Source organism: Ctenopharyngodon idella, chromosome 10 (assembly GCF_019924925.1).
Source record: "Ctenopharyngodon idella isolate HZGC_01 chromosome 10, HZGC01, whole genome shotgun sequence".
Lineage (NCBI taxonomy): Eukaryota > Metazoa > Chordata > Actinopteri > Cypriniformes > Xenocyprididae > Ctenopharyngodon > Ctenopharyngodon idella.
The window spans coordinates 37806167-38959599 of NC_067229.1; the positions used below are offsets into that span (position 1 = coordinate 37806167).

The window sequence follows — 1153433 nt, forward strand, 5'->3', positions numbered from 1 at the left end:
GGTTACAGACTCTGCTAAAAAAGTTAATTATTGCTATGAGACTTCTTGGTAAAAATGTCACCATTACACTCTTAAGAAAAATGGTTCTAAACAGTACCAGATTATGGTTCTTCAACTTGCAACAGCAGAACCCATCACTAGCTGTCTGGCCCTTCAAGAGAACACAGACTCTCTTACCTGAAAACTTACTTGGGAAATTCTGTAAGCTTATGTAACACTATTACTTTGTTCCAAGTCAATCCAAAGACATCTCCTCGCCATCCAAGTCATCTCCTCGTCTCATCTGCTCCCTTGAGTGTGTGTGCGCCCAGACATTCTGTAAGACAAAACCAGTTATCATCACCAAAGTCTCTATTGTTGATTCAACTCATATTCTTCAGCTCTTACATGCCTTGGTTTGGGTTCCTAACACTTATATAATAAAACCTACCACTTGTTTTTTTTTCAATCTCTGTCGTCATCATTGTGTCATTATGTAGAGACTGCAAGACCTAAAGTTGGTGTGCCAGATAAGGGAGACATACAAAATGTGCGGTGCTGGGGGTGCTCCAGGACAGGTTTGAAAACCCCTGCTCTAATAATACCCATCATAAATTCAATATCTCTGTCACAGAAGTATCCTCAACTAAACAGAGCTGGTCACATATAAATGTTCTGTTAAAAAAACTTTAAAGAAAAAGAGGATTGGTAGGACGCCAGTTACAATTTGAAGGTTAAAACTGATAGATATTTTAAGAATATCAAGTACCTGTTGAGAGTCTGTTGACAGTTCGAGCTCCAGAAAATCAATAATGAGGTGGCTTTGAAAGAATTTTTTGACGATTACAGATTTAAAAACCAAAAGGGTGTAAATAAAAAACCCTAAACTCTAGAATCATTCAACATGATATGGTTCTTCAGGATGATATGGCTCTAAATGGAACCACTGTTATGTGTAAAAAAAAAACAAAAAAACATTTCAGTGTATACTAAAAGTGTTTACAAAATGTGTGAATCTGCTGACTAAAATGTCTTCCTGTCTTGTCAGTTTACTGTCTTTTATACCTGGAAAAAGCTATCTGCTAGCATTCCCATTCATCTCAATGACATTTGGAACAATGTTTTTGAGACAATCGCCTGGGCTGTCAATTCCATGTGACCAGTAAAACTGAATCCAAAGGAAAATTAGGCTACTTCATGATGCCAACACTTATATAGAGTGGCAAAGAAATTTAATTCCACTTATTTAATCAGTTTTTTGTTTTTAAGACTATACAGTGCTATGTTTTACCCAAGGGCCAATTAGAGTTTAATCTGGTGCTGAAAAGGTCACTTCTATTTGGAATTATAACTGGTTTTGACCAGTTAATTTCCAGTGCTTAGTTGCCCCACTATCTGTCCGCTGGACTTAATTTGGGATTTATGTCATTTTCTTTCATTTTCGGACTTACAGAATTTCTAACAAACCCTCCAAAAATAGCTAATATTATATTCTGGCAGACTTTAAAGTGCTTAAATGAGCTAATACCCTCAGATTCAATGACATTGCAGCAATGCACTTGTTAACTGCTGGCACAGAACATGAGGCTAATTGGAGAAAAAGGGGAGAAAGTTTGGCTCTTGTGTAAGTGAAGAGAAATTAATATTTTCAAGTACACATCACAGAATGAAAGTCCCCCAATGACATCTGCATAATGAAATGATTGCGTCCATATTCAATGAATATATTCATATGGATCTGTCCCAAATTTCCCGTGCCAACTCAGACAGCTATGATTCGGATTGCACGGTTGTTGTTTTGCTACATGCTGGATATTGATTGTATTTTTCTCTCTTATTTTGTTTTGCTCCCTGAATAATACCATTTAATAAATTTAAAATAAAGTGATTTATTAGTGCTAGCAGTCCAATCTGGGATTCATTAATGTAAAGATATTAAATCGCTAGATTCCAAAGGACCTAAAAGTGTGAATATTTTAAAAGTTAGGCAATCTAAATGAAGTGAAGTCAACGTGTGTGAATATCTGAGACACACAGATGTTTACTTTTGCACTGAATAGATGGCATGTTTACAAATCATCTCCAATTAATTAATTCACCAAAGATGTAGTTTCAAATAAAGCATCATTTATAAATGTAATGTGCAGCATTTAACAGGCCCATTAAAGTCTTATTAGGCAGCACATGTGGGTGTTTTTAATATCCCTGTTAGACTGGTGGTAATAGCTGTAGTGTTTGCTTGAGCATCAAAGGTGTTTTCTTCCCCCACCATTTCCCTTGGTAACCTCAATGGAACTTTATTTGGAGACTGACATTAGGTGTATTTTATTATGTTTTAGGTGTATCCCTCATGATCTACTCAATAAACCTCACATATTTAGTGCTTCATTTCAAGCAGTCAATGTCCCATCAGCTTTTGAAACCCTAGTCCATCACAACCCATGCAAAAATGGTATACAAGTGTAGCGAATTGGACGCATTTCAACAGCAACTTTAAAAACCGCACTTCTTCTGCATCCAAATGATCACATTTGTACTGAAGTGTTTCATACTGTGTCCAGATCTCCTGTTCCCTGCCTCCACACAATGCTGTATCTGTTCTCAAAAACTGTACCAGCAACTGACATATAAGAGAGCTTGCATATAAAGAATGTATGCATATCACAATATGAAACAATCACACACACAAACACCGTCTAGTTTTGTACCATAACTGCAGTTCAGTGCAATATGAAAACTGCCACCGTTACCATGCCAACAGCTGCAGCTGCACAGTAACTGCAGCCATTTTGCAGTAGATGTCATACAAATACATGTTGCTCTTCTGGACTGAGTTGCAGTTGTTCTTTATTGAGTTTGTATTTGTATTGTACTGAACTGTAGTTACTCTAACCTGCAGTTGTGCTATATTTGTACTGTTGAGAACTGTAATATATTAGACTGCATTGAACTGCACCTGCACTGCAATTATAAAGCTTCATTCACACAGGGCGTCGTCGTTAACGCTTCTCATTTACTTTGAATGGGTGACGTCATGCGTTGCTGGACTAAACTGTGGGTTCCGTCACGTCGCTTCACTCGCGTTGCTCGCAGTAGAAGTTGAAGATTTCTCAACTTTTCAAGCGCCAACGCAGGTGTTAGCCAATCAGATCGCCTTATGCAAATTCCCTAGCGCAGACGCTAGCCAATTGCGTTCATGCAACACCGGAAAGTAATGTGATTAGCTGTTATCACTATAACGGTCAAGTCAGCACAAGCTTCAGACACACCCTCCGTCAAGCGTTGAAGCCTACGCCCTGTGTGAATGCAGTGCAATACAACGGACTACGGTTATACTTAAATCCAGTTGTACTGCAGCATAAATTATGTTTATGTGAATGTATGTGTATATAAATATATACACCGATGAGCCAAAACATTATGACCACCTGCCTAATATGCTGTTGGTCCTCTGCGTGCTGCCAAAACAGTGCAGACTGGCCAAGGCATGGACTCTACAAGACTCCTGAGGGTGTCCTGTGGTATCTGGCACCAAGACGTTAGCAGCGGATCCTTAAAGTCCTGTAAATTGCGAGATGGAGCCACCGTGGACCGTACTTATTGGTCCAGCACATCCCACAGATGCTCAATTGGATTGAGATCTGGGGAATTAGGAGGCCAAGGAAACACCTTAAACTCTTCATCATGTTCTCAAATCATTCCTGAACAATGTGTGCAGTGTAGCAGGGTGCATTATCCTGCTGAAAGAGGCCACTTCCACCAAGTAACACCACTGTCATGAAGGCTGTACCTGGTTTGCATCAATGTTTAGGTAGGTGGCACATGTCTAATTTACATCCACATGACTGACTGGACCCAGGGTTTCCCAGAAGAACACTGCCCAGAGCATCACACTCCCTCCACCGGCTTGTCGCTTGCATGCCCACTGTAGGCACTTTGATGGTGGACAGGGGTCATCATAGGCTCTATGATTGGTTTGCAGCTACACAGCCCCATTCACAGAAGAGTGTGATGCACTGTGTGTTGTGACACATTCTTCCCACAACCATCATTAAAATTTTGTGTGGCTTGTGCCACAGTAGACCTTCTGTTGGCTCAAAAGAGATGGGATTGCCTTGTGCCCTTGTGCATCGATGAGCCTTGGGCGCCATGTCGCTGGTTTGTCCCTCCTTAGACCACTGTTGGTAAATTCTCACCACTGCAGACTGAGAGCAACCCACAAGTTTTGCCACAATCTGACCCAATTGCCTTGCCATAATAATTTTGCCCATGTCAAATTCGCTCAGGGGTATGTTTCCTGTACAACTATGTGATTCTCTGCTTAACCACCATAGTACGATGCATCGTTGGAGAAACTAACTAGCTAGTCACAACTGTGTCTCACAAACATAGTACCTATGTCACACATCCGCCGTTTGAACCACATTGTTCAACAATATTAATGACGTCACATAGGTAGTGGAGTAATAACATCTACTAATTAATCAGTTCGAGCTCGAATTAATGTCAGATTATTGCTGTAAATAATGAACATGGCATCTAAGGACTACTTTACTATTTTTGTTCTCAACTAAAAGATGTAGAATGAAATTTGTATATATTTAGAATGAAAGATATAGAATGTACTGCATGTTGCTTGCTTATTTTTAAGCTATTTAAGTCCGTGTCATTTTAGCAAGAAACTATGCTTCTAACTACAGGCCTGTAGTTCTGTAGTTCTAACCACAGCAACACAATTTGTCATGTTGTTTGCGAATGTTCGTTGGAATTATGGTTTCGGGAAACACATATACGCTGAACTATGCTGGAGAACTGATTGTTTGCTTACCATCTAATCTACACAGACCTTAATATTGTTAGGAGATGATCAACGATATTCACTTCACGTGTGACTGGTTATAATGTTTTGGCTCATCAGTGTAAAATATTATGCAGACAACTGTATACTTTAATAGATCTTAAGCTGCTTTCCTATAATACAGTATGCCAATGAAATGTCAATCTTAAACATAGAATTATAAAAGTAGTACTTACAACTTATGGTAAACTATAATTGAAGGTCTTCTGAAGCTACAGTAGCTTTACAGTATGTAAGAAAGATACTGAAATATTATCAAAGGTGAGTAAATAATGACAGAATTTACATTTTTAGCTGAACCATCCCCACTACAGAAGCATTTAATTGCAGTAGAGTTTTACATTGTCCAGTGCAGCATCTTTGTACAACACAAAACTGCATGTTTTACTGCTGGATTGAAGTAATACTGCAGTTTTATTGCAGTAAGGGCAACTGCTACGTCTGTGAAATATCCTGTCAGTAAGGCAGGTAATCCCTCTGAAGGGCCTAGCAGTGTTCAAAGCTGCCATCTTTATGCCAACGCTGAATTTTTTTTAAAGAGGATTAATTCTTGGGTAAATATTGGCTCCAAAACAGGAACCAGTGGGCTGTTCGTTTGATGCCGATCGAGGTGCCACACCATTTTGACGTACCTACACTTCCTTTGTAGCTGAGAGATAAAATAAAAACACTTTGTAGTATACTGAACCTCTCGTACAACATTTCTCCTTCCAAAATGTATCCTCCCAGATTTCTCCTTCTCAATAACTGAAAATAAGATAGTCTGACATGTCTGTGGATGGATAGATTAAAGAAAGCTTTTCAACACAAGGTCAGCGTCCCTCTTGTTTGCCAACTTCATCCTGTCATAAAAGTTTAAATACCACTCTGACCTGCAGTGGCTATAGTTTTATTAGTGAAGGTTTCTCACAACGTAGTGCCAATCAATAGTTAATTAAAGTCCAACAGACTGAATAGAAGACTGAGAGTCTGAGTCTGTGGGCCGAACAGGATGCTGCTGGCAAGATTTTTCAGGCCTGTGTTCAATACGACTGGCTTCTTCTATCATTTAGTGAACTATTGAGTAGACTCATAATTGCTAGATGTTGTTTTGCTCTGGTCAGCACTGCAGTCTTTTATCTGAGACTTTAAGTCTTTCTGAGAGGACGTGATGTTTTTAATAGACCATTGTTTTGAGAGTTGGAGCAACAGTATTCCCGAATGTCCCGAAATGCATGTTGTTGTATTTCCAAGTTTAGGTTGGACATATTTAAGGATTAATTCTTTAAAAAAAAAAAAAAATAAATAAAAAATAGTCAAGATGCTTTTGTTCTAAAGTTTTCAAACTTGAGCTTTAGGAAGCCTTTGGGGTCCAGGGTGGTCTATTGAACACCTCAGAGGAAATTATTTTTACATTATTACTTACAGAAAATAAAATGTTTGTGCTGCTTACATTTTTTATATAATCAAATGAATGTGTCCTAGCTGAATAAAATGATTTCTTTAAAAAAAAAAAAAAAAAAAATCTTGCAGAACCCAAGAGTGTTAGAAAAGAGTTAGATGCATTCCTGGGTCAATATATTTTGTTGATTCTGGAACAACATTCCCGTCCAAAAATTTAATCCTAACCATGTGCCTAACCCTACCCATGAGTTACCCCTAAAATCAGAGGAAAATGATAGGTAAATAACACTGATGTAGAAGCACCTAACCCTGGGTGTAAGCCTAAACTTGACATAAACTGTAAACTTGTCCCTCAAATCTGATTGGTTGATTGGAATGTTGTTCCATGTTGTACTTGGTGAAATCAGGTTCTGTGTACATGAAAACATATAGCTGCTTGTATGTTTTATGAAGGAGGTCCCTTACAAAGCATCATCATTTTTGGGGGTCTTTGTGATCAAAAAGTTAGGAAATTCCTGCTTTAGTTTACGTCACATCTATGATGTGTGATTTGCAACTTGCTAGTGTTAGTCAGCCACAGGACTTTCCCATTCTAGAGAACATTTGATTGGACGATAATCTGTGTAGTGCAGGATGAGTCATCAATATTTTTTGCTTCAAAACGCTAAATCTGCTAAATGTCACCTTTTAGGACTACACCAGCATACATTTGACCTCAAAGCTAACACAAAAGTCAAACCCATAAAAACCATCTCGCCGACTGCAGCACATCCCATCTCACTTGTTGCAGTTTTACTCCCCATGGTCTTCTCCAAACATTCGAACCCCCCTACAGCGTCACACTAAACTGTCTAACCCCCTACTGTCTGTCTAACTCCCTCCCACCTCAGCTCTTACACCACCTCGCAGTTTCTTATTACTCTCATCGCTGGCCTGCCGCCAGCCAGCAGGCAGCTGAATCTCGACCCTCGCTGATTTCTTGTTTTCCTGTAATCACAATGGCCCATATTCACAAAGCCTCTTAAAACACCAGCTGTTCTTGGCTCACTTTAGATTTTTGTTAAATAGCATCTGAGATTAGTAGTGACAGGCCGATACCTGATCCCAGAGCATCTCAACTAGCATGAGATACTTTGTAAAAACACATGGAAGAGCGCTCAGTAGGGTTCGTTTGAGAGACATTAGCACGATAAGGGAATCTTTTGAGGTAAAAGAAGGAAAGGTAGACAGGACAAAAACAAACAATAGCCTTTAAGCCATAAAACACAAAGCCATAAAGCTGTCAATATGTAGCACAATGTTTTTCCAGAAACCAGGGAGTGTAAATCATCTGAGAATGAACCTGATGTAGAGAACTCCATGGGTGGTAACTGTTCCGAGCGTTTGGGGCAGATTTCTTCCAGCTTGACATTTCTGCTGGTCTCAGCATGCTAGCATTTCATCAGTCATAGAGTGTCATAAAGTGTTTAGCTCAGCTAAGGACACAAAAATATGTGTATGCTCGGCTCTGTGATCATTTGAACGATGCCAGTGCTAAATTTTTTTCTTTTTTCTATCTACCCTTTTTCTCTTTCTCTGATGTGTGCCATTGAGCAAGCATGCAAGGTTCCTGTCAATCCTCGCTTAAGCTACGGATTAAAAGTTTCAACTTTAGAGAAAATAGTCATTTTGTAGTTTTAAATTTCAGGTCTTGAGGCAAAGCACCTTTCAAGGTGAGATCTGCTCTGTAGCAATGCAGTAGTGGTTAAGGGGAGGGGCTGGATTTGGGGCAGAGGCTGTGTACCTTTCCAACACTAGTGATCTTGAGAAAAAGGTCATGCTTGCAAAACAAACATTCAAAGTACTTGTTTGAAAGTTAAACCATTTTGGTGAGCCAGTGATTCCAAGTGAACTGCATTGCAATTTAAATGTGCACAGGATGACAACCTTCAGTCATGTTAAAAAGCATCTTTCAAATAATGTAAAGATACACACAAAGATGTCACATCCTTCCTGGGAACTATTAGGGGATGGAATGAAATTCAGATCTTTTCAGAACATTAAAAAGTCTCTGACAGAATCTTTTCTTTTATTTCTCTCGTTTTTTTTTTTTTTTTTAATCCACAGAAAACATTCAGCACTCAGGTAAATGCCTTGACCATTTCTTTAATCTTGACTCCACAAAGAGTTCCATCTTTTTCTTGTCCAAACATTCAAAGTACTTGTTTGGAAGTTTTTGGAGAGCCAGTTCCAAATGAACTGCATTGCAATTTTTTAAGCTTATTGACCTGTTGCAATGAGCGTAATTTCTTGAGAATGAATCAGTATAATTTTAGTATTTTTTATGTACTATTATAGTTTTTATTAACATTTTTTAGTAATATTCAGTTTAATTTTTAGTAATTGTTAACTGCTTTTTATACTATTGTTTAGATTTATTTTTATTTCAGTTTCAGTCCAGTTTTAGTTTTTTATTTGTTTTCCAGTTAGTGATTTTAATTTTAGTTATTTGGCATGGCAATATTTCTAAATGTTTTTCATCTATTATTTATATTTTACAGCATTATTTCAATGAACAAAAATGTTTTTAATAGTTAAGTCTAGTCTATCCTTCTAATTTTAGCTAGAGGGATAGTTCACCCAAAAATAAAAATCCTGGCATAATTTACTCGCCTTCATGTCGTTTCAAGACTTTCATTCAGATTGCTTTATATGATGAAGAGATTTAATTTAGGCTTTTATTCACTTATAAACATTCATAAACGCTCATTATATATGGAAAACGGAAGCTCAAGCATGCTTGCTTGACGTGCGAGAACCAATGAGGTTTATTCTCGTGTGTTATGCAGCACGTTTGATCTTAGGCAAGAACCAATAAGGTTTGTTCTCACGCGTCAAGGAAATATGGTTAAGCTTCTGTTTATGTTCGCTGATCAATAAAAATTTGGACTAAACCACTCGATTCATATGGATTAGTTTTATGATACAGTATCTTTATGAACTTTTTCAAGCATCAAAGTGGTAGTTGCATGGACTGTCAAGAGTGACAGAAATCTCTCAGATTTCATACACTACACGACTTTTAAAATCTGAACAGAGTTTTAAAACACTAGGCATCATACACTGGCAGACTTTGTAAATAGTTACAGAGAAAAACTGGGCATTATACACTAAACGACTGAGGATCATACACCAGACTTTAAAATCGTTCTGAACACAACAAACTCACACAGAAACACTCGCCTTGTTGCTAGGAGACGCACAACAGATTTGCAGGAGATGACCATAGAAGTTGAAATAACAAGCCAAGTTTATTTGGATGCGGTCTTGGGTGGGTAGATGCAGTCAGTGTGGACTCTACAGATTACAACAGAAGTTAGAGGTAAGTGGCACAGTCAGTTGTTTTATCTATCTTGTTACCGTCAATATATTAATCCATTATCAGTCGCTGTTTACATTTAATGTAGCTAATCATCATTCATTCGCAGCCATTGACGTTAAGGTTATTTATCCACTTATCCCGGACATGTCGAGCCCTAGATAATGATTAATATTAACATTAAAATGAATGAATCAAGATTTACCTCAGATTGTAGTCTACTATCTCAAGACGAAGCTAGCAATACAGTACTTACCTGGTTGGTTTAGTTCTGATGGGATTGTGACTTCGCGCCCTTGATTTCCATTGGCTGGTCAGTATACAGACTGTAATGTAGCCTGCTGTCAGTAGCAACTTGTTTCTGTCAACTCTGACTGCCCAAAATCTGCAGACTTTTGGCAACTACTATTGTCATTCAAATTATTGGCGGTTATTTGTCCTGTATGCATAGCTGTTTATTGTGTGCATTCATTTATTCGTTCCACCATGGTGTAAGTTCGGATGTTAAATGGTCTTGCTTTTGCATTCCTTTACCGGAGACACAAAAAGAGATACTACAAAATGCTACCTAGCTCGAGTATTGCCCTTTAGTGCAAGAGATGCACTAAGAAGATTTCCGAGACAGCGACAGTTTTCTCGTGTTGCCGCGCAAGATCATAATGAAAGTTCATTACGACTGCCTCTAGGTGGCGAATTTCGACAGTCGTGCCCAAATGTTTTGTGCAGTGGAAAGGCGTGAGTAACTGATGACATGGGGTGCGTCTCAATCAGCTCCCTAGTTCAGTAGTCAGGGCACTGATCAGGGAGTCAGACATTTTAAGGGCTGTCTCAATCGCAGAATCCTTCCAGGGAACTGAAACGTTCGCTTCCTAAAAAGTCCCACAATGCACCGTGAAAACAGGGAACATCGATGCTCACTATGCTCCCTTAAAGGAAGTTCTGAAGCGCGAAACTTAAATCACGTGAGCCAACTCACTACACATAACGACGCGCGATAGATGCTTTAAAAATACAAACCATTATTTTATTATATTTAAGCATAAACACAATGCTAGACAGGTAATGAACATAATCTAGCTAACATTTATAATTTATTTATGGCTGAAATGTTGCACGTATATGTAACAAGCAAAGAATTTATCATAATGTACTTTAAATAACATTACAAGTAATGTCAGAAAGACATCAGCTCTGCTGTTGTTCATAATACCAGTAGTGATGTTGTACAATGAGGACGTTGTCACGTCGCCGGAAATAGAGTCATAAGTGTCCCAAATGTGTAGTGAACCAGCGTCCTTTACTGTCCTCACCAGTGCCCGAATTCGTGTAGCCTACACGATATACTGATTCGTGAGCTCGGGAGCTGATTGAGACACACCCATGTTTTTTTTTGTTTTTTTTGTTTTTTGTTTTGTTTTTTATGAACTAACTCTTTTATGATAATAACCCTGGACCAAAATCAGTGCTCGAAGTACAGTCAACAAGGAGAGTGATCTTGCAGTGTGCACCAACACAACATAAAAAGGGAACAGTGAATCTTTAAATGTGCACAGGATGGCAACATTCAGTCATGTTAAAAAGCATCTTCCAAATGAAGTAATGTAAAGATAGTCTATTACAGATACTTATTTTAACTGGTGTCACATCCTTCCTGGGAACTATTCAGGGATGAAATGAAATTCAGATCTTTTCAGAACTCTGACAGAATCTTTTCTTTTATCTCTCTCATTTTTTTATTCCACATACAACATTCTGCACTCAGGTAAATGCCCTGGACGTTTCTTTAATTTTGGGTCCACAGAGAGTTCCATCTTTTTCTTGTCCTCTGTGCCTTCACTTGATCTTCTGTCTCTGTCTTCTCTGAAGGGGTATAGGCCATGCATTATTAAATGAGCAGCTGTTATTTCCATATTTGCATAATTTTACAATCCAATGAATGCACTTACATTCTATTCAATGCATTTTTAATCTACCATATTTCCGACCACATGGCTTGATAGCCCTGAAATCACATTAATTCTGTTTAAATCACATTTTGACTTATAGTCCACTTCTTACTCTTTAAAATAATTGCCACCAAGCTAGTTTACTTCCATTATGTCTTTTTGCAAGTTACATCGTTATGCCAGTTGGTGGCAACAAATTACCAGTGTTGCCAATTTAGTGATTTTGTCGCTAGATTTAGCGATTTCCCCGCCCCTTATGAGACTTTTTTTCAAAAGCCTAGCGACAAATCTAGCAACTTCTTAGAAAAACCTTATCTTCCATGACTCACCCGCTGGTCTATCTTTATATTAATATAGATCAGTGGACTCGCCAGTATGACGTCATCTAGCGACATTTAGCGACCAGTTTTAGCTACTTTCAAGTGAAAGCAATTGGAAACACTGCAAGTGACTTGTCTTCATGAGTCACTCAATGAATCATTCACTAAACTGATTCATTCAAAAACACAGATTCATTTAGGAGAAAAAAAAATATGAGTGAATCATTGATTCATTCCCTCCATCGATTCATTTAAAAACACTGATTCATTCAAGAACAAAACAAGGGCTGTTTTTAAAATGAGTGAAATCAGTCACTTGAATCAGTCACTCATTTGATTTGTTAGATAATACTGATTCATTTAGAAACAAAACAAATGACTGTCTGTATGAATCGGTTATTGAGTAATTTACTCAACCAATTCGTTCATATACACTGATTCATTCAAACGCCGTACGGAAAGAAAGAAACGCCATACACAGTGTGTTGCTGACCCACAAAGGGCAGCACCACTTTTGCATATTTTGGAAATATTTTGTAACAATATTTTATATAATTTGTCACATGACGAATCATCTATGAATGTGTATCGGAACAATAGCAGTCTTGCTCATTTGATATTGCTAATGTTGATTACGAAGATATTATTTGTTTATTTATTGGACTGACTTTAATGCGCTCTAGCATTTTGGTACTTTTTCATTTGATGTGGTGAGTGAAATGTGCTTGTCAAATGAGTGAGGTTTAGGCTTGAGAAGTAGTGGTGAATACCTAGAAAGATCAAACAGCTCATGCCACACAAGCTGTTGGTCTCGGCTTTCAGATGAAAAAACAGAAGGCAAAGCAATTAAATCAAGTTTGATCCCAAAAAAGGCTGCGGACGCTTGCCGTAAGCTTCCCCATTACACTAATCCCAACTAGGAAACTCAGTGCGGATAAGAAACCCCTATGACACTTGGCAAACTCTTCCGTTTACGGGGCCTGAAAGCACGTTAAATTACCAATCACCCAGAATGGATGAGAGCCTGAAGCTACAGCTCTCTTTGAAAGCCACACAAAGGGATTACCTCCCCCAGCGCCTGCAGATCTGGCAGGATGGCTGGATGTTTTTGTGTTTGCTCTGTGTGCAGGAAAACTGAACCCCTGGAACGGATAAATAAAGGGTTGGCCGTCCCAAAAAAAACTTGATGGCAACACATAAATCACAAATTCCCGATCACAGTACCTGATTGGAGGGCCAGACTCCCTCTCCTACAGGCTAGGAAGTCACACCCGAGAGCAGAGACATTTCCTTTCTCAGTTTATCTTCACACGTCTGACTCCAGCTCTAATATTACACTGCTCACAGATCCATCAGTGCTGCTCCATGTGCTGCCTTTCAAATCACAGGCTAGCAGAGATAATGCAGTGTACAGTTCAAATGACTGTGTTTGTGTCACTATCGAATTTTGTTCATTTTACATCTAAAAGTTAAAGCCTTTTGGAGAGAAAAAAAGGATTTTTTTTTTTTGTGCAAAATTTATAAGACCTCTTTTTGTTGCCAATTTAAAACTGCAAAAATAACCACGCTTAGATGAAGTGGCTTGAAGGGGTTAGCAAAACGAGAGTTTTGTAGCCTGTTTTTTCCGAGTACTCAAAAATAAGGGACTGAATTTTAACACATACCGTAGCATGGCTAAGCAAAACAAGGTGATCTGCACTCAGGTTTAGTTTGTGGAGTTTTGCTCAGGGCTCTCTAAGGCTAAGCAGTACAGTAGAAAAATAGAAGAGATTGTAAAATTTTCTTATTTCTTGTCATGAATCTTTCATTGAATATAGGAACAAAACTTTTCTCAACTACTAATTTCTTCAGATTTTATAACTCTTCTAGAAAAAAATAAGTTTATTTTTTTTGAAAAGAATGATTAAGTTCTTTATATTTAAAAAAAAAAAAAAAAAAAAAAAACACTTCTGAAGAGAAGCAAAAATAATAAAAAAGTTTAATTATTGAATTTCTTAAGACTGTTCACAATAATTAAGTTCTTAAAAAAGGTATTAATCATAAACTTTTTAAAGGTTGGATAGTCTCAAACTTTTAAATATAAGGTAATGTATTTGGTTGTTTCAAATATTAAACTTTGAATGTTATAATACTAGCTACAAATAATACAAACAAACTACTACTACTACTACTACAATATTTTACTTGTATAATCTAGCATACTTGTAGGTCTAGAGAGAGCCTCGACAAGAACCTCCAGCTCTTTCCTACTTAAAGGTATAGTTCACCCAAAATAGAAATTTATTAAGATATTTAAAAGAAATTTCAAGAAATGTCTCATTGGTCATATAATAGAAGTTGATGGTCACCAAAATTGTTTGGTTACCAACATTCTTCAAAATATCTTCTTTTGTGTTCCACAGAAGAAAGTAAGTCATACTGGTTTAGAATTACACGAGGGTCTGTTTTTGAGACTATCACTAGGTTTTTTATGACTATCACTTGGGAACTTTGAGTTATTTATCCTAATAATTTTCTTGATAATTTTTTTTTTTTTTTTTTTTTTTTTTTTTGTGAATCTAACCCCTGAAGAGAGTTTTTTCATTTTCTTATGTGCCACAAAAAAGAGTGTCTCACTCAATAAAATTGTCAAAACTCTTCAGAAGCGTTTGGTTTTGATTGACATCGGTTTTCTGAAAAGATGTTTGAAAAGGCATTTGGCCGTTATTGAGGTTTGTCTTATTATAACCCTGAAAAGATTGTCAATACTTTACTCATCTTTTTCGATTTGTTTGTTTGGCTCCACATTTATGATTTGTCTTTAGCTTTTGTTTTGGTCTTCCCTTGGTGATTCATGGCAGACTGAGATGAAGGTACAAAAAAAGAAATGTATAGTCTATTTGTGTGTGTGTAAATTATTACAAGTATTGTGCTGTTAAAGGGTTAGTTCACCCAAAAATGAAAATAATGTCATTTATTACTCACCCTCATGCCATTCCACACCCGTAAGACCTTCGTTAAACTTCGGAATGCAAATTAAGATATTTTTGTTGAAATCCGATGGCTCAGTGAGGCCTGCATAGCCAGCAATGACATTTCCTCTCTCAAGATCCATTAAAGTACTAAAAACATATTTAAATCAGTTCATGTGAATACAGTGGTTCAATATTAATGTTATGAATCAGCGTGTTGAATCAGCGGTTCGAAGCCAAAGTCACGTGATTTCAGCAGTTTGGCGGTTTGACACGTAATCCGAATCATGATTCGATACGCTGATTCATAACGCTCCGAAGCTTCATGAAGCAGTGTTTTGAAATCGGCCATCACTATATAAGTCGTTATTTTGTTTTTTTGGCGCACCAAAAATATTCTCGTCACTTTATAATATTAATATTGAACCACTGTACTCACATGAACTGATTTAATTATGTTTTTAGTACATTAATGGATCTTGAGAGAGGAAATGTCATTGCTGGCTATGCTGGCCTCACTGAGCCATCAGATTTCAACAAAAATATCTTAATTTGTGTTCATGAGGGTGAGTAATAAATGACATTCTCATTTTTGGGTGAACTAACCCTTTAAAGGTTAGTTCACTCAAACCATGTTATATAATCAATATTTGGTTTTATTTTTTTATTTTTTTATTATTTAGTAAAATCAAAATGTGACTTCTAGAGCAGAGAAATCAAAAATTAAAATGGTGGTATTGTTTACTCACCTACAATTTCTTTAAGCTTTAAGTCAGGCTTAAATTCTAAATTAACTTTTGCCACCAGTTGGTTGGAATTAAACCTTTCCCAGTATTTCTCTCTAACTGGGTTGAGTCTCAAGACACTCAGCCTGGTTGTGGAGCACAGGCTTTGAGAAGATGCATGAGCGTCAGAAAGTAGGTGACCCACTGCGACTCGGTGACCTCACACAGGTCTGTAAACACATCCTATCATCGACCCCTTTGGCTGGCGCTGCCGTCCGGTCAGCCGTAACGCTATCAGCCCCACTGAGCAGGGGAGTGCAGCGATCCGTGGTGCCGATGAGCTACTCAGATACCTACTTAACTCTCAGCGTTAATGGGTCTCAGAGAGGAAGAGCTGGAGCACAGATGGGGCAGAGTTATTTCTTAACACTGCTTCCCTCAGAACTCAAGCTGAATGACAATCAACTCTGGTTATTAGAAGCCTCTCTGAGCTGGCAAGCTCTTCTGATAGTCATTAAAGCAGTTAGCTCGTTTTCTGGGGTTTTGAATTCTTTCTGTATTTCCTGGCTGTGAAACGCACCCCTGTTAGCAGATTTAATTTAGCTTGATTTTGTTGAAAGTTTTTGATGTAATGTTATCATTAGAGTGATATGAGGCAATGTGTGCCAGTGTACATCACAACAAAAAAACAGGAACATGGTTAGTTGACTATTACAGAATGAGATGATTGATATTAATGCATATGTACACCACTGTAGTAAAATTTTCTTTCAACAAAGACTTTGCAAGTTGGAGAAAGTGATTAAAAAAATCATGGTGGGAAGCTATGGCATTGATCATAATAAGTTGCAATTGTGAATTTTGAATGTACTATTATTTTACATGCATTTTGTGTACTGCTGATGGAAAATAATGATTAAGATGAAAAGTTTGCTGAGCCATATCCATATGCAAAATTGTGTTGCGTGGTTTCCTATTAAAAAACCCTTACCCTTAATGCAGGTGGTTTCTATATATATATATATATATATATAAAGTATTAAATAGAAACCACAGAGAATACCTCTGTACTAGAGCCAATATAGTGCACTTTATTTGTTTTATTTTATAGCATAAGGATGCATTAAAATCCAAATCTTCAAGCACAACAGCCAGTGCAGCCCAGGAAGATCTAGTAGGTAGCATGGTTTGGTTTTCCATTAAACTTTTTTTCTCATTTAAAAGGCTGTATATTATATCCATTGTCTCTCGCTGTGCTCATACTGTGATGAAAGGGATAATTGGTTGCCAAACTGCTCATTTTATGGAGAAATCTGTTCAGTCCTGACTTGGAAAAACGCAGCCAGTATTGCCACTTTGGCAGTCACACTACAGCAGAAAAGCATTCCTACAGCTGGACTGTAATAATTGTTTTGCCATCAAAATTTTGACAAAGCTTTCCGCTCTAAAGGTGTTCTCTTACAGTGCTCTTGTGCAGCATTTCCTCAGCACAATTTCCAAATTGTTTTGTGTAAAGGAAAGGGAACATCTTTCTAGTCTTTGTGCCCCTCAACAAACAATTATTGCAGAAAACACGCTATATTGTGTCATTCCCCTTACTTCATTATAGTGTCAGCTGTGAAGTTATGGACTCCATTAAAGCTCCTGCCTCTTATAAAGTATTTGGATTTCAATGTTCCCTTTGACAAATGAATTCAGTCATGCACTTCCTTTGCTTCATCAGTTATCTTTAGTGTGATTGTTTCTAGCGTATGTGTTTGGCTTTAATATGGATTTGGTCTTTCTTAACAGCTTCCACTCTTCTTTGAAGGCTTTCAACTAGATGTTGGAACATGAATGCAGGGATTTGCTTCATTTCAGACATGAGCATCAGCGAGCTCAGGCAGTGATGTTGGGAGATTCACACAATCATCATTCAATTCATCCTATGTATTGACCACTTTAGACACATACAAATGTTTATGAATCCTTTTAGGTTAGTACATTGCCTAAAGAATACTGAATTTTTACAAGTAGTAGGTTGATTTGATTGTATTTAATAAATTAGATTTAGATTTTAGATCTACTTACACATGATGCTGTGTTCGACTCATTTCAAAAGATTCCATCACTTTACCTTTGCGTCTGAACTTAAAGGGTTAGTTCACCCAAAAATGAAAATTCTGTCATTATTTACTAACCCTTATGTCGTTCCAAACCCATAAGACTTTCGTTTGTCTTTGGAACACAAATGAAGATCTTTTGGATGAAATCTGAGAGATTTCTGTCCCTCCTACGTGACTACCACTTTGACCCTTCAAAAGTTCATAAAGAGATCATAAAACTAATCCATATGAATTGAGTGGTTTAGTACAAATTTTCTGAAGAGACATGATCACTTTATATAAAGAACAGATTTAATTCAGGCTTTAAATCATTGCTTTATCATTTGGTTTGTAATTTGCAATGGAACAGATGCAATCATGTTGCATTCATTTAAATATTCAAAACTTTTGGATATAAACAGTTGAAAGGTTTGGGGTTGATAAGATTTTTAAAAATGTTTTTGAAATAAGTCTCTTATGCTCACCAAAGCTGCATTTATTTTATTAAAAATACAATAAAACAGTAATATTGTGAAATACACTGCCTGGCCAAAAAAAAAAAAAAGTCGCTGATTGGATTTTAATAGGCAAATAATTAAGAATCTATTTATGGATCATTATTACAGTTATTATTATGTTTCTAGCAATGTTTGGCAACAGTTCTTTTAACGACTTTTCCTTAAAGATGGAGTGTGTAGCTTTTCATTTCTTAAACAACCATGTAGGAAGACACATCATGGCCATATTCCAGGATTACAATGTCAAGATTCGCCAGGGTTAAAATTGTGAAACAATGGTTCAGAGAGCATGAAGAATCATTTTCACACATGAATTGGCACTGACCTTAACCTCAGTGTAAGTTTTTGGGATGTACTAGAGGAGACTTTATAGAGTGCTCACCTCTTGCATTGTCAATACAAGATCTTGACCAAAAAATGATGCACCTGTCGATGGAAAAAAATGTTGTGATATTTTTCCATCGAGAGATGCATCATTTTTTGGTCAAGGTCTTGTACTGACAATGCAAGAGGTGAGCACTCTGTAAAGTCTCCTCCAGCACATCCCAAAGACTTTCAATGTATGCCTACATGGTTGTTTAAGAAATGAAAAGCTACACACTCCATCTTTAAGGGTTAAAAGAATTGTTGCCAAACATAAAACATGCTAGAAACATAATAATCACTGTAATAATGATCCATTCATAGATTCTTAAGTATTTGTCTGTTAAAATCCAAACAGCGACTCTTTTTTTTTTTTTTGGCTGGGCAGTATATTATTACAATTTAAAAGATTTATCATTACTCCAGTCTTCAGTGTCACATGATCCTTCAAAAAACATTCTAATATGCTAATTTGGTGCTCAAGAAACATTCGAAGTTGAAAACAGTTATACTGCTTAATATTTTTTTGTGAAAATCATGATACTTTTTTTTTTTCAGGACACTTCGATGAATAGAAAAATCAAAAGAACAGCATTAATTTGAAACAGAAATCTTGTGCAACATAAATGTCACATTTAATCAATGTGTCCTTGCTGAATACAAGTATTCTTCTTTAAAAACAAAATTCACTTCAAACTTTTGAGAGTGCTAATGTAGCTGCTGCAAACATTGTGTTTCTTTACCGTTCTTGCTTTGTTCACCGAGGCTGGTCAATGCTGAACCAGAAAAAGGCACTATTCTACAGTAAATGTTTGCGTAAGGAGATTGCATGGTGGTGTGCTTGATTGTATGCACCTGTTAGGAAGCTGAAAAAGGCAAATGTGTTAATTGGAACGAGATTTCCCTGCACTTTTGGCCTTTTTAACAAATAACACATTGCGAGACCTTGAGCTCAGTAGCGTTTTTGTTTCACGGCTCAGCAAAACTTCTATTAGAGAACAGCTAATTGACTGAAGAATATTTTTAAACATACTGAAGTTCAACTTGGGGGGGAAAAGAAGCCATAGCTCCAGGAAAGTACCTTGTGTGGATTCAACAATAAAATACTTATTTGCGAAAAGTGCAAAAAGGCTGCATCAAAAGCTGCTTTGTAAAATGGGTACAGGCCTCGGAGATAACTGTCTCGTCAGGAAGTTACTCCCCTGGGTGAAAAAAATCTAGACTCTATTGAATGAATGTACAGCAAATGGCTGATGATTCCAAACACAGAACCTGCGGATTAGTCTAGATACCCATTTCAACCCATGGCTGCCAGAAAGGCCTTCACTCGAGAGCTGCTTATGACAAAGTCTGTGCGCGTTTGAGCCTGGTAGCTGAGTCTCATCAGTGGGAATTATTCTCATCCTGACACGCTGTTGTAGACATGTTTTTGCTAATCAGACGCTAACACAGAGCAGATTTAAGAGGATGTCAGCGCGGCGTTATACACCAGCGCGCGTATGTCTCCCTCTCTGCGTCCCGTCTGTCTGTCACTAGCTGTTGTCAAGGCTGAGAGAGTGCTGTTAGGCTGTGTGCTGATGTGCCGATGTTATCCTGCCTTTATCTCACAGCTGTCTACGGCCTTCTCTTCCACTGATGGCGGATTGGCAGCAGCGATTGCAGCTGGTTCGCCTGAATATGTTTGGTGGTGTTTGTTTGTGTGTGTGTTGTGGATGTTTGTGTACAAAGAAGACCATCTGTAAATCCTTCTTATCCACTCGTCCATGGCTGTATTTAGTTCCTCCTTAGTGGGGTCACTTTTCTATGAGTCCATCCTAATGAGAAGGCAGCTGCCTCGCCGCCCTGTCAGTCAGTGTTTATGCATGAATGTACCTTCTCAAGAAAATTATGGCACTGTAACTCATTTGATGATCTTAAACACATTTGAGTGACAAGAAAATGTAATGATTACATTGCTAATCTTTGTAGAAATAGAATCATATGTTCTTTTAACAGTGTTAAAGTGCCATTTTTGTTCTTTCAACCACCGAATTGCTCACAGAGAATTGTGGGATATTATAGGTAGTGAAGGATACATCTAAAGTATACTGCCATTAAAATCAACCAAATGGAGGCATCTCAAAGTCTTAAACCCCTCAAAGGAATAGATCACTCAAAAAGAAAAATTTGGTAATCTTACTTATTTTCATGTTGTTCCAAAACTGAATCATGATAATCAGAGAGGATAATTTAAACTGTTATAGAATGTTTTGGTCCTGAAATGAAAGTCAGTAGGGTCCAAAATAACCCCACTGGCTTTCATTATCCTCTTGACAATACCCTATAGATTCTCTATGGGGTTCAGGTCAGGCGTGTACAGTAACACCATGGTCATTGAACCAGCTTTTGGTACCTTTGGCTGTGTGGGCAGGTACCAAATCCTGCTGGAAAATGAAATCAGCATCTCCATAAAGCTTGTCAGCAGAAGGAAGCATGAAGTGCTCTAAAATTTCCTGGTAGATGGCTGCGTTGACTGTGGACTTCAGAAAACACAGTGGACCAACACCAGCAGATGTCATGGCAGCCCAAATCATCACTGACTGTGGAAACGTCACACTGGACTTCAAGCAACATGGTTTCTGTGCCTCTCCACTCTTCCTCCAGACTCTGGGACCTTGATTTCCAAATGAAATGCAAAATTTACTTTCATCTGAAAAGAGGACTTTGGACCACTGAGCAACAGTCCAGTTCTTCTTCTCCTTAGCCCAGGTAAGACGCTTCTGACGTTGTCTTTGGTTCAGAAGTGGCTTGGTACGTGGAATGTGACAGTTGTGGCCCATTTCCTGAAGACGTCTGTGTGCGGTGGATCTTGATGCACTGACTCCAGCTTCAGTCCACTCCTTTTGAAGCTCTCCTAAGTTCTTAAATCGGCTTCGCCTGACAGTCTTCTCAAGCCTGCGGTCATTCCTTTCACTTGTACACCTTTTCCTACCACACTTTTTCCTTCTAGTCAACTTTCCATGCATATGCTTTAACACAGCACTCTGCGAACAGCCAGCTCTTTCAGCAATGACCCTCTGTGGCTTACCCTCATTGTAGAGGGTCTTGATGATCGTCTTCTGGACAACTGTCAAGTCAGCAGACTTCCCCATGACTGCTGTTGGGATTACTGACCTAAACCCAGTATTTATACCCTGGGAATGGTAATTTAATAGAACTTGAAATTAAATATTCTAATAATTTGAGATACTGATTTTTTGATTTTGATGAGCAGCAAACTGTAATCATCAAAATGAAAACAAAAAAGTCTGGAAATATTTTACTTTATATCTAATAAATCTAGAATATATTTAAGTTTTACTTTTTGAATTAAATTCCAGAAAAAAAAAACTTTTTCATGATATTCTAATTTATTGAGATGCACCTATATGTATATATATAATTTTATTTCAGCTTTATATTTAAAGTCGCCATGAAATCAAAATGGAAGTTTTTTGGCATGAATATGTTAAGCCTTACTGTTATCTATAAGCTAGTGTGCTCCAAAAGGGGATAGGGAACGATTACGACAATGTGAATATGCTGTCCATTGAGGCGAATGAGGTCTGGTTTCACGTTAGTCTCACACAAACCGGCGCAGCGCGCACACAGTCTACTCCGGTCCAGAGACACGATTGCACAGAGCGGATCATATCAGTGAGTCGGCGCAGACCATAAAACGTATTGGACCCATTTGAATTCTGCACAGAATTCTATATTTTAAAGCAATATGGAGGAGATTAGAGATTAGAAGAAAATGTAGGCTTTTCCACGCTCAACTGCTCTGGCCGAGTTGTGATATAAGCGAAACGCGATTGGCTATTTTGAAAAAGCGGAGGAGCTGTTCGATATGTCCCACCCTGTCTTCCTGTTTCAGTGGAAATTACGTCAACACATTGAATAATGCTGCGCGTTTCAAGGCACTTCAGTGCACCTTTAAGTATTTTGAGAGTGTAGGGAGACTGACTCGATTACGTCATTTGTGGCGCTTCATAGTGGGTGGAGCTAACAAGATCTTTTGGCATGTTTTGCTTGTTTCACCTCTCTGATTGATGGAAGTTTCTGTACATCATCATGGGTAACGTAGTTTTTCCACCACAAATTCTGCTGTATTCTAAATTTTCTAAGTATTCTAAAACTAAGAATTAATTTGGGCTAATGGCTTCTACACAAGCAAATACTATCGATTAACAACCATGTAGCTCACATTAAGGCTGTCTTTAAAGGTTTAGAAGTTATCATTAAAAATTAATTTCCCTATGGAGAAATTGAATGGAGTTTTTTACTTCTAGAACCAGACTGTTGCACTGTTTTCCTCAACATTATTCTAAATTGAGTCCACAAAACTCAATTTCACTCAAAAAACTGAAATATACTCCAAAATAATACACAGTATAGCTAAAATAAGGACTTTGTATGTTTTTGTGGTTTAATTATGAATACAAAAACACAAAAATGAAGTGGCCTCAATGGTTGTGGTGTCAATGTCCAGTATGACAATCGGTTTATTGTAAACCACTTACAATCCTTGCATATTATCTTAATAGAATATGCTATCATTGTTGAATCAATGCTCACTGACCTCAAATCCTTTTCTGTTCTTCAAAAATATGTGTGTTTCGTGCTTTGTCTATGTGCTTTCCCATGCATATCTGCACCATTCATTCTGCACTTACTCTTAAATTTAATTACATGTTTAAACAACAAGCTATTGTTGAGTGTTTGTCTCCCTAACAGGGTCCTGATAGTGAAAATGTGCACTTCAGTAGGCGTCTTTGTCTTCTCAGTTGTGGAAAATAAACCCGATAACACACAAATTAAGTTTTCAGAGCTATTTCCTGTTCTGATTGAGTGGGTTTCTTGATGCATTTCATCACCATTGAAAATTAAATGGAATTTAAATGAGAAACTTGTTGATTAATTGAAGAATATTGGTGATTTATTCAAGTGTTTATTGTCTAAAGATTTTGTGCATTGAGATGTATCTGTGACAGGCTGATTCTAATAGCACTAAGATGAATAGTAACACTTGTTTCACATCTCCTCAAGAGTAATGATTAGCATTAAATGAAGTTGAAAAAGATGAAATTTTAGAAACAATCAATATGGCAGGCTGAAAAATACAGTTTTTAGCATGATATGAGCTACAGAAGCTGAATTTATGATACCATTGTTGTCAGATTTTATTGGAGATTTGAAATATGTTTTAGAAAAAATCTTGCCTTGCACTTTTAAAGATTTTAGGCATTCCACTTTTAAGTAGATAGAAGATACTTGTGTGTCGATTTCTTACATAGATAACAGCTGCCTGCTGGATGTTACTAAGATGGCAGCAGAGTGAACAGGCTTGATTGTGTTTTGTACATTTCTATTATGGTAGTAGTCGAAAGGAAACAATTTGATTATGCTTTTTATTTGTTTACTTTACCGGTACATGGAGAGTACTTGGGGATTGTGGATATGTCTTTCACTAGGGCTGATTCGCATTAGATTTTGAAAAAGAGTCGCAAATATCTCACTGTGAGTAAGAGATAACTATACAAGCAGATCTCTCATAGTGAGTGGCATGTCCATCCTTTGATGTCCTGCTGCGGGTCATTCAAAAATCGTAAAGAATAAGCCTTGAGCTTCAGCTGGAGTATTTTGTCATCTCTCTGCATGAAGCGGTAATGGATCTGCTGTCAGACTGAGCCTTCGGCGCATCAAAGGGATTCAGGTATCAGTCTAGTTTGCATGTGTTGTTGTGTTCCTGTGGTGTTTGACAGGTGAGAGACACAACGGGTCGCACCCTTCACCTTTGCTGAAGGTGCGCAGATCAAGAGAGCTTACGCATGAGTTTACATTTGCATGTGGTGAGGATGTGCATTACCCTCTCTTGAGTTTCATCTTTGTTGCTGCGCTCATTAGTCAGTCACAGATTCTAAATTGAACATGTCATGGTCTTATTCTTTGGTCCATTAGGACATTAATTAAACAAGTTATTTTAATGCTTTTCACATTTCAGGGCATGAACATTCATTATTTCTGACAGGTATTTCTGTTTGACTTCAACAAGGTTATGTAATAAAAAAATAAAATAGATCTCTTGAAATAGTCCGTGAAGGATTTTAAGTGGTCTGATTAAAAAGGATTTAAAATAAAATATATGTAATTGATGGGAAAAAGCGGCAACAATCAAATTAATCAAATTAATCTCAAAACAATTAATAACAATTAAACAATAAATTACCTGATTGTGCTCTTTTTATTAATATTAATTAAAATTCTAAATGTTGATATTTTTACATGTTTAAATATTTTTATTGTATTTTTATTGTGTTAAAATTAATTTATGTTAATATAATTATGTTATTTTTTTATAATTTTATTTGTAATGTTTTATTGTTTATTATTATATTTAATATTAATACTTCTTTGTTAATTTCATTATATTGCAAAATAATGATCTGTTTGACTACAAATGCTTCTTTTTTTTAGAGCAATTTCATATAAACATATTATACTGTAGTAGTGGTCCTTTGGATACTTTTTTAGCCATGTTGATAAAAAATCAGTTATTTGCATTATAATGGCTCTCTGAAGAAGATATGTTTTATCTTTTTCTATTCAGCAAATCTAGTCTCAGCACAACTTTAACTAAAGCCATGAAACAACATAAGTGAACTATTTATAATCAGCCTGTGATGGAGCACATATGTGCGTGCCATAAGTAAATCTAAACTGTTTTTCATGACATGTCAGAACTACTTAGCATCACATCTTTAGCTAGACAGTTCATTACCTACATCTTCCAGGTATATTGCATTTGTTTAACTAATCATGTACAATCATACAGAAATGAGTATGATTAACACATTCTTTTTTTGTTTCACAGTCTTCATTAGTGATCTGATTTGTAAGCAATTGCCATGCAAACTTGTCATTATCACATCATGATTTTGTCTCTGGCGCTGCTATACCCTTAACCAAACAGTCTTTGGTGGCCTTGTAGGAGCCAGGAGTAGGAAGTTATTGTTGATGCTCAAAGCTGAACTCCCATTGTGCATCTGCTGAAATCAGTATGCCACCCTGCCAAGATGGCCTGAAGGAGACTGGAACCACAACCTGAAGCTCACCGCTAACCTTGCGCAACTGCATACCAATACAGAGAGGAATGAAATGTGCTCTATAAGCTTTGGATGTGAAACCTCCTGCATCTGTAATTCACCCGGCATCTAAATACTGCAGGCCAAATGAGATGGTAGAAAGAGAGCATGTTTATCGAAATGTCCCTTAAATGCATTTGCCTATGCCACCATGTGATTTGAAATCTTCAGTCTGTGTTTATTAAGTCTGATATTTATAGAAAGACACCAAACACCTACATTATCAAAGTAGCAGCTGTTTTTATTTCTGACGTTGCCCTTAAATATTACAGATGAATTTACTTAGCACATTAAATGAGGTTGCAGATTAATTTCAACTCCCTGTGGTGGTGAGAAGATCAGGTTACCATAAGTCAGGGGTCGTCTTGCCTCCCACTTTCCACAAGGATGAATTTGCTCTCCTCCCAGACCTCTTGTTCTTTTTCATTACTGATATCACACAAGCTTTGGAGAGCTCTTGACACTTCATGGCTGAAATGTAGCCAATCATGAAAGATTCAGTGTCTGATATTGAGGAGAATAAGGGTGTTCTAAGGTCGTGCTATTCCTGGAGGATGTGGGCGATGGCACCCGGGGAAGCACATGTAACCTGTGATTCACTTTCCTAAGCTGGTGCTTCATGTCCCCAAGGCTGCTCACAGGGATTTGTGGCCCTCAATACAGTTTAGGATCAACGTTATCTGAGATTTTAGCAAAGGCCTGCGGCAATCGTGAGAACCTGCGGTACAATATGTCGAAATTATAATTCTCCAACAGAGATCCTTAAGGGTCAACGTTTTATTCAGGGATGTTCGTAGGCCTCTCAGAATTCAAGAGAATGTCAAATGTTCAGTTCTTACTCGTTGCATTTGGGATGCCAGATTTGTTTTCTTCCTACAAGTACTGTGATTAATCTTTGGCAAATTAATAGGTTGTCGCTTGGTTTCTACCCTTACATTTTCTGCTGTTTAAGTTTGCACAAGTGAAAAGAGAGCTGAGGTCAGAGTCATAAACTCCTGTTTTGAGTGACAGCTCACAGGAATAAGTGAAGCATGGCTTTTTAAGCTTCCTCTGTGGACCTTTGGGCTTATTTTATTCCACAAAAAATAGATATCAAGTCAAGCACAGGTAGAAATATCCTCTTCCATGGAGGAAGACTTCGAGACTGCTATATCTATTACCACCCTAGAGGGTAAAAATATCATTTTATGATTGCAATTTATCTTCTTTTGAAAAATCTCAACATTGATTCTTACAATCTGAAGAAGGATTGCAATATCATACAGCACAGTCTGATTCATTTTTAGTGAATCAGAAACATATGGCATGATCAGTAGCCTGATTCACGATCAAATGACTCAGGTGAGCAGGTCCTTTTAATTAATTATTAAAAAAAGACTCACAAGAAATGCAATTTACGTTTACATCAGGTTTAATTTTTGTGTTTTATTGATTATTATCTGTTATATATGTTTAATTGAACAGCATAGTTTTGGCTCCTTTGTAAAATAAAATAATGAAATAAAATAAAAAATAAAGATTTTAAAATTGTTTATTTTACCAAGTCAGAATGTTCCTTGTGTAACTTAAAGCATTGTCCGAGAGAGGTTTCATTTCAAATGTAAGCAAAATTGTTAGCATAACTAAAATACATCCAAATGAATCAAAATCAACTGAATCAAAATCAAATCAAATCTGGAAATCTGTGTTGAAACCCAGTCACAGTGTTGCCAATTGCTTTCAGTTGAAAGTAGCTAAAACTGGTCACTAAATGTTGCTAGATGACGTCATACTGGCGAGTCCACTGATCTATATTAATATAAATATAGACCAATGGGCGAGTCACAGAAGATCAGGTTTTTCCAAGAAGTTGCTAGATTTGTCGCTAGGCTTTTGAAAAAAGTCTCATAAGGGGTGGGGAAATTGCTAAATCTAGTGACAAAATCGCTAAATTGGCAGCACTGCCCAGCCCTAGTCTTGGTCTTTCTCATTTTCCTCTCTGGTTTTTGTTTAGAAGAGACACGTGAAATTACCTGAGGCCTTTTTCTCAAAATCTGAGAAGCTAGAAAAAAAAAGCTCTTCCTGTTGTTTAGGAGAAGCAATTGAGATATTAAAGAATGTCTAATTTTTGACTTTTCTTTCCTGCAGTCCCTGCAAGAACTCTTATTGATTTATCAGTGCTGTATTGATTGAAGATTCAAATCTAAAATTTATGATAGTGAACAGCCTTAGTTAATCAGGCCTAATAGAATGAATGAATCTTTGTTAATAGGCTTCAGCAGGCTGTGTAATTACCTCTGACAGAAACAAGTTCAATGTGTGAAGCAATTAGAAGCCAGGGAAGAGCTGTAGGGTGTTTAACACCTTACGTACGTGTACGCATTCTCTTACTCTTCCACATCTTTAGCATATTGTCTTCTACTTAAACCTTAAAAAAACTTTTCGATTTTCCCTTTATCTCTTCATAATGTTCTGGTGGGATGTGTCACTCCCTGTATGTCCTCTTCCAGAAACAGAGAAAATCTCTCACACTGACTGACATTTGGAGTGTCAGCTGTGATCCAGCTTCTGAAGCTCCAGCCACCAGGGCAGATACCTGTGTGAGTTTTATCTCAATGACACAGGGGACACTTCAGCTGTTGGCCCAAACTTAACAACACTATGAACATCTCTTTGTATGAGCTCCATAACCACAAATACCATGGCATTTTATCACATATCTGATGTTATTTTATTTCAAGAAATAATTGTGAAGCTAAAGCCTTGAAATGGAGATTGAGTGAGGTTCAGATCTTTTGTGATTTGATTCATGCTGCTGTCTTCTTTGATGTCAGCAGAAAAGAGCAAATGAGAGAATTAATTTCTGTCAGATGGCCAGCTCCTCAGCAGGCAAAGGCCAGAGCCGGTGAGAGATATTTTTGCTGCTCACTGAGAAGCACTGATGACAAAGCAAAAAGATAGACGGAGGTTTGTAGCATTAACTATACTTTTCTTTGCAAAATTCAATAAGGATTTAACATAATTGTAACAAATTAGCTTGCATTTGATTGGTGACCTATAAGTAGTGCAACATCTTAAATGAAATAGTTCACCCAAAAATGAAATATCTGTGATTAATTACTCACCTTCATGTCGTTCCAAACCCATAAGACTTTCGTTGACCTTCAGAACACAAATGAAGATCTTTTTGATGAAATCTGAGTGCTTTCTGTCCCTCCATACACAGCTACGTGACTGACACTTTGACACTTCAAAAAGTTTGCAAAGAGATTGTAAAACTAATTGATCGGTTTAGTCCAAATTTTCTGAAGACACAATCGCTCTTTATGATGATTAGGCTTTTATTCACATGTAAACATTCACCAATGCACACATCAGTTGTGGTAAACAGAAGCCCAAGCATGTTTGCTTGACGCGTGCAAGAACCAATGAGGTTCATTCTCATCTTACCAACCCCAAACATTTGAATGGTAGCGTATTTATTCCAATACCTGACAAGAAAGGCAGTATAAGGAGGAGACTGGCCTCTCATTGCAAAATAAAAGGGAGCAATTGCACCCGCAAAATAAAGTCACACCTTTTAATTAAAAGAGCCAGTTGCCTTATTGCCAACCCTATAGAGAGAACCTGAAAAATAAATAATAGTCTTTTTTTTTTTTTTTGTCTGGACTCTGGCTTGTGCTAAAGGAGTAAATATATATCATTTTGTCAGATTGAATTGGTTATTTGGCATGTTATAGAAATGCAAGTTTGGCAAACTGTTCTTCCCAATTCGAGTGTTGGAACTCTACCTACATGACTGGACATAGCTGCCCGAGGGTGTAAACAAAATGGCAGCCAAGTGGACTCCTTCAAACAGGACTTTGCCCTTAAATCAGTTCCACTTTATTTATTTTTCTTTACAGTCCTTTGCTGCAATGTCTTTAGGATAGCTTTAAGCTGGGAGTTTTTTTTTTTTAATATATCAAAAGTCAAGAGTGCTCAAATGAATGCTGCAATGAAGGACCAGAGTGCTCAGTGCTGCTTGAGTGGGCTCAGACTAATCTAAATTTCTGAGAGCAGCTGGGAAACTCAGGAAAGCCAAATGTTATGAGTGTATTTTATAAGGTTAATTACATTTCTAACTATGCGAGCCAAAAATAGAAGGCTAATTAAGGAATACCTGATTTTTCCACATTTAGAAAGTGTTTTTGCATGTGCTGTAATGTAAGAAAAATAGGTTGCTCTGGCCTCCATCTTTGTTTTAATAAACAAACCAACCCTCCTTCCAAATTAGATGTGCATATTAAAATTATTCCAGAATAATGCCCTTGCTCTTTTGTCGTGAGGGAATCCATGCCTAGTTAGTCAACAGGATGTCTGGCATGTTGCACGCAGAAGCTAAGTTTGTTAATTTGTTCCATACAATGCTGTATTTGAATCAGCCGGAGGGAAATATGATCTTATTTCTCCTTGTTTCTGATGGCAGGCCAGAATTATTGCTTTTCTGCTTGAGGGATGCCTGGGGCTGTATCAAGTAAATGCAAAGATTTTATCCCTTTCTCTCTGCTCTGGTAGATTCAGACTGAGTTTTTCATTATTGAGGGTGTGATCTCTGCCAGGAGGCAAAGAGAGAGGCGAAGGGGGAAGTGGGGAAGGTGGTCAGCAGTGTGTCATTACAGAAAAATAGATAGTGTGGCCAAGTAGCATTGGCAGAGCTACTGCTGACCATGGCTGCTCTCTCTGATTTTGATGCATTTTTAGTAAGAAGAATTTTTGGTGCATTTTTTAGCAATAACAATTGATTTATTTTTTTTTTCTGCTCATTTAAAATAATTTTTTAAAGTTAATTTTGTTTCATTAAATTTGTACAATGGAAGTGTGCTGTTTGTGGTGGACTGTGAATCATTTTAATTGATCTGAGCATTATTTTCTTTAATGAAGTTGATTTAATTTAGTACTCAAAAATAAAATATGGCTATTTTTATTTCTGGTTGCATGCCAGACAAAAACTGTCAGTTGTCAGTGTTTTGTTTAAAAAACTATAAATTATAAAAATGCATTAAAAATATGTGTATTATTGTGCAATATTTTTTATTTAATATTGTGTTACAGGAGCATAGGAAGCCCATGTGATCCGATGCCAACATTCCCGCTCAGTTCTTTTAATTTTCACTGCATCTGGTTAGCATAACTAAAGAAATTTAGGTTCATCCAATAAGACTAGAACAAATCTGTTCAAGCAAATTATAAAACATAATTCAATCGCAAGGACGTTTTTCTTAGTTTCATTCAATTCATTGAACATTTCTGAACATCTTGAGTATACAATGTAAAGTCGAGACACAAGCAAAACCACATAATCATAAACAATGAAATCTTGCAATTAGAGAACCATTATCCAATTATGGCGAGATTCCTTGTGCTTTTTAGGGGAGTCATCGATAAATGAGAGCGGCTTTTTAATTTCCAAGCTTTATCGCCGTCTGAAGGAGCTGCGTTCAGTTAAGTCATAATGAGCTACAGAGCTTTCTCTCATTGCTTTGTTCACGCTACCGGAATACTGCAGAATTTTGTTGACTATTTAATTCTGTAAATAGACAATAATATCCAATGAGAAGTGGTGGTAAACAAACAAATGAAGCTGCTGTGGTACAGTATGTGAAGAATGCAATTATTCTGTTCTCTGTAGGCAAAGCAAATATTAACTCCAGTATGTTTTGTATTCTTCCTCCGGTTTCACAGACAAGGCTTAAGTCTAGTCCCAGACTAAAATGCATGTTTGAGCGGTTTTAACTGAAAGCAACTTGCACTGACATATCTTAAAATATGTCAATACCATAGTAGGAAAAATAAATACTATGGTAGTTAATGGGAGGCAAGATCTGTTTGGTTACTGATATTCTTCCAAATATCTTCCTTTGTGTTCAGCAGAACAAAGAAATTCATACAGCTTTGGAACTACTTGAGGGTGAGTAAATGATGACAGAATTTTCAGTTTTGGGTGAACTATCCCTTTAAGTCCCCTAATTTAACTAAGGCCTAATCCTAGCTTAAAGCCCTGTCTGTGAAACCAGGCCCTTACCTTACAAATATACAAATCATCAAACAATGTCAAAAAAGGTTCTAAAGAAATTCTAGGAAGTAATTTTAGTGAGAAATATCAAATTATGGACCTTTCACATTGGCTTTTCTCAACTCAAATTTTAAAACTAACTTAATTCTCTTATTCTTTGACTTCATGCTGTAATCTGCACGTTATCTAAGCACTTTTAGATATATTTTCCCCCTTTCCTTTTAGACCTCATCTGATCTGTCTATCCTGGAAAAGTGTATTACTAAAATCGAGCAAAATTACAGAAAGAAAATAATTGCCTTTAGGACTAGAACAACTTTAGCTGGCATTACTAATGTTGGTTAATGCATGGCGGAGGTTGGTATGAAGAAACATTCTCACTATACCACAAAAGGACACTGAAAGCTCTGGAAAAAATATATCATCTCAGCCACTTGACTGGTTGTTTAAATACTTTGAATTGGTTTCCATGGTGCTGATGAAAGTGGTTCATGATGAAACGTTTTAGTTGGTTCAGCGTTGCTTGGCACGGTTCCTTTATTAAGATAAAAAAGAAAAAAACCTTGAAGCTTTTAAAAAAACAGTCGTCCACTACTGCCTTATACTTTTTATAGCAATCAGGAAGGGAACATGGAGCCCTATCAGATACTCTAGTGTGTGTTTTAATGAAGTATACATGCATTTCCTCTTCAGTAACTCTCATCTGTTCATTAAGTGTCTTGTCTTCTTAAAAGCATACTTGCTGGTGATAATGATGAAGTACATTTGTATGCAGGAGAGTATATAAGTCTTGACAAAGGTGGACCAGCAATCACTGCTTTGTTCATTTCAAGTGTTATTTTCGTTTTCTACAAATATGTGTGATTTAATGATAGTGAAGAGAGAAGTAAAATATTCTCTCATGATGATTCTGTTTTATCATATTTAGGCTGTTTTTACAATTGATTTGTGCCTTGCCATGCACATTTTGCGTCCGGATCATGGAATATTCTTATCACCAGCGTGAATTAAACTAGAGCAAGAAGATGCCTTCTTCACTGTTGCATGCATGTTTCGGGGCTCTAGATGGCCACTAAAATGGTGGAGGTTGGGAATCCTATAATAAATGTGATAGGGAGAATGCAAGTATGCAAATTATATGGCATCAGTACCTGTTCTCTTTCAGGATGGATTTTGTTTATAATTAACTGATGTCATAAAAAAGTGTTGTGTCTTCTTAAAAAAGTGAATCGCCTGAGTTAAAGACGCAATCTATTTGTATGCTATAGAGAGTATGAGACTTCACAAAGGTGGACTAGCAATCACTGCTTTGGTGATTTCATGTGTTGCTGTTTCTTTTCTTCAAACATGGCTGATTTAATGCAAATATTAAAGAGAGAGAAAGTCCTGACAGCTGTCTGACCGTGTCCATACTGTCATGTTGTTCCTGTTTTACTATATTTAATCACATCTGAGTGCCACAGAGCTCTTCTGTCTTCCACCCCCTCAGTGTCTGACCCCGAGTCCCTGTCCACCCACAGTCCTTCTCTGTCTGTTTCTTGCAGGATAGGATAACTAGCGACAGCATTGTACTCTCTAACAGCACAGTGGCCTTTAGACCCGAGACCAGTGATACCTCACTCCCCTCCAAACAGCACGCTGGTCAAGTTCGTCCAATGCCCCTTGCCCTTCATTGACTCTCCCATTGTCTGGGATGGAACTGGGATAATTGGCGCACCAGTAAAGAATGCTGATTGGCTGGTGCACAAACCCCAGGGGCTTTCATTAATGTAGCGGCAGATGCAGCATCATTAAGCTCTGTCCTCAGCCATCGCGGCCTGAGTATGAAAAATAGGACGTGAGAGAGGGGGAGGTAGGTAGATAGAGAGAGAAATATGTCTTATTCTGTGTGATCTCTGAGGCGTCTTACTGCAAATGAGGTTCTCTTGTGGTTCTACCTGTCTATGTCTCAGTCTGAGTTCACCTTCATTGATTATGTAAACATTTGCAGCTCTTCAAGCTCTTCACAGCCATCGACTTCTTTTGAAGAGAAAAGGTAATCATGAAATGATCTGGTGCGGGATTTGTCACACCACCGGAGATCGTCGCGAATCAGATTAGGTGGTATCCTGCAAAGCTGTCTTTTTTTCTTTTTCTATCTCTGAAGATGAAGTGTCTCTTTTCCTGTCCACCTTGTCCTGGTGTCAGTAATATCCATTAGACTGATAGATGGTGGTAGAAAGATGTCTTTTTACCGGCAGACATGGGGACACATCTAGTCTGTCAGAGATGAATGGACCACACACTCTGAGTGGAAGGCAGGTTTTTATGCCAAAACTAGTCACCCCCACAGAAACAGTCCAACGTGATTCCACAAGAGAATTGTCTTTTAGAATTTCTTTATGAAACCGCATGCAATTCAGTATCATGTCTGTTGTAGATGGGCACATCCTGATTTTGATGCGTTCCTGGGTCAACAGTCATTCGGTCATTCCTGACCAAAAATTTAGTCCTAACCATATCCCTACCCTAAACCTAACCCTACCCATAAGTTATCCCTAAAATCAGAGGGAAATGATAGTTGATTAACACTGATGTAAAAGCACCTAACCCTGGGTGTAAGCCTAAACTTGACATAAACTGTAAACTTGTCCCTCAAATCTGATTGGTTGATTGGAATGTTGTTCCAAGATCAACAAAGATGTTGATCCAGGAACATGTTGCACTTGGTGAAATCAGGTTCTACTGTAGGCGGCTAGAAGGATGGGTTATGGTCATGTTTTTGTTTTTGTTTTTTTGTTGAAACTCTAAAGGTACATTCATACTGATGACTTGACTATATCTGATGATACTTGAGTCTTGGTAGCCACCACATCAGCACATGCAGTGCTTATTTTCATAAAGTTTTTTATTATCATAATTGTTTTGTTTTTTTTAATTAATTAGCTTTATTATGTTTGCAGCTAATCTAATTCTAATCTAGTCACCTTTATTTATATCAAGCATAGCGTTAGTTCTGGAAAGTCAGTCAAGCCCGCATCAGCTGACTCCCACGCCTATCACAGCATCCGTATATAATGTCCTTCAGTATTATCAGCAGCTTATCACATTGCTCAGGAGCTAATTACCCTCTTCCATCCCCAGCTTCTCCTCTCTTTCAGTCAGGATTTGGCCTTCTGGTTCCCCTTTGAATTAGACTAATTCTCAAATTATGTTGTACATTAAATGATTGAACATTAATGATATGCAATGCATTTATGTTCTCTTCTGTTTACCCTAGGGGGGTTATCGCTGCTCTCCCTGCTCTTATCCATGCTAGGCTGCATAGGTGCACAGGGAGTTCTTGCCCAGAACAGAACCATACCTCCAATCCAAACTGTATGTTAATTGTCAATCATCTTTGACGATAGTGGTTCTGACAGAAATAGCACTTTATACAGATTTTTCAAAGCAGCTTTTGCAGGGATAAACAGGAAAATAATGATTGACTGATGCAAACAGAATTCAATTCTGCTGTAAAGCAGCTCTAAAAAGAAAATAGTGCCATTGTTCAGCTGAGATCAGTTCAGTGTTGATTTAGTTTCATTCAATAACTGTGGAAAGATCATCAAATATGAAATGAGTTCAATTCAGTTATAAAACAGCTCTGTAAAAAACAGTGATGTCATCGTCCAGCTCAGTTCAATTCTCATCCAATAGCTTCAGTGCAGTCAAATCAATAGTTTTGCAGAATATTAAGTGTCCCCAACTAAGCAAGCCAAAAGGCGACAGCGGCAAGGAACCCAAACTCCATTGGTGACAGAAATGGAGAAAAAAAAAACTTGCGAGAAACCAGGCTCAGTTGGGGGACCAGTCCTCCTCTGGCCAAACGAATCAACATGGTGTGGTTATGATTCCAGGCTGCATCACAAGTCAAATTGGTAGATTCATTCAGAAATAACAGTCTTTTATTATGTACATACTGTGGTTAATTTGCAATACTTATAGCCTCAATTTTAATTATAAATGTGAGTTTGAATACAGTAGTTGAACTCTGCTCAACTTTGTCCAATTGTCAACAACTGCTGTCGTTATCACACTAGAAATCGCCTACTTTTGGTTGCTTTTCCTACGATTGCTGTCAGTGTGCCTGCACTGTAAGGATTTCCAGTCTGCCGCGATAAACTCGGCTTCATTAGACTAGAGAGGTTGTGATAACACTTACTTTCAAAGAAGTTAACCCAACTGCGTGTACTTTATCCCTGATCCACGATCGCTAATTCACTGATTAATGAACTGAATAATGAGTGTGTTTATTTCTTCATATCGGTGCGGGCAGTCGTTTTTTGAAAGTGTGAGTCATGTTTAATTGCAGAGCTGCTCTGTGTGATGACTGGGCTCCTACTAGGACCGTGATTGGCATATCACTCTCTTCGCTGAAAAGAAAACGAGTGAAGCGGAGAGAGAAAGATCCCTTCTCTGCCGTGAAGAGAATGATGATGCACGTTTCCAGCAGCAGTTATTATCAGCCCACCTCTGGCTGTGGCTGTGAGACATCATTATGCCCCTATTGAATTTTACTCAGCAATAAGCTGCCTGCTGCTTCCACTCTCTTTGGCCCAGGATGATAGAGTTGCACTGCCACCAGGAGAGCAAGTAGCTGGTGTCTGTCACCAAACCCAACTCCCCCCATCATCCTCCTACACATTTAACCTAGTGTCCTTTAAAATGGGGCCATAATACTGGTGAGATGTTTGGTTGTTTAATACATTTCACAACCTTTTTCTTCAGAATGATATTTATTTCTTAGGTATAGTAGTTGAATCGGGTGCATTTTCTTAGGCATTTTATATGCCTAACATTAATTTGAAGCGTTTACGTATGTCAAAATTTAAGCAAACAACTCTCAGACCCCTGGGAAAGAACATAGAAATGAGAGTACAATCTTTATTCCTCCAGCATTGCTTCTCGCCCTCTCGTCTGTAGCTGTGAGTCACACGAACTGCACTAGTTTTAAAAGTCATGTCAAGGGATGTCAGAGTTCCTTCATTAGCCTTTCCACATCTGAATTTAGCCTTTAATTTCCATAATGAATGAGACCACAGGACTCCTTTTGGTTAAACATCTTCTGATCCACGTGCCCTTACAGACTGCGCCGAATTATTTATAATCTGTTCTGGAGTCACAGAATAGCAATAACCCATATGCAAATAGCAGACCGCAGACCGGCTGCTCGCATTTACCCTCACTGACAGCGCCCTTACAATAGGTGAGACAAAAGCATGTGTTGATTGATGTGGAGAGTCTTCAGCAGAGCCATTGTCCCTGTTTTCATTTATTCAAATGAGAAGACTCATTCCTCAGTTCTAGGTGACAAGGACAATTCCTCTTCAACCCCCCATCTCAGTTTTCATATGTTTGTATTTGCTCATAAGATTTAGCAGCAGGGCTGCGCAGATCTGTCAGCAGTAAGTCTTATTAGACGTATGATGTGTCAGAGGACGTACTTACGGCGAGTGATCTTGCATTAAAAAGCACAATGGTATTGGAACACATTGGTATTGAGACGTGTATTTTTTATTTGATGCACTTCCATCTTGACACTTTGTTTAAAACGTTAACAAAGTGGTGAAGGTATTATCCATATTATCATATAAAATTTTGTCCTATGTATTAAGATAATTTTTTTTTTCACTTTAACTTTAATTAAATATTATTCATATTATTTAATTTTTAATTAATATTAAAATATTTCATTTCTAAAAGGTTATTTATAATTAATTATTTATAATTTCGGTAACACTTTAAAATAAGGTCCCATAGTTAACATTAGTTAATGCATTAACTAACAATGAGCAATACATTTGTTACAGTATTTATGAATCTTTGTTAACGTTAGATGAATAAAAACACAACTGTTCATTTTTAGTTCATGTTGGTTCAGGACCATAAAATAATATTAACAGATACAACTAACTGTTAACTAATGTGACAACAAAGGGAACCTTATTGTAAAGCGTTACCATAATTTCTAATAATAAATAATTTAAGTAAATGATAATGTGGTAGTTTAGGGTCCAATTCTCACAATAAACTAGCTTATTAGCATGCATATTACTAGGATATTGGTTGTTTATTAGTACTTATAAAGCACATATTAATGCCTTATTCTGTATGTTCATATTCTACATCCCTTAATCCTACCCAATACCTAAACTTAACAACTATCTTACTAACTATTAATAAGTGGTAATTAGGAGTTTATTGAGGCAAAATTCATAGTTAATAGTTAGTTAAAGGGTTAGTTCACCCAAAAATTAAAATAATGTCATTTATTACTCACCCTCATGTCGTTCTACACCTGTAAGACCTTCGTTCATCTTCGGAACACAAATTAAGATATTTTTGATGAAATCTGATGGCTCAGCGAGGCCTCTATACACAGCAATGCCATTAAACTTCTCAAGATCCAGAAAAGTACTAAAAACATATGTAAAACAGTTCATGTGAGTACAGTGGTTCAACCCTAACATTATAAAGCGACAAGAATACTTTTGTGCGCCAAAAAAACAAAATAACGACTTTTCAACGATATCTAGTGATGGCCGATTTCAAAACACTGCTTCGAATCTTTTGTGTCGAATCAGTGATTTGGATCGCGTGTCAAAATGCCAAACTGCTGAAATCACGTGACTTTGGTGCTCCGAATCACTGATTCGAAACAAAAGATTCGAAACACTGCTTCGATTCGAAACACAGGCCTCACTGAGCCATCAGATTTCATCAAAAATAACTTAATTTGTGTTCCGACGATGAACGAAGGCCTTATGGGTGTAGAACAACATGAGGGTGAGTAATTAATGACAGAATTTTTATTTTTGGGTGAACTAACCCTTTAATAGTGAGAATTGGGCCCTAATCTAAAGTGTGACCATAATTTTATATAAACGATTAATTTTAAGTATTTTTTCCCTTTAAATAAATTTTGAGAACTGCATACTTTATTAGATTCACATGAACAAACATCTACATCTTGCTGTAGTGTATTTAATTTCAAGGTTTAGATTATTTTACTTTTACGCTTTTATTTATTTATTTAGATGATACTTATCCTAAGCATTACTAAAGAGTTTACAATAACATGAATGCATTGTAGAAACATTAGAGATAATTCTGTTTGCTTTCTCACACTATACATGAGAAACGTTTGTCTCGACTCCAAAGTTTAATGACGTTTATTTACCAAGAAATAATGGCAGATAAAAATGCTTTGCAATGTTATTATACTTTATTCTAGTACCAGTAAGAATAACATTCATTACATTTTTACCACTTACAGCACAGTTTACTCATGTTAATCTTATTTGTTACTTGGGACATTCTGTAAGGCTTTTCTAAGCATGAGGAACATTAACCGAGGGGGGCGGAGCTAATTTTAAAGAGTGAGACAGCTGGACTGAAAGAGCTGTTCTTTGCTAATAACTATAAATAAAACAATGTCAATATCAGGTTTTATTAATCATTCATTTGATGCTAAGGCTGTCGGTTTCATTATGAGGGAGCGGCAACAAGATTCTTAACATTTCACATTCTCGTTGCTGCATGAGACTGAATTTGATGAGATCAAGGCGCTCATGCATGTGGCAAAACGTGAGCAATTAAAACATTTCCCAATCAATCACAAGTGAATAATTTAATTCCCTGGAGTTTAGCGGTGAATTTAGTTAGCTTTTTATAATTTTGACTAGCTCATTTACCCGCCCTGCTGCTCTCTGATGTGTGCAGCCGTATTAATTTTCATTGAACGCTCGGTACATCTGATGCAAACGTCTCTGGATTCTTTCTGTAAAGATGACTAATTAAAAAGAAGGGCCAGGATCTGCCCTTTCTGGGAGTGAGTGTATGTAGAGAGTCTGTGTGGGTGGGTTTGCAGAGAGAAAGATCCGGTTGATAAATAGCCGTCTCTTCGTCTCTCCCCCCTTCACTGATCATAAACATCCCCTGATTATCTAGCTGACAATGGCCACAAATATTCCTCATTCGCATGATGGATTGGGAGAAGGAGACAGACGGACAGAGAGAGAGAGAGTGAAAGAGAGGGTGGCTGGCTGGCCTGGTTTTGCTCCATCTGTGAACAAATAAAAGCAATAGGTCTGGGCACCAAATCACCCTTTTTTGTGAAAATTGAGGGCTTTATAGTGCTTAGACCTCTCCACATGATCTTGGCCAAATTTACAGGGTTACAATGACCTTAGAGTTGTGGCTTGCATTGGTTTTGTAGCAGGGAAAAGATATGGCGAGTTTGCATGTATTCTCTGCCCGTTTAATTAGAGCCCTATTGGGAAAAGCTATATTATTTATTTGGTTCTAGACTGGCAGGCCTGATTCAGTGGGGAGAACAGCAATCATCTAGCAGCTTTTAATACTTAGTATGCAGGTAATGAAATTTTATGCGAGTTCTGCTGCCGAACAGCCCCTTAATTGTGTCTGTTATGTGGAGAGACCGGGAAAAGAGTGAGTGAGAGAAATGAATGTTGGGCTAAAGAGGCTGCCATAACCTCCTGCAAGAACTGCACTCAACAGTAACTCAAGTATTATCTAAACGCTATCTTTTAGAAATGTGCTTTCTCCACAGCTGAATTGTAGAGGTAGTGTAAATTAAAAACTCTCCAGCAAATTGACAGGATAGTTCGCCCAAAAATCATTTGCTGCCCCTCATGTCATTCCAAACCTGTATGACTTTCATTTCATCAGTAGGACAGAAAAGAAAAGTCATATCAGTCACTTTTGATACAATATGAGGGTGAGTAAATGATGACAGAATTTTCATTTTGGGAAAATAGAAGTTTAATTGTGAATAAATGGATGTCTTGAGTGTCAAATTCTTTTTGAGCCACCAATAATCCTCTTTTCTTTTTTTTTTTTTGGATGAAAATCTGAAGCTTGAGCTCTCAATTTTTTCTCAGCACTTGTGTTGTTTGTTACTGAAGTGTTTGTTGTTCTGGTGTATTGGTTTGGTTTCTGTCAAAAGCCGCAACAAATCCTCCGGAGTTAGACTGGCTGGAGAAAGAAGTATTGAAGGTCGTTGTGTTTCAGAGAGTCAGCTCATTTTTACCTTAGCAGGCTACTGCTTTGGTTCAGACCTCTGTGTTGCGACTTTCCCATGACCCAGGTATAATCTCTTAACTAATCTGGTTATAACTGCTGCCACACTATAAGTGATGCTAAGCCACTCTCACAGAGCAAGAGATAGTGAAAATCCCATCCATTCCTTTTTGCTCTATTATGAATCTTCACTCCAGCTCTTTTTACATCTAATCTAATAAACCTTTCTTCCTGCTTTCCTTTCTTCCATTAACAGAACTAGCGAAAGAAAATGAACAGAACCAATATAGAAAATGTATCAATTGTACATGCATTTTAAAATGTTGTATTGCTTTCAGAAATAAAGCCCATTGTATTTATAGTCAAAAAAGTGAAGGTGACATGACGTGTGGCGTCCCATACTCGGAATTTGTGCTCTGCATTTTACCCATCCATGTGAACACACACCCGGAAGCAGCCGGGGAGTGATTGGGGGTTGGGTGCCTTGCTCAAGAGCACCTCAGTTGTGGGTAATGAGAGTGGAAGAAAGTGCTGTTCATTTACTCCCACCACCTACATTTCCTGCCAGTACTGAGACTCAAACCCACGACCTTCAGGTTACAAGTTCAACTTTCTAACCATTATGCCACAATTGCCCATAATATGATGGAAAATATGAAATATCAAAATGGGCTTTACAGCAGTGCTAAACAAGCTAAAGGTGCAAGACAAATGATCCATCATCAAGTCTAGGGTTTCGGTATTGTTCAACCTTTTAAAGTTGTGAAAGACCTTTTCTTCTGTATTTTGATGTAAATTCAATTTAAACATTATCAAGGAAGTCCAGCATACAGTACCTCAGAAAAAAAAGTCTGTTGTTTCGTCAGAAGGTCGAGTTAAGTCATCTTGGCTAAAAATTATAAGCTATAAGAAATTTTTAAAAATATGAAGTGTGCATGTATGAATCATTCACAAGACCAATAACATGCATTTAAAAAAATAGATAGGGATTATATCTATTTCATGCTGACTCACAGTTGGGCCATTACTATCAGAATCTATTGAAGAAGGCAGAAAATGGCAATAAAAACAACAGTGGAAACAAAAATGAGTGTTGTGCAGTTGGACGAATATGTACCAGCATTAATTTGTACACTAGTTTGAAAGTATTAAGTAATCTTTCGGTGTGTTTGGCTATGTTCAGACTGCAGGCAAATTGGATTTTTTTTTTCAAATCAGATCTTTTCAGGCAGACTGTCCGCACTATTAATTGCAAGTGATCAAATAAGATTTTTGTGTTCAGATATAACCAACCTAAATGACCTACTTTGGTAAGGACGTAGGCGTACCTACGTATGTGATGAGGCTTTCAAAACTGATGCAGGGAAAAAATGTAGGTGCATCATCTTGCATCTTCCAAATAAGCACCCTGTTGAGTCATGGTGCAGAACTCCTCTGTTGCACAAGACAAACGGAGTGACCGAATAGACTGGTATATATTTTGATGTTCGATGCTGTAGTCATGACCGTCTTCGCTGTGCAGCGAGGGATGTGGTGTTTCCGTCACACTGGTTTTTCAAAATGTGTTCTTAAGGGATCTTGTGTCCTTGGCTGCACCTGAAATCGCAAATCGCATTATTTTGAACAAGTAACTACTTCAAGACTGTTAAAAAGTATGTTCGATATAGTATAAGTGCATGTGGTATTAATGTAATCTAGATGTACTACATTCGCTATGCTTGCTGTCATAACCAACCAGTGTTAGTTACGTCGCTTGAAAAAATCTCCAACGATATTGTCCTCTGTCGTTATCGTTACAGTTGCAGATTTCCCGATTCTCATAGAATTAGAACAATTTTCAAAACTTTATAGTTATCATTATCGTTCTTGGCATGTACAGGCCTTTACTATTCAGTGAATTTTCTCCTGTACGCTCATGGGATAGTAAAGTGTCCATCTTATGCACACTTCAGAATTTCGCCGGAAGTAGTAGGTCATCCCAACACTATCTCATGACCAATTCATATGTATTTTACAAGGTGGCTAATTTGTACAAATTCGTACGACCTCACTCGTTTGAATTAATTCAATTTGTCTAAACCCAGTGACGGGTAGGTTTAGGGCCGGGATTAGGGGTAGGTCATTTGTACGAATTCATACGAATTTGACAACTCATAAAATACGTAAGATTTAGCATAAAACATACGAATTCGTACAACCTCATTTTACGAATCATACGAATTAGCCACCTCGTAAAATATGTACAAATTGCCGTGAGAACGGGTTAATCATCCAGGTAATTTTTGCCTACTCTTTTATGAGTACTGTGAATTCGGACATCAAAGTCCGGTTCCAATACTCAAGAACGCAAATACAGAGAATGCATGTGCCTGGATGTGTTTTTGATATTGAGGATGCATCGAGTGCAGACTTGGGGTGCTTCTCTCTACTCAAATTGATGCTTCCTCCAGCCTGTGACCCAGAAACCGATTAAAGTAAGCCAACTTGAAGGACATCTCAATTCTCTAATTGCACCATGAGGAGGCGAGGAACGAGGAGCGAGGAAGCTTTCAGAGGAGCTATGAGCGAGGATGCGTATCATATGTGGAAGTCTTTTCGAAAAACCTAATGCATGTATAAATTCTTCTCCCCCTTTCACATCTGCCACAATTTTAATTTATGTTTTACCTTTGCAGTTTAAATTAATGTAGTTCCTAATGTAGATTCGGGAGGAGCCTAAACATTCAGTCCTGTCAATCATCATTATGAGAGTATATAAGCAGCAGTCACTGCGTCATCCCAGCGACAATTCTTCCAGCATCCCTCCTCTTCCCCATTTCCTCCTCTACTTCTCTTATTCTCCCTCTGTGCAGTACTGTTATAGGGGGGTTTAACTCGGAGCTCGAGCCGAGCTTCGGGTTCAAGCCTCCTTCGAGGACAGCAAGCCAAGTTTGTTTTGCCACTAACCATTCAGAATGAATGGGCAGGTGAACTTGTGAAACCATACATCGCACATATTTTAACAGGGCATCTTGCTTTATTAATATTTATTATGATAACCATACTTTAACATTATGAGGGCAGATCCCATGAGCATAGCTGATGACGTTTTGAGTGATCAAAAATATTCCAATATACAAATAAGATTTCCTTCGATTCCTCCATCCTCATTTTCTTTCCTTGCATCATATTTCGCAAGATATCAAATAATAACAATTTCGTAAGTAGATATTTTATAGGTTTTGACATCTGTGATGTTATGTTTTATTTATTGCACATTGGATGGTGCTGTCCCACTGCCTAATATGTGCTGAACTGTCATTTGAGCTAGAAGATCACAGTACATCTCAATTCTCACAAAGATGCATTCTGTGTCCTCGTGTCCTTCCGAGTTCATTCTTTTAAGGTAGCCTGGCACATCTGGTCTTCATAAGAATGAAAGTTCATTCTTTAGGTTCATAGAATTGAGAATTGTGACGCAAAAGACAATTTGAAATCCGATTTGAGCAGCCTGACTGAGACTCATTTGTAGAAATCAGGTTGTAATCGCATTTCAAACAACCTTTAAAGCCTTTGTGTCTTATCCTTCTCGTTTTAAACACTAACAATAACTGTACTTCCTGTCCCCAAAGGAACTTAAGCTTTGAACTGTTTGAATGTGGAACAGCTCCAGCAGCCCTTTCTTTCTCTTCACTCATATTCGATTGTTGAGAGAGGGTTGAATGTAATTACGGTCTGCGGTGGGCGTGTTTGAACAGGTATGTTTTCCCTGTCTAAGTCAGATGCCTCCAAAGGTCATTTCCACCTTCTACTCTCCCTCTCTCCCTCTTAATTCTATGTTTGTTTCTCTGTCAGGTAAATTAATGCACTCTAATGTGCTTTCAGCTGATGTGCCATATGTGGCAGAGAAAGCCGGAGCGTGTGAATTAGGTTCAATGTTTCTAAAGGTCAGCTCCTCTCTCCTGAACAGGAAAGCGCTTTAGTATGACTGCCGAACCTTTACTTTGACACGTAGCTGTCATTGTGCATGGTGAAGCCTAATGTTTACTGCCATACTTTTCAGTACAGTATTTTTTTGTCGATAAACCTTAAATGAGTTTTTTTTTCTAGCAAAACTCATTGCGATGCAACCCAGGCTCATTGGAAAAACTAGCTCATTGCAACATTTCTGCAAAATGATATCACGTGGCAATGTTTTATAACGTTAGGTTGTTCTATATATATTGTGTTTGTTTGGAAATTAAATGTCCGGTGAGTGGTGCTAAAAGGTTAATGCTCTATTGTGTTTGAAAATAATGTACTACCAACACTAAACCTGACCCAAAAACTAACAAATAGTGTTAACAAAAGCAAATGCGAGATGAAAATGCATTTTCTGAAGCAGTCATGCCATTTTTGCTTGCTTGTACAAGTCTTTTGTTTCATGGAATTCGAACCCAAGCACTCTGTAACAGTGCTGTAACAGGTGAGCTGCCAAGCAAGTTTACATAGCAGAAAAGCCAAACATATGGAGCTGGTTATGTGATGAAAATGTTAAAATGTATTAGTTTACAAATCATGCACTATGGTGAAAGTGTTTTGAGGTGATAACATAGTATTGTCCAAGGAACCATGCAAAAATTAAGCTTTATTAATCAATAATCTGCCCCTATAATCGTTACTTGTGTGAAAAGAAATTAAAGTTGTTGGAGTTTTACTGCCACTAGTGTGCATTTCAGCAGGGATCTGCAGTTAATTATATGTTTAGGCACGTTTTTCCAATGAGTCTATGTTGTCGATATGGCTCATGGAATTAATTACATCGAAATCTTCATTGTGCCTTTGGTTCTTATCAATGTGCTGTGTTCTTTGGATATGGCATCAGGCGATTCAGCATGTTTTCTTGCCCACGGAAAAGTGATAGTCATCTCTTTGTGTATACGTAAGCCCATTGCATTAATCAAATCTGCTGGAATTGTAAACCGGAGTCTGCATGGCACACTTGAGACTCAAGTTAGTATTGCATCGTTCAGTGTTTGGAGACACACAGCTCTTCATGAGACACAACAATGCAGTGGAGTCATTACTAATGGACAGCCTTGAGTCTGCCATGTTAAAATATGGGATTTTAATGGAATCAAATTTCAATTAAATCGCTGTTGTGATTGTAAGATTATGCTCTCTCATATTGTTGTAAGTCTTTGACTGAAGCATGCAGAAGCCTGATTATTTGCTTGCGCTTGAGAATTGACAGTAGTTTCAGTTTAAGAAACTGACTCAAAATATAACAAACACACAGACATCCTAGTATATTTAGGCTTATATTACTTTCCTTCACTGTCGGATAGGTATCCCTCTCTGGTGACTGGAGATTGACTGGATGCAGTGCTGCAGAAGAAGAGATTTAGCTGTACCTGAAACCTCCTAATGGTATCTTTAAGTCTTAAAGCTCAACTTCAAACAAACTGCTTCAAAAGCAGGGTTAATGCTATACCCACTTAAGGCCTCAGGACACATGCCTCCTTCAGGTTAGTGATCCAGATTACCTCATCAGAATATTTTGTCATCAAACATCTATCTCTCTCACCATTCTCATTTTGAATGTCATTGCTACTCTGTTTGTTTGTGTTTTCTTTCAATCCTAACTAGATTTCATTTGCATTCTCTAAAAGACACTGGTGCTTGTCCATGCAGAAATCGTTCCATGTTATATTAGGGTGTTTGTCAGTGTCATTGCCAGTGCATTGCATTATGGTTGCTAAGGTGTTGTAATTGTGTGCATGTTTTTTTTCTTTGCACATTTATTTGTGGTTGCCATGGTGTTATGGGTGGATGCTAGGGCTGTTGTTAGGTGATTGTCATAGACAGTCATTAAAAGAAACTGCATTCTGAAAAAAAAAAAAGCAAGTAAAAGGAATAGGTGGGTTTATTTTGCCCAATTTGATTCTAATTCATTTAGGTATACTTCAGTTACAATGTCTATTTTGCTTATATGACAAATTCTTTTTCAGTTATTGTAGTAAAATATACGAGGAACCTTCTAACTTGGTATAAATAATCCATCAATGAAAGTAATGATACGTTGATCTTGGTTCAGTAACTGCTCATAAGGATTCAGTGAGTTCATTCAGTAAATAATGCATTAGGGTTGGGTAAAAAAATATTGATTTCTCAAATTTTAATGAGTTCTCCTTTTTATGAGCCAATATCGATTCTTAAATTCTACAAATTGATTTTTATTTATTTTTGGTCTATATGCTGTTTTCAGGTGATGCATGAACAACTTCACTAAATATTTTAGCGCACCTCTTATCCAAAAAATTGTATTAAGCTTTATGCTTTGTTACTTTTGATATGAAACAAAGTCTCAGGTTTCAAATTTTCTCAATATTATAACGACAATCAAAACATAAATGCAGTTTGGCACTCTTTAATGTGGCGTGACAGATTTATGTAACGCCTCAGCTCAAGCGAAGCGGCCGCATGGAGCGCACAAGAACTGATCATCTCTAGTTCCAGCAGCAATTAAACATGGATTTACACCAGAAGGTATGTTGAAAGAAACTGTACAACTTACTTAGATGTATCATGTCTCATGTAATCGCTCAATCAGTGTTTCAAGCGTGGAAAGACGTCAATAAAACAGTTTGTAAACAACATGTCACGTTACATTTATCTCATAAAAGCCCTTCAGTAACCATAGCTCGATAGTTAGTTTGACAAATGAACACTAGAGAGGCGCATTTTGTTAAATATATGCACTATATTACATAATCGTTATATTTTTACTTAACCTGTTCTTCAATATTTCATGTATTTGTATAAATTCACCATGAAAATGGTTTTATCAGTTGTTAAAACCGTTTAAATGTTTATATTTCAAAAACCGAATTGGAGAATAAACATAATTATGTAAGTTATTATTATAACATTATTATAAAAACTGCCTTATGTGCAATTTAAATGTTTATGCTTGTGTAAGTACTGAAATGGCTGAGATTCACTGGGGGGACCCTAGTTGGGGACATTTTTTATATTTTTAAACCACAGATACAAAAAATCCCACTATATTTATGTATGAAATTTGCATATAGCGTTTGGATGGTATTACATGGATGAAAGATGGAAATCCTCTACATTTTGAACTGGAACTCCGCCTCCCCCCTTGAAATTAACTTCCTACACTCAGAATCCCCCTTCCTATTTCCAGCCCTCATTATACTCGATATCAATATCGAATCAAATTTAATCCAAATCGGAACTGAATTGAATCTCAAGCTCAAAGAGTAATTTGTTTGTGTACTACACTGTGCTGTAGGCCTATATTTTTGATCCACTAAAAACCGGTTCAGAAGAGTCATTTTTGTATTTGGCCTTTTTTTTCCTCATTGTATTCAATTCAGGCTGCAAATTTTGATAAAATATGACTTATTTTGCAGCAAGGGTTTGGATTATAAGAAACATCTGAGACAAAGATGCATAAATGATGCATAACTGAGATCTCCAATAAGTCTCTCAAGCTTTGGCAGGGCTGTTTCTTTAGAGGACTCTTTACATGCCTTAGCAACAACCATTCAGACCACTGCCTCATTCCAATGTTGGTTTGGTTTGTTTGGTCCTTTTTTTGTCCGTCACAAAAGGTCAAATGGCACTTGGGTCAAGTGGGCTGTCATAGAACTGCCTGTGTTTTCTTAACCATTTTAGCCATTCTGTGAGTGTAAGCGCTGGTGTTCAGAATGAAGACAGCATTAAACTGTAGAAGACTTGTTGGGACTGAAAATATTATTCGGGTAGCTTTCATCTGAGGAAGCGGTTGTGATGGATAACCCAGTGGCGCCACAGGTACACATCCATTTTGTTTAAATGACCTTGAGAAGAGAGTCCCAGTATGAAGCAGCCCCAACTGAGAGATTACATTTATTTTCCTCTGAAAATGACAAGCCTTCTGGCCTCTGTAGCCTCCCTTGCCGGCTCACCTGTGAGTCGGGCACATGGCTAGCCACTGAATGCTGGTCCTGATGAAAAAGTGAGAGTAGAGAAAAAAAATGGTGACCTGGATGTGGGAATGGGTAATCTGGGGGATTACACTGCCTTTGAGAGCTCTATCATCTGCTCTGTGACTGAAAGAGCAGACCTATCAATCACACGCCAGACTTTGACCCCTTGTGCTTATTCTCTTGATGGCTCAAAGGATACACATTTTTGGTTTTGTGTGTTGGCGGGAAGGTAATAAAATCACATTTTGGACCATGTTGAAATAGCATCAATTATTTGCCATGCCTTCAGACTACGGCTGTCAATTGATTACATTTCATTTAAATACATTTTAATTAAATTAATTACACAATATGCTGATTAAATAATCAAATTAAAAACATTTTAGTGCCAATGTTTGGTAAGAAATGAAAATAATTCAAAATGTTTACACAATGTTTGTGTAACACCTCCTCTTTGAACCACCCGCTCTAAGAGGGATTCAAACCTAGGTCCGCCGGCATAGGAGTCGGGCGCTCTAACAAGGAGGCTAAAGACCACAGTCTCTAGCATCAGTCACTAGAGCGCCTCTTGTGATCAGGGGAGTGAGGTTTACACGCACAGCTCTTACCGGCCTACGTCCATTACATTTGCACAAAAAATCTGGTTGGGAAACATCAAACATTGTACATCAAAATGTCATTTCAGACGTAATCTCAGGCCCCGTCCACACGGAGACGAATTTAGCTGTATACGCAAAAATGTTGTATCGTATAGGCGTTTTGTCCAGACGGATCCGCTGTTTTCAGAAGGTGAAACTGCTATTTTTTGAAACCGGGTCCCAGAGTGGATAAATCTGAAAACGTTTTTGTGTGTACAGCCAATCCGTATATTTTGTGAAACGATGATGTCATCACCCCACGTGTCAACCCTAGTCAGACACCGCTAACAGCACAAAACAGCAACAACAACAACAATAGCGGACTACATGCTTGTGTTCATGCAGCAGAAGCTACTGAGGCTAAAGCTTTATTAAAATAAAGCTTTATTTCTAAGCTTTACTAAAGTTAGTATACAGCGTGCAAGGTTTATGCGCATGCTCCAAGTCTTATTCTTTGTTTCTAGTGTATCTCTATTGCAGAATTACAGCTCCACATACTGATCTGGCATGTATACTATACAAGTGTGGGTAATAACAGGCATTTACTTATGGTAACTAGTAAGACACATTACTGTACTTACTAGTGGTATATACATGGTAACTATGTTGTACTCACGGACAAGTGTGGACACACATAACGGACACTTACTTACAGCGTGTGCATGTTAACAACAGTACAAAACAGAGGCTTACCAAATACTGTTGTTTTCTCACTGATGCCATTTAAAAAACAAAATTCTCAAGAAATAAAGTAATAGTTTTGCTGCACTATGTATGTACTTTATGTAGTGTTTTATGAACTGTTAATGGTAAATTGCTCTCCACAACAGTGCATCTTATTTTACAGTCCTTACTAGTTAATATGCTTAAGCTTATTATTACAAACGGTTAAAGAGCTGGTAATTCCTATGTAATGTTTATGTACAAGGATGCACTTTATTTTACAGTCCTATTTCCATGTACTTACTATGAATGTACTAGTGAATATACCAGTTAGTTAATTTGTAAGTTACACCTGGTAAGAGCTGGAAATACCTATGTAATGTTTATGTACAAGGATGCTCTTTGTTTTACAGTCCTATTTCCATGTACTTACTATGAACGTACTAGTGAATATACCAGTTAGTTAAGTTACACATTACTTAGGTTGGGGGGGTTCCTGTTATTACCCACAATTGTCTGTAAGTACTACTTAGTTACTGTGTATATACCATTAGTAAGCACAGTAATGTGTCTTACAAGTTACCATAAATAAGTGCCTGTTATTACCCACACTTGTCCATAAGTACAACATAGTTACCATATACATACCATTAGTAAGCACAGTAATGTGTATTACAAGTTACCATAAATAAGTGCCTGTTATTACCCACACTTGTCTGTGAGTACAACATAGTTACCATGTACATACCATTAGTAAGTACAGTAATGTGTCTGTTAGTTACCATATACGGACACTATAAGTAAGTGCCTGTTATTACCCAACATTTGTCTATAGGTACAAGGTAGTTACCATGCTTGTACCATTGGAAAGTACAGCAGTGTTTCTTATTAGTTTCCATGTACATACATGTCAGGTAAGTACCTTGTGTTACCACTCTTTTACCTGTATGTACAACATAATTACTTTATATGTACTAGGAAAGTACACGCACTGTAAAATAAAGTGCTACCAAGTTGGTAAACAATCTAGCTAAAATGCATTCTGTTTCATTCCAGTGAAACATAATGCATTTTATCTATCTATCTATCTATCTATATATATATATATATATATATATATAATTTTTTAATATAAATTCATGTTAAATTGACAGTCCTAGATCAGACCATTACAGGCAAACTGTATTAAACAACACTCTTGCTATTTAACTTCTCACAAGACTTGATATTCTACATCGCAACACAGCCAATGATCTCACCGTGTCTTTTATAGCACAACTCGAGCATTTTTAGAAAACTTCTGAAAATGTTTACTCCTTGCCTCAGCCTATGTTGTGTGATTAAGTATGAGTGATTAAAAATATATATAAATAAGAGAAGTGTGATTACTGTATCAACTTGGGCTTTGGTAGGTTTGGAGTTCTTGGAGAATGCTTATCCAACAGAAAATCTCTCCTCATACAATTTTAATGAAGAGAATTTCTGTAACCACAGATGCAGAGGTGGTGCGATGTTTATGTTCCAACCTCGAAAACACATTCCTGTTAACTTACAAGATGTTTTAATAGCAAACCGCTATCTTTAGAGGATCTCATATATTTTAATGCGTCTGTTGCGTGTGCTTACAGTATGCGTCCTCGCTTCATTGAGTCTGTTAAATTCTATGGTGGTTTGTGGTGCTGTTTTTTTCTCTTTATGAGGTAGAATGACCTCCTGTAAAAGCAGAGTATGTCCTCCATACAGATTCGACCGAGCGTTTTAATAAGGCTCAGCTGAGAGAAAATGAAAAAGACAGATACGTCCGTACACCGTGGCATCATTAGTATCCTGGAGCATCAGTGGCCTTTAGAATAATGAAATTCAGCAGACGTGCAACGGTCTCAATCACAATGCTAATAAAAATACATAGATTCTTTCCTGCACGTCAGTCATGGGCGACAGCAAGAGAGAACAAAAGAGAGAAGACTAGAGGGAGATCGAGACAGAGAAACCGAGAGAGTGTGCAAGAGAGAGAGAGGTGAGATAGCGAAGCAAGAAAGACAGAGAACAGGTGAAAGTAATGGAAGGAGACGGTCAAAGACGGTGAAAGAGAATAAAGACAGACTGGCAGAGAACGAGACCTGAAGAGTGTAATCTTTTTATCTGTATATTCTGTCTTGTTTTTCCTGTATCTAAACATTGTTAAAACAAGATAAATGCACTTGCATGAGACAGTAAGGTTTGTTTTCAGACAATGTACACTACGGTTGAAAATACAGTAAAAACAGTCATATTGTGAAATTTTACAATTAAAATAGCTGTTTTCTATTTTGATATATTTATAATGTAATTAGGAGCCAAGCACCGAAGTTGTCCAAAGTTTCACTCATATTTACACTAATTACACTAATAACTTTTGAAACATAACATTTCCTTTGATTCTTTGGCTCAATACGATTTGCTTGCACCCTATGACATTATTTTCCGTAACTTAAAAAAAAACAACTACTTTTTCAAACTTCTCTAAGACGGTTGCTCCCATTTTCATGAAAATCAAACCAGATCATCTACAGAAAATTTATTTTCACAAAAGTTATTAAAAGCTTATTGATAAACTCAACCATTCTCGAATAACGTTCAAACAAATTAGAAGAAGAGCATGACAAATTGGACGTGAGGCTATGTGTGCATCTCAATCAGCTCCCTAGTTCAGTAGTCCGGGCACTGATCAGGGAGTCAACCATTTTAAGGGCTGTCTCATTCGCAGGCTGCATCCCAAAACTGGAAAATGCTGTCTACGGAGGACACATTTCAAGGTAGGAAGGCATCAAGGCACGTCCGAATCCAATGTTAGCTTCACTTCTGTTTCCTGAGATACCTTCCTCTGATTGATTTTTGAAGGCAGCATAGATGTATCCTTCGCTGCCTTTGATATCCCACAATCCTGTGCTTTCCATTCTGTGACAGTTGAGCTCGAAAAAGAAAGATGCGTCCGAAAGTTGTATTTGCTGGTCAGTTTGTGTGTAAATGTGCGTTTTTGACCAACATTTTCCACTTTTGATGTCATTTCTAGCGAGAAATTACTATTGCAGTAATTAAATATTTGCTTATCATCAAAGCTTGCGCTATTTTGGAGATGGTCCTCACTGCAGAACACAAGATTGGATCTAGATCCAACTCCTCCCACTTTACATATCCCTAAACCTACCCGTCTCCGCCCCCTGGATTTAAACCTACCCATCTCCACCTCCTCTATCTGGATCCAACTCCTCCCACTTTACATATCTCTTAACCTACCCGTCTTCGCCCCCTGGATCTAAACCTACCCATCTCCACCTCCTCTATCTGGATCCAACTCCTCCCACTTTACATATCCCTTAACCTACCCGTCTCCGCCCCCTGGATCTAAACCTACCCATCTCCACCCCCTCTATCTGGATCCAACTCCTCTCACTTTACATATCCCTTAACCTACCCGTCTCCGCCCCCTGGATTTAAACCTACCCATCTCCACCCCCTCTATCTGGATCCAACTCCTCCCACTTTACATATCCCTTAACCTACCCGTCTCCGCCCCCTGGATCTAAACCTACCCATCTCCACCCCCTCTATCTGGATCCAACTCCTCCCACTTTACATATCCCTTAACCTACCCGACTCCGCCGCCTGGATCTCGAGTGTTCTGCAGTGAGGGGCTACTGCTATTTTGCGTTAGATCATTAAACTGTTACGCTGCCTCACAAGTCTGTCTGAAATCAGTTATGTGAGGTGCCTTCATGCACAAGTCATTGCCTGATAAGGCATCGAAGGCAACAAGTCAGCTGCCTAGGTTTTCAGATGCAGCCACAGAATCCTTCCAGGGCACTGAAACGTTCGCTCCCCAAAAAGTCCCACAATGCACCGTGAAAACCAGGGAACATCGATGCTCACTATGCTCCCTTAACGGAAGTTCTGAAGCGCGAAACTTAAATCACTACACATAACGACGTGCAATAGATGTTTTTAAAAATACAAACCATTATTTTATTATATTTCAGCATAAACATACATCACTAGAAAGGTAATGAACATAATCTAACTAAAATTTATAATTTATTTACGGCTGAAATGTTGCACGTATATGTAACAAGCAAAGTATTTATCATAATGTACTTTAAATAACATTACAAGTAATGTCAGAAGCTCTGCTGTTGTTCAAAAATACCAGTAGTGATGTTGTACAATGAGAACGTTGTGTTGTCGCCGGAAATAGAGTCCCCATGTTCCATTGTGTAGTGAACCAGTGTCCTTTACTGTCCTCACCAGTGCCTGAATTCGTGTACAAGATATATGTTAGCTGCGTCCGAAAACTGGAAAATGCTGCCTTCAGAGGACACATTTCAAGGTAGGAAGGCATCAAGGCACGTCCAAATCCAATGTTAGCTTCACTTCCTGTCTCCTGAGATACCTTCATCTGATCGATTTTTGAAGGCAGCATAGACGTATCCTTCGCTGCCTTTGATGTCCCACAATCCTGTGCTTTCCATTTAGTGACAGTTGAGCTAGAAAAATGAAGACCGAAAGTTGTGTTTGCTGAGCAGTTTGTGTCTAAATGTACGTTTTTTACCAACATTTTCCACTTTTGATGTAATTTCTAGCGAGAAAATGACCGATTGTTTCTCTAGATAAGACCCTTATTCCTCGTCTGGTATCGTTTAAAGCCCTTTGAAGCTGCACTGAAACTGTAATTTTGACCTTCAACCGTTTAGAGGCCACTGAAGTCCACTATAAGGAGAATAATCCTGGAATGTTTTCATCAAAAACCTTAATTTCTTTTTAACTGAAGAAAGAAGGACATGGACATCTTGGATGACATGGGGTGAGTAAATTATCAGGAAATTTTAATATGAAAGTGAACTAATCCTTTAATGGCTGCTTGTAGCTATATTTTATTCCTGTAATCACAAAGCTGAATTTTCAGCATCACTACTCCAATCTCTTCTTGATACTTCAAGAAACATTTCTTATTATTATTATTTCTTATATTTTTTCATCAACACTTGACCCAGCAATATTAGCACTTTTTATTTTACTTTTCTTTTTTCGATTTTCTATTCTCTTTCTCCATCTATTTGCTTATATTTAAAAAAAAAAAAAAAAGAAAAAAAAAAGTGCTACGAGCACTTTACTGATGAAACTGTGACTTGACACGGCACTTCCATACTGTTGTACTCATGTTGATTTGATTGCTTCTACTATTCTCATTTGTAAGTCGCTTTGAAAAAAAGCGTCTGCTAAATGACTAAATGTAAATGTAAATGTAAATGTTAATTACTTTTTTATTGTCTTTATGATGTTTGTGGAAACCAGATATATTTTTTCAGCATAGAAAGTTAAAAAAAACAGCATTTTTTTTTTTAAATACAAATCTTTTGTAACATTATAAATGTCTTTCATGTTACTTTTGATCAAATTAATGTGTCCTTGCTGAATATTAATTTCTTTAAAAAAAATCATGATGAGTGTCTCTTGGTTGTAATTTTTTTCTTTATAATTGTTTTTATTCTATTCTGTTTTTATTTCCTATTCTTATTTTAATAATTTAGAAAGGCTAAAACAAGAAAAAAAAAAATGCCAATGGGTAGGAAAAATATTTATTCTCTAAAAATAAGGCATAATATCTTATGCAATTTTGCTTAAGTAAATTGGCCTTGTTTTGGGTATTATTTTTTCCTGGAAAACAAGATAAAAAAAACCTTAGATTTTTTTTTTTTTTAGGATTATCTCAATATTCCTCCCATCCTCCCAAGCTCACAAGTGATGTGGTGAAACATTTGTGGCACAATGACAGTTGGAGGGCCATTCACCTCCCTGGTAGTGGCTGACAATCCATGCTCATCATTGAATAATATATTGACAGAGTCCTTAATAGCAAATGGAAGTTAGATGATTGTGTAACTGCTGCAAAGTGTGTTCACAGCTCACTTTAGAGTGGACGAAATGCCAATAGAGACAAAGCGCAAGCTGATTTGCTCTAAGTGGGAGCATTTTTCAGCCCCCGATAATTGCAGTCATCTATCATGACTCTATTTTCTAATATATCCCTTCTCGAGAAAAATCATCCTCAATGTTGCGCTTTTGATTGTTTGAATTTCCTTTCATTCATGTGGCTTTGTCCTGTGTCCAAATGAAAAGGGGCAGAATGCCACGATTACAGCTGGCACAGGTTAATGAATGGAAACATTGTGGTGCAGTATCGCGGCCTGTAAATATGAGTGTTTGTGCCATTTCCCTTCATCTTGGCATGCTGCGTTGTCCTCAGGATGTCTGACTCACTGGTGAGTGAATGATAGCATGGGAAATAAATAGCAGCTTCTCAGTATCATCTTCTCCTTCCCAAATTAAAAGTGGAGGAAGAGAAGGAGCTCCGAATGGTTCATTTTGCAGTCTATCAGAGGGGATGATGGGGCTTTTTTCTCCTTTTGCAGGTGCGTGCATGCACATGAACGCCCCCGAATCTCATTCATATGGCGCCGCTTAGGAAGCCAGCACAAAAACACTGATGATCATGATAACGGAAATGTGACAATCAGAAAGACAGTGATCACGCACTCTGACATATCATATTTGTGGGACAGCACTCAAACCTTTTCACAGAAATCTTGCCAAAGTATTAGACAAATGTAAGCAAACACAATTATTTTAGGTACTGTAAAGTCAGACTTCTTGTCCTTTTAAGGAACTTTTGCTTGAAAGCTTGAGTAAGGGTGAGTAAAAGATGACAATTTCCATTCTTAAAGAAACTGTTCCTTCAAAACCATTTTTGTCCCAAAAATGACAGCAAAGCAGAATTTAGAATTAGGGGAAATGAGGCCTGTCCAGAATAAGACAGAACCTTTATCAGTAATTAGTAGGATTAATATGGCTGATAATAATATAATAGTGTAGTTTCTCATGGCAGCGAAGGCAGAGATGGATGAACGGCATGAATCATCTGCTTTTTTCCACTAATTTATCACCATGGTAGGCCAAATCCTCACTGTTTGCCTGTCTAAGCAAGTGGCCATCTTGGGCTGCCTTTCCCTGAAATCTTTGAGAATAAGTGAGTCTGAAAGCTCATACGCTTATCCCAAAGAAAATAAGTAAAATTAATGATGAAGATGTGTTTCTCCTGACAGGAATGTGACTAAATTGTGCTCAAATGGAGACTTTATTCTGAGAAAAGATTCTTAGTTTTCATGCATGTTCTTTGAGGCTTTCAGAAGACACTGTGCTCAGATTTGTCAAGGCACCAACATCTGCAATAAAAAGTCAGAGATTTCAAAGTGATCTTAAAATGTCCAACTCTGTATTATCTAGGCTGTGCTGCCTACATTTTATAGCTCAAAACTCCTATTGTGTTTTATCAAATCTCTTTTTTATATACTTGAATGAATTTTAGGAGAAACATCTGAGACAAAGTATGTAAATGAAACATAATTGAGAGCTCCAATGTTTAAGAAGGCAATTGATCTTTTCAATTACCATCCTGAGCCCTCAGGACCCATCTTTGGCTGCTAAAAGAGCTCAATTTCTGAACAAGTTTTTCCACTAAAGAACTTCAAAAATTGCTTCAATTTCATCCAAGTTTTTGTGCCTTTAAAAACAGAGAGCATAGTTGTGGGGCATCTTGAGGCAATCATGACAAACAGCCAAAAACATGTTGAACTTTCCATTTCTGACCCCTGTGCTCTTGCCTTTGCTGCTGTTATAAAGCTGTAATTTGAAAGTTCTCTCTCTAACGCCTTTCATCTGCACAGTTTCTTCCACTTGGCATGTATAGACCTTTTGGGACTGTTTTTACTATGCTTTTCAAGTGTTGTTGAATAATCCATCGTTGAAAATAGTTCAATGCCTCTCATAAGTTTTTGAGAGGCTCTTTGGGATACCAGCCAATGCATAACAGGCACAACATAAATAAAAGATTTTAATTTTAGTGTTTAGTAAAAAAATGCACGATTTGTCCTCCTTTGAGATGTAAACAGGAATGAGATAGTGTCTACATCTTGACCACCCGTACCAGGGAGGAAGCGTTTCAGTTCAGCCATAAATTAATATGCCACAAGAGTTTGAAGTCCCTTTCAAGATGTTGCTCTGGAACTTAATTCAGATGTAGTTGAGAAGTAGTTTTTTGAAGTGAATGAATCAGCCTCGTTCACTATCATGCACATATTCATATTTTACTCACTGATGTCGCTCTCTTTCAAAATGAAAGATAAAAGTCATACCCAGGAGTTAACAAAATGGAGGGAAACAATGCATTGTCATGAGAAATATATGTATGCCTAAAGGGATAGTTCACCTAAAAATGAAAATTCTGTCATCATTTACTCACTCTCAAGTTGTTCTAAACCTGTATGAGTTTCTTTGTTCTGCTGTACACAAAAGAAGATATTTTGAAGAATATGGGTAACCAAACAGTTGACTGTAGCCATTGACTTCCATAGTATGGAAACAAATACTATGGAAGTCAATGGGACCCATGAACTGTTTGGTTACTGATATTCTTCAAAATATCTTCTTTTGTGTTCAGCAGAACAAAGAAACTCATACCCCTGACAGCAACATAGTGTGGCCCAGATCCGGTCCACAACTGATACATGTGGATTACATGCGGACCAGATGTGGGCCGGAACTGGGCAGACACTATATTGCTGGGACAGGTTTAGAACAACTTGAGAGTGAGTGAATGATGACAGAATTTTCATTTTTAGGTGAACCATCCCTTTAAACTCTGGTGTGTCTTAGTAGACTTGATTTGCTTTTTTTTTTTTTTTTTTTTTTTTTAAAGAATCAACAGATTTATTCAATGATTCAAAGACTCACTCACTCCATCCATTCATTCATCCGAATGATGAAATCACTCAGAAATCATTCTAATTCTGTTTTGGTGCTCAAGAAACATTTTTTATTATTAAAAATGTTGAAAACTGTTGTGCTTCTTAATATTTTTGTGGAAACCATGATACATTTTTTTTGTATTCTTGATTAATAGAATATTCAAAGAAATAGAAATCTTTACTAACATAAAAGTCTTTAATGTCACATTTGACACACACACACACACACACACACACACACACATTCATACATTCATAGCAGAATACAGTATAAGTCCTATTTTAAATGCTAAAATAGATGTGTTGTTTTCTTTCATGTGGGTTTCTGGAGATATGAGATGTGTGTCATTTGAAGCTTTAGATACTTTTGAAAAAAAAAATGTTATCCAGTTTTTTGAAGCTGCTATCTGTTAATTAAAATCTGCCATATTTAATATTTTCTTAAAGAGATAGTTCACCCAAAAATGAAAATTCTGTTATCATTTTCTCACCTTCAAGTTGATTACCAACATTCTTCAAATGATCTTCTTTTGTGTTCAGCAGAAGAAAGAAATTCATACATGGTTTGGAACAACTTAAGGGTGAGTAAATGACAGAATTTTCATTTTTGGGTGAACTATCCCTTTAATGTCTCCATCACTATGGTTACATGCGTTCATGGTGAGAAGGGCATCTTGGGCCTTTCGATTCACCTTAAACAGAATCTCAGGTATGTGGTCGTCAGCACTTAAGGGTCATTAATCCACCTGTACTCTCAGGAACAAACAGACTAGACACTCACAAATCGCCCAGAGAAATGGGCCTGTCCTAACTTGCTGACTAATGGCCTTTACTCCTGAAAGTGTTGCATAAGTGGAGATGTTTCAGGAGGTTTCATAAGACAAGTGGAGATGACATTTATTCCCTCAGCTTCCTAAAGTATTCAAACCTCTTCATTTGGCGCCCAGACTTCAGCATTGTATAGTCTCTACACAAAGAGCTGATTTCTGTCCCACTGCTTTCTGTCCCATGTCAGCCACAGGATGCAATGACATTAATTAGGAATGGAATTTTTAACTTCTCTTGCAAGGATGCTGCTGATTTTCTTTATCCCTCTTTCTATTTTTCTCTCAATGTCTCTTTTATACTTCCAGTGTGTCCCCCAGAGTGACAAGACGTTAAAAGCATGACTCCCACATAATGAATGCATAAGTTAGAGCTTTTCAGATTTTTGATGTGGCCTGTGTGTAACACTGCATTGTCTCCTCTTCTTAAGATACGGATGTTTTCTCGGGAGACAGCAGACAGGGCTATGAAATATTATTTCATAGGAAATGTGAAATTTACTCATGTCATTCTAATACCGTATATGACATGCGAAACACAATTCTCGGATGACTTTAAAATACCTTAAAGCATATGAGTCACACAACTTTATTGTGTTTTTGCTAAGCTTGAAAGAGTGACCTGGACATTCTTGGGTTATACGGAAGAAAAAGCCAAATTTGACATGACATGAGGTTGAATAAATGATGACCAAATGTTCATTTATGGGTGAAATATCTTGTTAAAATTCTGCTGCTGTCTCGGGAGAGAGTTGTGAAAAGGGATTTTATTCTGTAGAAATTGTGAAATTTGCATTAATATTCTGTGTTAGTTCCATTGTCTTTATCTGCAGTTGCCTTTTGTTCTAGGACATGCTACACTCTTAAGTGCTATCTTGGTTTCCCATATGATTTAGCAGGGATTCCCTGAATAACTTTGCATTCGTGTCTAAATAATAAAATATGACGTGATATGATTGCTTTGGGCACTGAGTACCCAGAACCAATTTACCAATTTACTTAGGAGAAAACTTTAATGGGCCTGTGTCCTAATCTCAGTTGGACCTTTCCCCTAAATGCCTGTCATTCCTAATTCAACATTTTTCACTAAAAGACTCTTGTCTCAGGCACTCTGAGGCTCAAGTAAACGGAAATTACTTTTATATAGTTTACAGACAGACGCTATGAGCAGTAAAGACAGATGCGCTGAGCCTAATTCTGTATTGAGTCTCTGTAATTGTTTCTTGTTTACTCTTGCTTCACGCTAGCATTTGCTATTTCCAGTTTCTATTCTAGTTCAATTTTGCTTCTACTTCTGAAATATATCACTCACACTTGAGTTGTTTGTTACATTGCCTGGAACAAAATGGCTTTATGCAGAATTACTTTCTATCCTTCAGAGCAAGCTCAACAGCAGGTGTGCTGGAACATTTCTGAGTTTAAGTGTAGAATTTTGGAGAAAATGAAGAAATTTACCAGACAAAAATATTTCTTAATTCTGCCTTATTTCTTAAAACTTCCCTAATTTTTCATGCCGTAGATTCAACAAGGTGCTGGAAACATTCCTCAGTGATTTAGGTCCATATTGACATGATAGCATCATGTGGTAGCTGCAGATTTGTCGGCTGCTCATGCATGATGCAAATCTCCCATTCCACCACATCCCAAAGGTGCTCTATTGGATTGAGATCTGGTGACTGTGGAGGCCATTTGAGTATAGTGAACTCATTGTCATGGTCAAGAAACCAGTTTGAGATGATTTGAGCCCATCATGCATTGTCCTGCTGAAGTAGCCATTAGAAGATGGGTACACTGTGGTCATAAACCGATAGACATGGTCAGCAACAATACTCAGGTAGGCTGTGGTGTTTAAACGATGCTCAATTACTACTAAGGGGCCTAAAGTGTGCCAAGAAAATATCCTCTACCACATTACACCACCACAGCCTGAAGCATTGATACAAGGCAGGATGGATCCATGCTTTTACGTTGTTTACACCATATTCTGACCCTACCATCTGAATGTCGCAGCAAAATCTCAGTAGATCAGCTGTTTCTGAAATACTCAGACCAGCCCTTCTGACACCAACAACCATGCCAAATCACCTTTCTTCCCCATTCTGATGCTCAGTTTGAACTTCAGCAGATCGTCCATGACCATGTGTACTTGACTAAGTGCACTGAATTACTGCCATGTGAATGGCTGATTAGATATTTTATCAGTAGTTGAACAAGTGTAACTAATAAAGTGGCTATTGAATATATAAAATATAAATATAACAATAATTTATATGTTAATATAAAATATATATAACATTTTTAAATTGGCAAGTTAGTGAAGGAAAAGCAGGAAAGTTTCCAGTATAGATAAATATAAAATAGTTTTATAGATTTGATTTATACAAACAAATTATAGCCAGTACATAATTCCCATACATCCATTAGTCTTCATTTTAAACAAGTATAAATGTTAATTCTAACAATGTAATAATAAAGATTCAGTGTATGTCTCCAAACTAACGTTATAATTCTTATTATTCGGTTTAAAACTTGTAATATCAATGGTCCTATTAAATTTATTGGCCAACTGGCAGGGAGCTGTTTTATTTCTTCCCAAAGTTGATTTTTAGACTTAATTGACACTTATTCCTGCGGTTTCACAGACACGCCTCCTCCAAAACACATGAACGTGTACAGAAGGGAGCAAACAAAAGCATCATGAGAGGCGGCGTTAAACTACCTCATGTCTCAAAGCATATAACATTACAGTAAAAATGAACAATAAAAAACTTAAAGAGCACTGAGCCATATCACCTGACTGCTGCAGATTCATGTCGGCATTGATAGTGTTGCCATTAAAACGCATACAATTGAGTCACAAACCATGGTTTCCATCTCCTACAAATTACGGTATTTATGGTGTGAACGCAGCATAAGCTTGTTGTTTTGGTTCAGGAGTAAGTTTAAAAAGTGGCTGCCGTTTTGGTTGCATGCTCAGTTGCTGACTCGGTGTCTGTCTAACTCTGCATAGCATGATGTGTGATGTCTGCGTGAGCAGGGTGCGCCAAGGTATGGAAATACATACGTTGACAGGCAGGTAGGACATTGTATCAATTTGACGAACATTTTATGGTCCTACGACAAATCACCTACCCTGCCTTTAAGCCTATTCCAGACTAAAATGCATGTTTGAGCTGTTTTAACTGAAAGCAACTTGCACTGACATATCTTAAAATATGTCAGTACCAGTCTCAAGATGCACACCAGTAATGTTTTTTTCTAAGGCACGTTTATAAAAGCTACTTAAATGCCCTAATTAGGTCTAATTAAGGCCTAATCCCCGCTTAAAGGGGACCTATTATGCTCCTTTTTACAAGTAAGCAATAAGGTACGAGAGGCTAGTGCTGTATCGTGAATAAGTCACGGCTGAAGGGCATTGTTAGGCACAACGCATTACCACACAATACAAATATTAAAAATATACAAATATTAAAGCCAAAAATATGTATTAATGCAACTTTCATTAAATAAACTTTAACTAAAAGCCTTTCTTCCACCAGAAAAAAATAGTCCCTGACCGTGAACAGCAACAGAAGTTACATTATAACGGCATTAGATGGCGGCAAAGATTGTCTTTATGAGTGTGTCACTCAGTAGCGAAGACTTTTACATTGAAAAGACTGAATTGTTGTGAACACGGAACAAGACGCAACTGACAAATGCTTTGACTAGCGTTGTCAGTCATGGGAAAACCCCTTAACTATTAAAAGGACAAGATAATACATCGGACATTTAAACAGATTTTTTAATATGAACATAGGACTGACCTGAAGGAAAATGCTAAATCTGAATGCAGGTGATAAACTCGATCTCTTTCTCACAATACTCTTCTACATAATACAGTAAGCTTCAATGAATTGAGAACAAACAGTTTACGTTGCTAAGAGTGGTTGCTAAGGGTGTTGTGTAGTGATACACAGAACCGTTGGGTGAAGCGGTCTTAGCCGTGTTTTATCGTGAATAAAACACAGCTATTGACCAACCAGAATCAAGGACAGGAACTAACCGTTTTATAAGATGTAATACAAGTCTCTGGTGTCTCTGGTGGAGTTTCAGCTCAAAATGCCCCACAGATATTTTATTATAGCTTGTCAAACTTGCCCCTATTTGGGTGTGAGCAAAAACCGTCTCAGGTTACGTATGTAACCATAGTTCCCTGAGAAAGGGAACGAGACGCTGCGTCCGATAGGATCGCTTTGGGAACGCCCTCAGCGTGATAGCGTCTGATGCACGTCTGTCAACTAGTCCAATGGCGAGAGTGAACGTCACGGGCGGATGACGTCACGACCAGGAATGGATAAATACACATCCGGCGAGACCGGCTTCAGCTCAAACTGCCGAAGCAAATCGATCACAGGGATGCAGGGAGTATGGCAACGCGACGCAGCGTCTCGTTCCCTTTCTCAGGGAACTATGGTTACATACGTAACCTGAGACGTTCCCTTTCGAGGGAACTCGCGCTGCGTCCGATAGGATCGCTTTGGGAACGATATACCAAAACGCCATAATCACAAATACCTGTCTGTGTGAAACTGTGGCACACTTAGGACAGTAACACAGATGATCCTGGAGCTGCGTCCAGGTCAAGGTCATAGTACCTCACAAAAGTGAGAGGCGAGGACCAACCGGCCGCATCGCAAATTTCTTTGAGGGAAACCCCCGAAATTAAGGCCTTGGAGGCCGCCATACTCCTAGTTGAATGCGCTCTGACAGCTAAAGGACACTGCTGGCCAGAGACTTCATAAGCGAGCGAAATAGCCTCAACTATCCACTTGCTTACAGTGTGTTTAGAGGCAGGACGACCCCTGTTATGTGGTCCAAAGCACACAAATAACTGGTCTGCTTTCCTCCACAGGGCAGCTCTGTGGACATATGTGTCCAGTGCTCGCACTGGACACAGCAGATTCAGTTTCTCCTGGTCTGGGGTAACAAACGGAGGAGGACAAAAAGCTTGCAGCACAATAGGCCTTGGAACATTAGTCAAAACCTTAGGGATATACCCAGGTTTGGGGTAGAGGAAGGCTTTGACCATCCCCGGCGCAAACTCAAGACAGGTTGGGGACACTGAAAGGGCCTGAAGGTCTCCTACTCTCTTAAGGGACGATATAGCAAGAAGGAAGACAGTCTTAAGTGTCAGGAACTTATCTGAGACTGACTCAAGTGGCTCAAATGGAGCTGTAGATAGGCCTTCCAACACAATGGCCAAATCCCAAGCAGGGACCCTCGTGCGCATCGCAGGCCTCAGCCTCTGGGTGCCACGGAGGAAACGAATAACCAACGGGTTCTTCCCGACAGTAGTACCATCCACATGGGCATGGTAAGCAGATATAGTTGAAACATATACTTTAAGTGTAGATGGGGTTAACCCAGATGAGAAGCGGCACTGTAGGAACTCAAGTACTGAACCTATCGGGCAGTAGACTGGATCCAACTGCCGTTCTTGGCACCAGGAAGTGAAAAGTTTCCACTTCAAAGCGTATAGTTTCCTCGTGGAAGGAGCTCTGGATTGAAGAATGGTCTCTACAACCTCAGTTGAGAGACCAGCCTCTATGAGTTTGGCCCCCTCAGAGGCCAAACCCACAGATTCCACATTTCTGGACGGGGATGGAGAATTGTGCCCCCCGCCTGAGACAGGAGATCCCTCCTGATCGGAATCTTCCAAGGTGAGCCATCGAGAAGAGCTATCAGGTCCGAAAACCATATGCGGCTCGGCCAGTGAGGTGCTACTAACAGTAGACTTATCCCTTCCCGGCGAATCTTCTCCAGAACTTCTGGGAGCAGAACAACTGGGGGAAATGCATACAGACGCAGCCTCGGCCACGCCTGTACCATAGCATCCAGTCCCAGAGGAGCTGGATGTGTGCGGGAGAACCAAAGTGGACAGTGCGTCGTATCCTGAGACGCAAACAGATCCACTTCCGCTTGGCCATAAATCTCCCATATGAGCTTCACCACCTCCGGGTGAAGTCTCCATTCCCCTGACCTCAGCCCCTGCCTCGACAGGATGTCTGCTCCAATATTCTGAGTCCCTGGAATGTAGATAGCTCTCAAGGAGAGCATCTTCCCCAGAGACCACAGGAGGATCTGTTGCGCCAGTTTGTATAATGGGCGCGACCGCAGACCCCCCTGTCGATTTATATACGAGACCACCGATGTGTTGTCCGTCTTGACCAGCACATGATGGCCCCTCAGGTCTGGAAGGAAGAACTTCAACGCATTGAAGACCGCCATCATCTCCAGGCAATTTATGTGCCATGAGAGCTGATGAGTCTTCCACAGACCCTGAGCTGAGCGGCCTTCCATTACCGCTCCCCAGCCTGTGAGAGAAGCGTCCGTCGTCAGAGTGACACGGCGACATCGAGCTCCTAACACAGGGCCCTGGGACAGGAACCAATTTTTCTTCCATATGATCAAGGCGTGGAGACAGCGCCGCGTAATCTTGATCATACGAAGTGGGTTGCCCCTCGGGGAGAACCCTTTGGTCCTGAGCCACCACTGTAAGGGTCTCATGTACAGCAGGCCAAAAGGTATCACGTTGGACGCTGCTGCCATCAGACCCAGCAGTCTCTGAAACTGCTTTACAGTGCGTGACTGGCCTAGCTTCAATTCTTTCATGGCTGATAGAATGGCAGTGATGCGAACTGGAGAGAGACATGCTCGCATTATCACAGAATCCCACACCACACCAAGAAAAGTGGTCCTCTGTCGTGGAGTAAGCACGCTTTTCTTTGCATTCAGTCTCAACCCCAATTTCTGAATATGCGCGAGAACGACATCTCGATGCCGAACCGCCATCTCCTCTGACTGTGCTAAAATCAACCAGTCGTCGATATAATTCAGGATGCGTATGCCCTGCAGCCTGAGCGGGGCCAGTGCTGCATCTACGCATTTCGTGAATGTGCGGGGTGAGAGAGCTAGGCCGAACGGAAGAACCCGAAATTGGTACGCCTCGCCCCCGAAAGCGAACCTCAGGAACTTCCTGTGCTGTGGAAGGATGGAGATATGGAAGTATGCGTCCTTGAGATCTATTGTGACAAACCAATCCTCGGATTTGATTTGAGTCACGATTTGACTTATCGTCAGCATCTTGAATTTTAGCTTTCGTACTGCTCGATTCAGATGTCTTAGATCTAAAATAGGGCGCAACCCCCCATCCTTTTTTGGAACCAGGAAATACCGGCTGTAAAATCCCGACTCCCTGTCGGCAACCGGAACCCTCTCTATAGCCTCCTTTGCTAATAGGGTTCTTATTTCTTGCTCCAACACCAGAGCCTGCTGAGGAAGCACTGACGTATGCAGCACTCCTTTGAACAGAGGTGGATGGCACCAAAACTGGATTTTGTAACCTTTGTCTACAATCTGCAGGACCCAACGTGAGATATTTTGAAGAGATTTCCACTCTACCAGAAAATCTACTAAGGGAACCAGCCTCTCGAGGCTGGCCTCTGGTGTTTTGTTCACAGCACATTTTTGATGTAAATTTATCCTCCTCAGAGGATGTGACGCAGCGTTGTGTTGTTGTGAACACTGCGTCACTAGTTCGGTGGGAACCGCTGCGCCCCGAATCACCAAAGGTGGCGGGGTTGGCAGAACGGCCTCCTGAGGGCCACGAGGTGGAACGGGCACCGTATACTGAGGTGTGTACCGCCCCACCCCGTGCGGGGCTGCCCTCAGAAGCCTGACACCCCTGGCGTCAGGACTTCTTCTGCCCAGCCTTCTTCGCCTGAAGCAAAACCCTCAGGTCTGTCTTCGGCTTAGAAGGCTTGGGCTGAGAGTGCCGTCCCGGCCCACCGTGTCTTTGAGGTGGAGCACGAGAAGCGACACTCTCTTTCTGCTGCGCTCGGTATGAGGAGCTATACGGCTGGGGCTGCTCACGCCCAGCAGCCCCAGAGGATGGATGGCGGCGTGGTAAATATTTCTTGAACGCCTCCGCTTGCTTTTTAGCTTCCTGGAACCTGTCGACGACTAATGTAACCGCGTCGCCGAACAGGCCAGAAGGCACAAGTGGGGCGTCGAGGAGAAAGGCCCTGTCTTTATCTTTTAATTCAGACAGATTGAGCCACAGGTGCCTCTCTGTCGCCACCAAGGCTGCCATAGACCGCCCAACAGCTCTGGCGGTCTCCTTGGTGGCCCTAAGAGACAGATCTGTGGCTCGACGCAGTTCTCGAACTGCGTCTGGGCCAATCCCCTCCCCGCCATCCAGATCCTTCAGCAGGTCTGCCTGGTATGCTTGCAGAACAGCCATAGTGTGCAAGCACGCACCAGCCTGACCTGCTGCCGTATACGCTTTTCCCACTAACCCTGATGTAGCTTTAAGTGGTTTTGTGGGAAGCGTGGGGGCCTTCAGGGACAACGCTGAACCCGGGGACAGATAGCTCGCAAGCGTCTGTTCAACCCGGGGCATCGTCCCATAACCATATTCTTTCAGCCCTCTTATGTTAGAATAGTGCTTGACATGAGGGCTGAACAAGCGTGATGAATATGGTTTCTTCCATGATCTCGTTAGCTCATCATGCAGATCATGGAAGAATGGCAGACCCCGTGGTGGAAGTGCTTTATTTGATGACAAAAAGCGCTCGTCCAGTTTGCTTTTCGGACGAGCGCCCTGATTCTCGGCTGGCCAATCAATGCTTAGCTTAGACACAGCGCGAGAAAGCACATCCACCAGCTCCTCATACTCAGGGGAAAGTGATGGCGAGTCATCTTCCCCCATATCGACGCTCAGCACATCCAATTCCTCAGAACTAGAGTGCTGACGCGACGAGCCCTCTCCCTGGGCGGAAGAAGCCGCGGGGCGGGCTTCCGACACCAGCGAGGGGGCGAGGGATCTGCCAGGTGAAGGCTGAGAAAGAGCACTCATGCCCGTCTCAAGCCCCGCTGACAGATCCATCTGCGAACCCCACGACATCTTTCTCCGCGCCGCCTCGGCAGACGCGGGCCCAGAGCCGTGGGGAACGCTTGCCTGCGCACTTTCCTCGAAAAGTGCGAGGCGGGAGCGGAGCGTCCTTAAAGGAAGCTTTTCACAATGCTCGCATTCAGCCCCCTCGAAGGCTGAAAGAGCATGCTCCGCTCCCAAACACATCACGCACAAATCGTGTGTATCCCCACCCGTCAGGAAACGAGGGCAGGGAGGAGTACACGGTTTAAATGCCTGTGTGTTCGCCATAACTGTATATATTGAGCTGCACTATATCGGGACAGACAACAATAAATAGACAAAGACAGTTTCACATAGAGCGCTTAGCTGAGGCAAAAAAGCTGAAGCCGGTCTCGCCGGATGTGTATTTATCCATTCCTGGTCGTGACGTCATCCGCCCGTGACGTTCACTCTCGCCATTGGACTAGTTGACAGACGTGCATCAGACGCTATCACGCTGAGGGCGTTCCCAAAGCGATCCTATCGGACGCAGCGCGAGTTCCCTCGAAAGGGAAATGCAGTTTTTGTGTGTGTCCATTTAAAGGCAAATGAGTTGCTGCTCCCTGCCCGCTTTCCAGAACAGGGTGGATTTTTAACAGCTCGCGCTGGAGAATCTCACACAGCCAAATGACGATTGTCAGTAACGGTGTTCAGTCTTACATTGTTCAAACCGAAGTCAGACACCGATGGAGAAACTCAGGAAAAAAGTTACAACTTTTAGAATGCAACTGGATGTTTCTAAATGGTTAGTGGCTACATTTATAGTTGCTGTGGAGTTCATTCAACTCATCGACTAGCATGTGCCATCATGTTAATCTTTTGTGTAAACCCGTATGGACGCCAACTATACATAGCATACCTGTTTGTCAAACAGAGCCATACACACCCGGCTAACGTTTATGATTGCTATCAAATGCTGTGAATGGTCTAATATTTAATATAAACACTCCTTTTTTAGCAATCAAGCTTGCCAGGGTAAACTTGCAGGCTATCCAAGCTAACGAGACTCTAAATAGTATTCTGAGCTCATCTGTGCAGCCAACAACAGAACAGTTAGCATGATTTGCTCAAACTTTTGCCATGGCGTTAGGACTAGTACACCGTTTTCGCTTATGAAAACAAAATGATGGCGCCGTGGGTAGAAATATGCAGGAGCCAGTAATATTATAATAAGATCCCCTTCCTATTTCACAAGGGAAGCGAAATCTGAGTGGCTCATTTTGCTTGCAGAGAAAGGCTTGCCAAAACAAAGTTGTTCACATTTTCTGGGATGCTAGATGGACTGGGACCCAATTATAGCATTTGAACACGGAAAAAGTCCGATTTTCATGATGTTTCCCCTTTAATCTAAACCCTGTCTGTGAAACTAGGCCATAAAGTGTTCATTTTGGACTCTGAGTTTAGATACGAAGTTGGCTTATAATTAACTGAATCTTCTGTATCATCCTCTTATAATTTCTCTCGCATAATCACAATTATATCCCATCTCTGTCATTGAGTTTGCATTTCTTGTTGTGGTGGTTGCCGGTGAGCTCACACTTGATTAAACTAACAGATCAGCTCGGTCCTTTATACACTGTTGAGATGCGAAATTAATTCCACCAGTGCAAACAAGATCAATCCCGCCCCTTCCCCTTTAAACAAGACAAATATCCTTAAGATGACTTTTATAATAAATGTGCTCTAATGTAGAAATATGATGGCATAAGCAGTTCTATTAGAGTGAGGTAGAGTGCTGCCTCTGCCTCAGCATTATCATTATAATAATGAATTACAGTAAAGTGGTATTTGAGCGTGTGCAACAGGGACAGGGACTGATTCATTGTGTTGAACTCACATCATAAATGTGCTTTACTGGTATCAGTGCTGCCAAATTATCATCTGACTTATTGATTTGTTTATCCAATTATGCATGTTTTGTGTGGTATCATCTTATTGTTCCCCCCAATGGCATTTATTTTGGACGCATGTTTGCTTGTGGCGACTTAACGCTCCATGTCTCCCGTGATAATTGAAAACGGGGAGCCGAGTAATCCAGCATTGTGCCAGCACATGCATTAGAAGATGTCCCCTCTCCCACTCATACAAATACTCTTTAAGGGTACAAACTACTTTAGTCATGTCTTTTTTTGAGACTTTTAAATCAAGGATTCTGTTATAGGATGGGCTGTGCCTCAAAACTTAGTGAGTTACCTGTCTAGACAGCATTTTTAGGCATAACTGGCATTGTCTAAGTAGGTTTTCAGGCTTTTGGACCTCAAAAAGAGAAGCAAAAGCAACATAAAAGTATCATACAAATGGTCCATGTTATTTTCCAAGTCTGCTGATGTCATACAATGGCTTTGTGTGAGGAAATTTAAAGCCATTCACTGACAATTTTCCCCTCCAGTGAGCTGTTAACTGCAACTGAATCACTGAATCAGTGAGTTGAATCAGAGTATTAGATTCAGCTTTCAGTGAGGTAATGATTTATTTTTCCATCTGTTTCTCATATTGTATGATTTCAGAAGACTTGGAATGTACAGTGAAACCAAAATTTATTCAGACATTTTTTATATTTTTGATATATTTTTACTAGTGGGTGCAGGACAATATAGTTCATTTATGTAAGTGAGGATAGCAAAATAAAGTAAACTGTGACATATTATATCCAAAAACTCTTCATACAGTGGATTACCAGTAAAAGTGATATAAATTTGAAACCAAAAATTATTCAGACACTTTGACCTGACCATGTTTTGCTTAAGTGTTATCTGACATAATTAAGATTATTTTTTTCTGACACAGTTTAACTCTGAGATCTTGTCATATTTTGAAACTATAGTGAATAAACTTTATTATTGAATGAAATGTTCAAGGTGTCTGAATAAATTTTGATTTGACTGTAGCGCAATAGTCAAATGGATCATGTTTGTGATACTTTTATTGTGATTTTCTTCTATATATATATATATATATATATATATATATTAATTTAATCATGACTCACTTTTAATTTAATTTTTGTACTTCTGTATGTATGTATGTATGTATGCATGTGTGTGTGTGTGTGTTTGTGTGTGTGTGTAATGAAATATTTGATTTTTTAAATCATTGTGAGAATACCCATGTATATACAAACTTTTATGATCATTCACTTTCAGTTAATTTAATTTTTGTTCAAGACATTCTCAGTTTTTGTCAAAAAAAAAAAATAAGATCAAACAATTATTGACGGGTCCCCTACAGTACCACCCTCGACCCCTTAGGGGCCACAAACCCCCTGTTGAACTGATTCTTTGTTCTTCTCTCCCTCTTTAGAACTCTTTACCCCCAAATGCTCCTGGTTTGTTTTGAAAATTTGCCTCCTCAGGGTTCACACTCCAAAATAGCTAATTATCCCCAAGACATTGTTTTTCTCATTCTGTCTCTCTTGTTTTTCATTCTGTCTCTCTTGTTCTCTACTTTTGTTCCCAATGGCACCTGGGTTCACACTCCGAATGGCACCTCCATTGGCAGCACCAGTGTGTTGGTACAGTGTGTCAAAGTGGAGTGACGCAGAGGTCAGCCAGGTCAGTGTCGCTCCCCACTGCTGCCCCAGGGTGGGTCGGCCCATCGGCCCCGTTGCCTGCCAGTCTGTAGCTGTGCCAGGCCCGCAGAGGTCAGAGAACTGTCTAACAACGGGGGTGGAAACTGGATTCAGCCGGATGTGACTGCTAAATAAAACAGCTGCGCAGGGCTTGCGTTATCTAGTCATGCACAAACACACGGGCAAACCCACACGGAATTTGTGCCGCAGAACTCCGCTGATTTCAGCAAATTTTGCAAAACTTGTCATTCACAAAGTTCTAGCATTTTTGTTTAAATATTTGTGCTAATCTGAATATGCATTCAGCTGGCAACAAGAGTGCTTTCACATATTTTACCATGCTTAATGGTGCACTCAGTTTTTTTCCCCTAATATGAAGTACTGGATTTTTGAAATACATGTCTTGTGTGATGAGATGTAGACTCCAGTCATATTAGTAGCCTAAAATCTGTTTCATTTCACCTCACTGGGGCGGTCGCCATGTTGAGATAGCATGATCAGCCGGTTACTACTCATTGGTAACTTATGGTTGATTGCTCAGTAACCAAAACTATAGGATATAAGATTTTTTTAAATATTGTTGAAAGGCTGCATTTATTTGATCAAAAAATACAGTAAAAAGTGTAATATTGTGAAATATTATTGCAATTTAAAGTAACTGTTTTCCATTTTAATATATTTTAAAATGTAATGTATTCCTGTAATGGCAAAGTTCAATTTTCAGCACCAATTAGTCCAGTCTTTAGTGTCACATCCATCAGAAATCATTCTAATATGCTGATTTGCTGCTCAAGAAACATTTCTTATTAGTATCAATGTTGGAAAAAGTTATGCTGAATAATATTTTTGTGGAAACCATTATACTTTTTTTTTTTTTTTTTCTCAGAATGAATAGAAAGTTGGGACCATAGGACCATGATATCCAGCAAAACTTTGACCACAAAAAATAAAAATAGGAAGAAAAACAAATACTGAGTGCACTTGAGCTAGACCCTCATTATTTTAGCCTATGCTGTACAATTCAACTAGCCGTTTTAACTGTCAAAGACAAGAGGAGGGAGAGAAAAATGACTTTTGGCACTTTCTTATGATCACCTGAATTGTATCTGGAAAGGCTCTCAACACCCATTTCCTCACATCACTGAAAATGAAAGAAAAGGGCCTTTAATAGACTGCATGACCTTAGTTATTTTATAAAGCTTACATTAGGACAGTGCAGGCTGGCCGTGTCCTTGTTTGGGTAAGGAGAGATAAAGTAAAGATGACTCTGTGTGTGTGTATATGTGTGTTTGTGTGTGTGTGTGTGTGTGTGTGTGTGTGTGTGTGTGTGTGTGTGTGTATGCTGCAGTCAAGCACAAAACTAAGATGACAGGCACTCTCACAGTCCGTTGTAATTTATTTTAATTGCATGAGCTCCTCTACAGAGGTGGTCTGAGGTAATAAAAGAAGCAGTGATCGATAATTTCCATTTTTGAAGTTAATTTTTTACAATCTTTCCTTCACAATGGGTGCGCCCCCTCGCTGACATGTGGCAGATGAACGTAAATATGTGTCAGAAAGACATATCGCTAATCAAGCGGAGCTTTGTGTTATATTTAGGCGCCGAGTGAGACTGTTCGGGGCCCCCTGTGGTCCCCTGGGGACCTGCTGATGCTGACGGATCCAGAAATATGAGACTGCATCATGTCTGCGTCTCAGCAGGTGAAAGAATCAGGGCGGACAGGTCTGCTCTGCTGCTCCGCTCCACTGGAATCATAAATAATGTGACTCCATGCTGTGACTTCCACCTTCTCTCTCATCACAGATATTTTTCCCTCATATTTACATAGAGTATTAGTGAGGCGTTCTTTTTAATGAGAAAGATAATGCAGAGTTGAATTATGCATTTGTGGGTAAGGATGCGTTGTGCATCCCATATAGGTCGAAATCTGCATTCCTAGTAGCTAAACGTTTGACTTTTGGTCCTCATTTCAGCTTATTGTGGCCAAGCCCCACCTATTTGATGATAAGAGAGCTAACTGACATGTTAAGCAGCCAATCACAGTTTGTTTTTTGTTAACTGCATCTGACTGTAACTGCAGTCGTGTGAAGCCAGCCAGTCAGATTCAAACTGGCCATTTCAGCCAACTCTTTTGTGTGCAATATACGTCAGACTTTCAGTGAATGAATTTGTGGGCGGTCTGTAGGTGTGTCGTCTGAGGCTAAGACCACAGAATCCCAAACGAGGTCTAATTTCTCCATGCTGCGCTCCCTGACAGCGTCCTCTGTCTCAGAATGGATGGATATGTAACACCCCACCCCTTTTTCTCTCTTCAGCCATCAGTCTCCTTCTTTCTAACGACCACCCGCTTGCTAAATAGTCTTTTAATTGCGTTTTAATCAGATCATTCACAGTTTCAACCACTATTGGACACTCACTAAAAAGCACAACATCTTCAGATCTGCGAGCTGAAGAAGTTCCATTTTATTTGGCTCTAGAATAAAGCAGAAGATTCTTTAAATATTCATTAATATTATTCAGTAAGACTGCGTGACTGTAAGTGCATGTGAAATGTGTGCTGTCTTGGGCACTTTTAGGCCACATTGATATTTTGATTTGCAGTATGTATGTATGTTGGTGTCACAGATATTCTGTTGTTTTTATCTTTGTTTGCATGGATTTTTAGTTTGTATTTCATTAGTTTCCTTTTTTCTTGTTTCCCGCAACTATCTGTTGTCATGGTGATTCATTTAGCGAGCACAGCTGTCTGCATTGAGTTCATTATCATTGTGTATTTAAGTCCCTTAGTTTGTTTCCTTCTTTGTCCGGTATTGTTTGTGTCTGCTGTTTAGTTTGCCATTACCTTTGGATCTACCTGTGTTTGCTTTACTTTATTAAAGACTGTTGCTCCTTAATCCTTCTTCGTCTTCATTGGAACTAAACCTTGATAGAATATCAGACCAAGAAAAGTGGATGTATAGATACTGTATCCATAAACGTTACCCTTTGGAGGGGCAACAAACTCTTGAAATGACTGTTTTTATTTTTCAGAATGGCCGAAACCTTAATGTCTTTTAATGTCAGATGTCTCACAGCCTGACCCAGATCCCAGCCTCTCACCACCCCGAATGACGGATTGTACGCCAGAGCTGGATGCTTCCGACTGCCATGACCAGTGAGCCTATACCCGAGGAAAGGAGAACAGCACACATCATCACCCCAGAGCCGAAGCACCTTGAAGTGTCTGACCAGGGGTGTGAGCCAATGTCTCTGTCCATCGCTGTGGGAGTCCTCGTGGCATAAGAGGGAATGGATGCGAGCCCCGCCCACCCTCCCACCACTGAGAGAGCACCGTGAGTGTGAAGAGATGGATTCCCTGTTTGCCTTGATCCAGCCAGTATGTATTTCATAATCTTCATTCTTGTTAACCCCACCAAGCCTCCCTCTCCCAACACCTCTTGAAACAGCCATCAATACTGCATTGTTTTTTGTTGGTTTTTGTTCTGTTCTCCCATTTGCCCTTCAGTCCTCAGCCTCTCCTGCCAACCAGTCGTCAGTGTTCTCCATCAGACCCGCTGCATCACCACCACTTCCTCTCAGTGGCATGGGCACTTCGCGGACCTGCCCGAAGCCACTTCCTCCTGGGTGTCATGAGCCTGTGGCTCCGTCTACAGCCTCAGAGTGTGCTGGTCCACCTCAACCGGTTGTCCTGACTCCTACGCCGATGCTCGTTTCATCCTCGTTTCCAGTAATGACCATCAGCCATTAGGCCTCGCCAGGATCCCTCGGACCATTGGCTCCACCTGGGTCAGACATCACCATGCCTTCGCTCCGGCCCTTCGGCTTCGGATAGCTCTCCCCTCCTGCAGGCTTCACCTCTGCCCTTGGTCACCCGAGCTCAACCTCTGACTTCCAGATCCCTACCTTCACCTCGAGGGGGGAGGGGGTCACCATGGCTCCGTCGCGGCCACCCTGGTCATTAGCGTCTCGTCGCTCCCTCTGGCTTTCCAGCCGCACCTTGGGCTTCCCTCACCACCGGCCAAGTTGAGACTGTGGCTCCTCCCTCCTTCCACTTCACCGTGGTCTGTTGTCCTGGTCGGGTTCTGGGTTGTCACCATCTGGCCTCTCATCACATCTCCTCAGTGGCTATTACCTCCATCTACTTTTTCATGGTTTTATCTGCCTGTTCTCACCATCCCTTCGCCTACCCCTCTCACCATCCCTGCACATCTCCTTGTCCTCCTCCTAAGCCGCCTCATTCACACCACGGCACGAGGTCGCACCTTTTGGGAGAGGGCATACTGTCACAGGTATTCAGTAGTTTTTATCTTAGTTTTGTTTTCATGGACTTTTAGTTTGTATTTCCTTAGTTTCCTGTTTCTTTTGTTCTAGTTTCCCGCCACTATCTGTTGTCGTGGTGATTCATTTAAGGAACACAGCAGTCTGCATTCACTTCATTATCATTGTGTAAAAGTGGTTGTCAGGAAACATGAGTGTGTGTGTGTGTGTGTGTGTGTGTGTGTGTGTGTGTGTGCGTGTGTGTGTGTGCGCGTGCATGCAAGATCCATTAGCTCTGTCTCTCTGCAGCTGGTATGTCATCTGTTCTAATTGGAGACACATTTTCACCAGGCAACACTGAAGCTGCCATGCATTGTCTTAATTAACCAAAACTCAGCTGCCTGCATTGGGCATACTAGGATACACACACGCACACACACACACACACACACACACACACACACACACACACACACACACACACACACATACACTTAGCTCAATATGCTATTACTGTAAAACACTCCTTCAACACACACATACACAAAGACACCTCTTCACGTGGCTTAAGTCTCATCCAAGTGCACCACATAGCAAAATGAACCATTTTTAATCACTTTTCATTACGTATGAAACTGCTGGAGGGGCCTAGATAGTTCTTCATGGTATCTGCATGAGAAAAAAAGGAGAATTAGAGCGAGAGGGAAGGAAAGAATGATATTTGATCAACAAAGGCTTAATCCCATATGTGCACACCTTCAAATTCATTTGCTTAAATAATATTAGCTCCATTTGTCTGTAATTGTGCTAAGAGGTTAATTGCAAGTGCATTTCTCTCTCTTTTTCGCATTTACTCAGAATCATTCGTGAACACTCGCACACACACTGTGAGGCATTTTCTGTGGTTCCATGGATTAGGAAAGCTAATGGTGATTTTGAGCATTTTTTGGCAATGTTTGGTCCCCACGCACCCATGAGCAGCATAGCCCAGCATGCACCTGTGACAATGGATGCTGAAAGCTCGGTAAATAAATGAACAGGGCCAAAGGAGGTGCCCCTCCAGACCAAGGCATCAACATAAACCGCTTTCAGCAAATTAAATGATTTTTGAAAGTGGCCATTACACCTCAGTTGTGCATTCATTTTCAATAATTCAACAGTCCAGGAGTCAATTATTCAGCTTATACCATGGTTGCCACATTAGTACATTGTGTCAGTGTTTTTCCTCACTAAGTCACTCTTGTGTGCAGAACTGCTTTCTTAAATGCCTGTTTCTAAGCTTCTTTTAGTGTTTGTGTGTGTGTGTGTGTGTGTGTGCGTGCGTGCGTGCGTGTGCGTGCGTGCGCAGTATGTGAGTGATTACCTGTGTCTGTCCCAGTTCTCATACACAACACATTATTGCATATAATTACAGTGTTATCATCTGGACTTTCGCCCAGCTGCTGAAATTGCTGTTCTTTCCCTTTTAAAAAGACAAATTGAAATTGTTTGGCACGCAATTTGCTGGTCCTTTTCTGATACTTTTACTGTGATAGACTGATTGACCCTTCGAAGGTGGCAAAGTGATATTAAGCTGTAATATGTCCAAGACAATAGAAGCCAAGTTTCTGTCTCTGAATATTCCTTATCACTGACAGGCTATCTTGTACTGTGAGCATATGAGACTTTAAAAGTGCCAGGAAATGAGTGACATTTAGGTCTGTTTTTCACCTTTTTTCCCGGCTGGCTCCCTGCCTGCTACAATCCCCCCACACATCTGTGTCAACCTCTGCTGCCATTTGGAGAGAATTATTCACCTCATATTTGTGCCTGGAACATTGCTCAGTATGATACTGTATCGAACTCTTTTCAACACATCCACTCTATCAGGCTTTTTTTCTAGCTCATTTTCAGCTACTATTGGTCTGCCCACCTCATTCGCAGGGTAATACCGCAGCTGTTAAACTGCAACTAAGGTTCATATGTGATTTTGACAGACTTTATGAGTGAATCCAAAGTGAAATACACTTTATAGTGTCAGACTGTAAAGATAAGCATGTTTTATGGCGTTCAGCTTGTATATTACATATTGTTTTTATTACTTTCAGCCATTATACACATTAATATATTTACTTCCATGTTATGGATTTCATAGGCTGACCCCAAAATAAACTGAAAGCTCTGTTTTGTCTCTTTAAGCGTTTTGTTCGCACATTACTGGAGCACAGAAATTGAAAGCTCATTCTAAACTTAGCATTTGTGTTTTTCTATTTCCACTAATTAACGGCGGTATCATTGAGCCAGGATGTGAAATGTGAGTTTCTCATTATGAGAGGCAAAGCTATGCACTGTAAACACATTCATATTCTAGATGCAATTAATCCACATGTGACGGACTCCGCTGTGACATTTTGAGTTTGGGGAATAATGATGTTTCCTGTCCTCACTGTGCTGACCGCAGGAGCTGGCGCGATGGTGGGCACGCTGAAAAAAGCACTCGTGTTAAATAATATGCGAAAACTGTGTGTGCGTGCAACAAGAGAGAGGGAGCCAAAGGGTACGTGGATGTGTGACTGTTCAGGGCCTCCATTAGTGCCGGAGTTGCTAATGAGCAAATGGGGGTCCTTGCGGTCCCAGTAGGCATCATGAACACAGTTCAGCGTCACACATCAGAACACAAACTCAAACTATAGCATACATAACACATGCGTAGTCCCTCTGCCGCTGAGTACACTTACATGGCTGATAAACCTCACAACGGCCATTAAAAATGTCCCCTTTTCCTTAGCTAAATCCTGAGAGAAAGATGAGAAGGACTTCTGAAGAGGATTGGAATTCAGCTACCCCCTCTACGCGGATTCCTTGTCCGCTTTTTTATTTATTAGCCTTTTAAACTCTATTACTCCTCCATGATCCTGTAACACAGAACTGTGCCGGGTTAGCCTAGTGCGCCGCAGCATGCTTGCGCTTTCATTTCAGCCAAATGAAAAAGAGATTGAATGACTAACTATTTGGAACAAAGTATGAAGTATGATACAGCATTAACGCCTGCATTTTTCTGTAAACCCTCAAAGACATTTACTCATACTTATGTCATTATAAAACTGTAGGATTTTCTTTCTTGCATGTTCACACTGTAAAAAATTATTTTCATGATTTGTTATCACAACATTTTTTCTTTTGTCAGATCAACTTCAATAATTAATGTGGTTCAGATAACATAATATTTTGAGTTTCTGTTGATTAAACCAATTGCCTTCATTGTATTAACTCAAATTTTTAATTTCAATGAATTCAAAATTTTAAGGCAACCACACTCAAAAAAATGAATGGTTGGATTTACTTAAAAAAGAAGTGTCAAGTGGTTCCACGCAACTATATTGAGTAGTTTGTACAAATAACAATTTAATTGAATGAACAAAAGAAATTTAAGTAAAGCTGACAAAATTTCTTTGAGTAAATACAAATCATTTGAGTGTCACTGTTACATAATATTTATATGTGCAGTTTACTTAATAATGTTACTACGGAATTCACTGCCCAGTTAGTTAGGTCAACATTAATTTGTGCGTTTCACTCAGCAATGTTAAGTTGACTGAACAAACACTTACTAAGTTAAGCTGACAATACTCATTTTTAGTAAAAACAATGCATTTTAACAATGCAAATTAAGTTCATGTAGTTACATGAGTTTTTTAAGTAATGTAAACAAGGGTGGTTTGAGTGAAACTAACAACAGTGAAAGTTCATTTTTTTTTGAGTGCAGGTAACTTACTTTTTTAAGTAAAACCAACCATTCTTTTTTACAGTGTGCTGTTTTCCATATATTGTTCATATATATATATATATATATATATATATATATATATATATATATATATATATATATATATAAACATACATATATATTTATATAAAATGTAATTCATTCCTGTGCTGGCAAAGCTTAATTTTCAGCAGCCATTACTCCAGTCTTCAGTGTTACAGGATCCTTTAGAAATTGTTATAATATGCTGATTTGGTGCTCAAGAAACATTTTCTATTTTTTATTATTAAGTTAATCAATAATAACTTTACTGTCACTTGATCAATTTAATGCATCTTTGCTGAATAAAAGTATTGATTTCTTTCAAAATAAAAACCCCAAACCTTTGAAAGTTTTAAACTCACACATACAAAATCTTCCTCAGCTAGCCAATGTACAGCAAGCTGTAAGAAAACAGCAAGGTGTTGGCATGAGGTGTGTTGACACTGCCCATGTGCTCCAAAGGAGACTGTAACACATACTCACAGTGTCTTGTTTTTCTCAAGAAGAAAATAAATATAGGAACCAGTGTGTGCAAGAGAACTGAAATGATGGTCCGGATTTTGAGATTCAGGATGGGTCTACGTGTGTGTGTTTGAATAAAGAGCTCTACTGAGACAAAGACAGGCTGAGCTCAGAAGAACTTGATGCATTATTAATGCAAGTTAAATTGAAGAAGCATCTTCCTGTTTGCTGGTTTCTGTCCGCATTTGATTGGCCGTAGTCTTTTTAGTGAATTGGTGCCCCCTTCCCTCCTCCTTTCCATCTTTCCCTGTATATCTCTCACTTTTTCTTCATCTCGCTATCTACCTTCCTCTCTGGCTGTTATACACTCATGTGTGTATGCACACATAATAGCCACAGCATTAATCCATCATAATAGAGCAGATGCATTGATCATTGTCAGGCAGTGCTGTGCAAAGGATGATGGGCTCACCAAATAGGCAGACCCTGGGGAATGTATGTGTATTTGTGTGTATTTGCTGTTTAGAAGCATTATATCAGGGGTGTTTTCTTCAAGCTTCTGCTAAAAATTCTGTATGAGTAAATAATCTGCAGTACCACGCTAAAATAAAACAAATATCATGAATTATGATTTTTTCGAAGTAACACTATATTCATAGGATTTCATTGGTCCATTACCCCATCAACGTGCTAATGCCCGTCTCTTCATCGCTGTGACTGGCTGATTACCCTTTTGATGCAATAATGGCCATCTGTCATGTTAGCAAACTGTCTGAAAGAATCAAACTTATGGATGAGCTAGATCACAGAGTATCATATCATTTCAGAAATCCACCACATACCATGCATTGTCTGCATAAGTCCCGCAGTATTGCTGGTAAGTAGTGTGTAGGTGTCAAAAACAAGTTGCGGGACTTATGCATTGTCTGCATAAGTCCCGCAGTATTGCTGGTAAGTAGTGTGTAGGTGTCAAAAGTTCACAGTTAGCGCTGGAGTAACAAACCCTGCCAGTTTCACAAGTTGTGTGTATTTGTGCAAATACATTTTTAAGTGTTTGTGGAGGTTCATGTGTCAGAGAGAAAGTTTCATTGCCAGCCATATTGACTATATGATGACACAAAACTACACTGTTCAATCAAACAAGCACACACACACACTTAGTCCATCTGCCCAGTTCAGAGTTTAAGCCCTAGAGTTCAGCTGGACATCATAAATGCAACTTAATGATTGCATGCATATGGTTCTTATTAGCAGTTTTCCAATATTATTTTTGTCAGTAATTACCAGCTCAATATTCAATTGGTTTTCACACATTAGCGATGTGTTGGGGTCACACAGCTTGCATGGAAAATCAGAGAACCTATTCAAAGAGTATCTAATATTCACTCACAGCCTGAAATCACAGTGTCAAGACTGCATAGTTTAATTGAGAAGTGTGAAAATTCATGTCTTGAATATGAGCACCAAAGGTCAGGTATCATTAAAATTGTTAGTGGTAGTATGTTGAGTGTGTTTCTGATATTCACCATTCTACTGTAAATGTTTGACTAGGAGCTTGCATGAATGGTTTTGCATGGTTTTAGCAGTGATTATAGTTGAAATAAGTCAAACTTGTTCATTAAAATATTAGTCTGCACATGTTTGGCCATGTGATGTATGTATAAAATTGATTTGAAAAAAAAAGTATTAAAAACCATAAAGTATGAATGTTTATAGGCCAGATATTGTCTACATATCTATCTATCTATCTATCCTGCAAACACTTATATATATATATCCACGCTCCAGTTCAGAAGGGGGCGCGCGCAGTAATGTAATGCTGTTTGCTAACCGCCACAACAGGAAAAGGCGCAGAAGAAGAACAGATGATCTGTGCATTAATATGTTTACGTGTAATCTCTCAACCAGTGTTTAACCGTGGAAAGACATCAATAAAACAGCATGAGAATAATATCTCACATAGCATTACATTTACCTCAGGCAAGTCATGTAGTGTCCACACCTTGTCATTCACTAGAGAAATGAATGAATGAATAGATCTATCTATCTATCTATCTATCTATCTATCTCGTCTGTTTTATAAAACATGCAGTCTTTAAAGCTTTTTTTAAACTTTGCAGATTTTACATTCAAATTTAATCCTGCATTCTGTTCGCAACATCAATTCAAATTCAGTTCAAATAGGAATTTAAAAGGCATTCTCAATTCATGTCTGAATGGTGCACAACTATGGCTAGCAGTTGAGTTTGCTACCATGGGGTGCTGTGACACGATTAAATGATGATTACATTACTGTGGGAATTGCCATGGAATCTCAAGGAAAAGGTTACAGAGCTCCCCTACTAAGTCGAAGAGGGTTTAGAAATTAATCATGACTTTTTCCAGGTCCTCCGAACGCTCAAGCAGGTGGGCATCTCGCTTCTCCATAAATTAGGTGAGCGAGTGAACAAAACAAATGGCATGAAAAATGAAATGTCGTTCTCCTTTAACCATAAATGAACCTCGAAGCCTGAATGTTTCCTCAAAGTTTCATTTTCCACAAGTCATTGATTCCCACACAGCAGTCTGCAGTTGAACATTTTGATTTCCTCTCTGGGATTTATAACCTCGCAAATCTATTAAACGTGGACGATATTCTCCATGTAAGTGGGGCAGGGAGCTCCTACGATGTGCAGCCGAATTGCTTAGTCACAGTTGACAGATGAAATCTCTGCAGAGTTACATAAAAGATGAAGGAATAAATGAATGAATGAGAGGCAAAAAATCTCTGGAAACAAGAGTCAAAAAGTCGCATCTTACTCGGAACTATTCGGTCTGTTCCACTCAATAGCAGAGCTGTCAAGGAAGGTAGCTAAAGGCTAATGCACTGGTTACTTATTTTTATTCAGCAGCAACAATAATGATGCTTTGTGTTACCCTTTTTGTTTGTATGTAGCTGATGTTGTGTTGCTGAAGGTCTGGTATGTGATGTGTGTAGAGCAGGCGAGTTTGATTGCAGGGTTGAGGACATGGGAAAGAAAGGCAGACTGAACTGCCATGAATTCCTTTAGTCTTCCCACCACAGACTGTAATTAAACTGTAAAACTCCACAGGAATGAAGCTGGTGCACGCTCTGGAGTGCTCTCCCACAGATTTTGTTACAATAAATACCTCAGGCCAATGAGAAACATAAAATAAAAGCAAATACAAAAGACACAGCAGTGTAAAATCAATGGGTTCTTTCTTTTGTGCCGCACACACTTAAAAACGGAAAGCTCTGTTTACAAATTTGTCTCCATGACCTTCGTTTTTTTACGGCAAAAATCTTCAAAGCTTCTTCCTTTTTCTTCTTAATTCATTTTTCGCCTTAATGCAGAACAAGTAAACAGTTGCTGTTATCCTACAGCTGTGTGTTAGCGTGCATGTAAATTTATGGTAATGTTTGCTATGCTTATTCCGAATGAGAGTGAGAGTGTATACACAAGTTTAATGATGAATTCATCAGCGTTAAAGTAGTGTCACCAGTGTGCAGTTTGCAAATAAATGACCCATTCAGATGAGAAATGTTTTTAAAGTAAAGAAAATACAGCTTTCTGAAAGGACTCTAAAGATCAGTGTTGATTAGCATAGTGTGTGTGTGTGTGTCTGCATGAAAACACACAGTTAAGATCATCAAAAATGCATTCTCGGAATATCGGATGAACTATGATCTCATCAGAGCCAACTTATATTTTGGCATAACTACTAACATTTATGCTAATGGTCATGCTAAAGTGTGCATTATGCTGGTGGCCATTGTGAAGCTGTATATCAGCAGCTTCCCTATGGTATGTTAGTAAGTAAGCTAAGTGTTTACAAGTGTAACAAGAAACAAAATGTTTTTGGACACTTAAGTATCTCTTGGAAATGTCTGAATGTCTTTGTGTTAGAAAACAAACCAAGTGGGATCTGCAAACAAATGATGCTAGAGCTTTTCTCAGAACTAGCTTCTCTGATCTGAACCACTCTTTCAATTATTTTTAACCAAGTGGTCTTAAGGTCAAGACTTTTTGTCATTATTTTGAACAAATCTGTTGCTTCATACTTTAAAACCTAAAATGTGTTAAATGCCACTTGTTTTTATATTTTGTACATTTTTTAATTGTGGATTAAGTGACCAAATACTTTTGAGAGATATTGTATATGCACATAAACATTCACATGAACACATACGAAAGGAGATAAAAAGAAAACGAATTACAGAGAATAAATAAAGAATACCAAAAACGCAAGTGAACAAGTGTGCTTTGAAATTCAAGCGCCCAGCAAATTGCAATTGTATCATATTGCATCATATAATCATATTGCAAATATATAAGTAACACCATGAAGGCATTTCAAAATAAGAGGATAATCAAATCAGTTCTGTAAGACGTGGGTACACAGGGAAGGGATTTAACTGCCGGTTGTGATTCCTCAGTCTAGTACGAGTCAGCATTCTTGCAGCTGTGTTCTGGACGCTTTGTAATTGTTTGGTAAAGCTGTTTGGTAAGACAAGTCTAGGAACAAACGCATGAATGAATTTTATATTGTCAGTAGTGGAGAGGATATCATGTACTTTTAGATTGGACTTAGTATAACTTTAGATCACAATTTAATAGATCAAAGTGCATTTGATTTGAAGATTAATCTTCCTGCAGCTAGTTTGGTTGGTCTTTATTGATAGTTTTATGGGGGTTTAGGGCACTTGGTAGCCGATTTAAATGGGACAAATCATAAAAATCTGGCTTTTTAAGTGCTATAATCGGGTCCCTGGTCCATCTGCCAACCCAGAAAAGGTGAAAAAGGACAACCCAGTAACTTTGCTTTGGTAAGCTTTTCTCTGCGAGCATGTGAAAAAATTTCGCCCCCCTAGTGACGTAGGAAGGGAATCTTATTATAATATTACCGCCCCTTAATCTGCGCATTTCCTCCCACGGTGCCGCCATTTTGTTTTCGCAAACGACAACGGTGTACCAGTTCTAACGTCATGACAAAAGTTTAAGCAAAGCATGCTAACTGTTCTGTCACTGGCTGAACAGACGAGCACAGAACACTATTTAGGCCAAGTTGGGCTGCTATAGGGATGAGGAAGAGTGTTGTTGCCATGCCATCATTTTATTCTGGACTGAAAAGTTTTTATGCTGGTAATTAAATGACTTATCCACTGAAAAAGTAAAGTAAGAGATTTCTGTTCATTTTTAGGTAATTTAATTACAGTTACTTATAATGTACTTGCGTTACATACTGTAAATTAGTTCAACAGTTCTGTTTAAATCAATATTGAATTTAAAATCTAAGTTTGTCATCTAAAGGTAAAAGTGAACGCTGCCTCTTTAAATCGTTAGCTGTAGTGCAGTTGCGCTTGAGTTCGCAACTTCGCACCAGTTGGCTGCGTAGTCGCTGTCTGAAGATGTCGGCAGAAGCGAGTGGCTGTTTTGCAGAATATAAATATTCTAATTACTTCACTTTTTTGACACAGGTAGGCAAGAACATTACGGTAAAATGTAAGCTATGTCCTAGAGAGAAAAAACTGCGCGCGCTCTCTGAGAGACGGTCTTCAGTCAGTGCTTTCTCAACCAAAGCGCACACACATAGCCGCCTCTCGCGAGTGTCAAATTTTCGCGGTTTATTACACATAAACGTTCAAATACACACACAGTTATGTCTAAATGGCGTATATTCGCGTTGGTTATGTGAATGTGAACAGCATGTGTAACAGCATATTGTCTCCGTCCATTAGGTGACAGCAGTCTTTAAAACATGCTACTGTCTACTATTGGCTGTCTGTATTATAAATGATAATCAAACAACAAAAGAAAAGCTTTAATAAGGATTAATCTATATTTAATTTATACAGTTATGACTATGCATAGTTTTATATTTGATTATTCAATTTCTGTGGTATTTTTACTTACTACTACCTGGGGAAAAAAATATAGCATTGTTTTATTTGTATTTTTATATATTTTTACCGTGGTATTGACTTTGGTATCGAGTATTGTGCAGTTTTGGTGATATCGGTACCGACTACTAGATTTTTGGTATAGTGACATCCCTATTTGTTACTAAAAAGTTTTTAAGTACTATAAAGTAAATAAAAGTATTATAGTATATGTTTTAATAAAGTTAAAATGTTTTAAAAAGCTATAAAAGGCTAAACTATATGTTTGACTAAATTATTAAAAGAGTTTCCTTTCTATTGTCTATCCGGTCAAGGTTTATAGGGATTTTAAGAAGTAATAAGTTACTTATTGAGTAATTAAATTACTTTTTAAAATAAATTACGTATTTTAAATACAACATTGATGATGTAATTATTAATTAGTAATTAATTACTTTTTTGAAGTAACTTACCCAACACTGCATGCTAGTCGATGAGTTGAATCAACTCCACAGCAACTACATAAATTTATCCACTAACTGTTCAGAAACATCCAGTTGCATTCTAAAAGTTGTAACTTCTTCCTGAGTCTCTCCATCAGTGTCCGTCTCCGGTTTGAACAATGTAAGGCTGGACACCTTTACTGACAATCGTCATTTTAGCTGCATGAGATTCTCCAGCTTTGTTGTTGTTGAGAAGCAGAAGCTAGAGCTTTTAAAGCTCCGCCCTCTTCTGGAAAGCGGCTGGGAGCAGCAGCTCATTTGCATTTAAAGGGACACACAAAAATGGCATGTTTTTGATCACACCCAAATAGGGGCAAATTTGACAAGCTATAATAAATGATCTGTGGGGTATTTTGAGCTGAAACTTCACAGACACATTCTGGGGACAGCAGAGACTTATATTACATCTTGTGAAAAGGGGCATAAAAGGTCCCCTTTAATGTTATGTTATGTTATGTCATGTTATGTTATGTATATTTTTACAAATTTGGTCAAATATGGGTTGCAGCTTAATGACCATAGGATAATGTCGGTCGCATGGCCAAACCAGTTGAGAACCACTGTTTTAGACAGTCTTGATTAAACTGGTTAGTCATGGTAACAATAGTGTGCTGGTTAACCAGTCTGACCACCTTATGTGGCTTGGTGAAAGTTATGACTTTTTCTGTTGCGTTAGACACTGAAGTTTTTATCTGCTGTAGTCCAGGACATGTATTATATAGCAACCTCCAGACAGGAATGCTTGTTAAAGATGGACTTTGGAAGCTCATGAGGGCTGCACACACACAATATAAGGCAGAAGCATGTCACTAAGTGTGAAGCAGTAGGCGTGAGGCTTACGTCTTGTCCAGCCCTCTGCAGAAGTGAGCAGCCTCTCATTATACCCAGCTGGAGCTCTGACATGTCCACTGAGCTGGAGAGAGATCTCCAAAGATCATGGCCGCCAACCTTTGAGCTGATCTCAGATCTGCTCGGAGACGGCCGGGGAAAATAAAGGCTGGGGGTGTCGGGATGTGTGCTGTTTTCGGAACGGCAGCAGGAATGAGTCGCCGTCTCTGGTTGTTACCTTCACGCTTACTCCAGCAGAAGCCTGACAGGTGCTGGACGTAAGATTTGCCTGACACACAATGACCATGATAGAAGGGGGCAAATCTTGCAGACGCTGGTTTAAAGGACAAAAATAAAAAAGGGACAGCAGGGCAACAGGATAGTCTCACAATAAGACAGGAAAATCAGCACAGCTCAACGGTGTCCAACTGATTGAGTGACAGACAGATAGTTTGAGCTCAACCACCTCCCTGCTAAAACAACATACAGTAGTTTCCCAGTTCTTTTGCAGCATGGCAAAATTATGGGGGTTTGGGGCACATGGTATGGTATAATATGTTATGTTATGTTACACTGTAAAAAGCACATGTGAAATCTACAGTAATTTACTGTTTGTGCACAGAAACCTGTATACTGTATACAAGTTTACAGTAGAATACTGTAGATTCTGTCAAAAATTGCAGTAATGAAAGAAGTACTGTAAGAGTCACAGTAACCAGCAATGTTCTGTACAAAATCACAGTAACGTCCAACGTACTGTAGAAAACACAATAACTACTTATGTACTGTAGAAAATCAGAGTAACCTATTGTGTATATAGAGAAAGAAAACACAGTACACTGGCAGCTTGGTTGTCAGCCAATTACTGCATTTAAATCGACCTCACTGTAATTAAATTACATTTTCACTCTGAATAGAGAATACAGGAAGCAAATGTATTCTTTAAAGCAACACTCATTTTCCAACTCCCCTAGGGTTAAACAGTTGAGTTTTACCGTTTTCGAATCCATTCAGCCGATCTCCGGGTCTGGCGGTACCACTTTTAGCATAGCTTAGCATAGTTCATTGAATCTGATTAGACCGTTAGCATCTCACTCAAAAATGACCAAAGAGTTTCAATATTTTTCCTATTTAAAACTTGACTCTTCTGTAGTTACATTGTGTACTAAGACCGACGGAAAATGAAAAGTTGGGATTTTCTAGGCCGATAGGAACTATAACTCTCATTCCGGCGTAATAATCAAGGAACTTTGCTGCCGTACCATGGGTGCAGCAGGCGCAATGATATTGCGCAGCGTCTCTCACAAAATGTCTCCATGGTTGCAAGGTACGCTCCCTGTGCAAGCAGGGGGTCACAGGTTCTGCGTAGGTTAGGTTATCTGTTTGGATACTGTATTTTAATAGTGGTTTTGGGCGCTTGTGAGCTAGTCTAGCTGGTCTCTCAGCTAACCACCTTAAAGGCTGGCTTTGTCGCCAGGGATGTGTCCCAAGCGATTCTAGGGACTCTTAGGTAATTTTTTTTCCCTATTTTTTGTATGTGCGTGTAGTGATGACGTGTATCTGGCTGTACGTTTGATTCTGTGTGCGGTACTGACCTAAGCAGATGGAATGAGAAGTGTGAATTGCATCTGCAATTGCATGCCAACACTTTTCCCTCTCTCATTCTCTCTCCGTCTCTCCGGTGGATGAAACCTGCGGTGAGCACGTGCAGCCCTTTCAGCCTCAGCAACTCTGAGTTAATGAGCCAAAACACCTAAAGCAAGTGTGTGTGTCTATGTTTTTTGGGAGGGGTGATTGTGTGTGGATGTGACAGAGAACGAGAGAAAAAAATTGCGTTTGTGTGTGTGTGTGTCATTGCGTGGGCACTTCTCTCACAGCACAGGTAGGACAGATGGAGACCTACACCAATTATCAAACCGCTCAATTGCGTAAAGACCTTCACAGGCATAAAAAAGAGAGAGTATGTGCGGGAACAATGACACTTGAGAACGGTTGCAAGATGAGGGCATTGTAGACCTTTCGAGTGCAGCGATCTGGAGAGCCCAGCGTGATGCCGTTAGATCGCCAACCTCCGTTTAACATTGAGAGAATACTGCGGTACAAAGCATGATTTTTCCAGCCACAGGGCTTATCTGTAGCCCAACTCCATGAGTGAAAAAAACTCAGCTCTGTTTCCACCAACACTTCACAGGCTTCATGCTGGGACCCCTACTGAAAATATCTTCCAATCTTCACACCATGGAGTTTCAGTGTTTAAAAATGCACATAATACTCTCATTCTTCATGTGTTCTTTGTCTCATGCTGTGCATTTGAGGAAAAAAAAATCATGGGGAGGTAGACGTAGTGCCCCCTAGAGTGTGAAGTGGGCCATCAGACATAGAAATTGACAGAAAGCAGTCAAGCAAATGATGTTATTTATTACATTTTTACAATAGAAGAGTGCTGGCCATAAAAACCAGGACGGGCTGTAATCATGGACCACTTTATTTACAATAGAAAGTACTTTTTTCATCAAACAGCGTCTCCTGACGTGCTGGCTTTCTGTGCCCTTTTCTCCCTCTCCTTTCACTGTTTTTTTTTTTTTTTTTTTTAAATGTAAAACTTTTTTGCTGCGATTACAGGTAAAAGGGCCATGCATAATCGTCAAAAGCAATTATATTGTGGCAGGTCATTCGCGTTAGACCTGTCATTACTCAATGCCAATTCCAGAGCGCCCGTGACAGCTGTGAGTAATGACAGGGGAGAGAGACAAGGCTAGACTTTGATATGTCCACCTTTGGCGACAGGGATGGAGGGGTTCACAGAGGCAGTTAACAGTCGAGAAGATCTTAATGACAAACCTTCAGGTGAATGGTTTGAAATGTTATGAGTGAATCTGTGATCCACGGTATAATGTGATGCAAGGCACTATCTGTTCCCATGGTGTATTTATAGTAAAGCTACTAATTTAACCTGTCAGTGCAATGTGTGATAATGTGATAAAAGTTAAAAATGTTCCATTAGTGTTGCTCGTTAATGCTACCATTTTTATTTAGCGTTAGGGATTTTAACATAATCCTAAGTATTGAACCTTTTCTGCGTAACTTGACCCACACATTTGTGCTTCGGACATTTTTTTCTACATAAATTTTTAGAAATTTAGATATTTTTAAAAATTTTATTAGCAGGTCTGTTCATGTTGTTCAAGTGCCACTTGGCCAAGTGCACAGTCACCTAGCAACATCCTAGCAACCACATAGAAGCAACCTTACTTCACAAAATGTAGTGTAGGATTTTATTGCATATTGAAGCAACTCCACTGAGGTAATATACATTTATGTAAGCAATAAGGTACGAGAGGCTGTGCTGTATTGTGAATAAGTCATGGCTGAAGGGCGATGTTAGGCACGACGCGAAGCCCTTCAGCCGTGGCTTATTCACGATACAGCACTAGCCTCGAGTACCTTATTGCTTTTATAAAACTTTTATAAAACTTATTAGTATTTGTATTTTACCACACAATACAAATATTACAGCCAAAAATATGTATCAAAGCAACTTTCATGAAGTAAACTTTCACTAAAGCCTTCCTTCCGCCGGAAAAAATAGTCCCTGACCGTGAACAGCAACAGAAGTTACATTATTACACCATTAGATGGCGGCAAAGACTGTCTTTATGTGTGTGTCAGTCAGTAGCAAAGACTTTTACATTGAAAAGACTGAATTGTTGTGAACACGGAAAAAGACGCAACTGACAAATGCTTTGACTAGCTCTGTCAGTCATGGAAAAACCCCTTAACTGTTAAAAGGACAGGATAATACATCGGACATTTAAACAGATTTTTTATTATGAACATAGGACTGACCTGAAGAAAAATGCTAAATCTGAATGCAGGTAATAAACTCGCTCACTCGATTTTTTTCTCACAATACTCTTCTACATAATACAGTAAGCTTCAATGAACAATATCAATTGAGAACATACAGTTTACGTTGCTAAGAGTGGTTGCTAAGGGTGTTGTGTAGTGATACACAGAACCGTTGGGTGAAGTGGTCATAGATGTGTTTTATCGTGAATAAAACACAGCTTTTGACCAATCAGAATCAAGGACAGGAACTAACTGTTTATAAATATTATATGTAAGTTTATATAATATTTACAAAGTTCTGTCATGAAACTCTAGATGGCGCAGGCTAATAGGTCCTTTAACTAAACCTGCTCGTAATCACATCATTCTCTATAGGATACAGCTGATTGGTTACTGCTGTATCAGTAGCCAATGAGCTCGCGGCTCGACCTTCAAATACATGGGTAGCATTTGCAAGCTTTCAGAAACCCTTCACCTTCCCCAGCTCCACCTGTATAGATCTGCTATGGGTAATTCATGTATGCTATATTGTACAGCAGCAGCATGTCTTACTTGCTCACAGCAGCGTGTCGTGAATGTATTGACAGTAGCAAGTCCCATACTTGATCTACAGCAGCAGCAGCAGCAATAAAAGCTGCAGCAGCATAGCAGATCTGTTCCGCCAAGACCAAACATATCAACATTGTTATACTCCGAGAGTTGGCATGATAGAAATAAGTTTATACTGTATATAAAGTTCTTTGAATTTTTTTTTTTTTTTTTTTTTTTTTTTGAGGTTTATGCCTCGTTTTGGAGGCAATGACATCATTAAATACAATATATCCTGTTGCATATATGAAATGTGGCTAGAGATAAATATGTCAAGATCCTGAACCTTACTGCAATTTTAGCAGCTCTAGTGATTGACTTATCACTGCCGCAAATGCATTTTGGATTTCTTGTTGCTGCAAATGTCTTGCTAAACAGTTGAGCTTCATTTAAACAGAGCTTTTTATCACATGCTCAGGAGAACATTTCAGGTCACGGAAACAGTTCTGTTACTGCTCTTTCAAGATAGCAGACTGTCTATAGACGGGAGATATTGATATTGTTTTCCACAAAACTAAGGAACATAACCCATGACTGACCCGATATCTTTCTGCAGCTGCATCGCAGAAAGAAGATTACGAGTGAGCGATGCCGTTTTTCCTCAATTAACTGGCCGGTTAATTAAATCACACCGGTAATGAGTACAGCCTCACAAAGCTAAAGGAGGCCAGAGAGCAGAATAAATTTCATCTGACACTTTAATTAAGTTTCCTCACGAATCAGATGTCATAGTGGCGACGGTTACTTTTATATTTTGATTAAAAAAGCCTGTTCAGAATGCCACATAGCTGTTGAGCTCTCTGTTTGTCCGTCATCCTTCTCATATTACAGTCACCAGAACCCTGATATCGCTAGCCTGCACTGCCAGGCATAATTGACAGCTACAAATGACCCAGTTTAAGATACGACGGCAAACACGATGGCACATCCTTTCATTTTGAAAATCAATAACACTCTGCAGGGCCTGACTGAAAAAGAGCATAACCGAAAATCCATGTTCCTGACCATTCCCCTACGACCCTCAGATACACTGAGGTTACAAGGCATTTTGTGAGAGCTAAAAGGAACACCGGGTTTCAGTTAAGTGCTACATAATACTCTGCCAGCTTGGCCGTTTAGAAAAGGAGCAGGGGCCACAAATGTGGTCACAGATTTGCTAATGGTCCCCGCGTGTCTATGTGGATATCGCAGAGCGTTTATCAGTAACAGACACCCTTCAGGCCGCATCTTATCTTCTCCCAAAGGGACGATCGGATCCTCCAAACTCTCACTTTTGTCCTGCTCTTTCAAATGGCACATCCCTCAACTGATTTCTGCACATCTGCTTTCATATTGTCCCCCATAAGTCATCTGTTAATAACGCCTGTTCTTTTGTCTAGGCATTAGGTCCATCCTACTAATTATTTATATTATATTTTTATTATATAAAATATATATTTATTATTTTATAATATATATATTAATGATATTTATATTAATATATATTACTTTTAAGAATTATATAAGACATCTATTTATTGTATCTAAAAAGCCACAAATATATGTGTGAGTGTGTGTGTATAGATATATTTATATATATTAGGGGTGTGTTGGTACAAAAACGTGATGGTTCGGTATGTACCTTGGTATTGAAGTCATGGTTCGCTACAGCAGGGGGGAGAAAACTAAACATAAAATTGCTTCTTTTTTCCTCTTTTTTATTAAACAGTGCTTTATTGAACAAATTGTGTCTCTCTCTTTAAATAAATTAATTAACATTTTTTTAAGGATCAAAAAATCTATCTCAGCTAATGCTGTAAACTATATATAGGAAGCCCTTTCTTGAACATTACTATAATATTAAAGGTTACAATTAACAACAAACTATAGTCCAAACTATTAAATTCAGTTGCTATTTATTTTTAGATATAATAATCAACATTCAATTGCACATAAAGCAGGTTTTGCATTAACTTCTAAATCTAACTATAAAATTATGTTTCAATTATTTTTCTACTCCAATTCATTCTTGAAATATAATCATTTACACAGTTACTGTCATAACTTGCTTTCATGACAAATTCATTTAAACACATTAATTAAGACATTACTAACAGGTAAATATAATAAATATATAAGTAAATATAATTAATATATAAGCTAGTGCATATATTTAGTAAAATGCTCCCTTCTAGAGTTAATTTCTTTAGTGAACTAACATGCTGTGGACACTAAATGACTTGCCTGAGGTAAATATAATGCTATGTGAGATATTATTCTCAAGCTGTTTTATTGATGTCTTTCCACGGTTGAAACACTGGTTGAGAGATTACACGTAAACATATTTATGCACAGATAATCTGTTCTTCTTCTGCGCTTTTTCCTGTTATGACGGTTAGCAAACAGTGTTGCATTACCACATGCGCCCCCTTCTGAATTGGAGTGTGGATCGCCTGTGACTGACTGTATTCGTCATCTGACTGTATGTACCAAACCGTGACATCCGTGGCGTGATGGTTTGGGACGAATACATCAGGGGTGCCATTACGGGGGGTGCAGAGTATGCCAGGCATATGGGCCCAGGACGCTAGGGGGCCCCAAATCACGACTTTGGATTTTTTTTGTGTGTGTGATTTTTTTTTTTTTTTTTTTTTTTTTAGATACACGAACATGTTAACTGATAATAATGTAGTAAAATACAATTTGAATCTGTGAATTATAGAAAGTAAGAAGTGAACATGAGCACGCTCTGTCCTCACTTCAAAATACAGCGCACAAAGTGTTAACCGCACAAAAAAGAACAGGATGGATGGAAAAAAGCGCCTGTCAGGAACACAAAAGCGAAAATGTAAAAAAAAAAAAAAAAAAAGTAGGGATGAAGACGTTAAAAGGAAGTTTCCCTTACGAAATGGGCCCTTACAAATAAGAAACAAATTACTGGACATGATTGTTGGTCGCAGATGTGTCGAAAGACCTAATTCAAGAAGTCTGTAGTGCAAGCTGTCTTCTATGTGGGTGCAAAACCGCAGTTGAAAAACGTAACTTTATTCTTCAGAGAAACCTTGAATCATTATTCCCGAATTTGGTTGTGTTGGCTGGGGATATCTCTATATTCTATGGGCTCTATATATTCTAGCCACCAGCATGAGTTTTTTGAGGCGACCGTTATTTTTTTAGAACATTATTTTAGAAAGTATTAATTCCTTGGCATCGCATCATGCAGCCACAAACAGATATGTATCGCGTTTATTTCGTTTTTCTAACACTTCGTCAAATTATAATTGAAAGGATAGCTATGCAGCTTTCAAAGGCATCAGTGTATGGAAGTTGAATTTAAAAAACTAAATGTCTTTTTTTTTCTTTTTCTTTCTTTTTTTTTTTTTTTTTTTTACAGTACTTCATTTTAATGTCTATTTAAATGTCTGAAACCTCAAATAAACATTATGTGTTTGAAAACACTGAATAGTTGTGATATATGAAAAGCACTGAGTGCATCCGTCTCTGGCTTTTCGCCAGCAAAAGCGCGAAAGCACGTTTGAATTATCAGTGACGCACTGATCGTACACGTCAAAGGGTTAAAATCAATCGCGTTTCGGGGGTGCAGGGGAGATGTTACTTGAAATAAAATGTTAACTAATAAATTATTTCAATTTCTAATTAAACGTCAAAAGAAAAAAAAAAACATTCATCTGGAAGAAGGAGGACCAAAATTATGTCTTGCATACCCCCCTTAAAACTCTTCATGGCGTTCCTGGAATACATGTACCGTTACACCCCTAATATATATATAAATCTGTCTTGGCAAGTATTCATGCAATCATTATCTGTTATGTCTTAAGTGAAAGTTTGGTTAACTGTTGGGGGAAAACATCTGATGTGTAACCTTATATTAGATCCGTGAGATACAGTAGATCTTAACATAGGCTGTCTGTTTCGTTAATGTTAATCAAACAATTGTGGAATTATGGAAAAAGTTGAATATTTCTTCCTATATATGTGGGTTTTGACTTGGTTTATGCCAAATTTGGTGGTATTACCAGGGATTTTAAGGTATGGTTGCTAGGTGATTTTGTTTAGGAGCCTTCAGAAAACTTTAACTTGATTTTTCTCAAAATTGACTTTGCTAAATCTATCGACTTCAAACAGGTGTAGCTCAGTCATTTTTTGTCAGATTCCAACAAATCATACATCATTTTGGAGGTTTCTTTAATAGAGAATGTGAAAATAACAATAACTCATTTTTGATCATTTGATCATTTGCTCATTGCGACTCATTTTGCCAGCATGGGTCACACATATACACTGTGTTCCAAATTATTATGCAAGTGACATATCAGTAGGATTTCAGTACAATAAACATTCAGATTTTAATTTTTCTAAGAAAGTGTTTGTTTGTTTATTTATCCATGTCTTTTTAGATAACTGGTATCAATCTCAGACAAAATAATTTGCCAGGTACTTAGGTAAATGGAAACCCTACTTAAAGAGGTTGTTCCACATTATTAAGCAAGTCATAGTTCTCATGCAATATGGGGAGGAAGAAAGATCTTTCTAAAGATAAAAAGCACGAAATGGTGCAATGTTGTGCAAAAGGCATGAAAACAACTAATATTGTGTGAAAACTGAATGGAGATTATCGAATTATCATAAGATTTGTGAGTGATTTAGAGCACAGCAGAACTTTATCAGATAAAGGCTTATTAAGGAAAGTTCCTGTCAAAAAAAAATAACTGTATTAAAAGGGCAGCTATAAAAAAAAGCCAGTGTTGAGCAGAAAACAGGTATTTGAAGCTGCTGGTGTCTCTGGAGTCTCAAGAACCTCTCCATGCAGGCTGGCAGTTGTGCGTAAAGATGCATTTCAGCCACCACTAACCAAACCTCACAAAGAGAAACCTTTACAGTGGGTGTAGAAATAAATGAAGACTCATTTTTAAATAGTTTTATTCACTGACGAATGCCGTACTGCAATGGATGGTCTATGGATGGATTTCTGGATGGTTGTTGAATGGCCACCACGTTCCAACAAGACTGCGACGTCAGCAGGGAGCTGGTGGGTGATGATTTGGGCTGGAATATTGGGAAGTGAGATGGAAGGTCCCTTTAGGGTCTCTGAGGGTGGTGTCAAAATGACTTCTGCAACATATGTGGAGTTCATATCTGACCATTTTCTGCTATGGTATAAAAAGAAGGATAGTGCCTTCTGAAATACAATGCACTATGCACTATCCCATGCTGCAAAAAAACACCACAGCAGTAAAACTGTTTGAAAATGTATTTCTACACCCACTGTAAATGTTTCTCTTTGTGAGGTTTGGTTAGTGGTGGCTAAAATGCAATTTTACACATAACTGCCAGCCTGCATGGAGAGGTTCTCAAGACTCCAGAGACACCAGGAGCTTCAAATACCTGTTTGCTGCTCAAAACTGGCTTTTTTTATAGCTGCCCTTTTAATACAATTAACTTGTTTGACAGGAACTTTCTTTAATAAGCCTGTATCTGACCGAGTTCTGCTGTGCTCTAAATCACTCACAAATCTTATGATAGTTCAATAATCTGCATTCACTTTTTTCACACAATATTAGTTGTTTTCATGCCTTTTGCACAACATTGCACCATTTCATACTTTTCATCTTCAGAAAGATCTTTCTTCCTCCCCACATTGCATGAGAACTGTGACTTGCTTAATAATGTGGAACAACATCTTTAAGTAGGGTTTCCATTTAACTAAGTACCTGGCAAATTATTTTGTCTGAGATTGATACCAGTTATCTAAAAAGACATAGATAAATAAACAAACAAACACTTTCTTAGAAACCTAAAATCTGAATGTTTATTGTATTGATATTCTACTGATATGTCACATTATATTGACATTAAAAAATATATAGCATATTCTAACTATATTCATATATCATATTTTGATATCAAGTGTTACATTTTAGACATCTGTTTCAAAGCCGTTATTTTAATCGCTGCAAAAGTATATTGCTCTTATTTCTTTTCTTAAAGAACTCAGTCTTGCTTCTTTTTACATCTTGCTACTGTACCTTTATGTCCATCTGACTAAATGCAGTGCGATGTCAGATCAGGGCCTGATTAGATCCCACAGAGCATTTCGGCTGGCAGCCCGTCTCTGCCTTCGGCGTGCTGCGGCCAACAGCAGCGCTGCTGAATGGATTGATCTGTGCCCAGTCGAGCTGGGTCGAGATTGCACAGGGGGAAGAATGTATTCAGGCGTTAAGGTGGTGGCGGCCATTTCCGAACCTCCCTCCCAGATCAGATCCTTCTGCTTAACCGCCTACTGACTGACTCCCAAAACCAGTAGCTATCTGGCACTTGCTGCACAGAGAAGTTAAAAGAAGAGGAAGTGATTGATTGGGGAAGAGAGGGATCAGAGCAGGACTGCAACAGCTGATTGGTAAAAAAAAAAAAAACAATAATAATCAAGAACTAATATTATTATTGATTAGTCAGTTTTTTGCACTGTTCACACATATATTCTTATAATGTGAGGATTTATGTTTTACAAAACAGCATGTCTTAACATCAACCAAGTGAAAATGTTGCTGTCGCAGTTAAATTTCAAGTACTTCTTAAACAAACAGAGCACAACAAAAAAGGAGCTCAATTATTTCGATTAAAACAATGTTTAGCATTACATTAACATCAAATATAGGTTTTAAACTAACCATAATTAAAACATGAAATCCTATATTCAAAGCAAGTAATTGCATTACTTAAAAATAAGTTTTGTGGAGCCAGGGATGTGTCTGCCTGCCTCATGAATATTAATTAGGTGATGTAACATTTGCCTTGTAGTTGTAATTGTTTGTCGAAAAGCAAATCCGCTTACAGATTGCACCTTTATTCGATCGATTGGATCCTGATGCAACATGTTGACAGAAGCTTGTTATGGTCTTAAAGAGATAGTTCACCTGAAAATGACAATTCTGTCATTGTTACTTACCCTCTTGTCATTCTAAAGCTATATGACCTTCTTTTCTTCTGTGGAGCAAAAAATAAGATAATTTGTATGTATAAGATCTGCGAAGTTACAAAGCTCATTGTCTCCCACAAAATAGATTTATTCTATCTAACAGAGAATACTGCTCCAGACCTGCTTAAAATGCCTCGATCAAAGTACAGCTATTACTTCCACAAACATCTATGGCACAATTTGAAATATTAGCATAATTCCCGCCCAAAGGCATATGTGTTTATGCCATGTTGGTTCCAATTGATCTGCTTGATCATCCTCAGTTTCAGAATCTGAATTGAGCACGAACTGAAGTGGTAAAACTGACAACATTATTAACTGTTTGTGTTTACAATTGCTTTAGAAGCTGAAACTCGTGATTATGGTATTTGGCAAGACAAAACACGTCCAAATGATAAACTTTCACTCTATGATGGTTAAATTTAGCAGTTAATCCGCGAATCACATGCGTGCCTTATTCGTATGGATCACGGATTAACTGCGATCCGTTGCACTCCTAATAATTAAAGAACACACTTATCATCATGATTGCTATCTTACCAGAGATGGAAACAAATCCTTCTCCAGTAAGTAAACGTGTCCCTGTGAACCGGTCCTCAAAAATGTTGGTACTCAAAAGCGCTTCCCTCCATGTTTTCTGGTGCGCATCGTTTATTTTTTACCGCGCATGCTCACCTGCGTACCACTTATGTGCACCCCTGATTATATGTCCTCTTTAAAATATAATCATTGCCCAAAAGGTGGGAGGATGAAGTTTGAAATCTCTAAAACCAGGAAGTGCACGTTCCCCTCAGTGATCATGGTTGCCCTTAGTCGCAGTACTAGATAAGAGAGGCCTTGCCTTTTCCTGTGATTCATGAGATAAATGCTTCGCTGTAAAAGTCATGCTAGATCATTTTTCATCCACGCTCTGGTTCGTGATCTCTCGTTTTCCCTCTTCTTCAGCATTCTGCTTTCCATCTTTCTGTATTTCAGTGATCAGTGTGTCTATGTGACTATGATTGAGGAAGCAGTAGCTTGTGTCTACGAGAAATTGCCTGGGCTCGCTGAAGAGGCCGTAAATGAGCCTCCTGTGGGTCTTTTCAGATGGCCCTGTAATCGGGCCTTGTTCATATAGAATGGCTGGCACAGTGCTTTTGACTGGACGAGAGAGAAACAGTAATAGTCTGCACAGTGAGCTTGGTGAATGGATGCCCAATCTGTGTGTGTGTGTCTAAGATGACTCATATGCTCACTGACTGGGCGATTAACCGATTACCCAAATTTTTTGCCCTGTCTATTGAAAACTCCCTCTGCTTGATTGTCCTTATTTAACAGCAACTGCACCTCAGTGTCAGTCAATGACAGTCACATGAATCACATGAAAATGACAATTCTGTCTTCATTTACTCACTCTCATGTCGTTCCAAACCTATGACTTACTTTCCCCCATTTTAAAGAGTATGTTTTACATGAAATTACAATGAAAGGAGACTGGTGCTTCATAAATTGACACAAAAGTATAATTAAAGTTGTTCATACAACTTGTATACTACGTATATTGCAAGTCATAATAGCTTAAAGAGAAATTTAGGCCATTTAACTGCGACCTTATTGAGATGGTGAATTGAACTTGAGAACAGAATTGGTCCCATTTGTGAATGAATCTTTGAAAAAAAATTTGTGAACTGGATCAGATGGTTCATTAAAACAATGATTCAGAAGAATGATTTAGTAGAACAATTCAAAACAGTGATTTATTCACGAATTGTACATCGCTACAGGTTTGTTTTTCACACAGAGCTACAGACGACTTGGAATATAGAGTATAGACACATATTTACCACTTGAATGAAACTTTAATTCCAGTGGAAGATTTCAGTGGCAACTCAACTCCCATGGTTCTCTGTGGATGTATACCTCAGTATAATGCTAGCAGTTCTCAATAGCAATCTTGTTGTATTATCAACAACTACGTCAAGAATTCATTGCAATGTGTTTTGTATGAAGAACCTGCTGACTCAAGACTATGAGCCATTTGTCCCGCTATAAAGAGCTTGTCAAGGTCACGTTTGCCTTATATTCTCACATGAGTCCTATTCATATGAGCTTCTCACGTGACATACATATTCTGTGACCGAAGACGGATGCTCCACATGCTGGGATCTTTCACACTTCAAGTTTGCATGCTCCTGCCTGGCTACCCAAAATTCTTAGCTGTGGCTCTTTGATGAATGACAATACTCTTTGTTATTTGTACATGTACAGTATTTTAAGCACAATATTATCTTGAGCAAACAAGTTTTTTTTGTCATAATATTAGTTGGCCTCTCACTGAAAAACCACATGTTCTCTTTCCATTCTGATGTGGAGTGTTTTTGGCTATAAAAATGGAAATGAAAAACAAACCTTTGACCCTTGGCAAATCGGCTTTTTAACGTTTCATCCTGCAACGTTTGCACAGCAATCAAAAAGTTTTTGCACAGAAAGATGTTTTGCTTGACTGATGATGATTTATGTTTTTATATTCTTCTTTTTTTCTAATGGCTCCATGGAGTCAAAATTGAAGGTTTGTGGCTTTTAGTCCATGTTAGTGTTAAGGCTGATCTGTATGCTAATGCACTCCTAAACACTGACAAAATAAACCATGTACAGCATATAAATATAACAGCAGATGTAGCAATGCATAAATGCCCCTGTATGTCTTTTATATTTATATAATTTAATATAGTTAACCAATATTACACGAAGAGCGCCATTTTTATCCAAATATAAGCATGATTACAAATGTGATATTGATTTTATACAACGTACAGTTTAATAAACGAGCAGTTTATATTAAGTGACTTTATTTTAGACACCAAATCGCTTGTTTCACTCTATTTCACCAACGAAAATAGTTCCAAACAAAGTCCACAGAATTGTTTTGCGTCTCTGAGCAACACTTGAAATGAATCAGCCGTTTGAATGAATCGGTTGAATCTCAATGACTCGCTCATTAACAGGGACTTGCTGCCACCTCCTGGCGGGTTTAATTTCACATTTAAAGTATCTTTTCATTTTATAAATAATTTCAAATAACAGTATTTAACGTTTCATATTTATATATATAACATTTCAAAACATTATTTATGCATCTGTAACTGCTCTTGACTGATAAACTTTAATAAAGTTTAATCTATAGTTATGTAGTTTTACATTAAATTACAAAATTCATAAACTGAAAATCTCCTGTTTAAGCCTACATAAACTGAAAAGCACCGTTTATTTCATTTATGTTTATTCTGTTGTATTTATTTGTGCTATTACTTGTAATTTGATTATTTGTTCCTATTTTATTACTTACTGTTTACTTATCTAACAATATTTAAAATTTAAGTGAGTTAATAGCTTTTGGTGTCATAACCTTATTTATTAAGGTTAAATGTATCCAAAACAACGAAAACAATAACTAGGCTTATTTTATAGCCCATTTTCTTTTCTTTTCTTTTACTTTATTTTTTTATTTTTATTGTGGGGCAGGGCAAGTAAAAATTTGAACCACTGGCCCAACCGGGCCAGTAGAAAAAGTCCTTAGCGTTGTGCCCTGAAAGTGTTACTAAAGATTATAGTTAGCAGTGTGTGGTGATGCTAGTAGTTTTATCAATTGAAAAAGTGATTGAAAGTGTTTTCATATGGAAACAAAATATGCATGTCAAAACATTTAATGGTTTCAACCAATTCATTATAGATGTTTAGTGGTCTTTCTCTTTTCCTCATCTTTGCTTTACATCTCTGTCTTTCAGTCATTTTTGTTTTCTCTGTTGGCATCACACTCACTCAGAGGTGTGATTTGATTGATTCAACTGTTCCCAGAAATCATATCTGTCGTCCACTTTTTTCAGACTTTTTTTTTCTTTTTTAAGATTTGATAGTCTTGAAGCATAGTTTTTAAAAGTGCAACACATGTAAAGAAAAATAATACTTTGTCTCCATGCCCTCTTACAGCACCATGTTCAGGTCAGCGACCTTTTTCTCTTTCTCATTTGTTCTTTTTTGGTATTTTAATTACCTCATTTGCATGATCTCCTTTTGTATCTGCCTTTGTGTTATTTTTCTCAACAGATCTCACCATAGAAACAGTTATTGGATTCTGTTCTGCTGTTCGGTTCTGGCATAGCAATCTGGTTTCAATGAAGCCAAGTTATGATGGTCTTACATAACTGGTAAATTGTATTGTATTAAGCAATTACAGATTTCAAAACAGCGAACTGTACAGAATAAATCGTTTATTTAGCAGTGCCAGCTTGTAAGACATGACCCATGAATGCATGTAGGAACCACATGTTTGGTTTTCTATATTGCGATTATTTGATTTCCTAAATCAAATCTGAGCGCAGTAACCAACGGCGGGCTCTCGTTTGTCTTGTTTATCTATAAAGACATTTCCCGCGGACGTTTTTTGGAAAGGCCAATATTTCTCCATAAAAGGATGCATTCATAAACGCTTACTCTTTTATTGAGAGCGGTACATTGTTGTGTGATTGCAGTGGCTGCTGAAAAGCCCTCACAATAACAGGCTGTCTGAATGTGAGTTTCATTTGCACTGATAATGCTGTTGCTGTGTTTACTGAGAGCTTCGGGTGTGTGAGGTGTGATAGAGAGATATGTAGTGCTGAAGTATCTGCAAGATTATCGCTCAAATGTTTATTGCTTGTTCTGGTTTTATAGAATTATCATTCTGCTTCAAATGCCCATCTCTTGTTACTTCACTGAATCAGATTTATAATATCATTATAATTAAAAAAAGAAATTGAATGAACTCAATTGACTGTAGCTCCAGGTTAGGTCCTCTCAAGAATGTGCTAATAAATCTTTCCAATATCTTTGCTTTTCCTTTGGCAGCTTCTTTAGTTTTGAGGCCATGGACCCAGAAAACCCATAGCGGCTCTCTCTGATTCTTTCTTCTCTTTTATCCGTGGCTTCTTCGTCTTTACTCAGATTTAAGTCTTTAAACTTTTTAATTTTCCATTGAGAGTCATAGCTTTAGGCTATTTACACCCAAAATACAGCTTCTTTTATCTGTTCAAGGTCCTTCTCCTATTCCTGATTTTTATTACTGTATGCTCACATAGATTGAAATTCATTCGACTATAATTGTCAGTTCTTGAATATAGTCACCAAACATTGAAAGTGACAGCATTCATGATTTTCAAGTCTCCTCAAATGCATCATTTCTTTTCATTTTAGTGATTTACAATGAACTTTGAGAGTCATATCAGGTTAAAGTGCACATAGACAATGGTGACTGCACATTTCTCTGTGGAGCTGTTTTTGTCCATATAATCAAAATATAATTGGGAAAATAACACAAAAACAGATTTTTTTTTTCCAATAAAACAGGGTTACTTTATTTTGACAGTCCACTTTAGGCATTCTGCTAACTATAAGTCAACCAACTCTCATTATTTGCACCTATTTGGCAACTAACTCTCATAAGAGTATCAGTACACTTGTTAGGTTAGGGTTATGGTTAGGGTAGTCTCAACCTCAGATGTCACGCCCACAGACCTTTTGCTGAATGTCTGATGCATATGGCACACTTAACTGGAAACACTTCTGGATTTTTTAAGTCGTCATCTGGTTGGTTGAATTCCACCAGATGTCCGGGAGACGTGTGTGTCGTGTTCTTTAATGGTCCGCCTGGAAACAAATTCTGTACCTTGACGCAAAACCCACTCGTGGAAGAAGAATGCCGTCATGTTTACAGATGTGACAATGAGTGCTTACCAGGATCAACTAAACGCTGGATTTTCAAATGTATGTGAAGTTTGCGGCTCCATTGTTGCAGTAAACTTGCACAAACAAAATGAACTGTGATTGGTTGCATTACATGTCAGTCAAACATCCTCTTGGGCGGTCCAGGTCTAGAGTCCAGGCCTTCTGCCGTCAGTCTGAAGGTCTGGCTACACGAGATTACGGTTTGGGTTGACATGTAGTTGCAAAGTTACTTATAGTCATTATGTTGGGCGACCATCAAAATAAATTGTTAGCAGATATTAAGCAGACATACTAATACTCTAATGACTGGTAGTTTACTTTTAGTCACAAAGTTACTTTTAGTTGGAAAAATGTCTAAAGTGGACTATCAAAATAAAGTGTTACCAAAAACACTTTTTGGAACAACATACAGTAGTGGCCAAAAGTGATGTCCATCCTAGGAAAATTGACATCTTGACCCTTATTCAAATAATAATAATAAAAAAATTTAAAAAAATTGTGCTTTTTTTTTTTTTTTTGCCAAATAAATTTGTCAAATAAATACCTTAATCAAATTTAGTGTTTTGTTCCACACTCATATTTAAAATATTTTCCTTATATTTTAATGGTTTAATTGAACTTGTTGAGTCATTAAAAAAAATGTCCCCTCTGGACATTGGACATCACTTTTGGTCACTACTGTATTTGCTTGGTAAAAGAACTGTTTGTTCTGATTAAGAATATTACTTTTTCTAAACATTTATTCAACATTGCTGTTGCCAACATCTTTTAAAAGCAACAAGCCACTCAGACTCCCCTTACCTGGTAAAGCTACTGTAATGCACAGCACTATTGCTTTGTTTTTACATTGAACTTTGAATGTATATGATTAAGTATATCATATGAGTATATACAGATACTGTGTAGCCTATAGTTAAAAATCTGAGCCCTAAAAGGTTCACACACCATAAAGGGCGATCCATGAAACATAACTGTTGTGCACTTGAGCAAGGCACTTAACCCCAGCTTACTCCAGTGGGACGTCTCTGTAACTGAAGATGGTGTGTGTGTGTGTGTGTGTGTGTGTGTGTGTGTGTGTGTGTGTGTGTGTGTGTGTGTGTGATATATAGCAATTCTGTAATATATAAAGCAGCTTTTTTAAAAGCCATTAAAAGCTGAATGTAAGCCAGTTAATTTCCAAAAATGTCCTTTCTCTTTTATGTACAAAACCATAAATCCTCAAAGCAGGAACAAAACACTTGTAATTCTGGGGAATAGCAATTATATTCACCCAGGTGAAAAAAGTGCACTAAAATACACTTTATTTCAAGACACCTAGTACACTTCAATAATGTACTTAAAGTGCTCTATTTTTGTGCACTAATTTTTTCAGGCTACTTTATATATACAGGTGCTGGTCATATAATTAGAATATCATCAAAAAGTTGATTTATTTCACTAATTCCATTCAAAAAGTGAAACTTGTATATTATATTCATTCATTACACACAGACTGATATATTTCAAATGTTTATTTCTTTTAATTTTGATGATTATAACTGACAACTAAGGAAAATCCCAAATTCAGTATCTCAGAAAATTAGAATATTGTGAAAAGGTTCAACTTTGAAGACACCTGGTGCCACACTCTAATCAGCTAATTAACTCAAGGCCTTTAAATGGTCTCTCAGTCTAGTTCTGTAGGCTACACAATCATGGGGAAGACTGCTGACTTGACAGTTGTCCAAAAGACGACCATTGACACCTTGCACAAGGAGGGCAAGACACAAAAGGTCATTGCAAAAGAGGCTGGCTGTTCACAGAGCTCTGTGTCCAAGCACATTAATAGAGAGGCGAAGGGAAGGAAAAGATGTGGTAGAAAAAAAGTGTACAAGCAATAGGGATAACCGCACCCTGGAGAGGATTGTGAAACAAAACCCATTCAAAAATGTGGGGGAGATTCACAAAGAGTGGACTGCAGCTGGAGTCAGTGCTTCAAGAACCACTACGCACAGACGTATGCAAGACATGGGTTTCAGCTGTCGTGTCAAGCCACTCTTGAACAACAGACAGCGTCAGAAGCGTCTCGCCTGGGCTAAAGACAAAAAGGACTGGACTGCTGCTGAGTGGTCCAAAGTTATGTTCTCTGATGAAAGTAAATTTTGCATTTCCTTTGGAAATCAAGGTCCCAGAGTCTGGAGGAAGAGAGGAGAGGCACACAATCCACATTGCTTGAGGTCCAGTGTAAAGTTTCCACGGTCAGTGATGGTTTGGGGTGCCATGTCATCTGCTGGTGTTGGTCCACTGTGTTTTCTGAGGTCCAAGGTCAACGTAGCCGTATACCAGGAAGTTTTAGAGCACTTCATGCTTCCTGCTGCTGACCAACTTTATGGAGATGCAGATTTCATTTTCCAACAGGACTTGGCACCTGCACACAGTGCCAAAGCTACCAGTACCTGGTTTAAGGACCATGGTATCCCTGTTCTTAATTGGCCAGCAAACTCACCTGACCTTAACCCCATAGAAAATCTATGGGGTATTGTGAAGAGGAAGATGCGATATGCCAGACCCAACAATGCAGAAGAGCTGAAGGCCACTATCAGAGCAACCTGGGCTCTAATAACACCTGAGCAGTGCCACAGACTGATCGACTCCATGCCACGCCGCATTGCTGCAGTAATTCAGGCAAAAGGAGCCCCAACTAAGTAATGAGTGCTGTACATGCTCATACTTTTCATGTTCATACTTTTCAGTTGGCCAAGATTTCTAAAAATACTTTCTTTGTATTGGTCATTAGTAATATTCTAATTTTCTGAGATACTGAATTTGGGATTTTCCTTAGTTGTCAGTTATAATCATCAAAATTAAAAGAAATAAACATTTGAAATATATCAGTCTGTGTGTAATGAATGAATATAATATACAAGTTTCACTTTTTGAATGGAATTAGTGAAATAAATCAACTTTTTGATGATATTCTAATTATATGACCAGCACCTGTGTGTATATATATATATATATATATATATATATATATATATATATATATATATATATATATATATATATTTAGTACTTCTTAAGAACATCTAAGTGTACTCAACTATGCTATTTTGAGACACCATAAATATGAACTAAAATGTGCTTTTAACATACTATCTCTGTATTTAAAAAAAAAAAAAAAATGTATTTAGTTACCACTTGAACCCATCTTTCATACACTTTTAAATATACTTATAGACATAGATACACTTACATTAATTATTTAAAATATAAGAATAATTTATGATAAATATATACAAAATGTATTTATAATGTATAGCCCATATATTTTTATACATTAAATAATTAATTTCAAATGTATTGTAACTATGTTATTATTCCCTTTATATGATATACTTAACTACATGTTAATGGTGTCTTTGAATAGTATTGTCGCGTGAAATAAGGAGGATTCAATAGCGAATGCAGCAAATATCAGTTTATTAAGAAAAATAGCAGCAGGAAAGATAGGAAGGGTCAGATGGCCTGGGTGCAGATGGCAAATTATTTCTTGGTAGCACAGAGACTCCAATGGGCAAACCAGTCCTCTAACAAGAATCCAACAGGTAATCCAAAACTGCCTCGACGGGGAATATCCAGAACTGGAACGAAGAACGAGAGACTCAAACACAGCCAGGACTAACACTGCATGAACGATCTGACAAGACAGGGCAGAATGCGCAGACATTGGGCAGAGTGCAATCAATTTAAGTATTAGTGGTATTTAGTATACTTTTAAAAGTATTTATAGTAGAAATATACTTTTATAGTGTATTAGTGTATTTATAGTGTATAACTTGTACAATTTTATTTAGCACAAAAAATAAGAATGTACTACAAATGTACTTGCTTGTATTTATTGTACTACTTGTATTTTTAGAGCATTCAAGTATACTTTTTTTTTCACCTGGGCAACCTGTTCAAAACTCTGTTCATTTCTCAGTATTCCTGAAGTACATTTAGCACTATTGTGTGCTGGATGGTGCACTTTAAAGCAAATTATTATCTTTCAGTTAACTTCTCAGAAATCTCCAGAAGTCATGACAAAACTGCTGTGAAACACCAGTGAGCAGAAAGTTCAGTTTTAAAAGTCTCTGTTCCAGCAATTAGTATGGAGGGAAAGGTCAGCCACAAGATGACATCACCCGCACTTCACGAAGATCAGGTCAAACCCTTAAATTGGATCCCTGAGTTGGTGAATGTAACTAGACAGGTTATGAGGTCACTGGCAATCCTGATGAAGCTGCCGGAAAGCTTTCGAGGCTGCATTAAACAATCCTCATAAGCTGGTGATTATTCAAAAAAAGTATTTCAAAGCATCATTACCACAGTGTTTACTCATTTATTTATACATTTCACGCTTATGAAATTTAGAGTATTAAAAAAGTGTAATTGCTCAAGATCATGAGGGATACTCATTTCCTGTTATGCCATCCTTAAACTGTAATTAAATGAATCCACATTTAATGGAGGTGGCTATTCGCTCTCTAATTCTGCATTTTCCACCTCGCGCAGAGGTCTCCGGAGTGTGGATTGACTTGGGTGAGTCTAGACGGAAATACCATTATGCACAGAAATTGGATTTATTCAGTTTTGACCACTCAGTGCCCATTCAAGCAGCTATCCCCTGCAGGCTGTGAAAAAATGAGGGGACTTAAGGGATGTTTGGAGAGGAGTACACAGCTACAGCAATTAGTGAGAGAGACTGATAAAAGTAAGAAGTGTGTGAGTGAATGTTGCATGCAAGGATTGTTTATAATCGGATACATCATATCAGGGCTCAGCAACAAGGATAGACAGTGTGGATTTTGTCACTACATCTTAAAGGGCTAGTTTACCCTAAAATGAAAATTAAGTCATCATTTACTCACCCTGGTTTTGTTTTATTGCCGTATGCCCTTCTTTCTTTTTCGGACCACAAAAGGAGAATTAAAAAAAAAAAATGTCCTACTTGCGCTCATCCATATAATGGCAGTAAATAGCGACCAGCATCAAGCTTTTAAAAAACACATATCACAGAATGGTCCGATGTTACCTGTGTCGTATATTCCAAGTGTTCTGGGGGTGGGGGTGGGGCATGTTTTTTTTTCTTTTTTTTCCCCCTGGGGCGGGGGTTATTGGGTAATTTTTGTTATTAAAAGGAATGAAATAATTAAAAGATTTAAAAGGGATTAAGGGAATAACGAAAAAAAATAAGAACGGCAAGAGTTCAAGGTCTATTGTAGTTATGAAATAGTTGTAGTTATTATGCAAATAATATTTCTTAAAAATATATTCACTCTATTCACATGAATTACATTATAAAACAGTTCCTGTTATTGATTCTGATTGGTCAATAGCTGTGTTTTATTCACGATAAAACACGTCTATGACCGCTTCAACCAACGGTTCTGTGTATCACTACACAACACCCTTAGCAATCACACTTAGCAACGTAAACTGTATGTTCTCAATTGATATTGTTTATTGAAGCTTACTGTATTATGTAGAGTGTTGTGAGAAAAAGATTGAGTGAGCGAGTTTATTACCTGCATTCAGATTTAGCATTTTCCTTCAGGTCAGTCCTGTTCATAATAAAAAATCTGTTTAAATGTCCGATGTATTATCCTGTCCTTTTAACAGTTAAGGGGTTTTCCTGTGACTGACAGCGCTAGTCAAAACATTTGTCAGTTGCGTCTTGTTCCGTGTTCACAACAATTCAGTCTTTTCAATGTAAAAGTCTTTGCTACTGACTGACACACTGATAAAGACAGTCTTTGCCGCCATCTAAAGGCGTAATAATGTAACTTCTGTTGCTGTTCATGGTCAGGGACTATTTTTTACTTCATGAAAGTTGCATTGTTACATATTTTTTGGCTTTAATATTTGTATTGTGTGGTAACCGTTTTATAAAAGCAATAAGGTACGAGAGGCTGTGCTGTATCGTGAATAAGTCACAGCTGAATGCCCCAGCAATGCTTATGGTGGTTACGGCCCTGGTATTTTAATTTCATTTCATTTCTGCATCCCTATAGCCTACATGTTTTATGTATTCGTGTAAACTTTAGCAATTGGTTTTCTGTAATGTATTGAACAATGCTGTTGCTGTTACCGGCAGAAAAAAAAAATCTTACTGTTGAGCCCTGCACGTGATGGTCCCTGATTTTATTTAATCTAATTAATGAATGTAAAACCTTAAAAAAACAAGTTGATTTATGCCCAGCAATCCACTTGAGAGCCACATCTTAAATTTCATCGGCCTGATTTATTCCAGGGCTCTTTTAAACGACGTCTCTCTGGGGATTAAGAGCGAGATGACAAGAGAGGGGGGCGTGAATGTGAAGCTCTCTCGTTTGTCAAACGTATTGTCCAAAGCTCTGGCAGGCGGACATGGCGCAGGCTGCTTAATTTGCTCAACGTTCATAATTTACTTACTCAGAATTTCAAATCAGCTGAAATGGGGTGACGGCCCTTTTCTCGCCATCCCACGCGTGATCAAGGTTAGGTGATATCAGCGCTCAGTGTCAATGTCACCAGACGGATGAGTCACAAGGATGAGAGCATTCGCTGAGAGAGAATTGTGTTCATTCACTTATTCAAAGGAGATCTGTGTCAAAATTTGCATACTACCCATTATAGTACGCAAGATTAGTGCATCCCAAATAATATTAGGTTGAAAATAGAATGCCAAACGCACCCAGATGGCATACTCCCGTTGGATTTGAAAATTATGTGTCCATGCATACTTTTCAGGCTTAATATTACCCAAAACCCCAAAAGTCTTCTTGTGACATGGAAACATTAGTATGTCTCAAAGGTAATCTTTTAAACTTTTTTTTAGTACAGTATTTACTTTAGTGTGTAGTACACTGTAAGTTAACAAAGCAGGACAGCCAGAAAGAGAGTGAGATTTTATTACTCTTTATCTTTTTGTGAATAGCTCGCCAAATAAATTGATGATTGTTTGTCTTCACAGGAGAAAATGCCCTTTGCATTCATGTGCAGTCCTATATTCTGCATTTCCACAATAGCAAGAATGAAACCTGGGGCTGCTGAATGTATTCATATTGTGCTATTACAAGCGAAATGGAAAAATCTGGCTCGAAATATTTTTCAAATGTAATCTTGACTGTGAGCATTGAAAGTACACTGGGAAATTGCCAAACACTGTATTGTTATTCCAAGTATGACACAGCTATTGCGGGCTTGTTCAGTTTTGTTGTCTTTTGTGTTGATAAGCACTACATCTTACTGGGACTCTCCGTCATTGCCATTCTTCCCTTTCTCTCTCCCCCCACCCCTCTCTCTCTTTCTCTCTCTCTCTCTCTCTCTCTCTCTCTCTCTCTCTCTCTCTCTCTCTCTCTCTCTGTCTTTCCTGTCACCCTGAGGGTGTTGAGTTTGGCAGTGTGGTGAATCTAGTGGAACTCTAAAGTTGACACTCTCTTTTTCTGTCTCTCTGCTGTTCTTCTCTCTTTCTGTCTACCTGTCTACCTTGCTTTTCTCTCTCTCTCACTTCCAGCCATAAGACAGTGAGCAGTAAGGCAAGCGTGTTGATGGGCAAATTCTCTCTCTGTCTTTATATAGCTAGGTGAATCCTTTCAAGCTAGCATTCTTACATCCATCTAAAAGCCACGAACATTTGTGACACTTTACGGTTAATATTTCGAGAAAGGCTCTTGTCTTATAAACTTGAATGTGTATTTTCTTTACAAAAATTACTACTAAGTACTAAGGTAACCTTCATTTTTAGCAAAATATTATAGCTACTACAGTTATTGTTACTAGAGTAAGAATGTGGTAACTTGATATTGCCATTTCTGTTATTAAAAAAATAAACGAATAAATAAATAATAATTAAAAAGAAATAAATAAAAATTTGAACCCTAAACCTTTAGGTGGTTGATAGAAATGTTTAAAAAAAAAAATTAAATAATACAATCTAAATAATTAAAGTAGTTGAATAATTAAAGCATTTTTTGCTTTCAATTATTAAAGCAAATAATAAATATTAAATTAACATTTAATGTGTGTTGTGGTTTCGGCTATTTCAGCCAGTCAGAACAAAAATGTAAAATTAGAGTAATGTGTTGAAAATTTAATAAAATGTAATTTTAATATTTATTACAATTAATATTAAGAAATATTAATATTTAACAAACATTTTTAGGTGTCGTCCAGAATCCTTACCCTATGGCCACCTGTTTTGAATTATCATTTACTATTAAATTCTGTCATCATTTACATTTCAAATCTCTATGACTTTCTTTCTTCTGTGGAACATTAAAAAAAAAAAATTGTCCTCCTTAAAAATGTTACATTTTATGTATGTATAAACTGGTGGGTTCCACTTTGGTTGTTTAGGACCCCATTGTCCATTGTTTGGACAGTTGAAATATTCTTCAAAAATATATTTTTTTACATTTTATTTTAGGGTGACATTGAATCATAATTACAGAAATAAGTACTTAGTAGTAATTATTAACTATACGTACTTACGATAGGGTTAACGTTAGGTTTGGTTTGGTTTAGAGTTAGTGAGTTGTACTTATGCATAATTTACTGTTATTACATTAAGTACGTCACCTTAAAATCAAGTGTTACCAATATCTTCTTAGATCCCAACATAGTAACATCGACTCAACAAATGTTGTGAGTTTGAGGCAGGAACAGCAGTAACTGGTGTTTTGGCAGTTACCATGGTAATTTTCCTTAAGAGCTGTACCTATATACTCCAGGAGTGTGTGTGTGTGTGTGTGTGTGTGTGTGTGTGTGTGGCCTTCAAATGTGACATTTGCTGTTTAAACGGCAACATTCTAGACTTCTTTCAAACCTAATAGCACCTTAGACATTTGGTCTTAGCTGTGGCCTCTGTCCTCTGCACTTCCTCGTATGGATACTCCAGTAAATTACCAATTAACGCTGTTATGCCAGCCCCGCTATCACATAGCACACACTGGGGGCTTGTCAAAAGTAAATGACTTTATGTCCGCCGTGGACGCTGATTAATGAGCTAGGGAGAGAGCCTGAGGCTCTTCAGTTGAGTTTTTCTGTAAATGGCAGCTTGGAGAGCCTAGAAGAGGCGCACTGATGCAACACAGGTAACAGAGCAAGCAGGTGTTTATTAAAGCCAGAGTCATTCACAGTCAATTACCCTTTCACTCAGAACAGTAGGGGACTGTTCGCTGAGAGCACTGCCACCAAACACACATAAAACCACTCGCATGTACATACAGGCACAAATAACATTAGCCGTCCCCTTTTACAGTATCTGCAGAAGTTCACTTCACTTGATACAGTCGCTTATTTGGAACATCCTGCAATGTCAGACATGAGCGATATAGGAGTTTCAGAATATAAGAATATATAGTACACTAATGTTCAAAAGTTTGGGTTCAGTAAGGTTATTTTTAAGAAATTAAAACATTTATTTAGCAAGGATTCATTAAATTGTTAAACAGTGACCTTAATTAAAGACATTTATAATGTTACAAAATATTTCAAATAAATGTCATTCTTTTGAACTTTCTGTTCATCAAAGAATCCTGAAAAAATGTGTCACTGTTTCCACAAAAATATTAAGCAGCACATCTGTTTTCAGTCTCTTGAGCACCAAATCAGCATATTAGAATGATTTCTGAAGGATCATGTGACACTGAAGACTGGAGGAATGATGCTGAATTTTCAGCTTTGCCATCACAGGAATGAATTACATTTTAAAATATATTAAAACAGAAAATTATAATAACAATTTACAAAATTGCTGTTTTTACTGTATTTCAGTTAAAATAAACACATCTTTGGTAAGCTTGAGAGATTTCTTACAAAAACAATTTAAGTGCCCCTATTATGCTTTTTTGTATATCACCTTTCATATAGTTTTTAATATAGCTGTTTGTGAATGTTAAAGGTCTGAAAAGTTTCAAAGATCAAAGTGCAATATACATGTTATTGTTTCCCAAAAAAAGAACTGATCCTGAATTGTCGTTGTAATTCCAGTCTTACTTCCTGCACAAAACTAGGTTTGTAACGAATTTGCATAATGCCAGCCTATGATCTTCATTGGCTGTCTACTTTGACCCGCCCACAAACACTGTAGTTGTAGCCAAAACCTAGAAGAGTCTGATTTGTGTTGTCGACATGTTGAGAAGATGCACTTTTCTGCGCTGCGAATGCAAATCCACTTTGCATCCACTTCAAAAGTATGAGATTGATATGGTAAAAACAATGCCATCATTACTATTCATATCATTGTTTATCAAGTGCTGAAGAAGCCTCCAAGGCTGAAAGTCAGATATGGTAATAGGTGTTTCATTTTCGACATGCAGTTGCCAAGCAGTTGACCAATTACAACAAACTGGGCCATCTGACCAATCAGAGCAGAGTGGAATGGGTTTAGAGAAACTGAATCCTTTATTGAATCATTTAGACACTATAAGAAAAGAGGTGATGCTGCATAGAGTGGTGCAGGGATGACATATTTTTGTAAGTTAGCATTTTGTAAGTATACTAAGTTAAGTAAGTTAGCATTTTGTATGTTACTTTTGTAAGTAACCACATCTGGTTCCCTCCATTGGTTTTGGATTATTGCAGAAAATAAGGTCTGTGACTAACAATAGCTTATGATTCAAGTTTTGTTCATCATGATAATCTTCACAAATGAACACAACTTTTTGAATCATTTTGAAGTGTAAATATAATCGGCAGATGTCAAAAGCCAACTTAGACTATAAACAAACTACACAGTTGCATGACTTCAGCGTATCCATCACTAAGCATCCGACAGCTCTTTCAGTCAAACATCTTCCCTAAAAGTTCGAGTTAGGGTTAGGGTTACCTCTGTAGTTCCATTCAGCCACTTGTTTTCAACCTTTTACAAGACAAGTAAAAGCTTTAAAAAAAAATCACAAGAGGGTGTTTTGTATTCTACTATACCGTAAGATAAAACATAAAAATATTTTGAGCACAAATTAAGATATTTTTGATGAAATCTGAGAGGAATCTGACTCGTCCGTAGACAGCAATTTAACCACCACTTTCAAGGTCCAGAAAGTCATTAAAGACATTGTTAAAATAGTTGACTCATTATTGGCCGGCTCCTGCGCCAGCTTCACACGCATACATCGTGCTGCTCATGTGAACAGTGTCGGCCAATATGAGCCGGCGTCCTGACGTAGAACCTGGAAGCACTGAATGTAAACTGCGTAAGAGAATGACATAGAAGAGGGAATATTGTTGAATAAAGTCGCAATTTTTGTTTTGTATTTGCGCACAAAAAGTATTCTCGTTGCTTCATAAAGTTAAAGGGTTAGTTCACCCAAAAATTAATTACTCACCCTCATGTCGTTCCACACCCGTAAGACCTTTGTTCATCTTCGGAACACAAATTAAGATATTTTTTATGAAATCGGAGAGGTATATGACTCGCCCATAGACAGCAACATAATCAAGACTTTAAAGGTCCAGAAAGGTACTAAAGACATTGTTAAAACAGTCAACGTGACTGCAGTGGTTCAACCTTAATGTTATGAAGTGACGAGAATACTCTCTTCCCTGTCATTATCCTTACGTAGTTGCCTCAGTAAGCACAGTGAAGGCTTTCGTGTTTACGTCTGAATGCTGGCTCAGTATTGGCCAAAGCTGATGCTGACGCAGGAGCCGGCCAATAATGAGTCGGCGTTCTGACGTAGAACCTGGAAGCACTGGACGTAAACAACATATGAGAAGGACACAGAAGAGAAGATGTTGTTGAATAAAGTCATTATTTTTTTGTTTTTGCGCACAAATAGTATTCTCGTCGCTTCATATAATTAAGGTTGATCCACTGCAGTCGATTGTTTTAACAATGTCTTTAGTACCTTTCTGGACCTTGAAAGTGTCGGTTAAATTGCTGTCTATGGACGAGTCATATATAGGGTTGGGTATTGTTTTAATTTTAACGATTCCGATTCTGCTTATTCTTATTCCGATTCGATTCTCAGCTTTGGCCTTTCCGTAACAACATCAAAAGCTCAGCCGGGTTTTATTTCTCATTTCCATAAATATATCTAGTAAAGCTAATGCAAGGGCTAGAAATCAATTAATCCTTGATACTTCATCATCTTGCAGAGCGCAGGTCATGGTTGCATAGCAACGACAGACTCCACGGGAGCGCTTTGGAAAGGAGGAGAAAGTGGCGCGGCCGTTTTTAGACGCGACATGTGAACGGCCCCAAACACGGTGCATTCTTTCACATTAATGCCGTGTTGAAGCAAAAGTCAGTGCCGATTGTAATGAACTACGTATGTGCGTGATGAGATAAGGTCCTTGTCGCAGGTCCTAGCAGATAGATACAACTGCTGTTCACCGTGAATGACTGAAAAATGTCAGGAATCGATAAACAGAATCGAAATGCGCGCATCGTATCGAATACCCGGTTCTTTGAAATTGGAACCGGTTCTAAAATGGAACCGGTTCTCGATACCCAACCCTAGTCATAGCCTATACCTCTCGAATTTCATCAAAAATATCTTAATTTGTGTTCCGAAGATGAACGAAGGTCTTACGGTGTTGGAACGACATGAGGGAGAGTAATTAATGACAGAATTTTCATTTTTGGATGAACTAACCCTTTAATGAATTGATGCTGATTGATCAGATTGCTGTGATTGGATATGTACAGAACATTTAAACTTGACCACATTATTGTGTCTCTGTCTGCAGAAATAAAACAGTTCACATCTGCTCATGGCTCATTTACAATCTGCAGTTCTATATCAGTTTCGCACCGTGTTGCATTATAGATCTGCCCGTTTACAGAACTTTTTGTTTTTTTAAAGGCCGATTCACATTGCACCAACAGATGACAACCAATGACAGACACTTCTTCAGGTTTTCATCGGATCAGTGTACCCGTCGGTGTCTGTTGCTGTTGGTCAGTGCTTTTGTCAGTTTGTCGGGTTGTGGAATGACTGAGAAGTGACACAGTAATCTGGTCATTGCCCACATTCAACAAATCAATAACTACTGACCCTCATGTTGTTTAAAATTGTTCCAGTATATTCATAGTCTATTCTGATGCAACTTCACAAAACCAACAAGGTGTGTGGTAAAGACAAAAATACTTAATGCACATGAAAACAATAAAGAATAGATTTCTTCCAGCTTCATATTTTGATTCTTTCATTTTTCCACTCCACAATTGACAGTAAATGGACAAAACTGATTTACAGTAAGCTATGAGACAAACAAAAACCAATACCCTGCAATTCCATTAAAGAAATAAAAGACATTTGGGTTTGGATCGACATGAGGTTAAGTAAATTATGACAAGATTGTTTTATTTTGTGGGTGATTTGGTCCTTTAATAATTCTGTGTAATAGCAACTTATATTTTTTCAAGACAAACAGTGTGATTCTCTGCCTCATCAGACACAGCATTTGGTTATTAAATCTTATCAGGGGAACATTGGTAATAGTATGTTGCTAATATTGTTTATGACTCACTGCCCAAGCAAAGCCAAGGGTGATTCAGTTCTCTCTCTCTCATTTACACAATTGTTCTCTTTCTGCTGCAGAGGGACATGTCTGCCCTCTACTGTTCAGACATCATAATTACAGCCACATTGATATTTCACACATCACCTTTGGCTCATCAAGGGCATTTGGAGAAAGAGTTGAGAAAACTTTCCAGAGCTGTGCTCAAAGCTGAAAGCTGAAAATTCAAACCGGAACGGACAGAAAAAAACAATTGGATCTGATTCTGTTGCTCAGCTTCAGTTTTAGGAATCAGGTTTAGATTCAATCCAATCTCCTCCTGACCTCTACCGTTCATGAGCTACGCCATTCAACTTTGATTGACTAACACGAAATACAGGCACGAACAAATACAGACAGATCTGAAAAAGGAGGGAGTGATAAGTCCACATTATTTGTGCTGTGAACCCGGGAATGTTTCAGTCAAGGGTAGTAAAACTGCAGCATTTATGAGCGTAACAGGTGAAATATGATTCTTCTACACCTTTATTGCGATCTGTCATAGATGCTTTCTCAATAGAGCACACAACATCAGTCTAAAAGTGTGTGTGTGTGCGTACTGCTGTCCAGCTAGATGATGGCTGCTGTCTCTGAAGCAGAACAGAAGTAATCACATGAAGCTTTTTTGCTCGCAGAGCTTCAGTCTGCCTTGTCTTGAATTCTCTCTTTCTCTCTCTCTTCAATCATGCTCTAGAATGAAGTCTCTTCTTTCACGAGAGGCTGACCACACTGATGAGCTCTGATAGGAGAGATCCCCCCCATGAGCTGAACCCATACCCCATATCCCACCGTGCCATAGACTATAGATTGTTGTCCCAAGGAAATGATTATAGTTCAATTATTGGGCTCGGTGACAAGAGTAATGTTTATCACAATATATTGACCGGACGCGTAATGTGCAATGGAAATGGCGTCAACTGAAAAGATGTTGAAATAGAGGTTGAGTTTTATAGGTAGAAAGACAGTTGTTGTGTTTGTGCTTTTCATGCTATTGTGTTACATTCAAGGATAATTGGCTTTATAAAGCAAAAGTGTTCTTTTTCTACAAGTCTTTCAAGTTTTTCATTATTTTTAAAAGTAATTTATAGCCATGATTGGATAAAATAGAAATAAAATATTTATATAATAATAATAATAAAATATTTATTTATATATGACATATTTATATTATAAATTATGTTTTTATTTTGTTTTAAAATATTTCAATAAATACATTTACATAAAATAGTATTTATATTATGATAAACAATAATGTATTTTTTATTTTATTTTTAAAAATTCAAATAAATACTTTTAAATAAATAAAATAAATAACATTTATATTGTAATAAATAATATTTTTCATTTTATGTTTAAATATTTAAATATAGTAAAATAGTGTTAATATTTTAGTAAGTAATGTATTTTTTTTAATTTAAATAGTAATAATATTATAATAATAACAATGTATTTTTTACATGATTTAATATATTTACATATTTTATTTTCATTTTTAAATATATTTAAATAATTTTTTTTTTTTTTTAATTGTGATAATAATAATATGAAGCTGCCAGTAATTATAATTAAAAAATACTAACAATGTTCAATACATACACAAGACTTTTTTATCAAAAATACAAAAATGTTCTATTTTGATCTAGTTCCAAAGTTTCAAAAATCGAAAGATTGTTGATTTTTGTAGTCCAATGCAATCTCCAAAAAGGCTTTCTGAAATGATTTGCCTTTGATATCTTGTGAAGTTTTTTTTAGGGTACTAAACTAGAGCACTAGTCAAAGACACTCCATCAAACCTCATAGCAGATAAAGGCTGCCAGGTCCAAAAGCTACTTTCCTCACAAAGAAAGTGTTTCATTGTGAAGCATTTTCTAATTGAAGTCCTTTATTTTCAGTAAAGTCCTCTCAGTTGTGGGTCTAGAGGTGTGACCGTGACCTGGGGATATTTCTCTGCTGGTGGTCTTTAGACAGGAGGAATATCCCGTTGTTGTAAGAGGTTTTAGAGAGGCATACAGGATTACCGAGCATGGTGTGAGCTCAGAGCTCTCTATAGCCCTTATGTGTTTGGTCTGCAGGTCTCCTTCAAGCCGCAGAGCTTTGAAGCTTTTACAGTGCTCCTGCAGTCATGTTCAAAGCACAGCCCTCTCTCTCCTCTGCCTCCTTCATTACTCTCCTTCTCAAGTCCTCTCTCACCCACTCCTTCTATATCATTAATAACTGGCTATGACTCCTGTGATGCAGGAAGGGCTTTTGAATAATGAATAAGCTTTCCTCAACAGGAAATTCCATCCTATTGTCTTGAGCGCTTGAAACAAAGGTGGAGATAAAAGGACAAAGCTTCTGTGGGTAAATCTGAACTGGATTCAGCTTAGGTTGTCAAAAGAGATACAAGAAAATCTGACATTAACAAGATTGGAAGAGCTTTATAATAGTAAAACAAAAGAGAACTTCAATCCATTTGTTTTAGCAGTGTATAGTGACATTGTAATTTTACTGTATTTTGCCAAATGAAATGATTAAATGAAATGAAACAATAAATAAGTAAATTAACTAGTCTTCCCAGTGTATGAAAATTGCATTTGTTTTATTTTGATTTATTGCATTGTTTTATTCAATATGTTAATGTAATCTGGTGACTACTCTGCCTCAGTGGTCTAACAGCGCTGGTCTAACAATGATAAAATGATTGAGATGACCAATCAAATCAAAGTAGGTGGGGTTTACTGTTCACAGAAGTAGAGCGTGAATTCCAGCATGGAGCGTCAGTTTTGAAAGAGAGTGAGGTAAGACCTAAATAGCGAAACATTTGATACATGTGGCGATACAAATGTTAAAAGACCGACTGTAATTTGTGATGCAAATTACTCGACTTTTTTCTCAAATATGGCCGTTTTGAATTGAAAATATGCATTTACGTGATTCATGCGATTCCTAAGGGGCCGTTTACACTACGCCGTTTTCAATTAAACACGGAAAACTTTTTATGCGTTTTGGCCGTTCATTTACACAACAACTGCGTTTTGGTCGCCTGAAAACGCAAACTTTTGAAAACGGGTTTCAAAGTGCAAGTTTTTGAAAACGGTCTCCGTCTAAATCTGTGAAAACAATGACGTCATGCACATGCGCATTACATGTTCAGTATGTAGTGTTTCATCGCCATCTAATGGCCTGCCAGCAGAATACAGCGTTTTTAGTCATTTTCACGGATTCGTATGAATGGGTGTCGTCTGTACGCGGAAAACTCAAAGGAAAAAGTTCTCCGTTTTAACCAAATGTGACCCTGGACCACAAAACCAGTCATAAGGGTCAATTTTTTGAAATTGAGATTTATACATCATCTGAAAGCTGAATAAATAAGCTTTCCACTGTTGCGATAGAACAATATTTGATCGAGATACAACTATTTGAAAATCTGGAATCTGAGGGTGCAAAAAAATCTAAATACTGAGAAAATCGCCTTTAAAGTTGTCCAAGTGAAGTTAGCAATGCATATCCACTCACAAAAATTAATTTTTGATATATTTACACTAGGAAATTTACAAAATATCTTTATGGAACATGATCTTTACTTAATATCCTAATGATTTTTGGCATAAAAGAAAAATTGATAATTTTGACCCATACAATGTATTGTTGGCTATTGTTACAAATATACCCGTGCGACTTATGACTGGTTTGTGGTCCAGGGTCACATATCGTTGTCGTGTAAATGTACTGTTAAATAATTTCTTATTTCTTGGGCTTCACTTTTTGACTTTCTTTGTGTCTTGGGCTTTTTCCATTGTGCACATCATGTACCTACCTAGACAAAACAAGAAGTAGTAGTCCTTGGACACACTGACACTCTCACACGCAACCAGAAGTTGAAGACACACACACACACACACACATTTACGCACATACATTTCTTACTTGTTATTATATTTCTTGAAATGCCATACATGGTAAGGTTTGATTCTTAAGTCATATGATTGGATGCTCAAGCCATCCTGGAGATGTCTATAAATATAACCCTCCTTCCTGAATAAATCTGAGAATGCTTTGTACCACACTTGCTCTGTGTCTGCTTTGTCATTCTCCTGAGATCTCGCACTACTGCTACCACACATCACAGGGGTTGAGGCGCCTGTTTCTAAACTGATGACTGAGACTACAAATATTAGACCTAAGGTTGAGATTTTAATCTAACACGTACCCTAAGTGTGAGACACTTTTGCGTTTTCGACATATTAGGCATACAAATAAAAGTAGCCTACATGTGTGTATATTTTTAATGCAAATATTATTTGCAAATAGTCCAAAAATGATTATTTCCCAACTAGAATTTGATCTAGAATTTCCTTCACTGTTCTGTTTCTTTATGCTTTATAAAAAAAATTGGTCCCCCCAATGTTCAAGGCGTTATGTTATCGCCTTGCTATGCTATATAGAGTTAAAATAGTTTGATCTTACTGAAGAAAATACTGTGTGAAAATATGTAAACACAATTTTGAGTTACCATATAATTTATGATTAAAATGTATATTACATTTAACAAGACAATACATTAACTTTTGCAGTTAAATATTGTTAATTTATAAAATATTGTTAAAATATAAAATACATATGTGCAGTGTGCAGTGGAAACATTCACAGAAGTGATAAAAGTAGGTAATGTTTCTTCTAATTTTGTATGTTACAGTATGTGTTTTACAGTATGTTTGGTTTCAATTTATTGTCATTTTTACTGTCATATCTATTACCCTGATGTGCTAACTGTGCTCTGTCTATACATATTTATTAGCTACTGTTCTTGTCCATGTTTAGTTCAGATTGGATGGGATATTAAAGCTGCAGTCCGTAAGTTTTGCCTCTTTGTCGCCATCTCTGTTTGAAACCTGGAATTGCAGTTATCTGGGGAATTATCATCTTTACGTGGGTTGTGCATCGGCACGGCTCCTCAGTGCGGATTAATCTAATGTTTGCTGTCAGTCACCACACAGATATAGATACTGTATTTCAGAATCACAGATTCTGAATCTTGGAAGTATGAACAAAATGAGAATTTTCACCAGAAAATGTCATCTGAACAAGCAAGAAACATGTCTGCCACTTTTGTTCTGACCAACTGAGAAAAAAGGCATTACAATAAATCGCGCTACCAATGGTGATTAAATCTAACGGTCGCTTAGCTCGCATCACATCAAGCCATGCAAATTATTATTATTGTTGTACTTTGTTCTCAAATTGTTAATGTTAACAACATCAGCATTGCGTGACTATTTGTATTTAGTGTGTATTAGCGTTTCCTGTAGATTTCAATTTCTGTAGCCACTCCGAAGTCTTTTGCTTTTGACTACGGGTGAATCTCCAGTTGTCACTGATGATTGTCATTTGGATCTTTCTAGATTACAATCCGCCATCAGAATGATAAGTTTAATTATTGCAGCTGCTGTGAGAAAAGGCTATAAATGATCCACCATCCTTACATGTGATTTAGCTTTACATGTGATTTAGTTTTACTAGCTGTGACTCGTTCTTTATGTAAACAGACGTGGCGCAAAGACGAACTGCTGCATTCTCGAATTTTCAGCGGAAACCCCCCAGTACCACCCGAATTATAAAACATTATTAAAAGCTTACCATTGTGAATCAGGCTAAGGTAAGGAGATAGTTTTGAACACTGGCTGGTTATGTACTTGCTCAAAAATTGATTTTGGATCATTTTTAACCAAAAAAAGTTGGTAAAATGGGCTGCAGCAATAACATTATATCTGTTACTGAAATATGCAGATATGAGCTGTCTGAAACATTGTCACTGTATTTCTCTGGCAACTGCAGCTGCTGTGTGCTATGTAGGACACTGCAGATAATAACTGGATTAATAAATCCTAAAAATAAAGTATCTATTATATTTTGATGCTACATTCCTTTGAAACACCACTGTACCCTCTGCGGGTGAGTCAGTATATAGGGCGTTAAAATATCGAGCGATGCTTCCAAAACAAAGTGAATGAGAAACAAAGAGACTTGAAGCAAGCCACAAAATGATGGCCTAGTTCAACATCTGACAGTATGAATCATCATGTGCCCTACTTCTGTGTTGGCACTCGGTGGATCTGTCTGAGAATCTGTCCTTTCCCCTTTAGGCATCTTGTACACTGAGGACTCAACAATATGTCTGTCCCAATCACAACCCCAAAACAAAACACATAAAATGAATGGAGTGAAAGAACACTGTATATTATTTGCATGAGAGATCACAGTTGATTGATTGTTTTGTGTAATTTGGTGATATTTTTGGTTATGTGGGTTATTTATATAAGTACAGTGTCACGTTTTCTCCTTTATGGCTTTGAGAGCAGTTTCAGGTGTCAGACACATGAAAATGTGACCCTTAAGACTCCTTAAACAATGAGAACAATGAAATGAGGTTAATCATAGCTGCAGTAAAGGCACCTGACAATGTAAAGGTCAGGCATTAATTCATTTGACAGGTCACAGTAAAATGATATTAGACTGTGATCAGGTTGCATTTCACATTTCCATACTAACATTGCAGGAGTAACACCCAAAAATCCCCTTTTGCTGAATGAATTTGCATGACCCACTTTAGTTAGGCTCCTATTTTCAGTATATAAGGTCAAACAGCTCATAGATGACTTTTAAATATGTATTTTCCACCTTTCCGACCTTACATCCAATTGATAGTTGACCTCTGGCACGTTTTTAAGTGTGCTTAATAATTTTAATTCAAACGCAAAAGGCTCATATGATATTTTGAGGCAATCTAATTCCATTTCCATTGCAGATATCATGATTTTATGTTAGTAAGTAAGAATCCACTCAAGGAGACAGTGATTTGTTCTTGTACCAGCAGTCTTTATTCATGTGAAGCATGCATTAATGGATGAATCACAAATATACATCTACTTTTAAGAGCTCAGCCTGCCATAGGAATTATAATGATACAAAGTGCAGAGCCAAGAACATAACTTCAGATCTAAAAATCAACGCATTGCTGCACTCTCCTTCAGCCTACTCTCATTCAAAATTGCTTTCATTCCCATTTCTTTATTTATGAAGTTGGACAAGCAGAAGGAATCTATAATACTCTGCTATAGTATGTGTTCAAAAGTGATAATTTAAAAGTTACAAGTTTCATTGTGAATGCAGGGATGTTTTGGGCTGTACATGAGTATATTTTAGATTTGGGGGTTTCAACATTTCATGAGAGTTAAGCAGAAGTCTTTAATAAATAACACATACAGTTTAACATTTTGGAAGTTATTAGGGACTGTCTTAAAGAGCTCTCTCACTTCCAAACCCTCCACACACATTCATACTTCCTTTACAGGTACCACAGCGTGTGCTCACTGGGATTGGATTCATTTGATGGGTCAGGCAATACTTTAAATTTTAATGCACTTCAATTCAAAAAACACAAAATCACAGAGAATTCATATTGCCTTATCTATATGCTAAGGATTAAAGCTCTGTTTTGGATGTGCTTTTAACATGTATCCCCAGGTCCAAGCTACACTTAAACACAAGTTTCATGTGTAGAGCTGATGTATTGCACTGTTGCTCTTCTAAACCACGTTATGCTATGATTATTCACCAAGAAACACTATAGGAAAGATGAAGTTGTTGTCCGAAAACAGTTCTACGCTGAGCCCTGCTCAGCTCTCCAGTGGTGGGAGATCCTCTCTTGGAGCAGGAGCAGGGCATCTCTGCTCACCGGGGCATTTTTGTAGGTGCGTTGTACCAGTGTCTTTTGTAGAAAAGTGCTCCCATTCCCACGATCATGATGCAGGCGAATGCCAGGATACCCACAGCCACGCCGAGACCCACAGAGGAGTCCACAGGTTTTTTCGTGCTGACTGATACATCTGAGATGCAAAGACATACAAGGTTAGATTCACTTAGCTACAAGCAAAAAGTAGCTAACTACACTTGTTCAAAAGTTTTGGGTCAGTAATTTATTTATTTTTTAAAAGAAATCACTACTTTTGTTCAGCAAGGATGCAATAAATTGATCAAAAGTGACATTAAGGGAATTTATAATTTTACAAAATATTTCCATTTCAAATTAATGGTGTTGTTTTGAAATTTCTATTCATCAAAGAATCCAGTTTCCACGTCAGTATTAAGCAGCACAACTGTTGTCAACATTGGTATTAAGAATAGTTTCTTGAGCACCAAATCAGCCTATTAGAATGATATCTGAAGGATCATGTGACACTGAAGACTGGAGTAATGATGCTGAAAATTCAGCTTTGCATCACAGAAATAAATTACTTTTTAAAACATATTCAAATAGCACAATAACACAATATTACTGTTTTACTGTATTTTGGTGAGCTTAAGAGACTTCTTTTAAAAACCTTAAAAATCTTACTGATCCCAAACTTTTGAAGAATATTTATAGGGCTGTCAAATCGATTGACTAACATAAAAGTTTGTTTATATAATATGAAATTGCGATTAATCGATTTAAACACTAATTTAAAGCTATTTTTAGGGAGCAATGTATTTTAAAAATATAATTAAAATTATTATTTTTTATGTTCAAAATATATAATCTAATAGTATTATTATTATAGTAAGTTATTTTATTCAAAAGAGTATTTCTTTGGTTGAAAAAATATTAAGGGTTTTTAAATGAATGATCTTGATTAGGGTCAGCATTAAATTAAAACAGCTACATTTTAATACAAAAAAAAAAAAGAATATAATGTCTAAAACAGTGATAGACAGCAGTGGTTACTGTATAAAAAGATTTGCCTCACACATTCACATGATTTATTGAACAAATTGATTGACTAAAACTCAAACTTTCAGACACTACATATGAACATTTTACAAGAGAGCACTTGACCGTTGCCTGTGTTTGCTTGGTTAATTTTGTATTTAGTTAACCAAGCTACGTTCAATGAATGACTCCCGAACACTGTACAAATATTACATGTTTTATATATCAGGCAATTAATGCTCACCTTCCTCTTTTGTTGCCACCACTGAAATGAAATAAACAGAATAGAGTCAGTTTCTCAGATCTAGAAAGCAATGTAGGTAACTTAAACTCAGTAGTGTTGGAGATTAATAATTAATTTTGTTTTTAAAAAGGAGAAGGAATGTACCGTTTTCTGCACGTATGACGATGGCTGGAGATGTGATGGTGGTGCTGTCTGTGACTCCATTTGCAGAAGGAGTGGTGGGCGCAATGTCTCTCCTTTTTCTTTTGGCACATTGCTGTAGAAAGAGCCATAGGTCACGGTGAGTCCAAAAAGTGTCTCAGCCAATATTTGTGTCTGGGTAAGTGAACTGTATGTGTGTGTCTATTTTTGTGGGGACAAAAGGTCTTCAAATGTCCCCACAAAAATAGCAAAGCTTGGCAAAACTACTATATAGTGACATTGACAGGAACATAAATGTTAATGTAGCGCAACTGACGCTAACAATATGATCCAGCCCAAGCCAAAGGGTCTTTCTCTTCTGGTTAGTCTTTGATATTATATAAATTCTAACCAGCTAATTTAAGAACAAATGATGTGAATGGGTAGTTTATATTGTATGTGTGTATGTGTTTACCCTAAATGTGCTGCAACTTGATATTTCACACAGTCTTGTGATGCAGTGCAGATAGTATGTTGACACTGTCTGGTTCTGCTGCTCTGTAAAGCGGAAGGCAGGAAACGAGAACCGAGCCAGCTGCATCTCCCCGTTCACCAGCATTTTAGTGAGCCGATCCATTTCACATCTGATCAAACAAATCATCAAATTATTATGTCTCAGGCCCTCCAAACACTTTCAGACAATTTACAAACATGGCTTTTGTACATGGTGCAATGGTATTATGTTGTTTTGGATATGTACTCTGACCGTATCATGTACACACCATGATATATGACTACAGTAATAGTCCAGTACCATAGTATAGATCAAAGTACTAAGGTATTTGACACCAACACTGTACCATGGTACTGCCACAATACATTTTTAATATACAACAAAACCGAATGATACTGCATTATGATTGTAGTTTGGTTTAAATTTTGTATTGGATTCATTTGATGGGTCAGTCCGTACTTTTAATGCACTTCAATTCAAAAACACAAAATCGCAGAGAATTCATAATGCCTTATCTATAAGCTAAGGATACTACATTATGATTGTAGTTTGGGTTATAAAATAAAAAATAATATTTTATAAATATAAATTACTATTAATTATATTAAAAATGAAGAATACTACTTTTATGATTAAACTTACGGCACAAAGAGGTTGAAGTAGTTGTTGGTGGCAGGTGTGTTGGAAATGGAGGCATAGCATCTGTCCAGCAGCAAAAAGTACCTGTGAAGTACATAATAATGGTCAACTTCAATGCAAAACTGCTCGATTTACTACCATGATGATACTCAATGAAACATATCATACTGGGAGGTCAAGTTGGTGGCCTCCACTTGCACAAACACATTTGTCCTCAGCTCAATACCAATGGGAGGCATGACGAGAGGCTGGGTGTAGTTTATGTCCTAAGAAATGAAACAAAAAAAATTGAGATAAATAAATATTTGATTCTAGCTGATGGATGCATGAAGGTCCAGTTTAAAGATTGACTTACTCTGAAGAGTCTAAGTTTCAGAGTGCTGATGAAACTGCCATTGTTGTCTTTTACTGCAATCGAGGAGGCCGACCTTTGAGAAGATAGAACAAGGTTAAAGTTTCCTTGAAACAGCCCACAATTACTCAATGTTGACAACTCACAGACTAGACATGTATATGTGTCATTGTGTCTCTCTATTGTGAATCTGATATTGTTTCCTTGTCCCTTGAGGACAGCAACAAGGATGGAACAATTGGATTTAATGTGTTGTTAAAGTGATATTACACCAAGACGCTTATTCCCCAAGGAGTTTTGTTTTTTCATCCCAGGTAAACGGATCTTACACCTGGTTTGCTATAGCGTGAGAGAAAGTGAGTGCTTACACATCCACTCGAGTGTTGTTTATCAGGTACTCCAGAGGATAGGAGCACGAGTAGTAGTACTTCAGCTCGGCGTTATACGTCACGGTGCCTGTTGTGATGTCTATCGATCGTACAACTCCACTGACGTTGACGGTCTCGATGTTGGAGAAGTCTGAGAATGCGCCTGTCCCTGCACTTCTGATCGTCTGTGGAGAAAAGTTAGAAATTAGTTGTATCTAATGCTGTGAAAAACAGATTGACCCTTTAGTTTTGACTTTGTATAATATGATATTTTGGTATCAGTTTATTTCGATGGTCCACTTTAGACATTCTACTAACTGTAAGTAGCTTTGTGAATAAATGTCAACTAACTCTCATTAGAGTATTAGTAGACTGTATGCTTAATATCTGCTTACACTTTATTTTGATGCTCCCCAAACAGACATTGTACTGAATATAAGTAACTTTGCAACTACATGTCGACTTATTAACACCTAACCCTAACTTAACAGTCTACAACAATCTACCAATACTCCAATGAGAGTTAGTTGACATGTAGTTACAAAGTTACTTACAGTTTATAGTGTCTAAAGTGGACTGTTGAAATAAAGTGCAATATTTTTTTTTAAATATTATTATTTATGAATTGGTGACATTGGTGACATTTTGCGGCCTCTGAAAACTTGACTCTGATTTTATAAGTACACCATAAAAGATAATTGGAGTATGTTTTACAAGAAAATACTATTTCAGTTTTTCTACTTCAAAATTTCATGTTTAATTAAATGTTTTACTTGCCACTTCTTTGTGATTCTCTCTGAAATTTACTGGCAATTTCTGAGTGAAAATTGTTTCTACACCCATTTTTTTTTTTCACTGTGTATTACTCACAACAAAATTGCTGCCACAGGCATTGGTTGAGTTAAGCGGGAACTTAAATCGGGCCACTGGAGGTGAGGCGGTAACGTCGAGGGTCCCCTTGCAATCTGGGTTATTGAAGACGTTGTTGAGGATTAACTCTGATTCATTGTAGCCGGTGTATAGAACAGGACAGAATTTGATGGCCAGACCGATGTATTCCGTTCCACACTCCACCGAGATGTCTGTGTACTCTATCGTGACAAGAATGACCGGATTAGTTGTACAAAAACTGGTATAAAGTCTTACTTGAGGCAAAAAAAAAAAAAAACATTTAAATCAAATGAACAATTTTTGTTAATCAGAATTTCAAGCTTTAAAACACATTCCGTGTGATTCATCAAAACTATAAATCATAAGTATACCTGGACGTCTGTAATCTGATCCACAATCGCTCAACGTTAACTGAATGCTTTTGTCGAATTCTGTAGCTAGGAGGAAGAGGAAAACGTTGAGGAGAATATATTTCCTGCTGTTTGCCGAATTTGAACCTGTTCATGGAAGAAAATAACACCACATTCAAAAACAGTTAATCACTATTGGTACATCCAGGAGCTCAGCGCATATCCCACAGTTACACGTCCTAGGACATGTACACACCTTGTACCATGTTTGCGGTTGGCTTGGGTATCCTCTGCCTCTGAGATCTTCTTGTGAACTAAGAGTCCTTTTATAGAGCACTTTCCTTTGTGGGATGGGAATGAAATAAGGTCAGAGAAGTTTGGTGTGTCCACTGTTCAGGACCAGCCCTATTGTGAATAAAGTCCCATAGTCGACCGCCTGAGGGCACTTGCTGAAACTCTACACAGCGTGGGCCTTCAAAGACATGCAGTTGACAATGGCCTGGTTTCTTTGTTTACTTGCTTAAACATGGATACCCTTGGCATCCTAATACACAAACTCATGGAGTAAGTGTCGTGCCCCCAGGGAGTTTTAGACAATACAGCGATGGCTCTTTTCACCTTAGTTAACACTGTATGAAATGTCAGAGATCTCTATATTGATTCAAAGGTAATCCTAGAAACAATAAATAAGGATGATAATGCAAACACACATGATTTAGCAATGGGAGTCTAAGCATGTGACTGTTTTGATGGGGCAAAAAAAAAAAACAGCCAGGGGTTGACAGCTGAGTTTGTTGTTGTTGTTTGTTTACTTCTGTTATTTGTGGATTGTCCATTTCCATGGTAACATTGTTTTCTTTGGATGAGGTGTTCCCCGAAAAACCATATGACTGTTTTAGGCATTGTTGCCTGATTTCTGCGAAGTGCTAAAGGAAACTGTATATGTGGTTGAAATCTGTAGAAATATTGAATATTGTATTAACATAACCTGACACCATAGAAGAGCTAAATTCAGGGCTCATCATAATGACAGATAAATTAATAATTTTGTTTTTATCATTTATTAAGGTAATAATCTATCTATCTATCCATCTGTCTATCTATCTATCTATCTATCTTTACAGAACATAAAATCTATCTATCTATCTATCTATCTATCTATCTATCTATCTATCTATCTATCTATCTATCTGTCTGTCTGTCTGTCTATCTGTCTGTCCTTACAACATAAAATCTATCTATCTATCTATCTATCTATCTATCTGTCTGTCTGTCTGTCTGTCTGTCTATCTGTCTGTCCTTACAACATAAAATCTATCTATCTATCTATCTATCTATCTATCTATCTTTACAGAACATAAAATCTATCTATCTATCTATCTATCTATCTATCTATCTATCTATCTATCTGTCTGTCTGTCCTTACAGAACATAAAATCTATCTATCTATCTATCTATCTGTCTGTCTGTCTGTCCTTACAGAACATAAAATCTATCTATCTATCTATCTATCTGTCTGTCTGTCTGTCTATCTGTCTGTCCTTACAACATAAAATCTATCTATCTATCTATCTATCTATCTATCTATCTATCTATCTATCTTTACAGAACATAAAATCTATCTATCTATCTATCTATCTATCTATCTGTCTGTCTGTCCTTACAGAACATAAAATCTATCTATCTATCTATCTATCTATCTATCTATCTATCTATCTATCTATCTATCTATCTGTCTGTCTATCTGTCTGTCCTTACAGAACATAAAATCTATCTATCTATCTATCTATCTATCTATCTATCTATCTGTCTGTCTGTCTGTCTATCTGTCTGTCCTTACAACATAAAATCTATCTATCTATCTATCTATTTATCTATCTGTCTATCTGTCTGTCTGTCTATCTGTCTGTCCTTACAACATAAAATCTATCTATCTATCTATCTATCTATCTATCTATCTATCTATCTTTACAGAACATAAAATCTATCTATCTATCTATCTATCTATCTATCTATCTATCTATCTGTCTGTCTGTCTGTCCTTACAGAACATAAAATCTATCTATCTATCTATCTATCTATCTATCTATCTATCTATCTATCTATCTGTCTGTCTGTCCTTACAGAACATAAAATCTATCTATCTATCTATCTATCTATCTATCTATCTATCTATCTATCTATCTATCTATCTGTCTGTCTGTCTGTCCTTACAGAACATAAAATCTATCTATCTGTCTGTCTGTCTGTCTATCTGTCTGTCCTTACAACATAAAATCTATCTATCTATCTATCTATCTGTCTGTCTGTCTATCTGTCTGTCCTTACAGAACATAAAATCTATCTATCTATTTGTCTGTCTGTCCTTACAGAACATAAAATCTATCTATCTATCTATCTATCTATCTATCTATCTATCTATCTATCTATCTGTCTGTCTGTCTGTTTGTCTATCTGTCTGTCTGTCCTTACAGAACATAAAATCTATCTATCTATCTATCTATCTATCTATCTATCTATCTATCTATCTATCTATCTATCTATCTGTCTGTCTGTCTGTTTGTCTATCTGTCTGTCTGTCCTTACAGAACATAAAATCTATCTATCGATCTATCTATCGATCTATCAATCTATCTGTCTGTCTGTCTATGTATCTGTATAACATAAAATATGCATATTTGTGTTTTTTGTAAGGTATTTTTATACAGGTATACATTGACAAAACAACTTACAAGTTTGCAGCAACTTACATAAGAATGAATTGGCAAACTGTTTACACAAATTCATTCTACCCGTGTTTCATAAATTAAGCCTACTGGGCATTATTGGATAACCAATTAAATAGATCAGAAATCAGACAACATAATTACAAGGGCAAGGAAAACATTAATTAAGCACATCACAGTGCACTCATGGGCTTTGTTTTGACTATCATCCATTCACAATGTTTCAATTTAGTCTTGAGTCACTTTGTTTGGTTGACAGCTTGAGAAAATAAAAATAATGTATTTTGTACCAGATGTTCCCAATTAGTGCTTATTTAGTCACTTAACACTTACACCAACTATTCTTATTCCATCAACAGTATCCTGCTGACAGACAGACATCCTTCAAGTCTGACTTGTCAGAAAATGTACAACTAGAACCCAGAGATGTGATCACATAACCTATGGCTCATTCCTTAAACACTTTGTCCGAGAGACTAAATCTTTTATCACATATATCAACAGGTCCAAAAGAAGGGCATGTCTGATTGAAGAGCAACCACTGTGTGTAAACACTGTTAAGTGGTGTGAAAAGGTCAGTGGATTACTCTGTAATGAGAGGGCTCTGCTTTAAGCTGCAAACTAAGCACTTTGTTTCAGCGTTTTTCTTTTCTTTCTCTGTGCGATGAGCCACAGATCCAGATAAATCTCAGGAGAATCTGTGGAGAATCACAGACGGGTTTAATAAAGCTTAAGCATGACCCTTGACCGTGTCAGATGCCAGCAGTGTGATTTCTTCCTTCAAAACAGATTTTTTATTGCCATCTACTAGTAAATATGATGCTACACAGAGATTTGGCTGCTAGGGTCAGATCATAGGTTGAATGACATGAATATCTTTAGATCATAATCCTCATTTACTGCCACAAGGCTACAGGTCCTTTGTTTTGGAATATTGGAAACGTTTGGCAAATTTGTAGCCTTCTTTATAAAAGAACACAATAGGCCTATCATTTTCTTTTTTTCAATAAATATAAAACACTACTGCTACAAAAGTTTGGTGCGAGTAAGATTTTTTTATTAATGCTTTTATTCAGCAAGAGTGCAGTAAATTGATCAAAAGTGACAATAAAGACATTTGTAATGTTACAAAAGATTTCTATTTTTAAATAAATGCTGTTGTTTTGTACTTTCTTTTTACCAAAGAATTCTGAGAAAACTGTATCATGGTTTCTACAGAATAACTGTTTTCAACATTGAAAATAATACAAAATGTTTCTTGAGCACCACATCAGCATATTAGAATGATTTCTGAATGATCTTGTGAAACTGAAGACTGAAGTATATAAAATATTATGTTTATACATATACAATTTTATATTTAATAATAATATTAGAAATGTTATATATATATATATTTTATTTTCCATTTAACTGACACTCCCACGGCATTTTCTATCATTACAATTCAGAATGGCACTTCCTTGTGTCAAAGGCTGGGCTTGTATGATTTGGGGTTTGTGCTCTTAGGTCACTTACAAATCAAAAAAGCTAATCCTTGTATTCTATGCTGACACTCAACCCTTCTTTATGGCAGATGAGGATATTCATGTCAGGAACAAAGGTGGATTTTTATTTAAGAAGGATATCCTTGTGTATCACTATGGAAACCAGCATTGACACAAATACTATAATAGCCTTACATAAAGCACATTGGCGGTAATATGGTACTGTGATGGTTTCATACGGAAATATCATTATACCTTTATATATACTATGGTACCTGAATGATCACCATTGTAACTGATAGAATATGTTGAAATATATGTTATTTGCTGACAGTTTATCGACAGCTTTGCCTTTACAACTCTACTGGCTCGGACAGGGGGAATTATCCTCCGATGGATTGTTTGCTTTTCATATCCAGATAGTACATGATGTCTCATCCCTGCCCTTCTGTACCTTGAATTCTTCATATTAAATTGGGCCATTCATTCATTATGCCAAAATCCCATTAATATTTTCCACTGTTGTCACAGATAATAAACCTGGAAGTCTTCAAAGGTCTGATATGGATAACAGCTCTTTGTTTAGCTGGCGTCATGATGATTACGATCATTGTGAAGAGCTTTAAAAGCTTGCTTTCTTCAACATGACAGCGTTAAATACAATAGAACTGAGTAATGGATTGTGATCCCTGTCTGTTTTGTAATTATTACAGCAAAATCTGCAAACTAAATATTCAGAAGCACATCTGAATTTACTTTATTGTTAAAAAACTAGGAAAGAAAAACCTACAAAGTAATACAAATGTGTGTTTGGGGGATAATAACATGGGTTGTTACATTTAATTAAATTATCTTGGACATAAATTTCATTCAAATATCTTTAATAAAAAAAAAAAAAAACTAACACTGAATATTAGAGTGAAACTAACTGCTAAGACTCATTACTGTTCAGTGGGTATCACAGAGACGTATGAATACTAATGAGTAAAAACAAATACAATTAATTAAAACTAAAAATATCTTAAATAGTCTTCGCATCCACCTCAATCACATAGCATAGTGATCTAGGTTGCTGTTCGACTTAATTAAATTCGTTCCCTATGGTCTCTCTCTCAGAACTTGTAACTCAAACTAATTATTGTAGAGAGTAATGCACTTGGAATCGCTGGTGTCCCAAGATCCTTTGTGCAGTTGTGATGAATAGACTCCTCACATTCAATCCTATATAGCCTCTAATATTCTCACTGAGCTAGAAATATGTGTTAGGCAGGTCTATTAGATACCTCTGCTTATGTTCTTCATGTAACTGATCTTAAACCCTGCAATAAAGAAGCGAGGGGCTGAGGTATTGACTTTAAGTTACACTGCACCAACAGATCTGGATCAATTGACATTTCAAATTAAATACATGTATAAAACAGTTCGCTGCTCTGTTGATCAGTTCATTTACAAGTGCAATTAAATAAGGTGTGTTAAAAAAAAATTCTATTTATGTTTACGCTACGATCACTTTCAATATCAGCTTGGTGGTTCAGGTTTGTTTTCTAGATGGAAACAAATTTGATGTAACAGTCATGACGAAAAGTACAAAATAAATGGCACTCATGTTGTTCCAAACATGTTTGAGTTACTTTCTTCTGTGGAACACTACAGAAGATACTTTGAAGAATATTTCAACTGTTTTTGCACGTGCAATGAATGTCAGTGGGGTCCAAAACAACAACATTGGACCCCATTGATTTTAATTATATGAGCAAAAACAGTCAATCTATTCTTTAAAATATCTTCTTTGTTCCTCAGGTAAACTGTTATAAACACTGACTTTAACTAGCTTGCTTACCAAGATTGGGGTAAAGGGATAGTTGACCCGAAAATGAAAATTTTGTCATTATTTACTCGCCCTCAAGTACCAAACCTGTATGAATTTCCTTAAAAAGAAGATATTTTTTTAAGAATATGGGTAACCAACAGTTGATGGGCCCCATTGACTTCTATAGTATGGAAAAAAAAATACTATGGAAGTCAATGGGGCCAGTCAACTGTTTGGTTACCAACATTCTTCGAAATATCTTCTTTTGTGTTTAGCAGAAGAACAAAATTCATACAGGTTTGGAATAACTTGAGGGTGAGTAAATGATAATAAAATTTTCATTTTTGGGTGAACTTTCTCTTTAAACTGTCACTTTGCCATGACATTAGTCGATCTGAAAGAGAAATCTGATCATAAAAATGGACAGTTTTAATTATAGCGCCAATTGCAGCAACAGTGACCGAAAGTAGTTGCGTTGGATAATGAATTGTGGTCAAAACAATGACAAAATTAATCTAGCGTAGCTAAAACCATCTGCCTTCATGTACATGTATAGTTAATGTTTGGGCCTATAAGTGCGCTTGGTAGTTTTTGTTTATGTTGAGCAAAACTTTTTGGATTTATACTGACACCTAGTGTTGTGGATGCAGATTCACGCAAAATCAAATGTTTTTAGTTACCAATACCATTGTAGTTACCAATGCCATTGTAAGGCATTATCAGCCATGATTAACTTATTCAGTTAGCAAAATTGTCCAATAACAAAGACGTTACTGTGATAAAGTCAATAGTATTCAGCTGGTCATTTGATCTCAATATGGCAACCACTAAATTTGTTTGAGCAGCCTATATAACTGAAATCTCATGTGAGTGTACGAGATTTTGTCAAATAATTTGAGTGCACCTTTTAAGTGCATTATTCCTGACTCAGACTCTAATGGCTTAGGATTGGATGTTATGTAAAGTCACAGCGATGAGAATAGCTGTATTGATGCTTTGTAACCAAAAATAGGCAACTGTGTGTAGCTAAAGGCTGTGTAGAGTGATATTATATTATTTCCCTGTACTGCATGATTGTGTGTAACTGAAGAGCTCCGCACAAAGGTATTGTTGTACTGTTTAGCTGACTGAACAGCCGTGTGTGCGTTTAGCTGAACGCTGGATTGTGGGTTCCTGACAGAGGTGTTGATGTTGTCTGTTTCCCCCTCAGCAGTGACAGAGACAGGATGAAGAAACACATGCTCATAACCCCGAGGATTGCGATGGCAGAAATCAAGGCACTCGTCACTGAATTCATTTTGAATGGAGGTCCGTTTAACTGTGCTGAAACACACACACACACACAGAGTGTTAGGAAGACTTCATACAATATGTAACACACTGTCAAAACTCTATTGCACACTCTTTCTTTCAATCCTCTCGTTCATTTCTTGGTAACACCACCTGCTTCTACCCTCTATTAACTTCTCACTGTCGGAAACCTTCCAACTCATCATTATTTTGGTCATGGTTTTAAGCCGCTACATCCTTTGAGGAAAAAAAATATCTCTATATTTCCAGGAGGGAAGAAAGTGTGCTTTTATCCTCCATCAGAAATGCTACAGCTCTGAGATAGAAGGATTTAGCTCCCTTTTCAAAGGGCTAAAAAAGAGGGAAAAGGTAGGCTTACCTAGTTGTGAATTATTGGTGGGAGTTTCATCTGTGGACAGAGGAAAATTGTTTTAGTGAGATGCCACACTTATTGCCCAACGGCTAATTTAAAGTGCTAATTCATGTCTCATATTCATAACAGGCTCAATTTGACCCCAAACATTATGATGGTTTAAGAGTTGAGATTATCATCCAACTTGATTGATTATGATACTCAAAATTAACTTTTTATCAGAATAATACCTGTGACAGTGTTGTTAGCATCATGAGCTACCAGTTGAGCTACAGAAACACTACATTATAGTTTATATCGTACCACTTCGGGTGATGATGGGTCCGGCGGTCATGACTGCGTTGTCAGAGGCCACACCGGTTCTTTCCGACGTGTCCCTTTTCCTCCTCTTACCGCAAATCTGTCAGGATGCCAATATTTGTGAGTAACAAATGAACACAGTTCCAACTTGAAGTTTCTTGGCTTTTAATAAGTTATATTAAACAAAGGAAATGAAGCCTGTTATTAGAACCAACTAAGAATGTTTTCCTTACAAATTCTTATTACTTTAACTGAGCTGTTTTTGTAATTCCCTTTATTCTTAATAGTGACTCTCATTATTAAAGGCAGTAAAACCAATACTACCATGATGCATAAATAATTTGCAGTTTGATTTTTTTGTTTTTTACATAAAAAAATTAGATTTTTTTTTTTTGCATTACTGTAATGTCCTTTTTTTTCTTTTTTTTTCTATATTTATTTCTGAAGGATCATGTGACACTGAAGACTGAAGTAATGTCTACTGAAAATTCAGCTTTGCCATCACTGAAATAAATTACATATTAAAAAAGATTAAAATAGAAAATGGATATTTTAAATTGTAATAATATTTCACAATAATGCTGTATTTTTGATCAAATAAATGCAGCCTTGGTGAACATAAACTTATTTTAAAAAAAAAATTTTTAAATCTTACCAATCCCAAAAATTTTGGATGGTAGTCTATATGCGCATTTTATATTTTTTTCAGAAATAACCTCCCCAAATAAATAAAAACAAAAAAATAAATAATGAAAATATTGTCACAATGCAAAAAATCTCAACGGTCATTTTCTTTGAGCAAAATTCAATATCTTATTTCTTCAGGTTTTAGGGTGAAGTACGACACAGACATGTTAACACCCTTCCTGAGTTTCACCATGGTATTTCTCTCAAGCAGCCATCCTTACAGGTAAGAGCAGGGGGCAGTCGTCAGCACGACACAGCTTGGTCACGCAGTGCAGAAAGACGGTGGACATTTTCTGGTTCTTGTGCTTGACAAAGCGGAACACCTCGAAGGAGAAGCGGCCCATCTGGCTTTTCCCGTTCTCAAACACTGTTGTCTGCGGGTCCTTATCGCATCTGCTGGACCAGAGACATGATACACTTAGCATTCAGCCTCAGTTCTGCTTGTGTACACCCACATACATGCAAGAACATTTCTGAAGAAAACATGGAATTACCCAAAGAAAAGGTCATATCGGAGTTCATCATTAGGATTCCCAGAGGGAGTCGTGTAACAATAGTCCATCAGAACGTTCCACCTGTGGAGAGTGACATGCGTGAATCAGTCACTAAAACATGGATGCTTGAATAGGAAACCGCCCTATACGACCAAACCACTGTTGTTTCATATAGAAGTCATGTATCTTATCTCTACTCAGGACCCATAATAATCTTTCCCATTCATTTTAGTGGCGCCCTTCGCTGGCCCTAAACAAGGCCGGCATTCAGTCACTCTGCATTCTTCCTTTAATGAGCTAAACTAGTTCTGGATCTATCAGATATAAGAGAGGAGGTCATTTAGGGAAGTGCTCTAACAATGTAGTGACAGTCTAAAGACCATGTGTCTGTCTCAATTTACATTTGACCTTCAGTATCATATCTACAGTGTTTTAGTATGTTGGGCCTCCTTGCAATATACTCTTCCAAGATATGTTTGTGTAACTGTAGTTTACCTCCTGTCTAGGTTGGTGGCTTTTACGGCGGCGAACACTCGTGTCTTCAGAGTAAGTCCAGACATTGGGATGGCAAGGTGCTGGATGTATGTGGAGTCCTTAAACATTGAACACCACAGGTTAGGATCCCACACACAATTGCTGAAAAATTGGCTAAAAACCTAAATTATTTGCTCTAAATATATTTGTTAGTTTTTTAGCTGATCACAGGGTTCCTATACATTTTCCTTTTCAAAATTCCATACTTTTCCAGACTCAAATGTCCAAACCTCTGTAGATTTTTCATACCATATTTAACATAAATGATGCATGCAGCATTATATTTGGTATATATTACAATCATCTGTAAATATTTTCTCAAGTTTTTTCCCCATTGGTTTACTCAAAGTGATAAAATGCACTTACATGATGAGAAGAACCTAAAACATGCTTTATAACTGCATTTATTTACCTCTGACACATCGGTTTGATGCTGTAATCGTGGTTTGATGTTGCGAGAGCACCAAACAGCAAAGTACAGTCTTTAAATGATCGTTTGCTGCTTTATCTGTTGCTGGTTTGAGTAGCACATGCACATTTGTTTAGTAAAGTTCAAAAGAGACTCGCTTATGGTAAAGACAAACAGTTTTGCGAAAATCACTAAATGATCACTAAACTTTTTCCATGAATTCACTCTGCTTGTATGATCAATTTAGTTTTAGAAATACTTAATTTTGTATTTTAGAAAACTGAATAGGGAAAATAGTCTGGAAACACAAATGTTTTTCCATACACAGTTTTCTTTTTCCATACTTTTCCATACTTTTCCATACAAGACCAGGAAAAGTATGTAGTTTTTTTATTTAATTTTTATTTTATATATTAAATAAATAAAATTAAAATTGTTTAAGAAAAATAAACCTTTGGAAGTCCATATATTCAATATATACACTATAGAAATAAGCAAAATATAGCAATAAAAAAACTTAAAATGAACGCGCGCACACACACACACATTTTATATATACAGTCAAACCAAAAATTATCCAGACATTTTTTTATTTTTATTTTTTTTACATATTTTTACTAGTGGGTGCAGGACACTATAGTTCATTTATGTAAGTGAGGATAGCAAAATAAAGTAAACTGTGACATATTATACCCAAAAATTCTTCATACAGTGGACTACCAGTAAAATTGATAAAAATTTGGGACCAAATTATTCAGACACTTTGACCTGACCATGTTTTGCTTAAGTGTTATCTGACATAATTAAGATTAATGTTTTCTGACACAGTTTAACTCATGAAATGTTCAAGCTGTCTGAATACATTTTGGTTTGACTGTATATATATATATATATATATAGAGAGAGAGAGAGAGAGAGAGAGACTTAAGATTCAAAAGCCGCTAAACGCCACCTCAGTCAAAAATGCATTAAGTGAAATATATATATATATATATATATATATATATATATATATATATATATACACACACTGAGCACAGTGCAAAAGATGTAAATTGATCTCTATATAATGCTTAATTAGAAATTATACTGATTTTTAACATGTACTCACGTTGTATAGAAGTAAATTCAGCGTGCTCACAAAAGTGCCATTGCTGTCCTTCACTGATATCGCTGCAGCTGACCTTCAAACAAAAGAAGCTATTAAAACATGATAAATATATTTGCAGGCCAATTAAGTCTGAAAGGAAAACTTGTGTAATAGTTTTTCCTGATTTACTGTCTGATGTCCTTGTAATCAACCGTACATTAGGTTTTACAACATATTCGTCGCGCATACTAATTTAATTATGCCTCACAATTCAGCCCATTAAATCTTAACAATAAGTGCTAAATATTTTACAACATGCAATTTGTGACCGTTTTATCTTCCCTCAAAATATTGTGAATAATTTAGCATGGATTAAAAAAAGACAGAAACATTGGACTGAAATGCAGTCATTCATTCTACAGTGATAAAGCCGACTTACGAAGCAAGCTGTGTGTTGTTGACCAGGTATTCCAGTGGGTAACTACAACTGAACTTGTAAAGCAGTCCTGGTAGATAGCTGATGACCGTTGGGGGATCCGGAGTGTCAATGTATCCTGCTATATTCCCAATCTGAACCAGGGAAAGATTCCCATATGCGTTGGGCCCCTGAGCCGTTGAGACCTACAGACACAGTGGCACTAAACTGTGATTGTTCTTCCTGAAACTAATGTACCTTCACCCCCATAATCCTCAGCCCTTTTATCAATGCCGGATCTCTGCTGTCACCAAACCAAAGATGAAAATCCACCTCACCGCAGATGTTCTTCATTTATCACGGCCAAATTGTTATAGAGAGAATGCTGTCTCTCCAAACACAAGCTGAATCTTAGCATTTACTGTAACAGATGAGTTTTTCTTACTAATGACTGAACCTGAAATGAAAACTCTGGGTCATTTAAGGGCTAATGTGAGTAAATTATTCAGTCATGGGTCAGTTCCCTCCATGTAGACCATTAAAAATGGTCAAAACAGGTGGTTTCTTACCACTAGTGAGTTTCCGCAGGCCTCCAACGTGCTGAGACTGATGCTGAACAGCACAACTGTTGGGAACGTGTTGTTGTTGATGAACCCTCTGCAGTGGGCATCACCGTGACGCCCGTTCAGTGCCAGGTCAGTGTCAGTGTAGCCAGAGAAAAGCACCGGGCAAAAATTAATCTTCAGTGTAATGGTTTGCACTCCACAATACACGCTGATGTCCCGCTCAGCTGTTGAGAGAGAATGAAATATAATTAATTACAAGTCACTGATTAAAAGCTTGCACAAAAAAAGAAAGCACTCACTCACCGGGGAAGCGGCTGTGAAAGTTGGCATCGCAGTTGAACCCATTGAATTGCGCATTCACTATGAACGTTTTGCTTACAAGCAAAAGAATCACACACAAACTATCCATTTCAACGCCTGAGGAAGACAATGTATGAGCAATTTCTTTGGATTCATCAGAAATTGCTTCTTTTTCTGAAATGCGAGAAGAAATGCATGATTAGACTCACTTCAAAAGGTAATTTGACTGCATTGTTCTGTAATTACACTATTAAATTTGAAGAAAAAAGACAGAAAATGAGAAATCTGATACTTTTGTTGGTGCTTCTGTTCAATTGGAAACCAATAATGAACATAAATTGATCTTAAGTGCCATTGCACAAACTTTGTGAACAAATCAACTCACCTCAATTTATATATTCAAAAAGCTGCAAATCTATTCAAACAGATTCACTTCCTGTAGGTATTTGTTAGTATGATGCTTTTACACAGAGTTCTGTGTGTTTCACCCTGACCTTGGTCCACTTTGGCCCTTCGTCTGCTCTAGCATCCCTCGCTCCGTTTCAGAAGACTCACCCGTTTCCCTGGCAGCTGTAGAGTCAGCGGTACTCCATCTGTTCTCGGCTGTGGCGCGAGACTGACTGGATTACCCAGCATCCCTGCAAAACCACTAGAAACACGGCCTTGCTCTGAGGAAAAAAATTAAACATAAGAGATTCATTATTTGAACACGTCAACAGCAAAAGAGCTGTCTGGGGGAACATGGGAAAGTCCATCAAAAGTGAATGTGTTATACAAATCCTTTCACGGGCCCAGAAACATGAGCAGGTTTTGAAGTTTCCCACTCATATCCTTTCTGCTTGATCTTGCTCTGTCAGCGCTCACAAGCGGCCCCGCGCCGCATGTGGTCTGCGAGGGGGGAATTATCTTTTCATCGGCTCCAAGACTGGGCTCATCGCTGACTGAGCTGGCCTTTCTGTGTGCCAGGACGGTCTGGGTCGGGACCAGGATTGTCTGAACGCTTTAGATGCTTTGTTTGGCTTGACTCAGTCAGCACTTCCCCAGCCACCTCCCATGATGGTATCCCAGCTGTCTGGCCGTGACCCCCCCTTTCCGACTGCTACTCTTGGCCTTACGTCTTCTCCTTGAGATTGTCGGCAAATGTATGTGAGAATCTATATCACAAAAAGGGGGCCTTCTGTGAATAAACACTCATGTTTCCATTATCTGCATACTTCTAGTGATGAATGCTTGTTCCAACCTCTCTAAAATGTATAGCAGACTAATATTTCATCAAATTAGCTGCCATTTATACATCATCATTTTTAAAATGCCTTTAATCTGCATGATTAATTGCCTTAGAAATGTCTCTACGGTCCATCCTTGCAGTAAAAGGGAAAATTTGAATGATTTCATTGTCCATTCTTACCTGATTAATCAAAGCTCAAGACGTCCGGGCTGCAGGCCAGATCCAGCTGCAATACATTATCCAAAAGTCGCTTGTCAATCTGTGCAAAATACAAGAAATCCAATGGAGAAGGATTTTAAAAACTATGCAATACCATTCCAAACTGTTCAAATCCTAAATCCAGCTTGGATATTACAGAGACACGAATCGGATGAAGCTCTGAGCCCCTTCGGCTTGAACTCTGACGAAGCTTGCCTCGTGTCTTAGAATTTCTTCAGATGGAAGGGATTGTGGGTAAAATGGAGCTGTTGGTCTATAGTGGGGCAATTCAGTACTTGCGATAAGTATCTCTATTTATGCGCTTCCAGCAAATGTCATTCTTTCATTTTTCACACTTGAATGTCTCTATATGGCAGGCTATAGTGCCGTTTATCAGTGTGGCACAATCTCATTCACCTTGGCAAGATATGAGGGCAAGCAAAACTACTACTGTAGGGATTTCCACATGTATTAATGCATGTACACTCTAGGATAGCATTTGAGAAAATGGAAAATAATTTGTCATTCTTTTTACATCTTAAATTTATTTAATAAATTTTTAAGCCATGCAAAATAAAAGCTTTTATTTATTTATTTATTTATTGCAAAACTGCAATCATGGACAATTTGTATGGAAGCTTGTTTCTGAAAACAATTCTGACTTTTCACAATTGCGAGTTTACATCTCATAATTCTGAATTTTTTCTCATAATTGCATGATATAAAGTCGCAATTGCGAGTTGTAAAGTCAGATTTGCATTTACTCAAGTCTTTTTTTCTCACAATTGTGAGCTTATGTTTCGTAACTCTGACTTTATAAATTACAGTAGCATCTTTTAAAGTCAGAATGAGAAAAAATTGAGAATTGCGAGTTTATATCTTGCAAATCTGACTTTATAACTCGCAATTGTGAGTTTTTATCACATAATTCTGACTTTATAACTCGCAGTTGTGAGTTTATATCGCAATTCTGACTTTTTTCTTTTCAGAATTCAGACGTAAACGCAATTGTGAGAAAAAAAGTCAGAATTGTGAGATAAAATAAAGCAATAAGCCCCAAGAAGCCGTGGTTCACAGTGAAATTTATAACCACTAAGGGGCATTGTAAAACCCCCTTAGCTGTTATAAATTTACTGTAAACCACGGCTTCACGGGGCTTATTGCTTTTATAAAACGGTTACCACACAATACAAATATTAAAGCCAAAAAATATGCATCAATGCAACTTTCATGAAGTAAAATCACTAAAAGCCTTCCTTCCGCTAATAGAAATAGTCCCTCAAGACTTTTATATTGAAACTTGTTGTGAACACGGAACAAGACGCAAATGACAAATGCTTTGACTAGCACTGTCAGTGTCAGCAGGGCATGGGAAAACCCATGTTAAAAGGACAAGATCGCAGCGGATTTTTTATTATTCAGGACTGACCTAAAGGAAAATGCTAAATTTGAATGCAGGTAATACACTCGGTCACTCAATATCTCTCTCACAGTACTCTTATACATAATGCAGTAAGCTTCAATGAACAAAACCAATAGAGAACAGACATACGTTTACATTGCTAAGAGTGGTTGCTAAGACAGAAGCAGCAACATTCACATTATTCAGTGGCGCAGCGATACTTCTGTAATGCGGTCAGCTGTATGTTTTCGGGAATTTTACAATGGCTTCGAACGCGGCTCAACCAATCAGAATAAAGGGCTGGAATTATCCATTTTATAAAGTTGCAATTAACTTTATTTTTTATTCAGTTTGCGGTTTTCTATATTCAGTATTCTGGTGGTTTACTGAAGTCTTTTTTTCTCGCAATTGCAATTTTATATCTCACAATTCTGACTTTATAAATTGCAATTGCATCTTATAAAGCAATTGCGAGAAAAAAAGTCAGAATTGTGAGATAAAAAGTTGCAATTACCTTTATTTTTTATTTAGTGGTGGAAACAAGCTTCCATAAATGTAAGCCTTTTAAAACATTGTATAAATGTTCTTGAGTGTTTGAATAGCTATTCATTGCTCAATTAATGGGTTTAGAAGAATTACCAGATGGTTTTATAGTTTACAAACGTGTTTTGGGCTCATTTTAAACACTAAATAGAATGATGAAATGGCCTTGGATCACATCTGCACTTCTGAAATCAAAGCCACAGGCAGGAATTGTGTTTCTGAACAGATTAATAGCTTATCGTAACACAAAGGCTGGATCTATTTTTATTTGGCTGGCATTTGGTCTTGATTCATTTTCTTGTCTTTTTATTTATCTGATGACTTTATTCAGAGTGCAATGAATAATGTGGGTCATTAGGAGGTTACAGTGAGAAACTCAGTAATGCAATATAAAATGATAATAATAGGAATGACAATGGCATATCTAACCTTTCCTGAGGTCTTTAGTGTAACCAACAATAATGTTTGGTCATCCTCTCTTAGCAGAATACTATCTGCATATCTTGAATCATTAGTCAGACTATAGTTTCAGAGAAAATGCGTGACTCTTTCTTAACAGGGTACAAGTAATTACTGTTTTTCTGCTAGCCGTGTGAAATGCCATCAGTTGGCTGGCAAGCAGGTGTCAAGCCGAGTACATCAATCACTGCGGCCTGTAAGGAATTAGGAACTATGAGCAATCTGTCTCTGTTTGGTTGTCATGGCTATCCGGCGGAGGGGATACGTCTGGTCTAGTGAGAAAAAAGCAAAAGAGGAATTTCAAACAAGGGAATACACATTCGGTGGCTTTTTTGAAGGCATGTAAACCACAAGTTTTGTTAATTGCCTCTGTCTCTCTCAAAGAATCTGCTCGCTTTGTTGTTTAATTGTTCCATGTTTATTCATAAGGCTTTTTAACTGGAGGCGCAGTCAATTTAAACTTATTATGATGTAAATTTGATTTGAAATCTAACTGAAATGATTTTAAGCCACTAATTAGCTGTTAATGTTGCAATTCAGCCTACATTAGAATGACTTTCGTTCATCTTTAGAACACAAATGAAGATCTTTTTGATGAAATCTGAGAGCTTTCTGTCCCTCCATAGACAGCTACGCGACTACCACTTTGTAGTTTGTAAAACTAATCCATATGAATTAAGCTGTTTAGTCCAAATTTTCGGAGGAGACTTGGTCAATTTATATAATGAACAGTTTGAATTTAGGCTTTTATTTACATATAGACATTCATCAACTCACACATCAGTTGTGGTAAACAGAAGCTCAAGCATGTTTGCTTGACGCGTACGAGAACCAATGAGGTTCTTGCGCGTCAAGCAGGTTCGGTTGAGCTTTTATGTTCGCTGAATAATGTTTATATGTGAATAAAAGCCTCAATTTAAAACTGTTCATCACATAAAGCGATTGAATATCTTCAGAAAATTTGGACTAAACCGCTCAGTTCATATGGATTCGTTTTACGATTTCTTTATGAACTTTTTGAAGCGTCAAAGTGGTAATTGCGTAGTTGTCTATGGAGGGAGAGAAAGCTCTCAGATTTCATCAAAAATCTTCATTTGTGTTTCGAAGATGAATGAAAGTCTTATGGGTTTGGAATGACATGAGGGTGAGTAATTAATGACAGAAGTTTCATTTTTGGGTGAGCTAAAACTTTAACCATATCCCTGCCCCTAAACCTAACCTATACCTAAGCTATCCCTTAGGTTAAGGGGAAATGATAGTGAATAACACTGATCTAGAAGCACCTAAACCTGGGTGTAAGCCTAAACTTGACATAAACTGTAAACTTGTCCCTCAAATCTGATTGGTTGATTGGAATGGTGTTCCAGGATCAACAAAGATGTTGATCCAGGAACATGTTGCACTGTTCCTGAAATTAGGTTCTGCAACATAAGGACAGATAACACAGCTTAAATAGTTTCAAAATGTTCACCATGTTCTATAATACACTTCTAATATGGAAATAAGTCAGCTGTGTGCAGATAGAGAGATGGAATGTGAAAAAGAAAGTGGAAAGTCTGTCAGTGACAGGTGTCTGGCCCCTGTGTCGGGTACAGGACAGATGAAAATGCCTTTTCTCTTCTCTGTAGATTGTATTGTCTGTCACAGCGGTCAACTTGGTTACCTCCTAACTGTTTTCCTGTCAGCAAAAAGAGCATCGCTTGTCATCTATGTAAGCTTTCATCCAACACAGAAACAGTTATATGCTGTTGAATGGGGTCATATAGCACATGCTACAGAGAAAAAAACATATCCATGTCGAGCATCTGACATCTATATCACTTTTCTCCTCACACCCTTTTAATGACCCATTTTTTGACCCTTTTTATAGTTGTCTTTGAGGTAAGTCTATTTCCTTAAATGTTAATTTTCACAATTCAGACGTTTCTGTTTAAAAAAAAAAAAAAGTGAATATGTTTTGTGAAATTGAGTTTAATAATTGGTGGAGGTTAACTTAAGAATGCTTGAAGCAATTATTTTTAGGTCTGAATGAATAAGCAATTTTAAAGGGTTAGTTCACCCAAAAATGAAAATTCTGTCATTTATTACTCACCCTCATGCTGTTCCACACCCGCAAGACCTTCGTTGATCTTCGGAACACAAATTAAGATATTTTTGTTGAAATCCGATGGCTCAGTGAGGCCTGCATAGACAGCAATGACACTTCCTCTTTCAAGATCCATTAATGTACTAAAAACATAATTAAATCAGTTCATGTGAGTACAGTGGTTCAATATTAATATTATAAAACGACTAGAATATTTTTAGTGCACCAAAAAAACAAAATAATGACTTACATAGTGATGGCTGATTTCAAAACACTGCTTCATGAAGCTTCGGAACGTGTGTCGAATCATGATTCGGATCGCGTGTCAAACCGCCAAGCTGCTGAAATCACGTGACTTTGGCACTTTGAACCACTGATTCGACACAAAAGATTCATAACGCTCCGAAGCTTCATGAAGCAGTGTTTTGAAATTGGCCATCACTATGTAAGTCGTTATTTTGTTTTTTTGGTGCACAAAAAATATTCTCGTCGTTTTATAATATTAATATTGAACCACTGTACTCACATGAACTGATTTAAATATGCTTTTAGTACATTAATGGATCTTGAGAGAGGAAATGTCATTGCTGGTTATGCAGGCCTCACTGAGCCATCGGATTTCAACCAAAATATCTTATTTTTCTAAGAAGTTTTCTTTTTTCTTTTTCTTTATGATGGTTTATACTGTGAGCACTACTGTATCAAAACCACTCTGAACCGGGAGGGAGTTTATAGAGTTGAATCACTGCTGGACAGCGTTTGAAGAAACTTCTGTGCATGTGAGAGATCTCTGTGGGATTAAACAGACAGAAAAGCTGTGTTTCTGGTCCCAGGTGGCAGAAATCACAGGATGCCTTATTGTTTATGTGTGAAACACAAGCCATGTGGTATTCAGACCTGAGGGACACACCTTTTCATTATGAGCCATATCTATAACCAGCTCTCTCCTCACAGACAGAGGTCCATATAAAACAGCATACAAAACATCAGTGTGTCAGGCAGGATCTCAAAACTCACTGTCTTAAAACTGCATTTTTAATAATAATAATAATTATTATTATTTTTTATACTACTACTACTACTACTAATAAATAATAATAATAATACAGTTATTATAATAATACATTATTATTATTATTATCAGTATTATAAAAAAATTCTAAGTTACACACACTGTTTTTTATAAATATAATTTTTTTCAATTCAATTCAATTCAATTCACATTTATTTGTATAGCGCTTTTCACAATACATATCATTTCAAAGCAGCTTTACAGAGAATGCAGTTAGCTAATAATGTAATAATTTAGGCAATTAATTTACAATCACTGTTAGCAATTTAATTGAAGGTAGAAGCAAAGAGCTCCTGGAAAAATGAATTACACGTTAACAATAATTAGGATATATAGAAATTTGCGAATGTGCGTGTTGATCCAGATGTTGCATCTTCTGAAGTCCTCGCAGGAGTTGGCGCCGTCTCTTCAAAAGTGTTGGTCATCTGAGGTCTTCTTAAGAGTCTGGATCCAAACTGAAGCTGATGTACTCTCTAGTCACCTCGGGACGGGCGTCCCGAGGTAAAACGGAAAAGCAAATGGAGAATAATTAGCATAGCTGCTGTTCATAACATTAAGCAAAGATAGTCATGTGCAATTGATCTGATATGAGATTTATTATGTGAATGCTTGGCTAAAGAGATGCGTCTTTAATCTAGATTTAAACTGGGTGAGCGAGTCTGAGTCCCGAACATTATCAGGAAGGCTATTCCAGAGTTTAGGAGTCAAATGTGAAAACACTCTCCCTCCTTTAGTGGACCTTAGATATCCTAGGTACAACCAGAAGTCCAGAGTTTTGTGATCTTAAAGAGCGTGAAGGATTGTAGGGCGATAGAAGATCGGTTAAGTACACAGGAGCTAAACCATTTAGAGCCTTGTAGGTCATTAGCAGTACTTTATAATCGATACGGAACTTAATAGGTAACCAGTGTAGAGATGATAAAATTGGTGTTATATGATCATATTTTCTTGACCTGGTAAGAACTCTAGCAGCTGCATTTTGTACTAATTGTAGCTTGTTTATTGAGGAAGCAGGACAACCAGCTTAGTTGAAAGCATGAACTAACTTTTCTGCATCAGAAACAGATAACATATTCCGTATCTTAGCAATGGTTCTGAGGTGGAAGAAGGCTGTTTTTGTAACATATGAAATATGATTTTCAAAGGACAAGTTGCTGTCTAATATAACACCCAGGTCTTTAACTGTCGAGGATGGAGTAACAGTACATCCTTCTAAATGCAAATTGTAGTCTGAGAGATTCTGTGTACAGGTTTTTGGCCCAATAAGTAATACTTCAGTCTTATCTGAATTTAATAGAAGAAAATTACTAGTCATCCAATGTTTTACTTCTTTAACACACTCTGTCAGATTGGATAATTTAGAGTTTTCATCTGGTTGTGTCGAAATATATAACTGAGTATCATCGGCATAGTAGTGGAATCTAATTCCATGTCTTCTTATAATATTACCAAGTGGCAGCATGTATATTGAAAATAGCAGAGGGCCTAACACAGATCCTTGCGGCACTCCATAATTTACTATCATTATCTTAGATTTTTCCCCGTTTAAATAAACAAAATTGTATCATATAAAAATGATAATTACTTTTTATAATACTACTAATACCACTACTACTACTACTACTACTAATAAATAATAATACAATTATTAATATAATACATTATTAGTAGTAGTACTAGTAGTTGTAGTAGTACTATAGAAATAATTATTTGATATCAAAATGATAATTATAAAAACACTTGTCAATACTGTAGATAATGCAAATAATAAAAGCTATTAGCATTTTGTGTAGAAGTATCCTGAAAGTTAAAGATAATACTTATGCAAAATATAAATACAAACTCTGGATTTTTCTACAATTTATAGATAACATTAACAATATCAGAAATAATGATAATAATTATTATTTTGTTGTAAAACAAATTATGATTAATGATAAAACTTCTGCATTTTTCTATTATTATTATTATTATTATTATTTAGAGTATTGATTTTAACAATAAAAGCTATTAGCATTTAGTAAAGATTACATGTCAAAGGATCCTGAAAGTTATAGATTATACTTATTTTGTAGAATAAAAATACAAACTCTTGAAATGTTGTTCAGTATTCTAGTAGATTATTTGCTGCAAATAGAAAAAGCTGACGTGCACCTGCGGTCTCTCAAATAGATGTTGTCAAGATGCTCTTGAAAGTTTGTGAGCAAGGACATAGAGACCTGCATGTGCATATCGCCCTCTACCGGTAAGACTGCAACACAACGAACACTGTAGCCACCTGTGCAGTTCTGTTGATATAAGTCAGTCTGCTCGGCCCATTTAACACAGATGAGCCTCGTCCTGAAACCGATCAGTGCTTTTGGCTTTGTGCATTAATGGCTCATCTCCTGGACATTCAATCTCTGAGACCTTCCTCTCTCTTTTTCTTCAGCTTGAGTTCTAATTACACCAGTGAGAATAAAGTGCACGAATCAAATGTGCTTTTAAAATGTGTGTTTTACATGGTACATTTGTTTTTAAACGACTACTTTAAATAATATATTTTTTCTTGAAAAGTCTGGATTACATGGATTCCCTCTATCAGGCTTTCTATTTTCTTTAACACAGGAAGATATTCAAAAAATCATGTTGGATATTTGTAGGCTACTTGTATGCAGTCAATATGAGAATTGGGACATTCCAGAACAGCTCAGGATCTGCAGGCAGGGACACTTACAAACTGAACGCAACCAGCATATGGTCAACATAAGTATAATCAAATACTGTAATTTGAGATTTCTGTAATTTGCAATTATTTAAGCTTTGATGGTGGAGCCCAGGATTCATCAGTAGCCTTAAAACACGAAAAGACAACCTTTTTCTAAAGTAATGTTTTCTGTAATTGCATATTTTTATCACTAGATGTCTCCCTTTTGTAATGTATTTTGTAAGGAAAGAGGAAGAAAGCCAAAGTAATTCTTGCAACAAGGGAAATTAATGTAAAATGCTTTATGTATTTTGATTGCCTTTCACACAAGTCAATCAGCTGGAAAGTAATAAGTAATTAATGTATTAATTCATCATAAATGATGATAAAATGTTATAATAAAGTAATAAGATAAAAAAAAAAACCCGGCAAGCTTTATTTTCCCTTTTTATTTTAGTTTATATTTTCTACTAAGATCATATTAGATTACATTTACTACTGTATTATTGTGAAGATTTCTACCTTACTGAATACTGTGTATACACACACACACACACACACACACACACTTTCTAGGCTACTTGTAATATAAATAGCCTACATATTGAATTTTTTTTTAAACTATTGAATGAATACACATTTATTTAATGACATGTCTAAATCGATTATGGTGTAATATATATTACACCAGTGAGAATAAAGTGCACGAATCAAATGTGCTTTTAAAATGTGTGTTTTACATGGTACATTTGTTTTTAAACGACTACTTTAAATAATATATTTTTTCTTGTAAAGTCTAGATTACATGGATTCCCTCTATCAGACTTTCTAATTTCTTTAATATATATATATATATATATATCTATATATATTTATTTATTTATTTATATATATGAAACCGTGAATTCGGTTGGATAAATTCCGTCACGTGAACCGTCGCCCTGGTAGATAATACATAGAAACTGTCCATCTAGAGCCGCCATTTTGGCTCACAAGCCAAATCGTAGTACTCACTTCATATGTAGTGTGAGGACCCCAGCCTGATGGTTAGAGCCAACATGGCGTCGTTACACACAGACCATCCAACATCCATATAAACCTTGGGAGGATCCTCTGAAAAGAGGAAACACACCCGCCATTTTCCTACGAGCCTTTTAAACCCAGCAGGGGGAGGCAAGATCCGAGAGGAGAGCCATTGAGGAGGAAAAAGGGGGAGTTAGAGAGAGAGAGAGGGAGAGGAGAGGGCGAGGGAGAGTGCGTGACAGAGGGGTTGAGAGAGAGAGAGAGAGAGAGAGAGAGGACGCTGCTGTTAATAGAGGAGGAAACGTTTGGTACGTAAATGTCGCGATCAGCTGACGTTATACATACAGAGCAAACTTCATTTGGACTCTCTTAAGCGCCGGATGCGTCTTACTTGCAATCTCATTTCTTTTCTCTCTTTCTTCCCCAGTCAGGTGGCGGAACAGTGCACATCCCAGGGACTACCAGCATTGCCGTTGGATTTAGCAGCCCGAGTAGATTTCCCCCCCTCTTTTGTTGTTTTTCCCCTTTTTCTGTTTGTTTAAAACTGCGAGGATGTCTGGACAAAGCATAACGGATCGGATAACGGCAGCGCAACACAGTGTTACCGGTTCCGCGGTGTCCAAAACGGTGTGCAAGGCGACCACGCACGAAGTCATGGGGCCAAAGAAGAAGCATTTGGATTGTAAGTGTCATGGGATTTTGTACTACGTTGCTATCGGACCCGCGTTTGAAAGTTACGTCAGTCACTCGTCGCCCTGGGAACGAGAGGTTCTGGGCTCGAGGCCTGCAAAAGATTCACGTTCAGTGCTGCTCGTGTTATTTAACCAGCTTCCTCCAGCGACCTTTGCTGATGTTTAACCGGTGACTAGTGATCATTTGAGTCCCTTTTGCATGGAGTTTTCAGATAGCATGAGTACAGTGCAGCGCATTTAATGATTTAACTTGCTAACTAATAATTAACCACATTTAAAAAATGAGCCCATCTGCTGTCTAATTAGGGCACTTGCAGTCGAATGGATTCATTGAGCAATCTGATGATTGCAAACAAACATTTGCTGCAAGAGAAAATCACTCATACTTTGTCTTTTGAATGTTGCAAAATGAAAATACAGCATGTTTTATTAGGGTCACTTTACCACCATATGACTATTGTGGATTTCTTAAAGGAATAGTTAACAAAATAAAAAAATGCTAAAATTTACTCAACAGCATGTTGTCATAAGACATAAAAGGAGATATCAATTATAAAGAATAGGTATCAAGCTTGATTTTCAGTGAACTTTCAGTTTTTTCTTCACACAAAGCTTTAAAAGACAAAAATATAGTTCACAAGACGTATGGATTTAATGTTTTATGGCATTTCATGGTACTTTTTTGGACCTTGACAGGTGTGTGTATAAATACTGACACCCTTTGGAGTTTGCCTCAAACCCTATAGTTTTTCAGTTCTTTGGTTAAGGTTTATTTCACAATTAAAGTGAAGAACATGCTGACTTTTAGAAGTTATGCAACATTCAATTTAAGATATACTGTGGCAGGTGTTTATAGAGGACTGTGTTGTAATTGGCTCAATCCTGGCAGCGGCTGAACTCATAAGACAGTTCTGTCATGTTAACTTTTAACTTTATGCAGATGTCATATTTATTGCTTGCTATGATTCAGGTTGTCTTCTCAGAGTGAGATGTTCTCAGTCTCCCACAGGTGCTGGCAGGTCTCATAGAGCCTGAATTATGCCTAGTGTTTCTTATAATACTCAGGAAGAATGGCCTCATTTGGGACCCATCTTGACCTTATCAGTCTTGTGATTGTTTGAGTCTGTTTAGTGAGATCTGAAGCCTTTGATTAACTCAAACTGTATAAGTCAATGAATCAACTGCAGTTTGTTCTTAGATTGTCGGCTTTGCAGTTGTTGTTTCTTTTTTTTTGGCAGGGTTGTTTCTTTTTTATTCAAACTTGAAGTAAAATACTTGATCTTTCTGGTTGTGTGTGTGTGTGTGTGTATTTTTGTACCAATGTCAGTGAATGTGGCGCCATCGTTTGAGTCAAATCAAGGCTGGTGGCACCACCACATATAGTCTTTTATCGCTTACCGCTTGTTTACATATAGCTTTTTGCTTTCGTTCCCACCCTACAGTGCTAATTTCCTCATGGCGTAACTATTTTTAGCTGGGTCTTGACAATACAGAATGGCATGTGTGCTGACAGACAGTTTTTAAGGAGAAGAGAGAAGTTCTGAACTCTTAGACTAAGTGGAGGTCAGACGTAATTGCCTTCCTCCCTCAAAAGTATGTGCTTATGTTGAGTTTTTCGTGATCATTGCGTCAAGAACATTGTTCCACGGTAGACCGGTTGCCCTCATGTTGTTCCCGTAGCGTGGAGAGTGTGTGTGTGACGAGGTCTTGTCGGTATTTCAGGGCAGCAGTGCCTTCTGTGCCTGGAGTTTCCTTTGGGACAGAAATAGCAGTGTGTCTCGCTCTCCTTCTGTTTGATTTGAACATTAGATACAGCTCCGGCTCCGTCCCCCAGCCTCTTTGATTTGGGCCGGGTTTCCGGGGTAGGGAGAACATTCCTCTTGAACTACCCTTATTCCAGAAATGACCAGCTGGCTGAAAAATGTCCTTCAATTGTTTCTGCATGTTTTAGTTTAGGAAAACATTTTAGGTAAAAACAAGAACATAGTAAAAATGCAATTACATTTAGACACACAATTCTTTGTAGTTTCACTCTAATCTGATAGAAGAGAAAATATATTTTGTGATTTGATTAATTAAAAAAGTTAAGTCTTTGTTCAGAGGAGTTACACCTTTTGACTTTTTGGCTTATTATGAAGTTTGAGCTTACTAATTTAATACTAATCTAGTTATTGCAGAGGGTTGCTGTGGATCGGCAGGTGCCTTATTCATTCTTTTATGTCCATATATGGACATTGGCTTTTGCTCCATAATGCCCGCCATTATTAGTCAGTAAGGCTGTGTAAGTGTGTTCACTAGCATTTAAGGAAATGCAGAGCACTCGCTTGCTATACTGCTCAAGCTTTACTGAATGTAATGCTGGTTCACATTGGTTTAAGTGTGTAGTTTCTTCTCTGCTAGCATTGCTAAACAGAATTGAACAGAATTTGAAAATACAAACACTCCCTCCATCTGCTAATGGTTGGGCAATCTCCCATAAAATTCGCACGCTTCACCTTTTAAAAGGATAGTGCACCCAAAAATGAAAATTCTGTCATCAATTACTAATTTTTTTGAGGTATTTTTAGAGAAACCTCAGAAATTCCTCCAGAACAAACCTCATTTGTTATATTTGATGTACTCGATGTATGTGTGTTGATCAATGTGAATAAATAATAATATATGAATAGAAACCTAAATTGAAAATCTTTCATATAAAGTGACGGTGTATATTTTCAAATTAAATTAAATCATATACAGTGATTGTATCTCTTCAGAAGATTTAAACCTCTTGATTCACTTTAATTTTTTTTTTAATACAATGTGTTTATAAAGCATCAAAGTTTTGGTAGAATAGACTTTAAATGGAGCGACATCTCTCAGATTTTATTAAAAATATCTTTATTTGTGTTTCAAAGATAAAAAAAAAAGGGTTTGAAATGAAATGAGGATGAGTAAATGATGAGAGAATTTTCATTTTTGGGTGAACTAAGCAAATTTATTTCACAAAAAAGGTTGATACACACACACACACACACACACACACACACACACACACACACACCATTCCCATGTTACTTAACCTACACATAAATTGTAAGAATATGATTAATACTGATGAATAAACAGTATAAGGTAAGGCTATAAAATAGCAGTCCCAAACTAGTTTTTGTTAATACAGTAAAGTTGGTAAGTTGGTATGCGCATGCAAAGGAAGAGTGCAGTACAAACACGGTATAACGGACAAGTTAAGAAAATAACGTTGGAATAATGTCACTGACATATAGCCTGACAACATCTCAGATGCTGAATCAGGACAGCGCACTCAGGCACTACTTAAACTGCTCCTGACAGAATAGTCAACAGCTTTCACACATGTCTTTCAAAATAAAAGTCTTGCATCAGAGAAACATTTAGAATTACATTTTTTGCTGTTTGTTTGACTGCATACTCCGCGACCCACTTAGAACGGTCTTGTGACCCACTTTTGGGTAGAGAAACATTGGTTTAGTGTATGTAAACTGGTGGATTTAGCACGAGAGATTGGATGGGTAGTTGCTGAATTTATTTAAAGGTGATCACACATATACACACCACCAACATCAACAGCGGACCTTCCACTGTTGTATTTCCATGACTTGTTGAAGTCATGTTGGCTGGCCTTCTGTGCCCCAGTGCTGTGTAAGCAAGTTCTGTGGAATCAAGGCTTATTCTGGGTGCTCCTTCATATGAGTCAGTTCTGCAATATGATAGACGCTTCCTAGAATCTGCGTGAGACCAAATGCCCCCCCCCACACACACACACACTCGCTTATCTTTATGGTTTTTAGATACACAGACACTCCTAGCAAAATTAGTTCTTGAATTGAATTAACTCATTATTCATTTTTATTTCATCAGATAGATTTATTTCCTATAACTGCAGAGCTTTTCTGAGCAGCCTGTAGAAGAATGTTCACGATTATGTAATGTTTATCACGCAGTGTACATGATTGCTGGTTCAGAATGTAGTCAAAACAAAAATTATATGGCGTTTTGTCTGCCTGGTTACTGCTGAAGTTTTTCAGAATGTGAAATACATCTTGTCTGATGAACCGTCAGACAGCCAGTGGAAATCGGATCAGTTTTGTTATAATCGTAGATTAAAGTGCTCTCATCTTGATTGGTGTTCCTGCTGTTTAGTATCCATATTTGCAAATACACACTTAAGCCCAATTTTGAGGTTGCGAAAACGAAAGCGCCCTGAGCGTCTGTGCGTCTACCAGTTTGTAGGGCGGAAAAGCTTGCGTAGCGTTGACTGTAACGCTCCCATCCAATCAGCGTGGTTACAACACCCATAAAATGTCATCTGTTTCAACAAAGTGACCCCTTGGACCTGTTTTATGGTGTCCGATCACTCTGGCAGAGATCCGCTGTAAGTCAGTCATGCGACTGTGTGTGTGTCTGTACCTGTGTAGAAATGTAGCATGTGACCTGAGAGGCATCAAATGACAGTCAGTCAAGAAAGAGTGCTGACTCGCTACCCTGCTGTGTGTGAATGGAGACCAGTACTGCTTTTAGAGTCACTGTTTGAACCTCCTAGCTGAGCCTGGCTCTAAAGCATTTGTAGTTGACTTTCTTCATGTTCCATTTCCTAAATTATTGACCCAGTATGCCATTAGCAAAGTGCCTCTTTACCTCACCGGTTTTAAGTGATCAAATATTATGTAACTAGTCACAACAACCCAAATACAGCAGAGATAGAAAGGTTACGACGCCCTCCTTACCACTTTTTGAGCAATGGATGACTGAAATTTAGGGCATGGACAGACCGTTCTGTTAAGTTGCACTCACCAAGCATCACAAAGCAGTTCCAGAATAAGTTTTTTCTAAACTAGTATTGGTAGTATTTAGTGAGGGCAACTTTAAATGACAGTGCTGACTTTAGCTGCTAATAATACATCTGAGTGTAAGTATTATCAAAAAAGAAGAAAAAAGAAAAAAATGCCCATCAGTTTTTGATTAGATTTTGAAAAGTGCAAGTGACATGTGGCCAAGTATGGTGTCCCATACTTGGAAATTGTGCTCTGCATTTCACCCATCTAGGTGCACACACACACAGCAGTGAGTGTTGAAAACACACACACACACACACACACACACACACACCGTGAACAGTAGGCTGCCTTTTTTTTTTTTTTTTTGCTGTGGCACCTGGAGAGTGATTGGGGGTTCAAGAGCACCTCAGTTTCTGGTAATGAGAGTGGAAGTGAGCACTGTTCATTCACTCCGCCCACCTACATTTCCTGCCAGTACTGAGACTCGAACCCATGACCTTTGGGTTACAAGTCTGACTCTCTAACCATTAGGCCAAAACTGTGTGTGAACTTGCAATTGACTGTGGAGGGATGGAGTTTAAACAGACTAAATGATTGGAGAAGTGCACTGAAACACTGAGCGATTACATTAGACATGATACATTTTGGTAAGTTGTATTGTTTCTTTCAGCATAATTTCTGATGTTCATTCATGTTTATTTCATGCTATAACTAGTAGTAAAGACAAAGAGCTGGTCGATTTACATGCGCACCACATTAAAGAGCACCATAATGGGATTTACTGTTTTAATTTCATAATAACTTTGACAATTTTTTTTTTTTTTCATTGAGTTAGAACAGGGAGTTGATCAGCATTCCTGCTCCCAGACGCCTCCCAAACTCCAGACTGCAAAGTGTCTTGTCCTGGATGAACCCAGTGGACCAGTTCAAGATACTTCCTGCATTCTTGTAGGCCGCCAACTATTCAAAATCTAAACAGCCAACAGGAAGTTGTTCCGTAAATCAGAAAAATGTTGGGAGCTGATTAAACGGGAGATGTCTGCAGATAGGAGAGTGCAGTGACTCTTCCATCAAGAGCTGGATCAGGGGAAATTCATGAGTCAAAACTCCTTGAGTCTAATCAGCAGAGTTTTGTTCGCACAGCAGACATGCTACTTCATTCTGAACATTACTGTCTAAATATGGAAAAGTCCAGTGGGGAAGCAGTCCAAGTGATTCAGATTTTCTGTTTATTGTCCTATTAAAAAAAAAAAATGCAAACATTTGCTTGTTTGACGTTTTGTGTATTCCCAGCTGTAATCATTCATCTATTTAATCGTCACTTTTTATGTAGGATTAGCTAATGACTTATGCCTTTCAGCCATGAAGTATTTTTTTCAAGATGTTTGTGAAAGGGAAAATTTACCTTGAAGATATTGGCTTGAATCTCATTCCCAGTCTCAGGTTATTATTTTGTTAATGAGTACCATTGAGAAAACTATTGATAAAATGCCTCCAGCTAACAGTGATTTTAAAATGAGCCCTGACATGAAGTTTTACTTTAGTTACCTTTAGCAGCTGTTCTTCTCTTTTGAGAAGACAGTGTCTTATATGCTTGATTTCCTGTCTGCTGAATACTAGATTACTTTTATTTTTATATGCTTTACTTCCTAAATGCTATTCTTTTTGCATATCTTTTTATTATTAGTCATAGTTCCCAAGTTCACAGCAGTTTATTTTTTTCTGGCACATCTTAAGTTTATGTGGTGTGTTTCCCTGATTTCTGTGCAGCTGTCTCTTTCATTCTCCCTGTTGATCCTCTCTCTCTCTCTTTACCTCCACTTCCTTGACATGCTCTGGATTCTACAACGCTGCAAAGTCAAGCCTACATTCCAACCTAGATATGTTCTTCTTCCTCTAGCCAGTGAGCTCTGTACATGTGGCATTTTTTTTGCCATGATCTTTTTTTTACTGGTGCTGAACGGATGTTTACCACATGGTTTGCATGGAAAGCAATATTGTCTGTTTATAATATGTTTTGAAAAGTGATTTGCAGCACTTAATTATTTATAACTTAAATGCATCAGTCATACACACACCATGGTCTGTCTGAATAGTCGATTCTGATTGGCTAGGAGGTGTGCATTATAAACTGTTTAATGCACAAGTAGTTCTAGTTAGTTTAAACACCTATAGTAATGCGCTGCTTTTCACACAAACACGCATACGTTTCTCGCACACAGAGATCAGAAACATACAGGGGCACAGAAACGCATCAAGTTGCTGACTTTTATTTAAAAAAATAGCATCGCTACTGAAATGCTACATCATATTTCTCAGCGACGATGGGGTAACATCACTGTTTATCTTTGTATCTGATTTACAGCATGCAGAATGCTAGATCTATTGAGACGTAGCTGACAAAAATGTCATTTTTACCCTTCCAGTCAAATATTGCTCTGTAAACGTCAGTAACAGCTTTAACTTGTCAATTTTAGCAAATGACCGTGCTATAAGTGATATAATCCACGGCTAGCTGTGCATTAAACGATTTTTAATTCATATCTTATAGTGTTGTCACGGTACCAAAATTCCAGTAGTCGGTACCAATACCAGTAAAAATTTACAGTTCTCGGTACCAATTTCGGTACCACAGGAAAATCTGTTGGAACTATTTTACTATTTTGTTTAACTAGCCTATTTTTAAAAACATATTAAATATGATGGTAATCATACATATAAATATTTTGAGCGTGTGTGTGTGTGTATGGTAGTGTGTGTGTGTGTGTGTGTGTGTGTGTATATACCTCAATGAAATAAATTTTGAAATGTAAAAAAATAAATAGGCCTAAACAAATGCTCAAACATCCATTTTGAAACAGACGTGCGTGTTTAGCTATTCCTTCAGTGAAACAATACACTACAGCCTGTAAAACTATGAAATAAATATCAGTAAATAATGGTAACCTAAATAATAAGAAAGTTAACTATTATTCTAAAAAACATTCGTTTTTTATTTCCACACAGAGATGCATCATATAGCCGCTCTGCGCTTTGAGAGGGATGTGCACACGAGCAGGAAAGAGACCATTTCTCTTTAATAATATCTTCATGTTATCTCCTGATGTTACAAGCAATTGACACTTATTGTAAAAGGTCTGAAGAGCTAGTTTTATCTTCAGACATTCAGGCTATGTTTGATTTTGCGCTGCCAGAGAAAGCGAAACTAAAAATCTCCAGCACGTGTGAAACGCGCTATACAAATAAATTTGACGCGCCTTAAAAAAAAGTCTAATAACAAGCGCAAACTGTGTTAAATAGAAATTGATGTGCAAGCAAAAAGGTTTCTGTCCTACGGTGTTTTTTCTACTTTACCACAGTAAAGAATGCGAATATAATAGGCCTAATTAAAAGCGAACCAAAGGAAGAAACATTTATAATCCCCTGCGTGAGTGAAGATTAGGGCTGGGTATCGATTCAGATGTCCCAATTCAATTCGATTCTTGATTCGATTCTCGATTATTATTTTTATTCCATGAATTCAATAAATGTTCACTGGCCCCACCACAAAAAAATAATAAATGAATAAAATAGTTATTGTTTTTGTTGTTTTTGACCCATGTATAGCCTACCTATATTGTAATAAATAAGGTTATGACACCCAATATTTTAGATACCAGTGAAATTTAACAATTCTCGATTCCATTTGAGACCACAGCTAAAACTACTAATATAAATTTCAAAGATTATCAAAGACAAGCAAATAGTCATTAATAAAAAAGAACAAATAATTAAACTACAAGCAACAGCTCAAATAAACACTGTATATAATCTTCACTGTACAAAATAAATAAAGGTTAATCCTTATTAAAGTTACAGAAACATTCAGTGAAGATCGGAGTGATTTTCTCTTTAGTTTGATTAACATTAAAACACAGACAGCTTCTGGAATTTTAGGTTTCTGTCACTTTAAAACTAATGCACTGATACATACAATAATGACACGCATGCATTCTTTCTCTACTGCTTACCATAACCGTAACCGACTATGTTTACCGAGATACTCGCAAAGGCGGAGATTTTGAGATAAATTTGTGTGAATTTGTCCGTTTAGACGCAAGGAGAGGTGAAAGAGAAATCATTTTCTTATTTGCACGCTGTCTGAGCGCTTGTTCTCTTTCGCTTGAATGCTTAAATTGGCAAAGCTTGAAAACGCGTGCAAATGATAAACTTTAATGATCATGCAGCGCTGGCCCGATCGGGAAACTGACAGTTCCTTCAACTGTCCGGAATGTCTTTCACGCTGAAAGGCGCAGCTGCATCCGCCATGTTCAGCACTAAATTAATGACACTGTCCTTGCTGTAATATCACAAGGTAAATAAAAGGATGATACTCAGTGGAGAAGACTAGTAATAAGATTAACATCAATCAGATATTATGTCCAATGTTTACAGAAAAAAATCGATACGTGGCTTTTGAAAATCGATATTGTATCGACCACATTTTAAAAAACGATTAATCGAAAAATCGATTTTTTTTGCCCAGCCCTAGTGAAGATTTAGGAAAAGAAACAGAGATTTCACGTTCAGTGGAATAACTAATGGAATATTGTTAAATTCTCTGCTAATCGGGTGACCAGATTGTGATTCACAAAACAGAATACAAAACCGACAAAGCTTAAAGGAACACTCCACTTTTTTTGAAAATAGGCTCATTTTCCAACTCCCCTAGAGTTAAACAGTTGAGTTTTACCGTTTTCGAATCCATTCAGCCGATCTCCGGGTCTGGCGGTACCACTTTTAGCATAGCTTAGCATAGTTCATTGAATCTGATTAGACAGTTAGCATCTCGCTCAAAAATGACCAAAGAGTTTCGATATTTTTCCTATTTAAAACTTGACTCTTCTGTAGTTACATTGTGTACTAAGACCGATGGAAAATGAAAAGTTGCGATTTTCTAGGCCGATATGGCTAGGATCTATACTGTCATTCCGGCGTAATAATAATCAAGGAACTTTGCTGCTGTACCATGGGTGCAGCAGGCGCAATGATAATACGCAGCGTCTCTCACAAATGTCTCAATGGTTGCAAGGCATGCTCCCTGTGCAAAAGCGGGGGGTCACAGGCGCTGCGTAATATCATGAGAGTATAGTTCCTAGCCATATCAGCTTAGAAAATCGCAACTTTTCATTTTCCGTCGGTCTTAGTACACAATGTAACTACAGAAGAGTCAAGTTTTAAACAGGAAAAATATCGAAACTCTTTGGTCATTTTTGAGCGAGATGCTAACGGTCTAATCAGATTCAATGAACTATGCTAAGCTATGCTAAAAGTGGTACCGCCAGACCCGGAGATCGGCTGAATGGATTCGAAAACAGTAAAACTCAACTGTTTAACTCTAGGGGAGTTGGAAAATGAGCCTATTTTCAAAAAAAGTGGAGTGTTCCTTTAAATGTATGATGTACCTCTCTCATTCGGCATGAACCAATATGTTTCCGTGGCTGCGATGTCACATTCAATTGCTAACCTATTAACCTATTTTTTCTATAAACAAAGCTTTGTGCTTCACTCGTGTCATATTCACGTAAAATACTGGCACAGCCCTATCAGTGGGTACAGAATATACCTGGATACTCGGTACTCCCGGTACTACAGAAATGCTGGTATCGTCACATTTTCAAAATTTCAGTACCGACTTGGTACCGAAGTATCGGTACTTTTGACAACACTAATATCTTATATTATATTACACTTTTTTTTTTTTTTTTTTTCTCTTCTGGCAATTCTGATTTGGTGTTACAGTTTATAACATACTATTTGGTGAACCACAGGCACAGATTACAGTATCTAAACTGAAATTACCTGATAACTCAGGAGTTCTTCTTGACTAAGTCTTTGACCCGTGTTACTTGTCTTTCATTTTCTGTCCAGATTAGTCTGCAGGTAGTCAGCCCTTTGTGGATCGTGTTTATGTGATGTAGAGCAGGATTCTGTCTTCTATCTGTCTGCGAGTTAAAGCCTTTGAATCAGGGGAGCAATCATTAACTTAATGGTTTCCTGTCCTCTGCCCTCACAAATGGTTCTCCCTGAAGCGGAACAGAGCCTGGATGGAGAAATATACCCATGTTGGCCTCACTCTTCTCCATCGCCATTTTTTTTCTACCTGTTTTCTGTCCGTTTCTTGGTCTGTGTCTCTTGTAGCCTCCTGCCATTTGTCCAGTTCAGGGGTCAGAGTGTCTAAATAGCTCCATCATCAACCTGTTTTATGACTGAGTGTTTTAAAGGATTCATGTTGAATCTGTTTCCTTCTGTGAACTGTAGGAAGTTTGCAGCATCCTGTTGCTGAGTCAACTATGTTCTCCTGTCCTTTTCCAAAAAGAAATGTTTTTAAGACTAGAGACCATTATTCTGTATTAATGCCATTAGGACTTAGGGTTTGATGTTGCTCTACAAACATCATCCATCTCTTTTGCTTTGTAAACAGAAAAAAAAACATGATTTTTTTTTTTTTCATCAGGCACACAATGCGTTAATATATGACCGTATTTAGCCCAGCCCATCACTAACATTCAGATCAATGTCCCTTGACAATCAACAGTTCTCCTTGTTAATTATTAATGTTAGTCACGCTCTCCTGATATTGATGCTCTGTATGAAGTACAAATGGGTCAATGACAAAAATAAGGATGTTTGAGATCTTTAAAAGATGTAGTTTAAAATGGAAGTGGAAAGTTCTTGAAGTGTAATTGTTATCGGTTAAATCGGATCACAAAACTCGTGGTCCAGATCATATTATCTTTTCTGAGTCTCAGATCGGATAACTTTTCGGATTAGCAAGAAAAAAGATATTGGGGTGCGAATGTAACTTTGCCTTCGATTTAATTAAAACACACTTTAATAGGCTACTTCAATACCATAGCAAAACTACTAGCCTAACTAATACATTTCAAACATTATTAAAGGCAAGTGAACAGAAAAATAAGAACAAAAACACAAGCATAGATATACAATATAACAAAGTTACATATAAAGTAAGGTCTAACTGTAGTATTCAGGTACAGAAATGTAATATTTGGGCCTAAATGTAAAATACCACTATAGTGTTCACTGTATAAATTAAAAATAGATTAATCTTTGTGTGTGTGTGCGACTGCGCGCATAGATTACAGTGTGCACGTACAAATTGAGTTTCATGTAAGTTTCATACATGTTTTTTTTTTTTTTTTTTTTAATTTCTAAGAAAATTGGATATTCGCTAAAATATGTGTATCATGTTTTATGAAGTTACCTTCATAAAAAATACTTACTGCATGTTGGTTACAATGACTTATTTGGTGGACAAACATTTAAATGTATTTAAAAAATTCAAAACCAATAATGATAGAAGATTTAGCCAAAGATTTACACTACCATCCAAAAGTTAGGGGTCAAGAGAGAAATTAATATTTTGATAATAATAATAAATGTTTCTTGAGCACCAAATCAACATATTAGAATGATTTCTGAATGATCATTGACACTAAAGACTGGAGTAATGACTTCTGAAAATTCAACTTTCCAATACAGGAATAAATTACATTTTTAAGTAAATTAAAATATGTTTGGATCAAATAAATGCAGACTTTGGTGTAAGAGACTTAAAAGAAGAAACATTAAAAAATCTTACCGACCCCAAACTTTTGAACAGTAGTTTGTTTATTTATCTGGACAGGTACACCATGAATGTTAAAATGAATTTTAATTTGGAAATTGTAAACATGTTCATTACAGAGGTCATTGACTATATGAATTACATACTGTTTTTAATTAACTTTATAAATTTGGACAAAATGAGTGTCATGTCTTTGACCCAAATGCAAATACATTATATAACTATAAGGAAATGTGTATTTAGTGGTGTAGTTTTGCATATTTCAACCTTAATCATTGGATGGGTCAGGTCTAAAAGTTGTACCACAGCAGTGACCTGTTATTTTTAAGTTTAGAAGCACATGTTAAGTTTTAAAGGAGTAGAACATGAAGATTGTCATCATTTACTCACCCTTATGTTGTTTCAAACCCATACTGAGTTTCTTTCTTCTGTAGAATACAAAAGGAAAACTTTTGCGGAGCTTTTCCCACCATGAATTTTACAGTTAATATAGAGACTAGAGCTTTCAGTAATCAAGAAAGATGCAAAAGCACCTTAAAAGTATAACATTTGTGCTCTATATTCCAAGTTCTTCAGAGTTCAAGTACGACATACAGGTTTGGGATGACATGAGAGTGAGTAAATGATGACAATTTTCATTTATGGGTGACCTATCCCTTTAATACCGACCTTTTCTACCAACATATTTATGAAAGGAAATAAAGTCAGTGTAATATTAAACTGAGAGAACACTGTCTTTGCACATGTTGGAGTGTGACTACTTTGAATATTGCATTATTTACCCTGGAGGCATTTCAGATTATAAGCATCAATGTCAGAACAACATGAATATTTTATTATATGAGAAGTTTGGGAAGTGTTTTTTTTTTTTTTTTTTTGTAGGCCGAGTATCAGGAAAATTTCAGACACTTTAATGTTTAAGCAGAGCAAGTCACATGACTGCTTTGTTTCTCATTACGTGAACATCACATGGTTGGATACACTACACATGCACCCTGTTGGGCCATCAATCATGTCTATCTTCACCCCAGAGAGATAGAGATACAGACTAGATGGATCTAGTTTGGGAAAGAGTCCTACAGATTTCTCATTTCTCCTTTCAAATGTGCTTGTTGGCTACATAAGGGCGTGTAGGGTAAACCCGACAGTGTCCGGTTACCCTGGCGTAGGACGATAACACCATCAAACATCAAGTCCACGGCGTCTTCTGGCTTTGATCTTTCACTTGAGCCCCATGGACATGTACACTTGCAGCGGCGTCATGCTCAGCACAGGCGTTTTGTGTTGGCTCTGAAAAGTCTTTTGTTGTCACGTGGCCAAGCCTTTGTGCAGGTTTAAATGGTGGATGTTATCTGTAAAAGAGAGGGCATTCTGTAGACCACCCATGCTCACTGTGCAGCAAATTTTCACATTCCCACTTCAAAAGGCTGCGTACGCACTAATATTGGGTGGCAATTTGTTGAGGAGTGTGTAATTACTCTTTTGTCTTTGAAATGGGTTGTAGAAAAGTGGCCTTTTCATTTAAGTATGTCTAGAAGAGGTTCCTATGTAAGCTTGTTTTCGCCACTGAATAAAAAAAAAGGTAATTATCTCACAATTCTAACTTTCTTTTTCTTGCAATTGTGATGGTGAGTTTCTATATCGCAGTTTTGATTTCAGACACACTTTAGGTTAGGGTCTAATTCTCACTATTAACTAACTATCAAGCCAGATTCACAAACAGGGCTTAGATTAAGCCAGGATTAGGCCTTAGTTCAATTAGGGCATTTAAGTAGCTTTTATAAACATGCCTTGGAAAAAAAAAACATTACTTGTGTGCATCTTGAGATAAAACACTGGCGGCTCTGATATATTTTAAGATATGTCAGTGCAAGTTGCTTTCTACGGAGCCCCGCACATGACATGCAGGAAAAAAATAGTAGGCTAAATCGTGCGTACGATTTAGTAATTCGTTCCCTCGATTTGATAAATCATGCGCAAAATTTTACAACAAATTAGTAAGTCATGCGCATGATTTAGCAAATTGAGGGAACAAAATAGTAAATCGTGGCCATGGTTTAATATTTTGTTCCTTCGATTTGCTAAATTGTGCTTTCAGTTCCGATTTGCTAAATCCTAGCTTTCAGTTAAAACAGCTCAAACATGCATTTTAATCTTAAGATTTTAATGAGAAAAAAGTCAGAATTGTGAGAAATAAACTCGCAGTTGCGAGGGGAAAAAATTGTGAATTCTGAATTGAGTTAAAAAGTTGCATATATTTTTTATATATATATATATATATATATATATAATATATGCAACTTTTTAACTTTTTAATATTATATATTTGTTTTATTTTGCTATTTTTAACCAGCTTCCATTTAGTTTTGTCTTTCATTTGAATCAAGAAAACTTTGATATAATCCCGTTCAGATCTAATTCCTAGTGGAGAGAGGCGGCGTTGTCCTCCTCCTGTGTCTGGGAGGTTTCATGAATGGCATGATAAGCTGCAGCCCTGAATGAGTCTCACAGTGTTGGTGGCGTAGAGAAAGCCTTGAGGGATCCCGCTCTTGCTTTTGGAGCGCAGATGGCTGTGGAGCCAGGCCAAAGAACTAATAATGCACAGGATATCAATGCATGTCTCTCACTCTTACCATGTCAGCGCTGAATGCTAACGCACTGAGCAGCGGCACCTTAGAATCACACGTCTACAGAGTCGGATCTCTGGAAACGGCGGGTTTTTCGGTAGGTTAGCCGACTTTTATAATGTCACCACCACATTGGAAACTGTGGCATTGAGTTTGAAGGTTAACAGGATACAGAAGTTTCATGCATCAAGTAATTTTTATGTTGTTTTTTTTTTTTTTACACAAATGTCTTGTACATCATTTAGTCAATATTTTGTCATGCTGTATTCATTCATTTTCTTAATGGCATTATAAGAATGATTGACTAATCATTTTGAAGGTTAAAAGGATACAGAAGTTTCACGCACCATCAAGTAATTGTTTTTTACACAAATGTCTTGTACATAATTTAGTCAATATTTTTTCATGCTATTTTCATTCATTTTTTTCAGTGGCATTATAATAATTATTGAATAATAATTTGTCAACAAAAATAATACAGAAAAATAAAATGTATAATTCTCTGCCTTATTTCTGTTTTAATTAAAATCTTTCACTTTTTTTTTTTTTTTTTTTTGACAAAATAAAACACTTTTTGAACCTTGTCTGTAATTTCATTGATGAGATTCACACTGGTGATGCAAGACAACTATAGCCAATGAATTTTTTTTTTTTTTTTATAACTTACAATAACATATAGAATGAGATTTTTGACCAGTGAGCTTTTGTCAATTTGCAAAAGATAGGCTAACTTCTGAATATTTTTTCAGTGAATTGGGTAATAACTGAAATCATATCACAGTCTCTTATGATCACCAAGGCTTAAATTAAAAATACAGTAAATACAGTAACATTGTGAATATTATTACAATTTTAAAATAACTGCTTCTATTTTAAAAATTAAAAAAAAATAATAATAATAATTCCTGTGATGGCAAAGCTGAGGTTTCAACAGTCTTCAGTGTCACATAATCTTTCAGAAATCATTCTGATATGCTGATTTGCTGCTCAAGAAACATTTTGTATTTATATTAGTGTTGAAAACAGTTGTGCTGCTTCATATTTTTGTAAAAACCATGATAATTGTTTTTTTTAGGATTGGTTTGATGAATAAAAATTGTATCTTTTGTAACATTATAAATGTATTTACTGTCACTTTTGAGCAATTTAATGCATCCTTGCTGAATAAAAGTAATAATTTCTTAAAAAAAAAAAAGTCTTACTGACCTCAAACTTTTGAATCATAGTGTCTATGTCAACCATTGACCACCCTGTTCTCTTTATATCAGTATCATCATCTGTCATTTCATAACCCATCAGTTGACCACTAGTTTGGACACGGTGTAAGCCTTTTGAGGAAAGCTGGAATGGAAGGGTTTTTCTAACAAATGTTAACAAGTCAAACAGTTTCAGTTATTTAAGGCACAAATGCAAACACTGTGGCAGTTTGAATTAACATATTGACCTCTTTCAACTCTCTCTCACCAGATCTGATCCAGTGCACCAACGAGATGAATGTCAACATCCCTCAGCTGGCCGACACGCTGTTTGAGCGCACCACCAACACCAGCTGGGTGGTCGTGTTCAAATCTCTCATCACCACACACCACCTTATGGTCTACGGCAATGAGGTCAGCCTCCCAAAATACACACACACACATGCTTTTTTACACACTCGTCACCTTTAACCTGAGTGATGATGCCTAGCCTGATGAACTCATGAATAGTTCACCCAAAAATTTAAAATCTGTCTTGTCTTGTGATTCCAAACTCACAAAATTTTTATTATTTTTTTAATTTTATTTTGTGTATTATTTTTTTTATTTTATTTTGTGTAATTACATTTGATTTTATTTACATTTTATTTAAGTTCTTTTCTTTTATTTTTTTAGTTACTTTGAATTATTTTATTTTTTAATTACATTTTATTGTATTTAAATTACATTTTTAAATTACATTTTATATTTTAATTACATTTTATTGTATTTTATTTATTTTAATTACATTTTTAAATTACATTACTTTTTTTTAATTTATTTATTTATTTTGAATTCTTTTAAGAAAATTCTGGCCACTCTTTTCAATGATTAATAATTCATAACATGCATTATACACAATACTTTTGTGTCATTTTTGACTCTTTACAGCCCTAGTCACCATTCACTGTCATTTTACTGAAAAGAGTGGCCAGGATTCACCTTTTGTGTTCATGGAAGAAAGTAAGTCAGGTTTGAAATGACATGAGAGAGTAAATAATAACAGAATTTTCATTTTTTGGTGAACTAATCCTTAAACTGTTGGTATTTTCAACAGTGTTTGATCACATTTTTGTTTTAGGGCTCTAGCTAAAGCATTTAAACCAGCACGTGTGCCACAGTCAATCAATTTTACACTTGTGGCTTTGACAGTACTGTTTATTTGCACGGTAACTAACTTGAGAATAAATTGAAACATGAACTCTTTGTTCTTCATGTTGACAGAGATTTGTACAATATCTGGCCTCTAGGAACACATTATTCAACCTCAGTAATTTTTTGGACAAAAGCGGGTTACAAGGTAGGTACTTTCAGCCCGACACTTCATTACTCATTCTGTTATTCCAAACACATTGCAGCTGCGTCATCCATTTTCATGAGCAATAAACCTATGACAAATGCAGACATGATGAATATTTGAGAAGCTGACAGAACATGCTCTGCACAGTTTTCACAGTTCTATCATTTTAATGTTAGTCATGGTCAGATGTGGTGTTGGAGGGTCTGCAGTGGAAGCATTAGGTCCTGTTTCTCGCTATTTCTCTGTCTGTCTGTTTGCTCTTCTCTCCCTGAAATCCCTTTTGGGACCTGTTCGGCAACATGGCCGACTTTCAGCTTAAATAAAGCACTAGTGGTTTTATTTACCCAAGGCTTTTCCCATGTTAAGAAGCTGCCTGGCAGCCAGCAATCACAGAAGGCAGCAGGGGAATCAGAGGAGAGTCTTTCAAGAAGGACTCTGGGCCCATTTTCTGAAAGTGACTAGAACTTCCTGGCTCAGATTTTCTTTCTGAGGCACCCTGCAATACTTCATCTTGATCCTTGATTTTATTTAATTTAATTTAATTTAATTTAATTTAATTTAATTTAATTTAATTTAATTTAATTTAATTTTTAATTTAATTTAATTTAATTTAATTTAATTTTATTATTTTATTTTATTTTATGCCATTGCGGCCAAGTACATTCGTGATGTTAAGTAAAATACAATACAAATCTGCAATTAAAAAATGAATAGAATAAAGACAAGAAATATTACATTTTTATCTACATTAAAATGCTTTAGTAAAAATATATAAGAATTTAAAATGCCATACAGGGACTTTCGTGGACATTTTTGAGTTACTGTGAATTATTGAATCAGTGTTTTGAAGACACAGACAGACATTTTGAACAAATTAATTCACAGAAATTAACAAACTTGTAATAGTATTTTTGGCTATTTCTGTCTTTTGTGTTTTCATATTTGCATAATTATTGTAGAATATATTGTAAATATTTAATATGTCCAGCCATATTTGTAATACTTTTATGTGTTGTATCTTTTATCTTTAGTATACTTGTATTTGAGTTTATGACTAGTGGCATAGACTAGTACACATCACGATGACCTGTCATAGTTAGTAGAGTCAGATAAAGCTTACGGAATTCTTGGCTGTGTCATGCATTATACTAACCCTGTGGAAACCGGAATGTTATTTCCTCTTAGCAATAACAATGAGTCACAATCATACTGAAATATTGCGTTCAGGATTCGACTAAAACATCAAGGACTCGCATTTTTAAATATCTGGAATCAGAACACAAGAATATAGTTTGCGGTATGACTAAGTTCAACAACCCGAGGGTCACTGTGAACGCAAAAGACAACATGTTCTGTTCTTCGTGCAGGATATGACATGTCCACCTTCATCCGGAGGTACAGCCGCTACCTGAACGAAAAGGCAGTCTCGTACAGACAAGTGGCTTTTGACTTCACAAAAGTAAAACGAGGGTAAGTCTGATTTCTGATTCTTAAAGCGATAGTTCACCCAAAAATGAAAACTCTCATTGATTCTTTACTGAACTGTACGGTTGTCGTTTTCGTTGTCAAAGGGCGGAAGGTGTAATGAGAACTATGAACACAGAGAAGCTCCTAAAGACCATCCCCATTATCCAAAACCAGATGGATGCACTTCTCGACTTCAACGTGAGTTTGATGACCACAGCTAGACTTTGCTACATGTCCACTAACAGCTTGACCTTTTGTCAATGGAAAAAAAGACCACTTGTTTTTTTTATTTTTTATAATTAAATTAAATTAAATTAGTTATAAGCTCTTGCAGCATAATCATCCCAAACCCAAATTTGGCTTGTTCTTTGTCTGCAGGTAAATGCCAATGAGCTCACAAACGGGGTCATTAACGCCGCATTCATGCTTCTGTTTAAAGACGCCATCCGTCTGTTTGCGGCCTATAATGAAGGGATCATCAACTTGCTTGGTGAGCTGTTATCCTGCTTGAGCTTTCAAAACTCAATGTGGGCTGCCCTACATATTGGCTTTTACCAGTTATCTCTGCTGTTGGTTCCTGTTACAGAGACCTTTAAACTTAAAATATCAACACACTCATCGACAGCTGCATAGGACTCTGACCTGACATGTCACTCAGTTTTATGACGGATTGTTTATTGCCTGAAAGTTGTAGCGCATAAAACAAACCCTTCATGTACATATCAGTAGTCTAAGAATTTTTTTTTTGGGCCAAGTAAGGCCAACGTTACTGTTTAGGGCAGTAAAACTGAACAAATTTCAACTTGAACATTGTCTTATCAAAGAATGATCATGTGATGTTGAGAACCCAGAATTCAATAGCGAGACATTGAAGTAGGGTTGCACAAGTAATCCTTTTTTTTTTTTTTTCTTCTTCTTCCTTGGAACTATTGAATAATAAAAATATTAATAATAAAAATATTTTTCATGATTAACAAATAATTTATTATATTTATTTTTTTATATGTACTTTTTACTTGTATATATTTTAATATCATTAAATATATGTTATTATTATTAGCTATTTATCAACTAAAGTGCACCAAAAAGAGATCTGAGTCCACTTTCAAATTCAGATACAGTGTGAATGCAAAGAGATCTGGGTACATTTGTGTCTGCAAAAGAGGTTTAGTTCGGTTCCATTAATTCAGAGCGGTGTTTGCATGGCCTGTTGAAGAGCTGCTGTTTTATTGTGATTTTGTTCCCTCTTATTTTGTATCTATGATATCTAAGCAGCAAAAATATGAGATTATCATATCGCTGTTCAAATCGCTACTGAAGTGCTTGTTAAAACAATCGCAATATGATATTTTTACTAAGTTGAGCAGTTCTACTAAGTGTTTTTGTTGGATGGCTCTGTTTAAGGGCTGAGCTGCATCCGTTGGCTTCGTTCAGTGGTTATATGTTGGATGAGAGTTTCTGTGAGAGACTGACATACTAGTGAGAGCCGCTTTGGGTTATGTTGTGATGACAGATGCCAAGCATAACTTGGTCTGGTGAAGTCACAGAGTGAAAAGCAAGCCCCCTTTAAAATGTGGTGGGAACTGGGAATGCAAAACTATCCAAAAATCTGACTTCATACCTTTTCCCGTCTGCAGAGAAGTACTTTGACATGAAGAAAGCCCAGTGTAAAGAAGGCCTGGACATTTATAAGAAATTCCTCACTCGAATGACGAGAATCTCAGAGTTTCTCAAAGTGGCAGAGGTAAGATGGTGTAACCTAGCTTATATAATGAGTCAATACGCATGGAGCACACATTAAAAAACTCTTTCCTGCTCATTACAGCAAGTGGGAATCGATCGAGGAGACATACCGGACCTGTCACAGGTGAGGACACAAATATATCAGTCTTGGTTTTAAGGAAAAACTTACACTGACTGACTGCTTTCCCTTTCTGCCTATCGGCTACTTATCTGTCACTCTGCCTTCTTCCTGCGAGACACGGCTTGAGCTCCACAGCAAAACTTAGCACGGCTACATTAGATTCAAACGAGTGTGGGTTGTAGAACTCTCTAACCTGCTGTTACCTAGAAATCTTAATACTTAACATGAGTTTTAGAAGAAAAAGTCATCTGAGAGTTCTAGAACTGCAGCTAATTTGCTTGTGCCGTGCGACTGCAAACCGCAGGCCTGCCGCGGTCGGTGCATGCGGACATCTCTGCATGACATTGGTGGGAGAAACTATTCTAACTGTCCTTATTGCTTGATTCATACAGCACATAAAGGTGTGATACTGTAGGCAGCTTACAGGGCTAGACAGAATCAGGGCTAGGTTTAGGTTTGATTTCTTTTGTTTTCTTTTTTAACAACTAGGTTTTTACATGTTTGTGTGTTTAGGAGACCGTATTAAAAAGAATGGGATTCTTTTCGTAAGGTTGCAGCAGAGCAGAATCATCATTAATATTAAATGGGACAGGTTCCCCTCAATATTCAGAGTTGTGATCAGTTATGTTGGTTTTTCATCGGATGATTTTTGAACATTTATATATTTATATGTCCCCCCTTTTTTTATATATATATATATATATATATATATATAATTTGGTTACAACTTTGGATTGCAGTGAGAGTAAACAAATAAATGCTATTTTTCTTTTACATAAATTATTTTACATATTTCAAGTTTACAAGCTCTTTGGGTTTGTTTTTATTCTGCTGTACTGTTTTGCAGTTTCTGAAATACTCTGAAAACATCTCTGTTAAACTACCACCTTTATATTCTGTATCTTTCCTTATCTTTCATTTTTCAGTTTACAGTTTGTGTAAGTACCTGCATCTCACTCTTTTCTCTGTGTTCAAAGCCTTTGGTTTGTACCTTTGCATGCTATCGGTGTTTTTGTACAACAGTGATTCTCCAATTAGGGGGACATTTCTATCTGTAGTATGTTGTTTTTTTTTTTTTTTTTTTTGTGTATGTATAGTATTTTTTTTAAATAATATAAAAAAAGTACAGCTTTTCAGTTCATTCAGTATTTATGTAAACAGGTTATAATTTTTGTAATTAATAATATAGAATTACTGTCCCCAATATTTCGTTATATACCATCATGCCAAACATTTTAGAAAATATAAAAAAAAAAAAAAAGGTTCTATTTAGGTATAATGGAATGAGAAGTGAGTGGGAACAAATATTATTTATTTTAAAATCTTAATGTTAAAGCTTTTTGTGTTTGTACCGAACTGATCAATAATTGTAATCAAATTATTTATTTATTTTTATTTTATTTTCTAATTTTTTAATTAATTAATTTATATCAAGTCCAAGACTTATTAAATGGGTCATGACATGAGAAATCAAATTTTAAGTTTGAGGATTATATGTTTGTTTGGAGCATTTGACATCAGAATGTTTTGTAAAGGAGGCAATGTAATGGAGAGTTTGCAAAGAAACATTTACTGAAGGATAAAGCAGCCCGCTGTATTGGATATGATAGCAGCTTAATATTTGTATTTTTTTTTGGTGCTATAACCTCAAAAAATTGGTCGTGACCCCTTCAAACTTTTTTTTCCAAAATGTGAAAAAAATCAAATTGTAACATCATTGCCATACAACATCAAAAAGTTGATTCCAAAATCTAGTAGAAGGTTGTTCATAGTTAGGTCCTTTAGGACATGAGATAATAATAATTATTATTATTATTATTATTTTAAACATTTTAGATTGATACATTTCATTTTTCAAGATTTCAAGTTGTCGAACGTTCCCCTAATTGAACAATCACCTATATATGTTGCGTGCGTATATTTGTTCTGTGGTCTGAGAGTGTGTCCTGGCCTGTAAGATAATGTAATGTTTCCATTCCTCTAGGCCCCCAGTAGCCTTCTGGATGCCCTCGAGCAGCATTTGGCATCATTAGAGGGGAAAAAGGTCAAAGACTCCACAGCCGCCAGCAGGTACAGTGATTTTCAAGCAGTTCATTTTGAACTTCCTAGTATGTGAGGGGGTTGCTGTCTTCATGCTTTGCATTCAGCGAGTGCGTGCGACTTTTGGATGTGCCGAGTGTGTGTGTGGGAGAGGTGTTTCAGGGAGTTCTGTGTCAGGTTAAAAGTTCTATGCAGTTTTTCCAAGTAAGGGGGATTTTGAAAGTGTTATATTGATTTTTATGACAACAATATAATACTGCCATCTAGAAATCACAACATTCACAAGATATTGAAATGTGCGTATGTGTGCGTGTGTGTATTTTGGTACATTTTCATTCTTTAACTCTTTATCTTTCTTTATCATATTTTGCATGTTGCACATGTTTCAATATTGTAGTTATTTAATTATTTGGTAACACTTTACAATAAGGTTCATTAGTTAACTACATTAGTTAACATGAACTAATAATGAACTACACTTCTACAGCATTTATTAATCTGTTAATGTTAATTTCAACATTTACTAATACATTATTGAAATCTTGTTAACATTAGTTAATGCACTGTCAACTAACATGAACAAACAATGAACAACTGTATTTTCATTAACGTTAACGACGATTAGTAAATACAGTAACAAATGTATTGCTCATGGTTAGTTCATGTTAGTCAATACATCAATTAATGTTTAACTAATGAACCTTATTATAAGGGGTTACCAATTATTTAATGTATTGTTTTATAATAAAGTATTGCTATCTTCTATCAGGTCATAATTGGTACATAATTTGATGTACCATTTCATTTTCTTATTTTTTTCAATGTTACATAAACTAGGACAATCAGTCGATGGTGTTTAAACCGTAAATTGTACAGGAGGACTTTACAGGAATTTGATGACTTGCAGTTTGGATGTAGGCTAAAAAAATGCTAACTTTGATAACATTGACCCTGGACTTCCACAAAAAGTGTCAAAGTTGGTTCCTGGAGCGGAAGCAGTAAAAATGTGCTCTGTGCTCATGCTAGTAGCGCTGATGCCCATTTATGCAACCTTAGCATTTTTCAACAGTGGCATGTTTACTGTATCAGATCCTCTGTCTGTCTTTCCACTCAGAGCCAGTACGCTGTCCAATGCAGTGTCCTCCTTGGCCAACACGGGTATCTCTTTCACCAAAGTTGATGAGAGGGAAAAGCAGGCAGCTCTGGAGGAAGAGCAGGCTCGATTAAAAGCACTTAAGGTATGTAACGACCATCTACAAAAGAGTGGAAAGGGTTTTTTTTTTTAATAAAAGCTGATTATATTGGAGCATACCCAATTAACAAGGTTGGGGGAGAATGGGGTAAGATGAGCCCTGTATCACCCCATGTATCTTGACAACTGACACTTTTATTGACTGTGGAAAGGAGAAGCACATGGGAGGAGTGCAAGGCACCCATGTACTTTAAAAACAGTTTTTGGCTTGTCAAAGTAAATTTTTAGCATAATAGATGTAATGGCTGTTACATCAAAGCAAATATTTGTCCAGGTCTAAAAATATTTATAATGCATGTTAGTGATTTAGCAATGTATAAAACCATGCAAATCATTTAGCTAAATATTTGATAGTTTATTTGAAAGGAACAGTTTACAAGTAAACCAAATCCTCTGATACGAACCAGAAGATGCTTTATCATATATATCTTTCCACCTGTAGTGCCTAATGGCCTAACATGGCTGACATTGCAGAAAAACTACCAGAAACCTTTTGACTAAAATGTTTTCAGTTTCAGTGACATTTATTCATTCATTCTAATTTAGTTTTTTATTTCATTTAATTCTCTGTTTAGTCTGTTTTTGGGAATCTTACAACTTTGGTGTTCAACATATTGTTTCAGAAATGCAAACAATTAAAGATATTGAAACTTCAACTTCATTTGGTTTTATGTTGTTTAAGTTAGCTTTAAGAAAAGAAATATGATTATTTGTAAAAGGAAATTTGATTATTAAATTAGTTTTTAAAAGAGGTCAATTATCTTTAAAATTTCACATGGGTATGATTCAGATTCTGTTAGATGGTCAGTTTACACCCAGATGGTGCAGCTTACCCACTGACTCGGATCAACTTACCCCTAACCTGGTACTTTCGTTGTACTTCTGCCTCATTTTCCTTTATCCCGAGGACTACATAAGTAAAAAATGCCTTATCTTACCCAACTCTCCCCTATGCTGTTTGGTATTTCCTTCACCAAGGAGCAGCGTCTAAAGGAACTGTCCAAGAAGCCCTCCACATCCTCCACGACTGCGGCATCTCCTGTTTCTACCGCGACGGGAACCATCAGTACCGCCCAAGCCATTGACCTGTTCTCCACATCCAGTAGCTTTGCTAACAGGTAATAATTTTATATATGTACAGTTTGGGGTGAGTAAGATTTTATTTTTTTATTTTTTTATTTTTTTTGAAAGAAATTAATACTTTTATTCAGCAGAGATGCTTGAGATTGATTGAAAGTGACAGTAAAAATATTTATAATGTTACAAAAATTTCTATGTCAAATAAATGTTGTTCTTTTGATAGCAATCAAAAAATACTGGGAATAAAATTTTTTCAGCCAGTCAGATTGTGTGGGCAGAACTAATTGCTCTATATTTGATGATTAATTCCACAGTCTTTTTGTTCTGATGATACACGGCTGGTAGTGATTATTTTCCCAGTTGGTGCATGAGTGCACATGTGCAAACGTTTGGCATCAATCTTCAGCTTTTAGTGTTTTATTAGGGCTCTATGCAGGACTACAAAATTACGGCAAGTTTAGCGATTACGTTACAGGCGTATGTGCTTATGATGTCATCCAAGGAGCAACAGGGACATGCGTTATTAATGCTGCTTACATCAATATTACTATTATACTTGCGGTTAGGGGTTTGTTCAAATCAGATTAATCTCTGCTGTCCTGAAACTGTGCGGCTTTGTATAGTTAAAAAAAAAAAAAAAAGTTTAAAATCAGGCTCCGGTTCTCTTGTTTGCCCTGTAAGTGTGTGAATTCCTGCCCAGACAGGATTTGGCTGTGAAGAAGGTAATGATTGCATGTGAATTTCCCCCCAACTCCCTAAGTCTCCACTTTAAGCACTTCAAATCAACGTGCCAAGTTTGTCTTTGCCATATAACTGTGAAATGCTTGGCGCTTAGACTGCCGTTTAATGGAAGACATTAATGTGATTTGTGGGTGTGTGTTTCTGTTTGTCTTGGTGCGTGTCTGGCTCCAGTACTCCGAAGGTGCCGAACGATCTGTTGGACCTGCAGCCCGCGTTCCAGCCCTCCCTGCCTCTCTCCACCGGCCTGCCTTTAGCCAACACATGGGGAGGTGAGCGGGTCACACCACAGGAACTCACAGATCTGCATTAATATGTATCTGAAAGAAATCGAGCTTACATCAACATTGTCTTCTCCTCTGAAGCCATGAATATTCCCTCTGGAATTTTATCACTTAAAGGAAACATGTTCTTGTTGTATGCATCTAAATAACATCTAATCTGTAAAGTCTGATATACAAGGGCCTAATTTTTAACCAAAAGAGCTGATAGGGTGTGTAATGTGATATTTAACCTGATGGAACTGATATAATATTGGTTTCCAATATTAGCCAGGCAGATCCAGAAAAAGCCTGCAGCTTTCAGTGGTTATTGAATTATACTACGTAAACATGCTCAGTAACTTTCCCAGATGTATTATCTTGATGTGAGTTGAAGCTCGTTGGAGTTTCAAGTAGGCTTTACACTGTTCAACAGCAGAGTGCTGTCATGTCCTACTGCATTTAAAGGAATAGCTCACCTAAAAATTATAAATCTGTAATCGTTTATCCATCCCTATGTCATTCCAAACCCTTATGAGCTTCATTCTACCGTGGAACACAAAATGTGAAATTTTCACACTTCTCCAAGATAATGGAAGAAAATTAAAACTTAGGCTGTCGCACTCCAAAAACGCCTTGTAAAAGTGATCCTTTCAACTTGTGGAACATATTCCAAGTCTTGGAACAACATATGTGAGGAAATGTGAGAATTTTCATTTTTGGATGAACTAATCCTTTAATGTTAATAGTGAAAATGATATGAGGCATTCATAGATGTTGAATTTCACATTGAATTTTGGGACATAATTTATTTTATTAATGTATAATATTGTGTGTGTGTGTATATGTGTATATATATATACACACACACACACACACAGTATTATACAATAATGTTTTATTTTAATAATGTATAATACTGTGTGTATGTGTGTGTGTGTGTGTGTGTGTATGTATATATACACACACACACAGTATTATACATTATTAAAATAAATTATGTCCCAAAATTTAATGTGAAATTCAACATCTATGAATGCCTCATATCATTTTCACTATTAACATTAAAGGATTAGTTCATCCAAAAATGAAAATTCTCACATTTCCTCACATATGTTGTTATATGTGATATATGGCAGTATTATTTATAATATAATATACACACACACACACACACATTGAAACTTATGCACAGCCAGTAAAAAGTTATGGATTTGAAGCTTTAAAGTTTTACAATAATAAAAAGTAATTAATAATATTTAATATTGTGTATATGTAAATAGTTATGTATTACATCATTTTAGTACAACTTTAAAGCTGCAAATCACACTAAGGTTTACTGAATGTATTTGATTGCCAGTCAAATACAATTTTGTGCATTGTAATATTTGTCCTGATTCAAAGAATCATTCCTGTCCATTTATCTTAGATGCATGATTTGTTACATGTTCATTACAACCCGTGTCGGATGTCTGATTCAGTCTAGTGCGATGGTAGTTTATTTACATCTGAAAGCATCTAAGTCTAGACCAAACAGACTCCACCTCATTTTGTCTGTTAGTCTCTGTTTGCATGTTCTCTCGGAATCTCTCTCTCTAACCTCTTCTTGTTATGTTCTGTTTCTGTCTTGTCTTTGGCCGTGTAGATCCTTTCACGTCTACAGAGGCCGTTGACGACTCCATTCCAAACTTAAATCCTTTCCTTACAAAACCTGTTGTTGATCCTGTCCATCTGCCTGTTGTGTCTTCAGATGCTGTTAGTTTTTCCTCTAGGACATCCAGTCATGAAATGTTCGGTGGTAAACGGCTGTTTTTTTTTTCTCATGTGGTGCACTGTTTGCTTTCTTTCACCTGCTGCGTGCTGGTCTGTTTTCCCTCCACTCTCATTTTTATCCTGAATGCTCCATCGCATCAAGTGTACAGAGACCTGCTGGGCAGTGACCCGATTTAACCCTTAAAATACCTGATACGTGTGTCTCAAGTTCATACCAGCTGTGTACTCAAAACCTAGTGAGCTGCCTACCTAGACAGTATTTTTTAGATCCAACTCAAAACTTCAAATGCGCCTATGATGCGCAAAAATGCTGTCTGCGAAGGCAGCTCAAAATGGAATACTAGCCTACTGCATACAGTAGTATACACTAAATAATGCCTGTTTACAAAAAAATTAATTAGAATTAAATTTCACATACTAATTAATTAAATTGTTTACATAAATAAATGAATTTTTGCTTACTAATTAGTTAAATACTGTGTAAATCAGAGCACCAAAACACACTTGTAGCCAATCAGCAGTAAGGAGCGTGCCCACTCATTAAGGGGGAGGTGCCTGTGCTGTATCGCGTGTTTGTGAATTTGGGGGTGGAGCTATCAAGATGGGTGTGTGATCCTTTTGGGTAGGTGCGTGTTTGTTTTGGTGATTTCAAATATTAACAGCATTTCTCAGAAATTGTTTACTGCACCTTTAAGCATTAAATGTTTTATACAGAATTCTACTATAATATTTATGTAAAATGTTATACATATATAGTAGCATTATGATGTTACTTTAAGACTTTATTACATGCTTTATTAAGACAAATTACATGCATTTTTAATCCGTGAGCTGCCCTTTGGTTATCGGAAATGGAAATGAGTAAAAAAAAAAAAAAAAAAAAAAATACATTTAAAAAATGTCATTTCATGATTGGTATATGTAGAATACACAACAGCAGTGACAAGAAGAAAAAAAAAGATAAAAAAAGAATAAAATAAGGTACCATTATATAAAAAAAAATTATCAAATCGTGAGTCTAGAAAAAATAAAACTCTGGCAGTTTTTATTTTAACTTCCTATTCATTTTTCACAGTGGAAATTGAAGGTCATGTCAAACGCATTGCATTGTGGGATACAGTGATTCTTGCAGTGTACCTGGGTTGTATACTGCTTATTTTGGCAAATGGTAAATAATTATAATTCATAAAATTGTCATATTATGCAATATATACTGCAGAAATGGTAAGAGAAGTATGCTATTCTAAACACAGCCTAGGTTTTGAAACACAGCCTGTGTGTTTGTTTGTGTATGTGTATGCCTTTCTATGATTGTGTTAAAGCAATAAAGGAAGTCTAGCTTCTGTGAGTTTGTTCTATGCTGGGGACATTATTTATTATGTTCTCGGAGCGAACAATAACATATTTGATAGAGTGACAGACAGATGGTTTGTTGTTACTGTAAAGCGTGTTTGTGTTTGTACAGCTGTAATATGGTGACTTATCTTTTATGGTCTAGTAATGCTGGTCTAATATGAATAGACAAATGTGTTCAAGAGTGAGAATGGCTGTTATCAAGTACAAATTAACTGCTTAAAAATGTATGTTCCCTATTTGAGTTTGGTGGTCCTTTTTGCCCACACTAAACCTCAAATAATTGCTTTTTATATGGTGATTTTTCTGTATGGGTTTGTATGATGGTCTCTGGACCACCTTACTCAAAAAATATAAATCTGCTTGGTTGTGCTTTGCTGCCTTCCTTGATTTTTCTTTTACCCTTTTTATTCCTCCCATCCTTAGAGTGTTAAGTTTTAAAGTTTTTCCCAAATGTCAATTTCATTTCTTGGTTCTCCAGATAATTACAATCCCTTTATTGATTCGAGCAGTTCCGTTGCGTCACCCGTCGAGCCCTGCGCTCGGATGGGCTGCTTCCTCTCAGGTACAGACGTCACAGCGTGATTTATGTTTTCTGACCTCAGGAAACATAGTGGCGTTCCCCCATGGTTTCCCCTCTGAGTCCTTTTTACCCCCTAAAAATTGAAACTTAGTTTTTGTTTTAACTCCACCCTCTTAACTTGAATATAGAGTATGCAGGCTTTATATCTTTTTCCCTGGTATTATTTTTCATTTTTATTGCATATTCCTGTCTTACTTCACTAATTTTCCCATTTCTGGCTCTCCTGTGCTTTTGTTCTGGGCCTGTCAGACTCGTTCTGCTCTCCAGCTGCCTACCCTAACACTCCTCTCTTCCACTCTGAGCCCTCCGCTGTAGCTGGACTATTCGGAGGTAGGTGTCGTCCCTCTAGCCTGTCTCTCTTTCTTTCCTACAGCTGTCTCTTGTCCTTTTTTTTTGTTCCATTCACAGGTGTGCTTTTGTTGAGCTGATAGGAACAGGTTGGAAGTTGATTCAGACATTTGGTTCACAGTTCAAGTTTGCAACGTGTTTTCAACCTTCATAACTAAGATTATTTATTTATTTATTTTAAATAGGGTCGTCAGTTTAATAGTTTACCTTAATTTAGTCCAATTAAGTTAAAAAAAAATAAAAAATTCCTCTTTCATGTCACCTTCAAGGTGATTATTCTAGTATTATTTATATATTTTTATGTATATGTGGATCTTTTTATTTTAGTAATTTCGTTGTGCCTTTTGTCATTTTTAGTTTTTTTATTTTTATTTCTATTTAGCTATTTAATTAATTACAATACTCATGTTAACTTTCATTATCTCTACAAAAGTAAATCCACTTAACCAGCGAATTATTCTTTGACAGCGATGCCATAGAAATGTACAGAGCTACCGCAAACCGGAAGTTCAAAGACAATTTTATAAAGATGGCGGCACGCTTGTTTCTCTAGCGCTTAAGGTCTATACTGCAGGGCTGTTGAAAGCTTGAATCTGATTGGTTGACGAACGTTCTAAGATGTGCAATTATTTTCAGGGAAACGCACGGCTAAAGTAGTTCTAGGCAGGTCTTGCCAAATCACTTCGCCAAATGATTTCAGTTAGGCTGTTTCAGTAGGTCCTACTCCTTGCAGCCTACAACCACAAAAGAAACAAAACCCACAATGACACCGACCAAGCAAATAAATATAGTAAACAATAGGATAAAAACGACAAATTATTGTCATGGTTTTTGCCACAAAATATGTTTTATTGTGTCCTGAAATCGCATACTCTCTCTTTCAAACGTACACACATACTGTATAGTATGGACACACACTCGCACAGAAACATGTTGTCCATGCTGCTCTGACGAATTAATTAGTAAAATAGTTACTGTAGAGCAACTTAAAAGCTACATGACATTTCTCACCAGTGAGGTAATAACTGTGCAGTCCTTGAGGTAGATAAACTAATAGTTTCGCTATTAGTAGAGACTGCAGCCGTGAGAGATCAGTTAGGCTAATTCACATATGCTTATTCAACTCTCTCTCTCAACTGTGTTAATAACTGTATCAACTGTATTAGTCTGCTATCGAGGCTCAAGCCTCCGTTACTAGTTCTGAAATTGTTTTTGAATTAGCAACAGAGGCTTGGGATGAGATGCGTAAGAAATTAGTCCCACACACGATTGTTTAAGGACAAAAACCTGACAAATGTCTTAAAATGCATACTAACATCTGAACAGTGTCTTGAGGTGTGGTAACCTCCGCTTCACATCGTGGCTGTATTACCACCTCAGGTGTACATTATTTTCTAATAATTCAATGGCCTGTCGTCAATTATTCCTTACTTTCACCTTAAATGGCTCATACTCATTTAGGATACTAGTTTACAGGTACAATGAAGAAGGGGAATAAATGAGGAGCTTTTGTCTAAGTTGGCATGATGAAGTTGATGTTGGTTAAAGTTAAATGGCTGCTTTTTTTAATACAATCATGTTGTTGGCTAACCCAGTCAAATAGCTGACATTTTTGGAAGTCTCTCAACTACGACAGAATCGATCCATTTAAATTAATGATGGCAATTATGCATTACCCATGAACTGGAAGAAAACATTAACCACTGTCTGGCATTTTTCCTGCCATAACATGTGTAGGCGAACCAGCCTGTGGTGGGGGGTTTTTTTTTAATTTTTTTTTTTTAGGTCTGACCTTGTTTCCTCTAACACAGGGTTCTCTGCACCTCCCGCCGCCCAGCCTCCCAGTTCGACAGGCCTTAATGTCGACTTTGACTCCGTGTTCGGCAATAAGTCGGCCGCCAACAGCACAGACTCTGCTGGTAAGAGAGAAGTTAACTCAGTTGCTGTGACTCACTCACTGCTTTTCTCTCCACATGATGCTTCACATCCATCTCACTGCTGAAGGCCAATGCGTTTTGGGGACCCAGAGCCTTTATGGAGTAGATAATTGGACCATGCTTAAGCTAGCAGAGTGGAACTAGCATGTGAAGATGGTTATACGACCGTTTTTCATTCTATTAGTAGTTTGCCGTGGTATTTTTAAAAGAAAAGGGATCACAATGTGTTTAGACACTTGATCTCTTTTGTGTCATGTTCTCAATACTGCATGTTTGGAACACACTGCAGTGACAAAATCACATCTTAGGCTTTTCATAAAACAACCTTGTTGCATTAATTTGCTTGAATATTGGTTTTATCAAGTCTCTGTTTTGATTTAAACCCATGACTGGTTTGAAACCAAGATATCTTATGTTGGAGCAGTGGTTAGCACTCTAAAACATTGAGCCATGGTGCTCATATGGGCGACTCATGTTTGAATCCAGCTTACGACACATAAATTAATAAATCAATGTTAAATTGAGCATAAATACAAATTATTGGTGTTATTATGCATGTTGTTTCAAAGGAAAAGAAATTCATATGGAACATTATGGAACTTGACTTGAATTTAGCTTAAATTTCTAAGCATTTTTTAATGTAAGTTTATGTCATGTCAAAATAAGACCACCATAAGTTGCACAGTCATATTTTGAGATGTTCCTCATTCTGTCCTCTTTCTCTCTTCTCACTTTGTGGTTTGATCTGTTTGGGCCGCTGGCTTTGCATGGCACTGCATGTCTGGGTGAGTTGACTTCACAAGATTTTATCCACATTCTTCCACTTTCAGTCCTGCAACATTAGCTCTGAGGCCAGCTGCCTCTTGCTCCACCCAACCTAATTGCACTTTTTGTGTTTGTGTGTGTTGTCTGCGTCTTTTATCCCTCTCCCATTCCCTCTCCTCTGTTTGTTTAAGATGATATTTTAGGTGGCATCTTGAAACCCACAGTGGCCTCTCCCAGCCAGGGCCTGACGCCCAGCGCCCAACAGCCAGGCAAACTGGTTTCCGATGATTTGGATTCCTCCCTGGCCAACCTTGTGGGCAGTAAGCGTCCTGTTTTTGTTACATCAAGCAAACCCTCTGTGTTAGGGCTGCACGATTAATCAAAATAAAATTGAAGTTGCGATATGGAACATCAGGAACATCAACTTTCATGCTATTTGTTGATTTATTCATCTTAAAAGGGTGAATTATAGCATTACACAATGGCTGGCATAGCCCTCACAAGTTTTCTTTTTCTTACAGATCTCGGTATTGGAAATGGAACAATGAAGAAGTATGATTTGCCACTCATCTCAATCCAAATTCATAGTTTTCTCTAAACTTTATCATGATTGTTTCTTCTGTTCCTCCTCAGTGACATACACTGGATTCAACCCGGAGAGAAGAAGTTGACTGGAGGAACCAACTGGCAACCAAAGACGGCTCCGACCACAACATGGAACCCTGCCACTATGGTGAGGAAACAATATGTGCTTTCTCTGACTCAAATGAAACACAACTCATGCTAGAAACAGCTGTCATAAACCAATAGACGGACAATAGCTGGAGATCCTCCACTGATTCTGAAACATGGGCTCTGTTCCAAACCCTGATGAGCTGCCTCGCTGTCTGCTGTCTACATGGGCAGCTAACTTCTAAGACAGCATCATAAGTGACTGAATTCAAAGGCTGTACATTAGCAAAAATTCATTTTATGTGGCCAAAATGGCAGTCCAGTGCTTGGATGATGATGTATATAGACACAAAGTTGCTAGCATTATGCTAACATTTGTTTTGTAGGTGTTCAATGATCAGTAGAGACTCCTGTCTCTTCAAACATTTGCGTAACAGGTTTTATTGTCATGTAATAGAACTTCATGTAATTTACTTCATCTGTTTATTATTAACTGTCAATATCTTCGTTGGTGCTCTTGTGTCATCCCACAATCGCATATCAGCGATGTTTAACAATTTCCGAGTTGGTACAACTTCAGGTGGTAATCTGTTGCACTTTTCCAAATTGGAAGTTGATTCCATGTCCGTATACTTTGAAGTTAGCATGTGGCTAAGCTAACAACTTGATACTTTACACAAATATGGGATGAAATAGTATTTTAATTAGTAATACTATTTTATAGTAATACTTTTCAGGATACTTTCCAATATTATTATGTTTATTATTGTTGTGGTTTTATTTTCACTGGCGTGGCCTTATTTCTGAAACATATATAGATTCTGCTTTTATTTTGACCAAATTGACATATCTTATAAAGCAACGTGATTTTGCTGCCTACTGTCCTTATTGTTGTCTAGGTAGGCAGCACACTAGCTTTTGGAACAGAGCTGTAATCCACCCTCAAAAACAGATGGAATGTATTCTGTCTTGTCTGTGTTTACAATGTGTATGTGTGAGCTTACAGTGTGAGATGTTATTGTGTTGTATGCCCTCTAATTGTGTTTGTTGCGTTGTGTAACTGTTCTCGTCCGGGGGATAAACAGAATGGCATGCTTTTCCCACAATACGTAAGTCGAAATGTTGAGTTGAACTATTCTCTGAATCGCATGAGATTATTAACCACCGCCACCGCCTTTGCTTTGGTCACAATTTATGACCTGTGTGTGTTTGAGTGACCAAAATTGCACTGAAACCCATGAGCTGATCTAACCACGTTATCTCAGCATGGCTGACAGATCTCTTCCTCCTCTACCCTTCCCTCATCGAATTCATTTGTTTATCGCCATCAGCAAACAACTGTAGTCATTTTGGCGTGAATCAATGGGCTAGTGTTTCCAGTGGAGGGTTTACTGGACAATGTGCAAATTCTAATACAAGGTACTCCAAATGTTTGATTCAGATCCATAACGTGACTTGGTAAACGTTCTGATGGAAACACTTCCACTGGAGAGATTTCTTTCTTAAACAGGATGTTTTGAGCTGGATTTATAAGTACATCAGCATGATTTAGTCACATTAACTCCTGCAGAGTTAAATGTTTCTGTAGATGGTGTTTCTCTTAAGACTGCTGTACAGCTGAGCTGTTTGCTTACTCTAGATACAAGTTTACATTGTACCGTTTGCATCTTAACTGAGATTCCGTAAATATGCCAGCATATTTATCTCTCATTATCTTGAGATTCATTTCAGTTTGTTCTGATTCAGTGTGATATACACAGACAAGCACACAATATTGAGTTTTACATTTCTAAAGGATCAATTTTTGGCTTAAAATCAAATTATTTATTTATGAAATGTGTAACTGTGGCTCTACATTCAGAAAGGACCAACAGTGTTCAGAGCATTTGTAAAATGTTGCTGTCAAACGATTAATCTCATCGCGATTAATAAAAGTTTGTGTTTACATAATATATGTGTGTGCACTGCGTATATTTAATATGTATATATAAATGCACATGCATGTGTATATTTAACAAAATATATTTATATATAAAATATTATGTGTATATATGTAATATATTTCTTAAATATATAAATGTATGCGTGTGTGTTTATATATACATAATATACACAGTACACATATATATTACGTAAACAAACTTATTTTGGATGCGATTTAATCGTGATTAATCGTTTGACAGCACACTTTTTTGTTGAAAAGATTGGGGATCTTTAAGATTTTTTAGAAAATGTTTTTTAATGAATCTATTATGCTCGAAGGCTGTGTTTATTTGATCAAAAATATAGTAAAACTGTAATATTCTGAAATATTATTACAATTTAAAATAACTGTTTAATATAATATATTTTAAAATGTAGTTTATTGATTGCAAAGCAGATTTTTTTTTTTAGCCATAACACATTACTTTTTAGTCTTGGTGTCTCATGATCCTTCATAAATCATTCTAATATGCTGATTTGCTGCTTAGGAAACATTTCTTATCAATGTTGAAAACAATTGTGATTGATGTTTGAGGACACATTATACAATATTTTCACGATTCCTTAATAGAAAGTTCAAAAGCAACAGCATTTATTAGAATTTTTCTTGTAACAATGTAAAATTATTTACTGTCACTTTTGTTGAATTTAAAGGCAAAATGAGCATGAACAATTAAATGTCTAATTACTTTTCTCCATCAAAGCTCTATATACACCAGCACAGTAAAGGGTGTCATGACATCTAAACAATCTTCTCTGCATTTTCCAAAGTTGTCATAGTTCATGGATAAATAATCTTGTGTTCGATAAAAATGTTTATTTAACAATTCATTGGTCATTTGGTCACCATTATTGAATTTAGGAGGCTGTTCAGAGGAACGAGGCACCAGTGGAAATAAAAGTGTGTCTGTGGCTACCGAAGGTCTTATTGAGAATCTCACAGCTCCTTCACAAAGAGCTTCTCTCTTCCACCAGAGCCTTGCACCTGCAACTAATCACTCTGCCTTCAAAGAGGACACACACACACTGTTTCTCGCTCTCTTCCTCTTTATCTCCTTGCGTATATTCCTGTTTTGATGCTCTGTGTGTAAAGACATCTCTAATGTTTCCCAGATGTGAGTGACTCTCCATGAAGAAAGAAAGCTGAAAAAGACTGAAGTATCTTTTGCTAATAAATTAAAAAAAAAAAAAAAAAAGCATTCTGTTAGTCCACTTGCACAAAGCTGCCTTTGTTCACCGAGCGTCGTGTGTAAATGTGGAAACTGAGATGGCGTGTCTGGGGCAGTTGTGATCTCGTGGCTGCACGAGTGGAAATTTCTCACTTAAGGTGTTCAGAAGAATCGTTCTTTCATGCTTAAAAAAACCTGATGATGTTTTACCTGTGGTATTTCTGTTCTAATATCGAATGTTTCCTCCTAGGCTCCCTCTGTCATGGCCTTCCCTGCCACAACGCCCACAGGAATGATGGGATACACAATGGTGAGTGGAAACTGAGAATTTATGCATTACTCACTCCATCAGTGACAGAAGTATTAGCTTTTCAACTCCGGTATATTCAGAGACTGCAGTGATGCTGTCAGTCCCCACCGGTGTAGTGTGGGTGTGCAGAACACGATGAAGGGCTCTCTAGAGCTCCAAGCACCTCTTCATTGAGTGCAGGTTAACGTTACAGAGACTTTTTTTTTCTCTGTGTTTTATTAATCATGTTAGCGGGGTTTTCTGCATTGCTTCCTCCTCCATGAGCCCTTAGTTTTAAGGAAAAAGATGGGCATCAATGAGTGTTTCACGTGTTCTTGAAAAACATTTTTTTCCCCAGTGTAAAGGCCCATTCACACCAAGAATGATAACTATAAAGATAACTATAACGATAACCAGTGTTGGGGGTAACGCATTACAAGTAACTGAGTTATGTAATCAGATTACTTTTTCAAGTAACTAGTAAAGTAACGCATTGCTTTATCAATTTACCACAACATATCTAAGTTACTTCTTCAAATAAGTAAAGCAAGTTACTTTTTTCACATTTATTGACTGACAGCTCTCCTGTCCTTATGTTGAGAGAAATAAAGTGCAGAGTTGTTGTGTGCGCTGTGTAAATATAATGGTTATTGTAGTTCTAGACTAAATGTGAACATGCATTTACTCATCTCACTTGCACAAAAACATTCATTATTCCTCAAAGTGAATAAAAATAGAGAAATGCAATCAGAATTTTACACAAACTTGTAATAATAAACTATATTAAATTACACAAATATACTTTGTATTTAATCTCACTGTATTAACCAATGTCTTTGCTGCTGACCTTTTAATGACCTAATTCAACCATATAATAATAAAAATACTTCAGATTAAATTTAGAAATAAGAGTGTTGAACTTCCGTCTCCTGTATCCTATTCTTCTTCAATCAGAATGGCAGCACAGCTGAAAGGTTTGTTTGAGCGTAAATATGCATTTCCTTCAGCCTGAGGCTTACTTATTTCACTTTTGGTGTGAAAGGGCCTTAACACTTGCCTAAAATATAACTTTTTTTGTTGTTATTAAAAAAACAAGCAATGACAACACTGACGATAACTATATTTGTGTCCACACCAACAAACAATAATGGTCTGTTTATTCTAAGCTCATGCCCTGCAGTTTCAAAGTGTGTACAACATATTTTTGCTGTTCTTGTTGCATTTACAGTTTTAACCAGCAGATGTCCTCAGCATGCTATGTTTCAAGTGAATAGCTAGTGTAATTGATCTAATCTAACAGTGAATTTAGCTGACGAAGTGGAATAAAAAAAAGGAAGATAGACAATTTTGTCGAAACTAGTGCTGGATACCTGAGGTAATTTTATTTTACACTGTTTGCTAGCCTGGCATAATGATCATGTCGTTAATACTTCTCACCATTTATTCCGAGGGTATGACCGATTGTTTTCCATATATCCATTATCTTTAAAGTATCCTTGAAAAGGGGGTTTGACTTGTCAAACAAATGGTAGCTTTTTCTGGACCTCTGCGATTAAATTCTCTGCAATGTCGTCTGCCATTTAAAATGCGCGGGCCCTTAAATTAGAATGGATTCTGATTGGCTGTCAGTGTTTTATTGTTCAACAGCTGGAACAATATTGTTTTCTTTATTGTTATTGTTTTAGCTGTGGACTCTGCTATTTTATATTTAGAATGATTTTTAGAACTATATCTTCATCGTTATCTTTACAGTTATCGTTCTTGGTGTGAACGGGCCTTAAGACTGGATAGTCTAGAGGTTGTTTGTTTACTTATTTATTAAGCCTGAAAGGAAACCCATGTTCTAATTCTGATGTAGCTCGCACTGTCATCACCCCTTTTATCCTTCCGGAGAACCTCAGTGGGACTCGAGACCGGTGTGGTGTGCAGTTGACGCTCATTAGCACTCGTGCCACCGGCCTCGCTCTGTTCCCACGGCCCCACGCTGCTTGCTGCAATTTTTTTATTTTTTATTATTGCATTTAAATCCATTTACTGATGGGGCACATGGACATGATTCTGTCACTGAGTCTTTCCTTGACTCACCTCATCTTTTAGAGTTTTACATTATATTCAATAATAGAGGTTGAATAAGCCATACAGGTAAAGCAGCGCAGGCCGTGGTTAATGGTTAAAAGAGAGGAAGGCACTCTGTAAATGACGCTTTTCAATAACAGCATCTGCACTTACATAACTGCTATTATGACTCATCCATTTTGGATTCTTCAGTCCAAATCCTGTAACTACCTCAGCTTTTTTCTGTTAAGAGTTAGAACTAATGTAGAAGAATATGAGTTGCTCCAAACCCCCCCCAAAAAAGTTTCTCTGTGTAACTTTTCCTGTCTGCTGCGTGTCATGTAGCTCAGGTGGAGTTAAACAGTAACTTCAGTCTGATCAGATGAGAACACTGGGTTCAGACTGGCTCACATTCCTCTGCTGAGTTTCAGTACTGTCAAACACAATGTCAACGGAGGAACTCTGTAAACCAATGGCATTTAAAGTTCCAGATGCTAACACTCACAAAAAGTCATGACAAGTATTGCACATTGCTCATTTGGTTTCTATTTCTGTTTCTTTATCCCTTTAACTTTGGTTTTATTTTTCTTTCTAGCCCCCTCAAATGGGCTCCATGACCATGATGACCCAGCCCACCATGATGTATACGCAGCCTGTGATGCGGCCAGCCAATCCCTTCGGCCCAGTCTCAGGGGCACAGGTATGACCTCACACACAATAAGGTTACAAATCAAATTTGGAAGCGTTAAAGGATTAGTTCACTTTCCTATTAAAATTTCATGATAATTTACTTACCCCCATGTCATCCAAGATATTTATATATTTCTTTCTTCAGTCGAAAAGGTTTTTGAGGAAAACATTCCAGGATTTTTCTCCATATAGTGGACTTCAATGGTCTTATCTAGAGAAACGATAGGTCATTTTCTAAAAATTTTTAAATGTATGCGCTTTATATAAACAAATGATCGCCTTCAGGTGGTTCCACCAAAACCGCACTTCCGTATTCTTCAAAAAGCTTACGCTGAATGTCCTACACCTTCCCTATTCAAGCTTTTTGAAGAATACAGAAGTGCGGTTTTGGCGGAACCACTTGAACAGCGATCATTTGTTTATATAAAGCGCATACATTTAAAAAATTTCTAGAAAATGACCTATCGTTTCTCTAGATAAGACCCTTATTCCTCGTTTGGTATCGTTTAAAGCCCTTTGAAGCTGCACTGAAACTGTAATTTTTACCTTCAACCGTTTGGAGACCACTGAAGTCCACTATATGGAGAAAAATCCTGGAATGTTTTCCTCAAAAACCTTCTTTTCTTTTCGACTGAAGAAAGAAGGACATGGACATCTTAGATGACACGGGGGTGAGTAAATTATCAGGAAATTTTAATTTAAAAGTGGACTAATCCTTTAAGGTGTGGTGACATTTATTGTTGGCGAATTTTCGCAGACACAATCCAGTCATTTCAAAAGAAATTCACAAGAACTGGAATTTCCAAAAGATTTCCCCATGCAGATTTCACAACAGGTTCAAGTTGCTCATGCAAATTTGCCGCTTTGCCCAACAGAAAGTTGCTTGGTTTGAAAGTTATTTCTGCTTAATCGCTAGACTATTGACAGCAGATAATTGACCTTTTTGCCCATGAAATTTTGGTAATGTGACCACACCTTAATTCAGGGGTGTCAAAACTCAGTCCTGGAGGGCCACTATCCTGCAGAGTTTAGCTCCAACTTGCCTCAACACACCTTGGATGTTTCTAGTATGCCTAGTAAGACCTTGATTAGCTGCTTCAGGTGTGTTTAATGGGGGTTGGAGCTAAACGTTCCAGGACAGTGGCCCTCTAGGAGCAGGGTTGTACACCCCTGCCTTAATCAAATCATATTCGCCCATTTTAGAGCACAGTAGTTATCCATAGGTCTCCGCTGTTTTTGCATTTATCCAGCCCCATGATCCTTCTTGGAATAGAGCCATCAGCTCAACCCTGACTGATCATGCTGTATTCTAGAAGCCACTCAAGAACGGCAGATGCTTTATTCAGAATGCGCTCTAGTTTGTTCACCCTCATGTGCCATCGCAGCGCTGTTCTGAATATGAAAGCTAGCATGGTGGCCTTCACACATGTCTGGGGAAGCATATGTATTCCACACTCGCACCTAATTCTCAGCTCGAAATACATATCATGCCCCCTGCCACTCCGCTTCATTTCTGTAGTAGTGTTAGTGCTGGAAATCGGTACCGTCCTGCAGAACGAGTAGGATTTTAGTGGCTAGCAAACACCCTCTCTCTTTCTGAACCTCTCTTTTATTCTCTAGCCTGTCTGGCTCTGAGATTTCCTCTTGTGTGTGTGTGTCTGAGTGTTTCCTGGCTGTACTCGGACCCCTTCAATCTCTCTCGTTCTTTCTGAACTAGCTCTCTACAGCCTCTAGTCCTTCCAGTTCAAGTCCTCTCAGAGCTCCGGGACAGGACCCTTTTGCACAGCTGTCTTTGAAGGATTTCCTTTAGAGCGTCTTTAGGTACAGCATGTCTGCTGTGTGTGTGTGTGTGTGTGTGCGTGTGTGTGATCTGCAGTTTCTTGCTTTATAACAGTGTTTCTATTGTCAAAACTCTTACCCCTGTTTTTCTCCATGTGCTGCAATACTACTGTTTGTATATCCATCATTATGATGTGATTTGTAACGGTTCAGCTTCTGTTGAAATGATCTTTCTTTACATTTTTACAGAGCTTTTGAAGTTCATTTACAAATCATGCATGATTTTGTTGTTTTACCCTGTGATTTAAAGGGGTCATATCATGTGGAGTTAAATGTTTAAAGGTCGTAATGTAATAGAAGTAATGACAGATCTTTTCAGTATTGTGACGTATATGCGAATGAAGCGGAATATCGAAAAAGAAAAAAAATGTAGGACGGACACTTGGTTCTGTGCATCGATTGTTGATTGGATGGAGGCAGATCTGAATGTGAGCTTGCAGTTGATTGTGAGAAAGGGGCAGGGTTTAAGCTGATTGAAGAAGTCTGGTATACGTCGCCAGAGAAACAAAAAAGATCATTTCAGTCCAGTCCTATCTTTTATGTTGCACATTTCAGTGAGAATTTTCTAAATTTGTCGGAATGCGATGCAGGCTTTGCAAAGAGGCTGATATCTTGTTCGAGCTAATCAAAAAAGCTTTTCTTAAAAGTTAACATAATGCTAAGCTAGTATGCTAAGCTGTTAGCTTGCTAACCATAGGCTATTGCACAAAGAAAAGGAAAAGTTTGTGTAAAGTTCTTTTTTAGCTTTGGGGTCTTGCACGACATTGATTGAGTGCTGTTGCTCATTTTACATGTGAGGGGGCGTGTCTTAAAGGCACTGCAGTAAAGCCCAAAGTTTTTTTTTAAAGGGTTAGTTCACCCAAAAATGAAATTTCTGTCATTAATAACTCACCCTCATGTTGTTCCAAACCTGCAAGACCTTCGTTTATCTTCGGAACACAAACTAAGATATTTTTGATGAAATCCGAGAGGTTTTTTTTTTTTTAATCTTACCACATTGAAGGTCCGGAAAAGTGGTAAAGACATTGTTAAAATAGTCAACATGACTACAGTGGTTCAACCTTAATGTTATGAACCGAGGAGAATACTTTTTGTAAAAAAAAAACACTTTATTCACTTTATTAATGACTTTATTCAACAATTTCTTCTGTTCCCTGTCAGTCGCCAATGAAGTTGATCCAGTGCAGCGCTTCCATGTTTCCGTCCGAATGCCGGCTCATTATTGGCCGACGCTGTTCAGGTGAGCAGCACAACGCATGCGAGTGATGCTAACGCAGGAGCCGGCCAATACAGAATCGGCGTTCTGACATAGAACCCGGAAGCTCTGCAAAAAGTGTCTTCAATGTAAATAGCGTAGAAGACTGACAGAGTAGGGAGGAAATTGTTGAATAAAGTCGTTATTTTTGTTTTGTTTTTGCGCAGAAAAGTATTCTCGTCACTTCATAACATTAAGGTTGAACCACTGTAGTGACTACAGTGGTTCAACCTTAATGTTATGAAGTGACGAGAATACTTTTCTGCGCAAAAACAAAACAAAAATAACGACTTTATCAGAATGGCAGCACAGCTGAAAGGTTTGTTTGAGCTGCGCCCTCTACTGTACAGGCGTAAATATGCATTTCCTTCAGCCTGAGGCTTACTATTTTAACGAAGTCTTTACTACTTTTCTGGACCTTGAATTTGGCAATTTCGTTGCTTTCAATGGGAGATAAAAAATAGCTTAATTTGTGTTCTGAAGATGAATGAAGGTCTTTCAGGCTTAGAACGACATGAGGATGAGTAATTAATGACAGAAGTTTCATTTTTGGGTGAACTAACCCTTTAAGGTTTAATGTGAACCCTTGGCGTATGTGAACAGCTTCCAAAGTACATTCATTTGATAGCACAGGTGTTTGACACGTGCGTTAAGTTTTGTCCTTGTCTAGTGTCTTTGCTATTTCTCTCTAGATAAAAATGTGTCAATGACTTTATACTCTTAAACTAGAGTTGTCTCAACCCCCTCCCACAAGTGCTTGTCATCTTGAGCTTCTGTTGTAGATTGTGGCCTCCAGCAGTTTCTTGTTGTTGACATTATTTTATCTCCTCGTTTCTTTTTCGGCTGTGAAGCAATGACCATGGACAGATTTGCCACCTTGTGGACAGATTAATTAGTGCATGTTAAGTCACATGTGAGAGCTAAGTGTACAGTATGTGTGATTTAGAAAAATCTGATTGTGCACGTTTAATGCATTAGTAAAACGTTTAAATAAAACTGTGGAAAATGTGACATGACTCCTTTAAATTTGAATCATTTTTGAGTTGCAGCTTCATATACTCATCTCATCATTGATTGGCTTCTTTACTGATTATATTTGCATATTCAGTTCATTTTGTGACTCTAAAATCAGGATATTCAGTCAGTCATCCAACAAACATCCAAACATATTGTCCTGGACACTATGATGTGATAATGTTTCTGTTCATCATAATGTGTTAAAATCAACTATACAGAAACAAGTCCTGAAAATGTCTCTCGATTGCATCAGTAATATGTGTTTCTCTGATTCCAGATGCAGTTCATGTAGGTGAAGAGGGTCGACGCTTCCCAAGGATGAATTATACGGCAAATCTCAAACCTTTAATCTCTCTCCAGTTGGCTGTTTGACTCTTCAAGGAGAATTCTGCCCCAGTACAAACCTGTACAGGAATCAGAGGGAGGGGTGGGAGGGGCATTATGGGATATGATGGGTGGGGTTGGGAGGGGTAAGACTCTGTTGCCCAGATATGGAGGACACGCGCTCATTTTGTAATTTGTCTAACGCGGTTATTGTACCGCTCTGTGTCTGTAACGAAACACAAGGGTGTTGAGAGAGCGTGAGTGCAGGAATGTAGTGGGTTTTCACACAAACATGGCTTCACTTTTTTCCATGAAATGGCAAATCGAGGGATCGGGATTTGGGTGGAGTTCTGTCTTTATCCGATCATCAATCAAGCAATACCTGATTTAACCTTCTCCAATTCGAAATTCTAACATTGGTTTCTATTATTTCTATTTTATTTTTATTTTTTATGTTATGACATTTGCAGTAGACATTCCTTGTGTATTGTCTGTATTTATTTATGATTTACCCACTGAGGACATGAAAGAAATGAATAATCTTTTTTTTTTTTCTTTTTTTTTTTCTTTTGAGCTCTTCCTTACGGAGGTGTTTCGAATTATGCATTCATATGGGTATGATTGGTTGTATAATTCGGATTTGAATGACTGAATTATGAAAAAATATATATATAATATAAAAAATGGGGGGAAATGGACACTTATAAACTGACTGATACAGCACTAAGTATTCTCAGAAGCAGTTGTATGTCTAGTGCAATTTCTTTGTTGCTCAAACGCTCACCGCCCTTCATTTGTAATGGACATAGGATAAAATATACAAAAAATCGTTATTCCACATAGTCAGTTCTGTGCCCCGGGTGGGGGTGGGGGTGGGTTTCGTGAGGGAGCATTTAGCAAAGCACTACATTTGTGATTCAGCGGCATTGCATTTGGGGAAGATCTGTATTGCTTTCTGCTTGGCATGTCATTTTTACATTTGACAGTTATATGGCTGCCTTTTCAACCTGAATGTGCAGAGTCGCCTTCGTTTTCGGGCCATCCAAGAGCAGTTGCGTGTGTGTTTGTGGGTGTGAGTGTGTAAATGTGAGTGAGAATCGCAGGTTGCTGTCGGCATCGGATTGGGTCGGTAGTGTCTAGCTGTAGGTCCAGTAGAGTGAAGAAAGGGGGCGCTGTTGATCAGTGCTCCATGTACATAAAACAGGCCCTGTCCAGTAGGGAAATACACAAAGGGTGGTCCGAATATGAGGGCGATTCTATCCATTGATTTAGCATATTTACTGCATCATCCCTGCAGATTCTATTTTGTTTATGACAAAAAAATGAAGCAGAATTTGGGTGGTTTTCAAATAAAGTGCATCTTCCACAGAACTAAGTGTGTTTCTTTACTTATTGAGTAGATTTTTAAATGTAATGTTGTTGTTGTTGTGTGTGTGTTAGGGGTGCAAAGGTTCAAATTCGGTTTTAGGCTCACGGTTTCTGTACGGTTCGGTATGTGCTATGTTCAGGGGGAAAAAAGGACTACTGTCAAATAAAAATAAAGAAAATAAAAACAAATAATCAAACCACATGCAACAGCACAAATAAATACAGAAGAGTAAAGATAGAAATAAAAAAAAAAAGTGCTTTTCAGGTATCTAATTGTAGTTTTCAGGTACAGAAATTGAATAAAGTAGCTAATCAAATGTAAAACTACATTGCATATAATTACACTGTATAAATTAAATATTAATCATTATTATTATTATTAAGTTACAAAAGCTATTCAGTCAAGAGCAGTGAGTGATTTCCTTGTCTTTTGTTGTTTGATTAACATTAAAAACACATACAGACAGCAGGAATATTAGGCTGCTTTCGCTTTAAGACATAATGCAAGGATACAGTACACTGATGCTGAACACATGCATTCTTTCTCGAGTGTTTAAGTTCACTTAAGACATAACCTACTATGTTTGCTAGGATACTCGCCAAGATGGGCATGTTGACAATTTTTGTGTGAATTTGTCCATTAAAGCACAAGACTTGTAATAAAGACATCATTAAAATAGTCGACATGACTACAGTGGTTCAATCTTAATTTTATGAAGCAACGAGAACTTTTTGTGCACAAAAAAAAAAAAAAACTTTATTCAACAATTTCTTCTCTTCTGTGTCATTTTCATACGTTGTTTACGTCGAGCGCTTCCAGGTTCTACATCAGAACTCCGACTCATTATTGGCCGGCTCCTGCGTCAGCATCACATGCATGCGTTGTGCTGCTCACGTGATCAGCTTTGGCCAATACTGAGCCGGCATTCGGACGTAAACACGGAAGCCTTTATTGTGCTTGCTGCGTCACCTGCATAAGGATAATGATAGGGAAGAGAAGAGGTTGTTGAATAAAGTTATTTTTGTTTTGTTTTTGTGCACAAAAAGTATTCTCGTCGCTTCATAACATTAAGGTTGAACCACTGCAGTCATGTTATTTTAACGATGTCTTTATCTGGACCTTGAAAGTGTTGATTATATTGCTGTCTAAGGACGAGTCAGATACGTCTCGGATTTCATCAAAAATATCTTAATACCTTCGTCCATCTTCAGAACACAAATTAAGGGTGTGGAACAACATGAGGGTGAGTGATTAATGACAAAATTTTTGGGTGAACTAACCCTTTAAAAGAGTTTAAACACAGATAGCAATGTGTGCTGTTCAGGTCTCGCCTGCGCTCTTGCGCCGAGTGATGGCAGCGTAAATGACTGCTCATATTCGAGCATAAGGCACTTCTATTGAATAAAGTTTAAGGGTAAGCCAGAATGCGTATTCATCGACAGAAACATACATTAGCCTGCCTTTGTCTGTTTTATTTATTTTCAACAAACATATTATAGATGCGCATGCGTGGTCAGATATGAGATGAACCGCAGTGCAAGTGCGTGCCGAACCGTGTGTGAACGGTACAGTTTAATTTTTTTTACCAAGAACCGCTCAGCCCTAGTGTGTGTTTATAATTGTTTTTTGGAATCCATGGAAATTATTTGCCATTCTTGTATTTTAATTGACATATAACTGCTGAATTTCACAGGTGTTGTATAAAGATGCATCAGATTCTCCAGACTGTGAATCTGATTGCTGAAACTTGCTATTGATGATCTTTGTTGTAATTGGCCACTTTGCAGTTTGCAACAGGTCAAAGGTCATCTCTTCGCTCACATCCATGGGGTCATTAGGCGGTGGGTGCAGGGGGGATGCTTTACCTATCACGCACAGCAGCCTGCGCCCCAGCAAGTCCAGATGCATCGGCTCCTTAACACAAACACAAATGCAGCGCTCTTAAAGCGGGTTCCAGTTTGGCTTCATTAACAAGGGCAGTGACTGTTCCCGTGCTCGTTTCATCTATATTCTAGCCCATGATGCCTGGAACTGGCAGTGGGAAAATCACAGTCACTGTGTTTCCACAGGCCTTATCTCCCTTATGTGCCACTGAGAGGGTCTATTTAAGATTTGCTGCCTTTGGCAGGGTATTTTGTCTGATAATATCTGTTATAAACAGAAGCACAGAGGGTCTTTCTGAGGTGGTATAAGTCATGCATTTGTTGCTAATCAAAAATTAATGACGATTTATTGATGCCATTTTCACTCTGAATGTGACTAGGTGGGGCAAATACAGCTAGTATTGTCTATGAATGTAGTACAATTTGTTTACCTTGAAATTAGTCTTGCTGAGGTCAGGTGGAGTGGAAGGAGTTGTGCCATCAGAGGCGGTCACATCTCTTTCCTGTTGAGCCCCTTCAGCTTCCTCTAACGGCTGGTGGGGATACGGGGGTCTGTTGACCAACTCTGGAATGAAATAGACATTATGGGTGGTTAATGATAGGTATTTTCTGGCCAGCGTCAATGTATAAAGTAGGTGTGTGGCTGTTAGCTAGAGCTGCACTCAGAGGCCATTAAGTTTAAACTGCTGAGGACATGAAGTTTTGAGCACTAATGAAACACTGCTGCCCTGTAATGTATTGTGTATATAATGACAAAACTTCCTCTACTTTAAGAGCCATTAGTGAGGGCTGAACAGTGGCAGTATTCAGAGAGCTATAAAAGTCTCCAAAACTGGTAATACTAGGCTGTGGTATTTTTATTTTATTTATTTTTAGTTTAAAAGTGTTTTACTTATGATTACAATAAGTCTTATTGCTTTGTTTAATATTAGTTGGCAAAGAAGAGTTTAGTGCTAATTAAATGGAGCTAGTCAGTTTTGTAGTCTTTAATCTAAGAAGAAAATTAGCATTGTAGCATATTTCCTGTGGGTTTTTTAAAATGGTGGTTACTGATTTGAGTAAAATAAAGGTGGTCACAGTGAAGTTTCCCAGACATTCCTGTTGTCAAGTACCAATGAAGCACAACTCACACAGAAGTAACCTTTCAAATCGCGTACTTCCGAGAGTCTGAACTACTGCCATTGAGATGAATGGGAATGCTAATGGGTGCTTTCTGCAGGTATTATACTTGTGCTACTCTTCTTTTCTGTTTCAGCATGTCTACTGTTATGGCGCCTTCTATTGGTTATAAAATGGCAGTGCTGCTTAGTTAAAAAGCACCAGGTGTTCAGTTAAGTCTTTTTTATATTCTTAGACTGAACACTGCTATTTTTAGCGATGTTTGGATTACCTGACGTTTCCTCAAGGCTTATTTTCATTATGTTCCTTTCCATACTACTGGTTTCATGGGACCCAAGGCTAGCAGATTGCGTAAGCAATTCATTATCTTGGCTGAGGGAAACAACAGAACACTATGAATTCAAACTTTATGGTCCAGAATAGTCTCATTCCTTCAAAGTCAAACTCATACCTGAACTGAGGATCAGCCATACGGAGTATTTGGAAAATATTATTAACATGTTCTAGGTTTTCCTCTTCTAACTGCTGGACGGTGGATTCCAACACTGCGATCTCCTTATTATATAGGGGAACCTGACAAGAGAGATTAGCTGCACTTTATAATCTTTGCATGGACAAAGGGTACAATGCATGTACAATGTATGTATGATAGAACCTAAATCTTGACCACACCTGTTCATTCAGGCAAACATGTTCTTCAATCATTAATTTACTGTCATTATTAAGGTTTTCAGCTGCTCTCTGAAACATACAGACAGTTTCGGTACCTCAGTACAGATATACTAGATATTCAGACAACAATAATGTATCTGCAGGCTGCAGTACCTTAAAGGCAAGCTGATTTACACCCGCAATACTCTGTGATATCTTTTGCTCAGTTTCTTCAACAATTGCAACCAGAGATCTCTGAAAATGTTCTGAATATTTTTATTAAATTATTATTTGTGTTATATAATTTATATTTAAACATTACTGTTTTGGTCATAAGTTTACATACACCTTACAGAGTCTGCAAAATGTTAATCATTTTAAATAGACTTTCACTTTCACATAGTAAATTTCTACATATTGTCCACAAGACAAAATTTTAACTCAATTTACACAAACCAGTTAAAAAATGTACATATGCTTGATTCTTAATTCTGTGGTTTTTACTTGGAAGATTTACGACTGTTTTCTTCAGAAAACTGCTCAGGACATACAAGGAACTCATAAACAACTATCACTAAATAAATAAATAATAACAGTCATGGATCATCCAGATTTTGATGTACAGTATTAGGAATAATTTTTATAAATTTAGCTGTTATTTGTCTTGTTGGCTAAAAATAGTTTATTCAGGGCGGTAATAAACAGTATTGGGGTAACGCATTACAAGATTGTTACATATTGTAATGCATTACTTATAAAAGTAACTTTCCCCAACACTGGTAATAAATAATAATAATAATAATAAAATCAATATTTTTTTAAATAACATTTAGCAGATTTTGCAAGATGTATATACACTTATGACCACAATTGTATGTAATACAATATTTAAATATAAAAGATATGTGTTCTGATTGCTCTAAAGTTAATGCAGAAGATGGAAAACACACCTGATAACTCCTGGAAAATCTTTTGTGTAGAGGCAATGTTTTTTTCCAGTTTTTCTATCTTTTGATGGTCTTTCAAGCTGCCCTCGTTCTTGTACTGAAGCCATTCCTGCCTTTCCTTCTGCAGTTCCTCCACTTGCACCTGCAGCCTTGCAAGTTTACAGCGCAGTTCTTTCTCGCACAAATGCACACACGACAAATATTAACACAATACTAAGAAAATGCTCTTTATGAACTGGATCAACTGTTTCACTGAAGATCCAACTCTTGAATGATTCATTCTGAACTGGACATCGCTAACTACTTCTTATGAACACACCAACACAAAGAATAATGTTGCTGAATAAAGCGTATGAGTCATATTGAATTGCTTTATAATTTTTATGGAATTTTGCATTTTGAAGCTTGAAATACCGGGACATTCTGAAACGTCAAAAACGCTCAACGTGGCATATGTACAGTGCGTGCAGAATTATTAGGCAAGTTGATTTTCTGATCATATTTTTTTTCCAGGCACATCTTACCAATTCCAAACCATATTAATCTTAATAACTACTATTAATTTTTCTATTTAATCATTTATAAGTAATATATAATTGTTCATGAAGGCTGGAAATGAAAAACGCCTTATATTCAGGCATGCATAATTATTAGGTATGTTTTCTTTTACAGATAAAATTAGCCAAAAAAAGAGATTTAACTAAGACTAAAAAAGTCAAAAATTATTAAATGCCCATGAGAAGGATGCAATACTAATGCAAAACTAGAAATTGCAGGTTAGGCATGACCATTGGACAGCAAAACGCTCAATGGGTTAGAGAAAAACAGGTGGAGAAGAAAAGACACATGTTAACTGCAAAAGAATTAATAATTAAGCTGAAGAATTAAGTGTGAAACCATCAGGAATCCTTTAGTCTCCAGCACCACTTTTTTCCAGAACTGCAACCTACCTGGAGTCTCCAGAAGTGCAAGGTGTCAGGATCTCAGAGACTTAGGTTAGGTAAACCATACTAAAAAATGACCCCCACTTAATAAGAATCTCAATCTGAAGTGTTGTAAAATACATAAAGACTGTTTTTTTTATAGGCTTTATAGACAGACAGATTGAGAGTGACTCTTGAAGGACCAGCACCACATCTGCAGTAAGGTGTGGGAGTTCATTTTTAGTTCATCTCCTACCCTGAAGTCCGTTTTGCAGAGAACGGAAAATTATCTTCCAAAACTTACTGCCAGATTCTGGGAGATACATTTTTCAAACAGTGGTTCAAGAGGATGTGGTGCTGGTCCTTCAAGAGTCACTCTAAATCTGTCTGTCTATAAAGTCTATAAAAAAAACATTATTCATGTATTTTGTGATTCTTATTAAGTGGGGGTCTTTTTTTAGTATTCTTTACCTAACTCAAGTCTCTGAGATCCTGACACCTTGCACTTCTGGAGACTCCAGGTAGGTTGCAGTTCTGGAAAATGGTGGCGCTGGAGACTAAAGGGTTCCTGACGGTTTCACACTGAATTCTTCATTCTTTTGCAGTAAACATGTGTCTTTTCTTCTCCACCTGTTTTTGTTTGACCCTTTTGACCCAATGAGCGTTTTGCTGTCCAATGGTCATGCCTTAAGTTAAATGCAATTTCTAGTATTGCATCCTTCTCATGGGCATTTAATAATTTTTTATTAAAGTTAAATGTCTTTTTTGGCTAATTTTATCTGTAAAAGAAAATGTACCTAATAATTATGCACACCTGAATATAAGGCATTTTTCATTTCCAGCCGTCATGAACAATTATATATCACTTATAAATTATTAAATACAAAATTAATAGTAGTTATTAAGATTAATGTGGTTTGGAATTGGTAAGATATGCCTGAAAAAAAAAATGATCAGAAAATCAACTTGCCTAATAATTCTGCAAACACTGTATTAGACATGATAAAAGATTAAAATCAGTACACTTTATCAAGAATACATATACAGTCAAGGATGAGCCCAGAATATGAACGCAACATGCTAAATTGTTTGTTAAGCATTTTCTTTATTATGGTTTTCTATGGGAAAAGCTTAATGTGAAACTTATTCTATATTCTGGGTTCATTTGCTTGCTAACCTGTACATAGAAGGTGTTTTATTATATACTGAATTTCTATTTTAGAAATCACCTTTTTAGTACATTAAAGTCACCATTCTTATTTTTATATTGCAGAATTTATTATAAATCCTTCTTACACATCATTATTTTTTAATTCATGTGCCCTCGTAATTTTTTTAAATTAATTTTTTTGTATCAAAAAGAAGAGAGGTAAGTTAAATGACGATAGACTTTCATTTTTGAGTGAATTATTACATCAAAACTTTGTTGTGTCACTCAGGTACCTTCTAGTTCTTTCTCTTGCTCTTGTTTTATCTCCAGGTTCTCTTGAGCCATGTTCTTCACCTGCTCTTCATCTTCCCGCTGCTTTTGCTCCAGGTTCCTCTCCCGCTCCTTTATCTGTTTATTTAGCTCACGCACGCGACGCGTCTGCTTTTCTCTCAGCTGCTCCTGCTGCAGATACATGTTTCAATTTAGCCTCCCTCCTCTTCATCATCATCCTCACAAACATAAGGTCTCCACTTACCAGCTTTATCAGTTGTTGCTGCTTATCTTCTAGTTGAAACATTTCGTCCTTAAAATCTTGAATTTCTTTCTTTTTAACCTGAATTCTATTAGAAATAAATAAAGATAGCCTATTATGTCAAGAGAACAGGCAAAGTAAGGATAGACAATGAAACGCAAAGTAGATAATATTGAGCAAAGTACTAACTGGAACTGTATGAAGGCCTCTGCTACAGATGTTGTATCTGTCTTGCTCATTTTCACTTATAGCTACACAATTTGTTTACATCGTATCCTTGATATGAAAAACAAACAAAAACAACAGCATTAATTAAACCTTACAACAGGCTGTGTTAAGATAATCTGTGGGTAAGTGAGCAATCTTACCCGTGTTTTCTTTTTGTATTTTACGTATTTATTTCGACCTTTTCAGATGTGTTTACACGTTGTTATGGAAACTAACTGCCGCTGTGAACTCGATCAGCAGGGGGCGACAATTATCGCCACTTTCAAGGGCGCAAAACGGTGCAGGGAGAGCAAGAAGTTTGTTAAAAAATTTCCTGGACGAGCTAATCAACAAATAGTGGCAGGGTTTAAAGTAAAAATAAATAAATGTAACATTCCAGTTACCTCAGGTCACGCATTGTGCTTATTAATGTTGACTTAAGTATTTATTTTGCTTTATTTAACAAATGCCTAACAAATGATAGGCTATATCATGATATCAGAATGCACTATTCGATATACGTGATTATAATATATTTATATTTTAATTTTTAGGGCGTAGGGAGAATGACGTTAACTACTCGCGTTCATTAAACACTGATTCACAGGGGGTGGAGAGACGGATAGAAACTTGTAAGCAGTAAAGCTAATGTTTAATTTTCATACATATACTTAATACGTGTCTTATTAATTATGCACATGATGTTCTGTGCTATCATCGAGAGGACATTTAATTACATAATGATGCATATGGCACGTGCGTGTGATAGAATTAAAAGTTTATGAAAGTGACAGAGCGTGACCACGCCTTTATGATCGCCCACAGGGGTGTTGTGTCAAAACTTAGTGAACCTACTACCTAGACAGCATTTATGGATATCGTACGGAACTCACCGCATATGAATGTACAGCATTTTTAGCCCTTACTAGGTGTTGACACAACCAGAGTGGAGGAGCCCACACACACCCACCGGTAAACATACACGCCTCGCTTTAAAGCTGGAAACTTCAATGCTTTGGTTCATATCAGCAAGTATCTGGCAAATGGATTATTACACTCTGCTGCTGGTGTTGCAGATGTTACAGTAAGTGTTACTGAAAGTAACGCCGTCTAGCAGCCACACAAGCAGGATTCAGGTACATTTTCTCTTGTCAGCTGTTTTATTTTGCTTTAATGCTTACTGTTTTTGCTTTTTTAAGATTTTAACTTCACTTAACAGTTTCCCTGCAGTGAGTTTGAAGTTTTGCTGCATGCTCTGACAGGGATAGGTTCTGTTTCAACAGGCGCTCATTTCATTATGTTGTTTTCATGTCTGGAATTTTGTGTTTTTTATCTCTGGAGCCATTCTGAATGTTTTCTCATTTCCTGCTTCCCTAATCTGTTAATTCGTATAAAGCTATTTAGGAAAGAATGCAGAGTATTTATTTACATCCAGATCAAACAGTGATTAGTTATGATCACTTCCACAATGGTTCGTGGTCTCTGAATCAGTTTAGTACATTTTCTTTCACAAGAAAGTATATTAAAGCACCTATTTTACATTTTAAAACTATAAATTTGAAGCATGTCTTGGTTTAAGTTATGTATTTTCCAAAACCAACCAATATAACACTGAAACATGTACATGTTCCACTTGATAAGGAGTCTGTTCAGAGCTGAATGTTGTATTGTATGTAGTTGTACTTTGATAATGCTGGTAAAACACAACATAGGAAAAAAAAAATACTAATGAATTCACTTAGTCACACTCTCTTAGTCAACCATCCCTGCTTAGACTAGTATTAAAAGTTAGTCATCTAAATTTTTTTCTTCTGGTCCTAACTTTTTAAGTCAGTTACATAAAAAGGTAGATTTGAATGGGAAAAGTAAGACTAATTGCCCATTTGTTAACTGCTAGTTAGTTAAAGTAGCTCTTAAGACACAGTTTTAACATAGTGGCTAAGTTTATGCAACTGGCGCCTGTAATAAGTGAACCCAAACCATGTGGCAACTCTTTGTTTTGGTACATGCCTCCAAGGGATGTGGAATAGACAATCGGTTAACATGCATTATTCATGTTTACTTTGTGTGGATGAGACTAGTTATTCTCGCTTTCGGTAATGATGCAACCCTTGAAGAGTTATGATTTACAGATCCTGCCTCAGGCAATCATCCCGCCGACGTTGTCATGACATGCCTTTCTCAGAATGACTGGACACTTAAAAGCTTTTTGTTGTTTTGAAATCTGATTTGTACTGAGAAAAATCATTTAGTGGTGTACTTTGAGGTTAGATTAGAAATTTAGATTTTGAATAAGTAATTATTTAAAATGTCTCATACTGTCATACACAGAAGGTAGCCTGGAATTAGGTTTTTTTTTTTTTTTTTTTTTTGAGGCGTTTCTCTAGGAAATGACTCAATCAAGAAAATGAGTCGGGAACAGGTTTCCAAAATAGGAAAGTAACAACAAACTTCCTCTTTGGCTGGAATGTATCATGGCTGTATCTAGAAATCTAGATATGCCCATGCAAGACATTGGCAGTCTGGTAGAAACTTGCTTGCTGTTCATTTAACCCGTTTGTCATAAACATGTTACATTAAATGTAACCTGATTGCACTCAATTATGCAAGCCGAATTTATCTGACAGGATAGCCTGAAATTTGATTATAGATTGTCATGATAAAATATGCATAAACAAACAAACAAACAAACAAACCTCACATCCAAACTTTGTTTCTGACAAAAGGCATTTATTTGTTTTAGCCTTTTGTAAACTGTTTACAAGACATTTTAAATACAGTTTATTCATAAAAATCACTGACAAAATTCAACAAGAAGGAATTTGTCTCTTATTATTGTGAAAAAGCTCTTTTAGGGAATATTTTGTTAGATATACATATTTTTTCTCAAGTTTGTTATTTTGCCTTATCCAGACATGTGGAATTCTGCCAACTGGGCATTCCATCCATAAATATCATGGTTCCCGTTATTTAAAATGGTTTAGTCATATTCCTACTTTTTCATGGACTTTAAATGGTCCTCCAGAAAAGCAGACTGTTCAAATTGATACCATTTGTGTGCTGCCACCTAATTTGAGTTAAGTGTAATTTGATTAAGGAATAAAAGAGTCTTTGACTGTGCTCTCTGCTCTCTGAAGCAGCCGTACCCATATCCTCAGATAGTCATCTGACAATGCCATGTCACATGTCCAGTGTTGAGCACATACTGTATGGACCGGCGCTGATTTGGAGAAACAATATGTCATTTCAAATGTGTAAGGAAGCGTAGATTATGCTCGAAGTAGACGTCTTGAAAGCCCAGCTCATGGACTCATTAGAAACAATAAGGATTATGTGATGTCTTAATGGTCAGAAGAATTCACAGGGAAAGACATAGTTCTTTCAAGCCAAGCTCATACTTTGGTAAATATTTTTGGTTATTGCTGAATTAGCTTAAAGTTTTACTGTGTGTCTGGTGCAGGTGCTACAAGTCTCCTCTGATGGTCTCCATGATGTGATGGAGTGACCTATCAAGCACAAGCCTTCAATTTACCCACAGTGATGCTCTTGACACTTTAAGTGAACCAGTCAGTGGCGATCTAAGACTCATCTGTTATCACTTACCCCGAAGCCATTCATCATGATTGACCTGAGTTATCTGACAGAGGAAGAGCAAGAGATGATCCTAACAGTGCTGAAGAGGGATGCGGAGCTGAAGAAGTTGGAAGAACAAAGGATTAAGTGAGTTTATAGGCAAAAGATTTTTGGTGGATTAAGAACAAACAATAATCTCACCCTAATGGACCGTTCACATAGAACATGCTTTGCATTCCACATTTCCACTGTACTACTTTTCCTTTGTACTTCTATGTAAACAGATGGAAATCTTTTACCTTTCAGCGATCGCATCCCGTGTCTTTTCCGTCTCACACATGCTGTTCCAAAAATGTGGCCCTAAAGTTAAATTAACTGTCAGAATAAACTTAGGCTTGGTTTCACAGACAGGGCTTAGATTAAGTGAGGATTAGGCCTTCGTTCAATTAGGACATTTAAAGGGTTAGTTCACCCAGAAATGAAATTTCTGTCATTAAAGGATTAGTTCACTTTAAAATGAAAATTAGCCCAAGCTTTACTCACTCTCAAGCCATCCTAGGTGTATATGACTTTATTCTTTCTGATGAACATAATCGGATATATTTTAATAAATATCCTGACGCATCCGAGCTTTATAATGGCAGTGAACAGGGGTCACAAGTATGAAGCTGAAGAAAGTGCTTCCATCCACATCCATCCATCATAAATGTGTACTCTACACGGCTCCAGGGGGTTAATAAAGGCCTTCTGAAGCGAATCGATGCGTTTGTGTAAAAAAAAAAAAAAATCTATATTTAAAAGTTATGAAGTAAAATATCTAGCTTCTGCCAGACCGCCTTCTGTATTCTAGTTACGAAGAAAGTGTAAACTGGCGTCGCGTCAGTTACACTTTTTCCGTAAGTTGAATAGGGAAGGTGTAGGACGTAGCGTAAACTTTTTGAACTGCAAGAGTTTTACACGTTCTTCGTACGTTGAATACGGAAGGTGGTCATGCAGAAGCTAGATATTTTACCTTATAACTTGTTAAATATGGATTTTTTTTTTTTTTTAACACAAACGCATCGCTTCACTTCAGAAGGCCTTTATTAACCCCCCGGAGCCGTGTGGAGTATGTTTATGATGGATGCATGTAGATGGAAGCACTTTCTTCAGCTTCATACTCGTGACCCCTGTTCACTGCCAATTATAAAGCCAGGATGTGTCAGGATATTTATTAAAATATCTCAGATTGTGTTCATCAGAAAGAAGAAAGTCATATACACCTAGGATGGCTTGTGGGTGATTAAAGCTAATTTTCATTTGAAAGTGAACTAATCTTTTAATTACTCACCCTTATGTTGTTCCAAACCCATAAGACCTTTGTTCATCTTTGGAACACAAAATAAGATATTTTTAATGAAATTTGAGGGGTAACTGATCCCCAAGAGAAAGCAACATAATTACTACATTCAAGGTCCAGAAAGACATCGTTAAAATAGTTAACGTGACTACAGTGGTTCAACCTTAATGTTATGAAGCGACGAGAATACTTTTTGTGCGCAAAATCAAAACAAAAATAATGACTTTATTCAACAATTTCTTCTCAGTCTCCTACGCAGTTTGTATAAACACAGTGTAGCGCTTCCAGGTTCTATGTCAGAACGCCGACTCAGTAATGGCCGACGCTGTTCACGTGAGCAGCACGACGCATGCGTGTGATGCTGATGCAGGAGCCAGCCAATAATGAGTCTGCATTCTGACATAGAGGCCAGGAGCGCTGCACTGAGTCTACAATGTAAACAGTGTAGAAGACTGACAGGGAAGAGAAGAAATTGTTAAATAAAGTCAAAATATTGTGTGTTCCGAAGATGAACGAAGGACTTACAGGTGTGGAATGGCATGAAGGTGAATACTTAATGACAGAAATTTCATTTTGGGTGAACTAACCCTTTAATTAACTTTTATAAACGTGCCTTAGAAAAAAAACATTACTAGTGTCCAATGGCACTGACATATTTTAAGATATTTTAGTGCAAGTCAACTGAAGTTGCTTTCAGTTAATACAGTTCAAACATGCATATGTAACTTTGAGACTTCAGGGTGTTTTTATTTGATGCCCATTTTATATATGACAGTCATAAGTCAGTTTCCATATATAACCAAAGATTTTGTCCTGTCCTTTCAGGCAGCTTCGCAAGACTGAGAGAGACAGAGGCAGGCTGAAGTACTTGACTGGGGAGTGGTTTTACGAGACAAAGTACCACAGACACAGAGATAGGATCCATGGCTCCGACATCATCAGAGCGTCCATGAGACAGAGGAAACCCGTGACGATATGTAAGTGTTGCCAGCGGACAGAATCACATAGGATCTCTGTTCACGTCTCTCATTATTTCCATTACATGTACCCTGTCCCTAATTAGCACCTCAATTCAGTGTTTGCATCACCCATTTTCTGCTTTATATCACATTTTTACCTAATAAAAAATCACCCATAGTTTCACCATATCATTTATCAAATGTAGCTATATTAGTCATTTTAAGACATGTACTTGTGTGTGTAAATGCATGTTTGAGCATAACAACAATTCTCTTACTGCAGTGGAGCTCTCTCAAAGATGGTCTGAGAATCCCACTTGTGTTTATGGTGAGAAGAAAGATGTCTACATTCCTCCAGAGCTTTCAGGACTCATTGAGGATCTGTCCACACAATCACAGAATGAGAGGTGAGCTTTTGGTGATATGTATATTTATGATTAGGACATTCCAGTAGAATGTTTCGTCTGATTAAGATGCAATTATTGTTGATTTTTTTTGTTGTTGTTGTCATAGCTGTGATGTGAATTGAGTGAGTGAGTGAGTATGGGTAGAACCCGCGACCTTCGGGTTACAAGTCTGACTCTCTACACAGCTGCCCCAAAGTGTGATCATATTTTTAAGTAATGAAATATTTTGGATTATGATACCAGCTACAAACATTTTAAATGTTGTATAATTAGTTGGCTGTGTTCATGTCTTAAGCAAGATAAGATACAACCAAAGAAAAAAACAAAACACATTGTTCAAACATATGCTCACCCAGGCTGCATTTATTTGATCAAATATACAGTAACAGTAATACTGTAAAATATATTTTCTATTTTAATATATTTTAAATATATTTTATTTATGTACCTGCAAAGCGAAATTTTCAGCAGCCATTACTCCCATCTTCAATGTCACATGATTCTTTAAGAATTCTTTTTAATATGCTAAACTGGTATTCAAGAAACATTTCTTGTTATTATCAATGTTGAAAACAGTTTTTAAAAAAGAAAAAAAATCTTACTAACTCCTAAGCTTTTGAAAAGTAGTGTGTACATTTTATAAACACTATTTAAAGTCATTTCATTGGAAAGTGCTTAATTTTTTTTCAGACATATCAATTATGTAACATTTTTCATGTAAAATCATTAAAAATGCCATGAATATAACAGTAAGAAATAACAGTAAGAAAAAAGTAGCAATAAAAAGCAATCACAAAATAGAAGTTTTGGTCACACTTTAGGGTCCAATTGTCACTATTAGCTATTAACTGTGACCTTTGCCTCAATAAACTCCAAATTATTGCTTATTGGTAGTTGTTAAAGGGTTAGTTTACCCAAAAATGAAAATTCTGTCATTAATTACTCGCCCTCATGTCGTTCCACACCCGTAAGACCTTCGTTCATTTTCAGAACACAAATTAAGATTTTTTGATGAAATCCAATGGCTCAGTGAGGCCTGCATTGACAGCAAGTTAATTTAGACTTTCAAATGCCCAGAAAAGTACTAAAAACATATTCTAAACAGTTCATGTGACTACAGTGGTTCAACCTTAATGTTATGAAGCGACGAGAATACTTTTTGTGTGCCAAAAAAACAAAATAACGACTTTATTCAACAATATCTAGTGATGGGCGATTTCAAAACACTGCTTTATGAAGCTTTACAAATCTTTTGTTTCTAATCAGTGGAATGGAGCACTGGCAAAGTCATGTGAATCATTGAAATTTCGAAACACTTATGATGTAACAAACTCTCGTTTACTGAAATCACGTGACTTTGGCAGTTTGAGATTGTTTGATACACGCTCCGAACCACTGATTCGAAACAAAAGATGTTGAATAAAATCGTTTTGTTTTTTGGCACACAAAAAGTATTCTCGTCGCTTCATAACATTAAGGTTGAACCACTGTAGTCATATGAACTGTTTTAAATATATCTTTAGTACCTTTCTGGACCTTGAATGTGGTAATTACGTTACTTTCTATGGGGGATAAAAAAAAATAAAAAAAACCTCTTGGATTTCACCAAAAATATCTTAATTTGTGTTCAGAAGATGGACGAAGGTCTTACGGGTGTAGAACGGCATGAGGGTGAGTAATTAATGACAGAATTTTTATTTTTGGGTGAACTAGCCCTTTAAGTTTAGGTTCTGGTAGGATTAAGGGATGTAGAATGTGATTGTGCAGAAGAAGTTATTAATACGTGCTTTATAAGTACTAATAAACAGCCAATATCCTAGTAATATGCATGCTAATAAGCAATTAGTTAACAGTGAGAATTGGACCCTAAAATAAAGTGTTACAGAAGTTTCTAAGCTCAAAATGACATTTCTGTTGTATCAAGCACATGCCATTGTTGTACTTGATTAAAGGATTGTATGGCGCCTCTGCCTTTTCAACAACCCAACACTGCATCCGCCCTTTAGCCTGGCTGGACTGTACATGATGACAGCCTTAATTTTGTAGACACTAGCTTTAAAGCTCTCTTATCACAGCTCATCTAGAACTGTATGAAGAGAAACATAATCTTATTTCTTCAGCATCACTAGTTCATGCATACTTGTTTATGTGAATTTGACGGAGATTCTGGAGTGAACCTGTGATATGTAGGCCTAATGTAATCTGTAGGGCAACCTTTTCCCATGCAATCAGACACAAGGGGTTGGTGAGGGGAATCTGGAGCCAGTAAGCTGCTTCAGGGGTCAGATTTCACGTGCTGCTGTTTTTCCTCTGTCTGACACCATGTAATGGCATTATACACTCACATTGCAGCATGGAAACAAATGTCCCCACTTAAGTGCTTGCTGAATCTTGTGACTTTCCATTGGCTTCAGGACCAGCACCATGAAGATGTATTGATGGTTCAAATATATTGATTGCATTATGCTGATCTGTTCACAATGATCAATGCACAAAGCTCTCAATGGCCTACTGGTTTTTATCATGTTGGTGAATCTTTCATTTAATTCATCATTTATTGTCAGAATTGTTTTGATATGAATCTGTATGACCATATCACCTCAATACAGGGTGGATGATGAAGCCCAGCAGGAAAGACAGAGACCTCAAATCAAGGTACACTACACAAAATCCTCTATGATCATTTTGCTAAATTTTCTTCATGATGCATTTTTAATGGTTTTGTTGATTTCATTAAATTTATTATGTAGCCTAGGCAGAATCCATTCAATAGTGTGCGATCACAGAGAAATGAAGCCAGACTTTTCAATGGAGTGAAGGAGGCCGACCAGACACCTGCTGAGGGTGAGAATATCTTCTCAATTTATCCTCAAATTGATTTTTGTACACTCCAGAGGATATGATACACTATAAGAAGTGGTTCAATTTACGGTAAGAAAAAACAAACAAACAAAAGTGACAGATTCAGACATTACGGGCCTAAAAGTTGATAACTTTATAGTTAATTAAATTAAATAATTTAATCAACCTACTTGAAGTACTAAATTCTGTTATGTAATTTCTTCAAATTATATGGTGATTTTTATAGAATTTTGTAATGAAATTGGATTGCGCTGATTATCTAATATAAAAAAAAATTAATAAATCGTTCTCATGACATATTAATTAATTCTCTCAATTAAGTAAATAATGCCTATGTTGAACTAATGTGTTTCCTCGATTTAGTAAATTGTGACCATGTCGTTCTCTCGTTTTGATTTAACTAAAACAAGTGAACAAATTATTACATAGTGTCCAGAATTAGTAAAATGAGGGAATTAATTGTTACAATGTGACCACGATTTAGTAAAATGAGGGAAGAAATTATTATATTGTGCGCACGATTTACTTAAATTGAGGGAACGAATTAGTAAAATGTGCTGAAATATTAGTTAGTCGTAGGAATGAATTGTTAATTTGTCATCAAAATTGACATTTTGATTCGTTTTTGTTTTTTATATTTCTATTATATTTAGTTTGTTTTCCTCTAATGTTTATAATTTATATTTTTTTCAGCTTCACTTATTGAAAAACTATTTTTAAAAGTTTTAGTTTAAGTTAACAATAACACCAGTGTTTTAAAGTTTTTACTGTAGCATATTTAGCATTTTCATTCAAATTCAGAAATTTGTTTTTACAGCATATATACCATCTGTCAGATTTCTCTGTGATGTAACATATGTGACTGCCACAGATTTAACATTTGTGTGATGGTTTTGATACTGTTCAGTCCAGTAATACATGAGGTAACAGATGTGTTGTGTTTTAATGGAGTGGATGCTCTGAAGAGCAAATGGTCAGAACATATTTCTTGCAAGCACAGTAAGTTTGTTTGACTGATCCCCATTGAGAACAGCATGTTTATCTCTTCTGGGCTATGGTGTTGGCTTGACATTATTTGTGCTCTGGGCTTAACAACTGAATGCTATCTGCATGCATATCTGTTAAACCAGTATTTGGTCACAGCAATTAATGCTACATTTGCATTATATGTTGGCAACAAAACATGTTGATCTTCAGTTCTTGATTATGAAAGTATTAAAAGCTTCTTTGAGGTCATACAGGACCAAATTATTTGAGAATGTATAAACACTCAATATTTGTTTGTACAAGTACAACAATAGGGTAGATTTCAGGATTTAACAGTCTAACAGCCTGCTTGTATAATTAGTATAGAATAACTAATCTGTAGTTTTATAATTGGCATTGAATGTAATGTGTGGCATTTAGCTTTATTAAAATACATGTTTAAAAGTGCCGTTCCTTGAAATAGCCTGGCCAAAAGATTTCCGGAGAAAACTGAAGCTTTTGTAGTGGTCTGAGTAATGGAGCTGCCAAACTTTAAGAAGATTATACAGAGAAGTATGTTGTTCTAAGTAGTTAAGCTGCCACGCATGACCAGTCTGTACCTCATACATAGATGGTACATTTTTTGATTAACTTATTTTTATTGTGTAGTCAGGCTAGTATTATTGTCATGAGTTCAAAGGTCAATATAAAAGTTGTGAATATTTGGAATAGGCCATAAATACATAAACTGTAAAAGTGAAAATGTGACTACTAGCTAGAAGACTTAAAGGGATAGTTCACCCAAAAATGAAAATTGTGTCATCGTTTACTCACTCTAAAGTTGTTTCATACCTGTATGAGTTTCTTTCTTCAGTTGAACACAAAAGAAGATATTTCAAAGAATGTTGGCAACCATACAGTTGATGGCACCCATTGACTTCCATAGTAGAAAAAAAGTAAATGGGAGCCGTCAACTGTCTGTTACCAGCATTCTTTAAAATATCCTCTTTTGTGTTCAACTGAAGAAAGAAACTCATACAGGTATGAAACAACTTTAGAGTGAGTAAATGATGACAAAAATTTCATTTTTGGGTGAACTATCCCTTTAATACTGCCTTCATATTCTTTGGTTGCTTGCAAATTTTAATCCATCTCATTGCTATACCATTAAAATGTAATCAATTAACAGATAGTGTACTGCTATTGAACAGTAACAGAACTGTTAAATGAAATGCATTTTGAAAATGAATTCACTTTTTTTGTGCATGTATGTGTCTATGCCCCTTCTATTACTGCTTCATTACCCAACTATTTGGTTATTTTCCAGAGCCTTTCCTTCCAGCTGAGAACTACACACTCCATCACACTACTCTAAACACAGACACCACTGACACCTATGTAGCCACTCAATGCAAACCTGTGCCAAAAAAGAGACTGCTGCTGTATTCCTGCAAAGACTCTTCCCTGGACACCGGCAGCAGTGACAGTGGAGTTAGTCAGGTCGTGACCCCTGCTCCCAGAGGCATCCTGAAGCACAACGGCTCCAGTTGTAGCTCTACCGACTCCCTGCGACTCCACATTCCCACAAATGATGGCAGCAGCAGTCAGTCTTCTGCTACGGTCAGCCCCATCAGTCCTGAAACTCCCATCAGCCCTCCTCTTTCCCTCTGTTCAGTGCACTCTGCTTCAGGGTGGTTAGATAGGAAACAGGTCCGCTTCTCTTCCGTCGTCGGGCCTATAGAGAGTGTGCAAGGAGAGCACAGTGTGCTGGAAGAAGATTGGAGTCCTGTGTTGGACCAGGATAGAAGCGATATCACTGAAAACGGTAACGTAGTTGTAGCCGCGAGAAGTACTTAAAGGGATTGTTCACCTAGAAATAAAATTCTGTCATCATGTACACACTCTCATGTTGTATGACTCTGGTATATGACTTTCTTTCTAGTGTGGAAAGTGTTTTTGTCCATTTAATGACACATTGGACATTCGTTGTATGAAAAAACCCACACACAAACAGATAAATTAATCAAAAAAATGTATTTTGTGTTCCATGGGAGAAAGAAAATCATACAGGTTTGGAACGACATGAGGGTGTATAAATGATGAGTTTTCAATTTTGGGTGAACTAACCCTTTAAAGCAGGGAATTAGCATTGCAGTCTCACTTCCTGTGGTCTATAGAGTTACAAACAGCAGTCTGGAGTCCCCTAAAAATCATGAGCGTCCCCACATGATGAGCATTGAGCCGACAGAAAGGCTGGGGGAAGGACAGGTAGATGGGATGTCCAACCGGACACCTAAAAATAGAAATGCTTAATACAAAACTTTTTGGTAAGACACCCTGATCATTTCAATATAATAAACCCTAAAAATGAATCTGAGTGAGTTAATCAGCCATCAAATCTATCAACCTGTGATTCAGCAGTACACATGCTATTGCTAACTCATTAATACATCCTCGTACTAACTGCATGTGTGTGCATATCTCATACATACAGCACATGGCTTCTGGTGAATGCTTGTGTATATATGTATGTTGATTAATCTGCAAATGGTGATTAGTAAATACGCACTGCAAGAAATGACTATAATCTGAGTGTTTACTGCAGTTTTAATGTGCAGTATGATCATCTGATGACAGGAATAATGGTCAGACGTTATTTATTGTAATATTGTTTTTGGAAGTCATTGTTCTATGTTAAAGTATTATTCATTCTCTGTCACTTTCATGCAAAAATACTTTTGCATGATACACTTTCCAACTTGTGATTGTCTCCACTGCAGGTCGTCATGAGCTTTACGTTGAGCCTCAGTCCTCACAGGTGTCCAACATCCACAGTTCTACTGAAGTAACAGGTAAGGCCATTGAGTTAAGTGCAGAGGGCCAGACTGATAAGGTTACAGTGGAAGAGGGTCGCCCAATTTCAAAGTTGCTTGAATGGTTTGGGAGAGGCTCTCGAAATGGAAAGCTAAAAGAGTCGCCAGTCAAGAGAGAGATGAATGAAGAGGAACCAAAAGAAAGCCCAGAAGCTACATCAGAAGATTCAGCATCTCCAGTTTACCAGCCAAACACCAAGCCACCACCAAAGCCCCGTAGGGGGCTTTTTGCAGTGTTTTCGAGAGCAGAGAAAAAAGACAAGATTCCAGAAGTTCAAGCATCTGACAAAGAAGTGATAAGTGAAGATAAAACAGAAAGTTTAGAATGTGAACCGTCTTGCACTTTAAGGCCTGAGGCAAATGATAATATATTTCAGAAGATCTCTGTTCCTACAGAGAGCAGGATGGCTGAAATATTACAAGATAAGAACAAACCAGACAGACTTATATGTGAAGATACTGCTCCAAGAGAGAAGTTTGACCAAGGTGAGGTGTCGCCAGGAAAAATGGCCACCCTGAAGTCATTCTGGGAAAAGGGGAACAGAGGACCTAAAATAATAAGCATTAAAAAAGAAGCTGAGGCAGAAGAAAGTGAGACATCTCACATTAATGAGAATTATCACAACGCATTAGACAGAAGGTTGTCAGATTCAAACATCAGCCCATCAAAACCCAAACCCAGTGATCCAAACCCAGTTGATGTAGAATCTACAACAGGTGAGATTTCTTCAGTCTCACCTAGAAGAGCATCCAATGGTGGTGATTTATCAGCCATATCCTCACATGAAGATGGGAACCCTTCTACTTTGGACAGCAGTAAGGTCTCAGAAGACTCAAGCAGTGAACTACAAACTCTCACAATGAAAACGAATGTCAAACTGTCACCCAGTTCACTGCTAAAATATAACGATAATTCTCTAGGCAGTGAGCTACAGGAAGAGTCAATCTGCAGGGATATATCAGACCTGAAGAAGGAAATCTCCACCTTCAAAATGTCCCTCAGTCAACAGGAAGATAAAGTCTCGATCAATGATCTCAAGTCATTTTGGGAGAAAGAAAAAAGTGGTCTTAGAGTAATTGTAGGCTCACCAACATGTACAGCCAACGTTAAAGACCCGTCCACAGAGTCATCTCCAAAACGTTCTTCAGTAGGACTTTCTGAACCTCAGTTTGACATCAGGTCAAACATCCCAAGTTCCACAGACAGAATGAGTTTCAAAGAGGTTGGTTTGATTGCAGAAAAAGAGAAGATGGAAAAGACTGAGGAAAAACAAAGAAGTCCAATTAGAGTGCCATTACAAGACCTTCAAGATATCAGAGGTAGGGTTTCTTATGTCACCATGAATATTTCTAATTTCAAACAGTCAGTTTCAGACAAACACTCAAAGCCAAGTCCACCATCATCTCCCCTCAGAAGTCTCCCTCCAAAAGGTCAACATGATAAGCCACAGTCCGCTGACATTTACCAACCAAAAGACCAAGATCAAACCAGAACGCCCAGCCCATTACGGCAGTCTAAAGTACCTCGTAGAGATTCATATCCAAACAAAGAGTCCAAGAAGGATGGTTCTCCCTTAAGAACCTTTGCGATAGATATCAATCCTGGCGACAGGAGTCCATGCGATCTTAGGGTTAAATCAGGGCAAACTAGGTCGTGTACCTCTCCTGAACACCAAGGGAAGACTTTGGAAGGACGTATTGATGATAGACCCATAGTGCTTAAAGAACGAAAGCTGTCATTGGACTCTCTGACCCGGTTTTATATTCCTCTGAGTTTACACTATTACCTGGGCTTACCCGAGCAGACGGTCCTAGGTGAACGTGAACAGGTTAAGGTGCAGGCATATGAAATATTTGAACAGGTGAACCAAGGCAGAGTGAGCAATGAGAGTTCCCCTTCTCGACAATCCCTACCTGAATCGGAGGAGATCACCTTTGACTCCTCGGGGAGCTCCACACCTGAAGCCTGGTCAATCTCACATACCAGTTCATACTGTGAGCTCACCTCTCCATTTTAGTACAGTCTTGTTTCAGTAGAAAAGGCGCTGATTGGTTCGGTGATTTTTGTGGAAGCAGGGTTTATGTCCTAAAAATAAGTGCTCAGTGTGACCTAAGAAACATGTCCTACTTGATACTTTGCTCAAGTAAGATACTCAACTTTGTAGACATGATAAAATGATCTATTTATTATTCTGGACCACATCAACTTCTACAGACTTATGACGTTTTAAGCCCTGCCTCTACTTTCTTAAATGACTCTTTAATCAGAACTTATTTTTAATGATGAAATATTTTTTGTAATTTTTCAAATTCCTGGTAAAATTTATTTTATAACATGGTGCGTGAAATATTATTTGTTTACAGTCAAATGAACCCAAGTACCAATGAAACTGATCATATATCATCTTACAATCATTAAAGTCTTTATTATACTGTTAATTTAATGCATTTTTATATTTCATAATTATTTTAGATTTTAGAATCGTTTGTTTTAATTTTATAACTAATATTAAATTATGTATTCTTTGATTTATATAGTTGTTTATGGAATTCTGCTTTTTTGGTAGTTTTTATGTAATTTTATGTAATTCAAATCTGAAAATCAGAACGCTAATGGCGAACCATATGGCGTAATTTCTGTTTTACCACCTTAAATTAGTGTTTCCAATGAGATATTCAGTACTAATATTTGTATATAATGCATCATTAGACTTCTGCTTTTGTATGGTTTACTGATTCCTTCTTGATTTGGGCTGTGACAGGGGACAGTGAGGATGACGGCCCAGTCAAAGCCGCTCTGGAACGAGCCAATGCCAGACCCATCTCTATTTCCAAAAGTCTAGAAGACCTGACATCCACACCTTTACGTAAGTTTTCTTTCTCTTTCCTACAGTATGCTTTGTTGACTTTCTTATTCAAAATAAAGTCAAACATGTTTTGATTTTTGGGGATCATGCTATCTTGGTCCTGTAGGAGTGACAGACTCTTTCGCCCTCTGCTGGACATTTCTTTATATCTCTCAACGTCTCTAACATAATCAAACGATAGTATACACAACACAATTCTAAAGCATTATGCTTTATTGCAGTTGTACTATTTATTTATTTGTTTATTGATTTTTTTAACAACACTTTGCCATATAAACCAAGAAGAGAGATGGAAGACTGACCCAAGGGGTGATGTTAGGAAAAGTATGGAAAATGGTAAATATGAGTCTTTTTCCTTTTTGAAAATAAATGAATAAATAAATAGTCTTTTAATACTTTTTCAATGTTTTTGATGCCCTCGTGAATGGATGTTTCTTGGTTAGAAGGCAGCATCATAGATGCATTATATGCTTGCATTATTACATCAAGAGCAGGAAGTAAGCCCATGACATTAAATTAGCATTAAGGACATTAAACGTCCTTTTCATAATTGACCCTTGGTCTTTCATGTATATTTTACTATCTGAAATGGCTAAGGGAATGCATTAACTGACACATGAAAATTTGATGAGTGCATGGATTAATGCCAATGATTAAAGGCGGTTTGCGTCCCATACCACTTGAATCATGCATCTAATGGTGAGGTAGATGGATTAACTAAATAAATTCTTCATATAAAATATCGAATGTGCTCTGCAAAATGAACAATTCTAGATGCAAACTCTTCAGAATTCATTCTTTTCCACTAAAACTCAAGATTTATTACATCTGTATCTGGATGGATCCAGAATATGTGTCCATTAAGTGCCTCTGTTTCATTGGTTTAAGTGTCTGCAGTCACTCCCAACACCAAAACGTCCTTCTCCGACCCAGAACAGGTGAAGATGATGAGTATGTCTGTACCTGCATTCATGCAACAAGAGGTAAAATACGAACCAAAACTGATGATCCTCCAAATGCTACTGTTGACTAACAGCTTCCACACTGGATTAGTTCTAAAATGTCATAGTTTATGTTCTATCTTTATCACTGTAGCTAAACACCAACATTCACTTCCTTTATTAACCTGCATAAATGCTCCTGTCCAATAGATGGATTGCGGAAACAGTGACTGTGCATCAGTGAGCAGTTCCCAATATGACAGACTGAGAACATGCAACACTCCTTCTAATTTTAGCACTTGCTCTGAGGTGGCCTCAATGTCCTCTGTATGTGACCCCAGTCTTTAACACAGCCCAATGATGCTAAATAGAACTAATATCACTCTGATATAATAGAAATGAGCATATTCATCTATTTTTTTTGCAAACTATGATAACATGATATTATGAATAGATTTCTATACAGATCTGTGTCTTTGTGTGGGGTATGAATAGGTCACTGGCAGTGTGATGAGCATCTACAGTAGCGAGTTTGGTAATGTGGAGGTCAAAGGCACAATCCAGTTCGCCATTCACTACGTACAAAAACTGGGAGAGTTCCACATCTTTGTTGTGCAGTGCAAGGACCTCGCCGTAGCGGATGTTAAGAGGAACCGATCTGATCCGTAAGTGGGGTAGCGGGAAAAAACATCAAATAATATTTCTCACCAGGAGAATATGGCTTCTCTCTAGCTATAAAGATGGATGAAGAATAACATATGTGCTTTGTTTGATTGAATTCAACTTTAGGTATGTTAAATGTTACTTGTTACCTGACAAAGCAAAATATGGAAAGAAAAAAACATGCGTGAGGAAGAAGACTCTGGATCCAGCTTATAACGAAATCCTACGGGTATGACAATTCTAAACTTCTTGAGATATGCTTTGATATGAATTTGATGATGAAGTTGTCATTTCTGTGCAGTTTAAGATTCCAATGGAGATGCTGAAAACCCAGAAGCTGAACATCTCTGTGTGGCACAATGACACGTTTGGGCGTAACAGCTTTCTTGGAGAGGTTGAGGTTGATCTGGCTGAATGGGATTTCAATAACACGCAAATGAATGAATATCTACTTAAAGGAAGGGTAAGAAAACAATAGTCATGTCTGTTGGGTCAGGTTTAAGTAGTTCAGGGCTTTTCAAACTGTATTTTCAAAATGTTTTTCCTGAGGAATCTGTGAATGATAGATTCCTATTTGATACTTGAGGTATGAGGTCACATTTGTTGCACTGCCTCTGCCACTGTCTTTCTTTATCAACCCAGGTTCAGGTTCCCATCAGCCCAAAACATTCTGTCGGTGGTGGGGAAATGAGTGCAGAGATTAAAGTAGCTCTGCGTTTTCTTCCGCAGACTTCTAACAGTATGTTAATGATGCTGACACTTTTTTTTTTAAATTTGACTTAAAAATGTTTTTAGGAGCATCTGCCTTTCTGATAACATGTTAATTGTGTAGGTCAAAAGAACAAGGGGAATGGTGAGATGCAAATATGGGTGAAAGAATGCAAGAATCTGCCTATTTCCAGGGGTGTTGCCATTGACCCATTTGTCAAATGGTATTAATAGCTATTTTATTGGATACAATTATATATGTGTTGGAGTGTTAGATGTGGAATGCCCATGTGTGTGAATTCTGCCTTTTCAGTGCAGTCCTCCCAGATGCCAGTCGAAAAAACCGTCAGAAGACCAGAGTGTTGAAGAGGTCTTCTAACCCAGTGTTTAACCACACCATGGTTTATGATGGCTTCAGACAAGAGGACCTCAAAGAGGCCTGTGTTGAGCTTACAGTGTGGGATCATGACAGACTCAACAACCACTTCATTGGGGGTATTAGACTTGGCCCTGGAACAGGTAATTAAAGGGGCAATTATATGTTACAAATATGATTATAGAAAATGAAATTGAAAAATGTCATGACTGATTGTCAATATTATCTTACTGCAGGTAAAAGTTACGGCACTGAAGTGAACTGGATGGACTCTAACGCTGCTGAAGCAGCCTTGTGGGAAAGAATGATGCAATTTCAGAATGAATGGGTGGAAGATGTATTACCTTTGAGAATGATGGTCATGGCAAGAATGTCTAGATAGTAACAAAATGAGGCAAATACATGGAAAATGATTATGTAGGAAGACAGTATGTAATGTTAAATATATATAGAAACTAACTTGATGGGTCCTTTTGATGAGGAAAACAAAAAGAATGAAAAATATAATGTGCCTGTTATTGTAAAGTATGTGGGTTTGATATCTTTAAAACTAAATAAAATATGTCAATATGCTGCAAATAAGTTAAAAAAGATCGTTTGTGAATTACCTTGAGCATCCTAAGACAATGTTATTTTAATAAACTTTAAATTGTCCAACTGCCATCACTTTTATATGTAAATTTTTTTTGAATACCTAGTAGTGTAATGAATATGAAATACATTTTTTGTGTGTAGGGAAAAAACTGGTAACTGCCAAAGTAACAAACTCAAGCAACCGATTCTGGAAAAAAACAACAACAACAACAACAAAAACCATCCATTGTTGCTCCTCCCCCATGCGAACACATATTTACGGGAAGTCTCGCGATATCTCTGGACTCGCCATTTTAGTTCCTCTCAGTGTCGTTGTAAGTGCGTTGCTTCCACTTTGGCTGTACTACGTCTGAGCTTAAATACCTTTTCTATCCTGTTGATTTATTTTTTTCGGACTTTTTATTTTTATTTTTTATTAACCAATCATCGTTACAAGACATCAACATACAATCTGAGGTAAGTTGCTTCGATTATTAAAAAACATATTTGTAGTTTTCTTTGCTTGAGGAATCTGCTTTGTCACGCAGACCAAGGCGCGCTGCTGCGGCCTGCTAACTAAAAACACCACGAATATTATAATCATTTGTAAGAAGTATTTCTTGTGTCGATTATTATATTAAACTTAGGAGGATACATTTATTTACGCGTACTTCATAAAAATTTCCAAATCTTGATATTTTGTTGGATATTGTTTGCTAACAGCGAAAAGAACTGAAGTAGGCTAACGTTAACGTCATCTGTTCTGTAACGTTACGCATTTTCATTACTCTTATGTGCGATCTTTTAAGTTCAAAATCGTTAACGAATGTTAACTAAAAGTTATCTTTTACTAATCCTCGTGTTGTTTCAAACTCTTATTCTTTAGTCGAATATATAAGGAAAAAATGTGGGTTGACTGCCTCTGTTATCATTCACTTTATCGCTTTTTTTGCGTACACTAAAAAAAGAAAATGCCGACTGAAGTTGTTATTCTGCTTAATATAATTGTTTTTGTGTTCCAAGTAAAAGTAATACGGGTTTTGAACCACATGCGTACTCGTTTTTGTGAAGAGAATTGTGCGTAGTATGTATGTTTTTATTAAAACAGTTTGTGTGCAAGTTAACTAACTTATTTTCTGCTAATTTCATATATATTTTTCTGTTTCTATAGAGTTTCCTCAATTCATATACTAAAAAAACAGCCATGATCACCAGAAAAAGAGGAAGAAGCAGCCTTAACGATGATGGCACATCTACAAGTACCTCCCATGAGAGTGATGGCACTTCGAAAACCAGTAATTCAAGCGAAACAAACACGCACACTTCTCCAGAAAGTGACACCAATGACTGGGGCCTGGATGACCTACTTGGCTCTGAGTTCAACTGGGACCTGGACAACGATGTGCTGGATGTTTTTGGCAACCTTGCCTCACAGACCAACGATGAGATGAGCCAAAGTGCAGTGCTTGACGTTCCGGTATCCCGCAGCAGAGGTGTGGTCCAGAGGTCAAAACTGCAAGACGTCTCCGGTCGGATCATCAACAAGAATGCCATTGCGGCAAGGATGAACAGATTAAAGAAGAAAGAATACGTCAGTGGCTTGGAGCAGAGAGTTGGCTCTTTGACAACAGAAAACCGTGTTCTCAAGCAGGAAAATGGGAATCTCAACAAGAGAGTGGAAGAGTTGGAGAATGAAACTAGGTACTTGAGAGCCGTGTTGGCCAATGAGAGCATGCTGGCACAGCTGTTGTCTAGATTGAGCGGTGTGAACGGCATGAAATTCTCTACCTCACTTTTCCAGGAATCCAACGAGAATGACCACGATTATGCCATGCCGAGGAAGAGGGTGAAGGTGGAAGACAAAGATACTGCAGGTGGTGTCTGCCTGCATGTGGATAAAGACCACGTCTCGGTGGAATTCTGCACCAAGTGTGCTGAGAGTTCAAGCTTGTCGCATAAAATGTAGGGTCAAGTATTTTACCTTTTCAACGTTTCCCGAGACTGAACATTGCACAAGGTGTAAATGAGGGGACATGACAACAGTAGTCAAATATAGAGTTAACTGTTTAAAATGTGTGCAGAGCTTGAATGGCATGTCTATTGAACCTGCTTTCAATACAAGTTACTGCTAAACTTGTTGACAGTTTTCTTCTAGGTGCTTGGTCCGCCATGCTGGACGCCTGGGTCACAGAACATCCACGACTGCTGAAATCCATGGTAAGGATCAAGATATAGAAGACTACACAGAACTGGTTAACTCCTAAGATGAAGACAGTGCTTTTTGCCAGTTCACGGCACAATATGAACTGTAAATAAACTAAAGTTTTGTTTTTCATTTTCATTTGGTATATGTTTAAAGCATTGAAGATGATCTACAAAAAGAAATTAAGCATTGTGTTTTGAGTTACATGCTTAGGATGTTTATTGGATTACATAATTGTAGTATGTAATTTCAGTAAAAAAAGACATTGAGGGAATTAAGTGGGAAAAAAAATATTGTTAAAAAATGTAAATGAGTGATGTTTCACAAAGGGCTTCCACTTATATTAATCTGCTAATAATGCACCTGTTTATTCGGCGTTGATACATTGATGTTGGTTCAACACAAGTTTGTACTGCAAGCTTGTATTTTGCTGAAAACAGATGAGCCCTTTCTGAAATATCGCTATATTTCTAAAGAATGTTTTTCATGTAGAACCCTTATTTTTTTTTATGCTAAAGTGGATTTTGCTGTGGGGAAAGCAGAAGAGTCGGGACCAGCAGCTTGCATCATGGCCTGGTAAATTTAAAAAAAGGTAGTACATGAAACCGTGTAAGTTACAGCTTTTACTGACTCTCTATCACACCCCTAAAGATGTCAGATGCTGTCATGCTCATTTAGCATCTAAATGAGCGTTTAAACTCTTCTGTTTGTAGTAATGTTTGCTTACAAGACATTCAACATCTTTGTTATATCCATGTGTTTCATCTTGATTTGTTAAAGCACTTGGACTTTATTTGACAGTTGTCCAGATGAAGAGAAATGGTATGTTTTAAAACAGGATTTTCAAAGGGTTATGATTTCTGAATAAGTCATCTATATGTGAGATGTAATTGAAATCCAAAGACTGTGCAGGCACGTGCAGCTGTGCTGAAATAAAATGTAATAAATTTTCTTTTGAGTAATGCAAAATGATTTGTGTCCTATTATGATATTAACTACACTCTCCTTCTCTTTTTAGACAGCACTTTCTTCGCTCTCTGCAAGAGCCTTTTCTTACCTCTCTTCAAGGTGGATAAAGAGTGGTGGTGGTTTCTCCCCATTAGGTGTATACTGCAAAATTCCTTAAAGGGTTAGTTCACCCAAAAATTACTTTTGTCATTAATTACTCACCCTCATGTCGTTCCACACCCGTAAGACATTGTTCATCTTCAAAACACAAATTAAGATATTTTTGATGAAATCCAAGATAATTTTTTTTTTTTTTTTTAATCCCCCGTAGAAAGCAATGTAATTACCACATTCAAGGTCCAGAAAAGTAGTAAAGACATTGTTAAAATAGTCAACGTGACTGCAGTGGTTCAACCTTAATGTTATGAAGCAACAAGAATACTTTTTGTGTGCAAAAACAAGTAACTATTTAACAATTTCTTCTCTACCCTGTCATTCTCTCACGCTCAGTATTGGCCGGCTCCTATGTCAGCATCACGCATGCGTCGTGATGCTCGCGTGAACAGCGTCTGCCAATAATGAGCCGGTGTTCTGATGTAGAACCTGGAAGCCTGTACTGTCTATACAATGCAAACAATGTAGGAGAATGACAGGGTAGAGAAGAATTTAAATAAAGTCATTATATTTTTATTTTATTTTTTGTGCACAAAGTATTCTTGTCGCTTCATAACATTAAGGTTGAACCACTAGTCACATGGACTATTTTAACGATGTCTTATTACCTTTTTGGGCCTTGAATGTGGTAATTATGTTGCTTTCTATGGGGGATGGATAAAACAAATTTCATCAATCTTAATTTGTGTTCCGGGATAAAGGAAGGCCATGTGGGTTTGGAATGACGTGAGGGTGAGTAATTAATGACAGAAATTTAATTTTTGGGTGAACTAACACTTTAAGGGCTCTGATAATTCAGTGACATCGAACTCTAGTGTTGCAGATCAATTTAAGCAGTTCTGAAATGTATAACTCTGCAGTTCATGTTTCTTATCCCTGGTACTTCATAACGCTGTCAGTGTGAATGGAACAAACATCTTGAATTGACAAACAAGACATGCTTCCAGTCAAGTACTGCTTTAATCAACTATCACAAAGCTCGTAGATGTCATTTTAAACTCACAGTTCCGATGCACTAACACACAATAATCCCATAAGCTTGTTTCTACCTGCACATGCCCTGACATGTGCAAAAATAGTTGTGCTTCCCTCCATTACACCAGACTTCTCTTAATGTCTGGCTACCTTTGTATATATATAGTGCTTTATACAATACCTATATACTAATTTGACCCACATTCTACCCAGTGTCAAACAATGGAATTACAACAAACATTCAATACAACATAATGGCTTACACTTAATGAATCTTTGTGCCAGCACTGTTTCAGATATAGAAACTTTTTTTTTTTTTTTTTTCTCCTGTGATAACATCTTGTATAAGATGACTTCAAAGTGATGATAAAATTTGAGAATTAAATGTTTCTGAAAAATGTCTTCATAAAGTAGATTTTAACTTGGTCATAGTGTCTCAAATATTGGTGCAATTCTTTTCTCTTGACACATCCAATGATATACTATAAATTTAGTTCTTCTGAAACACTGTGACTGAATTGAGTTTTGACATTCTGATTTAGAAGCTGGTTTGCATTTCAGAACTCTTTGGTTGATCATTGTGGTAGGGGATTGGAAATTGGCGCACACTGAAAGGTCTCTGGCAGTAAATGTGTGTTGTAAATAAGATGCTTAAGCTTGTTTCTCAGTGCATTGATTTTATTATTGGTTGCCAACAGAACCTGGTTATTGATCCGAAGGCTTTCCGTTTGATCACTTACAAGTTGTACATTGACAAATGACTTTTTTTTCACCACTTTTTATCCACTTTTTTTATTTTACACATTTTACACAAACAAATGGTTAAGTAAAGCTCTAGTTAATATTTTGTAGTGTCTGTGGTAAAGTTACATCCAGGCAGTTTATATTACTCAGAGACTTCCAAGGAATGGTATAATGTTATAAACTCCAATAAATATAAATACCTCAACTTGTGAGTTAGGTTATTTGTAGAACAGATACAAAGGTATAGTGGACAGAATCTCTTGATCAGTTGTTTATTCTTTTGTGGGGAAAATGCCATCAAAAACAACAACAAATCTGGTAAGACTGGGTCATGGCACTGGATGAGCATGTTTAATTTATAACAAAGATCTAGAATGCAAAATATCAGCAATAACTGCTAATCCTGAAGCTCTTCACTGTCAGAATCTGGTATTTTCAGAATTTTTAGGTAGATCTCAAAGTGCTTAGAGCTTAAGTAAGTTCCAAACAAACCCTGTAGCAGTAAAACAACATACATTTTCCGTACAATGGGTTTGCTCAGGTTCATCCAGAAGCGCATCATGTTGCCCTTCTCTGGCATCGGTGCACTGTTATACCTGTAAGACAATTGGACATCAGTTAAATAACTTGCTGTATTCTGTTTCTAAGAAAAAAAAAAAAGTAATAGCAATTTAGCAACTAACCTGGCTGCAAGACCAGCATTAACAGGTAAGGCCAACAAAATAGGATATATGCCGCCACCAACCACACCCACCAAAGCCCCTCTCATCAGGGTACAGGTTGGGCAGTTCAGGTCACCTACAATTACAATATAATCCTTAAATGCAAAGCAACCAGAAGCACTCAAAGAGCGTTTTGTTTTTTGTTTTTTTTACTGGTGAAGGGTCGTCACCAAAGGTAGGTAACGAAGTAAATACCAAACAAAAGGGAAAGCAAATGAAAAGCAGTTCAGCCTATGAAATTAAAAAAAAAACAACAGTATTAATATCGACCAGAAACAAAATTATATGTCGATCAAACAAAAGTCATGTAAAAGCCCCTTAATGCTAATTTGCTATACAACATTGCAACTATACCTGACATGAGGGGGTTTGTGACGGTCGCAGTGTACAGTGCTGCAGTTGTCAGAAAGGGAAGAACAGCCATGGGAAGGCTGGAAGTAAATCGTCCTTGGGTGACATTGAGTGCACGCCTATAAAAGCTGTTGGCGACCAAACCAGCAAATCCAGCGTTGCCAGCCAAATATATGGGGCCATATGAAAACAGTTTTCTGGTGGAATTAAAACAGGAAACTTTTATTAACTAACTGCAGTGGTTGGAAACTATGTTGCTGTGACATATTGTATATAAACTTACCTGTCGATATCAGGGAGCCTTTCAAACTTCTTATTCAGCATTTCAATAATCATTGCCCTGGATAATGTCTGGCCTTGGCCTGTGTCTTTCACAAACATCGCGTTGTCTGTCATGTTGATCTAAACAGACAGATATTTTAATGACTCCCAGCAGACAGACAACCTTCTAACAACATACTGACAATGTTGATATTTCACCGTTGTGTGGTGAAGGCTGTCACAATGTTTCAGCTGATATTTCATGATTCAGTTTATATATCGAATTCTTATAAGGGATATCTGTTTATATTAGTGCTTTCTATTCGTTAGCTATTAATAATAATAATCATTTACAGAATTTTAGACACATTTCAAACACGTGTTTATAACTTGATATGACGTTTTAAAAACGCAGCGTTAACGGTCTAACCAGTAGTAACTCATTCAGCCTAATGACAGCTGCTTTGTTTTACCTCTGTTGATGTGTAGCTGAATGTCAAACCCAGTCATATCACTGTTCATTTACAACTTCATTTGCACATGCTCAACACCGCATTTATGCATTGTAGAATTCTTACTTACACACGAAATAATCGCTAAACTATTTCCATCCCCTGTTCAACAGTCACGGTCCTCAGTGTCAGCAGGGCGCAGCCATGTCTAACCACATGTTCCAGTCAACTCTCACCCCGAGATACAGGAACAATACGACAATTCCTATTGGTCCGTGCGTGCGCCAACTGACAGAATGGACGAACGCCATTGGAGGACGCGCCCTGTCAATCCCCGCGGGTCAACCCTCTCGTTGCTAAGGCGAAACTGGTGATGATGCTGCTGCTGCTGCTGGTGATACTGCACCCACCGTAGAGAGAGTCTGCAAACCAGCTTTGGCAAAAGATGCCGTGAAGATCCACAGAAAAAATGACGGGAAAAGAAGTGAAGTTGTTCTTAACTGCATATCGGGACGTTTGACGAGGTGCTTTGGGATATATTTGCTCAGATTGGCTTAATTACCGAGGCAATTGTGGAGCCATGCGTTATCGGAAAGCTGGATGAAACTTGCAGGTGTTTTCCGACAGGCGTCGCACTGACAGGCTGCTGTTTCATGGGGAAAACACATCCTGCCTTATTTAGTTAAATCTGTTTTTTGTCTCTAGATCAGAATTTTATACACCAGTTTGCCTGTATGCTATGATGATGGTTTTGCTTGGGTCTCGAAGCTGAATTAAGTGACGTGAAACTGGATTGTGCTGATCAGCAAAATAATAATCAAAGTCTTAAATTTTAATTTTCAATTATTTTCTGATCATATTATAAAACAAAACACATGAACTTCATTCCATCACTATGTATAGAACAAGTTGTTCTTGAAGAACTGTTTACAAGCATGTATCATTAAACGTACACAGGCATATGAGATACAACAGAGATGTCATATTTATCTGTTCATCAAACTGTTGCTAATCTCCATATTTAAAATAATGCTTGATCAGCATATACTGGCTGAGTCTAAGCCAAGACAAGCCATGTGCTGGGGAGCCTCTCTAATTTGATGTATATGGCCCTTTGGGGCAAAAATTAGCTGTTATATTTAGTTTAGTTAGTCACTGCGCTTTTAATATTTGTCAGGAATGTATGGGTTAAATCTATGGGTTGTTTTATGGACAGCGTGACTGAATTATGTTTATGTAGTTAAACACCAAAGGCATTTAAGGAGTCGGTGCTTGTGCGAATATTCCAGGGGAATAATCCTCAATACCGAGAACATTCAGACACTGGAGAGCAGTTTTGACATTTCTCATCGCCAAGGTGCACTCGATAACTATCCACTCTTACTATCGGATTATGGATTTATTTCTCATGAGCGACAGTCATGCGCTCGGCATGTGTTTTCTTCTGCAAGATGTTTCGGCGCGTGTGTCTCCCTCTTTAACTTGACAATTACAAGCTACGACCCCGAGAGCTGTCATTCTGTGAGCTTTTCTATCTACAATAACGAACTGAGAAGGAACTTGCTGCTTTAGCAAGTGACAGTTTCTCCTTAACACTGACAGCAGATGAGGGCGAAACGTTTGTGTTGCTGTTTCCATGCGTGACAATCCCACAAGGACATAAAGGAGTAATTATGCCCTTAAGAAAACGAGGTGAGAAATAAACATCAATATATGTACATACTTACTGTGAAAACACGTTTATATGACTGTATAAGTGTAGTTGACATGTAATGTGTGGACTTTTTTAAAATCGACATCATTGTTTTAGGGTAAAAGTTACCAGTTACAGGAATATGCAATCTCTCTTTATTTTCACTTCTCTTTTCCCCACAATTTTAATCACATAGTGAAGACAAAATTATTTTAAATTGTCATGTAGTGTGACAAAATGTTAAAAGTACAAATATTCCATGTCTCCTACATAAAAGGTATGCTACATGCAAAATCAGAATCTGCAAAATGCTGAAATATAGCATGACATACGCATGTAACGTTTACACAAGTATTTTATGCCAACTAATGCAGAATGTCAGGAATTGATTAGTTGAAAGCTGCAGTTGCTGAAGCAGACAAAGATGATCATGTTATGGCAGGACTATTGTGGCTGTGCTTTTTATTATCCTTATTTTATTTTGACTTCTGTACCTCCTAAGCCTTAAATATGCAGTAGGGACTTCAAACTGTGTAATTATATATGTAGGCCTACTAATAGTGTAATTATACTCTGCTGTAAGTTTGTAGTCTGTAAAAATAGACACAAGCATGCCAACTAGCCTATGACCTCAGATGATCTCAGATGCTGGTTTGCATTTATATTTCAGACTGGAATGCAGTTGTGTTTAGTTACTCTTTAAGGTGACATGCATGCCTACAAGTCAAGTCTTTTTATGCATACTATAAATGTAGTGTATTTTTAACTTTATAGGGGCTGTATGTAGAATTTATAAACCCTTGTTATTAGCGACACTGGTGGTCATTAAGTGAACTTCAGTTTAATGCTCGTGCTCGCACACTCGTGAGTCTCGTGCACGCGTAGCGTATGTGATTCAAGGCCCAGATATAGGCCTACTCACAGCAAAGTTCTTTTTCGTTCTTCACTTAGAAGCAAAAAGAAGTTGGAAATACCTTTGTAGCGGTATACTTTTAACGAATATCGACGCTGTTGAGAGCAACGTTTAGACTAATATGTAAGCTCCTCTAAAATAACAAAATAAACACAAAACATGAGAGCTGTGAGAAAACAGCAGCTAAGCAAGCATCTGATCATAGCGATGTGGGTATTTTTGCACCAGCTCTGCAATTCACTGGCGTTATGTCGACAGATGAGGTAATTAAATTTAAATTAGACTGTTATGATAGTTTGATTAGATTAGAAAGTATATTTGAGACTATAGACTATATAGATATGGCTATAGTTTGAAGTAGCTAATCCCTTTTCTTTGAATGACACATTGACATTACAGTAATAATTGCTCTTTCGCATTATTCTGAATATCGTAAGCAATCATTTAATGTGTCATTGAATGGAAGAAAAGTGCTACTCAGGAGCGCGCATAAACATCATTTTCTATTGATTTTCCCGGCAAAAACGTCCCGAGTCCACATAAAAATCAGTAGGGCTTTCATAAACAACCTAGGAAGTCAGGGAAGCTCTCTCTCTTTTTTTATTTTTATTTTATTTTATTTTTTTAGTTTAGTTAAGCTGTTCACACATTGGCAATAAGCGACTAATGTATTCTTACATATAGTCTCTTTAGTGCCCTGCTTCTAGTAGTTTATCATTAGCAAGAAAGAACAACTAAATTATGGCTTTTCATACAAACCTGGATTATGAATCCAGATTTATATGGTTTTATATAGTGTTACTTGACATTGAAAAGTTGAATCACTATTTTATGTTACTGGTTTACTGATGATACTTCACAATGTAGCTAAACAATTATATTCTGTAGCCTAACTAATGCTGTGCATTTTCAGGTGAGCAGTCACATTAATGTATGCACAGTAATCCTTTCCACATGTATTACTAATTACAATGAACTTTAAATGTTAAAGTTTTATGTTGCTCTTTCATATTTTCTAAATAATGTTGCTCAGATGGCTCTGTCGAGGACAGGAATTAACCCCTGTCCTGTCCCTAGTGTCTGTTTGTCTGTGTGACTAAGTGACTGAGTCATGCTCAGTCACGCTGATGATCTGTGGCAGTAATAAAGAGTGTATCAGGGTCTCTTGACTGATTAAAATCAACACTAATCTGTGTTCACAACCCATTTTACTTCCGTAAACTGACATACTGAGAGAAACATGCATTGATGAATCAGTCACAGTTTGACTAGGAATGTGCATTAAGTAAAGAGGGTCAGTTTTGATTTCATGCATTTTTATTTATTTATTTTTTATTTTTTTTATAAATATAATTGTAATAAATAACAGTAAAACATTTTGTATAGTTCCATGTTCTGTGTTGTATTAAAAAAAAATCAGACCAGTAGCTTAACATTTTATTCTCTTCTGTCTTGCAGACACAGCCAGGGCAATAAGCCTCATGGAGGACTACTGCTCCAAACTGAAGAAACCAGAGGAACAACAGCTCAAAACTGCCATCTTAAGAATCATGGGCATTTTCAAAAGCAGTCTTTTCCAGGCTCTCATAGGTAAGACTATAATTTTTGCACAATTTTTTTCTTTTATATAGCAGAATAGGTCAATGAAAAGAAAAGATGCACTTGATTGTTTGAGCAGGATTCCTCAGATTGGGATATTTAGTATATTTACTTGAATTTATTCATGTCTAGAGTGTTTTAAAAGTGGGGTATGTATTTTTTCAACAACACTGTTTGAATGTTAGTCGGGCCGACACCAACAACAAAGTCTAACCAATCAACATTAGGGGGCGTATGATGGTCGAGGAGACAGAATGAGCAAGAGGGAGATTTGAAAAAGAAAAAAAAAAAAAAACGCAGAAAGAGAGATGAGACACAATACAAACAAGCTCAAAAGAATATCACTGGAATGAAGGTTTATGATTGGGCAAGCACTTTAGGACCAGCGTTAATATTAGAAAAGCTTACCAGCGCTGGAGAGAGCTAAGCGGGAAGGCCTGAAAACAGACGCGGAGGCTGCTTTGATTCCGCTTCACATGTGAGTAACGTTTTACTCACATGTGAAGCGGAATCAAAGCAGCCTCCTCGGGTTTGAGTTTGTTGGGTGTGTTTGGCATCATTGTCAGTGCACTCGCCTTGCCTGCCAGCAGCAGGCTGGGGTTCGAGACTGACTCGGAGCAGGGTGGTTAGGATTGGAGGGTGAGTTTTGGAGGCGGAGCAATGAAGAGAGGGGTGGGTTTGTTTGGGTTGATTTCAAATATCAACAATGTCCAACAGAGTTGTTGAAAAAATACATACCCCACCTTTAATGTTTATTGTTCTTATGTAAAGTACCCCTATTATGCTTTTTCGAATATTACCTTTTTTGCAGTGTGTAATATAGCTGTTTGTGAATATAAAATGTCTGCAAAGTTTTAAAGATCGAAGTGCATGACGAATAGTTAATGTCTCCTAAAAGAAAGAATCGATTCTAAACTGCTGAAACGATTCGTCAGCAATTCCAGTGTCACTTCCTGTTACATACCTATGTAACAATGTAACAAATTTGCATAATGCCAAGCCTATGGTCTTCATTGGCTGTCCACGAATGCTGTCTATTTTGACCCGCCCTCAAACATTGTAGTTGTAGCTGAGGCCTTGAACAGTTGGGTTTGTGTTGTCAACATGTTGAGAAGATGCTGTTTTCAGTACTGCGAATCCACTTTGCATGCACTTCAAAAGGATAAGGACTCGCGCTGGAATTTATACAGAAAAACCAACGGCATTATTTGTATCACTGTGTATCAAGCGCTGAGGAAGCCTCCGGAGCTGAAATTCAGATAATGGTCCGTCGTTTCCGACATGAACAGTAAACGGTAGACCAATCACAAAAAGACTGGGCTGTTTGACTAATCAGAGCAGAGTAGACTTGTGGTAAGGAGGGGTTAAAAGAGACTGAATCTTCAAACGAACCGTTTTCAGACTGTTTGAGAAATCAGTTATGTGCAATGTGTATATTATGAGTAGGGATGCACAGAAATTTAGGCCAAAAATGGCATTGGAGAAAAACGGACGAAAATATGAGCCGAAAATATATGCCGCCCCACCCCTCAGTGTTCAGCGCTCAAGTTTTACTCTCGCTCTGGCCGTTATCACTGTGCATTGGCCCATGCAAACGCTCCACTCATGTACCGCTCGTGCTCATTGGAAAAGCAAAGTCTGCTCAAATAACACACCAACATGAAATTTCTATGTAGTAGTATACTTGTTTCTGTTTTTAAATTCAGTATAATTAAAATGATTGAATTTCATTAAAAAGTCTAATGTTAATTCTATTATACAAAAAAAGCTATTTTAAAATTAGAAATAAATAATTTTTAAAAAGTATTTTCGGTTTTGGCCCAGAATTTGAATTTCGGTGCATCCCTAATTATGAGAACGTGTTTTTTGACCTTGGATGCATGTAAACCTCTTATAGGAGACCTCCAAAATAAAATGAGGAACCTTTTAAATAGCATAATTGGGGCACTTTAAAACACTGTTTTTAAGTCTTAAGGTCAAGGTTTTCATTTCTATTATTTGTTCCATTAAGATTGCATGTGTTTTGTCTGCTGATGTGACATTTGCTCATAGTTCATTCTTAAGCAGTGGGCACATTCTGCCGCTTTAGGGCTTTTTTTCTGAAATAAAGTTATTTTTAACCTTGCTGATGTGGCAGGAGATGCTTCCCTGTGCCTTTGGTATTTTAAACGTGTTCCTCATAAGCCCCAAATCTCCACAAGCTTTTGTCTTTTGTGTACAGAGAATCAGATTGGTTTCGAATCTTGATTGGTTTAACTCATTTATTCATACTCAAGGTCAAATAAAGCTTAAGGACGAATGCTCTCATGTGCTTTTAGTTTGCATTAGTGAGCTTTAGAGATTGCTGGTTTTGACTTCCATGATTTCCTCTTAGAATGTTATTAAATGTTTAGACACTTCGTTAGCTGAATATAGAATGTACAATTGATGGTTCTGTAATATAACGTCTAATCATAATTTCAGTAATGAAATGGACCATTGTGCTGTCACAGTCTGTTAACATTTTCACCGGGATGTCGATCTTTATTCTGGTCTAAAGCAAAGGTTTGTTCAAGCAATTAGCAAAGAAACTCAGAAAGCAGCCTGTCTTTTCTAACAAGTTTTGATGTTGTAACTGAGTGTGCTCCCTTTTTTGAGAAATGTATCTTCTTATTCCTTTTAAATTGCTTGGTTTATAGAGATTATATAAATGTTCCATTGAGTTTAATGAATGTACAGGGAATCAATCATTTTTTGTCAAAATGTCGAAATCTTTTGCTTTAAATGGTAGTTGGTAGAAGTGCTGTGATACAAGTTTTAACATCCTTATCATGAGAAATCTCATGCAGAATTTCTGAATCTTTTCCTTATCTTTTATCGACATTTGTCTTGTCTTATAATGTTTGAATTGGGCTCTATGCTTGCTATGACTTTAGCTGTAGGATTTAATACTCCAAAAAGCCTTTAATGAGTTGGATGAGAATTAGTCATGCAGAATAATTGCATAATTAAAAAAACAATGTGTTTAGATGCAATATTCTAAATCATAGTTGTGTGTATAAATACTTGTGCGCCTTTATTATGATGATTTGGGGGCAGGGATTTAAATATCACCCTCTATTTCCTGTCTATAACCTGTAATAAATCCTGTAAATCCTTTTTCTTCTATGACCTTTACCTCAACCCACTGATTGTCACCTGCTCTCTGCAGATTGCTTTATATTAATTGGAAAAGGTGACGTAATTCTAACTTCATGTTCTGTGCTGACCTCTTGAAATCATTCACAGATGACGGCAGAATTTAGTATTACATTTAACATATTTAGAACCTAACTGAATAATTAACTTGCATCTTAATGATTAATCTTAATCTTCATACTTAAACAAATGTGAACAATCGTGCAGATCTGTCAAACTTGTCCCCTTTCTGTTGATTTTCAATAAAATGCCGTTAAAGGTTGAGGTCACTTCCTGAAATAGCAGTAATCATCTTAGAAGGCATTAGCATGTGTGTAATCTGGACGGTGTGCCATCATGCCACAGACGTGCAACCTCTTAACCACTTAACCTATTCTCCCATTCACCAGGAAACACACATACACCCTTCTGTCAGTCATTTACACCTGACAGCATAGGTTGTTGAACATAGTTGTGGTATCTTATCTAGGCCATTCCAGATGAAATATATAAACATATTTTCTGCACAAATTCTCAGGAAAAAGTGAAAAATGTTAAGTGGAGTACTGCAGACTTGAATACATAAAATCATTTAAAGAAATAGTCCACCCAAAATTTATATTTTGTCATCATTTACACACCCTCATGTCGTTTCAAAACTGTATGCATTTCTTGCTTCTGCGGAGCATTGACTTCCAATGTATAGAAAAAAAATATTTTATGTGCCACAAAAAGTCGTACATTTTTTTGGAAGGAAATGAGGGTGAGTAAATGATGACCCAATTTAGATTTTTGGGTGTATTAACCTTTTAATAAACATACGCAAGGGGCACAAAATGTGTAAAGGGCCTTTCACACCAAGGATGATAACTATAACGATAAAGATATAGTTCTAAAAATAGTTATAAATGTAAAAAAAAAAAAAAATAGCCCACACCACTACTATAACGATAACAACACAGAGAAACGATATCATTGGAATCACTTTCACAGCTAATTTTTTCCATCTTGTGAATGATGAAAACATTAGCCGCTTTTCCACCGTCGGGCCGAACGATTCTCATTGCGTAACCGTTCCATTTCATGCCGATCCAGGCCAGTTGGTATGGTTGTGGTTTCATTTTCCACTGCGGGGCTGATATCGGTCGCTCTTTGGAATGTAATACAAAAGCATCAGCCGTTGCATTGGTAACGCAATGGTTTACTGAAGGTATGAGATGTAAATAATGACTGCGTTATGGAGGATGATCAGATATTTATTCTAATTTTATTATTGATTTGTTTACGTCGCTCAAATAGAGTGCTTAGACAGCTATAGAGAAAATGGTAGCCAGGCAACAGACAAATGACCGATCCTGAGTGGTGACATCACTTCACGGATTCTACCAGCATGATTCAGAGAATTCCGGGCCGAGAATGGTTTGTGATCATGCCGTGCCATACCAGGCTCAAGTGGAAACACAACTGGAACCGTTCCCTAACATTCTAAGAACCGTTCGGTTCGACAGTGGAAAAGCGGCTATTGACAGCCAATCAGAATCCTGAATCTGAAATAAAAGTTCTAATCTGTACCTTGAGATTTTGTTGATTTTTGTTGAGCACATTATAGTAGTATTGTAGTTATAGTAGTTTAAGTAGTTGGAGAAACCAAAATGGAATGGCTGTGTTGCACTTTCTTATTCATCCAAAAGCTGGTATTACAATAATCAAAAGTTCTCTAGAATGGCTGTCTTTTTTTTTTTTGAGTCTGTCCTTTTTGATGAGATTTCCTTGCTAAATATTCTCCATCACAGATGCTCATTGGAATCCTTTAGATACTAAGCCACTACGGCCTAATCGGGAAACCAACCACAGTCTGCCAATTTGTTCCATAGAGGTTTTTAATGGGCCCTATTTGTCACTGTCATCTGAACAAGGTTGGATGCTGCCCTCTTAATAGAAGAGCCATGACGGCGCACTCCTGTTTCACAGAGAGACCGTCCCATGAGAAGCTTTTTTTTTTTTTTTTTTTTTGCTCCTGCTGCTAAACTGTAACCAGATCTGTTACTCTTACAGGAGGGGAGTTCCTGATACCAGGGGACGGGTGGCGAATAACGGTCTCTATTTGGTCCGAGCTCCACAGCTAGAACAATACAACTGCTCGGCTAGAGTTTCTAGAGTTCCAGAACGCTCATCAAAAGTTTAGTCTTAGTTTAGGCTTTGTGTCGCAGACAGAAGTATCCAATAAGGATTACAAAGTCCTGATTAGATCATTTATTGTGTCTGTGTATGATCGAGTGTGTGTGTTGCTCTTGCTCAATTCAAGTCACCATTTGCAAATCCATTTTACTAAAATAATATAACATAATTCTGAAAGAAACAGGGTAATTAATGAAAACAAAAATGGGAATTTATATATCAGGAATTGACTGAATTGTGCAAAATGGGCGTTGTGTACAAAAATGTGACTAGGTGTTTGAAGGGGAGGAGGGGTAAGAGGGAGTGGTGATGTCAGTCATTCTTTCCGAGCAAATTTGATTTCTTTGGAATGAGTCAATTGTTAAAAGGTCCACTCAAAGTGTTAGTTCACCCAAAAAAGAAAATGATCCATGATTTATTCACCCTCAAGCCATCAATCTTCTTCAGACGAACACAATCAGAGATATATTTAATAAATATCCTGGCTCTTCCAAGCTTTATAATGGTAGTGACGTTTTTTGGGTTTTTTGAAGCCCCCCCAAAAAAAATGCATCCATCCGTCATAAAAATAATCCATAAAGGCCTTCTGAAGTGAAGTGAAGGGTTTTTATAAGAAGAATATCCATATTTGAAACTAAATAAACTAAAATAACTTGCTTCTGGCCATACGCATACTGTGGAAGTCGGCTTGCGTCACAAGAGTAACTTCTGACACGATGTATAACACAGGATGTAGGAGTAGCGTAAGCTTGGACACCTCTCGCAGGTAAGCAAATAGGGCTGGGCAACAGACTCAAGCGTCTTTTCTCTTATATTAAAATCCACCGTCATTTTCTCTTTAAAATTTCTCGTTTTAGACTTCTAATTCATGACTGGTGTTTTGTTTTGCTCTATCCTCTGCGCCTCCACGTTCATCATTACGTCATGCGTCAGGTCAGAGGTTACTTTTCCACTGCAAATCGAAGCTAGATATTATAGTTAATAAAGTTTTAAATGTGGATACTTTTTCTTACAAAAACCCATCGCTTCTCTTCAGAAGGCCTTTATTAACGCCCTGGAGCCGTGTGGATTGTTTTAATAATGGATGGATACTTTTTTTTTTTTTGCTTCAAAATCGCGCCCCCCATTCACTGCCATTATAAACCTTGGAAGAGCCAGGATTTTTTTAAAAATATCTCTCCAGTTGTGTTGGTCTGAAAGAAGATAGTCATATACACCTAGGATGGCTTGATGGTGAGTAAATCATGGGATAATTTTCATTTTTGGGTGAACTAACTCTTTAAATTTGTTAAATATTTGAGTGCATGCAAACACACACAGACACAGACACACACACACACACGCACACACACACACACACACACACTCTCACTCTCTCTCTCTCTCTCTCTCTCTCTCTCTCTCTCTCTCTCTCTCTCTCTCTCACATGTTTGTGCTCTAGAATAATCTAGTCTTCCTGTAGCATGTTCTCTCTCTCTCTCTCTCACATGTTTGTGCTCTAGAATAATCTAGTCTTCCTGTAGCATGTTCTCTCTCTCACTCTCTCTCTCTTGCTCGCTCTCGCTCACTTGCGCTCTCTCTCTCTCTCACTCATTCACTTTCATCTGGTACTGTTTATTTCCCTAAACAAGTGGATGTGAGTTTCTGCGTCTCACATGGTGGTGGAAGCCATGCCTCAAATTGGAGGATACTGGGTGAGGACTTTTGTCAGAGACTGTTGTCTTGAATTACAGGTCAGTGTTGGGTAATCTCGTTCATCAGTGATTGTCAGGTATGACCCAGATCTGAGATCAGTAGCTCACAGTGCTGTTTGGTACTACATTTTTTGGGAAACACAATGTTAAAGTTGTAAAGATAATGACTGCTTGTTGCTTCGAATGATTAAATGAATTAGGTTACTAGTTTTCTTACAGGTTGTATGAGCTGTACTAATGAGAGCATAGATCACAGCAGCATTAAAGGTGTTGGTGTAAAACTCTTCCAGATAATAACGCTAATCTCATCTTAATGTTACAGAGATCACTGTCTAGTTAAAATGTTGATGTTGCAGTTTTATTTGAAAAAGTCTTTTGAGGCATACTAATTTTCAAGTTAGGTGATCTCTGATATGAATATTCAAAAAAGAAGAAGAAGAAAAAAAGACAGGGAAAAAGGTTGCAGACTGACATTCTTGCGGACTGACATTCTTGGCTGTGGAACTTAGGGTAAAACTCTTATTTTGGCATTTTTACATTCTGTTCTATTGAAGTGCTTTTACGACTTTGAAACTTGGTGTTGTTATAAATAGTCAAGCCCCATGTTTACTTGATAGTATAATTTGAGTTTATAATTAGCCAGTGTTTACAGAAATGCCATGCCCATGCATTTGGTTGAGTACCAGGCTTGGCAGGCGCCACCTTTGAAACAGTTGGCTGGAAATTATTAGATGCCCTCAAGGACAGTGGAGCTTCTAGAAAGATATAAATGCTGGTCTAAAGATGCAAATGTAATGTGAATATTTTCCTTAGCAAGCCTTTAGCTCTTGAGCTCAACCACATAGAAACTGCTGAGCCCACCTCAGTTCTCTGCATGCTTATGGCAGCGGGGCTCCAATCCACTTAATTTAAAGAGAATAATGTTGCCACCTTGTGGAACTTTGTGGGAATATTGTTTGAAATCAAGCTGTTTGATTCAGATGTGTTTTCACAGAATAAATGATTCATCAGGCCCCCATAACTGGTCATAAATATTATGATTTGAGATATTTTAAATCAGTTAGTAATTTATTAGTTATAATTATTATTAATAATAATGTTTTGTTGACTCATTTTGGTAGTATTTACAGACATTTTTAAACAAGAATATCGGGACTATTTTTGTTTATTGTAAATTGTCAGAAATCCGGCATATTGTTTTTACCTTATGCATGATTGTTCTTTTAAAAACAGTATCTCAAATAAGAATAAGTATGATAAAATATGACAGCAAAAGATTAAAATGCACACACTAGCTTGTCACTAAGCTATTTGAAATAAACAACAACAAAATATATAGTATTTAGTGTCTTTTCTAGTGCTTTAAATGGCAATTCACTAGTCAAATTATATTTATATAGATATAAATACAGGTATTTATAGTAAATAATTGCCATTATATTTTGTGCTTTATTTTTTATTCAATTTATGAAGTGAATTGAAATTTCATGTAATGTACAGTAATGGTTGGTTCGCTGTGTTGTGAAAAAAGTGACAGGTGTTTTCAATCTGTTGTCGTAACTCTGCGTTTCCAGCAGAGGGAGCTCTTTAGTTCTGTCTGCTCAGAGAATATAGGGCTTGACAGAACTAATGAGTCATATATTTATATTTGAGTAGATTTCATGCCATCTGAAAATTTTACTCTGTCATTTTTGTTAAACATTAATTAATGTAGTTTTCAGTATCAAGCTCATTGTGTCTATTATGAATCCCCTTCTCTATGATGTTTAAATGAAGAAACTTTCAAACACAATGCTTTCTGATGTCAATGGGTGGGTGTATTTAAACGAATACTGAATGAATTGGTCAAGTGTATTTCTACTAAAACATTTCTCTTGACTTTGAAATGGCCCTTTTTTTAACTAGTGTTGGGTTAGGATGTAATTATGTAAGGACAGGAAGTGTAAGGCAGCTCTGTAAGTCAAATGTACACCTGTCGTAGTCTTTTGAGATAAGTATCATAAGAGATGTGCAGTCTCTGCCTGTGTCCATGGTAACGCAGGCCTTCAGCAGAAAGGGTTCCAGTGTCACAGTGAGCAGTCTGCAGTTTCTCAAACAGAAAAAAACTTATTTCCAGAAGACGAATGAGTAAAGGTAGTGATGTAATTCAGCATAAATTCAGCTAAATTTAGCAGAGCACCAGGCAGTGCTGCAGCAAATGAGACCAGTTAAGAATATCCATAAATTCTTTTGGCGGTATATCATATCTGATGGTGTTCCATCAGCTGTTATGAAGCTTTTGTTATGCTCCACTTCCAGATGTAGTTTTTTAGGATTTTCACAGTGAGGGAGGGTGAAACCTTTACCACATCTTAGATTTATCAGTAAGTACATTAAAAGATTTGCATCCACTTTGCATAATTGTATAATTTGAGTTCTTTCTCACAACCAAACATGTTTTGCACATGCTAATAACATAAAACTAGAGGCTTTAGCAGTTATGAGCAACCCTCTATGAACAGACTGAAGTAAATGTAAAAAAAAAAAAATCTACATAAATATAATATAAATATAAATTTGAAACACTATTAAAGTCAAGTAAACAGTCTGTAATAAAATAAGAACAAATAATCAATCTACAAGCAGTAGCACAAATAAATATAATAAAGCAAATGAAATAAACAGTTCTTTTCAGGTTTTTTTCAGGTAGATCTAACAGTAGTTAGATACAGATTAGACACAGATTAGACAGATTATGTACAGAAATTGAATAAAGTACACTACCAGTCAAAAGTTTGGAAACATTACTATTTTTAATGTTTTTGAACAAAGTCTCTTATGCTCATTAAGGCTGCATTTATTTCATAATAAATACAGAAAAAACAATAATATTGTGAAATATTATTACAATTTAAAATTATGGTTTTCTATTTTAATATACTTTAAAATATAATTTATTTCTGTGATGCAAAGCTGAATTGTCAGCATCATTACTCCAGTCTTCAGTGTCACATGATCCTTCAGAAATCATTATAATATGCTGATTTTTTAACAATGTTGGAAACAGTTGTGCTGCTTAATATTATTTTATAACCTGTGATACTTTTTCAGGATTCTTTGATGAATAAAAAGTAAAAAAAAAATATCAGCATTTATTTAAAATAGAAATCTTTTGTAACAATATACACTACCATTCAAAAGTTTGGGGTCAGTAATTGTTTTTCTTTCTTTTTTTTTTTTTGAAAGAAATTAATACTTTTATTCAGCACGGATGTGTTAAAATTGATAAAAAGTGACAGTAAAGATTTATATTGTTATAAAAGATTTATATTTTGAATAAATGCTGTTCTTTTCAAACTTATTCATCAATGAATCCTGAAAAAAGTATCACAGGTTCCAAAACAATATTAAGCAACACAACTGTTTTCAACATTGATAATAACTGAGTATCAAATCAGCATATTAGAATAATTGCTGAAGGATCATGTGACACTGAAGACTGGAGTAATGATGCTTAAAATTCAGCTTTGCATCACAGAAATAAATTATATTTTAAATATATTAAAATAGAAAACCATAATTTTAAATTGTAATAATATTTTACAATATTATTGTTTTTTCTGTATTTATTATGAAATAAATGCAGCCTTAATGAGCATAAGAGACTTCGTTCAAAAACATTAAAAATAGTAATGTTTCCAAACTTTTGACTGGTGTGTAATCAAATGTAAAAATAACACTGCATAGTCTTCACTGTATAAATTAAATATATACATGAATCCTTATTAAAGTTACAAAAGTTATTCAGTCGAGCATTGAGAGATTTTTTTTTTTTTTGTTGTTGTTGTTTTGTTTTGCTGTGAGTCTGTTGTTTGATTAACATTAAAAACAGACAGTGGCAGGAATATTAGGCTGCTGTCACTTTAAGATATAATTCACGGATACAGTATACTGATACTGTACATATGCTTTTTATTTCTCAACTGTTTACATTCACTTAACACATAACCGACTATGTTTACTAGGATACTCGCCAAGACAGGCATTTTGACAAAATTTTGTGTGAAATTGTCCGTTCAAGCACAAGAAGATGTGAAAGAGAGCTCAATTCAGTATTTATGTGCTGTCAATAATAAATACTGGGTGCGTGCTTCAGATGCATATTTTGCACACAAAACTTCTCACACAACGCCCGCGAGTCATCTTTTGCGTCTTGAATATTTAAATTGGCAAGGCTTAAAAACTACAATTTACTAGCAATTTTCTATTTTAAAGGGATAGTTCACCCAAAAATTATCCCATGATTTACTCACCCTCAAGCCCTCCTAGGTGGTCTTCTTTCAGACGAACACAATCGGAGATGTATTTAAAAATATCTTGGCTCCTCCAAGCTATATAATGGTAGTGAACGGGGGCGTGTTTTGAAGCCTGAAAAAAAAAAAAAAATGCATCCATCGATCATAAAAAAATGATCCATACAGCTCCAGGGGGTTAATAAAGGCCTTCTGAAACGAAGCGATGGGTTTTTGTAAGTCAAATATCCATATTTAAAACTTTGTAATGTAAAATAACTAGCTACCGGCAGATGGCCATACACATCGATTTGTGGCGGAAAAGTAACCCCTGACCTGACACATGATATAACGCGGAAGCACAGAGGATAGAGCAAAACAAAACATCAGTCACAAATTGGAAGTCTAAAAGGGGAAATTTTAGGAGAAATGTCAGAGGATTTTGATATAAGAGAATAGGAGCTTGAGTTTGTTGCCCAGCCATATTTGTTTAAACTGCCAGAGGCATCTAAGCTTACGATACTCCTACATCCTGCATCATACATCGCTTCAGGGGTTACTCATTTGTCGCAAGTCAACTTGCGCTGTGTGTGTACGGTCATCTGGCGGAAGCTAGTTATTTTACTTTATAAGGTTTTAAATATGGATATTTTTCTTACAAAAACGCATCACTTCGCTAGGATGGCTTGAGGGTGAGTAAATCATGGGATAATTTTCATTTTTGGTGAACTACCCCTTCACGACATTTTTAGTCGCCTCTCATGAAATTTGGTCGCAAATCGAGTGATTTACTCGCATTGTAGAGGGTTGTATAAACCAGTAAGGCCCACACCAAGAACGTTAAAGGTGCAGTGTGTCAATTTTAGTGGCATCTAGCGGTGAGGTTGCGAACTGCAACCATTGGCGCTCACCCCTTTTTTTCGGAGAAGCTACGGTGGCCAACACAAGACAAAGATGTCGTCGTCTGAGACAGCAGAGAGTAGCCGGTGAAGTAATGAAGTTTCTTCTTACTTCTAACAAAGAACGGTCTCTGCTTCTTTAACGGTCTATAGCTTTAAATGCTCGAGCTCTGAAAGCAGGCTGGATTCTGATTGGCTGTCAATGTTTTATTATTTATCAGCAGGAAAAAAATAGTTCTGAAAGTGTTTCTTTAGTTGTTTCTCTGTGCCGTTATCGCTACAGTTGTGGTGTGAACTCTGCTATTCTTTTATATTTATACCAATTTTTAGAACTAAGTCTTTATCGTTATAGTTATCGTCCTTAGTGTGAACGAGCCTTAACACTGGGCAGATCTCAGCTAGTCAGATTATTTTGTCAGTTTGTTGGTTGAGCAGAGAAATGCAGAATTATCAAAGCCAACAGAGGCAGCATGCCAAGACCAAGAGGCAAGCTGTTCTTCTTGTCACATCAGTATTTAGAGTAAAGAGTGGGAGCAATTTACTGGTGTTTTGGAACAGAAACATTTTCAGTTTTCTAAACGTGAGATGCTAATGATAAATATGAGCCATCTGATTTGTAGCAATCTTGAAATTTCATCTTCAGCTCACTAAACCATTGCTAGGGGAATCATCTTCATTTTCCATAACACTATTAAATCTTTTCATTTCTTTAGTCATTAGTGGCACTGTACCTAAACTTAAAGGGGGTTAGTTCACCCCAAAATGAAAATTCTGTCATTAATTACTCACCCTCATGTAGTTTCAAATCCGTAAGACTTTCGTTCATCTTTGGAACGCAAATGAAGATATTTTTAATGAAATCGGAGAGCTTTCTGTCCCTCCATAGGCAGCTACACAATTGAAACTTTGACGCTTCAAAGAGTTCATAAAGAGATCGTAAAACTAATCACTATGAATTGAGTGGTTAAGTCCAAAAAGAGACTCGATCACTTTATATGATGAACAGATTTAATTTAGGCTTTTACTCACATATAAACATTGATCAGCGAACATAAACGGAAGCTCTACCGAACCTGAATGAGAACAAACCTCTTGCGGAAGCTCAAACATGATGCGTAACACACGAGAACGAACCTTTTTTTGGTTTTTCGCACGCGTCAAGCAAACATGCTTGAGCTTCCGTTTATCACAACTGGTGTGTGAGTTGATCAATGTTTATATGTGAATAAAAGCCTAAATTAAGTCTGTTCATCGTGCAACCGCATCATTTCAGAAAATTTAGACTAAACCACTCAATTTATATAGATTAGTTTTACAATCTCTTTATGAACTTTTTGAGGCTTCAAAGTTGCATTTGCGTAACTGTTTATGAAGGGACAGAAAGCTCTCAGATTTCATCAAAAAGATCTTCATTTGCGTTCTGAAGATGAACAGAAGTTTTGCGGGTTTGGAACGAGGGTGAGTAATTAATGACAGAATTTTCACTTTTGGGTGAACTAACCCTTTAAAGGAATAGCTCACCCAAACATTATAATTAGATCTCCATCCACTTTTGTTGTATAGGAAAAAGCAGCATGGACATTATGCTAAACATCATCTTTACCCCGTTCTTTTCGATTAATTATCCCTTTTGATATGGATACATTTTTGGATATACATTTTTGTAATTATGAATTCATCAAAATCGCCACCCAGAATACTCATGTTTTACAACAGCTCTATATTTGTCAGTTGTAATACATTTCAATGCAAAGGCCATTTTCAGAAAGGAAGGTGATTTTATGAATCAGAATCACAGAGGCGGGAGTCTGCGTCAGGAGATAAGGAGGTGTGTTATGTGTTATGCAGTGGTGGGTAGCATAAGGAGCTGGAATAATCGCTCCCTGGAGAGGAGTGAGATTACAGCCCTGAGCCCACACCATCCATTCATTACATAAGAGTGGAACAGCTGCCGATCTGCAGTGTGTGAATGAGCATGTATGTGCGCACACTTCTCTCTGTGTTTCTGTGGGTTGGTCTGTGTTGGAAAGAAGGGGAGTTCATGCATAGACCGATGTGATTACGAATATGAATCTTTCTGGTTCTTCTTTCTGGTTGCCTTGGAAACCAAGCAGATGAGATATTTCCATGTGGTATCAGATACCTGATAAAACTAAACCCATAGCTCTGCTGAGGATGGATGCACTCTGAACAGCTAATCAGATCCATCACATTCTGTAATTACAACCAATGTTGAATATTTTCTTTGCAATATTGAGACCATTTGTACTTTTTAAAGTCTTGTGCTTCTATGGCACTCAACATTTTTTAAATAACTTAAACAGTTTAATCCAGGTATTCCAAATCTTTTTTTTTTTTTTATTAGCCAAAAATATTTACTTGAAGTACCCCTTGAGATTTTAGGCTAATATTAACACATTCACATGTTCATCACATGTTCTGATGTTGGTTATGGTAGTTATGGTAACATGAGATGCAGGTAAACATTTAAAATATTTTTTAGTAGATTTTGATTGTTACTAATTTAATGTTACTTTTGAATAATTTAATTATTAGTTTTTCTTCAACTTACAAAGTTCCTTAACAAACCATTAAGGATTTGTGAACCCATGTTTTTAGAGACCCTGGTTTAATTGAGGTTTTGAAATAAGTTTGTCTTTTGGCCCAAATTACCCTAGGCCTCGGATACAGCATGCATTTTTAAACATAACATTTTTGTATAATAAGTTGCTATATTAAATATTACCACAGAGAAAATGAAACGCTTCTTCCATTTGAACAGCATTGTATGTAGTTTGAATATGTGGATAGTCAGTTTTACTCAAAGAAATTTAAATATGTTTCAAATCCATCTGTCTTTTCAAAGTCAGCCTATCAGTTTAGAGCTTACTGGAATGAGAGAGCATTCCAGTTTTGCTTTCCAGTTACGTGTGCTATATGCACAAATGATCACTGACACAAATATGGTCTGTATGTGTGATTTCTGAGGCTGAGACTATCTGTGTTTTAGTAAATTGAGTTGTTTCCAGTCGTGTACTGTTGTCGACCATGTGTAAAATTTTTAGGTTGCAATAGGCAACAAGTAAGCACCAGGTGTGCAAACTTTTGCTCATGGAACATCTGACCTCATTCAGCATGCCAACTATGTCCACCATGGTTGAAGTTCAGGGAGGCTCTCTTAGAGACTTTGCAATCAATAAACACTTGATTAATTCATTAATTGAGCTGACTAATTGACTGCAGACTTATTTTTTTGTAGTTCTGAAATCTTCACTATTGCATAAGGTGTCCAAACTGCTCATAGTCGAGTCAAGAGTTAGATAATTCTGTCATGTTGAACAGATATTTTCAAACTGCCTTTTTTAAACTTAATTTTTCAGTCAATTTTCTTTCTTGTGCAGTCATCAGTGAAAGCGAGTTAATCATTTGTCTAGACAAGATATGAACTGAATGCCATCCACTATGAAATAATTGTTTCAAAGGAAAGCAGTGTGCTGTCAAGACTCTATCAGAACAGATTCACAATGCAGTTACCAGACGACAAACCCTTTATTTCACAGCTTTGTCCCAATAAGATTTTTAATGGCCATCTGCTAAGATACACTGCTCTATCTGCCTGAATTCCTAATGTTGATGCCTAATATCTAAAGAGTAGGGTGGCAAATTGCTGATATAACATTACCATTTCAAAAGTTTGGTATTGGCATTTAAAAAAAAAAAAAAAAATGTTTTTAATAGAAATTTCTTATGCTTCCCTAGACTGCATTTGATCACATTTACAGTAAATTTGTGAAATATTACTTAAATTTAAAATAGGCATTTTTAAAAAAAAATATGTTTAAATGTCATTCATTCCTGTAATGGCAAAGCTGAATTTTCAGCAGGGTTTACTCCAGTCTTCAGTGTCACATGATCTTTCATGTTGGTTTGGTGCTCAAGAAAAAAATCTTGTTATTATAGGGTTGGGTATATTGTTTGAATTTTAATGATTCTGATTCCGATTCTGTTCATCGATTCTGATTTTTATCACTTTCTTACTTTGATTCCAGTAAGTTAAAAAAAACAAAAAAACATTCACATTCTTAATCTTATCGAATTAAGTCCTATCGAATGCTATGAACAAAATCTAACCCTGTTTGCACCCGGTATTAAGATGTGTTTTGGTCGATTGGATCACAAGTGCATGATGCTAAATACAGGTGTAAACGGGGTCTAAAACATTTTGAGCTTTTCCACTTTCGATCACTTCCAGAGGTAGTCGAAAACGCATTTGACCGGATTGCTTTCATAGTGTAGACACTCATGTGGTTGAATGTGTTCAAACAGCCACAAAAGGCTGCCTACTCTCCACCTACTACTTATAAAGTAATGTATAAAGTAAAATATCTAGCTTCCGCCAGATCACCTTCTGTATTCAACTTACGAAGAAAGTGTAACACCTCTCGCAGTTCAAAACGCTTACACTACGTCCTACACCTTCCGTATTCAACTTACGAAAAAAAGCGACGCAATGTTTGTTTGAGATCTTTTTTAAAAGATGTTCTTGGTTTTGGAGATCTTTGTACATGCTGATTACTACAGTGATCAGAAATCAAGGGTTCTGTCCTCATGGGCTCAGCTCTGTGCCCTGAGTTCAACTGTCCTAAACACTCTCCCAGCTGCCCCGGTCCAGCCTACAGCCACACACACACACACACACACACACACACACACACACACACACACACACACACACATCCATCCACATCATCATCATCATCAGTCGCCACCTGCTCGGTTCTAATGCGTAAGTAGGAACTGTCACTGTTAGGCTCTCTGAGGTGAACAAGGGGCATGTTTGAGAACATCGAACAGCTTTAAACACCACCGAAGACAAAGCATCTGAAATGATGATCAGCTGTATTCTCTGTTTGTGTGTGAGGGTGTAAGGTCATTGTCTGAATTGTAGGGAACAGGAGGCCTGTGCAAGGATTAAGCTGGCTGCTCACATGCTGCTAGATCAGGCATCTGGCATCACACACACACACACACACACACATACACTACTTCTCGCTGTTTCAGTGATGGCATTTTGCGCAACATGTCCATGGAGAACAGAGGACTATTACCTCTCTGTAAGTTTATTAGAAATTTCTGCTGCTGCTTTTGATGTGCATGTTGTTGATGTGAGTTATTTTAACAGTTAGTTTTAGAATAGTATTCATATTTCTGTCTTTTATCAGTTGTTGAGACTTTGCATTCACTGTTTCTCAAATTGTGTCACCCACGTCTCTTTGAGAAGGCGGGATTTGCATAAATTTAGGTCTTTGATGGTCTCACTTTCAATTTGTGCTTCCACTTTAGAGGCAAAAGTGACTAAATCACATTTTAAGTAATCTTGTTGGTGTTTGCAGCTTTGCACCAACTCAAATGCTTGAATAAACGGTGTTATTGATATGTGTTGAACTTAACTCGCTCTGAAACGCTGGGCCAGGCAGGCATCTGTAGGAGGAATAACAAATGGAGTCTTTTTATTAGGTTTTATTTACATGTAAATGAATTCTCTCTCTCTTTAAGATGGAATAGACTGCAAGCTTTTGTTTGAAAGATGCTTCTTTTGTTAGGTGGAAAATGCCTGTTTTGTGCTACAGCTTTGGCAACGTTATATTGTCTTCTGAGAAGCTTTACATGCATTAACACATGCAAAGGACTCATGTGGTTCTGTTGACCAATGCCGACTCTCTGTTATGAAGTATGGTTAGCTGATTGAATGTTTTTCCCACTAAAAACTGTATTTGTCAGTGGATGGGTAAGCAAAAAATTAAATATAGTTTTATATAAATATACATTTTTTTAGTTACTAAAAGTCCTAAATTAAAACTGTTGCAATCTTGTATTTTCCTATGGTATATTTTTGGTAGGTTTTCACAATATCACAATTTTTTTTTTTCTTTGATTTTTATGTGGAATGCTTTCTATATTTCTGGTGCTGAGCACATTTTGTCCACACATTCCATATGGGCACTCCAAACACACAGATTGTTCTTTTCTTTTATCTCCTCTCTCATTCCAAGGCAGGATCTGTAGCATTTAGTACAGCATATGGTGGCTGGATTCATGGCAGAGCTGCTGACTTTTACCCATCATGCATTGTGGCTTAATGTAACTGTCGCTTTTAAATCTGTGTTGTTCAGGCTGAAAGAGCAGAGCTCTCCAGATGGTCACTGCAAGTGCTTGCACTCTAGTTTAAATATTTGGATCTCTGAGGTCTCTGTTTAGTATCTCTTGAGGCAGGGTGGAAGAGAGTTGACCTACAGTAGTAATACAGCTCACAGCACCTCTGACCTCATTTAGTATCACTTAAAGGATTAGTTCACTTTAAAAATGAAAATTACCCCAAGATTTACTCACCCTCAAGCCATCCTAGGTATATATGACTTTCTTCTTTCTGATGAACACAATCTGAGTTATATTAATAAATATCCTGACACGTCCAAGCTTTATAATGGCAGCAAATGGGGCCAAGTTTGAAGTTCAAGAAAGTGCATCCATCCATTATAAATGTACTCCACACGGCTCTGGGGGGTTAATAAAGGTCTTCTGAAATGAAGCAATGCGTTTGTGTAAGAAAAATATCCATATTTAACAAGTTATAAAGACCGCCTTCCGTATTCAACTTACTAACATTTAATACGGAAGTTTAATTTTTTAAGCCAACGCAAACTGCTGCGAATTAAACTGGACGTAAGTAGCAGACGCTCAAAACACAATCATCTTCATTAAAGTAGTGAGACTAAATGATCCAGTGCTGATGCCACTCTTTCTTCTATTGCAGTCTTTGATGTTGAAATTTGCTGATGATAAATAAAATGCAGCTCCTATCTGTTAACTTCGTTAAATTGCATATAGCACAGGAATTGAAGATCGGAGATATATATATATATATAAGAGCTTTCAATATGAACTATATATATTTCTCTTCAAATACTTCTAAGACCAAATTAAAAACGGTCATGACATGGATTGTTTTGTTATTTATTTATATATATATATATATATATATATATAATATATATATATATATATATATATATATATATATATATATATATATATATGCATATGCGTGTGTGCGCGCGTGCGTGTGTGTATGTGTGTGCTTAGTTGTTGCACAGTCATGGAAATTATTGGAAAGCCCTACATTTTTTCTCATTGTGATTTGAGTTGGAATCTGTTTGGCTAAGCTAGCTAGAAATTTGTGTCTAATCACACTTTTTGACCCAGAAACACAAATTAATCTGTACCATGGCTGCCTCTCAAATATCCAGCTTTTTTTTCCCTGACTAAACAAGCATGTGTTCGCCTCTTTTCTCTTTCTCTCTCTCTCTCTCTCTCTCTCTCTCTCTCTCTCTCTCTCTCTCTCTCTCTCTCTCTCTCTCTCTCTCTCTCTCTCTCTCTCTCTCTCTCTCTCTCTCTCAACCTTCTTTTCTTCAAACTGTGCTGGATTCATTTAGATGCCAACAAATCAATCTAATAAATTGCCTGTGTTTAATTTGATCTGCTGCCAGCTAGAGATTATGCTGGTTTTTAATCCAAAAGCCCATTTAGGCAAAGTGTGGTGTGGAAACTACAACAGAATTCGAGTAGGTATTAAAAAGACATTTATAGTGTTTCTCTCTCTCTCTATGTAGATATTCAGGAGTTTTATGAAGTGACCCTGCTGAACTCTCAGAAGAGCTGTGAGCAGAAGCTGGTGGAGGTGAATCACATGGCTGAGCAGTGGGAACACACTGCCACCAATTCGACATTACCCACAGAGGGTCCGCAGCCAGCTTCCACACCGCCAGAGGTGAGACAAATACAGAATCATGCACAAAGACCTAGGCTAGTGGTTGTCAACTGGTTTTGTTTCCCAAACATGCAGAATAGGTCACAACTGTAGTAATATGATTTGAGCTTTTCCGTTAAAGGAATAATTTACAATTTAAAATATATTAAAAATAGAGTTATTTTAAAGTTTAATATATATTTCCTAAACAAATGTACTATCCACTACTTTGCTCATCCATGGCAAATGGACACAATAGATGCAATATATACTGAATTTGCCATGTACGAGTGAAGTAATGAGTAGCACGTTTGTTTACAGAAGCCACGCCCCATGCTACCCCAGAGAACTCTGACAGACTATTTTGACATGGGCTGGCAAAGCTAAAAATAATTTGATGGTTTATTTTGGATCTTTCTGAAGTCTATAGCTTGTTGTGTAGTCCAGTTGAAGAGAAGACAGTCCTCTTGGGGGAGGATTTATTTCTCAGCATAGTGTCAGTGGACAAAAACTCTGCAGTCTCTCGTAACGCCAGCTCCAGCTCGTTGTTTTACTATGCTATTTTTGGACACATGAAGTAGCCATAAATGAAACAATTGTTTACATACAGTACAGTGAAAAATAGAGGTTTAAAAGGGTCTTAACATGAGAAATCAAATTTGCCTTGTTCTTTTGACATAAGAGGGCTTTGTACCATTAAAACATCCTGCCGTTTTTATAGTTTAAAACGTCCTCCTCATTATAAACAGCATTTATTTAATCAAGCTCCAAAAACGGCTTGTTTGGTTATTAGAGCAAGACATCGATGAATAGTTTAGCATCATTGCATGGCTGACACTTGCCTAAAGCAGATAAAAGCGTTGCGTTGCATCGTGTTAAAAAGCAGATAAAACCCATTATAATCACTGACACTGTCTACACTGGATTCAGTATACAGACTCTCTGACGTACTCCACACACTTGAGTCTGCCGACAAGAGGAGAAATGAAAGAGGTAGTGGAAGCATAAAGGAACATTCACTTTGATGCATCCTCTTTAAACAGCTCATTTGCTCATTTTTGTAGAGAGAAGAATTCCAGCGTTAGGAACAAGTGGATGGTTTATTTTTTAATGGCGTCATGGATTGCTTCAGAGGATTATATGTTTGTTCAGAGCATTTGACTGCAGATTGTTTTGTAAACAAGGCACAGTGTAATGGAGAGTTTGTTGACAAATGAAGCAGCCTAACAGCAGCTGCATCAAAAATCATAAGTTAAAATGATTTTATAATGTTTTGTCTGTAAATGATGGTTTTCCGCATTTTTTTTTTTTTTGTGCAAAAAACTTTATTAACATTATAACCTCAAGTAACATATTAAAATAAAACAATCCATGTCATGACCCCTTTAAATTTGTTCTTGGAAGTATTTGAAGAGAAATGTACGAGTTCATATTGAAAGCTCTTAATTTTTTTTGTGGATTTTAGCATCTTGACAAATCTAGTGAGACATTGATGAGAGCTCTTCTGAAACTGCAGAAGACACATATATAAGATTCTGGGAATTAAAATTCTGCTTTCTATTTAATCTTGATTCTGCTCTTGGAGAAAATATAGACTTTAAAGAAATCTCATTTGTGATTTTTCATTTTTAAATTTTCTCTTAAAATGGCTACAAAAGCACCTTTTCTATGTGTTTAAGGCCTTGTCTGTCATGTGTCGTGATGACGTTGAGTGGAAAGACTTGTGACAGTATAATTAAAGGCAATAAATGAAGTTGTAGATATCTGAAGAATACAAATGGCTCCAGAGCTGTATGCGGCCTTTGTCTTCTCAGACGCTGGTGAATTCCACAGCACGGCTTAGGTCTGCTGACGCATCGGCACTCACAAAAGCATAAAATGTGTCAATCAAACGGCTACTGATAAAATGGTACAAGTGTACTAGAGACTTGTGTGATTAATGACTCCAATTTTCTGAGTAAGTGAGATTATACTGGACTGAAAAGGGCCTGAGATGAGATTCGTGTTGCTCAGGGGATTTCATTTAAAAATGCATAGCAGAAAGATTAAAGCTTGTTGTATTTTCAACTGCATAGATAAATGCAAAAAATCTCAGTTTTTAAATACGCATATAAGGTTTCCATGTATTGATGGGTGTTTTTATTTATTGTGTAGTATTTTATCAGATTGATATATGTGTGTATTATTGCACCAGTGCAGGTGCAGTCATCAGTGTAAATTCAAACTGCATTTTTTTTGCATTCAGCCACTAGGGGGAAGCTGTCTCTGTGTGAGCTGTGTGTCTTGATCCCAGTGTCTCATGGTCTTATAGGACAGAAGAACATCATAACGATGTCAGCATCTTTAAATCTGTAGATATCTTCACTGAGCCTTTAAACGTTAGCATACAAACGTTAATTATTTACATAATAAAATTAACCAAAAAAATGCACTATTTTATGCTAATGGCTATGTCAGTTGTCATTGTGTCTTTTTTTTAAGGAAATTAATCCTATGTTCAGCAAGGATGCATTAAATTACTTTATTTATTTAAAAAAAAAAAGACATTTATAATGATACAAAAGATTTCTATTTCAAATAAATGCTGTTCAGTTTCCACAAAAATATTAAGCAGCACAACTGTTTTCAGCATTGATAATAATAAGAAATATTTCTTGATGTATCAGCATATTAGAATGATTTCTGAAGGATCATTTGAGACTGAAGACTGGAGTAATGGCTGCTAAGAAGTCAGCTTTGCCATCACAGCAATAAATTACTTAATTTTAAAATATATTAAAACAGAAAACAGTTATTTTAAATTGTAATAATATTTCACAATATTAAAGTTTTTACTGTATTTTTGATCAAATAAATGCGACCTTAGTGCACTATGTTATATAAGGGTTGATGTTGATACGTATGGCAACCTCTCTGTCTTCAGCCTGCCTTATACATTATACATTATTTGTTGACTTTCCAAGCAGAATTTTAACTTAATTCTGTGACTTAAGATAAAATGCTCTTTAAATAAATTTATAATGTATGTAAAAAAAAATATCTCCCTTGAAATCATGCTGTTAGTCTGAATATCCTCCATGCTCTTGCAGCTCACTTGCTTGTTTGAATATCAATGTTGAAGTGAATATCAATAAGATCAATATCAAATGTTACATTGACGTTCTAAAACAATACTCGTATGCTTAAAGTGAAATGCTTCTGGAGTCTACAAGACATTAGAGATGTTGATGACTTCTGAAAATTTGTGTCTTTTTACCCACCAGCTTAGAAAGGAGAGCTGCATGGAGCTGACAGTGGAGGAGCCTGCCGCAGGAACCACCAATACGGAGGTGAGAAACACACATAGTCTTCCCACATTCTGTTCAGTTTTCTGACAGATGCAGATTGTCATATGGCAGTGTTTACACCAGCTACGCATGAGTAACGCAGGCAGAGAGGTTTTTCTCTTCCCTCCTCTGGATGATTTATATCCATTTGGAGGGACGCCTCAGACTGTTGATAAGTGCTCTATCGATTAAACAGTGAGAGGTTTTGAGATGAGTTTTTCATAAGACAGCAATCCATTATCAGAATCAACATGCGGGGACATTTACTGAGTACTTGAATGTTTGTCACTTTAAATACTCACTTATTGCCTTTTCATATATACAGTATCTCACAGAAGTGAGTACACCCCTCACAATTTTGTAAATATTTTATTATATCTTTTCATGTGACAACACTGAAGAAATGACACTTTGCTACAATTTAAAGTAGTGAGTGTACAGCTTGTATAACAGTGTAAATTTGCTGTCCCCTCAAAATAACTCCACACACAGCCATTAATGTCTAAACCGCTGGCCACAAAAGTGAGTACACCCCTAAGTGAAAATGTCCAAATTGGGCCCAATTAGCTATTTTCTCTCCCCGGTGTCATGTGACTCGTTAGAGTTACAAGGTCTCAGGTGTGAATGGGGAGCAGGTGTGTTAAATTTGGTGTTATCGCTCTCACTCTCTCATACTGGTCACTGGAAGTTCAACATGGCACCTTATATCAAAGAACTCTCTGAGGATCTGAAAAAAAAGAATTGTTGCTCTACATAAAGATGGCGTAGGCTATAAGAAGATTGCCAAGACCCTGAAACTGAGCTGCAGCACGGTGGCCAAGACCATACAGCGGTTTAACAGGACAAGTTCTACTCAGAACAGGCCTCGCCATGGTCGACCAAAGAAGTTGAGTGCACGTGCTCAGCGTCATATCCAGAGGTTGTGTTTGGGAAATAGATGTATGAGTGCTGCCAGCATTGCTGCAGAGGTTAAAGGGGTGGGGGGGTCAGCCTGTCAGTGCTCAGACCATACGCCGCACACTGCATCAAATTGGTCTGCATGGCTTTTGTCCCAGAAGGAAGCCTCTTCTAAAGATGATGCACAAGAAAGCCCGCAAACAGTTTGCTGAAGACAAGCAGACTAAGGACATGAGTTACTGGAACCATGTCCTGTGGTCTGATGAGACCAAGATAAACTTATTTGGTTCAGATGGTGTCAAGCGTGTGTGGCGGCAACCAGGTGAGGAGTACAAAGACAAGTGTGTTTTGCCCACAGTTAAGCTTGGTGGTGGGAGTGTCATGGTCTGGAGCTGTATGAGTGCTGCCGGCACTGGGGAGCTACAGTGCATTGAGGGAACCATGAATGCGCGCATGTACTGTGACATACTGAAGCAGAGCATGATATATATATGTGAACTTTGTTGTGTGAGTGGGGAAAAATAATATTAACCAATAATATCATAGCCTAACATCCATTATTTAATCAAATTTTTGTTGAATAAAAGTCCTATATTTTTTTTTTTCTGTTAAATCTTCAGTTTCACTTGGAAATATGCCATATTACAAAACTTAAATACACTGTAAATCCACTTTATGTTGTCTTTATCTCTAACCCTTAACATACATTTGACTGTCTATTTCTTCTATAAAGTCCACGGTCTGGCTAATTCAGAGTTCATTTGGTGTATTTAGACAACAAATGAGATAGAGCTTATTGCAGTATTTAACTGCAGTATTAAAGTCTTCTGTGCAGCAGAGCTGAACGGTGACAGCAGTATTCATAAGTGACTCGTTCTCTTTTAGAGAAAGTTTTCTTAATTATCTCTACACTAATTGGCAAGGGAACTGCAAGCACCAACGGGACTTAAAATATGTCAGAGAAAAAAATGACACTTAATTTAATCCTCATTTAAATATCTGCCCTCTCAGAGAAGTTTGAATCCAAACCAATCAGAATGCCTATGATGACCCCTGCCCACCATCGAAAGCGCCTACAGTGGGCACGTAAGCGTCGGAACTGACCTTGGAGCAATGGAAGGTCATTTTCGTCCCAACGTGTTTTGTGCATCTTGAAAAGTCACCTTTGGAATGGTCTGCCGGTGTTTGTCTGCTTGTACTATTAGTGGGTGGCTTGTATCGAAAATTGAGCTGTGTGTGTGGAGCCTGATTCTGCCTTTTCGCTAGTACAGCTCCCATCTTGGAGGCGTGTTGATCTGCAGTAATTGCCACCACTGTCTAACTCAACCAGCTTGAATGCTCTCAGCATTTACACAGCAGTGAAAAACACTTATACAGGAACACACACTTATATTCTAAATCCATTTCTGAGCTAGAAGACATTGCAAAGGGAAATCAATTTCAGCTCATACTGCATAGTGCAACACGTCACGCAATTGCTCTCACCTTGTGTCAGTTTGAATTAGCATCCACACCAGTGGATGATATCATTCTGTTTATTCTATGCTAGTGTTGTCAAAAATATCGATTTGTTTCAATATCAATACTGAAATATCTGAAACGGTTCCAATACTCCTTTGCTGCACTATCGATACACCGATACCAGCTGCGCATTCTCACTCATTCTTCTCTCCGTCAGTGAAGTGACACACACCTGCTTGCTCTCACTCATTTCATTCACTCTGGTCGAATAGTGCTTGTATTGTGCATAATTTTAGTCATTCCCGCAGGTTTCTCACTCACACCAAAAGCGCATGCAGCCGTGCACCACTGATCTGTATAAGTGGCGCTCTCATAAAGCCGCCCCTCAAACAGCTCGTGTGTACCAAATTGACTTTTTTTTTCATGGCTTATTGTGCTTAAACAGTCAAATACATGCAAAATTATGTCAAAATGGCTATCTTGCTGAGTATCCAGGTAAATACAGTCAGTTTTGGAGCTTAAATATTTGAGAGAAAACACATGATGTGTATATATTGGATCTGTGCATAAGCTCTTAAAGGTGCTCTAAGTAGAATTTGAACAACGCTGTTGGACATTGTTGATATTTGAAATCAACCCAAACAAACCCAACCCTCTCTTCATTGCTCCGCCTCCAAAACTCACACTCCAATCCTAACCACCCTGCTCCGAGTCTCGAAGCCCAGCCCGATCGCCGCTGGCATGCGAGGTGAGTGCACTAACAATGACGCTAAACACCTCATTCTCTAGCGGTTGTCAGTGTGCAGTGGTTTAACAGCCAAACTTTCACTATCTGGCCACTGTTACACATGCAATGCGAGTGGATGTCTGTTTATCACAACTGACGCGCAACAAAATGCTTCACGAAAAACAAAGCGCAGTTGATGAACGAACGACAAGGAAGCACAAAAAATAAAAGTACGGTACATGATTAAATACAAAGCGTTCGTTGTTAGTCGCAAACAGCACAGCAGCTCCAGACAATCAAAACCCAGTGTTACTCACATGAGCGGGATCAAAGCAGCCTCCGCGTCTGTTTTCAGGCCTTCCCACTTAGCTCTCTCCAGCACTGGAAAGCTTTTCTAATATTAACGCGGGTCCTAAAGCGCTTGCCCAGGCATAAACCTTCATTCCAGTGATATTCTTTTGTGCATTTTTGTATTGTCCCATTTCTCGTTCTGCAGTTTTTTTCTTATTTTCAAATCTCCTTCTTGCTTGTTCTCTATCCTCGACCGTCATACGCCCCCTAATGCTGATTGGGTAGACGTTTGTGGTATTGGTCTGACTAACTTCCAAACAGTGTATTTGAAATACTACTGAGTCCACCTTTAAAGTGACAGCAGCCTAATAAACCTGCTGCTGTCTGTCATGTTAATCAAAGCACAAAAGACAGAGAAAATCACTCACTGCTTCTGACTGAATAACCTTTGTAACTTTAATTGTAAAAATGTAATTTTTACAATGAAAACTATCCAGTAGAGCTGCGCGATTAATCGTAAAAAGATCGCGATCACGATTCAAGCACCCACGCAATCCTACTTTATTAATGACGATTCTCTTTATTAATTAACGATTCTCCCGCGTCTATTAAACCTTTGACAAAATCATACCGGCACATTCAAATCTGTGCTGCTAGAACCAGAGAGAGCCGTTTTGAATCACACATTAGTTATTTCTGTGTTACAAATAAAAGTTAGTATTTAAACACCGATGTCTACGATATTGATCAAAATAGAGCAAACTACCTTTTGAAACTAACTTGGCACGTCAAATAACGGTTGTATCAATTACATCTAATTCCACTAGGTGGCGACAACTGACTGTTAAAAAATGTATTTGTCATTGAATCGTTCATTCAAAAGATTCGTTCAAAAACACTGATTCATCCAGCAATGAAACAAGTATTTATTAATGAGTCATTGAATTCATTCAAAACCATTTTTTAAATAATTCATTCAAATATTTTCCAGCAATTAGAGTCAGCAATTTATATTTTGTCAGAACCTCTAGTAAATAACATGTTATTTTGTTTGGTTGTATATTCAGAATCGTGGGAGAATCGTGATCTCTATTTGAAACCAAAAAATCGTGATTCTCATTTTATCCAGAATCGTGCAGCTCTACTATCCAGTGTTATTTTACATTTGATTACTTTCATTTCTGTAGTATTTCTTACATGAATACTACTGTTAGACCCACCTGAAAAGGTTAAAGCCATGTTTATTTAATTTGCCTCTTTATTCTATTGTATTTATTTGTGTTTGTTTGTTTGTGTTTATTTGTTTTTATTTTATTACGGTTTACTTGTCTTTTTTTTTTTTTTTTTTTTTTTTTTTTTTAGTAAACATAGTTCAGTGATTCAAATAAAACCTCCCTGTGCTGTGAGTGAAAGCTATTTCAACAAAATAACCCAAATGATCAAAAAATTATGAGATAATTTCTTTTTTTCCCACGCGGTATTGAAAATAGTATCAAATATCAATATTTTTCAAGGTATCATATCGAATTTGGAAATTCCAGTATTGTGACAACACTATTCTAAGCGTGTGCTGCAGTTTTGTTGTCTGTAAATGCTTGAGCTCTTAAAGCAGAATGGATTCTGATTTGCTGTCAATGTTTTGTTCCTCTGCAGGAAAAAAAAATGTTCTGAAAGTGGTTCCAACTATGTTGTTTCTCTGTGCTGTTATCATTATATTTGTGGTGTGGACTTTGCTATTCTTTTATATTTACAACATTTTTAGAGCTATATGTTTATTATGATAGTTATTGTCATTGATGTGAATGGGTCAATCTGTGTTATTAGTGACCCACATATACTCAAGGACTCTAAGTTTGAGACATCTGTGGCTTTTATGTTTTTGAAAAGAGGGCAGAGCCAATTATAGGCAAGCACAAAGACAAACCCAAATATAGCTGGAATAAAACAGAAAGACTAGATCTGTGGAAGTACAGATGTCAGGGTGGGGGATGAAATGAGAGCTTTTGCTTTTTCTGAATGAATCTGTGGCGACTCCCTCTTTTGTTACTTAAGTGGGACAGCTGAGCATCTTGAGGTCACTTGCAACACGCTCATAGATTCGCACACAAAGAGCCCCTGCGGCTCTACCAGAGAGAGGAGTACTGCTCGCAGGTGTGCCGTCTGTAATTGTTTACAACTGCCCTTTGCCTTAGGTGCTCATACAGTCACATGCACAATACACATACATTTGTTGAGTCGGATTGTAATAGTGTGTCCTGCTCAATCAGAGTCATCCACAGAAAAAGAGCTTAGACCGAAATAGCGAGGGAGTTGTGGAGACCATGCCTCAGGCCAAAATAAAGTCTTAATCTTGCTTACTAGAGAGGGTATCTTTGTGTATATTGTTAACCCCACTAAAATAGCATGTAGCGTGGATCGTGGGTTTGTCCTCTTGACCTGGGCGTGGGGGATTTGAGGGTAAACGCAGCCTGAATGATGAGCTTAAACTCTTAGTCAAAGTTTCAAAGAAAAATAAACAGTACTTCATGAGATTTAGCTTAAGACAGAGTATTCTATCCACATTCATGCCAATAAGTGTCCATTTGTATGTGTATTATAATTAATGTTAGGAGAAAAATTTGAGAGGTGATAAATAAATGCAACATAAATTTAGCTTTTCAGACTCAATTAAGTTACTATATGTGCACTGCAAAAAATATTTCTTTAAACAGTATTGTTGTCTTGTTTTCTAGTAAAATTATTTAAATGTCTATGAAACAGTATAAATTTACTGAAGAAAAACTGTATAACATAAAGACTTGTTATACAATTTTTTTTTTTTTCATTATAGTTTTGTCTACTTGTATCCATAAATCTAACAAAATGTAGTGAGGTTTATGCCTAAAACAAACAAACAAAAAATAATAATGACAAAAATAACAAAATATTGCCACAGGTGATCTATTCTTGTGCTTTGTTTTGGGTACGTTTGGTACACGTCTTAGTTTAGTTTCTTGTGTTTTGAGTCTGTTTCTGTGGTTTCTCATTGATTTTATTGGAGAACTTGTTCTGTTTTTCTGTTCATGTTTATCAGGTTTGAGTAGCCCGAGTTTCTTGTTTCTTGAGTGTGTGACAAATATACCCATTCATTCAATATATCATTCAAAACTTTTTTTTTTTTTTTCAAGAATCCTCTTTTGTTCACCTGCATTTATTTAATCAAAACGACAGCAAAAACAATAATATTGTGAAATATTATTACAATTTAAAATAACTCCATAATAATTCCATTTTAAATTCATTAAAATTTGTAATTTATTCCTGTGATGGCAAAGCTGAATTTTTTGCATCATTGTTCCAGTCTTCAGTGTCACATGACCCTTCATCATTCTAAAATGCTGATTTGGTGCTCAAGAAACATTTTAATATGCTTAATATTTCATAGGAAACAGTGATACGTGTTTTTAAGGATTCTTTATTTAAAAGTTTAAAAGTACAGAATTTATTTGAAATAGAAATCTTTGTAACATAAATGTTTTTACTGTCTCTCTCACACACACACACACACACACACACAAACTTTTGAACACTATTATATTCATACTAAAAATACAAAAATGATTAAGAAAATTATTTTTGCAATGTGGAACATTTGCTGCAAACAGTTAGACACAAAAGTAATTATGAATATGAAAAGTAAATATGAATAAAAGCCTACAGTAGCTAGAGGCTATTTTTTAATTTTTCAATTAAGTTCTAGCTTTTCTTGTCTCATACCTGAAGCAGTTTGTCTTTAACATACAGCAGCAGACTGATAACATTGTTTTTATTGTTTTAAAGTCCAATACTTGTCCATTAGTAACTTACTTTTTAGAATTTTGTGAAAATGAGGGGCCTTTCTTCTGGAAACAGGGTTAGCATTGTTAGCATAGTGGACAGTGCTTAGAGTTTATATAAGGAGAACACAAAACAAAACTTGGCGCTAAAACAAAGACTCGCTCGCCAAGTTCATGTCTGAGCATCTGCCTCAATGTCCTGCCGAGCTCGTTTCTCAATTATTCCCCCGTGTCTGTGGGAAAGTGTTGTGGAGAGGAAGTTAAAGTACTCAGTCTATTATGTGATCACTCAAAGCGGCTTTGAGGCCCATCTGATGAAGGGCTTAGTGTATGTGTGTGTGTATTTGAGAAGCGAGTCGTAGACCGTGTGTGCAGCAACCATTGAGATGATAGATGCAGAATGAAAGCCGTGATCAGGGTGCTGTTTTGCGAGGAGCTGGAATTGGAGGAGCGGGCAGTGTACAGACAGCAGGTAGGACTGACAGAAGAAGAGAAAGAAAAGAAAGACAGCAGGCCTGGGTACTGGGTAGTAATACAACTTAATCGAGAAAGGGAGGGGGTTGCAGTCAGCTGGTCAGCATATTGTTCTTGGTCATTTAAGAACTGCCGCTCCGTGCCAGACAATCCGGTGTCATCAGTTGGAAAGCCATGTGGAATTTTAAGTGCTTTAAGGTGCTTAGTAGATAAACTTTATGCATTTGTACAGATATGCTGTATGTCTGATGTTGTAGAGAGTGATACATGAAACACATAACCATTCTGATACATTGACTTGTAGACGACCCTGTATAATGTGCTCTTCCTCTTCTTCTTTTGAATCAGTTTCTGGTTCAAACATATATGGCTGAATTAAACCAGTATTTCCACTTGCCATTTTGTAGCGTTTAGTACAGTTGACAGAGTGGATCAGGTAGTCCGAGCTGGTGTGATTGAGTGGAGGCGGAGACCAATTTGCATATTCATGGTTCTGTGTATACTAAATGAGGCAAGGGTGTAGTTACATTCAAGCTATTTTAAGGCATGAAGAAATTATTTTCACAGGAAAAAACATTTAAGTATGTCATTTTGATTTTAAAGATGAGTTTTAAGGGATAAAATTATTGACAGCTGGGGGACGTTAAAGTAATTTTATCCATTTTGATTCACTGTGAAGTAAAGGGTTACCTTTTCATATTACCCCAAATCTCTCATTAACCCCTTAGTTGAGCAAATTTTGATGCAAAAACATTCCTCTACACCAGTGGTTCCCAAACTTTTTAGAGTGGAATAGAGATAGAGAAATATTCAATAGAGAAATATGCAATGATGGTAAAAACTAAGTGATACTTTTAAATATTAAACTAAAACCGCCAGTAGGTGGCAGCAAGTCATCGAGTCATTCATTCATTCATTCAGTAATGATTATTTATGAATGAATCATTGAATCGTTGACTCACGATTTGCTCAAAGCCGCAGAATTGTTCACGAAACACCAATGTGTGTTGTAGTTCTGCTGTGACTTTCGTTATAACTATTATAGAATAAATACTGACAATATTGTGTTTAAATGTACGGTTTTTTTTTTTTTTGACCTGTTGTGTAATAATCAGTGTTGCGTTTGCAATCATGTGGATAGTTGGGAACAATTGCATTCTTGTTCGTTATCAACATTAAATACAAGAACTTACACAGGGTATGTTTTTGTATCGAAGAAACTTTGAGTCTTAAATTGATCTCAATCCACTATCTGTGTCTATATTTGTTCTTCATGCGAGTAAGTGCTAAATCCTCACTTTTACAAATGTGCATTGTCGAGAACGGCAGTAATTTAGCACGATTTGCCAAGGCAGCAGACTCTGCATGCAACCTATCAAATGCATGCTGCTTGTGTGGACGCAGTCAGTTTTGACCTCAAAAGATGAGGTAATTTGATTGGATGTCATGGATTTATGACATTTTGCCAGTTAGACACACATGCTCGGTTTTAATGTTATTTTAAGGTAGGGTAGAATTAAACAAACTACTCAGAATTTTCTTCGTGTACCCCCTTCTGTCACCTCACGTACCCCAGTTTGGGAACCACTGCTCTACACTGATAGATGTCCAAGACCCCCTCAAGACTGAAATCACCTCTGCTATGGTTATGTTTTCTTCTTAAGACTTCTTCTCTTTTATTTTCTTGTCTTTTATTTAGTTGTTAATGGCACACAAACATTTCATGTTGTTATTTTATAACTGCAGTAGGCAGCTCTCCCCTCCTGTCTGTTTATTCATTTAAATTACTGGGGAAGGTCTTAATATAAAGAACAGATGTTGTGTGATGCATCAGGCCTGATGTGCCAAGCTTTGCTGAAGCATTGCTGCAGTTTCCTCTCTGTGACTGTTGTCTCTTTGTCTTGTACCTCACAATCATTCACTAGCCCTGTTCACTTAAAACTCGGGTTATTTGAGCTCACCAATGGTTCAGTGGTTTTCCGAGTCAGCCCAAAATAAACCTAGATTGATGTTGTCAAAATCAGCATGAACTGCTTACTCACTCCCCTCTCTTAAATCCTCCAAACTGCCCAGAAACATTCATTCTTACACTTCATTCCTCTCCACAACTGGCTTAAAACTGGCTTAGTTCTGCCTCAGATAACCAAAGGAGAAAAAAAAAAATTAACTCTCACACCACAAACAGTGACTATAATAGCTATTTTCACAATCGTGGTGCAGATTCTCCAGGCTAGAGAGGTACATCTTCAGCGTCTGTGAGAGGAGAGCGTGTCTGTTGTCACACGCATGGGTGTGCGCTTGTGCGGCGAGCTCCAGAGGAGGAGGGATGCTCTGTGATCTCAGCAGCAGCAGAGGCAGCAGTCTGAGCCCCAGCCATGCGGCTGAGCAGTGGATAGCGCTAACAAGCGCCGGGCTGTTGGACTACGGCAAGACCATGCCTGCACACAGAGAGGACTCGCGCCTCTGTCAGTGTTAGCTCCAGCCGTGCCTTTCGTTCCTCTCTCTTTCAATCTCTCTCTCCTCTCTCATCTCTCTCTATTTGTTAATGTGGTGCTGATGAAGGGGAAACTGGCTTGAGCTGTTTGGCTCAGAATGGATTGTCTGTGTATTGTCACAACTAAGGTAAGGAGTGTGAGAGAAGATGGGAATGAGTGTGAAAGGGAAGAAGCTTTTTTGTCATTCCAGCTGTGTGTACGTGTCGGCTGTTGAGAATCCGAGGGTGTTATTTGTGTGTTTTAAAAGAGACTTTTTAATATCTTTTTGGAACAGTATGTTCATTTGTTCAAGTGTTCTTTTACATTGTCGCTCCAGTGTTGCATTGCATCAGGATTAATCCCTTGTCGTGCGCTCCGTTGAGCCATCAAGGCGTAAACTTGTCGGAAACTTGCATTCACAGATAACGAGCCTCTCCATAGGCAACGGGGCTTTTAGCTCCTCACCACCGCTGGAGCCAGACACGTTGCTGGTGGAATACATTATTGATGGTCAGTCCATCAACAAACGGTGCAAGGCTTTATTGGATTTCCCCACCTTCATTGGTGCAGGTATCCGGATGTGAAGCCTTTTGAGTGGCATTAGAGGATTGAGAGTGCCAGTCTGCTAGCAGTACTTGAACTAATGGGGTTTATTTCACTGGAGCCAAGCTGCTCTGTTTACACGCTTCTAAATGTACAATATGAGTGATGTGATCTTTGCGTCTCTGTTTAGTTTGATGTTCTCTGTGGGTTTTTCAGTGAAGGAGGGCTTGTACCTAATGTGTAGACAGCTACCTCTTTCATTCACAATCAGTGGTGCAGATGCAATTCACCATCCTGTGAACTGAAATATTAATGTTTGTATTTGCGTGCTTTGTTGAATCAATGCTGGAAGTGCCATTGTGATGGTAATGTGGGCTCCAGCTTGGCTCTGTGCGGTGAATTCCAAATGCAGCCCTACTACACCTGAATGGCAAGCACTTTAATGCTGATTTTTAAATTGTCAGGGTCTTTTATGATACCCCTGAAAACTGCTGATTAATATTAGGCATCTTAATTTCTCTATACTATTGAAGTGCTATAGAGGTACCATGGTGCAGTGATTGTAAAGACTTTTACAGTGTTACAAAAAATCCTTTTTAAATACTGTAAATGTTATTTTAAACTTTGTTCATCAAAGAATCCTGAAAAAATTTTGTTTCCATGAAAAAAATATTAAGCAGCACAACTGTTTTCAACATTGATAATAATAAGAAATTTCTTGAGTACTAAATCAGCATATTAGAATGATTTCTGAAGGATCATGTGACACTGAAGACTGGAGTAATGGCTGTTGAAAATGTAGCTTTGCCGTCACAGGAATAAATTACGTTTTAAAAGATTTTAAAACAGAAAACAGCTGTAGTAGTATTTCACAATATTATTGTTTTTGCTGTATTTCTGATTTTCAAATAAATGCTGCCTTGGTAAGCATTTTCTTTCAAAAACATTAAAAAAATATTATCAACTTCTAACTTTTAAACAGTAGTGCACTTCAAAGAAGGACTACCATGGTACATGACTAAAAAACATTTACTTTATTGTTATTATTATTATTATTATTATATAGTACTTTTTGACATTTATTTACTTATAAACAACACAGCTGTCATTGTAGCTAAAGAGCAGATTTGAGGCCGGTCTCATTGGTAATCTTATTTTTTGTAAGTAATTAATTGTAAAAGTAATTGTAAGTAATTTCTGTTTTGAATATTGTTATAGAATATATTTTGTTCAGTAACAGAAGCAGAGTTTGTTTCCACTCAGCAGTAGCCAACTGTAGATATTAAGAGTGAACTCACCTGATTCACAGAAAGCATTCATCATTTGAACAGTTTAGATGCAATCAGTGCTTTGATGATGTAATAGAATCCAGTCCCAGCTGAACTGCTTGCTTACTCAGATTTTTGCTTTCAATTCTTCATTCACCCACAGGAATTATTTAAAGCTTTTTTCTTCAGTTGGACTTTGTGAATCATCGTTCATGCCTTATGAAAGAGAAGTATTTTCTGTGCTCTGAGTGGCTAGGTCAAGTTTTTATTAGAAATAGACATCAACTTCAGTTTTAATGTGTACCAAGCTCTAGAGAGCAAGTTCCCAGTGTAGCCCAATACATAATGTAGTGATAGCAAGTGCATCATACCAGGGCTCTTATTCCAAGTGACCAGGACATACTTGTTATAGTCACTATATATATATATATATATATATATATATATATATATATATATATATATATATATATATATATATATATGGTCAGGTCAAAGTGTCAAATTTGTATAATTTTTGGGTATAATATGTCACAGTTCACTTCATTTTGCTATCCTCACTTACATGAACTATAGTGTCCTGCACCCACTAGTAAAAAAAAATATATATATAAAATTATATCTAGTGTCTGAATAACTTTTGGTTTGACTGTTTGACTAATATATATATATATATATATATATATATATATGATGACTTTTGCTTTTCTGTTTTTCTTTACGGTCTCCTTCCTGCATCAGACTCTTCATTGAAAATAGCTGTTATTGCTATTAAACGAAGTTACTGACCCCAGTTGCACAAGATACACAGAGATGGCAACTGCTCAAGAAAACAGCCAGACTCGTTTAGGAAGCACTGAGCTTTGCGGTTAAAAGAGCACAATCCTGGCTTTGCAGCAATTTAGCAGTGTAATGATGCTATTGACAGAGATCTGGCTCATCTGTGGCACCCTGGGAAGCATAGCTCAGGACTCATAGGGTGAACCCCTACGTTTGGAAGAAAAGGTGAAATACAAGCGGGAACATTAGATGGAAAAAAACAGATACATCTCTCTGGACTTGCAGAAAACATTTTCTCTTTGCTTTGTTGCTGCTGGCTGATGCAAAGACTTAAGGTTGGCCTAGTTTGACCCCTGTGCTTTATTTGTCTATAGTTATTTTGCAACGAGAGATATAAAATATGATTAGTCTATATTGGATTAAACATTCAACACTGTCAAGGATTGAGGCATAAATATTAGTTACTTTTTTCCCCTCAGACTTACCCTAAAAAGTTAGTTATGAATACTTCTGAATAAACACTGAAACAAAGATGTATATCAGTGGCAGTATACTATTGTAATTTCTCTTTTCCAACCAATTTGTATTTCGAAACTTGTTCTATTGGGTTGGGGATATTTATTTATTTATTTTTTTACTATTGTAATTTCTCTTTTTGACATTGTTTCATAATTCATAATATTACTATAATATACGGAGCCCCTAAAGGGGCATGGTGAAGGAAAAAAATATGAGATGGAGGAAAAATTATTTGTCATTGCTTTTATTGATAATGTATTAATGTATTGGAGTAGATAAATAACTTTATAATTAGATTTAGAAGTTAATGCAAAACCTGTCTTATGTGCATTTTACGTTTTTTGTTGTTGTTGTTGTTACTTTTTTGGGTGTTGATTATTATATCTAAAAAATAAACAGCAACTGAATTTAATAATTTGGGCTCTGTTGTTAATTTCAAGGAAAAAAAAACAAAACAAAAAAAACAGTTTAACAAAAAAAGCAGTTTTATGTTTACTCTTCTCCCCGTGCTGTACCGAACCCGTACCGAACCGTGACTTCAAAATCGATGTATGTACCGAACTGTCATGTTTGTATACCGTTATACCCCTAATAAATACATTATATAATATATATAATATACTGATAATTGAGTGGGTGTGTATTTAAATGTGATTCAAGTGTTTTTGATTATGAAATCATGTCACAATTTTGAAAAAAATCTTAATTTATTTCTTAAGTTATTTCTTTCTACGTTTACATTTAATTTCCTTTCATTTTCATTGTTTTTTCTTTAGATTTTGTTTATATATGCCGTTAAAATTCCATAACATTTTTTCCAATAAAATTTCAAAGTTTTCTTAAATTACAACCCATTTGTTAAATTACAGGGAGGACAGGTTGGAAAGAGATCAGGAATACGAAACTTGTATTACCCATTTGAGTGGTACAGCAAGGTGTATTAGAGGAAACCCTATTTTACTTAATTAGTATGGATGTTCAGATTAGACGTCTGCATTAAAATTCAGAAAGTGATAAATTTATCATCGTTTCATAAAGAGGGAGACAGTCGCAGAGAGATCAAAATCTTGAGGGAATATCCTCCCTCACAAGAGCCAATTATATTGTACACGCTGAGAGTCATTATGCTGTGCTTCATCACAGGAAGTCTTTCCTTCAACAATGCCGTTGTCAGTCTTTTTTTTTTTTTTTTTTGCACTCTGGCTGTAAATATTTCGTGTGAGTTCTTTCTATTTTAAGTCACGGTGAAGTGTATACGCGCATCCAACGCCCTCCACCCCCTTCCTCTACTTCAGATGCACGCAACAGTATATCTGCATCTGTCTCTCTCTTTCTCTCTCTCTCTCTCTCTCTCCCTGTGACTGCCTCCACTCTCTTCTTGGTAGTTAATGTTACGTAATAGTTTGCGGGATGCACTCAGTAGGTTATGGCTGAGAGAATATCATCCCACACACACGCTGTGTGATGCTGGGTGTTTGTGTGTGTGTGTTTCAGTCCCCCATCGCAGCTGTTTTTAGTGGTGTGGACAAAGGTGATGTAATGACGATCTCTGCCTCCACCCCAGCAGGGCAGCTTTTTTTTTGTTCACCCTCCTCTCCTCCGCTGGACAGTGTGGGATCTAGGGTTCATCTGCGTAGGAAAAACTCATAGATTTTTTTTTTTGGCCCACAAGGCCACTCAATCTAGTCTCTCTTTAGCTTTAGATGGAGTTGAATATGTCTACAGTTCTTTTGTTCATTCATTCAGGCGGAGGTGTAAAATTTGCAATGGACATTGCCCACATGCTTTGAAGAGTTTTAACACTTTATGGTTTATATTGTCTCTTACTCGATATGTTGCTGATGCTGAATACTCTCGCATAGCCAGACCTTCACACTGATGGCAGAAGGTCTGGGCTCCATAGCAGCCTTCATTGGCCAATGACTGCCCAAACAAGTCATCTGACCGACTTTTAAAGCAGTCAATCAAAGTTAGTTTTGTTCAGCGTCATGTTTAAGGGCGTGGAAATGTGAAGTCAATGTCCCCACAATAACAGACGTACAATTCATTCAAGAATGTTGTGTAAGTTTACTGCAACAATGGCGCAACAATGGTGCCGTGAAGTTCACGTACTTTTGAAAATCCAGCGTTTAATTGATCCTGGTAAGTACTCAGCATCACAATTGTAAAAACTACAGATTTAATCTTCCATACAGGGATTTGGTGTCTGGACGACTTTGTTTCCAGGTGGACCGTTAAAGAATGCGACACACACATCTCCCAGAACTCCTGAAATGTTTCCCATTTTGTGTGCCATGTGCATCAGACATTCATCCAACGTCCCATGGGCGTGATGTCGGAGGCTAAGGCCCCGTTTACACTAGCGCGTTTTTATTTTAAAATGCATAACTTTCGAAAACGCTGCAGAGCCTGTTTTAGTTTGAAAACGCCGGGGTTTTCAGTTGCGTTTCAGTGTAAACGGACCAAGACGGAGACTTTTGAAAATGATGGCGTGGCTGCCCACGTTCGCTGTGTGTATCCTTGATGACCGTGTAAACAATAACATGGAGACTGAACTGCAATCTTTGCTGGCTTTGTTGTCATTTTTAGAAGCCATTGTGCAGTTAAACTGCAGTTTTTAATATTGCAGCTACCTACATGCCCAAGAGGCAACTGTTTACACTTGTACGCACATACCCAGTGTGCACGAATGGTCATGTGACATGCGTTTTCGGTCGTGTAGTGTAGACGGAGATCGTTTCTGAAAAGCTTTGGAAACGGCAGTGTAAACGAAAATTGTTTTCATTTTAAAACGCAGTGTTGAAACGAAAACGCACTAGTGTAATCGGGGCCTGAGACTACTGAATAGGACTGGGAAAGTTGGGAATATTAACAAACAAATTAAAACCTGGAATGATTTTCGTTGTTTGTCAATGTCTTTATTGTTCATCAGCTGGAAAAAAAAAAAAATGTTCTGAAAGTGGTTCCAACAATATTGTTTCTCTGTGTCGTTATTGTTAGAGTTGTGGTGTGGACTATATTTCACATTTAGAACGATTTTTAAAACGAAATCTTTATTGTTATCATTTATCATTCTTGGTGTAAATGGGCCTTTAGTGTAGATCATCTAAATCAACATAATATGGACCAACAGAGGTTTATCCCTCTCAGAATGTTTTTCCATCATTTTTTATGGTGCAACCTGTGGAGGAACCACATTAATACATAATACATAATTTAATTAGTCCTAGGGTTAATGTGAGGCTGGTCTCTAGATCAGGTTGTAGCTTTGCAGTACTGCTGAGTTCAGGATTGTAGAAAAGCCATTTTGCATCTCTGAGAGCCCATCCTAATCCTCTCCTTACATTTTGAAGATGCACCAGATATTTCCAGAGCCAGTAGTGACCTAAGGCCAACCATGAATACAAGATGGTTGAATGTAGGGTAATTAGTAAGCAAAGAGTCTGGAAGAGGCTACAGACAATAATAATTTAAGCTGTACTGAAATACACTGTTATACAAATGTTTTTAATGTTTTTGAAAGTCTCTTTTCTGCTCACCTGCATTTATCAAAATCATTCCAATATGCTGATTTGTTGCTTAAAGGGTTAGTTCACCCAAAAATTAAATTTCTGTCATTAATTACTCACCCTTGCGTCGTTCCATACCCATAAGACCTTCGTTCATCTTCAGAACACAAATGAAGATATTTTCAAGGTCCAGAAATGTAGGAAAGATATCATTAAAGTACACCATGTGACTGCAGTTTCCTCAATTTTATGTAGCGAATCGAGTACTTTGCCCAAAAAACATAATTTACCACTTTATTTATGGAAATATTGATCTGCAACGTGCGTTCACGAGAGCAGACATTTTGTTCACGCGAGAGCTGACATTGTTGCGTGAAAAATTAAATTGTGTTTTTTTGCTCAAACAAAGCACTCGTGTCACTTCATAAATTGAGGTTAAACCATGTGATGGATGTGATGGAGTCACATGGAGTACTTTAATATGATGCCTTTACTACCTTTCTGGACCTTGAAAGTAGTTTCATTAGATCTCTAAGAGGGACGGAAACCTCTCGGATTTCATTAAAAGAATCTTCATTTGTGTTCCGAAGATGAACGAAGGTCTTATGGATGTGAAACAACATGAGTAATTAATAACAGAATTTTCATTTTTGGGTGAACTAACCATTTAAGAAGCATTTCTTCTTATTATCAATGTTAAAAACATTTGCACTGCTTAATTTTTTTTTTTTCTTCCCAGGATTCTTTGATGAATAGACAGTTCTTATTTAAAATTACATTTACATTTTGGATGCTGTCATTGTTTCCAAATGTGTGATATGTATGTGTACAGACTCAAACTCTGAATGAAATCAAGAATGCCTAGCCTTCGTTAGTGTAATTTGACAGATCTTTATTACCTTTATTGTACTTAACTGTCATAGTCCTCACACAAAACAAGGACCTTCAGACATCAGGAAGATTGCTCGCAGCAGGCAGTTCAAAATGAATTTTTGAAGGCTGTGGAATTGTTGCAAACTTTTGCACCTTGATGGCTGTGTTGACGGCTCTTTAAAGGAGATGAATAAAGTTCTTTGATAGAGTTTACTGTGCTGAGAAAAAAAAATTCTTAAACTAATTTAAACTCTGCCTACTTGTTTGTTTGTCTCAACACCATACACAGAGATCATGCTTAAGAAACCTGTTTGAAAGCAGATGTTATTTCTGAAATTCTGTCTGGTGCTGGAATTTCCACTAGTGGTTCATATATTGTGGTGCAGGGAGCTTTAACATGCTCACTTTTATGCACTTACGGCAACCCTACTGGGTACATAATCAATTCTGTGGCAGGATATGCAAAAAAATGTGGTTCCCTGTGGTTTTATGGGAAATAACTCCTGCAGTGTGACAGCAGTACAGTGATGGTTATGTTGTTACACCATTGTGTAAGATTGCCCCAGTTCTTCCACTGACACCTCACATAAAGTGGCATGATTACACAACCCTGAGGAGTTTTGAAGAGGACTGTTTGTAAGGCGCTTAATGAGGTAATAACTGTGATCTACTGAATGTACAGAGGCAGCAGAAGAGCGTGAGGCTGCTCTGATGGAGGTCCGCTGTGTATCCAGTGATAGGAGACTCTGAGCACTCAGATTTGTGCTATGAAGTGTGTGACGTATGTTAATGAGTGTGTCTGTGCCTCAACCTCCAGCCGCTTTAGAGTACCCTTGGATCCAAGGTAGGGATTTGCATGGCCTGGGTCTTGAGATGGAAGTCATGCAGAACACATTTGTTTTCTATCATGGTGGGGAATTTACATTTATCTTTATTTTAAATTCTTAAACCTTTCTGCAGTGTCATTTTTGCATTTTCACAACAATTTTGACACTCAAAATTCTTGGTTAAAAACAAACCCAATTTGTGTCATTTTTGGCAACCCAGCACTGGAGCAAAAAGGGATAAACCCAGTGCTGAGTTGCTTTGACCCAGCTGGGTTGGGTTATTTAACTCAACCATTGTTTATAAATTACTATACCTTTGGGTTAAAATTTAAAATCACATGCAGAATGACTGCAGTAACAAAACAGACAAAAAACAGTAATAATCAAAATGGGTACCACTTTACAATAAGGTTAATTAGTTAACATTGGTTAACTACATTAGTTAACATGAACTAATAATGAACTGCACTTATACAGCATTTATTAATCTTTGTTAATGCTAATTTCAACATTAACTAATACATTATTAAAATCAAGAGTTGTATTTGCTAACATTAGCTCACTGTTATCTCATTATACTTAGTGTTAAATCATGTGAACAAATTGAATCTAATTGTGAAAAATATATATACAATTTTTAGTTTCTACTTATTTACTTTCATTTTCCAAATGAGGGCAGTCCCAAATATCCCCAAAGGGAGGTTTTATCAGATTTAGCACACTTTTGGATACATTTTGGTCCTCAAACTATACCATAAGTACATACTCACAAAGTTAACTGTCTGTCTAATTTATTAGAAACTAATTCATAAAACTCAAAACAATGAAAATTCAGATTACTTAAAATGTGTCAGTTGTGTGAACTCAAAAGAAAAAGTTCTAAATACTCATAAGAAAGAGTTAATTTGATTGAACTTATTTATTTAATTAATAATTAAGTTTACCCTACTCAAATCAATTAACTATGTTGAGCGTTAGGGTTTACAGTGTAAATTCAAATTGGTTGAGCCATGATTGAAGCTATGTTGTGCACTTGTGATTGTACATCAGTTGTTATATTGCTTGGCAAACAGGTTTAGCTGTTTATGCTAATGAACAATATAACTTGCCAGAAGATTCTTTTTTTTCCGATGATTATTATAATTGATAGTTGTAGTTAATTACTGTATACACAACTGACCACAAACTTTTGAACAGTTAATACTGTTATGCAGCAATGACACATTAAATTGATTAAAAGTAACCAATGAAGATTTTGAACTTTCTATTCTTCAAAGAATTCTATAAAAATTGTATCATGATTTCCACAAAAATATCTTGAGCACCAAATCAGCATATTAGAATGATTTCTGAAGGATCATGTGACCTTTTTATTTTCCAAATGAGGGCAATCCCGAATATCCCCAAAGGGAGGTTTTCTCAGATTTAGCACACTTTTGGGTACATTTTGGTCCTCAAACTATACCATAAGTACATACGCACAAAGTCAACTGTCACTGTGGCTGCATGTCCAATCTGGCAGATGTCTGTCAGGATTAGGGCAAACGCTGCCAGAATCCTGACCGTCTGGAGCGATCCTGTAAACAGAGCCAACAAGCTCAACAAGCATGGAGTTGTGGTTGTAATATTTGATGTTGTGTATGTGTGAGTCAGTCAGAACACTGACACACACACATTTATGACAAAATAAATTATGCATAATGTGCTCAAACATGACTTTATTCCACCAAAAAAGAGAGAATGGGAACGATAAGATAAAACAGATTTGTTCCATGCACAGTCAAGTTATATAATTCACTGTTACCTTAGCAGAATCCCCTCAAGAGGTGTTCAGTGCAGCTATATCAGGTGAGATGAGGTGACATTAGAAAAGCTTGACGGCGTTGTCTGATCTCTTGTAACAGTCAGGACACATACTTACACCAGTCAATCTAATGTATTCTAATGTGTCACTGTCAGCAGAAGACACATTTTATTTTATTTTATTTTATTTTATTTTATTTTATTCATTTATTTATGGCCCTGTTTAACCTATGCATATACACATATACATATATCATATAGCTCTGTGATGAATTTAAGATTTAGTTCAGTGTTGTGAAATGTTTCATTCAAGTCAAGCTGTTCAGTTAAACAATTGAGGTTTTTAAGTTTAGGGACATTCAACATCCACCTGCGCTTAGCAAGGGAAATAGATCAGCATTGATGTTTGTGAGATAAAGAACATCACGATAAAGTTTTCTTGAAAAGCACCTCCGTAACTTTTATTTCAGCCATAACTTAGCTGTCAGGTTGCTTTCACTCCCTGGTTGTCCCAAGAGAGGAGGCGGCTCTTAGGGATGTGCTGACAGAGAATAAGACACTCTGACATGCTGTAGTATGTCAGAGGGATCAGTTTTGACAGGCTGTGAATAGAAACATTTAGCACAGTAATTTGCAAAGGCCTCTTAGGAAGCTGTCTGCCTGCTTACAGCTACACAGGGGTCGGGCATTTGTCCTTAAAAAAAATACACTGCACCAACGCATGTGACGTATGAAATGGCATTTTACAGCAGTAATTTTACCTGCCACTCACACCTGAATTGGGATCCTTTGGTGCCTGGGTGACCTTAATGACTGGTAACTGATTGGCCTTCAGAAAGCTCTTAACTTTTTAATATCACTTGACTTGACAGGGTGGTGTAATTTTCAGTCGTTATCTTTTAATTTGGTCAGGTCTATCTAAAACTTTTTCTGAGTTTCATTTTCTTTTAATTAGACCATTATCGAGAACTGTCAAACTTTCAAAAATCAAAAATATATTATATAAAGGGAACACAAGACTATATAATTATCAAAAAAATACAGAAGAGCAAACAAGTCTCAATTGGCTTTTATGTAGTGCTAATACAAAGCATTTTGTGTTTTTATATTGAGTCTGTGTTGGATATAATTGGATCTCTTGGTATTCACCCCCAACTCTTTTCTCTAAAGCCACTAGAGATGCCTAGAAAGATTTGTTTAGTTTGCAATTTTGTACTGTTATTGGCATCTTGTTGATAGCATTAATATGGGTTAGCTCTGTGAAGCCTCTTTTTTTTTTTTTTTTTTTTTTTTTTTGTATCTACTGTCTCATTGTATATTATTATTGTTGATGAGTTTTCAAAATCCAGGCAACTATGATGTTATTGTAATAAAGGATTGAATTGAATTGAATTATGGATGAAATGCAAGTTATAAAAATGTTCCAGCTCTGAATTCTAATTGTTTGAGCCATGTTTGAAGCTGTGTTGTGCACTTGTGATCACACATTAGTTGTTATGTTGCTTGGCAAACAATTTTAGCTGTTTATGCTAATAAACTATATAACTTGCCAGAAGATCCCTTTTTTTTATGTTGATTATTATAATCGATAGTTGTAGTTAATTATTGTATACATGATTGTTCAAAAGTTTGTGGTCAGCTTTTATTCAGCAAAGATACATTAAATTGATTAAAAGTAACAGTGAACCTTTGAACTTTCTATTCATCAAAGAATCCTAAAAAAATGTATCATGATTTCCACAAAAATATCTTGAGCAGCAAATCAGCATATTAAAATGATTTCTGAAGGATCATGTGACACTGAAGACTGGAGTAATGGCTGCTGAAGATTCAGCTTTGCCATCACAGGAATAAATTACATTTCAAAATATATTAAAACAGACAATGCAGCCTTAGTGAGCATAAGATACTTACTGACCCCAAACTTTTGAGCAGTCTTTTATCATATGGCTGTTGTTGCCATCTTTGAACTGCAATAAGCTATGACAGGAAATGTTTTAGTGATTTTACCATTGGTAAGGAAATGTTGGGTTGCTCACTTTAAGTCTGCCATTTCTTTTTGCTGTTGTCATGGTCCAAAATAAAATTTTAGCCACATCTGTCAGTGGTGAGTTGAGAAAAATTACCAGCCATGAAAATGCGTTGTGCAGTTTGTCTCTATGACGATTGAATTACCCTTTTTCCTGCATATTGGTGACAAAAAATGCATGCATCTGGAATTAAATGCAGAGGCAGAGGCTCTGTTTTTTTCATTTGATATGTTGTATATTCAGACATTCATACAACAAATATTCTGGGGGCCAGTAAAATTTTGTGAAATTGATCAAAAATGCTGCCGCTGGCTTTTTAAAAAAATGTTGGCGGGGAAAGAGATAAAATTAGATTTGAACCATGTATTACGTCGCAGCTCCTTATAAAGTTACCATTCCTTTGGCAAGTATGTATATGCCAAAAACAGTTCTTACACTCATTTGGCACTTGATGAGTACCATTACAAGAACAGAGCTGGACGATGACGTCACTGTTTTCTCCAGTGCTGATATATACAGGTGCTGGTCATATAATTAGAATATCGTGAAAAAGTTCATTTTTTTATTGTAAATTATTTTAAAAAATGAAACTTTCATATATTCTAGATTCCCTACATGTAAAGTAAAACATTTCAAAAGTTTTTTTTTTTTTTTAATTTGTTGATTAGAGCGTACAGCTCATGAAAGTCCAAAATCCAGTATCTCAAAATATTAGAATATTTACATTTGAGTTTCATTAAATGACCATCCCTACAGTATAAATTCCGGGTATCTTTTGTTCTTTGAAACCACACTAATGGGGAAGACTACTGACTTGGCAATGGTCCAGGAGACAATCATTGACACCCTCCACAAAGAGAGTAAGTCACAGAAGGTCATTACTGAATGGGCTGGCTGTTTACGGAGTGTATATCAAAGCATATTAAATGCAAAGTTGACTGGAAGGAAGAAATTGGGTAGGCAAAGGTGCACAAGCAACAGGGATGACCGCAAGCTTGAGAATACTGTCAAGTAAAGCCAATTCAAACACTTGGGAGAGCTTCACAATGAGTAGAATGAAGCCGGAGTCAGCGCATCAAGAGTCACCACACTCAGACATCTTCAGGAAAAGGACTACCAAGCCACTTCTGAACCAGAGACAATGTCAGAAGCATCTTACCTGGGGCTAAGGAGAAAAAGAACTGGACAGTGAACAGTGGTCGAAAGTCCTCTTTTCAGATAAAAGTAAATTTTGCATTTCATGTTGAAATCATGGTCCCAGAGTCTGAAGGAAGACTGGAGAGGCACAGAATCCAAGCTGCTTGAAGTCTAGTGTGAAGTTTCTGAAGTCAATAATGATTTGGGGGGGCCGTGACGTCTGCTGGTGTTGGTCCATTGTGTTTTATCAAGTGCAAAGTCAATGCAGCCATCTTCCAGGAGATTTTGGAGCACTTTATGCTTCCATCTGCTGACAAGCTTTATGGAGATTCTGATTTCCTTTTCCAGCAGGACTTTAGCACCTGCCCACAGTGCAAAAACCACTTTCAAGTGGTTTGCTGAGCATGATATTACTGTGCTTTATTGGCCAGCCAATATGCCTGACCTGAATCTATGGGATTTTTTCAAGAGAAAGATGAGAAACAGTCGATCCAACAATATACAGATGATCTGAAGGCTCAATAGTGCCTCAGCAGTGCCACAGGCTGATCACTTCCATGCCACACTTCACTGATGCTGTAATTTGTGCTAGGAGCAAGTCATTTGCTGTAATATGTCCTGCCGATCAAGTATTGAGTGCACAAAAGAACATACTTTAAAGAACTTGAACTTTTCTGTTTTGCAAATCCATTTTTTGATTGATCTTAGGAAATATTCTAATATTTTGAAATACTGGATTTTGGATTTTCATGAGCTGTACGCTCTATCATCAAAATTAAAAAAAAAAAAAACTTTTGAAATGTTTTACTTTACATGTAGGGAATCTAGAATATATGAAAGTTTCATTTTTAAAAATAATTTATAATAAAAAAATGAACTTTTTGATGATATTCTAATTATATGACCAGCACCTGTAGATAAATGAACTAATTATTGATTTTTACAACTGAATGAATCAATACTAAATTTACTTAAGCTGGACAAAATTATTTACCAGTTATCACTGTAAAGCTGCTTTGACACAATCTGCATTGTAAAAAGCGCTATATAAATAAAGGTGACTTGACTCAACTTGAACACAAAATCTGTATTTACCACACAGTATCATTAAATAAGCATGATAATATGATGCTAAAATTAGACCTACGCAACTCCATGTGCAATTTTTTGCCAGTGTGGACAATTATGCAGCTAACCCATTTTCAGCCCCTTGCAAGAAGACTAACAGAGTAAAGCAGAACAGGATAAACTCAATTCTAGATAGACTCAGTTGAGTAGTAAAGCTTTGACTTCTCTCTTCTTTTCCACTGTCAGCATTTTGAAGATGAGCGCATCTGTCAAGGGTTTAACATTCTTTGTATTTCAGACTTGACTTAAGCCAGAGGATTAATGTTGTCACCTCACAGGCTGTTTAAGAGGAAGAAGAAAGCATTCTGGGTTTAACATGCAACATGCTTATGAAAAGAACTTCATCTTGTGAATAATCAGCACCCTCACAGCTAACCGCAGTGGCTCTGTTGACTAGACAGACAGCATGCTTATGAAATATACACAGCCAGCCAGTCATTATCACAAAATGAACCCAGTAGGGTGATCAGAATACTGATTTGAAGTTATTTACCAAATTATTAAATACACGGACCATCTCTTGCTTTAACTGGGTATTCCTGAGTCTCTAACCATCTATCAAAAGTTCTGTGCTCACCATATACACTACTGTTGAAACGTTTGGGGTCTGTATAATAATAATTAAAAAAAAAAAAAAAAAAAACTTTTATTCACCATGGACAAATTAAATTGATCAACAATGACAGTAAAGACACTTACAATGTTACAAAAGACTTCTGTTCCGAATAAATGCTGGGGCCGCTTAGGAGGGTTTATGTGTGTGTTCATTATATGGTCAGGACGAGGTCTTTCTATCTCTCTCTGTCCTATGTGTCAAGTTCACATGTGGGATTGGCTCTCAGTATGTAGAGACATAAGGCATGACCTAACAATGGATGGATATGCTCTTCTCTTCCCCTGGGCTCACACTAAAACTACTGTAGATTCTACATATCTAAAGGATTTGTGAGCTGACACTGATTGATTAATTCATTTGCTACACATTTGGTTGCCAGAGCACTGCTGTGCTGTTGCTTAGGCTTTCTGAGTAGTTGCCAACATGCTTCAGGTGGTTGTTAGGTGGTTACTTTCTGGCCCAAGGACAAAGACTCCACCCCTCTCTATGTCTCTACTCCAAGTCTCTATGATATTCTAGTCTGTTGATATGGTTCAGAAGCTTGAGTGTGCAAGTCTTTGAGGTATTTTTTGTTTGTTTGTTTGTTTGTTTTATTGTCTACCAGTAGGATACGTAACTCAATAATCTGCATGATTTGAAGCATCAGTCATGGCTATAGCATAAATGGTGAAAGAGTTATGCATTGAAGTTTATACTTAAGGTTGGATTTTATCCAGTGTAGAAAACATCTTCACACAGCTGATGCCAGTTTGTCCCTGATGCAAGGGGATTTAAAGCCTTAAGAAGATTATTTAGGCAGTTTATCAGTATATGTGTGGCTATAGAGTTACTTATACTATGCAGAATTGTAAAGCACTGGGGCTGTGTCCTAGCTGTTCTAGCATACTTAGAATGCAAAAATGTTTTTCTTAACCCTTTAAAGCCTGACATAAAATCCTGATAGATATATATATATATATATATATATATATATATATATATATATATATATACACAACAGTTCTCGAATCTGATTGGCTGAGAGCCGTGTGATATTCTTGCCTAAGATATCCTACCTTTTCACCGCTTAAAGCGACTGTCATGGGGGCCGAGCAATTCCACCGTATTTTTTTACAAATGGTACACTTGTTGTAACGCAGTGTTTTTAGATGAGAATGTAGTTGTTTAGACCTGAAATATGTGACTGATATTTAATCATAGCGTAGTTTTTGGAGATCTAGGCACTAGGATGCACTAGGCCGTCAGTGGCCGTTCAGTGCTCGTGTGCCCGCCGAGAACAGCTTTCATCTCGGCCAGTGCTTCAGGGATTTGTAGTGGGATTTGTAGATTTTGTAGTCTCTTATAGTGATTAAATGATATATAACTCATTTTGGGTACATAAAATGGGAAATCTTTGGTCTTATTAATCTGTTACTTGTTCCTAAACAAATCTAATTGGGCTATGTTAAATTTAATAATTTAATATTAATATTAACTTATATCCTGTAGAGCACTGCTTTTGTACGTTTGACTGAATTGTACAATTGTGTTTATTTTATATTGTCATTTATAATGGCTATTGTTGTTCATTTAAAATTTGTTGTTCAATAAATATTATTTTATATAAATAATATGTTGTATTTGGTATTGAGAAAGGGTCCGTTAGTGTGTAATATGGATTGAGTGAAAGTTACATTAATACGCCATTAGATGGCGTAAAAAATAGTCAGTCACAAGAGACTTTTAAATTGAAAGGGACTTTTGTAAACAAATGACGTTGTTTTAGCGCTGTTATGGAAAATTCCCTTAACTGTAAAAAGGACAAATACAAAGATCGCTTTCCTCAGCGGACATTCAAACAGATTTTTATAATGAATATAATATTATGGACATCGACCTGAAGAATGAATGTTATATCAGGCACAGGTAATGCTCGCTCAGGCGATCTCTCTCTCTCTCTCTAATACTGTACAAAATACAGTAAGTTTCAATGGAGGGACTCAACATTCCTTCGTTACTAGTTCTAAAGTGACGTTTTAGAATTAGTAACGGAACCTTGGTCAAACTGTCAACTTGAGATTTGAATCTGTGGTGGAAGGAAGTAGTTCTGCACAAAAGAGGGTTTTAAAGACATTTACTCAATACACATGAGAAAGTAACATCAATAAAATTATACACTTCAGCATTTTCAGACTAATGATAGTTGGCTGGAGGTGTTCGGTAAACAGTCATTATTTTTGCAATTCTGCTTGGTGCCACTAGTGGTGTAAAAAAGACACACTTCACCTTTAATGTGGCCTTAAGTGTTTTAACATGTGTATCTGTGTTAAAGGAGGAGAATGAGTGAGCATGTGTATATGTGCATGAGCAAGAGTGTATGACTCATTGCTTCAGCAGGAGCTGCCTCTGGGAGGAGATATATTTGTGCTTGTTAAAGTGTTTTGGCTTCAGTGCAGCTTTGCCTGCTTGTCTCTCTCTCGTCCTGTCCATGGTTTTAGCTTATACATCCCTTTTTTGTCCAGTGCGTCTTTCTGCATCTATTTCTGTCCAAGGCTGAACGTCAGGTCACAGCAAGTGAAGTGAAGTTTTCTTAGGTGAAAAGTCTCTATACCCCCTCTGAAACTGGCCTCGGACAGAGTATCTGGTGTTCTCTCTCACATAAAAGCTATTTTGGTAGCTAAAGCTGCAGTTCCCAGTGGCTAATTTGTGAATTCAGTCGCCTCCGCTCTTTCTCTCACCTCCTCTCTTTCTCCACCCCCTCAGTCTTCAGCCTCAGCATTCCCTCTCTCTTGTCACCCCCTCATTCTCTCCCTTTCTCTTTCCTTTTCTCCCTCGTTTTCTCGTGAGCTCATCTATACTGTAAAGCTGCTAACCACAGAACAACTAGTTTCCCTGGTAACAGGGAGGCTGGCACCAAAAATATATTCTCCAAGGCATCTCCGATGCCTCCCACTGCATGCTGGCGCTCGCCCGCGCCTCACAACACCACCCAGCTCTGAACTGGCACTCTGATTTACATACATATGCATATATACATACACACATATAGGGCTGTCGCGGTGAAGTATTTTCCCTTGCAGTGATTTTGAGTGGCTCAATATTGTGATATTATCATCATTTTATATTTTTGTATTTTTTGTTTTTTTGCTATATAAACAACTGTTACTATGTGGTTAGCAGTCAAAAAAAAATGGAGATTCACAAACAAAACAGGCTTTATTAATAATCCAAACACTCTGAATGAACATGCAGGAGAATGACGCATACCACACAATACATAAATGAGAACTTACCGAGAATAACTGAAACACAGGGCTATATAAACGGGGTAGAACAAAGGAAAGTAAACTAGACAAACTAGAGAAACAAACGAGGAAATAATCAGTAACCAATTAAAACCAAAACTAAATGGAGCGGGTAAACAGGAACTAATGGAAACAGAACAGAATGTCAAAATAAGGGTCCACATATCAGAACTTAAACCTGACAATAAGCTTGTTGGGCTATTGTTTGTATAACAGTTAGTTCCGATCCTCGAATCCGACTGGACGAGAGGCTTTCTGAGACCTCATTGCTTGTCTCTGCAAGCGCTAGACAGGCTGTCAGTCAGTGCAGGGTACATTGTTATGCCACTAGGTGGCGGCAAGGGACTGTTTAAGGGAGTCCTTAAACCGTTCATTCAACGAATACATTCAAAAACGCTGATTCATTAATTAATGAAACAAAGTGTTGAAGTTATTTTAACTTGAAGCACCTCTTTACAAGGCTTGACTGACCAGTAATGCTTCGCTGGGGTAATGCTGAAACTGATGCTTCACTTCATAGAGACCAATGGCATTGATTCCATGCATTGACCAGTGCTGACTCCATTCATACCCTTAAACGTTGACAGGATGCTACGACAAAGATTTTGCTTTTCTGTTCGGACATGGCAAACTTTTTTTTTTTCATGGATATATGACTTGACCTGAAGAAGGACAGACGCAGGTAATCGCACGCACTCAGTCGATCTCTCTCTCACTTGCTGTCTGTTTAGGCTTATTTAGTGCAAATCTAGGGAGCCTCTGTACAAATCACAATTGTACATGGAGTCCTAATTATGTAAAAAATAAGCCAGATGGCAGGAAAAAAATTACTCTTGTTATCATTAACTTATTATTCAGTACACATGCATGAAGTGTAAAACAAGAAGGCATAGCAATATTACAATATATTATTTTATTACAATATTACAATATTGCGATTATCGACAGCCCTATGCTTATATATATACACACACACACACACACACATATATATATATTAGGGCTGTAAGTTTAACACATTAATTAGATTAATTAATTACGGAAAAAAATAACGCGTTCAAATTTTTAACGCAGTTAACGCACTTGCCCCACCCCTAGACCTACATAGGTCATCTGACATTTCATACAGTTTATGCAGGGCAACAACTCGTGATATAGCCTATAGAATGCAGTTAGAATGTCCATAAAGATATGAAAGCGCGCTGTTTTTATGGAGAGATTCATGCTGCACATTACATTGATGCACTCTAACGTTAATGTATTACATTGATGCGCACTCGACATGCGTCGTTAAAAAATGCCATAGTAACTGCCTCAAGTGAACTATAAAAATGAAAAGAACATCGCGTCTGAAAGCTGCAGTCGTTTTTTATTGCTTAAAATTAATGGAGAATATCTCATATTTTTCCCTGGGTGCTCAACGCCTATACTGCCTATAATTCATGATAGGCTATAGTTAATAAGTTTGAATATTTTGAATGAAAAAAGGAAAAACAAAATAAAAGTGATGCATGTGTCATACAGCGCTATTGTGCCTACTGTAACGGGTTGCTTGCGCAGAAACACACAACGAAGAAGTTACTTTACAAACAAGTCTTTACTTAGTAATTCAACGGGAGAATATACAGGAACAGGTATACATGCAACACAACACTTAGCACATACGAGACCAGGCACTGTGGTGAAGATAGTGACTGCTTATAAAGGGAGTGCTGATGAGTGGTAATGATAGATGATGGTCTTCAGGTGCAGGTGATTGATGATCGAGTGCAGGTGAGGAACAAGAGGGACGCTGGGAAATGTAGTGCCGGTGCTGGTGACTGATCTGGAGACACCTGCGTGACGTGTCACCCCCCACATTTATAATAAATGTGCGCATATTGTAAATTAATTTAATAAACTTAGTAACCTAGCTTTCTTGGTAGCCTTCAGTAAATTAACTTCTCTAAGAAAATGATTCATAAAACATCAGTTGACTTTCAAAAAAAAAATAAAAATAAAAAATAAAGATAGTTCACCCAAAAATTAAAATTCAGTCTTCATTTACTCAACCTCGTTTAAATTAACCTCGATGAATAGAAAGTTCAAATGTGTATACACACACTTGAACATATTTATCAATGCATATATAAACTATTATTATTTATTTGTTTCTTTGGATCTTGCTGTGTCAATGTTTTTGCGTTCTATGCTTTTGTGTGTGTTTTTGTGTGTGTGTGGAGGTTTTGAGAGGTGTGATTTAGTTTGAGTACACTCATTCTTCTCAAGGACTGTGAGTCATTAGTCTGTGTCTCTCTTCTAATTTCATTTTACCCTTAGTGGGACTCCTCTGCTCTAAGCTGAATTAACACATTTACAGCAAAGTGTTTAAAGTGCTTACATGGTGACAAGAAATTGAGATCCTGCTGTGCACTCTTTGTGTATCTCAGACAGAGATAGTTAGTGATACCGATATATTCTTTAAGGTGTCCACCACTGCAGAGAGAGAGAGAGAGAGATGGAGAGCTGAATTGAATATATTGAGTTAGACTCCTGCCCCCTTGTGTTTGTTATATACCAGTACAGTGTGGAGTTTTATCATTTAAAGCAGAGGAACTGATGTTCAGTACATCCCTTGCAGATATTTACCTCAGATCCAAATGTCAAGAATCAGCACCCTTAATCTGTGTTTAATCATGTGTCAAATTGAAGTGCAACTTTGCAGTGTGTATTTTTTGAAGTACTTTGTCACTTGAAAAACAGGATGCAAGTTATTTTTATGATCCCACTGTGTAAGTTAATTTCTGATTTGCATTCTAATGCCATACATGGTCTATGCATTTCCCAATACCCAGTGGGTAATCTCATTGGATGCATTGTGTTTTTGAAATATTCAAATGTGGATCGATTCATACCACAAACATTCCCCAAAAGCATACTGTATTCTAGATTGTGGTTTAAATGACAGACCCGCTGCTTACAGCTGGCCTAATAAATGCAGTGTTCCACTGTAGAGAGTAAGTCTTGAGGGGTGTTATATAACAACACAGGGTGTCTGTGCACAAGTGGAAATTATTAAAATAAATACCGCCATGCCTTATATGTTCTGCTGCTGTTTATACAGTATGTGTGTATTAAATCCGGCGCAGTTATAGTATCAAGTAACCTCCAAAATCTTCACCCTCTCAGTTCCTGCCTCTTCTTTTTGCTGTATTAAAGAGAGCGAGGGAGAGAGGGAGATGAAGAGAGAAAAGACAGAAAGAGAGAATCCCCCATTCGGTGGTGTGCCTTTCCTACTGCTGTCAGCTGAAATGCCTCATCCAGCAACAAAGCATAGCGTATTTTTCCCTGCATGCCTGATGCCAATGTGTGCGTACGAGTCCCTAGTCCAGAGAGACCGATACGGCAACCCGCCGCAATGCTCTGCTGGGAGCGCATACCGAGGGATGTGATCCGCCTCTGACTCTCTTCTTCCTCATCTTGATTTCCTTTCCTTAAGAAGCTTTGCTGCCACACCAATCCTTATGCCACACAATACCTGCAATGTTTTTTGCATGTTATTGTGCACTGAGGTCCAATGTGAAGGTAAGACCATGCTGTGAATGTGAACTTTTGTGTGTACCACTCTACATGTGTGAGTGTCACATGGGGCTATACGATTGTGCAGTGTGGCTGCACAGGTGGTTGTGGCATCTGTGAATTGCCACACCGGGATATTTTTCTATCAAGCTTGGCAGAGCTGCTTGATTTTTACATAAATTGTTTCGTGCTGTGATTTTCTAGAAGTAATAGAGGAGGTTTATCTAAAAGCATTGGAGGTCTTTTGACAGGCGTAGTACCAGCAAAAAATGCTTAAAATTATGATGAAAGAGTGCTGTCTCTCTCTTAAAATCTCTCTGAAGATTAAAGTGTAGACTAGTATATCAGTGTACTTGTAGTCTTGTACAAAGTCTAAAGATTTGTAGGTCTTTCTCAGTGTCACTCTCTAACATGTAAACTTGCATAATTTATTAATCATAATATATATATGTGTGTGTGTGTGCGCGTGTGTGTGTTTTTGTGACATATCAGGACACAAATTTGTATAAATGACATGGGTATGACATAGGTATTAGGAGAGGGTGACTTATGAGGACATTACCCCATGTCCCCATTTTTCAAAAGGCTTATAAATCATACAGAATTAGTTTTTTTTGAGAAAGTAAAAATGTGCACAGTTTCCTGTGATGGGTAGGTTTAGGTGTAGGGTTGGTGTAGGGTGATAGAAAATATGGTTTGTACAGTATAAAAACCATTACGCCTATGGAATGTCCCCACAATTCACAAAAAGAAACTTCTGTGTATATATGTGTGTGTGTGTGTGTGTGCATGTGTTTATTTGGTATATTTAAAGAGTTAGACCCAAAAATGAAATTTCTGTCATTAATTACTGACCCTCATGTCGTTCCAAACCCGTAAGACCTTCGTTCATATTCGGAACACAAATAAGATATTTTTGATGAAATCAAAAGAGTTTTTTTTTTTTTTAATCCTCAATAGAAAGCAATGAAATGACCACATTCAAGGTCCAGAAAAGTAGTAAAAACATTGTTAAAATAGTTAACGTGACTACAGTGGTTTAATCTTAATGTTATGAAGTGACGAGAATACTTTTTGTGCGCAAAAACAAAACAAAAATAACGACTTTTTTCAACAAATTTGTCTCTCCCCTGTCATTCCCTGTCCTATGCTATTTTCGTTGCAGCACTTCCAGGTTCTACGTCTGAACACCAGCTCAGTATTGGCCGACGCTGTTCACGTGAGCAGCGCGATGCATGTGTGTGATGCTGACACAGGAGCTGGCCAACTGTGCGTTCACACCGCCGCTGACGAGAGCGTTGAAATTCGCCTTGGCTGCCCTGCCAACAACGCTGTACTGTGTGTCCAAACCGCCACCGGTGGAAGGGTCAAAGTAAATGACAAGTTGTGGCAACCAATCGGAATCCTCTCAAGCGAGGACCTCTACATTCCGATTGGTTGCCGCTGAACCGCGTCATAGCTCATTACCATAAAGTTGACCTGACTTCAACTCTCCTTGCCGCTCTCACCGGAGCTCGCCGCCGGTTCACATTGAAAATGAATGACTTCCTGTCACTTTGACGCTCTTGCCGGTGGCAGTGTGAACGCACTGCAATAATGATTGTGTACGAGTCTAACGATAGAGAAGAAATTGTTGAATAAAGTTGTTATTTTTGGTTTTTGCGCATAAAAAGTATTCTCTTCGCTTCATAAATCCCGGAACACACCAAGTTGATGCCGACGAACTGATGCTGACGAAAGCAGACTACGGGGTTGGTTCACGTCGGCAGCGTCTGGGTCCAAAGTTGCCCTGACACACCAGACCGACGCTCGACACCCGACGGCCAAGTAGCATGTCCGTTCTGTGCCTGTTTAAGAAGAAATGCCTTTCCGTACCAGCAGGTGGCAGTAGCTGAACAGCCAGTCAGAATGATCAGATGGCCCGACTGACTGACGAGCTCCGATGCCGATTCAACATGTCGCATCGGCTGAAAAAAGGCTTACGAGGACCAACTTCAGCCGACGGTGTGGAACATACTGAGAAAACTTAGTCGGCCGATGAACAAAAACTGCCTGTGCAACTTAATGCACCTGTCAGCCTCATTTCCCCCACCTCCCTCTGCTGACAGAGCAGGAAGTGCCCTGATAATGCAAGGTGGGGCAGTCATCTCCACTTTATACACAAACTTTGTTGAAGACTACAGAAAGATTCTCTGAAACACAGGTGACCAGTTTAGATATACCTTGGCTGTTCTCTATTCTTTGTAGACATGCATATAGAGAAGATTTCGTTTGGGACTAGTTTCTAATGTTGGAAAATTGCTACTTGTCTGGAGGAGGTGGTGTTCTGCTTTCCTCTGCAGCTTGTAATGGATTTATCTGAGGGAAGCTGTGTTCTCGTGCATCAAGCTGACAGTAAACATGATGCCGGGGATGCAGGGGTGGACATGCTGGTGATGAAAAGAGAGGAAGTGTGCATGTGAAGCCAAAAACCATATGGATGATTTGGTTTCTTAGAATTTATAGTAATAATTTTCCAGTGTGTGTTTGATACGTGATTGAATGCAAGTGTGTGTGTGTGTGGGAGTGTGAGGGGTTGTGTATGTGTGGGAAGAGATTAATGGCAGTGTGTGTAGAAGCCTGCATGTGAGAGTATGTATGGGGGTGGATGTGTGTAGAGGAGTGAAACTGAGCTCTTTCTGTCTTTTTCTCTCTGGCATCAGTGGGCTGTATAATAACACACTTGATCTGTCTATACCAGTGGGCATCTCAGAACTAAAGGCCAGCAGTGTTCAGTAACATTACCCAATACTCTCTCCCACGTCAGCACTGCTATACACAACCTTCTTGCTTCTTCTGGAGCATCATGAATCAGTGGACTTAATTTAGAAGTAGAAGCTAAACTTGAAGCGTTGGGGAGCTAGAATGATTGAACATGAATTGCAATAATATTTCACAATATTACTGTTTTGACTGCATTTACATGAACGGTCTGAACAAATTAATTCACTAAAACAAATAACAATGACATGTCCATTGGAACCACTTGGTTGATATTTTCTTTGGACTTTTCTTTACTGTGAATTGTGCTCAAAGACTACTTTAGTTTACCATCCTTTCTTCTTGAGTTGAGTCATCAAAAGCACTGGCTTTCATTTGTAAGGTCATTCGTGCTTTTTTTAAATACAGAAATATGTTCTTCTCATTGACTACAGGGCAAGGGTTCCATTCACTGCAATAAATAAATAAAATAAAACTTAGGCTACATCCATACGAAGCCAGAGCTTTTCTTATCCAATCTTTTTTTTTTTTTTTTTTCATCTCAAGAAATATCTGTGTATACACGAAACCACTGAAACCGACTAAAAACGATGTAGTATACATGCCAGATCAGTATGTGGCGCTGTAATTCTGCCACAGGGATACACTACAAATGTAGAATAAGACTTGGAGTATGCGCATAAACCTTGCGCGCTGTATACTAACTTTAGTAAAGCTTAGAGATAAATCTTTATTTTAGTAAAGCTACTAGGCTCGGTTGCTTCTGCGGCAAGAACACAAGCATGTAGTCCGCTATTGTTGTTGTTGTTGTTGTTGTTGTTACTGTTTTGTGCTGTTAGCGGTGTCTGACTAGGGTCAACACGTTAGGTGATAACATCATCGTTTCACAAAATATATGGATTGGCTGTACACACGAAAACGCAAGGGCGTCGTTTTCAGATTTATCCACTCTGCTACCCAGTTTTAAAAAAATAGCGGTTTCACCTTCTGAAAATGCTGGATCCATCTGGACGAAATGCCTATACGATACAAAATTTTTGCGTATACAGCTAAACTTGGACGGGCCCTTAGAGTAAGTTTATGAGCAAAAGGATTTGGCCTCTCTTATTCACTGTTTTAGAATTTATATTTGGGTTGAAGAGCCAGCTGATGGCAATTAACATGCTGCATATCCTCTCTTCAAGATAATGATAGTCTGAGCCAGGAATAGAGCTAGATTTAGTTCTTTACCCTCTCACATAAAGGAAACACTCTGTCCGAACACATTGTGCACAGTATTGCTCTACATAGTAGCTTTTCCAACCGATGTGTATGTGTGCAGCCGGGGACCATAGGGCTTTCCGGCCTGTGAATTCAGACTGGGAAAAAGAGGTACCCAGACAGTACTGACCCATCTGCTAAAAATGTTGAGCAAGCTTTGAGTCATGCAGTCATGAATATTTCACAAGGAAATCTTATTCAATTCTGTTGATGAATGCAGTAACGCTTGCAGAGTGTTATGGACATATCTCCATCCTGTACCTGCAGTGTGTGCTAGAACAATTTGGTGAATTGTTTTTCTTTTCTGAAGATAACGTTATGTCCATTTTGTGACAAGAATTTTAATGAGATTTTTTTATAGTCAGCTCCTGATAACTTTGCATATATTTATATTTTACTGGATTCAGTGTTGTGGATTAAAGGTTTTGGTCATGGTAGCTTTATTCTGGGTTTCATCTGGCTTTAACTAGCAGTCAAACAGTGGTGTTGATGTTTGATGTCTTTGTTGTGCATTGTAGAACTCTTGCCTGTTCCCCTGGAGCTTTCTTAGAAGCGGACAAGCTTGTGTTCTCTTGTGCATGTGTTTGTTCATTGCATATATGTGTGTGGTTTCCGTGTGTTCTCATTAGTGCAGGCAGAGTCACCACCGCCCACTACAGCTTCATTAAACCTGCTGCAGTTCTAACTCTCACACATATTCACGGCTGTCTGTCACTGTATCGCATACACATATTAATCACACATGCACAGCTTGTTCCTGTCAGGCTTTTCTAGCAAACACTCACACAAATAGCCCATTATAGTTAACCAGTGTAGTATAGATTCTTAAATATTCTAAGGAAAATATAAGTGGTTTTTGCCTCTGCAAAAGTTGCCACCATTATGTCAGGGTTGTTGCCAGTTCATTGCTTTGTAGTTGCTAGGGTGTTTATTTAACTTGGCAACTTCGGCATTCAGTAGTGTACCATAAAAAAGTATAAATTTGATAATCATATTCAGGACACTATCAGTAAGAGCTGCAGCCAATTGTGGTGAGTAGTCATTCTTTTGCAGGAATTCAGTCACATGGCTTTGCCTACAACTGAGAGAAAAATAAATACAACTAAATTATATAAATGTAAAATTCAGAGTGGAAAAACATTCCTAATGTTCTTTTAACTTGGCAAACTCTTTTCATATTGTATATGAATAGTATTTATTACCTGTGTACGTATAAATTAGTATTTTTAAATGTTATTCATTATGTCGTTTATGCTGTTAAAAACCCACCCCGTACAGCTATGATCAGCTGTTCAGCTGAGCTTTCGATGTTGTTACGGAAAGGCAGAAGCTGATCGGTTGGTTCTTGTCACATCACGACCTGCGGTGCGCTTGCGGCATTCCGTAAAGTTGAGATGTTGAGATGATCTCGCCGCGGCATAGGCGCACCTGGAAAAAACAAGCGCGCCGCACTGCATGCGCGTCGCTACTATTATGAGCGCGCTTGCTGCACGCCTACATTTGAAATAACAAACTTGCTCCTATATATTTCCTCTTCAGATGTTTATGCATCGAGCTTGTGCTGCTGTGGTATCCCAACGAAACCAGAGTGTACGAACGGTTGTTATTTTAGTCAAAGCGTGAAAACGAAATTTAAAAGGTAAAATAATATAAAATGATCGATTAAACATTGATTAAAAATATTGACATCGACTAATTATCAGCGTCGACGCAGTCGATTATATCGACCAATCGCAACAGGCCTAGTCTTAAGTCAGAAGAACCCAACATCAAGTCTCTATTAGGGGTGTAAATCGGACAGTTCATCACAATTCGATACGATATTGATTATCATAGCCAAGTGATACGATATTTTCCGATACCTCAAAAAGTTCTGTGATATGATTCGATTCAGGGGTATATTGATCAAAATTTCGATATTATAATATTAAGTGCCTATTTTACACAACCAGATACATTTAAATTTCAGTTACTGTGTGTGTGACGAATGATTCATAGCGCTCTATTCTTCAGTGTTGTGATCTAACAGACACCCTGTAGAAAGTAACATGATTTAGAAACAGCAATAATCTCTATTAAGATGAAGTCCTTTTATGCAAAACCATAGACCTTTATCTAAAAATAAGTATAAGAAGACTAAATTCCGTGGCATATTTGTGCGCTGTTTGAGATGTGTGCGCACTGCTTTTTGCAAGACTTTTGTGAAGATTCAGTACTGGCCTGATCGGGACAGTGACATTTCCATCTACTGTCCCGAGTGTCTTTCACAAGCTCTGAAAGGTAGAAAACCCTAGAAATTACTTGGGTTTTTGCATTTAGAAAAAACACAATGTGCAGGCAGTGGAATGGAAAAATAACTGAAAGGTTTCGATACACTTTTTTTTTTTAATAACGATTTTGACAATTTTTTTTTTTTTACAGAAAAAAACAAAAACGCCGAAAAATGTGTTCTGTGTGAATGGCCCTTAAGACTGTTGAATCTCTGGTTAACTAATGTAGTTAACTGATGTTAACAACTGGAACCTTATTGCAAAGTGTTACAGAATTTTTTTTTTTTTTTTTTTCATCCAAGTGAAAACCATAAGTCTGATTACTTCGAAAATTAACAGTAAACTTCTTCTCAACAGACCATGTTATCTGAAGCATCTTTCATGTTTGTAGCACAACAGTGAAATTGACTTGTTCGCCAAAAAAAATAATACTATAGTTAGATGTTTATTCAAATATATATATATATATATATATATATATATATATATATATATATATATATATATATATATATATATATATATATATATATATATATATAATAATAGTGATTATTACTATTTACTATGTAACTACTAAACTGTACACTTGATTTGAGAGTCATTTAAGCTGGAAAAAGCTCTTGTTGTTGTACCTGTCAACTGTCAGCTTCCTGAGCGGTAACTGTGTTACAGTACACTTTTTTCCGTGTGGGCTCGGTGGCCCTTCCTCTATTCGTTGCTGCTTGGCTGTGCTCCCTGCAGTAGACTTGCTGAGTGCCGCAGAGTGCTGGATGCAGCGGTGAGGAAGTGATTCAGGGCCTCCCCACATCTCTGGCATGCTCGCACACACACACACACACACACACACACACACAAACCCGATGTGCACAGTTTCTGAGTCTGCCCAGAGAAAAGGAAGCCAGTCCACAGAACATGAACACCTCTCTACTGTACGATTGAACACTCACTGAAACACACACACACATACGCACACACACACACACATACACACACACACTCAGAGAAGCATGCAGGAACAGAAAGTGAGGAGCTCAGAGGTAAGCAAAAAAGACTTTATACATCATGTCAAGTGTGGAGAGGAGGAGGACCATAAAGCTGAAGTGATTAAGTGTTGTTTCGATGCTCTAGTTGTCAGTGTCGTAAACATTGTAAGTTGGCATTGCAAACTGTTGTCGAGAGTGGTTTTCAGTCTGTCGTAATAAACTCTGCAGCAAAGTGACTCACCCTAAAAGCTAGTTGTCTCTCTCTTTCTAGTTCCTTTTATTGTCATTTTGTTGTTTCAACTCTCTGTTAGTCTTTTACTTTCTATTTTCCTTTCACTTCATCTGTTTCCTCTTCCTTTTATCTTCTGTTTCTTTCAGATTCAAGTATTGCAGAGAGCACTTGATGTGATCCCCCTCTTTCTGTCTCTCATCATTCTTGCTTTGTTTTTATGATCATTGTGATTTTATTAGTTACACTACACACATGAGACTCTCTGTTTGACTTATGTGTGCACCAGCAAGCATATGGCTGTATACTGAGACTGTGCGTGCGTGCGTGCGTGTGTGTGTGTGTGTGTGTGTGTGTGTGTTTGTGTTTGTGTTTGTGTTTGAAGCTGATGTGTTAAGGCAGGCGTTTGCGGTGAGGTCTGATACCCCGTTGCATGATGCTTTTTCTTATGTTTGCTTCCTCTGGTGGTGATGACACTTCCACTCAGGGGTATTTAGAGAAAAAGAATGGGGCTCAGCACTGAGCCCTGAGGTACACCATTACTTAGCCAGACACCCCTACTGGCTTTTGTGTGGATAGAGTGACATAATAAAAACAAGACAAAAAGATAAAAAGTAGAAAGAGAGGTGGAATGAATAGAGATTTTGTGAGTTGAACATGTTCCCAGTCTGTGTTCACACGGTCTCTGTTGATCAGCTCCAATCAGGATCTCTGACTACATCCTTCATCCTTCTGCCATCTCATCTGCTCCCCTCAGAATAACGCCATTGTTCACACTGGCTCTCGTGTTTCGGCCTGGCTACACTGCTGTTTGGACCCAGACTGTCTGTGTGTCTGTGTGTGTGTGTGTGTGTGTGTGTGTGTGTGTGTGTGTGTGTGTGTGTGTGTGTGTGTGTGTGTGTGAGAGAGAGAGAGAGTGAGAGTGATCATGTTACCTCCTTACTGTGCCTTGTTAGAGTGGTAAACATGAGCAGCTAACAGATGCAGGGTCTGTTCCTGTATATCAGTGACACACACGCATACAAGTGTTACATAGAGCACATCTTTAAAATAGTTTTCCCCACTACTATCTGCCATTGGATCAGAAGAGTTTATTTTCCTCTTAATATGGGCCTTCCTGGTTTGTTGTCTGCTTTATAAACCTATATGAATATAAAATGGGTGTTTTCAACTAGATGGAACTGGATTCAATAATTTGAATACTCCAAGATTGGCTCCGATCCCAATCTGACTTCTGAATTGTTACGCCGCCTGAATCATAATCTTACAGCTTTCGTTTGTTGGCCAGAAGAGAACTTGCCCCCTGACTGAGCCTGGTTTTTTCTCCATTCTGTCATCTGATGGAGTTCCTTGCCACTTTCGCCTTTGGCTTGCTTAGTTGCGAACACCTACTATTCAACAATATTATATAGATGAATATATATAGATGAAATGCACTATAGAGTTAGAGAGTAGAGTTAGAGTATATTAATAACTGATGATTTTTACAACAGAACTTAATCAACACTGAACTGACTGAAGCTAAACAATGACTCTGTTTTGTTCTAGAGCTGCTGTACAGCCGAAACAAACTTTGTTGCATACTTTTCCTGTTATCACTGTAAAGCTGCTTTGAAACAATCTGTATTGTAAAAAGCGCTATATAAATAAAGGTGACTTGACTTTTGAAACTTAAGTATGAAAATTTAGTGGAAAATGTAACACATTTTAAGATGTGCCAGTACTGATTTAAAGGGGACATACGCCCCTTTTCACAAGATGTAATATAAGTCTCTGGTGTCCCCAGAATGTGTCTGTGAAGTTTCAGCTCAAAATACCCCCACAGATCATTTACTATAGCTTGTCAAATTTGCCCCGATGGGTGTGAGCAAAAACACGCCCTTTTTGTGTGTGTCCCTTTACATGCAAATATGCTGCCTCCTTTCCAGAAGTGGGGGGAGCTTTAACAGCTCGTGCTTGAGATACCTAACAACAACAACTTCAGAATCCCACGCAGCGAAAATGTCAGAAATTGTCAGTAGCGGTGTTCAGCCTTACATTGTTTGAACTGGAGTTGGACACTGATGGAGAGACTCAGGAAGAAGTTACAACTTATAGAATGCAACTGGATATTTCTGAATGTTTAGTGGATAATTTTATGTAGTTATTGTGGAGCTGATTCAACTCATCGACTAGCACAGGGGTAGGCAACGTCGGTCCTAGAGAGCCGCTGTCCTGCAGAGTTTAGCTCCAACCCTAATCAAACACGCCTGAATAAGCTAATCAAGGTCAGGATTACTAAGACTATAGGCCGTTGAATTTTTTTTTTTTTTTTTCTCTCCAGGGTTGGAGCTAAACTCTGCAGGACAGTGGCTCTAGGACTGACATTGCCTACCCCTGGACTAGCATGTACCGTCATGTTAATCTTTTGTGCAAATCCAGTGTTGAACTGATCCCCGTTTGTAAAGCAGTATGGCGTAAAATGATTTGCACAAATATATAACACTTTACCAACTTTCTTCGGCACATTTCCTTCATAAATGAAATTCAACAACGGTGTCCTCAGTGGCTCAAATGCCGAGAGACTATGGAGACTCTTATGTTCATTGGTACATCCAATAACAGAACATTTGTAATGTTTTTATTATTATTATTTATTTTTATATACATTGTATATCTCCAGCTGCTAAAGTGAGGAAACAGAAAAAGTGGACTGCTGTGGCTCTCTCAGGGCGTTATCTATGCTAATAAGGCAGATCATCACAAGTCATGAGCGGGCCTTCTGGAACCGCTCGTTTCGAGAGACTGTTTATGATTTATGGGTATTGTAAAAAAAGGAGTGAGTGGATTTTTACCATTATAGGCTGTTTTTTTTTTACACACACTGTGGACACATCTGTGTTCAAACACCTTATAAATGTGAATTTTATACGGATGTGTGTCACATCCGCATCATGAGTCAGGTCTTAAAGTGACAGCAGCCTAATATACCTACTGCAGACTGTGTCATTAATGTTATTCAAAGAACAAAAGAAAAAGAGAAAATCACTCGCTTGTCTTGACTGAATAACTTTAGTAGATTTAATAAGGATTAATCTGTATTTAATTTACATACTTGTCTTAATGTTTGAACTTTATTAGTTAGGATAATAGTTTTTGTTGTATAAAAATTGTTATTGGGAATTGTGAATTTTTACTGGTATGTAAAATGTTGGTGTGATAATGTTATTTATTAAATTATGAGGTTACACGGTTCAAAAACAATGGAAAGAATAACTTTTTTTTTTTTTTTTTTTAATGCAAGGGCCAGTGGAAAAAACTATTAGTGTTAAGTTTATGTGAAGATTGTTCACTTAAATTAAATTTTTTAATTTCATCCCCATAAAGTCTAATTTCATCTAATATCATCCCCATAAATTGAGAAAAAAAATATCTTTATTAATTAAATTTTTTTAGATTGATTAGTTGATTTTATTATGATGATATTCCCACTGTATAATACATGGTTTATGCAAATATGTGTTGTATTTTATCATTAATGATAAAATTAATTAATTTTCTAATGAATTATCGCACATTAGAAAAAAGCTAATTTAAACTGAATTTGTTATTCTAAAAACTCTAATTTTTTACATTTTTTTTATTTTATTTTGTTTTATTGACTGCCAAAATTTTACTGCATTCCTGGGAGTCATTATAAAGTATATTGAGTCTATGATTTGGGTGTTCTGTTTGGTTGCTAGTGTGCTTTGATGGGTTGCTAGGTGATTGCTTACTGGCCCAAGTTGAAATAGTCCATCCTCAAGTCTCAATGATATTCTGGCCCCTAGATATGGCTCGGTTCCAAACTTATTTGCCTGTTTTTATCATCCGCCAGGTGAAAACTAATGGCACACTTCTTCTCAACAAATCCTGAGTTACTGTATGACATTAAAAAACGCCTAAATACATATATAATAAAGTCATTAGGGCCAACCGGTAATGTCAAATTAAAAATTTATTTAATCATTGCACTATAAGTGATGAAGTCCACCCCTTCTTAGGACTTACTGTTATTCACCCCGCTGTTCACCTCCTTCTTAAAGGGAACCCCTGGTGTTAAGACTTGTATGGCTTAATATAGCGTAAATTATGTCTCTTACTGAAATATGTAGTAGAAAACCCATGAAAGATTTACGTTATTTAAAAAATCATATTTGGACAATGGGCGGCGCCATTTTGTTTGCGTTCTATGTCAGTGACGTCAAATGGTTGCACTCACTGCTCTACTGACACTGTCATATTGCTATTTTTACCGCAACACAACTCAAAATATAATATACGATGCCATATTGTGCAGCTTTTGGTTGTAATTTTCAGTCGATGAGCCACAGGAGAAGCGATGTAAGTCTTTACTGCTTTACTAGCGATAAGAGGAGAAAAGAATGGGAAGTTGTGCAGAATGTGGACGAATAAAACTTCCTAACTGCGTCTTTGTTCTCTTCACTTTAGCCCTGATGACTGAGGCTTTTTATCTGTATATTTGGCGCAACGGTATTCTAGTAATGCATACAGGTCTTAATATCTGCAGGGTTTCTTTTAAAACACGAACAGCCTTTCCGATTTGAGCCAGAGCGCAAAATTAGTGAGGATGAAAACATCGAAGACATGCAGTGTCTCTGTGGCTACTCAAACTACTGTTGTATGATTGACGTGTTAAAATCGTCTGATCACCTGAATGCATTACACACAGTTAAACATGCTGAGAAGATGCTGCTGTTTTATGCGATCACAGATATCTCGTGCATCACAGCGCACGCGAGCTTTGAGGCAATCTGTCTCAATCGAGATGTGTTATAGGCTTATCTTCGTCAGTCTCCACGACATGCGCGGCATTTAGTTAAAGCGTACACTTATTTCCATCGGCAACTGTAAGCTCTTTCAGCTGTGATCTTCTAAGAGCCTCAAAGGCACCAGGGCTTGTGAAGAGAACAAAAATGCGGATCTTTAGGAAGTTTTATTTGTCCACATTCTTCACAACTTCCCATTCTTTTCTCCTCTTATCGCTAGTAAAGCAGTAAAGACTTACATCGCTTCTCTTGTGGCTCATCGACTGAAAATTACAACCAAAAGCTGCACAATGTGGCATTGTATATTATATTCCGAGGTGTATTGCGTTAAAAATAGCAATAGCAGTAGGACAGTGTAAGTAAAGCAGTGAGTGCAACCATTTGACGTCACCGACATAGAACGCAAACAAAATGGCGCTGCCCATTGTCCAAATCAGTCCAAATATGTCATGGATTTTTTAAATAACATAAATCTTTCATGGGTTTTCTACTACATATTTCAGTAAAAGACATCATTTACAATATATTAAGCCATACAAGTCTTAACACCAGGGGTTCCCTTTAACAATTTCTAATGATTAAATTATTGACATTTCACTGTCAGGACTAATTGACATAGATGCTGAATATGGGGAGGGTTCGTGACCCCCAGAAAGAACTGTGCTGTAAGCACTTTATTTGAGTTTTTTCCTCTGACTGTGCTCTTCTTCCAGCCCAGAAGGCCTTCAGACAGGATATGAGGAGGAGTGTATCCAGATAGAAGCATGTTTTGGGGCCAAGATGCCCGATCTCTCAGTGTCAGCATTATCACAGTGTTCTCACTACTTTGGTCATCAAACTCATGTGTTGTTTGTTAATTATTTTTGTGAAATTGTGCTGCTATTTTAAAATCACAGGTACAGAGAGATGCTGGGAGGGATAGGCTCATGCTGTGTGTCCTTTAGCTGCCGGTGGCATCATAAGAACTTTGTTACTCGTTACGGTTACATGCAACCTGGATTCTGCCATGGGGCAGGACAAAATTAAACTCAACTCAACTGGAATTCTGGATCTTTCTGCCTAGTAACTAAATTTGTTTTGACATTGTTTTAGTCAAGTTTTGATCCATGATCTGGTTCAGCATCGAAGCAATATCCAGGGTTCAATACAAGTTAAACTCAGTTGACAGTATTTGTGGTGTAAAATGGACCGTCCTGCCTTTAAAAAAAAAAAAATCTTAAATATATAAGATAAAATATTTTTTTAAAATATCGAGGTTACAGTGAGGCACTTACAATGGAATTGAATGGTGCCCATTTTTACCCCATTACCCCAGCAGCTGTATTATTTTAGTATTTTGTATATACTATTATAGTATTTGTTAATATTTAAAATTAACTTTTACTTTTATATTTTCAGTGTTCATTTTGATTTTAAGTTTTAATATTTTCATTTGCTTTTGTCATTATTAGTTTTTCAATATTTCTATTTAGCTTTATTTTTTTATATCAGTTTTAGTCATTTTAGTTACTTCAGCTTAAACTTGCTTTATTTCAGTTAGTTTCCAAGGCATCAGTTCTATTTTAAAACTATTCTAGTTTTTCATCAAGTTTAAGCTTTTCATTTAATACTTATATTTTATTTGTTTTCAGCTTTATTTCAGCTTTTTTCAGCTTTTATTTTATTTAAAGTTTTAACAGAAGAACTGCAAAGCAACTTAATAATTTTAGTCATTTTAGGGTTTTAGTTGCCATGGCAACTTAGCTGTAAAATTTTATGTTATTGTTGTAAAAAAAAAAAAAAAAATCTTGTTATTGTTTACATCTTGTGTCTAAACTATTCAATCAGTGAGTATTTTACCATTTACGGATTGATTGGCTCCATTCAGTTCCATTATAAGTGCCTCACTGTAACACAGAATTTTTTTTTTTTTTTTTTTTTGTGGTAGGCCCAATCAACATTGTCACAAATGCTGTCGATTGAGCTCAATTTGTACTGAACCTGGAACACATTTGCCAATATTTAGAGTCTTGTGAAAGTAATATTAATGTTAAAAATAACTTCCACAACCCAGCTCAACCCAGTCAAAATGAGCTCTCTACTGCTTCTCATGTCTCAGGTGTAAGCCGAGGAGTTGCCCCTACACTGTCCTGTTTTATTGGAGAAAATTGCCAGATAAAATGTTGCTGGGTGTGATTACTAACAGCATTGCCATGATTAATAGAGTGATTAACCAAGTGCTACGGGCTGTTGTGTAGAGAGGGGGAGATTCTACATGGGAATCTTAATTAGGTTTTCCATGTTGTGTGAGTAAGCCCACGCTGCAGGCTTATATAACCCAAAGCCACATTTACGATTTGTAAACCAGAGTATTTTTAGCGTTATTTTTGAAAGGAAGATCCATATCTGGACTCTAATCCGTTCTGTGTAAAATCTGTTTGCTCCATTTTCCAGCTTATTATTCATTACCATACAGCTATCCAAAAGTGTAAGCACGAAGACATGCCGACTGTAAGATTTATTTGTTTATCCACAATTTGTTATATTTGTTCAACAAATACACAGTTAATGAGGTTATCATGAGAGGCACTGTAAACATGGTTGTTGGTAAACTATATACAGTTCAGTCGTGAAGGAAGTGAATGGAGATTTCTTTGGAGCTATCACTCTCAAGGGCTTTTTATACGGCACTTAACCCAGGGTAATTGTCTTTTTAAAGCCAGAAGTAAGGCAACTTTTAACCCTGAGTAGCCCAGGATTATGTTTACCCAGGTTTTTGATGCAATGGGTTATGATTTCAAATGTGGAAAGCCCACAGGAAAGAGTCTAATAATGGCTTGATTGTGTTACCTGGAAAAGTATCACTGGTGAAAATTCAATTAGATAAATTCAAACAGTGTAGTGGGGAATATTTTTTTATTAAGTCACTTAAAGTCTTCTTGCTCTTCTTTTTATGTAGTTCCCAAGAGGTGTCTCAAAGCTCAAATCTAATTGTCCTTTTCCACTGTAATTAAACAGCCTGTAAAAACCTATTAAACTTCTAATTAATTTCTAGTTTGGATCCTGAGTCCACTGACAGCTTAGCCTCAAACTCCACTGTCCACAGTGAGCCTGGGGAATGCCTCTCCACACCATTCAAACTATTCAAGGTGATACAAGACCCGACTGTGAAATTATCCCGTGCCACATACGTACATAATTGAACGCTAAATATTATATTGACTTATAAAACGGTTATGATTCTGATTGGTCAATAGCTGTGTTTTATTCAGGATAAAACACGGCTATGACCGCTTCACCCAATGGTTCTGTGTATCACTACACAACACCCTTAGCAACCACTCTTAGCAACGTAAACTGTATGTTCTCAATTGATATTGTTCATTGAAACATACTGTATTATGTAGAAGAGTATTGTGAGAAAGAGATTGAGTGAGCGAGTTTATTACCTGCATTCAGATTTAGCATTTTTCTTCAGGTCAGTCCTATGTTCATAATAAAGATTCTGTTTAAATGTCCGATGTATCATCTTGTCCTTTTAACAGTTAAGGGGTTTTCCCGAGACTGACAGCGCTCAAAGCATTTGTCAAAGCATTTGTCAGTTGCGTCTTGTTCCGTGTTCACAACAATTCAGTCTTTTCAATGTAAAAGTCTCCGCTACTGACTGACACACTCATAAAGACAGTCTTTGCTGCAATCTAATGGCGTAATAATGTAACTTCTGTTGCTGTTCACGGTCAGGGACTATTTTTTTCCAGCGGAAGGAAGGCTTTTAGTGACAGTTTACTTCATGGAAGTTGCTTTGATATATATTTTGGGCTTTAATATTTTTATTGTGTGGTAGTTGTGTTCGCGTCGTGCCTAGCAACGCCATTCAGCCGTGGCTTATTCACGATACGGCACAGCCTCTCGTACCTTATTGCTTACATATTTACTCAAGATGTCTCGCAATACTTGCTTGAATGGTATCATATCAGTTGTAGCAGTTGTTGTGAAAATAACAGACAGCTAGATGGTGCGATTATAGAATTTGAATTTAGTATTGCAGGGAGCCGTGTAAAATTATATAAATGAATGATGCGTGGTTTTGCACTAAGCATGGATGAGTTTGTGAAAGGACTGCCAATGCCAAGTGAACCTAAAGCAGATGATGAATCAAATGCCAAACTTCAAATGTCACAACTATCAAAACAACCTGGTTATACCAGACATGAGCGGCATGACAAAAGCAAATAGAATCCATTATAATCAGTGATGCTGTCTACACTGAATGCAGCACTGGACGACGTGACACGACAAATACCCGACAGTAAACTGATGCCCCGTTCTATTTCTGATGTACTCCAAGCGCTTGCACTACTTTTGACTCAGAAATGGATTTGCAACATTCGCTTTGTCGCTTCCAGTGTAGTGTTTTGTGCTTCAAAATATTAGCTTCTGACAGTATGATGCCACTTATAGACTTCACATCACAAACACAAAGAGTAGCCCGTTGAAGTTGTAGTACTGTATTATTTACAATGTTTCAAATATATCCTATAGGATTTTGCAAGCAAGGTCATGTCTGAGTGTGTGTTTATGTGGGTGCATGTAGGTGGGGGGCTTGATAATAATTTTCTCTACAAAAGGAAAGGCTGAAAATGTTTCAGAACCACTGTTTTAGTGTAACTTTTATATTCTGTGCATCTTGATGCTGAATTTGGAGCAGACAAAGCACTTGGCTGTGTAAAGATGTGTTGAGAGAATACGATTTTATTAATGACTGTGGGTTACTATCTCAAAGGTTCTACATAAACCATAGTATTGATTTGCAAACCCATAAAGTCCTTCATAAATGCATCATGACAGTTTTACATGGACAGACCTTTAGCTCCTAGCCCTTGATGTTATTGGCAGGTTGGATCCCTTCTTCCTGTGTTTTGCTGCAGGCCAATGCAAATGACACACAGAGGAAGAGTTGCATCCATTTCAGCCTGCACCACTGAGTGCTGATGCTTTACTGTTTTACCGTAATGTAGCACAGTCTGAGGCCAGACTGGATCTTCTTGTGCTGAAGGCATGCTGAAATATTAATGTCAGCTGGAGGGGGTTTAGCTGCAGCAGGTAGGCTTCATTCTGATGGTAGTGCAGAAATGAAAACAGGCTTGCTAGACATATCACTGTGCTACAGACTTTAAACGCTAACATTAGGAGGCCTCGAAAACAATCTCTTGATTAATCTTTCAGAGATCATAAGTGCGGTGTTAAACAGAGGATATGTGTTTTATCTTCCAGTTTAATTTTGAACAAGTCCATTTATTAATTTAATTTAATTAAACATGACTTACTAGTTGTGATACTCAAGGCTCGATGTAGAGATGTATTGTTGACCGAATCATCTCCTACATTGTTATGGTGTGTTTTGTTTGTGCAAGCACCACTAGTTGATACAGACTGTAAAACTAAAATGAATCAAAGCTTCAGGAGCACTTTCTGTAGTTCATAAAAAGTTTAGGTTCAGAAGATCATTTATCATTCAAAAGTTTGGGGTCAATAATTTAAAATAAATAATTTTTATTTAAAAAAAAAATCAATTTAACATAGATGCAAACTCCTTACCTTTCAGTGACAACTCACATTTTTTGAAAAATTCCGTACGGAACATGCCCCTGCCCCACGCAGTGTTCTCACTTTTTTCCCCCCTTAACTGTGTGCATCCCTGATTTAATAATCAGCTAGGATGCATTAAACTGATCAGAAGTGACATTAAAGACATTTATAATGTTGCAAAATAAAAAATAAAAATGTATCACAAAAAAACATTGTTAATGATAAATGTTTCTTGCACAAAATCAGCATATTAGAATGATTTTAGGAGAATCATGTGACACTGGAGAACATAATGTAATAGAATGGATGCTGAAAATTCAGCTTTTCCATCACAGGAATAAAGCAGTTATTTTAAATTGTAATAATATTTCATAATATTACAGTTTTTACAGTATTTTTGATCAAATAAATGCAGCCTTGGTGAGCATAAGAGACAAAAACATAAAAAAATCTTACAGACTCCAAAAACTTTTGAACATTAGTGTACATCCTTGTGATGCTTCATCCCCAAGCGCCCTAAGTGGACAGTTGGTTCAATGTGAACCGTCAGGTGGGGTTCTGGCAGGGTCTGACTAGCTGCAATCTCACAGTTTCTCTCTACACTGCATCTGTGTGACGCTCTGTGTGAATGCGCCCTCTAGTGGATTGCTTGAGCATTTACCCTACCCACTTTCCACTCTCCTCCCTCCTCCCCATGTGCACATAGTTCAGTAATGTAGCATTCACTGGCTGCTTCCTGTTAATGAGACTATCAAACCCTCTTTCTGAGTAATATGTTTGCATTTATTGTTAATTAAGTGTTGTGCCATATTTTATCCTGACAACATCGATATTGTAATTAGCATGCAGCACATCACTTGAAGAACCAAACCCTATATTTGTAATTACAGTTAATGTAGACCTCACTTCCTGTGCTGATTAGTGCTCATGATCCATTCTATGCTGTGTGTTGAGCTGAATCAGGAGATTGCTATTGGAGAAAATGTAAAAGATCAGCACACGGATGGATTGGTTTTAAACGGTGAGGAATATTTTCTTGACCAAAGCCAGATTTTGCTTCCTTGTGCCAACCATGCGAACGACGATTCACTTTCTGACCATTTACCGTGCCGTCAGTTCACATCACGGCTGATCCGGTCTCGGAATGTCATGCACAGTTGAGTAGATTCCTAAAATAGAATGACCTTATATTGCTTTTAACATGGGCTCTGTGCAATGACAGCTCTATGTAATTTTGAATATTGCAATTTAAAGAGGTAGTTCACCCAAAAATTAAAATATTGATGTTATTTGTCATTCCAAACCAGTATGCTGTAATATTTCTGTGAAATATAGTACACAAGTCTTAAAGAACTTTCATGGTCTTTTAAAAGTATTTGTTTGTTTGTGTCTATTTTGGAGCTTGACAGCCCATGTTCACTGTCATTGTATCAAATGGAAGAATTTTAAATTCAGATGGGAAAATTGGTTTGGAACTACATATAATCCATTTACATTTTAAGTAATGATGATTCAGGCAAAGTATCAGAGGCGATTTGGATGCTGATTTGATTTTGTGTAAGTAAAATGCAGCATTAGAACAGTATACAATTTTATTGTTGTCATATGAACATGTCACATATTTATCAGCGGACCGCTGACAGACGCCTGCTGTGCAAACACGCGGTGAACAACGAATTTTTTAAGCATTGATCATTGTAGCCAATCAAAGACCTATCTGTTGAGCGCGTGAGCACAACGGCCAATCAGAGGTGTTTAAGTTAGTCAGAATCCACTCAACGGCGCTCAAAATGCTAGGGGGAAATGCTGGTATCATCACATTTATAAAATTTCAGTACCGACTTGGTACCGAAGTACTGGTACTTTTGACAGCCCTAATGTAAATGCATCTGCAGTATGGAAACTTGTTTCCACCATGGAATAAAACAATTTAAAAGATAATTGCGACTTTTTATCTCACAATTATGACTTTCTCACAATAGCGAGTTTACATCTCGCAATTACGACTTTTTCAGAATTGCGAGTTATAAAGTCAGAATTGCGAGATATAAACTCGCAATTGCGAGTTCGGAATTGGTATCTTGCATTTCTGACTTTTTTTTTCTTGCAGTTGCAAATTATGTATCTCACAATTCTGACTTCTTTTCTCAAATTTGTGAGATATAAATTTGCAATTGCGAGTTATAAAGTCCAATTCTGAGGGAAAAAAAGACTGACTCGCAATTGTGAGGTTATATCTCACAATTCTGAGAAAAAAAGTCTGAATTATGAGATAAAATATCACAATTACCTTTTTTTATTCAGTGCAAAAACAAGCTTCCATAGTGCAGAATTTAGTCTGAATTTAACAACAACAAAAAAACATTTAAAGGGCACCTATTAGGCCCATTTTTACAAGATGTAAATTAAGTCTCAGGTGTCCCTAGAATGTGTATGTGAAGTTTCAGCTTAAAATACCTTACAGGTCATTTATAAATCCATGTTGTAAATACCCATTTCTGACTACGGTCAAGATCAGGCTGTTTTCGTGCATGTGCCTTTAAATGCAAATGAGCTGCTGTGCCCCGCCCCCTTTACAATCACAGTTCCTGCCTCAATCGGATTCTCTGCCAAATATTAACAAGACATCTGCTTGGTTTTGATTATCATCTATATCGCAATCACTCTCACGAATAGCATAGTTCTTCTTTCATCATTAAAGTTTATTATTTCCATGCGTTTTAAAGCTATATCAGCAACGTTACAGAAATCGTATGTGTATATTCGATCTGAGGTGCATTCCCTTCAAAAATAAAACTAGTCCACTGCGTTCAGCGGCTCAGATGTCAGTAAATGAAGACTTGTTATGTTCACTCTTACATCAAACAACAAAACATCTCAATTACTTACCAGACATCGTTGGTGCTACAGCTGCTCGCGCACGGAGAAAATGGCGGACAGCGTACAGCTCACTGGAGGCGGAAACTATGGTAATACAAGACTGTCAGTCAGTGGTCGTGGGCGGGGCCTGAGCAGTGTGACGTCACACTGCTCAGAGAATCAAAACAGCTTGTCTAATGAGACTGCTTTGGTGTAATGGAGATTAAAAAAAAGTGGGTGAAAGAGTGGGTGAATTTTTATCATTGTAGTGTGGTTGTGTTCACACACTGCCAAACACATTTATATCCAAACACCATGTGGATTTTGCATAATAGGTGTCCTTTAAAATAATGTAAAATAATGCAAAGTTCAATTTGATAAAGTACCAATACAAACCTAATTTCATTTTTTTTTCTGCGGTTGTGTTGTGTTGCACATGAATTGTGTCTTTATATGTATGTGTGTATATATATGTATGTGTGTGTGTGTGTGTGTATATATATAATTTAAGGTGTGTGTGTGTGTGTGTGTGTGTGTGTGTGTGTGTGTGTGTGTGAATGTATTCAGGATCCTTCCTAAGGCATCATTACCCATCACATAAATCCGTTCATGCATGACCACACAACACACACTACACACATACACGCACAGGCCAGTGTGTACTCTGTACCTCCCAAAGGCCCAGGGCTTTAGTGCAGATCCACTCACTGTGTACTTTATGTGTGTTTGACTATGGATTCATGTTAATTAGCTTCACTCTCTATTTGAACAGAATAAAACATAGAGCTGCGTCCCTCTTAGCTGTGATCACACATTTGAGGTGGGTTTTACGCACTGGTATTTTTAGAAGTGTTTCTTTGGGTTTGTTTGGCACACAGGTGAACTGGCACAAATACACATGCTAAGATCTCATATAAGCTTTCTTCAGCTCTCCACATCTACAGGGGAAGGACAGACCCCCTTCTGTTGCTTATCACACATTAGCACACATACCGTAATTCAGTGTTTCATATGAGGTTTACAGTTTCACAACACAGCAAGCAAACACTACTATAATATTTTTATGTTTATGAACATAATTGTTTATTATAACCAAGGAACCTTGAAATCTCAATACTGTAGGTTTTTGAACATTTTTCCATTTCCATCAGTTTAACTCATTTAGGGTAGTTTGCGGAGCAGTTGTGAATATAATAGGTGGACATTATTATACTGGTGATCAGCCAATCACAGCTGATCTCATATAGCCTGTATCTCAGGGTTAACTTTTTACATTCAGGCCACATTTAAGGACCTCAAGACATGCCAAAAAATGAGTGGTTTACATGCTATTTCTCATCTACATTTCATATTTCATAATACTTGTTTATAGGATTGTCAAACATACCAGTTCTACCTGTGCCAGTCGGTACAAAAAAAAGTTGACGGAACCAGCATTTCTGCAGTACCGGTAGTACCGAGTACCAGGTATATTCAGTATACGCCAAAAGATGCTGCTTTCAAACACTCTCGATTGTGTTTGTTTGAGTGCTCTCTGAGCATCAAAGGTTTCTATTTACAGCGTGATTTTACAAGCGTTGAGCATTGTAACCAATCACAATCATCATTTGTTAAGCATGAGAACGCAATGGATTATCGGAGGTGCTAGTCAGTACGTTAGTCAGAATCTGCTTAACACCGCTGAAAACGCACAAGGTTTTGTTCAACTCAAACCGCACACTCGCAAATCCTTTCGTTATAACCAACAAAGTCTAAACACATTGTGAATAACAGATGTATTGTACAATTGCGACAGCTTTTTTATTATAATGGGAGTTTTCGCGAGAGTTCAGAATTCAATGAGCTTGCCCTTTAGAGATTGACAGCCTTAATGATTATAAATGGAGGACTCTTCTCTTGCTTTCTGTTTATTACCCGTTCACAATCTGAATACATGTTTAGTTTTTCATTCTGATAAGTAGGCTACACTGCAAAGTTTCTGGATTGACAACTGTATTTAAATTAGGGTTGGGTATCGTTTCAATTTTAACGATAGCGATTCTGATTCTGCTTATCGAATCCGGTTCTTATCGATTCTCGATTCCGAAAATAATTTTTTTACCTCTCTTGCCACATTTAGGCTATAACCAGTAGTCTGTAACTGTTTCTGTACCTGAGTGTGAGATGCTGCTATTGCTAATATTAGCTGTATCTAGTGCTTTAGGACTCGCGGCTGGGTTAGAGTTCACATAGCGTCTTTTGCACGCGCAAGTTCATTATAATGTAGGCGCATTATTTCAAATGTTTCCAGACGCACCTATATGCTTTTCAGAATGCCTCGAGCGCACCGCAGGTCATGTGACAAGAACCAACCGATCAGCTTCGGCCTTTCCGTAACAACATCAAAAGCTCAGCCAGGTTTTATTTCTCATCTCTATAAATATATCTAGTAAAGCTAATGCAAGGGCTAGAAATCAATTAATCCTTGATACTTCCTCGTCATCTTGCAGAGCGCAGTTCATGGTTGCATAGCAACGACAGACTCCACGGGAGCGAAAGCGCTTTGGAAAGGAGGAGAAAGTGGCGCATTTTTAGACGCGACATGTGAACGGCCCGAAACACGGTGCATTCCTTCAGATTATGCCGTGTTGAAGCAAAAGTCAGTGCTGATTGTAATGAACTGCGTATGTGCGTGATGAGATAAGGTCCTTGTCGCAGGTCCTAGCAGATAGATACAACTACTGTTCACCGTGCGAGAATGACTGAAAAATGTCAGGAATCGATAAACAGAATCGAAATGTGCGCATCGTATCGAATAATCGGTTCTTTGAAAATTGGAACCGGTTCTCAATACCCAACCCTAATTTAAATGCAGGATTGATTTAGAAATTGCGATGATTGACAGTGGTAACCAACGGACAAGACAAAATTATTTTTTTTAATTAAATAAAAGTATTTATTTGAACAGTTTTTGCTCTGGTACTGGAATTTGTACCAGTACCAATGGAATATATGGATATTGAATGTATATGTATTTCCCGACGTCAAAATCAGGCACATATAAATGTCTGGAAACACGATTCCTGGCTGCATGTCATTATCCATGGATTACTGAATCTTTGGTAAGTTGTAACACTAGGAACACTATCGAGTCCAACCTTTAGTTTAATTGTTGGTTTTACTCATGTTTGACTCGCATTTTTGCAGTTTCCCCTATTAAATCCAGTCATGCAGCAGGCTCTTTTGCCGCTCAGTCTGGCCGTGTTCTGGCGGGAAAGTCACGTCAATGCATAGGGTATATATGGAAACTAACAAGATGGCAATAGAAACAAGGAAACAGTAACTAAACCACAGGAAGAGAACACAGGCACAGCAAGACAACAGAATACCAAAATAAGTCCATGAAACAGAGACACAGGAAATCGTGACACATATATTCACCCACGGAGAGTCTAACTCATTATTCTTCACCTGCAGCATGATTTCTACTGGCCCAGAACACCTCTGTTTTCCTTCTGGAGCACACACACACACGGGCATAATGCCATCCTGCACTCTGTCTGGGTTTGGCAGTTTGCTGTATGGGCTTGTAAACATCCTCTCTCATCTCTTGGAATTGTTGTGGTAATTTGTCGGCTAGCACATCTGCTGCCGTGATCTGAGTTGATCTTAATATACATCCTCAACTTGGCAAAGATGCCGATTGAAAAGAGCAATATTGCATTTGTTGTGTTTTTGAATGCTTGTCTGCAGCATGTTTTTCAAAACCCACATTACACGTTCCAAACACATTTATATACACTACCTTTCAGAAGTTTATGGTCAGAAAGATTTGTATCTTTTTAAAAGTCTCTTATGCTGTTTTCTATTTGAATATGAAGAGTTCCTTTGCAAAAAAAGTCCATCTGACATCTTTGCTTTTATATGAGCATTTTTTTTTTCAGGCACCTCAATTCATTGGTATTTAACATATTTGACTTTTGCTGCAAATCCAGCTAAGTCCATGTGTGCTTTTTTCGCAAAAACCTCTAAGTCCACCTCTTTGGACAACAAGACATAGTAAAATGTCAGTTTCTGTCAGTTTTACAGCAGCAAAAGGAACACTGTTGTGTTTACTTGCTATTAGCGAAATCCTGTCATTGCCACTGTAACGATGGACAACGCATGATAAAAACTTGCAGATCGGCAATTGAAAGCCGGCTCATACGCACACCATCATTCATCTTGAAATCATATGATTGGATTTGCGTTTTCCGATTGGTTCTTCTGTGGACTTAAAGGCTTTTGCTGAAAAAGGGAAGTGGCATTTAGTTTTCCAACGAACCGGTATTTCTGAATGGGCTGACGGTAGGATTTAGCAGATTTGAAGCGAAAGTATTTGATGAACTTATACTATGTGCGGAGAGCATTCACTCAATATCATTATCTCATTTTTTTTTTTTTTTTTTTTTTTTTTGAGGTGGCGTTTAGCGGTTTTTGCATCTGAACTCTTCATATATTTTAAAATGTAATTTATTACTGTGATGGCAAAGCTGAATTTTCAGCAGCATTACTCCAGTCTTCAGTGTCACATGACCCTTCAGAAATCATTCATATATGCTGATTTGGTGCTCAAGAAACTTTTATTTTTATTATCAACATTGAAAACAGTTGTGCTGCTTCATATTTGATTCTTTGATAAATAGAAAGTTCAACAAACAGCATTTATTTGAATTAGAAATCTTTTGTAGCATAAATGTCTACTGTCACTTTTGTAAAAGTATTAATTGCCTTAAAAAAAAAAAAAAAAATCTTACTGACCCAAACTTTTGAACGTATATGTAGCGTATGTTTAACTTTTGATACTCTCTGTGAAGTTAATAGATTTTTTGTATACATTTGTTTTTACTAGGGAGGTGTGAAAATAGGAATATCACTTTCTGATGATGTTTATGGAAACTAAGAAATCTCCTATAGACATCACACTGTGGCTAATTACAGCTCTAGGAAAACACAATACAAGCTAGAAAATTACATATTTGAAGCTACAGTAATTATGAGCATTCAGACCTGTTTCGTTGACTCTGCCGTCATGCAAGTTCTCGCTGAATTCCAAATCAGTCTAACAAATAACACTTGGCCTTGCTAATAAAGCAGGGTGGTGCCAATTTTGTAGTTAATTTGACAAAGCATTGTTCTTGGCATTACCTAGTTAATCTCACGGTCCTGGTATTATTTCACCCCGAAAATCAAAAGTAAAGGAAAAATAAGTTTTGCAAAAAGAAAGTGAAGCATAAGAGTAAGAAGAAAGCTTTAAGTAGACAGGGTTGTAAAATACTGTCTATCTCATACCAGAGTAGAGAAAGGGAGAGAATTGAGATCTACATGGTGGCTGCATCCCAGTTGCGTGTGTGTGTGTGTGTTTAGGGAGCACGTGTGAGAGTGTGTGTGTGTGTGTGTACATGCATTAGGCGGACTCTTGCTCATCCAGGAGAGAAGAGTCTTGTGCTTTCTCTCTCTCTCTACGTCAATGCTCGTAGCATGAGTGCAGCGCTCCTGTTGCGAGAGGAATGTCTCCTATAGTGAGGAACCCCGACTGTTTCAATCCAATGCTCTGCCACTGTAAGGTCGCGTGCCATGACAACACCTTGTCGCTGATGTTCGGATGTAAGGTAGGCTTCCATCATCTGTGTCTCTCTGTAGAAAAGAAGCAATTTTTAAGATGCATTAGCACTTTACAAGCTCTATGAATACTGCCGGCTGGCCAGAACAGGAAGTGTGTCAGTGGTGTGACACTCAGCATTTACTTCTCATGTGGATTACTGGACTGCAGTTGATTTATTGAATCATGTTGCACTGCAGGTGTTTGTTCATTATCACTTTTGGGTTTTGAGAGATTTAGTGAGTTTTAAGGGAATTATGGTATTTACAACCCTCACTGTAGATGACAAGCATTTAAGTTTACTGTTTTTTCAGCATTTAAACAGTAAAACATCTGTAAACCCCTGCAATGTCACTTGGATCAAGATGTTAATCCCAGGGTGAATGTTGTATTTAGTTGGCATGCATCATTTGTTTGTTTGTTTGCTCTCTTGTACGGTCCTTCGTTCAGAACCAATTAGTTTCAGACGGCAGAGGCAGTCTGCAGCCCAGCATGCTAATAAGATGATTCAGCTCTGTAAGTAAAATGAATTGCAGCTGCAGAGGGAATTCTGTCACTTGTGCTTGGTATTATGATGTCACTCGGTTGGGTTTATTTATAACTCATGGAAACGTGCAGATTAGTGTCTTTAATTTGGTGTGAAGTGTTTTGAGGCGGTAAAAACACTTGTTGGACTGAGTAGCTTTACTTGGCCATGTACACACTGTAGATAAATTTAATTCTATTATGCGACTTAATGCGAATTATTACTTCCTCAAAAACAGCTCTAAAACTGTAAATGAGTAAACTATTTGTATCCATGTTTAGGTTTATGTCTGTCACTTCCAAAACTTTGAAGTCCAAAATTTTGCACTGTGTACATGTTTTATCTATATGCCTTTAATTGTTATATGTAATTATGAATATTTAACAAAAGCAATAATAATTATAGTTATTGTTGTTGTTGTTGTTATTTATTATTGTGGCTTTGAGATGTATTATAATACATAATTATGATTACTTCTACTCCTACTCCTACTACCACTACTACTACTACTACTACTAGGGCTGAGTATTGACACAATTTTCATGATTCGATTCGACTTCTATTTGATTTCGATTAGATTCGATATCGATTATTTTGGATGTAGTATATCAGTATATCTCTCAACTAATGCTGTAAACTACACATGGGAGTCAGTTGGTACTTTACTATAATATTGAAGGTTAAAATTAACTTACTAGGTACAAATATGCCTAAAGATACGCTGTATATGGCATCTAAACAGAAACACTTTGGTTTCCAGAACAAGGGAGCCAAATCTGAGAACTAAAACCATTGAGTTAATCCATCCTGGTGTCTGTGAGCTCCACTCAGATAAACATACAAACACTTAAATTACACTCAATTATGTTTTTTTTTATAATAAATAAAGTTTAGAATTACATAATCATATTTCTTCTCCAATTCGTTTTTTTGAAATATAAACATTTAAATCATGGCTGTCATAACTGATTTATTCAAACATGCATTAAATATTGAAGAACATTATAATGAATATGTAACGGTGCATAGCTATATCAGAATGCTGCTTTCTAGAGTTCATTTTTCTAGCTGACTAATGAGTTTATGGTCACTATATATGTTTTTCTGAGGTAAAAGTGACGTTACGTGACATTGTTTACAAGCTGTTTTATTGACGTCTTTCCGAGGTTGAAACACTGATTGAGCTATTAAAAGAGAAATTATATGGATTTCGGTAAGTTGTACTGTGTATTTTAACATACCTTCAGATGTTTAGTCATGTTTATTTCACGCTGTAACTGGTATTAAAGCGGAGGAGAGGATGTTCACATGTGCTCCGTGCTGCCTCTTCTCTTTAACTGAGGCGCTAAAGCGATCTGTCACGTCACATTAAACAGCGCCAAAACGGTATTTATTTTTTGAATCTCATAATAAGATGGATGTCATTTGAAATCTGAGACTTTGCTTCATATCAAAAGTAACAAAGCACAAGCCCTATATGTTCTGTTCATTCATCAACTGAAAACAGACTAGACTAATTGATTCTTGGGATTTAAGAATCGATATCGGTTTGTAAAAATGAGAATCGATTAAAATCGAGAAATTGATATTTTTTACCCAGCCCTAACTACTACTACTACTACTACTACTACTACTACTACTACTAATTATTATTGTTGTTGTTGTTGTCACGATTTTTTGTTGTAGGAACTGAAAGAACTAAAGCCCAAAGTATACTTCACTTTCTATGTGTACGCGAGGGTCAGCGTACCGTGCGCATGATGCGAATTTCATCATCAGAAGAGTACGCGCACCACTGGATTTTTGTAACCGTGTTTACTTAAACGAGCAGGTCGCACATGCGCATTTAATTTTTTTTTGCAGTAATTAGTTTATCCACAAGGTGGCAACCGTGCCCTAGTGTCGATTCACAAGGTAGTCAAAGTAAAACTGCATAAACAGAACAGACCGGAACACATGCAAGCTACAGCGATGATGGAGACCTACATAGACGAGAGATTGTGTGAAGAGGTTAGAAAGTATCCTTATTTATACAACTCTAGCATGAAAGAATACAAAGATGTTTACATGGGTTGTAACTCATGGTGAGAGATTGCTCAAAACTGTGCATGCGTCGACCTGCCTGTGTATGCGTACGAGTTCAATGAAGTATACTTTCCAAGGCTGTGTGTTCGACTGTGCATGTATAGCATACGTGTAAAAAAACAAAAAAAACAAAAAGTATACCCAGGGCTTTAGGGCTGAAATACTGACAAGGAGTAATCAAAGTGAACAGTAACAGGTGTGTGGAACTAATTAACAACCAAGGAAACGAACTAGGAACTCAGGCAGGCAAAACAGAAAGCAAGTACAGTGAAAATGAAACCAAAACAGACTACACGTGACGTGTCTGTAAGATGTAGACTTGCATTGCATTTATAATAATTGTGTTTGTATAATTATTTAACTATGAATAATAATTTATTATTAGTAGTATTAGTGGTATTAATTAAAAAAAAACAAAAAAACAAAAACAATTTAAAACAATGTTATTATTTTTATTCATGATACCACAGTAAATATTAGCCATGTAATATTTATATTTATTGCAATAATAATTTCTGTATTAAATATAGCTGATGTAAAAAATGCCAGGGTATAGCAATTTTGCTATTTGATTTTGCCTTTGTGGCAGAATGGAAGCTCAAATCAGAATGTACAGTAAGTTTTAAAGCCCCTGATCCACGTTCTGCCTGAATGAGAAAGTGAGAGAGACATGGAGAGGGGAAGGACAGGGATTAGTTTTTGCAGTGTAAGCAGTGGCATGTCTTTGCTGCTTTAATTAACCCAGAATTATGCTGTTTAAATCTTTACAGTAAGCGTAAGAGCATTATTATTTAATATTTGACCAGAAGTGTTAGTGTAAGGGTTTAGCTTAAATCTGAGGTCCCCTAAGCATTCCGAGTCCTGCAAATACCATCATGAGATGTATGTTTCTGTACTCTCCTTATGACATACTTATTTCCCTCCATCAACCAGCTGTTCCCATTCCTGGACACATTTAGATTGGCTCACAGCCAAATCCCCAACTGTGGTTTGAAATTCAAAGGAGCAGAATCATCGTTTTAATGTGTTGTATGTTTGTTCATGAGTCCAATATTCAGACCTCAACTGAGTGTTTAGAAAGTTTAAGGAATGTTTTTTGATGCAAAGTTACAGATTTGCGTATGCAGTAACTCGTTTCCTCATGTCGTTCAAAACCTGTGTGACTTTGAAGAAGGTTTTGAAAAAAGCTTGCACTGTTTCGGACCAGAGGTTGTCAACCTCTTTAAAAGTAATATAAAAGTGACTTATGTGCTATATTCCAAGCCTCCTGAAGGCCAAACCACATTATTTGAGGAATAAATGGCTACTGAAAATTAGGCTTCAGAAGAATTGAAGGTGAGTAAATGATGACAGAATTTATAAGACTTTTAGAACTAAAAAATTTACATTTTTAGGGGTGAATTGTCTCTTCAAAATGCTCACTACCGACTTATCTGGAACTTGTAGTCTCCACTGGAAATTTTCTCAGTAGCTAACGAGGTAGAAGTGGAAGGATCTTGCCAACTGTTGTTAACCCTTCCTCCTTCTGCAGGCTGAATGAACCCCGTGAGCTGACGATGACAAACTCAGGGTTTATTAGGCCGCAGAAAAGGGGTCAGTGCACACAATCGCAAGGAGATTCCACACAATCCAGCACAGAGCCTTCAGCCATGCCACCTCATATTCCCATCTTCTCTCATCTCAGAGAGAGAGAGAGAGAAAGAAGTGATGAAGCAGCCTTCAGCACAGTGGCACGTGAACATAATAGTGTGTTGGAAAACCCACAGCCTCACAAATACATTAATACACTTCCCCCAACATACACATCTGTCCTGATACAAATATATTAGCACATTTTGAAGATTTCCAAGCTTCTCTGCTGTAGACCATGCTAGCAGTCGTCTATCACATTGTCACGCTGCATATGTCCGATTAGAAGCGATATGTTAGTTATAGTATTATATTTGACACTTGTGTGTGGGGTGTGAGACTGCTTATCACCACATTTAACACATCAAATACACTACACATCACAGACCATAGCAATTAGCATGCTAGCCTGATGCATTTTTAATAGTCCAGTGAACCAGGTTTGACTTTGACCATTTTATCTGTTTGTTTTAGACTGAGTGTGAAAAGTTCTACTGTCTATATTCATGCTTTTGATTTACAGATCTCCACAAACTAGGTTAGAGTCAGTAGCCTCAGCAAAATAGTAATGGTCCATTTGCTGAGCTGTGACCAGTGACCTGACTGTTATATGTTGAGTATAGTACTAAAGCATCATTAATGAAGTGTGTGACTCATTCATTGTCACTGTAGTGGTGCTGTCAGAGGCAAAATGTGGCATTCTATGCTGTCAGTACTATGGCTGATATTTCTCGGATGTTTCAGAATCCATGGAAATAATACTGTCTTTCAAGATTCAATTAAAATATCATTGGTCTGTTAAATGCTGATGGGCATTACACACAGAAGTCAGATTAATTTTTCCTTCTTACAGATCTTTTTGAAGTCCAAAGGTGGTTGTAGGAATGCTGGTTGATCTTCTCAAGAGGGCTTCTTTAATGGCTTATAATATATTTGTATGTCCTAATTATGCCACTATGGGAAAACTCAGGATTGATCAAGTAATCAGATGATTGTTTAGGCAACTAATCGAGTAGTCCGATTTTTAATGTTTTTTTTTTTTTTATTTTTTTTTTTTTGTCGTGATAGAGCTGCACAATTAATCATTAAAAAAATCACAATCTCGATTCAAACACCCATGCAATCTTATTGCTAAATGTCTATGATTCAGCTATGTCTATTAATGTCATGAGCGGTTACAACAAAGGAAAGTTGTTGAGGTAGGATCTATTTGCAGCAGTAATGTTTATTTCCAATATAGACAAAACAAAAACACGCAAAAGCACAGGAGCATGGAAAACATGAGTATAACAGCCAGCTAAGCATTAACGAGAAAGGACAAACGACAACCCAAACTGAGGGCTATATATACACAGAGAAACCAAACAACTAAACAAGGAACAGGTGAATCAAATCAGTCAAACAATGAGTATCCATGACAACGAAATCATGCTGAGAAACCATAGAAACAAAAAGGAAACCGTGGAATCAGAGTTACAAACCAAGTCAGAAAAAAAAAGCTAAACAGAAACCATGCTGAATGTTACAATTAAACCTTGGAAAAGTATATGATCACAGTGAACATTCAAATTTTCAAAACATTCAGAACAGTCTTTTCAACCACACAATATCATTTTTTCTTTCTTATAATAATTCAACTGATCACAGGAGTACTTAGATTTATAGGTTTATAGTTCGGATATAAACACTGATGTCTGTGGTAGCGATCAAAATAGAGTAAATCACTTTTTGAAACTTGATGCTTTAAATTTGTCATTGAATCATTCATTCAGGAGATTTGTTCAAAAACACTGATTCATCCAGTAATGAAACAAGTGAAGTCTTGAAGGGCGAGTCATTGAATCATTCATTTAAACAGTTTTTTTTACTTTTTTTTTTAATTTTTTTATAATTAATTCAAATTATTATAATTTTTTAAATAATACTGTTTTGCTGAGAATTGTGATCTCTATTTTAAACATAAAACATATATAATAACAATGGGGCAATAATAATTGTATCAGTAAGGTGTCAAAAGTGATCGTATGGTTTTATTGAACAGTATTGTTAAAATACATAATGCAATATAGTGTATGTGCACATCAGCCTTTTTTATACGGAAAGAATGACAGATATGCATTAAAATATGCATGAACATCAGGCAAATTAGTCAAGTCATAATTTTAATTTTAAATCATTACTTGTAATAACTATAATAATAATTATATGGGTGAACTTGCATAGGGTGTCAGTTACCTGAACTTTTATTTTGAAATCGTGATGAACAATTCACATATTTAGATGGTGACGTACTGTATTCACACGTTCACTTAACTTAATAGCAAAGAGAGATTTAATTAATTACCTTATGGATGCTGGATATTTTATTTGGTAACTCTCATCCATAGATTTGAGAACTTTTCAAAAACCCAATTAATCAAGTTTAATTACGTAATCAAGACAGCCCTAGTATATAATCTAGTATATAATTTATTTTGTGAACATTGTGTGTGGTTTTGTTGAAGAATTGCTATAAAGCTTGCCAGAAAATACTAATTATTTATTGTTGGTTTTTACAGATAAAAGAGGAAATTATTAATGACAGGAAGGACACAGAAGCATATGTTGTAGTGATGGTTGTTCAGTTAAATACACCCTCTGCTCTTCCTTGGTTTTAATGAAACCTGCTCAATCCCATCACTCTCACTGCAGCCCACTAACACTTTGTGTATTCACCGACATGCCTCTAGAGAGAGGATTTGCATCTTTATTTTCCATTTTGTTTATCACTTTTTTCTTGTTCCGTTCTCCTTATGTCTGCAACAACAGGCAGATTAGCTGTGGCTGGCAAATATTTTCTCAGTTTTCTTTTACGAAAAATTCCAGGCTATTCGCCTGCAAAGTCTGTAATCTTCAAACAGCATGATGAATGTCCTTTAGAGGTCTGGAGTCGGGGAGGAGGCCTCTTGAGTGAAAATCCTGTCCAAATCACAGTCCATTAATAAAGCTCAAAACACCCATTCGAAATAGATAATCCAGTTGAAAACATTTCAGACATTGAAAAGATGTAACTTATCATACTGAGAAGAAAGTTTGCGCAAATATGTTCCTTCTTAAAAGACCATCTTATACTAGCATAACTAGCAGTTGGTTTGGTTGACTAGTACAACACAATGCTGGTCTTTCCGTAATTTTTCAAAGTTTGAAAACCCTTCAAATTGAGTGTCAACATGAAGCTTTCTGTTTCTGAGAGGTCACAGACAGCCTATATATAGCAAGGCTGGTGTTTCTAGAGAGAATCTGTGAGTGTGCATTTTTACTGAAGATATTTCCCTACCATTCGCTGTTATGGAGTATGAGAGCTGCTATTAGTCTGGGCTGGATAATTGTAGGTAATAACAGTGTAGAAAGAACAAGTCAGTGGCAACAAGAGATGCTTACGGCATTTGAGAGAGGGAGACAATGGCAGCTTTTAAAGAAAGGTGAGGAGGTTGCACGACCTGCTACCTTGTGGGAACCCTGGGGACAACCTTTTCTCACCCACCTGTCATTATTTTACATTAACTTCATTTATCTCTGCCTTCACCTACAATAACACAGCAGTTCAACACGCTGCTTGTGTGCTGCATGAAGCACAATGACAATGGAAATAGTGAGTGTCCTTAAACTTTGACTGATCCAGAACCTTGTGATCTAACTTGGAAGTACATAGGCAGCTACCTTAGGGTACATCATATCTAAAACAGAACATTATATGAATATACAGTTATATGGATGGATAGCGATGCTAATGTTATGCATAGCAAACTCAAAGTTGTTAGAATATGTCATTAGCATGTTGCTAAGCTAATCATTTAATGCACTTTTGCCACAAATATTGGGTGAAATTGCTTTTTTGTATCAATAGTTTTCATATGAATATCAAATTGAAGGTTTTCATGTCTGAATTCTTGCTTTGGGGTCATAGCGAGTAAGAATGTGGTTGTGGTATGTGTGTATTCTTAGCACATCTTTCATTCTGTTATTCTGATCTTTTGTGACTTCTTCCCTCAGATGAACGATCTCACATATGTCAGCTATTAGACTGCCAGCTGACGGTCCGCCTGGCAGTCTGTAGCTCAGAAACCCAGATTTAGTGTGCCTAGAATTGAATATTGTGTGACCCTACAATACTCCTCACCTTTGACCTCTCAGACATCCACTTTGCAGTATTTCAAGGCATCATGGCTGCGTTATTAATATAATTGTAATATATGTAATTTTGGTCAGATTCAAAAGCAGCATATCATGTATCATTTGCAGAGACTTCAATCTCAGAATGCATTGCACCAATCTCTGTGAAAAATACTCTACTGTTCAAAAGTTTAGGGTTAATAAGATTTCTTTCTTTCTTTCTTTGAAAGAAATTACTTTTATTCATCAAGGATGCTTGTGTAGTCTCTTGTATATCAGCGAGAGAGCGACTCGCGACAGCAGTCATGGAAAGAATATGTGTTTTTGTTTGGTTGGTAATGTAGACTATTTGCAGTCTGTATTTCTCTTCGTGAGTATACGTGAGTATAATACTCAATAATTAATTATACACCAAGTATAATTATTTATTGAGGAATTAGCATGTTAAAATGTTTTAAGGGGCATTTGTTGCGTATGTCACCTTGCTTAGCCTAGTTAGGCCTACAGTATCATTCATGGAAACAGAGGTGAATTAAGTTGTGTTTGGTCAGGCCCAGTTCTATGGGGGTGTTTGAAAGCAAGAGCACCCTCAGTTGATAATGTAATATATCATTGACGAAACTTATTTGACAAATGCTCCAGTGCATTTCTGCTTGCGCTCTGGAGAACGTCAAATGTTTGTATTTGCAATGTGTTTTTGCAGCGGTGAGCAATGTAGCCGATCACAAACATGTTTGTTGATCTCTTGAACGCAGTGGCCAATCAAAGGTGTTTAATTTAGTCAGAATCCACTCACCACTTAAAACACTGGCATTATTGTTTAGTGAGTTCTGCATGCTAAAAGAATTGCAAATTCTCTCATTAACAAACAAAGTGTAGACACAATGTAAATAAGAGATTCATTGTGTATTGTAGACAACTTTATTGATTATAACAGAACTTTGTGAGATTGCAATGAACTGAGATGAGTGATAGCTTTTTAGTGATTATAAAGAGGCGCTTTTGATGCTATATAGCCTATAATCAATTTAAAAGTTTTGTTTTTCACTTATAAGAGCATAGACATAATACTAAGAAGATTGACAAGCAATTACTAGCTGCAAAGTTTCGAAAGTGACATCTTTCTTATACATGCGGGATTCACTCTCTAAATTGCAATGATTGCATAGTGATCATCAAGGCATGGACAAAAATGTGAATGCTGATTAATAGATTAATAGAAACATTTTTGTGTCATTTTTAAAAAAAATTCTATTTCAATTGTTTGTAAAAGTAATTACTTGATTAAATCATCTTAAATGTCTCACTGTACATTGCTGTTCTTGTTATAATTAATTACTTGATTAAATAATCTTAAATGTCTCACTGTACATTGCTGTTCTTGTTATGGTGGAGCCATTGCTTACACATTTCATCTGCACTTCTCACTAATCAGCATCCTCACTAATTTCAGAAGCACCCTCAGTGATTTGATTCTGGAACCGTGTCTGTATTTGGTTGGTAGTGTAATTGCACTTGAAAGTTTCCAGCAAAAAAATGAAAGACATAAGTGCGTTTCTCATCATGTGTGCATCTTTTAAAACTAGCAACTGAGCAACTTTAGAAACTATAAACTGAGAGTATATCAAAAAATTGAGAGATGTGTTGCTAAAAAGTAAAAAAAAAAAAAAAAAAAAGTTTAAATGCTGCCTTAAGGCTGCGAGGTGTATCACTGGGTTTTGAAACTGAGTGATGATGATGGATGTTCCCACTTAAGTTCTAAACCGACAGAAGATTCTAAAACACTTCTATGTTGCAACATTCCCGCTGTTTCTCTGAGGATTAGGATAATGAGAAGTACTGTAACTCAAAGCACAGCCCACCTCTGTGCATAATGCTAGTCAGTAAGGTGTAGGATAATTACTCTGTGCAGTGTGTGGAGTCATGTCATCAAAGAGAATTAAAGCTCTCATATTCTTTGCGGGTGGGCTCATGCAGAACTCCTGAAATATGATTATGTTCAGTTTTTTTTACACTAAATGTAGAGAATTTCAACTCCGTAGTGTGATGATGTATTCTCTGATATGCTGATATTTCAGCTTTTTTGATTGCAGAAGTGGTGATTATGGCTCCTTTCTGCCTCTCTACTTGTAACTAATATATTTACATTTTTTACATTACATTAGTGCATTTGGCAGACGCCTTTATCCAAAGGGACTTACACACTGTATTCAAGATAAATATTTTAACAGTTGCATGCATTCCCTGGGAATGTTAGCACCATCTACTGTTCGAGCTACAGGAATGAAGGCTCCACTCACAAAGTCATTAATTAATTAATTAATTAAATTGTATTATTTATTTTTTGTTTGCAGCGAGCGACACTTTGTGACAATGATTGCCTTTTGCCCTCAGAAGGAGATTTTGTTTTATTTTTAAAAAGCACTTTTGAAGATTTTGTTTTGTTTTAATTATTGAGGAATTATTCCTCCCTCTGTAGAACAATTATAAATTATAAATAGTATATTTGAGTTTGAAAAGTATCTCATTTACTATTCACATTAAGGCAAGATTGTTGGCTTTCAAACATAAAATGGATTGTAAATTGCAATTCGTTCAGTCTCTGTGTGTTTCTGTGTGTGTGCGTGTCAGGTTGTACATTTTTGTTGGTCAAGGCTTCTTCCCTTATTATTATGTTCATTTTGTGTGGCTGGTGAATGGCCTACACTACCATTCAAATGTTTGGGGTCAGATAAGACTTTTTTGTTGTTGTTGTTGTTTGCTTGTTTTTGTTCAGCAAAGATGCATTAAATTGGTCAAAAGTGACAATGAAGACATTTATAATGTTACAAAAGATTTCTGTTTCAAATTTCTGTTTCTTTTGAACTTAGCAGCACAACTGTTTTCAACATTGATGATAATAAGAAATTTTTTAAGAATTTATTATAGAAATTGTAATAATAAGAGTTTCTTGAGCACCAAATCAGCATATCAGAATGATTTCTGGAGGATCATGTGACACTGAAGACTGGAATAATGGCTGCTGAAAATTGAATTTTGCCATCAGAAATAAACAAAATTTTTAAATTATATAAAAATAGAAAACACCCATGTTAAATTGTAATATCTTGTGATATTAGATCAGTGGATATTACTATTTTTACTGTATTTCTGATCAAATAAATGCATACTTGTTTAAAAAGCGTTAACTACCAACCCCAAACTTTTGAACTCTAGATTATGTACAGTTATTCAAATGATTCAGCTTAAGTGACTGTGATTGGTTGGTCACAGTTGGGCTCCTGTGTGTGTGTGTGCTTACAGAATAGGCCTCCAGCGGTACAGGGCTCCCAGCACCAAAGCCACTCTCCAGCATGTGTGAATCCAGCCCTGATGAGCTCCCCCTGGGTGAGACAGAAAGACAGGGGCCGCGCCGTACCAAATCCTCACTGTTTGTCAAGAACTGATGTGCTGCGCTTTGTTATGTCTTCATTTTACACATTTTCACTGTTGTTTTCAGCTCAGCGAAAACAGATGAGCATCCTGCTTACACCGCATGCAGAGCAAACTATTTAGAACTTCTCTCTCTAGGTTGGAGCATGTCAGCACCAGTGCTTTGCTTTATATTGTTATCACATGTGCATGCGGTTACAGAAAACATATTAATCTTCATCATGCATCATGATTTCAGTCATTCTTAAAGGGTTAGTTCACCCAAAAAAATAAAAAAAATTGTCCCATGATTTACTCACCCTCAAGCCATCCTAGGTGTATATGACTATCTTCTTTCAGATGAGCACAATCGGAGATATATTTAAAAATATCCTGGCTCTTCCAACTTAGCTTTAAAATGGTAGTGAATGGGGGTGCAATTTTGAAGCCCAAAAAAATGCATCCATCCATCTTAAAAAAAAAAAATGTTTATACTAGTCTGCCGGAAGCTAGTTATTATAGTTAATAAAGTTTTAAATTTGGATATTTTTCTTACAAAAACCCATCGCTTCACTTCAGAAGGCCTTTACTAACCCCCTGGAGCCGTACGGATTATTTTCATGACTGATGGATGTATTTTTGGGGGCTTCAAAAACGCCCCCATTCCCTACCATTATAAAGCTTAGAAGAGTCAGAATATTTTTAAATATATCTCAGATTGTGTTTGTCTGAAAGAAGATAGTCATATACACCTAGGATGGCTTGAGGGTGAGTAAATCAAGGGATAATTTTCATTTTTTGGGTTAACTATCCCTTTAATTCTTTAAAATAATGAATTATGGGAGTTTCTTGGCTTGTTCATCTCACAGGGCACTAACCTCATTGTCTGAAGGTCATGTTTTACGTTGTTGCATTGTGCTCGGCAGCGGATTGTGGACTTCCTTTTTTGCCTTTTCTCATTTAATTTTCTCTGCTTTCTTCTGTTTCCCCATCTCTTCTTCTTTCTTTTCCTGTATACAGTACCGGTATCAGGATGATGATTCCCCTCCTCCGGAACACAACTTCCCGCGGCTCACCAATGAAGTTCGAGCTCCGGAGCTGGTGCACGTGTCGGAGAAGAACCTCTCAGAAATCGAGAATGTGCACGGCTACGTTTCCCACTCTCACATTTCACCGCTTAAGGTAAGTCACCCTTTCTCATAATATGACCATCCAATGAGTGACACGACATTCCTCTTCACTTTGGCATCTTTCTCCTCCTCTCTCTTTTTCATTTGTGTGTCTGTGTTGGTCTGGTTGCCTCTTTATGAGTGTTCAGTTTTCCATGTCATGTTTTCATTCCTCATTCATATAGTATCTAAAGAATATATCTAAAGAAATTATTCTTGTTTTTTTAAATATATTTGTTGAAAACAGTTTGACTTGTAATGCAGACATTATTAGAAGAGTGCAGTGCTTTAGGTTATGGGTTAGTGTTCATTATAGTGGTAGCAACATGCTGTGACAAATATTTGATAAAAATTATTATAAAGTCATTTTTGGAGAGGATCTTTAAGTTGTGAAAGCATAAGAGGTTGTAATCACATGTAATGTTGTAAAATGACTTCTCAACACTAGATGGGGCTCAGTTGCTAGTTTAAAAACAAGGTGCATTATAGCCCTGTTTGACTCTGGCAGTAAGGCATCAGTATTCTCTGATTAGTCATGAATGATATTAAAATAGGTAGTGTATCTTATTTTGTGGTATATTTGTCAGAGCAAAATCATTAGAAATAAGTAGTAACATATATTAAACTTGGGTAACGAATCTGTTTCAGATGATGCACTTTAAAATCCTAGTATGATCACAGATTTATTTATTTATTTGTTTGTTTATTTATTTATTTTGAAATTGTGTGTATAGGGAAGAAAATTTGGAGCAGAGCTGAATATTACACTACGGTTCAAATATTGGGGTCATAATATAATAAATGTTTAGATAAGTCTGTGTAAGTATATATAATCCTTAACAAGGCTGCATTTATTTGATTAAAAATACAGTAAAAACAGTAATATTGTGAGATATTATTACAATTTATTATAAATGCTTCCTGTTATAATATATTTTAAAATGTACTTTATTCCTGTGATGTCAAAGCTGAATTTTCAGCAGCCATTTCTCCAGTTTTCACTGTCAAATGATCCTTCAGAAATGCATGGAGAATGCATGAAAATTCTGCTTTGACATCACAGGAATAAAGTACATTTTAAAATTTCTGAAGGATCCTGATATATATATATATATATATATATATATATATATATATATATATATATGTGTGTGTGTGTGTGTGTATATAAATTCTTACTGACCCCAAACTTTTGAACGGCAGTGTGTGTTTATTGTAATATTTTTACTGTTCTTGCAAATAAATAACAAAAAAAAAACATTTGTTTTTGTTTGATTTGTGCTTCTTTATGCCTTTTTTTAAGTGTATTGTTTTCATGAAAAATGCCAGATACAGAACACATTTCTTTATTCTACAATTGAAAGCTTTTGTTGCTGTTTTTCTGTGATCAGATATGGCCCTTCTGGAGTCACGCTCTCTGCCAGAGAGACATTAACAGTCTGTGCTTCATCTGATTGTCTGCAGATGATTCAAAAGCACTGTGCTTTTATTTGATCTTAGAGAGTGTATGATTTTATTCCGGAGTGTATAGACCTGTCTGAAGCATTAGGCTCATCAGGATTCTGCACTGTCATCTCTTGTGCAGACAGTTTTTTAAGACCTCAATCTTTCTGTTTTGCCAACAGCCATTTCTCCCCCAGTCACATAACAACCTCTGTCTACCGGCATGATTTCTCAGAGCAAACTCTTGTTGAGTTGAATACACTCAGGTGCAGGATGTTACTTGTCAGTAGTAGGACAAAAAAAAAAAAAAAAAATTCACTGACCTATTCCTCTCACTTCCTTCTCCACAGGGCCAGGTGAAAGCACTGTCACACACAAGATGTGTTCTTATGTTCCATCTGAGCTATTATTTAAACAGCTGATTTACGTACACATGCATCAGACAGACGTCTTTATTTGCAACTTGCTGGTTTTTCAGCAGCTTGTGCTATGAGCATTGCATTTTAAAGGTGGTGTGTCAAGTTAAATGCAGTTCAACTTTTAAAAAAGCATCTCCATGCATTCTGTTTCATTTTTCTCTTCGTCCAGCTGTTTTTGAAAGCAAGCACACTCTGTGTGAACAGCCTCTCAGATTGCTTTTACCAGTGGTGTGTAGCGAGGGTCGGAAGGTTGTCTTAGGAGGTCAGAGCCAAAATAACCTTTAAATCAAAGCCTCATCCTACCATCTTATTTTCTTTCTTCTTCTCATGGTTCATGCGGTATTTCTGTGTCTTCTTCATCTCTCATCTTGTCTCTTCAGCCTCTCTCTTCCCTCCCTGAGTGCAGCCGACTTGCTGGTGACGCTCTTTTGTGTTTTCTCACCTGCAGCCTGCGCTGGTTACCCGGTTTGATCTAACATACCCGGGGGTGACCGCAGCAAACTACCTGGCAAGTTTGTGATCTTTATTTTGAATGTCTTTTTTTCCCCCCCGTTATTTTGTTGTTGTTGTTGTCGTCGTCGTCGTCGTGGTGGTTGTTGTTGTGGTTCATCCGTACTCAGGAACATTACGTCTGTGCCAATGTTCCGACACCGTTATGACATCCGCATGAAATTCTTCAGAGGGTCTGAATAACAGACTGGTGGGTCTTCAAACAGAACCTCCCTTTGAAGAAAGCCATTTGTGCAGTGAAATCACATTTATTTTCTCTAAATATGGTTGAAGCAAATTAAATCAATTTATGTGATGTTCGTCTTTTTATTTTATCTGTGATGTTTGTTTTGTGGTAAATATGTCATTCAGAATGATCGCTGCTGATATTTTGATGATGTTTATTGTTACATAGATCTTTTGAAAGATGTCTGTGTGGGGTTGTTAGTGTGTGTGTGTGTGTGTGTGTGTGTGTGTGTGTGGGGGTGGGTAAAAGATCTACCAGTTCTTGCATTAGCAGTTAATAATCGTACACAGTCTGTATGGCAGGTACAGTTTGTGTCACACTTCTGGTAACAACCTGCCTTATCAGGCCTTCCAGGTCCTATTATATGCACACACACAAAAGTAAACACTTACACTTCAACTATCCTCTTGGCCTCTTCAGTCTGTCAGTTGTGCTAATGCTACGGCCTCAGTAGACCGTCACCATGACAGCCCGTCCTTTCCAAGTCTCCCCGTTCACGCCAGGGACGCTCCACAGAAAATTAGCTTACAGCTTCAGCGTGTAGATCTGTCACACCTCAGGATTGAATGAGGTACAAGTTAATCCTGAGGAAAAACAAAAATGCAAGCAGACATTTCTGCATCAATTTTGAGGAACTAAAATAAGCAGACAGTGTTTCTGTAGAAGGCTTATGGTGCGGTCACACTATTCAATGTATGCATGCATACTCAGGATCCTTTTAATAATATTTAATAATATAATATTTTGTTATAGTATTATTTTTTTTTAATAATAATATTTATTAATATTATGAATAATTATTTTAAATGTACAATTATTTTATTATTATTTAATATTATATTATACTTTTAATAGGAAATATAATTTTAAGAATATTTTTTTCATTTATTTTAAATTTAACATACTGTATTTTTAATTTATTCTTATATTTTTAAATATTTTAAATATTTTTAATAATTTAATTTATAATTTAATATTAAATGTATAATAATAAATATAATACTAATGATATTAAATATTTTAATATGTAAATACTGTATTTTAATATATTATTTAATATATTTTAAATATTTTAACTCATTTAATATTATATTCATAATAACAATAATAATATTAGATAATGTTTTTTTATTGAAATAATATATATTTACATTTACTAATATATTTTTAATATATTTAAAAATAATTTATATGAATTCACAGGTTGAGAGTTCACCAAACTTGAACTTTGGTATAATGAAGCAACAGATGAAAACTTATGCTCATATGCTTGCATTTTCTGCAGTCGTGTACTTAACATATAGAAGTGAATGGAAAACAAAGTATAGTATGACCGCATTTTTAGCCTTAGATGGTACATATTCATAGATCATTTGATGCATATTACAAACAAAAATTGGCTAAAGAATTCAAAAAACACTAAGCTTCAATCTGATTGGCTGAATTTATTAGTATCAAATAAACAAGATACCCTTGATCACAACTATATATTACCATTTGCTCTCAGGGTTACATCATATTTTTGTATTATCCATCTCTAAATTGTGGTTGACTGTTTTACATGTTGACCAGATGACTCTTTCCTGTCTAAGTGAGCAGTTCTTGTCCAGAATAAGATGAGGACCAGATTTTGTCAGTGGTCAAAGGTCTGTCTACATGAGACTAATAGAAGCTCTCAGTCTTGATGCACTCTATTCAACAGCCAAACTTGTTGATTAAATTACTATCGACTTTCCCTGCATGTATATTCTAGCCTTGCTGTCCCCTCGTGGCTCGGAGAGAGTGAGTATGAGACTTTTATGCCAAGAGGTGAGTGAGAAATGCAGCTCCATTATTCTCACTGAATCACTGCAGGGCTAAACATTGTGAATCAGCTTGTACACCCGCCGCCTGTTTTCAGCCTCAGTCCTCCTACTGAAAAGCTGCGTTAACACAGCACTAATTGTACCGCTGCATAAGACGGTCGTCTCAAAAGCTTGACAGTCGGATGGCATGATATTGATCCTCAAGCCCCGTTATTGAATAACATAACAACCAGAAAGGACACGTACCTTCCAGTTGAGATATTAGCTATCCGCTAGTCGAGGAGGCGAGCAAACATCTGTGGTTTTAATGAGCAGAGTTTGGCAGGGGGGAGGCATGATATTTATTAGCAGAATCGGTGTGATTGGAGAGCTCTTTTCTTCCTGAGAGAGAGCATCTCAGAAAAGTAGTGAGAGACAGCAGAGGCTCAGGGTTAATGGTGATTGTTTGGTTATCTCTCCTCCCTGGTGAAATGATTACTTCAGAGTCAGGGCTCTGTGTGTGCCCAGGTCGGAGTAAAGGACCAGGCTTGATTGTCTGGGAGATGAGCCTTGGGTGGAATTAGAGATCAGGCAATTACCTCGAAAAGAAAGAAAAGAGGAGGGGAGGAGGTGGAAGGCGAAGGAAAGAACTAAAAAAAAAAGGAAAAGAAGAGTTGTGGGAAGACCTAAATGCATTAATTAATTGTGAAATTGGTTACTATTAAATCTGTATCCAAATAATTTAACCCAGCTGCCAACAGGAAGAAATATATGTACTTTTAGCATTGTTTCCTTGGACAAGTGTCACAATTTTTACCGCTCATACTTTTTTACCCCCCAAATTAAACATTGTCACTATAAGTGTGACTTAAAGTATGGCCGCATTAGCAAAAATGGTCCATTGGTCTATTGTCAATAGTGTAGAAATTTCACACAGCAGCACCGTTATTTTAGTATTATTTATATACTATTATAGTATTTAATAATATTTTGAATTACCTTTTATTTTTAATTTTGTTTCGTTTTAGTGTTTTTGATATGTTGCTTTGTATTTAGCTTAAATGTATTATTATTTCAACTTTTAGTTTTCATAATCTTAGTACGAAATTTAAACTTTTTTTTTTTTCATTAAGTTTTTCATCTAATATATTCATCTAATATTAATACTTTCATTTCAGCTTTATAAAAATCACTTTCAAACAATGCGGCTTTCTGTTGGTCAGCGTGGTGAATCCGCTTGACCAACATCAGCGCGTAGCAAAATCTTGGGAAAATTTTTCAACCTCAAGCGAAATTCCCAATCATGTGGATTCCTAATGAAATTTTTGGACATGAAAATTTTCACTGAACCTTTAGTCCACTAAACAACTATTCTTGCATTGCCAGACCTTTAGACTGATGGTAGAAGAACTGGACTCTATAGCAGCTGTCATTGGACAAGGACTGCACATAGGCTGTCTGACTGACATGTAAAGCAACCAATCACAATTTGCTTTGTTCAGCGGGGTGTGAAAATGTAACAACAAATGTCCCTACAATAACAGACTGGAGTGTAAATCTAACGGATGCATTTTAAAGAGTCTATGCCATACTTTTTTCACATACCTTTAAAAATCCAGTGTTTATTTTCTGATAAGCACTAATTGTCACAGTTGTACACACAACAGCTTTCTTCTTCCATGAAGGGGCGGACAGTTAAAGTCCATTAAATCCTGAAGGATTCATTCAATCAGATGACGACTTTAAAACTCCTGAAGTGTTTCCAATTTTTTGTGCCATATGCATCAGACATTTAGGTAACAGTCCATGGGCGTGATGTCTGACACTGAGACTACTAAACAACTACCCAGAACACCCTAGCAACTGCATGGCAACACAGTAAACACCCGCTCAGATCACCTTCTCAGATCACCGGAATCTACACAGCAATGCCATACATCTCACAACAGCTATATCTCTGTTCATATTCAGTATGAGTGACACTATTTTGCCACGGTTGTCTCAACAAGGGCAGAATATCTACCACAGACAGTCATTATTTTCCTGGGGCATGCAACGTGAATTCAAGGAGTTTGAATTTGTTCCATTAGCATACTAATTGTTTTCAGGTCTTCTCATTTTTGTCACATCACTATAACTAAAGCGCTTATGTCTGTCCTGAAGCATGAGCTTAATGAAATTGGCTCCGGGGTCTTATGTTTTCTTTTTTTTTTTTTTTAAGGAGGTGAGCTCATTAGTCTGTTCATAGACTGCTTTGTTTTGAAGGGGTTTTAGGAGTCAGGACTTCTGATGTTTCCAAAAGCATACACACCTTACACGCACTCAGTGTGTTTGGAGAGTTACAGGGGTCAGCTATGTATTTTAAAATGTAGTCTGGGCAGAAAACAGTGATTTTCAGTGGTTTTGTTTTGACAGTGTGGGATTTCTTTTCGTGAATAGACTCTTAGAGGCCTATTAAGTTGCACGTGAAAAGCACTTTACCTTTTGCTTATTGCCAACTGCTGCTTAGGGGAGTATATTATTTCTGCACCTCTATCATCAGACAGAATTGCAGATTGTTTCTAAATAATCTGCCTTGCACTGTAGAAAAAATATCCTATTAAATTTATAATTTAAAAAATAAAAATGCAGCTGTGCTTGCCAGAAAGTCACTTTAAAAATATGGTGACAAGGTTTCAGGTATTATGATATGGCATACTATATGTGCTTGTATATTTTACAGCTTATAATCATATATTTAATTATGTGGTATAATGTTAATATAACCATCTACTGTTTAACTTTAAATGTACTGGTTCATAATAATACATCATAATAATGCAGGTGGTAAACTATAAAAACCACATAATGAATCAGTTCATCATAAGTGGTCTGTACATAACACATGACCAATACTCGTATATAGATGGTGCACAGGCTCATACACACAAAGATAAAACACCATCAGGGCAGCACACAACACTAAAATTATGTAACAATCATTAACACAAAATTCAACAAAACACCCCAACGCATAAACAAACCAAATTATTTATACAAATTATAATCATATGTGGTGTGTCATGCAGGGACTTCTGGAATGTCCTTTTGCTGTTTTATACAATAATTCATATATTTACTTGCAAAACCACAAATTTTACAGTAATTTAAGTAAAAATGCATGTGATGTTAAACCATTTACAGTTTTTGACTTTGTATAGTAATATAATTTACAGTTAACCAATTAACAGGTTTTTACAGTAGCATTTTAAGTTGGTGATTTTTACAATCACCTCTTTTAAAGGAATAGTTTACCCACAAAATTATTATTTTATATCATTTACTCACCCTCATGTTATTTCAAACCTTTGTGGAAAATCTGAGTGTTTTGATCCATACAATGAAAGTCAGTGGAGTTCAATGTTGTTTTTGACCCCAGCATTCCTCCCAGTGGCTTAATTTGTATTGTGTGAGGGTGAGTGAATGATGACAGAATTTTAATTTTTAGGTGAACTAACCCTTTAAAACTTATTATGAGAATCACATTAAGAAAAAAAACTGATTCACAAATAAATAATCTTAACGTTGAATCTGTTGAATTGAAGAATTACATGAGAGAGCAGAGAGATGCTTCCAGAGCTTTAGAGAACAGACAGTAGAGTCACATATGTTACCCATCTGTTTCTCTTTCTGTTTTTTTTTTTTTTGCTTCATTACAACATTAATTATAGAACCTGTTGCTGAGCTCAAATACATGTTTTATAGTATGTTTAACAGTTGAATTAGTAAAATATGTTAGCAAAGTCCTTGTTGAAAACTGCTCTACACAGTTTGCAGCCATCTTGAAAAAAAAAAAAAAAAAAGAATAAGCTGATTGGTGCTTTTAAATTAATGGCGGAACTTCCTTATCTGCAGTATATTTGCCGTATTGAGCATTGCAATATCTTGTTGCTAATGTCTCCTCCACTTATAATATCAGTGTCAAAAAAATAATGTCAAATAATGTCAAAGTTAGATATTTAACCAGTGAGAAGGTGTAGTGTTTTGTCAAAGCAAAAGCATCTTATTCATTAGCTCTCTTTCTTTCTTTTTTTTTCTCTCTCCTCACACAAGTGCTGAGGAAGGTCATTCTTAACCAAAGCAAACATGGTGATATGAATACTAAAATGTCTCCATAATTGCAGATTAAGCAACTGGGGATTATAAAAGAGGACAAATTTAGGTGCCCTGATCAGTCCTTAGAGACTGTTTGAAATGCATCCTTTAAGCAAAATGCTGTTTTGAAAGTATGAGTTTTTAATGGTGATGAAATGTCTGTTTGGGCCAAATCACTAATGAAAAGTGAATATTTTGAACTCGACTGTCACTCTGTGACTATATTGATTTGTCTCAGTTATTGTAACAAATCCCAGCATTGATGTTTTATAGACAGGACACATGCTATTGTTTCCTCCCATCTTAAAGTTTGTCTTCTTTTTTTAAAACCATGAATGCAGTCAGATCCTGGCAGTTGCCTGGTAACAGATGTGCCCGACTGAAATGTTTTTAATAATCAGACCCACGCTTGAATCTGACCTTGTTATTGTGTGTGTGTGTGTTTGTGTGTCTGTGTGTGACCTTCACCCTGTATCTCTAATGAGTGTAAGTAGCTCTAACAGGGTTATGCTGCACTGCAAGTGCTAAACGACAGAGAGAATGTGAAGTGTGTTTTACTGACAGGGTTTTGGGAACCTTCAGGACCCGATGCACAGCACAAGTTTGTTGTTTTTGCTCAGCTCATTATATGTCTGCCCACTGTGTCTTCCTTTTTGAAATAAAAAAGATAACTCAATAGATTATGGCTTGCTTTTTTATATATATATATATAGAGTAAGTGCTACCTGTCCATGTTTGTCGATCACATACAGGGGCATACCATAATGACTTTTAAAAATGACTAAATTCGCCCAGATATTTTAAAGAGGTTTGTTTTTTCTTAAACACAGTGTGAATGAGGAAAAAAAGTACCTTGTCACATTTTACAATCAAGCAGTTGTTTGCTTTCACAGTGGGCTAAATGAACATGTAAACGGTGAAATGTAATCCCACTGTGGCTAAGGCTACATACTAACGTCCACCTTTTAGCAAATCATTTTTTTTATCCTTTAAATAATAAAATAATGTATGAATATATGAATAATAAGTCATTTATGAATATTCATAACCCAAACCATGCCTGTCACAGTTTGTGCATTGAGCTGCTGACAGAAAGTAAACTGCCTTTGAAGAGTTATATATATATATATATATATATATATATATATATATATGTGTGTGTGTGTGTGTATGTATTTATATATACAGTATCTCACAAAAGAGAGTACACCCCTCACAGTAACTATTTTAGCATATCTTCTTAAGGGACAATACTATAGAAATGAAACTTATATATATTTTAGAGGAGTCAATGTGCTGCTTGTATAGCAGTATAGATTTACTGTCCTCTGAAAATAACTCAACATACAGCCATTATTGTCTAAATAGCTGGCAACAGAAGTAAGAACAACACTGTTGTGTTGTAAACAAATAGTCATATTTTATCACAATTATATAACTACATAAGCGTGATGCAGTGCAGACCAACATTCCAGTTGGATTCCTTACAATTTGGTTTTTGGTACTGAAAATATAAGTTATCCAAATTTAGATTATAACATGCACATCATTCTATTTTTTTTTTTTTTTTTTTTATCAAGCCGTGTAAATGTAACCATATTTAACACTGTGAATCAGTAATGGCAGCTGTATTCTCCTGCTGTGAAAACACAGCCTTTTTTTTAAACCCATATCACATTTCACTGTTCTGGTGAAAAATAAGTGGACTGTAGGTCTACTAAGGTCCAAATCTCTTCCTGTCCTCAACCTTCTGTATCTATCAGACTCAAGAGCTCTTATCTACCTCATTCCCCTGCTGCTGTGCACCACTCTGCTTTTACACTTCCAGATTTGTGTCGGAGTGTCTAAAGTCCCGTTCGCCTTTAATCTCCCAGAGTGCACCTGGAAACTCAAGTTTAGCTCGATCAGTGCACACCTCACAGCTTTGTTAAAGCAAGAACTGTATTGCACAATGCACTTAAAACCATTTCCCAGCCACCGTAGCAGCTTTTAACAATGAGTCATTGGTAGTTTATATAGCGCACATGAGTCTTCCCTGTGGTTCAGGTGATTGCTGGGGAAGGGCTGGTGCATTGGTGATATAACTCAGTTTTAGTGCACTTTAAAGCAGCTCAGTCACTGGCTGAGAGAGAGAAAGAGCACTACCGGGTCCCTTTGAGACATATCATTTGTGTAAAGTACAAGATAGCATTGCAGCACCATGGAGAGCTCCGTGTGCGTGTGCATGTTGGCATCTTAAAGTGGCTTCCCAGTGCTTCCTTTCAAACCTGACAGGGCACAATAACACACTGCAATTAACACCCCAAATTACCCACCACAGGCTGGAAACCAAGAGAGTGGAGCAGTCGGAAGGAGAAGACAGCGAAAACTGGAAGGGAGGGCAATGGAGGTTGCGTTTCAAGCAGAATCCATTACACAATAAGGCCTCCAGAGAAATTGATTTGCTATTAGAGGGTAAATGCATATGGCAGGCTGTGGGAGATTTCCTGGAAGGGGCAGATTCCGAGCCCTCTTCCCGTGCTCCTTTACAAAACCTTGATGGAACTGCCATCCGCAAAATTGTGCCTAATTTGATGTTGATATTTCAGCATGCACCGAATAAAAGTATACCTTCTGCTCTTCCATTTCAGATGGATCAAAGGCAATTTAAAGAGAAGTGTCTCATTTGAGGCTCTTAGCCTCACACTTTCCATCTGTTTCCTGTTAACATTTGCAGAGGAAGGCAGAATTAAGGCCCTCTCACATGTTTCACGAATTTGCCAATACGTTAAATTCTTTGGGGGGACCAATTTTCCAAAAAATGTTTGACTTTGACCTACTTTGTCACTGACTTTTTGAAGTGCAGACAATAGCCATCTTCCCATCCACCTATTTATACGCATTTTGAAATATTGCATAAAAAACGCTGGATGGAAACACTGAGATGCGTATAAATGCTAAAAATGTGCATAAAAACTTATGCGCTCAAAAGAGTAGGATACATTTTTATGTGACACGAAAACATGCACATAAACTACGATGGAAACACTTTTACCGAACAAATTCCTTGATGCGCATCAAAAAAGACGTGACTTTGCGATGGGATGGCATAAATGGACCAACCAGCTGACCGATCTCGTTGCACAGCATCTGAAATGCTGTTTTGGTCATTCTGTAATGCCTGAGCAAAGTCTGTCGTTGAAGTGGTGCAGTATAATTCCCTCTCTCAATTGCGTTCACAAACACCAGGCATCTGAATGAGAGATAACATGACAGCATTTATTGCGATTCGTCTGTGCACTCTGAGGTGCAAATAATTCATTGTATACAAAAATTATTATATATAGTGGCTTCTACTGCAGAAACTTCCATTTTTCTTAGTGAAATTTAGCGCTACTGTATCAGGAAGTGACATTTGTGTTCTCTTTGACTCGCTGGATGGAAACACTGCTTTATTTGCAAATGTTTTATTCGATATTCAAAATTTGTGCATAAGTTAAATACGCAACGTTGGATGGAAACATAGCAAATGATTACTGAACATTTGGTATGATGTATCATTACGTGAATGGTGCTGTTGTAAAAAGAGAGAGACTATGGGTGTGTTCACACTTGGCATGTTTGGTTCGATTAAAACGAACCCTGGTGTGATTGGTCTGTTAATGCGGTTCATTTGAACATGTGTGAACGCTACCATCCAAACCTTGGTGCACACCAAACAAGCAGACCGAGAACCGCTAAAAAGATGCACCTCGGTCCGCTTCCAAGTGAACTCTGGTGCAGTTCGAATTAAATATGAACGTGACATGGATCAAAGACATGTAAACGAACCAAAAACAGGACATGATGTCACAAGATTTAACCCTAAAGAGAACAGAATGCTCAAGCATACCTATTGTTTCTCATCATAGTCGCAATGTTGCCCATCACAGTTCGGTACAGGCATCAGAACCGTGTCTCCTCGTAGCAGATCTTTGTTTTTGTGTGTGACGGAGGGATTCCTGCCACTGCTAAGCTCTTCACAAGTTCTCAGCTGGTCAAAATACCATCATTTAGCCCAGCACTCAGCATTGTTTGGATGTTTGGTAAGTTCCGTCGCGAAATATACGTCATAAAAGCTGACCAGTCAGGTTGTGAACGTGTCCATTTGACTTTAGGTTCGGTGTTAAAAATACCCCGAACTACGTGTGTAAACACGCCCTTAATATAAATACAGATTTCTCGAATTCAGTTTCATTTATAATGTCCATCTTTGTAATATGATAATTTACACTACCATTTAAAAGTTATGGAGTCTGTCAGAATGTTTTTGAAAGAAGTATGTTATGCTCATCAAGGCTACATTTATTTGATAAAAAAATATATAGTAAAAACAGTAATATTATGAAGTATTATTACAATGTAAAATAGCTGTTTTCTATTTTAATTTTAAAATGTAATTTATGAATTTTCAGCAGCCAGCCATATATAATGTTTTTGGTGTGTATTTTAATAAATTCATTTTTATCATTATTATTACTATTATTATGGTAACACTTTACAATAAGGTTCATTTGTTAACATTAGTTAATGTATAAACTAACATGAACTAACAATGAGCAATACATTTGTTACAGTATTTATTAATCTTTGTTAATGTTAGTTAATAAAAATCCAGCTGTTCATTGTTCATGTTAGTTCACAGTGCATTAACTAATGTCAACAAATACAACTTTTGATTTTAATAATGTGTTAGTAAATGTTGAAATTAACATTAACTAAGATTAATAAATGCTGTAGCGGTATTGTTAATTCTTAGTTTGTTAACTTAAGTAGTTAACTAATGTTAACTAATGAAACCGAAAGCATATTGTAAAGTGTTATCATTATTATTTATGTCCACTGCTTTTTCAGATCAAGTCTTTGCAGTGGCCTCCTAGTGCTACACGGTCACAGTGTTAGATGCAAATTGAGAAGGTGGTATAGGCAATGGGGGGTAAAAGGGACCTGCTGGAGCCCGAGCTACAGATCACTTTGATGCGGTCCCCTGTCAGAGCCACTGCCCTTTACGTGGGGCCAGGAATCTGCTCAACCTACTGTATGTTCCTCATGCATACCAACACATTCCACCTATGACTGCACATCACAGTCATTTTGTTGTTCATTAATGCACAGGTGTATTTCTGGCAGGACTTGATTTTATACATTAAAATTAATGAAAAGTGGGTGTGGTTTGTCTTTAAAAAATTGATGTGATTTGTTACAAAACCTTTTTTTAGTTGTGCACCAATACATTGTTCTCAGTAGGATCAGGAATGTGTATTGAGAAAATAAATAGTGTCTATTTGATCATGACATTTTTGTGTTTATTTACAATTTCAGCTGCACAGTCCATGGTTGCCTTGCCATGATTCATCCTTGACATGACGTAACTGTGCATGTGGGGAACACGCAGCCATGTCTGTAGAGTCAAGGTCATGATGTGGCTCAGTAATTTAACTGGGATCAATGGGACTGTATGGCTGTGTGATTCTGACTGCCTGACTCTGCTGAGAGACTAATACTGATCTGAATGTGTGTGTCCTTCTCTAAAACTGATGTGCAACACACACATACTTTAATCTTATCGCTACAACCTGTCGTGTACAAACAACTTGATCCATCTGCCGACGACAATAACTGTGGGATTACCTAATGTTAGTGCCCACTAATCTTTCTTTCTTTCTTTCTTTCTTTCTTTCTATTAGTCTGTCTTTTGTGCTTTCTTATGCTCGTTTGTATGCTGATTCTTTCTTTCTTTCTTTCTTTCTTTCTTTCTTTCTTTCTGTCTTTTGTTATTTTTCTTTTGCCTTCTTTTGTTGCCTTTGTTGCTTTTCTTTCTTTCTTTCATTCTGTCTTTTGTTATTTTTCTTTTGCCTTTCTTTCTTTTTCTATTGTTCTTTTTCTTTCTTTTGTTGCTTTTGTTGCCTTTCATTCTTTCTTTCTTTCTTTCTATTAGTCTGTCTTTTGTGCTTTCTTACGCTCGTTTGTATGCTGATTCTTTCTTTCTTCCTTTCTTTCTTTCTTTCTTTCTTTCTTTCTATTAGTCTGTCTTTTGTGCTTTCTTACGCTCGTTTGTATGCTGATTCTTTCTTTCTACCTTTCTTTCAGTCTGTCTGTTGTTATTTTTATTTTGTTACCTTTCTTTTTTCTATTCTTTCTTTCTTTCTTTCTTTCTTTCTTTCTGTCTTTTGTTATTTTTCTTTTGCCTTCTTTTGTTGCCTTTGTTGCTTTTCTTTCTTTCTTTCATTCTGTCTTTTGTTATTTTTCTTTTGCCTTTCTTTCTTTTTCTATTGTTCTTTTTCTTTCTTTTGTTGCTTTTGTTGCCTTTCATTCTTTCTTTCTTTCTTTCTATTAGTCTGTCTTTTGTGCTTTCTTACGCTCGTTTGTATGCTGATTCTTTCTTTCTTCCTTTCTTTCTTTCTTTCTTTCTTTCTATTAGTCTGTCTTTTGTGCTTTCTTACGCTCGTTTGTATGCTGATTCTTTCTTTCTACCTTTCTTTCAGTCTGTCTGTTGTTATTTTTATTTTGTTACCTTTCTTTTTTCTATTCTTTCTTTCTTTCTTTCTATTAGTCTGTCTTTTGTGCTTTCTTTTTCACTCGTTTGTATGCTAACTCTTTCTTTCTTTCTTTCTTTCTTATGTAGCATCAGCTTAGTGCCTCTCTTGGTTTCATCATTCCTCTAGGGTTCTGTCATGTGAAGGCGTACAGCCACATTTTCTACTGCCATCTCAGTGACTATCACCTTCAGATGAAATGTGATTGATTTTAGCATTTCGGCCATGAGTGACATATCTGAGCGAGAAATGATTTTACCCTTTCAGATAGGGAAAAACTGTTTTCTGGATGCATGCTTTGAATCGGGAAAACTGTTTTCTGGATGCATGCTTTGAATCTTAATGTGTTTGTGTGTACAGTTGGATTGTTATTGTTGAGTGTGCGATAAGTGCTTAGAATGTATTTTCAGGATGAAGTGCAATTGATGGGCAAGGAATTCTGGAATATATATGATCCGTGCTTCCTGTTCTGATCAGAACCGCCCTTTCAGCAGTCATCCGCATTCATGATTGTCCCTGAGACAGCCCTGAACTTATTATTAAATAAGTTGTGGTCTCAAAGCCACCTTACTCCATAAAGCCTTCTTTAATGGACACCGTCTGAATGAATGACCCCTCAGTCCACTGCTTCTGATGTCTCTGTGTTGATGATGGAGTGTAGGGTCCTCTGACTCACTGAGAAAATCAACAATGGTGTACTGCTGGTTTCTTACGCACATCCCCTCTGGGGTAGACCTATTATTTAGAGAATGCAATGCCCCCAGGCCCATTCATTTCCTAGACACGAGCGGCCAGTGTGAGGAAATTTCCCTGCATACACACAGCTCCCTGGCGTGCAAAAATCAATAGCCGTGCTGCAATGCATGCAGTCTGAAAAACACACTACTGTAGCCCATCTATTACAGATGCGCCGCAGGATAATCAAAGCCAGACCTGATAATGAAGGAGCTCTGCTAAGGCAAGCATATTTCAGCACCAGCTGAAATGAAAATTAAGTTTCCAGTGGACCATAATTTATGTATCAAACATGTCATTTGATAAATAAGCATGATTTGCCTAGAGCAAGATTTGTATTTAATTGTACCATACAAGTTCCATGTTCCACAAGTTTGTATACAGTTTGATTGGTATGCCCAACAACACTTCATGTACTCTAGTCGTGGCCCCACAGGTAGCACATATTCTATGACATAACTATTATGTGCTTGCAGTTGTCTCTTGAAGTCTTTTTTGTTTTTTGCTTCTATTGCTATAATGTGTATTACTTTAGTACTACAATTATTATTAACTGTATTAATATATTCATGAATATTATTATATTTTACACACATTTTTATCTGCATTTTCTGTTATTATAATAATATTACATAATTACATAATAATAAAATGGGATAAGTTAATATTTACCAAATTTTACATAGTCAGTGTTCTATTCTGCTTTCTAAAAATCTTGGAAACTTGTTTTGTTTCTCTTTAGGTTTATAAAAGCGCTCTAATGGTGGGTAGAAAAAGAATAAGTACCAACTCATACAACTCAATATTTTACACACATTTATACATGAAAATATACAAATGGCTATAATTTTAGGTATGGGCTCCCTTGTTCTACGATTATCATATTTGGGCTTAGTGGCATCAAGAAATTTGAAAACCTCTAAACAATGTCCAAATAGATGTTTTGGCTAATGTATTATGTTAACCAATAGTAAATGTGCAAGACAAACACTTTTTTTTGTTTTGAATAAGATGAGCTGATGAATTGTGCACAATAAAACCAGTAATGTGTATTAAAGGTGCAGTATGCAATTTTTGAGAAACTGTTGATATTTGAAATCAACCCAAACAAACACACCACTACCCAAAAGAAACACCCCCCCCCTTCATTGTTTCATTTAGGCTGTGCGTCCACCAAAGCGTTTTTTCCAAGGCTAGCGTATTTTTCCAATTGTTTTCAATGGGAGCGATGCATTTTTAAAACAACAGTAGCATAACGAGGTACTGAGCGTCTATTTCACGCTGAAGCGCTGAGCGCTCTGTGTTTTTTACTGGTCGCCCAGAGTTAAAGAATGCTCAACTTTGGGTAAAACACATCACTCATCACTGTCGCTTTGTATCCAGCCGTCCAATCACATTGGAGGAGGGGCAGGACAGATACAACACTGACCAAACGCCACATTCTGCTTGTACAAGGTCAACAGATGACAACAACAAGCATAAAACGGAACAAAATAATTTACAACAAGAGCCAGAGCAAATATTTTAAATTTCTATCAGCATTTTTATTTAGAAACAGTACAGAAACAAACAATCTGTGAAATGAGATACTAGTAACACTTCCATGGATATTCCATATCATAGCGTCTCAACTGAAAAAAACAAACAAACAAACAAACAAAAAAACGCTCCGCTGCTGAAGCGCTCCCAAACGCTCACAGCTAGGCGTTTTAAGCTGGCTAAAAATGCTTTGATGGACACACGGCCTTACTCACGTATGGAGCAGAAACAACACAACCTCAGCGTCCATTTTCAGGCCTTCCCACTTAGGTCTCTCCAGCACTGGAAGGCTTTTCTAATATTAACACAGGACCTAAAGCTCTCGCCTAATCATAACTCTTGCTTTTCCAGTGATATTCCTCTGACCTTTTCTATTTTGTAATGTCTCTCAGCAATCTCTCTTTCTACAGTCTTTCTTCAAATCTCCCTCTTGAGAGAAAGTAAAAGTAGCATGGACACTACTGTAAAGTGTGGTTATTTCTTGTGAATGTGACGTATATATGGCAGAGTTCCTTAACAATATTCTCTAATCAGCTTACGTCGGAGGAGAATCAAGAGCACTTTACTCCACTCAGAGGAATTATGTAACAATCATAATAATATCTAGCAGTTAGAATGTGAATTGAAGATGAAGTGAGGTAGTTATGTAACAAACACAAGATCTACTCATTTAGCAAAATAGAGCCGTTTATTGATTCAGTGCAGGAGAGATTTAGTGTCTGAAATTCAATTTATTCTGTTATTTTTTCTGCTTAGACGCCACTATTTATTCTTTATCTATAAACCCACAGGTTGATTAGATTTAATATCCGCTACCCTTTTTGGTAATCATGAGGATATGGGGTCGAATCATGCCTAGCTCTCAGCTATAAACCCGCTTGATTAATCTCCTTATTTGAGAAGAGAATTTCACAGCTGTACTTTGTGTAAATATTTAAATGAATTAGAGTTTGATATATGAACCTGGAGCTATACATGTGGCACTGTTCACATTCTCATGTATTCATTATCTTAAAACATGAAAAAGAAAATGTACTTGTAAAATTGTGCCCAGCCCAGAATAGACTCTATTCCTGCTCAATAACCTGTTCTATTTTGCACCTTATTATATCTCATTAGAGCTTTCTACCATATTTTTCGATGCCTGTGGCTTTTTTGCCACTTATTTAATGTGTTTTGAGTCCATCTTTAATGCGTACTCCAATGTTTTTGTACAGCTCCATGCTGTCGGAAGAACATCAGTGAGTAATATCATGAGTCAAGGCTTCCATAACTTTGTAGCGCCTACACTCGCCCCCACTCGGGGCGAATCACAGCCCTCCTTCATTGTTTATCCCACACAACCCTCATGTTAACATTGTGACGTCTTTGCTGGCTGAAAGAGCTCACACAGCCTGCTCAGATCTCAGATCTTATGTAGTAAAATGAACTTTTTATCACCATAATACCTGTTAGCCTGAAAAGGTTTCTGATTCAGATTTACTGTTATCATCGATAGATGAGCTGATCGCTTTAATCAGTGCATCCAGGACTGTGAGCTACTCTTGGAATGGTTGAAAGAACCTCTGGGATTTCAGAGGCGATGTTCTTTCACTTTTGCTGATGAGTGCATTTCTTTGAATGTGTGACGTTGTCAGCGAAGACGTTCGGTGATGTTAAAATGAAGCTCATTGGCAGCATGTGAAAACGCATGCTGGGGTGTGATGGGAAGCGGAAGGAAGAATAATGAAATCTCTCCTCCTGCTGTAATACTCGCTCACACACACACCCACTTAGCAGATCAGTGTGAAATATGAGTGTCTTACAAGTATGAGGGCTGACCATTGATCTGTGTGTCAACTGGGTGTTAAAAATGATGGCTCTTGAAAAATGTTGAGCATTCTTATTAGAGCTAAGCAGTACAAAAACATTACCAAATGATGGTTAATCACTATAGACAAGAAACATTTTTCATTAATCATTTCATTTCATTTCAGCTTCATCCAATGATTTCATGGTTTAATTACAAATCATTATGGTACAATATAAAAAGAGGATCTGTTAAAACACACTGCTGTTCAAAGGTTTGGGGTCATTTTTGAAAGAAGTCTCTTATGCGCACCAAGGCTGCAATTATTTAAACAAAAATACAGTGAATTCAGTTTTAAAATATTATTACAATTAAAAATAACAGTCTTCAGTGTTATGTGATCCTTCAGAAATCATTCTAATATGCTGATTTGGTGCTTAGAAAACTTTTTTTTTTTTATTATAATCAATGTTGAAAACAGTTGTGCTGCTTAACGTCTGTGGAAACTGTGATGTTTTTTTTTTTGTTTTTGTTTTTTTCAGGATTCTTTGTTGAATAAAAAGTTCAAAAGAACAGCATTTATTTAAAATATAAATCTTTTGTTACATCATAAATGTCTTTACTATCACTTATAAATCAATTTATTGCTTCCTTGGTGAACAAAAGTATTAATTTCCTTAAAAAACAATTACCCCAAACTTTTGAATGGAAGTAGAAGTCATTCCTAGAGGGTAAATATTGTTTCTCAGTGGTTGCTTATAGCTCAGGAGATTTAACGTCCAAATAAAATCAAGACTGACCATAGTTGCTTTCATAATACGTATTACTGGTTTTATTGTGGAATTAATTTGTGCACGCTATTCCAAATAATTTTTTTATCTTTAATTTATAATATTTTTAATAATAATAATAAAACCAATTCCATCTCTACTATTTTCTAATTTTGAAAAACACGATTTATGTCACATTAAGGAAGTATGTGTTGTGAAATCCATTTCATGTTGACTTGAATAGGGTCCTAATTTACGCTTCGTTTAAGTATCATTGTCTCTTACAATCATGTAGGAGAGTTAAAAATAGAAACAATTGAGATAATTGTTAACTTTCAGAGAGTATAGAGCTATAGAGTGAATGTGTAAAGCAGAGCTCAAAGTATTTGGTCTTTGAAGAACTTTATGAAAAAAAGTTTGAGTTCATATTGAGATCTCTGACTGTTGATCTCTGAGAAAATATGGGCAGTTTGAGACATTGTTAAGACCTTTTCTAACACTAGTGGACAGATTGTTGATGGTAGAAACAGGATATTTTTGCATAAGTCTCCATTTTGAGATACAATTGATATATTAAAGGTATAGTCCAGCCAAAAATTTTAATTCTGTCATCATTTACTCACCCTCATATCATCCCAAACTTGTACAACTTTATTTATTTATTTATTTATGGCGGAACACAAGAGAAAATATTTTGAAGAATGTCAGGAACCAAACAACACTGGAGCCCAAAGGAATTTTTTTTAAATCTTTTATGTTCCACAGAAGAAAGGGGTGAAGAAATGATAGAATTTCCATTTTTTGTAAACTATACCTTTAAATAGATCTTAGTTGAGTTTTTTTTGTTCTTTCCAACATAATTTAAGTTGCTTATTGTAGCATTGCAGTACATGATACAATTACAGGTAGATTTCTGCATTATGTTCAGTCACTATAGCAGTCTCACGCAATTTGACTATGATCCAAAGCATTTTAGAAGTGTGAGGGATACAGCTCATGTTTATCCTCACTGATGGTGCAGACAGATTGTGTTTTTGGTCCCAGAGGAACCTCAGGAGTGTGATATGATTTAGCCCAGTAGCTTGGGGAACCACATTCATCTCTCACACAGCCAGAAGCCCCTGAACCAGTTCCAGACAGACTCATGTACTACCCCTCACAGACAGGGAGACTGTACTGGCCCGGGGTCGCCCACAATGCACACGATACCGTCAAGGAGAAAACCCACTGCTCGGACTTCCAATTGACAATATGTAAATAAACCTGCAGACAAAAGAATGGAGAAAAAAATCAGTGAGGTGGTAATGAGAAAGAGAGAGTGCATGTAAGATTTGCGACTTCTCTGAGCAGTCTGTGTCTCTTTTTGCCCTCCCTCCTTCTCTCTCACCTGCTCTAGGCTGAGTGTGTGTGTGTAGATTATTACTGAGGGGAGAGGAGTGTGAAGAGCATCTCTCTCCCTCCATCTCTCTCTCTCTCTCTCTCTCTCTCTCTCTCTCTCTCTCTCTCTCTCTCTCTCTCTCTGACGCTGTGGCTGGTGACTCTTCCACAGTGTTTACTCATAATTCATACGGAGAGATTCCGCTCAGCCACACTATGTTTGCCTCCATTTGGTACGCCAAGAAGCTTGGACGCAGGCTGCTTCAGAATGCTAGGAAGGCTAAAATGCAGAAGGTAGGTGTGGGAGATTTTCATTTACTCCGCGTAGAGTTAATTGAGAAGAATATGACCTTGTTTGTAGTGCTTCTTAATCCGAATTGTTTAACGAAAGGTGGATTCGTGGTTGAAGAATCATTAGTGTGAAAGGAAAGATATTGTTGTCGAGTTTGTTGTTTATTTTCATTAAAGTTTGTTAATGCTAAAAAGCGGTTGAGATTGAGTACCCCCCACCTTAGATCTAATCTTCAATGTCTTATAGTGGGAGTAATATAATAACGTTTTATCCCATTGTGGGAACTCCAGCTTGCTTTACAAAGCATTAATAATGATCTGTATCATTCTCATTAAACTGCAGAAAATCCTCTTAACCTGCTGTCTTCCTGTTATCGTCGTGTTTACCATGCTGTACCATCTGTGGAGTTTACCAGTCTGTCTCCCTCTCTCTTTCTTTCTTTCTCACTCTTTCTCTCCCTCTGTCGACTCTCGCAGTCTTGAGATGTTCAGCACCATATCCCATTTATCCTGCCTGCTTGAATTTTTGTCCTGTTTCTGACAGGCTCACTTTATTTCTCATTTTTCTCTTTCTATCAGTTATCCCTAACTTTGGTGCCCTTGCTGAAGATCATGGTTGCTGTCATCAGCAAGGGTCCTGATCACTGTTACTCTTTAAAAGGAAGAGGTGTGTCTGTGCTTGAACTTGAATGCAACAGGTTTTACCTGCTTAGTGTGCAGATGCTCATGGACATTTTTTATGGTAGGGAATCTCCCAGTGTATGTCCAGAGCATGTCTAGGTCATATTTCAGCCTAAAATCTAAAAACACCAACAAAAAAATACACTACACTCTCAAGATTTGTTTTAATGTTTTTGAAAGAAGTCTCACCAAGGCTTTTATTTGATTAAAAATACAGTATAACGGTAAAATTGTGAAATATTATTACCATTTAAAAAACTTTTCTATTTTAATATATTTTAAAATGTAATTTATTCCTGTAATGGCAAAGGTGAATTTTTAGCAGCCATTACTCCAGTCTTAAAGGTGCGGTAAGTAGGTTTTGAAAAACACTGTTTGGAAGTTAGTCGGGCCAACACCAACAACAAACGTCTAACCAATCGGCATTAGGGGGCGTAGCTATAATGGAACGAGTAAGAGGTAGATTAAAATAATAAATAAAAATAAACTAAAAACTGCAGAAAGAAAGAGAGATGATGAGACACGATACAAATGAGCTCAAAAGAATATCACTGGAATGAAGGTTTATGACTGGGCAAGCACTTTAGGACCAGCGTTAATATTAGAAAAGCTTACCAGTGCTGGAGAGAGCTAAGTGGGAAGGCCTAAAAACAGATGCGGAGGCTGCTTTGATTCCGCTCTTTATGTGAGTAACACTAGGTTTTGATTGTCTGGAGCTGCTGTGCTGTTTGCGTCTAACAACGAACTCTTATTTGTATTTACTCTTGTGTACTGTATGTTAATTTTTTGTGCTTCCTTGTCATTCGTTCATCAACTGCGCTTTATTTTTCGTGAAGCATTTTGTTGCACGTCAGCTGTGATAAACAGACATCCACTTTCGCATTGCATGTGTAACAGTAACCAGCTAGTGAGAGTTGTGCGGTGTTTAGCGTCATTGTTAGTGCACTCGCCTCGCCTGCCAGCAGCGATCGGGCCGTGGTTTGAGACTGACTTGGAGCAGGGTGGTTAGGATTGGAGAGTGAGTTTTGGAGGTGATTTATTTGCATCATCATATATTGGTCTGTAAACTCTTGTGCTACTTAGGCAATGACTGACGCATTTGTATTACATTCCAAAGAGCTCTGTTATCAGTCCCACAGTGGAAAATAAAACGATTTTCCTGATGGCTGGGCCGGATTGGCACAAAATGGAATGGTTAAGCAACAAAGAACGGTTTGGCCCGATGGTGGAAAAGCGGCTGATGTTGAAAACAGCTGTGCTGCCTAAACCGTGCTACTTGTTTGTAACTATTTAAAATTCTTTACTGTCACTTTTGATTAATTTAAACGTATTAATTTCTTTTTAAAACTTTTGAACTGTAATGTATGTTTTGTTTAAAGAAAATTGTAGGACCATTAAGATGTTTTGCATTGTTACATTATTTTCATGACAATATAAGTACATTCTCCCCATATTTCCATATTAATTTAATACTTTTGTTTGTGTTTGTATTTTTTTGTAATTTTAGTAGTTGTCATGCTCATTCTCAGTGGTGTTCATTATATTCTCAGTTACTGTAACAGGTTTTTCAGCATAAATAAAAACCAGCATATCAAATGCTACAGCGATTTTTAAATAATATATCATATTTTCCCACATTGAAGTAATGAAAATCCGGTTGTTTTGAATTTCTTTAGTGAGACCTTTCAGAGTGAATGTTAGTATAATGAAAATAATGTCAATAAAAAAAAATGGGTTTATTTTATTCACCCAAGTTTGTGTGTTGTTGGTACAGGCTTTGTTCTTCATTTGAACATCCAGCAAAGTGCTGCCTAGCAACCCATAACCTAGTGTTTAGGTGAAGGAATCCTTGATCAGTGTTTTTTTTTTTTTATTTATTCACACACTCAAACACATACGTTCATATAGTCAAGCCTCTGAGGTGAGGAGGAAGAGGAAGAAGAAGAAATTGATTTATGCTGACAAACCGAAGTGTCCAAAGGACACATCCCCCAGTCTGGAACTGTACGTCCAGAAGAGCAGAACGTGGGCGAATGCTGATGACCGTAGGCCACATAAGGACACCAAGAAACTTACTCTACCTAGTAACTACCTAGATACCATCTACATCATTTAATAGTTCTGAAATAAGCTTTACTCTGGTGATACTGATAAACAAATCATTTTGGGGGGAAAAGTCATTAATTGACATAAAAATTATGTCACAGTTCAAAAAACGTAATGGTCCTAAAATAGGCTTCAAGCAAAATATAATGTATAATTTAATGGTTAGGGTAAGAGTTGGGTAATATTTAATCTTGACATTTTCTTGGTTCAGAAATTCACTTCATGATTGTATTGATTTATGTTTTGGCAGGAGGGTTTCACACCCTGCTCACCTGTCTGCCAGTGCTGGCACTGTTTCACTGCTGACTCTCCAGCAGAGGCTTCTGGAACATCACTGGAGTAACTTTGAGATTTGTTTCATCTGTCCACAGGTCTTTAGAGGAACCTGTTTCTTGCTGCTGCTGATGTTTGCCTGCTCTATGTGAGTTTTATGGTCTTTGTCTCTGAGGGCAGATCTATCAACCAGAGCAGCAGTTTGGTAGTAATTAATTAACATTCTTTAATTGGTCATCTGGCTTTGGAGAGTGGCTTTGTGTTTAAAGCTAAAAGAAGGAGTGATTTCCAGTGTATTTTTCTTTTGATTTATGGATTCATACATAAGCACCACTCACACACCTGAATGGTTGGTGCAGGTGCGCTGAACACTTTGTAACCAGAATTCTGGCGTTAACGATTATTCATGGATTTACTAATGCTGTACTACCTCTGAGGGGGTGCTATGGGTATATTTCAGGACTTATAAATGAAATTATTTTGGCTCACTCCTTACAGGGACAGAGCCAAGAAACCATCGCAACCCTGTGCCTGCAAATATAAATAAGCACCTGCTAAATATACCTTTATATTTTTTGTATACCTTTATATTAAATATACCTTTATATTTTTAGAACATTTTAATAGACTTGCTCTTTTCTTCTTTCTCATCTTCAAAGACCTAATGGCTGTTTTGTCCTGGTTCATAACGCTCAACCTGGATTTGGGGAGCATTTCACGCTTATTCGTGGCCTCTCAGCACACCTACTATTACGGAGGAACCACTGAAGCAATACAATCAAATTGAAATGAACCCTTTTTATTACTTGATCAGCAGAAAGTGTCTCCTGCCAATTTTTGCATTTGTGAATAACCTCTGAGCAAAAGTAATTTATTTTAAACAATTTGAAGATGGCCTTGATGTTGTACCTGCTCTATAGCCTCAACAAGCTCTCACAAAAAAGTGCTTTATGTGAATATTTTTTGAATTTCATCTCCAGAGAGATGGCTGTTTTAGGCATTGTTTGTGTAGCAGAGGCTTTTTGTCCTTGTGCGTTCAATTGCCCTTCATATAAAAGATGTGTCTGGGTCAAACGTGGACAGCATGCGCTTTCAGGTCATGTTGCCCGCTTGTGCTCAGAACCATTAAACTTGAGGAACAGGTGAAGGTAGACAGTCTCTCTCCTCTCTTTGACCTGGCTACCCCAGCACCTGCTCTGCAAATATACCCATGCTTCCAATATGTCCTGAAGTTATTGTGTGAGTTTCTTATTCCAGTATTTAAGAGGATAATTTGTCCTAAAATTATTATTATTATTATTATTTTTTTTTTTTTTTTTGTCATCATGAATGAAAGTAGATGGGGAGCAGTTGCTGTCAATCTCCAAAAATGACAAAAAAATCACCATAAATGCATCATAACTATAGTCTATATTAGGGGTGAGTGATATACCAGTAGACATGATTAACCAGTAGGAAATTGTCAACCGGTAGAGATATTCAGGTCGTCTCTGTTGTGGTTACACTCACGTGACGTTGCCATGTTGTGCTGTCATGAAAGCTTATTTAAATGCAAAAACATTAGTTTTTAAACCGTTCAAGCACAATAATCAGCAAAAGAGGACTCATTTCGGTATATGCGTGTACTGTCTGAGAGGTGGTTTCCGTCAACTGTCCCGAGCGTCGTTTACACTGGCCCCGGGCCATCGGGCAGTCCTTATTGTCGAGCCCTGATGATGATATAAGATTTTGGTCATATCGCCCGCCTCTAGTCTATATTACTGCGCTGTAAGCTTTATATGAGGAATGGACTGAAAACTATGTCGTTATTTACTGAAAACTGCTTAACAGTCGTGATCAACATTGACTTTCATTATGTGGAATAAAACAGCTTGAACTTTCTGCTATAAGTTTCTCTTTTTGTGTTCCATGGAAGAAAGTCACAATGGTTTTCAGGTTGGGTAGCTATACCTTTAAGGCTTCTTAACAAATAAGTGAAAATGAATGGTTCTAAATACATTTGAGGCCATCCAAGGGCAGTTTTTGTGCGAGGGAAAAAAAAAATAACCCTGTATAAGTGGGCAATCAGTTCAAAACATTAGATACATGAACTTCGTTTGACATAAAGGCAAACAGAAGGAATGTCTAAAATCCTCTTTATTAAACAGATAGAAGTGAAGGTTAGACTTTACAGACATTTGGACCCTGTACCATGGTATCATTTCTCATCGAAAAGCAATGTTCAAGAACACTAAGGGTATATACATTCTGCATTAATCTCGAAACATGATGTCAAACATTTACGTAAACTACTAAAAGATTACACAACCTTTTATTTGTGATTATCAATATGTTTATCTTCTGTGCAATTTTTTTTATTTTATTTTGTATATATATATATTGTAAAAATGCAGAAAGTTTTCTTTCTGTTTTGTTTAGGTTTATAAGTTGAGTATATGGAATGTCCCCATTTAGGTAGCGAAGTAAACGTGTGTACAAAAAATAGCAGTTTCACCAATGACAAGCAGGAACCTTGCACTATATCTTTTTCTAAATAGTTTCAGTGGTTATGATGCTCTGCTCTAATTCTTTCTGTGAGTACAGTGCGGTCTCACATATTTCATGCCGGTCATTGAGCCCTCATAAAAGGAACTGCAAGGTTCAACACATTTTGTCTCGTGTGTGTGGCCCAAAACGTTATTAGATTCAGCTCTGGCTGGAGCCTTCCCCATTTGTCTCCCTCATTTGCCTCTGTAAGGTTTTATCACGCGGCGATGACTTTTTAAAATTGGTTTTCGTGCAGGGCCTGATTTATTTAATGCAACTTTGCCTTCTGCATTGTTCTCCGCATTCATATTGGAATGTGGCTATAGCCTTTATGCCTGTAAAATGAGGCTTCTACATTAGTAGAATGATGAGGATTTTTTTTTTTTTTTTTTTTTTGATTAATGTTGCTATTTAGTGATTCAGCACTGTATATGTATTGCGGCCTGGCAGCGGGCCAGCATGTTTTAAAGATATTACAGCAGAGGGGAAAAAAGCATAGGGTCATTTTTACATATTCAAAGTAATAAATTGGTTTTCCTAAAAGAATTGGAGAGGTGATGTGATGTAGGCTTTATCACTATGGAGACATGTTGACATTTGTGTTATATTAATAATGTATAGGCTCTTGGGAGTGAAAGACGGTTATGTATAGGATAACAGTAAATAAGAGGTGCTGTGTGAAGGTGATTCGCTGAGGCTGAGATTTCACACCACCTGGAGCTGAATTTAGTCGATTGAGTTCAGCATCCTCTAATGTGGTTTGTTTGTTCCGAAATACCGTTTCCGTCGCATATGTCAGAGGAGCTGTAAAGACCGAGGCAATACAAGCTGTAACAGGCTTGCGCTATTGTTAGAGTTTGTCTCGCTCTCTCTGTACCTGTTCTTGTCTCCCAACAAATTGAGGTGTCTCCTGTCCTCGCTCTAGGAGCAGCAAACCCGAGAATCATTTTAAGTGTTGCTGATTCAGACTACAGCCTCTACATTATTGATCATCCAGCCAGAATCTAGTCAGAAGCCTTTTCACTCTCAAACTAGTTTGAACAAACTCTGAATTGACTTACATCAGCCTATGCTTGGGTGTCGACTAGATTTGTTATGTCCAGCTTTTGAACTCTGGCTTAAACCAATCCTGGAGCTGGATTGCATCCCAAATAGGGGATGTTTGTAGTTCCGCTGCGGATTAGGCCACGTGTTTTCCAAGCTGGTCCTGGTGGAGGGATATATGACAGATGTGGCTTAGTGCCACCACAGGCTCTTCTGTGTGCAGTGATAAGTTTAATCGCAGGAAGTTAGAGATGTCACTTGGTTTAATAGGCAGTGATGGATAAAAGTGTCTGTCAGCACATGGACTGTACACTCAGGTGTTGAGGTTTACTTTTTATTTTGAGTTATCAGATTTTTCAAAACCTAGTAGTGCCTTTTTCTCTACTGGAACTAAAATTGAACCTTGCAAGTAAACATATATATATATATATATATATATATATATATATATATATATATATATATATATATATATATATATATTAGTGTATATCAATGAGGAAGCAAAGTCCTCACATTTTTTTATATACTGTGTGTCAAATGTAAATGTATGTCTGTTATTCTTAATTAACTAAACATTAGATATAAAATAATAGACACAATTCTATTTTGTATTTTTTGCAATAACTATGTAATGTACTTTTTATAAAACCAAGTATAAATTTCATCAAGTTACTGTTTTTACGCATTTTTACATTTATTCCAAAATAATAACTAACGGCAGTAACAATTTAAACAATATATATATTTGTGAACTAATGTTCAGCTTTTCTTTTTAATAGTCAACTTATTTTCAGCAGTCATCAAGCTTGTACACACTGGTCACAGACACAGACACAAAGATGTACCTTTAATTTCACCAAGCTGATTGCTCACTAAAAACCCCCACAGTCATCATGTTTTCAGCCCATTTCAAGTTTGATTTTGATGTGACAAAGTTGTTTATTTACTTTTTAATTAGTCTTCCCATTAACGCCATCATTGTCTTCATTCACGCCGATGAAAACGCACACAAAAACAAGAGACGGGATTTATCACGTGAACCAATTATATCCAATCATAACTGATCATATCCAATCAAAGCGTGATGGAAGAATTGCCTCCTCTCACATGTCTTTCCCCCATTCATTCTCAATTACACCCCACTAAACCCACGGTGCGCATTAGGGTATCTGTTTTAAGTCAATGGGGACAGAGGAGGCATGCCTCCCACTGTAACTTCACCTGCGGGTGTCGCTGTTGGACACTGTTACTTTATAAAAACAAGTGACTTGTATACTTTTTACTGTCACATTTTATAATATTTGCATTGTTTGTTTTTGTAATAGCGATTATTTTCTCATCCAGTTTTGTTTTAGTTTTTTTTCTGCCTCCCTTGCCTCCTGAGGAAATGTCCCTATTATATTTTTTTTACATTTTTAAATAAATGTAATATATTTGATTACTTTATTTTATAATTTCTTTTTGTATTTTTGTCAGTATTAAATTAAATATTTATTTTCGACAATTCTTTCGAAACTTTCTGCCATCTCGAATGTATTTTTTTAAAAGTATTCAGAGATTGCCTTATTCATACAGAATACATAAAAATGCTGCTTTCATTTTTCCAAAACAATCTTAAAAGCCAGCATAATTTTGCAGCAAAAGTTTAGGAACAGACATGTTAAAAGTGTGCCTGCTGTGCCTTAAAGCGCTGTCTAGGTAGGCATCTCATTATGTTTTGGAACAGAGCTGTAGTGTTGCAGCGTAAAGTCAGGATGTTGGGTCATTTTTGAGAAGGATGGTAAAACTAGTTAGTTTTTGTCATTGTCTCTCCCCTGTTTTGTAGAGCTGCAGAGTTAGAAGAGCTTAATTAGCACAGTCTTAATGAACATCATGAGAACTTCACAATGGCATTAACAGGCAGAATGGCCAGATCATAAAAGACTGCACTAGAAACGACCCCTAACTCTCTTTCTCTGCGTCTATCGCTCAGAATAGATAAGACACTTTGCATATTCAGATTGTCTGCCTCTCTCATGTACTGTTTCGGAATTATTATAGGGTATATATCAGCTTTGCTAGCTTTAGCTATTGTTTAACCATCAGCAGCCTTAAAGTTCATGTAGATAGATTCTTTGTTGCATATCTTCAACCTTTTTCAGGACAAGGACATTTTGGTAGATTGAGACACTGAAGATGGACCCTGAGTGTTGCATTTTTGGCATGGCCTATGGTAACCCGTGTATATTATCATATTAATGCATTTACATACTTTGTTATGATGTTTACATTGGAAATCCAGTAAAAGTGATAGACTTTAATAATAACTTTCAATAAATTATTAATAGTTATGTACATTTATTTATTTATTTAGATCATAGATTAAAAAAAGAAATCTTCAGTATAATGTGCACTGATGGATCATACACAATGAGACCAGGGACATTTATTAAGACAAAGTAAATATGGTCCATTTTTATTTTAATTTACTGAATATATAATGCTCTAAATTGGACAGCTCAGATTCATCACTCCATGTCAGGCTGAACGCTTCATTTGACTCTTAATTAGGAGAACAAATTGTCTGACATTTTCCGATTCAGGAGGGGGAATTGCTACGCATGTTGTGAGACGGTTCTGACAGGTGAATTCGGCCACTCTTCACTCTGAAATAAGACTGTTAATATTAGGGTGGCTTTCACTAACACAAACCATTTCCCCTGGGCTTAAGGCCGGAGCACGTCCCTGTCGGCCGGCAGACAAGCTGTCAGTGGCTGACAGTCTATTCCCACAGCGAGAATGCTTGAAGAGGCCAAATAGCAGAAACTGTAACAGGCGAGAAGATCCAACACTCTTTGGTAAAAGTTGAACTAAACCAAACTATTGATGACCCTTAAAAGGCGAGATAGTGGTATTACCATAGCAAAAGTCCAAAAAACATGGTATGCTAATACCATGGTATTTTTTTGTACCAGCCTTTGGTTACTAATGATTACTGTTTTATACTGTGAGCCAAAGGAACTGAATCATTAGGCTGAATTTGTGTTGCTTTTATTTGATGATTTAGACCGTTCTGTGTTTGTTCTAGTTGTTTGTTTATAAGATTAATGATGTGAAGTTCCAGTGATGTATTTAGTGGTAAAAAAGATCTCATTAGTTGCTCCACTGGTTTATAGATTTGAAAGAAAGAAATGTATGTTTTTTTTTTTTTTTTTATTGGAGTGAGAGAGAGAGAGAGAGCGAGAGAGAGAGAGAGAGTGTGTGTGTGTGTGTGTGTGTGTGTGTGTGTGTGTGAACAAGCAGCGCACCATTACCTGGAAAGAACCCAGATGTAAGCATTATTTTCCTGCTTCTGGCCTTGAGATCAGATCATTGTAAAGACTTTAACAGTTCTGGATAAAAGCAGACATGTGCAATTACTTTTTAGGTGATTTTCACAAGCAAACATGAACGCCAGCCTGCTTAAAGTGTTGTTAAAGGGAACCTATTATGCAAAATTCACTTTTACATGGTGTTTGAACATAAATGTGTGTTGGCAGTGTGTGTACACAACCACCCTACAACGATAAAAATCATCCATCCACTTTTTTTTATCTCTATAAATCCTCAACAGTCTCATAGAACAAGCTGTTTTCATTTTCTGAGCAATGTGACGTCAGATTGATCAGGCCCCGCCCACGACTGCTGACGGACTCTGCCGTATTAGCATAGACCCCGCCCTGAGCAAGTTGTATACTGTCCGCCTTTTTCTTCAGGTCGGAGCAGCTGTAGTGACAAGAATGTCTGATAAGTGATTGAGGTGTTTTGTTGTTGAATGTAAGAGTGAACATAACAGTCTTCATTTACTCTTACATCTGAGCTACTGAAGATGCAGTGGATTAGTTTTATTTTTGAAGGGAATGCTTGTGAACTTTGTGTGGTTTTGATATAACCTTGTGTGTATTTGACAGTTTAAGCACAACAAAAAAAGTGAAAGAGAAGCTAGTTTAATACTCTTGCGACATGCCGTCTGAAAGCCAGGTTTCTGTTTATGTGCGCTCAGAAAACGATCAATTAGAAGTTTAAACCGATATAGCTTTAAAACGCATGGAAATAATAAACTTTCATGATGAAGAAGAATTGCACTGTCCCTGACTGTGATCGCGATATAGATGATAATCAAACCTAAGCAGATGTCTTGTTAGTATCAGTATCCGATGCAGGCAGGAGCTGTAATCGTGGAAAGGGGGGCGGGGAGCTGCAGCTCATTTGCATTTAAAGGCAAATGCACGAAAACAGCATGTTTTTGCTTGCACTCAGAAATGGGTCTTTACAACATGGTATAATAAATTATCTGTGAGGTATTTTAAGCTGAAACTTCACAGACACATTGTGTGGACTTAAATTACATCTTGTATAAAGGGGCATAATAGGTCTCCTTTAAAATATTTTCTCTGTGCAGGTTAATATGCAGGAACATCTATAAGTGAACCATTCACAGGCTGATTTCCTTGAACAAATGTAGAAACTGTTACTTTGTGGTGATAAAAAAATATTTTTTGTGCATCCCAAACTGTTTTCAAGTAACATTTGAAAACTGTCGTTATTTTTGCAGTTTCTTTGGTGATGTTAGTCCCACGGAAATTATACACTTTACATTTAAGTAGCTGTCAAATAATTTGCTATAATCTAAATTCATCATTGTGCCATTTTAATTAAATTATTTTAATGATTTCATTTTTTTAATTTTTGTAAATTTTCATTTTTAAAATTTAAAATGTTTACATTTTAAATGTTTGATTTATTTATTTATTTTTGCATTGGATTTAAAAAATTAGCATGATGTTGTTCTGGTGAATATGAAGTATCAGTTTGCCCACTCAAATGATTGTCCACAACAATTTCAATCAAAAGACTAGTATCCCTTATGATGTTCAAAGATCTTTTGATGGCTTTAGATGTATTCTGAGCAGGTACCTTGATCATTGCATGCAGTCAGAGTTCTGTATTTTGATTAATTACCCTGAAATTTGTAATGCATATGGATCATTAGTTCATCGCCAGGCAACACACACCCACAAAAAAATCTATTTTTATGAGATGGTGTATGTCTATTTCAAACTCTCTTTTCATTTATTTTTTCCACCGTTGTCTCTCATACACAATAATATTTGTATTTGATCTGTTCTTCTATCACTTCATGCCCCTTTTTACTCTCTGTCTGTATCTCTCTGGGAAGCTTTACAAGATGTGCAGGTTAAAACCTATGTATAATAGATGGAGCTCTCGGCAGCAGGTAAGAGACGGGGGGAGTTTGAGTTATGGATTTCAAAATGTCATACTGTTGATACGCTGAGCAGGGTGGATATAAACATGAGCGGTGAGAGATGGGTAAGGATAGGTTCTTGAGATGAGCACTGGCCCACTTCTAAAGTGCCTTGTTTAAGGGGTCTGATTTTCTTTCTTTGTCTTTGTGTATGGTAGTCACAAGGCAACCCGACTCATGTTCCTCATCCTTGCCTCAACTTTATCCACCCACCCCATGGGAAATAGAGAGAGACAGAAAGACACAGTGAGACAGGGCTGTTTTATCTGTAGCTGACCAGGGGTTGGATAATCCAACACCACACAATGAATATGAGGAGAACAGTTTTGACTAAATCAAACCCTGGGTGTGTCTCCAAGCGAACCCTTTTCTTTTTAATACAACACAAACACCAAATTTAACACTGAAACGCAGACAGCACAATGCGCTCACTCCTGCAACATAGACGTCAAGAAAATACTACGGCAACATCTGACGCAACCATAAAAAATGAAAAGCAACAAAGCATCAAAAAAAAAAAAAAAAAAAAAAAAAAATATATATATAAAAAAAAAAAAAAAAATATATATATATATATATATATATATATATATATATATATATATATATATATGGTCATACTATATAAGGGTTTTTCTATACTATATGCACTTTTGTCCCTGTGGACATTTAGAAAAAAAAAAAACCCTCTAACAGCACAACATTTTTTACACTCTTACTAGTTTTTTTGTCTACTAATAATACCCAATAATGTGAGTTTTTATTATATATAATAAGCATATTATAATGATTTCTGAAGGATCATGTCACACTGAAGACTTGAGTAATGTTGCTGAAAATTCAGCTTTGCCATGATGCCACCACATCACAAGAATATATTACATTTTAAACATATTAAAATAGGAAACAGTTATTTTAAATTGTAATATTTCATAATATTACTCTTTTGCTGTATGTTTGATCAAATAAATTCAGACTTTGTAAGCATAAGACTTCTTTAAAAAAAAATCCCACCACCCCAAAACTTTGAACAGTAGTATATGTATAACTATAAAATATTACTTTTTATTTATTTATTTATTTATTTAATTTTTACTGAAAATTTGGACTGCATTTATAATGTTCAGTGTCATTCTGTGATGGAAATGATGGCGGTGAAAATTATCCAGTTTTTGAATTTTTGAAAAATGAAGATTTCCACAAAGTAAATCTGAAAAGTGTTTATTTCACTCTTCACTGTTAATGTAACGTAATAATGTATTTTTATAATGAATTTTGAAAATATGAATCTAACCCCCGTTTCACAGACAAGGCTTAAGCTAGTCCTAGACTAAAATGCATGTCTGAGCTGTTTTAACTGAAATCAACTTGCACTGACATACACTGTATTGCCAAAAGTTTTGGGACGCCTGCCTTTACGTACACATTAATTTTAATGACATCCCATTCTTAATCCGTAGGGTTTAATATGGAGTTGGCCCACCCTTTGCAGCTCTTACAGCTTCAACTCTTCTGGAAAGGCTTTCCACAAGGTTTAGGAGTGTGTTTATGGGAATTTTTGACCATTCTTCTAGAAGCGTATTTGTGAGGTCAGGCAGTGATGTTGGCGAGAAGGCCTGGCTCGCAGTCTCCGCTCTAATTCATCCCAAAGGTGTTCTATCGGGTTGAGGTCAGGACTCAGTTCCTCCACACCAAACTCGCTCATCCATGTCTTTATGGACCTTGCTTTGTGCACTGGTGCGCAGTCATGTTGGAACAGGAAGGGGCCATCCCCAAACTGTTCCCAAAAATTTGGGAGCCTGAAATTGTCCAAATTGTCTTGGTATGCTGAAACATTAAGAGTTCCTTTCACTGGAACTAAGGAGCCAAGCCCAAACCCTAAAAAACAACCCCACACCATAATCCCCCCTCCACCAAACTTTACACTTGGCACAATGCAGTCAGGCAAGTACCGTTCTCCTGGCAACCGCCAAACCCAGACTCGTCCATCGGATTGCCAGACAGAGAAGCGTGATTCGTCACTCCAGAGAACACGTCTCCATTGCTCCAGAGTCCAGTGGCGGCGTGCTTTACACCACTGCATCCAACGCTTTGCATTGCACTTGGTGATGTAAGGCTTGGGTGCAGCTGCTTGGCCATGGAAACCCACGAAACTCTCTACGCACTGTTCTTGAGGTAATCTGAAGGCCACACAAAATTTGGAGGTCTGTAGCTATTGAAGTTGGCGACTTCTGCACACTGTGCGCCTCAGCATGCGCTGACCCTGCTCTGTGATTTTACATGGCCTACCACTTCGTGGCTGAGTTGCTGTTGTTCCCAATTTGTTATGATACCACTAAGAGTTGACCGTGGAATATTTAGTAGTGAAGAAATTTCCTCAAATGGACTTATTGCACAGGTGGCAACCTATCACGGTACCACTCTTGAATTCACTGAGAGCGACCCATTCTTTCACAAATGTTTGTAGAAGCAGTCTGCCTGCCTAGGTGCTTGATTTTATACACCTGTGGCCATGGAAGTGATTGGAGCACCTGAATTCAATGATTTGGAGGGGTGTCCCAATACTTTTGGCAATATAGTATATCTTAAAATATGTAAATGCCATTGTTTTGTCTCAAGATGCACATCAGTAATGTTTTTTTCTAGGGTATGTTTATAAAAGCTACTTAAATGTCCTAGTTGAACTAAGGCCTAATCCTGGCTTAGTCTAAGCCCTGTCTGTGAAACCGGGCCTAAAATCTTTTCTAGTTCAGATCTTCATATAAAGAAAGAAAGTTAGTTTTGATGAAAATTAATTCCTGGGAAACAAAAGTACATAAAGGTAAAGAACCACTTATGAATTGTCCATATTCATGCTAATATTTAGATTTCTATGCAGCACAGTCACATCCTTTGAATCATATACTGTATATCTCATTGCATTTCTTTTTCGGCCATTCAGAAAGACCAGGCTGCAACTGCTATAATGATCAAGCAGCCGTCAGACCATTTCCTCTGCGAACCTGATTAGCCGCTTGTTGTCATTTAGCGACGTTTAGTGCTGTAATCAGAGAGATAACACATTTAGCCTGTCTATTCTGGGATTTCCCATCATCCCTCTTTGTCTGATTTGGCAGCATGGAGCCCAGGACATGGTTAATTGCTGTTTTTGCGCTTTGCACGTTTAATTTTCCTTTCACGCTCAACATCCTGTAACTCACATTTAAGCCTGCTGTGGCGTTCCCAGTGTGGCGAATTTAAGTTTGGCTCGTGTCTGAGCCCGATAACCATCTCTGCGTATGAATGTGTGTGCCAGCGCTTGTGTTTATGTGTTTGTCAGCTCTATTATTGATTGGCTGTAATCTGGCAGTGGCCACTCACTGGAGTGATGTTCCCCTAGGCTTTAATTATATCCCCATGTGATTTGCATCTCAGCGCTGCCCCTCGCTAATCTCATCTCATCTACCTCCCCTCTGCCGCCCCATCACCCCCCTGATTTATTGAGTTTGTGTCACTCTCTGTGCACTTTTTTCTCCCTACCACGCCCTGAAAAAAGTCCAACTAAGCCTTGGTTAGCCTAGCCTACCGTAGCACAGGCCACGGCCAGCAAGCTCCATCTCAGCCATTCCACTCACATACGCTGTCCCCCGATGGCAGGAGATACTCATCCAAGGATGAACAGACTTCTGGGACTGCTGCTGTCTTCCCGAGCACCACAATGATTTGTTCAGGAGTTAACGCCTGTCTGAACAGGGAGTTCTAACCGTCCTCTGCACATCCAAAGCTGCTGGATTTGGTTTCAGATATTTGACCGACTTTCAGTTTTCTAAAGAATCAATGGATTTGTTTGTTTATTAGCCACCAGCGCTGAAAAGTCCATTTTACTGTGGCTTGGCTCCACTGGGCTGCGGATATGTACATTGTCTCAGTGTTAGGGTGACCTTGTTGCGAAGCTGTCCATTGATTGGGTGCGTTCGAAAGGCTTTGGACAGAGGCTTTTGTGGAAGTTTTCACATTGTCCAGCTTTGCTGGGCGAGCTGCCATCCAACATGAGCTACATGCTGGTGAATAATGGCCTTTTTCGGGAGAAGTTCCACCGAGGAAGCGCGCCCAACCTTCTCGCCCCCCCTAGAGTTGAATCCTTACGACCGCTTCACAAACGGCTCAGCATGGAGGCCCTGAAGAGCAAGGCACCTGAACTGGGGCCGATTAAATGGCCGTCTATCGTCACCATTTGTAGATGGAAGCAAAGTCTGACTGAGAGACTTCTAAAGAGACACAGAAGGAGTTGCAGTCAGGTTAGCAGCTATTTATTCTATAACAAGTAGACCAGCATGCTATCCCATAACAGAATCTTGCAGACAGTGTTTCCCAGACAATTGACCGAATGTTTTTTAAAACCAGACCACTTAAGAGGAATAATTGTACATAATTCTCCATAGGTCCTTTTAACCGCCTTCTCGCTTTTGTTAGATAATGCCATTTTAAGCTCTCTCTCTCTCTCGCTTTCTCTGGTGGATTTAGCCTCCCTCCCAGTTTTTATTGAACCATTGAACTGGTTTCATAATTTCTGAAGTTGATTACACAGGCCTGGCTCTCGACCAGAAGCGTTCCATGCATTAGCGTTTGAAACATCCCTCACAGAAGCTGCCAGCACTCAGAGACATATTCCAGTGGAAAAGAGACTAATGAAACTAATCAATGTAAGAGCTGTCTTCTGTCTTTAAAAGGACGCCAGGGGTGTTAAAACAATTTAAGGTTGAATGTGCAGCCTGGAGCCAATGCAGTATAGACACTGTGAGAGGTTTATGTATATTAGGCTGGATTTGCACGCTTCACTCTTACCACTCTTGCAAATTGGTGTGCTATTATTTTTCGAAGACAATAAAATTGGCAAAAAGAAAATCCCACAGAGGGAAGGACCTAGCTATATCTAGGGACCAGAATATAACAGAGACTTGGGCCATTAAGTAATATCCTAGCAACCGCATAGCAACACGCTAAGGACTGCATTGTGACAGTTGTGGTGGTGAGTACTCCATAAGCACATATCTGCATTTTCTTTAGAAAACAAAGATTAGTAGATATAGATAAAGTGTACTTAAGGTACAAGTTGATAATTTGGGAGGGATATGAGGACATTAAGGCCCTGGGGAAAAGGAACAAGCCACTGAGGGTTGACAGTCTCTAAGGAGCTGAAACTGTCTTTTAGTGAACACTAATGGTGATTATTATGGTGTTGGTGGTGCTTAATGCAATGGCCATGGGCTAGGTTCAGGGAAACTCTTCTTGGATCCAACAAAAAACTCTAAAGCTCTTTCTCCAAAGTAAGTGTTGGCACTGCTTCTCTATCTGCAGAGCTAACCCCTCTGCCCCTTGCATTAAATTATAGTCACTCCCCTGTTTAACGTTCCTCTTTTTAAGATCACCCTCTGCTCCTAGGTTCCCTGCACTCCTCCATAATCCAATTAGCAAAACCCAGGAGGAAGTCCTCATAACTTCCAGGACTTCTTGTTCCAAAATTCAGTGAATTTGTGCAGTTGGTAAATCTGAGGCCAGGTCAGCGGTTTGAGCGCAGTTGGTTATTTTGGCAGACTTTAGTTCTCCTTTGAGCTTGTACACCACAAGCTCTATGTAATTATTTCTTTTCCACTGAAATGTTTTGGTCATAGATGTACTATTTAACTGAATATTTTTGCGTGCTATGTGTATAGTATATACAACTTTGAACACCTCCTATGAGCTCTTAGTTATTAGCATGTGTTAAACACCGACCAAAGTTTGTCACTTCGGTTGATGACTGTCAGACTCTGTCAAACTTTACGATAACTGCTGAGCCAAACCAGTCAAGTAAACTCGTGCACTCTCTGTAGCGCTATCATTGCCTTTAATGGGCACAAACTGAGCATGTGCTCCACTAGCAAATGGCTGTACCATCATTCCTCTCTCTCGGTTCTCAGACAGAGAGGCTGTACAGCAGTTTCATTTTTGCGGATCCTGCCACATTACTTTGCCAGTGAGTAAAATCGTTCACTTTTCACCTCAAGTAGACACTCAGAAAAAAAGCTTTCAGCAGAGCTACAGTACTTTTTCGATCCTTCATATGGCAGCAGAAAAAGGATTTTTTTTACAAAATGTGTGTGAAATCACTGTCTGTATTACTTTTAAAGTGCCAGAATCAATCTAAGGACCGAGACTGATTTTGTTGCCACATGTCCAATCTTAAAGTCTAACCACAAGCCCCACCTTGTGGTGGTAAATGTGAACTACAGCAACAGCACACGGAAGACAACCAGAAACCATGAACATTGTTTTTTGCCTTGGGCCCTATGATATTTAGTTTAGTTTAGTTTTGCTTTTTTTGTTTGTTTTGCTTTGTTTTTGCCATGACTTAGCAAACTGAGATTCCTTTTTTATGTGTTTTTTTTTTTTTCATATTAACACCATACCATCCTGCTATTGTAGTAAAATAAATGAATGCACTCTTTTATGACAGAGAAATGTTCTCAGGTATTACGTAAAGCTCTTTTAGTGGTCAATTACATTAATACCTCTAACTTTTTTCCCTCCAACAAGCCTATTAAGGACAAACTGAGGTCCACCATGTGCCTTTCAGACTGTGTTGACTTTCTCGGCATATGGTCATCCTCTCTCTGAGGTAAAGGAGAGATGGGCTCTGGACCATAATGGCTTTCACTGAAGCAATAAATGACCTGTCACACACTGACAGGACCAATCAGCTGCTTAAACTCTGCACTGCAGCGTGGGTTTTGTGTGGGGATCCTGCAGGGTTTGCAGCGTGGGAGTTCTTGTCTCTTCATATGTATGTGTGTGTTTTTACAGTTTTGGAACAGCAGAAAGAAATGGAGGGTTGATTACTGAGAGCAATGGGAAAACAGTGCAAGAGGGGAAAGGAGAGAAGAGCATTTCTCAGTTCCTGTGAGAATTAAGACACATGGTAGCCTGAGTACTTCTCTTCCACTAAGAGCTTCAAGAGGAGGGCTTTTAATTAGAACCCTGATCCCAGACACTCCCAGCGCCTGTAGTGTATATTATAGAGCGAAAGATTTCATCATTCATTGTGCCTTCTAGAACAGCTCCAGCTCCCTGAATGCCTGCATAAACAGTGTCCAAAATGAACACTTGCCAGGTGCCAAATGCAAGTCAAATTGGCTTTGGTGAGTCAGTGCTAAAATGGGAATACTTGCCATTTGGCTGTTTTTTTTTTTTTTTTACGTTAGGAACTGCGACATAGTGTTTTGAATTGAATTGTTAGAGCAATAGTCTAAACCTTGCTGAAGTAAGTGACATGCAGCATTCAAACCCAAGACATTTAAATGTCAACTAAATAAAACATCTGTTGTGATTTGTGCATCATCTAATGACCTTTATCTAGGACACAAAAAATCCTCCTGTAGAACTCCATGTGACAACACATATATGTAAGATTTTTTTCAGGTTTGTCAGAAATATACAAGGGAGAAAAACAGCGAAATATATATGGTATCATAACCAAAATAAATATACATTAAAAAAAAAAGAATATTTATTTATTTATTTTTAATTACTAAATTAATGATAATACATTTATTATTATTATTATTATTATTCATTAAATAAAATAAATAATAAAATGTAATTTATATTTTTATCAACATACAATTATGTTGTAGTAAATAGCATTTCAAGTGTATTTTATATACAATATAAATAAATCTATTTTACTACCATTTAATCAACACAATCAGCATTTTTTGGACCATTTTGATAATTTTATCTGCATTTATGTGAGTAAACTGTAAAGTGTGGGGAAATGTGTATGATCATGTGCTGGTTGCGTATGACATATCCAGCCATTTTTGAGTTAATAGTACATCCACATAGGTGCCATGTTCTCTCACCCTTGTGGGTGTAGCTGCTTGAGTGGGCACTGTGACGTGTGTGAATGTCAGGGCTGACCACCTGTCATTTGATGGTCTGTCTGGTGAAAGGTGGGAAAATTAATTTGACAGCATCTTATGACATTTTCAGCAGTATTACACAAGGGTTTATCTCGATGACGTGGTATCACAGCTTGCTGGCGCCCATGACTAGCATTTGTTACTGACACATGGCATTCAACACACATACACATACACACACACACACACACACGCATCCTGAGGCTGTCGTGATTTCAAGCATTGACAGTGATAAGTGGTGTTTGTCATCATGTTAAAAGTGTGATAGAAAACGCACAACACTTTCATTTGGGAATTGGAATTGGCTGACATTTTCTCACTGGATGCGTTAGCTACTTTTACACATTTTAAATATACATTATTCATGTATTATTCTATACTATCATTTTCATGACACAAAATGCAACTGCAAAAATAACAATTGACTATGTTAGGAATAGAATGCTAGCATCATTTTTACTGAGTACAGAGAATATACAGTACATGATACTGCCTTATATTTTTATTTTGGGTTAACTGTTTTTAAACTGTTGCATTGTTGTCATATTCCATGTGAATGGCATCCAGTTATTATCTCAGAAACAAATTTTTACAAAATTTTGCCGCTTTGAGATTCGTAGTCTGATCAAATAATGATTCAAGTCTTGATGCAGCATGTCTAAATGATGCATCATATATGACTGCAGTGGATGTTTTCAGTGAATAATGTCTGAAATTTCAGTCAAATAAAGATATTGCATGCTTCAGACTTAAAATATAGCACTAGTCATATGGACTGCTTAGTTAAAACATTTCCGTCATTTTAAAACCTTTTGAAAACTTTCTCTGTATGGAAAAAGTGTCCAGGATAATCTTTAGTGTTCTCAGAAAGAAAGTCATATGAAATGGTTTCCTAGCTCAGCTAAAACTCATTTACGCACTCCAAATCTGTATGACTTTCTTTCTAAGCATACAAAAGATTTTTGAAGCACATCCTGGCCACTCTTTTCCATGCAAAGAAAGTCAAAAGGTTTTAAAATGACAGACATTTTTGATGATATTGCTTTACCTTAAATAAATAAACATATCACATCAGTATGAGTTTGGGTGGCATTTCCTTTCCTTTCTTGTTTCTGTCAAAGCACCTCATTACATTCACATTCCGTTCAAACCCATTAGTAGAGCTTGATTCTGTTTGTGTGCCTTGCAGGTGGGATATAAAATGTCACAAGAATTTAATTGGAATGTGGGCGGAGAGAAACCTGCTTAATTGTAGGTTCGGATAAATTGAATGTTCTATAGAGATTGTTAATTATGTGAAATACTGTTTGATTAACTGGCATTTAGACACATAGAATGCCTACACAACCACACGCTCTGAACAAATCACTAAAGCCTTCATCATCAACCTTCAGTGTTTTATTCATTTATTCATTCATCTAAGCTGACTCCCAGCTGGGAGACACTATGTAAGGGAGGATTACTAAATCAGAATGAATAACCACACAGCTGAAAAACTAAATCCTAAACAAATATTAAGCACTGGTAATGCTTCTGTGAAGATAAACTGGCTTTAATTTTTACTGAGCTGTACTGTGTGCTAGTGGCCAGTAGGTGGGGATGATGTACACTGGTTGAGCGGGCAGTCAGTGCAGCACTCTGGGATTGATTCTGATGTAGCTGGATGGTTTAACTTAAGCAGTTAAGCATCAGTTGCTGAGCATAAAGCCCCTTGTTTTGATTAAATGTGACTAGGTTGGTTATAAATAGAAATCTTATTGAATTAATGAGGCTCAGTGATCCACAGGCTGTAGCTCTGCTTTTCCTTGCAGTTTTGTGTCTGCTGCTGAATTATGTATTACAAAATTTTCTTTACTTTTATTACACACTTAAAATGCAAAGAACAGCCAATCTGCAACATTAATTATTATCCCCTCTTTTGAAATGCCTACTACACAGGTTGCATGTACATTTATTAATTTATTATTTGTAAATTATTTAAAATGCCGTTTTGCCTTTTTACTATTATGTATAAATTGTTAAATGATTCTATTATTACATTATTATTATAAATAAAATAATACAAATATCAATACAAATAATATAAATATATATATATATATATACACACACACACACTCTTACTTTGCACCCATCAGTTAAATTCTTTTTAATTCAGTTTAGTTAATTAGTCCATACTTTGCTGCATACTCTGCTAGGTAATATTCCATTGTGAAGTCTGCACCAGTCGGGGCACAGAAAAAGTCTGCATTGCGGGCACAAAGGTGGTGCTCGTGAGGGCTCTTCTGAGACTAAAGTGACAAATAGGACACTCTATGGTTTTGTCAACTTCACTGATGTATAAGCAAAGGCCACAGGACCACAGGTCCACATCAAGTGTGCCATTTGGGACAGGGCCATTAATGTGCCAGTTTGCTGCGTTGCTGGGCAACCTTGAAAAGCGAAGAGTTAGGTTAATTAACTGTATTATTATCTGGTTGTTATTAAAAATAAATGTTATTATTTATCGAACATTGGTTTGTTTTATCATATTACCACTGCCTCTGCTGTATTAAAAGCAGTAAACCACTGTTACAGTGATTTTTCAGATGCTAAGGAGGATTTAGAACACATATTAGTTCAATTTGTAGTGTTTATACATTTCTGTCTTCCTTCAGGCTATGTGGCTTATATCTCTGGAGTAGCTGCAAGCTTTTCGTGTACTTTGAGCTTGCTGCAAGAGATCATTTGAATGATTTTATCATGTTGAAAAAGTGCAGCTGTCAGTAAGACATCAGTCTGTCTGATTGGGGGGTTTGGGGTCCCCAGCTGTTCAGGGTTTGATTGCTTCTGCCTTGAGCAGAGATGCTGTCAAGACACACCGCCAGCCAAATCATCAATTGACAAAGCTTCCTCACATACACACACACAAACACACTCGTCTACCTCTCTTTCTTCTCTTATTCCCTCTTGTTTTCCCTTTCTCGCCGTCTTCCTAACTAAAACATGCCTAGTGTCTACAAGTAGCCAGCTTTCTCTCTCCCTCTCTCTCTCTCTCTGACGTACACACACACACACACACACACACACACACACACACACACAGAGCCCTCTCACTGTCGAGAGCACACTGCTCAGATACCGCCCAGAGGAGTGCCGCTCACCACAGCTGCGTCCTCTGCTGCTGCCGCCCGCACCGGAACACAAACGGAGAGACAGGGAGGTGAAATACACAGGGCGAGAGGAGGAGAGGAGCGCACATTTGGCATGACAGCTTACCTGAGCAAGCAGCAGAGCTGCTGTGTGGAGATGCACGGGCGCGTGGGAGATCGCGGAGGGGGCGAGGCGCCCTGCTCTTGCAGCTGGCAGCATGAACCACAGCATGGATACAACTACCAGCCCTCGTCCTCCCCGTCCATGTCCACTCTGCCCCGTCAGAGGGCCAAACTCACGGCTTCGCGCTCCGAGAGCTCCTGGAGGAGTCCCAGCCGCGGCGCGCTCCAAGCTAAAGGGGGGAGCTGCGATCTGTGGACCGAGTGCGGCTGCCATCCGCACAGCTGGCACGAGCCGTACCAGGTAACCGGTGTCATCTGGGCTAGGTACCAGGGACGTGGGTAGTCTGATATATGGACTAGAAGTAATAGTGAGAAAAGCGAATGAAGTCAGGTTGATTTAAGTTGTTAAGGGCTTGAAAACCCTTTCTAAAATTGTTTTTCAGGACTGAAAAGTTACGGAAACTAATAAAATCTATGTATGTTAAAATTTTTGGGGTCAGTAAGATATATATATATTTTTTTCTAATTCAACAAGGATGCATTCATTTCATCAAAAGTTATAGTAAAGACATTTATAATGCTACTAAAGAATTCTATTTCTAACAAATGCTGTTCTTTTGAGCTTTCTATTAATCAAATCATTCTGGAAAAAAAATGTTTCATGGTTTCCACAAATATTAAGCAGCACAGCTGTTTTCAACATTGATAATAAGAAATGTTTCTTCAGCACCAAATCGGCATATTAGAAAGATTTCTGAAGGATCATGTAACACTGAAGACTGGAGTAATGATGCTGAAAATTCAGCTTTGCCATCACAGGAATAAATTACATTTTATAATATAATAAATATATTTGTTATTTTGATAAAATAAATGCTGTATTGTTCAGCATAGACGACAAAAACACTGTCAAAAACGCAAAAATATCTTACCGACATTTAATATTGATCCAGTAATCACAAACAACTGGAAAAGTAATGGAAATGCATTCGTTAAAGGGTGTGAACCCCTTGAATTTGTATGTTTGGAAACTGTTTAAAATGCCAGCTGGACAACTTTTGAAGGTGGTTATTGAATATTTGCTATCAAGTGGTCTTTATCATAGTGGAATGACTGTTGTATACATTGCTGTAGCCATAAGACAAAGTGTGTTCTCTTCTATACAGTAAGTGCGTATTACCCCTGAAGCCCTTGTTCTGAACTGCTTGTTTTTCTTGTTGCTGTGTGCTGATATAACTTTTTATCGCATGAACTGTTATACACAACATGGCTCTGAGATCACAAATACTAGAGCAGTGATGATAACGTAATCTGTTTGTGCATGAGAGAGAAAGATCCAGCTAAACATCCAAATCAGGCCAATGCATCACACCCCATCAGTTCACTAACACAGCTGGACGCTGCACTCTGAAGACCCTCTGTTTATGTGTGTGTGTGTGTGTGTGTGTGTGTGTGTGTGTGTGTGTTTCTTGGTATTCCCTACCAAATGTCCCTATAGGATAGTAATACCAGTAATTTTTGACCTTGTGAGGATTTTTTTTTTTTGTCCCCATGAAGGATAACAGCTTATAAATCATACTGATACTGAAGTGGTGTTTTTTTGAAAATGTAAAAATGCTAAAAGTTTTCTGTGATGGGTAGGTTTAGGGTTAGGAGATAGAATATACAGTTTGTGCAGTATGAAAATCCTTATGTCTATGGAATGTCCTCATAATGATAGGAATACCTGTATGTGTGTAAGTGTTTGTGCACTCTCCTCTTGCAGTAATGATCTGTTTAAACTCCAGGATTATCTAGTTAAGCAAAAGCGGAGCTCTCATTTGGTACTTCCTGCATTAAATCTAAAGTTATTCAGTGCATGTGACACTTATTTTGTGTTTTGTCTCAAAACCTCAATATACAGTACATAAATAGCAGTGCAGGATTGTTCTGCCTGCTGATTGGAAGATCCTCATTACATTTGTTTTGACCCATTTCTTAGTACTAGAACTGAAGAGGATGATGCAACCAATTTAGATGGATTTTAACACAAAAACATGGAGATTGGTCCAGTGATTGATAATGTGTTGGCACGGAAAGTCAAAACATCCCACCCCGTATGGCCAGATGATACGCAAAATTTGTTTCTCGGCTGGGTAAAGCAAACCACCGTCTCGCTAGTAAAGTTTTGATGGATGAGGATTGCAATCAAGGTAATGATGATTGCGGTGAAGCACTGATCGCACATTGTATTTATGCACATTTACACATTTCACTACATTCATGTTGTTTCCACACAGATTCAGAATAATGTTTTGATTTGTCATGTGTATGTTGCTGTATTTATTAATTCTGAATGGATCCGTGTATTGTAGTAGGTATATGCAGTCAGGTTAAAGCGGTTGGTTTAGGGTTTTTTGTCATCTCCTTGTGGTCCTCCCTTATGAAAAAGAAGTTTATTCAATTAGTATACTTCTTTTAAACTAAAAAAAAGAAAGTATACTTTCAGTCTACTTTTTATATACTTCTCAGAAATATACTTTATGTACTTCTAAGAAATATACTTAAAATTGCACTTAAGTATACTTGACTTATACTGACAGAAAAGTCTAAGTATATTGGCCTATACTTGGACTCAGTCTTTTAATCGAGATATACTTAAAAGTATAGTATAAAAGTACATTGTTTGAAAATATTTATTTATAAAGAAAACAGATATATTCCTAATTCTGAGTATCTGAATTTTTGTGTAGGCTAGTCCACTGGTAGTGTACATAGGACTTACTTCAAATCTACTTCACTCTTTCCTTGCCATTGACTGAATTTCAGGCTATACGCTAGGGGGCACTGTTACGCATCTTCTGAAAGAGTACAGAATCTCCGGATCAAAATGCAGGAGAAGAAGAAGCTGAAACAAGCGATAGATTACTCACGCAAATGTAAAATAAAGCGATCATCAGACATTAAACAGCATATAAATCAAAACTGCCTAACATTACTGAATGAGGACTATGAAGCTTTGGGGGTGTTTATGGACTTGATCTACTCCACCTGTGTTTGATCATCGTTCTGAATCCCATTGAGACATAGTCTTTGACAAAAATGCAATTTTATCAGCTTTTTGTTTAAAATGTTTCCTTTTTTTTCTCTCTCTTTTTTAATGAAACTTGCCCACATTTAAGTGTTGATAAAAAAGGGCTCATGAAGCTAGAATGTTTTTAAAATGGAAAGAGTTAAAAGTACAGTTAAAGGTATTTCAAGTATTAAAAAATAATACCTAAATAGGAACATAGTAGTATACTTAAAGTGCAAAAATAATATATCAAAAGTAAACTATAAGTGTGATGTCATGTTCACTTAAAGAAAACTTACAAGTATACTTGCACTAAACTAGTAGTTTACTGAAAGTATATTTCAAAGTGTACTTTCATATACTACAAATGTGCTACTAGTATTAAAATAGTAAACTACTAGTATACTTATAAGTTCACTTGTAGTACAGATGCAGTACAAATGAGAAACGTAGCTGTGAACTAGTTGTGTACTTAAAGTTTAATACTGTTACACTTATAGTACACTTAAACGTATACTTAAATTGGGCCAATTTAGTCCCAAGCGGTATTAAAATAGTACACTTACAAGTTTACTACTAGTACATTGATACTAGTATACTTACTACATAAAGTATACTTAAAAAATATACTTGAACATTACTTAAGTATACTTGATCAAATGAACTTGAAGTATACTTCTTTTTCATAAGGGCTGTTCAGTATCGCAACTTGACTTGTCTAAAATGTAAATAAGCTCTTTGCTGTTGCAGTGTACATACAGTGGGTATGGAAAGTATTCAGGCCCCCTTTAATTTTTCACTCTTTGTTATATTGCAGCCATTTGCTAAAATCATTTAAGTTCATTTTTTTTTTCCTCATTAATGTACACACAGCACCCCATATTGACAGAAAAACACAGCATTTTTGCAGATTTATTAAAAAAGAAAAACTGAAATATCACATGGTCCTAAGTATTTAGACCCTTTGCTCAGTATTTAGTAGAAGCACCCTTTTGATCTAATACAGCCATGAGTCTTTTTGGGAAAGATGCAACAAGTTTTTCACACCTGGATTTGGGGATCCTCTGCCATTCCTCCTTGCAGATCCTGTCAGGTTGGATGGTAAACGTTGGTGGACAGCCATTTTTAGGTCTCTCCAGAGATGCTCAATTGGGTTTAAGTCAGGGCTCTGGCTGGGCCATTCAAGAACAGTCACGGAGTTGTTGTGAAGCCACTCCTTCGTTATTTTAGCTGTGTGCTTAGGGTCATTGTCTTGTTGGAAGGTAAACCTTCGGCCCAGTCTGAGGTCCTGAGCACTCTGGAGAAGGTTTTCGTCCAGGATATCCCTGTACTTGGCCGCATTCATCTTTCCCTCGATTGCAACCAGTCGTCCTGTCCCTGCAGCTGAAAAACACCCCCACAGCATGATGCTGCCACCACCATGCTTCACTGTTGGGACTGTATTGGACAGGTGATGAGCAGTGCCTGGTTTTCTCCACACATACCGCTTAGAATTAAGGCCAAAAAGTTCTATCTTGGTCTCATCAGACCAGAGAATCTTATTTCTCACCATCTTGGAGTCCTTCAGGTGTTTTTTTGTGTGTCTTGCACTGAGGAGAGGCTTCCGTCGGGCCACTCTGCCATAAAGCCCCGACTGGTGGAGGGCTGCAGTGATGGTTGACTTTCTACAACTTTCTCCCATCTCCCGACTGCATCTCTGGAGCTCAGCCACAGTGATCTTTGGGTTCTTCTTTACCTCTCTCACCAAGGCTCTTCTCCCCCGATAGCTCAGTTTGGCCAGACGACCAGCTCTAGGAAGGGTTCTGGTCATCCCAAATGTCTTCCATTTAAGGATTATGGAGGCCACTGTGCTCTTAGGAACCTTAAGTGCAGCAGAATTTTTTTTGTAACCTTGGCCAGATCTGGACCTTGCCACAATTCTGTCTCTGAGCTCTTCAGGCAGTTCCTTTGACCTCGTGATTCTCATTTGCTCTGACATGCACTGTGAGCTGTAAGGTCTTATATAGACAGGTGTGTGGCTTTCCTAATCAAGTCCAATCAGTATAATCAAACACAGCTGGACTCAAATGAAGGTGTAGAACCATCTCAAGGATGATCAGAAGAAATGGACAGCAGTTAAATATATGAGTGTCACAGCAAAGGGTCTGAATACTTAGGACCATGTGATATTTCAGTTTTTCTTTTTTAATAAATCTGCAAAAATGTCAACAATTCAGTGTTTTTCTGTCAATATGGGGTGCTGTGTGTACATTGAGGAAAAAAAATGAACTTAAATGATTTTAGCAAATGGCTGCAATATAACAAAGAGTGAAAAATGTAAGGGGGTCTGAATACTTTCCGTACCCACTGTATACTATACACTGTGAATTGTGAACTGTGAACTTAAGACACTTAAATTTACCTTGAAAAAAGCTTGCATAACATTTAGATTTCCATCGCAGGTTTGGTCTTAAATCTCATATAAGGTGGTATTAAAAAAGGTCTTAAGTCTTAAATTTAACTTGTTTATATCTGTAGAGTAGACACCCTGTGTGATGTATAGGGCTACGGGGACGCTGTGTGTGCAGGCTGGGAGTGGTTTTCAATCAACTGTTGACCGGACATGGTTAGACCTCTCTCTGATCATCTTTCCGTTCAGAGAAAGTCACCAAGAAACACTTTTAACCACTACTTTTACTATAGGACCAGAAAATTATTTTGTGTGCATGTTTGTGTGTTTACCAGCACACAGTAATTTGTATATTAATATTTAAGAATGAAAAAAAAGACCCATACATAAATGCCATTTTTTTCCCTCTCAGCATACATGTAATTTAATTGCAATAAATTTGATTAATTCATAAGAATGTAAAATTTTTTTAATTATTTTTATATAATTAAATTAGAAAATTAAAAATTATGCTTCAGGGTCAGTAAATTTTTTTAAATGTTTTTGAAGTCTCTCATGCTTACCAAGGCTGTTTTGATTTCAAGTTGAATATATTTTAAAATGTAATTTATTCTTATGATGGCAAAGCTAAATTTTTAGCATCATTACTCCAGTCTTCAGTGTCACATGATCCTTCAGAAATCATTCTAATATACTGATTTGGTTCTCAAGTAACATTTCTTATTATTATCAGTGTTGAAAACTGTTGTGCTGCTTCATGTTGTTGTGTTTTTTTTTTTTTTTTTTTTTTTTTTCAGATTTAGTGATGAATAGAAATCATTTATATGAAATAGAAATCTTTTATAACATTATACATGTCTTTACTGTCAATTTTAAACAATTCCATACATCCTTGCTGAATAAAAATATTAATAATTTCTTGAAAAAAATAAAATTGTATGGATTCCAAACTGTTGGATGGTAGCATAACTATTAATTTAATTTTTTTTAATTTAGTAAGTAATTTATAAAAAAAAAAAAAAAAAAATTGAATCATTAACTTGAAACCCCTAATATATGCATTGATGTGTTTATATGGGGTCCCTCTAGTCTCCTGCTTTTCGATGCTGCTTTGGTGTCTCTGTGGTTTTCAGCTCTTTTAAGACTGTTGTTGTTGACTTTTTCTTCTTGTGCATTATTGACGGTGGTGTGGTAGCTCTATGTATAGTTTCTGTGGCCTGAATTATTGAGAGCGGTAAAGTGGGACAAGAGCAGAGTCTCTGAACGCCTTTGCAGGACCTCTCTGAGCAGCACATCACACATCTGCAGACCAATCATTATTTATCATCATCTTTAACATTTGGTTAAGCAAAAAGCCAACCACTAGTTAGTGTAATTTGCAGTTGTTTGCTCTTCTGCAAAATTCAAATACCCTTTGCCGTTTTCCAAGGGCAAAATGATCAGTATGCTGTATAATGAATCTTCATTCAGTTGTATTTTTAAATGCTCATGACTGGTCTCTTTGTTTAACTAAAGGGTATTTTTCATCTGGTAATTTGATATACCGGAAATCAAATTAGGAATGTCTGATGAGTAGTTTAATTGAAGTTTACATTCATCCCTCTTGCGATTTAATTCACTGAGATACAGTTCTCACAGCTAAGGTGAAATACTATCACTCATAAGGACAACCGTAATTATTCCATTGTGCTTATTAACACACAATTAACCTTGGTGTCGATAGGGTCCCTAGGTACGCCACACTGTATTAATCATGTTTTGCCTGAGTAGCAATGCACTTCACACCCATTTTTGAGGTGATAAGACTTTCTGTTCAGTGGTCTGGATCTCATAAACATCTGTGCCACAACACAATGTTAAACACTCCTCAAAAGACCTGCACTAGCTGAAAAAGTATTCCAGAAGTCTGACGTGATGTTTTAAGTTACATAAAGTGGCATAAACTCTGAGTTTAAACCTGAGTACTTTCTTGATCTTGTATTACCTGCCCTAAAATGCTGATACGCTGAAAACAGACACTTCTGCGTACCAAGACTTTTCCCAACTCTGCAGAGGCATGAAGATGCTTAAAGCAGAAAGTCTGCCCCAGTTTGGCTCCACAATAAGCCCTTAAGATGTTTGTGTTCGTGCTCTCTTTACCAAACACTGCAGAGCTGGTCTGCCCTATGCCACACACACACACACATTTTTCATACTAAACTTGGATTCAGACACAGCAACTTATCTATTTCTTGCATCTTTAGCCTTAAAAATACTATGGTATACTATGATATGCTGTTCCATTCCATAGCATGCCATGCCATTTTTAACACACACAAATCTTTTTTTTATCCCCTAATGTTTATTGAGAGCTGTGTGTGAAGTTGATTATGTAATGCCATAACCTCTGTGCTGGGCTGGGCCACGTGAGCGCTGGCTGAAAGAGGCCGGTCGTGCTCTGTATCCATGTGTTTGCGAGCACTTACAGACAGATAATGCTGGAAACAGACAGCGTCCACTTCCGTCGATTGTGAGTGAATTAATGAACACATCAACAAAGAGTCTGTGTGCCCATTGAAAAGCTTTTTCTACCAAGATTTATTCAAATCTGTCTGTTTTGCCCAGCCAGGGTTTTAACGAAGTGCTAGCTATTTTGCAGTGCGCGTTTACATCGAGAGTAGATGCTGTCTGTGTACGTTTGGCACTGGTGCCCTTCTTCTGTTGTCTTTTGTCTCATCAGTGTCCTACAGTCTAGACTTCATTAGCACTAGAATTGACATGAAGAGACGTGTTAGGCCAGCAACCCACTGCCCCTGCTGCCGATAAAGCTGCATGCACAAATAAATTCCCTCAATGGCTTGAGAAACTTCCATATAGAAGGTTCTGTATCACATTTAGCTGTCATGACTGCGTTCTCTATTCCTCAAACAGCAATTTTGCATGCACAACACCTCAGATAAAGCATTGCAATTTCGGTTATTGCAGGTAAATGTGGCCCAAATCTGATTTTTTTTTGCCCACATGTGACACATATCTGTTTTCCCCATTACATTGCGAACAGAACAAATCATATGGAATCTGATCTTTTCAATTCCGATTTGTACCACTTCCATATGTGGTACTAAATCCGATACAGGTCTGATTTGTAATGTGACCACAGTGTGAACAGTCATATCGGAATTCATGCGATTTTTACATCACTCGAGATCAACATTAGTCACGATTCTGCGCTCATGGGAGTCTGTTCAAAGATTTTACATACCCAATTTTATCAAGACTGTTGCGAAAGGTAGTCAGTAGAAGTGCAGTGATGTGTCAGAACTCGTAAGTATTACAGAGACAGCTCTATAATACAAGCAAAACATGAGGGCTCGTATCATAAAAGTTTCAAAATTCTGCTCTCTTTTGTCACATCATTGTCTTTATTTTTCACATTGAAGCTTCCGCTTCCGCTGCAGATCACTTACTTTAATGCCCTCCTTGTTTACTTCTGTATGACAGCGCACTGTGTGTGTTGCTAAGTCCACGGTTTTCCCTCAGAATTGGGTTACTGTTTCACTGTTGCCGCGGGTTGTTTTGCAACTCCATGGGTTGGAGTTGTTGCACTAATGTGATATTTAACCGTCGGAACACGATTTTTACCCGGATACCCCACGGGACACGATTGGGCTAGTTTTGGACTATTTTTGAGAAGCAATTGAGTGGATTTTGTGGTAAAAACCTGGCAACCCCGTTTGTATCGTTCTTTTGCGCATGCAGGTCTGGAGATCTGATATTGGCCACATTTAAAACAACAATGTGAACAGCTATTAAAAAAAAATAAATCAGATCAGAACAAAAATCGAAATTGAGCATTAAGGCTCGCAGTGTGAACGTAGCCTAAGTGTTAGGTGGAAATATCCAAGGGTTTACAGTTTGTATATTTCAGCCCTCACTGTCTTATTTCACACAAGCTACATTCCCTAACAAAAGAAAAATAGATTACCATGTTTGTGGTTTGTCTGTGTATTTATTTATTTATTTATTTTTGACATAGTAGTACCACTATGGTAATACTATGTTGTTTGATACTATGGTGTATATGCACACTACCTTTCAGAAGTTTGTGGTCGGTAAGATTTTTTTAAAATCTGTTTTTGAAAGAAGTCTCTTATGCTCACTAAGGCTTCATCTATTTGATCAAAAATACAGTAAAACAGTAATCTAAAATATCGCTGTTTAAAATAACTTTCTATTTCTATTTATTTATTTAAGTCCCATGAAAATACGGTCTGATATCCTCACTGTACAATGATACCTCCACAGTGCTCTTTTGTATTGATTACTTTGTGAAAGAACAAATAACTAATAAATCAGATAACCTTAAATTACTCTGAACCACATTTAGTTTCAGTATGAGGTCATCAAATACACCAAAGCCACATAAAGACAAAATGACTCAGCAATTCTTGCTGTTGTCTTTGATCTTCAGTGTTAATTATTCAAGGTACCCAAATTAAATTTCGGATGTGCTGGTATTATATTAATCTCTGTAGAAAAGTTATAGACACCCACATCCACAGAGTTAATATTATACTATCAGACAGAGTGCTGATGAACTGGTGGATATCTGGTGTTAATCTAAAATAAATCTGCATATCATTTGCATATTGATGAATGCAGTCATATTTATTTATTGTACCACCTGGTGGGAGCATGTAGTGTTTTAACAGTGACGGGTTCAAATTAAAACTGGGCTTTGGTATTATAGAGCTCAGAATATCAACATGATATTCAAGATCTTTTAATAAAAATTGAAATCTGCAATATGCAAAAGCTGTCTTCACGCTTATGACTAGTAGTTTAGAAATGTCATCCTAGTTGAAAATTGGAGTCATCTTTCTGAGTGGATGTGTCTCAGGGGACGGCCTGTTTATGACTCACTATCTGAAATGGCCAATATTGCTCTTTGTCATTCAGGGACATATTAAACTTAGCTTTTGCTCATTTACGTTCTGTTTGCTTTTTATTTCCGACCATTAAACTGTCATATTTTGAGATAACGCTGCAATTATCTTTTAATCTCTTTAATGTTTGTCTGCCATGCCGTGATGGACCTCATCAGTACATAATAGCTCCAGCTAGATGGCACATTTCTGTTGTTGATCCCGCCTTGTCATTTATCAAAAAAAAAAAAGTGGGAGATGCTTGCAGAATATACTTAACCCTATAAATCTATTTGATATGCAAATTTCTAAGGCTTCTAAATTATCAACGTGATGAAACTTTGCTGAAAACCCATTGTCTGATTGATAGTTTATACTTTCTTAGCAAGTAAAAGGGCTTTTAGTATCATACTTAAAAATGTCCAATTTCAATTCGTACACGTCTTTTTGTAGTGAAAACTTTATTGATTTTTACAAAGTAACTGTAAGAATCAGTTTTATATTGTTAGAAATATTTCAAGATGAACACTTACTGGACTCAGCTTACTGTAGGTTTACTTGATTATACATACATTATTTTTAGAGAAAAAAAAAAAAACATGTTGAAATGTGAGTATCAAATATGTGACCCAGGATCACAAAACCAGTCATAAGTCGCACGGGTATATTTGTAGCAATAGCCAACAAATAAATTTGCAAAACAAAAAAATAAAATTATCGATTTTTCTTTTATGCCAAAAATCATTAGGATATTAAGTAAAGATCATGTTCTTTGAAGATATTTTGTACATTTCCTACCCTAAATATATCAAAAAATTATTTTTGTGAGTGGATATGCATTGCTAAGGACTTCATTTGGACAACTTTAAAGGCAATTTTCTCAATATTTTGATTTTTTGCACCCTCAGATTCCAGATTTTCAAATAGTTGCATCTCGGCCAAATATTGTATTATCCTAACAAACCATATATCAATGTAAAGCTTATTTATTCAGGTTTAGTGATGTATAAATCTCAATTTCAAAAAATTGACCCTTATTACTGGTTTTGTGGTCCAGGGTCACATATGATACATGCTTACATATGATACATGCTTGTGAGGAACGTTTATTTGTATGTTTTGCCCCCACAATGAAAACTACAGAACTTTGTTCATAAAACTAAGCATTTAAATATCATCTTACTAAGACATTATTGAGAGATATAGAATGTCAACTGATATTTATGTGCATTTATGTAAGTATTCTGTGATACTGTTTTAAAATCTCACTGATTTGCGTTATAAGCTATCAAAATTCCATCTTTTTGGCCATATGAATTTTAGCAGCTGCACTAAATTTCATGGTATTTTTGCTCAGTTTGGGTCTCTGAATAAAACTGATATATTTCAGACTATTTCATGATTCACAGGGTTAAAAACAAAGACATTGTTAAGTGTGAACTCAAGCTGACTTTGTCTTTCAAACCTCGGTGGCAAAGCTGGAGCTTTTAATGAGGTTTTTCCTTTCTGTGCTTTCCAACACATCTCTCTGGTTCTCCGGTCCCTCAGTGATTGAGGCTGTAGCTCTCAAGGCAGGAGATGTATTAATGTAATTAGAGGCAGTGCGCAGTAAGCAGGGACAGCCTCAATCTCTGCTGCCGATCGATCTTTAGTCGCCGCTACAGGCCGGCTGTATCTCTCTGGGGATTTGTGTAGTAGGACATCTCTGAATGCTAATGCGTCTGTGATAAGCCTCCAGCTGAACGAGTTTGTGGAGTGTGCTAGCCCACCTTTCATTATTGCTAAAGGTGGTGTGCCTCTAGTGGTAACAAATAGAATTACAAAAATAATGACTGTTTTCAATCAGGTTTCCTAAACACAGGTCTGCCATTGGTCAGAAAAACAGATAAAAATTCAAACAAATTCAGAAAAACAGATACAAACCCCAACCCAAATTCAAGCCATTGGTTGAGCAAGTGTTGCTGTGATGGGCTGGTTGGGATTCTCCAACAACAGAGCAATGTTTTTATAGTGCCATTGAGCTAGTGTTTACTTGCTTCGATTTACAAATGGCTGTTGTTTAGCCTAATACGAAGTTGTGAAATGTGTTTGACATCAGTGGAAGCGAGAACAGCCAACACAGATGCTAAACATCTATTAGACATGTTGAACTGTGGGACTAATGCAAATGATGCTGGTTTGAGTGCTTCCCGAAACTATTACCCCACTCATTCCTCAGTAATTTTGTCACTAAATAAAAAAGTAAATAAATAACCTCTAAAAGAAAATAAAACAAAGAAAATTAAAAAGACGTTTAGTCATGCAGGCAAAACATATGGCATGAACTGCAGCATCAGATATGCAGTATTAGCTTTTGTTAAACTCAAACTAACTATTTATTCTATTTAAAGTGCTCAGTTGAAGGACGTTGATTTCCCAACCCCACCTCTTAGTGAACGAAAGAGAAAATGTGTGTCAGAATCTAGTCACGATGGGATTTACATGCAGGTTTCACAAAACATTTTTAGATTTTTCAATATTTTTTAAATGTGTTTCAAACAAGTCTCTTCTGCTCACCAAGGCTGCATTTATCTGATCAAAAATACAGCAAGAAAAAATGGCCAACTGTTTTCTGTTTAAATATATTTTAAAATCTAATTTATTCCTGTGATGCAAAGCTGAATTTTCAGCATCATTGCTCCAGTATTCAGTGTCACATGATCCTTTAGAAATCATTCTAATATGCTGATTTGCTGCTCAAGAAACATTTCTTATTATTTTCAGTGTTGAAAACAGTTGTGCTGCTTAATATTTTTGTGGAAATGTTGATACTTTTTTTTCTAGGATTTTTTTGATGTATAGACAGTTTAAAAGAACATATTTTGTAACATTATAAATGGCTTTACTGTCACTTTTTGCTTATTTAAATCATTCTTGCTGAATAAAAGTATTAATCTCTTTAAAAGACTTTTGAATGGCAATATACTGATATTCCATCATATTCAGTGTAATACTTTGGATTATCACTCAGAACAATTACACTTCATGAGGACGTTTATCTAAATGAAAGTTGTCCTGCTGTTTACCTAGTAGTAACTGGGATTAAGCCTTTTAAGTGATTTATTTTAGTTATATTTGTGAGTTTGATTCATATTTGAGCTGTTAACGTTCACATCTAAGATGAGATATTAACATCAGTGTGTTTGTTTGTGTATGGATGCAGGGATGAGGTCATATAAGGCCAGTGGCACTGGTCCAACCAAATTGATTGCAGATTCAAATACAAATAGTTTGGAAATAAAAACTGCATAATCATATCTGCATACAGTATCATCATATTTCTTCATATGGTTTAAAAATGTATTTGTGAGGTGTTGTGGTCCGCAGTAATTCACATGATTTATTCCTGCCTCTGGGACCTCAGACATCATTATTTAAGGCAAATTAGCCTAACTGTGCAGTTATTGTTATTGTACAGTGAATTGTGGTACATTATGCTGTGTAAAATGAGCAAATCTTTTCTAATAAAGGCTAATGAAGGGGTTACACTTCACAACGCTAAATGAAATTAGAGAGAAGGCACAGAATAGAGGTCCACCCACTAAGATTTCTGGCCTCAGTGCTGTGTGGGAGAGATTAATTGACTTTGTGTTGTCATCAGAAACTAACTACACAGCACCAGAGAGAGCGAGAAACATAAACAATTTCAACATTCATGTCATACAATTTTTTTTCCAAGCAATGATCATACTCTAAGTGATGCCATGTTTTTTCATAATTCATCCAACTGTGTGTGTGTGTGTGTGTGTGTGTGTGTGTGTGTGTGTAAATATGTTGTTCCAGTACAGTGGGTGTTGCTGTCGACTGTTGTTTTTAAGTTGTGCTCTTCATCATGGCATCTGTGAGCTCAGCGGTGCCCATCATTCTCTGCTGTATCCCTTAAAAACTAGGCCAGTTCATGCATCTCCAATCCACTCTGATCTTTATCTTTCTCTCTCTCTCTTTCTGTTTTCCTCTCCATCCATCTCTCTTTCCCTCCCTTTCTCTTTTTCACAGGCAAGTCCTGCCCCAATTATTGTCAACACGGACACTTTGGAATCTGTACCATACGTGAGTTTTGATTTTTCATTTATTTACTGCATGTTCATGACATTATGCACAGCCGTGACATTGCCTATCACCCACTTAATGAGTTCAGTGCCCACGCAGAGTGAGTGGCGAATAGGTTTGACATCCTTTTTTTTTTTTTTTTTTGCTTTTCATGAATTTAGTGTCATTTATCACTCTTCACACTGTGCAAATAAGATCAACATATTCAGTGATTGATGACTTTTCATAAATAAACCAGATAAGGAGGCCAGCGATTAGCTGTGGATTTAGATTAGCACAGGCTTTTCTTTTATGGGATTGAAATATTAATGTTCAGAGTCAACTGCATTTTGGGTGGGATGTATGAGAGAGATTTGATGAATGGTTTAAAACAGGTCTTGGATCAAATAAACAGTTGGTTTGGAGTAATGGTTATCAAACAGGGAGCCAGGGCCGACTAGGGGGCCTCAGGATGACTTAAAATGAATAAAATTACAATAATTTACCTCAAAATTAAAATGCTAAAAAACAAAAAATCAGGATATAAACTGAATCATATTTCTGTTAGGATTTTTGTTTTTTGTTATATGTCTGTTCTTGAAACTTCTAAAAAATAATGAAGTTTTGATGAAATGTGGTTAATTAATTAAATCTATCGACACTCCCAGTTTGAAAATAAGCAGCGTTTTCATAATTGCAGCAGAAATACTGGAAATATATAGTCTATAGGGAGGGGGGTATAGGTGTTGTGCTCTCACTCGAAGAGGGAAATTGCAATTTGGTGCAGTGATATTTATATGGCCAGAAAGTAAGATGAAATTCTGATACTTGCATAAATGCATATAAATATCAATAATCACTCTATATCTCCCAATAATATGTCTTTGTAAGATGATATTTAAATGCTTAGTTTTATGATCAAAAACTTTTTACTGTAGTTTTTGCTGTGGGAAAAGCGTATAATACAATGTAATGCAATGATGATTGTGAGTTGAACATTCCTCAAAAGACTGATGTATCGTATTTGGTATCATATTTGGTAAAATTGTTTCTAAACCTTTTTTTTTTCAGTGTATGTAGGCAGCAAGACAGTTAGTTAGCTTTTTATTTTGAATCACAACTAAAGAGGTAGATAAATGCAGGAGGAAACATCATGAATTGAGCACATGACAGAACAGGTGATGGGATTGAATGAAAGAACACAGAGGGGGAAAGCAGTGTTGAATCAGACACTAACACAGAGCGATAAGTGCTCAGCACGAAGCCCAAAGAGCGCGCGCACACAAACATGTTAACAACTCCGCTTGACCTTCAATCTGTTGAGGAAGGTTTTGTCTGTCTCCTGCAAACTCCAAAATAATAGTCTGTGTTTTTTCCTGTTATTGCAATGATGTAATTTAACCATGTCCAGAAACAGCCAGCCATTTATGAATAACCTAAAACACTCTTTTTGTTCTGCTTCACCATATTTGTTCAGCCCTTAGAAAAGATAAATCACAAATAAGACCTCTTTAACCACTCAATTGTTTCTCCTAAACGACACTGAGATTAAATGGAGGTTAAAAAGAATCTCTTCCTCCATTACATCAGAATGATGTAATGAGAAATATCCCACTATTCTTGCTCTGTTTCATTAAAAGATTCTCCTCCATTCCACATGCCTCTTGCGCACACCCTTCACGTCCACCGAGGATAATTTCATTTGAATCTCGTTTCTCTGCCTGCATCTCAGTGATGAAATATTAATATCGTGGCATATCCAGATGACCGTGGATGTGCTGTGTTTTAGTCAAAGCGCCGTACTTCCATCAACAATACGAGATCAACCATGACATCCAGAACCCAGCAACACGCTTAATGCTGTTAAGACAGTTTAATTGCTTTTTCCCCCTTTTTTCCTGCTGTTCTCAATTGAAAGCCTACTGTGGACTTGTGTTGGAGTACGTGTGAGATTATGATGATTATGAGCTGCTTTAAGCACCAATCTGTCTTTGATAGAACTTCTAATATCCTAATACAAGTGAACAAGCAAGTGAAGATGGAGTTCTGGGAAAAGAAAACACTATGATGGATTGCTCCAGTAAAGCAGGTGTTCACTCTGAGTTTAGCCTATAAACACACTCTGTGTATGTGTGTGTGTTCTGTGCTCCCAAAATGCAAATCTTCAAAGTAGAATAGATTCACTGACCCTTTTTTCTTTGAGAACTTAAGAAAAGTCATTACTACAATATTATGGGTGCTGTAAACTTAAAATGTTTGATATGGTGGCACTGGGATTTAACGTATGCTGTGTTTTAGATTTACACACATAATCTTTGAATTATCTGAGTTGTGGGAGGGGTAGACAAAACTAGTGTTAAAATGTATTGCTTTGATTAGAAATATTGGAGGCCTGCGTGATCCATCCATCACAATTTCATGGCAATTCATAACTAATCTTACGTTTTGGCGAATTGGTGGCTAATTTGTATGAATTTGTACAATTGCAGTCGTATATTGTATGATCTGCTTACGCCCCAGTGATGGTTATGTTTAGGGATGGGGTTGGGGTGGACCCTCATTTTTTTCAAAAAATTATACATTTTTGTATGATTCACATCTTATATATTCATACGAAATTGCCACCTCGTAAAATAGCTACATTTTATTGTGAGATTAGGTTGATCCATTGGATTGAGTCGCCATTGAGGAGATAAAAAGACTCCATACTTCCCCAGAGAAAAAAGAAAGGTGTGCCGCAGTAAACCCAGCGGGAAAGGACCGAATCAAGCTCATTATGCATTTATTCATGGGATACATTTATCCTGCGCACACACATTCAGTCACCCAGTACAGTGTCATCTGTTCACTTTATTAAAAGGAACCTCAGTTGCTTTAGTGTGCAGATTTGCCTCGGGTTGAATGCTACGTGAGCTTTGTGCTGTTTATCAAGGAAGTGTCAAGGCTAGTTGAAAAATCAAGCTTAAAAGACAGATTTTTCTTAGGAGTCATGAAAGAAATGTCACTTTTATGTGTTGATACTTCTGAAAGATGTTGAAGAAAAGCAAGAGTGTCTGAAGCTGCCAGACATTATATATAAAAGAGAGCAGTAGACCTTAGTCAGAGATGATGAAATATTTAATTTGATGTGAACAAAACATTCAGTAGGCTATGTTTTAATGCTGGATGTCTTTCCAAAAACTTTTAATTGTGAAAATTAGGTATGATGTAGACCAGGGCTCTTCAACTAATGGCCCGTGGGCCAAATCCGGCCCGCCAATCATCTTCATCCGGCCCAAGGGCACCCCAACCTCCCCCCTCCCCTTTTCCTGGCGGTGCGGCTAAATTTGGTTAGATACGTGGCCGCAGTGGCGCCTGCAGCTGTACAGCTGTATACGCACTGTTCGTACCATGCACGCTTCTCCGACTGACCTGAGAAACGCTTTCCGTGCAAATATTTCAGAGTATGTGTGTCCCATATTTCTGTTGACTGAACCAGCGATACCAATCATTCTTGAATTAATCATTCTTTTGGCTCAATTCTTTCTTTTCCATGAATTGGCCAAATGCGCTTGCATAACGATCTGAAACGATTTGGATTTGTTCGGACCGCTCTGTCACTGAATCATCTGAAGTTGTTTCTCGGCCAGTAACAACAAATACAGAACAAAAAGCGCTGTTTTCATGTGTTTCACTAGTTTACTTTGAACTACGCAGCACGGCCCAGTGGATAACAGAACGAAGTGAGAAGTCCAGTGAGAAGCGTTTCGATTCGACACACACCTCTCGGTTACAAACCACAATTCACTTGATGATTAAACTACTTTTAAATCGGATGAAAGAGCCTCAACATTCCTAACAAAACTGATGAGGAAAACAGGAGAAACGTGCCATGAATGAAGTTAGAAGACTTTTAAATCCCAAAATCACCACCCGTACAAACATTTACCATGAATGAACTGTAATAATTTACCATGGTTTGTGGAATATTTGTGTTTTTAAATCACCCATCACTAGATATTGTTGAATAAAGTCATTATTTTGTTTTTTTGGCACACAAAGAGTATTCTCATCGCTTCATAACATAAGGTTGAACCACTGTAGTCACATGAACTGTTTTAAGCCCGGGATACACTGCACGATTTTAGCAATCCTATAAGATCATTACTTTGCCAAAATCATGCAGTGTATCCCGGGCTTTAAATATGTCTTTAGTACCTTTCTGGGCATTTGAAAATGTGAATTATCTTGCAGTCAATAGAGGCCGTACTGAGCCATCGTATTTTATCAAAAACATCTTAATTTGTGTTCCGAAGATGAACGAAGGTCTTAGGGGTGTGGAACGATATGATGGTGAGTAATTAATAACAGAATTTTTATTTTTTGGTGAACTAACCCTTTAAACTCTATTAAAAGATCAGTCTTTTCTGTAGTTCCATGATGATTAGGATGCTGCCTTAGAAAGTGCAGTAACTGTCTATGTAGGCAATAGACGAAAAGGCAGCTCGCTAATTTTGACACATATACTACATTTTACCGGCTGTTGCCTAGTTTAAGACCTGGTGAGAAATCTGGTTAGGTACTGTTAATTATGAAGCCTCCTCTGTGCTCACTTTGTAACTGTAGTGGGAACAGAGCTCAGTTAGAATTAGTGCTAAAGTTAATCAAGGGGGGCGACAGGATTAATACAGCATTATTGAGAGCGTGCTCAGTCTGTGGAGCTGTTAAATAACATCCGCCTAGCTTCAGCAAAATGACCCCTTCTGCCTACTTTTAACAGCATCTTTGTTTCCATTAGCTGTCAGGAATAACTGTGGTTAGTTCATAGTGCTAATTAGTCCACGTGGGTGTGTATTGAGGAAACCGAGTCCTATTATGTCGCAGCCTGAGGGATATTTCGTGTTTAATCACCACGATGGGCGTAAAAAAAATATGCCATCCCATCAGCCAGAGCTCTAAAGGGAAAGCTTCTGCTTGAAAGTGCCCTGTTCCTGCATTGTAGTCAAACAGTCGTCATGGAAACATGACCCGCTCTGTGTCGTTTGCACAAGCTGTGTGGATGAACGCATTCAAGCGCGTCGTACACTCGTGAGTTTGTGTGTTGCCACATTTGCAGTGACTCACCAGTTTAATGTGAGCTTTTACGCCCCGGATGCTGCGTGAACTCCCCTCCCACCGTCCCCCACTGCAGCTGCACTCTCCCTCGGTCCCCAGCGTCTCACATTTGCAACACCATGCGGCTCAGAATGCTAATGCCACTCAAAACCCAGTAATTGGGTCATTTCATCAGGGGTAGGATGGAAAAGCCATGTTTGTCTTGACCTAAAGAAAAGTTCTCCAAACTTAATGACCAAATGAAGTGCGTATGATTATCGGTGTCTTAAGTCGGCTGATAAGGGGTGTTGTTCTGTCCTGATGAACGCTGCTGTTGATAATGATCTCATTTACTCAGTCTTATTGGTTTCTCATGCATATCTATCAATTATCACATCCATCAATTATCTCCCTGATTGTGTTTGTAGCTATTCCGCTCCGTGCGCTATGAGAGCGGTGGATGCAGGGTGTTCTGAAGAGCTCTCACTGATGAAACTGTGGAGAAGCGACTCTGCTACCGCTGCTCTGATTAGTTAGCATCAAACAGAGGCACTTGTGTGCACAGGGAATAAATAACATTCTGGCTCTGACAATAAACAAAATGATGTGATATGTGATGTGAAAAGAGAGAAGAGCAAGCTTGGCAAAAGGTGGACTCAAACCAGGATCAATCGCGTCACAAGTCAGTTTACCCGCTACTGCCTACACCACAGAGACTATTAAATCATGCACGTCTTTTTTAACCTTGTAGGACATTGGTGGGCGGAGCTAGTGTAAATTTGCACTTAGTAATAGACACTCCAAATAATCTTGTTTTCTGTTCGCGTTAAGATTATTTTTATTACCACACTGGCATATAGTTTTTAGGTAGTATTTCTGTCAGGACCACTATCGTCAAATATAATTGATAATTGCGTAGAGTTTGTATTGGCGGTATGGTTCTGTTCTGGGCAAGAACAGCAAGCAGAGCAGCAATAACCCCCCTAGGGTAAACAGAACAGAACCAACATATGCAGATATCATTAATGTCAATAATTTAACATACACATATTTCAAGAATTAGTCTGATTCAGGGGAATCATAAGGCCAATCCTGACTGAAGAGAGGAGGAGCTGGGGATGGAGGAGGGTAATTAGCTCCTGAGAAATGCAATAGCTGCTGATAATACTGAGGAGCTTATATATGAATGCCGTGATAGGCGTCGTATTCCTATAGGTTGACGCAAGTCACCTGGGAGTCAGCTGATGCGAGCTTGACTGACGTGACATGCCAGAACTGACGCTAACGCTGGATTTGTACTTGAAATAAGACAAAAATTCTCAGTAAGAAAAGCATTTTTGCAGTATGAATGAATGAATGAATGAAGTATTTAGACATCGCTTGCGCTATAAAAATGTGGAGGAGATCGAAAGAAACTCTGGTTTTACAGATGAAAACCTGCTCCTGACCAGGTTATGTTCACAGAGTAAGCTACCATGAGTATAAGTTACTTCCCTTTCAGAGACGGGTTTGACTTACCCTGCTTTCTTGGGTTTGATATACCTCCCATTCTGAAACGGAAAACTCAGAGTTTCCCTCATTTCAGGGTTAACATACTCAGAGTTAACCTCCTTTCTGAAACGGGCCCCAGATACAGTGTTTTGATCAATATTAAAGGAATAGTTCACCCAAAAAGGAAAATTATGTCATTAATTACTCACCCTCATGGCTAAACTCATAAGACTTTCATTCATCTTCGGAACACAAATGAAGCTCTTTTTGATTAAATCTGAGAGCTTTCCGTCCCTCCGTAGACAGCTACACAGCTGACACTTTGACGCTTCAAAAAGTTCATGAAGAGATATGAATTGAGCGATTTAGTCCAAATTTTCTGAAGAGACTCACTTTATATGATGAACTGATTGAATTTAGGCTTTTATTCACACACAAACATTGATCAGTGAACATAAACAAAAGCATCACCCGAAACTGCTTGACGCACAAGAAAAAACCTCTTGCTGAAGCTCAAACGTGCTACGTAACACATGAGAATGAACCTCATTGGTTCTCGCACATCAAGAGAACATGCTTGAGCTTCCATTTACCACAACTGATGTGGGAGTTGATGAATATTTATGTAAATAAAAGCATAAATTCAATCTGTTCATCAGATAAACCATTGAGCTAAAGCAACTAATGTATTTAGTTAACAAATGGAACCTTACTGTAAAGTGTTTCCATTTTATTTTATTTTATTTTAAATGTTTATTTAATGTCTATATCTATGTGCTCTCGGTCTTTTAATGAACCACTAATTTTAGCATGCTTTTAGGGTAAAGTGACAAATTTGTGCCCCATCCAAAATTCTAAGTAATTCATCCTGGTGCCGACTCTGGACCAGCTGACCAAATATGTTACCACATCTTCCTGCATGACTGAAGAGCGTCAGCCAGAATTCAACAAATGAATTAATTTGAAAAATGTTGTGGAGTGAGATAACTGCCTTCAGCTCTGCGCTTTTGACATCTGTTTGGCCTTCATGTTTAAGAGCAGGTGTAGTCTAGAGGCTTCCAACTGATGCTGTAAATGAAAGGTCATGTCGTTCTGAGGAGAGTAGTGAGACAGTTTTCAGCTATGCCTCCCTCTCTTTCTCTCTGTTGAACAGCTGAGGTGGCTGAGGCATAAACACGCTTGTTCACTGGGTTTCAATTAGCCATGAATGACTGTTTCTCTTTCTCCAGCTGTCTAAAATACTCCCCTTAGTTAAAAAAAAAAGTCAAAATGTGAAACATGGACACTCACTGTAAATGCCAAGGCTATCTTATTATCGAGGCACTTCATGAAATGTCCTTGTTCACAACAAGCTCTATGGACAGTACCTGCAAAATGATGTTGGTTATCACTGAAAATACTTTTATATCATTCTTTAGTTGTTAAAACATACACAAATTGTGTTCAAACAGCAATGCATTTAATAAATAAAAATGTACGCTTTCCTGCTATAGTTATATTAAATTGTAATAATATTTCACAATTGATGCAGTGAGATCCAGGTAGACGAGAAATGATTATGTTAAAGGTCAAATTTGAATAAGAAATAACAAATTATATTCAAATGTTTCAAGACAAGTAAATTAAGTATTAATATCCAAAGTAATGTATCTAACAGATGAAGTTTGTGAATGTCAGAGTATAGAGAAGGAAAGGCCCAAAAGAAGAAAGATATTTGCAGAATGCAAGGAGAGGAAAAAGTGAAGAAGCAGCTGAAGAAGAAGCCGCAAGTATTCTGAAACTAAACATTTATATGTTGTACCTACGTAACAGGAAGGGACTAGGGAAAGTATCTATTGAAGTTCTATGTACTTCTCTTGCAACCATTTAATGATGTACTCAAGACAAAATGTACCCAAGCAGGTCTGATTAGGTCACCATGGTCCTTGTAAGACACATGTAATAACTTAATAAGCAATTTTGGGTTTAACACCTTTAAGACCTGTAAGAGAATATCCCAGAGCTTGCATTATCTCATGTCTGCAGAGATGGAAACAGACATAATTTGATACCAAGGTACATCACGTAATCAATTCTGATGGAAAATACACACGGTCACCTCAATCTTACAGCACAGAAGAGACACCAAAGATCTTAAATTTGAGAATAATCAAACATATCTGAGTTTATGGTAGAATATATGTAAATGATTAAAGAAATCAATAGCTATATTTCCATCCAAAGTTGCAAATTTAACTTATGCATAAGAAAGCGAATAAAGTACCGTTTCCATCCAGAGAGTCAAGAAGAACAAAATTATCACCTCCTGATAAACTGTCTCTTAATATCACTAAAAAAGTAGGAGAGGCCACTGTATATAATTATTTTTGTATATAATACATTACTTGCACCTCAGAGCGCACAGGCAAAACGTAATAAACATGGTCATGTTATCTTGCTTTCGGAGGCGGATGCCTGCTGTTTGGCAACGCAGTCATGTAAGACAGTTATGAGAGGCATTAGAGAATGACCAAAACAGCGTTTCAGATGCTGTGCAACGAGATCTGTCCACTGGTTATTGCAGTTATGCCGTTCCTTCGTGCATAGTCACGACTTTTTTATGTGCATCGAGGAATTTATTCAGTAAATGTGTTTCCATCGTAGTTCATGCATGCTTTCTTATCGGATAGAAAATGTATCCGACTCAATTAAGAGCATAAGATTTTATGTGCTTTTTTAGAATTTTGCCGTTTCCATCCAGCATTTTTTATGCAATATCCCAAAAGCAGCAAAATAACAAATTTTATAATATATATATATATATATCATTAATTGTAGTAATATATATATATATATATATATATATATAATATAATAAATATTAATATTATAATTCATTATCATTTCATTAAATATAATTGACATCTATATAATTTATCATTTTTAACTTCAAATACTCTGATGAATCATGAACATTAACCCAGGGAAATTTATTAAGATAGTAAAGGTATCTAATAGTAATTCAGTGTACATTGCTTCTTCTTTTTTTTTTTTTTTTTTGTCAGCTTTTAAAATGGTTCATCTAAAATCGTCTTCTTAAAATGGCATTTCACTGACCTGACCTCAGACAGGTCCTTGAAGCAGTCAAATGTGAAGCATGTTTGTTGTGTATGCTCAAATTATGAATGTGAGAGCTGCCATGCTCATTTTCAAAAGCTCTTTAGAGTGTCATGCGGCCATTACTTTAGATTCACTTATTAAAGAATAATTAAGATGAACGTCTCCAATCAAGCACAAACATGACCCTCATTTGAAATTGATCTTGAAATTAGATTAGTTGTCTTTCAGTGCCATTTTTAGCTGTGTGTTCAGTATGAATTCATCTCTAAAGGGCTGCTTGAGCCAGCATGTCTGCCCCAAAGGCCTGGTCCCATTGTACAAGCAGGTAAATGATTATGGATTTTAGTGTCCGGACTTAGATTTAGACAATTACGGCTGACGCGGTGAGCGGAATAGATATGAGGCTCAATGTCTGCTGAAGATGTATGAAAGCCCCGTTTCTATTTCAGGCAAGGAGAATGAGTTGAATGCTGAGTTTATTTGACTTATCCTTTCAGGATAATGTATGTAGCAATGGCAGTGGGTGTAATTTAGTCCTTTAGCTATCACATTGTTTTGAACTGTTATGAACCTCTTTTCACATCATTTGCCTGCTGCAGTTTTAGGATGTGATTGTGTCATCACAGTTAGATATTTAATGTGACGGTTAAATGATTAATGCCCTTTTTGAATTGCATCTGCAAACACATCTAATGGGATTTTATTTTTTTCCCTCCAATAGGTAAATGGGACAGAAATTGAATATGAATTTGAAGAGATTACATTAGAGCGGGTAAGTGTCTGTCTCTCTCTCACACAGTACACATCCATACATGCTGTAACCGCAGGCACATATTAGGCACATGTCATATTTCATGCTCGTGTGGATTCTTCCGCCTGGTAATCCAATCATTCACAGCTTGGCTTGTGAGCATGATCTTGAAACATATAACCATAAAACATGACCAGTCACGGAACGAGCTTAGCCTGTGATTAGTAATGACTTTAAATGAGAGATCATTTGATTTAATGATGATTGCCTTTTAGTTTTGTCTAGTCATTGTGTGGGAAAGCTCTTGGGAAGGGAATTTGCCTGACCAAAATATCAACCAATTTATTATAACATATGATAAATTGAATATAACTAAATAAATTTAAATGCTGATCTTTTAAAACCATGTATATTTAGTTATTAAAATGTCTCAAAATTATTTATGAGTATATTTATTCATATATACACGTTTATAATACATTTCCATATATATTATAAATGCATTGTTGTCCATTAAGAATGCCTCTTTGGAGCTTGTATTATATATACAAGCTCCATAGAAAGTAATACTGAAGATTTAATTCACACAGATATCACTGAACCCTCTTAATTGGGCCACTGTATGTGCTTTATTTACAAGTGAAAGCCTGGGGTGCACAGTGGAGGCAGTGTGAGAGAAAGAGAGAGAGAATTAGACGGCTGCAGATGACATTCTGGCAGCTGCAATCGGATCCACATGACTAGACACAGAGCACGGACAATAGCAAAGGTCAACTAGACCAGAGGGAGCACAGATTTGTCCGACCCTGGACCCGTGAGGCGGAGAGTGTATGTTCGAGGCTCTCTGCAGACTCAACTGAGATTGCAAGTTGGAAAATTGGATACAAACTGAAGCGATAACTCTGCTGCAAGGGCCTGATCTGTTATTGTCACTTATCTCTCTCTCTTTCTCTCACTCACATATCCTGATGCTGATGTTTTGGTGTTGCCTTTTTGTATTTACTTGGACTGCCCTGGAATTTTTCTAGTCTACTAGTAGTTGTTCATGTAAGCCATTAGTCAACTAATCGCACGTTTATATTATTACTTAAATACATACTGGGGGGGTGGAATATATAGCCTATTCTGCACTCAAGCGAACACATAAAGCTTGCCGCAAAGCAACGGCAAAAGTAATGGTTATGAATGTGTCAGAAAAAATAGCGAGGAGATATTTTAATTGTTTATTAATAAACTAGTGTTTTCTGAGTCAGTGTCAGTTGTAAAGATGAAGTTCACGATGCTGAAAGAGAAATGCACCTTTCATACGGATTACATAATCAGAGAGTATTTGTTTTCTCTCAAAAGTAGACATTTCAAGCTATAGATATAGTTCTCATGTCTGTGAGGCAAGTAGCTGAGTTTTGGTTCATTTTTGTGACGTGCTCCAGTTCACAGAGACCGAGACGGCGGAAAGCGCATCCAGTTTGTTTTCTTTATTATATAAAAACACGTTTTCTTGTTATTGTGAGTTTATTCAAATAAAAGTAGACCCTTTACTGCTTCGACTTATGTATTACTCTTGTCTTTATGACCAAAAATTTAGTATTATGTTGTTTCCGCTGTTATCAGGAAAAAATGCAAGTGATCGCTATATGCGCACTATACTTTAGCACTTGGATATGCGCCTAATATTAGCACACATTTATCTAGGTTAACATTATAGCGAGCGGCCATGTAAAGTTGCTACTACTTGCATGTTTCAAATGATAAGCCATATTTGAGGTTGATGGATGATAGGCGAACTTTTGGATTTCCTGCCCGACACACTGTATTTACCACAAGGACCCGTCGTTAATAATCTGTGCTTCACCACTTCCTGTCCTTTTTTTTCTCTGCAACTAACCAACTAATTAAATTCTGATCAACTAAGGCTCTTCTCATTGACTAACGTTTAGTCGACTGTTAGGGGGCAACCCTAGCATTTACCTTGACTTTACATTTGCTATTCTATAAAGCAGATCTGAACTCTTAACATAACCAGCGAAGATCTCAGCAAAGATTAATCCTCCTCACAATCCACTTTGAAGCTTAAAAGGCTGTGTGTTAAACTGAGATAGCACCCTGGAGAGTTCCATCATAAACACGTCACTTCAAAATATTAGCCTGTTAGTCTATTTATGTCTCAGAGATGTTAAATGTGACTCTAGCCCACGGTTGCGACAGGTTTTGATTTGTGAGTTTGTGCTGTTCAGAGGCGATTGCTGTGCCAAACTGTAAACACTGATGAGTCATGGGTAGCAAAGTGCACCTCTTACAAAAATAACGTTACGCTTCTCTCTTTCTATTCAGTTTGTTGTGGTTCTGTTAGTCAGGCTCTTTTCACTGAGGCAAAGGTCTAAAAAAGGACCTATACATCTTACATATTCTTGTGTGTGTCTCCTCAGGGTAACTCAGGGTTGGGGTTTAGTATAGCGGGTGGTACAGATAACCCTCACATCGGTGATGATCCCGGGATCTTCATCACGAAGATCATCCCTGGGGGAGCGGCGGCTGAAGACGGCAGACTCAGGTGGGCCGGTGTTTCGTATAATACTTGTGTGCATGCATATTTTGCATACCATTTGAGGCTTAACATTAATATGAAATCAAAATTGACACTACATGCAGGTCTTAAAAAGGTCTTAAAAAGTTTTGATTCGCCCTTACACAAATTAAGACCTTAAAAGGTCTTAAATCAGGGCAGAAAGTATTAAATTCATGGCATTAAATGTTGCATGCATTGCAAAAAATAATATCTTCCTCAGTATTTTTGTCCTGTTTTCCCAATACAAATATCTAAACATCTTTAAATCAAGATACTTTTACTTGAGATGCAAATGTAAAATTATGTGTTTATGACTAAAACAAGAAAGAATATCTGTGTCAATGAGTTATGAAAACTTCCCTTTGAATTAAGTAGATTTTTTGAGCCCACTGGCAGATATTTGTTCTTGTTTTAATCATCTTTTTGATCAGTTTCACAGAAAACAAGACTTCATATTTTATGTCATATTGTATCTCCAGTAAATGCGTATTGATTTAAGAATCCTTAGACATTTGCACTGGAAAACAAGACAAAACTACTGAGGAAGAACATCAGGTACAGTAAAAGTTATTTCCATATTCTAGTGGTTGGTGGCAGAGCAATTGAATTTTTTTATGAATTAGTATTGGATATCTGTTGGAAGTGTTGCTAATCCAACTCAAAGTTTTTCTCCCTAGACATTTAGATTTAGAACACATTGACGTATTGAGTTCCCTTCAATTTATTTTTTTATCTTCTATGGCATTGCTGCAAAAACACACTTTTGGAACCTTTATTTCTAAAAGTGTGTAATGCAAACAGTGCTCTCAGTCTTTTATGTTCATTATGGAAGTGTTAATGAGTTGTGGACAGTTTCATGGTGATTTGAAATTTTTTGATGTATTAATGCATTGTCAGAGGAAATAATACTGTGTTTCTTACTAAAATGAAGATAAATTCAGTAGATCACTAGGCAATTTTCTTTTTCGAGACATAATGATCTCGCTTATTGCTCTGGCTTCATAGAGCAATCTCTCTCATCCTCCCTCCCTTGCTCTCTTTCCTTCCCCCCTCGTTCCCTCTCCCTGCTGTAAATGATTGAAACTGGGCTGTTTATCACAGTCCTAATGTCTCTCTGGAGAGCTGAAGTACCTGAAGTTTTCTGCTGACTGCCATACACTCTGACCACGAGGTACTTTAAAAAATTTACCATCTGCGAGGTCTGAGGTGAATTGTGTGGATATAACGAATAGACCTGACCAAATCACTTTCGGAAAATGTCAATCTTCTACGGGGTAAAAACAAACAAGTATGCATTATACATTTTATGTTAAAAAAAATTAAGATTCAAACATTCTTTTCCTGATTTTGTGAGCATTACTTTTTAAACAAACCTTGATATTTTTGCAAAACCGTACAGGGAGGAAAAATTGTAATTGAGAATAATGAAATTAAAGGGATAGTTCACCCAAAAACATGAAATTCTCTCATCATTTACTGCATAACTTCTTGTCAAATTTTGTCAAATTCAAATTTGCTCATATTTTTATACTGAGAAAAAGGCCATTGTAATCTCTCACATTTCCCTCTAGATTAAAAATATATATATATATATATATATATATATATATATATATACCTCAACAATGTCTCAACCCTTGGTCAGATTTTGCAATCAAACATCTTAGAATATAAATATTTTTCATCAAATTCTACCAGTACCAAATGATCTGAGCGATGCTGTCCGCATTCATTTTACAACTCTCATTTATTTCTATTTTTATGTCTCCCAAGGAATTTTCAACAATATTTCAGAGCTCAGTTAAGTCTCCTGAGCTACAAAAGAGCATTCTTTGAGCAATAAGATGTTCCTGTAGCTATTTCTGTACAGGTTGAAGGTTTAATTGATATTGGTGAGTTGTAGAGTTTCTATTCCTAGCTGGATGCATTTGAGATTCATGTCAGGGCGGACCAAGAGTTGATTGAGAGGGTTGTTTTATTATAGGGAAGCGTAATTAGATTGTGCTGGAGAGCTAGCAGATCTTCCTGTGTTTTGTATGCATGTGTGTGCGGCGCCCCGAACAGCAGCTGCGTGTGACAGCCTCATCTGAGCCTTTCGCCCTGCTCTGCTCCATGACTTGGCTGTTTTCTTTCATCCTCTGTCTCTCAGTCAGGTCTGTCAGGGCTTTGAGCATCACCAATCCTCCTCTTGCTAGTTCTCTCCTGGCAAGTTGCGCCACTTCAGCGTTCTGTATTCTGCAAACGTCTTTCCATTCCCCTTCCCCATCCACCCCATATTCTGCATTCTCTCTTTTAAAAGAGTAAGACACTTTGAACATTCACCAATAAGCTGTGATAGATTTATCGTGAGTTGGAGGTGAACGGCATTTAGAGAAGCAATTACATTGTGTAGGTCCACAAGCCCCCCCAGCTCTAACCTTGTTTGACTTTGGAAGTGTTGGAAGCAGAACGGGCTCCAGATAAATCATTCAGCCTTTAAAGATTTGTGGAGCAAACGAACAGCAAGTTGCATCGAAGAATCTAGATTGGATATAGCACACGTACAGTATGATCAGGCTTTATAGAGCTGGACAGGGATCGGGGCAGGGACAAGCCATTAAAACTACAAACTGCTTATCTTCAACAAAATAGAGAACCTTAGATAGATTTGTTTTTATTAAAAACAATAAAAAATGTTTTACACAATAAAAAAGTATTTTATTACATAATTTAATACTAAAATTAAATATAATTAATAGTAAAAAATAATAATACAAACACACACACACAACCGGTAAAAAGTTTGGAATAAAACAGATTTTTTATTGTTTTTGAAAGGAGTCACTTATGCTCAACAAATCCTGCATTAATTTGAAAAAAAAAAATACAGTAAAAACTGATTTATTGCTGCTGCTGCAGAGCAAGTATGGACTTGCTACTGCTAACGCTGGGTACACACCACAAGATAATTTGGCTGATTTTGGGCCGATTTCTCAGCTTCCGACAATCCTAGGTAATGTCCCGATTATCTTGATGGTTCTACAGATTATCTTATTTGATTTTCCTGTGGTTTGAGGTGTGTTAAGAGTGACTGAATCTGCTCGGAAGAACGTCGGAGCCGCCCCGATCGCGAATTGTAAATATTCAACATGTTGAATATTTACAGTCAGAAATCCTGATGTGTGGGGGGAACCTTGAGGACAAACGCTCCTGGAGATTATCATGTGAAACGAAACAATATCCAATCAGAAATTTGTGGCAACAGCCCGAGTGTTCATACGTGTCCTGTAAAACATACCAAAATCATTCCAAACACTATCATCACAATTTCTTCCTGCCTATCGTCCGCCATGTTTATTCTGAAGTCTCGAGAGATTTTGCGAGATTTCTCGTGTTCACAGTCGGGACTCTGGTTGAAAATCTGTTTGTGTGTGGTGTACTGTCTTTGTCACATCACGGCAGACCACACACTATAGAAGCAAAACGGTTAAATCTAGGATTTTTTGTTCTCATGTATGTGGTCTCTCACATTTTGAAAATCTTATAAGATTTTAAAAATCTTTTAGTGTGTACCCAGCATAATAGATACACTGACATGCTGCTGTGAGCATGTAAGATATGCTGCTGCAGCATAAATTGACCTGATAGATCCTGGTGCAGATCTAGGCAGGTGGAGTTGGGGGGTTTCAGATGAATTCTGAATTAAGACTAGCTTACAGCTAACAATGAACCGGACTATTTAAATGTTGAGCAAGCAATCTCATTGGCTGCAGGATCAGCAGAGGCCAATCATCTTGTGCCATGCTGAAATGATGTGATTGCTTGCAAATTTGCATGTGAAGGACCTATCAGCCTGTGCCCTCTAGAGTTTCATGACTGAACTAGATTATATATTAATATATATAGTGTGTAATATGCATCATAACATACCCATCATCATCATCATGGTTGCCATAGGCATCATGTTAAACTAAATTGAGCTGTTGAACATTATTCAGCTATATAGTGACTCTGTTGGGTATATACACATGTGCATGTGTGTGCGTGTGTGTGTCTGTGTGTGGTTTAGTTTCAGTGTGTGTTCTTGTGTTTGCTGGGTCTCAGCTGCTCTGTGTGAGCATGCCCCAGGAGGCGGCTGTCCTTGGACCACAGGCTGCCATGATCTGGAACTCTCTGCAGGAGGCTCACCACACACCGAGGACTCCAGAAAACTCACTTCTTGTTCTTATTTCTCTCCGCAGAGTGAATGACTGTATTTTGCGTGTGAACGAAGCAGATGTCTCGGAGGTGTCTCACAGTAAGGCAGTTGAGGCTCTGAAAGCGGCCGGATCGATTGTTAGACTCTATGTGCGCAGGAGGAGACCGATGCTGGAGACCGTCACCGAAATCAAACTCATAAAAGGACCAAAAGGTTTCAAATTTACAATTACCATAAAACCCATCTGTTACCTGAGCTGTTTGTCACCGTTTACATTAGGGATGTGTCACGATAGGCGGCTACTCTGCAAAAAATCATTTTTATTTTAGTATTTTTCTTTCGTAGTTTGCACATTCCTAGTTTGCATCCGATATATTTTTTTTCTTTCTGCTGTTATAAAAGAAAATAGGCTATTACTCACGTACACATTCACATCTAGGGTGCGAAGACAAATGAAAAACAAATCAAGATTTGAAACTCCACTGAGCCCGAGAGTTATCACGTCCTCTTTGTTGGTTGTTGTTTGGGTGGAGCAATAAACAGAACTATATCCTGAGAAAGACACTGCTTTGATGCATTATTCAGAGTGCATAGAGGAAGATGCATCACACATACACACACCCACAGCACAAATTGAAGGAAGAGCTTCGGGCACCATAGACACTCTGAATTCAAAACACCATTAACACACTCTACAACACTTGTTTTCTCCTCTAGGAAACTAAGGAACTAGATTATGCTTGAGGAAAGTGCATGTATACTTTTTTCTCTGAGAAAGTTTTGAGTACTGTTTCATACTAAAAGTTAATGTGATACTGAACATTAATAGCGTTGTTTTTATGTAAGGGACTGACACAGGTATGATAAATTAGAAGTAAATGTTGTCACTGCATCTATGGGGACACAGCTAACACTTTCAATTTGTCCTTTGTTAAAATTCCATAGGGCTCGGCTTCAGTATTGCGGGTGGTGTGGGAAACCAGCACATCCCGGGTGATAACAGCATTTATGTCACAAAAATCATCGATGGGGGCGCTGCGCAGAAGGACGGTCGGTTACAAGTTGGAGACAGACTGCTTATGGTACGTCTTATAGACCTCTGATTTTTATTTTATTTTATTTTATTTTATTAGTTTAAAATTAAATTAAAACATTTAAAATTATTTTATTTGTATAGTTTAGTTTAATTTAATTTTTATTTAATAGTTTCATTTTAGTTTTTTTATATTAGTTTTAATATTTTAGGGCTGCCAAAGTAAATGCTTTCATTAATATGATTTAAAAATGTTTAATCGTGTTAAATTTCACAGCACGATGTAGTGTCATACTAAATGCAGATGGGTTGTTTTGTAAAATAGAAAAATATCTAAAACTAAAATTAATTAGTGGCTTTTTTTAATTTTAGTCATGAAAATCTTTAGTTTAGTTTCAGGTTTTCCCATTTAGTTTGTTGTAGTTTTTGGAATTTTACATTAATTTTACTTCTGTGTGTATTATTTTTGATGATTGATGTTAAAATTAGTGCTGTCGATTTAATGCGTTAATTTAATTAATTAGTTATGATGAAAAAAAATGTAACGCATTTAACACACCTGCCCCAGACTGTACAGTAGGTCTTTTCATTAATTTGATGGTGATGAACATGATGCAGGGCAACAACTCACTGCGTGATGAAGCCTATAGAATGTAATTAGAATGACCCTAGAATTCAAGATATCAGGGCAAAAATGCCCCTGTATGAGTTTTTGTCTCGTATTTATATCATATGATATAGTTAAGTTATATCACACTAGCAACGAATGCAATATCACACTAGTGCTGGTTTTGTTCCAGATAGCATGAGTGCAAATGTGATATTGATTTTCTACAGCAGTTCAACAAAGAAGTAGTTAATATTGTGTTGTTTTAGACACAACATTGTCTGTTTTTGTTACTTATAAAGCCATAGCAGAACGATTATGCATCTCCGAGCAAAACAGCGGTGTTTCTGAATGAATTTGCGTTTTGAACGAATCAGGTGAACCAATGATTCAATGACCCCTTCATAAAGCCATTTACTTCCTGAATGAATGAATCAGCGTTTGAACGAATCGAATGAATGAATGAGTTAATGAGTTACTCATTTAGACATTTACCGCCACCTACTGGCAGTTTTAGTTTATTATTTAGAGTATTATTTCATTATGAAATTATAAAAAAAAAAAAAAAAAAAAAAACATTAAAGGGCTAGTTCACCCAAAAATGAAAATTCTTTCATCATTTACTCACCCTGGCCTCATTGCCTTTGTAGCCTAAACGGTTATGTGTAATAAATTCTATGTTGAATCAATTATACTATTACTTTTTTTAAAGCTAATTTTTGTAATGTTATCTTTTCAGGGGTCATTTGTCAGCCAAATTTGATGTGCAATTAATTTGTGATTAATTAGATAAATTAATCGCCACATTGTGTAGGCTAATTAATTAGATAAAAAAATGTTAATAAATTGACAGCCCTAGTTAAAATAATATTTCTATCACATTTTAATATGCAGAGACAATTAAGAAAGCCATTAGTAAGTTTATTTCTTACAAAAGTGTTTAAGCAGCTCGAAATGGCAACCGTGTCTCAACCGATGGCATTAGTGATTGCTGACTGTTTCATGCAACAACAACAAAAATCACTGACCAAACACATAGAAGCAGCCCTCAGAGATGTTTGGGAACGAGCTGCATCCATAGTTGGCTGATTACATTTCTGAAGCTTTGCTCTAGTGTCAGTGTCAAACTCCATTGCTTTTAATCCAGGGGGGTTGTTAAACTCTTTAAGACTGAGTTTGATTTAATTAGCAAGATCAGTGCTGTGTGTAATCCACTGGGCAGGACACATTTGGCAGCGCTGATTCGCCATTGACCACTAGAGCGTAACTGTTTACGTAACTCTGGATTGCCCTCTTAACACTCCCTGCTTGTTTTCTCTTTCGCCCAGGTGAATAACTACACTCTAGAAGAAGTGACCCATGAAGAAGCAGTGGCCATATTGAAGAACACGTCAGATGTGGTATACCTAAAGGTTGGGAAACCCACTAGTGTCTATCTCTCAGACCCCTATGGGCAGCCTGATATCACACACTGTGAGTTATTCGTATCACATTTCACACTTTATTATGTCATACATATGTTTAACCCAGAATAATGATTTAGAAATTAAAAAAGTCATTCAAGCTATTGATTTATATTGATAGGCATTGTGATTAACTAATTTATACTGTAATATGCACACTATCTCTTTCTGTGTCTCTACAGCATTCTCACCCGCAATGGAAAATCATATCTCTTCCCCCGGTAATAACGGCACTCTGGAATATAAGTCCAGTCTTCCGCCCATCTCCCCCGGCCGATATTCCCCCCTGCCCAGGCACTTGCTGGGGGAAGAGGACATTAACAGGTTGGATGGTTTTTCCTTCCTACGGTAATTCCCTCCCTCTCTACCAGATGCCACTGCCCACAGGTAGACTGTTTAGCCCCCTTCCCCCATGTGTCCTGTGGAAAATCCGAAAGACAATCAAGCAGCGTCATCACACCTAGTGATGGGATTGTTTTGGGATTTACTGTCCCATCCTTACTCCCTCCCGTTCTGTTAGATCTGTACTGTTTTATGTTCCTGGATTTTTAGTGGTCCATGTTTGTTGTGAATGTAGAGCACAACATAGGCTCCATCTACATTTTTGTAAAACTCCCAAAACATACCTGTGCATACAATTCAATGCAGTTTCCAGCTGAATTGAACACTTGTGACAGTAAAACACCAACAAATTTCTTTTCACACTAATTATGATTACATGGGCAGATTATTAATTAACAAAGACTTATTTATTGCACTGTTCCTTACAAAATACTATGTTATGACTTGAAAACATGTTTACCATACTGCGTGATTTGTAAGATAATACATTTTGACATTTACATCCCATAATTAACTCAACATATATGGCTTTTCTGATGTAGTAAACTTGCTTGGTAGCTCACCTAGTACAGCATTGCACTTGTGATGCAGAGTACATGGGTACGACTCCCGTGAAACGTGAGTCATGATAAAAGAGCTCAAAGACTTGTAGAAACATGCTAAAATGGCATGGTTGTTTCAACATTTTATCTCACATTTGCTTTTGTTAAGACTATCGTTTAGGGTACGTTATTTTTAGTGCCATTTTATTTCTGAACTGCTGCAATACGTACAACAAACAACGTTATAAAAGGTTGCCAGATTCATGTTCATCTGTTTCAGATAAAACTGAATGTTTTTAGAACCACTAACTGGCAATACACAATGCGCTAGTTTATAATCAAATCAGAAAAAAAATCACATCCTGATGTGACGTGTCTTTAAGGGATGTGTGTGAATGCATGCACAGATCAGAAAATCACTGGCAGTGTGAATGAACCAAAATCAAACAATCCCGGGACACATTATCCGTGTATTTTCTGGAATCTATGTGTGAGACTGAGTGGGCTGTTTTTTTTTTTTTTGTATTTGAGTCAGTAAGAAACCACCTAGAACACTCTAGCAACCACGTACAACACCTTAGCAACCACATGGCATGATTTTATTACCAAAAAAGGGCAGAATGACTTTAATGATTCAAACTGATAAATCTGTGATGATATCAGTGTGTGTCGACAGCATGAGCTTGTTTTTTGTGCGCCGGCTTGCTTTTAAGGGTGTTTTGGGAGACATATGTTCAGGACTGCAGGGCTGGGGATGTGTTTAGGTTCACTGAAATGCAACCTGAACCTTCGAGTGATGTGAATACTGAGCATCATCCCTGGAGTTTTCTGGAAAAGAAAACTAAAGCACACAGTCAGAACTGGATCTGTGGACTTATCGAACTCCCTAGGAACTTTGAATTCAGAATAGCAAAAAACGTCACAACAGACTTCGGTTTTGATTAACTTGTCATGCCCTCTTTCTGCCGGCTGGATTCTTGATGTGTTAATGGACCCTGTGGTTGTTTTGGGCCTCTAAGGCTTTTGATTGCAGGGGTATGAGTGTCTAGCGATGGTTGCTTGACAGCATTTGGGGCTTTTGCCTCTCGGACGCATGTTGGACGTGTTGTAGCTGAACCAGAATCCCAAGTCCACTAGCCTTATTGGCTTATGGCCATGTTCACTGTAATAAGCTTCATCTAACCACAGGGGAAAGTCATTTTGTTTTCCTGAAAACCTTGAGTATTTTTTAGACTAATAACTAATTACTAAATAAATACCTGCCACTGTAATATCTCAACAGTGTTTTACTTTTAACGGACAGCATTGTTAATGTCTCCCACTGTTAACACAGTTAATAGCACCCTGCTGTGAAAAATTCCCAGTTTCTCAGTGAATGCAAAACATGCATGCAAACAAAGGGTGTTTGACCTTTCCTTGAGGTGAGTGAGATTAAACCCCCTCCTATTTGCCGGGGGTAAGAGGTTTACATGGTCCGAGAGTTTGAGAAAGCATAAGCCCATCTGGAAGTTCAGCCCCCTTCATCTTCACTGTGTTTTCCACAGGAGAATTGAGCACTCTGTGAAAATCAAAGGTCTAGATGAAGATTATAATATGGAATGGCAGAATGTTGTAGCTGCTAATATCTTTTTTCAGTTCAGAAGCTCGGGAATTGATTGCAAGTGAAATATGGAATGGGGCATTTCATGTGGATTTGCATAATAAATTTGAACTTATGTCATGGCTCACAAGTTGAATAATTAATTAGGTGTGACATTAGGCAGATGTTCAAGGGGGAGGATGAGCATGTTTTTGTACATGTGTGTGTCATCTTGGTTTAGAGGAAACGGAGTGTGCAGATGTAGGGTGTGTAGGGGTTGGTCATGTTGCAATAGCATGTCGCACAGCATAAGACCCCCGTTATATTATGGGAGGGTAAAAATTCACACACATACACTATAATATTATACACAAAATGTTAAAAACATTTGCAAATACTATACATCTGTGAGGCTTTAAGACAGCAAACCCATACACATAGCCTAGTCGTTCAGTCATCATGAATAATACAGCTTCAGAAGTAGTACATTCCATACTCACATCATGTACATACACACTCAGCAGTGCTACCTTGGGCCAGTGCTCAATTATTACTAAGCTCACCTTTAATGAACTGGACATTCATAATTATTAGATGTGTACTGTAGTCAGGAAGTTCTTATGAATTATATAGTTCAGCAAACTATGTGGTTTGTTGCTGTGTGGTCGCTGACCTTAAAAGGATAGTTCACCCAAAAATGAAAACTGTCATCGTTCACCCTCAAGTTGTTCCAAACCTGTATGAATTTGAAACACAAAAGAAACTTCCATTGACTTCCATAGTATTTTTTTTCTTTCTCCATACTATGGAAGTCAGTGGGGCCCATCAACTGTTTGGTTACCCATATTCTTCAAAATATCTTCTTTTGTGTTCAGCAGAAGAAAGAAATCCATACAGGTTTGGAACAACTTGAGGGTGAGTAAATGATAACAGAATTTTCATTTTTGTGTGAACTATCTCTTTAAGGACGAGTTTAAATCTGAGGAACTGTTGTGCATGGTTTTGTATGTATGTGTGGGTATGCACAAAGTGATGTACCAAAGTAGGACACATTCTTGCATCACAATCCTTGTTGGTCATGGAAAGACAATCAACCATCTTCCAACGTAATTTTAACCAATGTTTCTCAACCTTTTCGACTCCAAGGCTGCCCTAAATTTTTGAATGGTAGTATATATTACTTTTTTAAATATTTTAAGACATATTGCAACCCACTTGGAAGTTAGCTGATGCCCCCTAGTGGGCTTCCTGGTCCTAAACCCACCCCTAAATAAAGCCATTTGTCTGTCCACATGGAATAAGAAATTTCAGAAGGTATTGATGTTTAATGCACAGGTATGAAGAGCAAGATGTTAGACTAGTGAGATTTCACAATAGGCAGGGTTAACCAGTACAACAAATGAATGTATTATGTAATATATTGTTGTTTTAGAATCATCAAAATATAAACCATCATCGATATTCATCCATTAACGTGCTACTTAAGTAAATCACATTAGGTTTGTGGTTCTCTATATGTAGCGTGAGTGGGTGACGCTAGCCTGTTCCTAATTCTATCTCTGTGCCTTGCCATCAGTGTGAAGGGCCAGAGGGTTTGTGCTGTGCTTGATAATAAGGGTTTTGTCATGGTTTTATTTAGCCCTCTGTGACCCTGTATTAAGGGCAAGGAGAAGGGAAGAATTGCATATGCGATATGTGTGCAGAAGCTAGACACACAGCAAGAGACTGAGAGAGAAGTAAGTCACGCTGAGTAGAAGATACAATGAGAACTGTATATAGAATGATAAAGAGACAAGGGGGTTGAATGATGGTGAGGTAAAAGAGGGTCTGTCAGTCATCTCTGTTCAAGACAAGTCGCAAGCCAGCGTCACACGACGCAGAGCGAAGAGAGAAAGCGGTCCAGTGAGGAGGCTGTCAGAAATATATTCCACTCGCATTATCTTCAGTATGTCTAATGTAGCCTTGCATCCGCAATAAGATATCCTCTCTCTTACCCACAGCCAGATGCTACAAATTATCTTACTGAAACTTGCAGGGAATGTTAGAGCCTAGTGATTAATGCACATGTTTCAGATGCATTGAGCCTTGCTGCTCATGTGGGAAATGCAGGTTTGAATCCAGCATGTTTAATGTACCGATCCCATTCCCGAAAATGTGTCAATAAAAGTAGCAAAAGGATTGATTAGGTGTATGTCAAAGAATGGCATCTCTACTTTTTCAGTAGACAGTTGGTGCATGTGTTGTATACTACATATACTACCTTTCAAAAGTTTTTGGGATTGGTAAGATTTTTTTAGGCTGCATATATTTAATCAACAATACAGTAAAAACTGTTGTAAAAATATTAAATAAGTAAAAAATATTGTGAAAATTGTTGCAATTTTAAATAAATGTTTTCTATTTCATTATATTTTACAATGTAATTTATTCCTGTGATGGCAAAGCTAAATTTTCAGCATCATTAATCCAGTTTTCAGTGTCACATGATCCTTCAAAGGTCATTCTAATATGCTGATTTGGTGCTCAAAAAACATTTATTATTATTATCAGTGTTGAAAACATTTGCACTGCTAATTGTTGTTGTGGAAACTTTATTTTGTTTGTTTTTTTCAGGATTCTTGAACAGAAGGTTTAAAAGAACAGCATTTACTTGAAACAGAACTTTTTTTGGAACATTGTAGAAGTCTTTACTGTCACTTTAGATCAATTTAATGTGCCCTTGCGGAAGGAAAGTATTAATTTCTTACGGAGCCCAAACTTTTGATCAGTAGTGTATTTGGCTTTACATTCAAATATTTGGAGTTGGTATGTTTGTATGTCAAACCCAGTTGTATTGTATAAGGGGGCTTGTTGTGTTGTCATATTTGGTTTTGTCCTGAATTCTGTTGGTGTCTCTGTTTTGTTTCTGCATGCTACATGTAACAAGTACTGAATACATTTCCGCTGTTTTGAATACACATTTTAACATATAATTTCATTAAAAAATGTCTTCATGCTAACCTATTGTCTGTTTCTGATCAGAAATCCCTCGTTAGATGAGATGGAAGGTCACAGGTTTGATTCCCAGCACTTCCAGTTGAGGTGAGCGACTTAAGTGAGCCGTCATTTGGGTCCTGAATGTTCATTTGTGTCCTTCCCACAGCCTTTTCTGTTTTGAACCTTAGAGACTGTGGATAGCTTTTATGAAATAAAACGGCGACAGTCAAATCGGTAATTCTGAGAGTCCAAAAGTGATTCAGAAAGAGGGAATTTAATAAAAGGAATGAAAGACAAAGCAAGACTTCTCTGGATGTCAGTCCCTGTGGAGTCTCTTTAAACTGCCATGACAGTATTAACACAGAACATTAATTATTATTTTGGACATTTTGAAGATCCGAGGGCTGATTGAAGATGCTTGGAATGGTGAAACTGAAATGGTCTTTTTTTTTTTTAATTGCAACACTACTTATCAAAGCTAATGTACTTACAAATGTTGAACTAACCAGTTGCAGTTCCTTCCTTATTCCTTTAACACACTTCCACTGCCATGTTTTTCACCCTTTCTCTCTTTTTCTCTCTGTGTATATCTTTCTTTCTCTGTGTTTGTGGTTGACCGATATGGGGTTTATAATGGCTGATACCAATATTTAAAGTAGGATGGCCAATTACCCATCATAACGTGGATGTATAGCACATTTTAGTAGCATAAGAGAAATAATACAATATACACTAAACTGATCAATATTCCACCTATTTTTTCTTCATCAGTATGCTAGTCTTGTTTTCTATTAAAAATATCCAAAGAGTTTAAAAGCAAAAACTTCAAAATAATGTATTTTATTAAGTGAAAACACTGAATTCAGGACATATTCTCTGAAATATGTAATTTTGTTTCTCAGGTAAATATGCAAGCTTGTTTCTGCCATGGAATAAAAAAAAAAGTAATTGTGAGTTATAAAGTCAAATTTTTTTTGAAGAGAAAAAATGTCAGAATTGCAAGAAAAAAGTCAGAATTGCGAGTTTGTATCTCGCATTTCTAAATTCATTTTTCGCAATTGCGAGTATATATACCGCAATTCTGACTTTATAACTCGCAATTCTGACTTTATATCACGCAGATCTGAGAAAAAAAAGTTTTCAATTTTCAATTGTTTTGTTCGGTGGTGGAAACAAGCTTACATAGGTAAATGTGTCTTGTAGGCATGTTTAAATATTTATACTGAAACCAAGTCAAAAAATACAGAATTTTTTTTTTGATGTTTGACACTAAGTGGAATGGCTAATTCTGCTTATATATCGGTCTGTCACTACTCTCTATCAATCTACTTAAGCGCACTAACCCTAGCTGCTCTGCTCTCTGCCTTTCTCTTTCTCTCCCACACCAGGCCTCCAGAGCCAGTTTACAGCACTGTGAACAAACTGAGTGACCGCGCCCCCTCTCCCCGTCTCTACTCCCCCGTGGAGTTTGATAAAAGCCCCATGCACTCAATCCCCCACTTCCCTCACTATCACGTAGGCCTGCTCCCTGACTCCGAGATCACCAGGTACTGAGCACAGCGCTCTGCATGGGGCATGAATAAAACTTCTGTGACTACATCTCACCTGCATGACCACACCCTAATTTATGCTGGCTTGCATGCCCCGCCCCATTTTAAAGTAAGCTGCATGCCCCGCCCATCATGTACTAGTTCTAGTGTACAGTACCTGACTCTTTCCTTAGTCTTTTTTGAATAAATCTGCAGAGGTTTGATACAGTGAAGGGTCATTTTATGTTTTGTTTTTATGGATGATATTTTGAGAGAACCTCCAAAATGAAATCAATTTACTTAAATTTTCTAATAAGAAATACACTACCATTCAAAAGTTTGGGGTTGCTGAATTTTCAGCAGCCATTACTCCAGTCTTCAAAGTCACATGATCCTTCAGAAATCATTTTAATATTCTGATTTGGTGGTCATGAAACATTTCTTATTATTATCAATGTTGAAAAGAGTTGTGCTGCTTAATATTTTTGTGAAAACCAACCTTCTTTTAGGATTCTTTAATGAGTTGAAAGTTCAATAGGACAGCATTTATTTGAAATAGAAATTTTCTGTGACATTGCAAATGTCTTTATTGGCACCTTTAATGTATCTTTGCTGAATAAAAGTATTCATTTCTTTCTTTCTAAAAAAAAAATCTTACTGACCCCAAATATGAATGACAGTGTACGTCTGATAACGGGAAAAAAAACAGGTTGCGAATGCCTTTTAATGTTGACTTTAATGAAAAAATATGGCAACTGTAACAGCTTTGCATAATTCTCATTCATTTTATTCCTCATACTCCATTCGACAATAATGCAAAGTGCACGTAGAGGACACAAGCGTCGAGATTGTTAGTTACCATGGCAGTTACAACAGTATAACTGAATCACTTCTCTGCTGCAGCTGTCCACTTACTTCCTTCCCTTCCGCAGCCACTATCAATTTGTCTGTATTTTCATTTGTTAGACTGTATTGCTTATTGACAGCTTCCCCATGAAGGTCAGAGCTTGGCCACTGTCATACGCGGTTTGCTTGTGTGCCTGTGGCGTCCATTCAACATTACTGCATCATAAATCAGAGTGGATTGATTTTATCTTCCTTATTTCCTGCCTAACTGATTTCACTTTAGGTCCAGGCAGCAGCTTGTATCGTTAATTGGATATAAAACTTTATTAGCAATAACGCAACATCTCTGCTCTCGTTGATTAAATGACTAGGCTTATAAATGTAATAGTCGGGAGATGAACGGAATGTAAACAGGGGGTTTGGCTGTGGAGGAAATGCTCTTCGGGACTAAGAGACTCTGGCACAAATGGCTGAGTAATGTTTCGCTGTTATCCAAATCCCGCGCATAATGCCCTCAGCGTGGGTGTGCTTTGTTTACCGGTTTGTTTTGATTTTAATTTTTTAGTTCATTACTCTATGAATTATAAAGCGCCGTCTAATTGGCTTCTCTGGGATTTGAATTGATTTGCATTTCAGAACGCCACCGCTAACACCTAATGCATCGCTTAAATCCTCAGGACTTGCGAAAAAGGCATTCATGAAAATGCCAGCGTTAACATCTGTGATTAATTGATCGCTGTCTCTCATGTTCAGGGTCTGCTGGTTTTTGATGGTGCTCTTCAAGGGAAAGCGCAGGCAGCAGTTCTATGAAAACGGCCAATTCTGTGTGACCGAGCATGTGAGATTGTCAGTATCTTACTAAAAGGGAACAGTTATCATTTTATGATGCAAAAACACCAAAATACTATACCTAAGAGCGCTGTTACTTCAGATTAGCCTTGTTTGAGTAGCAACTGACAGCTGCCAATAAAAAAAATTGGACAATTCTGAAACAAATCTCATGTGGTGCTCTAGGAATATATTAGAGATGCACCGATAGGATGTTTTGGGGCCAATACGATACAGATTTTAACAATTAATGGCCGATTCCGATACTGATATTTGTCACTTGCTCTCTTTATTTTTGACATTAACTTTTATCATTAAAATAGATAGTGTTTTGATCATGTTTTAAATCAGCAAAGTTCAAAAAACATGCATTAAATTACACTAGCTAGTTTATTGCTGCATCATCAAATAATTTCTAATAAACATGGATTGGATCCATTTAACATTCAGCAGGCCAACGTAAATACATAAATACAACCGAACAAAGATACATATGAAATAAACAGTGCTTTTAGGTAGGTTAAACAGTTTTCAGGTACATAAATAAAGTAAACAAATGTGAAATAACACTGCATATTCCACCGTATAAATTAAATCCATGTATTATTATTACATTGAGACGTAGCTAAATTCCACTGTACAACAGTAATATATTTCTGTCACAATTACTTCAAATTAAAGTGAACTTTTATTTTGACAGGTTGCCCTGAAGACCTTCGAGTTTCTGTGTGTTTATGATATGATGATAGATTTTCTCAAATGAAACAGTAAAATGCTCACAAAGTGATTCTGGAGATGAAGTTCATGCATTCATGTCCTCATATAGTGAGGCAGCAGAGGCTGAAAAACACCCCAAGTGTCACGTGTGCTTCAGTGTGTGTGTGAGGTAAATGAAAGCGCACATCTGTGCCATTCATTCACACACAGACACAGAACATGCAGGATTCATAGTTAAATAGTCTTTTTGCAGCTTAATATTTATAGACACTACTCTATATACACTGCAAAAAAATGCTGTTCTTACTTAGAATTTTTGTCTTGTTTCCAGTCCAAATATCTAAAAATTCTTAGATCAAGAAGCATTTTCTTGACAAGTAAAAATTATTTTCTTGTTTTTAGGAAAAATTAGTCAAAATTAAGTGAGTTTTTCCTTAAAACAAGCAAAATAATCTGCCAGTGGGGTAAGCAAAATAATCTTAATCCAAACTGAAAACAAGATTATATAGCTTATTTTTGGTTTGATATAAGATTATTTTGCTTACCCCACTGGCAGATTATTTTGCTTGTTTTAAGGAAAAACTCACTTAATTTTGACTTATTTTTTCTGAAAACAAGAAAATAATTTTTACTTGTCAAGAAAATGCTTCTTGATTTAAGAAGTTTAAGATATTTTGACTAGAAACAAGACAAAAACTCTTAAGTAAGAACAGCATTTTTTGCAGTGTATGCAATTTGATTTAAGTGTACTGACCTAGGCCTACTTTTTTTTTTTATTCATCAAGACTTTGACAAATTCCGTGACATTCTGCGTTATACAGTAAATTCTGTTTTTATGACTGGATTCTGCGATTCCGTTTTTTTTTTTTTTTTTTTTGCGTTGCGGAAATCATAGGCCTTATACATATTAATCCTTATGAAAGTTACAAAAGTTATTTAGTCAAGAGTAGTGAGCAATTTTTTTCTGTCTTCTGTTGTTTGATTAACATTAAAACGCAGACAGCAGCACAGCAGGAATATTAGATCATGGATTAATCTGGGATTATGCAACAGACATTATACAGCTCAGTGCCTTTAATAAACCATCGGTTTGTTATATCAGCCTTTTTCATGCTATATGCCGATGGTTGTAAATTGATCAAAAATCGTCCGATAAACATCGGCAGCCGATACATCGGTGCATCTCTAGAATATATGGTGTGACGGGTTGTTAAAAAGCTGCGATTGTGCCCTTGTGGCTCAAGTCATTGGCTCAAAATCCTGAATGTAGAAATGTGGTCCATGAGCTGGCAGATTTTTCCAGGTATTACTGACCTCTTTAGGTGTCACCAGGAGATACTGGTATACAATTTGCAAAATTATCCTCAAAGCAGCTTCTTTCTTGTTCAGTGTAGTCATACCCTTTGATTTGACTAGAATTCAAATGTCTTTGATGTTTTCTTAATATGTATCTGCTTGGCAACTGCACACAAACATTAATGTGATCTTAATCAACAACCTCAAGCGTGTTTCCCAGAGAGATGATGTATTTCAAGTATTTCTGAGGACCTCAGAGGATCCAGATCCTGTCATCTCTGAATCATCAGTCAGGAGGGAAATTCCTTCACATAACTCAATTCGGATCCAAATGGATGAAGCCTTTTGGCAGAATCGCTCTTGCTTTCCGGGCACTTCTGTAGCTTTGCACCATATGTCTTCGGTGGGGGCCGTGTCCCCTGCACCGGCTGCTCACTGATTTGAAGTGATAGTTTTGTTTGTATTATGATTAATAATTTGTTTGGGGCTAAAAGCGAAGGGTGCATACGAATTGCGTTTTGCTGATGTGGACAATTTTGCAATGACATAGACCATAAATCACAGTTCCCACAAGATTTTGTTACTTCTAATTTGTATGACTTGTGTTCCTGTTAGAGCAGGATAAACTAGCTTAATCTAGTTTGCTGACAGACTTTTAAAAATATGCTTCTGGAGAATGCAAATAACAAATGTCTGAAATCGAAAACCATTTCTAACAGTGACAGGTGTTGTTTATGTATATTAGTATTGTACGAGAAGAATACTAATTCTACTAGAGCTTTTTAAAGTATGCCTTTTCATCTTTTATTCATAACTTATATTATCAGTGAGGACGTGAAGATTTAATGAGCTTAATTTATTAGCGGTGTTTGTTAAGACAGCCTAGGATAAGAGATATGACCTAACCAACGAACCCTAAGGATTAATTTTTGGTACAGTTTTGCCTGTGCATTTTGATGGATTTATTATGGATTTATTCATTTAAAAATAAATAGACATTAAAAACTATTTAATTGTTTAACTATTTTAAAAACTATTTAACTTAATTCATGTTTAAATATATGGTTAAATGATTTTCATTGGTGTTTGCCCTGGCAAAACTCTAGTATCCAAAATAAAATTGCAAAGAGAAAAGCAAAACTAAGATCACATACAGACCTTGTACTGTGTTTTGGTCAAATTAATGATTTAATCATTTTGCTGCTTGCTGTAAAAAATGTATGATAATCAGTCTTAATGAGCTGGTGTTTATATCTAATCTGCTCTTTTGCTGTTTACTTGGAAACAAAGTGTTAGATTCTCAGAAAAGCTGTTTACATTGTGGCAAATCTGCATCCATTGTTTGTTCTTTATTCCCTAGATGTCCTTTGCAATGCATTGTGGGACATGCACTTCAGTGAACCAGCAAATAATGAAACCCTCTCTACTTAACCTCCATCTTCTCTCTCACTGATAGTTGGCAATACAGGCGCATCTCACATTGATCAGCGGTACAATTTCTGCCAGCTTTGTAACACTTGTTTTATTGATATACCAAGCATTTGCCATTTTCCCTCGGGAGAAAACATTGAAGCTTTTTTAATAACAAAAGTTCAGTGTTTACTATTGCGTCATCTTAACTTCCCTAGAGGGGCCAACCTGCTCTTTAAAAGAGAAAGAAAATGAAGCAGAAAAGATTCGAATGCATCTGCTGGGTGTATTTGAGTTTACTGCTGTCAAAGGTGCAGAAGAGGCTGCTATCATTGAGCTAAGAAGTGAAAAGGCCATCCAGTTCTCTCGCTGAGAGAGCATTTTTGAGGACGGCAGGGAGGCACACGTATCAATACACGTCTTAACTTTTCTACTCAACAGCCAAATTGCTCTGTGAGTGTTCTCTGAATCTGTGGATCTGATGAAAGCCTATTGATTGCGTTGAGGGGTATCGGATATGTTCGAGGGTGTTGATCGATCTGCGCCATTTATAGATTGGCACCACGGAGTGTTGAAGCCTGAGAGAAGCCCAACAAAGGTCATAAGGTATTTATGGTTTTATTTCGGAGGTCATAGCTGTTGAACATGGATATATGGATGGATGGATGAATCGATAGATGGATGGATGGACCAATGGATAGTTAGATAGTTCGACGGACAGACGGATTGATCGACGGATGGATGGATGGATGGACGGATGGATCGATAAATGGATGAATTGATAGATGGATGGATGGATGGATGGATAGATAGACGGATGGATGGGTAGATGGATGGACCAATAGATAGATAGTTTGATGGATGGATAGATGGATGGATCAATAGATGGATGGATGAATTGATAGATGGATTGATCAGTGGATGGATGGATGGATGGGCAGATGGATGGATCGATAGATGAACGGATGGATGGATCGATAGATGGATGGATGAATGGATCGATAGATGGACGGATGGATGGATCGATGGATGGATGGATGGATGAATCGATAGATGGATGGATGGACCAATGGATAGTTAGATAGTTCGACGAACAGACGGATTGATCGACGGATGGATGGATGGATGGATGGACGGATGGATCGATAAATGGATGAATTGATAGAGGGATGGATGGATGGATAGATAGACGGATGGATGGGTAGATGGATGGACCAATAGATAGATAGTTTGATGGATGGATAGATGGATGGATCAATAGATGGATGGATGAATTGATAGATGGATTGATCAGTGGATGGATGGATGGATGGATGGATGGATGGATGGGCAGATGGATGGATCGATAGATGGACGGATGGATGGATCGATGGATGGATGGATGGATCAATCAATAGATAGATGGATGGATGAATGGATCGATAGATTGACGGATGGATCGATAGATCAACGGATGGATGGATCAATAGATAGATAAACAGGCGGATGGATGGATGGATGGATGGATGGATGGATGGATGGTAGATCAATAGATGGATGAATCGATAGATGGATAGATCAACGGATGGATGGATGGATCAATCAATAGGTAGACAGGCAGATGGATGGATGGATGGATGGATGGTTGAATCGATAGATGGATGGATCGACGATTGGATGGATGGATAGATGGATGGGTAGATCAATGGTTGGATGGACCGATAGATGGATAAATCGATGGATGGATGGATCAATCGATTGATAGATAGATAGATAGATCAATGGATGGATGTATGGATCAATCAATGGATGGATGTATGGATCAATCAATAGATGGATGGATGAATCGATAGATGGATGGATCGACAATTGGATGGATGGATGGATGGATGGATGGATCAATAGATAGATAGACAGACAGATAGATAGATGGGGTTAATTTATTTGTGAATTGAACAGGAATCACTACATACAAATGTATGAGGCTTGAACTCTGTGTGTACAGAACAAGATTAAGCCCTCAGAAGAAAAGTGACAACCATATTTAGCTGCAGTGTTGACGTGGCTGATGTGTGTGTCCAACAAATGACATGTAATGGGATTAATGCTCTTTACAGCACTCGTTACACACACAGTTTGACTGACAAACCTAGAATTAGTTTCAAATTACCAACCATCTTGAAATAGAAAGAAAATGTTAAAGAACAAAAATCCATTAAGGGGTTTTGTCGAGTGCTGAAATATGCAGCTTTTAGCTTTCAGCTCAGTTCTTCAAGGCTGAGGGTCATCATTACATAGTACTCTGCAATTCTTTTCCTTTATTGAGGTTGAATGTGAAAGGCAATGGTTATTTTGCCATCTGACAACAGCTTAGCATGCCAACCCATTAGAAATGACAGCTTATATTTCACGTGGATGAGGCTTATGACACATTTTCATATTCAGAACGCTCTTACAGTGGAAGAATGTTTGGAGTGAGAAGGGAAGGAGAATAACACAGGATGACAGTGAATAAATGCTTGTGGGTAGAGATGTGTTTGAGGGGCTGCATATGAAATGCCAGTCTGCCCCTCTCCTCCTCAGGTATTGTGAATTGAAAACGAGTGTAATCTATTTGGTTTGTTTTCCCATTTGGCTCTGAACTTGAAATGATAAACAGTGGCTGTTTGTAATCTGGGACTGAGGTGTTGGGGGAGGCAGACAGCAGCTCTATCGGTATTTTGCAGCTGGTAGAGAGAGAAAGGGATGAAGGAGAGGAAGAGAGAGAAAGAGAAGTTTGGAGCATAGAAATGCGAGTGAAGAGAAAAGATTGAGAGAGTTTAATGAGGGTGGTTACAGCCGGCGGGGCGCTACATGCACTCAACCCACCTCTGAGCCAGCCGTTACTCAAAATAAATCTATATGCAGTGTCAAATACCTACTGATCAGCATATCATTAGTATCAGCGTGAGTCCTCAGACTCCAGATCAGCTGTCACAGATGCTTCTTTGAGTGACAAGCTGCAATTTATGTTTGTATAAGCTGGAATAATGAAGGGCTCAAGCATTTCTTTTAAAGCTTTAAAGTAAGCCAATTACTTGTCCACAAATAATTTTTTTTAAATATTGGCCATTAATAAAGTTACTATGAAATCTTATTTTTTTGTATGGAATATTGCAGCGTTTATTATAAATGATTTATCCGTACACATCATATTTTTTTTTAATTTATGTGCCCTTGTAATGTTTAATTAAAATAACATTCATTTAAAAATATCTTTATTTAACCAACTTCCGTTTCATGTAGACCTCATGTCATTTTTTTATTCAGAATTTTTGAATGATATTATTTCTATCCTATCCTAATTTATTTCTATCCTTTTTTCACCATTAAATGGACCTCTGACTAAGATGAATAGAATCAGAGCCACCTTAAACTTTGCCGTTGTCATGACAGTCAGCATGTGTCCTGTCTTCTGTCAGCTGTGCAAGACAATTATTAATCAGCATATTTGCCACTTCTGTGCCTCATTTAAGAAGTCAGTCAGCGCATCTTTTCTGTGCCATATTTGCAGTGTTAAGACATATATATTACCTAATTCTACTTTCTGTAGAAGCATGCTGTTGGTATTCATGGTAGATTCTGTTTTCACTGAATTCTGTGGTTGAGAAAAAATGGAATAGAGTGCCATCTAGTGGTAAATATGGACTGGTGTAGATCACTTTTTTCCCCCATGTTCACATCTTGGCTTTATTACAAAGTGCAAAGAGAAGAGGAACCGTTCTTTGCTTGAGGACTTTGCGGGTCATCTGTTTTTGGATCATAGTGGCACTCATTCATTAACAATGGGCAGCATTATTATATCTAATGGGTACTACTAAACATGTGAGCTCCATTTCTGTAGCATCAGACCAATCATAAGATCAGAATATGAGATGAACTTTGTATCCACTTTTATAGACTAAAGGTGAATTTATTGGGCAGCATTTATTCTAGTTGTCTTATATTTCCTCTGATAGCATTTAGTAAAAAGTTGTGGATATCAGATATGTATTTTAATGCATGGATAAAGTTGTTACACGTTGTCAAAGCTATATATATATATATATATATATATATATATATATATATATATATATATATATATGTATGTGTATATATATATATATATATATGTATATGTATATATATATATTACTTTTTTTTTTTTTTACAAGATGGACAAAATTTGTCACCAGAAAAGTAATTCGGTTTAATCAAAATTTCGGTTTTACAGAATGACACTTTTGGTTATACCGTATGACAGTATTTTCAAACAATGTTAACAGGCTTATATCTAGCTAGTTAGCTTGCTAGCTAGCTAGCAAAAGGACAATTAAAACATTTTATATTTAGTACAAGTTTTTAAAATATTACAACATTTTCCATGTTTTATAGTGGTTGTACCAAATGACCTGATGCATATGAGCAAGGGAAAAATGAATTTTTCAAATAGTTAAAAGAGAGTTAGTTACTTTGCTTCATGACCATGTGGTCCTTTGGAGGTGTCTGAATGATGTCACATCCTGTTACATGATATTGTCCGCATGACTTGATCCAAAATGGTCCCTTTATATTGGTTATAATTTCTCATAACAAAGCAACAACTTCTACACATAATTTTAATGCCATTTTGCACTATGTTGATATATGATGTTATAAAATCATGCCAGAATAAAAAATATATACATTTATTACATTTTAAGATATTTTAATCACAAATGAAATTCATGTATTGGCCTTTGGATGGTTAAACCGAATGACCTTTTGATACTTCAAAATCTTTAAAATACCTTTATATGTAGCAAAATATAATTAAAACATTTTGGATTCAATAAAGGAGATCTAGTTGTACTACCTTACATACTTTGGATGTCATATCTTTGTTTTTTATTATTAATAAGGCCTTTGGACAAAAAAAATGACCCGTCACATCATTGATATATATATATATATATATATCAAGTGTATATATTTATATATAATATTAATTAGGTTGTTTACCATTGGCCAAGTAATTGTAACTGATTTGCTGAAAAGCAGGATTACTGGCACAATCAAGATTACCACTTACTTATTACATGTTTGTTTGAACAACTGCTGATGCAACCGGTTGGCAGAGCCTTCTGCTTGGTTTTAATGCTGTTGTTTATGTGGTCTGCTACAGTTTTCTTCATCATACTGCAGCCAGTCAGAAAAAATCTCATAAATATAATGATTAATGCCCAAAAAGTGTGTTTTCACATTTCATGGGATGCATTTTGGCTTAGTTTGTGTTTATGGCCTGAAGAGCATCATCACTCCGAGGTGAGCCAAACAGACGCACTGGGAGAGATAAAGTGAAGGAGAGAGAGAGGAAGGGCCTGCCTCCTCCTCACAACTAGGTCAGATAGAACACAGCGCTAACGGATTAGCCTTCTGTTCTAAAATAGCTCCATCTCGGGTGTCGTCTCTTTGCATTATCATCTGTAAACTCAGGAGATTGTGTATCTCCACATTTCAAGTGTATCTGACAGAACTGTCATAGCTCAAGATATCTCTTGGTTTGATTGGTCACACTTGACAGGATGATGCCCCAACTGTCAGGATACTATGACTAACCAAATGGGCCCAAGCTAAGTGGATCAGACTTTCTGGGAACATTTTAGCACAACCTGTAATGCATTTCAGCACAGCTTGGGATTCAAAATCTGATTTACACTTGGATTATTATTATTATTATTATTATTATTATTAAATAATTAAAAGAATAAAGAAATGTTGTGACATAAAATAAGATTTTTTCAAACAGATATTTTATATTTAAAATTCTATATTATGTGCCATCCAAATTTAATGTTATGTTGATAATATAATTTTTTATTTTATTTTTAAAATTGTTTATATTTTATATATTATGTATTTATTATATTTTATGTTTTAAATATTACAATTTATTATATATTATGATATATATATATATATATATATATGTAATGTATTTATTTTATACACATTGTTAGAAAAAGGCACAGTATATCAATGCCATATGTTTTAATCACAAGACATGTGGTTTAGGGTTAGGGGATAGGATACACAGTTTGTACAGTATAAAAATCACTATGTCTATGGAAAGTCCCCATAATGATAGGAATACCAGTGTGTGTGTGTAAGGCTGTGCGTCTTCTCCGTTTCTAGGAAACCAGGCGGAAATGGGACAAATAGCACATAAGTGGAGCAGTCCCCAATAGGTGTCAGCTTTTGTGCTCGACTACGTTGTAGACCGTTTGGACTGACCCAAGTGTGTGGATACGTGTGTGCGTGCACGCTTAGTTTGCATGTGTATATTTACAAAGTAGCACAGCGTGTGTCAGCGGAGATGCTGAGCCCTACGGACTCTGATCTGATGTATTACCTGAACTGTGTGTACAGGGAGCCCAGGAAGATCGTTCTGCACAAGGGCTCGACCGGGCTGGGCTTCAACATCGTTGGAGGAGAAGATGGAGAAGGCATTTTCGTCTCCTTCATACTCGCAGGAGGGCCAGCAGACCTCAGTGGAGAGCTGCGGAGAGGAGACCAGATCCTATCCGTAAGTGGATGCCCGAAAAATACACACATATACAAGGGTTTATCATATATATGAGGGCAAAACTGCAAATATGATCACACTGATCATCACAAGGTACATTGTTCTTCCTGTTTGTTTCTAAACATGAAATAATCAGTCATTTATTGGGTTTAAAATTTATTAATTTTAAATATCTGCCTCAAAGGTCATGAATAGATGTTATAGTTTGCTTTTCTATGTTAAAAACAAGGCTGTAACCACTATATTAACATTTAGCAGGACACATCCCTATTAGGATTCAAATGAATAGTTTATAAATCCATTTTTAAATGACCTTGTTTCTTTAACTTTTACATTAAGGTCTCCTAGTCATGCATATCATTGGTTAAAGAGGCCTAAATGTTTTATCGTGTAATATTAATGTTTCTAAATTAAAAAAAAAAAAAATACTGATTATTTTTTATTTAAACAAACATTTTGTATACTATGTTTTTAGGTAGTTGTTCAAATTGGTAAATAAAATTACCAGGGAGTAGTGCATAACCTGTGCTGAACAGAAGATGGCGCCATCACATCATTCTGTGAACCCTAAAAACCTTTTTGTTTTTCGTTACATTTTTTGTCTAGTCACTACCCAAAACTCCACTAGTACCAGGTTTCCTTTTTCTCATAATTTCAGCACTGAATTATTGGCACAGATACAGTGCCGTAACTTTTTTGTGCGGTGAGCGCAATTACAGCTCTCATTGAAATAATTCAGATCAGCGATTCACTCGAGAAGCTCTCGAAGCTGATTTCCTGTCACTGATCTCATCATTTATGTTTATCAGAGCTTCATCAGAACTCGCCGGTCGTAATCAGACCCCTCCATCCAGATCTCCGCCGCAATTACTGTCGGTGCCACTTGAGCTGAGAGCAATCACGCTCTGCCTCCTTAGGACACTGATTAGAAAGCGAGAAAGAACAAGGGAGAGGAGAGAAATAGAGAGGGAAGGAAGAGATAATGGAGTGCTGGCCTGATTTGGAGTCTAAGAATAGCTGTGGTGTACCTTCTGAGTTCACACTGTTAAATGAGCATTAGGACATCAGGCACACGGAGACTGCCATACACACGTCACATCTCACACACACACACACCTCGTCTGCCCCTCCTACTGCACTGTGCTCTCATGTTAGTTCGGTTTGTAGTCCTAAACCTGGTGTCGTAGAGACCGGCCCCCCGTGGACCCCAAAGAGATTCCATTGCCTGAACCTAACTATAAATGATAGAAAATTTAGTGTTTATTCTGAAAATATGTGTATTTTAATTTAATTAACTAGTTAAGAAAAGCGCTTTTGATTAGCTAAAACAAGAACTCATATTTTTTTTGTTTTTTTCAGACATTGAGAAAGGGTTATAAGATCTTTCATGACATTGAAAGAGAGTCAGCATTTCATATTTTCACTTTTTTTTTTTTTTTTTTTTACTTTCTATTAACCCTCTGGAGTCTGGGGATTTTTGGGGTGCCCTGACATGTGCTTTTTTCAGTTGCTTATAAACATATTAATGGCAAAAGTGTCATTACACTGTATTCAGCACGAACTAGGCTACCATAATATGTGAGCAACATGTATGTACATGTTTGTATTTTTGAGAAAATAACGTTTATGTGTGGTTATTGAAAAAACAAAAACTTAAGTCACTGAAATACGGCCACAAAACAAATACTAAATATGTGTTCACAAGACTTCTGGGTATTGGAGGTTGTAGACTAGAATTTTTGCTTCAAAATTATGTAAAAATTATCCTGCCTACTCGTTCATTTAAAACAATATATTGATTTAAATTTTGTAAGACACTTTTTGTCAAGAAAGACAGTATGCGGAGGCATTAATCTTCATGAATAATGCTGTGATTCACACCTGAGAAGACAAAGCCCCGCATAATGAGCCGCATAATGAGCCCTTTCAGTCAGGTAGGCTATGTGAGAGGAAACAAAAAAAATCAAGGTACAAAGTTGTTGTTTTTTTTGTAGTTTATTCAGAATATAGTTAACAATATAAATGAGACACATTTTGAATAAATGAGGGCACATTTTGAGTGTACAGTTTTACCTGGAAATAAATCCTCCTCAAAGAAATAAATGAACATCACTTAACTGGCATTCCAAGGTGTTTGGCGTTTCTTTGCACTGGAGAGAGAGAAAAAAAAAACTTTTCCTGCTTCCAGTCAGTGATATCACCATTATATTCATTCAGGATGTCCAGTGTGGGCCAATATCTGGTCACTATGATTCTCAAATCTGTGAGAATCATAGTGGCCGAATTAGTGGATAATGAGCTGACTCGCCAACGTCTGACATGTCTCTCTTTTTATACAGATTACATAAACAGAGAATATTTGTTTTCGATTTGACTTACATGATTTAAAACCTGACATTTCAACGTTTCTTTAGACATATGTCTCATTTTTGTGTCATTAGTATTCACTAAGTTACAGTTCATTCTCTGAGGATTATCAGATTAGACTTCATTCAGAAAGAGACAGCGGCTCGCGCATCATGTTAGTTTTCTTTATTTTGCGAAAAGCACAACTTATTGTTTTTACTCTGAGTGTACACAAATAAAAGAAGACATTTCACAGATTAAAATGGTGTATAACTCTTAATTGTATGTCCAAAATTGATGGAGTCTTTTGAGTCTCTTTCACAGCGATAAGAAAAAAAGCAAGGTGGTATCGCCGGCGCGACCGAAGAATCCTGAAAAAAATATATTACGGTTTTCACAAAAATATTCAGCACTGATTTCAACATTGATATTAAGGAGAAATTTAGCACCAGATCAGCATATTAGAATGATTTCTGAAGGATCATGTGACACTGAAGACTGGAGTAATGACTGCTGAAAATTCACCTTTGTCGTCACAGGAATAAATTATATTTTAAAATATATTAAAATAGAAAACATTTATTTTAAATTGTAATGATATGTCACAATATTACTGTTTTTTCTGTATTTTCGTGATTAAATAAATACAGCCTTGTTGAGCATTTATTTCAGACTTCTTTAAAAAAAACATTCAAAAATCTTACCAATCCCATACTTTTGAATTGTAGTGTACGGTACCTCAAACTTGAACTTTAAAAAAAAAAAAAAATGTACGTTGCTAACAAGTTGCTACATAAGGACTACAACACTTGTCAGCCATGATTAATTTAATCCACAACTAAAAGTGTCCAGTAATGGTGGGATACCAAGATAAAACAAATAGTATTTGCCTGGTCATGTGATCTTGACGTGTCGACCCCCACAAAACAACTTTTTTTAGGCTACTGATTTGACTGGAGCTGTCATGTGAGTGTACATCATTTAATACATATTTTTCACAATTACTATTGATTTATTTATGTGCCAAACTTTTTAATGAGGAAAAATGAGTGCACCTTTAATAGCAGTTTGGCTGCAACACCTGCTCCAGGTTTCTGTGCCAGGAGTGTACAGCGGTTTTCTTACCCTCAGCCGGTCCCAACCTGCTTGAACTTGGACTTTAAAAAGCTCAATTTGGGTCATAAACAGAGCTGATGATGCACACAGCTTTGCCAAACTCATATTTTGGAGGAACACTGATTACTTTGTGGTCCAGTTGTTGCAGACTCTTGCTTACAGGGTACTGCCACCCACTGATCCTCTACTGTAGGCTTTTCCTGAACTGAAGAACTGTGCATCTGGATCACAGCAGGTGTTTCTAGTGCCAGATCACTCCAGGCTGCTCTGCAGCAAGATACCACATTTTCTGAGAGTCAGGCAATTTAAATTTGATTTCACCAGAGAGCTTTAATAAAACTGACAGTATTGCTTTCCATTTAATGCTTACAGTTTGAGACATTAATATAGGTCAGGTGATGAATTAGCTTTCATTTAATGCTTTATGTACACTTACAATGTATTGTTAGGGATAATAAATTGTCAAAAAGTCATTCTAGTACTGTTGATCATTTAATTAATGTTTAAGGTGAGTGTTATTGATGAAACAACCTTTGTTGTGATTGATTTCAGGTTAATGGAATCGATCTGCGAGGTGCCACTCATGAACAAGCTGCAGCTGCACTGAAAGGAGCGGGGCAGACGGTAACCATCATCGCCCAATACCGGCCCGAGGGTAAGTGTCCGTCAGCTCCTCCTGACCAAACACCGTTTCTGAAGGTCACATGATTCTTACTCATGGAGCCACTCAGAGTGCAGAGGTCACCTTTAGCTGCAGGCAGGACAGAAACACAACTCACCCAGACGTTTTTGGGCCAAACTCAAGCCGGTGCGCTCATTATTCCTTCTGACTGTTACAAAATAGCGCATGTGCCCTCGGAGTGTTGAGGTGCCATGTTTGATAAGTGTCAATTAGGGGGTTTGGCTGCTCTAGACTCCAGTGACCCATTCAGATGGGGTTGGATGCATTACCATAGTCTCAGATCTGAGAATGTTTTCACTGGCTTATCTTACTTAAAGGTGAAGTGTGTTGTTTTTTTCAAAGTGACAATTCTTTCTTCAATGCTAGTTTAATGTGCAACATTACAAACTACGAAGCTAAACCCTTCACAAATTCCACTAAAACATGTTTCACTGTTTCCACAGAAATATAAAGAAACACAACTGAACTTAGATGTGATAATAAGATTTTTTTTTTTTTTTTTTTTCTTGAACACCTTATCAGCATATTAGAATGATTTATTGAGGACCGTATGACACTGAAATTCAAATTAAATTAAATTAAATTACAATTATTTAATTGTGAGAATAACAGACATTTTTTTTTTTTCAAAAACATTAAAAAATCTTACCAACCCAAACTTTTGAACAGTAGTGTAAGTCTATATCACTCTTTAAGAGCCTTCCAAAAAAGACCCAAACACAAAAACCTATACTATAAAAGATTAAATATTAGCATTATGTATGTTTCTTGCAAATAATCTTATTATTTTTTAGGATATACTAATTTAAAAAAAAATAATAACAGAGAAAAAAATGCTTTGTAGAAACAGATGGTGTACTGTAGTTATGGCATCAACCAGCAGAGGCCAACTGAAACAAACAAAGCCAGGGACATGGTGGTGAAAAAAAAATGAGATAGGAGGAAAAAAATATAATTCTAAATAAGACATTTGCATTCCCCTGAGAAACTTAGGTTGGCTAGCAAAATTTTGCAATAACATTTGCAAGAGAACGCAAAAACATTGAATTATAATTTTTCCTCTCTTTTTTCCATCACCATGTCCTTTTAGGGGCTCTGTAGAAACATGCTAACCAGCAAAACCTTGACCTTTGGTTTGAGTAATCCAACTGCCTTAACCAGTGATGTGAGTTTTGGGATGGGACTTCCTGTTTGTCTCAAATACAGTGCTGAAGTATATTTGTAGGCCAACTGGGATGTTAGCATCACCCTGGGTTCCTTGACAAAAAGCCAGTAGGATTTTCTCATTGGATTTTGGGTAACTGAAGAAAATAAGTTCTGTAACCAACAAAAGTTTATGATACTTACTTATTTTGTTCATCAAGATCATCTTCACTAATAAAACAACTTATAAGTGTAAATACAATCCCCAGAAGTAAAAAGCGAAAGTTAAGCTATAAAAGAATGATCACACAACTTTAATGTCACCTCCACTAACTTGGAAATAATTTACTTTTTGAGCTAGAATAGTTTTTAAGAGTATGAGTAAAAGTGGACTGGCAAGTAGAATTATTGTGTTTTCCTGTTTGGTGTGATGACCAGTGTTGGGGAAAGTTACTTTTAAAAGTAATGCATTACAATATTGCGTTACTCCCTAAAAAAGTAACTAATTGCATTAGTTACTTTTTATGGAAAGTAATGTGTTACGTTAATTTTGCGTTACTTTTTCTCATCTGGGCTGCTGTTTGTTTTTATAACAATAAAAAAAGTTATATTTTTGGTGAATATAAAGGCCCTTTCACACCAAAAGTGAAATGAATAATCCTCAGGCTGATGAAAATGTGAATTCATGGCTGTACAGTAGAGGGCGCAGCTCAAACAAACCTTTCAGCTGTGCTGCCATTCTGGAATACAGAAGAATAGGACACAGGAGAAGAATTAAATAATTAAATGTATGCTCACATTTAGTCTAGAACTAGCCTAGAATAACCATCATGTTTACACAGCGCACATAATGCCCCTGCATTTACTCCCGATTTCTCTCAACAAGGAGACAGGAGAGCTGTCAGTCAATAAATTGGAAAACAAAGTAACTTGCATTACTTGTTTGAAAAAGTAACTCATATTTTGTTGTAATTTTAAAAGTAATCCGTTAATTTAATAGTTACTTGAAAAAATAACCTGATTACGTAACTTGCGTTACTTGTGATGCGTTACCCCCAACATTGGTGATGACGTTTAATATCGTCCCAGTCCTTAGTTGCAGCTGCATTTTTTTAAGACATGTTAAAGTTTAAAAAAATTACCAGTGGGGTATTACTGATGTATTTTATGTCATAGAATAAATTTGAAAATATTTTGATCTTTGTTAACCACAGACCTTATTTAAGTCATTTAACCAAAAAACTCATTCAGAAATTGACTTCAGGATGATGGAACTTAAACTGCAAAAAATGTTCTGGGCTTTAGGACTCATTCCTGCAGCACACAATGCAACAAAATGCAATTCCAGTTATTGCCACTAGGGGCATCAGAAATGACACATTTCACCTTTACAACGTGTCTACACCGGACGCAAGCGGTGTGATGTGACGCGACAAAAGACAATAGAACCCATTGTAATCAGTGATGTTGTCTACACTGGATGCGGCGTGACGTGGGCGTCAAATCTCCGGCAGTAAACTGATGCCTCGTTCTATTTATGACATACTGACACAAAGGACAAATGCTTTGCAACGGCTGCTTTGTCGCGTCCAGTGTAGACAGTTTTAGCTGTTACGACGTGAGCGACAATGGTCGCGTCTGGTGTAGACACAGTGCTAGATTGTGGCCATACAAAAGTTATCATATTCTCCATGATATAGGAATCGGTATATGAGCTGTGCATAGCATGAGCTACAGGTGTGTGCTCATACAGTCTGTGATAAGGTGAGAGAGACAGATGTGGCAGTGTGGTCAGGTGTGTACTGATATGTCCTCTCTTTTTTCACCCGTCAGAACTTGCCCTGTGCTCCCCACGCCGGGCCCAGCCTCCAACTGCAGGTTTGTGCCATGTGATCAGCACCTGGGTCAAAAGCAGTACCACACAAACAGACTGCACAGAGCTAGACCACAAAATAAAAGACTTGATCGCTATAACTGCATATTTTACAGTTCCTTTGTTTTGCCTTCCTATGAGGCTTTGGGATCTCCAGGACAGTTGGAGCATCTGAAGGTCTGGGTTCAGAGCCCAGGTTCTGTCTAACTCTCTGCAGTCTGTCTGAGAAATGTGGTCTCATTCTTGCCCCAGTGGCGGCTCTGACCATGGGCCTTTCATTCAGGGGAAGGGACAGAGAGAGACCTTGCTCTCCTGATATTCCTGTGTGCATCCTGTGTTACCCCTGCCTGCTGCCTCACTTGATAAACTCCTCGGCTCCTGTTGTTTGTTTTTGGCTCTAACCCACCCGTCAAACACAGACGGCTGCTATACATACTCATCTAGATATTAATACTGAGAATTCAAGACATATTAACATTTTTGTTACATTTGGAATCCATGATAGATTTATTTTTTAGGATTCCCTGATGAATAAAAAGCTGAAAAGAACAGCATTTAAAATAAAATAAAAATAGTAAAGACTTTAATAATGTTACAAAAGATTTCTGTCACTTTTGATAATAAAAAAAAATAAAAGAAATTTCTTAAAAAAAAAAAAATATTTTGTAGGGTTGTTTAGTGATTATAACCAAGCTAAAGGAGGGGCTGATTCATATGTTACACAATTCAATATGAAACACTGTGAATTATTATTTTACAGTTTCTAGAAGATGTCGTAGCACTGTTATAGATGTTATAGCATTTTTTATTTTATTTTAGTGTTGACATTGCGTATTGAAGTTATTTTTTTCATATATTTATTCAAAACACATGGACACAAATGGACTAAAAAAGGGATAGTTTACCCAAAAATGAAATTCTGTCATTAATTACTCACCCTCATGTCGTTCCACACCCATAAGACGTTTTGATGAAATCTGAGAGCTTTCTCTCCCTCCATAGACAACTACCACTTTGATGCTTCAAAAAGTTCATAAAGAGATGGTAAAACTAATCCATATGAATTGAGCGGTTTAGTCCAAATTTTCTGAAGATACTCGATCGCATATAAACATAAATATATACATATCACATATAAACGAACATAAACAGAAGCTCAACCGAACTTGAATGATGCGTGAGAACAAACCTCTTGTGGAAGCTCAAAAGTGCTGCATAACACACAACAATGAACCTCATTGGTTCTCGCATGCATCTAGCAAACATTCTAGAGCTTCTGTTTACCACAACTGATGTGTGAGTTGATGAAAGCCTAAATTAAATCTGTTCATCATATAAAGTGATCGAGGCTCTTCAGAAAATTCGGAATAAACCGCTCAATTCTTATAGATCAGTTTTACAGTTTTACGTTTTGAAGCGTCAAGGTTTCAAATGCATAGGCTGTCTATGGAGGGACATCATAAAAAAGATCTTCATTTGTGTTGCGAAGATGAACGAAAGTCTTATGGGTTTGGAGCAACATGAGTGTGAGTTAATGATTTTTGGGTAAACTAACCCTTTAAAGCCACAAAATTAGGCCTTTTACAGTAAGCTATATGGGCTTTACCAGAAGCTAAATTAAGAGCTCAGGGTTCGGGTCAGCAGCCATGCTTGTTTACTGCTCTGCTCACTGTCTCCACTCCTCTCCTCCTCTTCCTCCTTTGACCTTTTCCTCTCCCAAACTACCTGCTGCCCCCTGCTGAAGCCAACACATCCTTTCCAAAACACACAGATCATTCTCACAGAATAGCAGCATGTTAGCCCAGACACAAACACAAACTACTATGGCAGTTTTCTAAACTAATATGTTTCAGCATATTAGTACAGATTTGTATTCGAATTCAAACTATTCTATCAATTGTCACACAACTGTGGCGCCAAAAGTATTTGGACACTTACACCACACTTAAAAATGAAAGAATGTATAAAAAATTAAGTTTGCAGATGCAGCTTGGTATTTTGTATTTAATGCAATAATATTTATTTTTAAGTGTGTCTTAAATGACTAGATACTTTCAAGGGGGCCAAGGTATGTATTAATGCATGTATTATTAAATGAGAAGTAACTCTACACATGATTGAGTGTCCAGTTAGATTAAAAATAATAAACACAAGGCAAATCACTGACACATGATGTTTTATTTTAGCATTAAAACATCTTTCTAATATAATGCCGCATTTATATTATTTCACATTTCAACTATAATCATACTGAAGACTGATAATATATTATCCCTGTTAAGATTCCTGTCATTCTGATGACTGTAGGGAGTCTGGCTAATGACATTCTAGCATCTGACACCCATCCAGCATATATCACTGAATGAGATTCTATATAGAGCAGTTAGATACGTGGAGGAGAGACATAGTTAAGGTGATGATCTCTGTCTGCCAAGCGCTTAGAGGGGCGGAAGTGCTCTGGGGCAAACAATTTGGCAAGTGCAAAGGATTCCCCATTCATAAATAAGGACTTGAGGACTACTTTAGCAGATGGAGGAGGTGAGGATGCTTTTATATTCAAATGGCAGCAAGAGACAGAGTCATCAGAGGTTTCTAGAGCAGCGTTCAAGTCCCAGCGACTTTTGACATTACATTCCTGAACTCCAAACAACCAAGCCCCTTTGCATTATTTCCTGAATTTTGGCTGAGTGGGATAATGTTGATCTTTTGCCGACCAAGCCTTTGTTTAGGGTATTGTGAATCAACAAGAATTGATTCTCTTGTCATTAATATTTAATTCTAACGGCTATTTCCTCCGTTTGCAATATAGCCGTGCACCCATTAAGCAAAACTGTTTAGTATAGATGTTTCGTGGGCTTTCACAATAAGTTTTGGGGGTGCTTTCACAAGTTCTAGATAGTCAGCATTATGATTATTTAGTCATATAGCCGTGGTTCCAACTAGGCTGATCTTTTCTCTGTAGCTCGATCCAATTCCCCTGATGCTCTTGGGATCGATTCTGGGGAGGTAGAGCTCATTAAGGTGCACTGGTAAATGCAAGCTTGCACTTTCTGCATTGGTGTTGTGGGACTGCTGAGATGGGCTTTCCAAGGGTCCTTTTCATCAACAACTACCTGAGCAACCATAGCAACACACACAAAAAAATTACAATTCTAAAAATGCTGAAGATGGATTGATAATCAAGCAAAATCAGTCAAGCTGAGATTGAGGTTTTTACTCTGTCAAAAACATGAAGTAGATTCTTATTCCAGAAACTTTTGCTGAGAAAATGAAGATAATCTAAGCCTGCTCTTAAAGGAGGAAAAAACGTATTTAGGAATCTATGTACTGGTCGAGGACATGATAAAATGTGTTTGATTTTTAAAACATTATTTTGCATTTAATTAGTAAATAAGCATGTTAAATATATTTGTTAAATATACTATTTTTTGCTGCACTGCTTTCAAGACTTTTATGTAAAAGTTACTTTTTATGTTTTGCAGAGCCACATATGCTGTGAAAAAAAAAAAAAAATGATAGCTTGATTTTAATAAACACACTCTATTTTTATATTTATATATATTTTGATACTTAAAGGATTAGTTCACCCAAAAATGAAATTTCTGTCATTAAATATTCATGTCGTTCCACACCCGTAAGACCTTCGTTCATCTTCGGAACACAAATTAAGATTTTTGATAAAGTATCTGAAGTATCAGAGGTATCTGACTCATTTATAGACAGCAATTTAACACACTTCAAGGTCCAGAAAGGTACTAAAGACATTGTTAAAAAAAGTTGACATGACTGCAGTGGTTCAACCTTAATTTTATGAAGCATCAAGAATACTTTTTGTGCGCAAAAATAAAACAAAAATAACGACTTTATTCAACAATATCTTCTCTTCTGTGTCATTCTCATATGTTGTTTACGTCCAGCGCTTCAAGGTTCTACGTCAGATTGCCGACTCATTATTGGCCGGCTCTTGCGTCAGCATCACGCATGCGTTGTGCTGCTCACGTGATCAGCTTTGGCCAATACTGAGCCGGCATTCGGACGTAAATGAAAGAAGGTCTTACCGGTTTGGAATTACATGAGGGTGAGTAATTAGTGACAGAATTTTCATTTTTAGGTGAACTAACCCTTCAATAAATCAAACATTTCATTTTTGCTACAATACAATTTCGGAACATTTAATTTTTGATTTGACATCAGATACAAGGGTTACAGTATATATCTTCCAAACAATTAGACAAAACAGGTAGAGAAACAGTAGGCAGATTGTTTAAGCGTGGTCAGACAGCATTGGCTAGCTTGTTTACCATCTCTGGGAAACATAATTACATGTGATTTTATCAGAGTGCCCTCAGATACAGCAAACACTTCCTGCACCTTGGTAATTTCAGGTCAGAGTGCACTAATAGGTTACTGAATCTCACACACAGATCCACATACTGACTGACACACCATCTTCTCTTCCATCAGAGAATGGACAGATTGTGTTATTTTGTTTCTAGCTTTTAGCACCATCACTACAAAAGTATTTTAATGCCTGTCCCTCAGTGCTAGCTGACTGAAAATCATAGATATACTCTCAGATCACACTGCAGTTTTTAGCTGGCATTTTGAAACAGAGAACAATAGGCCTTGAAAAGGTTTTTCAGAAATGACATTTTCATTTCTGTGTGTGTGTCTGTGGTTCTGTTAGTGTGGCATTCTGGGAGACAGGATTGAGGCCACTTTTTGGGACATACTGACATCACCAGTGTGCATACACTAAACTCAACAGACAGCCAGACAGCCAATGACGGGCCAAGAACACCTGAGGGAACTCTGGACACGCACACACATGCACACACACATGCACACACGTTTACCTAGCTGTCTAAATTAGGCCATACAATAGACTTCTGTTGTTTTTATATAAAGCAAATTAGAGTTACACACCAAAACATTTTTTTCTTAAGTCAGTATGATTTCCTAAATATTAATGTTTTCAGAGAATGTATCTTGAATTAAGTATATTGTCCTTAGCACATAAGCAATTTAAGCATATCTTGTTTTATAAACCACACTAAATTTTCTTAGACTTGGGGAACAATGGGGACAAAAACAAGAAAAATGATGCTTCATTTTAGATAGATAGATAGATAGATAGATAAAAATATTGGAAAACTATAATACTACTAATATATATATATATATATACATATATATACTCTTCATATATACTGCTAAATAATATAATACATCTATATGAAATATGAATCATTTGTACCTTTGGAGACATCCTCAGAGGGACATTTTGACAGAATTATAGCTAACGTTTGTTTATAACTTAACACATGATTACAAACAAGTTATATTACTCTACATATCTTATCATTGAGATTTTTTAATAAAACCTGACTGTTTTGATCCATCAACAAGCTATTAATGAAATCTGCTGTCTGCATAAATGTAACATCCCTCCGATAAAGCTGGTTACCATCAAAAATCCTCTAACAAATCTAATGTTTGTGTGTGAAAGAGAAGCAGTCTGTAGCTAACAGGCCATTAATCATTTAACTGGATAGCCAGAGCTCTATGAATGAGTATTTTACTATAATGTGTGTCCCGTCTGATTTATGACTTACCTCTGCTCTCCCCATCTCATTCTTTCTAATGAAGCCCAAACATCTGAAGAACTTCCACAGAGAATGAATCTTCCACATAACTATTGTTTTATTGTACTGACAGATTGTAATACATTCAAGTTCTGTGGTGCTACTAATTTAAAGGGCAACATTCGGATAGAAGAATTTTGTACACAAACATGATTTATAATATTTATAATAATATTCTGGCTGTTTTGTCATGCATGAACTGTAAAATAATAATAATAATTAGTTTAACCTTCTAAGAAGCATTTTTAAGGTCACACAAGGTTATCTCTCCTCCTGTGCGGAATATTCTTAATTGGGTTGTCAGTCATTTTATAGCAATGTCCATTATCTTCAGTGTGCAACTCGTATCAGACATGAATTACACATCAAATTGTGCAGCAGTACATTTCTAAGTAATCAGGCATACACTTTTCACTTGGTGAGCGAGAAAAACGGATCCCAAAGACTGGAGGAACCCGAGCCATAAATAGAGACTAAAATATCATAAAGAGAACCACATATGTCTTTTCCAACACCCAGAACACCCTAGCAGTCACATAGTAACACACTAACACCACTCAGAACACCCTAGCAACCACATAGCAACACACTAACAACCACTCAGAATATCTTAGCAATTGCATAGCAATGTCTTGGCAGCCACCCAGAACACCCTTTCATTGATTTGCACAGGTTAGCATCAATAGCATTTCCTTCAGAAAATACGGGGAAAAAATCAAATTTTAAATGCTCTTTTTGTTGTTGTTTTTCGACTTTGGTTTTGGACTGGTTTTCCGAACTCCCTTTGGGTTTTTTGTGAGTATATATTTCTGTAATGGGTTGTGAGGTGGACATTTGCCAGCATTTAGCCACTGCTTGGCCCTGATCCCAGATATCCTGTGGCTGAGTTTCTTTGGCTGAGCTGCTATATTGGCAGATACTCAGGAGGACACACGTTCTCTGCATTCAAGCATACATGACTGCTGTTTACACACAAACTCACTTGTGTCTGCGTAGACCACACCTTCATACCACTCTATGGTACGGTCATGTTTACCAGTGCTCAGCAAAACGCTCACATGGAGGGCTTTCCTCCATTACCTGCCAGTTATTTTTTACCAGGTTTGTACTAAGTACTAATGTGGAAAGACAAAATCCATTAAACACCTTATTGAATGATGCATAATATGAATAATGCAGAATACACTACATTGCCAAAAGTTGTGGGACGCCTGCCTTTACGTGCACATGAACTTTAATGACATCCCATTCTTAATCCGTTGGGTTTAATATGGAGTTGGCCCACCCTTTACAGCTATAACAGCCTCAACTCTTCTGGAAAGGCTTTCCACAAGGTTTAGGATTGTGTTTATGGGAATTTTTGACCATTCTTCTAAAAGCGTATTTGTGAGGTCAGGCAGTGATGTTGGCAAGAAGGCCTGGCTCGCAGTCTCCGCTCTAATTCATCCCAAAGGTGTTCTGTCGGATTGAGGTCAGGACTCTGTGCAGGCCAGTCAAGTTCCTCCACACCAAACTCCCTCATCCATCTCTTTATGGACCTTGCTTTGTGCTCTGGTGCACAGTCATGTTGGAACAGGAAAGGGCCATCCCCAAACTGTTCCCACAAAGTTGGGAGCATGAAATTTTCCAAAATGTCTTGGTATGCTGAAGCATTAAGAGTTCCTTTCACTGGAACTAAGGGGCCAAGCCCAACCCCTGAAAAACACCCCCACACCATAATCCCCCCTCCACCAAACTTTACACTTGGCACAATGCAGTCAGGCAAGTACCGTTCTCCTGGCAACCACCAAACCCAGACTTGTCCGTCGGATTGCCAGACAGAGAAGCGTGACTGAAAACCATGAATTGGAATCTGTGTGATAAAGAGTTTTGCGTGAGGGCAAAAAAGTTCACCACGCAAATTTTGCTCATGTTCAAGTTGGTCATGCAGAATTGGTGCGCTGACCAACAAAAAAGCTGCTTGATTCGAAAATGACTTCTGTGTGAGCAGTGATTAATACATCTCTACGCTATTGACAATGGACCATTTTGTTCACAAAATGTCGCTAATGTGACCGCACCTTCAGGCTGTCATCATTACAAGCATCATTCACCATTGTCTTCTTCCTATCTCAGCGCTGCAGTCTGTAGATACAGTAGAATTATTTGAGCTAAAAGCTTGTGCACACATGTGTGCTGACATATTACAGATGATGTTGGCTTAATTTACAGTTTCTACTTCCCTGAAATGTCACACTGCCAGTTCTGCAGCTCACACATTGTGATTGTACCTGCTGGCGCAGTGATGCTCTTTTCCCCTGCTGCGGATGGAGCTGTATTTGGCATGTTGGAGTCACTGCACAGCAGCTAATGAGACTACACAAGCTGTCCTCTATTAACTGAAAGCACCTCACTCCAGACTGACACAATGTGTTTGTGTATGAGTGATGCGCAAGGGTGGCTGTCAGCCTGGATGTGTCCGACTGCATGCACGCTAATACAAAACCAACACTCATAATGGTAAACAGCCATATGCACAGAATCAAGACTGATGATTTGAATGCACCTGTTTGAAGTGGTTTTAATATGCATGTTTGATTATATCAGTGCTGTGCTCAGAATCTCTGAATTTACATCTGCTGTACAGTTTCTTATCTGTGTCTCTGGACATGCGGTAATCCATCATCCCAAACAGCCTGTAATCTTCCTTGATTTTCTCAGCTTGACATGTAGGTCTGAGACAGGCAAAGGTAGAAAGCTTTTCATCTGTCTAGAAGGTTCCATGTGCAGCAGATCCTTGCTGCTTTTCTAGGGAAAGGTGCCATTTTTGTGAATTACAGTAGAATCCGATTCTGAACAGGGACTTATAGCTCAGATTTAGATTTAGCCCACATTAAAAACAAAAACAAAGGACATCTCCTTGAAAGCAATGAGAATGGATGAGACTTTTGCTTAGATCTGCTTCCTCCTGAGAAAAAAATAAAATCTACAACAAAAAAAATATTTTTAAAGGGTTAGTTCACCCAAAAATGAAAATTCTGTCATTAATTACTCACCCTCATGTCGTTCCACACCCGTAAGACCTTTGTTCATCTTCAGAACACAAATTAAGATATTTTTGATAAAATCCGATGGCTCAGTGAGGCCTTCATTACCAGCAAGATAATTAACACTTTCAGATGCCCAGAAAACTACTAAAGATAAATTTAAAACAGTTCATGTGATTACAGTGGTTCAACCTTAATGTTATGAAGTGATGAGAATACTTTTTGTGTGCCAGAAAAACTAAATAACGGCTTTATTCAACAATATCTAGTGATAAGCGATTTCAAAACACTGCTTTATGAAGCTTCAAAGCTTCACGAATCTTTTGAAGCAGTGGTTCAAATCATGAATCATGTATCAAACTGCCAAGATCACGTGATTTCAGTAAACGAGGCTTCATTACATCATAAGTGTTTCGAAACTTCAATGGTTCGCCACTGGGTGGCGTGACTTTGGCAGTTTGATACACGCTCCAAACCACTGATTCGAAACAAAAGATTCGTAAAGCTTTGAAGCTTCATGAAGCAGTGTTTTGAAATCGCCCATCACTAGATATTGCTGAATAAAGTTGTTATTGTTTTTTTGGCTCACAAAAAGTATTCTCATCACTTCATAACATTAAGGTTAAACCACTGTAGTCACATTAACTGTTTTAAATATGTCTTTAGTAGCTTTCTGGGCATTTGAATGTGTTAATTATCTTGCTGTCAATGCAGGCCTCACTGAGCCATCGGATTTTATCAAAAATATCTTAATTTGTGTTCCGAAGATGAACGAAGGTCTTACGGGTGTGGAACAAGATGAGGGTGAGTAATTAATGACAGAATTTTCATTTTTGGGTGAACCAACCCTTTAAATATAAAAATAATGTTAATTATAAATTATAGCTGAAAATTTTATATATATTTTTTTTTTATTTATTCATTCATTTTTTTGATGAAATACATGCAGTCTTGGTGAGCATTAGAGACTTTTTTTCAGGAATTTTTCAAGTGTCACTTTTGATTAGTTGAATGCATCCATTCCTTACTGAATAAAAGTAATAATTTCTTTAAAAAAAATCTCTTTCAGCCACAAACTTGTGAATTGTAGTGTATATTTTATGTCATCATTATCATTTTTTTTGACAATATTTTAATTTTAAAATGATTTAATTTTGTAGATCTGTCATATAGCTCTGTTTGTCTAATTTGTGACTATCTTAATTTCTAATTAATTATAAACATTAAAAAAGAAACATTCTTCATCTAAGATATGGAAGAGTTATTTTCCCCTGAGACTCTCCCTTCACACCTGTGTATTGTAAATGTATATTGTACCTTGCTGTATTTACTTTACCATCTGACTTCTGGTCAGCAGTCAATAATCAATTGATTTCTCAATTCACATGTGCTTTTCACAAGCCTGCTGCTTATGTGCACAAATTCCTTTCATATGCTTGTTGAATCCACACGTTTTGAAGGACAGTTAAAGCTGAAATATTTGCTGGATTTGTGGCTTGTTTACCTTTAAGCGAGCTAATACGCTGCAGATTGAAAACACAAAGCCGACATCAAGAGAGAAAATCCAGCATGGCTTTTGATCTGGACGACTTCAGGGGGAGGAGGGGCTCTAAGACACTCAACCCCGCCCACTCTAGAGTTCTAGCCAATAGAAATGGATCTGGAGGAGAGAGTGTGTGTGAGAGAGAGGGAAGAGGAGGTGGTAGAGTGGCAGTCTTTGCTTGTGTGTAGGGAGCGGTCAATCTCTCACGCTGCTGCAGTCTGCGAGCATCCTCGAGTGAGACTCTCTTTTTATTCTCTTTCATTCATTCATTCGTTCATTCTTTCATTTATGCTTTATTCCAGCCCCTCACCTTTTCAGTTTCTCCACTTTGTAGCTAATTCTATTCTGTTTAAGTGAGGGTATACTTGCAAGCACACGTGTACGTATGTGTATGTTTGTAAAGCATGTTTTTGTGGGGTGTTTAGGGTTTGGTTTGGTTTAGTTGAGGTAATATGCATGTTATACTTTTGAAAAGTGCAATTTATTTTGAAATTGTGCATGATAGTGTTATTTTGGCACTGTCCTGCCTTAAGTGTCAACTTCCCTGGTGATTAGTTTTCAAGATATGAACTTTTTTCAATCTTTATGTAGAAAAAAATCTAATATTTCTAACTGTGTTCCTGATAGACCCAAAAACATCTCCTGAAGGTTTGTGTGCTCAGCAGTCTCTTTTCATTTGAGTGGATTTGTTCAGGATGAGTGCGTCCCTCACTGCAGGATTGTTTTGGGTTCTCTACTTTATCCTTCGCCTGAGCTTTGCACCACTCCGAGACTCTTTAATCTGTTTCTCTCTCTGTCTTTCTGGCTTTTTCTCTGGAGAAGAAGCATTTCTTTGTGGCATTGTTTAGAGGATTCTCTGTCTTTTTAAATAACATTGAGGCCATCAGAGAAAGAGGTAGAGCTTAGTTTCCAAAGGTGGGAGTTTGAATTTGAATAAATCCTGTATATTTCATTGGGAGGGAATGCAGATATATTTGTGAGTGCATGTCTTTTTTTTAAACTGTGCTTTTACTGCACATCGCTGATTGTATCATCATCATAATTGTCCTTGAGCTTCCTCTACCAGCCTGCAGCCTAATGACAAAATTTACTTGTCATTTGACCTTTGAGTTCCTGCAAGGACAGACTGGCTCTCAAATCAGCCTTATTCCTCGCCTGAACCTTTGAAGACCCTCATGATGATTTAAAACATCAGAAGCTGCTCAAATCATCTTTGATTAGTGGGTTAGTTTACTTATTTACATAAGGCATTTTTAGACCAATTAATGGGTTAAAACTTTAAAAGGAGACTGAATGAAAAGGAAGCAGAAATAGAAACCAAATCAGCTGTAACATGTTGCTCAGGTGTAGTAGGTGCTCTGTTGGGGCTGTTGTGCTGGTGTGGTTGGTCTAATGGTGTTGAGGCTGGGCTTTGGGGCATTGCTGAGTTCTCAGGTTGAGCACACGGTGTGTGTGTGCGCGCATTGGTCTCAGCAGCAGCCAGAGCAGATGTAGTTCTCTGCTGAAACGGGGCTGAGGTGTGCAGAAGCCTCAACAAACTGCCATTCCGTGCACTAGATTACCTGCTGAATGGGCTTGAGTCTGTGTTAGGAGGGCAAATCTGTGTTTTAAAGCTCACAAGTCGTTGCTATCCTTAAACAAAAAGTGAAATATTATTTTCTATACACTGCTGTTCAAAAGTTTGGGGTCGGTTCAATTTTTTTATGTTTTTGAAGTCTCTTATGCTCACCAAGGATGCATTTATTTGATCAAAATACAGTAAAAAGTAGTAATATTGTGAAATATTATTAGAATTTAAGATTACTTAAGATAGGTAAAGATAACTACTGTAATATGTTTTGAAATGTAATTTATTTCTGTGATGGCATAGGTGAATTTTCAGTGTCACATGATCCTTCAGAAATTCATATATGCTGATTTGGGGCTCAAGTAACACTTCCTGTTATTATCAGTGTTTTGCTGCTTAATAGTTTTGTGCAAAAATATTTCAGGATTCTTTAATGAAATAGAAATCTTTTGTAATACTAAAAATGTCTTTACTGTCACTTTTAATCAGTTTCATGTAGCCTTGCTGTTTAAAGTTATCATTTCTTTCAAGCAAAAAAAATCTTGTTGACAAAAAACTTTTGATCATCTGTAGTGTTTTGAAAGGAATTTTTTTAATCAGATGAAGTTAAAGCTATCATCACATTTTTATTCATAGTTGAATGGGATTATATCTGTGAAATGGGATCTTATTTTGGCTTTTACCCAGGGTGCAAATGGTTTTTGTGCGTGTGTGTGTAGGGGTGGAGGGGAGTGCTTAAGGCTCGAACCCCCCAAAGGAAGGCAAAACAAAAGGATAGGGGGTCTTAAAAAGTACATAATTATGGAATAATATACAGTCAGCTGGTTATTGTCTTGAAGAATGATGAATGTTTCAGTTCTGCAGATATCTGTGGAGATTCTGTATCAGCCTGCACATAACAAAGAGACTGAAGTGGGATGTTATCGGATATCATACATTTGCACCACAGAAGATACAATATATTACCATCTCTCTCTCTCTCTCTCTCTCTCTCTCTCTCTCTCTCTCTCTCTCTTACTCTTCCTTCTACCTTTCCTATATTGACTGTGTGACCTTGTGCTAGAAGTCATCACAGAACAGCTACAGTAGCTGCTTGTATCGATCTAAGCTGTCATCTCAGACACTAAAAGACTCACTGGACAGCATTTCCCTTCGAGAGATCTTTTTAATAATTCTTTGGTTTGAGACTGTTTGTTTGCATGTGCTAGGTTCTGTTCTAGATTTTAGAATTGCCATATTTTGATGTTTGATTTAAAAAAATATATATATATATTTTTGCATTGTGTTTATGCTTGCTTGGTTATGTTTGTGTTTACAGAATACGGGCGTTTCGAGGCCAAAATTCATGACTTACGAGAGCAGATGATGAACCACAGCATGAGTTCTGGATCCGGATCCCTCAGAACCAATCAGAAACGCTCACTCTATGTCAGGTAGACACATACACTTACTCAGAACTGTTGGAATTAATTTTCTTAGTGTGTTTTTCTTTGTTCTTGTTTTTCAGTAAATTATCTAAATGGTCAAAACTGCATATTTTTCTTGCCCCATTGGTGTTTAACGCAAAAAAAAAAAAAAAAAAAAAAAAAATCTAGCAAATATTTATGCTTGAAACCATAAGATTAAAAAAGTATTACAATTATTTCAAGATATTATCTTTGAAAACAAGTCTTGTCTTAAACCATTTATCTTCTCAAGACAGTTTATCTTGTTGTTTACATATTTTTACTGAAAAACAAGATTAGAAACAGATCAAGAAAATGTTTTTTGGTTGTGAATGACTGTTTCTGCCATTACAGATGGGATACTGATATCCCAACAGCCCTCTGATCATGTAAAAGTGGCATTAAATGTCTCACCATGGCACTCTTGTTATGTTGGACTGATGTTGGATTGATGTGAACATGAGAGTGGTCTCTCTGGGCGATGAGACATGTTTCTAGCCTGAAGCAAGATGTTTGTTAGACACACACACACACACTTCAGGGCTTTGCGTGTGAACCAGCAGGGTATCTGAGTGAGTTGAGTCAGAATTCATCAGTGTCCACACATATATACACACACACACACACACACTCAGAGGAGCACATGCTGTCTCATGTGTGCTCTCTGATCCTAGATCAGCCAGGATTGGGGATCATATGTTCACTACAAAGGACGTCATACTGTTTTACATGACATTTAGAAAAGCTATTGATATTTAAAATCAGTAGGAAAGTGGCAACAGTGATCCATTATAGAAACCTCACTTTGCTCACATCTTCTCTCTTCTAAAGTCAACACAAAATCCATTTTACTTCCACAATGTGACGTATTAAGTGTTTTTTTGAAAAAAGATGTAATTTGTGGTTGATGGGCTTGGTGACATCAGCTGAAAATGAAAGTATTAGTAGTTTGATAATTAGTAGTTAGTTTGATATTTTTGATTAAAGGATTAGATTACTTCAGAATTAACATTTCCTGATAATTTACTCACACCCATGTCATCCAAGATGTTTGTCTTTCTTTCTTCATTCGAAAAGAAATTAAGGTTTTTGAGGAAACATTCCAGGATTTTTCTCCTTATAGTGGACTTCATCAGCTACCAACGGGATGAAGGTCCAAAGTGCAGCTTCAAAGGGCTCTACACGATCCCAGCTGAGGAATCAGGGTCCTATCTTGTGAAACAATCAGTCATTTTCTAAAAAAAAAAAAAAAAAAAAAAATTATATATTTTTAACCACAAATGCTCTTGCACTAGCTCTGCGATGCGCCACCCATTACGTAATCATGTTGGAAAGGTCACACATGACGTAGGCAGAAGTACCGCGGTAGGGCGAAAAACTCCATCATTTTCTCCTCAAACTTCAAAATCATCTGACATCGTTGTTTTACCTTCTACATTCGCTTTGTAAACACTTGCTCAGTATTTCTGCCTACTTCACGCGTGACCTCTCCAACATGATTACGTAATGCATAGTACATCGCAGAGCTAGTGCAAGACGAGTATTTGTGGTTAAAAAGTATATCAATTTTTTTTTTTTTTTTTTTTTTTTTTAGAAAATGGCCGATCGTTTCGCTAGATAAGACCCTTATTCCTCGGCTGGGATCGTGTAGAGTCCTTTGAAGCTGCACTAAAACTGCAATTTGGACCTTCAACCCATTGAACCCTGTTGAAGTCCACTATATGGAGAAAAATCCTGGAATGTTTTCCTCAAAAACTTTAATTTCTTTTTGACTGAAGAAAGAAAGAAATGAACATCTCGGATTACATGGGGGTGAGTAAATTATCAGGAAATTTTAATTCTGAAATGAACCAATCCTTAAAAAGTAAAAAAATTAATGGGGTACATTTTAATTTCATGTTGATTTAAATAATTTGACTTTGATTTTGTTTGTATATATTTCTGCATTATGCATTTTTAATTTTCAGACTTTATTCTCATAAATTAATCTTAAATAGTAGTATAGTTCTTGTTTAATAATGTTTGCCGAGTATTAATGATGTTTTAGAGCTTAATGTTTTATTATAAAAATTGTGATATGTGATAAATATATAATATTGGTCACACTTTAGATTAGGGTCCAATTCTCACTATTAATTAACTATGAATTTTGCCTCAATAAACTCCTAATTACTGCTTATTAATAGTTAGTAAGGTAGTTGTTTAGTTTAGGTTTTGGGTAGGATTAAGGAATGTAGAATATGGTTATGCAGAATAAGGCATTAATATGTGCCTTATAAGTACTAATAAACAGCCAATATCCTAGTAATATACATGCTAATAAACAACCCTGATCAGAATTGGACCCTAAACTAAAGTGTAACCATAATATCTATTTAGTATTTATTTCCTGTGGCTACAAAACATTTTACCTCCTCCATAATACTGACTTCAGAGCAAGAAATTATTAAAAAGATAAACAGAATAATCAAAAGACCTGCGTGATGTATTCCAGCCTCCAGGTTCACTCCAAACGTCCCATGCGTCAACGCTCTTTGGCTAGTCTTCTGAGCAGCTGCTTATGATTCTCCCAGATATGTTTCACAATACAATCAGCAGAACAGAGATTAGTTCTTCATTAGCTGGTAGCGACAAGCAGCTGTAGATCCCCGATTTGGCTTCGTTATTGTATTAGCTGGACAGTTTTAGCAGAACCAGCGCACCTGTGGAGATCCATTGTGATAAATAGCTCTCTTGTCAGCAATTATACACATACACACCTCCTCTTTTCATGATGTACAGCATGCACCTCTCCCACAGCATTAAAAAATGCCCAGTATCTCCTTCTCAGCTGCAGTCTAATGCCGCAGGCCCCCTCTGTGGGTGCAGGATAATTGTACTGTGCCGTAGCTAGTCATTTGGGCCGTAGAGCTGGCTGGGTTTGCAGAACACGGATGTTGGGAAGAGCTGAGACACAGGAAATCAGACCTTATAGGGAGTCATTTATTTGCTGCAGTACAGATCAGCTCACCTGTTTTTTTTAAAGGGTTAGTTCACCCAAAAATGAAAATTCTGTCATTAATTACTCACCCTCATGTCGTTCTAAACCCGCAAGACCTTCGTTCATCTTCGGAACACAAATTAAGATATTTTTGATGAAATCCGAGAGGTATATGACTCGTCCATAGACGGAAATATAATCAACACTTTCAAGGTCCAGAAAGGAACTAAAGACATCGTTAAAACAGTCAACGTGACTGCAGTGGTTCAACCTTAATGTTATGAAGCGACGTGAATAGTTCTTGTTTAACAAAAAATCTTTTCTTCTGTGTCATTCTCATACGTTGTTTGAGAATAACACAGAAGGTTCTACGTCAGAACGCCAACTCATCATTGGCCGGCTCCTGCGTCAGCATCACACGCATGTGTCGTGCTGCTCACGTGATCAGCTTTGGCCAATACTGAGCCGGCATTTGCACAAACACGAAACCCTTCACTGTGTTTACTGTGTCACCTGCGTAAGAATAATGACAGGGAAGAGAAGAGGTTGTTGAATAAAGTCATTATTTTTGTTTTGTTTTTGCACACAAAGTATTCTCATCACTTCATAAAATTAAGGTTGAACCACTGTAGTCATGTCGACTGTTTTAACAATGTCTTTAGTACCTCTATCAGAGGTCAGAAAGCTCTCAGATTTCATCAAAAATATCTTAATTTGTGTTCCGAAGATGAACGAAGGTCTTACGGGTGTGGAACGACATGATGGTGAGTAGTTAATGACAGAATTTTACATTTTTGGGTGAACCAACCCTTTAAGTATGTGGTTTTACTAATGCTCGATTATGGTTTGTCATATCATAGCTTTTGTTAACTATTTTCTCATCAAGTTATTGGCATCACATAAGCATACAGTTGCAGGAAAAAATATGTGAACCCTTGGATTTAACATGGATTTCTGCATAGATTCAATCACTCACAATAACAGGCAAAACAGGCTTAAATAGCAACCAAACGTATTTTTTTTAACACACTTAATAGTGAGCATTCATAGTATAAGGTGGAAAAAGAATGCGAGTCAGCTAGCCTGGAGTCCAAACAATGAGACAAGATTTGAGGTGTTAGTCATATATATAATATATATATATATACATATATAATTTTTTTTTTTTTTTTTTTTTTTTTGCCCTCCTGCAGCCGAGCACCAGCATTATTTTAGTATTATTTATGTACTATTATAGTATTTATATGCTATTTTAGTATTAAACCATGTATTAACCTTATATTAACAATAGTTTCTTAGGTAAGTACATAAGAGTGCATGTACTGTAAAATAAAGTGCAACCAAAACTTGAATACATACTAGTATACTGTATGCCTTTAGAATTCTGCAGAGAAGGAAGGAGATATATGTGAGGCAGAAAAAAAACTGAGTCTCCAAAAACCTCTGCTCAGTCTGTAGAGGGAAAAAAGAGAATTATGACAAGTATCATTTCCAGTTTGCCTCCGCTGAGCATTGAGATGCATTAGAGTTCTGCTGAGATGAATGCAGAGGTGTGATCGCTGTTGGCTGCGTACTATGAATAGAAAGCACATGTCAATGTAAAAGCAATGCATGCATGATTCCATTCACACGCTGACTCAGTTAAGATTGGATGAGTCAGTTATTGAGTGATTTTCCTCAATCAGCATGTTTCATTTTTTCTGTCACAATGAATCAACATCACAATTTCTCTAACGTATAAATGTGCGTGTGTGCACTGCTTATTTACCTCCGCAAAGTGTTCTCTGTGTCCCTCTGCGGTAGCATTTACATGTAACCATAACAACACCCTTCCTCTGTGTGATCAGAGAAAGAAATATACATCGCCTCATTCCGCTCATTATGCAAGAAACTCCAGTATGTGTGTAATTTGTCCAGTGCAAATGTAAATTCCAGAATATAAATTGCGAAGCTGTCTGGTTGGATTTATTTTGTGAGAAGTTGGCTGTGTTGTGTCGATGGACTGCGACAGTGAGAAAGCTATGGAGATTTCTTTTTTTAAAACCCTGCAAATAATACCATGAATATTGATGTTATGTTCATGTGGTGGTGTTGTTTTTAGTTTAGTTATCCAGTTTATGTTTAGCAGGAAAGGATGCCCAGGTTCTTACCCTGACATAATATGTATGTTTTTTTTTTTGTTTTTTTTAATAAACAGATTGCACATGAACACTCTAGAAACTACTTGGTACACATTAACAACCACATAGCAACACCCTGGCAACCACCATGAAGGTGGGCTCTTTTGACTTTAAGCGACCATCCTAACATTGTGACAGAGACTTTCTCACTAACTAACACCTCTCCCATTTCCTTCAGAAAATGTAAAAATGTAGTTATCACATAAAATCCCCAGTTGTTGCAGTGTATGTAATTCATTCTTGCAAATGTCAGCTAGGCTCCTGTTATTTCACTAGCCCAAGCTCTTATTGTTATGAGGCCGCTGATCTACACATACAGATAGCAGTCTACTTTACTCTCAGGGGGCTTTTAAACCACATTTCCCTGTAACAAGCAAAAGCACCACATTATCTACACCTTTGCCAGCACTCTGACACTTTCTCCTAGTTTGCGTGTTGTAGATGTAATGCTTTTTTTCCCTTTTGCCATGCTGATGGCTTCAGCTTTTATCTCTCTGCTTAGCAAATACTACACTTAATTTTTTTTTTTTTTTCAAGGACTGAGGCAGCACTCACTCTTAACAAATTATGTTACAGACATTTGCTGGTGTGGAAAATGCTGTCCATGAAGTTCACCACCCATGGATGTATCTTTTCTGCTGAGCACTGTATATTACACATACCTGGACTCTTGCTATTGCACAGAGATTCAGCCCTGCAGCTCTACTGCAAGACCCACAATAAATCACAAGACAAAACACTCAGGAGCGAATTCCGTTCACTAAACAGTTTCGGCACTTTTGCATGCAGTATTTCAGTGCACTAAGACTCAAACTAGTGTTGTTATTGTTAACTATTAACTATTAAAAATACTTTTCTTTATCTCACTGATTCTTGAGATAAGGGACAAAACATTTCAAAGCCCTCTTTATGTTAAAAATAAATTAATTATTTAAAATAAAAATACTTATAAAGTTACATCTAAAGGAAATCTGGATAATCAGTCAGGACATTAACTGCTTTTATTTTTAAATAACTTTGTTAGGATCATTTAAATGCACACTCTATACATGTAATATAGCCTGTCCTCAGCATGAGGTCACAATGTAAAATTGCCAAAGTGTTTAAAAATGCAACAAATTCAAAAATATACATTTACATTGAAAGGCAGAGATCTGTAATATATCAAACAATACAAAAAGTAAGTCTTGAATTATATCTTCCATAAAAAATGCCAAAGTTGTGACCTCACAACTTTGCGTCAACTCCGCCAGGATTTTTTATAATTCTGAATAAATCAGGCAATGTCATGGTCATCTTTAACTCTGAGGAGCACTTACTATTTTCTGCTCATTGTGGATCTCACAGTAGGACACATGGTCCTGGAAGTTTATATTTTTTTTTATATTTTATACAAACAATGTTGAAGTCTCTTCAACTGGACCTTTGTCTACACGTCAGTTTTTGTCAACTCCGTCAGTATTTAACACCGCCAGGTGAAGGTTTTTGTTAATTTTGAAAGAAATGTCTTATTCTTTTTTCAATTCCTTGTGTTAAAATATTAAAACATCAACCAAACTACATGATATCATGTCTTTTACTCAAGAACATTGGTTTTATATGTTTAAAATTAAAAAGGAGGGTAGAGAATTAAGAAATTTAGAAACTGGATTGTAAAATTAACCCAATAAAAAAATTTAGAGAATTTATTTTTTTCACTTAGCTCCTTTACTGAACGCCATTGTTACATAAATGAAGACTTTACACTGTTGTTGGATGGATCAAATTAAAATATCATGCTTTTTATTGCATCTGACAAAGTTGCAAAGTTTTTGTGACATATCAGAACACAAATTTGTATAATGACATGGGTATGACATAGGATTTACAAGGAGAGGGTGACTTATGAGGACATTACCCCATGTCCCCATTTTTCAAAAGGCTTATAAATCATACAGAATGAGTTTTTTTTTTTGAGAAAGTAAAAATGTGCACAGTTTCCTGTGATGGGTAGGTTTAGGTGTAGGGTAGGTGTAGGGCAATGACCATTACACCTATGGAATGTCCCCACAATTCACAAAAACTGTGTGCGTGCGTGCGTGCGTGTGTGTGGGTGTGTGTGTGTGCGTGGGTGTGTGGGTGTGAATTTAAAAAAGTAGACAGAAATATTAAAAACAACACAGAAACAAAACAGCTCAAATCAGAATTACTAAAACTTAGTTCAAATGAAAAAATATATACAAATAATATTAATAAAAATATTATATTATTAAAAAAAATAAATAAATACTATAATAGTATATAAATAATACTAAAACATCATTGACTTGAACTTGCATTATCCACATGAACACCAGCATATATGAGCACTAAGTCTCAGCTCTGTTCTTTCATTAGCTAGTTTATAAAGCCATTTCACCACTTGTATCAGCTGAATTCTTTACAGACATGAATTTGTTCTATTTATTATCGTAAGGGCACACATTGTTCGCATGGGGAGAGAGCATTACTCAATATGTGTTATGTGACAGTAAATTTGAGTTTTTGTCTGCAGATTGCACTAGCACATGCTGTTTTTTGGAAGTGTTTGAGAAGCATCATTGCCGTAATGATGCCATGGAGGGATGAATTCACTGTAATGGGCTGAGAAACTGCCAGCATACAAACATATAAAAATATTATTTATGTGCACTGTACGTAGCTTGCAGTTTCCATAACAACCGCAATGTCTTTGTTGGCCGATGAGAGGGAACATGTGCTTTTTTCCCTAGGCATGTGTTCCAATGTGTGTGTGTTTATGTTTTATACTTTAACGAAGCAGGGGTTAACGAGGAGATTGAAGATAATACTTTGTTCTTGTGCAGTGCGGATCATTTCTTTGCACTAATTACAGTTTGTCTCTTGTAACGGATCCATAATGGCGACTTGCCACCATTACACTATACATTATTGCTTGCTTTTAGAAATAATGTTGTAGCAGTGACGGTAGTGACCATAACGGACTTATTTGTAACATCACATGACTTTTAGATCAGTTTGTGCTAAAATACAGCTGGAAGTGCAGATCAATTGTCTGAATATTGTGTTTGTTGTGGAATAATGCATGCTTATAAAATTATATCTGTGAGCTTGAATGTTCCATCCATTAGAGTAGCATATGTGCCAACCTTTATGTGCAACCCATTAATTTTGGCATGCGGTTATCTGCTCACAGCACTGCAGTATGGGTAGCTGGTGTAATTTTTCATTGATTTCGTCCTTGGGATGATATTGATCACCAGCACAAGATGTGGAGAAATTATTTACGTTTAGTTAGCTTCAGAATGACCTATAAAATGTTTAGTTTGACATTTAAGCCCAAAGTATAGTTCACTTTTTACATGAATGCAAGGGTCAGCGTACAGTGCGCGTGGTGCAGATTTTGTCATCAGAAGAGTACGCGCATTTTAGTTCACCCAAAAATTCAGTCATTAATTACTCACTCTCATGTCGTTCCACACCCGTAAGACCTTCGTTCATCTTGCATTGCCAGCAAGACAATTAACACTTTCAAATGCCCAGAAAGCTGCTAAAAACATATTTAAAACAGTTCATGTGACTACAGTGGTTCAACTTTAATGTTATGAAGCGACGAGAATACTTTTTGTGTGCGCAAAAAAAACAAATAAATAACGACTTTATTCAACAATATCTAGTGATGGGTGATTTCAAAACACTGCTTCATGAAGCTTCGAAGCTTTACGAATCTTTTGTTTCGAATTAGTGGTTCGGAGCGTGTATCAAACTGCCAATGTCACGTGATTTCAGTAAACGAGGCTTGTTTCGAAACGTTTCGAAATTTCAATGGTTCACACGGCTTTGGCAGTTTGTGAAGAACAAAAGATTTGTAAAGAAAGGTTAGTTTCGGATTAGTTTGGATATATACCGTAGTGCATGATATTCTAGGGTAGTCTATACATGGAAGCTTTGTATGATTGTTGATTATTTAATGTATCAGTAACGTTCTTATAAACATGATGGCTGTGCTAATGCTAATTACATTACATTAAGATTTTCAGTTTATTTACAAATGTGTTCCTTATTTTTTTGTTTGCTTTATTAGTGAGTATCTGTGTGTATTAGGCTTAGTTCTTAGTTAGTCCCCTCTCACTTTAACCTGGAGTAAACTCTTACAAAAAAAAGGTTCAGCGCTTTTAGAGAGAGAGAGAGAGAGAGAGAGACAGAGACAAAGACAGAGAGAGATAAGGGCTACAAACATAAAAGGGTGCATAGTTGGTGTATTAGGGCCCCATACCTGGAATTGCTTAGGGCCCCAAATCACTCAGCCCCTGAACAAATGTACATGAGTTCAACATTTGATTTAACATTTCATTCTTTGTTTTTAATCCATTTAACTTTTTAAATTAAAACCATGAAAAGGTAAATCTTATCATCATATAACATTATTTATGAGAACAAGTTGTCTTGTAAGAGAATTTTCTCTTTAGACATTCTACTAACTATAAGTAACTTTGCAGCTATATGCCAACTAACTCTTATTATAGTATTGGTAGACTGTATGCTTAATATCTGCTAACACTTTATTTTGATGCTCCCCAACAGACATTTTACTGACTATACGTAACTTTGCAACTACAGTGGCAAGAAAAAGTATGTGAACCACTTGCAGAATCTGTGAAAATGTTAATAATTTTTTTAACAAAATAAGAGAGATCATACAAAATGCATGTTATTTTTTATTTAGTACTGTCCTGAGTAAGATATTTTACATAAAAGATGTTTACATATAATCCACAAGACAAACAAAATAGCTGAATTTATTAAAATAACCCCATTCAAAAGTTTGTGAACCATTGATTCTTAATACTGTGTGACATTACCTGGATGATCTACGACTGTTTTTTTTGTTTTGTGATGGTTGTTCATGAGTCCCTTGTTTGTCCTGAGCAGTTAAACTGAGCTCTGTTCTTCAGAAAAAATCTCCAGGTCCTGCAGATTCTTCAGTTTGCCAGCATTTTTTGCATATTTGAACCCTTTACAACAGTGACTGAATGATTCTGAGATCCATCTTTTCACACTGAGGACAACTGAGGGACTCAAACACAACTATTAAAAAAGTTTCAAACATTCACTGTTTCAAAAAACATGATGCATTAATAGATGGGGGGTGAAAACATTTGGAATTTGAAGATCAAGGTAAATTGTATTTAATTTTTCTTCCGGGAAACATGCAAGTATTTTCTGTTGCTTCCGAAGGGCAGTACTAAATGAAAAAAAATTATATTCAAGTGAAATAAGAAAAATTTGGACCTCTTCATCCTGTTCAAAAGTTTTCACCCCCCGACTCTTAATGCATCGTGTTTCCTTCTGGAGCATCAGTGAATGTTTGAACCTTTTTTAATAGTTGTGTTTGAGTCCCTCAGTTGTCCTCAGTGTGAAAAGATGGATCTCAAAATCATTCAGTCACTGTTGTAAAGGGTTCAAATATGCAAAAGATGGTGGAAAACTGAAGAATTTTTGGGACCTGGAGATTTTTTCTGAAGAACAGAGCTCAGTTTAACTGCTCAGAATAAACAAGGGACTCATGAACAACCATCACAAAACAAAAAAACAGTCGTAGATCATGCAGGTAAACACACACAGTATTAAGAATCAATGGTTCACAAACTTTTGAACTGGGTCATTTTAATAAATTCAGCTATTTTTTTGTCTTATGGATTATATGTAAACATATTTTATGTAAAATATCTTACTCAGGACAGTACTAAATAAAAAATAACATGCATTTTGTATGATCTCTCTTATTTTGTTAAAATTTTGCACATTTTCACAGATTCTGCAAGTGGTTCACATACTTTTTCTTGCCACTGTACATGTCAACTTATTCTACTAACACCTAACCCTAACCTAACATTCACACAGGGCGTCGGCGTCAGCGCTTGACGAAGGGCGTGTCTGAAGCTTGTGCTGACGTGACCATTAAAGTGATAACAGCCCATCACATTACTTTCCAGTGTTGCATGAATGCAATTGGCTAGCGTCTGTGCTAGGGAATTTGCATAAGGTGATCTGATTGGCTGACGCCTGCGTTGGCACTTGAAAATTTGAGAAATCTTCAACTTCTACTGCGAATGAAGCGACGCGACAGAACCCACAATTCAGTTTGGCAACACATTCAAAGTAAATGAGAAGCGCTAGCGCCGACGCCCCGTGTGAATGCAGTCAGATGAAAGGCAGGCTGAATAGTTTAAACCTGAACCATCAGTCTACTCTAATGAGAGTTCGTTGACATGTAGTTGCACTGTTACTTATAGATAGTAGAATGTGTAAAGTGGACCATTGAAATAAAGTATAACAAAATGTTCTCTGGAAAGAAATGCTCAGCTGTGGATTTAGCAGGAAAAATGTCACCCAGTGGAAGTGACATCATTAGCCCCTATTTTGATTTCAGCCCACTTTTGTCTATATCTCATTTGTGGCATGTGCATCATAGACTTCCTTTTAAAAACAGATGTATTGTCATGGTTACAAAAGGCAGTATAAAGGAGAGGTGATGTGAGTGCACGCAGTGAACAGAGACGGCCAGGGCTAGTGTACTATTACCTGTTCTTTATTTTATTTTTTTATTTTTTGTTCCCCAAACTATTAATCAGGAGAGGCTCCTCTTATGTGAGAGCTTTTATCATGGCTGAATATGCAGAAGTGCTGTGTAGTGTGTGGTGTCATTGCAGCATTTAATTTAGGAACAGCATGTTCTAAAAGAAAAAATGGCCTGAATACATTTTGTTGTTATCAGACATCCACTTATTTATTGTGCTTACATTTTCATCACGGGGTCAAAGTTTGGTTTGGTTTTGTTTAGTTAGCCCCTGCTGGTAGATGTTGTAACTACACCATCAGTATCATTCTTTATTGATTGCCGTTCAGTAGCAGTAATTTTAACAGCATTTGCAGTTGAGAAGAAATGCTAATGCTAGTTAGTACAGATAGTTTTCTCCAGATATCATACGATATGCCTCCTTGGTTTTCACCTTCATTCTCATTGACCCAAACTGAATAAGAGGTCATTTAAACAATAGAGAGAAACATGAAATGCAATAACTCTGATTCTGCTTATCGCTGGTCTGCATTTAAGTATTCCAGCTAGGCTTGCTGTGACTAAATGCACCTGAAGGAACAAGTTTAATGGCCATTATTGCGGTTATCTCTTGTATTGTGTACTTAGTGGGGCAGGCCTATAGGACACTGTGACAGCCCGTCTGTTCTTTTGTGTACAGATGTGTCTGAGCTATAGTGCTTCCTTTCACTGTGTTTCATTGCTCGATCATCCACGCTGCCCTGCTAGAGGTAGATAAGCAAAAGAGCCTGGTACATTTTTGCAGACAGATTTTTGAGAATGTAATCGAAAGCACAAAAATAAAACAAAACAAATTACTTTTTCTCCATATTTTTGAAGTACATACCAAAGATCAGTGGGTGACTCCAGTTCACATGCTTCCCTCAGATGGTTCAGGTTTAAACTATTCAGCCTGCCTTTCATCTGGTCTTTGAGCCTCAATCATCAGTGTAAAATCTGCTCCTTAAATAGAGTGGATTGTGTTTGTTTCTCTTTCTAAGGATGAGTACGTGAATCATGGTTATTTTTGAAACGCTAGCCTGTCTCTCCAGATAGTGCTCCTCCATATGAGGATGAATGAGAGGTTTCTTCTGTCGCCGCACAGTGATTCACCCACTTCAGACGTCAGGAGCGTGTAGTAAACTGTGATCGCCTTTGAAAGGGCTTCGCATTTCTGATCTGTGCAGTGGAGGTTTTCTGTTATGTGAAGTAGCTGAGATTTCTCAGTCATAATTATGTGAAATGTATCATATAATACATGAATATATTTCAAGGTTTGTGGCATCTAAGACCTGACTTCCATATTAATACACTACCATTCAAAAGTTTAGGGTTGGTAAGATATTTTAATGTTTTTGAAGGAAGCCTCTTATGCTCACCATGATTGCATTAATCTGATCAATATACAGTAAAAAAAAAATTTGTAAAATAGTATTACAATTAAAATATATATATATATTTATTCCTGTGATGGCAAAGCTGAATTTTCAGTATCTTCTGTGTTTTCAGTGTCACATGACCCTTCAGAAATCATTCATATATGCTGATTTTGTGCTCAAGAAACATTTATTATTATTATTATCAATGTTGAAAACAGTTGAGCTGCTTAATTAATTAAAAAAAAAAATCTTACTGCCCCCAAACTTTGGAACAGTAGTGTATATATTTCTAATTTTATGTCTGTTGTTAATAATACTTTTATGTTAATTTGGCTTTTTGCGAGGGGACAGGAAATGATAGGTAGATAGGGCAGAAATTTTCTGAATTAATTCATTTTTAAAACAGACTGGATAATGCCACACTAGTCATACCCCACAGAAATATTAATATAATATGATGTTGGCTGTAATATGATATGATGCAAGCCCTTCCAGGCTTGGCAAGAAAAGTGACTGCAGCCGCTTGTAGATTATATGCTGCTGAAACTGAGCATTCGGTTGTTGTTTTAATCCATCATATCCACATCTATAATTCCACACAAACGCACATATATCTATGATATGTGCTACCGTGGCTAGTAGCACTTATTGTCCCTCTCACAGTCGTATCTGCACATTTCACGCATGCTGTTTTCAAAGGAGTCAGCTGTTGTTGCTTTAGTGACAAATTTTAGTTACTGTTTTAGTGACAGATGGATGTGAAATGTTGCGTGAATTTGTTAGGTCTGTAAAACTGACGTGCATGCGTGTGTGTGTGTGTGTGTCTCTCCAGGGCTCTGTTTGACTATGAGAGAGCGAAGGATAGTGGTCTGCCCAGTCAAGGTCTCAGTTTCCGATATGGAGACATCCTCCATGTCATCAATGCATCTGATGATGAGTGGTGGCAGGCCAGGAGAGTGACGCCAGAAGGGGACAGTGAAGAGATGGGCGTCATCCCCAGCAAGAGGAGGTGAGTTTCGTGCTGAATCACCTACACTGATTAAACCTGTGGCAAATGCAGATTTATTACCACCATTTTTAAGCATTTTGTTGTCCCATTAGTGACTTAAAGGGTTAGTTCACCCAGAAATGAAATTTCTGTCATTAATTACTCACCCTCATGTCATTGCAAACCCACAAGGTTTTCATTCATCTTCGGAACACAAATTAAGATATTTTTGATGAAATCCAAGAGTTTTTTTTTTTTATCCCATATAGAAAGCAACAAAATTACCACATTCAAGGTCCAGATAAGCAGTAAAGACATCGTTAAATAGTCAACGTGACTACAGTGGTTCAACCTTAATGTTATGAAGCGACGAGAATACTTTTTGTGCGCAAAAACAAAATTAAAATAACAACTTTATTCAACAATTTCTTCTCTTCCCTGTCAGTCTCCTACGCAGTTGATGCAGTGCAGCGCTTCCGTGTTTACATCCTAACACTGGCTCGGTATTGGCCGAGGCTGTTCATGTGAGCAGCACGACACACACACGTGATGCTGAAGCAGGAGCCGGCCAATACAGAGTCAGCATTCTGACGTAGAACACGAAAGCTCTGCAAAGTGTCTTCAACGTAAACTGCGTAGGAGACTGACAGGGTAGAGAGGAAATTGTTAAATAAAGTCGTTATTTTTATTTTGTTTTTGCACACAAAAAGTATTCTCGTCGCTTCGTAATATTAAGGTTAAATCACTGTAGTCACATTGACTATTTTAAAAATGTCTTTACTATTTTTCTGTACCTTGAATGTCGAGCTTTTGATGCTTTCTATGGGAGATACAAAAAAAAAAAAAATTGATTTCATCAAAAATATCTTAATTTGTGTTCTGGAGATGAACGAAGATCGACATATTGTGTGGAACGACATGAGGGTGAGTAATTAATGACAAATTTCATTTTTGGGTGAACTAACCCTTTAATAACCACAAATTGCAAACAACCTTTTTTATTAGAGCTGTCAATAAACAAAAAAATCAAATTAATTTTGATATTCCAATTAATTAAACTTATATATATATATATATATATATATATATATATATATATATATATATATATACATAATATTCTCAAGTTAATATTTATATTGCATTATGTTTTTTTTTTTTTATAATTAATTGTACTAAATTAACATGTGACAGGCCTAGTTCTAATTGTTACCCTACTGCCCTATTTTTAAGTTGGCTCTTTAAAGGGAACATACAATGGAAAATAGAATTTTTCTTACTCGTTTGATAATACACTATGTGCATAATAAGCAGCAAAAATGTAATTCATTAACATTAATGTATCACATTCTTGCCTATCAGTTCCTAATCTGAATTTACAAACAAATGTCTTAAAGGTTCAGCAGCAAAAGTCTGTTTGATTTGAAAGATCAGGTAAAAATACAAAATTACTACCGTTCAAACATTTAGGGTTGGTAAGATTATTTAATGAGCCTTTTTTATGCTCACCAAGCCTGCATTTGTTTGATTAAAAATACAGTAAAAACAGTTATATTGTGAAATGTTATTACCATTTAAAATAAAATTTTTCTATTTTAATATTTTTAAGATTCAATTTATTCCAGTGAAAGCTGAATTTTCAGCAGCCATTATCTCCAGGTTTCAGTGCCACATGATCCTTCAGAAATCATTCTAAACATATCTAATATGCTGATTTGGTGCTCAACAAACTTATAATTATCTTATTTCTTATAATTATCAATGTTGAAAACAGTTCTGCTGCTTAATATTTTTGTGAAAACCGTGAAAATGTAGTGTAAGTACACTTGCAAAGTGTATTTCACTGACTGTCTCTATTCCTGTGGCAGAGTGGAGAGAAAAGAGAGAGCTCGGCTGAAGACGGTTAAATTCAACGCAAAACCCGGTAGCCTCGATTCTAAAGGGGTAAGTGTTCTATTTGTTAAGTGATTGACTTTAAATCAGTGCCAACATCCAAAATTCTTTTCGCCTCAGTTTTCAGGTATAAACATGAAGGGCCCAGTGATTTAATGACAGTTTAGACACGGTTCACCAGCAGCCCCTGTCGTGTCTCTTCACTCATCCAGTGTAATGTCTGTCTGGCTCTTCCCTCTCGTCTATCTGGTTTAGTTTCTGTCATCTTCAATTTATTTTTCCATTTCAAGTTGTGCTGGTGGGTCATTGAGTCAGTCAGTCAGAATAGAAGTGTGTGTGAGAGACTGTCGTTCTGCCGCAGTGTGACAGCTCACTCTGAGCTCTCAGCATCAGTACTGCAGCACAGCCCAACAGGCGTTCACAGAAGCAGCCTCAGTATTATGTCTGTACATAGATGTATGTGTCTCTTCATCATTTATGAGATCAGAATGGTAAGGTCATCTGTAGTAAATATTTGTTATGTGCATGTATTTGAGAGGGGTAAATAAATAAAACTGAAGGATGCAGGATGTATTGTTAGTTCGTCACACAACCGCAGAGCCGAACAGGTTTTTAGCCTTATGATTCCCACTAGTATCCATAGCAACATCGCAGTCAGGCCTGCAAATTTCCGTTTCTTTCTTGTCTCTTGTTTCTTTTTTTTCTTTTTTTTCCTCTCCCTCTGTCTTTTGAAGATGGGGAGAGGGGTGGGGGTGTTGGCACTGATGGATTACTTGAGGATTTTGTTGTGTGGTTTTGTCTTTGTGTGAAGTTGCACCAACTTGTGTATGTATCATTTCAGGTTTATGACTCATAAGATTTCAGTGTTGATTGAAAATGCATTGATTATGAATGTTTATATGCCTTATAATAGGGAGGATTAGCTTCGTGAAAGTTATGAATATTCCCTTTAATACTATCAGGGGTACAATTAGTTTCTTTCGTACACTCTGCTGATATATTAAAATAGGCAAAAACCCACATAAATACACACAAAAGCACTCAAATTAAAATTATATTTATTGCCAAACATTTAAGTATTAATCTCATTAAGAAATGCCTGGGTTATATTTCACCCCCAGATCATTAAAAATGTTTTGCATAAAGGAAATGAAACTTATTTTAGAACCATTGTAATTTATGATAATGAAGCATAATAGCATAATTCTCATATTACATTGTTACTCATATAATATGCATATTTTATTGCTATCCACCTTATTCCTGACAAGCCTACTGTGTTTTTTATTATGGGTGGCACTTCCTGTTTGGGGAACTTCCATTCAAAATGACTGAAACAAATAATTTCAAATCATAAGGTTGCCCTACAAATAAAGCTTATCCATCAGTTTGACTGAATGAGCTGTCAATTTTCCTTCATGTTTTATTTTCAGACATCATGAGAATAAGAAATATCTATAGCAGTGGTCAGCAATTAAAATTTTCGCCACTAGATGGTGGGTCAGAACATAGTCTTAATTGAAATTAATTGATGAAAAATGCAACTAAAATTGCCTGTGACAGACTGTTAGTGTCTTTTGTAACTGATAGTGAGCTGTTACTCTGTGTTAAATCCTGTAGTAGGGCAGTCATTAACAAAAAGCCACATTTGTGTGGCGGTGTCAGGGTTTTACACTGGATAAATTAATAAAGCAGAGCAGTGACACATAACCTGGCAAGTATAGGACTTGAATAAGCCCATTAATCGCATGTTTGAGTCATGCTCTTAATAAACTGTGTTTTATTTCCTCTGTCCATATTGTGAATAATAAATGTGTATCATTTTAATTTGCTTGTTACACAATGGAGCCTAACTTATTGTAATAATTATTTGATGTAGCCTACTTTTACACTCAGAATTATTCTTTGGCGTCCTCACATACTAAACTGCGTTTTTTTTTTTTTTATTGTTTGCGTGCTGGAGGTACGCTATTACGTTGTGTGCAGAGTGATGTTAACATTTAAGATAGCTGGTGAGAGAAAATGGTACTATCAAAGAGGAAAGTTGACAGCAAAAATGGGGCATACAAAGAAGAATAGAAAGACAACTATGCGTTCTTACCTAGTTTTGTGAATGCAAAGCCGGCGTGTCTTATCTGGAATGAAGTTGTCGCTGTTTGCAAAGAATATAACACCGTGTCTACAGTGGACACGTCAAAAGATAATAGAACCCATTATAATCAGTGATATTGTCTACACTGGATGCGGCTTGACGCGACACAACAAATTCCCGACAGTAAACGGATTCCCTGTTCTATTTCTGACGTAGTCCAAGTGCTTTGCAACGGTCGGTTTGTCGAGTTCAGAGTAGACAGCTTTTAGCTGTTGCGGCATGACGCGAAAAAAGTTGCGTCTGGTGTAGACACGGTGATAATATTAGACGGCACCACGAGACGAAGATCTATTTCAGAACCAGCGCTATCAAAATAATCTGGCTGCGGGCGCGGGCCGCCTATTGCCGACCACTGATCTATAGCAAGAGCTTTTTTCGGTCTCTGCATTCTTTTCCTCATGATTATTTTCTTTTTTCCTTTGCATTCCGCTGCAATAGTATGAAAAAAGGAGAACATGTACTGCTTTGAAATAGTAATCTCGCAATGCTGAAGTTAATGAATATTTTTGATTAAGGCAGCGTATAATACAGATATATATTTCTACAGTGATATTTAAAAAATTTGTTCATTTTAAAATTAAAATTACCCCAAGCTTTTCTCACCCTCAAGCCATCCTAGGTGTATATGACTTTCTTCTTTCTATTGAACACAATTGGAGAAATATTAATAAATATGCTGACGCATCCGAGCTTTATAATGGCAGTGAACGAGTATGAGCTGAAGAAAGTGCTTCCATCCACATCCATCCATCATAAACATACTCCACACGGCTCCAGGGGGTTAATAAAGTCCTTCTGAAGCGAATCGATGCAAAAAAAAAATATATCCATATTTAACAAGTTATGAAGTAAAATATCTAGCTTCCGCCAGACCACTTTCGCCAGACCCCTGTTCACTGCCATTATAAAGCTCGGATGCGTCAGGATATAAAAAATATATCCGATTGTTCATTAGAAAGAAGAAAGTCATATACACCTAGGATGGCTTGAGGGTGAGTAAATCTTGGGCTAATTTTCATTTGAAAGTGAACTAATCCTTTAACCTGTCCGTTATTGCTGTGGGGTTATTCATGGTCTGTTGAAAGTACCTTGCTGATGCTTTTACACTTTTAAATGTCCTTTTAATGTTCGATGGTTAAAGGGTGAGTAGAATAATGTCATCTCATTGTACCCACCCAGATTTAAAAAAAAACAACGTGTTATTGCATTCATAGAACGAGACTTAACAGAAGTTACACCCATAATTTGTGCAAAGCGTCATGGGGCGTAGGAATAAGGTGGATATATAAAATAAAATCCCATTCTCATTAACGCATCATATCCTGTCTGGACACAATGATTATTTTTATTAAAGCATTAATTAAATTCAGGATAAAAAATACAATTATGTTTATATACTTTACAACTTAAAATATCTACTTTTTTTTCTTGTTTCTTATTTGGTTTTGCATCAGAATTACATGATTAAGAACTGCATTACATTATTCAATGGAGTTTGAAATTTCAATAAAATTTTACAAAAAAAAAAAAATGGTCCTAAAATAGACTTGATGTAATATAATTCATATAATTTTAAATCAATTGTTTTCTCTCTTTTAATTTTGGGGTGAAAGATGATGTGGACATATCCTTGATGAGTTTCACCATTATAGATTTATCAGGAAAATTACGTTCAGGCAGCATATTGAGCTCAGGTTCATCAAATAAGCTAAGAAAAAAAAAAAAACAGGTTAAAATCACCCCAGTCACATTTATGTTACCATATTTATTTTTCTCTGCATTTTATAACCATTTTAAAATCAATTCACCTTCAGAACATCATAATACTACACACAAGTAGCACAAATTTTGCCCCTTTGATCAGCATGTCACCCTGTCAGGAGTCCTGCATGCTTGGTATTTTAATATGAGTTAGTATTTTTAAGTCTCCTTTTGCCTTTGCATGGCACTAAACCAGCTTCAGTTGGTCTTTTGTTCATCATTGTTTACCTCTCTGTTCATTTCTACTGATCATGTTTTCATTTGAATACATTTGAGCTGTCTGAGAATAGCTCAGGTGCTGTGACGTCATGGACAGCAGGGTTTGGATCAGCCTTCGCAATAAACAAAGACCACCTATTCAGGATCATCCAAGTGCTTTCAGCTCTAGCCAAAAATAATGTAATTAGTTTGGTACAATTAAAAACCTATTTAAAATGGGTGAATCGCTAATTTGATTTGGTGAACAACCCTGCCCATGAAAATTATACAATTGATGGTTAGTTGTTTCCTGGCTGCTGTCCCTTACGTCCAGCTCCGGTCGTTGTGTTGTTTTTGTCAGCATGTTTGTGACAGCGTTTAGAGCCCCCTGTTTGCACCATGCTCTCTCTCCGCACAGTCATTCAGTGAAAAACGTAGAAAGAACTTCATCTTTTCACGCAAGTTCCCTTTCTACAAGAACAAGGACGCCGACGAGCAAGACGGCAGCGACTCGGAACGTAAGTAGCCACAAACGCACGTGCACACTCACACGTAGGTACATAAAACAGCACACGCTCACACAAACGCATCCTCGGGGTGAAAGGTCTAGGTGTGTGTAGGTAGCTCCAGGAAGCCCATGCCCTCCTTCTTCTGCTGGCGTTTCTCCCCGCCCCACAAACAACCTTACTATCTCTCTCTCTCCCTCTGTCTCTCTGTCTCCCATTCTTTCATTCTCTCTCTTTCTCCGCCCCCCTGATCGGATGTGTGGTGTAGGACATCTCTGGAATAGGGGAGGACGGGTACGGAGCAAAGACACTGAGTAAGTGTGTTAAGGAATGGACCCAATACCCCTCTCCCAACCTCACATGTAACATTTCAGTTCAGATTTGTTCTTTTCTGTTACGTCAACAACAGACCTGTCTGCATGTCAGAATACTAATGGATGTTGGTCTACGGGTCCTAATGTTTCAGGGATTCCTGCATTATCATCCTTAGGTTTATGTGGTAGCTAAAATGTTGCATGAACTTAACACGTGTGAGAATAGTTTGTCAAATGTTGTTCGTTTAGTTTGTATGTCGAGACTGTTGTGCTGTTTTCTGATGTTTAGTCTTGCATAGCTGGAAAAAAAAGTTTATTCTGGCTAAAATGTATTAAATGTAAATGGAACCGTTTTGTTTTGTTTTTATGTCTTGTTTAGGGGTGGGTTTGTCAAAAAAAAGCCACAATAAAAGTATAAAAATACTGATTATCTCACAGACATGATTCAAAACAAATCAGAATATACAGTTCTGCTTATAGATATCTAGGCTACTTTCTAGTCCTTTTGTCTTTGTCTTTTATGATGTCTCTGCAGTGCTGTGCCAAATGTTGTCTTGTGTTTTTGACGGTGTTTTATGTTCACATCAGGAGCATTTAGCCAAAACAGTTATTAAAATATGGTTTTAAGGGAATGAGGGAATCCACATCAGTCAAACAGAATATTTAGCATTATTCTCAATAAATTAATATGTATTTGTGCCAACTGCATATAATCCGTAGAGAGGGGAAGAGAAAGTTGTTCATAGAAAACAAAGCTTATGTATAAGTAAATATAGCTTGATCAGAACAGAGGATATTTCTTTTGGGTTGAACGTATTCAACTCTCTTTCTCAGTTCTGGGTCCCTAATTTAATCTCCTGTGTCTAATTTTATTTCATGCTTGAAACTCAAGTCTAATTTTGTCCAATACAACCAACTTAGACTGTCAAAGTTTATAGCGAGCCCCTGATAATGATCTTCCGCACTCTTAAAAACTAGAAGGTACAGTACTGTTGTAAGAAAGTTACTGAGTAACATGATGACTTTAGGTCAGGTTGTTGGAGATATAGTACTGTAGTCCAGCTCCAAAACATTAGCTGTCAGGTTTTGTAGTCATCTTGAGAGTGGCAGGTTTCCAGACCAAGTGTGTATTCAGAGCTGTCTGGATGAGCTTGTCACTTTGGACAGATTAGGTTTTGCCATATAATTGTCATATTGCATGATGCTCTTCTAGACAGCCATAGAGTGCCGTCGTCAACCTAATGAAATATGACTTGTTTGTTTCCCCTTGGCCGGTAAACAGGATTTGTGGCTTTTATTTAATTTATTTCGGAAATGGACTCACTTAATAATGCGCTGATGAAAAATGATATGTGCTGTCAGCAAGAATCTTTTCCAGTTTGTTTAATTTTAGGAAGATATCAGTTTTAGCCATAGCAATTTTAAGTTTAAACATTTCAGTTACATTTCACCAAACATTTCATTAATATGAATTTGTTTTTTTGTTTTGTTTTTTTGAGAAAGAAAGAAATTCTTTTATTCCACAATGATGCATTAAATTGATAGTAATATGACAGTAAATACATCATCAAAGAACGCTGGAGAAAAAATTTATCAGAGTTTCCACAAATATATTAAGCAGCAAAATTGTTTTCAATATTGATAATAATAAGAAATTTTCTTGCGCACCAAATCTTCATATTAGAATGATCTGAAGGATCATGTGACACCAAAAACTGGAGTAATGGATAGTAATGGAGTAAATTCAGCTTTGCCATCACAGGAATAAATTAAATGTTTAAATATATTAAAATAGAAAACAGTTATAATCATATTTTACCATATTTAAATATTTTTACACTGTTTTTTTTTTTGTATTTTGATCAAATAAATGCAGCCTTGGTGAGCCTAAGAGACATATTTCAATATTTTTCTTAAGTCACCATGTCTTTCATCTGATGTTAGTACAAGCATAATTATTATTAAGTCCACCTTTTGCAACATGGAAGTAAACTACTTTCTGTGAATGTACGAGAGTTTAGATTTATTAGCCACTGTAAATGTGCAGTAAATGCTAAAACTATTTATGTGACAAATCAGTGTGTTTATAATTACAACAATACATTAAAATAATATAATAAGAAACACCAGTTTGCAACAACAAGCAGCATAGCGAGCTGTTTTGTCAGGCTAAAAAAATCTGGAAGTGGATCACACCGGAAGCCTTGCACAATCCAGTTACAAATGGCCACGCCCGCTCTTATGTTAAAAATAAGGTGGGTAGCTGGTTCATATTAGGGTCAGATGGCAAAGGTCACTGTCCAGTCTTACAATATGATGTATGATCTGTCTCCACCAAAAGCTCCAGGCATTGATCAAACCCACGTAAACTTGTTTAAAATCCTCAGAGATGCTGTCCTCTTAACTTGACTGCTGTTTAATTCACAGAATCCCTCCTTTCCTGCAGAATTCAAAAGAATATACAACTCAAGTTCTGTTCAAAGTGAGCTGTCTTGTTGCTTACTACCTACGTAGGTAGCTCCCTTCTAACCATCATTAATGATTTTGATTACTCTACAAAACCAACCATGTGAGACTCAACAAGTATTTTCATTTGAGTTTGTTGCTAGCATGTTGCTAAGCTAACAATAGAGTTCCACTCAAATAAGCATAAAAAACTCAAATATTAGATAAAATAATTGTTCTATTTAGTTTATTAATTATACATTTTTATTAATACTTTTAAGTGTTGAATAAAATGTAAATTTATAGTCAACACTTTCTCACCTCATTCACTATCTTGGATCTGTAATATCAAGTTTTGCCTTTAAAATTTGGTCAAACGAGAAATCTTAAAAGGCAGCAAAATGAAGTTGCCTACCGTTTTGAACAGCCTTTATGTTGTGAGTCTGCATCTGATGCTTTAAAATTCTGCCTCTGTAGGCAGCTCATTAGGTTGTTGAACAGCTTTTAGAGTGTCCATTGTGTTTGTAAGGCTTTATAGGGACATAATCCATTCTGTTTATGGCAATAGCTACACCAATAGAGGCCATCTAGCTTTTCCATAGCATCTAAATTGTTCTGGGTAAGAGTAGAGCACTACACAGAAGCTAATTCATGCGTGATTCATTCTGTATAGTTTAATGTTACCACTTCCAATGAGAGAAATTAAGCTCTGGCTCAGAATAACACTCGATCCTATCTGGGTTTGAATCGATGGATAATAACCATATTGTGTTCCTGCGGCAGCTTGCTTCTGTTCGTCCCTGGGCTAAAAATAAACTACTCTGGCTCTCCAAGTCCCTGTGTGCGCAGACCACATCAGAACTAGCGTCACTTTGGACCTGCGTTCCCATAATTGGACTTATATATTAAATTAGTATTGTCACTGTCTGAAACTTCAGTCTTATCTGTGATTAAATTGCTTTTCTGTTGTCCATCATGGTCCCAAAGCCTTTCTGCCGATCCCTTTAATCTCCCAAATGAGTGCTAACTCAATTTTGCCACTATTTTTCATTTTTCTCTCTTTTTTTTTTTAATGCAAATGCCCTTGTCAACAAGTACATAATGACATTACATGCTCAGTAACTCATTTACGCATCCACTCGAGCTGCGCTCTGAGAGGCGAGACCTTGGTGAAGGGCACATCAAATGTGGCCGTCTCGATCCCCGGCATTCTACAGAAAGCAAGCTGAGTCCTATCACAACCGCCCACCCCACTGAGTATGTTTCTCTGTTCTGTTTCCAGGGAGTCAAGAGGAACTGATCCTCTCCTATGAGCCTGTCATCAGACAAGAGAGTAAGTGCTTCTCCACTGTCTCTCATGCTTGGACTGTATGAAGTTCATTATAAGTATAAATATATTATGTTCAATTTGAGCCACAGATCATATTTTTTGCTTTCTGTATTATCTGTTTGAACAGTTAATTACGCCAGACCAGTTATAATCTTGGGGCCCATGAAGGACAGAATCAACGATGACCTCATCTCAGAGTTCCCGGACAAGTTTGGGTCATGTGTGCCACGTAAGTACCCTACAGAGATCTTGTGGTTCTTGCCCAGGTGGTTAGATTATCAGATAAACTAATCTCCCAGTGGATCTTCCATTAATTATTCATTTTTCATCTTTAGAATGCATACATTAACCTTCAGTAGAGGCTGACTCAACCAGTGTCTCAAAAGAGCCCAAATGAGCAATAGCGTACTGTGTTATTCTCAATGGTGTCGTTATAAATTTCAGTTGGAGTGTTAGAAAAACCTCTGGCCAAGGTAGTTTGTAATTATATCCAGTAGTCTTGGGGGTTTTTAAGCCTTTGTGCTGATAGCGGTACTGGTGGGATTCATCAAAATGAGATGGTAAGGTAAGTAGCCTGACCAAAAGAGTCCGTAGTGTTCCCTACTTCCCCACAGTGCTCATAACTATTGCTGTGCAGTTCCTAAAACTCATTTCATTGTGCTGTGACTATGAAATCATTTACTTCAAGGTCTGCTGATTAACAAACTTCAACTAGGTCACTTTATTGTGATGTCTTAGTGATGTTTTCAGAAGTTATAATTGGTCTAAGTAAATTGGTCTAGGTTACGAGCAAACCTTGAAAGTAACACTTCGTAACCCACACTTTGTAAGATTTCCTTTGTTTTAAAATTTTCCTGAGTTTTATAATGTTTTTGGAAAAGAGCTTTGTTGGCTTGTGCTATACATGTTAGCCAAAATATTGATAATATTTTGGAGGTCTTCTTCTCAGACCCAAAAGTGTACAAAGATCCCATATCATTCTCATAGTTTGCTGATGAGTGCTACAGAGCTCTTTCATGTTTTCCATCTTGAACACTTTATTTATTGTTTGTTTTTAAGTTTTTCACACTTTTATTTAACCATTTTTGTTTGTTCATAATTTTTAAAAAAGCGGCTAACAGTTCTGATCAAGAAGGTAAGTGAGATTATTAGTCTGCAGTGAGCAAGATACATGTAGAAAATATAATAGCATCAGTTCTTCCCTGTAGTATACAGTTCATCCAGTCAGTGGGATCTATGGGTATTTCCGCTTAACTCGCTGCTGCTGTTCTATCTCTTAGCAGGTCTCCCCAATAGCTAGAGATATAATTGTTTATTGTTTATTGCCCTCTGCACAGCTTATGGCATTTCTCATGAATGTGTATGTAGATAATAAAGGTGATGTTTTCCCATTTCTTTGTGTTGTAGAACTGAGTACCCAAGTATTATAAAACTAAAGCCTGGATTTTTTTAAAACCAATCTCAGATACTACCAGACCAAAGCGGGATTATGAAGTGGATGGGAGAGATTATCACTTTGTGACCTCTCGAGAGCAGATGGAGAAAGACATCCAAGAGCACAAGTTCATCGAGGCTGGACAGTACAATGACAATCTGTACGGAACCAGTGTCCAGTCTGTCAAATATGTGGCTGAGAGGGTCAGTAGTTGCTATGGTTTTACAACCACAACATTGCCATGAAGTCTGCTTACTAATGTGGATTTTACAATTTGTGATGCCTAGCTAGTTTAGCATGTTCCAGATGTACAGTACTCATTAATACTTTGGTAAACAGTCAAACTTGATATGTTATGGGCCATTTACACAAGACTTGTCCTTGTTGAACTTCTTCTTTTTACTTGACATCTCACAGGCCAGCACTTGTCCTTGTGTCCTTGAATGTGTCCTTTGTGAACGGCCCCTTACTCAACTTTTCAGCTTCCCTTCATTTAGCAAGTCTTTATTGCTTTTCTAGGGTAAGCACTGCATACTTGACGTGTCTGGGAATGCCATAAAACGACTACAAGTAGCACAACTCTACCCCATTGCCATCTTTATAAAGCCTAGATCCATTGAGACCTTAATGTAAGTTTACCACACAGCTCTATGACGGTGTATTTATTCAATAAATAATACAAATTCCATTGCGCTCAGACTCAAGGGATTGATACATTTCTAAACCCTGTGCATTTCAGGGAGATGAATAAGAGGTTGACAGAAGAACAGGCCAAAAAGACATATGACCGTGCCATGAAACTGGAGCAGGAGTTTGGCGAGTACTTCACAGGTAACAGTAAAGTTCCTAATACATCGAGACGACCTGAGCAGTGTCTTCATGCTCAGAGGCTGTCCGATATCACCTTATTTGCATATTCTGATAGTCTGTTGCATATGCATTACCTCAGAGGCCAACCATTGCAGCTTGTTACATCCATCATATTTGACAAGCAGAGCCACAGAGCTGATGCTTTTTTTCCCTGAGTGAAACACATCAACTTTCTCTTGAAATATGCATTAGCCTGATCCTTGTGAGTGTATAGAGGAATATGAAAAAGAGCTCAGCGACATAATGATTAATTTGAGGACATTTTGAACCCGTGTGACTATGCTGTTGCTTTTTTATTCCATTGCTCTGTACCCGCAAGAAAAGAGATTTAAAAGAGAGTGTGTCACTTTACTAATAATTCTGTATACTCTAATACATGGACTATTTTTCTTAGTAGAAAAATCTAATGTTATTTTTAAATGAACAGCTGCATAGTTCTCTCTGCTTTGTTAGAGACTCTGTTGCTGGGTAAAATGGCTATTCTTACCGTTTACGCTAGAAGAATTCATAAGCGATAAAGTGGCTAATGATCCATTAAGTTAAAAAGCGATCATTATGAAACTGTCATTGGGGTTTCTTACTTCTTGTGGCGCAAAATAATAAAGACGTTGCTCAATAAAGTGCATAAGAATGTATTAACGTCAGCTCTTTCTCTCTCTCTCTCAGCGCTGGTTCAAGGGGACACACTAGAGGACATTTATAACCAGTGTAAGATGGTGATAGAGGAACAGTCTGGACCTTACATCTGGATTCCCTCAAAAGAAAAACTATAAAAAAAATCACCTTACCCTGGTAGGGACCTTGGACTGCAAAAAAACAAAACAAAACAAAAAAAAACATAGGAATAATTTGTAATATAATATAAATTATTATTATGGCAATGTTTATTGTTAACTCTTACAGTGATTTTATTTTGTTTGTTTGTTTGTTTGTTTATTTTACGTTGCATTTTTTTCACTTTCAATATGAATGTTCCTGAATGTACACCACAAAGTGTTAGAAGCATTTTTGGTCTCAACAAAAAAGTGGACTCTTTGTTTGTATATTTATTGGTTAGCATTTTAATTTAAGGAAAAATGGAAACAAAATTTAGCGCTGAGTATTCTTCTTCAAACAATCTTCAGTTGGGATTTCGAGCAGAAGGACAAAGAAGTAGGTCAGATCATCACGGATGATTTCCACGCACCATCACCACCTCCAAGAAGGAAAAAAAATCAATGTTGATATCAGCTTTTGTCACCTTTCACCCAACCGGTTGGTTTCACACACCTCCCAGACTCATTTCACAAACTCAGCATCTATGCACTCCTGTGGCTAACAACACACACATTGATTGTGTTCTCTTTTTTTTTTTTTTTGTATTTGTATTATTTTGTTAATTTTATTTTGTACAGACATCCATTTTGTTTGAGAACATTACTTTGAAGATTTAGTTCAACTTGTACATTATTTCTAATGGATCCTTTCAGAAAAGGATTAAAAGATGCTTTAGTTAGTGTAAACGGCTGAGGGGATTCAACTAGCTGTAGGATATATGACACTATATTTTGCTATTTATATTGATAGAGGACACAACAGCACAGAAAATATTTATAAAGATGATATATAACTTTGTCTAAAGAATCATTTTGGAAAAGAGATTTTACTGGGACTGGTGTATCATCTTGTGTCATTGCTGTTGTGCTGGTGAGAATGAAAGGTAATGAGTGCATGTTTTCCCTGAACAAAACTCCCCTTATCCATCCAATTCCGGAATCCTCTAAATCTAAACTGACTGAGAGTTCTGAAATCTCTGGAACTCATAGAACTTTAATTGGCTGAGGATTCTATTGTTTGAATTGAGTGCGTTTCAGCATTGTTCAGTCTGGATAACAGGAAGGAGCTTGATGTTTGCGAATCATTCATTGAACGGTTATTCAGTCGCGGCCTCCCTCAAGCACCCTCTAAAGTGTTTACAGTACCTCAACTACAGTTCAGAGAGAAATTGAGGGCCAAAGGGACAAGGTCTGCAAGCAGTCCTGTCTTAAAAGCTTTTACGTAAATGTAGTATAAAGATCTCGGAATCATTTTAGTTTGTTGTTTTTTCCATTTTGGCATGCTTTAAACTTGTGGCTTCCTGTCCACTCATTCGCAATGCATACTTCGGTCATTCGTGCCCTTTCCATGTCTAGTTGAGAGAGATTCCCGTCCTTCTACATTAATAGTAAAGCTCTCGCCATTCGTGGAAACTACAAATGCCAAAAGCCATTAACTCTGCTCACTCGTTTCAAATGTGGGGGGAATTATTTGTTGCAATATTTATTGGGAGATGTTACAGCACGGTTCTGTGGCAAGAGTCTTTTGACCTACTGGTCACCACTTGCCTTAAAAAAAGGGAAGAGGCTTTTCGGGCCAGATAGACATTTTTTACGCTTTCTTGAAGACTGAGCACTTTTGTATATTTGAGAAATTATTCACAGATTGTGTTCAACCAGATAGTGGACACAGAGGGGGATTTTCAGAAGAGAGGGACTGAATATCACAGTGAAGCTCTTCAGGGTGTAATATGAAATTTCTTTGAATAACAATAGATAATGTATATGTTATTATGACATTGTAAACCATGGACGGCATCAGTGACTATCAGAATATAAACTGAACATTTTAAATGCTGTGAAATAATTTTTTCCTCTTCTACATACATGTGTACATTTTTTTTTCTCCTTATTCAATGTGATTGTTCTATCATCTGTAGCATATCATTTTCTAAATTTAGTTCTAAATGCACACAATGGATCATAAAAGCATCTCACAGGATTTAGGATACCCTTCATGTTAAAATATTTGCTTTTAAATCTATTGGTATGATTATTAGGTAATCAAAAGTGCATCTCAATTACTGATGCAGTGGCTTTAATGAAAATCAAAACCCTGCAGATTGTACGCACTTGAACGAGGCTCTCCGAAACCTTATGGTGCTCATAGTCTGATTTGGTCCATTAATTCCAAGTGAATGTTCAGCTTAGTCAAACGTGCTGAAATGGGGTTGTTTTTGTCTCAGGGTTGCCAGATAGGGCTTAATCACTGATATTAAACCTTCAGATCAAAGTGCATCTGTTTATCACCTAAATCTCAAATGTTTTATTCCTGATACCTGCGTTGCATTTAGTCTATTCCTTTGTTCTGGAACGTCTGTGTCCGGTGAGTTCGCTTTGTGATTTATTTATCCCCAAACGGGCAATGCAAAATATTTTCCACACATTGTTTTTTTTTTTTTTTCCTCCCTGAAACCCAAATGATATGTGCAATTTTGTATATAAATATCTGTTTGCACTTATTGTAGTTGTATAGGAGATCTTTAATTAACACTGTCCCCAAACCTCTCTGTTTTTTCTATTTATATCACAGGAGATTAAAGTTAAATTATTAAACACTTACATCCCCCTTCTGTTTGCAGGTATCATTTCCCAGCATTTAATGGGTGTAACAATTTAAGCACACTTCTCACAAAAATCTCACAAAAAGTGAGATTATCTTCACATGTCTGTTAAAAGGAAATACTCCTTTCTTCCTTTTGGCTTTTCTGAAGCAAAAACAAAGAAAGGAAACCTATCCTTTGCATCCTGTTGCAGTATGTATTCCTGATATCCCAATAAAGACATTGCTTTAGGTATACACAATGAAGGTAGTCTACTCTAACTGTAAATGAACGATTTGGTGAGACTTATACTCTTCAACTGTCTCTCCAATGCTATTTTGGTCTCTTTTGTGCACTGTGAGAGTTTGCACCTCTTTACTGACATCTAGATTTGCCTTTTAACATCAATTAATCTGCCGCTGACTCCATGACATGCCGTTTAATTGATATACAGAACCTTTAACAGAGTTTGTCATGCAAGACAAACCACTTGTGCTCTCCCAATAGCTCTGAAAGTCATTTATCTATCTAATCACTACGTATGACAGTCACTAATGGGTAGGATGGAAACCTCTCACAGCGTGTCACTTCAAATATTGTATCCTTGACATTTATTGCAAGGCACTGGAGTTCTCAATGAAGTCCTTTTATGGCTTAAGTCTTTATAGTGTGTTCATGCTCTACATCAGGGGTTCCCAACCACATTCCTGGAGCCCCCCCAACACTGCACATTTTGCATGTCTCCTTTATCTGACACACCCATTTCAGGTCTTGGAGTCTCGACTGATATGCTGATGATCTGAATCAGGTGGGTTTGTTTAAGGAGACATGGAAAACATGCAGTGTTGGGGAGGCTCCAGAAATGTGGTTGGGAACCCCTGCTCTACATCAGGGGTGTCCAATCCTGCTCCTAGAGGGCTACTGTCCTGCTGAGTTTAGCTCCAACCCCAATTAAACACACCTGAACCAGCTAATCAAGGTTTTTAGGCATACAGGAAACTTCCAGTCAGGTGTGTTGTGGTAAGTTGGAGCTAAACTCTCCAGGACTGAGTCTGGACAGAAAATATACATTATCCAAGTGCAAGAGAAGAAACAAGTCTGTTCTTTTTCAGAATGATGCTTAAGAATGTAATTGTTGTAACAGCTGTTTTTGCTGCCATCTGGTGGTTGATCAGCATGTAAACCTTTTTTATTGCAATCTTTTGAACAATGAACATGAAGGGCAGTAATAATTACATCAAATCATATATTATGATAAACAAATATAATTAAAATAAAATAAGAGAAGAGAAAGCAGTAAGAAATTCACATATCTATAAACAAGTACAAAGAGGTACAAATTATTCAAAGACTAGATTAAAGATTTCGCTTTGTTATTTGTTGTTTCTTTTAATGTATACAAGTAGTGACCTATTTCTGTTTTAAAATTAGTTTTTGTTTTCACTTCCCATCTACATTTGTGGATAAAGATAAACCAAATTTTGAAGTCACCAGTATTCTACACCAGTATGAACAATTTTAAATGATACCTCCCTAAATGTATTGGTGATACAAAAGTGTCAGGAGATTTTAAAGGTCTTTTCCTAATTGACATCTTGAAATGGTCATATCTAAAATCCAGTGGCTAAAGGAACAGTGGAAAATTTCTTCTGACTCTGACTTCTGGCTCTGGTAAGTTGCGCTGCACCAGATTCATGAATATTCGTTTTTTTCATGAATATTCGCTGTTTTAACTCCAACATGCTTAGTTGTCATTCCTCTCCAGCATCAGGTCACGCTGTGGACTATTCATCACAATACTGAACAACTGTTTCCACCCTGCATGTTGATCCAAACTTAGAGTAACCAAAGTCTTTACTGGGCTCTTTCAGCTTCATGAAGTCTGTGTAGACGAATGGCAAAGGAGTCACCTGTTGAAAGTCAGGCACTTCTTGAGAGACAGGAGTGGTCAAAGTAAACAGGTATTATTAAAAACAAAATATTAAGAAAATCATAAACATTTAGTACATTTATCATTCATAGCATTCTGCTGGATGCAAATGTTTTTTTCGAGACTTAAAGACCCCATGAAATGACTTGACAGTGCATGATCACTTCAGAATACACGGCGCAGTTTGTGGAAATGGAGCGGTGCAGCTATGACGTCACTTTGTAGGCCAACCAGCAGTTAGCATCACACTGGTTCCCTTGACAAAACCCAATAGGATTTTTCCATAGGCTTTTGGATTATCACAAAAAAAACAAGCTCTGTGATCAGCAAAAGTTTATGAAACTTACACATTTTGTCCATCAAGTTAATTTTCACAGATCAGCACAACTTTTATGAATTTTGAAGCCTAAATGCAGTCACCAGAGGTAAAAAGCTAAAGGTAGGCTATAAACAAACTACACCACGGTCCCGTGACTTCAGTGTCACCACCATAAGCTTCTGGCAACTTTCCCAGAAAGTTTGAGTTAAAATAGTTTGTAAGAGCATGTACAAAGAGGCTGCAAAAACTAGGGTTGGAAATCGAAATAGATTCCAATTCTGGAATCGGATACTTAAGGTCAGGAATCGGATATTTGTTATAAAATTAAAATTTCGATTCCTTTTATCGATTCCTTTGTGTGCATTTTAATATGACTTTAAACCATTCAAGCAGCAGAAGACCTGTGCGCTGTTTACTGTGCTGCACATACATCCAGAGCACATGCACAGGAAAAGTTATTTTAATGTGATTTTAAACCATTCAAGCACAAGAAGACCCATACACTGTTTTCTGTGCTGCACACACATCCAAAGCGCACACAGAAAAGTAATTTTAATGTGGTTTTAAAACAATTCAAGCGCAAGAAGACTCGTACACTGTTTTCTGTGTTGCGCACACATCCAAAGCAAGAAAGCCGCCTCTCATACTGAATAGTGCGTGATACTGAACTGAGTTCTCTTCTGCATTTTATTGCATTTGAACAGACAAATACACACAAAATATCATCGTAAACACAGTTGGTTATGTCTTAACTGAACGTAAACAGTTGACAAAGAAAATGCAGTATATTAGGTCTGTGCAGCTCTTAAAGTGACAACAGCCTAATATTCCTGCTGCTGTCTTTATAATTATGTTAATAAAATAACAAAACGCAAAAAGAAAATTTACTCGCTGTTCTTGAATGAATAACTTTTGCTAGTCTAGGGGAAGGAACGCAACAGCAAAAATGGATGGTGGTGAATGAGTGTGCAACAGCATGAAAACATACTTCAGCCCCAGAATTTTCACAACAACTCAAATAACCACATATTTCACAAAAGAAAGTAGTTTTTATTTACAAAAAATAGGGTTATTAGAGTCAGAAGGGGGTATTGCCAAAACAACAAACATAAATCAATCTAACTCCTCGTTAACCAAATTACCTAAACTAAAAGAAAAGAAAACAAAAGTACAGAAAAATAAGCTAACTCCCTAGCTAACATAAATAGGAGGAAAAGTAAATAAAATGGCACCCATCTCCCTACTAACCCCACAATAAAGAAATATATAAATCAAACTAGAAAATTTCAAGTAAACCAAAAACAAAGAGGATTAATCAAAACTTACAATAAATGATCATAGAAGTCACCACTCACCAGAGGTGGAAAATCCAGGGGTCAGAAAGTAAAAGTCCTGCCATATTTTTATTCCACCCACAGAAGCACACCCTACACTCACACCCCAAGCTGTCTTATCTAGTTACTTATTAAAAACATACCTTTTCAAAAATCAACATGAACTGCTTCAAAATTAGCATTTTTGCTATGGGTGTGTGCATCTTATGCTGTAAAACATCAAAGTATTGTCAAGTTATGTTTACAACAGGCTTTATTTTACACATAAATCAAAAAGTCTCATCATAAAACCCCACAGGAAAATCTCAAAGGAGCCAGCGGCGAATTAGATTTCTGGGTTCTGACGTCATATACCTGCACCACTCTATTGTGAGAAAATTAAGCAGCAAAATAAATGTTGTAGTGTCACACAACAGGACGAAGTAATATTTATACGATCCACTTTCAAGCTAAAATGAAGGTGGATTGTATAAAATATAACATGATATACTTTTCTATAAATATGATCGACAGCTATAAGAAATATGACAGCGTTTGCTACTACCAGTTTGCAATGGTAAGTTTGCATTAACATATTGAGGCCTCAAAGCTAATAGATATGGAATAAAAGCCTCAAAACTTTTTTATTTTCATAGGGCCTTTGTGTTTAAAGATGTTTTTAGGTTTAAATTCTGGTCCTGAATATGATATTACAATCTGACATAATTTTAGGATTCAAACAAGCTGCTCACCTGTAATATACATGTGCTGTTCTGATTCTCCATATGCATTTGAAACAATACAGCTGTACGTCCCGTAATCTGAGCTGGTTATGTTGCTGATGTGTAGAGTTTGATTCCTCTCACTGAATGAGTGTCTGTGTTTCTCTAGAATGGGAACTCTTTCTCTCTTCCACATCAGAAGCAGAAATGACCCGCTCACTTCACATTTGAGAGTCACAGATGTGCTGGAGTTCCATGAGACCACTATTTCTGTTGCAATTGGTGGGTCTTAAAATGAAATGTGTTAATGAGCAAACAGATAAAGATGAAATGCATATGAATAATATGACTCTGATACATCTGGACTTACACTGAATAATTAATGTAAAGTTTTGGGATTTTATAGTTCCATTTCTTCTAACTATAGTTTCCTTGAAGACTCCTTCATCCTGTGCTGTCACGTTCTCCAGAATGAGGGTGTTATTGTTCAAATAGAAATGAACCTTTCCACAGCAGTCATTGTAGCATTTGGTACCATTGGTACTATTGTTTACAAACAATAGACATAATTCTGGTTGATTTAGTTTTAGTTTGGTCCATTGCACTGACTTAACAGCATCTTGATGAAGTGACATTCCAGTGAGATTAACACGACTATATAAGCCCGTCTCCACTTTAACTTCAGGAATGTCTTCTGCTGTTAAATAAATATGTATAGTCATTACTATCCATAAACAGATTTAAACACTTGAGTGAAAGAAGACAGACTATAAGCACAATAGCACATAATGGTGATATACTGAACATAAATGTAGAATGTACAATTTATCCCCCCCCCCCAAAAAAAAAACAGGTCTCTAATGTATTCTCTCCTGTATACTATACATGCAGCATTTTCAAAATACTAATATACACTGGTTCATTAATAGCACAAAAGAAGACACAGAAAAAGAGAAATCATTATAGCCTGCCCTACACACTTACCAAATACAGCAAACAGCAACAGCCAGACATAAATGTAACATTCAGGCATCGTAGGTCAAAAGTTAGACTTTTTGAAGCTAAATTACCATTTTATTATAATTTATAACCATTAATGAAACCATTCTAATCTGTAGATGTACTTTATATGATGTGCTTTAATGCTCTCGAAACAGTTGCCTCAGTTAAAAAAAATAGCCACTTTAAAGCACAACAGGAAATCAAAAGTTGGTAGAACAAGGAAGAAGGCAGGGCTACCCTGTTATCTTTAACAGAGTTTGTCATGCAAGACAAACCACTTGTGCTCTCCCAATACCTCTGAAAGTCATTTATCTATCACCTCTTATCTATGAGAGATCGTAAGTTTCCATCCTACCCATTAATGACTGTCATACATACACTGTAAAAAAATAAATCGTAAAAAAATGACTGTGACTGTCAGCTACGGCTGCCAAACAAAAACCTTAAAATGAAAGTAAAATATTCTAATTTAAATAAAGTGTAAAAAACTTTAACATAAATTTTCATTAAAATGTTTCTACAGAAAAACACTGTTATTTTACAGGTATTCCCTGAATTATTACAATAAAACACCTTCACTGCAAAACATAATCTTAAAAAAAAAAAAAAAAAAGGTCAAATGACTTTCAGCAAAGGCTGCCAATCAAAGTCTGTAAAATAAATGTAAAATATCTTAATTTAAATAAAGTGCAAAACATTTCTACAGAACAAAACACTTGTTTTATTCATATGTCCTGAATTGATATTAACAAAACACATTCAGAGAAAAACTAACATGGAAAAAGTCAAGGGTCAGGAGCCCAACTAAAGCAAACGCTCACCTCCATAATGGTGACATCGAACTTTTTTTTTTTTTTCAATAAAACATCAACATCTAAATCTTTGTTAATTCTCAATAAGAACCTTTGTATAAAAGAAATAAAGTCTAGACTGTAATAAATGAAGATGCTGAGATCTTGAGAGATCTGTTTGTGTCTGATGTTCTGCTGTTGTCAGTCATTTGAATCAAATCAGGAAATACCTGTAAAATAACAGTGTTTTTTTTACATTTAAAGAAATTTTTTCTTAAAGTTTTTTGCACTTTATTTAAATTAGAATATTTTACATTAATTTTATGGTTTTTGTTTGGCAGCCGTAGCTGCCAGTCATTGACCGTTTTTTTGTTTTGTTTTTTTGTTTTTTTAGGATTTTTTTTTTTTTAAAGTGAAGGTAATAATTCAGGAAATACCTGTAAAATAACGGTTTATTTAAATTAGGATATTTTACTTTAATTTTACAGGGTTTTTGGCTTCCATTAATTTGACCGTTTTATCATTTAACTGTTTTGTTACTGTTTAATTACTGATTATTTTTGTAATTTTACATACATTTGTTTGTAATTTAAGAAAACAGAAAAAATACTGTATAAAAAATACAGTACATTTTCTGTAAAAAATATATGAATTACTGTAATTTTTCATTAAAGTCATAATACATAAAATAACAGCCGAGTTGTTAATTTACATACATTGTTTGTAATTTTACAGAGTTTTGAGTATAATTTAAAATAAAAGAAAATGACCGTAAAAAAAAAAAAAAAAATCAGTTATTTTCCGTAAAATTTGGATTTTTTTTTTTTACAGTGTATCTAATGGTTCAAACGGAGGGGGAAATTGTGTCCATACCCAGCTAGGAAAAAATGTTGAAAACTCTGATGTTCATTTACTGAAGTGGTGTCCAGGAACTGTAAATAAATTACTGAACAAATTACTGCAAAAAAAAAAAAAAAATGGTAGCATCCTCCACAAACAATTAAGAGATTACCTTAGTTAAAGTTTGATTAATATGGACATATCAGTAAAAATATACACATTTTTTAATAAAAAGTGCTTTTTATTAAGAGGAATGTGGTGCATGGGGCCTCCACAAATTTTGCCCAGGGTCTTCAAAAGGTATAGAACCGGCCCTGGGCGTTCATACTTATCCAGTACCAAGTGCAAGAAAGAAAACAAGTTTCTTCTGTTCTTTTTCAGAATGATGCTTATTGAATGTAATTGAAACGATTATTCAGAAGATTGTCCATCCAAATTGTTGCTACTTGTGTTTTTTTCAAGGATCAGAAACAATTATGGTTGTACATGGTCAAACTGCTGCTTTCAGCTGTTTTTCGCTGCCATCTGGTGGTTGATGAGGATGTAAACATGTATTTTCCCCCTGCTCGTCTGACTCTGATGCTCTTGTAAGTTGCGCTGCACAGATTCATGAATATGAAAGTGTGTTAGTATTCGCTGACTGTTTTAAGTCCAATGTGTTTTGTAGTCTCTTATATTAGTTGTCATTCCTCTCCAGCATCACAATACTGAAGAACTGGATCTGCCCTGCATGTGGGTCCAACCTCAGAGTAACCAAAGTCCTCAAAGTGTTGCGTTGCAGCGGAGGCCTGATTGGGCTCTTTCAGCTTAATGAAGTCTGTGTAGACGTATGGCAAAGGAGTCACCTGTTGAAAGTCAGGCACTTCCTGAGAGACAGGAGTGGTCAAAGTAAACAGGTATTATTAAAAAAAAAAAATATTAAGAAAATCATAAACATATAATACATTTTTCATTCATAGCATTCCACTAGATAGAAAGAGTTCAAGACTTAAAGACCCCATGAAATGACTTGACAGCGCATGATCACTTTAGAATACACAGCGCAGTGCAGTTTGTGGAGTGGTGCAGGTATAATGTCACTTTGTAGGCCAACTGGCAGTTAGCATCACACTGGTTCCCTCGACAAAACCCAAAAGGATTTTTCCATAGGCTTTATCACAAAAAACAAGCTCTTTGATCAACAAAGGTTTATGATACATAGCGCAGCTGATTGGTTGCTGTTGCATCTCAACATTCAAATACTGGTAGTTTGCTGTTAACAGTCTGCAGCGTGCTTTCAGAAACCCTCCACCTTCCCCAGCTCCACCTGTATAGATCTGCTACAGGGGGTTATTTCATGTGTTACATATGCAGCAGCAGCATGTCTTATATTCTCACAGCAATGTCTGTGAATGTATTGGAAGTCTCGGTACTTGCTCTGCAGCAGCAGCAGAATAGCAGATCTATTCTGCCAAGACCAAATACAGTAAAATTACAATATCAATTACCATGACAACTCTCGGAGAGATTGGCATGGTAATGAAGTAAAAAGCAAAAAGCTAAAGGTAGGCTATAAACGAACTACAGCACAGGCACACAACTATAACATCATCACCACTAAGCCAGAGACAACTCTTTCAGTTTTTATCTAAAAAAACATTTTCCCAGAAAGTTTGAGTTAGAATAATCTATAAGAGCACAATTATGAACACAACAAAGCTGTTAAAACAGACATTTAATCTCCCAGACAGTCTCAGTAGACCCATTTAGCCACCTGTTAGTAACCGCCTTTTTCAAGACAACGTAACAGCTTAAAAAAATCATGTGCGGGGTAATATTTATGTATTTTATGTTGTAGAATAAAACCTGAAAGTATAATGCACTTGTGTTAACCACAGACCTTTACATTAACAAAACATTAACTTCGGGACGAGGGACATGGAAGTGCTAAAATGCTAAATCATTTGCGTGTTTTGGCCTACAAATTTACCTGCACCACTCTATTGTGAGAAAATTAAGCAGCAAGGTCAATTTTGAAGTATCACACAACATGTCAAAGTAATACTGATACAATCCACTTTCAAGCTAAAGTGAAGGTGGATTGTATAAAATATAACATGATATACTATACTATAAATATGATCAACAGCTATAAGAAATATGACAGCGTTTGCTACTACCAGTTTGCAATGGTAAGTTTGCATTAACATATTGAGGCCTCAAAGCTAATAGATGTGGAATAAAAGCCTCAAAACTTTTAAAATAAGGAAGATATCAGGTCTTTAAAATAAGGAAGATATCAGTCATTTTATTGTCTATCTAAATATTATTACTTTATTATTCCATCTGTTTATTAATGCTTTTGATTGGCCATTACCTGATAAATTACAAGGGTGTTATCTGCATCCCCTGTGAAGAATATTTCACAGATATTATGACAATGCAATACGGTGTATAATAATACAATATATATGTACACACATTGATTCATTTTTAATACCTTCATCTGTAGTTCTGCCATTTTCTGCTCTTTGCCCTAAAATACAATGACAGTAAAATATTCTGCATGAAATAAAGTCTTTTAAAAACAAAAGTTGCTGTAATTGTATTTCAGGTTTTAGGTAGCTTGTAGCTGTAGAGTTCTTTCAAGGGGAAATTTTTTTCTGGTTTTTGTCTATGATTTAATCTTTTTTTCCTTTCTGATGTTTTTGAGAACATTTGCTGAGATTACGTGTTATTGACATTCATGACCTGAGTCACAGAATAAACCTAAATCATGAAGGCTGTGGGTTTCATAAACATACAGTTATTATTTTGCTAAAGCAACATTGTTCATGTATTTGGGAGAAAGTCTTACTGTGATGGTATTTGTAAAGGCCGTAGAACACGATGTTTTTAGGTTTAAATTCTGGTCCTGAATATGATATTACAATCTGACATCATTTTAGGATTCAAATAAACTGCTCACCAGTAATATTTATGTGCTGTTCTGATTCTCCATACGCATTTGAAACAATACAGCTGTACGTCCCGTAATCTGAACTGGTTATGTTGCTGATGTGTAGAGTTTGATTCCTCTCACTGAATGAGTGTCTGTGTTTCTCTAGAACGGGGACTCTTTCTCTCTTCCACATCAGAAGCAGAAATGACCCGCTCACTTCACATTTGAGAGTCACAGATGTGCTGGAGTTCCATGAGACCGCTATTTCTGTTGCAATTGGTGGGTCTTAAAATGAAATGTGTTAATGAGCAAACAGATAAAGATGAAATGCATATGAATAATATGACTGGTACATCTGGACTTACATTGAATAATTAATGTAAAGTTTTGGGATTTTTGGGTTCCGTTCCTTCTAACTATAGTTTCCTTGAAGACTCCTTCATCCTGTGCTGTCACGTTCTCCAGAATGAGGGTGTTATTGTTCAAATAGAAATGAGCCTTTCCACAGCAGTCATTGTAGCATTTGATACTACTGCTACCACTGTTTACAAATATAAGACATACTTGTGATCTGTTTGGTTTTAGTTTGGTCCATTCCACTGACTTAACAGCATCTTGATGAAGTAACATTCCAGTGAGTTCAACACGTCTATATAAGCCCGTCTCCACGTTAACTTCAAGAATGTCTTCTGCTGTTAAATCAATATGTATAGTCATTACTATCCATAAACAGATTTAAACACTTGAGTGAAAGAAGACAGACTATATGCAGTAAGTGAGTTATGATATATTGGCCATAAATGTAGAATGTAATAATGTATCCAAAATTACCCAGAAAAAAAAAACAGGTCTCTAATGTATACTCTCATGTATACTATATACATATATATATATATATATATATATATATATATATATATATATATATATATATATATATATATATATAGCAACATTTGCAATATATGCAATATATATGCAATATATATATATATATGCAACATTTTCAAACTACTAATATACACTGATGCATTAATAACACAAAAAAAGCAGACACAGAAAAAGAGAAATAATTAGAAAAGCTTACCAAATACAGCAAACAGAAACAGCCAGACATGAATGTAACATCCAGGCATTGTAAGTCATAAGTTAGACTTTTTAAAGCTAAATTACCATTTTATAATTATTTATAATAATTGTGGTAGATTTTCCCCTACGCACCTGACTTAAGTTTACGTGGGTCGTCTCAAATCGACGCCCTGAAATGCCTACGTTGAAATGCCTTCATTGACAAATTATACTCTAGCGTGTCTCCAGTCGATGTCGGCTGAGTCGGTCAACGTCTTGACCCTTTTTGACACTAAAACCTGGGAAATAGATCTCTAGTGTCCCACTAACCTGCTGCACAGCAAAACCCCATACAGACTCCAGACGCCTTAGAATATGCTTTAATCACGGCCGGAGGACCTCATACCAATCACAGAGAATCCCACCAGCAAAAAGAATACAACAGTTTATATAGAATAAGAGCATGGTAAAGCATTCTACAATATGATTGGCTCTTCATATGTCAAACCCTTCTGTTACTAGGTAAAGAAAAATCTGCTCAAATCATTTATTAGTTCATTGGCTACCCAATATCATGGGGCTATTATATTTAGATAGTTGTCTAGCTGTCCCTAAGTTTCATTTCTCCTTTTGTTACATTCAAATATGATTTAGACATACTCAAGGATTGGGGACATTTAGGTTTCAAAAGCATATTAATCTTATTCCTGCAAGAAAAAGAAATGTTAGTTATGATTAATTAAAAATTCCATCACACCATTAATAAAACCCTTCTAATCTGTAGATGTACTTTATATGATGCACTTTAATGCACTCGAGAACTCAGTAAAAAAAATAGCCATGATAAACCACAACAGGAAAACAAAAGCTGGTAGAACAAGGAAGAAGGCAGGGCTGCTCTTATTCAGATTATCTTGTAGATGGTACATGTTTCATGTATGTTTCATGCAATATATAAGACCAATAATTGGTCCTGTTTGCCAGATCTGAGCCACAAGCAGGCCATAACAATGCTACATGTCAACCAAAAGCAAATAAATAAACCAGAACTAGACCTTAACTGAGCAACAAAATCTTTATATATTATTTATAGAATCATTTTAGCATTAACAAGTCTGTTAACAAGCAGAATCACTGAAGGAAAGAAGAGAACAGAAAAAAGAGACAAACAGAAACAAGAGCTACTGACTTCAGCCAAAGCCTTAGATGAAATCAACTGAAGATAAAAAAAGACATTAAATCTCTCCAGATCTCAGCAGAGGAGGATTAAACTCCACAAACAGCATTACAACTTCACATATTACTAACCAGATTGACTTTATATTTGTCATTCATTAACAGAAGTTCATATTGAGAAATAACAGAAGTTTAACGCTTGTTTCATTTGAAGTCACCATAATGGTGATTGGTGTTTCTATTAGTTGGGCTCTTAACTCTTACAACATGTGTCTTCTTTGGCTGCTGTGACAGTGTGTTTAGCAAAAAGCACAAAAGCTGAAACAAGATCAGCTGATGGTTTTTAGCTATTAATGGTTTATTGATTTCATTTGAACATAATAGTTGTTTTGCCATTTAAATTAAACAACTGTTTTCCTGCAACATAAGGCCACACTGTATTTTTGGAGTCAGTTAGAAAATTGAAAATGAAAACCATGAGCAGAAAACAATAGATTATAATGACAAACACAGATATGAGCAATCAGCGTATGAATCTCAACAATGGTGACAACAAAATATTCAGACAATAAGATCAAATCTGGACATCACATAAAGCTACTAAAAGACAACAAAAACCAAGCAAAAATAAAAGCAAATAGTTAGAATTAAAGAAAACAATAGGACAATTCAGCTGCATAATTTATTAATGCTGTGATGCATGCTGGGAGTTTTGTACTGTTGTTCCCAGCATGCATTGCGGCATGACACTTTTGATTGTCACCATTATTGAGATTCATGTGCTGATTCTTGATGTCTTTGTGTGTCATCTCAGAATAGCTTTTGTGTTTTTAATTTTATAATTGATTTCTGCAATATAGCATGATCTCATGTTGCAGTAACAGGGTTTGTAATATAAATGTATTACACTGTAAAAAAACTTTTCTTGTTTAGTGTTTTTGTCTTGTTTCCAGTCTAAACATCTAAAAATTCTTAAATCCAGATGCTTTTATTAGATAAGTAAAATGGCATAAGATATTTTTTATTGTAGGTGTAGTTGATTTCAACTTAATATTCTGTTATAGAATGCATTGTATCATGAAGCATGTCACCATTGTTGAGATTTATATTTCTACGTAAGAGGGTCTATGGTTGGAAAGATGTTTGGGAAGCCCGGCAGCGGTCAACCTGAAGCTTTTACCTGCACACCCACTGACGCTAAGCAGGGTTGAGCCCAGTCTATATCTGGATGGGAGACCTTCTGGGAGACTGGGTAGCTGTGGGAAGAGGTGTTAGAGAGGCTAGTAGGTCTGATCAACCTATGGTCTGAGTGGGTTCTAACGCCCCAGTACAGTTGCAATAAGCTGTGCTGTATAAAGGGTGTCACCCTGGTGTAAAATAGTCCATACTTCACATTACACCGCCCAACGCCCCAGTACAGTCGCCATAAACTGTACTGAATAAAGGGTTTAAATAAACCTCAGAAAATAAGGGGTGTAACCCTGGGGCAAAAATAATCCCTATGTTACATCACTATGCAGTTAGTTAGTTTCACACCACAAATGATATAGTACTTTATTTAGTTCTTACAACTTACATGCACATTTTTTTCATTACTGTTTTTAATGTTTTTGAAAGAAGTCTCATATGCTCATCAAGCCTGCATTTATCTGATCAAAAATACAATATTGTGAAATTTTTTCTATTTTAATATTCTTAAAAATATTATTTAGGTAACACTTTATTTTACAGTGTCCTTGTTACACGTTACATGTATTTGCTACACTGTAAAATAAGAAAATAACTGATTTTTTTTTCAGGTTGTTTTCTTTTATTTTAAATTGTAATCAAAACTCTGTAAAATTATCTCTAAATTATCAACTCGGCTGTTATTTTAAGTATTATGACATTAATGACAAATTACAGTAATACACATTGTTTATACAGAAAAACACTTTTTTCACAGGTATTTCCTGAATTAATACAATCAAACCTTCACAGTAAAACAAAATGGTGAAATGATTGGCAGCACAGGGTGCAAAACAAAAACCTTAAAATTAAAGTAAAATCTCATTTAAATAAGCTGAAAACACCGTCACATGACTGGCAGCAACGTAACATTAAACGCTAACAGATCTCTCTAGATCTCACATATTACAGTCCAGTTTGACTTTATGTCTTAATGAGAATGAACAGAGGTTTAGGAGTTGATGTTTTATTGAAAATAGGCTAATAAAGTTTGAAGTCACCATTATGGAGGTAAACGCTTGCTTTAGTTGGGCTCTTGACCCTTTACTGTCTTTCTTTATTGGTGAGAATTCAGTCATGGTGTAGTGGCCTGATTTACTGTTCTTATCCAGAGTCTGATCTCTTAGGTGTTAGTTTGCAGCTTTACAACAGTCTAGTGATATTATGAAATTATCAGATTAAAAAAAAAAAAAATCAGCTGTTTTAAAAACCATTATATATAAAGTGTTTTTGGCTGTCTTTTAGACACACAAACATCAAGAATCAGCATATGAACCTTAACAATGGTGACAATAAAAAGCTTTTTGTGACTTTAGCAGCTTGTTTTGTGATGTTCGGAGTTGATCTGTAAAACTAAAAATTTTGTCACCATTGTTGAGGTTCATACGTTGATTCTTTATGTCTGTGTGTGTGCCTATGTGCTTTTGTCCCAATAACTTCTGCATGTTGATTTTTTTTATGTGGTAGCATACTAGATCCACAATAATGTTCCCAGAAATCAGAATCTTGAAGTTAGTAAATCAGGTTGCTCCATGAAGTTTTAATCAGCTGATCTGTTACTCTTTTGTTGGAGCAGATAGAGAAAAATGAAAGTTAAAGAGTCAAAGGTCAAAAGCCAAACTAATGCAAATGCTTACCTCCACAAGCCACTTCAAACTTTATTATTTTCAACAAAACATCAAAATCTAAACATCAGTTAATTCTTAATAAGAAGCTTTGAATGGAAGAAATAAGTCAGAGTGGTTTGTAATAAGTGAAGATGCTGAGATCTGGAGACCAGTTAGTGTTTAATGTTCTGTTTTTGTTATCTGAGTTTTGTGAGGTTACCATTGTGCTGAAGAGTAGAGCCTGTGGTTCAGTCAATGATGAGCATAGAGACCTGTCACTGAAATCTCGTAACAAAACAAAACCGACCGTCATTTAAATCTCATAATAGAGCAAAGCTGATCGTCATTGAAATTTCGTAACGGAAAAATGAACTGTCATTGAAATCTTGTAACCAAATAAAACCGATACTGAAAACCAACTGTCATTAAAATTTGTAATGAAACAAAACCGACCATCATTAAAATGATGTTAGGGAACAAAACAGCCCATCATTGAAATCTCATAAAGAAACATAACCATCATTGAAATCTCATAAAGAAAAAAAAACTGACTGCTATTGAGATCTCCAAAAGGAACAAAACTGACCATCATTAAAATCTCATAAAGAAACAAAACCAACTGTCTTTGAAATCTCGTAAAAGAGCGTAGAAACAAAACCGACCGTCATTGAATTCTCACAACTGAACGAATCATACCATCATTGAAATCTCATAATGGAACAAAACCGACCATCATTGAGATCTCACAATTGAACAAAACTGACAATTATTGAGGTCTTGTAACCGAACAAAACCAATCATAATTGAAATCTTGTAAAGGAACAAAACCGACTGTCAATGAGATCTTGTAAAGATTTTCGTCTTCAAACTCGACTGTCTTTGAAATCTCATAATGGAATAAAACTGACCATCAAGATCTCTTAATGGCACAAAACCAACCGTCATTGAGATCTCACACCTGAACAAAACCGACCATCATTGAGATCTCACACCTGAACAAATCTTACCATCATTGAGATCTCATAACTGAACATCATAGAAATCTCATAACAGAACAAATCCAACTGTCATTAAAATCTTGTTAAAAACAAAGCCGACCATCATTAACACCTCGTTAGGGAACAAAACCTAGTGACATTGAAATCTCGTAATGAAAAAGAACAGCCGTTATTGAAATCTCGTAAAGGAACAAAAACGACCGTCACTAAAATCTCATTACAGAATAAAACCGGCTGACACTGAAAACCGACCATCATTGAGATCTTTTTAAGAAAACAAAACTGACCATCATATAAATCTAGTAACGGAACAAAACCAACTGTCTTTAAAATCTTGTTAAGGAACAAAGTCGACTGTCATTAAAACCTTGTTAGGGAACAAAACTGATTGACTTTGAAATCTCATTATGGAAAAAACAGCCTTTATTGAAGTCTTGTAGAGGATCAAAACCAACTGTCATTAAAATCTCGTAAAAGAACAAAATATACTTTACTGAGATCTCGTAACTGAACAAAACTGACTGACAATAAAAACCGACCGTCATTGAAATCTCGTAAAGAAACAAAACTGACCGTCATTGAGATCACGTAACTGAATAAAATCGACTATCATTGAAATCTCGTAATGAAATGAAACCGAACAGTGTTGAAATCTTATAACTGAACAAAACTGACCATCATTTCAAATTCAACCGTCATTGAAATCTTATAGAACCAAACTGACTGTCATTGAGATCTTGTAACCTAACAAAACCAACGAGATCCCGTAACCGAACAAAACCGACTATCACTGAAACTGACCGTTATTGAAATCTAGAAGCAGAAGAACCAACCGTCGTTGAAATCTCATAACAAAACAAAACCGTATCCTTTATCTCATTGAGACATCTTTGAAATATTGTAAAGGAACAATGGAACAAAACCTACCGTCATTGAGGTCTCGTAAAGAAAGAAAAAATCCATCATTGAACTTTCATAATGAAACAAAACTGATTTTTGGCTTTGAAATTTCATAACAGATAAAAACAACCACAATAAAACAAAACCGACTGTCTTTAAAATCTTGTTAAAGAACAAAACATACCGTATTGAGTTCTTGTAACTGAACAAATTAAAAATTCACTGACTGACAATGAAAACCGACTGTCATTTAAATCCCGTTATGGAACAAAACCAACTGTCATTAAAATCTTGTAAAAGAACCACCTGTCATTGAAATCTCGTAAAGGAACAAAACTGACCGTCATTAAGATCTCGTAACCAAACAAAACCAGCTGTCACTGAAATCTCGTAATTAAACAAAACTGACAGTTTGATTTGTTTCAAATTCAACTGCCATTGTAATCTCATAACAGAACCAAACTGACTGTTGTTAAAATCTCATAACCAAACAAAACCGATTGATATCTCATAACCAACCAAAAACTAACCGTCATTGAAATCTCTTAATGGAACAAAACTGACACTGAAAACTGACAGTCATTGAACCGTCGAGAAGAATATCAAAGTGCAGTAAACTGTAAAAATAAGGTGGATAGGCATGAGCATTTGGCGTGATGAGTCAAGAGTGCTCTGAAAAAGAATGCATGTATGTGCAGGTGCGTAGTCTTTCTTTACAAAGTGACATCGCCAACTACCTGTCTAGCATGCATAATACAGTGTTTTAGTCATTTTCACGGAGCCATGTGAACGGGGATAGTTTTGATAATGTTGTCATCTGTACAAAGAAAAAACTTTTAGGTTTTTAGTACATCGCTGTCATGTAAACTTACCCTCAGAGTGTGAAAAGGTAACATTGAATCAGTGTTGAAGTTAATTAGATAACTGAATGATGATTGAGCCTTAGTGATGAACATCTGCTGTTAACAAGCAGAATCACTGACAAACAGAGGAACACAAAAACTATAGCTGACTTCCAGCGGCAGCCTTAGATGAAGTCAACTGAAGATAAAAGACGACATTAAATGTCTTAAGATCTGATTAAACAACTCCACAAACAGCATTACCAGCTTCACTTATTATTAACATGTGTATATATTTATTGCCAAGACGCTTCTTGGTAAATTACCATCTTATATTACAAAATTTTTAACTTTTTATACTAATGGTTGTGGTACTAGATCGCAGCTGCATCTTTGACTAAAAGTCCCAAAGGTATCCTCAGAATTTGGTAAGCATGCTTTTTCTTTTTATGCCCCCAGGTCTTGAAATGACCTGCAAAATGTACTGAAACTAGAGTTTTTGCCTCCTTTGAGTACTTTTAAATATATTTTGTATTCTTCTTTGAAAGAGTCTTGTAAGTGCTTCTCTTGACCTTTGGCCTAACTGATTTGTTTAATTATTGTTTTGTTTTTGTTATTTGTATGGAACGATGTGTACTGCCATCTTGACCAGGTCTCCCTGGAAGAAGAGATTATGATATCTCAATGGGATCTTCCTGGTTAAATAAAGGATAAATAAATAAATAAAATAACCAGATTGATTTTATTTCTGTCATTTCTGTTTTAATGAAAATAATAGTTTCATTTGAAGTCACCGTGATGGAGATCAGCGGTGGCTTTAGTTGGGCTATCGACTCTTGCCTATTTGATTTTATCTTTTATTTTTATTTTTATTTCTTGTCTGTTGCAAGTTTGTGTTTGTAAGGAACATTTGTCATGATGAAAAAAAATGAAGAAAAAAAAATGGCTGTCCATTGCTCTGGGTACATGTTCATTTGGTTGGGTGAAATGCAGAGCACAAATTTTGAGTATGGGATACCATACTTGGCTAGACATCACTTTAGCTATGCATGAATACACAGCTGATGTAAATGCTTTACTGCGGTGCCTGGGAGCGATTAGGGGATAGGTGCCTTGCTCAAGGGCACCTCAGTTGTAGGTAATGAAGGTGGAAGAGATCGCTGTTCGTTTACTCCCTAGCAAACTGCTAAAAGTAAAGAACTTCATATTCAGTGTCAAAAAGCAAAGACACTAAGGCTTTTTTAATTTTGAAACCATGGAAACACCAAAGGCACTTTAATATATTATGTGTTTTATTAGACAGGTGAACAACTGTTTGGATGTATATTCATCAACAGAAAACTAATTGTTATATAGCTAAACACAGTAAGTCTTATTGTTTAAATCTTGTTTTCTTGATTTACAGTGAGTACAATGTTTTACCATGCCCAATATTGATCTAGCTTACTGCAGTGTGCAACAAGTGTCTCAGAGTAGCATTATAATAACTTTCAGATGTATCCAATATGACAAAAAAGCAGAAACGGTGGCCTGTGGCATAAAAGCTCCACTGATCTCGAGCCGTGTAAATCTTTAATACATTAGCTTATTCATGAATATGATTTCTGCCCGAGTCCCTTCGGATTCTTTTCCACCGGCTGTAGATATGAAGACAGCAACTCCCATTATTCTGTGAAATCAAGGTGTCATCTAGCTATGCCTGTGTTTTGAATAAGCGACCTCTGTCTGCAAAAAATACACATGTGTAAAACTACATATACATAATATAAATTACAAAAATCTTACATACTGTGCCTTTAAGTTAGATTATTATGGACATATCAGTAAAATATATACAAATTTTTATAACAAATGTTAGAAATCATATTTGTTTCAAGTGCTTTTTTATTAAGAGGTAAGTGGTGCATGGGGCCTCCAAATGTCTATAACCAGCACTGAGCATTCATTCTGTAGCCTACATTATCCAGTACCAAGTGCAAGAAAGAAAACAAGTTTCTTCTGTGCCTTTTCAGAATGATGCTTATTGAATGTAATTGAAACGATTATTCAGAAGATTGTCCATCCAAATTGTTGCTATTTGTGTTTGCCATCTGGTGGTTGATGAGGAAGTTGCGCTGCACAGATTCATGAACATGAAAGTGTGTTAGTATTCGCTGACTGTTTTAAGTCCAACGTGTTTTGTAGTCTCTTATATTAGTTGTCATTCCTCTCCAGCATCACAATACTGAAGAATTGGATCTGCCCTGCATGTGGGTCCAACCTCAGAGTAACCAAAGTCCTCAAAGTGTTGCGTTGCAGCGGAGGCCTGATTGGGCTCTTTCGGCTTAATGAAGTCTGTGTAGACGTATGGCAAAGGAGTCACCTGTTGAAAGTCAGGCACTTCCTGAGAGACAGGAGTGGTCAAAGTAAACAAGTATTATTAAAAACAAAATATTAAGAAAATCATAAACATATAATACATTTTCGTTCATAGCATTCTGCTGGATGAAAAGAGTTCAAGACTAAAAGACCCCATGAAATGACTTGACAGTGCATGATCACTTTAGAATTTAGTGTCAGTGGCCACAGCAACTTCCGGAGAAAAATGGAGCGATGCAGCTATGACGTCACTTTGTAGGCCAACTGGCAAAGTTAATAGCATCCCTTGACAAAACCCAATAGGATTTTTCCATAAGCTTTTGGATTATCACAAAAAAAAGCTCTGTGATCAATAAAAGTTTATGATACATAGCGCAGCTCACAAAACTCAGATAACAGAATCAGAACATTAAACATTAACAGATCTCTAGATCTCAGCATTGTCACTTGTTACAAACTACTCTGCCTTTATTTCATTCAAAACTTCTTAATGAGATTTTGATGTTTTATTAAAATTTATAAATATCACCGTTAAAAAGTTTTTATCATGCAGAAATCGTGCAAAAATTATTCAGACAGGATTGTGCAGACTGACACAGACATCAAGATTCTTCGTATGAACCTCAACAATGGTGACAAACTTTCAGATAAACAGACAAGCTACTAAAGTCACAAAAAAAAAAAAAGGTTTTGTTTATTGTCACCATTTTTGAGGTTCATACGCTGATTCATTATGTCTGTGTGAGTCTAAAAGACACTGCTCAAATTTCTGTCTGTATAATGAATTTAAAAAAAAAAAAGAAGAAAAAAACTAACAGTAAACACACTGAGTTTAGTCTCTGGAAAGGATCAGGACACTCTGTGATAACCATAAAATGACCAAAATAGAACATCCCCCTAAACTCATGTTGGCAACGTTATTAAATGACCAACAGAGGACTGTGTGGGAATGTTCTGTTAATGTCCCAAAATGTCCTCTTTGTAACGTTCTTTATTGACCATAAAATAACCAAAATGGAACGTTATATAAGGAACCTTGAACTGCAGCACTTTCATTACCAAAAGAGGACGTTTTAGGAACGTCCCGAATGTTCTGTAAAGGTTCGGAATTTTCGTCACCTTTAGAGAACTTTTAGGGAACGTTGCGCAAGGTCCTGAGAACGTCGCCTTCTATGTGGGATTTAGCCACCTGTTAGTAACCGCCTTTTTCAAGACACATAACAGCTTAAAAAATCATGCGCGGGGTAATATTTATGTATTTTATGTCATAGAATAAAACCTGAAAGTATATTGCACTTGTGTTAACCACATACCTTATTTTATCCATTTTACCAAAAACCCATAAAAGAACAAAAAAACATTAACTTTGGGACGATTGAACTAGAAATGCTAAAATGCTAACTCGTTTGTGTGTTTTGGCCTACAAATTCACGTCATACCTGCACCACTCTATTGTGAGAAAATTAAGCAGCAAGGTAATGTTGAAGTGTCACACAACAGGAAAAAGTAATATTTATACAATACACTTTCAAGCTAAAGTGAAGTTGGATTGTATAAAATATAACATGATATACTATAAATATGATCAACAGCTATAAGAAATATGACAGCGTTTGTTACTACCAGTTTGCAATGGGAAAATACTACCTGAAGTCCGGAACTTGCATTTGCATTAGCCGTGCATAGAGTGTTTACCTTTGGGTTGGACATGTTTGTCCCATTTTTAATAGTCTTTAATTTATGTTTCAACTATGAGCCATGATTTGCTACTTGCTCTTGCCCGTCAAAAGCAGGTGGTGTCAAAGCAAGTGGATATTTTTATTTCATTTTATTTGGGGGAAAAATAATTGGACACGTGAGTGCAAGATTAGACTGTAAAATTGTAATTTGTCTTAATTTGTTAACATGCATATTGAGGCCTCAAAGCTAATAGATATGGAATGTTTTTATTTTCATAGGGTCTTTAAGATAAGGAAGATCTTCATCACCAAGATCAATCATTTTATTGTCCATCTAAATATACTTCATTATTATTTTTACATCTGTTTATTAATGTTTTGATTGGCCATTACCTGATAAATTGCAGTGTCATTATCTGCATTCCCTGTGAAATATATTTCACAAATTAAATGACAGTGCAGTTGGTTGTATAATACAATATGCACACACACATTGATTCATTTTTAATACCTTCATCTGTAGTTCTGCTATTTTCTGCTCTTTGCCCTGTACAAAATAGAATATAATTCTGTAAAAAATAAAATAATTTCAAAACAAAAGTTGCTACATTTGTATTTCAGGTTTTAGGTAGCTTGCAGAGTAGGGGGAGTTTTTTTTAAGGGGAAATTTGTCTGGTATTTAGTCTGTGATTCATCCTTTTTTTCCTTTCTGATGTTTTTGAGAACATTTGCTGAGATTACGTGTTATTGACATTCATGACCTGAGTCACAGAATAAACCTAAATCATGAAGGCTGTGGGTTTCATAAATATACAGTTAATATTTTGCTAAAGCAACATTGTTCATGTATTTGGGAGAAAGTCTTACTGTGATGGTATTTGTAAAGGCCTGTAGAACACGATGCACAATCCAACAACACCCATGAGTGTAAGTCCACTTGAAAGCAGATTCTGACCAGACTGAGTTTTACCACTAGTACCATTTCCTTGGTTAGCAGTTGAGTTCTCACCTTAAAAGAAAACCAGAAAACTACATGATTACGCAATGCTTCTTCCTTTTCGCAATCGTGCTACTATTGCAAGATGCCTTTGTGTTTAAAGATGTTTTTAGGTTTAAATTCTGGTCCTGAATATGATATTACAATCTGACATAATTTTAGGATTCAAACAAGCTGCTCACCAGTAATATACATGTGCTGTTCTGATTCTCCACATGCATTTGAAACAATACAGCTGTACGTCCCGTAATCTGAGCTGGTTATGTTGCTGATGTGTAGAGTTTGATTCCTCTCACTGAATGAGTGTCTGTGTTTCTCTAGAATGGGAACTCTTTCTCTCTTCCACATCAGAAGCAGAAATGACCCGCTCACTTCACATTTGAGAGTCACAGATGTGCTGGAGTTCCATGAGACCGCTATTTCTGTTGCAATTGGTGGGTCTTAAAATGAAATGTGTTAATGAGCAAACAGATAAAGATGAAATGCATATGAATAATATGACTCTGATACATCTGGACTTACACTGAATAATTAATGTAAAGTTTTGGGATTTTATAGTTCCATTTCTTTTAACTATAGTTTCCTCGAAGACTCCTTCATCCTGTGCTGTCACGTTCTCCAGAATGAGGGTGTTATTGTTGAAATAGAAATGAACCTTTCCACAGCAGTCACTGTAGCATTTGGTACCATTGGTACTATTGTTTACAAACAATAGACATAATTGTGATTGATTTAGTTTTAGTTTGGTCCATTGCACTGACTTAACAGCATCTTGATGAAGTGACATTCCAGTGAGATTAACACGACTATATAAGCCCGTCTCCACTTTAACTTCAGGAATGTCTTCTGCTGTTAAATCAATACGTATAGGCATTACTATCCAAAACAGATTTAAACATTTGAGTGAAAGAAGACAGACTATAAGCGCTTTATGATATATTGATCATAAATGTAGAATTTAACAATTTATCCAAAACTACCCAAAGTAGAGTATATTAAATACTCTAATATATATTCTCATGTATACTATACATACAGTATTTTCAAAATACTAATATACACTGGTACATTAATAGCACAAAAAAAGTAGATACAGCAAAAGAGAAATGATCAAACACACTTACCAAATACAGCAAACAGAAACAGCCAAACATAAATGTAACATCCAGGCATTGTAAGTCAGGAGTTAGACTTTTTGAAGCTAAATTACCATTTTATTATCATTTATAACCATTGATAAAACCGTTCAACTCTGTAGACGTTCTTTATATGATGCACTTTACTGCACTCGAAACTGTCACCTCAGTAAAAAATAGCCATTCTAAACCACAACAGGAAAGCAAAAGAGGGTAGAACAAGGAAGGCAGCAGGGCTGGTCCTATTCAAATTATCTTGTAGATGGTACATATTTCATGTATGTATCACGCAGTATAAAAGACCAATAATTAAATCATAAAGGAAAACTTGCTCTGATTCAGTTTATAATTCAAATATGAAATTATAATGGTTAAGATGTTAGCCTACTTTGTTAAATCTCTAGATGACTTAGTGTTTAGTCTTGATTCGGTTAAATTCAGTATTATATTTATGGGATATTTACAGTAAATAACTGTACTTTGTGTTATTTAACAGTATATGGTCTAAAAAAGTTGTACTGAGTTTGGATTAGGTGTTAGTGAGTAAAGTGACTGAAAACATTAATATAAGTGGAGCTCAAAAAGGAAACCCATCATTCTCTGGTCAGATCACAGGTGTTACCCCCCTAATAAGAAAAATTCTTTATAAACTAAAATAAGTAGGCAATAGTGTAGAAAAGGAGTAATTTTTTTTTTTTTTTTAATACATTCCCAGTCTACAGTTAATAAGTTTTATTAAAATGCATTTGTAGTGATTATAACATCACAACCTTGTTTTGAGAACACAATCTAACACAATCATATGAAGAATTTATAGTGTAACATGTAATGAAAGAGCAGAACATAACAGAACCCAATTGGCGACAAAACAGAATGTAACAAAACAGGATGTAATAAAATAGGCCATTTCGAAGACTTCAGTCCAAAGTGAGTCTTTCTAATTCAGCAGTAGCTGTACGTGAAGCAGGTGGTGTGTCAGATTTCTGGCCCTCCGCTACAGATTTAAAGTGCTGATCATAGGGAAAAACAAAATGAGGTCATCAAAAGCATAAAAAACACAAATTAAACATCCAAAATACTACATAATACAAATAATGCAAAAAAAATATATATATTTTTGCAGATTGAGATAGGCATATATAAAATGTAATTTAATATTGTAGAAAATCTAAAACTAACCTGTGAGTTTTTGAATTCAGAGTAGAGTGTGAACAGGACGTGAAGTGAGTGAATTCGGTTCTTGTACACAGGGATGTCCAGCATTCCTGAGAGGGTACACGAACAGTCATTACAATAACCAACAAAAGCATCAAAGACGTGAATGCAAGAAACATGCAATGGACCAACTTACCACAAATAATATCAACATAATCTGCCAAATCACAGTCGATGTCTGCTGTGGGGAGATTCACCTAGTGAATAGATCAGAAAGTGAAGATGAACGCGGTTTGATGAAGGATCATATAGGAACATATTTCAGTCAGCTAACCTTCCCCAAAAGCTCCTCAAATTCAGGTGGCCACTCCTGCATCAGGCTGTCAATGTCTGGCATGGGTCTGAAGTAATATACAAGACTGGTTACAAAATGACACAGATGTTCTGCTCTCTAGATGTTCGTGGTTCATTCATGTCAGTGCTTGCCTCGTGTAGTGTACGGTAGCTGGAGGTTTGGACCGATGCAGCTCAGTAATGCTCTCGATCCAGTTGTCTATGGCTTTGGGGTTCTTCTCCGGGTTTTCGATGCTCTTAACTTTCACTTCCTGTGAAAGAGATGTGCATCACATTCTCATTTCACTTGCCAGGCAAAAATTATCAAAGCACCTTAATTAGCCTTCTAGTATGCGTGTGTGGACTCACAGCGACATTGTGTTGTTTGCTGTTCTCTGACAGCCACAAGGAAAGCACTGTTGGGTCTGACTGTTTAACGCATGGCTCATCTAGAACGAGCAGACCCAGATTGTCAGCCTTCCCATCTGCCCGTGGCACCTGTAGAACACAAATAGTAAAAAAACCATATAAAGAAATTGTCAATTGATATTTTTAGACCTGAACCACACCTGAATGTTCACTCACTTTGAGGAAAGCATCAATGTCTCCCACAGCTGGGATGAAATCAGGGATAAAGGGCTTCAGTTTGTGGTCAAGCTCTATCGTCTGAGGAGTGTATCTGAAGGAAACAGTCAATTAAGACCAGTAAGAATCCATAAGATATCTACAAGTCAAATTAGTATATTTTCTGTTTCTTCAACTACAGGCACTGTTTAAGTTTTTTTTTTCTTTTTGTTATATGAAGGTCACGTTATTATTGTATTATTTGAATATTTTATGTATATATAATTGTATTTATTTAATTCTATTGATGTTAACTAAATATCATTCACTGTTCATCAAGTTGTATTTTTATCAAATTAAAAAGTGAAAATATTTCAATGTTTAATTAGCCCAGGCAAAACAAAAGTTTGCCATATCTTTCATTTCTTATAAAGGTCACATTAAACATTATTATTATTGTATTAATTTAAAATCTTAATTATATTAAAATTTAAAGTTGTATTTATATGTATATACAATATATTTATATTATAATTAATTATATTTTATATACAATTACATAAATATCATTCATTGTGCATCATTTCTAATCAAGCTGTAATTTTATCAATTTAAAAAGTGTGAAAATATTATTTCAATGTGTTCAGTTAGCTCAGGTAAAGAAAACTAGTTTGCAATTTTAATCCAAAATTGCTGGAATGTAATTTTCATCATCATTTCCACCAGAAAATGCCATCAAACAAAACTATATTTTGAGATCTTCATGAAAGTCTAGAAAAAAAACTGTTGGACATTGTTTAGTGGGGAAAAGAAATGAATAAATGGGAGTTTGTAAAGAGTTTGTATTTCTTCATAATGTCTACAGGGCCAAAAGTGTTCAAGGTTAAAGAAGTAAAATGACTTTAGAACAACATCATTATTTTATTTTTACACAGAGATTGGTTGGCCTTTTAGTTAAATCTGTTGACGTTAGCAATCTTTGTTGCAATATATGCAAACAGTTCAAAAATGGCAAAAAGCACTTGTGTTTTTTGACCAAAGTTTGCATTTCTGTAACTCATATTACAGATATCTTAATATCCTTTTAGACTCTAATTCTTAACAACCATTTTTTTTTATTTATTTATTAATTTTTAAAGCCCAATATATTTAATTTCCAGAGATGGAAATCTCAATGCACCTCCATGTGTAAATTGGTACACATTTTCAATGGTCGCACATTTTTCTGAAGAACAAATAATGTTGAATCTAGAAATGTATCTCGTTTTTTTTCTATCAACACAATTCAACATTCCTTTCCGAGTGCCATAAATAGTATTTTTCCCAAAGTTTGTGTGTCTGTAATTCTAAAAGTATTAAAGATATCTCAATATCCGTCTATATTCTCATTCTTAATAAACTGTTCTTTTGTAATCTTCGTTTTAAAGGCCCTATAATATGGTTAAATCCCATAGATTTAATGTGGCTCCATGCTCAAATTGTTGAATTTTACCCATTTTCTGTATAGCTACACCAACAGATATTAAACATCAACCTCTATTCAAAATCATGAACTTAAAAAAAAAAAAAAAAAAAATTGTCAGGAAGATAGGCCTACATGGATGGCATAAAATCTGAAAGCATAATAACTGAACATCTTTGAAATTTCAGCCAATAAAACATTCTTTTTTTTTTTTTTTAACAATGGCACTTAAAAGTTTGAACTAAATGTTTTTGCAACTATGTATGAATAAATGAAAATGCATATTTTTCAATTAAAGAGAAGTAAAGAACTGAAAGAATTAGTCTAGTATGGGCTGCTTTTGGTGCTTCAATAACGAGGTCCAAGAACAGCCTACGCTACAAGTTAGGCTACTTAAATGAGCGTACATGTTTTTTTTCTCTATTTAACAACATTATCAATAGTGAAAGACGACTTCCCTTTTTGATCACGTCTCCCGAATCACTAATTCGACACAAAAGATTTGTAACGCTCTGAAGCAGTGTTTTAAAATCGGCCATCACTAGATATTGTTAAAAAGTCGTTATTTTGTTTTTTTGGCACACAAAAAATATTCTCGTCACTTTATAATATTAAGGTAGAACCACTGTACTCACATGAACTGATTTAAATATGTTTTTAGTACCTTTATGGATCTTGAGAGAGGAAGTACCATTGCTGTCTATGCAGGCCTCGCTGAGCCATCGGATTTTATCAAAAATATCTTAATTTGTGTTCGGAAGATGAACGAAGGTCTTACGGGTGTAGAACGACATGAGGGTGAGTAATAAGTGACATTATTTTCATTTTTGGCTGAACTAACCCTTTAAATGTGCCTTGAAAATTGCCAGGTGAAGGTGCACAGATTAAATCGCCGTAGGTGTGAAGTTGTTGCATGCTCACCGTGTAATGTACTGAAACAGCTCTTTGATCTCGGCTGTGACAGGAAGATGTTCATAATCGGCCGGGTCATATGCACTGCAAGGAGTCACATACACACATACATATCCCACATTACTTTATAGTAAAATAGCTTTTTGTTTTTAGTAGATGCTTAAACTATAATGCTTTTAATATATTGTTAACATATATAACTGAAATTTTACATTTTGCAACTTCTTAGACAACTAGCCCACTTCCTTACTATAACTGATTTTGGCCTATCTGTATATTTCCCCTGGATACATCTTCTCCTTCGCTAAAAGTAAATGAAACATCAATGTCAATCAATCCCTCTCATCTTGGACAGTAGACGGTGTGCAAGTTAATAATGTTAACAATTCAGATGAACGGCCCTACCCTTCTGGAGCAGATCCAGGCTCCCTTTCCTCCTCATCAGACTCTGTGTCATCAGAATCATCATCGTCGTCGTCATCATCATCCTCTTCCTCCTCATCCTCTTCATCATTCTCATTAGTACTGTGAGCACCAGGTGGCGGCTCTTTCTTTCTCTGTGGTCAAATGTGAACAGGTCATTCAAACTTCACTTTATGCATTCATGAAAATGAGCCAGCTAACTTTAATCTTACTTTAGTGTCCTCTTCTAGTTTCTCACCAGCATAACTGGCCATGGCGCTCTGCTTCTGCCTGCCTGCCCTCCTGGACACTGGCATGATGAAAAACAGTTAGTGAATAGAAAGATAAAATATAAAGAAGTGGTTAAGATTGCTTACCTGTCTGTCGGGGGGATGGTGTGTGAACGCTGGCCGCCTCGTCTGCGTTCACCTCAAAACTCTCGTCGTATGGCTGGTTGGTTGCGAGTTGAATCTGATTGCAGTTATTTGAACTTTAGTTTTTGCTAAAACTGGGTCTCAGAACCTATTGTGCTGCCTACCCAGACTGCATTTTGAGGAGTCATAGTGATCTTGAGAACAAAAAAGCTGCTGACTCAGAACACTTCTATGATAACCTAGAATGCTGTCTAGGTAGGCAGCATACTACGTTTAGAGATAGAGCCTATGAAGTAGGCTTTTCCAGTGGGTCTAGCTGTTTCGCTTATGATGGGACTTTTATGTGAGTTTTAGGAAGCAACTGTTTCGTAACTTCATGACGTTGTGAAATATCTGGTCTTTTAGACAAAATGTTACTCATAAACATTCTGGAATAACAATGTTTTACTGCAGCTCAGTGTTTAACTCGCACGCTACATTGATTCAGTGGCCACGTATCATTATCGAGGCAGAAAAGAAATCGCATTAGCGTGTTCTATAAATTCTTACATATGTATCATGGTATCAACGATTAAATTAATGAGATTTGCGCTATAATAACAAACCTTTTGTCGCTCAGACCTCTCCATGAAAACACCGTGTATTGTTGCCAGGGAAACTTGTTCTCGCGAGATGTTCAGCGGAAGTGCGTGAGAACCACTGTAGTGAGAACGTTAGATTGTTAGACACACTGCTTGATATTAGATTTGTAATCAGTGGTTTCTGGTAGTCGCCTCATTAACAACTTTAGCTGCCAAAAAATTACATAAATTTCAGTGTTTTTAAAACATCACATGTTCTCAGCGCGTTTTATTTTTTGGTTTGTTCAAAGGTTCAATTTAAGTACATTATAAAATATAGGAAATTTGGTTTGCGACGAGTCCACTTCTTTTTATGTGTATTGTATTTTCTTAACAAAATAAATAATTGCATAATGTATTATTCTTTACATTCCATAATGCTATTCTGAAAAGAAAAAAGCAAATTGATTATGTTAATATAGGTTTCTAAATCTTTGCAAAATAATCTTGAGTAAATGCAATGATAAAACAAATACACAATTGTTTCTCCTTTCCACATACAAAATTCACAAGTAAACGTTCAGTCTAATTAATGACCGATATGCAGATTGAATGGTTGTAAAAAAGGAAGCAATGTCTGTAAAAGCACACCAACAGCATTATTAGTCCTAAAAGATTACTGATAAACCTGAAAAGCTCGCACGCACGTTTCTTTTGAATAAGAGACACTTTATGCCACCATTAGGTTTCACTCAGTCTGAGATATGGCTGGAAAAAGGACAGAAAGACTAAAAAGCATTATGTGGCTTAGGAGGACATAACATGTACTGTTTCATTGACCTTTTCTCTTCATGCTTGTTTTTTTATCTGACACATGAAAATGGCTCAGGGGAAAAGTGCTGAGATTCATGATTTGAGTCACTGGGTTAAGCAGAGCTTAAGAAAACGGTCAGTGGTTTCACAAACACACTAAAAATATATATCAACCATCAACAATGAGGATGACAGGGGAACTCTTCAGTTCACAGCTGGGTCAACATTTCCAAAGTTCAGCCTGATTCGCCAAATCAAGCCATGGTGCTCTTGTGAGTGAAACAGGTTCAAGTTGCAAAAAATGTGATTTTGACCAAGTCTACCAGGCACCTTTCAGCTTTTTGTCAGTCATCAGAGAAGAATAAATTCAAGCAGTTCTATGAGCCATAGATATGCTCTTGAGAACAGGATGTGGTTCTTAGCAACTTTTCTTGCTGGTTCAGCTGTTTAACTTAGCCTACAACTTTTCTAACCCCACAAATTGTTTAGGCAAACCAGAAACTATACCATGAAGGTGTATATGAATGGAGATATGAGGGGGGTTTTTTTTATATGCATCTTTTACACATATTTCCGCATGCTGTGGCCTCTGCAATGTCAAATACTGTGTAAATATTTAATTTTTATTAATTTATGACAAATCTGTGTAAGTTAATGTTTTACATTTATTAATCACACTTTTACAGGCATTTGATTATTGTTGATTAGCTGTTTTATATGCAGTAATGAGTGGCTTTTTAAATATTATACATAAATTATCAAGGGATGCAAAATAAAGTTGTGCAAGTTGTCTTCTATAGTGCACCTGTGGCAGCTGGTTCAAAAGCTTGAAAAGGTCACGGTCCTGAAGTATAAGTTCTTGCATCTTACTGTCACCCACTGTGGTTTTGATATTTTCCTCTTTATGCTTATCTGATCTTTCAAAGCTACACAGATGGAGAGATTTTGCTAGAGCTGTGATCTTGCTCTCAACTTTCCAGCCTATAAATAAATCAACACCATGAAGAGGAGTTGCAAGGGTTAATCTGGATTTGTTCCAAGGATGTTAGTGTAGAGCTATTTCTGGAGTCAGATATCTGACCCTAGATCAGCAACTCTTTTAAAGTGTACTTCAGTCCAGCTCTCAAACATTCCTCTTGGTGTTAATGAGCAGATCTCTGTTGAATTCAGCCTCCAGATTCCCAGCTCCACTCTTTCCTCCGGGAGGATCCGTTATCAGAGTGAGTTTGTTAAACACTCCACGGCCAAAATAATCAGCGATGACTGAGAAGCCATCATTAGAGCATTTCAACTAAAAAAAAAGAGAGGGAGAAAAAGAACATTTTATTCAACTTTCATTTGCGGTATTGTTTTTTGATCAATTCAAACTGCAGGAAAAAAAAAAATCAGCACCTGTCTGTGGAAATGGTCATGCAGATCTCGTTTCTGATCTTGCGCACGTAACATGTCCATCACCTTCCTGTTCTCAGGGGTGCAGGTGGGGCACTCGGCCTCACTTTCAGCGAAGCTCTCTAAACAGTGCTGGTGGAAGGAGTGGCCACACAGGAAGTGCACAGATGGCAGCTCTAGCGGGCTGTTACACATGCTGCACTTGGTCTTCTGGAAGATCTTTGCACTGAAAAAGCAATGCGAGCAGTTTTTTAAAACTATACATTGGCAGCATACTCCGATACTTGATTCTGATTGGTCAATTGTGGGATCAATTATTTTATGCCATTCAGAAATGGATGAATCAATAGGTTTGTTCCATTTCATGTACTTGTGCGCTATTCTATGCCGTTTTGTTGTATAAATATAGTGCAAGTAGTGTGTTCACACTAAAAATGATGCACTTAATTAACTGAAATACGAAGTGTAGAATTTTGGACACTTCATGCACTCAACTGTTGCAGCATTCCTTGCATAACAAAGAAGTGGATAGTGGCTATAAGACCCTGATGTCAAATGGCAAAATAACCTTTCAAAATTCATACACCACATGGTTGAGCAAACAGTGCAGTGTATAAGTGTGTATAGTGTGTCATTTGGGGACACAGCTCTTGTTTCACTCACCAGGTTTTAAGTTCCTGTATCTCAGCACGTAAATGGGTCGTCTCTTCTCTATACTGTTGAATCTTCCTTTCGTCTTCTTCAATCTGCTGGGTCTCCCTCTCCAGTTTATTTATCAGGTAGTCTTTTATGACTGACAGAGAAGCTGTGGAATTATGGGCCAGAGTCTGCACCACTGCAACACAGACACAGTCATATAAGGACATTCTGTCAGGACCTTCTTTAAAGTTTTTTAAGACACATTACTCACCCAGAAGAGGAGGCATCAGGTTGTTTTCATCAATGTGCTGTAGGACTTCACTAATGTAGGCCTTGCAGTTTTCTTCTTTACGTGCAAAATAGCCTAGCGCCTGTTCCCACAAACACACCTCGTTGTCCCCATAGCGCTTACAGGCCTCCACGACTTTCCCATACTCTTCATTCTGCATGTGGTAATGCATGATCTGCTGGTACCTGCAGAAACAGACAGTTCTATCACTGTTAAACCTGTGCTTTTATTAGATTAAAGGTAAATGTAAAGTAAGTTTGCAGTAGAGCTGCATGAATAATCGGTAAAAGATTGCGATCTTGATTCAAACACCCACGTGATCTTATTCCTAAATGACAACAATTTGGCTGTCTATTAAACCTCAAATCTGCAATCTGCTGCTGACTCAGAGGAAGCAGTTATCATGTATAGGTATGAAACAGCTTCATAAAAAACAATCTTTTCAACATCACAGTGTGGTTATGTCTGTTATACAGTTTATACTGTAGTTCAGATATTAACACGGATGTCTACGGTAGCGATCAAAAGAGAGCAAATCTTTTGAAAGTAACTGGAAGCTTCAAATAAAGATTGTATTGTTTACACCATTACACCAGTAGGTGGCGACAAGTGACTGCTAAAAAATGTATTTGTCACTGAATCATTAATTCAAGAGATTGTTCAAAAACAGATTCATCCAGTTTTGAAAGTGAAGTCTTTATGAGTGAGTCATTGAATCCTTCATTCAAACCAATTTTCTTAAATAATTCATTCTAATTAAACATTTTTAAATAGACTGCAGCAATTAACATTTTGTCAGAGCCTCTAGTAAATTACATGCTATTTTGTTTAGTTGTTTGTTCAGAATCTTGGGAGAATCATTTGCAGTCTTTATAGAAATTCAGTTTGTAATTTTGGTTTGTCGTCACATAACGCTATCCACCTTATTTTTATCGTTAGAACAGTCATGGCGATTTGTAATTTGAATGTGCGAGGCTTTTGGTGTCATCTGCTTCCTGTTATTTTACCTGTATAAAACAGTCTTTTATGCTGCTTTATATTGCAAACTGGTGTTTGTTATCATAAAATTTTAATTCATTATCATAAACATATTGGTCTGTAGCACAAGTTTTATGCACAAGTTAAATGGTAAATAGTTTTACTATTTACTTCACTTTGCGATTTTTCTAGTTATTGATATACATGTATAGAAGCTAATGAATCGGAAGTCTCGTACATTCACAGAAAATAGCTCACTTCTGTTTTGCAAAATAAGGTGGGTTGTATGGCTTTAGAAGACTTGTAGAAGTCATGTAGATAACTTTCATAGCACTTTCTGAGTACGACTGACAGTGATGAAAATTGAGAAAGATCACTTACAGTTTGCCCTTTTCATACAGATACAGCACTCCTTCCTTGAAGTTGTGCATCTGGCAGAGCACCAGGGCCTTGTCAAACACAGTGTTGTCGCTCCTCAGAAGGGACAATGCTGCCTCCTGCAGGACCTTTTTCTTCTGTCACACAAAAGACAGAAAGAGAGATACGTTTCCTATATGCTTTCTCAACAGCAAGTGAACAATCCATCAGAACTGCATACTTCTTTCTAGGGATGCACTGATTCTGGCCAGTGCAAATAATTATTTTTATGTTATGGCTGATATTAAAAATCTATATTATCTAAATAATTTTAAAATAAACACTAAACAAACACTAAAAAACTCAAATTAGTAATTTTAAATGCTACAAGTAAATTTAAACATTATTACAATGTACAGTATGAAAAATGGATTCATATTGAAATTGGCTAAAGACTGCATTTAATAGTGTTATTAAACAATTGTTTTTCAAGTTTAAATGAGTGTTAGATAATGGCATTGGCAATCAAAACATAAAAATAAGTGAAATGAAAGTATCACACTTACATTAGTTGCTAAAATCGTGGTAACACTTTACAATAAGGTTTCATTTGTTAACATTAATGAATGTATTAACTAACATGAACTAACTATGAGCAATACATTTGTTACAGTATTTATTAATCTTTGTTAATGTTAGTTAAATACAGCTGCTCATTTGATTATTAGTTCACGGTGTATTAACTAATGTTAACAAATATCATTAATAATGTATTAGTAAATGCTGAAATTAACATTAACAAAGAATAATAAATGCTTGTTAACTAATGTAACCTTACTGTAAAGTGATTACTGATATTTTTGCTAATTTTATAAGTAAACATTCAATGAGGGAGGGGGGGCATGAGTCACATTCTTCAAAAATCTGCAGAGACCATCTATAATAACATAATATAACAGCGATAGTATAGCGTATAGTATGCAGCGAAAGTATAAATCATGTTTTTACCCCTGGGTCCTGCTCATGAGCCCAGTCCTGTAGTCTGAGCTCTAGTAGAGTGTCATAAACTCCCTCGGAAGAGAACGGATCCACCTCAATCATGTGTTCCAGGAACGCTCGCAGCTCTCTTGGGTTATTGGCAAAAACTGGGATGAACTCCTCTGAATTGGCCTGTAAAAAAATTGAGATAAAAATGTCATCTTTTGTAATGCTTAACTCGCTATGTTCTTCAGAATCTCAGATTATCTGAAGGTGCTATTGCTAATCTAAATTAATTACCTTGTTTTCCACAGGCCTGTCCAGACTGTCCCGGTCAGTTGAGTCTTTGCTGGGGTGATAGTCAGTGCAGAGACGCTTTAAGAGGATGGTGGTGCTCTCAGGCACATGGTGCATTAGTGTTTTACCATAACGCTTCATATTACTCTCCGCCTGATCAAATGGCAACCTTCCAATGTAGCGCAAAGCCTCCTGATAATTCTGAAAATGCAAGAACAAGGGAGGGCTTTAGTTATGTGTCATAATTCATTTCATAGCATTAAAAATGTTGTATTCACCTTCAAATCCTCCAGCTGGATCTTCAGATACCATTCATGGTGCATGTGTCTCTCTGCCAGAAACACGGCGTGACTGTGATAACCGGCCTGACGTAACACCTTGATGGCGATTTCAACATCGAAATGCACCTCACTTTCATTGCTCTACAATCAGAGCGGGGATGCAGAGTATAAAAAGCACTGTTAGTGGTCAAGGCTTCATTTAAAAAGCCTAAATGAACAAATCATTTTTCTACAGACCTTTATGAACTCTTCCAGCTTGGAGCTGTCCTTCAGTTTGGTGTAACAGTTCAGCAGTAGAGTAGTGTGGTCAGCGTTGGCCAAGGACTGCCTGTGGAGGGCCTGTAGGTACGCCGTCAGGTTATGTATCCTCTGTGCATCCAAAAACTTACGAATTACGTATGAGGGTTCGAGCTTCCCAATGGTGCTGAGAGAGAGGATGTAGCCATGACTTTGATTTGAGAAACTATTTCCTTATTTCTGTTTTAAATTAAATGTCTGAGTAGAAATCTGAACTGCACACCTACCGAATGTACTGTTGAATGGCTCCATCATGATCCCCTTTGGTATAGAGATGGTCTCCATAATGTCTGAATATCTCAGATAGACCATCATTGTCCAGGTGTTGACTTTTAGCCAAGTTAATGGCCATCACAAACAGGTTCTTCTTAAACAGCATCTAAGTAACATATAAGATTATATTATGAATAAATATTTATCATAAAAGGATAATATTATGGACAATAATAATTGTGAATAATATTGAATTGCCAAGAATAATTGCTTTTTTGTTTAATCTCTATAATTGTTAAATTATATAATGTTATTATATCTAGTTATTGTAATAATTCACTGCCTGGCTAAAAAAAATTTGCTGTTTGGATTTAAATAGGCAAATGCTAAAGAGTCTATGACTAGCATCTATGTTTCTAGCATGTTAAATGTTTGGCAACAGTTCTTCTAACCCTAACTGATGGAGTGTGTAGCTTTTTATTTCTTAAACAACCATGTAGGAACCATGTACCTTTTTAAAATATACTAAAATAGAAAACAGTTATTTTAAATTGTAATAATAGTTCATAATATTACTGTTACTGTTGTATTTTTGATCAAATAAATGCAGCTTCTTTCAAAAGCATTAAAAAAAATTTTTTTACCCACCCCAAACTTTTGTACGGTAGTATATATATAACATTTTACTTCAAGTAACAACAAAAAAAAAAGTTTTATTTTATTTCCTTTAACAATAACAACACTGTACTAACCTCTAGCTTGGTCTGTGTGTCTTTTTCTTGCAGCATATACATTGTTTTATCCCTCGTTAGGACATAGAACGACCCCCATTCTGCCAGAACATCAATGACGTCATCAAACGCCGCACTGTAAGCGATGAACTTGTTGTCCAGGTCGTAAATGGTCAGGATGTGCTTTTCTGTAGGGGATGTCTGTCTGCTACCATAATCAGATCTGTACAAATATAATAATGTAATAAATATGAATGCACATTAAAATAAAAATCTTAAACCAAAAAGAAAATAGATAATCCATGCAATACAAATGAGTCTTACTTGCTAGGTGACTTGTTATTGTGTGTGAGCAGCAGGAGATATCCTCTGTGCCACTGGGTTAGAAGCTTGTGCCCATCAAAAGCGAAGCAGGGTCCTCTCTCATCAGGCTGGTACAAATACACGCAGTCATCTCCAGCCACTATGAACTGGGAGTCCTGCGAGGGATCTGTGAGCGCCGAGCAGCGCAGGGCGCAGCCGTGCGTGTCCAGGTCTATACGAGGGTACTCTTTCACTGACAATGTGTAACACTGTCAACATAAGAATATTCCTGCTTTCAGTTCTGTATAATTTTCATCTGGTTTCATTACCAAGGCAGGATATCACACATATACGTACCTGCACTTTTTCTAAAGTGGCGACAAACAGGTGCGTGACTTTGCCAGCCTGTCGGAAAGCCAGGCCTGTGATTGGACAGTTGCCTTCATGAAGGCTGAGAGTTTTACTGTGTCTGTCTCTGGTGATGTCACCCTTTGTCAGCACAACACTGCCGTCTGTAAAACCTGAGCATTCAACATTGGGTCTGGCATATCACATCTTCCTCTTCACAATACCCCATAGATTTTCTATGGGGTTAAGGTCAGGCGAGTTTGCTGGCCAATTAAGAACAGGGATAGCATGGTCCATAAACCAGGTACTGGTAGCTTTGGCACTGTGTGCAGGTGCCAAGTCCTGTTGGAAAATGAAATCTGCATCTCCATAAAGTTGGTCAGCAGCAGGAAGCATGAAGTGCTCTAAAACTTCCTGGTATACGGCTGCGTTGACCTTGGACCTCAGAAAACACAGTTGACCAACACCAGCAGATGACATGGCACCCCAAACCATCACTGACTGTGGAAACTTTACACTGGACCTCAAGCAACGTGGACTGTATGCCTCTCCTCTCTTCCTCCAGACTCTGGGACCATGATTTCCAAAGGAAATGCAAAATTCCTTTGGAACCACTCAGCAGCAGTCCAGTCCTTTTTGTCTTTAGCCCAGGCGAGATGCTTCTGACGCTGTCTGCTGTTCAAGAGTGGCTTGACACAAGGAATGCGACAGCTGAAACCCATGTCTTGCATATGTCTGTGCGTAGTGGTTCTTGAAGCACTGACTCCAGCTGCAGTCCACTCTTTGTGAATCTCCCCCACATTTTTGAATGGGTTTTTTTTCACAATCCTCTCCAGGGTGCGGTTATCCCTATTGCTTGTACACTTTTTTCTACCACATCTTTTCCTTCCCTTCGCCTCTTTATTAATGTGCTTGGACACAGAGCTCTGTGAACAGCCAGCCTCTTTTGCAATGACCTTTTGTGTCTTGCCCTCCTTGTACAAGGTGTCAGTGGTCGTCTTTTGGACAACTGTCAAGTCAGCAGTCTTCCCCATGATTGTGTAGCCTACAGAACTAGACTGAGACCATTTAAAGGCCTTTGCAGGTGTTTTGAGTTAATTAGCTGATTAGAGTGTGGCACCAGGTGTCTTCAATATTGAACCTTTTCACAATGTTCTAATTTTCTGAGATACTGAATTTGGGATTTTCAGATATTAAAAGCAACATAAAATCTAATTTGGTATTTGGGTATGTAACGCCCACTTTTCCTATACTTATACCTATACTTTTTTCCCTAGTAAATTTTCTGTTTCACTCTGAAATGCATCATATTGCAGAAATGGGTTGCAAATGCCATTTAGTGTTAACTTTAATCATTGAAATTATTTACATATTCAAAGGGATTTCAAGTTATATTTATGTATTTTTAGAAAAAAACTAATTAAAATAAATGTAACTATTATTAATTAGTAAACAATTGTTAATATTAAAGTGCAGTGTTCAAATTTTAATAATATATTTTTTTTCCCAAAATCAACTAGGTTTAGAACAATATTGTAAGATGTATATGAGATTATGCATTTTGAGGGGACTTTAGATTTTTGATTTTTACTGCCAGTTTTGCCCTGAGCCCCAAATAATTTCTGGCCCTTTTAAAGAAACATGGACTAACAATTGTGATGGTGTTACTTTAATATCATTGAGATACTATTATAGTTTTTATTAATATTTAGAATTTTTTTTTATTTTTATATTTTCCATTTTCATTTTAATCTGTTAAAGTTTTAATAATTGTTGTTTTGACATTTTTTTTTTAATGTCTATATAGTTTATTGTTTTTTTATTTTAGTTTTACTTATTTTATTACATCAAGTTAAACTAAATGAAAAAAAAGAAATGTTACCTTTTTATTTCAAGTAATAATTTTTTTTTTTTTTTTTTTTTTTTTTAAATAGTTTTAGTTTTAATATTCAACAATATTATTGATCTGACTGTACTGACACTGTTGTATGAGAACGGAACTGAGCTGGATGAGGATATCATTTTTGCAGAAGTGCTTTATAGATGAAATAAACTAATTTAATAATTGATTCTCTTTACAATAGAATTGAATCAAAACTGAACTGACTTCAGCTGAACGACAGTCGAAATGCATAATTTTCCTGTTATCACTGTAAAGCAGCTTTGAAACAATCTGTATTGTATAAAGCGCTATATAAATAAATGTGACTTGACTTTAAGTTAACTATAATAATAACACTGATTTATGAATTGAAAACTCCTACCTATAGCCATGAAATTAAGATTTTCATGTACACTGAGACAAGACACTTCAGTGGGTTTGTTTCCAGGTATGGCGGGAAATATCCGGGTACACAGAGGACTGCCACTGTCCTTCTTATCAAGGTTCCACACCTTCACCTGATGGGCAGACACATACATGTATACACTCTCTAAATCAGCTTACATTTCTAAAGTATACACAGATCAGCACCTGCATTGACATGTAGCTTCAGCAGACAGCTGTCGTGAATCTTACCAGAGGATTGATGCCATGCTCATCCTGACCCACTGACACAAGGATGTTGTGTTGTTTCAGCTGGTACAGGTGTGTCACGCGCAGCTTATAAGCCTGAAAGCTGGATAGCTGCAGGGAGCGGGTCAAAAACCAGATCTGTCCATCCATATGTGCATTGCATGAGTTAAAGAAGACACTCACATTATGACATACCTAAAATCGCTATATATAATCAGCTAGAAAGTAATGAATGTTGGACTTATTGATAATTTCAATACGTCTAGCATACGCAATTATCCATTTTACAAAGCAGGCTTTCTGCATCCTAAATTATACGATGACTGATTCGACTATAATTATGGAATACACTTTATATTATTGTTTAACAGTGTCATCATTGCTAGCTAGCCACAAGCATGACTTCAGCATTATAAGGATATCTCCAAGCACAATATGTCCTCGGCCTGAATCACAGGCTGATATACCCATCGGTAGTTGGAAATTTTTCCCATTTTCGCTCGGATCTTTAACCGTTTCTTTATCGAAAAACACAAATCGTCTCCACTGTAAGAACGCTGCCATTTTCCAAGCAGTTCTTGTTTAGCAAAATCATGTGACTCACATCACGGTCATGTGACTACTGTCAGGAATTTTAGTCGCATTATTTTAAGGTTTGACACACACAACGAGCCATAAATCAGCTTGATTTAGAAAATTTAAATTTAAAATGTAAATGAAATAATTTATGCTTTTTAAAAAACAAAATACACACCAAACAGAAAGTCAGAAATATTTGATTTAAATGTGCACTTTTGAAAGTTAGAATAGAATGACCCAAAGAAGACGTAATACTACAAAAAGTTAACAAGCGATGCACGAACATTCACGAACCGTTCTTTTGATTCGGATCTTTTCAGTGAATCGTATAATTGGTCCACGAATAGGACTGAACGATTCGTGAACAAATCCGGTTCTTGAATGAGTCAACAAAGCACTGAACAGGTTTAACAATTCATCTCGCTGGAACGAGAACCGTCTCTTTCTTATCGTAATGGGGCGCAAAGTCAATTTCCCGTAAATAGTAGATATGTTAAAAGCAAAACAAAACGCACAGACGAAGCTGAGATGGTTTAATACATGTCATTTAATTTTTACCTTAATTGAAAAAAAACAGAAATATGCCCTACATATGGCTTTATCTGACCGTTTTACAACATGTAATAAATGCAACGAATGATGTAAAAGAATCAGTGTTTTGTATCGGTTCTTTGAAACGAACTGTTCAAAACGAACCTATTCTCGGAAAAGATTCGGACTCCCATCGCTAGCATCAAAAACTACAACTTGTCACACAGCCGTTGTGTTCCCCTTTTTAACGTGGACCAATCATATCCATGCTTACTTACACGACTGACCACTCGCGCGCTCTGATTGGCACGTGGACCAATCAGCGCTCTCCACTCAAGGGAAAAGGGTGGGACTTAAGATCATAGCTATCAGCGCTACACTCGGCGAGCAGCGAATACTGTGGATCCAATGAGATCACGCCGCGTTCCGGGCCCAATGTGTTAGAACAAGCCGGTGATTGCAAGAGCAAAATCAAGCAAGCGAGGTGGTCTGGTCACAGAGCATTGCTGGTTAATGCAATCGTCTTGCCATTTGTAAGGAACTAGATAATAAGGATCAACACAGACAACTTTTGGTTCATATTTAGGACAGGATAAGCGTTTCTGAATATTGTTGTTCAGGTGTCAAGAGGGATTTATCAGTCAATAAGAACCCATATAAAACTTGATCTGGCAGAAGGTAAGTGCCATGCCATCACTTTCTTTGTTAGAGATGTTTGGGATCATCTGGGTGGTTGTATATGTTCATAAATTACTCTATAGTACATTTAGCAGATCATCAGCTGCGTTCACATGTGTTTGAGTGTTTTTAAAGAAGAAGTTGTAATGTTTACTGCACATTATCAAGCATTGCATTGACAGTTTGACATGATGCTCAGCACTATTAGGATCAGACAGCCTCAGTAAGGCTTACGTCACACAGACTGTGCAACTAGAAGTTTCCTCTTTGCATTTTTGAATCAGCATTAAAAATAGTCAATCGAGGGAGAACTATGACAGTAAAAATTAAGACAATCCAACTTTTAAACACATTAAGTACTGTTCCCTTGTATTCTTTATCCACCTGGTCCCCTAGTGTTTCTATTAAGCAGGAAAGCTCTACAAAAGTGGTTCCCAGTGCTGTTCCTGGAGGGTCCCCCAAAACATTTTTGATGGTTTTGTGGTTCTCTATTAAAGAACTGAACTGTTAAATCAGGTGTGTTTGATTAGGATGACATCCAAAATGTACTGTTGGGGGCCTCCAGGATCTACAGTATTGAGATCCATGTGCTCTTCAGGCTTTGTCTCAGACTTGTGGGTGGGATCCCATCAAATCAGCATGTACCACCACACCTGTCACTGGCCGACTATCTCCACCTACACATCCATATATGGCACTCGGGCATGTTTTCATATCAGGGTTGTGATGCAATACTGTCAGTTTTAGTAATAATCTTGACTTGGACATGATGATTTGAGGGAACTTGTGTGCTTTTGATATACTTTCTTGGTTTATGGTACAGACCTGTCACAGTTGCAGTTGTGTCTTTTAACCTACTTTTAACTTGCATGCTGTTGAACCAGTCTTTGTATCTTCTCTGCAGGTCACAATGAGGGAAAGGCTGTCGTTATGGGCTGTTTTTTGCCTAATAGTAGCATTCCTGCCTTCTCAAACAGGTAAGCACCAAATAAAAATTATGATGTTCCTATATTTTCTGTATGTTTCCAGTGGTGATGTTCATCAGGATGAATCTAAAGGCCTATTCAAACCAAGAATGATAACTATAACCATATTTTCATCCACACCAATGCTCGGTATCATTCTGTTCTGTTTATTATAAGCACATGCTGCAGTTTGTCATCTGTTGCTTTAAATGCTTGAGCTCTTAAAGGGATAGTTACCCAAAAATGAAAATCTTGTAATTTACCCACCCTCAAGTTGTTAATTTATCAAACAATTGATGGGCCCCATTGACTTCCATAATATATATATATTTTTTTTTTGTTCAATGCTATGGAAGTGAATGGGGCCCATCAACTGTTTGGTTACCTATATTCTTCAAAATATCATCTTTTTTTTGTTCAGCAGAGGAAAGAAATTCATACAGGTTTGGAACAACTTGATGGTGACAGAATTTTCATTTTTGGGTGAACTATCCCTTTAAAAGCAGGATGGATTCTGATTGGCTGTCAAAAATTGTTGTGAATGTGATTCAAGCAATATTGTTCGTTTCTGTGTGGGTATTGTTATAGTTGTGGTGTGGACTTTGCTATTCTTTTACATTTTTAAAATGTTTTTTAAACCTATATCTTTATTGTTACAGTTATCGTCCTTGGTGTGAACGGGCCTTAATTTTATTAAGATGCATCTAAACATGCATTTTTTTCATTATAGGTTTCTTTTCTTTATCCTAGAGCGTAGAATTTCAGCTCTCTGATATTTTTTGTGTTGTAGAATCAGTTGCTGTGATGTCTGTGGACTTGGGCAGTGAATGGATGAAAATTGCTATAGTGAAACCCGGTGTGCCAATGGAGATTGTATTAAACAAGTATGTTTTCGAACGGAGCACAACTTTTTGCAACTAAAATCAACAGATATTGTCAAGTGATTTAGATTTATTAGTTTCAGACAGCAGTTTACGCCATTGTGACATTTAGCTTCTTTTTTTTTTTTGCAGGGAGTCCCGGAGGAAAACTCCAGTCGCTGTGTGCTTAAAGGAAAACGAGAGGCTTTTTGGAGACAGTGCTTTAGGAGTGGTAAGGCTTTGTACTCCATAATACCTTCTGTAAAAGTACATGACTCAAAATAAGACCAGGAACATGGATTAAGAAAGTAAATAGTCCATTTTGAATTCATGTTGACTTATACAATTCTGAGTAGCATGAAAAACATTCCTTCACGTTTTCTTCATCTCTAGCATACTTTAATCATGACAGGCTGTGAAGAACCCCAAGGTGGTTTACAGATTCCTCCAGAGCATTTTGGGAAAGACAGCAGACAACCCACAGGTGGCGCAGTATCTGAAACACTTCCCTGAGCACCAGCTGCATAGAGATGAGAAAAGAGGAACTGTTTATTTCAAATTCTCAGAGTAAGTATTGAAGCGCATGCATGTACATAAGCTGTGTTTTATATTAACATAAATTCATTTCTGGGAATTTTTCTCTATATATTATCCAGAGAGCTGCAGTATACTCCAGAGGAACTTTTAGGGATGATGTTGAACTATTCTCGAAGTCTGGCTCAAGACTTTGCAGGTTTGATTATAAGGAGTTTTTCGAAAAGTTCAGCTGTCTTGGTTTATGCAGGTTGGGATATTTGAATCGACCGGTAATTTTTTTTAAATTTTTTTTATTTGTTTTTCTCTTAACAGAGCAGCCCATAAAAGATGCAGTGATCACAGTGCCAGCTTATTTTAATCAGGCAGAACGCAGGGCTGTCTTGCAGGCTGCTCATATAGCAGGTCTAAAGGTCCTTCAGCTTATCAATGATAATACTGCTGTGGCTTTGAACTATGGAGTATTCCGGAGAAAAGACATCAACTCTACTGCACAGGTACTAATGAGAAGATTTAAGTGAATTTTATTTATTTATTCATTTGGCAAACCAATAGTGAGTGTGTGAGCGGGACTGTTTGTTTGGCCAGCAAATAGCAGACTGGGAAGCCAGAAATTATGATTTTGTTGACACTTGTGATATAGAAATTTAGGGTTTTATGTGGGATTTGTGACAGTTTTTTGATATTAACTTTTCTTTTCTGTGTCTTTTATAGAATGTCATGTTTTATGATATGGGATCAGGCAGCACAACAGCCACGATTGTCACATATCAGACAATAAAGACCAAAGAATCTGGTGCTCAGCCACAACTTCAGATCCGTGGAGTTGGGTTAGTCATGATTGTCTTGTTTTGGCCACATTTGTTGGCCATTTCGGCACATTCATATGTGTACGCATTACGCAAACATCTGACTATCACTTTTTTTTTTATATTCAGCTTTGATAGAACACTCGGTGGCTTTGAGATGGAGCTGAGACTCAGAGATCATCTTGCCAAGCTCTTCAACGAACAGAAAAAATCAAAGAAGGATGTGAGGGAGAATCTGCGCGCCATGGCCAAACTCCTTAAAGAGGCTCAGAGACTCAAGACTGTGCTGAGTGCCAATGCTGAACATGTAGCACAGGTACTGGAAATATTGAACTAAGTCGAACAGTTTTTTTTCTTCTTCTTCTTCTTCTTCTTCTTCTTTAACAGAATATTTAGTTGGTCAAAATACGTTATCAATTTGCAAAAAGAAACGGCATTACGTGAAAACGTTATTGATCTTATTGTGGAAGATTCATCCATGAATGTTTTAATTTTTTCTAACCTCCCTTATTTTTCACCAAAATATCATAATAGGATCTTCCGATGAAATGAGACTTCTTTCTTGTGATTTATTCCGGACTTCTCCGGTCTTTTTGTATACTTAAAACCTGCCCCTTTCTTCCAATCAACTGCAAGCTCACATTCAGATCTGCCTTGATTTTTGAGTGCAACACCCAAAATTCGATCAACTGATGGACTGGACCAAGTTCTCGACCTACGTTTTTTTTTTTTTTTTTTCGTTTTTTTTTTTTTTTTTTTCCCCAATCATTCGTTTCATATGGATGTACATCACATTAAGTAAAATCTATCACTGCTTTCATTCCTATGTGACTTTAAATTTGTGGAGACATTTCTAGGTCACTATTCAAATGTAAACAAATTTGTGACATTGACCATGTGAACTCAGATGTTCTTGCTTCCACTGAGGCTTTGGGTCATTCGCAAATGCTGAATCACATGATCATCAGGTTTTACACAAACTTGTGGAGTTCATGCAGCTCAAGTGCTGCTGTCATTAAAACAAACCAACTACTAAGACATTCATTCATTTTTCAGTTAGAGTAATGTCAAATAGGAAAATGATCACTTTTTTAGGCACTTGGACCACAGTCTATCTGCTAGAAGAAATGTTAGTGCATTATATTTGCCCATGCTGGGTGGCCTTGGTTAAATGGGTGTTATCAAGTGATGTCTATTTCCATGACACTGAGATTTGTTAGACCTTCATTATATGTAAACAGACAAACAATATCTGTATGTTAGACTTTCTACTTATACAGTTTTAATGTAACACTGTGTTGTGAAAGACAGTTTGTATATTTTGGTTGTTTAATAACATCTTGATGTTTTTCTTTCTTCAGATTGAAGGTCTAATGGATGACATAGACTTCAAGGCAAAAGTGACTCGCTCTGAGTTCGAGGCCCTCTGTGAGGATCTGTTTGACAGAGTACCAGGACCTGTGAAGGAAGCTTTAGCTGCTTCTGAGATGAACCTGGTGAGAAGCTAAATATCAAGGAATTAACTTTATACAGGTTTTCTACATAGCTGTGATTTAAAAAATAATCTGAAATATCTTTGTTCAATCCCAGGAGGAGATTGAACAGGTTATTTTGGTTGGAGGATCCACCAGAGTGCCCAAAGTGCAGGATGTGCTTCTTAAAGCTGTGGGAAAGTATGTTTTTTGCTCTTCTATTTCCTGTTTAACCTGTTGTAGATACCTTTTGATTGGCTCTCAATGAAAACAGATGCTATTTGGAGCTGCGTGGTGAAGTTATGACATCAGTCAGCAGAGGCAAACTGGGCTGTGCTAACCGGCTAAACCTTGACCCCTTAGTGTGGACTTGTAGTTTATCTTGGGTTCTTTCTTTGCTCAAAATATCAGAAATATTTATAGGGTTGCACACCCTGATGAAGGCTTATTAGCCGCAATTCGTTGGTGTGTAGTTGGTTGCAATTGTTTTTAAATTACTTAAGCCATGAACAAATATTTCATACCTTGGGTTCATGTTTTTCAACATTTTAAATTGTTAGTTCACCAAAAAATGAAAATTCTGTCATCAATTACTGACCCAAAACTCTGACGCTTCAAAATGTGCAAAAAGAGATCATAAAAGAAATCCAGTCAAGTTGAGTGATTTAATACAAGATTGCTTTATATGATAAACTAATTTAATTTAGGCATTTATTCACAAACATTGACCAGCAAATCTATGTAGAGCACTCAAATATGGTAAACTTGAACTCAAGCATGCTTGCTTGATGCGCAAGAACCAATGTGTCACACCAACACGTTTGAGCTTTCACTAAGAAAAGTAATGAGGTTTTTTAAGGCATCAAGCAAGTACAGTTAAGCTTCCGTTTATCTCTTTATGAACCTTTTGATGCATCAGAGTTTTGGTTGAATAGACTTTTTCAGTGGAGGTACAGAAATGTCTCAGATTTCAATAAAAATATATTAATTTGTATTTCAAAGATGAACTGAAGTTTCATGGGTTTGGAACGACATGAGAGTAATTTAAAGGACATCTGATAGCATTGATTAAAATTGAGTAGATGTTTTGAAATTGGTACAGTACCAAATAATTCAGCTTGGTTTATGGTTTCACTTGATGTTCTTTTGTCTCCAGAGAGGAACTGAGCAAGAACATCAATGCAGATGAAGCTGCAGCGATGGGTGCCGTCTATCAGGCCGCTGCCCTCAGCAAAGCCTTCAAAGTCAAAGCTTTCTTAGTCCGAGATGCAGCTGTGTTTCCCATACAGGTGAGACAGTGAAGACAAAGACCTTGTGTTCTTTACTAAAATTCGATTTGTATTAATAGTCTTTACTCAGCCCTAACCAAAACCACTGAGATGTTTCATTTTACAGACAAGTAGTGTGCAGTTTTATTTATCATACTACAGTGCTTGTGCATTTAAGATGTTTTCTGTCACTCTCCTTAGGTTGAGTTCAATCGTGAGACTGAGGAAGAGGATGGCGTGAAGACCATGAAGCACAACAAGCGTGTTCTGTTCCAGAGAATGGCCCCGTATCCCCAGAGGAAAGTCATCACGTTCAATCGTTACACGGACGACTTTGTCTTTTACATTAACTATGGAGACCTCAGCTTTCTCAGTGAACAGGACTTGAAGTAAGACGCACATTTTGTTCATGCTACTCATTTTCTGTTTTATTTGTTTATACTTTTTTCACAACTATCAGAAGAACTTCTGATATCAAACCTCAATGTCTATCTCTCTTTCTAAGGGTGTTTGGCTCTCAGAATCTGACGACAGTGAAACTGTCTGGAGTGGGCAGCAGCTTTAAGAAACATTCAGATGCTGAATCTAAGGGCATCAAGGCCCATTTTAATATGGATGAAAGTGGGGTGTTAATTCTGGACAGGGTTAGTACTGGATTTTACTCTGCATAATAAAACATGACAAACTAGTGCTAATAGTTTCCCACTATGTTACTTTGTGATTGTACTATTTTAGTAGATGTTTAATAAGCCAGAAGAACTGAATTCTTGTTTTTTCAGGTGGAGTCAGTGTTTGAGACCATTGTGGAGGAGAAAGAGGAGGAGTCAACACTCACAAGTAAATAAAACATTTTTATACACTAAATCATACACATTTTTTTATATTGTTGTCGGACAAAATACTGATCTGTAATAAGGCAGTTTGCAATGTGAGATTATAGATATAATTATTTTTTATGTTTTAGAAAAGTCTTTTACAAAGGCTGCATTTATTTGATGAAAAACACAGTAAAATGGTAATAGTGTGAAATATTAATTTTTAAAAGAACCGTTTATTTTAATATTCTATGTCAAATTATTAATTTTTAAAAAAAATCTAATTACATGATGTGGCGATTAATCCAATTAATCGCAAATTAAATTAAGCACATCAAATCTGACTGAGAAATTACTCCCAAAAGATAATTCTCCCAAAAAAGTAGCTTATTAAGAAATATTTGATTTGATTCAACATAGAATTTATTACATAGACTCTTTTGGACCATGATGGTGAGTAAATGATGACTGAATTTTTGGGTGAATATAAAATTAGTGTAATATAGTACATAATTATTTTTATTTATTTTAGTTCCTTTAAGTTAGTGTTTGATTTTGTTTTTTAAATTGAAGAATGGAATGGATGTTTATGTCTGCTTCATTTGTTTCTTTTCTTTTTTGTCCCCAGAGCTTGGAAACACCATTTCCAGCCTTTTTGGGGGTGGCAGCTCAGAGCCAAGTGCAAATGTGTCGGAACCAGTTACGGTAAAGTCTGTTTCCATATAAGACAGACATTTAAATCTAATTTTCCCAAACTTGAGCTTGACCTTTTTGCTTTTTCATAATGGTCCAGGATGAAGAAGAAGTGCCTCCAGAAGCTGGGAAGGATCAGGAACAGTCAGAGAAACAGGAAGAGACTGCACAGGAGAAACCCGAGATGGAAGAGGGAAAAGAGGGAGAGCCTCAGGCTGAAGAGCAGAAAGCCGACAAAGAGGATAAAGCGGAAACTCAGGTGAGAGGATTGACAGTTAATCACGTTTCTGGAGAGGTGCAGAATGATTATGGAATCTCTGGGCTTTCATAAGACTCAAATTCACTTGTTCCGCCCTGTTATTCTCAGGAGAGTCTTTTGAATTCCCCTCGTGTTTTATTATACAATATGCAATACTAAACTACTGCAGAAACACCTGACTAAAGTTCTTTGAGCTGCAGTAGTTCATCTGTTCTCCAAATACAGATGTAAAATTTGTAGCTAATAATTCTTTTTATGTAATACCCAATATAATGGCCGATTATAATACAAATGATTGGGAGTGGAAATGAATAGGCTTGAACTTGGTGCTGGTAACCCAATGCACAGGACAATGGTGACACCAGAATAAAAATATTCATGATTCTAACACTGAAACGCTTATTTCAGATGAATATGTTTGCACTCACTAGATATATTTAAAATAATGTAGGCCATTTTTTACTGGTAACATAAGACATTTGGCATTATCAGGACCCACAAATAATCCCCCATTGCATTATTATACTTTTATATTCAACATTATATATAGAGGTTTAATGTAGTACTTACACTAAAACTCTGTAAACTTGAATTTTTTCTCACAAAGTCATTTTGAACTATACACAACACATATTGTCACTATCCATGATACGATATTGATGCCACAATGTATTGTTACACCCCTATAGATGTCACAAAAAAAAATGTGAACATTTGAATCACTCACATCACTAACGTCAGCAAGGGTCAGACTATAATTCTTAAATTTCAATTTCAACCATGTATTATATTGCAGTTTCATATAAAATTACCAGCCGCTGGCAAGACATTGTGATTTTAGTTTTGGAATCGGTCTTGAACTGAACTCTCACCTCTATCACAGGGAGAGAAAGAAGCAGAGAAAGCTGAAAAGCCTGAAGAGAAATCAAATGGAGAGAAAGCAGAAGAGAATGAGGCGGACAAGAAATCCAAACCCCAGAAAAAGAGCAAAATATCAGAAGACATCACAGTGGAGCTTGATGTGAACGACGTTCTCGATCCCAGCACAGAGGACATTGAAGTGTCCAAAAAGAAGTAAGTGTCTCTTTGTTCTCAGAATTAATTAATGTGGAGAATGAATTAACTAAGAGCTGGAAATGGGACAGACTGTAGTAACTGAAGAATCTCTAAAGAATTACCATGTGTTCCTCCCTCATATCAGGCTGCAAGACCTCACTGACCGTGATTTGGAGAAGCAGGAGAGAGAAAAGACCCTGAACAGCCTGGAGGCTTTTATCTTTGAGACGCAGGTATAATGAAGCTCTCTGCAGCCCTTCCCAGTGTTTGAGCAGTGACTCATAGATCCATAGGTGTGACGATGACGGAACTGTCTTTGTCCAAGTCTAAAGAGCTTTATTTGCAAATCTGTAGTGAGCTTATAGCTTTTTGATGAAGGAGCATTGTAAAAAGATCATTATTACAGAAAAATTGATTGTTTTAATTTTTAAGTCAACTATTTCTTTAAATTTACAACAAATTTTTTTTCTCTCTTTATCTAGGATAAGCTGTATCAAGATGAGTATCTGGCTGTCGTGACTGAGGAGGAGAAGGAGCAGATCACGGGCAAGCTGAGCGAGGCTTCTAACTGGATGGATGAGGAAGGATATGCCGCTGGTACAAAGGAGCTAAAGGAAAAGTTGTCTGAGTTGAGAAAGCTTTGTAAAGCCATGTTCTTCAGAGTGGAGGAGAGAAAGAAATGGCCTGACAGACTGACAGCTCTCGACAGCATGCTCAACCACTCCACCATTTTCCTCAAGTTAGTGAGAGCTGCATAATTTTATTTTATTTTTACGTTTTATTTATTTTAAAAAATGAATGCATTTTTAGAAAAATAAATCTATTTTTAAACAGAAGTATGTATAGTATTTTCAAAGAACCTATTTAAATGAATAAATTTAATAATTTTTATAAATTAATTTAAATGTAGAAATGTATATGTAAATATTTAATAAATTAAATTTATATAATAAATTATTTGTTTTAATTTTATTTATTTAAAGAATGTATTTTTTGAGGAAACAATTAAATCAATTAAAATCAATTAAAAATTATAAATTTATTTTTGAAATATTTTAAAACATTAAAATCTTTTTTTTTATATTTAAAATTAATAATTTTAATGTTTTTAAAAAATTATTTAAATATTTATTTAAAAATTGAAATTAAATTAAATACACATAATAAATAAATGTAATCTATTTATTTAAATTCTTTATTTTTTAAATTGTATTTTTAGAAAATAAATAAAAAAATTTTTTAAATGTAAGGGTTTTCTAAATCTATTTTGTATAGTTACATTTTAATAAAAAAAAAAAAAAAAAAACATTTAAATGTTAATTGATTTCAAATAATTTAAATACTTTAAAAATATAATATATAAAAATATAATAATTTATGAATTTTAACTTTATTTATTTGATTTTATTTAGTTTTGGGGGGAGAGTTCTCAGTCTGCAACATCTCCAAATAAAAGAGAACTACCTTTTTAACTTGCTTGGCCCTTTGTTCACAGGAGTGCTAAACTGATTCCTGAGGCTGACCAGATCTTCACAGAGGTTGAACTGAATACTCTAGAGAGGGTCATCAATGAGACAATGGTATGTAATAGCTTTATTTCTCCCCCCCCCAACCCCAACCCCACCCCATTCCCATTTATTTCATCCTTCCCTTCAACTGAATTCCACACAGTAAACACTTTTGATGCACATTTTGCTTTTTGTTTTTATTGCAGACATGGAAAAACAAGACCGTTGCTGAACAGGAGAAATTGTCCCCAACGGAGAAACCTGTTCTACTCTCGAAGGACCTTGAAGCTAAGCTTTCCCTCTTAGACAGGGAGGTCAACTATCTCCTGAACAAAGCAAAGTTTGCCAAACCGAAGCCTAAAGATAAGGCTAAAGACAAGAACAGCACCTCCACAGAGAACAACAAAGCTAATAGCACAGAAGATGCAGAGAAGGTTATTCTTCCCAAGAGCGATGATGGTTAGACACATTTTATTTTAGCATATAAGAATTATTTTGACAATTAGAAGGCCACTTTTTTTTCCTGTTAATGTGGAGTAAAACTGATATTTAAATTGTGCTTTTTAGCTGAAGAGGTGAAGCCAGCAGAGGAGCCTCCAACCGAAGAAAAAAAGGAAGAAACCATACCTGAACTAAATGCAGCAGAAAATACGGATGATACAGGTAATTCTCAGTCCACTAACTTGAGCTGCACAATTAATCGCTAAAAGATCGCAATCTTGATTCAAACACCTAACAAGTATGATCACAGCGGAACATTCAAATCTGCGTTGGCGCTGCCGCTGACCCAGAGAGAGCAGTTGGTATGAAACCGCTTCACAATGTCATTTCAACCACACAGTATCATTATTTCTGCGTTAGAACAATTCAAATAAATAAAGAAGTACTGTGATAAAGTTTATAGTTCAGATGAAAACACTGATGTCTACTTTGGCAGTCAAATTAGAGCAAATTACGTTTTGAAAGTAACTTGATACTTCAAAAAATGATTTTATTGATTACATTGTTAGGCCAATAGAAGATAAGTGACTTAAAAAAATGTAATAGTCATTGAATCATTCATTCAAGAGATTCGTTTAAAAACAATGATTCATCCAGTAATGAAGCAAGTGAGTCATTGAATCAATAATTAAAACGATTTAAAAAAAAAATAATAATTAAATATTTTTAAATAGACTGCATATTTTTAAATAAACATTGTCAGAATCTCTAGTAAATTGTTTTATTTTTAATTGTCTATGCAGAATTGTGGGAGAATTGTGATCTCTATTTTAAACCAAAAATTCTCATTTTATCCAAAATCGTGCAGCTCTACCACTAACCATTCTAACATTAGTGTAGATGCAAAATCATTTCAACATGCTCTATGACCTAAAAATATCAGGATCTATAGGTTTAGTATCTTTATATAAATATAGTAGTTCATTGTATGCTAATGTGTTTATTTTTTATTTTTGCAGAATCAACAGAGAGCAGTAAATCTGAAAACCATATAGAGGATGAATTATAACATCTGGAAATCTTAAAGGTTTTTTTTTTTTTTTTTTTTTTTTTTTGGATCTATTTATTGACTCCGTTAAGTGGTTCAAAATCTTTTTTTTTTTTTTTTTCTCCTGCCCCACCCCTCAACAAATTGGAACAGCTTAATGCCTGTGTCCATTTCAGTAGTTCATGTTCAGTGACCCTGAGCCAAAAGAAAATACCAAACCCAACTCAAGGCTGTGTGCTCCTTCGATTTCACATTAAGTTTTGCTTCTTAATCCATGAATTATTGATCTTCTCCCTCTCAGAAACATGACCCCCATCTGTTTTGAGTCACAAGGAAATCAAAAATGGCATGCATGACCAAAGCAAAGGCTGTACTTTTTATTATATGTTAATGCAGCTCTGCTGAAAACGGTCATTTGTCATGCCCTCTGACTCAAGACACCTTTGCTTTGCGTCCAGATATTGAGGAAATGTGAAGTTCCTGCTGAATTGTATTGCTTTAACAGCTTAATTGTCTCATCTTGTTTGTTTTTGCTAGTATACCTTTTTCCATGTGGCCCATTACAAAAACAATCTGTTTGTACCTGTGAGCATCTTCTATGCCAAACATCTCCTGTATTTATGGACTTCAGTAGGATTAGTCTGCTGCACTGACTTCAAAGGAATTTCACTGACTGGAAAAGTGGATTTTTTTTTTTTTTTTTTTTGGCTTTCACATCTTCACTTGTTTTGTCAAGTCTGTGTGGAGAGAATACATGGAAAAGGGAGAAGATTGTTTCTAAACTGTTAATAAAGTCTCTTTTTTTTTTTTTTAACTTCTCTGCACATTGTGTAATATCTTCTCATTGCATTGAATCATCCTTCATGCTGGTTAGCGCTGTCTAGCATTATATATAAATGCATTAAAGGGATAGTTCACCCAAAAATGAAAATTCTGCCATTTACTCACCCTCAATTTGTTCCAAATGGCAGAATTTTCATTTTTGGGTGAACTATCCCTTTAAAATGCATACGATTTCTGTATTTTATTTAATTAATGCATTTAATATAACTTATAAATTAAGTAAATCAAATGCCACATAGGCATTTACACTTTTGGGGAAAAAATCTGATTGTAAATGTAGTTACAAGAGGTATACAATTTTATAACAAGCACAAATCTGAGTCCATGAAGGCCAGTGTTTACAACTGAAAAATAATATTTCTTAGTTTTGCTTTAATCAGTCATAAAATCACAACATTAGCAAAATACTTTTTTTTACAAGAATGCCCTCGTACAGAAAATCCCAAAATGCAGATATATAAATGGAATATAGTTAATATAATAAACCTTGGCATGCAAAAAAAGTATGATGAATCTAAACCATTCAGTAGATTGTGTTACTGTAAGGCACAGATCGATTTATTACAGTGGTTTGGTGAGATTTTGTTCTTCCTTGTGTCATCATCCCATTCCTATCCTCTTAAACTACAGATCACTGCAGAGGCCCTTTCTAGAGTGTCTGTGAGAACAGCTTTTACAGTGGCAAGGGAACCCTGTCAGGAATGGAATTTCTGTTTTACAGCTGTCAGTGAAAAAGTGTTGATTTGTCTACACTGAACTTGTCCCTGCGGATCTTGTAGACAAGCATAGCCAGCATGATGACACACAGCGCTCCGAATACCCCTGCTGCCACAGAGACACCTACCACTGCCTCTGCTGCGTTCTGAGCCTCAGATGCTGCACAAACATTAGAACAACACACTGACCTGAGCAAAAGTGCAGAGCTAACAAAAGGTTTAGTTGATCTCTAATTCAAACATCCGTATTATTTTATACTAGGTGTCTTTAACTACTATGTACGTAAAAAAAAAAAAAATGTACTCTTGTGTTTATGTTCTATTGCAAAACACTTTTGCTGCTGTTGAGGTTAAAGTTACGGACAGGTTTGGTTGTATGGTTAGGTTTAAGGGAGTTTTAAAGGGATAGTTCACCCAAAAATGAAAATTCTGTAATTAATTACTCACCCTCATGTCATTCCAAACCTGTAAGTATTTCGCTCATCTTCGGAACACAAGTGAAGATCTTTTTGATGAAATATGAGAGCTTTCTGTCCCTCCATAGACAGCTACGCAGCTGACACTTTGACACTTCAAAAAGTTCATAAAGAGATCGTAAAACTAATCCATATGAATTGAGTGGTTTAGTCCAAATTTTCTGAAGAGACACGATCACTTCATATAATGAACAGATTGAATTCAGGCTTTTATTCACAAATAAATATTCATCAACTCACACATCAGTTGTGGTAAAAGGAAGCTCAAGCATGTTCGCTTGACGTGCGAGAACCAATGAAGTTCATTCTCGTTTGAGCTTTCGCAAGAGGTTTGTTCTCGTACATCACGCAGGTTCGGTTGAGCTTCTGTTTATGTTCGCTGATCATGGTTTATATGCGAGTAAAAGCCTAAATTAAATCTGTTCGTCATATAAAGTTATCAAGTCTCTTCAGAAAATTTGGACTAAACCACTCAATTCATATGGATTAGTTTTACAGTCTCTTTATGAACTTTTTGAAGCATCGAAGTTTTAGTTGTGTAGCTGTCTATAGAGGAACAGAAAGCTCTCAGATTTCATCAAAAAGAACTTCATTTGTGTTCCATTTGTGTTGGTCTTACGGGTTTGGAACAACATGAGGGTGAGTAATTAATGACAGAAATTTCATTTTGTGGTGAACTATCCCTATTAAGATGTAAGGGAAGGGTGTATAGATATGCAGATATTTTTTAAAACAGAAGTAGTGTAAAACATGTATGTACACAGTAAGTGCGTTGTACCAAATGATTCATTTAAATCTTAGTATATAGTAGTTAAAGACACTTAATATAAAGTGGGACCCATATTTCCTTTAAAAATATCAGAAAACATCCATACCTGCTGCAACAGGTGCAAATGGTTCTAAAAGGATTATAAAAAGAAAAGAAAATTCGAATGAGTTCAAACACATGGCATTAAATGAAGTCAAAGTACATTAAAAAATCAATACATATTCAAATAATAATACAACATCTTTACTCCAATTTATTAATGCATATTGCATTCATGTTATTGAACTGAACTGAATCAACATAATGAGCTGAATAATGATTTTATTGTCCTCTCTAGAGCTGCTTATGGATGAAGTGAACTTATTTCTTAATTGATGAACTTTACACAGTTATTGAACTGAACCAACAAACCAACAATTGTATTAAGCACTATATAAACAAAGTTGATTGATTTGCATATTGAAATGATTTCTCTCAAACGACTGACTGCTCTTACCATCCACTTTGGTGATGACTGGTCCAGAGCTCACTGTGGCGACGTCACTCACTGAGGTTCCCTGAGCCGACTGGACTTCTCTCCTCTTCCTCGCAGGAGTTGAGCAATTCTGATGCATGTGTCATAAAATGCATTTGAATACACTTCAGTTAGATGATGGCGTGGCCCTCTTGTGAATTACATGTTGCGGTTTTTGGTGGTGCACGTTGTCATACGGTTGTGTTCATACCTGCCGTAAGGATCTACAGAAAGAGCTCTCGCAGAGCCTGGTGGTACAGTGCAGATAAAAGGTCGACACTGTCCTGTTTCTGTGCTCTACAAAGCGAAAGGTCTCGAACGAGAAGCGCGCCACCTGCTGTTCTCCATTCACACCCATTATGGTTTGTAGATCATGGTTACATCTGAGAATGACAGACAACAATACAGTATAATCAGTGCTGGGCAGTGTGTAGTAACTGATTATATGTAATCTGGATTACGTACTGGTTTTAAAATTCTAAAAATTAGACTACAGTTACTTTTTTTTTATTGAATACACAATTACATATTCACACAATGGCAGTAAATTAATTTTCACAATATTGATTCTTCCTAATTCTTTTTTATCTTTTTAAAATGCACAAATGTGTAATTTCATATTTAAATATAATGCATTCACAACTTTTGTCAACTGAACCTCTTTGAGTGGGTATTTACTTGAAGAACTTTTCAATTTATTAAGTCGAGAATTTAACAACACATATGCATATTCATGGTTCCCTAACATCGGTTAATGGTCACTACCTAAAATGTGTAATGTAATGGATTAAATAACTAACTACAAATTTCGTTATGTAATTTTCAATCAGTAACAGATAACTGAGCTGTGGAATCCCTTTTAGATGCAAATTTGTATCTGAATCATCCTCTTGCAGCCATCTTCACTTAATTTAATTTAAAATTAGATCGAACATTAGTTAAAATGTATAAATGAAACAAAGATTTAAGCCTTCACACTTACCCGACGAACAGGTCAAATGATGTGCTGTTGCCTGGGTAAGGATTAGTGGTTGTATAGCATCGATCCAACAGAACATTGAACCTTTATGGGGAGAACACATTTTAAAAAGTGATCCATCAACTTCAAAACTGAAGATTTAATATACTAATATTTTTTTATATAATGGTTATAAGACTTTCATTCTGGATAACATCAGGACTGTCACTAAAATCCCCAGGACATCATTTTTATTGGTCGCTCCCTTCTCCCCTGGGCTCAATTTGTATCTTATATCATAGACCACCTTATAATGGATAACAGAATTCATAATCTCAAACTGAGCAAAGTACCTCTCTGTGAGATTAGTGGCTCGAACTTCCACAAAAACCCTGGTCTTCAGCATGAGGCCCGTTGGAGGAATGAAGAGACGAGTTGTATATGTGTAGTCCTTTGAGTCAGTGCAGACAGACAGTTATGAACTTGCAATTAGCCAGTACCAATAACCCTTGAATATAATTGTCATAAAGTGTTATGCTAAATGATCATTGAAAATCTAAGCCAAAGGAACATATAATACCTCGAAAAGAAGCATGCTCAGAGTGCTGATGAAACTACCGTTATTGTCTTTAATTGCCAGACTCACTCCAGATCTGCCCCAAAAACACAGAACAACAGCATGTTTTTGTAAATGACAGAGTAACTCATCCTGAAATGTGTTCAAGGTAAATTATCTAATAAGACATACAGTGGAGGCCAAAAGTCTGAGACCACTGAAAACTTTTATTTATTTATTTATTTTTAAATACATTTTTCATTACAAATTCATAAAATTAGATTTTTTGTGCAAGTTTGATGCCAAAGACCATTTTAAACTTCAATGCAAGAAAGAACATCTGACCTTTTGTACAACATTCACATGGTCACAAAGTTGCTTTTTTGATTATTGACCTAGAAATAGTGTAGACACTTAAACATTTCTTCATTTTATGGCATAAAGTTTCTTTAATGTTGTTTTTTAATCTTAAAACTTTTAACCTTTAAATCCCAGGTTTTCAATGTGGTCTCAGGCCGTTGGATCCCACTGTACATGGTCACTCCACTCACACACTCATCTCCGTGTTGTTGATCAAGTACTGCAGTGGGTATCTGCAGGAAAAGAGGTATTTCATCTCCTGCCGGTAGGTGATGGTTCCAGCATTGGGGTCCTGAGTGTTAACCACCCCAGAGATGTTCACAGACTGCACACTAGAGAAGTCAGAGAACAGCCCAGATCCCACCTCCTGAGTGATCTGTTGAATTGAACAGTGGAACATGCAAAAAAGACAACTTTTTAATAGCAAGAAAACGTATATATTGTTCAGCAATTTTTAGATCAACAATCCAAAATGTTTACAAGACTGCAAAATAATAAAATGCAGCTCAAAGTTCTTTATAGGTCAGAATATAATAATAATAATAATAATAATAATAATAATAATAATGAGGGGGAAAAAGCAAAAAACAATGAAAAAACAAAAAGTAACATTAATATTACTATTACATTATTTATATATATATATATATATATATATATATGTGTGTGTGTTTAATAATAGACTCAAATATTATTAGACATTTAGAAAAAGACAAAATTATAGTGTTTTTGTTTTTTATTATTCTTAGTCTTTTTTTCTAAATGTTTTTATGTTCTAACCTGTCAAGAAATTTGAGTTGCATTTTATGTATGAAAGGTGCTCTACAATTAATTAATTAATTCTGCTGAAAAACATCTAATACCGTCAGCTTATTGGAGCAAATAGATATGTATGGTTCAGTGATGTAGAACTGGAATTTCAGTACAGGTGGGTTGGCAGTCCAGTCAGCGGTTCCTCTGCACTCTGGCTTGGCAAAGTGACCATTAAGAGCCACCATGGATTCGTTATATCCATAGAAGTACATAGGGCACAGCAAAATGTACAAATCCATCCTGTTTGTGCCACACATAACTGTGATATCAGAGTTGTCTGTAAAATAAAAAAGTAAAACAGTTATCACAGTAACCTCTCATGATGTTGGTATGGAAATCTATTAAGGTCTTTATGCTGCAATGACATTTAAAACCACACAAACCACAACTAAAAGAAGGATGCATCATAAAATAATACTGCATGTTTAAGAAAACACACTCCTCAAATTGCTGGGTGGTCTCGAGTTCCTTTGTGGTTCCAAAGGAACTGAAAGGTGAGATAGTGAAGAGAGAATTAAGGATGCATAAAGAGGAAGAGGAGAAGAGCAGAAGGATACATGCATGCTTTGACTGACCTGGGTCTCTGAATGTTGGGTGGGTGAGGCAGGGACTCTGAGCCTCTGACTGGAGAATCAGGACAAGCTGACACACTAGGAGGGCTGGCCACATGATGCTCTGGCTGCAGGGGAAATCATACACATCACATTGTCACCTTGACCTCAATTCACTCAAAAAACAGATTTTAAAAGCAAAAAGACACTTACTATCAGATCACGCTACAAGTTTTCCGTTCTGTGTGCAGGTCTCACCAACAGGCACTGAATGCTGCAGTTCAAATGAATCTGATGTCACTGTGGTCACACGTTTTCAATGAAGGAAAGAGCCACAAAAGAAAACATCTGACTCCTGTTTTAAAACTGATAGATAGATAGATAGATAGATAGGTAGATAGATAGATAAATGGATGGATGGATGGATGGATGGACGGACGGACAACGGACAGATATATACAGACAGATAGATAGATGATGGACGGATGGACAGACAGACAGACAGATAAATAGATAGACAGACAGACAAATAGATAGATAGACAGATAGATAGATAAATGGATGGATGAACGGACAACGGACAGATAGATATATGCAGACAGATAGATAGATGATGGACAGACAGACAGACAGATAGATATATACAGATAGCCAGATAGATAGATGATGGACAGATCGACATATAGATATATACAGAAAGACAAATAGATAGATAGACAGATAGATAGATAGATATATAAATAGATAGATAAATAGATAGATAGACAGATAAAAAAGTAATGCACAAATAAAAAATACAAATAAACATTTACATTACTTGAAAGTAAAGAAAAACAAATAAATACATTTTAAATAAAATGAAATGATAAAGATCACATACTACCTTGTTCACCTTCTCTCTCTCTCTCGTTGTCTTCTCTGTAAGTTTATGACGATATAGCTATTTATACTGACCCCTTTCTATCTATAGGTGTGAGGGAGGGCACCAGAAACAAAACAGCTGGGGTTATGAGAAATACGGGACGCCAGAGGAGGAACACGAGGAGCTCTAAGAAGACCAGTATAAATTCAGTATCAGGTAACATGTCTGGAATTACTAGGAGCATCTTGCTGCTCATGTAGCACTAACTTAGCTTTTGCATTGACTTATATTCTATAAATGCATTATATCACTGTGTATCAGACTGCACTTAACTGTGCTATTATAATGATGCATTATACAATAAATATGTCCACTTGAACACGAAAAGTGGTCAAGTTTACAAAACAGGACCTAATGAAACACATGGTCCATTCTAATGACACATTATTGACTTTTAGACTAATATATTAGTCTATTTTTGAATGGTCATATCTCCTCATTTGTTGATAAAAATGACTTTTTTTAATTAATTAATATGAAAATTACATAAATTATTTTTTATATAAATGATAATTAAAGGATATACACATTCTTCTTATTTTCACAAAAAGATGATAAAATCCATTCCAAAATTAACATAACTAGCAATTTCATCACTATTATATGTTATAAATTGAAGGTAATGAAAAGCATCATAATACCTTCCTTAAACCAACAATAACAGTGGTGTTAGTTGTCTAATCTATTCATATTATTTTTCATAAAATACGCACACAATATCCTTTTTTTAGTGTAGGTGGTTTCAGATATGCCGTCTTCGTGAGAAAAGGTTTCCTCACCTCATCCTTTTCTAGAAATAGATATCACACCCTTTCAAACAATGCCTGCCATCATCAGTTTGTTATTTCATCAAAGACATCCCCTCTTAAAACTACATAAGAAAGGAACAATGTAGTACATGATCTTCTAAGACACTGTCCATCTGGCTATCTGGTTCCTCAGTCACATGGTTTCATTTTTAATCTTCTGGACCAGCCAACCCATAACATAAACCATATTATATCCAACATGCTTTATATACCATGCAGGACCTTCACAGACCCCAGGTTAAAATGCTTGTCGACAATGCACATTTATTACAATTGACTAAGATTCAGATTCACTGAATTATTATTTGTAAAATAATATCATAATAGAAACTATAGGTAATTATATTCCTCAAGTGCTTTGTGTATATTTGGTTACTTGATGTGCGCCACACGCATTTATTCAAGGCCAAATGTCAAAACATGATCATGTGGATTATCCTCTCTTTGCCTAAAGGGGCGTCATGATCAAATCATCTCCATCCATTATATGTCCCAGTAACACAAGCTGGATGAAATCACAAGGAACAAATGGTACGATACGGTGTACAAATATCCTGATTTCATTGTAATGCAAGATTACCTCATTAGTACTTTTCAAGTATCTTTACACATCTGGGTTAAAGCTGTTCTGAAGAGGCTCTGTGCCACCACCAACTTGTTTGTAAAATGCAATGCTGCATAACACTAAAATATGCCGGTGTTGTGCTGAATTGTAACACCCTGCCAAATTATTACCCACCTTGTTGAGGCCGCTACCTGATTACCTAATCTTTGCAGCAATATTACAGACGTGTTAAATAGGCCTGTACTAGGCCAATATGTCTGTATTACATAACACATTGCCTTACTCAAAAATGTTAATTAACTGGAACATGAGTGATAATAATTCAAAGTGATTTCCGTCATTGTGACAGATATTGTATTTACCTGCTTTAGAAACATTTCAGGTTTCCCAACATTTTAATTTATTTAATTTTTATTTTTTTGCCACAGCACAGTTTTGATAAGTAAAAAATCCCACAGCACACCACTAAGCATTAAAATATAACAAAATTGCACAAACCTGCACTGCTTCAAATGGCATAATAAAACTGGATATGGGGCCCCACACTGCATGCACACCCATACATTCCTCAAAAATGTATACTATTGTCTGTATATAGATGTGGATCATTTTCACCTCACAATAATGGTAAGCAGGGTCGAAATTTGGGGCAAAAAATAAAACAAAAATGCCCTCGAAATTCAATATATGGGTGCAAAAAATGCCCCTGAATGAGTTTTCTTGTTTTGGTCATTGAATCAGTCACTCAACCAATTCTTTCAAAACTCGAATTCATTCAGGAACAAAACACCATTGTGTGTTGCTCGGAGATGCACAACGGTTATGCTGTGGCTTTGATTGGAACTATTTTCATTGGAGAGACAGAACAAAACAGACAAAATTGTGTAATTTAATATTAATTTCTTGTAATATCACATTTGCAATCGTGCTGATATTCAAGAAAACAGCATTCTTGCTTGTGTCGTGTGATATTGCTCATTTCATATACTGTATGTGTTGGTTCATGGAGCTCTGGAGCAAGAAAGACCTGAGTAAGTTTGTTTTATTCGCTCGCCAAAGCAGACTTTTCATCGCTTTAGATACTTGGGCTGTGTTAAAAGGGTTAATTCACCCAAAAATGAAAATTCTGTCATTAATTACTCACCATCATGTCGTTCCAAACCTGTAAGACATTCGTTCATCTTCGGAACACAAATTAAGATCTTTTTGATGGAATCCGAGGGTTTCTGAACCACACATAGGCAGCAACGTCATTGCACCTTTCAAGGCCCAGAAAGGTAGTAAAGACATCATTAAAGTAGTCCATGTGACAACCGTGGTTCAACCTTAATGTTATGAAGCGATGAGAATACTTTTTGTGCGCAAAAACTGAACAAAAATAATTACTTTATTCAACAATTTCCTTCCCTGTCATTCTCCTACGCTGTTGACGTAGTAAACACAGTGCAGCGCTTCCAGGTTCTACGTCAGAATGCCGACTCAGTATTCAGTACTCAGTAAATCCTCTTGGATTTCATTACAAATGTCTTAATGTGTTCCAAAGATGAATGAAGGTCTTACAGGTTTGGAAAGACAAATGAGGGTGAGTACCCAATGACAGAAATTTCCTTTTAGGGTGAACTAACCCTTTCATTTTGCGGCTCAGTGAAATTGTCTGATGAAGAAATGTTGGATATATTTGTTGTGTTATCTCTTCCCCGTTAACGTCTCTGTATTGTCGTCTCTTTACTCTGAGAATGCTGAGGAGGTAAGGGTAACATAGCATGGAAGTTCAACGCACAACACAACTTCACAAGCCCACATCTTCTAGCCACGCACACTCAAAGCAAAGTGACAATAATTAGATTTTAACAGAATAGCTAAAACTTTATAAAATGTGTTAAATTTTAATTTTAGTTTTCAATTATATATATTTTTCCAGCATCACTGGGGCCCTCCTCCAGCCTTGGGGCCCTGGGTAAAGCCTGTGCATTAATGCAGCCCTGCATGTGTCATTATAATTATTAACATTTTATTAAAATCAAGCTCAAATAGAGTTATGGTTTTTGACCAGCGAATGACAGAGTTATGTGACAGGGGCGTCGCTAGAACCTTTTTACTGGGGTACAGCCCCAGTAAAGTCTTGCTGTGTCCCAGTAAAATTTCCCTGATAAATAATTTTCTGATAAAGTAGATTACAGTAGATACGTCTGAAAATAGGCTTTCCAAATCATTGAGCGTTATCATTTACTTTATTTTAATTACTTTAGGCTGTTTGTAACGCTAGCTGAAGCGAAAATATCCTGCGCGTCCTCTCCTCGACCCCTCACTGCGAGACTCCTCCCTTGACTTTTCGCTGTGGAATCCACAACTACCAGCTTAATATTAATTAATAATATGTGAATTTGTAGTTGAAAGAGGACATTCCGTTTTCCCGACCGAATTTACTTGGCACCGATTATTTAAATACAGAATTATTTACCTTTGCATTGCAAACAAGCAGAGACGGTCCAAACTGTACGCGTGACTTCAATCACGTTAGAGGTGGGTGGAGATATGATGTTTGACTGACAGTTTGAGGATCCAATGGAGTTACAATGTTTAGTCACAACCTCTTTTAAATGCTTTTCATTGGTTAAATATTTGTAAAGCCAACAGACATAAAGTGTGACCAATAGTATTAATTTGAAGAAGAAAAAAAAAGATAAAACAAAAACGACGAAATATAGAGATACCAGGTTTCTGCCCGACAGCGACGATGTATTTTGCAGTATTTATTTTTATTTTTTTATTTATTGGAATTTGATAATTTTCCGCGGCACAGTGGTTATAGGAAACTGGCTTATAGTGAAAACGGGAGAAAAAGCATCTGTGTCAAAACAAACCTGGAAAGAGAAGTGAGGATTTGGGGAGAAAAACGGGAGATTCTTAGTGCATTCCAGTGAGTTATGTGATATATCGTAAATTAAATCGGGAGAGCAGACCACGTGCGCAGTATATGTTGTCCTTTTTCCCTGTTACAGTGGAATAAAGGAAAAAAGAAAACAGGCATAGGCTAATCAGGAGGAAAAGAATGCAGCGACTGAAACGAGCTTGCCATAGATATTCTTGTCAAACCATGTCACATTAAAATACCAAGCGTATTTTCTTGGAGTCTGAACATGACAACATTGAAGAATTTTTTTTTTACAGCTCATTCAGTCAAACTGACGGATAAGGATTATTTGTAGCGCAACCTTATGATTTTAAATGGTTTGTTTGTTTTAGTCTTCTTGAGTGGAACTTCCCCAGAAACCGAAAGTGCCACGCATAATCTAAATCGCAGTAGGCTCGTCAGGACAAAGGTGGATACGGTCAGAGCAACATCAAGCTTATTTCATAAACGATAGAATATTTCATAATGCTAATTATATAGGCTAATTGCTATGATTTGTACAACATTAATTGCATACAGTAGTTGTGAATTAGCCTACCTGACTCCTTAAAGAAATTTCAGTCAGTAATTTTAAATGAAGACGCTAAATAGTGTTTTGGTTCACGTGTTATTAGTCGATTATAAAAAAAAAAAATGAAACGTTTGATGAGTAAATCTATAATAAAGTAATAAATAATGGCAGTGCTTGTTTTCTCCATCTACCCTCCAATACTCCAGCAGCTGCCTTGCTGTTGCTATGGTTACCTCCTCAGGCGACTTCTGTTCGCGAGACAAGCGTCTATTAGCGCAGTGGTAAACTTTCGTAGATTCTGAAACGTTGCCTAAAAATGCTGTAAAAATGCTATATTTACATTTAAAACCAAAACATCCTAATACTGTGCAAAAGCACTTATTCGTACTGCTTTATTTTGGCCCCACTATTGCGTTCATGTCCATAGTAATAAGATACATATTACTTGGCAGGAAAACTCGCAATTCTGGTTGTAGTTACCATTAACCAATATATTTATTTGTGGTAAATGGCAGGGTAATTATGAAGAAACATTCAGGCATACGACATTTGTTTCAGTATGAATACAGTACAGCAAAATGTTTTCATACAAGAAATCAATAAAAACCAAAGCCACAGTGTTTTCCTCCGGTAACTTAATAAATGACGACCATATGCCATAATAGTACAAGTGTTCACACGTGCAAATACGATCAAACATGAACAACCTCAGGTGAATGTTGGTGTTACGGATGGAAAGCACTGTGCGTGTGCTCTTCCAGAGCTGCGTTACGCTCGAGATGTACCAGAGGTCCCTCATGCGGACATCAAACAACAGTGGATGGTTTTCGTCTTCCATCCTTAAGGATAGAGTCCAGTCCATCTTGTTTGTTCACTTTCACTTGGAGCTGGTGTATTTGGTCACGGCCTTTGTGCCCTCGGACACGGCGTGTTTGGCCAGTTCTCCCGGCAGGAGCAGGCGCACGGCCGTCTGGATCTCCCGGGATGTGATAGTGGAGCGCTTGTTGTAATGCGCCAGGCGCGAGGCTTCTCCGGCGATGCGCTCGAAGATGTCGTTTACAAACGAGTTCATTATGCCCATAGCTTTTGAGGAGATGCCGGTGTCCGGGTGGACTTGTTTCAGTACTTTGTACACGTAAATGGCGTAACTCTCTTTCCTGGTCTTACGCCTTTTCTTATCCCCCTTCTTCTGGGTCTTGGTGACAGCTTTTTTAGACCCTTTTTTGGGAGCGGGCGCTGACTTCGCAGGTTCAGGCATTGTGTCGGTTTTTCACAAAAGCTCAACTGTCAACAGAATCGTTATGTTATGCGAACGAGCTGCGCACATTTCTGCCCCTTATTTATAGAGTCGGCATGCAAATAAGAGTGAGCACAGTCTCGGTTTCGATTGGATGGCGTTCTAACGTCATGGACTGAGTTTTGAGCGGCGATTGGCTGTTTGTTGTACAGTGAATCCATCCAGTCAGAGCACACATCCGGGTATAAATACCAATCCCTGCTTACATCATAAGCGAAAGCGCATTTGACTACCAACACTAAACACGACGTTACTAGCCAAACAGGCCGTTCCTTTGTTGTCAAAACATGTCTGGAAGAGGTAAAACCGGTGGGAAGGCCCGCGCAAAGGCCAAGTCTCGTTCATCCAGAGCTGGACTTCAGTTTCCAGTCGGACGTGTACACAGATTATTACGCAAGGGAAATTACGCCGAGCGCGTAGGCGCAGGAGCCCCCGTGTATTTGGCCGCTGTCCTGGAATACCTAACTGCTGAGATCCTCGAGCTGGCAGGCAACGCAGCCCGAGACAACAAGAAAACAAGAATCATCCCCCGTCACCTGCAACTGGCTGTCCGCAACGACGAGGAGCTCAACAAGCTTTTAGGCGGCGTTACCATCGCGCAGGGCGGAGTGCTTCCAAATATCCAGGCAGTGCTGCTGCCCAAGAAAACCGAGAAGCCTGCCAAGAGCAAGTAACGGGCCTTTGCGTTCACGGACAATGACACAAACGCAGCTCCGCTAGTTTGAGTCCAAGCAATGTTATGTTCCCTTCACGTTATATTGTGTTTGTTTTAATGAAGACGACAGCTGCATCTTGTAAACTGATTTTTATTTCTAATATTGATGATTGCTCTTTTGGACAGACGCACTCCCTCACACAAGAAGAGACCTACACCACCACTGGCCATAAATGGCCATGGGACATTTAACCTGCCATCATGGTGGACTATCCTTGCTGAAAGAAAAACAAACAAAACAACTCCATTTGCGGGGTGAATGAACATTTAGTAGTTCATTGTATATGGACCAATGTTGGTTACATTTTATTTGTCACCGCTTTAAATTACATGCAAGTCATGTCCTTTATCTGCTGTTCAGTGTTTATGTTGTTTCAATAAATGTTAAGTGCCAGTGGAAGGCACAAAGAACCCGTGATTCATTGTTTTTCTCGAAGCCGCATTGTGCTGCATGACTTGAATAGTCTAAAAGAGAAGCTCAAATTAGAAGTGTATCAAGTATGATACACCCCCAGTACAGTATAAATGGGGCACTCGGTGTTTTTTACACTACGAAATTGATAGCACGTAATTAAAAATAGAAAAATCATTAAATTATGCAAATTTCTGAGCTGAAGATTTAAACCGAAAAAGCCGTTTAATTGTGCATGGAGCGAGTCTCCTCTTATGGGCACCACCATGTTGACATCACATGACTTGTCATGTCATGTCAGTTACTGACAATAACAATTTACTTGGTCACCAACTGCTCACTGTGCTTTACAATACTAAAACAATAAAAATAATTTGACTACAAAAATTAAAAACCAATAATAACTATATAATTCCTACCATTATTTTTATGCAAATTTACACATTTTGGGCAGTCTTGAGAAGGAATGGCGATAAACAATACATAATGTTTCTGAATTTGTGAACACTGTTGTTTCCTATTAAAAGGACAGTGATGTAATGGCTTTTTTTTTGGGTGCTATTCTTCAGAGACTCGACAAATGGTATCATTTATCAATAGTAACAATATTAAGGATGAATAATTGATAATTAGAAAAGTGCAAATATAAATAAACAATGGCCAAACTTACTGGTTTATCTAGACAAACAAGTACATAAAAAAACACAATATAGCCCAATAAATGTAAACAAAAACAGAATGCCTCTTCATCAGTGTAACTGCATGTTCCCATACAGTCATAAAATCTATTAGCTACAGCATTGTGCTGAGTTTTGATGTCATGCTGAAGCCATTGTTAATTAGATTTCTTACTGAAATGTGCAAAGTTAGGCCTAAATAGATCACCACCATATTATTACATATTTGATACACTTTTATTGTACAAACAAAACTCTTATTATATTACAGCCTTTATGATTCAGTCCAATTTAAAGGAAAAGAAAATGCGTTCACAGGATTCACATCTGCAGTGTGCTTAAGACTACTTTATTGTCTGTAGTTTTAAGTACTACAAAAACTTTGTAACAGTTCTGTTGTTACACTGTTAATTAACACAAGTGCTTCATAGCCAAGATGACCATAACTTATAACTTAATTATTTAATAGGCAGCAAGGAAAATTCAGAACCTTGCATTTATTCAAGCCAAAATAGTTATTTTTTTCCCCTCTCAAATCATAATGATGCTTTTTAAAGACCACATGGTTTTCAGAAGTGGTAATTACATGAGATATTACAATAAATGTAAAAATGAATTAAATAATGTTATATAATGATTTAGACAGAATTTGGCAACATATAATCTCCATTTTTCTCTGACTTTAAGCCTATTTCTCTGCGTACCCTTCGGTTTTCATGTCATTGAGCCCTAAGTCTTCGTTCTGCTCAAAGGTCCTGGTGTACTTTTCAATCTTCATTTCTGGATCTGGATCTGGGGCATAAACATTCTGCAAAAAGGAGTCAGATTAGCCTTCACATAAAAAGAACAAGATATATACATCCAAATGTTTAAAAATCACACAATTGAAGACATTAAATTTTAAGCTTAACCATAAGATATCTTAATAAGATTCTTTAAATAAAACAATGTTAAAAAAGTTTAACTGGCCTCACCTGAAGATAACTATTGCCTGTCGGATCGTCCAGGATAATATGCACATCCATTTCCCCTGCCATTATCTAAGAAACATTGTGTAAACACAACAAATTAAATTTCTTGACAATTCTACACATAAAATAAAAGGAAACTTATTTTAAATAAAAAAAAAACTATATATATTTATATAATAATATTTATATAATTAAAAATATTTGATTAGTTCACTTTAAAATGAAAATTACCCCAAGATTTTCTCACCCTCAAGCCAGCCTAGGTGTATATGACTTTCTTCTTTCTGATGAACAGTCTGAGTTATTTTAATAAATATCCTGACACATCCAAGCTTTATAATGGCAGTGAACGGGGCAACGAGTATGAAGCTCAAGAAAGTGTATCCATCCATCATAAACGTACTCCACACAGCTCCGGGGGATTAGTAAAGGCCCTCTGAAGTGAAGCGATGAGTTTTTGTAAGAAAAATATCCATATTAACAAGTTATAAAGTAAAATATCTAGCTTCTGCCAGACTGCCTTCCGTATTCAACATACGAAGAAACTGTAATGCCTCTCGCAGTTCAAAATGCTTACGCTACGTCCTACGCCTTCTGTATTCAACTTACGGAAAAAAGAGTAACTGACGCCAGCTAGGTTTTTTTTTTTGTAAGTTGAATACAAAAGGCGGTGATGAATAGGATGCACTTTCTTGAACTTCAAACTCGTTGGTCCCGTTCACTGCCATTATAAAGCTTGGACGCATCAGGATATTTATTAATATAACTCAGACTGTGTTCATCAGTAAGGAGAAAGTCATATACACCTAGAATGGCTTGAGGATGAGTAAATCTTGGGGTAATTTTCATTTTAAAGTGAACTAATCCTTTAACAGTGAAGAACATTAACAGATATGTTAGTAATATCATTCAAACCTTGTCAATCTTTTGCCCAAAAGCCTCCAATTTTTTTGTTCTATCTGCTGAAGAGCTGTCTCCACACATGAAGGGGTTTTTTGAAACAATCTAAAATAAGCATAAAAGCATGAAATAAGCATAAAAGAGGCTGTTTGTTGATAACAACCAAAGCGTTAGCTGGGCTTTGATTCCTACCAGGTCTTTGATGTCCTTGAGGAGTCCTTCCAGCGTAGTGAACTTCCCTCCGAGAGCAGCCATCCCCAACTCAAACTCCAGCTCGGGAATCAACACGCTACACGTCTCTGACTGTTACACACATACATATGAATGATGAAAAGGTAAAACATGCTGACATTGTGTCACATGGAGTCAAACCCACCTTCAGCAGGTCTCTGGACATATCTGAAGGGTCGGTTAAGTGGAGAGTTATTCTGGTTCCCAGCTCTTCTGTGGCTCCTCCTGATTTCACCTATTTAATGATGTTCACAATAAATTCCAATACATAACACAAGAACAGCAAAAAAAATAAACAAATGTATAGCATGGTTTATTATTCCCACCTCATTGGTGCGATGTCCACAGCTGTCGCAATTAGTGGCCATTATAATGACCTCTTTAAAGTGTGGAATTTCTGCAATTGGGTTAAAGGGACCAATAAACTGATTTTTTTCAATTATAACCCACAACTGTTAAGGCCTGTTCACACCAAAAACAATAAGCACATACTGCAGTTTTGTCATCTGCCACTTTAAACGCATGAGCTTTTTAAAGTAGACTCTGGACTCTGATGGGCTGTCAATGTTTTTATTGTTCATCAGCTGGAAAAAAAATCATTCTTACAGTGACTCCAACGATATCGTTTCAGTTGTGATGTGGACTCTGCTATTCTTTTATACTTTGAGCGAATTTTAGAACTATATCTTTATCATTATCCTTATAGTTATTGGTGTGAACGGGCCTTTAGACATCTTTTATGTACCATTTCTCCATGTACCATTTTATGCAGTGCCAATTTCACAAAAGACTATCACACTAAAATGCTTGCAAAACTTAGATTTGCTAATTTTAGCCACAACTTGAAATGAAAATCTCCAAGGGCTCCCTTGGTACTAGAGGTGGGCGATATACCAGTAGACCTGATTAGCCGGTAGAAATTTGTCAACCCTTAGAGATTTTGGACTATTGTTTCTATCACTGTTACGCTGCATTCACACGGGGTGTCTGCGTCGACGCTTGACAGAAGGCATGTCTGAAGCTTGTGCTGACACGACCGTCATAGTGACAACAGCCTATCACGTTACTTTTCTGGTGTTGCATGAACTCAATTGGCTAGCGTCTGTGCTAGGGTATTTGCATAGGCATTCTGATTGGCTGACGCCTGCGTTGGCGCTTTAAAAGTTGAAAACCTACGTAACGAAACCCACAATTCAGTTCGGCAATGCACGATGTCACCCATTCAAAGTAAATGAGAAGCGTTAACGCCGACGCCCCATATGAATGCACCGTTACGCTCACATGATGTTGCTGTGCTGCGCAGTCACAAAAGCTTATCATTTTAATGCATTTCTAAGCATTGCAGTTTAAGTCATTAAGTGAGAACTGAAGACGAGAACTGAACTGAGTTCTATTTGCTGCCTATTTAGGCTTGAACGGTAAATACATATTATGTGTCAAAATGACCTTCTTGTTCACTTTCAACCACTTCAAAAGGTAGTAGAAAATGTATTTGAACAGATTGCTTTCGTAGTGTAAACACTCATGTGGTCGAATGTGTTGGAACAGCCACAAAAGACCGTCTACTCTCCGCCTACTGACCTAATGCATAAACATTATGGGAAGCGTGCTAGCCAGACGGGATTTAAACATTGTCAGCTGAAGACCATCGTCTACTTGTGATCCGATCGACCAAAACACATCTTAAAACCAGGTGTAAACAGGAATACATTTGAAAATTCATGTCATTTGCTGGGGTATTTTAAAGGATACGGACAAGCTTCATGTTTGTATTGGCCGGGGCGTTGCATTCTGGGCAGTTAGTGTTGAACACTAATACCTCATTTCTCATTGTGTCTATATCATCCCCTGTCTTTTCATCGTCTTGTTCTTCCTCTGCCTAAAAAAAAGAGATGGTAGATGTTGAAGAAACTGAGATCTTGCAGTACTGCACTCATAGTTGAAGTCAACAGCAGAACAGATGCTGTAGCAGTTTCTCACCCCTATTCCTAGTGCAGTGTTGTGTTCAGCTGTCCTGGTGTAATACGTGACAGAGAGAGCGGTGTCTTTCTGAGGCGCAAACGGGTTCTCAATAAAACTATTCCCTGATGGATCATCAATAATCTGTAGACAGAAGACAAATGCGGCATTCATTAGTTCATGATAATAATACAGTTTAATCCTTTGTCAATCGCATGGAATTTTTCTGCAGTTTTCCTTCAGCAAAACTTACTAATGTGAATTCCTCTTCAACTTCTTTAAGTTTTTTCAGCCTCTGGATGAATTCATCTATTTTTTCAGCTACAGCTGGATCTGTTGCCTGCAATGCGGAGAGGAACATAAACAGAACTGTTTATAAATATATTCAGATATACAGGAACATAAACAGAACTCTCTCTCTATTTATATATAATTATATCTCTCTAAATATATACATTTATATCTAAATATTATAAAGGGAACTTGATATAATTTTAAAATCTTTATTCTCTATATATTTATATATTTAATCATTTTATATTTAATGTTTTTTTAAAAGAATAAATAAGTTCCTTTTTAAACCCCATATTAAAAATATTGCCACTGCTTTGGCAGTGAAGAACATTAACAGAAAACAGAACACTTTGCATAAATACTTCACACCTGATGAAACGTACAGAATGAACAAGGCTACTTAAAAACATGACCTCAAGGATTTTTTTTATTTATTTTTTTAAAATCTGAGATACACAGATAAAACACACCTTTCTAGTAGGTTGGTCTTGTTCTAAACCTGCCACTGCTCTGTCCAGAAGGCCCTCAATTGTGGACAAGGCTAACCCATCAGAAAGAAGACAAAAAGTAATTATTGATAAACTTACAAACAGTATTTATTATATTATAATTTACAAAATATCATTCTGCAGATTATAATCCATTACACCATAATAAAAAAAAATTCAAGTTGAGTTACAGGCTGTAACTGCATTATAATCCAACCAGAACATCATCTTTTCAATAACAGACTTGTACTTCAGTTAGAGGTCAAAATGGAAATACATAACTTACAGCCCTTCTGTGTGAAAGGAGGAATTTCAAAATCAAGTTGTGGAATTCTGGTGGACGCGCTGTCAGACTTCACAACCTCTCGATTCATGTCCTGCACAAAAGGAAAAACTACTTGCTGATTCCTGGGATAAACTTCAAATATGACTACATGACATGCCTCCTACATGAATGTATAATAAATATCTAAAAACAGTATGGTCCACGTTAACAGTCCGTACCTCTTTGGTCTTCACTTGTAGTGTGTACAGGACACCTTGATCTTGTATCCGGCCAGCAGACTGGATTTCTGAGTTGGTCCAGTTACAGTGTGGACATGTGAAGGAGCTGATGATGATTTCTTTGAAGAAAGGGATCTTAGTAAGCAGAAGACGTGTGCTTCCCTGGACGGGTCATAAAATTGGCATCAAATAAATGTATTAATTTGTTAAAAAAAAAAGTAATACTTGACATACGCATTACCCAATACTACTACTACTACTACTACTACTACTAATAATAATAATAATAATATTAATAATGATAATAATAATAATAATAATAATATGTACATTTTCATAGCAGTTCATGCACAAACTCTCAATCACTGTAGGTTGATGATCTTCATCATCTGCATTAATGTCCTTAAAAACGCCGCCGCGGATGTGCTCCTCCTCGATAACTGACATCTTGTCAGGTACTGTAGGTTAAAAGTATTTAAACTGTCTGGTTTACTGGTAGAAGTGGTAAGCTATTATTGAGTGCCGTTCCGCTAGAAGTTTCCAGCAGCCTTCGCACGTTTTTTTGTGTGCGCCGAATCACCACCGGGTCAGCTCAAGTTAACAAGACGTGTCAAAATAAAAGTCTCGACTACATATTTGTGATAGAACAAATAACGTCTGGTTTCATAGACAGGGCTAGATTAAGCCAGAATAAGGCATTTCAATTAGGATATTTAAGTGGCTTTTATAAAAGTGCCTTATTAAAACAAAAAACAAACAAACAACAACAACATTACAGTTAGCCTATGCAGCTTGAGACAAAACAATGGCACTGAAATATTTTAAGATGTTCGTGCAAGTTGCTTTCAGTTGAAACAGCTCAAACGTGCATTTTAGTCTGGGACTAGGCTTAAGCCTTGTCTGTATAATAGGCCTACATAATTTTTCGTTTGAATTAGTGTTGTAATAATATTGGGTCTACACGTTTTATTCCATAGTATTCAAGCTAGAGATCGTCTCACAAACAGAAGGCGCCCCGTGTGTTTTACTGTGCGTGTCGATTTCCCTACTAAAAATATTAGTTTCCAGACATCACATAAATTAGGACCAGTTATTTTGCTGGGTTGTTTCCAATCAGCAGCCACTAGATGGCGCTCCATCAGCTTCTGTCTCTTTACCGCATGCTTTCTGCTAATGTAGAGCTGCAAACCATGGCAAACCAAGATTCTGCTAATACACAAATTCTTTATTCTCAGTGGTCTAAAAGACACACTTTGTGTTTATATGGATGTAAACAACCACATAAGACATTTCTTAAAATAAGGCATTCGGGATTTCACATGGTTCTTCTGACCATATAATTGATTGTCTCAGGCCCTAATGGTTAGAGAGTCAGACTGGTAACCCGAAAGTTGCGGGTTTGACTCAAAATACCGGCAGGAAATGACTGAGGTGCCCTAGAGCAAGGCACCTAATCCCCAATTTCTTTCCGAGCGCCACAGAAAAATGGTTGCCCACTGCTCCGGGTGTGTGTGTCCACGGTTTGTAGTGTGTGTGTGTGTGTGTTCACTACTCACTACTCTTAATGTGTGTGCACTAACTTGGACGGGTTAAATGCAGAGGACAAATTCCGAGTATGGGTTACCATATTTGGCCTTCACATGTCACTTTCACTTTCATAACGCCTGAAGACATTTACACTGTGCGAATCTTATTGGCCTTCAGCACAGTGTTGCAACTGCTTTCAATTGAAAGTAGCTAAAAGCTAAATGTCACTAGATATAATAATGGCAAATTCATTGATCTATATAAATATGAATAGAGATCAGTCGGAAAAGTAAGAATCTAGATAAGGTTTGTCCAAGAAGTTGTAAATTTGTCCCTAAACTTTTGAAAAAAGTCTCAAAGGGGGTGGGGAAGTCACCAAATCTAGTGACAAAATCCTAAATTGGCAACACTGCATCAGCATCTCATTCACTGCAGTGTTTACATCCATGTCATATAATGTCCTAGCCAGAAAATAAGCTGTTTTACTCATAGCAGACCAGCACTGCGTAAACAGGCACTTGGTGACAGAAACGACAAAACTACTGCTGTAATACAATATAGAATATGTATTATAATATACATAATTAACAGATATAAAGCAACAGGTATATCCATTATGCAATTATGTCTGTAACAATACTCAGTTGTGTGAGATACGTAATGTATGATTTTTACTCTATTGAGGTTGTGTATCAAAATAGGGAAGTTTGTTTTTTTGCCTGGTGGTGGTCAGTAGGTAGTGTGAATTTGATCATGTGTTTTTTTTCCCCTTGCTAATAAAGATCTTCCTGTTTCTGCGTAGTTGTTTAGCCTTTTTGTGCAATCTTCCATACTGTGATGACACTTATAGTGACGCTGTCAGGGTGCTGTCATAGAGATTAAAAATATCTTTTATTCGACCATCCAACATTGTTAGATGCTTGTGCTATAAAATCTGAATAATTTCTTCACATAAATATCCAGATATAATCAGAAGATTTTATAAAGAAATAGTACAAAATCTACAGAATTAAATAGAAATACATCTAAATAAGTAGATGGTTGCTTTTAAATAATAAAGAAAAATATTCTATTTTAAAAACATCTATTTATTTCCAGGTTTAAAATACACTTTGAGTTCCAGATTTTCAACACTGAAATATTCTGCCAAAGTCAAGAGATGGTCAGTGTAGATCAGGGCTCTTCAAGTAGTTTCATTCGAGGGCCGGATTATCAAATCAAAAAGGGGGGAAGGGGTCTTATTGGTAAAAATTATTTTATTAATTATTAGGCTTAAATGAAAATATCATCACAGTGAGACTTGGTAACCACAGGTAAAACCATACATGGCTACTCACAACTACCGATGTCAAATGATATTATATGTTGTATAGGTCTATAAAAAAACACCTAAACACAGGTAAAATACACCTTAACAAAAACATGAATTATATATTCCCCTACCCACGTAATGAATATACTGCAATATAAATGGCTATAACATAGTTTTCAATATAAATATTCCACATTTCCAAAAACCATGGTAATTTACTACAGTTTATTCACGGTAAAAGTTTGTGTGTTAGTGTGGTGATTTTGGGATTTAAAAGTCTTCTATCTTCATTCATGGCACAATGTTTCTCCTGTTTTCCTCATCAGTCTTGTTGAGAATGTTGAGGCTGTTTCATCCGATTTAAAAGTAGTTTAATCATCGAGTGATTTGTAGTTTGTAAACGAGAGGTGTGTCGAATTGAAGCGCTAATCTCACTTGATGTGGCAAGGCTATTTAATAATGGTGACCTGGAATAAACGCAGCTCCTTTAAGCTTTCGTTCTGTTATCCACTGGGCCGTGCTGCGTAGTTCAAAGTAAACTAGTGAAACGCCTGAAAACAGCGCTATTTGTTCTGTATTTGTCGTTACTGACCGAGAAATCACCTCAGATGATAGATGTGACAGGGCGGTCCGAATGAATCCAAATCGTTTCAGAAACCGTTTCTCAGGTCAGTCCCTCAGAGGAGGAGGGAGATTGAGGTGCCGCGGGCCAGATGAAGATGATTGGGGGGCCGAGAGTTGACGAGCCCTGGTGTAGATACTGGATGATTCATCACACAACTGAGGAAGGTCATTAAAATTGATGGAGATCTTTAAGAAACTAACAATATTAGTATATTTAGGGGTTCAAGCGGTAAAACACTGAAACCCTATTGTAATTGGTAAAATTTCCAAGGATCAGCATTCTCCAGCATTCTCCCCTTCTCCCCTGCCGCTCACGTCGGCAGCGTCTGGGTCCAAAGTTGCCTTGACACAACAAACCGACGCTCCACACCCGACGGCCAAGTAGCACATCCGTTCTTCAGAAGTGTGCTCGCGAGCATCCCCTTTGTGGCCGCTAGGCGCCCTCGACGCGCACTTCAGCTGAGCCCGCAAGTCTGCGAGCTACGCAGAGGACTTTACCCGGCAGTCAAAGCGGCATTACGTCGCGAAAGTCCGAACTCAGAGGAAGACCCTGAGGGTTTAGAGTGCCATTTGGGATTCAGCCAATGTCTTTGTCCGAAGTGCCATGATTGTCTGTGAATAAGGACGATGGCTGAATCCCAAATGGCACGCTTCTATGCACTTTCGGTCTTGTGGACTTAGAATGGCTGCCGTGTGTCCGTTAAGTCCACAAGACCGTAGGGTGCCCCATTCATCATTTTAGGTTTCAGAAGGGTGCTTGCAAGTGTCCCCTTTGCTGCCGCTATGCGCCCTTGATGCGCACACAAGTCTGCAAACTACGCAGAGGACTTTACCCAGCAGTCAAAGCGGCATTATGTCACAAAAGTGCAGACTCAGAGGAAGACCATGAAGGTTTAGGGGCCATTTGGGATTCAGCCATTGACGTATCTCTAAAAATATGTCTGCCATCAGCAGTTTGAGCAGCTATCAGACAAGGTTAATGGAGGCCGATCGGAAAGAAACTCGCTGGGCCTGTTAGACTCGCGGCCCTAGAGGTTTGTGAGAAATTCGTAAATTTCATGTGCACAAAAGATTGTGTATCAGCGATTTTTCGCACACACCCATGACATTTGTACCATATGGTATAACTCCTCACTCTGAGCAACTTTGCCTCTAGGACTGTCGCTGTCCATCGAATTGTTTGTTAAATATCCGTGATTATGTAAAAAACCTACTTTTGCTAACTAGACCTAGGTTTTTCGCCTGATCAGAACCAAACCAGTGCAATACAATTCTATGGACTCTCTAGGTCAATAATTATCAAAAAAAAGTTGAACTTTACCCTAGGGGTAGCTATAACAGGAACATTTAGAAATGGGGCGTGGCCAAGTGCCCGCAAAAGCCTATAAATCCTAACCGAAAACTCAGAACTTTACAAAAATGGGTGAGCACATGCAGCATATGGCTCTAAAGAAGCATGCCAACTTTTATGGAGATCGGACCATAGATGGCATAGTTGGCTGAACATCTGATGCATATGGCACACTTAACTGGAAACACTTCAGGATTTTCAAAGTTGTCATCTGGTTGGTTGAATTCTACAGGATGTCCGGGAGACATGTGTGTCGCGTTCTTTAATGATCCACCTGGAAACAAATGCCGTGACGCCAAACCCCCTTGTAGAAGAAGAACGCCGTCATTGTGACAATGAGCGATTACCAGGATAAACTAAACGCTGGATTTTCAAAAGTATGTGAAGTTTGCGGCTCCATTGTTGCACAACAAATTTAAACAAAATTTAAAAGAAATATAAACAAATTTATTAGATGCACGCCGGTCTGTTATTGTAGGGACATCGACTTTAGACTGTCACGCCCCTAAACATGACGCAGAACAAAACGAACTGTGATTGGTTGCGTTAGATGTCAGTCAAATGTCCTCTTGGGTGGTCCTTGGCCAATGAAAGCTGCGATAGAGTCCTTCTGCCGTCAGTCTGAAGGTCTGGCTACGCAAGACTAGCTGTAAATGGTCTTTTCCATCTATGATCTAAGTGGTTACATGCTTGCTAAATAAAACATAATACCTTTTTACGCATGTGCTTAAAGTCCTTAAAGCGCTTGAACTCCGATAATTGCTGCTCGCAGCTATATTATATTATGCTACACTACTGTTCAAAAGTTTGGAGTTAGTGATACTGTGAAATACTACAATTTAAAATAACTTTATATATTTTAAAATGTAATTTTTTACTGTGATGGCAAAGCTGACTTTTACAGTTTTTCAGCATCATTACTCCAGTCTTCATTGTCACATGATCCTTCAGAAATCATTCTAATATGCTAATTTGGTGCTCAAGTAACATTTCTTATTATTATCAATGTTGAAAATAGTTGTTCTGCTTAATATATTTAACTGTAATACATTTATTTCAGGATTTTTTGATGAATAGAAAGATTAAAAGAACAGCATTTATTTGAAATAGAAATCTTTTGTCACATTTTAAATGTTTCTGCAACTTTGGTCAATTAAATGTGTTCTTGCTAAGTAAAAGCATAAAAGTAAAAAATTCTTTAAAAACAATCTTACTGACCCCGAACTTTTGAACATTTACATATTATATTATATTATATTATATTATATTATATTATATTATATTTGAACATTCATATACTATGAAATTGTTAAGTAGAAAGCTGAGCCCAGTCAGAATTTAATATGTCGAGATAAGTTGAGATGAGATGAGAGATGAGAACTTAATAGGTCAAAAGGTGGCAAGTGAATTTGCTAAATGAGAACCAGCCTCTGGCCCAAATGCCCCTGAAACTTCACACATAAATTCGCTCAGGGGAAAGACCATGACATTTCATGATGTCATGGAAGCGACTCTCTTTAAAAAGAGTCTATGCAGAGGAAGTGAGCTTCAGAGTTCAAGAGCGCGCAGTATGGAGATCAAAACAGTCTTTGTTATTCACATTCTTATGTTCATCGTAGGAGGTAAGACAAATACATTTCTTACTTACAAAGGTATAGGCTATATCTCTGACTCTGTATCTGCAGCTATATCTCTGAAAAAGTGGCGTTGTGGTTGACTGGTTTGTGAATGTATACCTGTTACCTGCAGGTAGTTTGCATGAGTATAGTTTGGGTAGGTTACGTTGTCCGATGTATGTCAGTGCTCTAAGTGTTTCATTGTATAATGGCATAGATTTTTTAGATGATTTTAACATTTTGTGCACTCATTTAGTTTATTACAAAATGTGTTGAATGATATAACTTTAGTTTATAAGTTTGCTCACCTTGTGGTTGTAGGAAAATATTCTTAAATACGGTACTAACACAGCAGTGGACATGAAGCTTTTAAGTAATGGACCTAAATATTGAAAGACAGTATCAGTGAATATATTGCACATATTTAAAAATTATAATTAAGTTACATTATTATAAGGAATTAAATTCAAAGGTGAATAAAAGAAATACTGAATCATTAAAGAATCTTGAAAAAGTTTATCACAGTTTACACAAAAATATTAAGCAGCACAGCTGTTTTCAACATTGATAATAATAAGAAATAGTTTCTTGAGCACCAGATCAGCATATTAGAATGCAGGCTTGGTGAGCATAAGAGACTTCTTTCAAAAACATTACAATATATCAGTAAAGACTTTTATGGTACTGTAACTCCCACATACAAAGGCACATTATGGTCAATTTTACATATGACTAAAAAAATGTCGCCCCCATGTCGCTTGATTTAGAACTTTATGTTTTATGTTTACACCTCTGTGAGTAACGTTTAACACCACTGTTTCCTGTTCCAGCACTAGCATGTCACTTTTATGTGTCACAGTGGCAAGTTTTCTCTTGCTGCAACCACACAAGCAAATAAAAGACCACTTACAGCAGTCACTTTTTCTATAATGCAAAGTGTAGCCCCTTCTCACTTTCAGCCACAGCTCATAAGAGTGTTGAGAATAGTCAAATGAGTCAGAGCAAAGTGTAGGGTGTCTGCGGTCTTATCTGCCCCCCTTATCAACCTACTGTTCTTCCATTATACTAGCCCACCCTTTTGACTGTATTTAGCATTGATCAATGTCTAAGGTTGGAATGCTTTGTTGTTTCTGACTTACTTTTCTTCTTTCTAAACAGGCATAAGAGAATGTTTGGCAACAAAGTTTCTCACAGTGGCAGAAGGAGACACACTGGTACTGAAATGTCCTCGAAATAATTTCAGTGAGAAAGCATTCGTGGAGTGGAGAAATCCAAGAGGACATGTTATGTTCTTCAACAACATCAAAGGTGAGGGCAAGGACACTGTATATTGTATGAAAACCATTGAAAAACACATTTAAAATACATTTACATGTCCTCTTTGTTGTACTTCATAAACATTAAACATTTTTTCACGTTCTCTTACAGGTCTACGAGATTCAAGAAGCAGCATTTTTACTTTAAACCACTCTGAATATACATTACTCCTGTCTAACGTTACCTTCGACGATGAAGGGACTTACAGATGTCAAATATATGAAGATAGAGTCTTTTCAAAAAGATTCAAAGTAAAAGTTTTGGGTAAATATTTTATCACTCATCTTTTCTGAAAGCATGCATGAAATATGACTAAAATGATTTGCTGATGAATAATGGAATATGAAATGAGACTCTTTTTGATCTGGTCACAGCAACCCCAAAAATCGAAATGGCTGAGTTTGATGATAAAACAATCCTCAAATGTTCAGTGACAGCGAGTGGCAACCCACCTGAACTCTCTTGGCGAATCAGTGGCGTTGAAATTGAAGGTAAGTTACGAGAAGTGTCTGCGTGGGCAGACAGTTATGGGGGCACAGAGTTTCCAAACTTTTGACCAGTACTATGTGTGTGTGTGTGTGTGTGTATATATATATATATATATACATATTAGAATGCAGGCTTGGTGAGCATAAGAGACTTCTTTTAAAAAACATTACAAAATAACACCCACAGACATACTGTGAAACAGATATATTGACAAATAAATTCCCATGCCTTCTGACATTTCACACACTGTGAAACTACTAATACCTCGTGAAAATAGAGGAACCGCAATATTCTGAAGCAGGTCAGCTAAGGATAAATGTGAACAATAGTATATCAACAGTAAATTGAGAGTTTCTTAGATTATTTGAATAAAAATAAAAAAAATATCACAGATTACTGAATATATATATGCCCTGTTTTGCCCTAACAGCTCTACCCAATACCTTGCGGGAGGGAAGATCCAACAGGTCAATGGCAGTTAGCATCTTAACAATCAAAACTCATATCAGGGAAGCAACGGTGATGTGCTTGGCAAAACACAAAGACCTTCAAAAACAAGTGATGGATTTTATCATCATTGAAAATCACTGTAAGTACCACAAATGGTACATAAAACAAGTTTCAGATACATATAATCAGTTCCACCATATTTGCGCACACCTCACCACTATCACTGATTTCCCAAACATGTGACCAATAAACAGGAGCATTTTGCCATAGATGCCATTAACCATTATTAGAAAAGGGAACTGAAAGATAAGGGGATTTTGTTTGGCTGTGCTGCACAAGGAAAGTGCATCTACACTTTGGAGTATTTGGTAGTTTCCCATTTAAGTGAATGTGTGGTCCACATTAGAGTGATCAGTCACATGATGTCAGGGAAGTCAGCTATTTCTCTGAACAAAACTATGTTCTCTATACAGAAAAGACACACTAAACATGTATAGTATAACAAATACTTAGTATAACAGATTCTTATAAGTAAACAGTCAAACAGTCTGAGTAATTGAATGTTTTTATTGTGTTTTCATATAGCTGTTACGGCCTCTACATCAAGGTATTCCAGTACTAGAGATGAGCTAAAAACTGAGACAATGACCACAGCCACTTCTTCTCCTGCCATTAGCAGTACAGGTGAGTGTTTATTTTTTTTAGCCAAGTATGTTGTCCCAAATTCAGAATTTGAACACACACCCGGAGCAGTTGGCAGCTGTTTTTTGCTGCGCCGCCCGGGGAGCGATTGGGGGTTAGGTGCCTTGCTCAAGACCACCTCAGTTGTGGGTAATGAGAGTGGAAGAGAGTGTTGTTTATTCACTCCCCCCACCTACATTTCCTGCCGGTACAACCTTTGAGTTACAAGTCCGATTCTCTAACCATTACGCCACAACTGCCCCCAAATTAAACAATAATTTCATATGTGTTTGGAAAGTAATGACATATATGGCGTCACAATTACACTACATAAATTAGGGATGTCCAAAGAGAAAGTGCATGACAGAATACTTTAAATACAGCTCGCTTAAAAATAAAAGCAAAACCCCCTTCTGTGTGAGGGCTTCACATAAAACCACAGAATGGAAATAGCTTCTGCTCCTTGTGACTCTCTGCCTCCACCTACTGGTAGCTCTTGCATACTGCACATAGTCACTTCTAGGCAGTCTATTTATCTTCTTTTCTTTTTGATTTTTAAATTTGATACCTCACAACTGATTAAAAACTACTTCATCTGATCACAGCACACATGGAATTGTCGTCAGAAAATACTGAAGTGCTCCCAACAGGAGACGGAACTACCTCAAATCACAGACAAGGTAAATATGCAATTTTGCATGATAAAACACTTATTAACAATATTTCAGTTTCATCTAAAATGTGTGTTTTGTATGAGTCAATTTTAGTGTTTGGTGCTTTGTGATTAATTTATTTGCTTTTTGATCTCTTTCAGTAGAGGAACATTCTACAGCAACAGATATAAACTTGACAAGTAAGTGTTATTAAATTTATTTCATGATATACTGAACATAATATACCACTCATTCCTGCTTATTTTATGTTGTGAAATTGATCAAATCTATCTTTGCATTTCAGCACAGAACATAAACTCTTCAGAGTCCAATTCACCTGAAGGATACCTGACTAAAAATGGCACCAACTCACAAGGTGTGAAGCTTATGAAAAATAAAATGCTTCTTTGGTACCAACAAGTTAGCAAAACAAAATTTCCATTTTGTTCTCAAATAAATGATTGCCAATTGCAAGTCCAAATTAAAAAAAACAACAACATGTAAAGGACATTAATGATGTTATTAATGATTCTTATGGCTTTGTGATGCTATCCTAAGTCATTATTTGATGATAATTATATTACTTTGTGTAATTGCAGATTTGGGCATAGGGGACAAAGACAAACAAATCAATCATAAGGAAAGCTCACCACTGCTGATCCTGCTGGTCACATCCCTTATAATAGCTTTACTTATTGTAGTCAGCTTCTTCGTGATCAGACTGCGAAGGGCACATATAGCCTGGAAAAAAGGTAAGATAAGATTACTTACATATTTATACTTTAATTCAAGCTTAATTTATATTCTAGGGTTTAGCTGGGGTTTAATTTTTGGATACAATTGTTCATTTTAATCTGATTTCATAACAGAGAATGAAGAATCAGAGCAGTCTGTGGAAAGCAGCAAATCAAAATCCAGTCATGAAGAAAAGCAGTCCCAGGAGAGGAGAAGACAAGGTATAACCACTTAAACCATCAAATCTGGTAGATAAAACACTTAAGCTTTTTTGTCTTTACAAATCACTAATATTTCATTTCTCTCTTGATTTTCGGTCTAGGCTTTTGGAACTCAAATTTCACAGAATACAGAGTGGAAGAAACGCCACAGAAAACAGAAAATTCAGTAGTTACAGTAGATGTCATCACTGAAACACAAGACGGCTCAAGAACAGCTTGTAACAAACTTGATGGAGCTTGTGTCAAGGAGACTGAACTTTAGAGGAAAATTCAGCTGTATCTGAATCCTCATAAGGGACTGAACTGATTTTGCAGTTCTGTTACGAACAATGGTGCTCACTTAGTCTCTTTCAGGAAAAATAAAAGATGATGAATATAGGCTTTTGTATATACTGTTAGCTGCTCTGTATTTACATTGTTGCTGGTTAACAATATTTTTATACTGAATGTAAAGAAATGTTTTATTATAATGTGTTGTTTACAGTTTAATAGCTTTGAAGTGTTCCAATGACAAAATTGCAATAGACTGCATGACATTTCATCATTAGAATATATTAAAATGTGTTTTTTAACCTGAAATGGCTGCTGCTCTCCCTGTTATCAATGTCCCTGTTTAAAGTCAATGTCTTTTCTATGAAACTGTTTGTTTTTTTATGAAATAAAACTTTTTTTATGTAACATGTGGGTGCTATGCTTGGTGAATCTTCTAGAATGTGATATATATATGCCTCTATATGCTTAAAACTGGTTCACTTTTTGATGTAACTTCCTCTTCAGTATTGTTTTAGGCTAAAAAAAAAACATATACTCGTTAAATATTAGGATTTTTTAGCGCCTAACATGTGACTTTTCAGCGTTTAGTGAACTCCATGTCCACATGTTGTGGACACTTCCTCGTTTTTTTTTGTTTTGGTGATTCGAATTGTTCATTCATATCGCCACCTACTGGGCTCTTGCGAAAGTTTATTTCCTCCGATTCGTTTTCTTTCCTTTAATCGTTTCGTTTAATTCGTATCCCTTTTCTTGATAACTGAATAAATTAAATAAATAAATATTTGACACTCTGCCCCAAACCCTAGATCCATCAGGGTTCAGGTTTCAGTCGGCGTTGTGTGTTCAGCTCCTCGTGCATGATACACAGTGGAGCAGAGTATTATCAACATGTGCTATCTTCGTATCTTGTAAAAAACACATATAATCTACTCGATCTCTATTACAAATGGTATAATATGTAATAACTAATATACTTTAGTAGACAAGACATACTGATCCAAACCAAAGTCATTTAGATATTTGGGCTATATTTGGCATAGTTTAAATGTATTTATGTGCTTATCTTCGCGCAATCTATTAATCTATTTGTCAAACATTTGTGTTTTGCTGTACCATCGTAGCATTTCCAGTGAATTTCGTTCATTTGTACGGCAGGACAAACTGTTCCGCATTGACAGCGGTTGCGGCAAACCTGAGGGGGATGGTCTGGAATTTTTTTCTAACCAGTTTTATCCTTGGTTCTTCCTTAATGGGCGTGGCTACACGGAGTATTGCGATTTTACATTGGTGCTTACGGTTGAAGTCGAGTTATCTGAAATCTCATTGGCTCAGCTACCGGCAATATATGCTGTTCCAGAACATTCGACCGTTCTCTTATTGAAGCAAGGCGAGGCAGCTTGTCGCCATTCCAGCTCTCCAACCGGCATCTTCACTCATCTCGTTTTTTCCAGCTTGGTAAGGTCTTTGTTCTATCTTTATCGATTATATAGCATTTATAATCTTACAGTTAAAACCAACTTCTCTGCATGCACAGCGTTACCCCTGTTTTGTTATTAAATACAATTTAAAGAGTTGTATTTAGTTTTTTTTTTATTAATATATTTATATCGAACATTTTTCAGATATTCTGAACCATTAATAATGATCCCATTATTGTTTATTGTATTTGGTACGGTTGAGTTGCATATTAAAAGTAGTTTCCCTTGCATATTCTGCTTTTTAGTTCTGTTTTTTTTTTTTCTTTTTCAAAGAAAAAATCAAAGTCTGAAGATAAATTTACCTATAGTTACTACAAGTAAAATACCTGAGAGAACAATACGTTAAATTTAAACCGCGACTGGCACCTCGTGTAATCTTATCACGCGCCTCAACCGACCTTAATCTTTACTTAGATTTACATGGTCTCACAATACCGGTTGTAATACCGTCTTTCTTTAAATATACGTGTTTTTTTGTTTTGTTTTTTTTAGTATAGTGACAGAATTGGTTTGAAACTGCATTTAGAACATATTTCGATCGATGTTATCCTTAATTCAGTAATCGACCATAGACTGTTCCAGAAGCTCAAACCACGTGGTCTGACTCATATCCGCATATGCTCCTGGCCTGGGCTTGGTCTTATGTGGTTTCACAGCAGTATGTTGGATAAGTAATCGATAAGGCCTAGATCACGTTCTCTTTAACTCCAATTTTTTAATTTTTTTTTTTTTTTTTTTTCCAGACACAATGTCCAAGGGACCAGCTGTTGGTATTGATCTCGGGACCACCTACTCCTGTGTAGGTGTCTTCCAACATGGAAAAGTTGAAATCATCGCTAATGACCAAGGAAACAGGACCACTCCAAGTTATGTAGCTTTCACAGATACAGAGAGATTGATTGGAGATGCTGCGAAAAACCAGGTCGCTATGAACCCCACCAACACAGTCTTTGGTAAGTAGTCATTTATAAAAAAAAAAATCATTACAAAAATTATTCGCTATGATGAAGTTTATTCCTTATCATTCGTAGTTTCCACCAGAGGTTGAAAAACCAAAGATGGCTGAAGTACCTTCCTTGGATGTCTGAGCGAAATATTTGCCAAGAGATTTGAACTTTTTTTTTTTTTTTTAAACCTCTACATAACCTAAATGTGTACCCATTTCTTGTCCTCAATAGATGCCAAGCGTCTGATCGGCCGCAGGTTTGATGATGGTGTTGTTCAGTCTGACATGAAGCACTGGCCTTTTAATGTCATCAACGACAATACCCGTCCCAAGGTTCAGGTCGAATACAAGGGTGAGACCAAGTCTTTCTACCCTGAGGAGATTTCCTCCATGGTCCTCACCAAGATGAAGGAAATTGCTGAGGCCTACCTGGGAAAGGTGAGTGATCATTCAGCTCTGTCAAGTAGCTCTATTGAACTCCCCTTTGACTTGATGTGCTTCGCTATGATGAAGTTTATTCCTTATCATTCGTAGTTTCCACCAGAGGTTGAAAAACCAAAGATGGCCCATGTACCTTCCTTGGATGTCTGAGCGACATGCACTATGCTTTAGTTGAACTGTTAATATTGCCTTTCACTCCAAGTGGCAACTAGGGTTAATTTACACTCTCTCCTTGCAGACTGTTTCCAATGCTGTGATCACAGTGCCTGCCTACTTCAATGACTCTCAGCGACAGGCCACCAAGGATGCTGGAACCATCTCTGGCTTGAATGTTCTGCGTATCATCAATGAACCAACTGCTGCTGCTATTGCTTACGGTCTGGACAAAAAGGTTAGTTTAAACATGCATGTTATAGTAGCTTTATGAACTGGTGACCTCATTCAGTTCTTTTTAGCCTTAGTTTCGCTATGATGAAGTTTATTCCTTATCATTCGTAGTTTCCACCAGAGGTTGAAAAACCAAAGATGGTCCAAGTACCTTCCTTGGATGTCTGAGCGACGTTTCTTAGTGTTGTACAACTTATTGATGGATGTGCAGATACTTATGCTTTTATTTGTCTTTTCAGGTTGGTGCTGAGAGAAATGTCCTTATTTTCGATCTTGGTGGTGGCACCTTCGATGTGTCTATCCTCACTATTGAGGATGGCATCTTTGAGGTAAAATCTACTGCTGGAGACACTCACTTGGGTGGAGAAGACTTTGACAACCGCATGGTGAACCACTTCATCACAGAGTTCAAGCGCAAGCACAAGAAGGACATCAGTGACAACAAGAGAGCTGTTCGCCGTCTCCGCACCGCCTGCGAGAGGGCCAAGCGTACCCTGTCCTCCAGCACTCAGGCCAGTATTGAGATCGACTCCCTCTATGAGGGCATCGATTTCTATACCTCCATCACCAGGGCCCGTTTTGAGGAGCTCAATGCAGACCTCTTCCGTGGCACCCTGGACCCAGTTGAGAAGTCCCTTCGTGATGCCAAGATGGACAAGGCTCAGATCCATGACATTGTCCTGGTTGGTGGCTCCACTCGCATTCCCAAAATCCAGAAGCTGCTCCAAGACTACTTCAATGGCAAGGAGCTCAACAAGAGCATCAACCCCGATGAGGCTGTTGCCTACGGAGCAGGTGAGCTATTTTTGAGTTTAATTCTTTCTGTTCCTTCGCTATGATGAAGTTTATTCCTTATCATTCGTAGTTTCCACCAGAGGTTGAAAAACCAAAGATGGTGCAAGTACCTTCCTTGGATGTCTGAGCGACTGTTGTCACTGATATTTGACCTTCTCAAGTTGCCCAAGGTTCTTATTTTATTTTTTTTCTCCACCCTTCTGTTTCAGCTGTCCAGGCTGCCATTCTCTCCGGTGACAAGTCTGAGAACGTCCAGGACCTGCTGCTGCTCGATGTCACTCCTCTGTCCCTTGGAATTGAGACAGCTGGTGGCGTCATGACCGTCCTCATCAAGCGTAACACCACCATCCCAACCAAACAGACGCAGACTTTCACCACCTACTCAGACAACCAGCCTGGTGTGCTTATTCAGGTGGGTACCAAGTAGTTCTATTAAGAGTTAAGTCTTCTCACCAAAGTCACTTGGATCTCCTTTAACGTTGCTATCTTAATTTCCTCTCTGATCAGGTTTATGAGGGTGAGCGTGCAATGACCAAGGATAACAACTTGCTAGGCAAGTTTGAGCTTACTGGAATCCCCCCTGCACCTCGTGGTGTTCCCCAGATTGAGGTCACCTTTGACATTGATGCCAACGGCATCATGAATGTTTCAGCTGTTGATAAGAGCACTGGCAAAGAGAACAAAATCACAATCACCAACGATAAGGGTAAATCTTTTTCTTAACTAAAATATAATGTACTGATTTTGCCGGTCACTTCAGAGGTTAACTGTAAGTGTATTTCAGGTCGTCTCAGCAAGGAGGACATTGAGCGCATGGTGCAGGAGGCTGAGAAGTACAAGGCTGAAGATGATGTGCAGCGCGACAAGGTTTCCTCTAAGAATGGTCTGGAGTCCTATGCCTTCAACATGAAGTCCACCGTCGAGGATGAGAAACTGAAGGGCAAGATCAGTGATGAGGACAAGCAGAAGATCCTTGACAAGTGCAATGAAGTCATCAGCTGGCTTGACAAGAACCAGGTAATTTTTCCAGTCGAGACATTTTAGTTATGTGGCTATTTGATTACTTTTCTAAACTTGCGTTAGCAAACCCAAAAATGACTTTGCATCTCCTGTTTGAAAAATTTCAGACTGCTGAGAAGGAAGAGTTTGAGCACCAGCAGAAGGAGCTGGAGAAAGTATGCAACCCCATCATCACCAAGCTGTACCAGAGTGCTGGAGGCATGCCAGGTGGAATGCCCGACGGTATGCCCGGTGGCTTCCCAGGAGCCGGTGCTGCTCCAGGAGGTGGATCCTCCGGCCCAACCATCGAGGAGGTCGACTAAGCCATTCCAAAGCCACTATTGCTACCTCCATAGCAATGTTTACTGTTGCCCTCTGTAGTTGGACTCCTCTAAAATGTTACTTTTGTGACTTTTAGATGACTTCAACTTGCGGAGTGATTGTTGCAATTAATAAAGGGGGATTAAGGGATCACATTTCCAGATCACAGGGAACACATTTTCTACCTAGATTGCACAACCTATTTATCAACTTATGAAATGTGAATTTCATAAGTCTTTTCCAACTGCCTCAATGCTTTGAAGGAAATGAATAAAACAGTGACTTATTCCCAGTGCTGTCTGTCTTTTTATTATATATAAATCTTGAGTATAAAATCTGTGTAATTCAGATTTTGATCTGAAATGCTTAAGTTTATAAACTGGATTTCTTACCCTTGATGTTTAATTAAAGTGTCACAATGTGCTAGTGAAGGGCAACATGATCTTGAAATGCTATTTGACAAAACCTGGCCTTTAGCTCTACCTAATAAACTCCAGTCCTGCAGAGTTCAGCTCTAACCCTAATCAAACACACCTGAACAAGCTAATCAAGGCCTGAAGGGTTGCTAGAAAGCTATAGGTAGGTGAGGGTTTTTATCAGGGTTGGAGCTAAAATCTGCCGGACTGAGGCTCTCCAGGACCGGAGTTCGCCACCCCTGGTGCTTCTGGTCTGTCAAATTGGCTTTGTTGAAATTGGATCGTATACGAAAGTCACAAAGTTAATCATCCATCGGGGCTTGAAAATAAACATCGCAATGAATGGTTAAAATTGCTTTTACAAAAGCCGTAGACTAGTGCATGTCAATGTTACTTGCGTTTCAACGCTTGATGAGTTTTCCTTGTATGTAGCCTAAATATGTAACATGTACACGATAAATTTAAATATGATCTTCGTTAACATCATTGATTATGATAAAGTCTTTCGTAATGGTTCTAAAAGTTTACGTATTTGTCAGTCACAGTGAAGGTGCTAGGGATAGTTTTGCGCATGCGCGGAGAGCTATAGCGTCTAGGTTTCCACGGCAACAGTTAGCAAACGAAACGTTACTGACAATGTACTCCCCTTTCGATATAAAGAGCAGGTAAAAATCAACAAATCTGGAGCAGGTCTATGGATTTGTGTATGAGGTAATGTTTTGATTCTGCAGAATTGATTTACATCATTATGCCAGCGTTTAAGATGCCTTCCTACATTACAACATGGGTTACACCGCTAAATTAGAACGTCAGTCAACAACCGAACGAACTATCAACATTTAATGCAGATAACGCTCAATAACGTCGTTAGCTAAATTGAACTGAAAATAAATGAGTTTTACCACTACTAATGTTGATTTAGTAACATTAGTCATGAAGACCAACGTCTCAGAGCAACAACGCCATCGTGAGCTCAACGGGCCTGAGGCCCTGGAACAATCAAAAGTAAAGTTCAACATGATCACAGACTCTAGTCCAAGAAATAATATGCCAGATTTACCGCTGATGTGGGATTCACTGGAGTCAGATACTGAGAGTTTGGTGCAGGAGAAGGAGTACCAGCGAGAACTTAAGATGCGCATTGACCTCCTCTCTGCTGACAACTCCAAACAACATTGTGCTCAGACTGACAGTGAGGAAGAGCATATTGATGTTTATGATAGTCTGGATCTGAAACCAAGACAGGTGAAGGGACCACATGAGCCACTGAGGTAAGACAACAGTTTAGGCTATTTCCACCTCCAATAATAGTTGACATGGCATTTCAAGCAGTCTCCTGTGATGTCAAATGCTATTTCATCTTATATAATTGTTATACAGGAGGTTTTATGACCTCATATTAATTGAGAGACTATGTTGGATATTTGTCACTATTTGAAAAGATAGTTCTCAAAAAATAAATAAATACATAAAGTTCTGTCATCATTTACTCACCATCACGTCTTTCAAAACCAGTACAACTTTCTCTTTTGTGGAACATAAAAAAGATATTTTGAGAAATGTCAGGCTTTTTTCCCCTCACTCAATGGAAGTCAATAGTAACCCAAACTGTTTTGTTACCGTTCTCAACATTCTTAAAAACATCTTCTTTTATGTTCCACAGAAGAAATAAAGGTATATAGGTTTGGAATGACATGAGGGTGGGTAAATTATGTTAATATTAATGTTAATATCCTAATGTTAATATCTATGTAATTTGTCAGCTACGCAATTGCAGATGGTTGTTTGTCAAATCATTGCTGTATTTTAATATACACCATCCATATGACTCCTAAATGCCTTTGTAGAGGTGTCATACATTCAAAGTCTGTTTATAATATCTGTCAAGCACACCCTGTTCCAAAGCTCAGAGGACTGTTGCATGAAACCGGTTTCAGTTGCTACCCAGGTAAGTTTGAGATTAGTTTGAGCAAGCTCTGGTTTTTCAGGCTCAAGAAGGTGGATTGGTTTTTAGCGGTGTTCATTGCCATAACCTGCTCCAGAGCAGGTTTTATTCTGGGTTAGAGAAAACCGGACCAGTCGGCTGTGAGCAAAGTGACATAATCTAATGCAATAAAGCCACTTCACCTGTATCTCTCACTCCAAATTAAAGCAGTTTCTCACTCCAAAAGTTTGCCTGCTAACTATTTATTATATTTATATTATATGAATTATATGAATATAATATATATATAAATATATAAAATTCATATAATATATTCAAATAATTATTATTTAATGAATATCAATATTAAACTTTGTATTTAAATGTGTGCGTATCTATATATATATATATATATATATATATACACACACACACACACACACACAAAGCATTTTAAATGATTAAGCTTATGTATTTTTTTTTAGCTCTTTGCAAACCTATATAAATTATTATTTAAACTCCGTTGATTCGCTTGCATTGAAATAGTCTTTTAGCTCCCTTCTCAAACTTTCATTTCAGCAACAGTGTTTGTTCTTGACTTGTAAATGCATTTAAATTCATTACATTTTTCATAACGATCTCTTAATCTTCAACAGAGAAGTGAATTGCGATGACGTTCTCACAAGAAGTGAATCAAACTGACGCTTTTCGTGTTCCATGTGATTGGCTGTTCGCTGCACATGTCACACTTTCAGGTGCATACGCTCCAGAGTTAATCATAAACACAGATCAAACCCTGAGTTGACAGAGAAAGTTATACCGAGCTATATTGTGAACCTGATCTAAACAAGGTAGGATTTGTTCGCTTTTGCGTCAACTCTAAACCTACTCTGAAACTCAAGAGTTTGTTCAACTAGCTTCATGCAACAGGCCTCTGGTGTGGTGGCGATGACAAAATTAAAGAATGTGTTGCGTTCTTTCTTTTTTTTTCCAGTTCTTGAGCAGAAACAGTTCAGAGAGCAATCGGATAACATCTGTATGGTCAGTTTCAGTCTATGATCATAATGAAGTTACTTTAGTTGCATATCTAATATTTACTGTCAGCTGTCTTAAAGGGTTAGTTCACCCAAAAAAATGAAAATTCTGTCATTAATTACTCGCCCTCATGTCCTTCCAAACCCGTAAGACCTTTGTTCATCTTCAGAACACAAATAAGGGTATTTTTGATGAAATCGGAGAGCTTTCTGACCTCCGATAGACTGTTATTACCACTTTCAAGGTCCAGAAAGGTAGTAAAGAGATTGTTAGAATAGTCCATGTGACTACAGTGGTTCAACCTTAATGTTATGAAGCAACAAAAATACTTTTTGTACACAAAAAACAAACAAAAATAACAACTTTATTCAACAATTTCTTCTTTTTCCTGTCAGTCTCCCAGACATACAGCATATGTTCACATAGTAAACACAGTGCAGTGCTTCCGGGTTCTACGTCAAAACGCTGATTCATTATTGGCCAGTTCCTGCGTCAGCATCACATGTATGCATCATGCTGCTCATGTGTACAGCGTCAGCCAATACTGACAGAAAAGAAAGGAAATTGTTGAATAAAGTCGATATTTTTGTTTGTTTTTTGCGCACAAATTCTTAATTTGTGTTCCGACGATGAACGAAGGTTTTACGGGTTTGGAATGACATGAGGGTGAGTAATTAATGACAGAATTTTCATTTTTGGGTTACTTGTAACTAGGTGTGACCCAGAGGTCAAAGTACAGAAGAATGAACCAAGCAATAAACTTACCGGATCATAACTGTTGCATTTAAGGTGTGTCTTCCATCTGTTACTCAACTACTTGTCATTTAAATTAATTAATGTGAAATATAGGTAAAATGTATTAAATTGACTAAAAATAGCAATGCAGGCAAGCATTCATGTATTAGGTTGTAGGCTAAGAACCGTGTATCAATGAGAGTGAATTGCCTATTGAATGTCCCTATGTTTTGAATGTCAGGTTTTGCTTCTGTTGCCGAAATAGACTGAATAAACAATGCCAATACCTGAAAACACTAAATGAAATACGTCACCGCTAAAATGACTATGAGCTTTTTGTGTTTAGCTGCTCTGCAAACAGCCGAGATGACTGACAGCTTTTATTCACGTCTAATAGATAATGACAGTCTTTGAAAATGATGTTTGCGCTTGCATTTTAATTGAGCCGAAATACCCACTAATTTTTGTACTTTTCAAACAAGTGCCCTCATTTAGGGGAAATTAGATTTTTAGTTTGCAGGACATTACCACAATAAGGTCTCATTCAGCAGTCTGTTAAAAAGCAGTTGCTTTGTTGCCAATGAATGAACGAGCTCTCTGCGCTGCCGGAACACAGATTGCTGGAATCTGAAGTGTGGATCACCGCATCTGTCTCCACTCCTTCATCTCCGGCCCAACTGTTGTGTCCGCCACTCAAAATCTGCCTCGGGATAAAAACGGGAGGCGTTTGTTTTAATTTTTTGCAGACTGATAGCTGATGCGCTGAAGAGGTACTTAGCCCCATGCATAGTTTTTTTCATAATGGTTATGGCGAACCTCGACAAAGCCTTTATTGTCGAAGGGAAGCAGCCTCCTCATCATATTTTCACGCTCAAGAATCCTGCAAATGAATGGCGTGCAGCAATATTTAGCACAATATCATTGAAGCTAATAACTACCCATTTAGTTTACATCCTCTTTACTGCTCACATTGTCTTTAAAGAGACTCAAGTGTTGCATTCAGAATGAAATGAGCTGAAAGCAATAGTCTGTGTTTCCTATTGGATTTAATTCTGACACATTTATATTAACACAAGAGAGACTTTGCATGTTAAAGACCCCGTCACAGCTGCAAGCCCACGGCGCATTCTCAAGACCATGTAGGTGGAATCATTACGGAGCCATTCCTTGCCCTTTTGCCCTCATTGGCTGAAGTGCCATGCATCCAGGCAGCCTCGTATTTGGCATCATGGGATGTGAAGTGCATCTTGTACTATTCAGAGGCACACAACAAAGAGGCACTCTTCTAATTATTTTAATGAGATCTTTTCATCCAATGATGCTAGGAGCACATTAGGTTGTAGTTTGAACCTATTTCATATGTTTGAATTAGCCATTTGCAAAACTATCCCCAAATTGTGGTCTTCAGACCCATAGTCATTAGAGGTAAGGGAAGGCGGTGGGGGGAGAGACTACAACACGCTATTACCATTTCGCTTCGGCTGAGAAGTGTAGCTGATTTTTTTTCTTGTGTTTTGATGGCTGTTTGAGGCATTCAGACTGTCTTACTGACAATGCCCAAAGCACTAAATGAGACGTACCCAGCCTGCTCTTCAATTTAAAGCTAAGTGTTTATGACTTATTTCTTCTTAACTCTTTTTGAAATATTTCAGACAAACTCCCCCTGAAGATGAATATGCATACTTGCGCTACGACCCAAACTGGAGGAAGAATCAGGAAGGGGGTCAGTTTCTCAACCAGCTAAATGGGAGACTTTCTCTCGACTCGTTTGAGGAGTCTGAAGATAGTCTTGAACCTTTAGAGAGCACGGCTCTAGGTAGCAGACAAGATTATGTCTTTGTCAGTAATCCACCTACAGTTCAGATGGAAAATGCTTCATCCCATCCACCTTCATCTCCTTTCCACCTGCACCCACAACAGGAAGACCCTCCCAATCCCCCCGAATCAAAAAGTTCTTGCATGTCTTCTGAAGGCACGCCACGGGATGATGGAGAGCACCTGAATGTCAAATCAGTTTCTCCCCAGAAGAGAAGCTCTCGATATATTTCTGATCCAAGGCCAGTTAGAGCTAAGGAAGACATTGTGGAGCGTAACAAAGCAACTCTTGGTATCAACATACACAAGCAGGGTTCTTACCTGAAGGCTCATCAGCAGATGGAAAAACCAGATGAAACAAAGCAAGTAAGTATTTTTAGAATATTCCCTTCATTTAGGGAAAATAATTGACTTATTTCTTTTTTCTCTCTCTCTCTTACATTCTTTATTCTCTCCCATAGGAACTGCATGATTAAATTTAGCTCATACCATATTAAAGTAATTGATTGGAAGCATTGTTGACCGAATTGAAGTCTCATGGTTCACCACTAGGGGGTGGACTAACACAGCATACAGTCAATGTCGGATATTGGGTAGTTTAGGCTCAAGGCTAGTTATTCCATTTTCATGCGAATGATGACTCCATTCGTATAATTATTTTTTTAATTTCCCAATATCCTAAATGAAGTAATTGCTATTATTTTTTAATGTAATTCACCATTAATATAAATAACTAGATAATGACTTAAGCATTGAAGTTAACTGCATTTTTCACTAAAGTTGTGATTTAGTATAAAAAAGTTTTCTGAATGTAATCTGTGTATTTAGTCTACATTCCTTTTTATGTATTTGACTGTTTTTTTTAATGCACAAACAAGGCCATATCATGACCTGACCTTTATCTTTGCTCTTTTTTTAATCTGAGTAAGTGACCTTGGTGTTTTCATTACTCCTGGTTTTAAGGAGACTACACTGCCTGTGTCACGGAAATTAATTTGGCAGACACAGAGTCTTCAGATGGAGCAGAGAGAAGAGAATGAATCATGTCTGTCTATGTAGTGCCTATTATGAGTTGATCTGCACAACAGTGGCTGTTAAGAACATCAGAGGGGCATGGTTACCAATAGGCTCTTAGTTATCAGTGCACCTGGCCCAGGGTATAATTGGCAGGATTGGCTTGTCTGCACACTGTGGCCCATGTGTATTTGCTACATTTAAGACCTTACCCAGCCCATCTGAGCCCAGTCCCACCTTAATGTCTCACATCAGCTGCATTAGCATAGTGAAGAGCCGTTAGCATTGTGACATGGTAAACAGAGCAAAGCGCTCCCGGCTTTAGACGGTGCCCTGAATGCACCAGTGGTGCCCTGGTATGAATTCAGCACATTGTCTTTCCAAGAAATATGGTGCACTGTCAAGTTTCATTTACAAGGCGACATTGTAAGTCTTAAAGAGGCGGCTCATTGAAAAATCTTTATTTTGAGTTTTTTTTTTTTTTTTTCATGTCCTTTGAAAAAGAAAACTGGCAACTTCAGGATTTCCCCAAGAAAATAAGTATTCCACCATGTAGCCTTGTTTATTTTATTCTGAATGAGAGTAAATCAAAAAAATAATTTTAAAAGATGCTCTTAAACCTGTATAGATTTTTTTGAAAAGCCATTGAAAGGGATTGACAGATATGGATAACTCAGTGTGAACAGGTTGTAATACTTGAAATTCCGTAGGTGCATCCCAATTTGCGTATACTTACACACTATTCTATGACGTTTTTAAGTATAAATAGTTCGAGTAATGAGTTCACACTGAAAATTCCCAAAAAAGAAAAAGTGCACTTTTAATACCTGGACTAAATTAACGGAAAAAACAAAGTGTGGAATGTTGGACACTTCATGCACTCAACTGTAATTACGTGGCGGAAGGGAAAGGGTCAGACTCTGATGTTGAATGACAAAATAACTTTATAACATTCATACACTACATGTATGAGTACATAGTGCTTAAGTACATAGTGTGTAAGTGCGTAGTGTAGAGTGCGTCATTTGGGACGCAACTCGTGTATTATTCCAAGAGAGTAAACAAATGTTTGTTTGTTTATGAAAATTATCTGTCAGATCCATTAAGGATTAATGGAATGTATTTAAACATGATTATTAAACCAACCTGGGCACAAATAATGATATGAAATATATCAGTATTTTTTATGCACTGCACATTGTTATCAGTTTAAAATTACATTAGAAAGATAAACTTGGAAATTCTTAAACATGTTAATGTCTAAATTCTTTCAAGAAATCAATTCCACATGGCAGACTATCATACAACAAGGCGTTTGCTGTACAGCATAACACATAACAGCAATCAAAATACTTTGGCCACTTGGTTAAAGTTTTGCTTTTTTAGTCATTTGCCTACTATGATGGAGCACAAAACCTCATGCCTTACATTCGTTATGTAGCTAAGCGCCTGTTCGTAAATTTGATACACGGCCTTTACTTTTGCCCTTTTTTTTTTTTTTTTTTTTGTGGCCCCGTTTCCTTCAAAGGGAATAAAAAGCCCCTCAGATCCCATCAGTTTTCGACATCATTATCGGACCGCGTCTGTTGGGCTTTTAAAAAGCCACTATTTACTCTTTCACAAACCCCTAACTCCCGATAATTAGCCGTGTTATTAAATGTACACAATCTCATAATGCACCAACTTCCTACCGGCGTGTGTGGGAGTGATGATGAGCTCCAGCAGAGACCCCTTTGATAAAGACAGAAGTAGCAGTGCAATCTTCTGCCATTGCACTCAGCCCCAATCCCTCGTCATCCCCCAGACCCTCACTTCAAAGCCAGGAACATAATGTACAATCTCTTAATAGCTCTAGACCAAGGCTCCACGGCTCTCTGCCACTGTATACCCTACCTCAGTGTAAACACCTAATCAAGATTGCCTGGGCGGTCACAATAGCAACCAAATGCAATTCAAGAATTGCGGCCCTTTGAAGTCTTCATCGCAAAAGCTGTGTTTCCCAGTCTTGAGGAAAATGGCAAGCTCCAATCGCCTGACTTTGTTGTGCCACGTCTCGCCCCAAGAGGCAATTACGGGCCCCAATTTAACAGAATAGATATTACACAGCTTATGAAGCTCAAAATGCAATTTTGTTTGATCATTTCCTCAATTTGATTGAGATTATTAAAATGGCAGACAAAAGGCAGTGGTCGTGGATGGGGCAGAGATTGTGGCCTGCTGCGGCTAAGAGGACATGAAGGGCAGGTCTGTGATGTCTGCTACTCACACACCTGTTACAGCACAGCTCAATCTATCCACACGAAATGATACTTGGCCGATACAGGAAAATGAGCTGGATGCGCAGCCTCCTATTAACCGTGCAGCATAACAAACAACGGATATTGCAATACATTTTTGCCCCAATAGATATTTTCATTTATAATGAGGACCACTACTATGAGCATTTGCGCATTGCCTGGTCGTTGTTTTGCAATGCTGTTTTTGGTGCAATTTCCAAACTTTCAATTTTTTCAACTCTAATTCTTCAAGTTCACACAGTCCAATTGCTGTATAAAAATATGAATGTCCGTCCGTCCATCCATCTGGAACCACTAATTGAAGACCACTGGCGCAGTTTGGTGTTTTCCCCTGATAAATAACTGTCCACGTCTCCCAGTAACGTTGAAGGCTATTCACAAATCAGTACCTTGCGCACATGGCCTTTCGCTAAATACATAGACCAGCATGGCTGCCTGTTTATTGATGGATATGTTACAACTCAATCCACTCACTGCTGCATGTGTCTCTTTGACCTTCCTCTATTCACGCTTTCAGAATTAGCCGCATGCATTCAGGGACGCCACAAGCTGTCAATACCATCGATCGTTGAGAATTGTCCTCAGCAGCCAAAGTGACTGGAAGTTTACTAAATGATTTTCATTACAGCATTAGCTGTAGATATTCCGCCTCTGAACGGGTACATTAAGAAAAATTGAGAGAGTGCACTGATGTAACGTGGATGTATCTAGACACTTATCTCCGAACTGCTTGGAGAGAATCATTTTAAAGAGAATCAATAGAGCACTCTTCTAGACACATGTAGGTCAGGTCAGGGGAGCTGTGGTTAGTAATTAAGAATAAAAAGTTGATCGTAAAAAGTCAATTGAATTGTTAAGTTTGCCAGACACTCGGGGTCGAATTATTTTGTAGCCAAACCTGACTGGCTGTCAGCTCCGTTTTTGAGTAGGTGGATGATAAATTGCAGTTGTCAGCACACGTTTACACCAAACGCGGCATGTAATTTATCGCCCAGCCATTTCTTCTCATTCTCACGGATGTCTTTGTTTCGCTCTCACGGTGCACAGTTCACCCCTGTTGTTTGCAGTCAATACTTGAATATAAATGTGAGGCGAAATAATAGCATTTCATCGACACGACAACAGGTGAATTGTTAAAAGGAGGCTTATCAAGCAGTCACTCCCCTGACCCTTCTTTCTTCTCTTCCCACAGCCCAGGAAAACCTCTTATGAGACTATCAGCACTCGTAGCCCGGAGAGTCAAGACAATGTCCGGGATCCCGAGCTGATGTGGCTCCAAAAAACACAAAAACTGAAGGTAGAGCTCACTTTATTGATTCCATCCATCTCTATCTGTGCAGACGTAGGTGGAGCTGCTTGGCACAATCCATTGGCCTAATGCATAACAGTCTGCGAGGGCTTCCTCTCAAGATGAAAATGTCTGCACAGTGGGCACACTGTCACCCGGGATTTCATTTCTGCTGTGATGGACGCAATTTCTGATAGAGTTGTTCAGGCACAATGGAGCCTCTGAAATGTCTTGAAAAGGAGCCTGTGCCGAGGAAAGAGGGGGAATGGAGAAGCATCATTATTTTGAGCACTTGAACGGTCACCTTAATGCCGGCAAGCAGAGGAGTGTAAATATTTTCCCATTAAGAATGGTGCAAGCTGGTGTTGGCTAAATCATAGGCATTACATGCTGAGGCACAGCCCCAGACCGCACAAGAATAATGTCCGTCGGTCCCCCGTGCATGCCAGGCTCACCACAAAGAAACATTATATAAATGCTCCTGTCTTTCTTTCCTCTCAGTCATGACAATAGCCGTGAAGCCATGGTTATATAAGGACATATCTCGGCTCAATGGGATGGATTCTTTTAGCCCTTGCCCTGAAATATTTAGAATTAGAGTGCGTAGGACGCCATTGTCAAAACCTTTGTCATGGTTGTATTTGTAATTTAATTTTTAAGAAGCATTATTTTGTGCAAATGGATTTTGCCCAAAGAGCCCTTGTCATATTTGAGGAAATTATTTCATTTATGCTAATATCATTCTTTTGTGCCTTCAGACTTTGAAAAACATCTAGAATTTAGCTTCATGTCATCTTAACACAGAATCCATTTTCGGTGCTTTGGTCAGATTTTTGGCTTGCTTAGTTGAGTTTTAAAAGACACTTAATATTTAGTGATATTATCGATTGCACTGCACTGACACTATCAGATGAGAACAAAACTTGAAATGAATTGAGCTGGATGATGGCACTATTGTCTTCTGTAGAGCTGCTTTATAGCTTAATCAAAATTGCTTCATAACTGATGAATTTTGCAACATCGACACTGTTATTGAACTAAACTGAATCAACACTGAATTGATTTGAGCTGAATAACGACAAACAAAGTTTGGGAGGAACACATTCAAGTGATCTAACTAATCATCACATCACTCCAACCAGCAGTCATCAATCAGCAATCAACATGTCTACCCAATCAGCATGAGTGGAGACCTATATAAATACGCAGTCGACTCACCTATGTTTTTTGACAGTTTTCAGCATCCCTCCACCACCCCGTCTCCTCACACTTGCCTGGTTACTTTCCTAAACCAGAAATACGGGGGGAGTACTCTGGGTTCGGGCCAAATACCGAGCTCGGAGCCCTCTCCTCGGACAGCACGCCAAATACGCATACTATTAACTATCTGATTATTTGTGAGTGTGAACTTGTGAATGTCTTCTGTAGAGCTGCTTATAGCTGAATTGAACTTCTTTCATAATTGATGAACTTAATCAACATCAACATAATTGATGAACTCCGATAATGATGTCGAACACTGAACTAACTTGAGCTGAATAATGACACTATTGTCTTTTTAGAACTGCTTTACTGCAGAATTTGAATTCGTTTCATGTTTGATAATGTTTGCATCATTAATTCTGTCATTTTCCTGTTTATGACTGTGAAAGTGCTTTGAAACAATCTGTATTGTGTAAAGTGAACGTTACTTGACTTGACTTGATATTTTAAATAAATCTTGATTTTTACCTAATTATAGCAGAGCCATAAAGAGAGGAAGGAACCAAAGAAGAGGGAGCGAACCAGCAACCACCCAGTTCAGCACAAGCCTCCGGTTCCTGAATCCAAACCCAGAGCGCACCTTAAACCCCTTACAGAGAGACACATCACCAGCGTCGATCACCTATCGCAGGACTCTGAGGAAACTCCAGTGGCCTACACCCATGACCCACCAGAACACCAGTCTGGACTTCCATCTCACACTCATGCTCCACCAACTGTCAACCTCAACATAAACCTCCACACACCTGCCAATCAAGCACAACCACTGAATCTTTCTCAGAAAGAGACCATTTTAACTCTTGTTTCTCAAGCACTGCAATGGGACAGGCCTGATTTGTTTAACCCACCCTTTTTACAACCAGGTTATCACCCCTCTATGCTTCCTAATTCAGAAGGGCAGATGGGATTGGCTCCAAAAGCAGTTGTATCATCCCCAGCCCCCTACTCTGGAGTGGTACACGCTGTGGACAGAAGTGTTCCTCAGAGGCATGCAGGGAAACCTCTTCCCAATGCATTTGAAAATTCATCATTCAAGAATCACAACAGACTCAGGCAAGTCCACAAACATACTTTATGCAAGTATGCCAACATGAACCCACAGTATTTAGTATGGATATCCATAGTATGTTCACACACTATATTGTTTTTAAGGCTGTGGTGTGTCATTTTTAGTCCAGCTTAATGTGGATGCTTGATATTTTGTCCTACCTGTTAATTTATTAAAATTAAAGGCACAATATGTAAGATTTTTAGATTAAAATATCCAAAAACCACTAGAACAATGTTATATATTTTGTTGACTTGTGTACTTACATTATCCCAAATATGGAATGTTTAAATCCAGAGAAATAAGCAATTTTAACCAGGACACGGACCGTGTCCGTGTGTCGCCTATCAATGAAATCATACCCACGTTACACTCGGTTTATTTGGTAGAAACCATGAAAACACCAAAGACGCTTTAATATATTATGTGTTTTATTAGACAGGTGAGCAACTGTTTGGTTACATTCATCAACAGAAAACTAATCATGTTATCTAGCTCAACACAGTAAGTCTTATTGTTTAAATCGTTTTCTTGATTTACAGCGAGTACCATGTTTTACCATGCCTAATAGCGATCTAGCTTACTGTAGCGTGCAACAAGTGTCTCATAGCAGCCGCCGAGCGAACGCAGAGTAGCATTATAACAACTTTCAGCACACAAATGTATCTAAAATGATAAACAGTGCTGCTTTACCCCACATACACTTGACCTGAAGAAGCAGAAGTGGTGACTGTGGCATAATAAAAGTTCCGCTGCTCTCGAGACATGTGTCGCGCTTGTCTCTCATTAGCAATCACTCCAGCGGCCTCATTTCTGCTTGCACAGCGCTCTGCCCTGCCTGCTTCATACTACAGTAACGTTAATAATCTCATTCATGAACATGATTTCTGCCTGAGTCCCATCCTGATTCTTTTCCACCGGCTGTAAACGTGAAGACAACACCTCCCATGATTCCGTGAAATCAAGGCATCATCAAGCAATGCCTTTGTTTTGAATAAGCGACCTCTAGCGGCAAAAATTTACATACCTTTAAAGCATTAAATTTGCTTTGCATTTTTTGTGAGCAGCATTAAGTAAAAAATGTCAGGGTGATACAACTGTTGTGATGTCACAATGAAGAAAAAGAATTACGATAAATTATTAAGAAGAAGTCCTTAAGTATTCTGGCATGATCTTTTATTATTATTTCTTAGAAAAAGAAAAAAAAAACCTTTTTAACAAAATGGCTTCACACCAAAAAAACCTTGTTATGCAGAAAAAAATAAAATAAAATAAAACAGGAAATTATATCTCTGAGAGGACCACTGCAGACCCTCATGAGTGTGATCTCTTAAAACATCATATAAATTGACCTTTTTATGAGAAGGCATGTTTAGATTGTATATTTTCTATACCAAAAAAACCCCAAAAAAACAAAACAATGTATTTATTATTTTTTAAAGGACTTTTACCTTGAACAATATATTTAAAACATTGTTTGTTTGAACAAATTAAAGACAGTGTTGGAAAACTATTCTATTTTTTTTTTTTTTTTTTTTTTTTGGTCATTTTTTTTTTATTGTTTATTAATTTCATTTTGTGCCACTAATGCCACAGAAATTACACACTGCAGCTTTATCAAATACATTGATTTTATTGGTGTTTTAATAATGAATTTAAAACATGCAATATGCAAAACATGTTCCCTAAGCCTTGGCATTCATGATGTGCTCCATGTTTCTGTAGGATACCAATGCTAAAATTGCCCACATCTCCTCAAATGGAGGCCAGCCACTATCCACCTGAGCTTTGGCCCAATGATGAGGAGAGCGTGGGACCCTTTGTGCCTCCAACACAGATCTCTGCTCCTTACACGGTGCTGCCCCCTATAGGCAGAGCTAACGGTAGCGACACAGAGCTCAGCTCAGATAGATCAGAGCATCAGCTGAATCCAGTCCACAGAAGCAGCTCAGAAGGTTACCTTTCACAAATGGAAAAACACAATCAGCTGAAGGCTAAAACAAATTATAAGGTGTGTATGTGTTTTTAGTTAATATTCAGTGTGCTTTGCGTTCATGCATCATTTGTCTAGTATGCCACTTTTAGCATCTTAAACCCTGACACTGCTGAGCTGAAAACAGGGTTTTAAATACATTTAAAATATTTAAAAATATTAAAATATAATATTTTACACATTTATAATATATAGATTTTTTTTTCACAATGTAAATAAATTAAATGATACTTTAATATATATTGAAATATTTTAGATTTTAGTAAAAGACAACACTGCAAAGGAGTCATTTTAAAACCCCCTGATTTAAACCCACATGGCGCAATTCTTGTAATAATTAGCACTATATACAAAACAAATAGCGTAATGACTACAACGTCCTGTTTATACTTAGTAACCATCTTTAAGTTGCCATGACAGTATCTCAATGGGGCCTGCTGCAGATGTAACGATTATTGTGTGGGCCGATTCAGACAGCAGGTTAATTGTATAAGTAATTGAAGACACTCTTAATTGCAATGAGATGATGATATAAGGCACGGTCACAAAGACGACATTGAAAAGCGTTAGAGGATAAGGTGATTAAGCAGCACCCCCGTCTGTGCGGACCAGGGCTGGTAAGATGGTGATTTGCATTTAATGATAGCCTCTTTGTCCTCTAGCACCTTGAGCTCTGCAGGAAAGTCCCTCTTAGGAGCAGACGTACTCAACACCAACGTGCGATGGCCACAGATAGAATATTTAAGTTTACTCAACAGTTGTGTCCATTCAGTTGAAGGAGTGTTAAAGGAATAGTTCACATAAAAATCATTTATTTGTCCATGCAATGAAAGTCAATGGGGTCCAAAGCAATATTGGACCCCATTGACTTTCATTGTACAGGGCAAAAACTTTCACTACACGGATAAAAAAAAAAAAAAAACACTGATATGTTTTTCAAAATATATTCTTTTGTGTTTTACAGAAGAAAGAAAGTCACACAGGTTTGAAATATAATAACAGAAGAACATAGATCAGTAAAGTGTTCAGTGCTGCATGAAGACATCACAATTTAAGGGTCATTATGTCATGGAACACATCCACTTGATGCAGAGTCCGGATTATACGGTTCTTAGACCATAAAACAGATTGCTTTCCTGGGAGAAGCTTGCTCTCCTCACCTTGATGTGCCCGCCATCATGTCTCATAGGATTATGGGATAAATTTGTAAAACAGCTAGTGTGGCAGCCCAAGGGGAAGCAGATCAGAGTGGAAAACAGCCATCCTGCAGTGTCCATGACCAATGGCTGAGTCCTGAGAACCTGAAGGAGCCTGACCTGATTAGCGCTTTTGTTTGCGGATTGTTGCATGAGTGCACCTTAAGATCAAGATTTTTTCTCACAGTATCTTTGCTGTTTATAACAGTCGTACGGATAATAAATAAATATTTATGCATTGCAAAATGTCTTCTCAGGCTTATACGCTGAAGGACTACAAAAACATGCAACAGGAGGTGAAGCTTGGAGGTCTTGGACCAACAAACACAATACCAGAAGCTGTGGTAAATACAGTACTCACTTCAGAGTGTATAAAGACTTAAGCATCTGTCGATATTCATAAATAATGTTGTTAAATCCGAATAATTTGCATGTGCGGAGTTGTATGAGAAAGACTCAATGGATAATTGGTGCTCTCTTTGTTGAATATTGATTTAGCTAATCCCTAATTGCTACATCCAATTGTCAAGTACGGCCGTGTCTCAATAACCCCCTCTTTTCATTTCCTCATGAATTTAAAAGACTTGTGTTTCTGAACACAATGGAAATGGACCAACTAATCTAATGAGCATAGCTCTCAAAAAGCAAAGAGTGACATTTTCCAGCTCGGCTGATGTAAAATGTTTATGTGAAATAACTGTTTTTGCACCGCTCACAGCCTGGGAGAGGTGTTAACGCTGATTCTGGAGGGATGATGAGTTTTATTTGCTGCTGTTGAGTAGCTACATGGATGGATGTACAAAGAAACAGAGGGGCCTTAGGGGAGAAATGGCTTAGGTAATTAAAGCTCCCTTTTGTAATCTTGCTGCTCTTTCTTTCACTGCTGTCAGGCAGAGAAAATTAGACGACAGAAGCTGTATTCAAATGTGATCCGCGAACAGAACAAGAAGATAAGTAGGATTCCCTCTCTGTCGGCCAAGGACCCAGTGGGCAGTGATGACAAGGACATCGTTCCCAGGAGGAAGGTATAGGAGAATCTCATTCTGAAAACATGAGCTTTACTTAATCCGTAAATCATATATCTTGCATCCAGAGTGGTTTACATGTGTATGTCATTATTTATTTATTGTTTATATATTTATATTTAAAGCTGCAGTCCGTAACTTTTTTTGTTTAAAAATTATCCAAAATCAATTTTTGAGCAAGTACATAACCAGCCAGTGTTCAAAACTATCTCCTTACCATACCCCGATTTCCAACGGTAAGCTTGTAATTATGTTTTATAAAAAAATTGGTACTGGTGCGTTTTTGCGGGAAATTCGAGCATGCAGCCGTTCATCTTTGCGTCATTACATCACGTCTGTTTACATAAAGAAGGAGTCCCAGCTAGTAGGCTATATGGCATGTGAGGATGCTGCAGGTGACGGATCATTTATTGCCTTTTCTCACAGCAGCTGGAATGATTAAACTTATCATTTTGATGGTGGATTGTAATTGAGAAAGGTCCAAATGACAATCATCAGTGACAACTGGAGATTCACCCGCAGTCAAAAGCAAAAGGCTTCGGACTGCGGAGTGGCTACAGAAATTGAAATCTACAGGTAACGCTAATACACACTAAATACACATAGTCACGCAATGCTGATGTTGTTAACATTAACAATTTTAGAACAAAGTATAAAAATAATAATTGCACGGTTTGATGTGATCTGAGCTAAGCGATCGTTAGATTTAATCACCACTGGTAACGCGATTTATTGTAATGCTTTTTTTCCTCAGTTGGTCAGAACAAAAGTGGCAGACATGTTACTTTCTTGTTCAAATGACATTTTCTGGTGAAAATTCTTATTTTGGTCATACTTCCAAGACACATAATCTGTGATTCCGAAGTACACTATCAACATCGATGTGGCGACTGACAGCAAACATTAGATTCATCCGCGCTGAGGAGCCATGCCGATGCACAACCCACGTAAAGATGATAATTCCGCAAATAACTGCAGTTGCAGGTTTCAAACAAAGTTGGCGACAAAGAGGCAAAACTTACGGACTGCAGCTTTAAATTGTGGCCATAACCTTCATGTGGATAAAAAAAAAATATATATATATATATATATATAATTTGAATTCAATCTCAAATCATTTTTGCAATTTTATTTTGACCAGGCTTTAGAATATGCCAAAACTATTGCAAAGCCCAAACCCCCTCCAAAGTCAAAGGACAGACCCAGAGAGCAGCCCCAATATCTGCAGGAAACGGACCCAATCCATTTGGCCACTCTGGAGATGTTGAGACGGCACGAGGATGAGAAACGTGCCGTGGCTCGCTTCAGAACCATTCATGCCGTTTAATCTAAAGCCTTTATTCACCAAGAAGCAACACGCATATATGAGTTTTGTTAATTGCACTTCTATATAGAATCCTTATTTTCCCTTGCTTTAACTTTGTGTGTACTGTATATATACCTGATACTTCTTGTAATCCTGCTCATTTGCAAAGCACTGAAAGCGGAACAGGTGTGTAGCACATACTGATTCCAAAAACAATTTTTTTTTCAATATAAAGAAATCTGGAGTGAAATGCTGTGGGGTTTTGTTGCTTGGCTTTGCATTATCCTGCTATTTTCCCCTTGTTTCAATAGGTCTGTGCACAAGAGCACCAATCTCTTCAAGCACACCTGGATGCACCATTAACCCAGTGTAACGTGCCGTTTTCTGTCAGTTCCCGGCTATTAGTCTGATTATATCCACTTTCGTCTGCCCTTTTCTTTCACAGAGAGAAAAAAATAGGTCAAATAAGGATGACACTTTGAAGCCTCCCTTATTAGAGCCCACAAACTTGTTTTCTGTATTTTAAAGTGATAATTTTCCCCCTAAAACAAGCTCAAGCACCTATTTCTTTAATGGAAGCTTTAGATCGTTATCAAAGAGCTATTTACTCCTATGTAATATTTTAATTAGATTATAGCCTCTATTTAACCCATCATGTCTGCTTTGATACTCTGTGTTTTCAGTGTTAAGCCTCAGAGGCGAGGCTAATAAATGCTGGACCTTTTGAATTAATGAGAAATGTTGCCTTTCCAGACCGACTCTCTTTGCATCTTTTCTCTCTCTCTCTCTCTCTGTGTTTCCTGCCATTGAAATCAGTTAATTGAAGGGGTCTCTCTCAACCGCACATGAAGGAGGTTGAATTAGCATCCCTTTTTACGGATTGGGAGACTGAGGCAGGCTTTGATCTGTGGACAGTGCTGAAGGAGGCGGCAGGCCCCTGAAAATGAGCTGATGGCTCTGCTATTAGAGCAACATGCAGATGCGTCCATGTGTTGCAAAACGCTTAATCTTTTAATTGATCACCTTCCGCACGGCCTATTCTGTTGCAGTGTTTTATTTTCCCCTGCTAAATCAGAATCACGTTTTGAAAACGACATGAATCGCTTTTCAAAGGATGGAAGTGTGCCACATAGCCTGTTAGAGTTTTTTTTTTAAAGGCCTGTTGCCGTAAACACTACAAATGAATGCGAGCAACCCCTTGCAACACGTGTTAACATTGTAGATATTTATTTAAATGTTTCAGCTTTAGATTTTTTTCTAATGGAAATTCATATTTGTTCATTTTAGGACACCCGTTGAGTCGTAAAGTATGCTTTTAGAGGAGTATAAAGAAATTTTATCAAAACTGGGGAGCGAATTATGGGGAGTTTGTGGGTATGGCCTCCCTAATCAAGACGTACCGCCCTTCACAAAAGGTCAAAAAGATAGGCCTATGTAGTCTATCATATTATTTTGTACACATAGTCTAAGTATATATTCATGTCAGCTGCGTTTTTAAATTTCGATAAATACAAAAGTTAAAGTGCGCTAAATGTAGGCCATACACTCGCGAACAGAAATCGGCTTTGAGGTAACCATAGCAACAACTTGAGCGATCGCTGTCTGTAGCCTACTGTGTTTTTTTTTTTTTATCACATTATCCACCTTATTTTGCAACGCGAAAGTAAGCTTTTTTTTTTTTTTTTTTTTAAATACATGTGCGAGACTTCCGATTCGCGCCCATAGGTAGCCTGTCTCGTAGAATAACCTGTATTTGCGCTACAGACAGGTATGTTTATGATAATGAAATTAAAATAATATTATAATAATTAAAAGTCTGCAATATAAAGCATCATAAAGGACTGTTTTTGTACAGGTAAAATAAATGAAAGCGAATGACACCGGAAGCCAGACACATTCAAGCTACAAATGACCGCGCCCGCTCTTTCGTAAAAAAACGTGGGTAGATTCACACATCTTTAGTGTTTTAAAACAATTGACAGTTAGATAACTACAAACACTGAAATGTGAAAACTACAGACAGATATTATTGTTAAACGAACAATTCACTCACTGAAACTGCAAAAAGTACACTGTTGTGTTATAAAATGCAGGCCAAGTCTTTTTGTAAATCGCTTAAAACTGAAGCGACCCTAACAGAAGTGAGTCAGAGGCATTATAAAACTGAGTTTAACATGTCATAGGTGAAGGAATAGTCAATAATATATACAATGTGAGTTTATAAAGGACAAATTGGTGTCTATCGGTTATCCACGAATAATTTCAATGTTCTCACCCCAAATCCATATCAAAAATCTGCTCATCATACATAAAGGCTCATGCTGCTGTACGGTTGAGCTCAGTACAGTGATTTAATCCGTTAAAAACACGAAGCACTGAGCACAGTAGGATATAAAGTGAGTCAGTCCCATTATTTATATTTACGTATTAAGTTTGTATAAATAACAAAGAAAAGCTTAATAAATCAATAATAGATGAGAAACCAAGAGCAGTGCTAAATCTGGCATTTTGTAGCTATGATGCAAACAGTTGTTCATTGACAAATCGATCGATTTTATTCCATGCGCTTTCTATTTATTTGGCCAATATTACTCTTATTTAGTGACTGTTAATGTTATTATTACTGTTGTTATGTAGCCTAATAACCAGGATCATTCGTTACTCTACACTTAAAAATAAAGGTTCCAAAAGGGTTTTTTCTCAGCGATGAAGAACCATTGGTTCCCCAAAAAAACTTTCTTAAAAGAACCATTTTTTTTCTCAGTGTGAACAACATTTTAATAATCTAAAGAACATTTTTTTATTCCACTGTAAAGAACATTTTGTGTAATAGAAAGATTCCATGGATGTTAAAGATTCTTCATGGAACCATCGATGACAATAAAGAACCTTTATTTTTAAGAGTGAATTGTGATAACGCGCAGCTTTCATGAATTTAATGAAATGTTGGATTCATATGCTTTCAAAGCACAAAGAAAGAAGAAGCAGCTCGTTTAAGAATTGTCTTCGATAATTCACTCAATGTACATTGTTTATATACATTATTTGTTTTAACAAATGACAAGTCACAGCTTTAGAGTTCATAAATATGTCAGTCCACATGCCAAACAACCAATATCATCCCGCGAAAGTGCTGAAAATGTAAAATGTTACACTTCAATTGGAATGAAAATTAATTGTTACATCTCTTGAATGATTATTTATCAAGTAAATCTATTTACAGATTGTCAGTACATTACGTACCATTCATTCCACATTTACAAAAATGGTCAGTCACAAAGCCATGACTATTGTGATAAATGATAATAATAATAATAATAATAATAATGCTGAAAACACACGAATAATTTGTATGTCCTTCAGCTGTCCAAAAATTCTTAAGCGCTTGAACAATATATAGACTGATGTTTTCAAAATAATAATAATAATAAAAAAAACTATATATCATTTCCTATCTAAAAGATTGTAATTAATATGTAATTGTTTTGTTCATGGGGGTGATAATACTAGAGTAAATGTTCAGGAGAGCAAATGTCATCTTCAATATCGACATCATCTTCATTGTCGTCCAGCGTGTATCTGTCCGGACTCATGCCGTTTTTACCGTCTGTACTTTTCTCGTGCATTTCGCTCTCGCTCGTGTTCTCCAGCGATCTGTCTACATCATTTGGGGTTTTCTGGTCGTCTTGTGTTTTCCTCAGCTGTTTTTTATGCTTCATCCTCCGGTTCTGAAACCACGTCTTTACCTGCGTAAGGCAACGATGTATAAGCCTTAATGAACTCCTGATTCGTTTCATAAATTGTATGTGAACACATATAAGATCTTGAAAATGATGTCTGATTTCTTAAACAATATTTAACGTCATTACCTGTGTTTCCGATAGACTGAGCGCCGTAGCCAGTTCCACGCGCTCAGGTGTGGACAGATATCTCTGGATCTCGAACCTTTTCTCGAGTCCTGATAACTGTGAGTCTGAAAACACTGTTCTGGCCTTTCTGCGTCTGCAGTGCTTCCCTGGTAATTCCGGATGGTGCTGAAATAACGCAGGCATCTGCATTCCTTTTGTAATGGAAACATATTGATAATCATTAATAAATATTCTTCAGTATCTTGAAGCCTAACAGAAAACTTTACATGTTTATATTTCAGCCGCTTTTTATATTTAAAGACGCAAGTGAAATTAAAAATGAGTTAAAACACATAGAAGTTAGAAAAAAAGGTAAAAACAACAACAACAAAATACAATATAAGTAAGAAAAATGTAAATGTTATTTTAATTAAGATTATTTTTTAAAATAAAAAATTAAATCGGTTAGAAAAAAATTAAAATGTTGTTTTAATCGATAGGTGATTTTTAATAGGCCTAAATAAAAATCATACAGTAGGCCTATCAATTACAGATAGTATATTATTATAGTAATTATTTTATATTTATAGTCTATTTACTCAGAGAAATAACGTGGTTCTTTAATCTATGAATATCACCTACACTATAAAAATATGTTGTAGGTGCAGTCTAATGTAGTCAGAATGATTGAACCATATTAAATGATATATTTTAAGCTAAATTTTCAGCATATAGGCCTATTTTTCCACTGTACGAATTTACTAAAAATTAAGGTTCAGTTTATGGAATGCTTTTTAAAATATTGACTGGCATGTAGGCCAGCATATTTTTTGCATATGTGTTTTAGATGTTTATGTTATAGCAGTCATATCTTCCGTTCATAGCCAAAGACAAAAAATACAACAATTTTCGAGCATTAGGAACACCAATTCATGCATCAAAAGCACAAAAAATATTAAGGATCCTAATAATATGCATATTTTCTTCATGTGGAAATGATTGAGTTTAAATTTAGGGTAAGCTACTTACCGGAGGCGAAAAAGTACGGATGGTGTTCAGGTTTGTGAAGTGGATGATGCGGATGAGGAGCGAGGATCGGTGTAGGCATAAGGGGATATCCATACTCTAAAAGAGGCATCCGTGAGGCAAGAGAGTTTGAAAAGGGCGAGGGAAACACCTCTCGCAAAGGTTTAGGCTTATGTAGTAAAATATCTTCAATGAAGAACGATGTTGACCTTTGAGTCGGCATCTGGGGGACCGGAGACGTGTAGTTCAGATTCATTGCAAAACTTTTTTTGTAGAAAACACGGGCAATCCGTGAGGCTTTAGTCGCAAACAAAATCACTCAGTTGGCCCCAGTCTTCAGGACCTTAAAAGCGGAAACGTAGTCTCGTTGGCAACCTGTGCACGCTGGTACAGGTACATTACTATTTATTTGGATCGAGACTGACAGCAGCAAATCAGGAAGTAGATTAGCCCTCAGCCAATAGCGCGACGGCTGGGCGGAGGATTGAATGAGTTCTTTGGATTAATTATGCAGGCGGCTGGAGGAGCGGCAGGGTCGCTCCCCGTGGTGCTGAAAAAGCCTCGCTACAAGAGCCTGTCCCCGCAACAGTCACTCAGACATAAGCCTGCACTTTCACTGTACATTGGCTTAAAAGGCGCGTGGACCTGACAAGAACCTTAACAAAGGACTAACACTGGCTGATAGCGTTTAAAGAATTCAGAATAATGCACTGCATGCACCTGTTACAATCCATTTGAAGCTTCTGTTACGACAGTTACTATTTAAATGGTCTTCGCAAGTTCAAAAGTTTAAAATAACCCAACATAAATTATTGTGGTTGGGGGAAAAAAAATGGGCTATAGGCTACTTTAAAATGGATTACAGATCAGCTGCAACTTCTGTCAGTTACGAATAAGGATTTAATTTTTAAAAAAAGAGTTTTGTAGGCCTACTGTTCCTAAAATAACAGAGTTAAAATAACCCTTCATAATAAAATAAAAACAATTATGTGTTCATTTAACATAAGGTTATCCATTTTAAATCTTTTACAATATCGGTTTTGTCAGTTACGACCGTTACCATTTAAATTTTCTTCGCTGGCGCTGCATAGGCTAACCCTGATTTTTGTATAACCAGAAAAAGTTTAAATAACCCAATAAAACAACCAATTGTATATGGTAGGAGTATTTACCAATCATAAAGTTAACCACTTACCACTTTGGTACTTTTGTCAAAAAGTAAAATGCTCTTTTCTAAACGTATCGTAAAAAACGGAACTGCTAATGATGTTTAATGGAGAACTGCCCGTGGTTGTCATTTCTTGGTGTTTCCTTTTTTCATTGGTGAGGGAACATGTAGGCTGTGTGTGGTATAATTTTTTTTATTATTTCATGTTACGGTACAGGGCAACAGGGCTTCTATGAAATGGGATTTAATTGTAGATATTGAAATCTGCGAGGATACAAGTGTGCTTCAGTTCCGTCTCAACTGATGGAGCGGTAATTTGTTGATATCGTGTTGTCATCACATCTGCAATCACGGGGGCTAATGGTAAAAGTGTTTCATTATTGGCAGAAGTCTTGCAGCAATGCTATTAGGTAATTAGGTTGGATGTTAGAGCGAAAGTAGTAATCCTCGACCGCAGGATTTCCATTTGATCAGATGGGTTAGAACAAATTAATTACTAGATTCAATTGGTCATGAAAACACAATATTCCTGCAAATGTGAAACATGGCTTCATTAGTAGGCTACTAGTCTCTTCTACGCAGAGAGAAGATCTTCTAAATTACAATACATCACAGAGTTGCTCAGTTTTAATGAGTATCGAGTCATTTAATGAGCATCTTTGACACATTTGAACGCAAGCAATCATCTTACTGATTTATTAGTTTGCAAAGTAGCCTATAAGTAGTCGACAGCATGAGATACCTATATAAAAATGTTTTTGTTTTAAACTAACACAGTTTTGTGGGGTTTATGCTCAAAACAAGGAAAATGACGCAATAAATTGCGCAAACGTATCTTGTGCTGTAAATTTATCGTTTCAATGACGTTGATAGGGTTTTTTTTACTTTTTGTTACTCAAAACTATATAAAATATCGATTAAGAAAATGATTTCGTGCAGTGTATATGCAAATTTACTCTACGATTTAATGTGATTTTGGAGCACTGTAATTGAAAGCTTTTATTAACTGTCACCTGCTCTCCACACTGCTAACGAATCACGGAAACAAGTTGCTTTTATGGCAAAACGCGAAAGTAAATGTACTAATGGTGATGGAATCGTCTTTACTTGAGAAGTCGATAGAATCCGCACCCATGCAGAGGCAGTTAAGCAGCTTTTAATAGCCATTTAATCAAGTGAAATTGGGAGACAGCACGCCACTGCGTCACACCTAAGTGGTGCTTTTCTGTAAGAAGCTTGTGGCATTAGCTCGCGCACCTTATACTAAGAGCAGTTTAGACCAGCTCATTGTGTAATGCCAAGTCCTTATGTATCTTTAAAATACAGTTTGATACTTTGCTCACACAGAGTAGGATACCGTTCAAAACTTGAATATGATCTAAAAAATAATACAAACACTTATATTCATGGATAGTATCAATGTTTTTTGTATAGATTCGAAATTCCATTGTTTTATAGAAAGAACAACAGAAACACAGGAAGAAAGGATTGAAAGAGAAATGAAGAGAAAGATGTATATCATTTTGAATACTTTTTCATTTGATGTTCAGATTCTCCTCCAGTTTGTACAGTTTTTCATAATATAGACAGAAAAAAAGATTGTAAGCGTTCACACATTGTCATACTATCTATGATTCTTTATTTAAAATTTGCTTTGTTCTTTTTTTCATGACCTAATGCTGTTTTGGTACTAAAGTGGCTTCCAATATTGGTGATAATAAAGCCCAGTCTTCTAGTGAGGATTCGAGCTTCTGGGGCATTCATGCATCCGGTATGCACACATATAGAAAATACCTAAATAAAAAAATAAAAAAACATATTAATTGAAGTAAAAAACAGTTTGTGTTGTTTAGTTCAGTATAAACTGATTCAAAAGCATTTTTACCTGAATAAGATTGTTTCAACAACAACAAAAAATCTAATGTTAAATCTAAATGAAAACCAAAAAAATATAAACAAATAAATTAGATCATTAAGAGGTGCTGTTTTCAGACTTTAATGACTATCATTACCTGAAAAGAACGTGAGCACAACAGACACCCAGCCAATGATGTAAGACCAGGAGAACCTCCAGGTACCATAGCGTTTACCATAGTAATTTATTGTAACCCCTGTGTACACAGCCATGGCCAGAAACACAAAAAAGCCTTGTGGGGAAAAAGGAGAGAAGCAGTATATTTAATAAAAATAAAATTTGATTAAATAAATAATTTAACAAAATATTATAAATATTTGTTTTTATTTTTTAACACTATTTATTTAACACTACATCCCAGTTTCCATGTTCCACAAATTGCAAGTTAATAATTATTATTAGCAAAACAATAACACAGTGTCCACAAAATAACTGACATGTCTATTTTTCTCTGATTTCATGCAACAACTAATTACAAACACTTACAAAATATCACATTTGAATCAGAAAAAGTTCTCATTTTTTTAAGATTAAAAATAAAACAAGAAGAAAAGTCAACTTACATGAGATGAAGAACAGAATGCCTGCAGCAAAGGTTTTATCAAACCTGTCAAAGGAAGAGTAGTGGATGAAGGCCATAATACCAAGGATGATGCCAAAGAAGCAGGCCAACAGAGACAAGATCATGAACGCTCGTGTAGCATCCCAGTATGCTGTGAACACACACACAAAGGTCAGAAGGTCAAAGGCCATGTTATCATCACCAGCTTGTTTGCAATGCATGAATAATGAAGTCAAAGTGGAAATGAATGTCTAGGGAATAACTGTAAAACAGTTGTGCATTCTAATGTATGTTTCATCAATTTCAGTTGTTTGTCGCACACTATAAAAAAAATGACAAAATTGTTTACTCTGCTGGACTGTAAATCTCACCAATGCTGTCGGTGTGTGTGAAGCATTTTCCCGGCATGCAGTATCTCCACAGTCCCTGATGCATGAAGTTGTTTGAATGACGGTACTGCATCCAATAATCTGTTGCTGTGGAAACAATCAGGAGTATATTGCCCACTCCTGCACAAAACAGCCCTCCTCCCATGAAGCTGTACATTCTGCACCTACAGACAGACTAAAAACAAAAGCACACACATACAAGCACACATAGGACACTTGCATTAATGCACACACACACATGAAGGTCAGGGTTGCGTTAGCATCAAGGGACTGGTGCAGACTACTCTCAATAGCGCTGCACTTCACTCAGAGGCATGTAAGTGTCTGTAATTGCATTGTAATGAACACATTACTTCCTCTGAGTGAGCTGAGAGGTCAGTATCAGGAGGCTACTCACTCTCATTCTTTCTTTCTTCTTTTCAGGTTAAGGCTAACAGAGTTTTCAGGTGAACTGGCTGGAAAAGATTTAGTTATTGTACAGGACAATGCTATGTGCTGGATTATCGAGTTTTTGAGTTTTTCTTTAATTGATGTGCTTTGAATAGCTACCTTTTGCAGGGGTGAAACAGACATTCATTGAAATTAAAATATTGTCAGATATCCTCTTGATGTGAATATAATCACATAATCTTCCAACACGTGAAACCGACTTTACAGTAGGACACATAAAAAGAGAGTCAAGTTTAAAAAAAAAAAAAAAAGCTCCATTCAGTAGAGGGCGCCATATAGTTTCCATCTGTAATTGGCTGAAAAACATCTATTTTGTACACTGTTTGGTGCCTGAAATTTGTTTAGAATGGAACACTGAAAATATTAAACATGTCATTTTCATTTAAAGGTAAACTATGTAACTTTTGGCGCTGTAGCGGTTAATAAACCGCGTCTTGCGGAAGGACATTATAGCCGGAGTTACTTCTCTCAGACGAGTCACGCAGGTAATAGGCTACTCCGCAGCGGTTGTCGTCCCGCTCGTCTAAAATAGTCCGAATATAAACACTTATTATAGGCGTACTGTAGTGATTCAGGATGAGATAAAAACACGCTTTGGAAGATGGATTCATGTTGTATTGGCTCATTTTACTTTTTTTTTTTTTTTTTGTGAATTTTGAACAAAAAAAAGTTACATAGTGTGTAGAACTACCTTTAAACGAAACGTATAAAATCATTACAAAACACATAAAAAAAAAAAATTAAAAAAAAGGTTTCAAGGTTCTGAAATTGACAGGCTTTTAAGAATAATAACATAATAACATATTTAAAACTTTTCAACCCAATTTTCAGTTTAACCTATTTGTTTAGAAATATTTTGACATCTTGTTCTCTGGAGATATTTGTAACTTCACACAGTTTTTTGAGCAGCTATTTTCAGAGCTAGCCTAACACTACATTATTATATAACACTTGACAGATGTTAATATTGTCATTTGTATTCTTGGAGGGTTTTCCAAATGTATATTGATGAAAGCCAGAAAAACAAACTACAGACAAACATGAACAAATCTGTCACCAAAGGTCCACTGTTCCAACAAACAATCCGATAATCTATAGCTATTAATATGTAGTCACACTTACCTTTATCAAACCCCTTAATTAAGTCTCAATAAAATACGCCAGGGCCCTATAATGGCTGTACAGGCAGCTTTCCAGCAGCTCTTAGCACTAGCGTTTAGTGGGTGAATAGAGAGAACAGGGGAAAGACCAGAGCAGAGCTCTGAAACAAAAGAACAGGCAAAAACACAGCCAATCAGCTAGGGCTAGTTTTGTGATTTTGGAATCTGCTGAAGAAACAGAACTATCTACAAATCCTGATGACTGGAGGCTTTCCATTGAGCGGGCACCACTAACCACCCTATAGTTGGGAAGAGGCCGAGCGGAAAATCTGGATTGCTGTTGGGCCTAGTATGGAATAATCAAATTCTCAAAACAAAATTTGAAATTTATTGTGTGTACTTTCATGTTCTGCTGCAATCTAAACATATGAAATTGTGCTCTGTTTTATATGAACCACAAATTTAAAATACCCACAATGGATATCAAATGTTTGTGGAGTTCTTCCACATGTTCACCATCTAATTAAAGTGATAATACAAGACAAATGAAATACAATTATAGACATGCTTGTTGTATAAGCTGCTTTGGATAAAAGAATCTGCTAAATGAAAAAATGTAAATGATATCTTAAAAATACTTGAGTATTATAGATGAAATATGAATGACCAAAGCATCATTCATCCAGGTGTCTGCTGTCTGAGGCTTTCACAGATCTACGCAATATGTTAAAACATCTTCGATTTCCTCAACATATCAGTCGAACCGCACTATTGAGAATTAGCTTAGGTTTGCTTTCCCTCGCCCTTATGTGTGTTAGAGTTGTTTCCTCCTCCAGAAGGGTTTCTCTCCCATCTCCCGCACATGGTCCCGAAGATGAAAGGACCACAGTGGATCCATTACCTGCATTAGAGCAAGTTGCTCGGACCAATTGACGACTACAAAATGCAACAGGAAAGGGTTTTTTTTCAAAGATGTGAGTGCCGTACTTACGTCTAACTTCATTTTTATAGACCACCGCCTATTTTGTTCCATTTCAACTGAGGCAGCAGAGGGGCATTTGATATCATTCTGAGCTATCAAAGTGGACAATATGTCTCAGTGAGAGTGAAGCATTTCTTTCTCGAATGCAGCTGGCTTTTCAGAGGATGAATTTGTTATGACACATGTGTATTAAAGCAAACATTAATGATAACAAATGTCTAGCTACTCTGTGGATGCACAGAAAAAGAATATTCCTAACGGACCTTCAGAGGATTCTCGGTACCTTTGTGGGCCAGTTACATGCAGTTGCATGACAGATGACAAAAACGCAATGCCACTAATGCTAACCTTAACCCCCGTCCTATCAAACTGCATGAATTTATTTCACTGCTGTCTTTTCTGTAGAACACAGTATGCATAGACAGACAGATATAGATATAGAATGGATATAATAGAATAGATAGACAGACGGACAGATAGACAGATAGATAGATAGATAGATAGATAGATAGATAGATAGATAGATAGATAGATAGATAGATAGATAAATGGATAGACAGACAGACACAGACAGATGGATAGATTGACTGATATAGACATAGGCAGACAGATAGACAGACGGACAGACAGATATATAGATAGACAGACAGACATAGATGGATAGATTGACAGATATAGACATTGGCAGACAGACAGACAGATGATAGATAGATAGATAGATAGATAGATAGATAGATAGATAGATAGATAGATAGATAGATAGATAGACAGACGGATGGACGGACAGATAGATAGATAGACAGACAGACATAGATGGATGGACAGACAGACAGACAGACAGATAGATAGATAGACAGATAGAATAGACAGATAGACATAGAGAGATAGACATACAGACAGACAGACAGATAGATAGATAGATAAATAGATAGATAGATAGACAGACGGACGGATGGACGGACGGACAGATAGATAGACATACATACAGACAGACAGACAGACAGACAGACAGATAGATAGATAGATAGATAGATAGATAGATAGATAGATAGACAGACAGACATATAGATAGATATATAGATAGATATAGATAGATAGATATAGAATGGATATAATAGAATAAACAGACAGACATAGACATAGACAGACAGACAGACAGACTGATAGATAGATAGATAGATAGAAAGACAGACAGACAGATAGATAGAATAGACAGACAGACAGATAGACAGACAGATAGACATAGACAGACAGACAGACAGACTGATAGATAGATAGATAGATAGATAGATAGAAAGACAGACAGATAGATAGAATAGACAGACAGACAGACAGATAGACATAGACAGATAGATAGATAGATAGATAGATAGATAGATAGATAGATAGATAGATAGATAGAATGGATATAATAGAATAAACAGACAGACATAGACAGACAGACTGATAGATAGATAGATAGATAGATAGATAGATAGATAGATAGATAGATAGAATGGATAGACAGAATGGATAGAATAAAATAGATAGATAGATAGATAGATAGATAGATAGATAGATAGAATGGATAGACAGATAGAATGGATAGAATAAAATAGATAGATAGATAGAATGGATATAATAGAATAAACAGACAGACATAGACAGACTGATAGATAGATAGATAGATAGATAGATAGATAGATAGATAGATAGATAGATAGATAGAATGGATAGACAGATAGAATGGATAGAATAAAATAGATAGATAGATAGATAGAATGGATAGACATAGAATGGATAGAATAAAATAGATAGATAGATAGATAGAATGGATAGACAGAATGGATAGAATAAAATAGATAGATAGATAGATAGATAGATAGATAGATTGACTGACAGACAGTTCATGAATTTTCTTTATAGCCACGTTCAGCTAATAACTCCTCCAGTTTACTCTTGGATCAAAAGGATATTGAAATAATTTCTGTTTCCAGTGTCTCCTTTTCAGTGGTTTGCCCTTTCATAATGGTACAAAACACAAACCAGTTTCAGCCCTGACCCCTCCAACATAATGCACACTGCCTGAGAAATGTCTTTGAATCCTTTAAGCTGCCAGGCGCATCCCCCTAAATGCCTAAATCAACTCTTTAGAATTTCATTTCGCAGCCTTCGGTTGGCTAATTTGTATGGCAAGTGCTTTCAACATTTTCCCGGCATTTAAGCGGCTGCCTTAATCAAAAGAGCATGCAGACGATTCTCCCTCCCATCCCTGCTTGACGGCACTGAGTATGGAATAAAACCCTTCCACTTAACCACTTAGATGAATATATCAAGAAACTAATTTGTCATTTTAATTGCATGATTTGAAGAGACGCTGCCTCACTTTGCCTCTTCCATTTTGCTGGATTTTCAATGTGAGCGCACATTAGATTGATCTATGAAAGACAGCAGAAATCACAACATTTATGTCTTTTCATTTTGCCGTAATTAGATAATTGAAATTCCTGTCACTGTCTCTGCACTTTTGCAAAACACAAACAGCACACAAACCCCAGACGGAAGAGATTGCTTTTTTTGCTCTTTGAGTCCTCCTCTTTGTTTTTTCCAAGTTACTTTTCCCCTCCGTTGTTTTATTTTTTTTTCCCTTTCACCAGAGCCAATCACTCACTCCATCTGCTGAAGCCAGAAATAGCACAGTGCATGTCCATTTTGTTGAGATTTACCGTCCCCATTAAGTGATTGCTAGCCGAAATGACAGGGCACCTTTCTCTTGATACACTCCGAGAAACCCGGCTGGCTCACATTAAGGACACATTACTCGAGCCCATTTTCATCTAGCTGCAAGGATATCCATTAAGGTGCCTCACAACCCTAAATTTTTCCATTTTCTCTCTCACTAAACTTGACTTCACATATTATTCTCTGCTCTGTTTTGTCATTTGCAGCGACAAATTATATCAGGGCGAGGCTATCTCTCTCAATGTTTTCCCTCCCGACAGAGCAATTTGCCGTGACTGATTCTGAAGTGTCAAAATGGACACATCATTAGTCCTAACTATGACTGATGGATGGTTCTCCTCAGAAGTTCTCCGGAGTCTGCCAAGTTTTCAGCTCTAAAGAGAGGCAGAGTGTAATGGAATCATCTCACAAATGGACATCTCAGGACTTCGTGTAGGCCTTCTAAACCAATTTGGTCAACACCTATAATAAATGAAATAAAAAATTAGTATAAGGAATAAAACATCTCAAGCACTGAAAATTTCAAGTCAACATTAATTTAAAATATATATAAAACTTGATTATATCCATAGAAAACTGAATGGATGATGTAAATGGGTGATATTTAGCAGAACGGAGCTAGGCCAAATGTTAAAAAAAGCCTAAATAGGTATTCGGTTATTGTTTAACGGTTATTCAATTAACTACAGGGTATTAGTACCGCAGCAGAAAATTAAAGTTGTTTCAGAGGAAGAGGAAGTCATTATATATATATTTTTTTACCATTCAATAAAAGTCAACAGGCCTCCAATGTTTGGTTCCCAACATTTTTCCAAATGATCTTTTGTGTTTCACAGAAGAAAGAAATATATACAGGTTTGGAACAACATAATGACAGAATTTTCATTTTTGAATGAGCTAATCCTTTAAAGGGTTAGTTCACCCAAAAATGAAAATAATGTCATTAATTACTCTTATGTTGTTCTACACCCGTAAGACCTTCGTTCATCTTCGGAACACAAATTAAGATATTTTTGATCCGATGGCTCAGTGAGGCCTCCATAGACAGCAAGTTAATTTACAGTGTACAGTGATTCTACCTTAATATTATAAAGCAATGAGAATACTTTTTGTGCGCCAAAAAAACAAACGACTTTTTAACAATATCTAGTGACAGGCTGATTTCAAAACACTGCTTCGAATCTTTTGTTTTGAATTAGTGATTTGGATCACGTGTCAAACTGCCAAACTACTAAAATAATGTGACTTTGGCGCTCCGAACCACTGATTCGAAACAAAAGATTTGAAGCAGTGTTTTGAAATCGGCCATCACTAGATATTGTTGAAAAGTCGTTATTTTGTTTTTTTGGTGCACAAAAAGTATTCTCTTCGCTTTATAATGTTAGGGTTGAACCACTGTACTCACATGAACTGTTTTACATATGTTTTTAGTACCTTTCTGGATCTTGAGAAGTTTATTGGCATTGCTGTGTATAGAGGCCTCACTGAGCCATCAGATTTCATCAAAAATATCTTAATTTGTGTTCCGAAGATGAACGAAGGTCTTACAGGTGTAGAACGACATGACGGGTGAGTAATAAATGACATTATTTTCATTTTTGGGTGAACTAACCCTTTAAGAATTCAAATTTCAGTCAATTTTGATTTCTAATCTCTGTAATGCTTTGACATATAAAATAATAGTTAGAAAAATAAAACAGTTTACTGAACCTTCAGACAAAAATAAAAAAGGTTTGCATCTGTGTTTTTGTTGAGTATCATATTTGATACATCAGGTTTTTATGGCTCATATATGGAGAATATGGAGCTCATTCTCGAGGAGGAAAAAAAAACATCTCAGTTTTATTCAAAGGCCCAAACAGAGCAAAAAATATTCCATTTGGTGCAGCTGCTGATAATTATAAGGCCAAAAAATAAGATGAAATTCTGATAGCTTGTAATGTAAATCAGTGAGATCCTTATAATACTATAGCAGACTACTTGAAATGCCTATAAATATCAGTTGTCAATCTATAATTCCCAATAATATATCTTAGTAAGATGATATCTAAATGCTTAGTTTTATGAACGAAGTTCTGTAGTTTTCATTTAATTTCAATGCAATAAAAAAAAAATACAACGATGACCGAGAGATGTATATATAAATGTTCCTCAAAAGCCTGATGTATTATATTTTATACTCATATTATAACATGATTGTTTTTTTTTGAAAAGATGTATGGATATTAAATAGACCTAAGTAGCTTCAAGTGTTAATCTTGAAATACTACTAACAATATAAGATACAGTAACACTTTAGATTAGGGAACACATATTCACTATTAACTAGTTAACGAGTTTTCCCTCAACAAACTCCTAATTACTGCTTATTGATAGATAGTTAGTAAGGTAATTGTTGTAATGGTTATGTTTAGGTATGAGATATGGTTAAGGGACCTAGAATATGGTAGTGCAGAATAAGGCATTAATATGTGCTTTATAAGTACTAATAAACAGCCAATATGCTAGTAATATGAATGCTAATAATAGTGGGTTACACATTATTTTAAGGTGTCCGTGTAACAGTGTAATTACGCATTTAAGTACTGTGTAATAATAATAATAATTAACAGGATAGGATTGGGGTTTGGTTTAGTGTTAGTTACATGTAATTATACATAATTTATAGTTATTACTACAGTAACTACATGTATCATGTAAATAGGACACTGTCAAATAAAGTGTTACCTAATAGTAAATATGTGTTTCCTAATCTAAAGTGTTACCAAAGTTACTCTTACATTTACTCTACAAAGATGTCACAGCAAAAAGACGTGTACCTCAAACTGAAAGTGAACATTTTTAGAATTACACTAAAAGGCTTTTTTCATTTTTGCTAAAAAAAGTGTAAACCATCAATCAGATGACAGAAGGCATGATTGTGTTTTTCATCAAAGTTAAAGATAATTTAGAGGCCTTAGATAATGTATCAAATATGCTACATTAGGCTTTATAGGGTTAATATATGCATATATCTATACAGTGCTTTCTGTGCAACTGTTTAGAGACAAATCAAATAAAGGGCATTTGACTTCATACCAAAACAACAAAATAGATGCTTTCAAACACACAAACAAATGCAAAAGATCCAACGCGGGCGTTTGGCAACACAATCACCTTAAGAGCTGCCTCTGCTCTGAGCATGCTCCCCGTCGCGTTGACATTCTCATTGCGCTTTACCCATTAATTCTGCCATTGTTGTTCCTGAGGTCTCATGGGGTCCTACGAGGGACTCAATAAGCAGTGCTTAACCAGCCTCCTATGTCCATTCAGCTTCAGTTAACCCAGACACAGAGTACGGCAACAAACCCAAGCCACGTCCCTGCTCCCGGTCAAAAGCCTTTATCACCCTGTAATTGTACAAGTCGATCCCAAATAAGCAAATCAAAGCTCGACCTCACTCTGTGCCTCACTTTGCATCACAAGGGCGAGCGCCCAACATCGACTCCCGTCGAGGGAGACATGTTGCTAATTGAGTTCTCACTGGTCATTTGATCCCTCTAAGTGAGCAAGAAGAAAAAGGGTCTTGGGTCTCATCTGCTGGCAAGAGTGCCGCGTAATCCAGGGAGGTGCAGAGGTGACTCGAGGCTTACGGAATCGCACTGGAAGCCCTTTCAGCCGGCACCACGCGAACACCGATGACCTTTCTCTCAGCTAACGCCCAACGCCATGCAGAGTCATTGCTTTAAAAGCACTCCCTTGCTGAGAAAAGGAAAAATGCATGGCACAGGTTCTCATTAAAAAATGTTACAACTAATAAAGCATTCAAACATTTATGGAGAGAATTGTGGCACGGTGGACGTCGATAACTTTTTTTTTTTTCGCACATTGATTTGTATTTTGTCTGAATGAACAGGCTCTTGATGAGAAATACACAAATGTATACTTCCATAAATTTAGGCATAATGTGAAATAAATACGAGGTCCAAACAGCAATAGGTTACTTTTGTACACTGGGAAAAGTTCTTCAAAAACAGTAGCGCTCTAACTGGTTCTGTGAGTAGAGTGCTGCAGGGATGATGTATTTTTGTAGGCCAAAACCAAGAAATGAGTTAGCATTTTAGCATTTCCGGTTGCATCTTCCTGAAGTCAACTGTTTTTTTTTTTGGTTAAAATAAGGTCTGTGATTAACATAAGCTCACAATATTTTCATGTTTTATTCTATGACATAAAATACATCAGATGTTTTTGGTAACACTTTACTTCAATGGTCCACTTTAGACATTCTACTAACTATAAGTAACTTTGCAACTACATGTTGCAACTATTACTCTCATTATAGTATGAGTAGACTGTCTGTTTACACTCAAAAAAACACTGGGTTAAAAACCCAAGAGCTGGGTAAATATAGGACAGAACACATGTTGGGGTTAATTTTACCCAGCAAATTGAGTTGTTTATTTAACCCAGCAATGGGTTGATTAATTTTTACTATAATACTAGCTTATTTTTTTTGTTTTACTTCATACATTAATTAATGTTTATGGATTAAATTAAATCCTCTAAATTTTTTTTTAAATACTCCACACAACCACTGGTTTGTATAATTCCTTTATTTTCGATCATATTTTATAGTATAGCATATTTTATATTGTTTTTATATATATATATATATATATTGCCTACATTTAAGCTTGTTTAACAAATATTAGAAGTAAAAATTAAACATTTACAAGTAATTCAAGTCAGACTTTGTTGTCCTATTTCCACCGTAACGGCGCTGGATCTCGTGCCGGAGATGGCTCGCATTCAGGAGGAATTCGGAGGAACTGCTAACTAAATAACTCAACCCCTGGGTTGTTATGTCTGACCCAGGACTGGGTAACACAAAAACTATCCAAACATTGGAAAAATAACCCAAAAATGACCCAAAAAGGCTCAAAGACTTGGGTAGAAAAAATAACCCAAGATTTTTTAGAGTGTAATATCTGTCAACATTTTATTTTGATGATCCCACGCAACAGATATTCTACTGACTATAAGCAGTATTGGGGGTAACATTACAAGTAACGCAAGTTATGTAATCAGATTACTCTTTTCAATTATCTAGTAAAGTAATGCATTACTTTTAAATTTGCAGCAAAATATCTGAGTTACTTTTTACTGAGTTACTTTGTTTTCTCATTTATTGACTGACACCTCTCTTGTCCCATGTTGAGAGAAATCAGGAGTAACTTAAGTGCAGAGGCATTATACGCAAAAGTAACGTAACATTACTTTCCATAAAAAGTAACTAAGTAATCCAATTAGTTACTTTTTTTAGGGAGAAACGCAATATTGTAACGCATTACTTTTAAAAGTAACTTTTCCCAACACTGACTATAAGTAACTTTGCAACAACATGTTAACTTATTCCACTAACCGAACCACCTAACTCTAACCTAACAGTCTACTATCCTATAATGAGAGATAGTTGACATGTTGTGAAGTTACTTATAGTTAATGTCTACTGATGGACCATTAAAATTAAGTGTAACCAATTTTTTTTTTTAAAGGCGGTTGCTAACAAGTGACTAAATGGGAGAACAGAGGTTGTCGGTGACATTAAACATCATCAAGCCGAACAGGTATACTCATCTACTCACTAATCCACTTTCACAGCCTCATTGTGTTTATAATCCCGCTCTTGCAAACTATTCAAACTCAAACTTTCAGGGAAAATGTTTTTTTAAATAAAGTCTGAAAGAGTTGGTGGTGACATTGAATAATATGACCATGGTGTAGTTCATTTATAGCCTTCATTTACCTTTTTACTTCTGATGATTGTATTTACGCTTCAAAATTCATTTGTGAAGATTATCATGATGAACAAAACGTGTACGAATTTTAAACTTTTGCTAATAGAAAAATCAAAGCCAATAGAAAAATCCTATTGGGTTTTTGTCAAGGGAACCAGGGTGATGCTAACTTCCAGGCTGACCCATAAAAATGTGTCATCACTGCAGCATTTTTTTTTTTTTTTTTTTTGCTTGTGGCCCAGCAAACCCTACACAAAGTGAGCACTCCCTGAGTTAATTCAGAGCGCTGTGATCTCATTTGTCCCTCACTCCCACTTTTGTCTAGGTCAGAAAGGAGGGGTCTTCATGGGTCAGTAGTGACATCCTGGTGAAAAGCTTGAGCCAGAGGGACTCTCTTTATGACCATGTTCTACTCAACACCTTAGACCTCCACATTCAGCCTGGCTGAGCCTCACGCTGGTGGGATCACACAAGGGCAATGGGAAAGTGCCATGGGATGCGAAGGCTTGTTTAGCTTCCTATTTGGACCTGAGGCAGACGAATGGATATCAGTGTCACTGATTTAACTGAAACAGGCTTTTTTACCAGTTTGTGGTTAGTCAGATTGTAAAGGCTCAATATTTTTCAACCAGCTAAATCCTGCCGTTTTATCCTTTTGCTGTTATGGGTGACAAATTGTAGGAATCCTACTACAATGGAGGGATTACACACCAACAATGGCAGACTCATCTTAGAGGATGTTCTTTCATAATTCAAGAGATTCATTGACTTTTGATGGCATACTTTGGTATTTTGTTGTTGTCTCTGATAGAAACAGCACTAATGAGATCTCTTCTGAAACACAGACACATATTACTAAATCGTTTCCTCAAATGAAATTTTTGAGAATCAGGAAATGTAAGCAAAAGTCTTCATTTGCTCTCTATTTGATCTCATTAGGAGAAACAACTGAAATATTAGAGAAATCTCATTTGTGTTGTTTCTTATGTTTAAGATTAAAATGATGAAAAGCAATCTACTTGCAGATATGTATTTTTATAATACATAATTATAATTCTTGGATTTATTTTGAACTAAAATAAAACATTTTAAAATACAAATGTAAATGTATACAAAACGTATAACACAAAAACATGAACATAAAATGTATAGATATCTAATATTCAGCAAAGGCACATTCAATTGAACAAAAAATGACTTTATTACAAAATTCTATTTTTTTTTTTTTTTTTACTTTCTATTCATTAAAGAATCCTGAAAAAAATCTAAAAAATATTAAGCAGCACAACTGTTTTCAAAACTGACAATATTTCTTGAGCTCAAAATCAGCATATTAGAATGTTTTCTGAGAGATCATGTGACACTGTGAAGACTGGAGTAATGATGCTGAAAATTCAGCTTTGCTATCACAGGAATAAATCACATTTTAAAATATATTAAAATAGAAAACTGTCATTGTAAGATGTAATAATATTTCACAACATCATTACATAAAAGACACCTTATATGCGTACACGTATATATGTGTAAGGTAAAAAGAAAAGCAATTATTATTGCATTTACAGTGATATATTTGTACATGTCCTTCATTGTGCTTCAGCTTTCCACCATTCCATATAAGAGAATTAATAATAACAAAACAAAAAAAAATAAATTCACTGATGAATTGCCTAACACCGATGATGACTAACTTATTCCCCATTTGTAAGCGTCACCTACTGTTAACGGCTAATTAAGAGCCCATTTTTCCGCTAATCTACAACCCAAGTCTCTGTCAGTCACGAAACGACGGCTGCTAAAGCACAAATGTGCCACTTTACCACGAGTCTGGGCAAGCAGACGTTAATTAGCCTGTTCATAGAGCAATCTCTCATCAGCTCCCCCACCCCCACAATCCTCTGAGTCGCATGGGCTGTACTTCCTTATTACACACCTATTGACTCTCAGTTCAATAGAGGAAAAAAAACTTCTTAATGGACTCTGAAAGAGGAGTCATTTACAAATGATGACTGCATTATTAAATTGAAGTGCCTACATGGAAGTTTAAATGTAAGTGGAAGTGCATTTTAACCTGTCATTTGGAAATGCTATTCAGCCCATTCATGTCAGGGTCATACAGGCCTCATTGCTAATAAACCCACGGCAGAGCAAAAGCAACCCTGTTATTTGGCTTTATTGCAAATTGTCACATATAGAACGATAAAGAAACGTCGGTCATTACTGCTCAGTAATACTTATATTATAGGTCTGCCAGGGATGAACAACAGCAAAATTAGCTTTCAAGTGAGCCCAAGCTGTTTTTTATTTGCAAGAGTCTGAAATATAATAAATATGTAATACATATACATCACATTCTCGTAGCTAAACCATATAACTGTGATATCCGACAACCACAATTTACTACAAATTATGATTTGGCGATTAAAGCGTTTAAAAATCGACAGGGAGGCAAACGTTGGCAGTGGTAAATGCACGAGGGTGGAAGTTTCTTGCAGACCTATTGAGCTACTCAGCACGGCTTTAAAGGCAGATAATGAAGAAATGGAAAATGGAGCACAAATTGACCCTTTCACAGCGTGCTCCAAACATTTGTATGGGTACCTGCGGAGGCCATCCCACTTCCCATCAATAAAATAATTTAAGAACACATTATACTCCTTTAAAAGGTCCCATTTGTCTGACCAGGTGATTTTTAAAAGAGCCTTCGGATTAGAGACACCCTGCCTCAGGTACTTTTAAATCAGAACACAATCAATATGACTTAGCCAAAGCTTTGTTTAAATGAATATTATAAAAGAAATGCAGGTGATTTCGCTAGAATTTTCTCTCTTTTGAATTTCAAGTCAATAGAAGAAAGAGTGGCAATAGATTTTGTTTTTTTCCTCCTGGAGATATTTTATTCATGCGTTGAGGTGAAAGTCACCATTTTTTATTCTTTCTTTTTTTTTACAGGAACACCTTGTAATTTTTTGTAATTTAACATAAAATAAAAAACAAACAGAAAGGAAAACAAGGTTAAAATTTCCTCTCGCATTATAAGACAAACTCTCCATCTCTAATCTAACCTATGCATGAGATTGTTTTTCTGCAAGTTCTGGATCGTAAGAACTGAAAAAGGCAAGCAAATCAAAGATAAATGGACATCAATAGCCTATTTTTCATTCAGGATGTGATTCTGACAGGTGGCAGAGTTTGGAAGTGTGTATTTGAGCGCGTGTGAGCGGATGTGAGAGTGTGTATGTCCAGGCCTGGGCTCTGGGCTGCGCTACGCACTAGTGATTTGGCATGTTAGTGAGTGTGTTGTGCCTAATCAGACAGAGGGGCCACGGTAATGGAGAGAATACAAGTGGAATCACAGAAACACACACGGCGGCAAGGCGACAGTAATACAACTAATTCCTCCTCTGTCTCGGCTGCCGCGCAGAACAAAATGGGGTCAAGAAAAGGTGCAGGCAGCTTCAAATGAACAGCTGTTCTCTGCTAACTGCGTGGAGCGGCAAGATGGTGGCATACCAAAGCACCGACGTCAGCCCCTCCCTCGCGCATCAATGCAAAAGTATGTATGTTCAAATAGGGCCAGGACCTCTGCATATCTCTTCAATTCTATACTTAATCATTTCTGACGCCTGCCCATCACCAGGTATGTGTCTGGAAACACTCAATATCGGCAGACAATGATATGCAGTCAGATTGCTTTTGGTTGCCCATGTTGTTTGTTTGGGAGGGGGGTTATATCAGCAATTGCCTATTACATCGCTCCTCGTAGGCAAATAAGGAACTGGCCTGTGCATAGGAGAATCTTGGAATGGGGATATGATATCTAAGTCCTAGCAATCATAAGACAGACAGAGTTTAATGGAGTAACGAAACTGTGAGATTTGTGAGATTCAAAAGAACAATGTCATGCTTCTGTTGGAGGGATATGAGAGTTCATGTTCATGAAATTGCTCGCTCGCTACACATATTTTGATGCTTTGTATTGATGTTGTAGTTACAGTACATAGAGGCAGTGGAGAAAGATGGAATGGACTTTTTAAAAACAATAAAAACAAGTTTAAAAAACATATTTTAACATTTTTAAATACATATTAAACATTATTATACAACAAACTACTTGTAGTTTTATTATTCTAGTTAAAACTATTACTTGTAGTTTTAACTACTTGTAGTCTTATTTATTTTTATAAAGTATAAAGCATCTGTACTCAGATACACAAACAATTTCAAATGAAAGAATTGCATAAAAATATGAAATCTGACAAACCATGTGTGAAGCCATGTGTATTTTAATATTATTAAATTATAGGATGTTAAATATTTAAAGATGTATTTAATATTAAATAAATCTATAAAATAAATATAAATAATATAATTTTAATAAAATAATTAAATTAAAAAAATTATTGTTAAATATTTACCTATATATATATATATATATATATATATATATATATATATAATGACATATTATAAATATAATGACATTTTATTAATATAATAGTATTATTACATATTATTAAATACATTTTTAAATATTTATATATGATGTTTAAAGAATTATTTACATTTTTTTTTTACAAATAATTAATTTATTTTATTATTTAAAAATGATTTAATATTAAATACATTTATTAATTATATAGAATAAATATATTTAATATAATTAAATACAATTGTTTAAATATTTACCAATATATACAAATATATATATATATATATACACACACACACACACACACACACATATATATATATATATATATATATATTATTATTATTATATTATTTAAAAAAAATTTAATATTATTAAATACAATTGTTTAATATATATATATATATATATATATATACATATATATATATATATATACATTTATAGATAAAGCTCATAATTATGTTAAATAAATATATATATAACAGGTAAAAAGAAAATAAACTATTACTGCATTTATAGTGTCTCCTTCACTGTCTTGCATGTCATTTGCATTGGCACCATATTTTCAGCAAATAAAAGAAACAGAAATCTTACATTTAATTTATCCAATCTCATGTGTCTGTGAATCTGAGCACAGTGCCTCTGCACATATAATTTGTCAATAGTTTATAGATTTTCCATAACGTACAGCAAACTTGACCCTTTCTGTCGGCAAATCAATTAGGCGCAGTCAGTCACTTAACGCAGAGGCTCTCTCATGTATATCTCCAGTCTGAGAGCGGAGCTCCATGCAAATATAATGTAAGACAGGGATGCATTAAGCCCTCCCCATCAGTCGCAATAATGGATTAAAGTCCGCAGTCGCTCCGCAGTTTGCCAGTCAATGTTCTTTATTTTCAGCATCAACCCAATTTCATCTTCTTCTCCTGCCTTTGGAAGCAGTCGATTTGCCGTCAATTGCCATCTCAGGCAGCAGCATTAATGCGCGCCCACAAAAGGATGACACACCGCATTATCACCTCACTTGCTTTCAAATTAGAGTGGACCGCTGCCTCGGCGCAGCTTGTGACTGGTTAACACTATCAGCTATTTGTTGTGATTGGCCCTAATTCGCGGTGTCTAAAGATTTCATCAGGCATTTGATGAGTGAAATAAACCACTGCCCACAGGGAAATTGCTCTGATTAATAGAATTAGACATTGGAGGGGAATCAATACGAGAGAGGCGGTCATGTGGGGATGGGCCAAGCTGCCCATCATTTCGCCTGCCGTTGGCTTGGGCTGCCCAGCACATGACACTTTCCCATTAACAGGCTCTGGGCTCTGTGTGAGACTCAAGAAAGCGGGGATTAGCAGTCGGTGGATGCTACGGAAAGCGGCAATCTGTTGGGATAAATGTCCGGACCATATGGGTACCATTGGACGCAGATTACTTCAATAGCCACGATGCAGAAAGTACGGGAGGAGCGACTGCAAACTATACTCATCTTGTGTCTTTTCATTTAAGCAGCAGCCTGTTCCTCCTCCCTACACTTTTAACCACTTAAGTGCACTCAGAGAGGCATCACTCCCTCTGCTGCACCTCTGCCCCTGACCGCACTGCCCCATCCACCCTCTTTGTGTCCAATCCCACTCCTTTACATTAAGGGCTTCTGTCGGCTGGTGAGTTGCGTGAACCCCTCCGTCCATACGATTCAGCCATTACCTCGGGGCTATCAGGAACATCTAGTGTCCTTGTGAGAGGGGGATAGAAATAAACCCCGGCCCACTCTCAGTGGACGCTCATAATGCCTCTATTCACTCTTTAATTCTCTTCCCATCTGCTTTCCCCAGATGCCTGTTGCCGAGATAGAACAGCTCATAAAAATGTAAATGAATTCTATTAGATTTAAGTGGTTGTTTGTAAATATAAGTCTATTTGGCATCACTGGTGTCAATTAGGTAGTGTGAACACATTCTTCCGCAGATGTTTAACTTAGCATGACGGATCCGTTCTGTGGAATGAAGCGCAGTCCTCTGGGTGTCCTGACCTAAACCGACAACTCAAATTGCTCTCTGTTTGTTTCTCTCAAGAACACTAACAGAAACCTGACTGATTTGACTTTGTAAATCCTCATTCAGTACAAAATAACTAGTTAAAATAATTCTTATAACCTGTGATTATAATAAAACTCTGTATGTTCTGAATGAAATAAAAATGTTAAAGAATTTAAAAAAAAAAAAAAAAAACTGATAAAACATTCAAAGTAAACATGATTTTCATGAGAACACCTGTTTACTGACAAATTTAGTGCCCTCTGGTGGCAGGAAATGGTAGTAAATTAAAAGCTTAAAGGGGGGGGGGGGGGGGTGTAATGCTATTTCATGCATTCTGACTTATTTACACTGTTGAAGAGTTGCATTCTCATGCTAAACATTGCCAAAGTTTCAAAACACGAGTTGGACGTATGATGGAGTATTTCTGTGCCAAATATACTATTTCCGGTTTCGGAGAGTTTTTTTTGAGTGTGTCCTGTATGACGTCAAAAGACAGCGGAATTTCTTGTATAGACTTCTCCCTGATAAGTGTGCACACACACATCACCCAGAGCAAGAGCACACCTAGCCCATCAACGCGTTTCGTTCGGGATACGGAAGCCGAGAGATTTTCAACAATGGCTGTGTCCCAATTCAGGGGCTGCACCCTTTGAAGGCTGCATACATCAGCCTTGATTCTTTAGCTCCGCCCACGGCACTGATGGCAGGCACGCCTCCAGGAGCTCGGCTTTTTTCGGAAAGACTCGGTTTAGCGTATCTATCTTTTATAAATATGATAAAACTAAAGACTTTTTGGAGATATGAAGGATGCATTGTTACTCTAGATGTACTCAAGGTTAACATGAGATTGGCAGAAACTGTGTGTGATACTTTTTCAAATAAGTAATGCAAGTTACTTTGTTTTCCCATGTATTGACTGACAGCTCTCCTGTCGCCATGTTGAGAGAAATCAAAAGTAAGCGCAGAGGCACTGTATACGTTGTGCGTAAACATGACAGGTATAGTTCTAGACTAAATGTAAGCATTTCCTCATCTCACTTGCACAAAACAGAGTCGAAATGAATAAAAACGGTGGAATGCAATATCAGAATATTGCACAAATCTGCAATAATTAAATATATTAAATTAAACAAATATACTTTATGTATTTAATCTTACTTTATTAACCAATGTCTTTGCTGCTGACCTTCGATGATCCAATTCAACCATACTAATAAGCAAAAATGAATTTAGAAAAACATCACATTTGTGATCAGCCTGAAGCTTATTCATTTCACTTTTGGTCAGAGGTGTAAAGTATTTGAGTATATGTAATTAGTTACTGTACTTAAGTATCTTTTTGGCTACTTTGTAGTTGTACTGAGTATCAAATATATTAGCAACTTTTACTCTCTACTTGACTACATTTTTGAGCAAGTAAATGTAGTTTTTACTCCAATACATTTGTGATGAGTAATGCAATTACACATTATATTTTCATGGCACCTGACTTTTTCTGCAGCAGTTTATTTCTGCTATAAAGAAGCAATATCGCCATCTAAGGTCATTGAAGGTACTACATCTTTTGTTTTGCCTTTACTCGCCCAAACTTGTCAGCAAGACCACTTTATGTGAATGTGAGTGCTTAGCAGGTAGTTGCTGAATCGCAGGTGTTTGATTTAGGAGATGAGGTCATGACTGCAACCGGTGATGAGGCTCAAACCAGCACATCCAGTGCAAGTAGACTTTGACTTTTTAATTTTACTTAACATTATTTTATTTATCTGATATATTGACAAGACCTTTTTGATGGATATTGGTTTATTAGTGGCCTTTTTGAGCACTTGAGTTTAAATGAGACTTAATAGTTTGTAGATGTTTAAAAGGCTGTTGTGTCGACCTTGATTTATTGCAATATTGAGGTGTTCAGTTTTATTTTGATTTTAGAAAATAAACATGATTTCTTATCTTACAAATCAACTGTTTCTTATTTTCACCGGCATGTCTCCTAAAGGTGTCGAGGACTAGTGCATGTTTTAGCCTACATTCAGTATGAGTAAAATACTTAAGTACTGTTAAAATCAGATACTCTAACACTTTTACTCAAGTCGTATTGGAATTGGTGACTTGTAACTTGTAATGGAGTAATTTTCGCTGTAAGGTATCTATACTTTTACTCAAGTATGGTTTTCAGGTACTCTTTACACCTCTGCTTTTGGTGTGAAAGGGCCTGTACATTTGCCAAAAACAGAACTTTTTTGTTGTTATTAAAAAACAAACAAGCCCAGCTCAGGTGAGAATAAGTAACACAAAAGTAATGTAATGCATTACTTTCCATAAAAAGTAACTAAGTAATGCAATTAGTTACTTTTTTAAAGGGAGTAACGCAATATTATAATGCATTACTTTTAAAAGTAACTTTCTCCAACACTGGTGACCAGCAATAAAACATACCATTCAAAAGTTTGGGGTTGGTAAATTATTTTAATGTTCTTGAAAATGTCTCTTATGCTCACCAAGGCTGCATTTATTTGATCAAAAATACAGTAAAAATATTATGAAATATTATTGCAATTAAAATATTTTTTTTCTATTTTAGTCTATTTTTTAATTCTTTTATTTATTTATTAATTTAGTAATTTATTCCATGGCAAAGCTGAATTTTCAGTATCATTGCTCCAGTTTTCAGTGTCACATGATCCTTCAGAAATCATTCTAATATGCTGAGAAACATTTCTTATTATTATCATCAATACTGAAAACAGTTGTACTGCTCAATATTTTTTTGTGGAAAACAGGATACATTTTTTCAGGATTCTTTGTTGAATTGAAAGTTAAAAACAACAGCAAATTTGAAATAGAAATCTTTTGTAACATTTTAAATGTCTTAACTGTCACTTTTTGATTAATTTAATGCCTCCTTTCTGAATACAAGTATCGATTTATCTCTAAAAAAATCATATTGATCCCAACTTTTGAAGAGTATAATGTGCTTTCTCTAACTTCTTCTTAAAAAAGGCTGCAGTTTACTTCATTGAGCAGCAAAGTGTGCATGTTTCATTTGATTATTTGGATAGAACGAAACCAGTGGGCAGGACACAAAGTCTTTCAATGCTCTCCCCCAAGAGCTGATTTTGTGCTCTGTGTTTCTCCAATTCATATAGCTGACTGCTGCTAAACTTCTGTAAAATTAATTTAGCCGATTTACATGTGTTACATGACTTATGTGTTTTGGATTTGTCCATCTGTGTGGAATGTTGTCTAAAATATAGTAACTTTGCAGTGAGTGTTTGAAGACACTGGCCTCTAGTGGTCATAACATGAAGTGTTTTTTTATGGTCAAGCCTCATTTTAATCAATTACAGAACAAACTATTATAATTTTGCATACATTTTAGACCATTTTCATGTTTTTGTCTTGGCTGTCAGATCAAATTAATGACAAGGGCTTATTAAAAATGCTAATACCCCTGAAAAATCAGAGCCACAAGGCTTGTAATAATCAGTTCAGTAGGTGACGGTTTCTTTCAGATAGACAGTTGCTTTAATGCGTATCCATCCTAGACATACAGGCTCCCGGAAAGCTAGACCTCTCACCCCTCAGCTGTCTTACCTCTAGATCAGCCATCTGTATCCGAAGGACCTCTCACCCCTTAACATTCCATCTGTATCTCCCTCTAAATGAAGCTATGGCACCTTGCGTCCCGTATCCAAATTATACATCGGCTTCTAGTTGGCAGAATCCACCATGTCCACTCTGCTAATCTGGAATTAATGGGTAAAATCTGCAAGGGACAGAGAGTTTCATTGTGAGATATAGCAGCAGGTGCTTCGGAGTAACGGTTTGGGAAGAAAATGAGTACGACTTAATCACTAAAGATTTGTTCCTCTCGCTTTCATCTTTAGTAGATCTGGAGCCGTGCGGTCTAATGGTCTTAACAGCACACACACACACTGGAAATGAATCTAATGAGATGAGTAGAAAGGAAGCTGAGCTGCTTAGCTTTTGGCCTGCGACTATATGAGATGATTGAAGAATATGACCCTCTTCTTGCTGTAATGTTATCCAGTAAAAATTATATATACTGTAAAGATATTTCGACTTGATTGATGAGGAAGCTTCTCTTTCTACCAGCTCAGTGATAAATATCCAGGACTGGTGCAATCTGAGAATTACTGAGGATCTTTTTGAAGGGTATTATTACCAGCATCCCTGAGGGGAGTCTTTGTGTTTGTTGAGGAGCCAGATTTGGCAATGTAACATCACTGAGAAGCATGATATCTCTGCCACCTCTTCGCTCGTTCTTCCTCTTTCTCTTTGTTGTTTTCTCTTGCTCGCTTTGCAAGCAAAGGCCTCCTGCTGCTGGAGAGAGATGGTCTCAGCATGATATCACTCAAACAAAACTTTCAAGCCTTCTCTCTCTCTCTCTATACACACACACACACACACACACATCACTAAATGGTCTGACAAGAGTGTTGCACACCCTGTGAGCTCAGGCACCTCCTCTGTCTCATCCACTTAGCCTTGTGATTGCTCTGTGTACGTTAGAAAATCATTTAACTACCCGGCCAAAAACATTCAATAACACCAGACACCAAAATTGCTCTTTTCAGACAGTTTTATGGCTAGCCTTGAGTCAGTTAGACTTTCTCGGATTATCCAAGTGTCTCTGAGTAGTTGACAAATAGCAAGGACAAGAACTCAAGAGCTTTTTTGTTGTTTAGGTTTGTTTTTTGCAGTTAACCACGGTTGCGCAAAGTTCAGAACTAAAGAATTGGCTCTCTTTCAATTCAGAAGTAAATTGGCCACATCTCATAGGAAGCTGATTTGGAATAAGAAGACGATGAATTCTTTCTTTCTTTCTTTCTTTCTTTCTTTCTATCTAGGCCTATAAACCTTTTTTTAAACTTTCACACAAAAATTTGGCAAGCTACAGTTTTTCTTGACAAACTTTTCTTTTCAAGTAAAAAACTAGTAATGACAGCTAATTTTGGCCACAAACGAAAAATAAATCATGCTTTTATAAATCATAATTATGACATAAAAAGTCTTATTTGCAATATAAAAAGCTGAATTTATGACAAGTCAAAAATTTTAATGTCAGAATTATAACTTTTAATAATTATAACCTCACAATTTCACATTTTTGACATAATTAGGTTGTCATCATTTCAACTTTTATCCAAATTTCAACTTTTTTTTTTGTCAATTTACATTTGTTTCATCTCATAATTTTTTACTTTTTATCTCAAAATTTTGGCTCATAATGAGATTTTATATGAGATTTTAATTGTACTTTCTCACATTCAAATCCGAATTGCAATTTTACATCCTGTTTGACACCTTAATTCAAATTCAGTTCAAAATTGAGATTTTAATTGGAATTTAAAAGGCATTCTCAATTATGTATGGCGCACAAAATGGCTCTGTTATTATGAATTGACAAAGGTAGTAACAGTAAACGTAATAATGCATCATCCGGAGGACCCCAACTGATACTTGTGGAAAGTGAAAAGGTTTGTATATCTCTATGCTAATTTCAAGTATCGGTAGGTTGGTACACTTTTCATGTCAGGTGGTACAACTACAGTATATCCATGCAACTATTTGGTTGTACCTCCTGACATAAAAACAGTCAAAAATTAATTTAAATTCAAATGAAGTCTAGAAGAATGTTGAGTTGTTACGTCAATACCATGTAATTTGGTACTTGTAAAGGGTGTCTTAACACATTGTGAGCAGCTTTTCCTATGTTTCCTGTAAATGAAAGCCTATGAGTCATGTTGCTCAGGGTAAAAGGCAGAGAATTATAGTCAAAGTGATTTTATGCCTGTGCTTGAGTCATTGTGTCCTTCACACTGATAAAGAATTGAGTGTTCTAGTAAAGCTGCAATGCATAACACATAGCTAAGAAGAAACCAGTATATATAGTGCGCTGCTTCTGTTTAGCATCCAAGATATTTAAATGTTTTTTTTTAGATGTTTTTGAATCATGCTGATTATAGCAACATTTAAGTGAAATGAAATTCAAGATTTTTAAGTAGGCTACACAAATTATAAAGAGGAAACAAGAATGTTAACTAGATCTCTATGTCCCGGAGCCCGTTCTTTTTACCCGCTTTTTTTTTTTAGTTTTATGTAATTTTGTCTGCTTGGCAAAATCCTTTTTGAATTATATATGATGTCATTACGCATCACTGTATTGCTGATCATGGTTTCGAGTTTACCACGCAGTAATATCAGACAACTTAAAGGGATAGTTCACCCAAAAATGAAAATTTGACTTCCATAGTATGGAGAAAAAAAATACTATGCAAGTCAATGGGGCATATCAACTGTTTGGTTACTGACATTCTTCAAAATATCTTCTTTTGTGTTCAGCAGAAGAAAGAAATTCATACAGGTTTTAAACAATTTGAGGGTGTGTAAATGCTGACAGAATTTTCATTTTTGGGTAAACTATCCCTTTAAAAAAATCAATTATCAAGATTAGAAGTTCTGGCATCTGTCAAATCATCTCAGATGTATTAAATGAGGTAAGAAGAACGGACCCCTGGACATGCCACTAAAATGCCATAGAAAACGGACTGTAAGTCATACAATCCAAAAATCTGACATTCATCCACATTGATATGCCTGACTGGGTTCTCCTTCCAATATACAACTGTAAATAATAAATTATTTCTCCTACTTTTAACTGGTGATTATTAATACACCAGTTGTGTATGTTTAATGCAAATTATCCAAATATTATATGGCGATGAAAAGATGCGCTGAGCTACAAACTGCCATTGCTACATACTGTATACCAATCATCCAGCTGCACTGTGGATGTGACTCATTTAAATGAACACCAGGGGGCAGCCTCGTGCCATGTCTAAGACTAAATCTAAATTATTGCTGAAAAAACATCTACCATACACTAAAATATAGTAGTATAATCTATCAAAAAAGTAATGATGAAGAACAAAACTATATAAGAAGACCATAAATGTAAAAAATACACTGTTATATATACCGTTATGCAACCATGCACAAGGTATTTTTTTCTGATATATTCTTTCCAACCCGACTTATTTAAAGGAAAAAATTCAAACAACCTCAAGGGGAAACAATCAATCATTCAGAATTTATATATCCCTAGATAACATCAACATTAAATGATATCAGTCTCTCTTATGACCTACTTCATAACATTTTTTGACATTCATATAGGTATTATGCAGTATGCTCCAGTATGCCGTGACTTCTGGGTAAACACATTTTTTATATTTAAATTAAAATACTAGATTGACTTCAGGTGTGTGTGTGTGTGTGTATATATATATATATATATATATATATATATACAGTATATATATATATGTATGTATGTATGTGTGTGTGTGTGTGTGTGTGTGTGTGTGTGTGTATGGCTACTCAGTGCTTTGAGGTCAGCGGTTCCCATGCTAGCATCCTGTTTTCAATATTTCTGGTGGTTTGCATACAAAATCTGTTATAATAAGTCAGATATACAGTATGTGCTCAGATTTAATTTTTTTGCCCTTTTGCAATGACTTACTCACCAGGGTAAGATGAATTCTTGGAGCTCACTTTGTTTTGAATATTGAACTCTATTTTGCCTCTAAAAGGTCATTCGTAATATCTTAATAAAACAGCCAATTTTGACAGCAAAATATAATCACCTTCCATTTTTCTCAAGCAAACGGCTGTATCTCCCCATTCATTCTGTGTCCTGAATCTCAATTGGAATCACCCTCCCTCTATCTTTCAGGATTTATGCGGACGTTGATATAATATACGGCCTCTATTATACATCCCCAGCTGATTATCATGGCAAAGTCTGGTGCAAATACATGTCAGAAATGTTGCCTCATCCATCCCCTTTCTCTCAGCAGAGACGCGGAATCATTTGCCATGAAAATGATTAATACCGTATAAGCCTCCAGAGAGCACGAGCACAGTACCCATCAACTTGTCTAACAGAAATTAAACATTCATCAAAATTCAGAACACCTCCTTGTCATCCAAAGCTGAGCCTCTGTGATGGAACAGCACAGGGAATCTCTGTGGTAGAGGAAGTTTCATGTATGCCAGACTGTGTTACTATATTTTACTTTCAAGCATCTGAGGAAAGCATGTTGATTAAGGATCAGCTTTTATGATTAAGAAAGAAAAAAGATGAGAAACCTGTTTTCAGATCAGCTCTCGGGTACTGTTTGAGGCCCCCCAAATGCTGAAATCCCATCGAACATTCCAGATTCTCCAGCTCTTTCATCTATGTTTCCCACCTGGAGGTCTGTAATTCCACTGCAGATACAGAACTGGAACAGAAATGAACTGCAATCCATTTCTAATGCACAATCTCTCATCTCAGTGTCTCTGTCAGTTTTCCGACAGTCCCTAAAAAGATATTAAGAAAAGATATTCGTATATCAAACATCCAAGTAATTTTTGTATTATAATGGAAGGGCAAAATTTGCTCTGAGACTAGCAATGAGATACATTCATATCTACAGACATATAACAGTAAGAACAGCTATAAATATTACAGGGAAAGCATGAATAATATCAGTGTGTGTACATAAGTGTGGCTGAGTGTGTGGTCTATATTGATGGTTCACAACTTTTACACCGAACATCGCATTAACCAAAATTGTTAATCATATTGTATAAACAAAAATATCCTGAAAATCAAACATTGAAATTTATAAATAATATTACCACAGCTGTACACTTACAATAGTATATGTATTTGATTTTCAATCGTCATAGATGACTTTTTAAAAATTTTTGACTTGTCATTTTAGTTCTTTCTATTGTTTTCACTCTGTTTTTCTGTGTGTCCTGAAGGAATTATGAATTCCTGACAGCAAGATCCATTACCTCATTATTCATAATGTGTTGAAATATAATTTCACAGCTGTTTGTTTTGATAGTGGGATTAGCTTTTGAATTAATATTGAAACTATCAATATAGATGGCATTTCATACACATTCTTCCACTAATATAGTATCACCATAATTCCATTCATTACGGCATATTAGATATGAGGCAGAATATATTGTAAACATTCTCTAAGTGGATATATAATCACATAATCGCATGAATACTAACAAATACTATAGCTATAGCTAACTCTATCTATCTATCTATCTATCTATCTATCTATCTATCTATCTATCCATCCATCCATCTGCCCATCCATCCATCCATCCATCTATATCTCCATCTCTATCAATCATCTGACAGTCTCTAACTATCAATCTACCTATATACTTTAATATATACACTAACAAACATAAAGATCCATAGAAAATTAAATAATGGCTAAAATAAGCATTTAAAAAAAAGAAAAAAAAAAGTACTGAATTGAATACAAGCAGCTTATATTGATAATCAAAATTACTCTTGTATTGTCTGGCACTGAGTATTCATTTTTTCCACTTACAGTAGCTCATCGCCATCCATTCTGGGATTGACTTCTGACAAAACCTATAAGCAATAACTCAAATTTGGTCAAAAAAGCTATAGTAGGCAGCACAATTAAGTTACTTGCCTTTTGGAACAGCCTTCATGTTGTTAGCATATGATAAATTAAAGTGCAGATATCTATTGATGGTACAGACATTGAAAAGCACAGCTTAGGATATCTGCTCAACTGCCCTGACAGACAAAATAAAGCCATGAAGCTTATTTGATGGAGCTGTAGTACATCTGAGAAGAATTCGCTGACTAATGTATCTGTCAGTCGCTCTGGCTAATGCACTTCAGGCTGTCCTCAGGTCAGCCGAGACAGCAGTGATTTAAAGGATCACAGAGTGAGCAAGGTGACTCTCTGAGTTTCAAGTGTCCCAATGCTGGACTCTCAAATGGCCTGGTACTTGAAACCCTCTCCTTCATAGATTTCCCTCCAAGCTTATACACTTAGTCTCCCAGAGTCTTTCATTTCTCTAAGCATGGTCCCACAGTGCTCCAGTCTTATGGTCTGTTCTGTCAACAGGCGAAAGTGCAGGACAGACTCATCTGGAGAGCTGAAATTCTCAGAGCGTTCTAACAATGCAATTTGGTTGCTGTAGATTAACTGACTCTTCCTGATCTCTGGTTATATCAAGCAACGGCTTTCCCTGGGGCAACAATACAGGGATATATGCTGCCAGTCTGCAGTGCCAGTAAGAAACCAATTTATTTGGACTGATTCAAACACGACAAGGAACCGATGCAGGGCTGAAGCGAAAATCAAGCAAGTTAGATTAGTGCTAGGGTTAGTTATTTGAGCAAATCTCAAGCCTAAGTATTAAACTACCATTTAAACTTGCACTGTTTGTACTAAAAACAAGAGCAATACATCAGGAAAGGTTTGGTGTTACTATTCAAAGTAACCAGACACACAATTTTCATTCAAAACGGGTGAAAAAATGTATCAGACTTTGGTTAGTTCACCCAGAAATTAAAATTATCCCATGATTTACTCACCCTCAAGCCATCCTAGGTGTATATGACTAACTATCTTCTTTCAGACGAACACAATCGGAGATATACTTAAAAATATCCTTGCTCTTCCAAGCTTTATAATGGTAGTAAAGGGGGGACCAGATTTTGAAGCAAAAAATCCACATTTAAAACGTTATTAACTATAATTACTAGCTTCTGCCAGACAACCGTACGCATCGATTTGCTGTGGAAGAGTAACCCCTGACCCGATGCATGACGTAATTACGAACGCAGAAGTGCAGAGGATAGAGCAAAACAAAACACCAGTCACAAATTAGAAGTCTAAAATGAGAATTTTTAGAGAAATTTCAATATAAGAGAAGAGGAGGTTGAGTTTGTTACCCAGCCCTATTTGTTTGAACCGCAAGAAGAATATGTAAAGTTTTAAATATGGATATTTTTCTTACAAAAACACATTGCTTCGCTTCAAAAGAACCTTTATTAACCCCCTTGGAGGCGTATGGATTATATTTATGATGGATGGATGAATTTTTGGGGCTTAAAAATGTGCCCCCCCCCCCTTCACTAACATAATAAAGCTGGGATATATATAATATATCTCTAATTGTGTTAGTCTGAAAGAAGATACATCATATACACCTAAGATGGCTTGAAGGTGAGTAAATCATGAGATAATTTTAATTATTTTTTTTTTTTTAATTTTTAACCCTTTAAAGTTGGTATGAAATGAAAAAGCATGTATTTTTAAAATCCATGTTATAGATTCTGTCAACAATTAATCTGTGCATATGTTTCATTTTTTTAAACATTTTTTTTGACCTCGCAATGTTTAATCAAAATATTACAATGATAATCCGATAATACATCACAATATGGAAGAAACATTCTGTTGCCAGCCACTTCCATATCATTGTGATTTTAAAGCATGGAGCTGAGCATATCTCTAGGCTCTTTTGAGTAGGGCTAGTAAACAACAACCCAGAACACCTTAGCAACCACAAAGCAACATTCTAAAAGCAATTGAGAATACCAGATGCATAGCAACACCCTAGCATCTAAGCAGCGAGATTTGCATTGTTTTGGAGCATAGCCTCCATGCAGAATTCACATGTATTTGTTTGCACACTGAATATGTTTTGTTTGTTATTTAATTTATATGGTCTTGGCTCAAATAAACATTTACCTGTAACAAAGTTTTGCTAATCATTCTGACTGGCTCAAGCTTGTTATCAAGGTTGCAGGCAGTGTATTTGTGTCAGAGATGTCAATGAATATAATCATCTTTATGCCATGGCTTGACGTACTCAGTTAAGCAGGATTGTCAAATAATCAATTTTTCCCACACACTTCATTTTCTGCCAAATGGTTTGCTGTTTCGACTCAGAATTGCTTTAGGGTTTTTTTATTTTTTATTCCCCGCGTGACGTTAGGGGTTTCATTGACATTGGGGATGACAAGCAGTTTCACTTCACTGAGCTGGTTAATGATTTTTCACATTCACATTCAAAGCCAAATTTAACAGCAAGTCACCTGCTGAGGTCTTCAAGGAAGAACAACGGAAAGCCAATATTACATGATTAATTTATGTTCACCTTTTGAACACCATATGCAGTTACAACGAAATGCAGCGACCACAAAATATTTATTCGCTTTCTCAACCTGTTTCTGAAGTGTTGTGCTCCACACCTAAAAAAACAATTAATTATAGTGCTTCTCTAAAGTGGATGCTGGCCTTTTTTAGAGTGTTTTGCTGACACTAGGAAGTGTGTGCATGTTTTTAAATTGTATTAATGGCTCTTGGAAGTAGGCCACCATTTGTTTATTTGATTCACAAATTGGCAGGTGAAAGTCAAGTAATGTTTTTAATAACCTTCTGATGTCTCTCATAGGCCCACTTCCTCAGATCATAAAAAGTGCTTAGGAGAGACCAGGGAATGTTGAAAGTTGTAACACAGTCAGTTTAACCAATTAAAAATGAGCTACAGAGGTCTCTAAAAAATGGATTGAAATGGAAAAACAGAAAGGATTTAACACCCAAAAAATGTAATAGTATGTGTGGCATGTTTTAGGGGCTGTTTACACGACACCGTTTTCATCTAAACGGAAAACTTTTTATTCATTTTGGCCAAACGATACCGTTATCGTCTCCATGTAAACTACAAAAATGTGAATTTGTGAAAAGATGACGTCACGTGCATGCGCATTACGTGTTCAGTCTATAGAGAATATGAATCTGACGTCACGCCACATTGAGTTCTGGGTAACTTCTTTGTTTATCCACCATATTGACAGGATCACGCAACCTTTCCGTCATTGAGTTTAGTGCAGTAATTTGTTTTCTGTCATGATTGTGAAAAATGTCACCATTGTATGTCATTAATGCTGCATCGATAATGGCGATAGTAACTCAGATCATCGTTCTGAGAGAAAACTGGACAATGAAAAACGTTTTTTCGCCTTTTCTACATGCAAAAACACCAAGGGAAGCAGGTCGAGGAGATGACGAGAAGACGCCGGATGGCAAATCTATTAATAACGGCACTGATTAAACCCACTGATTATCACTCAATAAAAGAATCACATTGCTAAGTGTTTATGAAAGATTTGATTTTGTTTGGTTTAATAATTAACATTACCTTTTGCGAGTCTGACTCTCACTCCGCTCGTGAATTAGCAGAACTTGAACGGGGACATTAAAATGCTTAACAAGACAAACACTTCATGTGGCTTAATGCACCAAGACAAAGACAAAATTCTTTACATATCTATTAAAGCATACTGTGTGGAGATACGCATATGAGCCCAAAATATGAACGCAACGTTTACATGTTTACATGTCCTCTCATGTAAAGAAAACGCTTAATGCACTTAGACTGATATTAAAGAGACCAAATTCTGTTTACTAATAAAGCACAAATGTGCAGAAAAACGGATGAGACCAAAATATAAACTTTCAGTATCACTTAAAATGCCCAATCCATTTTAAGCATTTTCTTCATAACGGTTTTATAATGGAAAGAAATTGCTTAATGTGTAATTAAACGCGCTGCGTTCATATTCTGGGCTCATCTGCACATCTTTTAATATTACCGTCTTAGTACACTAAGCCAGCGTTTTTAAAATGTCCCCTTGCAGGAGCCACTACTGAACTGTTGACAAGCTCCTAGGGTTTTGATTTTGGTTGTCATATGTTGAAATAAATATAAAAATACAGTGTGTTTGTGTCTGTCTGTCCGCTGAATTTGACCCATAATCTCTGAATCTCTACCTCTGTGATCGTGGAAAAAGGGAATTTACAATGACAACAGTTGTAGGCCTACTCAATATGCTCGTTTAAGCAACATTTAAACGTTTCCAACAAATAATTGAATCTACTTGTCTTAGTGTGTTGAACACATAGATTTATTAGGATATTCATATGATGGCTGAAGCAGCAGCGACCGTCCAGCGTACGACACGGTAAACAGATCAACATTGTAAACGAAATTCTACAAAACTTCAGTAAAAAAAAAAAAAATTATCATGCGTTGTGATAAAATAGCTTCTATTCCCTGCAAACGATACCATTAAAAATGTGAATGTTCCACTTAATGGCAGAAACAAAACAAAAGGTAAGCAAGTATCCGTATTAATTTCAGTGCAAGTAATAGGGGGCGATCCTGTCAAAATGGCAGCGCCACCCCGGCTTGCAACGGGGCATGACGTCGGTTCGCATTCTCTATAGACTACCTCAGGGATGACGTGTTTTTGTAGGCAAAACCCGGAAGCGAGTTAGCATTTTAGGACTTCCGGTTCCATCGCCCCGAAGTCAATGGGTTTTTTTAATGGGTTTTTGCTAAATCGCCTGAAATAAGGTCTGTGGTTAACAAAGCCTCTAAATATTTTCACGTTTTGATCTATGACATAAAACACACCAGTTATAACCCGCTTGTGATTTTTTAAACCTTTATTGTGTCTTAAAAATGGCGGTTGCTAACAAATTGCTAAAAGGGACTGCTTCCTTTGGTGGGGACTTTAGACGTCATCATGACAAACAGGACATTTGGACAGCATTTCTCATGAAGAAGTGGCTAAGTATTCATACACAGCGCAGATCATAATCAGCGAGTTTTTTTTTAAATAAAGTTGTTTTCTAAATAAAGTTTGAGGAAGCTTGGTGGTGGTGACGTTGATCCGCGACTGTGGTGTGTTGTAGTCCGTTTATAGCATACTGTTAGCTTTTTATATCTGACGACTTTATTTAGGCTTCAAAATGTATAAATGTTGTGTTAACTTGTAAAGATTATCTTGAAAGACAAAACATGTAAGTGTCATAACCTTTTGTTAAACACAGAGCTTATTTTTTGCGATTTTCCAAAAGTCTATGGGAAAAATGCATTGGCTTTTGATCGAGGGAACCCGTGCGCCGCTAACTTCCGGGTTGGCCTATAAAAACACGTCATCCCTGAGCTACTCTATCCCATAGACATATAATAAACACTAGAAGCCCTATTGGCCGCTGGACCGCACGTCAACAGCGCCGCCATATTGTGCGGGGCAACGTTCCCATAACGCGCATAATAACTGAAATTGAGAAAAATGCCTGCTTCGTGTGCTGCTTGGGGCTGCACAAATCACCGCACAGTTGTAAAAAGGTCTCGGGGAATTACCTTTCACAGGTAAGGCTGAACATTTGTTTCTGGTTGTATTTGGTCATTGTGTAATTATATTGAAAGTATAGTTTGATAGTTGGCCACCGGAGTCAATCAGACTTAAACAGGTAGCGATGTTGCTAGTTAGCTGTGAAAGTTGAGACATGAGTTTACATGATTTCTAATATAGTTTTAGCGTATACTATATCTTATTTTATAAACTAAATTTCCTGAAATTTAAATATGCATCTTTATTTTCTTAAAACCGACTTTAATGACAAGTACTTGTTTCGGCTAGGTGACTGACATTTTGTGAATCTTACTAGTTGGCTAGCCTATATGTTTATGTCTATGGAAATAACGACTCGAAATAAGGTCTTAATATCTTGAAATAATGAGATATTATGTCGTAATAACGACTTATTATGTTGAAATAACGACTTAATATCTTTAAATAACGGGATATTATGTCGTAATAACGACTTATTATGTTGAAATAACGACTTAATTATGTTTATGTGTTTATTATATGTCTATGCTCTATCGGCTTGTTAAGTCGTGACATAAGGAACGCCGTTTTCGGGTCTAAGCCTCGACTCGTTTCACTTGAGAATGCCATCGACGACCGTTTATGAGCGCTATTTATTCATATTAAACATCAATCATTTAAAAAAGTTAAACATTTTAAATACTTACAGTCTACACAACAGTCTCCGTGCTCACAGCGCACAGACATTAATATTTTAACGATTTATAAAAGATGAATCATTGTCTGGCCATCTGGAATTTTGGTATGGAGATGAAGGTTATAATTATATATTTTTTGTAGTGTTACACCACATCGTGTGTGTATATTAGCACCATTTGTTGTTTTCTTGTGGTATGAGATAGAGAGTTTGGACCCGGAAGCGCTGCCGCATGACGTCATACTTAACCGTATAGGCGCTTAGTTTCTCCATTACAAAGTGACCCTGTCCTCGCATGCATAATACAGCATTTTTAATCGTTTTCGCGGACCGTTTTGACAACTTTGTCGTCTCTACGTGAAAAACGCAAAAGAAAACTTTTCCGTGTTTAGTATAGCTACATTGTCGTGTAAACGTAGGCTACCCTGGACTTTTCTGGACCTCGGCGATTTAACCTCTCCGTAATGTCATCGGCCATTTTAAATGCGCGAGCCCTTAAATTAGAGTGGATTCTGATTGGCTGTCAGTGTTTTATCGTTCAACAGCAGGAAAAAAAATCGTTCTGTGATCCAAACGATATCATTTCTCTGTGGTGTGGACACTGCTATTGTTTTAAACAACAGCACTTGATATTAACACATTTTAAGTAGGCTTATATGTATATTTCTAAGCTACTTTCATTTGTAGCAGACATATATGCTGCTCGTTCTTCGTTAATAAAAGACCAATTTCGAGACAGTGGAGTGAATTAGGCTAATTTGGGATGCAGGAACCAGTAAAAACAGTGCTAAATAATAACTGGTGTATTAAATAACTAAGCAATAAAACAAACCGCCTTAGGATATGCAGCAAATACACCATTTGGACACTAACCCAAGCATTGCACTTCAAATGCACAGTCACATTTCTTGAGCAAATGAAAACAGCGGGTTCTTTTAATCCTGTGGAAGCCTAGCCACATAAGCAATACCTCACTGAAGGAGGGACTTCTCAGCGTCTGCGTAGGTGAGTGAGTGAGTGCCCACTTCACAGTTACTTAGAGCTGGGACTACACTTCCACTTATTCCTCCGGATTTTCAAATTGGTATTTGCAAGAAGGAAAACAATCACGCAGACCTCACGCGCACTCGATCCGCTCCAGACACCATGAAGAATCCCGTGTGCTGGGTCGTCCTGACTGGAATATCCATCGCTTTTATCCAACAAGGTAAGATGAATCTTTTCGGGAGATTTAAATATTATCCGGAAAGTTTTTTTTTTTGGCAGGAATATCAGTGGCTTTCATTTGGAGATTATTGTGTGGGTCTCGTGTTGGACGCACTCGCATATCAAAGACAAGTGCAACTATGTGGCGGTTTCTGCGGCTTTAAACTGTTAAGATGGGCATAATTCTGCTTGGCTTTTGTTTTGTATTTTAAGGATTTTAGACGAAGGGCTGATGGTTTTGATGTATTTTCAGCATTTTAGACGGAGGACTGATGGCTTTGACTACATATTCACGTTTGAAAGTTTTGTGAAAAGCGCACGGGATATGGTGAGAGGACTGTCTTTCCAAACGCGTGCACTTGTTTCACATCTGCGTGACTGCGCAACAGTGTAATGAGTGAGTTCAGAGAGCAGTTCCCATATTAGTTTCTGATAAACTGGTTTAAGTTGGTTGCAGAGATATACTGAGTTGTGTTTAGCTGAGTTAAGACGGGTTAATCTGCCGAGGAAATGACCTCTCGTGCTAAACATATGCCCTGTCAAGAGGACGCGTTGTCTCGCTTGCTTGTTAGAGATGTACTTTGCTGTTGATGCATGATTTGGTGAAGAAACGAAGCACTAATACGCGGGATAGTTCACTAAAAATGTAAAATTCTGTCATTATTTACTCACCCTCTTGTCTTTTCTTACCCAGTATACAGGAGAGAAAAGTATAACGTCATGGTCGTCTTTTCCAGTGAAAAACAATGGATAGGGGTGAATGTCAAGAAAAAAAAAACATAAAACAAGTCCATATGTCTTGTATGATACATTACAAGACTTTTGAAGTCATATGACACCGACTGTGTCTGTGTGAGGACTGGAACTCGTGATTTTCGCTAGGCTCTCCATATTTTTGATCCCGATTTCTGGTTAGTGAACGAATGATTCACTTGAATAGGATCTTTGTACGGAATCGGTTGATCCATTTCACTTGACCGATGCATTTAAAATATCCAAATTGCTCGTTCAGCCATCGAATTGATTCAATTTGTGAGTTCGACTCAATTATCTGGTCCCATCTAATGGAAATTAATCTATTTTTAATGCATTTTATTATAATGAAATAGGCCTATAATATATGCAATTTCTAAATGCATTATCTTATTGGAAATACAAAAAATGTTTTAATTTCTAGTCAAAATGTTACTTGATGTATGGTGAAACGTCAAACTTCTCTCTGGTGACTTATGCTGGACTTCTCCAGTCATTTAGTCAACTTAAAGTCACCATAAAATCAAAATGGACAATTATTTTTTTATGGGATATTGCAATATTTATTGTAAATTATTTATCTATTTACATAATAATTCTAATTTTTTTTTTTAATATATGTGCCTTTGTGATCTTGTGGTAGATTTTACCCTATGCACCTGACTTTACCCTATGCACCCAGACACCCACAATATTATCCTCAGGTGAATGCCACTCTGCCCGCAAAGCTTGACGCCTAAGTGTAACTACTCTGACCGCATATGATGCCTAAGAATTAAAGTTACCTGACCGCAATCAGAACCCCGCCTAAGAGTCTCACTCTGAGTCTAAAGATGTCTCGTCCCCTTTTGAACACAATCATTTAGGAAAAAGGTCTTTAGTGTTCCTATGCTGCACAGCAAAAAAACAAGACTCCAGACTATGCCTTAGAATATGCTTTAATCACGGCCGTAGGACCTCATATCAATCACAGAGAATCCCACCAGCAAAAAGCAAAAAAACAAACATTTAAATTGCACACAAGGAAGTATTTATATCAACTTTTTAAAAACAGAATTGTTTCTACTCCTGTTTGTTGGTGAAATATAAATATTTAAACGACAATAAACTGTAATAACTTTCATGACAGATTTATTCAAAAATACATGAAATAATAACAGGTTAAGTAAAGATATAATGAATATGTAATAGTGCATATATATAGCAAAAAGCTCTTCTCTAGAGTAATTTTTTCTAGTTGACTGAGTTTACGGACATTGAATAGCTTTCTTGAAGTAAATGTAATGTTAAGTTACACTGTATAGCCTAAGCTGATTTACTGACATCTTTCCGCAGTTGAAACACTGATTGAACAATTACATGAGACAGGATTCATTTGCAAGTTGTAATGTATCTTTCAACATACCTTCTGATGTTCATTCATGTTTATTTTGTGCTGTAACTAGTAGTAAAGAGGAGATAAGATGATTGGTTCACATGTGCTTGATCCGTGTTGCCGCTTGAGCTGAGATGGCTACAGTGATCTGTCACGGCGTATTAAAGAGCACCAAAACGACATTTATTGTTTGAGTTCCATAATAAAATTGACAGAATTTTAAAGTTGAGACTTTGCTCCATATTAAAATAACACAAAGCTTTTTTGTTCACACAGACTAAAAGATTTTAGATTTAAGAAACCACATCATTACATATTCAAATCGAGAAATTAATATGATCAAATTCAGAGCTAGTGTCCACACAGCTGACATGTTTAACTGCTGTAGCTTATCCACATTATGTGCACGGTTAAAACCTGCCATCGGAAAAATGGTAATTAAATGTCTGTTTCGGTCACTGATTTCAGCCCTCCAAAACCATTTCGGCCGGAAATCGTAAATAGCTGTTTTGCCCGAAAAGTTTGGTAGCCGGAAATTCGGTGCATCCCTAAGGACAACCTGTCTCTCACAGCTATAGCCAACCCCAACGATCCAATCAATTTCTTGATAGACAAAATCAGGTCCTGCCCTACATTTATTCTTGTTCAAAAGTTGTTTCACTCAGATATATCCATCACAATAGGAAAGAAAAGACTATCGCAACTCTCCCTTTCTTACAGTTGACTGCAAGCTCACATTCAGATCTGCTATCATCTAATCAACAACCGAAGGATAAATCCCCGCCATACATTGTTTTCTTTTCCGAAAATTTGTTTTGCTCGGATGTGCATCACAATACGGAAGAAAAGAACTGTCATTTCTGTTACATTGCAACTTAACAATCTCACTGAAGTTGATAATTTTCTGTGAATAAAGACTTGAAAATTTGAGTTTGTTCACTACACAAAGCTATCGTATGACTTCAAAAGACTTGTAATATAGCGCACAATATGAATGTATTATAAAAGTGGTCCATACATGTTAAGTTTTTGGCTTTTTTGAGGCTCACATTTTCAGTCACCATTTACTGTAATTGTATGAAAAAACAGTGACTAGCACAACCTTCATTTTTTTTCCTCTTAGTGTTCAACAGAAGAAAGAAAATCAATTGAATTGACATAAGGCTGAGTAAATCATGACAGGATTTTCAATTGTAGGTGAGCTAATATTGATTAACGTCAAAATTTAAGTCTCAGACATGGTAATGCCTAGTTGTGTTCAAGGAAAACTTCTTTTTTAAAAACAAATACAAGTGGTGACTTTAAGGTCAAATAAAAATGGAAAATGTGGTAAGTACTCTATTCAGTCTGGTCCTCAAGTGCTCGTAACAGAATCCACATACTCAGCATCTGACCGTGACATGTCCCTCTTCAAAAAATGTTATGTATCCTAAGCAAATATACATACTTGTCCTTGTAGCCCACACTGTCTGTACAAGCAGCTTCCACTAGTGTAGAATTAGACTTGTGTTTAATGGAGGTTGTCAGGGGTTAAGTGTTTTTTTTTCCCCCTTTGGGACAGAGGGATGGAGAGAGAAGATGTCATTGGTTGCCAGTAAGTTGCCAGGAAGCTACAGACTCTCCTGCAGTGCTCAAGCCAACATCCCCCCAGGCCTGAACTGTCCATTGAACCCCCTGTCACTTTTCTAACTCTCTCTCAGCCAAGGCAGGAATTATATGTCATTAAATTGAAATTTGGTGCCACAGCTGTGGTCCAGCTTCACACAGAGAGAACAGAGTACAGTGATTTAATAGAGAAAACTTCCCTTTGAAATAGACTTTAGGATCATCTCTCAAGAAGAATTCAACTCATGAAGTTTAATCAGTGGTTGACAGCGGAGCAAGAAGCGTCTTTACAGTAAAAATAGAATCTACAATAGTTATAATTCCCAGAAATTAACATCTAGGGCAATGTATTAAATATTCATAATATATTTGAGATAATTTGACTGACTATATGAAATATGACTATATGACTATATGAATTAAACAACATAATGAATATCATGGAGGATTTTTATTTGGCCATAATCTTTCTTATGATGTCACTATACCAGGTTAATTTGCATTTGAGATATATGTAGATATAGATAGATAGATATATAAAATAATATATATATATATATATATATATATATATAGGTCAGGTTTTGTCAAAAGGCTTCACAATATTCAGATATATTTGTTTTAGCCATAATTAGGACATGCAACAGTGTAGTCAGTGTACTCTTAATGTTAAAATGACCTGATCTTTAGTTTGTAGAAGCCTTTTATTAAGATATCAAATGCAACTTCATCTTTCCAAAGTGACACAGTCCCGCTGAGTCTCAGCGTGATGTGTTATTACGCAAATTAGACCCATTAGGTGTTGATGACGACAGAAAGTAAGTGGTGCCGATTTCAGCCCTAAGATGTAAAATGATCTCTCTGCTAATTTCATCAAAAGGACAAGAGGGCTCACACATTTTCTCAAGTGAAATGTTATTGTGTGTCTCCATTATATTGACGTAGCCTTTACGACCACAATTACTTCTCAGTTTGTTGTTGTGCCTTTCATTCCAATTACTTGGAGGGAATGTGATTTTTAGTGTTTACTGAAATGCGTTTTCCTTAATAAGAACACAAAAACGACTCATTCCAGCAAACTAATTCAGAAATCCTCACATCTGCAGGGAGTCCTGTGAAGCTGGAGTAATTTTGGTTGTGAAAGAATAGAAGATTATAAGATGTATAATAAATTTGGTTTCATTGTGTGTGTGTGTGTGTATATAGTTGAAGTAGACAATGGTTTTGTGTCAAAAGCTTTAAAACCAATTTCCCATCTGTTTTGGCTTTTTTTTGTGTGTGTGTGTCCATGTAAATTCATGCCTAAAAATTGAGTTGGCAGTGGCTAGTAAGTAGCTTTAGAGCTAATCTCAGACTCTCTGACTTTTCTATGAGCATCAAGCCTGCTTGTTTATTCCATAAGTAATAAGGAATAGTATAAAATAGCCTTCATATATGATGCAAACAGCAATGTCCTAGTGATCCTAGTGGCCCCAGCACTGTTCATTAAACATCTGCCGCAGTGATGTGAGAAGAATCTGTCAGACACTGTGCTCATTCACAAAAGCCAATCGAAGAAAAGTACAGCATTGTGTCCAGTGAGTGATTCTGTGAAGTATGAATGACCTAGAGGTTTAGATTAGGACTTGGTGCAGTGAACATCCATAGATGGGGCTATTCATGGGTTGTCATGTCTGAAGAATGCAGCTTTCATAAGTTGGCAGCCCAATATCGCTGTTTCTATGTAACCAGCATGTCAAACAAAATGCAATTGGAAAACTTTTAACATTTCAAATATTCGCTTAGGGACAATCATGTGATTGTTCAAAGCCGTGAGCACTTTAAGAATCCTGGAAGAAGCTGCAGTTTCTGACCTATATTTGTCTTAAAAACAGTGTCCAAAATGGTATGTTTCAGGTTTGAGTTTTGTGACATTAATGGCTGTTCCTTTTCATGCTTCTGGAGTCTTACTGTTCTGAAGCTAATAATAAGACGTGTTTTAGCCAGTGCTGTTACTTTGGAAACTCTTTCAAAATGGCACACGGCTGGAACATGCATGCTCTTTCTCTGGAAGCATTAATGAACCTGTCAAACTCTTCTACACTCACCGAGAGGCAAACATCTCTGATCGTACAGACTGCATCTCAGTCTTATGATTGTAGCGACTTCACTGGCAGAGGTCATGAATGGCTTGAAACATTTTGAATGGCTTTACCATTTCATCACATAAAAATGCGACACTAAAGCTATCTATAGCACAAAATTACATAAAAATGTGCTTGTTTTATACATATTTAGTAATTGTTGATCTTGTGCAAGTCAGAGGTTAGCTGCTGTATAATTAATTGCAACGTTGTACACTAAATCCCTCCAAGTTTTGTATAAAGTAGATATTAACCATATCCAGCATATCTAGCCGGGATGAGTCATTCGCTGGTCTTAGTAACATTAAAAGCTGTTTTTGGAATAACAAGGACGTTTTCAGTTCTAAAGTGTGATGACCTCTTATATATCAAAAGCTCAAGGAAAATTTGATTTCTCAGTTCATGACCCCTTTAAAATTTTCAAGTGTGTGACCAGCCTTAAAAATCGAATTATTTTTTTTCTCTTTGAGGGCCACTTATGTTAGTCAAGAAGAATTCTTGCACCAACTTTAATTTTACCTGACCATTTTCCACACTCTCTCTGACTGTTTTTGTTGCTGTGCCTTTAAGACTTCTATGTAATTGCCCTTTAATAACATTTAATGGTTGCGTATAGTTGATGTGGTTAATCCTTGAATAATGACCTCTTTACAAAGCATGCATTGCATTGTGGGATTATGTGATATTGAATAATCATGTTAATAACTGCAATGATTGTGATGGCAATATAAAATTAAGCAACATAATGAATATTGTAATGATTTTTTAATCACCTTTTAATCCTAAAGAGCATATCATTACACTAATTTCACCCCTTTTCTTGTGAATCGCGAGTATGTAAGTGAGTTAACAGATTTTTAATAGCCTGATTTAAACTTAAGTAGCAAAAACATAATTTGATCCATTTCTGTGAATTAGCCCAAACTGTGTTTGAATCAATTCAAAACTCTGATTCAGCAATTTGTTTGTCATTTCTCAAGAACGTTCACGTTAATGTTCATTATAGCAGTACATTTCCATATGCTAACTCATTTTTCTTAACCGTTTGAAATAAATTAGATTTTATTTATTTATTTATTTATTTTTTTTGTGAAATGACTCCTACTACTGCTAGTGGTGTTGAAGATCAGTGTTGTGCTGTTGTTCATCTAACAGATGGTGGATAGTGATTGAGCAGCACACGTTGAGACTCTAATCCCTATGTTTTTGATTAGTACGTGGTCTCTATGAGGAGTAAAGAGGTAGAGTAAAGCCTGGACATTTCAATTAGAGCTATCAGGGATTGTGCTGTTACCCCGCACAAACCCTGATTAAAAAAGCTCTGCTAATCTATCAGAGTGCTGCTACTCAGCTTTTAAGAAATAATGGGCGTTACTTGTCAATACAGAAGTCTTCCAACAGAAAATGGCATATATCGGATCAATCAGCCTTTCAGTTGAAGCCAAAATGACTTTGAGTAGTGTTATGAATCCAGCAAGCATAGTTTTTTCTTTATTACATTACATTTAAAGTTTTCATCATTTTAATTTCTAAACGTTCACCTGGAAAGTTAGCTTTCAAAGCTTCTTGCAAGGACTCAGTCAACATGTTGTCATAATCTTATCACGTTCTTTGAGTTAAATCTAATATGTGTGAAGTGTAATGAAAAGAAGACACAAGCTTTTAAAGCTGAAATTACGGTTGACTCAGCATTCACTGAATAGCTTTCCGGCGCGACTTTTGCTTTGCTCGTTGAATTTCATGGAGGCTTATGGAAAGCTTGTCATAATTAATGTTAAATGCTTGAGTGGAAATCTTAATGGCCTTTTTGGGTCACTGTTGAAATGGAATTTTCTCATTAATCATAGGCTCTTTGTTATCTGATTTTTTTTTTTTCTCCTTTTACAAATACTTCACTTATGCTAACGAGTAGTTCTGTGCAAAATTTCTTCCTCACACCCACGTTGCGGTTTGAAAGAAACATTTGTCCTTGAAGACGTACAACATTCTCACTCTTGAATGAAATGATGCATTGATCAATCTAGTATACAAAGTCATGTACATCATAACATGAATTTACAACAAATCTAGGGAATTATAGACAGCGTTTTGTGTGGGGAAATCTAGTATGCTGAATTCCCTGGTTGTTCCGCTTGTGTTTCATTTGCCATTAGCATTGGAAATGAGTAATTTCCACAGGCTATCAAATCACAATAACCTCTTAAGCGAGCTATGGAAATATTCATTCCCTTGAGAAGTTTTGTTATAAGTGGACCCTGCGTGGCTCAACAACTTGCCAGCGGTTGGAGGAATTCATCTGGTTGAAATCGATGATGTCAGCTCTCTTGTCACACACATCAAACAAGATTTGTGACCCAAATCTTGTAAATATAAATATTTCACAGTTTCATAGTTCATTTTTCGCCTCCTTAATAACATTAGATTAAGTTAGGACCGATAATAGCTCATCTCATTAAAATTTGACACTTAATCAAGCAATGTTTGCAATCGCTCATTTGCATGCCCCAGCAGAATTAGAAGTAGTGGTTGCATATTTATCAGGATGCTTTAATAAGGATGTAAGTGTTCAGGGCATAAAATATAGAGCTCAAGAGCTTTTTTTTTTTTTTTTTTTTTAATATATGATGAACATTTTTTTTTTTTTTTTGAAAATCTTGATGTAAATGTAGTTTTCCTTCCAGTTTTTTTTTTTGTCTTTTTTTTATCACTAACATCCAGGTCTATCTCTCTCTCTCTCTCTCTCTCTCTCTCTCTCTCTCTCTTTTTTTTTTTTTTGTACTCATTATGACAACATCTAGATTGCAGTGGTCATCTTTGGACCACTTCAGATGACTTTGCCATGTCATTGAATAACATCTTTAGATTCACTGCAGTAGTCATGGCGCAATTCAAGTCACTGACTACTTAATCTTCAGGTCAGCCACTAAATTATAAAATGAAATGCTAATACCGGTGAGTACAACCTTAGAAATTCAATATTCCCTCTGATATGAGCTAAGGTAGAGGTTTATGTAAGGAATGCTCAAGAGTGTGTCTGCTACATCTGTAATATAATAATGCTTCTCTTAGGGACTCACCTTGTATCCTGCAGTCTAGATTTTATATATTTATATGCTGCCTGCTGTGAACGTGGAAATTAGAGCAAAACGACATATAGAGAGACACAGATGAGAAGAGAATATGAGTTGTTATTTTGAGAAAATCTTTTTTTTTTTTTTTTTTTTGTCCTCTACAGCCAGAAAGTCACATTTTGTCTGAGATGACAGAATTGCTAGTCAAAGCTGACTTAAAATTCTCACAGTGTAGTTCAGAAGTTTTCTACTAGGATTTTATCGAGCAGTGACTGCTCCATAAAATCAAGGATAATTGATGATAAATATAATCAACTGTGAGTTTCATTGATTACTTTGATATTTTTGCACAGTGAACAAAGAACCTACATGTCTATGAAAACAATAATTAAGCATATTTACTTAGATTTTATTGTGTTATTCTTTTTTAATGTCAGCATTTGACAAAAATAGTGCATTCTAAAGCAAGCAAGTGATTAAATGGCACTGTCATTGTCTCCAAATACTATAGAAGGCACTCGTGCACACTTTTTAAAGGGGTCATGACATGAGAAATTAAATTGACCTTGATCTTTTGGCATCTAAGAGGTCTTTGTGTCATTAATACACCCTGCAAATTCCATAACTTAAAACGTCCTTGTCATCAGTAAAAAAAAGCATTTACAGTGTGTAATCAAGCTGTGAAAATACGTTTGAGTCCGAGGTGTTGAAATCCAGTATAAATTAATAAAAAAAAAACGCTTCATAACCCCTTCAAAAGGCGACATGAAACAAAAATTTCTAAACGCATGTTAGCCATTTTAAAGTGAGCAATTCATCCAAGTTCTTTTTTTCCTTTTAAATTTTTGACCTCATAATTTTAATTAATTAAATTATTGTCAAGCTTCTGGTGGAACAGCAGACTTCTCCAATCATTTAATCCCCTTTCTAACTATGGTATTGACTGCAGCTCGCATTCAGATCTGTCTCCATCCAATCAACAACATAGAACCAGTTCTACCAGAAAGACTCGGGAGGCAAGATAATGTAACAATATTATTTATTAACGATCAGCAAGCAAATATTATGAGATAAAGTTCTTTGGCGTAGGCCCCTTCCTGAGGGTTGTGGACTCTGCATTTCCTGCCTGGAGATAAAGGCAGGGGTGTAGCTGACCCCCTGGGAGGTATGGACAGGGACCATCCTGGTAGTGGTGGGGAGGATGGAGGTGGAGGTTGGCATCAGCATTTGCAAACTCAGACATGTGTAAGTACTGATCTATTATACTCCAAGTGTAAGATAATGATTGGTTAGATCTAAACTAATAAGTGATGTAACATTAGAGTCTTCCCGGCAGAGCTTACGCTAGATCTTTCATTTCATAGAACCACTTCAGTTACATCATGACTCTAACAGCACTTTGGCCCTGTTTACACCTGGTATTAAGATTTTGGTCGATCAGATCACAAGTAGACAAGGCAGGCACATACACATTTACACCTGGTGTTTTAATTGGTCCCTTGTCCACTTTCAACCACTTCTGTCCTGATTTCTTTGAGGGGAGGGTCTATGGGCAGGTAAATGTATGGACTTTTTCAGATCTTTTGATCTAATGGACAAAATAAGCTTGTGCAATTTACATATGAATGCACACTGAGATGAAGGAAAATATGAAGCATCAGCTTTCGTTTCTGCTTTGATAGATACAAGACCACACCGAACGCTGAGTACGTGTTAGAAATCAGGAATGGTGAGAGAACATTGTGCTTGGTACATTTTTTTTTGTCATCAAACCAAACTTAGGTCTTCAGCTGACAAAGTTGTGTAACTTTGGTTATTTAATCTATTTTTCGGCTTTCAAACTATAATTTTTTTTGTCTAATGTATTTTTTAATTTATTTTTAATTTCCAGATTTCTGATCTTTCTGCTTTGCAACTGGACAAAAACTAACAAGTTTTTTATATACTTGTTAGTTAGCAACCTCAGATACTGTTTTCCTTTACTGGCCTCACCTGAACCACAGATCTCGACCAGGTACATCACAGCTGTCAGCAAAACATTAGCCTGCTGTTTTTTTTTTTTTTCTCTCTAATGTTCAAAGGATACTTGGAGCTGTTCTTTGATGGGTAAAAAATAACCCTGCTGTATCCTTGAAGGCGGCATTGCAACGGTGCTGGAATGCAGCTCATTAGCTGTAGTGAGAGAGACGTTTCAAACTATGATTGCTGTTGATTACTGTGGTGGGCTGTGTGCAGAGATGTTAAGATGTGAGAGAGGACCTAAAAATCATTTCAGGTAGAATATATTCATTAGAGCCTTCATATATGCACCCAGTCCATAACATCTCACTGACTACTCATCAAATTAAGTATTGTTGGGACAATGTCTTGTTATAGCTCACGGAGAGCCGTATACATCAGGATTAAGTTGAGTGCCTTATTTCAGTTGCCTTTTCTCTCTGCAGTGTTTATTCTTGTACGGTTATTGCAAATAAGCTTAAGGAACTGCAAGCTCAGCCTGTGCTTCTATTAGAAATGATGAAGATATTTCTGAGGAGAGGTTTAGAGGGACCGTGGATCAGTGCTTATTGGTCCGTACATGGTTTTCGACAAAAGACAAGCACCCGTTGTGACATCAATAAATCCCACGCTATACAGTGGGATGCCATTTAGTTTAAAATCTAAATTAGGAAATCCCAGCAGCAATACTAGAATGATTCATTACATGGTCTCTTTGCATACACTATTGAGCTTTAAAGTCACTCATTTATTTTATCTTTCCCACCAAATGGTGAGATTTCCGATTATTTACTTTTATTCACCCCTCCCCCAAGTTTTCGCATCTTTTTGCTTTGCAGCTGGATAGTGTGAGTAGCTTCATAATGTGTTTATTTGTATGCACAGGTATTATGAGAGATTTCATTTCATGTTTACTTTAGTATGCATGAGTTGTTTACTTTGCTTTAATCTCATTTCATTTTATCATTTTTTTTGGCCTGATATGTAGTTTATTCCAGTAGGACTATGAACTATTTTAAAATTAAAATACGAATTATGGATCAGCCCTCTACAGTAAACTGACCTCATTGTTTATGTTCGACTGTAGCTCTGAGACTGATGCATAAATATTATGGTGATGGCAATCTATAAAGATTGATTTTGGTGGTGTGGGTCTCTGGGAAGGCAAAGTTACACATTCAAGGGAGCATTTGGGAAGCCCACATTTAAATGCATGACTTCTCAGACTATTTTTTATGAGAAATGAAATAGATTTCTCTCCAAACTTTTATTGGGTCATATTGAGGCTCTGCTTAAACGCCTCGCAAATAAATAGAAAGCAACACAGATTTCTCCCTCTCGCACATTACAGAACGAGGTGTTAAACAATTTGTGAAGTCATTCAAAGGTGACATATTTTTGATTGATTTTTCCCTGTACTTGGATAGAAATGTGCGATTAGCACCAGGAATGATACTTGTCCTCTAGTAAAATTTGCACTCACTCAAAAAAATTTATTGTTGGATTTACTTAAAAAAGAAGTGTCACGTGGTTGGTAATTTGTACAAATAACAATTTAGTTGTATGAACAAAAGAAATTCAAGTAAAGCTGACAACATTTGTTTGAGTAAATACAAACTATTTGAATTTGTCACTGTTACGTAATATTTATATGTGCAGTTTACTTAATAATGTTATGTTAAATTTATAAAAGATATTGCGTAAGGTGAACACATTTGTTGACTTAATTTGCCTTACAAAATGCACTCAAAAAAAAAAAAAAAACTAAAATTAACTAAATTTAAGTGAGAGCAATAAACATGCATATATGAGTGCCCACAGCCTAAACACAGGCGCCACTCTTCTGCATAATGGTAACCACAAAATTCAAAAACGTTACAGAAACTCCTCTAAATGTCTAACATAACTGAACATTAAACACTAACATAAACTAACACCATCTTTCCCTTTACTGACAAACATTTAAAATAACACTTTAATCCCTAAATTTACTCTCCTAATGCAGTTCCTTGTGTTTTACTCTGCAATGTTAAATTGACTGAACAAACACTTAAGTATTTTTAGTAGAAACAACTCAGTTAAATTAAGTTCATGTAGTTACATGAGTTTAAGTAATGTGAAAAAGGATGGTTTGAGTGAAACTAACAACAGTGAAAGTTAATTTTTTTTGAGTGCTCTCTGAGTGTTTTTAATCAGGAAATGCAATGTTGTTAGGTTTACGTTGAGATTAAAAGAGGAGGCTTGGACAGGAATAGGTGAACGCAGCCCTCGAGCGGACTGACATCCAGGTGCAAGTGGTAAGTCTCCTCTGTGAGCATGACTCTTCAGACAAGACAAGTCAAGGAAAAGCAGCACCCACGTATAACCAAGCCATGATTTCCGACACCTTAACTCAGTCACAGGAGTGAGGGAGCGCCTGGTAGACACACTCCATTTAGAAACATCCTGTGCTTTCCTCGCTCATGTCGCAATTGTGTATTTTTATCCTTTTTCAAAGAGTTGCTATAGATTCATGAAATGTCATGATAAATAACAAGCTCCTATGGATTTGAGCCACAAACTTGTTTGCTGTTTGTCCAAAGATTGGAAGGACTTCACATGATGAAAACCTTGTCGCAGTGTAGCTGTGCTGCAGGATTCTGGTTTCAGTGGAAGAGTCGGGGAACAAAATAAGTTCCCCTGGGGTGATTTGTACTCCTCCGAAAGGGAAGAACCTTAGTGAAAATTTTCCACAGAATAATAAAAAGGAGTTTGAAAAGGTTTTGAAATCCAACCAAAAGTTTTTTTTTGAATGGTCTGATTTAGTGTTTCTCAGAATAACTACGATTTTGTTGGTGCTTCTTGTCGTTAAAGGGATAATTCACCTAAAATTTAAAATTTTGTCATAATTTACTAACACTTATATTGTTTCTAACCTGTGACTTACTTTCTTCTGTGGAACACAAAATTTATTGGTCACTTTTTTTTTTTTTTTTTTTATGGAATTACAATGGCAGATTTTTCATTTTTGAGTGAACTAGTTCACTAGGAGAGATTTGAAAATGGTAATCAAGATGCCGTGGTTTTGAAATAGTTATTTTCTAAGCATCTACAGTCAGTGTAAACAAAAGCTCCTCAGGGCAAGACAATGCAGTAGTGAAGACACCAATTTTTTTCTCAGCATTAGGAGAAACTCTTGAAAAAGTCATGAAATGTTATAACATTTTCACAGCTGATCTAGCTAATACTTGTGCAAAATAACTTTTTGTGTCATTAAGAATAATAAATCAGAGTTGTTCCCTCAAATTTTCATCACAGGTTTGTGATGCAGTCAGTCACTTGGAGGACATGGTATACCTTGCCATAGGCACGGAGAAACAGGCATGCTGTCAATAATCAATTAGCCTGCCGGCACCTCCGCATGAGCTTCTGAAGGAGTCGGTTTGGAGTGTTCACCTTCTCTCTCATTCACGAGTCAGTAATTTCAGCCTTGCTGTTTTCTTTTATTAGATAAAGGCCATAGGCCACTGCATGTGTTCTCTGTGTCTAATCTAACTGAGAAGTTGATGGAGAATTCTGACAATCTGGGTTTAGCTGTGTTTTTAAGTTTATATTAGTTGACATTTAGTGCAAGATGAATGAAAATGAATTGAATAACGTAGAATGAAGTGTAAATTGATATTATCGGGCCTAAAAGGAATATTCAGTGTTACAATACAAGCTCTATTGACAGCATCTGTAACAGAACGTTTGCTTCATATTATGCCATTGTAAGTCCATTTGTGAGGCATTTTACAAGTTTTATTACAAATTGCCTCAGTTTTTTGTTGACCATTTATAATTGACTATGTCACAGCTGCTTCTTAAAGGTGAAGTGTGCAATTCCTGCATTACTAGATTCCCCAAACGAAGATTGTATATTTGTTCCTGAAGACTGCCCACTTGCCGTTGGTCAGTAAACAGATAGCCTGCCCCAACCTCATGCCATTGGTTGAGCCAATTTTGCTTTTGTCGGGCAGGTTTGAATGCTCAAACAAACAGAGCAATGTTTTGATGGCACCACAGAGTAGCCATTTTTACACTTTTCTCTCTATTAACAAATCAGTATACAAATGGCTTACTAGTTTTTGCGTAAGAATGGCAACATGTTTTATTAAATTTTTTATCCATTTGTTTTTCTTATCCAAGTATTTTATCTATATTTGAGGTGTTCTTTGTATGTGCATTGATCAATGTTTATATACGAGGAAAAGCATAAATTAAATGTTTATCGTGTCTCTTCGAAGACTTGGATAACCACTCGATTCATATGAATTTCTTTTACAATCTCTTTTTTAAAGTTTTGGTGAAATGCACTTTCAATGGAGGCACAAAAATCTCTCAGGTTTTGTAAAATGTCTTCATTTGTGTTTGTAAAGCTGAATGAATGTCTTAAGGGTTTGGAACGACACAAGGGTTAGGAATTGGTTACAGAATTTTCATTTTCGGGTAAACTATCCCTGTATATTTTAGACTTTTATATTTTTATATTTTAGAAGTTACTGACCTTCATTTAAAGTAGAGAATAGACAGGATCTAATAAAAAGTGGACTGTGAAGAGACAGTGTTGAACTTGCAATGTGTTGGAGCAGGTATGCTATCCAATATGCCTCAACTCTTGAACTTTTCTGTCATCCTCTTTCTTTACAATTTAGAAGCAATAGTCTTCCTGCACTGTTTGGACTGCACCTCAGTGTTTTGAATAGCAGTGTCATATTGTCCTCTGGGGTAAGGTGAGTTTATTTTAGAAGTTCAGGACAATACCTGCAAGAATAGAAAGGCCATGGAAAAGACAAAATGCACTTATCTCATTTGAGCTATTTAGTGCTTTAGCTGATTACACAAGGTTCATCACATATAGAAAAGACAATAAGAAAAGTACATTCATGATCCATGTTGTGCAGTTTCACTGTGTCAAAAATAACTTTATTATTTTTGAAAATCAGTGACGGTACTGTAAATAGCATAGGGAAAAATTAGCTGACTATGAATGCATGAGACAAAAAAGCTGTCAAAAAGGTTTAGTTTTTGCTATACTGACAAAAGACAAGAATAGAAACAGCTCTGTTGTTGGCTGTCTGCATTGCACAATGTCTCTCTTGCGTTTGTTTGGAAGGTCATTTCTATATTGTCCCTTTTCAGTGCAAAGGATAAACTGAAAGATGTCTGGAATTTGGAGGGCTAAAGGCATGGGTGGACGCTCATTAACATTCCTCGAGCAGCATATTGAGAGCGGTTTCACCATTCTTGTGTAATAGAAAGTCGTTATCTCGTGCTGGGGTTGTTTGGCCATCCGTTCACAAATTAGCTGCCAAACACATTGTAAACTTCATATCAATCTAGATGGCCATTAGAGAATGAATGACCGTCGGGTTATAGGTGAAGCAATAATTCACCCTAAAGACTCCACACCTGAACCTGAATACAAATCAGCAGGCTGATTTGTTTTTTATTTTTTGTAGGGCATTGCATGGTCTGGGCAGCCACAGATTCACTATAAATTCACTTCAAGTTATGACAAGCTCCAAGTATGTCAGGGAGAATGTGAGAATGGAATAAACTGGTGAGAAAGTGTATTCTGTGGCCACAGTTTGGTTATGGACTGATGGAGTTTTGACTCCGAGATGATGAGGTGGAGAAGCTCCAAGAATAATGGTTTTTCCAGAAGTTAGCGCCGAAGCCGTTTCTACAGCTTGTTTGAATAAATTTAGACTCAACTCAAGCTTCCTGCCAGTAAACAAGTCCTTAGGGTTCTTTAGGTTTAGAATGCTTCAACAGTTTTTCACAACTGTTGAATAAAAGACCCATTAAACAATTAAATTAATGTCTAGAGATTTGATTAGCTTTTTCTATGCAAAGGGGAACTCTGACAAGTGAACTCAAAACAGATACAGCAGCATGTATTGTTCTTCATACAGAAAGAAAAAAAAAAAGTTTTTGCAAGCAACTTTAAACTTAACTTGCAGTTAACTTGTTTAAGCCAAAAGAAAAAGTCCTAAAGGCATAGTTCACCCAAAAATGAACATTTTGTCATCATTTACTCACCCTCAAGTTGTTCCAAACCTGTACAGTTGATGGGCCCCATTGACTTCCATAATATATTTTTTTTCCACACTGCGGAAGCCAATGGGGCCCGTCAACTGTTTGGTTACCCGTATTCTTCAGACTATCTTTTGTGTTCAGCATACAGGTTTGGAACAACTTGAGGGTGAGTAAATGATGACAATTTTCATTTTTGGGTAAACTATCACTTTAAGGAGAAAATCTTCCTTCAGATTTGCATAATTGTGTGTATTCTCAACCCATTGAGTGCGTTTACATGCACATTCTTAACCCGATTATGCTTAATAAGCCAACAATGCACGTGGTCATGTGAACGTGTTTACTCGTTTTCCTTTATCAGAGTAAGGCCATAAACATCTTAAGCATAAACCGATCGGCACAGCTAGATTTTTGCCCCTTACATCGATTTCACCAAGTATGTAAACGCATTAACCTGCTTTCTTTCGGCTGAAGTGCGCATATGTGATATGTGACAGGAAAGTGTCCTTACTGTGGATTTAAGCACATACAGACAGAGCAAACATTTTGGAGTAAGGGAGAAGGAAATATATCGCAAACTCAGACTCTTTCTTGACCCAAAGAGTTATAGAAATGTGTTTTCATCTCATGCAGCCGAAGTAGAAGTGGTACAGTCAAAATGCTGCATCTATAACGGCATGAGAGGATAATATATAAGCCATAAGTTTCCCACTGATATGTTGCAATACTCTTCTTTGGTTTTAAATGCTTAATTTAACTTCACAACCGACATAACAAATGAAATACTCTGAGTCAGATACGCAAATTATGACATCACTACTGGGAAGTAACCTGATTAATTAATAAAGTCATGTAAACGCAGTTTACTTGCATTGTCAGGTTAGTGATTTGCATGTAAACCCAGACAACAGGTTCTTTTAACAAGCTGATTTTTGTAAGTTATTGCTGGCATACTGGTGTGCATGTAAACGTGCTCATTGATTGTTTTATTGATTGATTGGGGTGCATGGTGCAATCTCTGTTGAATGACTTTTAAAAATCTTTATACAACCACTCATAATAACTGCAAAATTCACAGAAATTCTTCTGTCAAATGGTGGGGTTAAGGTTTAACTGGTTGACCTAGGCCTTCCATATAAAGTAGCATTCTGCACCCCAAAAAACATCTTTCTCTGTTGTTGACCATTCAGTAAGCATTCTTGTTATTATTTATTTTTATTTTTTTGCAAGCAACATAGAAATATTTCTATATATTATATTGTCATGTCTCAGGATAGTCAGCAGTGTTTTCAGTTGCCAGTAATTTTCCTACATTTCTAGGGCTCAAAAAACCCTGGATGGGGAAACTTAGTGCAGATTTCAAATCGGATACTTCCAGGGGGTCCTGTGTCAGCCGAGCAATTGCCATTGAGATGCATGGGAATGCTTACGGTTTTCTAGGTATCATAGACCTGGTGGGATCCATTAATAGTGAAGTCATGTTAAGGGGTGAAATTCTCTGTTCTTGTGATTTTATGAACATCAGGACGGTCGCTTCAAAAACAATTATCCTCTAATTGCTTTGACAGCTCATGCTCATTAAGTTGTGATTTGCAGGAGATGTGGCTCTGCAGCGTCACCTGTAGTATAACGATTACAATTCAGCTCAAACAGCTAGAGCCACTCGGTCACTGGGCCTTGACTTATAATCATTCAGCCATTTTCTTGCCTTTATTTGATGAACGAGTTGCATTTAGCCTTGTCCTCGGTTTTCCAGCGAATGCTTTAAAGACAGCATTATGTTTATTAAGCCGTAGTGAAATGTTGATTTGCCCTTCGATCATCTCATTAAATAAACTATTTAGTCTCGACACCCACTTGACTGGCTTTTGTGTTGCCGTGTCACAACATTGAGGGGTGATCATTAATTAATAAGAAGAAACCTCACAGAGTTTCAGTGTGGCCGCTTGAATTTCCACACATCTACGGCATCCAGCAAGCAGGACAGGTGAGACAGACTGCAGGATAATCGCTCATTCTGACAGTTGAGGATTCGTGCTGACGTGGGAGATTAAAGGTCTGCCTGCCAGACACCAACCATCCCTCCCTCCCCCCACTCCCTCCAGCTCACCCTAAATTAGCGTTGCAAATGGGCGAGTGGAGTTTGTCTGCGACGGGAGGTGGCAGTTTTAATCCAGTTAGGAGACACGCACAGGCGGACTGTAATCTAATCTGAGCTTTTCTTCAAGAATACACTCTTGTCCTCTCACTGTTTTGATCCTCAAAAAGATATTCGGCTGAATATTTCATAAAACTTTTTTTTTAAGAAATGCAAGCTTGAAGCTTGTATATCAAATGTTACTGTGATACCCACAGGGACAAAAATATGTATATGCATTAGTCATTCTTATGGCGTAAAGCACATTTCCAGCCCACTATGCAGTGATTAGTTTATTCTGAGTCAGAATCACTGTGATTATGTCTCTTTGGCCTTTTATTCATAAAGCATCGGCTGCTGAGAGTAATGGCTTTACATAAGCAGCCTCTTTACTGGCTCATATCTGACCTTTGGATGTTGACATTTCTACGACAATGCTCTCTCTCAACGCACAGTCATCTGGAAGTATAACAAGTATAAAATGCTGTTCCTCTCTGCAGTATTTATGTACAATGTTTGCAGGTATTCAAGGTAACGATGTACAAAACTAAACTACATATTTTTAAATTTGACTAGATGCTATATATATATATAATATTATGTAAGCAATAAGGTACGAGAGGCTGTGCTGTATCGTGAATAAGTCACGGCTGAAGGGCATTGTTAGGCACGATGCGAAGCAGGAACATAAGACTGACCTGAAGGAAAATGCCAAATCTGAATGCAGGTAATAAACTCGCTCAATCGATCTCTTTCTCACAATACTCTTCTACATAATACAGAAAGCTTCAATGAACAAAACACAGAATCAAGAATCAAGGACAGGAACTAACCATTTATATATATTTATATATATATATATATATATATATATATATATATAAATATCAGCTATTGCATTTACTGAAAACTATTTTTAATGGTTTTAGTTAACAATAACCACAATGATGTGTATACTGAAATATAAAATTATTGTAATTGTACTTAGAATGTACCATGTGTGGTTACCTTGCTTTGCCCATTTATCTGTCTGTAAGAGGGCACTCCAGGGGAGTGTTATATGCGTGCGCATGTGCGTTTGTGTGTGTGTGAGGCATTGAGGCCAGAAAACACTGCTGCAAGGAGGTGACTGCATTACTGCGATAACAGGTGTATTGCTGATGGCAAAGCTGATCTGGAAATACAGTGGAGATATGACAGCCTGTGTGAGTGTGTGTGGCTGAATAGACGCTTGATATTGGAGAGCAACAGCAGGGATTCTGAATTTCAATACTTGAGCATTGACTTTCCCCCAAGACCCCAGGTGTAGAGTAAAATGATTCCAAGCTGGCATTAGATTAATATTCAGCAGTGGTTCTTTGTTTGTGCAATAAATGTTTGCATGGCATCAAACAAAGCAAACACATTAAATAGAAGTAAACAACAGAATAGCTATCGTCATTGCACCGTCATTGATACTGCTTTGACACGCATTCATGGTGTCACATTTTTGTGCTCTACTGAGCTGCATTATATGAAAGGCAAGAAGAGTTTGTGTTTCTGTTGCCCTCTGGAAGTTTTTAAATTGACATTCTCATTGCACATTATTAACAGCCGAATGCACTTACAAGTACATTATAAGTAGCTCACAGCATTTTGAAACATCATAGACTTGGACGAGACTTGGTTTATACTAGCTAAAAAATAAGCTGAAGTCTCAACATGCAGAGAGGCATCAAAGGGATAAGAAGAATTTTGCCATGTACTCATCTTTGTGTTATTTCTAACCTGTTTGGCTTTCTTTCTTTAGTGGAAAACAAAAGGAGAAATTCTGAAAACCTGCTTGCTTTTTTCCTTGCAATTACATTGAATGGAAACTGAAGCATTCAAGCTTCAAAAGGAATGTAAAAGCACCATAAGTGGTCCATATGACTTGTGTACTAGAGTCTTAAAAAGACAAAGCTTTGTGTGAGAAACGGACAAAAGTTCAATGATTCATATAAATATATTTTTCTTTTTACACTTTAAATGTTTTGAAACACTTTGTGTGAAGGCGAGAATCTGTAAGGGTTTATTTTTGTCTAATATATAATATTTAGACAGCTTACTGAGACAGAGATTGATGGATCCGTTCCCTGGAGACTTTGTCTCTCTCTTCTGTTTTCATATTCTTCAGGAGTAGAAAGGTAAAATGAAGACAGGAACAACCTCTGTGAGTCAAACTCAAGAAATACATCTTGTATGGATATTTTCCCCTGTCTAACCTTAGAGGTCCACTGACAGAAAACATATTTTTGCTATCTATCTTGCCCTCAAACTTAAAAAAAAATTGTTGTGGCACCTACCAGACCTAACATGCATTTAAACTTTGATTGCTAAGTGTCATGTAAGGTGACCAGTATCCGGAGATTAAAGGAATTTTCAGGGTTAAATACGACTTAAGTTCTGTCTACAACATGCAGTCGATTACCACTAAAAAACAATTCTTGTTGTTATGGAATGTTTTACTATTTATTATAAGTAATTTATCCATGCACATCATTATTATTTTTAATTCATATGCCCTTGTAATCATTAATCAAAATAACTTCCCCTCCCCCCTTCAGCAACATCTCTTCTCTGATGACATGTTTACTGGTTCGAGGGCGGGGCAACCTGTCACTCATATGAGATCACAGCAATAGCAAACCACAACAATCCAATTAATGCCTGATGGACAAAATTAAGTCACGCCCTAGTGTTGTCAAAAGTACCGACCACGATACCAAGTCGGTACTGAAATTTATCCGCTGTTGAGCGGATTCATAAACTTCTGATTGGCCTTTGTGTTCACGCGCTCATCGGATATATCTGTGTTTGGCTACAATGATCAACGCTTCAAAAACATGTTGTAAATAGTCATCAATGGCGCTCTTCACCAAACGCTTAGACAGATACACACTGGAGCGTTTGAAAGCAGGTGTCTATCAGCGGACAGGCCCGCTGATAGATACCTGCTTTCAAATGCTCTCCCTTTTTAAAACGCTTCAAATATATATATATTCAAATTCAAACACTTTTGTGTGCTTTCAAACGCTCCTGTGCGTTGGTTATTTTAGAAAATCACAGACTGATCTGATGAGCGCGTGAACACAATGGCCAATCAGAGGTGTTTATGAATCCACTCAACAGCACTCAGAGTCACATTTTTTAAATTTCAGTACCAACTTGGTATCGCGGTCAGTACTTTTGACAACACTATCCCGCCCTACAATTTTTTTCCCCGTTTCACTCGGGATGTAGGTTAGTGTTGTCAAAAGTACTGACTTTGGTACCAAGTCAGTACTGAAATTTTAAAAATGTGGCAATATCAGCAGTTCTCCCTATAGCATTTTGAGTGCTGTTGAGTGGTTGATCATCAGAAGTATTTAAGAATCCGCTCAAAATGCTATGGGGAAATGCTGGCATCGTCACATTTTAAAAATGTCCAAACCGACTTAGTACCGAAGTTGGTACTTTTGACAACACTAATATATGTCACAAAAGGGAAGAAAGGATGATTGCAACTTCCTTTTCCTTTTAAATGCTATTTTCATGGCTGTCAATTTATATAGAGCTCAAGATGCATTTAAACTAGAATATGTGTTTAATGAATGCAAGCAAATTATTCACAGGTTTTCTTTATCAACTAATTCACACTAAAAGTCAGCTGTTAAAATCTTAAGCCTTGTTTACGCTGCGCTCGTCTGCGGTGCGTTACGGCTGCAACGTGGCTACCGGAGCTGATCCGCGGCCACTCTAGTCAATGCTTGTGTTTACTCCGCCGTGCCACGGCACGTTTCAGAAGCGGCTTCGCTAAAGATAGGCGCCTCGCCTATTTTTGACAGACGCCGCGTCAAAGCCGTGCAGTAAATACAAAATAAAATCCTGTCAATTTCAAAATAAACACCCTGTGCAGACTCATGTGGGATAGCAAAAACACAACAATAAACAGAATTAAACTGGACAAAACAAACTTATTTTTAAATATACAAAACAAACTTATAAGTTAAATATACATATTTAACTTACCCATGTTAGAATACAAAAAAGTAGAGAAAATAGGACGGAACAAAACCTCTCCAGAGCCGTGACGCGCCGCAGACGTGTGCAGTGTAAACAAGGCTTTAGGTATATATTCTGCTCATATCCTGAATTTTCTTGTAATCAGTTTTACCCCATGCAAGATTTGATTTTTTTTCATCTTGAGAATGCGATGTGTTGGCCATCAGGAGAGTTCTCCACTTTAATGACCAGAATAGCTTTGAGATCTTGAGGTTACCACAACTTAATTGGCTTACTACTCTATGCAGTGTAGATTGGATATCATCATGTGTAGGAGAGCAACCAGAGATACTCCTTTGACACAGCAGATGCTGAACTAATTCACTCAGTTGTTGTAGATGAGCTGTAATATTCTCTAAACGCTTGATAGATGGATAAACAGGATTCTCCATCTTTCACGCCTACTGAAAGATACTACACTCCTTTCAGGATCAATAGGACCCCTGTGAAGAGAGTAAGACGGTCATAACTCAGAAGACTTTTCACATAAATCACTTAGTCAAGAAGGCCATGACATAATATACACTACCATTCAAGAGTATATCACTAAAATATCATTAAAATTTAAAGAAACTGTTTTCTATTTTAATATATTTTAAAATGTATTCTTGTGATTCAAAGCTGAATTTTCAGCAGTCATTACTCCAGTCTTCAATGTCACATCATGATCATTCAGAAATCATTATAATATGCTAATATGGTGCTCAAAAAACATTTATTATTGTTAATGTTGATAACAATGTTGTGCTGCTTAGTTTTTATGGAAACTGTAATACATTTTTTTTCAGGATTCTTTGATTAATAGAAAGTTCAAAAGAACAGCGTTTAAAATATAAATCTTTTGTAACAATGTAAAAGTCACAATTGATCAATTTAATACATCCTTGCTAAGTAATTTATTTAAAAAACAACAACTTTTGAACGGTAATGTTGAAATAAAGTTACAAATATAAATATAAAATTAGAAACATACACTATGCAGCCTATAGTTGGGCTATATGTCACTTTAAATATCTATTTAAGAAAACTATAATATAGCAATTTTTCAGTATTTTGGCAATATTCAATGCATATCTTTTTTTTTCTCTAATCATTTAAACCCAACTGAATCAACTTTTTTAGTCTATTTTCTTTAATTGTTTTAAAATATAGAAAAGGCAAAGTGGGGACCAAATGAATTTTTGAATCTAAGTTTTGAATTCAGTCATGTAGAATTAACACTTTGCTACACAGATATGGCTCATTTATTCCTTCACCAATGCCACTTTGACGTTTGCCTTTGACAAATTGAGAAATATAAAACCTCTTTTTACAACATAATCTTGCAACTGAAGTGCTGATTTGTGCCTTTTCACCTGCTCAGTTTATGTGTTCAGACCACTAAAATGAGTTGTTTGGTGGTACATAAAAGATTTTGCCTTCTCATGAGACAATTCTTTGATCATCATGATTTTGCTGAACCTCTGGGCTCATCTCTGTTTTAACCGGCCATGTTGGGGATTTGTTGGTTTTGAAAGTAATAGTGATTAAACCATTGTCGACAGAGAAAAAGCAGTGTAAATTCCTCTCCCATGTTTTCAGCTGCCCTTTGAAGAATGTCCTAAATAAATTTTTGTGTGCCTCTGTTGGGGAATTAATTCAAAGAGTATTGTTTTGGTTGCTGTATGGGGAAATTGAGAGGTTGAGGATGGGCTGTAGGTTTCTGGTTCCACCCCCTCAGAGAAGGGAGAAAGGTTTGTGATTACCTGGCTCCATGCTGTTGCACATGGTTGTGCCTAGATCAGCCTGGCCAAGGGGCTTCTTGCTGCCAAACTGAAAATCAGTATTCTGCTCTGCTACGTCGTGGCGTTCACCTTCCCAACTGTGTACCAGCACACACAGCAGACAGGGGAACGCCTGTTGGTAAATTCATTCATTGTTTCTTACAGACTATTTATCTCTATTAGAATATCTGAAGGATACATATTCTGTTCAAAAATGAGCTCACATGTAACGACACCTTTAGATCATTGCAAGGATGTTTTGGTTGTTCTTTTGAATTTCACGGTTTGTTTTTTGAATTCATTAGAGCAGGGGTCTCAACTGTCAAACTTAAAGGGATAGTTCACCCAAACATGAAAATGGCCCCATCATTTACTCACCCTCAAGCCACCCTAAGTGTATATGACTATCTTCTTTCAGACGAGTTATATAAAAAAATATAGCTTTATAATATAGGTAAATATAGCACTTTTTTTATAGCTTTTATAATGCTAGTGAATGGAGTGCATCCATCCATCATAAAAGTAAAAGAGCCACACGGCTAAAGGGGGTTAATAAAGGACTTCTGAAGCGAAGCGATGGGTTTTTGTAAGAAAAATATACATATTTAAAACTTGATAAATTTAATAACTGGCTTCCGGCAGCGGCTGTACGCTGTAGCTCCAAGGAAGACGAGGAAGGAAGGTTCAAGGAATATAACGTAGTTTAATATCAAGGAATAGGCAGGCAACAGCAAACACAGGTAACATACAAAAATTTCGGACAGGGAGGAACTTAAATACACAATACTAATGAATATCAGCTATGAGTGTAATCAGTGTCCATGGTGAATGATGAGTGGCAGGAACTGAAAACAAAGGAGCACGTGACAGTCAAAACAAACAGGACGAGATGGTAAATGTAACATACGCAAGTTGAGTTCTGGCGGAAGAGTGACCTCTGACCTGATGTAGGATGTAGGAGTAGCGTAACTCCTCTCGTGGTTCAAACAAATAGGGCTGAGCAACAAACTCAAGCTCCTCTTCTTTTATATCAAAATCCTCTGACATTTGTCTTTAAAAATTCTCATTTTAGACTTCTAATTTGTGACCAGTGTTTTGTTTTGCTCTATTCTCTGCACTTCCGCGTTTGTCAGTACATCGTGTGTCGGGTCAGAGGTCACTCTTCCACTGGAACTAGATATATTGAAATAAAAAAAGTTATTTTAAATAGTAATAACATTTTACAATATTACAGTTTTTACTGTATTTGTATTTCAAATAAATGCAGTCTTGGTGAGCAGAAGAGACTTTCAAAATTTTTTAAAAATCATACCATTCCGAAACTTTTGAATGGTACTGTGTATATACATATAAATGTTATACTAATATAAATGTTTAAGTTCACTGAGCACAAATTAAGGGTTAATATATTTAGTTAAATGCTTAAATGCTTTCAAATTATGCACCTTGATTTCATTGTGATTATTATTCTGAGCTCAACAGGATACCAATTTGTTGCTGAAAACTTTGCTCTGACTTCATTGTCAGCTCAATGTTTTACTTTTTCATAATTAGAATAGCTTAATGCTTTGTTTTTCAGAATGCAGAAATAATTATAAACCCTCTCGGCAGCCTTGATTGTTTCCTGTCACCCCTGGCTCGTCATGCTAATTTTACATAGACCTCGACGATCTCCCAGTATTCACAAAGGGCGAGAGCCCCCACTTATCGTGCATTTCCGAACCATCAGGAGTTCAGTTGTATGTATAATGGATGTCCTCTTTCCTGCTGAGTTCAGGTTGGCATCAGCAACAGTGATTTTACCCTAAGAACTCCACTCGTTGCTATGAGTGTCTCATTTCCTGACCTGTTACAAGATGTTCTTGGGAGTAAAGTGCGTCATGCCGTGTGTAGCTGTCAGGGATTTCTAAATAGTCTTTGTTTGGCTGATGTGTTGGATGTCACATGGTATCAGTTATTTTAAAGTTTGCTTTTTGGTCCGGGTGAGTTTTATTTTATTTTATTTTATTTTATTTTATTTTATTTTATTTTTTTCACATGCACTTTCCACTGTGCATATGCCATGTGTACTATTTAAGACCAAAACCAAAGAAAAACAGAAGCCTTTTATGAGAGTGAAATAAAATAAACAGTCTGTTTAATAACTAGTCAAATTATCAAGGTTGAGACCATGTTCGTTGCAACCTTGTTTGAGATGTTTGTTTGTGCTCAGATTCTAGAGAAAATATGGCCTCATCATCAAACTCTCAACAAGGAGAGTAAAAGACCTTCACTGAAAGATCTATCATCATAGCTGTACAATGGGCTATTGAAAGCTATTTCAGATTTCTAAAGTAAGTGAACTGTCGAGGTGACGTGCGTTTTACATTGGATGTCAAAAATGTGGGTTAGCTATTGTGGTAATTGAACATCACATACATATGTAGATGAAACTGGTCGTTAATTTCTTCTTTATATTAAGTGGCCTTATATAAGATCGACTTGAAATGGCCTTTTGCACTGTTTATGGAACTATTTTACATATAAAAGAACTGAGCTGTTCACTTGGCAAATGTTAGATATTTGATTTGAGATTTAACTACACTCAAAGACTTGTGTAATGGATGATTCTCCATCAGTCCTTTTTTTCCTATGAGAATGTGTGGCCGTTTGTTCCTGTATTCTACAGCAGTGCTTCAGCACAAGGACAACAGCTGTTTTAATGAACTAAAGTTTAAAGACATTGGAGATTCAGCACACAAGCATGCGGCCCATTTTAAAAATTGTTCTGGCCTATTTTGGATAAAGCATACTAGAAAGGATACTCATTTAATGAAATGTTAAATGTTGGTTTTGATTCAAGTAAAACCTCAAACCACAGGAATGAATTACATTTTAAAATATCTTTAAATAGAAAACCATTATTTTAAATTGTAAAAATATTTGACAATATTATTTAATGTTTTTTTGATACAGTAAGTGTAGGGAAATCAAAAAAATCTTACTGACCCCAAACTTTCAAACAACAGTGTTTATACTGTATCGTCTTCTCTAGTGTGATTCTTAATCCAGTTGTCAAATAAACTTTGCAACGTATATTGCATATATTATTGGCTCCCTGATGAATCGCTTTGTCTCTCCCTTGTAAGTCGTTTTGAATAAATGTAAGGCCGTGTGTCCACCAAAGCGTTTTTTTCCGAGGCTAGCATATTTTTCCAATAGTTTTCAATAAAACGGCAGGAGCGTTATGAGGCGCTGAACATTTATTTCACACTGAAGCGCTCAGCATTTTTTACCAGTCGCCTGTAGTTGAAGAATGCTCAACTTTGGGCAAAACACAGCACTCATCACTGTCACTTTTTACCCAGCCGTCCAATCACAGTGGAGGAGGTGCGGGACAAATACAACACCGACCAACCGCCACATTCTGCTTGTACAACGTCAACAGATGACATCAACAAGCATAATAACGGAACAAAATAATTTAAAACAAGAGCCAGAGCAAATACATTATATCGACATTTTAATATAGAAACAGTACAGAAACAAACTATTTGTAAAATGAGATGCTAATAACACTTCTTCAGATATTCCGTATCACAGCAAACAAAGCGTCTCAACTGGAAAAAAAGAAAAAAAAGCTGCGCTGCCGAAGCGCTCTCAAGTGCACACAGCTAGGCATTTTCAGCAAAAACACTTGTAGCCTTACAGCCTAAATGCAAATATTGTAAGACTTTATGAATACAGAAATCATATAAATTAGCTCCTTTTTAATATTGGGAATGCACAATATTTTTGGCTGATATATTGTGGATATATTGTGCATCCCCATTAATTAATTTAAGTGGAATGTGAAAATTTGTCCAGTGCTTTGTGAACTAAAAAATTCTCAGGCCCTGAGTCTGAGCATTAAATGTAAGTGTGCCCTCTTTCACTCTCTCTTCTAATTTATAAAATAAAATGAACAGAACATCAGTCCAGCCCCTGCGGTTTGACCCTGCTATGCCTTTTCCCAGTTACCATGCACTCTATCTCCTCTAATCTGCAGTTGTATTCTGTCTCCGTCCAGGATTACTCTGTTTTTTGGGAGCTCTACTGAAGAAGGGCTAATTTTCTCACTCAGACGGCTCTCATCTTCAGCGCAGTGAAAGGTGCTGTTCTTTAAAGCATACAGCCTCCCTGATAGGTGCAGGCCTGCCTCCTCTAAGAGCCTGTTATTAATGTAAAGGTCAGTGCAGGAAAGGGGACGGGCGGCGTAGAGGACAAACCTTGCGCTCGCTATACTTCACATTACAGCAAGATAAAGTCGGAGATGAAAGTCTGGCTTTCTCCCTTAATCCTCAGATCGCTCAACCTGATCTCACTTTATTGAATGATTTTTCCAAGACATCTTAGAAATAGCTTGTTGGGCATTGCGGATACCAGCCACGTTCTTATAACGTCCTCTTTGTCTGTTCGGAGATGCTGCAACAGACCCTGTTTGTATCTTAACCAGCATTATCTGGAAACCCCTAATTTGCATAATTCCTTCTGAACTTCTGATATGTGAGAGGCCTTTTTTTTGTCTGTTTTTGTCAAATGTTTTCTTTTCTTTTCTTTTTTTAAACCTGATCTCAATAGTCAGCACGAATGTCTTCAATTATTCACAGGATCAGAGTATATGGAAAACCCCTCAGAGGATTTGATGATAATGAATGAATAGCTGGATTATGGGTCCGTTTTATTTGTCTTGGAAAGGAAACGCCTAACGTATCAACTAATATCTGCAGCAAAATGTTTTTCAGTTGGACACGTCACAACAAACCGTTCTGTGCATTTTGACCTGACTTGAATTTACTGCAAATCAATTTTTCAATCTGAAACTTCTTGACTTACCAGTGTGATTTGATTAAGGTTATGTAAAATGCTTTCACTAATTATGTTCCAATCCACCTATTTTATGTGCATTTTGGAAAATCACATAAAAAACAATGGATGGAAATGCCAAGATGTGCATAAATTCTAAAAATGCACATAAAAAACATATGTGCTTAAAGGTTTAGTTCACCCAAAAATGAAAATTGTGTCATAAATTACTCACGTCATGTCATTCCAAACCCGCAAGACCTTCATTCATCTTCGGAACACAAATTAAGATATTTTTGATGAAATCCGAGAGCTATCTGACTCGTCCATAGACAGAAATATAACTACCACTTTCAAGGTTCAGAAAGGTACTAAAGACATAGTTAAAATAGTCCACGTGACTGCAGTGGTTCAATCTTAATTTTATGAAGTGACGAGAATACTTTTTGTGCGCAAAAACTAAAAAATAACAACTTTATTCAAAAATGAGTCTGCGTTCTGACATAGAACCTGTAAGCGCTGAACGTAAACGGCGTAAGAGAATGACACAGAAGAGAAGAATAAAGTCAGAACACAAAAGATGCAATTTTAATCAGTAAAAATACAATAAATAGGTAACAAAAAAGACAAAGCACTATAAAAGCAATGTTGTTATTGTAAAATACAACTATTAAAAACTGTTTTCGGTTAATTGAAATAAAGCTGATATGAAATAAAATATACATATTATATGAAAAACTTTACCTTAAATGTATTTCAGTTAATTGCCAATGCAACATTTCTAGTTTTTAAGTACTAAAATTACTAAAACTATATAGAAATATTTATAAAAATAGAATATAAAAATAAGAATATAAAAAGACAAAAGCACATAACAACAAAATGACTAAAAATTAGAGTAAAATATTAATAAATTCCATAATGGTTCCATAACACCATAACACTGCATAAAAGTGGTCCATAAGACTCTGAATTCATATGATAGCCTTTTGAGAGAAACATACCAACATTTAAGTTGTTATTCTGTATATGATATGAAATATGCCCTTGCCTGAGTTAGAAAAGTAACAATGAATAGTTTGATACTGACAGGTTTTGATCAAATGATTAATTGAAAACATCAGATTTAAAAGAATGATTTATTCATAAATATAGTTATATGAACTACTTTTATGGTGCTTTTAATGGTGCTTGTACATCAGTTTTGAAGCTACAAGGACATTCTTTAAAATTTCTCCTTTTATGTGTAACAGAAGAAAGAAAATTAGGTTTGGAACAATACTATAGGATGAGTTAATGAAAGTTATTCGTTTTTGGATGAACTGTTCCTTTAAAAAACAAAATATTTCCAGGCACATCTGGATGTTCTCTTTCTCAACTAAATCGAAGTATTTATGAAGCCCATAATTATGCGTTCACCTTCATACAAATCATTTTCCTTTTAACCTTTTCATGTGTGACTCCTTCCCAGTGAGAGGTTCTCTCAAAAGCCACATGCAGTCCCTGAAAAGTCAAGTGTTATTTAAAGAACACAGAGCGAGACGCTAGATCAGTTTGGCAGACAGACTTTGATCAGAGGAGGTTGCGCTAATGGTTGCTGAGGCTACGACATGCCTGATGACAACGTAACGTCAGTCTCTACAGCATTAGAGACAAAGTGTCTAAATCACGCTGAGCTCCCTTGACTACCTACTTGTCTCCATGCAAGCTAATTTTTCCTTGAGCCATTTCTTTTTTCCCCTCTTGTGAGGCTCTAAACCCATGAATTAGTGTTGGATGGTGTTTTTAAAATTGTTTTTCTATGAAAGCATATGCTTAGGCTATATTTACAATAATAATAACTGCTGTACTGTATTTGTGACTCATGAAGCCTGTGCTTTCACCGTTGGTAATCATTTTAGTAGTGGGGATTAGATCATACTACTGTATACACAGAAAGCAGCCCTAATTTAGTCAACTATTCCCGCCTCTATTGATAGAAACTGGCTCAAGTTCAGCTTCAATCAAGCTGCAGTGTTACACTGCAATGTTTTTTGGACTGTGTTCGGGCTGTGTTTTCTCACGCAGTTTGAATGCGCAAGTAATTGTGGAACAATGGCGTCCGTGATGTGATAAATGTTGTTGTGTTGTAGCAAGTGCAGAAAAATTCTCATATAAATTATTTGACAAGCTTGAGTAGACTTTCAAAATGAGAAATGTAGACTGATTTTTACCGTGAAGTGTGTGATTTAATTTATTTATTGGCGAGGCTTTAAATTTAAAAACTGAGGCAAAAGGCCTTTGTGGATGCAATAGTGTAAAAATTGTCACCACATTTTTGCTGACAGGGCAGAAGCCTCATATGTCCAAAACAGTTCCTTTTCAGGAAATGAAAAAAACACTGTATTTTTTAAATAAGTAAACACTGTGTTGTCAAAGTTGATATTGTGGCTTTATATATGGTCAGACACTTGCATGTCAAGTCAAGTTACCTTTATTTATATAGCGCTTTATAGAATATAGATTGTTTCAAAGCAGCTTTACAGTCATAACAGGAAAAAAAAAAAATAGTGTCATTGTTCAGCTGAAGTCAGTTCAGTGTTGATTCAGTTCTATTTTAAAGATCATCAGTTATTAAATAAATTCATCTATAAAGAAAATAGTGTTGTCATAGCCCAGCATGTGTAATTATAATGTTAACATTTTACCAAAATCAAACTCAAATGGAGTTACAAGGTTTTTGACCAGTGAATTTTGGACATGTGTGTTTTGTCTTTTTTAAGTGCATTGCATTACGTTTTCATCAACTTACAGGTTATAAAGTTTATTGTAGTTATGTGCGTGCCCAGTTTTTTCAGTCATTTGGCCAAAATTACATTTTATAAAATATTAAGTGCTATGCACAGGCAGTTTAAGATTAAATGCTAGACTAAGCCACACAGAATGCGTTTTTGCAGTTAAAAACGTGAGACGCAGGTCAGTGGAATGACAAAGAGTGTCTAGAGATGCATTTTTTAAAGTTGAATTTTTAACTTCGGCGCCGTGTTTTTAGAATTCCGTGTCATACGTGAGATGCTGCAAAAGATGTGCATTACATGACGTTGGAAAGTTCACGTGTGACATAGGTGGAAGTACGACCCAGCGGTAGGGTAGGGCGAAAAACTCTCATTCTCAAAAATCTCATTTTCTCCTCCAACTTCAAAATCGCCCAACATCATAGTTTTAACCTTTTTTGTAAAGGGCGTTTGATTTAGTCTTAGCATGTTAGCTTTGTAAACACTGGGCCAGTATTTCCGCCTATGTTACGTGTGACCTCTCCAACGTGATTACGTACACTGTGTTCCAAATTATTATGCAAGTGACATATCAGTAGGATTTCAGTACAATAAACATTCAGATTTTTTTTTTCAGATTCTTTTTAGATAACTGGTATCAATCTCAGACAAAATAATTTGCCAGGTCTACTTAGGTAAATGGAAACCCTACTTAGAGGTTGTTCCACATTATTAAGCAAGTCACAGTTCTCATGCAATATGGGGAGGAAGAAAGATCTTTTTGAAGATGAAAAGCATGAAATGATGCAACCTTGTGCAAAAGGCATGAAAACAACTAATATTGTGTGAAAAGGCATGAAAACAACTAATATTGTGTGAAAACTGAATGCAGATTATCGAATTATCATAAGATTTGTGAGTGATTTAGAGCACAGCAGAACTCGGTCAAATAAAGGCTTATTAAAGAAAGTTCCTGTCAAAAAAATTAATTGTATTAAAAGTGCAGCTATAAAAAAGCCAGTGTTGAGCAGCAAACAGGTATTTGAAGCTCCTGGTGTCTCTGGAGTCTCAAGAACCTCTCCATGCTGGCTGGCAGTTGTGCGTAAAGATTCATTTCAGCCACCACTAACCAAACCTCACAAAGAGAAACATTTACAGTGGGCTTAGAAATACATAAAGACTCATTTTTAAATAGTCTTATTCACTGACGAATGCCGTACTACAATGGATGGTCTAAATGGATAGATTTCTGGATGGTTGGTGAATGGCCACCACGTTCCAACAAGACTGCGACGTCGGCAGGGAGCTGGTGGGTGATGATTTGGGCTGGAATATTGGGAAGTGAGATGGACGGTCCCTTTAGGGTCTCTGAGGGTGTCAAAATGACTTCATCAAGATATGTGGAGTTCATAACTGGCCATTTTCTGCTATGGTATAAAAAGAAGGATAGTGCCTTCTGAAATACAATGCACTATGCACTATCCCATGCTGCAAAAAAACACCACAGCAATAAAACTGTTTGAAAATGTATTTCTACACCCACTGTAAATGTTTCTCTTTGTGAGGTTTGGTTAGTGGTGGCTAAAATGCAATTTTACACACAACTGCCAGCCTGCATGGAGAGCTTCTTGAGACTCCAGAGACACCAGGAGCTTCAAATACCTGTTTGCTGCTCAAAACTGGCTTTTTTTATAGCTGCCCTTTTAATACAATTAACTTGTTTGACAGAAACTTTCCTTAATAAGCCTTTATCTGATAGAGTTCTGCTGTGCTCTAAATCACTCACAAATCTTATGATAATTCGATAATCTGCATTCAGTTTTCACACAATATTAGTTGTTTTCATGCCTTTTGCACAACTTTGCACCATTTCATGCTTTTAATCTTCAGAAAGACCGATATTTTATTTTTTTTTGCTAGACAAGGCCCCTATTCTTCGGCTGGGATCGTGTAGAACCCTTTGAAGCTGCATTGAAACTACAGTTTGGACCTACAAAGCATTGGTAACCATTGAAGTCCACTATATGGAGAAAAATCCTGGAATGTTTTCCTCAAAAACCTTAATTTCTTTTCGACTGAAGAAAGAACAGTAGTAATGAAGTGACTGATAGTAATGATTTAAGGGGGAAAAAAGAGAGAAAAAAACGAGATATGGAGATACAAGTTTTTCGCCTGACAGTGACGAAATGCATATTTTTTCATATCTGTCATTTCATAACTTTTTATTTTTTAATTGTGTTTTTATAACTCTTCTATTATTTTGCTTTTAGTGCAATTTATGTTGTATTTTACTGTTAGTGCTGCTGCAATGTTAGTACAGGCTTTTTTCTTTTTTTTTACACAAATGAATCCCCATTGTGGTTGGAACAGTCATCATCGGCCCAATTTGCACATAGTTAATTTATTCTCTAATTATAGCAGTTTTTTTGGCCACCGTTTTGTCTCAGAATATATGTGATTATTTATTCTCATTAGCTACAAATCTGCAACACTGTCAAAACTATTAAATTATTATTTAAAAATCAGCCTTTTGTGATTGTGATCATCTCATGAATTAGACCAGTTTTGCAGAGAATAGAAATGATTTGTATTGCTGTTTAGTATTTTGGGACATTTAAGCCTGTCATAATGCCCAGTCCTATTCTTAGTGATTTCCCCCCAAATACTTTCCTCATAAACCGAGGTAGTAAAATATCATAAAGCTGGATGGTCTCAAATCACCAAGCTGCATAAGATCATGGAGCTTTGTTATCTATCTTACCATTAGTAATCAGCAATTATAGACAAACACTCCTCATTAATCCTTCACAACCCTGTAAATGTTAATTTCATTTAGTGGCATCTCTACAGTGGCCAAACAAACTGAGCCATTGCTCTGTGGGAGTTAACCATCCCGCTGGACCTGTACATTACCCTTTTGCGTTTTCACCAAACGGCCCGCCTGTTGGCAGACATGGGAAGCTACGACTGCCAAGTAAACACATTAACAAAATAATTCTGGGTTAATTGTCATGCACGGTGTTACTTTGGGCTGTTGCTGTGAGACTATTTGTGCGTATGCGTGAAAAAGAGAGAGAGCAAAAGCGACACACACTGCATCATTGCTGTGCTGGATTGAGCATTACTCTACCATGTTTTCCAGTTTTTTTAGAATGGACTAGAAAAATAAGACTTTTTTTTTTTTTTTCAAGATAATTCAGTTGAAAGAGAAGTAGAGCTTGTTGTCTGCCGATTTAATATTTGTTATTGATTGCTTTGTGAATATTTTAGACATTTTACAAAACGTTTAAAAATGCCAAGAAGTCACTCCTTACAGCTATAATGGATTTTATTGTGCTTTTACTGAAATGCCACTTCTCTCTTAAAGAGACAAGACTTTTTACTAGTTGCAATACATCTAATTGTAAATTGTTACAAAATTTTTGTTTGGATATATTATATTATATTATATTATATTATATTATATTATATTATATTATATTATATTATATTATGTGCTGTCAAAATTAGCATGTTAACGCATGCAATTAATTTTTTCAGTTTAGCGCGTTAAAAATATTTAACGCAATTAATGCAGCATCTGTTTTTTCCGTTATAATTTGGCTAGCGTTACATTATATGATCACGCTTTTATTCACGCAAATGCTTTTAAACCATCCAAGCACCACAAGACAAACGAGAACGCACTGTCTGTGAATGTAGTGTCTGTGTGACACACATGCGACTCGTGTGCACAGAAAGACACATGCCAGTATTGAGTTCACTTTCGCGCTTGAACAAACAATAGCACACAGAATTATGCCAGTAAATGGTATACTGTCGAGTATACTCATAAGAGCAGTCTTAAATGAGTTAAATAACATCTTAAATGAACTTAAAGAGTTGTGAGAAAATGAGATGTGCGTCAGAATCGCGTCATGTTCGGCAGCGGCAGCTCTTAAAATCACAGCAGCCTAATAAACTAGTTCTGTAATGTCTGTCATTAATGTTAATCAAAGAACAAAGGTAACAGAAAATTGTAGCTTTAATAAGAATTAATCTATATTTAATTTATAATTTATGCAGTGAAGACTGTAAAGTGTTTGATAACTTTATTCAATTTCTGTATAGGTAGGAAGGCCACAGGTAAATGACATTTATTATAATGGGTTTATATGAAGTTTGTTTAAGTTCACTTAAATTAAAAGTTATTTTTTAAAAGCCCAATAAATGTTGAAATTGATAGCTTTCTAGTTATATTGTAATGTTGATGTCTGTAATTAATGTTTAAAAAATGAATTTCATAGAGACATCAGTACCAGTATTAGTATCAGTGATACTTCATTCATATGAAGATGCCATTAAACAAATATTTAAAATATACTGTCTTTAAGTTGTTTTTACATTAATTTGGAGAGTAACTGTGAAATTACAATATAAAAATATTAAAAACTCCAATGTTTTTAATCGCGATTAATCACGATTAATTACAAAAAAGTGATTTAATTATTTTTTTAATTGATTGACAGTACTAATTATATATTATATTATATTATATTATATTATATTATATTATATTATATACATTTATTATATAATTATACATTTATTATAACAATATAGTAATAAACCTTTTTTTCCAGCTATTCTTTATTTAATATTATAGAATTCTTTGTATTACTTTGTTTTTATTATTTGTTATTTTTATTATTATTTATTTTTTTATTCTTATTAATACTGTACAAAAGGTAATGGCAAATACTAACTTATAATTATAAATAAATATAAATAAAATAACCAATTTTAAAACCAAACCTACATTCCCTAGACCATGTGTTGGAAAAACACCACAATAAAACGTATTGTTCAAAATATCCGCTATTCGGAGAGTCCTGATCATACTAAGCCTTTAAGTGATATTTTAATGTGAATGGTGTCTCTCTGAGTATTGTGAACCTGCAGGTTTATAAAGACATGGGTGAGCTGGACGGTGACAGCTGCTGCGTTATCAGCACCAAATGGTTCTGCTTTTGTGGTGGTTGAGAGTCGTGATCACACATTTTATTGGGGATGTGTTGCATGCAGACTTTTGATGGACAATGGCCTTGTTTCCCCTCCTCTAAATTAAAGAAGCCATTGTTGATATTGGTTTTTGCCCTTAATGCATTCACTCATTAATTATTCATCTACATACTGTAAATCACCCAAACTCTTTTCAGAACACATTAGCAGAGACTCTCTGCAGAGCCCAGAATCATTGAAAAAGCATGATGTTTTGCAGAAATACTTATTACTGGAAAGATTTGATGGCAGGGGTTTGGTAATCTTCTGACATGAAGTAATATTTAGAATTTTTCTTTTAATCACTGTAGCACGTGTTCTCGTCATTTAATTATCTGATTTTGAGTCGCTGTCATTGTGTAGAAGGACAATTTGCTCTAGGTTGAAATTTTCATTTTAAGAGTCAATGACATGATTTTTTTTGTCAGGATATTAATTTATTTAAAATAAATTAATATAACCTTGTAATATGATAATGAAGGAATAGTATATGTATTTTTTTTTTACTTTAGTAGTTTAGTAGGCTTATTTTTAAAACTGCTTTAACAATTTTTAATACTATAATTGTTATAATGTTGATTTATTATTATTATTATTATTATTATTTTTATGGTAAAATAATATAAACATTTTATTAACAATTTGGCCTTATTGAATAATTATGTTTGTGTTGTTATTTCTTAGTAATAATACTATCATAATATATAACAACTATTATTATTAAGTTATAATAAATTAATAAATTATTGTAAATTATAAAGGTTTTTCAAAATGTGTGTGAAACCAACAAGAATACAAGTATTTCAAAGAAGTCAATACATCTATTTTATACTAAAATATCTATTTATTTTGTACATTCGTATTTGTCACTCATTGACCCTTCAAAATATTGGAATAAACCTTTTTCAGCTATTCTTTATTTAATATTTTTTATAGAATTCTTTGTATTACTTTGTTTTTATTATTTGTTATTTTTATTATTGTTTATTTTTTATTATTATTAATACTGTACAAAAGGTAATGGCAAATACTAACTTCTAACTGTATATAAATATAAATAAAATAACCAATTTTAAAACCAAACCTACATTCCCTAGACCATGTGTTGGAAAAACATCACAATAAAACATATTGTTCAAAATATCCGCTATTCGGAGAGTCCTGATCATACTAAGCCTTTAAGTGATATTTTAATGTGAATGGTGTCTCTCTGAGTATTGTGAACCTGCAGGTTTATAAAGACATGGGTGAGCTGGACGGTGACAGCTGCTGCGTTATCAGCACCAAATGGTTCTGCTTTTGTGGTGGTTGAGAGTCGTGATCACACATTTTATTGGGGATGTGTTGCATGCAGACTTTTGATGGACAATGGCCTTGTTTCCCCTCCTCTAAATTAAAGAAGCCATTGTTGATATTGGTTTTTGCCCTTAATGCATTCACTCATTAATTATTCATCTACATACTATAAATCACCCAAACTCTTTTCAGAACACATTAGCAGAGACTCTCTGCAGAGCCCAGAATCATTGAAAAAGCATGATGTTTTGCAGAAATACTTATTACTGGAAAGATTTGATGGCAGGTGTTTGGTAATCTTCTGACATGAAGTAATGTTTAGAATTTTTCTTTTAATCACTGTAGCACGTGTTCTCGTCATTTAATTATTTGATTTTGAGTCGCTGTCATTGTGTAGAAGGACAATTTGTTCTAGGTTGAAATTTTCATTTTAAGAGTCAATGACATGATTTTTTTTGTCAGGATATTAAATTATTTAAAATAAATTAATATAACCTTGTGATATGATAATGAAGGAATAGTATATATATATATATTTTTACTTTAGTAGTTTAGTAGGCTTATTTTTAAAACTGCTTTAACAATTTTTAATACTATAATTGTTATAATGTTGATTATTATTATTATTTTTATTTTTATGGTAAAATATTATAAACATTTTATTAACAATTTGGCCTTATTGAATAATTATGTTTGTGTTGTTATTTCTTAGTAATAATACTATTATAATATATAACAACTATTATTATTATTAAGTTATAATAAATAAATAAATAATTGTAATAAATAATAAAGGTTTTTCAAAATGTGTGAAACCAACAAGAATACAAGTACATTTCAAAGAAGTCAGTACATCTATTTTATACTAAAATATCTATTTATTTTGTACATTCGTTTTTGTCACTCATTGACCCTTCAAAATTATAGAAAATATTAATCTGAGCAAACTATATCAATATCATCTGCACCGTGCGACATTTTCCTCATTTGTCCAGTGGGCCGCATGGATGGTTTATTCACGCTGCGTTTGCCTCCTCATAAAGCTCATAACTACATAAATGGTCTGCGTGAGAATGAGGAAGCATTGCGGCAGAAGGCAATTTGGCAAGGAACATCAACATTTCTAGAAAAACACCTGAATAAAACATTTTGCATCTCGCTCTGATCGCTCGTGTTTCTAATGATAAGATTAAAAGAACATCTACACTTTCCTTGCCTATATCTATTCATTTCCAGCATAGCAATTGGCCTCTCTCCTCGATCCCTTCGGTACATAACCTGAGCCCAGAGGCCCTTGTGCATCAAGATGTTTATTCGAAGGATGTTACCAAAAACGGAGGATGTTATCTAAAAGACAGGGAAAAAGCCTAAAGGCAGAAGTGCTTATTTCTGCCAAATTACCATGCAGAATGAGCCAAACTGGGCTGCGGGCTGAGTCACAGCAAAATTATATTACCTTATTACACAGATGCATTGAGTCTGACAGTTTAAATGTAGAGGAGAGCGCCTCAGATGTCTAGTGGTTCTGGGACAGGGGCTTGGCGTAGAGTTAAGAATCAGCGACTGCCAATCAGGGGTCATGGAGGTGCGGGGAGGTGTCAGGGATGAAGCCGTGGGCACATTAAGAGTGAGTAGTGAACGAAGAGATGCTTCCGAGTCAGGAAATCTATTTCGGGATAAGTGCTCTCTTGGGAAGAGCTCCCAAAAAAATCAAACCGTTACCTGGACCAGTAATTGAAATTTTGTTAGCAGAAAGAGGTCGGGTTTGAGTCTAAATCAGGATGATTTTTTTTTTGTTTTGTTTTAAGAGTCCATAATGTAATTTTTTTTTATTTTTTTTATTTTTTTATTTGTTGTCAGGTTCTATAAATTGATTAAAATATCAGGATGGTACAACTGTCATGATATTATAATGAAGAAGAAATTATTATTAAAAAAATCAAAACAAAACAAAACAAAAAATAGTATTTGTCTTCAAAAACTGCTTTAACATTTTTTATAATAATAATAATAATAATAATAATAATAATAATAATAATTTATATTACTATTATCATAATCATCATCATCATCATCCATCATTATTATTATCATCATCATTATTATTGGCCTTATTAGGTAATAACCTTTTTATCATTATTTCTTAAACTGCTTCAACGATTTTATTATTATTATTATTGTTAATAATTATTATCATATCATCATCATCATTATTTTTATTATTATTATTGGCTTTATTTCTTAAACTGCTTCAATGATTAATAATAATAATAATAATAATTATTATTATTATTAATAAAATTATTATTAATAGTAATAATAATAATAATAATAATAAATATTATTATTATTATTATTATTATCATTATCATTTTTTAAAATAATTTTTATTAATATTGGTTTATTAGGTAATAACATTTTTATCATCATTTTTTTTTAAACCGCTTCAATTATTTTAATAATAATAATAATATTATTATTATTATTAAAATAATAAATTATTGCATTGGTCAAATATTATAAACATTTGATTAAAAAAAAAAATGATTAAGATATATACTCACATCTTAGCAAATTATGTTAGTAGAAGGAGGTTGGGTTTGAGACTAAATCAAAGTCGGTAAAACATTTTTTGAGCGATCTTTGAGGAGAATCACTGAATTATGTATTATTATGTATATATTTTATTCCCTTCATCTTTGGCCATGACCTGTGTATTCTTTCGTTCAGAGTGAACGCAGGCACAGGATCACCTGTTCGTTGAAGTGAGATAAAGCCGCTACACCGGGATGAGGTCTGCCCCTTGTTCTAGAACAGCCGTCACAGCTCCCTGTGTGTGTATGAACCGGCACTTCTCCGCTCTGCAGTTGACCTTGTGGAAATTGGTGTCCGGGCCCTCTGGAGACCTCTCGTCTTCGGTCACCCTCACTGCATATCATCTCTCTCTGCTGATTCTGTCACTTGCTGCCTGTCCGCCATGGGCAATTTTTGTACTCCGGGCCCCATCTCTTGTGAATGAGCAGTCATCTCTTGTTGTCTCCACTGTCTCGCCTCAAACGTTGTGGCTTTCGACAAGAAAAAGCTGTGACCTTCTGGAATGACACATTTAGCACCTAGAAGTTTTTCTGTTGAGTATATATGCTGTTTGATATAAGATAAGAGGTAATAACATCAAGTTTTGCCTGCATTGTTGGGACCAGATGTCCCCACAAGGATTCTAAAACCTGTGATCTGTTGTAAAACCCAGCGAGCTGCCTGCAGCTTTTAAGGCATCATAGGCGCACTACTGACAAAAAGGATTTTCCAGACAGTGTGTAACTTAATTATGCTGCCTCCTCAGGTACCTCGTTTTAGCTAAATTCTAAGGCAGCATCACATACTGTTTTGCAGTGAAAGTAATCCCAGAATGTGTTGCGACAAGCTCATTCCTGGTGAAAAAAAACATTTTAAACCAGCCTAAGCTTTTTTTGCTGGACTTTCACCCTGGTCATACTAGTCTGTTTTAGAGGGATTTGAGGCACTTTTCTGCTGGTCAGGCTGGTAAAACAACAGAACACTGTAAACTAGAAATGCCAGCTTGGCCAGGCAGCAAGCCAGCTGGTTTGTTTGTTTATTTATTTATTTGCAGCAAAGATTGTTTGTTTATTTTGTTTTTTATTTCTTTTTTTTTTTTTTTTGCCTTGTCAATAAAGCTGTTTCATTCAGTGCTGAAAAGTATAGATTTAAAGTTGTTCAATACAGTTAGAATAGATTGTTTTTAGAGCTGCACAATATTGAAAAAAGCTGACATTGCGATATTTTGTTTTTCTGCAATATATATTGTGATTTATGAAAAATACAGGGATTTTCATCAGATATTTGGAAAGAATGAATCATTCTAGAATGATTGGGGTGATTTTGTTGAGGACCGCATATGCATAGAAAAGAAATAATAATTAAAGCTGCAAGCACCCGGGGCCACCACCACCTGGTGGCCTTAGGAAAACAGTGAATCGTGGCCGACATGCATGTAAGCGAGTAAATATAGGAGAAATATGGCAAAGTCATTTAGACTTGCCACACTTCCTGGTGCCAACAGGTGGCGCTATGACTGTAACTGAATATTGGCATGTAGATGTCTGCAGGCCAGCACTCTAATAAAATGTAAAGTTTGGGGCAGATCGGACATTGAATGCCCGAGTTACAACACCTTCCTATTTCATGGTGAAACACTGAAATTTGTCAAGCCGCCATGGACACGCCCTTCAGTGAAAACTCAAGATCTTCGCAATTTAAAGTCACCAAGGCCATTAGATTAGACTGACTAAATATGATGTTTTATTCTGATTAAAGCTCTAGGAGAAGTTTGTTAAACATCTGGAAAAATGGCAAAAACTGCACAAATTTTGCAAAGGAAACTCAAAATATCTCACTTCCTGTTGGGTTTTCAGACGTGAAATGTAGCACGAAGGGCGCTATCGAGCCATTTTGCCACACCTAATTCTGAAAGCCATATCAGACGTAAATTTTCACCACTTCTGACACGTGTGCAAAGTTTCATGAGTTTTCGAGCATGTTTAGGCCCTCAAAAATGCGATTCATTTCGGAGAAGAAGAAGAATTGATCAAGCAATTACAATAGGGTCCTCGCACCACTAATAATCGTAATAAAAAATAAAAATAATTTATAAAAACTGAACAATGACATGTAAAAAAATGTGGATCTTCATAAATGAATATACACTTTACAATAACCAACTCATACTACTTTCAGTCTCATAGTCTACACTCACATTGTTTAGAAATATAAAATTGTGTTGTTATTAAATAAATGTTTATTAAATAAAAATATTAAAATAAGATATATATTATTGCAGTAATATTATTGTGTTGTAAAAAAACAAAAAAAAAACAAGTTTATAGTATAACTGTAAAATTACAAGACTAATATTGACATCAGTTTCAGACAAAATCGTTCTTATTTTGGTGGTTTGCCAGCAAATAAATATATGTGCTGCATGTTTCAGAGGGAACTGTGTTCATTTACACGCAGACAGCTCATGAATATGGTGTTTCAGCATCTCAGAGTGGCTCGATTCACATTAAACCATATTGCGAAATTGATTTTATTACAATATATTGTGCAGCCCTATGTGCTTTATATTTTTATTAGAGTATTGCACTGATAGCAGCATGCTAACATACAGCTGTATTTACATCAATTGCGATTAGCTGTGTGTAGAAAGTAACAAATCGGTCACTTATGAGGTTCCAAGACAGTAATAATGATGTCGCCTTAGAACAGTGGTTCTCAACCACATTCCTGGAGGCCCACCAACACTGCACATTTTGCATGTCTCCTTTGTCTGACACACCCATTTTAGATCTTTGAGTCACTACTAATGAGCTGATAACCCTAATTAGGTGTGTTTAATTAAGGAGACATGCAAAATGTGCAGTGTTGGTGGGCCTCCAGGAATGTGGTTGAGAAACACTGCCTTAGAAGTCAGTTGCCTATGTAGGAAGCTCGCTAGGTTTTGGAACGGAGCTGTAAAATCAGCTGCATTGTGGGGGCTACCCAGCAGTTTCCAGGAAGGGAACAGCTTAATAAATATACCAAATAATGTCTAAATGTAAATATAAAAATGCAGAAAGGATTCTGTGAGGGTTCATTTGGGGGTAGGGTTAGAAAATATCATAGAAAGTCTGCCACCTTGATATATACAAGTGAATGTGTTGTACAAAGCAAAATCGTCCCATGTGTCTGGTAAGGAGATTAAGATCTCGTGTTTTATGAATTAGTATGTCAAAAGTAAGGCTGAGTGCTGTGGGAATATAGCCATGTACACTGATTATCATACTGAAATATAAATGACGAGACAATGGCTGTTTGTTTGCCTATTCACCTAGTGTGATTAGAACAGCATTGAATGAAGGGCTTGAGAGGGATGAAATTCCATTGTACTGGAATTCCTCAAGGGTTCTGTTCATTGTTCTTTGGTGCTGTTTAATACAAGCTTCTTGTGAAGGAATTTGGGGCAACCAAAAGACACCATAATTAGGGCCAATCATGAACATGCATTAAGGGATAGTTCAACTAAAGATCAAAATTCTGTCATTTACTCACTCTCGTGTCATTCCAAACCTGTGTGACTTTCTCATATGGAACACAAAATAAGATGTTTAGCAGAGTTTCCAGAGTTCACTTGTCCATACAATGGTAGCGAATGCAGACAGTTGCTACAAGCACCAAAAAAAGCACCATAAAATTACCATAAAAGTAGTCTTATAAATGACATGATGTAATCAATTTTCTAAACAACGAATAGGAAAGATATTCTGGGGAACATCCTGGCAAATACTTTTGGGCAATGCAATCTGAATCTAATTACCTTAAACGTGACATCTATTCTGTTGTTCTCCCTCTTCTCCTTTCAAATTTTTCATCCAAATGCTTTTCTGTAAATTGATTTTGATAGGTAAACCTTCAGCACAGATTTGACATGAAAGCTCGGCTGCATTCTGCCTCGACTACACACTGGGCTCAGATCATGTAAAGAAACGTGGCTCCACAGGTAGCGAAAGCAATTTCAGAGCTCACAAAAGTAGATTGTTTGGCCCATTGTATGAGAGCCAGCACGCTGACTAACAGTAACCACAGAAAAAATACATAAAAATAGAGTTTTCTTTAACTGGGTGAGTAAGGCTCATTAGGATATTTAAATACAATTATTATGACAAACTGTATGATTACAGCTTTTTTTAACAGTTGTACTGGTTATACAGCCATTTTTGAACTGAATGACGCACATTTTCTTTAGTATTTATTTATTTATTTATTGTCCAAATAATGTTGCAAGTACAGGACTTGCAACTGCCAATACATACACGACAGGCTGTTGTGAGCAAGTAAGACATGCTGCTGCTGTACAATATAGCATACATGAATTACCCGTAGCAGATCTATACAGGTGGAGCTGGGGAAGGTGGAGTGTTTCTGAAAGCTCGCTGCAACTGCTACAGCAAATGCTGACCAAATATTTGAAGGTTGAGCAGCGAGCTCAATGGCTACTGATACAGCAGGAACCAATCAGCTGTGCCGATTGCAAGCAGACTGAGTTAAGGACCTATCAGCCTGTGTCATCTAGAGTTTCATGACAGAACTTTCTTTCTTTCCTTTTTTCCTGGTGAAATTGTGATTTTATTTATAGACAGAAATCAATGGATTAATTAAAAATCCATGTTAATTTTTGTTTTAAATTGAGTTTTATTATAGCTCTGTGATGTCACATCACTCTCTGATTTTTTACCTGTATTAGTATTTGACATAAACACACCTTACACAAATTACTTTATAAATCCTGACTGCCAACATAAAATTTTGATGTATAAAATACATGTTTAAAAACAGTATGTTTGAGGTTCAATACATGTTCTCAATCATCAACGTTTGCGGCTTAATGTTGATTACCAATACCAATAAATTGGACTAATCACTCAGTTTGGCGTTATGCATCAAATTCAGTTGATGAAGATTAACTTAAACATGGAGCTTTCCTTTAATAACAAAATTGCTTAAAAAAATCATATGAAACAAAATGTTATTGTACATTTGTACAGTAACTGCATCTGCCCCAGTGTTACTTCTTTGCTGACATGAAATGTTGTTGTTCGCTTACAGTAAACATCATCTCTGTGCTCTCTAGGGATAAATTAGTAGGTCGAGACTCTTTCTTTACTGACTGCCCTCTGGGAAAAACAATAACTAATGCTAAAAAAAAAAAAAATATAGCAGTAGTATTTATACCTATTTATACTATATACCTATTTATACTAACTATTCACCTAGTGAATAGTTAGTATAAATTATGTCTTTATTTCATAGGAATTTTAAATCACATTATGCAATGCTGTTTTATTATTTTAGACATTATACACTGCAACAGTATTCTTGTAACAAGTAAAGAATGCTGAAAATTAACCAAATATCTGCAGTAACTGCTGAGCCACAAGAACTTTCAGGAACACAAATGATGCATCTCATTTCAGCTTTTCTATTATAATATACTCTAAAGGGTGAAATATATATATATTTTTAAATTATTCTTTTATTTTCAGGTACTGAATGTTTTGGTCTGTTTCTGAGAGTTTTGAATTATTTGTTGACAAAATTAATCTTTTTAGAGTCATTTTATGTATGCATTTGTTGTTTATGGTGATTTTTATTTTATTTGTTTTGCTTTTTTGTGTCTTGTTTTATTTTTTCTTCTATTTTTTTGGTTTGCTTTGTTTTATTTAGTCAGGACATTTTCTTATAATAAGTAAAAAAAAAAAAAAAAGCAATTAAGTAAGTGTAAAAAGCCATGTTAAATGTTGCACTTTTGTTTATTTCTGCACATATGTAACTTTTTACAGTGTGTCAGTGCTTTATTTGTGGCTTTATGCTTCTTAGCATGACAGGAAAGTAAAGACTTTTTAGGAAGTGGGTTATAAACTGAGCATGTCAGAGCATGTGCACTACCCACCAAGCAATGTCTCTGACTTTTGCTATAAAAAAAACAAAAACAAAACAAAAACAAAAAACAAAAGATGTTACAAAAGTTAAGGAAAGTCCCCCTGCAATCAATAATTTTATCCCTAATTTTATATAATTAAAATTACATATTTAAATGTTTGTCCTGTGAAAAAATTTCTTCATGCCTTAAAATAGCTTGAATGTAGCTCTAACCCTTGCTTTATTTAGTAGACGCAGAACCATGAATATGCTAATTAGTCCCCGCCTCCACTCAATCACACCAACTTGGGCTACCTGATTCACTCGGTTAACTTCAAAAGTGGAAGAGGAAATTGTACAGGGTCGTCTATAAGTCGATGTATCAGAATGTTAATGCATTTTATGTATCTCGCTCTACAACGTCAGACACATAACTATAATTAATACAATTGACCGTTCGCAAAGACCCGCCTAGTTACTGTTGCTATGTCCGACAAGCCATGCCGCTCTCACGCCACACATCATGTTTTAACAGTGAAAAATACATCGCGGCGCAAAGAGGACACTGACAACGCGTCGACAGAAAAGACAGAGCAGGTTACTTTTGATATGAAACAGTCTCAAATTTCAAATTTTGTAATTTTTAAAGAAATTTAAACAATAAATACAGTTTTGTGGCTCTTTAATGTGTCATGACAGATCGCTGTAGCGCCTCAGATCAAGCGGCTCATGAACCGGTCATCTCTTCTTACTAGTTAATTTATATCATCAAATAAACATGAATGAAACACATTTCAACCACAGAAAGATGTCAGTACACATAATTTTTTAAGTTCAAGTCCACCAACGTTAATCTACTAACTCCCCTGACTGATTTGTCGGACAAAATGGCGGATTCGACGTTATGATTGGTTAGATCACCTGTCAATCAAACTCCCGGCAAAAGGTCAATTAGCCTTTGGCTTGACTACGTTATCAAACAGCTAATAATGTTTCTGATGTTACACAAACCACGTTCCCGTTCAGCATCTCAGTGTCAGACAGCTGCCTTCTAAAAATCAGCATTAGAAATGCTTTGAACATATAGGAAGTCAGTGGAGAAAAGGCCCACACATTGATAGGATTGGTGTCATGTTTGTGAAGGTTGGAAACGGATGGTTTCAAACTGCGTTTTTGAGACAATCTTCGGTACACTGGGAGAAAATACTAAGCAATGGTGCTGCTGACTTATGAATTCACAAATGGTTTGTCTTAAAACATTAAAAACACCACATAGACATATAAATAACAACTTAATTTTCACCACAGGGGGACTATAAGGCAAAATAAAATGGGCACAATGGAAGCTAGAACTCTCCCTGTGTTTCTCACAAGTGCTAGACATATTTGGATCTCATGTGCTAACTGCTAGCGCATGGGTCCAAATGTGGATTCTTTTTACCTTTGCAATAAAATACCTGAAGTGAGAGCACTGAAATACTATTGTCTTAACAAGGTGCTGAGACATAAGGGAACAAAAGAAACAATTGTACAGTAAATACATTGACACTCTTCTGATATTTCATAACACTACAATAATTATGTGAAATCACTGCCTACCATTTGAGATATAAATTCACAAACCTGCAGAATAATTGTACAGCATCATGCAACTAGAAAAGTGCGTCGTGTGATTGACCTCACAAAATGATGCTTTAGACTGAAACGCAGACAAGATAAATGAATGCTTTTACCCGACCCATGACTCCTTTCCTTTCTCCTTATCTCTTCTCCTGAAAATAAAATGATACATCAGTGTCCTACATGAAGTGTAATTATATCTGTGGGTGGAGGAACTTGGTGACAAACGGTCTCATCCCATATTGCATGGGCAGGTTGTGCTATATTTCAGCCCAGAGTTTTGACATGAGTGTAATGCCGGAACAACAGCATCATTGCGTTCGATTTTGAACATGCTGTTCTCAACAAGATGATTTGTGATGCACTTTGATGGATTCGAGGATGTGGCATGTGCATTGACGAACCTCTTAATATAAATATATATATATATATATTTTTATCATAATCAAAATGATCTGTGCTTATATATATATATATATATATATATATATATATATATATGTGTGTGTGTGTGTATATATATATATATATATATATATATATATATATATAAGCACAGATCATTTTGATTATGATAAAATGGCACAAATGTTTTGGAAGAACCTGTATAGAATTGCCCTGTCACAGTATAATCTCTTTTTTTTTTTTTTTTTTTTTTTTTTTTTAGTCCAGGAGGATTTGTGATGGCTCCTTTCAGCTCTTGACAGCACATCCCCATTGAAGTGAAATTATGCTTGATGTGCCTTCAAAACAGAGCCTGCATTTGGTATCGACTGTGAAAAGAGAGGGATTCATGGAAAGAAGCGTTTAGAGGCGTCACTGCACCACAGGACATGACACACTCTCCTAAATAAATCTTCTGAGAGATGGGAATCATGAATTATCGGTCATTACGTCAAGCAGCTTCTGTGTTAGTCAGAGGTTTGCAAATGATTTTTCCCAGCTAAATGCACATTGTCAGTGCATATTGCTCAATTGTGTTGACGTTCCCTGTTGGTATATTAACCAGCAGCCTCTGGCAAATCGTTTGATTGGTTATAAATCATGCGTTCACTCCAGGTTCATGTTCAATAAATTCATATTTCACAATCCAGTTGTATTGCAGGTCCTCCAGAATGAGAGGTGCACATGAATCACAGATGAAAGTCTGGACAGCGACCCATTGGTTATACATCTGTGCTAAAGTTCTGCCATTTCCTTCTGGGCCAGGACAGGATATTACTCAAGATGTATTTCCTAGTACAAGGCAGAGACATGGACGTTAGTAAGTGTTAAATATCCAGATCAAATATACACTTACTGTCACTTTATATATGCAGATGTCCTCCTTGGCAACATGTTGTGTTAATTTGAATAGTGCATATGTATCATGCTGTTTGAATGTTTATGCATTCCTCTCACTTTTACTCAAAAAAAAAAAAAAAAAAAAAAAAAAAAAAACAGCTTTCTGAATAAGATGCATTTTAGCCAGATAAAGTGTGCTTAGCAGGTGGCAGCATCATTATGTTGAAAAATGCTTGTGGAGGATACATAGTAATATGATTTATTTATTTATTTTTATTTTTCAGAATACTCAACAATTTTCAAATGGCCATTAATGGAAAATGATTTAGCCATCTTAATGGTATAGTTATGGCATCTAACCTGTCAAACCTTATTTTTTATTAACTAAAGACTTACACTACCATTCAAAAGTTTTGAGTCTATAAGATTTTATTTTATTTTTTTAAATAAACACTTTTCCGCCACGATTACATGTACACTTTTTTGTCATTCCGATTTCAATCATTCTGATTGAAAGATTCGGCAAACTGTTTACATGAGATGTTATCTAATCCGATATGGTGTTTACATGTGCTGGCGCTTTTTTAATTGCAATGACTTTGTGACATGCGCACATTAGCCTATGTCCTGTTTGTCGCCTTGTATTCCTGTCAACTTGGAGTTCCATTATATCTTATGCGTGCTATTTTTATGTATAGTGTTGCCCTTAATCAAGCAACAGCGTGGATTTGTAGCATATTATTGCTGGAAGGTATGAGGAAAAGACGGGTGCAGGAAGCTGACCAGTTTGGTGGCTGTGCATCTCTAAGGAGCATCTCAATACTACCCCTCCCTCCTCCGGAAAGCAGAAGCATGTAGATGAAGGTCCGTAGTAATGATAAACTGAGTTCCTTCAGTGTATTTAATAAATGTGTTGTTTCAGTTTTACTCTAGTTTGATTTTGCCGCTGCCATTGTGCATTCTGATGACCCCTGGCCTCTTGACGTGATGATGTAGATGCAAAGTAATCGGTTTAACGCGTTTACAGAGTATGGCAGAGTTTTTATTTTGTTTGGTTTATAGAAAGGTTTGTCCCACCCCTCTCAAACCGATTACAATTTCATTCAGTTTGGGCATTTTTATTCAGATTGAGGTGTTTATGTGGAGCATTTTCATTCGGATTGGACTTTTAAACCGATTACAATGCTCCATGTAAACGCACCTGATGACACATTAAATTGATCAGAGTGACAATAAATACATTTATAATCTTACAATTGATTTCTATTTCAGATAAATGCTGTTCTTTTGAACTTTCTATTCATCAAAGAATCCCGAAAACAAGGTTTTCCACAAAAATGTTAAGCAGCACAACTTTTTTTCAACAAGTAAAATAAGAAATCATGTTTCTTGAGCACCAGATCATATTAGAATGATTTGTCAAGTCAAATCAGCTTAACTTTATTGTCATTCTACTTATGGAGACATATAGTAGAACGAAACGTCGGGGGAATCTTACTGATCCCAAACTTTTGAACTGTAGTGTACATATCAAAGTTGGTATCTGAAACAAAGCTGAATTGATGGTTAAAACTATCTAAACCTTTATTACCACATACTTTCTCTGTAGATCCTTTGTATTTCAGATGTTTACTGTCCTGGCTTTGGTTGATCTTTCTTTCTAAGTGCAATTTGCATTTGGTCAGGGTTTGTGAGATGAAGAACAATGCTTTGTAGAATGTATCATAATAACACATCGCCTTTCTCTTTCTTTCAGTCCCAGTGGCTTTAGAAACGCGTGGCGGTGTATTAAATTCATGAATCATCATTACAAGCTTGAGGGTTCTAAGCATCATTAATATTCGGCTTGTGAAGATGTATAGCCCATGATTCGCTCTGTCTTTCCCTTCCATCCTCCAAATGTGCTGTAAGGATCCAGTATCTACTAATGAAATGCATTTATTATATTCAGAGGCCCAAATGTAGTCTGCTTTATCTATACGAAATAGTCTATTTGGCGTTAAAGGAATAGTTCACCCTGACACTTACCCTCATGTCATTCCAAACGTGTGACTTGGGACAAAAAAAGCAGGATTTTTTTTTCATTTGGTCAGTCCTTTTTTATATGGTCACAATGAATGGAAACTTTTAAAAGCCTTAAAAAAGAACAAAATGCACTATAAAATGGTTAAAATTACTTTTATATACAGTGCACAGCATAAATGAGTACACCCCCTCTGAAACTTCTGAAAGTCAGCAATTACTCAATTACTTATAAGACATCTTAGGGTTCTTTAGAGATATAATGTTCCAGCAAGTCTGCTTAATCAGTTACCAAAGAAGCATGTCAAAATTATTCAGCAAAATAAGATTTTCTTATCAAGGTGATAAAATGTTGTGTAGCAAAAATGAGTACACCCTCCTAAAAGTTACTAAATAAAATGAAATAAAAAAAAAAAAATTGGTGTAAGTTTAAGGCAATGTTTGATCAACAGGTAAGTATGTTGAACCAAAACATTTAAAGAGAAGTATTTTCTTGACAATTAAAAGTGTTATATAGCCCACTGAATCGTTCTCAGACTTAAAGCTGACAACAATGGAACCACTTGGGAGAGAACTGTTTAGTACAAAAGAGGACAGTGGTACAAGAGGATTACCAAATCATTGTTTTAAGTGTGAAAATATAGCAAAAGTAACTCAGAAATTAAAAAACAATGGACTTGTGACAAGGCCCCTGAAATAATCAGGCCTTCATTTTAAGCTTTCATTTAGTGATGAGGGATTTTTTTGCTAGACAAAGAGCAGGAGAAATACCAAGCGAGTGTCTCAGAGCCAGCAAAAGCTATGAAAAGAGTGACTGTTTATCTCACAGAATAAGATGCAGCCTACAGAAATGACATGCAATGGTTGTTGTTCTCACTGGAACTACCTACTGTAGGCAAAGCACAATAAAGTCAGTTAGCCATTTCCAAAGCCCATGTTTACAAAATATAGATTCTGGGAATCAATACTCTGGTCTCATGAGACCAAATCAGTCATTTTGGATCTAACAGCATCCAAAATGTTATGGTGTTGCTAGAGGAGGAGTACAGTGAGAAGTGCCTGGTTCCCACAGTAAAGTTCAGTGGTAGTAAAGCTCTTATATAGGGATGTATGAGTGCTGAAGGTGTGAGGGAGTTGTGCTTTATCAATGCTGTCATGAATTCCCACACCACTGTGTAATTTAATACACAAACTTGAAACAGAAGATGTTACCCTTTCCTCATTCCCTGCATTGTTGGGCATTTTTTCAACCTGACAATGAGGATATGCATTCTCCCTAGGTGAAAAACCTTCTGTGGACATGTATTGCATTCAATCTTAACACTCTTGAGCACCTGTGGGGGATTCTGTAGAGACGATTTGAGCAACACTCCCCATTAAAGATCAGGGCATTTAAGGAGCTCATCATCCAGGAGTTAAACAGGACAGATGTGACAATTTGTCATGAACTTGTACACTCCGTGCCAAGAAGGCTCAGAGCAGTATATTCAAAATTATGGAGGGCATACTAAGTACTAGAATATTATACATTTGTTGAATTAAATCTAGGGTGTACTCATTTCTGCAATCATTAATTTAAACAAAATAGGCTAATTTACTTATTTTATGGCTATTAATGACATATATTTCTCAGTTTTTATTATGCATATGTTTAATACATTTTAGTTTTGCCATCTTTCCATGAATTGTATTAGTGATCATAAAGAAAATACATATTTTGTATTTGTTCCGAGGGGGTGTTTATGCTGTGCTCATTTATGCTGTGCACTGTACATCTTCTGAAGTAGCTACAATAGCTGAGGAACAGACTGAAATTTAAGTTATTCACTAATAATCATCCACTCCAAAGAGCTTTTAACCTTCTGTGTCATTTTAGAAGCTTGACAGCCTCATTCAATTTCGTTATAATGAAAAGAGTGGCAAGCATATACATAAATAAACCCTTTGTGTTTTATTTATGTAAAGAAATGCATACAGGTTTGGAACGACGTGACACGTGAGCTTGAGTAACTCATTGTTACCTGCAAAAGCACCCCAGGTTATGAATCTTTGATCTAGAATAAGAAAAAAGAAGGTTTCTGAACACAACGTCTTGAAAAATGTCCATTCTACTACATATTTTCTTGCTCATCTACAGTTAACCTCATTTTCCAGGTAGATGGATTGTATGCGTTTGTCTTTGAACACGTCTGTCATGGTTGTTTCAGGGTATTAAGCTCGACTTGAGTATCTGGAAAAGGTCAACAGTGATAGAGAGAGCGGTTCAGCTGGAATATGATGGCATTGACCTCAATCCTTTAGCTGGGCCATAGTATGATTGGAGGATAGAAAAGGCTAAAGAATTGATTAATTTTCCATCAATGGAAGGAATCTTTGCTCTCTTTAGTCCACAATACATTTCTAATATATCTAATGTTGAAGAGAAGAAAGCATAAGCCTCTTTAAAATGTAAATTTGTCATTTTCATGTGGAATTACCATTACAGTTGTGTTTTAGTGCATAGACATGCATCAGGAGCTGTTACTATAGTTAAAGTTGGTGTATTTTCTTCCCTATTGTGATGTATTATGTGGCTAGACTTGATTTTGTTCATCTGGAATTGATTGGATCAATGGATAGTTGTGGATTACTATTACTGTGATCTCATATGAGTGACAGGTTGTCCCGCCTTTGCTCCAGTAAACACGCCATCAGAAAAGAAGAAATTCTGGCTGCATCCGAAATTGCATACTTCCCTACTATATAAAAAAAACAGTATGTGACTAAAGTATGTCAGAATTCACAGTACTCAATAAAGAGTAGGCAAAAAGTACCCGGATGACCTATTAATTCCGGCGAGATTCTGAAGTGCGCATACAATGAACACTTAACTATCCCATGAGGCCACGGGAGAGGATTTGTGAATGGCAGTGAAGCGACGCAATTGATGCAGGTGGGTCACATGATAATGACAGCATAGCTGTCGTAAAGTTATTACTTATTTAAAATAAGCACCTACTAAAAAGAGTATGCAATTTCGGACGCAGCCAGTGTTGCAAGAGTGAGAGGAAGTTATTGTGATTTAAAGATTACGAGGGCACGTGAATGAAAAAAAAAAAAAGATGTGCACGGATAATCGATTCATAATAAATACTGAAATATTCATGGTCAATTTTGATTTCATGGTGACTTTAAACTCACCTGTGGGTTCTTTTTTAATAGTTATTTGTGATATTGTGAAGCAAGTATCACGCTTGTCAATTCTTTCAGTTTCATGTCCTTCCCTTCATTCATTATTAATAATCTTCATTTTCTGTACTGTTTGTGAAGCTAATATTATGCTTGTCAATTGTTTGACATGCTTGTCGAGCTGCAGTGGAACACACTTTGTGCTTTGTGATTTTCTATTTCAAAAGGCATGAGAATAAGCCTGGTGCTGCTGTTGACTATGAAATAAAGAACTGGTCTCATTTTTCAGCACTTTCATGCTTTGCTATTTTCTAATAATCTGTTGGGGGAGAGCATACATTTCACCAAAGCACTGAAGCGCGGACTGATTCCTTTAAAAGAAATACAAATAAAAAATAAGATCTTCTCCTGTAGATAGTTCTGGTTGTCTGAGATATCACATCAGGCAAGAACCTTTCACTTTTTGTAGAGCCTCTCCAAGAAATAACACTTCACTTTAAAGATTAAAGCAGATATAGTCATGGCAAATCTCAAGAACTGCTCTGTCCATATTGTATTTTTGGAAACCAAATCTTAGAATCTTAGAAGTTCGACATGGTGTCATTGGTCTAAAAAGGTTAGTCTGAAAAAGTTTAGTGACACTTTTTGACACTATTCCCCTATTAGGATGCTAAAGTCCAAAGTCTTCCAAATCAAAGTCAAGCTTTCTAAATGACATGTTTACATGTGGTTCAGATGGAGGCCCTTGGGAAATGAATTTCAAGTTTATTCCAGCAGCTGTCATTATTATTATGGCTCACTCTTCCCACTTAGATCCAATCGTTCATTAGACCAAGCGGAGCAGGGCTTTCATAGCAAGCCCCACTAATGGCCCAGAAAGCAGCAGCCTGCCTGATTACCATTGATTCCCTGGCAAATTCCCTCACTTTGTTTGCTTTCATAGTTGCAGCGCCTGAAACGCCTTGGAGATTGAAATTGCAGCTCCTGTTGTGGGTGGCTTTTTTGGTGAGTTCCGACAAGCTGATAATAAAGAGACTGTCCTAGTCCTCACACACAGTTACCTGTGACTGTCCACATCGGCTAGTGAGTCGAAAAGTACATTATTAGACTCAACACTTACAAACAAGTTCGAAAAAGCCAGGCCGTTTTTCTCATTCAGAGAGAAATGTCACTAAGGAGTTGTTTTCCTCTATTGGATAATAGCTTTGCCTTAGAGGGGATTTGAGAGCTGTGCTGACATTTTGTGCCCTTTCATAAGAGGATGTCTGGTTTGTATCACTATACGGAATACCGAATTATAATGTAATGAATCAAAGTCGTATTATGGCTCATAACTTTGTTTACAGTAGCACATTACTGTAAGATCGTTGTTCTGGACATTTTATGGATTTTATAGATTTATTATGCTCGTGTGTTTGAATGTACAGTCTGTCTGTCGTTAGATCTATCATTCTATCTGTCTGTCATTACATCTATGGTTTTACCCTTCTGCGTTACATCTATCTTTCTATCTGTCTGCCGTTACATCTATCTTTCTATCTGTCTGCCATTACATCTATGGTTTTACCCTTCTGCGTTACATCTATTGTTCTATCTGTCTGCCTTTACATCTATCTTTCTATCTGTCTGCCGTTACATCTATGGTTCTACCCGTCTGTTGTTGCATCTATCGTTCTACCCGTCTACCATTACATCTGTTTGCGTTACATCTATCGTTCTACTTGTCTGCTGTTACATCTATTGTTTTATCTGTCTGCTGTTACATCTATCGTTCTATCTATCTGTCTTACATCTGTCATTCTACTCGTCTGCTGTTACATCTATGGTTCTATCTGTCTGCTGTTACATCTATGGTTCTACCCGTCTGCTGTTGCATCTATCGTTCTATCTGTCTGCCGTTACATCTGTCGTTCTAACTGTGTCGTTACTTGTATGTCTGCGTTATATCTATCATTCTACACGTCTGCCGTTACATCTATCGTTCTACCCGTCTGCCGTTGCATCTATCGTTCTACCCATCTGCCGTTACATCTGTCTGCGTAACATCTACCATTCTACTCATCTGCCATTACATCTATCGTTCTACCCGTCTGCCGTTACATCTATGTCTGCGTTACATCTATCGTTCTACTTGTCTGCCGCTACATCTATCGTTTTACTCGTCTGCCATTACATCTATGTCTGCATTACATCTATCGTTCTACTCGTCTGCTGTTACCTCTATCATGCTACCCATCTGTCGTTACATATATCGTTCTATCTGTCTGCCGTTACATCTATCGTTCTATCTCTTTGCCGTTACATCTATCGTTCTACTCATGTGCCGTTACATCTATCATTCTACCTGTCTACCGTTACATATATCATTCTATCTGTCTGCCGTTACATCTGTCGTTCTATCTGTCTGCCGTTACATCTATCGTTCTATCTGTCTGCCGTTACATCTGTTGTTCTATCTGTCTGCCGTTACATATGTTGTTCTATCTGTCTGCCGTTACATCTGTCATTCTATCTGTCTGCCGTTACATCTATTGTTCTATCTGTCTGTCGTTACATCTGTTGTTCTATCTGTCTGTCGTTACATCTACCGTTCTATCTGTCTGCCGTTACATCTACCGTTCTATCTGTCTGCCGTTACATCTATTGTTCTATCTGTCTGCCGTTACATCTGTTGTTCTATCTGTCTGCCGTTACATCTATCGTTCTATCTGTCTGCCGTTACATCTATTGTTCTATCTGTCTGCCGTTACATCTATTGTTCTATCTGTCTGCCGTTACATCTATCATTCTAACTGCCTGCTGTTACATCTATCGTTCAACCCGTCTATCCTTCCATCTATCATTCTATCATTGTTTATTGTTCTGTCATTGAATTGAATCTATCTATCCATCTATCTATCTCTGTCTGTCGTTCTATCTATCATTCTGTGTATCACTATCTATCGTTGAATTAAATACTATTCGTCTTTCTATCTACAATTAAATTAATACTTAGCTAATTCTAATTGGGTGGTTGTTAGAGCACTGCTATGCAGTTGGTAGAGAGTTTTAGTTTGTTGCCAGACCGTTGCTGTGGTGTATTAGTGGTTCCTGGGGAATTTGTAGGTGGTTGCTATGGTGTTTGTTGTGGTCACAAGGGATTTGTTTTGTGGTTACTAGAATGTTATGGGTAGTTATGAAAGCATTTCTTGGTGGTTACTTGGGTGTTGTACTTCACATTGTTCAGTGCGTTATAGTTGGATACGTTTTTATCAGTGACACATTTTTTTCAGCTTGTAGCATACTCACGGTTGCATCCTCAGAGTGCTAATATTTTAAAGCTGAAATGGAGGTTGGCACTTTGTCTGCGTGTGAAGTCTTTGACTCATGGAGCATACTGAACTTTCTTGAAGTTGTAAATAATTAAGAAGATGTCTCTGCCAAATCACTTCAAAGTACTGTATTTTGCTTTTTAACTTGAAGTCAATTATACATTTTAAAATCCCCTGGAACGAACTCTGTGACTTGGTCTTGATATTCTGGGAATTCTGGAGAATCAAAAAATGTTCAAAGTTATCTTTTAAGTACAGCATGCAGGCCTCATTTTGCAGTTTCCCGATTCGAAAGCGAATAGCAGGATACTCATAGTTAATTGCATAATTTTCAGGAGCAACACTATAATTAGCATTATTAGAGCGTAATTAGACCACTCAACAGACATGCAATGCCAAAACAGCAATGAGACGAAACAGAGGACTGCTTTTCAACTCTAATATGAAACATCAAAAGGACCTTTGAAACTTGCTGTCAGACTGTCAGAGATAGACAGGACTTTAGATTCTTTGAGGTTCATCTCATTATTTTTTTTCACCACGTGCTAGTCTTATCTGTCTATCATCGTTTTCACAAATCACTAAACATTGTTGGATAAATGCAATGTTTCATGATCACTGAATAATTTGCAGACCTCATTAGCATCCTCTCAGAGATAACAGACGGTTATAACAAGCTCCATCACAGGAATGATTAAACGTGTTTGCAAATATTTCCACCTCTGAGCAGTCACAACCGTGCTGTTAGTCATGGGATTTATCCAATCACAGACCTCATGTAAATTCAAGGATTTAGTTATTCACATGAATGGGAACAACAGCTTTTCTTGTGTCACATTTGAAGCAGGGTAATTGCTGAGATGGGTTTGTGAATTCTATGCAAATAGAGATTTTCGAAATACCAGCTGGTTGAATAAAAAAAAAAAAAAAAAAAAATGTAATTCTGTTTCGGTACCATTTAATTAAAAATTCCTCTACTCCAGCTAAGTTTAGATGGGTCAACAACTTGCATTAGTCAATTAACTACTGGAAGGTAAAATAGATGAAGACAATGCTGATTGGTGCTGGGTTGCTAGGGTGTTGCTAGGGTGTTCCAAGACTGTTGTAAGGCAGTAGCTTTGATATTTTCGACATGGTGTAGCAAGGATGCTGTCAGGCAGTTGCTAGAGCATTGCTACATGGCATTCTTTGTTGTTACTAGGGCATTGTTAAGTAGTCGCTTGGTGGTTCCTAGGCTGTAAAGGGTGGTTATTAGGGCACTTTTAGGCAGTTGCTAGGGTGTTGCTATGACATTCTTTTGTTGTTGCTGAGTGTTCTTTGCAAGTGTGCCGCTTGGTGGTTGCTAGTGTCTTAAGGGTGGTTGCTAGAGTGTTGTTATGGCAGTATGTGTTGTTGCTAGGGTGTTGTTAGGTGGTTGCTACTACAGTGTGTTCTTTGTGGTTGAAAGCACTTCACTTGGTGCTTGTGTGTTTTTGGGTGGTTGCTAAGGAATTATTAGCCACTTGTGTTTGTAAGGGGCCATTCACACAGAACGCGTCTTTGCGTCTAAAAACGCGAGAATGGTTTTAAAAAAAGTATGGCGTAGAACGCGAGGGTCTCGAGACATGCTTTTGAGACGTGATGCAATAACGGCAATAATGGAAATAATAGAAATAGGCAAACAGCAGAATTGATAGATACAAATTTTGACATGGAAAATAAGATAATAATGAGCTCCTCCTCCGCCATGTTGCAGTCAAATAAAACAGTCATGCCAACTTGCTACTGTAAACAGAAGCTCGCAACGCTTGCCCCGCCTCCGAGTTCTTCTGATTGGTCCACTGTTTTGGAACTGACATTGATGAGCAGCGCTGCGTGTAAAAGTTGAAATTCTTTTAACTTGACACGGCGCCTTAAAAATGTGCTGGTCATGCACGTACGTCAAGCGCGTGTTTACATAGAAAAACAATGGGAAAGCAGTGCATTGGAATAGAAAAACGCATTCTGTGTGAACGGCCCCTAAGGGTGCAGCTTGGTGGTCACTATGGCGTTGTACTAGGTGGTTGATATGGTGTGCCACTTGATGATGTTTTATGTTGCCATTGTGTTGCTAAATGGTTCCTTACTGAAGGTCCTTCTCTCGACCAAGGGTTTTATGGTTGTTCTCCTTTGGTCAATAAGTAAAGTAACCTTAAACAAAGCCATGGTTTCTTTCTCTAATCCAGTTTAGTGTGCACAGCATGGAACTTTTGAGCTTCTGACACTTGGCATGAGAACCATAGATTCTGTCAGTAACCCACCCAGAGATGCACTTAAAGTTGTGCTCTCCCCACAGAGTGACGCTGGAGCAATTTCCTCCACCCTGCAGGAGAAGCTGGGGACTGTGATTGATGTTTTTCTCCAGGACAGCAGATTTTGATGAGTTCCACAAGCTTAAATGAAAAGTTTTGTGTACGAAAAATATAAAAGGAGAGGAAACGAGTACAAAATTAAACAAAACCAAAAAATGTCAAAGTGTAGAAGCGCTTCGGGTCTCTTTGGGATTGAATTCTGTTCTCGGACTAAACTGGATCTATGGCTGTTATGAAGGAAAGGGCCTGCTACCTAAATGCCATTTTGCACTGGGCATAAAGAACATTCTTTTATAGGCAAATGACTATGTAAATGACCACATACATAATATTACAGTCATAGGTCAAGTGTTTGAAAGGTTTTTACCCCATATTTTACCCCAGCTATAAACCTTTAGGACATTTATGCTTTATATTTCATTTAATATGCCTACTTTAGAAAATGCAAACTCAATAGCTACTCAAATCTGAAATGCTGAAAGCATGTTGTACCAAACCAAGCTTTTACATCTGCATATATTGCAGTTCTCATAATTTAATGCATGTCGCCCAATGGCACTAGAACAATTCCCAGTTAAATAATTTTTGCTGCTTTTAGTCAACTTTCTCAGAGTTACTTGTACTGGAAAAAAGTCATGTTCCTATACAGCGGCTGATTAATATTCCTGTCAGATTCATGCAGGGGATTGTGAAAGACTGTGACTGTGAATATGCATAGTTCAATCACCGTGTGAAATTTCATTTATGTGTGTGAGCTTTTTGGAAGTTATCTCCCTCGAACGTAATTAACCAAAAATTGTCCTGTCCGAAATTTGGATAAAAATCTATTGATTGTCACTTTGAAATGTTACATTTAATTCCACTGTCTACAATAAATTGCATTAACAGTCCTGGACGCCAATTATGAGCCATGTGCAACCTACCACTCTTGAAAACTCTCCGGCAGAAACATGTTTAATTCATTCTGATTGATTTACATTCATTTCAAGGCTCCAGTAATTTATAATTTTTATTCTGAGCTGATCTCCATTTTCCTAATAGCATCCTGCTTTTTTCGGTCAGTTGTGGCATGAGTGGCAGAATCCTTATGCAGCACATATATCTGGAGGCCACAAAATGTTTTCATAATCATATGCCTGATATTATAACTTTTCTGACAGCATACTGAAAGCTTCCAGCTTTGCAAAGATATGCTCCCTGGATGCGAAATGTATTTATGGAGATATTTCTTTCCTTGTTATATTGTATTCAAAGATAACATAAACTCAACAATCTCATTGACTGTATTACAATCCTGTTGCATCATTCTGAATAACAGGATGTGCTTTATGTTCAGTCTTAATATTGAAGTGAATCTGCCGAACAAATATTAAAATATACACAATAAATAAATGAGTGAATGAACATTAAGATCCATGAACCGTCACAATAGAGGAAGTTGCAGTAGAGAAGTAGAACTGCTCATCCTGCATATTTTATGAGCAGAAATTCCCGTGAGGAAGTCTAAACAGCACAGATGTTCGCAAGTAATATAAGGCCTATGCTCGCTCATTTATCTTGCACAGACAGAATGGCAATGTCCAACCGTTCACATGCGATCACAGCTTTAGGGGCCTTGTGATTTCCTTGAGGTCTTGCAGTGGCATTTTTCAGTATGGTCTGCGGGGACATGGTCTCAGAGTGCTCTGTCCCTCTCCGTCTCCCTTTGGGTTGCACCGAATGATGAACAACATGCCCTGCACCAACAGTTTTTCAGAATCGCAAAACAAGATGCCATCAGGAGTCCTTAGGTGGGCTGTGCGATAAATGGACACGGCCTGGTGACATCTGCTGAGGAAAAAGCTGAGAAATGCTGGAAATAATGAATTTACATGCAAATGGCAATTTGACGCTAGGTACAAAATTAATCCCATCACTGGGGTAAATTAGTCTAAAGTGAGAGAAATTCCCCGGTGTGCACATTACAGTTGATGTATAAGTGGGGTGGAAGAAGAAAAAGACTGCATAAATATCAACAGCATATTTAATCCCTTATGCCGGTTTCGTTTGCTGTGAAATTCTCGTTTGCAACACACTGAAGCATTTCTAATCCATCAATACTCAGGGTTTTTCAAAGGGAGTTCCCTGAAGGTTCTCTACAGGGTCCGTGGAGAAGATGCATAAAACATGGATTTTTTTTCTGAAATTTTCACTGGGTTTTCAAGCAGGGGTCCACAGATCCTGAAATTACCTTCAGGGGGTCCATGGAGAAGATACAGATAAATCATGGGTTTTTTCTTATGTTTCATGATGTTTTAGAGGTATTAACTAATTTTAACTTTTGTAAGTAATGATTTTTAAGCATTAAATAATGTAGTGAAGTTAAAGGGATTGTACATCCAGTCATGAAATCATTCTGTTATCATTTACTCACCCACAAGTTGTTTCAAACCTGTATGAAGTTCTTTCTTCTGCTGAACACAAAAGAAGATATTTTGAAGAATGCGTTTGCTAAAGTTGAGCCCCTATCGACAACAGGACACTTTCATTTTAATGCATTGTTCCCTTTTATCTGCATCATATTTTGGGTTTTGCGTAGCTCAATTGGCAGAGCATTGCAATATATAACAATATGCAATCATGCGATCGTGGGTTCGATCCCAGGGAACGCATGTGCTCATAAAGTGTATATGCACTATAAATTACTGAGGGTAGGTTTAGGGATGGGGTAGGTGTAGTCGTTAATAAAAAATGAGTTTTGCTAAATGGAAATAGGACAAATGGTGTAAAAAGTCCACACATTGCATTTAAATGAACACGCATTTTGATTGGTAATGACAGTCATACGACACTGTCATTTATTTTTACGCCGCTAGAGGGCCAATGACTTTAAAACGTAAATATGGGTCGTAATAAGGTGGTTGAAAAACGACCTATAGGGTCGTTCTTTTTTTTGGAGGACAGCCTCGTTTGAAATGATGACATTTTTGGGTGAATTATCCTTTTAATGCTTTTAATGGAAGTTACTGAGAGTATAACCAAGAAAATCCATTCTTCCAGGTTTGACTGCACTGTAAAAAAAAAAAATAAAAAAAATCCCCGTAAAATTTACGGTATAAAAAAAAGGGCAGCTGTGGTTGCCAGAACTTTACCATAAAAAATACGGAGCAACGTTTTAGGTTTTACGCACTTAGTTTACTGTCAATTTTACAGTTCAGAACCATAAAAGTTTATATTGTAATAATTACGGTTATTAACTGTTTATTTTACACACTGTAAATTCTGTTAAATTTACGGTAAAAAAAAAAGTGTTTCATTAACTGATATAATGTTAATTTACCAACCTATTGAAGTGCTAATATCTGTTTTGTACCTTTGTAATACACTGACAACCAGCAAACACAGTGGTGATGAGACACATGACTTCCAAAAACTGTAAATTTAACAGTATTTTACCGGAAAATTACATTAAATGTACCATTAGATCTATTACAGTTATTCACCGTATATAGTATGGAAACTTTCTGTAAACCAATTAACAGTTTTTTTACTGTAGGATTTTTACAGTCTTTTACCATTAAAATCAGGGTAATTTTTTACAGTGTGGGGTCTGGGTAAGGGTTTTATACAATAGTACACTACTGTACAAAAGTTTGATTATTATTATTATTTTTTTTTAAAGAAATTAATACTTTTGTTTAGCTGCTTTTAATCTAAAAGGATACATTAAATTCAGTAAAAGTGGCAAAGATATATTTATTTCAAATAAATACTGTACTTTTGAACTTTGTTCATCAGTGAATAGTGAAAAAAATCATGGCATAAAAATATTAAGCAGCACAACTCTTTATGTGTGTGTAAATTGTATGAAACTCTAATATGATTATTAAAGTAATAATTCTCAATATGTTATGGGATGCCAATGGAATAGAAGGTTAAAGTTCTACACTATTATCATGAAGGTTTCTACTTTAAATCCCAGTTGTGGTAGCTTTCCTGAGTAGTTTTATGTCCTTAAGCACAATATTTAACCTCATTCAGCTCCAGAGATCCTTGGCCAGCTGCCCTGTGCTGTGCCCTTTCTCTCTATCCTCTTTTTATGTGAATGTCTTAAACGTTTGGGACACCAAAAGCAAAGAATACTTAAGACTTATTAATATAATTTAAGCTTTGTTACAGTCATTTAATCTTTACTGACTATTCTTTACAGCTTATTAAATTCTTGTTTGATTTTCTTGTTATTTGAGTACCCATTGGATAAGATGGCAGTATCGTAGCAGTAGCATTAGCGTTAGCTATCCATTTCATCAGGACAGAGTGACAGATTAATGGCCAATCATGGCCAGGTCTTACAGGGCATTTTCTTGTTAAAATAAGAATGTGCAGGGTGAAGATGTGGGAATGAACATCCCTCCTCCTGCTTGTCTGATAGATTGACTGCTTGACATAGTTCTGACCTTCTCTCTCTCTTTGATAGAGCTCATCCATTTCTCTACATCCCATCTCTAAACGCTGTGTCCACCAAACAGCGCTAACACTGGGAATATTGTCCACTTTCCTATTAAACTGTGAAGAAAGAGCTCTACTCGACCTCAACCTGTTCTTCGTTTTGAGCGGCAGTGGGTTACTCAGTGGGTCAGAATACATATCAGTGGTAGCAGTAACTCTCTGACAGAATACAGACACGCTTTAGCGCTCCTCAATGACCCCTGGTTTTCTACCATTCTGCTTGACTGTAATACAGATTTTCCTTTGTTTCGATTTGTCCCTTTTAAAAGAATAAAATGATTAAGTTTTAAATCATATTATGCATTCTATTTTGATGTAATCAAACTATTGCTCATTCTTAACCTTCAGTATTTAACTTCATGCTATGGTCATGAATGATACCTCAAATTGTGTGGTTTGTTGAGGAGAGATGTACCAGTACTTTCTGAAGTGACCAGACTTTATCAACTTTTTGGAAGATAAAGAAAAAAAATCCCATTGACTTAGATTGAAAGATGGACTTGAGCCATTCTAGAGACCAGAATATAATGGAAATTTGAGGGTGGGCTCTTTTAATTTGGGCCAGTAAGAAATAGTGTACTCAAATGTTACGCTTTGAGTGCTGTTGAGCGGATTCGTAAACACCTCTGATTGGCCATTGTGTTGACACGCTCATTAGATATGTCTGTGATTGACTACAATGATCAATGCTTCAAAAACATGCAAATAGACAGTAATGATGCTCTTCACCTAGCGCTTGCACAGATACACACGGGAGTGTTTGAAAGCAGGCGTCTACCAGCGGACCGCTCCTCTGAGAGGCGCTGGTTTTAAAACACTCCCGCTTTCAAAACGCTTTCAAATTCAAACACTTCTGTGTGATGATCATTGTAGTCAATCACAGACATATATATTGAGTGCGTGAACACAATGGCTAATCAGAGGTGTTTACGAATCCGCTCAACAGCACTCAAAGCGTCACATTTTTAAAATTTCAGTAACGACATGGTATTAAAGTCAGTACTTTTATGTAGAAGTTGCTAATTCAGCATGCTCACTTCCCCTATTTTTGCATGAAGATTGCTGCCATCTAACCCTTACTTAAAACACTAATAATTTAATAATGCTGTTGAAAATTAATTTCTTTTTTCAGACTGTACATTATAATGTAGCATTTAAAATGATTGATTTTATTTTAATGTTTTTTTTTTTTTTTAATTTAAGAAGTATAGAGTAGAATAATATAGAATTGTAATATTTTTATTCCTATATTAAATCTGTATTATTAAATATTAGGTATGTAACGATACCCTCATGTCACGATTCGATACATATCACGTTATTGAACTCATAATATGATATTATTCATATACTTCAAGACATATGGTAAAAGGTTAACAAAAAATTAATTGTTGATTAAAGTGCTAAATTTGGTATTACTTTGGGGGTGGAAATGAATAGGCTTGGACTTGGGTGCTGGTAACCCAATGTACAGGACAATGCTGATACTAGAATAAAAATATTCATGATTCTAAAGCTGAAAATACAGAAAAATACGAATATGTTTGCACTCTGTCATTGTCTATATATATTTAAAATAATGTAGGCCATTTTTACTGGTAACCCAAGACATTTGGCATTATCAGGACCCACAAATATTCCCCCATTGCATTATTATACATTCTATTCAACATTATATATAGAAGTTTAAAGTAGTACTGACACTAAAACTCTAAACTTAGACTCTGTAGAATTTCTTCTCACATTTTTTCTTTTTTCATTTTGGGTGAACTATACACAATAGATATTGTCGCTATCCATGATACATGTTGCATTTTTGTACTGCAGTATATTGTGACACAATATATTGTTACACCCCTATTAAATATTTGAAATTTAGGTTCTATATCTTATAATCTTGGCTTGAAGTATCCAGCCCACCACAGTGGGACACTTTAAAATAGCTCAGATTCATATTCCCAGAATAACTGCTTCCATTAGTCCAGCGAGGATAGCTAACCTCAAAACGCATCAAGAGCACTTATTTTAATGCCAGTCATGAGGAGACGAGGGGATCCGAGGACAAGATTAAAATGTGACATTTGTCAACAAAAGACAACCTCCTCAAGTACTCAGAGACGGTCATGCGCAAAATAACTTTGAGTTGTACAGATTTTCATAGCCCTTTATGCTGATAGCTAAGGTTTTGTCAATATATAATGCGTCAGTCGTTTTGAAAGATTAGGCACTTACTGCAGTCTTACCACCGAGTAATGATTCCGTTGCTGTGAGGAGGTTGTGAACTGCATTTCACCCTACGACAACCTCAAGATCCGTCTGGAGCTCAGAAGCCATTAACTTTAATAAACGCTTGCAGAGTGGCATTTCTTGGCTTGAGTCATCTATATGTGCACTTTTGTTCAATCTTGACATTTCTGAATAGGTAAAATGCTGCTTCTTAACCGCATTGCTTCACTAGGTGCTGTTTTTTACACAGGCCATTTGTGTAGTCAAAACTTCAGTTTTTACTTCAGTGTTTTGTCACCCGGTGATTCATTCGTAACTCTGACTTTGTCCTTCTGCCAGAACTGCTCTCCACACACTGAATCATTTGGACGTAGCTATCAGTGCAATAGAACAGCGGGCGAAAAGCTGCACCTGGCCAAACCCAAACTTTTAAATCACTTTTATCACCCTTCCTTGTACTCTGTCGATGCAGCGGCCATCTCCGCCTCTGTGGAACGGAATCCGGGTGTGTGGAAGATCTCCACATGGCTGCTCGCAGATTGTAACAGATGACGCAGCTCATGAGCTGCATGTGGTGCCAGATGCATCGCTCCGGTCCCTCCATAACAGGCCCATTAGCCGGTGATTTAAGTCTCTGCTGGCTAATCTGTCATAACAACTGGCGCTGCCTCGTGAGAGGCGCTGGTGGAGTTCCATTCTTTGAAACGCACGATTGGCTCATTTTCTATAGGTCCTGGGGCACTAGGTCCGTGAGGATCTTAATGGTCTTACAATGATTTTAACAGTATAGAGGTTGGCAATTTAGCCCACACAGTGGTCCTGTCACTCATTTCGCTTCCAAGACTACATAGCCAGAGAGAACAAATAAACTCTTGAATTACTGACGCTGTATTTACAGAGACTAATGGCCATCATCTCTGGCTAAGCCTTGATTTTTTTTTTTTTTCAGTCAGATCTCTTGCATTATAAGCTATAAAAACGTATTACATGCTATAAAACTGCCATGATTTAGGTCCAGTGTTCTAGGGACAATTTATTGGCATGCTTTAGGGTTCATGATTTCGTAACAAGATTAATAAATGAGGGTGGATTCAGAGAGGCAAGAGCAGGTGCACATAATAGCCAGGGCTAAACTCATAGACAGGCACTGGACAGGGCATCTGTCACTCACAGTGACATGCGACAGACTCGACTGCCACCCACCTTAAAAATAACATGGCGCAAAGTTACAGAGACTGAGCTGTCACCACTCTGATTGATGACAACATAATCTGAATTTAAAGCCACTTTTACTCCTATAGAGCTTTTGGTGCATGGCATTTGGGATAGTTATATATATTTGATTTTAAAAAATTACATGCATTTTGATCACAAATATTGTAAAAACAGGAATATTATGAAATATTATTAAAGTTTAAAATAACTGTTTTCTGTTTTAATATATTTTAAAATGTAATTTATTCCTGTGACGAAAAGCTGAAATTTTTCAGCATCATTACTCCAGTCTTCAGTGTCACATGATCCTTCAGAACTCATGCTGATTTGGTGCTCAAGAAACAATTATTATTATTATCAATGTTGAAAACCATGGAAGCTTGTTACTGCCATGAAGTAAAAAATGAAAAAGGTAATTGTGACTTTTTATCTCACAATTGTGAGTTATAATCAGAATTGCATGATATAAATTTAGAATTGTGCAATATAAAGTCAGAATTGTGAGTCATAAAGTCAGAATTGCGAGTTATAAAGTCAGAATTGCATGATATAAACTCGCAATTGCGTGTTATAATGTCCAATTGTGAGGGGAAAAATACGTTTTTAAGAAAAAAAGTCAAAATTGCGAGTTTATATCTCGCAATTCTGAGAAAAATTCAAAATTGTGAGATATAAAGTCAGAATTGCGTGATAAGACACAACAATTCAGTCTTTTCAACGTAAAAGTCTTCTCTACTGACTGACACACTCATAAAGACAGCCTTGTAACTTCTGTTGCTGTTCACGGTCAAGGACTATTTTTCCGGCGGAAGAAGGGAAAGTTTACTTCATGAAAGTTGCATTGATACATATTTTTGGCTTTAATATTTGTATTGTGTGGTAACCGTTTTATAAAATAAGGTACTCGAAGCTAGTGCTGTATCGACTCCGCTTCGTGTTGGGTGCCTAACAATGCCCTTCAGCCATGACTTATTCACGATACAGCACAGCCTCTCGTACCTTATTGCTTACATATAGAATAAATTGAACTTTGTGTTTCTTCTTTTTTTTTTTTTTGTATTTTCTAGGCTGGTCTAAACTAATCAAAAATGAATGAAGCAACTAGTTGTTTTACCCGACTTGCAGGACTTATGTTCCTACAGCCGCCATATCGACTGTTTCGATTTCTCTCTCTTATATTTTTCAGCAGTGATGACTGATCTGAGAAGTACCTGAACAGACTCTCCCTAATTAGCAGATATTTTCAGCTCTGCGTCCTTCTTTAATTGGCACTTTACTGACAAAATATTGTTTGTCGAAGTAACACTTGGATTCCGAACAAACATATTAGAAGAAATGTTTAGAGCGATTCTTCACTTGGCACTGCAGCAAGCTGTCACCTGCTGTTTGAGGATATGTAACCTGTTACTTTCATCTTTAGACACTTTGAACAGTTATAACACTGATATGCTGTGTCTGGCACTGCTCTGTGCATTTTGTGATGAGCATGTGAATTTTTTCCCCTCATCCTCTAGAGAGTGTTATGTGTATATGAACAAGTGCTTACACTACAGTGAATGTACTGAAGTAGGTATATACTCTCTCTCTCTCTCTAGGTATGTCTCTCACTCTCTCTCCCTTCCCCCTCTGCCGCATTTCATTTGTCATGGCCCAAACTTATCTTACAGACGTGCTGAAATGCAGAGGGCTGCGTGCTGATAACCCTGCCAGCACGGGTGCTGCAGGCTGCTCCTCGCAGAGGGGAACCATCTGATGCTTAATCGAACCTGACTCCACCATGCCCTTTGTGTCTTCCCTATTAATCAAGGACTCTATATATAGACATTTCAAATTTGAATATAATCAGATTGAAATAACTTAAAATTTTGCCCCTGGAGTTGCAGATTGCCTCAAACGTCCTTGCTTCTAGCACACTGTATCATTTCATGTCACAGCAGTCAGAACTTATTTGATATCACAGAGACACTCTCCTGTTGAATACAAACCAAGTGTTCACAAATAGCCACATACTCCCTCTTTGTAGTGTCTGCCATAGATTGAAACTGAAGTCTGAGATTTTAGATGTTAAAAGTATTAAATGGAACACTAGTTATCAACATTTATAATAAGAAGAAATGTTTCACCAAATGAGCACCAAATCATTATATTCATCAAACTCCAGCCTTCATTGTCACATTGGCTGCTGAAAATTCATCTTTGCTATTACAGAAATAAATCACAATTTAAATTATATTAAAATAGAACAGTTATTTTAAATTGTAAAAATATTTCAAAATATTACAGAATTTTTGATCAAATAAATGCCACCTTAGTGAGCACAAAAGATCATTCAAAAACATATATATATATATATTAGACACACACACACACACAATATATATATATATATATATGTTTAAAATAAATTTATATATATAAACAGTTATTTTAAATTGAAATAATATTTCTAAATATTATTTCAATTTAAAATAACTGTTTATATATATATATAAATTTATTTAAAAAAAAAATATATATATATTGTGTGTGTGTGTGTGTGTGTCTAATATATATATATATATATATATATATATGTTTTTGAATGATCTTTTGTGCTCACTAAGGTGGCATTTATTTGATGTATGTATGTATATATATATATATATATACACACATATATCTATATATTTATTTGATGTCTATCTCTCTATCTATCTGTGTATATGTATGTATAATATATATATATATATATATATATATATATATATATATATATATACATTGAAAGCATTGAAAACATTTCAGTTTATTTTTTTATTATTTAAATTTAATCAATTTACAGTTAATGTAATTTTATTAAATATTCAGTTTAAAGTTCAGAAATGAAAAGTATTATTTATTGGCCATAACATGAAAATACTGATCGTATGGGCCAGAATTGACTTGAACAGAACAATTGACTTTTGACACCAAATTAGAGACAACTACTACTAAAAGACTGTTTGACTTCAGCCCCTCACTGTGTTGTGAGCACATTGTGTGTGTGTGTGTGTGTGTGTGTGTGTGTTTTATAATTAAAAATGTTTAAACTTGCAGTTACATTATGGTTAACAAACCATTTTATTTATTTGTTTTAATATTACCTTCTGACTTATCATCTACCTGCTCAATCACGTGTGATGTTAAAACAAAGCTTCATTAGACCTGCATGTACCGTCTTGCTCTTACTCTTTAATAGGTATTAAGCAATGCATTTGCATTCACTGAGGCGTCACACTGAATGAGCTATTGTGCCGTTATAGTGCATTTCCTCCCCAGGTAGCCGTGGAGCTGCTGGGATGAGCTAGAAAATGATGTGGCTCTTGGGCTTGCCATTACTCTTGCTCACACAACTGAATTAGATAGATTGAGTGATCCATCACAGAGCTCCGGTTCTCATAACCAAACTAATAAAGACATTTTTGGGGGGCAGTTCAGGGACATGACATGCCCATAATACAATGTTTGACAAATAGCATTCATATTTTTCCACAATTAGCTTGTACCGCATCTCTGTCAGATGGAGGGTGTTTTAATTTTCTGTTTTCAGTTGTTGTTAAAACATTGCAGCGTGTAGTTTTGGATTTTGTTATGTGGATTTCTAATATGTTGCGGGGGTTTTCCTGCTTTGAAAATTGTAGGCAGGCCATAAACTTTGTATCCTAAGCATGTCACTTTTGGGGAAGTGTTATGAAGCAGAAGTATATTTTAAGATTATTGCATGTATATTTTTAAACCTGTGCATCTTGAAGGACTGAGCAATACCTTCCGCTGGTTAATTAGTGACTGACTATCTATCTATCTATCTATCTATCTATCTATCTATCTATCGTTCTATCGTTCTATCTATCGTTCTATCGTTCTATCGTTCTATCTATCTATCGTTCTATCGTTCTATCTATCGTTCTATTGTTCTAACTGCCGTTCTATCATTCTGTCTGTCTGTGCTGTAAATCGATTAAACATGACTAATTTATTACGATTAATCTATTTATCTATCGTTCTATTGTTCCATCGTTCCATCGTTTCAAGGTTCTATCATTCTATCTATCTGTCTGTCTGTGCTGTAAATCAATTAATCATGATTAATCTATCGTTTATCTATCATTCTATTGTTCTGTCTGTGCTGTAAATTGATTTATTGCTATCTATCTATCTATCTATCTATCTATCTATCTATCTATCGTTCTGTCTGTCTGTCTGTCTTGCTGTAAATCGATTAAACACGACTAATTTTTTTGTAAATCGTTTTATCACAATCTATCTATCTATCTATCTATTGTTCTATCGTTCTATCTATCTATTGTTCTATCGTTCTATCTATCGTTCTATCTATCTATCTATCTATCTGTCTGTCTGTCTGTCTGTCTGTCTATCTATCATCTGTCTATCTGTTTTTCTGTCTCTGTTTTTCTGTCTGTCTATCTATCGTTCTATTTGTCTGTGTAGTCTGTGTTGTAAATCGATTAATTGCGATTAATTTATCTCTATCGTGGTTCATTTTTTCGAGCTATCGATCATTCTATTCTATCGTTCTATCTATCTATCTATTTATCGTTCTGTCTGTCTGTCTTGCTGTAAATCGATTAAACATGACTAATTTTTCTCGATTAATCTATCGATCGTTCTATTGTTCCATCATTCCATTGTTTCATTGTTCTATCGTTCTATCTGTCTGTCTGTGCTGTAAATCGTTTTATCGCAATTAATCTATCTATCTATCTATCTATCTATCTATCTATCTATCGTTCTATCGTTCTATCTATCTATCGTTCTATCTATCTATCTGTCTGTCTGTCTGTCTGTCTGTCTATCTATAATCTATCTGTCTATCTGTTTTTCTGTCTCTCTATCTATCGTTCTATTTGTCTGTGTAGTCTGTGTTGTAAATCGATTAATTGCGATTAATTTATCTCTATCGTGGTTCATTTTTTCGAGCTATCGATCATTCTATTCTATAGTTCTATCTGTCTTTCTATCTGTCTCTATCTATCTATCTATCTATCTATCTATCTATCTATCTGTCATTCTGTCGTTCTATCTATCGTTCTTTCAGTTGTTCTGCTGTTCTATATATCGTTCTATATTTTGTTTTATCTGTCGTTAACATCATTTGGAAGTATGATGAAATATTGTGTACATAAATTAATTATTTTTGTGCATTTATTAATTTACAACAAATAACCAACTCGTGGATGACCATGTACCAATGCTGCCACTGCTTCCTTTTTGAACAGTTCTATTAATGAAAACCATTTTGCTCTTACTTTTTCCAGACATTACAATGGTTTTTTTTTTAAGATATTAAAAGACCTCACTAATGTTTTCTGGCTTCAGCAAATTTACTGCTCTGCCTTTTTTGCCATTATCACCTTCCAAGCACTAGCACAATATTCAGTGGTATATCATTCTTAGTTTGCGGTGATAACATCTTTTCAGCCTCTTAATGCCACTGTCTCTCTGATTCATTTGTTTGGCACGAGAATAAATCTCTAGCCATTTCCTTCAAGACATCAGAAACTACTTGAGGGCAAACTGAAGATTAAGGCAAGAAGTTTCTTTGAATTGTATTGTGAAAACAAACTATATTGAATAACAGTAGGTTTAACTTATCTCTGAGATTCAGTACATTCTGTTTTCTAAAAGTGCTATGGTGTTTCCATCATAAAGTGCTGGTGTCAGATTGTACTTTGAAGTATACAGTGCACTAGATGATTATTTTATTCATTTACCATAATAAATACACTTCTGATAATACCATATAGTTTAGCAATTCATTAGCTGGGTGCAAAAAATCGATCAACTGTACTGCAGACTAATTTTTATGTGTAAAAACTGTAAAAACTGTAAAGATTTGGATCAGATTTGGGCTTGACCCAACAAGAAGTGCTTTCTAGTTTTGTGTGCATCCGACGATCAGTAACTGGAATGTAGGCAGTCTGTCTGAGGCTGTAATGTCTCGTAGTTTTTCCAGAGACATTATGAAGCAACTGTGTAGAGTCTGAATGTGGTGGTCAAAATTGTTGCCTGCTGATACACTGCTGAATTTCAGAATGGCGCAACTGTTGTCATCAGCTAGACTGATGAAAAATGCTATTTACCGAAAGCTCGTGTGCTGTTGGGAGACAAGTGGCTATTTTCTGTAGTGCTTTTGGAGTCAGCTTTTGGAACACACTCTCACACGGCTGGACTACCAATTTGTCCACAGCAATCTCCTCATGGGGCTGATGCCAAAATGACCTTAGAGCATAATACATCTCTCTCTCTCTCTCTCTCTCTCTCTCTCTCTCTATCTCTCTCTCTCTCTCTCTCTCTCTCTCTCTCTCTCTCTCTCTCTCTCTCTCTTGAAACGGCAAGGGAGAGAGACTCTCTCGCCGTTTCGTCTTCCCAGCCTGATAAAAGCAGTTTGGGAGGGTTGTCGCTGTTTCACAGATATGCCAGAGGAAGACAGGTGACAAATAGACCTTCCCCATGGCACAGGATGTCCCACTGAGTGGATTGTTCTCTAAAACTTAATGAAACTATCCATACACATCAAAGTGAAGTACACATTGCGATTTTCAGTCTAGCGATATTTGGTAAAATTTAGAAAGGAAAAAGAGAATCTGACAGTCTAAGGGGCCATTCAATTTCACCTTATTCATGAAGTGCATGAATTAGTGGTCATGATACTGGAATTTCTAACTTCAATACGATACCTTGAAAATGATCAATATTCAGTATCATTTTAAATACCATGGGGAAAACCACCACATACTGTATACTGCCATATAGATATTTTAATATCTAATTTTTATGTCCATCCATTTTGTCAAGGCAATCATTATTTTCAAGCTTCAAAAAGCACAAGACTCGTGGCAGTAATAAATTTGAATGGAGCGGTTTAATTCAAGTCTTCTGAAGAGACATGTACGCTTTATACGATGAACAGATTTTAATTTAGGCTTTTGTTTACATATTTAAACATTAATCAATTACCATTACAATAATCTCACTTAAACATTTGCTCACTCTGTGTATTTGTGTCTTTATAATAGGGTAACTTTGTTGCAGTAGCTCACACACAGCACAAGAAAGCTTGATTTCAAACGGAATTGAATTTACAAAAATGACAAGTAAAGAGTCTGTAATAAAATAAGAACAAATAAACAAATTACCTCAATTCAGTTGAGGTGTACGAAATATAACACAGAATTTTTATAGGCCGTGTATGTTAAAGGGTTAGTTCACACAAAAATGAAAATTCTGTCATTAATTACTCACCCTTATGTTGTTCCAACACAAATTAAGATATTTTTGATGAAATCCAAGAGCTTTCTGACCCTCCATAGACTGCAACGTTATTACCTCTTTCAAGGCCCAGAAAGGTAGTAAAAACATTGTTAAAATAGTCCATGTGACTACAGTGGTTCAACCTTAATGTTTTGAAGCGACGAGAATACTTTTTGTGTGCTAAATAAATAAATAAATAACGACTTTATTCAACAATTTCTTCTCTACTGTGTCAGTCTCTGACACTGTTCACATAGTAAACATAGTGCAGCACTTCCAGGTTCTGTGTCAGAATGCCGGCTCATTATTGGGTGGTTACTGCGTCAGCATCACATGCATGCTTCGTGGTGCTCACATGAACAGTATCAGAGAGTGACACGGAAGAGAGGAAATTGTTGAATAAAGTCTTTATTTTTGTTTTTTGGTCGCTTCATAACATTAAGGTTGAAACACTGTAATCACATGGGCATTTTTAACAATGTCTTTACTATCTTTCTGGGCCTTGAAAGTTGCAATTACATTGCAGTCTGGGATCAGAAAGCTTTCAGATTTCATCAAAAATATCTTCATTTGTGTTCTAAAGATGAACAAAGGTCTTACAGGTTTGGAATGACATGAGGGTGAGTAATTAATGACAGAATTTTCATTTTTGGGTGAACTAACCCTTTAAGAGCCATATAATATGTTGTTTATTTAGATAAAAAGAACATCAGAAGGGTTTGACCTGTAATGTCTGTACAATGTAGTGATGCAGTTAGACAAATATGTACAAATCATACAAATGCCCCATTTTGAAAAAATACATTTACATTGTAAAGAAATTAAAGATCCACATTTGTTTGTTGAAAGACTTTCTGGTGCATTTCACTTATAGCCAATAAGATTTCCTGTAGCATTTTCATCGGTCAGGCGTGGAGGTCTATTCTGATTGTTTGATAACTTTTGACAACGTTTAATTTAAGAGCACGCGGAGATACGCGATTGCACACTACACAGAGCGCGCACTCATCTGAGCAGTTCACTTGTATATTGAGAGCTTGCGTCGTTTTCTGCCATTACAATAATGCGCTCTCGACATTTGTAATTAAAATACGCCATTGAAACCTGCGGGTATGATTAAAATTATGCGCAATACCTGCAATCCTGCGCTGTAACTGAAACGAGTGACAGGAGGAGGCGGATGTGTGTCAAACTCTCTATCGGAGAGATGAGAGAATGAGAGGAGAGATGAGAGAATGAGAACACGCCACTGGTAAAATATCTGGGTTTTCATTGGTCTGTTTACGATCGGATATCTTTATTGGCTACCGATATGCCGGTCAAAGGTTTCAATATTAATCCAAATTGTAAGTGTACTCAGTAACGTAATGTGATTTTACAAGTAACGAAGTATATTTCTTCGCTTAATTTGTACTTAAGTACAAGTAAAATTACAGATTTAAAAATGTACTCAAAAAAGTACAAAAACCCGAAAAACTACTTAATTACAGTAACGTGAGTAGTTGTAATTCGTTACTTCCACCTCTGCATCTGGCTAGCACGCTTCCCATAATTTTTATGCATTAGGTCAGTAGGCGGAGAGTAGGCGGTCTTTTCTGGCTGTTCGAACACATTCAACAACATGAGCATTTACACTACGAAAGCAATCCGTTCAAATGCGTTTTTGACTACCTCTGGAAGTGGTCGAAAGTGGACAAGCTCAAAACGTTTTGAACCCCATTTACACCTGTATTTAGTGTTGTCCACTTGTGATCCGATCGACCAAAATGCATCTTAATACCAGGTGGAATTAGGGCCTAAGTTAAAATAAGTTCATCTTGTTTTTTGTTTTCCCCATTCCACTGCCTGTGTCTCATTTCTGTAAGAAGTGTCTTATGCTCACCAAGGCTGCATTTATTTGATGAAAATATAGTAAAAACAGTAATCTTGTGAAATATTACTGCATTTTAAATTTTAGACTGGAATAATGGCTGCTGAAAATTCAGCTTTTCCATCACAGGAATAAATTACATATTAAAATGTTACAGCAGAAAACAGTTATTTTAAAATGCATTCCACGTCATGTAACAGTCTGAAAACCACTGGTCTAATCCGTACTGTTAGATACTGCAGAGAAGTTGAAAGAATTTGAAATAGGAGAGATTTTAAAAAATGAGAAGCTTGGGAGGCATTGGAGAGTGTCTTGAGACAGACTGAAGGCAGACAGCCTGCGAAAGGATCAGACGCTGTCAACTTGGAAATGAATGGTCTGTATTTCATGTATGCCACTTGCGAATTCTTTCATCTACCCAAAGGAATTCAGATTCTCATCAATATCTATGATCTCACAAATCACAAATTTTGACAGCCATCTTTTATCTATAAACATATCTGGATCTAAGTCTTCTATAGCGTATGTATCCTAATTATTCCTTTTCATTTCTTTGCAGTAGGATGTTCCATAGATGGAAATTAGGACGCTTAAATTTTTGTACCGGATCATTTTATATAATGCACCTTTTTATGTAATTTTATATATATATATATATATATAAAACTTTTCATAAGAAAGTACCTCAGTGTCATGAAACAGATTTCAGATAGGTGCCGTCATTCTAAATTTAACATTTATGCTTCTTTTCTGTTCTAGACAGGAATAGAGAAGTTTTTCTTTCTTTTCCCTCTTCTTCTTCTTCTTCTTCCTTTTTTTAAACTCAGAATTCTGTCATCATTTACTCAGTCAGGCTTTTTCTGCAAATCACGAAAGGACATTTGGCAGAATGTCGGTTAGGTCTGGGATTGTCATGCTTCAAAAATGACAAAAAAGCACCTTGAAAATAGTTCATACTACTTGTGTGCGGTATTAGACTTCAGAAGCACATTTTATCCATTACTGTCGTGGAGCAGTGATTGGACTGTTCGTTCTCAGAACATAATTGACTTCATTAAAAGTCAATATGAAATTAAAATTGATGCTATTTACTGTTTTAATTCCTGCTGAATGATTTATCAATGCACATTATTCTATAAAGAACAAAAGTAAGAACTTCCTTTCCCTACCTTTAATGATGCTGTCAATTAAGATAAAAACAAGACCTGTTTTTTTTTTTTTTTTTTTTTATCTTTTTTTTTTCTGTCATACTTTTTCTTTGGAGCAAAAAAGTACATTCGGCATGAAATCCCCCATAAAAATAAAAGCTTCAGAATCATAAAAGCTACAATAAAAGCTTTCAAGCTTAAAAAATGACAAAAAAAAAAAAAACCATCTTAAAAGTGGTTCATACAACTTGTGTGCTGTATAAGTCTTTAGATGCTTGCTTTTTTTATGGCATGTTATGTGAGCATGATGTACTAAAATAGGAAGGATAAATCCAGATTAAGCACTCCTGCAATGGATTTAGATTATCAAAACTGTCAGTTGAACACCTCATACTTTTCATAGGTACTAGAATGGATTGATTATTAATGTCTTTTCCTCTGTCCAGGCCTGTAGACTTTATTGGAATCATACTGCGTACGTAATACCTTTAAATCCTGGTGGGATTATCAGTCATACTAGATTAGGAGTGAAGACGCATTGTTCCAGTGGGGCCTTGGAAGTCTGTGGCTCCTAGAATAAGTGTGATTGTCTACACTAAGCCTCGATTTGTTTCAGTGTTTGAATGCGTTTTGCCTTTTGGACTTTGGATGCTGTCCAATACAGGACTCTCCTCATTTAGTTCAACTAAGTAAGACACATTATGTGTACCAAGGAGTAGCAACATTCATCTATTTCTTCTGTGCTTCACAGCATGTGTGAGTTTCGTATCATTATCATTCTGCAATGTAATTCTACTTGAGTTCTTGCAGTCAACTTGGTCTAATTTGTGTTCTGACTCTGTTGTGTCCTTCTCGGTTTGCAGGACACTCAGCCGTAACTGCTGTCAGTATGAGGTCACTTTCCCCACGGGGGACTGACCTGACACTGTCCTCAAGCGCTTGCACACCAATTTCACATCTGTTTCACATACTCTGAATATTCACTCTTCAGATTCCAAAACTGATAGCTACACTGGTCTCTCTCATTGATTGGTTTGGTCAATCCCTGCAGGAGGGAGAGAGGTCAGAACGATTTTGTCTGAATTGTTGTCTTTATATAACATTGAAGATATAGTTTTATCCTTTACTGTTGTGGAGCAGTGATAGGACTTTTAGTTCTCAGAATGTCACTTACTTATTTAAAGGGTTAGTTCACCCAAAAATAATAAAAAAAAATTCTGTCATTAATTACTCACCCTCATGTTGTTCCACGAAGGTCTTCAATATTGAACGAAGGTCTTACAAGTTTGGAACAACATGAGGGTGAGTAATTAATGACAGAATTTTCATTTTTGAGTGAACTAACCCTTTAAAAGTTAATATGAAATTAAAATTGACTATTTACTATCTTAATACAAATACTTGGTCTTTAATATCACTAAATATCACAGATGAAACTGCAATTACAAACCTGATCTAAGTAATATCCAATGAATTTTATACGTTCTCATTTTTAATTTAGTGTTTATTTCTTTTCAAATCTAAATTTTTTCACCCCAGTTTTCAAACTTTTTCAGTGTTTTCTTGTTTATTTAGTTTTTATTCTTAGTATTGCCAATCTTAACTAATGGCATGAAGGTGGATTATACTATTACTATATTATTATTATCATTATTATTTTGTTGAAATTGAGTTGGTTTTGGTCAAGTCAAGTCAAGTCAAGTCACCTTTATTTATATAGCGCTTTTTACAATGTAGATTGTGTCAAAGCAGCTTTACATTGATAACTGGTACATTGTTTGACTGCACAGCAGCTCTTAAAGAATAGTGTCAATGCAGGCAGATCAAAAGCACTGTTGAATATCAAAATGTCAAGTCAAGTGTCCCCAACTAAGCAAGCCAGAGGCGACAGCGGCAAGGAACCCAAACTCCATCAGGTGACATCAGGTGGCAGACAAGTGACAAATTGGTGTTAAAATGGAGAAAAAAACCTTGGGAGAAACCAGGCTTAGTCGGGGTGCCAGTTCTCCTCTGGCCAACAGTGCTTTGTTACAATTCAGGTTGCTATCATAAGTCCAATAGGATCGCAACATTAAAAGTATTTATTTCAGTTCCATCCAATTGAGGATCGTATTCATCACGCCGGTATGGACGGTTGTTGAGGAACTGTGTCGTGGCTGTCGTGTCGATGAGGCCTTCACAGGGGATGATCTAGTTGACTCAATCTCTGCTGATACTTCAGGGCTGCGTTGTGGTCGTGTCAAGGTGCAGGTCCTTGGTCTCACCTGGATACGGCCCGGATCCGGTTGACTACGGTGAACCTCGGGATAAACAGAAAGACTAATATTAGCGTAGATGCCATTCTTCTTCTGATGTAACGAGTACATCAGGTGTTATAGGAAGTGTTCCCGGTTCCGGCTGACCTAATTTATGCAGCCTAATAATCCTTTAACGGATTTGGAAATATAAATTGGTAATGTGTTATGTGTATGCCAGGTTAAAGAGATGCGTTTTTAGTCTAGATTTAAACTGACAGAGTGTGTCTGCTTCCCGAACAATGCTAGGAAGATTGTTCCAGAGTTTAGGTGCCAAATAGGAGAAGGATCTACCACCTGCAGTTGATTTTGATATTCTAGGTATTATCAGCTGGCCTGAATTCTGAGATCGCAATAGACGTGAAGGACTATAATGAATTAGGAGCTCGCTCAGGTACTGGGGAGCTAAACCATTTAGTGCTTTGTAAGTAATTAGCAAGATTTTAAAATCTATACGATGTTTAACAGGAAGCCAATGCAGTGTTGACAGAACTGGTTTTGGTCATGTGTCTTTATATACATTTATATGTTAGTTCTTACTATGTTAGTTCTCATTGTTATTTCTGGTAATTTCTGATGTTTTGTTGGCTTTTAGTTAACTAGGAATGCTTCTCAGTCATGATCAAACTAGTCAGTTCAAACTGTCACTATAAAAAGGGATAAATATTTTCTTGTTTCCATAGTGTGTATACTTATACAGTAGCTTGTATAAACATATGAGCCATTTGGTGCATTGTGACCCAGTTTCCATGAAGGCTGTTTAGCACACGTCACTCACTGCACTCGACCTCCAAATCACCTTTAATTGTTTTCCTCACTTTTACTGATGGGTTAACAAAAACCGCCAAAAAATATGCCGTCAGATGACAATTTTATGCACTGCACATTTTTTCGAGGAATATTATTAGCCTTAAACTGTCCCATGATGATTTCCACAGTGCATATTGTGTTTTGATATCTGCCACTCCTTAAACTCTTTCTGTCCATCAGTGTGCAGAAATTGGGTGTTTTTAACCCATAGACTGAGCCTGAACTGTCATCTCAATGTCTCTCACTAACAATAATGATGACAATGTCTTGTCATGGCAGTGTGTCAAGCATAAGAATTTCATAAACTCTTAAAATCAGTCTTTTTTTTACCCTAAGGCCTTATGCTCTGTTTGCCGGAAGGCTTTTACGCTGTGCCTCAAACAATGTGGCACTGGACATTAGTGCGTCTGTACAAATTGTGTGCAATTGTGCTTAGCTTGCTGGATTTTATTGCATCCTTCCCTGTGCATTTAAACTTAATTACCAGTTCTGTCTTTTGTGTGTTTTGTGCACACTTAAGCTTTGATTTAAGTACATTCCTGTAGGACTTGCTGTTGTGGTGTTTCTTTAAGATGACACTCAAGGCACACTTGTTGCCCTAATTACTCAATTGAAATGGTTCTAATTGTCTAACAATATAAGGACCCACTGAGAAATGAATGAGCCTTTAGTAGTAGCTTTGTGTACAGCGCTGTCACAGTGGTTCTGCCGACAGTGGCTTGGTCTGACTAACATCACATACTACTTGTCACTTGTCAAATGTATGGTCAGGGAAATTTAAGAGGAAAATAACTGTGCATCATTATGTGCACGGCCTGCGGGCTGAGTAAAAGCTATTTCGCTTAAAATAATCTCACCCTGTGATGACTTGCGGAAGTGCTCAGTAATGTACTGTTGTTGTTTTTTAAAAGAGGAGAGGCTGGATACACAAAGGAGTGCACAGAGGTACATCACACACATTTATACATAGTATTCACTTGGAAGTATTTGGCTACTTCTGCATTTCTCAGAAATCATTTTCCTTTTATCTTTTCCCCAATTGGACTTCAGTTCTGTGATCTTATGCAAAAGCGCAGTTTTTGTTGATTATCATCATTTTTTTTTTTATTCTGTTATTTAAAAAAAGTACACTTGACCTGTTTTGTATTTGTTCTGAAAATATGAAAGTTTGCAAACTTTCTCAGTGCAGGATTTCGCAAACACTGTGAGTTCTTTATTTTAGGACAGGCAAATAATCTCTACAGCCCATACAACAGTACACTTTTTTCTAGTTCAGTCAATCTTAAAAGGACAACTGGTTTTCTGATAACGTACTGTAGGTTTTGAACTATTAATTTGACCATTCAGCTCTTAAATTAGTCTTTTAATTGTAGTTATTATTCTTTACAAACTATTCAGTGACAAATATTTTGTTTTAAAATGGTTGAACGAGACAATGTGCAGCTGATATTTTTCATTTGAAACTAACTGAGGGTGTGTGGTTGTTGGTGATAGGGTTGTTGGTTTCTATTTTCTAAAATGTTTTTGCTGTGAACTCATCCCTTTTAACACCTTTTAAAATAGGAAGCATGCAAACATGTTTGTAGCATTGCTGCAAGTGTTAAAACCATTATGTACATCAGTGACATTATTAGAATCGACCTCAGAGTTAACACACTATTTTAATTTCCTAAGAAGACTTATGAGAGTAAATTGATGTCCAAACTCGGTCCTGGAGGGCCACTGTCTTGCAAAGTTTAGCTCCAACTTCAAGCTCAACACAAATTTCTAGCAGAGATGGTCTTATTATTGGGAGATACGAGGGCCCTTAGCTCTACCATTGGAGAAAGCGTAACAGCCAACTTGGATCATGTGTGCCTTTAACCAATCACATTTCAGCCTTGACATCATTGAATTTTGTTAGTTGTATGACAGTCAATCACTGTTTGCAAATACCATAGAAATGAATGAGAAGTGCCTGAAGTAAACTGAATCCTACCTGTCTTGCAGTTGTCCATGGCTTCTCTTGTAAAACAGCATTTTTTTTTTTTTGGTGTAAACTCTAAAAATAGATCACTCCAAAACAAATGTTTAAGAGCAAACATGTTGAATAGTAGCCAATAGGCTGTGGATTATTTAACAAGCCGTTTTCCCACAAAAGCAGTTTATTCAGCATATTGAAGCCTCTCCTCAACTGACATCCATTAAAAAATGACTTGTTGTCTTGCTGCCTTATAGGCAATGACTCTGCAGGCAGCGTTTGTGCATGAAGGCACCTCACGAAACTGATTTCGAACAGACTTCTGAGGCAGCGTAACAGTTTAATGACCTACAGCAAAGTAGAGCGAGAACTAAACAAATATTTAATTACTACAGTAGTAATTTCTTGCTAAAAATGACATTAGATGTGGAAAACATTGGTCAAATACGTACATTTACACACAAACTGACCAGAAAATGCAACTTTTCACTGAAAAGTTGAATGAAACGCATAGGATTGTGGGTTATCAAAGGCAGTGAAGGATACATCTATGCTGACTTCAAAAAGCCATCAGATGAAGGTACCTCAGGAGACAGGAAGTGAAGCTAACATTGGATTCAGACATGCATTGATGCCTTCCTACCTTGGAATGCGTCCTCCATCGCATACAGCCTTTGTTTCTAGTATGCCTAGAAAGACTGTTAGATGGTACAGATGTGTTAAATTTGGGGTTGGAGCTAAATTTTGCAGGACACTGGCCCTCCAGGAGCAGGATTGGGCACCCCTGTACTTTAAAACTGTAGGCGGAGACCAAATTATATCCATTGGAGTTGATTGTTTGCGAAAGTTCAAAGTATGGCAGTTCAAAGTATAGCAGTTGCATTAGGTTAAAAGTGATTATCAACAACATGGTCAAAAATTAACATGTCAATGATGCAGATTCCATATTTGGTTATACATGTTAATTTGGATATGCAGTTTGATGTCTTGTAATTTCCTAAATCTTTCAGCTCTTTCTCAGGTCTTGTATCCTGTACATTAACCCTCTGCACTTGACAAACGCGCTGACGAGTTCTGGTGCATTTTTTCCTAATAACAGCAAAAGGAGCGTAAAACATTCCAACATTTTTTGTTATACAGATAGGAGTAAGACTTCATTCGGATTTATTTTTATTTGTGTACACTCCTAACAACAACAGTCTCAGTTTATTTCTTTCTGAAATGTGTCACAAAAATGTAAATGAGCTTCACCATTAATGGTACACTTGTGGTTAGCATTAAGCAGATTTTGCTCTCTGTATCTTGACCTCTGTCCTCTGTTTTAAAGGCAGGCATTAACACACATAAAACACAGAAGGCTTTTAGCTTTTGTCACATATATGCGGTGTGAGAAGTAAAAGATGTATTTTGTTTTGTCAGGTTAAATGTGTGATAAATTAGCCAAGGCCAAACCAAGAGTTTCAGACCCTTTTATAGATTTAAATGTATTTTTTTCCTCAGTCCATCATTGATTTCAAGCAAAAACAACTAGAAATGCAGTGTAACTTTTTCTTGTAAAGGATAACAATCTATTTTCTATATTAATTTTATATTATTAAAAGGATAGTTCACCCAAAAATGAAAAATCTGTCACCATTTACACACCCTAGTGTCATTCCAAACCTGTAAGATATATTCCAATACTGAAGTCCATCTGACATTTTTCTTTTAAATGAGAATTTTTATCAGGCTCCTATGTTTAGGTTCAGTAATTTCACTTTAATAGCAATGAAAAGGTTATTAGTCATTTATTGAAAAGCCTTATTTTCAAAAATGCCACTGATAAGAGTAAAATTAAAAACATAAAAATGCTCATTTAAAATAATGTCAGAAAAATGTCAGGTCGACTTAGAGGTTTTTGCATCTGAAGTCTTGAGAGAGATTATTTATTTATATATATATATATATATATATTAACTCAGGTTCTAAATGAATTTGTATTGCATTGTGATGACTTACAACACTTAGATACATTGTGTTGTACAGACCCTCATATCCCTCAGTATGTCATCCATACCTCATTTGAGAGTGGCGATATGCAGTCAGCTTGCACCTGCCAGATAGTTCTTATCTGAGAACAGCACAGGTTGGCCTTGTCCGGAGGGGGGAGATCTGCCGCTGTTTGCAGGTGCAAATCCCTGCTGCTCTTTTTCATGCTTTATTAAATTCTCTACAGGGTGGTCTCTCACAGGTAAGCTTCACCTCACCTCCACCCAGCTATCTTTGAGGTAAACATGTGTGCCGAAAACATCAGCTAGCTTTTTTTAAAGGTGAGAAAGGGTTATGTTTTATAGCGCCCCTTGCCAAATCGCCTTGACAAATCCTTCCTTTTGTATGTGTGCAATTTCTGTTACAGAATTTGAATGATTTTGCATTTTGTGTTGTGAGATCCTCAAAGGCACCTTGCGAGGAGTTGGGCATCTTGTTCCACTTTAATAGGGTAATGTCTTGTCGGTGTGAATGGAACATCTGTAGCTGTGAAAGCTCACTACGGGATCAGCCTTCACCAGGGTCTGTCTCATATCTTATCTCTTGCCTCTCTTTCTCGCTCTGTCATTCTTCCTTTACACATTCTGTCTACTTCGTTGTCCGGCATGATGTTCATATCTCCCTTCTTATGTCTCCTGTCAGGCAGAGTCTGTCAGGTATGTGTCAGCATGTGTGTCATTCTTATGTGTGTTTTAAAGTGTTTTAAAGTTTTAAAGAAATCTTTCACCTGAAATCTTGACATTCCAACCGTAGCATTTCTTGGCATTTTACAAATGTCTGATTGGTGAATGATCCATTCTTTTGAGCATGACTCATATGGACCAATTTTATGATTCTTTTTATGGTGATTGACAACTACAGTTCCCATTTATTGTAATTGCATGAAAATAACCACTGGTACATTCTTCTAGTGCTGTGAGTCGATTCCAAAAAGAATAGATTCTGAGGCGTTAAGAATTGAGAGCAGATTCCAACTTTCCATCAAGGGGAATTGACTTCTCTTTAAGAGCCATTTTCAGTTCAACAGAACGAATCATGCTAATAATAATTGGAATTGCTATTCATTTCTGCAAAAAGGTTCTTTTGGATGGTTCAATTCAATGACTTAGTGGTAATAAACTTGTCTTATAAACTCCATGATTTAAAGTTACATGGTGAAACTGGCTTATGTTGTCCATAATGCAGTTTTCTTTCTGATCTTTAAGCAAAAGGAACTGGATGAATATTTGAATGCTACCGATCCCGATCTGAATTTCTGACTTGTGATGCAGCCTGAATAATAATCACACCGTGTTTGTTCATTGGCCAGAGGAGAACTGGCCCGCCGAATGAGCCTGGTTTCTCCAAAGGTTTTTTTTTTTACTCCATTCGTCGCCTGATGGAGTTTGGGTTCTTTGCCAGTTTTGCCTCTGGTTTACTTAGTTGGGGACACTTAAAGGATTAGTTCACTTCAATATTAAAATTTCCTGATAATTTACTTATCCTAGATGTTTATCTCTTTCTTTCTTCAGTCGAAAAGAAATTAAGGCTTTTGAGGAAAACATTCCAGGATTTTTCTCCATATAGTGAACTTCAACAGCTACCAATGGGTTGAAGGTCCAAATTGCAGTTTAAATGCAGCTTCAAAGAGGTCTGCACGATCCCAGCTGAGAAATAAGGGTCTTATTTAGTGAAACGATTGGTCATTTTCTAAAAAAATAAAAATGTATATACTTTTTAACCACAAATGCTCGTCTTGCACTAGCTCTGTGATGCGTCACGCATTACGTAATCACGTTAGAAAGGTCACGCGTGACATAGGTGAAAGTACCGCGGTAGGGCGAAAAACATCTCATTTTCTCTTCCAGACATCGTTGTTTTACCTATGTTTTGTAAAGGCCGTTTGACTTAGTCTTTGCACGTTCGCTTTGTAAACACTTGCTCGGTACTTCCGCCTATGTCACGCGTGACCTTTCCAACGCGATTACGTAATGCGTGGTGAATTGCAGAGCTAGTGCAAGACGAGCATTTGTGGTTAAAAAGTATATCATTTTTATTTATTTTTTTTAGAAAATGGCCAATCGTTTCCCTAGATAAGACCCTTATTCCTTGGCTGGGATTTTATAGAGCCCTATAAAGCTGCATTTAAACTGCAATTTGGACATTCAACTCATTGATAACCGTTGAAGTCCACTATATGGAGAAAAATCCTGGAATGTTTTCCTCTTTTCAACTGAAGAAAGACATAAACATCTTGGATGGCATGGGGGTGAGTAAATTATCAGGACTTCACTGACTTCAGCTGAACAACAGCCGAAAGGCTTAATTTTCCTGTTATCACTGTAAAGCTGCTTTGAAACAATCTGTATTGTATAAAGTTCTAGATATATAAAGGTGACCTGACTTAACTTGACTTTTTACCAGCCAATGATAATGCCAAAAGAAAACGTGCAGAGAGCCTATAACAAACACAGCTCCCGTGCATATCTGATTGACTGGTTTGATAAACTGCACGCTTTTATTTAAGTGTTAATGTTGTGGTTATCTCAGTGTACAGTTTGCTTTGTACATTCTACTTCAAGGCATAATCAAACAGCCCTACATTCTTCAAAATATCTTCTTTAGTATTCTGCAGAAGAAATAAACTCATGTGTTTGGAATGACATGAGGACGAATAAAAATCACTGAACTTTCATTTTTGGTTGAACTAATCCTTTAAGTGCCCTGACTTCTTAACTAGAGCGGACGTTGTCTCTCCTGTGTGCTGTACTTTGCCATTTTGATGGATGATGGAGGCACGCTGGGTTATTCCTGGACTGGAGGTCTGTCTCCTGCCTTTGCTGATATTCTTATCGTGGTTTAAGGGGAAATTCCATAATGCAGCCGGTATTAAGAGCGGATTAAACCATCTACATCACAGAGCGACCTGACAAGGTGCATGTTCAGAGGCAAATATGTCAGAGTCACTACACCGCCACAGTTTCTCTTGTCGTCTGTGGAGCGCACGGCAGCCACGCTGTCTCCGTCTGTCTTGTTGGTGTTTTTTGAAGTGAACATTGCTTTCTGCGCTGCCTGAATGGAACTGTGGGAGAACATTTAGTCAGTGTAACGGAGTCTTGTGTGAATGAGCCTATGATTCGTTCTGACTGCATTCCCATGACTCTCTCCTGTAAAATAGGATTCATTATAACCCATATGCTCTAGCAATCTGTTTAGAAGAGCTAAAGCAGACTGAATTCCTATTTTTCTTGATGAGATCAGAGACGAGATTGGTGAATAACTACAATTCTGGGGAAGATCAATCTTTCTGTATGCTTTCATGTGATATTGATTTCTTTTGGTGCAGATTTTCACAGGCCTCATTAGTAGTCAATTTTATTTACAATGAAATGACACAAATTTTTTGTCTAGATCTTTTAATTTATTCAAAAATACATTAATAAATATAATAGATAAATTGTAATTCATATATTATATTATATTATACTATATTATATTATATTATATTATATTATATTATTTGTAAAAACAAAATGACATCAAACGGCAGTGGTTCTTGTGTGTCTAAGCATGCAGAAACAAGAATGAGGATTATATTAAATGTATCCATTTATTAAAATTCATTTATTCAAAGATTTATTAATATACATACAAATTAATTCATATTCTATTCTATCCAAGGCCGTAAACATGCCTTAAACATTGAGAAATAACATCACATCATTTATTTCCATCAAGAGGTACATCAATTTTTGGTCAAGATTTTGTATTGACGCATTGCACTCTGTAAAGTCTCCTCCAGCACAACCCAAAAACTTTCAATGAAATTAAGGCCAGGACTCAGAGGTGCCAATTCATGTGTGAAAATGATTCTTCATGCTCCCTCCCAAACATTCTTTCACAGTGTTAGCCTGATGAATCTTGAAATTGTCATCCTGGAATATGGCCATGATATGACTTCCTACATGGTTGTCTAAAGCCTGGCTCACACTACAGGAGTTTTAGGCCGATTTATCTCCGATTTACCAAAATCTTTTAAAAATTTGTAAAAAATTTGTAAAAATCTTGTCGAGGACTTCGATCAGTTCCGATGTTCGGCGCAGATTATCTGGTAATGTGAGGCGTTCACAGATCGAATTTTGCCCCTCTCGATTTTCTCTCACACAAATCGGGGCTGCTCTGATCATATCAAACATGTTTGATATTTAGGATTTTAAATCGGGAAGATTACGTCAGTTCTTAAACAACAGCCAATGAGAGAAATGAATGAGAGCGCTTTTGAAATCGTGACCGCAAAACCAGTTTCTGGGTCCGTTGGATAGCGGAGATGGCAGAACGGCGCATGGAAGTGTTGCAACAACACAACTGCTTGAATAACACGTCGTTGAAAACATGACACAACCGTACGGACAAAGAGAAAAGCTGGGGAGAAATCGCTATGGTTTTGAACATACCGGGTGAGTGTAGAAAGCTGCTAGCAAATGTAAACATAGCGTGTTTAAATGTCAGTGACGATCTGCTATGTTTAAATGTTTACATCCATTTCCCCCATGAAATCACGTGAGGTGCTCTTCTGAGAATGATAATCTTAATACAATTTTCTGTGCTACAATTTTCAAATCTTGTAGTGTGTGCATGTTTGAGATTTGCGAGAATAAAATCTGTGAAGATTCATCTTATGTGTGTGCTGCAACCAGATTTCACATTCGGTTAGGATTTTAAAACTCCTGTAGTATGAGCCCGGCTTCAGAAATGAAAAGCTAAAATCTAAACAGCGACTTTTTTTTTCTTTCTTTATTTATTTTTTGGCCAGGCAGTGTATATCATATCATATATCATACCATCAAAAATTCAAGATATTTGTAAAAACAGTGGCATCAAACTGTACTGTACATGAAATGTCAAGTTTGAATATGCAGACGCATTTAGATGATAAAAGCTTGACTATATGAAATGCATTTATTTGTTCTAATTCATTTTTTAAAAATCATGAAATGTAACTGAAGTATTTTGATCATTGTTATTGTTTCATTTCTGTTTTTCTGTTGGATAATCTTGTTTGATTTATCTAGTTGTAAACTGAAAGAACAGAAGCCCATTAATGAGATTCCAGCATGCGTGCACTGCATTCCACCTGAGGACTTCTTTTTGTGCCACATTGTACAGGTGTTCACCCCAGATTCCTGGCTAAAATCTTCTGTGCAAACCTCTGAAATCCAGCCTCCCTACTGATCCTTTCATTTTGAATCATCTAAATCACTCATTACCTAACTTTGGTGTGATGTTGAACTTACCTTTCTGGCTTGTTTTGAGTACTCTAAGACTACCTTAAAAAAAAAAAGCCCCTATATAAATTCAGCTCATTACCATTTAAAGTACAGCTCATACTGGCTTGAGAATTTGTACTGCATTATAATAGAATATTTCAAGTTCATTTAATGCAGAGTGATTTGAAGGTGTTTCAGGCCTGCCACTGTGCCCTCAGGGCATCAGAGCTCAGGGGATTGATTTAGACATTCTGTTCAGAGCTCTATGTCTCTATGATGGAGTTGGTATCATCCATCATTCCTGAAAGAGAGAGGTCAAGAGAAAACCGAGATGCTGAAAATCAGAGATGTTGCAATACAGACTTGTCAAATTAGCTTTGTGGTTACAATCCAGGAGCCTCATGCAAAAGGTTATTTATGTCCTACTACATACTTTTTTTTTTTATTACTAGGCTAGTCTGTACCATGCATTTTACCAACTTTGGCCCTGCCCACTGGCGTTAGTGAGATGAGGATGAGAGGAGATCACAGGATCACTCACTGAACTAAAAATAACACCTTCCAAAGAATCCTAATGCTAGGAATGTGGATGTGGAATGTGTGTGAACAATGTGAATGTCTCAGTTGAGCATTATTTGTTTTTATGCGGTACATTTCACTGTGGATTCTTTGGTAAATCAGTCGCAATTTTGGAGCAGGCTTTGCAAGCAGATATTTACGGATGGACTCGACAGTAATGCGACAACATGTAAGTAACTGTGTTAATTCTAATGCCTGATCTGTGACCAGTGATTTCTGATTTGTAATGAATCATGTACAGTCAGATGTTCTGTCTACATGCCAGCAAATGACTTAATGGTCAACTTCACATTGTTTTTCTTAGTAGGATGAAAATAATCTGTTATTTAAACTGTGATTAAAATTATAAATAGAAAGCGATCAAAGAACTCCCCCTTTGCAATCGCTGGAGCTGTCAATCAAACAGCGCGAGTTTATCAGTGACTGAATTCTGGACTCGAACAACGAATGTCTTATTTACAGTGTGTTTGCACTGTTAGTTATGAAAGTATTCGTTAGTGTGCAGAAATCGAGTTGCAATGACAAGATCGCTGCATTCATGTGCTCAACATGTCTGTGATCGGCTACATGCTCATCACTGCAACCTAGCATGCCACGATCTAAATATAATGCCATAGATCTAAATATAATCAAGACTTTACACGATTAGTTAACCTTGAGAGCTGTAATAGTAAAAACATGCTAAAAGTTTTTGAGAGAGTTAAACATGTAATGCTTCATTTTACTTCGTAATACTTGTAATGTAATACTTTATTTTACTATATTGATCTTCAATCCAAGAGCAAAAATTTTGATTTATGCACCAGTGGCGACCACACAAGATGGATTTTACTTCACAGGAATCAAGGAGTCAGTGGCAATCAAATTAACATAATTATTCATTAATATGCAAATGCATACAGATGTTCGACGAGCAACAGATGTGCTCTTCATGTCGAGCAACACAACAATATGATAGACTGCGAAGGAGACGGCAGCATGAGCAGGCAAGATTCATTATAACTTGTTTGTCCATGCGAATCTGAAGCTGGCTTTTTCACACATCCATTCGGTTCCACACAAATCCTCTCCTGCACATGGCCAGATACTAAGACTTTATGTGAGATTTTCAAGGAAATGTACCAGAAAGGTCCAGAATAATCATTGAGAGCAGTGGCGGTTAATGATTCGGGGCTCTTCACCCACGGCTGTTGGATTGCAGGGGTAGCAGCTCACAGCAGAAGGAGGACCAGGAGTGCGATCCTCCACGCTGAACGCATAATGAGCACAATCAAGCTGCTTATCAAATGTTAAACCTGCAATTTAACCAGTGCAGCTGCACTAATTCAAAGCAGATTCCGCTCTTGTAGCGCATAAATGAGCGTTGTATGAGGTAATTACATGTATTTTTTTGGGATATGACTGTTGAGGTTCACATTAAAACTGCATGTGGTGGAGGGACTGTGGTGGATTTCTAGAATGTTTATATACAGTGGTATCAAAGTCTGAGAGCACTAGTGAGCTTTTATTTATCATTTTTCTAATTTAATGCATTTTTCAATTTGCAAATTATATTAGCAGCATGACAATTTGAAAGCTGGCCTGCAAAATTTACATGAAATTGAGAATCTCTCAGTATTTGATATGCCCTTCATTTGCTGCAAAAACCCAGCAGTACTCGAGCTGCATGAACCCCGCAAGTTGTGTAAATCAGAATGACCATGTGATCCATGGTGATTTAAGAATGTTCCAGAGAGCGTCTTCTGCTTGAGTGGGAGAAATCTGACCTTGCATACACTTGTTCACATGATCACAAATTTGCTTAGGCCTATATGTTTTATAGCTTTATTATTATTTAATATTATTAATTAATATTTAATGTCGTAACATTGATTTATTTTATATTTGTCAAAACTATTAAGTCTTAAACTTTCTATTTTTGTTTGGGTTTAAAAAATATTTTGAATCGATGATTTTAAATGTTGTCTTCTCAGACCACTGTTATAGATTCTATCTACATTCTTAGAAGATACACTTTATACACACTTAGTCGTATGCTTTTGAATCACCATTTACATTTACTACATGGAAACATGATATTTATATTTCATGTGGTTGACATATAATCCAGAGTGGCTTACCAAGTATTCTTATAAGTACTACAGTTTCCCCTGGAGCCAAGTGCCTTGCTTACAGGCAAAATGATGGGAGCCCATGAATTGGCTCTCTTCATTGTTCGTTCGTTCGGTCGGTTATCCATCCATCCATGTTTTTTTTTTTTATATCAAAATTTTTTGAAATTTCATACTTCTCACCATTTTCAATATCACAAAAAACTACTACTAAAAGTCCCCCTGTAATAATTAATTTTATCCAATAAAACTCATCTTTGATCACCAAAATCACTTAAAATAGCTTGAATGTAACTCTACACCCTTTCCTCATTTAGTATAGGCGGCTCTATGAATATGCTAATTAGCCCCGCCTCCACTCACTCGCACAAGCTCAGAGATCCATTCGGTCAACTTATTTAAAGTTATAGTCCAAAATCTGTACTGTTTGACAATTTTCTACCGGTTCAAATAAAATAAATGATATGGTATGAATGCAACTTTTTTTTCTTTTCTTTTCTTTTCTTTTCTTTTCTTTTCTTTTTTGTTAGTATAGATGAAACCACTAAGTCACATCATCCTACTTGATGATGCCACTTGCAAAACTTATGTTGTTGTTGTTTTTTTTTTGTTTTGTTTTTTTTGTGGAGCTGTTTACACTTGACTGTAATGCTTGGCTTTCAATTGAGGCTTTTGTTTAGTGTAATTATTGTGGATGGAGGCAGCGCAGGGGACAGCATCACAGTCAGATACCTGAAATCTGTGTGTTTTTGTGGCGTAGGGTGAAGGGCAATTCTGAAATGAGAGCACATGCTGTGGAGAGAAATGCTTTTGAGACAAACAACTGCCTGTCATCTTTCGGAACACCCGCTGGAATGGGAACATCAGTCTTTTGAAGATGCCACACAGGAATGTCCAATAACATTCTTATCCAAAGCCTCACTTTAAATCACTGCCGCTTATACATGTCTGTTATTTCGTGTTGTAATGGATGGCTTTCATAATGTTAGCTTGAACAATGCAACACTTTGCTATGCAACGCACAAACATTTAGCTGTTTTCCTAGCTAAGTGGAGATAAGAATGAGGTTTTTAGAGATGTGTTCATGATATACATGTAAACAAGCTAAATTTATTTGATGAGTATGTTATTATGTTCCAGGCATAATGGGCTGTTTTTTTTGATGAATATACAGTATATTTAATAGCATAAGCTATAATGTACTGTATATTATTAAAGGATATAATATTCATGGTCCAATCTACAACTACAAAAATCAGCTTGATGTATTTAAATATTCTGATTTGGCTAAATTTGGCTTTTCCAGCAACTGTGACAAAATTGTGTCCACCCCTTAGTTTTTAGTATTCCATCTCTATATTAAAATAAACATCATAAAATATTTTTTCATAATTTTAAATGTAGCCTAATTTAATTTAATAATTTTTAATATATTATTGTTAATATTTTTTTTAACAATGCAAGTGTTTCCGTTTGATGCATATATTTTTAAATGTTTTTATATATAATAATTTTAATTTTTAATAATTTAAAAAAACATTTTATTTTAATTTTTTTTTAGTGTCATTTGGCAAAATTTTCATTTCGCAATTTCCATACAGTAGTAAATGCAATGCAATAATATGATGGAGTGATATCGGAATAATCTTGGAGTCACTTTTGTAATTTCTGGAGTCAATTTTTCATCATAATTACAGTACTTTACAGTAAATAACTTGTTTCATTGTACAGTATATACTGTTAACTTGTATTCAATTAACATGTTTTTTTTGTAGCAAGAATTGGTGTTACATTTCTTTTTCCATTAAAAATCACTCCTATTGTTTTTACATTACATGACATGCTTTTTCTAAAACAGTCTTTCAGTACTGTGTATGTGTACTTGTGTAGTTCTTTGTCTGAGTGTAAACAGCCAAAGCCATCTAAACACAACGTAGCTTTTTGTCCCGACATTGTATCTAGGATCTCCACAGTGTGCTTTCGTGTCTGTCGTGTCATAACTGTAAGACACAGGGTGACATGCATTCCCATCTCCTTTAGTATCATGTGGCACTGCTGTAATGTTTGTTCTGTATGTGTGTGCATCGGGGTCGACTGAAGGACACTCAGACGTGACCGTTCTCAAGAAAAGATTCTCCATTGTGTGCTATAATTGAATTCTACTCGAGTTCAACCGTCTTTTCGTTGAAAACTGTTTCACTGTAATAGTCCTTCTGAAAACACATGACCACAGATGTCTCTGATCTGCGGAGGCCGTATCACACCTTTGATTGGACAAGCTCAGATGTGTTATCTAGTAACGGGTGAGTTCCAGATACATGGACTCATTTTAGTCCAAATCAGAGGCCCTCATGAAGAACGAAATTTAGTGACTCTCTAGTGAACAGTACAGAATAACTGGCCTATAACATTTTTGATATTTAATAATTTACAAAAGAATTCCCTCCTATATGTAGCAATGCTGAAGTTGGCTATTTTCTGTGATTGTGTGGGCACTTCCAATTCATTTGCCACTATAGGTAAATAACAGGAAGAACAACTGTTACTGATGACTTATTTGCTAATCTCAAAGCATAGCAAAAACCATAAAAGAAAATCTAACTCTTACTTTTGTCATTAGGTTTAAATTGGATTTCTTGATGCATGTCCATTAAGTCAAAAAATGTTTGCTACAGGCTGCGCATTAGCCAAAAAAGACTTATAAATGAACTGTATGGCTATGTAGGAAACAAGTAAAAGCACAGTCATCAAAAAGCACATTATGAGCATATTGGGTTATTAACAATGATTGAAGTCCAAGGGCAAGTATTGTGAGTTCCTATTAAAGAATTAGCACTTATTAATTGTATTTATTATCATTAAACAAGACATGGATTTGTCTTAACTAGAGACATTGAAAAGGAAGTTTTATGCTCTAGGACACACATGGCCTTTGTGTCTCTTTTGGATGAAAAATGAAATCTCATGTGGAGTAGTAGTGAGCAGCCGAAAAGCAGAATTACCTTTACTTCAAAGAAATGCCTTTGGGTAATGAAAAGTTGTTCCACTTAAAAACTGCTGCTTATAAAGTGAAGAGGGGGAGAAAAAAAACACAAGTGGTATTTTCAAGTGGAGTGGTCCAATTCAGAATACTGAAAGAGAAGTTTTGGCTCATATACTTGGTAGCCAGGACAGACAAACTAATTATTTTGTGCAGCATCTAGTATTTTTTATTTTGCCACAAAATATAGTATTTTGTATATAGTATCTAAGACATATAAACAGAATACCATGGTATTTTAATATATATTACCACTATACCATCTCCAAAAACACTATGCTTTTTCCTGCAATCTGTTTCCCATGTCCAATTCACTATAACCCCAATCCTGATGTGGACTGTGAATCATAATTGCTGTCTTATGCTACTTTGGCCTGTTCTGCCCGAGGTTACAATGCCCTGTGTCTCCCTCAATCAGTCACACAGGACATCTCTCACTCTCACGTCCTCTACATGTGGAGAGAGAAAGTGCTTCCTGCCACAACAGATGAGGTCACAACATGGTTCTCCCCTCAACATGAATTAAGTTAAGGCTGTATATGTCTAGAAACCAGCCTGTAGGGATCCAGCAAAACAGCCAGCAGATGATAGAGGACTGATCAGGTCTGTATTCCCCTTCCTATTTAAAGATGGATGAAGAGAGTGGAAGGTGTATTGCCATTTCCACATCCATTAAATAAGCTTCTTTATGTGCCAAGATCTGCTGACTGGCTTTGTCATCGAGAGGTTGAGCGAACTGCTTTGAGAGGATTATGGGACAGCCTGAGGGTTTGACTTAACTTGACCTCTCACGTTGTTTGAACTTGTATAGTTGGAACTGTAGTTCTGAGATTTGTCAAGTACTGTACGGTTGTCAGCTGAAGCTCAATTTCGTACCTAGATGTTTTAATGTGTTACTGTATGTCACTTCTGTGTAATTTCCATCACGATTATGAGTTCTATTCAGTGCAGCTGAATAGGTGTTTAGAAATGACATGAGGAAGAGTTTGTCTTTAGTTTATCTCTGTCAGGCTTTCCTATTTCGTATTAACGCTGTTCTTTTGCACAACTGTTTTCAATGATAATTAGTAATGTTTCTTAAAGGGTTAGTTCACCCAAATATGAAATTTCTGTCATTCAGAGTACTCACCCTCATGTCGTTCCAAACCCGCAAAACCTTTGTTCATCTTTGGAACACAAATTAAGATATTTTTGATGAAATCTGAGAGGTTTTTTATCTCCCATAGAAAGTGATGAAATTACCACATTCAAGGTCCAGAGAAGTAGCAAAGATGTCATTAAAATAGTCAACATGACTACAGTGGTTGAAACTTCCTCAAAAATCTTTCATCAAAAATATCTTAATTTGTGTTCCGAAGATGAGCAAAGGTCTTGAGGGATTGGAATGACATGAGGGTGAGAACTTAATGACAGAAATTTCATTTTTGGGTGAACTAACTCTTTAAGCATTTTAATCAGCATTTTAGAATGATTTCTGAAGGATCATGTGACACTGAAGACTAGAGTAATGGCTGCTGAAAATTCAGCTTTGCCATCGCCGGAATAAATTACATTTGAAAATATATTCAAATAGAAAACAGCTTTTTTTCAGTTGTAATAATTTACAATATTAGTTTGTGTAGTATGTTTGTTTATATAAATTTAGCAAATTTAGCAGACTAATCGGCATCATTAATAAAAATAGAAGAGATGGGAACATGCATGCAACATGCCACAATTTGCAACTAGAGGCTAAAGTCTGTGAATAAAACTTTGTTGTTTTGAGAAGCCTGAACCTCGAGCTGAGACTTGAACTCAGGTTGCCATGTGTGCAGCTGCAGCATTCAATAATAACCACATAACGCTGCCCACAAGGCTATTGCTTCTACATAACTAGCTAATTTTTATCAGTTATTTGACTTGTGAGCTACTGTCTGTTTGTGTGTGTGTTACAATGTAGCAACACATTAGTTTAGAAAGGCGTTTAACTTAACTGTACAATAAACTGTATAAAACATGCATTCACCTGATCAATATTGAGTATCCAGATGGTATAAACAAACATAACTTGTGGAGCGCTCTCAGACTATGCATTTATTAGTCATTTTAACTGATGGAAATGGGGCGTAAAAGTGGACTTGGGGATTTCTTATTCTGTGGCCATCTTACGGTGGCCCAGTAGTGCACAACACAACGAAATTAAAAAAGCAAACATAAGTTCACATCACAACGAAATCGGGGCACAACGCAATGGAATAAAGCCACAAAACAACGGAAATGCTCCTGACCACTAGGGGGCTCTCAGAGCTCGGTAAAGTTAGTTTTCCTGGCCAATGTTCTATAGAGTCGGCAGTGATATCAATACCACGATTAGTTTCAACAGTATGTAACCACTGTATATCGACATGAAATATTAATTCAAAATCACCTACATGCACAATAGCTTCATATTTATACCTGTGAATGATTTGACGCGCTACCACGGCGCGTGATGAAGGGAGCGTCTGCCAATGGGCTATATGCACGGAGCGTTCTTTAGAACTTCCGCAATAATATAAGCCAGCTCGAAAAGATCAGCTAGACAGCTGCTAGTCAACATCAAACTCGTCAATTTTTTATATTGTATTTTTAGTTTTTTTTTTAGTTTTTTTAACCCCCATTGCAATGTTCTATTTAAGTAAATAAATAAGCAAGCAAACAAAATCAAATCTGTGAAAGTCAAAAGGACCTTCTTCAGTAGTTTTATGCTTTTCTATTAGAAAAAATGCCATGTTTGGTATTGACCAACTTTGTGGAATATCTTGATATAAATGTTTGTCTATATTGTCCATCCCTATGTAACTTTCCAAGGACAGCAGTGATATTGACATATGGGAGTTCCATGTATTTCTATTAAAAAAAAAAAAATTCTGAACCATTTAAGAGAAGATGCACATTTGTTCTGGTGTTCTGAGTAGGAGTCACTCATCAATGAATGATATATTTTCTTCGTGTGTGTGTTTATTTAGTCTGAATGTTTTGTGCTTAGAATTACTTTATTCATACAGTATGTATGTAAACATTGTTACAAAAGCATAGATTTTTTTCCTTCTCAGAAACCAGGGGAAGGTATGTGCATACATATACAGTAGATATTGAAGTTAGACGGTAAGATTGAAACTGTAATTTGTTTTGCCCTTGGAAACAGGCGGATATGAAGTGTGTAATGTTCTGTAGGCTGAATTATCCTCTTGTGCATCAAGTAGAGCTCTTGTTAATCTGGGCAGCTTGTATTTCAGTGACAAAAAAGGTTATATGAAAAATCTCTAAGATATTTGAAGGTTCTTCAGCACAAAGTTTCTTTCACTGTTCTTCTGTCTCTTTTTTTTAAGTCTGAAACTATGCAGTTACTGCATATACCCAGTATAAGGCAAGTTTTCATAGTGATTTTAAATGTATAAACAATCAAATGAATATATAAATATGTTAGTATAAAGTATTATTAGTACCTAATCTTTCTAACTTGTGATTTTGCACTTAGCTCTTCAACCATTTTTTTTTTTTTAACTGTATACTAGTGTGAAGAGTGTTTTCTTTATTGTAACTTGCCATTTTCCATGCAAGATGGCAGCTGTCAGTCAAACAGTTTTCACTGTTATTGTTTTCATTTCAAAAGTCAGACAGTACGTAGTGCTGCACACCACAGCACTCTCACTCAGAATTAATGTTGTTTAACTGTAGTTTATATGTTTGAAGCTCAGTGGAATGTTTACTGCCGGCATCTTGAGACCGTAAGTTTTATTTCTTTAGCTCAGTAGCAGTGGCAACAATAAACAAGCATCTGCATCGTTATTGATCGCTCATTCCTGCAAACACAAAACCCCAACCATCAATCGATGTGTTTCCCATTTCATTGGACGCAAGCGGCTGAGCATATTAGAAACGATTCCGTGTGAAAATCTGCCTTCCCTATTTTTTTATTCTTAGTCACAGGAGCACAAAAATGTTTTGCCACAGTGTTTTTGTTTACTGACACTGACAGTACAGTTAGATTCAAATTAGGGCTGTTGATTGAATTTTTAAAAAGTATATAATGTATTGATTTATCAATTGCATAGATCAATATATGCCGAGAAAAGCTTCTAAATGAAAATAATATGTACTTTGACAGACACGTAAAGCATTACAGTTCCAATCCTTTTTGAGATTCTCTTTTTCTATGCAACACGAAAGAAGATATTTTAAAGACTGTTTCAGTGGTTTTTGACAATATTGGACCCCATTGACTTTTATTGTATGAAGAGAGAAAAAAAACACTTTTTAAAAGCCCTGTACTGTACTGTACTGTGTATTTTCATCTAAAAATGGGAAACTTTTTTATGTGTTTTGGCCGTTCACTTACAGGACAATGGCGTTTCAAATTTTTGAAAATTATATCGTTATCTACAAGAATGCAGATTTGTGAAAGCAGCAGTCATGCGCATGCATATTACATGTTCTATAGGCGCATAATTTTCCTTTACAAAGTGACATCGCCAACTATTGGCCTGGCATGCATAACACAGCGGTTTTAGTCATTTTGCGGATCAGGGTGAAAGGGGATCGTCTTTAGTACATCATTGTCATGTAAACGTATTCAAATATCTTTTGTGTTTCACAGAATAAAGTAAGTCATTTGGGTTTGGAACAACATTAGAGTGAGTAAATTCATTTTCATTTTTGGGTTTTTGATTGCATTATTATTTTTAAAATAATTGATGATAATTAATAAATGATTGTGTGAAATTAATTTCAGTAGCACCTAAATTGTATTAGCTTCACACAAAAATAAGGCTGCTGCTCTACTGCTACACTGTTTGCAATGCAGATGAGCTCCTGAACCTCAACTGTAAATGGTTAGTTGAACCATCTCAGCCGTGTCAGTGCTCTTGAGGCAAATGAAAAAGCGTTCAGCTTCAGATGGAGGGGAGTGGCAGAGACCGAAGCAAACTGAAATGCAGCCTTTGTCCAGTCTCTCTGGATGTCACTGTCAGACCCTGCTGAGAGGTTTTAACTCACTAGACTGCCTCTTTCACTCTTTCCTTCAATGAAAGCAGAATTAACCGGCTCTACAGTGCCCCGGAAATTGATTTCTCTACCCCCCCTCTTCGTCTACACATGGTTTTCTGGCACTTCATTGGTCGTTGAAGCACACTGAACCCCTCATGGTTACTCTAGTAGTTGACCTGTCAGTCAGCGTTTGACGTATATTATGTTAGCAATGAGAACAGTGCACATTTCATTTTCTCTACTCCTCGTTCCAAAGGCTGAACAAAGCATTCCTGTCACACAAGGCAATTGGTGTGGAGACTTTTAGCAAGCGCAGCTTCCAAACAGACGGGAAAGTATGAATGAAACAGAGAGGGACAGAGAAAGCAAAATATTTAAATTAAGAAAGCAAGCAAGACAATTTCACGCTCTTAGCACGTCATCCATTTTAGCTTGGAAGAAAATTGGTGCTTTTATTTAAATTTGAAAATTGGATTTTTTAAAAAAAATAAATTTAAAGGTATGCAAAAATATGATCCAAAAAAATAGTCTTTATTAACGTAAAAAAATTTTTTTTTTTTTTTTTTTTTTTACATTAATAAAGCCTATTTTTGGATCATTTTTGCATTGTTATTTTTATTACTACTACTTTCATCATTATTATGTCATTACAAAACAGAGTGTGCTTAATAGTCATAATAATAATAATAATAATGATAGTAGTAATAATAATAATAATAATAATAGTAATAACAATGCAAAAATATAAATAATGATCCAAAAAAAAGGCTTCATTAATGTAAAAAAAACTCTTATTTTTTTTAAAATTCCTATAAAAATAAATTTAAAGGTAGAGTTTTAAATTTTCTTTTATAGGAATTAGGAATTTACATTAATAAAGCCTATTTTTGGATCATTATATTTTTTGCGTTGTTGTTGTTATTATTATTATTATTACTATTAAGCATACTCAGTTTTGTAATGACAATTTCCAGCGGTCACATGACAATTACGATTCAGATAATTGTCTCTCCTTAACTTGCTTGAACAGAGCAATACTTTGAAACATGCCGGTGTTCACACTTTTTATGAATTCAGCATTTAAAGAGCTTACTTAAGATTATTTCTGCACATTAAACTGTAATAGAAAAAAAGTATTTGGAATCAAAAAAATGACATGCTTCACCTTTTAAGTAATTAATATGCTAATTTAAGCTCTTCATTTAAAACAAACAAACAATAAGTCTGACTTTGTGTGTCCCATGTGCTCAGTGAGTTTATTACAGTCACTTTGATTGCACACAAATAACATATGAAAACTGTGGCGTTAACAAACACCCCATTGAACTTAATGAGAAAAAGTTATGAGGTTCCTGATTTATTCGCCCATTTGCTTTAATGCCTTATACAGATGATACAATGAATAATGCCAGGACATTTGCACACAACCTTTGGCTATTCATTTTAAATCACCCCACCAGCTACTCAATGTGCATCTATAGTGTTAGGAAATACACTAACAAGTTGTCCATAGACTGATTTAATGATTCGGAAAATCCTGAGGTGGTTTGAGTTAAACAGATTGCTATTCATCTCGAGGATGTTCACACTTGAACTTGATTTTCAGAACCAGAAAGCGATGTGATATAACTACATCGCTACATCATAATGAATGCTGGATAGCTGTAGTCTTTGGGATTTGACTCCTAGAGTCCTAAACAGCACAAATACATGTTTGTATTGTGTTTACAGAGGATGATGGCAGTTAGCAGTGCTGTCTCCGTATAAGCTGACATTAAGGAAGTGTTTTCCTGCTATTAGCCTTACCAGATCATGTGAGCTTTGACCTTTGCTCTAGTGTGGAGCATCTCTTTGTGTGTGCCCTGGCTGAATACAGTCTAGCTTGCAGCCTCTCTGAGGGACCAAAGATGAGTTTCTTTACCACAGTAGGATGTCACATTGACACACACTGAGCTCACACACAAACTGGACACCAGTGTTTATGTATGTGTGTGCGGGGGGATCTGAAATGGTTGCAGCCCTGGGGGAAATAACAGCACATTTCATGGCAGCATTTTTCTCAAAGAAATGTAACAATGCACACCCAGACACTTCGGTTTTGTCCGTTTCCTCCAGGCCCGGAGCCACAATAAAACTCGTATCCATTCTTCACGTTTTCGTGAAAGAGCTCACCGTGATCGCATGCTTGCTTTGAAGTGAATTGGTCGGAATTCAAATGCAATGAATTTAAATTTTCTTTATCCTCGTTTTGGATAAAGCTGTCCTTGAGCTGAGTTTAGGTTTTTGGACTGGGAGGAAGTGAATTGAAGACAACAAAAGTAGAGGGTGATAGATTTACCTTAAAATCGTCTGTGCTATTAAACCTCATGTGTTCACTTTCAGATGGCTAGCTATACATATGTGCACAGTTTAACTAATTATACTGTAACACTTCCTCAAACTGTTGCTCTGTCATGACTCCGTCAGTTTGTTAATGTCTGCTATAGTGTTCCTTTCGGCAACATTGAGAACGCAGCACATGCTTGCATTGTGTTATGACTTGTGTTTCCAAAAACATTTTTGAACCAGAGTGTGTAGAGGAAGTGGAGCGCCGCAAGAAGTGTCTGTTTTCTCTCAGTAAAAGATCACTTAAGGACGTTTTCACACGTATGGATCATTCTGAAATGGGGACTAAATTTGTTACAATGTTGCAGTTTCTTCTTGGTTCGGTTTGCTTTCACAAGGCAACATTGCAAAGCATACCAAAATGTGTTTATGCAAGTCACATGCGAGTACTGTCCTCTTATTAGTGAGAGTTTTCTCAGCATCATCCATTAAAATGATTGACAAGTTATCTCCACAAGCTTATTGTGGCTTTATTTGTAAGTGTCGAGACACATGCAAACACTATACGAATGTAGCCGTCAATCCCGCTGTTAAGTTATATACTACATTCGTATTAATACTGCGGCAAATTCTCTCTGAATCTCCCAGCGCTGTCTAGTAGGCTAACTGTGTCGAGACCATATATAAATGTTCTAATGCAGGTAGAGCCGGAATCAAGGCTTCGTCGGGACAGCATTCTTGCACGGAGAAGTGCAATTACATGACATTTTAAGATGAAGAGGCGCTTTTTGTTTTTTTTTAACTACAGTAGCTAATGTGCTCACTCACAGAATCAGACACTACTGCTTTTTATATAGCACATTTCCCATTATGAATTATGATATCATTTGGTTCATTGGTCCATTGGGTCGGATTGCTTTCACATCTCAAGCTCCTCTTCAAGGAGGTCTCAGCACGCTTGTTTGGTCCGCTTTTGGTGCTTACCTGAGTGCGATTGCTGCATTCACACCTGACCAAACAAACTGTACCAAGGGGGACAATGAAGTCTATAGCACGATTCAACCGAACTAAATGAGACGAGTGTGAAAGCACCCTAAGTATCGCTCCATCACAAGCATAAAGTTAGTTTCAGTGAGGCATGGAACTATCTTGTTGTGTTTTCTTTGTTTTGTTGTCAATCCACTTCACTTTTATGCTTAGAATTGGAACACAACAATGCACAAAATAGCATAGTAGAGCATTTGTGTTCACATACTTGTGTAGTTGTTTTTATTGCTGAAGTAAGAGTGTTGAACTTTCTTCTTCTGCATCCTATTCTTCTGCATTTCCTTTTGCATTTGCACTTTTGGTGTGAAAGGGCCTTTACTTTAGCTAAAAAACATAACTTTTTTTGTTATTAAAGGGATAGTTCACCTAAAAATGAAAATTCTGTCATCATTTACTCAACCTCAAGTTGTTCCAAACCTATATGAATTTCTTTGTTCTGTTGAACACAAAGGAAGATATTTTGAAGAATGTGGGAAACTGAACAGTTCTGGGGCACCATTGACTTCCATAGTATTTATTTTTCCTACTATAGAACCCCAAAGCGGCCTGGTTACAAACTTTCTTCAAAATATCTTCCTTTGTGTTCAGTGGAACAAAGAAATTCATATAGGTTTGGGACAACTTGAGGGTGAGTAGAAAAAGTAAAGCAAAAGTAACGTAAAATATTACTTTCCATAAAAAGTCACTAAGTAATGCAATTAATTACTTTTTATAGGAGTAACGCAATATTGTAACTCATTACTTTTAAAAGTAACTCTTCCCAACACTGGTTTCAGGTCTGAGAATTGGACTGGACTTAAAGTAGACTCCGATAATGGCATTCAGGTAAGCACAGCTGCCTGAACAGAAAATTACGCTCACAAAAAATTCTAAATGATGGATTAGACTAAGAAATATTTTGTAGTTCTGCCATAATTACTCTGTGTTGATTTTTTTATTTTTTTTTTAGCCAATCTTAGACAAGATTCAGTCCACAAATCTTAGCCTGATGCATGTTTTACAGTATTATTATTAGTTGCCAAAATCAGTGTAAGGGAGCTGTGCATTCTGGGTCATGCAAATAAAAGATTCAGATATTTGGTTAAGGAATGGGATTTTAATGCTTTCGTTCTTGACAGTCTTGTATATGCTGTGCATATTTTATTATACATATTTTATTATTATTTTACATTTGCGTTTTGAACAGATATGTGCATATTCTACAAACAGAGGACTGATCCTCACAGTATCATCAGGCATACTCACGCACATGCTGGCATGAATATTTAACACCCCAGACAGAGTCGAACCCTGTTGCCTCGCATTCCAATGTGCAATGTGTGATGTTCTTTGCCTTTGTAAACCTTTGCCTTAAAGGGTCCTCTTGGCTCCTCTGTCACTCGGCCAGCGATGTGAATAAAGGGAAATCAGAACTCATGCCTTCCCATCTCACCTTGTAGTTTTTCAACAAGAGGGAGTGTCGAGCTTTGTGCAGTTGTGTGTGGGCGGGTTTATGTGTGTGCGTGAATCAACTGAGTCACCACACGAATTTATCTGCACCTGACACCTCATATTCTGTGTATTTCTCCATCTTCACATCTGCATTTAATGTCATCCTCAACAACAACTCTTAAGCCACTTTAATATTTGGTAATATTTAGTAAATATCTGGTCCCCAAAATGACCAGAAATGTTCCCTTAAAGGATTAGTTCACTTTCAAATGAAAATTACCCCAAGCTTTACTCACCCTCAAGCCACCCTAGGTGTATATGACTTTCTTCTTTCTGATGAACACAATTGGAGATATATTAATAAATATCCTGACGCATCCAAGCTTTATAATGGCAGTGAGCGGGATCAATGAGTATGAGCTGAAGAAAGTGAAATATCTAGCTTCCGCCAGACAGCCTTCCGTATTCAAATTACGGAAGAAAACGGAATGGAATGTCAGGTCAGTTAAGCTTTTTCCGTAAGTTGAATAGGGAAGTTTTTTGAACTGCAAGAGTTTTACATGTTTTTCGGAAGTAGAATACGGAAGGAGGTCTGGCGGAAGCTAAATATTTTAGTTCATAACTTGTTAAATATGGATTTTTGTTTACACAAACGCTTCACTTCAGAAGTCCTTTTTTAACATCCCAGAGCCGTGTGGAAAACACGTTTATGATGGATGGATGTGGATGGAAGCACTTTCTTGAGCTTCATACTCGTTGTTCCCGCTCACTGCCATTGTAAAGCTCGGATGCTTCAGGATATTTATTAATATTTCTCTGATTGTGTTCATCAGAAAGAATAAAGTCATATACACCTAAGATGGCTTGAGGGTGAGTAAAGCTTAGGGTAATTTTCATTTGAAAGTGAACTAATCCTTTAAAGGTCAAATTTGTGATGTCAAAAGCAAAAGACTGAAACATGTATGTTGACTTTACACTTTTTAACAGAAGAATTGCTCTCTGGCAAAACATCTATGGCATATTTACAATTTATTGCTCTTAAAAATGTTTTATAGTTAGAATGCTCTGCTATTCTTAAATTGCACAGGAGAAAGATGTTTTTGCCCCCAAATGGTGCAGTTCCAACATCAACCAGTAGGGTCTAATGGTATCATCCTAACCAGCCAATCTTTGACAACTTGACCATGACCTGTTGTATTTTGGCTCAGCCAATAATGTTTGTTTGGGGCGGGACTACCTGTTTTCAGTTAGTTGCTGTTAGTAATGCGGAAATTACATACAACACCTACATTTTGTCTGTTAATTTTAATTTAGCTTTATTACTATTTTAATACTATTTTTAATCTCCTTTTACATTAAAAAATAACAAATCAAATAATTTGGTAACACTATATAAAAGAAAATTTCTAATAAAAGTTCCATTAGTTAACATTAGTTAATGCATTAAGTAAAATTAACTAACAATGAGCAATACATTTGTTACAGTATCTATTAATCTTTGTTAACGTTAACTCCGTTACCTCTACTCCATTACATAAAAACTTTTGATTTTAATAATGTATTAGTAAATGTTGACATTAACATTAACCAAGATTAATAAATGCTTTAAAAGTATTTTTTGATTGTTAGTTCACGTTAAACTAAGGTTAACAAGTGGAACCTTATATTAAACAAATAAACTTGTCTCAGAGGTAAATTATTATATTTATTAATATCTACACTGGGTTCTTTCAACCCATGTTTGGGTCAAATATGGACAAACCCAACCATTGGTTTGAATTTTTAAATTACATTTTTTTAACCCAAAAATTGGGCTTGTTCATATTTGACCCAAACATGAGTTGAAGCAACCCAGAATTTTTTAGAGTGCATAATCTTAAATTATTGAAGATAGCGATAGTAACATTGAATCCAATAGAGGTCATTTTGACTCCCTTTATGCATTTGTGAAGGTTTCTTTGGCTCATTCATTCTAGAGTTAAATATTCTTATCAAATATGTGAAGTTTCAGTGAAAAGTATTTCCTCTACAGTCTGAGAAAAATCTAAACTGTCTCCTCCCATTAATGTGTTAAATTAGGTGTTGAATATAAATATGAATGCTTTTAAATATCTTACATGCACCATTTATTGTTACTTTTTTAGTATCGAAGAGCCTTTGACATTCAGATGTGATTACATTATTTATGCTTTTTTTTTTTTTTTTTTTTGCCAAACTAAGACATAAAGGCATAAAGGCACCTGTGAAGTTCTCAAGAAGGAATTAAGAAAGACAGAGAGAAACTGAAATAGACAGAAACTGAGTGTGCATGTGGGGGACAGATTATTGAGTCCAGATGGCAGAAACGGAAAGGCCAGGTCGCTGCCGGAGAGGAGAGAGAAGAGAGACAGATGGGAGTATGAGAAGATCATAAAACCATATTATGCTTGTTATTATTGTTGTAATAGGCACTATAATGATGCTTAGTGTTAAGCTTATTTTCATGGCTGGTCTACTGATGCTGTGAGCCATCCTCAGTCTCAATTGGATTATGTAGATGTTTGGATTCTGAATAAACCAGCAGAGTATTTTGACTCCACAATGACAGAGGCTGTATGGACACATAAACCAGGGTGTTAGCCTACAGTAAACAAAAAAAACAATCACAATCCTTCTGTGCTTAGCAGTGAGCCCAGGCTGTTGGTATAAACTATTTATCCATGTATAATTCACATATTTATAAGACACTCTGAAGTTTTTGGACTTTATTAAGCAGAGCTTAACTTGCCAAATGAGAGAAACAAGAATGCTGTTGTCCTGAGGCGATGTTTGAAGACCATATTATTCGATGGAGGGAGATTTACCCAATTTCTGCTTGATAATCCATGTGTATTGTAGTGGAATATAGTGTAGCTACATTTTATTGATGTATTGATTTGCAGTAGTGAAGGCGTCAGGATGTCCTCATATCCTGATGAATAAAACAACAAGTTCATCAATTGGTCAGTGGGAACACATGCTGTCTAGCGTGTAGAAGGGGGAATTATATGAGGTGAAAAAAAATGATGAAAATGTTGCAAAAAATTGTCATGAATAATTGAAGAGTTTTTGAAAAATTCATCATTACCCAGCTGGTTTGAAGGTCACCGCCTGTTGAAAGCTCAGACTTTCTGTGGGAAAATAAATAAATAAATAAAAAATTTATTAGTCTCTGAATGCTGGTTATGATGTTTAGGTTGAAATCTTCTGAAACAGAGACAGCTTAGCCCACCAAGGAGTGGATCTCATAAAAATTGCATTGCTTTTAAATTGTAATTGCATCATACTATTCTCATGTGTAGTAAGTGTTCTGTTAGCTGTTAAATACAATTTGAGCATTCAAAGGAATATATATATACAGTGGATACGGAAAGTATTCAGACCCCCTTAAATTTTTCACTCTTTGTTATATTGTAGCCTTTTGCATTTTTCCTCATTAATGTACACACAGCACCCCATATTGACAGAAAAACACAGAATTGTTGACATTTTTGCAGATTTATTAAAAAAGAAAAACTGAAATATCACATGGTCCTAAGTATTCGCACTTAAGGTTCCTAAGAGCACAGTGGCCTCCATAATCCTTAAATGGAAGACGTTTGGGACGACCAGAACCCTTCCTAGAGCTGGCCGTCCGGCCAAACTGAGCTATCGAGGGAGAAGAGCCTTGGTGAGAGAGGTAAAGATCATCACTGTGGCTGAGCTCCAGAGATGCAGTCGGGAGATGGGAGAAAGTTGTAGAAAGTCAACCATCACTGCAGCCCTCCACCAGTCAGGGCTTTATGGCAGAGTGGCCCGACGGAAGCCTCTCCTCAGTGCAAGACACGTGAAAAAACACCTGAAGGACTCCAAGATGGTGAGAAATAAGATTCTCTGGTCTGATGAGACCAAGATAGAACTTTTTGGCCTTAATTCTAAGCGGTATGTGTGGAGAAAACCAGGCACTTCTCATCACCTGTCCAATACAGTCCCAACAGTGAAGCATGGTGGTGGCAGCATCATGCTGTGGGGGTGTTTTTCAGCTGCAGGGACAGGACGACTGGTTGCAATCGAGGGAAAGATGAATGCGGCCAAGTACAAGTCAAGTCAAGTCACCTTTATTTATATAGCGCTTTTTACAATGTAGATTGTGTCAAAGCAGCTTTACATTGATAACTGGTACATTGTTTGACTGCACAGCAGCTCTTAAAGAATAGTGTCAATGCAGGCAGATCAAAAGCACTGTTGAATATCAAAATGTCAAGTCAAGTGTCCCCAACTAAGCAAGCCAGAGGCGACAGCGGCAAGGAACCCAAACTCCATCAGGTGACATCAGGTGGCAGACAAGTGGCAAATTGGTGTTAAAATGGAGAAAAAAACCTTGGGAGAAACCAGGCTTAGTCGGGGTGCCAGTTCTCCTCTGGCCAACAGTGCTTTGTTACAATTCAGGTTGCTATCATAAGTCCAATAGGATCGCAACATTAAAAGTATTTATTTCAGTTCCATCCAATTGAGGATCGTATTCATCACGCCGGTATGGACGGTTGTTGAGGAACTGTGTCGTGGCTGTCGTGTCGATGAGGCCTTCACAGGGGATGATCTAGTTGACTCAATCTCTGCTGATACTTCAGGGCTGCGTTGTGGTCGTGTCAAGGTGCAGGTCCTTGGTCTCACCTGGATACGGCCCGGATCCGGTTGACTACGGTGAACCTCGGGATAAACAGAAAGACTAATATTAGCGTAGATGCCATTCTTCTTCTGATGTAACGAGTACATCAGGTGTTATAGGAAGTGTTCCCGGTTCCGGCTGACCTAATTTATGCAGCCTAATAATCCTTTAACGGATTTGGAAATATAAATTGGTAATGTGTTATGTGTATGCCAGGTTAAAGAGATGCGTTTTTAGTCTAGATTTAAACTGACAGAGTGTGTCTGCTTCCCGAACAATGCTAGGAAGATTGTTCCAGAGTTTAGGTGCCAAATAGGAGAAGGATCTACCACCTGCAGTTGATTTTGATATTCTAGGTATTATCAGCTGGCCTGAATTCTGAGATCGCAATAGACGTGAAGGACTATAATGAATTAGGAGCTCGCTCAGGTACTGGGGAGCTAAACCATTTAGTGCTTTGTAAGTAATTAGCAAGATTTTAAAATCTATACGATGTTTAACAGGAAGCCAATGCAGTGTTGACAGAACTGGGCTAATATGGTCATACTTCCTGGTTCTAGTAAGAACTCTAGCTGCTGCATTTTGTACGAGCTGTAGTTTATTTATCAGGCGAGCAGAACAACCACCCAGTAGAGCGTTACAGTAATCTAGCCTTGAGGTCATGAACGCATGAACTAACTGTTCTGCATTTTTCATTGAGAGCATATGTCGTAGTTTAGATATATTTTTAAGATGGAAGAATGCGGTTTTACAGATGCTAGTAACATGGCCTTCAAATGAAAGATTGGTATCAAAGAGCACACCTAGGTTCCTAACTGACGACGAAGACTTAACAGAGCAGCCATCAAGTGTTAGACAATATTCTAGGTTATTACGTGAAGAAGTTTTTGGTCCAAAAATTAGAATCTCTGTTTTTTCTGAATTTAGTAGTAGGAAATTACTGGTCATCCAATTTTTTATATCAGCTATGCACTCCGTTAATTTTGTGAATTGGTAAGTTTCGTCAGGGCGCGAAGAAATATAGAGCTGAGTATCATCAGCGTAACAGTGAAAACTAACGCCATGCTTCCTAATGATATCTCCCAAGGGTAGCATGTACAGAGTGAACAGTAACGGTCCTAGTACTGAGCCTTGTGGTACTCCATATTGAACTTGTGATCGATATGACATGTCTTCGTTTACTACTACAAACTGATAACGGTCAGATAAGTATGATTTGAACCATGACAATGCAATTCCACTAATGCCAACATAATTTTCGAGTCTATTTAAAAGAATATTGTGATCAATAGTGTCAAATGCTGCACTAAGATCCAGTAACACTAATAGAGAGATACAACCACGATCTGATGATAAGAGCAAATCATTAGTAACTCTAATGAGAGCAGTCTCAGTACTATGGTACGGTCTAAATCCTGACTGGAAATCCTCACAGATACCATTTCTTTCTAAAAAGGAACATAGCTGTGATGATACTGCCTTTTCTAGTATTTTTGACAGAAAAGTGAGATTTGAGATCGGCCTGTAATTGACTAATTCTCTAGGATCAAGTTGTGGTTTTTTAATAAGAGGTTTAATAATAGCCAGCTTAAAAGTTTTTGGTACGTATCCTAATGATAAAGATGAATTGACGATATTGAGAAGAGGGTCTATGACCTCTGGAAGCATTTCTTTCAATAGCTTAGTCGGTATAGGGTCTAACATACATGTTGTTGATTTTGATGATTTAACAAGTTTAGACAATTCTTCCTCTCCTAAAGCAGTAAATGAATTGAATTTTTCCTCAGGGACACTACAATGCACTATCTGACACGATACTGTAGTAGACGGTTGCATGGTTATTATTTTTTCTCTAATATTATCAATCTTGCAAGTAAAGAAGTTCATAAAGTCATTACTGCTGTGCTCTTTGGAAACATCAGAAGTTGAAGCTTTATTTCTTGTTAATTTAGCCACTGTATCAAATAAATACCTAGGGTTGTGTTTATTTTCTTCTAAGAGTTTTGAAAAATAGGCAGATCTAGCAGATTTTAAGGCCTTTCTGTACTCAATCATTCTCTCTCTCCACGAAATACGAAATACTTCTAGTTTTGATTTCTTCCAGCTGCGCTCCATTTTTCTGGCTGCTAACTTTAGGGCCCGAGTGTGGTCATTGTACCATGGCATTGGATTAATTTCCTTAATCTTTTTTAAACGCAAAGGAGCAACTGAGTCTAATGTGCTGGAAAAGACAGAGGCAATAGTTTCTGTTGCAACATCGAGGTCTTCTAAGCTGTCTGGTATGCTAAGGCGATGAAAATGATCAGGAAGATTATTTATAAAGCAATCTTTAGTGGTAGAAGTGATGGTTCTACCATATTTATGGCATGGAGGCAGTTTAGCCGCCTTGACTAAATGTAGTATACACGAGACTAGATAATGATCTGAGATGTCGTCACTCTGCTGCAGAATTTCAACAGCATCAATATCGATTCCATGTGACAATATTAGATCTAAAGTATGATTATGACAATGAGTGGGTCCTGACACATGTTGTCTAACACCAATAGAGTTTAGAATATCTGCAAATGCCAATCCTAATGCGTCTTTTTTATTATCTACATGAATATTAAAATCACCAACAACAAGGACTTTACCTGCAGCTAGTACTAACTCTGATAGAAAGTCAGCAAATTCTTTGATAAAGTCTGTATTGTGTCCTGGTGGCCTGTATACAGTAGCCAGCACAAATGTCAACTTACATAATGTTACGTAAAGTACCATAGTTTCGAAGGAATTATATTTGAAAGACTTCTGACTAATACTGTAAATATTACTATAGATTACAGCAACACCTCCCCCTTTGCCTTTCTGACGGGCATTGTGTCGATAATCATAACCTTGAGGACTAGACTCATTTAAAGTAATGTAATCGTCCGGTTTTAGCCAAGTTTCTGTCAAACACAGCACATCTAGATTATTATCTTTGATAATATCATTAACAATAAGTGATTTTGAAGAAAGGGATCTAATATTTAACAACCCGAGTTTTATCATTTGTTTAGCATTATTATCTCTATTTTTTATTTGTTGAACATCAATTAAATTTTTACCATTAAATGGGTTTGGAAGTTTTTTGTTTTTACTAATTCGGGGTACAGACACAGTCTCTATTTGAAAATATCTAGGTGTAAGAGTTTCTATGTGTTGAGAGTTATCTGAATTTTCTGACTTCTGTAACGTGAGGCAGCTAGCAGACGGTCGGTTTAGCCAGTTTGTCTGCTGCTTTCTGACCTGGGCCCCAGTTTGTCATGTTTCAGTTCTAAGACTATGTGCCATATTACTAGAGAGAAGAGCAGCACCATCCCGGGAGGGATGAATACCATCTCTTTTTAACAGGTCAGGTCTGCCCCAAAAACTTTTCCAATTATCTATGAAACCTATATTATTTTGCGGACACCACTTAGACAGCCAGCCATTGAGTGATGATAATCTGCTAACTATCTCATCACTCCGACGAACAGGAAGGGGGCCAGAGCAAATTACTTCTCCTGACATTGTACTTGCGAGTTCACACACCTCTTTAATGTTAATTTTAGTGATCTCCGACTGGCGAAGTCGAACATCATTAGTGCCGACGTGAATAATAATCTTAGAGTATTTACGATTAGCATTAGCCAGCACTTTTAAATTTGCTTTGATGTCAGGTGCTCTGGCTCCCGGCAAACATGTGACTATGGTGGCTGGTGTCTCTATTTTCACGTTCCGTGTAATAGAATCGCCAATAACTAGGGCACTTTCAACAGGATTCTCAGTGGGTGTATCACTGAGTGGGGAGAACCTGTTTGATGTTCTTATTGGAACGGAAGAGTGGTGTTTTTCGCGGCTAGGCCGCCTCACCGTTACCCAAGTGCCCTGCTGCACGGGCTCTACAGCCGGAACCAAACAATGTACAGAGTTCACTAAGCTAGTCGCATCCAAAACAGTATCTGAAGCCCTTGCATTCTTACTATCCTCGATTAAAGTTTGGATGCGTGTCTCTAATTCTGAGATTCTCTCTGTCAGCCTGACTATTTCCCTACATTTATGACATGTAAATCCCTCGTCGCTGACAGAGAGAGCTATGGTAAACATGTGGCAAATGGAACAGGTAGCAATGCTGGGAGAGGATGACATGACTCACCGTGTTTGTAGACTGATCCGAAGTACAGGGATATCCTGGACGAAAACCTTCTCCAGAGTGCTCAGGACCTCAGACTGGGCCGAAGGTTTACCTTCCAACAAGACAATGACCCTAAGCACACAGCTAAAATAACGAAGGAGTGGCTTCACAACAACTCCGTGACTGTTCTTGAATGGCCCAGCCAGAGCCCTGACTTAAACCCAATTGAGCATCTCTGGAGAGACCTAAAAATGGCTGTCCACCAACGTTTACCATCCAACCTGACAGAACTGGAGAGGATCTGCAAGGAGGAATGGCAGAGGATCCCCAAATCCAGGTGTGAAAAACTTGTTGCATCTTTCCCAAAAAGACTCATGGCTGTATTAGATCAAAAGGGTGCTTCTACTAAATACTGAGCAAAGTGTCTGAATACTTAGGACCATGTGATATTTCAGTTTTTCTTTTTTAATAAATCTGCAAAAATGTCACCAATTCTGTGTTTTTCTGTCAATATGGGGTGCTGTGTGTACATTAATGAGGAAAAAAAATGAACTTAAAGGATTTTAGCAAATGGCTGCAATATAACAAAGAGTGAAAAATTTAAGGGGGTCTGAATACTTTCCGTACCCACTGTATATATATATATATATCTGAATACTTTCCGTACCCACTGTATATATATATATATATATATATATCTGAATACTTTCCGTACCCACTGTATATACAGTGGGTACGGAAAGTATTCAGACCCCCTTAAATTTTTCAACCGAACAAAAAAAAGATTGTTTCTTTAAGCAAAAATCAGTATTTAGGTTGACCTCCTGGACCTCTTCCATTTTCTTGGCCTTCTAGTCCTTTTCCCTTTAGGTTTAAGAGAGCCAGGTTCCTGCTCTTGCTCAAGTGTAAGGGGAGGTCAATAACCTACTTGCCACTTTAGCCTATAAAAACTTTTTTTTTTGTTTTTTTTTTTTCAGTTTTTTTTTTTTTTCTGTTTTTTAATACTATATACAAATTTACTGTATTTTATTCTATAAGTGGTCCAAGGAAGGAACAGTGGCGAATCGGCAACAGGGTCGTGGGCGGCCAAGGCTCATTGATGCACGTGGGGAGCGAAGGCTGGCCCGTGTGGTTCGATCCAACAGATGAGCTACTGCAGGTGTCAGAATACACAGTGCATCGCAGTTTGTTGTGTATGGGGCTGCATAGCCGCAGACCAGTCAGGGTGCCCATGCTGACCCCTGTCCACCGCCGAAAGCGGCAACAGTGGGCATGTGAGCATCAGAACTGGACCACGGAGTAATGGAAGAAGGTGGCCTGGTCTGATGAATCACGTTTTCTTTTACATCACGTGGATGGCTGGGTGCGTGTGTGTTGCTTACCTGGGGAACACATGGCACCAGGATGCACTATGGGAAGAAGGCAAGCCGGCGGAGGCAGTGTGATGCTTTGGGCAATGTTCTGCTGGGAAACCTTGGGTCCTGCCATCCATGTGGATATTACTTTGACACGTACCAACTAGCTAAGCATTGTTGCAGACCATGTACACCCTTTCATGGAAACGGTATTCCCTGGTGGCTGTGGCCTCTTTCAGCAGGATAATGCGCCCTGCCACAAAGCAAAAATGGTTCAGGAATGGTTTGATATATTATTAAAATATAATATTGTTAAAATGATGAATTATGAGTATAATTAATAATAATAATAAAATTTTTGGTTTTCTTTTATTATGTCCAAGCCCTATTATGGCTGTTTTCTATTTTAATATATTTTAAAATAAAATGTATTACTGTGATGTCAAAGCTGAATTTTCAGCAGTCCTTACTCCAGTTTTCAATGTCACATGATCCTTCAGAAATCATTATAATATGCTGATTTGTTGCTCAGGAAACAGTGTTGAAAATGGTTTCTTTTTTTAATATATAAAAATATATAGTTACCTGTAGGGTGTGTTCTGAATTTGAACTGCATTCTGAACTTTTTCACACACCCCATTACTACCTCCTTGGTTTACTTCGATAACTATATGACTGGTTGGAATTGTATTGGAATTTAACAAATTGCAGCAAGTTCAAGCAATTAGACTTTGGAAGTCTGGTAGGATGTGTTCCTCTAAGCTTGATTGAGTCAGTGAGCTCCACCTTTCCTGCTGCCCAGCATGGATTTGGCCAAGGCCAGTATAAGCTCACTCAGAACACAAATCTAGCCTTAAGACATTGACATTGTTTACCACTAGTGTTTCCACAGTGCTCATCCATCAGCAACAGCCTGAGGAGGACAGACAGAAGAAAGACCATCTCTACATTTTTTTTTTTTTTTTTGAGAGAGAGATATTTACGAATGGCTGCAAAGTAGCCCACCTAGGACATTGTATTATTTTGCTGCTCGACTTCAGTACTCTCTCTGTAGTTTATTCTCGGCGTGCTTACTCTTTGAAGTGTATGTGAGTGACAGGCATGCTGATGAACTGTTTTTGATGATCTTGGCATGTGGTGAAATGCTTTTCTGTGCACTAATGTCCTACTGTTAAAATCAGCCGAGAAAGGATTGACAACAGGCATTACCTTGTTTTCTTTAAAACTGAAAGTAAACTGAACATTTAAAAACGATTAGTTGACTATAGTCGGCATTAAGGTAATCGTATAATAGGATCAAAAAACCACATGCTCTTGTGCTCGAAAACAGTCAGAGCAACAATGAAACCATTATCAGTGCAAAAGAATATGTATAATAACTCTATAAGCTGTGTGGAGAGTCTGGCTTGTGATGGCCTTGAAATGTATTGTTCAGTTCAGTCAATTTGTTATACAAGCAGTGATTTGATGAAAAGTATTGTGGGTTCTCACATTAAGATGCTCTGTTTGCTTCCCATCTGCAGTTCTTACTAGATAAGGAAAAGTGGGCCATTTTCTGACCAGGCATCACAGGGGTGTTCATAATCATTTTATTTATCTATTTTCCGAATTCCCCCAGATAAAAAATAAATAAATTGCTTCAGCCTCAACATGCCTGTCAGACTTTTTGCCGTAACCTCAGATGCAGCCGTGTTACCTTCATATAGCTTAGAGCGTCCCTGAGTTTAATTGGCTGTTCTAGGGAAGGCTGTAAAACCACTATTTCTATATCTTAATGACCCACACAAGCACTTGATGTCTCAGACCATGTCTGTGCGGTTTTGAGAAAGACCTCCATAGAAATACTCACTGAGTGGACCGTGGAAGAATCCCAGAATGAGCTTTGCAGCTTTTATTTTTTTCTTGACCTGCCCGAGTCATTCATCTCTCTGTTGTCAATATGTGTAGCCCAAAAATCCATTTAATGTGTGCATTTATTTCTTTGCCTGTGGCAGCACACTGATATACCATGATCTCGCTCTGCACTTTAAGTGTTGAATGGGTTTCTTGTGTCCACTGCATCAGAATGTAGAATAGTATCTTGAACATTATGATCACCTGGTTGCCAAAGATCAAGGCAGACGAATGAAATATAGTGTGTGTGTGTATGTGTATGTGTGTGTATGTGTGTGTATATATATATATATATATATAGAATGTATATATGTATGTATATATATATATATATATATATGTGTGTGTGTGTGTATATATATATATATATATATATATATATATATATATATTTCTGTGATGCAAAGCTGAATTTTCAGCATCATTAATCCAGTCTTCAGTGTCACATGATCCTTCAGCAATCATTCTAATATGCTGATTTGATACTCAGTTATTATCAATGTTGAAAAAAATTGTGTTGCTTAATATTTTTTTAGAACCTGTGATACTTTTTTCAGGATTCATTGATGAATAAAGGTTAAAAAGAACAGCATTTATTCAAAATATAAATCTTTTCTAACAATATAAATCTTTGCTATCACTTTTTTATCAATTTAACACATCCGTGCTGAATAAAAGTATTAATTCCTTTCAAGAAAAAGAAAGGGAAAAAATTACTTAATTGTTAGTGTATATTGTTAGAAAAGATTTCTTTTTTAAATAAATGCTGATATTTTTTAACATATTATTTATCAAAGAATCCTGAAAAAGTATCACAGGTTATAAAATAATATTAAGCAGCACAACTGTTTCCAACATTGATAATAAATCAGCATATTACAATGATTTCTGAAGGATCATGTGACACTGAAGACTGGAGTAATGATGCTGACAATTCAGCTTTGCATCACAGAAATAAATTATATTTATTAAAACAGAAAACTATAATTTTAAATTGTTATAATATTTCACAATATTATTGTTTTTTCTGTATTTATTATGAAATAAATGCAGCCTTAATGAGCATAAGAGACTTCGTTCAAAAACATTAAAAATAGTAATGTTTCCAAACTTTTGACCGGTAGTGTGTGTGTGTGTGTGTGTGTGTGTGTGTGTATATATATATTTATATATATATAATTATGTAAATTAAATTTCATATAATATAAAATTCATATAATTTCACATTCCATATATTTTTAATATAATTTAAGCTGAGATACATTTTTAATATATAATATACTATTTATATTACTACCCAAGACCAATGACAGCCCCCACTGCGGCCCCAATTGTCTTGCCTATCTCACTCTTTTCATCTTGAGCGTGCTTGCAAAGCAATACTTATTCATGCAAGCCATGAACTTCCGTCGGCAGAGACAAAACACTCTTTGTAACTCCACTGCAATTTCTGTGGTGCCGTTGCACACCACCAGCAGTGCTGAGGCAACAAGTATGGTGATCCGAATGTCTAATACGTTTCAAATGCATTTTCATTTTGCACTCGACATACTATTGACAGACCCCTCCCTCCCTGCCATCAATTACACAGTCTTGGACCGCTGCCTATTATTGAAGGCAAATAAACAATGTAATTGAATAAGCAAGATCCTCAATGCAGGAAATTACACAAGCTGCAGTAGAAGTGAAACAAAGATTGTAGGGTGGATTTTGGTGTTTTTTTTGGGACAAGGACGACTTGCTTTCAAGGTTTGCTGTTTTGGATGAATAATGTTTTATCTTTTAAATTACAGACTATGTGTGAAGCAGGTTTGGATGAATTCAAACAGGGTGGATTACTCTGTCAGTCATCTGACAGTCTCAGAGATGCTTGTATTTGTAAGGGACAGTTCACCCAAAATGAAAGTTTACTCGTGTCGTTCCAAACCTATACGTTTTTCTTCCTTTTTTGCAACACAAATAGAGCTATTTTTCATAGTGTACAATCTGTTCTTTTCCATGCAGTAAAAGCACATAGTGACTAGATTTTTAAAATAAAATTTGTTTATTATGTAGAATTTAGTACAAAATGTGGATATTAGCAGTTCCCATGACAGCAAAAGAACATTTTGTAATACGTTTTCCACAATATACATTTTACATATACATTACCAGTCAAAAGTTTGGAATAATTGTTTAAAAAATACAGTCTTTTATGCTCACCAAAGCTGCATTTATTTGATCAAAAATATTAGGATGATTTTAAAAGGATCATGTGACACTGGAGTAATGATGCTGAAAATTCAGCTTTAACATCACAGGAATAAATTACATTTTAAAGTATATCAAAATAGAAAAGATTTTTTATATATATATATATATATATATATATATATATAATATACAATTTTACAATATTACTGTTTTACTGCATTTTTCACCAAATAAATTCAGTAGACTTTTCAAAAACATTAATAAATCGTAATTATTTAAAACTTCACTGGTAGTCGAGACATTTTTGGATTTACACAGCATATATAATACAGGTCATGCAAATACAACTAAACTGATGGCATAATTTATGCAATAACTTTTTGATGAAGGGTGAACCCAAGTACAATAGACAATCCTTAGGTGAATGTTAAGTGAAAGGTAGAGCGTATCACAATTTTGGTCCAGTGATTTGGCCCTTGTGTTGATTATGTGGAGACAGTAGCTCATGCTGAGCCAAGGACACTCGTGTAAGAATATAACAGAATACTAATGCTGTTCATTTAGGCTTCCAGACAGTTCAGCTAATTCACATGCAGAAAGTCATTGTTTTGGGTGGGGGGCCATGCTAATAATAGCTGACCTCAACCTCAATGTTGACTATTAATTTGTAAATATCAGGCCTTGAAAAAATGTTAATAAATGGATTTTAGCATCCTTATTTATATATCTATTTATATGCACAGTGTCGAGGGTTTGTGTACCTCAATGGGTTTTTACGGTGAGATTTATTAAAACATTTCCCTTTTGTTCCGGTCATTGCCTCCTGAGTTTAATTCACTTTCTGCCACCGTTGCCAAGTAATACTGCTTTCATGCCTATTAACTAATTTCTGGAATATTCTCATTTCCCCATTGGCTTAACATGACATTTGTATCAATTACATGCAGTTACAATTTTCTTCAATGTAAACCAGGGGACAGAGGCCAGCCAGAAGCTGAGCCACAGAACGCTAATCAGAGAAGCAGTGGGGGGTGTCCAAACCATTCCGCTTATTTACAGTGCTTGATATCATTGATATCATTCATTAGCTCTAGTGCATTGTTTTAGTGTGTGGTCTTTTCTTCAACTATAGGCACTTTTATTAATTATTTATTAAAGGGATAGTTCACCCAAAAATGAAAATTATCCCATGATTTACTTACTCTGAAGCCATTCTAGGTGTATATGACTACTGTATCTTCTTTCAGACGAACACAATCGGAGATATATTTAAAAATATCCTTACTCTTCCAAGCTTTGTAATGGTAGTGAAGGGGGGCCAGATTTTGAAATCCAAAAAATTCATCAATCCATTATAAAAAGTAATTCATACAGCTCCAGGGGCTTAATAAAGGCGTTTTGAAGCGAAGTGATGTGTTTTTGTAAGAAAAATATCCATATTTAAAACTTTATAAATTCAAATAACTAGCTTCCGGCGGACGACCGTACGCATACTGCGCAAGTCAACTTGCGCCAAATGAGTAATGCCCTGACACGATGTATGACATATTTAGGAGTATCATAAGCTTAGTCACCTCTTGCAGCTCAAACAAATAGGGCTGGGCAACAAACTCAAGCTCCTCTTCTCTTATATTGAAATCCTCCGACATTTCTCTTTAAAAAATTATTGTTTTAGACTTCTAATTCGTGACCGGTGTTTTGTTTCACGCTATCCTCTGCGCCTCCGTGTTCATCATTACATCATGCGTCTGGTCAGAGGCTACTCTTTTGCTGGAAACAGCTGCATACGGCCGTCTGCCGGAACCTAGTTATTATAGTTAGAGTACAGCTAAAGTTTTAAATATGGATATTTTTCGCTTCGCTTTAGAAGGCCTTTATTAACTCCCTGGAGCCATATGGATTACTTTTATGATGGATGGATGCATTTTTTTTTTTTTTTTGTCTTCAAATTGTGGCCCCCCTTAACAACCATGAAATTAACCTTCATCCCAGAATGTTTTTAAACATAATACATACAGTTTTAGATGTGCTAGCAATGACACTTTGAAGCAATGTTCATGTCGTTTAAGAAAATTGACAAAAATGATAGAATTCTACTTTGGGGTATTGTTAGTGGAATCTGGAAATAAACTAGTGAGTAGGACAAGTCTGTTTTATTTTCTAAAAGTCCACAAGGCCAAAAGTGCCCATAGTTTAAGAAACACCTTTAAATATTAATATCTCCGGGACTCAAAAAAGCACAAAAGCTAAAAATGTACAAAAGATGGTTAGTCTCACTGAAACACAGTAATCCTTGCAGTCTGGACAGCACCATTGTTTAGTACCTGCAGCACTCTTCAGCCCCCCCACGGCATCCTTGCTGCACATCACAGGTACAGAGCTTAGAAAGGATATTGGGAGGAAGGAGAATGGATTGTGCCAGAGGCTGTGATGTGTTTTCTCGCTCATCAGATTGCAGTGGTTGAGTTGGGGAGGTGGGAACATTTCACATTTAGCTCCACAGTGGAAGGTTAGACTCCCCTCAGGACACAAATCAGCTCCTTCCAATGGAGTTTGTCGCTCGGTAATGCGCTGGAGCTCATTTGTGGGAGTTTGCGCGGGGTCTGAAGGTTCACTTACGTTCCCAATAAGCATCAAATTCCAGCTCGTAGGAGCTCTTCTGGGCTGTAATCAGGTACAGTGGTTGATTGCACTTCCGAATGAAGGACCCTCCATGTTGAAAGGAAATCATCTGCTGATAGACATAGTTTTTCGCCTCTCAAAATGTAGCCCACCCAGGTGACAAATGTCCTCCTGGGAAAAGCTGAAATGGCCAATTTGGATGTCACACATTGAGCTGATAGGAGCCGAGAGAATTTCACTGTCATCTTTTTGTCGTCTGGATGATGGTTGCACCGTTTCTGTCCTCAGTTTCTTATGTTCTTTTTTTTCAAAGCTGTTCTATATATAAGCCATTCCGGATAAGCCATTTTTTATAGTTATTATTTATTTATTTTTGAAAAGATGTTATTTTGAGCGCAAAAATGGGAAGTTTTTTTTTTTTATTAAGATTCACTGGACCAAAATATGACATGTAAATGTATGTAAAAATATGTAAACAAGTGATGGAAGTCTGTGTATTTTAAGTAGGCAGCCATGAAGACTCAAGCTGATATGATCTGATTAAAAAATCCAAGATACAGCAGTATTTGGGGGAAAAAAAAACCCAAAAAAAACATGATGGTACTTTTTGGTAAAAGACTAATTTGAAAGGGGGACTTTATTTACTACATGAATGTCACCACAATGTAAACTTTCTAAGATCTGGGAAATTTAGCTTTCAGCTGTCTCTGAATTCCACACTAATAACTTGACAGTGTTTTCTGCCTTTTATTAAATTAATCTGCAGACTTTTAGGCTCATGCTCACAAACCCATGACAGGAAGTGTAATGATGTCCTCAGGGAAAGAGCACATCTGAGTCAAATCTTTTCTTAAAGCAGTAGCTCATCCAAAAATGAAACTTTCTCTCTCTCTTTTTTTAACTCAACCCTTCGTTCCATTTGTAGAATGTGGAACACATAATAAGAATTCTTAAAGGGGTCATGAACTGCAATTTTTTTTTTAAAATTATAATGTTCTCTGTGGTTCACTTATAATGTTATCAAAATCTGTACATCAAAAACATCCTAATTTAGAAGTAATAATCTATTTTCTATCCTGTTTTTGACCCTCTATTTCGTACACTCTGTTTTGATTCCATTCAGGACTTGGAAGTAAATGCTCACTGCTGTGATTGAGTAACAGTTTTGCATCTTAAAATAATTTAAAAAAAAAGTCCCCCGCCATTACGTTGAAAAATATCATGTTACAAAGTTGAAACATTTGCCGACAATGTGAAACATTTATGTGTATTACATATGCTTTGTAAGTCTTGTTTGTGGCAAATAAAGTTTAAGTATTTGGAGTTACCACAGTAATTACTGACAAATGGAATTATGAATGAATGTACCATTGTTTGTTACACTGTCATTCTTATATTCATAGTTCATCCTTTTCAATAAAGTGAAAAACCTATACATTGTCATTTGCAGTGTCATACTTTAAATAAAATGAAACGTCTTACTGATGACAAAACAGATGTTGCTCACTGAAGCTTTTATTCAAGATTACTGTGAATGGCTCAAAACAATAACAAAAGCAGCGTTGTCTACATGCTTTCTTCCGTATCCAATAATCCAACGCATTAACCCCATAAATGCCAAAGCAAAGGAAGGAACATCAAATCACAACTATCACAACTATTCAGTTTGACTGCGGCGTTACAGTTATAAAAACTCAGTACATATCAAATGATCTGTATCAGACAAACTGTCCTGTATTAGCCAGGACGTCTCTTATATTGGGCCTAATTGATTTGTCCCATGTCCCATTTATTGACTGCTATGCTGATCTAATGGCCACTTACTTTCATGTATTTCAGGAGAAGTGGAGGAATTGAGGTGTTGTAAATCCGACAGATATGATTCTCTGAATTGCGGTGCAAACTAACATGTCGGCGCCCATCGCGCTTTATAGATCAACTAACATGATCATTAAAAAGGTTTTTAAACAACGGAACACATTCACTTACATGTATTTGAGAATCTATGGTAGTTGATGACATAGCTAACAAGTTTTACCAAAATAGCTATTAGCTATTTTTCCAAAAAAAAGGAAAAATAGAATAAAAGCGATTACATCTGTCATACAGCGCTATCGTGGCTGCGGTGTGTCACATGTCAAGCATGACGTGTCACCATGGAAATAATAAGGTAAAACGTTCTAAAATAATGGTTGACTTAGAAAACTCACGCTGGGGGGTCAGATAGAATATTTTAAACTTACATGTGAAAAGATTAATATTTTAGTTTTATTCTTTATTTATGTTTGTCTTTCTTCAGAGAAAAAATGATCAAAATCAAAAATTTGAGCCAGGAAATTTTCTGAAATTTGGTTGATTTTTACACGGAATGGTCCAAATGTGTTTATGTCTGATAACCTTTACATCTTTTATACACATACTTAACTGCAGATACTGAAATGACAATTTCCTTTCCTGAAGTTGGTATAACCCCTCCGGTTCAATGTAGTCGTCAATGCATCATCTTTTATTTTCAATCTCTTTGAAAAGCCTGTGTCAAACTGTGTCTTACTGACACGATCTGACTGGAACTAAATAAAGTTCATCCAGACTTTCTTAATGTTAGAATCACAAGGATGGCAATGCAAAGACTGTGTTTTTCCACAACTTGGCACTTCAAAACATCTGGTAATCCTCAGAGGCATCTCTATGGTTTTGTTGCTGGAGTAATCCTGTGTTTGCATCTGTCTCAGATTTACTTCTACATGACATGCATGAATCGGTGGGCGGAGCTAAAGAGGAAATGATGTAGAAGTAGGCGTTGATATTCTTTTGCAGAGGCGGTCTTCCGTCACACTATAACGTAAGAATGTGACAATCCGAAATGAGTCGTTTTCTGTGCTTCAATAAAAGAGGACTAACAAGGTTTTGAGTTCTGAAACAGTATATTTTTACAGTACAATGAGCTCCTAAATGTTAAAAGATCATGGAATCATCTCAATTCATGACCCCTTTAAAGAATCTTTCCATAGAATCTTTGCATTTCCATATAACAATAGTTCATAGTGACTACAGACTATAAAGTTCCAAAAGAGGACTAAAAAAGTTCCATAAACAAAATGCATTATATTTTATATAATAATATTATATAAAATAATATTATGTTTTATTAATTAACAATAAAATAAATAAATAAATAAATAAATAGCATTCATATGAATATAATTAAATAACAGCATATGACTTTGGAATGAGGGTGAATAAATCTTGTCCGAATTTTCATTTTAGAAAATTCCCTCCATTTAAAATTGTCAGTTCTGCGCTCTAAATGTACTTAGTCTGAAGACTAACATTATGCTGTCATATAGCAGGGAGAGGCGTCTCGGAGTGTCTGGTTCTGTCTGTCCCACTTCCTGTTTGGAGGCTGATAACAGCATTAAAGCCCTTCACCTGTCTCTGAAGGTCAGCTCTTAAACAGCTGTTTGAGGGATGAATGGAAACAGGTTTTTTGTGACCATTACTTCTGCTCTGATGGCTCTGTCTGTGTCAGCTTCCTGCTGTGATCTTACAGGGATCGCTATGCTTGTTATCACCCTCTGCAAATACTGGTGGCATGCTTGTTGGTTCAAGCACTTGTAGGGTCAGAGAGGTTACATAAATACCTTCAGCACAAAACTCAAACCTTATAAAAAAAAGAGAAGCTCAGCATGTTTGAGATGACAGCTAACACGTCGCTTTTGACTGCCATTACTCTTCCTAAAAAATACTGTTAAGGATGGTAGAAATGGATTAACATGGTCAATATTTATATGCAGAGAGGCCATTTATTTTCAGCTCTGCGGCAAAGCAGTGAAGATCTGTGTAGGCAGATAGAGAGAGGGGGTTTGCCATGTCTATATTTTCTCGTCATCGAACATTAAATGTTAAACTGAGGAAAGGTTTCATGCGCTTTCCTGTGCCTCTCTCTTTCAGTTTTGCTTAAATATGCCGAACATGATGCTTTTGACTCCCATTACTCTTCCTACAAAATACTGTAAAGGATGGCAGAAACTGAATAACAATATTAACATTTGGCTATTTATTAGTACTTATTAAGCACATATTAATGCCTTATTCTGCATGACCTTATTCAACATTTTTAATCCTACCCAATACCTAAACTTAACAACTACCTTACTAACTATTAATAAGCAGTAAATTAGGAGTTTATTGAGGGAAAAGTCGTAGTTAATAGTTTATGTGTTCCCTATACTAAAGTGTTACCATATTTATATAGTGATAATTATACATTGAGTATTTTTTTTAAGTTGTTATTTGCAATAATTGAGCATTCGTTTAAGCCATCACATAATATCAAAAGGCAACATTTATTATTTATTTACTTAAAAATATCATTTATACTGTTAAAGATGCTATTAAATGATGTAATATGATTAATAATAAAAACATTTAATATGTAATATTTTTGTGTTGTTGCACTGTTGGTCTATATTCTTTAAAATGAGTTTGTAAGAAATGTTTTCTTCTCTTAAACATTCAGAGAAAGCATATGTGTTGTCAAACTGATGATGTTTTCTTAAAGGCCCATTGAAGTGTCTTGGAACACGCAGCATTATTCATTGTGCTGACGTAATTTCAACTGAAACAGGAAGACAGGGCGGGACATATCGAACAGCCCCGACCCTTTTTTTTCTTTTCTTTTTTTTTTCGGAGCCGATGAGCTTTAGTTTCCTTCTAACTTCGAACAGTTTTTCCTCCTAAGCTCCTATATATCGCTTTAAAATACAGCGTTCTGTGCAGAATTCAAATGGGTCCGATACATTTTATGGTCTGTGCCGACTCGCGCATGTGATCTGACCTGTGCTCTCATTGTGTCTCTGGAGCAGTCACCATATAGAAAATAGTAAATGTGTGAACAAATGACCGATTTCAGTTGCAGCTTCAGCGTCTGTTTATAGTGTAGGAGGGGTGGGACTTCAGATTCTAGAGAGCATTTGATTGATCAGAAGATTTGATGAGAAGCTGAACTCTGTGTTGATGTCATTAAAATCCATGATCCATTTTAGCAGAAGTGAGAGAATGTTTATATCTCCTAAATGCGAATTTTGTCATTGTTTTGGTCAACTTATTCATAACCTTAAGGCTAACATATCCATACTAAAAGCTAAAAAACTTAAATTTTGATTTCAGGGGGACTTTAATTTGCTGGTGTTTTTTCTATTTGCACGTGAAAACATTCTTGTAAACATGCATTCAGATACTCTGTGCTGGCAAAATCATGCATTATTGCTGTTGTTTTTGAATGTTAAAGTTTACAAATGTAATATTATGATTATTATTATTAAAGGAATGTTAAGATTCACAGAATTTGACAATTATCAATATTTTTTTTCCACACTGTATATATTTATTCATAGCTGCCTATATGTCCCTGGTCATGGTATCATTATATTTGGTAGTTTGATTTATGAGGTTCCTTTCAGTAAGGATGCTTCCTTAGAAAATAGTAAGCAGTAAACAGCAAGACAGCTCACTAGGTTTTGCCTATATTATATTACATGTGCAGTATATACCTACACACAACATTAATTTAAAGAACTCCATCGTAGACTTGGATTTTCCCGTGTTCATAATTTATTTAGACCTAACCATCTCGGGGCTCCCCCTCCGGACATTAGGATTAAACTGCCACATTATGAATAAAACATACTGAAATGAATTCAGCACGGTCCAGAAATATTATCTGAAGTAAATCAATGTTTTAAACAGGATTCCCTGTGGCCTCAGGTGTATATTTAAGCGAAACTGAGAGAGAGAGAGAGAGAGAGAGAGAGAGGGAGGCACAGAAAAGTCACAGCGCATGAAACCTTTCCTCAGTTTAACGTTTAACGTTCGATGTCGAGAAGATATAGACTTTCCCGAGCAAACCCCCTCTCTCTATCTGCCTACACAGATCTTCACTGCTTTGCCGCAGAGCTGAAAATAAATGGCCTCCCTGCATCCCGGCAGACACCCATCCAGAAAAAAAACACATTTAAAAGAGGGCATGTAAATCCTCATTGAGTGACTGCAGTGCGGAAGTTCGATATACAACTGTGATGCGTCTTTTCTTGGGTACATTTTGGTACCAACCACTATGACACCTCTACCCTTGTGTGACAAATCGCTAAGCGGCGAAGCTTATCACAGTAGCGCTGCCAGCTTTGCTTAGCCTGGTACAGTTTTGTCTACTTAGAAATAGCGATTTGATGCCAGAGTCCGGGCAAGATTAAGCCGTGGATGTTTATAATATCAGACAGGAGCGCGCTCAAGCATTTGGTTGCTTTAAATCAGGCATGAAATTAATTTTCAAACTCTTTTCAGCAGAGGTGCGAGTAATAAGAGGCAGATGCTTTGTATTTCACATTTGTATGGCCCGCAGCTGATCCGGCGAGCCTTTGGAGTCATTGTTCGACACATGTCTGTCTGACCTTAGCGGACTTGAATCTCTTTGATCAATACGCCAAATACATTTTCATGAATAAGGCTGGGGTGTTATAGCGAAGCTGGCTTTGTTGCTGTTCTTTGGTTGATCGCTGTCTCCTTTATATCAGAGGTATAGACCACCAGCTCTCCTTCAAAAAGGGATGCTGCAACTAATCATTACTCTATCGTATTTGATTTAATGCTTTTTTATGACCTTTTTCCTTTAGGAAAGTTGAGAGTGAGACTAGGGGAATTAGATTGAGATTTGATGGAAGCAGGATTCGGATCTGCTTTCCCATGAGCACAAATCAACAGTGCCACAGCTTTCGTAAATCTGTTCGCAGCAGTGCATTTTTTGGTGCATTTGTACATTTAAAAAGTCAGTGGGCTTTTTAAACTTACAAATAGGACAAATGTTGAAGATTAAATCAAATAAATAAAGTTTAAAAAATTGCCATTTAATGACTTAATATGGTGTTTATCTATTTTGTTTTGTTGCAAAATTAGTCTTTGGTTCAAAGGCCCTATGTACACCTGGTATTAAGATGTTTTTTTTGTCGATCGGATCAAAAGTGGACGACGCTAAATACAGGTGTAAATGGGGTCTAAAATGTTTTAAGCTTGTCCACTTTAAATCATTTCCAGAGGTAGGCGAAAACGCTTTTGACCGAATTGCTTTCGTAGTGTAAACGCTCATGTGGTCGAATGTGTTCGAACAGCGCAAAAGACCGCCTACTCTCCGCCTACTGACCTAATGCGTAAACATATGGGAAGCGCGCCAGCCAGACGGGATTTAAGCTTTGTCAGCTGAAGACCCAAGTTTGGTTTGAAGATGAAAAATGTACCAAGCACAGTGTTAAACCATTCCCGATTTAACACGCACTCACATCGTTCGGCGTGGTCTTGTGGCAGAAACAAAAGCTGATGCTCTCTGTATGTTTTCTGTCATCTACGGTCGCTTTCATATGTAAAATTTGCAAGCTTATTTTGTCCATTAGATCGAAAGATCTAAAAAAAATCCATACATTTACCCGCCCATAGACCCTCCCCTCAAAGAAATCAGGACAGAAGTGGTTGAAAGTGGACAAAAGAGACAGATTAAAACATCAGGTGTAAACGGGTATATGTCTCCCTCGTCCACTTGTGATCCAATAGACCAAACCGCATCTTAATACTAGGTGGAAACAGGGCCAAAGTTATAAACTAAAGCAATAAGCTCCAAGAAGCTAAGGGGTTTTATTTATAGCTGTTTTATTTATGTCTTATTAAGAGAGTCCTTAAGACATATAGATGCCTCGCATCGTGCCTAACAACGCCCCTTAGCCTTTATAAATTTACTGTAAACCACGGCTTCATGTGGCTTATTGCTTTTATAAAACGGTTATTCCATATATGCAAATATTAAACCAAATACAGTATTTCGATGCAACTTTCATGAAGTAAAAGCCTTTCTTCCACTGGAAAAAATAGTCCCTGACTGTGAACGGCAACAGGAGATCATGGAGATCAACTAAAAACAGACTAGGAAAAGTCAGATGGTGGCAGAAACTGTTTGAGTCAGTCAGTTAGTAGCGAAGACTTTTATTTTGAAAGGACTGATACTGTTGTGAACATTAGCACTGTCATTGTCAGGGCACAGGAAAAAACCTTAATTGTTAAAAGGACAAGATATCGCGGCTGACATTCAAACAGATTTTTTTTTTAATATGAACATAGGACTGACCTGAAGGAAAATGCTATATAGATGCAGGTAATTCAAGATTCAGTGAACAGTAATAATGAGAACAAACATATGTTTACGTCGCTAAGGGTGGTTGCTAAAGGTGTTGTGCAGTGATACATAAAACTGGTCATAACAAAAAAAGCGGTCATAAAGTAGTTGTGTTTTATCGTGAATAAAACACAGCTATTGACCAATCAGAATCAAGGACTGGAACTAATCGTTTTATAAACTCTCTAAAACATTCAGATACTCTGTGCTGGTAAAATTGCACTTGTCTTAGATGTTATAGTAGGTGTTTGCACTGATATTATCAGGAATATAATTACAAGTGATTTGCTGTTGTGCATGACTTGCTTATCCTTCTACTCTGTATTTTCTGCTGCTTTGTAGATACATAGGTGATTAGTGACACAGAGGCCATCTTTTCCCTTTGAGGACAACTTTAATAACTTGTCCTTTAGCATCTCACCAGAACAATTTTTCCTTTTTCTTTTTCTAATGCTTGTTCTTTAAGTGTAAGGCTTGTTTTCTGTGCTTTCCTGGGATTGTTTTATTTTAATGAATCTAATCAATTCTACACACAGTACAGTATGTAAACAGTGGGTCTAATTATACGTGGCTCGAGTCTGAAATTGATTTTGCAAGCACACAGTGTACATTTTCACATCAATGTAAACATTTCTTTGAATAAATATTAAAATTAATTTACCCTTACCACCTCCAGATGGTGAGAGGATTAAAATCTTTAACTGAATGTATTTTATGAAAATACACTGCTGATTAAAGCCCTCCATTTAACTCTGATTATGACAAAATACCAGGAGCAGCAGCCAAAATCATCAATATACCATCAATGGGGATTTTTTATTTATTTATTTTTTTTCAGTAAAAATCAAATGTAATAACTGTATAGACCATTTTGGCTTCTTGTTCATTCCTTTTGGCATACCAAATCACTGAGGGCATCATTAACAGAAAGAATTTCTGTTTTGCATATACAATTAGCACAGTCCCTTGACTAAGACAGGAAGAAAGTGAGAGATACTGAACATACCTGCACAGCGAGATAAAGAGAGAAATATATCAAATCTAGGACACATTTCACGCTGCGGTTGTTTTTGTCCACAACTTTCTCTGTAGTTTTACAGTTACCAACATTCTTTTGACTTGTTTATTTTTATTTTTTACTTATTTTATGTAACACCCGTTTAGCAAGTATTTTACTTTTTAAAAGTAAAGTGTGCAATTTCTGCCTCACAGAAGTGCAAAAGTTTGCTTTCAAACAGGTTTCTTGAACACTGCCCCATCTGTCATTGGTTGGAGAAAATAACCCCACCCCAAACTCATGTCATAGACCTTAAAAAGAGAAATATATCAAATCTAGGGCACATTTCCCACTGCAGCTGTTTTTGGCCACAGGTCCGTCCATCCATCCATCCACTTTTTAAAGGAAAAGCAAAAATGTTGTTTTCAGACAGGTTTCTTGAACACTCCCAAATCTGTCATTGGTTGGATAAACAGTAGCCCTGCCCAAACTCCTGTCATTGGTTCAGTCAATGTTGCTGTCTGACTTTGTGCTGATCTATCTACTGATCTATAGATCTATCAGTAAGTCTGTCTGTCTGTCTATGTCTGTCCTTCCATCCATCCATCCATCCACTTTTTCATCAAACTCATGTCATTGGTTCAGTCAATGTTGCTGTCTGACTGTGCTGATCTATCTACTGATCTATAGATCTATCATTCTGTCTATCCATCCATCCATCCGTCTATTTATCTCTCTATTAATTATCTGACAGTCTCTATCTATCAATGTAGAAGGTCCGTCCATCCATCCATCCTTCCTTCCTTCCTCCTTCCTTCTTAAAACCATCATACTTGACCAATTAAACACAGCAAATGATCCTCTAAGGTTCCTACCCATGACATGAAGGTTTTTTTTTTTGTTGTTGTTGGTTGCATGCTAATTGTCAGTCTACCCATTTATTCTATTTCTGTGTTAAATATTACATTTGATTGAAAGCTTTGTCTGAGTATGTTGAGTAAAGATGTTGTTTGTAACCAAAATTACTTCTCACCTCTCTGCTGTTGAGCAATGTTCTGCACTGGAAATTGTGTTTCAGATTGCAGCAATGTATAATTTCACTCCAGCAGTGCATGATATAGCCCGCAATTAGATGAAATCTGCTTCCTCTAGGGTGCAATACCTGTTGCTAGCAGCATGCAGGACAAATGATACAGTTATCCTGTGTTCTGCTCGCTACAGATAATACAGCAGGTACTTTTCCCCTGCTCTTAGCCCTTGAGCACAGCTGCCGTCATCCGAAAGGCCTGCTTTTACACCCCCTTCTCCATCTACCTTGCTAAAAATGATTCAAATTATGGTTATGGCATTGAACCAAGATAATATTAATAAAAAAGCCTCTTATGTTAGCATTTATGGTCTGCTTGCTGCTGCTGGTCTCAAGCGTGTGTTATTTATATTCTCTGACATGCAAGTATTGTTGCCAACTAAATGTGTATCTCTCTCACTCTCTCTCTGTTTTTTTTTTCTTAGGTAAGACCTCCAAATGTGGCCCATCAGATATGAATAAGACGTAGATGGTTTCCATGCATAGTAGCTAAGTACATTGTGATTCTGTTTTGCACAGCTTGAATTGCAATGCTTTGTTTATGTACGTGTTAAACAAGAATCTATAAATGAATATAAAGACACACTGGAGACAGCTGTCACATGGGGAAGATGCCCAATTACACAATGTGCTTTTTCCAAAAGTGCTTTTGTACATAGTTTATTGCTGGGAAAAAATGCTTCCTTTTACATTTTTCCTTTTTTATGGGTCATTAGTTCAAAGGTCAGTGTGTGTTTACTTTAGTGAACTGTATCTGCTTTTTTAAAGGGCAATAATGATGAATACTACACTTTTAGATATTGAACCCTAGGGTTCTTGACTCATTTATAAAGAACACTTTATGTCAAAAAGGTTCAATATAAGGAGAAATGTCTTAAATGATTGCTTAAAGGGGACATATAATGCCCTTTCACAAGATGTAATATAAGTCTCTGGTGTCCCCAGAATGTGCCTGTGAACTTTCAGCTCAAAATACCCCACAGATCATTTATTATAGCTTGTCAAATTTGCCCCTATTTGGTTGTGAGCAAAAACACGCAGTTTTTTTTGTGTGTCCCTTTGCTCCCGGCCGCTTTCCAGAAGAGGGCAGAGCTTTAACAGCTTGTGCTTTGGTTGCTCAACAACAACAAAACTGGAGAATCTCACGCAGCCAAAATGATGATTGTTAGTAACGTGTTCAGCCTTACATTGTTCATACCGGAGTCGGACACTGATGGAGAGACTCAGGAAGAAGTTACAACTTTTAGAATGCATCTGGATGTGTCTGAATGGTTAGTGGATCAATTTATGTAGTTGCTGTGGAGTTGATTCAATTCATTGACAAGCATGTGCTGTCATGTTAATCTTTTGTGTAAATCCTTAAAAAGCGATTCCTGTAAAAGAAAATATCTCCCTTTGCATTGAACTTTGAGCATCATAACTTTGCAGATGTTGTTTATGCTCAAACAGCAACATTACACACTAACTACAGTTAAAAAAGTGAAATCATAATCTAGGACCCCTTTAATGTTTAATGGGTATTTCATTTTTTTCTAATGATAAAGTATATTTATGAGCTGTTTAGTTAAATTCATAAAATGTAATTAAAATGAAAACTGAATTAAAACAAATTTAATTCATTAAAACTGAATCCAGTCCCATGATGGGAACCACTAAAAAGTTCTATATATTAAAGGGATAGTTCACCCAAAAATGAAAATTCTGTCATCATTTACTAACCCTCAGGTTGTTCCAAACCTGTATAAATTTCTTTGTTCTGTTGAACACAAAGGAATATATTAGGAAACTGAACAATTTTGGGGCACCGCTGACTTCCATAGTATTTTTTTTTTTCCTACTATGGAAGTCAGTGGTGCCCCAAAGCGTCCTGGTTACAAACTTCCTTCAAAATATCTTCCTTTGTGTACAGCAGAGCAAAGAAATTTATACAGGTTTGGAACAACTTGAGGGCGAGTGAATGATGACATAATTTTCATTTTTGGGTGAACTATCCCTTTAAGCCCTTGACAGAACCCTTTAAAGGTTCTACAGTATATAGAACCGTTTCATTTAAAAGTGTACATTTTTGTAGCATTTTTTTGTGCATATACAGACATTATTTTGCCTTAAAAAGTGTGACAAGTAGCCCTGGTCTTTAGATAATTCCTGACAGTAGAGAAGATTACTGTTTATTGTGAATTGATTTTAGACTTTAAGTAAAATATGAAAGTCATGGGACCATTTCATGTGTGGGACCTCATCTGGATTTATTGTGATCATCACACTGATAACTCACAGAAAAAGTATTATGAATTGGGTAATTAATAGCTCTCATTGTCATTCATGATGATCAGAATGTGTTCATCTGGCGTGATTCATGATCAGTAATAATAGCCTCCCTGATGGAGAATCCTGGCACAAGCATCTGGCAAACCAGCGGGTCTGTGTAAGGAATATATCAGCGAGACAACCGGGCAATAAAAGGTTTTATTTAGGGTGTGAAAACTGTTGATAGAAGGCTGTGGCTGTGTCCTTAGACCTGTCTCTTGGTGTGTAATTGAGAGCAAATCGCCAGTCATCCCCCCTTTGAGGTCATGATGCACTGTTCACGTCTGCGTTGATTAGATCTCATGGGTGGCGGTGGACACGAGCACTATGGGAACAGCCGTTATCTTGACATGAGAAAAATTAAACACGTAAATAATCAGTGTCCGGCAGCTGCAAAGATGATTAGGATAACATAATGAGAGAGCTGATTAAGAACAAACATTCTAGGGCTGCAGTGATATAGATTGTAACAAGTGTCACCAATTTCTCCAATTAAGCAGAGGCTGCTAACACACCAGTGCTGAGGAGTAACAAACTAAAAATAGCAACCCCACTAATTTAACTACGTTTTTCATTTGTGTCACAGTAATTCAGATGATTATAGAGGAGCTTTTTTTTTTTTTTTCCAGGATCAACGTACCGCGACAAAACATCATTTTTCACACTTTAGCTACTAATTGAATCATGTATTTTTCATGTGTTTTACTTACTTTAAACAGTTTAATTTTTAATTTAATTTAATTGTATTTATTTTAATGCATTTTTAAAAAGTTAAATTATTTTAATATTTATTTATTTTAATAATTTATTTTAATTTTTATATTTTTATATTTTTAAATGGTTTAATTTAATTGAATGTTTAATTTATTTTTACATTTAATGTTATTTTTTATTTAATTAAACTTTTTTTTTTTAACTTCAATGTAAATATTTACATTGTTGCAAACCATAAAAGTCAAATTCTTTGTAGCAGTGATGTAGACAGTGACATGTTCCAGCCCTGTTGCACAAAATATGATAATAATAATAATAATAATAATAATATGTTTAATTTATGTAGTGTCTTTTCGGAGCACATAGGCTCTTACAATTAGGGGTTGGACAAAATATATCGCAAAATATCGTCATTCTTCTTTGTGCGATATGATAATCGATACGCAGGCGCCAAATATCGATATTTAATTAATAAAATAAGGCACTCTAAATAGATTTCACTGTTCCCAGCGTCGCTACTTCATTGACTATTCGAGGTGGTGCTCAACACATAAATGAGGGAAACGTGAACATAAGTTAACTAGCCTAAGAAAAAGAGGTTTTTAACGGGATGGCGGACAGCAGTGTGAGTAAAATAATAGATGCCCCAGCCACGTTTAAGTCCAAAGTTGGGAAAACCTGCACTTAACCTTCTCATGAGTATTTTGTTTTCATAAGGCAGGAACACACCAAGCCGACGGTCGGCCGTCGGGCAGTTTTTGTTTGTCAGCCGACTAAGTTTTGTCAGTGTGTTCCGCACCGTCGGCTGAAGTTGGTCCTCGTCAGCTTTTTTTCGTCCGATTCGACATGTTGAATCGGCGTGGGAGCTTGTCGGTCCTTCGGACCATCTGATCATTCTGATTGGCTGTTCAGCTACTGCTACCTGCAGGCCTTTCATCTTACGCAGGCGCAGAACGGACATGCTACTTGGCCGTCGGCTGTCGAGCGTCGGTTTGGTGTGTCAGGGCAACTTTGGATGCAGACGCTGCCGACGTGAGCCAACCCTGCAGTCTGCTTTCGGCGCCACTAGTTTGTCGCCATCGGCTTGGTGTGTTCCTGCCTGTAGTTAGACAGCCATTGTGATGTATCATTATAGGATTGTCTAGAATATATTGATTATCGCAGAATTGTTGTATTGTGATATTATTGGTGAGCCGTGTATCTTATCGTGAGGTACCGTGATTCCCACCCAATAGTTGTACAATAATACATAGTCAATTATCAGTAATAGTTCTCTAGATGCTGATTTTTTGTTATGACAATTTAAAAATATATTGACTATTTTTATGATTGACTGTTTGTCACTTCTGACTAAGCGACTACTCAGTCTCCAGTAGAGAAGAGGAGAAGATGATATAAGTGTACTTTATACTGGTATATCAACAGCAATACAGTCCAACCATTTTTTGATGTCAACTCCATATTTTTTTGACACTTAAATCTTCTCAAGTACTTTGTTTACTGCTGTTATAAGCTCTGTACATTGCTGAACATATGTAGATCAAATAAGAGTGGTTCAAGGGAGAACTCGGAGGAGACTTTTCCAGAGACTAATTTCTGACTTTTATCTGATGTTTGTATAATGCTCAGTCCGAGATGTGTTGACAGTGACACTTCTCTGTACAAAACCCTGTAAATGGAGAATTGAATTCATAAATAACAGCTCCATGCTGCGGAAAAGACAAGCGGTTCAAAACCACAAAAATCATTTGATTTGATGCGTCTTTCATGAAGGCCCCTCCTGTTACTACTGATTGATGCTCCCTGGGAGAAGACGGGGATTGTGTGGATTTTTTTTGCTCCTGCAGTATTCAATCTCTTCTTAACTTTCCATTAGACGATAACACCTCAGGTCTAATTACCTGCAGTCCTCAAGGTCAATGTGAATGAGAAAGTCATTAGTGGGGTCTGCTCTCCTCTGAGCTGTCTAGGTAACATAACGCAATCAGGCTATTGGAACACCAAGTGTGGGTAAACAACTCAGCACGACTCCTGCTACAAAAACATTTCATTATTCACCACTATACACAAGATCTTATGAACACCAGGGCTATTATTATAATGCCATTCTAGTGTGGGCATTTGCAAATGTGGAGTTGGCAACAAAAATCAAAATAATATTCAAATAGAATATCTAAAAATTTATTTTTTTTCCCCTTCTTTTTATCACCGACTATGTTTACATGCAATATTCCGATTAAACTTACTTACTTTGATCAAATTGATCCGATTATGCTGTAAGTAAAATATTCGGCTTATGCCAATTATAATCATAGTGTACAGGCACGTACTGCAACTATTTAAAGTGCGCATGTACTTTTGACGTACATGGATTGTCATGTGGAGATTTGTAAACATAGTGGTAAAGAACATAAGTGAAGGGTGAGCCAACTCTAGGGTAAGGCTAGATGCGATTCCTCCATAAAAATACATTTAAATAGAATGGCATGTGACTTCTATATCAGCAACCTACACATCCCAGCATAAACACTCTTGTTATTAAAGTTGTTATGTTCACAAACCACTATAATTTGAACAGGCAGTCATACTGTATGCATGATTTAGCATGACAGCCAGTTTGAATAATAAATAGCCTTGCCTTACCTAATGCAGCAAAAAATAAGTTATCTTCATAAAATAAGTTATTCATTCATTCTGAAAGAATTATATATCACCTAGAAGCGTGCATAAAAGCACTTCCTTTATAATCACTAAGCTGTCACTCATCTTAATTCATCACGATCTCACATCAGAATTCAGAGTTCAGCTCGCGCACTGAACAAAACTCTGGCCTTTCAGCGATGACTAATCTGAACGCCTCTGATTGGCCATTGCAATTATAAGCTCAACAGAATCGTGTGTGATTGATTATAGTGCGCAACGCTGTAAAATGCAAAAAAGTATAAAGCAACATGAGCAGATCTATATTAATGCCGCAATCAATACATTTCATTTAATTTTCATTTTCACTTTATTACTAGATTTAGTTGAATGTTTACTAGAATGTGCATTAAGCCCCTGTTAATTTTTGACCCGTGGCCAGGGGAAGGAAAAGCCTTACACACGCTCCGCCTATGGTAAAGAAGGCTTCACATTTTTGGGGTGTCCATGTTGCATGACATGAATATAATGCAGAATGTTGATGGTCGAAAACATCATAATGAAGACATTTAGGCACATCACTGCAAAAAAAAAAAAAAAAAAAAAAAAAACGCCCATAAACATGTTTTGCGTAATTAAAACAGTGGCCAGAAACACACCTACTGTATGAGAGTTCATCATTTATGCTGTGAATAATGGTGGTAAAAATGGTGAAGTTTGCCTGGTCATATAAACATCTTTCTGCGATTAAGTCCTTAAGGTATAATGCATTACAAGTAACGTGAATTACGTAATCAGATTACTTTTTCCAAGTAGTAAAGTAGTGCATTACTTTTGAATTTACAAGATAATATCTGAGTTACTGGGAAACAAACCCTGCGTCCCAATGTCTATAATATCCATCCTAAATAGTATGAAAAGATTTTAATTAAGCGTGTCTCAAAGTGTAGTATATTAAAAAGAGTATGTCAAAAGTCCCCGGGTGGTCTACTATTTCCGGCAGATTTTCGAAGTGTGGATCCGTGCACACTATAAAGGCTAATATTGCCCACAACCCATTGTGCTTTGGAGGTGGATTAAGTTCAGAACTACAAACACGAGTAAAAAGTGTTAAAAAACTACAAAACATGGCAGATATGTGTGATCGACGGTGAGAGGTTTAGATAAAGGTTTGAGTGACTAATAATCAGTTTAACCTGATAAAAAATATTTATTTAATGTTATCCGTGTTATATTTAATCTGCAATAACAATGTGGACTTTGCATGAAAGACCCCCGAGTGCACATCATGTTACTGCATTTCTCTCCGATACGGTAGGAAATTAAATGAAATGTGGAGGATTTTAACTGTGACAAAATGATTGACAGGCCAGTTTACGGTGACAGGATGCATGTCAGAATGCGTCAGAGAGCAAAGATGCAATTTTATGACGTGATAGTATATCCCAAAACTTGTCTACTCTTTTGCTACAAACTCAAAAGTATGTACTTTTTCTTCACAAAAAGAGTACATACTTTCAGGACATAGTACAAGTAGGCGAATTGGGAGGCAGCAAAATTTTCTTCTGTGTCCTATTCTTCTGCAATCCAGAATTGCAGCATAGCTGAAAGGTTTGTTTGAGCTGCGCCCTCTACTGTACAGATGTGAATTTGCATTTCCTTCAGCCTAAGGCTTATTTATTTCACTTTTGGTGTGAAAGGTCCTTTACATTTGCCAAAAATAGAACTTTTTTTTTAGTTATTAAAAACAAACAAGCAAGCCCAGCCCAGGTGAGAAAAGGTAATGCAAAAGTAAGATAATGCGTTGCTTTTCATAAAAAGTAACTAAGTAACACACTTAGTAACTTTTTAAGGGAATAATGCAATATTAAAATGCATTAAAAGTAACTTTCCCCAACACTGGAAATAATCACATCATTGGTGCACATGTAAATGTAGTCAATGAAACATGCACTTATGGCCTAATTATTTAAAACCACAGAGTTCCTTGGATTTTCTTATAGAACGGCTGTTTGTATCCGATTCCAAATACCATAGCTCTCTTCACAATGAATATGCCATGGCAAATATGTTAAAGATTAGCGTCACGGCAATAAGTTTATTATGTGACAAAGCGTTTCCAAAGAAAAGCAGCTTATTTAGTGTACTAAGGCATCTCCTCTAATGCCTGTTCAGGCAGAACAGCCTCTAGTCTCCCTTATGGGAATCCACAGTGTTGTGTACAGTATTTTTGTTCAGAGGTTATTGTCTCTATCTAGAGGAGAATGTGTTTGGGAAATGGCATGAGCTGGACTCAAACTTTCATTTCCCAGGAGAGCATCACAGCTTAATGTGCGCTAACCACTAAGCCACAGTTCTGTTACTTGGCAAAAGTAAATAAGTCTAAAGTTTGAATTTGTCATTTAATTCCCTGTTGAAAATTTTAATTTCTCTCTTTGCATTACTTGGACTGAGATGAATACTCCCTCAATTAGCTTTCTAATGAATGGTTTTAATTAGCTTCTGATCTTGTTGCCTGTGTTTGCCACCTTTTTGCACAGCCACAGATTTAAAGGGAAGGACAAAAAACCCTAAACTATTATAAGGAGAGTGCTACCTTTTTTGCATCACTAGCAGCACAGTTATGAAGATGTGGATGAGCATACTGATGAAATAATGTGTTTGAATATTATAATTGTGTGTTTATACATTATAATTGTGTGTGCATTGGACTGAACAAATTTCCTATCAAATAGAGAGGGCTGAACAAGATGGGCTTCTAATGTTTGACATTCTAGGCTCAAACCAATGCTGAAAAAAAGCTGATAACATCTCATTGATTTGTTTTAAATGGCAATGTCACTTTCTTATCTCCTCAAGTTCAGCACACACAATATAAACCTGAGACTATAAACCTGTATTAGGATTTGATGGTTATGTCTCAACTGCGCACCTTATGTCAGAGAGTAAAAGGATCTGAATCATGACACGTTAGGTTATTTACCTTTTTTACAACATGTTTTTTATTTATTTTTTTGCTTTTTGTTTTTTTGGAAAAGCATGGGCCAAACTAATCTCCCACAGGCAGACCTTTCACTAAATGGCAAATGGTCAACATTGCAGCTTTTTCTGTCCAAGAACAGCTCACTCAGACAGGTAGACACTGTCTAACTGACATATCAGTGACTAATCACCAGTGTTGGGGAAAGTTACTTTTAAAAGTAATGCGTTACAAAATATACTCCCTAAAAAAGTAACTAATGTGTTACTTAGGAAATGCTAATTCACACCTGTACAGTAGAGGGCGCAGCTCAAACATACCTTTCAGCTGTGCTGCCATTCTGGGGCGTGTTTCCTGTACAATGATGTAACACACTGCTTCACTACCATAGTACGATGCATCGTTGAAGAAATCAACTAGATAGTCATGACTGTTTCCCGAAACCGTATTGTCGCAAACCTGTCGTTCAGCCACATTGGTTAATGATGTCACGCAGATAGTGGAGTAATTACTAATTTTAATGAATCCGTTTGAGATAGAATTAATGCTGTATTTTTTTGCTATAAATTAGGGACATGGCATCTGATGAGAATTCTCATTTTTGTCAGTTATTTTGCTTTATTTCCAGATTCAGTCTAGGGCTGGGACAATACATCGAATCTCCATTCTCGATACGAAGAATCTGGAGCAATTCTGATATTTTCCAATGTATCGCAATTTTCTCTCGAATCGATTCTGAGCTTACTTTTTAAACAGCAGATGGCACTACTATACATGCTTTAGAAACACTCAAACAACTGCCTGCTTCCAGTTCCTTTACACACACCACTTAAACCTAAAATAATCATTCATGAAGTTTGAAAAGGTTGAAGCAAATTACAAATCTCGCATCATAAAAGCATTCTGAGCCGAGGTGCAAGTATATTTAACCACTTACATGACTCAGCCGAACCAGAGATTGTATTATTATAGGGAGATGAGAGGGTCTGTATCTTCACATGCGCACTCCTCAAAAACTGCACTTTAAATCTCTTGACAAACTAAAAGACCAAATAAAAGATATTGTACTGAATGTCAGCTTGCTTATTTTGCTCAAGATAAGGATTTATTAGGTCCACATGTTAACAAGAAACTATGCTTCTAACCACAGGTTAAGAGCTGTCGTTCCAACCACACTACTTTGAGATGCTGTTTGAAACGTCGACCCGTTGAACAATGCTGATAACGACGGAACTTCTAACCATAGTTGGCTAATGATGCTTTCGGGAAACGCACCCCTGGATTGCAGAAGAATATGCAGGAAGAAAGTTCAACACTCTTAAGTAATAAAAACAAAAGAATGAAACACAAATTTTTATCTTGAGTCATTTTGCTTATTAGTATGGTTGATTTGGATCATAGAAGGGCAGCATTGGTTGGACATTGGTTAATAAAGTGAGATTAATAAACTATATTTTGTGTTAGTTAACATTTAATTATTGTGGGTTTGCGTAGTATTCAGTTTGCATTTCAATGTTTTAATTGATTTTGAGGAATACTGAATCTGTTTTTTTTGCAAGTGAGATGAGTAAATGCATACTCATGTTTAATGTAGAACGACAATAACCATCATGTTCACACACAACGTCTCTGCATTTACTCCCGATTTCTCTGAACACAGGTACAAGAGCTGTCAGTCAATAAATGGGAAAACAAAGTAACTTAAGTTACTTATTTGAAAAAGTAACTCAGATAATTTGTTGTAAATTTAAAAGTAATGCGTTACTTATAGTTACTTGAAAAAAGTAATCTGATTACGTAACTCGAGTTACTTGTAATGTGTTTTACTCCTAACACTGCAAATCACAGTTCGTTTTGTTGTTTATTTAAGAGCAGGTTTATCTGAAATTGATCGTGCCACAATAAAACTGTGTGGAAAAATAACTTAATGATAGCACAGCAGCAGTATAATATCTTTATATGTGTGTGTTTTTGTATATGGCACTTTCCTTTTCCAATTGTCTCATCAATACCTGCAAGCAGGAGGTTGACCTGAGGTTGTATCAGATGCTGCTTATTTGTTGTTGGCTGTGGAAGGTCTTCAGGACTTTTATAGAACTTTTTAAACTAACAGATGAGCTTCAGGGGTCTGGAATGCCAGAGGCTGAGATTCAGTGGCTTAGAGTGAAATCAAAGTCTTATGTCCTCTGTTTCACTACAATGGCTCTGTGTGAGAACAAGGCACCTGTGTGTGTGTGTGTGTGGTTGCATTGTTTGTAACTGCTGGCTTGGCAAATCCAGTAAATATTCCTAGATCGCTGTGTTCTACACACCATCTGATTGAGTGGGATGTGCACGTCAATATTTTCTCTGAGCTTTCTTTGTGCTGTAGGTACATAATCCGTTTAAACGGATGGCTGGCTGTTAAAATTGAGGCGGCAGATTTCAGCCCAACATGTTAATATTCAGCCCACTGTCATGTCTTGTTGTAAGGCAGACTTTTGTTCTGTTGTGTTCCATAAACATTGACAATGAATATTTATGAGATTGATAGACACGTGCATGCTCAAAGAGCCTTTATTATTGTATACACATACACAGTGATTGTGAACTTGCATACCCTATTACTTTATGAGTGACCGTTTGTCTTTCATACAAAGATGAAAGTAAACATGAGCTGGAGGTTTCATCAATCAGGCAAACAAATTATTTGAAAATATTTCATCCGCATGCTATCTCCCACAAGGTGGCCCACATGCGATTCTTCTGTAATACATTGAATCTTATGAAACCTGGCTATGCAGAGATTATATACAATATGTGTTTATATATTAATGTCATAGAGCCCTATCATACACCTGGGGCAATGTGCCGCCGCAAGTGTTTTTTGTTAGTTTCAGCCCAACTCAGTTATCATTTTCATGTCCTATGCCACGTTGTTTAAATAGCAAATGCATTTGCGACCATTTGTGCGCCCATGGGCGTGCTGGTCTGAAAACGAGGTGTGTTCAGGCACATTGTTGGCATGTTGCTATTTTGAGGCAACTGACATAGACTGCGCCATTGACCGACTGAAACCTGGTCTAAAGTCAATGCCGAAATATTTTTTTGTTATTTAAAGAGCGCGTTAGTAATATGTGATGGGTGCACAACGAGCGCACACTCTGCTTATTACACACATAGGGACGCAGCAGCACACAAAGATGCCAAATATTAAAAATAAAAGGATTACAATGTAAAAGATTGTTATTGTGTGCATAAAGATAAAAATGCTTTGGTGGAATCCGGCTTGTCCTATAGATGGTCTACTCGCGCACTTCAACCTCGTGCATGAGCAGATCTGTTTCCTTGCTAGAGAAGCTTTCAGTTTATCCACTTGCAAATTCTGCCATGTAAAAAGCAAATCCACCATGGCGGGAGCGAAAGTGGCTTTTGAAGGGAATGGGAGATGAGTTTATGGGAGATGATTGGTTTATTGCAAGTTACGCCCAAAACACACCCATTACTCATTAAGAGAATAGGGACAAGCCTTTTAGACCATGCGCTGGGCGTGCCGACCATTTTTCTCATCGTTAAACTTGCAAAAGTGGATTCGGACACGCCCTAAGTGCACTTGCGCCATGCGCTTTAGACCATGTGCTTAGATCGTTAAAATAGGGCCCATAGTCTGTCTGAACTCAATTCTGATTGGCTGGAATGTGCGTTGACTCCGCGTCAGGTGGTTCTTCTACAACAAATACAACTGTGATGTATAAATAATAACATTTTACATTAAACTAATTTTTTATAAAAAATAATGATAAAATATTTAAATTGTGCATTATGGTTATATTTGCTATACTGACTTTATTTATGTTGATTTAAATAAAATAAAATAAAAAAACATCGTAAAGAGTATTTTTACAATTCTTATTGCTGTAATATAGTAAAAGATTGCGGCATTACAGGTTATGCAAATGTAATGAGAATCACCATTTTGAATAAGAGAAATCCATATAAATAAATAAATAAAATCAAAAGGGTGAAATTTACTGTGTAAAAATCACTAGACTTGGTCCTTCATTACTTCAGTATCATACGAGAAAAGCAAACTCTGTTATGAGAAGTGAATTGCACACATTTGTTCAGTGACTGATTTAAGTCAACACTGCGCTCATATCCCCATGTGAATTACACCGGCAGGCTTGACATGTTTCACACTAACTCTAGTTCTTTTTTTCTTCCGTTCTGTAGATTTAGCCATTGATAAATGTTCCACAGTTTCTTAACCTTCTGTTCGAAGCAACACCTCGACAACAGACCTTCCCTCCTGTCTGCAAGGGCACTGCACGGGTGGTGGCCCAGCCTAATGAAACAGATTTAGAGTCACTGGCGTTTATATTAACTCTGCACGGACCTGAGAAATATGCTGAAAACAAAATAAATCACGGCGCACCTTCCTCTCGCAAGGCAGCTTTAAGGTGCAGTTAATCCAAACGAGGGCGTCCTCACCATTCATACTTCACGGACACACGGTGAAATTAAAAGCAGAGGAAATGCATAAAGAAGAAGTGCTCTGAACAGATCAATGGCACTTAATTAAAAAGAGAGTGATGCTAAACAATGAATCTGAGTGTGTTTTCAATGGTGGATGAGCCAGACCCCCTCCCTCCTATCAACAGCAACAATGGTTGGTAAGGACTTGCTCATCGATTTTCAACTGCAGTCCTCAGTCCTTTATTTCTGACCGTCGGCGACGTTGATTACTAATGAGGTGCCACAACTTGCACCATTTGATGAGTCTCAGCTAAATCTTTGTCTACCTTGCACTTTAATTTGATTGATTAGGCGAATTAATTTACTTACTCAAGCTCCTTATGAAACTCCTTTGTAAGCCTGAAGTATCTTTGATTAGTGCTGGTTTGTGAAATAATGATGCCACAGGATGATTGTGAGCCTTAATGGAATATTTAGGGATATTTCGGGGTTGTTTTCAACATAATATGCGCATTTTATGCTGTCGATTAACACAAATTTAAATTGTGTTTGCAGTCAATGGAAGCTTAAAAAGCTTATATATATATATATATATATATATATATATATATATATATATATGTCAGAATAGTTTGTCAGAATAGCGTATTATTTAATATAGCAATGTTAAAGGTATAGTTCACCCAAAAATAAAAATTCTGTCATTAATTACTCACCCTCATTTCGTTCCAAACCTGTAAGACTTTCATTTATCTTCGGAACACAAATGAAGATCTTTTTGATGAAATCTGAGAAATTTTTGTCCCTCCATTGACAGCTATGCAACTACCACTTTGACGCTTCCAAAAGTCATAAAGATATGAACTCATCCATATGAATTGAACGATTTAGTCCAGATTTTCTGAAGTGGCATGATCGCTTTATGATGAACAAATTGAATTTAGGCTTTTATTCACAAATAAACATTCATCAACTCTGTTGTGGTAAACGGAAGCTCGAGCATGTTTGCTTGATGTGCGAGAACCAGTGAGGTTCATTATTATGTGTTACGCCTCATGTTTGAGCTTCCGAAGAACCAATGAGGTTTGTTCTCACGCATCAAGCAGGTTCGGTTGAGCTTCTGTTTATGTTCGCTGATCAATGTTTATATGTGAGTAAAAGCTTAAATTAAATCTGTTCATCATATAAAGTGATCGAGTATCTTCAGAAAATTTGGACTAAACCATTCAATTCATATGGATTAGTTTTCAATCTCTTTTGAACTTTATGAGCTTCAAAGTGAGTAGCTGTCAATGGAGGGACAGAAAGCTTACAGCTAACAATGAACCAGACTATTTAAATGTTGAGCAAGCAATCTCATTGGCTGCAGGATCTGCAGAGGCCAGTCAGCTTGTGCCATGCTGTAATGATGTGATTGCTTACAGATTTCATGTAAAGGACCTATCAGCCTGTGCCCTCTAGAGTTTCATGACTGAACTAGATACAAGGATGCAATAAATTGATCAAAAATGACAGTAAAGACATTTATAATGTTACAAAACATTTATATTTCATATACAGTAAATGCTGAGCTTTCTGAAAAATCAGTTTGTTTATGCTGTACACACTGAGGGATGAATCCAAAGTATTTTTGGTTGTAATTAACACCATCTCAGCTAATGATTTTCCAGTCTTCTATTGTCCATGTCAGCCAAGCATCGTTGTTCAGCTAAGCATTAGGAGGACCTTAAAATCTTTTGATATCTTTCTGTTGTTTTTTTACATTGTCAAGCATGAAATAGTTGCATGTGTTCAGAGTTTGACTGTAGTAATTCATCACAGGGTGATGATGTAATAATTCAACCATATATCATAGCATTGAAGCACCACCATGCACATCACTTGAGATTATACTCATAATTACAATGCAATCTGGGAGTAAACAGACAGGAGAAGGCATATGGTTTTCTATAAAAACAGGTTTACTGTCGTGCCATGCACCTCGTAATGATGACAACAACAACAACAAAAAATCTGCTCGGCTTTCCCCTGGTTCCGTTGACTGTGTAGGAGGCAGTGGGATACTTCATAACAAACACGGCTAATTTTTAAATACTTCTTCTCTTAATGCAGTTTGAAGCCGTTCTCCCATGGCTAATGGCTTCAATGCTGAATCTTTGAGCAAAATGGTGATTTGAACCTGATAAACAGAGAGGTGAATACAAGCCTGGCTTAATAAATTTCACTTTCTGAATCTCATTACAGAGAGCAGCTCTGCATACCTTGATTAATGACTCTCTCCTAATTATACATACAGTTTTGGAAGGCATTTGATGATCTCATCTCCTTGGATATATATCATCTTTTATTGCCAGGAGTCTGATATTGAGTCTCTCCATGTACATATATAAGCTTATTCTGCATCGTAATTAGGTTTGATGGTTGAAGAGTGGGCGAAGAGATTCAAGTGAGAGCTGAATATTAGTGCAGGTGGGGTTGTAAACTTATTTAATGGCAGGACTGAATTGAGTATTCTGAAAATAGAGTGTAAAATCGATGATGTATGAAATAGTGTCTTTTTTAACAGTAAAAAATAATGCTTTGGGCAAAATTTGTGGCTAAAAGTATCCGTATAGCAGGAATGAGGGTCTACTGAGGGAAAGGGAACCTTTTTACATCATGAAATACCTAGGCCATATTTCATATTTGAGTTTTATTTGCCCCCTAATGTTGTCTGGTCCATGCAGTGGTATTGGAGAATATACCGTACAAAATCACTCCACTATAAAAACAACCAAAACAACAACAAAAAACAAGCAGACATGAGAACTGGTGAAAAATAAGGCAGACTTCTGTGGGAATAGGTGTCTGGAATAGTCAATGCTGACAATCTGTTTACAAATAACACAAAAACAAAATAAAATGAATGAATGAAAGAAAGAAAGAGAACAAACTCCCCCGATCCTAGTGTTTTAGGTCATTTCTTAATCAGCACCTGCATAATTCAATAGAAACCTCTACAGATTTCAGTAGAATTGCTCTATTGCATGTTTGTTATATTCAGAATGGCCTTAATTCTTCATGGCATAGATGCTAAACAAGGTCCTGGAAACATTCCTCAGAGATTTTTGTCCATATTGACATGATAGCATCACTCAATTGCTGCAGATTTGTCAGATGCACATCCATGATGTGAATCTCCCGTTCCACCACATCCCAAAGGTGCTCTATTGGATTGAGATCTGGTGACTGTGGAGGCCATTTGAGTATAGTGAACTCATTGTCATGTTCAAGAAGCCAGTTTGAGATGATTTGAGCTTTGTGGCATGGTGTGTTATCCTGCTGGAAGTAGCCATCAGAAGATGGGTCAGAAATGGATGGACATGGTCAGCAACAATTCTCAGGTAGGCTGTGGTGTTTAGACAATGCTCAATTGGTACTAAGGGCCCCAAAATGTGCCAAGAAAATATCTCCCACACCATTACACCACCAAACACCTGAACCGTTTGATACAAGGCAAGATGGATCCATGCTTTCATGTTCTTTATACCAAATTCTTACTCCACCATCTGAATGTCACAGCAGAAATCAAGACTCATCAGACCAGGCAACATTTTCCAGTCTTCTATTGTCCAATTTTGCTGAGCCTGTGTGAATTGTAGGCTCAGTTTCCTGTTCTTAGCTGACAGGAGTGGCACCCGTTGTGGTCTTCTGCTGCTGTAGCCCATCTGCTTCAAGGTTCGATGTGTTGTGCATTCAGAGATGCTCTTCTGCAGACCTCGGCTGTAACGGGTGGTTATTTGAGTTACTGTTAACTTTCTATCATCTTGAACCTGTCTGGCCATTCTCTGGTGACCTCAGTCATCGACAAGGCATTTTCACCCAAGGCATTTTTTCTTTTATGGACCATTCTCTGTAAACCCTAGTGAAAATCCCAGTAGATCAGCGGTTTCTGAAATACTCAGACCAGCCTTTCTTCCTCATTCTGATGCTCAGTTTGAGCTTCAGCAGATCATCTTGACCATGTCTATGCCTAAATGCATTGAGTTGCTGCCATGTGATTGGCTGATTAGTTTTTTAAGCTGTTTTACTGTAAATCCATTATGCAAGTTTTTCCACCCAATCCATGCAAAAACATGAAAAAAGTATGTCGTTTCCATGTGGCCATAGTCTTTCTTCTGGCATGTGGTGTTTTCTGCACCACATCCCATCAACTGCAGGTTTGATTGAGAAACGTATAAATTATGCATCTTTTTATTAGCTCGCATACAATTTTTAGCCTGTAAATGTGCATCCACACGTGATAATGCAGTAGAAAAAGTTTTTTTAAGATGATGTGGATCCCCCCCATTGCCTTCACCGAAAGAAGCATGCAAGAGACCTCGAACCAAAGTATATAAAGGCTTTTATTCTGAGCCTGAAAGCTGCCACAAGGGTTGAGCATCTGTAGTGTGGGTGGCCTTCAATGCCAGGCCATGGCAGAACGAACCACCTATGGGGAAAGAAAACGAGATCCGAGTGACTGCAGCGTGTGGATGAAAGCGCACTGCAAACATGTGCTGTGACATGTGGAGTAGGTATGACTCCGTAGTCTGTGGAATTTTAAATCAGATGGATGTAAAGCAGAATTTGAGCAATCACACTTGCATTCTGGGATAGCTGCTTAGCAATTAAGTAGGATCAGAGATTTCTTGAAATTTCCAGATGCGACCTTGCAGGCATATTTGAATGCTATTGATACTATTACTCAGTGCTGTTTACCATAAGCCAGTAGCAGGACATAAATCTCTGGAGAGGATCTCATAGATTGGATCCGAATGGGCCTTTAAACGCCCGGACGGCTGTCACCATAACCCCGCTCAGCCAATCCATTCTCTGCGGACTGCTTTTAAGCCTCAGCTTAAATTGGCAGTAACAGCCTGGAAGGTGTGTAAGGCAAATCAAGCACAACTCTTAAATCAGACTGATGCATTCACGCACAAGAGAAGACAAGGTTTTGAAAGCGTGCTGCGGGTGATATATGGTTTTAAGAGTTTATTTAATGAGTAAGCGTATACATGCTTTTTGTCTTTCATTTGTTCAAAAAACAAAACAAAAGCAATAGTGAAGTTTAAATTGAGGTGCAACCCAAATAAATAGAAAATGGATAAGCTTATATTGAAATGAAATTAGTATGGCAGTCTAAGTTTTAAGTACAAAACGGAACATTTTAAGTTATAGAACTTATTGAAATAAAGATGGCTTTCAAAATTAAATGATAATGAACACCATATTTTCATTTAAAGTGAACTATACAGGAATGTGATGCTAGAAATCTTGGTTTTGCTGATTTAAACCCATTCTTTTCTTTTATCTGTCCATGGATGCTTGTAAGCTAACATTACCCTGAAATTACTGCCCTATTTAGGGACAAAAAACAACAAAAAAAATCCTATATTGCAATTTAAGACACGCTAATTGAAAAGCAACAATCACAGGATCATTAACAGGGTAAAAGAGGGAGATAAAACAAATTAAATTTCCCTTTGCCATGCTTGTTTCTAATGGAAAGAGAAGCCATTATACGGTGGTGAATTGCGTTCTGTCAGACTCTCTGATATTTTTTTTTTCAGAAGAACACGGAATGAATGATCCATGCATAAAATTCAATTGTGCAGAATCCAGAACTGAGCTGTTTATAAAAAAAAAAAAACCTACATCAAAAGCCTGAAAGAAAAATGTGTGTTCAAACAAGCAGCAATGCACAATCAATGTTGCGTAATCCTGTTTAATTCTGTCGAACTTGTATGTAGGGACTCCATGGTCTTTGACTTGATTATATGCAGTAGTGCTGATGCACTTAATGGGTAATGCCTGCTGTAACCATGGAAATGTTGCTGTTGCTTTGTGCTTTGCACTTTATATGCTTTTGCTTTTTTTCTCTCAGTGTAGCCTGTACAGTAGTAATGAATGAGCCAAGTTAGTTAATTAAAAGGACATGCTTTATTATGCAGCTGTGAACATTCCCATATTCGATCACAAGCTTGATTATTTCACTCACAAGCCCTTTAGGCATCTGAAGAGAAAAAGCTCATTTGGGGATAGTTACTTTCAGTGCAGTAAAGTAGATCATTGAATGCCCTATCAAAGTGACTAATAACAGTTTAGAAACAACAAATGTCCTGGGACAGAGCCATTTAACCCTCCAGTATATGATCTGAAGATTTCAGGGTAGAAATAATTGGGGTGCTTTATTTTTTTTGTTTTTTATATTTTTTAATGTAGGAAATTGGTTGCCTGGAACTAGGGTTATTATTTTCCTTACTTGAAACTAAATAAATGTTGACTGAACTAAAATAAAACGTTACAGAAACCTTAAAATTATTTTATTTCCGCTAGTTACCAAGGCAACATTTCTCATTTTTGTTTACTTTAATTTTAAGTACTAAAATAATTAAAACTATATCAACTAAAACTAATAAAAATGTATAAAAACTATATAGACATATTCTAAAAATCAAAAACTAATAAAAATGACAAATAGACAAAACAAAATTACTAAAACTTCAACTAAAATTAAAGTGAAAACAAATATAAAAATAAATTCAAAATATACAGTAGTATATTAATGATACTAAAATAACACTGCCTATAAAACAAAGCTCAATTATACAGTTTAGTGGTCATTATGTGAAATATTTTATTATATTTTATATTATAGAATACTAAAATTGAGTTTTTTTTTTGTTTGTTTGTTTGTTTGTTTTCAGAGAGGCTGGTAAATAAGAATTTATAAATCATTAAATAAATGAATAATAAAAAAAATAATCACAATTATTAACAATTAGTTGTTGTTGCATGTTCCACTGGGTGATTTTTGCATATAAGTTGACTTGACACATTAATGTAAATTGATGTTAATATTGCATTGTTTGTATTCTACCTTGTATTTACACACAGCTCTTTGTATGCAAATAAAGGTTAAACAGGTGCATTTACCTGTTGTTGTGGGCTGATGGGAAATGAAAACCTTTAGATTTATCCCTACAGATGTGAACCATCGGGTGCTGTGAGACGCCTGAGTAAAAAATTCAGAATGTGCCATATGGCCAAGCTTTTCCCTTCCATCCCTCTTTCTCTCTTGCTCTGGTTTCCTTCCCTCTTTCTCTCTCTCGGCCTCCTCCAACCTCAATTTGAATATATTACTGTCATTTGACTTCCCATTCGATCAAGAATTCTTTCATTTGCAGAAATTAATTACAGGAAAATTAAGGCCTAATTTTTCAAGGCTAGTGGAGCAGTTATGACACTAACTGATGAGGCAGAAACTACACAAGGAGAATTTCAGTCTGTTCCAGGTTTTTTATTTATTTATTTTTATTATTTATCTGATTCACAAGTCTTTGTCCTTATGAAAGTTTCTCTCAGCAGTGGAGGAGCCAGGATATTTTCATAGGGGTGGCCAGGCAAGGACCAGCAACCAGTCTGGGGTGGCACAGAAATCTTCATTATTTATACATAATGAGTTTGACTATAAAGTACTGGACTCTTTTAGTGACTACAACACTACAACTGAATACACTTAATTGTAATTGAGATAGTAGTGAATTAGATGGAGTAAATTTGACCATTTTTGTGTTATTCCTCACCTCCAGGCATATTAATAGAAAAGAAGATCACACTATAGCTAAAGTTCAACTTGCTCAGTCAGCTTGGTTCTGGTTCTCAATAGCTTGTTCTCCATCATTGCATCATCATGGATGAGACATGCAGATGACTACATAGTTCAAAGATTAGTAAACCTTCATTGAATTTTATATAATCAATGAACTCTTCAAAAATGCAGAGTTAAACTGTAAGGTCTGTTTCAAAAACTTGCAACTGAAAAAGTAAACATTAAATGTTTAACATTCTGTTAGTTGTCAAGATAAATTGATTGCAACAGTTCCATATAGCCTACCTAAATTGAAATAGAAAATAAAATGTGTTCTTACGAATGCCCATGTGCAAGAATGTGAATATGACATGGGCGGAAGCCAGCAGCACATAAATGCCAGAATGTAAAATTAGTTATGTAATGCATTTAATTGTCATTTTCATTTGAAATGTGTGCTGTACTTTACCAAATAACACAAAATTGGTGCCTATTTGCTAGTACAAATGCACAGGTGCTCACAGTTATTGTGCATTAAATGAGCGCTGAACAGCCTCTGATGGACGGCCTGGAGCTCGCATCTGCGAAAGCATCAAAACAATTAAAACAACAATTGTAAGATATACGCTATGTTTATATATGAGTCACATATTTGAGGTCTAAATAACTACATTCTTGCCTAAAAAACTCTTAAAACTACATTTCATGATATAACAACAGTAGTATTTATAAAAAAATCATATTCTGTTGCTGTGTTAACGTGGCCTTAGTGTGAGTGTGTGCACAGTAAAATGGAAGTCTTTGCCAGGAAACTCCCCAAATGCTGTCATATTATACTTGGCAACATGATTTCTTCCTATTGATTTTTCATTGACAGGCAAATGGTGCAGTTCCCCAAAGCCAACAGTTACGGAGCATTTTCTGTGTTTGCAAATCAGATTTACTCTCAATATAGTGAAATGAGTTTGCAGGACATTAACCTCGACCTGGAAAAAAGTAATGCTTACAATTACTTAGTTGGTGCAGGGATAAACTACAAAAGACAAACCAGATGCTATCAAGATGACAGGACAGACAAGGGTGATGCATTATCTCTTACTTGTCAGCAGTTTTCCACATTTTTATTATTCTAACACTGTTTAAAATAGCATTCCTATAGCAATTCCCTTAGCAATACACTGCAGTCTAAAACTTAGTCACTTTATTTCATCCAGTAGCATAGTACAAAAGCATCACTATATATGCTTCAGGTCAAGATGAAGCAAAACTATATTTTTAATACTATGCTATTCAATCATGTTTACTTTTAGCATACCTTAAGCATTTATGTTAGCACTATCATAAACTGAGAGTTTCTATACAGCTCTGACCTTATAGAATTCAGAAAGCTGTTTCAGTACAGAGGAAAATTACAAGAGACCTCAGAGTCATTCTTGGAAATAAATGGCAAGGATTATTTGGTGCTTGTACAGCATTAAAGTACAGTCTGTGTATTGAAAGTTTTGCAGTGCAAGATGAAGGTTGGTAAAATATATGCTATATTTTATTCTTATTCTTATTCTTTTATATTTATCTTTATATATGTATAAGGAAATATTATAACAATATTACTTGCGTATGGATATTCAGGCAAGCGGCACAATTGCAAGTGTGATACTGCATTACGTTTTGTATACTGGTTTGTATGAAGTTCAATAAACAAGAAAATAATATAGAGCAACTTATATTTTATTGCACAAAATTTCCATTCACTTTGTCTATTTTTGCTCCATTAGCGAAAATAGTTTCTAACAAAACCACAACAAAATAAACCATTGAATCTCCGAACAACACACAGTATTGGTGTTTTATTCCTAAATTAATCAGTGCTTTTGAACAAATCGATTGAGTAAATGATTCAATGACTCACGCTGCATCCCAATTGGCATGCTATCCACCCAAAATAGTATTCAAGATTAGTAATCTATTAAGGACTGATACTGGGCGAACTGGGATGCGTCCTCACTCATGAAGACAGTCACTTGTTTCATTCTTGAATGAATCTGTGTTTTGAACGAAGCGGCTGAGTAAATAATTCAACAATTCACTCATAGAGACAGTGATTACCCTTTAGTGGTCCTATCAACCACTCATTTTAGAGGTTATATATTCAGGAACATTTTCTACATGTCATGTTGTGCATATACATGCATGTAAGGAAATGGTTAAGTAAATTTAAGACTTACTGACTGTATTCTTACAGCAGTGATTTCAAATAGTATGTCTGTGTGTTGTTTGCAAGTAGCACTCCATCCAGCTGCAGTATGTGACACAGTATAGACAGTATTCATGGATCTGACGTCTTGCTTTGTTCTCTGTTGATGTACACATGTAGGCAAGTACAAAGTCTTGATATTAAAGCATTCTCTATTCTGATTCCACTCTCACAGAGAGCCACTGAAGTGTTCTGGAGTATTTCTCAGGAGAGCGATAGCACAGGAACAAGGAAATGTCATGCAAGCTTTCCCCCAAATGTCACTTCATAAATCTGTTTTGGCATATTTTCTCAGCATCGGTTGGTGTCCCCCCACCCCCTACCCCAAAAAAAGATGGTATAAATGTGAGAAAGACTACTTCAGTTTTTTCATTACAAATACCACAGTGTTCTGTCATGCATTTTTCAGCCAATAATGAGATTCACAGCTGGATATGTTTTTTTTTAACAGCTGATTTATTTAATTTTTTTGTAAAATGTTGCTTTTCACAATTCATGGAAGTCCAGTGTAGATGAGAAACATGTAAAAGATTCAAAAGCAACAGATTGCACTAAACATAAAATATTATTGTATTGTATTTGAACAAATGTAATGCAGCCCAAAAGTAATAATGATAGTATTTAGTTATGAACCAGTATTAAAATTGAGGCCGATATCAGAAGGCTGATAATTATTTTCATGCTATGGTGATAAATGGTTTTGAATTTTACAAGTAAATTGAGGTATCACAACATTATAATGTACAGTTCGAAAAATTACAATTAATTTTGATATAAATAGAGGAAATGAGCATGCAAAATAAAAATAAAATATTGGTTGATATACATCCAATATATACACAAAAGTCTCTAACAGCAGCCAAAAAAACAAACAAAGCAAAAACAAACAAAAAAACAGTATGGTTCTGATTTATTAATCAAATACAATGACATTTTTTTAATCATGATATTTTGCAGCAGATGGTGGCTACATTAAATTTGACAGATGGAGGAAGCAACATGATCGGCAGTGGAGGAAAAACAGAAGTCGCTTGTCTCATGGGGAAAAGAGGATGACGCTCTTGCCCTCTGAATCTGAGAAAGCTCACCGGTTACGATTGTTTAAAAGCAACTCTTGGTCGTATGGAGGATGAATAGATAGTGTCTGTGTTTGTTCTCTGTCTTTTACTCCTGTATTCTTTCTGACTTTCTTGATGCTCTTTCTCCTCCTCACTCTATGCCCGTCCTCTATCTCTTTGGGAATAGATTCATCCATTTGCTCACTGCCACTTTCATTCCAAGGACAGCCGGGTTTTGAAATCCCGATGTCTCACTAGGGACAAATCTACGCAGTCAATGTCATCAAACTTTAAACACCAGGCCTCCCGGTTTGGTCGCTTCAGGTCAGGTCTTTTGCTTTTTGCGGCCACTTTTTTTCCTCCCATATGATTCATATGACAGATCTGGTATTACCCATTCACTCCCTTTAAGCTGAAATCCACTTTCAAGTCGGCTGTCGCATAAATGGAACACCTCAGCGGGGACCCCCTGCCTTTACAGTGTGCGTGGGGTCTAATTAACATTCACAAGAGCACAAGCAAATGGCTACTAAAGAGCTCAAACAGTTGGATAAATTAATAAAGGATTAGTAATCAGCTGGAGATTTAAGCTTTTCTTTGGAAGGCTGAAGTTATTTGATGATATTTACATGCGCATCGTTGTTTAAATTTCTTATTCAATTTTCAGGAAAGCTTTTCTTCAGGGAGTGAAATTGATTGGCAGTCGCCATGTTTTTACTCATTTTAACTTGACGAATAGGTGTTAAATCAAAATGGACAATTGTTGGTTTTTGATGTAATATTGCAGTATTTATTATAAATGATTTATTTGTGCACATAATTTTTTTAATTTATTTTTTTTATTCATGTTTATTCTTGTAATCTTTAAATAACTTCCACTCCCTCTTGCAACAGCATCTCCTCTTATGATGTGTTTACCGTTGTGAGAGCGGGACAACCTGTCACTCACATGAGATCACAGCAATAGCAAACCACAACCATCCAACAATCCAATAAATTCCTGATCCAAATTCAAGTCCCACCTCAGCTTTCTCTGCTTTATATACATCACGTCTTTTGAAGTATGACTAAAATAAGAATTTTCACTGGAAAATGTCATCTGAACAAGTAACAAACATATCTGTCACTTTTGTTTTGACCAACTGAGGAAAAAAAAAAATACAATAAATGGTGATTAAATCTAACGATCGCTTAGCTCGGATCACATCAAACTGTGCAAATTATTGTTATTGTTATACTTTATTCTCAAATTGTTAATGTTAACAACATGACTATGTATTTAGTGTGTATTAGCGTTACCTGTAGATTTCAATTTCTGTAGCCACTCCACAGTCCGAAGTCTTTTGCTTTTGACTACGGGTGAATCTCCAGTTGTCACTGATGATTGTCATTCAGATCTTTATGGATTACAATCTGCCATCAAAATGATAAGTTTAATCATTCCAGCTGCTGTGAGAAAAGGCTATAAATGATCCGCCGCCGACAGCATCCTCCACATGCCATATAGCCTACTAGCTGGGACTCCTTTTTTATGTAAACAGATGTGACGTAATGACGCAAAGACGAATGGCTGCATGCTCGAATTTCCACCAGTACCATTAAAAAATATTATTAATAATAAATATTAGGAGATAGTTTTGAACAATGGCTGGTTATGTACTTGCTCAAAAATTGATTTTGGATAATTTTTAACCAAAAAAAGTTACGGACTGCAGCTTTAATGAATCACCATATACCACACTCCAAAAATTACTTCACGATTTTCATACATTTTGTTTAGTTTTCCAGTAAATTTTCTAAAAACCCTTAAAACCAATTCTACATCCTATCAGTAAGACACATTACTGTGCAACACTGGATAAGATATTGAGACATTTTTTCAGAAAATGTATCTTGAATACAAGAGTATTTTGTCTTACTGCACGGGCAGATATTAATAAAATAATATCATTATATAATTTTAACCTTTTGAAGTGCACTGACCCACCTTCAGACTGATTGCTTGCTATCTGTAATCATTTTATACATTGTATAATCAAATTAAAAACAAGTGGAAATAACTGCCAGTGCAGTCAGGCCAAACGCACTTGTATTCAATATACATTCTCTAAAAACAAGTCTTCATATTATATTCATTGTCACTTCCCAATTAAGTTTGTTGTTTTAAGGATTTTAACTTCTGGCCAGTTCAATACTGCATTAATAAAGCAATGCAGGCAAAAAAAACAAGAGCCAGTGTTGCCTCAAATTGCCTGCTCTCATTGAAAAAAATGTCTTATGTTTGATTTGACGCATGTTTGGACAGATATAGTGGAAAAAAAGTGACGTTACTCAAACTTGCAACGTCCATATGAGCACCACAGCTCACCCTTTTGGACTAACTTTGACTACTTCCTGCTGTACATTTCATACTCTACTCTAGCTTTCATTTATGCATGAAAATCAAACTGAGCTGCCTCCCTTTAACATTTATTTATTGGGCTAGAGTGATGCAAAGCTAGTGCTCACCATAGATGCTGAATTAGGCTTAGCCTTCGTCTTAACTCCTCACCCTCAGGCCTGTTTCACACTGAACGCATAAGTGGCAAAGCAGTACTGCAGCGTAACTGCAGGCAGGTTCAAGTTGTACTTTCACACTGACAGCATTTCTGCTGCGTAACAGAGATGGGGCTCTGTACAGAACACAAAGTTATTTCTGACTCGCTTTGTTTAGTATTTTCCTCAATAACAGACATGCATTTAAAAAATTGTTAACAGGAATGGCCTATTGAGCAATGATTACATGATACTTGATCGTCTTGTACAGTACAATAGTAGTTAATAAGTAATTTAACTTTATAAAACAAAAGCCAAACCCTTAAATTGTCTGGATTCAGTCATATTTACTAAAAAATAAATTGTTACTTGTGTTCTTTTTTTTCAAATAGTGGGTGCATATTATTAAAATACTATATTGGAAATTAGATCATATTGATAATTAGATGCATGATATTGGTACCATATTGGTTGTTGGCTGATATTAGTGATGGTTTTAATTTATTCATATGTACGATATTACATAAATATCAGCTGATATTGGATTGTCTTCGCCATAATCTAATCTCACTTACATTTTATATTTTAGAACACCAAAAATAACTAAAATGTACAGTTAAATGTAATTTCTAGCAAATGTCAAAATGAAGATCCATTTTTCATACTGTGCATTATAATGATGTGATGTCTATTTTCAATTGTAGAATTTAAAACACCTGATTTTCATTTTTAATAATGTAATTTTTAGAATTTTTTACATATCAGTTGTTTTATTAATATTTATTTATCACTTACAAGCCACAACATGAAAATTGTTTATTTAGAGAAAACAGTACAGGATTTTTAATATATATTTTATACATATTACATATAAATATTAATAGTTTTATTAATATTTATTTATCAGTTAACCCTCAAAACATGACCATAATTAAATTCATTTTATTTATTTAGACAACATTTTAGTATTGACATATCCCTATTAAATAGAGCATTTTTCTTCACATTTTTTGCTGAGTTTAACTTTCCAAAAACATCTTCGGCACTGAAGATGTGCTTTCTGCTGCAGTGTCACGCTGTACATTCTGTAACCTGTTTATATGGATGCCAAAATAAATATGCGCCGCTTACGCATGCAGTGTGAAATGGACCTTAGGGCCAAAGTATCTTCAACCAACCATTTAGGCTTCAAAAAGTGCTGCACATGATGTGTTCTTTCTTCCGCTTCCAATCCTGATAGTCCTACCTTTCCACTCTGAGAAGTGTAGGGCCGCTATATTTTCTCTCTCTCATGCTCGGTGGAGGAAGCAGAGTTGAAGCCACAAGCAAGAGAATAAATAAATGGATTTTCCATTGCTCTCTCGGTGAGGAGGGCAGCCTGCTACTGCATGGCAGTGACACACCGCTGTGCACAAAGTGCTTTGCAACCGTGAGTTCTGTCCTTTTCCTTGAGCGCGCTGCGAGCGGGCCATCATACAGCGCCAATGAGGAAGACTGGCAGAGTTTCAGGGCTTTTTGAGAGACAGATGAGCTAACGTTGTGGTCTCTATGCTTCAAGGGTTCTTGATATTTCTGCAAGAACATGAAAGATTTGGTTCCTCTTGGGATCATTTCTTTTTTTTGCTTTTGAAGTTGATTGTAGTTTAATGTTTTGGGGCTTTTGGCTCAGTTCCGCTTTAGCCTAATTATGTGATTTTTAGAAACTGAATTCTGTTTTTTTTTTTAATCTGCTCACAAAATTATGTGGTAAAGGCAATCAAGAAATTTAAGTGAATTGCTTTAACTGGCCAAGTAGAAATCCAATCAGTCTTAATTGCTTCTGTCATTCATTGCTTTCTGTATAGAGCATATGGTGTTTACACACGAAGCTAAACACTATTGATGGGAACTGAGATGCTGAATACAGCCTGGAAGGGCTCAATATATGTAGGCTTTGATTTTAAATGTTGTTTTATAGTGACATCTGCTGGTCAGTGGTGGTAAATACATGGTTTTACAACTTACAACTGGTGGTCTGTATATTTTATTATAAGAAAATATGAGAATATTAGTCTTTGGTAACACTTTAGTATAGGGAACATATATTCTACGACTTTTCCCTCAATAAACTCCTAATTTACTGCTTATTAATAGTTAGTAAATTAGTTGTTAAGTTTAGGTATTGGGTAGGATTAAGAATGTAGAATAAGGTCATGCAGAATAAGGCATTAATATGTGCTTAATAATTACTAATAAACAGCTAATATTCTAGTAATATGCATGCAAATAAGCAACTAGTTAAAATACCCTAAAATGAATTTCTAATTGTTTTATCCTTTTTTTTTTTCTCTATTTTATTTATAGGATGTTAACAGTTTACAAGAAGTTTCAAGTCATCAAAATTAATGTGTTAGGTAACCCATTATGAACTAACAATGAACAATCGTTTTTAAAGCATTTATTCATCTAGATAATTATTAGTTCATAAATATACTGTTGTTCATTGCTTCATGTTCGTTCATAGTACATTAATGATAATTTATACTAATTCATACTTAACTTTAAATGTCCAAATGTGTTCTTCTATGTAAAAAAAAAAAAAGCATGAATAAATATTATTAATCTAATTTATTATTAAAATAATATTAAGATCAGTGTTGGGGAAAGTTACTTTTAAAATTAATGCGTTACAATATTATGTTACTCCCTAAAAGTAACTAATTACGGTACTTTGTTACTTTTATAAGTAATGAGTTACGTTACTTTTGTTTTGTGATGAGATGCGTGTTACTTTTTCTCACCTAGCTGAGGCTTGATCTCTTTTTTGCAAGTGTTTAACGTTGTAATGCATTCAGCATGTAACCTATATAACCTTCATTTTCTTTTAAAAACACTTTTAGAATATTATTATATTCTGACCACTTAGAATATTTCCTGACCCCTAGAGCTATGTATGTCATACAATAGATCTCTTAACATTGCAGGTTCTATTACCTACTGTACAACTCTTTTTTTTTTTTTTTTTAATTGAAAGTAATGTGTTTTATTCCTTTTGTACTTTTTGTCTGTTGTGTGCATGCACTGTAAACCCAAATAAGTTGGCAAAACTCAAAAAATGTAATGCAATCAGTTGCCTCATTTTTTTTTCTTTTTTCTTTTTTTAAGAAAAAAGTTAAGAAATTCAAAATTTAATTTAGAAGAACTGGCAGATTTTTATTTTGTACTCATACAATTTAAGTGTTCCTAACTTGAAATGTTTGAATACACTAATTCATAATATTAATTTAAAGTTTTCATGCAACATAAATGTGAACATTTTTATTAGTATTAACATAGCTAGCTATAACAAGCTAATTCAGAAAATGCTAACTTGCTAATTTGCTAACAAGTTAACAATAGCATGGTATAGCACTTGCTTAATGAGTAGAACAATATAAAGCATTTTACTTTCACTCAAGCCAAGCCACATGCACCACTTGTCACCATGATGGTAACTCTACATTAACAGAAACTCTTCTAAATTAGCATAACAAAACATGAATCACTATAATCTCCCACTTAACATTAATCTTGCACAAAAAACATTATATAACACTTAATTTTAGCATTTACTCTCCCTTTCGAGTGCCATGGAGAAAGCATGCTGGGAAGTAGAAATCCCAGCCAGTTTCAGTCAAACTTAAGTTCATCTAAGTTAAAAGAAACTCATTAATACTCAAAACAGTGAAACAGTTCAGTTTACTTAAAATATATCAATTCTGTGAACTTGAAAGAAAAAGAAAGTGCAAAATACTCATAAAAGTTAATTTGACTGAACTAATTTATTTAATTTAAGTTTGTCCTACTCAAACCAATTAATTATTTTGAGCGTTAGGGTTTACAGTGTGTCTAAGGGTGCTTTCACACCTGAGTGTATGTTTCAGAACCTGGTGCGTTTTCTCCCTTGGCTTGGTTCATTTAGGCATATGTGAACACGACAATCACGCTTGGATCCACACTAAAACAATCCCTCCGAGACTTCCTGAACGAGGTGGTCTCGGCCTGATTGCAAACGAACTCTGGGGTGGTTCGCTTGTAGTGTGAAAGCAATCTGACCCAATCCAATATCATATTTCATAATGGGAAATGTGTTATATAAAATGCAGTCCAGTTTTGTGAGTGAGCACATTACTGCAGTTAAAAACCAAAGAGCACCTTTTCATCTTAAAATGTTGTGTAATCGCGCTTCTCCGTGCAAGAATGCGGTCTCGACGAAGCCTTGATTCCAGCTCTGCTGCATCATAACATTCATATAGTGTTTGCATGTGTCTCGACACAGTTAGCCTACTAGACAGCACTGGGTGATACAGAGAGATCGCGCTTGAATTAGTAATTTAGTAATTTAACAGCGGGAATAACGGCTACATTCGTATAGTGTTTGCGTGTGTCTCGACAGTTTAAAAAAAAAACAATAAGCTCATAAGGTGAACTTGTCAATAATCTTGATGGATTATTGACAACTCTGACCAATAAGAGGACAGTTGTACACGCATGTGACTTGAATAAACACATTTTGGTACGCTTCAAAATATTGCCTTGTGAAATCCAACCGAACCAAGAAGAAAATGCAACATTGTAACAAATTAAGTCCCTGTTTCGGAACAATGCAATTGATCTACAGGTGTGAAAAAACCCTAAGTGACTATGTTATGGAGAATAGAGAGAATTCTACTTCAGTAGAAAAGTATTTAAGCAAATTATTAAACTGAAAAGTAACTTTAAAAACAAACAAAAAAGTAATCTGATTACTTAATTCACATTACTTGTCATGTGTTTTCCCCCTGATTAAGATTAATAAATGCTGTAAAAAAAAAAAAAATTAAAAAAAAACTCAAACAGCTAGACAGTGACCATAGAAACTGACAGTAAATTATTACAGGAGAGAGATCGGGAAATGTTGAAATCTGGACTCAAACCTGTGTCACCCTCATGAGCACTACAACTGATCTTGCTGACGTACTGATCACAGAACTGCAACTAAGTATTTGTGCTTTTCCTTATTTCAAAGACATTGCTGAACTCCAGAATCATGAATCAAGTGGTATTGAACAACAAAGATTCACTAAATTGTCTATTTCCCTGACTTGATCGCTGACAACATATATAATACTTACTGTATGCTGTATACACATGATAACACGTTATAGGTAGGCCTATACATAGAATTACTAACTACAATGACATGCTTGAGTTTATTTGTCAGAAAACTGCCCTAGGAGAGAAGCACATATTCTTGAGTCGTCCCTTGAGAGTGTTGGCCCACTCATATTTGGCACAGAGCGGTCCAATCCATTATGTCACATCGGCCTGTGTATTGAGAAAGCACAACATGCTAGCCAATATTTTAGCTATTAGCATAGATATAGCCTTCAGGGACATGACCAGATCAGATACTGTGTTGCAATTTATTTGAAGCAAATAAAACGCCGCTCCTGGAGTCTGGCTGAGATTGAGCTGAGAAAGAATGGCTACATTTAAGCAGCACTGTGCAGTTATGTCTCTATACACAAAATGACCTTTACAGAATAGGAGTAGTATATGTCTCGTAAAATATCCCTTAGATAAAATCCACTTTATTCTCTCTCCGTCTTATTCAGGGACATTTCAATTTGCACTTTGTGATCAAGAGTTATATAATGGCATAAATCACAGTCACTTACAGACCTGTCGCCCTGAATTCACACTGAACTTACATTCTTTGTTCTATTGGACCCCTTCAAGGTTATTGTGCTTTACAATGCTTAGCTTTCACTTTACTAATATAACTGGAGTGGCACATAGTTTCTAGTAATGCACAAGGATTTTGCTGCACCCAGCAGTGTTAGAGAGATAAAGTGGGATGAAAACATCTGCAACTACTAGTACAAATGCTTCTATGTTGCTTTTTTTTCTAATTTGAGATGTTTTTCTCATTACAAATTATATTAACACTGTAACAATATAAGTAAAAAGTTATTTTTTTTGGTTATAAAGCAACCTTTAGGATGGTAAAGGCAACATATAAATAAAAATTGAAGAACTGTGAGTCAACAGTATAGTTCAGATTATTATTATGGTTCAGCATGTGTGCTGATTTCTGTAAGCTGACCCATTTTGGTATGACAAATTTTTGTTATATAACATTTTTAGCCATATTTTTCATTATTATTCTTAATAATAATAATATAAATATTAATAATGACAATGAAATTATAGCTTTAATTATATAATAATATTAATAAATATAAATATCTTTATAAATATGATTATTATTATTACTATTACCCCACCTCAGATTTTAACCATAAGCTAGTGTAGGAAATATACAAATGCTTCATTTACACAAAAAGAAAAAAGAAGAACTGTCACATAAGCACCCTCAAGAGCTTCTTTGTGAATGTTTATGACAGCATTTCTAAATGATTTTTGAAGTTAGAATTATATGTGAGTCACACTTATTGTAATCATAAGCAGAGGCTTCACAAACCCTGATCTGTTTTGTGTCCCACTTAAACCTGAGGGAGCAAAGCCGCTTAGCAAGCCAAAAAATGTATACACAATAATATGCACTGAATAACTTGAATGGGTTTAAGAAGGTAAAGCCAAGGAACTGATATTATATTAAAATGTGTCTTGAAGCATTTCAAATGATTTAGCACGCTGAATTTATTGCAAGCATGCTCTCCATAATGGATTTTCTCTCAGCGCAAGGGTGGAATAAATTTGGAGTATGCATCTGAAAAACAAAATAACTTTCTATGATTAATTTCATCTCATGGTTAGTGATGTCATTACCCGTTCTCATCATGTTAGAGCAATAAGCGTCAAAAAAAAAAGTTGTGTTTACACATTCAGAAAACTTGTAAGGGTGATACTTTTTTCTAGCTAGTGTTGTGCTAGAATGTGTAATGTTATTGGTAATACTTTTGAATGTTTTTAATTGTTTTCACTGCCTGCTAAACTTCTATCAACAGTATATTATTGTTTCCATTGGTCAGTTATAAAGATAGCCCCACCCCGGATCGTTGGCTGAACGTCTGATGCATATGGCACACTTAACTGGAAACACTTCAGGATTTTCAAAGTCGTCATCTGGTTGGTTGAATTCTAAAGGATGTCCGGGAGACGCGTGTGCCGCATTCTTTAATGGTCCGCCTGGAAACAAATGCCTTGACGCAAAACCCCCTCGTGGAAGAAGAACGGCGTTGTGTTTACAACTGTGACAATGAGCGCCTATCAGGATCAACTAAACACTGGATTTAAAAGTATGTGAAGTTCGCAGCTCCATTGTTGCAGTAAACTTGCACAACGTTCTTAAATGATTAATTTATTAGATGCATGGCGGTCTGTTATTGTAGGGACATCGCCTCTAAACATGACGCAGAACAAACTGCGAACTGTGATTGGTTGTGTTACATGTCAGTCAAACCTCCTCTTGGGTGGTCCTTGGCAAATGAGAGACCAGACAATAAGACTTACTGTTTTTAACTATATAACATGATTCGTTTTCTGTCGATGAATTCATCCAAACAGTTGCTCACCTGTCTAATAAAACACATAATATATTAAAGCGTCTTTGGTGTTTCCATGGTTTCTACAAAATAAAACCGAGGGTAACACGGGTATGATGTCATTGATAAGCGACGCACGGACACGTCCCGAGTCCTGGTTAAAATTACTTATTTATCTGGATTTAAACATTTAAACATTCTAGGAAGCATTTGGTATAATGTAAGTACACAGGTCAACAAAATATATAACATTGTTCTAGTGTTTTTTTGATTTTATTCTAAAAATTTTACATATTGTGCCTTTAAACCTTTGACCTTTTGTGCAGCCAAACTAAACAGCAGTGCTTCATTAGCATTAGCATTCCCAACCAGAGCAGAAAGGAAACATCTACAACTATGATCCTAGAGCCCTCGGCTTCTTTGAGTTCATCTGTATTTGGACAATGTTGTGTTGAAACTCTTGGTTGTGTCGCTGCAAATTAAATAAAATTCATGGAGCTTTTGCAAATGTGCTATTGTATCTAAGCAACAGCATTTGTATGCACTGTTCAGTGAAGGTTGAGTGTAAGGTTAATGGTGCGGTATAGACTTTCCCTGCATGTCCGCTGTTATCAGCCTCGTGTGCTAAAAGTCAACCGGAACTTGGAGATTTAATGGGAATTCTTGCTCTTCTTCCTTCCCTTAATGACACATGCATCATTCTGTCACAGGATCAATGCAAATATGTATATGCCCTTTAGAGGTGAGATAGAAAGCCAGATAGAGAGAGAAGGACATATTAGGAAGTGGGGGTTTTGGGGCTTGTGAAGGAATTGATTATGTAGTGAATGTTGAAGTGCGATTGGAAATATCACTATTGGTAAGGTCCGTTGAACTAGGGTCGAAATTAAGTAGTGACACAGTAAAAGCTAAAGGTGTTGTACATTAGTGCCCCCTATCCTTGTGTATAGTAGTTACTCCTCAGTGGGCATAAGTTGTGAGGATTTTTATTTATACAGCCATTACTTAATTTTTTCTTTTTATCTACTTTCTTTGCTGTCAATTTAACTAATTAAATTTGTAAAATTAATTATATAAAATATAAATTAAAGGGTTAGTCCAACCAAAAATGAAATTTCTGTCATTAATTACTCACCATTATGTCGTTACAAACCCGTAAGACCCTTGCTCATCTTCAGAACACAAATTAAGATATATTTGATAATATCTGAGAGCTTCAGCAACGCAATTACCACTTTCAAGGCCCAGAAAGCTAGTAAAGACATTGTTAAAATAGTCCATGTGACTACTGTGGTTCAACCTTAATTTTATGAAGCAAAGAAAATTCTTTTTGTGTGCAAAAAAAAAAGACTTCCTGTCAGTTTCTGTCACTGTACCTGATGCAGGAGCCAGCCAATACCGAGTAAGCGCTTTGACGTAGAACCTGGAAGCGCTGCACTGTGTTTACAACGTGAAGAACGTCGGAGACTGACACGGAAGAAAAGAAATTGTTGAATAAAGTGTTTTGTTTTTTTGTGCAGAAAAAGTATTCTCGTCGCTTCATAACATTAAGGTTGAACCACTGTAGTCACGTGGACTATTTTAACGATGGCTTTACTACTTTTCTGGTAATTGAAAAAATAAAAAATATCTTAATTTGAAGGTCTTATGGGTTTGGAACGACATGAGGGTGAGTAATTAATGACAATTTTCATTTTTGGGTGAACTAACCCTTTAAAGGGAACCTAATATGCCCTTATACAAAGTCTTAATTTTGTTTTGGGGGTCTACTATAGGATTTCATGCTTAAATATCCAAAAAACACATTATTTTCCCACATATTATACATTGTTGCAGCACCTCTCTTCCCAGTCTGTCAGTAACGCTCTGTTTAGTTCCTGTCTCTGTGAAGCCCCTCCTTCCGAAAAGCACAACATGCTCTGATTGGTCCAGTATGGAAGATGGGTTATTTATAATTGATTGGTTATTGATCTACACATGCTCCATGATAGATGATAAGTTAAGAAAGCTTGTGATAGCAGCGTCTGACAAATCCAACAGAGGGGAAACAAAGTGGAGACATGAACCAAGAACACAGGAAACTAATGATGACCATTGATCACCAGCCAGTAACATCAGCTCTGACACCTGCCATGTGCAGGGGGCACAGGATAGATAGACCACTGAGGAAAAGCAATGATAAGAAAAAAAAAAGGTGCACATCTCTTGTGTTGTAAATGGCTGAACAAGTGCTCTATGGTTTATTTCATTAATCTCTTCATGCAAATCTTTCATAGTTGGATTTCAAAGTGATAATAAAAAGAGTAATTATCCACACATTGATGTTACAGCTCCACATTTGTTCAACATATACCTCTCAGGTCTCTATTGAGGTGGAAATTCCACACTTGTTGAATAAAATTCGGTACAATAACATCAGTCTGTAGGTATTTAATTCTGATACCGGGGGACCTATTAATTTTAGCAGCACAGCTTGTTGCAAATGTACACTTTTCTGTCATTTTTCCACGATGCTAACAGTGGTCTCAGGTCTGTCTGGTGCTGGTTATTTTAACCTTATCCATTAAAAGCTGAAGGACAATGAGGCCACAACTGTTACAGCAATTACTGCAACAATTTCCCCAAAATTTCCTGTAGAAATTATGGCACAGTAGTGTGAGTAGACAGCAAGAGAGACACACAGGAAGTCAGAGAGACAAACCTGTATGTATTCACAGTATTTGTCTGTATTAACAGGCAGAATACATGACACTTTGTCTGTGGTGTTTCATTGGATTGAAACTATGAGCATTTATCAGCATATAGTTGACAGATGCCTGGTGTCAAAACATTGCTTTTCGTTTATTGCTTCATCAAACATGATGTCTATTCAACTAGCAATTTATTATTGTAGGGCTCAGTGTTATAGTCAGGGGCAAGACAAGTTGGCAGGTTTTAAGAAGCAGAAATTCATTCTTTTGACAATAAGTGGCTGATTCCCTCCAGTGTGCTCATTTTTATATGAAGGGTACACCAGGGCTAATGGCCCCTATTAAGTAAAGTAAGTGTGTGTGTGTGTGTGTGGTCCTTGGAAATCCTAGGTAATGGGGACAAAGATGGCAATATCCAAAATCCTTGTCCCTATAGGGACATTTTTTGGGTTCCCATGAAGAAAACAGCTTATAAATCATACTAAGTGGTGTTTTTTTAAAAATCTTAAAATTCAGAAAGTTTTCTGTGATGAGTAGGGGTAGAGTTAGGAGATAGAATATACAGTTTGTACAGTACAAAAATAATTGTCTATGGAATGTCCCCATAAAACACGAAAACCCAACATGTGTGTGTTTCTGGTCCTATCATAGTTGAAAAAGTTATATTATTATTGAATAAATAACTCTTTAACTCTTTAATAACTTTTTTTTACTATTTCTATTAAATGTATAACTATAAAAAATATCTTACGATACAATATTATTGCGATATACTCCAAGACATGGTAAAAGGTTAACAAAAAATGTACTGTTGATTAAAATGCTAAATCTGATATTACATTTGAGGTGGAAATGAATAGGCTTGCACTTGGCGCTGGTAACCCAATGTACAGGACAATGCTGATACTAGAATAAAAATATTCATGATTCTGAAGCTGAAAATACAGAATTATTTTAGACGAATATGCTTGCACTCCATCACTGACATATATATTTAAAATAATGTAGGCCACTTTTTACTGGTAACATAAGACATTTGGCATTATCAGGACCCACAAATATTCCCCCATTGCATTATTATACATTATATGTAGAAGTTTAATGTAGTACTGACACTAAAACTCTGTAAAAAAAATTTCTCACACTGTCACTATCCACGATAAATATTGTTGCATTATATTATACTTAAATTCAAATATTATATATATACTGTCTCTATATATATATATATATAAAATATGTATAACAATCACCATATATTTATTAATAAGTCATTGGCAAATTATATATATACATACATATATACTGTGTACATTTTTTGCATTTTTATTTTATTATAAAATTTAAAAACTTTTAAAAGAGCTACAGTGCTTTTTCCATTGTGATTGTTAGTGTGCACTCAGCTTCCACATCCTTCGCAAATAAATCCATTTCTCCTCACTTACAGACACAATTTATTTCAGCACAGGCGTTTTGTATCTTCCTCTGCCAAACTACAATTCATTTTGGTGGCATTTTTGTTAGCAAACAGGCCAGTATAACTATAATAATTGGCTTTTGCCCTTTGTGTCTTCCCGCCCTGGATCTCACGGAATCGCCTGTGAAAAAATTCTGTCTTATTTCTATTTGAAAACGCTGGGCTTTTGGATTCAAAAGTAATTGAAGAAGTTAATAGAATGGACACCGTACAACCAATAGACCACTTTTGCTATTAATTGAGCCATACTGCGTTTTGTGCCTCGGGCGCCGGCGAGAGAGTCGGGCTGTTGGAGGGTTCACTGAAGGACTGGCAGATTGAATACGTGTGAGTCAATGTAATCAGTAGAAGCTCATAGGTGAGTGTGTATGATTCTTCAGCGAGTAGCTTAATAAGAGCTCGTTATCGTCTCACCGCAGGACCGATAACGGGTCCACAGGGACATGCTAATTAAAAGTAAGGTTTTCTAGGGATGAATTGGACCATGGCTGAACTATCACAAAAGTTCAGCCTGGAAACAATGCATTGGGAACTCTCATTATACTCTCTTTGTCCTGTCCCTTTGTCCATTGTGAACTTTTCAGCATCACCAATTTGCTGCTGGAATACGTGAATGTGTAGTAAAGGACGTTGTTTGAAATGCCTCTATATTTCTGTTGGAAACTGGAAATTTAATTTTCAATGACCCCTGCTGTTTCCTCAATATCAGTGAGTCAGTTGGCAGTGTTCTGTGTGGCTTCACGCACTTGGTGGCAGTAGAGACTCGCAACAGGAAAAGTGAAGATAGCTTGAGTTAGGCAGGATCTGAACAAGCAGAAAGCATGTGTGCTGTAGCAGAATTCATGAAAGATGTTCCGCGTGTCCTCTGTGTGGAGTATTTGATCAGCGTGCTGTATCCACAGTGCAAAGGGAAGGATACAGCAGGGAATGTACCATGCTGTCAGTCATTAAAGCCCCCAAACCTGTTGTCAACCAGAAATCAAAGCCCCCCGGCTTCGTATTCATCTTAACACGGGTGCTTTTAAAAAGATTTACAGAACCAGATCAGCACATAAAGTCAACTGGCTGAAGTGACATGTAGCATATTAGCTGAATGTGCGCAGTAGGTGTCAGATATGCAAAGATTCCTCCCACGCGGTACAGTACACGCACGAACGACAGTCGGTAACCCTCTGCATGCTTATTTCACTGTCATTGCGCCATTGATGGCTTGGGCAAGGGCTATTCATACACAAACCATTTCTCTTCTCGCTAAAATTGATTTAATGACAACATCTGCTGGCCACAATCGATGGTGCAGAAAGCAGCGTGCATTATGAAGAAGAGAGAACAGATAATAGAGGATCACTATGTCATTTCCATCCCACTGACAACATCCTTGAAATTAAATCCATTCTAATAGAGCAGGAGGGGGGATCTGGGAGATGCGTTCTGCAGAAAGTTCCATAATGAAACTCATCATTACAATCTGAATGGATGTTTTATTATTGCGGCGCTCCAGCGCGACTGTGTAAGAGCAGTTGTAAATTACAGGCATAATTTCATTTTGTGATTTGTGTGCAGATTCTGTTTATTTCCTGTACTGGTGTTTGTGGGTAACCCGCTAACTTGTTTTTGTTAACGGTGTTAGTATTATGGTAAATGGAGCTCTCTGAATGCATATTCACTCTTGTTTTTCACCAAAACAAATAGGTGATTATTTCAGAGAACATAAAATGACATCTATTGGGAATCAATATTGGGCAAGCTACTCAAACATGCTAGCTAAACTATCAACTATTGTAAAAGTAGCTAAGCTAAGCTAAAGGCTATCAGTTACGCTGCATGGTTACATGGTTAAAGTAGCTTGAAACAATTAATATACTTTATATATATAGTATACTTATAAGATTTTTTATGTTTTTGAAAGAAATGTCTTTTTTTTTTTTGTATCAAAAAGTAAAAACAGTAATATTCTGAAATATTACTACTATTTAAAGTCCCCCTGTGGTGAAAATCAAATTTTTAATGTTGTTTATATGTCTGTGGTGTTTTTAAGGTGTTTTAAGACAAACCATGTGCAAAGTCATAAGTCAACGCCATTGCTGAATATTTTCTCCTGAAAACTGCACTTTGAAGCAAAGACAGTCTCAAAAACGTGGTTTGAAATCACTGGTGTTTCTGACTTCACAAACTACCTTGTAACCAATCACATCAAAGTGTGATCGTCAACGAGTGGATCTCTGAACTGGTGCGAGTGAGTGGAGGCGGGGCTAATTTGCGTATTTATGGAACCACGTATACTAAATGTGGCAAGGGTTTAGAGTTGCATCCAAGCTATTTTAAGCATGAAGAGATTTTTTTTCAAGGTGAATGTTTGAATATGTCATTTTGGTTATCAAAGATGAGTTTTAAGGGATAAAATTATTGACTACAGGGGCACTTTAAAATGTTTTCAATTGTAATATTATTTAAATATAATTTGTTCCTGTGATGGCAAAGCTGAATTTTCAGCATCATTACTCCAATCAGTGTCACATGATCCTTCAGAAATCATTCTAATATGATGATTTGGTGCTCAAGAGACATTTATTATTACAAACATTATTACAATGTATTTTACTTTTTCTCAGGATTCTTTGATGAATAGAACAGCATTTTCTTTTTTTTTCTTTTTTTTTTTTTTTACTTTTGAATGGTCCTGTATATACAGTATATTTACACAATTTTTTGTACAATCTTTTTGTAGAAGGGTCAAGTGCAATCAATTGCTATGCTATTTGTAGTTTTTAAAAAAATAATTTCAAAGCATCACATGATGAAAGTTATGGGGACTGTAAGGTCAGTTTTGCTTTCCCGATCCAAATACAAACCCATTGGCAAAATCAGACTCCAGCTCTCTTTAATATAGAATGAGCCTCAGTGTTTCAGAGCCTGCAGTCGAGTGTGTTTCTCATGTCATTTATCAGGCCTTCTGCGCTCACTGCAACAGCTGGCTAATGTTTAATTAAACGTCTTGGTGGAATATAACACGGAATACTCTGCACTCTGTCAGCACTCAGCTCTCCGGCTTTCTCACATTGGCTCCTGTTGTCTGCCGTGCCTCGGTATGGGATAATGCGATCTTGCAGGATGCAGCAGTGAGGGTTCATTAGGGCCACGGCAGAGCACAGGTGCTGCACCGGAGAACGCTGGAAGATGACTGTGATGCTGGGATATAAGCTGACACCGGAGTCCTTCTGGATGCAGGCGTCTGCATGTGAGTGTGCGAGCGTGTTGATCTGGTCAGATTTTATTTTGTGGACACGGCCAGATCCTCTGGTTCTCACAGCTAGAGCTGGCAGTTTCTCCCCAGCACAGATGTTTGAGCTCTATATGGTCATCTTGTGCCTCTTTCTTTGACATACAGAATATTCTAGTACCATGTGGATAAGGTGGTATGACTGATCCACCCGGTGATTGTATGGGAAGGGTGGACGAGTCTGAATATCGAAGTGAAATGGCAGTGGAAATGGCAGCCAAGATGCAGTAAACAAGAATTCCCCATGCAACGCAGTTGTACATGGGAGTATATCACGTAAAAGCCTCAGTTTTATGAGAGATCAGCTTGAGTTGGTGTGCAAAGAATTTGACACATTTCCTATGGAGATAGAAAGATGGGGTGGGACATATTGAAATGCTTGTCCTTTTTTAGTCTTTAGTTTACAGAATCATGAATATGGTTTGCTACTTGCTAAAGTCGGCATGAAATCAAAATTGACAACTCTTATTTTTTTTATGGAATATTGTAGTATTTATCAATAATTTATCTGTGCACATTATTTTTTTTAAATTCATGTGCCCTCGTAATCTTTAATCAAAAACATTAACCTGCCCTCCCACTCAAAACGACTCATCGTCTCTTCCTGTCACATGCTATGGCGGGAGGGCGGAGCTATCTGGAACTGCCAGCAGATCCAGTGACGTAAGGGGAAAATGCTGTCGCTGGGGCTGATGCCAGTTATTGGGGTGTACAGTACCCTCAAACATTGAAAGGAACCTGATGGAGGACACGCTTAGTCAGTCAGGCTGTGTGTCTGCTGGAGCAGAGCAAGCGACCAGAGCGTTTTTTTTTTAAGATTCATTCCTATGGAAGTTGAGCGTCAAGCAACACGCGAACGTGAGGCTCAACTTCCATAGGAATGAACCGAAAACGCCCGCTCTGTGCCAACGGCACCTTACTAGCTGCAAACGGGCATTCAGATCTGCCTGCATTTTGTTGGCAATGCCCAACTTCCAACACTCCAATCAATTCACGAAGGACGAAATCAAGTCTCGCCCTTTCATTTCAGATGCCGTTTCACTGGGATAGACGTCACAGTAGAGAAGAAAAGACAATCGCAACTTCCGCTTCATGCCGACTTTAATGTTAGTTAGTGACAGGTGGTATTAGGGCAGTGGTTCTCAACCCGAGGGCCAGGACCCACTAGGGGGCCTCAGCAAACTGCAAGAGGGCCTCAATTACTTCAATTAATTTAAAATAAGATGAAACAAGCTTTAAAATAAGCTAAAGTAAAAATCAAGATGTAAGCTGATATCATATTTCTTATTTTAATTAATTCCCTCAACTACTGTCATTTTTATTTTAGAACAAAACCCTGGGTATACTGTATGAGGAAGTTTAACGTGTAATTTATAGACCAGAAAAAATCATGAAAAATTTTATAATTAATTTTTTTCCTAGTTTTTAATTTTATCAGTTAGAAATTGCGATTTGTTGAGTAAACAGTAATTTTACAATAATTTCCCGAATCGCAAACAACTCACTATTAATGGAAAGTAATTTTCTATAATTGTTTTATTTAGTAATTTTATATAATTTTTGTAAATAAAAAATTGTCATTACAGTATAAGAAATATCTTGGAGGTCCTTATATCATATTGGACAATGTATTGACTATTATAAGAGGAACATTGTTTATTCAAGAGATCATTTGACTGGACAACAGATTGGACACGCCAACAGTGCAAGATGAGTTATCAACATTTTAGCTCCGTTTTCCTGTGCTAAAAGTTCATTTTGTCCACTTTCTCTAATAGATATGGATAAAATGCCACAAAATCCCTATTATGAAACATTAAACACAATTTATTGACTTCCTCCTGCTAAGATGTTTCCTTGACAGTATCTGTATTTTTGGCAAAATTGTTTTGATCATTCTTCATGTTTCTTCTTTATTTTGACTTGTTATCTGATATATTTGCCATTATTTATCTTAAATTCAGTGAAATCTAGATGAAAGTGAAACCAGGTGCTGTTTCCTCTGCATACTAAAGAACAAATGCTTTTTCCTAGTTGTATTTTGGCTATAGTTGCCAACCTCCACCTGAACTGCTGAGACAACTTTCAATAAGCAGCTGAAGACGCACCTCTTCCACAAGCACTTAACCACCCCATAATATTAAACCAGTGTACTTGCACACACATATACACACATGTTGGGTTTCCATGTTTTATGGGGACTTTCCATAGACATAATGATTTTTATACCGCAAACTGTATATTCTGTCCTCTAACCCTACCCCTAAAACTTTCAGCATTTTTACTTTTTCAAAAAACATAATTCTGTATGATTTATATGTACATTTCCTCATGGGGACCAAAAAATCTTCTTTTTCTTCTCTGTATTTCTCCATTGCTTTTTAATCGGTCTAATAAACCGGACATTGCCCTACTGAAAAGCCCAGCATTGCTGGTCACCAGAATAATGTTTGCTGGTCCACCAGCTAGACCAGCATTAACCCAGCTCTAGCCAGCGTAAACCAGCCTGGACCAACATGGAATTCATGCTGGTTTATGCTGGATTTTTCAGCAAGGTGTATATTACGAATATTGTTGGCTATGTGACGAATTGCTTTTGTTCCTCTATTGTAAGTCGCTTTGTAAATGCATCTACTAAAAGCAGGAATGCAAATGTACATTACTACAAAAGAAACTTTCTCTGGCTGGATTTGGCTTCATATATGCTGCATAAAAATAACCACGTCTGAGCATTCATATATGTGACCTTTATCCAATTCTTGCCGTCGGGTTTGGTTGACACACGGTCTACTCCTCAGCCATCATACCACAGTAATTAGTGTAACAGAGTCATAGTTTCTTCTCAGAGCTGTGACAGTGTAAAAGGCATCTTCGTGCAGACTGTGAGGAACCTATAAAAGATGAGCTCTTAATGGTCTCAGGCTCGCTGTAACCCAGCAAAGCTGTGAAAATACCCCCATGAGAGTGCAGAATTAGTCTCTCAGTGGTGTTAGCGAAATTCTTGAGTTATTTGTGAAAGTTTGATGAGCTGTGAGACTGCAAAGTTTCTTTGGTCTCACCATTGATGGCTTGGGCCTGTTGTACTGTCAGCATGTGACGCATGCAAAAGAGTTTCAGCCTATTGCATCATGTTGTTACTTAGGACATGCTGTTTTGATATGACACAAATGGACATCTTAAAGTTTCTTTTCTTTGTTTGTGTGTGGATTTGTTATTTCTCATACACCTCAAGCAAACTCATGTATGTTTGCACTGGCTTTGACATTTTTGTGTCGACATGCTGTGCTATGCTGTTGATTACCATAAAAATTGAATTTCTCATTTTGTAAAATATACATACAGTGGACGTCTATGGGGCCTAAGTACTGTAAATCATTATGATGGGATTAAAAGCCGAAATGTGTAGCTAGTATTTTTATTTTTTACTGAGTTACGAAAATGACAAGGTTGAGCAGGGTGATCAATAACTTGACACTCATTTTGACTGAATAATTTATTCAATAAAAAATATACAATACACACCTACAGTACAGTTAGTCTTTAATGGTGAGTGTCTTTCATTGCTGTATTGAAATACAGCAAGTTTGCTATTGGCTTTTGTATAATAGTTCAATAAACAAGAAGTTAATATTGAGTAACTCACTTTATAGACATAATATAGCCAGTTAAGGGCTATTCCCTCAGAACATGTGTTTGAGTTTAAAAATGTGAGACGCAGGGCAGTGGAATGGAAAACATGCATGGTCTAGAGATGCGTTTTTTAAAAGTTAAGTGTCTATCAAAAGATGCGAGGCATGAGCACAATGGTCAAAGACGTCAATCTAGTGCATGTTTACATAGAAAAGCAATGAAAAAGCAGCACAGTGGAATACAAAAAGGCTTTGTATATTTCTCCACTGCACTTCTCCAAGCAAAACAAGTGCAGTTCCTGAATGAATCTGTGCATGAATGACTCAATCACTTCTTTTATTCCTAAATGAATAACGAGCACAACGCCTTTTTGCATTGAAAAATGCAAGAAGCCAGCAGTGCTTCTTAAATTCTTTTAACTTTTAATTGTTTTTAGAACGTGATGTCATGCCCGAGACTCTGCAAAAGACGTGAGATGCGAGTGCCACAATCAAACATGTCCATATAGTACGTGTTATACAGGAAAACAAAGGAAAAGTAGTGCAGTAGAAGTGGAACAGTAGAAGTAGTGTGTTTGAACAAATTGCTACAAATGACACTGTCACTTGTCGCCACCTACTGTCAATGATGTAACAATGTAGTTAGTTACTGAAAATCCCCACCACACATTGCCTCATAGACTTGAGAGCTTTGAGAGTGCATTACTGTGCACACATTTTTGCTCATTTTACCAAACCAAGGAATGAGTTCAAAGAGAGACATTTTTTTTCTGTGGTAGTCAATAGCATATGGTGCACTAAATCTACCAAATACACAAGAAAATGCCCATGCAAATATTTACCAGTAGCATGGTGGCCAAAAACACTGAAAAAAGTCTCTATAATGCTCCCAGTACGGAGGGTTCTATATTTACACACTGAAGCGTACCCTCTCTTGTGTTAATGGGGATGAAAAGCCCTCTATGAAATGTAAATACAAGATTTCATTATGAGGATAGAGTTTGTTGTTTTCTCCTACTTTGCATTCTGTTGAGGTGCCACTTTACCAGGGTCCCATTGAGAGCGGTGACAGAGGAAGTTCGTCTCGTCTTCTTTTGCTTCCCTCAGCCCACTCTGTCTCTTTTTTGCTCTCTTTTTCTCTCTCTTTCTCCCTCTCTTTTCCTCTCTTTCTTCATGAATATCTCACATTAGAGTGAGTGTGTGTGTGACAGATTATGCATCATGGGTTTTAATTGATCCCTCTGGGGTGGCTTCAGAGTGTTTTGGGGATTTAAGAACAGCAAAGTTTGAACTCAACACTCTGATTCTCAGAGCCCTCGAACACAGTGTACCTACCTCGCAATGCACTACATATTTACATCTCTCTGTTCTGTCAGAACAGTTCAATAATTTAGCTGAAAAAATGTCCATATGTTAAGCGCCAGAACTATGCGAAGCAAGGTTGTGTAAAGTAGGTGCGTATATATGTCTTTACTCCCCTTCGTTGACCTTTGTTCTTTTTATGTTATTATCAAGTTATCACTTTTCTTTACCTTGAGATCTAGCCAATAATGCATCTGAGGACAATAATGTAAGTTTCATAATTAGGCCATCCATCCATCCATCCGGTTGTCTTTTACAGGTCATTTTTATTTGTCGAAAAAGCTAAAAATTGACTGTAGAGAAGTAAGTCTGATTATTTTTTTATATATACATTACATTTTCTATATATACATACATTTCTATAGCACTTTAATGGTGCAAATGTGACACTCAGCTATCCCTATATAGAAAAAAAAAAGACTTAAATATTACTTTGTACTATTACAATATTGTACTAAAACCTTATTGATTCTTCCAAATTGTGAGGTAGGTGAGGGAAAAAAAGTCCCTAATATGGGGACTGAGAAATTGCTAGGCATGTTTGTTTTGTGAAATTTAGTTGATTATATATAATCATGGCCCTTTCCAAAGCTTGCAAGACCTGTCACAGCTTTGGATCACAGACGACCAAAAATAAATGCGTAAATAAATAATAACAAAATAAATGAATACGCATAAATAAATCCATCTGTCAGAATCCGTTCCCCCACCTCCATGGTGAAAGATGTTATTATAGTGTCTAATTTTGCATCATTTTTGTATGTAATGGAAGAGTTCCTGGCACTTTTTTGGCTCTGGTAAAAATATCACCATATGTATGCATATATAAAGACTGCATTTAGCCGACAACATTGTTTTAGATGTTTGGTAAGTTCAGTCACAAAATCTATATCATAAAAGCTGTCTAATAAGGCTGTGACCTTATCCTTAGGTATTTTTGTTTTGTATCTTTAGGTTGGGGTTAAAAATTACAGTGTGAACGCTAAGTGAACCAGGACTAAATGTATCATTTTCTTTTTTGATCCAGACCAAAGGAACCAAGAGAACTGAACTATAAGTGTGAACACAGACTATGAAATTACTATCACTACAACCTTTTTTTCTTTTGTTGGGGTCTACTAGATTAGGTTTCCATTATTTTTCACATATTTTACATTGTTGCAGCATCTCTCTTCCTAGTCTGTCAATAACGCTCTGTTTAGTTCTGGTCTCTATGAAACCCCTCCATTCCAAAAAGCACAATGTGCTCTGATTGGTCGGCTGGACCAGTGTGTTTTGATTGGTCAACCTCTTTGAGCATGTTCTTTTTTTTTCTTTTTTTTTTTTTTTTCCGGAAACTCAATACTACAATAGAGTTCATGTCATGCTAGTCTAGACATGCCAAATGCTACCTGCCAAGTTTAAAACGAGTATAAAAAAGATTTATTTTAACTTATTTTGACGTTATTTAATCCACTAGGATAATTTAGTTAGCATTTATTGTCCCTCATATATCATTATGGATAGAATAGTTAGCTAAAAATAAAAATAATCGCTTTCCCTTTGAATTGGTTTCCTACTTAGCATTTCTCCTCTACTTTCTCTTCTTTTCTTTTTTTTCCCTTTTTTTCCGGAAACTTAATACTACAATAGAGGCGTTCCACTCCCTTTTGAGTGGAATTTGGGCTCAATGACCTTTTTCATGCTCAAACAGCACACACTAAAGAAAGATGAAAATGTAAAAAAGCATATTGACAGTGTGTATTGATGTTGTGCAGTTTAACAGGTTAAAAGTTGTTGATTCTATCCTGTATGGGGATGGATCTTAACCAGAAAAATATTAGAACCTCCTTGTATAAGCAGGCTTGGGAGGGTTATTTTAAAATGTATTCTGTTACAGTTACAAATTACTTCATAAAAAAAAAAAAAATCAGTAATGTAATCCAAGTAATCTGATTACTTTTGGATTACTTCAAGGTCATATATATATATATATATATATATATATATATATATATAAAGAAAGAAAGAAAGAAAGAAAGAAAGAGAAATTTGGGGGGGATCAACTTTACTATAAATAAATTGCATTTTTAAATTTAATTTTAATTTCTTCTCAATTTCTGCAAGTTTTTAAATGTTACACATTCCATACTTTTGAATGGGTCTCAACAATAAAAATATTTTAAAAATCTGATAAATTATCTATTGCAATATTATTATCGTTGTTGTTATTTAGAGCTTAAAAATATAAAAGTTACATCAGATCATAAACAAACTGAACAAGCTCGGATCAAACATTTCTGTTTATGTTTGTTCTGCTTTAATTTTAATGTTTAGCATTTTGGATACTTTTAAAACCTATTAAAACTAAGCAATCATTTCTCATTTCCACAACTTGGGAATACGCAGCCCTGAATATATGTAAAGGGCTATCCAGACATCTAGTGGCTACAGTATGGTATTACAGATTATTTTTTAGTCCTTTGATAAAGAAAGTGTTTTCGTAACTGGAAGGCAGAGTTTGCACTGTACAACCATGTTGTTTGCATTTTCTTCTTTGAAAACAAAATAGCAGCGAAATTTCCATGAATTGAAAGTGTTTTTTCGCCACGGGCAGCATCATTTCAACTAGCAGCAGTGATTCAATCTGCAGAGATTGTAGACGGGTGTTATTTGCGCATGCACCAGCGGGTGGCTCATGTGAGTCATCACTGGCAACAGAACCAGGAAATACTGTATAATTAAGTAGTGCTTAATATGTGTTATTATGGCAAAATAATGATTTATTTAGTTTTAAATGAAACAATTGTAATCCTGATAGTATCCCCTCTTTTTTCAAAATGTTACTGTAATCTGATTACTACGTTTTTTGACATAACTGTAACGAATTACAGTTACTGGATTTTTGTATCCTGATTACGGTACGCCGTTACATGTATTCTGTTACTCCCCAACCCTGTGTATGAGTAACATATTTCTTAGCGGCGCTATTTGGAACACTACCATAAGGAGAAACAAAGGTGTAACAGATTTCAACAGAACACTGAAACATACAGTTGTGTAAACTATACAATCCATAAATATTATATATCACTGACCCAGTTGTGCAATGTACACGAATAGAATTGAGTTGCTTTCTGATTTATGTTTGTCAGTTGACGTGTTACCGCTGTTCTACACTGTACACGTGTTCTCACTTCTCTTCGTGATTTCTAGCTGAGAGATCACTTTGTGTTAAAGCCAATTTCAGGTTTGTTATGCGTGAGATAAGAATGTGTCAGCTGGTGATTGGCAGCATGCAGCTCTGAAAGACACTTGATGAGTGAGGTGTGTATGAAAGGAAGTGATCTGAACCTAATCAGCTGTCATGAACATGAGCCCGTTCAAGGGCAAACACAACGCTGCGTGTGAATTTTACAGCTGTTCATCATGTTGTCTGGCTGTGACCCTCAGAGGGAATTTGTGTGAATTTAATAAGTAGAACTTTTCAGTCTGAGGTGGAAGAAACATAAATATTTTCTGTTAGAGCAATGTGTGATGTTGTGTCATTTCTTATTGGTGCGATATGCATAATATCATATATAACAAGTGTGTTTCTGTGAGTCATTCTGTGAAATGGATGCCTCTGTTTTGAAAACCCTCAGGTTGTTCCAAACCTGTACGAGTTTCTTTCCTCTGTTGAACACAAAAGAAGATATTTTTTTAAAGATGTTGGTAATTAAACATTTGACAGTAGCCATTGACTTCCATAGTAGGCAAAAAAATATGGAAGTCAATGGCTACCGTCAACTGTATGGTAACCAACATTCTTTAAAATATCTTCTTTTGTGTTCAGCAGAAGAAAGAAATTCATACAGGTTTGGAACTAAATGATGACAAAATTTATTATTTTTGGGTGAACTATCCCTTTAATAGCGGATTTTTGTGTTTAGTCCACATCAGATGTTATGGACACATACAGTATGGTGCTCTTTTCATGGAATGACTCCTATGAAAATACTACAATGTTAACTGGAAATTTGATCATGTCTATATATTGCTTTTAGGAAAGTAATAAGGTTGTATTACTTTAAATGGTCTTTGAGAAAGATATGAATAAGGGTGAGACCAGCAATGATCCAAGCCGTCCTCACCATAAGAAGTGTACACCAAGCTGACTAGACTCACTTTAGTTGATGTTCAAAATTTCAAAGCCTATTCTGTCATGTCTGGCTAGATACCAGCCCCTTATATATACAGTTTCCATATGTGTCCATGGATATTATATCAAAATGTGTGTATTTGGGGTGTCTGCAACTGAAAATCCAGTTAAAAGTGGCAAAAACATCCCATATTCAAGCCATTCCGGTGTGTTCACTCACATCCTTAGCCACCAGTGTCGGTAAATGTGATATGAAGTTTTCTCGTGCTGTATTCACTGAAGAGAGCACATATACTGATGTATTTCACGCTGAACAGCTATCGTAAATAACACTCTCTACCATAACTGACTGCATTTCTTTGGCAAATATTACAGCTTAGCTTCATGTCATGCTAGTCTAGACATGCCAAATGCTACCTGCCAAGTTAAAACGAGTATAAAAAGAGTTATTTTTGCTTGTTTTGACGTTATTTAATCCACTAGGATAATTTAGTTAGCATTTATTGTCCCTCGTATATCATTATGGATAGAATAGTTAGCTAAAAATGAAAATAATCGCTTTCCCTTTGAATTGGTTTCCTACTTAGCATCTTAAGTAGCATCTTAGCATTTGAGCTGTGGGGATCTGAAAGGTTTTTCTCCTCTGCTTTCTCTACTAGTTTTCTCTTCTTCAGATTGGGTTATATCATAAGTCTGGTTATCACGCTAAAATTCCTTAGAGAGAGGGGAAGAGAAAGATGTATATTGTGGCAGTAATTCCACATTATGTGATCCACAGGCATAGCTACAGTGACACTGCTCTCCTGGTATTTTCTTTAATCCTCCCTCCCTCCATCCTTCCTTCTCTTTGAAAACTACAACAGAAAAAGAGAGAGAGAGAGGGAACGCAACAGGATGAAACGCTCTCTGCCATCTGCTTCCAAGGGCTAATAAAAGCAACATCGTCACACTGTTAAATTATGCCTTTTAATGATTGTGAATGTGCACTGATAGTAGTGGCGGATTCTCCTCAGGAACCTGATGAACGACTTACGCCCGACTCTGAGCCTTTGAGATGATGCAGAAAATAGCAGTAATACTTGATTTCAAATGTATTATTCACCCAAAACGTATAGGTCTAGAATTTAGAAAGTATTTATGTATATATAAGGAGTAACTGACACGGAAATATTAAAAATTGAATCAATACCCGAGGTGGTGATCCAGTCATGATGCAGAGCGAACTCATTATTCTGCTTATTCCAGTTATTCCATTAACCGTATCTTCTGTAAAATACTCCTAATACTACTACATGGCCATTATGGGGGCAGTTGTACCATCTACATGTATCTCAAATTAAGGCAAACATAAAAATAATATTGCTTTAAAACCTTATGATATTACAAATATATTAATATTATGAATATTATTGCTTTAACTAATTATTTAATATGTGAGTAAGCCTGTCTGATAGCTTTAAAGTTTTTACTCAAGTATATGACCCCGGACCACAAAACATAAAGGTCAGTTTTTTGAAATTGAGATTTATACATCATCTGGAAGCTGCATAAATAAGTTTTCCATTGATGTATAGTTTGTTAGGATAAGACAATATTTGGCCGAGATACAACTATTTGAAAATCTGGAATCTGAGGGTGCAAAAAAATCTAATATTGAGAAAATCTCCTTTAAATTTGTCCAAATGAAGTCCTTAGCAATGCATATCCACTCACAAAAATACATTTTTGATATATTTACGGTAGGAATTTTACAAAATATCTTAATGGAACATGATCTTTACTTGATATCCTAATGATTTTTGGCATAAAAGAAAAATCAGTCATTTTGACGCATACAATCTATTATTGGCTATTGCTACAAATATACTCGTGGGACTAATGACTGGTTTTGTGGTCCAACTGCCAAGTCAAGAGCAGTCCATAAATAGATTAGATGATTTAATATCTTCAATACACATTTTAAAAACTACATTTTTCAGTTTAATTATATGGTTTTAACCTGTTATAACTTCAACTTCACTAATCTTGCATGGTTACTAACAGTGACAGTTTTCACATCCAACATTCATGTTAACTTAAAACCAACTATTTAGAAATAACATAAAGTCAACAAATCCACCAAAAATCACATTTAAACCTCAAGGTTGTTGTTAAAAATATGAAATCAGGCAGAAAAAGAGCTACTTTTAGCAGATTATAATAATGCAAGCCTGAAATAATGTAAAGCAGGTTTAAAAAATAGCTTCTTTTTGCCTGTGTTAACTGAGCTTTTAGTGTTGCACCCATGAGGCCCATGGGGCATCAGCACCGCATTTTAAACAGTTAAAAGACTTGTCAGTTAAGACAAGTGCATGTTATTTTTCTTTCATTTCAGTACTTCATCTGGAAATTTGCCATTTCCCACCCTTCAGCGCTGTAGCAGACCCGAGCTATGTAGGAAATCTCACCCCATAAATGCCATTTCATACCACTGCAGTCACTGAAGATGGATGGATGGATCCGTGGAGCGGCATAACCCATGCAAGAGTGCGGAGGGTGGTCGACCGAGGGCCGCTGGTGGCGGCGTGCAGCTTTTGTGTGTCTGTCTCATTTTACAATACATCAGCGGTGCACGACGTGTCATGGAGCCGTCGGCGCCACCCATCCATCATGCCCCGTCACAAAACCATCAAACCTCAGGGATGAGGCCTCATCACAGGAGCCACATTAATCCCCAGCAGCCTGCTAACACCTAATGCAGGCCTAAGAGTGATAATAAAATCATAACAGTATATCAGAGGAGCCTCCTCCGCCCCAGGGACCCGCTGTGGGATTACAGATGTACCGACTGACATTATTTTCCCTTCCAGACCTTTTGGGATTCACTCGTGAATTAAATATTTGCACGTTTCACCCTCTTTTTTTGGTCTTTGCCTTGCACTTCTCCCTCATGCATACATGCAGTAGGAAAGTGTGAATAGTTTAGGGTCTGTGCTGGATGGCTCTGGGCTTGGAGTAGATCTTTTCAAATGTCCTCGAAAACGTCAAGTTAAGAGATACTTGAGGTGTCTGGGGAGGTTGCAGGCCAGACTCGAACCTAAACCACCCATGTGTGCACCAAACCGCAATATGTCTAGCATACGTAGCATACTATATATATATATATATATATATATATATATATATACATACTATATATTTATTTATATATATATATATATATATATATATATATATATAAAGATAAAGATCTGAATTAACATAATATTTCAGACATTTTTTTGTTTGCCATTTGCTTTCAAGAGATATTTCAACCAAAAATTAAAATTGTCATCTGTAACTACTAACATTTTTGCTAAACCTGCATGACTTCCTCTGTGGAACATAAAAGAAGATATTTTGAAAAATGTCTTGGATTTGTTTTTGTAGTTATTCATATGATAAAAATCAATGGGGTCCAATGTTTTTGGACCCCATTCACTTTCATTGTATGGACAAAAAAACAAAAACAAAAAATTCTTCTAAATATCTTCTTTTGTTTTCTGCAGTAATAGGTTTGGAATAACATCATTGTGATAAATGATGCCAGAATTTAAATTTTTGGGCGTACATGGACTCCACAACATTGTTCAAAACCTGATGATCCATGAGGAAAGAGTTACTGTTTCATATTATTATATAACCCGTTTTCCATCTTTTACAAATAACAAAAATATTGACTTGAACAGGGAAAGATAAAAAGTACCCAAGAAGAATAGATAAATAATGAACACGGTGGATCTTTGAGAGTGAATGATCACAGGAGCAGCACTGAGCCAAAGCAACCCCTGAGGGCAAACATTATATTATTATCCTGAGTCACCAAGGATCATGGGTATCACTCGCATAATCTCCACGAGTATCTCTTTTCTCTGTGGTCGCATGCAGAAAAAGATTATTTTTAGGGGATGCTGATCCAAATGAATATCCCTCGCCTGCAGCTTTCCATCGCTGCCCCTGGCGACAGGATTATGGGCTGTCACCTACGGAGAAAGAGAGCGAACGTGGCCCCATTCAGCACTCGCCGTTCACGTGTGCTGTTTTAGAACAGAGAAAAGATGAGCTGTGCAGTCTCATCTTCCAAAATGGCATTACCCCCTCTCTTTAATCCCTCAAATGGACCTGCGGGCAGTCGATTTGCAGCCACCCGGCTGTGAAGAGAAGTAATGATGGCTTATTGACCTGTTTGCTATTTGAGCAACAAGGCCAGCAGCAAACGCAAGAGTTCCTATTTCTCACGTGTCACGCCATCTACGGCGGCCTCCAGAGCCCGTTAAAGACTCACATAAATTTCAATAAAAGTTGATTCTTTTTAGACCTGTGTGTCTAAGGTGGTCATTACATTAGGAGCGATTACCAGCCATTTTCTCTACATCTCTCAGCCTTTAGCAGCCTCTAATTAAATGGCACCTAGATGGTTTCATTCTTCATGCTTACAGAGTATTGACTTCGAGGGTAGTGATGTGTAATTTAGGGCTAGAGTGTTAAATTTACAGACGGTGATTGAGTAGGTTTCAAAAGAAGAGGTGAAGAAAAAAAGTTTTACATGATTATGGAAATGCACACCAGATGTAAATTATATGTATATAGCACCGTGTTATGTAGAGTTCACTAAACTATTCAAAGCTATTCTTGTATTTACATAAAAATATAATATGATAAAACATTCTCACAAGGAACCATCACTCTAGTGATGTTATCTGACCATTTTTAGCTTATTTTTGGAGTGTTATGTAAAGTTTTGGTATATCTTCAAATGTTATTGTTTTTATTGTTTCACCATTCATCCAACCAACCGTCCATCCATCCATCCATCCAACCAACCAACCAACCAACCAACCATCCATCCATCCATCCATCCATCCATCCATCCAACCAACCAACCAACCAAACAACCAACCAACCAACCGTCTGTCCGTCCGTCCATCCATCTAACCAACCAACCAACCAACTAACCATCCATCCATCCATCCATCCATCCATCCATCCATCCATCCATCCAACCATCCATCCAACCATCCATCCATCCATCCATCCATCCATCCATCCATCCATCCATCCGTCCATCCCTACATCCATCCATCCATCCATCCAACCAACCAACCAACCAACCAACCAACCATCCATCCATCCATCCATCCATCCAACCGTCCGTCCAACCATCCATCCATCCATCCATCCATCTAACCAACCAATCAACCATCCATCCAACCATCCATCCATCTAACCAACCAACCAAACAACCAACCAACCATCCATCCATACATCCCTCCATACAAAAAAAACCAACCAACCGTCCGTCCGTCCGTCCAACTGTTTTTATAGAAAATCCTACAATTTCTTTTTTTTCCTTTTTTTCCTAGGTTGAAATTTTAATCTAAAATTTTAAATACCAGATTTTCACCTCCTCTGTATATATATCAACATTATATCAGCTATTGTCACCTTGCACCTTACCAAACACACAGTATTCAAAGTGACATTTTGAATTACACATTGATAGCATAGTTAAATATACAGTGACGTTTCCTTGTAATACTGGGCTGGATATGAAGTGAAGATGTTTTGGAAATTCTACAGAAATGCACTGGCATGTATTTATGTCAATTGCATTAAGTCACTTAATGCTGGCAAGCCATTTCGAGTAACTTGAGTGGGAGCAGAAGGAGAAGACGTGCAGTTAGAGAGGCTGAGAAAGAGAGATAGAGCAAGTTTCTGATTAATATGTTATCCGGAGCCACCGTAGTATCTCTTTCTCTCTCTCCGTCTGTTTCAGCTTCTCTTTTTCTAATGCTGTTTATCTATCATGGGTGCCCTGGGGAGGGCAAAGGGGGTCAGAAAATTCTGTGTTACTTCCTCCCGACCATCATTTCTGCTTATGGGGCTGTCACAGCCAAACATATCCCCCACCGTCACACTGCTGTCAGCTGACTTGGGGGCGGGGGGCATGCGGGCACAGGCTGAGATCCATATCCATCTGCGCCGCAATGTATGAATGTCCCCCTATGGGATTAATGATGACATTTACCTTCGTTTTGACTGCTCAGTGCAGTCTCTATAGTTTTCCTTAGTATGCTTCTTTCCCTTCAACCCTTTAGAGATTGGAATTTCATCCTCAAAGCTCATAAAAAGGACAGCTTATATATACTGCCCATCACCGTTGTTCGTCCTGAGTGCCAGTGAAGTGGATTGCATGGGCGGATATTGCCTCGCCCCGATTTGCTTTATTTAAGACAGCCAATGAAGGTCAAAGACAGTCCAATAAGTGGTGTGTCTCTCATCCATTTCACATCTGGTTGCGATAGGGAAGTTTAGGTGTATTCGCTGGCTGTAAGAGGTGTTTGAAACTGAAGAGGGAGCAGCAGCAAATTGGCCAATTTGTAATGAGTGAGAAAGCCCTGGGCTAGAATAAATCAGGAGGTGAGCCGCCCCACACATGACTCAGACTGCAGAGATTCACAGAATGCAAACCCTGTCATGTATAGACTGAGTTCAAGACTGTACTTTTGCTTAAGAGTGTTTAATGTGCATTAAAGAGAAGGATCTGTGGGAGGGTACAGGTACATTGTGTTAATGTACGTTATTGTACTTACTGCAGACAATTACTTTGTATTGACGATTCCTCTTTGAGATCACATACCTTACTGAATAACAACATAAAAGGACTTTAACAAATTACTTAGAAACTAGATTTATACATTTTTCTGAGGAAAATGTGAGTCTTTTCAAATCTCACCACTTTATACTTTGGGTGGGAGTTTGCCATGGCATTGCTAGGTCAGTTCTAAGGTAGATGTTCTTAGTGTTTTTATTTTGTTGCTATGCAGTTGTTAGGGTGTTCTGAATGATTAGAGGATTTTGTGTGATTTTAGTGCAGTGCTAGGGTTCTGAATGGTTTTCAGCATGTTGCTATGCAGTTGTTATTGTTGTTTTGCTTGTTGCTATGCAGTTACTAGGGTGTTTTGAGTGTTTTATTGTATGGCTATTCAGTTGCTTTTGTGTTATGACTCATTTTAGCATGTTGCTATGTAGTTTCTATTGTGTTCTGAGAGATTTTAGCATGTTGCTAGAGTGTTCTGAGTGTTTTTACTATGTATGAAGTTGCTATGGTGTTTTAAGTGTTTTTAAGGATGTGGCTATGCAGTTGCAAGGGTGCTCTGAGTGATTTAGCATGTTACTATAGAGTTGCTAGGGTATTTTTTAGTGTTTTTACTGCATTACTGTACACTTTCTAGGGTGTTTTAGCATGTTGCAAGGATGTTCTGAGTGTTTTTTACTATGCTATTATGCAGCTGCTGTGGTCCTCTAAGTGTTTTTAGCATGTTGCTAAAGTTTTCTGGGTGTTTTTACTATGTTGCTAACTTGCTATGCAGGTGCTACAGTATTTTGAGTTTTTATTTTTACTATCTTGCCATGCAGTTGCTGTGATGTTCTGAGTGGTTTAAGCATGTTTCTATGAACTTCCTAAGGTGTTTTGAGTGGTTTTAGTGATATGTTAATATCACCTATGCACGATTTGAAGTGTCAGTGGTGCGGGACGAGTTACATACCTACATAATTTGAACAAACCCCTAACCTTTAAGGGTTAGTTCACCCAAAAATGAAAATAATGTCATTTATTACTCACCCTCATGTCGTTCTACACCCGTAAGACCTTCGTTCATCTTCCGAACACAAATTAAGATATTTTGATTAAATCCGATGGCTCAGTGAGGCCTGCATTCACAGCAATGGTACTTCCTCTCTCAAGATCCATAAAGGTACTAAAAACATATTTGAAACAGTTCATGTGAGTTCAGTGGTTCTACCTTAATATTATAAAGTGACGAGAATACTTTTTGTGCGCCAAAAAAACAAAATAATGACTTTAACAATATAGTGATGGGCTGATTTCAAAACACTGCTTTGGAGCTGTACGAATCGAATCAGTGATTCGGATCTCCTATCAAATGGCTATACTGCTGAAATCACGTGACTTTGGCACTTCGAATCACTGATTCGATTCGTAAAGCTCTGAAGCAGTGTTTTGAAATTGGCCCATCACTATATTGTTGAAAAGTCGTTATTTTGTTTTTTTGGCGAACAAAAAGTATTCTCGTCGCTTTATAATATTAAGGTAGAACTACTGAACTCTCATGAACTGTTTTAAATATGTTTTTAGTACCTTTATGGATCTTGAGAGAGGAAGTACCATTGCTGTGAATGCAGGCCTCACTGAGCCATCGGATTTAATCAAAATATCTTAATTTGTGTTCCGAAGATGAACGAAGGTCTTACAGGTGTAGAACAACATGAGGGTGAGTAATAAATTACATTATTTTCATTTTTGGGTGAACTGACCCTTTAAGTATGCGCAATAGTACTGATGCTAGTGCACAGTGAAATATTAATATACTTGCACTATTTCATAATGCATGAATTCAATTTTTTTCCCCTCAGGATCAAAGGCTGCTCTGACGCTATGTATTTATCTGCTAATGTTGGATGATGTTATCAAGCTATTTAGGACTGTTTACAGGAACACTCCAGTTTAAATCCATGCCCTAGTTTGGAGTACTATGTGTATAATTGGGTTCCTCGCATGAATAAGATAACTGACAAGTATGTTAATTGCCACCTCTCCTCCCTAAGGCAGGAAGTTATTGAGGCCTCAGTCCCAGCGGACTGCCATAAGAACCTGGCCGATATGTTCTTCACCTTCTCGCAAGGTGACTTGCCCTCAAGGTCACAGCCGGTGAGAGGAAATCTGAAATCACCTTGACTGCTTGCCATTTTGTGTGACAGTTTTATCATGCCGCAAGTTAATTCTAGGGTTTTCTGGCTGTGGAGGATGTGGTCAAGTGCTGTTGCCGCTTAAGACAATCGGAGTCCTTGAGTCCTCACAGTGCACTTGACTCGTGTGGTCTCCTGCTTTGTAAGTGATGAGGTGGCAGCGGTTTAAAAGGCATTGATTAAACAGCTTGTCACTGAATGGCCTAGCTATCACTCACCGAATGTCTGAGAGTGCACATGGACTCACTCTACACATCTCTTTTTGATTTGAGATGAGGTCAAAATGTGTTTCTGTCCTTGCCTGACTTTCTTCTACCATTCGATTTCCTTAAAAGCACAGATGAAACACACACACACGGATGTGTCATCATCTTGGTAATGTTCTCTGTTACTGCTAGGTAAATTACTTTGTAAATTGTTTCCAAATTACATGACAAAAAATTGTAGTCATAATGTAATCCATTACATTACTCATTTAAGGTAATGTAATCGGACTACTTTTTGATTACCTTTAGATTACTTTTGACCTAGCTTGTTTATCACATTGATTTGCATTGGATAATCTTGTATCATATTGATATAAAAATACAAAGAGGAAGAAAAAATATATTCCATTCTTTGTAATCAACATAAAGGCACAATATGTAAGATTTTTACAGTAAAACATTCAAAAACCACTAGGCCAGTGTTATATATTTTGTTCAGTTGAGTACTTACAATATCCTAAATGTTTCCAACTATTTGTAAATCATGAGAAGATCGCAATTTTAACCAAGGATACAGGACGTGTCCGGGAGTCGCCTGTCAATGGCGTTTCTCCCTCGGTTTCCGGTTTTATTTTGTAGAAACCATGGACACGCCAAAGACGCTTTAATATATTACATGTTTTATTAGACAAGGGAACAACTGTTTTGATACATTCATAGACAAAAAAACGAATTATTGTTATATAGCTCAACATGTTAAGTCTTATTGTTTCAATCTAGTTTTCCATGAATACATTAATGCATTTGGGAGATGCTCCTTTACCCAAAGCGACACAAGGTGTGGCCACACTTACCATAGTTGAGTGAATTTTCATGGGAGAAATCCAGTAATTTGAATAGGAATTCATGCGATTGGGAATTTTGATTGTCGAAAGATTTCACCATGCAGATTTCAAGGTAAAGTGTCTCCCTCACTAGCGCCACCTAGTGGAGTTACACAGATAATTTTTGTTGGTAGATGGACCCGCCCTAAACTCACACTATTGATTGGCACATTTAATTGTTTACACTTTTTTTAATAAAATAATCTTACAAATAGTTAACTGCATATTAAACAGTGATTTTAACAGGAAAAAAATACACATAAAATACATCATTTCCCTAGTATTTGCCTTTGAATTCAAGTGCACAATTTGCTCCGTTATGTGGTGCCTTGAGCGAAGGCTTTGGTCTGTATTACTGGCCTGTCTTACCTTTAATGCCGCTTGAAAGCCTGACTTTGATCAATTCAAAGCCTCTTCATCATAAATTCAGACAGGTAGTCAACTATTCGTATGACTGAAAAGCGAACAGCCGTGTGCCTCTGTCGTCGTGACTGTGAGGAATCCCTCTTACTAATGAGAGACTTACAGAGAAAATCCGGTGAGAAATTAATGCTTTATGACAAATATTTTTAGAAATGATTAAATCCTTCTGGCTATGAGTGAGCCAGGCTGCTTATTGACTCAAGGCAACAGATAGATTTATGGCAGGTTTCTAGATTTGCCATAAGTCCAGAAGTGATGTGTAATTCACTGTTCTGGTCTTCACCTTGGATTGACTTTGTTTTGCAGATTTATTGCTTTGGAATTGCCCTGGCCTGCACTTTTTTTTAATTGAACATCATCTGACCCAGCTCACTAAGAGAAGCAGCAAGGAAAAAGAAAAATATGAAGTAGGTCAAGGATGTGGGAAAGAGAGCGCTTTTAGCATACTGAGTGTGCAGTTATTTTTCTTTTTTTCATTTTATCCTCAGTGCTGTGGTGATGATGATGGAGAGTGAAGAGCCAGTTGATCATTATTTCAAAGATTACCCTTTTAGCACTGCCTGAAGCAAATTTGAAAAGTAAAAAGTACTTTTATTTTGAAAGAAATAGTTTACCCAAACATATTTTATTCATGCTCATTTCATTCCAGAGCCATATGCTGTTTTCTCTGTGGAAAATGTTGTAAATAAGAGTTATATAGATTTTTTTTTTTTTTTTTTACATAACATTTGTTGTGGAGAAACTCTTGAAAATATATGAAATTTGATGTTATTGACATCTAGCCTACACATTTAGATTTTTAGAACTTTTCCTTTAAAACATTATATATATTTACAGTACAATGCTTTGCGAAAGTATTCAAACCCCTTCATTTTTTTCCCCACATTTTTCTGTTGCTGCTTTGTTAAACTATATATTACCTTTTTCAAATCAATCTACACACTATACACCATAATGACAAAGCAAAAAAAAAAAAAAAAAAAAGATCTGTGAGAAATTTGCAAGTGTATTACAAAGGAAAAACTGAAATAAGCACATTGCATAAGTATTTAAACCCTTAACTCAGTACTTAAAGCACATTTACAGCCTCAAGTCTTTTTGGGTATGATGTGACAAGCTTTGCACATCTGCATTTGGCGATTTTCTGCCCTTCTTCTCCCCAGATCCTCTCAAGCTCTGTCAGGTTAGAATGGGACTGTCGGTGGACAGCCATTTTCAGGTTTCTCCAGTGATGTTCGATTGGGTTCAAGCCCAGACTCTGGCTGGGCCATTTGAGGACATTCAAAGAGTTGTCCATAAGCCACTCTTGTATTGTCTTAGCTGTGTGCTTAGGGTCATTGTCCTGTTGGAAGGTGAACCTTCTGCCCAGTCCGAGGTTCTGAATTCTCTGGACTAGGTTTTCATTAAGGCTATCTCTATGGAGTGTAGATTAATGTGAAAAAAGTAAAGTAGTTTAACAATGCAGCAACATAACAAAATGTGAAAAATACTTTTGAATGCTTCTGCAAGCCACTATGTGTGTGTGTGTGTGTATGTGTGTGTGTGTGTGTGCAGTATATATATATATATATATATATATATATATATAGTCATGTGAAAAAGAAAATACACCCTATTGAATTCCAAGGTTTTCCGTATCACGGCATAGTAAAAAATCATCTGGTCCTTGGCAGGTCTTAAAATTTGGAAGATAAAACCTCAGAAGAACAACAACACATGACATATCACACTGTGTCATTATTTATTTAACAAAAACTAGACCAAAATGGAAAAGCCATCGGTGACAAACTAAGGACACCCTATGATTCAGTTGCTTGTAGATCCACTTTTAGCAGCAATAATTTTAAGTAATCATTTTCTGTATGAATTTCATCAGTCTCTCACATTGTTCTGGGGGAATTTTGGCCAATTATTATTATTTTTTTTACCACGTTGCTCCAGTATATTGAGGTTTGTGGGCAATTGTGTATGCACAGCTCTTGCCACAGCATTTCAGTCGGGTTGAGGTCTGGACTTGACGGCTATTGCAACACCCCTTTTTTTTTAGCCATTCTGTTGTAGATTTGTTGGTAATTCAGATCATTGTCCAGTTGCATGACCCAATTTTGGCCAAGCTTTAGCTAGCTGTCAAACGGATGGCCTCACATTAACACTAGAATACATTGGTGTACAGATGAGTTCATGGTTGACTCAAAGACTGCAAGATGCCCAGGTCCTGTGGCTGCAAAATAAGCCCAAAATCATCACCCCTCCACCAGCATGCTTGACTTTTGGTATGAGGTGTTTGTGCTGATATACTATGTTTGGTTTTCACCAAACTTTCCGCTGTGCATTATGGCCAAACATCTCCACTTAGGTCTTGTCTGTCCAGAGGACATTGTTCCAGAAATCTTGTGGTTTGTTCATATACAACTTTGCAAACCTAAGCCATTCTGCCATGTTCTTTTATAGTGAAGATGCTTTCTCTTGGCAACCCTTCCAAACATGCCATACTTGTCCCATTTTTTCTAATTGTACTACCATGAACTTTATGATTTAACATGTTAACTGAGGCCTGTAGAGTCTGAGGTGTAGTTCTTGGACTGTCTGCAATTTCTCTAACCATTACACGGTCTGATCTTGGGGTGAATTTGCTGGGATGTCCACGCCTGGGAAGATTGGCAACAGTCTTGAATGTTTTCCATTTGTGAATAATATTCCTCACTGTATATTGATGGACTTCAAACTGTTTGGAAATGGCCATATTACCCTTCCCAGATTGATGGCAGCAACAATTGCTTCTCTAAGATCATTGCTGATGTCTTTCCTTCTTGGTATTGTGTTAACATACACCTGAAGGCTCCAGACCAACAACCTGCCAAAACTTCTGCTTTTATAGAGATGATCACCCCTGCCGATGATCAATTAATCAAAGACATCTGATTAGTAGCACCTGACGGCTAATTATATCCTCTCAATTCCTAAGGAAACAGTAAGTGTGTCCTTAGTTTGTCACCCATGGCTTTTCCATTTTGGCCTAGTTTTTATTAAATAAATAATGTGATTTTGTGATATGTTGTTGTTCATCAAAGGTTATATTCTCCAAAATGTAAGACCTGCCAAGGACCAGATGATTTTTATTATTTCCTAATACAGAAAACCATGGAATTCAATAGGGTGTCCTAACTTTTTCACATGACTGTATATATGCGTGTGTGCAAATTAATTTGCTGAGGCTGCTTTGTAGTCTCCATATTGAGTTTTTTGTGCCGTTTATTTCTGTATGTCAGTTTCTGTGATGGGTTCGCATTTTTGCATGGAAGCAAAACCCTGCAAGCCTTTTGTACTATGTAACGTATGTACACAAAACCTGCTCTATTTATTTTCCAGGGAGCAGGGTGAAAAATAACATTTTTCCAGTGTGCAGTTTATGACAGCCTTACAAATGCTGTGCTTTTCAATGCAAATGCAAAACTCTGTAGCGGCTGGTCTGAGGAGGCCAGGCTAATGGCAGAGTGTATTGTAAAGTTGTCATCTGTCGTCACACATTTTCCTCCCGTCGGGCTCTGTTCTTTGATGTGAGTTGAGACAGTAATGTGTGTTTGGGAGAGAATGGCTGCCGCTCTCGCTGAATAGTAGAGTTGACAGCACTCAGCTGCAATTGGACATGCAGTGCAAAGCGGGTCTCTCTCCCACAGCATCAGATCGCTCGCTCGCTCTCTCTATCTCTCTCTCAGTCTCTCTATCTCATCCTAGCAGCTTGAGCTCTGTGCTGTATGGATTCTCCATGTAAAGCCTCCGCTCGCCTCTCTTCCTTCTGGTCGGACTTCACAGAAGGACACACGCCGCAGGGCAGCTGGCGACCGCGTGGATGATCCACAGAATCTCTGACAGAATTGATATGACATCAAACGTGTCTGGCAGATGTGCACAATGGTGGATTTCGGTGCTAACGAATGCAGCAAACACAGATTAATTGTGCGCTACGGCCTATTCAGTAGGAGTGAATGTGAGAAATGTTATCTATTCTGTGAGATGATAGGGAAGGTTAATTGATGCACTGTAGCAACGACCCTTTTTATAGAGAACTAATTACACATCCACATGCTGGCTTGATGTTGATGAAAATAACCAATTAAGCAAAACATGTAAAATATCTCGCAACCTGCTATGTATAATCCATAGCAAGTTTTACCTTTTAGAGGTTGCCTTCAAAAACATTTTTAAGCTAAAATGAATCTTTTTTTAAGCATTTTTTTGCTTTTTTTTTTATTATTTTATATACGGTTTCAACAAAAATGAAAATTCCTCCATCTACATTTAAAAATATTTATACAACTTGTACATTGTGTTTGACCTGCTCCATCATTTTAAGCTTAAAACACATTTTGATTTCTATGCACTAGATGAAAAAGGAAAGTCTGCTTTCTAATGGTATAATTATGACGTTCCTATTATGATAATCTGCATTTGTTAATTATTATGTTCATACTCCAATCCATTGTCAAGATATAATCATTTAAATGGTGGATGTCATAAACCAATGAATAATAATGTTCTGTTAACATTCCATTTAATTATTAGATTCTGATTGGCTGTCAATGTTTTTATCGTTCATCAGCTGAAAAAAAAAAAAAAAAAATTCTGAAAGTGATTCAGGGCTTCAGACTAAGCCTAAAACGGTCGCATTTGCGACTAAAAATATTAATTTGTGAGTGATATTTTTGCTGAGGTCGCCATTGGCTCATGCTCATCAGATAAATTTAAGCACATAAAAGTCTTCTGTACCTTAAATAGTATAACAAGAGTATTAATGATCATTTTAAGGTTCCAGCTAGGTTCCAGTACTTGTGATGTCTACAGATAATGTTCAACTAAAATATATTGTTCGACCATATTATGGGGTATTAAGTGAAAATAGTGACATTCATTTCCCAGAAAAATCAGAGATGATAAGATGAAAATGCTGAAACTGTAAAGGGGAGATATATAAACACAACAGGATGACTAAAGTGATTTAAAAAATTTAAGTTCCTTGTTGTTTGGCTCTTAAAACATTTTTTTGGCGCCTGTTTTTTCCCCCTATAGGAGCCAATGGCTCCTTAATGAATTTTTTTTTTGTCTGGAGCCCTGGATTGCAGCTATACATTCTAAAAAATGCTGGGGTAAAAACAACCCAAGTTGGGTTGAAAATGGAAAACCCAGTAATTGGGTTGTTTTAACCCAGCTGTTTTGTTAAATGTTTGTCCAACCTGCTGGGTAGTTTTATTTAACTAAAATTTACTGTATTGTCTGATTTTTAGTTTCCAACCTATTTTGGATTCATTTTAAGCCAGCCATATAGTAATTTTTAAACAATAGTTGGGTTAAATAAAACTGCCCAGCACGCTGAGCAAACATTTAACCAAACCGCTGGGTTAAAACAACCCAATCGCTGGGTTTGTCCATTTTCAACCTGACTTAGGTTGTTTTTAACCCAGCATTTTTAGAGTGTATAATTCCCTGTATCATTAGCATTATAGTTGTGGTGTGGACTTCCCTATAATCATTGAATTAAAACTGTATCTTTATAGTTGTGGTGCATCCTTGGGGTGAACAGTCCAGTATTTGGTATAATAGCTTTGTGTGACAAACACAATGAAATTTTAGTCACTGTTAAACATCAGTTTAGCCCGAACAGGAGAAAGAGAGGGAGAGGACTCCAAATGGAGGTCCAGAGGTGAGCTGGTAAAGTGGGGAGCTTTCACTGGCTTCAGTTCATCTCACCTTTGAGAGATTGTCCTTTTGCCCCTCTTTCCACTTGAGCAGTGAAAGGCTTCAAATGCCTCCCACACATCTTTACTGTGTCCAGCTGAAAGCGGGCGAAAGGGTCAGGTGGAGAATAACACACTGTGATTTGAGTAGGTTTTTGAGTACTGTGAGAAAGGCAGAGTGTCTAAAGGCATCTGTGAGACACTTGTACATGAGATTTGTAACATGTTTTGTCAGGTCAAGTCAAGTAATACAACTTTTTCCCCACACAAGCATGTAACTTTCATAATATGACATATATGACACATTCTGAGTAAAAGACAGTATTCAGTGGGAAATATAATTGTGTTGATGCAGTTATTGACAGCCGATTGCTGAATGTCATGTCAGTCAGAAGTGGGTGAAAAAAGCATAAGACAGTCACAGACCCGTGCAGTGAAGAAAACGTCTCTCGTGTGAAAGTGCTTTGACTTGGGTGAAAATGACTGCAGAGTTGCGCTTTGCAGCTTGAAAAGCTGTTATTCAGATCTTGAATAAATCATACGCGGAAAGCGAGCAATGCGACAATACTAAAACGCTGCCATTATAATCACTGAAGCTGTCAGTCACTGCACATTTACACAAGTTTACACCACTGCTTGTACATCTCAGCAGGAGCTCACTGACTGTCCGCGTATAGTTCTGCACTCCCATTATAATCAACAACTCTACACTTCACAATAAATCTTATTTATCTTCTCTATGCTTTGTTGATTATAAAGGGAGCATTTTAGTTTGTCAGATCACTCGCTTGCAGTGTTATATTGAGTGTTGCGCTATCTACGTCTAACAAAGAACTCCAAATTACTGCCGATGCTTTTGAGTGTCTGTCTGGTGATGTTTCTTCAGCGCTCAATTTTCACCACGAACAGAAGTGATGCATAAAACACGCATCTGTGGTTCAGACTGCTTGAAACTGGTTGTCATTGTGACCGGTTGTCATTACTTATTGGCCTAAAGTCTATGTCTGTAATTGGTAACAACATGTTCATGATTTGTTAATCATGGAAACTATCTCAGATGTTTATAATATTAATTGCACAACTCTAATATTTTTGTTTCAGTGTTTTAAGCAGTGTTTATTTGTCATAAATTGATAGCACTCTATTTTCCATATCTCATCTGGTCTTTCATTTCACACTGAGAATGTTTGAAAACACTTTAGGTCAGTTAAATACACGTGCAAAACATGTTATGGATAATTCAATTATTTCATTTTCTTTTGAATATGTGTAATTAATTATTAGTGTTTTGATGGAAAGTATCTGAAATAAAATTAATTCACTAACTATTGGTATTGGCAGATGTTTTCTAAGTAAATCAATATTGGCAAATTTATACATTTCAGTCCATCCCTAGAAATATTATTGGGCAGGACTTGATTTTATCCAAAGGGATTTGACTGGATAATGACAAGTGTGCTGTGATATTATTAGTTGAGTTTCCATGTGGCCTTGATTATGTCAGCAAAAAAAAAAAAAAAAAAAAAAAAAAATTGACAGAAGATTTTTTTCTATTTTAAAGTTGCATGCATTTGTGAATTGCTAAAAAAAATCATTAAAATAAGCATTATATGTTAGAATAAACCAGGAATGAAACATGTTATGGTAGTGTTTTGGTATGACTTGTCATAATTGGGGTCAGGGTTAGGGTTATGTGTTCCGAAGATGAACAAAGGTCTTACAGGTTTGGAACAACATGACGGTGAGTAATTAATGACAGAAATTTCATTTTTGGTTGAACTAACTCTTTAAATACAAGAGAGGTAAACAAGAATGCGGATTTAAACAGACAGGGAGCAGCATGTCTGACAGCTTTGTGTGATACTGTGTGTGTGAAACAGAGAGACATTATGTGTGACAGTGCTTGTATCTGTGACACTGTGTATCTGTGTGTGTGTGTGTGACTAGAAGCCCAAATACCTTCAAAGCCTAATGAGGCTGTAGATCATCACAGCGTCTCCAGTTCGATCAATCCACAGGCGGGTCCGATGTTCTGTGGGTCTGAACCTGCTCTTATCAGCCAAACGCACTGGAGCACGACTGCACAGTCCAACCCCTCGGTTCAATACCGAGCCCCAAATACTCTTTATTTTCTGGCAGATAAAGGTGCGGCTGGAGCTTGAAATTTTGAGCCCTTTTCCCATTATTGAAGGTGTAATTTTGTCGTTACACATATTAGATCTTCATGGCCGGTGAGCTTCAATAGTCAGCACATTGGCTGTAAATAAAGCTGCCTTGATGAGTTTCACTAATTGCTGATTTAGATTTATCGATCAGTTCCAGAGCTCATTTGCCTCTTAATTTGCACATTGAATGTATTTTGTATTTGTTCTTGAGTATGCAACACAACAAAAGCAAGTGGTTCATTTTAATTACAAATTAAAGGAATAGTTCGCCAAAAAACTGATGACTTAACTGATGGTCATCATGTGTTGCAGATCCATCTGTTGTGCTACTCCAGATGATTTGTGATGTAGTGCAAAATTTGCATGTAGTTTTATGGTACTTTAAAGTAGGGGTGCACAATATATTGGTACCAATTCAGTTATCAGCCAATATATGAGTTTCTTTTTTTTTAAATTATCAATTATCAGTATTGGCCATTACTGTATTTTTAATTGTGCAAATCTAAATTTTTTAGATTTAGATTTGTCATCATCTAATGCTCACTTAATAGTATTAAAAACACTAATAATTTAATAATAATACTGTTAAATGTAATCTTTAGCATGATTTGACAATGAATATCCATTTTTTACTTCCTGTACATTATAATGCTGTGATTCATTCACATTTAGCATTTAAAATGATTGATTTTAGTTTTTGCTGTTTTATGTTTTATTTAGTTCTGCCATAACATGAAAATAATCAGCTTATCAGTATCAGCCAGAATGTTTACAAAGAAAATGATCACAAACATTTTGGGTGAACTACTCCTTTCATTCCTTACCATTCCACTCCCTAATGATAGGCCCCTGAACAATTGTTCTCTGCTCAAATGGTGTCTTAAATCTGACCATATTCACCCAAAACAAAAACAGAACAAAGATAAAGATCCATGTTTTTTTTTTTGTTTTGTTTTTTTGGTGTCGCTTAGGAAAAACAGACAAGATGAAAGAAGTTTCACTCACAGTAACAGTCAACTCTGTGAATACCAGTCTCCTTTATCCATCTGCCTAGAAAAACACTCTTTTCTTTCCTGAAGAAAATACTTCATGTTGGCATTGTTAATTGGTGGCACTGACAATCTTTTTCATTTTCTGACAAAAAAAAGTCTTTTCTTGCAGCATGTTCACCCACCAGATGTGCCACCAGTCCAAGGTTAACCTCTCTACAATGTGCCTCCACAATGTCCTTGGACAAATAATATGAGCATCAGTGATTCTGTGCAGGGATGGGCTTCTGACTTTGCCGTCCCCGAAGGAGGAATTAGGTTTAATTATCATGCCTCTTGTTTTAATGGATATATGCTAAACAAATATAAAACACATTCAAGTAAATGAATGGCAATCTAAAGAGTCACTTTTTTTTTTCCAAAATGTCCCCAAACATTTTTGATGGGAATATCCTTGTCCTTGTGGGGACTTTTTTTTGGTCCCCATGAGGAAAACAGCTTATAAATCATACTAAGTAATGTTTTTTGACAGTTTTCTGTGATGGGTAAGCTTAGGGGTATTTAGGGGATAGAATATATAGTTTGTACAGAATAAAATAAGTATGTCTATGGAATAAAACATAAAAACCCAACATGAGACAATGAGAAATGATTTTGTTGAAGATTTAATCATAAACTCTGAAGAGGGTGTGATTGGAATGGCTTTTCAGAAAGATCAATTACACCCTGCGTTTTTGTGTCCATACATATTGGTGTGTATGTGTGCTGTGTTATGCTTTGACAGTAAAAACCCACAATGTAATCTATAGTATTCTGGAGCTAACAGAATATTGTAAATTGCTCATTTTAAAGTATTTCCCTTTTAGCGTTTTCAGTGATTCAGTTCAGTTAGAACAATACCATACAATAATAAAGGAGTTAAACTATTGCCAGGTTATACCTTACATACTGTATTGTAGCAATCAGAGATTTATTTATCAGGCACAAAACAATAAGGATTGAATTGGGATGACATGCTGGTTCACCCAAAAATTACAATTCTGTCATCATTTACTCATGTCATTCCAAACCTGTATGACTTTCTTTCTTCTGCAAAACTCAAAAGAAGATATTTCAAAAAAAATGTTGGTAAGGAAACTGGTGTGGAGCCCCTAAAGGGACATGGGGAATGAAAAAAAAATGTGAGATGGGAGGAAAAAATATATTTCAATGCTTTTGCATTCTCTCACAAAAGTTTTGCGTCCCCCCGAGAAACTTTGCATTCGCTCACAAAAAACTCAAAGTTTTGCTAGCAAACGCCAAGTTTCTGAGGGGAACGCAAAAAAATGCGCAAAATCATTGACATAATCTTTCCTCCAATCTCATATTGTTTTCCATCACCATGTCCCTTTAGGGGCTCCATAGTTTGATCATTAACCATTAAAATAAATAAATAAATAAAACAGACATTTCAATATCTTCCTTTGTGTTCTAATGGAGAAAGAAATCCATACAGGTTTAAAATGACATTTAGTGAACTTTACCTTTAAATTGATTTTTTTTTTAAGTAATATTGAAGTATTAAAAAACTAATATTCAAAGAAAATGAAGAATTTTTATTTGATTGGTGAATTGGTTATTTAATCAGCAAATTGTTTATTTAAATGCACAAACTGATGCACTAAAATTAATCAGACTTTCCCGTCATGCATATGAAAGAGGATATTGAATATTGTTTCAGTTCATTTGGCTGTAAAGCTGTGGTGTTAAATGACACATAACTCACTGGAAAAAGTATCTAATTACTAGAAAAGCTTCATGGCAGCAGAGCTACTGAACAAATTAGCCACTTTTAGTTAGTTATACCCAAACACTGAGAATAATAATAGAAAACTGCACCACCAAACATGCCACAGCAGGAAATTACAGCAGCAATGAAGCCAGTGAAGCTCTCAATAACAAGACTGGATGTAAAAGCATGGCAAGATGTCAGTGAGTTCAATAACTAAGCAAAACGTTAGAGTATATCGAAACATTGTGTTATGTGTATCGCACTAATTAGATAAAGCAAGGAAATTGTGCCATTATGAGGCTGATAGAGAAGCACATTGGAATGGATTTCTCACTCAATTATTTTGTGGCTGCATTTACAAATGCAATGAATTAAAAACTAATTGCATCACAGAAAGATTGTATAAATATATATTGTGAAATGATTTTTTTAATCATGTGCAATAGAGGAAATTGTATCTGCTAAGGATATCTGAAATAAAATCAACTTAATTTACTGTAGTTTCTGATAAATGAGACACTGATTGCCGATATTCCTTAGATTCAGGATTCTGAGGTCATATGTTTTTCGCTCATATCATACTCTAAAGTGTTTTGTTGATTTAATATGTTTTTAATACAAACATTATTGCAGTACGAGTTGATGAATTTGCTTAGTGTTGAAAGTATTACAGCATTGGACAGGGTTTAAATCTGCTCCTGACTCGGGTATTTGACTCCAGTCTATTCTAGTGAAACTCCATAGCAGCTATTATTTCAATTCCAATTCATTTGTGTAGCACTTTTCACAATACCCAATGTTCCGAATCAGACTTACAGTGAATAGTGGCCAGTGAACAAGCCAAGGGTGATATTAGCTAGGAAAATCTCCCTGAGATGGTTAGACAGAATGAGAAGGAAGACACCTTGGGAGAAACTGTGGAAAACTAAGGGGTTCCCTTAGAGTAGGTTCAGCAGAGTCTGATTTGAAATCTAAGCTAAAAACATATATTTTTGTTTCCTCTCTCCATCACATTACGGTCTATACTGCACTTTTCTATGTTTGTGATGTTTATTTTAGTATGGTTTGTATAGCACAGTGGTCAACTACTGTTGTTTTTAATGCTATAGAAATAAAATGTGATTGATTTGAGTTGGTTGGTCTGTTAGTTGGTTGGACAGTTGGACAATTGGTTGTTTTGTTGGTTGGACAGTTGGTTGGTTAGTTGTACAGTTGGTTGGATGGTTGGTTGGTTGGACGGTTGGTTGGATGGTTGTTGTTTGGATGGAAGTATGGACGGAAGAGTGGATGGATGGATGGTTGGACAGTTGGTTGCATGGTTGGACGGTTGGTTGGTTGGTTGGTTGGTTACTTGGTTGGACACTTGGTTGGTTGGTGGTTGGTTGGTTGGTTGGACAGTGGGTTGGACGGTTGGTTGGATGGTTGTTGTTTGGATGGCTGGATGGTTGGACAGTTGGTTGGTTGGTTGGTTGTTTTGTTGGTTGGACAGTTGGTTGGTTAGTTGTACAGTTGGTTGGATGGTTGGTTGGTTGGTTGGACAGTTGGTTGGATGGTTGTTGTTTGGATGGATGGATGGACGGATGGGTGGATGGATGGATGGATGGATGGTTGGACAGTTGGTTGCATGGTTGGACGGTTGGTTGGTTGGTTGGACAGTGGTTTGGACGGTTGGTTGGATGGTTGTTGTTTGGATGGATGGATGGTTGGATGGTTGGACAGTTGGTTGGTTGGATTGTTGGTTGGATGGTTGTTGTTTGGATGGATGGATGGTTGGATGGTTGGACAGTTGGATGGTTGGTTGGATTGTTGGTTGGATGGTTGTTGTTTGGTTGGTTGGATGCATGGTTGATTGGTTGGTTGGTTGGTTGGTTGGACAGTTGGTTGGTTGGACAGTTGGTTGGACGGTTGGTTGGTTGGTTGGATGGTCAGTTTTTTCTGTGATTTGGCCAAAGTCTCATGTTACAAAAGATAAAGTGCTATACAGTACTTAAGCTATTTAAGACAGTATTGGCTATGACTCGACAACACTCTTCTTCATTCCTCAAAAACATCAAACATTAGCCTTTATATATGTGTTTCTTGAGAAAATTAAATGCTGTACTTATTCAAACAAACAGTTCTATTTTGCACTTGTTTGCACTGCAAACAAATAGAGACGTTCCAAAATGTGTCCGGCACTTCTTTCAAAATTTATTTTGGAGTTATGAGGTTTTACCGACAGTTTGAGGATCCAAAGGAATTACGAGGTTTAGTTACAAGTTCTTTTTAATACTTTTCACTTGTTAAATATTTGCATATCCCACAGACAGACATAAAGGGTGGCCAATAGTAATGATTTATGGGGGAAAAAAGATGAAAAATGTAGATACAAGGTTTTGCCCAACAGTGACGATAAACAGCCATGTGCTGTTTTTGAAGTGCACACACTACCTAGCGTACTTATTTTGTAAAGGGTGTTGCAGTATACCAATATTGACAATAACCATGATATTTAAAAGATAAAATGTTGTTTAAAAGATTTCTGCTTTTCCAAATATTTTCTTTAGATGCTACACTGATTAATACATCTCTTAGATGAATGTTGAGTCATCATCATACCCTCACATTGAGAAAAAAAACAAAACAAAAAAAACAATATCCTGAGTCCGATAAATACACACAACAGGCCAGGGGGCGCTTTATTATCTAGAAAGTCACAGTTCCGGTTATGGAAATAGAAACCTTTACTGAAGATAAGAGATAAGAATATTTCAAATTAGCTGCTTATTATGTGCAAAATTATAATAAGAAAGGTCATTTAATTTCGATAGTACGTTGGCAATCAGAAATGTCCTCATAAGGGACGAGCAGAGGCTGAAGGGGAGGCGATATGCAATATATCTAAATGAATCATGCGCTGTTTGATCCGCGGCTGATATTAGATTTTCCCTCTCTCTTATTATTGGTCCTCCCTGAATTGTCCAAGTGATATAAACACTGATGACAGCTTTAGTGCCGCCGACTCTGTGCATTTACGCCTGACCTCGATGCGCTGTTGCTCAGGGAATACGAGAAGTGTCTAGCTGATAAAGCCACCTGCAATATTTAGATTTTTTTTTTTTTTTTTTTTTTTGACGTAGCCACAGAAACTGAGCCATAATATACTTTCTGGGCCAAGTCTGGGAGAGAGTGGCAGTGTTAGAAGTAGTCTGCTGCACAGACCCCTGCACAGGAAAAAAATAAAGCAAAAATAGGATGATGAAAGAGAACCTGGTGGCGCTGCAGTGACATATCTCTGTTTATAATGTCCGCCCTTGAAGGGAGGGAGGCAGATATGGAAAGCCAACGGAGAAGGGTGAGAGAAAGTAAGGTTGTACGCTGGTAAATCAAAGAGGGAGAGGGGAATTGTGGGTTATCGAAACAAGTAGTTTCCAGCCACAAGTAATTCACCCCACAGATGATGACTTTCATAGCTCTGGACCTGTATTCGATCCTGTGGGGATCGGTAAATCTGTCAGTGAGCAAGTAAACTCCATTCCCCCCTGTAATCTCATTTGCCTTTGATGACAGTGGTGCATCACATGATCCTGGCAGCCAAACCCGCCGACCACACATCAGCTGCTGATACAGCCACAAAAAAATCCCATTATCCATTCCAGAAATCCATTATCTGCTAATGTTTTTTTTTTTTTTTAAATGTGTTATCTAGGAGTGTTTTAAGGGCCTGATGGAGTCCTTATCTTTATTTTGCTCTGAATTTGCAAAAATAAATAAATAAAAAATGTTGGTAATTACAAGCTGCACTGGAGGTTTCTCGACTAATCGGTTAATGTATTTACATATCCATGGCTTTTGTGAAAAAAGGAATGTGAGTTTTTGTTCATGTAGCTGCCTTTAGAATTGCTTTAAAGGGACAGTACACTAAAAAAACACAAAAGAAGATATTTTGAAGAATAATTTTTAACTGTTTTTGTCATTTTAGTATGATTCATAACCTATTATATTTTATGAATTGTGTTTTAATTAAAGTTTTAGTGATTTTTGTGTGTGTGTGTGTGTTTTGTGGTTTTAGTTTTTTGTTTTGAATTTTTCTGTATAGTTTTTAATTTTTTTGGTATTTCAGTAATTTTAGTATTTCAACATACTAAACGAAAATGAGATGTTGTTTTGGCAACTAGCAGAATATCTATATATACATCTATATCTATATATCAAAATATCTTCTTTTGTGTTCCACAGAAGAAAGTTGTACAAGTTTGGAACAACATTCATTTTTGGATGAACTATCCTTTTAATAGGTCTGCTCAAATCCTGGCTGTCGTGTGCAACAGTGACTGAGTCCTTTCAGCCAAATAAAGGGCTTAAACATAGACATCTTCATGGGAAATTCTTTTTATTTATTTCTTCAAAGGAAGAGTTGACATTTTGAGCGAATCAGGGGATTGTTAGAAATAGCATAATTGGATCCTTGGGCTTCAATTTATAGCCGTACATCCAAATGCAGCTTTAGGGAAAGTTGAGTGTCTCTCCAGGTAATATTCTGAAATTTATTACCAAGTGTCACTTTGTTTCACTTTCATCACACAGCAAAACCGCTCTGTTCATTTTAAAGGCTTCGAATGCCATACACCTCAAACAAATGTGTATTGAAAAGAAAAGGCATAATTACGGTTGGTATTTGTGAAGAAAGCACAAATGTGTTGGGATGCTAATTTGTCTGGAGGCATATCTAATATGACAAGTCTATTTAAGTAGCTGCTGTGAATTCAATAGGAACATCTCATTACAGTCTAGCATGCTCTTCCCCACCGAGGAGGATCACCATGGCGATTAGACAGGGAGAGCGAGCAAGCACATCATGTTTTGCATTAGTGAGAGACGTTGTCTACACAGCAATTTAATGTACTTGAGATCTCCTTTTAGTCTTTAAATGACTTCTATTGTCATTTTAGAACTTTTCTCAGATTGAGTCAACAAACAGACAAGCCTGTAACAAGGTCAACTCAAAACAAATGTGCCGCTTCATAATGTGTACTGTAACTTTTTAAATATTTTGAATTCTGTATCATTTTGAATATCATTTGGTTTACAAGGGCACAGGAAGTGTCCTCATAAAACATGTTAAGGTTGTAATACCCATGTCATTATACACATTTGTGTCCTCATAAACAGTGTATACAAGAACACACACACACAATTAATACTTTAGCAATAATTAATCAAATTGATCAAAATTGACAGTAAAAACTTAAATTGTTACAAAATATACTATTTCAAATAAATACTCTTCTGTCATGACAGCTCTCAGAGTGTTTGGCATGGTAATGGATAAGACAATGTTGATATATTTAGTCTTGGCGGAACAGATCTGCTACGCTGCTGCTGTTGGTTATTGCAGCTACTGCAGAGCAAGTACGGGACTTGCTACTGCCAATACATACATGACATGCTGCTGTGAGCAAGTAAGACATGCTGCTGCTGTACAATATAGCATACATGAATTACCTGTTGCAGATCTATACAAGTAGGGGCTGGGGAAGGTGAAGGGTTTCTGAAAGAATGCTGCAACTGCTACAGCAAATGCTGACCAAGTATTTGAAGGCTGAGAAGCAAACTTATTGGCTTACTGATACAGCAGGAACCAATCAGCTGTGCCCTATAGAGAATGACGTGATTGCAAGCAGGTTGAGGTATGAACATATCAGCCTGTGCCATCTAGAGTTTCATGACAGAACTTTATATTTCTTTCTATTCATCAAATTCCTGATCAAAAAATTCTGGGAATAAAATATCACGGTTCCTACAAAATATTAAGCAGGACAACTGCTTTCGACATTGATGATAAGATTTGTTTCTTGAGCATCAAATCAGTAATTGAACTGAACATTGATTCTTGGTTCTTATGACAAGTGATGTCAAACCACCACCATATTTGATTTAAAAGCTACATAATAATTTTGTGTGAAATATTAGAATTTGATGAATAGAAAGAAATATAAAGTTCTGTCATAAAACTCTAGATGGCACAGGCTGATATGTCCTTAACTCAGTCTGCTTGCAATCACATCATTCTCTATAGGGCACAGCTGATTGGTTCCTGCTGTATCAGTAGCCAATGAGCTCGCTGCTCAACCTTTTTGGAGCAGCTCGAGAAAAAAAAAAAAAAAAAAGCTGTGCAGGCCATTCTGGATTGCAGATGAATAGGATGCAGTAGAAGAAATTTCAACACTCATTCAGCAATAAAAAAAAAAAAAAAAAACTTGCATTACTTATTTGAAAAAAAAAAACTTTTAAATATTTTGTTTCGCACAAAGATTTGCAACCCAGGCTGATGGGGAAACATGCCTGTGGCAAAATTTCTGCAAATTGGTCGGGAATGTGCAAGACGCAATGGGTAATATCACATTGCGTCTTGCATGTTTAGCACATATACAATAGACAACATATGGAGTCATATGGAGCATTTGAATAATTTTAAAGTTTTTTTGTTCTTTTTGAAACTTGATATGTTGTTGTACAGACAAGAGTTGCATAAAAAATAACAGTATATAGGGAAACGTCTGAGGGTGAGTAAATAATGACATTGTGATTTTCAGTTTTGAGAAAATTCCTGTAACATTCATTTTTATATGCATTTCCGTTTCTGATTGCATAATATCTCACACATATTGAGTGACATAACATTTAGTCAATTGCAGTAGAGACTCCTCAAAATGCTCTCACCTCTGCAGACTTTAAATGACAAGACTCCACAGTAACCAGGTAACCAATTTTAACCTGTCAGTTAAACATGTATGAAGAGTGATTGGCTAATCTGTGCTCGTAAATTAAATATGGCTCCACGGAAAGCCAGATGGCTCTGTGGTGTAGAGTTATTCGTGGTAATTTAGTCTCTGAATTTAAACCAGTCAACGGAAAATGAGAAGTGTCTTGATTCGCAAAATTCTTCAAGGGGTTTGTGTTTGTGAGAGGTGTTGACACAAGATAAGAGTAATTGCTGCAAATGTCTGTGCTGTGTGTAATGAGCGCTATCTCTCTTAAACGTCAATACTTGAGAGGCGACTTTCAAGAATAAATACTCTTTCCCAGCCTCTGTTTCAAGCAGAACCGCTGCTTTGAAGTATTTTGGAATCCATCCCTGCCAACCGGTTTGCAATACACCTTTTAGAATGTTATGCAAATGGAATGCTGTGTTTCATAAGACCACCACAGATGAAAGCGGCCAAAAGCCAGTTTGATGTATAAAACATGAATTACTTTTGAAGGTTTCACAGGTGTACAATAGCAGCACATCCTCTATCATTGAGCGAGGCAAACATTTATGCGCTGGTTGCAGACCTGATCTGATATTACCCTTTGATGTGCGATGTCCATTTTTAAGTAAAAGTATTTAAAAATATTTTTTAAATTATTTTTGGTGAATTATTAATATATTTATCAAAGGGATAAATCCCAGGGATTTTTTTTTTTAACTTTTATTATTTTATATTTTTATTTTGAAATTCATCTGTGGAAGGAGTAAAAAAGATGCACTTTTATTTTCTACTACATTTTTTCAAGTCTGCTCCTCTTCAAAGTGTAGGTAAATTATACGAATGCTTCTCTACACTTATAATTCTCATTAATCTGAGTTTATTTTTCATAATAGCCACTAGGAGACTTCCACTGCCTCTTAGATTTGTTTTATTTTGTTTATTTTATTTTAAATTTAAATTTTTATTTTATTTTATTTTGTTTTATTTTATTAATTTTCAGAAGGAAGAAGGATGTGCTTTTATTTTCTATTACACTCAAGTGATTTTCTGCAAGTCTGCGCCTCTTTAAAGTGTACTGTAGGTAAATTATCATACGAATGCTTCTCTACGCCTATAATTCCCATTAATCTGATTTTATTTTTCATAATAGCCGCTAGTAAACTTCCCCTCTGCCTCTTAGACTTTATTAAAGATCTTGTGATACACACAATTCCCTTATCAGTGTTTCACAACAGGATTTGACTGGAGCATGAACCAGTTCAAAACATCTCAGGCGGATTTGTTTTAATGAACCCAACCTCTGTTCTTGAACGAGAGATTCAGAGAGCTGCTAGCTGGTTTCTTTGAATACCCATATTATTACGCTAATTATATCCGTCACTGCTTACCTGTGCTGCAGTCCTGTACTTTTCTCAGGCTGTTAAAAATAAATATGCCAGCACATTCTGTGAGGTAAACACTTATGTCTTACTCTCCAATCCATACAATAAACTTACTTGTCCTTGAAAGCACCCCCTTAATGGCTGTATGTTGTTACTGCACCATCATAAAATCTTACAATGCTGCATCGATGTGGTTTTATACTATAACAGTATACTTGTTCGACTGCTGTGAATTTAAAACCCCAGAGCTGTATGACGCATCCTTTTTTTTTTTTTTTGGCCAGGGCATTATATATGCACATGATCCTATACTGTAATTACTATGCATTGATTGTAAACAGTTTGTCAGGCATCTGTGTCTGTCAAAATCGTGTTGCTTTCATGCCTGATCTTCTGGTGGGAATTTGAAAATCAGACAGATATAAAAAGAATGGTTGGAGTTTAGTTATAGTAACCTGATTTTATCATACATCTAGATTTAGTTGGCTGGATGAGGACCAATGCTGATGATACAGTATTTTATCAGGGGACCTGATCTTAATGAAAGGACCTGAAAGTATTTCTATAATTGTGTCAATTCAGTCCCACATATGTAATGAAATAACTTCATCTAAAATTAAATTAAAGTGGCACGCTTGGAATGACACACATTCATACAAATCATATAATAAAAATAAAAACATAATTCATATATATGTATGTATATTTAAATATATGCATGGACTGTTTTTGTTATTATTATAATATGATTTGTATATAATAATTTATAATAATAATAATAAAATGAATCAGTAGTATTACTGTTTTTACTGCATATATTTTATATATATATATATTTTTCTTCTTCTTCTTTTTTCTCTATTCGATTGGCATTCCTAATATAGAAATAAACCGCAACAACAATAAAAATAAAAACTTTAGTTTCTCTTCCTTTGGAGATTTGGGAGCTTCGCAATGACACTCCAATATAGAACAAGTTAGAAGAAAATGCTGTTAAACAGCAAGGCAGAGACAGAAAACCATTACTAGTGTAAGACAAAGAGGAGCTCAAGCAACATCAATCTTTGTATTGGAAAATAATGGTCACTTCCACCCCAAAGAGTCGAATTGCTCTCGGCTACCAGCTCAGATTCTTCAGTTCCGGTGTATAGAGATCTGACCGATCACTCATCCTAACGTGTCACTATGTGTTAGATGAAGAAAGATACTGATTTAGTGCCTGAATGTGTACATGTGCAAACACACACTTGCGCAGAGGTGTACCATTACATTCCAGTTACAAACCACATGGAGCTCTCACTTAAGCCATAAACACTGTTTTCACAGATATGTGAGGACACATATTATCTCTCTCAAAGCAGCATTTCAACTTGATTATTGTTTTTCAGCAGTACTCTTAACCCAGGCAATCATGGCTAGGTGTTTTGAATGCTGAAGTGGTTTGCGTTTAGCAGGCTAAAGCAAAACACTGAAAATCACAAAAGGCCCTCTATGATATATAACTGAGCTTTCATAGTGACATGATATTACATAGCCAGCAGCATTGCACCAAATCAACTGGGAGCCCACAAACTGGGAATTGAGCTGTCGTCCCACAAATGTTATTGAAGTGCCGTGCCAATGCACTAAAGTCAACATTGCCAGCAGGGCAGAGTTTAGTAGAGCTTATGATGTCTTAGTGAGTGAGGTTTCACAGATTCAGTTTATACAGACGTCCTAACTTATAGTGGCAAAATTTCCCTGTTGCGAAAACCTTCGGGTGGTGATTTTTTTAATGTATAAAAATGTATCATGGTTTCTACAAAAATATTAAGCAGCACAACTGTTTTTAATATTGATAACAGAAAGAAATGTTTCTTGAGCAAATAATTTGTGAAGGATCATGTGACACTGAAGACTGGAGTAATGATACCGAAAATTCAGCTTTGCATCACAGGAATAAATTACATTTTTAAAGATATTCAAATATAAAACAGTTCTTTTAAATTGTAATAATATTTCACAGTATTACTGTATTTTTTATCATATAAATGCAGCCTTAGTGAAAATAAAACACTTTCAAAAGCATTTAAAACATTCAAACTTTTGAACGGTAAGTGCTGGCCAAAGTTAGACTGAACCCTTTTTTTTGATCAAGCTACATGATTGAAACATGTTATTTCAAAATTAAGTCAAGCCAAAGAATAACTGTTCCAAGTCAATTCAACATGAAGCATCAAAAAATAATTTTTTTGAGCGAATGACTTAAGAGTCATATATTAGAAACCGAAAGTAATTCTATAATTATATGTTAATTCAGTCCCACATACATTATGAAATAACTTCAGGTAATTATAGTGGCACACATTCTACACAACCAAAAATAGTAAATAATCATATTTAATAAAGAATATTTCATATTATATAAATGAAATATTATAACAGTATATTTACTATGTTGTTCAAAAGTTTGAAGTCATTAAGATTTTTTTTTTAAAGAAATTAAACCTTTTACTCAGCAAGAACATTAAATTGATCAAAAATGACAGACAGAAACATATTTATAATGTTAACCAAAAAATAAAAATAAAAATGTCTATTTGAATAAATGCTGTTTTTTTTTAACTTTCTATTTATCAAAGAATCCTGAAAAAAAAAGCATCACCGTTTCTACAAAGTATTAAGGTGCACAACTGTTTCCAACATTTATAATAATAAGAACTATTTCTGGAGCACCAAATCATCATATTAGAATGATTTCGGAAGAATCGTGTGATCATGTCATCTAGAGAATTCCTATCGAAACGTATAGGGAAAACAAAAAGCAAAATCTTGAAAGTTGTAACAAAGACAGAAAAAGCAAAGCACACATTTAAATTTACATCATGATCTAAATATCAAAAACATGAGGGCTGTAAATATCGCTATAAAAATCACTAATGAAAAAAAGCAAAATGCCAAGCACAAATATTTCACTTCATGAAAGCAGCCACAAATAGTTGCTACCTTTTATTTTGAGATGAGGAGAACAGCAGAAACAGCAGCTGTCAAATTTAAAGTTCAAATATTTAATTTTGCCCAATGTGGCTGTGATGTAAAAATAGATCTATAGTTTTTCTATTTGAAATAGATTTCTATTGGTCAGAAACAGGTGCAGGTGCAACATTTAAAATACTTACATTAAAATTATACTCCTAATAAGTTATGGTTTAATTTAATGATATAGTGGAGTTCAAAACTCTGAGACAAAACTAAAATCTGGACTATCTGATTTAAACATGAGATAAAAAATGGGGACAATTATTTAATGTTTGTGCCAATAATGTAATTATTAATGGAAAATAAATGCAAAAAAAGAAGCATTTCCAACACAGTCTCATGACAATTCATAAGTATTTTATGATTTGAACTAGTTCCAAAAGTATTCGTGGTGATGTTTTACCAAGTTAATATTACACTTTTGCCCAGCTGATACTGTACATATTAAGATCTCTCACACACTTAACAGATAAAGTTACATCCTGTTGATCTTTCTGAAGTTCTGCAATGGCCTCATTATCACAAACTTAAATCTTAAAGGAAGAAGGGGAGACCATCTGGAGCCCAGAACCAGCCAAGGAGTCCATAAGATACATACTAATGTCTTAAATACTAATCTATCTATTTATCTATCTATCTGTCCATCCGTACTTACAGAACATAAAATCCATCCATCCATCCATCCATCGGCTAATTTATTCAGCCAGCCATAATTAATAAACAAAATAAATAACCTTTAGGTAAGTTGTGTATATATAATTTGGTGAAAGGCGATACATGACAGTTCATGCTTTTGCTTCATGAAATGAGCACTGGAGAAAAATGAGTCATCCACAAATACACTGTATTTGAGGGCTTCACTGTATGGTATGTTATAACACACTGCTTTACTTACTACTTATATGAGAGGAAAATATATTTTATAAAAGAAGAGTCATCTGCATGAATGCCTTCATTTCTGCTCAGAAACCCACTAGTTCTACTCTGCATACAGTTCTTTAGGCCACTGTCCTGACTCTGAGTGATCTGAGAGTGAGAGTGACACTGAGAGTCATCTGTGAGGACACACTGCCACATTTGGCAGATATTTGGCAGAGATTGTAACATGTTGTGTTTCTTGAATTGCCCCTCTAAAAAATGCTCTGGGCATTTTTGTTCCATAAGAGGTAAGGCTTGTTATCAAATAAGCACCTTTGTGTGAATTGATTATTTATGATAGCAAGGCTGATGGTAGAAGTTGGTAGTGGCTGGTGGTGTATGAGAACATTTATGAAATACATACTGGATTTTTAATTTTGTGCAGAAGTAATATGTCGTTTTAAAAGTTTTAAGCCAACTTCCAAAAAATGATTTATATTTTAGAAAATTAAGTTAACCCCCCCCCCCCCCCCCCCCCCCCCCCCCCCCCTCAAACTTGTACTGGCGTGCTGTCCGTGCAGCGGCTCTTTGAACAAACACCCGAAACGTGCACACAGATTGCCGCTTCAGACAGCATGCCAGTGCTGCATTGAGTTCTCTTTTGCGTTTGAATGGGCCAAAACACACAAAATAATGTCAAAATGCCTGTTTTGTCGAGTATCCTCGTAAGCATAGTCTTAAATTTGTGAGAAAATAAAATGTGTCAGATCTGCGTCATGCGCACGATGTCTTAAAGTGACAGCGGCCTAATAAACTTGCTGCTGTCTGTGTCATTAATCAAAGAACAAAAGACAAAGAGAAAATCACTCACTGATCTTGACTGATCTTGACTTTTGTGGCCATTGGGAGAATTTCTGGTGGGCCTCTTATAAATTGGGCTGGCAGTACCACTTCGACATAAAGGCAGTCTCACACGGGACGTGGAAAGCGCAAGTCTTTAGTTAATTTTCAGTGAGAGACAAACAGGATTGGCAAATTGAAAGCGGTTCTAGTAGCGGCCCTGGTTAGACCTACCTGAAAATCTTAAAGCACTGTTTACAAGGTTACATGGAACAATAACTTTTTCTACTGACTGGGCCAGTAGAAAAAAAAACCTTAGCGTTGAGCCCTGATATGCAGCTAAATCTGACGTTTATTACAATGGATTTATGTGAAGACTGTTTTAAGTTTACTTAAATGAAAAGTTTTTTTTTATTTTTAAAACCTTTTAAATGTTAAAATATATAGCTTTCAATTATACTGTAATGTTGAATGGCTATAATTAATAGCTAAAATTTAGAAAAAAAATCCATTTAATAGAGACATCAGTATCAGTACTGGTATTAGTGATACTGGCCTCCTTCATTCATAGTGCTTAATAAAAAGATGCCATTAAACAAATATTTAAAATATACCGTCTTTATGTTGTTTCTACATTATTTGAGATTCTGTGTGAAAGTATTACAATATAAAAAATATATTAAAAACTATAATGTCAGGTGCCGTTAATTGTAATTAATTACAGAAAAAAATTAAACACACACACACACACACACACACACACACACACACATATGTGGGTAGGCCTATGTCATAAACGAGAAGTTTGGATTTTCAAAAAATCTATATTAAAATATAATGTGTGTGTGTGTTTGTGACGCCCTTGATTTTGTACTTCAATTTTCCTGTCATTTCTCTGTCTAGACATCATTTCCTTCAGTTCTCAAAATATGGGTTATTTGGTTTGTGATTTGTACAAGAAAGCTCAATTTTCTCTCTCTCTCGAGTGCTCCTTCAACGCTTGCGCTGAATGGTAGAGACTGGAACCACAAGGCAATCAATGAATGTTGCTCATGCATTGCATTACTGCGTACAATAGCCTCTGATTTGTGCGCTCTTTTTTTGCGCTGTACTGTATGGCCCCTGACCAGTGCTAGGACGCGTTTGCAGCTGCTGCTATGACAACAGCGCGCGCTTTTTCCAACTTGTGCATGATTCACAGCCCCCACTCTCGGTTATCCGGTAGGCTTTGAAAGAAAACCGAGCAACGGTCCCACTAGAGGACCCACTTTTTTTTTTTTTTTTTTCTTTTTTTGAGAAGACTGTGTATACTCATACTGTACTGCACTGAGGAACCACAAACACCCTCCATATTATTCAGGCACAGCTGGAGTGACATTTTGGCACGTTCACTCGCTCGCAGCTCTCCAGCTTTCACTTCTTAAAGTTTGAGGCAGCGTGTCAGTGAGGGAAAAAAGATGGATTTTCTGTGCGGATATTAAAGGCAATAGGATTTAAGAGACCAGAACGATTGAGGTCACCACTAAAGTGTACATTTCATTCATACGTTATTTTATTTTACCCCCATTTCCATGGCGACGGCACGGCGCGGTCATCGATAAGCGCTCTGTACTAAGTACGCGAGGGATTTTGTTGTCTACCTGGGGAGGAAATCTGGATTAACAGATGAACTGTAATGGCTAACTAACGCGTTTCTCTTTTGGACTACTGTGAACGGATTTACACTAAGAAAACTCCGCAGATGAAGATGGTTGCGTGTGGAGGCTGCGCGGCGTCCTGGAGGAGGTGTGTGGTGATGAGTCTCAGACTGCTGTTCCTTCTCCCCGCAGGTCTGCCTGTCCGCAGTCAAGGAGAATCCCAATCCGATAACAAACAGATGGACAATATCACCATCAGACAAGGAGAGACGCTCTTCCTCAGGTAGGCGTTGATGGTTATGCATTTATCATGCTGTCATGTTTCTGTGTCCTGCGAGCATCTGCCAGTTCATGACGTTTGTCACCTGATTTTTTTATAGATGTATGTGTATTTTAAAGAGAGAAATGTGGTTCATTTGGCTTAGCTAGCTTCAAAATTAGTTATAATGTTATTGTGCTTGAAGTTTTGGTGCACAAACTCTTGACTATTTCTACCCACTATACTTGAAAAGTTAAGTTTAAGTGCTGCACTAAATCTTTAATGAAATTCAATACCTGCAGTTCATTGCAGCCACTTTGAATTTAATTACTGATGAAGAAAATTAAGTTCAAACTTGGCAATCTCAGAAAATTACAAATTACATTTATGGCAAATCAAATGGATGGGGGAAAAAAAAAAAGTTTAATTCCATAATAAGGTGAACATTTTTATAGTTCACAGTGTAATATCAGAAAATATAATAAATTATCTTCTGAATTCTGATGAGTCAGAATTATGTACCAAAGTGTCAGTGGTATAGAAAAATTGGATATTAGCCATTGTATAGCCTACTGTTTTCAAACTGAGGCCCAGTAGTTCCCAAGTACTTTGCAATTTGCTAGTCTATTAAAACTAATAAAGCCGTTATTTATTATATACAGCAACTAATTATTTTAAGCAGTTTGTGTGTGCTTTACTTTTATTAACCAACTAATTGTGTTGTGTGTGTACTTAGCCGTAGTTTGTGAATAAAATTGTCCCCCAAACTGAGGTAAATGTGACAAAGCCTCCCTTTGGGTATGTCCTCAATTGGAAAAAATATACATAGCTATGAAAATGTGTGTGTGTGTCAGGTTTTGCCTATATTGGGGGAAACAAATGTCCCCACAGGGACCGTAAAACCTGAATTCAGCTGCATTGTGGAGACTAGCTAACACTTTAAGTGAGGAAAACAACTTAATGAACATAGTAAACAACGTCTTAATGAAAATGTAAAAAATTCAGAACATTTTAAGTGAGGGTTTGGTTTGGAGTTGGAGACTGGGGAGTGTTGTAACACGGGGTCAGTTGTAACACTGTCGTCAGAAAAGAGCTATGGTGATGCCATCAATATCATACACTGCCATCACCTTTTTGAGCTTACAGAAGTGGCATGTAACTAGCAACATTGTAGATTTTATGACCAAAAACCTGATTTTCAGGACGGAACGTAAATTTCTTTTATCAAGATTATTTTTTGACTAGCAATCATTGTATTATAGAATTATTTGACTTACATAACCTAAAGTAGCTGTTTCTGTAGTTTAATTTGATGCTTTGCATTCATGCGAACTTCTAACCTATATGCTAAAACATTTAGCTATGTTATGGCTGTTTGGGGTGGGGATACTTCTAACAGTTCATTAAATATATTACAACCAACCCCCTATAAGGATTCCAGTTAGTCCAGTTATCAATCACATCCTCTGTTAAGTCAAAGTCACATGAGTTTTTTTGATGCGCATCTAGAGATTTATGTGGTAAATGTGTTTTTATTGTAGTTTATGCATGTCTTCTTATCAGATAAAACTGCCTCAATTGAATGCGTACATTTTTTATGCACATTTTTAGAATTTATGCACATCTTGTTTTTTTTTTTTTTTGGTGATTTCACAAAATTCACATAAAAATACGTGGATGGCAACATAGCTAGTGACTGAGTGTGACAGGAATACACACACAAGCACTCACAAACACACACGGCAGTTGTTTTTGTGCTAAATTTAAAGTCCTAAAAGAAATACAATATAAAGGGTTTTTTTTATTTTTTATATCTGCTTTAAATTGTTAATTTTATTCAATAGTGATTATTCTTTGTTCTTCAATAAACTTCTTACATAAATTAGATAGTGTGGATCTTATTTCAGCAAATCACATCTCATTGTTATTCCTAGCTAGTGTTACAACTCACCCCAGTAATGGGGTAGGTTGTAACAATGGAACTCTTTGTATTCGACATTAGCTCACAAAGTTTTATTTGTAGTAGACAAGTGGCTATCGTGTATCAAAGTTTGAGAGATCTAGCACAAACAACCACTGAGTTACAGATGCTCAAACAAAAAGTGTTACTACCATCCCGGTCTCTCCCCTACTATCATTTGTTCAGAATAAAAACAATAGAAGTTAATAGAAAATCCCTACAATGACAGAAAAACAAATGTGTACTGTATGAGTTTGGGTGCTTGTGTGGCAAAGTTACACACAAATATAGCTAGTCTAGTTATTTTGGTCACTAATGTTTGGGATCTTCATATGTCTTAATGGAGGGATATGCACAGTACTAGTAACCTTTAGGATATTCTCATGACTAACAGGATTACACCAACTTTAATAAAGCTTAACCTCTGTGCAGAGATAAAAAAAAGAAAAAAAAGTGTAGATCACTGATTGACAATATTTATATACAAAGTGTCTGGCTGTTTTTAAATGGTATTAAACATTTAGCCATGTAGTCAACAGTGTATACACCTGGAGAGATGCATTTGAGGCATGGAAAAACAATAATAATCTCTGTTGGATGCAGTGAAGACATGTGTTGCCAAACAGATTCGAGCATGGTTTGGTTGTTGTTGTCATCTTGGCTATATAGTAGTTGCATATTTACAGTGTTTTAGGCCTGTATAAGTACAATTCCCAATAGACAAAATCAAGTCCCACCCTACATTTTTTCTTGTTTGAGAAGCCAGTTCACTCAGTATATCACAGTAAGGAAGAAAACACTATCGAAACTTCCATTTTATGGTGACTTTAAATAAATTTGCAGGCCATGATTTTAGGGAAAAACTATTAAAACTTGAAGGGCAGAATGAGGTCTGGTATTTTGAGATTGCTGCTCTAGAAAGAAAGTAGAAATTTCAAAAAGCCCCATTGTTATGTTTGCTACGCCCCACAGCTGATGTTGTGATTGGTCAAGACATGGACTGCATGAATGAATGATAGTTATTTGACAACAAAGCATTAAATTATCTGACATTACACAATTTTTTAATGAATTCAGCTCATTTTTCAGTGAGCTGAAACTAATTCTGGGTATTTAAAGTAATATTTAATAAAAAAATATTGCAGTTGACGCATCCAGCTTCCTGTTTTTGAGCGTTAAATCAAATTTTTCCACATATAAATTGGCTTATTTAAAAGTTATAAACCTTGTACGAACTGTGCAGCAGTTTCACTGATACGTTGCCAGTCATTGTGACAGCTACACAGTTTACAGTTATTGGTGTCATCATACCCAGCTGCCCAAGGTGATGTTTTCAGTCATATCTCCCCTTCAGGTGAACATTAGCAGAAAACTAACTCTGGCAGTTCCAAATTAATCTTAGGCCAAAAACATAACAAGGTTATTACATTAAAAATAAGATTCATTGCGTAAGTCCTCAATTGCGTGGGCTAAATTAAAGCCCACTTACGGAAATATATGACAAAAATTGAGGGAGTTTGAGGGCAGTGAGTGGGTGTTGAATTGCTGCACTGTCTGGAGAGGATTATGGAATATGACAATTTATTTGCTGGAAGACGAATAGGAGAATGGTTGGTTTAAAAGGTGAAATTGACAAGCTACAGAAATACAAAAAGAAAAAGCACAATTAACAATTAAAACAAACAGACGCTCTTTAACAAATCTGCAAATGAGAGAAAGTGGTCACAAGAAGAAACTACAGTTCAGAGATGACAGGTCAGTAAGGTTTTAGGATAGTTTAAGCAATTAAAAGACAACAAGTTAATGAGGAATACAACAGAAGAAGCCATTGAGTTCACTAGCGGTGTGAGTCTTACAATGCTAGCTTTAGATTTGGAGAGACTGAAGCCAGTTTTCCCTTGAGATTTGTGATTGCCATGTTTGAAAATCTGTTAGGAAAGGGACTAGGAAGACAATATATTTTCTGACAAATGCCTGTTTTGTTTGTAAAAAATAAATGAACTGTATCATATGAAAACAACTACCTAGGGTATAAACCAACAATCGAAACACAAGCCAAACATGTCGAACTTAATGAATTTCCACATGCTGCTTCCTAGCTCTATCTCCCTGGTCGCAGTTGCCAACCTTTTCTCACTTTGCTATTGTAAAACTAAGAACTGTAGATACATCTAGCCAACATCTAGAACCCAGATTGATAAGTGGATTTTATCAAAGAATTAGACTTAACCCATTGACATTTACAATCACACATATGATTAGAATGTTCAGTGCGTCACATGATCAACTGCTATATTCAAATCTAATTCTGCGCTTTGACTGAGCCAGAGATGGACTCACCCAGCGCTTGTCATATATCACAATTGTACAGTGTTTTCAACATAATGAGCATGACATACACACCAATACACTGAAAACTCAAAATTAGCTCAAGGAAATAACCCCTTGTCTCGGTTTACTTGCAAACCAATAACCCGGGAACTCAAGTAAACTGTGTTAACAAGCCTTAAAAAATCTGAGTACAAGACTTAAAAACTCTGAGCATTCCATTGATTAAATAAACAAGCAATATTTTGATTGTGCCACTTCTACTTCAGATGCATGAGATGATAACACATTTTTATAATTTCTTGGGTCAAGAAAGAGTCTGAGTTTGTGATATATATTTCCTTCTCCCCTACCGTGAAATGCTTGCTCTGTTTAGATGTGCTTAAATCCACAGTTGAAGGATGCTTTCCTGTTACATATCACACATGTTCCACTTCAATAAGCTGACAGGACTCAGGTTGATATGTTTACATGCCGGAATCAGGGTACAGGGCAAAAATCTAGCTGTGTCGATTGGTTTATGCTTTACTCTGATGAAAGAAAACAGGTTAACAGGTTTATATGACCATATAAGCATAACTGGGTTGAGAACATGTATGTAAACACATGCAATGTTTATTCTAGATTTCAGCAATTAAATACACCAAAGTACTAGCAAAAAAAGTTTGTAACATGATCATCAGTAACATGATTATTATAAAGGTGTTTAACTGACAAAATATGTTTACATACTTGTATTTGAGAATCGGGATATCATATTTTTTACTATATTGGTATTTTGAATTAATAGGAAAAATGAAAGAAAACGATACACCAGTCATACAGCAGTGTGGCTGTGATGTGTCATGTGACAAGCTTTAAATGTCGCCATTGGAAATAATAAGGTGAGACGTTAAAAATAATGGTCGCCTTTAAAAAACTCCTGCCGGGAGCTCAGCTAGAATAATTTAAACTTACATGTGAAAGGGTTAATTAATCCCGGCCCTTGGTTTTTAATGTAATCACCTGGTTCTGTCGTTTTAGAGTGTACTGGATGGAGGCAGCACTCACTTTTTCACTTGCTGTGGCTGAAAGGCTTGTGATTTATTGGCGTGCTGCTTGTATAGCTTGTTAATACCACCGAGAGCTGGTACGCTGGCCTTGTGCTACTTGTTGAAGCTCAGAGCAGCCAATTTCCTCTCTCCCAGCATTTTCACTCTCAACATGGAACAAAAAACTTCTGAGACTTTCCTCAGCATTTTAGTAGGCGGTTAAATAGCATGAAAACATTCGTACCACCATCTCATGGTGGTTACCGGAGAACACTGCTCTCGTGTTTGCAGGAGGAGTGCTCCTGACTGAGTCTTCTGTGATAAAATCTTTCAGCCACTTGTCTGTCTGTTGTTGTTGACACCTGATATATCTGCTGTCGTTATCACCAGCCTCCCAAATGCTGGTGGATAGAAGCAAATCCCTGCAATTTCCGAAGAGCCCACCAGGTTTAACCTGCATATCAATCCAATATTCTCTCTGTGTGTGTGTGTGTGTGTGTGTGTGTGTGTGTGTGTGTAGAAGAGTGAGTATTAGGGCTGCATTATTTGGTCAAACAATCATATACTGATTATTCTGACAAATAATCTAAATGCAACTTGAACTGGGATATGATAAATATTTATAACACCATTTTGCTATCGTTTGAAGTTATTTATACTTGATCCTTTCTATTTTTACTGATTGGATAACAATCCAACCATGAAAAGTTTAAATGCCCTTCATGAAGCATTTTTGAAGTGCAGTATAACTTTGTTAGCAGTGTTTGGCTTGTTAACCCCCCCCAAGTAATAGATTTTTTTAACAAAAAATCTATTACTTGTTACTCCTTTCAAAAATAATATTATTACTTATTATTCGCTAGCAACAGTAATTTGTTACACTACTAGTTATAATACTTTTCCATTACACCCACAAAATTGGCAATTGCCTATTTTTTCGTCAAAATTCTGGCTTTACATGTACAGCTCTTTGTGAACATTAGGGTATATTTACACGTTTAGTTTAAATATCTTTCAGAATCATCATTTCTATTCATTTTCCCACTAAACTGTGCCATCTAGTGAGCATATTAGTGGCTTCCAGTGTTGTCTCCCTGTGTTTTCACTTTCACAATTGCTGTTATGACTCAGAGGAAGATCATTCGCTGCACGTCACTCATATTACGTGTTCATGTTCATGTTCGTTGACGAATTTCCATACACTTCCATGTTCTGTTCCGTACTAACCCAGATAATCCACATTAGATTGCAATCTAAAGTTATTTCAAACACTCGATGGTGGTTTACAATGAGTTTTAAGTAAAATCTTGTAGCTATAATTCACCTGTCAGCCAAATACACACATGATGTATGTTGTTAAAAGAATTCATGTAAGGTTGTAAGAAAATGTTTTGTTTTCTAGAACGACTTTTGGTAAAAGTAATAGATGAGTATATGTCGGGATCAAAAAGGGATGTGGGTGGGCAAGCCATGTAATGCCAGAGTAATGTAATGCCACAACTTACATTTGACAAAGGGTGTTCTTATCTCCTTTTCTCCCAATAAATCAAAGTAATGGCGATATTTCCAGCTGCTGAATGTAAGCTTTTCCATATTCCAAGCTAGCTTGCGGCAATGGTGACGCCACATGCATGTAAATGGAATGCGGTTATTCATTTGGATAGCAATCCAGGTGCAAGTGCAGAGAAAAAAAAGTTTAAAAATTAAATTTGACATAAATACAATATTGCCAGTTACTTTTTACAAATAGAAACAGGATGAAATATTATGTGTATCAGAGAAACACAGAGCTGTGGTGATTCATTCATGAATAAATCAGTGTTCTTGAATGAATCGGTTCAGTGAATTATTCAGTGACTCATTCATAAAGACAGTTACTGGTTTAGTTCCTGAATGAAGCAGCGTGTTTGAATGAATCATTTAAATGAATGACTCGATGACTCAGTCACTTGTCCCCACCGCCTTAAAAAAATCTCCCATCACCACTGCACAGAAACTTATATTTTCATGAGATAACGTAAATATCTATTTCATGGTATTCTTTCAGTTAATGTTTCAATAAACATCACGTTTCCAGTTTATTGCATCACGTTTCCAGTGCAGAGAAAATGTTGTACTTGTAATAGGCCCCTATATACTATAATTACTTCTTCACAATGTTATTAAGAACTTTTCAGATCCCAAATAAAGGCTGTAATACAGTTTTGTATGGACTTAAGTATAACATATCATCCGTCATAAAAAATCTTTTGAACTTTGTTCAACAGCATAACTTTACTTCCTGCCTCTACTTTTCCCCACAAATCTCAGCTTTGATATCTAGCTATCACATATCCTGATTCTTGCAGAAAGCTCAGAGTTCTCTTGTATTAACTGAACCGTATTGAACAATCAGATATATTTCGAATATCTGCAGCAGAGACTGAGAAGAGAATAAATGGGAGAGGTTTGAATAGACTGCGGCTTTGGAAAAAAAATAAGCTTCTTGCTGATAAGATTGAGAGAGCGCTAATTTGATTTCACAGCGAGCTGCTCAACATTATCTGTCTAATTCCACTTTCCTTTACCTTACACCAACATTCTCTTGTCTCTCATTAAAGCCTAATCATTTGAGCCACCATCACAGGACCAGACAGGAGCACGAGGTGCTGTCATAATGAATGACCATCCAGACGATTCAGAGACCCGGGATTAAACAGTGTTTCGATATTTGAGAATTAATTTGCAATGCCAAAATTGACTTCCACTGTAGTTTGATTTATTTTTTTGGCTGAAAGGAGCTTGCGTCAACCCCCGGTAAGGGGATGAAAGACTAGACGCATCTGTTAGCGAGTGCATTAGCGACAGCTGTTTGTCACTTATTCTGGTTTGAGCCGCCATCAGGGCATAATGACATTGTGGCAGCTCTTTGGCCTGGCTACACACCAAATGGTCCAACACCTTGCTGTCTCTCAGACCATTTCCTTTCACCAGACTCATTAACCTTAGAAAGGACAGAGAACGAGAGAAGGAGAAACAAAAACAAGGCAAAAAACACTGTGGATGTAATCACACTTGGCCTTGGTTTTTCCTGTTTTTATCTGGAACCTAAAATTACAAAAATTCTCCCCTCGAACATCTCCATCTTTTTTTTTTTTTTTTTTGCTCTGGCTTTCTCTCAATATATGTGGCCCAGATGATTCATTTCCTGACCACAAAAATGGCATTGTGATTTTGGAAAAATTGCATGTTTTCGATATCCATTACTTCCCTTTGAGTGTAGAGATGGGCCGCTTGTGCAGTCAAAATGTGCCAAATTATGCAACCTCAAAATTACAAACTCTGACAGAGAAATGAGACAGTCCATACGCATTTGCTCGGGATTGAGCTCGCCCTACTTTTTTTGTAAAGATTTTTTGTTGTTGTTTTTCAGCAAATAATAGATGTTGAAAAGCATGCATCAGTTCTTAGTCCAGAAAACACTAGATGATGCTGCTGAACAGAAATGCTAGAATTTGTGCTTTTGAGTATAAACCTTTTCCTTTTTTTTTTTTTTTTTATCTGCTTAAATCTGTAGGAGATTAAATTCATAGTTGTTTATCTCATTTTATGGAACTAGAATTGCTAATTTTTCTTAGCTGATTGACCCCACAAGTGTGAGGGCATTCAGCAAGTGATTACTTCTGCAATTTGCTGTCTCATTTGCTGTTAATAACTTGTATATGTTGGCATTATATTGACTGTTGGCTATTATGCTTGGTCACTGACAAGCCTCTATTGACCATCCGCTACTTAGAAGTATAACGAATGTATGCTGTTGTATTAGGTCACTTCATGATATCAGGGGGTTTCAAAATGGGGTCCTGGGCCCTCCAGTGGGTGGTACAGGGTCGGTGGAAAAGTCCAGAGAAAAAAATATTGTAAAGAATGAAAAAAAAAAAAAAAAAAAGTTAACATTTACCAATTTTGACATTCAGTAAGATTCTTTAATTTTGCTCTAGTATTTTTCTCTTCAGGTTCATACATCTAAATCTACTTAAATAGTGGGTATAAAAAAATAAAATAAAAAAAAATATGCTGACAACTTAAGTTTACATGTAAAAATAAAATACAAAGTTAAAATTTACTGAATTTGATATTATTATTATTATTATTATTATTATTCTTAATATTTTAATTTTTTATCACTAGTTTTATGATTCTCTTTAGGTTTAGTGTTTCACTTATACAATTACTCTAATAGTGGGCAGAAAAAGGAAATAATGTCACATTAAGCTTATATTTTCCAGATAATATTTTAATCACTTATTTTGCATTCAGTTCAATGACAATATTAAAGCTACTTATTTTAAAGTACACTGTGTAACTTTTGGCCCTCTAGCAGTTAAAACAAAACTGCATGCATTTTGCGTAAGAACATTGCTTTGGTTGTGCTTCAGCTTTTTGTGACTGTGTGGATGAATATGGTTTTGAGGAACCTGTGAACACAGAAATCCAAAAATGATGTTATCTGAACATGTCAGTGCAGTGTTTTATGCTGTTTTTTTTTTTTTTTTTTTTTTGACTAATTGGAAACACTGATATTTTTAAATTAATGAGGTTACAAAAGGTGTTATCATGACTATTGCCTGATATTCTGGCCAAAGAGAGAGAGATTATCCTACTTCTCATAAAACATTCACTACTAGGCTTAAGAGATATAAGCAGTTTAGATGGAAAGGATCTCAAGCTGACTAGCTGAAGATGTTACTATAATAGACATGGAACTTCCTTGAAAATAAATTCCAGCACAGCGCTACAACAACCATAATGAAATGGAAGAACCCTTCACAATAGATAATGCTTTACAATGAACTCAATTAGAGAGCTACATATGGCAATTTAATTGTTCAGTAAAATAACTTACCTGTTGAGTTAAAAAAAAAGAAAAAAAAAAAGGCTTCTCCGCGTCATCTCCAAAAAGCTCTGAAAAGCTCAGAAAAGCCAAGCCAATGTTGATTCTCGTTTTATTACGAGCTTTGTCGCATTCTCTTTTTTTCTAACAGACTGTCCTCTGTTACGCATTTTTTTGAAACGGGTGATTCCCCGGAGGTTCAAGATTTTAGCGCGCTCCATATAAACTTTTCTCGCTCGTTGTGACAACTAACCTATGCCACTCCAACACAATGCACACAACTTTTGAGTGACGTATATAGTAATGCAATTTCCCACGAAAGCCTAAAATATCTACGTCTAAAATATAAACAATTATAACAGGCTTAACATAGTGAATCATGGTAAAGCAAAAACACTTTTTGGAAGAATTGATGTATTGACTACTTTAAATTTTGTAAATTAAAAAAAAAGTTACATAGTGTCTACCTTTAACCTTTATAATTTCACACTTAATATTTTTCTCACATAGTTTAAATGGGTTTATGTAGATTCAAAATATATATCTGCATATATTCTTAGTAAGGGGGTCATCATATTTGGGGGTCCTTTGGGGGAAAACCCCTGACACATAAGCTTCCTTCAAGTCCTAGTAATAAAAAAACACTTTTGCTCAAGATTAGATTCTGGTTGTTTATTTCATCCTCTTATTTTATTCAACAGAAAGAATAAAACATGCACCAGCTCTTTTAAGGAGCATTTCAAATCATGAACTTTACCGTAATAATTCAAATCCTTGACCAACATCAGAGAGCATTGCCCAGTACAGGTTGCCAGCACTTCACTTCATTCTTATTCTTAAAATGCATCTCAGCAACAAAACACACTCCTAAGACTTGATATTTTGCCCACACACACCTATTAGAAATTCCTGAACGCTGTTTGCAGTTTATTTTATCACCTGGGCCCAGAACTAAGCGGTTGATACCTGCATCCCCAGAGCTCGTGCTAGTGGGAGAGAGATGTAGGACTCAGCTTTTCAGCATGTCACTTTTTTCCTGGCGGGTTGCGTCAGCATGGCAAGTGGTTCAGGGCTGGCTAGCGCAGGTGTGTGGTGCTGAGTGCCTGTGGTGTGGCGTTGCTCCGAGCGTCTGGACCGCAGCCAAAGACTTTAGAGGTGGGAGACCAGTTTCACTGAATTAGGTGCTTAAAGGTCTAAACTCCACCTCCGCAGAGCAAGGTTAACAAAATCAAGAGTGCGTGTGCATAAACACACACAAAACACATCTAAACATGTGCAGTATGATTATGTAAACATGCAAACGAAGGAAAGGAAATGTATGGTCCCCAGTAACAAAGACTAAAGGGATCTTTCTCACCGAGCCTTTGATCGCACGCTACATTATATATAAAAGCTGAGAGGAAGGAGAAGGAGGGTAAATTGCCTCTCTATTTTTTTTTTTACAACTCAGGACAGAGTTCATTAGCCATTAGGGAAAGCATTTTTTTTTTTTTCCTGTTCAGGTTTCTGATTGAACGGCTAATCATTCACTCCCTTGTACTTGTCTATTACATTCATAATCAATGTTATGTATAGATATAGACCATCATCATTTGCTTCCCTTCATTTGGTTGAATAAAAAGGCTCCTGAGGCCCGGGTATTTTTAGTTCGTTGACGGGACTGGGTCTGTTGCGCAAAGTGAAGCAATTTGCAAGAAGAATTTCCATCTCTTGTTTATTTCTCTCGGGAGGGCCTATCATTAAAGCAGCAAGATGTTCACAATCTGTCTTAAGCGAGGAAGAGGGTATTTAATGCGTATTATGTCACCCTGACTTGCACTTTTCTTTGCACCAAAATTATTGAGGGACATCTTTCTTCTGCCTTAACCTTTTATGGATTTAGAGGAGTATGATCCTCTCCTTAAAATCTTGCCTTAATTGTATACTTAATATTATGATAATATATTTAATCCAAAAAAAAAAAAAAAAAAAAAAAAAAATATATATATATATATAAGGGCTGTCAATAGATAAAATATTTTTAAAAAAAATAAAGATTAATTGCATACTAGTCGTGAAATTAGGCATATATCATTTATCCTGTTTAACGTGTTATTTTGTCATCATTTATTATATCCAGCAAAGAAAATTGAAGGATGATTCATACAAAACTGTATTTTCCGAAAGCTTTTTTCATATAGCCCTAATATATGAATGGATTAATCGCAATTAATCGCAAATAAACCACACGTGATTTGGCAAATGCTGCGATTATTTTATCCACAGCTTGTCAAAGCTGTACGGTAGAGACCTGCACTCCCCCAGGACTCCTGCGGGATCCGCGGGACCCAACGCAACAGAGTGCGGCGCGGGACAAGATTTGATGGGCGCATGCGGGCTCGGGCGGTGAGACACTACTCGTGTGCGGGTTGCAGGAGAATCAAATGATTCGCGGACTCCTGCAAAATAGAAATATCTAAGCATAAAATATCTAAAAACTAATAAATTGTTATTCATATATTGCAAAAAACAACAAGGACAACTAATATAAAATAAAAACGATTTACAGTCGCAAGCATATGCGAGATTCTATTTATAACTTGTGTTTGCAGTGTTGAGCAATGTAGCCAATCACAGACATATCTGTTGATTTCTGAGACGCAATGGAGACGCAACACAATCAGGTGTTTATGTTAGAATCCTCTCACCACTCAAAATGCCGGAGTTTTTATGCCGTGCTGAAATTTGCGCTCACGAATCCTATTATTGTAACACACAAAGTGTAAACAGTATGAAAGATTCATTGTTCATATATTCATTGTGTTATAACAGAGCTTTGTGAGATCGCGATGAACTGAGATGTCAGCTTTTTAGTCATTATAAAGGGAGCGCTCTTTGCGCGCATTCTGCCATACCAAAACATGCACGCAGCAGCTTGCTTTTTGGTTAAAACTAACTGTGGTTTGTGAATGTTGATGCTTTAATAACAAATATTTTATCGAAAGCATTTATGCTGGGATGTTGTGGCGACACATAACTTAATATTTCATGGATGTACAGACAGAAATCTATATAAGCTACTTTTATGCGGGATTTTGCATGTGGCAGCGGGACAAAACATGAATGTTACGAGCGGGAGCGGGACAATATAACATTTTTTTGCGGGAGCGGGACAGAGTCCTGCGGGAGCGGGCGGGCGTGGGACTGAAAAATCCGTCCCGCGCAGGTCTCTACTGTACGGCTCTGTGATCAGTAGTAAATGCTTCTCCATCTGAAAGCCAGAGGGTGCTCTCGCGCAGAAACTGCAAATATGTCCTACCGCAGAAGTAGATAACGCATGTCATTCCATGAAATCCCATACTATCGCTGAATTAACAGAAGATTGAAATTCTTTGATTGATTAAACATGACTAATAAACACACGACTGTGCTCACGGAAGGACGCTCAACTGTCGTTATGAAGTGAGTTTGGAGTAAAAACATGTTATTAAATGGTGTCTTTTGTTGGACAAGTTGTTAATAAATGCTTCTCATGTCTGGAAAGATGTTTGACGCGTGTTGCACGTTATAAGCAACTCAAACTCGCAGTGCTTTCAGATGGATTAGCATTTGGAGCCATACTTCATTGACAAGCTGCGCATAAAAAAATAATCGCACTAAGTGAAATCATTTAAGCACGATTTCAGTGTTATTTTTCTAATAGTGCGATTAATCATGCAGCCCTATATATATATAGTGTGTCTGTGTAGTTTAACTGGTTTCTGATAATTAAAAAAAAACATTTTCATTGCCTTTTAGCATTTCTTTAGTTAAATGCTAAAATTAAATAGCCCTACAGTGTGAAAAAATTGATTTTTTCCAAGTACATCTAATCAGTGTAGTCTTTCAATTAATATGATGTCATAAAATTGCATGTGTGATAATTATAAAAATTAGATAAAAATGCTGTTTAAAATACATCATGTCACACTGCAGAGGAAAGCTGTCACTTCATGAAATGTCTAGTCAGCTATCTAGTTATGATGCAAATGTGATGTCTTCAGCTGATCATGTTTTATCTGCATTAGCTCTTTTTATGTACCCAAAAATGCTTAGAAATAGTTACATCATATACATTTTATATTGAAAACAGAGCTCATGTTGGAGCCATGACCTAGAAGTTAGCACACTGAGGTTTAGTGCTTAAAGGGGCAGCGCAAGTTCGAATCCTCCTCGTAATGTTATCTGTTCCCGTTCCCGTTCTCTCTCTCCTTATCATTTCCTGCCTTCTCCCTACTCCTCTCTTAATATGGAATGGCACACAGCCAAAAATAAAGAAGAAAAAAACCAACGAAAATAGATCTGTTAAGGAACACCTGACTTTGTAGTTTCTTGGCGTGAGCTTCTGAGCTGCTATAATTAATTCTGAGTTGCTGAACATGTAGAATGATAGACTATCGATTTTGTGTTAATGGTGAGATTGTACATCAGCCCTGAGAAGGACTGATCTTCTGTGTCCCGTCAGTCAGTCTCTTTACCCCTTGCAGTAGCTGCAGTTCTGCTCTGTTCACCCATCCAGCGCTTTAAACGAGAGTTATGACAGGCTGCTGTGACCTTCTTTAACTTTCAAGCCACTGCTGTCTTTTGACAAGAGAGACTGGTGAGAGAGAAAAAAAAGTTTTTTTTGTTTTGTTTTTTTTTTGCTGCTGCAGATCCAAAAATCACAAAGCCTACTGAATCAAGAATGTTCCAAAGACTGTTTTAAAGCACTATTTTTTGACGCCACACACGACTTTCTTACACCTTAGAGTAGAACTCCATTTAAACAGAACCCCATAGCTTTTCTCAACAAATTGGAGCTTCACACTTTCAAGTCTCCTGGAAACAGAAGAGTGGGAGTTCACACAACTTAGAATCAATCTTGAATTTCCACATCATAGAAGCCCTCAGGGTTAGCGAGACAAAACTCTCCGTCTACGACGCAATGCTGAGGTGAAGCTCTCTGTGCTCTTTTAATCAGCAAGGACTCCAGGAGAGAGACCTCACATGCCTCCCCCCTGCATTTTCATCATGCACTAATAATGCAGTAATCAAAAAAACGAAGGAACTTTGCATGCAGCCATTCGTTCCTGAATGCGTGCGTCTCTGAGTAACATAACCTAACATTAACATTATAATGATCCTAGCCAATCAGAGTGTTTATACTAAGCTGCATATCACCTGCTGTTGATTTCTCTTTGAATGTTTTGTAATTGAATTTTTTAATATCATGAAACAAGGCTGTTTTTGGATTTTATAAAGAGTGGTGCATATTTATAGTGTGTAATATGCAATGGAAATGGGGTGTACATGAAACAATGCAAAATGTCATGTTTCTTAAAAACACTAAGAAAATGTTTCTTAGTGTACACAAAAAGACTACCTGTAGTACATCATGTACAACAATCAAATATACATTATAAAGTGTACACTAGGTAGTGCATCCTAACTGGCCAGTGAATGTGTTTATTTGTGGTGTAGGTAGCAATGCACAAACAATGGTATGTGTAGAGAACTAGACACAATACAGTAGCTAATTTACAATAATTGCACACAAATAAGTGTTATTTACAATGAATGCACTACCATTCAAAGTTTGTGGTCAGTAAGATCTTTTATTTTTATTTTTTTACAAATACTTTTATTGACCAAGTGACAGTAAAGACATTTATAATGTTACATAAAATTTCTATTTAAAAAGAAATGCTTTTCATTTGAACTTTCTATCCATAAAAGAATCCTGAAAAAAATTGTATATCATGGTTTCCACAAAAATACTAAGCAGCACAACTGTTTTCAACATTGATAATAATAAGAAAAGTTTATTGAGCACCAAATCAGCGTATTAGAATGATTTCTGAAGGGTCATGTGACACTGAAGACTGGAGTATAATGATGCTGAAAATCCATCTTTGCCATCACAGGAATAAATTACATTTTAAAATATATTGAAAGTGAAAACAGCTATTTTAAAGATCAAATACATTTTTGATCAAAATAAATGCAGCCTTTGTGTGCATATAAGAGGCATTTAAAACATTGGTAACACTTTACAATAAGGTTCATTAGTTAAACATTAGTTCATGTATTAACTAACATGAACTAACCATGAGCAATACATTTGTTACTGTGTTAACTAATCTTCGTTAACATTAGTTAATGATAATACAGTTGTTCATTTTTTGTTCATGTTAGTTCACAGTGCATTAACTAATGTTAACAAGATTTTAATAATGTATTAGTAAGTGTTGAAATTAACATTAACAAAGATTAATAAATGCTGTATAAGTGCAGTTCATTATTAGTTCATGTTAACTAATGTAGTTAACTAATGTTAACTAATGAACCTTATTATAAAGTGTTACCAAAAAATCTTACCGATTCCAAACTTTTTTTGGGGGGAAAAAAAAAGTATGTGATACTAAACTAATATGATCTACATTTTTTTAATAATCAAAACATTTCATATGAAATTTAGATTTAACCTTTTCAGTCTCAGTAGTGCTAAAGCATTATTAGCAGGTTTTGCTGGTTAAATAAATAAATGTCTTTTCATTATTATGTGCCATTTACACCTGTCTAATAGTGTTATGACAAATGATGATTTCAGAAATCGTGTTTACATAGCAGAGGAAACGCTAGCAGAGCCTCCTCCGCAGGATTCATAATAATGAATGTAATTCTGAGCTTCAACGACAGCAGCACTTCATAAACATCACAATAAATCTCTCTTTTACATCTAACATGTTGGCTTACGAATACCATGTTTTATTGGTTTTGTCAGTAAAGATTGGCTTTGTCAGTCAAGAATCCACTAGTGTAAAATGCAATAGCTTACAGGGCTGAGATGTGCTATCTGACTAGCATTAGTAGTTAAGACTTCGGTCTGAAGCGTTCTAGTCATTTTATATATTTTTTTATTGTGTTGAATATGATTTAGAAGAAGCTTGAAGGGTTCGTTGAGATTTTATAGTGAGTATTATGCCATGGTTTTTGTATTCATTGAGTGTAGGTGAGGATTCTTGAGTTCTCAGGCCTTTTCATAATTCAAAGGCAATTTCAGCTCAATAGAATATGATTTGTAGTACTCAAACCCATTTGAAGTTTTGCTGTTAGACATCTAGGCCTCAGTATACATCAACAGGTGTTTGAGGATTTGTGTGAGATGCTGAAATAGTTTTGAAATATTGTTATTGTTGTCTGCGAAGACAAAACATGCCCCGGTAACATATTCATCAGAGATTTAGTAGTCTGTGCACATTTGAATTTGAGCATGTCTGCTTGATGTGGGACACTAGATCACTGGGTCCAGTGTTATATGGATGACCTACTTATAGTGTTGAAATCCAATTAGCCCTCACTACTAATCTAGACTAAGTCCTGTGTGGACACCACAGATCTGCAGTGTAAGACGTGTCAGGCTGGCTGAGCAAATTCAAAGTCCAGGACTGTGATGGAAACGAGAACTCTGCCTGATTTAATTAAAGTCAAAACATGATGAAAGGGACGGGTAAATTACCCATCAGTTTTAAATATTGCACACGGGTGAGCTGCCTCTTGACCCATAAGATATTATGACACACTCATAAAGCTAAAATAGATATAAAGAATGACATTAATTTAGCTGAGGAAAAGCATGCATAACTTTGTAATGATATCTGACAGATAGCCCATGATAGCTCAGCTACTAAATTAGTAAATATATTGTGGGCATATATAAATATTCATTCTCGCTTACTGGCCTACTTTATTTATTTATTTTTTTTATTGCACTTCTACATTTTTTATTTTATGATGTTATGTATGATATATTTTATATAGTTATTTATAATATATTATGCATTATCATAAAATACAAATAATGCATGTAATAAATCATAAAATAAAGTATAACAACAAAAATTATGATTATTATTTCTTTACACTTCTATATTATATTTAGATTATATGTTTAACATATGTATTTATATTATCATTTATTATCATCATAAAATAATAAATATAGTATTATTATTATTGTTATTTTTCTTACTTCTACATTTATTTTATATGTATACAGGACTCTATGCTTACATTTCTTTTTAAGAGCACAGTTAAAAATTTAGGAGCATCTTCTGATCAATGAAAGAAATTAACCTTTCCAGGTGATATTTGATTCTTTAAAATTACTTGCAATTTTTTTTTTTTTTTACCTTTGTAAGGACGTTTTCTTCTAACCTTATTAAATGTCATCTTTTTTGTCAAATTCATACATTTATATTTATAAATTGAGTTATAATAATAAGACACAACCAGGAAGAATAAGTTACCAATCAAATAACATCAGTATCAACAAAATTCATCTTTGCACTGCAGAGGTGGCATAGAAGAACAAAAAGGTGGCATTTAGGTATGTTTACAGACTGTTTAATAAGGCTCAGAAGTGGCATGAATGCATTTAAATTCATTATAACAATGTTATGAGATTAATGTTTTAAATAGAAGGTTTTGAATATAGAAATATTAAATGATTTAAATAACTAAAATAATATGTTAAAATTAAACTAAAACCGCTAGTATGGGGCAGCAAGTCACTGAATTATTCAGTCGATTTGTTCAAACGGCTGATTCATTCAGGAACAAAGCAAGCGACTGTCTTTATGAATGGGTCATTGAATCATTGACTCACTAGATTTGTTTGAAAACGCAGATTCTTTCATAAACGAAACACCTGGGTTTGCTCGGAGATGCGCAGCAATTCAGCTTTTTGTTTGAAACTATTTTCGTTGACGAAATAGAGCCAAATCTGACAATACTGTTCCTAAAATGTAAGTCACTTAATATTAACTTGATGTTTATTGAACTATTGTTTAAAATCAATATTACATTTGCAAACTCCCTTTCCCTTAATCATTAAAAAGCTGTCACTCGTCTCAGTTCATCGCAATCTCACAAACTTCTCTTACAATCAGTGAAGTTGTCTACACTGCACAATGAATCTCTTATAATCTCTGTAATGAGAGGATATGTGAGCTTGCATAACTCAGCACTGAACAAACTCCAGTGTTTTGAGCGGTGAGTGGATTTTAACTTAAACGCCTCTGATTGGTCATTGTGTCTCAAGAAATCAACAGATATGTCTGTGATTGGCTACACTGCTCAACGCTGCAAAAGCACATTCTCTCATCATGCTCTCCAGAGTGTGTGCGAAATCTGTTTGGCCAATATGCTGTTATTAGTTTCAACTGAGGGTGCACCCTCTATCACCCCCATAGAACCGGGCCTGATTGGGTCAGTCGCACTGGTGCTGCTAAATACTTTTTCACAGTCGCAAATGCGACTGAAATGGTCGCACTGTAGAGCCCTTGTATAATATTTTATATATTATAATTCATTAGCATAATGAGTTTAGTGCAGAAATGACTCTTTATATTACTCTAAACAGTGGTATACCTCCACACAACACTGTTGCATCACCCTTGTGGCTTTTCTGCTAGCTTTTCACTACCATAACACCGCGTTCAACAGCTCCACAGCTGATTAACAAATAGACGTTTTTGTTTGTACATCTGTTAGGTTTTTTTCATGTGCTTAATTGGAAGTGCTGAGGGCATCAGTTCAAACAGAGCATCACAATGGCAGGCCCAGGATTTAGCCAAGTCCCTGGTGCCCTTTCTGTCACTGTTGATTGTACGCTGGTTAATGGGGGAAATCCATGCTGTAACGTTGGCCAGTTTGTGGATTGGTTCATCAGCTGTTCGGCCTGTCATTGTAAGACAAATAAGAAGCACTTAAATGGCATTGGTTCCTATTACAGTCACTTAACCACTGGGAATAAATAGCTGTACATTTCAGTTTGCTTTTCTGCCGGTTCCAGCGGTTCTCTCTCTTCATCAGGGAGGTTTGCTTTTGTCCATGACTGGAGGCACTTAGTGCCAGTTCAACTGGAGCTTTATGTGTGGGTCTAAGATCAAACCCTGTTATGTGCACCATCTCAGCACTCACTTGAGAGCTGGAAACACATAAGATGCTCTATATTTACCCTGCATGACACAGTATAATCTCATCGTGTATGTCGGCATATGCGTCCGTTGCCAGGAAAGAAATCATCTAAGGCAAAAAAGGGCTCCCGCTGGTGTTGATTGTTTGTTTCCCTCTGTATGAATTTGTGATACATGTGCTCTTGCATCTGATGTTGCTGTCTGAAAAGCTCTCCCACGCTGTCGCATGATGCCCAACAAAAGCGTGTTCATAGGCTGGCGCTTCTCTGATATCGCTGGATCACACATCAATGGGATCTTTACTCTAAAGCTTTGCTTTACAATCATAATGCTCTTCTTCACTCACACTATACCTCAATTTAAATCCACTTTACAAAGCTTACAAAGTAGACACAGTTAAACATTTTGCTATTGCCATAGTACAAAAAAGTAGTATGCATTTCTAAGCTGATAGCAAAAGCAGGGCTCAACGCTAAGGATTTTTTCTACTGGCCCAGTCGGGCCAGTGGTTCAAATTTTTACTTGCCCTGCTAAAATTTTCACTTGCCCCACAACAAAAAAATGAATAAAGTACAAGAAAAGAATATGGGCCTATAAAAAAGCCTAATTATTGTTTTTGTTGTTTTTGATACATGTCACCTTAATAAATAGGATTATGACACTAAAAGCTACTAGATTAACTCACTTAAATTTTAAATATTGTAAGACAAATAAACAGTAAGTAATAAAATAGTAACAAATAATCATATTATGAGTAATAGCAAAAATACATACAACAGAACAAACTAAATGAAAACGGTGCTTTTCAAGTTTTTCATGTAGGTTTAAACAGGAGATTTTCAGGTACAGAAATTGTAATCTAATGTATAACTAACTATATAATTGAACTTTATTAAAGTTAATCAGTCAAGAGCAGTTACAGATGCATAAATAATGTTTTGAAATGTTGAAAATATAAAACGTTAAATGCTGTTATTTGAAATCATTTTAAAAATGAAAAGACACTTTAAACGTGAAATTAAACCTGCCAGTAGGTGGCAGCAAGTCCCTGTTAATCAACGAGTCATTGAGATTCAACGATTCATTCAAATGGCTGATTCATTCAGGAAGCGTTGCTCAGAGACGCAAAACAATGCTGTGTGGACTTTGGAACTATTTTCGTAGGTGAAATAGAGCGAAACAGGCGATTTGGTGTCTAAAATGTAAGTCACTTGATATTAAGTTCATTAAACTGTACACTGTATAAAATCAATATCACATTTGTAATCGTGCTGATATTTGTAGAAAAATGGCGCTCTTTGTTTAATATTGTTTAACTATATTAAATTATATAAATATGTAAGATATAAAGGGTCATTTTTGCCCCTTATCTTGAATTCTGGGGGCATTCTAAATGCATTTTAATAGACTAAATCACGCATTGAAATCATGCACTCTAAATATGCACACGCACTAGTCTAACTACGTCACGTAGTGCATGCGTGCACTCAATGGGTGTGTTTTTGTAAAGTGAGGGACATACTCGATAATTTCAGATCGTTAAATCACAAATTACAATATCATAGACGATATATATTGCACACCTTCCGTCTACTGTCCCGAGCGTCGTTCACACTGGCCCCGGGCCATCGGGCAGTCCTTATTGTCGAGCCCTGAAAAGCTATAATTTTACTTTTTATTTAAAAATTCACTTTACAAAATAAGTCGGTTAAAGACCCCATTAAATCCTGTTGTTATGGTTTGTTTGTTTATTTAATTATTTATTTAAAATTAGTCTTTCACTTCTGTGAAATGGACCAAAAATATCTCCCAATGCATATTGTAACTTACAGAAGATCCTGATTTAAACGGATCTGGAACATATAATAACATGGTGTGTTCATCATGACCAATAATAATAATAACAATAAGAAAATAAAAAAATAAATAAATGAATATTATTGTTATTATTATTTATACTACGAATGAATACTACTTGAATGCTTGAATCTGATTGGTTGACGGACGTTCTAAGATGTGCAATTATTTTTTTAGGGAAACGCACGGCTTAAGTAGTTCAGGCAGGTCTTGACCGCATTGCAGTTCCATATCACTGCGTCAAATGATTTATAACCTGACATATGTCTTGAAATGCAACATCTGAACAGTGTCTTGAGGTGTGGTAACCGTTGTATAAGCGGAATAATTGACTCTGGGCTGTTGAATTATTAAAAAATTATGCACACCCGAGGTGTAACGTTTAACATAACACATTATCTCGGGTGTGTGTTATTTTCTAATAATTTAACGGCCCATCGTCAATTATTCCTTACTTAATTTTCCCAGTTATCACAAATATCAGCAATCAATACTAAAAATTATAATAATAATAATAATAATAATAATAATAAAAATTATAATAATTGTTGTTGTTATTTACACACACACATCTTACACATCTTACAATTATCTATTATTTCACAGTTATCAAAAAATATTTCAGCAATTAATATCTCTAAAAAAGCAAAACACATTTTTGATTCATTGCTGTGAATATTAATAAACATTCTTTTTATAAATGGTTTTCTTGGTCGCTCTGTAACGCTTCTAATAGTCATAACCGTCATTCATTATTATCATATTTTCTCTAAACAAATCCATGAAAAAGGAGTTCACGCCCTTAACAGTGGCTCGTCTGTGATGTAAAACGCCTGCTGTGGACTCTTATCTCATCTTTGCTTTGTATGGTCAGCAGGACCTTATCATATAAACAGGCCAATGGTGTCTGTCTTTTTTTAATTTCAAGCTTATTAGCAGAGGTTGATATGCAGAGTTAAAATGAAAGGGTACATTTAGCGCCCTCAGACATGATCCTGTGAAAAATAGCCATAGTAAACAGCAGCTGAAACACCTTGATTTCCACATTTGCATGCAGCTCGCTTATGTTTTGTTTACATGTTTGTGTGTGTTGCTATTTGAACTCTGTTAATCGCACATCAGGGCTTGATGACACTAGAGGCTGGAGAGATCTTAAGGTGCCAAACATACATGTGTTTTTTTTTCTTTTCTCTTCTCCGTGTAGGAACAGCAAGTGAGTCTTTTGTAGTTAAACAGCTGTGATTTGTCAGAGGATTGTGGCGGCTTTAAAGTGTGGCACTGCATTGTGAGAATGAGGGATGAATCAACATGGCATTCAACATGCTGATGATGCTTCAGGGACAATTCACAAAACGCTCTTTCTTTCATGATTGCAGCATTTCTATGGCATTCTTGAACATTCTCCGCTTGCTTTTCATGTTCCAAGACATCTGTGTTCAGGAACAAATGTGGTTATAAACCCAAAGACATTATGGAGTGAATAAAACACGTGATACTTGTGCAAAACTCACCTTCACATGACTATATTTTGGTCTCTATATATGGGTTTTTTTACTTTCTTTTCTTTTCTTTTTTTTTTTTTTTAAGTAAATAAATAAAAAAAGGTGATATATATATATTTTAATTCAAATTTAAATTAAAAACAAATCTTGTTGGATCCATGACCCAGCGGTTAGTAAAAATTCTCCAGACACATTGAGACATAAACTGCGTCCCAATTCTTGTCGCCTAGCAACTGTGACAGCTGATGTTGACAGGTGGCAGTAACGTTTGTACTGGACTTTTGAAAGTTATATTCATCTGTCTGAAAACAAAACTGGGTTCACAACTTGTCTAAAGTTCATCTTGGTCCATTTATGTACATAATAAAGGGTATAAACTATACAAAATCACATCTTAGTAAGATAAACCAACATTTGAAACATTTAAAAGTGTAATTCTCTCAAAAAAATCCTAGGCTAGGCTGCAAAGGATCCACTTATTCTATCCTTTGGTGCCCAGGGAATAAAGGAGGCATTTGTAGGCCGCATTCGAAGGAGTTTTCAAATTTAGACAGCTTCCTCATGCCGCTGTGACTAGGAATGCACCGATCCGATATTCAGTATATGTATCAGCTTTGATACTGCGATTTTTGCATGATTGGGTATCAGTCAGAAAGGACCGATTCAAATCCTGTACTGTGCGTACTCATGGTTGTTACCGCTAAGCTCCATAAAATGCAAAAACACATTATAAAGCATCACAAAAGTTTTCGTGCACTATATTCCAAATCTCTTGAAGCCATTCGATAGCTTAAAGGTGCAATATGTAATATTTTTGCAGTAAAATATCCAAAAACCACTAGGCCAGTGTTATATATTTTGTTCACTTGAGTACTTACAATATCCCAAATGTTTCCACCTATTTGTAAATCGTGAGAGAATTGCAATTTTAACCAAGGCTCCCGGACATGTGAGGTGTCGCCTGTCAATTGCGTCATACCCACGTTAACCCTCGGTCTGCCTCGGTTTCCGGTTTTATTTTGTAGAAACCATGGAAACACCAAAGACGCTTTAATATATTACACTTCTTAATAGACAGGGCAACAACTGTTTTGATATATTTATAGACAGAAAACTAATTGTTGTTATATAGCTCAACACGTTTAGTCTTATTGTTTAAATCTAATTTTCTTGATTTTTTGCGAGTACCATGCTTTACCATGCCTCAGAGAAAAACACTATTTTGTCGAGTAGCTAATATTGCATAATCAGATGCAGCTTTATTTTTAGTAACAGTAATACAGAATTTTCTACATCATACAATACATTTTAAAATGAATTGCATGCCATTTATCAGCACAAGCCATCCAGCATTTAATATGATATTCAAAATCGATCTAGCTTACTGCAGTGTGTCTCAAACAAGTGTCTCACAGCAGCCAGCGAGCGAACGCACAGAGTAACATTATAACATCATTTTCAAAACTCTCAAATGTGTCTAATATGATAAACAGATCTGCGTTACCTCATACTCATGACCGGAAAAGCGGAAGCGGCGCCAGCGACTGTGGTATAATAAAAGTTCCGCTGCTCGTGAGGCGTGTGTTGCGCAATCGCTCCAGCGGCCTCGTTCAGCTCCCATAACACTCGGCCCTGCTCTGCTTCATACTACAATAACGTTAATAATTGCATCCATGAACATGATTTCTTCCCGAGTCCTATCCCTATTCTTTTGCACTGTCCGTTGAGGAGAAGACCACATATCCCAAGATTCCGCGCTCAAACTTGGCGTCATCAAGCTACGCCTTTGTTTTGAATAGGCCTCTAGCGACCTCTAGCGGACAAAATTTTTACATATTGCACCTTTAATGTGAGGGACTTATTTACGTCATTACATTAAAGTTCAAACTCTTTGCTTGAACCGTTTATCAGGACAGTCACCAATTATTCGAAACTGAGTTGACATTGCATTCAAGCTGTTTTCTCTCTACTGGACTTATATGATCGTTGTTGCTTCATTCTATGCAAATTTGTTACTCTGTTGATGTGAATTTTTTTTTTTTTTCCTTTCCCTTACCTTTTTATAATTAAATGAAATTAACTTGAGAATTTGAGTTTTGGTTGTTGTAACTGGTGGTTTTAGAGCTATCTGGGGAAATGTTTTTACTGTCTGGCGCCCGAACAAAAAATACTTTTGAGGTTAAAAGTGTACAGCTGGGTGTCGCCACCGTTATAATGCACAGAGACTGGAATTTAAAGGGGACCTATTATGCCCCTTTTTACAACATGTAATTTAAATCTCATATGTCCCCGGAATATGTTGGACTTTTCTTTTCTGACAAACTCAAATTCTTGTTAAAACACACTAGACATGCTTATTCTGTATATTTTGAGCACTTTTTGTGTGAAATTATATTTATCTTGTCCATCAAAAGTGTGCTTTCACTTTAATTGAGCGTCAGCAGCGCCATAGACTCTGCTGCTCACGTGACGCTCCTGCTTGACGCTCACGCACTGCTCCTGTTCCCGGTGTGAACGCATTCATTGGTTAACATGCATGCCGAAAAAAATACGCACTGCTCATGCTTGCAGTGTGAAATGGCCGTTAGATCTGTGGCGCATTCCCTTCAAAAATAAAACTAATCCACTGAGTACTTAACAGCTCAGATGTTGGGAGTAACGCCGGTTTCACACAGCAAACGTCAGTGGCGCGTGAGCAGTGCATATTTTTTTCGGCGTGCATGTTAACCAACGGATGCATTCACACCGGCAGCAGGAGCAGCGCGTAAAGGCTGATTTATACTTCTGCATCGGACCTACGCCAGAGCCTCTGCGCTGTAGGCTATGCGTCTGTTTTCATTTATACTTCTGCGTCGTTGTCCGCATCAACGTGCATGCAGACCACTAGTAGGCAGTGTCCGCGGTAATGTTGAGTATCAAGGCAAAAGCCGAAAAAGAAGCAGCTTGTCATGTACGTTGTCAGAGAAGCTTACAAATAGAAATGGCAGAGAAGCGGCAAATAGGTAACAACTTTTGTCCCCTGAAACAGAGTGTTTTTCATTCCTATGGAAGTTGAAAACACTCACTCTTCTACTATTGCTCCTCGCCAGTTTTTGACCCGTGGGAGGGGTTCTAGCAAACCAATCACAGCGCTTGTGGTCCACGTAGAATTGATGTGTTGTTACATTTTTGAAGACGTGCACGTCAGCCTACGTTGTAGGCTACGTGTGGTACAAAGAGCCTACGCCGTAGCTACGGCGTACACTTGACGCAGAAGTATAAATCAGCGTTAAGCGTCAAGCAGGAGCGTCGCGTGAGCAGCGGTGAAGCGGGGGTTTCGGCGCAAGTCTATTTTTGCTGCGCTGCTGACGCTCAATTAAAGTGAATGCACACTTTTGATGGACAAAATAAATATAATTTCGCACAAAAAGTGTTCAAAATGTACAGAATAAGCATGTCTAATGTGTTTTAACAAGAATTTGAGTATAACAGAAAAGAAAATTAAGAATCAAAAATATTTATAGATTTACCCATTAAAACTTGTTTTTAATGATTTAGTTTGGGTTAAAGTATGGTGTATTACAAAAAAAAAGAAGTAAACTAGCCAGAAAATATTATATATAAACATTCTTTTAGTTATTACACAGACAGACATATAGGCTGCAGCATACCCAAATCAAACCCGAGTTTGCTGACTTTTTTCGCAGAGTTTACTGTCTTGTAAACATGTGTACGCGGCAGATGATGTAAAACACAAAGCTTACCTCATTCGTGTGCAGCAATGGATGACATGAGGCTTTTATTTATTTATAATATATTTTTTTTTTTTACGTTATATGCGAATGTTGTACACCTCCCCATATTAACAAACTTTCAAATGAAGACTGTTATGTTCACATCAGTTACTTACCAGACATTCTTGTCGCTACAACTGCTCTGGCTTAGAGACAGTGGTGGACAGTGTACAACTCGCTCAGGGCGGAAACTATGCTAATACAACAGAGTCCGTCAGCAGTCGTGGGTGGGGCTTACACAATGTGACGTCGTGTGACGGATTCATGTGACGGATTTTTATCTTTATAGGGTGGTTGTGTACACATGCTGCATAATAGGTCCCCTTTAAAACTATGAAGAAATAAGGTTCAATTAGAGCTGCACGATTAATCATAAAAAGATCGCGATCTTGATTCAAGCACCCAGGCGATCCTACTTTATTAATGACAATGATTCTCCCGCGTCTATTAAACCTTTTTAACCTTTTTAACCAGCAATTGGAGTCAGCAATTTATATTTTGTCAGAACCTCTAGTAAATTACATGTTATTTTGTTTGGTTGTATATTCAGAATCGTGGGAGAATCTTGATCTCTATTTGAAACCAAAAAATCGTGATTCTCATTTTATCCAGAATCGTGCAGCTCAAGGCTCAATAAACTTTTGCATAGATATACAGTGATACACTATAGAGTTGTACGCACAATATCTCTTCTCTTTGTGCCCTGAACATTTGAATGTGGATCACTACACACTGTGAGTCATGTTGCTTTAAGCACATCATTCTACACACAGGATTCGCCTAAGTGATGTAGAAATATATTTATTTTTAGTCAAGGTTGGCTACACGCATACCTCACATATTTTTTGATTAAATTACATTATATTTGTCCCAAATCGTTGTTACAGCACAAATAAAGTCTATGCTTTATAATGATAAACATAAAAATATACGGTAGGTCACCATTTCTCTTTCTCATTGTGCTGTTTTTACAAACAACAAACTTCAAATAAGGGCAACACTGTATTTATTCTTGAAGTGAACTTTTATAAGATTGACTGTTTAGGACTGCCATACTGCCTTGAACTTGAGTATGTGTGTACAGAATGACGCATCTGGTGTAGTGCATTCAACAACCTCTATATTTTACTACACTTTACGGCCAGTGAATTTTATGCTCAGTAAGAATTTTAAGGGTGCTTTCACATTAGCACTTTTGGTGTGCACCCGGGTTCGAATGACATTAGAGTTCGGTACATTTGAATGATGTGAACACTGTCTTCTGAACTCGGGTGCGCACCCGAGAAACCGTATCCGAGTCCGCTTGAGAAGGCTGGTCTGGGGTGCGGTTCAAGTGAACTCCGGTACGGTTCGCTGCTGATATGAACGCAAATGTACCAAATGAAGTGAAACGCTATTAGTGCCGTATTATTTGATAAAAATGTGTTTGTGTGTGTGTTTCAGTCACTTTCCCAATGAGTGTTCCCTCATTTCTGCTCGCCTTCAGCGTTCTACATTAGCGGCAGATAGACGCAAGTGCCGTTATAAACAAAACCAACGGTTCAAAAACAAAAATATAAAAGTGAGGAGATCAACGTTATGCATTTTGCCGCCTTCTCCTGCACCGTCATTACTAAGCAACGGAGTAAACAGCTGCTGGTTTGATGACGCAAACGAACCCCGGGTCGGACTCAAAGAATATAATATGAACACAGTCCACTGGGGGCAGGGGGAGGGGGGAGCAATCGAACTCTGGTTCGGTCCAGGCAATCGAACCAAGTGTGAAAGCACCCTAAGATGCAATGAAACGGGTGACATAAACAAAATCATAGAGAAAATATATTGACTGATATTTTGAGTTATTTGGTGGCAAATGAATATTTTAGGTAGGATAAAGCCTCTGTACAATAGGTCTAGCGATGTCTGTGGTATTTTTAGTGGATTGTGTGTAACACATAAAAGATTGATCATCAGCTCCACACACACAGGTATAGATATTATACAATGATCAAGAAAAAACAGCACTGGTATTGGATCGGGATTGGTCGATATTCAGTAGTTTGGGTATCAGAATTATATCTTTTTTTTTTTTTTTTTAAATGGTATCAGCACATCCTTATATAGTGCTTATGTGGGAAATACAAGTTTAAATCATAATGATTATTTCCTCTACTGGCTATGTTTAAAAAAACTGCAAAAAGACCCCCCAAAACATTCTTTTTTCAGGCTTCCACACTACAATAAGCATTTGCTACTGAGTTAAAACACACTTGAACCCCTGTGAGGCAGAAAAGACAATGCATCCCTTAGCATGACACATAGTCCTGTTGACGCATGGGATCTGATCTTTTAAGCACTTTCTCCCACTTAACACATTTTTGCACAGATGTTTTGGGAGTTGACGCAGGCGGCTTGATCAATGTTCTCCCTCTAACTCTCTTCGGGTGTTTGAATAATCACGCTTGCACTGAAAAAAAGAAAGCCTCTCGTCCTAGATTTCCCTGATGGAATGTTATGCAAATGATAAAGATCAGAGTCTCACGCCAGCGTCTGTATTTGTGGAACTTAACCAGTGCAATAAAAGAAAAATCTATTAGAGGATCACTCAGTTATGCAAATTAAGCATTCAGATTTATTCATCATTCTGATCTATTTAAGGAAACAAACTCAAAAGATGCTGATGTTAGAGCTGACCTCATTTTTGGTGGAGTGAGCTGAGGACAGCGGTCAGCATCTTGTGTTGTATGTGTGAACAATTGAGAAGTAATCGTAATCCTTATATGACCTAAAAACACTTTTGTTTCAGATTATTATTCCATTCCATTTTTTTTTACTTGTCAGAGGACTGTGTTCAGTGATTTTGTTGTGTTAATCTCCATCCTATAGATCTGTGTGGTTTCAGTGGCTGTTTTTTTTTTTTTTTCATGTACTTTTCAGAGATGTTGTGTTTCTGGTTGACTGCTTGTTTTCTGTAAATTTAGGCAGTGATGCGTGATGTTAAAGTGATACAGTTTCGTCTCAGTGGTCATTGTTTGGATGTCTGAAAACATGCTTGTTGTTTTCTTAAATCAAAGTGGGTAGAGATTTTTTTATATATAATTCTGAAGATTATATATTTTTTAATGTAATAAACAAAAAGGAAATATTTAAATAAAAATTTTTAAATCAAAAATCTAAATTAAAACTTTTGTAAATTATTTACAGTACATGCATAATTATTAGCCAAGTTGATATTTTGATAATAAATTATTGATGAGGGAAGGTGTGGCTTAAAGTAAAAAACACCATAAGGGGCCATTCACATATCGCATCTAAAAACGCGTGGAAAGCGTGGCCACATCGCTTTCTCCTTCTTTCCAAAGCGCGTGCGCTCCTGTGGAGTCTGTCGTTGCTATGCAACCATGAACCACGCTCTCCATGAGGAGTAGGAAGTTTCAGCAAAGGAAAAATTAATTTCTAGCCCTTGCATTAGGTTTACTACTAGATATATTTGTGGAGATGAGATATAAAAAACCACCCTGTACAGCTATGATCAGCTGTTCGGCTGAGCTTTTGATGTTTTGTTATGGAAAGGCCGAAGCTGATTGATTGGTTCTTGTCACATGACCTGCGGTGAGCTTGCGACATTCTGAAAAGTTGAGAATTTTTCATCTTGATGCGACTGGAAAATGCACCGCATGCGCGTCGCGACTGCGATGCTTCCATTATGAGCGCGCGGCTACATTTGAAATAACGAATTTGAGCGTGTAAAAGACGCAGTATGTGAACGACCCCTAAACATACTGAAAAAAAAAAAACCTTTTCACTCAGAAATTGCTAGTAAATTTTAAAATTGTTAAAATGATTTACTATATATATATATATATATATATTATATTTTTTTTTTTTTTTTGTACAGCTAAAGTGGGCCAAAAAGGATTTAACTGACTGACTTTCAATGCCCAGAAAGGTACTAGAGACATATTTAAAACAGTTCAGTAAAACAGTCTACAGTACTGTACCAAGGTGTCAGGTTCTCAGAGAATTTGCTGAGATAATCAAGGCTGAAACACAACCTCCTCTTAATTGAAATCACAAGCTGAAGTGTAATATATTTATTATATTATATTATATATGTTTTATGACTCTTGGGGGACCAGCACGACCTATTGTACCACTGTTTGAAGAATGTATCTTCCAGAAACTGGCAGTAGTTTTGTGAGTTAATTTTAAGTCCATTTCATCTCCTAACCTGAAAGGTCCGTCTAGCTCATTGTAAATAGCAGCTCACGCCATTAGCTACTCGTTCACAACCTTGAGGTTTTCTGACTCTTTAACTGGTTCTGGTCCTTCAAGAGTCACTCTCAACCTACACTGTAATTTTCTAACAGCACATTATAAGGTATTTTTACAGTCATTTCCTTCATCCCTAAAACATAACACAATGAAATGTGTAATACAAATAAAACACGGATAAAACGCATGTAAAAATAAATAAATAAATAAATAAAAAATAAAATAATAAAAATCAGTACAGAGTATTCCTTCATATTAACACAGTATTTTGGTCCCTATTTTTATGGACTTTTCTTAAAGATTATCTGTCTATAAAACCTTTAAAATGTTAATGTTCTTTAATACATAACTTTTGGGGAAATCCTTGATCATTTGTGGGTGGGTTTCTCTTTTCCAGATTCTGGGAAGAAATCTGACCTTGACTTCAGATTCCACCAGATCAATAAAAGAGTATTTCATGCATTTGGATTCACTATCAGTGTAGACACTAATATTATGTATTAGTTCTAATATGTATAGGCTTGTATATTACAATCAGTCTGGATCAATTTGTTTTGACAAAGCAAATGTAGAAAAGCACTTTCAAAAGCAAAAAAAAAAAGTTAATCTCAATCATAGGCAGCTGTATAGTATATATAGTGCACAGTTTCATATAAGGGGCGACACAGCTTACACAACCCACTAACACATCTTGCCCCACTCTCCACCACCCTCATTTTTGTTTATTTATTGATTTATTTATTTTTTCCCAAAAATGTATTAATGATTTTGAATTAAACTTTTGTTAAACTACCAACAGAGGGCATCCCTTCCTTTGTTGTCCAACTCTATCCTCTAATGTAGAACTTCACTGAGACATCCAATGATGATTATCCACAGGAAGCTCATTTTGAAAGCCCATTTGAAGTTTTGAATAGCATCTAGTGTCTCTTTGTGCTTCTATAACAAACTTAAGAATATATAAATATACCCTCAGAAGAGCTAAATATAATAACCTGCATATGAAAAAGAAGTCTCAATTTGAGAAGTAGATGATAGTGAGATTCTGCCAATAACGTACAGTACAGACACACACGATCCTCATAACCCCACAGGCTTCACATTCACCCCCACCACACTCTTCCTTGGTTCCAGCTTAACTAGAGCTCAGTTGTAGGAGGATTCTATCATTCAGCTCCCCAGAGAGCATAATGGAGCCCTCAGGGCTTTAACATGCCTTCAGACAAGATCATGCTACTGCCCCTCATCTTAAGGGTCAGAAAACATATTGAATTTTGTAATTGATAGCTCACACATTTGTGTTTGGAACACTGTGTACCAGGTCAACATTATGCATCTAGGAAAAGCCATATTGACTGAATTCTCATTGACTTGATTCCACATCTGAAGATGAAAAAAATTGACAGTATATACAAGACCTCTTGGCACAATATTCCCCTCACAATATAAGTTGATATTTTCTGGAAGGGCTTTCTCCAAATCAAATCAAGTCACCTTTATTTATATAGTTCTTTATACAATACAGAACTGATTCATCTATACAGAACAGACCGGAACGCATGCAAGATACAGCGGGAGGTCTGTATAGACGACAGATTGTGCAAAGAGGTTTGAAAGTACCCTCATTTGTACAACTTTAGCATGAAAGAATGCAAAGATTTTTACATGGGTTGTAACTCGTGGCGAGAGATTGCTCAAAACTGAGCATGTGTTAAACACATGTGTATGAGAATACATGAAATGCAGAGAATACTGTACCAGGCTCAAGTGGAAACACAACTGGAACCGTTCGGCCTGACGGGGGAAAACGGCTAAAGTGTCAAAGCAGCTTCACAGTAATAAACAGGAAAATAACAGGATCAATGATCAAGCATGATCAAATATGAACTACGAATATGAGTCAAATTCAAATTCTGCTGTAAAGCAGCTCTATAAAGACAATAGTGTCATTATTCAGCTCAAGTCAGCTCAGTGTTGGTTCAGTTCAATTACTGTGTAAAGTTCATTAATTATATAACAACTTAATTCAGCTATAAGGTAATAGTGTCCCTATTCAGCTCAAGTCAGCTCAATTTTGTTTCAATTCAGTTCATTAACAGTGCCATTATTGCTAAATTCAATAATTATGAAACAAATTTGATTCAGCTATAAAGCAGCACTGCAGTAGACATTTTAGTTCAAGTTTTGTTCTCATCTGATAGTGTCAGTGCAGTCAAATTGATAATATTACTGAATATTAAGTGTCTTATGAAAAAGAAGTCTTATTGAAGTCTTATTGTCTTATTGTAAGTCTTATTGTCTTATTGAAGCCCTTTAATCTAATTTTTCCAATTCCTGTTCTTAAGCTAGAAAACTACTGGAAGTTGCAACACAATGTTCAGACTCGGATCTTGCAGGCAGCATGGAGTTTTACAGGTACGCATGGCTGGTGTCCTTTGATTCGAGCGTTTGCACTTCAACAGTCACTGGAAGGATAACAAAAAGAACCCGAACACAAGCGCGCTGTGGTTGAAATGCCCACTTCCTGTTCTCCTGTTATTTAAGGTGTAGCGAACCACAGTGGATATACTTGTGTAGCCTCGTTCTCTGATAACCTCACATAACAGATGCTGTACGTGGGAGTATCGGCACTTCCTAGCTTCCATTCGCTTCACACCGCTATCTGAAGTTGCCCCATGGACTCCTGGCATTTGAATTGTAAACATCGACTTCCTTCCATATCTGTCATCTTCACGTTTTTGAAAGTGTCTGTTTACCGCCGGCGTGGCTTTGTCTTGCCCTAGTCAAAATCAATGTTCATCAGAAGAGGCCAGAGGTCAAAGTGTGACTTGCGAATCCCACTTCATCGATCCTCTGTGAATAATTTAAGCCGGTTATGGTGTGCTTGCAGTAACAGGTGATGGCTTACTTCTTCACAAGGGTAAGACGGAGAGAGAGGGGGTGAAGGTGGAGGAAAGGAGAGGGAGAGCCAGAGCCAGATGGAGGATGCGGGGGGAAAAGAGAAGCATGGAAGTGAGAAAGTGAGAAAGAAAAGGAGTAGGCAGTTGAAAGCTGGTATGGGCAACAACAAGAGCGTCGTTTAAGGCACTGTTTAGGGGTTGTGCTGTTTCCATTGGGCCTCCTCCACCGTTTTAGATTGAACAGAAGGTGACTGGGCTGGAACAGGCAATATCATGATCTCACCATTGTTTTATTCACTTTAATTGGACCATATGGCAAATTGAAGCAACTAACAGTACTTTGATAGAGACACCCTCCTCCTTTCCGTTAGCACATATTGTTTTTTGTGTTTGGTTTCGAGTGGGGAAAAAAGGAAAACTGTCAAATTAAAGGATTTAATGAATAAACCATGCATGTGACAAGAGATAAAACAAATCTATTTTCTTGCTGTGTTTTACTCTCAAGGGCTTTAATTGCGACTTGAAGAGTGTCATTTTTCCGATGTTAAATACTTACTTTTATCCCAGTTTAATCTGCAGAGACAACTATTAGTAAGACATTTGTAGGTTGATTTCTTCTTCTTCTTCTTCTTCTTCAAAAAAAAAAAAAAAAAAAAAAAAAAATTGTAAACACCGTCACTCTGCGGAACTATTAAACATTTCTTTGTTTGTTTGAGCTGCCTTACAATAGCAGTACTGTTTGTCTGACCAATGGAAGATGTGGGGAGTGTTCACTATTTGTCACAATCACTATTTGTGCAATTATTTTTCTTTTCAGTTGTGATGTCAGTTTTTTAACCCGGAATGCTAATTTGTTATGGATTGCAGTTTTTTTTTTCTTTTTCTTTTTTTTTTTTTTTCAAATTTTGATTTAAAATAGCTATTAACATTTTCAATTTCTTTTTCATACCTCAAAAGTGAATTTTGAAGCTGTTATGTTTTTAACTCATTCCCCGCCAGCATTTTTTTTTTTTTTTTTGATCATTTTTAAAAAACTTTAATGGCCCCCAGAATAATTTGTTGTATGAATATCTAAACGTCCAATATATAAAAAGAAAAAAACAAAACAACAACAAAACATTTTTATTCTAAGGCATTCTTTTTATATGAACACTTGGAAATGGGTAAGTTTAATAAAAAAAGCAACCTTTTGAACAAAAAAGCTGAGAAAATCCCAATTTTTCAAAGACTATGTCCGGATTGGATTCAAAATGATCACCAAAATATAGATTGAGCAAATCGAGTCCATCAACATCCCCAAAGCTTGCACAGTTCTATACCTCTTCATCGGTTCGACATTTCATTTGGTAAAGTTAGGCAGTTTTGATTTATATGCTGTTTGATGATCGGACATGGATTGTCGGAAAAATAAGGCAATGGCGGGGAAGCGCTGTATCATAAATGACGGAAAATTCTGTCAATGGTGGGGTAAGAGTTAAAAGGTACGCTTCCAACTCAATGAATAAAATAAAAGCCTATTCACACCAAGGACGATAACTATAACGATAACTGTAACATTTTAATAATCGTTCTAATTCTGTGGAAATAGGGAAGTTCAAACTGCAACTCTGATATTTTTACATTGTGTCGTTATTGCTGGAATCAATTTCAGAGCAATATGTTTTCAGCTGATGAATGATAAAAGCATAAGCATTTAAAGTGGCTGACGACATAACTGCAGCATAAACATAAAATAAACAGAACATTATCGTCCTTTGGTGTGGACACTAATATAGTTATTAGTTGCATCTCATTTCGGAGGCTGCATCCGATATTCAAATAATAATAATAATAATAAAAAGTGCTGAATTACCTAATAAACTATATGCCTCACTGTGTGGAAGATGCACATTCTTTTTTGCAAGGCATCAGGCTTGACTTAAACATTACTTTCCTAACTTTGTAAAACAAAATATCAAACAGACACAAATGTAGCGAATTATTTATTTGTTAAATAATTGTGCATCAGTGCAACAACTGTAAATAAACCAATAGCTTCACTAGCTTGGTAGACATTCAAAATAAACAGGAGTCCAGCTGACTCCTTCATCCATGACTCATGACTTGTTTTTCATGAATGTTTGAGTCATATGACATAAACTAAATATATTTATATATATATATACTATAAAATTAAAAGACATTTCTTTTAAATTTATAGCGCAGATTTTTTAATGAGGCAGCAAAATATGATAGATAGGACAGAACAAAAAAGGCTATTAACAATCTTTCATTGCGCAAAAGTATTATAATATGAACGGCTCCCATACAGAGCGGCACAAAGCGCTTATGCGCATCCCGTGTGCAGAATGATGTGCTTGAAGCAACATGGAGTCACAGCGCGCAGCGGCAGCGCTCCGCATTGAAAAGTTCAAAGCACAAAGGGAAGATATATTGATGCGTATTGTATTACCGGTATCTTTGTCTACAGATGAAGTATAATAATAGAAACACTGAATCATCTTGGAGAGAGTTTTTTATTGTGTTGACTGTCGTAACCGAACGTGACACGCAGTTTGAATGCTGAATTGAGAATGACTGACAGCCGCAGCAGAGGGAAGAGTTTACGTGAACTTTAATTTAACGACTTAAATATTCATCTGTATCTTACATTAAACTGTGGAATGGCTTCAGAACACTTGGAATATAGTGCACGAAAACTTTATGGTGCTTTTTAATGTTTTTTGTGGGGCTTAAGAATAACACAGAATAGTGCACGCACAATATCGGATTTGGATCGGTCCCGTCCGGCTGATACCCGATCCGGCAAAAATGGCAGTATCGGAGCCGATACCCGATCTGAGTATTGGATCGGTGCATCCCTAGTTTTAAGACTACAAACTGAATAGATATATTCTGTTTGTTGATGCTAGTAGTGCAGAAATATGCACTTTACTGTACCTTAAATGGTGACTTGTGATGTTGATTACGAACAATTTTTTTAAATTCAAGTCAAAACTTGACAAACAGTCATTGCAAGCTCCACAGAATTTGTCTGCTTCATTATACCGAATATCAAAGATTTCTTTGCTCAGGTTCGAATATTACCATTAACCAGCAGTGTTATCTAGTGACCTGCATGAATCTAAGAGGCTTATGGTAAAATGAGACAGGAAATTTTGGGTCTGATGTTTATCTTCTACGAGATTCATTTTCCATTAAATACTAATTATGATGGATCCAGTGCCGTACCCTCCTTACATCCCAGACCCCTATCTATTAGGAAGTAATCTCTTTCAGTGTTTGGATTGTACTTAAAAAGTTATGCCTGAAACTGCAGTCAGAAGTTTAAAGCAGTGGTAAAATAGGAGTTCCGCTCTTCATATTTTAACAGGAACAGCAATTACTTTTGTGAATGAGGCTGCAATTTTTATATCCATTGCCTACACCCCCCACCACCCATATAATCCTGCTTAAACTCTGCACAAGCAATTACGCCATAGCCCACTGGTTCCCCTTTAATGCCTCTTTCATCTGCCCGCACCAACTTTTCCATCATTTTTGCCTGATTAAAAGATGGAGGGGTGAAGCAAATAATGAATAGGTTGCTGAACCAATGAAGTTGCCCTGAAAGAAGTAAAGTACTGACATTTTAGGGTAAAAAGAGGTGGTGTAATTGTGTGTGTTTACGCTTGGTTGATTATGGTTTGTGTGTGTGGGTGTGTGGGTTTTTGTTAACGGCACTTTACACAAATAAGCTACACTTTGGTGTTCATGATATTAGGCACAGAAATCTTGTGTTTTTGTTCTGAGAACTGTTAGATGTTAGAATGAAGAATAACTAGTTTTAAGCACATAAATTGTCTAAATCTTCAAGTTAAAATGGTAGTTTTGTCTGTCACCACCTGTATGCATTATGCAACATATAATATCTTGCAACATTTGATTTTAATCTATTGATTTGATGTTCATTTCATTGTTGTTAAACAAAGCTGTTGATAATATTGTCCAAATGTAATGTTACTTAAAATTGTGATACTCAAAAAGTAACATTATTTTGAACCTTTCTTCAGAACTGGGAAAACAAGTAAATCATCTCATTATATATTTTCAGTCTTTGCTTTATTGGTAATGTGTTGACAGCTTTCAACAGCTGTTACTAATTAAAAAAAAAAAAAAAAAAAAAAAATCATCAAACCAAGTGACAGTTTGTTTCAATTAAATTTTGTATAATATAATTTACATTTATTTTATCTAATATATATATATATATATATATATATATATATATATATATATATATACAGTGGCAAGAAAAAGTATGTGCACCACTTGCAGAATCTGTGAAAATGTTAATAATTTTAACAAAAGGGAGATAATACAAAATGCATGTTATTTTTTATTTAGTACTGTCCTGAGTAAGATATTTTACATAAAAGATGTTTACATATAATCCATAAGACAAAAAAATAGCTGAATTTATTAAAATGACCCAGTTCAAAAGTTTGTGAACCATTGATTCTTAATACTGTGTGTGGTTACCTGGATGATCCACGACTGGTTTTTTTTTTTGTTTTTTTTTGTGATGGTTGTTCATGAGTCCCTTGTTTGTCCTGAGCAGTTAAACTGAGCTCTGTTCTTCAGAAAAATCCTCCAGGTCCTGCACGTCTTGTGCTTGAACGGACAATTTCACACAAAATGATGTCAAAATGTCCGTCTTGGCGAGTATCCTAGTAAACATTGTCAGTTATCTTAAATGAACGTAAACAACAGTTAAAAAAGAAAATGTGTGTGTAACGGTATCAGTATATACGTGCGTTATGTCTTAAAGTGACAGCAGCCTAATATTCCTACTGCTGTCTGTGTTTTTAACCCTTTGAGCGGTATGGTCCCACATATAGGATTTTTAATTCTGTGCCCCTGGGCGTATGGTCCCACATATGGGATTTAAAACGTTCAGCGATGTCACATAACTGCCAGATACAAAGTGTGCTTTCGCGCTTTGGCTGCGAGACGGATGCGCTCAGCTCTTGTCATATATTACAACTATGCAGTGTTTTCAGCCACATAATGTTTCTTTTAAGGTTTCAGACATTTAAATACGCATAAGCACCAGTAAAACAATACATTTAGAGTTTATAAAATACACACTGATGTCAGACATCAGTGGTAGCAGCAATAACAATCCATTCAAATATAATTTGCCGACATTTATTCATATCAGACACACATAATGGGCTTAAGTAACTATATAGTTTACTCTATTATTCTTCCAGTTCACCAGCCACTTGCATATATTTCGAGAGAAACTGATGAATTTACGTGCTGTAAATCCGACTGACAGGACTGCGGGGCAAACTAAGATGGCGGCGCCCATCTCGCGTTATAGATCAAGATAAAGATCATTTATAAAGATTTTTAAATGACAAAACACACTCACATATATTTGAGAATCGGAATATCAGATAGTTGGTGACATGGTAAGCAAGTTTGTGAATATTTTAAATAAAAAAGGAAAAACAAAATAATAGTGATCCCTGTCATACAGTGTTATTGTGGCTGCGTTCAGCGTATATAACACGCATGACGCGTCGCCATGGAAACAATAAGGGCAAACGTTCTAAAATAATGGTCGCACACTGGGGGGTCAGTTAGAATATTTTAAACTCACGCTTGAAAGGGTTAATATTAATCAAACAACACTCACTGCAAAAAAAACTAAAACAAAATGAAAAAAACCCTGCTCTTGACTGAACTTTTGTAACTATAATAAGGATTAATCAATATTTAATTTATACAGTGAAGACTATGTAGTTATTTTACTTGATTAGTTTATTTAATTTGCATCTATTGTGTTTATTCTATTGTTTATTTGTTCTTTTGCTTGTAGTTTGATTATTTGTTCTTGTCTTTAATAGTGTTAGATAATTATATTTTATATTTAGATATTATATTATATTTATGTTGAATTTTTATTTTTTTAATTTTGCATTGTTTCTGCATTCCATGTAAAAAAGTCTGGCAAGTAAAATAAAAAATTTACTAGCCAATGGCGACTCAAGCTTTAGTGTGTCCGTAATGGGTTGAATTGCAAACATCATATAAAATGAACAGAAAATTAAAAAGGCTTGTGTACATATTGACCTCCTGAGGTCAACATTTTCTAAATACCTTGATTTTCAGGAACATGTTGTCGTTGGTCTTTGTTATTGTTCTGTGAAGGGCCCTGACCTCTTGTCTTGACTTCCGTTAGGACATCCCTCAGTGCAAGGCTGTAGTACAGGAGGTTGTGCTCTCGACATTAGCTTGAATAGAGGAGCACATGAATCACACAGATCACTCTTTATACTCAGATGATTGCATAATGGCTGTGGCACGTTTGATTTCGCTCTCCTGTGTATGTATGACCTTTAAATGAATTTCCCTGCGCGGGGTTGAATATAACCATCACTTATTTCAGACAGGCGAGGGAGCCAGTGACGAGGGGGTCGTATATCATAACTGTCTGAGCCGGCATGAGAGCAGAGAAAGTAATTGTGCTAAAGTGCTGTTTTGTCTGCAGTTTTGAATGACAGCATCACATTAGCTTGTCTTTAATAGCAAAACTTTTCCTTCTAAAACACTCTTCAAATTATCAAACTTTTATTGTGTGTGGAAGTATATTGCAAAGTAGTTAGTGAACTATAATGAAGCAGAAATTATACACTGACCGTCATAAATTGCAGACTCTTCCTTGAAACAAAGGCACACCTGGTACACTTAATGCCTGTATTTGGCAAGGAATTTTACATTTTAAAATAATGAATCTCTGTAAACTCCTTCACAAAGAGTCTAAAACTATAAAACTTTTTTTTTCTTTTTCTTTTTTTTTTAGATTGTAATATCTCACCCCAAAACTGCAAGAAAGAAATTATTTAAATTTTATTGGATTATTGGTAACACTATATTTTACGATGACGTAGTTACATGTTACTATGTTTACTTACTATAATAATAACAGTAAATTATGCATAATTACAAGGAACAAACCCTAAACCAAACCCTAACCGTAACTCTATAGTAAGTACATGTATTTAATTAATATTACTCAATACGTATTTGAGTAAGTACAGTATAACTACGTCACCTTAAAATAGTGTAACCTGATTATTTATTATTGTATTGTTTTTATTTACATTCCTGCATTCAGCAGACACCTTTATCCAAATTGACTTGCATGCAGAAATTACATTCAGAATTTTTTTATTTTTTTAATGACAATATATAATGAATTATACTGCTTAATTGCAGGAAACTGTGAATATATATATATATTTATTTATTTATTTTTTTTTTTGCAAAAACCTCTTTGGACAACAAGACATGGTAAAAAATAGTAAAACGTCATTTTCTGTCAATTTTACAGCAGCAAAAAGAACACTGTTGTGTTTACTTGCCTCCCGTGAAATCCTGTAACGATGGACAAAACATGATAAAAACTTGCAGCTCAGCAATTGAAAGCTGGCTCATTATGGGGGTGCATAAGTGCGTACGGTATGGGAAGCTTGCATGTTTTGGAAGGCACTATAAATGCTGAAAGGTATATAAAGGTTTTAGAGCAACATATGCTCCCCTCCAGACGACGACTATTTCAGGGAAGGCCTTGTGTATTTCAGCAGGCCAAAGCAAAACCACATACTGCAGCTATTACAACAGCATGGCTTCATCGTAGAAGAGTCCGGGTGCTGAATTGGCCTGCCTGCAGTCCAGATCTTTCACCTATAGAGAAAAATATGTCAAAGACAAACTCTTCAGCAGCTGGAAACCTATATCGGGCAAGACTGGGACCAAATTTCAACACCAAAACTCCAGAAACTCATAACCTCGATGCCCAGACGTCTTCACACTGTTTTGAAAAGAAAAGGAGATGCTACACCATGGTAAACATGCCCCCGTCCCAACTATTTTGAGACCTGTAGCAGGCATCAAATTTGAAATGCATTTATTTTATGCATAAAATTGTAAAATTTCTTAGTTTAAACATTTGTTATGTTATCTATGTTGTATTGTGAATGAAACATTGGCTCATGTGATTTGAAAGTCTTTTAGTTTTCATTGTATTCAAATTTTAAAAACGTCCCAACATTTCCGGAATTCGGGTTGTACACGCTGATCATGATGACAGTGCCAAAATTCAGTGTGGCTCTAATTCATATATTCCATATTTTGTGCCATTCTGCATCATTAGAAGAAGAATGCAGAAGTTCCAGAATCATTAACAGAACCAAATGTCAGGAAAATCACTGGGTTCCAATTATTATTATAATTTTTTTTTTTTTTTTTTTTTTAAAGTGGAACAAGTTCAGAATAAGAACTGTTCTTATTTTTTTTCTCCCTTTTTTCACTTCATAGTAGAGCTAAGTGAAAAAAAAAAAAAAAAAAATAGAAACAGTATATTATATATATATATATATATAATAATAATAATTGGAACCCAATGATTTTCCTGACATTTGGTTCTGTTAATGATTCTGGAACTTCTGCATTCTTCTTCTAACGATCACTGTTTTTTTTTGTGTGTGTTTTTTTTTTTTTTTTTAAATCTATTTCACTTTCTTTTCTGTTGTCTGTTTCCCCAGTTTAGTTCTCATGTATACAGTGTACTTATAATTCACAAGGAACTTACAGACCTGAGAAGCACAGATCATTAGAATATGTTAATCAAGCCTTAGTGATCTTCCACTAGCAGTGTATAAATCACTACCAGTTTAAATAAACATTCTTAAAGACTGCTCATCATCCCATGTGTGATTCGGTTGGTTTGGATTTGCATTCCAAGGGCTTTCTCTGAGCACTTCCTCTCTGATTAAAACATCTGGCCGCTGTGTAGTTCTACCTGCACATCTGTCGAGAGGGAGAGCTCTGCACGAATCTTCTTCATCACAGAGGTAGCTGACAATCACTCTGACAGGAAGAGGGAGAGATGGAGGGAATGATTTATTAAAGCTGGAAAAATAGCCCACAGACCATGTCCGGTCCGTCCATATCATTCAAGACCGTGTTTCCACCCTCGCAAAGAGCTGTCCGTTTCGGTGATACCGCTGCGCCACAGAACATTCCTTGAGAAGGAAAAAAAGGACACTGTTAACGGCAAGATTACCCGCCTCCACCTTGCCGCCAAAAGTGGATGTCGGCAAGCACTTTCTTCTCTCCCAGCTCAGCATTTCTTTTTTTTCCTGTCTTGACTAGCCTGATAAGGTGATCCCAGACACATAAGGTAGAGGTTTGGTCGTTGTGTAGCGGTAAATCACCAAGGACCCCAGCTGATGATAATTAAGGTTATTAGACATAAATACGTATGGAAGCCACAGGGACCCGTTTCGGAGTTGATGGCAGGTGTCGATGCTACTGTGAGTGTGCCGTTTAAAAATATTTTCTCTTAAAATATCTCCCTTTTGACATTTATCTTTGCCGTCTCTGTGGGCTATGACTCCAGAGAGTGCAAAGACAGACCAGGTACATTTGTGAAGTCATGCACCTCATTTTCGAGCTCTGTATCCTCTACTGTGTGCATAAAATGGGGAGTGCTGCATAATAAAGTTTTGCCCTTTAATATGAGCTAAAATCACCTTTTAAATGGCCTTCGTGTACACCTTTTAAATGGCCTTCGTGTACATATTAAACACTCAGACATTTAGTTGCATTACCATTTTAAAGTTGTAAAAAACATATTACGGCTAATTTGAATGAATATTCTAAATGGGAGAAATGTTACTGCCATGTCACTGCTGTTTGACAGCTGTCACTACTTGTTATGAAGGGCAAGCAGAACAGAAGATTCTCACTCTAATTTTAAACTAAGCCCTGCTTAGTATGGTTGGAAGCGAGAAATGGTTCTCAATCTGAACTGGTTTTATTTATTTATTTATTTATTTATTTTTAAATAATTGGAACCCAATGGTTTTCATGACAGTTGGTTCCTCTAACGATTCTAGAACATCTGTATTTTTCTTGCGGTAATGCAGAATGGCATAAAATAAGCATAAAATATGTAATGTATGCACCAGACCCACATTAAACTTTGGCATTGTCATGATGACCAGTGTGAATATTATTTTTATTTATGTATTTAATGTGCTTGACAATGAACAAACAACTTTTGCAATTAAATTAAATCTAAATAAATTCAAAATTAAATGTAAGTGTAAATTCATTTTTACTTTTGGCTTTCACATTTGCAGATAAAAAAAAAATAAAAAATCAAATAAAACTGTAATGACAAAGTCTTAATTGGAATTTCTGATTTGGAATTTTTTGGAACAAATTTAAATTTATATATCTTTTAGAATTTTAATGTATTATAATTTATCATATATTAGAGAAAAATATATAAATATGAATATGAAGTTTGAATACAATTCTGAACAGACAACTAAACAAAATATAATTTACTAGAGGTTCTGACAAAATGTTAATTGCAGCAGTCTATTAAAAATGTTTAATTAATCTGAATTATTTAAGAAAAACTTGGTTTGAATGAATGATTCACTGACTTATAAATATAAATTAGTGCTGTCAATCGATTAAAAAAATTAACTAATCACATTTTTTTTCTGTAATTAATCACGATTAAAAACATTGTTTTTAATATTTTTATATTGTAATAATTTCACAGATATTTTCCCATTTTTTGTAGAAACAACTTAAAGAGTATATTTTATACTCATGACGCCTATCTGATGCACATCTCATTTTCTTACAGCTCTTTAAATTCATTGAAGACGTTATTTAACTAATTTAAGACTGCTCTTATGAATATACTCTTCAAAATGGAAATTTTGGCATAATTCTGTGTTATTGTTTGTTCAAGCGCGAAAGAAAACAATAAGAGCGTGATCATATTGTAATGCTAGCCAAATTATGACAGAAAAAACGTATGCTGCGCAAATTTTGGTAAATATTTTTAAACTGAAAAAATTAATTGCATGCGTTAACGCACTAATCTTGATAGCACTAATATAAATACTTAACTTGTTTCATTACTGGATTTATCAGCGTTTTTGAACAAATCTCTTGAATGAATGATTCAATGACATGTACATTTTTTAACAGTCACTTGTCGCCACCTGGTGGCGTAAAGATCGATATTACCGTTAATTGAAGCACCAAGTTCATATCAAAAGTAACTTTTTGCTTCCGTAGACATCAATATTTTTATCCGAACTATAAACATTTATCCCAGTACTTCTGTGATAATAAGAATATTTGTATTATGAAATAACGATACAGAACGATACAGAAATAACTATACTGTGTGGTTCAAAAGATGTTTGTGAAGCTGTTTCATACCTATACATGATAAATGCTTTCTCTGGGTCAGCGGCAACGCAAACGCAAATTTGAATGTTCTGGTGTGATTTTATCAAAGGTTTAATAGACACAGGCGAATCATTGTCATTTAGGAATGAGATTGCGGGTGCGATCTTTTAATGATTAATCATGCAGCTCTATAGTGTATATATTTTATATAATTTTATTTATTATAATTATATATAATCTATAAAATAAATAAAATATATATAATAAATTATAATAATATGTAATACATTATTTTTCTGAAATATATAATTCATCATACATAAAAAAATATATATTTTTTTTGATTTACTGCCTCAAATGGTTTAGCTATCAGAGTGTTCAAATAGGACTTGTAGTGAAGTGTCAAATGGAAATTAGTAAAATGTGTGGGGTTACTGATATGAGCTTCATGGATGAATCCATTTCAGAGCTAATAAGGAGTAACTAGTGTAGGTGGTTATGTAATGTTTCAGCATTACATAAAGTTCATACAGAACTCTGCATTCTCTCCCCCTCACTCCTCCTCCATCTTTCCACCGGAATCAATGGCGGTTTATGAAGTGTTTGTTTGTTTTTCTTCTCGGTGAAGGGTTATGTGAATGGTTATTGAGATGGGTCACCTTTGCTCTCTCAGCCTTGACCTAGACTCAACCCCAGCACTAATTGTCATTTATAAAAATCAGATGAATGTTATGATTTGCGAAGAGTATGTACACTTTTCTCAGTACATTGAACCTTGAGAATGAATTGGTATATCATGAACAATATACAAGACAAATAATCCAAGAGGTCATGTTTAGGTCAAACTAAATGGGAGAGTTTTAATGAAAGTGGCTGGAGTGTTTATCGGTGTATGAAACTCTTGTGCATCATTACTGAACCTCTCCCATATGGGATTTTGAGAGTAAAAAGAATAATATTTTCTATCTTTATGTGGTTTGCAATATCTATCAATGAAGGTTAAAATTAAGCTTGAATTACCTGATGACTAACACACATTTGCAGGTTATATGATTTCTGCTCCATTCTTTCTATGTTGTAAACAGAAAAAGGAAAAAAGCCAACTAGTTTTTCAGGATGCTTTTATTCCATGCCCTTACATCCTTTTAGTTAAGTTAGTTAACCTTTCTCAGAGTGACTCAGATAATTGTCCTACCAATGGCTTGGGCCTAGACCTCTCCGTGCAGCCAATTAAACTGTGTCACTCTGGAAATGTGCAGGAAGAAGGTATGGTAAATGAAGATCGATGAAGAGGAAGCAGTGGCCGTTATTTATAGGCTTTACATGGCTGTTAGGCCTGACCTGCAGTTTACCCTATGGCCTGTTGTTCCTGACCGGTGGCAGAACTGTGGAGAATTACACCGTTTTAGGTTTGAGTGCTCTACATTACAGTGTAGGTAGGGTAGGCTTCATTTGGGGTGAGATTGTAACATACAGTGTGTTATAGTGATTTAAAACACAAAATAGATTTTTATATTCTCTGAAGAAAAAGTAAGCGATGCATTTCTTTGAAAAACACGCTAATATATACACTACTATCATTCAAAAGTAAAATTCTTACTGACCCCGCATTTTTCAACAGTAGATATACAGTCTTTCAGTCTGTGTATTTATTAGTATTTGGGATTTTTAAGTGTCCCTTTCTGCAGGTTTCATTGATATACCAATTAGTGGTGCAAACGGTTCAAATTACTAACGGTTTTAGGGTCACGGTTTAGGTTAGGTATGTGCTATGTTCAGGGAAAAAAGAACTACTGTCAAATAAAAATAAAGAAAATAAGAACAAATAATCAGACTACAAGCACAAATAAATACAGTAGAGCAAAGATACAAATAAAATAAACAGTGCTTTTCAGGTATCTAACAGTAGTTTTCAGGTACATAAATTGAATAAAGTAGCTAATCAAATGTAAAACAACATTGCATATAATATTAACTGTATAAATTAAATGAAGATCAATCATTATTAATTATTAAGTTACAAAAGCTATTCAGTCAAGAGCAGTGAGTGATTTCCTTGTCTTTTGTTGTTTGATTAACATTAAAAACACATCAGGAATGCAAGGGCTGCTGTCACTTTAAGACATAATGCACGGATCAGATTCAGACACTGATACTAAACACATGCGTTCTTTCTCGAGTGTTTAAGTTCACTTAAGACATGACCTACAATGTTTGCTAGGATACTTGCCAAGACGGGCATGTTGACATAATTTTTCAAGCGCAAGACTTGAAAGAGAACTCAATATTTGCGTGCTGTACACGTGCTTCCACATGCGCGCTTCGCATGTGTGCACAGATCTTCTCAGAGCATGCAGGTTCTCTTTCGCGTCTTGCGCTTGAATGTTAAATTTGTCAAGGCTTAAATGAGTTTACTTTAAAAACAGACAGTCATTGAATCATTCATTCAATTGTTTAAAAACTGATACTTTACAACAAAACAAGTGACTGTTTATAAGTGATTCATACAATCATTCACTCAACTGATTCATTCAAAAACACTGATTCATTCAGGAACGTGTTTTGTGTTGCTCTGAGACATGCAACAGTTCTGATGTGGCTTGGTTTAGAAATATTTTTGCTGATGGAGAAAAAAATACATTAAGTATCCGCAATATTGTGTAAAATGTGAACTGCTTCTTGTTTTTTTAACTATTGTAAATGTAACGGACGTAGGCTGGTAAGAGCTGTGCGTGAATGCCGGCAGACCCAGGTTCGAGTCCTTAGAGCGGACGGTTCAAATAGGAGGGATTACATTGGTGCCGTGACCCGGATGGGAGTGAGGTAGGCCGGTAAGAGCTGTGCGTGTAAACCTCACTCCCCTGATCTCAAGAGGTGCTCTAGCGGCTGACGCTAGAGACAGCAGTCTTTAACCCCCTTGTTAGAGCACCCAACTCCCATGCCGGCAATCCGGGGTTCGACTCCTGCTTGGAGCGGGCCGTTTGAACAGGAGGGGGTACATAAACAAGAAATAATATATTATGTTCATTTTTGGTAAAAGAAGTAGGCCTGGAGTAGGTTAGTGTACTGGGATCTGTTATATGCCAGTGCCGTAAGAGGGCCAATGCCGGTGGCACATAAGTACGCACTCTCTTGGGTTAGAGGTGAGGAACGGATGCCACATAAGATTACCTACCCCTGTAAAGTTTAAAACATAAAAATCTGACTTAGTTTGAGTTTGCCCAACGAATTGTGGCAGTGTTTTAAATTTAATAAAGCTTGTTTTATCCCAAAGTACTGTGGTTAAATAAGCTGTTTTAAGAATATAACATAAAAACCCAATGAATGGTGGTTTTGTCCGATATACTGTGACAGTGTTCTATTTTTAAAAAAGGGGTGAAGTGCGCGTCACACTTAAGGTTTACCACCTCTGAGAGTGAGTAGACACTAGACACCAATAAGTTCTAGTGTAACCGTGAACCTGACACTCAGTCTCCTCCAGTTTAGATGGGATCCCAGTGCTTAGTGATTCAGGTAGTCAGGAACAGAATTTTAGCCTTTTAGTTGAATAAGACGTAATAGAAATAGGGTGGTTGGTCAGTGATGCACCAGGAACGACCCCTAAAATAAAATTGTGGTCCTGATTGGACCGGACCAATAAATGGACATTCTGGAGTGTACTTTGCAGTTTCATCACACAGAAGCCAAGCTGTTTTGTTTCCTTGGATGCAGGCTGGTGTCTTACCCAAAGCCATCAGAGGCAGACGGTGGTGATAACTCCACCACATCAAGTGGTCGGAGGGACACTGGAAGCCATCAGAGGCGGAAGGTGTTGAAATAAGCCTGCTGGTGTGTCTCATGAACTAAAGCTGTCTGAAATTTTTTCATTCAGACAGGGCCACCCGAACTTAGAGATTCAGGCAGTTAGAGCCACTGTACAACTGATTGCACTTTATTCTATGTAGTAACCTTTTTATTTATTTAAAATTCTTTTTATAACTTTTATTTAATTATTTTTATTCTCTGCTTTTATTTTTATTTTATTGTTTTAATTCATTTTCTATGTAAAGCACTTTGAATTACCATTGTGGATGAAATTTTCTATATAAATAAACTTGCCTTGCCAACAAACTGTGTAGGAACAGTATTAAAAGGGGTTTGTTCAAATAATGAAGTGTCACAAAATGTGTAATTTTAAATGGTGTTTATGATATTAATGATCAGTGTAAAAACACTTGCACACATACAGTATATTGATAACAAAAGTAAGAGCTATGTCACCTGGAAATATTAAAAAAAAAAAAGAAAAGAAAAAAAAAGCTCTGTAAGGCATGAAATGAGCTGAATGTTAATTGTCAGATATTCCCTAATGACTAGCCTGGTTCACCAGAGCGAGGCTGGTACAGAGAGGGAGAGCGTGCGAATCCAGCGCTCCGTCACCCTTTCCAGTCGAGACTCAATGACTTTGAAATTCTAATGGGTATTATTTGCAAAGGGCACCTTCATTTGCGTGACACCACTCCAAAAGACAAGGTGATTTTCAGCTAAGCTGTAATCCTCCTGCGCCGTTTGCCACAAAGGTTCGCCGACTTCAGATCAGTGTGAACACACAGCGGACTGGTCACACTTTGCTTTTACCAAAGCAAATCCAAACGATTATTTAATTGTTCATTAATTGCGCGGTTGTAGTTTCGCTTGTTTCTAATTTTGGTTCGTGCCATGGACTGTAACAAGGTGACTGTCATGCTATTTGAAGATGCAATTAGAGCACAATTGCTAGTTTGTGTGGTATGAACATGCGTTGCAGCTTGTTGAGGTTCAGGGAGGATTGGAGTCATTTTGTTCTTGTACCACAGGCTATTGTTTTTATGTTTAGACCTGTTGCTCAAAGTTGATTAAACTGGAACACTCTTTTCCTTAATTAGTGTTGATCACAGACACATTTGCAAAAGGATTTAAAAAAAAAAAAAAATCCAACAATTTATACCCTTATTCACTGGCAGATGTCATTGCTAAAAGGAATTAGTTGATGATAATTTATAATATATTCACTCTATCTATCTATCTATCTATCTATCTATCTATCTGTCTGTCTGTCTGTCTGTCTAAATGTTTTTTCCAAGGTCTCTTCTGCCAAGACTGCATTTATTTGATCATAAATACAGTAAAAACAGTAATATTGTGAAATATTACAATTTAAAGAAATGTTTTATATTGTAATATATTTTATTCTTGTGATGCAAAGCTGAATTTTTAGAATCATTACTCCAGTCTTCAGCGTCACATGATCCTTCAGAAATCAATTATGATCAATAATTATTATCAGATAATAATAATGGTTCTTATTATTAACATAACAGTTGGAAAACGGTTTTGCTGATTAATATTTATGTGGAGACCATGATGCATTTATTTAAAACAGAAATCTTTTGTAACATTATGAATGTCTTTACTGTCACTTTTGATCGATTAATGCGTCCTTGCTGAATAATATATGTGTCTGTGTGCGTGTGTGCATGTGTGTAAATTCTTTGAGTATATGATAAATCAACACTAGGTAACACTATGTGATCTTTGACAGTGAGAACCAACCAGTTGTCTACCATGTATTTAGATCTGTGTGTTACTAATTCAACCTCATCTTCAACTATTTACGAATGTCTGGGTGGACGTGAGTAATGGCAGGGCCAGTAGGATGCCTCGGGTGGTTTGGCCTTGTGTTAGACAGACCAGCAGAGAGGTAATTTGCTCCGCTCAGCTTGGTTCAGCTTGACTGCCATCACTGCAATCTGAGTATCATGAGTGCACAATCTTATGGAGTGATGCAGAAAATCATATCAAATAGTGTAGCCTCTCATATTTCTTTCATCACGTTGTGAGTGAGAATGAGAGACAGAGAAGGACAAAAGCACAGACAACAAGATAGAAATTGTGTGTGTGTTTGCACAGCAAATGGTCACAGCAAGAAGAAACAGCAGTGAGTCCTGACAATGTCAATTGTTTTTTTTGTTTTTTTTTTACCCAGCCCAGAGAGATGGAAGAGGATTCCAGTTCCCTTAACAGTTGTTCCAATACCTATTTCAAAGCCCAGAGAGAGCAGAAGTACACAGACAGTGTGCATCTTCCCGTGCCTTCTGAGACGTGCTGGATTTTAAAACTGGGACTCATACCCAAATGAATACTTTGCACAGAACACTTCTATTATATGTGCCACATATTACCGGTATATTATTTTAACTGGAACAGGATGCTGGCTCATAATTCAACTGCTACTTATTCCAGATAGTTGAAAGATGGTAATGGTACATTCTAAATCTGTAAACAAGAGACAGGATATTTAATTTCTATGTATGAAATTTGGAATTTATACAAATTTACATATATACATTTATTATATAAATAAAGGTGATGACTTAATTTCAATTTAATATATCCAGTTTATAATGAAAATTATTATAAATTAAAATGACAAATATAAGAACATTTTTTAATGATTTTATTTTATTTTTTTCCCTAGAGACCACTTACATTTAGTCAAGCTTTTCTACATGCCTTTTTACCACACTTAAATTTTTTATACCACGCAAATATTTATTATTGTACTTTTAAGACATCTATGTAAACTTTGTGAAATGAGTGACAACAATTTGTTACGGGTTGTGGTTTTTTGTCAGGTCAAATATAATTACCTCTGTCCTATACTTTAATAGCAGCTTTTACACATTATACAAAATAAACAGCGCTGAATGTGCCATATAAACTGTACAAAAAAACTCTCTCTCTCCTAACATTAGTATCCTTAAAAGGTCTATGCAAATTTATAATTGTAGTATACAGTAAATCGAACTGTTTGATTTCAAAAGACGAAATTCCAAAAGAAAAATTAGTTTTCTTTAAATGATCCCTCTAAGCACTGAAATGTCTCTTGTTTTGTGTTAAACTTTCATTTAAAATGACTTTATTTTAGTCAGTGGATTAGATCTAGTTTCTGATGAAAGCATATCTAGTGGGAAAGTAGTCTGTAAAGTTCGTTCACCTCACGAACCAGCCAAGAGGCTGAGAGATCTCCATAGTAACACAAACCCTCACCATGTGATGTCGAGATGTATGGTTAAAGGGAACAACTAATGCCTTACGGTGCAAGTCAGTCTGTGAACCAAAGCTCTATTTCAGCTATAAGTTAAACATGGCAAAGTACTGCTTTAGAACCTCTTGTTCCTTTAATCCATTCTTCACCATTATATTTCAGCGCTGTGAAGTTGTTAATTGCAGTGCATTTAAAATCTTCTAATGAAATAATTGATTAGCACTTTGTGCACTTGAAGACTTCAAAATGAGTGAAAATAACTCATTCCACTTCTGAGAGTGAACAAGGAATGAGTCAGCTCTTAAAATCAGAAATTAAAGCGAGAGAGTGAGCACCAAGACCCTCAAGACCCTTAGGGGGAAAATTTGTACTCTGTACATCCAGCATTGTACTTGAGAAAACCTGAAAACAATCAAGTTGTTCCGTCTTTCTGTGTTGACGGTGTATTCAACCCCCTGCCTCACATGCTATGCTGCCATAAAGGTGTGTTTGGGACAAAAATCAATACATCCTTACCGTCCAGGTAGCAGCAATGTTCTGTCTTGGCTGTACTCTAACTCCCTGACAGTAATGTTATTTGGAGGTAATCCAGTGTTATATATTATAGCTTTTTTTCCTCTATAGACCTTCGATGCCAAATCAATCCCTTTCTCCAAAGTAAATTAATAATGAATGCCTTCTCTTGTTCATGTCACAAGGTAGCCAGAGGGGGCTGCGGAAAGATTTATTTTCAAAACCGCACTTGGTCTGATACCCGATATATTTTTGCCCTCCACAAGTACAGTGGGATATGCTTGATGCACTGATAGCTGAAATAGAGTTGGATTTGTGACTCCAATTCAGGAGTCACAAATGAATAACCAAAGTAATTCTAAACTAAAAAAAAAAAAAAAAAACAGCAACAAAGCAACAACATAATGACACTGCATTAAAAATTAACTCCTTGTAATCTGTGCTAAAATGAGAATAGTTGAACATCCCATGATGATGCAAAAAAAAAAAAAAAACAAACGTAAATTTCCCAGAGCGCATGCATTTCGGTGTCAAGAAAATGGACGAGGGCCGTGCTTGTTTATTCCGCATGCTTAATTTCCCCGCCCTTGGATGATTTTCATTGCACTGAAAGGGTAGACACTTTATTTGGATTAAAATGGTTTGCTGTCTGCTCTTCTCTGATAAGGGAATATAAGGCGGAGTTATTTATTAATTTATGTATTTGTTGTATTGTGCTGATTCAGTGTGGCGCTATGAACATGCAGCTCAGACATGCTCTAGTGGCCGGAGATGCTGCGCTACAGGTTTCCAGAAGGTTCTGACTGCTCAAGGTTAAGACTGATTGGATTGGATTCAGCCTCAGTGTCTTACCAAGAAGCTGTTATTATAATGCATAGTGTTTTATGGTGATGCTGTAAATAATAATTTAATATGATAGCTGAACTTACAATGTGCAGTGCCTACAGTGTACATGTACTTAAAGGTATAGTTCACCCTAAAGTTAAAGTGACTATATTCTAACACCAGATGTGAGCGGTGCAACTCGACAAAAGCAAATAGAACCCATTATAATCAGTGATGCTGTCTACACTGAGATGCGGCGTGGTGTGACGCGACACAACAAATTCCCGACAGTAAACTGATGTCCCGTTCTACAACCTGAATTCCGGAAATGTTGGGACGTTTTTTAAATTTGAATAAAATGAAAACTAAAAGACTTTCAAATCACATGAGCCAATATTTTATTCACAATATAACATAGATAATATAACAAATGTTTAAACGGATAAATTTTACACTTTTATTCACTAAATAAGCTCATTTCAAATTTGATGCCTGCTACAGGTCTCAGAAAAGTTGACACGGGGGCAACAAATGGCTGAAAAAGCAAGACATTTTGAATAGATTCAGCTGGGAGAACATCTAGCAACTAATTAAGTTAATTGATATCAGGTCTGTAACATGATTAGCTATAAAAGGGATGTCTTAGAGAGGCAAAATCTCTCAGAAGTGGGCAGAGCTGTGAAAGAGTGTGTAAAAAGATTGAGGAACATTGTTTTTAAAGTATTCCACAATGTCAAATTGCAAAGGCTTTGCAAATCATCATCTACAGTGCATAACATCATCAAAAGATTCAGAGAAACTGTAGAAATCTCTGTGCGTAAGATACAAGGCCGAAAAACTTTATTGGATGCCCGTGGTCTTCGGGCCCTCAGACGACACTGCATCACTGATTGGCATGATTGTGTTAAAGACATTACTAAATGGGCCCAGGAATACTTCCACAAATCACTGTCGGTAAACACAATCCATCGTGCCATCCGCAGATGCCAACTAAAGCTCTATCATGCAAAAAGGAAGCCATATGTGAACATGGTCCAGAAGCGCCGTCGTGTCCTGTGGGTCAAGGCTCATTTAAAATGACTGTTTCAAAGTGGAAAAGCGTTCTATGGACAGACGAGTCCAAATTTGACATTCTTGTTGATATCACGGACGCTGTGTCCTCCAGGCTAAAGAGGAGGGAGACCTTCCAGCGTGTTATCAGCGTTCAGTTCAAAAGCCAGCATCTCTGATGGTATGGGGGCGCATAAGTGCATACGGTATGGGCAGCTTGCATGTTTTGGAAGGCACTATGAATGCTGAAAGGTATATAAAGGTTTTAGAGCAACGTATGCTCCCCTCCAGTTGACGTCAAAACCACATACTGCAGCTATTACAACAGCATGGCTTCGTCGTAGAAGAGTCCGGGTGCTAAATAGGCCTGCCTGCAGTCCAGATCTTTCACCTATAGAGAGAAATACATCAAAGACGACCACAAACTCTTCAGCAGCTGGAAACCAATATCAGGCAAGAATGGGACCAAATTTCAACACCAAAACTCCAGAAACTCATAACCTTGATGCCCAGACGTCTTCACACCGTTTTGAAAAGAAGAGGAGATGCTACACCATGGTAAACATGCCCCCGTCCCAACTATTTTGAGACCTGTAGCAGGCATCAAATTTGAAATGCGTTTATTTTGTGCATAAAATTTTAAAATTTCTCAGTTTAAACATTTGTTATGTTATCTGTGTTCTATTGTGAATAAAATATTGGCTCATGTGATTTGAAAGTCCTTTAGTTTTTCATTTTATTAAAATTTTAAAAACGTCCCAACATTTCCGGAATTCGGGTTGCATTTCTGATATACTCCAAGCGCTTATGCTATTTCTGACATGAGAAACAAATAGATTTGCAACGATCACTTTGTCATGTCTAGCGTAGACGGCGTTAAGCTGTTGCGGTGCGGTATGATGTAGTGTCCGATTTAGACATGGTGTAAGTCTTCTGAAGTTATATGATAGCTTTATGTGATGAATAGGTCAAAGTGTAATATTTTTGTTGGTGATTGTTTTCTGATCTGTCTAATCTTTTCAGCAAACCAATTGATTTAGTTCACAAAACTGTGGCCAATTGCATAAACCACTTAGACTAGTCTTAAAAGTTAGTCATCTGTTTTTTTTCTTAATTACCCCTTGGTTAACTGCTAGTTGGCCAAACTAGTTCTTAAGACACAGTTATCATAGTGGCTAGTTGCATAGTTTATGGTCGATTGATTTGTTCACTAATTGGAGTGATACTCACTTACTCGATCCGGTCGCAACAATTAACATCTCAGTGGAGGGTAATATGAATTAATTTTCTGTCTGCCACACAAAACTATCAAATGGCTTCAGAAGACTTGGAATATAAAGCTTTTACCTTGACAGCCTTATTACTCTACTTGGTTTCCATTATATTGACAAGAAAATCTGAATAGTCAACAAAAATTCACCTATTGTGTTCCACTGAACAAAGAAAGTCATGCCGGTTTGAGTTTGAGTAAATATTAATGGTAGATTTTTCATCTTTGGGTGAACAGTTCCTTTAAACATACATTCTTGCATGTGTGCAGTCATCTGTGTGTATGTGCAAGCACACCAGCCGTGTGCAGCGAAAGGCTATTTGAACAGCAACGCTCTTGTTTTCTGTATTATTTACAATATCATCCATGTCTACATGACGAATGTGCGAGAGCTTTGCTCTTTGATCCCATAAACTGTGTTTCATCGGGGGTTTCGTTCAATTACCGGTGCAACAGCTGCTTTTGCTTTGCATTTTTTTCCTATTATTCCAGCCAACTTGAATGCCCTTGAGTGTGCTTTGTTACCCTGTTTGGCAACCGTGTGCTTTACATGTCAGCCGACGCGTATCTTTATGCTATTATGGGTGGCTCTGATTTGCCTCTCTTGCATCCACTTAGGGAGACATTTATTGAACCAGGGTTTTTTAAAAAAAATTTGATGTCACAGATTCCCATGTACATGACTTGTGAGTACAGAAAAACACGCACCAGTATCAGGTTCTCTTTGGCGCTTGAACAAACAATAACACACAGAATTATGTTAAAATACCCGTTTTGTTGAGTATCCTCATAAGAGCAGTCTTAAATGAGTTAAATAACGTCTTAAATGAACTTAGAGTTGTGAGAAAATGAGATGTGCCTCAGATCTGCGTCATGTTCGGCAGCGGCAGCTCTTAAAATCACAGCACCCTAAAAAACCAGTTCTGTAATGTTAATCAGAGAACAAAGGTAACAGAGAAAATTGTAGCTTTAATAAGTATTAATCTATATTTAATTTATAATTTATGCAGTGAAGACTGTAAAGTGTTTGATAACTTTATTCAATTTCTGTATTTTTCCTACCTGTTAGACAGAAAGGAAGGCCACAGGTAAATATGGCATTTATTATAAATGGTTTATGTGTAGATTGTTTTAAGTTCATTTCAATTAAAAGTTGTTATTTTTTAAAGCCTAATTATTTAGGCTATAACTTATGCTGTGCAGACTGTTTGATAACTAATATTCAATTTCTGTATATTTCGTATCTGTTTGACAGGTAGGAAGGGCACAGATAAATATGACATTTATGATGAGTTTATTAGAATTTTGTTTTATGTTCACTTAAATTAAATGTTGTTATTTTTTGAAGCCTAATAAATGTAAAAAAAAAAAAAAAAGAATAGCTTTCAGTTACACTGTAATGTTGAATGTTCAATATAATTCATGTTTAAAATTGGGGGAGGGGAATCAATTTCATCGAGACATCAGTAGCTGTAGGCTATTAGTATCAGTTATACTGGCCTTCACTCATAAAATGATGCCATTAAACAAGTATTTAAAATATGCTGTCTTTATGTTGATTCTTAATTAATTTGGAGATTAACTGTGAAATTATTACATTATAAAATATATTAAAAACATAAAAACGTAAGTGTTTTTAATTGCGATTAATCACGATTAATCACAGAAAAAATGTGTGATTAATGACAGCATATATATATATATATATATATACACACACATATATACACACACACACTTTCTATTAAGTTTACACTTTTTAATATTTTTTGCATTTTATCAGTATAAAATCTCATTTTTATCTGTATAATTATGTTTATTTTTGTTTTGTTTTATTTTATTTACATACAAATAATTAAAAAATAATCAATAATAAAAATAATGATTAATCTCATGTCCCCCCCCCCCCCCCCCATTTTAGTACTGTAGAAATTACATTGCAGGCTTGTAGAGAAGGGCAAGGGGAAGACAGATTGGAGAGGGGCGACTTTAATATTTCTGCGTAGGATGCCCTGCAGTGTATTATGAACCTGTCCACAGGGAAAAGGCTTGATCTTTCCACTGATCTCCAGCGTTCTCATTTAGTCTATTATAAGACGAGGTAGAGGCCAGTGCCGCAGTTTCCACTCCCGTGAAAACGAACGCCTTTGCTTGTACCCCAGTACTTCTGCCCGCCTGCCTAGGGAGAAAAAAAGACACAAAGAAGCACATTTACCTCATGTGTCCCCGGTGCTTTGGATGTTGCCCTCTAGAAGCTAAAGTAGTTCACCACTGCGCCTCTCACAGAATCGACTAAAAAGAGCGCGCAAGCATTATGACCATAATGGGCTTTAATGAGCATTGAATGCCTATTATTCAAATGTGTGCCAAAGATTTTTTGGGCTGTGATGCTACCAGAGATAAAACAAAGATTGCATGAAAATTGTCCCTGCGTTTTATTGAATGGTTAATCAGGCAAGTAATCAATTAAGCGCATGATTGCTTTTGATTTTAATAGCCCTACAGTATATGAAGAGGCCCCTTTTTTGGCCTCTGCTGCTAACTGTTAGACATAGCTGTAATTAGACACAGCATGTCCTCATTTAAGTAAGGTCTGTAAGTAATTAGCATCTAATTCCATTGTATCCGTAATAAGGAGAGATGGTATTGTCTCAAAGTCGAAAGCACTAAGAGACTGTTCCCCCCAGCCAGTTTAGCTTTAAATATTATCTGGGGGTCACTGAATTTAATAAGCCCAATCTTCAGGAGGGTTTGGGGGTTTGATCGATGTCTAACCGTGTTGTTCTTCCTTGCTTAATATCTAGGGAATACATTCACACTCGCTTCCGAAACAGATGCAGTCTTCCGACGTACAGTACCAGGGGGACTATTTGAATGAATGCTAATGAATATTTGAATTTATTTTAACTGATGAATCCCAGTGCTTTAGTAACAAAGGGATACACCGGTAATAATTCAGAGGGGAACTTTGCTCATAGCACACATGCTAATGCCAAAGGTTAAGTATTCTCTTTGGTTCTCTCTCTTCTCTTGTAGTTGCTCACAAGGGGCCTTTGTGACACACACAGCATGGCTGAACAGATCAAGTATACTGTACGCCGGAGAGGATAAGTGGTCTGTGGACCCCCGGGTGAGTTTGGTTACTCTAAACCAGGATGAGTTCACCATCAAGATTGAGGACGTGGACTTGACAGACGAGGGCCAATACATCTGCGCGGTGCAGACTAGCAGCAGACCCCGAACCACGTCCGTGCACATCATCGTTCAAGGTGAGTTTGGAGTTTTCTAATGTGTCACGGTGTTGAGCACTAAGGGTGAATGCTTTTATATGCTTTTGTAAAGGAGTACTTCATCCAAAAATTGAAATACTGTCATCATTTACTCACGCTTGTGTCTTTGAAACGAGCTGTATGAGTTTCTATCATCTTTCTGAATGAAAAAATATAGCAGAATATCCAGAGTGCCGTTTTCTATAATAGGGATTGGAGCTGTGAAGCTCTAAAATGACAAAAAGGACCATAAAAGTGACACAAAAGTAGTCCATTTGACTTGTGAGCTGTATTTCTATTCTTCTAAAGTCATACAAGAACCACTACTGCTTCAAATCGTAGATGTCAAACCTGGTGCACTGTGTCCAGATGCACTGATGAACTTTAAATGTAAAAACTACATTATAGAGACAGATTTTCTGCAAATAACTACTTCAATTTTGGTCTTTTCATCACATCAAGCTATCGTGTGACTTCAGAAGACATACAATATCACACATAAGTTGTACGGACCACTTTTATGTAGTTTTTTGTTTTGTTTTTTTGTTTTTTGGAGCTTGACAGTCCCATTTCCTATTATAAGAAGTATTAAAAGTAAGCATTATGTCACATTAGCAAAATTTCAAGAGCAAAAACATCCATTGCCTATTAGGGCTGCACGATAATGGTTAAACTGATAATCACGATTATTTTGCTCAAAATCATAATCACGATTATTTATCACGATTATGTAGTTATGGCCATTTTGCACGTTCTTTACCAACCTACACTTCACCCAAAAGGCCTGTAGGTGGCAAACCGACTTCATTTAACCAACTATGATAACTTCGTTAGATGGTGAATCAATACAAAACTCTTTGTGAGCTCTTTGTAGTCTGTATTCACATTAGATTTTAAAGCAAGACAATTAGTTTGCAAATGAGACAAACCACAGATTCAGATTGCTCTGCAAATTCGTAAAGCAAAGAATGATGCTTTTTGATATATATATATATATATATATATATATATATATATATATGGCTAGCGACATTCTAAAATGCTTAACGTGGCTTAATGTACTGAGTATTTACTTAAGTATTTTTCTGTATAGTATGCTTTGTTAGTATAGTGTTTACTAAGTTTGGTCTTTTAATGTCACTGTCTTAGTAGCCTACATTAAGCATTTTCTTTATGGGAGGAAAATGCTTAATTAAACATGTTGCGTTCATATTCTGGGCTCATCTGTTTTTCTGTACATAGTATGCTTTATTAGTATGGTGTTCACTAAGTTTGGTTTGTTAATAACACTGTCTTAGTAAATTAAGCCACGTTAGGCTTTTTCACATTAATTGTTTTAGAACATCCCAGTGGTGATATGATCAACTGATTAACATTATGAAAACTGGTAAAATCATAGGAACTTCAAAAGATAAAACGGCGAAACTCCTAATATTATTTCCTATAATTCCAAATTATGTTCATTTTCCCGATTGAATTGTCACATGTTGCGAAAGTGCATTCTGCAAACAGTAAGGCGGAGATCCGTGTTGCATTTGTTGAAATTCATCGCTGAAGGTTTGATCATGGCAGATTTTGTCACACAAATAGTACAAATAGTAGACTACAAGTAGCTTGTGAAGAAACAAAGACTGGCTGTATGACACTTTCATTGAAGCAGAATTTCGCTGTGGAGATCGCTAAACTACAGCGCACATGTTTCTTTTCAGATCATCAGTGCTTCTTCTGCATTTAGAGGGAGCGCGTGCACAGAGTTGCCAGATTGCACAGATTAAGTAAAACACCGGGAAGAAAAGTATATCCTTTAAAGGGAAAAGCTCTATTTGGGGGATTTAAGCTCTTTGCATCTGGCAACCACAGGCATATCCCAAAGAAAAAACACATTTTCAGGATAAATAACGAGCGGGCCAATATCGTGACGATTATTTGTAATCAATCGAGAGAAGCAGATATCGTTATCGCGATTAAATTACGATTAATCGTGCAGCCCTATTGCCTATTGTCAATAGTGTAGCGATTCACTTTCAAACCAAGCAGCTTTCTGTTGGTCAACACGCCGAATTTGTGTGACCAACTTGAACCCATTGCAAAATGTTCGTGTGGAAATCTTTCGCCTTCTCACAAAATTCCAGGTCGCGTGGATACCTATTGAAATGGCTGGAATTTGCCGACCGATGGTAAATGTGGCCGCAGCTTAACATAAAGTCACTCAAGTTTCCTAATGACCATGAGGGTGAGTAAATGATGACAAAATTTTAGGTGAATTATGCTTGTGTGTAGATGTGTGCACATAGTCTGTGTGTTTGTACAGGTATAATATCATTTTTAGGAGGCCATTTTTCAGTATCGGTTAGAAACACCTTGAACTACAGTTACGATATTGGGTATTTTAATGAAGTGAATAATTATGTAATTAATGCTGATTGTGTAAAACCTTGGGGGTGCATTTTTTGCTCCTGATTTGTGGGTCCAGTATTAATATGATTGATGGCAGTGTCATTCCTGTGCAGTGATGCAGTAAGTCATAACAGTGCCGACCGGAGGTACTGTACACTGGCTAGAGATTTAGAGCACAGCAGCTCACCACTGCAGAATTCTATCTTTCAATGCAAAACTCATTGAGTAATATTGTGGGAATTTGTGGTAATCCTTTTTTGGTAGTTTATTGTTCATTCCAGCATTATTTCTCCATTGAATGAATGATGAGGCAAAACAAAAGATGTTGTATTTGGCAAACTCATAGTGATGGTGGCTCCTAACCAACATGATGTATCAAAATAATTTGTTAAAAGTGAATGTTCAGTCATTCTACATGACAAAGTGAGCTTTTGACTATGTTTACCCATCAGGCCTTGTTCACAAATCTTAACCCTCTATTGTCTGTATTATGTTTTAATTTTATCAAATAATTTTTCACAGTTGACAAACATTTTTTGACAGTTGGAATACAAAAAAAAAAAAAAAGCAGTGCAGTTTTGCACTGTAACCTGTGGGCAGAAAACATCTATTTAACATATATATTCAGCATGCTATTAGTTTATTTAAAGTTTTCTCTTTTAATTGCAAGAAAGTGGAGGCAAAGTACAACAGACCAATGAGAAGAAAATAATCCAGAATAGGTTCAAGGAGGTCCAGTTATTAACTTAAGGCTAATGGTTGAGACCTGGATTTGTGTTAGTTTATAAGCTGTGGTTGAATCTTTGTTTGTCGTAATTAGCCTCACTGACACATGGTTCTGAGAGAGTCTTTGATCCATAAAGGAAGAACTGCACTCTGGGTTAGATGAGTTCATACTTGCATCAGTGGAGTAGACTGCTCAAGACATCATCAATTAAACTGAACGTGAGATCAAAGAATGGGCAGAATTTGGGGAAGAGCAGCAAGAAATATCTTTCACATCTCTGAAAATTGTATTAGTGGTGTTTGCTGAGTTAAGCATCACTGTTGCTTAGACTTAGAGTTTCAGATTTGAACATGTAATACAGTGACTTCGTTTGTGCTTCATGAATTATAGCTCAAATTATGCGTGCTATTAATTCTCTAAGTTCTGTAAAAAACAGTCTGAAGGAGGGAACTGAGCCATATGTAGTAGTAACTTTCTGAATTTGAAATTTGAATTGAGGTAACAACTGAAATTGAAAGAAAGCAATTGAAATCCAAAGAAATTTATATCACTGTAGTTTTTGACAAACAAAGTTTGTCAAGATGATCTGAATTAGGGCTGTCACTAACGATTATTTTGTTAATCGAGTAATCAGTTGATTATTGTAACGATTAATGGAGTAATCTGATGATTTTTTTTTTTATGATAATAAAAATAGACATAAGTCATATGGTTTTATTGAACAACACTGTTAAAGTACATAATGTAATATACATTACATAAACATAATCAACTTATGTACGATATGTATTATAACAAATGCTTGCAGAGGGTGGCAACGGCCTGGTGATTGTTGTTGTTACACTTTACAGCATGATCAAATTCTTGTTTAATATTGACCAAAAACACAAGTTTACAGTTCATGTCAGGTTTAGGCTAGTCTTGCGTAGCCAGACCTTCAGACTGATGGCAGAAGGTCTGGACTCTATTGCATCTTTCATTGGCCAAGGACCGCCCAAGAGGACGTTTGACTGACATGTAATGCAACCAATCACAGTTCGTTTTTGTTCCGCGTTATGTTTAAGGGCGTGAAAATGTAAAGTCGATGTCTCTACAATAATAGACCAGTGTACATCTAATAAAATATTAATTCAAAAACATTGTGCAAGTTTACTGCAACGATGGAGCCGTGAACTTCACATACTTTTGAAGATCCAGCGTTTAGCTGATCCTGGAAAGCTCTCGTTGACACAGTTGTAAACACAACAGCGTTCTTCTTCCACGAGGGGGTTTGAGTGTTTCCAGGCGGACTGTTAAAGAACGTGACTCGCACGTCTCCCGGACATCCTGTTAAGTGTGCCATATGCATCAGACGTTCAGCCAACGGTCCGTGGGCGTGACGTCTGAGGCTGAGACTAGGTTTAGGCTAACACCCAGGGATAGGTGCTTCTACAACAGTGCTATTCACCTATCATTTCCCTCTGATTTTAGAGATAAGTTATGGGTGAGGTTAGGGATAGGGATAAGGCTAGGACTATGTTTTCGAACAGGAATGTTATTCCTTTATCATTGTTTTTGTAATCTGGCTATGAATTAAGAATGTTTGAATTGAATTAACTGCAGATATGCAGGTAAATTTGCCAAATGTATGACATATATCAATATATTCTTTATAAAAAGCCCTCAAATGAAGATAAAGACATTACATTATTGTGGCACAGGTGTGAAGCATTTAGTTTCAATATTTCTACATATTTCACATTTTTTAGAGTCTCACAGCATAATGGATGTTTTTACAGTAAGTAGTCAACATTAGATGTAGTTCAGCTTTGAAAAATGCATCTTAAAGCCTTTGAAAGTTTTAAAAAATGTTTGAAGGTTTATAGGCCTTACAGATTGAGGGATCCAAATCTTAAGTTGTGAATTTGCACAACCCTGATATACAGGGACCAGAATATCATAGAGATGTAGGGCTGGGCTATTTTGACCTGGACCAATTAAGTCAGAACACCATACGAACTGCATAGCAACACCCTGGCAACCATCCTGGCATCATGGTGCTGGGTTTTGTATGGACAAGCACCAATCAAATTTCTTCAGAAATGTAAAAATCTAGTTTTCGTATTATAATATCACACTATCTTGTGCAATTTTATGTCAAACACTTCCAGTTAGCATCAAGACTTTAACATTCCGTATAGCACAATTGGTCAGTTCAAGCCCGAGCATTTAGCAGATCCAAGTCATCTGCCCTGTTGCCTTGGCAACGTAGTTCCAGAATACTGCCTTGATTGAGAGAGTGAAGAGATGTTTCTGCACGGAGGTCAGATTCTACACAATACCTGGACATAACAGCACACCGACAGAAATACAACCGTAACCCACAGGTACCAAACAGCACATAGAGCGCTGGATGGAATCACGCATCCCTGATTGGGGTGCGTGGCTGTAACCGCAGCTGGTGGCAGACAGACAGAGAAAGTCCTCAGCTGCTCTCTGTCTTTACAGTGTAAACTGCACATTTGAATAGAGATCCAATTTGCTGCTCCGCATGCAGAGTCACAGCCGCGCACTTCAAATTTATCGTGAGAAATGAGTTCGTAATAGCCTGAATAAGCAGGTATTATCTAAACACTGGGAGTGGTTTTGCGAACACCTGCTTGTGACAAACAGCGTCAAACTTAACTGCCGTCACGAATACAAATAAAGGACGGGATTCGTCTGTCTCAGTGCCTGTGTTTATCACTAGAGGGAAAATATTTACAGCCGCACCACTCACTGCTGACCTTGACTATGAGCTGGCTTGTTAAAATAGACATCATCAACTAGAGATTAGCTCATTAAGGGTTTTGTAAATGAAGTTCTGCACATTAAAAAAATTGATATGATCTTATTTTTTTTTTATCTCATAAATCAGCAAGCATTGCAGCCTAATTGGATTAAAGCATTGTCAAAATGACATTATACTATTAAACTATTTAAATTATTTGGAGAATTATACTATACAATATTATTTGCTTCTATTTTAAAAAATAGAGTATTAGAAAACCAAATAATTAAAGGGAACCATCTGAATTTGTGCTTTAAAAAAGTAAAATATCTAGTTATAAAGTAGTTATAAAATAAAATATCTAGCTTCTGCCAGACCACCTTCCATATTTAGCTTACATAAAAAGTTTTCGTAAGCTGAATATGGAAGGCTTAGGATGTAGGGTAAGCGTTTTGAACTGCAAGAGGCATTACACTTTCTTTGTGAGTTGAATACGGAAGGCGGTCTGGCAGAAGCTAGATATTTTACTTTATAACTTGTTAAATATGGATATTTTTCTTACACAAACACATTCAGATCGCTTCAGAAAGCCTTTATTAACCACCTGGAGCTGTGTGGAGTATATTTATGATGGATGGATACACTTTCTTGAGCTTCATACTCGTTGGTCCCGTTCACTTCCATTATAAAGCTTGGAGACATCAGGATATTTATTAATATAACTCAGATTGTGTTCATCAGAAAGAAGAAAGTCATATACACCTACTGTAGGATGGCTTGAGGGTGAGTAAATCTTGGGGTAATTTTCATTTTAAAGTGAACTAAACCTTTAATGGCATTCGTTTCTTGCATGTTTGCATTGGTTGTTAAAGTAATTGACTAAAGCATTGACTGTACAGTAGCATTTTCATTAATTTGCAGAAAACAGCATGCAAAATGGGGAAAAGAGACATATATGCAATGCTTTAATGAAGTCTTCTCATCGCAACACCTGACATAACACAACAAATGTTCAAATCCAGTCTGATCCAGAAGAGATTTAAATCAAATCAGAAATTTTAATCAAATTTTAAACCCACCAGACTACAAAAACTTTAGATAAGCACAAAAATCTTATTGGAGAAAAATCTCCAATTATAGCAAATTCTAAGTCAGGGCAACTTTTTTTTTTTTAAGTTCAGATAAGACTTAAAATAATTAAGTAAAGCCTTTATTTTAAGTTCTTTGAACACAATTTTTACAGTGTGTCTGCCATGTCTTCCACAAAGTTCCCCCAGGCTGTGACTCCCCAAATACCTGCATGTGTCTAATGTCTCTGTGCTCCAAATGCATCTGTCTGGGTGCGTGCGAAGGCCTTCGGTGTGCCCTGACAACAGTGTCCTTATCCTTAATAACCAAAGGCAGTTGGGTGCCTTGGTCACGGCATTCGCACCGCAAACACCTGAAGTTATTAAAATCACGTTGGAATGCTTTAATGTGCCCCTGCCATTTCTGAAGCCTTCTGGGTTAAATGGTATTTATGGGTCCTCCAACAAAGTGGAATGTGATAAAATGAATAATTGCATGTAACTAGGGCCTCTAGACAGGTCAGAGCATTAAGAAGACACAACACCTCAAGCTGTTGCTGTTTATTAATGAGCTTCACGTACCAGAAGCCAAGATCTGCCTGTAATGTAAGTTAACTTGGTTTTCTAAACAATATTTTAATGTTCAAGTACAAGCTGTCTTTAAAAAAAAAAAAGCTGTGAATATATAAAAAATGTTAATTGTATAATTTTGCAATATATGCAGATTATTTTAACTTATTAATCACATATATCATTTTTTTTTTTTTAAAGCCCACAAATGAACTTAAAGACATTGCATTATTGTGGCAGACATATAGGCATGTAGAGGCTTAAGAAATAAAAATGAGTGCAATTTGTTTTTTTTTTTTTTGGTAATTATGTTTAATGATTAGCGGTCTTTTAAGTTGTCAAGTTTGAAAGTAGTTCAGCAGAGTATTCCCATTTCATTGTGCTTTCTGTGGCTGTTTTTCAAAACGACAAGGCATACGGTTTGAATAGTTAGTTTTTCAACTCAGGCTCATTGGACAAACGTGCCTGTGGCTACATTTCTTCAAAATTATATTCCGTTGCTTCTTGCACATTTTGTGACACTTTCAGTGTGAAAATGTCCAGTGAGTGGTGCTAAAAGCATGTTTGGTTTTATTAGAAACAAATGAACGTAAATGCAGCAATGTTGTTGTACGTATTGTGACATTTCGGAAGGTAAATATCCAGTGAGTGGCGCTAAAAGGTTAATGCTCTGTTGCGTTTGAAATTAACACACCACCTACACCTAAACCCTACCTTAAACTTAACCGATAGTTATAATTTAAGCAAATGTGAGATAAAAACGCATTTGCTGAAGCAGCTATGCCATTTTAGTTTACTTCTATTCTTCTCTTTTATCAATATTTGTGTTTCACAGGACTTTCAAGTATGATGCATTATCAGTTGAGCTACCAAGCAAGTTTGCTATGCAGAAAAGCATCCAAATGTCAATGTGTATTAGTTCACAAGTCATGTAGTATGATAAACATGTTATCAGGTCATAACGTAGTATTGTGCAAGGATCTGCATGAAAATAGCGTTTTGAGTGGGTAGCGGAGTGCATAGTCACCTCAGAAAAATGAACTTTCCTGTCCTGACAGATTTTATACTGGACTGCGGAGTGGCTACAGAAATTGAAATCTACAGGTAACACTAATACACACTAAATACACATAAGGCATCTTTACACAGCCGAGTTAAGCCGGGTCTGTACCTGCGCAAAATTCTGTGTAAAGACGCAATGGCGCAAGAAAGCAGACCTAAAATACGCCGGGTCTGACCCACCTCAGCCCCTAGTATCAAAGGCGACTCTGATACTGTTTTGGTTTAGTGTAAACGAACGCGAGCTTGTGCCACACTAAACTACGTCATTGTCATGACAAGCAAAAGCACACCTGTCAGCTCAGGCGGCGTGAGAATCAAAAGCGGGAGACAAAATATAGACCTACCAACAAGAGACCGTGAAGTGAAAGTGTCCTGTACTCACATCGTGAAGTCTCCATTTGTAATCTTCCTTTGAAGAGGCAGATCACTGCGCTGTTACATTTCTCTCAGATACGGTAAATGCAATCGGTGTCACTGTAATTGTGTATTGTTATGTTATATTCCAAGAATCCTCTATTTGAGCATGATATTTTCACTCACACACGACGGTCTGGTGACGTCTGCTGTCCTGCCTAAAACGCTAATGCTAACATCAATGTTCGTTTGTTGTGCCAGTGACTTTCTGGCTCTTTGAAAGAACTTTCGCCCTCTTTTAATCCTGCGGTGATGTACCCGGTGTAAAAATTCATAATTTCTTTGTAGCACTTGATCCAAATGTAACAATTTTATTAAGAAATAGAAAATAACTATCAGTACCACAGAATTATGACAAACATCAAAGTGTGAGATAGCTATAGCACGCAGAGGAAATTATTTTTTTATTTCGAGTTTTATTTCATTGTTTATTATTTGATTATTTCAATTCATTTTGTTAAAACTATAGTTTTAAAATAGTAATGTTCAAAACATTGTTTCCCGCGATTTTAATTCCTGTGTAAATGCATTTATGCCGCTTCAGAGAAGCATTAAACATTCTGTGTAAATGCACATTTTTGTGATTTTATGCCGCTACAGAGTTGGTTTCTGTGCCGCTTTCTCTGTGTAAAGATTGCCTATAGTCACGCAATGCTTAGGTTGTTAACATATAACAGTATAACAACAATAATAATAATAATAATTTGCACAGTTTGACGTGATCCAAGCTATGCAGTCGTTAGATTTAATCACCATTGGCAGTGCGATTTATTGTAATGCTTTTTTCTCAGTTGGTCAGAACAAAAGTGGCAGACATGTTACTTACTTGTTAAGATGACATTACTTGTTTACAGTGAAAATTCTTATTTTGGTCATACTTCCAAGATGTAGAATCTGTGATTCCGAAGTACAGTATCCACATCGATGTGGTGACTGACAGCAAACATTAGATTCATCCGCACTGAGGAGCCGTGCTGACGCACAACCCATGTAAAGATGATAATTCCGCAGATAACTGCAATTGGAGGTTTCAAACAGAGATGGCGACAAAGAGGCAAAACTTACGGACTGCAGCTTAAAGTAAAGTGCTTGTGTGTGTCAACCATTTTTGAGAAATAATTTTGCTTGGTTCAAGTTCCTAAAAATTTGGGTCGCAGCTTAATGACCATGAGAAAATGTGGGTCCCATGGCCAAACCAGTTGAGAACCACTGTTATAGAGAGTGTGAACGTAAAATCACCATGACAATGAGATTTGACCGTGCTGTCATCTTGTAACTTTCTGCGGATTGAATCATGATGTTGTACCACAGTGCATCAGTGTGAAGTTCCTTTAAACATCAAAGATGTTTTCATCTTTATGCTTGTTTCTTTCTCAGTCTCTCTTTAAACAGTCTTTTTCTCTTTTCTATATTTCTGTCTCTCTCTCTCTAATACCATAACACATTATCATCTGAATGTTATTTTAATGAAAACACCTTGATTTCAGCATAAAAATAGTGGATCCGATCTGCATTTCCTGTTTTTCCGCACAGCCATTAATTTATGTTCTCCGGCACATGGTGTCAGCGTGGGAGGGAACTGCGCTATGATCATGTTTGCAGAGGCGAACCGTGTTAACACCAAAACTAATTCATGCTAATCAAAATAGCCGTGCTCCAGAGGTCTCGCTCTGAATACCAGTCAAACCGCCATATTTCCCTCAATGCAGTTGTTGATGTGTAATAAGGTCAAGGAGAAATAAAGCCAACTCCTCCTAATCTTCATAAAGCTGGTCTGAGCAGCCGCTGCCATCCACATTTATGAGGGGAAAGACTGCAGTTGCCTCGCGGCTGTTGGCTTCAATGGCGCTCTCAGAATGTCTTCCTGCAGATGTAGCATGTCAGACACACTCACCGTAGCATCTTTCTTAGAAAAATCTGTTGGCCTCAGCTTCATGTCATTATAGATTGGTTAGTTTCCTATGTCTATTGGATAAACTGCTTGCTAACTAAGATCATGCTTGCCAAATGATGTTGAATGAGAAATGTGTAATTTTTTCCATGTTGGAATGCTTTCCCCATCCCAGCTTAAGATGCAGAGCCAGCTATAAGTAATGTGTTGGCTTTGATTTCCTTGAAAAAGCTCCCTGACCAGCCTGACAACAGCAACTTTGGTTCAGCCTATAGCGTGGGGTTGGGGGCGGGGCTAACTTTTTGCCTGACCAATAACATCTGGATAAATTGATTTTTTTTTTCAAATCACGATTCTCCCAAAAATAATTAATGCAAATTAACACAGCATCCTATTTTTCACTTCCTGAAGTAGCTTTGCTAATGTCTTTTCCCCACATTCTTTGGCTAGCATTACAGTAGCCTATATGATTACGCTATCTGTGTGCCACTCAACAGCTCTGTGAATGGTCCGAGGATGGTCCGCATGATCCTATGATCAGCCGCTCTTATCCCCAACGACATGCTCATCGATGGGCGGAGACGTGCAAGGCCCATATGTTAACGCTTGTGTGTTCCAAACTTCATCTGGCTAACTTTTTTGGATCCTGTCAGTAATGTCCTTGTCTCAGTGATTAATTAAGACGTGTGTAAATGCGGAAGTTACACTTTCTTCGTAACTTGAATACGGAAGGCGGTCTGGCGAAATCTAGATATTTAACTTGTTAAATATGGATTTTTTTTTTTGTACACAAACGCATTGCTTCGCTTCAAAAGGCCTTTATTAACCCCCCCCGGAGCCGTGTGAAATACACGTTTATGATGGATGGATGTGGATGGAGATCCTTTCTTCAGCTTATGCTCATTGATCCCGTTCACTGCCATTATAAAGTTCGGATGTGTCAGGATATTTATTAATATGTCTCCGATTGTGTTCATCAGAAAGAAGAAAGTCATATACACCTAGGGTGGCTTGAGGATGAGTAAAGCTTGGGGTAATTTTCATTTGAAAGCGAACTATTCCTTTAAAGCATCATAACAGAATTACATGTCTGTAACAACACCATCAGCGGAAACAGCCTATTATTCACGTGGGTTTAATATTCACTACTTCAGAATTTATTCGGCAAATGCATTTCCATCTCCCATTATTCATGTTAACTCTTTTTCGCACAGGTCAAAAACCACCTCAAGTGAGCGTAAAAACTTTTTTGCAAATTAAGGGATTTTTTTTTTTTTTTTTAATTTCTAAAGTTTCCATCACTCGTTTCTGATGCAATACTTCAAAATGTGCATAAAAACAGGGTGATGGAAACAGCTAGTGATACTGGCCTTCATTCATAGTACTTAGCAAAAAAATGCCATTAAACATAAAATATAAATATAAATATAAAATATACTGTATATATATATATATGTAAAAAAAAAAAAAAAAAAAAAAAAAGAGTTCTGGAAGAAACACTTTAAATACACAGTGATGGAAGAAACTTGCTTTGAAAGACAAATGACTGCACTTAAAATAGAAAGTGTGAAAAACGTGTAAGAAATGTGTGAACACACTATTTCCTAAAAGCCATAAAGCTGATATCTAAAATCCTTTCTTAAGGGACTATGATGTAGCCCATCTGCTTTTGTCTTTAATTTGTTTCTGTCAGATACCTAGAGGACAGGATTATATCCAAACTGTGATGGGAAGAGAGTGCAATGATACTCGGGATATCCCCCAAGTAAAGCAAAAAGGGCTGGGAGATGTCAAAAGCTGCTTTTCTTAAAAATCTTCTTTATTTTTTTTTTATTTTTTTGGAGGAACGAAAATGGAGTGAATGTGTCGTATAGGAGATGCAGATGAAGTAAATATTCATTCCCTGATTAAAGACTTTGCATAGTAATCAGCGCCTGAAAGAGGTCATCATTTGCATGTCAAATTATCTGACATTTTCACTGGATGCAAACATTGTTCCTGCAGCTGTTTCAAATATTAGGGCCTTGTGTATTCATAATGTAGATGTTTATTTTGGTCACAGAGCAGAGCCATTATATCAGCTTTACATAGGAACAAGTCAAAGTCAAACGCTGTTTGTACACAACAGAATCACAACGTGTTATTTCATTTGTATTCACGTGCATTGTGACTGGTTTCACTATTGATCGTGCAACTATTGATCCTTGAAGAAAAAGAGTGCATAAGTGTGTGAAATATTAATGAATGTAAATCAATAGAACCGAGTCATCTTATGAGAATTACCAGGAAGCAACTCTAAACATGCCTTGTTCAAAAATCAAGATATTTCTCCTCAGATTTATTGTTCGAAGCACATTTCACCAGCATTCAGACATATTTGTTAGATACCTCGGTTTGCCCAAATTCTACATTTACATTATATTTATGCATTCAGCAGATGCTTTTACCCAAAAACGAAAAGAGGAAATCCTAAGCTAATTCTAAGCCAAAAATGTGTCATATACCCTTAGTGAAGAAGATTGCATTGCACTGAACTCCAAGATGACAGACGAGGTGAGAAAGTTGATTATAAACTTTTTTTTTTTTAATAATGAAAGTATAAGTATTTATAAAAATAGCTGAATGTTATTAAAAATGGATTATTTAAAACAAATATTAATTTTTTTAATGAAATTTAATATTTACATTATGTTTTATATTTTAAGTTTTCTTTTGAATTTTATTTAAAGTTTTAGTAATTTTGTAGTGTTTTTGTCATTTTTATTTTTTGTTTTTTAAATGTCTATATAATTTTTTATTATGGTTTAGTTTTTAGTTTTAGTTTATTTAGTTTTAGATATTTTAGTACATAAATTGAAATAAAATAAAAGTTTATGCTTAGGGTGCTGTTTTAGTCGGACCTGCCTAATTTGGCAGTATGCAGCGAGGAAACTCACTAGGTTTTGAAACAGAGCTTTGTCACTGCTGGTCTTTAGGTTCTTGTGACAGCAACGAAACGCAGATTGATTTCCTCTTTCCCAAACGCCCTGCTTATCAAACAGACAGGCGACACTGAAATGTTTATTGTGCCACAGAAGACAAAAACGATATGTGGTTTTACTGTAATATGACACACGTCTCCATGTATGACAAGAATGGAGCGGTTGCATACTGGAAGTATATTTTCAGATGGTAGGTATGTTATCAGAAAACTCCCATTCCAGAATCACTGGCTCCATGTAATTTAGTTCCTTAACCATATGTGTCCACTGGCATGGAGTTAAGCAGGTGTTTTCAATTCATCCTCCATGAGAGCTGAGCGATGGCCTCACGTGGGAGATTGACAGCGGAGCAACCAGTGAGAGCGTCAAAAAGTTGAGAAACGTCCAACTTTATTTAAATGGGGGAAAAAAAATAGGGGGTGGCAGCCAGTTGCTTCAGTCTATCATAAGTTTCAAAATCCACCAATAGTGCTGGAGTTTCTTTTGTATTCAGTGCTCACTGTTGCTATATTGAATTCAGATTTTGAAAAATCATTGTGGCTTGGTTAACAAAAGTTTATTAAATTTACTCTATACTTTACAGAGGTAAAGTTTGCAGCGTACTGTATATGTGCATAAATATGATGACTTTATTGACCACATATTGAAAGCAATCATTAACCATATTGAAGTCTTCCACGCTGCTGTGCACTTTACAGACACAGCCCCAAAGCTGCAGACCACTAACATTTAAAGCAGTATTGAGCGGGTTTCTTCCGCATCGGTAGACACTTGCAGTAAGAGATCATCTGGCTGGAACAAGGCTATTTGTTATCCTTTGTGTTGACTTATAAATATCACTGACTTATTGGCACCAAACCAGTCAAATATGACGAAACATAATCACATATAGGCCTAATTTGTGGGTGGGACATGTTCCCACCACGTTTTGCTAGGACACATCTTGTCCCCATCACTTTTTTTTTAACATCTTGCAGCACAGATGTACCTAATCTCCAGTTGACTAGTAGAATATTAATTTCATTAAACACTTAAATGTGTTATTTTTAAAATCATGCCGAGTGCACATGAATTATCTAAGTTGATTTGACAAAAGAAAAAATGTTGTGATAAATCATGAAAATATTTTTTTTTTACAGTGTACGTGCTCTAGTACATAAGAATGAGCCTATGATTGAATCTCGAAATAAAGCAAAATAACTGAGGAAAAAAAATGAGAATTAGTCCTCAGATGCCATGTCCGTAATTTATAGCAAAAAAATCTAGCATTAATTTGATGGATTCATTTAAAGAAGTTATTACTCCACCACCTGCGTGACATCATTCACCAACATGGCTGAATGACAGGTTTGCGACAATACGGTTTTGGCAAACAGTTAGTTGATCCCATCAACTGCCAGTCCCATGTCCGACGACATCATCTAGATGTGCCAATAACCAGAGGTAGGCAGAAAAACATCAAAAAATCATCCAAAAAAAAAAAGACCTATGCAAGAATGCATTCTGTTTACTGCTTAGTGCTTAATACACTAAAGAAGGCTGTACTGTACCAACTACTTCAGGGAGGACTAAATGCTGCTAGGTGGAACAAACTGTAAATTTGCACTACTGTCTGTTCAAAATAAATGAAATGAAACCTAGCATTGGGGATTTGTTGCTTTTTCCTGTTGTACCAAACTCGTATCAAACCGTGACCCCAAAACATATATACAGTATCTCACAGAAGTGAGTACACCCCTCATATTTTTGTAAATATTTTATTGTGTCTTTTCATGTGACAACACTGAAGAAATGACACTTTGCTACAATGTAAAGTAGTGAGTGTACAGCTTGTATAACAGTGCAAATTTGCTGTCCCCTCAAAATAACTCAACACACAGCCATTAATGTCTAAACCGCTGGCCACAAAAGTGAGTACACCCCTAAGTGAAAATGTCCAAATTCGGCCCAAAGTGTCAATATTTTGTGTGGCCACCATTATTTTCCAGCACTGCCTTAACCCTCTTGGGCATGGCGTTCACCAGAGCTTCACAGGTTGCCACTGGAGTCCTCTTCCACTCCTCCATGACGACATTACGGAGCTGGTGGATGTTAGAGACAGTGTTGTCACATGAAAAGATATAATAAAATATTTACAAAAATGTGAGGGGTGTACTCACTTCTGTGAGATACTGTATGTATATGTGTGTGTGTGTTTTGTAATGCTTTTATAAGTAAATTAAAAGCCCCTGAGTTGAATGTAGAACTGAAGAGTTCATTTGTAAAAACCGATAAACGCCACATTTAAAAAAAATGAACTGACTGCCATGCGTTATTCTCCACATATAGGATGTTCTGAACCCTAAATACATTTTGTCAAAAAAGCAGGTATTGTCCACTGTCAAGGCATCGCGAGTTCACATTTTACAGCAGAAACCATCAAGCACCCTTGTTGTTTGTGTACAAAACCCGATAAGTCCTTTTTACCAAATCAGCGCACAATATTCAGGTCAGGTGACAAGGCTGCTAGTCACTTCGAAAAGATGCGCTAGCTGAGGGGAGTTTCGTCAAAGCTGACTAAAAGTGATCGCGTATTTTTGGCGTATATTTTGGACTCCTGCAACTCCTTGTACACCATACACGTCTTACATGCTGAAACCTTGTTTTTCCTTTTGGATTTGTGTGCGCGTGTGCGTGTGTGTGCCTGTCTGTTAGTGTGTGAGTGTGAGTGTGCACATGTGTTTGAGTGGGTTTTAAATGCAATTACAAAGCAATTACTTGGTTTTGTTTATCTCTGAAACATGAAATGTGGAGTTATCTGCTTTTGCCATAAAAAAAAAAAAAAGACTTTTGGAGTTATCTAATTTTGCTAACAAAAATAAAATAAAATAAAAAACTTTTAATATACTAAAAAAACATACTTTCAATAAATTTTAATTTTGTAAGTTAGGCCTACCTGTATTTTTTTAAATTATTATTACTTAATAATAATAATAAAAAAAACAACAACTGCAGTTTGATATTACTTGGAATGCACAATAAAAAAACATGATTTATGAGAATTGATAAAAACATTTTTATTTTGCAAATAAACTCTTCAATTATAGCTAGGATAAATGTCAGTCCTTTTTTTTTTTAATTCTTTTTTCATCTAAAACAATTAGTGGTGATGATTTTGTGATAATCTTAACCTTATTAATGTGTGCTCTCAGTTGCTGCTGATCATCATAATGAAGTGCTCATTAATGGATTGTTGAAAAACTGCCAGCTGATCTAGTCTGCCAGATTTTTGTCCTTTTGTTCAACCGAACCAAAACTCTAATATCTGAATCATATTCGGTTTATTATTATTTTTTTCCTAATGTTTGTGATTTTGTTTTGCTGGTGAGTTCATATTCATATTTGATCATCCATATCACGCCTTACTGAGGATTTCCACATCTCAGCTATAGAAAACTGAGGTCAAATCTTGGGAATAGACTGCGATATGCCAAGTTATTTCTATTCAATTGCTCCTCCTGTCAACTGAAGATCTCTTTGAAGCTCAGAAATCCGGCATCAAAAGTAAGAGGATGGTACGACTCTATTAAAATGCAATTTAACATGCTTTACCTTATACGGAGGTTGGAGAATCCAATCTGGTGGGACAGACACACACACACACACACACACACACACACACACACACACACATCCCCAAATGGCCGTGCTTCTTCGTAATTGTGTTAGAGTCTGTGCAATATAAAGCAGAACAGTCATTGTAAGCCTTTTATTGGCTTTGAAAATGGCTTTGAGTTGCATTCCGTCCATCCATATCAGAAATATGGCTCGCAAAGATACAAGCTATCGTTCCAAGACACAAGTCATAAATGCAGTGATAGAATCATTCCTCACTCTGACTGTCATTGTCATACAGAGGGTCACGGTGCCGTTGTAAACAGTTCTCTTATTAACTTTCATATGGTTCCTTTGGTGACTGTTACAGTTTGTCGATAAACAGATCTTGTGTGCTGTGGTTTTTGATTGAAACTGCCATTAAAGAGCCGTGAAGAGGCTCTAAATAGTGCATAGAGCTTTTTATGCTTTTCTTTTTTAGAATGACTTTATGCTTGCCATGTTTAGAACAGTGAGCAAAACACATTTAACATTCTAGGCTGCAGAGGATGACGATTTAGCATTTAGATTAGTTTTTATCATTTTATTTTTGTCTTTCATTATGAAAGTAATGAATTTCTTAAAATCTGCAAATTCAGCAATTATAATTTCTTCATTAATGAAGCTGTCAGTCATTTAAAATATTTAATAATAGTTAATCTCCCTATTGTTCAAATCAACATTCCCAACATTATGTACATAATCTTGCATACACTACAGTTTAGGGTCGGTATTAAAATGTAAATGTTTTTGAAAAAGGTTTCTTAGGGTGCCTTCACACAAGCACTTTTGGTGCGCACCCGGGTTCAGTTGACGTCAGAGTTCGGTTCATTTGGATGATGTGAACACTGTTTTCCGAACTCAGGTGCACACCCGAGAACCATACCCAAGTCTGCATAAAATGGGTTCGGTTCATGTGAACTCCAGTATGGTTCACTACTGATATGAACGCAATAGTACTAAATCGCAGAAGTGATCCACTATTGATTGACACTTGGTTTGATAAAACTATGTGTTTGAGGGTGCTTTCACACCTGGTTCGATTGCCTGGTCCGAACCGTGTTAGATTGATCCCCCCTCCCCCTGCCCCCGCTGGACTGTGTTCACATTATATTATTTGATTCCGAACAACGGTGCGTTTGCATCAAAGCAGCAGCTGTTTACCCTGTTGCTTGGTAACGATGGCGCAGGAGAAGCTTTTATATATGTTTTTTAACTGTTAGTTTTGTTTCCAAAGCTTCAGAACATAACAGCACTTGCATCTATCTGCCGCAAATGTACTGTAAATGCTCTAAAGAACGTGGGAGTCGAGCAGAAATGAGATATACATTCTCTGCTTGCAGTGCATCAGTTACGCTTGTCAGGAAAGTGAGTGAAACACACACACAAACACACATTTTTATCAAATCATACGTCATTAATAGCGGTTCACTTCCGCAATTGCATTCATATCAGCAGCGAACTGCAGGAGAGGGAGCAATCGAACTCTGGGTCGGACCACGCAATTAAACCCTTCTGCTGACCAAGGCTACATTTATTTGATAAAGAAATACAATAGAAACAATACTATTTGTGATATAATATTACAATATAAAATAGCTATTTTCTATTTAAATATGTTTTAACATGTAATTTATTCCTGTGATGTCAAAGCTGAATTTTTAACATCATTACTCGAGTCTTCAGTGTCACATGATCCTTCAGAAATCATTCTAATATGCTGATTTGCTACTCAGTAAACATTTCTTACTATTATCAATGCTGAAAACTTGTGCTGCTTAATTTATTTATTTATTTATTTATTTTTTTATGTGGAAACCAGATAGCCTAGTTTTTTTTTGATGAATAGGAAGATCGAAAGCATAGCATTTATTTGAGATATCATTTTTGTGACATTATAAATGTCTTTAATGTCACTTGATCAATTTAATGCATTCTTGCTGCATAAAAGTATTATTTTCAGCAGTCCTCTGCTGTATTTCTCAATGAAATGTTCACTCACTTGTTGAGCTTTGATTATGATTAAATTTCACTGTACAAAGTATGAAAATGACTTTTGCTTAACATGGTGTCTGGGTTTGATTTAGATAAACAGTCTGTAAAGAGAATCTGACTATTTTGTTTACTGATACTGCGCTTTGCTTAGATGGTTGATTTGCTATGTGTTTGTTGCTAGTGGAAAGGTGTATTTGCAAACAGACTACATGTGTATGTTGAAATTTTATTTTGTCTTTTGGGATTGAAGATTTGCTTCAAAGCTAACTGACATGGACTAAAAGCCACAAAACTCATGAGGTCTTAAGGGCTTATTTCTCTCCAATTTGTCATGAAACAAACAAATTGTTTACACTGTATGTTACAAACTGGAGAAAATTGTGAACTTGAATCTTAATAATATGTCAAAAAAAGCTAAAACGATCAGAAAAGAATATGGCTCTCTGTCACTTATGAAGAGGACGTATACTTAGACTGACATTAAATGAATTATTTATAGGGGAGTGTCTCTGGAGGAACATGTCTTTAGTGAATAAAACAGGATAAAACAGTGGTACTGCCTGGCTTTGTTGGTACCAGCTCTGACGGTTACGGCAACCTTTGAGTTGTCTCAGCTTTGAAATGCAAAACCAAATCTCTTGACAGAGTACACGTGTCAAAATAACATCTGTATTCAACGGCAGAACAAAATGTGTCAAACGACACTGGTAGTTTTCTGATCATACCATCAGTGCCACCTATTATTACATTTACTGAGAACATCACTTTCGAACGCTTAATGATAATGCTAATTGTTTAAAGCAGCATGCTCATACACTGTGTTTTGTTTTTTAAGGTTTCACGGAATGAGATATCGTGCGTATGCCGCCTGAAGGCGTTTATTGAATTAATTTTCAACAGAAGCATTTCTCTTACAGCTCGTTGTGGATCTTCATTTACAGTGGAGGGAATTAGTTAATGGCCTCTAAAGGACTTTATTCTACCGTTACGGCAGTCAAGTCAAACATATTTTGCCGGCCATCATCGAGGCAAAAGTGCAGGATGCTCTCCAGAGATTGGAGACATTATACTGAACTGACCTTTAACTTAACTGACCTTTATGTTGCAGGACATTTTTTATAATATGAGCCATGGTTTTGTAAGGAAAGACTTGTAAAGGTTCATGGTTCAGTACTCAAAATAGTGTGTGTGAAATCCTCAGGGTGCCCTTGCCAAAAGCAACAGCTCAACAATCTTGATTCTTCTAAGATCCCCCAACAAACTGGATTTCACTTCATTTGAATATCCATATTAATGTTTTCTTCAAGGTTTTTCATAATAACCAGAAGGGAAAAGGGCTGTCCACACTACTGTTAAAAAGTTTGGGCTCAATAAGATTTACTAATGTTTTTGAAAAAAAGTCTCTTATGCTCAGCAAGGCTGCATTTATTTGAGCAAAAATACAGTAAAACAGTAATATTGTGACATTAAAACTCTTTTCTATTTATAAAAATATTTAAAAAAGTAATTTATTTCTGTGATGACAAAGCTGAATTGATTATCCTTCAGAAAGCATTTTACATTATAAATATATCTTTTTGCTGTTATTTTTGATCAATTTAATGCCTCATTGCTGAATAAAAGTATAAAAAAAAACTTAGTGACCCCAACCTTTTTTAATGATAGTGTATATAAATCAGTAATTTAGGTCTTACATTTATTCCAAGTGCTTTGACTAAAGTGTAACTCTTGTATCTAAATCAGTGCTGGAGACGGGAAATAGCGCTAAACATCTTAGAAAAGACACATTATGTTTGTATATAGGTTAAATATGCAAAAATGTATAAATGTATACTGTATTCAGGTGAATGCAGCTGTTCGTAATTGTTTTCGACTTATTTTCCGATGTGAATTATGGTGTATTCTCTATAGTTTAATATAGTATTTAATCAAAATGTATTAAATTTAATGTGTTCACCTTAGTTGAGATGTTAACATCTTCATATTAGCAGTAGTGTGTAGATTAGCATTCTTTTTAGGTTTTAAAGTACTTTTAAAGTAGTTTCCTCGACACCTTTTTAAAAAATAAATAAATAAAATCTAATACCAAAATAAAAAAAAAAAAACATTTGACTGTTAATCTGCAATCACATATTCTCTGTGAGTGTTTAACAGTCCTTTTTAAAAGTAGGCCATAATTTGCTCTCCTGAAGGGAGGATGTCGACACCTTTTATTACCATTCCCTGTAGGGTAACTAAATGTATTTGTAACATCTTTAGTTTTGCTGAATTGTCTATTTTTTTTAGATCTGAAAGCCCTCATAATGGCCTGAATTGTGGCTTGCTCTGCAGTCTGTTTAAATTGTGTTCAAAGTGCAAAGGCGATCAATAAATCAACCTTGTGAAATGTGTCTTGTTTGCAATTTTTCAGCCCCAAAAAGAAATGGTACCCAACAAATATGTTACAGAGCTTTTCTGTAATATTTATTTGAAATTTTTGAAAAATCAAAGTGCCAAATCAAGCCCCCAAAACAACACCGAAACGTGTAACTTTTTGAAGAGGGATTACCATTTAAAAATTATGTATGATTTAATTAAAAATGTACTTGAACATACCTTTGAACATAAGTTGTCAGTGTTACATTTATTAAATATTACATTTATGTTTGCATGTTCTCTTTAAAAGACCATTGATTTCTGAACTATGGCAGTTTATATTGTTGATAAAGAGTATTGTGTATCATTACCGACAAGGAACATTTCACTAAAAAGTAATTCAGGGGACCTGTTACCGCAGCTTAAATAAATGCATGGTTGCAAGGTAAAAATTCTTATTTATTGTTTTAATTAAACCTTTTAAAGTTTTAGAGTTCTGTTGACATACTAATGTTGATCATTACATCAACTTAATATCGTCTGTTATTTAAACTCAAATTTTAATTGGCGTTTTTAAAAAGTTAGGTTGTAGTAACTTAATGAAATTGTCTTGATAACTTTGGAAATTAGGCAGTGGATTTCTAGTTCCCAGCATGCTTTGCATTAGGACTGGATCAGGAGAATAAATGTCGAAATTAAGTGTTCATTTAATTGTTTTTAGTGAAGGGAAAGACCTGTTAGTGTTTAATGCTGTTATGTTTGACATTTAAAAGAGTTTCTGAAGTTTTTGTGGTTACCATTGTGCTGAAGAGTAGATGCATGAAGGTAAACACTATTGACTATTAAGCAATGACTGCGCTAATGCCAGTGACAATATCTTACTTGTTAATTAAATATACATGTTAAGTAAGTTGTTAGCATATGCTATGATAGCTGTTAATTTGAACTGAAACAGTAAGATTAATTGGTTTAAATTTTTTTTGAGTAGTCAACTTAAAACTGTGTTTATGCTACAAATTATTAAGTTCCTCTAACTCAATGTAGCTTGTTGGTTGAATGTAAATTCACTCAAAGTTGTCAAATTTTTCAGAGTGATTGTAACAGATTTTTTGGTAACACTTTAAGTCCACTTTAGACATTCTACTAACCATAAGTAACTTTGCAACAACATGTCGACTACCAGTCAGAGTATAGACTGTCTGCTAACACTTTATTTTGATAGTTGCCCTACAAACATTTCACTGACTGTAAGTAACTTTTCAAGTACATGTCAACTTATTCTACTAACCCTAACGTAACAGTCTACTAAATCTCTGATGAGTCTACTAAATCTCTGATCTTTTAGTCCATGATGAATGTCTAAAGTGGACTTGAAATAAAGTGTAACCTTATTATTATTATTATTATTATTATTATTATTATTGTGCTAACGTAACTTTGCTTTTTGTTTTACAGTTCCTCCAAAGATCGTGAACCTGTCAAAGGACCTTGTGGTAAACGAAGGCTCCAACGTCACTTTGATGTGCCTGGCTAATGGAAAACCAGAACCTGCCATCGTCTGGAGGATGTTATCACCTTCAGGTAAGATGCATATCATGCCTCTGTGGGCAGAAAATATTTAATATAATCTGTGAAAAGTAAGCAAATCTTTAGTCAATAGTTTTTGCCTTCAAACTGAAACCACAATCCTCAACATTGGTCCAGTACTGCTGATGTATTTTCCCATTACAAGAACAGTACACTTTTTTCCTTGATGATTTAGCAAAATGCTACATCCCACTGACACATTAAGCACGAGTAAGATAATATATCAGGTGTCTTTTTCACTGAGAGCTGTGTGTGTGTATTTTGGATGTGTACATGTGTATGTGTGTGTTTGTGTATGCACGATACAAGCTGAGTGGTCCATTTTGCTTATCTTCAGGCCACATGAACAAATCAGCTCCATTTGGGCCTGTCTGCGGCTCTGTTCTGCCGTGCACCATTTCACTTAATCAGGGAAAAACTGCATTTTAATGCGCTATGATTCATGGGATGCAATTGGACTGCCGTACCTGCTCATGCACCCTGCACACCCCCCTTTTTCTTCCTTTGTGTTGTTACAAGGATCAGGTAATTGAAATGTTAATGTGACACAGAAGCGACTGCTCTTTTTTTTTTTTTTTTGAGATAAGTGAAAGAGTTTGATATAGGATTCTATTATGATACAGTATAGGTATCTGCTAAGAGCTTCAACTGCTTTTAGGAATAAAAGATCAGCTGTCAGAAAGGATTCGGTCAAGTCAGGGTATTGTTGGACCACAGGATCGACCTATTTACTCTCCACATCATTTAGCAGGTGGACACTATGTTTATATACTTCCATTGTCTGCAGAGTTCAATCTTAAAGGGATAGTTCACTCCGAAATATAAATTCTGACATAAATTACTCACTCTGATGTCTTTCCAAACTTATGACTTTTTTCTGTGATAAAAGATATTTTGAGAAATGTCTTAAGGCCCGCTTAGACCAGAAACGATAACTATAACGATAACTGTATTTGCGTCCACACCAACATCCATGCGTCAACGGTCTGTTTATTCTAAGCTTGTGCACTGCAGTTTCAAAGTGTGTACAAAATGTTTTTGCTCTTCTTGTTGCATTTACACAGCTTTAACCAGCAGATTTCCTCAGCATGCTATGTTTTGAGTGAATAGCTAGTGTAATCGATCTAATCTAACAGTGAATTTAGCTGATAAAGTCAATATAGTGGAATAAAACAACGCCTAGTCTTTTTCACTGCAACTTCAAAGGAAGCAAGACAATGTTGTCGAAACTAGCGCTGGATACCTGAGGTAATTTTATGTAACACTGTTTGCTAGCCTGGCATAATGATCTCGTCGTTAATACTTCTCACCGTTTATTCCAAGGGGTATGACCAATTGTTTTCCATATATCCATTTTCTTTAAAGTATCCTTGACTTGTCAAACAGTGGTGCCTTTTTCTGGACCTCAGCAATTAACTTCTCCGCAATGCGTCTACCATTTTAAATGTGCAAGCGCTTAAATTAGAATGGATTCTGATTGGCTGTCAGTATTTTATCGTTCAACAGCTGGAAAAAAATCATTCTGAAAGTGATCCCAACGATATTGTTTCTCTATATCATTATCATTAAAGCTGTGGTGTGGACACTGCAATTGTTTTATATTTAAAACAATTTTTTAGAACTACATCTTTATCGTTATCTTTGTAGTTATTGTTCTTGGTGTGAACAGGCCTTTAGAATACAATGATCAATGGCTCCAAAACAACACTGACTTTCATTGCATGGTCAAACCCCATTGAATCCTTCTTCAAAACATCATCTTTTGTGTTCCACAGAAGAAAGTAAGGCAAATTGGTTTAGAACCAGAACAAACTGTTGCTTTAAAGCCAACATGAATTGCCATTTGCAACCCAGTTTTACTTCCATAATGTGACAAATTAAAAACAGAACATTAAACTGAAAAAAACAAACAAACAAAAAAAAAACCAGACTTGATTTTATTCATCAAGATTTGATCATGAAAAGTTACATGCCAGAAAGGAGTTAGACCATATGCAAATGTACTAAAATATTTCCTAAATAGCGTGGCCAAATTATTTTAATTAAATATGACAGGCAAACGTTTGGAACATGCACTGATAAGACCAAAAAGATCCATTAAGGAAGTAAATAGGGTCAATTTGGATTTTATGTTGGTTTAAAAACTTTAAACATGCAGACGTGGCTCAAATTAGTCTCTGAAATTGTGGGGCGTGTTGGCAACATTACACCACTCATAAACACCATGTTTGTGTGCCATTAGATCAATTTAACACTTTGTCGGCTCTCAGATCTGATTTGCTTTTGTAAAAGCATGCCATAATCTTCAAAGAGCTGGCAACCAGGAATCTTGATGGGGCCCGAATCAGTCGGAAGCTATCCAAACGACGTGTGAAACTTAATTAAGACACAGACCCCCCTGCGATAAGATCTTAATATCTAGATAGCACCAGGATTTGTTTCTTGTCAGAAATTTGTTTCTTATAAAAATTTGTATTAGACAGACAAGAGAGCCTGTTGATGTGAAGAACACCTGCTCCCTTGAGCATTCACCGTACTACAGTCATTTAGATTTACCACAGCGTTTCCACATTGTTTCAATAAAGGGCTGAAATAAGTCTGCCAGTCACACTTAGTTCTGTAAGTACACATCTCCGACCTTTAAATGGCACTTCGCTCAAAGCCGCACGGCTCTTTCGCCGGACTCTCTATATAAACCCGGGAGATTTCGTGATCCCACGCCGTATCTCCAGTCTTGCATCATTCGCTTGTAAGTTTTTTTTTCTTTCTAGATTACGATCATACAGAGTCCTTTTCTTATCTAGATCTCAATCTAAAGAGGGCAGCTAGGCCCGCTATCATCCATTCTCATTAAAGAAACATGCAACAATGTTATTTGTGCTTTAATGACTTTCTAGAGTTCACCTTCATGTGTAGAACTCTGTAGTGAACACTAACCGCAAAATATCATGATGTCATAGAGAAAAGGTTGACAGATCATTAAACATGTTGTTTAGATGGAATTTGTTGCAAAATGCATTTACATAAAAAGCACTGAAATGTGATTTCAAGGCCATTAGGAAAAGTGCTGTAATTTGGCTTAAAACAATGTAATGAGAGTGCTACACTGTTATACATTATCAAATTATCGATTAGCCAAAATATACTCACTAGAGTCAGGGGATGTGAAGAACTTTGTGATTGACAGACGTTCCAATTCTGTGGAAATGTGCAGAGTTCTGCAGGCACAAATTCCAAGATTCAGTGTGGGTCTGGCTATTAGCAGTCTGAATTATTGATGAAGCCCAAAGTCTAAAACAACTAAGAATTGAAACTTAGTATAGGGCCAGTTGTTTTTGCTGAAATCATGAATATTATAGTGAGCTCTGTTATTTTGCTAGAAGAGTATGTCCTTTTAAGTAAACCTTTAAGTAAACCTTATGCTTCACAGAATCAGTTTATTTATGTTGCAGCTTAAGAGATCCAGAAGATTTTTTTGTATACTCTTATGAATTTTCTTTATTTTTCTTTAGTTTCTTTATTTTTTTTTGTATTTGCAAACTGTAACTGCTTATTTGTTTGTATGTTGCAATAATTTTTTTGTCAGTTTTTTTGTCTTGATTTCCATAAAAAATATTTAAACATTTATAAAATAAGATAAATGTAAGATATTTAGACTTAAATTGAGTTTTATTTTTCTTACCACATTGTGTTTTCTAGTTTTAAGCATGCATTTAATTCAGTTGCCTGTGGGGTATGAAAAATAAACTTAATTTAAAATGTACTCTCTGAAAATGAGTTATCTTATAAAATTATCTTACTTTATATAGATAAAGTTTTGTATTTATGTTAAAAAAAATGCATAACCCTAGAATGCATAAAAGGGGTCAGATTGACCCGGCATGCTGTGCTTTTTAACATAAAAAAAAACATTTAATTGTTTGATATTCCATTAATTAATCAAAATACTTGTATCCGACCCTTGTCAATGTAATTCTCATATTTTATATTTGGGGGGAGGGGGATGGGGAGAATGTATAACTAACTTAAGAATGCATAAAGGGGGTCAAATTGATCTGTACTCATTTCCTATGGAATTTTGACTCAACACAGTATTTTTGGATACATTTTTGTCAACAATAATACACTGTATATAATTATATACATAATATACATTATATATAATAATACATTATATTATAAAAATCTGTTGTGATGTTTTTGCTTTGACACCAATCCTGTGTCTAAATATGCAGCCTAGTCTAATTGTTTATACTTAGGCATTTACAGTAACAAAAATTTTTTTGAAGGTTTTGATAAATGCTGAACCATTAATTCCAATATGGGTCATTTTGACCCCCTTAATCCATTCATGTAGGTTTTTTGGTTAATGCATTCTAGGTTTAAGAAAATATTTTTATTGCATTGCACAAGTTGCCTTTCTTGAACTATTTACTATTCAGAATTTGTGGAGGATATGGATAACAGTTCTGCCTTCCACATGCAAAGAAACAGTTCATTTATGCTTAAAAGAAATTATAAAGACAAGATATTAGTTATTATCCCCTGAGACTGTTTAATAGACATATTACACACTTGAGTTAATCATTTGCAGGGCTGTGCGTGGTCTCTCTTTCATGTGATCAGAGCAAAAGCCTGTGGTGGGGAGGGTTGTTTACTTATTATTTTTTAATCTTCAAAAAGGGATATTCATCCTATATTTCTCTCTGTGTGTAAAATCCAGTGGGCTAAAGATCAGAGCAAGTGGCGTTTGAGCTGCATTGTGGGTATGGGAAGAGTAAACGTGTTGTTGTGTTACTGCGTTGTTTTACCTTTGGGTGAGGAACAGGGTCAATAATGTTGCTAATTTATCATTGCTACAGTTTAATCGACTTGAATAAACATTGTTTTTAATGAGCGTCTGTGTCCCAGGAGCTAACACTCCTATTACATCAGTGCGAATTAGGGTTTTGGCTCAGTGAAGAGCACATTGTGTGGAGCACATTGCTTGAGGTTTTTATTGAGCTGTGATTGCATTAATCCTGTTTATAACCATCTATGTAATGAGGCTGCTGTGTGTTTGGGTTCGGCAGCTCATTTCAGGAACCAAATGATCCTCTGAGCGCTAGTCCTAACTGCTAATACAGTTCTACTCTGTCGATCTCGCTCTCTATTTTTCTCCCGCCCTCCCCTCATCGGTTCTATGCTGACTCCAGTTATTTTCGAGAGGGTATTTTTTTTGGGGGGATGACAGAAACACAGAGTGAAATGAATGCATTTGGAGTGGGGTTATAGATTGATATTACTCTAGTCTTGGTCTGGTTTACGGTGTTTCTCTCTCTTGAGCAATGGCCTCAGGGGCATAGAAAGATGTGGATCTATGATCTACTTTGTGGAACCGCAAACTACCCCATGCTAATGTACTTTGCTGTGTGTTTATCTTTTCATTCTTATTCAAGCTTGTATTGTGTCTGTCTCTCAAGTCAAATACAGCTCCGCTGTTCCATCTCGTCTCCATCAAGAGCAGAATTTACGAAAACACCCAATTTTGCACATGCATTTAAGCTGAAAAGAATAACAACGACCTAATTAAGATATTTCAGCACATTTAGCAGGTGATTAAACTGGATTGTGGGCGTTTTTTGCACTCATATACCACATACAAATGTACCGCAAACACATTTGCACTCGCTCGCACAAACAAAAGCATATTTCAGCATTAGTAACAGATGTGGCTTTCACTTCGCATTTTTAAGTCAAACAAAGAATCAAGGACTGAAGGATATTTGATGGCTGGAATCAAAGCAAGCCTGTCAAACTGCATTATCTTTGCTGACAAGAATCTCAGCTGAATAAAGCCAATAAATATCTGCAGGGCATATGTGTGAGTCACTCTATCTATGTTTTTATTTTTATTTTTTTTCAAGTAGATAAGGTTTTGCACTAGTCAAGTCTGTATAATAGACGTTTTGTTTTTTTAAATTATTTAGCAGGTAATTCTTTAACTGAGAACGCAATCTGGATGTAAATTGTCATAGCAAGGACTAATCAAACAACCGTTTTTTAATGTATCGTGCACCAAAAGTGGGTAACAGGATATTCTCTGACCTCTGATGCAAGCAAACTTGGTGTTTGGTTCACATTCAGAACAGAAGCTGAGGAAATCAGGTGGCACGGTAATGGCGTTCCTGCCCTGCTGCTCTGGAGGGATCAGACAGAGAACCTGTCCCTCGTAAGATGACACATTCAGCTGTGCCTGGATTGATTCAGCACCTTGCCCAACTCGCTTTCCTTCTCTCTGGGGTTTTGAGTGTATGTGTGTGTACAACAGCTCTGCAGTATTAGTGCTTTGCTCTCTGCTTTGCTGCAGTACTTTACACTCATACTGGGCTGAGCTACTTTAGCTAGAGGTCTAGGACAGTCTGATAGTTGTAGAATGTAATTTTAAAACAGTGTTATGTAGATTCGTTTCAGATTAGATTTGCCTGTTATTAGGCCTGTCATAATAACTACTTTTTGTTGGGTGATACATTGTCCCAGAAATAATTGCTATAAGCATTGTCATTTAAAGACTATTTTATGCCACTAAATATATAATCATAATATAACAGCATAATAATGCAAGTAGGCCTACGCACTTTCAAATGACAATGAACTGAACTCTTAAGAATATTTAGACACTGGAATTGTAGTTTAAAAAAAAAATAATAATAATGTTGAATAAATAATAAATACACCTTTGCTAACAAAAAGTGCAAAATAACAATTAGAACAGAACAAACACACTTGCAAATATACAAAAGGCATATATATATATGGAGATTTTCCATGTACAGATTTCCCCTGACCTTCTTTTCTCAGTAAAGTAAGAGTAGGGACACACCAAAACAACACCAAAGAACTAGCACTGATAAAAGCCGACTCTGTTGGCGCCTCACGTCGCCTGCGTCAGGGCAAAAAAACTGCATGTGAATGCGTTCTGCGCCTGTGTGTAAGGAGACTATTTTTCATATATATTTGTCTATATTCGTAATTCAGAAAGAGAGACCGGCACTGCAGGCTGCAGATAGACAAACTGTAAACAAAGCAGAGGGTGCTTACCGTTTTGGATATCATACATGCTGATCACTTTCTATATTCAACTCGGCTCATGTTAATATTAAACATTCGAGGATTAAACATTCCAGGTACATGACGTAAAATTAGAACAGCCTTCTCTCTGTACCGCCTTGACTTGTTTGCTCACTGTTTTGCTATTATTTTTGCGACTTGTTCACTAAACTGAACAGCCAATCATAGTTCTCTCGCGCGCCACACGCCAATTCAGCATGTAGAACTCGAAAGAGTCTGACTACAGCCAACGGTGCACAGATGTCTCAGGCCACATCTGCTGCTAAATCTATTTTTCTAGAGGCGTGATTTTTAAAAGTTGAAGAACTTCTTTTAACTTGAGCGATGCGTGTTTATAATATCGCTTCATGCACAACATGCTGCAAAAGACACGAGAGCAATGGTCAAATTCGTCAATCTAGCACATGTTTGCATAGAAAAACAGCACAGTGGAATGCAAAAACGCGTTCTCTGTGAAAATGAACTAGACACCCATGACTGCCGAATGGCCAAACGGCCTTAGCGCTATCTGTGAGCATGCAACATTTCGTGCTGTCTCATTTATTTTGCATCAGAACTTATTCTTCCCGAATGACGCCTTCTGTGTATGTCGATGTCCACTATGTGTATGAAGGAGCAGCCTGAGCCCTGCTATCGCCTCCGACATGGAGAGCAGATAAGATGACTGAGGCACGATCGGCAAAATGTTGGTAACATTCATTTTTGTGTAATGGCCAAATCGCGTCACCAAAAAGTATCGAGGTCATGTCCATATATCGTGTGACAGCCCTACCTGTTATCTCGTATAGTCATGCTTTTGAATATCAATATAAAATCCATTCACAGTCACAGTTCACTTTGTTTTTACATGCAATTTTGCAGCGGGGTTATCTGAAATAATTGATACAACAATAACAAATTGTCATGGAAAAACTCAGCTAAGCAGCCTAGACATTTGGCATTGTTGATAGAATATCTGCCTGCTCAAAAGTATAGGATAGTTCAATTACTCACCTTCATGTCATTCAACACATTGAACACAAAAGAAGATAATTTGAAAAATGTTCCAAAAAATATTTTTTGTATTTTATTTTTTGTTTTAGTTAGAAAAACTTTCATTAAAAGTCACTACAGTCCGATTTTGGATTTGGATCCCTTTGACTTTCATTATATGGACAAAAAACATTTTTTGATGATCTATACATTTAAGTTGTTTAATAACTGGAAATCTAAATCTTTAATTTGCTACTAAGCGCCTCAGTCACAACTATCTAAATATTAGGTGTGATTAAGCTAACATGGAAACTTTGACAAAAAAAAAAAATGTGTCAACTTATCAACTTGGTACCTTATAAACATCAAAATGTATCTGTTAGGCAGACTTTAGACAGCTGTTGTCATTTTTGTGCAGTATTCATCAGTGAGTAAGCTCTATCTGAGGATGTGACTGTGGAGGGCAGCCTGTTGAATTTCTGTGGGCTTATATTCTCCATTAATAGAGTTGCTTGGTGCTTGTTCTATTTTTTATGACACCCAGGACGATCGTTGTAGCATTTCAGCTCAAGAGGCATTTGATTTCAACTTGTGATAATATCACAAATCAAACCCTGTGCGCATTATTGACTGACGCTTATAATGCCATCAGGGGCCATGAATATACAAAAGCAGTCGCATTATATAAGAAATGCATAATGAATGTGCTTCAGGAGTGTATTGATGAAGAAAAAAGCCTGAGATGTCAGTCTTCAAGTACTTCGCATTGATACAATCCTCCATGGCAGCCGTGAAACCCCGAGCCCCTGATGGAAATAAACGGTCCCATTTTGTCAATCTTCCCTTTGATGGAAGACAGTCCACAATGCACCTGATGCCAAAGCACCACATTTACTTTCTATTTACTTTCTGCTGGACCGGGTATCAAAGCCGATGGCTTGCTTTTCATAAAGCTTTCCCAGTCCTATACAGCTCCAATGACGTGCGTTTTTCAGTGGGAAACATCAAAATGAGCATCTTGAATGAAAACGAAACTCTTCCTATGTGGCTCGCTTGTGGCTCGTGCTATTTTAAGGTTTTTGATTTAATTGGCTCGTTTTGAAGGTGTAGTTCAGTGTTTGAATTTAAAATTGAATAATTTTTTAACAATACAATTATACAAGACCCTTTTTGAGCAGACTCCAAGCTGCTCTTCAGCACAGTGAGGTGTGTACGGTGTTGAACGGTAATGAGCTTCTTTCTCCAGAGCGCTCTGTTGACACTCCTCGTCAGGTTAAAGGAAGTGCCTCTTTCTTTCTCGTTAACAGCCTCTCCCAGGTGTAAGACATTGTCTTTCAGAACATACTTAAGTGAATGCGGTGTTATTTTGCTGTCAGAAACTACATTGGGGACGATATTTATTTATTTAAGCCAACCGCATATTACTGCTTGACGTTGAGAGCTGCATCACAAGGATCCCTTTCCACTAACATTTTTATTTTTATTTTTTTTTATCCCCAGTCTGGATTTCGTGAACATGAAAAGGTAGCGTATGTTTTAGCAGTTTGACTCCAGTGTGTATGCGAACACTTCAAAGCAGCTGCACAGAGACAGAGACTCATATTTGAATCGAATTTCATATCTCTAGTGTCGCCTTCTCCCACAATAGGACACAAATGACTATAAATACATCAGAGCATCGTTATTTCAGGGAAGATGAAGTTTGAATTTGCATAGAAGGGCATCAACATGCTCTACAGTGTGGCTTATTGTACCCAAGAAAGTACGGATGTGACAATACTGAAAAATCTGAAACATTTCAGCTCTTCAGTGATAATGAGACATATGGGCATGATGTGATTTAGCCAACACTTTGTTGTTCCAGGATTAACACTCCTACCAACCAACCAATCACAGTCATTTGTTTTTGTTGTAGTTGTCTTTTGAGGAAACATGAGTAAAGCTGTTTAACCCTCCTGTTTTTTGAGAGCTTTAATATAATATAGATCATAATAACATCATATTTTAATGTTTTTTTTCCTAGATGACAGCCTAGGTTCAGACAATGAGGTTCTGGAGATTCCCTTCATCAGCAGATATAGAGCAGGAGTGTACGAATGCACCGCAGCGAACGACATTGCAGTGGACACACAGACTGTTGAGCTCACAGTCAATTGTAAGTGTCTCATGAATTTACAGCAACATATGCTACACATACATATGCAACATACAAATGCCCAAAAGACTGTTTTTTAAAATTAATTCAATAATTTATTACTTTTTAACCTACTTTTTGTTTACAAAATGTATTTATTTATTTAAACCTATAAATATACATAAACTTTTAGGATTTTATTAAATAAATTTAAAATATTAATAAAGTTTGTAATGAAATGTCTTGAAATGCAAAATAAAGAATCTAGGGGTGGGCATGATAAACCGTTGCTGTGTTGCACGGTCACAAAAGCTTATAATTTGCATGCGTTTTTAAAGGGTTAGTTCACCCAAAAATGAAAATTCTGTCATTAATTTCTCACCCTAATGTTCCACACCCGTAAAACCTTCGTTCATCATTCGGAACACAAATTAAGATAATTTTGATGAAATCTGAGAGGAATATGACTTGTCCATAGACAGCAATATAATCACCACTTTCAAGGTCCAGAAAGGTGCTAAAAACATTATTAAAAAAGTCGACGTGACTGCAGTGGTTCAACCTTAATTTTATGAAGCGATGAGAATACTTTTTGTGTGCAAAAACAAAACAAAAATAACGACTTTATTCAGCAATTTTCATCCGAACTGAGGCTGTGTTCACGTGAGCAGTCGACGCATTTGTGTGATGCTGACGCAGGAGCAGCGTTCGGACGTAAACACTGAAGCTCTGCAATGCGTTCACTGCGGCAACTGCATAACAGACAGACAGGGAAGAGGAAAAATTGTTGAATAAAGTCGTTAGTTTTGTTTTTGTGCACAAACAGTATTCTCGTCACTTCATAAAATCAAGGTTGAACCACTGTAGTCACATCGACTTTTTTTTAACAATGTCTGGACCTTTCTAGACCTTGAAAGTGGTGATTATATTGCTGTCTATGGACGAGTCATTTTCCTCTCGGATTTCATCAAAATGTATCTAAAAATGTAATATCTTAATTTGGGTTCCGAAGATGAACGAAGGTCTTATGGGTTTGGAATGACATGAGGGTGAGTATTAAATGACAAAATTTTCGTTTTTGGGTGAACTAACCCTCTAAGCATTGCGGTTTAAAAACAAGTGATTTTAAACCATTGAAGTGCAATAAACAGTGAAAGAGCATTCATTTCAGTGTATGCGCATGCTGTCTGAGAGATGGTTTCTGAGCGCTGTCTGAGAGATGAAGCACATGAAGCCACTGCTTATACTGTAGAGTGTCTGAGTACTGAACTGAGTTCTTTTTTGCCACCTTGTTGCTTGAACAGTTAATACACACACTTATGTGTCAAATTGCCTGTCTTTTTGAGTATCCTTGTAAACACAGTCATTTATGTCTTGTAATTATAAAACAGTAGAGAAAGAATATGAATATTCTTATGAGTATGTATATGAATCAGTATTTTGGATCCTTGCATTTGGTCTTAAAGTGACAGCAGTCGTCTGTGTTGTTAATATTAAATTATATTAATTTTGTTTGATATAACTATATCAAACAACAAAAGAGAAAATTTCTCACTGCTCTTGACTAAATCACTTTTGTAACTTCAATAAGAATAAATGTATATTTAATTTACACAGTCAAGTCTATGCAGTGTTTTTTTTCTTTTATAAATTTGATTACTTTATACAATTTATGTAGTATTTCTTTTTTCTAGTGCTTGAAGTTTTTCAGGTAGGTCTATTTCATTGTCTTTGTTATAGTTTGTTTTCCTATATGCTTGTAATTAGTTTGTTTGTTCTTATTTTATCACTGACTGTTTACATGGTATCAAAAATAACTATTTTGTGATATCGTTATTATAAAATTAAATTATTCATATTGTGATATAAAATTTTGGTCATATCGCCCACCCCTAAAAGCATCATTACTTGTGTTTTACGACTTCTGAACCTCAATTTGTGTACAATATTTATTTATTTATTTGCCCTATGATGGTCAGTAAATATGCTGAAGTTCACTAACTCTCTTGTGGTTTTGTGTGTTTAGACCCTCCCAGTGTTTCAGATGGCAGAGATGTTGGCGTGACCCTGGGTCAGAGAGGTGTCCTGGAGTGTGAGGCAGATGCTGTACCCGAGGCAGATTTTGAGTGGTACAGAGATGACAGGAGGTATGGCATATCACTTCAGGATATTCTGCTTCATCTGTTCCTTTCTTTGGGATAAAACCATAGCCTAGAAGTTTATGGAATTATAAATGGTTACAATAACAATACTGGATTTTGATCCCACTGTGTTATATGACTTAAACTACTATGCCATTTAAATCATTCATTTGGTACAAAGCACTTATTGTGTACTTACATGTTTTTACATTGTACTAATATTTTAAAAAATACCTGCATATAATTAGATCGGTAGCACTTTATTTTACACTTTATTTTATCCTGTTTCACATGAACATACTATGTTCTTATTGTAGTAATGACAATAATAATTGTAGTAACTACTAACCCTGTCCTACCCCTAAACCTTAACTTAACCCATGTAGTTACCTTACACTACTCAGTACTTTTGTGGGTAAGTACACTCTAAAAAATACTGGGTTAAAAACAACCTAAGTTGGGTTGAAAATGGACAAACCCTATGACTGGGTTGTTTTAACCCAGCGGTTGGGTTAAATGTTTGCCCAACGTACTGGGCGATTTTATTTAACCCAACTATTGTTTAAAAATTACTATATGGCAGGTTTAAAATGAACTCAAAATAGGTTGGAAATTAAAAAATTAGACACATAATTACTTGAGGTAACAATAATAATCAAAAGGTAAATATTTATTAATAAGCAATTTAATAAATGTTTATTGTTTAATTATTATTCATTAAACTTATTAATAAATGTTCATTTATTAAACATATTAATAAAAGTTAATTTCCAACATACTTTGGGTTCATTTTAAGCAAGCGATACAGTATTTTTTAAACAATAGTTGAGTTAAATAAAACTACCCAGCAGGTTGGGCAAACATTTAACCCAGCCACTGGGTTAAAACAACCTATTTGCTGTTTTAAAACCAACAAAGTGCACATAATGTAAAATAAAATGCAACCACTGTAGTTACATCTGTAATTATATAAACATATATATTATAATGTTAACCCTTTCCTTACACCTTAACCCATCCTTAAATCTAACCATACCATGAAACCTGTCCGTAACCTTACTCGTATCCCACCTCAGTAGCAACAAAAGTGTTTTGCAATACAACATGAATGCAATAAGTATGTTCTACCCAACATTTTTTTTTTTTTTTATGTAAGTACATAGTAGTTAAGGACACTTAATATAAAGTGTGACCCAGTTTTTTTTTTTTTTTTTTTTAAGCAATTTGTACATTAACAGCTAGTTAGTGACAAGAGTTTATTGTATTTGCTGTACAGTATGTCAGATTTATAATAATGATAGTGACACTAAGAGGTGAAGGACAAATATATTTCAGTAGCTGCACATGTCTGACTAGATGTGCTGTCATACATTCACTGTTTTCAACGGAAAAATACTTCACATTTGAGTGCCTTTGGCTGGATGTGTCTCAGTATGTTCTCTCAAACTGTCTTTGATGTCAAGTGAAGAATAAGTTGTCACAATGTTGAATCATAATTAAATGTGCATAAGCGCGCGTGTGCATGTCCCTCTGCGTGCCACTGCCAGTAATTCAATCCTGCAGTTTTGCCTCCTTTGAATGTATCCAGGCCCGCCGCAATCTGCGTCCGAAAACGTTGATGCTGTCATAAATGTAACCTCAAGCTTCAAAGGAGGCTCTGATGTAGCGTAAACAAGGCCGGGCTGATTCAAGTCTCTCCATTTGCTGACTGTTTCCCAGGATCTTCAATGGCTTTGATGGCATAGAGATCGAGGATGCCGGAGCACTTTCAAAGCTGACTTTCTTCAACGTGTCCGAGGCAGACTACGGCAATTACACTTGTGTCGCTATCAACAAACTTGGGAGCGCTAACACAAGCATCGTCCTATACGGTAAGTTTCAGTGGTTGATGGTTTTGATCAAGTTTTAAAACTGTTTGGGGCCTCTTCACAATTCTTCGATTAGTTTAATGTACAAATGGTGGTTTGGAAGATGGTTATGTCTCATTTTTTGCTTAAACTTTCGTTCAACAAAGCTGAACGAAAGCAGAACTTCCAGCTGATAACGTTCCTGTAAACACTATGAATTTCCACTTGGTAGTTTCTGACCCGTGAAACTATTAATCTTTGAGATTTCCATCTCAGGATTCTCCTTCATTTGCTTTTGATTCATGTTTTTATGTTTGTTTTTTGTTGATGTAGAAATAATTGAACCCACTAGTTCAACGCTATTGCAAGGTTAGTAGTGTGCATGGGAATGTGGTGTTCTGATCACCTCCTAAAGCATGTTCCAGTGCGTTTAATACACAAAGAAGATGCAAACATGGTTATTTTCACATCAACCGCAATGTGACGAAGCCAAGTTGTTGATATAGTTTATCGGCGAGGTTGACTCACAAATTTTCCCTGATTTGAACAGGGTAATATAATTGCCATGCCTCGTCTGACAGAATGTGATTGTCAGATTGTAAATTGGCCACTTGCTATTCCTATTAAGGGGTTATTAGCTTAAAATCCCATTTTGTAATGTCAATAATATATTCAACACATTGAGTGACAGTCTCAATTGCCGCTTGGGATTGGCGGGGTACTGACATGCCTCATTCTGCCTTCAGTCACTGTGGGTTGATGAATGGGTCTCTGTTTTCTGTAGCCTAAACATGTTTCTCTTTCTCTTCTGTCACTTTCTTTCCTGTCTAACCTTCCTCCACCATGGCATGGCTTCATTATGTCAATGCATGCTCTCATCCACTGTTTGTAAGTACATGTTTGCATCATATGATGTCTTTTGATGTTTGTGGAATTGTGAGTGCTTCATTATTACTCAGTTGATGAGGAATGTACTTAAAGGAAAATTGTCATCATTTACTTGCACTCATACTGTGTTCCACAGAACAGAAAAAGAAAGTGAAATACCATTCTCTAGTCAATGCACTTACAATGAACAGGGACTAGAGCTTTCAACCTTCAAAAAGAATGCAAAAAAACATCATGAAAATATCCTAAAAGTGCTGTAGTCCAAGACTTCTGAAGTCAAACCATAGTTTGAGAGCATTAGTAATGGTCAAAATCATAAAAGAAACATTCTTTTGAGTCATATTTTTCTTATGAATCATTTGATTTGATTCACAAATTCAGCCTGAATGATTCATTTGAACTGGACCTCAAGATAAACTCACTGACACTGTGATCTAGTTGGTTAACAGCTCAATGAAGGTGAAGATTATCAGTTCAGTTTCAGTCTGTTCCTCACGCAGATCTATCATTTGACTTTAGAACACTTGAAATATGAACACATGCACCATGATACTTTTATGGTACTTTTGCATCATTTTTGAAGCCTGAAAGCTTCAGTCCCTGATCATTATAGTAGCAAGTCAGGTTTGGAATGACATGAGGGTGAAATGATGACAGAAGTTTTATTTTTTCCTTAAATGTACATTTGCCCCTTACAAAAAAGTGCCATGGTCTTACCTGGAGATAATAACCATGGTAATACACAATGGTTTATGGTACATAAATCATACAGTACCATGGTATATATCAACTCATTATACTATGGTACTGCCACAGACAGTAGGAGAGACCGGGGTCAATTTTACATTTTATTCTTTACTTGTTCTACAATTTTTCCATATTTTTGATATAAAAACTGTACTAACATTAATACTACCATTAAAACGCTTGCATTGAGAAAGATCATATTGAATTTCAGACAAGAAGTCATGTTAAAATTGCAGTAATAACAGCACACATTGAGATTAATCATTAAATCTAAAATTTGATTTAATGCATAATACAGTTTTATAATAGTTTGCATACTATATGGTACTGATTCTTTTAGCTATGTTGAATAATGTGTTTAAAGAAAAGGTCAAAGTGAGACCTATATTATTTGAAATATTTTATACAAAAAAATACTTCTTATCCGCTAATTCAAGAACAACCTTCACCTAGATAGAAATCTAAAATATAATATTCATTACATATTTAAAAGATTAAACCTTTTAATTCAGTCATAGGTTTTTATAACAAGGGTTACTTGAATGCAGAGTTGAGATAAAATGTGAAATTGAGCAAAATATTAGCATGTGTTTACTTACAGACTGTCAATAAAATAATTATTTTAAAAAAATACATTCTCCTTTAAACCTCAACATCTTTTTATTTTTCTGTCAAACCATTGCACATTTTACTGAGCATATGCTGAATAAATATCACTCTAACTTGCTTGTGATTGAAGACATCTAGTGTGTTATAATTGCCTCTGGTCTTTCTTACTTTTTTGTAAGGGGTCATTTCTCGCCTGCATATGTTGTTGATGGTTGTTACTGATTTGTCCTTGTATTGTCCTTTAATTTTTCTTCTCTGCCAAGAATAGAAATCTTGTCCTGACCAACTTTTCTCCACTCTCTGGCCTAAAAAAAGCGTGGGATTGGTAACCATGTCCTCTCCAGAGAGTCATTAATTGCATTGAATTTGATTGTGAGAACCTCACATTAGTATAATTACACTTGTGCAGGATTTACTCTAAGCTGTGGCTGCAGAATAATTGGATAGCTGTCCCTAAAGAAAGTCTACCATACTCTCCTAAATCCAGGGGAAATTAGACTTCAGTCTAAAAGGCCCATCAAAGAGAAGGATTTAATAGACACCCATACTAATGCCATGACATAACGTTTGTTTTGTTGGGACTGAATATTGGTGTTCTCTGATCTTTCACACCAAATGTGAAACAAAAAAGGGAAAGACATCAAATATCTACAGAGCTCCTAAAGGGACATGGTGATGGTAAAAAAAAAATCTGCAGCATTGCAGCATTTTGCAGCATTGACATAGCATTGACAGCTATAAATGTTTTGCGTTTCCCCGAGAAACTTTGCGTTCACTAGCAAAACTTTTTAGTTCTTTGTGAGCATATCTTTTCCTCCCATCTCATATCTTTTCCATTACCATGTCCTTTTAGGGGCTCTGTAAATGTCTGTTCCCACCAAGAGTGGAAAAAAATCTTGTTCAATAAATTAAACTAATTAAACTTTACATCTTTTTGTGTATATGTATATACTAGGGGTTGCATGACTACTTTTTTAATTGACTAGTTGGCCAGAAAAGTAGTAGACTAGTCTGTTGTGTTATGTAAATGACTCGCCACATGCCATCAGCAGTTTCTGACAAGTCCAAATCTATCATGGCAAACACCATATCTACACTGTAGAAACAAAATAGATTGCTTATATTTTAATAATTGAAGTTGCCTACACTGTGTACTGCGCAATGCCTTACTGTGTAGACATTCAGTAACAAGAATATATCCCATGCTGCTTGTGTTGTGTTGAACGGGGTATAAAACACCTCACACTCGCTTATAGTTTCTGTCAGCTTCTGGACAGTGTTCAGTGCAGTGTGTGTAGGATAACGATGGTACACGATACTTGAAACATAATTTTATGTGCATAATTTGCACATGATGTAACAGTCTGTGACTGCCAAGTTTTTCAGTGGTCTTGGTTCCGGAAGTGTTCACCCCAGGCATTCTCTTCCTAGGGATTTCAGAAAGTTAATCAATCAAGAGTTTAAAGACATGAACCAAACTGACCAGCTTTGAGATTAAATCAAATATTGTAATAGTGGTTCAAGCAAAAAAAAAAAAGTATTTGAAAATCTAAGACAATAACAGTAGTGCACCTTTTATATGACCTACGCAACCCATGAAGACACTCAAAAAAAGTGCAATTTATAATTAAAGGGGCTATATGTAAAATTCAGAAACCTTGTTATTAGCGACACTGGTGGCCATTAAGTGAACTGCAACCAGCTACTTACAGCTCATGCTTACACTCATGCACATGTAACATATAAGAGACTGAACATGATTCAATGCCCCACAATACTTCACAGTTCTTTTTCATTCTTCGCTTAGGGGTAAAAAGAAGTTAGAAAAAATACCTTTGCAGTGATATACTGTTAATGAACATCCTGACGCCATCCACGCTGCTGAGAGCGACAATTAGATGAACGTAAATATGTGCTTGGCGCTTTCCTCTCAAATAATAAAATAAACACACACCAAAAAATGACAGTGGGAAAGCAGCAGTTAAGAAAGCATCTGTTTATAGCGATCTGGATATGTTTGCACCAGCTCTGTAATTCACCGGCATCATGTTGACAGATGAGTTCATTAAAATTACACTGTTATGATTGTTTGATTATAAAGTGTAATTGAGACTATAGATCTGGCTATGTGAGACTATAGTTTGAATTAATATAATTTCTTTGAATAACTCATTGACATTGGCAAAAATGACCCAAGTCCTTCACATAAAAATCTGTCTAAGTCGGGGAAGCTCTCATTTTTAAAGATTCATTACAAGCTGTTCACACATTGGCAATAAAAAGCCATTAATACATGAAATTTCTTACATATAGCCCCTTTAATTAGTCAATAGTTTTAAGTATAAAATTCTATTAACTTTTTTCAATAAATCATTTTTGAGAGTGTACTTCATTAAGTCATTCGCAGTGTTTCGTGGAAGTGGGTGGTTGTTAATCAGATCTTTTGCCATGGATCTCATTTCCATGGTAACCATACTTTATGATGGTTAGATCCAAGGAGGATTGTGAGTAATGTAGTTCTTCATTGGGAAATTGACTATCAAACATGACTTTATTAATATTATTATTATGTTTTTAAATGAGGATGAATCACACTGGCTTGTTGCCTTCACTGATACATATTTCATCACTTCACATCCTTGGAGTGCTTGGTAGGTCTGGCTTGAAAGGTTTATATGTTCAAAAAAAAATCAATTTCTCTATGGAGAAAATGAATGGGATTTTTACTTGTGGAACCTGACTGTTGCACTCTATTGAACAAATGCAGCTGAAGTCTAACTGAGTAGTCGGTGCAACCCCTAAATATATATACACATACAGTACATTTCAACACTGAACATGTCTGAAGATGAAGAGTGGAGGTCAGACAGAATGTGTACTGCACGTTTGATGTTGTTACCATATGTTTGTTTTAATGAGATTGTTTGACTGTCCCAAGCTCTTGACAAGGTAACAAACCAAAGACTAGAACTAGCCACATGTCTCCTGCTAAACCATAATACAGAGCTGAATCTCACAAAACCATATCCAGGTCAGATTTTACCATAAAACAAAATTAAAATATATCGGAAAGTATATTTTGCAAGAAAATTAAGCCTTAATGTTTTAGAACCATTAAGATCTATATACTACTGTTCAAAAGTTTGGGGTTGGTAAGTTTTTTTTAATTTATTTATTTTTTATATTTACTCACCAAGTCTGGATTTATGTAATAAAAAACAACTGTAATATTGTGAAATATTATTTCAATTTAAAACAACTGTTTAATTCAGTATATTTTAAAATGTATTTTATTCCAGTGATGAAAGCTGTATTTTCAGCATCATTACTCCAGTCTTCAGTGTCACATGATCCTTCAGAAATCATTCATATATGCTGATTTGGTATTCAAGTGACATTTCTTATTATCAATGTTGAAAACAGTTGTGTTGATTTATTATCGTGGAAACATTTCTTTGATGAAAGTTCAAAAGAACAGCATTTATTTAAAAAAGATTTTTGTAAAATGTCTTTTGATCAATTTAATGCAAACTGGCAGAATAAATTCAAATTTCTTTCTTTTTTTTTTTTCTTTTTCAAATCTTACTGCCTGCAAACTTTTGAATGGTAATAATAATAATAATATATTTATTTATTTTAAAACTAATTCTTGCTTATTTTTTTTCATACAAAAAAATTCTTTTTAAAATATTTTTCTTTTGATTTTAGGATCACGTTCTTGACAGGTTTCGTGAGATTAACCCATATAACTTTCGCTTTTTGTATTTTTACTGATCATTATTATTTTAATAGTGTCATCTCAGAATACGAGTGCAATAGTTTTCATCAGATGAGCGCAGTTACAGTAATTCATACTTTCTCATTCCCATTTTTTTTACTATGACAATCACACAGTTTTCCTTGCGCCTTGTTTTACTCCTCTGCCCTTAGTAAACTGAACCTTCAGTGATTAGCCCGTTTATAATCAACCGCAATTACAGCTGACCTCAGTGGTTGACTGGTCAAGGATGCGCCGTACAGTAGGGTAATAATGGTGAGCGCAGGGAGACGGGATGTGCTGGTTTGAAATGAAGAGAACAGATGCTCCTACGATACAAATGTGACCACTAAAGACCCTCGCTTAGATGTTAATCTTCCAATCTGGAGCGCTTCCTTCCCAGTTAGATGACCCGGCACCACAGCAGAACCATGCCAGAAATACTCTAGTTTGACTTGCTGAATATTTTTAGGCAAAAATATCTCATTTGCCTAATAGCACCAATGGAAATTATTTACTTAATCTTTTTGAGTTCATATTTCATGTACTGTATTTCTATAAAGTGTTTTGTTATATAATCTCTCTTCCAGTGGAGACGACTTCTGTTTTAGAAATGACTTCATCCGATTTAAAGCACACAGCCTTTGAAAACAATGATTTGTGGGAAGGTTTGTGATACATGAGCTACTAAATACAGTACTCAACTACTAATCACTACAAACTCATCAATGAAGAGGAGTTGCTATAATATACTAACACAGATTTTAACAAGAATTGCTTGACTAGAAAATAGCGGTTTAGTGCTGTAAACCTAGAAAATGCTGACAGCTGACACCTTCGAAAAGAAGAAAAGATAATATTGAGGAAGTAAGATCAAATCAGTAGTGCAGATGCGTAGGTGAGCGCCCTACGTGAGAGTTCAGCGACGTTACAGTCTCAAGAATAAAGACGAGGCAGTTTACAGCACAGTTGGAGACCGGAGCTGTTTTGCCTGACACGTGTGAATCTTTTCAATGCTTTAGGACCCGGAGCAGTTCAGGATGGCAACAGCGGCACGTCAACGGTCTTCACACCCACCTGTCTACTTCTCATCGTACTTCTACAACTCTTGCTCAAGTTTTGATGCCGAAGATGTTTTCAGTGGATAAAAAACAGCGTTTGTGTGACATCGCTCTCATCCTGGAGTCACAAATCGTGCATGGGTTACCAAAAATGCCTGAAAATGTGCATGGGGTACCCAAGTACTTCCTTTTAATACAGTAATCATGCATTTCTTTTGTTTATAATAGAGTTTAATAATGTAACTTCTCTTACATTGCTAATTATCACACTGTTTTGCCCCAACGAATACAGTTTTGTATTCCGTAAAATCAAATGACAGAGAGGCATGTCTAATTTTAAATATTTAATTTTATTTATTTTTGTGACTGTCATTTTAATTCAACCCCTTAAGAATTCATATATAATACTGTGTGATTGGGGAATAATTATTTCAAGTCAAAGGCATGCGATAAGGAAGGGCATATGTTTTTTTTTGTTATTTTTTAATTGTCGCTATATTTTTACTGTATCATAACTGTACAGCCAATCAAAATAAGCAGCAAAAAAGACACGTTTTAGCTCTGTAATATTCACATCATGTATCATTTTGAGTACTCCTAATCTGCATTTTAGCGTTTAACACACACAACTGAAAACAACGCAGTACATATCAGTATGTTTTATTTTGATTATGTTTTGATGACCAGAACGGCACAGTTGGACTATGCAGAACCGAAAGCTCTATAAAATGATTTATTTACACCGCAAAGGAATAAATCAGATGTTGGAGTAATGTTAGTATATATGGGATGACAATGTGTGAATCAAGGTTGAAAAATGTTACATTTGGAGCTTTGTGTAACACCAGGTTTTTGGATCCATTTTAAGAGCCCAAAGAGCAATCTGCTAATACCTGTTGACATCAAAAGTTATTTTTATTACCATGGCAGTTTTTCAAATGGATTTTTGTTTAATTTTGTCCAGATTTTGAGTTATACGAACCAAACCGGGCGCGTAGATGTTCTTTATTTAAACACTTCTTGTCATCGTTCCTGCTAACATCTCTGTATGTATATGCATATATCTAACTTGTACAAAGGGAAAATATGCACACTTGTTTTTACTAAAATTGTGAACCTGTTTAATACAATGCAACGTTTTCTATTTTTGTTATTCCCTTTTTCAGAAGCTGTGTAATTTATTTAATCAAAGGGTTATAGTAGATACAAGCTCATTGCAGTTGCTCATTGTGAAATCTGATGTCTAAATATTGTGCTTTTGGAAAAAGCAGATGCGACTCATTTGCCCGTCATCATCTCATCATGAGCAGATGTCCTGTTACCATCCGTATTCTGGGGGGAAAAGGGAGATTTGATTTGAATAGTTTCTGAAACTTACCATCGCAGTATTAAGGTGTTGGTTGACCTCAAATCCATATTAAGATTTTCTTCTGATTTGTTGCAGTGTTTGATAGGATATATGCCTAATGTTTCCATTTTATCTCCGATGTGGTTAAAGGAATAGTTCAGCCAAAGATGAAAATTGTCATCATTTGTTCACCCTCATGGCACTCCAAATAAAAATAAAAAATTGTCCATGGAAGTCTGAGATTGACTTATCATAAATAAATATTTCTTATTTAGCTGATTATGTTGACAGACATTTTTGGATGAGCTATCCCTTTAAATATCATGTTTTTAAAACCACATATCAGATACAAATCAGTGGATTTTAAGCACAAGTTGTATGTTAATGAAAGGAAATGTCATGTATGTGCAAAGTTTAATGGGTGACAGTGTGTGTTCTTGCCCCAAAGGTGTATTATTCAACATGGTTTTATTTTTCATTTTATGTTTATTTTTTATAAGATATAGGGAACACAACCAGACTAAGAACAGTCCACATATTTCACATATAGACAGATCAGTGAGATTTACCGGACAAGTCAGAAATCCACAGTTTTATCATTGCATTTAAATTTGAAACCACAAAAAGAAGCACCTCCTGATAATGTCTGTGATTTCCTCTGAGGAAGACAGAGTTTGGATCAAGGCTGATCAAAAAGAGGGCGATCAATCGATGCACTATATTAACAGAAACACAGGGCTTGTCTGTGCATGGCTGTAATGCAATTCATATGTTTGTCCAATTTGGTGTGAAGAATTGACTTTTTTTTCTTTTTTTTTGATCCCACCATTCAACCATTAAAACAACCAGCCTGGAGAAGTTCAGTTTGTTCCGCTGATCTCTAGTGGTTCCCTGGAGAGGAACAAATCTAGTATTTTAACTCCTTGTACTGTAAAGAAATTGTTTCGTCATATGTTTTTCCTTTAATGGCGATGGTGTGTTCATATTTAAGACTTACAATAATAAAATGTTGTATCTAAATAGAATCAGTCTGTAGTCTAATTGTAATTCTTAAGAAATACTGGTTTATACATACATATACACACACACACACATATATGTGTGTGTGTATATATATATATATATATACTGTATATATAGATGGATAATTAACTGTCATGTCTTTGGCCTATCTGAATGGCCATATGGTCTCCTTTTTATTTAAATTCAAGGTCACTGCTTGCATGAATGTCTTGTGCCACTTTGCACCCAAGTATAATGGAACCAGAAAATGTCAGTTTGAACAGTGTTATAGGAGAAAGTTACCTGGGCTGACTGTCAAATTTTTTACCTAAATATTTCTCAGGGTTTATATTCTTCATTTCTATATAGGTATATACCCCAGATACCTAAGGTCTTGCCTACAGTAAAATAATAATAATAATAATAATAATAATAATAATAAAGCCATTGAACGTGTCCACTGTAATTGCTGACCCAGTAGCAGGACATGTTGTCACAATATGGTTTAAGTTGTCACAATGGCACCTGCCATTAAACAAGTTGAATTAAAGCAATACTTACCAAATGCAAAACCACAGAGCAGTTTAAGAATAGCAGCGCCAGACCAGCAGTCTCAGACCATCTCCACCAGGGTGGAGATTATAGCATCATTATGGTTAGGTTTAGTGGTGGATATTTGTTATGGTGGATCCTATAGTTGTAAAGATGGGGTTAGTGGTTCGGGCGGGTTAGGCAACCATCACCCAGACAGCAACATAGTGTCTGCATAGATCCGGCCCACATCTGGTCCGCGTGTAATCCACATGTACCAGATGTGGGCCAGATCTGGGCCACACTATGTTGCTGTCTGGACAGTTCCATCCTAACTTCAGGTCTAAGGCTGCTGGCCTGTCACGTATAGCATATAGCGCTGTGGTTCTGCAGATAGAAAAAAAGGAAAATGTAAACAGTAATTTTTAAACCCAAACAATTTATAAACTATCAAAAAAAAAAAAAACCTGAAAAATATTATACAATTGACCCTTCGCCGGGAATTTGATTAACAAGCGATCTAACCAATCATAACGCCAAATCCGCCATTGGTCCGACAAAGCAGTAAGGAGTTAGAAGACGAACCTCAGTGGACTTGTTTGAAACAGCATTCCTTTTCATGTTCATTCATGTTTATTTGATGCTATAAATTAACTAGTAGGAAGAGTTGATCGGTTCACGAGCCGTTTAAGCTGAGGTGCTACAGCAATCTGTCACGACACATTAAAGAGCCACAAAACGGTTCATAAATAATTTTGTTTTGTTTTGTTTAATATCATAAGTAACCTGTTCTGTCTTGTCTGTCGACGTGTTGTCAGTGTCCTCTTTGCTCCGCAATGCATTTTTCACTCTGTGTGGTGTGACAGCGCCATGGCTCGTCAGACAAAGCAACAGTAACTAAGGGGGGGTGGGTCTTTGTGAAGGGTCAATTACATTTAAAACACAAGTGAAAAATAAAAATAAAATTTGGTTTGGTTTGGCTGAAAAAAAAAAAAAAATGCATATATGTAGCCATTCAAAAGTTTGGGGACAGTATATGTTTTCTTATTTGTTTATTTTTTAATAAATTAATATTTACATTCAGTATTAAATTAATCAAATCTGACAGTAAAATAAAACTTTCTATTCATCAGAGAATCCTAAAAAAAAATGTATCACTGTCTCTATAAAATAATAAGCTGCACGACTCAACACTTCAAAATTCTTGAGCACCAAATCATCATATTAGAATGATTTCTGAAGAATCATATGAATAAACTACATTTAAAAATATTTGAAAATATAAAACTGTTATGTTAAACTATAATATTATTCCATAATATTACTGTTTTTACTATATTTTTGATAAATGACGCCTTGGTAAGCAAAAGAGACTTTGTTTTTTCTTTTTTTTTAAATACAATTAAAATCTTACCGACCCCAAACTTTTGAATGGTGGTGTTATGTATATTTCTGATTCTTGCCTAAATGTATGTTATGTTCACTTGTTTATCCACTTGAAAAATGAAAACTCGTTGAAACCAAAGCAAATCCACACCACAGCAGGCTGATTCCAAATCAATAATTCAAAGCCCAGATTCTGAGAGCACTTAAGCACCGTCTCGATCCTCCACTTGTGTTCTGGTTAAGGATAGAGGTGTCAGTATTGTAAGTGTTTTAAAGAGATTTGACAGACAGCCTGTGGGAGTGATGCACATGAGCTCTAAGTGCTGAGGTTGAGAATGAAGCTGTGAGATCCATTCTAACAGTGACGCGAGAGCTGTCTGTGATTGAATTTAAGAAAGGCTTCGGTGTAGACTCTTAATTAAAGACTCACATTTCACTGTCTTTCTTTTTTTCTTGCTTGATTGTTCATTGTAAATGATTGGCTGTAGTGTCACTCGCTGCTGCTAGTTAGAGAGGCACCAGGTGACAAACATGGCAGTATGGAAGACAATTAGAATGGCGGTGAGAGACAGCTGAAAAAGTAGGTAAACAGCAGGATCAGCTTTACATATCTGAAAGAGAATGACGGCCACAAAATATAAAGTTAGATGGATGAATGCATGGAGTTTTATTCAGGAAAGACCAGGGCAAGAGTTTCTATTGTAAGTAACTACAAATTTACAGGACTTAAATAAATGTTTGGTTGCAAGTTAAAAATTCTAATTTATTGTTTTAAGCTGCAAACATTAATTTGTAGAGTTCTGTTGACATAATAATGTTGATTATTACATCAACTTAATATCATCTGTAATTTAGACTCAAACTTCTGCGTCAATTGGCGTTTTTAAAAAGTTAGGTTGTAGTAACTTAATGAAATTGTCTTGATAACTTCAGAAATTAGGCAGTGGATTTCTAGTTCCCAGCATGCTTTGCATAGGACTGGATAAGGAGAATAAATGTTGAAATTAAGTGTTAGTTTATTTGTTTTTAGTGAAGGGAAAGACCTGTCAGTGTTTAATGCTGTTACGTTTCACATTTAAAAGAGTGAAGTTTTTATGCTTACCATTGAAGAGATACATGAAGGTAAGCACTATTGACTCTATAAGCAATGGCTGCGCTAATGCCAGTGACAAGTAATATCTTACTTGTTTATTAAATATACATGCTAAATAAGTTACATTTAGCATGTGCTATGATAGCTGTGGATTTGAATTGAACTATATAAGACTAGGCCTAATTGGTTCCAGGGCAACAACTCTGGTTGTTGGAGCGACTAAATTTTTTTGAGTAATCAACTTAAAAATTTGTGTTTATGTTACAAATTCTTAAGTTCCTTTAACTCAATGTAGCTTGTTGGTTGAATGTAAATTCACTCAAAGTTGTCATAACTCAAAAAAAAAATGTATGCAAACTGTTGCGTTATTTTTTAAGTTATGTATTTATTTATTTATTTTGTAGAGCCAAAACATTATTTTTTAGACTGTATGAGGATTTTAGTCAAAACTGAACAAATCCTTGTTTTCACTAGTAGTGTTTTTTGAATGTTTGAATGTCACAAGAAAAAAAGAAAAAAATCTAATTCAAGGCTGCCTTGAGTTAGAATATTGTTTATGAATTTTATCTTCAAACTAAACTTCCTTCATTGTCATTTTGGCACATTCAGGAAAGAGAGAACTACATAATGAAGTTTTTCAAATGAAAGATTGGTCTGTTCTATGGACAACATTGTTTTATTTATATGTCAGTTTAGATTACTAATAATATAAAAAAAAACATACACACACACAAAAAAAAAAAGGTTCTTCAGTGGTTCTTTGGGGTGGTTGAGGTGCTATATATCACTGCTACCGTATAAAGAACCCTATATAGTTCTTTAAAGGTTCTCTAACTTAGTCTCTTAGTTAAGTTGGGGAAAGGATTAAAAAACAACAGTTTTTTTAATACGGTGTATTTCCTGAAGATAACGTGATTCTCAACCTTTTTGCCTCCAAGGCCCCCCTATAAGGAAATATTCCAGGGCCCCCACACAAGACTTTTTGACCTCAGAAAAGCATAAAAGTGATTCAAAACAGCTTTTGCCATTGTGGTAAATTCCCATTCATAGCAAACATATGAGAGTGGAGTAACATCTAAAATCTAAGGTGGAGAATGTGGTGGCGGTGGGATGCAACAAGACAGTTTGGACTCTGAGATCTGTCAGTTGCAGTTTAAATTTTGTGGAAGGAGGAATACAATTGGAGGATGAGAGAAAGCTAAGACATGGTGATTGGCTGTAGTCTTTGAATGAATCTAAACTGGCTCGACAGTAGGAGGTGTTTGTGAAGTCAGTTATATACCGAAATTATGTCACAAACTTCAATAAAAAGTCTATATTCACATATTTACAGTTATGCCAAATAGTATATATCTTGATGTTTTGTGATTGAAGCATTCTGCAAAGTTTTCAATCAACTCTTATGATTCTACATAGCACCATTTGACAATCCCCTATATGATTACAAGCCAATGAACCACTTTTAGTGCTATATAGCACCATTTTTGTCTATTAGAGGTTATTTAATGGCAGGATCCCATTGTGACAAATTACCCCGTACAGTGCTCCTGCTCTTGGGGGATGTTGTCACTAAAGGTATCTTTTTTTCCTTTCTTTCTTTTTTTGTTTTAAACAATGAACTTTAACAATGGACTTTAACAATTAAGCTGTTTAACAACTTTTATGTATCTAAGACTTTAAAGTACGTACGTGCCTATACAGAAATGACCATAATCCTACAGTACCATGAGAATATAACTATGGGTATAAAAAGAATTAACTTGCATTTCAAGAAAAATGGTGGGAAGATGTCACAAGTAGAATTTGGCTTTCAACAAACAAACGGCAGATGTTGAAATTGAATATTCATCGAGTTTTAAAACGGGGGTAGAGGAGGTGAGAAAAATGTTATGCAATTTGGCGATTTCTTGCCAATCCTTTGTCTACAGGCTATTAATGTTCGACATGAAAACAAAAGATGGAAGCCAGGGAATGATCACATTTTATGCTTGGAGGTGAAGGTAGACAATCACCTCCCTTGAAGCAAACAAAAGCCTGCTCTGTTTCTCCCTTCTGTACTCCTGGTGGACATCTTTATCTTAGTGCCCAGGAGCGCCCCTCTGGAACATGCCATGAGAGCTGCTTATTTGGAAAGACAAATATGTGAATAAATAAGCATTTCTACAGACCGCATTAACTTGACATGACATTTCTTGGCTGCATTATCTTTAGGACTGCAGCCAAACCGTGAGTGTATTGTCAATAGAGCAGGGCCAGTGTGAGGAGAGATGTGTGAGTTAAACTGTCTTTTAAAACATGCAGCATGTCAACACTGGTAAACTTGTTAAAAGTGCTCTGTGGAATACTGAACCACAGAGTTAGGGTACAGTGGTTAATAAATGACTTTTTACATTCTGATTAGACTACAATAATCATTTTTTCTGCCTCTGGATTCAGTCAAACGCTCTGTGCAGATGTAAATCACTGTGCCAAGAGCACTGAGGCCAACAGAGCTCACTTTTCAGCAGCTGGATCTTCAAGCCAAGGGATATAGCGTTTAATAAAATAAAGTTTTAATGAGAACGTGTGTCCTTATTATATAAAAACATTTTTATAAAAGCAATAAGGCACTCAAGGTTGTGCTATATCGGTAAGTCATGAATATATTCATAATATAATATGACCTCTTTGACCTTTATTTCTTGCAACAGTGCTCGACCACTTTTTTTTTTTTTTAGCACTGTTGGTTTCCGGAAGTATTGTGTCCATTCATTTCTCCCATAGGGATTTCAAAAAAGTCTTTCTTTAAAGCATTATAAGCCATGAACCAAGCCAATCAGCTATTAGGTGAATTGTAACATTACAAACTTTGATTTGAAGCAAAAAAAGTATTTGAAAATTGAACAAAAACTGAAAGAATGTGTACTTAATGGCTTCAGTGATGGAAAGAACTACAGTGTCATGAAGCATTGCAAACAGCATAATCAAATTAAAAATGATGGAGAAATATAAAACTACTTATTTAAAAATGCTTATATTAAATTCATATAAGTATTTTGAGAACATAGGGAGACTGACTCGATTACGCCAGAGCTAACAAGATCTTTCGGCTTGTTTTGCTCCTTTCAATTCTCTGATTGGTGGAATTTTCTGTACAGCATCATGGGTAATATAGCTTTCACCACAAATTCTGCTGTTAAATGACTATTTTAAAAATACTTTTAAAAATTAAGGGCTAACGGCTTCAACAGAAGCAAATACTATCTAAAAAATACAACCTCATAACTCACAGTAGATCTGTTCTTAAAGGTTTATAAGTTATCGTTAAAAATCAGTTTCCCTATGGAGAAACTGAATGGAGTTTTACTTCCTGAACCTGACTGTTGCACACTATTAAATGTAGGAATGCAGTGAAATTAAAATTTTGACTTAAAAATTCTGATCTAATCAATAATTATTTTCATATTATTGCTGATAAAGTAATAAAATGCCAATACAGGTGCTGGTCATATAATTAGAATATCGTGAAAAAGTTCATTTTTTTATTGTAAATTCTTTTAAAAAATTAAACTTTCATATATTCTAGATTCCCTACATGTAAAGTAAAACATTTCAAAAGTTTTTTTTTTTTAAATTTGTTGATTAGAGCGTACAGCTCATGAAAGTCCAAAATCCAGTATCTCAAAATATTAGAATATTTACATTTGAGTTTCATTAAATGACCATCCCTACAGTATAAATTCCGGGTATCTTTTGTTCTTTGAAACCACACTAATGGGGAAGACTGCTGACTTGGCAATGGTCCAGGAGACAATCATTGACACCCTCCACAAAGAGAGTAAGTCACAGAAGGTCATTACTGAATGGGGTGGCTGTTTACAGAGTGATGTATCAAAGCATATTAAATGCAAAGTTGACTGGAAGGAAGAAATTGGGTAGGCAAAGGTGCACAAGCAACAGGGATGACCGCAAGCTTGAGAATACTGTCAAGTAAAGCCAATTCAAACACTTGGGAGAGCTTCACAATGAGTAGAATGAAGCCGGAGTCAGCGCATCAAGAGTCACCACACTCAGACATCTTCAGGAAAAGGACTACCAAGCCACTTCTGAACCAGAGACAACGTCAGAAGCATCTTACCTGGGCTAAGGAGAAAAAGAACTGGACAGTGAACAGTGGTCGAAAGTCCTCTTTTCAGATAAAAGTAAATTTTGCATTTCATGTTGAAATCATGGTCCCAGAGTCTGAAGGAAGACTGGAGAGGCACAGAATCCAAGCTGCTTGAAGTCTAGTGTGAAGTTTCTGAAGTCAATAATGATTTGGGGGGGCCGTGACGTCTGCTGGTGTTGGTCCATTGTGTTTTATCAAGTGCAGAGTCAATGCAGCCATCTTCCAGGAGATTTTGGAGCACTTTATGCTTCCATCTGCTGACAAGCTTTATGGAGATGCTGATTTCCTTTTCCAGCAGGACTTTAGCACCTGCCCACAGTGCAAAAACCACTTCCAAGTGGTTTGCTGAGCATGATATTACTGTGCTTTATTGGCCAGCCAATATGCCTGACCTGAATCTATGGGATATTTTCAAGAGAAAGATGAGAAACAGTCGATCCAACAATATACAGATGATCTGAAGGCTCAATAGTGCCTCAGCAGTGCCACAGGCTGATCACTTCCATGCCACACTTCAGTGATGCTGTAATTTGTGTTAGGAGCAAGTCATTTGCTGTAATATGTCCTGCCGATCAAGTATTGAGTGCACAAAAGAACATACTTTAAAGAACTTGAACTTTTCTTTTTTTCAAATCCATTTTTTGATTGATCTTAGGAAATATTCTAATATTTTGAAATACTGGATTTTGGACTTTCATGAGCTGTACGCTCTAATCATCAAAATTTAAAAAAAAAAAACTTTTGAAATGTTTTACTTTACATGTAGGGAATCTAGAATATATGAAAGTTTCATTTTTAAAAATAATTTATAATAAAAAAATGAACTTTTTGATGATATTCTAATTATATGACCAGCACCTGTAATAAAATTCTATTTTATTTTATAGATAAATTAAAACACTAAAAAACTAAACTGCTACAAGTATAACCATAACGCATCTAAGCTTTATAATGGCAGTGAACAGGGATCAACGAGTCTGAGCTGAAGAGAGTGCCTCCATCCACATCCATCCATCATATACATACTCCACACGGCTCCGGAGGGTGAATAAAGGCCTTCTGAAGCAAAGCGATGCATTTGTGTAAAAAAAAAAAAAATCTATATTTAACAAGTTATGAAGTAACTCAAATTATGAATATCTAGCTTCCACCAGACCGCCTTTCGCTACGTCCTACGTCTTCCCTATTCACCTTACGGAAAAAGTGTAACTGATGCAACGGCAGTTTACACTTTCTTCATAATTTGAATACGGAAGGCGGTCTGGCAGAAGCTAGATATTTTACGTCATAACTGGTGAAATATGGATTTTATTATTTTTTTACACAAACGCATTGATTTGCTTCAGAAGGCCTTTATTAACCCTCAGAGCTGTGTGGAATAAGTTTATGATGGATGGATGTGGATGGAAGCACTTTCTTCAGCTCAGACTTGTGACCCCTGTTCACTGCCATTATAAAGCTCGGATGCGTCAGGATATTTATTAATATATCTCTGATTGTGTTCATCAGAAGAAGAAAGTCATATACACCTAGGATGGCTTGTGGGTGAGTAAAGCTTGGGCTAACTTTCATTTGAAAGTGAACTAATCCTTTAACATTACTCAGCACTAAAATGTATAATTACACTGTAACAAGGACACTTTAAAATAAAGTGTAACCTAATAAAAATGTAAAAATTGGGGAAATGAGAATGCACAATTAAATATCCAATGTCAGTAACCTATATGGTGCCGATGTAACGTGCATTCCTATTTAAAAGATTCAACGACAGTATGTTACATAACTAACAACTCCAAACTAGAAGAAAATATTCTTAACTTTATTACACAGAACACATACAACAGTCTTGTACTCATTTTCCAATAGTAAAAAAAGAAAAATACAACTACGGCTGTACATGCACATTGAGAGAGCTGTGTGTTGCAAATGTTAAGGTATAATACACTTTACAATCGTAACTAGATAGAGACAGTCAGAAAAATAAATACAAACATACAATACAGTTTTGCAAGGGAGGGCAAAATACTTTTTGCCAAGATATTTGGGGTGAAATACTGTTGCTATGATTAGATGTACCATGTATACTTGCAGCAGTTTTAAAATAACCATGATCAGGTCAGCAAAAATCCAGAGTGCTATTATTGAATGCTTGCTATTGTATTCCCTTCAGATGACAATAAATATAAATATACCAAAAACAAAAAACAAAAAAACAATTACATTCTGTTTGTAACTTAAATGGGTTTGCAATGCCATTTCAGATACTGTACTGTATGTACACTACTGCTGATCACTGTGAAGGTTGTTGTGGCCACTCCCGATCATCCCAGCAGTTAAAATGACTTCACCGTCACAATATTAGCGTTTTAAAAAGTTAACCAACATACCAAAATTATACTTCAATAATCTACAGTACAACCTATTCATGTACTTTAACCTGTTACAAAACTCACCAGAAATCATTGGGCACTCGAAACACAATTGAGATACTGATGTTTGATGATACTTATCAAAAGATGATTTTCGGATTTTTATTGAAATAATTAAATGAGTAAAACCAAGCCGGCTGTTTACAAAAATGCATCCCAAGCGGAAGTTTCCAGGGTCGATACTGAATCTATTCGATTGCACTACCACATGATTTTTTTTTTTTAGTTTTTTTTTTAAATGCACGCAAGGCACAACGCTAACAAGGAAAAGGTGTGTTGATCTCTGCAATTACACCATCCTTATATTTAACAATCAAATAAATCCAGGATAAATATTCATTTGCATATATATATATTTTTTTTGTTCACATACAGCATTTTTAACATACTGCATGGTTAAGAACAGTGTCGTACTTAACATGAATGTCATGATCACAATGAGGTCCAATTAATATTTCAACTTCAAGTGTTCACATGACATGATCTGATATCCATAAGAGCGTTATTGCATGCGAACCTTTTGCGAGAGTCCGCCATGCTAACGTCAGTCACAAAAACCATTCAGTCGGTCACAGAGCAGCATCCTTCAAATTAGAGTGCAAGAATCTCACTTTGAAATCAACTGAAAGGACATATATTTATTTTCTCAGTGATGTGGCAGACCTTGGACTTGAATCATTCCTCTTCAGTGTGTTTGTCTAGCGCTGTTGACAGTGCTCACTGAAGCTGAATACGGACGCCTCACGGACAAGGTCTCATTTTAGCGCTGTAAAGTTAGTCGTGTGGGTTGAGTGACTGTGACTGTATTTCCTTACAGGTTCTTTTAAGCTCTCGTACATTGCCAGCTACTAATAAGTGGACGTTTCTGGAAGGTATCCAAAATCATTCATGAGTGTGTTGACGGGTCGGCCTTCGTAGAGTAACGAGTACGAAAGTGTGGCTGCTAAATCTGCAGACTTATGAAAGGAAAGATATGGAATATGAAATAGATGGAAACCGAGATTACCATTTTCTTTCACCTGCTCAGACATGCACAATTTGACATTTATATGACATTATATTAGTGTGGAAATTAGTGCTAAAGATCACAGATAAATTGATGGTTATCACCCACAGATATACGCAAGGAAATGTGTCTCTTAATGGGACTTTTTTTTTTTTTTTTTCCCTCATGAAGTTATTAAATATCATATTTTTATTATATCATTTGCGATAACAGTTTTGGCTTCTTTCAAATTTACTTCACCAAGACTCAAGAATACAAAATCATACACAGTTAAAAGAAACTCAGCACCAAAAACCTGAGAAAGAAGTTTAAACACTCCAGTAGAATCATCCAAAGCAAATTCGATCAGTTTAAAATAACGCAAATGTATCTGGAAAGGGATTTACAATAAAATATACAATGACTGATATTATTTGGTTGTATGAAATGTGACCTGTGGATATCAAGACTAACTAAACCACCCTTTGGACTTTATAGAGGAAATGACTATTCATACCTGTTCAGATCAATTCCTCTGTCCCATTTGGTATACATTTATGATCAACCTAAAGGGTCTTTATATGAGGAACAGAATTTATGTAGCTTACATTAGGGCATATTGTCTGTTTCTATGCTAAAAAGATATCTTAAGAGCAGCGTAAAACATATTAGACCAGGTAAGGAGTCTATCCTACTGCTTGTAACTATGTCAGCTCAGTACAAGTACACGTGCAGGTTATCTTTGTGATTCCTTTGTCGTTTGAATACCATTAATGGCAGATGAGCATTGATGGATGCACTATGTATTTACGAACTGTGTGCTATATTATATTGAACACATAGATCGTGTGTGTGTGTGTGTACAGTATTTTGCATACATCTGTACATGTACAGTAAATCAAATAATCACATACAGCATCCCCAAAAAGTATTTGGACATTTAAGCCAAACTTAATTGTATAATTGCATTAGATAACAATTCATTCAATCAAATAAATAAATTATTATTATCACTGAAGTAATGGTTGCTGGAAATTCAGCTTTGCCATCACATGAATAAATTTCATTTTAAAATATAGCTATAACTATTAAAATATCTCAAATCTCCACTAAATAACATCTTTAAAGGGGATTAATTAGGAAAAATGGAAATGCGAGAAAAGTGACGTTTGTTATGAGAAAGGGATAATTTGCTTGTCAGTGCCACTTGGTTTAATGGCATTCATACATTTTTAAGCATGACTTAAGTGTCCAAATACTTTCTGGGCCACTGAAGCTTTTTTTAAAACTCTTTGTTTCTTTCTTTTTTGCTGTTTGTCATTTTTATCAATTATTTAAAAAAAAAGAAAGAAAATTATGTTATTTTACAGGAAAACAGGACACATCAGTTACCTCAATTCACACTGTTCAATACTGAGCAAAAAAACCAATCAGTTATTCACGATTACATGAATTTTTGCTTCTCTTTTCACATACAAAAGGTTGGAGAGACACAGATAGTGATTCTATTATTATTTCTACCCAGCTAACAAACTGACTCCATTCACAGTCCAGTTCACTGTTTCAAAACACGGTTAAATCCCAAAGCATCTTATTACAGACCCATAAACCCACACTGACACTTCCCTTCAGAAATAAAGCTAAGGCAAAACAATTTAAATGATAAAGATGATGATGATGATAATAAGTACTCTCCTTCTCTGTGTGGGACTGTGAGTCTGTGTTTGGACGGAGAAGCGGACGCGCTGCTTTAGCATCAAAACTTGCTGAGGACGGAGAGAGTTAAAACGAGAGTTAGAAGCAAGAATGAGCTGGTTGGCGATAAGGCTGCGTTGTTCACATCGTGTATCGCTCCGGGGCCTGTGGGAAGAGAAACCCTACATGTTAACAACCTCCCAAACATCCACCGTGTGTATCATCATGCATTCTGCTGTTCAAAGAAATTGCTGCGAATACATCGTCAGAGTTAGCGGACGCCTCAGGGTGACAAGACGAGAGCTGATGTAATTGCATTAGGCAAACATTTGACACATTGCGACGCTCGTTGATTGTGCCAAGTTATACTTGACATGGGTTTTATGCATAAATTAACATGCATTCATTTATTAGAAGTAGCCTCTTACCGTACAAAATAATGCTGGCGTTTGTTATTCCCAGCGTGTTCATGGCCACACAGGTGTAGTTCCCATAATCCTCTTCGGAGACGTTAAAGAATGTTAGCATGGACTGTTTACCCTTGTTTTCGATCTTGACCCCGTTGAATCCGTTGAGGAGTCTGGAAAATTGTGTTAAGATGAGCTGTTATTAAATCTACACAAGTGGACGGGTGACGGCACAAATTAAAATACCGCTCCCTCGCACACAGCTGCATGTGACGTAAATGTCTAACAAATACAGATATTTTTATATTTTTAATTAACTAGCTCTGTCGGAGCAATGGCTTAGTGCAGGAGTGTCCAAACTCGGTCCTGGAGGGTTACTGTCCTGCAAAGTTTAGCTCCATCTTGCCTCAACACACTTGCTTGGCTAGCAGGGGTAGGGGGAAATTGATTCACATATGAATTGCGATTCTATCTTCTACCGATTCAAACTGATTCACACATTTCAAAAATCGATTTTCTAAAGGTTTGTTAATAATGTGATGTTGTCGGAAGACGGTAGTCAACTGAGAGAGCATTGCAGCACCCGGACAGTTTAGAGAGCGCACAGACTTGCAATGGGGGAAGCTTACTTGACAACAGTTCCTATATCAATATCTTAAAGGGTTAGTCCACCCAAAAATGAAAATGTACAAAAATTATTTTCTCACCCTCAAGCCATCCTGAGTGTATATGACTATCTTCTTTCAGAAGAACACAATCTGAGATATATTTAAAAAATATCCTGGCTCTCCCAAGCTTTATAATGGTAGTGAATGGGGGGGTTGCAATTTTGAAGCCCAAAAAATTGCATCCATCCATCATAAAAATAATTCATACAGCTCCAGGGGGTTAATAAAGGCCTTCTGAAGTGAAGCAATGGGTTTTTGTGAGAAAAATATCCACATTTAAAACTTTATAAACTAAAATAACTAGCTTCCAGCAGATGACCGTAAGCATTGTTTTGCGGCGGAAGAGTAAACCCTGACCCAACGTGTGACGCAATGACGAACGTGGAAGTGCAGAGGATAGAGCTAAACAATGCGTACGGAATAGCCAGGATATTTTAGGGTGTACTCACACAAGGCACGGTTGCCTTGAACCAAGACTGAGCGCGATTGTCCCCCCTCCCCAGTCCCCTGCTGGCCTCCACTCACATTGCACTTAACATTCCGGGCCGGAGCATACTTACGTCATATATGATGCAACTTTTTTCTTTGAAAGAAAATAGGAAGAAAAGCACTTTCGCTAAGATACTGCCTTATAGATTTATCATTTATGCTGCACAGCGATTTTCACTTGCACGTATAAGAGGATTATTACGAAGACAGCTGACGTTAATGGAGGAATTTGCAGCTTTACTCACAAACTACAATTCCTGTTCATCAATAAGGTGAGAACCAGACCCGTTATAGACCCAAATATACTCAAATTAATTATATTAATTGAAAAGTGTAATATCCAAGTAGTAATAAAGATGTTTGCCATTGTAATGATTACAGTAGCGAACACAAAAGTAGCAGCTGTTTCGTGATCCGGCACACCTGTTTTATCCTAGCTCCATGCATTCTTTAAAAAAAAAGCAACATTTTGAGTCTATCAGCACCCCCAAAGCTTCACAGTCATATAGCTCCTCCTGGGTCGATATTTCATTCTGTAACGTTAGACAGTTTTGATTTATATGCTGTTTAATGTTTATGATCGCATTATTTTACATATGCATTTGATTACATGTGATTTTTGCTTGTTTCTGCATCTTCTTCGCCTGTGTTTTGATCAAGAGATTCAGTACTCTTTCAGAAAATGCGTAATAGCGCCCCCTACCTTATAACAGTGAAAACAAAGAAAGACGTAAAATCTTGTCTTTGGCGGAGAAGTGTTTTCTCATAAAAGACAAGATAACTCGTCAATGGCAGGGAAAGTGTTAACAAATAGAAAATAGCCTTAAATAATTTATAGCTACCAGCACACATCAAGCTTTTCTTGCAATCTTGATGCCTCTTTTGTGCACAGGTACTTTTTCCTTCTACTCTCATCTGAACTCTTCCCTCTCTTCATTAAAGCTGCAATGAAGGGTTCCCAGATATCACAACAAAACAAAACAAGCCCCTTAAAATGCAATATACTGTAATAAGCATACATGTACCAGGGGAACAAATATTACTAGTATTACCCATATCCTACAAAATTAAAAGGAAGGAAATGTAATGTATTATGAATAAAATAGTTATTAATATTTAGATATTATAAATTGGTAAAGTAAAACAATACCATGAGATTTCTTTATTTTTTCCAGTTTTATTTTTTGAGTTAAAATATAATTATAATAAAATTCAATGTTTAAAATCAAATCTAAAATCAAATCCATGCATTTATCGAATCGAAATTCAATTCAAAATTGATAATCAATTTTTAATCGAATTGTGACCCCAAGAATCGATTTGAATCGAATTGTGAGATTCCAAAAGACTCCCACCCCTAATGCCTAGTAAGACCTTGGTTAGCTGGTTCAGGTGTGTTTAATTTGGGTTGGAGCTGAACTCTGCAGGACAGTGGCCCTCCAGGAACAGGATTGGACACCCCTGGTTTAACAGTTTGTTGAGCCTTTGGAGATGCAGGTTCTAATCCAATTTTCTCCTTTTTCTGCCTAAACATTTCCTATTAGACTTTCACTGTCAATCAACAGTAGCAAAAAATAAATAAATAAAAACGGCTAGCCTTACCTGCGCTCCCCCTTATACCACTGAAAATCCGCCAGAGGAACCGCAGACGCCTCGCACCACAAAACTCCTTTCTGTCCGACAGCCGTTCCTGTGCTCCGAGCTCGTGAAATGACAGGTGGGTCTGTGAAATGAATCACGTGTAATTGAGGAATTCATAAAAGCATGTTGGATGGCATTAACAGGAATTTGCTTAGAATGAATGAGATACTCACAGTTTACAGTAACCTGAACAGTCCTCACGTCTGGAGGAGAGATGTCATTTGAGGTGATGCAGTCGTACGAGCCGGACATGTCTTTGGTGATTCCAGTCATTTCCACATATTCACCCTCGGTAATGATTCGGTTACCTGTATCAACACACATGAGTTAAAACAATTATTAACATACATAAATTCATGTGATAAAACCAATGAATTCTAGAATTACTCTGGGTAAAAGGCCTGAGGTGCTACAGTGATATAGTGGAGATAGGGATGTACGTTTGCTACAGGGAACATCTGTTGTGCAACAAGGAGCTGTTTTCTTGCTATTTAGTGTTTTTGGCGATAGTACCTCTAATTAACTCTACTGTACTCAACATTCTGCGTCACTTTTATTCATTCGTTGCTCAGTATCAAACCTATGCCAGCTGTTTTTGTAGCTCAGTATCAAACCTATGTCAGCTGTTTTTGCTGAGGACAGCGGCTGAAAGTATCATAAGTGCAAGCATTCTTGCTTAAATTAATTTCCAACATGAGAAATGTGTTTTCTCAAGCAGCATGAGAAAATAAGAGTGAGCCACTGTTCAGGAATCCTAAAGAAGGCGCACTTATTCTGCCATGATCTCTCTAAAAACGAACATTAACTCAGTCTGAAGGCAGAAAAAGGTTGGTGAATGTCAATAAGACAAATATGTTACGCTTGGCTGACCTGGACTGACCCTCTGTTGTTCTCTGCTTACGTCGATCATTTCACAAAACCCACCTGTATCTCCAATTCTATTATCAAGCAAAGAAATGAGTCAGTTATTCCTCTGAGGGAATGAAATAAAATTTCACCCTGAGGTTCAGACAGCCAGTTAGTGCAAATGCCACTCACAGCACAAACTCCACATTATGCCATCTCATTAATACAGCCTCAGTCCTTCATTTAGTGAAAAGGTTGAGGAGTGGACTTAGGTTGTTATTTTGTTTCTAATAACATGGCCTTGGGGATTGTGGGAGAGGATGGTAATTATGCATATCTCCTTATATGACTCAGACTTGTAATGCTTAAAAAGTTTGAGCAATCATTGAGAGGATGGTTCACCCCAGATTATGCTCAACATGAGCCAAAGTCAGAAAATTACATCCTCGAAATTTAAAATAGTACTATTTATCTGCCCATGTGAGAAGAGAGTAAATATTTCAAATATAAACTGGCCTTTAGGTGATACAGTTGATTTCTGCTCAGTAAAGGTCATCATTTACTCGCCCTCATATCGAAGCTTGTTTATGCCATGGAACAAAAATTAAAAAAGGTAACTGCGACTTTTTATCTCATAATTCTGACTATTTTTCTTGCACTTGTGCGTTTATAACTTAAAATTATAAACGCACAATTCTTTTCTGAGTTTTTTCTCAGAAATGTGAGATATAAACTCTCAATTACCTTTTTTGTTTTTTATTACGTGGCGGAAACAAGCTTCCATACACTCATGTCACTCCAAACTTGATATTTTTCCCCTCTTTTAAGTCCCTTTTCCCCATCTTTTATGTTCCACAGAAGAAAAATCTATTTCCTTTATGAACAGGCTGCACTGTAAAAATTAATACGCTATATCTACTCCATAAAATTTTGGCAACAGATTACAAGCAATATTATTAAATAAATTCAACAAATAGAATTGAGTTAGAATTAATCAAATTAATTCCTTAAATGTCAACCATTTAAAACGAGCAAAATTTAGGTGAAATTTAACCAAAAACATCTGAATAGCAGGCAGACGTCAAAGATGAATTAAGAACTCTTTATTTTTTATTGCCAACATTGAAGAGTCCTGATGATAACGAGCAGAATCACTGAAGGAAAGAGAAACACAAGAATTAACAGAGTTTAGATGTTGATGTTGATGTTATTGAAAATGTTTGGTCGCCATTATGGTGATCAGTGTTTCATTTAGTTGGGCAGTTTGACTCTTTGCTTTTTATGTTAGTTTGGGGTTTTTGTAATGGTGTTTGCTAATTTTACACATTTTAAATGGTTCACTTTTAAGGAATTAATTCATTCTAACTCAATTCTCATATGTTGAATTTAATTAATAGTATTGCTTGTAATCTGTCGCCACAATTTTATTGAGTAGATAGAGCGTATTACTTTTTACAGTGCAGGTGTTCAAACATCTGACTGTGTGATAAATACAGCCAAAATGTATTTAAATGCAAATAATAATGTGTAAATCAAGTGTTATTACTTACAAACGCCTTGGAAAAGACAAAAAAAAAAAAGTTTATCCAGAAAAAATCAGAGCAATGTTTCAAATGATGGTTTCTGATCATCTCACTCAGCAAACTTTTCTTGTATTAAAGGTTGGTTTTACTGTATGCATGCTCAAAAGCACCACTAAAAGACTGAAAATTACAAGTGAAGGTCGTAGTGTTTCTCACTTCATGAACTCTTATCCATGTAAAGTACAGCCAAAAGACAACACTTACTGAATCAACTGCAGTTATATGTTTGACCCTGCTGTATTTACTGTTTACATTCACCATGAAGTGTGCTTCTAAGGCACAGTTTATAAACTGGAAAAAGAAGAACATGCAGTAACACATGTGTAAATACAAATCCCACAGACAGTCGACTAAAGAGCTGTTCTGCAATGCAGCATTTTATTTATTCTCATGTAGTTTTCAATTATATTTAACTATTAAGGTGGTCAGTTTGATCTTGGAACAGCGATGGGGTTAGTGTAGATAGCCACGGTGAACAGCAATGATTTATAATGTTTACTTTAGAGACAGAAAGCAAACACCGGGCCCATAGCAATTACATCCAGCACTGAGTAATAATCCTGCTGCTGTCATGAGACTGTCTTCCTGAACAGAGCAGAAGATTATTAGAATGTAAAGGAGAACGACAGTGTAAACAGGAAGAAATAAATAAACTGGTCTGTGCTGTCTGCGTACAGTCAGAGAGAGGAAAAAGAAGCGAGTGAGAAATGCTCCTATAACTAAATTTAGAAGATTAGGATCAAGGGGAAAGACTCGCTCTCATGTTACAGTCGGAAAGTTAAGTAGTTTATACAGATCACGCTACTGAAGCAGACAGGACAACATTAAGATAAGGCTTTATTTAGGAGATGTCTGACTTTATTAAGGTTGTATTATTGAATATCCGCTCATAAGTGAATTAAGCTGACTCATAAACATGACCTTTTTTTTTCACTTTTCCTGTTTTTAAAAAAAAGAAGAAGAAAAATACATTTTCTTTTCCCAGACACACTGAATTTTCAGTCTGTTTTCATGAATATGTCATCATTGAAAACTAGACCTTGACTAATCCTTATCCATTAAACATCGGATACTTTCAGTATTCATCAGAAATCATATTTCCATAAATCTGTATCCATGTTTTCTGCACACCTTACTGAAATTAGAGACAGTGTTGGGTGTGATGCATTACTAAGTAATCAATTACTGTAATTTAATTAATTTTCCCTTGAAAAAGTAAAGTAAGGGATTACTTTTAATTTTTTTGTAATTTAATTACAGTTACTTCTGATGTAATTGCATTAAATTCTGCATAGACTATAGAACAATTATATATGAAACAATAATAGACTTAACATCAAAATTTAACGTCTAATGTTAAAATGTATGTTTTTAATGTAACCTTCTCCCTTTAAATATGTTGGTCAGTTCAAGAATAATTTATGCAATTTTATATTATTTATTTTAAAGAGCAGTTTCATGTCTATCCTTGTATTGTTTAATTGGTTGATATGGCATTAAGTAATGCAATACTTTTTTAGTAATTAGTACAGTCATGTAATTAAACTGTTGAAGATGTTATTAGTAGCTAGTAATTAATTACTCTTTTAGAGTGTATATATATATATATATATATATATACACATACACTGCCATTGACCCACTTCAGACCCACACGCACACACATATGTGTGTGTGTGTGTGTGTGTGTTTAAACAGAAAACAGTTTTAAATTGTAATAGTATTTCACAAAATTAAGTTTTTTTTTACTGTATTTAAAATCAAATAAATGCAGCCTTGAGAGACTTCTTTCAAAAACATTGAAACATTATATAAAAATTTAGAAGAGTAGTGTGTGTGATTATGTATGTATGTATGTATATATATACTTTTATATACTTTTCTGAGAGAGTTTTACCATGTTCGTAGTTTCAGCACACTAAAGCACACCATATCAGCATGCTAAACCCCTCTCATCACTAATTCATACCCTTTAAAACATAAATAGGAAAACAACAACAACAACAACAAAATAGGGGGAAAGAAGTAGATTCAAACTTGCTAATCTAGAAGACTACTAGTCAACACTCCCTAACTGTAATAGCATGCTTTTAAAGCGCGTTGATCCCAAAGCAGCAGATCCATGTATGGAAGTGAAATGGAATCAGAAAATTCCCAGACTCTGAGGCACCTGCGAAATACACTGAAGTGGGTCAATGGCTTCATGCATTAAAACGGGTCATTCAATATTTCCGGTAATGCGACGTGAAGGTAGCTAGGCCAATGACTGAGCTGCAAATGCTGTCCTACTGCTGCTTTGTATGATCATGTGAGCATGTGCTTTAACACTCCACAGCAGGCATTCTGGGCTCCTTCATCAACTAATAAACACATTATGGAATGATATTACACATATAATGAGATTTCAGTGTGCTAATGATTTCGTAATAAGCCGCTGACCGTCATTACTGTTTGTCAACATACCTAATTGCGTTTCGAAATCGTCCCTAAATGGACTACCTCCTTAATAGAAATTCAAATGATGATTACTTCAGATTGTAAAGCAATGACTAAGCTAATTACAGGAAGTCGTAATGTTTATAACTGGGAAAATGAGGATATCACAAGGACTTTTCATTACATGCTGCATGCAGCAAGTTATAAAAGCCATTTCCAATAAACAGGTTTCAAAGAACCGCAAACCAGGCTGATGAAATCCATCCTCAAAAACTGTCCAAAGACCTGTGGTAGCTTCACGAAATTGATATTTTTCCATTTCTATTATCACTTTGTTGTGGGCTATTGTTAAAAACACTAGTAGTGCTTTATCTCGCCTTACCCCATTCAATCTGACCTGGGGTCTGGGAAAGCTGTAAGGCAGAGAGGTCTGACATTTGGATGAGAGAGCAAGAAAGAAAGAGGAAAGTACAGTACACCAAAAAAATAAAAAATTCTGTCATTATTTACTCACCCTCAGAGTGGCAAAGTTACTTGTTGCCACATTTGACAATGGAGGGTGGATGGAGAAAATGTACCAGTCATAAATATTTCTTAGCAGCCCTAAAACTGCAGCTTTTATGAGGGAAGAACAAAACACTAAACTTTAAGTTTAAGGTTAAATTATTTATCTGACAAAATTATTTGGCAAAAAAAGATAAACTACAGCAACAGGTTTTATTTTACTATGCAAAAAATATATAGAATTACAAAAAGGAAAAGGCATACATTAATTACAACATAATCAGCTATTAATTTTTTGTTGATTCTCTTTTGTTTTTGCATGTGTTCCAAATTTATGTATATGACAGCCTGGCCAAAAATTATGTCAGCACAATTTCACATTTAAATGCATTATCACAAATAAAACAGTTGACTCTAAGCACACCTATGCATTATGCTTGCAAAATCGTACATTTTTAAATATTTTAATAAAGGGTGATATATGTAAGCAATAAGGTACAAGAGGCTGTGCTGTATCGTGAATAAGTCACGGCTGAAGGGCGTTGTTAGACACGAATGCCTGCAACCCTTTCAGCCGTGATTTATTCATGATATAGCACTAGCCTCGAGCACCTTATTGCTTTTATAAAACGGTTACCATACAATACAAATATTAAAGCTAAAAATATGTATCAATGCAACTTTCATGCAGTAAACTTTCACTAAAAGCCTTCCTTCCACCGGAAAAAATAGTCCCTAACCGCGAACAGCAACAGAAGTTACATTTTTACGCCATTAGATGGCGGCAAAGAATGTTTTTATGAGTGCGCCAGTCAGTAGCGAAGACTTTTACATTGAAAAGACTGAATTGCTGTGAACACGGAACAAGACGCAACTGACAAATGCTTTGACTAGCGCTGTCAGTCATGGGAAAACCCCTTAACTGTTAAAAGGACAAGATGATACATCGGACATTTAAACAGATTTTTTATTATAAACACAGGACTGACCTGAAGGAAAATGCTAAATCTGAATGCAGGTAATAAACTCGCTCAATCAATCTCTTTTTCACAATACTCTTCTACATAATACAGTAAGCTTCAATGAACAATATCAATTGAGAACAGACAGTTTACGTTGCTAAGAGTGGTTGCTAAGGGTGTTGTGTAGTGATACACAGAACCGTTGGGTGAAGCAGCCATAGCCGTGTTTTATTGTGAATAAAATACAGCTATTGACCAATCAGAAACAAGGACAGGAAATAACCGTTAAAAAAAAAAAAAAAAAAATATATATATATATATATATATATATATATTTAAAGCCCAAATGATTTCCCTTTTTCCATGGAACACAAAATGAGTTTCCATACACTACATGCACTACATTCCATGTCTTCTAAAGCTAAATGTTAGCTTTGTGTGAGAAACACATCAAAAATCACTGATGAAATGTCATTATTCCTTGCATTATTCCTTGCAAATACATTTCTAACCGTTCCACTGGAATAAAACCTTACAAAATATACATATTTACATATTTGAGGGCCATTTGTAGCAAGCAGATGATGACCTTTATTTCATTATTGAACAAAGGTTGTTTTCAAAAATAGGAATGATTGAAGAAATGGTCTGACTATATCAATGCACCTTTGAATGAATACCTGGACTGCCTGCAGTACTTGAACCCCAGCTGTTGAGAGAACGTTGTCTGTATTTTGCTGTCATCTCTCAAGCAGAGTGTCTAAATCCTCCAATCATGCCCCGGTAGGCAGCAGGTCACCATGGTGACACAGTTCAGTGAAACTGATCATTGCTGGCCCTCCACTCCTGAATGACCTTTCTCTCTTTTTACGCTCTCTCTCTATCTGCTTCTTTTTGCTCTTGCACACTCAAACAAGTGCCGCCAAACAAATAACTTGCTATGGCGTAATTTATGTATGAACGCATCTTCATTAAGCCAGTCAAAGTCAAGCAACACTAATTAAAACAGAGATTTCGTTTCTAACTGCCAATCAATTACTGCCTAGTAATGTGGCCCCTTGAGAGGGAAGAGGCCATTACAGCTCGGTGGGATGTCATTTTTACTACGAATGGATCTGCTCTCTTGAGTGTCATTCTGCATCGAATGTTTGGCTCTTGGTGCAGCGACGAAGTTAAGATGAGAGTAAAAAGCTCCTATGATTTGACCATATCCTTTGGTTGGCACATACATCTATTTAGTATTATTAAACTCTATTTTCTGTTGGTCTTGTTTAACCCTCAGAGACCCAAGTAGTGATATTTATTATGCATTTCTTTTATTCTCCTTGAAAGTGTTTTAAGGAAGCGAGTGATTATGAAAATCATGATTTCTATGCATAAACATAAAACGAAATAGGATCTGACTGTGGCACAAAGTCACTTTTTGTAGTTTACAAAGCCTGGGGCTGTCAAAGAGACCGGTCAGACCATGAAAGAACACTGGGAACTGTTAGGTAATAAGGGTTATTTTATTTTTCATTGTATAAAAAATTGCCTATTAAAAGTATAAAGACACGCATGCTTTTACTTTAAAGCCTTCGCAATCAGCTAGAAGGCTGAAACTTCAGTATGTTTATTATACAAACCTGCTGACGCTCTGTAAAGTTTTATGATCCTGGAATATTTTTATACCTTATACCTAAATGCATATTAATATTCAATTACAGAAAAACTGCTATTTAATTCATTTCACATTTAAAAAATTACTAGTAGATTGTCTATGATTTACTGCATTTGACTGGTTTGCTTTAATAACATGCCATAAAAATGCTGCCTGCCAATGCCAACTGTTGCATTTGTGCTACATTCGAAAAATGTTATTTATTTATAAACTGATATATTTTTTATGATGTTGACACTTTCCTATCACTACATACTATGTTGGGAGCTAAGAAAAAATATATATGTGATTTCTAAATTTGCTAAAATGATCCAAACAGTTAGCAATGGTGTCAGCAGGCTGTGACTTTAGCACTCTAGGACATACAAATTGAAATATATATTAACAACAATTTTGGCAAGAAATATTTACAGAGTCTGAGTAGCTGATGGTAAGGTATGTAAATTTATCTGTTCATTATATAAAGTGTTCGTGTCACTTCAGAAAAATTGGTCTAAATCGCTCAGTACATATGGATTAGTTTTACGATCTCTTTATGAACTTTTTGAAGTGTTCAGAATTTTCATTTTCGGGTGAACTATCCCTTTAAACAGTTTAGTGGTCATTAAATATGTCTGCAGAATTCTGAAGTTGACCAATCAAAATCAAGTATTCCAAAGAGCTGTAAACAATTATTACAGTTTTACTACAGAGGGTCTACATGAGATAAACCCTTTGTTTGACAAAATATGATACATAAATATTCTCTGCTACCAAGTTCCCATTGATGCACGTGTAAAATATTAGCTTCACCTGAGTGTATTGTGTAATGTAATGAATTGCTCTTGTCAACAGATTCCGCCAGAAAGAAATCATCCGGCCACCCCAAAAAACCTTTGGCAAATTTGGGCCATAAATCAGTGCAGCCAAAAACAAGTCAAGCACTGTACGTTCATCAGAGTGTTAATTCTGTCAGATAGAAATAAATAATGATTTATCACCAAGGCCTCCCAGCTTCTGCTGCCCCCTCCTTCGTTCTCTCTCCTCGCTGGCGTGACGGGGAAGCATGACGCCGTCCCCTCGGCCCCATAAGTCACATGTGTGAGTTTGTAATGGAAAGATAAGAGGGCAGCGATGCATCCAGGGAATACGTGTTCTTTTCAGGCTTCATCGACTATGTGACTGGTTTAATAAGATGGAGAAGAGGTTGATTGTGCTTGAAACACATGAGCATGGCTTGATAACACTGGTTTGGGACAGGGAATATGAACTAGTTAGTATGTGACTCGAGGGAGGGATGCCACAGTCACTGGTGTAACGCTACAGCATATTAGCAAATGTGTAATTTCACAGAAAGAAAATCTAAATTCTGTTTGTTCTACGTTTACACACTTTATAGTCATTAAACATTTACATGGAGTATGTAACCTTTGTCACATCAGTGCACAAACATACAATACAAATTATGATTTATTATATAGGTAATTAATTAGCTGTGTTTATTTTATCATAAATGGCAAGCTGATGTATTTTTGTCATATACTTTTATTTTCTGTGAACACACACACACACACACACACACACACAAAGATTTTTTGATTTCTTTTTTTCATACAATAACAGTCAGTAGGGTCCCATGTTGTTTTGAACCCCATTGACTTTCATTGAATGAACCAGAAAAAAAAAAAAAAATTCTAAACATCTTCTTTTGTTTTCCACAGAATAAAGAATGTCATACGGGTTTGGAATGACATGAGGAATTTTCATTTTCAGGTGAACTGTTCTTTTAAGCCTTTATTTGTGTTCTTTTGTCTTTAACTGACCATAAGCAGCTCTGTCAAGTGTAACCAGAGAGTATAAAAGCAGAAGAGAGAAGGAGTAGAAGAAATGACAGTGGCAGTGAGATGGAGAGAGAGAAGCATGACAGAGGAGCGCTTGAGAGAGAGCGAGAGAGTGATGTGAAAACTGTCATGGTTCCAGGACTAAACAAAGCCCTCTCACAGCTGAGACACTACAAAATGGAGATGCCCACATCAGCCTGATTCCTCTTAATGTTTACAATCCCAGTTTCATCACATCACAAGAAGACAGCAGCAGTTCAAATGAGAGACGTCTGAACTGACAGGGAAAATGCAGAAACAAAAACCTCATGGTTGGATTTCAGACTGTTGAGTGTGTTTAAACTAAGATATTCATCATTTAATCCAGTTATACTATCAAGATACTTTAAAAAATTCCTTGCTGGAAAGGAATATAAGCTGATTAGCTGGTCTTAGCTGGTCTCTCAGTGTTGCTGGTCCCAGAAGGATTTGGCCATGCTGGGAGACATAAAATAATGTTAAAGGGTTAGTTCACCCAAAAATGAAAATTCTGGCATTAATTACTCACCCTCATGTTGTTACACACCCGTAAGACCTTCGTTCATCTTCGGAACACAAATGGTCCAGAAAGGTACTAAGGGGATTGTTTAAAAAGTCAACGTGACTGCAGTGTTTCAACCTTAATTTTATGAAGCGATGAGAATTATTTTTCTTTTCAAAACAAAAATAACGACTTTATTCAACAATATCTTCTCTTCTATGTCATTCTCATATGCTGTTTACATCCAGCGCTTCCAGGTTCTACATCAGAAAGCTGACTCATTATTGGCCGGCTCCTGCATCAGCATCAAACACATGCATCGTGCTGCTCACATGATCAGCTTTGGCCAATACTGAGCCAGCATTCGGACGTAAACACAGAAGCCTTCACTGTGCTTACTGCGGCAACTACGTATGGATAATGACATGGAAGAGAAGAGATTGTTGAATAAAGTTGTGATGTTTGTTTTGTTTTTGCGCACAAAAAGTATTCTCGTCGCTTCATAAAATTAAGGTTGAAACACTGCAGTCACATCGACTGTTTTAACGATGTCTTTACTACCTTTCTGGACCTTGAAAGTGGTGGTTAAATTGCTGTCTATGGACGAGTCAGACACCTCTCAGATTTCATCAAAAATATCTTAATTTGTGTTCCGAAGATGAATGAAGGTCTTACGGGTGTGGAACGACATGAGGGTGAGTAATTAATGACAGAATTTTCATTTTTGGGTGAACTAACCCTTTAAATATTATACTTATTAATGAAAAAAGCTGCATAAAAAAGCTTATATAAAAATGTGTAGACTAACAACACTAAATTTACAATATATATATTTTAAAAATGCACCTTTATACACTACTGTTCAAAAGTTTGGGGTCGGAAAGGTTTTTTAATCTTTTTGAAATAAGTCTCATCTGCTCACCAAGGTTGCATTTATTTGACCAAAAACAGTAATGTTTTGAAATAGTATTACAATTTAAAATAAATGTTCTATTTTGATATATTTTAAAAGATGGCAAAGCTGAATTTTCAGCATCATTACTCCAGTCTTCAGTGTCACATGATCCTTCAGAAATCATTCTAATATGCAATTTGCTGCTCAAGAAACATTTCCTATTATTATCAATCTTGAAAACAGTTGTGCTAATCAATATTTTTGTTTAAACCGTGATGATATTGTTCAGGATTCTTTGATGAACAGCATTTATTTGAAAAAGATATCTGTGTAACACTTTACAATAAGGTTCATTAGTTAACATTAGTTAACTACATTAGTTAACATGAACTTAATGTTAATTTCAACATTTACTAATACATTATTAAAATCTTGTTAACATTAGTTAATGCACTCTAAGCTAACATGAACAAACAATGAACAACTGTATTTTCATTAACTAATGTTAACGAAGATTAGTAAATACAGTAACAAATGTATTGCTCATGGTTAGTTCATGTTAGTTAATACATTAACTAATGTTTAACCAATGAACCTTATTGTAAAGTGTTACCAATATCTTTTGTAGCATAAATGACTATAATGTCACTTTTGATAAATTGAATGCATCCTTGCTGAATATATATATATATATTTCTTAAAAAACACCAAATATCAACTAATATATATTCTTAAAAACACCAATATACTAATATATATATATATTTCTTAAAAAACACCAAATATCAACTAATATACCAAAATTTTATTCAGTGAGTCATTTTGAACTACTGTAACAAAATTGCGGGAAAAAAACAATTGTAGTTCAGTTAGTAGCATTACTACTTCGTTACTCCTCAATGCTACAGTTGGGTTGTGAAATATTCACTCCATTTCTCTCACTCAGTAGGAAGAGAGAAGAGCCTGTGTGAAAGCATTAGTCAAAATGTTCATCGTTAGCAAATAATGAAACAGATAATGCCATCTCCATCAGATGTTTCACATAAAAACCCAAGCACACAGGGAGGGTTGCTCATTGCAGAAATGAATAATGTAACAAATAATGTACACTGCAATTGTACTTGCAACGTCGTTTTGCATTTGAAACAATATCCAGGCAATGTGTTGTAAATTATGCTAGTGCTAAAGGAAGATGCTGCTGTGGAAATGTGCACTTACTGACAAAATGATTCTCAATACAATAGTAGAGATAAAATATCTACTGTTAAGGCCTTAAAACAGTCTCATAGTGACCGTACTCATTCCTGTCCCGTCGGAGTAAAACTACAGTGGATTAGTCAGGCTTGTCCTGGCAGCTCTTCATTGATCCCACTGTTAATCTGACAGATAGCTGATAACCAGGCCAGCCTTGCTGTAGGGGTCACATCTCTACATATATTGGGGAAGCATAACTTCTCACAAGACTAACTGCATGAGTATAAGTGCGTGTAGGTTATATAATATGTGGATATAACTAGGCCTGCAATTCTGCCAAAGCTCAGCAGATTTCTGCTCCCATCATTCACAGTATTCCTCCCCTTGTCTGGTTGTTTATACGTTTTTCCTCATTATAATTGCATTTTGAATAAATGTTGTTTATAAAGCTGGATTTGCATACCCTGAAGGAAATCCATGTATGCAAGGCAGCAAAAGAACAACTCTAAAGTTTTAGGTTAAATGATAGTTGGGAAAGTCAGAAATCCAAACAAGGCGGGAGAGATAGGAGATTCATAGAAATATGCAATATTAATAGAAAAAGATATATATAGGTTTATTTTTAAAACTCAATTTCTATAGGCATACACCTTAAAGTCTTGGCTAAAAAAAAAGCTAACATTTCCACCATTATTGCCTAAGAAAAAAAGATACAGTTCACTGAACAATAGCCTCCAGAATAGTGGGGCATGTTGTCACACTGAGTTTCGGCATATTTTAAACTAATATTTTATATATGAATTAAAAATGTGATTTTGCCTGACCAAACATTTATGAGAAAAGAAAAAAACAACTTTCGGTTACAATCTACCTTAATTATATGGCTTCCTCTTGTCTGAACATATGCCAGTGTGTTTTTTATGCAGTTCACTTGTTTACCCAAGAGCTGAAGCAAAACTGATGATACACGATACTGATTTTATTTTGGAGGATAAAATTCACAAAATTATCCTACTTTAATATGGCTGCTTGAAACTAACATACAAAAAAAAACAAAAAAAAAATTTTGCCTCTTTATAGTTACTAAGATACAGAAATTAAGGTTTGAAGACATTTATTATTGCTAGCACTTATATTTTTATATCTGTCTTAGTTACCAATTGACCAGTGGAACTTAAATTCTGTTGTTTTCTGTATTTCCAGTGTTGATCCTCTCAGTGTTGTGGCAGGCAAAATGATGCCGCATTATGCTAAATCTCTTTGGCGAATACAAAAGCCTGTAAGAACACAGTGAGAATTATGGAGATATAAAAGTAATCCAAATGATTTCTCTTTAAACCAATTTGCTACAGCAGTCGTACCTGGTAGGCAGAAACGTGCCGTTAAAGCGCTTAAATGAAATCTCATTGAATTCGGAGTTGTAGCGGTAAAGGGAACATTTACTTAATTAGCCTGTAAGAGAATAATGCTTGTGGATTTGAGCGTGTATTTGAGAGCTAGACTGAACGCAGAGAGATAATGCGATAAAGAAACAATATGACAACGATGAAAATACAGCACTTGAGATTAGAGCTCTACCACTGCCTGGCCCATATATAACCCACTCATATATGATGAGAGCAAATGCATACATGAACACAACCACCCACATACACAAACAAACACATGCACACAGATAGGCAGCAATGAAGGTAAACAAGCCTCTTCTGCTCCTTCTAGTGCTTCTACTTTAAAGAGTACATCTGCTTGGTTTCATACTCGCATTTGACCCAAATCCGGTTTCAAAGTGGGAAAAAGGCATGAAAATATTTTTTGAGCCAGGAAACTACTTCCACTCTCCTGGCTGGGCTTTCTAGACACAGACAGAATGGGGACAGTTTAATTTGATGTATGGTGATACAATCACACCTTCTCAGCAGAGCAGAAAGAAAGGTTATGAGGAAAAATGATAACGCTTTATTTTACAATGCCCTAATTACCACAAAATAACTACACAATTATCCTGGGGCCGCTCACCGGAGGTCACTTTGCGCCTGGAGCCTGGTGCAAAAAGAAACTACAATAATTACGACGCAAACCTGAGAAAACACCTTTGCCTCTGTCTGATAGTTACCAAATTCTCTTGAAGCAAAGCTGTTCTTCCTCTTAGCCAATGTGATGTTGCATTTGGCCATTTCACAGATGACTAAATGAAAGAGGGAGTTGGATGGAAAGATGAAGTGAGGGGGAGATGGTGTAATAGTAGTTGCACCTGGTGCTCTTAAAGAGTGCTGCTGGTGGTTTTTTATTTATTTATTTATTTATTTATTTATTTATTATTATTATTATTTTACAAATCTTACTTGTCTATTGCAAAATATGTATGAAGATCTTTTTTTATTTTGTGTTTGCAATGTTGCTCCTAAAAGCTGCTTTGTAAATTATCACTAATCATTTAAATTACTAAAAGGTGAAGTGTATAATTTTTGTGCAACTAGCACCACAAATAAGAATGGCAAAAATAAGTTACAATAAATAAATAAATAAATAAATACTGTTTTGTAACAACCTTGTAAACCCCTCCTTATCTGGCATTGGTCAGACAAACAAGTAGTCCCATCCCAAATTCAAGCCATTGGTTGAGCCAATGTTATTTCCAGCACAGTCTGGCTGCTTAAAGGATTAGTTCACTTCAGAATTCAAATGTTCTGATATTTTACTCACCCCCATATCATCCATGTTTATGTCTTTCTTTCTTCAGTCGAAAAGAAATTAAGGTTTTTGAGGAAAACATTCCAGGATTTTTCTCCATATAGTGGACTTCAACAGTTACCAAAAGGTTGAAGGTAAAAAAATTGCAGCTTCAGTGCAGCTTCAAAGGGCTCTACATGATCCCAGCTGAGGAATAAGGGTCTTGTCTAGTGAAACGATTAGTCATTTTCTAAAAAAATAAAAATTTATATACTTTTTAACCACAAATGCTCATCTTGCACTAGCTCTGTGAATCGTCACGCATTACGTAGGCACAAGTACCGTGATAGGGTGAAAAACCTTCTCATTTTCTCCTCCAACTTCAAAATCATCCGATATTGTTGTTTTCCCTTTGTTTTGTAAAAGCCATTTGTCTTTGCATGTTCGCTTTGTAAACACTTACTCGATTCTTTGTCACGCGTGACCTTTCCAACGTGATTACATAATGCGTGATGCATCACAGAGCTAGTGCAAGACGAGCATTTGTGGTTAAAAAGTATATAAATTTTATTTATTTTTTATTTTTTTTGGAAATGACCGATAGTTTCGCTAGATAAGACCCTTATTCCTCGGCTGGGATCGTGTAGAGCCCTTTGAAGCTGCAATTTTGACCTTCAACCAGTCGATAGCCATTGATGTCCACTATATGGAGAAAAAAACTGGAATGTTTTCCTCAAAAACCTTAATTTCTTTTCGACTGAAGAAAGAAAGTTGTTTTAGTTTGAAAGTCATACAATATGGTAGAAGTGTTTTGGTGCCAAAACCCAATATTGTGCAAAGAATTGCAAGAAAATGTCTTTATAATCATATTTTGTGTGAAAATTAATAAAAGTTGTGAATTTTATGGAATTTTAGGTTACTGGAGTTTTGAAAAAAAAAAAAAAAAAAAAGTGGGCAGAGACATGTTTTTTCGGGGAGTCTATGTTGGATATTACACACTTCATACTCAGTGAAGAATGGTGTTTAGATGAGATCCAAAGATTAAAGCCTCTTGTCCAATGAAAATTGATCTTAACTCCATTAAAATCAATGGTATCTTTCATAGACTCCAACTGAAGTGCTATATAGACTATATATATTGAACTGTGTATATTCCTGCAGATTAAAGTGATCACAAACAGCAGTGATTGTGTTGTGTTATTTATTACACTATTATAAGACAGACAGACAGATAGGTAGACAGATAGATAGATAGATAGATAGATAGATAGATAGATAGATAGATAGATAGATAGATTGATAGATAGATAGACTACAACATATACTGTATGTACATACTGCAGTATGGCTCGTATGGTAGCATACCAGTAGCCAGTGTGTTTACTGAACAGTGTGAAATGACATCTGAGGACAAAATAACTGCAACCTCCTAGTCTCCAAACATACCTCCAACACCTCAAATCATGCAGTAATTTCGGTGCGGCCACATTGATCACCCTCCACTTCTCCTCTGACTCATCCCTGACTACTCTCCCTGTTAGCATCAAAACTTAATCTGAGATCTGACATCTGCTCCCAACACCACTCTTATTTAGATGTATGACCTTTCCAGAAAACAATGACCAATCAATAAGCAGCTTTGCTTCCTCAAAGTCTAATTAAAACAAGCAAGGGGTGACTCAAAGGGCAGAGGGAGCTGGGAGAAAATGACTACATGACTGCTTCATATGTACACATGACATTTTACATGGAGCATTTGTGTTGTTTGTTCTCTGAGTTTCAGAATTATCCATCCCTAAACCTTTAGAAAAATAACTCACTGTGGTTGGTCACTGTACATGTAGGTCAAATGGCCTCTTGCAGTCTGAATAGGAGGTGCTTAGCTATAGAATAAGCTGAAATGTGGACCAGACTAGAGTTAAAAATCAAGACTACAACACTGATAAAATGAAGTTCACATAAAGTCAGTGCTATTAGAAACAAAATAGTGGCAAGGTTTACATTAAACTTGACATTTCGACTTAAAAAAATCTGGTGGAAAATACTAAATCCTTCACCGCATTCAACAATTAATGTCTTATTTTAATAAACAACTAAAAGAATAAACACAGATGTTTCTGTTTTGGCATGTAGTTTTCTTTAGGAACGTTTCTTCCAGTTGCAGTGTATCAAATTTCCTGTGACAAGCAATTTATCTGTCTATATTTAACACAAACCTGCTACGCAGAAGATATTTGAGGTTTAATGTACATTTAAGCGGAGTGTATCTTTGGACCAATGACATTTTAGGATGAGCAGGGGTACTTGGCTTGACGCTGCAGAAATAGATGCGAAGTTATCGACAAAATGTCATGCTGAAGATGAACAGAAACATTTTTTTAATTTTCTTCATGAAATAGCAAAAAAAATGATGTGTGTTTAAATGTGCTTTAAGTACAACAGGGCATCTCTTGAAATACAATTACAGTAAAAAGATGTCAAATGACTAAGAAAGCATAATTTGCTGCAATTAGATTTGTCACTCTCTGATTTTCAGATACCCTGAGTTCACTTTCCATACAAAAGCTGTCAGCAGAGCTCAAACAGCATTTCCCGGTAAATTAGCACACATCTCTGTTCATTGTGCTATATATGACATTGCTTGATTTGAAATTACAAACACTACGACTGTTCTGATTTGGAATGGATTCATTCTGTAAGCTATAATGGGAGTTACTAAACAGTAAATGATAATTCTGTCAACAATACTCATTTTAGGTAAAACTGTATTGTTTCTCACATTAAAAGTCGCTAATCTCTAAACAGACTCTCTCAGCTTGCAGTAGGCAGTCACAGAAGAGAAAAACACATTGTCGAGCCTCGTATCTTGCCACAGAAACTCTTCTGTTTGTTGCAATGTCAGAATCAAAGGCCCGTGACGGGATTTTAACAGGCTTTACAAAGGGACACGCAATGATGAATTAGCTATGTTTAAAAATTAGTCAGAGTCGGACTCATAGGAGCAGCGCACGATGACACATTATTAAGCTGTTATGAAGCACTCGCATTGCCGAGTTTCCAGGCTGACGCTCCATCCAACTGCTTCACAGGGGGGCTGCCACATGGAGAAACCCACCGAGACCAATCATGTCAGGCAAAATGAGACTCCATCGCCTCCACGCAAAATACACTCCAGACACAGGCAGCGGCTGTTTCACCACCTCTGAATTATTAATGATCAAAGTTCAGGCGGAATGAGCTGAGTTTGTTGGGTGGGTGATTTAGGTGGCCGAGCACAGAAAGCATTGAGTGGAGGTCTCGCACACCTGTCCGCTTCTCAGTTGAAAAACGGCCGCGGTTTGACGGCCTTTGAGGAACATTGGCACTGCTTGTAAGCTAATTTCTCCCCTTGACCCCCATTTCCTCTTCAGGCATTGGCTTCTCATTTTTCTCCGAGCCATTACGTGCGGCTGTTGGGAAGTAGAGCTAAGCCTGCATTACCTCAGACAACCTCATCTGCAGACAACAAGCCTTATTTGACATGGTCACTGAGGCATGGTTAGTTTCTTGCTGAATATTTGGATGCAACACACGCAAGGAATGGCAAAATGAAGCACCTTCTTTTCCGGCTATAAAATAATGAGATTTTTTTTTTCTTTAGAAACAAGGGGTGAGAACAACATAACATGTTTAAAGGGCAATCCAACAATGCTGGTAGAAAATCTCTGGAAATCAGCATGAAAAATACTTTAACACTATTTGCTTCAATATATATGTGATCCAAGAACTGCAATAAAAAAAAATTCAATCCAATATGTAAGAGTAAGATTATTACTCATTGAAATGAGGTTGAAACCGCAAAAGCCATTGTTCATGAACAATGGCTTTTGTGGTTTCAATCTTACCAATGCAAACACAGAGATACACGATCTAAGAGAAAAGGTTTAACATAAAAAGTCACTTTATGAGATATAAAGTTGCAGTTGTGATGATATAAAGTCACATTGTGAGATATAATCTCAGATTTATGATATATAAAGTCATGTTTGTGAGATGTAATCACATCTGTGAGATATGAAGACACAAATGTAATATATTAAGCAAGATTTGTAAGATATAAAGTCACAATTGTGAGATATTAAGTTGACGTTGTGAGATATAAAGTTGAAATGTGAGATCCCCAGGTAAAAATAAAGTATACTTGAATGCACTAAAAAATACATAAATACAAGCAAGTACATTTGTAGTACATTCTTATTTTTTGTGCTAAATAACATTGTAAGTTATACACTATAAATGCACTAATTAAAAGTATATTTCTACTTCAGTAGTACTTCAGTGCACTTGAAAAAGTATATTAAATACCACTAATACTTAAATTGATTTTAGTGCATTGAAATAAAGTATACTACCACAAAAAAATTAGCGTATTTCTTAAAAGTGTGCTTTGAGTGCATTAAAAATTAGTTCAATCTTAGTAGACTTTTATATAGTAATCCTAATTTTAAATTAAATTGATTTTATTAAAAAATGGTTTTTTTTACTAATGTACTAGTTATAAGTACATTTTCCCAACTGTGGTACTTAAGTACACTTAATATAAAAGCACTAATTAGCACTTAAATTAATTTACGTGTAGTCAGATAAAGTAAACCAAAAATGCAGAAGTGTTTTATAAGCTTAATATGAACGCTTTACATAAAAATTTTAGTGGATTTATATATTATCACTAAGTTTTATTTTAATGGATTTTCATGAAAAAATACAGTAGAAATGTATTACTTACAAGTACAACACCATTAACATACACTTAAGTACATCATATAAAATGATTATTAACATAGTTACAATACATTTGAAATGAATTATTTAATGTATAAAAATATGTGGGAAATACATTATAAATACATGTTGTATATATTTAGTATATATTATTCTTATATTTTAAATAATTAATAAATCTATTTTATATGTCTGATGAGTATATTTAAGAATTTACGAAAGATGATTTCAAGTGTACTACAAGTGGTAATTAAATACATTTTTTAATGCAGAGTATGTTAAAAGCACATTTTAGTTCATTTTCATGGTGTCTCATAATAGCACAGTTCTTAAGATTATCGTAAGAAGTACTAATGAATAATTTGTATATTAAGTACAAAATTAGTGCGTGAAAATAAAGCACTTTAAGTACATTATGGAAGTGTACTAAGTGTAATAAAGTGTATTTTAGTGCACTTTTTTTCACCTGGCTAATCACTTAGATATCAAGAGTTATCAAGTCGCTTTTGTGACACATAAGGTCACAATTGTGCAATATAAAATCACAGTTGTAAGATATTAAGTTGTAACTGTGAGATAAAGTCACATTTGTGAGATATAAAATCCTAATTGTGAGATATAAAGTCATTAACTTTTATTTTCTTACTCTAAGGCAGAAACAACCTTCCAGACTGACCAACTAATGTTCAAGTGGGCATGAAAGCAAGTTCATGGTGTCAGCATTCCAAACTTCAGCCTTAAGGCTCAAAAATGCTTATGCCGTGCAGCTCCAGACCTTGTTTATGCGTGCAAATGCTAAACCATGTTACGTTGTGGCAGCCAGCAATGTTGTGGAATTTCTTGACATCAATAGAACACAAATTGTTCAGTACTAACATTATTCACACATGTGCAACTGTCTTAAATTTTAAATTTCCTTCAAAGAGCTCACTGGTTTTCTAGCGTTCTGTGCGAGTGTGTGAGAACCCGCCAAGTACAACGGGAGCCCTCAGAATTAAACCCATTAGAGTGGGATATTCCCACTGACACCGGCAGCCTGTGGGTGCTCACAAACAGCGTATGATGAGTGCAAATCCATTTTCTAAAGTGCCAAATGGTGCAATGTCATCTGTAGGGGACAAATCCAGTCTGCCATATGCTGCGAATGAAGAACCGGCAAACAACTGCAACAGCTGGCCACTTGAAAACATAATTTTCATTGCTGCATCGTGTAACTGCAGATCCGTCTAATTCAATTATCGTTAAAGGTGTAAAAATATCGCTCTCGTACGAGTGCATGGCACGCATGCATTTAGACACCCTGCTACATACACAGCATTACGAGACAAGTTTACTCATGCAAGTGATGATATATTCACGTTCATGCACAGTAGCAAAATAACAGAGACATTTTCACATCCCAACTTTCTCACACAATGCTTTCTTTGTTGCCCGTGACAGCACTACCTCTGCAAATGGTATGCACTGCAATAACAGTATGATTGCCATTCAACAAGAACACCACAATATCAGACCGCAGTGCTACCAGCATGCCAATCAAATCTTGACAATGCCAAATTAAAGGCCTTGAACTTTCCACTGCATGTTGAGGAAAAAAAATCAGTTATCTTCAATGTCAATGCAGTGTAGCCAAAGACATTCTTCAAACAATTTGATAAGCACTTTTCAAAATGCATCTTCTGTTTCCAAAAAAAGTATTACATACTCTGAAGAGTGCAACTGCCATTCATGACATCTTTTTATGCCAATGTTTGTCAATAGCAATTTTCGGTGGTTGAATTTCTCTTGCCAAACATAACAGGTTATGGAATCACTTCAAACTAAGAATTCAATGGCCCACAAAAAATGATGAAATATGCAATATATGTTATGGCAGCATTTCCTATTTAAATGCTAATTTATGAGATTAGTTAAATAAGTGTAACACCATTACGTGTATGTAATGCAATTAAAACATTTATCTAATTTGACATTAAAACTGCTTAATTATTTTCTGTCTTTCAAAGCTGGTCAGAAAGCAGCACATGTGCTCATGTTGCTGCCAAGCTCTTGTTTATTCTGCTGTAAATGAAAAAAGACCTTCTAAATGTCAATTTTATTTATTAATCAATCAAATTATTCATGATTCATTGACATTTATGGTTCCATGAAGAACCTTTACGATCCATGGAACCTTCCCAATGCACAAAGGTTTTTCACTCTTAAAAATAAAGGTTCCAAAAGAGGGTTTTGTCAGTGATGCCATAGAATAACCATTTTTGGTCCTCCAAAGAAATTTTAATAATCTAAAGAACCTTTTGTGTAATGGAAAGGTGCCATGGATGTTTAAGGTTCTTCGTGGAACAACCGATGAACCTTTATTTTTAAGAGTGCAGAGAGAGAGAAAAAAGTTCTTTATAGGGAAAAATGGTTCTTTTAAGAACTGTTCACTAAGGCTGCGTTTACACTGGCACAAAAAATCTGATCTTTTGCTCACATCTGACACAGATCGGAATTAGTTGCACACGTGTAAACACACAAATCCACACGAGATCCGATTTTTTCGCATCCGATCTGAGCCACTTCCAAATGTGGTTTTAAATCCGATACATATCCGATCTCTGGACATGCGACCTACGTCTAAACACGCATATCCGATTCCCATTGGAATTCCAAGCCATCACAAAGCGAGGGCGGCACGTTTGCTTACTAAAAGGTAGCTTTTATGTTGTATTAAGAAGCAGACGTGCTTGTATGCACTCGCACTAAAAATTCACAGCTTTATTATTGAGGTGGGATATATGTTTAACGTTATCTATTTTTCTAGAAAGAAATTGTGCGTGCACACATACATTCAGCAGCTGAATTTCAACCTTTGCCCAGTTAACCACCGTGTTGTTGTTTTTCTTATAAGCCAAAAGCTTCACTGTAGCTTCTCTCTCTCTCTCTCTCTCTCTCTCTCGCGCTCTCCCTAGCTCGCTCGAATTCATAAAAAATAAAAAATGGAATTCTAAAACTGATAACTGTAGATAAAATATCAAACACAAATTACCTTTATTTTCCGGTCTATATTCGTTCAGTCAGAATTCGCACTGCAATACATCCATGACACTGACAGCTGTTAACTTATCCATTCTGACAGGTAATCATGGCCACTCGACATGAAATATATAAATAATTTTAATAGCACGGCCATTTAAAACCCGAGGGTCTGCTATGTGCATGTAAAACTATCAATGACAATCATTTTGGGGCAGGAAGTAATGTAAACACAGATATCGGATACCAGTCGCGTCTAAAGTGAATGTAAACACACTGGCCAAAAAATCGGATATGGTCAAAAGATCGGATTTGTGTAAATGCAGCCTAAAAGGTTTTTTTGCAGGTAAAGGTTCTTCTATGGCATTGCTGCCAAAACCCTCTTTTGGAAGTTTTTACCAGTAAACTCAGCAATACTTTGTCGCACTACTGAAAAACTATTTTCTCACTGCAGCGAGATTGCTCATATCAGGAGCAGAATGTCCACACAAGTCCTGATTTATTGTGTTTTGCTTTGCACTGACCCTCAAGATAAGTCTAGTACTAATGTGTCTGTTAGCAGTATCCACTGATGCACTGAGACTAAAAAAACATCTCTGGGTCGACCCATCATAATATGAGTGGTATATATAAACTACAGTATATTGTCTGCTGTATGATCTAAATGATACTGATTTTCACTGTACTTTGATATGCATTTAATATTTTACATTGAAAAGGCAGAACAATTAAATTACACAGTGAATTAAAAAATCATCAGTGGTATAAAATTTTTATATTCCCTTTACTGAATTGAACACCTTGATCTGTACTTTAGATGTGGAATCATCTCTCGGTCTACTGCCTGCCACTTCTGATTTGTGTATTGGGATAAAGCTGCCTAAAAATAAAAGTTCCAAAAAGGATTTTCACAGCAATGCCAAGAAGAACCATTTTTGGTTCTCCAAATAACCGTTCAGTGAACAGTTCTTAAAGGGATTGTTCACCCAAAAAAATTGCCATCATTTACTCACCCTCAAGTTGTTCCAAATCTGTATGAGTTTCTTGCTTCTGTTTACCACAAATGTAGATACTTTGAAGAATGTTGGTAACCAGACAGTTGACGGTAGCCATTGACTCCCATAGTATTTTTTTTTTTCCTACTATGGAAGTCAATGGCTGGTTACCAATATTCTTCTGTTCAACAGAAGACACTCGGAACAACTTTAGGGTGAGTAAATTATGACAAAATTTTAATTTTTGTGTGAAATATCCCTTTAAAAGAACCATTTTCTTATTGTGAAGAACATTTTAATATTCTTAAGAACCCTTTTCCATTCTTTAAAGAACCTTTTGTGCATTCAAAAAGATCCATGGATGTAAAAGGTTCTTCATAGAACCATCAATGGCAATAAAGAGCCTTTATTTTTGTGTATAACTGCTGGGCTAGGATCAGTTTTTTTCCTACCCAAATTCTAACCTTAACATACAGTAAGTTGGATGGAAAAGGCTGACTCTAGATCAGTGGCTGCAGAAAAATGTCTCAATTTAAAATGATCCATTGTGCAATTCATTGAATGAAAAGATTAATTTTATTTAGATACACAAATCTCAGTTTATCTTTGGGATTCCGTGATTGAAGAAGATCAACATTTAGCTATGTCGACAGAGCCGCTGAACAATCCAGAAAAATGAATATTCAGGCTTTCACTTCAGCTGTAAAAGTTGACAGAAAAAAAGAGAAAAAAACATCCCTCACATCTTATTTCTTTCATTAGGCCTTACACATAAATGTCAACAGAGATAACATCCTATTCCTGAAAGCTGGCTGACATTAAATGACACTCCGTGCACAGACTTTTATATTGCTTTCTCTGCAAAGTGATTTTGCAGGCTGAATCTTTTCTTTTCTTGCCTGACACGTGTACAGCTATGGTTTCCATTATAACAGATGAATTAAAATGCAGCCAGTGTCCTGGAAGTCGGGCAGTGGAGGAAGACATGAATACGTAGTAAACGTGAGGGATTTACTCAGCTGTGCTGAGACTGCTTGACATTATTTGATATCAGATCCAAAACCCATTCAAAAACTTGCCCTAGATTCACTTTCTTCAACTAAAATTTGACATGTTTTTAAATCTAATTGAAAGAAAAGTATGAAGATTGATGTCTGGAGCTGCTACCTACTGATGAATAGAAAATGAGACATTAACATAAAAACTCTTGCATACCAAAATTAGGTAATCTCTCACAAGATACAAGTTATAATTCAGCGCTATCAATTCAGCCCATGACCATCTTCAATATAAAAGCTCACACAAAATCAAAATACTGTCATCTTTTTCCACCCTTGTGTCATTACAAACCTTGTATGACTTTCTTTCTTTCTTCCGTGGAACATAAAAGGAGAAATTTTGAATAATAATTTGAACTGAAATGAAACTGAAATGAAATGAAATGAACTGTCCATTAAGACAGAATGTTAATTTTTAAGTCAGCTATCCCTTTAAGAAACATAATTGCCACGATGATTAACAATGCTATATTTTCTGCAAACAGCACTGCAACATAAAGGAAGACTTCTGCAAAGAAATTTATAAATTAATTTAAAGACAAACATTACCTTTTGAAGAACGGAATTTCCACAAAATGGTGGGTTCAGGTCGTCCAATGGCCAGACACATGAGGCTCACATTACTACCCTCGTTCACTGAAACATCTGTGGATATGTTTACAATCCTGGCAGGAACTGCAAAAAAACAACAACATATTGCAACATTGTAATCACACATTTGATAAAACTTCTGCAAAAAAAAGAAAAGAAATGTGGCACTTAAAGGGTTAGTTGACCCAAAAATGAAATTTCTGTAATTTATTACTCACCCTCATGTCGTTCCACACCTGTAAGACCTTCATTTATCTTCGGAACACAAATTAAGATATTTTTGATGAAATCTAAGAGCTTTTTTTATCCCCCATAGAAAGCTACATATTTACCACATTCAATGTCTAGAAAAGTAGTAAAGACATCATTAAAATTGACAATGTGACTATAGTGGTTCAAAGTTAATGTTATGAAGAGATGAGAATACTTTTTGTTTGCGAAAACAAAAATAACTTTATTCAACAATTTCTTCTCTCCCCTGACATTCTCCTTCGCTGTTTACATTGTATATACAGTGCAGAGCTCCCGGGTTCTATGTCAGAACACCGATGCTGTATTTTCCGATGCTTTACACGTGAGCAGCACGACGCACGCATGTGATGCTGACGCGGGAGCCGGCCAATAATGAGTCAGCATTCTGTAGTAGAACTGCACTGTCTATACAACGTAAACAGCGTAGGGGAATGACAGGGGAGAGAAGAAATTGTTGAATAAAGTTGTTATTTTTGTTTTGTTTTTGCGCACAAAAAGTATTCTCGTCGCTTCATAAAATTAAGGTTGAACCACTGTAGTCACATGAACTATTTTAACAATGTCTTTACTACCTTTCTGGGCCTTGAAAATGGTAATAAAGTTGCAGTCCTCAGCGGCCAGAAAACTCACAGATTTCATCAAAAATATCTTAAATTGTGTTCCGAAGACGAACAAAGGTCTTACGGGTTTGGTGAACTAACCCTTTAAATGATTAATCATCAATGAACAAAAAATTCATGACATCATCAGTAACTGGAGGATGTTTTCGATTTATTGTTTAAGTTGCTTTGATCAGGATGGGTGTATTTTTCACTATTCCGTCCATTGGGGAGGATTTAAACGATGTGTAAGGCTGAACACAAGTTCACTTACGCAACTTGCAAGCAGCAGATTCAAGTTACATCCAAATTTTCTGTGCTCCCAAGAAAATTCTTATGCAAAAGTCTTGCAACAATATTCCAGGGCATGTTGTTATTCATATTTTATTGGGTTGTATGATTTATAAAGAAAAACAAACATAATACAAGCAGTGTACAAAGCAAAAGAAAAACAAACAATAATGCAACAACATAAACATAACAGATTTAAGAAATTATAATGTCGCTATATCACATTTTCAGACTGTTGTTGAGGTCTTTGTGGAGACATCCTTCAATATATATATAAATATCTAATTGAAAGAAAAGTATGAAGATCGATGTGTGGAGCTGCTACCTACTGTCTAATTGAAGGATAATTGAAAGAAAAGTCTAACTGAAAGAAGAGTAATATATATATATTAGATAAATCTTCATTCAGTCCATTAGAAGAACACATTAGTGCCTCAGTATTACATGCTGTCGCTTGATTGACACGATGAGATGAGCAGGTCATGCTCTGTTAAGGTAATGTTGTTTATAACTTGACTGAAACTGGAAGTGGTACCCAGACAGTCTGTCAGTTTCCTTGACTATGTTCCATGTTTCAGTCTGAATAAACCAGCCAGCCAGCCAGCCAGTATCTCAGAGAGATATTATTTATTTGGCGTCCTATCAGGCCTGCCTCACACGGGAGAGTCCACTATCTGTGTTTACTGAAAAAGTAAATATTATATGGTAAATTTTGTTTATTGAAGTTTTAGTGAAACATCCAAGTATAAGCACAAGAATTTTCTTAAGGGATGTCACACGTGCACACGCACACACATGCAGCTACACCAACCTGCACATACACACTCCAATATGACTAAATAATTGATTTGCAGAAGAAGCCTGGACCGCAAGCACAAAACATCTGCTAATACAGATACTGAGGTCAGAGGCTTCCTATAAGTTTCTGCAATTTGTCTGCCGATTTACCGCTCACATGCCATTTAATATTTAGCATACTAATGGCAATGATTCAGACAAATGTGTAATGGAAAACATAAATTAATTTTGTTTCAAATAAATCCAGTTATCCACGTAAGCCACTAGTGTATGACAATATTGTGTCTTATCTATCAAATCATAACAGCAGGAGGAAAGTCCTGATGGGACTAATTAAATTTTTACTGCAGAACAATCATTTTCTGCCTGTAATAAAATTGAAAATGCTTCAAAAGACAAAGTTTCATGAGTTACTTCAGCTTTGGTGAGTTTGTGTGTGTGTGTGTGTGTGTGTAAGGTTGAAGGATCAAAACTGTCCAAAATGAATCATCATTCAAAAGGGTAGTGTGTATTTGCGTGTCTGAATATATTTGTCTGCAAAACATATTCATGCAGGCATCAGTGTTGAAACTGTAAAATAAAAAAAATATTATGTTCAGGCTCGAACTGATACGGTAAAACAGACCACATTATTATTAACTGTGTGTTTACAAATCCTTTAGAAGCCTTGGAAGCCGAAGTTGGTGATTATGGTTAGGGGTGTTACATTTCCAACACACGCTTGAGGTGTTTGGTCAATCACTGGCCAATCAGAGCACTTTGAGCTTTTCAGAAGGAGGGGCTTTGTAGAACTCAGCGTGTTTCAGACAGACTGGGAATAGAGGAGCTGCAATAATGTACAGTATGTGAAAAATAATGTTTTTTTGAACATTAAAGCATGTTAACCTATTCCATTACATCCAATAATCAAAATAATGACTTTTAAAATATCATCATATGACCCAGGAAAACATTCAATTATTCATTTAACCCTTTGGCGCATACGATCACACCAGTGTGATCAGTCTTGGAGCGTACGATCACACCGGTTATTGGACCATTCAGTGCATCACATGATCAACTGCTAAATTCAAATGTGCTTTTGTGCACATATCACAGCTATTCAGTGTTTTCAACCACATAAGGTGTATTTTAGGTTTTAGACATTTGAATACACATAAGTACTAGCAAAAAAAAAATACATTTAAAGTTAGTTAAATACACACTGATATCTATATGAGCGACATATTCATATAAGATACACATTGTATAGGTAACTATATAGTTTACTCTATTCTTCTCCCACTTCACCTGTCACTTAGGGTGCTTTCACACTTGGTTCGATTGCCTGGACCGAACCAGAGTTCAATTGCTCCCCCCTCCCCCTGCCCCCAGTGGACTGTGTTCATATTATATTATTTGTGTCCAACCCGCGGTTCGTTTGCGTCATCAAACCAGCAGCTGTTTATTCCGTTGCTTAGTAACAACGGCGCAGGAGAAGGCGTCAAAATGCATAACGTTGCTCTCCTCACATTTTGTTTTTGAACGTTGGTTTTGTTCATAACGGCACTTGCATCTATCTGCCGCGAATGTAGAACGCTGAAGGCGAGCAGAAATGAGATAGTCGGTGTGTCACGTGACAAGCATGACGCGTCGCTATGGAAAAAAAAAAAGGTGATACGTTCTAAAATAATGTTTGCCTTCACACGTTGCATCTAAAAATGCATGAAAAGTGCGGCCACGCCGCTTTCTTCTTCTTTCCAAAGCGCTTGCACTCGCGTGGCATCTGTCATTGCTATGCAACCATGTACTGCGCTCTCCACGATGACGAGGAAGTTTCAGCAAAGGATAAACTGATTTCTAGCCCTTGCATTAGTTCTACTACTAGATATATTTATGTATATGAGAAATAAAAACCGGCCCTGTACAGCTATGATCAGCTGAACGGCTGAGCTTTCAATGTTGTTACGGAAAGGCCGAAGCTGATCGGTTCATGTCACATGACCTGCGGAGTGCTTGCGGCATTCTGAAAAGTTGAGAATTTTTCATCTTGCTGCGCCTGGAAAACGTAAGCACGTCGCACCGCATGCTTCTATTTTGAGCACGCTTGCCGTGCGCCTACATTTGAAAACGAACTTGAGCGCGCAAAAGATGCAAAATGTGAACGGCCCCTTAAAAAACTCACACCGGGGGCTTAGCTAGAATATTTTAAACTCATTTGCGAAAGGGTTAAATAAATACTACAGTGAAGTCCCAGCCCACATTCCTGCTCAGAATGCAAAAAGCAAAAAGGGATTAATTTTGATTTAAAGAAACAGCCACTAAAAAGTTAGTAGTGTTGCTGCCTTTAGTTAGTACACCCCAACACTGGCATGTGTGTATATGTTTGTGCATATAGTGAGGGTAACCACAGTGACCGTACCTCTGCTGTATTCCAGAGAGCACAATCACAGTAACACAGTACTCTCTCTGGAGAATATTTCATCCTGTGACGAGCACTTTCTTTGAGTCACTGTGCTTTTCACCATCCCACATTCTCTGTTCTCACCACTTCCCTCCCTTACATCAAAGGTATTGTTTCATCCCTGTATCTCAATCTATAATTGATGGCTTCGGCTTTCTAACCATGAATCCCAAATTCAGGCTGCTGTTTCAAACAGGCCAGTTTGAGCTACTCAAAAAAGAGAGAGGACAGAGTTCAGAGCATGAACAGGCAAAAAGACTATGCTAACATTTTTCAAACAGACACACAAGAGGGAGTTATATAACTCAACTTACCTCTCCCCATGACTGTGTGTGTTTGTGGTAAACTGTTGAAAATCAGTCCATCACTCCTCTGCCAAATGACAGGGCTCAATCATCCCTTAAGTTCATGATGAACTATCTTCCTGTCTTATACTATCCAAATTCCTACCATCTCTGAGCAATACCTGTATTTTAATTGGACATGCATTGGACTAAAATAACTGCAAAAGCCAGGAAATCCACAGAAATCAGTGGGAGAAAAACTAATTCTTTAGCTGCCTCTGGTGATATAGCTGCCGCTAATGTTTCACCCGGGGAAATTGCACTGGCTTCAGCTCTACATTTATATTCTCATAACCCTACTGAATCTTTCCAATGGCTCATTAGTGCTCTTTAAAATGAGGAAAAGAGCTGCTTCCTGATGCAATAGTGAAAACTGTAGCATACTATATAGAAAACTGCAACAAGGGATTAGTAAAGCAGCAGCTATCAAAAGCTATCATCACTATACATACATTTTACATTTGTAGTAAATTTTTGAAAGACAAAAATGCATAGTTCAATAATTCCAGACTTTGAGTTTTGCATTAAAATAAAATAAAATAATTAAATAAAATAACTTTTTTTATAAAAAATATTCTCAGGAATCAACCAAATATTATTATTAATTTGTCCTAAATTATTCGTAATTATTTATCCCACAAGGTTATAAGTTATTTTTAATATTTTTAATATATTTAATATTAGTAAATGTTGATAATATGTTGCCAAAAAAGTGTTACCAAATAAGAAAACTACAGACACTTTAAAATAAATGTTGCAGCTGCTAATGAATCTCTATAATGAAGGCCACTGAAAAACAAAATGACAAAAAAGTTTTGCCACTGACACAGAGCAGTCAACCAAGATGCTTGTGTTTTCCTTTGAGATCTCCTAAAGGATAAAGACTGGCAGCAATCAATTTCCATATGGATTCCTATTCCGAAATGACACGGCATATATCCTTGGAGAATTCATTGGTCAAAAAGGTGTCAATCATCAAATTGCAAAATGTATTGGAATCATTTCTTCATCCGTCACTATGAACTGACAACGTCAATCATTGTAGACTATGCTGTAAAACTACAGCGATGAAAATACCACCAAAAGCCCACGTCTCAATGTCTAAAAAATTGCAATGTCAAGTCGCTGATGCCTGTGGGTTTTACATATCAGGAATGTTTCAAAGCATTTAGCATATCATTCACCTTGTTCTTATGCATTAGAAAAGCTTTTAATCGATCTCTCAGGAAAAGGCAAGACAGACAGAGAAGCCTGTAATTTTGTAAAAATTCTAACCTAAATGTCTTGTAAATGCTCCATTATAAAGACGAAAAAACAACAACTGTAAATCACATTTAGACCAACATGCATTACATATTATATGAATACCCTTGTCTGCCTGCATGGATTTATTTATTATTTTTAATATTACTGGTTTGTTCTTAGCTCAATGGGGAAATCAAACAACTAGGGTGTTTTCATATAACACATGCTGAGTGAACATTATGGTGTGTTTTGTGCAGTGATTGCCTCTTCACTCCTTTCTAATAACAATACTAATGAGTCACATTGTGCCATCAGAGCAAGCTACAGGTCTCTCGCCTCTGAAGAGAGCAGCTCGTTTAGCCGCTTTCAGTTATTACAGTTGTGGAGAAAAGCAATCACCCTACTGCAATCCCATCTCTATCACATCTGTCTGGCACTGCTGCGGCTGAAACAGCTCAAAACACTAACAATGACACTGTTTCGAGGTTGATAAAAGCAGGATCAACTGTTCCTCATTATCGACAGTCATTCATTAGACTGGTGTTTTATTATTGGCATAAAGTCTGGTCCATTTTGCAGCCTATTGTGGCCATGAACCACCTGCTTAGACAGAAAAGGTCTGTCTGACCAATCACAGCTCATTCCACAATACTACTGATTTAAGCAGTCATTAAAATACAAAACCACTGATTTAAATGATTGTTATATATATATATGGCAATCATTTAAATCAGTAGTTTATATATATATATATATATATATATATATATATATATATATATATATATATAGATTAGATTATAGATAGATTAATAAGTCTGCAAAATATTTCATTATAAACTAGTGTAATCTCAAACAATTCGATCAAGAAGATTAGACCTGAGACGTATAATGTTACACTACTGTAGTAGCAGTGCACGAAGAAGACAAAAAAAAAAAAAAAAAAAGATATAAATAACAGTCTTAAACTTAAACACTCAGGAGAACACTAAAATAACCACAGGAACCAAAACCACCCTATACATAAACCAGAACAGGCAAACACAACTGAAAACTGATATATATATATATGCATCCAGGCAAACAAGGAACTAAACAAGACATGGGTGAAAATCATAAGATTACTATAGAGACATACAAGGGAATGATCCGTCACTATGACAATTAAGGAGACAGAAACCACACAGACGAAACAGGGACCAAATAAAACAGAACGAAAATTACTGTTTCTAGAGATGCACCGATGTATCGGCCGCTGATATTTATCAGCCGATTTTTGATCAATTTATCAGCTATATCATGAAAAAGGCCGATATAACAAACCGATGGTTTATTAATTAACTGCATAAAGGCACTGAGATGTATAATGTCTGTTGCATAATCCAAGATTAATCCATAATCTAATCAAACAACAAAAGACAAAAAAAAAAAAAAAATCGCTCACTACTCTTGACTAAATAAGAGTAACAATTAATATGTGTAGGGCCCTATGATTTCCGTGAAGTGGGAAACGCGGACGGAATCGCAGAATCCAGTCATAAAAAGAATTTACTATATAATGCGGAATGTCACGGAAATTGTCAAAGTCTTTATGAATAAATAAAAAGTAGGCCTAGGTCAGTACACTTAAATCAAATTGCCTGTGAATATTAAGCCACAAAAAGACTATTTAATCATGAATCCTGCATGCATTCTTCGCTATATGAGGACATGAATGCATGAACTTCATCTCCACAATCACTTTGTGCGCATTTTACTGTTTAATTTGAGAAAATCTATCATCGTATCATAAACACACAGAAACTGGAAGGTCTTCAGGCAACCTGTCAAAATAAAAGTTCAGTTTAACTAGAAGTAATTTTGACAGAAATATATTATTGTTGTACAGTAGAATTTAGCTATGTCTCAATGTAATAATAATATATGGATTTAATTTATATGGTGAAGAATATGCAGTGTTATTTTACATTTGTTTACTATAGTTCTGTACCTGAAAACCTACCTAAAAGCACTGTTTATTTCATATGTATCTTTGTTTTGTTGTTTGTTGTATTTATGTTGGGCTGTTGAATGTTAAATGGATCCAATCCATGTTCATTAGAAATTATTCGATGATGCAGCAATAAACTAGCTAGTGTAACTTTTCTGATTTACAACAAATGACAAAAATAAGAGTGCAAGTGACAAATACCCGTACCAGAATCGCCCAATAATCGGCCAAAAATCCTATCCATGCATCCCTAACTGTTACATATAAAACATAAATCAGATCTGTGTTATTTGATTTGTTAAAAGATTATACTCTAAGTAATTCTCTGGTGGTGAATGTTTAAAGATAAATGAATGTTGAAACATGCAGATGCAAATTCTAATATAAAGCCTCAACTGTACTATTTTAGCGGAACATTTCTAAATGTGGTATGCGTTTCCTGCCTCATATGTCCAAACTCCCACAGTTTCCCACAAAACCTGTATTTTCAATTGGCCTCGCAGAGGGTTAAAATAACTGAAGCAGAAGGAAGGGCACCCACAGAACTCAGTGGGTGAAAAACGGATTCCCGCGCTGCCTCTGGTGATATAGCTGCTGCTAATGTGTCACCCAGGCAAATTGCACTGGTTTTGTCCTGCCATTTATATTCTCATAACCCTACTGAATCTTTCCAATGGCTCATTACTGCTCTTTAAAATGAGGCAAAGAGCTACTCCTCAATCCAGTAACAAGAGCTGAAGCTTATTACACAAATGTGTAGTGAATTGAGAGGCCGTCTTATTCTTCTCCCCATGGAGGAGAAAGTTCGTGACTAATCTAAAATAGAGACACATCATTACACTTGAGCAAACCAAAGACGATAATCCCGCTTGTTGTTTGCAGGGCCATCTAATTAAATTGCCACGCTTTTGCCCTGTGATACAGTCTTTATGACATCCTGCTCATCAGGTAATACATGTTGAACGGCTTTACTGAAATGGTGCACCAAATGTGCTTTGATTAGGATGAACATTCAAGAGCTCTGTTCCAAAACCTAGTGAGCTCCCTAACTGCCTACCTAGAGAGCATCCTAAATCAATTCAAGTAGAGTCAACTTCATTTTTATAGTGCTTTAGGGCCTGTTTACACCTGTTCACTTCATGTGTTTTCTCTGATCGGATAGCTATCCGATCGTGAAAAGACAAGATGTAAATGCCCTCTGAAACGCATTCGAGACAAATATAAATCCGATCGCTCAAACCACTTCAGGAGGTGGTCTGGGACGCATTCCAGTCTAAACTGAACAAGTCTAAATACACCTCCCAAAAATGCTAAAAAATAAACATGTGAGAGTGTGTTCTAGGCTATATAACGTTATTATAGCCAGATATGACGGAGCTACTGCAAAGCTCATCGCCACAGATGAGTAGAGTATCTCTTATGCAAGTCAACGCGCAAACTGCCAATAATGAAACTGAAAGTCATAGACGCTTAACACACAATCATCTTAAGTAAAAGTAATGAGACTAAATGATCTTACCAGTGCTGTTGCCCTGCTCTCTACTATTGCAGGCTTTGATTTTGAAATTAGCTGATGATCAATAAAATGCAGCTTATACTTCTTTCGGTGAAGTGAACTCTATTAAATCTGCATATAGCGTGGGAACTGAAGATTGGCTTTATGTGTTTTGCGGAGACATATTTATGTGGCCAAGTGTAAATGGAATCGTTTTGATAGCTATATGATCAGTAAAAACGCATGAAGTGACCAGGTGTAAACAGGCACTTATACAATCTTTTTTTTTTTTTTTTTCACAACAGCTTCTCATTTAACTGGAAAGTAACAGAATCAAAAATGCAAACTTCATCAAATGAAACGAGTTTGTTTCACTCAAATACTACTGAAAGTTCATTGTACTTAATAGAAAAAAAGTTATGTGAACTCAAAATCTGATATTAGTATGCAGAACTTAAACTGACTGAGTAGCAGCAGATTTCTAGTTCCCAGCATGCTTTGCGTCAGACTGTGTAAGGAGAATAATTGTTAAAATTAAGTGTTATTTTGTGTTTTAGCTCAAGATTAATATAAGAAGAGACGAGTTATTGTTTAATGCGCTGTTATTTTTGTATTTAAAGGTGTTTCTGTTATGTTGAAGTTTTGTAGGGTTACCATTATGGTAAAGAGTAGTGCCAGCTGTTAGGTAGAGAATGGGCTGCAAAACTTCAAGGCTGTGTACACTGCATGTTGATTATTGATTCATGCAAGTATATAGTGATAGACATTACATTAGTGCATGTTAGTGTGCTGTTGCTAACTAACACTTAACCATAACAATTATGGGTTTGCTTATTGAATATTTTAATAAAATGTTAATAAATAACAAGTTCTACTAACATAATTTTTGAGCAGCTTAAAAAATTAGTTGGTTTACTTATGTTTTGAGATAATTGGTGTCCACAAAAGTTTTTAGTATTCAGAGCTTGTCGGGTTTTACAGTGCGTGTAAAATTAATTCATTTTGAAACCAGTTCAATTCAGCAATAAGAAGCTCTACTGAAGACACCAATGTTGTTAATTGAAATATAACCTCATAAGGGACACAAATAGCGCTAACTAAAACAGCTAACTAGGTTTTGGAATCCAGCTAAGGTGTTCTTCGTGAAGCACCGCATTTGTTTTGTTTTCTGCTCATCCTCAAATAAATGATACTTTTAACTCCAATGCAAATGAAACTTCTGATGATCCTCTTTGCCTCCCACGAAGACCTCCAGCTAATGGAACATATGGAGTGTGATCATCACCTTTGATGCACTACCAGCGCTGAGCAGAATTCATCCTTCCCCTTTTCCCACTTGAGTCGCACTTTCCTTCTTATCCTCACCATTTCTTCGCTTGCTAACAGTCTTGGACTCCCTGCATGGCCTGCATATGTCTCTGCTTACCTGCACTGTGTCATCTCATCCTCTACCTTTGGTTTGCACACTGAGGAAGGTGGACAGTTTTAATCTTTTTGTTTTAAAATCTGCTTTGGAAATACCTGTATTAAATGCAACTAATAAAATGCAACTAACCATATAATTGCCCATAATTAGAATAATAAACAGACTTATCAACTTTTAAAAGGGCACTTTTAACTTTTATTGTTGCCGTTAAACATTGTATGTCGACTCAAACTTTAATTAATTCTTAACATGGAAAACAAGCCAAATTAAGAAATGCCTACATTCTCAAAAAAATAAATAAATACTGAAAAAAAATCCAAGAAGTACATTAAATATGTTGAAGGATAAACATTGTATGTATATGGTACAATTTTTTTTTAATAGGTTGTGTGACTTATTGTCTGCAGAGAGTAATATTATCATTTTTATATTAAATTATATAATATTATATTTTTATGATGATAAAAATACCATAAATAAATTCCCATGTTTAATTTTAAGCACATTTTTGTTTTATTCTGTATATGAAAAAATAATAGCCTATTAATAAAAAAAATATATATATATCTGTGTAGGGCTGCCATTTGATGCCCAATCGATACTGAAGCAAAACCAGATAAGAACTAACCAATTAATACCATGTTCTGTTTATCAAATATCAAGCTTCAAGCAGATGGAGAAACATCTTGAAAACTGAGATTGACAGGTGAAAAATATGTGCAAAAAATGTATGATGAATCTTTGCAAGAATCTGAAAATAACAACACTTCTCTCAAGGTTTAGATGAGAATTTGTAGAGAGGATTCATAATTTCATCTGGCATCAAAGCATCACTCAAGTGTGTTTGCTCAAGTCTGTGCTTTCGTGTTTGTCTGAACAAATCCTCTGTGCAAAGACGTCTTGGGAGTCGTCTCAATGTTTCTTTGTTTTTGTACTCACAATTGTTTTCTTTGTTATTCTGGGAAAAAAACCAAAGAGGTTTTGTTGGTATAACAACAAGGACAATGGTGCTCCATTTAACATCATCAACATCGCCACGACCTTGCTTGCTCTAAAACGTTTCGCTTTCAAGAATCAGGAGATGGCCTTTACGTCATATTCTGCATATAGGCCACCCACATAACACTGCTCTATGAAACACAAATGATATGCAACAATGAAATCATTCGTTTTGGGTTGTACAATACAATTATTAATATCTGGGATCTAAAACAAAGCATATACAGTTTTTAATGATAATTAGAGGACATTGGTGAAGAAGTGATAGACCAAAAACTGGAGATATTGTTCAATGAGAATGCAGGGCCAAATTGGCTGCGAGTGAGTTCATTTCAACAGACCCATTCTAGCCAGCTTCTACACACCACCTGTGTATATCTGTCCTTTTGATGCTAGCTGAGAGAGACAAAACAGGAATTTTGTGAGCTCATCCATTACAGATCTCACTACCCTGTGACCTTGAAACAAGCTAATGTGCTGTACCTACCACAAATATGCAAATCATGGACTCATCTCATATTAGTCTGCTTACCTTCCCTTACCTTAGACTTTTTATTAATTTAAAGAACACTTCAGTTCAGTGCAGGGTAGAGTTACCTGAAATAAAATTACACTGAGCCGTATTTCTCGGTTCATAAACTAAAAATGTTGTATTTATCTTTTTGAATTTTTGTGCACTGTGCTTCAGTAAACACACGCCTGAGAGACAAAAACAGACTGATTTATTATATCACAACAAAAGATGTCGAAACTGAAGCTGGATATCATATTTAGTCATATGCGATCGCTTTTCACCAAAAACAATGCTGATGGATATTTTGTCTCTGCTGAGTCACAAATGTAGCAATAACTAAAATAGTGATTGCTTTTCATTTCAACAAACCTACATGCTGTCAAAAGGATTTTTCTCTTCAAAAGAGGAACTTTAAAATGAGTCTAGTCAACATCTACAAACAAGTTAGATAGTTTGCTGCCAGCTTACCCCACTAGACTTAAAGGTATAGTTCAACCAGAAATGAAAATTCTGTCATCATTTACTCACCCTCAAGTTGTTCCAAACCTGTATAAATTTCTTTGTTCTGTTGAACACAAAAGAAGATATTTTAAACAATGTTGTTAACCAGATAATTGACGGTATTTTTTGGAATGCGAAGGAAGGCAATGGCTACCGTTAACTACGAAAGCTTGTTTCCGCCACTGAATAAAAAATAAAAAGGTAATTGTGACTTTTTATCTCAGAATTGTAAATTTTTTTCTCACAACTGCGAGTTTGCATCTAGCAGTTTTGACTTCTGTTCTCGAAATTGTGATATAAACTCGCAATTACGATATCGTGAGTTTATAACATGCAATTGTGATTTTATATGACAGTTCTGACTTTATAAGTCGCAATTGCAAGTTTATATTACGTAATTCTGAGGAAAAAAAGTCAAATTTGTGAGATAAAATGTCTTTTAATTATCTTTTTTTAATTTTTATTCAGTGGCGAAAACAAGCTTCCATACCCACGTAGAAGGCGACGTTCTCAGGACCTTGCGCAACGTTCCCTAAAAGTTCTCTAAAGGTGACGAAAATTCCGAACATTTACAGAACATTCGGGACGTTCCTTTTACGTCCTCTTTTGGTAATGAAAGTGCTGCAGTTCAAGGTTCCTTATATAACGTTCCATTTTGGTTATTTTATGGTCAAAAAAGAATGTTACAAAGAGGACATTTTGGGACATTAACAGAACGTTCCCACACGGTCCTCTGTTGGTCATTTAATAATGTTCCCAATATGAGTTTAGGGGGACGTTCTATTTTGGTTATTTTATGGTTGCACGAGAACATTACAAAGAGAACATTTGGGAAGTAAACAGAACGTCCTATAGTAATAGTCCCCTAAACATTCCCAGAACATCCTGAATGTTCCCTGAAAGTACACCAAATAATGTCCCCCAACCCTTAAAAGAACTCCACATCGTGACCGTCTCTGAACGTTCTGGGAACGTTACTTGGTGACAGGTTACCCCGCTAGAAATTTTACGTTCCCAGAACATTCTCAGAACATCCCCACTGGTGTTAAGGATGTTGTCTAGTAACACTCCCAGTACGTTCAGAGACGGTCACGATGTGGAATTCTTTTAAGGTTTGGGGGACATTATTTGGTGGACCTTCAGGGAACATTCAGGACGTTCTGGGAATGTTTAGGGGACTATTACTATAGGACGTTCTGTTAACTTCCCAAATGTCCTCTTTGTAACATTCTCGCACGACCATAATTAACCAAATTGGGATATCCCCCTAAAGTCATATAAGGAACCTTAAACTGCAGCACTTTCACTACCAAAAGAGGACGTTTTAGGAACGTCCCTAATGTTCTGTAAAGATTCAGAATTTTCGTCACCTTTAGAGAACTTTTAGGCAACGTTGCGCAAGGTCATGAGAATGTCACCTTCTACATGGGTGTTTTATAGAAAATAATAAAGTTTGAAGTCACCGTTATGGAGGTGAGCGTTTGCTTTAGATGGGCTCTTGATTCTTGTCGTTTTATTATTAGATTTTTTTTGGTTGTTTTAGCTGTGTTTCCAAAACACACTTGTTACAGCAAAAATTGCAAGAGAAATTCTGATCAGATGAGTTTGGTTATTTAATGATGGTGATTCAATCATCATGGAGTGTTCTGATTCATTGATCCTCTCCAGAGACTAAACTGAGTGTGTTTACTGTTAGTTTTGCATTAATTAATGGTTAGTTGTTGTTTTTTTTATGAGTTTTATTTTTTATTTTGTTTTTTTAATTCATTATACAGACAGAGTTTTGAGCGGTGTCTTTTAGACTCACACAGACATCATGAATCAACGTATGAACCTCAACAATGGTGACAATAAACAAAAATCTTTTTTGTGACTTTAGTAGCTTGTCTGATTATCTGAAAATTTTGTCACCACTGTTGAGGTTCATACGCGGAATCTTGATGTCTGTGTGAGTCTACATGATCCTGTCTGAATAATTTCTGCACAATGATAAAAACTATCAAAATGTCAAAGCAGGACTAAAACAAGATGAAAAGAACACAGTATTCAAAGATCAGTGAATGAGGCCACAGTAAGATGATGAAATCATCAACAATAAGCAATCAAATCCATTTGTTCAGGTTTTTTTTTTTTTTTTTTGTAACAAATGTGTTTTAGAAACCCACAAATACAACAATTGGAGAAAAATTAAAGATAAAACATCAAGGGTCAGGAGCCCAACTAAAACAAGCGCTTACCTCTGTAACGGTGACATTTATAAATTTGAATAAAACATCAACACCTCATTAATAAGTTATGAATGAATGAAATAAAGTCAGAGTGGTTTGTAATAAGTGAAGATGCTGAGATCTAGAGAGATCTGTTAGTGTTTAATGTTCTGTTTCTGTTATCTGAGTTTTGTGAGGTTGTGCTGAAGTGTAGAGCCTGTGCTTCAGTCAGTGATGAGCCAGAAACACTGATGTTTTCCTGCATATTGCTTAATATAAAGGCAGTAACTGTGTAGTTGCTAATGCAGTGATACAGTTACATTATTTTATGTATGTGCTCTTGTCAGCTAATGACTTACTGCAAGAGATTTGTATTTCTCTTGCATTTTAAAGAAAAGGTTTTGTAGTAATAATAATAATCCAGGAAATACCTGTAAAGATTTTTTGTTTTTTTTACAACATTTAAGAAAAATTAGTTTTTGTTTGAACTTTTGTTAGTCAATTTAGTTCTAATTTTCAATTCAATTTTTTGACAACGGCAGCAGGGGCATTCTGAGAACATTTCCAAATAAAACATGGTTCCCTGAAGGTCTGCCAAATAACGTCCCCCAAACCTTAAAAGAACTTTGTGACCGTGAACATCATGACCGTCTCTGAACGTACTGGGAACGTTACTAGGCAACGTCCTTAATACCAGTGGGGACGTTCTGAAAATGTTCTGGGAATGTAAAATTTCTAGCGGGGTAGTTAACTGTTTGATTACCAACATTCTTCAAAATATCTTCTTTTGTGTTCAACAGAAAAAAGAAACTCATATGGGTTTTGAACAACTTGAGGGTGAGTAAATGATGACAAAATTTTCATTTTTGGGTAAACTGTCCCTTTAACTAGCATAACCAACAAGATTTGCATGTTTTTGCACCAGCATTAACAACAATAAACCAGTAGTCTAAGCAGTTTTTTCCCAGCAGCAATGTTCCTCTAAACGGAAGTAAATAAAATAAGCACATTTTTTCCTCCCTAGACTATAATGACCTTCATTTGTCTTCTGCATGTAGTGGTTTTATAAGAATAATGCTTTGTGTACCTCAGAGAAGGAGCTCAGAGGAAAACCTCAGGTCTCGAATTGCACTGGACACTAACGCGTCGCATGTCTCCTCTCACGTTGCATCTGATCGATGCATCCAATCGATACCGTGGAAGACGATGAGGCCATTTACAGAGACACATACCTCCAGCTGCAGTCATCAACCACATAAATAGATGTAGCGCTGATACACTACAGGACGGCAAATGTAAAATCAAATGGAACGCTGTCCCGTTCGTGAAATGCTAATGAGTGACCTAAAACCGGAACGAGAGCAAGCGTGAAATATGTTAGGACACTTAAAAACAAGCACGCAGATGTCAAGCGAGATATGTGAGAACGCTACCATAGGCGCTCTTTGAATTTTTAGCAGAGACAAAGCAATAACAAGCTTTGGAGGCTCAGGGTTTAAGAGAAATAGAGCCACACTTGATGACAGAAATAGACAGGGCGCTACAGTTTGTGTAGGCAGACTTTAGCTGAGCACGGCAAGATTTAACAAAGCTGAGACAAAGCATTACAGTAAAGGCACACCGAGGCCCCATCTGTTCAGAAAGCTCTCAGAGCCATTCTCAGGAACACTAGGCTGAAATTGTAGACCACTCAGCATGCAACTATAGGGTGTAAGGCAAAAAGGAGCGCTGCAAACAATTCAATATCTTAAGTGCACTTTTGAGTGCCACAACACCGACTCCAGCATGTTTATGTTGTGCCATAGATGCAGAGTGTTGAACTGCACAATAAAACAAGGAAGGCGAATGATTGATTCATTAAAACTGGGCTGAAGACTTTATAATTAATTGAATTGCAGGTTAAGCGGGAGCTGAAAAGATGAGTCAAACTTTAATTTACGCTTTGTGTTTCTAATCAGAAAAAAATAAGCACCTTACCTTGGTCTATTTGTTCAGTTATTTAAGCCTGCAGTAATTAGTGTCAGAGCAAAGTACTAAAGGTTAATGAGCATTTGATAAGGCACCATTTTATTAACCAAAACACGTTTTTTTCCCTGAAACGTGGAAAATTTGACACTTTTTCTGACTCTGCAGATGGCCTGGGAAACGTGATAAAAATGCTGTAACTGTTTTTTGCCACATTTCTGAATTGTGTACCCCAAGCCGAGATAGATTTGGCCACGTGCTACGTTAATCATCTTTGACCCACGAATATGAAGGCGATCGACTGCACTGTAAATTACGACAAAGGTCTGAGTATCGACACTTGATTTAGTGAGGAGAAAACAAAGCCTCTGCTCTATTTGTCCGTTGCTCTCTGGGCTGCACGTCTTCAATCAATATCCATCAACGATTTTGAAATTACACCCAGATTAAATCCCAATTTCATCACCGGGAGTCACATCTGCTGAGTTTCATTTAATTACATCAGCCTAGAAAAGGAGAATCAAAGTTGTTTGTCAACCGTTATTTACCCAACTGAAATGTCAACAAAATCCCAAACCAATGCGAAGCTAGTTTTTGACAAGGTTTCCTCATCCACACATCACATGATGTAAAGATTTCACTTTAGAAGACATGAAAAAATCCTCTTAAGATTTACCTTGTACAATGAGGTGCACTTTTGTCGATTCTGGTTTCTTGTTTGTGAGGATAGAACATACGTACGGCCCCTCATCGTATAAGTTCACGTTTAGGATCTTTATACTGTATTCAGTGACTGCTGTGTTTAATAGGACCACCCGGGGGTCCAACGACCATTTTTCATTCCCTGTGAAGAGGATAGTGGTTCGGTTGAGCCATGCCACCCGTGATACTTTGTTGTCCACATTGCACCTGTTGAACGACACACAAACAGAAGAAAAAAACAAGGTTATTTGCTATATGTTGCATTAAAAAAATAAGATCCTCAATGATGCAGAGGGCTACACGACATCACCATGCAATTTAAAGGGTTAGTTCACCCAAAAATGAAAATTCAGTCATTAATTACTCACACTCATGTCGTTCCACACCCTTAAGACCTTTGTTCGTCTTTGGGAACACAAATTAAGATGTTTTTGATGAAACCCAATGGCTCCATGAGGCCTGCATTGCTAACAAAACAATTAACACATTCAATGCCCAGAAAGCTATTTCGTAGCTAATTTAAAACAGTTCATGTGACTACAGTGGTTCAACCTTAATTTTATGAAGCGACAGCATGTCCAATTATCACCTAGTGCACTTTCTTTAACGTCTTTTTTAACAGTAGGAAAAGGTCAACCTAACTTCTACTTGAAGAAAAAGCCAAGAAAACAATCATTTATATTCTAGACACAATACTGGAGTTCTAACCCAGAGCCCAACCTTCAATTCAACAGACTTTACCAGAGAAATATCATGCCCCTAATATCACTTCCACTTCCTTCCTTGGAATGCAAAAGAAAGAAAGAAAAAAAAACATGTGACAAGGCAACAGAGCAACAGGTAATATAAACAGATATCTGTCCTTTTTCCTCTCCTTTTCTATTACAGATCTTGACAACCAGTTGGAAAATGACAATAGCTTTTCATCTTATCCATTTCAAATAGCCGTGATGAAAAATTAGAGCAATTCTGGGCAATAGCCACCTTTCAGTTCAGAAGAATCTGGATATTACATTTGTCTCCTTCACAGGAAAGGACATTTCTTAAAACTGCAGAAAAAGACCTAGAGGCGTTCGCTATACTTATCTTTCTTACCCTTTTCTAAACTTTTGAGTGACAGCTCTAAAGGTTAGGACTAATTGAAAGTCAGAGCTACATATTAAAAACTGAGGCCATAATTGCATGCACAGAAATGTACTTTCTCAAAAGAAACATACTGTTTCACGGTTTTATTTGTCATTTGCTATCTGGCATTTGGTTTATTTGTCAATAGTTATTTGATAAAACAATGGCACAGGATGTGCTGTGTTGACATGGTTTTCATCAATGACACTCAACAGGGTGCATTGAGAATTTACAAAATGGCATTGCCAAACCATTCACGTCAGCATGCCAAAACACTGCAGTAATTCATATTAGTCTTTAAGAGGGCTTCACGCTCAAGGTCAAAATCAGTAAATGGATTATCAGACCCTTTACTGGTGAATTTCCCGGCTCTGAAAATTAGTCAACAAGAGAGCGCTCTTTTGGCAAATCTGGAGGGCAACAATTGCAAGTGTGAAGTGAATGCTTTCTCAGGATATTCTTCAAAGGGAAAAGCTCATTCAGACTCTGTTAATCTATGCAGAGTGCTGGAGCGCAAGAGAGCTTGCAGAGGATTTGAACCATAGAAAACCACAAGATTAAGCTCCGGTCTATAATCATGCATGCTCTGCAGTTTTTGCTTGGGAATCACTGTGCACATTCGAACAATAGAATGGATTTTTTTTTTTTTTTTTTTTTTAAGTTTTGGTCTATAAATAACCCCATAGTCACTCTATGCTTGGCCTTAACACCTTAAAAGTGTTGCAAAACCTACTGTTCATATTTTAACGCCTTGGTGCTGTGGGCCTAATTTCCCTTAACTTAATGCTTGCTGTTCGCTCCATACCAAAAAATCCTTATAACTACCAGAAAAACGTCCCGCAGATGTTATTACACACATTAATTCTGTATGCAGCACCCTCCATCTTCCAAGCCGCACTGTTCATCATGTCCCAATATGTGTCTAGTTGATAAGTGTATGGATTTATACCCTTATTCTGGCTGAAAGTGACAAACTGAGCCTGAAACACCAATATAATGACATTAGCATGATGGGGAAAACATGGAGGCTGCGCCAAAAGTTAATTTTCTGTTCAAAAGTTACATTTTAAGTGGCTTATTGGTGAAAGCCTTGCACTGTGAATAGGAAGGTCATGGTTCCAATCCCACCGTGGGCACCTTCTCTGGCCGTTCTGAGCAGGACGCTTAACACCTCATCTGCTCCAGGGGTGCTGTGGGACAGATGATTGCGTGCTCTGAATTTCTGCGTCTGCCTGTGACAGATTAGATTAGCAATATGCAAGATAATGAGTCTGAGTGGCTGGTTGAACGGGTGCAAAGTCCTACAAAATAAGGCAAAAAAAGTCACAGTGAATTTAATACAAACTTAACTCGAGTTTCGGAGGTGATTATACACTTCTAAAACAATTAAAAATAGATCCAGGACTTAATTAGAATTTTCAAATATACAAATATTTATGTTTATGCGATAGCAGGTCAAACAGAACACCGCAATGTCATCACACAGTATATGCTTTACATCAAACAGCATGCATACATTTATAATGATCCATTTCAAACAGCCGCCGCACACATTTACATATGCATATCAACCAATGGATCCATTATAAATGCAATATGCTAAAAAGACCGCCCTCACTGTGCTTGAATTGACTGGCACTTAAAGTTAAGACTGAGGGAAAAGCATATAGATTTTCCCACTCTGTGCTAAAAAGTAAGAGGTGTTTCTTGGAAGGCAGAGCCTCCATTATCCAGCATTGACAGGGTGAGATCAGGCCTCATTCAGTGAACTAATGACTCTGTCACACCAGTCCCTTGCACTTCAGCCTAATGGACTGTCAGCCACATTGGTGCGAGATCGTTTATATGAAGAAATATCTTCTCAACTCAAGCATGTTCTAAAACACATAGATTGATTACTGATATTTTCTACAACAATCTTATTCAGAGAGGCAAAAGCTATTTTGTCTGAATAAAGCTTATTTTTATTTTATGTATTGAAGGAATGTATTCTTTAAATATATAAAAAAATAAACTGGCATACTTATCATGATGTGTCACATGGATATGATGTAAAATAGAATCTGATTAGTCCAACGTTTCTTGGCTATACAAAAAAAAAAAAAAAAAAAAAAAAAACAGGAACATAGTATATAAGTATATAAATTCTACAAATAAATAATTGTATATGATCCACTACATGTAACATTAAACAACTATTCCATGTGAGTGTACATGATTATAAACATATTTTTCTGTGTATAATTTTAATGAGGAAAAAATACTGAGTGTACCTTTAAGGTTTTCTGAACACTGTTTAAAATCATCTGACAGACACTTAATTACCAGATTTACATACATTCTAAATCTTAAACATTGTAAAAACATCTGTTAAATGTCATTCTGACATCCATTAATATTGCAGATGAATACTCTAAACACTAAGCTACATATTCCAGTTGAATATTCACAGCACAGCACCTTGCTTAAATAAAAAAAGGAAGAAAAGAAAAAGTCTAATCTAGTATGCTGGACTTAGTTTGAATTTCCAGCCTGGTCAGACTGGTATGTTTTGCTGGTTTTAGAGAGGAAAACCAGTTAAATGACTAGCTAAACCAGCTGAGCACCAACTTGGGTAGACTGGGAAATCATCTAGGCCAACTTACAACTAAAACCAGTTGGGGTTTTTTTTTTTTTTTTTGAAAAAGGATGAAGTCTATTCTAATAAATTCTAGATCTATTATTGAAGATTTAACACTCCTAACTCTCTTACTAAATCAATAAAAATTGATGGCCAAAATATGGGTTAAACCTGTGACAAATATAGGGCACAGCAATTTTTATTGTTTTGGCGATGAGAACAAGAGGCCATTTCATAAAATGACACCTGCCATATTTTTCATATCGCTGTTGTGCCTTTTTAAGATATGAGTAGGTCAGTGAGAGTCTGTACCGTGGGGATTCGGTGCTTGCAGATCATTGTCGGCAGACAGCCATGTGGTCTCAGGGTGAGATTAATGACAGGCAGGCTTTATGTGATGGGAGACTGATGAAGGCCATTACACCAGGGGCAATGAATGGTGGCCACTCTGTTTGGGCTTTTAGATAGAGGGGAAACGGGAATGATTTCCCCAACCAGACACAGACAGCAGTGTCGAGAGTTACATATTGGGATTATAAGAATGTGGGATATATAAAAAGTCACAAATATTGTCACACAGAAAACCCTGACTTCTTAATTAGGTGTTTAGAAAAGAAAAAAAAAAAAAGTAATTTAAGGTGAGAAACCACAGGCAAAAACACAGTCAATTTTGAGCTTTTCGGCTTTTCATAAAGTGAAATGTTTTTTTTTATTTTTTTTTATTTTTTTTCAGAATAGTGGAAAGAATACATCCTAAATACACTTTTAAGTGTATCTTTTATAGCACTGTATGTATTTGCATCTGTAGATTTCAATTACAAACTACATACAGTTTTTTTTCTGCCACACTGATCCAGAAATCTCCACTTCAGTAGCACCAATACAACTTTACAGTTTTATTCCTGTCTATATTCTGAAGGTTTTTACTGAGGGGTTTGTTCATATATAATTTGCCTGACTTTATGCAACATTTTATTCCTAAACAAAATGGTGAAACATTACAAAGAAAAATCCATTCTGTATTAACCTTTGACTCTAATATGTCAAAAAAAAAAAAAAAAAAAATGAAACAAGAATTTTGAACCTGACTTCATACAATGTTCAGTTTTTTGTTCTATAAATTTATGCAAATTAATGCATATTTAATTAGATAACACCTTGTTTGTATATTTAAACATAACATTTCAGAAAACAAAAATTGTTTGCAATTCTTAATGTAATCAATCAGCTGGGGAAATATTGTGATATCTATTAGTTATTGTTTTTACCCTATTCACTTGGGCTGTCTTGCTTCAAATACAGTCAAACCAAAATTTATTCAGACACCTTGAACATTTCATTCATAAAAAAAAATGGTAATAAAATATGACAAGATCTTAGAGTTAAACTGTCAGAGAAAATTAATCTTAATTATGTCAGATAACACTTAAGCAAAACATGGTCAGGTCAAAGTGTAATTTTTGGTTCCAAATTTTTATCAATTTTACTGGTTGTCCACTGTATGAAGAATTTTTGGATATAATATGTCACATTTTACTTTATTTTACCATCCTCACTTACATAAATGAACTATAGTATCCTGCACCCACTAGTAAAAATATATCAAAAACATAAAAAATGTCTGAATAATTTTTGGTTTGACTGTATAATACCAAAAAAATTTTACATTGTTATATATTTCAACTAAATGCTGTTCTTTCACAGTTTCCACAAAAATATTAAACAGCAAAAACATTTTCAACATTCATAATTACAACAAATGTTTCTTGAGCACCAAATCAGCTTGTGGATGAATGGCCTGCAGAAGTATGAAGAGTATGAAGAGAAACTGCCATTTTTGGCCCATCACTCAAGAACATGACAGACAGACAAGCCCGATAAACGCAGCCATTTGCTTTGTCCCACACAGCAGTATCTCCACATCAAAGATGTAAATTCCAAGCAAACCATAAATAAATATATTTGAAATTTTTTATTTTAAAATTATTTTATGACTTGGAGTAGAACTAGAATTGACTTACGTTAGGGAAGGCCATAATAGTATTCTTGCTAACCAAGATGTCATATTTTTACTAAGAATGATTCTTAACATGGTTTCTAACCAGGATGTTCTGTATTCCTGCAGATGCTTCAAAACTTTTCCCATTGCAAAAGCATTTGCTTTTCTGTACCCCATTCAAGTCTCCTGAGTGAGCCGTGGCCCTCGTTTGAATTGAAATAACAGTACAATAGTACGGGGCGCCACTTGTGATTGCCACTTTTGTCACTGCTTTCAAGGTGGATGCACTAACATTCTATTTGTGTCAGTCCTCAGAGGAGCCGTCTGAAGGCCTCAGCCCACCTCTATAGCTAACTAGTCATGTGGATGAATGGCCTGCAGAAGTATGAAGAGAAACTGCCATTTTTGGCCCATCACTCAAGAACACGAGAGACAGACAAGCCCGATAAACGCAGCCGTTTGCTTTGTCCCACACAGCAGTATCTCCACATCAAATACCAGAAGCTTCACCAGACACAGTGCTGGAAAATGTGGCAGTGGGAATAAAAATAATATACAATTAAAAACACATTGACATAATTTATCTACATATTTACAATTTATTAAATTTAACAAATGTACCTTTTATCACGTCATTCATTTCTTGGGAATCAAACCCATGACATTGATATTGCTAGTGCCATTCTTTACCAATTGAGCTACAGAAAAGCACTTCAATTTCACCATCAGTCTGAAATATATATATACAGTACATGTATGTGTATATATTATTTTATTTAATAAATTATATTTTATATAAATCAGTAAAATAAGTAGTATTTTTTACTTTCAACAGTTTTTGATTTCAAGTCTAACCTCAAGATTAAAGCTGATTGATCTGTGGTTGCGATACGTATACAACCTCAAGCAACACTGCATCCAGTGTAGACACGTGTAGGATTATGTATGAGACAGACAGTCATTTTGGTACAAATGTTCTTGATAAACCTTGAAGGACATACTGCTAAGCGGGAGCACTGTCTCTATATTGTGCACTGAATGCCACATTACAACAGAACAGAGAGCAAATGTACCATAAAAGGATAAAACTGTAGAAAGACATGAAGGAGAGAAAACTAGGAGATGTTGAATATGCCTTGGAGGAAGGTCAAGTCAGTGAAAATGCACCAACTGAACAACATCTCTTAAACAAGGCATATACCAGACAAAATCCATCAGTAAGAAGGGCTACGAAAGGATGCAGTTGGTCAGAGAACCATACTTTATTATTGTTCAAGAAAAAACAAAACGTTTATATCGAAAACTGAAATGTAAAACTAAACTTTTTTTTTTTTGTTGAGAAAATTCACCTTGATTTTTTTTTTCTTTTTCTTTTTAGAAATAGCCAACAGCACTTTCACACACTTGCAAATCTTTTATACATACAAAAATATCAGCATGAGGTGCTGCAGGTCACCACCACCAGAAAAGAGTTGGCAAGGTCTCATTTAAAGATGAAAAGAAGAAATTCCCCCTCCGGAAACATCAGGCAGCTGGACTCAAAACAAAGGATTCTGGTCTTAGAACCTGAGGGTGTTCAGCCATCACTTCCTACAAGCTCTGCAGTATGCAGTAAAACAGAGCTGCATGGAATGACAATCCACAGAATTTCCCCAGAGACAGATATCCAGGATGATCCTCTCTTTATCTGGACTCTTGTCTGTAGACACCTATTTATAGTTCCCGTGGTAATAGTTGGATGGGAGGTTTAATCGTTGAGTGCTCATTTTCAGCCTCCATGATGTTTTACAATATTTAATCCAAACCACACAACATGGTCATAGACTTTAAGACATTATAAATGGTTTTAATAAAATTTCTGGTCTATTCTAGCTCAGAATTTCATTTTCTATGTTTGTTACTGTCTTACGGTCTAGTGCACATGACCTCAGAGAGGCAGGGTTGAACTTTTTTCTCCAAACATAGTGCACTTTTGGTTGGAGTTTACATCTACTGTTTGAAGGTTGTGCTCTGAAAAACACACAAGCTGAATGGTTAATTTGTCTTAAAAATATGATTCGACAGAATCTCATAAAGATGCTGTGCAAATACCCAAGGCTGCTCACTTTTATGGTACAAATGTAACTGGGGAAAGATTGAAAGCGATTGAAGTGTTTAATGGTGAAAACATACTATTTTGTAAAGATGTTTTTTTAAAGACAGATAGAGAGACAGACAGACAGATAGATAGATAGATAGATAGATAGATAGATAGATAGATAGATAGATAGATAGATAGATAGATAGATAGATAGATAGATAGGTGTTGTTTTCTTCTTTCCTTCTAGTGTGATTTCTCTGTCATTGTGTACTTGAGAAATTTGCATCTTTCCCAACCATTTCTCGCGGGCACTGTGCATTTCTCGGTCTCCAATTGACAGCTCAAAATGTCTTCCAGATACGCATGACTGGGGCAGAATGACTGCCGGCAACGCCAATGAATAGAAACAAGTCCCCACAGCGTGAGAGTGAGAATGTAGATAACTGATAAAGCCAAGATACACCTACTGCCTATCATCAGCCTGATTCAATTCTGCTTTATCTAGCTGCAATGATACGATTCTGATACCTGATAATGCAGCACTCTGGGCTTAACATTTTTTAGAAAAGATAAAGTGAAAGGAAAGAACATGGAGAGAGAAAATGCAAGAATTAAAGAGAAAAAAAGTCAGCTGTGTGGAATGGGAGTTCATATGAGGTAAATTATTCTTATACTACGGCAAAGCAAATATGCTTACTATTTGCACGACTAACATTTGCACTAGGTGCATAAGTGAATTTAACTCTGATGTGAGAAAGTAGGATTGACAGAAATGCTAAATGTTTTACAAGCTCTATTGAAATCCTGTGAGAAACTTGCAGCAAGTCAATATTACTCTAGCAAAAAACAACATGCATGCTTTTCCTTTTTGTTTCAGTACAGTACAGAGACTGATTCTCTCTGCTTAAATCTAGACCAAGCTGGGTAAATGGCACATCAACAAAATATCATCTTTTATCTAAATGCAAAATCTCAGAGTGTTATTGCCTCCACAACATAATCATTAGCTCCAAATGCATGAAACACATAAGGAATCGTGGGAGGTTATTAGGCCAATCAAAAGCCAAAGCATGTGCTGCTAATAGAATCTGTACAGGTGGTCCAGAAAATTTCGAAGTCAGAAAATTTCTGATTGGTTGAGAGCAGCGTGGCGTGTCTGGCGGGCTCAGGATCTAGGCCGTCGGGAGGCCTGATTAATCTTCATTTTCCTGCTCTGTCATTTTTAACTGTGATTCACCAATCAGCCACTGCAACAAAGACATTTTGTGCTAAGAAACACTTGGAAATAATTACCAGACTTTGCAAAGTAGAAAAAAATAGTGTGAAAACTAGCACAGAGTATGTGCATGAAGATCTGCTGATACAGACCTATAGGGTTTGGATAAGACAGTGCAATGTTGTTTGGGGTGGATTCATCTCTAGCATTTTAATGTTTGATATTATGCAATATATACAGGTGCTGGTCATATAATTAGAATATCATCAAAAAGTTCATTTTTTTATTATAAATTATTTTTAAAAATGAAACTTTCATATATTCTAGATTCCCTACATGTAAAGTAAAACATTTCAAAAGTTTTTTTTTTTAAATTTTGATGATTAGAGCGTACAGCTCATGAAAGTCCAAAATCCAGTATTTCAAAATATTAGAATATTTCCTAAGATCAATCAAAAAATGGATTTGCAAAACAGAAAAGTTCAAGTTCTTTAAAGTATGTTCTTTTGTGCACTCAATACTTGATCGGCAGGACATATTACAGCAAATGACTTGCTCCTAGCACAAATTACTGCATCAGTGAAGTGTGGCATGGAAGTGATCAGCCTGTGGCACTGCTGAGGCACTATTGAGCCTTCAGATCATCTGTATATTGTTGGATCGACTGTTTCTCATCTTTCTCTTGAAAATATCCCATAGATTCAGGTCAGGCATATTGGCTGGCCAATAAAGCACAGTAATATCATGGTCAGCAAACCACTTGGAAGTGGTTTTTGCACTGTGGGCAGGTGCTAAAGTCCTGCTGGAAAAGGAAATCAGTATCTCCATAAAGCTTGTCAGCAGATGGAAGCATAAAGTGCTTCAAAATCTCCTGGAAGATGGCTGCATTGACTTTGCACTTGATAAAACACAATGGACCAACACCAGCAGACGTCACGGCCCCCCCAAATCATTATTGACTTCAGAAACTTCACACTAGACTTCAAGCAGCTTGGATTCTGTGCCTCTCCAGTCTTCCTTCAGACTCTGGGACCATGATTTCAACATGAAATGCAAAATTTTCTTTTATCTGAAAAGAGGACTTTCGGCCACTGTTCACTGTCCAGTTCTTTTTCTCCTTAGCCCAGGTAAGATGCTTCTGATGTTGTCTCTGGTTCAGAAGTGGCTTGGTAGTCCTTTTCCTGAAGATGTCTGAGTGTGGTGACTCTTGATGCGCTGACTCCGGCTTCATTCTACTCATTGTGAAGCTCTCCCAAGTGTTTGAATCGGCTTTACTTGACAGTATTCTCAAGCTTGCGGTCATCCCTGTTGCTTGTGCACCTTTGCCTACCCAATTTCTTCCTTCCAGTCAACTTTGCATTTAATATGCTTTGATACATCACTCTGTAAACAGCCACCCCATTCAGTAATGACCTTCTGTGACTTACTCTCTTTGTGGAGGGTGTCAATGATTGTCTCCTGGACCATTGCCAAGTCAGCAGTCTTCCCCATTAGTGTGGTTTCAAAGAACAAAAGATACCCGGAATTTATACTGTAGGGATGGTCATTTAATGAAACTCAAATGTAAATATTCTAATATTTTGAGATACTGGATTTTGGACTTTCATTAGCTGTACGCTCTAATCAACAAATTAAAAAAAAAAAACCTTTTGAAATGTTTTACTTTACATGTAGGGAATCTAGAATATATGAAAGTTTCATTTTTTAAAATAATTTACAATAAAAAAATGAACTTTTTTACAATATTCTAATTATATGACCAGCACCTGTATATATATATATATATATATAATATTTTACATATATTTATAAAACGGTTAGTTCATGTCCTTGATTCTGATTGGTCAATAGTATCACTACACAACACCCTTAGCAACCACTCTTAGCAACGTAAACTGTATGTTCTCAATTGATATTGTTCATTGAAGCTTACTGTATTATGTAGAAGAGTGTTATGAGAAAAAGATCGATTGAGCGAGTTTATTACCTGCATTCAGATTTAGCATTTTCCTTCAGGTCAGTCCTGTGTTCATAATAAAAAAATCTGTTTAAATGTCCGATGTATTATCTTGTCCTTTTAACAGTTAAGGGGTTTTCCCGTGACTGACAGCGCTAGTCAAAGCATTTGTCAGTTGCGTCTTGTTCCGTGTTCACAACAGTTCAGTCTTTTCAATGTAAAAGTCTTCGCTACTGACTGACATACTCATAAAGACAGTCTTTGCCACCATCTAATGGCGTAATAATGTAACTTCTGTTGCTGTTCACGGTCAGGTACTATTTTTTCGGGCGGAAGGCTTTTGTTGAAAGTTTAATTCATGAAAGTTGCATTGATACATATTTTTGGATTTAATATTTGTATTGTGTGGTAACTGTTTTATAAAAGCAATAAGGTTGCTGTGCTGTATTGTGAATAAGTCACGACTCCGCTTCGCGTTGTGCCTAACAACGCCCCTCAGCCGTGACTTATTCACGATACAGCACAGCCTCTCATACCAATATCAATATAACACGAGTAGCCATAGGCACATAGGCCGTAGGCAATCACAGCGTGCTGATATACAGCCATATCGCATGGCTACGAGTGTAATATTGCGTTTATGCAACAATTTGACGGAACGAGTGTGTAAATAAATAAAAACAACAACGGAGTGTCTTTAAAAATCCTCTTTCGCCAATAGCCAATATAATTGACACACTAGTGTGCCGTGACAGGTTGTCAAGTGTGCCGTGTCGTGTGGATAATTACCAAATGACAAAAAAAATAATAATAATAAAATAAAATAAATGCTACACAGTTCAGAATATATTGTCAGTGTCAGGCAAAAAAACACGTATCTCCATAAAAAAATCTATGTTATTGGTCACCGTTTTACGCCTTTATGTGGGTTTTACAAAACCCACATAAAGGTTTTGTAAACCCCCCCCCCACCTCTATCGTGAATGAAGTGCCACACGCAGTTTGGACATCTCTGCTTCTTTGCAATGCAAAGGTAAATAAAGATCTGATGTTTGAAAAAAATGTACAGCGTTTTCTTTGCTCAAGAATAATGCTTTATGTATTTGAAGAGTGGAGAAGAGTCTTCGGCTGATATTTCCCGTCTAGTTGTAGCCAATGGGCTATGCTATAGAGGATGTAAGTTAAATACAACCTTGATATTAAATTATCAATTTAACATAGCACAATTCGATTTGCTCTGGAACAAGTAATAAATTAATGAGACCAAAGATTCCATTTTATGTACCCAAAATAAGACACAGCGGCAAATCCCTGAAGCACTGGCCGAGATGAAGCTGTTCTCGGTGGGTACACGACCCCTGAACGGCCGCTGACGGCCTGGAGCTCGCATCTCCGAAAACGTCTAAACAAATTGTAAAATAGGCGCTATGATTAAATATGAGTCACATATTTCACGTGTAAACAACTACATTCTCGCCTAAAAAACTCTTCAATCTACAGTTCGTGATACAACAAGTGTAGTATTTGCAAAGATTATGGTGGAATTGCTCGGCCGCCATGACAGACACTTCAAGCGGAGTGATATAAACGGTGAAACAGAAAGAACTGTTGTATATATATATATATATATATATATATATATATATATATATATTTTGTCTTTAAGATCAGATAATTCCCACAATCTGCAATGACTTAGCAAGATTCTGTTTTCTAGAAATAGTCTGCACATGCTCAGTGAATGTTTGCAAGTGGGAGTAGAGAGTCTGCGTACACACACACACATACACACATAATGTGCCAGGTAGATGATAAATGGCAACCAGTGAGTGTGCTGTCTGGGCATCCACCAGGGGTAGTACAAAGCAAATCACAAACAAATCAACAAAACAATATGAAATGTTTTGTAAGACCCCAGGAACGCAGCTTCTGCATTAGATAGAAGCACTGACTCCTGATCAGAGAGAACAAACTCTATCCATCTCTCCTCTCCTTCCATGAAAATCAATTTCTCCCTCTTCAGGCAAACTCGTCTTGAGAAGACTTACAGACAGAAGTGTTTACGTTCTTTCCCAAAGCATTAAAGCCAAGTCAAAAGCCTTGATGTTAAAAATAAAGGCAGTGAAGGACAGAATCGAGCCTGAGAGAGAGTGAGAGAGGCCTGAATGAGAGAGGTGATGCTTCATAGTCGACTCCAATAACACCATTCTGTTTCATTCAGTTTCACCTCCAAAAAGCACAGGGTCAGGATAATGTATTTATTCTTAAAGTAATTGTGTAAAAATGTCTGAAAACATTTATGTGGAATTTCAAGAACATTTAAAGAAAGAAAGACTGGTGAAAAAGAAAGAGTAAAAAAGAATAGCTGCCTAAATGCAAAAAAAAAAAAAAAAAAAACATATCCAAATAGAAATTTTATCATTTATCAAATATATCATTCAAAAGATTTTTGAATGTTTTTGAAAGAAGTCTCACCAAGGCTGCATATGTTTAATAAAAGATACAGTAAAAACATTAATTAATGTTATTACAGTTTAACAGAACTGTTTTCTATTTTAATAGAGTTTAACAAGTAATTTATTCCTGTGATGTCAAAGCTGAATTTCCAGCATCATTACTCTAGCCTTTAGTGTCACATGATCCTTCAGAAATCATTCTAATATGCTGATTGGTGCTCAAGAAACTTATTATCAATGTTGAAAACCGTTGTGTTGCTTAATATTTTTCAGTCATTCCAGGATTCTTTGATGAATAGAAAGTAAAAAAAAAAAAAAAAAAAAAAGCATTTATTTGAAATAGAAATCTTTTTTATCCAATATAAGTGTCTTTACTGTCACTTTTGATCAATTGAATGCATCCTTGCTTAAAGTATTAATTTTTATCAGCAAAAAAAAAGAAAATCTTACTAACCTAAACTTCTAAAGTGTTAAAAAATATTAAATACAATCGGTGTACATACAATCTTATTTACTAGATGTACACTTAATGAATATTTCCATATTAAAAACCTATTATGATAGACATTAGTTAAATTTCTATGGTTTGAACAAATAATTTACAAAGCCTAAAATATGCCAGTATCCAAGTTTACTAGTAAGGACAGAAATACAGTGGTGAACTTTACATGGTCATATCAAAACTATTGATAATTAACACAGAACTTATAGAAACTGGCACAGAATAGAATAGAATAGAATAGAATAGAATAGAATAGAATAGAAGTGTCAGTAAGTCAGACACATTTTTCAGATGGATGTTCTAGTTGGAAAAAATAAATAGAATAATAATCTAAATGTTCTTTTCCACTCCTAGAAAAAAAAAGAATCAATTTTTGGGATTGTGACAATCCATTTCCTCTAAAACCACAAGACTTTTGTGACAGCTGCCTATACATTAAAAATCTATCCAGCCCACTCACACACCACCAGAATGAAAATTGAGGCAGTCGTATAGAGAGGAAGTCAGAACCCATTTCAGTTTAATTACAGCACATTTTATTCCCAGGGAAAACAATAGCCCCTTCAAGCTGCCTGTGAGGTTTCACCTCAAGATGATTTAGCTCTCAAGATGTCAAACTCTCTGTCAAGCAAATACATGGGTTGTAGTCGCCTAATAGTTAAGATTCTGAACCGTGGACACAAAGGTTCAGCCCCGAGCAGGAGTGGGACAGGAACTGGGGACTTACTAATATCACAGTCCTGCTCTATCACTATTGTGCCCTTGAGCTGGGCACTTAACCTCAGATTTCTCCACGAGAAGTGAGTCTGCAAATAATCCACAGAAAGTCCATTTGAATAAAAAGCACTAGGGCTGCACGATATATCGTTTTAGCATCGATATTGTGATGTGCGCATCAGTGATAATCACATCACAGGATGTGCGATGTCTCGTATAGGGATTCTTGGATTAATTGCAAAGTTTGACCATCATATAATGAAAGTTTATCATTTGCACATGTTTTAGGACCTGTCAGTTTAAACATTCAAGCGATTTTAAACCATTTGAGTGCAAGATGGCGCGAAAGAGAACTTAATTCAGAACATGCAGCTGTTTTCTTTGAAATGCACATCTCGTGAATATCCTCGTAAACACCATTTCTTCTTCTTCTTGGTTTTTTAATGGCGGCTGGCAACCACGTGCATTACCGCCACCATCTGCTCCGGAGTGTGGAACAGAGTTTTATATTCTATTTATCAGCCCTGTGTCCCTAATAAAATCAAAGAAAGCTTTACTATTTATTTCACTTGACCATTTAAATCCTTGTAAACACAGTTACTTATGGCTTAGGTGAAAAAAAAACCATTGTGAAAAAAAAAACAATTGTGAAAGAAAAACGGAAGGAGGAAAACAGTATTTTGGATCTGCTCATTCGGTCTTAAAGTGACAGCAGCCTAATATTCCTGCTACTTTCTGCATCATGAATGTTAATCAAACAACAAAACAAAAAGAGAAAAATCACTTTTGTAGCTTTAACACAGATTAATTATATTTAATTTAAACAGTGAAGTGTTTAAGTATTTAATTTAAACAGTGTTGTTTTATTCAGTGTTGATTATTCAATTTCTGTACCTGAATACTGTTAGACTTACCTGAAAAATATAAAGCATTATTTATTTCATTTGTATCTTTGTTCTATTATATTTATCTATGCTTGTAATTCATTAATTATTTTCTCTGTGTATTTACTCGGCTACAAAATCACCCCAATGATTCTAGAATGATTCATTCTTTCCAAGTATCGCAATATATATCGCAGAAAAACAAAATATCCGATGTCAGTTTTTTCCCACTATCGTGCACCCCTAAAAAGCACACTGTGGTAAGCTAGTACGTTAAAGTAAATGCAAGTATTCAATGCAGATTATTCTGGCCAAAATTAACCCACTCAGGAAGTGACTGTCTAATTGACAGGTAAGATGACAAACTTTTAAAACTCATTATTAATTAAGCTAATCAGATCAGAACTGCAGTTTTCTGACAGTTTTGTGTGCAGTAAGCATCAGACAGTCACCGAACTGACTGATCGGACAGTGGATGTGCTGTATGAGGCTGAGACTACGCATTACACAAATGCCAGGGCACAAAAATGCAGTAAAAGACACTGATCATGAGCATTATCAGATAGTATCCTGCTTTATGAAAGTCTCCTAATGTTTTTGATAGCACAAGAATTCCAGTGCTTGACTGTGCAGTACTTTGGGCTTTTGTTGATTATGGTCTTTGGAGACCCTGATACAATCAAGTCCACTTTTACTGCAGAACTCTACCTAATTATCGCACCATTGTCTTCAAAGGAAATCCTGATGCACACTAATCTAAAACCGCACCGCAATCTTTTATAAAACACCTGAGAGCCCCTTCGTGTTCCTTTTGGAAGCACTGGCACTTCATCAGTTCTCACGCACACACACTCTTACCACAGACAGCGCTGAAAGCAAAAAGATTGTATTTGCACCTCTAAGGAAACGAGGGCACGAGCTGAGGTTTGCGCTGCCAGGCAGTGATACGTTATACTCTGTGCATGCAGTATAGGAAGATCCAGTCTTGTGAGGAAACAATTGCTATTCCATTTAAATTGCATTTTGAGTTTCTTTTGTTCTTGTTCTGCTTCATATTGAAATTACAGACGCCATGAAATCTGTATTAAAAGGTCACCTGAAAAGGGGTGTGCATACTATTCATTTTTCCTTTGTTCCAGTGCAAACCTTAATTTTCTACAAAACAAATGCATATTTGTACATTGATTAATCTCCATTTGCACATGTCTACAGAAAAACCCCAGAGGTCACTGTATTAAACTCCAAAATGTCATTAGTGTGAGTGGCATCTAAATTAGCGACTGCCACTTCATCATGCCCAATTTTGGCTATCATCTCAAAGATTGTTCTCTGCATTGGTGATTGAAAATTTCCGAGACTCTTTCTGCAGTCATTATTACACCAGTAGGTGGTGTAGTTATGTTTATCTTCATGAGTAAGTCACTGACCTTGAATCATAAATTAAACCAATTCATTCAAAACAGCTGATTAATTCAGGAACGAAACAAGCAACAGTGTTTATGAAAGAGTCATTGAATCATTCATTCAACCAATTAGTTCAAAACCCAGAAACGACACAAGTGACTGTCTTTGTAAGTGAGTCATAGAATCATTTTTTAAAAAACGCTGCTTCATTCAGGAACGAGACACCACTACTGTGTTGCTATTTTCGTCTAAAACAGACAAAGTAACTGTCAATACTGAAAAGTTACTTTTATTAACTTCTTGTTTATTGAACTGTTATATTAAAGCGATATCACACGATCATGCTGTGTCCTTGCTTACTTGTTAACTTCTCAGAAACGGCCCAAGTAATGGTTGCTACTAGACGCCTCTTTCCACCTAGCAATGCCAGATTTTTGCTTAAGAAAGTAATTTTACACACAAGAGGGTTTTTGTGGCATTCTTTAGTTTTTCCTAACTTGTGTACATGCTTGTCAGTTGAACTATTATATAAAAGCAATACATAAATGTGTATCTTATGTGTATCTTCTCTCCACTGAGGAAAATCCCTTTTTTATCTTCATAACATACTGTATGAAGAGTTCAGATGCAAAATGAGCATTTTTTACCAGGCTCCTATGTTTAGGTTCAGTAATTTAACTTTAATGGCAATAAAAAGGTTATTAGTCAGTTATTGAAAAACCTTATTTTCAAAAATGTCACTTTAGTCAATTCATTGGTATTTAACAAATTTGACTGTCTTTTGCTGCAAAAAGTCTGTATGTGCTTTTTTAACCCACCTCTATGGACAACAAGACATGACAGGGTTTTTTTTTTTCAGTTTTACAGCAGCAAAAGGAACACTGTTGTGCTTACTTGCTACTCATTACGGCAATTGAAAGCCCACTTATACGCTCTCCGTTATTAAACAGCACACAGGTTTTGAACGACATGGTGGTGAGTTTTGGGCGAACTATCCATTTTATGTATGCAAGCTGTGAAAAAATAGATCTAAAATAGATCTAGAACATATATAAAACACAAGGTACACAGATATTACTGCTACATGTCAAAAAATAAACACTTCAACAAACAAAACCTTCTGAGAGTTTTGCTCACCATACAACCGCTGACATTTAGACAGATGGGTCAGCGGTTAGTATTTTCCTCTCTCTATCTTTCTTGCCGTTGCCCCTGGTCAATCAGAGATCCAGTCGGGCTTAAAGAGAGAATTAAGAGGAGGCCAAGATTCAGGTAAAACTGACAGGTTCTGGAGGATCTATGCCTGAATAACTGCACAGACTGGCTCCGCTACTCTCTGCTTTTATCAGAACTTCAGGCATGAGTTGAAGCAAACCGTTAAAATGTTCAGCGGTCCAGCTGATGGTATGCATATTACGATTACTTAAGACAAATAGAGTCTGAGGGCTATTGAAATATAGTTACACACATTTTACAAGCTATTTCCCTGATTCAGCCTCCAAAGCATGACCGATAGAAAAAAATCACTTACTGTTAAACAAATTCAAATTTATCCACTAGTGTTCAAAATATATGAAATCATACGTACAGTTGTTTTAAATTTTACATTGTTGTTTCCAAGCCAACTTAAAAATATAATAAAATACTTCTTTCCATTTCTTTATTCACTTATTATCTAATTCTAAGCCAGTTGGATTATATTAACATTCTTTGCACAATGAGGTTAATATTGCATTGCTACTCTCAGGGCTCATGGGCCTATAATAAATACAGCTTCAAACATTGCGAAAACATCAAAAAGTAAGAAAAAGGCACCCTTCACATTCATATTATCATAATCTATTTATGCAGAGAATGCTTTATCATTGTGCATTTCATAAAGCATGCACAGAAGCAAAAAATAGGCAGGCCAAACTGGGGAAAGTCAGCAAAACTTTGACTACAAACCGTGACTACTAATGCAGGCTATTAAATCAATACTAAAGAAGACCAATTTAAGGCTTTTTACTTTCAGGGGATTGCATCAGAAATATCAGACAGTATATTTAAGAGATAATCAAAGTGTGAATGCTTTTAATGTCCCTAAAGGTAACACATGCCTTCAACAGCATAGCTATTCTCTTAGCCTGTCAATATTGGTCAATGCTGAGCTGCAGGCTTCAGTGCACATCAAAGTGCATCTGCTGTCTTTATACGTGCATTAGGCACTTACAGTAAACTATGTAGAGAGAGCTTGTGTGAATGTCAAATTAAAAAATAAAAAACACAAGCTGTCTGGCAGTCCCAGGATACATTACTGAAAGTCATTTCTAATGTAAAGTGTAATGAGACACTCAGTGATAAAGAATATTATAAAGTAATATAATCCTTTTGTTTATTTGCAAATCAGCATTTGATACAACAGTGTTAAAAGCTAAGTAGGAAGATCTTGTATGTGTTGGATTTGCTTTGAAACAATTTTCACATTGCTAGTAAATTTTGCAAATCATTACAAAGAAACATACAAAGCAACAAATAACACATTGACTTAAAACATGATGTTTTGAAATAGAGTAGAAAGACTGAAATAGTATTTTCTTAAAAACATAATCCACTTATCACTGTTTTATTTACAAGTTTGAAAAATTGTTTTTTTATAGTATACGCTAATGCTGCAAATAAATCAAAATGAGTAATCCTACATGACTATGGTGAAAATGACTCGGCTTGCTTTTGTTCCAAGTGATAAAACTGAAAATGAGTTTTATAAACTCTGATTTCAGCTTCTCTCACACATTACAAAAACATGACTGCAAAACATCAGATTTCAGAATACCTGCTTCAACAAAATGTTCAGAATAAGCTGAAAGAAGTACACAATGCAATAAATCAATCATAAAAGAGCATATTGTGAAAAGTCAGAGAAAAGTAGATTGTTGTTGTTTTAGTGAAGCAAGTTTAATCTTGCCATATCTTCGGAAAAAAACTGCAAAAGCATTAATATTTGATTTGCTCAGCAACAACTGAGCATGGAAAATCACAGTGGCTGGACCATCAGTTCCAGAAAGGGAGTAAAGCAAATCACAGATGATATCTGCAGAGGTTTTGATTTATATCGATGAGCAAAAGATGGAACAGACCAGTGACCTTGCAGACACAAGTAAACCCTAATGTAAGAGGAGTTAATAGAGCTACACCTATTTCCCATTTACCCCAAATCAGAATATACAGTCAAACCAAAATTTATTCAGACACCTTGAACATTTCTTTCATTATTACAGCTTATTCGCTATAGTTTAAACAAAATGGTAATAACATATGACAAGATCTCAGAGTTAAACTGTGTCAGAAAACATTTAAGCAAAACATAGTTAGGTCAAATTGTCTGAATAATTTTTGGTTAAAAAAAATTTATATCAATTTTACTGGTAGTCCACCGTATGAAGAATTTTTCGGTATAAAATGTCACAGTTTACTTTATTTTGCTATCTTCACTTGCGTAAATGAACTATAGTGTCCTGCACCCACTAGTAAAATTATACAAAAAATATCAAAAATGTCTGAATAATTTGTGGTTTGACTATTAGACTGTTAATGAGATTTTAGTTCAGTCATAAACTCTAAAGGGTGCAGACTGGTAGGTCCTTTACATGCATTCTGTAAGCAATCACATTATTACTGCATGGCACAAGGTGATTGGCCTCTGCTGATCCTGCAGCCAATGAGATTGCTTGCTCAATATTTAAATAGTCTGGTTTACGGCTGGGCGATTTGGCAAAAAAATAAAATCTCGATTTTTTCGGAATGATTGACTGATTCACGATTTCCATTTCGATTTCGATTATTTTATTTTTTTTACTGTTTAACTAGTCAACTGAAAAACTTAACTACAATATGATTTAAGTAACATTCTGTTTATTAACAATCTGGTTAAAACAAGTTCCATTCCAAGTGCACCACAAATGAAGTGATCAACATGGTGTAAATGCAAAACAATTTGTTAAATATCTTTGCAGAAAATATGCCTGAAATATGAAGGCAAATGTTGTACAAACTTACCTTAAACACATCATATATACTCAGAAATAATATAAAATAAGAAAATGCTAAATATTTCTTAGCCAAAAAGTAATAGCAATAAATAACACCAGTAATAGGCTATTATTAACAGCAAATGCTTTGTAAAAACAGAAAACAACAGCACCATCATGCAAACATGAAATTTATAGGTATTTATTAATTTACAGGTTTTTGCATTCTATTGCGTTATTTGTCCTATTGTTTTTATGTTTGGTGGACATGTTTAGGTGTTGCGCTTTTGTCTTGCGTCTTTTGCAGCGTCTCACCCATGAAACGGCATTCTAAAAACACGGCGGTCAAGTAAAAAAAAAAAAAAAAACCTCAACACGTGTTTAATAACTTTGCCTATTTTCTCATTCCACTGCCTGCGGCTCGTTTTTACAATGCAATAAAGCATTTCTGAATGAACAACCGCTTAAGAATAGTGATGTGTTCTACGTTCATAGAGCGTCACATGAGAGCGGTTAATCAGGTGCTCCGGCGCCATCATGAGGTCGGATCATTTTCTTCTCCTAATACGGTTATTATTGCTGTATTGTCAACATGTCTAATTGTAACGCTTGCTAAAATTTTTATTCAAAATCGTGATTTCTCGATTTAAAAAATAATAAAATTGAGGCAAAACATTAAATTCGAATTAATCGAAAAAAAAAAAACGGAAAAATCGCCCAGCCCTAGTCTGGTTCATTGTTTACTCTAAGCTAGTCCTGCACCTCCCCCAGCTCCAACTGCCTAGATCTGTTACAGGTATGCGATCTCAGAATTCGGGCCAGCTGATGATACCTAGAATATCAAAATCAACTGCAGGTGGTAGATCCTTCTCCTATTTGGCACCTAAACTCTGGAACAATCTTCCTAGTATTGTTCGGGAAGCAGACACACTCTGTCAGTTTAAATCTAGACTAAAAACGCATCTCTTTAACCTGGCATACACATAACACATTACCAATTTATATTTTCAAATCCGTTAAAGGATTATTAGGCTGCATAAATTAGGTCAGCCGGAACCGGGAACACTTCCTATAACACCTGATGTACTCGTTACATCAGAAGAAGAATGGCATCTACGCTAATATTAGTCTTTCTGTTTATCCCGAGGTTCACCGTAGTCAACCGGATCTGGGCCGTATCCAGGTGAGACCAAGGACCTGCACCTTGACACGACCACAACGCAGCCCTGACGTATCAGCAGAGATTGAGTCAACTAGATCATCCCCTGTGAAGGCCTCATCGACACGACAGCCACGACACAGTTCCTCAACAACCGTCCATACCGGCGTGATGAATACGATCCTCAATTGGATGGAACTGAAATAAATACTTTTAATGTTGCGATCCTATTGGACTTATGATAGCAACCTGAATTGTAACAAAGCACTGTTGGCCAGAGGAGAACTGGCACCCCGACTAAGCCTGGTTTCTCCCAAGGTTTTTTTCTCCATTTTAACACCAATTTGCCACTTGTCTGCCACCTGATGTCACCTGATGGAGTTTGGGTTCCTTGCCGCTGTCACCTCTGGCTTGCTTAGTTGGGGACACTTGACTTGACATTTGATATTCAACAGTGCTTTGATCTGCCTGCATTGACACTATTCTTTAAGAGCTGCTGTGCAGCCAAACAATGTACCAGTTATCAATGTAAAGCTGCTTTGACACAATCTACATTGTAAAAAGCACTATATAAATAAAGGTGACTTGACTTGACTTGACTATTTATCCAGCAGCATATCTTACATACTCACAGCAGTGTGTCTGTGTATCTATTAGCAGTAGCTAATATCTATCGACAGCAGCAGCAGATTTAGTCCGCCAAGGCCAAATACATTTCCAGTGCCATGTTCAATAACATGTTAAAAGTATTCCGAGAGTCATGATTGAAATAAAATGATACATTATATCATTTTAAAATTATATATAATAAAATATTTTAAATATATGTAATTATAAAAATAATAAACATTATGCAATCAAAAAGTAACATTAATTATAAAAATATTAAATAGACACTACACTCGTACATTGTACACAACCAAGTGTTGAACTTTTCTAAGAGCTGCGTGTGGTGGAATATACAACTTCACTGTCCCTGAAACCCTAGAGAATGAACCTTTCCAGGTATAAAAAATTAATGTCTGAATAGGAAAGATCCTCATATCCATACCAAATATCAGGAAAATGCAGAATTCCTTTTAAGACTATAGTATATATGACTGTATGACCATGCTACTGCAGGATCATTATTTGTGCATTCATTTATTCATAAATTCATGAAATTATTTTTTTATTTAATTTTTTTTTACTGTAATACCAAGCAGTGATATTAACAATCTGTGGGGAAATATATATATATATATATATATATATATATGTATATGTATATGTATGAATCTTCAGTCTGAAATTATTGGTCCTATTAAGTAATAACCAAGAGAACAGTTCAGATCATTAGTGTGCAAATCATTAGAAGCATTACGTTAATCTTGCAACCATAAGAGGACAGTGACCGGTGGAGCATTACAGAGATGGTATGGCCTGCCCTTGCTCCTGTGCTAATTTTATAAGATGAGTACCCCAAGGCACACAAATGAGAGCTGTGCACTCCATGAAGAATAACATCAATGACCGCTCACATCCCATGACAATAGAGTCCCTTTTAGAACATTCGCCAAAATACATAATTTAACAGCAGGGTGCATCATCACATCACTTATTGATAATCTCTATATTAACTCTATATTTGAATTTATTTATAATGATAGTGAATTCTTATTGCGGCTCCAGGATTGTTGGTACTTGGGACCGCATGTTGTGGTATAAGAATGATACACTGATGAGCCAAAACATTATGACCAGTCACAGGTGAAGCAAATATTGTTGATCATCTCCTTACAAGGCGACATATTAAGGCCTGGGCAGATTAAATGGTAAGCAAACAATCAGTTCTCAACATTAATCAACATGTTGGATACAGGAGAAATGGGCAGGAATAAAGATCTGAACGACTTTGACAAGGGCCAAGTTGTTGGGTCAGAGTCTTTCTGAAATGGCAAGGCTTGTTGCTCCTGGTCAACAACAGTGGTGAGAATTTAGCAACAGTGGTCCGAGGAGAGACAAACCACAAACCGGCAACAGGTGATATTTGTATAATATTGGTATATATATATATATATATATATATATATATATATATATATATAGTCTGTCAGTACGCATGCAATTAATTCAAAATCCTTAGCGTGTTAAAAGTCTTAAATTGTCCTTTTTTGGAAAGACATCTAAATTTACCTTGAAAAAAGCTTTTACAGTTTTGTGAGAATCACATATTATTAAATCATTATATTATATTAATTATATTATATTATATTATATTATATTATATTATATTATATTATATCAATTCTAACAAATACTTTGTCTGAAATGTTTTGCATGGGGTGTGAAAACCAGCTTGATATTTGTATGAATCCAATTAGCAATAAATCTATTTGAAATGTGTTTTTAAAGACAAAAATATTCATACTATATGGAGAGGACACACCTACACAACGTAGACTTAACTTTACTGCCTATGGTGGTGACTCAGGTATGCCTTTGATAAAGGCACCCTCTCCCAGTATATCTGCCTCATCCAAAGATTCATGCCTGAAAAAGAATGAACAAATATCATGCCTCAGATCTCCAAGTGGGTGGACTTGGAATAGAATAGGGTAGAATATAAGCAATACTTGCTTATTTCACACTGTCTAATGCAATTGCACAATTAAATTGTGCTGAAGGCGGGACTACAGTTCCCAGCATGCCCTGGGGTAGGAATAAATCATGCAAACATACTGCGTTACTGTTCACTTTTTACTGTTTATTACGATATTTACAGTGTTTACACACTTAAAATTAAAGGTTCTTTACTGGCATCTATGGTTCCATGAAGAACTTACATGAGACTTCCCATTACACAAAATGTTCTTTGTAGTGAAAAATGGTTCTTCTGAATATTAAAATGTTCTTTAAAAAAAAAAGAAAGTTCTTTTAAGAACTGTTCAGTGAAAGGTTCTGTAGGGAACCCAAAATGGTTCTTCAATGGCATCACTTTTAAACTTTTATTTTTAAGAGTGTGTGTTTTGTTACTTAATAAAGTTACTATATGTGTCATGTGTTGTTAACTGAATTGTTCTTAAATATGTGATTGTTGAGTCTTACCATCATTGTGATGTAAGTCAAGTTCACATTTATTTATAAAGCACATTTAAAAACAACATGTGTTGTACCAAAGTGCTGTACATTTTTAAACCGTTTTGACAAGATAAAAAAAAAAAAAAAAAGGCTAAAGAGAATAAATGAGTCTTCAAGCTATATTTAAATGTGTCCAATGTGGGGGAGGATCACAACCGGAAGCGCATTCCACAGCCTATTGGTTGCATGAGCGGATAGATCTTGAAACAGAATAAGGTTGAAGGAGATCGGCAATGTACTGTGGTGCCAGCCCATGCAAAGCTTTATAAACATACAGCAGAACCTTGAAATCAACTCTATATCTGACTGGTAGCCAGTGTAAGGAAGAGAGAACAGGAGTGATGTGTTCTCTCTTCCTAGTTCTCGTCAGAAGTCTAGCTGCCACATTTTGGACCAATTGCAAACGATGTATGAAAGAATGATGTAGAAAGGGGTTCACCCAAAAATTCAAAACTCACTGTCATGTTGCATGTATGACTTTCTTTCTTATGCAGAACACAAAAGAAGATATTTTGAAGAATGTCAGCATTTAGAATTAAAATCAATGAGACCCAGTTATGTTTTAGACCCTATATTCACTTTCCAGATTAAAAAAAAAAAGTTCTGTAAAATACCTTTTTTTTTTTCTTCTTTTTTTTTTCTTCATATAAGTAATAGATTTATAGGAACGTGAGGGTAAGTAAATTATGACAGAATTTTTATTTTTGGGTGAACTAGTCCTTAAAAAACCCTGCAGACTAAATCAAATACTTGAGTTCAAGTGCCATTATGAAGAGTCTTTTGCCATAAAATTACAGACCCAGGCAAATATATCATGAAGTACAAATAGAAAACCACTGACGAACCAAGAACCTTCCCACTGTGTGCAGTTTAATTTCAGCACAATCATATAAAAATGTTCCTGTTTGAGACAATATAAGCTAACTGTGTGAAACGACTGTTGTGTTTTTGCTAGAAACACTATGCTGAAATCCCCAGTGCTGTAATGTTGATAAGGGAGATCACCATTGTGAGAAGCTTTCAACCATCTGTCACTCTGACAGTCGGGTCATGGGGGCGTCCACTTAAGACTTCATCATCTTGCTTGCTTCAGAGAAGGACTCTCAGTTCAATTAATAACATGTTGTAGTGCTTTGTTTTATTTCCGTCAGTTGTGCTGGTACTTGTTCAGGGCTTGGACAGATCTGCATTCAGTATTTTACAGCATTCAGAGATATTATTAAAACATAAAAAGGATAATAAATAAATATTTTTTTGTGTGTGTGTGTTGGGTGCTTGTTACTTTATTTGATTTAATCTAGACAGCAGTTTAATAGACTGAATTTGAAAGGACAGACAATTAAGCTTCTGTGTTAGCCTAACACCTCAGGTTATGATCAATGTGTTTACTAATAAGAGTGATATTGAATTATTGAATTAGGATGCTCTGACTGACAGCTCTTTTTCCTCTCTTTTAATAAAGTACAAATAAATAACTCCTACACTGGCATTAACATTATTTTTACGGCCATAAAAATGTTTCCTGAGGGATGAACATAATTGGTTGTTTATAAATAAAAGCTAGAAATACCATTAAAATGCTTGGATGTGTCACTGGAGAGATTAGCAACCTGTTTTTATTGCACATATTCCTCTCTGTGACAACACATGGATATTGGGAACCAAATGAAATAATCTGAAAATGTACATTATCCATCTTTTTGTTTAAATCAATCTAAAATTACTTTGTGATTACAATGGCTACCTTAGCATTTACTAGAGAAGGTTTGCTTTCAGCTTCCCCAAAAGCTCTATTTACCTGTGGAGAAAAGAAGTCTGTATAATGAAGATAGATAGATAGATAGATAGATAGATAGATAGATAGATAGATAGATAGATAGAAGACATTATACATTGTTGTTGGAACTTTTCATTTCTTCTTTGTTTTTGCTCTTTCTCTTTTGACACCAGATGATGAATAATCTCATTACTTCTATTAATTACTCACTTAATATTCATCACTTAATATTCATCAAGCCAAAAACAACAACAACAAAAAAATTTTGTGTTGCTGGCAAATTATGCACTGAAACCTCAGTCGGTTTTCAAATAATTTGTTGACATCAAGACATTGTCAATCAACCTACCGCTGCTTATGTATTTTTAAAACACTATCAGAACGCAACAGCTTACAGCTTCACACTACACCGATAAGTCAGACGTTTTTTTCAGTCCTTCAAGGTCCAAATCAAAATTGTGACAACCTTTCATATGCGGTTAGAGTGAACAGGCTCTGCCACAATGTTGTGTGTTTTTCCTTCAAAAACACAAGAGGAAAAATGCTGCCTTAGAAATGTCTATTTTTTTTTTTTTTCCCCAGGAAGAAACCATGGCTTCTGGCTTGGCTAAAGTCTGCCACCCTTCATTTGCTTCGGCTGAGTTGAAATGGCTTTTCTTTGGGGGATAGATAAATCACCACACATCTCCAGGTGTGCACAGGCAAACAGCAGCAGTCGCCATTTGGATCGGTGCTACAGAGAAGTTGGGGCACGCAGAGCGCTCTGCCATCACTGTGACAGTGTTTGTGACAGGTTGTCTCAACAGTTCTCCATTATGGGGAAGCTACACTCATGATCAAAAGTAAAATACATGACTGGCAGCAATCAGTATCAAAAAGATGTGCTTAAAGGGATAGTTCCCCCAAAAATGAAAATTATCCCATGATTTACTCACCCTCAAGCCATCCTAGGTTTATATGACAATCTTCTTTCAGACGAACACAATCCGAGATATACAGTTGCAAGAAAAAGTATGTGAACCACTTGCAGAATCTGTGAAAATGTGCAAAATTTTAACAAAATAAGAGAGATCATACAAAATGCATGTTATTTTTTATTTAGTACTGTCCTGAGTAAGATATTTTACATAAAAGATGTTTACATATAATCCATAAGACAAAAAAATAGCTGAATTTATTAAAATGACCCAGTTCAAAAGTTTGTGAACCATTGATTCTTAATACTGTGTGTGGTTACCTGGATGATCTACAACTGTTTTTTTGTTTTGTGATGGTTGTTCATGAGTCCCTTGTTTGTCCTGAGCAGTTAAACTGAGCTCTGTTCTTCAGAAAAAATCTCCAGGTCCCAAAAATTCTTCAGTTTTCCACCATCTTTTGCATATTTGAACCCTTTACAGCAGTGACTGAATGATTTTGAGATCCATCTTTTTACATGGAGGACAACTGAGGGACTCAAACACAACTATTAAAAAAGGTTCAAACATTCACTGATGCTTCAGAAGGAAACACGATGCATTAATAGATGGGGGGTAAAAACATTTGGAATTTGAAGATCAAGGTAAATTGTATTTAATTTGTCTTCCGGGAAACATGCAAGTATTTTCTATTGCTTTCGAAGGGCAGTACTAAATGAAAAAAAAAATGATATTCAAGCGAAATAAGAAAAATTTGGACCTCTTCATCCTGTTCAAAAGTTTTCACCCCCCGGCTCTTAATGCATCGTGTTTCCTTCTGGAGCATCAGTGAATGTTTGAACCTTTTTTAATAGTTGTGTTTGAGTCCCTCAGTTGTCCTCAGGGTGATAAAATGGATCTGAAAATCATTTAGTCACTGTTGTAAAGGGTTCAAATATGCAAAAGATGGTGGAAAACTAAAGAATCTACAGGACCTGGAGATTTTTTTCTGAAGAACAGAGCTCAGTTTAACTGCTCAGAATAAACAAGGGACTCATGAACAACCATCACAAAACAAAAAAACAGTCGTAGATCATCCAGGTAACCACACACAGTATTAAGAATCAATGGTTCACAAACTTTTGAACTGGGTCATTTTAATAAATTCAGCAATTTTTTTGTCTTATGGATTATATGTAAACATCTTTTATGTAAAATATCTTACTCAGGACAGTACTAAATAAAAAATAACATGCATTTTGTATGATCTCTCTTATTTTGTTAAAATTTTGCACATTTTCACAGATTCTGCAAGGGGTTCACAAACTTTTTCTTGCCACTGTACCTGCTGTCGTCTGTTGTGTAAATCAAACAACAAAACACAGCTTTAACAAAGATTAATGTATATTAAATTTATACAGTGAACAGTGTCATTTTACATTTAATTATTACATTTTTGTACACGAAAATTAATACTACAGTTAGACCTTATACTTTATTTGTAACTTTATGTTGTATTTATCTATGCTTGTAATTGGTGTACAGTATTTGTTCTTTTTACAGTCTGTTCACCTGCCTTTAATGGTGTATTAGTTAGGCTAGTAGTTTCTGCTGTGGTATCGGAGTAGTTAAAGTGGGCTAAGTAATAAATGCAAAGTCCCCCCCCCCCCCTTTTTTTTTTTGTGCTGATCCGAAAAATGATCTGATCCGTGACTTAATAACCGTGATATGATCCGAACCATGAGTTCTGTGATCCGTTGAACCACTACTTTTTACCATAGTGCATGATTTGTAAATGAATATATTTTGGATTTTGCATCACTTACCCAGCTCCAGATGTTCAGTTTTACTGACATAACAAGCTTGCTTGGTAGCTCAGAATTGTACTTGCGATGTGAAGAGCTCGGGTACGAATCCCGTGAAAGATGAATCACCGTAAAAGAGCTCAAAAACAAGCTAAAATCCCATGGTTATGATTGCTTTTTTATGTCACATTTGCTTTTGTTAACACTATCGGGTAGGTTTAGGGGTTTAGTGTAGGTGTAGTCTATTAAACATGATGGAGCATTAAGCTTTTAGCGCCACTCACCGGATATTTCACTTTGAAACTGTTGCGAAACATGCACAACGCAACGTATTTTGCGTTTTGAAAAATGTTGACACTGGTACGTTTTTCTAATGAACCTGGGCTGAATTTTTAGTGTCTTTAGTAAATCCTGACAGTAGTTTTTTGACAGCAAAAGAGGGTTTGCGCTGGCGCAAGCTGTTAGTAAATCTGGCCCATAATGTTGCTATGGAAATGTATTAATTTCCATTTTTTTATGTCCTTACAAGGAGATGGTTTATGTTTGAGCTTATTGCAAGTGTGAATAAAAAGTGGAAGAACCAAAACAAAGTATGCCACATAGCTGAGAAAATCAAAGTTTATTTGAATGGCTAAATTAAGAGAGAGGGAGGGGGTAAAGCAGCACTCTGGGTTGACAGATGGTATGACACATTTAATTCTCAAGTGGAAGGACTTCAAGTGGAAAAAAGGACTAAGAAATGAGGTCCAGAGTTTCTCTTGTGTCTGTCATACATGAGTCTAACACAGTTCACAGATTAGAAAGTCATAAGTCAACACTTGCTGCATTCATTTCATTATCTCCATTAATGATGATTTGTTTGATTTGTGCAATTTAGTTCCCATTTAATCCCATCGCTCACAATAGTAACTGTAAAAAAGGTTTTCATTTATAAAGCTTTACAAATGTTACTGGCTGGTGTTTTAGTGCATGTCCTTTAAATATGAAAAAATAAAGGGTCTCAATTAAATATGTGCAGTGTCATATTGTGAGAGCACATGGTTGTCACATGACCATGAAGAAGATGATGGCTGCATCAAAGCTCCGAAACAAAAGGTTAGTAAAGTATGTTAACATAAAGATACGACAAAGATTTTTGGTACACATTGTCTTTAAGGTGTCTAGCATTAATATATGAATTCACAATTATTCAGTTTTGTTGAGTGTGGTCATAGAATGAGTAAACATGTTGATGGCAACAATAGTGACCACTGGGATAATACAGTACATTTAGGTATACAGTACGCATACTTACACACATAGATAGTTCTTGTTCTACCTAACTTTCTATTCTGTTCTTTCTTTTAGTTTTACTTTGAGTAAACGTTCTAGATTTGTTGAATCTAGATGACCCCCCAGAAAAGGCAGAGAAGCAGTACAACAGACACTAATAAGAAGATAAGTAAACCAAAAAAAAAAAAAAAAAAAAAAGTTTTTTTTTTTTTTTTTTTTTTTGGAAAGGTCAACTGATTCAATCATACCGAATGTCTGTCAGATTGTAGTTCAAAATAGTGAACTTGGTTCTTACATCTACCTCTATGATGCATAATTTTATTTTGTTGGCCTCTACCTGAATGTGTGTGTTTAATGTTTTATGTTTTCTGTTCAATATGAATGAAATATCCAATTGCAGTTGTTAGTGAACCTTGCACTAAAATGTCACAATGACAAAGTTACAGTGAATATTGCGCTAAATTAAAAGTTCAGATGTTACAAATAAGTTACAATATTGATGTTTTAACACTGGTTACACTAATATAACAATGTTATGATATATGTTACAATAAAGTAACAATTTTGACATACGTTGATGGTTGTATTTTTTGTCTTTTATCTAAGTATTCCTATCAGTGTTGTATGAGGCTTTTTATGTATAATAGTAACCCTAGAATGTGATGAAACAGAGTTTAAAATGCAACATATAACTGGGCTGAGATATATAAGAATTTTGTTAATTCAATATACACATTATCCCACCGGTCACAATTGTGACCGTCCATAAAACTGATAAATAAAATAATTATTGATTTTTTTCAAGGGGTAACTAATGACACATCATTTGGATATTTTCATGTCTGGGAAAAATTCGGGATTAAATGGGTTAATGGTGGCAATATTGCTAACGGAATTAATAACTAATGGCTTTTTAAATCAGCAACACATTATTGTAACTTCTGACGAATACTTGGCTTGTTTATTCTAAACATTTGACAGTGATTGAGATTCTGGTGTCAGTAAGAGTAACAATATCCTATTATTAACTACTTTTATTGTCCACAAGCAATTGTTAAATTTTAGTCTTTGTTTTCTCAAGAAAATTAAGGGTTATGTGTTTTCAACAGGTTTATTAAACCACAAGCATTCAGCCCAACACTAAACATTTCAGCCAACAAAAGACTAAACAAATAAATGAGCAAATGTTTAGTTCCTCTATATGTACGCACATATGCATGTTTATGAAGTTCTCATCCACTGTATTTACTATTTCATCTTTTGATTGGTGGAATAAAATGTCATCCAGACATACAATCCTATCTATCCATCTATTAGAGCTGCACGTTTAATCATTAAAAGGTCACAGTCTCGATTCAAACACTCATGCAATCTTATTCCTAAATGACAACAATTCAGCACCAATCAGTGTTGGTGTCAATTCAAATTATCACAGAAGTACTGGGATAAAGGTTGACAAAACTTGACACTTCAAATAAAGATTGCATTAATTACATAATTATGCCAGTAGGTGGCAACAAGTGACTGTTAAAAAATGGCTGTTAGCTGAAAAATGGCTGTAAGCTTAAAAATGTTGCCTTCAGATGATGCATTCCAAGGTATGAAGGCATCAAGGCACATCCGAATTCAATGTTAGCTTCACTTCCTGTCTCCTGAGATACTTTCGACTGATCGATTTTTGAAGGCAGCATAGATGTATTCTTTGCTGCCTTTGATTTCCCACAATCCTGTGCATTCCATTCTATGAGAGTTAAACTAAAAAATAAAGTTGGTATCTCAAAGTTGCGGTTGGTGATCAGCTTGTGTGTAAATTTACATTTTTGACCAACGTTTTGATGTCATTTAGCAAGAAATGTAATTAAATGTTTGCTTAGTTATCACCAAAGTTCTATTTCATTAAACCATTATGCTGCCTCAGAAGCCTGACCAGAAAAAAAAAAAAAAAAAAAACTTATTCTCAATTGATCCAGAATCATCCATCCATCCATCTATCTATCTAACAAGGGACATTATGCACATGAATGACTCTTTATTCACGAGGTTTATTCATGCATCAAACTTCTCTATAAGGATCTATACAGATCGACGGAGTTTTGACGTCCTCAGCGGTGTTGTTTTGCAGCTTTGTTCCAGACAATCTTTTGGACAGAGGTTTTGGAGCCAAGCGTCAAAGGACACGCGCACAGGCCACTGCCTCATGCTACACAAAACGTCCCCTGCTGCGTCTGGTACCACACGCAGGGCAAAAGCGAAAACGAAGGGGACATTGGCTACTTTACTCCGATTCCCCCTGCAGGAATAACGACTGCCTGTTCTCCCACATTTATATAACTTCACAGAATAAGCATTAGAGTAAAAGTAAGAAACAATGATGTTACTGTAAGTGCATGTGGGCGTCCACAAATGAGTGTGTGTGTGTGTGTGTGTGTGTGTTTGTGTGTATGTGTGTGTCTGAGACAGAGAGGAAGGGGGGAATGAAAAAGCAGGGATGAGCGAGATGGGAGAGGGAGAATCACTGAAAGACAGGGAATAGAGAATTGAGTCGAAGTTAAATTTGATTTGTTGATGAACTACTTATCTAAATAGGCCACCAAAACTGATTGCACAGACCAGACTGCATGCTGATTGCATTACCAGACAGATCGCATCTCACCACGGATTCCCAAAACTCCAGCAGGAAAAAAAATTAGCTGTGCAAACACAGCCTTATTAATAACAATATTTATATTTCAATAAAAATTAAAGACGAAAGCTATCACTAATTTGAAACTGAAATGCTTAAATAAGAAGTTTCACCTTCTAACCACATCACTGATTACACACAAAAATAACAATCTAATATTTGCAAGACGATCCAAAAAGCATTTAACATGAAAAGGATGAACATGAAACGTATATATACACTTCTCATAATGTAAATAATATAATCATTGACTTACTTCAAGACAGCACTGTCTCCCTGTCTGACAGTGATGTTGTCCTTTAAATAAGAGTCTCCGCTTCTCGCTGGCACTCCTGCGGGCACAAGGAACAGCAGTCTTAGAGCCACAACAACCAGGCATTTCCACTGCAGCTCAAAATAACCAGTTATGCCCATTTTTTCGTCAGAAAACTCAGAAACTTCCGTCCGCACAGAAGAACCGTATAACTGAAGGAGCGTAAATGTGATTCCCCTCGGAACGCAGCGTTCACTTCGTATTCCGTCCTTTTAATATCTCCAAAAGTACGAGTTTTACTTAGTGTTACTGACAGAAAATCCACTCAAATGCTCATAAATATTCCTGTAAAGTTTCAGCATTCGGGTGAAACGTTTTTTTCAAGCCTTTTTCAGACACACTGAGGTGCTGTACCGAGTCTTCAGAGGCAGCACATATGTTGCTCGCGTTCTCAGGGAGATGCGCGCGCTCTTAAAGATGCTTCAGCCTCGTTCTGATCCTTGTCGCTTTCAAATTCACTTTAATAGGACCCGCACAAACTGATCGCAACTGCGAGAGGATTTTCAGTGCGTAAACAGCTCCGGGGCTGGCTGTGTGAGGAAAAGGAAGAAACACTCCTGGAAATAGAGAGAACGCGCTCGGCGCGCGGTCGGTGGTGCTCTCGCGCTCGGATAGGTGAGAAAACTGACTGCACATCAGTTCCTATGTCTCCCTAACTAGAGCTGAACTCGGGGTGAACGCATGCGGAGAAGACAGACAGTACAAGAGCTGAGGTCAACACAGAAAATGAGGAAAATATTTACGCCAAACAAATTCAAATAAATGCATTTACTGTGAACATCTATCTATCTATCTATCTATCTATCTATCTATCTATCTATCTATCTGTCTGTCTGTCTGTCTGTCTGTCTGTCTATCTATCTATCTATCTATCTATCTATCTATCTATCTGTCTGTCTGTCTGTCTGTCTGTCTGTCTGTCTGTCTGTCTGTCTGTCTGTCTGTCTGTCTGTCTATCTATCTGTCTGTCTATCATAATGGAATTAATGACGAAACATACCATTTTGTTTTTAAGCAGCATTTCCTTACATTAAAACTATGCTCCTGATATATAACTAGAGCCAATCACGCTAGTGTGCTTTTTCAAATTGATTATATACCACACCATACTAAATTGTATTCAGATGATTTATATAGTCAGAAAGCCTGTTTCCCACCAAGACCACCTGAAAAGTGCCCCTCTAAAACCCCTCTAAAAACAGACCTGGCTTTTGTAGCCCAGCTAAGTGTAAACCGCCTTAGGCTGCTTTAAGATGTTTATTTTTTAGCAGATTAGTGCTGCATACAACAGCCAAAAATTTGAATCATATTTTAATATGCGATTGTGCTGTCAGATATGGAAAACATCATTTACAGCAACATTCAATTGTTAAAGTCATCATATTTAGCCCTATTTGCATATTTCCATTACACTTCATTCATAAGAGATTACAGTGATCAGTATTCAAATATTTTATGTGGTGTGCGATTTATCCTGGATTATCATTCTCATGTTCACCGCAGTCTTTGACTAATCCTAAATGAATCACTCCACCTAAACTAGTTTATGTTTACATTGATGGTAGATTCATTACAGCAAAAGAAATGAGAAGTGAAAGGGTTAAAGGGGGTTTATTGATGGAGTTATTTGACCATTTTACCGAGATTGTTGCATTAAAATGATGATGATGAACATGCCAAGTGGAAGCATGGCATGAGATAAGATTTAATTAAAATATATATATCTTCCTGTTACCTGGTACTCGAAAAGCTTATTTGATTCAACTGCTTTTTAATTAAAACCCGGCTGACCTAAGCAAATTGTAGATCAGTTTAGCTAATTAGTAGTGTGAATCCATGCCTCAGTGTAATGTGTTGAAAATTATACCCTTGATTTGATGATAATTCTGGGAAAGGGAAAAACAACAGAAGTCTACTGATCCTTAACACCTGAACTGATTGATTTAGCAAAAAATGTGAAAAATCCAACCATTCAAATATTCTTACCGCCATTGTAGACACAATGAGTCAATTATCTTTCTTTGTTTAATTGTTTTTCAGTGTTTTTGTTTTTCTGGAGGAAGCTCAGTTGTGTTCAATCCCATAGCTTTGGGTGGGCGGATGAAAGAATGTTTCATTTCACTGTTTTTGTTGTGAATCGGTCATGATGTGTTCATATCTACGTTAGCATTTCAGTTCAGGTCAATTGATATTCTTACACCATGTTGTGCATATTCAGCTGTAAGCAAAAGGTCTTGCACAGTGACTATTTCTACACATAGTTCTTTTTTGTGTGCAGTGAACACCACTAATATAAACAGACATAAAGATCACCATGAAGGAATGAAAACAGAAAGAAGCCACAGAAAGAATCAAATACATGTGAATCTACTGTTGTCTTGCGGAGACAGATATGGCACGAAGTGGGTCACGTAGGCTGTTTGTGATATAACTACAGTCACTTTTGATTAACTCCTGTCTGCCTTGTGCTGCAGTTCTGTTAGTTACAGAGGCTGCAATTATTTAGAATTACCTATCCATCTATGTTTATCCAGCTATCCATCTGCCAATGCCAAAATGGCCGCAAACCCTTTAAATAATGGAACACAAGTTGGAACGTAGAAAATTGCCACATTAATACAGTCACATGTGTGTGTATTCATAGTCATTTTATAGTCGTTATGGTTTGAATATGGCTCATCCAATCAGAATTTAGAGTTAGAACTATACATTTGTGTGTTTCCTATATAATTGTTTTTTTTAAATGCCAATCAATTTGATAACACAGTAGCAAGTTACCACATTTCTCGTGGTCGTGACTTATAAATCACCGTTAAATAGCAGTAGTAACCCAGCTATGTGAGAATGGAGCTATTTCAAGCTATATTAGTGTGGTATGACACCTCTAGTCTAAATGCACTCTGGCATATCATATCTTCCTCATTATCTCTTAATTTCTTATCAAATGGCAAGATACTTATATATGTGCACTGCAAATGTCCACATTTAACCTCAAGGTCAAAAGCAATTTGGGCCAGAAAACTAGGACATTACCATACCATTTCAACAACTAAATCTCTGGCAACTGCAGACTTTGCGATCCTATCGGAGCCAGTAACTGTGTTAGAGGAGGCTGCCACTGTCTTCAAGGTAAACGCATTTTGCTTTAGCTTTTCAATCAAAAATGTTACTCCGGTTGAGCCATTCCTGCTGGATAACATTAATTCTGCTAGATGCATTGGAATGAGGGCTAAAATCACATCAGTTTGAGAGAAGCTATGTTGAAAATGTCAATTATTATTCCGCATGGTTATGCAAATTATGTTGAGGGAGACGACGAGTTAATACAGCTGGTATAGCTGGAAAAATCCAACGCTCAATCTCCGGTTGGCATTTAGAGTCACTCAAAACTATTCATGCGCGCTCACTTTCGTACTGTCACCTGATGTTCAATGTCCCAGTCTGCAGTCTAACGTTAAACTATCAATTTGTTTCAAATGCAGACTCAATAAAAGTGACTTCCGCACATGTTTATTTGTGTGTATATCACTGAAATAGTGTGCATGTTTTGTAATCCCTGGTGCCTTAACTTAATTTTCAACATGGTCCAGTTTTAGAGGAGAAAAATAGCTTTTTAACTTTCTTTTTAAACAATAGGCCTAATAATGAATGCAACCTGAACAGCTGTCGCAGATGAATTGAACAAATTAGCATAGCTTAGATTAGATTTTGTGCTGTTATTAAACTGTGTGTTTGGAACTATAGTTAAAATTAAACACTACAAATCTGTGAATTTAATGAGACTTTCTGCTCAAGTAACAAGTAACTGTCTTTATGAGTGAGTCATTGACTCATTCATTCAACTGATTGGTTTAAAACACTGATTCATACAAGGAACAAAACAAGTGACTGTCTTCATGAGCGAGTCAGTAAATCATTCATTTAACTGATGTTGAAAAACACTGATCTATGCAGGAATGAAACAAGTGACTTTGTTTATGACTGAGTCTTTGAAACATCATTCAAAAGCATTGATTTATTTAATAACACTACTGTTTGTTCGTTATGATGTTGAATAATTATACACAAATAATAGTAATAGTAGTACACAGAGCCAAAGCACAACCAAAACAATGTTCTTCCGCAAAATGCATGCAGTTTTGTTTTTTAACACCTAGAGGGCCAAAAGTTACCTTTAATAAAATAGTTTAGAATGTCTTTATTAAAGGTTATTTGTTGAGTAGCAGCAAAACCAACACTAACAAAGGTCAGCTTGAACTGGCAAAAATTGAACCTGTAATAATACAGAGGCAACACAACAGTAGGATGTAATCTTTTCATGGCATTTCTTCCATGTTCAGTTTTCTTAAAAGAAGAATCCCTTCAAAATATCTGGCTAAAGAATAATCCCCCAGTTGACCTTTCAGGACCAACACTGAAGCAAAGCTCACAAAATCTATTCGTTAGTGTCACAAAGTCTAAGACATGCGACACAGACTGATTCTGAACTCCTTGATCCCAGAGTGCACTATTCATGCTTGTCACACTCCACAAGTTTGTCTGTCACCATTCAAGTTAAATCTGTGCATTTAAAGGGATAGTTCATTCAAAAATGAATATTTTTCCAGCATTTTCTCACTCTCATTGTCATTCCAAACCCATAAGATTTTATTTATTGTGTACACCACTAAAAGAGGATGTTGGGCAGAATGTTTAAAGGGTTAGTTCACCCAAAAATTAAAAATCTGTCATTAAGTACTTACCCTCACGCTGTTCCAATCCCGTAAGACCTTCATAACATTAAGGTTTAAAGATGTCTTTACTCCCTTTCTGGGCCTTGAAATATGCAATGACGTTGCTGCTTATGTGTGGTTCAGAAACCTCTCAGATTTCATCAAAAATATTTTAATCTGTGTTCCGAAGATGAACGAAGGTCTTACAGGTTTGGAATGACATGAGGGTGATTACTTAATGACAGAAATTTCATTTTTGGGTGAACTGACCCTTTAAGCTGCTCTTTTTCTAAGAATGAAAGTGAATGGTGACCATAAAAGTGCCATCATTTTAATAAATTTGGTCTTTTCCTCAAATAAAGCAATTGTATGATTTCAGAAGACTTGTAATATAGGATGTGAACCATATTTTACAATGCTTTCATTGCACTTTTTGTTGTTTATAGAGCTTACGTCGCTAGTCATTAGGGCTTTTCACACTTGAAATAGTTAACCCTGGGTCATTCTAAACCCTGGGTAAACAGTATCCTATGTTATCTTGCATTACATTTCACACTGGTCATAATTTACCCGGGTTAAAAATTAATCCTGGGTATTCATATGTTGACAATTCACACTGTACATTCTTAAACCCTGGGTTAAATGGACAGCCTAAATTCAATCTGTTCATCATATAAAGCTAACATGTCTCTTCAGAAAATTAACTAAACTGCTCAATTCATATGGATTAGTTTTACAATCTCTTTATGAACTTTTTGAAGTGTCAAAGTGTCCATTGCGTAAGGACAGAAAACTCTCAGATTTCATCAAAAAGTTCTGAATTTGTGTTCATTCGAAGATGAACGGAAGTCTTATGGGTTTGGAATGACATGAGGGCGAGTAAATAATGACAGCATTTTCATTTTTGGATGAACTATACCTTTAACGTTCTTATTTGCACATTTGCAGTGTGGACAAATACAGCATGTGACCTGTTTGCATAAAGGCTCTAGCATTGCACATCCTTATAACATATATTGCTGACTGCTATCAAGATTTTCCTTAATAAAGAATTTATGCATTTTCCATCACCATTTGAAATTTTTTACATTTTTTTTGGCATGGAAATGAGGGTTTCATAACCCCGGGTTAAATTACAAGTGTGAAACTTATGTCTACCTGATTAAAAGTGGTGTTTTGAACGAAAATAACCCAGGGTTAAGCACGGTGTGAAAAGCCCTATATTCTATGGGAAAAAGCAGCTTTGACATTCTGCTAATCATATGCTCTTGTGTTCCACGGACAGTCAAATGGGGTTTGGAACAACATGAGGGCAAGTAAATGATGAAATAATTAATATTGAACCATATTCTATTGAATATTCATCATGATGTTGAGAAAACTCCTAAACAGACGTCTTTAGACAATGAGACAGCAGTGACAAGTACATTTGCATGTAGGAATTGCATGATTTACAGTGCTCTGTTTTTCTAATACAGACTGTGATTCATTACAGAAGCTCTTCAGCTGACCCCTCAACAGACCACCTGCACTAAAGAACCTCTCTAAAACCTTATTCATTTGACCTCAAAGTCCCTGACTCAAGGTTAAGTTTAAAGGATGCGCAACACTACCATTATCTTCAGTCTGGAAAATCTGTTTGAACAGAACGAAGCCCCCTCCCAGAGGAGAGTTGCTGACCTTGCATTGAACTGAGTAGGTCTCCTCTCCTGTGATAACTTCTGCTAAACTAACCATGAGTGTTGTGTCCTTGGGAATAAATTTCACTTTGTTGCACTGAAAGAGAAGAAAGAGGTGCTATTGTACGACTTGTTTGAAGGTTGTTTCTTCTCATTTCAAATTACAAAGTGGTGCGAAAACATCAAATCAAAGACATTATGAAGAGGTTTGATGTATATGTTCACAGTTGCAATTGATCTAGAATGTTTAATTGCTTTGAATACATTTCATGCCTAAGTTACAGTTTCCTTAAGGCAAGAAACAGATCGCACAGATGTTCTGCCGTCATGTTTTTTAGTTTTTAAACATCAAAATGAGTGAGAAATGAACATATTATGGTGATTCTCATTCATTTCCTCTAACTGCAAACTTCTGCAATATAAGAAAGATTTTTTTTTTTTGTCATTTTGAGAAATATTGTTGACACCCACAAAAGCAGTGTGTGCAGCAAAACAATAGCGTCTTGTTTGGTGTTTTGCAAATATTCCCCCCTGAAGTTCCTCAGTTTGAGACATGGAATTGTTTGCTGAAATGCATAATGGAGACCTCTAATATTTCTGGTAACCTGTTGCTTTGAATACCAATGTGAACAAACAAAAGACAATCTTTCTTTGCTGGCACACCTGTCTCCATCACCATGCAGTTTTCTAATAATAATAAAGGACAGGAAGCTGTGAATAATAATTAAAAAAAAAATGTGACTAGCTATACAGAAAATCTTAAATAAGACCACATTGGACAAAATATCCATTGTTTGCGGTGCCGTTTTATGCGATGGAATTTATTTGCTTGATTCTTTGGTAAGCAAAAGCTTTTATACTGAAAAATATTGGTGCAGAATCATTTTTCAGAAACTGCGAGTAAATTTCACTCTTAATTACAAACAAACAGTAAGTAACACACTGGGTAGAAAGACTAAAATAGCATTTGCTTCTAAAATATACTGTTGTAAAATACTTCCTTGTATCCTTGTAAAATAAAACGTGTTGGAATGGCCCAAAGTTTTAATGGGTTTTAAAGGGACATCCTTTCCTGCAGTGCTGCAGCGCAGTAATGAACTCCTCTGTGTGGTTTCACAAAATGTTAGTAAATTACAGGGCAATTTAAAAAGACCTGGTGCCACTATTGCATCCATCCAGCCGGCAGACACATGCATTTCTATTGTTCAAAAATAGCAGCCTCCACTATCACTCACACAGTCTGCTGTAGTCAGTTAGGAATTAATTTGAGTCCTGACCCTGAAGCAACTGGACTGGATATGATGACAAATCTCATACAGGGAGCGGCTCATGGCCTGCACATTTTTATCTGTCACACAGTTGTGTCGGCATAACAGGCGTCTCTTCAGAAGCACCGTGGGGGTATGTAACCGTTTTAACTTTGTTTACTAATTAGCAGACATTGAGAAAACGGTTGCAAAGGTTTCTAACACATTCATCAATGATAAATTGAAGCTAAACAAGTGGCAATGGCATGTCAGTGGGACACAAAGTGAGATATGAAATGTATTGTAGCATTGTGATATTGTATCCCTCACAGAGTTGTTGTGTTTTTTCCCTTTGTTGTTTTTAATCTTTACGTGGAAGGGCCAGAGCTCACAAAGGATACAAAGATAAAGGTCTACAGTACTACGAATTTAATGAGAAAAACATTTCACAGGGTCAGGAAAAACTACAGCTATGGTTGTATTGATTGACTAAAATGACTTTATGAAGTATGACATGAAGAAAAGTGCCAAATACCAATAAAATAAGAGACAATAAATGGAGTTACATGCCATTTTGCCATTAAATTTATTAGGAACTGCAACAAATCATGGTTTAAATAAACAATAAATGATAAGCGAATGTAAGTTAGGGCGAAGTGCTCTACTAAAGTGACTAAAAGTCTAATAATGGAAATGTTTGTGTGTACTCACTACTCTGCTCCTAATGTGTGTGCACTAACTTGGATGGGTTAAATGCAGAGGACAAATTCCGAGTATAGGTTACCATACTTGGCCTTCACGTGTCACTTTCACTTCACTTTCCCTTTCACATGCACCCCTCTGTCTGCCTGTTAAATGACTGTTGTGACCCACATATCTTATAATGACTTTTACCACAGAAATTTACCATCAAAACTTTATCTAGGATGGCCCAAGTACTTTTTTTTCCTAGAAAAAGCCACGTGGTGAGTCATATATGGACTATTACTCGCATTAAGCCACCAAAATGAGTTTATCAATGTTTGATGAGAAGGATTTTACGCAGAGGATAAAATGTGATGACACTTCAACTGATACAATGACCTGCAGTTTGCCACAGATAAGGAAAATAATTTCATTTTCAACTAAATTTCATGAACACAAATATGTTTTAATAATAACCAATGCAAAATGTTGATATTAATTCACATGCTGTTGGTTGGTTGGTTGGATGGTTGGTTGGATGGATGGATAGATGGATGGATACTATCTATAATAGTATAATACTTTCTTTAATGGTAGCTTACTATGTGGCAGATCAAGTGATTTCAATTCCCACGAAGGAAAGGTACATGAAAAGAAAAAAGAAAAAAGAAAAAAAAGCAGCAGGACAAGATAAATTGATGTGAGCACAGCTGTCCCTTACAGAAAACAATAGCCATAACTAGAGCCATAACTAGAACCAGCCCTGGCCATTTGGCTCTGTTGGTCTATCTCAACATCCTTTATGATTGATGGAGGTTTGCAACCAAGAAGCAATATGTTGGCTTTATTGTGAAAACCTGAAACAGGTGTTAAGATGGAAAGAGAGTCTAAATAAGAAGTCAATAAACACAGCCTTTGGGAGACGTTTTATAGATGCAGTGCAGAATGGCCGTTTGGCAATGCGATATAAGAGGTTTTATTGTAAACTAAAACTAAAAGGAAAACAATTGATTTATAAATACTTGCAAGTAACTTTGCAACTACAGTACATGTCAACTAACTCTCATTAGAGTATTAGTAGACAGTCAGGTTAGGGTTAGGTGTTATAGGGTTAAGTTGACGTATAGTAGTTGCAGAGTACTTATAGTAAATAGAATGTCTGTTGGCGGAGCATCAAAATAAAACGTTATTCTAATGAGAGTTAGTTGGCATGTAGCTGTAGTTACAGAGTTAGTAAAATGTCTAGTGGACCATCAAAATAAAGTGTTAACAATTAATGCAAAGTATACTGCAAATTAAAAAACTATATAAAAAAATTGCACTAAAATGGTTATCTACAAAAATATGTACTTGTTTTCATAGTCTTTCATCACTTCATGGAATAATCTGACCCATGTGTCTGCGTGTGAGAACACCTGCAGATGGCGATATGGTGTGTGATGCCAGTAAGATTAATAACAAAAATGAACACAGATTAGAGCCTTAACAATCAATGCAGATCTTTCTGTTATCTGTGCATGAAAATGAACAAGTTACAGAAGCATTGTGATTCCTATGCACATACTTCCTCAAAGGCTCATTGTAGGTGTAAATATAAACTCTGTAATGTTCTGTTGATTCCTCATATGATTCTTCAACTATATTACTAAAATTAAAACAAAAATATGTAAACAAAATATAAAAAATACATTTTAAAATAGCACTAAAATAAAATTATGAAAATGCTAAAATACAGTAATCTTGAGGGGTATATGTGCACTCGCTTTATCTAAAAATCCATTTCCCAGATAAAACATATGCCTTGGATTGTCAGTATAATCCCTTTTTTCTCCAATTTAAATTAACATGAACTGCTAAATTCATCTAGAAGCCAAGCTGCTAACCAACTCTGATTAAATCTGGTTTAGCTGTCATTAAAGATTAAAACTCAGTTAGCTGTATTATTCCTCATAGTCACGGCAACATTTCACGTTGTTTGCTCTTTAAACTGTATGTCTAATTAGTGCAAAATATACAAGTTACAATGACCCAATGTATTTCTGTATTTGTACTGTACTGTAGGTGTATAATTACCCAAACTGCTGAGGTGACTTTTCAAATTAGTCCTTGTTGGCTATAATTGGACTCATTGTGCTAAGCAGTAATTATGAGCTGATATCATGCATTTTAATGCTGGAGATTCAAAGCAATTTTTGTTTTGCATGATACAGAATTGACTTACTATTCCTGAGAGGACAGTTTCAACGAAGTGATTAAGATGTCTTGTACTGTATGTTAACTGATTATTCTATTTGACCTTGGCTCATTAGTGAACACAATCAAATTTGAAATAGTTTGTTTACTGATTACGCAACATGCTCAAAAAAAAAAAAAAAAAAAGAAAAAAGAAAAAAAAGAAGGAAAGGTTGATTTTTGGTCGCTGATTTCCTGACACTGCGGCACACAAACGCTTACCCATACCAACAAAAATCCAGGCTTGGTTTGTGTTGATACTATGTAATATCAGAAATGTCCCCAAACATCATGTGTAACCCAGCAACAACTCATGTTTATACTCACGCTGAAAGCAAAAATGTTGGCAACATTAAAGCTGATTAAAAAATCATCAACAAAACATGATTCAACTGACTGGCCGCATATTCTAATGAACTATGTTGGACGACACTAATAATTCTCAAAAATGTCTTTATATTATAAAAGACACATTTTTAGCATCTAAAGTTTGGAGGCATAAAAGGGTAAATTATGTAAAATGGATTAACCGATTCATTGAAAATGTCTAACTCAAAAGAATGGTTCTTTTATTAATCGGAATCGGAATGCCTTTTCTCCCACAGATGTGCCAAGGAGCACAGAATATAAATTTTAAATGAATTTAAAGGGTTAGTTTACCCAAAAATTAAAATTCTGTCATTAATTATTCATGTCGTTTCACACCCATAAGACGTTCGTTCATCTTCGAAACACAAATTAAGATATTTTTTATAAAATCCGATGGCTCAGTGAGGCCTCCATTGCCAGCAAGATAATTAACACTTTTAGATGCCCAGAAAGCTACTAAAGACATATTTAAAACAATTCATGAGACTACAGTAGTTCAACCTTAATGTTATGAAGCGGCGAGAATACTTTGTAAACGAAATACAGCTTTATTCAACAATATCTAGTGATGGGCGATTTCAAAACACTGCTTCATGAAGCTTCGAAGCTTTACGAATCTTTTGTTTCGAATCAGTGGTTCGGATCATGTATCAAACTGCCAAAGTCACACCCCCCAGTGGTGAACCACTGAAATTTCAAAACACATATAATGTAACAAAGCCTTGTTTACTGAAATCACGTGTCTTTGGCAGTTTGATACACGCTGATTCAAAACAAAAGATTCATAAAGCTTCGAAGTTTCATGAAGCGGTGTTTTGAAATTGCCCATCACTAGATATTGTTGAATAAAGTCGTTTTGGTTTTTTTGGCGCACAAAAAGTATTCTCGTCACTTCATAACATTAAGGTTGAACCACTGTAGTCACATGAACTGTTTTAAATATGTCTGGACATCTGAAAGTTTTAATTATCTTGCTGGCGATGGAGGCCTCACTGAGCCATCGGATTTTATCAAAAATATCTTTATTTGTGTTTTGAAGATGAACGAAGGTCTTCAAGGTGTGGAACGATATGAGGGTGAGTATTTAATGACAGAATTTTTTTTCATTTTTTGGGTGAACTAACCCTTTAATCTCAATTTATATATATATATATATATATATATATATATAAATCATCTTTGTCTGTTTCTCACACAAAGCTATCGTATGGCTTCAGAAGTCTTTGAATATAGAGCATCTTAAAAAAAAAAATTCATGAAGCGGTAAGTCATAGTGCATAAGTCACATGGACTGCTTTTATGATAATTTTATGTTGCTTTTTTTGTCTCTTTGGAGCTTGACAGCCCCAGCCCTCATTTACTTTCATTAAATTGAAAATAATGGATAGGATATTCGACTTTTGTGTCATAAGTCATATGATTTTTGGCAAATATGTAGAGTAAATAATGACAGAATTTTCATTTTTGAGTGAACTATTCTATCAAATATATTGTAAATGCTTGGCAAAGACAGGGGAACTGAAGATATTCTCAGTGATCTTTCAATGAACTAGGGATGCACCGATACCAATACTAGTATCGGTATCGGGCCCAATACCAAACTCATGTACTTGTACTCATACTCATAAAAATACCCCCGATACCAAAGACCGATAACTTACGTGACATAACTGACAGAATTTTACACGCACAGAGACACCGGCAGCAGCAGCAGAAACAATGTCAGCCTCAGAGGTGTGGAAATACTTAAAAATTAATGATGACAACACACACATTGCGAACTGCATGCTTTCAATCACAATTCGTTATCGATTAGTGAAAGCGGGATAGTGAACATAAACATTTGGGTGAAAACAGGATATGTGTCAGTATCCATGGATTCGGTCTTAAAGGGACCGTAGCCTATATTTGTCATTAATTTTAATAAAACAACAAAATATGTTAAATAAATGTATACATGGTAAATAAACCTACTGTATCTGAAAAACAAGTTTATTTAATTTGTATCTCATTATAGTATTTGTTGTATTGTTTGTAATTTGTTTTTTTGTAAATTTCTTTTTATATAACAACAGTTACATATATTGGTAATTATACTCTTTGAAGATTACTGGACACTGTGAAATTTTTGTTCTTTAAGTTTGAGACAAGTTAGAGTAATAATAAAGAAGCTGTCCTACATTCATTAGTCTCACTGTGTTGTGCTTGGAAAACTGCAACATCACAGAGAGAGAGAGAGAGAGAGAGAGAGAGAGAGAGAAAGTAATAAATGTATTGGAATTGGTATCGGCGAGTACTAGAAAAAAAGTATCGGTACTCGTACTCGGTCCTTAAAAAATGGTATCGGTGCATCCCTACAATGATCCATACAAAGCTTATCTCAAATGAAGCGTATTAAATTAAATCATGAGACAAACATATCCATGAACTGTTTTGGACTCCTGTTTCTTGTTCTATTGTTCAGAGGAGATTAGTTGTATAGCAAATAACCTGTTGAAAGGAACTCTGAGCTCAACAACGCAATATTCACCGGAAAAGTGACTTTCATTTATATTAGGCTTGACAAATTGGAAAGCGCTTGACAGGCTCCCTTGATCTTCATTGACTTTCATCAAAGGTTGCAGACCGCAGTGAAAGACTGGGGATTACTTTGGAGTGTTTGGAGGCTTTGGTCGTAAATTAGTCATGGCTTAGAAGGCAACGATTCTTCCACCGATTTTAAAGTTCACTCGGTCTACATCCATACAACATTAAGGAGCTCTAAGACAATACATCATGCATAAGCATTGTTCATAGACTGAGGAGCGAATGCTATGCTTGAACAAAATGGAAGGAGAAGGATATGAAGAAGGCTGCAAACAGAGATAAAATATTTTTTAAAGGAGCATTCAGGGGTAAATATTATGTAGGTCAAAACTTCAGAAGCCATTCTAGAGAAAGTTCAATATATATTAGAAAGTTTTCATCAGAGTTGGAATGCAAGCTGTAGGCTTTGTAGCTTTGATGTACACAATAATCAAATGTTAAATGTACTGTACCCACCCTTTTAGACTTTCTGGGGTGGAGGAAAGGCAAAAAAAAAATAACATATTGATAAAAATCACTGTTCTCTTCCAGCGTGAGTGATGTTGTTTTCACTCTGAGCAGAAATGCACTATTGATCAGTAACCCCACTACATTTACCATCATTTTTCTACCTCGGCACACTGCAGACAGAAATCACTCCTGCTTCCAGGGCCACTTAACTTGCCCTTTTGAGGGAGAAAGGGATAAGTAAACAGCATGTGCTGTATGGACCAAGCTCGCCAGACCCAAGAAGGCCGCCCACCATAATGGAGTGTGTTTGACCAGTAGTGCATGGAATTGGTTCCTTTTTTCATTAGCAGGATAAGAAATCTGTGACTACAAAACAGGCAGTGAGTGAACATGAACAACAAACGCATAATGGGAGTGATATAAGTACGTGGATTTAAAAGAAATAAGTCAGGATGTATTGGTTTTTATCTTCAAAGAAAAGGAACAAAATCACATTTGTACTTTTATTTACAAGTAAACACTGCAAAAATAATATTACTAGACAGCATTTTGTCTTGATTTCAGGTAAAAAAAGATCAAAACATCTTTAAAACAACTTAAATTTACATGAAAAGCAAAATTGAATTTTTTACTTTTAAGACTTGTTTTCAGAGTATTGTAATATAGTTTTGTTTCATGTTCATGTTTCTTGTTTCATGGTTCATGTCTTTTATTTTGTCATTTTGTTCATGCAGTTTGTGTCATGCTTCCCTTGCTCCTCATGTGTTCCCTTAGTCTATGTGTCATGTTCTGATTGGTTGTTTATGGTCATGTGGTTTTCAGTTCTGTTCTGTCATTGGTTCCCTTGTTCCTTGTGTCACTTGCTTATTGGTTGTCTTAGTCATGTGTTCACTTAGTTGTTGTATGGCCCTGTCCCAAATGGCACACTTCTATGCACTTTCGGTCTTGTGGACTTACAATGGCTGCCACGTGCGTGTATCTGTTAAGTCCACGAGACCGTAGGATGTTCCATTTGTCAATTTTAGACTTCAGAAGGGTGCTCGTGAGCACCCCCTTTGCGGCCGATATGCGCCCTCGATGCGCACTTTTGCTGAGCCCCGCGGCAGACTTCTTCCTGACAGTCAAAGCGACATTACGTCACGAAAGTGCGGACTCGTAGGAAGGCCATGAGTGTTTAGGGTGCCATTTGGGACAGGGCCTATTTAAAGCCATTGTCTTCTTCATGTTACTTTGTTGTGCATTGTTAATGTAACCCCACTGTTGGTGAGTGTCATGTCAAGTCTGTTCATAATCAAGTCTGCTCATGTTCATGTTCAAGTTGGTTGCGTTCTTTGGTTTGTTCACTTTGGATAATTCAACAAACTGCACTTGGGTTCATCAAGCTCGCCTTCAGAGGACTGATCATTACAAGTACTGTATATAGCTTAAATTAAGTTTATTTATTATAATTTATTTTAATTTTAATTTTTATTTTATTATATGTACAGTTCATGCTCCATATACCACAATGCAACATGATTGTGATGTGCGTATCATGTTTAATTTACCCCACCACAAACAACTCTATGATATATATATATATATATATATATATATATTTTTTTTTTTTTTTTTTTTTTTTTAAATATCTAAAACAACCCAAACACACACACACACACACACACACACATATATATATATATATATATATATATATATATAAATATAGAATCCAAGTGATCAAGGGCTTAAGACGTTCCAATTCAGCCCATTGCAAGGGTTCTGCCAGTAGTGGGCACTCGTGCAACATAAGCAATGACGTACATCTGACTCAACGAGACTGAGGGAAGTTAGCGAGGAAAGGGCCTAAAAAAACAAACTGGAACCCAGCCTCAGAGGAAGACCGCGAGTGTTTAGGGTGCCATTTGGGATTCAGCCATAGCATTTGTCATTTGCGTCTTGTTCTGTGTTCACAAATTTCAATATAAAAGTCTTTGCGACTGAGTGATTCCCTCATAAAGACAGTCTTTGCCGACATCTAATGGTGTAATAAATGTAACTTCTGTTGCCGTTCACGGTCAGCACAATTTTTTTCCAGCAGAAGGAAGCCTTTTAATGATTTTACTTCATGAAAGTTGCATTGATACATTTTTTTTTTTTTTTTTAATATTTGTATTGTGTGGTAACCGTTTTATAAAAGCAATAAGCCCCATGAAGCCGTGGTTTACAGCTAAGGGGGTTTTAGGCACTCTGCTTCACGTCGTAACTAACAACTCCCCTTAGCTGTTATAAATTCACTGTAAACCACGGCTTCATGGGGCTTATTGCTTTATTATTTTAATGTGTCACTGAATAAAAGCATCTGCTAAAAGCATCAATGTAACAGTAAAATACAGTAAAACAGTAAAAAAGTTTTAATATCATATGCAATTTTGCTTCTTATGAATATCTGTGTTTTTTTTAGGGATAGAAGTCAATTTACTGATAAAGAAAATTATTTTGTAGAAAGCACTTTGCTCAATAGGAAAATAATATGCAACAACATAAACAAACTGCAAATACAGCAGTTCAGAACTAAAATCACTACAGTATCCATAGAATTCCTTCATGTTTCCTTTCGAAATATCACACTAATTTGGCAGTTGTACTTTGTTTTGAGACTTTCTGGGCGTATATGTGTAGCTGGAAATGAGGAGGTGAAGCTATTTCACCTCAAACTTAATGAAATATCACACTTCTGGTCTACTTCCCCCACTCGGCCATGGAAATGCCTCTCATTTCCACTTCTTCAAAGCCGTGGCGTCCTCAAGGCAGAACACAGCCCCTCTGCTCTAGCACGTCACCCAGACTAATAAGCAAAAGCTGTCCTCACTGGAGCATGGGCCACAGATGCCACAGGAAGAGCAGATACAGACCTTATCATGAAAAAATAATCCCTGGCTAACCGCGGTAGCAACCCTGTAGGATTGCACCTCCGCTGCAGACAGCTGGCGAGATTACCAGAGAGACCGGGGATCTTTTGCAGAGCCATCTAGTCCAATCAGAACGGACAGGTTTGATGCAACGGCGGAACAAAAGGAGATGCTGCATTTGAGTTTCTCCCACAAGCAAGCTAGTATCTTGCCGTTGGGCTGGAACACAATCTACAGATCGTCTATGTGTGATTTCTGCTGAGTCATTAATAAAAGACCAGCTTTTGACGTTTAGAGATAGACCCCTTGTTCAGGTATTCACTGGGGGCTTATCATAAGGCTCAATAAGATGCCATGTGTTTATTGGCTTAAGGAAGTGCCTTAATGTATCTTATTCTGTTTACTGCTCACTAGACCAAGTCGCTCTTTACCAACCACCACTTTTATTTATCCTGCAGGGCATTTTCAGATTTTAAAAGTTGTTTGTAGTGAAGGATTTTACATTTGAATTGGAGTTATCCTTATATAACTTTTGGAAAAAAAAGTGTGTGTGTGGAAAACAGACGTAGTGTCACTGTCATCAGCAATCCACAGGACCACCTTCTCCAGCCCCATTCCATTCAAATTTAGATTCTGTCCCATTGTGACACTTGAAGACTTTGAAGAAATTTCTTTTTAAGATGAGTCTCCAGCACACTTTCATGAGAATACATTTTTGATGACTGCTGCCACAAAACACTGAGATCTAAAAGAATAATAGACAGAAAAGCTCTCATCAGGAAGGGTAAATGAGAATACTGCTAACGAACCATCTCTGCACCTGTGCCAAATTTCTAATGGCAACCATTCAATAAAAAAGAAATCAAAAGCAACTGAAAATAAAAAGGTAACATAAAAAGTTATGCCAATAAACTACTCTTTAAAGTTATCCGTGTGACACAATAACGGTGACCCCAAATAGTATTTGGACACTTAAAAAAATCTCAATTTTACTGCATTAAATAAAAAAGGTTTTAAAAAATAAAACAAAAGAGATATGATAACATATAAGGCAAAAACTTTATCTGTACATATTTTGGTGTTAAAACATTAATGAAACCTGTGTGAACTTGAAAGAACTGATTTTATACATAGAATAAAAATCACCTTGGGAGCAGCTGAATAAAATTCTCAGAAAAGGGAAGTTAGTATAATTTATTTGTAGAAGCCACTTGGTTTAATAAGTTGTTTCTAATGCAATGAAACTAAGTTCAAAAGTGTGCCTTTTGCTTTACAATTTGCATCTGATTAAAGTGCTATAAAAAGTGTTAATAAGTCTGTGACAATAAAGATTAGAAGCACTAAACACATTTTATTACACATTTCAGAAACACGAGTATGTCATTATAAGTCTGTAAAACAGCTGGCCTTCCTTTTTCATTTCATTTCAGTGTCAATGAAGCTTTCGGAGATCAGATGAAAAAAAATCTGACTTCTGAAGCCAGCAGCTTCTGCATTGTATCATCTCAGTACAGAATGAAATAAAGCTATTCCTCAATCCACTATTAAAGACTTTAGGAACAAATGTCTTCAGTTAGCAAAATAAATGAATAAAATGACAGACCAAGTAGATGAACTTCCCCAGCATTGTAAGATGTTATCTAAAAGTCAATATGTTTACTACAGAGGCAGCACCAACCCCAGATAAGACGTCTGTATCTGGGAGAGTCACACACTCAAGACGGTGATTCCTCAATTGTTTGCTATTTGATGAAAACAGCTCAAGGTTACATGGATTTATTTTGATGTTTCTGAGTCTGAGAGGGATGATTTAATCCTCCAAACTTATTTAATCAACAACAGCAAACTGTTTTCACTTGAACACAACCTACATATACACACACACTACCAGCCAGTGTTGGGAATAACACATTACAAGTAACGTGAGTTGTAATTAGATTACTTTTCCACACTGCAAAAAATTATTTTCATGATTTGTTATCACAACATTTTTTCTTTTGTCAAATCAACTTCAATAATGGTTCAGATAACATACTATTTTGAGTTTCTGTTGATTAAACCAATCACCACTGTATTAACACAAATTTTTAATTTCAATGAATTTTAAGGCAACCAGGTAACTTACTTTTTTAAGTTAAACCAACAATTCTTTTTTACAGTGTAGGGATGCACCAAAATTTTGGCCGCCGAAAATTATCAGCCGAAAATGGCATTTTTGGTTTTTGTCCGAAAGAGAAAGATGGCCGAAAATATGAGCTGAAAATATATGCTGCCCCGCCCTCAGCGCTCAGGTTTTACTCTCGCTTTAGCTGTTATCACTGCACAGTGTGACGCTCCGTTCAGTATTCTGCTCTATGCTCTCTGTTACTCATGGCCCGTGCGAATGCTCCACTCATGTACCGCTCATGCTCATTGGAAAAGCAAATTACCCTCAAATAACGTGCCAACATGCAATTTCTATGTAGTAGTATACTTGTTTCTGTTTGCAATAGCTCTACTGCTGTAACATGCCGTGGTATAGCTGTGCTGGGCAACGCTGGTAAAATGACGGGCTGGTTCCATATACACTGCATAGAATTTTTGTAAATGCGGTTGTCGCTACCGTAAATGATTGCACTGTGTGTGCACAGAAAAGGATTAAGCACTAAAAGGTGAACTGACAACCGAATTTAGCTACAGTGTGTACATGGCCAATTATAACATTACTTTTAAAAGCAACTTTTCTTAACACTGCTACCAGTCAAATGTTTGGAATAAATTAAGATTTTTTTAAAATACGGTAAAGAAAGAACACCCTGGTATTATCAGGACATAATAAAAATAATCTGGTCCTTGGCAGGTTTAAAAATTAAGTAAATACAACCTCAGATGAACAAAAACACATGGCATATTACACTGTGACATTATTTACTTACTACTTCCATAGGAATTGAGAGGGTAAGTAGTAGTCAGGCGCTGCTAATCAAATGTCTTTGATTAATTGATCATCAGCAAGCGTAAAAGCAGAAGCTTCGGCAGTTTGCTGGTCTGGAACCTTCAAGTGTGTTAACACAGTGGCAAGGAGGAAAGACATTAGCAATGATCTTAGAGAAGCAATTGTTTCTGCCATCAATCTGAGAAGGGTAATATGGGCATTTCCAAACAATTTCCACAGAGAGAAAGATTATTCACAAGTGGAAATCATTCAAGACAGTTGCCAATCTTCCCAGGAGTGGACATCCCAGCAAATTCACCCCAAGGTCAGACTATGCAATGCTCAAAGAAACTGCAAAAAAAACAACAAAAAAAACAAGATCTACACCTCAGACTCCACAGGCCTCAGTTAACTTATTAAATGTTAAAATTCATGGCAGTACAATTAGAAAAAGACGGGACAAGTCTGGCATGTTTGGAAGGGTTGCCAAGAGAAAGCAAAAAGAACATGGCAGCATTTGCAAAGTTGCATTTGAACAAACCACAAGACTTCTGTAACAATGTCCTTTGGACAGACAAGACCAAAGTGGAGATGTTTGGCCATTATGCACAGTGCCAAGTTAGGCAAAAACCAAATACAGCATATCAGCACAAACACCTCAAACCAACTGTTCATCACGCATCCAAAACTGGATGATGATTTTTGGCTTGTTTTTCAGCCACAGGACCTAGGCATCTTACAGTCATTGAGTCGACCATGAACTCATCTGTACACCAAAGTATTCTAGAGTCAAATGTGAGGCCGTCTGTCCGACAGCTAAAGCTTGGCCAATATTGGGCCATGCAACAGGACAATGATCACAAGCACACCAGAAAATCTACAACAGAATGGCTGAAAAAGAAAAGAATCAAGGTGTTGCAATGGCCCCATCAAAGTCCAGACTGAAATGTTGCAGCAAGACCTTTAGAGAGCTGTGCATAAACAAATGCCCACAAACCTCAATGAACTGAAGCAACGTTGTAAAGAAGAGTGGGCCAAAATTCTTCCACAACAATGTGAAATACTGATATACTGTCATACAGTGGCTCTACAAGCAATTGAATCATAGGGTGTACTTAGTTTGTCACCCATGGCTTTTCCATTTTGGCTTTATTTTTGTTAAATAAATAAATTGTATTTACCTAATTTTAAGACCTGCTAACAAACTAGATAATTTTTATTATGTTCTGATACAAAAAAACATAAAATTCTAAAGGGTGTCCTTTCTTTTTCACATGACTGTATATATATACTGTGCACATCCACATCAAGAGGGCCACATCAAGAGAAGCTGTCTAAAAAAAAGGTTGTCGTTATTTTTTCACTTAGTGCTCTGAAGCAAAGGAGGTATCAGAACTGCACATTAGTACATGATATTTGGCATGACCTCTTTTTGTTACTGCTCTCACAGCATGTTTTGATGCTACACAAGCTCTTTTGAGCTGAAAATATTTAGTTCAAGAGATGACTCATCAACCTATTCACTAAGCCGACAGCAGACAGCACCAACCCTACCACTCTCTTGCTCACTCTATATTTTTCTCTAGCCAGTTGGTTGGTATTCGTAGAAAACCAGACAATGTTAAATTGACAGAAAATAAACTGAAATAATAGAGATGGTCACGTGTTCTTTCTTTCATTGAGGCCCAAGATGCTTGTGACACAAGTGTTTTAATTCATTAAAAAAATCTGTTTTCAACTGATTGTTTCTCCTAGACAACAACAAGATGACATGCAGAGTAAGAAGTTCCCTGCTTCTCAGATTTTTTCCTGGAAAAAAAAAAAAAAAAAATAGATCCCATAATCTTGTTCTCGTTCTACAAACCGTTTGGTTTGGTATTCATGGCTCTGGTGTTGGTGAAAAACCACACTGTGCTGAAATGACACCTCCATAGCTTAGAGTGTTCCGTAAGCCTCTTCCAGGGAAGACGCTGGCACATCCCAGCAGTCCTCTCATCACAAACACGAGCGTGTGCCACAGATAAGTCATGCTCCTCGGCGATTATGTCGTAAACACCATTTCTCCCCCTCAGCTGCTGAGATTCTCTGCCGCCTCTCCTCTCGGTTTCGTCGCCGAGGGTCTCTCTGCTTCTATACAGATTTTAATTGCTTGGCAATAAAAAAAGAAGGTACCGACAGCTGAGACAGGCTTGCTGAGCATACATGGAAACCGAGACCGCCAGGAGGCAAGTGAGCCCTCAATAAAAGACCATGCATTAGAACCGATTTCCACATAAACCAAATAGACAGTTTGATGCGAGACACTCTCTAAGTTAAAGACTGCCAATGCTTTCAAGTCAAATTTGTGGCCCACTCTAAAAGGTCAAATATTGAAGTAGAGTAACTGCCTGCGAATTTGACGCCACATTAATTTGACAATCCTCTGTCAAAGTAAACGTCTCTGGCTATATTCGAATTTCTGTACTTAGTGTGTAGTGAAAAACTTCCAAACCGTTTGAAGTTGTTTAGTGTAAATACCTTCCCTAATATATTACACCCTTATCATGTTGGCATTATACTACAACAAGTTACCTGGTTTTGTTAAACTCAGATAGGGACAAAGACAGATCACTCAAAATTTAAAGCTGCAGTCCGTAACTTTGTTTAGTTAAAAATGATCCTAAATCAATTTTTGAGCAAGTACATAACCAGTCAGTGTCCAAAACTATTTCCTTATCTTAGCCCGATTCACAATGGTAAGCTTGTAATAATGCTTTCTAATTCGGATGGTACTGGTAGGTTTCGGCGGGAAATTTGAGCATGTCGCCGTTTGTCTTCGCGTCATTACGTCACGTCTGTTTACATAAAGAAGGAGTCCCAGCAAGTAGACTATATCACATGTAAAGATGCTGCAGGTGACGGATCATTTATAGCCTTTTCTCACAGCAGCTGCAATAATTAAACTTATCATATTGATGGCGGATTGCATGGTATGACAAATTAACGTTAGAGATTAGACTGTACAGAAATTGAAATCTACAGGTAACGCTAATACACACTAAATACACATATTCACGCAATGCTGATGTTGTTAACATTAACAATTTGAGAACAAAGAATAACCATAATAATAATTTGCATGGTTTGATGTGATATGAGCTAAGCGATCATTAGATTTAATCACCATTGGTAGAGCGATTTATTGCAATGCTTTTTTTTCTCAGTTGGTCAGAACAAATGTGGCAGATTTGTTACTTACTTGTTCATATGACATTTTCCGGTGAAAATTCTTATTTTGGTCATACTTCCAAAACTACAATCTGTGATTACAAAGTACATGTACAGTATCCACCGGTGTGGTGACTGACAGCAAACATTAGATTAATCCGCACTGAGGATTCGTGCCAATGCACAACCCATGTAAAGATAATTCTGCAAATAACTGCAATTGCAGGTTTCGAACAGAGATGGCGACAAAGAGGCAAAACTTACGGCCTGCAGCTTTAATAATGTCATCATTTACTCATTTTATCCTCATGTCGTTCAAAACCTGTATGATTTTCTTTACTTCTTCAAAGCACAAAAAAAGATATTCTGAAGAATTTTTCAACTGTTTTTGTCCATACATCAAAAGACAATGGGGTCCAAAACAACACTGGACGCATTTGACTTTCATTATTATGGACAATGCTGCATGCTCTGTACAACTGAGTATTGTGTATTATGAAAACAGAGTACTAAGTTGTTCCTAGCCATACTAGATTTTTTCATACAACACTACTGTTCAAAAGTTTTTTTTTTTTGTTTGTTTGTTTGTTTGTTTTTTAAATGTATTCAGTTAATGCATGAATACATTGAACTGATCGAAAGTGACAGTAAAGAATTTTACATTGTTACAAAAAATATTTCAAATAAATGCTGTTCTTTTGAACTTTCTATTCATCAAAGAATCCTGATGAAATGTATCAGGGTTTCCACAAAAATATTAAACAGCACAACTGTTTTAAAAATGATGATAGTAACAACTTTTTCTTGAACACCAAATCAGCATATTAGAAATTTCTGAAGGTGACACTGAAAACTGGAAAGCTGAAAATTTAGCTTTAACATCACAGGAATAAATTACATTTTAAAATATTTTAATATAGAAAACAATTATTGGTACATCTTATAATGAACTGCACTTATACAGCATTTATTAATCTTTGTTAATTTCAAAATTTACTAATACATTATTAAAATTTTGTTAACGTTAGTTAATGCACTGTGAACTAACATGAACAAACTGTATTTTCATTAACTAATGTTAACGAAGATTAGTAAATACAGTCACAAATGTATTGCTCATGGATAGTTCATGTTAGTTAATACATTAACTAATGAACCTTACTGTAAAATGTTACCCAATTATTTTATATTCTAAAAATATTTCACAATATTACTGTTTTTACTGTATTTTAGACCACATAAATGAAGCCTTGGTAAGTAAAAGAGACTTCTTTCAAAAAATCTTAGCGACCTCAATCTTTTTAATGGTATTGTAGGAAAGTATGCATATTTGAACACAGAGGCCTTCTTAACCGCAGTTTATTGTGTGTCTCCTCTTTGGGAACTCCAGGACATGGTAAGTTCAGCCAAGTTAAACATGTTCCTAATATTTATTCACGAAGAGCACAAGCGCATTATTCAAGTAGATAATACGTCTCCCCTGCTGCTCCCCTCCATCAGCTCAGGGCAGCTACATAAGCACAGAATAATCACTCTAAGTGGTCTCACTATCAATAAAGCGGCCAAAATATTTACCTGTTAGATCCTTTACCAACTCTAGAAAGGGAATTTGTGGATACTAGAGGCTCCTTCTGTTCCAGCCTTAGTGTTTGCATGCAAACACTTACAGGATGTTTTCAGACCATGTGCTAATGGTTAGTAAATTAATAGCATGCTGTGTGGTGGCTTGTGTACTCCCTCAGAGACCTGGTGCTGAGAATTAAGCCAGTCCTCTGTCCAGCTGGGCAAAATTGAAATCCAAAATATGCTAACTGATAAACTACAGCTAGAGCTGCTTTATATTATCAACTGTGTTTTTGATGTCCATTTTGTTCAGTATTTTTAGACACTAAAGGGAATTACATTCTCATTAGCCTTTGTTTCTTATCAGAGAATATAGCTGCTTTAAGTATGCAGTGTATAAGGTTTAACCTTCATTAACTTAGCGCACTTGTCTAGAAGGTTTCTGCTCTAAAGCACAAGGGAAAGAATGAGAAAGGATGAGCGGAAGGTAAGGAGTCTTAACGTTAAGCCTTACCATTTGTTTTTCATTTGAACTACAAATCTATAAAATGAGACAACACTGAAAATCTTGGATTCAAAATGTATTCTTTTGTTTAAACCAACAAACTGACAAACAAAGATGAAAATCTGCACTATTTCTAGGTCACTAATAACACTAATAAAATTATATATTAGGGGTGTAACAGTACACGTATTTGTTCCGTGAATTTCCGGCACGTGTCTTATGGTTATACGCACATGTGCACCATGAATACAGCGTTGTATCCTATTAACCACTTTTAACCACCAATAATCACAATAACAATGTGTTTTGTTACTTTCAATAAGAAACAAATTCTGTCCATTTTATCATGAAATTCAAGCAACAAATGCTGTTTGACGCTCTTTGGTGTGGCATGACAGATCGCTGTATAGGCGCCTCAGTTAAGCGGCAGCACGGAGTATATGCACTATATTAGCCTATATATTAATTAGGCCTATATTTTACTTAAAGGCCCACTAAAGAGTGTTGGAATGCACAGCATTATTCAATGTGTTGATGTATTTTCAACTGAAACAGGAAGACAGGGCGATATATCGAACAGCCCCGCCCTTTTTTTAAAATAGCCAATAGCATTTCGTTTTTTTTTTTTTTTTGTTACAGCTCGCCAGAGCCGTTAGACTCAGTAAAACCTCTGTTTCCTTCTAATCTCCAACCGTTTCTCCTCATAATGTCCTTTATATCGCTTATATACAGCATTCTGTGCAGAATTCAAATGGGTCCGATACCTTTTGTGGTCTGTGCCGACTTGCGCATATGATCCGCTCTGTGCTCTCGTGTCTCTGGACCGGAGCAGACTGCTCGCGTTGCAGCGGTTCATGTGACATAACGCGAAAACGGACTTCATTCGCGTCAAAGGAAAGCATATTTACACTGTCTGAATCGTTCCCTATTCTCTATATAGTGCACTATGTGCCATTCACCATGTAGAAACTAGTAAATATGTGAGCAAATGACCTAGGCTTCAGCGTCTGTAAGAGTGTAGGAGGAGGCGGGACTTCAGATTCTAGAGAGCATTTAATTGGACCGAAGATTTGACGAGAAACTGAAGTGTGATGTAATGTCGTGAAAATCCGTGATTCATTTTAGCGGAAGTGAGAGACTGTAAGATTTGAATGCTTATATCTCCTAAATGCGAATTTTGTCATTGTTGTGGAACACACCAGCTTATTCATAACCTTAAGGCTAACATATTCATACTAAAAGCTAAAAAACTTAAATTTTGATTTCAGGGGGACTTTAACCTGTTAGTGATGTTTAAATAAATCTGTCATGAAAACAGGTTATGACAGCCACCGTGTAAATGATTATATTTCAACAACAAATTGGAGTAGAAACAAATGCAAAAATTGCCTTATGTGAAATTTACATGTTTACATACATTTTTTGAGTGTTTAAAATAAATAGCAAATTAAATAAAACTATACAGAAATAATGCATGATAATGGGTGTACAGTTTAAATGAATCTTTTAACTTAAATATTTCTAATTAAGTCAACTGTGATATCCATTTAATTTCTCATCTGTTTCTAATTTTTAGGAAGAATCATCTGGGACAAAGTTGCTATTCAGGTTAACTATAATATATTAGTAAGTGAAACATATAAATAAGGCTTCAGTTAAGTCTCTTGAGCTATGAAAAAGCAATAGCATTTTCCTCTAGGTGACTTTTTTCGTCCCAAACACAAACAACAGCTGGTGTTGTGACCATTACCGGCAAGGCCTCAGACATTTAAATGGTGCGTTTCAGCATTAAAGTTACAATATCTTCCAATTAGCAAAAAGAAACTTTTTTAAAACACAACAAGTATGTGAGCTCATCCCCCTCTGCGGAGACACAGGAGTTCTCACAGGAAAGTCAATCCGGCATCTCACTTGGGAAGCTCACCCATGTAGAAAACAACATGGAGTCTCATGTCTCTGCAGCGCTGATTTGCCAGACAGCATCTCTCTCCTCAGCTGAGTGGAGATGATAGGTGAACATCGTCTCTGCATGCTGCCTCATGACGCGATCCCTGTCAGAGTCTTAGCGGCGCGCCACATGTTCTCCCATCAGGCTACCTGAGGTAGGATCCGCCCCCCGCCCTCTAATAACCTGAAGCTGAGTGAGTGACATCTGAATCACTGGTGTCGGGATTAAGAATATTAATGAAGTGTGTTGTGAGAGGGGGTGGTAAGGAGACTTGTAGGTGTCTCTCATCACCTGCTTGCTTTCATTAGGTGAGATCATTCCAGAACTATACCTCTCTGATCCCTCCTGGGATTAGACACCGCCTGTCATGTTCCATGATTTTTCCCTCAGCTCAAGTCATTTCAAGGAAAGCGGGAGCAATTTTGTGAGACAACGGTAAAACGTACAACCATCACTGCCCACTTTATGCGTGAGCTGTCTGGAGATGAAAGGTCTTTTTGCAGCTCAAACTCCCGAGGCACGAGGTACTCGGCCTTAGGGCTTATGAATACATAAAGCTATACTGACTTAAAATCGGCTTCAGACAGACACGTTGGGCTATAAAGTAAACAACGGCTTTAAAAATCAAGCAGACGCAACAGAAACTTGAGCCGACTGTCGTGTCACAGTTTGAAGCATTTAGGAATGGTTATTAAACAGCTTTTTCTGCTAAATGAGGGGATGAGGAAGGGTTGTGGAATCCAAAACTCAGAGAAAGTTACTAGCTCCAAACTTTATAACATCACAATGGCTGACCGACCAGCCATTTGACCACACTAAATGCACTGAAACAGTCACTGTCATTCTTATTGGCACAATCATGTCTCATTTCTTTGCAAATTAGGCTCATCATAAATTGTGAAATGTTATTTTATTGACTTTTATCTTGCATCATCAAAACTTTTGTTTCCATCCATCCATCCATCCATCCAACCATCCATCCAACCAGCTATCTAGCTATCTACTGTATGTATCTATGATCTGAAGGCCTATAAACCTTGTTTTTCTTGTTAAAAATGACAGTCAAGTGACTTTTGAATTTTAATTTTACTTATTTACATTCGAATATGAATTTCAGTTGCACAACCATGTTGTTCAAAAATATCAATAAAATAATGAACAATACTATTCAAAAGTTTGGGGTCAGTATGTTGCAGATCCCAAAAGTCAAAAGTTAAAGACATTTACAAACATGTTCTACTTCAAATAAATGCTGTTCTTCTGAACTTTCTGTTCATCAAAGTATCCTGAAAAAAAATGTATTAGCGTTTCCACAAAAATATTAAGCAGCACATCTGTTTTCAAAATTGATAATGATAAAAACAATTTTCTTAAGCACCAAATCAGCATATGATTTCATTAGAATGATTTCTGAAGGATCATGTGACACTGAAGACTTGAGTAACTGTATAAATAAAATAAAACTGTACAAATAAAATAAAACACATTTTGTTAAACACACTTTGCATCGTTTAAACGTAAATATCTGTAACCAGCAGATAACGTCATCTACTTTCAAACTTACAGTCATCAACAAACATTGAAACATCAACACCTGAACTGGATCTGGATACTCAGTCTGCACCTGCGCACTGCTGGCCTTCAGTGGACTGCAGTCAATCTGTGAAGACCATATTTCATGGATACCAGGATTTTACTAAAGGGTGATATTCACTTACTGAATATATACCAGATTATTAGACTGTGATCATTTCCAAAGACTGCAGTGACTCTAAGGAAAGTGACATGTGGAAACCAGGCGGTAAACAAAATACACAAAAGAGATGTTTGTGCATTGATTATGGCAGCAGTTATTCATCAAATAATGATCCAGTAATAGAGAAGAGTGTTAAAATCTGGTATATATTCAGTAAGTGAATATCACCCTTTAGTAAAATCCTGGTATCCATGAAATATGGTCTTCACAGATTGACTGCAGACCACTGAAGGGCAGCAGTGCACAGGTGCAGACTGAGTATCCAGATCCAGTTCAGGTGTTGATGTTGCAATGTTTGTTGATGACTGTAAGTTTGAAAGTGGATGACTTTATCTGCTGGTTACAGATATTTACACACAAACAGAGCACGTATCTTCATTTGATATTCTCCCTCATGAGCAGTACCGCACAGCACACCTGCGTGGCCCAGGAGGGGTTATTATTTACATCTGTTGCACTGTGTAAATAAACATATCACTCTGGAGGCATGGAAATAATGCTATCCAACTAGAATAAACTGGAGACACTCTGAAGTCTTCACAACACAAAGTAATGAGAAAATCAAGGACACCTTTCCTCATGCTGTGGCAGAGAATTCTACAACTTAAGTTTTTTGAAAATGTTTTCAAGTATGAATGCTAAATGGATGAGAACTACACAACTGTACTATGGTCTGTGGTCAAAACCTTGCTTTAGAAAGCAGACAAGAGATAAATGCTTTCAACAAGAAACTTTAGTCATCAATACACTGAAAATTAAAATAAATTACTCTTTAGGTAGCACTTTAGAATAAGCTTTCTTTTGTTAACATTAGTTAACTACATTAGTTGACATGAACTAACAATGAACAATATTTCTACAGCAATTATTAATTCTAGTCAGCATTTACTAATACAATTTTCAGACCAAAAGTTGTATCTGTGAACTAAAATGAAGAAGTTTTTATTAACTAACATTAACAATGGTCAATAAATGCTGTAAAAAATTATACTGTTTATTGTTGGTTCATGTTAGTTAAAGCATTAACAAATGAGACCTTATTGTAAAGTTACCTATCTTTATGATTTTAGCCAGAACAATTTTGCTGGATAAAATGTGCTAAAATGTGTAATTCTGTGTATTTGTGCAGACAGCTGTATAAATACTGATTACACATTTAAATTGTATGTATTTAATAAATTGTTCCTGAATATGAGTGATATTTTTTGATAATTTGACATTTTTGCAAAATGCATTAGCTTGCCCCGTCCCTGACAAACCATGGAAGCTCAGCAGAGCAAAATACAATTATACAGTAATACAATTTTGAGTTAAAATTGAAAATTACATATCAAAGTATCATTAAATGCATAGAAAAATGTATAATCAATATATAATACATCTTTCTTCAAGAATCTAGGACATGTGGAATTATTAACTTGGAGATAAGTAAAGATCAGGAAGTAAAATTATCAGGATATTAAATTAAATGTCATAATGATACATTCCCGATGCCCTTCACATTAGGGCACTGATGCCAAAAGCAATAGGGCTCGTCTAAAATGCCTTGGGAGTGAGAAACTGTTGAAGATAAAACCGCACCGCCTCCCTGCCTCAGCGCTTGGGTCACCATTCTTCTTTTACAAGCCACCATTCATAACATTATACATTAAACGTGTTACACATACCTAAATGTTGGGCCTATAAAAGTCTTTTACTGTTAAATGTATTGGAAATAGCCCGGCTGCACAACAAAGAGATTCACAAACCGTTTTCAACTGCTACATCAGATCTTCTGACAAAGTGCTGCTTTGTAACTCAAAATATGCTCATTAAAAACTCATTTAAAGTCTGTGACCATGTTCAAAGAGTTAGGAGAATGTTGTGATTTTTGCCTTCAGAGACAGAAAACTGATTATACAGGCAAAATTGTGTAGCTCCTCAGGCAACAAGCAGATCTGTCTCTCATAGAATGAGAGATTCAACCCTTGAACACTGCCCTGGTGTGTGGTAAAAATATACAAAAATCTAGAGTTTACTGCATCTCCTACAAGAAAATAATCATAAACATTTCAAAAATCAAAATCATAAATGAGATCTCTTAACATCAGCAATGAGATTAAGTGCGGATACTTCTGCTTTTCGGATCAAACCCCTAAAAAGGAAACCCAGGTAGTCTCACATTTATCCAATCTATAATTTCAATAAAATAATTTCATAATTTTGTCTCAGAGTGTACTCAGATTTGCCTAGATATCAAATAATGCAATCAAAAGTCTGAGATCTCAACTTCAACCCAAAAGTTTGTAATCAAATTCTTCTAAAAACCAAATTAGCTAGCAGTGCACAATACTGTAGCTAATGCAGAACACCAACAATTGTATCATTTGCAGCTTCCAAAAGAATTTTAATAGAAACATCTAAGACAGTTATTTACTTAAAATTTACTTAAAGCTAGTCAGTCACCACATCGGTGTGGAATAACAGATTCTACGTCTTGGAAGTATGACCAAAATAAGAATTTTCACCGGAAAATGTCATCTGAACAAGTAAGTAACAAATCTGCCACTTTTGTTCTGACCAACTGAGAAAAAAGCATTGCAATAAATCGCGCTGCCAATGGTGATTAAATCTAATGATCGCTTAGCTCGGATCACGTCAAACCATGCAAATTATTATTGTTATACTTTGTTCTCAAATTGTTAATGTTAACAACATCAGCATTGCGTGACTATGTGTATTTAGTGTGTATTAGCGTTACCTGTAGATTTCAATTTCTGTAGCCACTCCGCAGTCCGAAGTCTTTTGCTTTTGACTACGGGGGAAACTCCAGTTGTCGCTGATGATTGTCATTTGGACCTTTCTGGATTACAATCTACCATCAAAGAAATAAGTTTAATTATTCCAGCTGCTGTGACAAAAAGCTATAAATGATCCGCCATCAGCAGCATCTTCACATGCCATATAGCCTACTAGCTGGCACTCCTTATTCATGTAAACAGACGTGACGTAATGACGCAAAGCCAACGACTGCATAGTCAATTTTCCCACGGAAACCCACCAGTACCGATTTTATTATAAAACATTATTACAAGCTTACCATTGTGAATCGGGCTAAGGTAAGGAGATAGTTTTGAACACTGGCTGGTTATGTACTTGCTCAAAAATTGATTTTGGATCATTTTTATCCAAAAAAAAGTTATGGACTGCATCTTTAAAATGAAATTCTTAACACTTAAAGGGGACTTATTAAGCCCCATTTTACAAGATGTAAAATAAGTCTCTGATATCCCCAGAGTGTGTCTGTGAAGTTTTAGCTCAAAATACCCCACAGATAATTTTTTATAGCATGTTAAAATTGCCACTTTTTGGGGTTGAGCAAAAACGCGACGTTTCAGTGTGTGCCCTTTAAATGCAAATGAGCTGCTGTGCTGGCCTAAGAGGGCAGAGCTTCAAGAGCTCGTTCTCTTGTGTCAGGATTCAGTCAGGATGCACTATAATGTCAGAAACTGCGAATATATGTTGCATGGAGATAGAACAGGTATAGTTTAGTTTAATTATGGTTATAACTTATATTGTCTTCTTGTTTTTATTCACTATATTAGTACAAGCCTGTTTACCGATGAGTTTTATAACGTTTATTGTACTTCTCACAAAATATGAAGCGTCTGTTTTCACAAAATATTATCCATAAACTCTCTCGCTCCCTTGCATTATCATCAGCATACAAAGCAAAGTACACAGAAACACTCCTTACAACTAAACAGTAAACAAATATATAAAGACCTTATGCCTTTTCGGGTGGTGCTTAATAAACTGGATTTCGGGAGTAAATGGAGAGAACTATGTGGATTAATCCATCCAGCTACAGAACATCTAAAAAGCTTGGGAGACATTCTCGTCAGTGCAGCAATAGCGGACTGTACAACTTGCTGTGAACTCGCTCAGGGCGGTTCTATGTTAAAACGGCAATGTCTGTCAACATTCGTGGGCGGGGCCTGTGGCTAAAGTGACGTCACATTGCCAGGGATCTGGAAACGGCTTGTTCTGAGACACCGCTTATGATTTATTGGGATTAAAAAAAAAAAAAGGAGTGGTTGGATTATCATTATAGGGTGGTTGTGTACACACACTGCCAACACACATTTATTTTGGATCGATTTATAAATCATGCGCAACGAAAAAGTAAATCGTGCGCACGTTTTAGTAAATCGAGGGAACGAAATAGTAAATCGTGCGCACGATCTAGCCTACTATTTTTTTATTTTTCATTTCCTGAAAAGTATTGTTTTTGTAGATACTGTATGAAGAACAACACTTACACAACACTGCTAGACTAGGTCTCTGGAGCTACAAAAGAACAACCTCTAAGCATTTTTGTTTCTGAGAAAATTCTGATTAAACATTATATACGTTTTATATGCCACTACACCATTTTTTAGTCATTCATATTACTGCCTTTTTGAATAGTCAACCAAGATCTGGTTGCAGAAACAAAAACTGAGGGCTGGAAAACTCTTTTAAGCCTCAAAGCCTTGTGTTCAGCCTCAAAGCCGAACGGTCGACTCATGTTATTTGCTCTCACCAAACAGAGGCACCACACAGAGCCTTATTCCGTTCTTTTCCTCTTGCACAGTTTTCTGTCTGCAGATGAGAAGTAGGCTGAGGCCTTGAAAAGTCCCCGAAGCCCTTTGCATCAGCAGCGTGGCTAGAGACAAGAAAAGCTCTCAAGGACTGAGAGCTTTAATGATATGTTTGCCACTGCAACTGCTCACAGAAAACTGACAGGACCACCGATGGGGGAGGTTCACATCCTGTTAGAAATTTGCCTCATAATATTTGTCACAAAGAAAAAAGAAAAAAACCTGTTATACTGAGCAACTGCTCAGCTTCCTATGAATGCAGATATATTCTCTTATTACCGATTGGCCAACAACATGTCATTCTGAGGTGAGAGCCCGGAAATAACATCTTCACAAATTTGAATTATGAATGTCATCAGTCATCTTCTTTAGCTATAGAAGTGTTGAAAGGAAGTGTAAAAATCTGTCAAGGTAACTACAGGAATGCTTTCCCCAGCTGATGTCTTTGGATAAGGTTTGCTATTATGATGACAAATTCACTGTGATGAATGCACCCACATTGTTGAGAATGTTGTGGAGGTGGATGGTTTTGACAAACGTCTACCTCAGGCTTTTGAAGCATAAAACAATAAGCAGCATTCAGTGGAGGACAGGAGTAAAATCAACTCTATAAATTCTAGAACAATGGTTCTCATATAAACTCCAGGTGATATGCAAGGCTCTTTGGTAATCTATAGTATACATTAAAAAACTGCAGTCAGTAGGAGTCTCTTATGCTCACCAAGGCTGCATTTTTTAATATTGCATTTAGTAATATTGTGAAATATTATTGCAATTTATTTTGTATTTAAATTTTGTATTTAAATATATTTTTACATGTAATTTATTCCGGTGATGCAAAGCAGAATTTTTTTTTAGCATCATTACTCCAGTCTTCAGAGTCACATGATCCTTCACAAATCATTCCAATATGCTGATTTGGTGCTCAAGAAATATTTTTATTATTATAAATGTTAAAAACAGTTGTACTGCTTAACATTTTTCTGGAAACTGGAAACTGTTTTCAAGATTATTTGAATATAAAGCTCAAAAGAACAGCATTTAATTGAAAAACATTTAGTTTAATGCATCCTTGCTGAATAAAAGTATTAATCGACCCTTCGCCAGGAGTTTGATTGACAGGCGTTCTAACCAATCATAACGCCGAATCCGCCATTTTGTCCGACAAAGCAGTTAGGGGAGTTAGCAGATTAACGTAGGTGGACTTGAATTTGAAAAATGGTGTGTATTGACGTCTTTCCGCGGTTGAAACAACATTTCTTATGATGTTCATTCATGTTTATTTGATGCTATAAATGAACTAGTAGGAAGAGATGATCGGTTCACGAGCTGCTTGATCTGAGGCACTACAGTGATCTGTCAGGACACATTAAAGAGCCACAGAACGGTATTTATTGTTTAAATTCTTTAAAAATGCCAAAAAAAAATATTTTTTTAATATCTTGTCTGTTGACGCGTTGTCAGTGTCCTCTTTGCTCCGCGATGTATTTTTGACTGCATGAGAACATGATGTGTGGAGTGAGATCGGCATGGCTTGTCGGACATAGCAACAGTAACTAAAGGGGTCTTTGCAAACGGTCAATTTATTTGAAAAAAATATATATCTTACTGACCTCAAACTTTTGAACAATAGTGTAACTTATATAAAATATACATTTTCACATACATTTTTTTTTTATTCTTGGGTGTTTTTTTTTTTTTTTTTTATAATTTTGGCTCAGGTCAAGAAATTAATAGTTACACTATAATGAATTATTCTTTTTGTATTTATTTTCTAATATTTTATCCCAGGGTCAATTATATGCTTCATCAAATACAATATAGGTAATACTGATTTAATTGTTCAGCCTAGTTACTCAGATTAAGAATTTATTTTAATAAGCAGATTCAAGTATTTAACATTAAATACATTATTTTGAGTTAAATAAAATAAAGAATATTTAAATAACTATTAAAGTAAACTGAAAAAACCAAGGATGACCCAAGAAAAACCCCACAAAAAATACCTTTGAAAATAAACTCTTAAAGTCAGCATAAAATGGAAGTTGTGATCATCTTTTTTTCCCTATTGTGACATGTATCTGAGTGAAACGGGCGGGACTTGATTTTGTCCATTGGGAATTGATTGGATTATTGGACGGTTGCAGTTCGCTGTTGCTGCGATCTCATATGAGTGACAGATTGCCCTGCCCTCGCAACAGTAAACACAGAAGCGCTGCACTGTGTTTACTACGTCAACTGCGTAGGAGACTGACATAAAAGAGAAGAGATTGTTGAATAAAGTCATTATTTTTGTTTTAACGAAGGTCTCACTAGTTTGGAATGACATGAGAATGAGTAATTAATGACAGAATTTTCATTTTTAAATGAACTAACCTTTTAATTTAGCAAAGTGAATAGGTTGAATGTTGACTAATGTTCCAAAGTTGTGTGTCACAGCGCTGACCAGATTGTGCTCAGATTAGACAGAAAATTGGTGACACTTGGAGGTTCTGATGTGATAAAAGGTCAATACTTGACCTGAAAAGTTTGAGAAACACTGTTTTAGAACATTGTAGTTTGTAAGTAGGACTTGCAGTCTTCTAGAACACCCTCAAGTTCAAGAGAGGATGTAGAGCATATCAAATAAGCTACCATACTCAGTCGTGTCATGCCTGGTCTGAACTTTCCACAATCACCATCAGACCAAGTCACGCTGTGACCTTAGCAAAGTGTCCTCACCTCACCCCCAGCTAATTTTCCCCTCGCCCAGGGCTACTTGTATTCCCTCGGTTTAATCCCGCCACCAGCGGATGGTCTGAGCCCCAGTTAACGCTTGTATCCTATTCACTCTCTCTCCCTCCCTCCCTCCCTCCCTCCCCTTCTCTTTCTCTCTCTGTCTGCAGTGTGTCTCTGAAGATTTAACCCAGCTCCCTGGTGCCTTCTCAGTACATTTTGCTGTCTCCCCTTTTCAAGGTGCTCCGCATTTGCCGAGACCTGACTCAGGCCCGGTGGAGCTACAAGGTCGCCAACCTGCTCGGTCCCCGGAGCCCGTCCAGCGTGCCCTTGAGGATAAACAGCCCTTCAGATATAAATAACCTCAATGAAAATCACGGTGGGCTTCACTGGCATCATTATTAATAGCTGTCGCCTCATTGAAGACACATGCTAATCTGTTCGCCACATCTCTTTGAAGTAGAAGACGGAACTCGGGGCAGATTATTTATAGCACTAAAGATGATGCAGTTTTAATCCCTCCATCATTGGCTGGATCCAGCAGTTAGTATGAGGTCAGTCCACTACTCACAGAACTAGCAAAGCTTGTGCTGCATGCTTCCTCAGGGTATTACTGGGTTTGATAGAAGTAAAGAAATCTGCCTCGGCTCCTCAAGAGATTCAGCAGAACTCTTCAAATAATCCTTGGCTTTTTAAAGTTATGATGCGACACTCCGGCACAATGCCATGTCAATGGATATGCATATGTATTACTATACAAATAGATACAGCGCATTTCAAAGAAACAGAAACGAATGCCTTTGCACGTAGTTTTGCAAAATAGGTCATTGTCATTCTGTGCTAAATGAGATTGTGGTACGCCTTTGCCCCCCAGTGGATCATAAGTAAACTGCATTGTCTCTTGTTTGTCTATGCTGCAGGAGAGATGTGGATTTACAATGCTGAAAAAGCATAATTCGGATGTTTGGTTTTCTAAGATGTTATTCAAAAGAATTGTTAATTGAATAATGCATGATTTTTTTGGAATCAGTATGCTCAACAGCGATGCATTTCTACAGTCAAGTACAGAGTGAATGAAAGTGCTGTATAACAAGTGGGCCTAATGGGAAAAGTCAGTGGTGAGGTGTCAGGGATGCTGATATGTAAGTCAGTATTGATAAAACCAATAAAATATTGCAGTAGGTTTTAATCACTTTGCAATATATATATATTTTATGTCTTATATATCTTATAAGAATATAATCTTTGCAATCACCGATCCACAACTTGTGATTTGTGACCCTGGACCACAAAACCAGTCATAAGGGTGTATTTTTTCAAATTGAGATTTATACATCATCTGAATAAATAAGCTTCCCATTGATGTATGGTTTGTTAGGATAGGACGATATTTGGCTGAGATACAACTATTAGAAAATGTGGAATCTGAGGGTGCAAAATTTTTTTGAGAAAATCACCTTTAAAGTTGTCCAAATGAAGTCCTTAGCAATGCATATCCACTCACAAAAATACATATTTTTCTATATATATTTACAGTAGGAAATTTACAAAATATCTTCATGGAACATGATCTTTACTTAATATCCTAATGATTTTTGGCATAAAAGAAAAATCGATAATTTTAACCCATACAATGTATTGTTGGCTATTGCTACAAATATACCCGTGTGACTTATGACTGGTTTTGAAGTCCAGGGTCACATTAGTCTCGTTCATTTACTGTATTGACATGTTGCTATAGACTTTGACCAAAGTAAAATTTATAAATGAGTAGAGAGATACTTTACATCTAACATAACTCCAACTTGACAGCCCATTCCTTCATTGTGGCACAAATAAAATAATAAAATAAAATAAAATACTTACAGCATCCCTAATAAATTTAGGTAATAAAAAAAACTAAATTAAGCACAATAAAATAAAATATAAATATTACAAAAAGCATAAATGCTTATGCTGACAAAAAAAAATTGCCAGTGGAGTAAGAAAAATAAACTTAATTCAAGATATACAGTAGTCTATGAAAACAAGTCTCAATATCTTACACAACTATAAGTTTCCTTTTCTGAATTTAAAAGTCTGTTGCATGAACCACCTTTTAAATACCCAGTTGTTTGGTCAGTTTAACAAGAGGAGTCAGCCTCGCCCTGGCTACTAAATTATGCAAATTAATTGGTATACTGACCCCTGCTAATCTGGCAGGCGTCAGAATTTGGCACAACACCAGCACTATAGCAATGACTATTCTTTGGAGGTAAAAGTGACTTCAACCATGCAATCAGAAAAATTGCAAGTGAAACATAAGATTTTTCAGATCAGAATCACATCCAAGCCGATCTCATGCAGACTTTGCTCGTTACCACCGATTAGAGCGTGTAATGTCTAGATTGATTTTTATCTGCAGGATTATCATTCATGAAGCGATGCGCAATATGATATATGACTGAAGGTACGGCAGTGTTTTTAGTCAAAGAAATTAATCTGCACACTGCTATCCAGCGTATCTATCATGATGGTCTAATAATTCACAGTAAAGGCGTGGCCGTCACACAGTTGCTAGTTATGTTACACATTAAGCACCCTCAAATTAGGCAAGGGATAACACCCTTGACTCACTACTGACAATTAGTTCATTCTGCTTCTCCATTAAGGCCGGATGAATTGACGGGGATGAAATTCAAATGACCCACTCCTCTAGTTAGCGCTGCAGTCTAGCAATCTCACAGTCGGTGATTTACATGGAATTATCCCACAGCTGGCCTAATCGGGTCAAAGACCTGTAGGCTGTAACGGTTCCCCATATACCTCAATGCATTAACACACTGTTAAACGATATTCACGCTTGAGTGAGAGCAGCGATCAGGTGGAGGGACCGCGATGAATTCTTTGATAAGAGGTCTGTGCGTTCGCAATTTAATGAGATTGCTCTTTGCCTTTGAAAGTGGCAGAATAATGTTTACTTTTGCACACATCAGTACACAATAATACTTTGTGTACAAACATGCCACAGTCGGGGAGGTTTGCAATGGCATATAACAACAGGCAATGATTTGCACAGTGCCGTGCCTCTGTCCTAAATGAATAGGGAAAAATTCCAAAATACAGTTTGTGACAATTGACTAACCATAGGTGGCTTGATTGAAATTGCCGTTGGTTTCTCGTATTTGACATTTCTTTCAGCTAAATATAGAGCGAGAATGTTGCACACCATAATGAAATCTGTGATAATGACATGGTGCCAGGGAAATAATAGTATTAATACACAACACACGTATACTCTTTTCATACATAAACATTAAACCGCCTTGAAATACTCCATTCAGAAGTAGTTAACCATACACTTGTATTCTCATTCAGCTACACGAAGACCTGCACGGCAAACATGGCAGATTACAAATCTCAAGAAGGCATCTAAAATTGACCATTTCTAGAGTTAAGAGGACAAAATAGCAACAAGAACAGGGAAGGTTTGATTCCCAAGCAGCAAAATGATGAGTTTCTCTGTGTAGGTATACTGTCTGTCAGACAACATCTTATACAGATAATAGCATTGCAGTGGAAAGTAAATGGAGTTTGTTAAAGCAGGTGACAGCGTGGGGTGACCTTATCAAAGCGTGATAAAGAGGAAATGGGGACAGAAATCAAAATAGTAGCGCAGAAGTGGCCCACCACAGCTGTTGTTCTCTGCTCTGGATGCGGAGATGGCTTGGGGTTTAGTTTTTGGTTTTTGGCAGTAGGGAGGGTTGTTATTTGTCTCTGAGTGCAATAAATTGCACTGTTGAAAAGTGCTATTAAAAAAAAAAATAATGCAACCCGGAACAATACACGAAACCATAAGTACAATTATAAGAGAGATTTTTACTTACTTTAACTTCGTACATGCCATTATCAACATTATCACAAAATTAAACACAAAACCCCCACAAAATGATGACAAAAATTGATTACATTTATTATCATTCATTACATTTTAACATAACCAATGTATTATTTATGAATTTATTAAATTAAATATAGAGTAAAAATTTAAATAATTATATATTTGAAATAAATGATCATTTTTATTTTTCATTTTTTAAAACTATAAATACATTGATTATATGTGTAATTTAAAATTAAAATAAAGTTGTATTACATTTATTAGCATTTATTACATTTTAATATAATCAATGTATTATTTATGAATTTATTAAATTAAATATAGAGTAAAAATTTAAAAAATATGTATTTGTAAAAAATGATAAATTATGAATTTTGTTTTTAATTTTTAAAAACTATAAATACATTGATTATACAGTTGCAAGAAAAAGTATGTGAACCACTTGCAGAATCTGTGAAAATGTTCATAATTTTAACAAAATAAGGGAGATAATACAAAATAAAAATAAAGTTGCATTACATTTATTAGCATTTTTTTTTACATTTTAATATAACCAATGTATTATTTATGAATATATATTTTTAATAAATTATAAATTTCAGTTTAAAATAAAAGGTTTAATCAGTTATTTATTTTATAATGTGATATTTAATAATAATAATAATAATAATAAATTATAAACTAAAATAAAAAAAATACTAAGAAAAACTAAGAATAACATTTATAATTTATTATAAATAGCAGAATTTATTCTTATTAATAAATTCTTATTATTAAAATAAAAATACTAATATGTTTTCCTATGTTATTCTTAAAAGTTATAATCAATTTATTATTAATTTATTAAAACCACAAATAATTAAAGGTGTTTAAAAATGGCATGTATTCCAGTGAAATGCAGTTAAAAACTGAGAAATGAGTTGTAATCCATTGCCTTCAGAACAAGCCCCGGGCTGTAAGCGACACAGAGTAACTTGCCAGCTAGAAAAAAGTTTGAGGAACAGAGTCTCTGCATAGTGGGGTTAGATCTGCAGGCACTGGGGGATCAGCTTGACATAGACGGTAAACTGGTGGGAAGGAGATATCACAGGAAGGAAGTTCTGAAAGAGGTGAAAGAGTTGAGGCCCCCTTTCCTTCAGCTTGGTTGCTTAAACCAAACTTTAGCCTTTACACTCAATAGTGTACGTTTAAATGATGGGAAAGGACAGGGGACATGACTTGATGACCTATGTGTTCATAACAGATGGACAGCTTTCATAGGCAAACGAAAATGAGAGTTTTCTTGACCCGCTCTCAGTCTATGATTGATGGGTTCATTTTGCCTGTCATCTGTAGTCAATTTTATCACTATAAAAAATAAATAAATAAATAAAATAGTACAAAATCCAAGTGTCCGTTAGCACACACTGACTGCAGCAGCACTGACCTGTGAAAATAACCTTTCGTGATGTTTCACCAATTGTTTTTTTCCATTATTTTTTCATCCCAGTTTTGAGAAGGTACTGTCTCCTTTGCCTCATATCAAACAACCTTTATACCTAATACAGTGATATTTTTACCACACTCAAATAAACCGAAATATTTCAAAAGGAATTAAAGAAAACTATTTAGATTTAATAAGATTTTAATGTCATCGGGAAAAAAGACACACAAGTCCTGACACAAACACACACTTCAAAAAGAAGAAACGTCCATCACAGCCCTCAGGTGTCAGTTAAGGTCAAAGCAAAGCCTGAGTCTGAGTCATTGCTGTGTCTTTATTACTCTCTTAGCAAGGGAAACACAGACTAGGAAAAAAAATGGGGACAGAAGGTCTAAATATAAATGTCAGCTGATGCTTTACTTCAATATAAGTTTTATAACCAAGCCCAGACTGACTTTATACCACATTCTCTACACTGGTTTTAAGGAATAATCCATGGAATGGATAGTAAGAACTACAATCGTACTGGCAGTTGAAATTAATGTACATACATGAAAGGAGTGGGCGATTTTATTCATCATTTTTATTTATCAATTTCTGCTTCTCAAGTGCTGCAGGCACTGAAATCTCTGGGCATGTGCATCAGCTTTTAACTGACTAACAACAAGAAGACAAGTAGGAGGTTTGATGTAATTCCAAGATAAATAAAGAATGAAATCATCAAACTATTACATTACAGAAAACAATCACCCTAATCGCGCAACAAACAGAAGAGGGACAAGGGCCTACAGCACCCAAATACAAGGCAAACCATGAGAACACATGCCAGAAGATGTCAGTGTAGTGCAGGATAAATGGTCATGAAGAAACCATCAGGAATACAAATGGCAAATTAAAACCTCAGTATATCATTCTCGTATTATTCATCTGTAAAACCCAGTATGTCAAGATTTGTCCTTCTGATTATCTCAACCCCGTTCTGCTAACTCTCCCCTCTCCTCGGAGAACCATCAGAGGCAGCATCTTTGGCAAGCTGCTCACAATTGATTATGTGTCTGCTTTTAATGAATATGGGGATGATTAACAGTCCCATATCTCCTGCAATAAAAGGGAAGCTTGGTGTACACTGATAGATGGGAAGTTAAGCACAAGGGAGAAAGCAAAAGGTAGCTCTCTGCTGTCATCTCCTCTGCCAACAGACTTCCGCATAAAGCGGTGCAGGGTTGCCAAAACAAGCCTGCTTCATTCATCAACAGCTCTAATTAGGTTGTCGAAAGCACTTATTACATTGAGAGCACAAACCGTTCAATCCTAATGGGAGTGAACACTATTGATGGTGGCTACTGCAAATTCAGAATTATTAGAATCACAGGTAATGCCAAATTGACTCAAATTTAACAAACCTGGCAACACTTTCAGCATACAATTGTTAGCATCATACAAGGAGAGCGCAAATTTTGAAAATCGGATTTGTTATCTCATCTTGTTATGAAAATGTAGTGAGATATTATATCATGTTAGCTGATACACTATTGTTCTATTAATTTAAAACAGTGTTTGTACTTAAAATTTCATTATATCTCATTTAAATTCTGTGTTGTATGGTTCAAAATTGTCTACTTTTTTGTGAGAAAAAATCTAACTCTAACTTATATATTAAATATTAAATTAATTAAATAATTAGTTCACTTCAGAATTAAAATTTCCTGATAATTTACTCACCCCCCATGTCATCCAAGATGTTTGTGTCTTTCTTTCTTTAGTCGAAAAGAAATTAAGGTTTTTGAGGAAAACATTCCAGGATTTTTCTCCATTTAGTAGACTTCAGTGGTTACCAATGGGTTGAAGGTCCAAATTGCAGTTTAAATGCAGCTTCAAGGGGCTCTATGATCCCAGTCGAGGAGTAAGTGTCTTATCTAGCGAAACAATCTGTCATTTTCTAAAAAAAATAAAAATTTATATACTTTTTTAACCAGAATTGCTCATTTTGCACTGCTCTGCGATGTGCCACACATTACGTAATCATGTTGGAAAGGGCGCGTGTGACGTAGGCAGAAGCCTGCCCCATGCAAAACATGCTGGGAACTTGAAATACACTGTCCAGTTTTAGATAATGCCTGTAGTCCAAATACCAAAAAATTAAGTTAACTGAATGTAATGAAACTAAGTTCTGCGAAAGACAAAAGATGTATTCAGTTGCAAAAACAATGTATGTTGTAAGCAAAACAAAAGAACTGTGATCCGTTTTTCCTCTGGAACAGATTTTTGGCTGTAATTCTTTTACAAAAAAAAAAAAAAAGTTTTCCATAGTAAATGTTAAAAAAAAGAAATACTGCCAACAAGGTTCACAATTCTTGGATTTTGTTAGCAACTTTTTTTTTTTTTTTTTTTTGCAATTATGTATCATCATTTTGGCTCAATACATCTTGATTGAATTTAACCACTCCAGAAATTAAATGTTACAATAATGGGGATGTGTAAATAATTGTCATTTAGAACCAATAGAGTCATTAGCTCTACTGTTTTGTTGTAAATTGTCATTTCCTTTGAAGTCCCCTTTGAAGTGACAAATGGTAAACCTGATGTACCCTTCTCGTTTCAATAAAATTTCTCTTCGTAGAAGAAGAGACTTTGTTCTAAAAATTAGACTTAGGTCCTACAATGTAATAATACAATAGCATAGCCAATATAATGGGTCAGAATTTGCTCTTTCTTTGAACTTACAGAGCAGTTTTGTCTAATAACAGCTTGTTTCTGACCTAACCACATACTTCACTCATCACCACAATAGAAGCCCCCATTACCATTGTGAAAGACTGCTTAATTACTTTGAGACAATGAATTTACTAGAATTCTGATCTCGTCAGAGTTTAAAGTGTAGGTCTGAGTTCAGACTCAATTATACAGCACAAAAGTTCTCAGTGATGAACTCTACAACCGATCCAACAAAGCACCAGACAACCAGATGAATGATTCGGAGGTTCTCATATTCTCACCTGTCTCCGGCCTGACATTATCTTCATGAAGAAGAACTACTTTGATGTTATCAGCCATGACCATCTGGGTGTGAATTTAATCCAGCCAGAGATTAGACCCACCTGCCTCAATTCTTGTTTCCCCATATGAAGCTCTACCTTTACCATTTCATTTTTCTTCCGATTTTTATTACAGTCAAAGAAATTCTAGGAGGACAGACATTTTCTGAAGTTTGCTTATTGAAAACCAATCACTATGATGATAAGCTGTTCTAAGGTGTTCTGAGAATGGGTTTGAGAATGTCTTTTAAATTCCAATTCAATTAGATTCCTGAACTTTAAGGTTGAGGTAACAAACAGGATACAGAACTGCAATTCAAAATTGAATGTTAGAAAAATAATTATGAAGAAATAAAATTAAATGACTAGTCTAATGGTCAAGAAAAGCTTTAAATTATTGCTGGACAAGGCCTTATTTGAAAGTTTACAAATAGTTGACAAAGTAAATTTGAAGGTTTGTAGACCTTACAGACAGATAGAACAATATGATAGATAAACAGATGAAAATGAAAGAATGTTAAATTGATAGAATGTTAAATCTACTGATGCATCATTCAATTAAACAATGGAAAAAGTCTTGTTCTTCCCAGGGTGTCTTCCTCATCCTACTCAAAATTCTTCAGTTTCTTTTCTTTTTTTACTTGAGATTGTCAGCAGCTGACTGGAGCACCATTCTTCTTAAAGCTGCTTTGGAACAATTTGTATTGGGATAAATTCAATAAATTGAATTGAACAGAATTTGCCCTTCTCCATTTCAAAATACCTGCACACATGGGCAAACACAATATCCCATAAGACAGTTTAACAGTGTTCACAGTACATTTGTTTTTCTTAAGTCAATATCGTCTCTCTGTGCACGGAATTTGATATCAACCTACTACACAAACACAGCTGCGTGTCATCATCCATTTGAGTCTGATTAGATGTCTGATTTCATTCAAATTAGAATTATTAGAGGTAACAAATTATGTATCCTGAGAATGTAAAATGAAATGCACAATCAGGATTATTTCCTGAGAACGACGCAGTCTTCTGAAGAATGCCTCAATTACGACTGATTGCTGGGAGCTTTGAGATCCACACACTGATTACAGTGGCTGCAGATGCAAGCCTTACCTTACATGACTGACCACTGTTGGCACATCTAGAGAGGGAACGCTGAGTGGATGAGACTGAACCACCTAACAACACAAAACCATCAGCAATTCTTTCACTTGGTATTTGCTTTAATAATTGACCAGAGTCCAGACATTGAGGTGATTACATAAAAGTCAGAGGACAAAAACCCTCATGCCCACATCATATTGATATAGTGTTGATTTCCCTATAGATGAAATGACCATGACTGACATCACACAAGCATCAGAGTAATTTGATCTATAGGGAAGATTAAATTACTGTGGTTCTTCACACAAGTGCTTTAGTGATGAATGATGATATACACCGACCAGGCATAACATTATGACCACCTTCCTAATATTGTGTTTGCCCCCTTTTGCTGCCAAAACAGCCCTGACCCGCAGTCTTTTGTGAGCAGCTTGATCCACTAGACCCCTGAAGGTGTGCTGTGGTATCTGGCACCAAGATGTTAGCAGCAGATCCTTTTAAGTCCTGTAAGTTGTGAGGTGGGGCCTCCATGGATCGAACTTGTTTGGTCAGCACATCCCACAGACGCTCGATTGGATTGAGATCTGGGGAATTTGGAGGCCAAGTCAAGACCTCAAACTCGTAGTTGTGCTCCTCAAACCATTCCTGAACCATTTTTGTTTTGTGGCAGGGCGCATTATCCTGCTGAAAGAGGCCACAGCCACCAGGGAATACCGTTTCTATGAAAGGGTGTACATGGTCTGCAGGAATGCTTAGGTAGGTGGTACGTGTCAAAGTAACATCTACATGGATGGCAGGACCCAAGGTTTTCCAGCAGAACATTGCCCAAAGCATCATACTGCCGCGGCCGGCTTGCCTTCTTCCCATAGTGCACCCGGCTATCCACGTGATGTAAAAGAAAACGTGATTCATCAGGCCATGCCAGCTTCTTTCATTGCTCCGTGGTCCAGTTCTGGTGCTCACATGCCCACTGTTGCCACTTTTGGCAGTGGATAGTGACTGGCTGCAGCTATGCGGCTCCATACGCAACAAGCTGCAATGCACTGTGTATTCTGACACCTTTCAATCAGAACTAGCATTAACTTCTTGAGCAATTTGAGCTACAGCTGTTGGATCGGACAACATGGGCCAGCTTTCGCCCCCCAAGTGCATCAGTGAGTCTTGGCATGACCATGTCACCGGTTCACCACTGTTCCTTCCTTTGACCACTTTTGATAGATGCTAACCACTGCAGACCGGGAACACCCCACAAGAGCTGCAGTTTTGGAGATGCTCTGACCCAGTCATCTAACCATCACAATTTGGTCCTTGTCAAACTCGCTCAAATCCTTATGCTTGCCCATTTTTCCTGCTTCTAACACATCAACTTTGAGGACAAAATGTTCACTTGCTGCCTATTATATCCTACCCACTAACAGCTGCCGTGATACCAGAGATAATCAGTGTTATTCACTTCACCTGTCAGTGGTCATAATGTTATGCCTGATCGGTGTATAATGAAGAAACAAATATATACTATTAAATATAAAGGTTCTTTATTGGCATCTACGGTTCCATGAAGAAACTAACATTCATGGAACCATTCCATTGAACAAATGGTTATAACAAATGGCTTCATAATGGAAAAAGGTTCTTTAGATTATTCAAATGTTCTTCAAACTAACCAAAAATGGTTCTTCTATGGCATCGCTGTGAAAACCCCCTTTTGGACCTTTATTTTTAAAGAGTTAGTTCACCCCCCAAAAAATTTCTGTCATTAATTACTCGTTTCAAACCCGTAAGACCTTCGTGCATCTTTGGAACACAAATTAAGATATTTTTGATGTAATCCGAGAGGGGTTTTTTTATCCTCCATAGAAAGCAACATTACCACATTCAAGGTCCAGACGACTTCAACTCTCAACTTTATTCAATATTGGTATTTGGTTTTGGTGTATTTCTGTTAACTACTAAATTAAACTGAACTGAGTCAACACTGAATTGACCTAAGCTAAATAATGACACTATTATCTTCTGAAGAGCTGCTAGTTGACTTGAGTTTGCTTCATAAATGAAGAACTTTGCAACATAATTACTATTTTCTTATTTATGACTGTGAAGCTGTATATAAATAATATATTTTCACATATTTTTTGTAAGTGTTTCAAACTATTCAAACACACAGATCCTGCATTGATTTACATTATAAATGAGCAAACGTTTTGAAAATAACAGATGGCAAACGTTTCTGAGGTAGGATTGGTCAGTAGTTGAGGTTTCACTTATCTATGAGATATACTGTGAATCTACTGAAAGAAACAATAAACCATTGTTTGAACTACATAAGGGCTCATTTCATTCTATTATGTTGAGTGATGCAGCTTTTGTGATCAATGCATTATATTCTATTTGTGAATCTCATCAGAGCACATTGCATTGAAGGAGCAATCAAACCAACTTATCTTTAATAAATGCGCTGCTGTCTACCAGCATTACCTGCATTACTATCTAATAGCCCGGGACCCCTCTGAGAAATTAAATAAGCTCCTGCAGGACCCGAAAAGCATATTAATAATGTATCGCTCTTAGTAAACATGAGTTGAGTTTGACTGCAGAGCACTGCAGAATTCAGCTGTACGTTAATTTATATTCCTTTACAGTTCACCAGTCCTGCTAAAGTGCCTTTTAGCATCCCTAAAGAAATGGGATGTCAGCTCTGAGAAGACTGTGTTCGTGACAGAGGTTTAAGAAGTGTTCCTTACTGTTCCCAGTTCTTGGAGATGACAGGGCCATTGCACCTGTGAACTTAGGTCTTCCATTATGGACGACTCTGACAAGAATTTTTTTCTCCCCACTGTGTCTGGACAGTATCATGTTTGATTATACTTTCATGAAAATTCTAATTATATAAATCAATATTCTTGTCTTGTTTTCCAATTAACTATCTAAACATCCTTAAAATAAGATAACACATTTATTCAAGAAGCCAAATTGTTTTAGAGTGTACATATATCTTCGATTAGGGTGTAGTTTTTTTTTTTTACCACATTGGCAAATTGATTTTTCTTGTTGTCAGCATAAATCTAAAATAATTTACTAAAGTTATTCTCCAACTACATTCATAATATACATACATATAAAGCTTGAAATGATTGGAAGCTAGCAAATTCAAATCATCACAATTGTCCTTTAAATAAAGAAATAAAAAACATGGTTCTGTTGTGTATAGTTAAAGCATGTAGTTAAAGTTGGAGGCATCAACCACACTGTAATTTGCGTTAAAAAGAAAGCACACGGAATACAATAACAATTTTGCACAATGGCCATATAAATACAGGCCAGCTTCCTGCAGCGCTTGCAAATATTTAAAATGATGGACAATGTTTTACATTTACATTAATTACATATCATTTGGATAAAAACAGATCAGAGACAAAGAAACAAGCCTTAGTATAAAAAGAAATGCAGTGTCTTGTACCTCATTTGACAACACACAGAGAATCAAAGGTCTGTATCTATAGGGGGGGAAAGACGCTGCCTGAAGAAATGATGGTGTGTCTTCCTCCAATCAAGTAAAATTCCTCACTGTGAGGTCAGGAGTTAAACATGTCGGTTCTAACTGCCTCGGTTTAGGTAGTTATACGCTCTGCCTTCTGTCTGCAGGCTGTTTGGAGAATAACGTCGCGCCCCTTTCACAGCCCTCTCTCTACAGGCCCATCTGGCATGCCATGTTCAGCTTGAAAAATACTCAATTTACGGTTGCTCTTTTTCTGCAGAATTTTGTCTTTTTGCCACGTCTCTGGAGGGCTGGAAAGGGAGGTGGATAGACCAACATAAAACACCGCCAATAGAGAATATCGAAACTTCTTTAGTGGCAGTATATTTAGATCAGTGGTTCTCAACTGCTTGGTCATGGGTCTATTCTTAGAGGGTCACAATGGGGAAAACAATTCTAGATGCAGATAATGAACAACAATAGTTAGGATAGCAAAATAATTGGGCTTATCAACTTTAAAAAGGAGGAAAAAAACACTTTCTGTATCTTTTGTGGCTGATGTCAAAGGCAGTGCAGCAATTCAAACATCATTGTACTGAATAACTGTACTGTATTTTGGACAAGTTACATTTGTTAGGCCTATATCTTTCACAAATCTCAAAATGAATATCCATTTTTCATAGGCCCTGTTTACACCTGGTATTAAGATGTGTTTTGTTCGATCGGATCACAAGTTGACAACGCTACATACAGGTGCAAACGGGGTGTAAAACATTTTGAGCTTGTCCACTTTCAACCACTTCCAGAGGTAGTAGAAAATGCATTTGACCGGAATGCAGCCACAAAAGCCTGCCTACTCTCCGCCTACTGACCTAATGCATAAACATCATAAGAAGCAGGAAGTTTGGTTTGAAGATGAAAAGCGTACCAAGTACAGTGTTCTCTCACCATTCCTGGTTTCTAACACACACTCACGTTTGTCGTGGTCTTGTGGCTATCAGAGCAGAAACGAAAGCTGATGCTCTCTCGTGTTTCTCCGTCATCTCTGGTCATGTTCATATGTAAATTGTGCAAGCTTATTTTGTGCATTAGATCAAAAGATCTGAAAAGGCCCATACATTTACCCACCCATAGACTCTCCCCTTAAAGAAATTAAGACAGAAGTGGTTGAAAGTGGACAAAAGAGACGGATTAAAATACCAGGTGTAAACGGGTGTCTCCCAAGTATACTAGTGATCCGATTGACCAAAACGCATCTTAATACCAGATGAAAACAGGGCCGTACTGTATATTATGTCAAAATTAATTTGTAGCATTTAAAATAATTGATAATTGACAAAACATTGATTTAAGATATTTAATTTATGTTTTAATGACAAAGTTCAAGAGGAGCACATTCAGATAATCAACCTAATTAGCATGAGAAAAGATATATATAGCCAACCTACCTCTATCCCATGACAGTTTTCCAGCATCCCTCCAATCCCAACTCCTCATTCTTAAATATTTCCTAACCCAACCAGGGATGGGGAGAGTACTCTCCTCTTGGACAGCATGCCAAATAGGCATACTTGTTCTATATCCTATTATATGTAAGGGTGAACTTGTGAAAATTTATTTAGACAAAACAGGACCGCTTATCAGTTATCGCCAATAACATGAAAATAACCATTTTGATTAATTTAAAGGATTAGTCCACTTTTAAATTAAAATTTCCTGATAATTTACTCACCCCCATGTCATCTAAGATGTCCATGTCCTTCTTTCTTCAGTCGAAAAGAAATGAAGGTTTTTGAGGAAAACATTCAAGGATAATTCTCCTTATAGTGGACTTCAATGGTCTCCAAACGGTTGAAGGTAAAAATTACAGTTTCAGTGCAGCTTCAAAGGGCTTTAAACGATACCAGACGAGATATAAGGGTCTTATCTAGAGAAACGATCGGTCATTTTCTAAAAAAAATTTAAATGTATATGCTTTATATAAACAAATGATTGCCTTCAAGTGGTTCCGCCAAAACCGCACTTTCGTATTCTTCAAAAAGCTTACACTGTATGTCCTACACCTTCCCTATTCTACTTACGGAAAAATTGGAACCTGCCGCCATTTTCGTTCCGTAAGTTGAATAGGGAAGGTGTAGGACATTCAGCGAAAGCTTTTTGAAGAATACGGAAGTGCGGTTTTGGCGGAACGACTTGAAGGCGATCATTTGTTTATATAAAGCATATAGATTTAAAAAAAAATTGAAAATGACAGATCGTTTCACTAGATAGGACCCTTATTCCTCGTCTGGTATCGTTTAAAGCCCTTTGAAGCTCCACTGAAACTGTAATTTTTACCTTCAACAGTTTGGAGACCATTGAAGTCCACTATATGGAGAAAAATCCTCAAATGTTTTCCTCAAAAACCTTCATTTCTTTTCGACTGAAGAAAGAAATACATAAACATCTTGGATGACATGGGGGTGAGTAAATTATCATGAAATTTTAATTGGAAAGTGAACTAATCCTTTAATATGAGCGGATCCCTGAACAAAATGAAAGGTAAAAGAAAATTAGACCCATTAAAAATGGTGTATGGGTTTGTGTACAATCTGTATTCTGATAAAAAGTTGAGCTAAGATTACATTATAATATACAGTAATTACTGACAGAGTTATAAGCTATAAGTCAGGTCAGATGAGACACATTCCACTCTCCTGGCAACAGAAGCATGTGGTCACTTTATGCATGGTGCCATCAAGAGTGATGAGAAAAGATAACTTCATTATTTGAATGGCATGAGACATGCAAGCCACCTGGAGTCGAATCGTCCTCATTGATGCCACACGGTGGGTGGGTATGTGTGAATGTGTGCAGTGGTCCATGATTTAGCCACTCATTAGATGGGTGGTTTGGCAGATAGAGGTATTTGCATGCACTCTGTCCTGCTGTGTAATTCGAGGATGTAATTGGTGCTGATGGATTCTCTGCACTCTATCCTAAGAAGCCATCTTTTCCACTAGCTTACAATCAAGCGGATATACCAATAGTCTGCAATAGTTGCGAGCATCTGCTTAAAACAACCACAAAATGTTTGCAAAAACAAAATGTGTAGAAGTCAAATTTAGTCCATGCCTTGCTCAAGGTCAACAACAGCCTAGGTCTTGAATCATAGCTGCAGGATTTTACTTCAGGTGTTTTCCTCAAGACTCTGAAGGTGATGATACACAGGGCAACTTTTTGAGCAATGTTGCTGGGCAATGCTGCCGTCAACGGACAACCTGGTGAGACACAGGGTAACTAATTATGCCAACGGACAGTTGGCAGCAACCAATCAGAAAGCATGTTTTTAGTATTTAACTGAAAACATTTGATGGCTAAATTACAGCCTATGCACATTAAATTGGACACCTGTTGGTATTTTAAGCATTAAATGAGGTAAATTCCCTGTTTTGGGTTGACACATGACAACTTACCAGTGTAAAAATATATAAATTCACACTCCTTTTTTCGCTACCCTGCCGCTGAGAGGCCGCCATCTTGTTTACATTTTTTTCGAAATCTCCAAGCTGGTCACGTGATCAGCTGCTAGCATTCTGATTGGAGGATCTCAAAAAAATTGCCCACGACCGATCTAAAGTATCCAGATACTTCCAGAAATCCAGAAATTTGTTGTTCATTCTCAATGGGAAAGTGCCCAAGCAACATTGCCCGGCAACATTGGTCAAAAAGTGTATCATCACTTTATGGGCCTCAATTATAAAATGCTGTGTAGAAACCATCCTACATTTGATCTTACGATCATTTCTCAAATGTGCGTACGTGTGATTCAGAAAACGAACATACGCACAAAACACGTGCGTACGCCTCTCCTCCAAATGTGAGATGATCTTGATGGTTTCAGATTTATGCCTTGTAAACACCGCCTAATTAATGTCATTAACATATAAAAGAGCACCAGTCAACGTCCAAATGCGTTACTTGAGAATGACGAATGACTATTGATTTAAATTTCCAAATACCCGCAGTACTCCCGACTCTCTGCCACAAGGAAAAGTGCATACGTCTGCTTAGACCCTGATGTGGCTCTAAGCACTTTTCCACATCAAAGACCGTTTTTATAAATATGAACTTTGGCGTGGATTTTAGCATATGCACACTCTAAGATCAAATGTGTTCTAACACACATTTTATAAACGAGGCCCCGAGTCTCCACAAAACAACTTAACAGTTGTCTTGTAATCTGTCAGACTTGAGCTCAGCTATCAAACCACAACATAACGACAGCGTCAGCGTCTCTTACCTGAAAGACTCACAAACATGACATTTTTCCATGAGACACATGAGTCTAAGGATGCCTAAAGCAGTTCAGAGTCAGCATGAAAAGGTGGTCTGGGGTACATTTCATGCGAGCTCACTTTCTCATGGCACAATAAATAGGTTCTTTAACTTTTTGAGAAGAGGAGAAGAAAACACTTTACAAATCTCTCTTTGTTGTCAAAGGGCGTACATATGTCTAAACCTAATAAAACTCTATTTGTATTTTGGTGCAAATTTAGCTGACTTGGTAGATGCTAGACAGATTCCAACATGGTTACATGCATGTCCAGAAAAACATACAAAACTTTAGCTTTATTGTGATACTGGAGCAGTGCTCTCAAAGGTATATCTTTGTACATTATCTAACCCTAATGGATGCAAATGAAAAAGACTGTTAAACAGAAATATGGTGTACCTTTGAGGGTTGCTGCCCAACTATAAAGCAACACTGCAAGAAAAAAATCTGTGGTAATCTGTGGAATGTCCTAGCAGAATGTTACCAGTATCTTTTTCCAGTAAGTTTATGGATATTTACTTCAACCCCCAAAAAACACTACAAAACGTGATGCGAAATTCCAAAAAAAAAAAAAGGAAAACACCTCAGAAAAAAAATCAATACAGAAAGTTCCTTCATATTAACACAGTATATTGAGCCCTGTTTTTACAGACTTTTCTTAGAGTTAATACTCAAAAATGAAAAGAAAGAAAAAAGCAGTATAAAAACACATTTAATACAAGTTGACCAGCAATGAGGAAAAACACTGGGATGCTCTGATATCAAAATTCCATCTGATAATGGTAAGCTATTTAATATTATTAGTGTGAAATTATAGTGTAATGTTATTAGATATATAGCCTGATGTTATATCCGACAAAATCTAAAAATCTATACTATTTTGTGTTAACTGTTAAAAATAAAAATCAGTCTAAATATAAAATCAATTGTTGTAAATGCAGTAGGTGAATTTAGGTATCACCATTTTATGACTGAAAGTATTAAATATAGATTACTACTATTGACCTCTAACCAGTATGGTTACTGTATATCCACCTTATTTTTCAATGTGAAAGTAATATTTCCTGTGAATGTGCAAGATTTCCTATTCTTTAGCAGCTATAGGTAAATAAATAGAGTAAGAATAAGCGCAGTAAAGGGTAAAACTATCTGCCCTATAAACCAGTGTTTATGATTACAATAACACATTAAAATAATATGACAACATCAAGCAGCATAACAGACTGTTTTTGTACAGCTAAAATAACTGGAAGCGTCTGACACTGGCACATAAAAGTGGCCACATTAAAACTGGCTCACATTAAAAACAATGTGGATGTTATCACATGCATTTCTATTAAACATGGTTTGTTCCATCCACAATGCATTTTGTGCCATAAATTACTATGAGCTGACAGCATGAAACCACTAAGTTAATATATTTCATTGTTCTTGAAAACATTTGAAGTACATTTTTGTTACTTTTCTTCAATTGTGGCACCATGTTGGGTCACCTCTTGATGTCCAAAGTAAAATATGGATGCTAAAGAAAAATCTATATATTACACCGCAGGTAAAACGTTTTTCCATCGCATAACACTCTGCTGTATGGTCAACAGTTGCTATATAAAGCTATAAAGCATGCATTCTTTATTAGCTACAGAAATAGAGGTTAACTAAAGTGGACACGTAGGTGGATGAGACCGTAACATGAATTCCCACTATATGGTATACCAAACAGAGTCTACATTACTACATTACGAAACATTACGAAAGTTCCCATAACACACAAGAGCAGCGCACATTTAAAATTCCACTTGAATCCTATTCTGAATGCTCTGTGCTTCCCATGCACTCATAGTACATTCTTTTTGAGTCATATTCTTTTTTTGTTACATCTCGCTATAGCTCAGAGAAAGAAACAGCTGCGAACATGAAGGCAGAGGTCGGGCAGACCTTCCTCATAGCCATTTTGCTTGTTCCAACTGAGTTACTGTCTTAAGGCAATTTTAGTTCAGTAGTAGGTCTCTTTTATTTGTCCTGCCTAATGAATCAATGCTTTTCCAAAGCATTGGCAGAACGCTAGAGCAGTGAAATACCAGTGACCCTGATTTGAGTCGGGCAAGGTCTTAAGTCAAGAGGTCTTTGCAGGTATCTGTCCAGCATAATTAATCAGCCATTCCTGACAACACCTATACAACTAGGGAAACAACATAATAGCTATGTAATTCTAAAGATTAACCATTTATTTTAAACAACCCAGCCTGCATCAAAACCATTTTGGAGGATTGCAGATGCAGTTGAGGTCTTGAAATCGAACATGTATGGCCTCATTATGTCACAGAAACTCACTTTTCCAATTCACATTAATTAAAAGGAAAATTCGGATACAGAGCAAGTAGTGTGCCCCAGCTTCAGCGCCTGTTCCTTCCCTGAGGCAACGCAGCGCAAAGAGAACTGACTGGTATGGTGCATGTGTTTCCCTGCTGCTTGAAATGATGAACACAGCTTTAAATTTGAAAAGTACAGATCACTTTGCACTTACTCAAATATTGCATATTAAAATACATTTTTACCTCAATGAGCATTCGAGAGAAAGGCAAAATGCAATTCCCTTTGCTTGAGCACCTCTGCCTCGTTACGCATTCATGAGGCATATTGAGCTATGGAAATAATAAAGGAGATCTGAAGACCTTTAGTTGAACACTTTGTGTGTCTAAAATTCTAATTCGAATACAGATTACTTGAACATTTCTTTTCCACATGCTTTATTCCAGCCATATAAAAGAGTAAATATTTTCAAGGTTTGTTAAAGGTGAATGACACTGATATTTTGCATTAGTTTGCATGGATGCATTTTTTTCATTTGAATGGGCTATTCTGTAACAGCTATAGGGCAGACAGGGGTCAGGCACTTTGTTGAAGACTAGTAGGAGGATTTTTTTTTTTTTTTTTTTTTACCAGCTGATTTAAACACTGTCAGCACTCCAGTGCTGAAGATCAAATCAATGACCTTCTGAGCACTGGGCATCTTCAGTAGACAGTGATCATGTGACCCTAATAGCTCATTCCCTTCTTCAACCCTCCCTGCAGACATAACACAGTATGTCGATCAATATAAGTGTGTTTCTATGTGTATTTATGTTGTTCTCTACAGCGGCAGCATTTTTCATGAAAAAAACATGAAAACAACCTAAGTCTATGATTGACTTACCATTATTTACAAGAGTACAATCAGTTTGAGAGTTAGGTGAACATCTGGATGCTCCGAATCTGGGACAAAAATCATTCCCTTAGTAGGCAGTTACCAAATGAGACTTGTTTGCAGATTGAGAGGTTGGTGGGAAAATTACATTTCAATCTGGAATTGAACAGCATCCGCCTGTGACTTAGGGATTCGTACAGTTCCATCACTGAATACAGATGGTGCTAACAAGATCTTAGTCTGATTATCATATGGTGAATTTGGGAGTTTGGAAATGTTTCATTCTGTACAGCAACAATGTTGCAATGCAAAATGAATCCACATATGCTCTTGATAAGATAGGAGAGAGGAAAGGAAATGGGAAAGGGAAAAAATGACATGAAAAGGATGAAAGAGTGGAATACCGGAAAAAAAAGGAAAAACAAAAACACAGGAAATAGAAAAGGAAATAGAAAATAATGGAAAGGGAAAGAAAAAAATCTAAATAAAAATCTAAACTGGAAAGGGAAAAGAGAACAGAAAAATAATCGGAAGGAAAAGGGATTAGGAAAGAAAAACAATAAAATAAAATAAATATAGAGAATAGGAAAATGAAACCTACGGAGGCTTGAAAAAAAAATTAAAAGATAATTGCGACTTTTTTTTCTCAGAATTACATGATATAAAGTAGCAATTGCGAGTTATGTCAGAATTGCTAGATATAAACTCACAATTGCGAGTGTGGTATAAACTCACAATTCTGACTTTTTTCTCACAATTGTGTTTATATCTTGCAATTCTGACTTTTTATCTCACTATTGTGTTTATATCTTGACTTTTCTCAGAATTGTGAGATATAAACTTGCAATTGTGAGTTATATATACCAATTCTGAGGAAAAAAATACTTTTTTCTCAGAATTGCAAGTTTATATCTCGCAATTCTGACTTTATAACTCGCAATTGCGACTTTATATCACGCAATTGCGAGATGTAAAATTGCAATTGTGAGAAAAAAAGTCAGAATTGTGAGATATAAAGCTGCAATTACCTTTTTTTTATTTTTTATTCCATGGCAGAAGGAAAGCAAAAATAATCCAAAAGGCAAACAAAAGTAGGAAAATGAAGAGAAGAAAAAATAAAACAGGAAAAGAAAAGCAAAATAGGAAAAGAAAATGAAAGAAAAAAAAAAAAAAAAGAAGAAAAAAAAAGAATCCTTGAACAATGCTTTGAAATGGGAAGATAACTGTTCATAATTGCTAATACATTACTGTGTTTTAAAAGAAAAATGTGTGAAATTTGAGGGCAACAATCTGACCTACATCCCTTGTGATTAGACTGTGAAATCAAGCAATGAACGAGTTGAATCTTAATTAAGTGGAGGACATTAAGAGTTGTATTTTACATGCTGTATTTCATATAAACAAGACAAAGGAAAGCAGCATTATTACAATCCCCTGACAATGCAACAGATGACATGGCTCCATTTGTGCCTCATTATATAGTGATTGTTTAGGGCTAAAACAAACCCAAACAAAAAGGAGCCAATGACATTGCCCGCTGGAAGATGTTCCTTTTTAGAACGATGACATCAAATGTTGTGCAGATTGCCCTGGAAAAATAGCTTTCCTCCAATCACAACAGCCTTTTGTGTAGTCTCTCTGACAGAATACCCAAGAGCCATGAAACACTAAATGCAAACTGACAGCTGAAGGAATAAAGGATCAGCTGCACCCACTGATTGGGCTAAAACTGACCTCTCTTTTTTGTATATTCATTTAACAGTGTATGTAATAGCAAGACTAGAAAACATGCTTCCATGCACTTAATGACAGTAAAATAAACAAAAGTTTTGGTTGAAAGAGGCAGAGAGAGGCCATGTATATTGTTCAAGTGGTGCACTTACCGATTTTAAATAGACTAAACAAATAGTCTGAGCCCCCAATTGCTGTGTTGCTCAAAAAAAGAAAGAAAATTACTAACATATAATAAGTAAAAGATAAATACAAAGTTCTGTCATGAAACTCTAGATGGTGAAGGCTAATAGGTCCTTTAACTAGTCTATAGGGCACAGCTGATTGGCTACTGATACAACAGGAACCAATGAGCTTACGTGCTCAAACTTCAAAATACTTTGGTAGCATTGCCTTAGCAGTGAGGCGCACTTCAGAAACCCTCCACCTTCCCCAGCCCCACCTGTATAGATCTATACAGGTAAATCATGTACGCTATATTGTACAGCAGCAGCATGTCTTACTTGCTCACAGCAGCGTGTCGTGTATGTATTGGCAGTAGCAAGTCCCGCACTTGCTATGCAGCAGCAGCAATAAAAGCAGCAGCAGCGTAGCAGATCTGTTCCACCAAGACCAAACATATCAACATTGTCATATTACCATGCCAAACACTCAGAGAGTTGTCATGACAGAAATAAGGAGAATATTATCAGAATTTTTTTTAAATGTTACCTATTGTTTGTACCATTTTTTAATTAAGAAATTGATTTAAAAAGTAAACATAAAATATTTTCCATACAGCTTGAGACTGAACACACTTGAGAATGCATAACTTAAACATTATTTTTAAAGCATATTTTAGCTAACATTTTATAATATGCTAATATAATAATTTAATATTTTCTCTCATTTATTTTTAAATTATTTATTACAATTTTAAGCTGACTTTGATCTGATGAACAAAAGGTTTTTTGAACAAAGCTATATATTCTTAAGACATAACAATAAAAGATTATACCAAACTAATTATGCCAAACTGATCAAATATCAAAATGACTCAATTCAAAGTGAAGCCATGTTAATCATAAATTAGTTGTATTTAAGTCTGTATGAATTGAATTTTTAATTTAGTTTTGAATAACATAGTATATCCAAGCAAAGAAAATGAGCGTCGCGTGACTGACCCAGGTAAATGACAAATGTTGCTTCTGAAATCGCATACTGTATAGTAGGTACTACCAAAGACTACAGAATAACAGAAGACGCGTCACTTGTATTGTTCTGAATGGGAGAAAGTGCAATGCGCAATATGGCGGAATAAGTCCCGCCTTCTAAATAAGAGCCAATCGCTAATTGGTAAAGTCATCGTGTCACTGCAGCGGCCGAAATGAGACACAAGAGACGCGCATTTAGGATTGCGCATGCGCATTAGCTTGATCCATCCTGAAAAAAATAACGTTTTTTTTTTTTTGTCATGATTCGAGCATTTAGAAACACAATTTATGAGACAGTTGTTGTTAGATTTCATTGGTGATTTCAAATATGAAATTTAATCGAAACCTTGGCAAACAGCTATGGAGAATTTGATGTTTCCCCATTCAAAGAGAATCCCTTAGAGGCGTTTCAAAGATGGCCGCCGAGTGAAATGACTTGCCTTAAAGGGACTTAAAGGTATATTTTATAGTATAAATGTGTGTATAAATTTTGGCCCTACAGCGTCAGTTGCGTCCCTACGAATCCTCACCCATGGCCTCGTAAAGTGTCCATTGAATGCATACTTCAGAATCTCGCCGGAAGTAGTACAGTAGGTCATCTAGGTTTTATGTTTTATGAATACTATGAATTTGGACATAATACTTTGCTCACATACTGTTTTTTGCCTACTATACAGTATGGAATCAGACATATTCGGACACAGCGGAAGAAATCTCAGATATCGCTGAACGACCAGCTGTAGCTTTTTGTTAACATATGGAAAAGCTGCAACTGATGAATGCCTGAGGGCTACATGTGTGGACAGCTTGTAAGCATTAACCAGGCCTACACATTAATTCAACATCTAATTTAACAACCCTCAATATGAGAATAAATTGATGGTGGCAAAACATAATGAATTTTATTGAAATATGCCAGGAGAAATAAACACATCAGCAACAACAAGGTGACTTTCATGGTGTTCATGTCCTTGCAATGATTTTAATCAGCATGCCTGTATCATTGTGGTTTAATACAATTTTTAATAGAACTTATAGAGAGACGTTTGCACGGTCTTTGTGGATGAAATATCAGTTGACAGAAACGGCAAAGTATTTGAAGGCCTACATGCAAGCATTTAATCTGGCAACCGCTGGTTTCTTCATTCCAGTGCCAGTGACCAAATATCTCTTGCCGTCCTTGAGTTCTGACCTATGTAGCAGATGTTTTAAAATCTAAACTTCCACTGCAAAAATCATTTTCTTAATCATTAGTTTAGTTTTTTGCTTGTTTTGTTAGATTTATGATTAATTAAAAAAATCTGTAAGAAAGACAAGTATAATTCAAAATGCAGACATTATCTGAAAAAAATAATAATAAATAAATAAATAACTTGACCATTCACATAGACCCGCCACCTTTAGTTAGGCTACTGTCGCTACGTCCGACAAGCCATGTCCCTCTCATGCCACACATCATGTTCTCACAGAGTGAAAAAACACATTGCAGAGCAAAGAGGACACTGACAACGCGTCGACAGACAAGACAGAGTAGGTTACATTTGTTATGAAACAAAGTCTCAAATGTTGTAATTTTGAAGGAAATTTAAACAATAAATACCATTTTGTGGCTCTTTAATGTGTCCTGACAGATTGCTGTACCGCCTCATTTCAAGCAGCTCGTGAACCGATCATCTGTTCCTACTAGTTAATTCATAGCATCATTATCGCCGCCGTTTAATGCCTCGTGACTAAACAAAGGGCGCCAATGTGACTGTACACAAACGTGAAAAACGGCAGGCGTAAAAGCATAATTTTTTTTAAAAACGCCATCGGGTTCGTTTTTTTGGTTTGATGCGCTGCCTTAAAAACTGGCCGACCAATGAGATTGGCGCATTTGTTCACGTGCCTGGAGCTGCTGAAATTACAGTAGAACACGACTTGATGGCGCTCAAGCACAAAACGGTCTTGCCAAGCACACATTGATACCAAGAAGACGAAGAGGAAGTGGTAAGTAGACGAGGAAGACCCAAACTATGGGTGCTCTGCCAGTTCTTGGCCACACCAATACTAGATGTGTATCATATGCCCCCCTTTTTTTTTACATTCAAGAAATATAGTTGAGAATGTCTATTTCATAAATATGTTTCTTTGCACTACCGTTCACTTGCACTACTGTCATTGTGACTTATTTGCACTACTGTTTCTGACTACCATCTCCTCATGTCATGTATATGCCATATATGCCATTTTATATCTGTATTTTTATCTTCTTTCATTTTATATCATAAATATGTTTATTTGCACTACTGTTCAGCACAAGCGCCATATACTGTCAGGGAGTGACGCTCGGCGCATCGCCAGTGAAAATCGCTTGGGTATGAACACGAAAAACGTCTCGAAAAACACTGGCGATAAGTGTAGAAATAGAAATATATTGAAAAATACTGAATATAAAACCGTTTTTTGTTGTTGTTGTTGTTGTTGCTGTTTTGTTTTTTGCAGTGTAGAGCTGTTTATTTTGTTCTATATGCATTTCTCTGTATTAGTCGAATTTGACTATGATTCAGGAGTATAATCAAAATATAACACAAATATTCTTATAAATAATTAGCCATAATTCTGGAGTATCAACAAAATATGACAAAACATGAAAAATAATTTGCAATAATAATTCCTTACAAGACCATACAGTGGTAAAGTGTCTACCATACGCTTCCTTCTGTTGAATTGGCTTATCTGCATAAAGCTAAACTTGTGAAAATCTGGAGAGGCAGACAGACAACAGGAAGTCACACACTGGGTGCATTATCTGCAAACAATTCTTCAAAATTGCTTTAACCTCCACAAGAGCAGAAACTGTCCAACCCAAGCTGTGGCCTACTGAGTAGATTGGGCACCAAATGACCAGAGCTCAACAAACCATGCCACTCTTGAAGGGCACAGGGCTCTCGTGATGGCATATGGACACCAGGCTCTGCGGCAAGCCAGCCTGCCTCGCCTGCATCCCCCTCCCCTCCAGGCCTGGACTTTGCAAGGATGAGTGAACAAATGTTTATCTGTCTATAGTAGGTACGAGGCTGTTATTTTTTTATTTATTTTTTTGCTGAGCTTTTCGAATTGCCACTTATGTGCACATAAAACATACATGCACATGCTGAGTTGAGTCAGAGAAAAGGAAGGAATGAATCTGTCATGAGGCACTCACCACCTCTGGCAAGGTCACACAAACATTATTTTAAATGACAGCCCAGTAGAACAGGGGCATTAGACAACACTCTCAGAGCATACCAACTACCCCAGAGGATGTCCTCGCATGACAGACCCAGCATGTGTTTGGAGCACATACAATACAAAATATGTAAAAAAAATTAAAAAAAAGGACAATCTCAAATTTAACTGTACATAAAAAAGTGCTTTAGTTGTTTTTAATTATTAAAAAATAAAATAAAAATAAACAAATAATTCGGAAAAGTAGGCTGTGTTAAAATGCTTCACAGAAATAATAATATAATATAATATAATATAATATAATATAATATAATATATTGCTTATTTATAGCAAGGCCATATTTGAAACCTTATTCTGTTCCTTACACAGCTTTGAATTCTAAACCAGTCCTAAACTACAAACTTGTCCTCTAGTATTTTATTATTAACATAATTCATCATATTTCAGCTGTGGCAACAGTTCACTGATGATGATCAATATATATTGATATAGCCTTTAAATCAAGTTCATAGTTACAGTTAGCAGTACTTCATGTACTGGAGCTATTTACTGCAGTGGGAAACAGTACAGTCTGAATTTACATATTTTATATGTAATGAAATCTGCAAAATATAGTCTGCTGCAAACATGTGATTTCATAGGCGTCTCTTATTATTTTGTCACTAAGTTGCTGCAGTCAAAATTCTATTATTGACTAATCAATTGTGAAATTTATTATATTTGTGGCATTTACTATTCTATCAACTGGGTAGGCTTGTTTGGGTTGATTTCAAATATCAACATTGTTCAACAGTGTTTTTTGAAAAATGGCTTACCCCACCTTTAATCTCAGTTCAAGACTGCGTTCATGAAGGTGTCAACTGGCTACTTTAACAACAAATGTATTTAAATATATGATTTTAGAGATAAATAACTAGGGGATCTCTATCCCCTATAGCCCCCGGTTCTGTGAGTGTGAACCAAGTGGGCCCACACGTCCTGAAAAGTGAAGGCAAAACTTTCCGTTCTCCCCCTGGTGGCTGGCTGCAGTATAGGTCATAAACCCCGCCCTCTCCATGAAATTGAATGGGACACAAGCCAAAATAAAAAATCCAATTACACTTCAAATAATTTTTTTCCAAAGATGGCTTCTGTCATTTTTGGTAGTTCTTATCATGCTGACCTGTGTTCAATTGTTGGTTTTTCCAACAAGTTTGGTTTTAGTTAGTTAGGGAGAAGGGCGGGACCTTGATACTGCGGCTCCACCTCAGGATCACTACTGCACAGACTCAGGCTCCGAATTATGTAATCGGCAATGACCATTTCTGGCTTCATTTTTGTACAGTGTAAAGAAGTGGAGACACATCATCTATCTATCTTCTTTTTTTTTTTTTTTTTTTACAGTCTAAGGTGTGAACATAGTGCAAAGCTCATTCCAAGTCTTTTATTTCAAGTGATCACAGCTTTTATTTTACAGTGCATCCATGATCTCTCACACCTTCTTACACTTATTCACTTCGCTGTCACTGATTAACAACAACAACAACAAAAAATCCCTGTCGTGAAACCAAGTGGAAACTGGAACAGTAAGATCGCATGTGTCCTTTAGCTGCCAGTTTGATTAATAGATCCATTAATACAGAATCAAAATTTGCAAAGAGAAGCCCTGCAGCAGCTGCAAAATATTTAGCATAGTGTACAGTGTCATTGAAAAGTCATTTGATCAATCAGTACCACAGACTTTCAACAAAGTTTTGACCACGCAGATGACTCTGAATTGAGTGTGGGCAAGCAATCAAACCAAGTAAGAAAACTAGCATAGCACTTGCATCACATTTTATTTGAAGTTCTGATCGAGGTCTTGTCATCTGCACTATCACAGACTTTGATATCGTTGAGAAGCAGTAATCTGCATTTTGTTTACTCCATAAATACATTACCATCAGCCTCTATCAGAATGATTCTGTAAGATGTTTCTGAGTGCCTGAAAGATGTTATTTCAAGGCTCATTATGCCTCCAAAGGCTGAGGGAGCAAACACAAGTTTCCAGAAGCACTGAGCTGTCAATCATAATGAATTACTTATATTGTTTACAGCTGACAATAAATCTATTGTTTCTGTGGGTGTAACAATCTCACTGGTCTGAAAGTTACAACATGGATGATGTACCACTCTCAAAAATGACACTTTAATGGGGGCCATCAAAGTTTTATATTGAGACTTTAAAAATGTCATGCTTCAAGTGCCAACATTTGTAGGCAGATACTGTTTTTCAGATTGTCTAATTCTGGCTAAATCATTGAGGGATGTACACTGGTATATAAATATAACTTCAGTCAAAGTTGTAGAATACCACAGATCTGACAAATCATGGTGGAGTGACTTGAACTGATGGCTGAAAGAGGCAGACTAAGCAGACAAATCTAATCTTTCGGATGCAAAGTTGTCTGAAAGTGTGGATTGGGGAAAAAGAAAAAAAATCTTTTTATGATGTCACTAAAAATGTCTGCCCCTGGTTTTAGCACCTCTGCGTCTGCCATCAAAGTACAACGAACACCATTTGAGGAGAGTATGACAGCACAGCTATTTCACGACTGGCCGGCTTCACAGATGACAACGATGGCGTCTGTTACGTGTTTATTTTGACAGCTTCAGTTCAGCTAATGCTCACAAATCCATGTTTTTATAACAGTAAAAAGTCTTTTCATGTAATATTAATGTTATATTGTGTCATGTTCATAAAAATAAAAATACAGACTCCACAGTATAGACTTTTGTAACTTTATTCTTGTACATACAGACGTTGTATTAAGCAGTACATACAGAATTGAACAAAAAGTGTTTCTTTTGCAACATGAAAACATCTGGTCTGTGTATTTGACAAATATTCTCACTGGTCGGTTAAAGCCAGTCACAGCTGAAGCTGAACACACCTAATAACATCATGACAGTGCTGACAGGCTGATGACACCACAAGAACACACCAAAAACTTCTTCACTTCACTAGTGAATATCCTAAGATGTGACATCAAGGGCAGCAGAGAGGGAAAATAAATCCATCCTTTTAAGAGCCCTCATAAATAAATAAATAAAGTTACTGTTAAGTCCAATTACATACACATAGCCATTACGTTAAGACTGTGTGTTCAGAACTAGTCTGACCAACTAGCAGTTAATTAGGGGTAATCAGTCTTACATTTCGGTATCAAATTAGACCAAACTATTTGATGACTAACTTATAAGACTAGTCTTAGCAGTTTATGCAACCAGCTACAGAATTAAAAATTAAAGTGCCCCTATTATGCCATTTTTAAGGTTCCTAATATTGTTTTGGGAGTCTCCTACAACAGATTTACATCCAAGGTTAATAGCAAGGTTAATAAAAAAAAAAGTTTTTTAAAAAATATACATTTAATATAACCTCATATCTCAAAGATTCTTAAACGATTCGTTTGAAGTAGTTCAAAGATTCAGTCTCACTGAACCCCTCGTTTCTATGAGCATACTCTGGTCTGATTGGTCAGATGGCCCAGTCTGTTGTGACTGGTCTACCGCGTACAGCGTGTGTCGGAAACAAAAACGCCTATTGCCATAACTGAATTACTGCTCCGGAGGCTTATCAATTCTCAAGAGATTGTATACAATGTATGGACAGAAAAGATGGCAGCAATTTTACCATATCAATTCGAGTCCAACGATGAAACATCTGAAGTAGTCGATCAACCAGAAACTCATTCGTAAGCATGACTGGAGCAGGACATTTCTCAGTGGTAAGCGTCAACTTAGTTTGTGGTATGTTATAAGATGTGATAGCAGCATCATTGTTCTTCTAATTTATTTAGGTGCAGGTGTGGGAACTGTATCAGTATGCCAAGCAAAGCTGAAAACCTCAGCTACAACAAACCACAACAAGTAGTATAAAAACGTTTATGCATTAGTTGAGCTTTTGATGCCTATTTCATAGAGAATTAAGTGGAATGTTATGGAATGCTAGCACACACCTAATTTTATTTGTAATATTGTATAGAACAATTTTTTCAAAAAATTAGTGTTCTCTTAAAAGCATGTCTGTAGTGTTGTTACTAGTAAGTATACTTCTATCTAATTCAGCTTCTAGTTGGTTAGCCCTACAGTGTACACAACATAACATATACAAAACTACATATTTTAAACAATCAATAGAAAATATAAACATCAATTTAATCATACTTATAGGTTGTGATTCAGAGCAAGCTGGTCCAAATATACTGGGTACTGATCCATCTTTCAAAAGCAAGCGTTTTGCGAATCCTGCGTTGAACTCCCCAAGATTTGAGAAGCAATTATCAATAAAATGACGGGAACACAACATAAGATTGGGATTGTACTGCTGTATCATTGAAAAAATGAATTTTAACCACAGATTCTTCTCAACCTCATCATTCGGAAGTGAAAATAAAACAAATTTACTTTCACAGCGTAGGGCACAGCATCTTCTCAACATGATGTTTAACCACACGAAAAAGCTACAGTGTTTGAGTGCGGGTCAAGTTGTTTGCAGACGGACAACGTAGAACATATGGTGCGTTCAAACGAGACGCGAATGAAGCGTTAAGCGCGAGTGATTTACATGTTAAGTCAATGCAAAGACGCGAATAGACATCCTGCTGCGCGTTTCGCGCGAATGAGGCGGCGCGAATTGAGCGTTTCGGGCGTTTGACGCGCGTAACGCGTGATTCGCGCGAATCGGCCGAGTTGAAAAATCTGAACTTAACGCGCCGCGTTAACCAATCAGGAGCTCTAGTAGTGACGTGACGTATTACGACGTAGCGTAGGCATAAATCCGAAACAATGGAGGACAAAATCATCGTAGCTGCACAATACATCTTTGTACTTTTATAGAAACAGGAATAAAAAGGATCTTGCTTGGAAGAAAGTGAGTGAGGAGGTCAGACAAGGTAAGTTGTAAAAAATGCTCTTTACTCAATTTGAGCTATATATATACATATTGAGACTACAAGCTAGCTAAAGCCGGCAAATTGAGTTTATTTGCCGTATTTTACAACTACTTTCCCGCTGACGAGTTGATGTGTTTATTCAGAGGAAGTGTGCAGAAACGAGACGAGCCGCCTGGCAGAAGCCCCTCTCATGGCACGAATTCGCATCTGTTGTGAAGTGAATTTCACGTGCGAATGAAGCGAGTAAACTCAAAAGGTTCAAGCGTCCAACTACACACGAATAGCGCGATTTATTCGCACAAATCGCATTTGGTGTGAACGCCCCAATAGGCGGGCATTAGGCAAATGTGTTGCCCAGTGACGTGTGGCTGTCACGGAAGTGGTATTCGAATTACTGACGGCTCGTTTAGGCTGTTCAGAGTGGATTCTTTCTTTTGACAGACAATAATTTTATTTTTTGTGCACTTTTGGCTTCACAACTTTGCAGATCTGTTACATTCACAGACAGCTACATTACACACTGCATGAAAGCTAATATTCGAAAAAGCATAATAGGGGCACTTTAAGATTTAAGACTTGATTGTGACTTATAATGCTCCAAGTGTAAATTTTTGATTACATTTAGTTATATATTTTCTTTGGCTTCTGTTGATTATGAAATTAAATCACAGCTCAAGGCCTAACTGTGATCAAACAGGGGCCGCCCTTTGATGGTTGGCCAACACGTTTTGGCAGTTTGCTAATTAAGTCAAAGCAAACAACCACCTGTGATTAAAAGTATCAAACCGGTGGCTCCAGTCCTGAGGTATTTACCTTTCTAAACCACTAGCTGAGTCTATCAATTAGGCAACCTGGAAGGAAAAGGTAATTTATTAAATCATGTGACACACACATACAGAGTGACCTTTGTGAATGGAGTATAACGACCCTGACCAGGAGGACTTTTTTTTTTCCTATGTCTTTATTTGTTAGTTTTTAAATGTTGCAATCACTACTGCAATTCTAAAAGAGGTTACTGCAATGAGAGAAACCTTACTTCTTTCAAAATTGAATATTGATCTGTGTATGTGTTTCTATGTGAATGCAGTGTCACAGAGAATTCCAGGTTCAAATTTCAATTATTGTGACCACGACTCAAATTCATGCCTTGTTTTATTCATTTCTGAGTCTTTTGTTGCAGTTGTATGCTTGAAATGTCCCTGTAGCTTGAAAGCCCAAAATTTTGCCTCAGGTAACCTGTAGATAACCTAGCTTTTGTCTTACCTTCAATAACGCATTAAATCAGACTACCATTACAATGATTTTGAAATATAAAGCATGCAATATACCCTCACATTGTTCACAAATAAATCCTCTGTATAAAAAGTACTTTCCTCTACATCAAAATCACAGATACTAAACAAAAAGGACATTTGAATATCTGCCTTTTAAGGCAAAATCTGCAATATAAGCTTATCAAAATGCCAAAAGTGCACTCCTTGTCCTCTGATATGACTCATGGAAGCGAGTAAACGGTGTCTGCGTGATGTCTTGTGCTTACTCCGTTCAGTTTGTCTCCACTGTCATTCTCGATTAGTCTACCTGAAGTGAGTTTCGACATTCCTCTGGGATGTCCCTCGGGTGAAAAACACCCTCACGCTGCATGCAACCTCTGAAGCATCCCACCTCAAAGGAATTCTGCACGGCACACTTCTTGCAACTTTGATCATATTTGAAATGCACCATGCTTAAAGGATACTTGCTTACTTACTGAAACACAACAACACTCCCCCATATCCCAGTTTAGGTTTAAGCAAATATCATCTCCCAGCTTCAGCATGCATAAAACGGATGACAACAATACCTGGATACACAAGCAAAGCAATCAGCCACACCATGAAGATGAAGCAGGCAGGATTGCACATTCTTCAAACTGTTCTCTGGATGCAGCAGCTGGTGTTTCTTCCTTTCCTTTTGCTTTTCTGCACAGAAACGCAACCACCTGTGTTCTGTTTGCTGTTTCTTTGATCACCGGGTAATTACAACAGAAAACGACTTATTTTCACCCTTGGATAGGCATGGAGTGGAGTGGAGGCAATTTAAATCCAGCACAAGTTAAAGCGGCAGAGAGACTGAGCTCCCATTGATTATTTTCATAAGCGCAGCGCGCTCAGCAGGCTGGCAGAAGTGAATGCCCCGCCCCCTTTGAGCTCTGATTGGCCAAGACTCTTGGCTGTCTGTCAGCAAGGGGTGTCTCTTTTTTTCATGCTTCGACTGGACCACTAATGCAAAGCTCTGCAAGATGAGAGAACGAGACGAGCAGCATCTTCAATAAAACTGGCGGCCAGCCTCCTAATATTTGGTCTGTCACCACAAACTGACAGACACGTCTGGAATTGCTCTGTTCCCTTATATTACGTGGCTTCTATTTAAAGACCATGCCTTTCTTATTTGTGTAATTGCCTGCTGTCAACACTGAGTATTGGGTCCATGCCAAGACGCTGAAGTCCCTTCGATGTGATAGTCATCACTACTCTGACAAAACTCTCAAGGTGACCTTGGGCAGCTTCTGTAAATCTCTAGCGGCAAAGATTAACAATGTGTGCCTCATCCATCCTAAATGCATCTGAATAAACATAAACAGATCTAATATTTGTTTAATTATCTTGTGATGTAAAAAATTCTCCCAGAACCATTTAATATAATTTCAAATTACATCAATCACTATACAGTATCTGTCGGAATACATTAACTCCCTAGACCACCAAAACAAGATCAAAGTCAAGCACAATGAAAAACCGATGACATGCAGTCTACGAAAAATTACTTCAAAATGAGTTTTTAATTAGTCTCTGTGTTATTTGTTTTAACAGGAAACATATATCTAAAAAAATCAAGATAAATTATCTTGAGACTGAATAAGCTATTAGACTATATGGCTTTTATATGGCTGTATTTGAGGGGCTCTGTAGCACACCCCTTTTCACCTACAGTAACCAAACTTCATACAGTTATAGATCTCATCGGGCCAAACAACTTTTGCTCTCTAAGTCATATGCCAGCCCAACATGAAGTCGGCTATTTAGGGTTGTTTGAGAAATGCATGCTCTGAATTTGATATACTCCTTGATATACTTGATTTAAATTAAATTAAGATTGTATGTTGCCCGCCATGCACAGGTTTCCTTAAGCCACTGGGGTGGCGGTGGTGCAGGGGTTTGGGCCCGTCACCGTTGCTTGCAGCTATATTTTTCTTTGTTTTTAATTCAATTTTTAATTCAATTTTATTCAATATTTAAAACAATTGAAAAAGTCTGCCGTTGCAGTAACACAAAATACATTTGTTTTTAAGATACATGACAAATAGATAAATAGATTTTTAAGTGTTAAACTAGAGATTTTTTTTTTTTTGTAAATAATTAATAAAAAATATTTGGGACTACAAGGGGTTTGTGAGATATAATTTGGTGTTTATAATAAAAAAAAAAACACTTTACAGTAAGGTTCCATTTGCTAACGTTAGTTAACTACATTAGTTAACATGAACTAACAATGCAAATAATTTAAAAGCATTTATTAATCTTAAGCTAATGCTAATTTCAACATTTACTAATACATTACTAAAATCAAAAGTTGTATCTGTTAACATTATTTAATGGACCTGAGCTAACATGACAGTTGTATTTGTATTAACTAAAGTTAATAAAGTTTAATAAATACTGTAACAAATGAATAGCTTACTGTTAGATAAGGCATTAACTTAAATTAATTAACGTTGACTAATAGGACTTTATTGTAGAGTGTTACCAAAATAGCACACCATTAAAAAATGTATTTTCAGGATCTAATAAATAGATTTTCAGGATCTAATAAAATAACATGCAAACAGATTGTGAAAATCATTGCATTAATGCACAAGTAGTTTTGTGAACAGTAACTTAAAATTTCAGGTAGTACTTCAAGTATATAATTTAGGTCACAGAGGTTTAGCTGAAGAAACAAGTTGGAAACCCCTGCTGTAAAGTAACAACAAAAAAGAGAGAGAGAGGGGGAATGAGATCAGGGCATCAAACTTGTCCTGTGAGAGTACAGTGCCTTTTTATGTGCCACAAGCATGTGGACTATCACAGTGCAACAGCTCTGACAACTCAAAGGGATTCTTGTGTTTAGTGAGCAGTCCAAGATATAACTCAATCATACAGGCTTCACACTCAAATATTTGATGTACTCTTTAGCCATATGCTGCCAGATTATATAAGGCACAGAGAGTGAATCTATCAATGATTATTTGACTGCAGCAAAAGACTGCAGCAATAACTATAATTTCAAATATAACAAATGTGGCTCTGCATGTAAGTTTGGTAATTATGAATATTTTGCAGAATTGTTATTATCACATCCACTTTGCACAGCCACTTTGAAAAAGAATTTTGAAGAAAAGGCTACTATTTGGAATCCATGGAATGCCAATATGATAATCAAGAAGAACTATGGTTTCATCTCTGTACCCTACTTCCACAGTACTTTTCCCATAAGGGACATCTGACCTCACAAACCACTTTGCAGTTAATTCACTTTGTACTAAGCTGGCTTTTCCATCAGGATGAGATGAATTTGTTACAAATATTTTGCTGTTCTGCCGCAGGGTTTTTGGTTTGTAAGTGGAAAAGCTGCAACACTTATGCCTTTGGACAATCTCTTATGCTCACTTCCACTGCACTCTGTTCAAGACAGAAGTGTGATCTCACTTCCAGAGAATGTCGTGAATTCCTTGAATATTAATTGCACTCTTACTGGCAAGTTATGAATTAAAAATGAGCAAAAGCAGAGGGTTTAATCGAAATATTACCCGAGCTCTTAACAAGTCTGAATTGCACTGCAAGTACTATTAACCAAACACTAAATCAAATCCAGCAAGGTCACCGAATTGCACATTTTTAATGGTGCAACTGTCAGGCTAATTCAAAATCTGCCCTACCTGTGCAGTGTCCCGAAGAGGCCAACCGCGATATAGCGCATTCGCCAGCCGACCCATGACAATAACTCACACTGGAAATATGGTCCATATTTCATAAAGAGCTTATCAAACTGATGTATATCAAAATGTGATGCAAATGCCACCAAACCTTTCCATTCTTTGAGAGAAGAGTGTATTTCTGTGAGTAACAGAGCACCAGCCAAACTCCACAGATAAACTAGATTGTCATTTCACAGTGTCCCATTTGCAGTCCTGATATGAATCATAATTGATGTTCGCGGTACTAACATTTGACAAGGACATATTCTTTGAGAGTTTTAGACAAGCCTTTTTGGATGATTAATACCGCTCAAAAGAATCAGAATATTGATGACACGTAATTAAACTTATGATTAATTTATTTGAGATTAAAATAAAATTATGAACTTAATAATTTGCCCTTCAAATAACTTGAAGTAACTAAAGTCATGTTTGAGCCTCCATAGGCCCGAAAAATAAATATTCTTGGTAAATTTATTATACATTACATAATTCTTAGCATATTAGTTAGAAAATTGAAAATTAATTAGCAATGTCATGAAAATGTAAGTTATTCAGGGGCCCCGAGAGGTTGATGTAAAAACCTTATTTGACTACTGACACTTTGTCTCAGACGTGTAATCACTTATCTTACTGAACCTGACAATTAAACCCTCAAGTAACCCCAAATATTTTAATAATATCCCTGACATGAAAGCCTAAAGGCTGAAGACCTCAGTTAAAATAGTGTTTGATCTTTGAAATGCTTTGAAAGTCAAGTACCAAAAGCATGATGCATTCAATAGTTTTTCTGCAATCCCAGTCAAAACACTGGCATATCAAAGATGACATTAGTTGCTGTTGTTCAGTAAATGGCACACCCATTACAGACATCTGTGGGATGAGAAAGGCTTGACTTTAAAATCAACTCTGTGTTGACCAAACACACACACAGCAGTTTACATGCTGTGACCTAGGATAAATAACACCTGTGTCCACAATCCAGCAGCTGTTTTATTTGAACGGATATCAAATACTCTGATAATATGACTCCACCTTCACTGGAGTAACATGTATTACATGTATATTTTTTGTGTGTTGTGAGCTCATCTTTTTACATTTGTTGATTGTCAAGTTGTCAAGTTTTTTGAGGTTAGTGTGTTGAGGTCCACATACAACCTAAAACTATATCCCAGATATCTTAACTTTGTAAGGTGATTGCACCTTCAGATGGCATAGTTGATTTAACATTTTAAGTGTCCTATAACACTGTAAACCCTAATGCTCAAAATAATTAATTGGTTTGAGTATAGGACAAACTTAAATTAAACAAATTAGTTCAGTCAAATTAGCTTTTATGAGTATTTAGGACTTTCTTTTCCTTTCAAGTTCACAGAACTGATATATTTTAAGTAAACTGAACTGTTTCATTTTTTTGAGTTTTATGAACTTATTTCTTTTAATTTAGATAAACTGGGCGGGGATTTCTATTTCCCAACATGCTTTGCCTATGGCACTCGAAAGGGAGAGTAAATGCTAAAATTAAGTGTTATATAATGTTTTTTTGTGCAAGATTAATGTTAAGTGGGAGATTTAGTAGTGATTAATGTTTTGTTATGCTACTTCAGAAGAGTTTCTGTTAATGTGGGTTTTTGGAGACTTAACATCATGGTGACAAGTGGCACATATGGCTTGGTTTGAGAGCAAGCATGTTAAATGCTTTATATTGCTGTACTTGTTCAGCAAGTGCTATACCATGCATTGTTAACATGTTAGTAAATTAACAAGTTAGTGTTTTTTTTAATTAGCTTCTTACAGCTAGCTAGTTTTACACTAATAAAAATGTTTATATTGGGGTTACATGATCATTTTAAGTTATATGTCAGGTATTGGTGAGGGAAGGATGAGTGAGGACTCAATTGCAGGAAAATGAGCTTTATTAATAAAAGAAAATAAAACAAACAAAAACTACCCCAAGGGGGAAACAAGACTTGACTTCTTTACTTCTTGACTCGACTAGAAGGAACACATGTGAGGGGAAAATATGACGACGAACCAGCCCAGGACTGTAAACACAAGGAGAATAAATAGGAGAGCAAACAAGGCAGGTAACGAGGGAGGACAGGTGGGGCAAATAAACCAATAATAAGGTAACAAGATGGGCGGGGTCAAGACAATAGACATGAGAGCACATGGCACAAAGATACACGTGACAAGCCATGTGTTCACACCAAACATGACACAAGCACATGGCCAGTGAAAACAAATCACAAGACATGTGCTCACGCAAAATGAGGCATGAACACGCAACTATGAGAAACTCATAAGCTGCGTGCTCACACAGAACACGACATGAAAGCATGTGGCAGATGTAAATAAACCGCGTGCTACACAGAACACGACAACACAAGAGCGCCTGGCCAATAAGAACCAACCAGGCGCTCACAAAACACGAGACAAGAGTGCATGGCAAGTGAAAGTACACACAAACCGTGCGCTCACAATAAAGACAGAACAGGGAGAGCAAGTGTCCGAACCCCGGCATGAAACCGAAACCGAACTACACATAGAACTAGGATCCGAACGCCATGCTCCCAACATGAAACAAGGCACGCAGACAAGAGAGCGCACAGCTCGAGAACTCTCGAGACCGTACTCTCACACAAAGACAGGACAAAAACAGGAGTGTCAGAGCTCTGTCACAAAACCAAGAAATAAACTAGACAGAAGTGACAGAACCCTGACATATGTATGAGTGTACTTAAACATTCCAAGTTAAAAACAGCTAAAATGTATGAGTAAGATGAAACAAAAATCTGCCAGTTCTGCTTACTTAAACTTTGAATTTCTTAAAAATTTTGAGGCAACTGAATTTTTTGAGTTTTGCCAACTTATTCGGGTTTACAGTGTACTTAAAACTTTGAGTTGCATTAAATTAAGATGAACAAAACACTAAATATATATTTTGATTTAAATTAATGTTTATTTGTAATTTACAGTTGTTCAAAAAAAAAAAAAAACTATGCTTACTGATGATATTTAAGTTTGCAAACTTATCCGGCTTTATGGCTACCAAAATAACAGATCATTTTATTGTTTTACTAATTTAAAATTTGTTGAACAAGAAATCTGTAGTTGCCTTGGTGAATTTATTGGCTGAATAAGGCCTTTTGCATTTATTGAATGAACAAATTCAAATAGACAAAAAGAAGCGTTATTTGGGACCATTTTTAGGACAATGGTTGAGAGAACATAAAATATGAATGTATCAGGTTGTGTTGAATTTTTACGTTTTCTCAGCAATTTCTGCCATTTTTTCAGTATACTCATTAGTTCAGCAATGAAAAAGTGAACATGGACTGACAAATGGGTCCAGGATGAAATGTTACTCCCTGTGTTCACTCTAAAACTGTGCTGATGAAATATCGATATATCACATTTCATCACAGGTCTCAACAATAGGTTTTGGGCCTGTGCAAAAAAATGACTTGTGATAAACTTGTATCAACATCTTTTTATTTACATGTGTATTTAATTATATTTTTACACTTATATTACATACATTTATGAATAAGCTAGTAATCTAAATAAGCGCAAACTGAAACTAGCATTTCTCAATTCTGCCAGACCAAGGAAGACTATAGCACTATTGGATACCTAACCCTAGTCCACAGAGATTGACATTTTCTATAATGTCTAATCCTACTGTATAGAAAAGCCACTGCTTTGTTCTGATTTCAAATAATTCCAAGCAATTTCAAGCAAAACTATGATTTGTTACAACATAAAAATATTACTTTTTCTTCTCAGATGCATTTTAGCCTCTTGCCTCTCAAATATATTATTGCATCAGTTAAATGAGACAAGAAACCATTCAAAAAATACCCAAACAGTTATTTCCCATCATCCTCTCAGACAGCCATGCTGTGAGTTTCGTGCTCAAGTTACAAATTGATCAGCTTGCATCAAGGCAACCTAGCATTGCATTTGTATATATTTGTGTGCATGTGACTATGTGTGTACATGGGAATGTGTGCAAGCTCTTCAGGACTTCAGCAATGTGTGTTTGATCTACTGCGGAGCTATTAACTCTGCACCCAGCAGTAACACAGATGGCACTAGCCTCTCTAACCAGATTTCACCCCTGAAGGAGAGAGAAGAATGTATACAGATAAAAAGAAAGTGACAGAATGACCATCATGGACTCTGTTGTTTGATCAAAAGTTAAAGGAACATATGTTGCATGTGCTACAAAAATATGTGTACGATTCAGTTTTGCATGTGTGTAAGATAGATATGCTTGTTTGTGTGAAGTGAGCATTTGTGTGCTTATTTGTGTGTGAGGTTAATCTAGGGCAGTATGATTAACCGAAATTAAACCAAAATTGCGATTTGGCTTATAGTGCAATTATAAAATAGCGCAGTTTTAATTAAAATAGTATATGTTTAGTGTGTTTCATGGTGAAGTGCAGCACTGAGATCAGAGCAGATCGATTGGTTCACAGTTCTCAGTCTCTTATAACATGCATTGCAAAAAGCAACACACACACCAAACATCTTTCCAAATTTGTAACAAGATACATTTACAAACCTGCTGTTGTCCAACAAAAGAGAACAATTAATGACTTGTTTTTACTCTAAACTCACTTCCCCAGTTGAAATAATTTCCTTTTGTGATCTGACATGGTTTCATATCACAGAATGAGGCAGAAATTATGTAAGCAATAAGGTACGAGAGGCTGTGCTGTATCGTGAATAAGTCACAGCTGAAGGGCATTGTTAGGCACACAACGCGAAGCAGAGTGCCTGCAACCCCTTCAGCCGTGACTTATTCGTGATACAGCACTACCCTCGAGTATCTTATTGCTTTTGTAAAACGGTTACCACACAATACAAATATTAAAGCCAAAAAATATGTATCAATGCAACTTTCATGAAGTAAAATCACTAAAAGCAGCAACAGAAGTTACATTATTACTCCATTAGATGGCAGCAAAGACTGTCTTTATGAGTGTGTCAGTCAGTAGCGAAGACCTTTATATTGAAAAAACTGAATTGTAGTGAACACGGAACAAGACGCAACTGACAAATGCTTTGATTAGCACTGTCAGTCACGGGAAAACCCCTTAACTGTTAAAAGACAAGATATCGCAGCGGATATTTAAACATATTTTTTATTATGAACATAGGACTGACCTGAAGGAAAATGCTAAATCTGAATGCAGGTAATAAACTCGTTCAATCGACCTCTTTCTCACAATACTCTTCTACATAATACAATAAACTTCAATGAACAATATAAATAAACGTAAACAAACAGTTTACGTTGCTAAGAGTGGTTGCTAAGGGTGTTGTGTAGTGATACACCGTTGGGTGAAGCAGTCATAGCCGTGTTTTATCGTGAATCAAGAATCAGAATCAAGGACTTATAAATTTTGCTATAGTATTCTATACAGTAATAAAGGGTATGTTGATTCGCACTGCATTATAAATATACTTTATACTTATGAAAATACTGGAGATGTTTAGAAGAACACAGATAAACCATGTATTGTTGCAATCTTATGTTTATTGTCTGTTTTCATGTTTATTCAGTCAAATCTGCGTTTTATTCTGGGATTTCCTGGAACGTCATATGTCAAACGTTTTATGAATTCAATGCGTCTCACTTCTGGATTTTCAGCGTGAGGGCGCCCACTGGCTACGAGTATGAATGAAACAGACATTACATATGTGTGTATTCAATAATGCAAACAACACCTTATTTTTGGTAAAAATACAAAAACTTTTTCTTTTTAACTTCTTTTTTTTTCTATTTTTTCTAAAAAAAATTGTAAGTAAACATATGCAAATCCATAAGATTTTCTGTAGCGTAGAGAAGTGTACGTAAGTTTTCCTGACAAAAATTAATTTAAGAAATTATCATCACAGATTTTTATCATAATAATTTAATATTTTATAACAAAACTTTAGACCTTTCTAATGATTTATAGGAAAATGAAGTGGTATTTTCAAAGGTTCAAATGTCTAAGAACATTTCTTGTTAAGGTTTGTATTTTGTGTGCCCTGTGGAACACTGATGTCTTCTGTCAGTCACATGCCTGTTTAAGTGATGAACTGCACTACTTGTAGTTGTTTTCAGAGATGGTAACAGACATTTTATACTTGTACTACAATTGTGTGGCCTATGCTACAAATCTTTCAACCTCTCTAGCAGTGCTACAGCATGTACAAAAAAGTTAACATACAGCCCTGCATTTGATTTATGTGCAGTATTTTGAACAAATAGCTTTGAATGAGGAACAGACCAAAATGTAAGATTTATTACTCAAACAAAACTCTTGTATAACTCAGAAAAACTTGAAATACAGCCCAAAATCATATAGACTACTTTTATTGTTTCTTTTTTTTTTTTTTTTGGCCTTTTCTTGAGCTCGACAAGACGTGTTCAGTATGAACTATGAGCATATGAGCGTAAAGAACTTTAAAAATATATGTACTTGTTTTTCACAGAAAAAAATAACAGCATAAAGGATTGAAATAACTATTCCCTTAAAGCCAAAATCCCTGATCAAAGAATACAATTCAAGGCCTTATGCTTTGCCACATCTAATTTACATTTCATAATCAGAAAAAAAAAAAAAAAGAAAAAAAAACCTTTTAGAAATAAATTATTTTAAAAATAATGATCAATTTGGCATGCTAATCATGTTTGAAAATGTAAAACATTCAAATAGAAGGTTCAATTATTGTCAAACAGATCTGATTGAGATTTATCATCTGAATAAAAAAAACCTTGTGCTGGAATCAAACAAAGAGTTTCAACAAGGTCGAATTTAAGGCAAGCTCTGGGTCTGTCTTTATTTCCTCTCTCCTGCAGCCTCTTCATGCTGGTTATGCTGCCAGTTTGTCATCTGAATGCCCGGGCATTAGCAAAAGTGGCCTAAATTAATTTGGCAAGAGAAAGAGGCAGATGGAACATGTAATTGTAAAGGCATAGTTTTGGCAGCCTAAAAAGACAACTTAGAAGAATTAATATTTTCCCATGGTTAATAAATGGGAATTTATTTTGAAATGAATCCTTAATTCATTTCGGAACAGTTGTCTCATCTTAACTGTGCAAAAACAAGCTGTGTGAAACCTTAATCATACACTACTTATGATGATGGCAATAGCTTGAATAGGAAGTAAGTTAACAATATGTTATCGCTATAAATCCTTAACATAAATTAAAGTATTGTCAGCTGTCAGAAATCCTCCTACACAATGTGAACTATTTCCTTTTATTTAAAAAAAAGAAAAAAGAATTTAGACATAGAAATAATTTTTAGTGTTGACTACTCGGATACCACCCTCATAATACCAAAATGAATCCACGGGGGAGACAAGATAGTTTTATGCATCTTATAAAACTAGAAAAACAGCTTCCCCAGGATCACAAAACATCATCTTATTTACATAAAAAGTAACTCACGTACTTGAACATGGTTGTTTGAAATGATGTAGACTGACATGTATACACATCTTTATGTGTCGGTTGCTGTGACAGCATGTGATTCCTCCCTAAGGGTTTACACTGATGGTGGAGTCAAATAATTCCAAATTCCAGCTTTGGATTTCTTTACAAATCTCATTTACATGTATGCTCTCAGCAAACGCTTTCTTTTCAAAGCGACTTACATCCCATCTTTAAAATAATGAATGAAGCAATAATAAATGTATTATATTGCAAGCTGGAGAAAAGCTTCTGCCTGGTGAATGCACTTGTTTTACCTCAGTGGATCTTACTGTTATTTTTTATTTATTTATTTTTGCTTTAAGTGAATAGTTCCAACCAAAAATGAAAATCCTGTCATCATTTACTCACCCTCAAGTCATTTCATAACTTTTCTTCCTCTATGGAAAAAAACAACAACAAGATATTGATGAAATTTTATACCTCTTTTCCATACAATGATGGTACATAATGATAATGAGGTGTTGGAGTTGAAAATAAATTAATAAACAATAGCTTTGTATGAAGAACATGCCGTAATTTGAGAATTGCTGTAACTGAGCAGATCATTAAATCGTGAATTGAATATATTTAAAGGATTAGTTCACTTTCAAATGAAAATCACCCCAAGCTTTACTCACCCTCAAGCCATCCTTAGGTGTATATGACTTTCTTCTTTCTGATGAACACAATCGGAGAAATATTAATAAATATCCTGACACACCCGAGGTTTATAATGGCAGGGAGCGGGATCAACAAGTATGAGCTGAAGAAAATCCATATTTAACAAATTATGAAGTAAAATATCTAGCTTCCGCCAGACCGCCTACCGTATTCAACTTACGAAAGTGACGGAAGTGGCGTCGCGTCAGTTAAGCTTTTTCCGTAAGTTGAATAGTGAAGGTGTAGGACGTGGTATAAGCACTTTTAACTGCGAGAGTTTTACACTTTCTTCGTAAGTTGAATACGGAGGGCAGTCTGGCGGAAGCTAGATATTTTACTTCATAACTTATTAAATATGGATTTTTTTTTTTTTTTTTTTTTTTTTTTTTTTACACAAACGCATTGCTTCACTTCAGAAGGCCTTTATTAACCCCCCTAACCTTAGACCTTAGTCAGGGTAACACCAGATTTATTTTTTGACAGGAATGAAAATGAGGCTGTGAGAGATAGAAGTACAGGTACGTTCAATATCTTTTTCATCTGACAAAATCTGACAATCTTTCAAAAAATAGACTAGCTTTGAAAGTGAGTTGTGAAAATGATGTGATCTAGGACCTTTATACAGTGTGTGCCATTGTAAATACTGTTAAGTCTATTCCTTACAGCCTTGTTTTCATCGATCTAACCTGACTAAGGTCTATTCTTGTAATGAGCCAGCTCAAAAAAAAAAAAATCTGTCCAAAAATCTGATTCATTAGCTGTCATAAGGACCAATTTTATGTAACTTGTTTTGGCTTGACAGATGTGGCCACTATGAACTGTAACCAAAAACAGCATACGAGATGACTGTTAAAAAAAAAAAAAAAAAAAACATGACCAAAACTATTTTGAGATTTAAAACTATTTTTTTTTTAAAACTTAGTAAAAGTCAGCAAGAATAAATTGTCCATATGATGGCTAACTAATTTACTTAATCTAAGATTTTCAGAAGGATTAAAAGGGAAATTATGAAGAATAGCACTGCCAAATGAAAAATGAAAAAACAAGCCAAACACCTCCAATGATCTGTGTCCTTGTGGGAAATAAAAGCCAGCTCATGAAAATGTGCTTGATACAGCCAATTTATCTTACACATCAGTAATCAGTCTGAATCTCTGCAAATCCAAAGCATCATGGGTGTAAACTGAGGGGGTGGGGGGGGGGAGAAAAAGGGGGAAATAGAGTGTTGGGGAGGTAGACATTGCTTTGGGAGTTAGTGTATTCAGCTCTGGGCAGTAGGGAACATTTCAACCCAGCCAACCTCAGCAAGCAAATCTAAAATCTAATTTATGTTTTCAAGAATTCACTTGTAACAAGTCTACATTTTCTTACAGGGTACAAGAAATATGCTCAGGTTAGACTGTCACAGACCTCAGTTAAAGTGGTCCAGAATAAACATGCATTTTCTTTGCTGTAAATAGGCATCTGGTCACAAATGATATGCCAAGATAGCTGTTTACACCTGATATTTTAATAACTCAGATTGTCAAGGAGAGATAATAAGTCCAGAATGGCAAACTACAGTAGCTTACTTGGATCTTACTTTACGTTGTTTCAAGAATGTATGGCCAGAGGTCATTCGAATACTCAGGAGCACAAGAGTGGAATACTGTAAGTTATCTCTCAAGTGTTTTATTATTTGTATTTGTGCTGCTATGCAATGCCAGTTTATCTGTTGCCAGGAGTGTCGTTTTGCATAATATCAAGGATGACGATGGAAAAATTTTGTGTCATCCTTTTTTGTCAAATAAAAACTCAGACTCAAATACTATATGCTCACTACTTACACAATGGATCACAAAACAGTCTGAATCAGTGTTGTTATCGTTAACTAAAACTATTTAAAATCGCTTTCTGTAATTAAAATATAGCTGAAATAATATAAAATATAACTATTAGATGAAAAACTTAAACTTACATGAAAGTTAGAAATGTTGCTTTGGCAACTAACTGATAAGTTTGAGTTGAAAACAAACTAATCAAAAAAAACTGATCTGAACCCTGTTTATACCTAGCACTGACAGTTTGTGATTGGATCATTTGAGACAAATGTGACTGTGAATCTGAAAAGAATTTGGTGTCCCTGTGTGAAATATGGAGTCAGTTCAGAGCGGCGCGTGTGTGTATACAATGCTTTAGCAGTACAAACAGAGACACGACCACCACTGTGGCTGCCACCTCTCTGGGGGGGCCGATTGGCTGCCTTAAGCCATCTGAGCATCCAAACCCCCAGCCTATCATTTCATCATCATCATCCCTCATCACTCTCCCAATCCCTCACTTCACCCTCCTTCCCTCGCCAAGCCTGTACCATCATTTCTCAGTGTCTGTCTCGCCCTCAATCTCTCTGCCTCCCTTTGATTACTGACATGTGATGTCTCATCCAGCTTAGAGATTTCTCTGCTGAGCAGCCACTCGAGTGTCGTTTCACACACACACATACACTCACTCATCACACACAGCCCTCAGCTGTGGCACAAGGCATCTGCTATCTCAGACAGTCATGCCGTGTTAATGTAAGCACAGAGCATCTTATTCATTAGCAGCACCGGAAACTTTTGAGAAGAGGCTTGTACTTTCAGCATCATTCTCATCGCTACACTTTTTTAAAAAAAAATATAACCTAATATTCCAAATGTATGCATTACTTGTTCACAGACATACTCAAATTAACATAACTTCTAAATGTCAATACAATTATTAGATGATCTCTATACCAGTAACGTGGTAAAGCAGTATGCTGACTGTGCATTATAGTGATTTCAGCACAGCAAATGGATGCTCTTATGCATTTATCTCCTTTTTGCAGTCAATACAGCATCGATTTGTCTTGAGAGTGACAGATACAAGTCCTTCACATTCACCAGAGGGATTTTGAGCCATTCTTCTTCCAGAACACTGGTCAGATACCTACGTGATGCTGGTGGAGGAAAATGACTTGCTTTTCCAAAATACCCCGAAGTGGCTCAAAAACCATTCATCAAACCATTCATCATGTTCATCAAACCATTCTGTTACAAGTCTTGCTTTGTGTACTGGTGCATTATCATGCTGATACACGGCACCCCCTTCAGGGTACAATGTTTGAACCATTAGGTGCACATGTTCCTCCAGAATGGTTCGGTAGTCCTTGGCAGTGTCCATCAAGCACAGTAGGAAATGCCATGATATTGCAGCCCAAACCATCACTGATTCACCCCCTTGCTTCACTCTGGGCACACAACAGTCTGGGTGTTAAGCCTCTTTGGGGCTTCTCCACACAGTAACTCCCACGGATGTAGGAAAGACAGTGAAGGTGGACACATCAGAGAACAATACATGTTTCAAATTGTCCACAGCCCAAGATTTGCATTGTTGACACCACTGAAAATGGTATTTGGCTTTGGCACGAGTGACCAAAGGTTTGGCTATAGCAGCCCGACCAAGAATATTGACTCTGTGGAGCTCCCGATGAACAGTTTTGGTGGAAACAAGACAATCAAAATGCACATTTAAATCTGTAGTGAGCTGGACAGCTGTGGTTTTGGGGTTAGTACCTGGAGATCCCTTTCAGACAGATTCCACTTGCATCGACAGTTACTCCTGTTGGATGTGGTTCGTCCTACGTGGTGGTATGCCAACATTATCCTTGATGGTCACTGTGATTTTGCAACATATTTTGTTGATCCTGGAACAACATTTCTATCTGAAAATTTAGTCCTAAGCTTTTCCCAACCCCTAAACCTAATATTTTATGTACAGCTGTGCTATTGCTCTGCTATTTCAACCTTTACACTCTACTCTTACTGATGGAATGTAAAATCAGTGAAGATTGGCCATCTGGCCGCGCATATGTAGGCGTGAAAGTCAAAGCCTAATTTTTCCGATGTTGATTTAAAGAAAAGAAAACATGCCCAAAATCTGTTTCTATGATCTATACAGTGCGCCTTTCAGTAATCAGACTTTTGATTGTCTCCATTCAGAACACTCCTTCAATACTCCCAAAAAATAACCAACCTTGTTTTTCTATTTCATCATGTGTGCTGATCTAAGGAGAAAGGGCAGATCTAATGTAGAATGACAGAAATAGTTTTAGGGTCTTGACAACAGCACACATTTGTCTCTTTAATTCAGACCGCTGACTTTGAGATGAATGGAGAAGAGGGGGATAGTGTTCACAAATACACAAATTTAAGAGACACAAACACTGTCTGTTAGACCTCAGAACTTAAACTACTACTTTTCTCTTCGATTTTTTTTTCCCTCTTTTCATTTTGTGAGAGTATTCACTCTCACTTCTTTTTGAAGAAGGAGATATTGGGTCACCATGTCATCAATAAACAAAACTAGAAATTTCCTCAAACTGTATGATGCTTTAATTTAGTTTGCGTAGAGAAACTGCTCAGAATACCACAGTATGATCTTGAAATAAAGCACATTATATTATATTATAGTATATTATAGTATATTATATTATATTTATAGACTACTGCCATAGAAGAGCTAATCAAGAGCTAATCAGAAATGTTAGCATACTGATCACCATTAGCCATACAATCACAAGAGCAGAAACAAAGTCTTATGTTCTCAAGTTCAGGTCAAGTCTACACCAACTAAAAATAACAGAAAAAGAAAGCTGGTCAAGAGTCAAAATTTTAGCATTTTGCTGCAGAATGTGTTTTACAAAAAGGAACAGATTCAGGATCCTCACTGGGTTTTGAACTTCAGGCGGACCTTCTGCTGTCCCAAGATATTAGATCAAATGGTAAGACCCATCCGATGTCTCTCTGACATGAAGGTCAGGGCTAAATTCTACAATTTCCAGCATTATTTTACAGAATAAAACAAGACGTATTGCCCTGGAATAACAAAATGTTTGGGCAGACCTATTGTTGTTCTGTTTACAAGACTTTCAGAATGTAAAACTCGCTTCAATAAATTTCAGCACAAATTTTTAGGATGCAAAAAATCAATCAAAGAGGGTGATAGTTTAATTACAACATTTATAATTACAAAAAAATTCCAACTTCAGCAAGAATTCATGTCTTGATGATTTGTAATGAATGCAATTTCGCATTTTGTGCCTTCCAAACCTTTTCAAATACATTACATCATTTGGGAATTTAAAGACAAATTGAAAATTACTTTTTAAACTTGTTACAGGTATTTGAAGTTTCAGTGGTAGGAACAGCTAAGCCTGCTGACAGGGAGACAGATGAGGCCTTCGAATCGAGCTGTAATGACATTTTCTGCTTGCTTAGTTTGCTCCCTATTGGCAAGAGTTCATCATGCCCACCCGGTGGGGAAGCTGTCATCCAATTTAGAAGAACATCCCGAGTAGAACAATTATTTTATAAGAACATGCGGAAAAGATTATCAAGTTTAACAAATCAAGCTGTGGATATGTAATCATCCCAAACAATATTATAGACGAGAACATTTGGCTATGCCAAAGTGATCCGGTGTGTCAGACAGGTACACAATTTGTTGTCTAGATAAATGGAAACTTGTAACTTCAGGCTGTGAATTTATATCTGTCTGCACAGTCAAACCTTTTTTGAGAAGTTTAATTCAAACCTCATTGTTTTTACTTGTCAGAATTGCACATTTATTTTTTTAAAGGGTTCAACTGCCTCGCATTATTTTTTTGTTGTTGGTTTTTTTGCAAAAACGTGTTTTATAACAAGAATTTGGTGCAATTATGAATGCTGTGCACCGCAGGAAACATGCCTGGAACAAAAATGCCTGGAATCAGAGCTTGTTATTTTCCAAGGTAAAAATGAGTTGAGATGTAAACTAAAGAATTATGAATCCTGCAGGGATCATAAAACATAAACAACTGATTTATATGCGCTATTTAGTCTGCACAAGATATGCAATCCTTTAACCTGAATTAACATGCCTGGCTTCAAGAGTTTGTTTTTGCATTAAAAAAAGTCAGTGAACATCAACTCTGCAAGCTAACACAAAAAAATAGGTCACCATTTCATTAACGCTGGTACATGATTGACAGACTGATTAGCATTTGCGTTCAAGGACATATACCAGATGACAGCAGAAAAACAAATGTCACAATAGTAACAGTAACACTGATAATGACATTATTTCTGATTATTAAGGCACAAACATGAAAACATGAACCTGCGGTGTCAGTGAAAGGTCTGTGAAGCAATCAACTTCTCCTTCCCAGGACCAACAAAACACATAAACGCTATTATTGCCAGATATCATCTATTGTCGTTCTCTTGAGAAATCTCACCTAATTTTCTGGACATGTGAAACAGGAATGAAACAGCAGAAAATTTAATTCAGATGGCTATAGGTTGGTTCACACTAACAGAGAGGTTTTATTGGTAGAACTGATGTTTGTCCTCTGGAGAAGAGGAGCTAAAAAAAAAAAAAAAAAGGAGCTGAAAACAAGAAAATTATTAGCTGTATGTCTGAGCTGAACAAGACGCTCTTTTGCTATTTAGGGTGAGCTTAGAAAAAAGTGGGACAAATATATTCATGATTAATTGCCCTTTAAATATAAGAATTTATTTATAGTACAAAAAAGATTTCATTTGCATGCATTCATCATATTGGAGGATCCAATAAATAACAACTGTATGGTTAATATTGTAACCAAAACAATTGTTTTTTTTTTTTTAACTGTGATAATAATAAACGTTTCTTGAGTACCAAATTCAGCATATTAAATTATTTCTGAAGGATCATGTGATACTGAAGGCTGGTGTAATGATGCTGAAAAGTCAGCTTTCAGATCACTGGAATAAATTACATTTTAAAATATATTAAAATAGAAATCAGTTATTTTAAATAAAAAATAATATTACATAATATTACTGTTTTACTGTATTTTGAGCAATTAAATGTAGCCTTGCTGAGCATATGAGACTTCTTTCAAAAACATAAAATAAAAAAAAACTTACAGACCCCAAATTTTTACACATTATTTTTTAGGAGGGTTGTGGTATCATAATAAAAACAAAAAGCTGAGACTATAAAGTTTTTATCAGTGCCCCATCACAAATGTTGTTAACTTACAATAACACATTAATATTAACTAGTAAACCAACACACTTACTAGTTATCCAACTAATCAGAAACAATGGCTATGTTTCCAATCTCTTATACAGACAAAAAATAAATAACTTGGCTAAAGAAAATGGCCCATTACAATTGCGGTTCCAGTCTGTTGCTGTGTGAAATATCCTAACGCCCAGCATGGCTTGTGTTCAACATTGTTTTTTTTTTTACAGCTGCTGGGTGATTGAGGAAATTCCGTTACTATAACATTCACACCAGTAAATTTGATGAAATGAAGTGGGGCGGGTGGAGGAAAAGCAGCAAGATACAGAGAGAGGCATTGGAAATTGTATTGCCATTCCAAGTTGGAAAACGAAATTGCATTCTTGGATGTTTTTCTTAGTTTCTGCACAGCTGGCTGATTGGGATTCAGTTTTTTTGTGGCACACTTCCTCTTATATGCATAATTCACAAATAAATTTGCTCAGTTGTGCAGCCCTTCAGTTCAGGTCACTATCTGCTCTGACTCTCTCTAGATGAGCTTGGTGACATGCCACACATGCTCATTGACACCTGAGCACACCCAACGGCTGTCCAAATCAGCGCTACCTCGGATGAATCATGAGCCATTCGGCTAAAACCCAACGCTTAGATCAACTTTGCAGTGCCGTTCATCAGCCTTTTTGTACTGAATATAATCTGTATGAACACTCAAGGATTTTGGAGAGGAGAGTGAAGTAAGAGACTGGAGCAGTGTGACAAACTCAATTTCTCTGAAGTTTCCTCTGGTTGAAGTATCTGTAAGTTTAAGCTAGCGGATAAAAAAGCGTAAAAACGTGATGCGCTTTGATCCACCCTCAATGGCTAGGTTCGTTCAATGGCACACCAGCACAGAGACATGTGATGTTGCGCTTTCAGGTTGGACAGATATAATCAATGGTGTCTAACCTACTAATTTAGTGCACAATGGGCAAAACTCAGAGTGTGCTGTGATTACACCGAATGTCACTTTGAGTAAAGGGGGCTCGAATAATGATGTGTTCCAGGCTACCAAAGCAGCAATGAACACACAGGCACACACAGGAGACCCCCCATAAAAACCAGCATTGCTAATAGATTTTTCACCATGTGTTATGTAGAAAACTCCTGCTGTGATATATCTAATGTACCATAACTAACTTGCTCTTCCGTTACATCCCCTTTTTGCCACTGGGGAACATTGTACGCTTTGGTAAGTCCAAAGGCAAAGAAAAAGTTACACTCCAAAAACACAAATAACATATTTTGTCAGTTACTTATTATATTTCTGCAATGTCACGCTATGTAGCCCCACCCATGTTGCTCATGTTTATTATAACTTAATCATCAAATACAGACAAGGAGATATTGATGGTATGAAGTTGAAAATCATTGGATTATATGACAAAAATATCAGGTTCCAAGCATCATGGAACAAGTTTTAAGTGATACACAACTAGTCTGTCCACAATGAAAGCGAAAAACAACAGAATCCCAACCAATCAGATGCTTGTCCCGTCTTTTTTAGGTTTGAGTTTTGAGTTGTGGGCTGCATTCGAAAACTGACTGTTGCCTCGCTGCCCTATCAGGCAATGACACACGAAAATACCTCACAAAACTGATTTTGGGCAAACTTCTGAGGCAGCTAACAGTTTAGTGATCTACAGCAAAATAGAGTGAGCTTTGGTGATAACCAAGCAAATATTTAATTACTACAATAGTAATTTCTCAATGATCGAAAGTGATAAACATTGGTAAAAACGTTATTTCAAATGCCATCTTACATTTTTGGGCTCAACTGTCAGTGAATGGAAAGCACAGAATTGTGGGATATCAAAGGAAGCGAAGGATACATCTATGCTGCCTTCAAAAATCCATCAGATGAAGGTATCTCAGGAGACAAGAAGTGAAGCTAACATTGGATTCGAACGTGCCTAGTTCTCTTCATACCTTGGAATGTATCCTCTGAAAGAAATATTGTTTTAGGATTTTGGACACAGTGATCTTGTTTGATTTACACTGTCTGCTTCCTGAACAGTTTTCTGTGTTAGTTCATTTTTCCTTAGTTCATTAGTTGCCATGGTTTTTGATTTGCCCTCATGTGTTACACCTGTGTCCTGTTAATTATTTCGTTTAGCTCCTGTTTCCCTGTGTATTTATAGCCCTGTGTTTGTTACTTTCTTTGTCAGATCTAGTCTTATAAAAGTGGATGTTCTGTTTCCTGTGTTTTGTTTCCAAATACTCTGAGAAGTGTTTACCTGAGTTTTGTTTTCATTATACTGTTTGCAAATAGATCCGGCCCTTTATTTTCATTTTTGCTGCATCTCCTTGCTAACAGAGCTATTAGATGTTGTTTAACCCAAGACCAAATGTAGCAGAACTACAACAAATATTTAAAGCAATGGAATAATACCTGTTTGGAGGCATAATATGGGTTAAAACTACATACTGCAGCAGCCCACACACGTAAATGTATGCTGCATCAAATTTAGCAATGTTCTATAAGCATTTGTAATTTATATGTGTGTTAAATTAAATGCATCCCAAAACAAAATACGCATTATCATGGTATTTAGTACCAATGGCTTCTTAAAAACTTTTGAATGGAAAAAATATATATCATCAATATCAATACTTGGGTCTCCCACTATACCGTTATACCGTTGTAAGCATGATGTGAAAACAGAGACATAAAAAAAAGTGGCTGAAAAAATGCCTTGAGGCTCGTTGCTAGTGTTTTATTGTTGCTTCACATGTAAACATAAAAACGCAATACAAGCTAAAGGGTTAGTTCACCCCAAAATGAAAATTCTGTCATTAGTTACTCACACTCATGTCGTTCCAAACCCTTAAGACTTTCATTCATCTTCAGAACACAATAGAAGATCTTTTTGATCTTTTCCTCTTCCAGAAGCTCAAATGTGCTTCAATGAGGTTCATTCTCGTGTGTTACGCAGCATGTTTGAGCTTCCGGAAGAGGTTTGTTCTTGTGCGTTATTCAGGTTTGATTGAGCTTCTGCTTATGTTCGCTGATCAAAGTTTACATGCGAGTAAAAGCCTAAATTAAATCTGTTCATCATAACAAGCGATCAGTCGTCTTCAGAAAAATTATATGGATTAGTTTTCCGATCTCTTTATTAACTTTTTGGAGCATCAAAGTTTCAGTTGCAAAGGCAGTTTATAGAAGGAAATCTGACAGCATTTTGTCATCAAAAAGATCTTCATTTGTGTTCTGAAGATGAATGAAAGTCTTACGGGTTTGGAACAACATGAGAGTAAGTAATTAATGACAGAATTTTCATTTTGGGGTGAACTAACCCTTTAACAAAATTTAAATGTCTAAATATTAACTGATGTGATATGTAGTTTAGTTTTCACCTGCATTTGGAACTCACAATAATGCTGATGCTTAGAAAATGTAAAAACTAGGGCTTTCCAACTGGTGTTGTTTTAAGTTTATTCTACTTTATAAAGAAACTAGACTTTTTCCCACAGCAGAGAGTTTAGATGCGAAGTGAATTTGCAAACTTAGTTTAAAAGTTGGGCTTATATTAGCATACCTGTCAATGAAACAGAAAGGAATGTGTTAGTCCCATAGATGAGCTATTGATTTAAATTAATGCCAGTACTTTTGGGAATAAACCATAAAACAACCCATTACAGAAGGTAATTGCTCATTAAAAATGCTAGATTTCTATCCTGTGGCCAGCACAAATGTGTCTGTAATACATTCGAGACTCTGAATTTATGAACAGCGCAGCAAGCCAAAAGTCTTCCAGGGTGCTAGCGTAAATTAAAGAGGCATTTGCACATTGAATTATGAACAAGACATTCTGCTCCTGACGTACTGTTTTATGAATGCTTGAGTCAGTGGGAGTTTTACATATTTTAACTAAAGCCAACTGTTTTCCTTTCTCTTAAGTCCATCTTAAATTTGAAGTGGGATTTTCTGTGCCATTAGCATCACCGAATGGAACTACTAAAATTGAGCCAGTGCCGAGTCATTACAAATTGGGATGTGCAAAAAACAGTGCAATGTTTTCAATCTATAGTTCAATACAGTATATAGTAGTTCACCCAAAAATTAAAATATATTACTCTCCATCATGTCGTTCCAAACTGGCATGATTTTCTTATTTCTGCTAAATAGAAAAGGAGATCATTTAGTAAATATCTGGTTGAGTGAAGTCAATACAATTGCAGTATATCATGACACATTTTAATGCTTAATAAAGCACCCAAAATTATCAGCAAAAAGTGTATGTGGCTTGCTTCTGGGCTGTTGCTAGGCAGTTCTATGGTGATCTAGGAGTTGCTAGGGTGTTTCTAAGAGTTCAGGCGGGCTGCTATGGTGTTATTATGGAAATTTCAATATTATAAAATAATAAAAAAGAAGTCCTAAAATGTCACCGAACCACAGCTTCTGGCTAACATGCAGCACAGCGAATAGGACAAATAATGAATAAGTTTTGGGGAGGGTCTGAACATTCATCCAGCCAATTTTGAACCACCAACACTTTAAAGTTTTACATTCTGCTTGGATTGATCAGGTATAATCAGTTATTATACAGATTAAAGCAACATTAAAAGGCACAGACTTACCTTGAAAATGCCAGCTACAAGAGAGAGACTACAGGTGGTAGATCAGACAGTCTCGGCTCGTCATTAGCCAGAAATTAAAGTTTCGCAGCATGCACAAAGTAGAAATCTTCTGAGCAGAAATCACTTCCTAAAACAAAACAATAAAAGAAAATGATTAACAGTCCTGCAGTTACAGAAAAAATAAAATAAAATAAGCACACAACATGATCAAGAAGCATGCCAACTGTCAAAAAGCAACAACAGGGGAGTACAAGCATTTCACAGACTTGTCTGTGAAACTGAACAGCATTTTCCAGTCCATCCAAATCCCACAACACTCCAACTCAAAGACAACCACTATTCTTATATAGGCCATTCTAAATTTGATAAAAAATGCCAAGACATCTACCATGTTTTGTTTTGCATGGATGAGGTGAAAAAAAAAAAAACATTATTCAATTTACATGACTTTTTCCATTCTGAAAATCACAATTTTAAACTTTCCTGATACTTCCAGGTTCCATGACAGGTGGCATCTTCCACTTTCTATTGGCAGTGGAGCCAGGTTTTTCCAATCCAATCATCACAAGACGATTGGACAGTACAAAGCACAGAACAATGTGTGCACTATGTAGTGCAACACAAAACTAATGTTATTGATGACCATACATTCTGTCCTCTTGCTCGTTAAAACACTTCATTAATGATTATGCTGCATGACTGGCTTCTGCTATGGTGTTTCATAGCAGAACAAAATCAATGCATATTTATATTGACTATGGAATATTTTCTTGAGAGGTCTGGGCACAAAAAAAATGACTGAGAAACAAATTGAATCAGCCCATGCTGTTCTCCCCTACTGAGCATAGTCTGGTGTTTTTGTTAACTATACAAAGAAGATCCTAACTGCTATACATTTCACTCAAGAGTATTAAAAAACAGTCCTATAAATCAGTGTTTCCCAACCTTTTTTGCCATATATACCTGACAGCTTTATCAATAATTAAGGCTCAAGTAGCTTTTCATCAACACCAACCAGAAATGTGCTCCTGTTAACTCACATTATAGTAGCCTACAGTTATTAATCACATTCAAGCTAAAGACAATCAATATTGTGGGTGGAAAAACAAGACTCACAAAGGAGCTTCCAATCAGACTCAAGAAAATTGAGGAATTTAGAATCTGTAATAACTGCATTAAGTTTGACATTTATTTGAATGGCTGAGAGGATGGAAATAGGGGGGAAAAAACAATCCATGCTTGTGGAGAAGTGCAAATTACATGTCTAGGTGTTATTCTGACTTACAAACCCAACACTTGCACGTCTTTTATTGTTTTGTTTTGTTGAAAAGTAACTGTGTTAAACTGAATGTGCAAATTAAAAAAAAAAAAACATAAATAAATAATAATAATTTTAATCTTTTGACAAAAGATAGTCATCATTTCTGCTTTAGTTTAACAAAGCAAAATAATAATAAAAATAAAAACCCTGTTTGGCAATCATTGTCATAATAGGTCCTAATATCTCACAGTTTCATCATAATATATTTGAAACTGACACAATCTTAAAAAGAACTGCCTTGTGACTCTGACAGCATTTATGAATAAATTTGAATTGTCATACAATAGCTACACTGTGCTACCTGACACGGCCTTGCAGTCTCACCTACTTACTTTCCCTGTTTTCCTAGTATGGATCTCATCTAGAATGTCTGCACACTGTTACCAAGGAGACTGCACACCCACATCCTATTGTATTTTTGGGAGCAATTAGCGTACCAAAGACTTGTTATTCAGTTTTTTTTTTTTCTTTCTTTTCTTTTTTTTCTGTCTTGTCTTTTATATTTTCTACATGATTTGATGTATTTACTGTGAGGGCGAAAGGTCTCAAATAAAGAAGACTCAATGAGACACAATGCTTTTATCTACAAATATAATAATCCATGCAAGTTTTTTACACAATTTCTACTATTTATACTAAAACATGATGTTCTGTCTTAGACACTATAATCTGAGCAACTGCTCTGTCTGGTGGCTATTTTTAGTACTACAAGTGAAGATTACCCTGTTAGGCTATTTAAAGAGAGACCTAATGTGAACATAATGTGTTGTTTTAGTGTTCAAAGCACAACAGGTTGAGGTGGACAAGTTTTAGCTATCTTTATTCTTTTATCAGCATTAAGTCACGAACACACACACTCAGATATATACACACAAAACTCTACAGGCACTAGAAGTATATTGCCAAGCCTTATCTAACACGAGTGTGACACGTTTGACCTGCTTGACTGCATTTGGCCGGTCTGGGATTACTGCTTGGAGCAAAACTCAAATTTATATTTATGAATGTGTGTAGATAGTCAGTAAACAGTTTAAGGCCATAATAATGGAATCCTTTAAATGCATTCACTTCTTGATATACTGAATTTTCAATGACATTATCCAAAACCATTTCCCACTTTGGAAAAAAGGGGGAAAAAAGCTTTTTGCCTCATTTAAAATGCCACTTCAGGGAAATATTATTATCAAAGGACATCAAAGCATGACATGCAGGTGCTTCTCTGCAGTTGCTGCGGTCGACTGGCCAGTACTTTATAAGCGTAACTGCTTCAAGGGTTTACTGGCATTGCAGATTCAGTCCTTAAAGGGATAGTTCACCCAAAAAAAGAACATTTTGTCATCATTTATTCACCCTCAAGTTGTTCCAAACCTGTAAGAGTTTCTTTCTGCTGTTGAACACAAAAGAAGATATTTTGAAAAATGTTGGTGACCAAACTGTTGACGGTAGCCATTGACTTCCACTGTATTTTTTTTCCTACTATGGAAGACAATAGATACCGTGCATGTGTGTGTGTGTGTGTGTGTGTGTGTGGGTGTGTACGTGGAACATAAAATGAACATTTCTTTTTTAAAATACATTTCATACAATAACAGTTGAAAGTAACCATGGGTTATCAAGAAAAAAAAAAAAAAAAAAGAATTATAAAAGTTATCCATATTACTTGTGCACCATATTTCAAGTCTTCTGAAGTCATACAGAGGTTTGTGTGAGAAACAGAACAAATGTTCAGTTGTTATTCAATGAAAATCTCCTTTGCTGCAGTTCAAAAATTAGAAACTCTATACGATATACTCTATCGAATCTATCATGAATCTATCATGTCCACTCTATCATGTGACACTGAAGACTGGAGTAATGATGCTGAAAATTCAGCTTTTCCTCACAGGAATAAATTACATTTTAAAATATATTAAAATAGAAAAGTTATTTTAAATTGTAATAATTTTTCACAATATTACTGTGTTTACTGTATTTTTGACCATGTAAATTCAGCATTGGTGAGCAGAAGAGACTTCTTACAAAAACATTAAAAAAAAATACATTTGAACGGTATTGTATTTGAACTGATCATTTCTTCTTTTGTGTTCCACAAAAAAAGTACAAATGAAAAAAAAAAAAAATTTCTGTGTTTATGCATTTTTTGTTTTGACTTTATTTTTACCCTGAAAACATTATGGCCAAAAGATATCATTTTTGTGTAATCTCAGAACCTTACATTGAGCAGTGCTTTTGGTGATGACAGCTGTTCACCACTTGTTTTTTCCCCAGCTGTACAGCACAAGGTTTTGCAGACGTGTTTTGTAAATCACAAGTGTATGACTCTAAGCCCAGAGCAGCTGCTTTCTTCCAGGTGTCTGCGGGATACGACCACATAAATATTCAGCTTATATATATATTTACATTCACGCACATTAGCACACACACTTGCAGAATCTCTTTGAGGATTATTGTGACTGCTGAGCGTTGGGCACGTGGCCAATCTCTCAACATGCACATTGTCTCATCCTGTAACTCTTGCAAAGTTGTCAGTTTAATTTCTGTTCTGCATTTGCAGAAAAATAATGATTGAGGGTAAACAAGGAGAAATTAGAAACATTACAGAATAAAACAATATGTGGTTCAATTAATTTTAAAATTTTTGGTTTGAAAAATTATAAGAGGATATACAAACCCGATTCCAAAAAAGTTGGGACACTGTACAAATTGTGAATAAAAAAGGAATGTAATAATTTACAAATCTCATAAACTTATATTTTATTCACAATAGAATATAGATAACATATCAAATGTTGAAAGTGAGACATTTTGAAATGTCATGCCAAATATTGGCTCATTTTGGATTTCATGAGAGCTACACATTCCAAAAAAGTTGGGACAGGTAGCAATAAGAGGCCGGAAAAGTTAAATGTACATATAAGGAACAGCTGGAGGACCAATTTGCAACTTATTAGGTCAATTGGCAACATGATTGGGTATAAAAAGTATCTCTCAGAAGTCAAGATGGGCAGAGGATCACCAATTCCCCCAATGTTGCGGCGAAAAATAGTGGAGCAATATCAGAAAGGAGTTTCTCAGAGAAAAATTGCAAAGAATATGAAGTTATCATCATCTACAGTGCATAATATCATCCAAAGATTCAGAGAATCTGGAACAATCTCTGTGTGTAAGGGTCAAGGCCGAAAAACCATACTGGATGCCCATGATCTTCGGGCCCTTAGACGGCACTGCATCACATACAGGAATGCTACTGTAATGGAAATCACAACATGGGCTCAGGAATACTTCCAGAAAACATTGTCGGTGAACACAATCCACCGTGCCATTCGCCGTTGCCGGCTAAAACTCTATAGGTCAAAAAAGAAGCCATATCTAAACATGATCCAGAAGCGCAGGCATTTTCTCTGCCAAGGCTCATTTAAAATGGACTGTGGCAAAGCGGAAAACTGTTCTGTGGTCAGACGAATCAAAATTTGAAGTTCTTTTTGGAAAACTGGGACGCCATGTCATCCGGACTAAAGAGGACAAGGACAACCCAAGTTGTTATCAGCGCTCAGTTCAGAAGCCTGCATCTCTGATGGTATGGGGTTGCATGAGTGCGTGTGGCATGGGCAGCTTACACATCTGGAAAGGCACCATCAATACTGAAAGGTATATCCAAGTTCTAGAACAACATATGCTCCCATCCAGACATTGTCTCTTTCAGGGAAGACCTTGCATTTTCCAACATGACAATGCCAGACCACATACTGCATCAATTACAACATCATGGCTGCGTAGAAGAAGGATCCGGGTACTGAAATGGCCAGCCTGCAGTCCAGATCCTTTACCCATAGAAAACATTTGGCGCATCATAAAGAGGAAGATGCGACAAAGAAGACCTAAGACAGTTGAGCAACTAGAAGCCTATATTAGACAAGAATGGGACAACATTCCTATTCCTAAACTTGAGCAACTTGTCTCCTCAGTCCCCAGATGTTTGCAGACTGTTATAAAAAGAAGAGGGGATGCCACACAGTGGTAAACATGGCCTTGTCACAACTTTTTTGAGATGTGTTGATGCCATGAAATTTAAAATCAACTTATTTTTCCCTTAAAATGATAAATTTTCTCAGTTTAAACATTTGATATGTCATCTATGTTGTATTCTGAATAAAATATTGAAATTTGAAACTTCCACATCATTGCATTCCTTTTTTATTCACAATTTGTACAGTGTCCCAACTTTTTTGGAATCGGGTTTGTATAAGTGTTCTGCTTATTGTCTGGAGTTGTCAAAAATGATCATTTTACACCTTCATTGATCACTAAAATTGTATTGTAATTTCGTTAAACTTCTGTAAACTTAAAATACAAATGCACAGTTTATTCCTGGGAAAATAAGAGTAATACTAAATGTTTATATATTCAGATCATTGGCCAGGACATGTATATCCTTATTCTAGCACACTTCATCTCTGAGATAAATCCTGGTAGAGAATAATATCAGTGATATCCTGACAAAAAGACTATAAATGTTTTATACAATAATGATCTATATGTTTACATAATTAAATTTAATTAAATTAAATTAAATTAAATTAAATTAAATTTAATTTAATTTAATTTAATTTAATTTAATTTAATTTAATTTAATTTAATTTAATGGTCAATTAAAAACTTTTTTTACAGCATGTATTAATCTTGGTTAATGATTATTAAAATGATGGTAGTTCACAATACATTAAATGCTAACATTTAATATTAAAATGTCGAAATAAAGGTATTAAAATCAACAAAGATTCGCAAATGCTCTACATCGATACTGTAAAGTGTTACCATTGTTTTTATTAGTTTACAAATAATATTATACTAAAATATAATATATACTAAAAATAATTTTAGTTGATATTATTGATCATTGAATTATTGATATATTAAAATGTAACTAAAATGTATTGATATTAAAAATTAATATTTATTAAAAATAATAAATAGAATAATATTTTAAAAGTATTATATTGTTTAAAAAATATAATCACTACTTAATATATATTTTTAAAAATATCAGTATTTTTTATTCATGAACTAAAAACATGGTCATCATAGAAAACATTTACATACATTACATAATACAATTTATGTTTATTATTATTATTATTATTATTATTATTATTATTATTCACGTCATTGACTCCAAAACTGGACATATGGTATATGTGTGTGATGGTACCACATCATATTGTGTAGACTGTAAATTGTGTAGACTGAACAGGGTCTGCCGGGACCCTGATTATGCATTTTCAGCAGTTTTGAATGATTACCAGTTATGACTTTGGACCCAACCTTGCTCCTTCCTCTAGCTCTCACATGAGTCATGTGAACAGGTGTTCCTCTTCCCTGCCTATTATCAGCCTCCACACAGATGTGAGGCTGCTGGGAATAAGCAGGGAATATCTTCACCTCGTACACAGCTCTAAGCAGGCTGTCATTCACCTTCCCTTCTGCTTTGTTAAATGACTGCAAGGTCAGCTTCTCCCACCATACAGGTTGACATTACACCGCTCAGATAACACACATTCTCTGTGCTGTCACGGCTCAAAGGCTGGAATACATCGTTAATGTGCTCA

The 1153433-nt window shown here is 36.6% G+C and overlaps 21 protein-coding genes, 4 long non-coding RNA genes and 4 other non-coding genes across 112 annotated transcripts; 15 read left to right on the plus strand and 14 right to left on the minus strand.

Annotated features, from left to right (window-relative positions):
• Positions 1–125496: 125496 nt before the first annotated feature.
• Positions 125497–131044, minus strand: si:ch211-103f14.3 (zona pellucida-like domain-containing protein 1). Its single transcript, XM_051908293.1, has 11 exons — positions 131035–131044; positions 130800–130925; positions 130408–130628; positions 129538–129722; positions 129173–129245; positions 128986–129083; positions 128821–128901; positions 128140–128308; positions 127689–127800; positions 127545–127565; positions 125497–126437 (listed from the first exon to the last, which is right to left on the minus strand). The coding sequence occupies exons 1-11, from the start codon at positions 131042–131044 to the stop codon at positions 126283–126285; spliced, it is 1251 nt and encodes a 416-aa protein (XP_051764253.1). The 3' UTR covers positions 125497–126282.
• Positions 131045–137117: 6073 nt separating this feature from the next.
• Positions 137118–154488, minus strand: zpld1a (zona pellucida-like domain containing 1a). 4 transcript variants are annotated; one of them, XM_051909294.1, is made up of 14 exons: positions 154348–154488; positions 153948–154084; positions 144668–144746; positions 143815–144413; positions 143263–143433; positions 142963–143183; positions 142418–142599; positions 142000–142072; positions 140441–140538; positions 139946–140026; positions 139673–139847; positions 138768–138864; positions 138471–138500; positions 137118–138124 (listed from the first exon to the last, which is right to left on the minus strand). In XM_051909294.1, the coding sequence occupies exons 5-14, from the start codon at positions 143366–143368 to the stop codon at positions 137949–137951; spliced, it is 1239 nt and encodes a 412-aa protein (XP_051765254.1). In that variant the 5' UTR covers positions 143369–143433; positions 143815–144413; positions 144668–144746; positions 153948–154084; positions 154348–154488; the 3' UTR covers positions 137118–137948. The 4 variants fall into 4 exon arrangements, with proteins under 4 accessions (XP_051765254.1, XP_051765256.1, XP_051765253.1 ...); XM_051909296.1 differs by having other exon boundaries at positions 139673–139844; positions 154302–154448; XM_051909293.1 differs by having other exon boundaries at positions 154302–154448.
• picalma (phosphatidylinositol binding clathrin assembly protein a) lies at positions 154392–200360 on the plus strand. 23 transcript variants are annotated; one of them, XM_051909248.1, is made up of 24 exons: positions 154392–154638; positions 171169–171311; positions 172161–172236; positions 173604–173706; positions 173808–173901; positions 174082–174193; positions 175341–175447; positions 175529–175570; positions 177552–177637; positions 178722–178845; positions 179838–179977; positions 180852–180949; positions 182583–182735; positions 184545–184628; positions 184896–184976; positions 186806–186913; positions 187888–188016; positions 188218–188248; positions 188330–188429; positions 189454–189477; positions 191771–191830; positions 194460–194564; positions 196272–196375; positions 198943–200360. In XM_051909248.1, exons 1-23 carry the CDS (start codon positions 154509–154511, stop codon positions 196362–196364), a joined length of 2223 nt encoding a protein of 740 aa, XP_051765208.1. In that variant the 5' UTR covers positions 154392–154508; the 3' UTR covers positions 196365–196375; positions 198943–200360. The 23 variants fall into 23 exon arrangements, with proteins under 23 accessions (XP_051765208.1, XP_051765210.1, XP_051765212.1 ...); XM_051909250.1 differs by having other exon boundaries at positions 187900–188016; XM_051909252.1 differs by having other exon boundaries at positions 187921–188016.
• Positions 154645–160704, plus strand: LOC127520764 (uncharacterized). The gene is made up of 2 exons (XR_007932200.1): positions 154645–160091; positions 160276–160704. It is a non-coding gene; the product is annotated as an uncharacterized LOC127520764 (long non-coding RNA).
• Positions 200361–201899: 1539 nt separating the features above from the next.
• On the minus strand, positions 201900–208019 carry ccdc83 (coiled-coil domain containing 83). The gene is made up of 11 exons (XM_051909292.1): positions 207932–208019; positions 207753–207839; positions 207567–207651; positions 207325–207493; positions 204962–205129; positions 204186–204277; positions 204033–204101; positions 203812–203933; positions 203632–203732; positions 202673–202806; positions 201900–202272 (listed from the first exon to the last, which is right to left on the minus strand). The coding sequence occupies exons 2-11, from the start codon at positions 207800–207802 to the stop codon at positions 202021–202023; spliced, it is 1242 nt and encodes a 413-aa protein (XP_051765252.1). The 5' UTR covers positions 207803–207839; positions 207932–208019; the 3' UTR covers positions 201900–202020.
• Positions 208020–208372: 353 nt separating this feature from the next.
• sytl2a (synaptotagmin-like 2a) lies at positions 208373–230049 on the plus strand. 15 transcript variants are annotated; one of them, XM_051909193.1, is made up of 22 exons: positions 208426–208906; positions 211231–211490; positions 213508–213659; positions 213925–214048; positions 216658–216703; positions 216799–216892; positions 219204–219701; positions 220657–222069; positions 223512–223616; positions 223902–223952; positions 224505–224554; positions 224768–224884; positions 225053–225222; positions 225347–225449; positions 225522–225683; positions 225863–225959; positions 226053–226152; positions 226242–226447; positions 226541–227354; positions 228049–228578; positions 228679–229094; positions 229599–230049. In XM_051909193.1, the coding sequence occupies exons 2-19, from the start codon at positions 211390–211392 to the stop codon at positions 226684–226686; spliced, it is 3735 nt and encodes a 1244-aa protein (XP_051765153.1). In that variant the 5' UTR covers positions 208426–208906; positions 211231–211389; the 3' UTR covers positions 226687–227354; positions 228049–228578; positions 228679–229094; positions 229599–230049. The 15 variants fall into 15 exon arrangements, with proteins under 15 accessions (XP_051765158.1, XP_051765160.1, XP_051765159.1 ...); XM_051909191.1 differs by having other exon boundaries at positions 208427–208906; positions 224505–224599; XM_051909190.1 differs by having other exon boundaries at positions 208429–208854; positions 223899–223952; positions 224505–224599.
• Positions 230050–232177: 2128 nt separating this feature from the next.
• On the minus strand, positions 232178–233966 carry tmem126a (transmembrane protein 126A). Its single transcript, XM_051909317.1, has 5 exons — positions 233838–233966; positions 233278–233396; positions 232998–233191; positions 232605–232719; positions 232178–232517 (listed from the first exon to the last, which is right to left on the minus strand). The coding sequence occupies exons 2-5, from the start codon at positions 233388–233390 to the stop codon at positions 232319–232321; spliced, it is 621 nt and encodes a 206-aa protein (XP_051765277.1). The 5' UTR covers positions 233391–233396; positions 233838–233966; the 3' UTR covers positions 232178–232318.
• Positions 233967–234844: 878 nt separating this feature from the next.
• dlg2 (discs, large homolog 2 (Drosophila)) lies at positions 234845–481409 on the plus strand. Of its 27 annotated transcripts, none has more exons than XM_051909206.1 (29): positions 234845–235399; positions 237772–237903; positions 257781–257938; positions 261181–261246; positions 331313–331396; positions 332441–332602; positions 334900–334959; positions 391652–391705; positions 402069–402119; positions 404525–404649; positions 408885–409054; positions 409787–409923; positions 411810–411954; positions 412127–412292; positions 417429–417488; positions 418772–418930; positions 430418–430574; positions 434589–434691; positions 437695–437739; positions 450834–450948; positions 464927–465103; positions 466951–467026; positions 471505–471604; positions 475634–475684; positions 475809–475910; positions 477147–477319; positions 477636–477745; positions 477856–477947; positions 478653–481409. In XM_051909206.1, exons 1-29 carry the CDS (start codon positions 235381–235383, stop codon positions 478757–478759), a joined length of 3156 nt encoding a protein of 1051 aa, XP_051765166.1. In that variant the 5' UTR covers positions 234845–235380; the 3' UTR covers positions 478760–481409. The 27 variants fall into 27 exon arrangements, with proteins under 27 accessions (XP_051765166.1, XP_051765169.1, XP_051765167.1 ...); XM_051909209.1 differs by lacking the exon at positions 471505–471604 and adding an exon at positions 471861–471906; XM_051909207.1 differs by having other exon boundaries at positions 412127–412268.
• A 1145-nt stretch (positions 481410–482554) lies between these two features.
• Positions 482555–492824, minus strand: LOC127520758 (uncharacterized). Of its 3 annotated transcripts, none has more exons than XR_007932194.1 (9): positions 492442–492824; positions 491586–491909; positions 491248–491505; positions 490780–490815; positions 490657–490688; positions 486652–489166; positions 486038–486364; positions 485698–485955; positions 482555–483293 (listed from the first exon to the last, which is right to left on the minus strand). It is a non-coding gene; the product is annotated as an uncharacterized LOC127520758 (long non-coding RNA). The 3 variants fall into 3 exon arrangements; XR_007932193.1 differs by having other exon boundaries at positions 491586–491912; positions 492619–492823; XR_007932192.1 differs by having other exon boundaries at positions 491586–491912; positions 492308–492823.
• Positions 492825–500312: 7488 nt separating this feature from the next.
• Positions 500313–511168, minus strand: ift46 (intraflagellar transport 46 homolog (Chlamydomonas)). 4 transcript variants are annotated; one of them, XM_051909302.1, is made up of 18 exons: positions 511016–511168; positions 510414–510507; positions 510270–510346; positions 510040–510191; positions 509644–509718; positions 507282–507375; positions 507066–507194; positions 506850–506968; positions 506698–506764; positions 506560–506620; positions 506388–506473; positions 505197–506218; positions 504595–504767; positions 504255–504512; positions 503943–504084; positions 503587–503622; positions 503469–503500; positions 500313–501421 (listed from the first exon to the last, which is right to left on the minus strand). In XM_051909302.1, exons 1-12 carry the CDS (start codon positions 511037–511039, stop codon positions 506126–506128), a joined length of 1071 nt encoding a protein of 356 aa, XP_051765262.1. In that variant the 5' UTR covers positions 511040–511168; the 3' UTR covers positions 500313–501421; positions 503469–503500; positions 503587–503622; positions 503943–504084; positions 504255–504512; positions 504595–504767; positions 505197–506125. The 4 variants fall into 4 exon arrangements, with proteins under 4 accessions (XP_051765262.1, XP_051765261.1, XP_051765260.1 ...); XM_051909301.1 differs by having other exon boundaries at positions 504595–504918; XM_051909300.1 differs by having other exon boundaries at positions 504595–504921.
• A 1217-nt stretch (positions 511169–512385) lies between these two features.
• vps11 (VPS11 core subunit of CORVET and HOPS complexes) lies at positions 512386–522189 on the minus strand. Its single transcript, XM_051909237.1, has 16 exons — positions 521817–522189; positions 521402–521546; positions 521148–521283; positions 518893–519056; positions 518557–518804; positions 518254–518455; positions 517516–517667; positions 517229–517415; positions 516989–517132; positions 516714–516911; positions 516444–516605; positions 515460–515593; positions 514083–514285; positions 513836–514007; positions 513176–513398; positions 512386–513074 (listed from the first exon to the last, which is right to left on the minus strand). Exons 1-16 carry the CDS (start codon positions 521960–521962, stop codon positions 512907–512909), a joined length of 2784 nt encoding a protein of 927 aa, XP_051765197.1. The 5' UTR covers positions 521963–522189; the 3' UTR covers positions 512386–512906.
• Positions 522190–522888: 699 nt separating this feature from the next.
• On the plus strand, positions 522889–535728 carry hyou1 (hypoxia up-regulated 1). Its single transcript, XM_051910945.1, has 24 exons — positions 522889–523186; positions 524091–524163; positions 524942–525035; positions 525165–525243; positions 525424–525578; positions 525668–525744; positions 525861–526042; positions 526260–526375; positions 526484–526670; positions 527716–527850; positions 527945–528027; positions 528983–529115; positions 529296–529483; positions 529600–529738; positions 529874–529931; positions 530538–530614; positions 530703–530861; positions 531745–531935; positions 532063–532150; positions 532400–532656; positions 533413–533497; positions 533632–533884; positions 533993–534088; positions 534886–535728. Exons 2-24 carry the CDS (start codon positions 524097–524099, stop codon positions 534933–534935), a joined length of 2949 nt encoding a protein of 982 aa, XP_051766905.1. The 5' UTR covers positions 522889–523186; positions 524091–524096; the 3' UTR covers positions 534936–535728.
• On the minus strand, positions 535505–547523 carry si:ch73-261i21.5 (zona pellucida-like domain-containing protein 1). 3 transcript variants are annotated; one of them, XM_051910953.1, is made up of 12 exons: positions 542354–547523; positions 541684–541770; positions 541495–541598; positions 540970–541196; positions 540298–540482; positions 539771–539843; positions 539544–539641; positions 539215–539295; positions 538444–538615; positions 538215–538323; positions 537825–537848; positions 535505–536633 (listed from the first exon to the last, which is right to left on the minus strand). In XM_051910953.1, exons 3-12 carry the CDS (start codon positions 541586–541588, stop codon positions 536482–536484), a joined length of 1215 nt encoding a protein of 404 aa, XP_051766913.1. In that variant the 5' UTR covers positions 541589–541598; positions 541684–541770; positions 542354–547523; the 3' UTR covers positions 535505–536481. The 3 variants fall into 3 exon arrangements, with proteins under 3 accessions (XP_051766913.1, XP_051766912.1, XP_051766911.1); XM_051910952.1 differs by having other exon boundaries at positions 541684–541836; XM_051910951.1 differs by lacking the exon at positions 542354–547523 and having other exon boundaries at positions 541684–542347.
• Positions 547524–547661: 138 nt separating this feature from the next.
• LOC127521605 (histone H2B 3) lies at positions 547662–548514 on the minus strand. Its single transcript, XM_051910955.1, has one exon. The coding sequence runs from the start codon at positions 548447–548449 to the stop codon at positions 548069–548071; it is 381 nt and encodes a 126-aa protein (XP_051766915.1). The 5' UTR covers positions 548450–548514; the 3' UTR covers positions 547662–548068.
• A 170-nt stretch (positions 548515–548684) lies between these two features.
• Positions 548685–549614, plus strand: LOC127521604 (histone H2A). Its single transcript, XM_051910954.1, has one exon. It carries the CDS (start codon positions 548776–548778, stop codon positions 549160–549162), a length of 387 nt encoding a protein of 128 aa, XP_051766914.1. The 5' UTR covers positions 548685–548775; the 3' UTR covers positions 549163–549614.
• Positions 549615–550507: 893 nt separating this feature from the next.
• On the minus strand, positions 550508–556223 carry zpr1 (ZPR1 zinc finger). Its single transcript, XM_051910950.1, has 13 exons — positions 555970–556223; positions 555640–555801; positions 555422–555512; positions 555118–555188; positions 554607–554693; positions 554375–554497; positions 554147–554273; positions 552721–552791; positions 552540–552629; positions 552356–552466; positions 552179–552268; positions 551267–551332; positions 550508–551100 (listed from the first exon to the last, which is right to left on the minus strand). The coding sequence occupies exons 1-13, from the start codon at positions 556084–556086 to the stop codon at positions 550981–550983; spliced, it is 1326 nt and encodes a 441-aa protein (XP_051766910.1). The 5' UTR covers positions 556087–556223; the 3' UTR covers positions 550508–550980.
• Positions 556224–561910: 5687 nt separating this feature from the next.
• LOC127521601 (cytotoxic and regulatory T-cell molecule) lies at positions 561911–567293 on the plus strand. Of its 2 annotated transcripts, XM_051910948.1 has the most exons (12): positions 561911–562075; positions 563228–563377; positions 563498–563650; positions 563761–563877; positions 564306–564464; positions 564911–565009; positions 565612–565686; positions 565821–565859; positions 565964–566035; positions 566259–566411; positions 566529–566615; positions 566717–567293. In XM_051910948.1, exons 1-12 carry the CDS (start codon positions 561937–561939, stop codon positions 566875–566877), a joined length of 1404 nt encoding a protein of 467 aa, XP_051766908.1. In that variant the 5' UTR covers positions 561911–561936; the 3' UTR covers positions 566878–567293. The 2 variants fall into 2 exon arrangements, with proteins under 2 accessions (XP_051766908.1, XP_051766909.1); XM_051910949.1 differs by lacking the exon at positions 564306–564464.
• An 860-nt stretch (positions 567294–568153) lies between these two features.
• On the plus strand, positions 568154–572547 carry hspa8 (heat shock protein 8). Its single transcript, XM_051910947.1, has 9 exons — positions 568154–568343; positions 569110–569319; positions 569545–569750; positions 569992–570144; positions 570380–570935; positions 571145–571347; positions 571443–571641; positions 571720–571952; positions 572063–572547. Exons 2-9 carry the CDS (start codon positions 569115–569117, stop codon positions 572255–572257), a joined length of 1950 nt encoding a protein of 649 aa, XP_051766907.1. The 5' UTR covers positions 568154–568343; positions 569110–569114; the 3' UTR covers positions 572258–572547.
• LOC127521980 (small nucleolar RNA SNORD14) lies at positions 569363–569458 on the plus strand. Its single transcript, XR_007932495.1, has one exon. It is a non-coding gene; the product is annotated as a small nucleolar RNA SNORD14 (small nucleolar RNA).
• LOC127521982 (small nucleolar RNA SNORD14) lies at positions 569812–569907 on the plus strand. Its single transcript, XR_007932497.1, has one exon. It is a non-coding gene; the product is annotated as a small nucleolar RNA SNORD14 (small nucleolar RNA).
• LOC127521981 (small nucleolar RNA SNORD14) lies at positions 570217–570312 on the plus strand. The gene has a single exon (XR_007932496.1). It is a non-coding gene; the product is annotated as a small nucleolar RNA SNORD14 (small nucleolar RNA).
• On the plus strand, positions 570971–571066 carry LOC127521979 (small nucleolar RNA SNORD14). The gene has a single exon (XR_007932494.1). It is a non-coding gene; the product is annotated as a small nucleolar RNA SNORD14 (small nucleolar RNA).
• A 138-nt stretch (positions 572548–572685) lies between the features above and the next one.
• Positions 572686–590860, plus strand: jhy (junctional cadherin complex regulator). The gene is made up of 8 exons (XM_051910946.1): positions 572686–573942; positions 578018–578546; positions 582684–582788; positions 584521–585095; positions 586816–587101; positions 588537–588623; positions 589170–589304; positions 590446–590860. The coding sequence occupies exons 1-8, from the start codon at positions 573563–573565 to the stop codon at positions 590629–590631; spliced, it is 2283 nt and encodes a 760-aa protein (XP_051766906.1). The 5' UTR covers positions 572686–573562; the 3' UTR covers positions 590632–590860.
• A 2702-nt stretch (positions 590861–593562) lies between these two features.
• Positions 593563–595968, minus strand: bsx (brain-specific homeobox). The gene is made up of 3 exons (XM_051910956.1): positions 595488–595968; positions 594480–594670; positions 593563–594356 (listed from the first exon to the last, which is right to left on the minus strand). Exons 1-3 carry the CDS (start codon positions 595738–595740, stop codon positions 594117–594119), a joined length of 684 nt encoding a protein of 227 aa, XP_051766916.1. The 5' UTR covers positions 595741–595968; the 3' UTR covers positions 593563–594116.
• Positions 595969–597143: 1175 nt separating this feature from the next.
• On the minus strand, positions 597144–603002 carry lim2.1 (lens intrinsic membrane protein 2.1). Its single transcript, XM_051911383.1, has 4 exons — positions 599501–603002; positions 599131–599280; positions 598665–598799; positions 597144–598446 (listed from the first exon to the last, which is right to left on the minus strand). The coding sequence occupies exons 1-4, from the start codon at positions 599673–599675 to the stop codon at positions 598385–598387; spliced, it is 522 nt and encodes a 173-aa protein (XP_051767343.1). The 5' UTR covers positions 599676–603002; the 3' UTR covers positions 597144–598384.
• Positions 603003–603711: 709 nt separating this feature from the next.
• On the minus strand, positions 603712–634885 carry LOC127520885 (uncharacterized). Its single transcript, XR_007932223.1, has 5 exons — positions 634653–634885; positions 625192–625404; positions 621203–621360; positions 620611–620782; positions 603712–605233 (listed from the first exon to the last, which is right to left on the minus strand). It is a non-coding gene; the product is annotated as an uncharacterized LOC127520885 (long non-coding RNA).
• ntm (neurotrimin) lies at positions 633693–962415 on the plus strand. 10 transcript variants are annotated; one of them, XM_051909561.1, is made up of 10 exons: positions 633693–633981; positions 854574–854664; positions 914133–914365; positions 937662–937787; positions 947899–948030; positions 950036–950156; positions 951870–952021; positions 952331–952366; positions 958589–958666; positions 959021–962415. In XM_051909561.1, exons 1-10 carry the CDS (start codon positions 633921–633923, stop codon positions 959119–959121), a joined length of 1131 nt encoding a protein of 376 aa, XP_051765521.1. In that variant the 5' UTR covers positions 633693–633920; the 3' UTR covers positions 959122–962415. The 10 variants fall into 10 exon arrangements, with proteins under 10 accessions (XP_051765521.1, XP_051765528.1, XP_051765522.1 ...); XM_051909568.1 differs by lacking the exon at positions 633693–633981 and adding an exon at positions 766078–766226; XM_051909559.1 differs by lacking the exon at positions 633693–633981 and having other exon boundaries at positions 853830–854664; positions 958610–958666.
• A 7949-nt stretch (positions 962416–970364) lies between these two features.
• opcml (opioid binding protein/cell adhesion molecule-like) lies at positions 970365–1123822 on the minus strand. 2 transcript variants are annotated; one of them, XM_051910882.1, is made up of 8 exons: positions 1123550–1123822; positions 1054100–1054175; positions 1020139–1020371; positions 1002352–1002477; positions 977054–977188; positions 976842–976962; positions 974104–974255; positions 970365–973840 (listed from the first exon to the last, which is right to left on the minus strand). In XM_051910882.1, the coding sequence occupies exons 1-8, from the start codon at positions 1123608–1123610 to the stop codon at positions 973737–973739; spliced, it is 1008 nt and encodes a 335-aa protein (XP_051766842.1). In that variant the 5' UTR covers positions 1123611–1123822; the 3' UTR covers positions 970365–973736. The 2 variants fall into 2 exon arrangements, with proteins under 2 accessions (XP_051766842.1, XP_051766841.1); XM_051910881.1 differs by lacking the exon at positions 1123550–1123822 and having other exon boundaries at positions 1054100–1054812.
• On the plus strand, positions 1088696–1091390 carry LOC127521544 (uncharacterized). The gene is made up of 3 exons (XR_007932394.1): positions 1088696–1088742; positions 1088826–1088908; positions 1090407–1091390. It is a non-coding gene; the product is annotated as an uncharacterized LOC127521544 (long non-coding RNA).
• Positions 1123823–1153433: the final 29611 nt, after the last annotated feature.

What these genes read in the sequence shown, in the direction of transcription:
- si:ch211-103f14.3 (XM_051908293.1), bottom strand. An exon ending in TGAAACTTAGACTCTTCAGA is followed by an intron (nt 129,084 to 129,172) that starts GTAAGTCAATCT and finishes TTCATTTCTTAG; the next exon opens with GACATAAACTACACCCAGCC. An exon ending in TACTTCAACCTCTTTGTGCC is followed by an intron (nt 128,309 to 128,820) that starts GTAAGTTTAATC and finishes TTGTTTGATCAG; the next exon opens with ATGTGAAATGGATCGGCTCA.
- zpld1a (XM_051909294.1), bottom strand. Translation starts at nt 143,368, where the DNA reads ATGGATAGTTTGTGTGTGATTCTTTTGCTTGTAAGCAAAACGTTCATA. An exon ending in ACTGCCCCCTGCTCTTACCT is followed by an intron (nt 138,865 to 139,672) that starts GTAAGGATGGCT and finishes GCATCCTGACAG; the next exon opens with ATTTGCGGTAAGAGGAGGAA. An exon ending in CACCAATAATTCACAACTAG is followed by an intron (nt 138,125 to 138,470) that starts GTAAGCCTACCT and finishes TGTGTGTTTCAG; the next exon opens with CACAGTTAAACGGACCTCCA.
- picalma (XM_051909248.1), top strand. Translation starts at nt 154,509, where the DNA reads ATGTCTGGACAAAGCATAACGGATCGGATAACGGCAGCGCAACACAGT. An exon ending in ACATACCGGACCTGTCACAG is followed by an intron (nt 175,571 to 177,551) that starts GTGAGGACACAA and finishes CCATTCCTCTAG; the next exon opens with GCCCCCAGTAGCCTTCTGGA. An exon ending in CAGTCATGAAATGTTCGGTG is followed by an intron (nt 182,736 to 184,544) that starts GTAAACGGCTGT and finishes TTGGTTCTCCAG; the next exon opens with ATAATTACAATCCCTTTATT.
- ccdc83 (XM_051909292.1), bottom strand. Translation starts at nt 207,802, where the DNA reads ATGAGCAAGACAGATACAACATCTGTAGCAGAGGCCTTCATACAGTTC. An exon ending in AGCAACAACTGATAAAGCTG is followed by an intron (nt 207,494 to 207,566) that starts GTAAGTGGAGAC and finishes ATGTATCTGCAG; the next exon opens with CAGGAGCAGCTGAGAGAAAA. An exon ending in TCAGCAAGACTAATTTCAAG is followed by an intron (nt 202,273 to 202,672) that starts GTAAACAAATTG and finishes GTTTGTGTTAAG; the next exon opens with GAGCCGATGCATCTGGACTT.
- sytl2a (XM_051909190.1), top strand. Translation starts at nt 211,390, where the DNA reads ATGATTGACCTGAGTTATCTGACAGAGGAAGAGCAAGAGATGATCCTA. An exon ending in TCTTCCGCAGACTTCTAACA is followed by an intron (nt 225,960 to 226,052) that starts GTATGTTAATGA and finishes TTAATTGTGTAG; the next exon opens with GTCAAAAGAACAAGGGGAAT. An exon ending in ATTGACCCATTTGTCAAATG is followed by an intron (nt 226,153 to 226,241) that starts GTATTAATAGCT and finishes CTGCCTTTTCAG; the next exon opens with TGCAGTCCTCCCAGATGCCA.
- tmem126a (XM_051909317.1), bottom strand. Translation starts at nt 233,390, where the DNA reads ATGACAGACAACGCGATGTTTGTGAAAGACACAGGCCAAGGCCAGACA. An exon ending in AGGCTCCCTGATATCGACAG is followed by an intron (nt 233,192 to 233,277) that starts GTAAGTTTATAT and finishes TAATTCCACCAG; the next exon opens with AAAACTGTTTTCATATGGCC. An exon ending in AATGCTGGTCTTGCAGCCAG is followed by an intron (nt 232,518 to 232,604) that starts GTTAGTTGCTAA and finishes ATTGTCTTACAG; the next exon opens with GTATAACAGTGCACCGATGC.
- dlg2 (XM_051909206.1), top strand. An exon ending in CAGGAACCACCAATACGGAG is followed by an intron (nt 261,247 to 331,312) that starts GTGAGAAACACA and finishes GTGTGCTTACAG; the next exon opens with AATAGGCCTCCAGCGGTACA. An exon ending in AAGAGATTACATTAGAGCGG is followed by an intron (nt 402,120 to 404,524) that starts GTAAGTGTCTGT and finishes GTGTCTCCTCAG; the next exon opens with GGTAACTCAGGGTTGGGGTT.
- ift46 (XM_051909302.1), bottom strand. Translation starts at nt 511,039, where the DNA reads ATGGAGAGGTCTGAGCGACAAAAG. An exon ending in GCTACCGTACACTACACGAG is followed by an intron (nt 506,765 to 506,849) that starts GCAAGCACTGAC and finishes ATATTACTTCAG; the next exon opens with ACCCATGCCAGACATTGACA. An exon ending in CTGAATTCAAAAACTCACAG is followed by an intron (nt 506,219 to 506,387) that starts GTTAGTTTTAGA and finishes CCCTATGATCAG; the next exon opens with CACTTTAAATCTGTAGCGGA.
- vps11 (XM_051909237.1), bottom strand. Translation starts at nt 521,962, where the DNA reads ATGGCAGCGTTCTTACAGTGGAGACGATTTGTGTTTTTCGATAAAGAA. An exon ending in AGCTGGAAGAGTTCATAAAG is followed by an intron (nt 517,133 to 517,228) that starts GTCTGTAGAAAA and finishes CTCTGATTGTAG; the next exon opens with AGCAATGAAAGTGAGGTGCA. An exon ending in ACAGGCCTGTGGAAAACAAG is followed by an intron (nt 516,606 to 516,713) that starts GTAATTAATTTA and finishes ATTTTTTTACAG; the next exon opens with GCCAATTCAGAGGAGTTCAT.
- hyou1 (XM_051910945.1), top strand. Translation starts at nt 524,097, where the DNA reads ATGAGGGAAAGGCTGTCGTTATGGGCTGTTTTTTGCCTAATAGTAGCA. An exon ending in ATTCCTGCCTTCTCAAACAG is followed by an intron (nt 524,164 to 524,941) that starts GTAAGCACCAAA and finishes TTTGTGTTGTAG; the next exon opens with AATCAGTTGCTGTGATGTCT. An exon ending in GTTTATTTCAAATTCTCAGA is followed by an intron (nt 525,579 to 525,667) that starts GTAAGTATTGAA and finishes TATATTATCCAG; the next exon opens with AGAGCTGCAGTATACTCCAG.
- si:ch73-261i21.5 (XM_051910953.1), bottom strand. Translation starts at nt 541,588, where the DNA reads ATGTGGCCAGCCCTCCTAGTGTGTCAGCTTGTCCTGATTCTCCAGTCA. An exon ending in AACAACACGGAGATGAGTGT is followed by an intron (nt 539,844 to 540,297) that starts GTGAGTGGAGTG and finishes TTTTTGGGGCAG; the next exon opens with ATCTGGAGTGAGTCTGGCAA. An exon ending in TCTGTAGATCCTTACGGCAG is followed by an intron (nt 538,324 to 538,443) that starts GTATGAACACAA and finishes CACATGCATCAG; the next exon opens with AATTGCTCAACTCCTGCGAG.
- LOC127521605 (XM_051910955.1), bottom strand. Translation starts at nt 548,449, where the DNA reads ATGCCTGAACCTGCGAAGTCAGCGCCCGCTCCCAAAAAAGGGTCTAAA.
- LOC127521604 (XM_051910954.1), top strand. Translation starts at nt 548,776, where the DNA reads ATGTCTGGAAGAGGTAAAACCGGTGGGAAGGCCCGCGCAAAGGCCAAG.
- zpr1 (XM_051910950.1), bottom strand. Translation starts at nt 556,086, where the DNA reads ATGTCAGTTATCGAGGAGGAGCACATCCGCGGCGGCGTTTTTAAGGAC. An exon ending in TTGAAGAGGAATTCACATTA is followed by an intron (nt 554,498 to 554,606) that starts GTAAGTTTTGCT and finishes TTCTGTCTACAG; the next exon opens with ATTATTGATGATCCATCAGG. An exon ending in GTGGACATCGCACCAATGAG is followed by an intron (nt 552,630 to 552,720) that starts GTGGGAATAATA and finishes ATCATTAAATAG; the next exon opens with GTGAAATCAGGAGGAGCCAC.
- LOC127521601 (XM_051910948.1), top strand. Translation starts at nt 561,937, where the DNA reads ATGACATTTCATGATGTCATGGAAGCGACTCTCTTTAAAAAGAGTCTA. An exon ending in ACATATAGCCTGGAAAAAAG is followed by an intron (nt 566,412 to 566,528) that starts GTAAGATAAGAT and finishes ATTTCATAACAG; the next exon opens with AGAATGAAGAATCAGAGCAG. An exon ending in CCAGGAGAGGAGAAGACAAG is followed by an intron (nt 566,616 to 566,716) that starts GTATAACCACTT and finishes TTTTCGGTCTAG; the next exon opens with GCTTTTGGAACTCAAATTTC.
- hspa8 (XM_051910947.1), top strand. Translation starts at nt 569,115, where the DNA reads ATGTCCAAGGGACCAGCTGTTGGTATTGATCTCGGGACCACCTACTCC. An exon ending in GGCTGTTGCCTACGGAGCAG is followed by an intron (nt 570,936 to 571,144) that starts GTGAGCTATTTT and finishes CTTCTGTTTCAG; the next exon opens with CTGTCCAGGCTGCCATTCTC. An exon ending in AGCCTGGTGTGCTTATTCAG is followed by an intron (nt 571,348 to 571,442) that starts GTGGGTACCAAG and finishes CTCTCTGATCAG; the next exon opens with GTTTATGAGGGTGAGCGTGC.
- jhy (XM_051910946.1), top strand. Translation starts at nt 573,563, where the DNA reads ATGAGTTTTACCACTACTAATGTTGATTTAGTAACATTAGTCATGAAG. An exon ending in AGGCTAAAACAAATTATAAG is followed by an intron (nt 587,102 to 588,536) that starts GTGTGTATGTGT and finishes ATGTCTTCTCAG; the next exon opens with GCTTATACGCTGAAGGACTA. An exon ending in ACACAATACCAGAAGCTGTG is followed by an intron (nt 588,624 to 589,169) that starts GTAAATACAGTA and finishes CACTGCTGTCAG; the next exon opens with GCAGAGAAAATTAGACGACA.
- bsx (XM_051910956.1), bottom strand. Translation starts at nt 595,740, where the DNA reads ATGAATCTGAACTACACGTCTCCGGTCCCCCAGATGCCGACTCAAAGG. An exon ending in TCCGTACTTTTTCGCCTCCG is followed by an intron (nt 594,671 to 595,487) that starts GTAAGTAGCTTA and finishes CCATTACAAAAG; the next exon opens with GAATGCAGATGCCTGCGTTA. An exon ending in TCAGTCTATCGGAAACACAG is followed by an intron (nt 594,357 to 594,479) that starts GTAATGACGTTA and finishes TGCCTTACGCAG; the next exon opens with GTAAAGACGTGGTTTCAGAA.
- lim2.1 (XM_051911383.1), bottom strand. Translation starts at nt 599,675, where the DNA reads ATGTACAGCTTCATGGGAGGAGGGCTGTTTTGTGCAGGAGTGGGCAAT. An exon ending in CACACACACCGACAGCATTG is followed by an intron (nt 599,281 to 599,500) that starts GTGAGATTTACA and finishes GTGTGTTCACAG; the next exon opens with CATACTGGGATGCTACACGA. An exon ending in TGTGCTCACGTTCTTTTCAG is followed by an intron (nt 598,447 to 598,664) that starts GTAATGATAGTC and finishes TTTTTTATTTAG; the next exon opens with GTATTTTCTATATGTGTGCA.
- ntm (XM_051909558.1), top strand. Translation starts at nt 854,486, where the DNA reads ATGAAGATGGTTGCGTGTGGAGGCTGCGCGGCGTCCTGGAGGAGGTGT. An exon ending in CGTGCACATCATCGTTCAAG is followed by an intron (nt 914,366 to 937,661) that starts GTGAGTTTGGAG and finishes TTTGTTTTACAG; the next exon opens with TTCCTCCAAAGATCGTGAAC. An exon ending in TGGTACAGAGATGACAGGAG is followed by an intron (nt 950,157 to 951,869) that starts GTATGGCATATC and finishes ACTGTTTCCCAG; the next exon opens with GATCTTCAATGGCTTTGATG.
- opcml (XM_051910881.1), bottom strand. Translation starts at nt 1,054,257, where the DNA reads ATGGGCATAACTGGTTATTTTGAGCTGCAGTGGAAATGCCTGGTTGTT. An exon ending in AGTGCACCTCATTGTACAAG is followed by an intron (nt 1,002,478 to 1,020,138) that starts GTAAATCTTAAG and finishes GTTTTTTTGCAG; the next exon opens with TTCCTGCCAGGATTGTAAAC. An exon ending in TGGTATAAGGGGGAGCGCAG is followed by an intron (nt 974,256 to 976,841) that starts GTAAGGCTAGCC and finishes ACAATTTTCCAG; the next exon opens with ACTCCTCAACGGATTCAACG.